Source organism: Pleurodeles waltl, chromosome 4_1 (assembly GCF_031143425.1).
Source record: "Pleurodeles waltl isolate 20211129_DDA chromosome 4_1, aPleWal1.hap1.20221129, whole genome shotgun sequence".
NCBI lineage: Eukaryota > Metazoa > Chordata > Amphibia > Caudata > Salamandridae > Pleurodeles > Pleurodeles waltl.
In genome coordinates, this window is record NC_090442.1 from 304,531,071 (window position 1) to 305,508,886 (window position 977,816).

A 977,816-nucleotide genomic window follows, 5' to 3' on the forward strand; every position below is an offset into this window, starting at 1 on the left:
TCAGAAAAGTACTTCTTGACTGTTGGGGGGGAATGAAGGACTTTGGCCATCTCTTTGTATCTGTTTGGTTGTTAATGTAATACATGTTTTGTTCTGCTCTTTTTTGTTCCTCTGGTAATCTCTTCCCTTGGAAGCCTACGTTTGTTACAGTTTGGTTGTCTGGCATAGTTATTGCTGGGCTGACTTGGAATGGGTACTTCTCTCCCTATCGCATAAGCAACTACTCTCCTATGGGCTCAGGAGCACTGGTGGCCTACTAACTGTGCCCTCTCCTCTTTGCAGCCCTCCCGATAAACATGGCAGGGATGCTTCTTCATGTGCCCCTGAGGCACAAGGCCTTTCCCCCTGCTATTACCCACTGGTTTGGAGGCCTCCTGGTTCCTAGTAATATCTCTGACATTGATCTCTTATATGCCTATGTTCCTGGGATTTGCTTGTTTGGCTGCTGACTCCAAAGTGACGGATCTTTCCTTGGAGGGATAACGCCATTGACTTTACCTAACACTTGTATTTTTATCCCCCCCCCTTTGTCATCCGAGCATTTTCAAATAACTTCTCCCTGTTCCTCCTTGCCTTGCTGCTTGCCAGGTGCTGTCTGCCAAACACTAGCTACCCACCTCTGCTTGTCCACTATGCCTGTCTTATGGGCTTATCACCCCTACTCCCCACTTGCATGTGACATTGCACTCTAATTCTTGTCTTCCCCCCACCGCACACTTGCCCTCAGCTGATCTTCCCCATGACCAGCGGCTTGAATTGGGACAGCTACTTTGGTCATGTTGCTCTCCCTCTGTGAACAGTGGCAGCCAGAAGCAAACAAAACTGGTGGGACAACTGACAGGTTTTATGCCATTTCAAACAGAGAAGTATCCCACCAAAGCCCTTTTGGATTTACCAAGGTGTCTCCAATACATAAATAAATTTGCAGAAATTAGAATTATAGGAATATTTTTGTAGTTATTCTAAGTAAATCACACAGTACTTGACTTCAATTCAGGACTTATCGCTGCTGCTTATAGCTTTCAAAGAAGTATATGACACAGTGTCGGACGACGCAGTGCCCAAAATGTTTCAGAGGCCCTTGTAACACTTAGAATATGTAGATTACATTTTCTTGAGCCTGATTCCCATGCTGGGCCTCCCCCCCCAACGCATCTTCCTCCAAACATGGATACAACTACAGTGCCCAGGTCCAAGTGGGCTCTCCGTCACAGGAATACCTTGGAATGACCAAGTGAATTAAATTAACTTAAATTAATAAAATAAATAATGAACTTCCCAACTGCCTCATGTTGCTCCTCTTATTCCTCTTGGCAGCTGGTGGTTCAACTCCCCTCTACTAATCCTAGCGCTGCTCTCATGCTACTCAGGCAGCATGAAAAAATCCCCAGGATTGGCTGGAACACGCTGGTTCTATGCTCCTTCAAGCACTGGTAGCTTGTGCTTGCTCTCCACCCATCTGAATGAGGCAGCTTGGTTTGGAATGTTTAAAGTGTGCCTGTCAGGCTGACTGTCTCAGAGCTGGCCTAAGTGATATGCACACTTTAAACTGAAGTGCACACGTCCTCTCTGCTGCCTGCCCCACACTCATACTCACCTGATGCCATTATGAAAAATAAAATGATAATAATTGTTGTTTTACCATTTTATTTTTCATGTTTCCTGCACTGACAGTGTCCTGCACTGACACTGTCTTTCACTATGCCACACATACTGAGGTCTCAGCATACACATAAGTGGACTATGCCAACCGTAATGTGACACATTGCCATACTGCATACATTACCTCTCACAACCAGGACTAATGTAAAAGTGTAGATGGTGGTATTCAACCATACAGTTTTTTACATTGATCCTCACACATTAGGCTTCATGCGTGGACGAATGGCTGAAGTTTAGTCAATCTGACATCAGCTTCAACAATGCGTCGGTTTTTGAGTGGATGCCATGTGGCATCCTTCCCTTGGATGCGTCTGTATTTCTGACGCACCCTGGGACCCTATGCCATGGAGCGTCAGATGTCCCCAGTTCGCGCTATTGATTTCTAAGCACTAGAAAGAAATATTTTTTATTTAATCCTTTAAAATTCATATCTCCTATTCCCTATATTGGATTTTTGTCATTTTTGGTGACATTTTAATGATACAAATATTTCCTGTTTTTATAAATTGGTGTGTTGTGTTGTACTTATTTACTGTATTGGTGTACAGTATTTAAATGCTTTACATAACTGTGCCTGAAGTTAAGCCTGCCTGCTCGCTGCCAAGCTACCATGAGTTGAGCCAGGAGCTGAAGTTTTGAGACCTTGACCGGACTTTACATTGGTTGGTGGCCTTCTTGTTAGTGGTAGGTGTGTACTTACCCCTACTAATAGGCCGCCTTCCAACACTGAAGGATTTAGATCTCCAAAAACTAAGGTTGAAGGTAAAACGTGGGACTTGGCAGTTTTTGTCAACTTTCTATGATTCTATGACAGCAATGATGGGATTATTGCAGCTGACATTCCATGTGAAACCCTGCGTCTTAATGAAGTGGTCAGCTACCACCATAGTCCTACCTCCTTGTTTTTGGGTTGCTGTTTGGTGTCAAATTGTATTAATGAATAAGGCTCAACCTATCTTTAGTCTGCTTAAATCCATTAATACATAGCCTTTGAAAACATCATTACAGTCATAATACCAGAACAGGAAATGACAAAAGATTATATTTACAGCATTATCATCAAACTGAAAAATATTGATAGCATCCTGCACCCTAAATCTATGGACAACAATGTCCTTTATCATTCATTATCCAGGCTTTATATCATGGTAAGTAACTCTTTAATTAAATGTTTTTAACAGGTGGATAGTGCGAGAGTGTGAATTTTCCTATATTTTTTTATGATTTCTAACGCATTATTCATTTGGTGAATTAACATGCGAAAACGGGTGACTTTTGTAAATGGTTGCCATAATTCGTTTTTATTTTCTGGCTAAGCAAAACTCTAGCTGAAGACGTAATTATTTTCCATTGCTCAATGCCTACATAAAAGAGTGTGCTTAATAGCTTAGTAAATGTGTAAACAGCTACCGCCAGCGGTTTCCTTCACTATGTCTTACAAGGTCAGAATTTATTAAGTCATTACATGACTTTGAATGTTCTATTTTTTAAATTGTCACTTATACATGGTTTCTTCCTCGAGGATGGAAGTAAATGTTACAAAATGAGAAGTTTCTTCCTGAGAAGAGAGGCTTAGAAAAGATAGAACAATGGAGTCACAGACGAGACGGAAGAGGAAAAGTTACTGTTATGAATGTGTCCTGGTTATTGCCGTCATTGCGTTTTGGGTTATCAATTAGAACGACTATTGGTTGAATCGTAAACTACCCCATGTACTGACCAATCATAAACATTTTGAAGATTAGTAGAACAATCTGGGTAGGACTCTCATGAGATTATTCTTCTTCTTGTTCTTACTCAACTAAATGGTGGTTCGAGTCAGATTAGCGATGTGGGTTTATCTGTCGATAGGCCCGATTCTGTGAAGACTTACCTGATAGTGTCCCTTTGCTGAAGTAGACTGCATGTTGTTGTTCTATGGGTAATGTATGACATCACATTGATATATGTGTCTCTTTTGCTTTGCAGGTACCAGCTGCAACATATAATTAAACTGCTGCATAATATTATTGTTTTTTTATAATAACCCGAGCTAGTGTGATTTTCTAGATTTGTGTTTCTAAATTCTTTTACATGAAATCTAACATGTTGATCCTAATTTGTGGTTAATGAGAGAATCTACCTTCACATGCTCATGATTCATATTGACACACTATGATTGTACTAATGTATACTTTACCTTTGTTGCCAATTCTAGTGTTATTAATCAGTATTATAATTCTTGAGATTATTTGCTTAATTGTTTTGATTAAACTACGATATATAAGACGTTCTAACCAGCCACTATTGATTCTATATGCTTATCATTTATGCTTGAGATTTATTTTTGTGACATTAGCATTGTTAATCTAGGGAAATAAATTTACAAATCTTCTTAATAAACTGGTGTAGTTATTGTTTGAGGCCCAGATCTTTGAATATATAGATTATTGTTAATGATTACATTACTCATTATTGACATCCACTCAATCGCATTGTCGTGTCGATCCATTGACCTCTTGCGCAAAATCCACTATTCAGTTTAAAGTAATAGCTAGGATTTCGGTGCGTTGCAGTAGTTTTTGGTAGCAGAGGATGGTTACGTCATCGATGATGATGTCATAATGAGAGTAATGTACCTTGTGAACATTTATTTTAAAAGGAAACAGATTTGTTGACTTTTCTGAAACGTTATACAGATCTAATAAGATGAGTTGCTAGTTGCTTTGAGTGACTTTCCCCAGTTCTTGGAGACCCTCTAGGTTGAAGGGTATGTTTCTAGTGGTGTTTGGTTCAATTGAGTGAGGTGATGTGTGCTTGCACATCTTAAGCTAATTTGCAAATGACTGAGGTGCATATGAGTTCAGAAGGAGTGGATGTACTCCAGTAGAGTTTAGAAGGAGTGGGCGTACTCCAATAGGTATTAGAGTAGGGAAGCAGCGTTCTTCATTTGTGTGTGGCGCTTAACGCTGGAAACATTTTCCACGTAGTTGTTCATGACAGACCTAAGAAGAGATGTTTGGGACTCTCGAATATATTGACAAGTGTATTGAGACACATGGTATGTATTGTAATTTGTCCATTTAGTAGACTGATTGGGTGTGGTTGGTAAATCGAGGTTGTGAGATAATTGGTGTGGTTGAAATTATACTGAGATTTGGTGAGTACTAAGTGCACTAGGACAACAGTCCAATGACCAGTTGAGAAGTGACATTTGCACGTTGAATTTTGCTCGCGAATGAGGGAAACTGTGAAAAAGAGTAAGCGGAAGACGACGGTTACTTTGGAAGGTTCCTGAAGCGATTGTATTATCCTACCTGTAGTAAATGGGCAACTTTGTTTTCTTATTTTTTGGTTTGAAATTTTGCTCGCAAATAAATATTGTGTTGATTTGATGTGTGAGTTGTGAAGAAATCAGACTGAAAGACTGTCAGCGTCTTGACGATCGCGCTGAGAAGGGGTGTGTGTGTTAGTGTGACGTAAGTGATGCCACACTGGGATTGATTGATTAGTGAGAAGGGTCGCGCACAGATTCGTCAATCAGTCCGATAATAATGTAACGCGATTGGAAGGTGAGAGGGTCGAAGAGAATTTTGGGATCATAGTCACTTTTTCTGATTGGTTGTTTTTGAACAGATTTCATAATTTGTCTTGCTTAGTTTAACTTAGTTCGTAAATAATATTTTTTGTTGTGGACATTGATTTTGAATAAGAATTCAGTTGAAAATGAAGTTTTTCAAGGCTTTGAGAAGTGCGTTGAGAGGTGATGAATATATTCCGGTGCTTGAAGGAGATATTTGTCTGCCAGAAAATACTCCGACATACATTGTATTTGAGGAGAAGGGTGGGTGAGCGTGCCTTGGGTTGAAACATTGGGTTAAGATTACAAGGAAAAAAGGATGCTTATCTTTTTCAGAAAATGGAACATTTAATTTGAGAATTTTGGAGAATTTAAGGCAGAAAAATTTACAGTTTAAAATCTCCTCCGAGGCCAGCAAAGTAAGAAGCCTTAGCAATCTGGGAGCAGGTAGCTAGACAGCAGAAAACATTTAAATTTGAGAAAAGAATGAGTAGAGTAGGAAAGACACTAGCAGAAGCTAGATTGGAAGAAGAGCAGAAAAGGTGGAGAGTAGTAACTCTACAGGGAATCAGGTTATTTCCTGCAAGGACAAAAGAGGATGAGGATGAGTCAAAAGATGGGAAGAAAAAGAAAAATAGTTCTTCGGTAATTAAAGAACAGAAATTAAAAGATTGAAAACGAATCATGTTTAATTATGACAATGAGTTGGGTGAAGACGAAATATGTTCTGAGATTTTAGAGACTTATCTTCAACCAAATATAAGTCAGAGAGATCAGAGGACAAGCGAGAGTGGAGCGAGTTGGAGCGGAATTAGTAATACAATTCCTACTGCACCATCCACATCAGAGTTTTCACGGGACACTCTGAACAACAAACGAGTTCAGATGCAGAGTAGTTTTAATGATTCACAGAACAACAGACAGCAGTTGGAAATGAACATTCCTGAAATACATCCAGAGGCTCAGGTCATATAGACCATGTTGGACCTGGCTTTTTGACAGGGACATCCCCAAACTTTTTGCCTCCTTCCTCCTATTTTTTCTGACCTGTTGTTGTTGGCTTTTGACCTCTGGGCACTTTACCGCTGCTAACCAGTGCTAAAGTGCATATGCTCTCTGTGTAAATTATACTACTGATTGGTTTATCCATGATTGACTATTTAATTTACTTGTAAGTCCCTGGTGGAGTGCACTACATGTGCCTAGGGCAGTTAGATTAAATGCTACTAGTGGGCCTGCAGCACTGGTTGTGCCACCCACCTCAGTAGCCCCTTAACCCTGGCTCAGGCCTGCCATTGCAAGGCCTGTGTGTGCAGTTTCACTGCCACTTCGACTTGGCATTTAAAAGTACTTGCCAAGCCTAGAACTCCCCTTTTTCTACATATAAGTCATCCCTAATGTGTGCCCTAGGTAACCCCTAGAGCAGGGTGCTGTGTAGGTAAAAGGCAGGACATGTACCTGTGTAGTTATATGTCCTGGTAATGTAAAACTCCTAAATTCGTTTTTACACTACTGTGAGGCCTGCTCCCTTCATAGGCTAACATTGGGGCTGCCCTCATACACTGTGGAAGTGGCAGCTGCTGATCTGAAAGGAGCAGGAAGGTCATATTTAGTATGGCCAGAATGGTAATATAAAGTCCTGCTGACTGGTGAAGTCGGATTTAATATTACTATTCTAGAAATGCCACTTTTAGAAAGTGAGCATTTCTTTGCACTAAAATCTTGTTGTGCCCTTCAATCCACGTCTGGCTAGGTTTAGTTGACAGCTCCTTGTGCATTCACTCAGACACACCCCAAACACAGGGTACTCAGCCTCACTTGCATACATCTGCATTTTGAATGGGTCTTCCTGGGCTGGGAGGGTGGAGGGCCTGCCCTCACACAAAGGACTGCCACACCCCCTACTGGGACTCTGGCAGACAGGATTGAACTGAAAGGGGGCTTGGTGCATTTCTTAGACACTCTTTGAAGTCACCCCCACTTCAAAGGCACAACTTAGTATAAAACAGGGCCTCTGCCCTACCTTATCAGACACTTGCTGGAGAAGAAACCTGAACCAGAAACTACATCCTGCCAAGAAGAACTGCCTGGCTGCTCAAAGGACTCACTTGTCTGCTTTTCTACAAAGGACTGCTGCCTTGCTGTTGGCCTGCTGCCTTGCTGAACTGCCTGGCTGCTCAAAGGACTCACCTGTCTGCTTTTCTACAAAGGACTGCTGCATTGCTGTTGGCCTGCTGCCTTGCTGAACTCTTGTCTGGCTGTAAAAGTGCTCTCCAAGGGCTTGGATAGAGCTTGCCTCCTGTTCCCTGAAGTCTCAGGACCAAAAAGACTTCTCTCTTCCACCTGGACGCTCCGTGCGCCGAACTTTTCGACTCACAGCTTGTTCCGCGGCAAGAAAAACGCCGCACACCGACGCTGATCGACGCGACGCCTTCAGGACGACCGAAACTTTGACGCACGGCCTCGCAAGGACAACGCCGCCCGACTTCCCAGGAGAAATCGACGCAACGCCTGCCGTGAGATCAAAACTTTGACGCACGGCCTCGCAAGGACAACGCCGCCCGACTCCCCAGGAGAAATCGACGCGACGCCTGCCGTGAGATTGAAACTTCGACGCGCAGCCCCGCAGAACGACGCGCAGCCGGAAAACAAGCAGGAAAATCCACGCACAGACCCGGGACATCTGGTACTCCCCGCGAACCACAGAAAGAGACTGTCTGCGCGCCGGAAAACGACGCACGACTCCCCGCGTGGAAAATAACAACGCAAGTCCGTGTGTGCTGAGGAGAAATCGACGCACACACCAGTTTTCCACGTACCTCTTCTCCTGTGGCCCTCTGAGGAGATTTTCCACCAGAAACCAGGTACTTTGTGTTTGAAGGAGACTTTGTTTACTTTCTAAAGACTTAAGACACTTTATATCACTTTTCAGTGATATCTTTACAAATTCATATTGCAACTTTGATCATTTTGACCTGAAGATACCCCGATAAATATTATATATTTTTCTAACCACTGTGTGGTGTATTTTTGTGGTGTTATGCTATGGTGTTGTATGATTTATTGCACAAATGCTTTACACATTGCCTTCTAAGTTAAGCCTGACTGCTCGTGCCAAGCTACCGGAGGGTGAGCACAGGCTGATTTTGGATTGTGTGTGACTTACCCTGACTAGAGTGAGGGTTCTTGCTTGGACAGAGGGCAACCTGACTGCCAACCAAAAACCCCATTTCTAACATTTGTGATCAGCGGTGAGGATAGGACTTGTGTTTGTGCAGTGACATACAGTAGCTAAGTATTTCGCTACCTACCCACAGTTGAAGGTCAACTTGATTTTTCATCTTTTTTGGCTTTTGATTCTCTGATGTCCTCCTGGATATACTATTGATATTTTGGACTTTGGATTTTGGTTTTTGCTGGTAAGATCTTATCATAATGGGATTGCTTACCTACTCATTCTTTGTTCGTACTGACCACCTCACTAAGGCTGACCTAAGGAAGCTTTGCAGAAAATGGAGCCTTCCTGTAGCAAGGAGATCTACTAAGGCGGAGATGCTACATAACTACATAGTCTGGGGGGAGGAAAGATGGGCAGAGAGAGAGGCAGCAAGAAACCAAATGACTAAGTAGCCCTCAGATGAAGAGGAGGACTACGCACATGAGGAGGAAGACTGCTCACATGAGGAGGAACTACTCAGATGAGGAAAGAGACCCAGAGATAGATGAATGGCTCCGAAGTCAAAGGCGACAGGAGCAACAATTAGAGGAGTATCTTGCAAGGGTTGAGGCAAAAAGACTCTTAGCCCTGGAAGAAGAAAAGATTGCAGCTCAAGAGCTGAGCTGTAAAGAGCTGAAACTGGAGGCCGGAAGGGCTGAGTCCAGTTCAGATTGTGGCAGCAAAAATCTTGCATCTAGTACTGCTGAAGAAGGGCACAAGCCCAGAGATGTGGTGCCCAACTTGAAGAAGGGAGTTGACACACCCCAGGCGGTTCAAGGGTATGAGGTAGTTCCCGTTATGCACAGGGTCCCTGAGAAGGATTGGGGAACTGGCACAGGGAGTCATATTCCTACTGGGTGGAGGGACACTTTACTGACTCTAGTAGAGAGTGACAGAGAAAAGGTTTCCCCCCTGGTGGACGTCCTGGATATGGAGTGTAGAGACATCCCAGAAGAGTATGGGTTGAGTGTCAGGGACAGACAGATACTGTCTCACCGGTCTCAGGAGGGTGAGGTAGAGTGCTTTTCCAAGGTTGAGTTACTGGGTGGTTGGGTGAAGGGTACTGTGGTTAATACATGTGAAGGGCAGAGTGATGTAATTGCTGGAGAGCATATGTCTGGTCCTTATTTTCCAGAGCTACGCCAACACCAGGTGGAGTGTGAGTTCTCTGACCCCAGGGAACTTACCATGGAGGCAGACTTCTGGGTGAGTACCAGAGAGTCTGAAGAGGCATTTGGGGGTGCTCCTGAAGGGAGTGGTATAGGTGGTTCCCAACCGAGTGAGGTGGGAAAGGATTGTAGTGTCCCAGGTAGGTCCCAGGTCCTAGAGGGTTCCATGAGGGAACACCAGGAGGGAAGCCTAGCCTGTACCGTAGGGCCACCTTTTGAGGGAAGCCCCGCAGTGTCAGAAGAACTTGGGGGGGGTGACTGTAGCCAGCATCCCAACAGTTCTGGTGTCTGGCAGTACCCCTCCTAGTGAGGGGGTGCAGAAGTCCAGACATAGGGTTGAGAGGGGGTTGCAGACCCCAGTGGAGGACCTTGAGAGTCAGGGGTCAGCTCTGAGAGCAGAGCCCCCCAGGAATGACCCAGGTGAAACTGTTTCTGGTTTGGGGGAAACCCTGACTCTGCCGGATGGGCAGAGGTCGGGAGACCTGCGCCAACCAGACTCTTGTGTGGCCCTTGGGGACGGTGTGTCCCTTGTGGGGGGTGAGAGTGCCCCCCAGGAAGTCCTGGCATGCCAGGCAAAGATTCAACCTCAGGGTGGTGACTCTGGGTTGGATACCCAGGTTCAGAGGTTAAACTCTGACCTGGTGGGAGGTAGGTGTGCCTCCCAAGAAGTCCTGCTGTGCCAGGCAATTGTCCAACCTCAGGGTGTTGACTCTGGGTTGGATGACCAGGTTCAGAGGTTAAACTCTGACCTGGTGGGGGGTAGGTGTGCCCCCCAGAAAGTCCTGGTATGCCAGGCAATGGTTCAACCTCAGGGTGGTGACTCTGGGTTGGATACCCAGGTTCAGAGGTTAACCTCTGACCTGGTGGGAGGTAGGTGTGCCTCCCAGGAAGTCCTGCTATGCCAGGCAGTTGTCCAACCTCAGGGTGTCAACTCTGGGTTGGATGACCGGGTTCAGAGGTTAAACTCTGACCTTGGGGGGGGTAGGTGTGCCCCCCAGAAAGTCCTGGCATGCCAGGCAATTGTTCAACCTCAGGGTGGTGACCCTGGGTTGGAGAACCAGGTTCAGAGGTTAACCACTGACCTGGTGGGAGGTAGGTGTGCCTCCCAGAAAGTCCTGGTGTGCCAGGCAGTTGCCCAACCTCAGGGTGGTGACCCTAGGTTGGAGAACCAGGTTCAGAGGTTAAACTCTGACCTGGTGGAGGGTCAGTGTGCCCTCCAGGAAGTCCTGGCATGCCAGGCAATTGTTCAACTTCAGGGTTGTGACTCTGAGTTGGATGGCCAAGTTCAGAGGTTAAACTCTGACCTGGTGGAGGGTCAGTGTGCCCTCCAGGAAGTCCTGGCGTGCCAGGCAATTGTTCAACTTCAGGGTGGTGACTCTGAGTTGAATGGTCAGGTGCAGAGGTTAAACTCTGACCTAGTGGGGGGTAGGTGTGCCTCCCAGAAAGTCCTGGTTTGCCAGGCAGTGATCCAGTCTGAGGGTACAGACCCTGGGCTGGAAGACCAGGTTCAGGGTGTCCCCCCGGACCTGGAGGGAGGGGCTACTGATAACAGTGCCCCTACCATGTTGTCTTCTGAGGAGGCCACTCCTAGTTGGAGGGTGCTGGACCCCAGAAGGGAGGGCAGGGGGAGGGAAGCCTCACCCCGGACCCTAGTCCAACCTGAAGGTACAGACCCCAGGTTGGAGGACCAGTTGCAGGTTAACAGCCCGGCACTGGTGGAGGAATGGTACAGGGCGACTTCTTTAAGCACCCTGACCATGTTGGACTCTGGGGGTACCGCTCCAGGAGGGAGGGTACAGAGCCCCAGAGGGGAGAACCAGGTTCAGGCTGTCATCCCTGACCTGGTGGAAGGGAGAGTGGTTAAAGGGTGCCCAGCACCTGGGGCTACCGCCCCCCACTCTCCACAGCCACAGTGGTGGGAGAGCTTTGAGAGGCCTGGGGCCTGGCTCTCATCCCTGGCAGCTGTCAGTAACCACTGTGGCTTGCTGTCAGGGTGGACAGAGTTATCCCTGGGGAGGGGACAAGTGTCACACCCCGGGGGTAGAGTGGGCAACACCACTGTGTTGGTCATGGTGGTACTATCCTGCTCCTGGGATACATCTGTGAGCAAAGTAAGGTTAGGTGCTGCACAGATGGGATCCGCAGGTAAGGAGAAAGGTTCCCCATGGGTTGGCTTAGTGAGCCCTGAGAGTATGGACAGAGGGATCCAATTGGAGTCAGGAAGGCCAAGAACTGGAGCATGCCCCTGCTGTTGTGGGCCTGGGTCCTTGTTCTGTCGCCTCAAACAGGGAAGTACATCAGGATAGGTATTGTTCTCCCCTCGCTTTAGGCTGGTAGGGGGTCATGTTGGACCTGGCTTTTTGACAGGGACATCCCCAAACTTTTTGCCTCCTTCCTCCTATTTTTTCTGACCTGTTGTTGTTGGCTTTTGACCTCTGGGCACTTTACCGCTGCTAACCAGTGCTAAAGTGCATATTCTCTCTGTGTAAATTATACTACTGATTGGTTTATCCATGATTGACTATTTAATTTACTTGTAAGTCCCTGGTAGAGTGCACTACATGTGCCTAGGGCAGGTAGATTAAATGCTACTAGTGGGCCTGCAGCACTGGTTGTGCCACCCACCTCAGTAGCCCCTTAACCCTGGCTCAGGCCTGCCATTGCAAGGCCTGTGTGTGCAGTTTCACTGCCACTTTGACTTGGCATTTAAAAGTACTTGCCAAGCCTAGAACTCCCCTTTTTCTACATATAAGTCATCCCTAATGTGTGCCCTAGGTAACCCCTAGAGCAGGGTGCTGTGTAGGTAAAAGGCAGGACATGTACCTGTGTAGTTATATGTCCTGGTAGTGTAAAACTCCTAAATTCGTTTTTACACTACTGTGAGGCCTGCTCCCTTCATAGGCTAACATTGGGGCTGCCCTCATACACTGTTGAAGTGGCAGCTGCTGATCTGAAAGGAGCAGGAAGGTCATATTTAGTATGGCCAGAATGGTAATATAAAGTCCTGCTGACTGGTGAAGTCGGATTTAATATTACTATTCTAGAAATGCCACTTTTAGAAAGTGAGCATTTCTTTGCACTAAAATCTTGTTGTGCCCTTCAATCCACGTCTGGCTAGGTTTAGTTGACAGCTCCTTGTGCATTCACTCAGACACACCCCAAACACAGGGTACTCAGCCTCACTTGCATACATCTGCATTTTGAATGGGTCTTCCTGGGCTGGGAGGGTGGAGGGCCTGCCGTCACACAAAGGACTGCCACACCCCCTACTGGGACTCTGGCAGACAGGATTGAACTGAAAGGGGGCTTGGTGCATTTCTTAGACACTCTTTGAAGTCACCCCCACTTCAAAGGCACAACTTAGTATAAAACAGGGCCTCTGCCCTACCTCATCAGACACTTGCTGGAGAAGAAACCTGAACCAGAAACTACATCCTGCCAAGAAGAACTGCCTGGCTGCTCAAAGGACTCACCTGTCTGCTTTTCTACAAAGGACTGCTGCCTTGCTGTTGGCCTGCTGCCTTGCTGAACTGCCTGGCTGCTCAAAGGACTCACCTGTCTGCTTTTCTACAAAGGACTGCTGCCTTGCTGTTGGCCTGCTGCCTTGCTGAACTCTTGTCTGGCTGTAAAAGTGCTCTCCAAGGGCTTGGATAGAGCTTGCCTCCTGTTCCCTGAAGTCTCAGGACCAAAAAGACTTCTCTCTTCCTCCTGGACGCTCTGTGCGCCGAACTTTTCGACGCACAGCTTGTTCCGCGGCAAGAAAAACGCCGCACACCGACGCTGATCGATGCGACGCCTACGGGACGACCAAAACTTTGACGCACTGCCTCGCAAGGACAAGGCCGCCCGACTTCCCGGGAGAAATCGACGCGACGCCTGCTGTGAGATCAAAACTTTGACGCACGGCCTCGCAAGGACAACGCCGCCCGACTTCCCAGGAGAAATCGACGCGACGCCTGCCGTGAGATCAAAACTTTGACGCACGGCCTCGCAAGGACAACGCCGCCCGACTCCCCAGGAGAAATCGACGCGACGCCTGCCGTGAGATCGAAACTTCGACGCGCAGCCCCGCAGAACGACACGCAGCCGGAAAACAAGCAGGAAAATCCACGCACAGACCCGGGACATCTGGTACTCCCCGCGAACCACAGAAAGAGACTGTCCGCGCGCCGGAAAACGACGCACGACTCCCCGCGTGGAAAATAACGACGCAAGTCCGTGTGTGCTGAGGAGAAATCGACGCACACACCAGTTTTCCACGTACCTCTTCTCCTGTGGCCCTCTGAGGAGATTTTCCACCAGAAACCAGGTACTTTGTGTTTGAAGGAGACTTTGTTTACTTTCTAAAGACTTAAGACACTTTATATCACTTTTCAGTGATATCTTTACAAATTCATATTGCAACTTTGATCGTTTTGACCTGAAGATACCCCGATAAATATTATATATTTTTCTAACCACTGTGTGGTGTATTTTTGTGGTGTTATGCTATGGTGTTGTATGATTTATTGCACAAATGCGTTACACATTGCCTTCTAAGTTAAGCCTGACTGCTCGTGCCAAGCTACCGGAGGGTGAGCACAGGCTGATTTTGGATTGTGTGTGACTTACCCTGACTAGAGTGAGGGTTCTTGCTTGGACAGAGGGCAACCTGACTGCCAACCAAAAACCCCATTTCTAACAGACGATTACTAATTTAGTGTTGTCTCCACATCAACAAGGACTAGGTATGATTCAAAGGGAGCCTGTTCAGATACAGATTCCACAAATGCAGAGCATGGGAATAGGGCAAACACAGAAGATTGGATCTTTAGTTGGTCCAGATGCAATTTCGGTACCTATTACGATGGGTCTGCTGACCCCATTATACGCACGAGTAATCAATAGTGGGATAAATTCTTTGAATCAGGTTCAGAATGGGGTTTTGGAAAAATCAACTCCTAGACAAGGACAAACCCTGAATGAGACTAATTCTTCAATAGATTTGTCTCCTGTCGAGAATTCTGGGATCAGATCCTACAATAATCAGGGGGAGAGATTAATGTCTCCACAACAATGTGCAAGCACGGCACAAGAACGAGATTTGGGTGCACAGTGTAATGAGATTTCTTTGAAAAGTTTATCTGCACAAGAGATCACAAAGTGGTTGGAAGATTTAAGTAATTCAAAGACTCTGGAGAACAAAAACAGGGAAGAAGACACAACAAACAGAGTGAGATTATCAATGGAAGGAAATGAACTTCTGGAAGGGACCATGGGGGTGAATAGACTTGAATCTTATACTGAAGCTCAATTGAGATATTTGTGTTAAATAATTACAAAAGGAGCGGAGAAGGTACACCAGCAGTTACAGAAAATAGCAGATGAGTATGACATTGATGTATTAAAAATGAAAAGCCTGAAAAGAAGTTACAGATTAAACATGGACAAGGAAGATTTTATATATATGAGGTCTGCAGGGATGAAAACACATCTTAGAGAATTACTTGAGAGAGTACAGGTTTGAAGAGCATTAGACAAATGGGAAGGCAGATGGGTCAAGAAAATAGAAAGACCAAAGAAAGATGACATGACACAGGCAGGAGACTCTGTGAAAATGTTGGGGATGAGAGAAACGTCAGGAGGAAATTTAGTACATGTGGGAAGACCTGAATGCAGTGAGTGTGGACTGGCCAACCAGTGAGCCGCAAAGGGATTTCAAAACAGGTGCACCATCTCCAGAAGTAATTAAATATTACTATAAGGTCATTGAGTTCCTGAAAACCAGAGTTTCCCCAAAAAATGTTGATTAGCAGTGCATAGATAGGACAGCACAGGAAGGGAAGGAATCAGTTCATGCGTACTATGAAAGGTTGTTGGAGGAGTTTAAACAATTCAGTGGTGTGGAAACAATTGAGAAAGAGAGCATGAATCATTTGTTGTTATGGTTTGTTGAAGGATTAAAACCAGAAATAATCAAATGATCAAGAATCATTTAATCTGCGGGCATGCTAAACCGAGTGATGAAGTGTTACAGTATGCAAAATGCTGCAGTGATGAGATCGACACAGGCTAGCTTGTGTTGAAAAGTTTCAACACTCCGTCCATCATCCTTTTGTGTTGCTAAAGTTGCCCTAAGTGGGAAGGGTATGCCCAGACGGGGGTCCCTTGCTCCCCAGGCCATTGGAGTCAAGCTAGCCTGGCTGATGAAGAGTGATACCCTGAAACCAGTCCTAGGATGCTTGTTTCCAGTCCAGGGAAGACCTGGCCTGGCAGTTCGGGCTGGACTGTTCCCATGGGGAACAGGGTCAAGACTAATTTGCATTTGGCTGGGTCTAAACTGGAAAGGCATGGGAGGCAAAAAAACGATGGATTTAGGCCCAGATCTCTGTACTGGGGGTGAATGTTTGACATTGTTCAGCATTCTGTTGATTGTTCTTTTTGCGTCTAGAGAATTTCCTCTGATTAATTTTGATGATCAAACTAATGAAAACAAACAAACAAATGAAGACAGCAATTCAGTTGACTTAATTGATTTTTTTCCAGTTTTTGAAATAAAAGATTTACCAGTTGATTTTACAGGAGAGGGTCAAGTCAAAGTTTTGGGATTTGTCAGGAAAAGGCATTGGTTTGATTAAAGGAGTTGAAGGAGTCAGAGTGGGGGTGAAAGAGAATGTGGTGTTTCCACAAACTGCACAATATCCAATGACAAATGAGGCAATTGAAGGGATAAGACCTTTAATAGAACAATTTTTGGAACAGGGAGTTTTGAAGGAAGTGATGAGTAGCCTGTGTAATTCACCAAAAATGGGTTTAAAAAAGCCAAGTGGGAAAAGTCGCCTTGTCCAGGACTTTAGGAAAATAAATGATATTGTGGTGATATGTTGGCCAGTTGTGCCAAATACAGCAGTGATAATGTTTCAGATTCCGTGTGATGCTGAGTGGTTCACAGTGATTGATTTGTGCCAAACATTCTTTTCTGTGCCTTTACATGAGGACAGTAGATATCTCTTTTGTTTCAAATTCCTGGCCAGAGTCTATTGCTTATGCAGAATTCCTCAAAGGTTTTCAGAGTCACCATCAATTTTCAATCAGATTTTGAAAAAGAACTGGAGTCATTAGTAATGCCTTACCAATCGACATTGGTGCAAAATATTGATGATTTATTAATTGCTTCAAAGACAAAAGAAGGCTGTAATGAGGATACAATTGCATTGTTGAACTTTTTGAGAGACAATGGTCATAAGGTAATCCCTACCAAGTTGCAGTGCTGTCAGCGAGAAGTGAAATTTGGGTCATTTGATTGAGAAAGGAATCAGGAGAATCTCGAGGGAAAGAGTAGCGACAATTATGAGAGTGAAAATACCAAGCTCACAGAAAGAGATGAGAATGTTTCTGGGGATGGTAGGATATTGTTGCCAGTGGATTAAAAAATGTTCAGCCATTTCTAAACCTTTGCAAACGCTGACGCATAAGGATGTTTCAGATCCCATAATGATGGATGAAGAATGTATGAGAGCATTTACTGAGTTGAGAGAAAGTTTGTGTCAAGCTCCAGCTTTAGGTATGCCTGAATACACAAAAACGTTCCTGTTGTTTTGTCATGAGCGTGATGGATGTTCTTTGTCTGTCCCGACACAGACACACGGTGGTGTCAATCGACCAGTAGCATATTTTTCAGCTACTTTGGATCCCGTTGCAGCAGCCTTACCAGGATCTTTATGAGCAGTTGCAGCAGTTGAGCAGAGTATAACTCAAAGTGAAAATATTGTGATGGGTTATCCTCTGACAGTAATGGTACCTCATTCAATAGAAATTCTTTTGACACGATCAAAGACACAATACCTGACCAACCCAAGATTAACACGTTATGAGACAGTGATTCTTGGGGCACCAAATGTGACAATCAAGAGGTGTACAGTTCTGAACCTGGCAAGGCTGTTACGAAACAACAGAGATGATCTAGATAAAATAGACAATACTGAACATGATTGTTTAGAAGTGACAGAATTATGCACAAAACAAAGAGATGATATTAAAGACACTTGTCTAGAAGACAATGATCAAATTATCTTTGTTGCTGGTTCCTGTCTAAGAGATAATAGAGGACCTTTGAGAGCAGGCTATGCAGTGTGCACAATTACTGGCATACTAGAAGCTTCATGGCTTAATGGAGAGTCTTTTGCTCAAGTTGCAAAACTGGTGGCTCTTATTGGAGCATGGCAATTATCAGATTAGATGAAAGTAACGATCTGCACTGACAGCCAGTATGGATGCGGCATTGTACCCGATTTTGGGCAAATTTGGTCACAGAGAGGTTTTCTAACTTCATCAGGTTCACCTGTAAGGAATGGTGAAAGGATACATGAATTACTACAGGCTGTACAGAAACCTGAGAAAATTGCTATGGTTAAATGCAGTGCACATCAGAGAGGACAAGATTATGTAACTTTGGGAAATGCTTATGCAGACCAAGTTGCAAAATGTCGTGCCTTAAATGGTATCTCATTTAAAGGAAATTGGGAATTGATGTCTGAAAATTATGAAGTCTATAGAAATTTCACAATGCAAATTGTTGAAACCTTAGGAGAGCTGAAGGCTATACAGAACAATGTTTCAGAAGAAGAGCGTAGAGATTGGGTGAAACATAATTGCACACAAAGAGAAGATGACATTTGGGTGACAACAGAAGGGAAAGTGGTTTTGCCTAACAGTCTGTTGACACAAATGGCCAGATATTACCATGGTCAAGCACACATAGGGAGAGACGCGATGATCAGGTGTTTCAAACAGTTCTGGTATAATCCAAAATTTAGGCAAGTTGCAGAACTGGTTTGCCATAGATGCATTGTTTGCCAATTGATGAATGTTGGCAAATGAACAGTTGTCAAAATGGGACATATAGGCATTGCAGGAGGTCCATTCAGCAGAATGCAAATGGATTTTATTGAGATGGCTGCGTGTGCTGGTTTTAAATACGTGTTGGTGATTGTGTGCATATTTAGTCACTGGATTGAGGCATTTGCAACAAGGAGAAATGATAGCCTTATAGTAGCTACGTTACTTTTGAGAGAGTTAATTCCACATTTTGGTTTCCTGGTCTCTTTGGAATAAGATAGAGGGAGCCACTTCAATAACCAAGTGATAAAATTACTGTTTTCAGCTCTAAACATTCAGCAGAAACTACATTGTAGTTACCGCCCAAAAGCCTCAGGACTTGTAGAGCAGGTGAATGGAACTTTAAAGTCTTGGCTGGCAAACGTGTGTGCATAAACGAATTTAAAGTGGCCAGATGCTTTACCGTTAGTTCTAATGTCAATAAGAAGTACTCCTGACAAGAAGGCTGGGTTGTCCCCTCATGAACTTTTAATGGGGAGAGCAATGAGATTGCCATTGATACCTGCAAATGCACTTGTGAATATTACAGATAACATGGTGCTAGGTCATTGCAAAAGCCTAGCTGATGTGGTTCGGTCTTTTTTTCATCAGGTGGCAGCAACGACGGTGCAACAAATACAAGGTCAAAGACACAGCTTGAGAGCTGGTGACTGGGTTATTATACGAAAGCATGTAAGAAAGTTGTGTTTGGAGCCACGGTGGAAGGGGCCCTACCAAGTCATTCTTGTGACAACGACTGCTGTGAAGTGTGCAGGTTTGTTGAACTTGGTGCACACCAACCACATGGGAAAAGTGAATAACCCAACAGAACAAGAAGAGGAGCTGTTGAGGTTACCAACAGCTAACGACATTCCAGGTAAAGAACAAGAAAGTGAAGAACTAGATCCTGAGAATGTTTGAGATGTACCTACTCCTATGACAGATGAGAAAGAACAAGGTTCGGAAGAGACTGAACAATCTGTAGATGGAGTAGAAGAGGAGTCGGTTCAAGAAGAAAGAGAAATATCGGTTGAGAGAAATTCTGATCAGAGGAGGGTGTCCTCAGAAGAGAGTGGTCAGAGACAATCGGCTGAGAGAAGATCTGCTCAGAGGATGGTGTCCTCAATAGCAGGTGGTTTGACACACCAAACTGAACAAAGGACTGACCCCATTGGGGAAGGAATTGAGGGTTGTCCCACCCAAGTGGATTACTCTTTCTGAACCAGTTGTGGGAACGTCAGGAGAAAAAGTTTCATTTCAAGTTCAAACCCAATCTTGAGGAAGTTGTTAACGAAGAAGACGTGGAAAGGAGACAATTGGCCAGAGAAAAGTTCAAAAGCTGGAAGAATAAATGTAGTACCACCAATTCAGGAGGAAAAAGAGTTGAATGAAGGAGATAACAGTAGTGGAGAAGAAGGTGAAAGTAGTAAAAGACTGAAAAGAAAAAGAATTGCAAGCAAGCGATATTCTGGCCCAGAATGGGCAAATGTAACTGCAAATGAATGGCAAGAAGAATTTTTGAGTTACTGTTTTGACAGAGACACAGAAAAATTTCATTCTGGCATGTGAAGATTATGAGAAAATATTTGAGAAAAATTGGAGACTTATCTGAAAGTCGTGCTTGAAACAGACATTAATAACTGAAATAGGCAAATTGATAATCGGATTTGATAAGCTGCGATATGGGTTTTGAGAAAAAGACTGTCCTTAATGAATGAAATATTGGAAACATTTTTTAGAAGGGATTGTGTTTTGGATGTTGTTTACTTTATTTATTTTTTTAAATGAAAATTTGTGTTTTTTTGTGTTTTGTTTTTCTTGTAAGATTTTAGGTATTTGTTTGGCAGTAGCGAGTGTGTTACTGTGTTTATTGTTATTAGTAGGAGTGATTGTTTATAAGACGAATGGACCCAACAATACTGCAGGGATTGATAATTCTTTGGATACAACCATTACATCACTAACAAAAGATAAGTTTAGAATTGATGTCAAATACTTCCATGAGGAGAAAGAGCTTTCCTCCAATGTTTTCTATCGCTTACTGCATGAGTATGTTGGTGTGATGGACGCAAAGATTGTTATGTTTGTACGCAGATTCCGACTTCAATGGAAGAAGGAACTACTTACCTTGTACTTGCCTGTTACTTACGCTATAAGCTGCAGTCTTTTACTAACGCGCTTTTATAACCAAGAGTATATCCAGTATTTCTATTCAAATTATGATATGGTATTTTCGTTTATACCTGTCATTGGTTATTTGAATAGAATAGCCAAAGATAATAACATAGTTATTATGTGAGACTTCTTTCAGCCTACTTTAACTTTTGGCACTGCATTTGTGCATCGCAATAACCTGACATGCTTATTGACACCTGTAGAGAAGAAATGTTTAGATAATATGGAAGATATAAGGAGAGAAATAAAGGCAAGGATGAATAAGGGAATGATTAGTCGAAATCCTGGGATTGATTATGCTTATACTGACATTACTAAACAAGGAAAATTAACATTGGATGCTGACCATGTGGGAAAACATTGTATATACAGGTCATGGAGTAAAAATGATACAGTGTTCGTGGGAATGAGTGAGTGTAGACATGTGTTTATGTTTCGGAGTAAATGGGATTTTATGATGAATGGACAGGATCCACCAGTACCTGGTGTTTATTATATTTGTGGGCGAAATGCATATCACCGTCTTCCTAGAGGATGGTATTCACATGTTATTTGGGAATAGTCTTTCCAAAAATTTATCAGCTGGAAAACTTGAGCAAATTTCCTGAGACGACGAAAATTCAAATGAGACAGAAGCAAGAATCAATTTCTAGCATTGTGCGAGACATTGTTGGAGCTATAATTCCTTCAGTAGGAGCAGTTCTGAATTCTATTAAGATACAGACGTTGTCTACAATAATAGATAACATGTTGACGAGTTATTCTGGAGCTATCATTCTTCTAGGTACTGAGTTGGCTGCTACAAGAGCTATGGCACTTCATAACCGCCTTGCGTTGGACATTCTCTTGGCAAAAGAGGGCGTAGTTTGTAAATTACTTGGTTTAAGTCATTGTTGTTACCTACATTCCTGACAATTCAAGAGAAGTTAGAGATTTGATTAAAAACGTAACAAATAACAAAGAAAATTTAAAGGAACTAACCAAAACTACGGTTTAGAAGAAAGCTGGCAAGGGAATTGCAGCTGTGGGAAATTGGTTTGGCAATGTGGGAAAAGGAACTATATTGAAAATAATAAAATGGGTGTCAATAATTGTGTCTTGCTTAATTGGAATCTGGGGTATATATGAATTAATTAAATGTTTTAAAAGGAGAAGGCTTGAAAAGAATCGGAGAAGATTTGATATACAAATGACTACATTTTATGGGGAAAATAAAGGGAAAAATAATACAAAAGTAAATGACACCTGTAACGAAATGCCTCCTTGGCATGGTTACCCCCTACCTTTTTGCCTTTGCTGATGATAAGTTATGATTTGAAAGTGTGCTGGGACCCTGCTAACCGGGCCCCAGCACCAGTGTTCTTTCCCTAAACTGCATCTTTGTCTCCACAATTGGCCCAACCCTGCCACCCAGGTAAGTCCCTTGTAACTGGGACCCCTGTTACCATGGGCCCTGATGCCAGGGACGGTCTCTAAGGGCTGCAGCATGTCTTATGCCACCCTGGGGACCCCTCACTCAGCACATGCACACTGCCTCACAGCTTGTGTGTGCTGGTGGGTAGAAAATGACTAAGTCGACATGGCACTCCCCTCAGGGTGCCATGTTAACCTTACACTGCCTGTGGCATAGGTAAGTCACCCCTCCAGCAGGCCTTACAGCCCTAAGGCTGGGTGCACTATACCACAGGTGAGGGCATATGTGCATGAGCACTATGCCCCTACAGTGTCTAAGCAAAACCTTAGACATTGTAAGTGCAGGGTAGCCATAAGAGTATATGGTCTGGGAGTTTGTCAAACATGAACTCCACAGTTCCATAATGACTACACTGAAAACTGGGAAGTTTGGTATCAAACTTCTCAGCACAATAAATGCACACTGATGCCAGTGTGCAATTTATTGTAAAATACACCCAGAGGGCATCTTAGAGATGACCCCTGAAAACATACCCGACTTCCAATGTAGGCTGACCAGTTCCTGCCAGCCTGCCACACACCAGACATGTTGCTGGCCACATGGGGAGAGAGCCTTTGTCACTCTGTGGCCAGGAACAAAGCCTGTACTTGGTGGAGGTGCTTCTCACCTCCCCCTGCAGGAACTGTAACACCTGGCGGTGAGCCTCAAAGATTAACCCCTTTTGTTACAGCGCCCCAGGGCATCCCAGCTAGTGGAGATGCCCGCCCCTCCGGCCACTGCCCCCACTTTTTGCGGCAAGGCTGGAGGAGATAATGAGAAAAACAAGGAGGAGTCACCCACCAGTCAGGGCAGTCCCTAAGGTGTCCTGAGCTGAGGTGACCCCTGCCTTGAGAAATCCTCCATCTTGAGTTTGGAGGATTCCCCCAATAGGATTAGGGATGTGCCCCCTCCCCACAGGGAGGAGGCACCAAGAGGGTGTAGCCACTCTCAAGGACAGTAGCCATTGGCTACTGCCCTCCCAGACCAAAACACACCCCTAAACTCAGTATTTAGGGGCTCCCCAGATCCCAGGAAATCAGATTCCGGCAACCTGAAGAAAGAAGGACTGCTGACCTACAAGCCTGAAGAGAAGGGGGAAGACGACAACTGCTTTGGCCCCAGCCCTACCGGCCTGTCTCCAACTTCGAAAACCTGCTCCAGCAGCACATCCGACAGGGATCAGTGACCTCTGAAGCCTCAGAGGTCTGCCCTGGACTACAGGACCAAGAAACTCCTGTGAACAGCGGCCCTGTTCAAAACCAGCTACTTCTTTGCAACAAAGAAGCAACTTCCAAAGACTTCACGTTTCCCGCCAGAAGCGTTAGACTCTACACTCTGCACCCAACGCCCCCGACTCGACCTGCAGAAAACCAACACCTCAGGGAGGACTCCCCGGTGACTGCAAGCCCGTGAGCAACCAGAGACTAACCCCATGAGCCCCCACAGCGACGCCTGCAGACAGAATCCAGAGGCTCCCCCTGACCGCGACTGCCTGTAACAAGGTACCCGACGCCTGGAACCAACACTGCACCGGCAGCCCCCAGGACCTGAAGGAACCGAACTTCGATGCAGGAGTGACCCCCAGGTGACCCTCTGCCTTGCCCAGGTGGTGGCTGTCCCGAGAAGCCCCCCCCTGTGCCTGCCTGCACTGCTAGAGTGACCCCTGGGTCCCTCCATTGAAACCTATAGAAAACCCGACGCTTGCTTTGCACACTGCACCTGTCCACCCCTATGCCACTGAGGGTGTGTTTTGTGTGCCTACTTGTCCCCCTCCCCCCCCAGTGCTCTACAAAATCCCCCTGGTCTGCCCCGAGGATGCAGGTACTTACCTGCTGGCAGACTGGAACCGGAGCACCCCTGTTCTCCAGAGGCACCTATGTGTTTTAAGCACCTCTTTGACCTCTGCACCTGACCGGCCCTGAGCTTCCGGGGTGGTAACTTTGGGGTTGCCTTAAACCACCAACGGTGAGCTGCCTATGCCCCAAACGTGAGACTTGTAAGTGTTTTACTTACCTTCAAAACTAACCTTTACTTACCTCCCCCAGGAACTGTTGATTTTTGCACTGTGTCCACTTTGGAAATAGATTATTGCCATTTTTACAAAGACTGTATGTGATATTGCTTTCATTCAAAGTTCCTTAAGTATCTTGGGGCCAGATGTAGATACATCACAAATTGCGACTTGCAATTTGCGAGTCATAGCGACTTTCAAATTGCAACTCGCAATTCGCGATGCAGAAAGGTGTCTCAGACACCTTCTGCGACTCGCTATGGGGTCGCAAAGACCCACCTCATAAATATTTATGAGGTGGGTCGCAGTTTGCGACCCCATAGCAAGTCTAGGCACTCATGGGGATGGTGGCCTGCTGGAGACAGCAGACCACCATGTCCGTGGCTGCTTTTCAATAAAGCAGTTTTTTTTTCTCTTTGCAGCCCGTTTTCCTTAAAGGAAAACGAGCTGCAAATAGAAAAAATACTGAAACCTTTTTGTTTTGTTTTTTTTTCAGAGTAGGCAGTGGTCCATAGGACCACTGCCTACTCTGAAAAAATAATTTTGTGAGCATTCACAAAGGGGAAGGGGTCCCATGGGGACCCCTTCCCGTTTGCGAATGAGTTACCATCCACTTCAAGTGGATGGTGACTGTGAGTTGATTTGCGACCGCTTTCGCGGTCACAAATCAACTCTACATCGTGGTGCGAATCGCAAATAGGAAGGGAACACCCCTTGTGTTTCTGCATCGCGTGAGGCCTTTGTGCCTCGTAAACGGCATTTTTCACCGTTTGCGAGGCGCAAAAGGCTACCTACATCTGGCCCTAAGTGAAGTACCTTACATTTAAAGTATTAACTGTAAATCTTGAACTGGTGGTTGTTAAAATAAACTAAGAAAATATATTTTTCTATATAAAAACCGATTGGCCTGGAGTAAGTCTTTGAGTGTGTGTTCCTCATTTATTGCCTATGTGTGTACAACAAATGCTTAACACTACACTCTGATAAGCCTACTGCTCGACCACACTACCACAAAATAGAGCATTAGAATTATCTACTTTTGCCACTATCTTACCTCTAAGGGGAACCCTTGGGCTCTGTGCACACTATTTCTTACTTTGAAATATTATATACAGAGCCAACTTCCTACAACACCAGATTTTGAATTTTGAAATATTAATAAATACATTTATTATGGATTTGTGTGATGACATAAATAATCATCAGAGGAGGGATTGCGACAGTGTGACTTTATATTTTTTAATGATTTTTAACGTATTCATCATTTGGTGAATTAACATGCGAAAACGGGTGACTTTTGTAAATGGTTGCCATAATTCATTTTTGGTCTCTGGCTAAGCAAAACTCTAGCTGAAGACATAGTTATTTTCCGTTGCTCAATGCCTACAGAAAAGAGTGTGCTTAATAACTTAATAAATGTATAAACAGCTACCCCTAGCAGGTTGCTGCAATATGTCTTACAAGGTCAGAATTTAATAAGTCATTACACAAGTGTGAATGTTCTATTGTATAAATTGTCACTAATACGTGGTTTCTTCCGCGAGGATGAAAGTAAATGTTACAAGATGAGAAGTTTCTTCCTGAGAAGAGAAGCTTAGAAGAGCTAGAACAATGGAGCCACAGATGAGACGGAAGAGGAAAAGTTACTGTTATGAATGTGTCCTGGTTATTGCCAACGTCATTGCGTTTTGGGTTATAAATTAGAACGACTATTGGTTGAATCGTAACCCACCGCATGTACTGACCAATCATAAACTTTTTGAAGATTAGTATAACAATCTGTGTAGGACTCTCTTGATATTCGTCTTCTTCCTGTTCTTACTCACGTAATGGTGGTTCGAGACGGATTAGCGATGTGGGTTTAGCTGTCGATAGGTCCGATTCTCTGAAGACTTACCTGATGGTGTCCATTTGCTGAAGTAGACTGCACGTTGTTGTTCTATGGGTAATGTATGAAATTGCATTGATATATGTGTCTCTTTTGCTTTGCAGGTACCAGCTGCAACATATAATTAAATTGCTGCATAATAATAATGTTTTTAAAACAACCCGAGCTGGTGTGATTTTCTAAATGTGTGTTTCTAAATTCTTTCACATGAAATCTAACATGTTGATGCTAATTTGTGGTTAATGAGAGAATCTATCTTAACATGCTCATGATTCATATTGACACACTTTGATTGTACTAATGTATACTTTACCTTTGTTGCCAATTCTAGTGTTATTAATCAGTATTATGATTCTTGAGATTATTTGCTTAATTGTTTTGATTAAACTCTGATATATAAGACGTTCTAACCAGCCACTATTGATTCTATATGCTTATCATTTATGCTTGAGAGTTATTTTTGTGACATTAGCATTGTTAATCTAGGGAAATAAATGTACAAATCTTCTTAATAAACTGGTGCGGTTATTGTTTGAGGCCCAGATCTTTGAATATATTGATTATTGTTAATGATTACATTACTCATTATTGACATCCACTCAATCGCATTGTCGTGTCGATCCATTGACCTCTTGCGCAAAATCCACTATTCAGTTTAAAGTAATAGCTAGGATTTCGGTGCTTTGCAGTAGTTTTTGGTAGCAGAGGATGGTTACGTCATCGATGATGATGTCATAATGAGAGTAATGTAACTTGTGAAAATGTATTTTAAAAGGAAACAGATTTGTTGACTTTTCTGAAACGTTATAGGGATCTGATAAGATGAGTTGCTAGTTGCCTTGAGTGACTTTCCCCAGTTCTTGGAGACCCTCTAGGTTGAAAGGTATGTTTCTAGTGGTGTTTGGTTGAATTGAGTGAGGTGATGTTTGCTTGCACATCTTAAGCTAATTTGCAAATGACTGAGATGATATGAGTTCAGAAGGAGTGGATGTACTCCAGTAGAGTTTAGAAAGAGTGGGTGTACTCCAATGGTATGAGAGTAGGGAAGCAGCGTTCTTCATTTGTGTGTGGCGCTTAACACTGGAAACATTTTCCGCGTAGTTGTTCATGACAGACCTAAGTCCAACATGTTAATATTAATTTGTGGTTAGTGAGGGAATGTACCTTCACATGCTCATGATTCATATTGACACTTTGATTGATTGTACTAATGTATACTTTACCTTTGTTGCCAATCCTAGTGTTATTAATCAGTGTTATGATACTTGAGATTTTTTGCATAATTGCTTAATTGTTTTGATTAAACTCAAATATATAAGATGTTCTAACCAGCCACTATTGATTCTATATGCTTATCATTTCTGCTTGAGAGTTATTTTCGTGACATTAGCATTGTTAATCTAGGGAAATAATTTTACAAATCTTCTTAATAAACTGGTGTGGTTATTGTTTATGGCCCAGATCTTTGAATGTATTGATTATTGTTAATGATTACATTATTCATTATTGACATCCCCTCAATCGCATTGTCGTGTCGATCCATTGACCTCTTGCACAAAATCCAATATTCAGTTTAAAGTATTAGCTAGGATTTTGTGACGCTGCAGCAATAGCTAGTGCAAGACGAAACCTCAACTTTTCAAAATGCACTAACACATTTGACCTAGATTTACTAAGGGTTGCACAGTCGCTCATGTATCGCTATGCAATTTTGTCTGCAGGACTTTTTAATGGTAAGTAAGTGAATACAATGCTTGGTGTCACTTGCTTCATAGAAGGGCACATGCTAACTGGTTAAATGTTTCATGATAATTGCAATAATTAAGAGAATTAGGCTCTCAACAGGAGCTACTGGTCTAATTAGGATTTCCAAGTTTCAAAGGAATACAGACTCACAAGATTTTCACTAGGACATCTTACCTGCTCATAGTAGGCCAAATATTTTGGTGAAATGTACCGCAAATGAGGACAAATATCCGGGAATCTGTACAAAAACACTGATTCCCACAAGTAATTTCGCCATTTTCTCAGGGCATACTTTTCTAAGTACAGTATTACTGCACTCAGAAATGTATAACTTGAGGTGCCGGTATTACTGCACACTATATAAAGGGGGCCTTTCTTGTGAAGAAACATTAGACGAATTGATGAAAGTAAGTGAAAGAAAAATGGGAATTGGATTTTAAAAAATCGCTTGCCTTTTGATTTGACAACATTTGTCACAAAAACATGTTGGCATTTTAAAGAAGATTTGAAAACAAATATTGATTGATTTGGGCCATCATCAAGCTGGACACCTGAACAATGACATAATAACAAAGAATTGATCAAGAAATGTGATTGATGAACACCACTGCCTCTGACATTTGTTGTTTTCAAAGGAGCGTATTGATGTGTAGGGGTCAAAGCATTGCTAACTCATGAGAGTCCTTGTGCTTGTCCTAGTCGTACCAGTACAATTTTGTTTTTAAAAACCTGTTGTTAGTACTTTATTATTAGTTTAGCAGTACCTTGTAGACCTTTGAGATGCTGGGAAGGAAGTGCATTCATGTGTATAGTGCCTCTGGACAGTTTTTCAAAAGGACCGAGCACTCTGGATCTCATCACTGGGAAGTTTGTCTAATGTTGGAACTTTTATAGAACTTTCCTATCAGAGGAGCAGTGTGCATCATATAAAAATAACTGGTCTACAGCTGATCTGTCCAGTGAGAAACATCTCTCCTCATCTGGGTCTTCCTATCTTGATTCCTCTCTCTGGCCCCTATTCATAAATGAACATTATATGGGTGGAAGATCACATATCTGAGATCTTATGTTTTTCTCTATATAAGGTTCCTGAAGTACGCCTGAAAAGCTGTGTCCATGGCAGGGTTCCATGCATACTTCTGGAAATGGCATGTGACATAGCCTGTGCAGTCCTAGTCCCCTCTGCAGAATCCTACATAGCGTACACTTTTGCAGTCCCTTGTGAACACACATTTTTTGCCCACTTGAAAAACATTTTCCCTTTGGAAAAAGCCCTTGCTCTACACCTCCAAGATGAGGGAGTAAGCCGTCCTTCACTCCCATCTTGGAAGGGGAGTTAATCATTGATTATTTCCAGGGGGTAAATGGTCAGAACAATCTGTTCCCCTCTTTAGTCCTTGAAGGGGGTTAATCTCTGACCATTTCCAGGGTGGGAGAGGTTTAGATGGGTGTTTGGGAATGCCCATAACAGTACATGTTTGTGAGCGCTCCCAAGGCAGATCACTCCTTGGAATGCCGTCTTCCCTTGAGTGGGCTTTACTACCGCAGTGGAGAAATGCACAGTAGTAAATACATAGATGCGTGCCAGGACTCTTTTTGTTAATTCCTGGTTGGAGTACATGAAGGCATTTTTGGCTACGCTTATGTCTGATAATCCCCGAGTGACTAAGGGCCAGATGTAGCAAAGGGTTTTTCCCATTCTGTGTCAATGGGAAAATGTGTTTGTACATATGGCCCTAAGGCCTTTTGCTTTTAACTTTCTTGTTCACTCTTTTTCCTGTTTTTCACTCCGTCTCTTTTTGTTTCTCTCGTCATTTGATGCTTCTCAGCCTGCTCCCTTTTTGCCCCCTTTCCCTATCTCTCCTAGTGCCCCAGTTTGTCTCTGCCCTTTTTTCTAACTCGTTCTCCTTTTCAGTCATCTTCTAACACTCCGTCGTTGAGATAGGCAAACCAGTCCACCTGTCTATCTCACTCTCTCTGTCGTTTGGTCTCTTTCTGTCTCTCTCACACACACAGGCAGGGGCGAGAGTGATACATTTCTCTGCATATGGACCTTTTTCCCCCTGCCTCTCTCTGCCCAGCACTACACTTTCCTCTCTCGCTCCTTCTCAACTAAACGTCTTCACAACCTTCACAACATTAAAAACAAGCTGAAAGAGTTGATAGCCTGACCCAGAAAATCGATCTCGCGCCGGCTCTGGTGCTCTGGCAGCGAGGAACAAGAAAGCGGGGCTTGTGACAGAAGAAAAGTTGCCCGCTCCCCTCTCAAAGACAGAGGCTGCGGAGAGAGTTCAGAGACGGCTCACGCTGCACCACATCTAACGCGCGATTGAGAGGGGGAAGGATGGGGCGCTGCTCTGCAATAAGCCAGCTCTATTCTTAGAAGCCAAGTTTCCCCGTGAGAAATAATAAGGGAGCACCGGGCAATGCTTTTATTGCATATTGTTTGCTTTTCAGAGATCCTCCGTCTCTTGCCTGAGATCGCGAACCGATGAGTGCACACACCGGCTCAATGCTTATTTGATTTTCTTTCTTTTTTATACTTTCCTGAAAGATCATTTTTCAGGCGCAGCACTTGGTCCGCTCAGTTGCTGCATCTTCTTTTCCTAACGTCTGCGAGCAGTTACCTTCCCCGTAGACGAGATTGTATCGTTGTTTTATGAGACAAAGTCCAATTCAAAAAGGGATTCCCTCAAGACTGCAATACGGAGATTGCCGGTTTTGTTTTCAGAAATTTGAAGCGCTCCTCGCCTAGCTCTTATGGGAATGAAGCACTCCTCCCGCTGCCTGCTCCTGAGGAGGAAAATGGCGGAGTCCGAGAGCACTGAGGTAGGACGGGGGGAATCTTTCACACACGGCACAGCCAAGGAGCACACTGCAGCATGGGTGGAAGGGGTGGGGGGAGTTGATCGGACACTTCCTAACTGTGCACTGAACAGCAATGTTCAGTCTATCTATCTATCTATCTATCTATCTATCTATCTATCTATCTATCTATCTATCTATCTATCTATCTATCTATCTATCTTTGCCTGCAATGACAACTTCAGACATCTCTGTACTTTCTCTCCGTGTGGCTTGCTGATGTTATACATACACATCTAGTCAATGCAGTGTTTCAGTACTTCTTTGTTCCGATTCATTTAGTGTTTATCTTAAAGTTAGAAAGTGACTTATACGCATCAGCTACATAGCTCAATTTCTGGCTCCCCATAGAGCACATTTTGGTTGATATATAATTACACTTTGCTTTATTCGGCGTGAATAATGCTGATAGTGCTTGTTTCCCTATCATTAGGGGTGCGCATCCCCATGTTGCATTCAAGAAGTGATTTCAGTATGCCATATTTACGGGAACTTGAAAGTACACCTAATGATAGGAACTTAGACCTCATTCCACAGGTGAACAGTTGCTCGAATGGATCGCTATGCCCTTTAGATGCCGAGACTATGGTTCTTATCTACGGCAGAATATAGCTGCTATGGGACATCCAGTCCCTGCAGAGCGACAGCCGAAAAGCGGAGGGCTGTCGGTGGCTGCTTTGCAGAGGAGACTCTGGCACTATGCGGGAAGTGTGCGGCAGACGACGCACGCCGAGGCTGCAGTGGCGCGCGATGGTTTTTCTGAGCAGGCGAGAAGCAGAAAGAGCTGTCCAGGGTCCTGAACCGACCGGTATGTAAACAAACCGCAGGGGTCGAAGATGTGGGCGGCTCAAGGGCACAGCAGTGTAGACTACACACACCTCCCTTCAGCACCGGCAAGGAAGCGCACAAATTCACTTCACCCCGAAAACATTTCCCATCACTCTTTCCTCTAAATTTCATATATGAGAGATTACTTTTGATTAAAACAAAATCAGAAATGCTACTTCGATGCTCACGTTGCACGGCAACATGTTCGAGGAAATGCAATGATTTTCTTCCATTGCCATTCTACTTTACCCAAGCGCACAGCCGCCTGGAGTTCTCTTCTCAAGCTATCTGTGAAAAACGCGAGGGTTTCCATGCACAAGATTTCTTTATGCAGCACAGCTGTTCGAACATTGCTCAATCTTTCCCTAGTGGGATTGGCAATTATCCGGCACAGCGTTTATTGCCAGCGCTGATGGTGTGCTGGCATCTTTCTTATCTGGCATGTACTTTTAGTCTAGGGCCCTTCACGTGCGCATTTCATGCTGTGAGGGCACAGTGACCCCAGGTCACCCATCCTGTGTCTTCTCTCCTCGCCTTCACTGAGTTGTACGCCTGGCGTTTATTTCCTTTCAGGAGACGCATTCCGCCAGTGAAAGGGGTTTCTATTAATAGCATCAGAGATGCACCAGTGAAATGCCGCCCTGCGGTGCGCGTGCGCCTGCCACTCGCATTAACCAGCAGAGGAGACACATTAGAGAGCCAGGGGCGCACCACGCCACCTGAACACCGTCCACACGTGAGGGGTTCGAATCGGCCATTTGATGGCACAGAGACATGCACAAAATTGACTTCAGTCTCTGACAACCTCCTTCCATATTGTTACTTCTTATTTGACATCTAAAGGGTACAGATAGGCCATAAAAAAGGACATCCAGCTCTCCTGGTACTTTAAGGATACCTTTCCAAAAGCGGTTGAAGGTTTCTATCATACACTGAAATCTGAATAGTTTTGTTGAGAGGTGCTATCAGTTTAGTGGGAAACTGTGTCAGACATAGGCTCTTAGTACGCTACTGTAATTATTCTATACATTGAAACTGGAGTGTTGTGCTCATATTAGTACTTATTACAAATACTGCATGAAAACTGATCCCTTGGGGTTTTCTATGTCAATATTTCGACAGGAAAAAATGCACAACATGGAGAAAGTGGCTGGGAATGGGAGAAATACCCGTAGAAATAAGGTTACAAGGGGTCATTTGAAATCCTGAGAGAAAAAAATCAGAATGCTGCAGTAAATCTGCACTCCGGAATAGAATTTCCGTGTCTGATTTTCCAATATTCTGAATTTTTATGTGGTATTTCTAAAGAACAACTTTTGCGATGACTTTCTGGGTAGGGTGTTTGTGCATATGTCCAGACTTCCATCTTCGTACCTTATATATCAAAGGCTAAGTTATCCTCTTTATGTCTTTTGGTTCGTGTCCTACAGTTCTGTCTCCTTAGTTATCCGTTCATCTCCCGTAATGTGTATGTTGGTGTTTTTGTTTCCCATTACCGATTCTGGGTTGTATCAGCTTTCTTGTTTGACTTGAGTATTCTTGTAATATTGTCTTTGCCCGTGCTTTCAGTAGAGATGCCTGTTTCTTGTTCTCCAGTCCTCCTCTTTTATCAGTTTTCTAAGTGTTGACTTTCTGTGTTGGTTGTTATTAGCCAGTAACTGTTCCGTTGTCCCTTGAGTCACATGCGCATGTTCATTGCCCACTATGTCTCTGAAGAAGTCAGTTGTCTGTGTTTTCTTGCTTCTTTGCCAGTAACCCTCACCCTTTGTTCAGTGCCCTTGTTTAGTTCGGGTCTGTTCACCTCTGAGCATTTTATTCTTCTTTAATGCAGAAATCTAATCCAAGTAAGCCACTGATGAACTGGCTTACCCATGATTGTCATTGTTAGGGCGTTATTAGTGTGCATTCATGTATCAAATTTTAGTTTTTTGGCCTTTTATTCTGTGCATGGTCTTACTTCACTGGAACTCTTCTATATGCCTCTGTGCCTCCTTTATCTTCACCTACATACTGACTTGAGCCCCCTTCCCTGTGTGTGCCTCCTCTCCATTCTTGTCATTTTTTGTGCTTTTTTCTATGACTGTAATGGTTTATTTCAATGTTTGTCTTTCTTCTACTCCCTATCTTTTGCTATATGCTCAAATACTAAGTTTTCTCTCACTTCTAAAACCTTTCTTGGACGGTGCTATCACTTTGTACGATGTCTGTGGTTGTGTCATGCATCCCATACCTTTTTAATAATGGGAATGTAAATAATAATACATGATTAAAAGTGTATTTGCACTTGCACATCTGCACATGGCAGTGGAGCAAGGATGAGTTGAAATCCAGAAGCTGTCAAATACACTTAAGGCTGGTTTTTAATGGGGACTGTTAGACCTGACATGCTGAGGTAGTGGTTCCCCAAACCTTTTAGCTTTTTCCCACAGGTTTTGCTGATTCTCTCTTAGTGGCCTTGGGGCACTTCTTATGTATCCGCTTGTCATAGCAGGCCTGTGTGTGGGCACTCGCACCAATGGTGTTCTTAACGATGTGTTAAGCCTGCCCTTGGCAGGCTTGTGTGTGTGCAAGGACATGTATGACCAGGGAGTTAGAAATACCCATGTGAGGAATGCTCTGCCCATAGGTTAACACAAGGAACATTTACAATTACTCCTAAATGAAATAGTTGATTGCTGTGGAACAGCCTCATAATGTTTCTTATCACTGAAATTGTCCAGACGGTCCCCTTCCTATGGTAAAGGTGGTTTAGTCAATAATAACAGAAATGCCACTTCTAGAAAGTGTGCACTTCTCTGCCCTAAAACACGGTGGGGGTCATTCTGACCCCGGCGGGCGGTGGGAGCCGCCCGCCTGGAGGGAACCGCCAGAATACCGCTGCGCGGTCAAAAGACCGCCGCAGGTATTCTGGGTTTCCCACTGGGCTGGCGGGCGACCGCCAAAAGGCCGCCCGTCAGCCCAGTGGGAAACACCCCTCCATGAGGATGCCGGCTCCGAATGGAGCCGGCGGAGTGGAGGATGTGCGACGGGTGCAGTGGCACCCATCGCGAATTTCAGTATCTGCTGAGCATGGGCACTGCAGGGGCCCCCAGGGGCCCCACGACACCCCTCACCGCCATCCTGTTCCTGGCGGGCGGAACCGCCGGGAACAGGATGGCGGTGAGGGGGTCGGAATCCCCATGGCGGCGCAGCAAGCTTTCCGTTTCTGGCCGCGGAATGCCCGGCGGAGCACAGCCAGCCTGTTGGCGGAGCTACCGCCGACCCCGGCCCCGGCGGTCCTTGACCGCCGGGGTCAGAATGACCCCCGGTGTGTCTTTTAAACATGACTTGACTTAGGAGGGAGAGGTTTTGACATGTGGCCTCTCCGAGCCAGCTCATGTCCCCACTGAAGATGAAGATCTGCATTCCACGTCCCATGGCAGGCAGTGCTAAAATTTAGGGGAGACATCTGTGGCTCAAAGGGGAACCCTCTCAACTACCCCCAACTTCAAAGGCACACCATAGTATAACTGCTGGTGCCACACTGCAGCAAACTAGAGATACGCTTGTGAGGACGCAGGACCGGAGGTACTGGACTGCGTGGTGTACACTGTCAGAGGAATCTGTTGTGCATATGGAGTAATTGCTGCCAATGGAAGGGACTGTGCACCCTTTCTGAATCATGACTGGCCTGGGCTGATTGCCGCTGTTGTGTGGCACCCCGACATGTGCTCTCAAAGGGATTGTTGGCTTGCCCCATGTTCTTTCGTGGAGGTCTCTGGAACATGAAAGACCTCCTGTGAGGGACCTATAACTTTTACCTGTGACATCTGGATAACGATGCCCTCATAAGCGTCCACGTCATCTTCTCGATCACATCTGGTAGCAGTGGTGCGAGCGTGGAACCAAGTATTGTACCTGGAGACCAGATTGCCTGGTGTGGTGCCCCAAAGGAACGGCCTGTATTCAAGGAATGTGGCCCTGCATTGTGGCACCTCAACATACATAAGTGTCTTGTTGGGGAGCGGATTCACCGATTGCAGGACCCTGTGTAGTCAGATTTGTTGACTGTGCCACATTTCTCTTATGAAACACTCTGACTCAGGCTCATTGCGTGCACTTTCTGATTCACAGGTTGCTACCTTCAGCGCTTGGGATGTAACCAGAGTAGTGCTGCATTCTACCTCATTTGGCATCACTGAACTTGCGCTCTCTGTGTTTGACTGGAATTGTCTCGTGCGACTCAAGTCATTGTGCACCAGACGTTGTGCCTCATTCCAGAGACGTACGGATTAGGTAGATCTCTGCGTGTGAATGAAATTGTCTGCTGCAACTCAAGCCATCATGCACCAGATGTTGTGCCTCATCCCAGGGATGCATGGAATTGGTAAATCTTCATGTGTGACCGGGATTGGCTGCTGCGGTTCAAATCATCATGCACCAGATATTGTGCCTTATTTCAGGGAGGTATTGAATTGGTAACTCTTCATGTGCAATTGGAATTGTCTGGTGTGACTCAAGTCATCGCACACCAGACATTGTGCCCCATTTTCAGAGGGGTGCGGAGGAACAGATTTGTGTATAGGAGTGCCCGGCTTGGCGCTGTTTTAAGTGTCATGTGTCATGCAGTGACCCTCTCCCCGGGCTTTGCAGTATAGGGCCTGTGCCGGAATGCACGGTGCAGATATCTTTGAGTGAACTTCCTGAGTGTGGGGGGGTCAAACCTCTATTTGCTGACTGCTGCCTGAACATCTTGGTATCTCCTTTTCCCCCCACCTTTCCCCCAGGACCCTGATTAAGTGTGACTCTGGCTGCAATCGGCCTATTACCCAGGGAAAGGTTTTTGTCATCTACAGCTGTGGGGGTGGGTTAGAAGGGGTTGGTTGAAGGGTGGAGGAGGGTTTGGGCCCACGGGGTATTCAAGTACGGTGACCACTGACCTGACGGATATCAGTGCACCACATTAGGGTGCTGGGAGCAAGTGCATGCGAGTGCATGCTATACGAGCCTCCCTGATATCCATGGCCTTGCATAGTGGTGTGGAGTGAGTGTGTGGGAGTGACTGTCTGTGATCAATTGCTGCCATTCACGCTGTTTAGTTACCAAAAAATTATCATGGTTGACATTGGTTTTTGCCCTTGTGGCCTAGGTCAACAAGGCTATTTTAAAGGGCTGCAAATAGCTGTGTGTACACATTGCTGCTACAGTTGTGAACCGGGGTACACCCAATAATTGTGTGGTATTGAATTGGAATAATTGCAAGGGTTGGTAGTGGGCTGACAATGTTTTGCACCGCATGAGAGTGTTGGGAGGGCAAGTAGTATTTTCTGACCAAGTGTACATATTGCTGATGTCGTTTTAACAGATTTGGGCCTAGTATGGCTAGTGTTGTTTCCAAATGTGATTTATGCTCAAAATTACATGATGTACATTACATGTCGTGTTAAATAATGTCTGTTGAATACAAATCTTCTTTACATACACAAAGTGTGAAGTCTCTTTTGTGAAGCTCATTGCATTTGTGTAAGACTGCTGTGCCAATGCTTTATATATTGCCTTTGTGATAAGCCTGACTACTCAGTGCTAAGCCACTCAAGGATGAGTGCAGGTTATACAGTGAGGGCCTCATTTGCAAGGCCTGTGGTGCAGGGCGGTGCAGAAAGTGTCTTGCTGCACCGCCCTGCGCCACAGGAAAAGGGCAGATATGTACAGTATCTACCAGATACAGTACATTTCAGTCCTCTCCCCCTGCACTGTTGCACAAATTGCTGCCATGCACCAAAGCAGGTATCCTTGCACTATGGTTTGAGGGTGCCTGTTTTGTGGTTATGATTGTTTTTGTGCAGGAAAGGATGCCTTCCTGCACAAAACAATCACAAGAGGTGTTTTCCTCTTTCTTTGTGTGCTGCAGAATGCAGCACACATAGAAAGAAAAGAAAACTGGGAGAAACAAAGATATTTATCCCTGTTGTGTCACTCTTACGTTACCCATGAGGCCCTGAGGTGTAAATCTGTGAATGCATCAGATTTCTTAGGGTTCCATGGGTGTTGTATGGCAAAAGCCCAAGAAACACCCATGGAATGCCCCTTTAGCACAGTGTTATTCACGAAAGGGGCCCATATTTACAAGTCCATGAAAAGCCACGCAAACATGGGCTGGCACACTGCCCCACGGAGCGTAAACAAAAATTATGCTCTTGTGGTGCAATGTGCCACTATTGCCTCCTAAATGAGGCCCTGAGTGTAAACATCCACCCCTGACGTGAGCGGCACATTCTGCCTGGCAAGGGCCTCACTGCAGCCAACGAGAACGTGCCGCCTTCAACAAGTTCTTACACCAATTGGTAAGGGAGGCAAATCAAAAGCACTTGTATGCCTTTTCTACTCAGCATTGTCACCTTGGAGACCAACATATACTGGCCCAGAAAGCAATGTTTAAAACAAAACATGTTTAAGGAGTAAATCATCTAAGCAGCGCAACTGGCACTTGTTCTATTGATTAAAGAGCCTGGAAAATTATTTTTGGCATGGTATTATATGCAAACTCTTCTTATCAGAAATTTGTGTTACTATTCTGCAAGTACGATACTTGAACTTATTGTGGAGTTATTTGAGAAAATACAATTATTTTTTTCCAAAGATTCAGATAGGCACATTATTTCTCAAGTTAATCTTCAAAAGTATGTCAAGGGAGTGAGCTGCTAGTGAAAGTCCAGTTGAAGAGTTTAAAACTTAATTTCAGCATATGATTCCCATAGAGCAGTTTTGAGATCTGAGTTGTGAGGTCCCCTAACAGTAATCATGACTGCTTTGAAGACGAACTAGAATTTAGTGAGTAGCTAATGTATTTACTTAAATATTTAATTGATTTTCGGAGAACCAGCCTCTTCCCTTGTGGCTCTATTGCGGTGCATCAGTCATGTGAATTGGGAAATGCAGCACATTACCTAACTGGACTCGCAAGTGGAGCTATGGAAGACCAATTATAAGGGGTTCTGATTGAAGTTGTTTGAAAGCTGGTCCTGTCTTCAAAGTGTCAGTCACAATCTTGACTTGGTAGTGCACCTTAATATCAAATTCATAATATATGTATGCACTTTGATTATATTATATATTCTCTGAAAAAAACAAAGGTTACGTGGGTGGTCAAGTTAGGACCGCCAAAAGGCCGCCCGCCAGCCCAGTGGGAAACACCCCTCCATGAGGATGCCGGCTCCGAATGGAGCCGGCGGAGTGGAGGATGTGCGACGGGTGCAGTGGCACCCGTCGCGAATTTCAGTGTCTGCTGAGCATGGGCACTGCAGGGGCCCCCAGGGGCCCCACGACACCCCTCACCGCCATCCTGTTCCTGGCGGGCGGAACCGCCGGGAACAGGATGGCGGTGAGGGGGTCGGAATCCCCATGGCGGCGCAGCAAGCTTTCCGTTTCTGGCCGCGGCTGTACCGCCGCGGTCAGAATGCCCGGCGGAGCACCGCCAGCCTGTTGGCGGAGCTACCGCCGACCCCGGCCCCGGCGGTCCTTGACCGCCGGGGTCAGAATGACCCCCGGTGTGTCTTTTAAACATGACTTGACTTAGGAGGGAGAGGTTTTGACATGTGGCCTCTCCGAGCCAGCTCATGTCCCCACTGAAGATGAAGATCTGCATTCCACGTCCCATGGCAGGCAGAGCTAAAATTTAGGGGAGACATCTGTGGCTCAAAGGGGAACCCTCTCAACTACCCCCAACTTCAAAGGCACACCATAGTATAACTGCTGGTGCCACACTGCAGCAAACTAGAGATACGCTTGTGAGGACGCAGGACCGGAGGTACTGGACTGCGTGGTGTACACTGTCAGAGGAATCTGTTGTGCATATGGAGTAATTGCTGCCAATGGAAGGGACTGTGCACCCTTTCTGAATCATGACTGGCCTGGGCTGATTGCCGCTGTTGTGTGGCACCCCGACATGTGCTCTCAAAGGGATTGTTGGCTTGCCCCATGTTCTTTCGTGGAGGTCTCTGGAACATGAAAGACCTCCTGTGAGGGACCTATAACTTTTACCTGTGACATCTGGATAACGATGCCCTCATAAGCGTCCACGTCATCTTCTCGATCACATCTGGTAGCAGTGGTGCGAGCGTGGAACCAAGTATTGTACCTGGAGACCAGATTGCCTGGTGTGGTGCCCCAAAGGAACGGCCTGTATTCAAGGAATGTGGCCCTGCATTGTGGCACCTCAACATACATAAGTGTCTTGTTGGGGAGCGGATTCACCGATTGCAGGACCCTGTGTAGTTAGATTTGTTGACTGTGCCACATTTCTCTTATGAAACACTCTGACTCAGGCTCATTGCGTGCACTTTCTGATTCACAGGTTGCTACCTTCAGCGCTTGGGATGTAACCAGAGTAGTGCTGCATTCTACCTCATTTGGCATCACTGAACTTGCGCTCTCTGTGTTTGACTGGAATTGTCTCGTGCGACTCAAGTCATTGTGCACCAGACGTTGTGCCTCATTCCAGAGACGTACGGATTAGGTAGATCTCTGCGTGTGAATGAAATTGTCTGCTGCAACTCAAGCCATCATGCACCAGATGTTGTGCCTCATCCCAGGGATGCATGGAATTGGTAAATCTTCATGTGTGACCGGGATTGGCTGCTGCGGTTCAAATCATCATGCACCAGATATTGTGCCTTATTTCAGGGAGGTATTGAATTGGTAACTCTTCATGTGCAATTGGAATTGTCTGGTGTGACTCAAGTCATCGCACACCAGACATTGTGCCCCATTTTCAGAGGGGTGCGGAGGAACAGATTTGTGTATAGGAGTGCCCGGCTTGGCGCTGTTTTAAGTGTCATGTGTCATGCAGTGACCCTGTCCCCGGGCTTTGCAGTATAGGGCCTGTGCCGGAATGCACGGTGCAGATATCTTTGAGTGAACTTCCTGAGTGTGGGGGGGTCAAACCTCTATTTGCTGACTGCTGCCTGAACATCTTGGTATCTCCTTTTCCCCCCACCTTTCCCCCAGGACCCTGATTAAGTGTGACTCTGGCTGCAATCGGCCTATTACCCAGGGAAAGGTTTTTGTCATCTACAGCTGTGGGGGTGGGTTAGAAGGGGTTGGTTTAAGGGTGGAGGAGGGTTTGGGCCCACGGGGTATTCAAGTACGGTGACCACTGACCTGACGGATATCAGTGCACCACATTAGGATGCTGGGAGCGAGTGCATGCTATACGAGCCTCCCTGATATCCATGGCCTTGCATAGTGGTGTGGAGTGAGTGTGTGGGAGTGACTGTCTGTGATCAATTGCTGCCATTCACGCTGTTTAGTTACCAAAAAATTATCATGGTTGACATTGGTTTTTGCCCTTGTGGCCTATGTCAACAAGGCTATTTTAAAGGGCTGCAAATAGCTGTGTGTACACATTGCTGCTACAGTTGTGAACCGGGGTACACCCAATAATTGTGTGGTATTGAATTGGAATAATTGCAAGGGTTGGTAGTGGGCTGATAATGTTTTGCACCGCATGAGAGTGTTGGGAGGGCAAGTAGTATTTTCTGACCAAGTGTACATATTGCTGATGTCGTTTTAACAGATTTGGGCCTAGTATGGCTAGTGTTGTTTCCAAATGTGATTTATGCTCAAAATTACATGATGTACATTACATGTCGTGTTAAATAATGTCTGTTGAATACAAATCTTCTTTACATACACAAAGTGTGAAGTCTCTTTTGTGAAGCTCATTGCATTTGTGTAAGACTGCTGTGCCAATGCTTTATATATTGCCTTTGTGATAAGCCTGACTGCTCAGTGCTAAGCCACTCAAGGATGAGTGCAGGTTATACAGTGAGGGCCTCATTTGCAAGGCCTGTGGTGCAGGGCGGTGCAGAAAGTGTCTTGCTGCACCGCCCTGCGCCACAGGAAAAGGGCAGATATGTACAGTATCTACCAGATACAGTACATTTCAGTCCTCTCCCCCTGCACTGTTGCACAAATTGCTGCCATGCACCAAAGCAGGTATCCTTGCACTATGGTTTGAGGGTGCCTGTTTTGTGGTTATGATTGTTTTTGTGCAGGAAAGGATGCCTTCCTGCACAAAACAATCACAAGAGGTGTTTTCCTCTTTCTTTGTGTGCTGCAGAATGCAGCACACATAGAAAGAAAAGAAAACTGGGAGAAACAAAGATATTTATCCCTGTTGTGTCACTCTTACGTTACCCATGAGGCCCTGAGGTGTAAATCTGTGAATGCATCAGATTTCTTAGGGTTCCATGGGTGTTGTATGGCAAAAGCCCAAGAAACACCCATGGAATGCCCCTTTAGCACAGTGTTATTCACGAAAGGGGCCCATATTTACAAGTCCATGAAAAGCCACGCAAACATGGGCTGGCACACTGCCCCACGGAGCGTAAACAAAAATTATGCTCTTGTGGTGCAATGTGCCACTATTGCCTCCTAAATGAGGCCCTGAGTGTAAACATCCACCCCTGACGTGAGCGGCACATTCTGCCTGGCAAGGGCCTCACTGCAGCCAACGAGAACGTGCCGCCTTCAACAAGTTCTTACACCAATTGGTAAGGGAGGCAAATCAAAAGCACTTGTATGCCTTTTCTACTCAGCATTGTCACCTTGGAGACCAACATATACTGGCCCAGAAAGCAATGTTTAAAACAAAACATGTTTAAGGAGTAAATCATCTAAGCAGCGCAACTGGCACTTGTTCTATTGATTAAAGAGCCTGAAAAATTATTTTTGGCATGGTATTATATGCAAACTCTTCTTATCAGAAATTTGTGTTACTATTCTGCAAGTACGATACTTGAACTTATTGTGGAGTTATTTGAGAAAATACAATTATTTTTTTCCAAAGATTCAGATAGGCACATTATTTCTCAAGTTAATCTTCAAAAGTATGTCAAGGGAATGAGCTGCTAGTGAAAGTCCAGTTGAAGAGTTTAAAACTTAATTTCAGCATATGATTCCCATAGAGCAGTTTTGAGATCTGAGTTGTGAGGTCCCCTAACAGTAATCATGACTGCTTTGAAGACGAACTAGAATTTAGTGAGTAGCTAATGTATTTACTTAAATATTTAATTGATTTTCGGAGAACCAGCCTCTTCCCTTGTGGCTCTATTGCGGTGTGTTAGAAATGGGGTCTTTGGTTGACAGTCCGGTTACCCCCTGTTCAAGCAAGGACCCTCACTCTAGTTAGGATAAAAGAGAATCACCCTCAGCTAACCCCTGCTTACCCCCTTGGTAGCTTGGCAGAGCAGTAGGCTTAACCTCAGAGTGCTAGGTGTAAAGTATTTGTACCAACACACACAGTAACTCAATGAAAACACTACAAAATGACACAACACCAGTTTAGAAAAATAGGAAATATTTATCTAGACAAAACAAGACCAAAACGACAAAAAATCCAACATACACAAGTCAAGTTATGATTTTTTTAAAGGTTTAAAATAAAAAGAGTCTTTAGGTAGTTGTAACACCACACTAGCGCTGCTAGCGTGAAAATGTACCTGGTTTGCGTCAAAAATAACCCCGCACGGGCGGTGTGCGTCGAAAGTAACCCTGCACGGCTGTGTGCGTCGAAAACAACTCGGCACGGCGGTGCGTGTTGAAAAAGCCAGCCACACGACGATCCGAAAGTCCCGCGGCGCAGGGTGTGATCTCTCAGCCTCCGTCAGCGATGCTGCGCGTCGTTTCTCCTGCTCCGGGCGTCGGTTTTTCGGTCGCGTTTCCTGCGGCGTCGTTTCTCAGCTGCGGAACCGGCGTCGCGTCGTTTTCTCAGCCGCGATCGGATTCGCGTCGATCTTTTCTCCGCACGGCGCTCGGTGCGTGTATTTTTGTCCTTAGGCTGCCAGCCTCTCCTTTCAGGGTCCCAGGAACTGGAAGGGCACCACAGAGCAGAGTAGGGGTCTCTCCAGAGACTCCAGGTGCTGGCAGGAAGAAGTCTTTGCTATCCCTGAGACTTCAACAACAGGAGGCAAGCTCTACATCAAGCCCTTGGAGATTTCTTCTTCAAGATGGAAGGCACACAAAGTCCAGTCTTTGCCCTCTTACTCTGGCAGAAGCAGCACTGCAGGAAAGCTCCACAAAGCACAGTCACAGGCAGGGCAGCACTTTTTCCTCAGCTATCAGCTCTTCTCCAGGCAGGGGTTCCTCTTGGTTCCAGAAGTGTTTCTAAAGTTTGTAAGTTTGGGTGCCCTTCTTATACCCATTTTAGTCTTTGAAGTCACCTTTCTTCAAAGGGGACTCACACCTTCTTGTGAAATCCTGCCTTGCCCAGGCAAGGCCTCAGACACACACCAGGGGGCTGGAGACAGCATTGTCAGAGGCAGGCACAGTCCTTTCAGATGAGAGTGACCACTCCACCCCTCCCTCCTAGCAGAGATAGCTAATCAGGAAATGCAGATCACACCCCAGCTCCCTTTGTGTCACTGTCTGGTGTGAGGTGACAAACAACCCAACTGTCAAACTGACCCAGACAGGGAATCCACAAACAAGGCAGAGTCACAGAATGGTTTAAGCAAGAAAATGCTCACTTTCTAAAAGTGGCATTTCCACACGCACAATCTTAAAATCAACTTTACTAAAAGATGTATTTTTAAATTGTGAGTTCAGGGATCCCAAACTCCACATGTCCATCTACTCTCTAGGGGAATCTACACTTTAATCATATTTAAAGGTAGCCCCCATAGTATCCTATGAGAGAGAGACAGACCTTGCAACAGTGAAAACGAAATTGGCAGTATTTTCACTGTCAGGACATATAAACCACATTACTATATGTCCTACCTTATCCATACACTGCACCCTGCCCTTGGGGCTACCTAGGGCCTACCTTAGGGGTGCCTTACATGTAAGGAAAGGGAAGGTTTAGGCTTGGCAAGTGGGTACACTTGCCAAGTCGAATTTACAGTGTAAAAATACACATACAGACACTGCAGTGGCAGGTCTGAGACATGATTACAGAGCTACTTATGTGGGTGGCACAACCAGTGCTGCAGGCCCACTAGTAGCATTTGAGTTACAGGCCCTGGCACCTCTAGTGCACCTTACTAGGGACTTACCAGTAAATCAAATATGCCAATCATGGATAAACCACTTACATACAATTTAAACAGGAGAGCATATGCACTTTAGCACTGGTTAGCAGTGGTAAAGTGCTCAGAGTTGAAAAGCCAACAGCAACATGTCAGAAAAAAATAGGAGGCAGGAGGCGAAAAAAGACTGGGGATGACCCTGCATAAGCAAAAGTCCAACACGGTGCATCAGTCATGTGAATTGGGAAATGCAGCACATTACCTAACTGGACTCGCAAGTGGAGCTATGGAAGACCAATTATAAGGGGTTCTCAGTGAAGTTGTTTGAAAGCTGGTCCTGTCTTCAAAGTGTCAGTCACAATCTTGACTTGGTAGTGCACCTTAATATCAAATTCATAATATATGTATGCACTTTGATTATATTATATATTCTCTGAAAAAAACAAAGGTTACGTGGGTGGTCAAGTTAGGACCGCCAAAAGGCCGCCCGCCAGCCCAGTGGGAAACACCCCTCCATGAGGATGCCGGCTCCGAATGGAGCCGGCGGAGTGGAGGATGTGCGACGGGTGCAGTGGCACCCGTCGCGAATTTCAGTGTCTGCTGAGCATGGGCACTGCAGGGGCCCCCAGGGGCCCCACGACACCCCTCACCGCCATCCTGTTCCTGGCGGGCGGAACCGCCGGGAACAGGATGGCGGTGAGGGGGTCGGAATCCCCATGGCGGCGCAGCAAGCTTTCCGTTTCTGGCCGCGGCTGTACCGCCGCGGTCAGAATGCCCGGCGGAGCACCGCCAGCCTGTTGGCGGAGCTACCGCCGAGGACCGCCGGGGTCAGAATGACCCCCGGTGTGTCTTTTAAACATGACTTGACTTAGGCGGGAGAGGTTTTGACATGTGGCCTCTCCGAGCCAGCTCATGTCCCCACTGAAGATGAAGATCTGCATTCCACGTCCCATGGCAGGCAGTGCTAAAATTTAGGGGAGACATCTGTGGCTCAAAGGGGAACCCTCTCAACTACCCCCAACTTCAAAGGCACACCATAGTATAACTGCTGGTGCCACACTGCAGCAAACTAGAGATACGCTTGTGAGGACGCAGGACCGGAGGTACTGGACTGCGTGGTGTACACTGTCAGAGGAATCTGTTGTGCATATGGAGTAATTGCTGCCAATGGAAGGGACTGTGCACCCTTTCTGAATCATGACTGGCCTGGGCTGATTGCCGCTGTTGTGTGGCACCCCGACATGTGCTCTCAAAGGGATTGTTGGCTTGCCCCATGTTCTTTCGTGGAGGTCTCTGGAACATGAAAGACCTCCTGTGAGGGACCTATAACTTTTACCTGTGACATCTGGATAACGATGCCCTCATAAGCGTCTACGTCATCTTCTCGATCACATCTGGTAGCAGTGGTGCGAGCGTGGAACCAAGTATTGTACCTGGAGACCAGATTGCCTGGTGTGGTGCCCCAAAGGAACGGCCTGTATTCAAGGAATGTGGCCCTGCATTGTGGCACCTCAACATACATAAGTGTCTTGTTGGGGAGCGGATTCATCGATTGCAGGACCCTGTGTAGTCAGATTTGTTGACTGTGCCACATTTCTCTTATGAAACACTCTGACTCAGGCTCATTGCGTGCACTTTCTGATTCACAGGTTGCTACCTTCAGCGCTTGGGATGTAACCGGAGTAGTGCTGCATTCTACCTCATTTGGCATCACTGAACTTGCGCTCTCTGTGTTTGACTGGAATTGTCTTGTGCGACTCAAGTCATTGTGCACCAGACGTTGTGCCTCATTCCAGAGACGTACGGATTAGGTAGATCTCTGTGTGTGAATGAAATTGTCTGCTGCAACTCAAGCCATCATGCACCAGATGTTGTGCCTCATCCCAGGGATGCATGGAATTGGTAAATCTTCATGTGTGACCGGGATTGGCTGCTGCGGTTCAAATCATCATGCACCAGATATTGTGCCTTATTTCAGGGAGGTATTGAATTGGTAACTCTTCATGTGCAATTGGAATTGTCTGGTGTGACTCAAGTCATCGCACACCAGACATTGTGCCCCATTTTCAGAGGGGTGCGGAGGAACAGATTTGTGTATAGGAGTGCCCGGCTTGGCGCTGTTTTAAGTGTCATGTGTCATGCAGTGACCCTCTCCCCGGGCTTTGCAGTATAGGGCCTGTGCCAGAATGCACGGTGCAGATATCTTTGAGTGAACTTCCTGAGTGTGGGGGGGTCAAACCTCTATTTGCTGACTGCTGCCTGAACATCTTGGTATCTCCTTTTCCCCCCACCTTTCCCCCAGGACCCTGATTAAGTGTGACTCTGGCTGCAATCGGCCTATTACCCAGGGAAAGGTTTTTGTCATCTACAGCTGTGGGGGTGGGTTAGAAGGGGTTGGTTTAAGGGTGGAGGAGGGTTTGGGCCCACGGGGTATTCAAGTACGGTGACCACTGACCTGACGGATATCAGTGCACCACATTAGGATGCTGGGAGCAAGTGCATGCGAGTGCATGCTATACGAGCCTCCCTGATATCCATGGCCTTGCATAGTGGTGTGGAGTGAGTGTGTGGGAGTGACTGGGCTGCAAATAGCTGTGTGTACACATTGCTGCTACAGTTGTGAACCGGGGTACACCCAATAATTGTGTGGTATTGAATTGGAATAATTGCAAGGGTTGGTAGTGGGCTGACAATGTTTTGCACCGCATGAGAGTGTTGGGAGGGCAAGTAGTATTTTCTGACCAAGTGTACATATTGCTGATGTCGTTTTAACAGATTTGGGCCTAGTATGGCTAGTGTTGTTTCCAAATGTGATTTATGCTCAAAATTACATGATGTACATTACATGTCGTGTTAAATAATGTCTGTTGAATACAAATCTTCTTTACATACACAAAGTGTGAAGTCTCTTTTGTGAAGCTCATTGCATTTGTGTAAGACTGCTGTGCCAATGCTTTATATATTGCCTTTGTGATAAGCCTGACTGCTCAGTGCTAAGCCACTCAAGGATGAGTGCAGGTTATACAGTGAGGGCCTCATTTGCAAGGCCTGTGGTGCAGGGCGGTGCAGAAAGTGTCTTGCTGCACCGCCCTGCGCCACAGGAAAAGGGCAGATATGTACAGTATCTACCAGATACAGTACATTTCAGTCCTCTCCCCCTGCACTGTTGCACAAATTGCTGCCATGCACCAAAGCAGGTATCCTTGCACTATGGTTTGAGGGTGCCTGTTTTGTGGTTATGATTGTTTTTGTGCAGGAAAGGATGCCTTCCTGCACAAAACAATCACAAGAGGTGTTTTCCTCTTTCTTTGTGTGCTGCAGAATGCAGCACACATAGAAAGAAAAGAAAACTGGGAGAAACAAAGATATTTATCCCTGTTGTGTCACTCTTACGTTACCCATGAGGCCCTGAGGTGTAAATCTGTGAATGCATCAGATTTCTTAGGGTTCCATGGGTGTTGTATGGCAAAAGCCCAAGAAACACCCATGGAATGCCCCTTTAGCACAGTGTTATTCACGAAAGGGGCCCATATTTACAAGTCCATGAAAAGCCACGCAAACATGGTCTGGCACACTGCCCCACGGAGCGTAAACAAAAATTATGCTCTTGTGGTGCAATGTGCCACTATTGCCTCCTAAATGAGGCCCTGAGTGTAAACATCCACCCCTGACGTGAGCGGCACATTCTGCCTGGCAAGGGCCTCACTGCAGCCAACGAGAACGTGCCGCCTTCAACAAGTTCTTACACCAATTGGTAAGGGAGGCAAATCAAAAGCACTTGTATGCCTTTTTTACTCAGCATTGTCACCTTGGAGACCAACATATACTGGCCCAGAAAGCAATGTTTAAAACAAAACATGTTTAAGGAGTAAATCATCTAAGCAGCGCAACTGGCACTTGTTCTATTGATTAAAGAGCCTGGAAAATTATTTTTGGCATGGTATTATATGCAAACTCTTCTTATCAGAAATTTGTGTTACTATTCTGCAAGTACGATACTTGAACTTATTGTGGAGTTATTTGAGAAAATACAATTATTTTTTTCCAAAGATTCAGATAGGCACATTATTTCTCAAGTTAATCTTCAAAAGTATGTCAAGGGAGTGAGCTGCTAGTGAAAGTCCAGTTGAAGAGTTTAAAACTTAATTTCAGCATATGATTCCCATAGAGCAGTTTTGAGATCTGAGTTGTGAGGTCCCCTAACAGTAATCATGACTGCTTTGAAGACGAACTAGAATTTAGTGAGTAGCTAATGTATTTACTTAAATATTTAATTGATTTTCGGAGAACCAGCCTCTTCCCTTGTGGCTCTATTGCGGTGCATCAGTCATGTGAATTGGGAAATGCAGCACATTACCTAACTGGACTCGCAAGTGGAGCTATGGAAGACCAATTATAAGGGGTTCTGAGTGAAGTTGTTTGAAAGCTGGTCCTGTCTTCAAAGTGTCAGTCACAATCTTGACTTGGTAGTGCACCTTAATATCAAATTCATAATATATGTATGCACTTTGATTATATTATATATTCTCTGAAAAAAACAAAGGTTACGTTGGTGGTCAAGTTAGGAATTAGCACTTAAACAACCTTAGAAATTCACTGAAAAAATGAAGGCTAAGAGATGTTATAGTTGGACTCTCAATCTACATGCACAAAACCATAGAAAGTCAGCTGTTACAGTTAGAGGTATTTCAAGTAGCTATAACTCATGCCCTAAGGTAACTATAACTTGCGCCCCCACCATGCACAGTTTTCTCATCAATAATTTTATTGCAAATATTTCAATGATAATATCAGTGATGCCATAGAAGATGTTGTGAATGATGTAATATGTGGGGTGATTAGCTGTGCATTGTGAGGGTGTGAGTTATATTTATCTTAGGGCATGAGTTATAGTTACTTGAAATAAATCCAACAGCTGAATTTCTATGCCTTTGTGCGTGTACATTCAAAACCTGACTAGCAAGTGCTTCTTTGTGTATGATGTGCTGTTTTTTATCTCGCCTGGGGACCGTAGGAGGAGCCTCAATGCCTCCGCGATCCATTGTGACTCCTCACCTCCAGCGGGAGCCGGCATTCCTCCTGCATGCAGGGAGCAGCTAAAAATGCTGATCCCTGCATGTAGGAGCAATCCTTTCATCTGTGAAAAGTCCATTCCCAGCAAGCGGGAGCAGTTTTCCTGCTCCCGCCTGCTGGGAACAGACCTACAGTTTGCTGTCGCCTGGCAGGAGCTGTCATAGCTCCCACCAAGCGACAGGAAACTGCTGTCTCCTAAGGGTGGGCATCTAAAGAGACAGGGAGCCGACCCTGGGGGGTGGCGGTATCCAGGGTCATTAGTGGCTTCAGGAGGAGAGGCAAGCGTCCCCCTCCTTTGTTCTTTAGGGCTAGCCCCGGGTAGGTGGTGGTCCCTGGGGTCACAAACAGCCTGGAAGAGGGCTGCATAAGCCCCTCCCCCTTTCTTTTGTATTTCTAGCCCTGGGGAGGTGGTGGTCCCCGGGCCTTCTAGGGTCAAGGAGGGAGTCTGTGTGGCCCCCATCCAAATATCTTTTAAAACCTGGGGGATGTGTTGGTCCCTGTGGCTCTCAAGAGCCTGAGGAGGGGGGTCCATGTGGCCCCCCTCCTATTTATTATTAAAGCCCCAATGAGGTGATGGTCCCTGGGGCTACCAGGAGCCTGAGGATGGGGGTCCATGTGCCACCCTCAAATGTATTAATGAACCTCTGCAGATGTGGTGGTCGTTGGGGCTCTTAGGAGCCTGAGGAGGGGGGTCCACGCATCCCCCCTCTATTTACGTACAGATCTGTTTGTGTGGAGGGGGACCTGGAATACATTCCTCAGCACTGCCAGGAGGTCCGTGACATCAGTAATGTGCCTGAAGGTGTTCTAAAGGCCAACTTAGTCTCTCACCGCACTGGACGATGTTTGTGTGGAAGGGGACCCAAACTACTTTCTCCAGCACTTTCAGGAGGGATGCAATGTCAGTAACGCACCCAGAGGCATTCAAAAGGCCAGTTTAGCCTCCCGCTGCATGGGACGCTGTTTGTGTGGCGGGGGACTCGGACTACATTCCCCAGCACTGCTAGAAGGGCATCTATGTCAGTAACATGTCCAGGGGTGCTCTAAAGGCCAGCTTAGCCTCCCACTGCGTGGGACACTGTTTGTGTGGAAGGGGACCCGGAATCCATTCGCCAGCACTTCCAGGAGGGCCACAACATCAGTAACGTGCCCAGAGCCCCCCTAAAGGCTAGCCTAGTCTCCAGCTTCACGATGTGCACAAATGGCTATTGGGGCTTAATGCACTTCACCGAGTTCCTCCATGCAGGAAATTGATAGATCTGTCACTGCCTGGCCAAGGAGGGCACCATTGGCTCGTTCTGGAGATCGTGTGGGGGATTCACAACAAGGAGTCAAAGCTCGGACTTTGGTCCAGGAACAGCAGGTTCTTGACCTCCCACCGGTTTAATGTCCTTTTGTGGTAATTCTTGCAGGAGTCCTGGGGCTACAAGTGGGGAAGAAGGAAGACCAGAGAGAGCTGACTAATAAATGTTTGAACTGGCTGGTCCACCAAAGGAACTTTTCCTTCTCTATAGCAGATGAAATTCGTTTAACTCCCTGTTTTGGTTGGCTGGGTTCTGGCCCAAAGGTTATTGAGGGTGACTGTATTATTATACATTTTAAGACCCCACATGTTGTACATATGTTGCTATTTGCCTCCCCTGGCAATCCAAGGAGGGAATTCAATTTGGTTTTACTAATATTGGGTTTTTTCTACAAACCAAGCTTTTATAGGGTGTTTGGGCACTCAGCCCTTGGGACATGCAGCCGTGCTATTGCTCAGTTGCCCAAGGCAAATGTGAATCAGGTACCCAGGGCTGATGGCTTTGCTCTTCCCACTGAAAATCGGTTTGATGGCCTGGATGAGGTGGATTGACTTGTTTTTGGGATGTAGGGTATTCCTTTGATGGGGGAGCTCAAACGGGCATGAGGAAGGTTGGAGCAGTGTGGTGGCTTGGTGGATGGAGACCCAAATAACACAGATGGGAGCCCCGTAAGGATAGCGTCTATTGAAGGTATTAAAGCTAGAGGGCTCTTGACCAGGGGTCCCACATTTTTGATGGGGTAAGAGGGATATCCTCACTGTTACATGTCGTTAGAGTAACGAGTCCCAGTCCATTGATGGAAGAGCCCCTTGGCTTTAGGTTTTTCTCAGGAGGTCCCCACCAGCTTGTTAATGCAACCCATGAGCAACAGGTTCTAATTAGCTGTCCTCTCTCAAGAGCATCTGCCTTTTCACCTCTCCTGGGGAGTAGTGATGCTTTAAAGGCAGTGGTTCCCAAACATTTTCGACCCACGGCTCCCTTGATCTATTGGCCACTGGCTGCGGCTCCCCATTATGTTACTTTTTGTTGGCGGGTGGGGGATGTAAGCCTGGCCTAGGGAGTACATCCATTTTTCTCCCTGAAAAGAATTGGGATGACGCCAATGAAGGTATTGTAATTCTATATATAACTGTAAAAAATAAAAATGTAACAGTTATTTAATTACAGCATGCATAGGGTTTTTTAGTAAGGGGAAAATATTGGTTGACGTAACCCTAGTAAAATGGGCAGGTCTCATTTTTATGTAGTTATAACATAACTGTTTAAATATTGTGAAATGTAGAATCCCTTTAGTTGTGTTTAACCACCAGAGGGCGCTCAAGGACAAAATTAAATAAGAGCTGCTACAACTGAGTAGTTTTATTTTGTACGAACTGGCCCAAGGGCTATAAATAGCTCAGTGGTTCCCAAACTGTGTGCAGCGCCCCTGGCTAGTTTTGATGGCGCACCAGCGAGCCGCGGCGCACAGATTGGGAACCACTGCTTTAAAGGGTTTGACCCATCATGAGCTGCTACCTCCAAAATGCCCCATTTTGCCTCCACAGTGCTGTCTTGCAATGTTGCAGAGCGTGAATCTAAACTTGATATTCCTGATAGGTCCGTATATTTTAGCATGGAAGCTACCTCTACTGGAAAGGGTAGTCCATATGGGGGTTGGGGGGGTGGTGTCTAACAACCTGGGTGCAAACTGGCGTATTATGTCAAGTTAAAGAAGTTTTGGTGCCCTGCCCGGATATCCTATGTGTTGCTTTAAGCACTGCCTTTTAAACTCTTTATATATACAATGTGTATCTCAGGCTCGGTGGTGTAAATCTGGAGTCTCCCTCAATCAAGAATCTAAACTTACATATCTAGGAAGTTCCAGGAGGTGTATTGAGATTGGGGGGGGACTTTCTTTGCCAATTTGAACCCTTAGATGATAGTGGTGTCCTCACCACTCAGGAAGAGGAAAAAGTTTTGGAGATTCCCAAGTTGGATATGATACCTATTAAGAAATTACTTTGAAGAACAAGGGAAACCCACAGGTACTCAGGGACCAGGGGTCAAAGTCTTTTATAAACGGAACAACAGTCCCTCAAGTGAAAATCTAAAAATCTAAACACCCATAGAAACTCAGTGGAGTCTATGTTCAATATACAAATGTAAAAATGCAAACCATTTATTTAACCACTTCGCTGCCAGGCCTTTTCCCCCTCCTGTGCCAGGCCTTTTTTTGCCTATTTGGGGCAGTTCGCGCTTAGGCCCGCATAACTTTTTGTCCACATAAGCTAACCAAGCCAAATTTGCGTCCTTTTTTTCCAACATCCTAGGGATTCTGGAGGTACCCAGACTTTGTGTGTTCCCCTGAAAGAGGCCAAGAAATTGGCCAAAATACAGGGAAAATTTTGTTTTTTTCAAAAAAATTGGAAAAAGTGGCTGCAGAAGAAGGCTTGTGGTTTTTCCCCTGAAAATGGCATCAACAAAGGGTTTGCGGTGCTAAACTCAGCAGCTTCCCAGCTTTCAGGAACAGGCAGACTTGAATCAGAAAACCCAATTTTTCAACACAATTTTGGCATTTTTCTGGGACATACCCCATTTTTGCAATTTTTTGTGCTTTTAGCCTCCTTCCAGTCAGTGACAGAAATGGGCATGAAACCAATGCTGGATCCCAGAAACCTAAACATTTCGGAAACCTAGACAAAATTCTGAATTCAGCAAGGGGGCATTTGTGTAGGTCCTACAAGGGTTTCCTACAGAAAATAACAACTGAAAAAGAAAAATATTGAAATTTAGGTGAAAAAAACATAAATGTTTCTCTACGTTTTACTCTGTAACTTTTCCCTGCAATGTCAGATTATCGAAAGCAATATACCGTTACGTCTGCTGGACTCCTCTGGTTGCGGGGATATATAGGGCTTGTAGGTTCATCAAGAACCCGAGGAACCCAGAGCCAATAAATGAGCTGCACCCTGACGTGCGTTTTCATTCTATAACGGGTATACAGCAATTCATTTGCTGAAATATAAAGAGTAAAAAATTGCTATCAAGAAAACCTTTGTATTTCCAAAAAGGGCACAAGATAAGGTGTTGAGGAGCAGTGGTTATTTGCACATCTCTGAATTCCGGGGTGACCATACTAGCATGTGAATTACAGGGCTTTTCTCAAATAGATGTCTTTTTTACACACTCTCCTATATTTGGAAGGAAAAAATGTAGAGAAAGACAAGGGGCAATAACACTTGTTTTGCTAATCTATGTTCCCAAAAGTCTCCCGATAAAAATGATACCTCACTTGTGTGGGTAGGCCTAGCGCCCGCGACAGAAAACGCCCCAAAGCGCAACGTGGACACATCCAAATTTTTGGAAGACAACAGAGGTGTTTTTTGCGAAGTGCCTACCTGTAGATTTTGGCCTCTAGCTCAGCCGGCACCTAGGGAAACCTACCAAACCTGTGCATTTCTGAAAACTAGAGACCTAGGGGAATCCAAGGAGGGGTGACTTGCGGGGCTCAGACCAGGTTCTGTTACCCAGAATCCTTTGCAAACCTCAAAATTTGGCTAAAAAAAACACATGTTCCTCACATTTCTGTGGCAGAAAGATCTGGAATCTGAGAGGAGCCACAAATTTCCTTTCACCCAGCGTTCCCCCAAGTCTCCCGATAAAAATGATACCTCACTTGTGTGGGTAGGCCTAGCGCCCGCAACAGGAAACGCCCCAAAGCGCAACGTGGACACATCCAAATTTTTGGAAGACAACAGAGGTGATTTTTGCGAAGTGCCTACCTGTAGATTTTGGCCTCTAGCTCAGCCGGCACCTAGGGAAACCTACCAAACCTGTGCATTTCTGAAAACTAGAGACCTAGGGGAATCCAAGGAGGGGTGACTTGCGGGGCTCGGACCAGGTTCTGTTACCCAGAATCCTTTGCAAACCTCAAAATTTTGCTAAAAAAACACATGTTCCTCACATTTCTGTGTCAGAAAGTTCTGGAATCTGAGAGGAGCTACAAATTTCCTTCCACCCAGCGTTCCCCCAAGTCTCCCGATAAAAATGATACCTCACTTGCGTGGGTAGGCCTAGCGCCGGCGACAGGAAACACCCCAAAGCGCAACGTGGACACATCCTAAATTTTGGAAAAAAACAGAGGTGTTTTTTGCGAAGTGCCTACCTGTAGATTTTGGCCTCTAGCTCAGCCGGCACCAAGGGAAACCTACCAAACCTGTGCATTTCTGAAAACTAGAGACCTAGGGGAATCCAAGGAGGCGTGACTTGCGGGGCTCGGACCAGGTTCTGTTACCCAGAATCCTTTGCAAACCTCAAAATTTGGCTAAAAAAACACATGTTCCTCACATTTCTGTGGCAGAAAGTTCTGGAATCTGAGAGGAGCTAAAAATTTCCTGCCACCCAGCGTTCCCCCAAGTCTCCCGATAAAAATGATACCTCACTTGCGTGGGTAGGCCTAGCGCCTGCGACAGGAAACACCCCAAAGCGCAGCGTGGACACATCCTAAATTTTGGAAAAAAACAGAGGTGTTTTTTGCGAAGTGCCTACCTGTAGATTTTGGCCTCTAGCTCAGCCGGCACCTAGGGAAACCTACCAAACCTGTGCATTTCTGAAAACTAGAGACCTAGGGGAATCCAAGGAGGGGTGACTTGCGGGGCTCAGACCAGGTTCTGTTACCCAGAATCCTTTGCAAACCTCAAAATTTGGCTAAAAAAAACACATGTTCCTCACATTTCTGTGGCAGAAAGATCTGGAATCTGAGAGGAGCCACAAATTTCCTTTCACCCAGCGTTCCCCCAAGTCTCCCGATAAAAATGATACCTCACTTGTGTGGGTAGGCCTAGCGCCCGCAACAGGAAACGCCCCAAAGCGCAACGTGGACACATCAAATTTTTTCATAGAAAACAGTGCCTACCTGTGGATTTTGGCCTCTAGCTCAGCCGGGCCCAGGGGGGGCAGAAATGGCCTAAAATATATTTGTCCCCCACCCCCCAACCCCCCAACCCCCCCGGGGAGCGACCCTTGCCTGCAAGGTCGCTCCCCTTGCGTGACGGCGCAAAAAAAAGATCCCTGGTGCCTAGTGGTTTCTGCCACCCTTGGGGGCAGATTGACCTACAATCGGCCAATCTGCCTCCAAGGGGGGCAGAAATGGTCTAAATACAATTTGCCCCCCAGGGGAGTGACCCTTGCCTAATGCGTCGCTCCCCATCTCTAAAAAAACAAACAAAAAAAACCCCCCACAAAAAAAAAATTGCCCTGGCGCCTAAAGGTTTCTGCCCCCCCCGGGGGCAGATCGGCCTAATACCAATAGGCCGATCTGCCCCCAGGGGGGCAGAAATGGCCTAAAATAAATTTGCCCCCCCTCCCCCCCCGGGGAGCGACCCTTGCCTGCAAGGTCGCTCCCCTTGCTTGACTGCGCAAAAAAAAGATCCCTGGTGCCTAGTGGTTTCTGCCACCCTTGGGGGCAGATTGACCTACAATCGGCCAATCTGCCTCCAAGGGGGGCAGAAATGGTCTAAATACAATTTGCCCCTCAGGGGAGCGACCCTTGCCTAATGCGTCGCTCCCCATCTCTAAAAAAACAAACAAAAAAAAACCCCCACAAAAAAAAAATTGCCCTGGCTCCTAAAGGTTTCTGCCCCCCCCCGGGGGCAGATCGGCCTAATACCAATAGGCCGATCTGCCCCCAGGGGGGCAGAAATGGCCTAAAATAAATTTGCCCCCCCACCCCCCCCGGGGAGCGACCCTTGCCTGCAAGGTCGCTCCCCTTGCTTGACTGCGCAAAAAAAAGATCCCTGGTGCCTAGTGGTTTCTGCCCCCCTTGGGGGCAGATTGACCTACAATCGGCCAATCTGCCCCCAAGGGGGGCAGACATGGTCTAAATACAATTTGCCCCCCAGGGGAGCGACCCTTGCCTAATGCGTCACTCCCCATCTCTAAAAAAACAAACAAACAAAAAAAAAAACCCACAAAAAAAAAATTGCCCTGGCGCCTAAAGGTTTCTGCCCCCCCCGGGGGCAGATCGGCCTAATACCAATAGGCCGATCTGCCCCCAGGGGGGCAGAAATGGCCTAAAATAAATTTGCCCCCCCACCCCCACCGGGGAGCGACCCTTGCCTGCAAGGTCGCTCCCCTTGCGTGACTGCGCAAAAAAAAGATCCCTGGTGCCTAGTGGTTTCTGCCCCCCTTGGGGGCAGATTGACCTACAATCGGCCAACCTGCCCCCAAGAGGGGCAGAAATGGTCTAAATACAATTTGCCCCCCAGGGGAGCGACCCTTGCCTAATGCGTCGCTCCCCATCTCTAAAAAAACAAACAAACAAAAAAAAAAAAACCCCAAAAAAAAATTTGCCCTGGCGCCTAAAGGTTTCTGCCCCCCCCGGGGGCAGATCGGCCTAATACCAATAGGCCGATCTGCCCCCAGGGGGGCAGAAATGGCCTAAAATAAATTTGCCCCCCCACCCCCCCCGGGGAGCGACCCTTGCCTGCAAGGTCGCACCCCTTGCGTGACGGCGCAAAAAAAAGATCCCTGGTGCCTAGTGGTTTCTGCCCCCATTGGGGGCAGATTGACCTACAATCGGCCAATCTGCCCCCAAAGGGGGCAGAAATGGTCTAAATACAATTTGCCCCCCAGGGGAGCGGCCCTTGCCTAATGCATCGCTCCCCATCTCTAAAAAAACAAACAAACAAAAAAAAAAACACAAAAAAACTATTTGCCCAGGCGCCTAGAGGTTTCTGCCCCCCCTGTGGGCAGATCGGCCTAATACCAATAAGCCGATCTGCCACCAGGGGGGCAGAAATGGCCTAAAATAAATTTGCCCCCCCTCCCCCCCCGGGGAGCGACCCTTGCCTGCAAGGTCGCTCCCCTTGCTTGACTGCGCAAAAAAAAGATCCCTGGTGCCTAGTGGTTTCTGCCCCCCTTGGGGGCAGATTGACCTACAATCGGCCAATCTGCCCCCAAGGGGGGCAGAAATGGTCTAAATACAATTTGCCCCCCAGGGGAGCGACCCTTGCCTAATGCGTCACTCCCCATCTCTAAAAAAACAAACAAACAAAAAAAAAAACCCACAAAAAAAAAATTGCCCTGGCGCCTAAAGGTTTCTGCCCCCCCCGGGGGCAGATCGGCCTAATACCAATAGGCCGATCTGCCCCCAGGGGGGCAGAAATGGCCTAAAATAAATTTGCCCCCCCACCCCCACCGGGGAGCGACCCTTGCCTGCAAGGTCGCTCCCCTTGCGTGACTGCGCAAAAAAAAGATCCCTGGTGCCTAGTGGTTTCTGCCCCCCTTGGGGGCAGATTGACCTACAATCGGCCAATCTGCCCCCAAGGGGGGCAGAAATGGTCTAAATACAATTTGCCCCCCAGGGGAGCGACCCTTGCCTAATGCGTCGCTCCCCATCTCTAAAAAAACAAACAAACAAAAAAAAAAAAACCCCAAAAAAAAATTTGCCCTGGCGCCTAAAGGTTTCTGCCCCCCCCGGGGGCAGATCGGCCTAATACCAATAGGCCGATCTGCCCCCAGGGGGGCAGAAATGGCCTAAAATAAATTTGCCCCCCCACCCCCCCCGGGGAGCGACCCTTGCCTGCAAGGTCGCACCCCTTGCGTGACGGCGCAAAAAAAAGATCCCTGGTGCCTAGTGGTTTCTGCCCCCATTGGGGGCAGATTGACCTACAATCGGCCAATCTGCCCCCAAAGGGGGCAGAAATGGTCTAAATACAATTTGCCCCCCAGGGGAGCGGCCCTTGCCTAATGCATCGCTCCCCATCTCTAAAAAAACAAACAAACAAAAAAAAAAACACAAAAAAACTATTTGCCCAGGCGCCTAGAGGTTTCTGCCCCCCCTGTGGGCAGATCGGCCTAATACCAATAAGCCGATCTGCCACCAGGGGGGGCAGAAATGGCCTAAAATAAATTTGCCCCCCTCACCCCCCCCCCCGGGGAGCGACCCTTGCCTACAAGGTCGCTCCCCTTGCGTGACGGTGCAAAAAAAAGATCCCTGGTGCCTAGTGGTTTCTGCCCCCTTGGGGGCAGATTGACCTACAATCGGCCAATCTGCCCCCAAGGGGGCCAGAAATGGTCTAAATACAATTTGCCCCCCAGGGGAGCGACCCTTGCCTAATGCGTCGCTCCCCATCTCTAAAAAAACAAACAAACAAAAAAAAAACACAAAAAAACTATTTGCCCAGGCGCCTAGAGGTTTCTGCCCCCCCTGTGGGCAGATCAGCCCAATACTAATAGGCCGATCTGCCCCCAGGGGGGGCAGAAATGGCCTAAAATAAATTTGCCCCCCTCACCCCCCCCGGGGAGCGACCCTTGCCTACAAGGTCGCTCCCCTTGCGTGACGGCGCAAAAAAAAGATCCCTGGTGCCTAGTGGTTTCTGCCCCCCTTGGGGGCAGATTGACCTAAAATCGGCCGATCTGCCCCCAAAGCGGGCAGAAATGGCCTAAATACAATTTGCCCCTCCAGAGGAGCGACCCTTGCCTAAGGGGACGCTCCCCATCTGTAAAACACAACAACAACAAAAATCCCTGGTGCCTAGTGGTTTCTGCCCCCCGTGGGGGCAGATCGGCCTAATAAAAATAGGCTGATCTGCCCCCATGGGGGGCAGAAATGGCCTAAAATAAATTTGCCCCCCAAGGGAACGACCCTTGCCTAAGGGGTCGCTCCCCTTACGTGAAAAACAAACAAACAAAAAAAACTCCCTGGTGTCTAGTGGTTTCTGCCCCCCTTGGGGGCAGATTGGCCTCATAAAAATAAGCCAATCTGCCCCCAAAGGGGGCAGAAATGGCCTAAATATAATTTCCCCCTATGGAAGCAACCCTTGCCTAAGGGGTCGCATCCCACACCTAAAAAACAAAAGAAAACAAATAAAAAAACAAACCAAAAAAAAGTATCCCTGGTGTCTAGAGGTTTCTGCCCCCACTGGGGGCAAATCGGCCTAATAATAGGCCGATCTGCCCCCAGGGGGGGCAGAAAAGGCCTTAAAAAAAAATGACCCCCTGGGAGCGATCCTTGCCCAAGGGGTCGCTCCCTTCTGTCAATTTCATAGAAAAAAAAAAAATCCCTGGTGTCTAGTGGGGTTTCAAAAGCCGGATTGCAAGAAATCCGGCTTTTGAAACCCTCGGAGAGACTTCAAAGGGAAGGAAATACATTTCCTTCCCTTTGAAGCCCCTGCGGGCCTCCCCCACGTGATCGAAAGAGAAATGCTGAGCATTTCTCTTTCGATCGCGTTGGAAGCTCTGCTTCCAGCGCGATGGGGGAGGTTGTGTGATTGTCAGCGCGCGCTCGCGCGCTGACATCACAGGGGGGGTGGGGGGGGGGGTCGGGGGTTGAAGGGGAAGGGATTCCCCTGTCAGCCCTGACCTAGGGGGGTGGGGGGGCGGCCCTCGGGAGGAGCGCTAGCGCTTCTCCCGAGGGCAGCATTCAGGACGTAATGGTTACGTCCATGGCGCCACACGGGCGCTGCCATGGACGTAACCATTACGTCCGTGGCGGGGAAGGGGTTAAATTCAAGACAGTTGCAGTGAGTAGTCACAGGCACAAAAAGAGTAACATGCCACAAATAAAAAACAAACATGTAATAATCAAAGTACAAATATTTAGGCATTGTATATTTGACAGAGATTGTAAGTCACGAGGTGGGGGCACATTATTTCAGTATCCTTGCTCGTGTATACTCAGAAAATTGTATAGAAACTGAGTCAAGATACTCCAGTCAACAACGTTTTGATCTCTTAGTACAATGCTGGGATCATCAGGATATAAGATTACTGCCTGAGATAAAAAGTGTCACAAAACACATAACCCATCACCTGTTGAAGTCAGAAGTCAGAATCTAGGAAGGGAAAATAGAAATGAGAAGAAAAGAGAACAAAACGGGAAAGAAAAGAATTAGGATTCAATTAATGGCATTAAAGGAAAATCATCAAAGAGTGCACATCAAAACACCCTGTGTCAACTGTGTACAATACGATGTACGTGAAACAGCAGTGGGTGGTCGTAATAATTAGGCCATGATGGTAACTAGCGTTCGTCAGCACCTATACCCAGGAAGCACACAGCCGCAGACTCAAGCACAATGCGAAAAAATTGTTGAGAATTGAAAAAAGAATAAACTAGTAACTCCACGTTCCGTATTACACAGAATTAATACCACCAGTTATCACAAGGAAAATCATGCACACAAAAATTGGGCCAACCGCCCTAATAAGTGAGTGAATAGCAATATTCGGCCAGTTCAATGCGGAATCAGCAACCCACCTCAATCAAGGAAGAGGCCAGGCAGTGGGTCGCCGAAAGCTATATTCACACCCTTGTTGAGACGGTGTGAGGCCTAAATGCAAACAATAATGACTGAATGTAAACATCAATTTGAGAAGGCTATGGGTTACCAGTTGTTAGAAATGGGGTTTTTGGTTGGCAGTCAGGTTGCCCTCTGTCCAAGCAAGAACCCTCACTCTAGTCAGGGTAAGTCACACACAATCCAAAATCAGCCTGTGCTCACCCTCCAGTAGCTTGGCACGAGCAGTCAGGCTTAACTTAGAAGGCAATGTGTAAAGCATTTGTGCAATAAATCATACAACACCATAGCATAACACCACAAAAATACACCACACAGTGTTTAGAAAAATATATAATATTTATCTGGGTATCTTCAGGTCAAAACGATCAAAGTTGCAATATGAATTTGTAAAGATATCACTGAAAAGTGATATAAAGTGTCTTAAGTCTTTAGAAAGTAAACAGAGTCTCTTTCAAACACAAAGTACCTGGTTTCTGGTGGAAAATCTCCTCAGAGGGCCACAAAGGAAGAGGTGCGTGGAAAAAGGGTGTGTGCGTCGATTTCTCCCCAGCACACACGGACTTGCGTTGTTATTTCCCCACGCGGGGAAGTCGGGTGTCGTTTTCCGGCGCGCGGACAGTCTCTTTCTGTGGGTCGCGGGGATTACCAGATGTCCCGGGTCTGTGCGTGGATTTTCCTGCTTGTTTTCCGGCTGCGCGTCGTTCTGCGGGGCTGCGTGTCGAAGTTTCGATCTCACGGCAGGCGTCGCGTCGATTTCTCCTGCGGAGTCGGGCGGCGTTGTCCTTGCGAGGCCGTGCGTCAAAGTTTTGATCTCACGGCAGGCGTTGCGTCGATTTCTCCTGCAGAGTCCGGCGGCATTGTCCTTGCGAGGCCGTGCGTCAAAGTTTTGATCTCACGGCAGGCGTCGCGTCGATTTCTCCCGGGAAGTCGGGCGGCGTTGTCCTTGCGAGGCCGTGCGTCAAAGTTTCGGTCGTCCCGAAGGCGTTGCGTTGATCAGCGTCGGTGTGTGGCGTTTTTCTTGCTGCGGAACAAGCTGTGCGTCGAAAAGTTCGGCGCACGGAGCGTCCAAGAGGAAGAGTGAAGTCTTTTTGGTCCTGAGACTTCAGGGAACAGGAGGCAAGCTCTATCCAAGCCCTTGGAGAGCACTTTTACAGCCAGGCAAGAGTTCAGCAAGGCAGCAGGCCAACAGCAAGGCAGCAGTCCTTTGTAGAAAAGCAGACAGGTGAGTCCTTTGAGCAGCCAGGCAGTTCTTCTTGGCAGGATGTAGTTTCTGGTTCAGGTTTCTTCTCCAGCAAGTGTCTGATGAGGTAGGGCAGAGGCCCTGTTTTATACTAAGTTGTGCCTTTGAAGTGGGGGTGACTTCAAAGGGTCTCTAAGAAATGCACCAAGCCCCCTTTCAGTTCAATCCTGTCTGCCAGAGTCCCAGTAGGGGGTGTGGCAGTCCTTTGTGTGAGGGCAGGCCCTCCACCCTCCCAGCCCAGGAAGACCCATTCAAAATGCAGATGTATGCAAGTGAGGCTGAGTACCCTGTGTTTGGGGTGTGTCTGAGTGAATGCACAAGGAGCTGTCAACTAAACCTAGCCAGACGTGGATTGAAGGGCACAACAAGATTTTAGTGCAAAGAAATGCTCACTTTCTAAAAGTGGCATTTCTAGAATAGTAATATTAAATCCGACTTCACCAGTCAGCAGGATTTTGTATTACCATTCTGTCCATACTAAATATGACCTTCCTGCTCCTTTCAGATCAGCAGCTGCCACTTCAACAGTGTATGAGGACAGCCCCAATGTTAGCCTATGAAAGGAGCAGGCCTCACAGTAGTGTAAAAACGAATTTAGGAGTTTTACACTACCAGGACATATAACTACACAGGTACATGTCCTGTCTTTTACCTACACAGCACCCTGCTCTAGGGGTTACCTAGGGCACACATTAGGGATGACTTATATGTAGTAAAAGGGGAGTTCTAGGCTTGGCAAGTACTTTTAAATGCCAAGTCGAAGTGGCAGTGAAACTGCACACACAGGCCTTGCAATGGCAGGCCTGAGACAGGGTTAAGGGGCTACTGAGGTGGGTGGCACAACCAGTGCTGCAGGCCCACTAGTAGCATTTAATCTACCTGCCCTAGGCACATGTAGTGCACTCTACCAGGGACTTACAAGTAAATTAAATAGTCAATCATGGATAAACCAATCACTAGTACAATTTACCCAGAGAGCATATGCACTTTAGCACTGGTTAGCAGTGGTAAAGTGCCCAGAGGTCAAAAGCCAACAACAACAGGTCAGAAAAAATAGGAGGAAGGAGGCAAAAAGTTTGGGGATGTCCCTGTCAAAAAGCCAGGTCCAACATGACCCCCTACCAGCCTAAAGCCAGGGGAGAACAATCACTATCCTGATGTACTTCCCTGTTTGAGGCGACAGAACAAGGACCCAGGCCCACAACAGCAGGGGCATGCTCCAGTTCTTCGCCTTCCTGACTCCAATTGGATCACTCTGTCCATACTCTCAGGGCCCACTAAGCCAACCCATGGGGAACCTTTCTCCTTACCTGCGGATCCCATCTGTGCAGCACCTAACCTTACTTTGCTCACAGATGTATCCCAGAAGCAGGATAGTACCACCATGACCAACACTCTACCCCCGGGGTGTGACACTTGTCCCCTCCCCAGGTATAACTCTGTCCACCCGGACAGCAAGCCACAGTGATTACTGACAGCTGCCAGGGATGAGAGCCAGGCCCCAGGCCTCTCAAAGCTCTCCAACCACTGTGGCTGTGGAGAGTGGGGGGCGGTAGCCCCAGGTGCTGGGCACCCTTTAACCACTCTCCCTTCCACCAGGTCAGGGATGACAGCCTGAACCTGGTCCTCCCCTCTGGGGCTCTGTACCTTCCCTCCTGGAGCGGTACCCCCAGAGTCCAACATGGTCAGGGTGCTTACAGAAGTCGCCCTGTACCATTCCTCCACCAGTGCAGGGCTGTTAACCTGCAACTGGCCCTCCAACCTGGGGCCTGTACCTTCAGGTTGGACTAGGGCCGGGGGTGAGGCTTCCCTCCCCCTGCCCTCCCTTCTGGGGTCCAGCACCCTCCAACTAGGAGTGGCCTCCTCAGAAGACAACATGGTAGGGGCACTGTTATCAGTAGCCCCTCCCTCCAGGTCCGGGGGGACACCCTGAACCTGGTCTTCCAGCCCAGGGTCTGTACCCTCAGACTGGATCACTGCCTGGCAAACCAGGACTTCCTGGGAGGCACACCTACCCCCCACCAGGTCAGAGTTTAACCTCTGCACCTGACCATTCAACTCAGAGTCACCACCCTGAAGTTGAACAATTGCCTGGCACGCCAGGACTTCCTGGAGGGCACACTGCCCCTCCACCAGGTCAGAGTTTAACCTCTGAACTTGGCCATTCAACTCAGAGTCACCACCCTGAAGTTGAACAATTGCCTGGCACGCCAGGACTTCCTGGAGGGCACACTGACCCTCCACCAGGTCAGAGTTTAACCTCTGAACTTGGCCATTCAACTCAGAGTCACCACCCTGAAGTTGAACAATTGCCTGGCGCACCAGGACTTTCTGGGAGGCACACCTACCTCCCACCAGGTCAGAGTTTAACCTCTGAGCCTGGTTCCCCAACCCAGGGTCACCACCCTGAGGTTGGGCAATTGCTTGGCACGCCAGGACTTTCTGGGGGGCACACCTGCCCCCCACCAGGTCAGAGTTTAACCTCTGAACCTGGTCATCCAACCCAGAGTCAACACCCTGAGGTTGGACAATTGCCTGGCACAGCAGGACTTCTTGGGAGGCACACCTACCTCCCACCAGGTCAGAGTTTAACCTCTGAACCTGGGTATCGAACCCAGAGTCACCACCCTGAGGTTGAACAATTGCCTGGCACGCCAGGACTTTCTGGGGGGCACACCTACCCCCCACCAGGTCAGAGTTTAACCTCTGAACCCGGTTATCCAACCCAGAGTCAGCACTCTGAGGTTGGACAACTGCCTGGTATACCAGGACTTTCTGGGGGGCACACCTACCCCCCAACAGGTCAGAGTTTATCCCCTGAACCTGGTTAGCCAACCCAGAGTCACCACCCTGAGGTTGAACCATTGCCTGGCAGGCCAGGACTTCCAGGGAGGCACACCTACCTCCCACCAGGTCAGAGTTTAACCTCTGAGCCTGGTTCCCCAACCCAGGGTCACCACCCTGATGTTGGGCAATTGCCTGGCACGCCAGGACTTTCTGGGGGGCACACCTACCCCCCACCAGGTCAGAGTTTAACCTCTGAACCTGGTCATCCAACCCAGAGTCAACTCCCTGGGGTTGAATCTTTGCCTGGCATGCCAGGACTTCCTGGGAGGCACTCTCACCCCCCACAAGGGACACACCGTCCCCAAGGGCCACACAAGAGTCTGGTTGGCGCAGGCCTCCCGACCTCTGCCCATCCGGCAGAGTCTGGGTTTCCCCCAAACCAGAAACGGTTTCACCTGGGTCATTCCTGGGGGGCTCTGCTCTCAGAGCTGTCCCCTGACTCTCAAGGTCCTCCACTGGGGTCTGCAACCCCCTCTCAACCCTATGTCTGGACTTCTGAACCCCTTCACTAGGAGGGGTAGTGCCAGACACCAGAACTGTTGGGATGCTGGCTACAGTCACCCCCCCAAGTTCTTCTGACACTGCGGGGCTTCCCTCAAAAGGTGGCCCTACGGTACAGGCTAGGCTTCCCTCCTGGTGTTCCCTCATGGAACCCTCTAGGACCTGGGACCTACCTGGGACACTACAATCCTTTCCCACCACACTCGGTTGGGAACCACCTAGACCACTCCCTTCAGGAGCACCCCCAAATGCCTCTCCAGACTCTCTGGTACTCACCCAGAAGTCTGCCTCCATTGTAAGTTCCCTGGGGTCAGAGAACTCACACTCCACCTGGTGTTGGCGTAGCTCTGGAAAATAAGGACCAGACATATGCTCTCCAGCAATTACATCACTCTGCCCTTCACATGTATTAACCACAGTACCCTTCACCCATCCACCCAGTAACTCAACCTTGGAAAAGCACTCTACTTCACCCTCCTGAGACTGGTGAGACAGTATCTGTCTGTCCCTGACACTCAACCCATACTCTTCTGGGATGTCTCTACACTCTATATCCAGGACGTCCACCAGGGGGGAACCCTTTTCTCTGTCACTCTCTGCTAGAGTCAGTAAAGTGTCCCTCCCCCCAGTAGGAATATGACTCCCTGTGCCAGTCCCCCAATCCTTCTCAGGGACCCTGTGCATAACGGGAACTACCTCATACCCTTGAACCGCCTGGGGTGTGTCAACTCCCTTCTTCAAGTTGGGCACCACATCTCTGGGCTTGTGCCCTCCTTCAGCAGTACTAGATGCAAGATTTTTGCTGCCACCATCTGAACTGGACTCAGCCCTTCCGGCCTCCAGTTTCAGCTCTTTACAGCTCAGCTCTTGAGCTGCAATCTTTTCTTCTTCCAGGGCTAAGAGTCTTTTTGCCTCAACCTCTGCAAGATACTCCTCTAATTGTTGCTCCTGTCGCCTTTGACCTCAGAGCCATTAATCTATTTCTGGGTCACTGTCCAACTCTGAGTAGTCTTCCTCCTCATGTGAGAAGTCTTCCTCCTTCTGTGCGTAGTCCTCCTCCTCATCTGAGGGGTACTTAGTCATTTGGTTTCTTGCTGCCTCTCTCTCTGCCCATCTTTCCTCCCCCCAGACTATGTAGTGATGGAGCATCTCCGCCTTAGTAGATCTCCTTGCTACAGGAAGGCCCCATTTTCTGCAAAGCTTCCTTAGGTCAGCCTTAGTGAGGTGGTCAATACGAACAAAGAATGAGTAGGTACACAATCCCATTTTGATAAGATCTTATCAGCAAAAACCAATATCCAAAGTCCAAAATATCAATAGTATATCCAGGAGGACATCAGAGAACCAAGAGCCAAAAAAGATGAAAAATCAAGTTGACCTTCAACTGTGGGTAGGTAGGGAAATACTTAGCTACTGTATGTCACTGCACAAACACAAGTCCTATCCTCACCGCTGATCACCAATGTTAGAAATGGGGTTTTTGGTTGGCAGTCAGGTTGCCCTCTGTCCAAGCAAGAACCCTCACTCTAGTCAGGGTAAGTCACACACAATCCAAAATCAGCCTGTGCTCACCCTCCGGTAACTTGGCACGAGCAGTCAGGCTTAACTTAGAAGGCAATGTGTAAACCATTTGTGCAATAAATCATACAACACCATAGCATAACACCACAAAAATACACCACACAGTGTTTAGAAAAATATATAATATTTATCTGGGTATCTTCAGGTCAAAACGATCAAAGTTGCAATATGAATTTGTAAAGATATCACTGAAAGGTGATATAAAGTGTCTTAAGTCTTTAGAAAGTAAACAGAGTCTCTTTCAAACACAAAGTACCTGGTTTCTGGTGGAAAATCTCCTCAGAGGGCCAAAAAGGAAGAGGTGCGTGGAAAAAGGGTGTGTGCGTCGATTTCTCCCCAGCACACACGGACTTGCGTCGTTATTTCCCCACGCGGGGAAGTCGGGCGTCGTTTTCCGGCGCGCGGACAGTCTTATTCTGTGGGTCGCGGGGATTACCAGATGTCCCGGGTCTGTGCGTGGATTTTCCTGCTTGTTTTCTGGCTGCGCGTCGTTCTGCGGGGCTGCGCGTCGAAGTTTCGATCTCACGGCAGGCGTCGCGTCGATTTCTCCTGCGGAGTCGGGCGGCGTTGTCCTTGCGAGGCCGTGCGTCAAAGTTTTGATCTCACGGCAGGCGTCGCGTCGATGTCTCCCGGGAAGTCGGGCGGCGTTGTCCTTGCGAGGCCGTGCGTCAAAGTTTCGGTCGTCCCGAAGGCGTCGCGTTGATCAGCGTCGGTGTGCGGCGTTTTTCTTGCCGCGGAACAAGCTGTGCGTCGAAAAGTTCGGCGCACGGAGCGTCCAAGAGGAAGAGTGAAGTCTTTTTGGTCCTGAGACTTCAGGGAACAGGAGGCAAGCTCTATCCAAGCCCTTGGAGAGCACTTTTACAGCCAGGCAAGAGTTCAGCAAGGCAGCAGGCCAACAGCAAGGCAGCAGTCCTTTGTAGAAAAGCAGACAGGTGAGTCCTTTGAGCAGCCAGGCAGTTCTTCTTGGCAGGATGTAGTTTCTGGTTCAGGTTTCTTCTCCAGCAAGTGTCTGATGAGGTAGGGCAGAGGCCCTGTTTTATACTAAGTTGTGCCTTTGAAGTGGGGGTGACTTCAAAGGGTCTCTAAGAAATGCACCAACCCCCCTTTCAGTTCAATCCTGTCTGCCAGAGTCCCAGTAGGGGGTGTGGCAGTCCTTTGTGTGAGGGCAGGCCCTCCACCCTCCCAGCCCAGGAAGACCCATTCAAAATGCAGATGTATGCAAGTGAGGCTGAGTACCCTGTGTTCGGGGTGTGTCTGAGTGAATGCACAAGGAGCTGTCAACTAAACCTAGCCAGACGTGGATTGAAGGGCACAACAAGATTTTAGTGCAAAGAAATGCTCACTTTCTAAAAGTGGCATTTCTAGAATAGTAATATTAAATCCGACTTCACCAGTCAGCAGGATTTTGTATTACCATTCTGGCCATACTAAATATGACCTTCCTGCTCCTTTCAGATCAGCAGCTGCCACTTCAACAGTGTATGAGGGCAGCCCCAATGTTAGCCTATGAAAGGAGCAGGCCTCACAGTAGTGTAAAAATGAATTTAGGAGTTTTACACTACCAGGACATATAACTACACAGGTACATGTCCTGCCTTTTACCTACACAGCACCCTGCTCTAGGGGTTACCTAGGGCACACATTAGGGATGACTTATATGTAGTAAAAGGGGAGTTCTAGGCTTGGCAAGTACTTTTAAATGCCAAGTCGAAGTGGCAGTGAAACTGCACACACAGGCCTTGCAATGGCAGGCCTGAGACAGGGTTAAGGGGCTACTGAGGTGGGTGGCACAACCAGTGCAGCAGGCCCACTAGTAGCATTTAACCTACCTGCCCTAGGCACATGTAGTGCACTCTACCAGGGACTTACAAGTAAATTAAATAGTCAATCATGGATAAACCAATCAGTAGTACAATTTACCCAGAGAGCATATGCACTTTAGCACTGGTTAGCAGTGGTAAAGTGCCCAGAGGTCAAAAGCCAACAACAACAGGTCAGAAAAAATAGGAGGAAGGAGGCAAAAAGTTTGGGGATGTCCCTGTCAAAAAGCCAGGTCCAACACCAGTATATTCAAATCACCCCACTTACAGAATAGATGAAGTGTGCCACCTCGGGGAGATCACAGGAGCCTCGTGTGAGGGTCGGGCAAGCCGTTTCGAATGAGCCACGAGAGTGCCGGTGAGGTGGAAACAAGGCTTCAAGAATGACCACGCTCTGTTAGGTAATGTGCGTGCTGTACAGTAGGCGAGCCCGCTTTTGAGGACGGTGCGTCTAATTCCTCATGGGGGAAACAGTAGTCCGGTTCTCGAATGCCAGCAGAGATAAAAAATAACATGATGAAAGGGGGTGTACGTATGCTTGAGGGAGCCCGGAAAAGTCCTGACAGCCTGTGTCAGAATGTGGCGGCCATACTTAAGTAAAGGGAAGGAAGAAGAGAGACTGAGGATGGATACAAACCAAAGCCAGAATGCACCACCTATTTCCACAATATCTAGAGGATACAATAAATAAATATGAAATGTATGCCATACAAGCTGAAAAGGAATTAAGGATATGCCACGTCTAGTTAAATAAAATATTAAAACATCAATACAACACAGAGAATTACATGATGTGGACCAGAAATAATTTCCAATAAACCTGAACGGATAACATTTTTTTGTGAATTAACCGCTGGCAGGTGGCGAGGAAGAGTGGGAAAAACACACCCAACAAAAAAATGAACTTACAGGTAAGGGGCCCTCTAACCCATAACATTCCAGACACAGTACATAAAAATAGTATCCTACAGTTCCAAGGAGTAATCCCAATTCACACAGAGAAGGAAAGGAATTAAATACAAGGCAACCAGAATTCAAAACTGGGTAAGGCCAGAAATGTTATATTAAAGCAGTCCAGCCCTTGATCCTGTTCAAACCAGTTTTGTGGCTGTTAGTGCGTATTATCCACTTCCGTTCTTCCTTATTCAATAAGGCATTAATATTTGACAACCGGGGAGGGGGGGGGGCGGCTTGACAACTGAGATCACCTGCCACCGCAGATCATTTTCACTATGTTTCTTTTCCATGAAGTGGTCCACCAATGGTGCATTAGTCACTTTGCAACGTAGACAACTTCTGTGTTGACAAATCCATATGCGTATCTTCTGTGTAGTTTGGCCAATGTAAATCATATTGCACGGACAATAATGGCATATATAACATTCTCAGTATTGCAATTTGAAAACTGGTTTAACATAATTTTAATATTGTTATACACAAACTCTTTAGTTTCAGTAGTGAACTGGCATACACTGCAATTTCCACACCAACAATGTTCCCCAAGGGGGGGACCACCCCAGAGAAAGGTTAATGATGAGCTGGGGTTGGTCATGGGTAGGTTTGCTCTCACCAAATGATCTTTTATGTTTTTCCCTTTGCAGAAAGCAAAAAGAGGACATTCAAATTTCAGATGAGCTGCATTAAGGACTGGCTATTGTTTACAAATACATTTTTTCAATTGATTGGTGACGGGAGAAAATGTAGTAACACAAACCAAGCACTCATTGTCGTCTTTATTCTTAGGAGTAAGTAATACTTCTCTAGGGCACTACCAAGCCCATTTAATTGATTGTCTTACTAGTTTCCAGGTATAGCCCCTGGCATATAGGGGGTCATTCCGACCCTGGCGGTACAAAACTGCCAGGGTCGCGGATGACGGAAGCACCGCCAACAGGCTGGCGGTGCTTCCTGGGCCATTCTGACCGCGGCGGTAAAGCCGCGGTCAGAAAACCGGGTCCGGCGGTTTCCCGCTGGATTTCCCCCGGTTGCCCAAATCTGCCATGGCAGCGCTGCAAGCAGCTCCGCCATGGGGATTCTGACCCCCTTCCCGCCACCCTGTTTCTGGCGTTTTTTACCGCCAGAAACAGGATGGCGGGAACGGGTGTCCTGGGGCCCCTGGGGGCCCCTGCACTGCCCCCTAACAGGGCCCCAGCCTGCTTTTCACTGTCTGCCTAGCAGACAGTGAAAAGCGCAACGGGTGCTACTGCATTCGGAGCCGGCTTCAGTGTTGCAGGCCCCTTTCCCGCTGGGCCGGCGGGCGCTAACTTGGCTAGCGCCCGCCGGCCCAGCAGGAAAGTTGAAATGGCCCCAGCGGTCTTTTGACCCCGGAGCGGCCATATGGCGGTTACCGCATGGCGGGCAGCTACTGCCGCCCGCCGCGGTTAGAATGAGGGCCATAGTATTTCTGCAAAAACATAAGCCTCTCTGAAAAAATAATGTCTGAAGAAACAATTTCTCCCATTCCAGAGGAATTGGAAATAAGATAGGGAATCCCTGAGAGCACGCGGATGATTTCTATTATGCCTGAGCAGAGTGTTGTGTTCAGTAGGCTTATGATGCAAAGACGTAACAAGTTCACCATCAGAGTTTTTTATTAATAGATCCAAAAAAACAATCTCTGATCTACTACGTATGAGTGTGAACTTGAGACCCTTATCGTTGTTAGTAAGACATTTGTGAAATTCATTGAGGGTCCCTTCAGAGCCATTCCAAATAAAAAAAATATATTATCAAGATACCTCTTCCAAAAAGTACTATGGCTCTGAAATTCGTTATGTCCTGAAAGAATATCGTTCACCTTTAAATTGTCCTTAAAGAGTATACCAAAATTAGGGGCAAAGATGGCCTTCCAAGAAGTCCCATCGATTTGTTAATAAAACTGACCATCACCTGAAAACATTTTTATGGGGAAGGCGTATTTCAAGAAGTTGGACAATAAAGCAAGTGGTGACCATGTGCGGGCGGGTCCTGGTGTCAAGAATACTTAAAATAACTTTAATCCCTTCCTCCTGCAGGATATTGGTATAGAGTTTCTACATCTAATGTGCAGAGAAGACTAGTATTGGGGTCAAAGAGTAAGTGTTCCATCTGACCAATCATATCCATTGTATCCCTAACATAGCATTGTGTGTTAGGTACATATTCCTTAATGAAAAAGTCAATATAACGGCCCAGAGGTTCAAGAATTGACCCACAACCTGAGACAATGGGGCGTCCAGGTGCTACCTAAGTATTCTAATTAATTTTGGGTAAGGTGTAGATGATTGGAGTCCTGAGGAATTTGGTATGGAGGTATAAAAACTCATTCTTTTTCAAAAAACCTTTCTGCAAGCCCTTCTCAGTTAAATCACTGATTAATTTTTTAATCTCATTTGTGGGGTCAAATCCCAGTCGTAAGTAGTGGTCTTTATTGAACAGTTGTCACAAAAGTTCTGCTTGGTATGGGTCAATATCCCGAATTTACTGGCAAGGTATATATGAAACTAGATTGTAGTGTTTGATTTTTAATACTATTTGCACTTTTATGGTTGCCTCTCAACCAAATAAAATTTGATTGACTTACTTACTTACTGAGTCCACTAGTGGTGTTTAGCTCACAGGGGTGGGTAAACTCGACCACATACTAGGGTGTTATAGGTAAGTTAATATGCCAATATATTAGAGCACATGCACTCTACTACTGAATAGCAGGAAAAAGTGCACAGAGTTCTACAGCCAGCAAAAACATATCGGGCAAAAATATAAGGTTAGACCATGTGACAGGTGGTCATTTCCTACAGTTTTGTTTACTTGTCTAAATGTGGTTATAGTGCATTTTCACAAAAATGAATAAATACAAAAAGGTGAAACTTTCACCTTAGTTCATCATAATATCATGTACCAGCATAGTGGTGGTAGTCCATCTGAGACACAATGGAATTGGTAACACATGCCTTAAGCTCCCCACGATATCCACTGCATGGTTGCTTCAATTGATTTTGAGCCTTATCTGAGTCTTTAGGACTGTATCACCATTTATGGAAGATCTATTCATAGTCACTGCTATTGAGAGATGGAGGCAGACCAGACGCAAGATTGTCATTCACAAGTGATCTTTAAAGTGCCCCTCATGACTCTCCACTTTTGCCTACGTTAGTTAATATGTATCTGGTCCTGCTAAGTACATTTAACACATGGGTACAGCTGTACGCCAATGACACTCACATACACATTAAGGTAACATCATTTCAACCACCTTCAAAGATTTACTGAAATTTCTCTTAGTGGTCCAACACTGAATTACATCTCGCTAACTGCAATTGAATAGCAGAAAAAAATTTAAATATATTTTTCAATCAAAAAAAGCAGACTAATTTTCTTTTATGTGAACCCTCTTGAATTTCTCGAGCAAACACCCAGAGTCACCTACAAAAGCCAGGGGATTTATCTCAATTCACTTATGACTTTGATTCCCTAAATTCGAAGTGTGGTCAAAAACTCCTTTTTCAGCTAAACCTTGCATTCCATACCTGCCCACTACTCTGAACAAACAAAGGAGCCTTATGACAGACATAGTGGTAAACTCACACATGGACTATTGTACACATCTCTACACACAGAGGTGCATTATATTGGCTTGCTGTGTGCAACATAATACATTCAAACTGTCCCCATTTAAATTTATACTCAATATGGGCCCTCCATATCTCATTACCTCGTTAGCACCATGTGAGTCTTCTCACACAATAGGTGCTCTAACCTTCCCCTACTAATAGAGTTCGCCTTTAAAGTTTTATCTAAAAGAAATAGACGGGGTTGGTATAAGAAAGTCAATATACCCGGGCACCAAAATGAAAGAGACCCCCATTAGTGAATTAGCTAAAAAGAGAAACGTTTTTGAAAATTTGGGCAGTTTTTAACTTGTAATTGCATGAGTTTTGCAAGATATGGAAGACAGCATTGATTTCAACTTGCTGCATGCGATGTTTGTTTTAATATCAGGAAATCAAAAGTAAAAAAAAAACTGCCCCACAAATAGTGAAAACTTTGGTCCGCACATTGACCTGTCAGAGCAGCACTTTGGGCACTACCTGATTGCTCTATGGGCCAGTCCGATCCTGGATGTAAATGCTCCTCAGTACTCAGTTCACAATCCTCGAAAATAAATTTTAAAAAAGCAACTGAAAACATATATTTTCTTGTGCTACGTTTGCCGTGGTGGACTAAATCACATACAGACCATGTGTTAGAAATGGGGTTTTTGGTTGGCAATCAGGTTACCCCCTGTCCAAGCAAGGACCTTCACTCTAGTCAGGGTAATGGAGAATCACCCTCAGTTAACCTCCGCTCACCCCCTTGGTAGCTTGGCACAAGCAGGCAGGCTTAACTTCAGAGTCTATGTGTAAAGTGTTTGTACCAACACACACAGTAACTCAGTGAAACCACTACAAAATGACACGATGCAGGTTTAGAAAAATAGGTAATATTATCTAAACAAAACAAGACCAAAATGGCAAAAATCCACCATACACAAGTCAAGTTATAAATTAAAAAGCAAAAAGAGTCTTAAATCCTTAGAAAACAGTGGAAACACAGTTAGCGTGAAAAGGTACCTGAGTTGCGTCAAAATAACACAGCACGGGCGAGTATGCATTGAAAAAGGGCCAGCAATGTGGCGATTTCTCACTCGCAAGCAAGACCGTGCATCGTTCCTTCTCCGGTCAGGTCGGCATGCATCATTTTTCCTCTCCGCGGGAGACTGATGCATAGATCCGGACAGGCACCTCGGGTCCGGGCAGGCTTTGCGTCATTTTTCCGCATCCAGCGAGATTTGCGTTGAAAATCCGGTCGCACGATACCAGAAAACCACGCTATATGGGGTTGCAACATTAACAGCCTCCGTCAGCGGGTGTTGCGCGTCATTTCACCAGCCGCGTGCGTCGATCTTCCAGCCGCGATGCAGGTGGAGCGTAGATTTCAGTCACGAAGCCGGTGGCGTGTCATTTCTCAGCCGCGTGTCGGAAGGTGCGTTGAAAATTTCCCCGCACGGCAGTCTGTGCATGGATTTTCAGTCTTGGTCTGAGAGCTTTACCTTTCAAGGCCCCAGGAACTGGATATGGCACCACTTGGCAGGGCAGGAGTCTCAGCAGCGAGTCCATGTGCTGGCAGGGGAAGTTTTGATGGCCCTGAGACTTCAACAACAGGAGACAAGCTCAGGTCAAGCCCTTGGAGGTTTCTTTCCAAGCAGGAATGCACAACAAAGTACAGTTTCTGTTCCCTTTCACAGGCAGAAGCAGCAACTTCAGGATAGCTCCACAAAGCACAGTCACAGGCAGGGCAGCACTTCTCCTCAGCTCTTCAGCTCTTCAGCTCTTCTCCTTGACAGAGGTTCCTCTTGATTTCCAGGAGCAATCTAATTTTTCAGGGGTTTGAGTGCTCTTCTTCCACCCATTTTGGCCTTTGAAGTAGGTCTACTTCAAAGGAAAGTCTCTTTTATTTGTGAGATCCTGCCTTGCTCAGGCCAGGCCCCAGACACACACCAGGGGGTTGGAGACTGCATTGCGTGAGGGCAGGCACAGCCCTTTCATGTGTAAGTGAGCACTCCTTCTCCCCCTCAAAGCACAGATGTCTCATCAGGATATGCAGGCTACACCCCAGCTTCCTTTGTGTCACTGTCTAGAGAGAGGTGCAACCAACCCAACTGTCAAACTGACCCAGACAGGGAATCCACAAACAGGCAGAGTCACAGAATGGTTTAAGCAAGGAAGTACCTACTTTCTAAAAGTAGCAGTTTCAAACACACAACTTCGAAACCAACTTTACTAAAAGATGTATTTTTAAATTGTGAGTTCAGAGACCACAAACTCCATATGTCAATCTGCTCCCAAAGGGAATCTACACATTAATCATATTTAAAGGTAGCCCCCATGTTAATCTATGAGAGAGATAGGCCTTGCAACAGTGAAAAACGAATTTGGTAGTATTTCACTGTTAGGACATATAAAACACGTTAGTATACGTCCTACCTTAAGGATACACTGCACCCTGCCCATGGGGCTACCTAGGGCCTACCTTAGGGGTGTCTTACATGTAAGAAAAGGGAAGGTTTAGGCCTGGCAAGGGGGTACACTTGCCAAGTCGAATTGGCAGTTTAAAACTGCACACACAGAAACTGCAGTGGCAGGTCTGCGCCATGTTTACAGGGCTACTAATGTGGGTGGCACAACCAGTGCTGAAGGCCCACTAGTTGCATTTGATTTACAGGCCCTGGGCACCTCTAGTGCACTGTACTACGGACTTACCAGTAAATCAAATATGCCAATCATGGAAATCCAATTGCACATACATTTTACATAGGAGCACTTGCACTTTAGCACTGGATAGCAGTGGTAAAGTGCCTAGTGTAACAAAAACAGCAAAACAGAGTCCAGCACACATCAACAACCTGGGAAACAGGGGCAAAACTTTAGGGGAGACCACGCCAAGGATGCCAAGTCTAACACCATGCATAGAGATGTAGGAGTATTAGGTGCTATATACATGTATTTAATAGTAATACTAGTGCTTAGTACTGTTTTTGCAAGTGTTTTTGTTAAAGTGTAGCTCTGGAAGCTAAAGATTAAAAAATAATAGTGACTGCCTAGCAAGATGTGCCTGGAGGACAACTGCAGATATTCCAATGTTATCTTTCCAGTTTACAACTAGATTTTCACTGCAAAAAAAAACCACAATTATTTCCTGGAAGGCGTGCTGCATGTGAATGAATTCTGCACACAGATATTATATCATTTTAAAGCCAGTTCCTCCCGGCATCAATAACCAATTGCAGACCTGCATATGCTCTTTGGTGTTATAGATTCATACTCAAATTAAGACAAGAATAACATTAAGAAAAAAAAATGTTCCCTTTCCTGGATATGAAACACATGAAAATGCATACCTTAATGAAACAATTTAATTGGCAGATGGCAGCTCATATTGGTTAGGACAATTTCAGACATAGCAGCAGACAGAAGATGTATTTATTGAAAAAATGGTTGCAATACCTGTCAAAAAGAAATCTGTATAACCATGTCCCATAAACCTCTGAATTAGATGTACAACTGTCTTCTTCTTCTTCTTCTTCTTCTTCTTCTTATTATTATTATTATTAAGCATGTGTAATGCATATAGCTACCCTGAGGCATCCCAGCACTGGAGTGTACCGCACATTAAAAAAATAAAGCAGATAAAACAAAAGCAACCCATCCTTAGCAAAGAAGTCAGAAGGAATGTGCAACTAGGCAAGTCTTAAGCTATTCATGGAATGACATTACCGATTCAGAGGCCCGCAAAGGAGTAGCCAAAGAATTCCAAATCTTGGCAACATTGTTCTAAAAGGAACGGCCTCCTCTCCTAGTTCTGTGCACAACAGGAAGCCCTAACTAAATGGGCATTGCAGGAACACAGAGAGCTTGCAGGGTTCTAGGGGGTAATCCATGAATGCCCAATCTTGGTAATCCGGGTAAGTGAACTGCGTGCAACGAGGAGAGATTTAAATTTGATCCTTTGAGCTACCAGTAGCCAATGAAGCATTTTTAGAGCTTGCCTGGGCAGACTGATGTTGAGGAATATTACAGAGAAGACAGGTGCCAGAGTTCTGCACTACTTGCTATTTGTTAATTGCTGACTTGGGAGCTACCGCATAACGCATGTTTCCATAGTCCAGCCATGAAAGGATAAGTGCCTGGACCACTTGCCTTTTTGATTAAGGTGGAAGGAGGTGGATTACTTTCCTCAGGTCTTTCAGCAACCCATAGCAGGTAGCATCAAGCTAAATTGCCTGGGTATCCATAGTCAAATATTTATCCAACCACATACCCAGACTTTTTACAGCCAGCTTAGGGGAAGGCTGGGTGCCCAAGACACAAGGTCATCCCAAATTTAGCAAATTAGGAGATTACTTACCCAGAATCAACAGTTCTGTCTTCTCTCCATTGAGTTTTAAAGCTGAGTGGTTCATCCAGTTGACCACTGCCATAATACATGGACCGAGGCATATGGATTGACCATCCGGCTCATGACTAATGAAAAAAATAAGTTGAGTGTTGTCTACATATGAAACTAAAGAAATCCCAAATGCAGCCCGAAAAGTATGACCATACTACAGGTTCTTAAATGTACGGCAGTTTCTTAAATGTATTCATGCGCATAGCAAGGGCTTCAAGCCATGCTTCTCCTGACGTCTCTGACCTCACCTGGTTTCTAGTGGCAATGATGATAAAATGTGAGTTATGTAAGCCTATAAACACAAAATTGGCAGCACCTGCAACTATATCAGCAGGCACATAGCCACAGGCCTACTGCTGACCCTAACATCAATGTTTCTAGATGCTAGAGGTCGAGGGGAGAAGGTTGCTTCTTATGCTTCCAGTCTCTAAAGTCAATACTTCAGGCTTACCTTCCATTTTAAACCCAAACATGCAGTATTTTTGGCTGCAGTCTGATCTGGTGGCAGGTGGAACAGAGACAGGCTTGCTTTTGGTGCAGGATATTGGTTTAAGTTTCTGCCTCACTCCAGTGTTGAATACAGCAACAAGACTTTCACCCAAGAGGGCAGATGGCGAGTGTACCAATTAAAAAACAGTTTCTTGCTATCTAAGAAGGGGATATTACACAAACCTAACTCTATTATAACTTCAGGATTGCAGCCATATTGACAATTTCACTGTAGCCCCTGTACAATTGCAATGCTTGCTATACCTAGCTCGAATTCAGTTCTGCAGCAGTTAAGAATAACATGATACTTATATAACTAAGAACCCCCATTCAAACAATGCAAAGTGATAAATAGAGTGAGATTTAAAAACAAACTAGTATACAGTATGTAAAGAAGAAAGGTCCTGTTAAAGCAATTCCTCCCTGCTTTTGCAACAAGGACTACAAACATGATAACTGCTTCTTTCCATTGGGGAGTTGTAGCAACCAGTCACTATCCTCCTGTTATCATGTACTTGGGCAATGCCTCCTGTGCGTTCTAGCAAATGAAGTAACATGATGAAAATGTAGTAGTATTTTGATATTTTCACAATGACATTTGGGATCTTTTGGGCCCTAGTTGCCAAATTGAAGAGAGAATAAGATACCATTTAATATGTTCCCAGCTTAGGATGGTGTTCTCTGAAAAGGGGGATTTAAGTACCTTTCTGAATGAGCTGGGACTTCCATAGCAAGTCATCTCCTTACCTATTTATAATGTTGTCCAGTGAGCTTCTAGCACATTTGATATTTCAGGGCCTCTCTTGTATCTGCTTATTTCTTGTAGCTTATCTTTGCTTTAGTTTGAATTTCGGTTAGATATTTGAGTATTTTCTCTTGCGTTTTCACTATTTCTTGAACAGGTGGGTTTAAGGAATTTTATTTTAGAATGTATTTGATAAATTGTGGATGGAAACCTTGAAGACTGAAGAAAGTAATTACTCCAGTAGATAAATAGATGGTATTATTGTGTCAGAATTCCACAAGTGGTAAAAGATTCACCTTGAATGATTGATCCTGTATATAAATCTCAAATACATTCCTACTTCCAGGTTGATTGTTTTCTGTTTGATCATCCAACTGGGGATGATAGGGTGGCGAAAATTGGATCTCCAATTTAAGCTCACCATTAAATTCTCTTCAGAATGTGGATATGAATTCTACTTCTTGGTCAGATATTACTATAGTGGGTAGACTATGTAACTTGGCAATGTTTTGTTAGAATAGTTCACTGTTTATGATGGTGAGAGGTTTCTCTTGGTTGGAATAAAATGTGTCATTTTGGTACACTGTCTGGTGATGATCCACTATAAAATCAATAGTTATAGTGTGCCAAAGTTATGATGGTGTTTATAGTGGTTGTAATAGAGCCATGCTTTTTTGATGAGCATTATTATTTCTTTCAAAAATATCACATGTGAAATATCACTTGACATATTACATAGTTTTCTTGATTCCAGGATGAACTGCTAATGGTAATTCATGTGTTTCTTTTGACATCTGATTTCTAACGGCTTTTGTAGTAAGGTACAATATCTGATCACACCAAGGTAAATCATCTTTAGCTGTCTTTTTTTACCTTTCTTGACCCACTCTGTCATTGTTTCTAAGGACATTTCCTCTGACTTTATCGACAGTTGAAATCATAATGAATTTATTTGCAGGATAATTGGGTTTTCTTTAGCCATTTCTGTAGATCCCTGAACAACCAGGTTTTGAAATAGTGCAACTGCCTTCTTGTTTACTTGTCATGGTCAATAGATTCTAGCAATGTTGTATTCTGAAAAAGGGACCATCTTATTTGTCTGGCTCTAAGAGTTTTGGCTGATTTTAGGAATAGCAAATGTTGTTGGTCAGTGAAAACAGTAACTTTTTGTCTTAAATAAATAATGTCATATTATGACAGTGTTGTCTTGATGGCCAATAACTCCCTTTCAGCTATTCTATACTTACCAAGCCTGGGCAAATTGTATTCATGTTATAGTATTTGCCATAATTTTGTTAATTTCGCTTAACAAAATCTAACCAAAATTACAGAGATAATGCCATTACTCCACATCACATAGTTTTGGGAAGAACTTTTTATGTGAGATGTACAGTTTGGGTAATTTTTGACTGTGAGTGGCATTTTCAGGTAGAGTTTTTACCTGAATTAACTATTTCAGTCATTTTTTAATACAAAACTACAAATATGGCAGCGAACAGCACTGTTTTGAATGTGAGTGGCATTACCTTTAATGTGGGATATGAATTTTTAAAGATTAAAAGTAAAACTAGCACTTAGAAGTGAAAAGCGCTCAAAGGGAAGGTTGCACTGGACCGGGACACAGTCATGAGTTCCAGCCCTCTGCAATGTAACACTTTTACACTTACTTCCAGAAATGTTTCTTGAGACAGGAAAGTGGTCCAAAACCCCAATACAAGGTTCCAGAATCTCTGAGTTGCTCCTTGGGTCATTGGGACTACAATTCCCACAATGCACCAGGCCAAATCCTTGCAAGTTCTCTGGACTCACTCCGGGCTGGGGACTGATGTGGAAGCTGGTGCAGGGAAGCTTTTTTAACCTATTGCTTTCAGGAGTCCACTCCTGAGTCCTTTTAAAATCGAGCCAAAGTGTTTGAGGCTGTTGTTCCAGTGTGCAACAGGACCATTACTTCAGAATGCAGTCCTCGGGTTTGCAGACCGGGAGTTCCAGCAGGGCAGTCCTTATTCTTGTGGTTTCAGGCAGCAGATCTGAATTCCAATGCAGATCAGCCACTTTTATTCAATCATCTTGGGGGACAGTCAGTGGCCATCCTTGTCCAGTGAGCTGCAGGGTTCCTCCTAGAAGCATGACAACTTCCTCCAAACTGTGGTATCTTCTTGTCCCATAAATTACTGCATTTTAACATTCCAAGATGGATGATTTTCCTCTAGAGGAGCAAGACCTGACTAAGCCAACACACTGAAGTAGCTCATTTCCATTCACCCCCCCTGAACATCTGCAAATTCCTTTCCTAAATCCACTATCTATCTGTGGGTTACAGGGTGAGAGGGCAGGCATGGCTGCATTCTTTTTCCGACTGGCTTCCTTTTTGAAGCCTCAGATGGATTTATCCAGCCCGTTTCCTGACCTGGCCTCAGTATCTGCCTTCCTCCCTGTTAGACCTGACAGTTTTGCTGGTTTTTAGACTCTGCACACTTTACCACTGCTAAATAGCGCTAAAGTGCATATGCTCTCTCCCTTTAAACATGGTAACATTGGATCATACCCAATTGGACTATTTAATTTATTTATAAGTCCCTAGTACTGTGCACTATATATGCCCAAGGCCTGTAGATTAAATGCTACTAGTGAGCCTGCAGCACTGGTTGTGCCACCCACTTAAGTAGCCCCATAAACTTGTCTCAGGCCTGCCATTGCAAGGCCTGTGTGCGCAGTTTCACTGCCCATTTGACTTGACATTTAAAAGTACTTGCCAAGCCAAAAACTCCCCTTTTTTTCTACATATAAGACACCCCTAAGGTATGCCCTAGGTAACCCATAGGGCAGGTTGCTGTGTAGGCAAAATGCAGGACATGTACCTATGTAGTTTACATGTCCTGGTAGTGTAAAACTCCCAAATTCATTTTTAAACATGCTGTGAGGCCTGCTCCCTTCATAGGCTAACATTTAGGCTGGCCTCATATATCATTTGAGTGGTAGCTGCTGATCTGAAAGGAGTAGGAAGGTCATATTTAGTATGGCCAAAATGGTGATATAAAATCCTGCTGACTAGTGAAGTTGGATTTAATATTACTATTTTAGAAATGTCACTTTTAGAAATTGAGCATTTCTCGGCACTTAAATCTTTCTGTGCCTTACAATCCACGTCTCGCTGGGTTTAGTTGACAGCTCCTTGCGCATTCACTCAGACATACCCCAAACACAGGATACTCAGCCTCACTTGCATACATCAGCATTTTGAATGGGTCTTCCTGGGCTTGGAGGGTGGAGGGCCTGCTCTCACACGAAGGACTGCCACACCCCCTACTGGGACCCTATCAGACAGGATTGAACTGAAAGGGGACCTGGTGTACTTCTAAGCCACTCTTGGAAGTCTCCCCCACTTCGAAGGCACATTTGGGTATATAAACAGGGCCTCTGCCCCTTCCAACTCAGACACCTCCTGGAGAAGAAACTTGTAACCAGAACCTGCATCCTGCCAAGAAGAACTGCCTGGCTGCCCAAAGGACTCACCTGACTGCTTTCTGTGAAGGACTGCTGCCTTGCTGCTCCCTGGCCGTGGTGAAGGAGTGCTCTCCAAGGGCTTGGATAGAGCTTGCCTCCTGTTCCCTGAAGTCTCAGGACCAAAAAGACTTCTCTCTTGCAACTGGACTCCTTATGTGGCAAAAATTCAATGCACAGCTTGCTAAAAATGACTCACAGCCTGCCCCGCTGTGAGAAATTCACAAGCCGAATCGGAACGACGCAGCCCAACTTTGCAAGGAGAAGATTGACGCAGCGGCTGCGTTTCGACCGGAACTTCGACTCACGACTCACGGCTCACCGGATCGACGCACAGACGACCTGGGATGATGCGGCCTGACTTCCAGAGGGGAAATCAACGCAGCGCCTGCCGTGCGGAAGAAATTTCCACGCAATGCCCGCCGGAACGATGCAGCGCTTGTGACTCCACTCCACAAACCCAGGATTCCACGTACAGACCCTGTGGCATCTGAAAACCCCACAACCCGAAGAGGATCCACAACCAAGCACCAGAAATCGACGCACAGCCGTCCCTGCGTGGAAACTAAATGACGCATCACTGTGTGCGGTCCGAGAAATCAACGCACACCCCCTTTGTTTCCACGATTCTCCTCCTCTGCAGCCCATTGCGGAGATTTTTCACACGAACCAGGTATTTTGTGCTAAAAAGAGACTTTGTTTGCTTTTAAAAGACCTAAGACACTTTATATCACTTTTCAGTGATATCTCTACAGTTACTTAATGCATCTTTGATCATTTTGACCTGCAAATATCCAGATAAATATTATATATTTTTCTAAACACTGTGTGGTGTATTTTTGTGGTGCTATACTGTGTTATTGTATGATTTATTGCACAAATACTTTACACATTGCCTTCTAAGTTAAGCCTGACTGCTCAGTGCCAAGCTACCAGAGGGTGGGCACAGGATAATTTGGATTGTGTGTGACTTACCCTGACTAGAGTGACGGTCCTTGCTTGGACAGGGAGTAACCTGACTGCCGACCAAAGACCCCATTTCTAACACTCCCCCATCAGATAGCCTTTGCTCAGGGCAGGCCATTTATCACCTCATCCAAGCAGCCTGGCTAATCCTGTTAGGGCTGACCAATCAGGAGAGACCACTAGCAAGCTAGAATTCATCTTACAAAAAAGAAAGTCCTATAGCTTCTTGTCTGTACAAGTTATGATAAATTCAACAAGGACAAGTTGTTCGATTTATCATTGACAGTAATTTGAGTCATTTCATGACAAATCTAGCTCCCTTCTAGCCATACCTTGGCTTATTGGAAATTATTCCCATTTTATCTTTTGAAACTAAGTATTCACAATAGAAGAAAATGAAAGGTGCAGTTTTATCTCACTAGTGCATATAAAACATATTTTATAATGTCCCTGCTTCTAATTGCATCGCACCCCACCCCTGAGGCATCTAGGGGAGACCTTGGGGTGATGTATATTTAAAAATAAGGAAGCTTATCACTTAGGAAGTACCTTGAATCCCAAAGTTGAATTTGCACATATTTTATTTTTTAAAGACAGTCTGCAAGTCAGGGCTTCCTTTAAAAATGACAGCAGGCACCACAGTAGTGCACACTACAGTGCAGGAAATCTCTGGTCCTCTAAACGTCCCTGCCATATGATATACTAGGGATTTAAAGGTAGTTTAAATCCCCCTTACCCCATTATCTACTAGGGTCTAACAGTGTCTGCCACTGCCATTTGGAATTATAACATTGTACCATTTGACCAGATACCTTTTATTCAGAGCACTGGCCATGGGCTGTTAGCAGAGCCCAGGGCACAGTCAGGGTCAGTTACCACCAGTATCATTCAAAAACATTGGGTTGAACATGCTAAAAGGTTGACTTTCCCACAGGAACTTTGTGTTTAACACCTATGAAACCGAGAATTTTAATCACCTGAGTTACGAATACGAAGATACGAAGGCTTTCACCTTCCTACATTACTGCTGACATCAATATCAGCAACTCACTGTTGCAGAATATCATGTGGACAAATCTAAAAGGCTAAAGCCAGAAACATAATATAATTGGTTTGCGAAGATTTACATGGATATTTCATTCTGTGTTTAATAATATGATAGGGCGATAAGATCCAACCATCTTCTTAAATACACAAATGTAATAACAAAGGGTACATCCATCATCCATGATAAAAGTAAATAGTTCCTGTAAACAGTGGCACATTGACTACACATCTCTCTGTCGGTTAGAGCACAAAGAGGAGAATTTCTGGTCGGGGGTCTTATATTCTTCTATCCCCTTTCCCCCGAGAACCTCAGAATCACAGCGTACTCCAGATCACTTCTGACTCGTCCAACTATGACATGGAAGGAGTCGCTGCAGCAAATGGAAGCGTGCAAGGCAGATAGGCCAAGTCCCGTGTCCTAGAGCAGTGCTTCAGTTTGCCCACAGATCTGGCCTAGCTATGCTTTCCTCTACATTCTGGAATTGCATCTAATTGATTTGTGGCAGGTAAGGAGGTAATAAATATATTTAAATAAGTGGGTTAAATATGTATGTAGTAGTCTGCGGCACATGGTATGCTAGCTAAAAGTGCACGAGGAGGTTAAGTTTGATCTTTGAAGGAGGACAAGGGGCTGGAGGGATATTACATATAGCATCCCTTGGTGGTCTCTGTACCTGCTTTAGCTTAATGTAACATTTACATGTATATTTACTCATACCTATAAACAAGTATGTTTCATGTTCTTTCACTTCTATAGTGCAAGATGCCCTTTCTGAATATAACTGAAACATATGTGAACCACCTTGCATATTAATTAAATAGCCCATCTCTCTGCCCTTGAACATGGTACTTGCTGCTTTGAGGATAATAGGGGAACACCAATGGCCTAATTTAACTTACAATCATCTTTTAACGCAAAGAATTCTTATTTCCTTTGTACTGCATTATGGGACTCTTGCGTACGGATTGACTTGCTTACTTTTTAGGTCTAGCTTTAGCCAATACCTTTTGGTTTTACTAAAAATCCATATATACTACACTTGCATAACGGCTGTCAGCCAACCGTCAACATCTATTGGTCTGTTATTGTGCCATTCATATTTTTCTTCCACATACTACAATATAGAGTGGGGCAGTGGGCCAGCCCACCTCATCTGTTGGCTAAATTCACTGTAACTCAAGTCCTTCTGACCTTTCACAAGGAGCATTATCCACGCAGAAAATACTTCCTTAAGCGCCAGAGTTTACTATGGAAACGTGTGTTTTTGAGACTAAAAACAATGTTTACTTTCAGCCATTTTTTAGTGATGAACGAAGTTTCCCTAACAAAACATGACAAATCTAAAAAAGCTTTGGCAAAACAAAAGGTTGGCAGCCGATGTAGAGCCATTGGCTCTGCCAATGCTTATTCTAGTAATGTATCCTTTTTAAAAAGGGCTTTCAATTATTCAGGCTAGTAGATGTTACTGACATGGTCAGAGTGCAATGGACGCAAGCAGGTAAACAGTAATGTAATGTATAGGGGATTTTGTCCGATTGGTAAACTGTCCTTCCAAACGATTGCACATTTCTTTAAGTATATGTTATGTTGTTCATCCTTTCAGGTTCTATGACTTTACCACGGACTGCACACTTTACCATGTGTATACATTCATTTAAGATGTGCTTCTATTTAATACTTTTTTGGGCCTAGTGCACAATATATATATATATATCTATATATATGGTGTGCAGAAGGGCCGGATTTAGAGCATTAGGAACGATGAAATTGCCTTCACAATATGTACCAGACGCATTTCTTACACTGCTGGTGGCGTTGGTCTGCCATTAACTTTCTTTTGCACAACCTTTAAAGATGGAGAATACAGGAAGGATTCGCTTACGTAGATACAGAGAGAATAATGTCCCAATACCGGTATAGTCATCATGTTTAATGTGGCAAATTATCTATTCATTCTTTGAATGTGCTGAATTGATGCCTTGCTTTTTGTGACGAGGTGCAGGCATACACAACAGGCTATAGCACACAATTTAGGGGCAGTGCCGAGGCCGCCAAACTAATTTCGTATATTAGGACCACTCTTCATATTAAAAGGAGACTAAAACTGCATGCCATTAGGTGAAAGTGTTGTGTCACCGTTCCAAAAGGGTCTTGAGCCACGCCTCTTCTCTGCGTATGTCTATATATAACATTAGACTCTGGCAAGTTCGGTTACGATTACTAGTGTGTAAAAACTTCCACTGGGTATATTGGACAGCAAAGTTTACTTACTGTTTGTCTGTCAATTACCTCACTGCTTTAGAAATGTATATCTTCAGCTTAATTACTTGACACCAACGTCTTTGTGGTGCACGCACCTGAGTAGTGCCATTTGACGGACATTTTTAATTTTCAGATCTAACATGGTGGGCTGGCCGTATTAGGATGGTGAATTAAAAGTTTAAAAAAACATAAAACGCATAATTGCACAAAAGATTAAGCCAGCGGCTCGGTGGCAATTAGCAGCTGCCAGGCCTTCATTAAAAATAAAAGGGAAAAAAATATTATAAAACTGAAAGCGGGAGGGGGTCGCCGGTGTGGAGAGAAGATGAAATGGCATTATGCGAGTGTGTGTGCTTGTTGGGCAAGCATGAAAACACTTGAAGAAAAGCTGTCAGTTCAAAAGCAGACACCTGAGATAGACAAGAAAGCCACCCAATCACGATCAAGGGGCTAATCTAAAGCCCACCCCAAGCATTTGTTATGTATTAGAAACCACAGATCTTCCGTCAAAAGATACACAGCTAGACTTGTCTGTGGCCAAGACCGACAAATGGAACACGTTAGAAAAGAAAGTATTTATCTCCGTTGCAGTCTCAGGTTTATCTGTTGTTTCTTCCATTCCTTTTTGTATTGTTACTATGCAACCTTAATCTTTGCAACTTTAATTAGTAGTTATTTGTTTCATACTTTGTGTCTTGTAATCCTTTAAAAAAAATAGATATGGGCAGTGGAAATTACAGAATGTATTTTTCCGTGGTCTCAATGGCACATGTATCTCATAATATATGTGTAACATTACTTAGATGTAAACTCATATATATTTATTTCACTTTATTGATTACTAATCACAATTGTTGTATAAAGCTCTCATTCATTAATAGACTTTGAGCCCTTGCTTACAGGAGATGAGCATCAAAACAGTGCAGCACTGAAACATTCTTACAAAGGGCAGGGCAATGAACTGCAAAGCTCTAAAGCTAATGCGAGTGGAAATTCATTTAGTTGCCTGAGTTAATTGGTTATGGGGAAAATCAATTACAAGAGATCCATCAACGTATCATATTACACAAACTCCTTAAATGCAAAGAATTCTTAAAAGCACATGTGCCTGTTTAATGGATATCTGACTGGAGGAGAATATTATAAAATAATAAACAAATGATGTTAGCACTTTGACCCTCTTTTCGATTAAACAGAACTACTGTGTGGAATATCGGGGGCACACAACCTCTGAATTTGGCTCTATTCGTGCACTTGTGTTCTACCATTTCAGGTGTTAGTCCTCAAAATGGGGGATACATTTGTAGATTTGGAAATACCGGCTGCAAATTTGCATGTTTCCTCCTATCTCAGGCACTATTTCAATGCAATTTACTAGCTTTTGTGATTTTGTGGCAAATATCATGTGGGGCCTGGTGCAGCTAGGTGGTTGTTGGGCAGGGATGGTGTGTAGGGTGAGGGAAGTCTGTGGTTTTATAAGTGCTGAGAATTGTTGGCTTCCACTCTGGTGTTGGGGTGGGGGCAGGCAGGGGCCAGGTAGTGACTGTGCCCGCCGTCCGTGTCCAACTTCACCAAATGCTTTCCATGTGTGGAGACACACCTAGTCATTTTGGACCCAGAAACACCAACGACATCCCGCCATCACAAGACCTCTGCGACTACCTAGCCTCCTACTTAAACCGCAAGATCGCAGACATCCACAACAGCTTCAGCACTCAGAACACAGCCAAGACCAACTTCCACAAAGCAATGAAGGCCATGGCTGAATGGATGAAGAACAGCTGCCTCAAACTCAATTCCAACAAGACTGAGGTCCTCATCTTTGGCTCCATCCATTCCGCATGAGATGACTCCTGGTGGCCGGCCCGCTCCGACTCCCACCGATCACACACGCAACCTAGGATTCATCTTGGACTCCTCACTATCCATGACCCAGCAAGTCAACGCCATCTCCTTCTCGTGCTTCAACACCCTCTGCATGCTCCAAAAGATTTACAGATGGATCCCCACGGAAACCAGAAGAACAGTCACCCAAGCCCTTGTAAGCAGCAAACTGGACCACGACAATGCCCTTTATGCAGGAACCACGGCCAAACTCAAGGAAAGGCTGCAAAGCATCCAGAACGCCTCAGCACGCCTCATTCTGGACATCCCCCACCACTGCCACATCACAGGCCACCTGAGAGATCTGCACTGGCTCCAAGTCAATAAGAGAATCACCTTCAAACTCCTCACCCACGCTCAAAAGGCACTGCACAACACTGGACCAGAATACCTCAACAGACGGCTCTCCTTCTACACCCGATCCAACAGTTCCACTCCGCAGACCTCGCCCTCGCAACGGTCCACGCATCCGCAGAATTACAACCGGCAGAAGATCATTCTCGCACCTCGCCGCTAAGATGTGGAACACTCTTCCCACCCACCTGCATCGAACCAAGGACTTCCTTAACTTCAGGAGACTTCTCAAGACTTGGCTGTTTGAGCAGTAGCAGCGCCTCCCCCCCCCCAGCGCCTTGAGACCCTCACAGGTCAGTAGTGCGCTTTACAAATTTCTTGATTGATTGAATAATAGAGTTGTATAGTGCAACTTTGAAAACTAAATCACCTCCAAAAGTTGCCTGATAATATGCAGTTAGTAAAACATTTAACTGTTCATTTTTCCTATTAATAACAACAAGTAAATAAAGGTATAATACAATAGCTACACTCTATGAACTTCCTGAATACCTTATACAGTTTAAAAAATGTAATATTTATTATGGATTAGAAACTCCTCATTACCCATATGACACCAGTAAACCAGGCAGAAACTTTGACATCACTCTAAGATTATTGCATACTGGCGGACTCTAAGAGATGTAATGATGTCTTTGTTTTAATATGCCCTCCCAAAGAGGCACTGTACCTGTTAGAAACTAAACTTTACAAAGTGACATCAACACAGCAGGCTTTGCTGTGATGGAACAAGCGGTTGCTGCCATAGGTGGGCAGCATTCGAACCTTTAAGCATGCAGGCCCGCTCCACCTCACCTTTATTAAGGCAGCCCTCCTCATAAATTACAAGCTTCCTTCCAGCCAATATTTGGCAATTATCACAGTTGTGATCTAGTTTTTTATCATCCGATCTTGGCTCTCACACTTTCCAAGCCCAGCATTGCCAATGCAGTCCTTCCAGGTTACAAACCTTTGGTGGGGGTGTAGGAGTAGCTATTAATTACAAGCTGCGGGAAAGCTAACTACATCTCCAGAAAGAGTTAAGTAGATTTATTTGAGCAGAACAGCATCACCAGACCAGCTGTCCTGGAAGCCAAAGGAAATGTGTCACAGCACATTCCAAATTCTAAGCAGTTACCAAACATCAGTTACCAGGGGTTTAAAGAGAAACAAAACAACAATGAACCATAACACTATCTTAACTAATGAAGACTATGTAACAAATATACAACAGACAGTAGATGAAAGTATAACACATCTTTCCCCTCAAGAAAAATAAAATAAAAATTACTATGATGCAAAATATTTATACTTGTCAGGAGCAGTCTCATTCTAGTTGCTCTATTAACTCTAGATGCCACAGATTCACAAAGCACAGCTTCCTCCCTTTGTACAAGCGCATTATTTTCAGCACACAGTTTCCTTGTAGCATTCTCTTCGAGCTGTACCGACTTGGCAACTTTTGGCAAGAAATTCTCCTCCTCTGTTTTCCTCATATACAATTCACCAATCAATTGTTCTTTGCATTTTGATACACGTCTGACGTTCCACACTTTACTATCCTGAGTACCCACACTATTGGTATTTATCTTTACCATCGCCAAGGCATTTCTATACCTGAGCATTCCTTTTGCCACAATCTCTGGTAGCCTACTTTTCACACAACCCCCCACTTGGAAACTTGGTTTCTTGACCCTCCACTTGACCTCATACCATTCCTTCATCTTACTTTGTTACTGTCTACTTTTTTTGCCTACTAGGTCTACATTTGGTTTAGCGCTTCTTTTTCTCCCCATCTCTTCCTGAAACACAATGGACACAAACTTGTCACAGGGTGTTAGAAATGGGGTCTTTGGTTGACAGTCAGGTTACCCCCTGTTCAAGCAAGGACCCTCACTCTAGTTAGGATAAAAGAGAATCACCCTCAGCTAACCCCTGCTTACCCCCTTGGTAGCTTGGCAGAGCAGTAGGCTTAACCTCAGAGTGCTGGGCGTAAAGTATTTGTACCAACACACACAGTAACTTAATGAAAACACTACAAAATGACACAACACCAGTTTAGAAAAATAGGAAATATTTATCTAGACAAAACAAGACCAAAACGACAAAAATCCAACATACACAAGTCAAGTTATGATTTTTTAAAGGTTTAAAATAAAAAGAGTCTTTAGGTAGTTGTAACAACACACTAGCGCTGCTAGCGTGTAAATGTACCTGGTTTGCGTCAAAAATAACCCCGCACGGGCGGTGTGCGTCGAAAGTAACCCTGCACGGCTGTGTGCGTCGAAAACAACTCGGCACGGCGGTGCGTGTTGAAAAAGCCAGCCACACGACGATCCGAAAGTCCCGCGGCGCAGGGTGCGATCTCTCAGCCTCCGTCAGCGATGCTGCGCGTCGTTTCTCCTGCTCCGGGCGTCGGTTTTTCGGTCGCGTTTCCTGCGGCGTCGTTTCTCAGCTGCGGAACCGGCGTTGCGTCGTTTTCTCAGCCGCGATCGGATTCGCGTCGATCTTTTCTCCGCACGGCGCTCGGTGCGTGTATTTTGGTCCTTAGGCTGCCAGCCTCTCCTTTCAGGGTCCCAGGGACTGGAAGGGCACCACAGAGCAGAGTAGGGGTCTCTCCAGAGACTCCAGGTGCTGGCAGGAAGAAGTCTTTGCTATCCCTGAGACTTCAACAACAGGAGGCAAGCTCTACATCAAGCCCTTGGAGATTTCTTCTTCAAGATGGAAGGCACACAAAGTCCAGTCTTTGCCCTCTTACTCTGGCAGAAGCAGCACTGCAGGAAAGCTCCACAAAGCACAGTCACAGGCAGGGCAGCCCTTCCTCCTCAGCTAACAGCTCTTCTCCAGGCAGAGGTTCCTCTTGATTCCAGAAGTGTTTCTGAAGTCTGTAGATTTGGGTGCCCTTCTTATACCCATTTTAGTCTTTGAAGTCACCTTTCTTCAAAGGGGACTCACACCTACTTGTGAAATCCTGCCGTGCCCAGGCAAGGCCTCAGACACACACCAGGGGGTTGGAGCCGGCATTGTTAGAGGCAGGCGCAGTCCTTTCAGATGAGAGTGACCACTCCACCCCTCCCTCCTAGCATAGATGGCTAATCAGGAAATGCAGGTTACACCCCAGCTCCCTTTGTGTCACTGTCTGGTGTGAGGTGAAAAACAACCCAACTGTCAAACTGACCCAGACAGGGAATCCACAAACAAGGCAGAGTCACAGAATGGTTTAAGCAAGAAAATGCTCACTTTCTAAAAGCGGCATTTTCAAACGCACAATCTTAAAATCAACTTTACTAAAAGATGTATTTTTAAATTGTGAGCTCAGGGACCCCAAACTCCACATGTCCATCTACTCTCTAGGGGAATCTACGCTTTAATCATATTTAAAGGTAGCCCCCATATTATCCTATGAGAGAGACAGTCCTTGCAACAGTGAAAAACGAATTTAGCAGTATTTCACTGTCAGGACATATAAGCCACATTACTATATGTCCTACCTTATCCATACAATGCACCCTGCCCTTGGGGCTTCCTAGGGCCTACCTTAGGGGTGCCTTACATGTAAGAAAAGGGAAGGTTTAGGCCTGGCAAGTGGGTACACTTGCCAAGTCGAATTTACAGTGTCAAAATACACACACAGACACAGCAGTGGCAGGTCTGAGACATGATTACAGAGCTACTTATGTGGGTGGCACAACCAGTGCTGCAGGCCCACTAGTAGCATTTGATTTACAGGCCCTGGGCACCTCTAGTGCACCTTACTAGGGACTTACTAGTAAATCAAATATGCCAATCATGGATAAACCACTTACATACAATTTAAACAGGAGAGCATATGCACTTTAGCACTGGTTAGCAGTGGTAAAGTGCTCAGAGTTGAAAAGCCAACAGCAACATGTCAGAAAAAAATAGGAGGCAGGAGGCGAAAAAAAGACTGGGGATGACCCTGCATAAGCAAAAGTCCAACACGACCCCCTACCAGCCTAAAGCCAGGGGAGAACAATCAATACCTTGATGTACTTCCCTGATTGGGGCGATAGAACAGGGACCCAGGCCCACAACAGCAGGGGCATGTTCCAGTTCTACGCCTTCCTGACTCCAGTTGGATCCCTCTGTCCATACTCTCAGGGCCCACTAAGCTAACCCATGGGGAACCCTTCTCCACATCTACAGACACCATCTGTGCAACACCTAACTTTACTTTGCTCACAGATGTATTGCAATGGGCAGATAGTACCACCAGGGCCAACACAGTGGTGTTGCCCACTCCACCCCCGGGGTGTGACTCTCGTCCTCCCCCCCCCAGGGGCAACTCTGTCCACCAGGACAGCAAGCCACAGTGGCCCCAGACAACTGTCAGGGATGAGAGCCCGACCTCAGGCCTCTCTAACCACTGTGACTGTGGAGAGTGGGGGGTGGTAGCCCCAGGTGCCTGGCACCCTTTGACCACTCTCTCTTCCACCAGGTCAGGGATGACAACCTGACCCTGGTCCTCCCCTCTGGGGCTCTGTAACCTCCCTGCAGAAGCGGCACCCCCAGAGTCAAAAACTGTCAGGGTGCTTGTAGAAGCAGTCCTGCACAATTCTTCCACCAGTGCAGGGATGTTAACCTGCAACTGATCCTCCAACCTGGGGTCTGTACCTTCAGGTTGGACCAGGGCCAGGGGTGAGGCTTCCCTCCCCCTGCCCTCTCTTCTGGGGTCCTGAACCACCCAACTAGGAGTGGCCCCCCCAGAAGACAACATGGTAGGGGCACTGTTAGCAGTAGCCCCTTCCTCCAGGTCAGGGGGGACACCCTTAACCTGGCCTCCCAATCCAGGGTCTGTACCCACAGACTGGATCACTGCCTGGCAAACCAGGACTTCCTGGGGGGCATACCTACCCCCTACCAGGTCAGAGTTTACCCTCTGAACCTGGTCATCCAACCCAGGGTCACCACCCTGCGGTTGAACCACTGCCTGGCACACCAGGACTTCCTTGGGAGCACCCTTACCCCCCATCAGGTCAGAGTTTACCCCCTGAACCTGATCATTTAACCCAGAGTCACCACCCTGCGGTTGAACCATTGCCTGGCACACCAGGACTTCCAGGGGGGCACACTTACCCCCCTCAAGGGACACACTGTCCCGAAGGGCCACACAAGAGTCTGGCTGGTGCAGGTCCCCTGACCTCTGCCCATCTGACAGAGTCTGGATTCCCTCCAACCCAGAAATGGTCTCACCAAGGTCATTCATGGGGGGCTCTGCTCTCAGAGCTGACCCCTGACCCTCCAGGTTCTCCACTGGGGTCCGCAACCCCCTCTCAACCCTCTGTCTGGACTTCTGCACCCCCTCACTAGGAGTGGTACTGCCAGACACCAGAACTGGTGGGACGCTGGCTACAGCCGCCCCCCCAAGTTCTCCTGACACTGTGGGGTCTCCCTCAACAGATGGCCCTATGGTACAGGCTAGGCTCCCCTCCTGGTGTTCCCGCAGGGAACCCTCCAGGACCTGGGACCGGATCTCGGGCACCTTGGGCCTCAACCCATCCCCATTCCCTCTCCTCTGAGACTGGACATGGGGTCCCTCACCCATCCCACTACACTGGGACCTACCTGGGACACTACAATCCTTCCCTACCTCACCTGGTTGGGAACTACCTAGACCACTCCTCTCAGGAGCACCCCCAAATGCCTCTTCAGACTCTCTGGTACTCACCCAGAAGTCTGCCTCCATTGTAAGCTCCCTGGGGTCAGAGAACTCACACTCCACCTGGTGTTGGCATAGCTCTGGAAAATAAGGACTAGACATATGCTCTCCAGCAATTACATCACTCAGCCCCTCGCATGAATTAACCAAAGTACCCTTCACCCAACCATCCAGTGACTCTGCTTTGAAAAAGCACCCCACATCACCCTCCTGAGACTGGTGAGACAGTACCTGACTGTCCCTGACACTCAACCCACACTCTTCTGGGATGTTTTCACACTCCATAACCAGGACTTCTACCTGGGGGGAACCCCTCTCTCTGTCACTCTCACCTAGAGTCAGTAGAGTGTCCCTCCCACCAGTAGGAATATGACTCCCCATGCCAGTTCCCCAATCCACCTCAGGGACCCTGTGCATCACTGGAGCTACCTCATACCCCTGAACCTCCTGGCGTGTGTTAACTCCCTCCTTCAAGTAGGGCACCACCTCTCTGGGCATGTGCACTTCTGCAGCATCACTGGATAGACAATTGTTGCTGCCACCATTCCAGCTGGACTCAGCCCTCATGACTTCCAGCTCTTTCAATTTAAGCTCGTAAGCATAAATCATTTTTTTAATCTCTAAGTTCCTCCTCCTTTCTTCCAACTCCCAATCGAGCTTTTTCAGCTCCCATTGGTACTCCCTCTCTGCCTGTCTGTCCTGTGACTCTTCAGGAGTCAGACCCTTGGGTGACACCCTGCCATCCCTCCTGGGGACCCTCCCCCCAGGCGTAACAGGTTCCTCCACTACACCACTGTGTATCCTCTGCACTTCCCCCCCCATATTCTCCTCCTCTGTGTGCCTTCCAGCCTTCTTGATTGTCACCCAGGCCCTCTGTGCCTGTTGCAGCTCCCCCTCCCCGGTGGAGCTCTCAGTGGGACAGTCAAGATCTTTAAGGAACTGTTTCAATTGAGCAACTGAGTACTCCTTCAGTTTCTCCATTTCAAACACAGCTCCAGCTGTTGCATCTCCAGATTGAGACATGATGGTCACAAGTGCAAAGTTCCAAAGGCAGAAAATAATTTCCCAATGAAGAAAAAAGAATCAGTCAAGGGATCAGCAAAATCATGGAAGTAGAATAAAAAGAGTCCTTAAGAGAAAAATCAAAAGATCACCAAACAAGTAGTATGTGGTCACGTAGTGGTCTGAGATCAAAACAGTAGTGTACACTCAATTACTGTATGTCAAGTACAAATACAAGTCCAATCCCGACCGCTGGTCACCAATGTTAGAAATGGGGTCTTTGGTTGACAGTCAGGTTACCCCCTGTTCAAGCAAGGACCCTCACTCTAGTTAGGATAAAAGAGAATCACCCTCAGCTAACCCCTGCTTACCCCCTTGGTAGCTTGGCAGAGCAGTAGGCTTAACCTCAGAGTGCTGGGCGTAAAGTATTTGTACCAACACACACAGTAACTTAATGAAAACACTACAAAATGACACAACACCAGTTTAGAAAAATAGGAAATATTTATCTAGACAAAACAAGACCAAAACGACCAAAATCCAACATACACAAGTCAAGTTATGATTTTTTAAAGGTTTAAAATAAAAAGAGTCTTTAGGTAGTTGTAACAACACACTAGCGCTGCTAGCGTGTAAATGTACCTGGTTTGCGTCAAAAATAACCCCGCACGGGCGGTGTGCGTCGAAAGTAACCCTGCACGGCTGTGTGCGTCGAAAACAACTCGGCACGGCGGTGCGTGTTGAAAAAGCCAGCCACACGACGATCCGAAAGTCCCGCGGCGCAGGGTGCGATCTCTCAGCCTCCGTCAGCGATGCTGCGCGTCGTTTCTCCTGCTCCGGGCGTCGGTTTTTCGGTCGCGTTTCCTGCGGCGTCGTTTCTCAGCTGCGGAACCGGCGTTGCGTCGTTTTCTCAGCCGCGATCGGATTCGCGTCGATCTTTTCTCCGCACGGCGCTCGGTGCGTGTATTTTGGTCCTTAGGCTGCCAGCCTCTCCTTTCAGGGTCCCAGGGACTGGAAGGGCACCACAGAGCAGAGTAGGGGTCTCTCCAGAGACTCCAGGTGCTGGCAGGAAGAAGTCTTTGCTATCCCTGAGACTTCAACAACAGGAGGCAAGCTCTACATCAAGCCCTTGGAGATTTCTTCTTCAAGATGGAAGGCACACAAAGTCCAGTCTTTGCCCTTCTTACTCTGGCAGAAGCAGCACTGCAGGAAAGCTCCACAAAGCACAGTCACAGGCAGGGCAGCCCTTCCTCCTCAGCTAACAGCTCTTCTCCAGGCAGAGGTTCCTCTTGATTCCAGAAGTGTTTCTGAAGTCTGTAGATTTGGGTGCCCTTCTTATACCCATTTTAGTCTTTGAAGTCACCTTTCTTCAAAGGGGACTCACACCTACTTGTGAAATCCTGCCGTGCCCAGGCAAGGCCTCAGACACACACCAGGGGGTTGGAGCCGGCATTGTTAGAGGCAGGCGCAGTCCTTTCAGATGAGAGTGACCACTCCACCCCTCCCTCCTAGCATAGATGGCTAATCAGGAAATGCAGGTTACACCCCAGCTCCCTTTGTGTCACTGTCTGGTGTGAGGTGAAAAACAACCCAACTGTCAAACTGACCCAGACAGGGAATCCACAAACAAGGCAGAGTCACAGAATGGTTTAAGCAAGAAAATGCTCACTTTCTAAAAGCGGCATTTTCAAACGCACAATCTTAAAATCAACTTTACTAAAAGATGTATTTTTAAATTGTGAGCTCAGGGACCCCAAACTCCACATGTCCATCTACTCTCTAGGGGAATCTACGCTTTAATCATATTTAAAGGTAGCCCCCATATTATCCTATGAGAGAGACAGTCCTTGCAACAGTGAAAAACGAATTTAGCAGTATTTCACTGTCAGGACATATAAGCCACATTACTATATGTCCTACCTTATCCATACAATGCACCCTGCCCTTGGGGCTTCCTAGGGCCTACCTTAGGGGTGCCTTACATGTAAGAAAAGGGAAGGTTTAGGCCTGGCAAGTGGGTACACTTGCCAAGTCGAATTTACAGTGTAAAAATACACACACAGACACAGCAGTGGCAGGTCTGAGACATGATTACAGAGCTACTTATGTGGGTGGCACAACCAGTGCTGCAGGCCCACTAGTAGCATTTGATTTACAGGCCCTGGGCACCTCTAGTGCACCTTACTAGGGACTTACTAGTAAATCAAATATGCCAATCATGGATAAACCACTTACATACAATTTAAACAGGAGAGCATATGCACTTTAGCACTGGTTAGCAGTGGTAAAGTGCTCAGAGTTGAAAAGCCAACAGCAACATGTCAGAAAAAAATAGGAGGCAGGAGGCGAAAAAAAGACTGGGGATGACCCTGCATAAGCAAAAGTCCAACACAGGGTTTATTCCTTTAAGCAATTTGAATGGATTAACTTTAGTAACAATATGAGGTGTTACTTGATACATCCACAACTTTTCCCTCAATAAATTTTTCCATTCACATCCAAACTCACGTGCTTCAAACGCCCAATCCTTTAGCACACAATTAAACCTCTCAACCTAATCATTTTCTTGGGGTTCATATAGAGCGGTGGTAATACGTTGGATCCTGCAGTGTTTGAGAAAGGCTTCCATTTTCTCAGACTTGAGTTGAACACCATTATCAGTGTTTAAGACTTGTGGGTAATCTTCCCTCGTGAATATTTCTTTGAGAAACTCAATCACTACCCTAGTAGTTATCTGTGTAACAAATGTGACCTCTGGCCACTTTGTATGGTAATCCACAAGCACTAGCATGGGCAGTGCAGGGGCCCCCTGACAGGGCCCCATGCAGCTTTTCACTGTCTGCTATGCAGACAGTGAAAAGCGCGACGGGTGCAACTGCACCCGTCGCACGGCCGCAACACCGCCGGCTCCATATGGAGCCGGCTCCCATGTTGCGGCCCACATCCCCGCTTGCCTGGCGGGCAGAAACTCAGTTTCCGCCCGCCGGCCCAGCGGGGATGTCAAAATGGGCACCGCAGGAGTGCGGCCGCATTGGCGGTCGCTCAGATGTTACAACCGCCGCCCGCCAAAGTTGTAATGAGGTCCAATGTGTGTCCTGAATACTCCACAGAACTTCTGAAAATGTTACATTTGGTTTATTTTAAAGTCAATTCATATTCGTTCAATTTTTTACATACTTCTCTAAGGTGAACAAAATGTTCCTGGTGATTCCTGGAATATATGAGCATGTCATCCTGGAAACATTTGACAAATGAATGCATGTCTTTAAATATGTGGTACATTGCTCTCTGAAAAACTGATACTGTTGAGGCCTGACCAAAAAATATCATCTTAAACTGGAACAGCCCCAGCAGTGTAAGGAAGGCAGTATAGTGCTTGGAGTCTTCGATCAATTCTATCTGATGATACGCTGAACTAAAATCCAGTGTGGAAAAGACCGTTGCTCCCGCTAGCATACCTATAACTTAATTTACAAAGGGAGAGAATGACAATCTACTAAGATATTTCCATTCACTCAAATCAATGCTTAGTCCCAATTTTTTTCACTTATCCATGCCAAAACTTTGAGAGACACCCATTCTAAAGACTCAATTTCGTCTGTGATTTCACCTCTCATCGGGTCATCCAACATCACTTTTAATTCTTGCCTGACATTTAGAGAAACATTTCTCAATTTGAGATTTTCCAGATCAGCCTCTTTTTTCGTTCTAATTCTGTGTGACTATCCTTTCAGTTTGCCTCATATATATTGGAAAACGTTAAGAAACTGGCTGCATATACTTTCCTCATCACATTTACCCACTACCAGCAATGCAGGCTCTTTGCTTAAGAATTATACCCAACTTCCATTTTTCTTTCCAACCGAGAACATTCACGCCTCTTTCAGCATTATGTAGTTTGATCATGGACATTCTCCCTCTAAACTCTAATTCAACTGACACATATCCAATAATATTAATGGTAGACCCATCAAAATTCTCAGCATTTATATCAGATGCCTTTAAATTGTGTATGTCAAAAACTCCTGAGACCTTTTCAAGGAAATACTTCCTAGTGATGATGGTCCATGGAGAACCTGAATCTGCGATAAGTTCCAATTCAACATATCAAACTTTCACAATGCACTTAGGTGAACATTTGATTTCCTTTTCTTCCTTATTTATGATGAAATTCCTAATATACAGCACTAACCCCTTACTGTACTGTTCTCTTCAGCTGCACTCACATTTAGTATCCTGCTCTCCAACATCTCCTACACAAGACACCTTTCCTTGTGTATTGGTATTCCTCTTTACATCCTTGCATACACAGGCAAAGTGCCCTACACATCCACATTTTTTGCAGTCCTTACCTGTTAGACCTGACAGCCTTAGGGTGGTTATCCCCCAACATTTTGCCTGCCTCCCTCTACTTTTCTGACACTGTTTTTGCTGGTTTTAGGACTATGAGCACCTTACCACTGCTAACCAGTGCTAAAGTGCATATTGCCTCTCCCTTGAACATGGTAACATTGGTTCACTCCTAACTGGCATATTTGATTAACTTGTAAGTCCTAGTAAAGTGCACTACATGTGTCCAGGGCTTGTAAATTAAATGGTACTAGTGGCCCTGTAGCACTGATTGTGCCACCCACATAAGTAGCCCCTTAACCATGTCTCAGGACTGCCATTGCAAGGTCTGTGTGTGCAGTTTCACTGTCACTTTGACTTGGCATTTAAAAGTACTTGCCAAGCCTTAAACTCCCCTTCTTCTATATCAAAGTCACCCCTAAGGTAGGCTCTAGGCAGCCCATAGTGCAGGGTGCGATATATGTAAAAGGCAGGACACGTACATTGCGTTTTACATGTCCTGGTAGTGAAAAACTCCTAAATTCGTTTTCCACTACTGTGAGGCCTGCTCCTTTCATAGGCTAGAACTAGGACTGCCCTTGGATGCTTTTTGAGTGGTAGATTCTGATCTGAAAGGGGTAACCAGGTCATATTTTGTATGGTCAGAATGGTAATAGAAAATCCTGCTTATTGGTGAGGTTGGATTTTATATTACTGTTTTAGAAATGCCACTTTTAGAAAGTGAGCATTTCTCTGCACTTAAAAACCATCTGTGCCTTACAGTCTGTCTCCAGTCAACGTCTGAGCTGGGCTGGTTGACAGCTCCCTTGTGCATTTTACCAAGACAACCACAAACACAGGACCCTCAGTCACACCTGCACTCATCTTTATATTGAATGGGTCTTCCTAGGCTGGAAGGGTGGAGGGCCTGACACTTACAGTTGAAAGGCTAGTGGCCTGTCCTCACACAATGTACTGTCAAACCCCCTACTGGGACCCTGGCAGACAGGACTGCACTGAAAGAGTAACTTTGCACTTCAAAACCCTCTTTGAAGTCTCCCCCACTTCAAAGGCATTTTTGGGTATATAAACTGGGTCTCTGACCCCACCAACTCAGACACTTCTGGACCTGCACCTGAACTCTGTTAGAAGACCTGTCTGGCTGCCCAAAGGACTCTCTTGACTGCTTTGCTGAAAAGGAATGCTACCTTGCTGTTGCCCTGCTTGCCTCCGACTTTGCTCGAAGGAATCTGCCTTCCCCCCAAAGTGTTCTCCAAGGGCTTGGATTGAGCTTGCCTCCTGTTCTGGGGTCTCAGGGACTGCAAAGCAAGTCCGAAATCGCCGTGACTCCGCTTACGTCACTCAGGGCAATCGCGACTCTGCAAAGTTGACACATCAGATTCTGACGGACTGGAACCAGCGACCACGCTGGGTCACAATGAATCAACACATCGTGGATGACACCGCATCATCTCCCCCTGCAACCAGATGGCGCAGACGCCACACCTCCACCTGCCTTGTAGAGCGGAACCAATGCCTCTCTCCTCGGACACCGTAAGGGACTGACGCCACACCGACTCCACCCATGCCTCTTTCTGACTCCGTGCAACATCCTTGTTCCTCATTTTCAACAGTTACTGTAACTGGGTTGTCCGTGTGACTCTGTGATCGGTACCGGTGGTGTCGGATTGTTGAGAACGACTCCGTCAAGGTCACCGTGATAGCCCCAGTTGGAACGTTTGTGCTTTCTAGGCACTTTAGTTGGACTTAATCTTTAAAAATTCATAACTTTGCTTGTGTACATTGGATTTTCATTGTTTCACAGTATTTCATTTAGATATATATTCTATACATTTCTAAACCTTTGTGGTGTCTTTTTGTTGTGTTTTCAATGTGTTACTGTGTGTTTTATTGCACAAATACTTTACACATTGCCTTCTAAGTTACGCCTGACTGCTCAGTGCCAAGCTACCAGAGGGTAGACATAGGATAGTGTGGATTGTGTGTGACTTACACTGACTAGGATTGTGGTCCTTACTTGGGCAAGGGAGTATACCTCTGGCAACTAGAGACCTCATTTCTAAAATTACTAATAGCAGGACACTGGGCAAAAGAGGCAGTACGGTTGCTACTACCACATCTATAACATACTGTCACTTTCTCACTCTTTTTTGTATTAGAACGTGCATTGTTCACAATGCATACATTAGCATCAGTATTATTTACTGTGCACACATTTTCTATACTAACAGTATTTTTGTTCATTGAAGACATCCATTTCTCCAATTGCTCTAAAGCTTTTGCAACAACAATCGCACCATGTAGTTTGGGATCTCCTATTACCCACAATTGTTATTGTATTTTTTTGTTCTTGACATGTACTATGATCTGATCTCTGATTTATTCATCCATCATAAGCCCAAAGTTACATGTCATTGAAAGTCCCATTAGTGTTGTAAGAAACTCATCAAAAGCATCATTTTATTTCTGTGACCCAATGTAGAATTTAAATCTATTTAATGAAACACTAGTGGTGGGTTTGAATCTAAGTTCCTTTCTTAAAAGAGCTTCCTGATATACATCAATTTCTTCTTCCTGTACTTGAGGTAAAGTTCCTAAAACAACCCGGCCCTCTGATTCTAAACAGTGTAGTAAAATACTTTTTTTCATCTCCAACCTAATACATTGGCCGTCAAGAGTACTCATATAATTTACAAATTTCTCTTTCCATTTCACCCTTGGCATTATTTGTTCCCTTTTGGTAGGCAGAAATTGAACTGGAGGATCAAATTGAAATTTTAGAAATGTAAATGTAGCAGCCCTATTGTTAGAAATGGGGTCTTTGGTTGGCAATCAGGTTACCCCCTGTCCAAGCAAGGACCCTCACTCTAGTCAGGGTAAAAGAGAATCACCCTCAGCTAACCCCCGCTCACCTCCTTGGTAGCTTGGCATGAGCAGAGGGCTTAACTTCAGAGTGCTAGGTGTAAAGTATTTGGACCAACACACACAGTAACTTAATGAAAACACTACAAAAAATATTTATCTAAACAAAACAAGACCAAAATGACAAAAATCCACAACACACAAGTCAAGTTTTCAATAAAAATGTAAAAAGAGTCTTCATGTAATTTAAAACATACACTAACACTGTTAGCGTGAAAATGTACCTTGGGCGCATCAAAAATATCCCGCACGGGTGAGTGGTGTCAAAAGAGGCTTGCAATGCTTCGATTTAACTCACGAGCGAGACCTTGCATCATTTCTCCTTTAGTCGGGTCGGCGTGTGTCGTTTCTTCTCTCCGCAGGAGAGCGATGTGTCGATCCGGTCAGCACTCTTGGGTCCGGGCAGGCCTTGCTTTGTGTTTACACGCCCAGCATGTTTGCGTCAGAAATTCAGCCGCATGATGGTCCGAAAACCATGCAGCGCGGGTTGCGATCTCACCAGCCTCCTTCAGCGATGCTGTGAGTCGTTTCTCAGCCGCGAGCGTCGATCTTCTGGTCACGTTGCAGGCGAGCGTTGATTTTCAGCTGCAAAGCTGGCGGTGCATCGATTTTTCAGCCCCAGATCGGAGTCACATCAATCTTTTCCCCGCACGGCGGTCTGGGCGTGGATTTCTCACCCTTGGGCTGCCAGCTTCTCTTCTCAGGGTCCCCGGAACTGGATGGGCACCACTTGGCAGAGTAGGAGTCTCTCCGGAGATTCCAGGTGCTGGCAGAGAGATGTCTTTGCTGCCCCTAAGACTTCAAATAACAGGAGGCAAGCTCTAAATCAAGCCCTTGGAGATCTTCAAAAGAAGGAAGGCAACACAAAGTCTAGTCTTTTTCCTCTAGCACAGGCAGAAGCAGCAACTGCAGGATAGCTCCACAAAGCACAGTCACAGTCAGGGCAGCTCGTCTTCCTCAGTTCTTCAGCTCTTCTCCAGGAAGAGGTTCTTCTTGGTTTCCTGAAGTGTTCTAAAGTCTGTGGTTTTGGGTCCCCTTCTAATACCCATTTTGGCCTTTGAAGTAGGCCTACTTCAAAGGAAAGTCTCTCTTGATTGTGAAATCCTGCCTTGCACAGGTCAGGCCCCAGACACACACCAGGGGGTTGGAGACTGCATTGTGTGAAGGCAGGCACAGCCCTTTCAGGTGTGAGTGACCACTCCTCCCCTCCCACCTAGCACAGATGGCTCCTCAGGAAATGCAGACTACACCCTAGCTCCCTTTGTGTCACTGTCTAGTGAGTGGTGCAACCAGCCCAACTGTCAAACTGACCCAGACAGGGAATTCACAAACAGGCAGAGTCACAGAAGTGGTTTAAGCAAGAAAATGCTTGCTTTCTAAAAGTGGCATTTTCGAACACACAATCTCAAAATCAACTTGACTAAAAGAAGTATTTTTAAATTGTGAGCTCAGAGACCCCAAACTCCACATGTCTATCCACTGCACCCTGCCCTTGAGGCTACCTAGGGCCTACCATAGGGGTGCCTTACATGTAAGAAAAGGGAAGGTTTAGGCCTGGCAAGTGGGTACACTTGCCAAGTCGAATTTACAGTTAACTGCACACACAGACACCGCAGTGGTAGGTCTGAGACATGATTACAGAGCTACTTAGGTGGGCGGCACAACCAGTGCTGCAGGCCCACTAGTAGCATTTTCTTTACAGGCCCTGGGCACCTCTAGTGCACTTTACTAGGGACTTACTAGTAAATCAAATATGCCAATCATGGATAAGCCAATTACACACACATTTTGTATAGGAGCACTTGCACTTTAGCATTGGTTAGCACTAGTAAAGTGCCCAGAGTAACAAAATCTGAAAAAAACAGAGTCTAACACACATCAACGACCTGGGAAACAGAGGAAAAAAGTTAAGGGAGACCATGCCAAGAATGAAAAGCCTAACACCTATTATTTGCTAAAAAGTGAGAAATGACTCGAAGACAAGAGAAATAAAAAACTAAATTAATAAAATGAAACCTGCAAAGGAAATGGTCCAAGTCCTCTTAATTTCGTATAACCACCACGATGCAAACCAATAATAAAAGTCCATGAGTGATACCCTTCCTGTGCTGCTGCAACAATGACATGTTCGCTCCTGGTCCAACCCGCAAATGTGGAAAAGCTAACTACCTCCGAAAAGACTTAAGTAGATTTATTTGAGCAGCATCAGTGAACCAGCTGTCCTGGAAGCCAAAGGAAATATGCCACAGCACATTCCAAATTCTAAGCAGTTACCAGACAACAGTTACCAGGGGTTTAAAGGGAAACAAAACAACAATGAACCATAACACTATCTTAGCTAATGAAAACTATATAACAAATAAACAACAGACAGTAGATGAAAATATAACACAAACATTATCTGTAATGTAATTACTAAACAGCTGGATCACTCTATCCTGAACTGCTAGCAATTCAGTGTTACTTTTCTCCCAGCACTTCCTATAATTTTCTACTTCTTTCACCTTCTCAAAGAAAATAATGGATAGAAAGAGTCCAGTTTGGAGACAGTATGTTCTAGCAGTCTTAAGAGTTAAATGTATTTTTGGGGACTTTAATCTACATGCTGATTTTCCCCCTTGACCATCATGAAGGATTTTATTGGGACTACACGAATTTGATAAAAGTCACACATACACATCATAAACCTCACCTTCGATCTCGTATTCTCCAAACATCAGATAGTATCTGTGCTTCACATTTGACCTCTCTATCTTGGACTTTTCCTTATTTCATTATTTAAAAGTCATCGAACTCCTTGCAGCAGGGTTCAGGCCTTTTAAAACTACACATATAACTCGGCATTTGCACATTTGGAGCAGGACTGATCTGGCAGCATCTGATTAGGCCATTAATATGTTCCTGAATGAAAGCCTGCTGACACACGTTTGATATGTTATTTGCAGACATTTAATCATTAACTTGTCAATTTTGTGTAAAACAGTCCTAAAGAAACGCTGCTGCAATAAATCAGAGAAGTAAAAGATATCTGGTTCTCCGAAGACCTGAGTGGTCAACAGATGAAAACACAGCAACAGGAGAGGAAATGGCACAAACACAAACTTCCCCCGTCAAAAGACCGCTCCGCGGTCAGAAGACTGTGGGGGCCATTTCGACTTTTCCGCTGGGCCGGCTGGCGCCCGCCAAGGGAGTGCCTGCCGGCCCAGCGGGAAAGGCCCTTCAACACAGGAGCCGGCTCCGAATGGAGCTGGCGGTGTTGCAGGGGTGCGACGGGTGCAGTTCCACCCGTCGCGATTTTCACTGTCTGCTAAGCAGACAGTGAAAATCATGCTGGGGCCCTGTTAGGGGGCCCCTGCACTGCCCATGCCAGTGGCATGGGCAGTGCAGGGGCCCCCAGGGGCCCCACCACACCCGTTCCTGCCATCCTGTTCCTGGCGGTAAAAAACGCCAGAAACAGGATGGCGGGAAGGGGGTCAGAATCTCCATGGCGGCGCTGCAAGCAGCGCCGCCATGGAGATTCAGCCCAGCCAGGGGTAATCCGGCGGGAAACCGCCGGATCCGCTTTTCTGACCGCGGCTTTACCGCCGCGGTCAGAATGGGCAGGAAAGCACCGCCAGCCTGTTGGCGGTGCTTTCAGTCGGTCACGGCCCTGGCGGTTTTTACCGCCAGGGTAGGAATGACCCCCTATGCCCTCGATGTAGCCACTGTACAAAGCTCGACTAAGAGGTTATTAAAGAGCGCTTGCTAAGGTTCAAGCAGACTTTGCACATCTATCATAAAAGTGTGAAGCATGCAAAAATCTCATTGAAGCAATGCTTCAAACCCTTATCCATTTCTCAGTCCCTCCTGTATTGTTAACACCATGCCTCTGTCAAAAGATTTTTGTAACAGCTTAGCTGTGTGTCAGTCAATATTTTCAACACATATCAAGATACTGTGAATTTGTACCCCTTTGGAATGCATCTTCACTGTAATCCACTTCCACTCCGGAAGGTCTGGGCCTTTTCCTCCTCTATCCCAATAGAAGTGGCTGATGGAAGAAATATCTATCATGATATCCAGCTTCCCAAATGATATCTGTCTGGTGACAGTTTTGAAATCCCTCCACCCGGTCATTGCAAAAATGTTTATTAGGTCACGCTGTATAGGTTGTGTTACAAAGGAAAAGAGATACTCATTCATCATATACTAAAAAGAACAAGGGTTTGTCACAAAACAAATCCAAGTAGAGAGTGATTCATTATTTACTTTAACAAAACACAAGGAGGTTTTGTCCCATTCTTAATTTACTTGAAAAAAACGCACAATCTTGACAATTATATAGTGGAAACATACCAACTCATAACTCTGACACTTAGAAAATTGTTGGAAAATGGGTGGCAGAACAACTGTCCTCCTATTTCATATGGGTAAATGACCTTGGTCAAATGCAAAATGTTTTTCAGCTGAAGCAGAGAAGTGAATCCACTTTGAATTATATAGTTGATGAACTGTAGAACACTCTTCTTGGCCTGCTCCTACTGAAGCATTCCACCACTTACGATACGGAGGGTTATTACATCTTTGATCCTGCAATTGAGGAAGATATGTCTTTCTGGGCCAGTTAACCAGACAAACATATTTCCTCTCTCTTCAACTACTACCAAGATGTGGCCTTACAATATTTACAGTACAATGCCTCACCAGTAACATTTGGTATAATGAAGAGATTCTCTCTTTCGCCACTGTAGTATAGCATCCGCATACCAACCTTACTGCAGATAATCAACATGGCTGCCAAGCAGTGATTTTCGCTGACGATATTCAACTCATAGTCAGGATGGGTAAAACACATAAAGTTAGAATGATAAGCATATACTAAATTGGGAATTCTACGGGTATTTGGATAACAAGATGCAGGCTGTGTTTTGATTCATGTAACTTTGAGGTTTTACTAACTGCCATCACGCATACAGGAAAGAGTGGTTGGAGCCCTATACCGTATACCTGATTGTTAAATAAGTTCACCTAAACCATTTTCTGTTATGGAGGTTATTTCCAGGTTCTAAACTGGTGTATTTAGTCACCCTGTTTCTACACAATGCAGCACTATGATATAGGTGGACTGCTCGGAAATACTTTGCAATATAGAATATGACATACTTTCATAATCATATTGTACTCTTTCACCATGTACTGTTTATGGGTTGACTCCATAGTAACTCCATAGTAACTCATTTACGATCTTTGGGACACAGATAAGAAGGTCTTGACCCTGTACTGTCAAAAGAAGGAGGACAGTTTATTTTTATATCGGGAGAGTTTCACACGCTTACCATGTAATATGAATTGATACGTTTTCAAAAAGATGGAGATAGGATAGTTTGCCTTGAACAATGTGCCAAGGTGGGTCGGGAAGTTCATGCTGATGGAACACATAGGGGGTCATTCCGACCCTGGCGGTCCATGACTGCCAGGGCCGGGGACCACGGAAGCACCGCCAACAGGCTGGCGGTGCTTCCAGGGCCATTCTGACCGCGGCGGTAAAGCCGCGGTCAGAAAAGGGCAACCGGCGGTTTCCCGCCGGTTTCCCCCTGGCCCAAGGAATCCACCATGGCGGCGCTGCTTGCAGCACCGCCATGGGGATTCCGACCCCCTTCCCGCCATCCTGGTCCTGGCGGTAAATACCGTCAGGAACAGGATGGCGGGAACGGGTGTCGTGGGGCCCCCTCACAGGGCCCCATAATGATTTTCAGTGTCTGCAAAGCAGACAATGAAAATCGCGACGGGTGCCACTGCACCCGTCGCACACCAGCAACTCCGCCGGCTCCATTCGGAGCCGGCTTCATCGTTGCTGGGGCTTTCCCGCTGGGCCGGCGGGCGGCCTTTTGGCGGTCGCCTGCCGGCCCAGCGGGAAAGCCAGAATGGCCGCCGCAGTCTTTTGACCGCCGTGCGGTCATTCGGCGGTAACCGCATGGCGGGCGGCGGGCGGTTGGAATGACCGCCATAATGAGTTTAATAGTTAAAACATATAATGGTCATTTTTGTTTTAGCTCTGGCACATTTCACATTGTTGATTTTGTTCATTGTTCTAAACTACAGCACCTCTGGTAGTACTTCCATATTATTTACAATGGAGATCTGTGGTTTAACACACTAAAGCATAATTGCTTCAGGCAACAAGTTTATTTCAGGCATGTTGTCTGGTCTGATGCCAGGGATTCTGCTGTCAGGGATTAAGAGAGAAGGTGACACTGACAGCTCTACAAGGATAATTTTGCCTATGATGTGCCCAAATTCAAACTATGTGAATCTTACGTGCAACAAATCACTAGTCCAATCCTAGAAATGTTATTTGTTCCTTATAATTTCAACAGATAGGCTGCATGGGCAATCATTCTGTCATTTTCCCTCTTAGGTTCTGCCTCACGACCCTTAACAGCCCAAGCCCACAAGGATGACCTACTAGACAAATATATGAACCCACCCATTTTCACCCTCCCTTCAGCATTCCTATGTGACGGCACTCATTCTGCAAAATGCAAGTACCTGTGACGCACTCCTTTTTTGAATTACAAACTATAACTATGTGTTTTCTTCAAATAAATGCAGCCTTGGTGTGGTCTCCATCCAAATACTAATGGCCTTATTATAACTTTGGCAGTCCTTTCAGAAGACTGCCGTGGTGGCGGCCGCCAAAAGACCGCCATGTTGGCCGAAATCCGACCACCGCATTATGACTTTCATCGTGAAGACTGCCAAAGAACAGCCACAAATCTGATACCACCAGGTGACAGGAGGGCGGGAAAGAGGCAGTTCCATCACCAGTACCGCCAGCCCGACAGAATTCCACCCACCATATTACGAACCACAGATCACCACAGCGGTTCTTTCATGGCAGAAAACTAGTGGCAGTGCGAACCGCCACACTCAGAACCCACTACTGTCAGAACTACTGTCAGAACACACACCACATTGGATAGTTTGAATAACCTACACCTGACACATATACAGCCACCAGACACACCTACTCATTGCACTATATAACACCCCCCACACAGCCCACAATCCTTTGCTACAAAATTGATCTTCACATACACCGAGAGCAGGCAAATACACTTATATGGCACCATTACACCATAGGCACATATACAAATATCACTCAGTACACACCACACAACTGCATTACCAACACAAAACACATGTAACGAGCACACACACCACAAGCATCCTTCACTCACAACGCACCACCCATACCCCATCAATCACCCTACACTTCACCATTACACACACTACACTCCCCCATCTTCAACACAACCACTACCATGGACAAAGGCACCCACAGTTCACAGACGACGAGTTGAGGGGCATGGTGGATGAAATCATCAGGGTAGAGCCACAACATCAGGAAGAGGTGTAACGAGGAACCTTAGGGGAAGGTGCATTCCTTGCCATCACAAGACAGATCACTGTGCACAAGACTTGCGGTGGGTCCCCACCTCCTCCCCCACAGTTCACATCTGGGGAGGAGAAGGTCTTGGACATTCTGCATCCCAAGGGCTTGATTGTAATACCTTAGGGACTGGACTCTGGTAAGTACCCACAACTTCCATGTCACACAATTGTCGTGTCCTGTATGCTTCCTCCCTACCCAAATAGTCCCCAATTTACTATATGTCTCACTACACCTCCCACCTACCCACCTAAGGCCCCTCTCCTGCATGCCACACCTCCACCCAGCCCAACTGCCCACACAGCCCTTGGCAAAGGCACGGATAGCATTGACTAATACTATCACTACGATTCCCACAATGCACTATCCATCTATGTGAATACCTGGAATGTGCACATCACATCCCTTGCATGTATGACTATAGTACTTGCTATACCAACTAGATGGTATGATCGAGGACCACCACATGGGAATGACAGCAATGCAATCGCACAATACAATGCCAGACAAGGCTAAACACAGCCACAGCGCTGTGACTAATCAAATTGGCTACTAATCAGGATCCGAAACCCAGAAATTGATCCACCATGGAATGGAATGAAAGATGGCAGACTCCATGCCCTTGCAAAACATGCACAGGCAGGACAAATAACCTTGCATACTCACATACCTCCTCCCACTGGGACACCATGCTGCAATGTCCAGCCATTTCCTCTCACCATTAGCAAGCCTGAATAGTCACTAGATAACAGTGCAAAACAGTCATGTGAACTATCAGACAGTACCAGAACCCATCCACAGAGCCACAGTTACGAAACATGAATGACACCAACCTAAATTGAGTATGGTACTCATACCACAGACTACTATCTACCACCAATGGTATGCTGTGCAGCACCTGTCATTGTCTTTGCTGGGAATCATGTCAAGCCACTGTATGCATATGATAAAAAGATAAACAAGCACACATTCAATATTTAACTCTTTCTCTCATTTCATCCACAGGTACCCCTGCCAGTGTCACCATGGGGAGAATACCAGAGACTTCCAGCGCTCCTCAGGATGAAGGCCCCAGAGAGGCCTACTCGCATGGATGTCTGGACACTGACGTCCTACCTGGCCCATCTGGGACACTTGGTCAGTTTATGACTCCCTGTCTCACCCTGCCCATATCGCTCCCCCCAGCCCTGTGGCTTCTACATCACAGCCAACCCTTCATCCCCAAACCTGTGTCCCAAGGACTGTTCAAACTATTGTGTGCCCCACAGTACAGGGACCTGAGCTGACCCCTCACCACCAATTAACAATGAAGGTCCTGCAAACACTGGGAGTGGGCACACCGTGCCAGGAGCACAGGCACATGGGGGCAGGGGGAATGGGATGGAAGCTGTGGGACAGAGGATGGGGTCCCCAAGGGACTCTACTGACCAGAAAATTATCCCCCAAGTCCTGGGAGCATACCAACAATCAGAACAGGATGGGCCAGATCATCACCATGTTGGGAAAACCAAAGGCTGCAAAGGGAATACCACTAAAAGGTCATGCAGCAGTGGCAGGCACACAATGGCACCATTTCCTCTATTGCAGGGGTGCTGAGGGATATCAACACCACCCTGCATGCTTCCTCCACCCACCAGCAGGCCCCTTCCGCTGGCAACCTAACATCTGAGCGATCCACATCAGTGGCAGTTGGTGGAATGGAGGCCCTGCCAGGGAAACCACAGCCCTCAGACATCCCTCCCTCTGCAGCTGAAGAACCCCCCACAAAGATGGACATCAATCCAGACGTCTGGCTGGAGCAGATGCCAAGATCTAACCCACTGCAAGGAAGTGAACCTAATCTGATTTGTCTCCCTTGTGTGCCACTGAGACACCCTGGTGACTGTTCAACAACATAACTCCATCTTCCCATTGACACATGGACACTAGACCTGTGCAACCAACAGCTGTACCACCTGCTCTGATGATTCCATCCACCATGACCTCACACATCACCTTTTGGGCAATGTATGCACCATACTTTTATAGTCACAATTTCATTATATGCACAATAAACACCAATGGAACACAGCTGCAGTATATGTGTCTTCATTTAAACATCAACAAATGTCATGATTGCTAAATGTGATCTGGTTATGCACCCCTACATCCAACTACATCCAACAGGCAGTGTAATGAACAGCAGAGGGAATCATCCTCAGCAGGAGACAAAGTACAACAGAAATGTCCCAGAACAGATGTAAGAGAGTCAAACATCCAGGGCCACACAAGAGTATAGTCAGTATTCCAACCTGCAGAAATACAATAACAGATAGTACCATCAGGATGGAAGGCATGGAACCACACAAAGCACATATGCAGCCCATAGATGTTATGTCTGGCGCAGAATACCTCCTAAGCATGGGACCCCAGGGATTACCTATACATCACCAGTCACAGAATATTCATCACAAAACACTTTAGCTGCCATCTGTCATATACAACCCTCAGTTATCAAATCATTTAGCAATGGCTAATGCCTATGAATGCCTCAAGCCATAGGTAGCAGAGGCCCATATTTCAATACTACAGTGAGTGGGTGGAATGACATGAGAACAGGAGAATGGTGAAAACATAGCTCAATACTGGTCTGGACATCGGAGATGTGAATGTAGGAAACTGCAGTGAGTACACTTGTTAGAGTTGAGACACTTGTACTGTGCACCTTACATTCAATCAGTCATCTCCCAAACACACATCTGGGGATAGGACCACATTACTCCCCCACAGATGAGTCAACTCTGGCAGACTATTGTCAGCAATTTATGTGGATATTCAACACTTGCAAACCTATACTCACATACCTGTATCATTAGAAGTACTGATTGATGAGCTCAGTCCTAGAGTCAGCTGCACCTTCCTCCTCTTCCTCCTCATCACTTGCCATGTCAGCATTTCCAGCCACTGGTCCAGCTGCCTCACCCTCATCAGCTAGCAATGATACCTGTCGTCTCAGGGCTAGATTGTAGAACATGCAGTAGGCTACTATTATCTGGCATACCTTTTGGGACGAGTAGAGAGGGCACCTCCAGGTAGGTCCAGGCACCTGAATCTGGTCTTTAGGAGGCCAGATGTTCTTTCGATTAAATGCCCCGTCCTCCCCTGGGCCTCATTGAAATGGAGTTCCCCATCTGCGGCAGGGTACCTCACTGGTGTCAACAGCCATGGAAGGTTAGGATAGCCAGAGTCACATGTGTAAAAAATGTAGGACCAGTGAAATTACAGGTACAGTGACAGGGAAGTATGTGATGACAGGTGCCATAACAGTGGAACACCTGCATATGCATACATAGCAAGGAGCCGCGCCCTCTCTGTGTATAGTTGTGCCATCATGTGTGCGACCTTGCTGTTCCTCAAAATGTAGGAGTCATGCACAGATCCAGGAAACCTATCTGTGACTTGTGAGATGTACTTGCCTCACACCAACTGAACATTTATGGAGTGGTAGTTCTTTCTGTTCCTATACAACTGTTCATTGGCACTGGGAGGGTACAGGGCTATATGGGTGCCATTAATGGCTCCTATCACATGAGGGATGTGTACCATATCATATTAGTCTGCGTTCATATAGGCCAAATCTGCATGTTGGGGGAACCTGATGTAGCTGTCCAGGTGTTTCAACAAAGCACACAGTACATACTTCAACACAAGTCTGAACATGGGCTGTGACATCCCTGCTGTCAACCCCACTGTATTCTGAAAGGAGCCTGTGGCATGAAAGTGTAGCACTGACAGGACGTGTACTGTAGGAGAGATGCAATGGGGATTCTGTATGGCTGGTAAGAAATCAGGCTCCAACTGTGTACATAGATCCATGATGGTCTGATGATTCAGGCGATAGGTCTGGATGATTTGCCTGTCCTCGATGGTTGCAAGGTCAACTAGTCGACGGTACATTGATGATTGTCTCAATCTCCTCATGGCAGGATTTCGAGGTAGAGAGGAGAGAAGTACATTGACACATGTAAGTAGAACATGTCAAAATAGCACACACCTAACACTGTAGAACATGCAAAGCACTGCTGACATATACCATTACGGGAATGCTGAAGCACTTTGGATACCATCCTTGCAGCACATTGCTGAATCTGTAAGTCGAATAGGACACATATAACATGTGTAATGTACCATGTGTGGTAGACTGAGCTGTCCTGTACTGATCAAAAGAATAGTAATGGAATATACCAATATAGTGCCACCGCCTAAGTGCCTCCGAGTATCTAAACATGCCCATCATTGGATATACTGCCACATTACATCACTGTGTCATGCATGTCACATGTCTTTGCACTACCATGATGGCAAAACATAGGCTTACTCCGCCATTTGAACAAAAATGTGTATGGCACACTCATTTTGGCACATCAATGCATGATATGTGCACATAATGGCAGCCACCTATCCTGCTGCACTGGACAGTTAGAAGTGACCTAAGTTCGCCGGCATATGGCATCATGGTGATATGCGGTCGCAACTGCCATGCTTCTTTTAATTGGTTAACATTGCTGCCTATGATGGATTGGGGCCATTAGCGATGACTGTCGGCAGTGACGTTCCTGTACGTGGTGGCCGTGATCGCCATTTTCTGCAGCCTTGCTCACTTGACTCCTGCCACTGTTTCCAGCAAGACCTCCGTGGCCTGAGCTGCTGTGTGCTGTCTCTAGGAGCCATCATCCCATTTTAGCAGGTGATAGGGCCCCAGCCTCCAACACAGAAGAGCTGGAGAAGCTTTTGGAAGTGGTCATACCTCTGTATGAACAGCTATACGGGGCACCAGAGGAGAAGGTGAGCCCAATGCCATAGTCATGAGTGAAAGGGGTGCATGTGACAGTGAATGAGGTAAGTGTACCGGTGAGGGAGTATATGCATGCAGAGGGCATAAAGTGAAGGCGTGTGAGAGGAGACGATGGGTATGTGTGGGCACTTGTTGAGTCAGATGTGTATAGGCCACTCCTGTTGTTATGGTGCCAGTGTACATGACATTCTCCTTTTATCTGTGTCATCCATGCAGGTGAATGACCATCAGAAGAAAGGGATCTGGTGTGCCATCGCCAAGCAAGTGCTGACCTTGGGGGTCCACAGCCGGCGGAGCACCCATTGTTGCAAACGGTGGTAGGACCTGAGACGATGGACCCAGAAGACCGTGGAGGCCCATCTGGGGATGTCCTCCCAAAGAGGGATGGGTGCCCGTCAGATCCTGATCCCCTTAATGGCCCACATTTTGGCAGTGGCCTACCCTGAGGTGGATGGATGTTTGAGGGCTGCATAGCAGCCACAGGGGTGTGTGTACTGATTGTATCCTGGGACTTGGCTCCGGTTCTATGGGATTAGCTGCCTCACTGTAGCTTATGTGACAATGTAGTCAGTGCAACATGTATGTAGACTAGTGGGAATGGGTAGAACCACCCAGACTGAGTATAAGTTGTAGATGTGATCTGATGGTCAGCTGTGAGTGGATGTGCATCTCCCATATCAAGACATCTCCATGTCTGCATTTTGTAGATGGTCTAATAACATTGGCACATATGTAACTCCATTATGCCTTTACTATGGATGTGAGTTTGTGTATCATCTAACCCATTTAGTATTACCTGCTCCATCCATCTTCATTTGAGCATTTGTGGCTAAAGGGCGTTAGTCCACTCACATCTGTATAGCATATCTGTATAAGCAACTGTGTGACTCTCATTTCATCACAGGGACTATGTACATCAAGTACTGGTAATGGTATTGACTCCATGTGAGGCAGCCGATACATTTCCAACACAGGTATGGCCTATATAGGACTGGACTAATGGCTTGATAGTTGTATACACATATATTGGTCATCTGATATCTATAGGGTATGTGAAGGTTGCTAAAGTAGGATACTTTTACATGTGCGTTTGATTTGGTCTGATTGCAATCATGATTCATTTCTAAGTGCTAGACTTGTGGGGATGAGATGTTGGTGTGAGAGTTGGCATACAGGGGTGGGTAGCAATGACATGTTGTGACTTGATGTGGGAAATATTCATTGGCACCTGAGATAGCCTAGCCAGGATATATACTCCCACAAATGTGTATGTGAAGTGTATGTTAACCCTCGCCTGCCCTATCTCTTTCTCTCTCTCTCCCTCCCTCTCTCTCTCTATTTGTGTGCACCAGCATCGGCAGGTGATGGAGAAGGGGCACAAACAAGTGGGAATGCTGCAGGCCACAACACCTGGAGTACTGCTACCAGCAACAGCGAGGGACCCAGTGGCACAGAGGGCAAGGGAAGTGCCATGGGGGAGACCAGATCTTCCACGTCATCTTTAGAATCCTCCTCCAGTGGACACTCCCTGGTGGTGGTGGACCCTGCTGAGACCACCCCAGCACCATCTCAGTCTGCTACCCCCTTACTACCCCTCCCTCCCTGTAGGTCCCCACCCAGTTGCCCGTGCCCGCTAACTGAAGAGGGTGGGTATCTACTTCACCACAGGCAACTCTTCCCCTGCCCCAGTCAGTCCTGCTGCTGTCAGTGAGGAGGATATTGACCTCCTGAGGTCCATCTCTGTGGGTCTGTTGACCACAGTGAATGCCATCCAGGGACTGGTAGCTCAAGTACAGCAGAGCAGTGCGTTCCTAGAGGATATTTACAGTGAACTGGCTGACCTACAGAGATCCTTTCTGGCTCTGGCCTCCACACTGACGGCAGCCAGACACCCTTTGTGTGTCATCCCCTCTCCACCTACCTCTTCCCAATCCAAAACCCAGCCAAAGCACACAGACAGACAAGCATGCATCCACCTCAGCACCCAAGGGTAGCACAAACTCCACAAGACCCACCACTGGCATGCACACAAACAACACCCACCTGCAGACACACCAACATTCACTACCTGCACAGACTTCCCCATCACCACCTCCTTCAAAGACACTACACCAGACACACCTGCAGCCACCACACCAACATTCACTGATCCAGCCACAAATCCTATCTTATCCACAGTCAGCACAATATCAGACTCCCAGACATCCACCCCAGTCACCACATCTGCAGACAACACAACCACAGCCACACCCACATACAGCACATCTTTTATACCTGCAGACGCCACCCGAACAGTCACCCTCCAGCATGGCATCTACCAGCACGTCCTTCCCCCTATTCCCAAGACACATAAATGCCCACACTCACTCACCCAACAGACACCCAGCACCTACAAGCATTCCTCTTATGCACATGCATCCAAACACCTACCAAGACACCTCCTATAACCAGTCCCTCTACCTCCACTCCCAAATCTTTTTTCCAGACCGTCCTGTGTGTCTAAGAAGGTGCTCCTTTTGGAGTTTTCCTTGTTCCCTACTCCTCTCTCACTCTGTGATACCCTCAAATGGTCTGTGTACATCCCCAAGTCAGCCCTTCCACCTCCAAGTCCTCCCCTGCCCTCCTGCTAGTACCTATGCTCGTCCCTATGCCAAGAAGTTGACCCCTCCCAAGCCCAAGCCCAAAGACCCCCCTCTCAAACCCAAGTCCAAAACCCCACCTCTGTCGCCCCCAAATCCCTGAGGTGCCTGCCTGCCCTCTTGATGCCCCTGTCCTGTGAAGGTCATCTTGCAGTCTGGAGTCATGTAGAGACACACAGAAGTGCCATTTGTGCCTTGAGCACTTTGAACTTTGGACTGGCCAATGGCCTTCTCTTTTGACATAGTTATTTTTTTATTGCCACACATCTATATATCTGTTTATTATATCTGGGCCAACCAGTTGTTGGTTCAATGGTAACATACTTATCCTGCCTTTCTTTACACATGGCTGTTTTAGTCTTGCCTGTTTGGTTTGTGTGTAAGTGACATGTGTGTGTGTTGGTTGTGCTAGTTGTTGTGTCTGGGCAGCATGTGTGGGTGTGGCCCCACCATTTGTTCTGCTGTGATGGCTGTGTATTGTGTGTAAGATAAGTTTGTGTTTGGAACATGCATGTATGTTGATAATTTGTGTATTGTTTGTGTTGACATGTGTAATGGTAGTGTTGTGTGCCCTTGTGTGGTTGTTGTGTGTGTGTGTGAATGTGTGTGGTGATGAGTATGTCAGAAGCATTGTGTGTTGTGTTTGTGTGGTATGACATATGCTCTGTTGTATCGCTGTGTGATTGTCTATATTGGTTGTCATGTGTTGTTACATGTTGTATGTATGTGGTGTCATGTGGAGGTGTGTAATGTGTTAACTTGACAAAGTGTTTCTGTTGTTGCTGTTGTGGTGTGGTTGTGTGAATCAGTGGTAGTGTGTATTGTTGGGTTGGACTGTGCCGATGCTGTGTGTCTGCGGGTTGGTGTGTACATTGTACATGTTTGTTGGCCGTCGTGTGTGTAGTGTGGGTGTGCGTGTGTGCATATGGGTGTGTGTGTGCACATACAGGTGTGTGGTTACATGTGTGTGTTTTTTCGCCGTCACCTGCAGTCCCGGATATGTAATTTGTGTGTGCGTGTGTAGTTTGGGTTTTCTCTACAGTGTGTGCTCACAGTTGTTGTCATTGTCGCTGGATTCAGAGTCATTGTACGAGCAGGAGCAATAGGAGGACTTGCAGTTCAGGTTTCATGGCGGCTCCAGACAGATATGTGTTCCAGAAGGTGAGTGTCTCCTTTATTAGAGTTGGTTTCCGCCAGGGTTTTCGTGGTGGTGCGACAGTGGTGGAAACCTTTGCAGTGTGCAGCCTCATAATATATCCGGCAGGAACATAGTGTTCGCCAGCCTGAAGGTGTCAGTGGACTGTCTGTGGTGGCATGACCGCACCAACGGTGCAGGTGGTGGTTTAGCTGTCTTCTGTTGGGAAGACCGCCATGGTCATAATTTGGTGGTCTTCTCCACTGGCTCATCGGTGGTACGACGGCTGTCGCCAACATGGTTGGTCCTGATACTGCCAAACTTGTAATGACCCCCTAAGTGATGAAGAATAAATATCTACTCCCTTTCTGGAAAAAAAAACATTTTCCAGGTTCATTCTATGTGGTAATGAGCACTGTAATATTTATTCTGTTCTTTTTTCAAATAATGTTCCCAAAAAGAGTCACTGAGGGAACTACCACTGACCTCTATTGCACACCCTAAAACCTGGATCCCAGAGCCAGGAAATTCTCCCCCAAAGGCTACATCTCCTTGCACAACAGTACACAAAGCATGGAGGAGTATGTTGTGGCTTATTCTGACTGCATACAGTGCAAGATGTTTCCAGAGAAAGGTACGAGCTCTTTGAGCGCATGAACCACTGGTCCACTGCTCTCCTTTACCCGCACAGTAGCTTAGCATCCTCTAAAGACTGACATCTTCCTACCCTTCAAATAGCTTTCTTATTGCTGGTGTCTGGGATTTTCAAAGATGTCATCTCCATGTCGATAATATTCGAGCATTGATTTTGGGTTATATATAAGTGAATAAGGAAAAATGTAAAAATAATGCATTGAGATATTTACATCATTTAATAGAGGGGAAGGTGGTGTTAGAAAACTGACTACAAACTCAATTGCTCAGCCAAATAATAATCACAGCATGCAAAGGTGGAGGAACAGTATTTGAGTAATGCTCTCTCCATTGCTTTTCTGATTTATAACCACACACACGACCTGTCAATAATCAAAAAAAGCAGTCCACAGGAATAAAACTCTGTATAACCATCGGCAAATAAAGATTTACAGTTCCATGGAAACTTAGGTCCATATTTATACTTTTTTAGTGACGCAAAAGTGGCGGAAATTTACAAAATACAATTGTAAGGTCGTAATGAGGCCCAATGTGTTTTTTTGGTATGCTTAATTTTAAAGGGTCTACTATTCTCATGTATGTGCTTTTATTCAGATAGTATTCTTAACTCCATTAAATTCCTGTAAAACTTATTTTCTAAGAAAGAACTCAAAATATTTGTATTGAACAAAAGCTGAATTTCTTATCACATACTGGGGGATTGTAACGTTGATAATAAATTGTCAATCCATTTTTTTTCTAGGTTGGACTATGGTAACTCCTTATATTTAGGACTTCCAACCAAATTCATAGGAACAGTTAGGAATGGCAGCAGCGAGACTGGTACTAAACATCAGAAATTTCAACTCCATCTCGGGCGCTGCCAGTTCAGCAAAGGATCAATTTCAAAGCTGTGTCCCTTGTTATGAAGTCCTGTATGAGGTCAAACCTAACCTTCTAACATGGGCTTTCTATTAACTCAACAAAACGCAATCAGAGATCGAAACAGGTGATACTAATATATGTACCTAGATTTCACAGATAAGCACCGGGAGGCAGATCTTTCTCGGTTGTTGCTGTGGAACCTCCCAACCCACAATAAAAACGAAAAGGTAATTATTAACATTTAAGAAGCTGATCAAGACCTGGCATTTTGGTGAATAGAATCTGGCTAAAGTGGGCATTTTTAATAGTTAAATTGAGATCCCTGTTTTTTCCTGCACCAAAGTACCTTTGTGTGTATGTTCTCATTTTATTAAAAAACACAAATAAATAAAGAAAACATAAATAGTCCTGCAAAGCCGAAAATAGTATTGAGACTGTTTTATATGATGCCTTCTCCTGCGTTCGGTGTTTAATTTGTGCGGATGGTTGCAGGTGGGGAACACTGGCACTCTTTTTGGTGACTTGGGCTTATTTTGTATCCTAAAACATTGAGCCAAATATAGACGATGAAAGGCAGAAAAAAAGAGAAAGGGGGAGGAAAACAATAACAAAGAGCAAAAGCAGGGATGAAAAAGAACCCTCTAAAATAAGCGAAGGAGCAGGACGTGTAGAGTGGTGGAAAAAGGAGACCTGACACGGAATCAATCCTTACAACCCTGTCGTTCAGCAGCACAGGTAGCAGCCCCCGAAAAACATATTTTTGCACCTTTGTTTATGCTTTCTACATTTTAAGCACTGTCTGTACCAATGTCCACAAGGAAAGTATCATTTGAGAAACCCTCTTGCTGCACGCCTTATCTTCTAGAACTAAAAAAAATAAGCACACTTAAATCTCTCTCCACAGCAAGTTCCTGCTGTGGGAGAGCCACATATTGCAGATGAGCGTGAAATGAAAAAACGAATATTTTCACATTTCTAAGCACGAAATTTGCAGAAAGTTAGGAAAAACTTCAATACAGAGCTGTTTCTAAATAATAGTTGTTTCAGCTGTGCAGTGAAATACACATTACAGTTCATGGCTAGTGTTAAGCTGCTTTCTAAATTTTTGTCCCTTTCCTATCAACCAGGTCCTGATTATGAGTGACCAAAGCTTTAACTCTGCCGCTTTCAGTAGTCTGCAAATACCAGACGTGGCCATTCTAGGCCTAGGTTGTAGGCATCTGCAGAGCCCAGCCCCTGCCCACCCTCTTTTTGCACATTGTGGGAGCTGTATACAATCCCCAGCTCGAGACTGCTTACCCAGGCACTCACCTGCTCAACCTAACTCCAGGTCCATTGCTGCAATTGATAACCTGTTCCAAAATTTAGGAAAGGACTGAAAACTATCTTCCAAAGAAGTAGCCACATGATTGGAGCCATAGAGGAACCTAGACGCCAGAATGGAGTCGATTGGAGGATTCAGAAAAAACACGTAAAGAAAAGACTATCAAAGGAATAGTGACAAACGAAGGTAGGCACACAGAAGCAATGGGTAAAAGACACTAAAGGGCTTATCAGCAGATATTGCAACCAAGTCTTAGAACCTAGACCATAAGAAGGGAAATCAGCCTTACCTCAATGAAAGAACAAGGGGCCAGGGGCAACTGAAGAGTTTTGTTATGCACGATTGTATAGCACTCTAATCTCCTGTGAGGATATCCAAGTGCTTCGAAGGTGGGTATGCAAAAGTCACCCAAGGAACTTTTGGCCCTGATCTATACCTTTTGGTGCACTAATGCAGTTTTGCACCAAAAAGTTTAGCACCAGTTTGCACCATTTCTGTGCACCAGCCAGGCACCATATTTATGGAATGGTGCAAGCAGGTGCAAAGGGTAGGCTAGTGTAAATATAAATTACGTTAGTTGGGTGGGGCTGGTGGTATGGAAGAAGGGGGTTTTGCACCAAAGAATGATGTTAGGCAGGTTAGAGTAAAAATACTCTAACCTGCCTAGAGTAATTTTCTGACGTGAAACCATCCATATCACATGACTCCTGTCTTAGAAAAGACAGGAGTCATGCCCAGCACCCCAGTGGCCAGAACAGGGAACCAGGGTCCCCTGGGCATGGCCATTGCACCCTGTGCCATGTATGAGGGCCCATTTCAGGGCCCCATATAGCACTTTAAAAAATAAAATAAAATACTTACCTGTACTTACCTGGATCGGACCCCTATCCTCCTCTGTTCCTCTGGTGTGGGTGGGGGTGTCCTTGTGGAGGGCACTTGTGGGCTTATTCCATGGTGTTCCACCATGGAAATTCGCCCACAGGTCCCCTAACACCTGCCCTGACCCAGGCGCTAAAAATGGGGCAAAGCAAGATTTGCACCATTTTTTGACCCCTCCTCCCTCCTGTGCAACATGTTTGCACAGGAGTATAAATATGGCGTTAAGGCCATAAAGTCATGTTTTGCACTGGAACCCCTACCTTGCATCTCATTAAGGCAAGGTAGGTTTCCACATCTAAACAATGACTTTAACTCCATAAATTTGGTGCTAGATGGGTCTAGCGCCAAAGTATAAATATGGAGTCAGTTTTGCACCGAATTAGAGTAAAAAAGTATTACGCTAATTCGGTGCAAACAGAGTATAAATATGCCCCTATATTCTAAAGCCAAGTCTTCAACTTCTTGCAGAACTTAAGAAGTGACGAGGAGGCTCTGATCTGTCGTGGAAGGTTGTTCCATGCTTTGGGTGAGAGGTAGGAGAAGGCGTAATCTCCTGCTCCATTTTTGTGCATGCAGTGTACTTGTGGTAGTGAGTGTTCGGCTGAACGGAGGTGCCTGGAAAGTTTGTGGAAGTGTATGCAGCTGTTCAGATGGGCGGACCTTTGTTGTGTAGTGGGGTGATGCTGTCAGCAAGCTCAAACTGAGCCCTGCAAAACCTCACCTGAAAGGGATGAAAGGAAGCAGCGTATGACCTCGAAAGAAGGGCTTTACTGAAGCCAAAAGTTCTCCAGCCCAAGTGACACTGCCCCACACTGAATACAGTCAAGTTTGGAGTCCCTCAGAAACCCTGGAGTGCAACATCATCGTCTGCTGAAGTACTGAAGTACAGTAGAAAAGAAAAGAAAAGCAAACATGTCAAGTAAGCTAAAACACAAAGCAAAGTTACAGGAAGCAATGGAAAATGAAGTCACCTGTCTCTGGAGACAGAATTAAAAAACTGGGTGAGTATGGTATGTGGTGGACTTTGATAGCCGCAGAAGTGGAGCCTAGTATGACAAATGCTTTGTTGATTAGTTAGGGTAATGCCTTCTTTTAGGAGAATTCTGTAGGACACTTATAGAGGTCAGAAGGTATTGTATGGAATTCAGCGATAGAGGTAGCGTATTCCCCAGGAACCATCATATAATGGTCATGGGAAATGTGCAGCTCATGACTTTGGATAATTTAAAGCCAGATGCAATCAAGCAGTTGTTTGACAAATGGAATGATGTAAGTGCCCATAACAGGTGACTTGGTTTCTTCAAGACTGGTACATAAAATTCAAAAACTGATATGCCACTTTATAGAACTCAAACCATACATGCATAGTTCCAGTCAAGTATCCACACATATACCACTTATGCACTTCATCTCCATCAGTACACCCACAGAAGGATTCCAAAACTACACACATCGACTTTATTCTGCAAACTAGGTATATTGGCTTATCCATTAATGATTACAGATCTAACAGATTGCCTGTTATTTGTAATTATGTCTAACCACATTGTGTGTTGTGCAAAGTCCTGTATTTGGAATATGTTTGCCAAAGGTTTAGTTAAACCTGGCATCTTTGGTATGGTTTCCCCCCAGCACTTTTGCCTTTTTGCCTTTGAACCTCCTGTTTGCTAGTTTCATTGTGCTGGCCTTAAGACTCTGCACCCATTAACACTGCTAAAGAGTGCAAACACGTGTACGCTCTCTCTTTCAAACATGGTAGAAATAGATTATACCCAATTTGCATATTTAATTTACATGTAAGTCTCTAGTAGGGTGTCAATACCCATGCCCAGGGCCTGTAATTTTAGTGCTGGTGGTTAAAATTGCATAACTCCTGTTCCACAACTGGATTTCTGTTGTTTTGGTCTTATTTTATTTATTCAATTTTACTTTATGTTTCTAACTCGGTGGGATCCTTTTGTGTGGTGTTTTTCACTTTATTACTGTTTGAAGTGTTGCACAAATACTTTATACATCGCTTCTACGTTAAGCCTGACTGTTCTGTGCCAAGCTACCTGATGGTTGAGCACAGGTTAACTTAGGGTTGGCTTAAACCTCACCCTGACAAGGATTGTGGTTGCCACTTGACCAGGGCTCCCAACACAGTCAACCAACAACCCAATTTCTTACATTGGTGATCAGCGATGAGGATTAGGACTTGTGTTTGTGCAGTGCTATACAGTGATTTTGTGTACACTACCTCCCATATCTAAGACAATTCGAGTTTAAAATATCCTCAGATTGGTTTCTGTTTTTGTTTTTCCCAAACTCTCCCTCTTACTGTTGTGTCTGAAACCATACTTGCAAGGATGGAATTCAAATTGGCCAAATGGATGTTTATACTGTGGCCCAGCTCAAGGAGTTATCCAGAAAATGTCACCACCAGGAAGGTGGAACTCCTAAAAGGTGGTGAGGGCCTGAGAGGAAGCTCACTGGTCAGTGGTTGAAGACACAGAAGGGGGTAATGAAGTAGAATGATAAGTAGAGGACCTCCCTGAGATGCAGCATTCGGCTGGGGGAGATATCTTGACGCCTGAGTTGGAACTCCCTACCAGGGCAGGTAGCAGTGTATCTTCCTAAATCCTGTCCCCAGAGGAGCTCGAGGAAAGGAAGTCAGTGGGGTAGTTTAAACTGCAGATGATCCAGTTGAGACTGGAAGAGAAGAAAGTGGTCATGAAGAAAAAGAAGGCTGAAAAAGCCTTAGAGGAAATTAAAATGTTACTAACTCATGAACTGAGTCTGAAGGAGTTGGACCTCAAGGCCAGGCAGGCAGAGGTCAACAGTGGTGGTGACAGCATTTCTACAGCACCCTGTGGAGACAGGAGGGTCTATAGTCCCAAAAGTCTGGTGCCTGAATTTTCTGTAGGGGACGACATAGGCAAGTGGTTTGAAGCATATGAGGTGGCTTTGCAGATGCATAGGATCCCTGAGTAGGATTGAAGGGCTAGCCTGTAGAGATACATTCCTAGTTAAGGGAGGGACAGGATGAGGTATTCCCCCATGAAGGAAAAGCCTTGTCAGAAAATATGATCTTACCCCTGAAATGTACAGGCAGAGGGTTAGGGACAGCCAGAAGATGCCCCAGCAGTCCGTCCTAGGTGGATTTTGTGGAATACTTTTGCAAGGCGCTGGATGGTTGGGTGAAGGGCAGTAAAGTAAATGATTATCAGGGGCTGTACAATTTGATTGCGAGAAACCACATATCCAGACTTTATTTTGCAAATCTGCACCAGCAACTTATTGTCAGTATGATCACTGACTGCAAGAAGCTTGCTAAGGAGGTAGACTGCTGGATCAGCAGGCGGGTCCACAAAAAGCCATCTGGGGGGATCGCCACAAAGGTGGGAAGGGTTCCCAACAGAAGGAGGAGGGGGAGACAAACATAAAAACAAGGAGTTCTCTAAAGGTGCTAAAACTAGTTCTAAGGATCAGGACTCCTCATTCCTGTCTGAACAGAAATATAAATGCTTCCCTGACAGTAGGTTTTCAGGGAAGGCACCCACTAAGAGCTATGATTCTCAACAGAGGGATGCCAAATGTTATAAGTGGGTACAGCCTCCCACTGGCAGATGGACACCAAGATTGGTCAGTGTAGCGCTTGGGGAGGAGATTGCCCCAGATAGTGTGGGAGAAGACATAAAGCAGGGGTCTCCAACCTTTTCTGTAACAAGAGCTACTTATGAAAAAATTATCATGAGCTATTAATATTAGTGATGAAGTAGTGACCACCCCATCCAAGATTGTCAGCAGTGTTCACGTCAGAGCATTAGGTAGGGCTGAATGCCTCTAAATAGATAATACATAACAGCCATAGCTGCACTCCCCTGGCACAAGAGTAATAATTTGAATAATAACTATCTCCAACTCAAATAATAGATCTAAATACATTTTAAAGATTCAACCATTGTTCTCTAAACAACACCTTATGAGTACTGAAAATACACACATTTTCATTTTAAACATATGCTTTTTAATTTTGGCATAAATATAATAATTCAACCTAGCAAAAGCATCTATAGTAGTAGGCTCGGCTTCACATAGGAGAACTACTCACAGGGAGCTGTAAAGCTACTGGTAGCTCACAAGCTACTCGTTGGAGACGCCTGTCATAGAGGTTACCTTTGCATTCTTAGGTGAACGAGAGCTGGTGCAGAGAACCCACATGCTTAACAACACTAGGAAATACAGGCAGTGTCTCAACATTAATAGGTAGAGGGTGAAGGCCCTGGGAGACACTTGAGCCAGCATGATAACTGTCAGATGGCATCTGGTAACCTCAGTGCAAGTATTCCTTAATGTATTCCATCAAGTTGTTGCAGCCAACAAACATGAGAATCACTACCCAGTAGCTTTGGTTCCCTTTGAGAGTGGGGAGGGTGTCAGGTTCCTTGAGTGTGTCTGTTCTTGTGGATCTTCGACTTGACAATGACCTGGAGCACACAATCGGGAAGGAGGTGGAGCTCAGGTGCACTTGGAGATATGAGGGTTGCCATAGTGAGTGTGCCTGACCACATGGTCCATGGCCACCTGGGAGCGTAGTCAGGAGGACCTGGAGCCTTGAAGAATGTCCTTGGTGGCTGGCAAAAAGAGGAAGGGCAAGAGGTGCAGGAAACCTGTTCCTGAAACTTTCTAGATCCAGGAGGAGCCTAAGTCTGAGTTATGCCCTGGAGCCTACAGGGGAGGACATTGCTGCCTTGAAAAGTCTACATGAGCTGATCAACCAGCAGTAGGGAGGGGTCCCACAGGAAGGAGTTTTCCAAGGAACAGAAGATGTGCTTTTATTTTGAAGTCTACTGTCACAGTCCGAGGCACAGGCCTCTGATGATCACCTGATTTACTGGGGGAATAGCCTTTTCAATAGTGAGTCTTGGGTTGCTGAGCCTGGTGCAACACATATGTTGGTGGTACCCTAGTGCTGCAGGACCTTCCTAGTGGATCGGGCTCATGATGTTTCCCTGGAAGGTCACCTAGAGTAGGACAAGGCCTTTGAAAGGCTTGTCACTTACTTTTATTGGTCCTGGATGAGGATGACATCAGATGCGTTCTGCAGGTCATGCTCCAACTGCCAGGCCAGTGGCAAGTCAGGAGAGAAATGCAAGGCTCCCCTGCAAGGATTCCCTTTCATTGGCACTCCCTTTGAACAGATGGGCATCAACATTGTTGAACCTGTGGACCTCAAAACAACCCTTGGCAACAGGTTAATTCTGATCTTGGTGGAACATGCCACCCAGTACCCAGGAGCTATACCTCTGACATCTGTGACTGCACCCGCCGTGGCCAAGGCACTGATGACCATTTTTATTCATATGGGCTTCCAAAGAAGGTAACTGACTGTGGTACCAACTTCATGTTGGCCTACATGGCATCCATGTGGAAGGCCTTACTACCCCTAAACTAATGGGCTTGTTGAGAGGTTCACCAAGACCCTAAAAGGCATGATCATGGACCTGTCAGCACCCTTGAAATGGAAGTGGGACGTTCTCCTGCCATGGCTTTTGTTTGTTTACAGGGAGGTACCACATAAGGGGGCTGGCTTCAGCCTCTTTGAACGGCTGTACAGGCACCCTGTGAGAGGACCTCTCAGTCTGAAGAAAAAGGCCTGGGAACAAGCTCCCAGTAAGGCCACCCAGCGTATGATCAGGTGCATGCTGGCATTCCGGACCCAGGTGAAACGATTCTGGAAGAAAGCCCAAGAGACTCTAGAAGCCAGGAGGTCATGAAGCAGTGGTATGAACAGAAGGCTACTTTGGTAGAATTTCAGCCTGTCCAAAAAGTGTGGGTAATGGAGCCTGTGGAGCCCAGGGACCCGCAAGGCCATTCGTCTGGGCATTAGAAGGTGAAAGAGCACAAGAGTCAGGTCATCTTCCTGGTGGACCTCAAGGCTTCCAGGAACCCTTTATAGGTTTTGGATGTCAGTTGCCTCAAACCCCACTTATGGACGTCAGAAGTAATAATGTTCTTGGTCCCGGATAATGGAGGGGAGGAGGCGAGTGAACCTCTCACTGACCTCCTTCCCTCCAAGGAGCAGGATGGGTCAGTGGAGATGTCAACCTCTCCCCTACCCTAAACCTAGGTCAAAAGAGAGATGTCACGGTTTACTCGTCGCTTATGGCTTAGACTAACTGGAACTGCAGGTTGGTCTCGATCCTTCTAGATCCTGCCTTGATCAAGGTAAGGGCGGCCCTTTCTGGTAACCACGGTGCTGCTGACAATGGGAAGTCAAAAGGCATTCCATGCCCTCCAGAAGGAGCAGCACAAGGAGAGCAAGAATCCTACTCTTTATATACCCTAAAACAGGAAGTGACATACAGGAAGGTAAAAGAAGCCATGTTGAATTGGGAAAGGACTATAGGAGAAAATAGATGAAGACGACATTTTAGAAAAGAAACCTAATGCATGGAGGGAAAGAGGTAGAAGAAGGGCATGCTGGGAGAAAGGAGAACATGGCTCCTATTTGGAAGAACGAAAGAAAGAAGAAAAGGAGAAAGAAGATAAAAGAAGACAGAGAAAAAGAACAGGCAAACACCAGGTAAGTGAGGGTCTGGTGGGGGGCCCACTTCTAATTTTGAGGGTACGCCGTGCCCTGAACTTGCAGAGGCCTGATACCCAATCTAGTGCGAGATGAGGCCAGAAAAAGGGTCTGCGGCAAGCCCTGTGGGCAAGTAAACGAACCATGGCCCGAGCCGCGTCATTAGCAGATCTTCCTGCTCGGGCTGTGGCGCGATAAAACACTGCTTCCAGCTGATGGGCTAGTCTCTCTTACCCCAGGGCTCACTACCTGGTGCACCCATGATATTGATACTGGCGACAGCATGTCTGACAAGAGTAAGATCTACAGGCTGTCTGTAAAGGTGAGAGCCACCTTCAAAGAGGAGGTCTCGAAGATGCTGCCGTTAGGGGTTATTGAGGCCTCAAACAGCCCTTGGTCCAGCCTAATGATGTTGGTCCCAAAGCTGCTCCTCCAGGTGCCACCCCAGGACTTAGGTTCTGTGTGGACTACTGGGGGCTTGATGCAGTCACCAAGACTGACACACACCCCACCCCATCCCCACGGATGATGAGATGATAAATCGATTGGGAGCTGCCAAGTTCCATAGCTCATATGATTTAATGTCTGGGTTCTGGCAGATTGCCTTGACCAAGAGGGACATAAGGAAGCCTGCATTCTCTACCCCAAAAGGGAACATCCAGTTCCAAGTAATGCCCTTTGGATTGGAGAACACCTCTGATACCTTCCAGAGGTTGGTCAACCACGTCCTAGCTGGTTTGGAGAACTTCAGTGCCGCCTATCTAGACAACACTACAGTCTTCAGCTCTACCTGGCAGGACCACCGGTGCCACTTCAAGGAAGTGCTTCAGGCTCAGCAGTGGGCAGACCTGACTATCAAGGCCAGTAAGTTTCAGTGGTCTACTTGGGTCACCAAGTGGGAGGAGGCAAGATTCAGCCCCTTTGAGCCATGATTATAACTATTCTGTTCTGGGCACCCCCCCAAGACCCAGATTAAGTTGAGGGCCTTCATAGACCTCACTGAGTATTACAGGAGATTTGTCAAGGGGTATGGCACCATTGTTGCACCCTTGACAAAGCTGATGTCTTAGAAGCAGCCCAGACAGGACTGATGCATGCTAGATACATTTGACACCCTGAAGGAGACCATGTGCACTGCACCTGTGCTCAAGGCCCCTGACTTCTTCAGAGAATTTGATGTCCAGACAGACACCTCAGAGCATAGCATAGGGGATGTGCTCTTGCAGCTGAATGAAGAAGACCTGGATCAGCATGTAGCTTTCATCAGTAGGAGGTTACTTTCCGGGGAACAGAGGTGACGTGCAATAGAGAGGGAGGCCTTTGCAGTGTCTTGGCACTGAAGAAGGTGAGACAATACCTGTTTGGTGCTCACTTCCAGGTTCAGACAGACCGCTGATCCCCTTAAATGGCTAATGCAAATAAGAGGTTAGAATCCTAAACTGTTGAGGTGGTCCATCTCCCTACGGGGAGCTTATGCTCTATTCTTAAAACATGGTAGAATTGGATTATACTGAAATGGCATATTTAATTTACTTGTAAGTCCCCAATAAGGTGGCACTACCCATGCCCAGTGCCTGTCAGTTAAATGCTACTAGTGACCCTGCAGCACTGATTGTGCCACCAACTTAAGTAGCACTTTAAACATTTCTCAGGTCTGCCATTTCAGCCTGCGTGTGCAGTTTTCAACACCATTTCCACCTGGCAAAATAAGCCTTTTGACAGGCCCAAACGTGTCTTTTAAATACATATTAGTCACCCCTAGGGTAGGCCATGGGCATCCCTGAGGGCATGGTGCACTGCATTTAAAAAGTGGGATATATACATTTTAGTTTTACATGTCCGGGTAGTTAAAAACTCTTAAATTCATTACTGAAAGGCCTACCTCTTGCATAGGATAGCATTGGAGTTACCTTATTACATTCAATACACTGTAATTTAGAAATGGGAACAAGTAACCAGTTCATGTTTGGTGCTTGGAATTGTAATGAAAAATGCTAACTCCTGGTGAAGTTGAGAAAAATGCCACTTTTAGAACGTTAGTATTTTCTTGCCTTAACCATTTGGTGCCTGCAGCTTCTCTCTGAGTCACATGACTGGGTGTAGTTGACAGCTGGGCTTTGTGTATTCCTCCTAGACAGTTAGACACAATAGGGAGCATAGGTGTGCTTGGATGGGTCATCACTGGAAGGCTCAGAGAGAGGAGCTTGACCCAGTCCCACAGGCACTTGAATAGGCTGTGTCCTGTTCACACAAATGGCTACATACTCCCTGTAGTTAGTCTGGTGCCAGCAAAGACATGGCACCTGTGCACTTCAAAGACCTGCCTCTAAAAGCTTCTCCCAATCACACAATCGGGCATAAATATTGCACCTCAGACACCAACTCTTTAGTACACTTCTGGAACTATGGGTACTCTACCAGGAAGAAGTACTGCTATGCTCCTGAAAGACTGCCACTCTGCTAGACTGCTGACCTGAAGAAATTGTTGCTTTGCTGACCTGCTGCCCTCTTGCATGGGTGAGGAGAACTGGACCTTCATCTCTTGAACTTATAACCTCAGAGTGACATAAAGGGTTAGTTGGCTAGCTTCCTGATCTGAAGCTTCAGGGACATAACGGGCTTCCAACAATCCTGCACCTGCCACCTCCGAATCTACCCTGCCAAGTAGGGCTACCCCAGTCTTGGGTCCTTGGAAATGGGCTGAAGGAGCTCTGTCATCCTCTGTGGATCCACAGGAACTGATGCATCTTTTCTGCTGCCTGGTACACCCCTGAGTAGAATCGATGCATCACTGCTACTGTGTGGGTTGGACCTGTCACAAAGATTCTCATTGCTGCCGCAGCCTGCAACCTCTTCAGAACTGCTGCTGCATGACACATCCTTGGCACAGAGCCTTGCATCACTCATCGACGCCAGCCTCAACAACAATGCCAAATGCACATCGCAGCCTCACAGCCCCTTGGAATCAACAGATCACCTGACTGCATGACACATTCTCAACCCTGGACTTCTCATTGCAAACCCTCATCAAAATGACCCTCAATGATGACGCAGGACCTCACACCACAGCCTTGCCACAATTCGGAACCAATGCATCTTCTACACGGATCCTCACAACACTACGCAAACCAGGATTTAAGGTACTTTTTTTGCAGTCCTAACTGGGTCCCTGTAGCCAGCCCGCACTCCATTGAGGTAGGCTTGAACTTGTGACTTTGTCCTGGTCTGGCGTGACCAGATATCCGCAGTTGATGCTGTGTGCTTTTTAGTGCTATTTTCACTAAAATCTTTGCACAATACTTTTCACTTTGCCTCTAAGTTAAGCCCTACTGCTCTGTGAAAAGCTACCAGAGGGTTGAGCACAGGTTAATGTATGGTTAACTTGTGTCTTACCCTGACAAGGATTGAGGGTTCCTACCTGACAAGGGCTCACACCCCAGTCAACCATCAACACAATTTCTTACAGGTCTTCAATTGCAAAAATTAACTTTGAAAATAGGGAAGTCCAATTAGCAGAAAATGTCAACAAAAGTGTGTTTGCGTCTTGCTGATTGGGCTTCCTTTTCAACAAAAGAAAGGGAGGTCATCCTGCTACTTCAGTAGAGGATAAAAGAGCTATTTTTTTACAACCTGTCCTTCAGATAAAAGGCATTGCTGCACATGTAGCACTCATTTATTGAGGAGGGTGCTAACAGCCTTAATAATTGTAATTACTTTTGTTATGTGCAAATGCCTACACTTGAGCTCATAACTACAGGAAGGTAGTTAACAGGCTTTATTGCCCCAGATTCGAGCAATAATGCTTAAATGTGTGGTAGAGAAAGCAACAGATAGATTCCATTTAACCAAGGCACAGATAGCTTTATTCCTATTACCTAGTACAGTTCAGCCATCAGAACTGTAGATACAGAATCAGTGAATCTTTTGGGGTTAAATTCTGTCTCATGATAGTCTTAAGGCCTTGTTCATTTTAGTGGGATGCCGAAGATGGAATCTCACCACCTTTTCCATTAGTTTTGTAGTTGAACGGTTTGCAGTTGTGAAGGGGCTTGACTTACTCCATTAGATCAAGGTGGAGTTCATAAGAGTTCATACCTCATCAAAGTGAGGGTAACAAAATCAGCCGAACTAGAGCTGGAAGGTCTACTCCTTTCATTAATCTCTGACACCAACCTTTTTGAGCGGATTGCTTCAGCCACAAGAAAGTGCATGCTAGGATAAGTATTTTGTTTCTTTTTCCAGAAGTCAGATATTTTAACCAATCTTTACGTTTTTTTTTTTTTTTTTAACGTGGCTAACCTAGAAATACGAAGGATGAAATAGTGGTTTAATGGTAGGGTGTAAAATCATCTTAAAGTGTTCCTTTGAAGGAATGGCTGGAAAATGCAACTTTCAGTTTTGTGCATGGGTACTCGCAAACGTTTCCCCAGAGGCACAAAGTTTGGTCTGTGATGTGAGGGAGGGCTGCATTCATGCTAGCAGGGTGGCAGTCAGGGATTGGGGAGATTGGCAGTAAGGTGGGTGGAGGGGAAGTGAAGCTTATACATCTAGGCGGTCATTCCGACCGTGGCGGTCGGCGGTGAAGCGGCGGTAAGACCGCCAACAGGCTGGCGGTCTTTTTTCATAGATTCTGACCATGGTGGTTACTGCCATGGCCAGCCGCCGCTTCACCGTTCCGACCGCCACGGCGGTAACGACCACCGGGCTGGAGACCTGGGTCTCCAGCCCAGCGGTCGTCACATACCGCCGGCGGAATTCCGACCCGCCTGACCCCGGCTTACTGCCATGGATTTCATGCGGTTTGGGACCGCCATGAAATCCATGGCGGTAAGCACTATCAGTGCCAGGAAATCCCTTCCCTGGCACTAATAGGGGTCTCCCCCACCCCCTACCCCCACCACGACTCCCTCCCCTACCCCCCCACCACCCCTGCCACCCCCAAAAGGTTGCAGGACCCCCCTCCCCACCCCGATCCCCAACATATACACACACATACACGCACGCATACATGCACGCATTCATGCACATACACCCCCCCCGCATTCATGCACGCATTCATGCACATACACACACCCCCCGCATTCATGCACGCATTCATACACATACACATCCCCCCGCATTCATGCACGCACTCAACCGCCCCCTCCACATACACACACGCACACCCCCATGCACGCACACAACTCACAACACCCCCCCCACCCCCTTTACCTAACGGACGATCACCTTACCTGTTCCGGTGATCCTCCGGGAGGGAACAGGACCCATGGGGGCAGCACCGCCGACACCGCCACGGCAACAGAACACCGCCACAGCGAATCACAAGTCGTGATTCGCTGGGCGGTGTTCTGTTGGCGTGGCGGTGGAGGTGGAGCTACCTCCACTTCCCCGCCTGCCGCCAGTATGGCGGCTCTTCGTCCGGAAACGGGTGGAGCGCTGCCAACGGTCGTAATAGCCTGTGCGGAAGACCGCCAGCACTGGCGGTCTTCCGTACGGCGGTCCCTCGGCGGTCTCTTGGAAAGACCGCCGAGGTCAGAATGACCGCCCTAGTGTCTGAATTGCACAAGGTGAGACCAAAAACGTTGGATTAATACCAGCTCCTCCACTTAACTAAGTAATCCTAGCCAATTATTTTATTTCACTTTCTTTCCTTTTTCACTATTGCCTACAAGGATCCCAAAATACATGACTTCATGATGTATGCTGTACAAAACCTTCTCCTGTGTTTTATTTAATAAACCCTAATGCTGTTCATGTATAATATAAACCCAGGCTACCCAACAGTGCACATAACAAATGATTTACCTCTTAGAGACTTTATAATATTTTTACTCTTTTGCTGCAAGATGTTTCCTGCTGAGTTGAGCCCTGTGCTGCTGCTGCCTAGGGATCACCATGTAAAGGTCAGGACAGCCGAATATGGCCCCGATACTTTGGTTTAGTGCACCTCGTTGAACACAATATCCTCTTTTTCTGTCATTTGTAGTCAGGTGTGGATAGGTTTTGTTACAACTCCCAGGCTTCACATAATTTTCTTATGAGCAAGAAAAACTGGAGTAATAGTTTCAGTCTTATTTCAGCATGACTAGGTGCTATTGAAATTTGGTCTCAGATTCGCTATTTTGTTGAGTGGGTGCTTGCCCGATGAAAAGTGGTCCTTTACAGTGCGAAGCAGCACAAACAGCAGCACTGACCATCTTTTGAGTGCCACGGTGTGGTTTTCGAAGCACCAGGAGTTTACCATTGCACAAAGCCAAATTGCACTGTAACATTAAGGGCTGAACTTCTATTAACTGGCATGACCTGGCATTGCGTGAAAATCTAACTGCAAGTGTAGCCTGGAGCAAATGAAGCAACACATATTTATTTGCTTATGATAGCTATGCAGTGCATGGCAAGCTTTACAGGACAGCTTAATCTAATGTTGCAGGCCGCTCAGGGGCTACTTTTCATAGGGCATTGTCCTGGAAGGTGTCTGTTGGTACAAATCTGTTGTAAATACAGATTGATCTTTTGTAGGTTATATGATGTAGGTTTATCCAGCTCAGTTACAGGATGCAGGTTTAAGGTAACGCCCCACCAGGAGTAGCATCCTTGCTGCTCAGCCCACTCTTACCAACTGACATTCACCAATCAGGCACTCCTCAACTTTTGGTGACCTTACACACACACACACTGGCTGAGCTGCAGGGAACGGGGAACTACGGAGAGGATGCATAGCAACCAAGGACAATACATCTCCCCCCTTAAAGAAACAATTGAAAATATAAATAATAAACCAGTCCCATAAATAATAATTTTCATTAAACATCATATCAAAGGAAATTGATCAATCAGTCTTATGAATATTAAACTCATAAAACATCAACAGGTAAAAACAATTCACCTCTACAACACACAGTGCATCCTTAACCCTTAGGAAGGACACACAACATATGTTAAACCTTTACAGGTTAATACAATTCACCTCTACTACACACAGCACATCCTTGACCCTTTAGGAAGGACATACAAAATACTTCCTTAAACCCTTAGGAAGGGCACACAACATTTGCAGAAACAGGGAACTCTCCATATCCACAACTGCACTACTTTGAAACTCATGGCAGGACCAGGGACTTCTCGTACCCTCTACTGCATCCAATTAGGAACTCATGGCAATGCCAGCGACATCACACCCTCGGCTACATCCACTTAGGAACTCATGGCAGGACCAGGTACTTCTTGTACCCTCTATTGCATCACTTAGAAACTCATGACCTTCTCATGCCCTCTACTGCATCCACTTAGAAACTCATGAAAGGACCAGGGACTTCATACCCACTACTACATCCACTTAGAAACTAATAGCATGACCAGGGACTTCAGACCCTTTACAGCATCCACTTAGAAACTCATGGCAGGACCAGGGACTTCATACCCTCAACTGCATCAACTTAGAAACTTATGGCAGGACGAGGGATCTAAACACATAAATGCAGCCATAGAAACGACTCCTCATAAAAAGCACCCTAAGAACCCCCCACTCCGTGAGTGACCTCTCACCCTAACATCATACCCAGGACTCCAAGTGCTCGTCCTGCAGTGCGTTTCCACTTCACAGATTGCGGTTAATGCAACTGTCAGCCATTTTCTGGACTTCCACTCAATCAGATAACGGAACTTGCCACCAGGAATAGTGTTGGTATGCATTGGACGCACTATGAAACCACCACCACAGTATCAATTGCTTTCACTGCCCCAGAAAGAAGTAGATCTGGTGCACAATCAATTCTCACTTAGGACCTCATAGTGCAGATCTGTCAGCGTTCATTCTCCCAGTTGACACACAGTGCTCGGCTAGCTCCTGTGCATGCAGCCGTGACCAGTCCTCTCCGGAGAAACCTTCATGTTCCTCGGCTTTAGTTGCAACCTCACAGTGGCTGATGGCGCAGCAAAATGATGCAAGGCTGCATGAGTGACACTTTGCTGATCGCTTTCCTAAAACAACCAAAAATGATCATCCATGTAGTTGTTGTAAAGTGTGCTAGAAGCATGGAAAGTGGCAGGAGATAGGTTATCACTGTACCCAGTGCCCATCTCAGCCAGACCTGTGTTTTCCTACTTGCTTTATGTTGTATCATAATAAAGCAAACTTCTGGGAAATTTACTGAGATGGAGTTGACTTTAGGTAAACATTTCAATGGCTGTGCATGGATACCTAACATCCATGGGCCACTACTTTGTTAGGCAAGCAGCCACAGAATTGTAGTTCCTGTACTTCAGGAAATCATGGACATCCTTATGATCTGCTGAACACCTTTATCCACCGTCACAATGTGGTAGGTGTTCTGTTCGACGATTAACGTAAATATATAGTCCCCACACTGCACATACTGGTGGGCAGAACATATGCCATATAGTCACGGAGTATCCTGTGTGGCAAAATGTTAAAGGCATGACTGAATTTTAAAGTGCTTGTTAGGGAATTTATTTATGCTGCAGAGTACCACCCTGATTGCCCACGAAAGCCAGAGTAAGTGCAATAAGTCAAACAAATGTCCAGTGGGACATATTCACCACCATTTGTACTTGCTTTGAAAGTGTGCAAACTCAATTTGTTTAATTGGACTCAATTGGACAACTACACCTTTTGTGTCATGTGGAGTGATGGAAGTACAAATCAGTTTGCACTATGAACTTTAAAATACTGTTTCCCAGCTGAAATTTGGTCAGAGGAGAGAGCCAGAGCAGTCTGTTCCATCTTACCCTGCTTGCTGATCCGCTTGGACTCTGAGAGATGCAGTCCCCTCTGCCCTTTGCCCCTTTGAAAGGTTTTGCTGAGACTTAGAGATTTTTCCCTTGACCCAAGAAGACTCTTGAACGAGCTTCTGACATGCTGACGCCTTCCCTTTTTATTGGCTGTTTGCCAACCTTAGTTAGTAACCTGTTTCCCCAGATTTCGTTTTTCCAAATTCTTTTTGTCCTTTTTGTGCTTTTTGCCTTTAAGCCCACATGTGTTTAACCCAGCACATGTTTCAATGGAATCGTCAATTCTTAGGGTTGCCCCTTATTAGGTTACTAAATTGTACAAATGATTTTGCTAAACGATTAACCGAATTAAACAGTGTTTGTTTCCTCCTTTTCAAGTTTTCATACTGCTGTTATGTATTGAATTGACTGAATATCTAGTCTTTTTGATGTTGGTTGGTTTAAACTTCTTTAGGAGGTTTGGACAGCCTATCATGAATTTGTACCTTCATAGTCTTGTCTTGAGAATTATCCATTTTACACTGAGCCTTAATGTATAACAAACTCTTTTGGACCTTATTTCAGCTAGGAGTATTCTTTGTATGGCTCATTTGATCATACTGTCATTCTAAATTGGTTGTTGTAAAGTTGTGATGCTCTTGTCTCCACAACTTTATGCTGGGTGAAAAGGTCTATCAACCTCATCCAAGCATACTTCTGAGAGGGAAAGTGCTTGAGCAAGTGTTAGCGCTTTAGCATGTCTATGTTTCGCAATGGAATACGGGAAAGACTGAAGATTTTTGGGGTGACAGTTGGGACAGTTATGTGGTAAAGAACCGGATGCTGTTGAGACATGTCTGGGGCTGCAAAATAGTCACACATATACGTGGTCATTACAACCCTGGCAGTTGTAAAAAAAAAATTGAATTACGACCGTGGCGGAAACCGCCAACATAGAAAGCCACTTTAACACTCCGTGTACAAACACACACTGCGGCAGTAACCGCCAACAGACAGGTGGAGGACAATGTACCTCCAACAGAATTACAACAATTTGCCTCCTTTTCCGGGGCGGATTCACCGCGGACAAAAAAACAGCAGAAACAGGACTTGGAAGGGGAAACGCTCACCTCTACACATCCCACGAGGAACCAGGACGCCATGGAACCGGAACTTCAGATTCTTCCAGCCTTTATCTTCCTGCTCCTCTACCAGGAGCACGAACGCCGGCGGCGAAGACCACGGTGAGTACTGCACCTACGACACAGGGGTTGGGGCAGGGAAAAAACAGTGACACATACACGCAATAAGCAAAACCAACACTCCCACCCTCACCCACGACAACACACACACTAAGACATCATGATACATTACAGTTACACCCCCCAACCCACCCTGGAAGAATGCAAGGACAAAAGGAAATTAGTCAAATGATTGTAATATATTCAAAGACATGAATCAAAATATATACATATATAAAGATATTCACACTATAAACAAATATATACACCAAGAATAAAAGTCCAAGGTATTCCACCATCATAGTCCGTGGACCACTGGGCCCAAAAGGCATGGGCGAGGCCCACACTCAATACCCGAACAAGATGGAGAGAACACTGCTGGGGCATCAGATAGAAATAAAACAGGCACCTCAGGGGGAAGGGAAGGGGGGCACCTCAACCGGATAAGTGCACGATGCCAGATCCACGAGGGGGCTCCATGCCCACTGTTCAATTCTGGGGAGTGCAAAGCCACAGTCTCTCAAGTCTCTACAGTGGGTGGTTTGCCCACAGTTCAATCCTGGGGAGTGCACAGCCACAGTCTCTCAAGTCTCTCCAGTGTGTGGTTTGCCCACTGTTCAATCCTGTGGAGTGCAAAGCCACAGTCTCTCAAGTCTCTACAGTGGGTGGTTTGCTCACTGTTCAATCCTGGGGAGTGCAAAGCCACAGTCTCTCAAGTCTCTCCAGTGGGTGGTTTGCCCACTGTTCAATCCTGGGGAGTGCAAAGCCAGAGTCTCTCAAGTGGATAACAGGCTCCACTGGTTTCTGGAGGGGTCTTTGTGCCCTGAGTTCTCCATCCTGCCAAGGACAGAGGTAGTGGATGTGAATCTCCATTGGTTCTGGAGGGTGCTTTGTGCCCAGAGTGCTTCATCCTGCCAAGGACAGAGGTATTGGATGTATCTCTGCACTGGTTCTGGAGGGGGCTCTGTGCCCAGAGTGCTTCATCCTGCCCGTGTCGGCCTCAGTGGCGTCGGAATCATTGGCACTCAGTGACCTGCGGTGCTGCTGGTGCGGTGTCCTGGGCAGCGGTTCTGCTGGAGGCGGTGTCCTGGCCAGCGGGGCTGGTGGCGGCGGTGTCCTGGGCAGCGGTGCTGCTGGCGGTGGTGTCCTCAGCAGCAGGGCTGGTGGCAGCGGTGTCCTGGGCAGCGGGGCTGGTGGCGGTCTTGTCCGCCATGCAGATCTTCCCAGACTTGCCGTTTTTACTGTGCCCCTTCCCCACCTTGGATGGTGGTGCAGCTGTCTCCACACTCCCAACTGTACCCCTGGGAGCGGCTTTGGTGGCTGATTTCTTTCCCCTCTCCCGGCGGGCACTGGCCAACTTTTTATGCTTTACAGGTGGGGGACTGTCCGTGCTCTGGCTCCTTGCCACACTGGCTGCCCTGCTGCCTGGTGCACTCCAGAAGCTGGTGACTACTGGCACCACTGGTCCCCCCGATGTTGTGGCTGAGGTGCTGGGTTGAGACCTGGAGAGTCGGGCCCTAGGAGACCGAAGGGGTGGGGGAGGTGAGGGAAAGAGGTCGAGGTTGGACAGGAAAACTTTCTTAGGAACACTGGGACGGGTAGCTTGAGGGGGTTTGGGAGTGGAGGAAGAGGTAGTGGTTGTAGGAGGTGTACGTTTGATGACTTTGGGTGAAGGTGCATGGGCTGGAGGCTGTCGTGAGGTGGATGGCTGTTGGGTGGGTGTGTGGCTGCGTTTGTGTACCTTGGGAGGTGGCCTCACAGACACACTGGGAGAGGACACAGGGGACGTGTGAATGGTAGTGGGGGTGGTGACTGCATGTGAGCGTGGTGTGGTGGTGGGTGTGCTGGTGATGGACGTAGTGGCTGAGGATGTAGTGCATGCAGGTGTGAGTGGAGACAAGACAGGGAGGGAGGAGGGAGACGAGGAGGAGGGGGACACAGTGGAGGCAGTGGATGTTGGTGTGTCTGCATGTGTCTGATGCTTGCGTGAGTGCCTGTGGGATGTGTGGTGCTTATGTTTGCCAGAGCTTCCCTTGTGTGTTGAGGTGTGTGCATGCTGGTCTGATGGTGTATCTTGGGATAGGCTGAGGTACAGGGGTTTGGGTCTCGGTGGAGGAAGTTGGAGGGGGGAGGCTAGAGACAGGGACAATGGCTGCCATCAGTGCTGAGGCCAGAGTCTGAAAAGCTCGCTGATGGGCTGCCTGACCAGAGTGAATGCCCTCAAGGTATGCATTGGTTTGTTGCAACTGCCTCTACTACACCCTGGATGGCATTCAAAATGGTAGACTGCCCAACAGTGAGGGACCTGAGGAGGTCAATGGCCTCCTCACTGAGGGCATCAGGGGTGACAGGGGCAGGGGCTGAGGTGCCTGGGGTGAAGGAGATACCCACCCTCCTGGGTGAGCGGGCACAGGGCACACGCTGAGGGGCTGATGGGAGGGCGGTGCTGGTAGGGGGGGGTGGCTCCTGTACCTGTAGATGCGGGAGGGCACAGAGGGGCCCGCCACCACAAGGGAGCCCCCATCAGAGGAGGAGTCCGTATCGCTGGTATCAGCAACTGTCCCCGCCGTGTACCTCCCCTCTCCCTCCGTCCCACTGGTGAATTCAGACTCCGTAGTGTCGCCCTCCAGGGCCATGTGGGATGCAGTTCCCTCCTGCTCCGGTGCCACTGCTCCTCTGCCTGATGATGCTAATGCACACAGGAACAGGGAGACCACAAAAAGGGGTAGGGGGGAAGACAGAAGAAAGACATGTTGAGTGCATACAATACTGCTACCGTTGGTGGACACTACAGACACAGAAGCCCCCTGCACTACGCCGCACACTTGGAGTTCCCTATTCAATCCCAGGGACATGGGTTACAAGGCCATGACCGGTTTCTGCACACATGGATGTCACAGGAGCCTGACTAGGTGTAGTTGGCACTGTACACAGGTAGGATGGGGTGCCACAGGGCCTGCCTTAAGAAGGGTCCTTGCCTACTAAACTCGCCCTGGCCTAGGGGAACCCACAGCCCACCTCCCCCACCCAGACACCTACAATGCGCGCTGAATCAGCAGAATGAAAGTGTACTCACCGCCTTGTGGCTGCTGTGATGCCCTCAAGCGCCCATCCAACTACGGGTACGCCACCGCCAGGATCCCGAACATCAGGGGGGTCATGGTGCAATGGGCACCCCTCCCACGTTGGGAGGCAATCCCAAGCTGGGCCTCCGCCGTCTTCTTGCTCCAGCGGCGAATGTCCTCCCATCTTTTCCGACAGTGGGTGCTCTGTCTGTGGTAGAGCCCCAGGGTCCGGACTTCCTTGGCAATGGCCCGCCAAATGTGTGAAAAAGAGGAGTTATTACTGTCCGCACCGTCACAGTCATTGGCCCGCATCCCTACCCTTGCCATGACGCACACTCACCATCGTTTCATGCACGCCTCATTCTCACCCCCCCAGTATCTTCCATCCACACCACTCCACACAGGCATTGCCCATACAGCATGCTCACAGTGTACTTACCTGTTCGTCTGGAGGACCGTAGAGTAGCGTGTACTGGGGGAGGACCTCATCCACGAGTTTCTCCAACTCCTCCGTGCTGAAGGCAGGGGCCCTTTCCCCAGACACACGAGCCATTGTCTCTTCCAGACTGAGTTCACAGCAGCACTTGCAGTGTAGGTCCTCTCCTGTCGAAGATCAGGTATCAAGTGATTGAACAGAGAGAAAATGGCGGTCACGTCCACGGCAGTGCGTACCGTCACCGCCGGCGTATATCGTCATTGGCTCCTGGGACCCATAGGGTCCAATGTTAACCAATGCAGGATTGCACTGCGGTCTTCGACTGCCTACCGCGACAGTGTACAACGCCAGCGCAGTTACCTCATATCCCCTTGTCCCACATTGCAGGTCAGGCAGCTGCCATTTCATGGGCCCACATTGCATCATTTTGGACTGTGTCACACATATCTAGGCCTTGCCTAAACACTCACACAGGCATATGTCGATTTGCTAATATTTTCAGAGTAAGCTGTGTTTACGTACCTCTGAGTTGGTTGACTCTCTGCTCGCTGTTCTCCTCCATAGGCACTGTCCGCTGGGGCATGTGAGGAGATGGCGGCATCCTCCGGTGTACAGACTGCTGGTGGACCTGTCGACAATGGAGGAGCGACATGTGATCATCACCTACAGACTTGATCGTGCCACAATACAGGAACTGTGTGCCCAGTTGGAGCCAGACATGATGTCAGCTATCCGCCATCCCACAGGAATCCCCTCTCAAGTGCAGGTGCGGTCAGTACTCCATTTCCTAGCAAGTGGGTCTTTTCAAACTACAGTAATCATAGCATCAGGGATGTCCCAGCCTATGTTTTCCAACGTGTTGTCCAGAGTGTTGTCTGCCCTGCTGAAACACATGCGGAGCTACATAGTTTTCCCTCAGCCTACAGTGAAAGGTGATTTCTATGCCCTGGGACATATCCCCAACATCATAGGTGCCATTGATGGGACACATGTGGCCTTGGTTACCCCAGCAGGAGTGAACAGAGGTACAGAAACCGGAAGAGTTACCATTCAATGAATGTGCAGATGGTGTGTTTGGCCGACCAGTATATCTCTCATGTGAATGCCAAATTCCCTGGCTCAGTGCATGACGCTTACATTGTGAGGAATAGCAACATCCCTTATGTGATGGGCCAACTCCAGAGGCACCGTGTGTGGCTATTAGGTGAGGACATGGACACAATACAGTGTGAATAGTTATCTGGATCTGGGGATGTCCCTATGAGTTAGTGTGTGTCTAACAGTTGTCCCTCACCATTTGCAGGTGACTCTGGTTACCCCAACCTGTCATGGCTACTGACCCCAGTGAGGAATCCCAGGACAAGGGCAGAGGGTCGCTACAATGAGGCACATGGGCGAACTAGGAGGATTATAGAGCGGACCTTCGGCCTCCTGAAGGCCAGGTTCCGGTGCCTCCATATGACAGGTGGTTCCCTATTTTACTCACCAAAGAAGGTATGCCAGATCATCGTGGCCTGCTGTATGCTTCACAACTTGGCTTTGGACGACAGGTGCCTTTTCTGCAGGAGGATGGTCCAGATGGAGGTGTTGTGCCAGCTATGGAGCCTGTGGACAGTGAAGACGAGGAAGCAGAAGAAGAGGACATAGACAACCGGAACACGGTGATCCTGCAATACTTCCAGTGAGACACAGGTAAGAAGACAACACTGCCTGCTACATCTGATTTAATTCTACTACCTCTCATCTGTCTGTCATTTTCACCCATTGTATGGTCACTGAGTTGTCACTTTCCCTTACTATTTCACAGATGTGGGTCCCACTGTGTGACATATGCTTTGTTTCCTCATGGACTAGAGCTGTGTGACATAGGTATGTTGACATTACATTTGATATAGCATTTTGCCACTGTAATTGCTAATACACAATTTTGAAATTTCAGACAGACTCCTGAATGTTTTGTGATTTAAGGGTGTTTATTTAAGTGCTCAATATTGGAGGGGGTTGTAAAATGGTCAGAGGTGATGGTGGAGGAATGTCCATGCAGAGCCCAGTCTATTAGTCTCACAGGTGCATTGTCCAAAGGGGCATCGGAAGTGGGGCTGGGGCAGGGTGATAAAGTGGGACAAAAGGATGACAATCAGGGTGGTCTCATTTCTTGGCGGGGTCTTGGCAATGTTCTCTGTCTTTGTCCTGGATCTCAGGGACCGTTTGCAGGGTGGTTCTCCATCTGCATGGGTTGGGGTGCTGGTGTGGGGGTCCTGTGGCGGTGCCTCCTGTCCACTAGCGCCGGCGGAGGTGGTGGGCAGTTCATCGTCCAGGCTAGTGTCAGGGGCACCTTGTTGTGCCACAGTGTCCCTCCTGGTGTTCACGAGTTCCGTCAGCACCCCTACTATGGTGCCCAGGGTGGAATTGATGGATTTGAGTTACTCCCTGAACCCCAAATACTGTTCCTCCTGCAGCCTCTGGGTCTCCTGAAACTTGGCCAGTACCATTGCCATCGTCTCCTGGGAATGGTGGTAGGCTCCCATGATGTTGGAAAGGGCTTCGTGGAGAGTGTGCTACCTGGGCCTGTCCTCCCCCTGTCGCACAGCAGCCCTCCCAGATCCCCTGTGTTCCTGTGCCTCTGTCCCCAGAACCGTGTGCCCACTACCACTGCCCCCAGTTCCCCGGTGTTGTTGGGTTGGTGGGTTAGCCTGGGTTCCCTGTAGTGGTGGACACACTTCTGATTGACGTGTCCTGGGGACAGAGGGATGGACCCGCTGGGTGGGTGCTGTGCTGTTGTTTCCAGAGGGGGGAAGCTCTGTAGTGGCTTGTGCCAGTGTGAGGGGAACCGACTGTCCCGAGGTCCCAAATGGGCTAGGCTGGTCATCTAGATCCAGTTGGACAGAGCTGCTGTCATCACTGTGGGCCTCTTCTATGGGTGGAGTGGACACATCTGGACCCTCCTGTCCGGTGACATTGGGTAGGGGTCCTGCAGGGGTGTAAAAGCATGATTATTGCATCTGTGTGTGCCATGGTGTGCAATGGGTGGGTGACCGTGTACCCTATTGCTTGCATTCCTGTGTAGGACCTTGTGTGATGATGGTTTAGGGGGGTGTATGAGTATGTGCAGTGGACATGATTTGGTGATGGGTGTCCATGCTTTTGTGTTACATGAAGGGCTTGGGTTTGGGATGTGTGGTTTGTGATATTGGGACATATGTGAGGAGTTGGAGTGATGGGGGTGAGGGCGAGGGTGGGGGAATGTGATGGCATGCAGGTAGGATGGGGGATGAAGTAGTTAAAGATTTTACTTACCAGAGTCCATTCCTCCAGCTACTCCTGCGAGGCCCTCAGGATGCAGTATAGCCAAGACCTGCTCCTCCCATGTTGTTAGCTGTGGGGGAGGAGGTGGGGGTCCGCCGCCTGTCCTCTGAACCGCAATGTGGTGTCTTGAGACCACGGAACGCACCTTCCCCCGTAGGTCATTCCACCTCTTCCTGATGTCATCCTTAGTTCTTGGGTGCTGTCCCACTGCATTGACCCTGTCTACGATTCTTCGCCATATCTCCATCTTCCTAGCTATAGTGGTGTGCTGCACCTGTGATCCTAATAACTGTGGCTCTACCCGGATGATTTCCTCCACCATGACCCTAAGCTCCTCCTCAGAGAACCTGGGGTGTCTTTGCAGGGCCATGGGGTGGTGTGGGTGATGTGTGGGGTGGTGTGTGTTGTGGTGTGTGGGGTGATATTTAGAGGTGTGTTGTGTGAGGTGCTTGGATGTTGTGTGCGTGATGGTGTTGAATGCCTGTGAATGCTAGTGTTGTTTCTGGTGGTGTCTCCCTCTGGCCTTCGGTCGCAATTGTGGTCGTAAGGGTTTGTGGGTGATGTGTGTGTGTGTTTTATATTGTATTGGGTGTGGTGTGTGTATCAGGTGTGTGTATTACGATTTGTCCAATGTGGCTGTGTTTTGTAAGTGTGTGTGTATTTTGAGCGCAGCGGTTTGTACCGCCAATGGAATACCGTGGTTGAAAGACCGCCGGGTGGATTCGTGGGTTGTGATAGTGTGGGCGTATTCCTGTTGGCGTGACGGTGGAGGTTTTGTTATCGCCAGTTTATCACTGACCTTTGGTGTGGTGGACTTGTGTGGGTGTCTAGATTTTGGCGGATTCCGGGCTGTGCGTCATAATCACCGTGGTGGCATTCTGCGGCGGTGTGTTGGCGGTCTTCTGCGCGGCGGTAAGAGGCTTTTACCGCCAATGTTGTAATGACCCCCATAATCTCCTAATGTGTGTGGAGCTGTTATTACAAAATTGGCAAAGAGGAGGGATGTGCATCGACAGCCCTAGATGTGTGTTTGAACTGGGGAGAGCTTATTGGGCAGTGCATCAGATGGAGGAAGGATGTTGGGTAAGGATTGCACTGGACGACTTCAGGATTGTGCTGGATGGCTTCCAGATCGGACAAGACCATTATTGAATGTTTGGCTGTGGTGTGTAAGTTCAAGCACGCTGTTTTTTACATCAGCGGGCATCAGGGCAACTAAACCTGCACGTAGATTGAGTCTCTGCATTCAAGGCTTGCACGTGGCCTGTGATTCAACAGGGTAGTGAACAAAACAGGCATGCAGCTCAAGCCTCCGCATTCTAGGCTTGTGCATGACGTGTACTTCAACATAACAGTACGTGCATTTCAGCAACACCACCAAGCATCGTGTACACAAAGGAGTGTATGTCGCAACATCCCATAAGATGTAATCGACCGATGGTAGCCGCCATCTTTGGTCGTTCTTGAGGAACGCTGCAAGAAGAGTACACAGCATGGTCACGCGGAGAGTCAACCTTTTTAAAAACATTATTCTACATTTAGGAGTGCAATGTCGGCATAGAATGTGCTACAAAGTGAGTAGAAAGCAGCAAAAGAGTAATGTTTGACTGAAATATTCTTAACTATTTGATTCTTTTTTATAATGCAATGTAGCGCCTGGCATTTCTGAGACTTAGTGGCAGTGGTGCACATGCTTGTGTAGCCCACTACCAATTTTGCATAATTTAACTTCAAGGTTTAAAAAAAAAATCTCTCAGGTATCAGAGTTAGTAATTTAATTCAAATTTAATTCAACAACATGTGTGCCTTGAACTATTTCATCTTATCAGCCCCTCACCAATGTTTACCAGTGAAAGGTGAACCTATAATGCAGTGGCAAGAGGAGAAAGTGTACTTTTGTAACTGCATCGCAATGTTTGATGAAGATGATTTTACTCCTGAAAAGAGAAAAAAAGTTTTGCCCTACTGCCTGCGTCCTGGTAGTTTGAAAACCTACATTCAAATTAAGAAGAAACCTAGAGAAGATGGTGTTGGTGATGTGTTTTTGCATGCATTAGCTGATCTTGATGGGGGTGGGGAGAAATAAAATAAAAAAAATTTAAAAATGTAACTTAATTCTGTGCTGCGCTGCTCTGCTTCTCCATCCTCGACTGCAGGAACAGGCTCCCAGCCTGCCCTTCGGCTAATCCTGACACTGCTCAGAGCAGCATTAGGATTGGCTGGGAGTGCAACACAGTGCTGGGCTGGAGAGAGCCTACTGACGGCCGGCCAAAACTACATGCGCAATGAGAGAAAGTGCTGTGCAATCCCCCTCAGTGCTCGTCACAGTCCATGGCCCCACCACAAAACGATAATAAACATACTTTATTATTGTTTTGTATTAAAAGGTTTGCAGCTGCTGCTGCTGGCGGGGGCGACACTCCTCAGCTCTAGCAGAGGAGCCGCATTTGGTAGGAAGAGTGATGAGTTAAAGAAAGTGACACAGGATTTTAGGGAGCGTAACCACAGGTTCTAGAAAGTGCTTAGCTGTAGATTCGATCATTTGGCATTTTACAAGAAGTACCCTGCAAGAAATCGAAAGAGTTCTGCATGTGGCATAATGGGTCATTTTGCCGGAGTTTGCAAAAAAATACTAAACCAAATGTCAAATGCATTTGAGAGATGGAAAATTCAAATTCTGATGAGCCAGAAAAAACACATATGAACTATGTTTTCTGTATCGAGTATGATGTCCTAGGTATGAATGAAGTTAAGAGGAAGAAGCCAACTTGTGAATTGATAGTGGCTGGTGTGGCAGTCAATGTAGTGTCAGATGGGGGCTCACCATTTACCATAGCGAATGAAGAAGTTTGGAAAGACTTGCTCATAGTAAATATTGGAAAACACCTACCCCTACCGGATGTCACAGCCAAGAGCTATATTGGAGACAATATTGAGTTCAATTGTTGCAGAGATGTGGAGTTTCAGTTTAAGGCCAGAAAAGCAAACTATAAATTGGATATATGAAAGAAGAGACCTTCTGTTTTAGGAAGGGTAGATCAGGGAGCGTTGGGAATAATTTAAAATCCCAGTAGTCTAGAATCAGTTTTGACAGTAATGGACATTATGGTTTGGGAAAAGAAATTGCTAGAATTGTAGCCTGATGGGTTTTCGGGGAAAATAGGTTTGTTTAATGATTTTATCCATAAAAGTTTACTGAAATCTTCTGCTTAGCATTGTGTATACAAAGTGAGACACATCCCAATTTCCATCAAGGAGGAAGTGTTGCAAGCATTGAAGAAGTTAGTCAACAATGTAATAATAGTACAGGTGGAATCTGTCGAATGGGTTTCTATGTTAGTGGTAGTAAGACACCCCAATGGGAAAGTGAGTTTATGTGGTGACCGTAGGAAGCCCGATAAGAACATATTGATTGATCAGTATCCCCCACTCATGATTAATGAAATGTTTCAGCCACCAAGGATGTGTGCTGATTTTCCACATTAGACCCAAAATCGGCATACCATCAGGTACCAATGCACACTGAAAGTAAAAGCCTAGCAACCTTCATTGCACATTTGGGTGTTTTAAATTCACAAGCATATTGTGGTCACAGCAATGTTTCAAAGAGTCAAGAATAAAATTTTTAGTGCAATATCAGGGGTCATGTTCTTCCAAGATGACATCCTTGTGATGGACAAGAGCAGAAAGGAACATGATGATAAGTTGAAAACAAGTATTGGAAATACTTAAAGATAATGGGCTAAGAGCTGAATTTAGCAGCTGTACAATTGCTAAATTTGCACAGGAGAAAGTCACATATATGTGGCATATCATTAGTAAGAGTGGTATAAACCCCAAGCAAGAATTGTTGGAGGCAATTAAGAATGCTCATGCTCCAATGGGGAAGGATGATGTAAGAGTCTTTTTGGGTTTAGTTGAATTTTATTTTAAGTTTGTGAGAAATTGATCAGACACAACATATGTCATTCACCAATTGCTTAATAACAAATCTAAATTTGTGTGGTCAATGGATTGTCAAACAGCTTTTACCAAGTTGAAGAATGAGATTAGCAATGCTCCATTCCTCTAAGGGGTTGATCCTGACTGTAAAATCATTATAATAACTGATGCCAGTAACAAAGGATTGGGGCAGTGCTATCGCAGTTTGATGCACAGGACATGGAATGGGTGCTAACATTTGCTTCTTGTGCTTTATCTCCAGCTGAAGAGAGGTATTCAGTAACTGAAAGAGAGTCTTTATCCTCCTCATTGACTCTAAATCATTACCATAAATGTTTGTTGGGATTTTTCAATACAGTTAAGATCAGATCACAAACATTTGACCAAAGTTCTGACCACGGTGGGTGGCAAATGCCTTGCTGAGGTTAACAAGAATTTCAGTGAAATTGTTTAATTATGAAGCACATTAATTACCTGAGGCTAAAAACAAAGTTGTGGATTTTCTTAAGTAAAATGCCATTACCTTTGAGTGAGAATGATGAACTACTCTGTGAGGAAAGATGTGCTGCTGGATTGTTTGATCAAGGAAATGGTGTACTTAGAAGAAAGAATGAAAAGAATGCATGCACAAGGAAGGATCTATAAAGAAAATTGAATTTGTGAATAAAGGTTGTCCAGGAAAAAAGACTTAAATAACAATGATAGAGTTTTCTAGGAAAAATGTAATGAGTTATGTGTACGAAATGACATGTTATTCAGGTGTGGTAGCGTGGTACCTCCTGTAACATTATGAGAAAACATTTTAGACTTGTGTCATGAGGTTCACCTTGGTATATGCAAAACCATACAAAGAGTAAAGAATTTATATTGGTGGCCATGTTTGGATAAGGAGAAAGAAATCACAATACGCAATTGTGTTGAATGCAAAATGTTTAAACCTCCATTGTCCAAAATTACGTGCCCAAACATGGCTTGTGAGAGAATCAGAATTGATGTTGTGTGCCCAGGGGAAGGTGAGGATGGTGAAAAGAAGTATATCATTGTATTAGCTGATCACTTCTTCTGTGAAAACATTGTCCAATTTTTTGGCTACATTTGTTTTTGCGGTAAGGTTTACCCAATTGCATTATCATGGATAATGGGCCACAATTTATTTCAGAGATGTTTTAATGATTTTTTAAGAGAAATAGTGTGGTACATAAAACCACTTCATTGTACCATCCCTGTTAGAAATGGGTCTCTAGTTGGCTGTGGTTTTCACTCTTTCCAAATAGGGGCCCTCTCTCTAGTAAGGGTAAGGGAGACACATAGCTAAGAAAACCCCTGCTCATCCCCTTGGTAGCTTGACACGAGCAAACCGGCTTATCTCAGAGGCAGTGTGTGAAGTTTAGTCCATAGAAATCAATGGACGCATTTGTTGTAGGGCAAAGTACCTTAGATGCATCAAAAATCAAAGACGAGAACAGGCACAGGGGATGTGAAGTGCTGGAAAAGCAAGCGATTCCTCAGTTCCTTTCTGCCAGGGGCGGAGATGCGTTGGTTCCTTACTGTCACAAAGAGGTGATGGTTTGGTTCCTTACTGTCAGGGGAGGTGATGCGTCAGTTTCCGGACACGCAGCCTCAGTTCCTTACTGCGATGTGATGTCAATGAAGAAAGGGGGAAACAATGGTGCCATATCCCTTAATGAATCTCCTGTTATACCTGGTGAGACTTAAAAAGGCTCTCACCTCTGTCTGGGTCTTTGGGGGGTGCCCAAGCCAAAATGGTGTCAATCTTGGTCCATAGGGGCACCACCGGACTGCTTCCTACCTGGTGTCCCCAAGTACTCAACAGACCGCTGCCCTATCTGGCACTTACGGGCCATGATAGTGAGGCTTGCACTCTGCGGGCCCTCAACATTTCCTGGAGGTAGTGCAAGTGGTCCTCCCAGCTAGGGATGAAGCTGGCAATGTCATCTAAGTAGTTAGCACTGAAGTTCTCCAACCCAGCCAGGACCTGGTTGACCAGCCTCTGGAATGTGACAGGGGCCTTCCTCAACCCAAAGGGCATAATACAAAACTGATAAAGCCCCTCTGGTGTTGAGAACCCTGACCTCTCTTTTGCCCCCTTCATCAAGGCAATCTGCCAGTATTCAGATATTAAATCAAACGTGCTGAGGAACTTGGCAGCTCCTAACCTGTCAATGAGCTCATTAGCTCGGGAATGGGTTGCACTTCAGTCTTGATGATGGCATTGAGTCCACGGCAATCAACACAAAACCTTAGTTCAGGGGGTGACACCGGGTGGAGAAGCCTTGGGGACCAAAACCGCTGGGCTGGATCAAGGACTGTTGGAGTGCTTAATCACCCCTAACTCCAGCATCTTAGAGACTTCCTCTTTGATACTGTTCCTCACCCTATCAGTCAACCTGTAAGACTTGTGCTTAAAAGGCCGGTTCTCCCCAGTGTCAATATCATTGGTATACCATTAGGTGACTCCAGGGAAGAGTGAGAACATGGAGGTGAACTGTACCAGAAACTCACAACAGTCCCTCTGCTGTTCTAGTGTCAGAGTGGGGGAGAGGTTCACACCCTCCACTGATCCGTCCAGCTCTTTGGAAGACAGGAGGTTGGGGAGAGGTTCACTCTCCTCTTTCACCCCATCATCCATAACCAAGAGCATAGTCAACTCAGACCTCTCAAAGTGCACCTTCATACGGTTCACATGCAGGATCCTCAAATGGTTCCTAGGAGTCTGCATGTCCACCAGATAGGTGACATTACTCGTGCACTCTTTCACCTCAAATGGCCCAGAGCAGTGGTCTTGTAGAGCATGGGGCTCTACCGTGGCCATCACCCACACTTTCTGGACAGACTGGAACTCAACCCAAGTGGTATTCTGGCTATACCAGTGTTTCGCGACCTCCTGGCCAGATTCCAGATTTTCCTGGGTGAGTTAGGGAAGTGGACTGTCTGGGTCCTGAAGGCAAGCATCTAACTTAATACATCCTGGGATGACTTCTTAGGAGCTTGCTCCCAGCCCTCCTTTACCAAACTGAGGGATCCTCTCACAGGGTGCCCATATAGAATCTCAAAAGGGCTGAAGTCAACCTCCTTCTGCAGTATCTCCCTGAAGACAAACAGTAGGCATGGTAACAGGATGTCCCACTTATGTGGCATGGGTTCTGAGAGACCCATTATCATGCCCTTCAGGGTATGGTTGAACCTTTCAACCAACCCATTTCTTTAGGGGTGGTAAGGCATGGTGAACTTGTAGTAAACACCACACGCCTTCCACATAGCCTTCATGTACAAAGACATGAAATTGGTACCCCCGTCAGATACTACCTCCTTGGGGAAACCCATATGTGTGAAGATCCCCATAAGTGCACCGGCCATGGTGGGCACAGTTCCTCCTTCGTAATAAGGCCTTTAAAGAGACATTTAAGCTCCTTGCAGAACTTCTTTGAGCTGAGGCACTATATAGGTTTCCAACCTCTCCTGCTCAAACACCAGATCTGCAACAACTGCTGATGGCTCCCCAGACTGTGATATGGTTGTGGATGAAGACTCAAAAATTGCAAAGTTTCAAGAAGGCAAAAAGACCAAAAGTAAAAACAGTATGTGGTCTCGTAAAGTACAAATACATGTCCTATCCTTACCACTGATCACCAATGTTAGAAATGGGGTCTCTAGTTTGCAATGGTTTATACCCTGTCCAAGTAGGGACCATCTCTAAGTCAGGGTAACAGAGTCACACAGCTAAGATAATCCCTGCTCAACTCTTTGGTAGCTTGGCTCAAACAGACTGGCTTACCCCAGAGGCAATGTGTAATGTATTGTACACACATGCAGTAACTCAGTGAAAACACTACAAAAGGACTTCACAGTGGTTTTGAAAAATAGCCAATATGTATCTGAGTAAAACAAGACCAAAACCATAACTCTCCAACATCAACAAGTCAAGACATCACTTTTTAATGTTCAAGCAAGTTTAGTCCATAGAAGTCAATGGATGTGTTTATTGTAGGGCAAAGTACCTTTGATGTGCCGATCAAACACTAGAAAAGGCACAGGGGAGGTGAGACGCCGGAAAAGCAAGCAATGCGTTGGTTCGTTACTGTCAGGGGAGGTGATGCATCAGTTCCTTACTGATGCAAGGAGGTGATGTGTCAATTCCTTACTGCCAGGGAAGGTGATGCTTCGGTTTCCAGGCATGCAGCCTCAGTTCCTTACAGTGGTGCGATGTCGATGAAAATCCAGATGCGCTGGTTGGTCTAAAGCGGAAAAGCAGAAAGCAGTTGCTGCAGAATCGATGCAGCGGCAGTGCGGGCCCTGTATCAATTCTGCAGCAACGGTGCAGGGGGTGAATTGGATCTGTACAGCAATGCGTTGATTTCCAGTGGTGAAGCAGGTGCTGCATCAGATCCTTCGAGCGATGCGTTGATTTACAGCAATGCTGGGAGTTGATGCATGGATTTTCTCCTTAAGATCACCAGAACACACTTCCAAGGGCCCAGGACTGGATTTGGTACCACTTGGCAAGTCAGGATTCTCAGCAAGAGAGCCCAGGTACTTGCAAGTAAAGACTTTGATGGCCCTAAGAATTCTGAACAGAGGGCAATCTCAACTCAAGCTCTTTGGAGAACCTTGGAAGTAGGATGTAGAAGGCAAAGTCCAGTCCATTCACTTTCAGGACAGAAGCAGCAAGCAGCAGGCCAGCACAACAAAGCAAAAGGCAGAGTTGCAGTCCCTCCTACAGCATCCCCCTCCTCTTCCTGGCAGCATGTCCTAGATCCAGAAGTGTTCTAACTATACGGTTTTCAGAGGTTTCGTAACTACACCCATTTCTGTCTTTGAAGTAGGCAAACTTCAAACATTAGCCTTTGTAATGCACAAGACCCTGCATTTCCCTACCCTGGTGGCTGACACACTCCAGGGACTTGGAGACTGCTTTTGTGAGGACAGACACACCCCTATTCAGGTGCAATTGTTAGTTCCTCCCTTCACTCTAGTTCAGGAAGACACATCAGGATATGCAGGGCACACCTCAGCTTCCTTTGTGTGACTGCCTAGAGTTATGCACAAACAGCCCAACTGTCATCCTGTCCCAGACGTGTTTTCAGGGCAGAGGCACATAATGGTTAAGCAAGAAAATGCCCACTTTCCAAAAGTGGTATTTTCAAACTTACGATTTAAAAACCAATCCGCACCAAAAAAATGTATTTTAAATTATGCGTTCAGAGACTCCAAACTCCACATCTTTATCAGCTTTCAATGGGAAATTACACTTAAAAGATATTTCAAGGCAATCCCCATGTTACCCTATGGGAGTGATAGGTCTTGCAACGGTGAAAAACAAACTTAGTAGTATTTCACTATCAGGACATGTAAAATACACTAATAACTAATACATGCCTACCTTTTAAATACACTGCACCCTGACCATGGGGCTGCCCCAGGCCTACCTTAGAGGTGACTTACATTTTAGTAAAGGGGAATGTTTGGGCCTGATAAGTGGGTGCACTTGCCAGGTCGACATGGCAGTTTAAAACTGCACACACAGGCACTGCGATGGCAGGTTTGCAGGACTACTCATGTGAGTGGCACAATCAGTGCTGCTGGCCCACTGGTAGCGTTTGATTTAGAGGCCCTGGGCACACCTGGTGTACTATACCAGGGACTTACTAGTAAATCGAATATGCCAGTCATGGATAAACGAAACACCAATACAATTTAGACAGGAAGCAGTTGCACTCTGGTACTGGTCAGCAGTGGTAGAGTGCCCAGAGTTCAAGACAAACAAAAATGAAATTCAACACAGGATCAAAACCAGGAGGTCAGAAGCAAAAAGACTGGGGAAACCACACCAAGAGCTGCCAGTTCTTACAGTTCTGAATGGAATGGTTTGGTTGAATGCTTCAACAGAGTAATCAAAGGCAGAGTACGAATAGCTATAAATGATAGTTTAAGGTGGAAAAATTAGATATTAAACTTAATTTAGGCATATAGAATGACTCCCAGTAATGTTACAGACAAAAGTCTGTTTATTTTCATGAGAGGTCGTGAACCAATCAGTAAATATTTATCTTGGGTACCTTCTGCTAAGCAAGTGAAATGGTCTTCTGAACAAGTGAGGAGGAAAATACCTTTGGCACAGGGAGCTTATAAATCTTGGTATGACAGTAAACATGGAACCAAAGAGGTGTTGTCGAAGTGTGGTGATTGGGTCAGAGTGAGAAGAGAAAGGAAGGTGTGTAAAAGAGAAAGCATATTTTCTGAACCATTGAAGGGTGCAGGGTATGTCATAATTCGGTGATGTTGAGATGAGCAAAGTATCTAGGTGTAGAAACTTGACTAATGAAAGAACAAGGAGTGAGCTTAATTATGATTGGATGGACACGGATGAAGAAGTTGATACAGGTGGTATGATGGATGTTTAAGAACCAGATGTTGCTGGAGATAACTTGCACCCTGGGGAAACTACAAGATGTAACATCAAAGCTTGCCAATCTAATTGTGGACATCAGAATCCTTCTAGAAGCTAGGGAAGGCTCATTATCGAACGTAATAGCTTAAAGATTATGTTTGTGTATAGTGAGTAGCTCTCATTAAGTTTATGTTATATATATTTTGTAGGTGTATTTTCTGTTATTATTTTGCTGATTTTATTTGACTGTATTACATTTAATTTTGTTTGTTAAGGGAAAAGATATGTTCTAATGCAATGCTTGTTCGATATGCTTGTTTATTTTGTTTAGTGTTAGAGCTTTAGCATGTCCAAGTTCAACAGTGGAATACAGGAAAGACTGAAGATTCTTTGAGTGACGATTTTGGACTGTAATGTGGTGAAGAACCTGATGCTGTTGAGACTTGTCTGGGGCTGCAATAAAAGATGGTCGTACACATAGGCCCTCATTAAAACCGTGGCAGTCGGTGATAAAGCGGCTGTGATACCGCCAACAGGCCAGGGCTAAAAAAAAAATGGAATTATGACCACGGCGGAGACCGCCCAGACAGACAACCACTTTAACAAACTGACCGCCACGGCGGTAGCATCAAGCACCACGGCAGTAACCGCTAACAGCCGGGCGGAAGACAATATTCCACCCATTGTATTAAGACAGGCCTATCCGCAAACTTTTCCGGGGCGGTACCAATGACATCAAAAGCACAGTAGAAACAGTACACAGAAGTCAAAGGACTCCCCTCTGGACACTCAGGGAACAACCACAACGCCATGGAGCCCGAGTTGCACATCTTCCCCATGCTTGAATATGAACATCAACGCCAGCGAAGACGACCACAGTGAGTACTGCCGCCCAGCACACAAGGGAGGGGGGAGGAAAAAGAGAGTGACACATACATGCAACAAGCAACACCCCACCCCCAACACCATACATACAAACAGATGCAATAACATTACATATACACCCCATAACCCTCAGGAATAATGCAAGGACAAAAGGAATTGATTAAAGTGAGTGTAATAAGATAAAATAGTATAAATACGTGCTTCTATATCAATACAGTATATACATATATACAAATGGAGGGACACTGCCTAGTCCTCAATGTCCGTGGGCCACAGGGCCACTACACATAGGCCAAGGCCCCACCTCACTCCTGCAACAACATGGAGAGAACACTGCAGTGGCATCAGGTCAAAAATACACAGGCACCTCAGGGGGATGGGGAATGGGGGGGCACCTCAGCCGGAAGATGATACAACACCACTGGTCCTGGAGGGGGCTACGTGCCCTGTGCGATGTCCTGGGGAGTGCAAGGCCACAGTCTCTCTAGTGGGTGGTTTGCCCACTACTTGGTCCTGGGGATTGCAAGGCCACAGTCTCTCCAGTTGGTGGTTTGCCCACTGCTTGGTCCTGGGGAGTGCAAGGCCACAGTCTCTCTAGTGGGTGGTTTGCCCACTGCTTGGTTCTGGGGAGTGCAAGGCCACAGTCTCTCTAGAGCGTGGTTTGCCCACTGCTTGGTCCTGTGGAGTGCAAGGCCACAGTCTCTCAAGTGGGTGGTTTGCCCACTGCTTGGTCCTGGGGAGTGCAAGGCCACAGTCTCTCAAGTGGATGGCTTCGCCACTGGTTCTGGAGGGGGTCTTGTGCCCAGTGTGCTTCATCCTGGCAAGGACGGGGTGAGTGGATGGCTTCTTCCACTTGATGGGCCCTTCTGCCCTGTGATGCAGCACCTGGGGAGCGCAAGGTCAGAGTCTCTCCTCTGGGTGTTACACCCACAGGATTTGCAGGGTCCAGGACGCACTACAGCCCATGGAGGCAGGACTACACACTGCCCGCCAGCGGTGATGGCTGCTCAGTGGTGGCAGTGGTGCTGGTGTTGGGGCTGCCAGTGGTGGGGGGAGGCTCCAGTCCTTCCCCTGCATCCTCGGACAGCTGGCCACTGGTGCTGCTGCTGCTGGTGAAGGCAGTGGTGATTTGCCGACAAAACATGGAACACTCTTCCCACCCACCTGCGCCAGACCAAAGACCTCCTTACCTTCAGCAAAATTCTCAAGACCTCGCTATTTGAGCAGTAGCAGCACCTCCCCCCACCTACAGCCCCTCCCCTCCTCAGCGCCTTGAGACCCTTACGGGTGAGTAGTGCGCTTTACAAATCCTTGATCGATTGGGGGGAGGCTCCAGCCATTAATTGCAGTCTCGGACGGCAACCCACTTGGGCTGCTGCTGCTGGTGGCGGTGCAGGCAGTGTTGGGGGGAGGCTCAAGCCCTTCCCCTGCAGCCTCGGACGGCTGCCCACTGGGGCTGCTGCTGCTGGTGGCGGTTCTGGTGGCAGTGCAGGCAGTGGTGGGGGGAGGCTCCAGCCCCTCCCCTGCAGCCTCGGATGGCTGGTTGGTGGTGGAGGCTCAGAATTAGTCCCAGCACCAGGCCTCCTGTTCTTCCTGCCTGCTGGTGCAAGCCTCCTTGCCCTTCCCTTTGGCAGCTGGTTCAGGCACACTTTCAGTGCTGATGGCTGGTTTCCTGGAGCCTCTCCCACCTGCAGTAGCTGCAACACTATTGTGGCCGTGGACTGGGTGGCTGAGGTGCTCGTCTGGGTTCTGACCACCCTGGCCCATTGTGAAGGACGGGGGTAGGGGTAGGGAAGAGGTCAACGGTGGAGAGGTAAAGCTTCGTAGGGACATTGGGGTGGGAAGAGGATGAAGGTTTGGGAGTGTAGGAAGAGGGAGTGGTTGTAGTAGGTGTCTGCTGATTTTGGGTGCAGGTGCATGGGCTGCATGCTGTTGTGAGGTGGATGGCTGTTGGGTGTCTGAGTGCTTGCGTTTGTATACTCTAAGAGGAGGGGGCACAGACACAGTGGGAGAGGACACAGGGGACGTGTGCATGGATGTGGGGGTGGTGACTGCCATTGAGGGGTGTGTAGTGATAGGTGTGATGGTGATGGAGGTAGTGGATGAGGATGTAATGCATGCAGGTGTGAGTGGAGATGCTACTGGGAGGGAGGTGGAGGACGAGGAGGAGGGGGACACAGTGTAGGCAGTGGATTGGTATGTATGCATCTGGATTTTGTTTGTGTGAGTGCCTGTGGGATGATGTGTGGTGCTTGTGTTTGCCTGAGCCACTCATGTGTGTTGACTTTGGTGCACACTGGTCTTACTGTGTACTTGGGATAGGTTGGGGTTGATGGCCCAACAGAGATGGATCGCATGAGGTCAATAGCCTCCTTACTCAGGGCAGCAGGGCTAACTGGGACAGGGCATGAGGTGCCTGGGGCGAAGAAGATGCCCACCCTCCTGTGTGAGCGAGCACAGGAAACTTGCTGAGGGGCTCCCCTCACCCTCCGTCCCACTGGTGCCCTCACCGTCGGTGGATTCTGCCTCATGGGCACTGTGGGATGCAGCTCCCTCCGTCGCCGGTGCCTCTGCTCCTCTGCCAGATGATACTAATGCACATAAAGACAGGGTGACAAAACAAAAAGGGGGGGAGACAAAGGATACACTTGTCAGTGGCTGATCCAACACCACCGTTGGTGTACATGACACACACACACACACACACAGGGAACAGCCCTATGTACTACCAGTCACAATGCTAGTCACCAGGCCATGGACAAGAATACCTAACGCCAATAGCAACATACTTGGCACCCACAGACCCCTGCCCAGTAGTGGATGCCTACTAGCATGTCACAGCCAGTGTTCTCAATAGTGCTGACCAGAGTGTTGTCTGCCCTGATTAAACAAATGTGCAGCTACATTGCTTTCCCCCAGGTGGAGGTTTTGGCCACAGTGAAAGCTGACTTCTATGCAATGGGACATATCTCCAACATCATTGGGGCAATAGATGGTACAGATATTGCATTTGTCCCTCACCCCCCGGAGAAATGAACAGGTGTTCAGAAATCGAAACAGCTTTCACTCCATGAATGTGCAGATAGTGGGGGTTATTCTAACTTTGGAGGAGTGTTAATCCGTCCCAAAAGTGACGGTAAAGTGACGGATATACCACCAGCCGTATTACGAGTTCCATAGGATATAATGGACTCGTAATACGGCTGGTGGTAAATCCGTCACTTTTCCGTCACTTTTGGGACGGATTAACACCTCCTCCAAAGTTAGAATAACCCCCAGTGTGCCTGGCAGACTAGGACATCTCCCATGTCAATGCAAAGTATCCTGGGTCTGTGCATGATGCCTTTATCCTGAGGAACAGCAGTATCCCATATGTGATGGCTCAACACCAGAGGCACCGGGTGTGGCTAATAGGTGAGATCTGGTTCCCACCCAGTGTATGTTGGCATATGGGTATGGTGTTGGCCATAAGGGTTAGTGTGTGGCTAACAGGCATCCCTCGATATTTGCAGGTGACTCTGGTTACCCCAACCTCTCACGGCTACTGACCCCTGTGAGGAATCCCAGGACAAGGGCAGAGGAACGTTACAATGAGGCACATGGGCGAACAAGAATAATAATAGAAAGGACATTCGGCTTCCTGAAGGCCAGGTTTCGTTGCCTCCATCTAACTGGTGGATCCCTGTACTACTCACCCAAGAAGGTCTGCCAGATAATCGTGGCATGCTGCATGTTGCATAACGTTGTCTTGAGATGCCACGTGCCTTTTCGGCAGGAAGATGAGGCTGGAGATGGACGTGTGGCAGCAGTGGACCCTGTGGACAGTGAAGATGAGGAGGCAGAGGATGAGGATGAGGGCAACAGAACAGCAATTATACAACAATACTTCCAGTGACACACAGGTAAAACACTGTAACTTCACTTTACATTGACAGTTTTGTGTTTGACATTGTACATGGCAGGTAGATTTTCCCCTCCCAATTCTATGGTCACTTACTGTGCCCTTTGGCATCTCTATTTTCAGATATCTGTGCCCCACTCTGGCACCTGGTGTGTTGACTGCAGCCAACTGCAGGTCATTCCTATGTATTTATTCCTGTACAGTTGTATTGCAGTGTTTAAAGCTTGTTAAACAAATACTTTGTTCAATCATTTGACAGACTCCATACTTGTGTTTTTTAAATGGTGTTTCTTTAAGTGTTAAGAAGTAGAGGGAGTAGTGGAATGGGCTCGGTTGATGGTGGAGGAAAGTCCAGGATAGAGTCCAGTATATTTGTATCACAGGTACATTGTCCAAGGGGGCATAGGATGGGGAGCAATGGCAGTTCAAGGTGGACAGGGTGACAGAGTGGGACACAAGGGTGACAATCAGGAGACTCTTATTTCCTGTTGGGGGTCTTGGCAATGTTCTCTGGCATCTGCCTGGATATCAGGGACCGTTTGCAGGATGGTAGGTGTTCTGGTGGCCTGTTGTTCCCGTGGCTGGGCCTCCTGTCCACTAGCGTCAGCGGAGGTGGAGGGCTGTTCATCGGTGTGGCTACTGTCAAGGGCCCTGTGTTGTGCCACTGCCTCCCTCATGGTGTTGGCCATGTCTGCCAGCACCCCTGCAGTGGTGACCAGGGTGGTGTGGATGTCCTTCAGGTCCTCCCTGATGCCCAGGTACTGTCCCTCCTGCAGCCGCTGGGTCTCTTGCAACTTGTCCAGTATCTGGCCCATCGTCTCCTGGGAATGGTGGTATGCTCCCAGGATGTTGGTGAGTGGCTCCTGGAGAGTCGGTTCCCTGGACCTGTCCTCCCCCATCGCACAGCTGTCCTCCCAGCTTCCCTCTTGTCCTGTGCCTCTGTCCCCTGAACCGTGTGCCCTCTGCCACTGACCCCAGGTCCCTGATCGTCCTGTGTTTGTGGTGTGCCCATGGGTCCCTGTAGTGGTGGACACACTGCTGATTGATGCGTCCTGGGGACAGAGGTATGGGCCCGCTGGGTGGGCGCTGTGGTGGTGTTTCCTGAGGGGGGAGGCTCTGTTGTGGTATAGGACTGTGCCTGGGTAACCGACTGTCCGGAGGTCCCTGATGGGCCAGGTTGGTCATCCAGATCCAGGTGTCCAGAGCTGCTGTCATCACTGTGGGCCTCTTCTGTGGGGGGACTGGATGTTGCTAGCACTCCCTCTCCAGTGACGCTGTGTGGGGACCTGTGGGGATGTATATGCAGTGTTATTGTTTCTGCATGTGACATCTTGTGGATGGGTGTGTTGCCCTCTATGGTTGTGGTTGCCCTGTCAGCTTTGCCTTGTGTGAGTAGTGATTCTGTGGGCTAGGTGATTCTCTCTAATGTGCATGCTTTAGTGATGTGTGTCAATGCAGGTCTGTGATGGGGGCCGTGGATTGGTGTTAAGTGCAGGGCTTGGTATGGGTTGGGTTGTGATGGTGGGGTGTATGTGAGGTGGCAGAGTGATGGGGGTGAGGGTAGGGGTGGGGGTATGTGATGGCATGCAGGTAGGGAGGTAAAAGTAGTAAAAAGTTGACTTACCAGAGTACAGTCCTCCTGCTGCTCCTGCCAGGCCCTCAGGATGCAGTATTGCCAAGACTTGCTCCTCCCATGTTGTTAGTTGTGGGGGAGGAGGTGGGGGTCCACCGCCAGTCCTCTGTACAGCTATCTGGTGTCTTTCTACCAAGGAACACACCTTCCACGTAGGTCGTTCCACCTCTTCCTGATGTCATCCCTTGTTCTGGGGTACTGTCCCACAGCGTTGACCCTGTCCATGATTCTCCGCCATAGCTCCATCTTCCTAGCAATGGATGTCTACTGCACCTGTGATTGGAATAGCTGTGGCTCTACCAAGATGATTTCCTCCACCATGACCCTTAGCTCCTCCTCAGAGAATCTGGGATGTCTTTGTGGTGCCATGGGTGTAGCGTGTGTGGTGTGTGTGAGGGTGTGTGGAGTGATGTGGTGCGGTGTGTGCTGTAAGGTGTGTGGATGGTGTATGCATGATCGTGTTCTGTGGCTCTGGTTCTGAGGGTGCTCTTGATGCCTCTGTCTCTCTGTTGTCTATTTTTTTAGTCGTAAAGGGTTGTGGGTAGTGTGTGTGTGTGTGTTTTATATTGTGTGGATGTGTGGGTGTGTTGTGTGTATGTGTGTCAGATGTGTGTAGTTTGAATTGTCCAATGTAGTGTTGTTTTGTTAGTTTGTGTGTATTTTGAGCGCAGCTGGTTTGTACCGCCAATGGTTTAGCGCCATTGAATGTCCGCTGCGGTGAGGGCCATAATCTCTTAACTGTGTGGAGTCCTTACCACTCTGCATGGCTTTGTAAATCTGTAGTAACGCATGGCATCCGAATTTGCTGCCATGAGATATGAGCTATTAACACGAATACACCTGGGAAAGTGTCAAAATAGTACACCTTCCCACCTGAGGCATAACAAGGAGAAATATGTTTATTTGTCATATTTCCTCTTTCTACGTGTGCTGCAATCAGAGGATTGTTTTTGTGCTTCTTGCACAAAAACAATTATGTCTGTAACATAGGCACCTTTTCACCATGGTGCTAGGCTGCTTTAGTGCTAGGCTGCACTTAGTGAACCCAACAAATTGAGAAAGCAGAAATGCTTTATACCAAAGTAATATGGTGCAACCCTGCTTTCTCCCTGTCGGGCAGCACAGCGCAGCAATTTGTCGTGCTGCCTTGCCTAACATGTTAGTAAATCTGCCCCTGGTTTCCTGGGTTATATTGTGCCTAGGCTATTGTGCCTCTATCAAGGGCTTCCAGGATATCTGACCAGTCCGCCTCAGTGTAGGTGGTCCCTAATCGGCTTTGCCACATATGACGCAACCTTCCGAGGAGAGGTTGCAAATAAAGATGGCTCACTAACACCTCATATAGGCCAGCCATTACATCTCTGTGGCGTCCCCACGTCTGTAGATAGGCAACGATTGGTGAGGCCTTGATCACCCACGGGGGTTCCCAGCGCTCTGTGCAAGCAGTGCTTAAGTTGGAGATAGCGCCATTCTTGGCTACGTTGGATATCGAGCTCCTCTCTTAGGTCGGCAAATGGCAGGAGATACCGGCAACACTCCACTGAGGCCATCTCTAGTAGGCAGTGAGCTCTACGCCATGCCACACTTGTTGCCATTAGGACTGGATTGGGCTGCAGGAAACCTACGCTGTATAGGCCTCCTAGCCCTTCGTGACAGGTCCGCAAAAGTTTCTCTGTGGCCACCCACTGCGGAGGATCTGGTGTTCCGGGAAGCATGTAGGCCAATTGGGACAGCTGTAGGGCTAGGGAATAGTGTTCCACTGAGGGGAGTCCTAAACCCCTGCAGGATCAACGCACAAGTATTTTTGCCGGTGTCAGCCATGGGCGCGTAGAACCACAAACAAAGGCTCTTATCGAGGCATCGATCATCCGAAGCGTGGGGAGGGGCACAGGTAGGGAAAGCATGCCCAGGATGTATGTGAAGCGCGGGAGGGTGACCATTCTGACCGCCTGCACCCTGCCCCACATGGAAAGTCCTAGTAGTGACCATTTTGCGAAGTCCTGCTTCATACTAGACACAAGGGGGTCCAAGTTGTCCCCAATCATGTGCTCCAGACCCCAATTGACAAGTGTTCCCAGGTATTTGAGGCGGGTCGGGCTCCATCTAAATGGGAGGCCGTGGATTGCTGCCCTCGTCGTTATCTGTGAGAGGGGTAGCGCTTCGCACTTCTCCCAATTCACCCGGTATCCAGACAGGAGCGAGAAACCATCTATGGCTGACAATAACGATGGTAGAGATCGCTCCAGATTGGTCAGGGTTAACAAGATGTCGTCGGCATAGAGAAAGATTTTGGAGATGCTGCCTATGAGGGAGATACCTGATATCTGCTGGGAGTGTCGGATGGTGGCCGCCAAGGGCTCCATTGCCAGTAGGAATAGGAACAAGAGTGGGGACAAGGGGCAAACCTGTCTTATTCCCCTTCCGATGGGGAACGGATCCGATAGAAAGCCCACACAATTGACTTGCGCCGTGGGATGGGCATATAGTAAGCAAACTTTAGAGATGAATTGTTCTCCGAGGCCAAAGTGAGTCATAGTAGCGAACAAGTAGGGCCATTCGATGCAGTCGAACGCCTTCTATGTGTCGAGGGACAGGGCCAAAGCCTCCTCCGGCATATTTAAGGATTTGTACGGAGTATGGCAAAGATTATGCATGTGGTTTCTTGAGGTGCTGCCCGATATGAACTCCACCTGGGTATTGTGAATCAAGGACGGAATGACTTTGCGTAAGCGTGCCGCCAAGACACTTGCCAAGAGCTTGATGTCTCCATTCAGGAGAGATATAGGTCAGTAACTGCCGCAGAGTAGGGGGTCCCTGCCTGGTTTGGGTAAAACAACTATTGTAGCCTTATTGAACAGTGCTCCCAGAGAACCCTCTTGGCACGGCTCTGCTAGCGCCTCGTGTACAGCGACGACCGCATCCTCTCCTGCCCATCTATAAAATTCTGCAGGGAAGCCATCCTCGCCCGGAGATTTGTGGAAGGGGAGATTTGACGTACGCAAGGGCATGCTTATTTCGCCTTCCAGGAGGGCTTGACCCGCATCCGAGAGGTGGGGTAGACTGGATGCGGTGAGGAAGGACTCGATTTGTGCGTTGCTTGCCGCTGTTTCCGGGGAGTAAAGATGTTGGTAAAAGGCTGCAAATTAATTTACGATATCTTGTGGGTGCGTTAGTATTTCTCCTGTGGGGGACGTAATGGCCGGAATAGCGGAGGCGGCTTTGCTCTGACGGAGCTGCGTCGCCAACAGCCGTATCTAATATACTGGTGTCTTGAAGTTGGGCGACTACAATGTGTGATACCAAAAAGTAGTCCATGCGAGATTGGGTGCCGTGGACAGGCGAAAGGAAGGTGTATTCCTTGTCTTTTGGATGGGTTAATCTCCAGTAATCGACTAAACCTGTGTCAGTCATCACATCTGCTCGTAGCGCCCTGTCATAGTTGTTACCCGTGTCTATGGGGCCTCTCCTATCTAGTATCGCATCCTGGGCTAAGTTCCAGTCTCCCCCTATGATGTAGCGGGCCGTCCCGATTTCGGTCAGGAGGTGGTTTAGTTGCAGGAGAAAAGGCCGCTTGGTACCGATCGGCATGTACACAGAGCCCAGGCAGAAAAAAGTGTCTCCCACCTTCAGTTTTGCGCATACATATCTCCCCTCCGGATCATCCCATGTTTTAACGACCGTGGCTGAGAGGGTTCTACGTAGTAGTAACGCTACTCCGCATTTGCGGGGGGTACCACCGCCGGCCTCGTGTGGTACTGGGCAGCAGCTAAAAAAGACCTTTCCTACCCAGTACCGATGAAGTTTGCTAGTTTCCACACTGTCAAGATGGGTCTCCTGAATTAGAGCTATGTCCATCCTTTTTGATTGGAGGTAGGACAGCGCATTCCTCCGCTTTATGTAATTCGTCATGCCGTGCACATTCCAGGAGAGGATCCGTAATGGATGTGTCATGCCGGGGCGGTTCCCGACATGCTGGCTATTGAAGTGAGGACTTAGCAGATCAAGTAGTGGGGGAGAGGACGCCCCTTACTGTATGAAGCAGAGGCAAAATCGATGTTCGGTATAATGGTGTGTGGTGGATAGCTGGTGGACGTCGAGCAGTCCCTTAGAGGAGGGGGAGAGAAGGTGAAGAGAAGTAAGACAGAAAGGGAGGAGGGGAGGTAGAGGAAAAATTAAGGTAGAGGGGAAAGGAAGTGATTAGTGGAGAGGGAAAGGAGAAGGGAAAGAGGGGAAAGAAAAGAAAGGGAAAGGGGAAGGAAAGGGGAAGAAATAAGGAAAAGAAGGCTAGCCTAGGAGAGCTAGGGGGCAAAGTCCCTTGGGGTCAGGTCTGTAGACTGCGGGTCCTATCCTACAGGAGCTCTATGCGCAGCTGGTCAGACCCCAGCCGGGGAAGCGGGGGACGCCCACCGCCGCCGCTTCTTAAGAGGCACATACATTCTGCCTCCGGAGGGAGGGATACCGTGGAGGGATAGAGGAGAGGGTGGCGGTGGAGGGTTAAACTATCCTGTGTAAGGGAGTTGAGTGAGAGAGAGGGTGCAAGATATAGACGGTCCATTGACAGTATCACATCATGTTATTGAGGCGGGGAGTGAATGGCCACACATATGGGGGGGTCATCCTACTGCCGAAGGGAAATATGTTAGCAACATCATCAACAACAACAAAGAAAGAAAGAATCCAGGCAGGTACTCATCCGTCTGTCGGATCGGCAGTGGTCGTACTCCGAGGCCCCAGTCATTGCGCCATACAGCCTCGGTGTCAGACCCCAAGGAGGGGCTGGTGTCGGTTTCAAAGGAGAGCGAGATTTGTCCCTCTCCGAGAGTTGGATGTAGAGTGCCACAGCTTGCAAGACTTGGCCCCTATCTTCATGTGACCTTGTGAGCCTATCCAGGTCTCTGCCTCTGGGACAGTTGTCAGGGTCGTATCGTTCTGCCCCTCCCCACTCCAATCCTGGGGGAGGAGTATAGCTGCTATCCCCTGGGTTTTCTTGCAGCCGAGTCAAAGTAACTGAGTCCATGGGTTGGTGCTGAAAGGAGTCAAAAAAGCCTCAAGTCCTCAGGGTCATAAAAGTCTTTGGATACTCCGTTTTTGGTGACCCACATTCTTGCGGGGTCAAAAAGGCCGTATTTCATCTCCAACTGGCAAAGCCAAGGCCGTAGAGCCAGAAAAGCCTTCCTGCGTTCGTTAGTGTCCATGGAATAGTCAGCCGTTATGCGGATATCGTATTCTTCCATCTGAAAGGGGCCGTGGGTTTACGCTGCTTGAAGGAGTTGTGTGGTCTGACCGTGTCGCAGGAGGCATGTGATGATCGGGCAGTTCTTGGGGCCCTGTCCGGGTGTTTCGGACCCACTCTATGTGCTCGCTGAAATTCCAATGGCGTATCAAAAGTCAACGAAGTCAATTTGGGGAGAACAGAGCCGAGGAAGGCCTGGACATCCGGCCCCTTCTCATTTTCCAGGAATCCAAAAAGGCGGAGATTGTCTCTTCGACTTCTGTCTTCCAGGTCCGTTATTTTACTACGAAGGTAGAGAAGGTCCTGATCCCTGTCCTGGACTGTAGTCATATGAGCTTCCAAGGTCCCCATGCGATGTTCCAATCCCGTCACTCTAGATTGGAAGCCTGCTATGCCCGAGCGAATGGACTTGGTCTCCAGCATCAAGGAGGATATGGAGACGTCCATCCCCTCTATCCGATGACTAACAGCGGTGATCTCCTGAAGTATCCGGTCCATGGTCGTGGGCTGTTCCTTGTCAGACATGGTAGGAGGCTGGGCAGGAGTTGAGGGTAGGTGGGATCCCACTATGGGGGAGACAGGTCGCTTGTATTGGAGTGCCTCGGAAAATAGCAGTTGTCGCGCCGTCTGACTGTGGATTTGTATGTTGCTTTGCCACCTGGCATCTCAAGGCCAGCTTGTAGGAGAAGCCCTGTGGAGCCCAGTCCGCCCTCCCCTCCCGAGAACTGGTGGGATTGGTTATGCAGAGGCCTGTCGGGGTTCGGTCCCCCTCTCTTAGTCCTGTGCGGAGCTGGTGTCTTCTGTAGCGCGCTGAGGCCCTCTAGCAGTGCCGGCTAGGAGAGCTGCGTTGAAGAGAGTAAGGAGAGATGGAAGTACGAGCGTGGACCCAGCAAGACGGGTGGGACCAGGTAGTAAGGCGACGTCGTCAGGCGGCTATAGTACCTCGATGGTGAGCATGAGATGGGAATAGAGCAAGTCCCTCTCGTCGGTGCTGAATATCTCTGGTGGGAAGGCCTGAGGATATGGGGCCTCAAGGGGTGAAGGTAGTAGGCATAGACCCCTGATTACTTAAGCTGCAGGCTTAATGTTGATGCTGCTGGGCTTCCGGTCTTTGGAAAAGGGGCGGGTGACCGCGCCTCAGCGCTGCGCTCCCCGTCGCTGTGCCTGGTCTGCCAGGACCTAGTGTGACTCCTCCTGGGGGCCCTCTTTTCAGCTTGGGACCCTGCTTGCCCCGGAGCAATTACGGGCACTCCATTGATAGAGCAGAGAGGGGCAGGCAACACAGGCCGATGTCATTGTCCTACCGCCCCTTACCTCTGAGGAAGGCAGCCGCCCCCTCCCTTGCAGATTCAGACCACAGCTCACGGGGAGGGGAGAGGAAGCAGATAGGGGGGATAAGGCAGCACTACGGGTCCACCGTTTGTGCAGCGGTCCGTCTCCGCCGCAGCTGCGCTTCGTCCTGTTTCTGGAGGACGCGGCTCCTCCCATTTTTCCAGGCCCTCGCTGCCGAGTTGCGGAGCAGCCCTCACCGTGGCTTCATTCCGGTCCCCTTCGGTAAAGGCAGAGGCTCGGTATGGGGTGAGAGCCTCCGAGGCTCATGGAGAAGAATTTGCGGCAGCTGCGGTGCCCCCGCAACTGTCTAGAGCCCACTATCGCGCGGAGCTCCCGTTCTAGGCAGACATCTTCCACCGTGGCTTGACCACGCCCCCCATGTGGACGTGTTCTGTTCTTCTGACAATAGGACTATCTGGGCTGTGCCCAGGACTTGATAAACTTCAAAGATGCCTACCATATTACAGGCAAATCATACCTGACAACTGGTCAGGGCCCTCTTTTGTTCACCTAGTCAACCAGGCACCACTTCCCCCATAACTAGTTTAGAGTGACAACAGGGGAGTGGTTGCTCCTTTCTCTGGCCACAGGTCTGGGGTGGGCACAGCAGCTCTGCAGAGGAGACAAAAGGTTCTGCCATTTTGTTTTTAGGTAGAGAGGGGCATTGTGGGATTTTCTGCTGCAGAGCAGACAGGGATTGCTATAAAAGTGAGTAGGGTTATCCCTGGAAACCTTTTCCCTATTGGTTAGGGAGGGTCCAGGAGTCTTTCACACTCACAGACTAGAGCCGGGTATAAATGTGCACCCCTAGGCACCTTCTTCAGAACACCACTGTATATGTGGAAGGTAGACGAAGGCCTGCACATAGTGTTGAGACATGTGAGGAGACATGACAGGCCGGACCTGCTCTCACTTGTAGCCAGAACGAAGAAGTGGACTCCACGTGCCAGTTGACCAACCTTCTGTCAAGCTACAGGTACACAGCAAGTTGCTAGAAGTGCCTTTTCCTGAGCAGCCCAGCTAACCTGTTCTAACTAGACCTGCCCTGGACTCTGCTGGTGGCTTCTTCTATGGTGAGTATTGACCCGCTAGTGTAGTTTGTGAGGTTCTGGGAAGTTCACTGTATCACAGTGTACTTTTCCTACCATTCAGAAAAACCTGGAACATAGAAACATTTGGGCGCCAAAGACCTCTGGAGGACCAATCAAACCTGCCAAGTCAATTCAATGAAGGTGTGTTGCCACCCTGCCAAAGATACAGGTTGCTCCCACTCTGAGCTTTTCTAAACCTGTAAATCTGTTTTAGTGGGATGCCACAAAGAGGGTATGTAGCCTTGTGGAGCTCTGTTCCTCTACAGCGAGTAGGCTTGAACCACTGGGGGAGTCCGGGCTCCAAAAAAGTAATTACGTCCAAACATAGAATTCTTTATCGGGAGAAAGCACCCAAAGTATCTGGCCAGTGGTAAATCTTCTTTGGGGGCAAATTTTGAATATCCATCACCTGGAGCTTTTCCACCAATGTCAGCAGCTTCACCAAGACATTGGTTCCCATCTATCCAGCCTCACCGAGCCCTTCACAGCCATTTGCTCCTTCCTTGTCCCACTGAGTGCTTTTGAATGTTTCCACATCAGAGACTAATTTCAGCAGGGCTGTGATGCAGAGTTTTGTGTCATAGTTGATGATGCTGTTGATGAGGGGCTTACAATTTGAAGGCCTTCATCAAGGATGCATTGTGCAACAGCTGTTCCAAGGAGACTGCAGGATGAAATGCCAAGTCCAGTGTCAGGGATGTATCACCCTGCGGTGGTTCCTATGTGGCTGTGAGTTGATGCGTCGCACTCCATTGGTTTTGCTTTCAGACCCACAGCTGGGCTGGCAGAGTACCTTCAGGCTGACTTTCAAGGGTCCATGACTGGGCTGCCACCACGTGGGGGGGTAGGAATAACAACATACAGAGTTCATGTGTTGGGTAAAAGGTGGGTGAGCCTTTTCTATCCCTGAGTATCTGATTAGGAGGCCAGCCAACTAGCCATTGGAGTTACAGAGAAGGAGTCCTTCGTGAGGAGCACCAAAGTAGTCTTTCTGAGTATTTCACAGAACCAGAGTTATACCGAAGAGTTTAATCTGATGGTCTCATATGTATACCAAGTGCCCACTTTAAGGTATGAGAAGATTCTGAAGATTTCCAACTCCAGAAGTGTTTAGGATTCCTGCCCTGGCCCCAGCTTGTCTGGGATAACAATAGACTAGTGCCAAGCCCTTTGTGAGTGTGTCCAGACAGAGCCCTTTTGATGTGCAAGTCTGGTATGTGACAGCTCCTCCCCCTCATCAAGTCAGAAATTGCCCATCCTGCCTACACTATTGCTCATTTATCTCACTGTTTAGGAGTAATACACAGAGACCAACTGCCAGTTACACCAAGCCATGTGACCCAGGAAACAGGCTGCAGCATCCAAATGGTTGGGGCAAGAAAATGCCAACTTTCTGTAAGTGGCATTTTCAAAAATTGTGACTTAAATATGACTTTAACATTGAAGGAGCCTGTATATTCTGATTTGTTAGACACTAAACTCAAAATTCATACCCTCTCCCAATTGAAAGTTATCAATTATTTAATTTAATAAGTTAACCCAATGTTATGCTATGGGAGAGGTAAGCCTTGCAGTAGCGAAATACTTATTTCAGAGTTTTTTAACTACCAGGACATATAAAAGTTAAAAATACATGTCCAATTTTTTAAATACAATGCACCCTGCCTTATGTCGGGTTTAATGGCCTACTTTATGGGTGATGTATATGCATTAAAAAGGAAGGTTTTGGTCTGGCAAATTGTTTATTCTGCCAAGTCAAAATGGCTGTTTAAACTGCACACAGGTTGCAATGGCAGACCGGAGACATGTTTTAAAGGCTACTTAAGTGGGTAGCACCATCAGTGCTGCAGGTCCACTAGTACCACTTAATTTACAGGCCTGGGGTACATATAGAACAACTTTACTAGGGACCTACAAGTAAATTAAATGTGCCAATTGGGTACAAGCCAATTTCACCATGTTTAAAAGAGAGAGCACAAGCTCCTTAGCACTGTTTTCAATAAACTGGAGTGCAATTTTTATTGTGTTGTGTTTATGACTTCTTACCTGTTCTACAGAATGGGTTACACATTTTCTTAAGTAAGCCTGTTTGTCCTGTGCCATAGTTACCCTGAGCTCAGGTTTAAATTACTGAAAACTTTACAGGACCTAACAAGAACTGTGACATTATTACTTGTAGTGGACTACCATCCAGCCCAACTAATAATCCAGTTTCTCACAAGAATGCTGATTTCATTTGCTCAGAGCTTCCCAACATCCACTCCTTATCATTTTAATGTATAGCTGCATGCTGTCTGATCAAGCCAAATAGCCCACTCATTATTATACAAGTGATCTCTTGTCCACCTGAATTCCTAGTTCTAGGATCATTTTGTGAAATTGAGACTGCACCTGAAGGTGCTGCAAAAAAATACAACTTTAAACTTCTCAGTTGACAAACAGATACCTGATCTCTTCATAACATTCAGGCTTTAGGTTTCACCTACCTCTATATGATCCCTCTGCACGCCATACAGTCAGCCTCTGCCCTGGACTCTGCTGGTGGCTTCTTCTATGGTGAGTATTGACACGCTAGTGTAGTTTGTGAGGTTCTGGGACGTTCACTGTATCACAGTGTACTTTTCCTACCATTCAGAAAAACCTGGAACATAGAAACATTTGGGCGCCAAAGACCTCTGGAGGACCAATCAAACCTGCCAAGTCAATTCAATGAAGGTGTGTTGCCACCCTGCCAAAGATACAGGTTGCTCCCACTCTGAGCTTTTCTAAACCTGTAAATCTGTTTTAGTGAGATGCCACAAAGAGGGTATGTAGCCTTGTGGAGCTCTGTTCCTCTACAGCGAGTAGGCTTGCACCACTGGGGTAGTCCGGGCTCCAGAAAAGTAATTAAGTCCAAACATAGAATTCTTCATCGGGAGAAAGCACCCAAAGTATCTGGCCAGTGGTAAATCTTCTTTGGGGGCAAATTTTGAATATCCATCACCTGGAGCTTTTCCACCAATGTCAGCAGCTTCACCAAGACATTGGTTCCCATCTATCCAGCCTCACCGAGCCCTTCACAGCCATTTGCTCCTTCCTTGTCCCACTGAGTGCTTTTGAATGTTTCCACATCAGAGACTAATTTCAAAGGTAAAACATCTGACAGGCTTGGAACCTGATTTCTGTATCTAATCCGTGCTCCAGTTTAGGTTGTAAATTATGCCTAGGTCCTGGTCAAGAGCCACCAGATGACCGCTGTTGGAAACTGAGTTACTGGTTGTGGAGGGCAAAACCCTACTCAAGCAGGAATCTCAATCTCTGTCAGGTTGAAACATTAGTAAACCCCAAGTTAACCTGTGCTTAACCCTCTGGTAGCTTGACTCAAAGCAGTCAGGCTTAACTTAGAGGTAATGTGTAAAGTACATATGCATTACATTTAGGAATAATAAATTGAAAACACAACAAAAGAAATGATCCTATACCACTTTAGAAAAACAGAGTAAAATTGAATAAATTATCTGACACTGAAACAACAAAACTCCACTCTGTAGAATCAGAGATGTACAATTTCAAAGTTTTAGGTAAAATAGTGCCTAGAAGCAAAAAAGCACCAACTGTGCTTATCTGGTCGCGCCAGACCAGGACAAAGTCACAAGTTCAGGCCATCCACTTTGGAGCACGGACCAGATACAGGGACCAAGTTAGGCTGAACAATAGTACCTTAAATCCTTGTTTATGGAGCATTGTGAGATCCCATGTCGAGGATGCTTTGCGCACCAGCAGTTCCGAAGAAGCTGCAGGGCTGTGATGCAGAGTTCTGTGTCATAGTTGATGATGCTGTTGATGAGGGGCTTACAATTTGAAGGCCTTCATCAAGGATGCATTGTGCAACAGCTGTTTCAAGGAGACTGCAGGCTGAAATGCCAAGTCCAGTGTCAGGGATGTATCACCCTGCGGTGGTTCCTATGTGGCTGTGAGTTGATGCGTCGCACTCCATTGGTTTTGCTTACAGAACCACAGCTGGGCTGGCAGAGTACCTTCAGGCTGACTTTCAAGGGTCCATGACTGGGCTGCCACCACTTGGGGGGGTAGGAATAACAACATACAGAGTTCATGTGTTGGGTAAAAGGTGGGTGAGCCTTTTCTATCCCTGAGTATCTGATTAGGAGGCCAGCCAACTAGCCATTGGAGTTACAGAGAAGGAGTCCTTCGTGAGGAGCACCAAAGTAGTCTTTCTGAGTATTTCACAGAACCAGAGTTATACCGAAGAGTTTAATCTGATGGTCTCATATGTATACCAAGTGCCCACTTTGAGGTATGAGAAGATTCTGAAGATTTCCAGCTCCAGAAGTGTTTAGGATTCCTGCCCTGGCCCCAGCTTGTCTGGGATAACAATAGACTAGTGCCAAGCCCTTTGTGAGTGTGTCCAGACAGAGCCCTTTTGATGTGCAAGTCTGGTATGTGACAGCTCCTCCCTCTCATCAAGTCAGAAATTGCCCATCCTGCCTACACTATTGCTCATTTATCTCACTGTTTAGGAGTAATACACAGAGACCAACTGCCAGTTACACCAAGCCATGTGACCCAGGAAACAGGCTGCAGCATCCAAATGGTTGGGGCAAGAAAATGCCAACTTTCTGTAAGTGGCATTTTCAAAAATTGTGACTTAAATATGACTTTAACATTGAAGGAGCCTGTATATTCTGATTTGTTAGACACTAAACTCAAAATTCATACCCTCTCCCAATTGAAAGTTATCAATTATTTAATTTAATAAGTTAACCCAATGTTATGCTATGGGAGAGGTAAGCCTTGCAGTAGCGAAATACATATTTCAGAGTTTTTTAACTACCAGGACATACAAAAGTTAAAAATACATGTCCAATTTTTTAAATACAATGCACCCTGCCTTATGTCGGGTTTAATGGCCTACTTTATGGGTGATGTATATGCATTAAAAAGGAAAGTTTTGGTCTGGCAAATTGTTTATTCTGCCAAGTCAAAATGGCTGTTTAAACTGCACACAGGTTGCAATGGCAGACCGGAGACATGTTTTAAAGGCTACTTAAGTGGGTAGCACCATCAGTGCTGCAGGTCCACTAGTACCACTTAATTTACAGGCCTGGGGTACATATAGAACAACTTTAATAGGGACCTAAAAGTACATTAAATGTGCCAATTGGGTACAAGCCAATTTCACCATGTTTAAAAGAGAGAGCACAAGCTCCTTAGCACTGTTTTCAATAAACTGGAGTGCAATTTTTATTGTGTTGTGTTTATGACTTCTTACCTGTTCTACAGAATGGGTTACACATTTTCTTAAGTAAGCCTGTTTGTCCTGTGCCATAGTTACCCTGAGCTCAGGTTTAAATTACTGAAAACTTTACAGGACCTAACAAGAACTGTGACATTATTACTTGTGGTGGACTACCATCCAGCCCAACTAATAATCCAGTTTCTCACAAGAATGCTGATTTCATTTGCTCAGAGCTTCCCAACATCCACTCCTTATCATTTTAATGTATAGCTGCATGCTGTCTGATCAAGCCAAATAGCCCACTCATTATCATACAAGTGATCTCTTGTCCACCTGAATTCCTAGTTCTAGGATCATTTTGTGAAATTGAGACTGCACCTGAAGATGCTGCAAAAAAATACAACTTTAAACTTCTCAGTTGACAAACAGATACCTGATCTCTTCATAACATTCAGGCTTTAGGTTTCACCTACCTCTATATGATCCCTCTGCACGCCATACAGTCAGCCTCATGTTCACTTGCAAATTAGATACCACACACTATATATTGTGTCACTTCAGCCACATTCCTGGGCAGAACTCAACCTCATCTCTCAGTACCTCCCAAGATTGCTCTACTATTGTGCCCGACATTACAGCCAAACTCCACCAAGTCTTCCCATAATATGGCACAAAAACTGGTCAGTGGAAGAATTTAGTTACATACTGCACGATCAGTACCAGCTTTCCATACACAACCAACCCCAATCCTTTATGAAAAACCTCTATTGTAAAATACTAACCACATTGAGCAAGGTGTTACCCCTGAGAATAAGGAAACAAGAACAGACCTTACATCTTCAAATATATCATTCAGCAAGAACTTGATTGAGACAAAATGACTAATCTGTAACTTTGACCACCAGTAGCCCAAATCTGTAATGGACATGCACAGCACCTATACAGGGGATGCAATAGGAAAAAACACATCAAAAGAACTGAGAAGGGGTACCTGACCAAATACACTGGACAGACCACAAATCAGTTATGAGAGATCTTTCATATTTACGAGGACGTTATCAATCTGAACAGCATAAAAACAGAATTGAAGCAGCTAACTTTACAAAACCACTTGGTATTGTATATGTCTTACTTCCAAACATCCAGGACTACAACTGCTATCAAGCAGAAGCTTTACTCTATATTTCTAACCTGCTACCACCACAATGTCTGTTTTTTCCACCTTCATTCCAATGATGAAGGAAATACTGTCAACAGTAGCACACAAAAATATCTCCAACATCCTCACAGGCCCATGTCTAACCACACACATGAAAAAATACTCCTCATCATTAGAAAAATGCCTGATCCTTTTATCCAGCAAAAAAGTCAGAATATCAGCTGTTGAATACTCCACATGGTACCACTTGAAGATCCTCAAAGTTTTCCCCATCCTGCTTTTTCAATATTTATATGTGTCCTTAGCTCAGTTCATTGAGCAACATAACATGAAATTGCATATGTAGACTTATGATACCCAAAACCTTTTCCAACTGAATAATAAGCCAGTAAACATGCTTGAAGGAAATTTTCTTTTGAATAAAGATAAGTGCCCTACACATGACACATGAATGCAACCAGAACTGAAGTCATGCTTTTAGAATGAGCATTAATGGACCAGTTATTATTCATCCCACTGCCTCATGTAGATCTATCTCCTTCATGCACTGAAAAGGAGGAATCAATTTCAAATGTAAGCTTTATTTTACCCTCTCTGCAGTGAGCAAAGCACACCTCCAATCAAACAAATGCAAAAGCACACCTCCAATCAAACAATCGAGTTGAGCTAACGAGAAACTTGGAAATGATACGCCTAGATTACTTCAACAAAATCAACATCAGTCTTCCTAACAAACTTGCCAATACATTCTAAAAACTCCTAAATGAAGCTGCCAAATTGTGCTTGAACCTTCATGAAAGATAATATACCAAACAACAGCAATTCACTGCCTCTTTGTGGATGAGAGAATTGCATTTAATGTTCTCTGCTTCATTACCAAAGCATGTTAGAGTAAGCATCAAGTGAAGCATGAAGTTGCTTCTCACTATGACTCACTTAGAACCCCATAATCTACAGCTTCACAGTTGGTCACTGAAGCATGTTCAAATGGCTGAAACACAGAGTCAATACCCTTAGGACCCTAGGATCTATGCTGTGGAATACCCTCTGTCCAACCCTGATGTCTGAACCTGACTTCAGGAAGAATTTGAAACCATAAGATTGCCACTCGCATACCAATGAACTTTAAGACTATTAGGGTTTGTGATGAAAAATATCAGATTGCCAACCCACACTTCATGGATAGACTCTAACGTATTACTACGTATTTCGTCTTTTTCCTGATCTAATCTTAGACCTCTAATGTAGTCAGGTGGCTATAAGCAGAACTTTAAAAAAAATCCCTAAAAATAATAAATAAAGTGCAGCAGAGACAAGTCATAATGGCAAAGGTGGTGTGATTTTTATCAAGATACAAAGGAAAATGTATTGCGGGACAAAGCATACATGATATCGCAGTGACCAGTACTCTATTGCAGGCAATGACTGAAAACAATCAATTGTTCTGAACATGATCTAGTATAGCAGTGTGCCATATTTGCTAGCCCTGTTACGATACGCAGAGGACTGAGGAGAGTTAATTTCTTATAATAAATTACCTATGCCTATATTGTTAATTTGTTCTTGATACTATGTCTATGTTAGTCAGAGACTGACATGGCACTAGCATTTGGCTTTCTGATTATTTCCATTGAGAAACTGTACTGAGTCCTGAATATAACACACACCTTTCTCAATGTTTCACTCAACTGAATCACAATGTGATGGAGGTGGTGTGTGTGATTTGAAAGAGGAATGTGTGTAGGTAACTGTGACTGTTATCACAAACACTGAAATGACAACAAAGCATTGATATGCAATGTGATAAAGTGGTTTATTAGTTGGGGTGGACTGGTGTCTAGCACAAGTGATAAAGTCACTATTTTGTTAGGTTCAGTTAAAAGTTGAGTAATTTAAACCTGAGTTCAACCATCCATGGCTGTTGCACAGAGAAGACAGGCTCATTTGTGAAGCATTTTGAGGTTCCAAAACAGATGGAAAGTCAAATACACAAAAAAATAAAAATCCCACTCCATTTTAGAAAAATTGTAAAATTGAATGAACAAAATGACACCGAAACCTCAAAAAACCTTAATGGGATGGTGGAAATACAATTTTTTAAAAATATTTAAGAGAAAATAGTGTCAAGAAGTGTGAAGCGCCTATTGTGGTCAATGGTCACAGTAGACCGGGACCTATGTGTGATTTGAGACTGACCACAATGGAAGCAAGAAGGATACACCAGGTAGATTGGCCCAGCTATGGGCTGGAATCAAGAAAGTTTGAAAAGGTTTCTATGTCCCCATCTGAAAAGGGACTTTCTGCTTTTTTAATGAGGAAAACTTATTTTTCATGCAGGACAAACCTGCAATTCAGTCCAATGCTGTAACACTCCTGGTCAGATATCTTTCGTGGTTGGTAAATGTTAGAAATGGGGTCTTTCTTTGGCAGTCAGGTTACCCCCTGTCCAAGCAAGGACCCTCACTCTATTCAGGGTAAAACAGAATCACCCTCAGCTAACCCCTGTTTACCCCATTGGTAGCTTGGCACGAGAAGTAAGCTGAACTTCAGAGTGCTAGGTGTAAAGTATTTGTACCAACACACATAGGGGGTCATTCTGACCCTGGCGGCCGGTGACCGCCAGGGTCACCGACCACGGGAGCACCGCCAACAGGCTGGCGGTGCTCCCGAGGGCATTCTGACCGCGGCGGTTCAGCCGCGGTCAGAAAGGGTAAACCGGCGGTCTCCCGCCGGTTTACCACTGCCCTACAGAATCCTCCATGGCTGCAGAGCGCGCTCCGCAGCCATGGGGATTCTGACACCCCGTACCGCCATCCTGTTCCTGGCGGGTCTCCCGCCAGGAACAGGATGGCGGTAGAGGGTGTCGCGGGGCCCCTGGGGGCCCCTGCAGTGCCCATGCCATGGGCACTGCAGGGCCCCCCGTAAGAGGGCCCCGCAAAGTATTTCAGTGTCTGCAAAGCAGACACTGAAATACGCGACGGGTGCAACTGCACCCGTCGCACCCCTGCAACTACGCCGGCTCAATTCTGAGCCGGCGTCCTCGTTGCAGGGGCATTTCCTCTGGGCCGGCGGGCACTCTTTTGGAGAGCGCCCGCCGGCCCAGAGGAAATGTCTGAATGGCCGCCGCGGTCTTCTGACCGCGGTGCGGTCATTTGGCGGCGGTACCTTGGCGGACGGCCTCCGCCGTCCGCCAAGGTCATAATCAGGGCCATAGTAACTTAATGAAAACACTACAAAATGACACAACACAGGTTTAGAAAAATAGGAAATATTTATCTAAACAAAACAAGACCAAAACGACAAAAATCCACAATACACAAGTCAAGTTATCAATTAAAAAGAAAAAAGAGTCTTTGTGTAGTTTTAAACACACACTAACACTGTTAGTGTGAAAATGTACCTTGGGTGCATCAAACATAACCCCGCTCGGGCGAGTGTGCGTCAAAAAGGGCTTGCGATGCGTCGTTTTCACTCACGGGTGAGACCTTGCATAATTTCTCCTTTCGTCGGGTCGGGCGCGTCGTTTCTTCTCTCCGCAGGAGAGCGATGCGTCGATCCGGTCAGCACTCTTGGGTCTGGGCAGGCCTTGCGTTGTTTTTACACGCCCAGCAATACTTGCTTCGGAAATCAGCTGCACGATGATCCGAAAACCATGCAGCGCATGTTGCGATCTCCCAGCCTCCGTCAGCAATGCTGCATGTCGTTTCTCCAGCTCCGTGAGTCGATTCTTCGGTCGCGTTGCAGGCGAGCATCGATTTTCAGCCGTAAAGCCGGCGGCGCTTTGATTTTTCAGCTGCAGATCGGAGTTGCGTCGATCTTTTCCCTGCACGGCGTTCTGTGCCTGGATTTCTTCCTCTTAGGCTGCCAGCTTCTCCTTTCAGGGTCCCAGGAACGGGATGGGCACCACTTGGCAGAGTAGGAGTCTCTCCAGAGACTCCAGGTGCTGGCAGAGAGAAGTCTTTGCTGCCCCTGAGACTTCAAACAACAGAAGGCAAGCTCTAAATCAAGCCCTTGGAGATCTCCACAAGATGGAAGGCACACAGATGTCCAGTCTTTGCCCTCTTACTCTGGCAGTAGCAGCAACTGCAGGATAGCTCCACAAAGCACAGTCACAGCAGGGCAGCTCATCTTCCTCAGCTCCTCAGCTCTTCAGCTCTTCTCCAGGCAGAGGTTCTTCTTGGTTTCCAGAAGTGTTCTAAAGTCTGTGGTTTTGGGTGCCCTTCCTATACCTATTTTCTCACTTGAAGTAGGCCTACTTCAAAGCAAAGTCTCTCTTGATTGTGAAATCCTGCCTTGCCCAGGCCAGGCCCAAGACACACACCAGGGGGTTGGAGACTGCATTGTGTGAGGCCAGGCACAGCTCTTTCAGGTGTGAGTGACTACTCCTCCCCTCCCTCCTAGCACAGATGGCTCATCAGGAAATGCGGACTACACCCCTGCTCCCTTTGTGTCACTGTCTAGTGTGAGAGGCAACCAGCCCACTGTCAAACTGACCCAGACAGGGAAACCACAAACAGACAGAGTCACAGAAATGCTATAAGCAAGAAAATGCTCACTTTCTAAAAGTGGCATTTTAAAACACACAATCTTAAAATCAACTTTACTAAAAGATGTATTTTTAAATTGTGAGCTCAGAGTTCCCTAACTCCACATGTTTATCCGCTCCCAAAGGGAACCTACACTTTAATCAGATTTAAAGGTAGCCCCCATGTTACCCTATGAGAGGGACAAGCCTTGCAACAGTAAAAAACGAATTTAGCAATGTTTCACTGTCAGGACATATAAAACACATTACTATATGTCCTACCTTAACCATACACTGCACTGTGTCCTTAGGGCTACCTAGGGCCTACCTTAGGGGTGTCTTATATGTAAGAAAAGGGAACGTTTAGGCCTGGCAAGTGGGTACACTTGCCACGTCGAATTTACAGTTAAAACTGCACACACAGACACTGCAGTGGCAGGTCTGAGACATGATTACAGGACTACTTAGGTGGGTGGCACAACCAGTGCTGCAGTCCCACTAGTAGCACTTGGTTTGCAGGCCCTGGGCACCTCTAGTGCACTTTACTAGGGACTTACTAGTAAATCAAATGTGCCAATTATGGATAAGCCAATAACATACACATTTTGTAAAGAAACACTTGCACTTTAGCACTGGTTAGCAGTGGTAAAGTATCCAGAGTAACAAAAACAGCAAAATCAGAGTCCAGCACACATCAACAACCTGGGAAACAGAGGCAAAAACAGTCCCATTGGAGCTCTGGAGCAAAAATATTGAAAACATTTCAACCTTTCTTTTTGTCCCCAAACTACAGCAGGATAATATTTTCAAAGCTCCCAGTACCACTTAGGGACACACAGTGTGTCAGACAGAGGGCAACCACAAAGTACAGAAGAAATATGATTGCCTCTTGGAAGGTAGCCCTCTTCAGAGGATTGTCATTTTAAGGTTTTATTTATGTTGTTGGAGCCAAAAAGATAACCAGCCTTATGATCCTTGGATATCTTTCTATTCTTAATTTTCAAATGGAAGTGAGTCCAACGTCCTCAGATCCATCTCCCAGGTCACATATGCTAAGTGCAGCAGGTGTATTCTGGCAAGTATTCTTTCACAAATCCAGCAGTATTCTGGTGACGGTGCCTTGAGGTGCCACGTTCACCCTTGGCACCAGCCACTGGTTGAAAGTGACTCATGGGCACTCCTTTACCAATAGGTTAAAAGTTCCTGGGGGCAGCCCTACCCACCTTTTCAGTTGTTTCTGTACACGTTATTGAAAATAGACCCAAAATGAAATATGCCATGGCATTGTCAAAAGGGTGGATATCTTCAGTCACACTAAACCTGGACTCTGAGGAGGGCTGGGCATGTTTGTCAGATTGTTATAGGGAATTCACCAATGTAAATTCCAGTTCGAAGCAGGCTTCTAGAGACAGATGTCTAGTAGGAGAAATGAGGGTCCTCCAGCAACCAGGTAAGAGATACACACTAATTGTCTTGGCATGCTGTTCTAATCCTTTCAAATGTGCCCCAAGTGACATGTGGCACATTAGGCCTGTCAAGCAGGATTTGACAGTGGGGTACAGCAGGATGCCTACATCCCCCACTCTGAAATATTTTGTAGAGTTCAGATAAGCCTTTTCTGCCCATTTAGGTCAGTCTATTCTTTGCTCCTCTGAGGTATTTCACACCTCTTTCTCACCAATTGCCAGGATTGAGCACAAGCTGGGAGATGCTGATGCTAATTAGCTTTTCCTTAATATGTGTAAAACATCCAACTGCACCACTGAATTGGATTTTTAATTACCATTAAAATTGAGTTTTATCTAATTTTCTAGGTGTCCTATTTCAGAGAGAGCAGAATTAGTATTTCAATCTGTACTCTGTTTTTCTATATAGGACAGCTAGGCCTGCCAAAGTGAAATTAGTTTTCTGGTCCTTGTCACTGTAGAGACAGCAGGGGCATGGTAACATTAATTTCAAAATGCCCTACTTTTAAATACCACGAACCTTAGTTTGCAGACTACAAAACGTACATGGGGAGACTTACTAATATTTGAAAATGAGTTATTTTCCTGTTCGAAAGTGTTATTCTAACTAGTCACACTGCAAGTTCTACATGGCAGCAGTCAGGCTACAATGGTGAGCCTGAAGGCATGTTTTCCTTTTTCACACTAGTGGATGGCACAAAAAGTACTGCAGTCCTCAGGTGAGTTTACCCACACAACATACTGTGGCTTTATGGTAAAGTTAAATACGTTTGTAATTAATAAAGTTGTACATGTTTTAGGTGGTCAGAGCACATGGACTGGGCATTCATTGCACCGAAGTATCCCCTTGAACAGAGTCTAGAAACCTGCAAAAAAAGTCATCAAAAATGAGGATGACCACACTTTCGACGAGCACTAAATAGCATTACAAAGAAATTAAATTGCAAGCTCACCAGGTTATGACATATCCATAATTTGAAAGGCCCAGATGATGAAAAGCAAACGTGTTACTCTGTTCCTTCTGCTCCTTATTTACTTCCTTCACATTTTTTGATATCAATCAACATGATGCATCCATTTATTTGCCAGTCTTACCCTATGAATTAGTCAGCATATACTGTTTCAAAAACATTATAAATTAAAATGTACTTTCAAGAAGTCAACTGTGCACCTGTGAAATATTGCTAATGCTTCCTTTGTTACAGTCTTTAAAAACTTTGCAGAAGATGCACTTTAAAACTGCTGCAAAATTAAAGCACTTGCATTGTAAATTATTACTCCATTCAGGACGGCATCTCATTATTTATTGTGATACGTGCTCTTTGTTTTCCTTTTTTTTCTTGCGGCTGCTTTCTAGAAAACAGACGTCCTGGCTACATATGGGCCATTCATTGATTCCTTCTGCTCATTTATGAATGGCGACAGGCAACAGGCCCCGTGACACTGGCAGCCTTAACTGTAATGGACAGGGAGCAGATTTCATTAAGGCAGCAGGTGCTGTGCCACGAGGCCTGGTGATGTGAGGGTCCACCCCAATTAGCTATTTTACTACAAACTGATAATAAAAATCCTATTCACACTGGGAACACTCCAAAAATGCATCGAGGTCCTCCTTGTAATTCTTCCCAGTAGAAATTTGTATTAATTGACAATTATAATGTTATACATATTGAAATTTCTAAGTGAGAGTGGAAGAGGAAATTGTAGGCTGAATGGTTGACGCATATGATAATTGTATATTTTATATTTTTTTGTATTTACCGCAGAATATTCAGTTTTCATATAATTGACATTATCAATCTGGGTGCAGTTGGTGATGTGTAGGTACTAATACGAATTCCAATTCAGTATGTGGTATTTTACAGTACAATACAGGAAATTCTCTTCAGATTGTAGTTGGACTCGAAGTTCTGAGTTTCCTGTTTTACCCATTCAACAGATTCCGATTCGCAAAGGGCTTGGTTCATCTGTTACTGAGATTCATCATAATCTGTCTGTCTTGGGGAATTTCTGCTTTGCCAAGTTGAGAATTAGAAACAGGTTTGCTGGAGTACTAGGTGGGGCTCGTGCCTTAGTAAGTGAATTCCTATACATTCAGGGGTTTTCGGGGAATTCACACACCGAGCAGTTTTCCACCATGGAAATGGGTGTGAATTGAATTGTCTGGGTTTAATATAGGTCAAAGTGCGATGGAGAAAAATCAAGTGTTATGTTATGTTATAATAGCTTATATAGCGCGTAAAACTGGTAGAAGGCCTCGTAGCGCTCGGAGTGCAACGCAGAATCGCAATAGTACACAACAGTCCCTAATTCAAGCTAGGTCTTTAAGGCTTTCCGAAAAGAGATTTCTTGAGAACTTGATCTGATATTAAGTGGCAAACTGTTCCAAAGCTTAGCTCCTTGATAGTTCAACGACCTTCCTCCCCATCTGGCCTTTTCCACCTTAGGAACTTTCACTAACATAGCTGAGGAGGATCTAAGTAGCCTGCTAGATGCATAAAAAGAAGCTAGTGTTCTCAGGGGCCTTGATTGTGTAGTGCTCTATGTGCTCTATGTATGTGGCCCGAATTAAGAGTAGTGCAGGGGTAAATGCTGTTCTGTAGACATTGATTTATCAGAACATCAAGGATAATGTAAGAAAACAGGCTTATTGCAGGTTTCCCTCAATCTTTTTCCCCATTTTTGCACTATTATCTGCTGGTTTCAGACTTTAAGAGGGCACTGAGGCCTGCTGTTCAGAACTCAGTGACAGTGTTCTTTCCCTTTTCAAAATCTGATGTTTAATTGGGTACCTCCAATTGGCATGCGTTGACTTACTTAAAAGACCCTAGTATATGGTATCCAGGTACGAAAGGCATGTAAGGCTGGCTGTCCACACAAGACCTGCAGCAATGGCTGTGCCACTCTGTGTGTGACAAAGTGAAAATCTGACTTTCAGCTGGCATTGCAGACTGAAGAGACTGTGCATGCATTGCACAAACGACTTTGCCATTACCACTAATGTCAAAGTCTACTAGTCCCTTAACTACCTATGTAAGTCTCCACTAAGGCAGGCTTCTGAAGCCCTATGGCAAGCAGCAGTATATTGCTAAGATAGACATGTATTTTTTTATATGTTTGTACAGCAAAGCCCTAAAGTGTTGAAGTTTGCTGAGGACAGTTAGATAGCCTTATAAGGTTATTGCAGAGTTAACGATCTGCACTTGAATGTGTCTAACATCAGACAGAGGCTACCTAACCATGTCATGTAAGGTATCAAATTAAAGGGACATCAAATGCGACTCAGTTGTACAGTCGACATTTATGTCCAATTTACTGCTGACCACTTTTGAGAAAGTTACCATTGTTTGACCCAGCTAGTTCAGTGACTTTACAGGAGCACAGAGACTGAAACAGGCTTCTGTCCACCTGGGGAGACATGTGAATGATTCCCAGGCAGAGGACAAAGACACACTGGAGATGCGTTCCTCAACCACAGGATGGGCTGCAAAGGGTGTTGGCCCAAAATGGAAGCGTCAAAAGGTGATGCTGCCTTTGAAGGGCTGCTGTGACAACTCTCCCCCAGAGGAAGCCTTTTGTTTTCCGTGGACAATGAAAAGGCAGGTCCAAGGAAGGGAAAACCAGTTTCAGAACCAGTTTACTGTGGACATGATGCCCCTGGTAGCCACACCCCCCGAAGTGGGCTACCAGGGTCCTCACACTCAAGGTAGACTTTAGCCATGTTGGTTGTGGCATGCAAGGTGCACTCTGGGATAGCCAGATGCCACACATCACCAGAACTGTGTCCCCCAATAGGAGTGGACTTACTAGCCCATTAGCTGGTGACTGTGTTGTATCCTCAGGGCACTTTACTGGGATATAATGGGCTCCCCTGTCACACGAGACGTTATTGGATTTGGACCAAGGACGAGATGAAGACCAATCTGCACCTGTTGAAAGCACACAAGGAGAGGCTGTGATGCCTAAATTACAGCATCTGCTGCACTTTGGGCTAGTGGCATTTGGACCCTTGTCTGTGTGCCTAGCTCGGGTAACTGTTGATTCCTGGCCTCAATCTAAAGCAGAAAATCCAAGGGCCAGTTGGCTGCCCCCCCAGAATGGCACTGGGGATGTCAAAGCTGGAAGAGCCCAAACCGCATTCCTTGTAGCCACCACAGACGTTTTTGCTGCTACCAGATGCCAGGCACTTTGACAGACAGTTTAGGAATAGCCAGAAGTTGCACTGGAGTCTGCTGGAACCATGGGTGTTGGTTGTGACCAGATTCATCCACCCTAAGGGACACTAGCGCCCACCAAAGATTTGCACCGCAGCCGCTGTGTTGCAAGAACAAAAGATCTGCATTGTCAGCCCTTTGACCCCTGCACAGGGGACTTTGTGGCACCCAATGATCCATAACCGGACTTGCCCCCCACTCAACTGTGTACAAAGGACTCAACCAGACTTTGTCCATATAGACCGCACGGCATCTGGAGCATCCGATGTGCATCCTCAAACCTGCTTCCTTCAGCATCAGGACTACTCCATAAAAGTCAATGGCTGTTGTCCTGCCTAGTCTGGAACTCACCTTAAAGATGCTCTGGTGGCTCAGTAACTCTCCAGAGTTGCCTTTTAAGACTGCTAGACCTCTATCCTGTCAGATTTAGTCACCCAACCCGGGTTGGAGTCACCAAACTGAGTATTTCAAACTGTTCCACAGTTTTGAAAAGTTTGCAAAGCTTTGACTTGCCAATAAAGTTTTAAATGCTTTAAAAATCATATCTTCAGAACCCTCTGGTAGATTTTAGTCATCAATGACTAAAAATATATTCATAAAAACATGCTCTATTTATATAAATTCTTGTGTCAGTTTCTTGTTTTGTGACTTTCTTATTTCATTGTTTGGTGCTGTTAAATTCTTTACACATTGTTGTTTTGCAAAGCATTGCTGTTCTGGCTTGAGATGTGTGTTGAGAAAATAACTCTGACTGGACCAAAGTAAATAAATGTGGGTGTACTGCATGACAAGGCCCCAACCTTGCCATACAGTACACCCATTTTCTTACAAGTAGCATAAGCAACTTAATGCACCCTATTTATCTCCAAGACATCAAGGTTGCACCCTTGGCCCATGTAAAACCACCTAGTTGCTGCTGAAAGTGTAGGGATAGCACAAGAAACACACAATACAGAAAGTGAAAAAGGCTTTTAAAACCATGTTTACTTTTTGTTCCCGTTACTGACTTTGGCCCCTGAGACTTGAAGTAGCAATGGTAGTGACTGGATACCAATAGGCAATTGAGAGGTAGCATATGCTACTCCTGTCGACACCTAATTGACATGCTAATCCCAGCCGTCATAGCAGAAATTTATCCTATATTAATGGGTGCAGAGAGGAAAAGGGGTTCTCCATGGGTAACAATATTAAAACATGTGAATTTAAAACATGAATGCACTAATGCATATTTTACCCTCTTTTTTCTCGAGGTTTACCACGGATGATTTGTCCATGCATATTTTCCATGTGGACATGTGGAGTGAAAATCTATGGTGTTCTTATACCTTGACTGAGTTATTTTTTTGATATGTTCATTACACTACTATAGCACCATTTGTGTTACAGACTACTAGGCATGAGGAGGATCTGTGCCTGCCTACAGCTTTAGCAAGGTTTACAGCAATTGAGCATGGTCACAGAGAAGAAATGTAACCTTAATGTTAACACAATGTTTATATGAGGTTCTAGTCATAAGCCAACTGAGAATACATTCTACATGTTTAGATTTATGTGGTGTAAGAAATTGGGTTACTGGTTGAGGGGAGATGAAACCCTTCTCAAGCAGCAAGCACAATTCTTCTATGGGTGAAGTCACAAGCAAACCCTAAATTAACCTGTGCACAGAGCAGTTTGGCTTAACGCAGACACAACATGCAAATTATTTGTGCCACAATTCAAAAAGTAACACAGTTAAAACATATCACAAAAAGATCCCACAACAGTTTAGAAGAGTAGAGTATTTTAATAAATGAAAAAAGATCAAAACAACAAAAATACAATCAGTAGAACCTCAGACATGCAGCTTTAATGTTTTTTAAAAAAAATAGCACCAAAAACCACAAAGCGCCAACTGTGGTTATCTGGTTGTGCTGAACTAGGACAAAGTCACAAGTTCAGGCCAACCACAATGGAGCTTAGGCTGGATACAGGGACCCAGCTAGGCCCACTGAACAAAGTATCTCGAATCCTGAACTGTGGAGAGTTGCGAGGGTCTGCATCAAAGATGCCTCACATAGTCAAAGTGATGCTTTGGTTCCAAGATGGGGCAAGGCTGTGGTGTCAGGACCTACATCGTCACCATTGAGGATTCATTGACGAGGGCTTACGATGAGAAGTCTGGTGTTGAGGATATGTCGCACAGTCAGGGCTATATGTCAGCTCAGAGAAGCTGATCGGAGTCCTGCGTCATCGTCAAGGCTGCCGCTGAAAAGTGATATGAGGACCTGCGCTGAGGGTGTGTTGCACAGTGGCATTTCCAATGAGGTGACGGACTGTGATGTGATGCTGATCCTTGCAACAAAGCAGATCCATGCAGCATTGGAGATGTGTCAGCTCTGGATTCCGTCTCACAACAGAGAAGATGCATCGGTTCTGCTGGATCCACAGAAGCTGACAGAGCACTTTAGGGCCACTTTCCAGGGTCCAGGACTGGGGTGGCACAACTTGGCAGGGTAGACTCACTGTTAGGGTTTGTACACAGCAAAGAGCATGTCCCCTCTCACTGCACTAGTGGGTTCTGTAATAGCTCCCTTTTAAACTTACTATTGAAAGCCTTTCTTGTTATCTCACCTTCCCCCCCCTAGGCTTCTGTGTATGTTGTTTAATGTGCTGTTTTGTTTACACATTGGGCCTTGCTTTTACCAAGACTTCTTTAAAATACTCCTCCCTAGGCCATGTGTTAATCCAACTCATTTGTATAATAACTGAAACTCTTCACACCTTTCAAGAACATGTGCAGCATGTGAGGACCACACCCAGCTCTTCAAACCACACCCAGCTCTGCACACCTTCCAAGAACATGTGCAGCATGTGAGGACCACACCCAGCCCTTCAAACCACACCCAGCCCTGTCTATAAAAGGCATCCCCCGAGCCTCACCCAGTGCTTGTGCTCGTCTACCTCCCGCTTACCTGAGAACAGATCCCTCGGCGCTGGCACTCCTGCTCTTTACAGACTTTCATTGACTTCAATGGGCGCAGCTTCTGGCTCTTCCTTCTTCCGGTTTCCGGTTCCTCCTTGCTTCAGCCTCTCTCCTATGAGTAACCTGCAAAAGAGAAAGAAGACAAGGTTAGACTGATCAGTATCTCTTGCCAGCAACAAGTAAGTGCAAAACCTTTTATTACCTGAAAGAACTTTGACAACAATTTCTGGATTCGTGTATAGACAGTTTGAAGCGAAATACCTTCCACGAACATTGTGATTCAAACTCTTTGTTACAAGAATATTTTGCAGAACTTTGTGAAGCAAACATTGTTTTTTCTCATGGAACTTTTAAGAATCGAACAGTGGAAACCATTAACAGCAAGGCAAACAGTAAATCAAGGACTTGCACAAATTACATGCTGTATTTGATGTAAAAGTACAGTATTTGTTTTATAAAAGATTCTGGAAATATGGGAAAAGTGAGTCTGCTATTGGGAATTTAGGCTTTAGTTATATTATGATGAATGTTTGATATTGGTAATTCTGATAACGGTATTTGTTTAATGTTTTAGAAGCTTTACAGTAATAGAAAACACATCCCAGAGCAGTAACACATTCCAAACCTGGAAACTAGAGACCAGGATCCAAGAGGTACTTTTAGAAGAGAATTTCTAATAAATAAAGGGATAGTCAGGAACCCATTTAGGAATAGGTTGCACTTATCTGTTCTTTGTTTATGTTTCATTAGGCACCAGTTTCTACAGAAGTCAGAAAGGGCTGCAGATGTGTGCAGCACTTCAACAGTGGAAACGCAAGAACGGTGTTGTCTCTCTTTTTTATTTTATCCACTTCCCCCCTTCCCTTGAGCTTCTGTTCTTAGTGCACTGTTTTAAAAACTAGTGTGCTGGAACAAGCAGTTTCAGGGTGGGGTCGGATTGTCTTCAACCTCCATCAGAACTGAACAAGAACTCAGGTGAGCTGGGCTTTGACAGAAGCACAAGCCTTAAAAAATTCCAGTTCTGGTGGACGATGAATACCGGGGAAGAAATAGAGGGCATTGACGTCACGGATATGGCGCAGGCCCTAAATGAGGACTTGGCTCATAATGAATCAGTGTCTGGCATCTTGCAACATATGCAAGAGGAAATAGAGAGATTAAAGATGGAGAATACCTCTTTAAAACAGGATGTAAGCAGGTATAAATTTAGGGGATCTCAGTGGAACACAGCTTCTACGCCTTTGTTTAAAACCTCCTCAGAGACAGGGGCGCCATCAAAACATACAACTTTGCCTTCCCCAGTTGAGGTTACTGTTAATGTTCCTAATGTTGTGCCCTTAGCAGCACCTGAACGTTTTCATGGAGATAGTAACAAATTCCATGTTTTTATCAATCAATGTCAATTACACTTCATTTGTAAGCCACAACAGTTCCCTACTGATGATACGAAAGTGGCATTCGTCTTGTCTTATTTGGGTGGCACAGCAGCCAATTGGTCAATTCCTTTCGTGGATAGAGATGATCCCATCCTCCATAATTGGAATCAATTTAAACGTACCATGACCAGCCTTTTTGCAAAACTCACTTTCATGCAGGAAAGTGATAATGAGCTTTTAAATCTTAAACAAGGCAACAAGGATTTATTGACCTATCTCACTAGTTTTAATCGTTTACTCACCGAGACACAGTGGCCAGAAGAAAAGCGTGTCTCCCTTTTTTATAAAGGTTTGAGAGACGAGTTAAAAGACGCGCTGGCTCTTATCGTTGATTTGCCAAAAGACTATTCGGACTTTGTAGATTTAGTTGTGAAATTAGAACATAGACTAGGAGAAAGAAAGGGAGATAAATACAAACTGGAATCACGGTTAACTTTTATTAGACACGAGAAGAAAGACACAGATAATAAACTCCCTGAACCAGAGCCTATGCAAATAGGGACACTCAGAGGTCCACTCACATCAGAGGAAAAAGAAAGAAGGAGAAAATTTCAATTATGTTTATATTGTGGCAGGGCAGGTCACTTTGCCAGAGAATGTCCAGTAAAGCCTAAAACTCCACGAAAGGGTGCTGTTTCCTCCACCTCCTCAACTGAATCGGGAAACGATTAAGCTCGACAAGGGGAGAGGTTACTTGTTCGAGAAAACATCTTAATCAAACCTCTAATGCTGCAGCCTTCAGGGTACCGCACATACCTAGACATTTCATAATTCAGGTCGTTTTAATTGTTACTACCCAAGTGAGGCATTCTCTCCCTGTCCTACTGGACTCAGGCGCGACAGGAAATTTTGTGGATAATAAGTTAGTTGAAATCTTAGGACTTCCTATGTGCCTAAAGCCTTGTCCAGAAGCAGTATGTGCAGTGGATGGGTCAGAATTGACCTCTGGATTAATCACAAAACAAACAAGTCCACTTGTTATGGTCTGTCAGAACGGGCACACAGAGGTGATTAGCTTTGATCTGATAGATACTCCTAATTTTGGTTTGATTCTCAGGGTACCCTGGTTAACAACTCATAACCCAAAAATTGATTGGGTGAATAGAACTGTTACTTTGGATTCCTCTTTCTGTAGAACCAATTGCTATCAAGAAGCAGGTACAGAACAGAGCACAGTATTACACTGTGCTAGTGTTACACAAGATGAACCAAGTCTCCCTCCTGAATATACTGACTTTAAAGACGTCTTTGATCCAGTAAAGGCTAGTGTGCTGCCCCCACATAGGTCTTATGACTGCCGTATAGATCTTATCCCAGGGGCCCCTTTACCTAATAACAGAGTATATGCTTTGACTGACGAAGAAACCAAATACTTAAGAACCTACCTAGATGACCTACTACAGTCTGGGTTCATCCGTCATTCCACATCTCCGGTGTCATCTCCACTCTTTTTTATCCCGAAGCCGGATAAATCCCTGCACGCGTGTATCGATTATAGAGGACTAAATAAGGCTACAATAAAGAATAAATATCCTCTTCCTCTAATACCTGTGTTGTTGGATCAATTAAGACATTCTACTGTATACACTAAACTAGATCTGCGGGGAGCTTACCACCTGGTCCGAGTAAAAGAGGGGGATGAGTGGAAGACAGCTTTCAAGACAAAGTTTGGTTTATTTGAGTACACAGTAATGCCCTTTGGGTTATGTAATGCCCCTGCGGCCTTTCAGTTCTTTATAAATGAGGTCCTACACAAATTCCTGGACGTTTGTGTCATAGTATACATAGACGACATCCTCATTTACTCTAAGAACTCAGAAGAACATACGCAACATGTTCGTGCAGTATTATCAAAGTTAAAAGAAAATCATCTTTTTGCTAAGTTAGAAAAGTGTACTTTTAATGTCAACAAGGTGGACTTTTTAGGATACTGCCTGTCACCTCAAGGAATAACTATGGATGTAAAGAAAATCAGTGCTATTGCTGATTGGCCAGAACCATCCTCTGTAAAAGATATTCAGAAATTTCTGGGTTTCGCCAATTTTTATAGGAGGTTTATTGCACATTTTGCAGACATTGCGGCCCCAATAACTACCTTGTTGCGGAAAGGGCAACGATTTCTTTGGACTGATGAGGCGGCACACGCCTTTCAACTCCTAAAACAAAAGTTCACTTCAGCCCCAATTCTGAAACATCCTGATCCTGACTTGCCCTTTTTTGTTGAAGCGGATGCTTCACAAGTAGCTTTAGGAGGAGTTCTCTCTCAACGAGATGCAGTAGATGGCCAGTTACATCCTATAGCCTTCTATTCTAAAAAGTTATTGCCAGCTGAACAAAATTACACTGTGGCTGAAAGGGAACTACTAGCTATCAAAGTAGCCTTTTCAGAATGGAGGCACCATTTAATGGGAGCCAAGTACCCAGTTACAATCTTTTCTGACCATAAGAACCTACAGTTTTTTGGATCACTTAAAGCACTAACACCACGTCAGATGCGCTGGTTAATTCTTTTTAGCACATTTGACTTTGTTATAACCTATAGACCAGGTGCACAACAAATTCAATCTGATGTGTTATCTAGATACGGACATACCTCAGACATGAAACAAGATAAAATAGGAGAACCCATTATTCCTCCCCAAAAGTTGTTGGCACCAGTACAACAGAAGGATTTCATCACAGATCTATATAATGCACACATGCAAATAGCACCTCAGGATTGGTTAAAGGATTCCCATAACACAATACAACGAGGTTTATTGTATCACGACAACATGCTGTTAGTGCCCACCTCTGAATTACAAACACAGGTGATAATTTGGCATCACGCCTCACCGTTGGCAGGTCATCCTGGCTGGGTAAAAACCCTGGAAAATGTGCAAAAACACTTTTGGTGGGACACTATAAGAAAGGACATTAAGCAATTTGTCACTACCTGTCCAATTTGTGCAAGACATAAATCTTCTCATAAGGCTCCTGACGGCTTGTTAATACCACTGCCAACACCCAAACAACCTTGGCACACTGTGAGCGTAGACTTTATTGTAGGTTTACCACCTGTAAAATCCTTCACAACAGTGTTGGTTATAGTGGATTTTTTATCTAAAATGGCACATTTTGTACCATTACGGAAATTACCCACGGCGGCAGAATTTGCCGATATTTTTATAAGGGAAATTGTGCGTTTACATGGTTTGCCAAGCAAAGTGGTGTCAGACCGAGGGAGCCAATTCAACTCCAGATTTTGGAAAAAATTATGTGAAAAACTGAAAATAGATGTGGCCTTATCCACTGCTTTCCACCCAGAGACAGATGGACAGACTGAACGACTGAACCAAACCTTACTTCAAACGCTACGTTGTTTATTGGCTGATTATTCTAGTGAATGGTTGGAAGCTCTCCCTGTAGCAGAGTTTGTTTATAATAATACTGAGCATTCAGCTCTACTTTGCTCACCATTCTATTTCTTGCAGGGGTATCATCCAAGAGCTATACCCATTTTGTTAGAAGATTCCCTGTTGCCTACAGTAACGGATAGACTAACGAGGTTAGGTGACATACAAGACAAAGCCAGGAAACATTTATTAAAGTACAAGGAAAGCATGAAAAGACAAGCAGACAAACACAGGTCTGAGGCCCCAATGTATAAAATTGGTGACAAGGTATGGCTCTCCACAAAGAACCTAAACATAGAGGGATCCCAAAAGCTGCAACCACGTTTCATTGGACCCTTTAGTATAACTGCCCTAGTAAACCCGGTAACAGTAAAATTAGATTTACCAAAAGAATATCCAGTACATACTACATTCCATGTGTCCTTGCTTAAGCCGTACAACTCAAAAACCCGACCTGAACCACCACCTCCACCCATACCAATTAAGGGAAATCTGGAATATGAAGTGAAAAGCATAAAAGACTCAAAAAGAATTAGTGGACGTCTGTTTTATTTAGTAGAATGGAAAGGATATGATGAATCTGAGAATTCATGGGAACCAGCATCATATGTACATGCCCCACAGCTGATTAGACGGTTTTATTTAAAAAATCCAGGAAAACCCCGTCCTGTAGGAGGGCCTTTGAGGGGGGCAACTGTTAGGGTTTGTACACAGCAAAGAGCATGTCCCCTCTCACTGCACTAGTGGGTTCTGTAATAGCTCCCTTTTAAACTTACTATTGAAAGCCTTTCTTGTTATCTCACCTTCCCCCCCCTAGGCTTCTGTGTATGTTGTTTAATGTGCTGTTTTGTTTACACATTGGGCCTTGCTTTTACCAAGGCTTCTTTAAAATACTCCTCCCTAGGCCATGTGTTAATCCAACTCATTTGTATAATAACTGAAACTCTGCACACCTTTCAAGAACATGTGCAGCATGTGAGGACCACACCCAGCTCTTCAAACCACACCCAGCTCTGCACACCTTCCAAGAACATGTGCAGCATGTGAGGACCACACCCAGCCCTTCAAACCACACCCAGCCCTGTCTATAAAAGGCATCCCCGAGCCTCACCCAGTGCTTGTGCTCGTCTACCTCCCGCTTACCTGAGAACAGATCCCTCGGTGCTGGCACTCCTGCTCTTTACAGACTTTCATTGACTTCAATGGGCGCAGCTTCTGGCTCTTCCTTCTTCCGGTTTCCGGTTCCTCCTTGCTTCAGCCTCTCTCCTATGAGTAACCTGCAAAAGAGAAAGAAGACAAGGTTAGACTGATCAGTATCTCTTGCCAGCAACAAGTAAGTGCAAAACCTTTTATTACCTGAAAGAACTTTGACAACAATTTCTGGATTCGTGTACAGACAGTTTGAAGCTAAATACCTTCCACGAACATTGTGATTCAAACTCTTTGTTACAAGAATATTTTGCAGAACTTTGTGAAGCAAACATTGTTTTTTCTTATGGAACTTTTAAGAATCGAACAGTGGAAACCATTAACAGCAAGGCAAACAGTAAATCAAGGACTTGCACAAATTACATGCTGTATTTTGATGTAAAAGTACAGTATTTGTTTTATAAAAGATTCTGGAAATATGGGAAAAGTGAGTCTGCTATTGGGAATTTAGGCTTTAGTTATATTATGATGAATGTTTGATATTGGTAATTCTGATAACGGTATTTGTTTAATGTTTTAGAAGCTTTACAGTAATAGAAAACACATCCCTGAGCAGTAACACATTCCAAACCTGGAAACTATAGACCAGGATCCAAGAGGTACTTTTAGAAGAGAATTTCTAATAAATAAAGGGATAGTCAGGAACCCATTTAGGAATAGGTTGCACTTATCTGTTCTTTGTTTATGTTTCATTAGGCACCAGTTTCTACAGAAGTCAGAAAGGGCTGCAGATGTGTGCAGCACTTCAACAGTGGAAACGCAAGAACGGTGTTGTCTCTCTTTTTTATTTTATCCACTTCCCCCCTTCCCTTGAGCTTCTGTTCTTAGTGCACTGTTTTAAAAACTAGTGTGCTGGAACAAGCAGTTTCAGGGTGGGGTCGGATTGTCTTCAACCTCCATCAGAACTGAACAAGAACTCAGGTGAGCTGGGCTTTGACACTCACAGACGGCAAAGTCCAACTGCTGTATTCAAGGGTGTCAGAGGCTTCTGTCCCTGAGGCTGTAGTCAGTAGGCCAGCCAACCTGCCCTGGGAGTCAGGTTCAGTCCTTCTCACCCAGGCAGCAGGGCAGCAGTTCTTCAGAGCAGCAGTCTAGCACAGTGGCAGTCCTTTCAGCAGCTAGGAAGCCCTTCTTCGTGTCAGGGTATCCACAGATCCAGTGTACTGAAGAGGTAATGTCTGAAGTCCAATATTTATACCTGGTGCCCTTCCTCTGGAAAGTGGAAGAAGCTTTTAGAAATTCCCTTTCAAGTTCCCAGGCATCCTGACTTCCCTGTCCTGGCTCCAGACTAACTAACTATAGGGTGTATGCAGCCCTTTGTGTTGACGCAGGAGAGAGCCTATTCAAGTGTAAGTAGGGCTTGGCCCAGCTATGTCCTCCCATGCTGCCAGAGATGACCCATCCAGGCACATCAAAGCTCTCTATTGCGTGTGGCTGTCTAGGAGGAATTCACAAAGCCCAACTGTCAGCTACACCAAGCCATGTGACCCAGAGACAGGCTACAGGCACTTAATGGCTAAGGCAGGATAATGCCAACTTTCTAAAAGTGGCATTTTCAAAACTGTAATTTAAAATCTTAATTTACCTTAAATTTGTTTTTTTTTCCTTATAATTCCAAAGACACTGAACATTTACTGGTTACCCTTCCCCTTTGGAAATTACAGTTTACTAAACGTAATAAGGTAACTCCAAAGGTAGCCTGTGGCAGAGGTAGGTCTTACAGTAGTGAAAAACTATTTTAAACGTTTTTCACTCCAGGAATATGTAAAACTAGAAAGTACATGTCCTACGTTTTAAATACACTGTACCCTGACCTCTGGGCTGTCCAGGGCCTACTCTAGGGGTGACATATGTATTAAAAAGGAAGGCTTGGGCCTGGCAAAAGGTTTATTTTGCCAGGTCAAAATGGTAGTTTAAAAACTGCATACATAGGCTGCAATGGCAGGCCAGAAACATGTGTAAAGGGGCTGCTTAAGTGTATGGCACAATCAAATTCAAAAAACTTTATTTTGGCAACCAGTGCCATGAAAGTCTTCCTGAAAATAGTCTAAGTAAATAATTGGATAAAAAAATAATAATAAAATGTAATTTAAAAAATTGCATGCATAGACTGTAATGGCAGACCAGAAGCATGTGTAATGGTGTTGTTTAAGTGTATGGCACAATCAGTGCTGCACGCCTACTATAAGCATTTTATATACAGGCCCTGGGTACACGTAGGTACACTTTACTAGAGCCTTCTAAGTACATTAAATGTGCCAATTGGGGACGAGACAATGATTCCATGCTTTGAGGAGTGAGCATTTGCACCTTAGCACTGGTCAGCAGTGGCAAAGTGTGCAGAGTCCTAAGGCCAGCAAAATCAAGATCATCAAAAATGGAGGGAGACGCCAAAAGGTTTAGGGGAAGGCCACCTTAAGGCTGACAGGTCTACCAGGTGGGGCAAGACTTTGTCACCTAGGGACATCCGTATGTAGCTGAAACTAAGAGGTACTTATTTGTGGACCTAACAGTTCTGGATGACTGTGTGTAACATTATTACTGAGGTACAAATTAGTTGTTTCGAGTGGCTGTGCATAAGATACATGCCTTGACATTTTATGTGGTACTCCACTTCAAGTCAGTGAAAAATGTGGAATAGAGCTCATGCCTTGACCCTTCTCCTTCAGACCGGCTACCAATCTAAAATGGACTTTTGAGCGTCTTGGAGCTAGGGAATGAGCCACGAACCGACCGAATAATAAAATACTTTTGGCTTTTAAGAATGACAAAAATGTAACTAATATTCATATAAAAGTTTTAGATTTAACTTTGCCTCATGCATATTAATATTATTTGCGAATTTCCTGAAGTGGCTAGGATTTTATATTCAGTGATTTAACAAGTCAAGATTTGCTCCAGGATTGGTTGTTAGTTTTTGATATCACTAAATATAGGCTATTAGAATAATCACTTTTAGTGTTAACAGTTGTTCCTGCAGAAGGTGTCTGAGATAACTAGTTATTTGATGAAAATGTATTTACTGAAAAGTCGATACTGGGTACTTTTAATAAGTGGGTAAACTTGACGTGCCCTAGTTAGATATCAGTCCTTCCTGCTGGGATGGTGTGTTGCCCACAAAATAACAGCAAGGTACAATTCTGGGTTTGACTATTTCAAGTTCTGAGTCTGCCAGGGTGATTTGTGGCCCACATAATAACAGCAAAAATCAGTGTGAGCTAGACTATTTCAAACCGATAACAAAATTACTTATTTTTGGTTTCCATTCTGTTGCAGGCAGCAATGTTGGCATTGCAATAAAAATGTAGCCGTTAGCCAAGCAATACCTAATCTAGAGAAATAATAACCAAGTAAAAACACAACCATACATTTTAGTTACCGGAGGGTGCGGTGAGACAGTTAATGAGAGTTTCCTCCGATATAGTAGGAGCAATGGTGGCGAAAAAAACATTGCTTTTTTGTATTAATGGTTTCTCTGTAACGCTGTTGAAATAGCGGGTTTATTTGCGATTGGTTCCTTACTTTTTACATAAATTCAAGGTGCATCCAGGTCTCTGACTCTGTGATACAAGAGCACAGTATTGGGTGAAGCAAGTCCATTCCTTTCAAAACGTCTGTAACTGATCAGATGACTGAAATTACACCCCCCTCTATTGATCAAGAATATTTGGATCTGACATAAACATTTAATAGAAAAAATGAAAGTGGTGAATCCAACTGTACTACAGATGCCATCGCTGTTGGAGTAAAGGGAAACACATTACTAGACCATGGCTAAGTATTTAAATACCATGGTACATATTACACAATGTGCATTCAGTGCACTTTGGTATTACAGATACTAATACTATTGATAGGACTGGTGCACATGAAGCGCAGCTCTATTTCGAGAGAGCATTCCCTCATTTGCATGGAGAGCATCGCCCCATGCAAATGAGTGCATCTCTTTGCCTGTGCAGCATGTTATGAATATGGGCACAAAGTCACTGACAGTGCGCCACAAAAAGGTGCACCCCTGGAGGTCAGCCCTCTGGAGGGGACAAAGCGAGTCCCATGGACCCCCGAGACGTCCCTCAGTTACTCACTGCATCCACCTGCAGGGGGATCTCTGTCCTCTCACTAAAGTGTAGGCATGTACTGTCTGCATAGCGAAGCACAGAGCAGTGAATTAAAGCAGCAGCTCCATATTGCAGTGAAACAGCAGCCCCCAGGGGACGCACATTTTGGTGAGCTGAGGGTAGCATATTCATTGCAATCAGGCACAATGTTCATGTTTTGCACCCTTGGTCAAACATGAACAGTGTGCACAATACATAATACGGCCCTGATGATTCAACTCTGTGACCTTCCACTACTGACACATTTCTTATCCAACCATTTCTGCCAACAACTTCATCAACTGTTTATCAGGTCTTCTGAATACACACCTCTTTCAATTGAGGCTTTGATGAGGCAAACAATGGCATTAGCCACGGTACCTATGCAGTCTTTTACTGAACCTGACATTTTAATGCTAGATATACGTGTAATGACATCCTTGGTGAGACAAGTTCCAATAAGATCTATGTGTGTACAGCCGGAGGCGGAGCTTCTCACAAGATGCCAGTATATTGATTATCATCTGACTCAATGCGTATTTGGAACTCTTATTTGTTCCGGAAAATAATTAGCTAGCATGTCAAATATTGATTTAGAAAATCCTTTTGAACAATCGTTCTCTTGAGTCCTGCCATTTCTAGTGTGTATATAAAGTGGTTCACTCTAAGGTCTGAGGCAGAGGAGATGGCTTCACTGTAATGTTTAGCACTTTAATTCTGAATTACTCATTAGGGGCATATTTATACTCTGTTTGCGCTGAATTAGCGTCATGTTTTTAATGCTAATTTGGAGCAAAATTAACTCCATATTTATATTTTGGTGCTAGAAATGTTTAGTGCCAAAATATTGGAGTTAAAGTATTTTTTTTCCTGCTGAAAACTACCTTGCGTCAATGAGATGCAAGGTAGGTGTTCCTGGGCAAAGAATGATAAAATGGCCTCAGTGCCATATTTATCCCCGTGCTCAAATCAACCGTGGGGGGATGGGGGCCTTAAATAATGGCACTAGCTTGCTTAGTGCCATTATTTAATGCCTGGGTCAGGGCAGGCTTTAGGGGACCAGAGACCATGGAAAGATCTCACAGGTGCCCTCAAATTCATATGATACTCGCTCTCTAGCGAATCACGTAGAAACCTTATCGCCCCTCTTATAAATTTCAGCCTGACACTTAAATCAAGAGTCAATCTTTTCCATCTGCATGCAACATTCAATTCACCTAATCGGTGTTATACTAGTGCCTTGCTCCAACATCCTTATTCCTCTTGATGAGGGTATTTAGAGTAAATAAATAGACTGATTGAATAAATACCCAAATCAATGTATTCTCTATAACCAGACACCAATCCTCAGTTCTTACCTCACTCTTGAAAGCTATATGTCCTGATCAGACTGCTACAGGTAACAATCTGCTGCCATCTTGTCAACTCCTTGAAATTGGGAATATAGGGGGTCATTACGACCCTGGCGGTCAGCGGAGAAGCGGCAGTCTTACCGCCAACAGGCTGGCGGTAAATGTTTAGAAATTATGACCATGGTCATCCGCCACTTCTCCGTCCCGACCGCCAGGGTAGAGACGACGCTGGGCTGGAGACCTGGGTCTCCAGCCCGGCGGCCTTCACAATACCGCCGGCGGTATCATGACCCGGCTGACCGTCATGGATTTTATGGGGTTTGGAACCGCCATGAAATCCATGGCGGTAAGCACTATCAGTGCCAGGGAATTCCTTCCCTGGCACTGATAGGGGTCTCCCAAACCCCCCACCCCGAGTCCTTCCCCTACACCCCCACCACCCCTGCCACCCTCCACAGGATGTGATTCGGTGGGTGGTGTTCTGTTGACGTGGCGGTGGAGCAACCTCCACTTCCCCGCCGCCCGCCAGTATGGCTGCTGGCGGCTCTCTGTCCGAAAAAGGACGGAGGGCTGCCAGCAGTCATAATACGCAGAGCGGAAAACCGCCACCACTGGCGGTCTTCAGCACTGCGGTCCCTTGGCGGTCTTGTCAAAAGACCGCCGAGGTCAAAATGGCCCCCATAGTTTGAAGTTTGAAAAATGGGTTATTAGGTACAAAATATGTGAGTCATTCACAAGTAATACATCTGCAATTGCCTTTTCACTGGGAACCAAGTACTACATTGTAGCACTTGACGCTGTCAAGGTAGTAAAACAGGGCAGTCCAAGGCCATCTTAGGGGAAGTGGTGTGGGATAGTAGCCTCAGCTCAATGGTAGACAACAACAACACTCAGTAAATGATTATCCACACACACACACACCTAAATACTATGTATTAACTCACAAATAAATATAATAAACATATGATCAGGTAGAAATCAGGTAGATGGAAATACCTTTGGTGACAACCTCATTAAGTGCTTCACCCTAGTGGATCCTGAACCTTTTAAGCACAATACTCCCCACCTATGCTAGATCCACCAGCAAAGATCCATGCAATCACAAACCAATGTGCAAAAGCACAGCCTCAGCGGGTGCTCTGAAAGGAAAAAGACTCTCTCACGGGGGCATAATAGTAACTCACCTATGCTAGATTTATTATCACCATGCAAGGTGGTGCAATTAATAGTAAGGCAGGTCTAATGGCTTTGCCAGGGTATCATCACATCAGTAAAAGCATAGAACATGAAAGTTTTCACTATTGCCCCAGCATTGAAGTCAATCGGAACACTACCAGCATTCAATAACATTCATTGTACTGTACAAACTTGCAGAGTTAACCTTCAACACTGTCAATAAATATTGAATTCAGTAATGTCTCCCAGAACCTCTTGCACATTTACTATACTGCTACTGTGACTTTAGCATCTACCAGCAAAGATTCCTGCACTCACAAACCAATGTGCAAAGGCACAGACTCAGAGGGAGCTTTAGAAGGAACAAGAATGTGCTGTTGTTCTCTTCTGCCTTCCCTGGCCATGGCCAGGAGGGTGTATGCTATTGGTCCCCACCACTCCAACTCAGGAATAGTTCGAGCAAAGAATCCAGAACTGTTAGTGTCCTTTGTTGTCCTTGGGGAGATGGGGTCTCCCAAGACTCTGTGAATTGTTTTGGCCGCTGGGGGATTGTTTCCCCAGGGCTGTGAGAGATCGCAAGGAAGGGTCTCCATGCACACCCCATCCCCATGCAAATATATGAAATAACCGTGGTGCCAACCACTGGGGGCTTGGCACTGCCCAGGGATATTTGGAAATCCACTGCAAAGTGCCACTTACTTTGTTCTCTGCCTCATCCCTCTAGGGAACCAGGCTATATGTTGGGCCCCATAGGGCTGATTAAGATGTTCTTGGGCTCGGTTTTCTCCTGGTGGACTGCCCCATCCACAGGAGCATTTACTTCAGATCTACTTGCCTTTAAAGTGTGTATTTGCAGGGGCCTGGGGTTTCTTGCTCCCTGCGGCAGATCTGGCCTCTGCCTGGATCCTGGTGCTCTTCTCCTACTTGCGGGGATGTCTTGCACAAATAAGCAGCAAATCTTACCTGCTGCACTCCTTAGGCCTTACAGCCTCCTGGCTACTTGAAGGGCACCTTTGTGGTAGCAGAATTAAGGGCCAATCCACTGAAGTTCCAAGATAACAATCTAGGGGCCCCAGCACGTCCACTGTTCCCACTGTTCCTCACGGACATAAGGGAGCTAGTGCCACTGGCCCTGGAAAGACCCATCCATAGTCCTGGAGGTCTGAATTTGAAGTCCCAAAGTCCATCCTTACAGGAACATCAGGTGGCTTCTTCTTCCAGCTGTGCATTCTTTAGCCATCATAGCTCTCATGTCTGGGGTATTCTCATCTGTATCTCTCCTGTTCAAGTGTTTTTAGGAGTGGGTGAAAAGTTCTATTAGTCAGACAACGTTGGCCAATTGAAGGATGCCACATTATTACTCCACCACTGCCCCCAAACCTCCTGCACAGCATTCTTAGTCAGTTCAGTATTACAATTTTAATTTTTCTGTTGAAAGAACTTCCCTAGCAACCTGACCTCTTCCCATCACTGACACAGCTGCTTGATTCCATTTCACCACGTAAGCCCCTTTTGTATTCCACTCCAAAGATCTGGCTCTCCTCCTTTGTTTCCGGGAACTTGGACTGTTCCAACCCAGATGCAAGACAAGCTTATTGACAGATGTAGATTTATTCCCCACCCCATTCATTCTCAGGAATTGGGTCAATCACTGCTATTGCTATTATTGGGAGAGGCCTTTGATCCTCCCTCTGGACAGAAGAGTAATTAATCCTGCCCGGTGTTGGGGGTGGCTACGAGGGGAGTGCAGGGGGTGACAAAGGCCTGGAATCTGATTTTGAGCTGAGCCAGTTAAATATGACTATGCTAGTTAAACTGTGAACGTTTCATGGAAAATTATTTTCTGTGAAGGAGGAAAATGCATATTATTTAATACCGACTTAAGCTCTCGACCCGTATCATAAGAATAGGAAATTAAATATATTTAATAATATTTTTTATTCCCTTCCCTGCACCATATCTATAATGAGCAATTGTGTTGTCTCTTTCTACAAAAATGAACCATTTAAACTTACATTGGACTTAGGCATGGTTAGAAGTGCAGGCGCCTGTCTGATTTATTTTTCACATTTTATTTTAGTTCTTTACTCTACAAATCACAAGAATTACCCTCACCTTTAATATGTTTTATGGTACAAATTCAATGTAACGTTTTGGGAATTGTGGGACGATTATTGGGACTGAGAGACCTGTAGTGTGACACTGACAGAAACATAGTTCTAGTTTGCAAACAATATAATACGTATTTCACAACCACTAATTGGTTGCTTGCAACCCTGACTGAAGGCAAGAAAAATCCCTGTTGCCTCATGTTATGTGGATCTGTAAGTCATAGATACTACGGCAAAGGTTGAGCAAAATCTTCTCCCAATTACAAGAGCCAAGTTTATACACCCCTAGCTACAGTTTGCGTAGTATACTTAACAGACCTTAGACAAAGACCAGAGCCTGGGATTCTAAAAGCAAAAAAACAGTATAAATCCAGAACACAACCAATTTACAATGGATACTTGTATTTTTCTTTTGCAGTTCCCCTTCATCGTATTTGAAATAATGGATGCTAATAAAGAAAAAATCATACTTTGACAACATCCCGCAGATGAGTTGAGATGGATGCAAAAGGCGAGAAGTGCACAAATCAAGTTGCAACTGCACATACTTTATAGCATTTTATGCACACGATCTCAAGATGTCTCATTAGATGTACATTTCAATTTCATTCTGTTGTACAAACCTCTGCTAACTGAGGCTTAAAGTTTCCCTTAATTTAAATATAATACATCGGATTCGATAATCGCTTTATAAATGACAGTCTCTAATTTCTTTATTATGTGGACTCGTGACACACCCAGTTGCCGATTATAAAGAAAATAAATTAGTACTCGACTATTATAAATTAGTACAGTCTGGTGCCACAATGCAGGCTGCCAGAGCCAGAAACCGAGTTGAAAGGTCAGGTCACAGAGCTTAATTGAAGCAGCTGTTTAAAGCAATGGAAAACAGAATGTTGCTTTTCTTTCTTTTGTTTTATTTTATTAGCTTATAGTGACAAGCAGATAAAATCTGTTTTTTTTTTACACTAGTTAGAAAAGCTAGACCCTTTCTGCATGTTTGTATGCATTCCAAGCTACAGTAGTTTTTTTAACTGATTTGTATTGAACTCTTTCTAATATCTGGCTGTAACAAATATCTAATAGGTTTTTACATGTTTAATTTTGCACTAGAGGTTTTATTTGTATTCTTTATGTTTGCAAATATGCTTGCTCTTTCATGTGAAAGAACTACGCACCAAGGTTTTAAGTGGTTTGTGGTAAAGGTGATCATGTAACCCTGTATTATATGAGATAAAGAACACTCTGGCGTACATGATAAGGATATTGCAATTTATCTCAGAATTCCACAATCTTATAAAGGAACTCAGCATTTGTCCTCATTACTCTGTATGGTTATGGAAGTCCTTGGTTACTTGCAATATCCTTAGAATGTCTGGCAGGGGGTACTTTATGCCTTCTCTAATGCATTTCAACAGAAGCATGTAAAAATGATTAGCAGTAAGTCTATTGCAGCCTCGTTTCTATTTCCCATTGAGTGATTAGGCACTAGACTTCTTTCAGATCCAGATATTGATAAGCGATAATATACCTCACTATAATAAAAAATGCTAGCCACAGCTTTGGGTGTATTTGATTATGGATCACTCTCGTGGCAAAGCTTTAGCACAGACAAAAAATCCCAAAAGTATGCCTTTTCGGAACTTCCACTTAAATAGTCCTACGAAAATCAAACAAGTTAACAATTTTGTTAATTGCACCCCAAATGCCCATACTATCCAAGGGGCAGGACACTCTCTTCATTGACTAGCTATAGTTCTTCATTAAATATATGAACCTTTGTGCTATTTTGATCCATCAAGATAACAAAAATACTTGATAAACTAAATATAATCTTGCAAAATGAAATTACTCCTAAAAAGACGAGGAGCAAACCGAAAAACGTTCTGATGAGGAGAAGGAGTAACAAACCTTAACCATTCAGGTGGGGATAAATTGATTTTGAAAGGAAGATTGAGATGATGGAGCATCATTTTCAGGGTTGTGTTTAAACAGCCAGTTTCCTGCAGAAAGAGTACCAAAGTGATGATTATTGTTTTGCTTCCGATATGCTGTGATTATTGGTCATGTACAAGGCCTCCAAGGCCAGCTTCTGAAAGAGTATTAAGCCAAAGCTTATTCCAAGAATACAGAGACATTCAGGGGCACATCAGATGATTGGTGAATCCTTACTGAATTACACACATGACTCAATCTATCAGGGAGGTTACACTCGCCACAGCGAATGATTACAAGATGGTTCACCAAGTCCCGCATGGCAATGTGGTTCATTCTCAAGCTATTCAAATAACTTGTGCAAATTACAACAGGCAAAACCTTTCCAAAATTAGAATACATATTTTTGCACAGCTTATAGTGTGTGGGTTTTAAGACATTTATAAGCAGTATGGTTTTCTTCTTCTTTGTTACTCACTCATTTAGACTAGACATAGGTAATAACCAGTTTTCCAGGTCAGCAGAAGCTTGGTCCTTCGTTCCTCTGGCAGAGAACTCCCTGCCAGATTTAGAGATCCTTTGGTGCCTGGAAGGCTTCCCTGTGATGAAAATGCATCTACTGCGGTGATAATGTACTTTCATTACTGGTGCATGCTGGACTGACCACTATGTTGAAGTGGCCTAATTGGCATTGTCTTTTGCTTTGCATTCACAAACCCCCAGAATGGGGGAGCTGATGCTGCAAACCAAAGACAAATGTGAGTATTTTCCTTCACATGGGAATCCTGGGAATAAAAAATCTGACAGATACCAGGCCCTAAACGTGACAGGCAAACATCGTGATGACCTGGCGGCCTAATGGTGGAGGGATGCCAGGTCATTGGTTTCTGCCTCATGAGCTGGGTGTGGCTCCACCTTGGAAACTCAACCGTTTCCAACTCTAAATAAGGCAGGGAACCTACAAGTTTGGTGGGGCAAATAAACCACCAATTTATGGAAGTTCATCCACTCCCCAAACTCCATATGGCCACCTTAACCGATTTCTTCACTATTAACAAATTCCCTTTAATTTCTCATAATTGTACAGATGTCCTACCTCAGGCCACTGCCCGTGTCAGCATTTAGGCTTATGTATTTGGGTAAAACCCTGGGTTAAATTACTCATGATACTTCTAGTTATTACAATTATCACATGTGTTTTGTTTGTAGTAAGTGCAGTTAATGCACTCCGGATTGTCGATTGTCTTAGTCATTACTGGGCATTGCAAGCCATGATTTGGTCCTTCTGAGCATAATGCCTATTCCACCCTTGTAAATACTACCTGGGAGAGCACTACTCCTTGAATAATAATGCTTTAAATGGAAATCTGTGATATATTAGTGTTATACGCACTAGCTATCAGAGCACAAAGTAGAATGCTATTATGCTTAGTGTCGTTATTCGCTGTATGATTAAGATTGTGTGATTCTGAATATCTAACTCAATGTAGTTTCTGACAAGCATGACATAGTTTCTGTTTTTAAATTAACACTTTCACACCACATACCTGGAAGGTTAGACATATGGGATGTATTTGCCGAAAAGGAGTTTTTCATTAGGTAATATTTTGTCTCAATTAGAAGGAGCTTTCCAGTACCCGGTGCTTGTTGAATTGCATTTCAGTATTTATTTTCACCCACTATATATTAAAGAAATTAATCATTTTCGTCATTTAACCTGTAATGATGTGGGACCGTACACAAGTTAACATCAAGTAAAACAAGGAACAGAAGAAGGTAAATCAATGTGACTTCATCTGCAGTTTGAACCATGTGCTGGCACAATATGTATTGTTTTAGGATTTCCATTTGCCTGTTCGACTGCTTTAAAGTTTGTAAAGGCATATATATTTTGGGCCTCTTTGTAACACTCTACTGTGCATATAGGTTTAAAGGAGCAAATGGTGTTAATCTTCTGGTGCAAATAACAACTATTTTTTTTGTTTTGGTGTTTTTATACAGCATATCAGCTTAACTAAACACCTAAAAGCTATATGAGTAGGGGTGATGAGGAGTACCTGGCGCTCTATATCACAATATTTGTGCTTATATAGTTATCGGTGCTGCTATATTAGGACTACACCCCCAATGGAGCCCTATACGATAAGCAAGGTTATCGAACAACACACAATTTTAGCAGCACACGCTATAATTTACTTCTTTCAGCATGTGTAATAATTAATACAGAATCAATTCAATTGAATATAAAAAGTCCTCCTCCGATCAGTTTCGTGAACAAATCTTGTTTAATTCTTCTTGAGCTTGGTCCCATTTCATCATATATTTTCCATAGAGTTCAAATTTTCATCAAAGAAATCACATCTTCGCCCATCCCGTCAACACGTGTTTCGTCTAGGAAGTGCCCATTGACTTCTTCAGGACTACGTGCAGTTTCAAGGACTCACTATATTCCCTCTTGATTCTCAACAATTTCATTTGTTAAATTGTTCCCATATTAGGATGCCGGTAATTGGTATTCACCTGGCATATCCTCACATCGAGCATTCAACTAGCTGCGAGTACGTCAGAAACGCTAGTGGATCAAATATATGATGAAGTGGGAACAAGCTCAAGAAGAATTAAACAAGATTTGTTCATGAAACTGATCGGAGGAGGACTTTTTATATTCAATTGAATTGATTCTGTATTAATTATTACACATGCTGAAAGAAGTCAATTATAGCGTGTGCTGCTAAAATTGTGTGTTGCTAAACACCTAAAAGGTCAATGCCTCTCTAGAACAAAATAATAGTATAAAGGCAATGAGAAATATCTCCCGGATTTTCTCTGTGCAGCTCAATGAGCAAAGTAGCTGAGGCGGTGCAAACTTCAACTTTGCGTGTATCCTCAGTTGGTGGTACCTTTCTTAGATGTACTATGTATAGTCAAATGTGAGTTCATATTTGACGTCTTTCTGCAATACAGCGCTACCATCACCCTTAATCAATTGCTGGACCAACCACGTGTAAATTATCTGAAAATAATAAGAGCATTACAAAACATTTCAAACAACTGTCAAAGCGTATGCACCTAAAAAATAAAATTAGACTTGGTCTAATCAAACCTTTCTGTAAATTAGCGCTCATTATATTTGCACCAATCCTAATTTCGAAAGCAGAAACGCAGGACCAAATTAAAATAACACATCTTTTATTCTAAACATAATGCATATCAAATACACAACAAATGCTACTGAAACAATTCCAGCAGCTAACTGGCATTATAGTAGAGCACATTGTGTATATCAACCTCATCAGCCTTCCTTTAGGAGATGATAGAAATGTGATTTCTGGTTGGCTAGGGTACGCACCTAAGCCAGACAGAATCCACCACTCTAGTCAGGGAAAGTAAGTAACACACCGGCAACAACCTGTGCTCACCTCCTGGTAGCTTGGCACTGAGCAGTCTTGTATAAAGCGTTTGTACATCATACTCACACCAGAGACACAATAAATACACCACAAAAGGGAACCCAAACAGTATTTTTTATATATATATATATACATATATATATATATATATATATATAGTATCTTGTGCATAAAGCATAGACCAGAATGACATTATTCATAAATACTGTGCACACTATGCAAATCCTTCGTCAGTACTCATTATCTTGGTTTTGTCTTGGCTTTGTCATGAGACAAAGCAGGTAGGTTACAGCAGGATACATATGAAACACCATGTACCACAAATACTGTGCATATTATGCAACTATCATGATATTACCCATTTTCCTAACCAATGCAGGGCAAAAATAACATATGTCACTCTCTTAGTGTATGTCATGCAAATCAGATTATGAAGGAATCACATCAGTTACCATATCTCACCATAACCATCTAGGGTGCAGTGTACCTGCACTCTTAATAAGTATTGTACAGTCATTTTTATGTGTGGTTCCTTTAGAAATAACCAGCTGAGTATAGCACAAATGTACTAGCGCTCCTATCAGGAAAAAGATGGTACTTTACTGTTGTTCCTAGACTCCGATCCCTTGTTTCTCTCGGGGCCCTCCTAAGAGCTGTCCTACGAAGTCAGAAACCAACAAGTGCCCCCAAGATGAGTCCAGGAAAATGGGGAAACGAGGGGTATGAACAAAGTGATTGATGGCAGGAAACCCTCGCTGGGTCCCTCCACCCGCTAGTAATAGAAGTGAGGACAACTGCCATGAGCCCATGGCACAGCATCTACACTGCAAGATCCCTTTCTCACAAACAGGCGCCTGTGGCATTCAAGTCACTCGGGCCCATCGGACAAGGGCAAAGAACAGCTATCCTTCCTTTGCAGGTCTGCCCATGTCGGTAAAACCTGGCAGTCTTTGAGGAGGGTGAGGCTCACAAATGCGGGCATCACAAAGCTTCCTCGTACTTCAGCAACGTGTCTCAGAGTTCGGATACCCTACCAGTGAGTCACAAGGCAGGGAACCACCACAAGAGGGTTGATGTTGGGCGACGCCTTCACTCTTTCCCCTAACTGGCGTTTGGTCGAAACCAGTGCGTTGGGCTGGGTAACTCCTCCGGCCATGTGCCAATGTCCCCAGGTATCAAAAGTAGCTCTCATCATACACTGGAACTGACAAGAAGCACTCGCCAAGCGCTAGTTATGGAGAACAATGGAAAGAAATGAAGTGCTGTCACGCACACTAAAAGCCAATTACACTCTCCTCACGCACCAGGGAGAACGCCGAGCGCTAACCATGTGTTGTGGGCTAGAAAGGGAAAATGAGGTCCTCTCCCTGTACTGGGTCTCTAAATATGGGAAAAATGAAGAACTCCCCAGGTGCTCTACTTGTGGAGACCAGGAGCACAACTCGCACCCACAAACACTGGGCTTCTTGGGAGAACACTGGGAGGGAGCACAAGACAGGCAGCGGAAGGCAGGGAGACCAGCACAACCAGTCTAGCAGTCCTGATGGCAATCTCTCCAGGCAGCGCCACAGTGTCCTTGTAGAACAGAGTCAGCGAGCAGCTGGCAGCAGGGCACCAAGCAGAAAAGCAATCCAGTGAGTCCTTTATGCCACCCAGCAAACAGCAGGTAGGAGGCCAACAAAAAAAGAGCAGTCCAGATAAGTCCTTTGTGCAGCCCAGCAGTCCTTCTGACAGAGGCTCAGTCCCAGCTCCAAAAGTGCTCTAAATATCATGGGGTTAGAGCCCCTGTACTTATACTCCAAAATGACTTTGTTCGGGGGTGAATTCTAAATAACCCTTTCAAGTGTAACAGCTTTCGACCCAGCCCTGGCCCCAGACATCAGTAGGGGGGCCAGGGTCATTGAGGCAGGGACACAGCCTATTCAAATGTAATTGTGCCCCAACTCCCTTTTTCCCAACCCAGGAAGTTTGTAAGTATGCAGATAGATGCAGATGCCTCTCCTGTCACACCTAGCCCCCCCTGTGTTGAGGCTGTCTGGAAAGCATACACCAAGTGTAGCTATCACTCTGCCATAGACGTGGATTGGAATCAGGCTGCAAAACACTAGACTTATAAGCACAGAGAAATGTCCACTTTCCAAAAGTGGCATTTCTAAAATAGTAATGCAAAATCCAACTACACCAGTAAGCAGGATTTCTCACTATAATTCCAAACATACCAAACATGCCCTCGCTACTCCTTTTAGAAGAGAAATTACAGCTTAAAAATATATACAGTAATACCTAATATTAACCTATGAGAGAAGCAGCCCTAGCATTAGTGAAAAACAAAATATGCTGTTTGCCACTTCTAGGACATGTAAAATATAAAAGTACATAGCCTACCTTTTACCAACACAGCACCCTACACATAGAGCTATCAAGGGCCTAACTTAGGGGTGACTTGGGTGTACTGAAAGGGGAGTTTAAGCCTTGGCAAGTCGTTTGAACTGCCAAGTCAATGTGGCAGTAAACTGTGCATGCAGGCCGTGCCGTGGCAGGCCTGAGACAAGTTTGAAAGGCTACATCTGTGGATGGCGCAATTGCACTGCAGGCCCACTAGAAGCATTTATTTTACATGACCTGGGTATATGGCATACCCCTTTACAAGGGACATACAGGTAAGTTAAATATGCCAAATAAATTTAAGCCAATCATACCAAGTTTTAGGGAAGAGAGCACATACGCTTTAGCTCTGACTAGCAGTGGTAAAGTGCCCAAAATCCTAAAGCCAACAAAAAGAGGGTCAGGAAAAGGAGGAGAAAGGTAAAAAGTTTGGGGATAACCCTGCAGAAAGGGACATTTCGAAGAGATGATTTTTGCTCGAACCCTCTCTTAATTAAAGTGTGTCTGTTTAGTGGCACCCTTGTCTCTTAACAAAAAGACACACAAACAAACACAAAGCATACTCTACAGTTTATAGCATGTAACAATACCACTTTGAGATAACCATAAACACACAGACAATTGCCAACACCTGCAACAGTATGAACATACATTGGAACATGGTTGTGTAATGCTCTTGGTGAAGTGATGCCCACTCTCAGATCGTACAGAACGTGATCTACCCCCAAACTGCTCACATATAGTTCACTCTGTAAACCACCTGCATCACCCACACTGAATCCCAGCACATTATGGTAAAGAGGTACTATAGTAAGCAGTGTTAGACAGACTCAGACAGGCAGCATACCACGATTGCATCACAAAAAATAACTGTTTGTTTTTTAAACACAAACTTTACTGCATTTGAAGTAGGAACGTTTTTGTTACAGCACAGTGACAACGCAACACTAAATTACAGAACATAGAATATGTTTAACAAAAACTAATTGTTTAGAAAGCGCATCAATAAATTAAACATTAAGGGGGTTATTCTAACTTTGGAGGAGGTGTTAATCCGTCCCAAAAGTGACGGAAAAGTGACGGATTTACCACCAGCCGTATTACGAGTCCATTATATCCTATGAAACTCGTAATACGGCTGGTGGTATATCCGTCACTTTACCGTCACTTTTGGGACGGATTAACACTCCTCCAAAGTTAGAATAACCCCCTAAGTCTAAGAAGAGACAGGAGAAGAAACTACTGGTGATGTCTAATGGCCACCTCTGCTTCATCACATATTTATGGAGATTAACCAGATAGTAACAATTTATCAACATCATTGCAGACCAGAACAGTATCAAGACTTATGTTGAGATACAAGTACAAACATCTATGCTGCTCTGTCTAAAACGCTATGGCCCTCTCCACAAGGTGGGTGGGGGGGGATGGGGGGGCGAATTGTCGTATCCCGGTGTTACCAATACTAGAAGTACCGGAAACTCCGGGGGTGGATAAAATCCATTCTAAATTAGACCGTGAACGCCCCCTTATAGATGAGGAGTTACTGGGAGAATTGGTAATCCCAGGTACCATTTCCCTGTAAATTCTCATTTGTGCTCAGATTTTCACTCCCAGTTTCTTTAGATGTAATTTGGCACACGTTTGTAGCACTAGATTTATTTCAAAACGCAATCCGATATCCAGTAAACATGAAGGCATTGTCAAAATATTTAAAGATTATTATTCTGTTACTTTTTAGAGCAGGCCTTAATTTTTCGAGTGTCATCTAAACGTATTACTGATTAGTTTGTAAAATAGGGCTTCCCTACCACATTTGAATAGAGATTATAGCATTTTAAAAACTTCCTTAGCCTTTGACACCTATATCGTCTTTTTTGTTTTATCATGTTAATGTGTGGTTTTAAGATTGTTTTTGATATTTATTTCTATGATCAAATCACTTCTCATGATAATTTCCTCTGCTGTAGGGTCTCAGTAAGCATTTGAAATGGATTCACGTTTTTCTTTTTCATGTTATCTGCATCATCGTCATTTCTTTATTAGGTCCTGACTGGACTTTCCAATTTCTAGGCTATTGATTCCCAAGATAATCTGCCTTGCCGCACTTACCCTGAATGTATCTGAATTCATCTGTCCACCATATGTTCTCAATCTTGACTTTTACTCCTAGGCCATTATATCATACTTGACAAATTTTTCAGCGTTTCCAGCAACATCTATTTAAAATGTTGCTTCTGTTGCTTCACCTTGTCGTTACCAATAAGAAGTGTACATTCATATCTTTCTCAAAACAGCAACACTGTGGGATATTATAACATATAGTAATTTGTATTGTGCAGGACCCTGGTATGACAAGGCATGGTTTGATGTGCACTGCGCGTTTCACGAGAAACCTGATAATGCATGTAAGATCTTTAGTAGATAGGGACATACCACAGTATGCCCATGGCCATTAGAGTGAACCAAAGTTGTGTTTTGCTCCCCATTTAGATCGCCCTCAGACCGTGTATCCTCACAGAGAGTGGAAAACGGACAGGATTCTTATTGACCTTCCTCTGGGGTTGGGTCAGTATCAGTTGTGCTCCAGTCTCAATGTTGCTCAGCACTTATCAGACACTCTTGAACTTTTATTTGTTTGTGCCTTATCCCCACTTGATATTTGGAGAAGTCAAGAAATATCTCAATAACATAGTTACTAATCTACTAATCTTTATTGCGCACTAGTCCAGAGGTTAGAAAACAATGGTTGATTAATCAGCAAAAGTAAATAAACTATAACTGCAGGTAAGTATTAGCAGTTTAAACAAAATGAGAAGACCTGTCATTTTAATAATGTCTACTAGACGCCTGCAGTATATTCTGCTGATCTTTAAGAAACATACAAATACCTGTCATACCTTTCTTCTAAATTGCCAATGTTCTGAGTTTATGGACAAGGCACTAACCACTCTCTGATAGTGTCACCGGATATTCGCACCATATTACGAAAACACATTTTTTATATAATGTTGAAGCAGAATGGTGAACTGGTTTCCTCTTATTCCAACAGGGTTCAAGGTGTAGGAAAGTGAATTTGGGTGGATGATAGTCCACCACAAGTTTTAGAAATGGGGTCTCTAGTTGGCAGAGGTATACACCCTGTCCACATAGGGACCACAATCCTAGTTAGGGTAAGTCACACGCAATCCATACTATCCTGTGCCCACCCTCTGGTAGCTTGGCACTGAGCAATCAGGCTTAACTTAGAAGCAATGTGTAAAGTATTTGTGCAATAAATCATAGAGTAACACAGTGAAAACCCCACAAAAATACACCACACAGGGTTAGAAAAATATAGGATATTTATCTGGTTAAATTAAGGTCAAAACAATAAAGATTCGATAAGCACGAGTTGAGATATCACTTTTGCAAGTTTAAAAAGAGTCTGAAATCTTACAAATCAACAGTTGCCTCTTGTTTGCACAAAGTACCTGGTTTGCGTCAAAAATAAAACGCACGGAGACCGCAGAGGAGGAGATGCGTGGAAAAATAGGGTGTGCATTGGAATTTCCAGCGCGGCACAGAAAATGGGGGTCATTCTGACCCTGGCGGCCACCGACCACGGGAGCACCGCCAACAGGCTGGCGGTGCTCCCACGAGCATTCTGACCGCGGCGGTTCAGCCGCGGTCAGAAGCGGAAAGTCGGCGGTCTCCCGCCGACTTCCCGCTGCTCGGGGGAATCCTCCATGGCGGCGGAGCGTGCTCCGCCGCCATGGGGATTCTGACACCCCCTACCGCCATCCTGTTCCTGGCGGGTCTCCCGCCAGGAACAGGATGGCGGTAGGGGGTGCCGCGGGGCCCCCGTAAGAGGGCCCCAAAAAGTATTTCAGTGTCTGCTTTGCAGACACTGAAATACGCGACGGATGCAACTGCACCCGTCGCACCCCTGCAACTACGCCGGCTCAATTCTGAGCTGGCGTCCACGTTGCAGGGGCATTTCCTCTGGGCTGGCGGGCGCTCTTTTGGAGAGCGCCCGCCGGCCCAGAGGAAATGTTTGAATGGCCGCCGCGGTCTTTTGACCGCGGTGCGGTCATTTGGCGGCGGTACCTTGGCGGACAGCCTCCGCCGTCCGCCAAGGTTAAAATCACCCCCAATGTGTCATTTCTTTCCATGCTGCATGGGGATTTCCGGCGTGCAGTCTTAGTTCCTCAATGCGATGGGGGGGGGATCTTTTTGATGCCCAGGGACGATGCTGGGAAATCCTTGGCATGCAGGACGAAGTCACAGGCGTGGCGTCGAACCTGTATGGCTATGCGTCAAATTTCCCATTGCACGGCAGGCGCTGCATCAAATCTTCACTCAGGAAGTCGGGCTGCATCGTTCAAGTTCAGCTGTGCAGTGATTTTCTCATCATACGACAGGCTGTGCATTGTTTCTGGAAGGCAGTGCATCGATTTTTGGTGCACAAGGAGTTTACTGAAGAGATGAAGTCTTTTTGGCCCTGAGACTTCAGAAAACAGGAGGCAAGCTACATCCAAGCACTTGGAGAGCACTTCTCAGCAAAGTCAGAGGGCAGCAGGGCAGCAGGGTAACAGCAGGGCAGCAGTCCTTCTCAGCAAAGCAGTCTAGATGAGTTCTTTGGGCAGCCAGACAGTTCCTATCGACTAGTTTCAGGTCCAGAAGTGTCTGATTTGGTGGGGTCAGGGACTCAGTTTATGTACCAAAAAATGCCTTTGAAGTGGAGGAGACTTCAAAGAGTTATTTTTAAGTGCAAAAGGTCCCCTTTCAGTACAGGTCTATCTGCTAGGGTCCCAGTAGGGGGTTTGACAGTCCATTGTGTGAGGGCAGGCCACTAGCCATTGAAATGTAAGTGTCAGGCCCTCCACACTTCTAGCCCAGGAAGACCCATTCAGTAGGCAGATGAGCGCAGGTGTGATTGAGTATCCTGTATTTGTGGTTGACTGGGTGAAATGCACAAGGAAGCTGTCCACCAGCCCAGCCCACAGGTTGATTGGAGACAGGCTGTAAGGCACAGGTGAATTTTAAGTGCAGAGAAATGCTCGCTTTCTAAAAGTAGCATTTCTAAAATAGTAGTATAAACTCCAGCCTCAACAATAAGCAGGGTTTTCTATTATGATTCTGGCCATACTAAATATGACCCTTTCTGATCAGAATCTACCACTCAAACAGTATATGAGGGTAGTCCTAATACTATCCTGTGAAAGAAGCAGGCTTCACAGTAGTAGAAAACAAATTCAGGAGTTTTCCACTACAGGACATATAAAACACACATGTACATGTCCTGCCTTTTATCTATATACCACCCTGCCCAATTAGTTATCTAGGGCCTACCTTAGGGGTGACTTATATGTAGAAAAAGGGGAGTTTAAGGCTTGGCAAGTACCTTTAATTGCCAAGTCGATATGGCTGTGAAACTGCACATAAAGGCCTTGCAATGGCAGGCCGGAGACAGGGTTAAGGGCCTACTTATGTGGGGGACACAATCAGTGCTGCAGGCCCACTAGTAGCATTCAATTTACAGGCCCTGGGCACAGTTAGTGCATTTTACTAGGGACTTACAAGTAAATCAAATATGCCAATTGGGTATGAGCTAATGTTGCCATGTTTTTAGGGAGAGAGCACATGCACTTTAGCACAGTGATAACGTGTCCAGAGCCCTAAAGCCAGCAAAAAGGAGGTCAGAAAAAGAAGAGGAGGAAGACAAAAAGTTGGGAGGTGACCGTGCAGAGAGGCCATTTCCAACAACAAGCAATAAAGTCACTAACTTGTTGCGTCCATAGGTTTCAACAATTTAAACCTGAGTTGAACCCATGGTAGATAAGACACAGCTGTAACAGGGCTGGAGGGCACCTCAGGAGAAAAACTCTAGCAGCTTGTTGTGTTCTCATAGCCATAGAAGAGGTCACCTAACTGACCCTCAGAGTTCACTGCATTGGATACAGGTGGGAGCAGGCCTCCTCACAGGTGTCAAAGAGCAGGTGCATTTGTTCCTCTATTCTTCTATAGATCTAGAAAGGGTTCTGCCTTGGGGTGCCAGATGCATGGCTGGCACTAGTTATTGGGATTGGGGTGAGCCCTAACCAATGGGGTAAAGATTCCTAGGGGCAATCCTACCCACTTTCTCAGCAGTTCCTGTTTGTCATACTGTAAACAATCCAATAGTGAACCTTGCTCCTAAAATCCAAGAAAGAGAAACCCTTTCTCACATGTGCAATGCCTGTGTGTCTGCTCAGGTTTTTGCCCAGGGAAAACAGCAGTGCCCTCCTCTGTGGTTACTCAAAACTGTTTCTGGGTTAAAACCTTTTTCAGTCGTTTTAGAGCCAGCCTCGTTAACAAATGTTTGCCTCCTCCAGGTCACACTTTACATTTACTCTTTAAAGATCAGGCCCTTTTACAAGTTAATTGGGTTTCTGGTTCCGCTCTAACTATTCCTCCTGCAAGGAAAAGAAAAACACTTCCCCACACCCAGGCCATTGTCTCTACTGTTCACCTCATTATTGTCAAGCACTGGCTGAGCAGCTGCCAGACAGGTAATGCAAAGTATCCTCCAGGAGCTTCAGGCAGGAGAAAGGTAACTTTCTAACTGTTATTTTTTCTAAATGTTTATTAAAAAAACAACTTCATAATTGAATTGGGCTTCAAAGAATTAGTAGAGAGAGTGGTTGAACTATTTTTCTAACTTCCCCTAAACCTGAGATACCATAATTGATATTTCAGCCTTTATTCTAGTTTTGATTATAGAACTGCAGAGCATTTCACAGTGGAAAAAGCGTTTGGGTCTTTGTTACTGTAGGTAGGGACATTGTAATAATATATTTCTTCATTTCTTACTTTTGAATACCATCTACCATACCTTGTGGGATACAGGGCCTACATATTGGTGACCTATTAATGCTCAAAAAGAAGGATTTTCTCTGACAAAGGGATATTTTGAATGGTTGGACTCCATGTTTTAACTTCAGCATGTCAGGCTACATTCATACACCTGAAGCCATGCTTCTTTCTTGTCACACTAGTTAATGACACAATAGATGCAGCAGTCCACAGGTGATATTTGACTTACAGGAGAGTTAACTATGCCAATCAGTGGGCAATGAATTTTATCAGAGAACATCTTGGCCAGATACTTTTTGCACCTTTGCCCAGTCAAGATTTCTATGTTCAGAGATCCTCTTTTTTTGAGCTCAGAATCCTCCAGGGAGCAAAGCTGTATACTGTATCCAACAATGTGTTCCAGGAGGGCAGATACCTTCTTGTCAAGAGCCCACTGTTAGAAATGGGGTCTTTGGTTGACAGTCAGGTTACCCCCTGTCCAAGTAAGGACCCTCACTCTAGTCAGGGTAAAAGAGAATCACCCTCAGCTAACCCCTGCTTTCCCCCTTGGTAGCTTGGCAGAGCAGTAGGCTTAACTTCAGAGTGCTAGATGTAAAGTATTTGTACCAACAGACACAGTAACTTAATGAAAACACTACAAAATGACACAATGCAGGTTTAGAAAAATAGGAAATATTTATCTAAACAAAACAAGACCAAACGACAAAAATCCACAATACACAAGTCAAGTTATCAATAAAAATGCAAAAAGAGCCTTTATGTAGTTTTAAACAAACACAACCTAATGCTGTCTGCGTGAAAAAGTAACTTGGGCGCATCAAAAATAACCCCGCACAGGCGAGTGCGCGTCAAAAAGGGTTCGCGAGGCATTGATTCCACTCATGAGCAGGACCGTGCGTCGTTTTTCCATTTGTCGGGTCGGGCGCGTTGTTTCTTCTCTCCGCAGGAGAGCGATGCGTCAATCCGGTCAGCACTCTCGGGTCCGGGCAGGCCTTGCGTTGTTTTTTTACACACAGCAGTACTTGAGTCGGAAATCCAGCCGCACGATGATCCGAAAACCCCGCAGTGCGGGTTGTGATCTCCCAGCCTCTGTCAGTAATGCTGCGCATCGTTTCTCCTGCTCTGTGCATCAATTCTTTGGTTGCGTTCCCTGCGAGAGCCGTTTCTCAGCTGCAGAGCCGGCGGCGTGTCATTTCTTCAGGTGCAGATCGGAGTTGCGTCTTTCTTTTCACTGCATGGCGATCTGTGCGTGGATTTCCTTGTCTTTAGGCTGCCAGCTTCTCATTCCAGGGTCTCAGGAACTGCAGGTAGTGGTCCCTTAGACCACTGCCTTACCTTAAAAAATATTTTTGGGTCCACTCACAAAGGGGAAGTGAGTGGGTTACCATCCACTTCAAGTGGATGGTAACTGCGACTCCATTTGCGACCGCGTACGCAGTCGCAAATGGAATTGCATACCACTGCGACTCGCAAATAGGAAGGGAACACCCCTTCCTATTTGCGAATCGGAAATGCATTTTGCGAGTCGGTTCCGACTCGCAAAATGCATTTCTGCATAGCAAACACACGTTTGCGACTCGCAAACAGCGATTTTCGCCGTTTGCGACTCGCAAACAGTTTGCTACATCTGGCCCTAAGAACCTAGGTATTATTCTGGACAATAAGCTAACCATGATGGCTCAAGTCAACTCCGTCTCTTCCTCCTGGTTCTTCTTCCTTTGCATGCTTCATAAAATATTCAAATGGCTACCCCAAAGCTCCATACTCTCCATCACATGGGCCCAAATTGTCCACCAATTGGATTACAGCAATCTTCTGTACACAGGGGTCACAGCTCACCTCCTCATATGACCACAGACCATACAGAATGCTGCAGCCCGACTCAGTCTGGATCTTCTTACAGCAACCCACATCACCCCCTACATGAGGGAACTCCACAGGCTCCCTGTAAAGACAAGATGCCAGTTCAAACTCCTGACCCATGCATAAAGATCCTACACAACTGTGGACCCACCTACTTGAACCACTGCTTGAACTTCCATCAGCCCAATAGACACCTCCACTCTGCAACCCTTTCTCTAACCCTCACCCCCTCGCCTCCAATGTAGGAGATACAGAGGTCACTCCTTCTCCTAGCTAGCAGCAAAGACATGGAATGAGCTTCCCTTTCATTTATGGACCTCCCCATCTCTTCCGGGGAGATCCAAAAGTCCGTGAAAACCTGGCTATTCGGCTAATCAACTGTACCCTGAATCCCTGCACAGCTCTGTAAATCTACTGATTGAGTGACTGATTGATTGATTTAATCACACTTTGACCGAATTGGCTCAGGAGATAGGTCCCTTGTCATCCGGCGGCTGGAATTCTAAAATGTTTTTGAAATCATAACTTTTCAGAGATTGAGGGAGTCATTTTGGTAGACTCAGCCAAGGATCCCAGGACCATATGGACGATACTTAGGGGCCAAGGCTCACTGAGCAAAGGACACCAGCATGGTCTTGTCCAGGTTCATTTGCAACTGGGCAAGTGGGCACCTTAGGGAAAAGGCCTCCATCAGCTTGTTGTGTCTATGTAGCCACACAGTTTGGCCAACTGACCCTTTGTGTCAGCTTCTTGGTCATTGGTATAAGAGGGAGCAGGTCCAGTTTTTCATGTCACCTCCCAGGACTTGGGTGCTGTCCTTCTTCTGCTCTTCCATTTGTTTAGAAAGTGTTATGAAAAGGTGCCTCAGGGTACCACATATATGGTTGTCACTAGCTAGTAGGTTGAGGTGACTTCTTGCTCTTCCCTAATCAATGGAGTAAAAGTTCCCTGGGGCAGTTTTTAAGCAGATCCTGTTTTGCCCGACTGAAACAATTTCCACAGTGCACCTGACTCTTAAAATGCAAGATGGGGAAAACCTTTCTTTCTTGTTCTGAACCTCTGCACTCACCCAGAGGTGTGCCCAAGGAAATAAGCTGTTCCTTCCTCAGTGGTCCCAAGAAACCAGTTCTAGGGTTATCTTACCTCCCTCTGGGTTTGGAGCCAGCCTGGCTGGGGGAACAAAGGTTTGCCTTCTCCAGGTCTCACTTCAAATTTACTGATGAGAGGGCTGGCCAACTTACATGTTATTGAAATTCCTGGATCCACACTAAGGCCCTCATTACGAGGCTGGCGGTTATCAGACCGCCAACCTCGCTGTGGCGTCTAACCGCCGTGGAAATAGCGGTAAAGACTGCTGCATTACAAGTTGTGGGGTTTGGCAGAAGCCAAACCGCCACAACCCCACCTGGCCTGCCGGTGCGGTCGCACTGACATGGCCGGCGTTGAGCTCTTCCAGCACGGCGGCAGGCCTTTGCCTGCTGGCCAGATTACGAGGCTGCAGACCGCCAGGCTTTCCATGGCGGTCAGCCCACCATAAAAACCCTGGCGGTAATGCACCCAGTGACAGGAATCCCCATTCCTGCCGTCGGCACATGCATTCCCACATGTCCACACACTTACATATACCTCCCACACCTGTCCACACAGTTCCAAACACCCCCAACCGTAAACACACTTCCAAACCCCCCCAATCATACACATCCATTCGAACACCCCCACCTGCTCTCACACTGACATACACACCCCCACTCACTTGCAGACTTGCACGCATGCACCCCCACTTGCATGCATCACGTACACACACCAACTCACTCACACCCTAACACCCCGCCCTCCCCTCCGCATACATGCATACACACACATCCAATCGCATGCATACATCCAGACACCCCCCTCACTCGCTCATAAACACAAACTCATACACCCCCATTTGCACACATACACTCACACACCACACACATGCACAGGTGGTCTTTTGACTGCAGCGGCTTCGGCGGTCCTCGGAAAGGATCACCAAAGTCGTAATGAGGCCCAAAATGTTCTTTTTGCATGGGGAAGAAAAACACCTTCCACACTCAGGCCATTGTCTCTGCTCTGACAACAACTTTAAGATCTCATTAAGGTCAAGCATTAGCTGTCGGAGCGCTAAGGCAAATTAGTCTCCAGCAGCTTCAGGCAGGGAAAAAGTAATTTTATAAAAGTTACTTTTCCTAGATATTTATTAGAAAGGCATCTTCACCATTGGATTCAGCCTGTACGTTATATTAAAAAGAGTGGTTGAACTATTTTTCTAACTTGTCCCAAACCTGAGAGAAAAATAACTAATATTTTATTCTGTAATCTAGTTTTGATTGTAGAACAGCCAGAGCCTTCCACAGTGAAAATATCTTTTGGGATGTTGTTGCTATGGGTGGGGTGATAATAACATTACATTTCTAAATGTGCTACTTTTAATTACTATGCATTCCACTTTGGACCTACATATGGATGACTTAGTAATATTTAAAAGGATAGTTTCTCCCTGTCAAAAGGGTTATTTTGCAGGTCAGATGGCAGATTTTAACTGCTGCAATCAGGCTACATTGGTAGGCCTGAAGCCAGGTTTTCCGTCTCTCATTAGATGATGGCACAATAAGTGCTGTAGTCCACAGGTGACATTTGACTTTCATTGTCATGGGTATAGTTTCTACACCATATACTGTGGCCTTACAGGTGAGTTAAATATGTCAATCAGGAGTTAGACATTTCATCTGAATTTAGGGGGTAGAACACATGCAGTGGACAATGGATAGCATTGCCTCAGTGTGCAGAGTCTAAAAACCAGCACCAAAATGAAACAAAAGAATAGGGATGACCCTGCCCACCCAACTAAAAGAGGAATTGTCTCCCACAAGGAAATAGTGTGTGAAATATAGAAGAATGAGATCATGGGAAAATAGTGTGAGAATTGCACTCATTCCATACAACCACTATTAGATATATAATGCCAATGCAAACATGTTGTAGCATCAACAAAACTTTGATAAGCTGAAAATTTCTAATATATTGCCATGAACTTTTACCATAACTAATCTCAGGTGGCAAAATAACAGATTTGTGGCAGTTCTTGTTCACTTTTACACCTATTAAACTCGGGATGGGCTAGTCCAAATATTGTACCTTAACTCACACACTTGCTAAAGTTATTGTATTTGCATGATTTAGTCTGTACATTTTGTATAGGTTCTGGATTACGGGTGTGTCCCTGATCTTTTATGCCACAAAAATAATTGCTTGGTTACTGACTGACAATTTAATTAATTAATACTTAATAATATCAGTTATCTGTAGAATATACACAAAATAACTGATTTCTCTTTTGACACAGATATAAAGGTGACATATTTTAATAGCATTGATATTATTAACGTCATGATAATGTATCACTGGGTCGACCTGCCATGATTTCATCTTGTCAAATAAAGATTACACCCATGCCTCAGCAGAGATTAATGTACTCACCAAGCTATATAATTGGCTAGAAGGAAGGTGCCAATTTACGCATATACTCAATCCCTAAGTAAGGTCTTTGTGAAGTCCACACACCTCTAGTTACGGGATCTGCATTGTACTGCAATCCTTAAGGGAGAACCACAATAGATCTCTTTCCCCCAGTAGGTTCACTAATTTTAGACCGACCGTAGACTAATCTATAGATTAAACTACTTCTATAATGGGAAATTCTCCTGCTTCAGGATGCTCTATCATAAATGCATGAATCCATCCTGAGGCCCATTTGTACTATCACTTGGTACAGGCAAGTGAAGTGAAATTGCACAATGCTCTTGCATAATCAAGCATCAAATTTAGGTGGTGTGGTATTTTTTATGTTGTATGGTCCTGTTTATGTGGTACTGTCCTTAGTTTTCGGTCTTCATTTTTTATTTGCAATTTTTCAGGAGCTGAAAAGGTTTGGTGACAGCAAAAAGATATCACTTCAAACTTCCAAGCTTTTATGGTGCCAGTGGAGCAAATCACATGCTTTGAGGCCTGCCTATGTAGTATATCTCTTTAGAAATTTTACTGTGCACTTGGTTGCAACTCGATTCTATTTATGTGCCTGCTTTTACAGGAAAAATATATTTTTATGACTTCAAGCCTTAGCTCATAAAACTCTCAATTATGGGTTGTCTCCGTAGAAAGAAGCCGTAATGTTTTCATTGTAAACTTTACTATAAACAATTAATTAGCACGACAGGACACTATACAATTGAAATAACTACCATTTCTCATAAACCAGTAAAAGGCGCAGAGAGCTAGCTGTGTTTATTGGCACCAAGAAGCTCAAAAGCACTAACAGGCGCAAGCATTGAGCATAGTTGTAAAATCCAGAAGAAAATGGAACCTTTTTTTAATGTTTCTTGGACTTAAGTGAAAGATTAAGCAGTGGAATCTGAAGGGTGTGTTGCGCTGCTGCAACATCACACTTGTGAAAGTCATTGTGCGATATTAAAGCTTTGGAAAATGGCTTTCCGTTTCCTGCGGCCTGGCGCATTTACCGTCCAGTTACTACTGTCCCACCAGGGCCCGTGCACCCCAGTCTCTGAGACCGGAGAGTTGTAGAGGGCACGAATGCTGGTGGTTTTAATGCAAATTGTATTTCATACCCAGTCCTTGCCACCTGAGCGTTCTGCTCGCCCTGCTCAGCTGTAAATAGAACAGGGAACAGCAGACATATTTCCGCTGTGCGCGCCTGGGGGGCATGAGGGAGGTAGAGGGTGGACACAGGAGGCACCAGGTGTTTTCTTTATGTGTGGGGAGGTTCATGAGAGAGGTGGGGTTAGGAATGTCTGACTGGAGGCACTCTACGCGCTATGTGTAGAAGTATGGTGGGGAGGAAGGGACATTGGGCTTTTTCTCGTCAGCTGCAAACTACCTCAGGTTGTAGGGGGCTGAATAAACAACACAAGTTTCACTATGTCGGTCACTAGGAATCTCAGTGGAACAGATCCTTGTCATAGAGATGAGCTGGTGCACAGTGTACTATGTATGTATTTTCATTTAATTTCATGGGAACATTTAAAAAACGTGTCAGCAAACTGTACTTCCGTTGAAGACGGTGCATTATTTTTCTTCATTGTACATCTGTGATGCATAGGATTGTGGGCTAACAAATATCATGAGAAATGGTACTGTAGCAGAGAATCCTGCCAACAATTAGTACAACATCCTTTAGAGTCAGTAGGACATTTTTGTTTGAAATCAGGAAAAGCTTGAATGAATTTAAGGGTTAGTTTTATTTTTAGTGGTAGGTTTAGGGTTAAGATTCGAGTTTGCTTAAAAGTTAGGGCTATATTATACTTACTGTGAGCATTAAACTCCATGTTAGGTTAGGGCTAAAAACAGCAATACACCAACAAAAGGGGTAAGTGCTGTGGAAAGAGATATTTTAAGGGCTATGGAAAGTGGCAGGGTTTAGGCTAGTTTTAATGTCATGTTTAAAGTTATTTGGGCTTATTAGCGAAAGTCTAGCCAGGGGGCGAGCATATTCAAAATAGTGTTGCCTGCTAGATATTTAGGGTTAGGAAGTGTAATTCTGTCTGTGGACAGACTAGGTTGCAGTACTGGCTTCCACTCAGTAAAAGGAATACTACTAAATCACAATGGGCCTGATTTAGAGTTTTTTGGGTAGGGTTACTCCATCACAAATGTGACAGATATCTCTTTCGCCATATTACAATCCCATAATATCCTATGGGAATCGTAATACAGCAGACGGGACATCGGTTAAGTTTGTTATGGACTAATTTGTCTGCCAGACTCTAAATCAGGCCCTTTGCCTGGTCCATGGGATGTTCTTTCTCAAATCATCATTTTGTCTATCCTCTAAACTTGCTAAATACAGACCTAATTATAAACTGTGTTCTGAGAACAAAAACCTCCCTGTATTTATGACTCATAACAGCCAGATCTGATGGTTAGTCAAATAGAACCTGATTTAGGGGTTGACAGACAGAGTAATGTTCGTCAGGATTGCTAAGGCGATTACATCTGGCATTGGTGCAATGGTAGATCCTTTCAATGTACTAAGGGGCATATTTATACTCCGTTTGCGACGCAATTTCGACGCAAAACTAACTCCATATTTATACTTTGGCGTTAGACGCGTCTAGCGCCAAAGTCCATGGAGTTAGCGTCATTTTTTAGCATGGACACCTACTTTGCGTTAATTATATGCAAGGTAGGCGTTCCCGTCTAAAAAATCGACTCCGAGGCATGTGCGTCGGATTTATACTCCCGGGCAAAAATCACGCCCGGGAGTGGGCGGGTCAAAAAAAATGACGTACGCCGCTTTTGCGCCGTTTTTTAGCGCCTGCAAAAGGCAGGCGTTAAGGGACCTGTGGGCTCTGAAGGAGCCCAGAGGTGCCCTCCCATGCCCCCAGGGACACCCCCTGTCACCCTTGCCCACCCCAGGAGGACACCCAAGGCTGGAGGGACCCATCCCAGGGACATTAAGGTAAGTTCAGGTAAGTATTTTTGTTAAATTTTTTTGTGGCATAGGGGGGCCTGATTTGTGCCCCCCTACATGCCACTATGCCCAATGACCATGCCCAGGGGACAGAAGTCCCCTGGGCATGGCCATTGGGCAAGGGGGCATGACTCCTGTCTTTGCTAAGACAGGAGTAATTTCTATGGGGGTTGGGAGTGAAAAAAAATGGCGCAAATCGGGTTGAGGTGAAAAAATTGCCTCAACCTGACTTGCCCCATTTCTTGACGCCCAAGCCCCATATCCCCCTACGCCGGCGCTGCCTGGTGTACGTCGTTTTTTTTAACGCACACCAGACGGCGCCGGCGGCTAACGTCATTCAATAAATACGGCGCCCGCATGGTGCTTCAGAATGGCGTTAGCCGGCGCTAATTTTTTTGACGCAAAACTGCGTTGGCGCAGTTTTGCGTCAAAAAGTATAAATATGGGCCTAAAAGTTTTGAAGGCCATCGATCAAACTGTTTACATTTTTTTTATTGTTGAGATACAAACTCTCAAAGTGGAAGCTTGTTTCTGAAGAACAAAAAGACAAATAACCCCCACATCCTGGAATTTTTCCCCTAGGGTGCACATATGTCATTATTGATATTTTCCTGCCTTTTACCACCAGATATTTCCTGGCAGTGCCAAACAGGGAAAAAAAGATATTACACCATCCATCCTACATAGGACAATCAATGTAATGTCCTTCCTTAAATCTCCCCCACTCTTTCGGGCTGTCAGAAGTATTCCTTTGACAGAGTCAACAGGGGCTCCATTGACAGAATACTAAAGGTCCACCAATCTCTAAAACAAGAAAACGTACTGATGGTTTGGCAAGCTGGGTACTCAGTCATGTTTGTGACAGAATATCCTCTCTGCCAAACACTAAATTGAGCCCTTAGAGTTCTCATTACTAGATTGTGAAAAAGATTGCCCATAATTTTGAAGCAAGAAGCCAAGGTTAGAAGAGCCCTTACATTATGGCTGCTTCATTTTTACCTCTAACCAACCCTAGGCCTTTGAAGGTGTTGTGCTTGTGTAGTATTTCTCTACATCTCCAAGTGGCCTGGATGTTTGTGCTTTAAATGTAGTCCATCAGAAAAGTAAGGAATAGGGTGAGGAGTGAAGAAAGTGTCAAAGGGAGTTTGGGAAAGGACTAGGGTTATGTTAGAACAGGCATCCTTGGTGTGGTTTTACTCCTAACATTTTGGTCTTTAATCCTCCTGCTTGCTGACTTTGTTTTTGCTGGCTTTAGGACTGTGGGCACTTTGCAACTGCTAACCAGTGCTAAAGTACGTGTGCTCTCTTGTTAACACATGGTAGAATTGGCTTATACCCAATATTCGTATATTTAATTGTATGGCTGTAGTAAAGTGACCCTACCTGTGCCCATGGCCTGTAAATTAAATGCTACTAGTAGGCCTGCAGCACTTTTTGTGCCAACCACCTAAATAGCACTGTAAAACATGCTTCAGGTATGCCATTGCAGCCTGTGTGTGCAGTTTGTAAAATGCCATGTCGACATGGTAAAATGAACCTTTGGCAGACCCAAACTTCCCTTTTTGATACATGTAAGTCACCCCAGGAGTAGAACCCTGGCAGGTCAAAGAGCAGTAGGCAGTGTATATAAAAAAAAGAGGACATGTACATTTTAGTTTCATGTGTCCTGATGTGAAAAACTCTTAAATTTGTTTTTCACTACTGCAAGGCCTACCTCTCCCATGGGCTAACATTGGACTTACCTTATTACACCTAATAACTGATAATTACCAAATGAGAATAGGTAGGCAGTTTGTGTTTGGTGTCTTTGGAATTGTAATGAAAAATACTCTCTTCTGGTGAAGTCAGATTTTAAATTGCATTTCTGAAAATCCCACTGTTTGAAAGTTGGCATTTTCCTGCCTTAATCATTTAGTACCTGCAGCCCATCTCTTGGTCACATGACTGTGTGTAGTTGGCAGTTGAGCTTTATGTGTTCCTCCTAGACAGCCACAGACAGTAGAAAGCTTAGGTTTGCCCGGATGGGCCATCATTGGCAGGATGGGCGGGTGGAGCAGAGCACTGCCCTATTTACACTTGACAGCAAGAGATTTGCTATGTGAGGGCTGGCATCAGGAAACTTTTCACTGGTGGCGGTTCAAAGATGCAGACTGAAATGTCGATGTGAAGTTCTTTCGCAAGTAGAATAGGATGTGTCTTGCCTCTACAGAAAGGGCTGCATATCCCCTCTAGTTAGTCTGGAACCAGCACATGTTAGGCAAGATGCGTGGGGACTTCTAAGGGAAACCTCTGTAAGCTTTTCCCACTTCAAAGGAAGGCCTAGATATAAATATTAAACCCCAGACACCAACTCTTTAGTACATTTCTGGACCTGTGGATACTCTGTCGGGAACAATTACTCTTGCGCTGCTACAAGGGTTGCCAATCTGCTGGACTGCTGTCCTGAAGGAACTTCTGCTGTGCTGACCTACTGCCATCTTGCCTGGGTGAGAAAGAATGGAGCAAAGTGGCTCCAAAGGCTAGTTGAGTGGCCTCCTGGCTAGAGCCTCAGGGACAGAAGGCGCCAACAACCTTGTACCCAGGACCTGGACTCTGCCATCTGTGAGTCCTAACCTGTCAACTGTTGCCACACACACCTGAACCCTTGGAAGTTGGCCTGAAGTTGCTCTGCCAGCCCATCCATGTATCCAGCAAAACTGACGCATCTCTTCTGCTCTGTGGTGCAACCCCAAGCAGAACCAATGCATTGCCTCTTCTGCGAGGATTCTCCTGGCGCAAGGACTCCACATTGACCTCGCAGCCTGCATCTTTGAACTGCCACCTGTGAAAAGCTTTCCTGATGCAGGCCTTCACATCGCAAACCTCTGGTCGATGGCAGCCTTGAAAATTATGCAGGTTCTCACACCGCAGCCTCACTGCCTTGCAACTCTTCTGAACAACACATTACCTCGGCTGTGCAAGCCATCCTTGCTGCTGGACTTTGCATTACAGGCCTTCATTGACAGGATCAGTGATGAAGATACAGGAGTTGGCTTAGCAGCTCCACAGCTCCTTGGAACTGGTACATTGCCTCAGCAGCACAAAGCTCCACAACCAGGACTTAGGTACTTTTGTTCCGCTGGCCTAACTTGGTCCATGTAGCCAGCCCCTGCTCCACAGCAGTCAGCTTGAACGTGCGACTTTGCTCCGGCACAACCAGATATCCACATTTGGCGCTTTGTGCTTTTTGACGCTACATTTACTGAAATCTTAAAAACCTGCAAATCTACGTTCAACTGACTGGATTTTTTTATTTTGGTCTTGTTTTTATTAAAAATTACTCTACTTTTCAAACCTGGTGTGGGATTCTGTTGTGGTGTATTTTCATTGTTACTATTTAAAGTGTTACACAAATACTTTACACAATGCCTAGGAGGTACGCCCGACTGCTCTATGCTAAGCTATCAGAGGGTTGAGCACAGGCTAATCGGGGGTTTGCTTGTGCCTCACCCTGACAAGGATTGTGGTTGCTGCTTGTGTAGGATTTCACCCCCTCAGTCAGTAAACCCATGTCTCATGTTGGTGATCAACAGTGAGGATCTTAACTTGTTGGTGCATTGCCATACAGTGAGTTGGTGTTAACACTAGAAATATGAGTTAAATAATTTGAGGCCAATTTGAGTTTTAAACCTCCTCTTGATTAACCTTCTTGTTTTTTCTAAATTCTCTCTTTGACTGTTTTGTCTGAAACCACTCCTGCAAGAATGGAGTTTGAGTGGACCAGCATGGGTATCAATACTGTGCCCTAACTCAAGGAGTTCTGCAAGGGGTGGGGTGGCTTACAGCAAAGGACAACACCAGGAAGGTGGAGCTCCACTAGTCATTAGTTACAGATGGGGATGATGAGATAGAAAGGCAAATAGAAAACCTTCCTGAGATGCAGCCTTCAGCTGAAGGGGATAACTTGATCCCAAGTTGGAACTCCCTGCATGAACAGAGAGCAGTGTGTCCTCTTGAGGCCTGTCTCCAGAAGTGCTGGCAGACATGAAGACAGGGAAAGAGTTTAGGATGCAGATGGGCCAGCTGAGAATGGAGAATAGCATGGAACCAGAGGAAAGGAAAAAGGCTCATGAGAGGACCTCAGAGAGCTGGATATAAGGGCTAGTCAAGCAAAGTCCAGCAATGTTGGTGGCAACATACCTGAAGTCCCCTCGGGAGACAAAAGGGTTCATGTTCCTAGAGATCTGGTGCCTTGCTTTGTTGTGGTGGATGACATTAACAAAAGGTTTGACGCTTATGAGGTGGCTTTACAGATGCATAGGATCCCTGAGGAGGATTGGGGGCTAGCCCTTGGAAGCATATCCCCAACTAAGGAAGAGATGCCCTACTGGACCTAGAGGAAGGGGGATACAATGAGGTATCCCCCTATAAAGGAAACCCTAGTCAGAAAATATGGCATTATCCCTGAGAATGACAGACAGAAGTTTAGGGGTGGCCAGAAGTTGCCCCAGTAGTCCTGGGTGGATTGTGGGGATTCCTTTTGCAAGGAACTGGATGGTTGGGTGAAGGGCAGTGAAGCAAAGGATTACCAGGGCTGTACAATTTGATGCCAAGAGAGCACCTGTTCAGTCTTTGTTTTGAAGATCTGTGCCACTCCCTTATTGATAGTAAGCTCTCTGACTCCAGGGAGCTTGCTAAGGAGGCGGACAGCTGGCTCAGCACCAGGGTCCACAAGGAGGTATCTGGGGTGATCACAAGAGTGGGCAGAACGCCCACTAGAGGAAGGAGGAGGGAGACAAACATAAAAAAGGAGTTCTCTAAAGGTCCTCAAACTAGTTCTAAGGGTCAAAACTCCCAATCCCCACCAGAAAAACAATAAGATGGCCTGCTGATAGTAGGTCCTCAGGGAAGGCACCCCCTAAGTGCTGTGAGTGCCAACAAATTGGGTACAACAAGGCGGATGCAAAGCATCCCAAGAAAGCACAACCCTCCACTAGTGGGCAGACACAGAGTTGGTTAGTGTTGTGTGTAGGGAGTAGGTTACTCCAGATAGTGTGTGGGATAGTGTAGAGGTTCTCCTAGTGTCCATGGGTGATAGAGAGATGGTGTAGAGAACTCACATGCTTAGTAGCACTAGGAAATAGAGGCAGTGGGTCATCATCAATGGGCAGAGGGTGGAGGCTCTGAGAGACATTGGAGCCAGCATGACAACTGTCAGATATCATCTGGTGACATCAGAGCAGGTAGTCCCTAATACATTCCACCAGGTTATTGCAGCCAACAACAATGAAAGTCACTACCTAGTGGCTCTTGTTCCCTTTGAGTGTGAGTGGTCTCAGGTTCCCTTTGGGTATCCATGCCTGTGGATTGTTTGCTTGGCAAAGAGCTAGAGCATACCATCTGGAAGGAGGTGGATCTCAGGTTACACTTGGAGATGTTAGGGTTGACTGAGTGGTAGTGCCTGACCACACAGTTCATGGCCACCTGAGAGGTTAGTCAGGAGGGCCTGGAGTCTTGAAAAATGACCCAGGTGTCTGCAGAAGAAGAGGAAGGGCAAAAGACACGAGAAACGCACTCCTGAAGCTCCAGGGAGGAGACTGGCCCTGAGGGTGCCAGCCCGAAACCTACAGTGGAGGACAGTGCTGCCCTGGGAAACCTACCTGAGATGCCCAATTAGCTAAAGGAAGGGGGTCCCACTAGGAAGGAGTTCTTCAAGGTGCAGATGAAGTGCTCCTGAGGGCCTCTGGCAGCAAGGCCAAGACCCAGGCAGCTGGTGACATCTCTGGTGATCACCTGAACTACTGGGAGAATGGTCTCCTGTATAACGAGCCTAAGGAGCCTGGTGCAACACATGTGTTGGTGGCCCCCCAGTTCTAAAAGGCCTTCCTACTGGACCTCACTCATGATGTTCCCCTGGCAGGTCATCTAGGACAGGACAAGACCTTTGAAAGACTTCTCATCCAGTTTTATTGGACCTGGATGAGGATGGCCTGACGAATGGCCTCAGAGGTGTATAATTAGCTGTGGGGTGACTTGTGTGTCTCTGACCAGGTTCTGTTACCCAGAATCCTTTGCAAACCTCAACATTTGACCAAAAAACACATTTTCCTCTCATTTTGGTGACAGGATGGCCTGACATGCAATCTGCAACACCATGGCAAGTCAGGAGGAAAGTGCATGGCTCTCCTGCAGCCATTCCCTGTCATTGGCACTCCCTTTGAAAGGGTGGGTGTCAACATTGTTGGGCCTCTAGACTCCAAGACAGCCATTAGCAACAGGTTTATCCTGGTCTTGGTGGACCACGCCACCCTGTACCTGGAGCCTATTTCTCTGAGGTCAGTAACTGTGCCTGTGGAGACCAGGGCACTAATGGTGATCATTACCAAAGTGGGGTTCCTTAATGAGGACGTATCTGACTGAGGCTCCAACTTCATGTCTGTGTATATGAAGTCCATGTGGAAGGAATTTGTAGTTCCTTGAAAGTTCTCCACACCTTATGACCCCCAAACTAATGAACATGTTGAAAAGTTCAACAAAACCCTCAAAGGCATGATCATGTGCCTATCAGAGCCCTTGAGGCGGAAGTGGGATGTCCTCTTGCCATCCATGTTGTCTGCATACAGGGAGGTACCACAGAAAAGGGTTGGATTCAGCCCCTTTGAACTTCTGCACAGGCACCCAGTGAGAGGGCCTCTCAGCCTGGTGAAAGAAGGGTGGGAGAAAGCTCCCAAGAAAGCATCCCAGATGTGATTTACACCCAGTATCAAGATGAAGTGCTTCTGGGAGAAAACTGAAGATAATCTAGAAACCACCAGGAAGTCCTTATACCATGGTATTATCAGAGGGTCATTCTGGTTTAGTTTTAGCCTGGCCAAAAAGTGTGGGTGATGGAGGCGGTGAAGCTAAGGGCACTACACGACTGCTGGGTTGGGCCCCATGAGGTAAAAGAGAACAAAATTGGGGTCACCTACCTAGTGGACCTCAAGACCTATAGGACCTCTTAAAGGGTTTTGCATGTCATTCGCCTCAAACCACACTTCGAGAGGTGCGGGATATCCATTTGCATGATCATGGATGATGGGATGGAGGAGGAGAGTGAACCTCTTCTCTATCTCCTTTTTTACTAGGGACAACATGGGTGTCAGCAGCTCCCCTACCCTCACCCTAGAACAGCAGAAAGACTGCGACCAGTTTTTGGGCCACTTTGCCTCTCTCTTCTCCCTTATCCCAGGACTAACTACATGTTACACTCATGATATTGATACTGGGGACAGTGTGCCTGCAAAGAGTAAAATCTACAGGTCATCTGACAAGATGAGAGCCAGCATTGAGGAGAAAGTCTTCAAAATGCTGAAGTGAGGGGCCATTGCGCTATTAAACAAGCCTAGGTTCAGCCCAGTGGTGTTGGTCCCCAAAGCTGCTCCTCCAGGTACCACCCCAGAAATTAGGTTCTCCATGGATTACCCACGGCTCAATGTCATCACCAAGACTGACACGAACCTCACCCTCTAAGCTGATGAGCTCAGAGATAAGTTGGGAGCTGCTAAGTACCTCAGCACAGCTGATTTTACATTTGGAATGTGGCAGATTGCTTTGACCAAGGGGGTCAAAGAGAGGTGCAGGTTCTCCGCCCCAGAATAGAACTTCCAGTTCCCAGTAATGCCCTTTGGGTTGAACAACACCCCTGCCACCTTCCAAAGGCTGGTCAACCAGGTCCTGGCTGGGTTGGAGAACTTCAGTACCGCCTTTCTAGACAACATTGTGGGCTTCAGTTCCAATCTGCAAGGACTATTTGAACCACCTCAGGATGTGCTTCAGACTCTCTAGAAGATAGGCCTGACTATCAAGGCCAGTAAGTGCCAGATAGGGCTGGGTTCAGTGGTTTACTTGGGACATCAAGAAGGAGGGGGCATGGTGCAGCCCTTTCAGGGCAAGAGTGAAACTATTCTGGCTTGAACTCCCCCCCCAAGACCCAGAGAGAGGTAAGTGTCTTCCTAAGCCTCACTGGATACTAAAGGAGATGTGTCAAGGGGTATGGTACCATTGTTGCTCCCTTGACAGAACTGACGTCTAGGAAGCAACCCAGACAGGTGATCTGGACAGAGGCATGCCAGAATGCTTTTCACTCCCTGAAGTAGGCCATGTGCATATTGCCCATGCCCAAGGCCCTTGACTTCACCAAATAATTAATTGTCCAGATGAACACCTCAGAGCATGGCAAAGGGTCCATTAAACGAGAGAGGTGCTGGATCAACCTGTGGCCTTCATCAGTAGGATGTTACTTCCACTGGAACAGAGGTAGAGTGCTATAGAAATGGAAGCCTTTGTAGTAGTCTGGGCACTGAAGAAGCTGAGCCCATACCTATGTGGGGCTCATTTCTGTATGCAGACAGATCACAGACCCCTCAGAGGGCTAATGCAGATGACAGGTGAGACTCCCAAACTGTTTTGGGTGGTCCATTTCCCTACAGGGAATGGACTTTATGGTGGAGCACTGCCCTGGGGGGACACGTGTTAAACCTGTAATCCTTGGTGTGGTTTCCACCTAACATTTTGTTTGCTGATATAATTTTTCCTGGCTTTACCAGTAGATTTTAGCACTGCTAAATGGTGCTAAAGTGCCTGTGCTCTCCCCTTAAACCATGGTAGAATTGGCTTATGCCCAGTTGGCATATTTAGTTTACTTGTAAGTCTCCAGCGAAGTGGCACTACCTGTACCAGGGCCTGTATAATAGAATATAATGGAGTGCCTGCAGCACTGATTGTGACACCAACTTAGTAGCATTATAAAAAACATGTCCCAGGTCCCTCATTCCAGCCCTTGTGTGCCGTTTTTAAACTCCAATGTGGCCCAAACCTTTTCTTTTGATAAATGTAAGTCACCCTTTGGGTAGAGCCATGGACAGTCCGGAGGGCAGGATGTAATGTATTTAAAATGTTGGACATGTACTTTTTAGTTTTATATGTCCTGGTGGTAAAGAGATCTTTAATTTGCTTTTCACTACTGCAAGGCCTACCTCTCCCTTTGGCTAACATTGGAGATACCCTATCACATCTAATAAGTGATAATTTCCAAATAGGAGCAGGTAACTGTTAGACCTGGCATCCGTGGTCTGCCCTGTCTTTTTTGCCTCTGCTTCCCATGTTTTGACTGTGTGCTGGACTCTGATTATGCTGTTTTTCGTACTCTGGGCACTTTACCACTGCTGACCAGGGCTAAAGTGGAAGTGCTTCTGTGTAAATTGTATGTGCAATTCGCATTTCCATGATTGGTATATTTGATTTACTAGTAAGTCCCTAGTAAAGTGCACTAGAGGTGCCCAGGGTCTGTAAATCTAATGCTGTTGGTGGGCCTGCAGCACTGATTGTGCCACCCACATGTATAGCCCTCTAAACATGGCTCAGATCTACCACTGCAATGTCTGTGTGTGCAGTTTTAAACTGCCAATTCGACCTGGCAAGTGTACCCACTTGCCAGGCCCTAACCTTCCCTTTTTATACATGTAAGGCACCCCTAAGGTAGGCCCTAATTAGCCCCATGGGCAGGGATCAGGGTATGTTCAAGGTGAGACATGTATTGATGTGTTTTACATGTCCTAACAGTGAAACACTGCAAAATTTGGTTTTCACTATTGCAAGACCTATTTCTCTCATAGGTTAATATGGGGGCTGCCTTTAAATATCCTTAAAGTGCAGTTTCCCTTTGACAGCAGATAGAGATCTGGAGTTTGGGGTCTCTGAAATCATAATTTAAAAACACATCTTTTAGTGAAGTTGGTTTTTAGATTGTTAGTTTGAAAATGCCACTTTTAGAAAGCATGCATTTTCTTGCTTAAACCATTTTGTGACTGTGCCTGTTTGTTGATTCCCTTTCTTGGTGAGAATGACAGTTGGGCTATTTGTGAATCTCCTCTAGACAGTGACACAAAGGGAGCTGGGGTGTAGCCTGCATATCCTGATGAGCCATCTGAGCCAGAGTGGAGGTTGGAGTGGTCACTTACCCCTGAATGGGCTGTCCCTGCCCTCACACAATGCAGTCTCCAACCCCCTGGTGTGTGTCTGGGGCCAGGCCTGGGCAAGGCAGGATCTTGTGAACAGCAGAGACTATCTTTTGAAGTTTGCCTACTTCAAAGGCCGAAAAGGGTATAAGTAGTTAACACAAAACCCCAGATTTTTAGATCACGTCTGGAACCAAGATGAACCTCTGCTTGCCCTTCCTGTGACTGTGCTTTGTTGGGCTATCCTGCAGTTGCTGCAGCTGCCTGTGAAAGGGGACAAAGCCTGGACTTTGTGCAATATTCCTGCTTGAGAAGAATCTCCAAGGCTTGGCTTGAGCTTGCCTCCTGTTTTGAAGTCTCAGGGCCATCAAATGCACCCTCTGCCAGGACCTGGACCTGGACTCTCTGCTGAGAATCTTGCCCTGTGGTACCCTGTCCAGTCTCTGGGCCCTTGAGAGGTGAAGTTGGCATAACAAGGACTGAAATCCACGCACAATATGCCGTTCTGGGAGAATTTCCATGCACCACCTGCAACGCGGCTGAAAAACAATGCGCCACGAGCTTTGCGGCCAAAATCAACGCTCCACCTGCATCGCGGCTGGGAGATCGACGCATTGTGGCTGGAAAAGCGACCAATACCCGCTTGCGGCTGCTGATAACAATGTAAACTCCACGCAGCGCGGTTTTCAAACACCGTGTGGCTGGATTTCTCACACATCATCGCTGGGTGTCAAAAATCAACGCAAGCCTGTGCTGATCTGAGGTGCCTGTCAGGAAATCGAAGCATCGCTCTCTTGCGGGAGAGAAAAACAACGCATCGCCGACCAAACCGGAAAATAAATGACTCACAGCCTCACTTGCGAGTAAGGAATCAACACATTGCTGAATTTTGTGCTGCACGTTCTCCCGCGCGGCTTTATTTTTTACGCAAACCAGGTACTTTGTGTAAAATCACCGTTTTGAGTGTTATAGATTGAGTAAGACTGTTATTCTTTTGAAAATTCATATCTTGACTTGTGTATGTTGGATTGTTGTCGTTTTGGTTTTGTTTGATTCAGATAAATATTCCCTATTGTTCTAAACTGGTGTGGTGTCCATTTTGTAGTGTTTTCACTGTATTACTGTGTGAGCTGATATAAATACTTTACACATTGCCTTTGAGATACGCCTGACTGCTTGTGGCAAGCTATCAAGGGGGTGAGCAGGGACTGTCTTAAGTGTGTATCTCCTTTGCCCTGACTAGAGTGAGGGTCCCTGCTTGGACAGAGTGCAAACTGACTGCCAACCAGAGACCCCATTTCTAACAGTAACCAGCTCATGTTTTGTGTCTTTGGATTTGTAATTAAAAATTCTCTCTCCTGGTGAAATAGGATTTTAAATTACAATTCTGAAAATACCACTTTTAGAAAGCTGGCATTTTCCTGCCTTAGCCATTTAGTGCCTGGAGCCTGTCTGGTGGGCACATGACTGGGTATAGTTAGCATTTGGGCTTTGTGTATTCCTCCTAGGCAGCCTCACACAATAGGGTGCTTAGGTCTGCCTGGATGGGTCATCATCGGCAGGATTGATAGTGTAGTTGGGCACAAACATACTTACACTTGAATAGTCTGTGTCCTGCCTTCACACAAAGGGCTTCATACCAGCTGTAGTTAGTCTGGAGCCATCGCAGGGAAGGTAGGATGCCTGGGGACTTCAAAGTAAATCCTCCAGAAGCTTCTTGCACTTCAAAGGAAGGTCCAGGTATACATTTTGGACCCCATACACCAACTCTTTATTCACATCTGGATCTGTGGATAGTCTTCCAGGAAGAAGGACTGATGTGCTGCAGGAAGGACTTTCAGTCTGTTGGATGCTGCTTTGAAGAAACTGCTGCTCTGTTGTGCTGACCTGCTATCTGCTGCCCTCTTGCCTGGGTGGGAAGGACTGGACCTGTGTCTGTTGAACCCAGGACCCCACTTTGACTCCAATTGCTAGTTGGTTGGCCTCTTGACTACAGCCTCAGGTACAAAAGGCTCCAACAACCTTGAACCTAGCACCCGTACTCTGCCATCTGTGAGTTTACCCTGCCAAGTGGTGCCACCCCAGTCCTGAACGTTTAGAAGTTGGCCTGAAGGTGCTCTTCTAGCCCCATCTGTGGATCCAATAGAACTGATGCATCTCCTCTGTTTTGCGGCTCAACTCTCGGCAGAACTGACGCAGTACCTCTGCTGTGCAGGTTCTCTGATGCAAGGATTCTGCATCGGCCTCACATCTCGCATAGCAACTACCACCTGTCCAAAGATTTCTTGCAGGCCCTTGCATCACAAATCTCTCATAGATGGCAGCCTCAACGACAATGCAGTTTCTGGCACTGCAGCCTCTCAGGTCTTCGGAACTGGTACATCACCTTGACTGTGTGACCGATCCTCAACACTGGACTTTGCATTGTAAGCCCTCATCAATGGAATCCTCGAGGATGACAGAATTGCAGGATCGCAGCTCCTTGGAACTTCTATATCACATCAGCTGCATGATGCATCCTCTCCGTGGGACCTCACAATGCTCTACATTCAGGATTTAAGTACTTTTATTCAGCAGGCCTAACAAGGTCCATGTAGCTGGCCTGCACTTCATCACAGTCAGCCTGAACTTATGACTTGTCCCGGTACGGCACGTCCAGATGTCCATAGCTGGTGTTTGTGCTTTGTGGCACTACATTACTGAAATCTTAAAATGTGCATATTTCCAAGTCCAATGATTGGATTTTGACATTTTGGTTTTGTTTTATTTTTGAAAATGCTATCTTTTTTAGCCTGGTGTAGGATCCTTTTGAGGTGTGTTTTCCCTGTGTTACTATTTGAAGTATTGCTTAAATACTTAACAAGTTGCCTCCATGTTAAGCCTGATTGCTCTGTGCCAAGCTACCTGAGGGTTGAGCACAGGTTCATTTGGGGCTTGCTTGTGCCTCACCCTGCCAAGGATAGTGGTTGTTGTTTGTGTTGGGTTTCAACCCCCTTTAACCAGTTACCCCTTTTCTCACAGGTTACAGTTAGTGCTAATGATGTGATACTATAACATAGAGCATAACCAATAAAACATTCAAATGTCACCTTTACCCTTTCAATACAAATATTTTTCAGTTTACTTCATGAAAAATACTTTGTTTACACTATGGTGCTGCCATTAATTTCTGTAACTGCCTCCAATGTCAGCAGTGATGCCCAGTAGTCCTTCTGTAAAATCTAAGCAAGGGAAGAACTGCGATAGACAAGAGTTATAGCCCTAAAAAGCTACTGTATAAAGCAAGGGAGTGGTAGAGTTGATGTCTGAATGAAGTTGATCTGTCGCAGTCAGTTAACTATAGTGTTTTGATAGGTGCTTTATTTGCATTAGGCCTCTTTTGTTTTCACTTGAATAGATAACAGATAAAAATATGCTTTAGTGTATGAAGAGGGCGAAGGACATTGTGAATGCTTTGCTTCTGGAACTAAGCAAATGTAGAGCTTTAACTAAATATTGGTACAGCCCCTCAGAGGATTTGTCGCTAGCAATGGGGGATGTTACCCCTGGAATTGTGCCCCCTGATAAACCAGTGAGCAGTGTATCTAGCCGTGGCCTGACCGCAGAGGAAAGGATGGAGGAGAGAGAATTCCAATTGCAGATGGCCAAGTTAAACATGGAGGCAGAAGCGAGGAAGGCTGAGAGAAAAGCCAATCAAGCTGAGGCTAAGAGGGCTTTGGCTGAGAAGAAGATTCTTCTGGCTCATGAACGGAGTCTCAAAGAGCTGAATATCAAAGCGAGGCAGTCTGAGTCCAGCAGTGATGGTGGCAGCATACATGTAGGACCTGCTGCAGAAAGCCAGGAATGTGGTGCCTAGTTATGTGGTGGGAGATGACATTGATAAGTGGTTGGCTGCTTATGAAGTTGCACTAAGGGTTAATGGGGTTTCTGAAGAGCAATGGGGGCAGCCTTGTGGTGATATGTACCAGTAGTGGGGAGGGACACACTCCTTGCATCGGATCCAAGGGATCAAAACATATATGCACCCATGAAAATCGCTTTACTTGCCAAGTTTGGGCTGACCCCCTGAGAAGTACCATCAGAGGTTCAGGGACAGCACCAAACTCTCCACAAAGGACTGGGTAAACTTTTTTCATTTCTCCAGTAAGACCCTGAATTGATGGGTGTGGGCAGTAAAATAGATATTTGGGGTTATATAATTTGATCCTGTAAGAGCATATGTTCAGTGTTTGCTTTACAGAGTTGCACCAGCACCTAGTTGACAGTAAGCTGACTGATCCTAGAAAGCTTGCTGAGGAGGCAGACCTCTGGGTTAGCACCAGAGTGTCCAAAAAGGTACCCGAATGTGACCCCAAGAAGGATGGTTCCTGTTCCCCCCAACAGGGTGAGGGGGAGGTTAGAGATGACCCAGACAAGTCCCAGAGTAAGGGGGGAGGAAAGGGTCCCCAGGTCCCATCTGAGAAACAGGGTGGTCGTTCTGGTGGGCGGTGTTCCAAGGCATCCCATTCCCCACCCCGCTGCTTAGAGAGCTCCCAGCTAGGACACAGGAAGGGGGACTCTGTCTGTCCAAAGAAATCTCCCACTGGTGGGACCTCTACAGAGGGGCCAATGTGGCCTTAGGGGAAAGTAGTCCCCAAGGGCATGTCGTGGACCATGCCTTCATCTCCTTCAGTTGGGAGATAGACTCAGAGGGTAAGCTGGTGATCCCTGAGGATGGGAGTCGTCACTTCCACCAGATGGGAGTGAATGGGCTCCCAGTCACCGCTCTGAGGGACACAGGGGCTAGTCATACCATGATGGTGGAGAGACTAGTTTCCCCAGAGCAGTACATCAGTCAGATGTGTAGGGTGACTCCAGCCCATGGGGAGGATTTCTTCCATCCCATGGCCATGGTATCCTTGGAGTGGGGTGGGGCAGTGACCAAGAGGCGGGTCATAGTTAGTTCCCAGATGCCCATTGACTGCATTCTGGGAAATGATTTAACCCTAGTGGCAGGAGAACTGAGAGGGGTGACCCTTAAGGGTGCCCTGACAGTTCAGTTATCTGGCAGTACCACTTCCCAGAGGAGGGTATGTGAGCCCAGATGTAGGGGCAAGGTGAGGAAGGACTCACCCTTGTCTCCTGTTCAGCCTCAGGGTACAGACCCTGGGCTGATTGAGCAGTGTCAGGGTACCACCCCTGAACTGGTGAGAGTTAGAGTGGAGAAGGGGTATCAGACCCCTGGGGCTACTGCCCCCCCATTCTGAGATACCTCAGAGAAACCTCAGGAGCCCCTAGGGAACCCACTACCAGCTTCCAGGTTGGAGGAGAAGCTTGCCCAGTGGCCCTGCTCAGGGCCTCCACATAGCAGTGGGTGGTCTGGGGCCTGGCTCCTGACCCAGACAGCTGTCAATGGCCTCTTTTGGTTGCTGTCCTTGTGGACAGAGTTTTCCCTGGGCTGGGGACAGAGGTCAGACCCATGGGGTGGAATGGGCCACATCACTTTGTTGGCCATGGTGGTACTGTCTGCATACTGGGATACATCTGTGAGCAAATTAAAGTTAGAAGATTCACCGATGGGGTCCTCAGGTGAGGGGAAGGGTTCCCCATGGGTCAGTTCAGGTGTCCCAGAGAGTATAGACAGAGGAGCCTCACTGAGTTCATAAAGGCATAGAACTGGCAAGTGCCCCTGCAGTAGTGGGGCATTGTCCATGTTCTATCGCCTTAATCAGGGATGTCCATCAGAGAATTGAATAGCCTACCCTGAATTTCTGCAAGGTCACATCCAAACATTTTGCCTTCCTTCTTCTCTTTTTCTGGTCTAATTTTTGCTGGCTTTAGGACTCTGAGCACTTTACCACTGCTAATCAGTACTAAAGTGTATATGCTTTCTCCCTAAAACGCAGTGACATTGGCTCATACTCAATTGGCATATTTAATTTACTTGTAAGTCACTACCAAAGTGCACTACATGTGCCCAGGGCCTGTAAATTAAATACTATCAATGGGCCTGCAGCACTGGTTGTGCCACCCACATAAGTATCCCTTAACCATGTCTCAGGCCTGCCACTGCAAGGCCTGTGTGTCCAGTTTCACTTCCACTTCGACTTGGCATTTAAAAGTAGCCTTAAACTCCCCTTTTTCTACATATGTCACCTCTAAGGTAGGCCCTAAGTAACCCATAGGGCAGGCTGCTATGCAGGTATAAGGCAGGACATGTACCTGTGTAGTTTATATGTCCTGGTAGTGTAAAACTCCTAAATTTGTTTTCCACTACTGTTTGGCCTGTTCCTTTCATAGGATAGCATTAGGGCTACCCTCATATACTGTTTGAGTGGGAGATTCTGAGCTGAAAGGGATAACCAGGTAATGTTTAGTATGGCCAGAATGGTAATAGAAAATTGTGCTTACTGATGAAGTCGGATTTAATATTGCTTTTCTAGAAATACCACTTTTAGGAAGTGAGCATTTCTCTACACTCAAATCCTTCTGTGCCTTACAGCCTGTCTCCAATCCACATCTGGCTGGGTTAGTTGACAGCTCCATTGTGCATTTCAATCAGACAACCCCAAACACAGGATACTCAGTCACTCCTGTACACATCAGCATACTGAATGGGTCTTTCTTGGCTGTGAGAGTGGAGGGCCTGACACTTACATGTCAGAGGACAGTGGCCTGCCCTCACACAATGGACTGCCAAACCCCCTACTGGGACCCTGGCAGACAGGATGGAACTGAAAGAGGACCTTGTGCACTTCTAAGCCACTCTTTGAAGTCTCCCCCACTTCAAAGGCACATTTGGGTATTTGAACAGGGGCCATGACCCTACCAGCTCAGACACTTCTTGACAAGATACCTATTGGATAAGGAACTCTGAATCAGAACCTGCTAAGAGAAGCTGCCTGGCTGCCCAAAGGACTCACCTGACTGCTTTGCTGTAAAGGACTGCTGCCTTGCTGTTACCCTGCTGCCTTGCTGCCCTCTGGCTCTGCAGAGAATTGCACTCCAAGGACTTGGATTGAGCTTGCCTCCGATTTCCTGAAGTCTCAGAGCCAAAAAGACTTCATCTCTGCAAAGAACTCCTTGTGGGCGAAAAGCAACGCACAGCCTGCCAGAATTGATGCACAGTTTGCTGTGCAGTGAGAAAATCACTGCAACGCCAAACCAGAACGACGCAGCCCGGCTCCCTGAGTGGAGATCGACGCAGCGCCAGCGTTGCAACCGGAACTTCGACGCACAGCCCACTGGATCGACGCATCACCGAGCCAGAACAATGCAGCCCGACTTCCTGCGAGAGGAATCGATGCAACTCCTGTGACTTCGTCCTTCACGCCCAGGATTTCTCTGCATCGTCCCCGGGGCGTCCAAATACTCAGCAAACCGAAGAGGATCCAAGTCTGCATGCCAGAAATCGACGGAAAGCCCTTGCTGCGTGGAAAAGCATTAACACATCGTCTGTGTCGCCCGGAGAAACCGACGCACACCTCCCTGTTTTCCATGCATCTCCTCCTCTGCGGTCCCGTGCGGATAATTTAGATGCAAACCAGGTAGTTTGCGCTCGCAAGAGACCATTGTTGTTTTTAAGAACTATAAGACTCTTTTTATCATTGCAAAAGTAATATTTGATTGTTTTTACCTTAATCTATTCAAATAAATATTCTATATTTTTCTAAACCTGTGTGGTGTATTTTTGTGGTGTTTACACTTTGTTCTTGCATGATTTATTGCACAAATACATTACACATTGCCTTCTAAGGTAAGCCTGACTGCTCAGTGCCAAGCTACCAGAGGGTGGGCACAGGATAATTTGGATTGTGTGTGACTTACCCTGACAAGAGAGAGGGTCCTTGCTTGGACAGAGGGTAACCTGACTGCCAACCAAAGACCCCATTTCTAACACCGATTATTATAATGCACAGTGTGACAGTACCTATCACAATAGGATTGACTCATGCCACTTTTTAGTGTCACTACACATAAATAGTCTATTAGTCTCACTCTTGTTTACGGTTGTTTTCATACATACACAGACCGTGTGACCTCCGGATTATTGTTACTGTAACATACACTGTGATGGTATCTGTTGGACCTGGCCCTTGTGGCAGGTTCATCCCCTGACTTTTTGCCTCCTTTCTCCTATTTTTTCTGATCTCTCGCTGTTGTCTCTAGGACTCTGAGCACTTTATCACTGCTGATCAGTGCTAAAGTGCAGGTGCTCTCCCATCTAAAGTTGGCAAGATTGGCTTATACCTAATTGGCATATTTAATTTACCTGTAAGTCCCTTGTACAGTGGTATCTCTATACCCAGGGCCTGTAAATTAAATGCTACTAGTGGGCCTGCAGCGCTGCTTGTGCCGCCCACTCAAGTAGCCCTTCAAACCTGTCTCAGGCCTGCTAGCACAGGGCCTGTGTGTGCAGTTTTCTGCCACAGGGACTTGGCATCTAAATTTACTTGCCAGGCCCAGAACTCCCCTTTTATTACATGTATGTCACCCCTAAGGTAGGCCCTAGCTAGCCCTATGGGCAGGGTGCCATGTATGTAAAAGGCAGGACATGAGCCAGGTTGCGTGGCCTGTCCTGGTAGTGACAAACAGCCTAACTTGGTGTCTCACCACTGTGAGTGCTGCCTTCTCATAGGATTGCATTAGAAATGCCCTGCCTTATGTGTAGGGGTATTGTCTGATTTATGAGGGTAGCATAGGCATGTTTGGTATGGTTGTTATGGTGATGAGAAATGCTGCTTACTGGTGTAGATGTATTTTGTATTACTATTACAGCAATGCCACTTCTAGAAAGTGAGCATTTCTCTGTGCTTATGACTCTGGTGTTTTGCAGCTTGACTCCAATCCACGTCTGGGCAGAGTGACAGTTGGGCTTTGAGCATACTTTTCAGACAGCCTGTACATAGGGAGGGTGGAGGTGTCACAGGGGTGCATCTGCATACTGAATAGTCTTCCTGGGTTGAGAGAAGGGAGAGGCGGGGCACACCTACATTTGTAAAGGCTGTGCCCTGGCCTCACACAATAGGGTCACTTACCCCCAGCTGATGTTTGGAGCCTGTGCTGGAGGAGAGAGGGGGCACTCCCAGAACCAGTTGTAACTGGTTGGAACCTCCTCTCCCCTACCATTGTAAAACACTGTAAGGACAGAGTATAAGTGCAGGGGAGTTTTCCCCACAATTTGGAGACTCTTGGAGACATTTTGGAACTGGACACAGAAGGCTGGAAGGATTCACCAGGAACCGCCATGGAGTGCTGCTGTTGCGCTGACCTGTGACCTGCTTGGTCACTGTAAGGACTTGCCACTTGCTTGCATCCTCTTTGCGCTGGCCTGTAATCAAAAAGGATTTATGGGGAGGGGGCGCCACGCACCCCTTCCGTTCTAATAATGGGCCCCTCCTGGGGCCCGCAATCTCTGAGGGCCCCTCTGGGCCTTCACCGGCCCTACAACAAAGGGGGGGCAACACAATGCCACTGGCCCTGCAGGCACTGGAGGTGCCTACATCTCACACAGGTAGTGCTAAAATACCATATATATAACAAAGGTTATTTTTAAAGACTTTATTGACTTTTTTGTTGCCTACCTGTTTGATGATGTTTTCATATGTGTATGCAAATGTTCCTTTTATGGGCATAACATGCTAATATGTTTTTCTGACTTGCCATACGTTTTAAAATGTTCCTAATATGGGCGGTTATGATATTCTTATGACAAGTGCTTTGGTGTAATAACGTGTTTCCTGACTACTGCTTATATTGCAGAATACTGAGTAGCCTGTGTGTTATATGTGACTACTGGTATTTCTGCAGAGTAACTAATGTGTAACGTTCTGACAACTGCTAAGGTAGCAGGATATTACTGATATGTGATGCTTGGTCCAATAATTGTGTTGTGTACAATACAGTATATTTTCATATAACTTGGTGTTGTGTTTCCTTTATGGTGGGGCTAGTGTGTCACAAGTGTTGCGTGTGTTGTGCAAACGCTTTACACATTGCCTCTGGGATAGGCCTTACTGCTTGTGCCAAGCTACGAAGGGGGTGAGCAGGGGTTATCTTGGACGTGTAACTCTCTTGCCCTGACTAGAGTGGGTGGGTTCTGCCTGGCTTAGGTGCATACCTTAGCCAACCAGAAACCCCATTTCTAACAGTATCTATTTGTGGTAAGATTTTACTCACACAGCTCTTTGGATTACAGCAGGAAGAAGTCAATTAGTCTCACTCTTGTGCCCGGTTGCTTTTATAGATCTGTGCCCATCCGGATTGTTCTTTCTTGCCATTTGCCCTATAGGTATGTTTAATGCATGGGCCACTCTGAGGTATAATTTCTTAGGCACAGTTGACGGAGCAGTCAATTTGATTTTGGCTTCTTCCCAGGGCCCGTGGTTACGCTTATGTAAGGAGAGACATTGCGTCTGATGATGGACCCAGAAATGGTCTTGTTTATCTGGATGTTGCATTCTTTTGCAATCCCATTGGTTGGTATTTATTCCTTGTGGTTCCTTTATTTTACAGTGTGCTACAAGTGGCCCTTCTTTGATAATCGAGGTCCTTCACGTTGATTGACACTTCCAATAATGGGTGATTCTTAGCCACCATCTCCACCTTCACAGCGACCACGTTTTGTGCATCATGTCACAATCACCCCATCATGCAGTTCTTATTGCATGGCACCTATGCATACATCAGACTTCCTGTGGTATTTTTTTAAATATATGTTTTTGTCTACTTCTTTTCTTTTTTCTCTTCTCCTTTTTTTCCTTTTATTTTTTCCTTATTTCCCCACACAGGTACCCATATAGCTAATTCTATCTGGGTCTAGGTTTATAGTGCCAGGCATACATCATATCGTTCTGATGATGATCCTCACATTTTATGGGGATTGAAACGTCATCAGCTAAAGCACAATGACCTCCCTCTTTGAATATATGTAATTTAATATGAGGTGAGCTCGATCGCTGTCAGCCTGAACTTGTGACTTTGTCTTCGTCCAGCATGACCAAATACCCTCAGTTGGAGCTTTGTGCCTTTTGGTGCTACTTTTATTCAAACATATAAATTGCAACATCTTCAGTTCTACTGATTGTATATTTGTTGTTTTTGTGTCAAATAAATTATTAAATTATAATCTATTTTCCTAAACTGATATGGGATTTTTCTTCTGTTGTACTCTAATAGGATATTGTGACTAGATTGTTTTATGGCTTTGCCACTTGTTTTTGGCTGTATATTTGTTGTACCTGTGCAAATGCACCCTTGTAAGGGTATTAGCCTTGTGTTTAAACTTCTTCACTAATAAATTGATGTTTTTATATAGCTGATTGAACGTTCCCTGGGCTATACCTGTTTCCCCAGTGCATTAGATAACTATTTACTTTTTGCTTAGGGACCCTTGTTCCTCTTAGCATTTTATTACCTTTGCCCCCTGACTACCCTTGGGTTTCCCTTGTTTATTCAAAATAACATTGCTTCTGGAACTAAGCAAATGTTATAGGGCTTTACCTAAATGTTGGCACAGTGAGACTTTGCAGTACTTTATGGCTGCCCTTTATCTTAACATTGTAGAATAAAATAAGCCTGGCCAATGACCGCTTGCAATTATTATTATGCGGACAAAGTGGAAAAAGTTCTTTTTTGGTGCCGTTTTTAAGCCTCACGTCTCCCTCTGTGTTTTGTGTGCCTTTTCTGGAACAGGGCTACTCCTCATGCATCCAAAGCAGCACCTGCAGAAGGGGACCTGCTGCTACCATGCGTTTGTTTATAGTCTCCAAGCTTCAGTCTGCTGAAGACATGAGCTTGCTTAATTGCTTTTTCAAATGCGGTAGCATGCTTTGTGTCTTTGTTCCTTTCACAAAATGTTTCAGATGATTTTTGTGTACAAAGCAATGGTACAGAGGAACAAGCGAATCAATTGTCCATTTAACTGTTTATGTTTCAAAATGCCTGGACTTTCGTGGCCAGCGCTTATTCACAATTTCATGATGACGGTGGTTAGGCACGGTTAACTTCTTTGCTTTATTGTGCACCCAGATAAGCTGGCATTATGACCACTGTTTCGTAAATGGACAAGAGTGACAGTGTCACAATATCACAAAGAATGCTATATTGTGAGGGGATTCACTTGATTACCATTGGTGTGCTGCATGAATAATACATACATTGCCTGTAAATTAAGCCTGACTGCTTTATGCCAAGTTACCAAAAGGTTAAGCACAAGTTGATTTAGTAACTTTTGTGGTTCGTCCTGACAGGGATTGTGGATGTCGCTTGAGAAGCAACCAACAACCAAATTTCTCACCTCCATCTACCCAAATGGAACAGTCCTTCCATTGACATCAGAATAGCTATGCTTCAATTAAAAAACAATGAGAAACTGAAGACTCAATTCTTCAAGGATCATTGCCTCTCATCACACATGCTCCATGCCTGCTCCATATACTAGTGCATCTTTCCTTGGGCTCATGTCTCGGGTTAGCGCAGCCGAAGTACCAGTCAGTACATAATTGTCTACATACATGCATACTAGGGGTGGGAGGAAATTGCAAACTTTCACTCTGTGGAATTCCGCGGAGTTACATGAACACTGTGTGAGATTCGGTGGAGTTCTACAAACGAGTGAAAATCGTCATGTTGCGCTGATTTTTAGCACTGGGAGCTCATTCGGTGCAAAAAAGTCAGCGCGAGCTCCACAATGTAGTGCACCAGAGGGTACTACTGCTCAAGCTGATTTTTCTACCACTCAGTTAGATTTTCTACTCAAGCTTTCTAACTGTGAACAGTGCACCCACCTCTGACTGTGGTGAGAAAACTTTGCCGGGTGCCATCTAGCGCTTGAAAATCGTGCTAGGGGATGCCAATTCTCACTTGCACTGGGCAACTTAATATTGGTGAGCCGCATGTGAGAAAAAACATTGCCACAGGGCGGTTGGTGGAATTTGCCTGGAAGGCCAAAACTTCGCCAACTTTTCCAGCAGATTGGAATTTTATACCCCCCCCTTCTAATTCATGCACAATCTTGAGAACTAAGCAAAGCAATTTTATGTGGCAAAGTGGAGTGCCACCTGCATGTTTCTTTTCAGATAAGGGAGAGGAGCATTTGTGGTAATTGAATATAAGACCTGTCAGCCATGTGCCACTGGCGCTGCAAGGTGGATGTGGCCAGTATGGAAGATGGATATGTGAGGATACATTTATAAGTACATAATTATAAATCGAGGTTGACGTGCATTAAACAAGTGTGGGAACTGTGGTCCTGACAACAATTGGTGCAGAGTCAGTGAGTGGCAGGGCGTAGTTAAGGGTGGGGCTAAAAAGACTAAAATATTCTGTAACTATTTTTTGGTCTTTCACCTTCAGTTTACTGCCTATAATGTAGCACACACCATAAGTGAAAAATAAATTCGAGCTAGTGTTAAATGGAGTATTTTAATTATGAAGCCTCTGTTCATTAATGCAGTCACTGTAGATGCCTGTGTGTGTAACCAGAGAGCCACAGGGCTGAATCCTGGTTGGTGCAAGGAGGAAAACAGTGTGACTATGCATTACACACAGTATACGATAGGCTGCCACAAAATGTGGAAAAGATTTACGTTTTTAACTGAAAAAGTGCTTACAAAATCTAGATTTTAATAGTACGTAGACTTTACATACTGCATTTATTATAAATTCCCATTAAAAACACACACTCAGAATTCAGTCAGTAACACCCGTACAATACCTTTCAAAACAAATACTTCTTTGTCACCTCCAAGTTCCAAGTGACCCCATCAATTACAGCCTGCACTGGCTTTCATATAGCATCTATATTTGAAATTATCCAATTGCATATATTTACATTTCTTTTAGGTAGTACGCATCCTGTCAAGAAGGCTTGTGTTTTGCCTCGCTGACTGTTCACTTCTCTCCATTTAAGCTGAGGCGCATTATTTTTGGAATTAACCATAGTGGGTTGGTCATTTTTAAAAATAAAGAGTAAGACAACTGTTTTTGTTATGTTCAAAAGGTGTGGGCATGTCGTCCTCTCTGATTGTAAAATGTTTGCAGATGTCCTGACTGCAGGTGCATGATGAAACCTGAGGAGGCTGCCCCCGAAATAGTTGGAGGGGGTACCCCAAACCCTGACCACAAACAGTAAAGCAGGTGTTGGATGGCTTTTAAAAATAAATGCAGCTGATGCACCGCAAAGATTACAGATGACTGAAAGAGATGCCACATGACCATGAGCCCAGGGCCCGCCGGGATATAAGGCTCTGTGGTATGCCTCTGCCTAGCTTCATAAGAACATGTGAAGATGAACTTTGCTACAAAACAGTAATGACATTTAAGTACATTAGAACTGACATCCTTAGCATGATATTCTCTCAAATATTTTGCTTTCACTTCTCCTGCTTGCTGAATTTGTTTTTGTGGCTATAGTACTCTGTGCACTTTACCATTGCTAACTAGTGGTGAACTGCTTCTGCTATGTTCTTTACACATGGTAAGATTGGCCTACATCTAATTGGCACATTTAATTTACCTTCGAGTTCTTGGTAAATGGTACTATATGTACCTAGGGCTTGTAAACAAAAAGCTACAAGTGGGCCTCCAGCACTCCTTGTGCCCTTTTAAAACATGTCTCAGGCCTGCCACTACAGCATGTGGTGCAGCTTTTAAACTGCAATTTTGACCTGGCAAAATAAACCTTTTGCTATGCCTAAACCTTCATTTTTAATACTTATAAGTCACCCTTTAGTTTGGCTCTAAAGGCTCATAGGGTAGGGTGTAATGTATTCAAAAAGTATGATATGTATAATTGAGTTTTACTGTACATGTCTTGGCAGTGAAAAACTCTGAAAGCAGTTTTTCACTGTTGTAAAATGTATCTCTCTCATTGACTAACACTGCATTATCTTAATACATTTAATAGGTACTAATTTTGGATTGGGGCAGATAGAGTTATATACTCATATGAATTGAAATTTTAAGAAAATAAATTATTTAAGGGAATAGACAAATTTTAAGTTACAATTCCAAAACGGCCACTTTTAGAAAGTTGCCATTTTCTCATCTCAACCATTTGTGCCTTCTGCCAGTAGCCTGGGTCACTTGAATGTGAATGACTCTGCTGTTGAGGTTTGTGAATTACTTATAGACAGTAACAAAAAGGGTGCTTGGATGTGGACAGGATGGACTATGCTGGCAGGATGACTGGGAGCAGCTGTGCCAAGCCCCATTTACTCTTCAAGGAGCTCACACCAGGCCTGCCCTGCCTTTTGTAATTCCCCAGAGAGTTTGGAAGGGGAATACCTTTCCAGTACCAGTTGTGGGGGTATGACAAGGAGTCCCCTCACATAAAGGTATAAACATTGGACCTCCAGAAACACCCTTGAGAACACTTCTGGACCTCTGGAAGTCACAGAAAAAGGACTGCCCTGCTGCCTGAGGACTGCCTTGCTGTCTGAGAAGGAAGACTGGACCGACTTACTTTCATCTCAAGCTAACCTAGAGTGAATCCAGGGGTCCGTTGGCTGACCTCCTGTGTGAACTATAAGGGCACAACAAGCATCAAAGGCATCCCTGCAACTACACCTGCCTGGATCTGCAACTAAACCTGCCTTAGCACTGCTGGCCTCTGCTGGAGTGAGTCCCTATTCTACAACAGGTGCCCCCACAGACCCTGGAACCATGGCAGGCACCAAAGTGTACTCCCTCCAAAGAAATGGTGAAAATCCTGAGGTTTGGCCCCTCATGCCCGGGAACAGTCTGCCACCAGCAATGACCACTGAAGCCAGGTCCAGACACAGAAACATTATTGGTTATACCAAGGGACTAATCCATGAGCAGTTGACAGTTGGAATGAGAGATTTGCTAGTGAAAACATACTTTGCAGTGGTGAGCATTCCATGGACCATTATAATGAAAGTATTTTCCACACAACCTTGGTGACATTGGCCCTCATTATGACCCTGGCAGGCGCCAACTTACCGCCGCGCTGGCGAATATCCGTTCCCCATATTATGACACACACACCAATCCGATAAAATACAGCCACAAACACATGTCCGCCAGACCAAAGGTCAGTGAAAAACTGGCGGTCCCAAAACCCACACCGTTACGCCAACAAAACAACGCCCATCACATTATGACCTATGAATCACCACGGTGGACATTCAACAGCAGTAAACCATTGGCAGTAGATACCGCCGCGCTGAGAATGGACACCCACATACAAAACAACACCACATTGGACAATACTAAAGATACACACCTGACACTCATGCACACACCACGCACACCCACCCCCACCCACAGCACTATAAAACACCCACCCACATTACCAACAACCTCTTACGTCTAACATTTGCCACCAGGAGACTGAGAAGGAGAGCACAGAGACAACTTGGCACACTCCACATACACCCACACACCCCTCATGCACTCCACATTACACACCCCACCACATTACCCAACACACCCTCACCAACACACATCACACAAAACCCATGGCATCACAAAGGCACCCCCGTTTCACTGAGGAGGAGTTAAGGGTCATGGTGGAGGAAATCGTCAGAGTAGAGCCACAGCTCTTTGGAGCACAGGTGAAGCAAATATCTATAGCAAGGAAGATGGAGCTATGGCAGAGAATCGTGGACAGGGTCAATGCCGTGGGGCAGCACCCAAGAACAAGGGACGACATCAGGAAGAGGAGGAATGACTTATGGGGGAAGATACGTTCCATTGCAGCAAGACACCAGCTCGCCATACAGAGGACTGGCGGTGGACCCCCACCTCCTGCCCCTCAGCTTACAGCATGGGAGGAGCAGGTACTGGCAATACTGCATCCTGAGGGACTCGCCGGAGTTGGCGGAGGACTGGACACTGGTAAGTCAACTTTCAAGAGTTATCAACCCCTATACCTGCATGCCATCACACACCCTCACCCTCACTCCCATCACTCCACCACACTCCACCAACAGATCTCACTAATCCCAATGCCAGGCCCTGCATGCTGTACCAATGCATGGACACTCCACCCAGCCCTGCATGGACACTCATCACGAAAGCATGCATAGCATGACCACAATACACCAACATACACAAGCAAAAGCTGGCAGGGCAACACCAACCATAGAGGGGAAGCTACAGAAGTACAATTGTCAAACACTTGAAGCATAATACATCTTTTACATCCCCACAGGTACCCCAGCCAATATAACTGGAGAGGAGGGGCCACCACTATCCAGTCTCCAAACAGAAGAGGCCCACAGTGATGACAGTAACTCTGGACTTCTGGATCTGGACGACCTACCTGGCCCATCAGGGACCACTGGACAGCCAGTCACCCAAACCCACTCACAGACCACCAGAGAGCCTCCCCCATCAGGAACCAATACCACAGCACCCACCCAACGTGCCTACACCTCTGTCCCCAGGACACTTCAATCAGCAGTGTGCCCATCTGTAGAGGGATCCCAGGCCACACCTCGCACACAAGACAATCAGGGACCTGTGGCCAGTGGCAGTGGGCACACTGTTCTGTTCAGGGGACAGAGGCACAGGCCAACAGGTACACTGGGAGGACTGCTGTGTGCCAGGGGGAGGACCGGAGCAGGGAACCAACGCACCAGGAGGCACTCGCCGAGATCCTGGGAGCCTATCAACATTCCCAGGACACAATAGGCCAGATCCTAGTCAACGTGCAGGAGAACAGGCGGCTGCAGGAGGGACAGTATCAGGGGATTAGGCCATTAACAACACCCTGATCGCCATAGCAGGGGTGCTGGCAGACATGGACATCATCATGAGGGAGCCAACAGCACACCAGCGGGCCCCTACCTCTAGCCAGTCATCTGAACAGTCCTCCACTTTCACTGCCACTAGTGACCAGGAGGCCCCACCACAGGACTCACGGGCCACCAGCACCCCTCCCCCTGTAGAAGGTGAACCACCCTGCAAACATTCCCTGCGAAGAAGACAGAAGCCAGAGACACTTGCCAAGACCACCATCAGGAAATGAGACTCGACTGATTGTTCCCCTTGTGTCCCACTCTATCACCTTGTCCACCTTGAACTGCCATTGCTCCCCCTACTATGTCCCCATGGACACTGCACCTGTGCTACAAACAGACTCGAACAATACCCTGGACTTTCCTCCATCATCACCCCATTCCATTGCACTTTCCCCCCTATCTCTTAGCACAACAATAAACACCCTTGGATAAAACTCGATTACTAGTATTTCATGTATTGCAAATTTGTATTCATTGAAACAGCTACAACCATTTCAAATGAACTGTATATAGAATGAGCATAGAATGAATGACCTGTTGCTGGCTGTTGTGATCACATCAGGACAATGTTGTCATATCACCAACATCTGGAAAATGAATATCCATAGGTAACAGTAAGTAGGGGAATGAACTGGGTAATGCCAGCATGTCAATGCCACACAGAATACAACAATAGTCACAGAAATGTGAAGTTGCACTGTCTCACCTGTGTGCCATTGGAAGTACTGACGTATCACCAATGTTCTGTTGTCCACATTCTCATCCTCTGCCTCCTCATCCTCACTGTCCTCAGGGTCCACTGCTGCCACAGGGGCATCTCCAGTCTCCTCCTCCTGAAGAAAAGGTACATGGCGCCTGAGGGCCAGGTTGTGCAACATGCAGCATGCCACTACAATCTGGCAGACCTTCTCGGGTAAGTAGCACAGGGATCCACCTGTCAGATGGAGGCACCTGAACCTGGCCTTCAGGAGGCCAAAGATCCTCCCAATGATCCTTCTGGTTCACCCATGTGCTTCATTATAACGTTCTTCTGCCCTTGTCCTGGCATTCCTCACAGGGGTCAGCAGCTATGATAGGTTTGGGTAACCAGAGTCACCTGCAAATATTAAGGGACAACATTTAGCCACTCGCTATCCTATATGGCCAACAGCATAGGCATACACCAGCATATACTGGGTGGGGACCAAGGCTCACCTATTAGCCACACCCTGTGCCTCTGTAGTTGGGACTTCACATTTGGGATGCTGCTATTCCTTAGGACAAAGGCATCATGCACTGACCCAGGATACTTAGCATTGATGTGGGAGATGTACTTGTCTGCCAGGCACACCATCTGCACATTCATGGAGAGGAAACTCTTACGATTCCTGAACACCTGTTCATTTTGCCGGGGGGTGGACAAATTCAATATGTGTTCCGTCAATCACCCCAATTATATTGGGGATATGTCCCATTGCAGAACATGCAGCCTTCACAGTGGCCAAATCCTCCATCTGGGGGAAAGCAATGTACCTGCACATGTGTTTTATCAGGGCAGACAAGACTCTTGCCAGCACGACTGAGATCACTGGCTGTGACATTCCTGCTGCCAAGCCCACTGTCACTTGGAAAGAACCAATTGCCAGGAAATGCAGCACTGAGAGAACTTGCACAAGAGGGGGGATACTAGTCGGATGACAGATAGCTAAGATCAGGTCAGATTCCAGCTGGGCACACAGCTCTGTGATTGTGGCCCTGTCCAGTCTATAGGTGAGTATAATGTGCCTGTCCTGCAGTGTAGCCAAGTCCACCAGGGTCTGTTCACTGGGGTATGTCTCCATCGCCTATTCATCCGCAGCGGTAGGTATCTAAGGGACACAGGAGTGAGTAGGCTGTCACATTTTGAACAACTATACCACAACAGCAGTCCACATCGTGCAAACATGTTTGGGGACAGTGTAATTTAAAAGTATGTGCCTCTACATCCAGTGACGCATGAATAATCCATAGACCTGTTCACCCCCCCTGAAATGGCAACTGCCTGTCCTGTGTGGAGCAACAGGTGGAAGTGAGGTAATTCCATCGACATTGTGCGCCGTGGCGGTAGGCGAGTATGAACCGCCGTGTATTTCCTCATTGGTTTATATTGGGCCCTATTGGGTACAGTGGCCAATGGGGATCTACGCCGGCGGTGACGTTATGAACCGCCGCAGACGTGACCGCCATTTTCTATCTCAATCCTCACTTGTTTCATGACCTTCCATAGGAGAGGACCTACACTGCATGTGCTGCTGTGGCCTGTGTCTGTGTCTGGAACCTGCCATGGGCTGTGTGACCAGGGAAAGGGCCCCAGCCTTCACTTTGGAGGAGTTGGAGCGACTGGTGGATGGGGTCCTACCCCAGTACGGACTGCTGTATGGGCCACCAGAACAACAGGTGAGTACACTGTGGGCACAATGCAGGTGGCATGAATGCATGGAGTTGTGTGTGTAGGCATCATGTAAGTGGGGTGGGTGGATGTCCTCTTGGCGGTGTACATGTGCGCTGGGATATGTGTGTGCCAACTGTGATGCAAACGGGTATGGTGGGCCATTTGTGTGACAGGCTGGACTTTATTGCCTCTGCAGGTCAGCGCCCATAAAAAGAAGGGGATGTGGCGTGCAATCACCAAGAAGGTACGGACCCTGGGGGTCTATGGCAGGCAGAGCACCCACTGTCGGAAATGGTGGGAGGACCTGAGATGCTGGGCATGGAAGACCGCGGAGGCACAGCTGGGGATGGCCTCTCAATGAGGAAGGAGTGACCGTCGGACCCTGACCCCGGCCCGGTGGCCCGCATACTGGCGGTGGCCTACCCTGAGCTGGATGGGCACTTGAGGCCATCACAGCAGCCACAAGGGGGTGAGTACAGTGGCTATCATAACAACTTATGGCTGGTGGAGTGGTATCTGGGTGGTGGTTGTGTATCCTTGGGTGCCCCTAGGTCAGGCTAGACATAGCAGCTTAGGTCCTCTGGTGGCTAAGATTTTGAATGTAAAATACTGCTTACCTAGCTTGTTAGTATTCACTTCTGGGCAGGGCTGCGTGGGTCCCAGGTGTGCTGCAGTTTGTGGTGTGTTCCCCTCCTCATTTCTTGGTGACTAGCCATTTCACTGGCAGTGCAATGCATAGTGCGTAGGCCTGTTCCCTGTTTGTGAGGGTGCTGTAAACGCCAAATGGTGGTGTTGGTGTAGTCATTGACCAAGTGTATCCTTTGTCTCTCTCCCCCCCTTTATTGTTTTGTCATCCTGTCCTTATGTGCATTAGCATCATCTGGTGGAGGAGCAGAGGCACCGGCGACAGAGGGAGCTGCATCCCACAGGACCCTGGAGGCAGAGTCCACTGATGCTGAGGGAACCAGTGGGAAGTGTATCCTTTGTCTCTCTCCCCCCCTTTATTGTTTTGTCATCCTGTCCTTATGTGCATTAGCATCATCTGGCGGAGGAGCAGAGGCACCGGCGACAGAGGGAGCTGCATCTCACAGGACCCTGGAGGCAGAGTCCACTGATGCTGAGGGAACCAGCGGGAAGGAGGGTGAGGGGAGCACCATGGCAGAGACTGGAGGGGACAACACAGACTCTGATACCTCCTCCGATGGGAGCTCCCACCTTTGTGACCACCCCAGCTGCAGGTACAGATGCCATCCCCGGTACCAGCACCAAACTCCCAGTAGCCCTTCAGCTAGTTGCCTGTGCCCGCTCACCCAGGAGGGGGGCATCTCCTTTGCCCCAGGCACCTCAGGCTCTGCCCCAGTGAACCCTGCTGCCCTGAGTGAAGATGCTATTGACCTCCTGAGATCCATCTCTGTAGGGCAATCAACCATTATGAATGCCATCCAGGGGCTGGCATCCCAGCTGCAGCAATGCAATGCATTCCTGGAGGGCATTCACAGTGGATTGGCCGCCTAACAGAGATCAATTCAGGCTCTGGCCTCCTCTCTGATGGCAGACATTGTCCCTGTTTCTACCGTCCCGCCTCCAACTTCCACTTCCCAGTCCCATTCTACTCAACCCCAACCCATCCCAAGCACACAGAGAGACGAGCATGCACACAAGACAACACACAAGAGTGTCACAGGCAAACACAAGCACCACACTTCATCCCACAGGCATTCACACAAACACCATTCAGTTGCAGACACGACAACATCCACTGTCTCCACTGTCTCCCCCTCCTCCACCTCTCACCCAGTTACGTCCACACTCACACCTGCATGCACTACATCAATATCCACTACGGGCATCATCACCACACCAAGCAGAACACATACCACACTGGCAGACACCTCCACAACATCCATGCAAGCGTCCCCTGTGTCCTTTCCCACCGTGTCTGTCCCCCCCTTCTAAAGGACACAAACGCAAGCACTCAGACACCCAACAGCCATCCACCTCATAACAGCATTCAGCCCATGCACCTGCACCCAAATCCAGCAGACATACACCTCCGATGACCACTCCCTCACCCTCCACTCCCATTACTCCTCCCTCCTCCCGCCCCAACGTCCCTAAAAAGCTTTTACTTTCCACGATTGACCTCTTCCCTACCCCTTCCCCTGTCTTGCACATATGGGCAGGGTAGCAAAGACACATCCCAGCACTTCAGCCAAACAGTCCACAGGGGAGGTGGTAGTACCACCTACTCATGGTGGTAGGGATACCAGACCAACAACACTGAAGGGGAAGGAGGCAGCACAACCTGGGATGAAAGGGAAGAGTCCAGCACCAGCTGTGAGGAAGGGAAAGGTGCCTGCACCAGCTGGGAAAAAGGGGAAGGAGCATGCACCAGCTGGGAAGAAGGGGAAGGAGCCTGCACCACAAGGCAGAGGGGAGAAGAGCCCATCCACCCCTGCCAGGAAGGGTAAGGGATCCCCAACCCATGACCAGGAGGCACTCTATGCCAGTGGAAGCTGTCAGCCAAACACCACCACCACCACCACCTGTCACAGGGCCCCCACCACCAGCCGTGGATGTGCTGCCATGACAGGAGCCTCCCTCAACCACCACCAGCATGCAGCCATCACAGAGTGCAGGGGCTGTCCAGGAGCCTCTCTCAACCACCACCTGCACGCAGCCATCACAGAGTGCAGGGGCTTTTCAGGAGCCTCCCCAACCACCACCAGCAAGCAGCCATCACAGAGCTCAGGGGCTGTCCAGGAGCCTCCCCCAAACACCACCAGCATGCAGCCATCACTGCCGGTGGACGCCATGTAGTCCACCCTCCAGGGGCTACAGTGCGGGCTGCCCCCTCCAGAACCAGTGGGCGAGACACCCACTTGAGAGACTGTGGCCTTGCACTCCCCAGGACAAAGAGCATAGGGCATGTTGCCCCCTCCAGAACCAGTGGGCAAAACACCCACTCGAAAGTCTGTAGCCTTGCACTCCCCAGGACAAAGCAATGGGCATGTTGCCCCCTCCAGAACCAGTGGGCAAGACACTCACTTGAGAGACTGTGGCCTTGCACTCCCCAGGACAAAGAGCACAGGGCTTGTTGCCCCCTCCAGAACCAGTGTGCAAGACACTCACTTGAGAGACTGTGGCCTTGCACTCCCAGGACAAAGAGCACAGGGCATGTTGCCACCTCCAGAACCAGTGGGCAAGACACCCTCTTGAGGGACTGTGGATTTGCACTCCCCAGGACAAAGCAATGGGCATGTTGCCCCCTTCAGAACCAGTGGGCTTGTTCCCACGTCCGGCTGAGGTGACCCCCCTCCCTCTGAGGTACCTGCCTATTTGACAACTGATGCACCTGCAGTGTTCTATTCGGATTTGGGCAGGATTCGAGTTGGACCTTGGACTGTGCCCTGTGGCCATGCGGGCCCTTTGAACTATGGACTTGGCAGTGCACCTTTTTTATACAAGTGTCATATCTGTTTCATGGCCAAATCGGATTATTAATTTTGATGTTGAACTGATTACAATCACTTTCGTCGATTCCTGTTGTCCTTGCATTATTCTGCAGATTTTCGGGGTCAAATTGTTTTTGTAATGCAGCTGGTTGTGTGTATGGTTTATGTGTGTTGGGTATGTGTTGTCCGTGTCACTCTCTTTTTCCTCCCTCTCTCCCTTGTGTGCTAGGCGTCTGCACTCACCATCATCGTCTTCGCCTGCGTTGGTGTTCCAGGTGGAGCATAACGTAGAATATAATCGTGAAAACTTGCAGTTCGGGTTCCATGGTGGCGTGGTTCTTCCCTGGGTCTCAAATGGTGAGTCCTTTGATTTTTGTGCTCTGTTTTTGCCAGGCTTTTGATGGCGTTGGTACTGCCCCGGTAAAGGTGGCGGTTTGTATGGTCTTAATATGGTGGGCGTAACTTTGCCTTCCGCCTGGCTGTAGGCGGCTACTGCCGTGGTGACTGTTGTTTCCGCCCTGGTGGTTGGTGTGGTACATTGGCTGCCTATCGAAGATTTCACTGCCATGGTAATAATTTGGCGGTAGTTACCGCCAGCCTGTTGGCAGTATTACCACCAACTTATCACCCACCACCAGGGTCGTAATGAGGGCCAAAGTCTTCAGGAGACACACAAATGTAGAATATTCATTGCATGTAAAATGATGTTATGGTTTTTATTGTTGATGGTTCTGGTGTGTTACGTGTGTTCAATAATCTTTCAAGGGTTGATTAAATCATCTTCCAGCCGCAATTGCATTATGGGTCTGTATCATAGGATTTTACCCATTCTGTGTACAAGGGGAAATATATTAATATAACACCCACTCGAAAGTCTGTAGCCTTGCACTCCCCAGAACAAAGCAATGGGCATGTTGCCCCCTCCAGAACCAGTGGGCAAGACACTCACTTGAGAGACTGTGGCCTTGCACTCCCCAGGAAAAAGAGCACAGGGCATGTTGCCCCCTCCAGAACCAGTGGGCAAGACACTCACTTGAGAGACTGTGGCCTTGCACTCCCAGGACAAAGAGCACAGGGCATGTTGCCACCTCCAGAACCAGTGGGCAAGACACCCTCTTGAGGGACTGTGGCCTTGCACTCCCCAGGACAAAGCAATGGGCATGTTGCCCCCTTCAGAACCAGTGGGCTTGTTCCCGCGTCCGGCTGAGGTGACCCCCCTCCCTCTGAGGTACCTGCCTATTTGACAACTGATGCACCTGCAGTGTTCTATTCGGGTTTGGGCAGGATTCGAGTTGGACCTTGGACTGTGCCCTGTGGCCATGCGGGCCCTTTGAACTATGGACTTGGCAGTGCACCTTTTTTATACAAGTGTCATATCTGTTTCATGGCCAAATCGGATTATTTTTTTTGATGTTGAACTGATTACAATCACTTTCGTCGATTCCTGTTGTCCTTGCATTATTCTGCAGATTTTCGGGGTCAAATTGTTTTTGTAATGCAGCTGGTTGTGTGTATGGTTTATGTGTGTTGGGTATGTGTTGTCCGTGTGTGTGTCACTCTCTTTTTTCTCCCTCTCTCCCTTGTGTGCTAGGCGTCTGTACTCACCATCATCGTCTTCGCCTGCGTTGGTGTTCCAGGTGGAGCATAACGTAGAATATAATCGTGAAAACTTGCAGTTCGGGTTCCATGGTGGCGTGGTTCTTCCCTGGGTCTCAAATGGTGAGTCCTTTGATTTTTGTGCTCTGTTTCTGCCAGGCTTTTGATGGCGTTGGTACTGCCCCGGTAAAGGTGGCGGTTTGCATGGTCTTAATATGGTGGGCGTAACTTTGCCTTCCGCCTGGCTGTAGGCGGCTACTGCCGTGGTGACTGTTGTTTCCGCCCTGGTGGTTGGTGTGGTACATTGGCTGCCTATCGAAGATTTCACCGCCATGGTAATAATTTGGCGGTAGTTACCGCCAGCCTGTTGGCAGTATTACCGCCAACTTATCACCCACCACCAGGGTCGTAATGAGGGCCAAAGTCTCCAGGAGACACACAAATGTAGAATATTCATTGCATGTAAAATGATGTTATGGTTTTTATTGTTGATGGTTCTGGTGTGTTACGTGTGTTCAATAATCTTTCAAGGGTTGATTAAATCATCTTCCAGCCGCAATTGCATTATGGGTCTGTATCATAGGATTTTACCCATTCTGTGTACAAGGGGAAATATATTAATATGTAATATAACTCCCTTCTCAAAAGGAGTTATTTAATCTCAGCAAAAGGCTGAGTCATTGTGGGAGCGAGCTCAGAAGATTATAATCAAAGGTGAGATCTATCAATAGAAGTGTCAAGATTGACTGTCCTCTGTGTCTGATACAATAATGAACCGTCAGATCCAGCCCTTCAGTACACCTATAGACCTGTGGAAGACTCAGAAGGAGTGCTATGCTGCTCTGCAAGAAGGACTGTTACTCTGTTGCTCTCCTGCCTGAGTGGAAGGACTAGTCCTGCATCTTAAACTCAGGACCACCCGAGTGACTCCAAGGGCTAGTTGGAGTGGCCTTCTGATCAGAGTTTCAGGGACAGAAAACAGTCTGACCAACTTGAACTAAGCACCTGGACTCTCTCTGCTGTTTGTGTTCTACCCCCCCCCCCTCATGTGGTGCTGCCCTAGTTCTGGACCATTGGAAGTGGGCCTGAAGGTGCTCTGCCAGCCCAGCTGTTGGAACCGACACAGTGCAACTCATCTACTTGCAGGCCCAATTTGGAACTGCCGCAGCTTGTTGCATTCTCAGCGCAGGCCTTCGCCTTACAAGCCACTCATCAATAGCATCCATGAAAATGATGCAGGACACTGCATTACAGCCAGGCAGCTTCTTTGGAACTGCTGGTGCATGACACATTTTCGACTCAGGACTTTGCATTGTAAGCCCTCCATCAAAGGCAACCTTGACGATGCTGCAGGACATCACATCATTGACTTGCATCCCCTCAGATCAGCCACTGTGCAACACATCTTTGATGAAGATTCTCACAACGCCATGATTTAAGGTACTTTGTTCAGTGGGTCTAATTGGTCCCTGTATCTAGCCCACAATCCATTGCAGTCCATCACGACCAGATGACCACAGTTGGTGCTTTGCATTTCTAGACTCAATTTTCAATAAAAACATTAACATTACATACCTCCAGTTCTACTGATCAGATTTTTGTAGTTTTTTCTCAAATAATTTGTTGCATTTTACTCTATATTTCAATATTGGTGAGAGATTTTTCTTGTGTTGTGTTTTCATTTTATTGCTGTATTAATTGATGCATAACTACTTTATACATTGCCTCTAAGTTAAGCCTGACTGCTATTGTGCGAAGATGCCAAAGGGCTGGGCACAGGTTAATTAGGGGTTTGCTTGTATATCACCCTGGCATAAACTGTGGCTGCAGCTTCAATAGGGGTTCATCCCCTCAACCAGTACCCCATTAGCCTACAATCTAGGGCTATGAAGCCAGTTTCCAGGGACAGCAAAATCAGTGGGAGGTGACTCTGGGAGGGGTGGAGAAAACTGCAATTCAGCCTTGCACTTTTTATCATTCCCAGGCAAAAACTGTGAGATAGAATAGTTAAACAGATATTTTATACAGAGAGAAGGTATGCTGTGCGATCAATCTTGAGAAATGCTCTTGAGAAACTCGAGTTATAGACTTAGGCCCATATCTGTGAAAAGTTAGTGTTGTTTTAGCATAATTTTTGGCGCTAACTTAACTCCATATTCATATTTTGACACTAGACCTGTCTAGCGTCAAAATATTGGAGTTAGTGCCATTTTTAGGGAGCCCCAACTCACCTTGCGTCTCATTGTGACAATGAAATGCAAGGTAGGCATTACTATCATAAAAATGACGCTAGCACCCTAGTGCCATATTTACCTCCTGATGCTAAAACAATGCGCTTCTAGATAACAGACCCAGAAAATGATGCTAAGCCCGATTAGCGTCAAACTTTAACGCCTGGTCAGACCAGGCATTAAAGTGCAGTTAGGCACATTTTCAAAGGGAAACACCATGGAATCCACCATAGTGTCCTTATTTTGGGCACATAGATGCCCACCCCAACCACAGCATCACCCCTATCCACACCCTAGGGACTCTTCTGGAGGAGGGAGCCCATCCCAGGTAAGTTTAGGTAAGTATATGTGTTTTACTGTTGCTTACATTTGGCCCCCTAGCTGGCACTGGGTCTGTTGGGGTGGTCCTGGGGAAACTGGTACCTAGTGGTGGGTATTGGGGTTGTGATAATGACGCCTGTCTATACTTTGGCTGGAGTCATTTTTTGGCTGCTTGAGCATCAAAAAATGACGCTAGGCTGACTAGCGGCATATATTTTGCCACTAACCTGCCTAGTGCTATTTTTTCTACCGCTATCCAGCCCCGGCTGGCGTCATTTTTCATGATGCTAGCCATTCCTTAGCGCTATTGTGCGTCATTTAATAAATATGGCGCACAGATGGCTCTAAGGAAAGGCGTTAGATCCCACTAAAATTTTTGATGCACAACTGCGCTAGCGCAGTTGTACATCATTTTTCATAAATATTGGCCTAATTGTTTATTGCTTCTGCTAAAATTTAGCATAGTGCTTAGAAGTAGCTATGGGGTGTTAGGATGCTAGAAACTTGCTAACAACGTTAGGAATGTTCACATTGTTTTCGCTGGCCATGTCATGCATTATTGCATACACTCTGTTTGGTTGCCATTCATATTCTATGTTCTAGACTTGAGGTTTAGAAATAAACAATTTAAAGTATATTCTCTGTTTCTTAGTGCTCTTTTGAATGCATTATTCATTTACGAAAGAGTGTTGAGAGCACCACTGTGTCCCTGAACACATCTAGTGGGGCTGATCATGGCCAGAATACACTTCCTGCACACTAGTGCTCAGTGGGTTGTGTACAGGTCACGGTCCAAAGGATTTTTAATTTGTATTTGTGCATCAAACTAAGTCCTTGCAACAGGGGGTTTGAAATCCAATTACTGTAGTTCAGGAGCATGGTGGGACTGAGGGGATGGACAAGAGCAACCACGATCACGGCGATTTTTGAGGTAAGAATCATAGTTTTGGGGTTCTGGCTAATACTCTTGTTCTTGGCCGTGAAAAAATAATAAAGTCCCCACCCCAAGTGTTTAAAATATAAGTTCGAGGGTATTTTGTAATGTATAGAATTTCACAAGGATCTTAGCCAATAAACAATCTTAATAGGTTGTTGATTTTTAAATGAGTTACCTTTTATATTGACTGTGCATGTTTTTTAACTGAGTAAATGCTCATGGAATCTTATGTTAATTTTTATTTCTCTACTTAGAAGTTACTTTGCACTTGGAGGGACGGGGAGTTTGGCTACAATTTAGAGTGTTCCTGAGAAAAGCCAACTGTTAAGTCTTTAATGAAAATGTTCAAATATGGAAGTGAGTGAAAAACAATGAACGCATGGAAGTGTTTCGTGTTTCATATGCCTCCAGAATTCAAGGTATAGAAGAACAACAGGGTATTTATTGTAGTCCTTTCCTTCTTTGAAATGTCAACTATTTCACACCTATACAAAACCCTTCCAGACAATAACATGTTACATGCTGCACTTAATTATAAATGTCTTCCCTTTCTTTCTTCCACTTGCTCTGGTGTAATCCTCCCTCTCTTATAAGCAGTTAGGCCATTTATAGAGCTCACTGAAAGGTGCAGATTGACAGGAGATGTCTAATGCTCATTTGACACCGATGGTGATAAAAGCTCCCTTCTAGGCGCTGCAGTAGTACTCTTCCTTTTCTGAGGTATCCCTTCACGAACAACACACAAGGGTAAAGATGCAAATGAAATGAAGCAGTTCTGGGAACGTCAAATGTTCCTCACTTCAGGGGCAGGATCAGCCCTCAGTGGGTGATATTCTTAGACTACTGTGTGTACCCACAAAGGGCCAGTGACAAAAACATGCTGATGGCACCGACCTGACAAGTGAAAAGAAAACACAGCATTGTTGTTGGTTCCCGTTTACTGAACCGTACGACAGAGCACTATGGGCCACATGTACAAAGAATTATTTTTGCGACATCCTAATTGCGACTCTTTGTGATTCGCAATTAGGATGTCTCAAACAGCAATGTACTAATGTGCCTCAGACACATTTAGCAATTCCCAGTGGATCGCAAATGAATCTATCTCGTCAATATTCATGAGGTAGGTCGCAAGGATGGTGGCCTGCTGGGGTCAACAGACCACCATGTCTGTGATTGCTTTTTAAATTAAACATGTTTTTTTTAAATACCCCATTTTCCTTACAGGGAAATGGGACACATTTTAAAAGCAAAAATGAAAAGTTTTCTTTAATTTTTTAAGAGAAGGCAGTGATCTGTGGGACCAATTCATGCACTTAAAATATGTTTGCTCTCACATTCACAAAGGGAAAGGAGTCCCTCGGGGACCCCTTCCGATTTGCGAGTGGATAACCATCAACTTCAAGTTGGTGGTAAACTGAGAATATTTTGCGACCGCATTTTGGTTGCAAACCATTTGTACATGCCAGTGAGAGTCGCCATTAGGAAGTGACGCCCTAAACACACCTCTTCCTAATACCGAATCCCAAACCTTATTTTGCAATTCAGTAAGAGGCTACCAAATCGCAAAATGGGGTTACTACACAGAAAAAGGCTTTTTAGCTGTCACAGTTCTGCAAATTGCACTGTTCTTGACCGCTAAAAACCTTTCTACATGCGGCCCCAAATGTTGCTTCACTGCTTTCTGCTCTGGCTCGTTACATGTAGTAATAACCGCAGGGATAGCTCCCACCATTTTCATCCACTCATGGTCAATGGATGGGAGTCACAAAGCACTAGTGAATTCACTAGTGTAACTCTCACACAGACATTTGTCTTATGCAAGTTTACACAGACTTGCTAATATTCCTGATGCATCAGCAGATGTGCAAATGTTAACTTGTGTACTGAAAATGGCTAGATTGTGTATGTTGCATCACATATCTGCAGCACACCTGGAGAGGTATCACGGAGCACTTGCAGCAGTCACAGTTTTTGGCTGACTAGTGTCCTACAGGTTTGAAGAGCTGGAGCACCGCTATTTTACCACCTTTGAAAGTGGTAAATGGTTGCACGTCACAGGAAAATTGAAGATATGCTGCTTTTGCTAGAAACATAGCAGTGCTTGTTGCCATATCTAATGTATATATTTGCACATTTCATAAAAGCATAGCCCCACAATTAAAGCATTAAGTTGTCACATCACAATAAAATAGTCTTAACAGAACGCAGCACAAAAATGTAAGCTAAACAAAACAAAATCACATATCACTAATGCAACAAAAATAGGCAGCGGCGTAAAACAGAACACATCACTAGCACAATAAAATTACCAACAGCAAATTACCAGCTCCAGAATCCTACTTTCATAACACAGAGGTAAAAGGTGTTTAAAGCGAGCACTGCCTCAATTGCACCATTAAAATGTTTTAAGATCCAGCCCCTGGTATTTATTGAGAATTACACCACTATTACTGTCTAAAATGTAATTGAAAATATTCAAGCAACCTGTAATTGCACACATACAGCTCATAAGGGTCAGTCCCCAAATCTGCGTATTTTTCTGCATGTACTCACATTTATTAGGTCTGCATTGACTGCACAGCTGTTTGCATGGCCTGTTACTGACCCCTTAATATACATGCGGAGTAGGCTTTGGCTCCACCCAGAGGAGGTTTTTCTATCACCAGACGCAATTGTCTGTTTATAGTATGCACTGCAATTTATGAGGGATTATTTTACATCTCAAAAGTGCACAGAATCGTTACGCATAACATTTGTAATCCTAAAGCAATTGCTTTGTTTTGTGTCACTGCAGCCGGTTTTTAGTGTTTCATTCAGCACTCGCAATGCAAGTAAGACTATTGGCTTTGCCACAGCTTTCTCTGTAGCCAGCCAATCTGGTGCAAACCAGGTTTGTTCCATTGGCAACACACAGGCAGCATTCTTTCTATTTCCAGCTGCCAGAGTCACCGCCTCATTCATTATAGTATCAGTGGCGTAACAAAACTTGAGGGCGCCCCCATGCATAGTACATGGAGCCTCCCACCTCCCGACCCAGTCAGGAGCTCTCACGCAGGGACCTGTTGCCTGTGCACTGTGTACTGTGCTGAAGGAGGTGGGGGGTCTGGAGCTCGGTGGCCCCCGCACCCCAGGGGCTGTTGTTACACCACTGTATCGTATTGACCAAATACACAATGTTGTACAATTATGAGTATGTGGGGAAATTGTTCCTTTGCCTTCCTTGGTTACAGTTGTATGTTTATTCATTTTTCCTGGAGGTTTCACCCACAAATGAATTTCCTCATGGAGCGGTCATCAAATACACACTCTTCAACGTCTGCACACTATCCCTGCCTACTTCCTAGCCAGTTTAGCAGGGGTGGCTCCCAGGTTAAGGCATACATTATGTTATTATCATTTTATTTTTTCTTGTGCGGTTGGGCTGGGCTGGGGGGAGGGGGCCCGAGGAGGGCTATGTGAACACAAAGTGAGCATGTGCAGTTTGCATGTTCTCTACCCGGCTGTATAGCACAGCTCAGTAGAGAACATGCACAGACTCTGATTCCTAGTCTGAGTGGTGAGGCAGGCCGCTCAGACCAATCATGACGCTGCTGTCAACAGGGCCAGGATTGGCGGGGAGCCTGTGCAACCAGGAAGAGCACGGAGGGGAGACGAACGTGTCTCCCCTCGAAGATAAGTGTATTTTTTTTTTTTACTTTTTTTTTTTATACTCCCCACCCCAGTCCCTTTGCATCCTGTCCTGCCCCCCCACCCCTGTTCATCTGGCAGCTGCCTTGTCATTCGCCTGCTATGAGGATGTTCAAAGTCGCTTTTGATTGTTTACCATGATAGAACCACGGTGATCCCTGAAACCTGGGCCCATATTTATACTTTTTTAGCGCCGCATTTGCGTCATTTTTTTATGCAAAAGCGGAGCAAACTTACAAAATACAATTGTATTTTGTACGTTTGCGCCGTTTTTGCGTCAAAAAGCAGCATAAATGCGGCGCAAAAAAAGTATAAATATGAGCCCTGGTATCTCTGCTTTGACCTGGTGTGAGGTAGGTTATCTGACATTCATGGTGGAGTAAGATGGAAGCTGAGATTTCACCACCTTGTCATCTTTAACCAATCCAGGCAAATAGTTTCACTCACTATTGTCTGCACTTTTCAGCATTGAAGAACCATGGCCCGTTTGATGCAGACAGAAAGCACTTGCTAGCATCTAAGAACTATCCCCATTAAATAATTAAAAGCAGCCACAAAACGCCAAGAGATAAACTCTATTGAATGGCGTTGCATGCTACTCACTCGTCTGAAAATGTAACAATGTAAGTATGTAGATTCTGAAGTAAATTATATTTCACCCCATTTATACGCCATCTTTTTTTGAATTGGCATGTAGGCAACTTTTTGGCACCCATTAAACCCTCTCTTCACAAATATATATAAATGTCTTGAATTTCTTTTATAATGTTCATGTTGTGGTGCAGTGTTATAAAATGCCATGAGGGTAAGTAAATCATTAAAATAAATCTTATTAAGAGAACTATTCCTTCTCTGGAGTTTGCATCTTCATTGTTTCATCAGAAATACTGCTCACCTTTGCAGCAGTAGCACTGACTAGTACTTCCACACACAAGGTGACAAATGAGTGGGTTCTGCGGCACCATTGAAGATTAATTGTGACATTAATAATTTCTTTTTCCCCTTTTTTAATGTTTTAATCGAATATCGAAGAATGTATTAGACACCACTCTAAGGTTTTTTTTTTTTTTACAATATACTAACTTATGAAATGGTAGTTCTTGTTTGCAATATCATGCTGCATAGAGATAAAGAGGCATCACTTGTAACTTTTAAACTCCTGAATTTTGGAATCATTAGGTATGCAAATAATTTTAAGCCCAAACTGTTTCTGAATCCCTACATTGTATTCTACTTAAACTTCATCAGCCGTGTCTTAAAATAACATCTTTCTGCACTGGTTTCTGGGTTTGTAGGTGACCTCTTCAAAAGTGGGATTTTGCTTAAACTAATTTATACATTATGTAATGAATTATCGGAAACACTAGTAAACCAATTAAATGTAGGACGCTCCTGGCCTACTTGGAAAAATGAAAAATACAGTAGTTTCGTTAAGGGTATCCAGAAGCCTGGACAATTGAGATTCATTGGTGCCCTATTGAGTATACGCTGAGTCAAGCTTTTATATGCGACTCCCACAGCTGAAGCAAAGCCAGGGACATGCATTTGTCATCACAGTTCCCGGTGTTCCACAGCACCAGACAGGGATGCCCACTATCACATGTGTTATTCGTCCTGGCTTTGGAGCCCCAGGCTCAACGCCTCAAGAGGGTGGCATTCACTTGGGGAATTCCACAAGGACCTACGATCCATGCTGTCTCCATGTATACAGACGATATGATTTTATATATTTGCGACATCGCCACAGTTTTGACGCCTATATGTGATATATACTCCAATTGTTTGGTAACCTGTCCGGCCTTCAGCTCAACCACACCAATTCCCATGCGTTCTCAATCATAAATAGCACAAAGTGTGACACGCTGCCCTTAGGTACATATAATATACCAGAGGCACACCACACGTCCAATATTTGGGCATTGAGATCTAAGAAAGCACTGAGAACTTAATAGAGGGGAATTCTCACAAGAGCCATCACATACTGAAATCCCAGAATAAATTATGGGTCACACTGCCTCCGTCAGTAACAGTTTAAGATAGTGATGTTGCCCCTGATTGTGCACTTCTTTGTTAACTTACCCATCGTTCTTCCTATGGCAATTTTCAAAACACTAAGGGCCAGATGTATCAAAAAACCAAATTGCATTTCTTAAATAGCGAATATTATGTATGAATTTTGCGATTCGGTAATAGCGATTTCTTAAAATTCACAAATGACATTACCGAATCGCAAATAGAGAATCAGGCCCCATTCGCACCTATGGGCCTGCTGCGAATGTTTTTGCATTTCCCAAATTGAGAATTCCAGTTAGGAATTCGCAATTTAGGAAATGCAAATCCCACGGTGCTGGGGGCCTAAGGCCCCCTCTGCTGCACCCTAAAGATATTTTTACCAACATGTGAAGCATACACATGCCTTAGGGGCATGTGGGCGCTACATGTAAATTTAAAAAAATGCATTTATAATGCATTTTTAAAATTTGCACATGGTTGCCACCAACCTTTAGTTTGTGGTAATTGCATTTCCTAAATGCCAAATTCGCATTTAGGAAATGCTTGATACATGTGCTTTGGAAATCGCAAATAGGAATTCTCTATTTGTGATTTCCAATTTAGAGAATCGCAATTTGCGATTCTCTAAATTGGGTCGCTATTTTAAGAAAAAATAGCGATTCCTTAAAATTGCACTGCGAATGCCTTTCATACATTGTGAAAGCCAATTTTGCATTCGCAAAAAGCCGAATTTTGCAATTTGCACAGTTTGCGAATGCAAAAAAACTTGATACATCTGGCCCTAAATTCCTTATTTATTGAAATGATGTGGGGTGCCAGGCGGCATCGAGTTTGCCTACTCAAAATGCAGTTATCACCAGGGAAAGGGGGGGTGGGCGCCCCTGATTTCAAAGATTACTGCTTAGCAGGGCAGCTTCAATGGCTGTCCTGGTTAGTGGGCTACCATTTAAGTGAAGTTGGCTACATACACCACATGCTGAAATCAGGCAAACTTAATAGATTACTCTTAACAGGAGCGATATAGTCCACTTCTCTCCTACTATTATTCCACATTGCACTAGCCTACTGGAAATGCTCAATACGTTATACTAATACACCCCCTCCTTACACACCTAATATACCTGCAGTGTATCCCAGTTGTTGGAAAAGGCCTTTCTGCAGGGTCACCCCCAAACCTTTTGCCTTCCTCTTTCTCTTTTTCTGACCTCATTTTTGCTGGCTTTAGGACTCTGCCCACTTTACCACTGCTAATCAGTGCTAAAGTGCATATGTTCTCTCCTTAAAACATGGAGACACTGGCTCATACCCAATGGGCTTATTTAATTGTAAGTCCCTAGTTAAGTGCACTACAAATTGAATGCTACTAGTGGGCTGCAGCACTGGTTGTGCCACCCACATAAGTAGCCCGCTAATCATGTCTCAGGCCAAAAAATCGTTTTTACACTGCTGTGAGGCCTGCTCCTTTCATAGCATAGCATTAGGGCTTCCCTCATATACTGTTTGAGTGGTAGATTCTGATCTGAAAGGAGTAGCCAGGTCATATTTAGTATGGCCAGAATGGTGATACAAAATCCTGCTTAATGGTGAAGTTGGATTTTTACTATTTTAGAAATGCTTCTTTTAGAAAGTGAGCATTTCTCTACACTTAAATCCTTCTGTGCCTTCCAATCCACGTCTGGCTAGGTTTAGTTGACAGCTCCCTTATGCATTCACTCAGACAACCCCAAACACAGGATGCTCAGTCACACTTGCAAACATCTGCATTTTGAATGGGTCTTCCTGGGCTGGAAGGGTGGCGGGCCTGACACTTACATGTCAAAGGACAGTAGCCTGCCCTCACACAAAGGACTGCCACACCCCCAACGGGGACCATGGCAGGCAGGATGGAACTGCAAGGGGACCTTGTGCACTTCTAAGCCACTCTTTGAAGTCTAACCCACTTCAAAGGCACATTTGGGTAATTAAGTAGGGTCTCTGACCTTACCAACTAAGACACTTCTGAGGTAGACACTCTACTTCATCAAGACACTTCCTGGAGAAGAACCTGAACCAGAACCTGCAACCTGCCAAGAAGCACTGCCTGGCTGCCCAAAGGACTCACCTGACTGCTTTCTGTGAAGGACTGCTGCCTTGCTGTTGCCCTGCTGACTTGCTGCTCTCTGGCTGTGCTGAGAAGTGCTCTCCAAGGGCTTGGATAGAGCTTGCCTCCTGTTCCCTGAAGTCTCAGGCCCAAAAAGACTTCATTCCTGCAAGAAGAACTCCCGGTGCGGCGGAAATTGACGCACAACCGGCAGAAAACGATGCACAGCCTGCATTGCTGTGAAAAATTCACCGCATGCCGAACCGGAATGATGCAGCCCGACTTCCCAAGGAGAAGATTGACGCAGCGTCAGCATAGCGACCGGAAATTCGACGCACAGACCACTGGATTGATGCACAGCCGAGCCGGAACAATGCAACCCGACTTCCTGAGAGGAATCAACGCAGCGCCTGCTGTGCGGTAGAAATTTCCACGCAAAGCCCACTGGACTGACACAGCCCCTGTGACTTCGTCCTGTCAGCGCCGGATTTCAACTCATCGTCCCTGGGGTGTCCGAAAACCCCGCAACCCGAAGAGGATCCAAGACCGAGCACCAGAAATCGACGCAAAGCCTTCCCTGCACGAAAAATAAACAACGCATCACAGTGTGCTGCCCGAGAAATCGACACACACTTCTCTGTTTTCCACAGATCTCCTCCTCTGCGGTTCCTTGCAGAGATTTTGAACGCACACCAGGTACTTTGTGCTTGCAAGAGACATTTGTTGCTTTTAAGAGACTATAGACACTTTATATCATTTTTACAGTGATACTTCCAAATATACTTATTGCATCTTAATCGATTTGTCCTGCATCTTACCAGATAAATATTATCTATTTTTCTAAACACTGTGTGGTGTATTTTTGTGGTGTTCTAATATGTTATTGCATGATTTATTGCACAAATACTTTACACATTGCCTTCTAAGTTAAGCCTGCTCAGTGTCAAGCTGCCAGAGGGTGGCCACAGGATAATTTGGATTGTGTGTGATTTACCCTGACTAGAATGAGGGTCCTTGCTTGGACAGGGGGTTACCTGACTGCCAATGAAATATCCCATTTCTAACACCAGTGTATCCCAGTGGCAGTCCCAAAGCGGTTCCTGGAGAATCCTGCCAGCACCGTCCAGTGTCCAGCTCAGTCCATTAGTGTCTCTTATCATGAGGAAAACCCCCTGTACTTATACTTAGATTTGCACAACTTTTACAAAGAAGGGGAGAAGAGGTTCCAACCAGTACCAACTGGTTTTATGAGTGACCCCTCTCTCCTCCAGCACAGGCTCCAGACATCAGTTGGGGGTAAACAAGCCCTTTGTGTGAGGCCAGGCCACAGCCTTCACAAATGAAGCCCAGGAAGTCCATTCAATATGCAGGTGCACCCCTGTGACACCTCCATTCTCCCTGTGTACAAGCTGTCTGAAAGGTATGCCCAAACTCCAACTGTCACTCTGCCACAGACGTGGATTAGAGTCAAGCTGCAAAACACCAGAGTCATAAGCACAGAGAAATGCTCACTTCTTATAAGTGGTATTTCTATAATGGTAATAAAAAAATCCACCTAAATGAGGAAGCAGCATTTCTCACTACCATTACACCCATACCAAACATGCCTACGCTACCCCTCATAGATCAGACAATACCCCCTAGACATAAGGCAGGGCATTTCCAATGCAATCCTATGAGCAAGGCAGCACTCACAGCAGTGAGAAACCAAATAGGTTGTTTGTCACTACCAGGTCAGGCTACACAACCAGGCACTTGTCCTGCCATATATATATATATATACATATAGCACCCTGCCCATAGGGCTAGCTAGGGCATAATTTACGGCTGACTTACATGTAGTAAAAGGGGAGTTCCAGGCCTGGCAAGTAAATGTAGATGCCAGGTCCTTGTGGCAGTAAACTGCACAAGCATGCCCTTCGCTAGCAGGCCTGGGACAGGCTTGAAAGGCTTCTTCTGTGGGTGGCGCAAGCTGTGCTGCAGGTCTACTACTAGCATTTAATTTTCAGGCCCTGGATATACAGATACCACTGTACAAGGGACTTATAGGTAAATTAAATATGCCAATTAGGTGTAAGCCAATCATACCAACTTTAAAAGGGAGAGCACTTGCACTTCAGCAGTGATAAAGTGCTCACAGTCCTAGAGCCAACAACAAAAGGTCAGAAAAAATAGGAAGAAAAAGGCAAAAAGTTTGGGGATGACCCTGTAAAAAGGGCAAGGTCCAACAAGATGTTTGCAAGATATATAGGCCCTGATTTAAAAGGGCCTAGCGCCACTATTGGACCACCTTGGCATCATTTTTTGGACGCTAAGGTGGCCTTTTCCCCGCACCATATTTACACAGTGGCGCAATGCTCGCTAACATTGCCCGATCCCACAACCTCTACATCATCTCATATGCCGGCAACACCCAGGAGATCCTCTCCCTCATCAAGAACTCCGCCAAGACCAACCTCCATGAAGGAATGAAGGGCATCTAAGAATGGATAAAGAGCAGCTGCCTCAAACTCAATTTCGACAAGACGGAAGTCCTCATCTTCGGCTCCACCCCCTCCACATGGGATGACTCCTGGTGGCCTGCCACTCACCGAGCCCCTCAGACTCCCACCGACCACGCACGCAACCTAGGATTCATCGTGGACTTCTCATTATCCATGACCCAGCAAGTCAACACCATCTCCTGCTTCAACACCATCCGCATGGTCGAAACATCTACAAGTGAATACTCACCGAAACCAGAAGAATAGTCACCTAGGACCTCGTAAGCAGCAAACTGAACTACAGCAATGCCCTCTACGCAGGAACCATGGCCAAACTCGAGAAGAGGCTGCAACGCATCCAGAACGCCTCCGCACACCTCATCTGCCACATCACAGACCACCTGGGAAACCTGCACTGGCACCCAGTCAACAAGAGAATCACATTCAAACTCCGCACCCACGCACACAAAGCACTGCACAGCACCGGACCAGAATACCTCAACAGACCGCTCTCCTTCTACACCCCAATCTGACATCTCCGCTCCGCTGACCTCGCCCTCGCAACTGTCCCATTCGTCCGCAGAACTACAACCGGCGGTAGATCATTCTTGCACCTCGCCGCCAAAACGTGTAGCACTCTTCCCAGCCACCTGCGCCAGACCAAGGGCCTCCTTACCTTCAGGAAACTTCTCAAGACCTGGCTGTTCGAGCAGTAGCACCACCTCTCCCCCTCTTCTCCGCCCCCCGTCAGCGCCTTGAGACCCTCACGGGTGAGTAGTGGGCTTTGCAAATTCCTGATTGATTGATTCAGAGGCGGCTTCTAGTTTCCCAAACCCTCATTTGTGATAGTTTGGCTATAGTAATGGATACAGTGAATGCATGGCACCTAATGCAATTCCGAATCAATAGCACAGCCTCATGACAGAATGACCCTTGAAAAAGTATCATGAAAGGTAACTCAGCCAAATACATAAACCGCTGCATTTATTGCATGTTGATGGAATGGTGTCTAGTGCTCTAATTGGAACAAACTTGGCAGATACTCCACCTTTTAAATCATATTAACCTTTTCTCTGTTGTCCTCAGTGTTAAAATACTTTTCATGGTGAATAAACCCCTTCAACTACACAACCATCATTGTGAGAGGCATTTCAATACCCTACTATCCCTGAAAATGGATTTACACCTGCATTTCACAAAGTAAATGTCCAAGCATTCCCATGGTGGGAAGGGGTTAAAAATGGTTTGTGAATTTTAACTTCTGGCACAGGATGGAACATAGGCACTATAACTACAGAAAAGTGTGCTAATGATTTGTTCAGTAGCATTTTTCAGGTCTGGATAATTTTACATGAGCTGCAAACGTTCTGCTGCGTGTATGAGCAAAATCTGACCTTCACTGTATCTGAGTTATACATTTTTCAGATGCACATCAGAAATTTCAATAACAGAATGCATGTGGGGATGTGGGCATGAGGAGGCTACCAATTTTAGACACCCCAAATTTACCTTAATCAGTATGCCCACAATTCTATAGGTTGCAGAAGGTGTTAAACCTCAATTTCATGGGTCAATATGTCCACACAATGTCTTCTCCCAGTGCATCAAAATATCAGAAATACAGTCAATTAAGGATATGGACCCACTCAGTAACTGAGTTCTAGGTCAGTGGAATAGGTAAAGGATTTTATTAAAAAATTAAAAAATACGCTGATCCAGAATCAGTGTCACAACGGTTCTCACTGGATAGGGCAATGCAAAGAAATGCAAAATCAGAAATGAGTCTGAAGCCCTCCTTGCACATTTGGCAGTCAGACAAGCCGACCGCCAAACTTGCAGGGAGGATACCACCGCCATGATGGTAGCGTCCCCCTCGAGCGTTTTACAATTTTTCCGCCAGGCTGACCGGCAGGAACTTTGTAGTACGAGGTTCCCACCAGACTGCCCAGCGGGAACTGTGCTACTGTATTTGCCTTGGTTCCCTTAAGGCAAAGCAGACAGTGCACATTCTGATGGTGCTGGGCAGGGGGGCCCCAGCACTAGCTTCCTGCCGGCCTTCTCATGGCAGGGACCCATCATCAGACCGTCGGGAACCACGTTCCTGGCGGTGACTGCAGTCCCCTAGGGGGTCCGCCCACCAGGGTTGTGATGTGGGGGTCGGATTACCACAGTTGCGGCGGTCTAAACATCAATGTGAGGGTGGCAGTCCTTTGACCGTCACCCTTGTAATGAGGCCGTAAGTTTCAAGTGAGCAGTGAAATTAGAAAAAAAACAGACAGCATCCCTTGTAGAACAGGATAGTCTCTTGACTCACTTCCAAAATCAAGGGTTTTTATACATTATTTTTGCATTTTAAATTAACAGAACTGCAGAATCACTGTAATGTGAGCAAATGTATAATTCCATCAGTAAATTAGAGCGCAGTAAAATTACATTTCACATTGCTTTAACTATTAAACTCTATCCCACTACATGAATAAATATACTGCTTCTTCAATGATTGAGTCATCCAGAGATGCTAGAACAAACTAGATACATAAAAACAGTATGTTAATATGAAAAGTCATTGTGATCTAGTGAAAATACCTTGAAGAAATAGTTGCAGTTTCCTGACTGAGATGTGGAAAGGTCATTGAAGGTGTCATGAACAATAAGAATGGAAATAAACAAACAATCTATTTGACTATATACATCTCACTGCCTTTGTACTACAGGCAGTGAGGTTTGGGGTGGGGGGAAAGAAGAAAGACATAGGGGACAAGAGTAACTTCTATTTTCGACACAATGGCATTTAGGTCCACACTGAGGTCTAGTTACTAAGGGTCAGAAAAACCCTTATCAGGGGCATATATGTCTTCTGCTGCAGCTTAAAGAGAGTCAGAAAAACCCTTAACAGGGGCATATATGTCTTCTGCTGCAGCTTAAAGAGAGTCAGAAAAACCCTTAACAGGGGGATAAATGGCTATTGCTGCAGCAACACTTTGCATGACTGCTACAATGTCTTGGGTGTTGGATTATTTCATTAGCTTTCTCACAGAGCTGTTTCTAAAATATTTAGCCAGTTTAGTAGGACGATATACTGTGGATGAATTGATTAAACCATTTGAATCGACCAGAGAATAGTCCCACCCAATACCACGATATTGCAGTAGCATGATGGTATCGGTCTATTGCACACACAACAAATAAACGTGTGCACACCAACATGTCAGTGCAACACAGAGAGAAAAATAATCAAAGGGAGCACTGTTTATCATTACAAAATCACAGTACACTGGGAAAGGATTGATGCCAGAACATTGTATATCATAAATGGGTACACGAGCCACTGTGCAATGAGTGACTTGCAGAGTAAGGTGAAGGAATGAAACCTTGAAAGTTCCTTAAGCCATATGAAAAATGAACCTGCAAAGAAAAAAAAAACGATTGTCACAGAGAGGTGCAGCGTTCAACTGTACTGAAATTGGTGGGTAAAATAGACAAACTCTGTTAGAAATGGGGTCTTTGGTTGACAGTCAGGTTACCCCCTGTTCAAGCAAGGACCCTCACTCTAGTCAGGGTAAAAGAGAATCACCCTCAGCTAATCCCTGCTTACCCCCTTGGTAGCGTGGCAGAGCAGTAGGCTTAACTTCAAAGTGCTAGGTGTGAAGTATTTGTACCAACACACACAGTAACTTAATGGAAACACTACAAAATGACACAACACCAGTTTAGAAAAAAAGGAAATATTTATCTAAACAAAACAAGACCAAAACGACAAAAATCCAACATACACAAGTCAAGTTATGAATTTTTAAAGATTAAACTCAAAAATAGCGCTTAGAAACAAAAATGCTTCGATGACATGTTAACACGGCGTCATGACGGAGTCGTTCCCAACAAGCCGACACCAGCGGCGCCAGACACGGAGTCGTGTAGACCCCCAAGTACAGTACCTTTGGTGAAGAGTGAAAACAAGCCGATGCGCGAAGTTGGGGATCGCGACGTCTGTGCGAAACGTTGAATCCGTGCACTTCGAGCGGCATCGGTCACGACGTGGTGCGGCGACTTCCACGGAGTCGCGGACTTCAGCGGGGCTGCCGCGGCGTCGGGCCTGCAAAGAGCGTCACGTTCCAGCAAAGGTCACGCGTCGGGTGCAGGCAGCGTCACCAGAGTCAGCAGCTTCGTCGGTCCGAAGTCGCCCGAAGTCGATTTCCTTGGATTTCCACCAGCTTTCCTTTCAAGGGCCCAGGGACTGGATAGGGCACCACTTGTCAGAGCAGGAGTCTCTCCAGAGACTCCAGGTGCTGGCAGAGAGAAGTTTTTGCTGTCCCTGAGACTTCAAACAACAGGAGGCAAGCGCTAACTCAAGCCCTTGGAGATTTCTTCACAAGATGGAAGGCACACAAAGTCCAGTCTTTGCCCTCTTACTCTGGCAGAAGCAGCAATGCAGGAAAGTTCCACAAAGCACAGTCACAGGCAGGGCAGTACTTCTTCCTCAGCTATCAGCTCTTCTCCAGGCAGAGGTTCCTCTTGGTTCCAGAAGTGTTTCTCAAGTCTGTAGATTTGGGTGCCCTTCTTATACCCATTTCAGTCTTTGAAGTCACCTTTCTTCAAAGGGGACTCACACCTACTTGTGAAATCCTGCCTTGCCCAGGCAAGGCCTCAGACAAACACCAGGGGGTTGGAGTCTGCATTGTCAGAGGCAGGCACAGTCCTTTCAGATGAGAGTGTCCACTCCACCCCTCCCTCCTAGCAGAGATGGCTAATCAGGAAATGCAGGTTACACCCCAGCTCCCTTTGTGTCACTGTCTAGTGCGAGGTGAAAAACAACCCAACTGTCAAACTGACCCAGACAGGGAATCCACAAACAAGGCAGAGTCACAGAATGGTTTAAGCAAGAAAATGCTCACTTTCTAAAAGTGGCATTTTCAAACGCACAATCTTAAAATCAACTTTACTAAAAAATGTATTTTTAAAATGTGAGTTCAGGGACCCCAAACTCCACATGTCCATCTACTCTCTAGGGGAATCTACACTTTAATCATATTTAAAGGTAGCCCCCATATTATCCTATGAGAGAGACAGGCCTTGCAACAGTGAAAAACGAAGTTGGCAGTATTTCACTGCCAGGACATATAAACCACATTACTATATGTCCTACCTTATCCATACACTGCACCGTGCCCTTGGGGCTACCTAGGGCCTACCTTACATGTAAGAAAAGGGGAGGTTTAGGCCTGGCAAGTGGGTACACTTGCCAAGTCGAATTTACAGTGTAAAAATACACACACAGACACTGCAGTGGCAGGTCTGAGACATGATTACAGGGTTACTTGTGTGGGTGGCACAACCAGTGCTGCAGGCACACTAGTAACATTTGATTTACAGGTCCTGGGCACCTCTCGTGCACTTTACTAGGGACTTAACAATAAAACAAATATGCCAATCATTGATAAACCAATTACATACAATTTTACACAGAGAGCATATACACTTTAGCACTGGTTAGCAGTGGTAAAGTGCTCAGAGTTCAAAAGCCAACAGCAACAGGTCAGAAAAAATAGGAGGCAGGAGGCAAAAAGATTGGGTATGACCCTGCATAAGCAAAAAAGTCCAACAAACTCCATTATGGTCTATTCTTGTAGGAGAGAGTACATATACACAGAGTATTCTGTATATCTTATAATCATTAGAATGGGGTTGTTATGGAGTTTTAGACTAAATTATCATTTCTACGGGTGGTTGATGTGAGTAATCTCAAATAGTGTATCTTTTTATCTTAGTATGTCTTAATTTGTTTAACTACTTAAAAAATGGACTACTTGATAATAAAAAATATCTTTTAGAAAATGGCAACATGAATTGTCTTTATGCATGTAAATGACATGTTGAAGATGGAATTAGTTCAAGGCAGGTGTGCTGGGAATGAAATTCATGTTCTGGCTGCAAGCGTCCTGTCTGCATACCCACCCAAATCACAAATGTATCCATGAACTTTAATTAAAATTCCATGACTATTCGGTTAGTACTGTCATTCTGTGGAGATGTGAGAATGACCTTATTATGGGCCAGATGTAGTAAAGATGTTAACAGTTGGAAATACTCCAATTCTGCATTTGCGACCATTAAAATATATTTTATTATGTACTAATCGGTACTAATCTCTTTTTAGGAGTTGGAAAAGGTTTTCTGACTCAATAAATGTGATTGCGAATAAATACTGATTCTGTATCTGGAAGATGCAGGTTGTAGGTGTCCCTCCCAAATACTGACTCGGTATCTAAAGTATCAATCTGATTGTGACTAAAATCCGGTCGAAAATATTGATAATTTAACGACACTTCAAAGTATATGATAATGCATTTGCAAATGGAAAGGGGTTCCCCTGGGAGCTCTTCCACTTTCTGTATGTAAAAAAGTTTGTTGAAGAGTAGGCAGTAGCCATATCACTAACTCTTAAACAAACAAAAAAGTAAACTTTTCTTTTTAAACGTAGTCCTGTTTCTGTTAAAAAAATGGACAGCATATTATACAGAATAGTTTACTATAATGGAAGGCAATTGCAGACATGGTGGTCTACGTGCCCTGGCAGGCCACCATCCGTGTGATGGCCTCCAACTGTAGCGAGTCGCACTATGATACCTACATCATTAATATTTATGAGTTAGGTTGGGATTGCATCCCACTAGAACTGACCTATTAGTACATAAGTTGGTTCTTGAAAAGCTTTACTGGTCGCTAAAATATGAGTCACAATTTATCACAAGTATTTTGCGACCAGGTAATCGTACATCTGGCTTTATATATCTATGTGATTGCCAGTCCATAGGGTGATATAATATAATGCCCTTACATGTGAAGCAATGCCAACATGAAGAAATATGTTTCATATTTCAAATTTTACTCAAAAGGGGAAGTGTGACTCCTTGACAAGTCACTGTTCTTTGTTGCCTGATGATTTACATTTCTTTCCTGTATATAATTTTCACAGCACATGTTGCCTAGTTGTTGCTTTAAATGAGCTCGCTCTGATTCCCACTGAGTACAATTGTATTTCTGTACTAATAATGAGCAAAAAGAGAAGTGCCTTTTACTTGCTTGATGTTTTTCCTTCCTTGGCTCCTGCTCTACTCATATCTGACAGATTGCTGAAGTATTCGTCACCAATGCCCCCCTCACAGATGAGATTTACACCTCCATTTAATTTTATTTGTCATAATCACAAATTGACTAATTTAAGCTAATGCATCTGCAGTATCCTGCTTGGACACGCGCCAGTGGAGCTATAAAAGCTCTGCAGTGCTAGAAAGTCTTCATACAATGAGCTGAACGTTTACCTTCAGAAACACTGCAAGGCTGCTCCCCAAGGCTTCAGCTTCTTCAACAGTAAATCCTACATTCTCATAATTGACAAGAGTATATAAGAATTGTATGCCTCTATCCAAAAAAGATGTAGTTGTTTGTTGTTAGACCTTGTGTCCTTGGCGTGGGTTTCTCCCTAACGTTTTGCCTTCTCACCTCCTGTTTTTGCTGACTTCATTTTTGCTGGCATTAGTACTCTGCACACTTTATCACTGCTAACCAGTGCTAAAGTATTTGTGCTCTCTCCTTACAACATGGTAGATTGGCTTAGCCTCAATTGACATATTTAATTTACTTGTAAGTCCCTAGTAAAGTGGTACCACCTGGGTCCAGGGCCTGTAAATTAAATGCTATGTTTGGGCCTGCAGCACTGATTATGCCAACCACTTAAGTATCCTTTAAACATGTCTAAGGCTGCTATTACAGCCTGTGTGTGTGCAGTTTTAACTGCGATTTCGGACTGGCAAAAAAAAACCTTTTTCCAGGCCCAAACCTTCCTTTTTAAAATATCTAAATGACCCCAAAGGTAGGCTCTGTACAGCTTAAGGGTAGGGTTCAGTGTATTTGGAAAGTTGAATGAATGTGTACTTTTAAGTGTAAGTTTTACATGTCTTGATAGTGAAAAACTCTTAAATTTGTTTTGCTATTGCAAAGCCTACCTCTCCCATAGGATAACATTGAAATGACCTTATTATTATATTTTATAAGTGTAATTTTCAAATGAGAACAGGTGACTACTTCATGTTTGGTGTCTCTGGAACCGCAATTTAAAATCCTAATTGATGGTGAAGTCAGATTTTATCTTACAATTTTGAAAATGACACTTTTAGAAAGTTGGCATTTTCGTTGGTGTCTGTGGATTGTCTCTGGGTCCCATGACTGGGTCTGTGTGCCAGTTGGGCTTTGTGCATTCCTCCTAAACAGCCACACACAATGGCGAGCTTAGGTGTGACAATATGGGAGGGAGGAACTGGGCCCCGCCCCACTTATACTTGAATAGGCTATGTCCTGTCGCTACAAAAATGGATGCAAACCATCTCTACTTAGTTTGGAGCCTGGAAGGCAGGGTACCTCTGCACTTCAAAGGCATGCCTCTAGAAGATTCTCCTCACTTCAAAGGCACAACAGTGTATAAATACTGGACCTCAGACACCACCACTTCATTACACTTCTGGACCTATGAATACTCTGCTATAAAGAAGGGCTGCTTTGCTGTTACAAAGACTGGCACTCTGCTGGACAGCTGTTCTGAAGGAAATGCTGCCCTACTGTGCTGATGTGCTGCCCGCTGCCCTCTTCCCTAGGTGAGAAGGACTAGAGCTATGCCTCTTGAACCCAGAGTGACTCCAAGGGCCAGTTGGCTGGCTTCCCGATCTGAAGCTTTCGGGACATAACAGCCTTCTAACAATCTTGCACCTGTACTCTGCAATCTGTGAGCCTACCTGGCCAAGTGGTGCCACCCCAGTCTTGGATGGTTGGAAGTGAACTTAAGGTGCTTTAACACTCTCTGTGGATCCAGCAGACCCCTAGTATCTCCTTGCTGTCCAGTGCAACCCCAAACAGAAACAATGCATCTCTGCTGCTGCTTGGATTAGACCCGTCGCAAAGACCCACATCACTATGGCAGGTAGCATCGTCTTTGGAACCGCCGCTGCACATCCTCAGTGCAGGCCCTCACTTCTCTCATGGACGGTGGCCAGGTTGATGGTGCCAGACTATGCATCACCCTGACTGCACCCTACATAATGGATGCCGGACTTCACGTCGGAAGCCCCGGTGATGGGATCCTCAATGGCAATGCGTGCATGCCCTCACACTGCAGCCTCGCCACATCTCGGAACCGACGCATTGCTTCGCCTGAGTGATGCATCTTTGACATGGATCTTTGCAGCACTCAACAAACCACGGTTTAAGGTACTGTGTTGAGTGGGCCCAACTTGGTCCTTTCAGCCCGACTGCTCTGTGCCAAGCTACCAGGGAGTTGAGCACATATTAATTTGGGATTTGCTTGTGTCTTAACCTGACAAATATTGTGGTTGCTGCTTGACCACGGCTCACACCCCAGTCAACCAACAACCCATTTTCTCACATTTATATTCTTATAGATAGAATTTTATATTACGAATATTGATCTGTATTTTATCTTAAGAAGACCAGGATTAAAGTTGTCAAATAGCACTTTCATTAAATTTCCTCCAGAATTCAGTCTTTGTTCCAATAGACATGCCTTGTACTGTTGGGTGTAGGTGGTGAGTACCAGAGCTCATGTTTGAAGACTGCAACCTGTTTCTCGTCCTCAGTGTTTTAACAAGAGTGATAGATACAGGCAAGAAGAAAAGAAGAAGCAAAATATAGGAAAGAGACAATGGAGTGGCAGGGCAACCACAAGAGTTAGTTAAATAAGCCAGAATTGTGGAAGGAAGAGGCATAAGGTGGGATCAAATACAGGGTTCCTTGTGCTGCCCTCTCTGGCATATGTCAGCACCAAAGGTAAGATCCTAACCAACCCTTTTGTCTCTGCAGTTAGTACCTTTTTCTTACCACATAATGTACTGTAGTTTAAGCACCCATTGATAAAGCTAGCAAGTATAGAATTTGCAGGCAAACATTTAGCTAATATTATTTCTGGCATTTAGTAAGCAATGTTTTGTTTTCACCAAAACACATTGGTTTAGTTCTGAATAACTTTGTAAAATACGGATGGACCTTAATCTTTGTCAGGAAATTGTCCTGCATTAAATACTAGAATACAACAGTCCTTGAGTTCCAGAGGATGATATGTTACATACTTACTAAGTAAGGTGAAAAATTGCGGACTGCTAAAATATTGTTCCCCAAAATACTGTCATTAAGTAGATATGCTTATTGAATTTTATATGTTAACATTATTTTACCTTAAAAGATACATTAACGTTGAAAAATATCAATTAAAAAAATTAATATAGAAAATATATAAATGCATAGATGTATTAAAAATAATTAAAAATAAACATTAAAGTACATGTATAAAATAATAAACATAATACAGAAATAAATAAATATGGAATAACCACGAATAGTAAAATGCAAATACTAATGCTAAGAACAAAATTCTAAGAATAAACAAAATAACACAATTTTAAAAGTTATAATAATATAAACATATAGAGTATAATTTTATAAAAACAATATTAGCCCAAGAAATAAAATTATGCAGTAAAGAGAATGAAAACTAAAATAGCATTCAAAATGTTATCAGAACAATCAAATTTGCGATTCTCACTCCAACCTTAACAACCGTAAGGAAAGTGTTGGACTTTAGAAGAGTCACATTTACTGTTTGCACTCCAATCTGATGTACATTAGCAAATGAATTGGACTCTAGTGGGGTCATATTTCCCACTCCAACCTGAGAAAAAGTATGCAAAGTGTTGGACTTTGGAGGGGTCAGATTTACTAACCCTTTTCTAACAACAACACTAGACTTTGGAGAGGCCAGGTTTACTATGTCCACTGCAACATAAGCAAAAGTAAGGAAATTGTTGAACTTTGAAAGGGTCAGATTTACTATTCTTACTCGAAGAAAAAAAAAAAATCCAAAAAAGATAGGTCAGCAAATATATTACATAAATATAATATCTTTATCATATCAACAGTACAGTTTATAACAAAATCAACATCATCAAGACAGAACTAAAACATTATTAACCCCTTCGCTGCCAGGCCTTTTCCCCCTCCTGTGCCAGGCCTTTTTTTGCCTATTTGGGGCAGTTCGCGCTTAGGCCATCATAACTTTTTGTCCACATAAGCTAACCAACCCAAATTTGCGTCCCTTTTTTCCAACATCCTAGGGATTCTAGAGGTACCCAGACTTTGTGGGTTCCCCTGAAGGAGGCCAAGAAATTAGCCAAAATACAGTGAAAATTTCGTTTTTTTCAAAACAATTGGAAAAAGTGGCTGCAGAAGAAGGCTTGTGGTTTTTCCCCTGACAATGGCATCAACAAAGGGTTTGCGGTGCTAAACTCAGCAGCTTCCCAGCTTTCAGGAACAGGCAGACTTGAATCAGAAAACCCAATTTTTCAACACAATTTTGGCATTTTACTGGGACATACCCCATTTTTGCAATTTTTTGAGCTTTCAGCCTCCTTCCAGTCAGTGACAGAAATGGACATGAAACCAATGCTGGATCCCAGAAACCTAAACTTTTCTGAAAAGTAGACAAAATTCTGAATCCAGCAAGGGGTCATTTGTGTAGATCCTACAAGGGTTTCCTACAGAAAATAACAACTGAAAAAGAAAAATATTGAAATTGGGGTGAAAAAAACATCAATTTTTCTCTACGTTTTACTCTGTAACTTTTCCCTGCAATGTCAGATTATCAAAAGCAATATACCATTACGTCTGCTGGACTCCTCTGGTTGCGGGGATATATAGGGCTTGTAGGTTCATCAAGAACCTGAGGAACCCAGAGCCAATAAATGAGCTGCACCCTGCAGTGCGTTTTCATTCTATATCGGGTATGCAGCAATTCATTTACTGAAATATAAAGAGTAAAAAATTGCTATGAAGAAAACCTTTGTATTTCCAAAAAGGGCACAAGATAAGGTGTTGAGGAGCAGTGGTTATTTGCACATCTCTGAATTCCGGGGTGACCATACTAGCATGTGAAGTACAGGGCATTTCTCAAATAGATGTCTTTTTTACACACTCTCCTATATTTGGGAGGAAAAAATGTAGAGAAAGACAAGTGGCAATAACACTTGTTTTGCTAATCTATGTTCCCCCAAGTCTCCCGATAAAAATGATACCTCACTTGTGTGGGTAGGCCTAGCGCCCGCGACAGGAAACGCCCCAAAGCGCAACGTAGACACATCCAATTTTTTGAAAGAAAACAGAGGTGATTTTTGCGAAGTGCCTACCTGTAGATTTTGGCCTTTAGCTCAGCCGGCACCTAGGGAAACCTACCAAACCTGTGCATTTCTGAAAACTAGAGACCTAGGGGAATCCAAGATGGGGTGACTTGTGGGGCTCGGACCAGGTTCTGTTACCCAGAATCCTTTGCAAACCTCAAAATTTGGCTAAAAAAACACATGTTCCTCAAATTTCTGTGGCAGAAAGTTCTGGAATCTGAGAGGAGCAACGAATTTCGTTCCACCCAGCGTTCCCCCAAGTCTCCCGATAAAAATGATACCTCACTTGTGTGGGTAGGCCTAGCGCCCGCGACAGGAAACGCCCCAAAGCGCAACGTGGACACATCCAATTTTTTTAAAGAAAACAGAGGTGATTTTTGCGACGTGCCTACCTGTAGATTTTGGCCTCTAGCTCAGCCGGCACCTAGGGAAACCTACCAAACCTGTGCATTTCTGAAAACTAGAGACCTAGGGAAATCCAAGATGGGGTGACTTGTGGGGCTCGGACCAGGTTCTGTTACCCAGAATCCTTTGCAAACCTCCAAACTTGGCTAAAAAAACACATGTTCCTCACATTTCTGTGGCAGAAAGTTCTGGAATCTGAGAGGAGCCACAAATTTCCTTCCACCCAGCGTTTTCCTTAAGTCTCCCGATAAAAATGATACCTCACTTGTGTGGGTAGGCCTAGCACCCGCGACAGGAAACGCCCCAAAGCGCAACGTGGACACATCCAATTTTTTGAAAGAAAACAGAGGTGATTTTTGCGAAGTGCCTGCCTGTAGATTTTGGCCTCTAGCTCAGCCGACACCTAGGGAAACCTACCAAACCTGTGCATTTCTGAAAACTAGAGACCTGGGGGAATCCAAGATGGGGTGACTTGTGGGGCTCGGACCAGGTTCTGTTACCCAGAATCCTTTGCAAACCTCAAAATTTGGCTAAAAAAACACATGTTCCTCACGTTTCTGTGGCAGAAAGTTCTGGAATCTGAGAGGAGCCACAAATTTCCTTCCACCCAGCGTTCCCCCAAGTATCCCGATAAAAATTATACCTCACTTGTGTGGGTAGGCCTAGCGCCCGCGACAGGAAACGCCCCAAAGCGCAACGTGGACACATCCAATTTTTTTAAAGAAAACAGAGGTGATTTTTGCGACGTGCCTACCTGTAGATTTTGGCCTCTAGCTCAGCCGGCACCTAGGGAAACCTACCAAACCTGTGCATTCCTGAAAACTAGAGACCTAGGGGAACCCAAGATGGGGTGACTTGTGGGGCTCGGACCAGGTTCTGTTACCCAGAATCCTTTGCAAACCTCAAAATTTGGCTAAAAAAACACATGTTCCTCAAATTTTTGTGGCAGAAAGTTCTAGAATCTGAGAGGAGCCACGAATTTCCTTCCACCCAGCGTTCCCCCCAGTCTCCCAATAAAAATGATACCTCACTTGTGTGGGTAGGCCTAGCGCCCACGACAGGAAACGCCCCAAAGCGCAACGTGGACACATCCAATTTTTTTAAAGAAAACAGAGGTGATTTTTGCGACGTGCCTGCCTGTAGATTTTGGCCTCTAGCTCAGCCGACACCTAGGGAAACCTACCAAACCTGTGCATTTCTGAAAACTAGAGACCTAGGGGAATCCAAGAAGGGGTGACTTGTGGGGCTCGGACCAGGTTCTGTTACCCAGAATCCTTTGCAAACCTCAAAATTTGGCTAAAAAAACACATGTTCCTCACGTTTCTGTGGCAGAAAGTTCTGGAATCTGAGAGGAGCCACAAATTTCCTTCCACCCAGCGTTCCCCCAAGTATCCCGATAAAAATTATACCTCACTTGTGTGGGTAGGCCTAGCGCCCGCGACAGGAAACGCCCCAAAGCGCAACGTGGACACATCCAATTTTTTTAAAGAAAACAGAGGTGATTTTTGCGACGTGCCTACTTGGCCTCTAGCTCAGCCGGCACCTAGGGAAACCTACCAAACCTGTGCATTCCTGAAAACTAGAGACCTAGGGGAACCCAAGATGGGGTGACTTGTGGGGCTCGGACCAGGTTCTGTTACCCAGAATCCTTTGCAAACCTCAAAATTTGGCTAAAAAAACACATGTTCCTCAAATTTTTGTGGCAGAAAGTTCTGGAATCTGAGAGGAGCCACGAATTTCCTTCCACCCAGCGTTCCCCCAAGTCTCCCAATAAAAATGATACCTCACTTGTGTGGGTAGGCCTAGCGCCCGCGACAGGAAACGCCCCAAAGCGCAACGTGGACACATCCAATTTTTTGAAAGAAAACAGAGGTGATTTTTGTGACGTGCCTACCTGTAGATTTTGCCCTCTAGCTCAGCCGGCACCTAGGGAAACCTACCAAACTTGTGCATTTCTGAAAACTAGAGACCTAGGGGAATCCAAGATGGGGTGACTTGTGGGGCTCGGACCAGGTTCTGTTACCCAGAAGCCTTTGCAAACCTCAACATTTGGCTAAAAAAACACATGTTCCTCAAATTTCTGTGGCAGAAAGTTCTGGAATCTGAGAGGAGCCACAAATTTCCTTCCACCCAGCGTTCCCCCAAGTCTCCCGATAAAAATTATACCTCACTTGTGTGGGTAGGCCTAGCGCCTGCGACAGGAAACGCCCCAAAGCGCAACGTGCACAGATCCAATTTTTTGAAAGAAAACAGAGGTGATTTTTGCGACGTGCCTTCCTGTAGATTTTGGCCTCTAGCTCAGCCGGCACCTAGGGAAACCTACCAAACCTGTGCATTTCTGAAAACTAGAGACCTAGGGGAATCCAAGATGGGGTGACTTGTGGGGCTCGGACCAGGTTCTGTTACCCAGAATCCTTTGCAAACCTCCAAATTTGGCTAAAAAAACACATGTTCCTCACATTTCTGTGGCAGAAAGTTCTGGAATCTGAGAGGAGCCACAAATTTCCTTCCACCCAGCGTTCCCCCAAGTCTCCCGATAAAAATGATACCTCACATGTATGGGTAGGACTAGCGCCCGCAACAGGAAATGCCCCAAAGCGCAACGTGGACACATCCAATTTTTTTAAAGAAAACAGAGGTGTTTTTTGCAAAGTACCTACCTGTAGATTTTGGCCTCTAGCTCAGCCGGCACCTAGGGAAACCTACCAAACCTGTGCATTTCTGAAAACTAGAGACCTAGGGGAATCCAAGATGGGGTGACTTGTGGGGCTCTGACCAGGTTCTGTTACCCAGAATTCTTTGCAAACCTCAAAATTTGGCTAAAACAACACATGTTCCTCACATTTCTGTGGCAGAAAGTTCTGGAATCTGAGAGGAGCCACAAATTTCCTTCCACCCAGCGTTCCCCCAAGTCTCCCGATAAAAATGATACCTCACTTGTGTGGGTAGGCCTAGCGCCCGCGACAGGAAATGCCCCAAAGCGCAACGTGGACACATCCAATTTTTTGAAAGAAAACAGAGCTGTTTTTTGCAAAGTGCCTACCTGTAGATTTTGGCCTCTAGCTCAGCCGGCACCTAGGGAAACCTACCAAACCTGTGCATTTCTGAAAACTAGAGACCTAGGGGAATCCAAGATGGGGTGACTTGCGGGGCTCGGAACAGGTTCTGTTACCCAGAATCCTTTGCAAACCTCCAAATTTGGCTAAAAAAACACATGTTCCTCACATTTCTGTGGCAGAAAGTTCTGGAATCTGAGAGGAGCCACAAATTTCCTTCCACCCAGCGTTTCCCTTAAGTCTCCCAATAAAAATGATACCTCACTTGTGTGGGTAGGCCTAGCTCCCGCGACAGGAAATGCCCCAAAGCGCAACGTGGACACATCCAATTTTTTAAAAGAAAAAAGAGGTGATTTTTGCGAAGTGCTTACCTGTAGATTTTGGCCTCTAGCTCAGCCGGCACCTAGGGAAACCTACCAAACCTGTGCATTTCTGAAAGATAGAGACCTAGGGGAATCCAAGATGGGGTGACTTGTGGGGCTCGGAACAGGTTCTGTTACCCAGAATCCTTTGCAAACCTCAACATTTGGCTAAAAAAACACATGTTCCTCAAATTTCTGTGGCAGAAAGTTCTGGAATCTGAGAGGAGCCACAAATGTCCTTCCACCCAGCGTTCCCCCAAGTCTCCCGATAAAAATGATACCTCACTTGTGTGGGTAGGCCTAGCGCCCGCGACAGGAAACGCCCCAAAGCGCAACGTGCACAGATCCAATTTTTTGAAAGAAAACAGAGGTGATTTTTGCCACGTGCCTTCCTGTAGATTTTGGCCTCTAGCTCAGCCGGCACCAAGGGAAACCTACCAAACCTGTGCATTTCTGAAAACTAGAGACCTAGGGGAATCCAAGATGGGGTGACTTGTGGGGCTCGGACCAGGTTCTGTTACCCAGAATCCTTTGCAAACCTCCAAATTTGGCTAAAAAAACACATGTTCCTCACATTTCTGTGGCAGAAAGTTCTGGAATCTGAGAGGAGCCACAAATTTCCTTCCACCCAGCGTTCCCCCAAGTCTCCCGATAAAAATGATACCTCACATGTGTGGGTAGGACTAGCGCCCGCAACAGGAAATTCCCCAAAGCGCAACGTGGACACATCCAATTTTTTTAAAGAAAACAGAGGTGTTTTTTCCAAAGTACCTACCTGTAGATTTTGGCCTCTAGCTCAGCCGGCACCTAGGGAAACCTACCAAACCTGTGCATTTCTGAAAACTAGAGACCTAGGGGAATCCAAGATGGGGTGACTTGTGGGTCTCTGACCAGGTTCTGTAACCCAGAATTCTTTGCAAACCTCAAAATTTGGCTAAAACAACACATGTTCCTCACATTTCTGTGGCAGAAAGTTCTGGAATCTGAGAGGAGCCACAAATTTCCTTCCACGCAGCGTTCCCCCAAGTCTCCCGATAAAAATGATACCTCACTTGTGTGGGTAGGCCTAGCGCCCGCGACAGGAAATGCCCCAAAGCGCAACGTGGACACATCCAATTTTTTGAAAGAAAACAGAGCTGTTTTTTGCAAAGTGCCTACCTGTAGATTTTGGCCTCTAGCTCAGCCGGCACCTAGGGAAACCTACCAAACCTGTGCATTTCTGAAAACTAGAGACCTAGGGGAATCCAAGATGGGGTGACTTGCGGGGCTCGGAACAGGTTCTGTTACCCAGAATCCTTTGCAAACCTCAAAATTTGGCTAAAAAAACACATGTTCCTCACATTTCTGTGACAGAAAGTTCTGGAATCTGAGAGGAGCCACAAATTTCCTTCCAGCCAGCGTTCCCCCAAGTCTCCCGATAAAAATGATGCCTCACTTGTGTGGGTAGGCCTAGCGCCTGCGACAGAAAATGCCCCAAAGCGCAACGTGGACACATCCAATTTTTTGAAAGAAAACAGAGCTGTTTTTTGCAAAGTGCCTACCTGTAGATTTGGGCCTCTAACTCAGCCAGCACCTAGGGAAACCTACCAAACCTGTGCATTTTTGAAAACTAGAGACCTAGAGGAATCCAAGATGGGCTGACTTGTGGGGCTCTGACCAGGTTCTGTTACCCAGAATCCTTTGCAAACCTCAAAATTTGGTTAAAAAAACACATGTTCCTCACATTTCTGTGGCAGAAAGTTCTGGAATCTGAGAGGAGCCACAAATTTCCTTCCACGCAGCGTTCCCCCAAGTCTCCCGATAAAAATGATACCTCACTTGTGTGGGTAGGCCTAGCGCCCGCGACAGGAAATGCCCCAAAGCGCAACGTGGACACATCCAATTTTTTGAAAGAAAACAGAGCTGTTTTTTGCAAAGTGCCTACCTGTAGATTTTGGCCTCTAGCTCAGCCGGCACCTAGGGAAACCTACCAAACCTGTGCATTTCTGAAAACTAGAGACCTAGGGGAATCCAAGATGGGGTGACTTGCGGGGCTCGGAACAGGTTCTGTTACCCAGAATCCTTTGCAAACCTCAAAATTTGGCTAAAAAAACACATGTTCCTCACATTTCTGTGACAGAAAGTTCTGGAATCTGAGAGGAGCCACAAATTTCCTTCCAGCCAGCGTTCCCCCAAGTCTCCCGATAAAAATGATGCCTCACTTGTGTGGGTAGGCCTAGCGCCTGCGACAGAAAATGCCCCAAAGTGCAACGTGGACACATCCAATTTTTTGAAAGAAAACAGAGCTGTTTTTTGCAAAGTGCCTACCTGTAGATTTTGGCCTCTAGCTCAGCCGGCACCTAGGGAAACCTACCAAACCTGTGCATTTCTGAAAACTAGAGACCTAGGGGAATCCAAGATGGGGTGACTTGCGGGGCTCGGAACAGGTTCTGTTACCCAGAATCCTTTGCAAACCTCAAAATTTGGCTAAAAAAACACATGTTCCTCACATTTCTGTGACAGAAAGTTCTGGAATCTGAGAGGAGCCACAAATTTCCTTCCAGCCAGCGTTCCCCCAAGTCTCCCGATAAAAATGATGCCTCACTTGTGTGGGTAGGCCTAGCGCCTGCGACAGAAAATGCCCCAAAGCGCAACGTGGACACATCCAATTTTTTGAAAGAAAACAGAGCTGTTTTTTGCAAAGTGCCTACCTGTAGATTTGGGCCTCTAACTCAGCCAGCACCTAGGGAAACCTACCAAACCTGTGCATTTTTGAAAACTAGAGACCTAGAGGAATCCAAGATGGGCTGACTTGTGGGGCTCTGACCAGGTTCTGTTACCCAGAATCCTTTGCAAACCTCAAAATTTGGTTAAAAAAACACATGTTCCTCACATTTCTGTGGCAGAAAGTTCTGGAATCTGAGAGGAGCCACAAATTTCCTTCCACGCAGCGTTCCCCCAAGTCTCCCGATAAAAATGATACCTCACTTGTGTGGGTAGGCCTAGCGCCCGCGACAGGAAATGCCCCAAAGCGCAACGTGGACACATCCAATTTTTTGAAAGAAAACAGAGCTGTTTTTTGCAAAGTGCCTACCTGTAGATTTTGGCCTCTAGCTCAGCCGGCACCTAGGGAAACCTACCAAACCTGTGCATTTCTGAAAACTAGAGACCTAGGGGAATCCAAGATGGGGTGACTTGCGGGGCTCGGAACAGGTTCTGTTACCCAGAATCCTTTGCAAACCTCAAAATTTGGCTAAAAAAACACATGTTCCTCACATTTCTGTGACAGAAAGTTCTGGAATCTGAGAGGAGCCACAAATTTCCTTCCAGCCAGCGTTCCCCCAAGTCTCCCGATAAAAATGATGCCTCACTTGTGTGGGTAGGCCTAGCGCCTGCGACAGAAAATGCCCCAAAGTGCAACGTGGACACATCCAATTTTTTGAAAGAAAACAGAGCTGTTTTTTGCAAAGTGCCTACCTGTAGATTTTGGCCTCTAGCTCAGCCGGCACCTAGGGAAACCTACCAAACCTGTGCATTTCTGAAAACTAGAGACCTAGGGGAATCCAAGATGGGGTGACTTGCGGGGCTCGGAACAGGTTCTGTTACCCAGAATCCTTTGCAAACCTCAAAATTTGGCTAAAAAAACACATGTTCCTCACATTTCTGTGACAGAAAGTTCTGGAATCTGAGAGGAGCCACAAATTTCCTTCCAGCCAGCGTTCCCCCAAGTCTCCCGATAAAAATGATGCCTCACTTGTGTGGGTAGGCCTAGCGCCTGCGACAGAAAATGCCCCAAAGCGCAACGTGGACACATCCAATTTTTTGAAAGAAAACAGAGCTGTTTTTTGCAAAGTGCCTACCTGTAGATTTGGGCCTCTAACTCAGCCAGCACCTAGGGAAACCTACCAAACCTGTGCATTTTTGAAAACTAGAGACCTAGAGGAATCCAAGATGGGCTGACTTGTGGGGCTCTGACCAGGTTCTGTTACCCAGAATCCTTTGCAAACCTCAAAATTTGGTTAAAAAAACACATGTTCCTCACATTTCTGTGGCAGAAAGTTCTGGAATCTGAGAGGAGCCACAAATTTCCTTCCACGCAGCGTTCCCCCAAGTCTCCCGATAAAAATGATACCTCACTTGTGTGGGTAGGCCTAGCGCCCGCGACAGGAAATGCCCCAAAGCGCAACGTGGACACATCCAATTTTTTGAAAGAAAACAGAGCTGTTTTTTGCAAAGTGCCTACCTGTAGATTTTGGCCTCTAGCTCAGCCGGCACCTAGGGAAACCTACCAAACCTGTGCATTTCTGAAAACTAGAGACCTAGGGGAATCCAAGATGGGGTGACTTGCGGGCCTCGGAACAGGTTCTGTTACCCAGAATCCTTTGCACACCTCAAAATTTGGCTAAAAAAACACATGTTCCTCACATTTCTGTGGCAGAAAGTTCTGGACTCTGAGAGGAGCCACAGATTTCCTTCCACCCAGCGTTCCCCCAAGTCTCCCGATAAAAATGATACCTCACTTGTGTGGGTAGGGCTAGCGCCCACGAAAGGAAATGGCCCAAAACACAACATGGACACATCACATTTTTTCATAGAAAACAGTGCCTACCTGTGGATTTTGGCCTGTAGCTCACCCGGCACCTGGGGAAACCTAGCAAACCAGCGCATTTTTGAAAACTAAAAACCCAGGGGAATCCAAGATGGGGTGACTTGTGGGGCTCTGACCAGGTTATGTTACCCAGAATCCTTTGCAAACATCAAGATTTGGCCAAAAAAACACTTTTTCCTCTCATTTCGGTGACAGAAAGTTCTGGAATCTGAGAGGAGCCACAAATTTCCTTCCACCCAGCGTTCCCCTAAGTCTCTCGATAAAAATGGTACCTCACTTCTGAGGGTAGGCCTAGCGCCCACAAAAGGAAATGGCCCAAAACACAACGTGGACACAACATATTTTTTCACAGAAAACAGATGTGTTTTTTGCAAAGTGCCTACCTGTGGAGTTTGGCCTGTAGCTCAGCCGGCCTCAGGAAGGGGGCAGAAATGCCCTAAAATAAATTTGACCCCCCCCACCCCCTCCCCAAACCCCCCCTGCCCGGGAGCGACCCTTGCCTACGGGGTCGCTCCCCCTGCGTGACATTGGCGCCAAAAAACAAATCCCCGGTGCCTAATGGTTTCTGCCCCCTTGGAGGCAGATTGACCTAAAATCGACCAATCTGCCCCCAAGGGGGGCAGAAATGGTCTAAATACAATTTGTCCCCCAGGGGAGCGACCCTTGCCTGATGGGTCGCTCCCCATCTCTAAAAAACAAACAAACAAAAAAACAAAAAAAAAAAATTGCCCTGGTGCCTTGAGGTTTCTGCCCCTCCACGGGGGCAGAAATGGCCTAAAATAAATTTGCCCCCCCCAACCCCCCCCCCCCCCCCTGGAGCGACCCTTGCCTACGGGGTCGCTCCCCCTGCGTGACATAGGTGCCAAAAAAACAAATCCCCGGTGCCTAGTGTTTCCGGCCCCCAAATCGACCAATCTGCCCCCAAGGGGGGCAGAAATGGTCTAAATACAATTTGCCCCCCAGGGGAGCGACCCTTGCCTGATGGGTCGCTCCCCATCTCTAAAAAAACAAACAAAAAAAAATGCCCTGGCGCCTAGAGGTTTCTGCCCCACCCCTGGGGGCAGATCGGCCTAATAATAGGCCGATCTGCCCCCGGGGGGGCAGAAATGGCCTAAAATAAATTTGCCCCCCCAACCCCCCCCGGGAGCGACCCTTGCCTACGCGGTCGCTCCCCTTGCGTGACATTGGCGCCAAAAAACAAATCCCCGGTGCCTAGCGGTTTCTGCCCCCTTGGGGGCAGATTGACCTAAAATCGGCCAATCTGCCCCCAAGGGGGGCAGAAATGGCCTAAATACAATTTGCCCCCAAGGGGTGCGACCCTTGCCTGATGGGTCGCACCCCTTTGTTAAAAAAACAAACAAACAAAAAAAAAACCACAAAAGAAAAATGTCCCCTGCCGCCTAGAGGTTTCTGCCCCCGGGGGGGGGCAGAAATGGCTTAAAATAAATTTGCCCCCCAACCCCCCCCCCCCGGGATCGACCCTTGCCTACGGGGTCGCTCCCCCTGCGTGACATTGGCGCCAAAAAACAAATCCCCGGTGCCTAGTGGTTTCTGCCCCCTTGGGGGCAGATTGACCTAAAATCGGCCAATTTGCCCCCAGGGGGGTAGAAATGGTCTAAATACAATTTGCCCCCCAAGGGAGCAACCCTTGCCTGATGGGTCGCTCCCCATCTCTAAAAAAACAAAAAAACAAACAAAAAAAAACACCAAAAAGAAATTTGCCCTGGCGCCAAATGGCCTAAAATAAATTTGCCCCCCCAGGGAGCGACCCTTGCCTAAGGGGTCGCTCCCCTTGCGTGAAATTCACGCAAAGAAAAAACTCCCTGGTGTCTAGTGGTTTCTGCCCCCCTTGGGGGCAGATTGGCCTCATCAAAATAGGCCAATCTGCCCCCAAGGGGGGCAGAAATGGCCTAAATATAATTTTCCCCCAAGGGGAGCGACCCTTGCCCAAGGGTGTCGCTCCCCACCTAAAAAAATAAAATAAAACATAAAAAAAAAAAAAATATATGATCCCTGGTGCCTAGAGGTTTCTGCCCCCGGGGGGGCAGAAAAGGCCTTCCCGAAAAAATGCCCCCCCTGGGAGCGACCCTTGCCCAAGGGGTCGCTCCCTTATGTCAATATCACACAAAAAAAAAAAAATTCCTGGTGTCTAGTGGGGTTTCAAAAGCCGGATTGCAAGCAATCCGACTTTTGAAACCCTGGGAGAGACTTCAAAGGGAAGGAAACACATTTCCTTCCCTTTGAAGCCCCTCCGGGCCTCCCCCACGTGATTGAAAGAGAAATGCTTAGCATTTCTCTTTCAATCGCGCTGGAAGCTCTGCTTCCAGCGCAATGGGGGAGGCCCCTGTGACTAATCAGCGCGCGCTCGCGCGCTGACGTCACAGGGAGTGGGGGTGGGTCGGGGTTGGAAGGGGAGGGTCTTCCCCTTCCATCCCCGCCTTGGGGGGTAGGGGGGTGCACGGGGGGCGCGCTAGCACTCCCCCAAGTTCCCCTGTGCCTTGGACGAGGTGACCTCGTCCAATGCACAGGGGAACTGTAGCCTTGGACTAGGTCACCTCGTCCAAGGCACAGAAGCGGTTAAAAAAAGTATTTACCTATTTAAAACAATTTAGGATTTACTATATATTTCTGTCTTGATTATATATATATATCTATATGTGTGCCACCTAAAAAACAAAAGGTTACAGGGACGATATAGTTAGGTTCTGAATGTACTCGTACAAAACCTTAGAAATTCACCATTTATAGTTATTTCAAGTAACTTTAACTTGTGCCCTAAGATAACTATAACTCGCGCCCCTGCCATGCACAGTTTGTTTATGAATAATTTTACTTCAAATGTTACAGTGATATTATCAAGAATGTTATAAAAGATGTCATGATTGCTGTAATATCTAGAGTCATTAACAGTGCACTGCGAGGGAGCAATTTATAGTTACTCGTGCCCTAAGGTAACTATAACTCGTGCCCCACCATGCACAGTTTTTTCATCAGAAATTTACTTCAAATATTACTTTGATATTATCAGTGATGTTGTAAGAAAGTACCCTCTTTTTGGCATGGTTACCCCCACTTTTTGCCTGATGTCAGTATGTTTTGACTGTGTTCACTGGGATCCTGCTTACCAGGACCCCAGGGTCTGTGCTCTCTCCCTCTAAATCTGGTTGCTGGGACTTCACACATCCCACATTTGGCATACCCAGGCCCCCATATAAGTCCCTAGTATCTTGTACCCAGGTACACAGGGCACTGGGGCACCAGGGGTTCCCCATAGGCTGCAGCATGTATTATGCCACCGATGGGAACCCACATAAAATGTGTTTGCAGGCCTGCCATTGCAGCCTGCATGAAAAGGTGCATGCACCCTTTCACTGCACCAGGTCACTATAAGTCACCCCTATTGTAAGCCCTCCTATCCCAGAGGGCAGGGTGCAGGTACCTGTGTGTGAGGGCACCCCTGCATGAGCAGAGGTGCCCCCACAAGCTCCAGCTCAATTTTACTGACTTCGTGAGTGCGGAGAAGCCATTTTACCTGTGTACTAGACATAAGTCACTACCTACATACAGCTACATAATTGTAACTCTGAACCTGGGCATGTTTGGTATCAAACATGTTGGAATCATACCCCAATACTGTTGCCAGTATTGGTTGTAGGATTCCATGCACTCTGGGGGCTCCTTGGAGGACCCCCACCATTGCTCCTACCAGCTTTGTGGGGTTTTCCTGGCAGCCCACGTTGTTGCCACCCTTCAGAAGGGTCTGTGACCTCCTGCTGCTTGACCAGCTCGAGTCAAGGAAGGCAGAACAAAGGATTTCCTTTGGGAGAGGGAGTTAGCACCCTATCCCTTTGGAAATAGGTGTTACGTGGCTTGGGAGGGGTAGCCTCCTAAAGGCACTGGCATTCTTTGAAGGGCACATTTGGTACCCTTCCTGCATAAAGCAGTCTGCACCAGTTCAGGGACCTCCAGTCCCTGCTCTGGCACGAAACTGGACAATGGAAAGGGGAGTAACCACTCCCCTGTTTATCACCACCCCAGGGATGGTGCCCAGAGCTCCTTCAGGTGGCCACTTGATCCTCCCATCTTGAAACCAAGGTGGGCAGAGTCACAGCCTCCTCCTGATAGGTGGTCACCTTGCTAGGTAACAATCCCTCTTCCAGGGCTATTAAGGGTCTCCCTTTTGGGTGGGTCCTCAGATTTGATGTGCCTGACTCCAGCAGGACTCTTCTGCAATGTTCACTTCAATGTGTGGCCACAGGAACCTCATCTAGACTCCACATGAACCTGCAACCTGCAGCTACAGCCATGGCTCTGCTCTGCAGCAGTTTCTCTGGCTCCTTCCAACAACTGCAACATTTCCCCAGCTGTGCATCCTCTGAGGGTGGCAAGTCTTCAGTCTGCACCAAGAAGCAAGAAGGAATCTCCCTTGGAGTGAAGGAGTCACTCCCCTGCAAATGCAGGCACCAACTGCAATGACGACCGGCTGCATGGATCTCTTCTCTTTCTGAGTTGCATGGACCCTTCAACACGGGTGGTGGTCTGGACTGGTCCCCTTGGTCCTCTTTGCCAGCTGTCCAACTTTCCACACAGAACAGTACCCACTTGCACCGCGTCTCTTGCAGCTACCAAGGCTTGTTGACATTTCCTCCAAGGGAGCTTCAAGCTCCGTGTAGCCGCACCCCCAGCACGAATCCTTGCGACGCACAGCCCTCTTCATGCTTCTCCAGCAACGTGGGACTCCTTTCCAAGTATAGTGCCTGGGCCTCACCGCGACTCCTGTGCTTCCTGCCGCTGGGTCATCTGTGGGGGCTGCCTCCTCTTCTTCTGACTCTCCTAGTCACTGAGGGTCACCCAGGACTCCCTTCCATGGGTTGAGTCCCCGTGGACCTTGCTGGTCCCTGGCAGCTCCACTTTTCTTCATTTGCGACATTTGCCTTTGGCAAGGCTTGTTGGCAGTTTTTTCACACAACAGACCAACTGCAATTCATCATTCAGCATGGCACATCAACTGCATCACTCACAAACTCTTCAGATAATCCAGGGCTGCATTGCTGACCATCTTCGTCTCACTGCTGACCAGATCCTGCATCCACAGAAGGGTGGGTAGTGGCTCCTGCCACCACTGGACACTCCAATGTGAACTGGACTTCTTTTCTAGGTCTTCTTCTTCCAGGATCCACCTATGGTTTCTTGCAGTCTTGTCTGTGTCTTGCAATATCCTTCTCTGAAGTCCTTTTGGTGGGTTTGGGGATAACCAGGTTCTTACCTCTCTTCTCCTGGTCTCTTGCGAGCACTCTGGTACTTACCTTGTGTGTTTCCTAGTTCCTCCAGCTCCCCTCTACTGATTCCACTTCCTTGGATTGGGGCCTGACTTTCGCATTCCACTTTCTCAGTATATGGTTTGGTCCCCCAGGCCTTCAGTACTTACTATTGCTTTCACTGTTTTCTATTGCACTCTGTGCAGATTCCTGACTGCTACTGTACATATAATAGTGTGTTAACTTACCTCCAGTTGGGGTATTACCTATATAGTAATTTACTATTTGTGTCACTAAAATAAAATACCTTTTTTTTTTATACTGTGTGGTTCTTTCATTGTGTGAGTGCTGTGTGACTACAGTGGTATTGCAAACTCTATGCATGTCTCCTAGATAAGCCTTGGCTGCTCCTCCACAGCTACCTCTAGAGAACCTGGCTTCCTAAACACTGATTACACCTCACTAACAGGGGATACCTGGACCTGCTATAAGGTGATAATACCTTAGGTACTCACCCCACACCAGGCCAGCTTCCTGAAGATGTTATCAAAGATGTAATTAGTGCCATAATTTATGGGGTAATTAGCAGTGCATAGTTACCTTAGGGCACGAGCTATAGTTACATGAGATGACTTTAATCATAATAGGTGAATTTCTATGGTTTCGTAAATTTAAAATGTGAGTCTAACTATAATGTCCCTGTAACCTATGGTCTTTTAAGTGAATTTCCATGTTTTTTTAAAAAAATTCAATTTCCTAACAAATAACATCCCTGTACCCTTTGGTTTTTTTTTTCCAATGAATTTCTATGTTTTTTTAACGAAAAGTAATTTTCATTACTATATGTTAATCCAACCATTGCTGAGCACGACCTTGGGCCGTGTGCGACAGCGGTTGGCCGCAGAGCTTGGCCTCACTCCCCCGCCCCAGTGGATTTCAGGCCCCAGGACCCCATCCCCCAGGGCCTGGCCTAAACAATTATTTTTTTTGGGAAAGAAGGAAGAAGGGCCACACAGCGCACAGGATGTTTTAGGGTGATCTATCAAGGAGTCCAAGAAAAAGGGTGGGGGTCAAAAAACGTGCGCTTCCTATGTGAACGTCCATAGGAGTTTTGAGCATGACTGCAGCCCAAACCCCTGAAAGGAATTACCCCAAATTTGGAAGAAAAGTAGCTTTTGGTACACAGATTACACTTTCAGTTATTTGGTGTAAATCCATTTAGTAGTTTTTGAGATATTAAAGGGAAAATAAATTTGTATATCTAGGGCCGCAGATCCTCCCCGACAACTTGGTGAACAATAACAAGCTTGTGCACAGAGTCAACCAGGAAGTGTTGGCAGCTGTCTTGGGACTTGGCTAAAGCCGACTCCGACACAAAAAGTAAAAATATAACACAAGGGGCCAGGGTCGAGTCACCCTGACCACTTAGCTCTGGTGCTGGGGTTCCAGAGGGACCCCACTAGTGCTAAAAATCACTTGGTAAAAAACAAAGTTGCAGCAATTTCGCAATGACATGGCAAATTCGCTGGCAGTTTTTAAAAAAAACAAGCATGGGCTGCCATTCTTGTTTTTAAGAAGCCCTCAGGTGGGCCAGGTCCCCGGGGCCATTGCTATTTTGAATGCAGGTGGGTGCATGCCCCCCCACAGCCCTTAGGACCAACACCTCCCTGGCACTTTAAACTAAATACATGCGGGGGGCATCTGGCCCCCCACAGGCCCAGGGACTACCATCTCGCTGAGGCTTTAAATAGATACATGTAGGGGGGACACCTGGCCCTCTGCAGCCCCAGAGACCACCACCTCCTGGGGGCTTTACACTAAATACAAACAGCTCTCACTTGCAGACAGTGACGTTTTCATCGGTTTCGCTGCATGCAAATATGCATGCAGGAAAACCTATGAAAACATCGCCCATGCAAGCAGGGAGCTGCTATTTAAATCTCTTTCTTCCATCCAATAATGGGATGGAAGAGAGAAAGAGAGAAAGAGAGGGGGAGAGAGAGAGAGAGAGAGAGGGAGAGATATTTTGTCATTGCAATCGTCTCTACACAATGACTTCACAGAGTCAGACTAGCAAGATGTTTGGAACCAATAATATAGTTATGTTTGGATGCAGAGCAGTACAGAGTCACTTCTGGCCTAATGATGAAGGTCTTGTGCAGTCACTCAGTAGGATGAAGGTTAAAATTCTAGTATCCCTTGGCAGTCTGTTTGATTATTTTCTAATGTTTTCACTGGCAAGCATTCCTAGTGATGGAACATTGAAGTCTTTTTACCCTCACAATCTGTGGGTTTAATGCCATAGCTAAGTCTAGAAACTACTCAGTGAGGCGTCACCTCTGGCCTAGTGGTTAGGGTCTCAACCATGCACACTAAAGGTTAAGGGTTCTAGACTACGTCAGTCTGTGGTCATTTCCTACTTTAGTTTCTTTTCAACTATAAATATTTATGTTACATCCTGAAATCTGATCTCACTCTTTTCAATTTAGAAAAACATTTTTCTTTTGAATTTGTCCTGAAATGTCTCATGCTAAGTACATCATTCATCAAAGCCTAAATTGCTCTCATTCTCTCTGTCTCTCACTTTTTCTGTCTCTCTCTCTCTCTCAGGGTTTGGTGATTAGGGAATTATTTGATAGCAATTTTAGGACTCTGAGAATCAGTCCCTATGAACTGAAAAAAATTAAACAACCATACAGGGAGGCAGGGTAGGCATACCCTGACACCCTAAGCCTCATGAAAAAGTGTTGTCAGTGGTATCATGAAAAAATAAAATAAAAAGGTTGGGCTCTCACTGTGTTCAGTTAAAAGCCCCCCAGAGGTGGACCAGGGCCTAAGGGGTCGGCACAGCTTTGGTTTGGGGCATGTACACCCACTCTTTGAGCCAGTTAAAGGCCCCAGGGACCAACTCCCCAGGGCTTCCAGCATAATCAGTTGGTGTGTGGGGCATGGGCCCCCCTACCTCTGTCATGCTATGGCCTAGCGGACCCCCATCCCCAGGACCTGATGCATATTTATTTGTGGAGGGGATTGTGATGCTACCCTCCTCAAGCTTTGTAGCGGGCCCTCGGCCCTCATCCCCAGGGACACTGTTATTCCCTGCCCACAAGAGCATGAGCTGGGATCACTTTATTTCTCCCGCCCTGTGGGACAGGAAGTTTCAAAATGTGTGGAAGCAACACATCTCTCCTGGCACTCTTGTGGGATGAAAGTATTTCTCCCGCCAGGATGGAACAGCTTTGGTTTCTGCAAGAAGTCAAACTGGCTCCCACCACCACTCAACAGACCAGCAGTGCCATGGGCGAAAGATAGACAAATATTTACCCTGTTTCCTAGGTCTTTAGAACATGACCCTGGGAAAAGTTTGTGCGGAATTCAAACTTTCCCAGAGCTGGAGCTTTTGTTCTTCAGCTAGGGACTGGAGTGATCCCATGTGGTTGGATCTATGGCTACATTAATTCTGTGGCTTGGGGAGTATAAACAAAAGGCTATGGAACATCATTTAGTGTGATTTGGAATATAAATGGTTTATTCAAGTGTTTATTGACAGGCATTGCAATACTTGATATTAATGATGAACATCTTTGAATATGGCTATGCTTTCTATTGGTATTAATGTTGAATCCAAGGCGGTCATTGTTGTTTTATAAAGGTGGTGATCCTTTGATAAAGCCAATAGTCTTGCCTTTATATATTGATGTGTTGACTCTTTCACAAAGCCAATAGTCTTACATTTATATACTGATGTGAGGACTCCTTGACAAACCCAATAGGCTTGTATACTGACACAGTCATCCCTTGACAAAGCCAATCAAACTGTCTTTTATATATTGACATGATTATATGCTTACCCTAGGGTGTTAGCTGACAGCAGAGGAGAGCCGTGTACATGTAAAAAAAAAAAACTAGAAGTTTACTGAAGAAACCTAAATGTTACAGTAATTTTATAGATATGTATGGTTACAAAAATAATCAATGATACCATTGAACATGCCATGAGTGATGTAATATTTGAGGTCATAAGGAGTGCATTGTGGGGGCTCAGAGTATATTTAGCTCAGTTACCTATAAATGGTACATTTTAGTGTTTTTTTAGTTTAAAATGTTACAATTTAACTGAAAGATTCACCTAACTACAACATTACTTTAACCTTTAGTCTTTTCAGTGAATATTTAATATTTATTCATGTGGATGGAGGTCCAGCACAAGTAATAAAGGGCCTGATTAGGATCATGGCAGTATTACCGCCAATCCGCAGTGGTGATGGACTTAAATACAATGTCAAGTCGATGATTTTCCCCCGTTGTATTTAGATGTATTGCAGCTGAGCTGCCGACTGCCACAAAAGAGCGCTCTTCCTAGCTGCCAGGCTGGCGGGTTCCCACTGACACTTTTTAGATGTTACGGTCCAGCAGGCGGTGTAATGGTGGCAGAGGGAGTCCGTCACTGGACCCAATGGACATCATACAATGGCAGTGGCAATAGGACAGAGGTAAATCATGCACACACACTTTGACATATGTGTCTCCCTGAACAATACACTACAAAACACACCACATACACCCTATAGTCCATTGCCATTTTAACACTACAAAATACGTTCATGCTGAAAACACACATTGCCATGCACCCACCACACAACACACACACAGTATTGACACTGCACCCACACATGACACAACAACAACAACTACACACTTGGCTCCACAAACACACTCACATACAAGCGCAACTACACACATAACAACAACAACCACACAACAGTATACACATGAATGCTGTGTCATGTACCAGTGTACCCCATGTATGTCCCACACAAATGTGCTCCTGACGTATGCATGGTACAGTAATACAAAACATTACTGTGAGCCAATGTGGGTTCCCTACCTTTAAGTCTGGCAATGGGAATGATGTGTTTTTTCCATGGCCAGGTGACAGCAGCAACAAAAGGAAATGTCCAGTTGTGTCCAGTCACAAACAGAAATGGAATGGCAAAAAAAGGTAGGTTTGAACTCCATTTTCCCTACAATCTGCCAACTCAGGCATAGAGGTCAGACCGCCACAGGTGGCTTGGAGGTAAGGCACATCTAAATCTGCTTGGTGGTAAAGGTGGCTGGAGTCCCGCCTTTTGCCCTTATTCCCAATGTCGCTGTAGAGGTGGCAGGGTCGGCAAGACTCAGGTGCTCTTTTTCCCATGGGACCGTCAACATCTAAATCAGACGAGCGGACCGCCAAGTGGCGGACTTGTTTTAAGTCCGCCACTGTTACTGGTAAGATCTAAATCAGATCCAAAGTCACTAACCTATTAGGTCCAACCAAAAGTTTCAGTAAATTAAACCTGAGCTCAATGTTTTGGCACAGAGCAAACAAGAATAACTTAAACAAAATGTGTAAAGAATTTACAAGTACCAAACCAGTTAAAAATTCCAAAAATAACACAATAAACATCCTGCTACAATTAAGAAAAAAATAATAAACAAAATGACACTAAAACAACAATAATCAAATATGGGAAACTAGAGACATGAATTTTAGAAGGTTTAAGATCAAACAAATTCCAAAAAGCATTAAGCGCCAGTCCATAGTTGCCAAAGACAGAAGACTAGGCATGATTTCAGTCCCACTGTGTTGGAGGGTATGTTGGATACACCAACCAGGTTTGTGCAGGTCAAAGATTTTATTTGGGGTCTCTGAAATTTGAGTCACAATCTTATAAGCAGATATGGTTGCATGCTGAAGTCTTCTCAAAGTCAGATAGTCATTGGATAAGGTCCTGCTGAAGCCATTGATTGTGGTGGAAAAAGCTCAGAGTGGGAAAGTTAAACTTTCGCAACCAGGGAACACCTTGTGTCAGATGGATACTTGTGGGGCCTTTGCCTGGTCAAGATTTATGCCTTTGCTCTCTTTTCAGTGTTTGCAATTAGACAGGGGGCAAGGTTATAGACTGTATCTTGTAGTGAGTTACTCAATGGTGGATACCGTCTTACCTAAGGCCTGCTGAAGTAAAAGTTTCTACTGTGGAAAATCACTTTGAAGGAACAACCTGTTTCTCCAGTCAGTGGCTTGGGTGGATTGGCTTGGGTGGTTGAGCCCAGTCCTTTGGAGGTCTGGAAGTAAAAAAAAATTCAGAATTGTTAGGAGAAGTTCGGTTAGCCACCACCATGGTTCTCAAAGCCTTAAAAACAGCATTGAAGGATGAAGACTCACTCCAACAAAGGCCACCATGATGGTGCATTCCAGATCCAGTTGCTGCTGCTCAGCTGGTCACTTCAGGGAAAAAGCCTCTTGCAGCTTGTTTGTACCTATGGCTACAGAGGAGGTCAGCCAACTGACCCTTGGAGTCCAACTCCTTGCCTGGGTACACGTGAAATCATGTCCAGTTCTTCGGGCCTGCTTCCACTTGTCTCAGAGAAGGTGTGGTTCTTCTTTTGTTCTTCCACAGGTCCAGAGAGTGTTCTGAGGAGTGCCTTGGGGTGCCACATTTAAGGTCGGCACAAACAAGTGGGTCCAGATGACCCTGGTTCCTCCATAACCAATTGGGTAAAATTTCCCAGCAACTCTTGCCACTTTTGCATCAGTTCCAGTTTCTCCTACTGTCTTCAATCCCACAGTGCACCTTACTTAAATTGCAAAATGGGGAGCCCTTCCTCCCGTGCTCAGAGCCTGTGTGCTCACCCAGAAATGTGACTAGAGAAATGAGCAGTCTATTCTCTGTGGTCACTCAAAACCAGTTCTGAAAGTAGTTAGTTCCAGCTTAGCTGGGGTAGCAGCGGATTGTCTTCTCCAGGTCCCACCTTTCACTTACACTTACTTTTGAAAGACCCTTTTACAATTTAATGAAGTTCTTCAGTTCATCCTAATGGATCTTTCTGCAAGGGTAAGAAAAACATTTCCCCACACCCAGACTATTATTTTGCTGTAGGATCAGTTTTCACACATCATTGAGGTCAAGCACCAGCAGGACAAGCTGTTGCAGACCTAATACAAATTAGCCTTCAGGCGGTTCAGGCTGGGAAAAGCCAACTTTCTAAAAGTTATGTTCCCTAAATGATTATTGAAAATCCAACTTCACAACTTCCTTCACATGGTCACCCTGTGAGGAGCCAATATCACAGAGTGGCAGGGAAAATGAGTTGAAAAACACTGTAAACAAGCTATCTATCTATCTATCTATCTATCTATCTATCTATCTATCTATCTATCTATCTATCTATCTATCTATCTATCTATCTATCTATGCTGATCCCAACAATTAATATGTATAATACATTTATGCATTTCAGATTTTAGAATTTAATTTCTGAAATATCCCAGGTGTACATATGTAGAATGAAATATGTTATCATACTTAGATATATTTTTGCCTATATCTGGCTGGAGGGTGCTTCATGGTCTGGGGGCAGGGCACTTGCCCTATATGGTAAGCAATATGTGATAATTTAATTAACTATTTCTGAATTTCCAGCTGGTATTGAGGGTAGGGTATTGAGTCTCTCCTGTATGACATTATTCATTAGGTGAGAACTGATGCAGCCATTACAGGATGGTGCATGTGTGGTGATGTAGTCCATTCTTCATGGTAATTCACTATTAGCTACTGTTGAGTTTCACTGTCAGTCATGTGATCAAGGCTGCCATGACAGAAATGCATCTTTTCCATGTTTAAAATATATTAGTGATGATTACGGGTGGGAGATATATTCCGCTCTGCCAGCGGCACTCCATGTTATCCTTGTAATGAGGCGTTCTGGCCAAATTCTGGCAACTGCTGAGTAGCAGAGCTTTTTTTCATACTCAGCTTGCTAATGGTACGTTTACGAACAAGATTTGTCGTCTCTTACTGCAATTTTTGGTCGCTATGAGAGCAATCAATGAAATTCTGAAAACACAGGTGGTTGGGACTGTTTGTGATCAGAAAGCTGCAGCTTGAGTAAACAATCTACTCCAGTGGAAGCAAAATCAGCTCAAGAAGCTATGCGTGATGCCATTCAGGACAATTTCCAGCATGGACTGAGAACGAGCTTGCAGTGCAAAATCACCTGTTCATGAACTACCATGGAATCTTGTGGAGTTTTTTGTTACACCAGGTAATTCCGCAGAGCTAAACTCTGCGAGTTCTGCCCAGGCCTCGTGATGGTGCACCGTATTTCACTGGTGCACTCCTCCCTTTTTAGTGCTCCACCCACATAGGGCAACAGGAACAATGAGACCTGAGGAAAGTGATATGTACATATCTAAATATATAACAAATATAAATCTACACATACATATATATGTACACACACACAGATAAACGTATAGATAGATAAATCAAATAAGAATATCAGAAAAAATATTAATACACTAATCAAAATAATAATACTGTACATTATTATATATAAGTGCCAAATATATTTAATGTATGTATGAAATTTCATAATCAAATTTAATGAAATCGAATTTCTAAAATTATTAATTACATAATGTAAAAATAACAATGTACATAATTAATAATTATATTAACCAATAAATGCTAATAAGCTATTTGAAAGAAGGGTTGAGGGAAAACTATTACCAGTTAAGAAATAAGGTCGTCCACTGGTTCGACAGGCACATTGGGAGAGCCATATTCAAGCATATAAATCTGAATGCACCAGCTTGATTGCCTTGGACTCAAAACTGCTTTGGGGGAATTTGCAGTAGCAAACTTTGATCACCCGGGTCTTGTTGGCTGATGTCACAATTTTCCCACTCTCTGCATCCAGGTTCTAACTCTGGACTTTTTTCATAAACCCTCTTTACTCCAAATGAGTTTCTGAAACCCGGGTTAATGATCAACCTCAGAAAAATACTTAATGGGAGATTAGAACATTGGAATGTTGCGAGCTCCTTTGAAGACAATGGAGTAGCAGCTGCCTTTGTAAACTGGTCTGCTGTGTTTCTCTTTTCCCTGTCTCTCCAAAATGAATGAATTAGACTGGGGAAAGCCAAAGACAGAGGCCGTTTTCCAGAGCACACCAGAGCCTTCCCCTTCCCTTCTTCGATAGCTCACAGAGTCACTCAAGCATTGGGAGGATTGAGGAGGAATGCTGCTCAGCTCCTAGGTCTCTCTGGTCCAGCTGAGCAAGACAAAGCAGTTTAGCTGAGGCCAGGGAAACCCAGGGGCTGACTTCAGCCCCTTTTCACAGCTATTGTCTTGATTATTCAACAACAAACAGCATGTGGCTGTTTGCTGTTGAGCAATCACAGCAACAGCAATGAAACAAAGGCTTTAGGGCCTCAGGAATTTCAATCCCCTAGATCTCTGATGGCTTTTTTTTGTAATTAGGCCATTCTTCCCTCAAGAGGAAAACATTTCTAATAGCCTTATAGCCCTCCCTAGTGGGCTATATTAGCCATTATAAGACAGCTCCTTTGTTAAAGGCCCAAGCCTAAGGCGAGGGCCTTTTACTAGGGTGTGGGCCTTTAATGTCCAGTACAGCCCTTTACAGTGGGCTATAAGTCTATATTCTTACCATATCAACATCCAACAGGTTTGAGGCCTTCAGTACTCTTGATAATAATGATTGACTTGAAACTAACAGAAGGGGTAAGCCAATTTTATGTCCCATAATGAATAGGTCATAAAATACAACAGATTGTTTTGTTTCTCATTACTATGAGACCTGGACTCGTAGTAATGAAGATTACCGGTAAGTAACCCGGCATTACATCCTTGTTCGTTTTCCTGTCCTAATCCTAAAACTATGAGCCAATACCCAAGCGTAGTGGCATGGCAGCTGATAGCCTTTGAATGTGGAGGGTCACGTAAAAGAGAAATATGTTTGGAACGAATAGTAAATGCTTTATAAATAGAATGTGCCTGATCACCTCAGCAACACGAATTACATTTTGAAGCATGGCATAGCTGCAAAATGGAATTCGTAATGCTGAGGTGATCAGGCGCATTCTATTTATAAAGTATTTACTTAAAAGCATGGAGTACTGAATAAACCTTATCTTACCTTCACACACTTATAGTGCAGTACACCAGAGGTTAAATTCTCCTTCGTCACTCTGCCTTGGTGTGAATTAGGTGAATGCTGGTTCCAAAGGAAATAAGCCTGAAGCTTCACAGCCAATCTAAACACTGCTTTCATGCTGCCTATAATACTAAATAGCATGAGAGCAGTACCAGGATTGGCTGGGTCGGCAAGCACAACGTCCATCGGAGACCGATGGAGATGTGTCTCTGCTATTCCAGCTCCCTCACAGCATTGGTTCTTAAAGCCTGAACTGTGCATGTTAGGCTGGCCACAGTGAAAACACCAGCCAATCTGACATGCACTGTCCAGTTTTCATAACCTCAGCTGTTTCTGTCCCTAGCGGGAAAAAGAGTGTTGGTATGTGTAATTTTCAGAGGATAAGGCATATTAGTAATTAGTTTGTCTGTCTGTGGGGGCTCCAAGTAGGGGGTCTGAATTGATGCCCTCTATGCTTGAAGAATGGAGACCGCCAGGGCTAAAATGGACCCATCCCTCAGGAAGCTATGGCATTTGATAGGATCAGTGCTTAATTTGTAACACAAGGCTGCTGTAATTAAATCTGCCAGCACTGAATACTGAGGCGGCTTAATCCTGAAGCCATCTCGGACCTCTTCAATCCATTTACAGCCATCCCCTGCTCCTTCAGCTCATCCTTCAGCTTTCTACTTTCTCCCTTTTTGACGCTTTTTCGTTTTTCCTTCTTCCGTCTTTCCCATGTGTCTCTTTTGCTAGCAGCAAATGCTTGAGGCATAAGAATAAGCCCCCGCCATCACAAATAAGTACTGGTGCTTAGCACCGGAAACAACAAGCACAAATTAAGCACCGGATAGGATCACAAAAACTAGGGGAAAACGTTTCTGCCTGCACCATGCTTCGAAATTCTGCCAGTGGTGGCTGTATGACTTAAGGTTTGTTTGAGATTTGTATGCTTAAAGCCACATGAGGAAGCAACCTTGAGCCACCTGAGGAAGCAACCTTGAGTCACCAGAATCAGCCGCTGGGGTGCTGAACCCCCAAGCTTTAGATGTATGAGGGTCTCTGTTCTGAGCTGAGGAACCCTCAGGTGACACAAATGGATAGAGAACTGTCCATGAGAATACTGGCCAACCTTGATAAGGAAAGGAAACCAGGTCAAACTGCAGCCAGTTCTTTTCAGTACAAGGATTGGGCACTTTTGTAAGTGTTTCACTTGCCCTGTACATTTGAATGCTCCAGAACTGTACCCCAACCTATGGCATTGGCATCTGTTGTCAAAATTGTTACTGGCGGGAACATCAACCTGTGTCTCCTGAACAGATTCAACTGAGACATCCACCACTGAAGTGCTAGCTTGATTTCTGGTGAAACTGGAATCTAGGCTTGTAATCTGGGGATACTGGCGTCCTTTGTTGAAGTAGGTAATGCACCAGGCGTACAAATAAAGGCAAGCACATGGATGAATCATCAGAGTGGATGCCAGTGCCATTGCCAGTGGATACCTGGATGCCTGTGGATGCCTGGCTTCACAACCACAGTCATGTCAAAGTCTTCCATGTCCCCAATAGGGAGGATAGGTGTTGTACCAGATTGGACTGTCTCTCCTGGGGAAAAAAACACCTCCCTATGTCCATTCTGAACAATGCCCTAATGAACTTCAGAGTCTGAATGGGTTAGAGATTGATTTTAATAATTGATTAAGAAAATGAACCTTGTCAGAAGCTTACAGACTATTAAACATGCTCCACTGTCTTAGAAAAAAAAGGAGAAGCAATTAGCCGGTCATGAAAGTAGGGATAAACGTGAATACCTTTAGAATGTAGAACACCTACTGAAGGGGTCAAGAGCTTTGTAGAAAACCTTGGTGCCGATAAAAGGCCAAAAGGTAGACCTTTGAACTGCCCCACCACAAAGGGAAGGTACTTCTGATGTGTCTCATTGAGGAGAACGTGGAGATATGCATCCATCATGTCTAGCTATGCCAAATAGTCCCCTTTATTGAGCAAATAAAGGATGGGCTCCAATGACCCCATTTTGAAGGACTTGTGCAGAATGTGAATATTCACTCCTTTGAGATCTGAAACAGCTTGAAGGTCCCCAGTTGTCTGCTGGTGGAAAAAAAATGGGATAACATCCACAATTTATTTCTGAAGGAGGGACTGTGGTTATCACCGTTTTCTCCAGAAGCAGCCAAACCCCAGAGAACAACACAGCCGGCTTTACACAGCCCTCAGGGTTAACAAGGGAGTGAGTCTGAAAATTGTTGCTGGGAGAGAGGAAAACTTGATCTGATATCCTGCTGACACTGAGCCAACAAAGCATCTATCATCGAGAGCCACTTTTGACTGAAGAAATGGAGATGACCAGGAAGAGACAGCTCATCACGCTTTGGGGAGAGAATTGAATGTTTTACATGGAGATTGATACCAGTATTTTTTAACCATGGAGTGCCCCAGCCACAACCCCTACCCTGCAAGGACGGGCTATTAGGTTTAGACTGGGGAGAATAGAATGCCCTTCTGTAACCAAGCCCTATACCTCTTGAAGGTGGGCAAGCAGGAGCAATCAAATTCCTCTTCTTAACAGACTGTTTCACAAGGTCCTCTAATCCTAGGAGAAACAAAGTGTTGGTATGTGTAATTTTCAGAGGATAAGGCATATTAGCAATTAGTTTGTCTGCATGTGGGGGCTTCAAGTAGAGGGGTCAATGCCCCTACGCCACTAAAGAGGAACCGCCCCAGCCCAAGCAGATGGTGACTGGTTCTCCCACAATCAGATGAAACGAATGAGAGTCACACACATATTCATGATGCTACACCTGTGAATTTCAATAGTTACTGCATGAATAAAAAAAACATGAGGACAGACATGTGAACTTAATTCAGGAGATGCAGCCATCCCCAATTGAAGGCAGTAATGGAAAACATAAGTATGTGGAGAAGCCCATGTTGCTGCATTACAGATGTCTCATAGTGATGCCCCTTTAAACTTTGCCAAAGAGGATCCCATGCGTCTTGCTAATCTGACTTGGACCGTAGAGGAGAGTGAAATTTGAGACGAGTCATACAACTGAATGATTGCAATCTTGATCCTCCTTGATTGAGTGGATGATGAAGGTTGCAGACCCTTCCCAGAAAGCCCATAAGTCGCAAACAGGGAATCAACCTACAGAAGAAACTTGTTGAATCCAGGTAAATTGAAATTGCTCTGAGGACATCCAGAGTATGAATTTTTACCTCTTCTGGAGTAGTTAGATTAGGATAGAAAACTGGTAGAACAATGTCTTCCTCATAGTGGAATTTAGATGAAATCTTGAGAAGGAAAAGTGGCTTGGGCGGAGAATGATCTTATGATGACAAATCCTCAAGAATGGCAGAGAGGAAAATAATGCACCATTTTCACTGATACTCTGGTCTACAGAGGTTGGACAAGAACTTTGACTGAAAGAATCTTATGATCAGCAGATTGCAAAGGCTCAAAAGGAAGATTAATTATGATTGATGCACTAAGGGAAGATCCCAGGATGGAACTGGTGAGTGAGAGACTGGCCTTTTAAGAAACAAAAGTCTCAGAAGGTGAGAAGCCAACTGAGCCACCAAAATCATAGCTGATCCTCTGAAAGTCTGAATTGATGCCCACTATACTTGAAGAGTGGAGACCACAAGGCTTAAAATGGACCCATCCCTCAATAAGCCAAGACATTTGATAGGATCACATAAACTAGGGGAACACGTTTATGCCTGCACCATGTTTGGAAATTCTGCCAATGGTGGCTGAATGATTTAAGGTTTACTTGAGAGTTGGATGCTTTCAGCCACCTGAAGAAGCAACATTGTCCCTGCAGAATCAGACTCTGGAGTGCTGAACCCCAAGCTTTAGGCATATGAGAGTTTCTGTTCTGAGCTGAGGAACCCTCAGGGTACACAAATGGAGAACTTTCAATGAGAATAGTGGTCCAACTTGATAAGGAAAGGAAATCAGGTCCTCCTGGACCACGACAGAAGAACAAGAAGCTCCTCCGCATGATAGTACTGAGTCTTGCAGAGAACACTGAGAACTAGGAGAAAAGGAAGAAAACCATGCAGAAGACCCCTGGGCCAAGGAATAGCCAGATAATCCACCCCCCAAGCCTAAACGGTTGGTATCAAACTGTTAAACTTCAAGAGAAGAGCATTTTCCTCTGTAGCAAATAGCTCTATCTTTTGATGACCAAACCTGGAGAGAATCTGATGGAAGAGGCTGGGAGAGAGGCACAGGAACACTGAAGAGGGAAAAATCCTGCTCAGCGAGTCTGCAAGCCCATTCTTCCATTCTGGAATATAAGCTTCTGAAAGAGAGTGGGAATTTCTCTCTGGCAAAAGGCCTATCTTCCAGGATAGGAGAAAAAGAGCTGTCTGTATTTCTCTTGTAGTTGATGTGTGCTCTCACAACCTGATTGTCTGTCTGCAGACATACTGCTTGATCTTTCAGTAGGAGAACAAACCAAATAAGAGCTTTCCAAACTGCAGCCAATTATCTCCAGTACGAGCATTGTACACTTTCGTAAGTGTTCCACTTGCCCTGTACATTTGAATCCTCCAGAACTTCACCTCAACTTATGGAATTGGTATCTGTTGTCAACATCTTTACTGGCAGGAAAATCAACCTGTGTCCCCTGAACAGATTCAACTGAGACAGCCACCACTTAAGTGCCATCTTGATTTCCAGTGAATCTGGAATATATAATTGTAATCCTGAGATACTGGCATCCAGCGGTGACGCAGGTGATGCACCGGGGGTACAAATAAAAGCAAGCACATGGAAGAATCACCATAGTGGATGCCCGTGCCATTGCCAGTGGATGCCTGGATGCCAGTGGATGTCTGGCTTCACAACCACAGCCACATCAAAGTCTTCCATGTCCCCAGTAGGGAGGATAGGTGTTGTATAAGATTGGACTGTCTCTCCTGGGTAAAAAACACCTCCCCAGGTTCATTTTGCACAATGCCCTGATGAACTTCAGAGTCTGAGTGGGTTGGAGATTGGATTTTAATAATTGGTTAAGAAACTAAACTTTGTCAGAAGCTTACAAACTGTTAAACATGCTCCCCTGTCTTAGAAAAAAAGGAGAAGCAATCAGCCAGTAATGAAAGCAGGGATAAACTTGAATACCTTTAGCATGTAGAATACCTACTAAAGGGGCCAAGACCTTTGTGGAAATCCTTGGTGCCGATAAAAGGCCAAAAGGCAGGCCTTTGAACTGCCCCACCACAAAGTGAAGGTACTTCTGATGTGTCTCATTGAGAAGATCGTGGAGCTATGCATCCATCATGTCTAGCTATGCAAATAATCTCCTGGATTGAGCAACTAAAGTATAGATTCCAATGACCCCATTTTGAAGGGCTTGTGCAGAATGGGAATATTCACTCCTTTGAGGTCTGAAACAGGTTGAAAGTCCACAGTTGTCTGCTGGACCAAAAAAATGGGATAACATCCACAATTTATTTCTGAAGGAGGGACTGTGGTTATCACCGTTTTCTCCAGAAGCAGCCGAATCCTGAAGAACAACATAGCCGGCTTTGCAGAGTCCTCAGAGTTGACAAGGGAGTGAGTCTGAAAGTTGTTGCTGAGAGAGAGGAAAACTTGATCAGATATCCTGCTGAAACTGTCTGAGCCAACAAAGCATCTATCATCGAGAGCCACTTTTGACCGAAGAAATGCAGAAGGCCAGGATTAGACAACTCATCATGCTTTGGGGAGAGAAGGGAATGATTTACATGGAGATTGATACCAGTATTTTTTGACCATATGGGTGCCCCAGTCACAATCCCTACCCCGCTGGCTATTAGGTTTAGACTGGGGAGGATAGAATACTCTTCTGTAACCAAGCCCTATACCTCTCAAAGGTGGGCAAGCAGGAGCAATCAACTTCCTGTTCGTAACAGACTGTTTCACAATGTCCTCTAATTGGTGGCCAAAAATGTTAAACCTCTAAAGGGCAACATGATCCATATCGAATTTTGAATGGTGTCCACTTTCCAAGTGCATCAACATATTGCACGAAGAAACATCCAGCATAAATCAAACCTGAAGTTCCATCATAGATAAAAGGGTGGGTGTATCCATTGACTCATTCATGAGCTCCTCAAGGACTGAAAGTACTTCATGAGAGACTGAACTATACACTTGGTGTAGACGTTTGTTTAGACAGAGACATAAGTAGCAGAATAAGCCATTTTTCTTGTGCCTTCTACTATTTTATCAACCTGGTCTGAATGGAGAATGTCCTCCGATACCACTAAGCCCTGAGAAAAGATTCCAGTCAAAAGGTTATCCACCTCAACTGAAGGAGGAAACTACTCTAAAAACCCCTCTAAATGGTGACGCTTGAACAGGAAGCAAGGAAACAGCCTTGGCAATGTCCTTCCACTCAGTACTGCACCGTGCACAGGGAGAGAGTCTGGATCGGGGTGCTGATATTTGGCAAAAAAAATCTTTGTCTTCATCCACTCCATCTTCGATTGGAATAAGGAATCCCAGATTCCCCTTACATGATGAAAGAAGCCTGATCGCTCTGCCCCTTGGACAAAACAACCCCGCTTGTCCCCCTCAACAGGGTCCCTCAGGCTTTGTCTCCTTTTGCTGTAATCTAAGCGCTTTGGGTGAAGGAAGAATAGCATCCTCTGTTGCTCGAAAGCAGCTTCAACTGCTTCATCATTCATCTGCTGAAGAGTTGCAAGAGTAAGAACCTCAGTAGGACTAGCTATGGAAGTATCTGGTAGTTACATAATGCAGCCATCACAGCACACAACAAATTGGGAGACAGCACCTCCTAACTCCAACGTATTTCTAAGGAAACTAAATATTGTGACTTCCGGACTCTTGTTGCAGCTGTCATATTGTAGTCAGTCAGTGTACAGAGAGTAACGTGGTCAGCAAAACAGCGAAAGAAAAAATTAAACGCTTTGCATTTCAGTAAGCAGGGAAGAGAGAATCTCATATTGCTAATAGCACTAAAAAATGTTCTAGCTAACTTGTGTGTTATAGAGTAAAGGGTGCTATAATCCTCGCCTAGGTGTGCTTAATAGAATTGAAAATTCTTGAAGCGTTAGATAGAAATTGTTTTATTCTATGTCAGGATCGGAAGCTTTGGATTATTCTTCTGTAAAGCTTTTGGAGTACTATTGAAGCCACATCTAAAATCGGTTTGTAGTAGAAGGTTTTAAAAGTAGAATTGGCAGACCAGTCCACAACTCTCATGAATTCCTGAAGATGGGACCCTAAGCTAAAGGATTTAGATGCCATGGTGCCCTTCCCTGAATGGGCTCCAAATTTGGAAGTATCTATGCCTACCTCAGAGAGAATCCATTTTACCCAGCGAGCCATAGTGGGAGATGACACAAGATGAAATGGTTTGTGATGGTGCTACCTGGTACAGTCTTCATATTATTTCAAACACTGAACAATACACAGTTTTGGATTATCTGAAAAAATGGGATAAGTAATTTGTCTGGAAAAGGTCTTAGTTCTCCTTGTTATAGAAAAGGTGACGCCATCTGGAAAGTACACGCTACCTGAGATATCTTAAAGCTTTGGCATCTGACACCCTTCTACAAGAAACCAGTCATTGTCAATTTAGCTGACAGCTATTTCATGGATATTTCAGAATTGGCAGGCCATCTTTGAAGAAATTTCTAAATGATGTTGGCATCCCATAGGTTAGAGTACTGTGGAAGAGAATGATTGGACGGACGAATACTTCTCATGACCCTACTTACCAATGGGTGTTTACCAATTGGTTTCTCTTCAATAAGGTAATACACCGCAGAGATTGCTGATCTGTAGCTTTTGACAGAAAAGTATCCCAAACCATTGGATGTCATTCCTGCCAGAAAGTTGGTTATGTAATGTGGGCAAGGGATCCAAATCCCTTGTGTTGCACCAACCCAACCACTTTCACCAGGAGGAGGCATAGCGTTTATGGGTGATGTCAGACCAGGATGCTGCAAGCATGAGAGAGACTGTTCCAAAAGGTCTGGCACAACCCAGTGTGTCCTGAAATGCACCAGGCCACAAGTCGGCATTTGTCCTGAAGAAGGAGGGGATGGATCAGGCCTGCCGGATCTGTAAAGAGATCTCGAATCAGGGGGATCTGGATTGGAAAGTCTTGAGACATCTCCAACAGAACTGTGAGTAAGGGCTAAGCTCTCCATAGGGTTGTAATCAGGATGAGCTCTACTTGTTGACAAAGAGTCTGAGAAGTTGAGGAAAGGAGAAAAGATATAATGAAGGGGCCCATTCAATGCTGGAGGATGGCACCCGTGTTGAGAGCCAAGGGATCTGGTCTCCCGGAGTAAAAGTGATTCAGCTGCTGGGATAGATGAGGCGCGAAGAGATACGTGTGACATCAGCCCCACCGAATCTGAAGAGCTTGGAAGTTTGCATGATGGAGCTTCCATTTGCTGACATCCTTGAGAAACCTCAAGTTCCAATCTGAAACAACATTGCATTGACCCGGGAGATATTCTGCTGTCACCAAAATACGATTCTGGAAACAATAATGCCAAAACAACTTTTCAATCTCCGCTAGGACCTGTGATTTCATACCCTCTTACTTGTTTATGCAATGAACTGCTGAAATGTTGTCCATTCGTAGCAGTACGCAACAAGTGGAGTGGGGGAGCTAGGGCCCATATTGGAAAAGACCAGGCCAAGAGTTCCAAACAATTGATGTGTAGGAAGGACTCTTCTCATGACAATGCCTTCCAGTGGAAAGCTTGTTGCATCTGCACCCCAATCCCAACGGCTGCTGCCGGACTCCAAGACTACATCCAGACCGGAGACGACTATGGCTCTGCTGTTCCAGCTGAGATGTGATCCAATCACCATGGTAGTTCGCTCCTTGTCTCGGGGGTGAGGGCCATGGCCTCTGAGTAAGCCCTCCCTTTCTGAAGATGAGGTATTTTAGGCTCTGACGGGCTCTGTAGTGTAGGGGAGCTGGAAAGATAGCCTGAATAGAGGAGACCAACAGACCCACTAACCTGGTGAGGCCTATGAGTGAGAGAGTGTTCTTGACGAGCTCAGAGTGGATTGCCTTCTCGATTGAGTGGAACTTCTGGGCAGGAAGGGATAGGAGAGAAGTAGAAGAGTCGATCTGAAATCTGAGAAATTCCAGACGATGGGAGGGAGAGAGCAGATGTCTTCACATTTTTCAGAAAACCTAGATCATGCAGGATTTGGATGGTCCACTCCAGATATAGAAGAATAATTTGTATATCTTTGGCCAGGAGAAGGATGTTGTCTAGGCAAAGGATCAGGTGTACTCCCCTGGCATGGAGGTTCTCTGCCAGTGGGCTCATGATTTTGGTGAAACATCAGGGGGCTGAGGAGAGTCCAAAGGAGAGAACTCTAAAATAGAACCACTGACCATTCCAGACAAACTGAAGGAACCTGCGATGAGGGGGAAGTATTGGAATCAAAGGCTAGGCATCCTTTAAGTCGAGGCAGATCACTGAAGGATGTCCCTGAGGAGATGGATCCCCTCCATTTTAAAATGGCCGTTAAAGATCCAGAGGTTGAAATCCTTCAGATTGATCACTATGGGGGAACCACCCCCTCTCTTGGTCACCACAAGGATGTTGCTGCAGAAGCCTGAACGGTCTGGGTGACAATGGCTTATTGCATGCTTGGCCAGGAATTGGTCTATTTCTTGCTGAATAAAGGAACAGTCAAGTTGGAAAAAATGGATTGGAGTTGAAAGAGATGTTTGTTGAGAGACCCCAAAGAACTCCAGTTGTAACCCTGAAATCGTGTCCAACACCCATGGATCGGAGGTCAGGGAGGACCAGTTGTTCAGAAAGAATAGAGTTTTGCACTCCAGTGCAAATGAGGAAGGTTGAATCAGACTTACCTTGGGTGTTAGGTCCTGTGATGTAGGTGTACTGGGAGTGGAAGGATCCCAGGCCGTAGCAGTTTGGTTGCTCCGTGCTCTGGCGGGATAGAATGTGTCCCTATTTTCAGAGAAGTATCCTTGGCCTGCGGCAGTTGTGGTAGACTGGAGGCTACAGGAGGAGGCTCGGCCAGATGGACGCCCTCTGTACCAACCGGCCCTGGCAAAAAGGTGCTACTTGAAGACCTTATTGAAGGAGGTGTGGGCTTTTTCTAGGGTTGTAAATGTATGCACAAACTTCCCAAGGTCCTTCACAAATTTATCTCCGAAGAGTACTCCATTGGCTAGGGGAGCTGGTTCTGCAGAGGCCCGCTCCATGAGCTGAGGGTCAATGTGCAGCAATATTGAGCACTGTGTCACCACGGATATTGTGCAATTGGCATTGCCCAGTAGGCATAACGCATGTTGCGCCCATCCAGCCAGTGTGTCGGGGTCAATTGGTATGTCACTTTCTTTGGCGGTGACTGCCATGTCCAAGAGTTTACATAGTGGGCTAGTCAAGTCGAGCAGCTTATCCTGGCAGGATTTCCAGGACCTGTCAATTGCATGTTTGGGTTCTTTGAATGACCTTTTACAGAAGGTGGAAAGGTGAGGGTCCATTTCGGGGTTGCGAGCTACTTTGTCCTGGATGTCAGGTTGGGGGCATTCAGAGCAAAGGAGGCTCCAGGCGTCCTTATTGAAACTTTTCCTGAGCCGGTCATGGGCGTAGTTAGAAACTGAAGGAAGAGGGGTCCATTCTAATAAATAGGAACAGACAATACTTTCGGGATCAAAAGTCAAGGTGGAGTGTGGATCAGGGTAATCGCCTGGAGGTACAGCAGTGTCTTGGTCATCGTTGGCAGGGCTGGAAATTGAGTTGTGGTCCAATTCTGAGAGAGGAGAATTGTAGTCATCTGAGATGTTATCCGGGGGGCACTAGGGGCAGAAGAGGGGTTGTAGTAGATGGGTGAAGTACTTATCTTGTTGCGAAGAGCAGCAAAGAAAGAGGACGTATGCTGGTGCTGACGAGCTTTATACATTAATTTGTGTGGTAATTGATGTAAACCACATGATGTCACATTGCTGTTGTGGAAAATGTAGTTTCTATAAAAAAAAGTGTATTTTCATCGACTGCTGTGGTTTGATGTTTAATAAACAGGGAAGAAGGAGAAGCATAATCCAAAGCCTCTGGTCCAGACATAGAAAATGCACTACTGAAATAAATCGGGCCAGGTCTATGCCTGCAGAATGACTGTTCGAAACTTAGAGACTGTTGCATCAAGTGTCAAGCAGGATAGAAAAACAAGTTAAACCCCAAAAACAGGAAATAAAGAATAAATATTACTTATCTAGGACTTGATATTTAACAGCTTCATGCTTCCCAGAAATGAAAGTGACAGGAAGTGGTTGTTTCTAGTTCCTCCTTTTAAGCATGCTGGGAAAATAGGTGACATCTTGCAGGAATTGTTTTTGAAGTTAGCTAAGTAATACCTTTCTGTGGAGCAGGAGAACTGCGCAATGTGTCAGGACTGGGACATAAAGATTGACTAGGATGTATTACCAAGCCCTGCAACAAGTATTTACAGACACTATTCCTTATGAAATGTCATAAAAAATATCAGTACAGACTTGTAGTAAGTAAAGTGAATCTTCGAAGGGAACGAGAAAATTGAAACTATTTTTAGTTAGTTAATTCTCTGCAATGGTGTTCTCAGGTCTTAATGGACTGGTTGGCAAGCTGTTCAATCAGAGTGAACGTCTGATTATGTGTGATAAGTCAAATAAAAATGACAACTCCACCGCCATGTCTAAGAAAGTGTAAGGATGTCAAGCTTTTCACAAGTTTCACAAGAAAACTGCTGAGATTCTGAAATTGGAGAATTTAATTAGGTTAAGCCACAGTAAACAGATCCATTTGTTTGGACTCAGCTGAGAGACAGAACACAAGCTTGGAAGTTTGCTGGAGTTTTAATACCTAAAGATGTGCACAAGTACAGATTTCTTTAAAGTATTTACGTAGAGCTAACCTAGCTGCAAGGTCAGTGGAGTGGTTTACAGAGAACATGTTGCAAATACAAATAACATGATGTTAACAGAAGAGAAGGGGAACATAGGATTAAGCACATAGCACAAAGGAAGATGAGAGATGGAAGATTCAATCAGAAATGCTTTAAAAAAAAATAAGTCTTGCGGTCCTTCCTAAAAGAAAGGAGGTTTGAGTTCACCCAGAGGGCTTGAGGGATGGAGTTCCAAAGCCTGGGGCCAGACAAGAAAAGGCTTGATTTGGGGGTTTTACTTTTTCTTGAGTCAGTAATGTCGAGAGGGAGGTTGGTTTAGCCTCCTCTGGAAGTCTCTCTGCCTGTTGTGTGGAATTTATCTATAAGATAAGACAGAAGGCGGGCATAGATGACTGTGTGGGTTATGCAGGTCATTTTTATTTAATACAGACTTCAAGAGGAAGGCAATGCTGTTCTGAAAGGACAGGGATATTACAAGTCACTTTTTTTGGATTAGAGACGTTGAGCTGCCACATGAAGGGGTGCTTTGAGACTTTTAGTTGATTATTTCAGTAGTCCTGCCAGGAGAGTTTTACCTTCATTGATGTGTGAAAGAATGAAAGACTGAGTTACGGTCTTGAAATCTGCTATGGTAATAGAGAATTTAATTTTGTTAGGAGGTATGTTGCTGATTTGATTAATTTCTTAGTGTGTTCTGTTTGACTGAGGTTTCAGCTGATGACAAAGTGCTTTTTTGATGGCACTAGAAGTGATGGTGTGATGTCTAGTGGGTGAAGGGGCTCGAGTCATTTTTGTACTGGTAGAGGGGAGTTGCTTGTATGGAGTAGTAAAACACAGTTTTTTGGGGGTTCAGCTTTAGATAGGGAGCATACTTCCCTTTAATTAGTTTATTAGGAAAGAACCTCATGTTTGCAAGACTGTAAACTTTGAGAGATCGCTGTCATCAGCGTATTAACGTAAGAATGTTTTCTTATCTTCGACCATTGTTCTAAGTGGCTTAAATCATAAGATTGAATAGATGTAGTGAAAGGATTGAGCTTTGTGGTGCTGCATGTTTAACTAGGTAAGAAGAAGATATGGAAGAGTTTAAGGTAACAAATTGTGTTCTTGTTAATAGGAAAACAAGTTTAGAACTTTGTCCTTTTATGCTTATTCTAAATGATAAATTGCTTAACAGTGTATCATGGTTGATGGTGTCTCATGCTGCAGATAGTCATCATTTTCCATTGTTCATGAGCTTTCCTCAAAGATGTTGCATTAACCAGAGTCGGCTCCCCCGCAATGGTGAAGGAGCGTCGCCCCACTGGCTCAGAGCCAGCAGCTGAAAAATAAAGTGATATTTAATTTTTGTTTTATTTTTCAGCTGCTGGCTGAGCCACCATGTGCGGGGTTGGGCAGGGCTGGGCCATGGGAGAGGGGAGGAGGAGTGGAGTGAGTGCACTTAAAATTGCTCATGTCAGTTTGGCCGGCCGTCTTAGGCCAGCCAAACTGCCATGCGCACTTATGTTTCTCCAATCTGGCTGTGTTGCACATCCAGTGCAGAGAAACAGCACAGAATCAAGTGCACTGTTTGAGCGGCAGACCAAGCCACTCAGACCAATACTAATTCTGCTTTCATGCTATGTATAGCATGAGAGCAGCACCAGGATTGTGTGGGGGAGCCTATGCTGGTGTCCTAGGGCCTGCTGGGACACCAAAACCATCGGGAGAGGAGCGAGGTGGCGGCAGACTGGTAAGTTTAAAAAAAATATATATTTTATTGCCCCCCCCTTGAGATTTGCCACTGGCATTAACTCTGTTTAAACTGTGTTAGAAACTGAAGTACATCCAAGACATTCATTCATAAAGCAAGCACATTCTTCCTTGATTCATCATTCCTTTAATCATGGTTTTGCAACCACAGGTAGCTTTATTTTGTTTTTAAACTTGTTCATAAAGTTTTCTTCTCATGTCCTTTCAATTTTGTAATGCACATTTGTTTTTTTCTTTTCGGCTTTCTTTTTTTTCTTTCTGCACTTCCTTATTTCCATTCACCTTACATTCTGACCTGCATCCCTCTCCTCTTTTTATCCTTCTCCGATCCTATTCTTCCTCCCTTCCTTTCTTCTTTTGAAAAATTGTGTTTGTGGTTAAGCAGCACCCACAATCTCTGTCAGGGTAAGGCACAAGTAAACCCAAAGTTAACCTGTGGTGGACCTCGTGGTATCTTGGCACGTGGCAGTCAGACTTAACTTAGAGGCAATGTGTGAAGTATTTGTGCGACACCTCAAACAGTACCACAGTGAAAGCATTACACAAAAAGGATCCCACACCAAGTTATAAAAATAATAATAATTTATTTAATTAATAAAAAATGACACAAATGACAAAAATCAAATTAGTAGAACTGGAGTTATTCAATTTTTAACTTTTTTAGTGAAAATAGAATTAAAAAAGCACAAAGTTCCAACTCTGGACATCTGGTCGCACTGGACTGTGACCAGTGATGGTCCATCCAGGCACATTTAAGCTCCCAATTGTGGGTGGCCATCTACGAGTAATACACAAAGCCCAAATGTCACCACACTCAGTCATGTGACCCAAAGACAGGCTGCAGGCACCAAATGGCTAAAGCAAGAAAATTTCAACTTTTTAAAAGAGGCATTTGCAGAATTTAAAATCTGACATTCCTGTAAGTTAGAATTTTAAATTGTGAGTCTATAGACACCAAACATAAAGGGGCTACCTGCTCCCATTTGGAAATTATGCTTATAAAGTATAAAACGGAAATTCCAATGTTATCCTATGTGAGAGGTAGGCCACGCAGTAGTGAAAAACAAATGTACAAGTTGTTTAGTTATCAGGGCATGTAAAACTTAAAAGGACATGTCCCACGTTTTTAAATACACTTCATTCTGCCATTGGGGCTGTTCAGGGCTTGACTTGGGTGTGAATTATGGGTTTTTAAAAGGAAGGTTTGAGCCTGGTAAATGTTAATTCTGCCAGGTCCAAATGGCAGTTAAAACTGCATGCACACAGGCTGAAATGGCAGGTTGGAGATATGTTTAAAGTGCTACTTAAGTGGGAGGTACAACCAGTGCTGCAGGCCCCCTATTAGCATTTAATTTACAGGCCCTGAGCACAGGTGGTGCCACTTTACTGGGAACTTACAAGCAAATTAAGTATAAGCCAATCAAACATGTATTAAAGAGAGAGCAGAATCACTTTAGCACTGGCTAGCAGTCCTAAGGCCAGCAAACGAGGTCTGCAAAAGCAAGAGACCTGAAGGAAAAACGTTAGGGGGAAAATCACGCCAAAGATGGCAGGTCTAATACTCCCTCTCTCCCTTCCTTCCTCGTTTTTTTCCTCCATGCCCTTTCTATACCTTTTAGGGTCAAACACGCGAGTGCTCTTTCCCCTGTTGTAATCTCTCTGTGGGCTTTTTTAACCACGCCCACCGCACACCCATCACTTTCATTGGTTCGTGAGCTTGTCTTTTAAAATTCACTTGATTTCATTAGTGAAAGGCATGCATACGTCATGCCTGTTCCGGTGTTTAGCCCTCCTCGACGCACCGACCAACTACTGAAAACATACGAGGCTCCTTGTTTTCCGCATGGCTTCTGGACTACTTTTTCTTTTTATTTCCTATGCAGCGCAATCTTGCTGGGCAGTAGTCAAGCGCTTTGAATGACATCGACCCTGTTACATGGATAATTACATAGCTGCTTATACATTTGACTGCAAGCAAATTTCCGTTTCCTTTTGTGTCTCCTTCATGTGAATGGGGGCCGTCGGCTTGCTTATGTGAAACTGTTTTACTTTTCATTTTCAGTGTATGTGGCAAGAAAAGTCTGGTTAGGAATTTACAATGCTAATAGGTCGAACTCATGCAAATGCGAGACCCATTGCATTGCAAATGCTTGTTTCATACTGTCTGTGCTTTTCACTCTCCTGTTTTTCATTCTCTCCCTCTTTCCTTAGCTACTTGCTTCCATCCTTCCTCCCTCCTTCCAATCCTGTCATACTTTCCTCTTTCCTTCCATCCATTATTCATCTCTTAATCTCAGCCTTCCTTTCTTTTTCCTTTCTATTCTTCCTCTTTCTTTCCTCTTTTTCTGATTACTTCTTCTTTTCTTTCTTTCTCCTACCTAATTTCATACCTCAATTACTACACCTCTTCCAGGTCTATCCTTCCTAATTTATTCTCTTTTCTGTTTGTATGTATATTTACTTGTTTGTCTATCCATTTATTTATATGTCTGTCTGCTTATCCGTATGTTGTCTGACTACTGTTTCTTTGACTGTTCACACATTTATCTATCTGCTAGTCATCTAGTATACCTATGGATATGTGGGTGTGTGGATGTTAGAAATGTGGTTTCTGGGTGGCTAGGGTATGCACTTTAGCAAGGCAGAACCCACCACTCTAGTCAGGGCAATTAAGCCACACACCAATGATAACCTGTGCCCACCTTCTGATAGTTTGACGCAGAGCAGGCAGGCTTATCATCAGAAGCATTGTGTAAAGTGTTTGCACAGCACACTTTCACCAGTAACACAATAAATACACCACAAAAGAGACTCTACATAGGATTATATAATGATAGACCAAAAATGACATAAGTACTATGCATCTCATGTAAATACCTGGGTATTGCAAGAATTAATAGTGACATACATCATGCTACCAGTGAATACTGAGGGCATAAAAATACAACAGTTTATGGCAAGCACATGCATCATCCTGTGAGTACAGTTACTATTATGTTATTGAGAAGCAAGCACATTGATCACAAAAACCATAGGGCACAGCACACTTGTGCTCCTATTAAACCTTAATAGGCAAGAATGGTAGGCTGCAGGAAATACAGCTGAATGCGGGCAGGGAGAGCCCTCCTGCAGTCCCTACCAGCGTGGAAGTAAAACAAGGTCACCCGCTAGTTAGTGTGAAACTCTCCTGGGGCCTCTAAAATGTTTGACAGTGCCCGCCATAGTCCCTTGACCACAGGTAGGGGGGAAGCAACAACACTGATGAGGGTAACAGGGAGTCCTCTCAGGGTCCCCTGCATCAAGAGTCTCCCAAAGAGACCGTGGTCTCCTGTGTCCTTCATCCCGCAGGGTGCAACTGCCCTGGACAGTACCTTCTTGGTGCTGCTGCAATCTCGAGGTATGACGCAGGCAGGGGGGTGCTCAAGTATGGAGCCGATTCCTCACCTGCCCTTGCTCAGGGGCAGCGTAGGCTCCACCAGCATCCTTCAGACATCGTTCTCAAATCGTAGGGCCATGCTGAGGGGATCTTTGCAATGCCACAGTCACCTCCACTGAAAGCGGCAACCTGGTCCAGCTCGCCAGGCCCCTATGAGGGTGGTTCCCCTGAGGTGATGGCGTTGGGGAAATCACACAATGCTCTTCTCTGTGTATCTCAAAGAGGCACCTGCCACACACTTCCAGGTATACATGGGGAAATCAGGCAAGCAGCTCCTTGTCAGAACCAGAGAGTGCTGAACATGTGCTGGAGGGAAATAAAAATGCTCACCATGCACAGGTCAGAGAAAATGAAAAATGAAACACTCACCATTTACACATCAGAAGACAGTGAAGGTTGAAGCTCGCACTATGCACTAGTTGTAGACAACTTCAGTGGCTGGACTCAGAACCCCACGGCCAATCCTGGGGCAGCCAGTCCCAGGAGAACACTTGGGTTGAACACAAAGCAGGCAGCTGTATGCAGGCAGACAAACACAACAAGACCATTTGTTCAAATGGCCATGTCTCCTCGCAGCACCAAAATGCCTTAGCGGAACAGAGTCAGGGAGCATCAGGCAGCAGGGCAACCAACACAAAATCAATTCAGTGAATCCTTTAGACCACCCAGCAATTAGCAGGCATCAGGACAACAGCAGAAGAGCAGTCCAGATGAGACCTTTGAACAACGCAGCAGTCTTCTGACAAATGTTCAGTTCCAGTTCCAAAAGTGCTCTTAAAACATGGGGTCAAAGCCCCTGTACATATACTCAAAAATGTCTTTGATGTAGGGGGTAACTTCAAAGGAACCCTCTCATGTGTACAATAACCCCCTTTCAACCCAGCCCTGGCTCCAGACATCAGTATGGGGTAAATCAGCCATTTGTGTGAGGGCAGGACACAATCTAACGACATGCAAGTGTGAAGAACCTCTCTCAGCATAGGAAGACAGTAGGCAGATGAATACAGATGTATCCCCTGTTACACCCAGCTCTCCCTTTATTGTGTCTTTCTGGAAAGTATGCACCAAATGTAGCTGTCATTCAGCCCTAGACATGGATTGGAGTTAGGCTGCAAAGCAAGTAGAGTTATAAGCAAAGAGAAATGCCCACTTTCTAAAATTCCCAACACAAAAGGATGATCAACGGAGTGTTGAAACTTTTCAAACACTCACCCCCAGTCACAAATCTGGGTTTAATCCATCATTCTTTTGCTCACCATGCCACTGGTTTCAGGGATTAAACCCAGATATGTGACTGGGAGTGAGTGTTTGAAAAGTTTCAACAATTTGTCCCTCATTCTTTTATGTTGCTAAATTTGCCCTACATGGGTAGGGTATGTCCAGACGTGTGTCCGATGCTTGCTATGCCAGCAGATTCAGGCGAGCCTGCCTGATGAAGAGTGATACCCTGAAACCGGTCCCAGGATGCTTGTTTCTGGTCCCGGAAGGACCTGGCCTGGCAGTTCGGGCTGAACAGGGTCAAGACTGTTTTGCATACTGTATGGCTGGGTCCAAACTGGAATGGCACCCAGATCTGTGACTGGGGGTGAATGTTTAATGTGTTCTGCATTCCATCCATCATATGTTGTTTTTGCACTTTCTAACAGTTGCATTTCTAAAATAGTGATGAAAAATCCAACTACACCAGTAAGCAGGATTTCTTACCACCATTCCAAACATACTAAACTTGGCAATGCTCTCCTTTCAGATCAGGAATTATCACTTAAACGCATATAAGGGAATTCCTAATGCCTCCCTATGGGAGGAGCAGCCCTCACAGAAGTAAAAAATGAAATAGGTGGTTTATCACTACTAGGACATGCAAAACATAAGAGTACATGCCCTACTTTTTACTTTCCCAGCACCTTGCACACAGGGGTGTAACTTAGGGGTGACGTAAATGTAATAAAAGGGGAGTTTAGGCTTTGGCAAATAGCTTAAAATGCCAAGTCAAGGTGGCAGTAAACTGTGCACACAGGGCCTGCAGTGGCATGCCTGAGACAGGTTTGAAAGGCTACTTCTTGGTGGCGCAATCAGAACTGCAGGCCCACTAGTAGCATTTAATTTACAGGCACTGTGTATATGTCATACTACTTTAAAAGGGACATACTGCTAAATTAAGTATGCCAAACAGGTGTAAGCCAATCATACCATGTTTCAGGGGAGAGAGCACATGGAGTTTAGCACTGATTAGCAGTGGTAAATTGCCCAGAGTGCTAAAGCCAATAAAAAGAGGGTCAGAAAAATAGGCACCACGCACATGTCAACCCAAAAAGCAATGCTTCTTTAAGGCTGTAGTTTGGTTTCACCTGGACTCTGTAAAAGACTGGGTCACTTGATTCCCAGGGATCTGCTTTCATGTTTAATCCATCTGAAGTTGTCTTTGTGAGTTAAGGTTTTCCATTGCCGAGTGCAGTTTTCTATTAGGAACTTAGGGCAAGGTTTGTTTTTACAGGCATCCTGAGCATCTACCCATTAAACCTTGTGTATACGTTTGTAAACCATCTTTTTAGTTTATAATACAAAAGGTTATATACACAGAAATCATATTTAAACCAGATTAGACTGGTTAATCATAAACCAGGCATTGTGCTATTAGCTAATGCTTCATATTGCCCCCCCTGTTCTGTAGACTTTTCTTTCTGGTATTTATCTTATAGCGTGTTTTTATGTTAATGGTTTCCTAGCCACCATATTGACAACCGTTAGATATATTGCCAGTGTATATTCCATAGTTGTATCTATCTACATGAAACAAACAAAGATCAGAACTAAGCAAATGTGTATGTGGGTTCTGGCTAAGAATCTTATCTAATTGTAGTATGTAGAAGTGTTGTGGCTCAGTGCATACCAGTGGTAACCACTAGATCAGTAGCAGAAGTACCAAAATCTCTTGTATCAGGTCTCAGTTGACACTGTTCTATGTTAAGCCTATATCCAAACCTGATCATGTAGCTCACCATTGTTTTCTGCCCATTGTGTAAAAGACTGTAACAGATCAGTGCACTGTTTTGCCATTGTATCCTTCCGAAGACCTCTCCTATCTTCACTGTTCAGTACTTGGCTCTCAGTACCCACCCATCTTTCAAAAGCACTCCTCAAAGAGATTGTAGAGGGGCCCCAGGCCTCCCATGCCATTGTTAAAGCTCTTTTTGCCTGAAATAACGCCATACCCAGAAATTTAGGGCCTCATTATTACCCTGTCATGGTTGCGGTCAGACCGCTACCAATGTGGCTGTCCGACTGCGACATTATGACTGTGGCGGAGACGCCACGGTCCAACCAGCGACACCGCCAGGCTGCCACCAGCCTGCAGCCTGGCGGTCCCGGCGGTTGTAATCTGTCAGTGCACAGTTGAAAGCAGTGCTGCCCTGGGGATTACGAGTCCCCATCCGCCAGCCTGTCCATGGTGGTTTACACCGCTGTGGAAAGGCTAGTGGAATGGGGGCCGCCCATGCACTAGGCTTGGACAGTGCAGGGGCCCCCATGCACAGCCCCGTTGCGCAGTCCACTGCCCTAATTACTGGCATTTGAATGCGCGATGGGTGCTGCTGCACCTGCCACACTGCCACATTGCAGCCAACTCCATTAGAAGCCGGCTGCAATGTTAAGGCCCTGATCACTGTGGGTTCGGTGGGCGGAAACTCTGTTTCCACCCGCCGGCCCTGCTGTGAACTCCTAATAGGGCCTGAGGGGTTCAGGCCGCACAGGCGCCTGATGGCAGGAAGAGTTTGACCTCCTTTAACTGATCAGTGGAGGGCTGCCAATACTTTATTATCCTCGTCAATTCAAGACCATATTCACTGGATGTAATTAAATCTGGTTATATGGGAGACCTTTTTAGGCTGATCTTTCAACCTCTTGTATATACTATAATATATACTTCTCTTTGGGCTTAAACTCCACCCATAGTTTTCATTTGTTTGTTTCAGTTATCCTTTAAAAATCCTTGCTTACTAATGGTCACTTCTGCCTCTTTGTCCCTCCTTTTTTCTTTGTTTCCTCCCACCGGAGTGGGGACTAAGTATTGTACCCTTACTCATTGTATTTTTTGGTGACTCATTTTTTTATTTGTTTCCTGCTTGTGTGGATGTTTGTTTCTGTTCAGCTTTGGTTCCCGTAGCTGCTTCTTTCTTTTGTCTCTGCACAAGACATGGGAAGGCTCTCCTTCACACAGCTGCTCCCCCTGCCTTTAGACTTACAGCCTCATTGAAAACAGGCCTGGAAATCTTGTGCCTTTCTTTTATTAGCATAGCGCTCGCTTTCATGTTTAGCCATCACATGCATTTGATTTTATCAGCACGGCGCCCCACAACTGGTCATCAGCACTGCAAGGAAATCTTTGTGGAAACTTGCTGATTATAGTAATACAGCACTGGCAATTCAGTTTGTACTGGTACTCAATGCTTGCCCGTGTTACCCTTAGATTAGTGTCTCCCACACCCCTGCTAGAATCTTTGCAAATCTTGACTTCAACGCATTCAAGATCTCTGCAGCACAACAACAGGGATTTCCTGGAAGTCTGAGTCACGTCATAGAACATACTGAGTCTGCTATTGGTCTTCCTCTGCGTCATTTTCAACATCCTTAGTGCTTTGCCCTTTTTGTAGCAGGCAGTTGAAACCAGCTGGTACTGCTCCAAGTTTATGGAGAAGCCCCGGCGGTCCTGAGATTGATTCCTAGCACGAAGACTTTGCTTCTCTCACCCCGCTGAGAGCAGCCCCTTTCCCTCAAACCCCACCCCAACACTGCAGTGAGTACTGACTGGGAAAGAGAAGATATTATTACATGAGGGTAGTAGTATGACTCTGGCTCCTTTGGAACCTTGTTACTATAGCTGCAGCCTCTGCACCTAGGAATGTCAGTCCTGCGGCTGTTTCTTCATCGTTCTGCAGTGCATAACAGTCCCCTGCAGAGAACAATGTCTGTTCATGATAATGTTTTTGTGACTTTATTCCCATATATATGTGACTGAGAGGGGCTCTGAATATGTTGCTGTGTACCAAAGCATTAAACTAGATAACTAGCTTGACCTGTGAGGAACCAATGGCACAGTAGAAATGCCTTTTTGCACAGATTGTAAGTGACATGCCAATCTTGCCAAAGTTGTTACTACTTCATGCGTTACCCCGGTAACGCAGTTCAAATGTTTACAAGAACAGGGTTTAAAAGTAAATTAAATGTTTATTTTAAACATCTGCCAAAGTGAAGGAATTTTTTAATACCCTTTGGGCACACTTCATTACATATGATTCATTGGCTTAAATTAAAAAAAAGATCCCGACTAACACTGTTAACTCTCAGCCCAGTTATCAAAACCAGACTATTTATTGTGGCCATGCTCATTTTTAGGAACCAAACTGTTGTCTGTAATTTAAAAGTGATATGAAAAATGTAATGCAGTTTCTTGCGACTTTCATTTCAAAGGACATTCATAACAGGCCTGCAGTGAATACCGAATATTTCCGCAACCCCTGACTTCTTTGATTTAAAGTTAATTTGTACTCTTATTTTTTTAACCCCTTCTGTGCCGGGGACATAACGGTTACGTCCACCAGCACAGTGCTCCTTTTTAGTTTTCAGGAGACTTGGGGGAACGCTGGGTGGAAGGAAATTTGTGGCTCCTCTCAGGTTCCAGAACTTTCTGTCACCGAAATGAGAGGAAAAACTGTTTTTTTGGCCACATTTTGAGGTTTGCAAACGATTCTTGGTAACAGAACCTGGTCAGAGCCCCACAAGTCACCCCATCTTGGATTCCCCTAGGTGTCTAGTTTTAAGAACTGCACAGGTTCCCTAGGTTTCCCTAGGTGCCGGCTGAGCTAGAGGCCAAAATCTACAGCAAGGCACTTTGCAAAGAACATGTCAGATTTCAATGTAAAAATGTGATGTGTCCATTTTGTGTTTCCTGTCGCGAGCATTAGGCCTACCCACGCAAGTGAGGTACCATTTTTATCACAAGACTTGGGGGAACACAGAATAGCAAAACAAGTGTTATTGCCCTTGTCTTTCTCTACATTTTTTCCTTCCAAATGTAAGACAGTGTGTAAAAAAGACGTCTATTTGAGAAATGCCCTGTAATTCACATGCTAGTATGTGCACCCCGGAATTCAGAGATGTGCAAATAACCACTGCTTCTCAACACCTTATCTTGTGGCCATTTCTGAAATACAAAGATTTTCTTGATACCTATTTTTCACTTTTTATATTTCAGCAAATGAATTGCTGTATAACCGGTATAGAATGAAAACCCATTGCAAGGTGCAGCTCATTTATTGGCTCTGGGTACATAGGGTTCTTAATGAACCTACAAGCCCTAAATACCCCCACAACCAGAAAAGTCCAGCTGACGTAATGGTATATTGCTTTAAAAAATCTGACATTGCAGGAAAACGTTACAGAGTAAAACATGGAGAAAAATGGTTGTTTTTTTCACCTCAATTTCAATATTCTTTTATTTCAGATGTTATTTTCTGTAGGAAACACTTATAAGATCTACACAAATGCCCGCTTGCTGAATTCAGAATGTTGTCTACTTTTCAGAAATGTTTAGCTTTCTGGGATCCAGCATTGGTTTCTTACCCATTTCTGTCACTAACTGGAAGGAGGCTGAAAGCACACAAAAATAGTAAAAATGGGGTATGTCCCAGTAAAATGTCAAAATTGTGTTGAAAAATTGGGTTTTCTAATTCGAGTCTGCCTGTTCCTGAAATCTGGGAAGATGTTGATTTTACCACCACGAACCTTTTGTTGATGCCATTTTCAGGGAAAAAACACAAGCCTTCTTCTGCAGCCCTTTTTTCCCATTTTGTTTTAAAAAACGAATTTTCGCTGTATTTTGGCTAATTTCTTGATCTCCTTCAGGGGAACCCACAAAGTCTGAGTACCTCTAGAATCCCTAGGATGTTAGAAAAAAAGGATGCAAATTTGGCATGGGTACGTTATGTGGAGAAAACGTTATGAGGGCCTAAGCGCGAACTGCCCCAAATAGCCAAAAAAAGGCTCGGCACAGGAGGGGAAAAGGCCTGGCAGCGAAGGGGTTAATGTTATCCTCACAGTGGGTCATCTGCCTTCTAATATACAGTGCACTTTTTCACACTGTCATATCTTTCAGAAGATAAAATGAAGTAAAAATCTATATGCATAATTTGAAAAATAGCCTTTATCTACGCAACTAGCATGATGAATGGATAAGTTGGTGTTGGAGGTTGAGTGTCGGTATGTGGAAATGCAGCTTAGAATTTTTTGATAAACTCTTTTATTTGGTTTTCCCATAAAACATCGGCACATCAGTAGCAACTTTAAACATTTTTTATGATGGAAACACCCTGTAACAAAGCTTTTTTGGAAAATTCGAACATAAACTATTGTTACTTGACCAACAGTCTCATGTCTTCGAGGTATTTTCTTAAATTGAAAACCCATGATACTCCACCCACCTTCCCCAAATACAATTGTCTTTCCTGTGGAAACCTAATAGTTCATAAACTTGTTTTTGTGAGACTTCTGTTTCAGTACAGCCCAGCTTTTCACTTTCCCCATATTGGGAGCCTCAATTGCTTGCTTTTTTTTGTGATATCCCCGTTAACAACTATCAGGCTTCGCCTTATAAAAGCATTTATGTATCTGTTCAGATCTACTTCATCCATTTATTTTGGTTATAAGTGAAAGTACAATAATAAGTAGCAGTAGCTAAAACATGGTCACAGTCTTGAGCATGGATGAGTAGTCATTTTACTAAACAACGTCACTGACATACCACATATTTCCACTACACAACTTCACACCACACCACACAATTTCACAACAAACAATTCCAATCCAACACAGCTTTCCCTTGCACTTCCCCCAACCCTGTCAACTCTCCACCACACATCCACTTCCCCTCTCATCTCTCCCTCACACTTTAACTGCCCCCTCTCATCCCTCCCTCACACCCCGTATCTCCTTTCTATACTGCCTGCTCACACATACTAAGCATAGCTTATTTACCCTGCCTTTTCAAGGTTTTTCGTCCCTCAAAACCAAGCTATCCTCCTCTTCTTAGGGTGTCCCTCTGCGCTAACTTTTTATGCATCTGTCACTTGCTCTCCCCTTCTTTCTCTCTTTCTTACACACTCGTTCTGCTCCTCTGTCTCAAGTTTATTCACCACTTCTTGTGCAAACTACCTATCCCTCTTTATCTTCCTTTCTATCTATTCTGTGCTGCTCTCACCACTATCTATCCACCATACGACATAATTCCACTACACAAATACACTCCACACCACAAAATTCCAAAACTAACAATTCCAGTACAATCCATTTAATTCCACTCCACACCACAACACTCCAAACAAAAACACATAGATATAGATGTCATGTACGAAGCCAATAGCTCTAATTGTCCCAAATGCGAGACCCATTGTATTGCAAATGCTTGTTTGTATAGGCCACTTTTCTGTTCCATTCGGTGTCGTTGAGTCCTTTCTCACATCTAGTTCCCATTGCTCCCTCAAGCCCTGGAGAGGCCTACTTGATCCTTAGGAGTGCACTATATATCCAGGTTATTAGCCTTCTTCAGTTCCACATAGTGCACAGCATGTGCACAAATTCATGTTTCCGAGACTCAGCGTCCCCTGTTCCCCATCCCCTTTCTGTTTATACCACTTTCGCGCTGTACAACAGAAACTGTCCCCTGTAGAACCTAGTCTTCCCCATGAGTATCTCAAAAGTGGTCATGTTGGCTCTTTCCCGTGAGTCTCTCAAATGTGATCATGGAGGCCTCACCAAACAATTCCATACAATCCGGAGAAATTCAGTCCTTGTTTAATGAGTAAGAAATGTTTTTATTCAGTACAGTAGTAGAAATGCAATCCTCTGCTGCATTGATTCTTATGAATCCTATTTCTGCTTTGACCGTCAAAAACAGTGATAACAAACACAGTTTCACTAGGTTATATATAACAATGAGCAACACAGGCCATGAGTTGTAGTTACATGTCTTTCAGAGTTTTAGATCACTTTCCTGTGTTTTAACGCAAATCGTGACATTCATTGCTTATAATCTAAATAAACTGCTCAACATCTTCTAAATATCGGAAAATCCCACCCGAGTTAGCTAAATGAGAATGATCTGCTCCAGTTATGTTATTATGTAATTTGCATGAAAACTTTAGGTGTGAGGTGCATAATATATGGTACGATAAAACCTTAATTGTCAGCCTGAGAGTGAAATGTCTTAAGAATTTTACATTTACCAGTCATCGGCCTAATTATGAAAATTGAGATGCTTCAAACAACTGAACTCAGTCCAACAGCTAATTTGGGCGCGAAGCATATGTCCCTGTAGCTGCTCGCGTCTGTAAATTTATGGATGAACATAACAGGATACATTTGCCCTGCAGAGAACAACTGGGAACAAAGCTCCCATAATGTGAAATAAGATATTTCTGTTTAATATTCCTGAAATCACATTAAAATATATCAAAAGTATTAACATGGTAGTGAAATCTAGGGTACGTTCAGGTTCTCAGACAATTGTGCATACTTTAATTTCAATTTCAGATAATGTATAACCTGAATTGTAATTGTAAAATGCGATTGCTACCCATAAAGTGTTCCATTGTAATGAAAACGGTTTCTTCGCACATCTGAAATGTAAATATTAACTAATTAGATTCAACCATTAATTTAACAAACTCTTGATATAAAACATGCCAAACTGATAAAAATAATACAACCTGCTCTCCCACCTCCCACTCCCACCTTGACCTCTTTACACTCCAACTAATTTCACGAAAATTCAACGCCTAGCATTCTTAAAAATCCCAAAACAGAACAAATTAAGTCTAACAAGGAATAATTTTTGCCAACTATTTTTGATATAATTAAAAAACATTCTTTGAATGGTTGACAATTACGTATAAGACAAGTGATTTGATCACATAACTCACAATTTGGTCCTGTTGACGCAATTGCAAGAAATGTTTTATATCCTCTGGGATATTATGAATGTCCAGTATAACTAGACCACGAGATTTATGCAGCAAAGGAGGACCACATTATGCGGCAGGCAAGAAAAGGCAAATAGCCCAGTGTAATGCGGCACATTTTGTGTTAGTATTACCACATCAATTTGGCTTTTCATGCATATTAAATCTTTCTTGGCAAATGTTTCACATGATAATACATGTTTGCCACCCAAACACAGAAATAGGCAACAGAAAGGTGACCAGTCAATCTTTGCCAATGGCCTTCTACTGTGCAGCAACACGTGTTGGTACGTTTTTAGTGACTTTTGATCCATTTGAGCTAAAAACATTTTTTTTGCAGAAATATGCAGATTATGCAGCAGATGATAGATTATATGGTACATGTAGAAACCTCATAATTATGCAGCAAATGCTATAGTCGCAAAATCTCATAATTCCAGTGGCCCTCAGCATGACACAGATTAATATGGCACAATGGTGCCTGCTAAAACACTCAGCTGAACACTTTTATTCCAAGATCTATCTTATCAATAAATGAAACAATAAGGCATTATTTAGGCCTTGCCTATGAGCTAGGTTTTAGCTGTTTGTAGGCAAAAGCCTCATGTGGACAAAACCATAAACTTACAGTGGACTTAGAGCTGACTTATTACCTACCATTAGTTGACTTTGTTGCGACTCTACTTTGCTTACTTCTTATTCAATGGCTTTCTTTTAACGTCTTTTGTATCCCTCCCCTGAAATATAACCTGTTTGCCATTCTTTTGATTGGAAGAACCTCCCACTGCTCAATTTCAAGGCTCTAATTCTTCATTTTTCATTCAGCACTCCACAAGAGTGCATGTGTTTTCTGGCTCTCTCACTTGTGTACTGCTTTCTCCCCTTCCACCTCTGCCATGCTCTGTGTTGATCCTCACCCTTTCCTGTAGGGAATTGCGTTATTTGTAGATGTGCTATTTGTGAAGGAGCACAGTGCTGTCACTCATAGTGAAGTTAGCTAATTCCTGAAGTGGGCTGATCCACTGCCTCATGCTTTAGGGAGAGGAAGAAAAATGTGAATGACACAATAACAGACCAATGGATGAAGAGGGCTAATAAGTAAGAATATTATGTATGTAATTTTAGCAAAATCACAAGGTCTTGACTAAAGCCAGACACAAAAAGAAGCTGTCTCTACTTCTGGGGGGCCATAAATCTGCCCCCTCTGTTACTGTAGAGGACCAAGGGTCTGGGGAATGTTTTACTTCGGAGTCCTGTGGAAAATAAATAATGCCTTGGCAAGCATTTTCCTTTCAGTTCAGAATCTTTCTTTTTCTTATTAAATTATGTTCAGAGCTTCCTGCCTGAAAAGTATTTGAAAAGTAAAGAAGGTCATCTATAAAGAATGGAAATATTGAATTCAACATATTGTTTTGAAATACCTTAATCTGCGTGTTTACTTTTCTTCCAGTATTTTGAACGTTATTTTCTATTTATTTTACACAATGTAAAACACACAAGCAATGGCAGAGCTAACAGTGTGGCACTCACATTATCAAGGTGAGACCTATTGGTTTTGCTAATATTTGTTGTAAATGGTATTGTTGCACAATCATTATTAACCATATTTGTTCTACCTTTGTACGAATCTGTGTACAAGATGCATAAATACATAGACATCAATGGTAGTGGTGTAGTGACTGCTGCAAACAGACGGCATCTTCCCTTATATCTATAAATCATCATCAAACTAGAACCAAATATTTATCAATACTGGGAAAGGGAGTCGATTCAGAAGTAGAGCTGCTTTGTTGTCTCTGTGCTCAGGAAAAAATGAGAGGGATATGGGAAGTGACAGCAGCATGTGCTGCTTGGTAAGCTGGTGCTTGAGGCAGGGTGGACCACTCCTGATCTAGTAGTTGTCCACAGAAATATTGGTATGCCTCCAGAATTTGAGTGAACGGCTTCTGCAATTGGTAATTGTTTCTCCTGAACTTAGACTCACTCCTCTCAGACACTGGAAATGGATGAGGGTCACAAACTTCTATGATGGACAGGTGTGTTGCTCTACCTTGAACTAAGAGGAAACGATGCCAAAGAATTCAACACTCTTAGTAATGAATTTATTAAGGCACTTCCCAGATATCAAATAAAAGCGCCCGAAAATATGAACATGAGCATTTATCTTGAATGCAGTAAAACACGTGTAGATGCCAATATACTCACAGCAGTTAAACAATGAGAGACAAGTGCAATACATCAACAATGAATATATGCAGTGAATTTATATATATATACATAGTCAAGCTAGACAATTAAGAATTAAAAATGCATGACCATGGGGGTTGAATTTTAAATCCTTGCTAGCATCAAGCTGAGGAACCCTGGAGGGCTGAGGCAGGAGGTCTTCCCAATATGGGACCCTGAACCACGTGTCCATGTTAAGGCGAGCTCCTTCCACCTCAGTGCCAAGATTCCCCACCTTATATACCTTAAACAAACTCAAGAGAAAGATTCTAGCCTCTCCCACTCCCTTCGATTATGAAAGTCAAATGCTGGCTGTAGCCGGTCTGCATCAAAAACACGCAAAGGAATGGGCCTTGCCCCAATGCGCATTCCAGAGACAGAGGAGCTGAACTTTTCCTTGATGAAAACATTCACAGGCTGAGACTCTCTTATCATGTCTACCTTCCAAATCCCCCATGTTATGTACCAAGAAAAGAGCAAACACTTTCTATGTGGAAAACAAGCTAGATGTGGAAATACCCTGCGCCACCGTCTGACAGCACCTGAAGCTAAGCACAAAATGGAGTCTGTGATCCAAATGGAATAGGTGGACAAATACAGTTAGCATTACAGCAGGTGAAGTGCTGTCTGCAGCAGGGCATGCAGGGCATGTCACTTAAAGGCTAATTGCCATTCAGGTAGCCCTTCAGGGTGCATATGATACCCAAAATGCCTGATTGTCTGCTAAGGAGGAACAGGATAGAGAGAAAGCAAAAAGTAGCTGAGTGTTGGACACTGGACTTAGCCTTAACATATGGTGCTAGTTCACAATGGGCAGCTGTCTGCCTTAACAAAATGCTAACAGCTCATTTTCAGACCACAGAGACAGAAATGATTCAAATGCCATTCCCAATAGCCAAACACATATCTGGAGGGTAGAAACAGGCAAAGGAGAAGAACAAAAATAGTAAAATATGCATAAACCCAAAGTCCTCAAAAACACTAACTCATCATCAGATAAGTGAGTAACAATAATGCCATTCGGCTATGTGAAAAAGAAATTCTGAAGGCAGTGGCAAAATTGCCTCCCTGTCCGCCTTTCTCTTTCTAGTCCTAATGAAGTGAGGATTGCAGGGGCATAGCTTCAAAGTGGGGGTTTGGGCTATGACTTCTCCCAAATAAATACATATTTGGCTTGATAGTTAGGTCTTGAGGCCTTGAGTCAGGCCTGCTATTATTGTGTAGATTTTTCTCATATCTTGAGACAAGAATGAAAAACAAAACAATGATCTTTGATGTAAACAGGGGAAGAGAGATATAGAGAGAGAGAGACCCATCTATTGACTGAATTTCAAAATGTGAAGCCAAACAACCTGAAATCAATACCAGCTTCCGTGCATGTCTGAACTACATAATCCGGGGCAAATATTTTATTTCACAGAGAGGCTCCTTTTTCTTTATTATCACATACAAGCACACTTTTAAATACTTGAATTCAAAATATGTGCTGTACAGGCTTCTCCTATGTTTAATTAAATAGACTGTAATGTTGCTCTGTCTATAGGAATCTAGGGCAAGTGTAGCGTTTACAAGACTACTGGCTTGCCTTTCAGTTAATTAATGGTATTGTCGTAGGGGACACTGACTGTTTCTATAAACTAGCAATTTTAATAAATGCCTTTCTATGTACTGATATAAACGGATGTACTAAGGTGAATACTTCTGTGTGTTAAAGAAATACGCTTTTTTTAAAGAGATTATCTCATATTTTTTTACATTATGCTTGTTGCACAATATACATGTCATAATGTTTCCATTTCTTGGCTTGTTGTTAGAAATGGGGTCTTTGGTTGGCGGTCAGGTTACCCCGTGTTCAAGCAAGGACCCCACTCTAGTCATGGTAAAAGATAATCACCCTCAGCTAGCCCCGCTCACCCCCTTGGTAGCTTGGCACGAGCAGTAGGCTTAACTTCAGAGTACTAGGTGTAAAGTATTTGTACCAACTCACACAGTAACTTAATGAAAACACTACAAAATGACACAACACAGGTTTAGAAAAATAGAAAATATTTATCTAAACAAAAGAAGACCAAAACAACAAAAATCCACAATACACAAGTCAAGTTATCAATTAAAAACCAAAAAGAGTCTTCATGTAATTTTAAACACAAAGCTAATGCTGTTAGAGTGGAAATGTACCTGGGTGTGTCAAAAATAACCCAGCACGGGCGAGTGTGCATCAAAAAGGGCTTGCGATGCGTCGATATCACTCACGAGCGAGACTGTGCGTCATTTCTCCTTCAGTCGAGTCGGCGTGCGTCGTTTCTTCTCTCTGCAGGAGAGCAATGCGTTGATTCGAACCGCACTCTCAGGTCTGGGTAGGCCTTGAATCGTTTTTACACAGCGAAGTTTGCATCGGAAATCCTGCTGCACGATGATCTGAAAATCACGCACTGTGGGTTGCGATCTCATCAGCCTCCATCAGCGAAGCTGCGTGTCGTTTCTCCAGCTGCAGGCGTCGATCTTCTGGTCGCGCTGCAGGCGAGTGTCGATTTTCAGCCGCAAAGCCGGCGGCACATCGATTTTTCAGCCGCAGATTGAATTTGCGTTGATCGTTTCCCCGCATGGCGGTCAGTGCGTGGATTTCACACTCTTTGCCTGCTAACTTCTCCTTTCAGGGTCCCAGGAACTGGATGGGCACTACTTGGCAGAGTAGGAGTCTCAGCAGAGGCTCCAGGTGCTGGCAGAGAGAGGTATGTGCTGTCCCTGAGACTTCAAACAACAGGAGGCAAGCTCTAAATCAAGCCCTTGGAGAGTTCTTCACAAGAAGGAAGGCAACACAAAGGCCAGTCTTTGTCCTCTAGCAGAGGCAGAAGCAGCAACTGCAGGACGGCTCCATAAAGCACAGTCCCAGGCGGGCAGCTCTTCTCCCGCAACTCTTCAGCTCTTCTCCAGGCAGAGGTTCCTCTTGGTTTCCAGAAGTGTTCTCTAGTCTGTCGTTTTGGGTGCCCTTCTTATACCCATTTTGCTCTTTGAAGTAGGCTCACTTCAAAGAAAAGTCTCTCTTGTTTGTGAAATCCTGCCTTGCCCAGGCCAAGCCCCAGACACACACCAGGGAACGGCCTTGCAACAGTGAAAAACAAATTTAGCTGTATTTCACTGTCAGGACATATAAAACACATTACTATGGCCTTCATTATGATAACGGCGGTAAATGCTGCCTACCGCCACGGCGACGGCTGCCAAAATACCGTTGCCGTGGCTACCTATCGTCCACCATATAATGACCATAGCCGGAATTCCGCCAGGAGTGCAGCACCCTTAAAGGAACCAAGACCAATACCGTAACACTGTTCCCGCCAGTCAGCCCAGCGGGAAGGCATATTACAATGCTCCTGCCTGGCTGAACTGTGGGAATATTCTAATACCCTCGGGGGGACGTCATCGCCCTGGCGGTGGCATCCTCCCCACTGCTTTGGTGGTCCTGTGGTGGGACTGCCAAAGTCGTAATGAGGCCCTAAATGATAAACATGTCTTGACAGTGAAAAGGCCCCAAAACCTATTTTCACTGGCAAAAACCTGGCTAAAGGAAAACAGTGGGTTGCAATATGAAATTGAATAATGATAATGCTACCTTCAGCTGGGAAACCCTTGTAATATTTATTAAATACCCAACTCACTGATGAAGACAGAGCTTTGTTACATGTTAAGAAAAAGGTACTTTTAGAAAGTTACCTTTTCCCTGCCTAAAGCCTCTGGATGCTGATTTGTTCAGCTGTTATTTCACCTTATAGTTACTGCCTCCCCTCACCTGAAAGTCAAGACATGTGTAGGTGATCCAGAACGAGTTGCTCTTCCTCAGTGGGCTTGACATGGTTTGGTATGATGAAGATCGCTTGATCTGTAGTTTCACATCCCATTTTTTGAATTTTCTTCTTTGACATAGATAATTTGTATTTGCATTTATAGCTTCCTTCATGGTGGGGGTAATACAAGTAAATGTATAGGCACCTGAAGGCAGAGAACAAAAACCGGAATGAAAAACCTGCACACATTGTTGAGACCAGCAGTCAGCACTGGCATAATAGCCAACCCACTTTGCACACTGGCAGGCCAAGGATGGCTGCCAATTGGGATCAAAAAAACTACAAGTTCCAGAAAGCATATTGGTGTTAATAACTTTCCCCTATGCTTGTGATTGTCACTCAAAAATAATAGTAAGTTTTGAAATGCTGTTATTTCACACAGGAAGAGGCTCCAAATTGCATTATTTGCAATCTGGGATGACCTCAAGAACACATTATACTGTATCTAAGTCACCACACCTATCCTTCTTAATCTCTCAGCAGTTTTTAATACTGTGCACTACCAACTACTTCTGCAAAGACTGAAAGACATGGAATCCTAAGCTTAACCCTAAAATGTAATAGGTTTAACATCACAGAGAGAATATCAATCATGGGTGGCAGAGTCACAATGAAATAGCGCCATTTCCTTAGTGGCAACAGTAGCGCTCCATGGTCATGAGCCATTGAACCCTCTACCACGGACTAATTTGTTTTACATACCCATTTGCAAGACCATGCATCCCCAATATGTATTTTTTAACACTTTGACAAAGTCACACCTAGATATTAGCAAGATTAAAGGATTGAGAGAATGGTTGATTTGTTGGATAGGGACATTTTCAAACAATATTGAAGTTCACACAAGGATGTGCATTACACTAGTATGAACATTGTTTCCTGTATTTAGATATAAGTTGATCTTTCTGGATCTTAGTACTGCGATAGAACCTTACTTCTATTTTATTATTATACATTGAACATACAGGAGAGTGTGGGTTAAGATCATGGCTATATTTATTGGAATGTTCATTTCCCAGTAAAGAAGAGCATCCATTTAGGAGGGTCTTGGAAGAGTTCCTGGCAAACCAGTAGGATTTTGAAGAATTTTCAATAGTAAGTCTCACTCATAGACAATAACATTATATCCCTGCAAATGTAGCAGGGCAGTGTGCAGTCACTTCTGTAAAAAGTTGAAGCAATTGTGGCAAAAGAGGGTCTGAACTTCGTAACTAGTTGAACCGCCCTGTGACATAAATGTCATAGAAAGAACCTTTTGTTTTGGAAAAATGGCTGTACTCTCCTATTGAAAGAAATAGTCACTTTTCATAGGACAAAAAGGTACCCAAGCAGGGGCTCAAATACCATGTCCTTACATAGATTTATACTAATACTAGCATGACTCAGTTTCACTTTACCTTAAGTTACGTTAAAATAAGTTTGTAAGTTCCATGTTAACTATGCCCCAAAGGTAATTTCTGAGCTCTTTTAATCCATGTAGACCAACTGTGCTGTCATATAATAACTAAATCGATCTAGGTCTCTGGAAAGGAAGCATTTAGACTATGGACAATGTTAATCTGTACAATATCCCCTGAAATATGCATCACTTCTTAAAGGCCACTTGCCCCACAGTGCCAATCCCTTATCCACGCTACGATTTGTATATTTGTTATGTTGTATTATATTATCAAATTTCTTGTTCTCTTTACATTTTTCCAACCACCTGTGTGCTGCACACGTGTTTATCAAAATCATGGTAAAAGAGCATGTTTTCACCTGTGGAGATCCAAATGTTTACCCAAATTGTTGATGTGTTTTCATTGATAAAAAGTTGGATTGACAAGTCAGTTGTGTATGACGGAATATCAATATCGACTTACCAGAATATCATACCAAATATAATGTCTACGAATATAAACTTTACATACTTTGAATGTGTCAAAAATATGGTGGAACAGTATATCATCAAAAGAGATAAGTATATTGCAATTTTAATATATCATTAAACATAATTTATGTAAAATATTAAAATATTAAATCGCAAAAAAATGCAATTAAACATAGATTTAGAAAGTAATGTACATTTATATATATATATATATATATATATATATATATACATATAGTGTTAAAAAATCTAAGAACATATTGAAACAATTTTTCAAATACATTTCATTAAAAATATTAAAAACTTTAATGTAAAAATTAACACATATGTATGCACACAAAATATATATGTAACCTCATTTAAATATTACCAATAGAAAAACAGTTTCATTAATATTGTGAGATAATTATCTAAATTATATTTATATATATATATATATATATATATGTAGAAATATATATATATATAACTTCCAATTGTTACCAAAGTAGTGCGAGTGCAATTCTCTTATGTGTTACTTCAGTAAAAATTGGCAATGATACTTGACCGACGTGGCCTTGCCAGATGACTCGCACCACTTGGGAAGTAAGAGCACCCTTTGTCTGCACTTTTGGGACCACAGGGAAAAACACTAAATATAACTAGTGCCCCAGGGACCACCACCTTCCTGGGGCACAAGTTGAAAACCAATGTGGGGGGCCACCCAGCCCCCCACAGTCCCAGGGACAGCCACCTCCCCAGGGCAGATTTTGTACATAAATGCAGGAGGGGCTGCCTGCCCCCACCGCAGCCCCGGGGACGCCCACTTCCCTGGGGCTTTAAACAAATTGAATGTGGGGGTGACACAAAGATCCCCAGCAGCCCAGGGGACCAACACCTCTCTGGAGCTTTAAACTAAACACATGCAGGGGCCACCCACCCCCCTACAGCCCCAGGGACCTCCACATCCGTGGGGCACATCTTCTACATCTAATGCGAAGGCGGCGCCCATCCCCCCGCTGTCCCTAGAACCGCCACCCCTTTGGGGCTGATCTTGAAAAAGATAAGGGGTCTGTTGTGGGCCCCTAGGCCCGAGAACCACCACCTCCCCATGGCTATTTACATTGGAGGGGGGCTGTGTGGACCCCCCCCTGGAGGAGCCATAGACAGACCTGGGGACCGCCACCCCTCAGGGCCGGCTTTTGCTATGTCCCACAGCTCAAAAAGTTCTCACTTGCAGAAAGTGAAGTTTTCATCTATTTCCCTGCACATAAATATTGATGCTGGAAAAAAAGATAAAAACATTGCTCTGCAAGCAGGGAGCTGCTATTTAAAGCACCTTACTGCTTGTGGGAGCAATGCTGGCTCCCACCGGACGAGGGGAGCTAACTAGGACCGGGGGCATTGATGCTCCCCTGGCAGTCCTGTCTCTCTCTATCTCTCTTCCAATCCTTAATGGAAAAAAAATAAGTTACACTTAAAATAATCCATTAATATTAACAATAATGTGCATTAAGAAATTAACAACCATATATTAACAACATATATCACAAAACTTAAAAAATACATGTAATGAAAAGTACAATTCAAATACAAAATATATATTTTTTAAAGTAATATAAACAATAATTAAAAAAACAAAACAAAAAAACAACACTAACTAACATGCTGTCCTTAAAAAGAGTTAGATTAACAAATCTATTTACAAGCTAAGCAAAAGTAGCAAAAGTTCAATTTAATATCCTCCCCCAAAGTAATTAAAATAGGTAAAATGTAGGACTTTAAAGGAGTTAGATTTGCTATCCTCACTCCAACAGAAAAGGTTGCATATAACATTTAATCTCCTAATTATTATTTAAGCAACTTTAATTAGGAGTCAACATAAAAGTAATATAACATATTCAAAGCATAAATACATCAAATATAAATAAATAAATACATCAACTAAATCCACAAACTGATAATACAAAAGTAATTTCAAAAGCAAAATAAAGAAATTTAAAATAAATACACTTCTGTCCAAACTGCCTAAAAGACTCTCCAACCCTTCAAAACAAACACAAATTACAAATAAAACTATAATAACATGAACATATTAATTAAATAGGTTGATTACAATAAAAGTCAATAATAAATATAAAACACATTTTTACAAAGTTTAATAATAAATACACTTATCAATAAATTAACAGATACAGCACATAATTTGCTTATCAAACAGTGTACAAAATAATCAATTAAAAATACACAATTACAAATTAAATATGTATTTAACATTAAAAACCATTTATCATGGAAATCACTTCTCAATGTATGCCCCTAGAAACCCAGCAACCCATAATTAAATATAAATTACCGAAATAACTATGAAAAATAAACTATACATCGAAAATCACATAATGCACTCCTGCAACTAAAGTAGAAATTAAAAAATATAAAACTAAAATATACATTCAAAATTCAGATTTTACACAACTAAATAATTTCAATAACAGCTAATCAATTAAACATTTTACAACATTAATAAGAAACCAAATATTAAATTATAAAAATTAATTGAAAATAAAAACAATAATTTATAATTTAAATACCTTCCCTCGTGTTTTCACTTTTCCTCTACAAACACATCAGCCCACTAATAAATTATACATTACTAATTCATTACTTAAAATTACGCACATTAAAAGTTATAAACTAGACTGCACAACATGCAAAGCAGTTATATGAATAAAAGTTACCCCTAAAGTCAAAACAATATCCAATATATATTCAATTGAATGAAAAACAAACTATATAAAAGTAAATGGTTGTGTATACAATGATATTTTTAAAAATGATATTATGTAGATTAAAAAATATATTCTTACATTCTGTATTCTGTTCCTCAATCGTTTTGTAATGACAATAGTTCTTGACACAATATTTAAGTAACACAATCTCTTTGAATCAATGTTTGTGTAATTCATTAAAACAGTTCTGCTAAATAAAAAGTATAAACCCCACTATGTGCTTTTTTACCATCACAAGATTTAACCCATTCATCCCCTGAGTTTTCCAGTTTATGGTATAAAAGGGTACTCCTGTTATAGTTCCACTGGGAACTCATTGTAGACAGCAGAGTGTTAGATAAGCTCCTTGTTCTGTGTGAAGAAGGCAGTGGGTCTCAGTTTTTGTGAGTCTTTGACCTTTGCGGTCAGCACATGAAAAGGTGTCTTTCCCTATACTGCTCAACCAGTGTTAATGTTTCTGTGGCTGTGTTCACTCACAGGGGGATTCTTTGGCTCTCATGCAGCATTATCTATCATGTTCAATAAAGGTTTACAAACAATTCAAAGCAAGTTGTTTCTGCTCTTTGTCCCTCTTTCCTCCTAACTTTGACCCTCTGAAGGAGATAGTTGACAACTTTTACGTGTATATTTCAGTACAAGATGGCACCATGGCTATTCAAAATTCATTGCCTATTCTTTTGGCATTCAAGAAGGAAACTCACTCCTTGACCACCCCTTGTTCCTGTCTATACAAAGATTTGCTGACCAAAACCATCCACAGCTTAAATTGTTTAAATAGACCAAGAACCATTTTCTGCAATATTCCTGACACCAAAACACTTTTGGAACAGTGTATAGTAACAATAATAATAATAATAATAATAAAAATAATAATATTAAATAGAAATTTCAATTTCATTTTTAGCTTTTCACACAAGGTTTTGCTAACCCCATATTGAACAGATGTATGCTGCTTAGAAAAATTCAGCTTCAATGTGCATATCCAAAATCTCCCATAAGCGTTGCTGAAGTGACGAGCTTCCGGCATGCAGGGACACTACCTAATAGGGTGATAGAGTATTAGAGGAGTCAAAATTGAGTCATACCGCAAAGGATTATGCTGAACTGTTTTCCAGAATACTGCTTTGTCTACAAGGAGAAAGGAAGGCCATGTGCACTCCAAAGTACGTGCATCACTCCACAGCATGGGATGTGCCCAGGCGAAGACCTGACCCAGAGGAGACTGGGCTGGGCCACCCCATCTAGCCCTTGGTTTTTTATTTACCATTTCCCATTCCTAGTGATGACATTTTCCTCCACACGTCACTGGCTAACTCACAACTACAATGGAGGCAAATAACAATGAGACTGTAATGGTTGAGGAAAGAATAGATGTATTGTATCACCCAACTCAATTGTTGCAGCCCCATTAATGGCTCCAATAAAGACTCAAACAAAATTAACAGCACTTTTGATTATCACCCCAGGCATAATGGGTGACTGTGAAACCTTTAAAGCCCATGGCCGAAATCTCTGTGTATTTATTGAATCATTATCAGTTCCCTAGACCGGCCCCTAAGCAAGCCAGCAAAAACTAAAAAGAAGAAAAAGAAGGTAACACGTCCAACTTGTTGCAACTCAAAACTGGGTTTGACAGACACTGTCGACTTCATTCTCTCTATAGTCCTCCAGTTTGGGGTGTTACCCATAAAATAGATGCCAACCCTGCAAATTTAAAAGAATTGCAGCAATGTTTGTGTGATTAAGTTGAAAAGTTCTGAACCCTGTTAGAGTGAAACATTAAGAATTTCTGTGATACAGTAGTGAATAAACTTAAAAACCTAGAGGCAAGACTTATAGCTAAACCAGAGACTAGTTGTTAATGCCTGATAAACGCCTATACCTCACACAAAAAAAGTCCATGTAGCCATGACATACATGGAGAAATAGATGGTACAACAGTTAGTAATGGGCCAGGGGAAAAAAAGGTCATGAGGTAGTCTCCTCACTATCTATTACAGACTCAGTGACAGAACGTTAGATAAACCATAATACAAAATGGGCCCAATTTAGCAACTCACATTTGCCTCTAGTGGTACAAGGTGACATGTATAGCAGTAATATCCATCAGCAATTGCCACCAGCAACCACACAGTAGGTAATTGTGTTTGAAAATATATCCCCACTATGTAGATCGCAATGGGAAGAGTGGTGGGAACTGAAAAATAGCTATTTATTGGTTGGCCAAGTGCACAGGTGGGAGAGAGCAGTTGTTCGGTGAAATACTGATAGTGAGAAGAGTGTCCTGGGTGAGTAATAGGCACAAGCAGTCCACAGACAACGGTGCTCCTCAAACTGTGCAGAGTCTTTATAACATGTGTACTAGGAAACTATTTAACACTAGTTGGGGTGCTAGAAAAGGAATACATGGAACACATCTGGGATTAGATCTAAATTTAATAATTTGTAAAATACATTAATATAATTTGTTGAGAATAGACACTGTCCCTAGATTCTTTCCATATATATGGGTCTTGCACATTTTGTACTCCTCCTTTACCATCCATAGTGGGGAGAGTTAAGGGTGGTCTGACAACCCTTGTATCAGGTAGATGCCTTAATAAGATGAAAAGCAGTATAACTATCTTTCCTCATTTTCATTTGTTATATTTATAGTCGACATTTTTACACAATATCCTGTTGATCAACATTTACCTTGATATTTTGATCAGCGCTGTAAAGAAATAATTGGCTATTGTGATTGTGAAATTGACACGTATTGCCAAATGCACTCAGCCCTGTACCATCATATGGGTAGGTGACCTTAACACAACCACATCAATTTATTGCACTCAACGTATGGTGTAATTGACACAAGCTGGGGAAGGACAATCACATTTTAGACATGACCCATGTGGTTAAGATCTAAAACATTTACTGGTAAAACACAGCTTGATAACTCCATAAGAGGTTTGCCCAGGCAGCAATCTATTTATACCTACTTTCACAGGGTGTGGTGTGGGTAACACAATTGATGTTATCTTCTTTTTTTAAATTGATTTTATTCTCTTTACTCAGAACTCTCCGCTTGGATGAGTATTGCGCTTCACTGAGTAAGTAACCATAACCCTTCTACTATGTCTGTTGTTGGGTGCTGGTTTGGACCAAAAGATAGCAAAAGTGGTGGGGTATAATTATTTAAAGAACAAAGACTTAATAAAATAAATGGATCAAGAAAGACCCAATGTGCTTGCATCAGGATGTGTTTCACTTAAATCCAAAAACCTTCTTGGTATCTTTAGATGATAGTGTAGAACTGCAAGTGATTTTAAATCTCTTTGCTTCACTGTGTGAAACCCTAAAGACCTTGATGAATTTCCCTAGGACCTCAATGGGTAGAAAGTCCCACAGATTGTTCCATCATGTATGTTGAGCAGCTCATAAGAACCTTTTAGCTGCCTCATAAAAGAAACCTTATATCTGGGAGGAAGTCTGTAGGTGTGGGAAGACATACTATGAGGTTCTAGATTGCAGAAAGAAAGAAATTAGGGACCAGGCCTGAGGTCCATTGGTGGTTGCCAGTCATACTAAGGATAGTGGGGCATTTGGGAGATCGTTCATCTCCCTTTCTGTAGTGAGCCTGAGGCCTTAAAACCACAATGCTTAATATTAGCAGATAAGTGGATAGAACATTTTACTAAGCTCTACTCGACATCTATGATATATAAAACTCAGGGGGACAATGATGACCTAGCTAAACTTCCAAGGCTTTGCAATCTTAACGCTTCTACAGAGGTCACTGAAATTGCACTTGCCGTTAAGCACAGCCCCACTGAAAAGCCCTGGCCCAGATTGTGTTCCAATGGATGTAGGTAAAAGTAATATTACCCTTGAGCACCTACATTAACAAATATCATTAGGACTGCCATTGCACAAGGAATCCTTTCCTTCCTCATGATTAGAGGCCATAATCATTCCTATTTTCAAAAAGAGGAGAAAAACAATCCTAGCTTCTATCACCCAATCTCTGTGCTTGCCTCAGCATTCAAGATTATAGGAACAGTTTTGTTAGTTAGATCAGAAACCTGGGCCAAAGAATGTACAATTCTTTTAGAAGTTCATGACACCTTCCTCCGTGGTATGGAGACAGTGGAGTAATGCCTTACCTTATACCTGCTCATTGGCAAATATACAGAAGATAAAATGTCCTTCAGGGTCTCTTAGATGGTATTACTTCTTTTATGAGGGACTTGGGATTTGGTCAATAACCTAACTAAGGACCCGATTTAGAGTTTGGCGGTAGGGTTACTCTATTACAAACGGGACGGATATTCCTTCTGCCGTATGCTGATCTTCATAGACTATTATGGCATTGTAATACGGCGGAAGAGATATCCATCATGTTTGTGACAGAGTAGCCCCTCCTCCAAACTCTAAATCAGGCCCTAAATCATTCCCAATGATATGAGGGCCAAAAACGCAAAAGACACACTCACTATGTTGATGATATTGCAGTTGGGGGGTGAAGAGTTATACTTATTTGGGTGTTTCATTACATTGCTTGGTTAACTGGGGCCACTTACAAAATATAAGGCACCATCATTTCTCAAGATCACAAACTCATAAAATAGCTATTGGCAAATATTGTATACAGTGATGGGCATTGAAGCCCCTCAGAATAGGAACTCTTGCAGAGGGGTGGAGAATAACTTTCTGTGAAGACTGCTATCAGTTCTCCGTGAGTGTTCTACTTATGTCTGTCACATGAGCTGGAGCTGCCCTATGTTGGGGATCTAATCAAAATCAGTCTATTATTATTGTGGATCTATTTATGGGCCAAACAGGGGGCGAGCTTTTCACAGGATGTAGTAAGTGAATACATGTCTTTGGACAATGCTCTACGCATCCCTTGATGTGCTTATGTAAAAGAAACATTTTTTTATGTTGGGAGTTCCTGAGTTGTTCCTAGATCTGGAATCTTTGGGGCTTGCGGCAATAGAAAAGGTCAAACAACTGCATTTTAAATGCTGTGGAAACGCTAGATTCATGATTAAATCACATAAGAGCTCCGTGACCTTCCAAATGAATTTGCTGGCACTCGTTGGACGGAGCCGGAGCCTTATCTCTTTTTTGGTAAGTACTCCCAACACAGAATTTGCCTCACGTGCTTCAGATTGAACATTTTGCATCTTCTTGTACTGTTTCCTGACTCTGTTTATTGGTCCATGAATTACATGTTACGTCCATGTGATAATCGTTCAGAAGAAAGCACACCGCACTTTGTGCTGTTTTACAAATTATATTCTGCTGCTAGAAAACTATAGTAAATTTAGCTTTTCTTAAAACGTGGTACTTGGGTTAGTTAATTTCATACGAAGTGCTTTTTAAGCCCACGAAGTCATACTGCAACGCAGATGAATTAGAGTTTCTGATGATTTGTACTGAACTTCTTATCTCTCTGGTATTAGGGAATCCCATTCCTTTTAAATTAGTGATTTATCTATGCATTAATAACCAGTTTTAATACTAACCATATTGAATTTATTGCAAATGTGATATTTACTGTTTTAAATATGTTTTAAGAAATATTATAACATTTGCTGCATCAGCGTTTTTCAAAATGTACTCTAATTACTTTTTAAGTAGAATAAATATATTGATATTTTTAGAGTGCACTTTGGGCAGTGTAAGTCGCGATAATTAAGAGTCCTGAATTTTTGGCACTAGATATAATTTTCTTCCTTTACTTCAACGCGTTTCATTCATTGCAGCCTTGTGCTGCAATGCAAACCTCTAATAGAACATGTCAAAAGGCATTTTAATACTAGCTATAGCAATCACTCTCAAATCTCTCAAAAGGCTGCGTGAGAAGCAAAACATTGTCAGAAATCGATAGGAGGTGTACAGAAGTACTAGCACACCTGCTGGTAATTTCCCCAAAAATATTTGAAATACGAAGAAGAGCAAAAAATAGCTGGTTACCGAATTGCTAGACATGTTTTTTTTTTATTTCCAAAGCATTGCTGGGTTATTAAAAATTACCACCTCAAAATGCAAAATATAACAACACCTTGCATATTTCAATGCAATATCATACATTTCAGTCAATTTTTTTTTACTACGTGCAATCAATCTCAGAAGTTTAAGTGAAATGCAGATTGTTAGAGACATCTGTATCTGTCTAAACCTTCCTAGGTTTACATTATGTGACGGGGGTTGTTAATAACAGGATGCCCTAAATGTCTACTGCCACTCAGATGTCTGTAATCCTGGTGTACTTGTGTCTAGGAATAGGTTGTAATTACAACATTCTGCAAATGTAATCACCCATCACAAATGAAGTCTTTGTTTTCAAGCTCAATTTAAAAAAAAAGAAACATTGAAATCGATCACTATCACTGCAAGTCTCAAATAATGGACCCTTTTAGCTTTGGTGGCATACATATTGTTTACTTGTTTATTTAAGATTTAGCTAGCTCGTCACACCTAGATCCTCACACAGAAAGCATTTTTTGGATGACCAGACTCTCGTTTTGGCCAAGACAAAATAACCCAGAAAATTCCCAGTATGGGTTTGAGGTCACCTGTTTTTAACATAATATTCATTTATTTGCTCATAGAGTACATTATGCTTAGTTTATAGGTGTATGCATACATACTTTTCTTCACCTAAACGAAGCTTTGGGAAACCCTGGATTCTAAAGGTGTCCGGCACTGTACCAGCCTATTGTACCGAAACTGTCTAACCTGGGTCGACAGATGCCTGAATGCGTAAAAGGCGGCCCCCATGAAATGGATACACATTTTAATCCCGGGACCACTGACATACGGATAGTGTTATTGAGGCCCATTGTTAGCCTGGGACCTTTCTTACAACTTTTGTTGAGCACCGTTGTTTTCCAGCTCTCCGCGATGTTCACTCCCTGTCCCCGAGGTGACGATTTTAGCGTGTTTGGTAGCAACGGATATAAATCAGGACAAGTACAACTCCATCACGTGTTTTCTCTCATGCATGGCTTTTATTTTGTACCATAATGGAATGGTGGGCAGGAGGCTGTGCCTAATTTTTTTTCTATATAGGACTCGTTTCTTTCAGGTGGTATGCCAAAGTTAATCCACCATGAAATTGCAAAGCAGTAATTTAGCTGTTAAAAAATATTTCAAATAGATCCTGCTTCTATTTTCTCTATTACAACACATTCAGACTGCACTATATCAAGGATATCATACATTTCTAGTTAATTCATAGATCATTTTCGTCGAGCATTCAACATTTTTTGAGAGCAGCTGTAGCGACTGAGGTTTCTAAGTGCAGTGTTAGCCGCAGGGACAAGGCTTTCAGTAGAAGGTGGCGGGAAGCAGTAACAGAAACAGGACATCCTGCTAACAAGCTTTTTCGTAAATTGTCGCCTTGGTTCCTTGTTAGACGCGAGAGAGCATTTCCAGAGGCTGGGTACCAGATAGATGAAAGGTTTTCGTCCCAAGCGCGGTTTCTTGCTAGGCATAAAGATTTGTTGAGTACAATTTCCTGAGTGCAGCAGGTTAAAAGATGTGTATCGACAACACAAGCATTAGACTTTTTTCTAAGCAATTATGTTTTGAGACAAATGGGTTTGAAATCAGTCCTGCTTGAGAGCAGAAGCCATGTATTTTATTTTTGGCTTGCACTATTAGCCAGATGGCCTTGTTTTGGCCAGTTTGAGGGTGGGTGTTTTCAAACAACCAAATATGGTAAGTTGCAATTGTGTTTGGGGGCTTTGCTTTTTCAGTTTATTGGTATAGGGACACTAATGTATTCTTGCTAGACCCAGAGTCTTGAGCCTGTTATGATACATTAACTTGAGGGTGCACATGAGCGCTTAATAAAGATGATACGAAAGATGACATCAAAACCTTTAACTATTCATACAGCAAAGAGAAAGGAGCCTGGTGACCTTATCCAGATGAAGAGGAAAAGCTGACTTGTTACTGTGTTAATTGGTAGGTTTTCGTTCTCTGGGTCATGGAATGTTATTGTAACTTATTTTGCCCTGTTCTGGATGTGTAGTGATTTAGCTGAAATGTTATTGCTACCTTTGACATCAAAGTAATCATCTATACCTGACAGAGTTTGCATTTTGTTATTGAAGTCCCGACAAATTAGCTGTAAAGTGGTGCACTGAAAGCCTATGTTACTGTGCATTCACTGTAGAATAGTGCTTTTAAGAGATGTGGTATAGCCCTAAAAAGTTTTAAGTATAATACTTTTTTTTTATTTCATGTTTTTCTTCATTATATTAATTAGTAGTTTTTCACTAAAATCATAATCAATTTCTAAAAAGAAGTGTTTTAAATGTCACATACAAATGTTGAAAATGCAGTTCTGCATTATACCTATTGAAGTGTATTAACAAAGTTATTTCATTTTAAATCTACTGTAACATGAACACTGACAAAGCTTATTAATGATGAATTAATAATTCTGAATGTTATATGTGCCTTGCTTTATATAAATGAATGTGCAGTTTTTATTCACTTTAGTTAGCCTATGTGAGGCCTGCAAGGCCCTGTTTCATTAAATGAGTAGAAAAATGTTTAGTCAATCTGTAAATGTGTCATTTTTGGCAGACTTTGTTCCCATGAAATACTGGCTTGGAAATAGATGTCCTATTGTTTTGCCCATATTGAGCCTTAGAAAGTAACTTTGAACACAGTACATTGAGAAACTGTGGAAATGCTCTATATACAACTGTTCCAACTCGTACAGATGAGCTAAGTTTGATGCCGTTCAGATGTTGCTAATGTGAATGTTTCATGATGTTTCAAGTGACTGTCATGCGATGGACTGTGGTTGGACAGTGAAGTCTTCTGATTAATGTCATGCAGCTGATGGATGAATCATGAGTCACTTTGGACTTTAATCTGCCTTTCTCCAGTTGGATTAATAGCATTCTTCTTGCCGTTCCCTTTAGTAGCAAATTCCCTTGGACTTTGAGAGGTACAGATCTCTCTACCCCTGCCCTGCACCTTCCCTAATGCTGAGATGGGAAGACTTAGACATTTTTCCCTGGCCCAAGGATAAGACTCTTGACTGAGCTTAAAAAATGCTGACGCCTTCCCTTGTTATGTACATTTTGTCAACTTGGGTTAGCCATATTTTGCCACAGATTACGTATTTCCAAATTATTTTTGTCCTCTGTTTTCTTTTTACTTTTTGCCCTCATGGGTCGTAGGTCAGCACATGCTAACTTGTGGCTTGCTAATCTATAGAGATTTCCTTTGTCCTAGCAAGCTAATTTATATGACTTTCAAATTGCCTTTATGCTTAAAAAAACTGAACAGCTTTGAGAATCATTCACATAAATTTGAGCCTGAATGTGTAATAAAATTCTTAACTTTATTCCCGACTGGCGTTTTCCTTGTATGGCCAAATGGGTCATACTGTCACTTTGAATTGTCATTTGAGTTTTGATGCCTAACCTTTCTACCCCTTTATGTTGGGTGAAATGACCCATTGACTTTGTTAAAAGCATATCTGGGAATGCTTTACTTAATCTAATAGCAGTATGATGGTTTCTACCAAGGGTGAAGCGGGGGGAAATAATTAGAATAGTTTAGGGAGTTAGGTTATCCTGTTATGCGATTTGTCCAGCCTGAACAATTTTGTCCCCTGGTTCATTTGGGGGATTAAAGGAATTTTGCTTTGTTTCTTGGCAACAGATGTGTAAGTATTAATATAATAGGGTTTGCACTTGTGTAGCTTTGGCTAAAGATTGTGTTGAAGTATGATGTTGTGAAGTATCTTGCTGAGTTTTTGAGGTTTTGTGGAGTGTGATGCTTTCTGTTAAGAAGTGGTGTTGGTTAACGGGTCCATTCAGGCCTAAGATCCCAGAATAACGCACAAGTGCAGAAGACACTTGGTTAATGAATTGTCTGCAATGTAAGGTGCTTGTCGTGAGAAGTCACCAACAGTGCCAATAGTTTTCATTGTGTGAGTGTGGGTGTTTGCTAGTGGTGAATCCTTAGTGCACATAGAGGAACTGTATCAGTAGGAGTGAGATCCGCTGGTCGAGTCTTATTCATCGTGTAATTGTGGAAGCATAGTCAGAAAGTGTAACTCCATACTGCTTTTGAAGTGTTTGGTTACCCTATTCTTAAGTGAGCAGACAGGTTGTTGTTTTTTGCTCGCAGTATTTTGCATTACGTTTGCGTGAAGAGTGATAGTGAGAGAAATTGTAAGGGGGGTGATCTGCTTTGAGGAGAAAAACTGCCATCATCTTGTGTCGCGCTGGTATAGGTCAGTTGGTGTGAATCTGCACTGGTATTGGTGCACTATGTCATAGAGTGTTGTGCTGCTATTCCAGGTCATCATGTTTTGTCTGAAAATGGTCTCCATGCATGTTTGGGGCTTGAACAATGGCATATGATTACAGAGAAAGAAGGTGCATTAGCATTTCCTTGTTATGGAACATTTAATTTAAGAATCATTGAGAATCTGAGGCAAGCACTTATGAGGTGAAACTGCCTCCAAGACCTGCACAATTTGAAGCGCTTAATACTTGGGAGCATATGGCTCATCAGAAACAAAGATAAATACAAGAATAGCATATGGAAAGCAATAAGGACAGTTGCAGAGACAAGATGGGATAATTAGTGAAACATCTTGGAGAGCAGAGATCATTGAGGGAGCTAGGTTGTATCCAGTCATTACTAAGGAAGAAGGAGAGAGCACTAAACCGAAGATTAAAAAAGAGGCAGAGCAGACAACAAATCTTGATGAATAAGTTGAAACTTTTGAGAGTGATTTGGATGATGATTTTATAAATGAGCTATTGTTAAATTGTCTGCCTCCATGCAATTCTGAACAGATAGGAGTGCCTACCAGTTGAACAGACCCCTAATCAGATAATGCCAGATCTAAATATGAGCTCAGTAGGACCAACTCCCAATACAAATCAACCAGTTTAGATCTTTACCACAAATAAATCAGTCAGTGCAGACTTTTAACATACACCAGCCAGTACAGAATTTTAATTCTTATCAGTCTGTACAACATTTTACCTCAAATCAAACAGGACAAGCTTTAAATACTACTTTGACCAGAGAGAGTTTAGGAATGGCAGTTCCATAGAATCAAATGAATTACATGAACCCAAATGCATTGACAGTTCCAGTGACAATAGGTCCAGTTGTAGCTTTGTAAGCTCCAGGCATGACTATGAGTTATCCACATGTATTAAATGTCCCTAATGATCAAAATGTTCAGAATGTCCCGGATATCATAGTTGTTCCAAATGGTTTTGCATCAGACAGTGCACAGGGGTTTGTGAGCCCGAGTGGTTCAGAAATAGAGAGAATTAATTTTCTTCCGAGACCAATGACCCCTACACGCATTTCAGATCTGACTTCAATGATAAGGTAGACAGGATTTACCCCTGTTGCAAGGTTTCCTCTGAGTTCCTCACCATATTTTGTGGCCGGACCAGAACAGATACCAAATATTGGTGTAGTAAAAGATTGCCCTTTAACAATCGAAAATACATGTCTCTTACAAATACCCCAGATCAAGTAATTGCCGATCCTACAAGAACAGAAGCATTGTTGAATGCTCAAATACGTTTGCAAGGTTTTACTTCTCAGCAATTAAATGATTGGCTGAATAATTTGAGTCCTGCAGGTGCAACAGGAGGAATTAATTGCAATGCAAGAGTAGAAGACACTCCAGAAAGAGATAGATCATTGGATATACCTAGATTGCAATTAGAATTAAATGAGTTGATATTGGGAAATGTAGATATAGGTCAATTAGATGTTTACACTGAAGATGAGCTGTGGTTTGTGTGCAAATACATTAATAAAGCACGCAGATAAAGCTTATGACAGACTGAATTAGCCCAGAGATATGATGTTGATTTGGAAAAATCAAAACCCTTGAAGAGAAATTACAAATATGACTTCAGAGACAAGGGGCCAGATGTAGGAAACGATTTGCGACTCGCAAACGGCAAAAATGGCCGTTTGCGAGTCGCAAATGTGAGTTTCCTATGCAGAAATGCATTTTGCGAGTCGGGACCGACTCGCAAAATGCATTTCCGACTCGCAAATAGGAAGGGGTGTTCCCTTCCTATTTGCGACTCGCAGTGGGATGCAATTCCATTTGCGACCGCGTATGTGGTCGCAAATGGAGTCGCAGTTACCATCCACTTGAAGTGGATGGTAACCCACTCGCAAACGGGAAGGGGTCCCCATCGGACCCCTTCCCCTTTGTGACTGGACCCCATATTATTTTTTCAGGGCAGGGAGTGGTCCAAGGGACCACTCCCTGCCCTGAAAAAATACCGAAACTAAAGGTTTCGTTTTTTTTTTTAAGTGCAGCTCGTTTTCCTTTAAGGAAAACGGGCTACACTAAAAGAAAAAAAACTGCTTTATTTAAAGCAGTCACGAACACGGAGGTCTGCTGACTACAGCAGGCCTCCATGTTTGCGAGTGCCTTGACTCGCTATTGGGCGGCAATTTGCGATCCACCTCATGAATATTCATGAGGTGGGTCATTGCGACCCCATAGCGAGTCGCAGTCGGTGTCTGAGACACCGTACTGCACACCAATTTGCGAGTTGCAAATTGCGAGTCGCATGGACTCGCACTTTGCAACTCGCAAATATTTTATTTGCTACATCTGGCCCAAGGTTTTATTGAACATGGTACCTCCTGGAATGAAATTACATATTGGAGAATTAATTTGTTACATTCAGCAATGGGAAGATTTAGCAAGTGGAAAGGAAGATGGGCAAAGAAAAGAGATCAGATGAAAACGAAAACAGATTTCAAGTCAGGTTGAGGGAAATGTGAAGATGTTTCCTATGAGAGAAATTCCTGGTGGAGGATATGTTCATGTGCCTTGAAGTAGGAGTGATATTCCGTCCTTCACAAATGAATACCTAAAATTGAGAGATAAACCAGTTAGAGCTGTGTAAGCAGGCAGAATGATTTGTGGAACTTTCAAAATGCCTGTGGGAGAGTTGAATACATTGTTTGACATTGTAATTCTGAGTGATTTGTGGATTCAGCGTAAGATTTCTGTCAATTGGCCTGACAGTGAACCTGCAAGAGATCCAGTGACAAATGCCCCATCGAAAGAGGTGATGAACAAGTATCAGAAAATGATTGGATTTTTGAAAGACAAGGTGTCGTCTAAGGATATTGATTGGCTGAGGATTGACAACACAATTCAGGAATACAATCCTATTATGAGAGTTTGTTGAAGGCTTTTAAGCATTTTAGTGGTACTGAGACTATAGTGGCTAAAAACATGCGTCATTGTGTGTTCAGATTTTTACAAGGAGTGAATAAATACCTTGATTCAGCAGCTTTTGATTTGTTGGCAGAACAAACCAATTGATGAGATCCTGCGGTATACAAAATACTGCAGGGATGAATTGGAATTAAAGCAGAAAAAGTTGAAGGAAAAGCTGATGCAATTTTAAGCTGCACAGAAAGCTAGTCAGAATCAACAATTTGCAGGGAATACTGGTGGCATGCAAGGAGTGCAACAACAGAGAGATAATAATTTCCAGCAGCAAAGTACAGGACGTGGTGTTCCTACAGATCAGAGTGGAGTTGTGTAAGTGCCGACTTTGAAGAGAACTAATCAGTGTCACATGTGCGGCAAGTTGAACCATTGGAAGAAGGTGTCGCCCCTTAAAGCAAACAATAATCAGATACAGAATGATGGAATGATACAATCACAAGGTAATAATCTGGTTCAAATGCAAAGAGTTCAGAGACCCTGAATGCAAAATTCAAATGTGTTCCAGAGACAGCAGATACATGTTCTCCAAGCTCCGATGACCCAACAACAGACACATTTTTCCTGCCAGAATTTAAATATTTAAATCAGGTTACAAGTGTAGATGCAAATCAGTTGACAACACGGTTTCCTTTGATTGATTTAGGCGATGATGATCTCTTAGGCATTTTCCAGTTAAGATGCCCCAAAGAAGAAGAGGAATGCATGCTTGGTGTTTCTTCTGATGTGGACCAGCGTGGTCCATATCTGGATGGTGATGCAAATGGTTACCAAGTGTTCTTTCTAGTAGACACAGGTGCCAGGCACTCTACTGTAAGAGAACAGTAGGAGTACCAAACCTGCCCCTTTTAGGAAACAGAATTAAAGTTGTAGGAGTTCAAATTAAACAATTGTCCAACCCAGTAACAGAAGCTGTTCCCATAAATATAGGATCATTCACAGATGAGCATCAATTCATAGTAGGTGACTCAAGTCATGTAAGTCTGCTTGGACGTGACTTACTATGCAAGTTGAATTGTTCCATGAGTTGTATGCCACGTGATATTGAGATACACAGAAATGATGAAGATGCAGCATTTTACAAAATTGAGAGTCAAACCCTGAGTGTCACATTGTACCCAGTGTTGACTGGTAATGACTTACCTGAGAATTTAAAACATACTCTGTCCCCTGAAGTTTGGGACTTTTAAGGAAAGGAGATAGGACTCATTTAAGCAATTGAGCCTGTGAAACCAAATGCTGTGTACCTGTGAATTTCCCCATACAGCATTACACCTGAAAAAAATGCAGGATTTACCATTATGACTGAATCATTAATAGAACAGGAGAGTGTAAAAGAGATAATGGGAAGTCTGTGTAACTCTCCAATTATGGGACTGCATAAGCCAGTGGAAAATACTGCATAGTTCAGGACCTTAGAAAGGTAAATTAAATTGTTGTCCCATGTTTTCCCGTGGTACCGAATCCTGCAGTGATTTTATTCCAGATTTCCTGTGAAGCAGAGTAGTGTACCATGATTGACTTGTGCAAGGCATTATTTCCACACCAGTGCATGAAGAGAGCCAGTATATCTTCTTATTTCAGTTTGGCAGTTGTGTTTCGGCATGGTACTGAGTCCCACAAGGGTATCCTGAGAGTCCTTCCTTTATCAACCAGATCTTGAAAAAAAATCTGGAGTCACCTAAAATGCCCTTCTATTCAGTTTTAGTTCAGTATATTGATGACCTACTAGTGGCATCACATACTCAGGAAGCATGAAGAAGAGATATGGGCCCTCATTACAACCCTGGCGGTCGGTGTTAAAGCGGTGGTAATACCGCCAACAAGCCGGTGGAAAAAAAATGGGATTACGACCATTGCGGAAACCGCCAGCATAGACAGCCACTTTAACACTCCAACCACCACACAAACAGTGTGGCGGACACCGCCAACAGACAGGCGGGAGACAATATACCGCCCATCCTTTCACAACCTCGGCTATCTGCCACCTTTTCCGGGGCGGAACCAACGTGAATAAAAACACAGCGGAAACAGTACACAGAAGGGAAAACACTCACCTCTCCACACCCCACGAGGAACCAGGACGCCATGGAGCCCGAATCGCAGATCCTGCCGGCAGTGGTCTTCCTGCTTCTCTATCAGGAGCTCCAAGGACGGCGGCGACGACCACGGTGAGTACTGCACCTACAACACAGGGGAGGGAAAAGGGAGTGACACCCCCACGGAACACGCAACACCGGCACCCCCACCCTCACCCTCACCCACAACACCATACGCACAAATACGTGCTGCAACATTACATATACACCCCCACACGCCCCTGGAAGAACGCAAGGACAAAAGGAAATGATTGTAAGGATTGTAATCATGAAAAATCCATTAGTCAAAAGTCAAAATCCAGTATATACAAATATGTACACCAATTACACAAGTCCGGATAGTGCACTGATCATCGTCCATGGACCACTGGGCCGAAAATGCATGGGCGAGGCCCACACACGATATCTGACTCCAAACGTAGAGAACACTGGAGGGGTATCACATAGAAAATACACAGGCACCTCAGGGGAAGGGTGAGGGGGGAACCTCAGCCTGACAACGCCACTGCTCCACGAGGGGGCTCTATGCCCATTGATGTATCCTGGGTAGTGAAAAGCCACAGTCTCTCAAGTCTCTCAAGTGGGTGGTTTGCCCACTGCTTTATCCTGGGGAGTGCAAAGCCACAGTCTCTCAAGTCTTTCCAGTTGGTGGTTTGCCCACTGCTTTATCCTGGGGAGTGCAAAGCCACGGTCTCTCAAGTATTTTCAGTGGGTGGTTTGCCCACTGCTTTATCCTGGGGAGTGCAAAGCCACAGTCTCTCAAGTCTTTCCAGTTGGTGGTTTGCCCACTGCTTTATCCTGGGGAGTGCAAAGCCACAGTCTCTCGAATCTTTTCACTGGGTGGTTTGCCCTGCTGCTTTATCCTGGGGAGTGCAAAGCCACAGTCTCTAAAGTGGATAACAGTCTCCACTGGTTCTGGAGGGGGCTTTGTACCCAGCGTGTTTCATCCTGCCAAGGACTGAGGTAGTGGATGTCATTCTCCACTGGTTCTGGAGGGGGCTTGGTGCCCAGAGTGCTTCATCCTGCCAAGGACTGAGGTAGTGGATGTCATTCTCCACTGGTTCTGGAGGGGGCTTTGTGCCCAGAGTGCTTCATCCTGCCAAGGACTGAGGTAGTAGATGTCATTCTCCACTGGTTATGGAGGGGGCATTGTGCCCAGAGTGCTTCATCCGGCCAAGGACTGAGGTAGTGGATGCCTTTCTCCACTGGTTCTGGAGGGGGCTTTGTGCCCAGAGTGCTTCATCCTGCCAAGGACTGAGGTAGTAGATGTCATTCTCCACTGGTTCTGGAGGGGGCCTGGTGCCCAGAGTGCTCCAAGTGCAGTGTGGCCGGTACAATGCCCTCACCTGGGTGTGTGTTCCACAAGATTGCCGAGGTACAGGTAGCATGATACGCCAGGGAGGCAGCGACATACCCCACACTGCTGTGGCTTCGCATTCCATATGCAGGTGACAACTGTGATGAGAGTGATGCTTCATGGAAGCTGCCTAGGGTCCTGGAACTCACTACCAACCTTGGACGACTGACCACTGGGGATGGCAGCCATGTCTGCGGTGGTGCCACTGGCTGATGATGTCGCAGGGCCCCTGGTGGTGCTTGCAGCGGTGGCAGTCGCAGCGGTGCTTGCGGTGGTGGCATTCACGGCAGTGCTGGCTGAGGGCTCTATGGCGGCGGTGCTGGCTGCGGGCTCTGTGGCGGCAGTGCTGGCTGAGGGTTCTGTGACAGCAGTGCTGGCGGCGGGGTCTGTGGCGGCTATGCTGGCGGCGGGGTCTGTGGCGGTGCAGGTGCCGGTGTTCTCCGCCGTACAGGTTGGCGTTGACATGGACAGAAGGTGTGACATTGATCCCTCAGTCGGTGCCACCATGCCCTCTCCTGACCTGCCCTTCAGTTTTTGGCCCTTCCCCACCTTTGATGGTGGCGCAGCTGTCTTGCCACTATCTCCTTTCGTTTTCCCTGACCCCTTGGTGGCAGGTGTTTTCGGCTTCTCCCTCCAGGATGTGGGCACCTTTTTCACCTTGGCAGGTGGCGGAATGTCCTTGCCCTTGCTCCGTGGCACACTGGCAGCCCTGATGGTTGGCGCACTCCATGACACTGCAGTTGCTGGCACCACTGTGCCTGGGGATGTGGTGGCTGAGGTGCTGGGCTGGGACCTTGAAGCCTGGACCTAGGGGAAGGACAGGGGGGGGGGGAGGTATAGGGAAGAGGTCAATATTAGCCAGGAAAAGTTTTTTAGACACACTGGGACGGGCAGATGGAGGGGGTTTGGGAGTGGAGGTAGAGGTAGTGGTTGTAGGAGGTGTACGTCTGCTGAATTTGGGTGAAGGTGCATGGGCTAGACGCTATTGTGAGGTGGATGGCTGTTGGGTGGGTGTGTGCCTGCGTTTTTGTACTTTGGGAGGAGAGCTCACAGACACACTGGGAGAGGACACTGGCGATGTGTGGATGGTAGTGGGAGTGGTGAGTGCACAAGAGCGGTGTGTGGTGATGGCTGTGCTGGTGATGGAGGTAGTGGCTGAGGATGTAGTGCATGCAGGTGTGAGTGGAGACGAGACTGGGAGGGTGACGTGGAGGAGGGGGACACAGTGGAGGCAGTGGATGTTGGTATGTGTGCATGGGTATGATGCTTGTGTGAGTGCCTGTGGGATGTGTGGTTCCTACGATTGCCTGAGCCACCCTTGTGTGTTGAGGTGTGTGCATGCTGGTCTGATGGTGTGCTTGGGATAGGCTGAGGTTCAGGGGATTGGGTCTGGGTGGAGGAAGTTGGAGGGTGGAGGCTGGACACAGGGACAATGGCTGCCATCAGTGCCGAGGCCAGAGCCTGAAATGCTCTCTGTTGGGCTGCCTGGCCACAATGAATGCCCTCCAGGTATGCATTTGTTTGTTGAAAATGCCTCTCAACACCCTGGATGGCATTCAGAATGGTAGACTGGCCAACAGGTGCTGCTGGGAGGGCGGTGCTGGTAGGGGGGTTGGCGACTGTACCTGTTGATGCAGGGGGCACAGAGGGGCCCGCCACTATAAGGGAGCTCCCATCAGAGGAGGAGTCGCTGTCACTGCTGTCTGCTCCTGTCCCCGCCGTGGAGTTCCCACTGGTGGCTTCAGACTCCATTGTTTCGCCCTCCAGGGCCAAGTGGGATGTAGCTCTCTCCTGCTCCAGTGCCAAGGCTCCTCCGCCTGATGATGCTATTGCACACAAGAACAGGGAGACCACAAAAAAGGGGGGGAAAGACAGAAGAAAGACATGTTCAGTGCATGCAACACCACTAACGTTGGCGGACACTCCAGACACAGCAGCCCTCTGCACTACGCCATGCACTTATAGTTCCTAGAATAATCAAATGCCCATGGGGTACAAGGCCTAAGCCTGATTGCAGTGGGTGCTCCGTCTGTGGTGGACCCCCAGGGTCCGGACGTCCTTGGCGATGGCACGCCAAATAGCCTTCTTCTGGTGGGTGCTGACCTAGAAGAATAGTACAGGGGAAAAGGAAAATCTTTACCCGTCCGGACCGTTATACTCATTGGCCCACGTTCCCACCCTTGCCCTGACACACATACACTCACCGTCCGCACATGCAGGCCTCAGTCCCCCCGCCCATTTATCTTCCATCCACACCACTCCAACCAGGCAATGCCCATGCAGGATGCTCACAGTGTACTCACCTGTTTGTCTGGAGGACCGTACAGTTGTGTGTGCTGGGGGAGAACCCAGTCCACTAGTTTCTCCAACTCCTCTGAAGTGAAGGCAGGGGCCCTGACCCCAGACACATGAGCTATCGTCGCTTCCAGACTGAGGTCACAGCAGCACTTGCAGTGTAGGTCCTCTCCTGTTGAAGGTCAGGTATCAAGTGAGGGAACAGATAGAAATTGGCGGTCACGTCCGCGGCGGTGCGTAACGTCACCGCTGGCGTACATCGTCATTGGCTCCTCGGACCCGTAGGGTCCAATGTTAACCAATGCAGGATTGCACCGTGGTCTTTGACCACCTACCGCGACGGTGTACAACGCCAGCGCAGTTACCTCATATCCCCTTGTCCCACCTTACAGGTCAGGCAGCCGCCATTTCAGGGGGCCACATGGCATTCATCTAACTGCGTCACACCAATGTAGGCCTTGAATACACACAGCAACTGGAACATTGCAGATTAATAAATGTGTGCATATGACATTTGTGATACCTCAGTGTTGGCTGACTCTCTGCTCGCTGTTCTCCTCCATAGGGCATGTCCGCTGGGGCAGGTGATGAGATGGCGGCATCCTCCGGTGTAGAGACCGCTGGTGAACCTGTTGACAATGGATGAGAGACACGAAATAGTCACCTACAGACTTGATCGTGCAACAATCCATGAACTGTGTGCCCAGTTGGAGCCAGACCTGATGTCAGCTATCCGCCATCCCACAGGAATCCCCCCTCTAGTGCAGGTCCTGTCAGTACTCCATTTCCTGGCAAGTGGTTGCTTTCAAACTACAGTGGCCATTGTATCAGGGATGTCCCAGCCAATGTTCTCTAACGTGTTGTCCAGAGTGCTGTCTGCCCTGCTGAAACATATGCGCAGCTACATCGTGTTCCCTCAGGCGGAGGATTTGCCCACAGTGAAAGGTGACTTCTATGCCCTGGGACATATCCCCAACATCATAGGTGCCATTGATGGGACACATGTGGCCTTGGTACCCCCCGCAGGAGTGAACAGGTGTACAGAAACCAGAAGAGCTACCATTCGATGAATGTGCAGATGGTGTGTTTGGCCGACCAGTACATCTCCTATGTGAATGCCAAATTTCCTGGCTCAGTGCATGATGCTTACATTCTGAGGAATAGCAGCATCCCTTATGTGATGGGGCAACTCAAGAGGCACTGTGTGTGGCTAATAGGTGAGGACAAGGACCCTATACAGTGTGAATAGTTTTCTGGGTATGGGGTTGGCCCTACGGGTGTGTGTCTAACAGTTGTCCCTCCATATTTGCAGGTGATTCTGGTCACCCCAACCTGTCATGGCTACTGACCCCAGTGAGAAATCCCAGGACAAGGGCAGGGGAGCACTACGATGAGGCACATGGGTGAACTAGGAGAGTGATTGAATGCACCTTCGGCCTCCTGAAGGCCAGGTTCCGGTGCCTCCATATGATAGGTGGTTCTCTTTACTACTCACCAAAAAAGGTGTGCCAGATCATCGTGGCCTGCTGTACGCTGCACAACCTGGCTTTGCGACGGCAGGTGCCTTTTCTGCAGGAGGATGGTCCAGCTGGTGGTCTTGTGGCAGCTGTGGAGCCTGTGGACAGTGAAGAAGAGGAGGCAGAAGAAGAGGATATCAACAACAGAAACAACATAATCATGCAATACTTCCAGTGAGTCACAGGTAAGAAGATGTCACTGCCTCCCATATCTCATACTATTGTTGGAGCTAGCCTAAGTCTGTCATTTTCACTCAGTTTATGGACCCTGACTTGTCACTTTGGCTTTCCATTTCACAGATGTGGGTCCCATTTTGTGCCCTCTGCTATATTTCCTCAAGCCCTACAGCTGTGTTACAGGGGTATGTGAACAATTAAATTGACATTGCTATATTCCATGGTTATTGCAATTACACGTTTCTGAAAGCACAGACTGACTCTAGATTGTTTTGTGATTGAAGTGTATTTGTTTCTGTGCAAATAAGTGGAGGGATTTGTAAAATTGGCAGGAGGGATGGTGAAGGAATGTCCATGGCAGAGTCCAGTCTATTTGTTTCACAGGTGCCTTGAACAAAGGGGCATAGGAAGTGGAGCAATGGCAGTTGAAGGAAGGACAGGGTGACAAAGTGGGACAGAAGGGTAACATTCAGGGGGGTCTCATTTCCTGGCTGGGGTCTTGGCATTGTTCTCTGTCTTGTTCCTGGATCTCAGGTACCGTTTGCGGGGTGGTTCTCCATCTGCAGAGTGTGGGGTGCTGGTGTCGTGCTCCTGTGACGATGCCTCCTGTCGACTAGCGCCGGCGGAGGCGGAGGGCTGTTCATCATCCAGGCTAGTGTCAGGGCCCCCTTGTTGTGCCACAGTGTCCCTTCTGGTGTTGACAAGGTGTTGCAGCACCCCTACAATGGTGACCAGGGTGTTGTTAATGGACTTCAGGTCCTCCCTGTTCCAAAGGTAGTGTTCCTCCTGCAGCCGCTGGGTCTCCTGAAACTTGGCCAGTACCGTTGCCATCGTCTTCTGGGAATGATGATAAGCTCCCATGATGTTGGAGAGGGCCTCGTGGAGAGTGGGTTCCCTGTCCTCCCCCTGTCGCACAGCAGTCCTCCCAGTTTCCCTGTTTTCCTGAGCCTCTGTCCCCTGAACCGTGTGCCCGCTTGCCACTGCCCCCAGGTCCCTGATTGTCTTGGGTTAGTGGGTTTGCCTGGGTTCCCTATAGTGGTGGACACACTGCTGATTGACGTGTCCTGAGGACAGAGGGATGGGCCCGCTGGGTGGGTTCTGTGCTGGTGTTTCCTGAGGGGGGAGGCTCTGTGGTGGCTTGTGCCAGTGTCAGGGGAACTGACTGTCCCAAGGTCCCTGATGGGCCGGGCTGGTCATCTTGATCCAGTTGTGCAGAGCTGCTGTCATCACTGTGGGTCCCTTCTGTGGGGGGACTGGACATGTCTGGTACCTCCTGTCCGGTGACGTTGGGTTGGGGTCCTGCAGGGGTGTAAAGGCATGACTATTGCATCTGTGTGTGCCATTGTGTGCAATGGGTGAGGGACCCGGTACTCCAGTGCCTGCATTCTTGTCTTGGTCTTTGTGTGATATTTGGGTTGGGGTCTGTGTGGGTATCTGTAGTGGACATGCTTTGGTGATGGGTGTCCATGCTTTGGTGTTGCATGCAGGGCTTGGTGTTGGGATGGGTGCGTTGTGATAGTGGGGCATATGAGAGGCGTTGGAGTGATAGGGATGAGGGTGAGGGTGGGAGTATGTGATGGAATGCAGGTAGGGTGGGGGATATCATAGTAAAGCTTTGACTTACCAGAGTCGAGTCCTCCTGCTGCTCCTGCGAGGCCCTCAGGATGAAGTGTTGCCACGACCTGCTCCTCCATGTTTTTAGTTGTGGGGGAGGAGGTGGGGGTCCACCGCCAGTACTCTGTACAGCAATCTGGTGTCTGGAGACCACGGAACGCACCTTCCCCTGTAGGTCGTTCCACCTCTTCCTGATGTCATCCCTAGTTCTTGGATGCTGTCCCATTGCGTTGACCCTGTCGACGATTCTGCGCCATAGCTACATCTTCCTTGCAATGGAGGTGTGCTGCACCTGTAATCCGAATAGGTGTGGCTCTACCTGGACGATTTCCTCCACCGTGACCCTGAGCTCCTCCTCAGAGAACCTGGGGAGTTGTTGAGGTGCCATGATGTGGTGTGGGTGATGTGTGAGGTGGTGTGTGTTGTGATGTTTGAGGGGATGTTTTGTTGTGTGTTGTTTGAGGTGCGTGGATGTTGTGTAAGTGATGGTGTTGTGTGTCTGTGGATGCTGGTGTTGTTGATGGTGGTGTCTCTCTTGGATGTGGTATCAGAATTCTGGTAGTAAGGGTTTGTGGGTGATGTGGGTGTGTGTTTTATATTGTGTTGGGTGTGTGGGAGTGGTGTTTGTATGTGTATCAGGTGTGTGTATTTCGAATTGTCCAATGTGGCTGTGTTTTGTAAATGTGTGTGTATTTTGAGTGCGGCGGTGTGTACCACCAATGGAATACCACGGTTGAAAGACTGCGCGTGGATTAGTGGGTCATGATAGTGTGGGCATATTCCTGTTGGCGTGACGGTGGAGGTTTTGTTATCGCAAGTTTATCACTGACCTTTGGTATGGCAGAAAGTGTATGTATGAAAGTGTGTGTATGGGTGTCTGTATTATGGTGGATTCCAAGCTGTGGGTCGTAATAGCTGTAGCGAAATTCCGCAGCGCAGCAGTATGTTGGCGGTCTTCTGTGCGGTGGTAAGCGGCATTTACTGCCAGGGTTGTAATGAGGGCCATAATGTCCCTGTTGAATCATTTGAGAACGGCCATAAAGTTTCTTTGGCTAATTTGCAGTAATATACGAAATACGTTTTGTACTTAGGACACCATATTGAGAAAGGTGCAAGGAAGATATAGCAAGAAATAATCTCAGCAATTCTGAAAATGAATACCCCAAAGACGCAGAAAGAAGTCAAGATGTTTTTGGGAATGGTTGGCTGCTGTCTCCAGTGGATTCCAAACTTTTCCCTTTTGACTAAGCCTTTACAGAGGCTGACACTCAAAGATGTGTCTAATTTGGTACCATTCGATGACAACTGCAAATGTGCCTTCACAGAGCTGAGAGAATATCTCTGTTGTAACCCTGCTCTGGGGATGCCTGTTTACAATACATATTTTACTTTGTATTGCTATGAGAGGGAGAGATGTGCTCTCAGTTTTGACTCAAATGCACGCAAATGCCAACAGACCTGTTTCTGACACTTTTGATCCTGTGGTTTCAGCTTTGCCCGATTGCCCGAATGTTTTTGTTCTTTATTCCACAGAATTTTGTTAACCCACACCAAAATGCAGCATTTGACTAATGCACATGTACCATGGTATGAGCAGGTCATATTGGCTGCACAGAATATTTTTCTTAAACGCACTAATACTTTGAATCCAGCTAATCTACTGCTGTTGCAGGTGAATGATAAAGATGTAAAAGATGTTGATGAAATTGAGCACGATTGTCTAGGTGTCACTGAACAATGCACCAAACCAAGACCTGATATTCAAGATATTCCACTTCCCGAATCTGATTATGTAATTTTTGTTGATGGCTCCTGTTTAAGAGACAATGATGGTACCCTGAGAGATGGTTATGCAGTTTGTACAGTCTCAGGTGTAGTCAAAGCCTTCTTGCTCCAGGGAGTCTATTCTGTGCAAGTAGTTCAATTAGTAGCTTTAACAGGAGCATGCTATGTTTCTGACCCGCTGAAGGTGACTATTTTCCCTAATAGTCACTATGGCTTTGGTGTTGTTCACGAGTTTGGACATTTGTGGTCCAAGAGAGGTTATATAACCTCTTTTAGATCATCTGTCTGAAACAGAGACAAGGTTTATAATCTGTTGAATACATTGCCTGCCTACAATAGTGGTTGTGAAGTGCTCTGCACACCGCAAAGCCACTGAATATGAATCTCTCCCAGAAACCATGCCAATGAGGTGGCAAGATACTGTGCGCTCAAATGTACTGCCTTGAATGGTGAGTACTCCAATGTGTCAAATGACGAGACATGTCTTCTATTAACTACTACAGATACCTGGGAGGAAGTTAAGAGTTTGCAAGAGGAGGTGTCAGAGGAAGAACAGCAAAGTTGGGTTAGAGCACGTTGTGCCAAAAGAAATGAAGATGATGTTTGGGAGTCAAATGATGAAAGAGTTGTGATGCTTCATAATTTATTACCAGCCTTGGCCAGGCATTACTATGACCCAGCTCATGTTGGCCTTGATGCTACGGTTAGAAACCTCAAGCATTCATGGTTTAACCCTAGGTTCAGGATGATGGTAGAGGCCTTTTGTCACAGATGTGTTACATGTCAGCAGATGAATGTGCCTACAGCAGTTACACTGTGTGATATAGGTAGATCAGGAGGACTTTTCAACAGAATGCAGCTCTGTTTTATTGAGCTTGCTGTGTGCAATGGACTGAGATATATCTTGCTCATTGTTTGTACTTTCTTTCGTTGGATTAAGGCTTGCCTGGCGAGGAGAAATGGTAGTCCTACAGTTGCCAAACTGTCAGAGAGCTGACTCTAAGGTTTGGTTTCTTGACTTGTCTAGACTCAGAAAGAGGGATGCACTTCAACAGTGAAGTCGTGAAAATATTCTGTGCGACATTACAGGTTGAGCAAGGACTACATTACAGTTACAGGCATAAAGTTTCTGGATTGGTGGAGCAAGTTCATGCTTTGAAGTCCAGATTGGGGAAAGTGTGTGCCCCCACCTCTCTGAAATGGCCTGGCGCATTGCCTCTTGTGTTAATGAGTATGCGCAGTACTGCAGACAGAAAAACTGGCCTGTCCCCAATGAGATTATCCCGGGGAGTCCTCTGAGATTGCCAGCTGTACCTGCAAATGCACTTGTGATCATCACAGATGACATGGTACTGGATTATTGCAAAGGATTAGCTAACATGGTTCGTTCTGTGTCTCATCAGGTTGGTGAAGCTACCGTCCAGCCACAGCAGGAGCTCTGCCACGACTTATATCCTGGTGACTATGTCACTGTGAAAAAACATGCATAGAAGTCCTACTTATAACCACAGTGAAAGGGGCCTCACCAGGTCGTGTTGGTGACAATGACAGCTGTGAAGTGTGCTGTTCTCCCCAGTTGGATACACATGGCTAATACCCGCAAGGCTCCAGGTCCCATTGATGATACAACACCTGTCCCAGAAGGGCCGGTTACAGTGAGACGGAGGGAACAGGTTAGTGAAGCTGTTGGGGATGCACAAATAACCAGTACAGCACAATTATGGTCTGAGGGGCGTCTGAGTGTGTCAACAGCAGTGGCTGGCACACAAGGGTTGAAACAGAGACAATTGGCTCCAAATGCCGAGAAGGACCTAGGGCCAGATGTAGGAAGCCTTTTGCATGTCGCAAACTGCGAAAAATGCAGCTTGCGGCATGCAAAAGGCTGAACGCGATGCTGATCCTCAAATTGCGAGTCGGTACCGTACCCTTCCCATTTGCGACCGCATCGCCATGCTGAGTTGCTTTGTGCCCGCGAATGCGGTCGCAAACCAACTTGCAGTTACCACCAGTGTCACACTGGTGGTAACTCATTCGCCTTTGTGAAGGCGAAAAAAATATTTTTTCAGAGAAGGCAGTGGTCCTATGGAGTATGGACCACTGCCTACTCTGAAAAAAATGAAACCAAATGGTTTCGGAAGTTTTTTCTTTTTGCAACTCGTTTTCCTTTAAGGAAAACGGGCTGCAAAAAGAAAAAAAAACTGCTTTATTGAAAAAGCAGTCACAGACATGGAGGTCTGCTGACTACAGCAGGCCACCATCCCTGTGAGTGCAGGGACTCGCTATGGGGTCGCAAACTGCGACCCACCTCATTAATATTAATGAGGTGGGTCTTTGCGACCCCATAGTGAGTCGCAGAAGGTGTCTGAGACACCTTTCTACATATGCTTTTGTGAGTTGCAAATTGCGAGTCGCAAAATTTTAGTTTCCTACATCTGGCCCTTAGTGCTGTAGCAAAGTAGGTCAAGACGAAATAGAAGAATATGGTCGGTGTGATAGTGATACAGACACAGCAGTAGCTCAGAGGTCAAAGAAAAAGAGAGTTCCTTGTCAAAAGTACATAGCACCTGAATGGAAATATTTTGCAGCAAATGACTGGGAGGAAGAAATTACAACCTTTTCTTTTAACAATATGTATGCAGTTGAACATTCTTGAATTTGTTTTTGTGGCAGAACTGAATTTTGAAATTCCTTTTCCACTTGACAGAGTGAAACAATAAATCCTGGATGTGTTTATTGGTGATTTTTGGTTTGTGCATTAATTAGAGGCTTTTTAGACATTCTCTAGAAAAACTAGAGAAACGTTTTAGAAGATCAAGAAGACTTTTGCAACTAATATTGAGTTGTGCTGAAGAAATATTTTGCTATTTGCTCACAAATAAAAAATGGACTCCGAGAGACAGTTGCTATTTTGCTGTTGCTGTTTGCATATTTGTATTTTTCATTTTTGATTTTCGATTTTTTGGTTTGAAATTAGAAACCTGATAGCCAAATATAAACAATGGTAGTAAACTCAAGTAGTTATGTGTAGGAGTGTTAATTGTGGCAATTATAATGATTATTGTGTTGCTTATTGGATTGAGTTTACACACACCTACTAAATCAGAAAAGATGAAATCCACAAGTGTCCAAGTTATATAAGCCCTATAGCAAACAAAAAGTACTTGTTCAGTGAGAAAGATTTACATGCAAATGGTTCCAGAGGTGATCTGTCTACAAAATTGTATTACAAACTACTGTATGAATATGTTAATACCATGAAAGTTACAAATTGCTACACCTGTACACAATTGCCTTCATCAGTTAGTGAGGGAATCAATTATCATAGTATCCCTTTTGCTTATGGAATTTCCTGTAGTTTGTTGCTGACCCTTTGTATCAGCAAGAACATTTCTAGTATTATTATTCGAATTACAATTTCTTTTTTTTTCAATTGTCCACATCATGAAGCATTTGAGCAGCATTTCTAAAGCTCCAAACATTGACACAGTGGGAGGTTTCTTTGAATCTACATTGACATTTGGTACAGTTTATGCCCATAGAAACAATCTGACCTGTATTCTCACCCCAGTAGAAAAGGAGATCATAGGACAAGTTGAAGACAGAAGAAGAGCAATAAAACCTGAGGTAGAGAAGGGAGTAGGACTACATAGTTGAGGTAGAGAAGACGAAGCTCATTTACTAGCAGGAAGTTAAGGATTCTTTGCCTTAGATTGGCAACACGTATGGAAGCTGTGTGCATATACACATAAACCAAAACTGACACAGAATTTGTAGGGACTAGTGAATGTAGACATGTGTTTTTCTTAAAGAGCGTCTGGACATTCATATTAGCTGGACAAGACACCGCTATACCAGTTTATTTAATCTGTGAGAAAAATGCTTATTGTAAGCTACCTAAAGGATGCTATGGGACATGTTATCTAGGAGTAGTCTTTCCAAAGATTTATCATGTGGAGCATCTTAATGATCCTGTTTGGGATGAGAAGTCAAACACCTGAGTCAAGAGAGGTGCCACTGCTTCAGAGATTGTAGGAGATATTTTTGGAGCCATAATTCCATCTGTGAAAGTGATCCTGAATGATCACAAGATAAGGAAGTTGTTAACAATTGTAGGTAAGCTATCTACAGATAAAGTAGGAGACTTCTACTTAGTAGACACTGAAATGGTTGCCGTAAGAGCAATGGTTTTACAAAATCATCTTTCTTTAAACATCCTTCCATCTGCAAGCTGTTGGGGGTTCAGCAATGTTTTACCTACATATCGCACAATGGTAATGAGCTGAGAAAGGACATTGTGAATATGAAAAACCTGAAAAAGGATCTGTTAGAAATTGGGTCTTTCGTTGGCAGTCAGGTTACCCCCTGTTCAATGCTAGGACCCATACTCTAGTCAGGGTAAGTCACACACAATCCAAATCATCCTGTGCCCACCCACTGGTAGCTTAGCCCTGAGCAGTCAGGCTTAACTTAGAAGGCAATGTGTAAAGTATTTGTCCAATAAATCATGAAATAACACAGTATAGCACCACAAAAATACACCACACAGTATTTAGAAAAATATATCATATTTATCTGATAAGATGCAGGTCAAAAATGATTAACATGCAATAAGTATATGTAGAGAAATCACTGTAAAAGTGATATAAAGTGTCTTTAGTCTTTTAAAAGCAATAAATGTCTCTTTCAAGCATAAAGTACCTGGTTTGCGTTCAACATCTCCGCAAAAAACATCAGAGGAGAAGTGCGTGGAAAACAAGGGGGTGTGCGTCAATTTCTTGGGCCGCACACTGCGATGCGTCATTTAGTTTTCACACAGCAACGGCTGTGCGTGGATTTCCGGCAATCAGTCGTGGATCCTCTTCGGGTTGTGAGGTTTTCGGGCACCCCAGAGGCGATGTATGGATTTCTGCCGCTGACTGGATGAAGTCACAGGGGCTGCATCGATCCGGTGGGTGTCAATTCCTCTCTGGAAGTCGGGATGCGTCATTCCGGCTTGGCTGTGTGTCGATCCAGTGGGCCGTCTGTCTAATTTCAGGTTGCTACGCTGGCGCTTCATCAATCGTTTCGTTGCAAACTCAGGCTGCGTCGTTCGGGTTCAGCGTGCTGTGAATTTTTCACCGCGATGCAGGCTGTGCGTCATTTCTGGCAGCCTGTGCGTCGATTTTCACCGCACAGGGAGTCCTTCTTGTAGAGATGAAGTCTTTTTGGTCCTGAGACTTGAGGGAACAGGAGGCAAGCCCTTGGAGAGCACTTCTCAGCACAGCCAGAGAGCAGCAAGGCAGCAGGGCAACAGCAAGGCAGCAGTCCTTCACAGAAAGCAGTCAGGTGATTTCTTTGGGCAGCCAGGCAGTTCTTCTGGGCAGGTTGCAGATTCTGGTTCAGGTTTTCTTCTCCAGGAAGTGTCTGAGTTGGTAGGGGCAGAGGCCCTGTTTAGATAACCAAATGTGCCTTTGAAGTCGGGGAGACTTGAAAGAGTGGCTTAAAAGTGCACAAGGTCCCCTTTCAGTTCAATCCTGTCTGCCAGGGTCCCAGTAGGGGGTGTGGCAGTCCTTTTTGTGAAGGCAGGCCACTGTCCTTTGACATGTAAGTGTCAGGCCCTCCACACTCCCAGCCCAAGAAGACCCATTCAAAATGCAGATGTATGCAAGTGAGGCTGAGTACCCTGTGTTTGGGGTGTGTCTGAGTGAATGCACTCAGGGAGCTGTCAACTGAACCCAGCCAGACGTGCTTTGTAAGGCACAGAAGGATTTAAGTGCAGAGAAATGCTCCCTTTCTAAAAGTGGCATTTCTAAAATAGTTATATTAAATACAACTTCACCAGTCATCAGGATTTTGTATCACCATTCTGGCCATACTAAAAATGACATTCCTACACCCTTCAGATCTGCAGCTACCACTCAAACAGTATATGAGGGCCGCTCCAATGTTAGCCTATGAAGGGAGCAGGCCTCACAGCAGTGTAAAAATGAATTTAGGAGTTTTATACTACCAGGACATGTAAACTACACAGGTACATGTCCTGCCTTTTGCCTACAGAGGACCCTTCCCTATAGGTTACCTAGGGCATACCTTAGGGGTGCTGATATGTAGAAAAACTGGAGTTTTAGGCTTGGCAAGTACTTTTTTTGTGAACTGCACACACAGGCCTTGCAATGGCAGGCCTGAAACAAGGTTAAGGAGCCACTTAAGTGGGTGGCACAATCAGTGCAGCAGGCCCACTAGTAGCATTTAATCTACAGACCCTGGGCACCTATAGTGCACTTTACTAGGGACCTATATGTAAATGAAATAATCCAATTGGGTATGATCCAATGTAATGATGTTTAAAGGGAGAGAGCATATGCACTGGTTAGCAGTGGTAAAGTGCGCAGAGTCTTAAAACCAGCAAAAACAATATCTAAAAAGTGGAGAGAGGCAGGCAAAAAGTTAGGGGTGACCACCCTAAGGCTGTCAGGTCTAACAGGATCTGATGGAGTTAAAGACAACGGGTGCTTGGGAATCAATAGAGAATGCTTTTTCATCAGCTGGAAAGTGGTTTAGATAGAGGGATCGTTGGTAATATCCTGAGACCTATTTTGAAAATAGCCTTGCATGCCTTAGTTGCGTTTAGTCTCTACATGTTATACAAGAAGCTGAAAGAGATGAAAACAAAGAGAAGAAAAAGAAAGGAAGAACTGGAGCTTGAGACTAGGAGGAGTATCTATTGCAGTGATATTAGGTAGCTAGAGGAGTCCGGAAGATCTTTCCTGGATTGACCTCCTAGATTTTGATCTGTCTCATCGATATGAGAGATTTTAATCTAATGTGATGGCTAGATACACCATCAGGGGGGATTGATATTTGAAGCCCTAACAAATTAACTGTAAAAAAGTGGACTTAAAGCCTATGTTAATGAGCATTCACTGTAGAATAGTGTTTTTAGGTGATGTCATATAGCCCTGAAACTTTGCATATAATCACTGATTTTGATTTCATGTGTTTCTTCATGGTGTTATTTAATAGTTTTTACTAACATGATAATGAATTTCTAAAAGAAGTGTTTTAAATGTTGCATGCAAATGTCGAAAATGCAGTACTGCATTATGTGTATTGAAGTGTATTAACAAAGTTATTTCATTTTAAATATACTGTAACATGAACACTGGCAAAGCTTATTAATGATGAATTTATAATTCTGAATGTTATATGCACCTTGCCTGATGTAAATGAATGTGCCATTTTAATTCACTTTAGTTAGTCTATGTGAAACTTGCAAGGCCGTGTTTCATAAAACATGTAGAAAAATGTTTAGTCGTTCTGTATATGTGTCATTTTCTTTCAGACTTCTTTCTCATGAAATGCTAACTTGGAAATAGATCTCCTATTGTTTCACCCATAGTGAGCCTGTGAAAGTAACCTTGAAACCAGTACATTGACGAACTATGGAAATCAACTATATACAATTGTTTCAACCCATACAAATGAGTGCGCCGAAACCACTAATGCTTCCCAATAACTCGCGCCAGCTGCACGGGGACTCGCGCCAGCTGCACCGGGGGCCGAGGAGGACACAGACTCTTCCACATCAAAGGGCAGGAGCCCTTTAAATTTGACCAAGCGCTCCCGCTTCGCGGGACTCGCGCCAGCTGCACCGGGGGCCGAGGAGGACACAGACTCTTCCACATCAAAGGGCAGGAGCCCTTTCAATTTGACCAAGCGCTCCAGCCTCGCGGGACTCGCGCCAGCTGCACCGGGGGCCGAGGAGGACACAGACTCTTCCACATCAAAGGGCAGGAGCCCTTTAAATTTGACCAAGCGCTCCCGCCTCGCGGGACTTGCGCCAGCTGCACCGGGGGCCGAGGAGGACACAGACTCTTCCACATCAAAGGGCAGGAGCCCTTTAAATTTGACCAAGCGATCCCGCCTCGCGGGACTTGCGCCAGCTGCACCGGGGGCCGAGGAGGACACAGACTCTTCCACATCATAGGGCAGGAGCCCTTTAAATTTGACCAAGTGCTCCCGGCCAAGACGGGCCCGTCTACACCCGTCTTCGACCGACTGAGGCCGGGCTGGGCCCCGTCCCTTTACTTTTTCATCCGGTGCCTGAGTAAGTGTCTCAACTATTATATTATTTGGTTAATCTATTTATTTGAGCCCCCATGGGGAAAAGGAAGGCTGTCGATATGCCGGAATCCCGGCACAAATGTAAAAAACTAAAAAAACGCTCCATTAAGTCAGCTAGTAAGCCTAAAAGCGGCGGGCTCAAGCCATTTGAGGGGATTGACCATCTATTTGAGGAGGTGGAGGCAATTTTAAACTGCACTGTAGGTACCAAGAAGGCCCCGGTACAACCCAGGAGGATCCAAGATTTTTTTTATAAGAAGAACAAGGGTTCAGCACCAGAACTTAACTCTCCACCTAATGGAGAAAGGGTTTAATCTAATGTGCCCACTTCAACCCCTCCTCCACTTTGCGAAGCAAAGGACGCAATTAAGGACTGCACTCTTAATCAAAGCCCATTTCTAACAGAAGAGGGAACTAGTTCGCTCATCGCTCCCATTCCGCTAAGTCCCGTGATTAATGTGCTCCCAAACATCCCTTGCAATAACCGGTTCCAGCCATTATTTGAGGAGGTGATTACACCTGGAACACACGTCTCTTCGACAGAAGCTCCAGACTCCAGGATCCCCAATCCTCCATCCACTCTAATTATTAAACCTCTACTGGTCCAACCCTCCCTTGAACCTAATATGTCTCTCATTTTGCAGAGAGTAGACGAGCTTAAGGGCATGGTGCAGCGATTAACACGACTTGTTCAGGAAAGACCGGTAAATCTGTCCGGATGCAAGTGTTGTTTAAGTGAGGTAAGGGGGAGAGGAGGCCTCACTAAAACTGATTGGAGCTCGCAACCAAAGATAGCGCCTGGACCACAAGTCAACCCTCATTTAAAGAAAGGGGCAATCAGAATCGATATTGTAGACAAATCTACTTACGCTCAGCCAGGCAACATACAGCTTCTCTCCGAGAAGGCCGCCATGACAAATTGTGCTGCCCCTACCAGTTGCCCCCTTTCTCCTCCAAGCTTGCAGGGATTTGTAAGGTGCAAAGAACTTGGTAACCCCAGATATGTAGGGGGGGTTCCCCCTCGATCTTAAGAGGGCCACTTGCATCTATCCATGAATCCATTTACCCTCTTCCTCCTCAGGGAGCCCTTACTGCCTTCAGCCCGTTGATAAAAAGCCAAAAATCCAAACACGGGCCCAATACTTTTTTTTGGACTAATGTTCCTAGGTTGTCACAAGGAGCGAAAGAGGACCACGAGTCTAGGATAAACAAAGCCATCTTTTGGCTTCGGTACCAACGGGGCTGTTTATCGGTCGTACGCTCGGACATCTCAAATGCTAAACGGCTGAGACCCCCGGAGTCCAACCATGATACCCTTTCTATTGAGTTTTATGATAACTCCCTGCTTGACCATCTCACTGCTTTTGATACTCGTACTCGCCCATCTTGGCTTAAAGGGAAAAGGGGAGGTTTCAACCTAGAGTTTGGGATAGTTGACACACCACAGGTCCAAACAAACGTGCAAATGACCAATAATACTATTCCACGTGGGTATGCTGACACCACCTTGCCCAAGCCTGTACGACTGTCCATAAGCCAAGAAGTTCCTAGAATTGAGGAGCCACCCTTGAGCCCCATTATTGAGCCAAAACCACAGGATGTCCCACAGTTAATTAGCATCACACCTGATGTTACTGGTGGACTATCATTACTGTCTTGGAACCTAGCTGGTATTGGGAGGAAACTGGATGACAAGGACTGGTGTTCATATATAAAAACCCAAGACATTTGCCTCTTCCAGGAAACCTGGGCTGAGGACATGATTACTATTGATGGGTTTCTTTCCTTTAATGTCCCTCCCCAACCTTCAGAAAAAGGGCCAGGTCGCGCTAAAGGGGGGCTGCTAATTCTCTTGAACAAAAGATTACAATGTGACTATAAGATCTTACAACCTGATTGTGTCGATTTGATGGGGCTGCAACTAACATTTCACCAGAATTTTATCATAACCCTCATTAACGTTTATGCTCGATCAGTTTCACGCGGAGTAGAATCTCAGACCCTAACCCATCTCCTTGAGTTTTTAGATACTATTCAATCTTCATGTCATTTGATTATAGCTGGGGGCGTAAACTGTACATTTGAACCATCAACACTATTAAGTGGCCTAACCATGGAGGAAGATCTAATATGGGGGATTGCGCAATTAAACTGATCGCTACTGTCTTTGTACCCGCGCAGCAGTTCAACTGGCCACACTCTGCTTGAAACATGGTCTCAGGGCCTGTAACAGCCGCATGCCCTCTGACCTGGATATTGCCCCCACCTTCAAAGAGGCACTTGTACAAGTGTAATCGATTATTTTTTTGTCGACGTAAGACTGTGGCCACAGCTTAGAGATATGAAGGTAGATCTTAGGAGTGAGAGCGACCATTATCCGCTGCTATTGTCCATCTCTGGGGATGTATTCTGTCGATCTGCTAATAACCAAGTTACTATGGTTCCTACTCCTACTGTGAAGAACTTATCCATGAAGGTCAGATGGCCAAAGGTGGTGTCAAATCCTTATTTGTTGCATGCAATCTATTCATCTTTCCTAGACAATTTGGCACCTTACCAAGACCATGACCCCCAAGACATCCCCATTCTCCATATTCATGGAATTTTGGTTGGTAAACTTCAAGATATCTTCTACAGGAAGAGTAGGGTAAGGTCGCAAGGAGGGACCCTGATTAACAACTCTTGGTTCGATGAAACATGCTCTGGGGCCAAGTCAGGGGTAAAGAGCGCTATTATGAAAGGGTCTATAGGGGATATTCAGCTGACCAGACGCATATATAAGGAGTCCATTTCACGAGTTAAATAAACGTGGGAGGACTCTATTTGTCAGGAACTGTTAAACGCAACTGAATCTAACAACAATGGCTTATTTTGGGAACTTTTAGCCAAAAGAGAACATGGGGGTAGAATTACCATTATGAATCACATCCAGCCAGAAAGCTGGGTGGATCATTTTTCTTCCCTATATGGTAAAACTGACACCCCAGAGGTTCCCACTAACCATGGTACGAGAGAAGATCTCGGCCTCCTCCAAGACACTGTACCCCCACTTGTTCAATTGGGAAGGGGTCGCCTAGATATTGAGATCCCTATCCGCTTCTCCATAGAAGAAACATCTGAGGCAATTCGTTCGCTAAAAATTGGGAAGGCTCCAGGACCCGATGGGATTCCAGGGGATCTATATAGATCGGAACCCTCTATATGGGCCTGGTATATTAATGCACTTTCCAATAAAATCTCCGATGGGGGGCAGATCCCTTCAACTTGGAAGGGTGCTGAGATCATACCCATCTATAAAAAGGGGAATGCCAATCTACCAGAAAACTATAGGCCGATTAGTCTCATAGATAATTTACAAAAGATTTTTGCCAAACAACTTCTCGGTAGACTAATGCAATGGGCCAAGGAATACAAGGTATTATCCCCCCTCCAGGCAGGTTTTCGACCTAGAATTAGCACAGTGGACCAGGTCTTTAGGCTGGCTGTGTTGTATTGGAAATACACTGCTCTTGCTAACCAGCCACTATATGTTGCATTCGTTGATTTGAAATCTGCCTTCGACCTGGTCCCAAGGGAGAAACTGTGGGTGGTTCTATCCAGAATAGGGGTCCCCAGCAATTTAGTCTCCTTACTAAAGCGTCTGCATGAGGAAACTTATGTGCGAGTTCGTTGGGGTAACCTAGGCGAACTGACGGACAAAATCCCCATAAATAGGGGTGTTCGCCAGGGATGTGTGTTGGCACTGCTCTTGTTCTCTTTTTTCATCAACGAGGTGGTGCAAGTTATGATGACCAGCCAGAGCGATGCCCCCACCTTAGGGACCCTTAAAATCCCCATACTTCTCTTTGCAGACGACTCGCTTTTAATTTCAAAGACCCCTATGGGTTTGCAAATCCTCATTGACAGATTTAGTGCATTCTGCCAGGATTATGGACTAGAGCTAAATCCCAAGAAAACAAAGCTAATGGTGTTGCGCTCTGGGAAACGGAAGAAGTGTACCATCTCTCTTGATGGTGATCCTCTGGACAAGGTTAGCTTCATAGATTACCTAGGAGTAAGGATAACTGACAATTTACGTTGGGACGAACAGATTAATAAAAGCGCTGGTCTTCTCCTGCATAATGCAGCATCCATCTTGCGCTTCTATAGGAGCACCTCTACAAAAACGGTCTCCCCGGCTATTAAGATATATGCAGCAAAGGCACAGGGAGCCGCTGTGTATGGTGCAGAAGTATGGGGCTTTTTTAACACCAACAGGCTCACCCTTGGGGAGAATAGTTTTGCTAGGGCCCTCTGTGCTTGTCCTCCCAATACCCCACTGATCCCCTTGTTCCTGGACCTGGGCATAAAACGGATAGCTGACCTGATAAACTTAAGACCCTTGATGTACTGGGTCAGGCTATGGACCGTCCCCGAACTAGACATCTATAAAGCTTCACTTCTAGATCTGTTAACATCTACTAATTCAGCTTCTATTCCGTGGGTCAAGCACGTATCCACTTGGTTCAAGACATTGGGGTTAGGAGATTACTGGGAGAACCCTCACAAACTTGAGAAAGCCCATCTCAAAGCACTGAAGCGTGTCTATTGGTCTTATTTGAGAAACAACGTCATTACTCGCAAATCATGCGGTCGTCTAACCAATTCATTTACTGACACCAAATGGTACCCAAGGTTCGAACCTTATCTAGACGTTATACCTGATATTTTAGGCAAAAGCCTATATGCTAGATTTCACTTTGGGACCCTACCATTGAAGACCGTGGCGTGTAGATGGGATCCAAATGTGACTAATGATATTTGTCCTGTGTGTGGTACTAATTCTGAAACATTGGTGCACTTTATGTTCTTTTGCGCTGCATACATGGTTCCTAGGACCAAATGGATCCGTGACCTATGTCGAGAAATGGGAATCAGGGAATGTGCACTAGCACTGAGAATTTTAAAAAAGTGATTCCACCAAAATGCTAATAATCTCTGTTAGTAAATATTTACTATCAGCATGGCACATAAGGAGTTTTTACATCAGTAAAAGATTAGAGGAATAAGCTCTTCCAGTTTAGCAAGGCCAGAAGAGGTGATCACTTTTTATTTAGAATTATGATCTTAGGATAGATTGTATTTTATTCTTTTAGGTGGTGTTACCATGTGGTATTATGTTTTTGGGATGGAACAGTATTTTATATTTTATACTTTTATATCTATTTATGGTAATATTGATTATGTATTGCTTTGATGATCATTGATCGAATAAAGCTCTGTTGACAAACAAGCAAAAAACTATATACAATTATTTCAACCCATAAAAATGAGTTAAGACGGATGCCTTTCTCATGTCGATAGTGGGAATCTTTCAGGATGTTTCAAGTGACTGTCATGCGATAGACTGTGGTAGAAGAGTGAAGTCTTCTGATTGATGTCATATAGCTGATGGATGAATTATCATTCACTTTCGACTTTAATATGCTATTCCCCAGTTGGATTAACAGCACTCTTCTTGCCCTTCCCTTTAGTAGCAGATTTCTTTGGGCTTTGAGAGGTATGGAACTCCCTACCCCTGCTCTGAACCTTCCCTAAAGCAGAGATGAGAAGACTTAGACATTTTTTCCTTGACCCAACGCAAAGACTCTTGACCGAGGTTCTGAAATGCTGATGCCTTTGTTACTTACTTTTTGCCAGTTTTAACTAGCTGTATTTTCCCAGATGTTGTTTTACCAAATTCTTTTTGTCCTCTGTTTTTTACTTTTCGCCCTGTGTTGTAGCGCAGCACATGCTAAATTGTGAATTGCTAATATGGATTTCCTAGCTAGCTAACTTAAATGACTTTCAAACTGCCTTCATGCTTAAAAGAACTGAGCAGCACTTGTTTTCAAATCATCAGATAATTATTTTGATTTTTTGTATTACTATTATCAAGTATTTAGTTCTTTTGATGATAGTTCGATTAAAGTTCTTCCAACGCCTTGGTAAACCTTGGTCAACACATGGTGATTCTGTACCTTTATGGTTTTGTTTTGAGAATCATTTACATGAATTTGAGCCTGAATGTGTAATGAAATCCTTAACTTTATTCCCAACTGGAGTTTTCCTTGTATTGGCAAATGGGTCATACTGCCATTTTGAATTGTCATTTCAGTTTTGATTCCTAACATTTCTACCCATTTAGACTGGGTGAAAGGACCCATTGCCCTCATTAAAAGCATATCTGGAAATGTTTTACCAGTAGTTAGCAAGTAGACATTTCACTCACAGTCTTCAGTCCTTTTTTATGTTGCTGTGTGTAGGAAGTTGGCTCTGTATGTGCTATTTCAAAGAAAGGAATAGCATGCACAGAGTCCAAGGGTTCCCCTTAGAGGTAAAATAGTGGTAAAAATAGATAATACTAATGCTCTATTTTGTGGTAGTGTGGTCGAGCAGTAGGCTTATCCAAGGAGTAGTGTTAAGCATTTGTTGTACATACACATAGACAATAAATGAGGTACACACACTCAGAGACAAATCCAGCCAATAGGTTTTTATATAGAAAAATATCTTTTCTTAGTTTATTTTAAGAACCACAGGTTCAAATTCTACATGTAATATCTCATTCGAAAGGTATTGCAGGTAAGTACTTTAGGAACTTCAAATCATCAAAATTGCATGTATACTTTTCAAGTTATTCACAAATAGCTGTTTTAAAAGTGGACACTTAGTGCAATTTTCACAGTTCCTGGGGGAGGTAAGTTTTTGTTAGTTTTACCAGGTAAGTAAGTCACTTACAGGGTTCAGTTCTTGGTCCAAGGTAGCCCACCGTTGGGGGTTCAGAGCAACCCCAAAGTCACCACACCAGCAGCTCAGGGCCGGTCAGGTGCAGAGTTCAAAGTGGTGCCCAAAACGCATAGGCTAGAATGGAGAGGAGGGGGTGCCCCGGTTCCGGTCTGCTTGCAGGTAAGTACCCGCGTCTTCGGAGGGCAGACCAGGGGGGTTTTGTAGGACACCGGGGGGACACAAGTCCACACAGAAATTTCACCCTCAGCGGCGCGGGGGCGGCCGGGTGCAGTGTAGAAACAAGCGTCGGGTTCGCAATGTTAGTCTATGAGAGATCTCGGGATCTCTTCAGCGCTGCAGGCAGGCAAGGGGGGGGTTCCTCGGGGAAACCTCCACTTGGGCAAGGGAGAGGGACTCCTGGGGGTCACTTCTCCAGTGAAAGTCCGGTCCTTCAGGTCCTGGGGGCTGCGGGTGCAGGGTCTCTCCCAGGCGTCGGGACTTTAGGTTCAAAGAGTCGCGGTCAGGGGAAGCCTCGGGATTCCCTCTGCAGGCGGCGCTGTGGGGGCTCAGGGGGGACAGGTTTTGGTACTCACAGTATCAGAGTAGTCCTGGGGTCCCTCCTGAGGTGTTGGGTCGCCACCAGCCGAGTCGGGGTCGCCGGGTGCAGTGTTGCAAGTCTCACGCTTCTTGCGGGGAGCTTGCAGGGTTCTTTAAAGCTGCTGGAAACAAAGTTGCAGCTTTTCTTGGAGCAGGTCCGCTGTCCTCGGGAGTTTCTTGTCTTTTCGAAGCAGGGGCAGTCCTCAGAGGATGTCGAGGTCGCTGGTCCCTTTGGAAGGCGTCGCTGGAGCAGGATCTTTGGAAGGCAGGAGACAGGCCGGTGAGTTTCTGGAGCCAAGGCAGTTGTCGTCTTCTGGTCTTCCGCTGCAGGGGTTTTCAGCTGGGCAGTCCTTCTTCTTGTAGTTGCAGGAATCTAATTTTCTAGGGTTCAGGGTAGCCCTTAAATACTAAATTTAAGGGCGTGTTTAGGTCTGGGGGGTTAGTAGCCAATGGCTACTAGCCCTGAGGGTGGGTACACCCTCTTTGTGCCTCCTCCCAAGGGGAGGGGGTCACAATCCTAACCCTATTGGGGGAATCCTCCATCTGCAAGATGGAGGATTTCTAAAAGTTAGTCACTTCAGCTCAGGACACCTTAGGGGCTGTCCTGACTGGCCAGTGACTCCTCCTTGTTGCTTTCTTTGTTCCCTCCAGCCTTGCCGCCAAAAGTGGGGGCCGTGGCCGGAGGGGGCGGCAACTCCACTAAGCTGGAGTGCCCTGCTGGGCTGTGACAAAGGGGTGAGCCTTTGAGGCTCACCGCCAGGTGTCACAGCTCCTACCTGGGGGAGGTGTTAGCATCTCCACCCAGTGCAGGCTTTGTTACTGGCCTCAGAGTGACAAAGGCACTCTCCCCATGGGGCCAGCAACATGTCTCTAGTGTGGCAGGCTGCTGGAACTAGTCAGCCTACACAGATAGTTGGTTAAGTTTCAGGGGGCACCTCTAAGGTGCCCTCTGTGGTGTATTTTACAATCAAATGTACACTGGCATCAGTGTGCATTTATTGTGCTGAGAAGTTTGATACCAAACTTCCCAGTTTTCAGTGTAGCCATTATGGTGCTGTGGAGTTCGTGTAAAACAGACTCCCAGACCATATACTCTTATGGCTACCCTGCACTTACAATGTCTAAGGTTTTGCTTAGACACTGTAGGGGCACAGTGCTCATGCACTGGTACCCTCACCTATGGTATAGTGCACCCTGCCTTAGGGCTGTAAGGCCTGCTAGAGGGGTGTCTTATCTATACTGCATAGGCAGTGAGAGGCTGGCATGGCACCCTGAGGGGAGTGCCATGTCGACTTACTCATTTTGTTCTCACTAGCACACACAGGCTTGTAAGCAGTGTGGCTGTGCTGAGTGAGGGGTCTCTAGGGTGGCATAATGCATGCTGCAGCCCTTAGAGACCTTCCCTGGCATCAGGGCCCTTGGTACCAGAGGTACCAGTTACAAGGGACTTATCTGGATGCCAGGGTGTGCCAATTGTGGGATCAATGGTACATTTTAGGTGAAAGAACACTGGTGCTGGGGCCTGGTTAGCAGGGTCCCAGCACACTTCTCAGTCAAGTCAGCATCAGTATCAGGCAAAAAGTGGGGGGTAACTGCAACAGGGAGCCATTTCTTTACACAAGCCCCCCCCAGCCCACAGGCCAGGAGACTCAGCCAACGCTGGAAGAGTCTTCCTAGTCTGTCAGGCGAGGAAGAGTAGAGGAAATGGCTGGTTTGTTGCAGGGCCTACTCTGCCTTACATCCTCCTGTTCAGGTCATTCCCTCTGGGGAACTGACCCACTTCCACAGTGATAGGACCTAGTCTGAACTGCCTCTTGTCTGTGCTTTTTATGTCTTTACCCATTCTCTCTATTTTGAGGTCAGAGGTATCCACCTCTGCTAATCTTATCTTAGCCAGGGTCACCCCTAGCTTACCCAAAGAGGTTACCCAGAGCTGGAGTAACCCCACCATGACCAACAGGGTCAGGGGGCCTAACTTGTTATTTGGCATGGGGTCAGACCACCATGCCAAGGATAGTGCAGCCATAAAGGCTAACACCCAGCAGAGGCCACTGACAGCTGTCAGTGCCCAGAACCACACCTTTAGCTCTTCACCTACAAGGGAAGGGGCTAAGTTACAGGCTTCTTTGGGTTCAGGGTGCCTGTCTGCTGTATTAGAGTGGGGGGTTACCACATCTTGTAGTAAACACCCTTCTTCCACTCTTTCTTCTGTTAGCTGAGGAGCCACCCACTCAGGCTTAACAGTTGCCTGACTAGCCAGGACTTCTTGTGGGTCAGGTTGGACTTTATCAGAGCCATTTTTGGAGTTCTCCCCTACTGGAGCAGAATCTCCTTGGCTTGCTGGAACCTTGGCTAAAGGTTGTCCACCTTTCCTACTCTGTTTCCTTTTCTTTTTCTTCTGGGGCCTACTTGCATTTACTGCAGAGGCAGGCACTCCAGAATCCTTGGGAGAGGACTGGCCCTGGACCAGTTCTTCTCTTAGGCTCTGACTAACCTCTGGGTAGTCATTTCCAAGGAGACAATCAAGGGGGAGGTCTGTACTGACTACCACCCTTCTCCAGCTAAAAGTTCCACCCACTTCTATGGGCACAAGAGCCACAGGCCTATTAGTGACCCTGTCTGGGCTAACTCTTACTCTGGCCATCTCACCTGGGATGTACTGGTTTGAGAGTACCAGCCTGTCATGCACAATAGTGTGACTGGCACAAGTGTCTCTCAGGGCAGTGGTTGGGATTCCATTCACCAGTAGGTGGTGGAAGTGTCTACTTCCCTCTGGAATCTCCAACTCACCTGTTGGGCCCTGTTTCCAGTTGAAGGCTATGAAGACCTCCTCATCTGAGGAGTCATCTCCCATGGCTACACTGGTTACCCCTGGAATTGTGTTCTGGGGTTTGTTTTTGGGACAAGAAGTGTCCTTGGTGTGGTGCCCAGACTGTTTACAGTTGTGGCACCATGCCTTAGTGGCATCCCAGTTCTTACCCTGGTACCCACCTTTGTTTTGGGTTGTGTCTTGGGGCCCACCCACCTGTTCTGGTTTTTGGGGGCCTACAGAGGACTCTTTTTCTTTGTTTCTAGGGTCACCCACTTTCTCCTGGGGAGTTTTTGTAACCCCTTTCTTTTGGTCACCCCCAGTGGAAGTTTTGGTTACCCTAGTCTTGACCCAGTGGTCTGCCTTCTTTCCCAATTCTTGGGGAGAAATTGGACCTAGGTCTACCAGATACTGATGCAACTTTTCATTGAAGCAGTTACTTAAAATGTGCTCTTTCATAAACAAATTATAAAGCCCAACATAGTCACACACTTCATTTCCAGTTAACCAACCATCTAGTGTTTTTACTGAGTAGTCTACAAAATCAACCCAGGTCTGGCTCGAGGATTTTTGAGCCCCCCTGAATCTAATTCTATACTCCTCAGTGGAGAATCCAAAGCCCTCAATCAGGGTACCCTTCATGAGGTCATAAGATTCTGCATCTTTTCCAGAGAGTGTGAGGAGTCTATCCCTACACTTTCCAGTGAACATTTCCCAAAGGAGAGCACCCCAGTGAGATCTGTTTACTTTTCTGGTTACACAAGCCCTCTCAAAAGCTGTGAACCATTTGGTGATGTCATCACCATCTTCATATTTTGTTACAATCCCTTTGGGGATTTTTAGGATGTCAGGAGAATCTCTGACCCTATTTAAGTTGCTGCCACCATCGATGGGACCTAGGCCCATCTCTTTTCTTTCCCTTTCTATGGCTAGGAGCTGCTTTTCCAAAGCCAATCTTTTGACCATCCTGGCTAACAGGGGGTCATCTTCACTGGAGTTATCCTCAGTGATTTCAGAGGTGTTGGTCTCTCCTGTGAGGGAACCAGCATCTCTGACTATTATTTTTGGAGTCAGGGTTTGAGGGACCCTGTTCTCCCTAGATAGGACTGGTAGGGGGGAATTTTCCTCCTGGTCACTATCCTCTTCCTCTGAGTTGCCACCCTCAGAGGGGTTGGCCTTTTCAAACTCTGCCAAAAGCTCCTGGAGCTGTATTTTGGTAGGTTTGGGGCCCATTGTTATTTTCTTTATTTTACAGAGTGACCTTAGCTCCCTCATCTTAAGATGGAGGTAAGGTGTGGTGTCGAGTTCCACCACAGTCACATCTGTGCTAGACATTTTGCTTCTAAAAGTTGGAATACTTTTTAAGAATCTACAACTGGTTCTAGAATCTAATTCAAACTTTTACAAACTTTTAAACTCTAAAAGAAATGCTAAACAGGATCTAACACAAGGCCCTAGCAGGTCTTTTAAGAATTTAGAAAACTTTTCAAATTGCAAAAATCAATTTCTAATGACAATTTTGGAATTTGTCGTGTGATCAGGTATTGGCTGAGTAGTCCAGCAAATGCAAAGTCTTGTACCCCACCGCTGATCCACCAATGTAGGAAGTTGGCTCTGTATGTGCTATTTCAAAGAAAGGAATAGCATGCACAGAGTCCAAGGGTTCCCCTTAGAGGTAAAATAGTGGTAAAAATAGATAATACTAATGCTCTATTTTGTGGTAGTGTGGTCGAGCAGTAGGCTTATCCAAGGAGTAGTGTTAAGCATTTGTTGTACATACACATAGACAATAAATGAGGTACACACACTCAGAGACAAATCCAGCCAATAGGTTTTTATATAGAAAAATATCTTTTCTTAGTTTATTTTAAGAACCACAGGTTCAAATTCTACATGTAATATCTCATTCGAAAGGTATTGCAGGTAAGTACTTTAGGAACTTCAAATCATCAAAATTGCATGTATACTTTTCAAGTTATTCACAAATAGCTGTTTTAAAAGTGGACACTTAGTGCAATTTTCACAGTTCCTGGGGGAGGTAAGTTTTTGTTAGTTTTACCAGGTAAGTAAGTCACTTACAGGGTTCAGTTCTTGGTCCAAGGTAGCCCACCGTTGGGGGTTCAGAGCAACCCCAAAGTCACCACACCAGCAGCTCAGGGCCGGTCAGGTGCAGAGTTCAAAGTGGTGCCCAAAACGCATAGGCTAGAATGGAGAGGAGGGGGTGCCCCGGTTCCGGTCTGCTTGCAGGTAAGTACCCGCGTCTTCGGAGGGCAGACCAGGGGGGTTTTGTAGGACACCGGGGGGACACAAGTCCACACAGAAATTTCACCCTCAGCGGCGCGGGGGCGGCCGGGTGCAGTGTAGAAACAAGCGTCGGGTTCGCAATGTTAGTCTATGAGAGATCTCGGGATCTCTTCAGTGCTGCAGGCAGGCAAGGGGGGGGGTTCCTCGGGGAAACCTCCACTTGGGCAAGGGAGAGGGACTCCTGGGGGTCACTTCTCCAGTGAAAGTCCGGTCCTTCAGGTCCTGGGGGCTGCGGGTGCAGGGTCTCTCCCAGGCGTCGGGACTTTAGGTTCAAAGAGTCGCGGTCAGGGGAAGCCTCGGGATTCCCTCTGCAGGCGGCGCTGTGGGGGCTCAGGGGGGACAGGTTTTGGTACTCACAGTATCTGAGTAGTCCTGGGGTCCCTCCTGAGGTGTTGGGTCGCCACCAGCCGAGTCGGGGTCGCCGGGTGCAGTGTTGCAAGTCTCACGCTTCTTGCGGGGAGCTTGCAGGGTTCTTTAAAGCTGCTGGAAACAAAGTTGCAGCTTTTCTTGGAGCAGGTCCGCTGTCCTCGGGAGTTTCTTGTCTTTTCAAAGCAGGGGCAGTCCTCAGAGGATGTCGAGGTCGCTGGTCCCTTTGGAAGGCGTCGCTGGAGCAGGATCTTTGGAAGGCAGGAGACAGGCCGGTGAGTTTCTGGAGCCAAGGCAGTTGTCGTCTTCTGGTCTTCCGCTGCAGGGGTTTTCAGCTGTGCAGTCCTTCTTCTTGTAGTTGCAGGAATCTAATTTTCTAGGGTTCAGGGTAGCCCTTAAATACTAAATTTAAGGGCGTGTTTAGGTCTGGGGGGTTAGTAGCCAATGGCTACTAGCCCTGAGGGTGGGTACACCCTCTTTGTGCCTCCTCCCAAGGGGAGGGGGTCACAATCCTAACCCTATTGGGGGAATCCTCCATCTGCAAGATGGAGGATTTCTAAAAGTTAGTCACTTCAGCTCAGGACACCTTAGGGGCTGTCCTGACTGGCCAGTGACTCCTCCTTGTTGCTTTCTTTGTTCCCTCCAGCCTTGCCGCCAAAAGTGGGGGCCGTGGCCGGAGGGGGCGGCAACTCCACTAAGCTGGAGTGCCCTGCTGGGCTGTGACAAAGGGGTGAGCCTTTGAGGCTCACCGCCAGGTGTCACAGCTCCTACCTGGGGGAGGTGTTAGCATCTCCACCCAGTGCAGGCTTTGTTACTGGCCTCAGAGTGACAAAGGCACTCTCCCCATGGGGCCAGCAACATGTCTCTAGTGTGGCAGGCTGCTGGAACTAGTCAGCCTACACAGATAGTTGGTTAAGTTTCAGGGGGCACCTCTAAGGTGCCCTCTGTGGTGTATTTTACAATCAAATGTACACTGGCATCAGTGTGCATTTATTGTGCTGAGAAGTTTGATACCAAACTTCCCAGTTTTCAGTGTAGCCATTATGGTGCTGTGGAGTTCGTGTAAAACAGACTCCCAGACCATATACTCTTATGGCTACCCTGCACTTACAATGTCTAAGGTTTTGCTTAGACACTGTAGGGGCACAGTGCTCATGCACTGGTACCCTCACCTATGGTATAGTGCACCCTGCCTTAGGGCTGTAAGGCCTGCTAGAGGGGTGTCTTATCTATACTGCATAGGCAGTGAGAGGCTGGCATGGCACCCTGAGGGGAGTGCCATGTCGACTTACTCATTTTGTTCTCACTAGCACACACAGGCTTGTAAGCAGTGTGGCTGTGCTGAGTGAGGGGTCTCTAGGGTGGCATAATGCATGCTGCAGCCCTTAGAGACCTTCCCTGGCATCAGGGCCCTTGGTACCAGAGGTACCAGTTACAAGGGACTTATCTGGATGCCAGGGTGTGCCAATTGTGGGATCAATGGTACATTTTAGGTGAAAGAACACTGGTGCTGGGGCCTGGTTAGCAGGGTCCCAGCACACTTCTCAGTCAAGTCAGCATCAGTATCAGGCAAAAAGTGGGGGGTAACTGCAACAGGGAGCCATTTCTTTACACTGTGCAACTGGGGATCGTCAGTATACTTGTGGTACTGCATCCAGGGGTATAGCTTAGTCAGTGAGATCCAGGGAGTGTGAATCTCATATTTCCCAACTAAAAAGCACTGGGCAGTGTAGCGTCCTCTCCAGGCTAGGTACCGGCAAATGACTACGCCACACACGGAGCTGTAAATCACATGTCTTTAGTCCTCCACGTGTTCCTGTTAACTCCAACATTCTAAACCAATCTTTCATTACATTCTATTCTTGCGGTTATGTCACACTGATATGGAGGACGTTAGGAGCCAGAAAGGTTCCACCCTAAAACATGCAAGATACCACATCTCTCCCTCTGTTAAATGATAAATTACAATGTTTAGAACAGCAGTACAACATACAGATATATATATATATATACCTATATATATATATAGAGAGAAACATGTACAACTATATCTCTTTGATCAATCTTTATGAGGGTTTGATCATATGCCCCAATCTGGTTACTGGAAGCTGTCATTTTCAGTGTCAGGGATTGCTCAAGTTGGCAAAGAGTCAGCAGCTGTCACTGAGTTTTCAGAGTCAGTCTTTCATTCACCATTTTGAGTTGAAAACTGATGAAACATAGGCCTAAAGTGAGACAAGTCTATAGTAACAGGCTTCCCCAGGCACTGGGCAGTTACCATGTGTCCTTCGGTAGACACCACTTGGAAATGTTCAGTATCATAGGGAACATTAGATTTACATTTGTGCATCTGTCGGGTGATCACCAAATCTCCTTTTCTGAAGGAGATGTCCTCTGCATGTTGCCTCTTCTCTGCATAAGCTTTCGTTTTCTGCTTGTTAACCCTTGTACGAATCACATGCTCACTTTTGTCTCTCTTGATGTTCCATTATGGTAACTTTGTTGTCATCGCTCTCCCGCCCATCAAAGTCACAGGACTTTCACCTATGGTCAAGGGGGGTATCTAACGATAAGCTTGTAGAGGAGAATTTAGTACTGTTTTCAAATTGAGCTATGTCATATCCCAAGTGTGGGGTAGAAATGTAAATTAGACATGTAATGTAATTACTGAAATATAGTAAATTGGAAATGCACCTTGATTTGTTATGAATGTATCTTGGCAACTTGGAAGCTTCCACTTCCGGAATCTGGACTAAAATTCAGAGAAGTTTTGTGGGTGGATAGTTGCCAGAGGATCAGGAGATGATCAGGGGGTTGTTGCATGTATCTCCAATAAACGTTTTTATAAAATCAATTAATTCCACTGGAGACTCAAAACTGGTGACGAGGGTGGGATACCTTCTAAGGGTGAACTACTGAAACCTACTGACACCTGGATCAGCTAGGATTACAGAAGACTGGTGGCTTCAGCTTGGATTGCATTAGCTGTGGTGCAGGATGTTCCAATAAAAGGTAAGTGACATTAATTCCTGTTCCACCAATACGTTTTGAGAAGTGAATTATGGCAACAAACTTGGAAAGTTGAATAGGACTTGTGAGCATGTTTAAGGGAGCGGACACTATGTAAAGGATTTACTGAGCAGTGCAAGGTAATTCATTTTCATGGGGGAAGGATTTTTCTGAGAGGTAGTACCTTGCAAAACCATGCGCTTTCCGGCACGGATACAGTAAGTGCAATGCCATAATCGAAGGACTTACTGCTATCGGTAGCGCGCTCCTTGATTCATGGCAGTGGAGGAGTGAATCTTTTGAAATGCTGCACTAACAGCATGTGGGGACGACGCAAGAGTATCAGTGGAGCCTTGCAAAAGTGGCACACGCTGCAATCAGCGGTATCTGGGGACGCGAGGGCAGGGCAACATCATATGATGGCACGCATGAAAACGTCAGTTAGCTTCGCCGACGTCGAAGCATGTGGCATGCATAACGGACAGGGTTGACTGGCAACCGTTGTAGACAGAAGTCGTGCGTGGATTGTTTGCGGTTCAGCATCGGTGGGCACATCAGTGATAGGCACACCATACTTGCTGAACTGTGCCTGTAATACAGCAAGTGTTGATAACAGGCACATCTATAAAACAGAAACGTGCCTGTAACATCGGTGGCCGGCACACCTTTTTCAATAAACGTATCCATTTGTCATGAAAAATCGGTGACAGGCGCACCTTCCCCTGCGGTTTGTGGAGCAGTGACAGTCACACCAAATTAAGGAGAGCATTTTAAATTTATATACGTTTTTGAAAGCTTATATATAGCTAGGTCAAAGACAAGTATAAACATTGGAAACTAGAAGTTTTGTTAGAAGTATTTAATCTATTGTTTAAGTACATGGCGTCACAATTGATACATACGCCGCCAACATTTTCACAGGAACCTGGTCAACCTAGTGTGGTATGGGAGGATTGGAAAGAAGCATTTGAGACTTATTTAGAAGCCATTGGAAATTGTGATTATGAGGCAAAAAAGCTATCTTGAAACATTGCTTAGGCGTAGAAGGAAGGAAAGTTCTAAAAACATTACTGTTTAATAATCTTGAAAGGAGGATTTTAGAAGTGGGTCAGACAGCGAAAAGATGATGAGTACAAAATAGCACTAAAAGCATTAGAGGAGAATTATGGGATGAGTATTGTAGTCAAAAGACACATAGGCCCTCATTCGGACCTTGGCGGGCGGCGTTGGCCGCCCGCCAAAGTCCCGCCGTCAGTTTACCGTTCCGCGGTCGAAAGACCGCGGCGGTAATTCTGACTTTCCCGCTGGGCTGGCGGGCGGCCGCCTTCAGGCCGCCCGCCAGCCCAGCGGGAAAGAGGCTTCCACGATGAAGCCGGCTCGGAATCGAGCCGGCGGAGTGGAAGCTGTGCGACGGGTGCAGTTGCACCCGTCGCGTATTTCACTGTCTGCGCAGCAGACAGTGAAATACATTTAGGGGCCCTCTTACGGGGGCCCCGCGACCCCCCCTACCGCCATCCGGTTCCCGGCGGGAGAACCGCTGGGAACTGGATGGCGGTAGGGGGGGTCGGAATCCCCTCGGCGGCGCAGCTAGCTGCGCCGCCTTGGAGGATTCCAATGGGCGGCGGTACACTGGCGGGAGCCCGCCAGTGTTGCCGGTCCGACCGCGGCTTTACCGCCGCGGTCGGAATGCCCATTGGAGCACCGCCGGCCTGTCGGCGGTGCTCCCGCGGTCCTCCAACCCGGCGGTCATGGACCGCCAGGGTTGGAATGACCACCATATTCTTTTCAAGAACCCAAATGCAAGAGAAGTCTATTGAACAATATGTACCGAGTTTAAGAAGACTGGCAGTAACATGCAAATTTAAAGATTCAAAGGATGAAATAATAAGGGATCAGATAATCAATAGGATGAACAACATTAAAATCCAGGAAAAATTGTTGGGTTTAAAGAATCCCACTTTAGAGAAAACTATTGAATTAGCCAAACGTATGGAAAATACTTCTCAGTACTGAAGAGAGTTGGGGGAGGATCGAACAAGAAGCAAAGTCATGAAGAGAATGTGTATAAAGCGGATAACATATGGAAAGGTGAGAAGAAAATTAAAGACGATAGACTTGTTAATAAAATTATCAGGAAGTCTATAAAACAAGAGTTTGTTATATGTGTGGTAGTTCAAAACACACTGCGGAATTAGATCAGTGTACTGTGGTCAAGAGCAAATGTTACAGATGTATGAAGTTGTGTCATTGTGCAAGGTTTTGTAAAATGAGTGAATTTTCCAAATATAAGAAAACTGTGAATTTGGTAGAAAAGAATCAAGAAATAAGCAAAGATGAAGCAACAGACTGTAGTGATGATGAGGATCCAGAAGTATTAGTGGTATGTGGATTGGAGGCTAGAAAGGGAAAACAAAAAATGATTATTTGCACACCCAAATGTACAATCCAGATAAGTCAAAAACAAATTCAAGTATGGGCCGATTTGTGTTCCCTTTTCACACTTATTGACAAAAATACTTGGGTATCGATTGGCATGAATGACTTATGTCCTATTGATCTGGAACAAGAGGGATATTGTGGAGGAAATTTACCAATTTTGGGTTATTTTGTAGCTAATGAGGAGTTTGAAGACAGAAAAATGGAAGGAAAGGTATATGTGGTGGAGAAGGGGAGAGCATTGTTAGGATGGAAAGAACAACGAGCATTGGGGATCATCTTAAATCCCAACCATCCCCAACAGGTTTTGTCAATGGCATCTAATGAAGTCACAGAATGGGTCAAGAAGTATTCTGCATTATTTGTGAAGGAGCTTGGTTGTTTGAAGGGATTCAGACACCGCATCATTTTGAAGGAGGGAGCTGAGCCTAAAGTACACAATGTGCAGAATGTACCATTTGCATTGAGGGGTGCATTAATGGAAGAATTACAAAGATTGTGTAGGGAAGGAATAATTGAGCCTATAGAGGCTTTAGAATGGTAAGTCCATTGGTGATTGCTAGGAAGACGAATGGAAAGATTAGGATGTGTGCAGACTTGAGAGATTTAAATGACAATATCTGAATTGATCGGCATCCTCTTCCTAAAATTAACGAAATGTTATCAACAGTAAGAGGAGGAAAGTATCTCACTACTCTAGACCTTTCAAGCGCATATCACCAGGTGTTTTTCGAAGAGGGATCCAGACACTAACATCATTTATCACACCTGAAGGAGCTTTCCAATTTATTTGTATGCCTCTTGGCCTAGCATAAGCGTTTTTCCAGAAGGTAGTGCAAATAATATTCCACAGGATGTCAAATGTACACAAATGGATCAACATGAGAAGGTGTTAGACTAAGTTTTACAGAGATTAAAGAAGGCCGGACTCACCATTAGCTTAGCTAAGTGTAAATTTGGCAGAAATGAAGTAAAGTATTTAGGACACATGATTACCAAAGAAGGAATTAAACCGAAATGTAGTAAGCAATAGAGGATGCTCCCGCTCTGCAAGATAAAGATCAAATAAGATCATTTTTAGGTCTAGCTGAATATTATGTGAAGTTTGTGCACAAATATACGGAAAAAGTGCAAGCCATGCAGGAATTAATGAAAAAAGGGAGGAAATGCGAGTGGTCTGATGATTGCCAAAAAACTTTTGAGGAAGTAAAACAATCCATATCAAGAGCAAAATGTTAAAACCATTCGATCCTGAAGATAAGACCATAATTGTGACTGATGCAAGCAATTGTGGGTCAGGGCAGTTCTTGTACAAATGCATGATGATAAGGAAAGAGTAATAGCATTTGCACCCCGCACACTAACGGGAGCAGAAGAATCATATTCCGCTATAGAAAAAGAAGCATTAGCCTGTTGGTGGGGTATACAACATTACCGGACATACGTTTGGGGCAGTCATTTTGAACTGAGGACTGACTATAAACCTATGGTAGAACTATTCACCACAACCGGATCAGGGAAAGCCACGTATAAAGAATATAAGGAATATAAAGGCTGATTGTTTATCATGCTCACCTTTGGATAACAATGACAATGTGGAAGAAGATGACTGGATGGTAGCGGAGGTGAAATATGTATGCAATGCCATAGGTGAAGAGGAATGGAAGGAAACATATGCACAAGACCTTTTATAGGTAGATTATTAGCTCAAGATCTGGAAATGTTTAGGAATGCCTGGCTGGGGTTATCTGTAGATGGTGGTAAAGTCAGAAGGAATGAAAGACTGGTAGTGCCGACTAGTCTGAGAGAAAGGTAAATGAATTTACTTCATGAAGGTCATGGAGGTAAGTCAGCTGTGAAGAAAAAAGCTCTCATAAATTTTTGGTGGCCAGGAGTGGATAGGCAGATTGAAAGGTTTGTACGAGATTGCATGTTATGTGTTCGTAGTGATAAGTCACACATGGTTCAGGAAAAAACTATAAAATCAATGGATTTTCCTGTGCACCCGTGGGAAAGATTAGCAATCAACATATGTGGTTCATTTGAAGTGTTGAACATGAATGAAAAATACGTCATTGTAATGATGGATTATGATTCCAAGAGGCGTGAGGTGGCATTTGTGAAGAAGATAAAAGCAAGTAGTCTAATTTCTTTTTGTGAGGACATATTTGAGAGAGAGGGATGTCCAGCTGAAATATTAAGAAACAATGGTTCCCCAATTTGTGTCAGATTAATTTGAAATATTCCTTAAGAGGTGGGGAATCAAGCATAGTAAAACTCCAGCATACCATCCCAGGGGAAACAGTTTAATAGAGAGATTTAACCGAGTGTTAGGGGAAAGTATACAGTTAGCAATGACTGGTGATATATGTTGGAGGAAGAACGTAAGGAGATGTTGTGGGATTATAGAACCACACCTCATTCTGTGACAGGAGAAACACCTTTTCATCTTCTCAAGGGAAGAGCACTGTGCATGGTGGTCACACCAGCGTGGATGTCTAAGTCTAGTGAAAGAAAAATAATAAACCGAATGAAGTTGAGACAAAAAATAAAAAATTATCAGGTTGCATATGAGCAGAGGCATAACAAAGAAATAAAGAGAGACATCAGGCAGGTAACACCAGGGATGTTTGTGAGAGTTCCCTTAGATAGCAAAGCAAGAAGGGCTTTCTACACCGAAAGAGGTTTTAGAGGCAAAGGGTAATATTGTCAACTTGTCTAATGGTAGGTGGTGGAATACTAGGAAGTTATCTATTTGTCGTGAGACTGAACAACAGGCATGCTTGAAATTGAACAGGGATTTGGATGTTAGAAGACAAGATGACCATGGTGAGTTTTTAAGGAGTTCCACCAGAACAACGATTAAACCAAAGTGGTTAAAAGATTATATTTGCAAGTGAGCAGTTAAGAGGTCAAAATACAATATTTTGTTGTTAAAAAACAGGGATATGTTATATCCCAAGTGTGGGGTAGAAATGTAAATTAGACACACAATTGAATTACTGAAAGATAGTAAATTCTGGAATCTGGACTGAAGATTCCGAGAAGTTGTGTTGCTGGATAGTTGCCAGAGGATCAGGAGCTGATCAGGGGTCGTTGCATGTAACTCCAACAAACGTTCTTATAAAATCAAATAATTGCATTGGAGTCTTAAAAAGGTTCTCAAGATTTGCACACAATACTGCTTTCTTTAGTGTGCTCATAAAATGCTCTACAAATCCATTAGCCTGGGGCCATAAAGGTGTACTCTTTTGATGCTTGATGTTCAGATGCACCAAGAACTCTTTGAATTCTTTATTATTAAAGCGGGCCATTATCAGATCTCACAGTGGCTTGGATGCCTTATTTCCTGAACATGCAATCTCGTTTTTCAAAAACTTGTTTGTGAATCGTGGGTGAGAGAACTTCATCCAAAGGAAAGTGTGAGTATTCATCTACAACCATCATCAGATGATGTCTATTATCAAGTGGACCAAGGGAATTGATGGCTATTCTCTCTCATGCATGTCTAGGGAGTTCTGACATGCTTAGAGTATGTTGAGTAACATTGGTTGACATGCAATTGCATATGTGACAGGTCTGGAGTTCCTTTTCAATTCTTTCATCTCAGTATGAAAAACAAACTCCGTCTCGGAGAGCTCTCTTTGTGGCAATGATACCACAATGTCCTTTGTGAGACACTTCAATCACTTTCTGTCGCAGACTCTTCAAAGTCAGGAATCTTTATCCTTGGAATATAACTCATTCCTGAGTTATGGAAAAGTCATCTGACATCTGACATTTTTGTATTTTTGATATTCACCATCATTATTAAGCGGTTGAATGTGTTTGTTCCATGACTGATGAGTTGTTATGTCTTTTACCTTTAGCAGGTCACGATCATGGCTTGCGGCAATGACAATCTGGGCTAACCATTTATCAGCTAGTGTACTTGACTTGACAATGAAATTAATGTAGGTCTCAGCTGTCTTGGATGGAGTATGGTGACCTTTTACAGGCCCTCTTAAAAAGTAGTCAGCAGGATTCTGATCTTTTCCTGAACAATGCTCAATTGTATAATTGTACTCTTGAAATTGTAGTCCCCATCGTTCAATACAAGAAGGCATCTTTGCTCTTAGATTGCCAAAGATGGGCAGCAAAGGATGATGATCAGTTACCATGCCTTTCTCATAAGAAAACATGGACATTTTCACATGCCTGTGCCACAGACAAACTTTCTTTCTCAGGTTGTGAATAAGCAGGTTCTGTTTTGGACAGACTACTACTAGCATTCTTTACAATAGGCCGTTAAGTATTTGGGCATTGATTATGCTGTGCAAGGATAGCACCTAACCCAATCTGGCTAGCGTTGAGCACAACCTCTGTACAAAGCTTGGATTGAAGTATGCCGTTTCAGTAGCATTTTCAATGGCATGTTTGATTCTCTTTAAACTTTCATCACATTCTTGTGACCATTAAAAGGAAAGAAATGTTTTTGTCAACTCTCGTATTGGAGCAGCAGTAACAGTGGCAAAGTCTTGTGTGTATCTTGACCAGTAACTGGCCATGACATGAAAATAACATACTGTTGAAATATCTTGTAAGGGATCAGCATTTGACAGAGCTTGTACTTTTGTGGGATCAGGAGTCATACCCCCATCAGAAAAGATATGGCCAAAGTTTTTCAGTTTTGTCTTGTTGACTTCATACTTATCTTCATTCAGAGTGAAACCTCATTTCTTAGTACAAATAGTCTTATTTCTAATGAGAAGGTCCTTGACTCGATCTTAAGATCGAGATCACAGCGTTCTGGACGGGCACCATGTCGTAATCTAACATGGCGCCTGTCCAGAACGCCGTGATCTCGATCTTACGATCGAGTCAAGGACCTTCTCATTAGAAATAAGACTATTTGTACTAAGAAATTATTTTTCTTGGATGAACAACGTAAATGCCTTGAAAAAGCCCCAGGTAAATACACCACAAGGGGGCGAAACACGTGTCGGCTGTTTCTCCATGTATTCCTCGAAAAAATCTCTATGTTAAGGATCAATGAATGCTTTTGAACTGAATATGCGGATTTGATGCATCACTGCTTGAACACAATTCGATACATCACAATAACTTTGACTCTTCCAAAGTGGGTTCTCAATTTTTTTGGATTTTCTTTTCTGATTTTGGGGTAAACTGGTCCATCCCCCAATTGATTACTCACTTACAAATAACTTAATCTGGGCATTCTTGAGGAATGGAGAAATGGACCTTGGCTACCTGTTTTTGATCAAAGTGAAACCTGTATCACTGAGTAATTGACAAAGTTGTGTGAGATCTCTATTGTGCTCCTTCTCTGTGGGCACAGCCTATAGGTTGTGCCCTGCCTTTACAAAAAGAACTTCACACTAGCCCACTAAGCCTTCAGCCAGGCTGTAGCCAGGGCAGGAAGCAGGAGATTTCAGGCACCCCAAGGGGAATCTCTAGAAGCTTCTCCTACTTCAAAGAAGGCACCAGGTATAACAAAATGGAACCCTCAGGCCCACTCTTCGGTACACCTCTGGACTTGTGGACTTGAGCAGTACACCTCTGCTTCAAGGAGGACTGCTACTTTGCTGCCCTGCTACCTGAGTGAAAAGGACTGGATCTGCACCTTGAACCCAAGACCACCAGAGTAACTCCAAGGGCTAGTATGCTTGTGCCCTGATCAGAGCCTTGGGACAGAAAAGGCTTCAGGTCTCCAGGCAGCACCTGGTCTCTGCCCACTGTGAGTCCTACCCCCCGGTAGGTGCCACTACAATCTTGTGCCTTAAGCTGCTCTATCATCACAGCTGTGGTGCTAACAGAACCAATGCAGTGAGGTACGTTGTCTCTCAGCTTTGCATCAGAACCGCAGCTGCACAACGCATCTCCTGAAGCAGGACATCACATCTCCTCATAACCTCTGCTGCGTGAAGTATCCTCGATTGAGGACCTTGCATCACAGCCCCTCATAATTGCCTCTGCATGACACATCCTCGATATGGGACCTCGCATCACAGCCTGCAGCTCCTCAGAATCGCCACTGAGTGACGCATCCCTGACACATCCTTGATGTGGGACGTCACAATGCTCTGCCACCAATATTTAAGATACTTTGTTCAGAAGGACTAACTTGATTCCCGTATCTAGCCCACGCTCTGTTGTGGGCAGCCTTACCTTGTGTCTTTGCCCCAATCTAGCACCACCAGATACCCACAATTGGTGCTTTGTGCTTTTAGGCACTATTTTTCCTAAAGCTGATGGAACAGTGATGGTCTGGGAGAAATATACAAAGCCCAACTGCAAACTGCACCCAGTCATGTGACCCAGGAACAGACTGCAGGCACTACATAGGGCAGGAAAATGCCAACTTCAGAAAATTGGCATTTTCAAATTTGTAACTTAAAATTCATTCTTACCATTTTAAATTACTATTTCTCAGACACTAAATTTGACTTTCCTATCTGTTCCCAATCAAAAGGTAGCACTTTTAATTAAAATAAGCTAACCCAGAGTTATCATATGGGAGAGGTAGGCCTCACAGTAGTGAAATACCAAGTTGTGAGTTTTCATTACCAGGATATGTAAAACGTGTAGGCACATGTTCAACCTTTTAATTACAATACAACCTACCCTATGGGCTGCGTATGGCCTAATTTAGGGGTGAGTTCTAAGTAATAAATGTGTTTTTTTTGCCAAGTTGATTTCCCAGTTTAAAACTGCATACAGTCTAGAATAACAGGCCTTGGACATATTTTAAAGTGTTGCATAAACTACCACTCTGGTGTAATTCTACAAGGTTTGCTTTCCCACCCATGGGTGACACAAGTGAATTTAAATCAATGCACCAGAGCTGAATGTGAAAGACAGGTTATTGTAGTCCCGCAGAACCTCACCCAATACATAGCTGAAATGAAGTAATTGCTTTTGGGTTACTAACCATTCCTGTTAAGGGATCAGGGTCACTGTGGTAGCAATAAATCTATTTCACCCATAACGGTATCACATACAGTACTAAGAACAACAGACACTTTTAACGAAAAGTTTTTTTTTTACAAAAGGGCAAACCTGTTTTTCATTGCATCTAAAATAATTACACAGAATATCATAAAATGGCAAGAAGGTACATTATAACAATAAGAAAAAAATGAACATGTCTAAGAAGGTTAAAATGCCATCTTAAAGCCTCCAAACCTAAAACCTACTTTGATGTACAACCTTAGGAGAGCACGCAGTAGAGTAGCTTGCAGTCGAACGTTTCTTAGGGAGAAGTGGCACACTGCATTCCTTGTTGACAGCTCAGGGTTTTGTCACTGGAAGAGCAGTCGAGGAAGCATTCCCTGTGAAAGGCAAACAGGCGTTCTAGTAGCAGCCTCCTTTGGGTACTTGATGCTTATCAGTGTCAGGTAAAATACATCATCTTTTCTGAGTGACAGCAATAACCAAGGTTGTCTTCGGACAGTAACTTGCAAGATCATCTGGGGCGAAGAACTTCTGAATCTAAGGGGTCGAGTAGTGGTTCTTAAATACTAAACATTATCAGGGATGAAAACCTCTGACATAGTTTCAGGAATGTGGTACATAGATTACAGGTACCAGAGAAAGAGTCCTAGACATACCTTTATCAAGATGGGAGACAAGGGGACATCAAATGGAAATACACCTCTTTGATGAATTATCCGGGGAAATTCTTTGATGACCCTGACATATTGATAAGGGAACACTTGTTCCAAACTGGGCGTTGCATCAGGTGTTATATCTAGGTCATTATTAGAATGACTTAACACTCTCTCAGTTCTACAAATGATAAGGGAGGACGACATTCATGTTATTATTGTTTACAACAGATACAACAGTGAGTTGATGGAATAAGGGAGGATGGTTGTCCGCAATGGAGTTTGGGGGACCGTCCCGAGTGGAGTCGGACCTTAGAGACTTTACATTAAAAGAGCTACTTAAATGGGTCACACTATCATTGCTGCAGGCCAATGGGTAGCATTTAAGTTACAGGCCCGTGGTATATGGTATACCACTTCACAAGACATATAAGAAATTAAATGTGCATATCAGGTTTAAGTCATTTTACCCTAATTTAGGGAGTGTACACAAGCACTTTAGCATTAGTTAGTAGTGGTACAATGCACAGAACCCTCAAATCAGCAAAAACAAGTTCAGAAAAACTGAAGGATGAAGGCAAACGTTTGGGGGAGACCAACCTAAAGCTGATGGATCTAACACTGACACTTACTCTAACCTTGACCTTTCCACTTCCTTGAACCTAACCTTAAGCCTAATAGTTATCCAAACTCTGAAGCTAAACTATAATCTACCCTTAACCTTGATCTTGACCCTGCCTTTTACCTCCTTTTAATTTAAATGAAATGTTTCAGCTTTCGCAGCATAAATTAGTAGTAACAGATGTGGTGTACCAAAGGGACTTAGGGGGTCATTTTGACCTCGGCCGTCTTTTTGAAAGACCGCCGAGGGACAGCCGTGCTGAACACCGCCAGTGGTGGCCGTTTTCCGCTCGGCGTATTATAACTGTTGGCAGCTCTCCGTCCTTTTTCAGATGGAGAGCCGCCAACAGCCATACTGGCGGGCGTCGGGGAAGTGGAGGTTGCTCCACCTCCACTGCCACGTCAACAGAACACCGCCCACGGAATCACGTCCTGTGATTCGGCGTGGCGGTGTTCTGTTGACGATGTGGTGTCGGCGGAGCAGCCCCCATGGATCCCGTCCCCTCCCGGAGGATCGACGGACCAGGTAAGTCGATCGTCCATTAGGGGAGGGGGGGTGGGGGGGTATTGTGTGTTGTGTGGGTGCATGGGATTGTGCGTGTGTGTATGTAGAGAGGGTGTGTGAGTGCGTGTATGCTTGCAGGGGTGTTGTGTGTTTGGGAATGAGTGCGTGTATGTCTGTGGGTATGTCTGTATGGATGTGTGCGTGTATGTTTGAATGTGGGTGTGCATGTCTGACTGTGTGTGTGGATGTTGGCATGTGTGTCGGTGTGTGTGCATGTATGTGTGTTGGTGGTGCCTGCGTGCATGTCGTGTGTGAATGAGTGATGTGATGTTGGGGGTCGGGGTGGGGAGGGGGGTCCTGCCACATTTGGGGGGTGACAGGGGTGGTGGGGGGGTGTAGGGGAGGGAGTCGGGGTGGGGGGTGTTAGAGACCCCTATCAGTGCCAGGGAAGGAATTCCCTGGCACTGATAGTGCTTACCGCCATGGATTTCATGGCGGTTCCAAACCACATGAAATCCATGGTGGTCAGCCGGGTCCAAATACCGCCAGCGGTATAGTGACGACCGCCGGGCTGGAGACCCAGGTCTCCAGCCCAGCGGGCAGAACGGAGAAGCGGCGGATGACCGCCATGGTCATAATTCCAAAAAAAAGACCGCCAGCCTGTTGGTGGTCTTACCGCCGCTTCTCCGCCGTCCGCCAGGGTCGTAATGACCCCCTTAATCTTTTAATCCTAAAATCCAGATTTACTTGGAATTCCTCATTCATTGAATTCATCAGTGCATATCAGAGAAGAGTTTCAGCAGATTAACTGTGCCTGTTGTAGAAAGGTAGACCTATTCATTCAGTGTAGCTCACATCAACCTTCTGACTAACCTATTAAATCTAAGGGTGTGCAAAATGATTAAGTTAGGTGATTACAAGTTCACATTTTTTTTGGAAAACATGCAAAGCTCATGATTTAAAAAAAGAATGATGGACTGTGCCAGGCTCCTAGGTGAAACATGTGTGTGTTGTGTTTGTGTTGAGATCCAGACTTGGTATTGCTTTTGCATGTTCTTACTTGGGGGATTTGCTATTCCTATAATACATTAGGAACTACAAGCATCAACCTTTACATAAAAAAATATTACTGGATAAACTTTTCATGCATAATAGAGGGCAGATTGGGTGTTCTTGTTTAGCATATTGGTCACAGGTTTCAACCACAATAGGAAATCTGTATCTAGGAATATAGGGAGCTCATGCTCCTATTATTCTGGAGCAGAGGTATGTCCAATTTCTTACGAACAATCACAACCTACACCACATATGTCCTTGACTGTAGTTGATGAAGGAAGCACTACTGGACCAATATGTTTACTAATTCCTGACAAAAATCACTTTTCATCCATATGTTTTGTAGACTGATTATATCTTCTTTGAGAAGTTAGCTGAAGCAGTCTTCACAAGCAATCTTATTTTTTCCCATGAAATAGTCCCCAAAATTAACATATGTATTGTTTACCTTTCTCATACCATTAGAAAAATGAGAAATACAATCCTATCAAGCCTTTGTTAGGCTGTTAAGAAAAGTCCGAAATCACGTAGACAGCCTGAATAAGATATTTAAGAAAGCTTAGTGTTTATTGCACAGATGTGTTTGTAAACAGCAGGTTTCAATTTGCAGTTCTGCTATGGTAGTTCAGTGGGTGAATACAAATGCTGCTAATGTCTATGTGTAGACACTGGTTTTAACCATCCAGGTAGTTAAGATTCCGCAATTCATACTTTTTACGTTAAAATGAGTACCATTGTGTTTGTCAACAGTACTTGCTATTATAAATGCCAAGAGACAATTCAGTTCCTCACTGAGGTTTTCTTTCTACTGAAAATAAAGATACACATTTGTACTGTAATGTAATTGCATTTATTTAGCACTTACTATACCTGATTAGGCATTTCGTCACTTCTACATGATTATTGTTAGTTATTGGAATTACTCTTGTGATCTGAAGGAGACCATTGTGTGCATTTACTCCAGTGTTTTTTTGTGTGAATTAAATTAGTAGGAGTTAGATGTAGAAATTAGTGGGGAGGGGGAATGTGCATTCATGCAGATGGGTTGGTGGTATTAGTAGATAAGCTAGAGAGAATTATGTATTGTTGGGTTGCAAGCTATGACGGTCAAATGAGGACAGGTTATGATCTTTGAGATGAGCTGCGGCCTTTTTGCAGAAGTACAATAAAGGAGAGTGATGCAAGCATGACTTAGAGTAGGGTATACTGAGAAACAACAGGCATGTAGAGAATGGAAGGTAAATAAAAGTTCACTGAAAGAAAAAGGAGGGGCAACAATTGGAAGTTTTAAGTCAAGGTCAAAAATTTACATTCAGAATTTTATGAACATAGTGTAGATGTTTGAGATACTATACACTCTGACAATGCAAACTTGTAGAAATAAACATTGTTATTTGCATGTGAGATATTGATGTATTAGGTAACTTTTGGTATCTTCTAGAAGCAGGTGAACAGTCTGTTTCAAGGCAGGTTTCAGCGAGGACAGCTTATCAGCTCAGGGGTTGGAAGCACAAAGTAAAGGCTGGAGGCATATAAAGGAAAATATTGGGAACTTTAGGCTGCTTTTGAGTCAGCATAGCAATATGAAAAAATATGTAGGCCAAGTAACGCAAACATTGCAAAGAAGATTCTCCTAAAGATGGAGTGGGTGCCTTCTGATGTTCAACCTAGAATTTTGCCTTATAGTATTAATTAGCAGAGCAAAGTGGGGTCCATTTGAATGCCCTTCGTTTGAAATAGCACAGGAGGGTGGTGAGGACATTTTCTCAGACAGAGGATGTGTTTTCCTGTAGCTGGAGGGAGGGGACCCAGATACTTACGTGAAGAGGGTGAGACCAGGCTAACTTTAGAAATTCCATGAGGCTTTTTGTTTAACAAGGAGATGCAGATTAGTTTCGGTTTTTGAGGAGAGAAATGTTCTAATCCAGGCCTGTCCTTTGTCTATCACTGATTGCTGCTTCAAGAACATCTCACTTTTCATTATGCCCATAATGTAGGTACTCCAGCTAGGAATCACCCCAGTGCTTCCCAATGTAAGAAATTTTACCTTACACAAAGGAGGTTCTCTAGGCAGCCTGACAAAGATACCTGAAAGAGAACTAATGCACCCCAATGTGTGCTGTACAAAATAAAAAAAATGATATAATTCCACAGGAAAGTAACAGGATCCATTCTTGCACAAAAAAGTGAAGGGAGAAACTAACTCCAGAAAGGCACATTTTAGAAGCATGTCTCAAAGGAATATTGGCCAGTAAATGCTGTCAAAATATGTGTATACTATTGGGACACAGTCATTAAACAAGCACTGACAATGCCAATAGGTCTGGCTTCAGAGGTATGATATATGATAGTGGGAAACATGACAAGTAGATAGCATGGGAATGGATACATATTTGTGTGGAAGCAAAGAACTATAGATTATTAATGGTGTAGGTTAAGAGGTCAGGTGACAGTTGCACTGTCGAGACAGATCTTGAAATCCATGTAGGGTAATGACTGCCCTTCTTCCACCTCTGCTGCAGCCACACATTATCTAGCTGTCTTTAGCATTAGAGTGGCATGTGTGTGCCACTGGCAGTTCAAGCTCAGGCAGCTGGATCACAACTGTGTGAAGGGGAAGCAATTTTTTTTGTGGAAGCACAAAATTTCTGCCCAATCAAAAGATGTACACCTGGTTCCCAATATGTGGGTGGAGATAAAGCCCCTCTTCTGGTGATTCTCACATAATTATCTGGCAACAGCTGCTCCGTCAAGCCAAACCACAAAGAGTCAAACGTTGAAAGAAAACAATTGACCAGCTTTTGCATTTTGGAATGGTAGATCATTATTGTGACTTACATATAGCTCTTGGTCACTGACATAAATGACATAAAAGATATACTGGACGAGTTACATGTTCTTTTAATTTAGAAAATATAAAAATTATGTTTCCAGTAAGTAGGACCAAGCATAATAGTGCCATAAAATGGCAAAAGGAAAGACCTGTTAATGAGCATGTAGTTGCGTCACTAGCCTTTTAATCGTCAGGAAATTAGCTTTATATGACAAATGTTATCCCAGGTGGATTGATGGAGTAAAACACCAACTACATATAAAAAAGTAATCCTCCTTGTACATTGCCATATATAAAACCAATACATTCCCTTTCTCTAACAGCCTTGTCTTTGCAAGTAGGAGCTTGACAATTACTTTCTGCACAACACTGGATCATTATTTGTTTAAATTATAACAGATGATTTCAGCGTTTTTAACAGGTAGGATGAAAAGGCTGAGCAAGAAATTGTCAATGATCGTGGATAGATACTATGAGTTTGGGAAGTTGGACAGCATAGGTCTCCCTCTGGATCACTGAGAGACCACAGGTAAGCAAACACCTTAAAATCTCAGAACCAAAAGTCAGAACCTCGACAAACATATATATTGTCAAATGCTGTAATACCCCCATCAGCACAAATCATGTATGGCAAAAACATTCTAAAGGGTTTGTCGACACCATGCATCCACACCTAGGTTTGCGTTTACTTTGTGTGCACAAATCTGCTTGTACTTATCAGCCATATCTGAATATTCCAGGTCTGAAACATATGCTTGGAGCCAATTACTGCAGCTCCCAATAGCAGTATGATCCACTGCCCACTGCAAGTCTGGTCACCAACACAGGCTGCAGGGGTTTGCGTAACACCCCGGTACATAATTAGCAGACACAAGAGTCATTCATTCAAAAGTCTGGGTTTAGTAATGACAAAAGCCTTCCGAGCTGTGGGGCAGTGGTCATTCATCGGTCAGCTTTGTGTTCTTACACATTTAGAGAGAGAGGGAGAGAGAGAGAGAGTGTGTGTGTTTTGTTCATTCCTTGGATGTAGCATATTTCACAAAGGCTATTAGAACCTCAATGGAACTGTAGCTGGTTCTAGAATGTCTGATAAGTTTGGGTGATTCAAAATAGCAAGCAAATGAGTGTAGCTCGGACTTGACTGTACTAGTTCAGTAAGGCCAGGATCCCAGTCCCATTTGATGTAATGATGGTCAACATAGCAAAGAGCACTTTAACATTTTCATCTAGGTTAAGAAATATGTCTTTTGGGGTATCAAGAAGGCACAATTTTGTACTGTGAGCATTGCAAAACCAATATTTACGAAATACAAAGATGGTTTTCCTCTACTTGTTGTTGAATATTGGGGATGGAGTATAGATTTGCTACTGGATGTTAGATGGTGATGTCAGCAAGGCTTTTTTCAGAGGTTGACTCTAGAAGTTTTGAAGGAAGCCAGCAAAGTTTCTGGTTAGTAGAAGACTGTTGACGATTTAAAGTGTGGGAGATAGGTCAATTGTTGTCATAGTATCTTCAGTTGATAGACATCAGTAGTTTTTATATGATCACCCCTCCTGCTGGAGTAAAACATATGGCCATGCAATAATTGGGTTTTTGGATAATGCACTCTTCTACTAAGCACAGCTCTAGTGCTGGCCAGTAGATTGTGGCAATATGACATACCATACTAGATTCAGTGTTTATTTCAATATGGAATAGTTGTGAATATCAGACTAAGATCACATACCACAAAAGGTGAAGGCAAAGTAATGGCTTAAACTTTACTTGGTTTCTGTACTTCCAGCTACCTCTCATGTCTTGCTCACCAGGGTTCGGTTACAAGTGCATGGACTGCATGCACCTCCCCACACAACTACCTTTTGGAATTTCAGTCCATGGCATAATCTTCAGCTGTCTTCCAGTGTTAGAGTACTACACAAAAAATGCCCTTGCACTGTCCTACTAATGATGCACTTAAACATATTGACCATTAAGTTGTCTGTGTTAGCTCCAATATCTGGTGCACATTTCTGACTTTTACAGAGTTCACCAAGATTTACTTGAGTACAATGTGTAAGGTGTGTGAAAATCTCTGACCAATAGCGAATGCACTGGCTAACTTTTTTTTTCGGCTTGGGTGGGATAATTCTAGACGACACTGGAGTAATATTATATTAGAGCGGATTGAATTAGGAGTGTAAATTCACGATTCTTTAAATGAAACAAATAATTTACCCTCTAAATCGTGCCATTTGCACATCAAGGGGCATATTTATACTCCGTTTGCGCCGAATGTGCGTCAAAAAAGTTTGACGCACATTCAGCGCAAACCGTGCACCATATTTATACTATGACACCCGACCTCGCGGACGTCAAAATTCCTCCATGTGCATAATTTTTTCGATGAGGGAAACTGCCTTGTGTTAATGACATGCAAGGTAGGCGTTCCCGCCCAAAAAATTACTTTAAGACCTGTGCGCCTTATTTATACCCCCGCGTCATTTTGGTGCACAGGAGGAGGCGGGCCTTAAAAAACGGTGCACAGCCTGATGTGCTGTTTTTTAACACCTGGGTGAGGGCAGGCGTTAAGGGACCTGTGGGCTCACTTCCATGGTCTTTGACCATGGAAGCAGTCCAGAGGTGCCCTTCCTGCCCCCAGGTACACCCCCTGCCACCCTCGCCCACCCCTGGAGGGCACCCATGTATGTGGGGACCCATTCCAGGTAGGTACAGGTTAGTTGAGGTAAGTATCATTTTTTTATTTTTTTTAAGTGGCATAGTGGGGCCTAATTTGGCCCCCCTACATGCCACTGTGCCCAATGGCCTTGCCCAGGGGACAAAAGTTCCCTGGGCATGGCCATTGGGAAAGGGGGCATGGCTCCTGTCTTTTCTAAGACAGGAGTCATTTCAATGGGGGTTGTGCGTCAAAAAATGGCGCAAGTCCGGTTTGAGCCATGATTTTTTACTCAAAACTGACTAGCACCATTTTTTGACGCACAACCCCCATTTTCCCCTACTCCGGCGCTGGCTGGTTTGAGTAATTTTTTTTTACTCTGACCAGCCCGCAGCGCCGACTAACGTCAATCCTTAAATAAGGCACCCGCCTGGTGCGTAGGAATGGCGTTAGCAGGCGGCAAATTTTTTGACGCAAACTAGCGCCGGCGTTGGTTTGCGTCAAAAAGTATAAATATGGGCCCACATTTGAACCTACAAGTACATTACCTTTGTTATAGCAACGAGGAGAATACCAGGTCCTCTTTGAACAATAAAACGTCAGGACATCAATGTAAACATTATAATAATTTAAATGCAAGGAAAAGGCTTAGCGTGATGTTTTATACTTTGCAGTGAAAGGAATAAACATAAGAAAGGTCATGTGAAAATGTATGTCATTAGAGGATCAGCATGAACAAGCGCTCAGGCAATGCTAAAAAAACAGATATCTGCAAGAAAGGAAAATGAAATGTTAATAATTTTAAGTACACGATTTAGAGGTGATTAAGAGCAATACTGACAGAGTCTATTTTTAGAAGGCAGAAGGACGTGCACTACATGTTAAAATTTTACTGACACAAGGCGTACATTTTAATAAAGTACACATATTTTCCACCTTACAGTTCCTAAAACAAGCACGCGTGAAAGGAGGTTTTAGACATGTTTTAAAACATTTCACGCTTTTGTGAGGCTGAATACCCATTTTCCAAACACAGCCATTTTATTTCTTACACATATTTAACAATTATTAATGTTGTCTCATTATTTTTCTTTCATAAATCACTCTGTTCTACTCAGTTTCGTTTTTCTTTCATATCCTTCTTCTTCCAAGAAATCCTTACAGCAAGCACTCTATTTTTGACCAATTTTGGCACTTTCTTCTGTATTCTTTTTTCTTTTATAATTGGCGCTTTCAATCTCTTTCCTTCTCTACATCTTTTTCTGAACCTCTCTCGTTATTTTCCTCCAGCTTCTTTTGTCCACTCCCCTCCGCCCCACTTGCTTAATCCATAATCCTCCCAGGTTTATGCTTCCCTCACACTTCCAACAATTTTCTGCTGTTCTTTGTTTTTCTCTTCCTATCTTTCAGTGCTTCTGTTTTACCTCTCTCTTCGTCCTTTCTGCAATGCAGAGGCATTTATCTGCACCCAGCTGAATACTCCTAGTTGTTCAAAAGATGGAAATGCTGCTAGTGCAGAAAAGATATGACTGAAAAAGTGATGGTGAAAAGAGTTTTGTGCTTTTCGTGGTCGCCTGAAGTTGCAATTTAAGGGCATTGTTTACTGTTATTTTGCAAGCTTTGACTTCAATGTCTTTCCCTGTGACCCTGCTTCCTTGGTGAATTAGGGAATACACCGATCAATTAACAAGACATTGAAAGCGATTTCCAGAAGAATCATTGTGAAAAGTATAAATGCTCTACGAATGTTGCATTTAAAACACTTTCCTTCATTTTCAGATTTGCAGCGCACCCGCTCAGCCCATCCAGCCAGTAGTCATTCCAAAACCGGTCCAGTCTGTTCTACACTCCTCCTTACAGCTGACTTGCCCTGGGCGAGGAAAGATCTCGAAGTTCTTAAAGCCGGATGAGATGACGTCCAGAGATTATTACTTTGATTCTTATGCGCACTTTGGAATCCATGAGGTAACATTTTTCTGTAGTCAGAACTAGATAAAATCATTAACTTTATCTTCACTTTTCGATTTGTGATGCTATTGGAAGTTCATACGAAGGCTCCTGTTTCGATTTTGGCTGAGTCACCGACTCCAAACAGGTCTGCTCCTCAACCCAATTCCCACTCCTCAGTTGCTGGTGTTAATTGCCTTTAATTACATGAGCGGCCAGGCCACGGTCAGCTAGCTCAACGTGGTTGTGCAAGCACTGCACGCCCTCCATAAAGGTGCTTAGAAGCTTACTCCTAAAAATGGTGTGCGAGTTCGAAAGGATTTTAGGAAGCTCCTTATTTTGTGGGGATGCAATGCAGTTATTTATTCGTATGAAGACTGCGTTTCAGCTAACATAATCCCACAAAAATTTGTGATACAAGGCAAATCCTGAACATTTTGTTGCATGTAGTGTTTTATATAACAATACATTCAAGTAAGACTTAAACACACGAGTAAACATTCTAGAAAACTAAATTTCCCCCGTCACCAACTTCGTTCTAAACGTTGTCAACCTTTTGCTCCCACAATCAAAGGAACGACATATGTTGTCATCTGGTGGGTATTACAGTGAATCATTTCTCTAATTTTCCGTCAATGGCTTCATTACCACCCCTCTGTGACAAGGTTAAGCATTGTTTTTGTGTGCAGAGCACCCTTTGTTTTACATGGTGATGACACAGAGTTTAAATACATTCATTTTGAGTATATGCCTCCATGTCAGTCCATTAATGAATGTGCAACTAGTTAGACATTTTGGCCCAGTGCTCTTGGGCATAGATGTCTTTCTGCAAGCACCTATCAGGCTTTGGCTTTCCTGACAAAGACTACTAACTGCAGATTCCTCTCCTTGTGACTCTCCTACAGGTGCCAGGCTGGATTTGGCAACTTTAATAGCAATTCCCATGTGCATCAGAATGTGTCATTGTGTGGCTCTGCATAGGGCCATCTATTCTGGATGTGATGCCAGGGCCACTATAATACCACCATCTCCATGTGCTGGCATAGGCTCCTTTCTTTCTGCACCTTTTAACATGGATCCAGAGCTAGCAGTGCTGTACCTCACAGATTTTCTTTCCCTCAGGAGAACTTCTAAACTTGTACACAGTATGCAGATAGGGCGCCTAAACCAACAGCTTTCAAGCCACGTCATGACTGTCATTGGCAGATGTCGGTGGTTGACAGTCCCGATGTCTACCTTTGGTGCCTCTGCACCTTGCACGATATAAAGTCATGCTTGTGCTGAGCTAAGATGAACTGCAAAGCGATTTGAGACCCAAAAGCCAAAGTCGCCATCATTAAACTCTAAAAGAATTTGCAGAAGCATTTTCTATCGTGAATGATGTCAAAAGCGTTGGGGCAGCGTATCCTTGCTAAACATTACTCATATAATTACGCCGCCCTTCTACTGAGCCCACTACCGATCTTTGGATCTTTGGAGTGGATGTTAGGTATAAAATAAACTGCAACATAAACTCTGTAAACCACAAGATAACTCTATAGGAAACAATAGTAAGAGTGTAAGATAGTTTAAAATATTTATCAAAAATAGAGTAATAGGTTTTATTACTCAATATCATTTTCAGAACAATTTCATGTAGCATGCCCTGAATCTGTCCCTGTTCTAGTGATTTCAGTCTATTACTGAGCAGTTTAGTCAAGTCACATTGAAGAAGCCTGCAAAAATAGAGTTAAGGATTTCAAAAAGAAATTCTTTATTCTATCTCTAACACAGTTCTCACAACTATCATCTCAATAAGCTTCAGCTTATACACTATTCTGCAACAGTCTATCCAGTTCCCTCCTTATCTTTAGCAATAGTCAGCAAACTGCTCTGTGGAGAAGTAAAATAGCTAAAATTACTAAAATGAGATACCCAAAACAACAGCAAATCAAGCAGCACTCTCTTGCATCTGCCTTGCTCTGCTTTGGGAGCACCTACTCTTTCCCTTGAACACCTTTTATTTGACGGCTACAATCATTAACAATTTATCATAATTGTACTTAATTCATTGCAGGTTGAAACTTCTAGAAAAATTGTGCGGTTCACATTTAGAAAATAATTGAAACATCATCACAATTGTCCATGCATAGCTTACTTCTGAAAAAAAAGAACATGTATCAATACATACACAGCTTCCACATTGTAGGTTCATTTAGCATATATTTTATGCAAGTCAGTGCATACCGAAGAAACTTAGCAAGCAAAAAAGTATACATAATAAATACTGCTTTCATTGTTTAAGACGGAAGAAATTTTGTAACATGCATACACCATGCAAGGATTAGAAGCATGGTACTTGTTTTGCAAAGAATGTGTTAACGTTAACAGTTTTCAGCAGGTCAGGCAGCATAGGTCATACAGAGTTTAGAACTAATTTATGACTAGGAAAAGCAACTATACTTTGGCCTAGCTTCATGTTGGAAAATGGATTATTGGTAGGGCAGGTAGGTACCTACACCTAGCAACAAGCCACAAACCTCCACAAAAGTACAGTTAGGTCTCAGTAAATTAATCCCAGCTCTACCCTTGGTAGCTTAGCATCGAGCGTCAAGGCTTAACTTAGGAGACAAAGTGTAAAGCATTCAAATATCACAAAACAGTAATTAAATAAAACACAGGAAACAGTTTAAAAATCCAAAACCAATTTATAAAAATAGCTTATATTTTTATCTTTAAAATGACACAAAAACGATTAAAATCGGTTCAGGGGAACCGGAGATATGAATTTTTAAAGTATTATTATTTTCTAGCGCTCAGAAACGAAAAGCGCCAATCGGGTCATCTGGTTGCACCAGGACCGGGGCAAAGTCAAACTTTCAGGCCGACCGCGATGGAGCCCTGCTCGGCTACAAGTCGCGGGAGGCCTCGGTTAAAAAGTTACCTTCTGACTTAGTCTCTTTTTCGATGTTTTTCTTCCCCGGGACGAACCTGCCAGTTGGATCCGACCTCCTGGAGCCCTTGTCCGGATACGCGAAGTCGGTTTCCTCGGTGGTGATTTTTACCTTCGGACTTAGTCGTTTTTTCGAGATGAAAATCCTTCGACCGGGGTAAACCTGGATCTTGATCCGACGTCCGTGGAGCCCTTCTCGGATACGATGGCTGGAAGGTCCCGGTCAACTTTTTACGTTCGGACTTAGTCTTTTTTTCGGATGTTTTTCTTTACCGGGACGAACCACGAAGTCAGGCCGGGTCGCGGTTGAGGCAAGCCGGCTAGAATTTCCGCGTCGGGTCGGTCACTTTATGCAGCTTTTTTCCAAAATTTCTCCAATCTTTTCCAAACTTCTGGGGCTTCACCCAGATGTTCTTTTAAGGTTCTTTTGGGGTCCACAGCTCACCCCAAGGGTCCAGAAGTTCTGTGATGGTCCTTGGGAAGTGCGGACTTCAACTCCCAGAGTGCACCTGGCGCAAACTCCTTTTTGGCCACTGGAGAGTGGTCAGCTGGTCACTTTTTCAGGAGTTGGTGCAGGGGACTCTGGTTAGCAATTTTTCACCTGTAGCAAACAGGGAGTCCCTCCTTGAACCAGTGGAAGCCAGGCAAAGTCCTTCTTGTGGTGAAGCCCAAGTGTGCAGCTGGTGCAGTCTTTCTGAGTGCAGGGTCCAGGTGCAGGCCAGGGGTCCAGCAGGGCAGTCCTTCTTCTCCTTGTAGTTCTTTCTTCTTGAAATTTGGTGGGGATCTGAGGCGTGGGTGCAGGTCTGCCAGTTTTATCCTTGCTCCTGGGTGAAAAGCAGGGGGGCCCTGGTCCTCCAATCAGGGACAGGGTCGTCCCCCTGTGATGACCACTTCCTGGGAAGTGTGGCAAAAATCCATCCCAGAAGGCAACAGTCTCTAAAAATCCAAAATGGATGAATCTGATTTTTGGAGGAGAGATCTGGCTGAGCCCACCCACTGGTGTGGCTAAAAATCATAAACACACCCCTCTCCTGCCCTCTCCTAATCTAATCAAGGGGGCACCTAGCTGTCTGGGGTTGCAGGATGTGGGGGTGTTGCTGGGTGCTCCAGATGTCCTTCTCTGCCTTTGAAGACCAGTTTGGCAGCCCTCCCCCTTCCTGCCTCACCATCTGCTGAGGGGAGATTCTCTCCCCCAAGCACATTCCTTTGTGTGAAGCCAGGCCACTTCACACCTCATTAAAGTGGCCTGGCAGAAGCTGCTGCAGGCTGGCCAATCAGAGCACAGCAGCAAAAACAATGCAGAGCTGAAATTGGCAACTTTTTAGGTAAAGTCTAAACTTTTTACCTGCACTAGTTATATTAAATCCAACAACTGGAAGTTGTGGGATTTATTATAACAATCAATTTGATACCAAATTCTTGGTATGTAACATTTAAGGAGACTTTAAAATTTAAAATAAAGTCTGCCCATTCTAGCCTATGAAGGCCATTTACTTCAATGAGGGAAAAACGAATTTGGCTGTTTTTACCTCACCAGGGCTTATAAATCTATTTTTATAAAGTCCCTGCTTATAGTTACATGGCACCCAGCCCTAGGGGCACATAGGGCACACCTTAGGGGTGACTTATATGTAAAAATAAGGTAGTTTAAGACTTTGGAAGTACATTTAATTCCAAAGTCGAATTTGCATATAACTTTAATTTAAAAGCAGCCAGCAAGGCAGGCTTGCTTTTAAAATGACACTGGGCACCTCAGCAATGCACCTAGGTGTGCACCACCTATGCTGTGGTCCCTAAACCTACATGCCCTACCATATACTAGGGACTTAGAGGTAGGTTAACTTAGCCAATTATAATTAGCCTAATTTGCATATCCATTTTACACAGAGCACAGGCCCTGGGACTGGTTAGCAGTACCCAGGGCACCATCAGAGTCAGGAAAACACCAGCATAAAGTGGAAAATGGGGGCAAAAAGTTAGGGGGCCTCTGCAATCAGCCCCAGTTTCTCACACAACCCCCCCCCAGCCCACACGCCCAGGAGACTCAGCCCAACCCTGGGAGAGTCTTCCTGGCTTGTTAGGCGAGGAAGACAGTGAAGAAAACTGGCTGTCCCTTTGCAGGGCCTACTCTGCCTTATATCCTCCTGTCAGGGTCTCTCCCTCTGGGTAGTGAACCCACCCCAACAATGAAAGGACCCATTTCAAACTGAAACTTCCCTCTAGGGGGGTCTTCCTCCTCTCTCTCTGCCAACTTGGGTAGTGAGGTGCCCACCTCCCCTACTCCAAACTTTGCTAGGGCAACACCTAGCTTACCCAAAGAGGTCACCCAACACTTGAGCAACCCCACCATGACCAATAGGGTCAGGGGGCCTACTTTGCTATTGGCCCTGGGGTCTGCCTCCCAGGCCAAGTACAGTGCTGCCAGGAAGGCTAGCACCCAGCAGAGGCTACTGACAGCTGTCAGTACCCAGAACCACACCCTAAGCTCTCCACTGACAGGTGGCTGAGCTGCTTTAGGGGCATCTTTGGGGTCCTGGCACCCCTCTTGCTGTCTAGAGTGGGGGGCTACCACCTCCTGTGGCAGACACCCTCCTTCCACTCTCCCTTCTGTCAGTGCAGGGGCAACACCTTGCATCTGGACAGCTGCCTGACTACTCAGGACTTCCTTGGGGTCAGGTGAGGCCTCACCAGTGCCAACTCTGGGCTCCCCCCCTACTGGGGCAGAAGGCCTTTGGCTCCCTGGAACTCTCTTTAAGAGTGGCCTACCCTTCCTTTTCTTCTTTCCTTTTCTTGGGGACCCCTGTCTCCTAACTGTAGGGACTGACTCCCCAGGACTTTGGGTTGGGGGGCGCCCTGGGCGACCACCCCATCTGTGACCAGACTCACCTCTGGGAGGTCATTGCCCAGGATACAATCTAGGGGAAGGTCAGCACTGACTACCACCCTAATCCAGTCAAGGATACCCTCCCTCTCTAGGGGCACTATGGCTACAGGTTTGGAGGTGACCTCCCCTGTGGCTATCCTGACTTTCTTTGTCTTTCCTGGGACATACATGTCTGGGGTCACTAACCGGTCACTCACTACAGTGTGACTGGCACAGGTGTCTCTCAGGCCAGTGGCAGGGATCCCATTCACTTGAATGTGGTGGAAGTGCCTACTCCCACCCTCAGGGATCACCAGCTTACCATCTGGTCCTGTCTCCCAGCACAATGCTAGGAGGACTTCATCATCTGAGGAATCCTCCTCTATGGCTACACTGGACAGCCCAGTGCTAACCACTTTCTTTGGACAGGCTGCATCTCCTCTGAAGTGACCTGTCTGCTGACAGTCAAAGCAAGCCCTACTGTCCAAGAGCTTTTTTAACCCTGGGTCTCCCTGTCTCTGCTTGTCAGAGTGGGAGTGGGATTTACTCTCCTCCTTCTTAGGGTTCTGGGGTACAGAGGGAGTCTCTGTGGTGGGCTTACCACCTCCCTCCTTAGGTTTTTGTGGACCTGTCCCCCCCTTCTTGGAGTCTCCCCCCTGGGACTTGACAACCACCCTGGTTCTCAACCACTCATCAGCTGCCTCCCCTAGCTCTCTAGGGTTGGTCTGCTTAGAGTCCACTAGATGCTGGCGTAACCTTTCTTGGATACAATTGGTCAAGATGTGCTCTCTCATGATCAGATTGTATAACCCCTCATAAGTATTTACTTTGTTGCCAATAATCCAGCCCTCTAGTGCCTTTAGTGAGGTGTCCACAAAGTCAACCCAAGACTGGGTACTGACCTTCAGGGTGTCCCTGAACTTCAATCTATATTGCTCTGGGGTCAGACCAAACTTCTTGACTAAGCACCTCTTCATACTAGGGTATGAATCTGCCTCCTCCCCCCTTAAGGTCAGAAGCCTATCCCTCCCTGAGTTGGGGACCAACTCCCACAAAAGGGAACCCCAGTATTGAGGCCTAACCCTTCTCATTTGGAGTGCCCTCTCAAAGGCCTCCAGCCACTTATCTATGTCATCCCCCTCTACATAAGCAGGGACCACCCCCTTGGGTAATCTGGGGCAAACTCCCCCACCCATGGACACCTCAGCTTCTTTATCGCTGCTTCCATCTCTTTTTTCTTTGTATGCCCACTTTTTCTTTTCTAGGGCCAGCTTCTCTGCTTACAAAGCTATGTAGGCTAGCTGGGCTTCCAGCTCTCTTTCCCTGATGGATGGGTTCTCTCCTCCTGAAAGGACCCTCTTCCTACCACTAGCTTTGGGTCTGCCCCTAGTGACTGTATCCATTGAGGACCGTTCCTCCTCTCCCTCACTTGGGGTCTGATGCCTTCCCTCCCCTGAGTGGTTAGAGTTAGCATCTTCCTCTTTTTCTTCCTCCTCTGGAGCTTCTTCTGACTCTACCTCTTGGGCCTCAGCCCATGCTGTCAGGGATGTGATCAGGATTTGCTTCCTGAGATCAGTGGTTGCAGGCAACCCTCTTTCAATACACAACCCCCTAAGCTGGACTACTGTCAGTGTGGGTAGGCTAGCCAGATCAAGCTCCATGGTTCCCTAGTTTTGTGTCAACAAAAACTTTTTTGCAAAAATTGGAAACAAGAATTTAGAAAAATTAAAAAAATTCAATAATTGAAATTAATCCAAATTAAAAATTAAAAACAATTTTTGCACTAGGACAATTTAAAGGATTTTTAATTTGTTTTATCTAAAACTGTAACGTGATATTGAACACAAGTACAGGATCCCGTCGCTGCTTCCAATTATGTTGGAAAATGGATTATTGGTAGGGCAGGTAGGTACCTACACCTAGCAACAAGCCACAAACCTCCACAAAAGTACAGTTAGGTCTCAGTAAATTAATCCCAGCTCTACCCTTGGTAGTTTAGCATCGAGCGTCAAGGCTTAACTTAGGAGACAAAGTGTAAAGCATTCAAATATCACAAAACAGTAATTAAATAAAACACAGGAAACAGTTTAAAAATCCAAAACCAATTTATAAAAATAGCTTATATTTTTATCTTTAAAATGACACAAAAACGATTAAAATCGGTTCAGGGGAACCGGAGATATGAATTTTTAAAGTATTATTATTTTCTAGCGCTCAGAAACGAAAAGCGCCAATCGGGTCATCTGGTTGCACCAGGACCGGGGCAAAGTCAAACTTTCAGGCCGACCGCGATGGAGCCCTGCTCGGCTACAAGTCGCGGGAGGCCTCGGTTAAAAAGTTACCTTCTGACTTAGTCTCTTTTTCGATGTTTTTCTTCCCCGGGACGAACCTGCCAGTTGGATCCGACCTCCTGGAGCCCTTGTCCGGATACGCGAAGTCGGTTTCCTCGGTGGTGATTTTTACCTTCGGACTTAGTCGTTTTTTCGAGATGAAAATCCTTCGACCGGGGTAAACCTGGATCTTGATCCGACGTCCGTGGAGCCCTTCTCGGATACGATGGCTGGAAGGTCCCGGTCAACTTTTTACGTTCGGACTTAGTCTTTTTTTCGGATGTTTTTCTTTACCGGGACGAACCACGAAGTCAGGCCGGGTCGCGGTTGAGGCAAGCCGGCTAGAATTTCCGCGTCGGGTCGGTCACTTTATGGAGCTTTTTTCCAAAATTTCTCCAATCTTTTCCAAACTTCTGGGGCTTCACCCAGATGTTCTTTTAAGGTTCTTTTGGGGTCCACAGCTCACCCCAAGGGTCCAGAAGTTCTGTGATGGTCCTTGGGAAGTGCGGACTTCAACTCCCAGAGTGCACCTGGCGCAAACTCCTTTTTGGCCACTGGAGAGTGGTCAGCTGGCCACTTTTTCAGGAGTTGGTGCAGGGGACTCTGGTTAGCAATTTTTCACCTGTAGCAAACAGGGAGTCCCTCCTTGAACCAGTGGAAGCCAGGCAAAGTCCTTCTTGTGGTGAAGCCCAAGTGTGCAGCTGGTGCAGTCTTTCTGAGTGCAGGGTCCAGGTGCAGGCCAGGGGTCCAGCAGGGCAGTCCTTCTTCTCCTTGTAGTTCTTTCTTCTTGAAATTTGGTGGGGATCTGAGGCGTGGGTGCAGGTCTGCCAGTTTTATCCTTGCTCCTGGGTGAAAAGCAGGGGGGCCCTGGTCCTCCAATCAGGGACAGGGTCGTCCCCCTGTGATGACCACTTCCTGGGAAGTGTGGCAAAAATCCATCCCAGAAGGCAACAGTCTCTAAAAATCCAAAATGGATGAATCTGATTTTTGGAGGAGAGATCTGGCTGAGCCCACCCACTGGTGTGGCTAAAAATCATAAACACACCCCTCTCCTGCCCTCTCCTAATCTAATCAAGGGGGCACCTAGCTGTCTGGGGTTGCAGGATGTGGGGGTGTTGCTGGGTGCTCCAGATGTCCTTCTCTGCCTTTGAAGACCAGTTTGGCAGCCCTCCCCCTTCCTGCCTCACCATCTGCTGAGGGGAGATTCTCTCCCCCAAGCACATTCCTTTGTGTGAAGCCAGGCCACTTCACACCTCATTAAAGTGGCCTGGCAGAAGCTGCTGCAGGCTGGCCAATCAGAGCACAGCAGCAAAAACAATGCAGAGCTGAAATTGGCAACTTTTTAGGTAAAGTCTAAACTTTTTACCTGCACTAGTTATATTAAATCCAACAACTGGAAGTTGTGGGATTTATTATAACAATCAATTTGATACCAAATTCTTGGTATGTAACATTTAAGGAGACTTTAAAATTTAAAATAAAGTCTGCCCATTCTAGCCTATGAAGGCCATTTACTTCAATGAGGGAAAAACGAATTTGGCTGTTTTTACCTCACCAGGGCTTATAAATCTATTTTTATAAAGTCCCTGCTTATAGTTACATGGCACCCAGCCCTAGGGGCACATAGGGCACACCTTAGGGGTGACTTATATGTAAAAATAAGGTAGTTTAAGACTTTGGAAGTACATTTAATTCCAAAGTCGAATTTGCATATAACTTTAATTTAAAAGCAGCCAGCAAGGCAGGCTTGCTTTTAAAATGACACTGGGCACCTCAGCAATGCACCTAGGTGTGCACCACCTATGCTGTGGTCCCTAAACCTACATGCCCTACCATATACTAGGGACTTAGAGGTAGGTTAACTTAGCCAATTATAATTAGCCTAATTTGCATATCCATTTTACACAGAGCACAGGCCCTGGGACTGGTTAGCAGTACCCAGGGCACCATCAGAGTCAGGAAAACACCAGCATAAAGTGGAAAATGGGGGCAAAAAGTTAGGGGGCCTCTGCAATCAGCCCCAGTTTCTCACACTCTTGTTTAGTGATTTCATATTGATTTATGTTTTTATTGAAAGCTTTAGCAGTTTCCCACCTCTGATGTCTTGGAACCATCACAACCTCACTTCAACAAATGTATTTGTCGTATTGCACTTTCATTTTCATCCTCACCAGACTCTTTCTTGTCTTTCTTTTTAAGTTTCCTTCTTTCACTCACCCTGTGACTCAATTCCAAATCTTTCATCATTCTTTTGTTCACTTCTCATGCTCTTTTATTTCTCAGAGTCATCTTAATAACCTTATATATGCCTAGTGTAGTCAGAAGACAGACTATTATTACTAATACAGGTATTATTAATGATGATTCTTCCTCCCAATCCTTTCAACTAGGTTGCTACTGTTGCAAAACCTTTGGAAAAGCTTGAGCTATACTAGGAGTTTCCAAAGGTTTACGTCTAGTGGCGGAGTGCTGGGGCACCACGGACGTAACCATTATGTCCTTGTACCAGCCCACGGGGAGTGCTATCGTTCCCCCTGTGGGCCTCCCACCCCCCTTCTCTGAGCAGGGATGGAAGGGGAATTGCTTACCCTTCCACCCCCTGGACCCCCTCTCCCCAGTGACATCTGATGACATCAGCGCGCGATCATGTGCTGACCTCATCAGAGGGTGCCCCCATCGTGCTGGAAGCTCAGTTTCCAGCGTGATCAGAAGAGAAATGCTTGCATTTCTCTTCCGGCCGGTGGGGGAGGGGGGAGATCAGAGAGGCATCAAAGGAAAAGAAAGGTTTTTCCTCTCCTTTGATGTCTTTCTGAGCATTTCTGCAGTACGATTGTAAAGCGATCATGCTGCAGCAATGCCCAGTAGACACCAGGGAGTCTTCTTTTTTCATATAACCAATGAAGGGCAAGGGTTGCTCCCCTGGGGGGCATTTGTTTCAAGGCCTTTTCTGCCCCCAAGCAGGCAGATTGGTCTATTTTAATTAGGCCCATCTTCCCCAAAGGGGGGCAGAAACCTCTAGAAGCCTGGGATTATTTACTTTTTTTTTTTATTAGAGGGGAGCGGCGCCTTAGGCAAGGGTCACTCTCCTGGAGGCCAAATTCATTCTAGGCCATTTCCGCCCCCCAGGGGCAGATCAGCCTATTTTTATTAGGCCAAACTTCCCCCAATGGGGGCAGAAACCACTAGAAACCAGGATTTTTTTTGTGACAATTTCACGCAAGGGGAGCGACCCCTTAGGCAAGGGTTGCTCCCCTGGGGGCAAATTTATTTTAAGCCATTTCTATCCCCCTTGGGGGCAGAAAACAGTATGCACCAAGGATTCTTTTTTTTTACAGATGGGGAGCAACCCCTTAAGCCAGGGTCGCTCCCCTGCGGGGCAATTTTATTTTTGGCTATTTCTGTCCACTTTGGGGGCAGATCGACCTATTTTTCTTGGGCCAATCTACCCCAAAGTGGGTCAGAAACCACTAGATACTAGGGATTTTTTTTGCACCTATTTCACGCAAGGGGAGTGACCCCTTAGGTAAGGCTCGCTCCCCTGGGGGCCAAACTTATTTTAGGCCTATTTTAATGAGGCCGATCCGCCCCTCAAGGTGAGCAGAATCCACTAGGCGACCGGGATTTTTTTTCTTTTACGGATAGGGAGCGATCCCTTAGGCAAAATGCGGGGAAAATTTATTATAGGCCATTTCAGCCACCCTTGGGGGCAGATCAGCCTATTTCCGTTAGGCCCATCTGCCACCAAGGGGGGCAGAAACCACTTAGGCACCAGGGATTGGTGTGTGTGTGTGTATGTTTTTTGGGGGGGGCGCAGCCCCTTGGGCAAGGGTCGCTCATCATGGGGGCCCATTACTGTTGGCCATTTCTTCCCCCCTCGGGGACAGATCAGCCTATTTTTGTAAGTCCCATCTGCCCCCAAAGGGGGCAGAAAGCCCACTAGACACCAGGGAAGAATTTCTTTTTTTCAAAAAAAGAGGGTGGAGGTATGGCTTTACCGCCACCCCAACTAAATGGGGCCAAAGTTGTTCTGCCTACCGGTGGGCAGATGGGGCAATTACCCCCCATCCACTCCCCGGGATGGGGGCAGAAAGCCTACTAGATGCCAGGGAATTAAAAAAATATAAAGAATACTGGGTGGTGGCTACTAACCAATATGTGCATGGTTATGCCCCGACCCCAACTGAAGGGCTTCACAGTCTTTCAGCTCCCTCACACCACACACTAAAAGATCTTATCCCAATGGCAAGCTATGGTTATTTTGGGTTTTGGTTTTACATTTGGGCCATGAGAGCTTGGCTAACTCTCAAAATTGTCCCACTTGGAATGGTGAGCGTTAGATGTTTTGGACTTTGGGACACTGCCATTTAGAAAAATCTATGAGACAACACATCTGAAAACTAAACACGTGGGTGAGTCCAGGGTGGTGTGCTTCACATGCCCTATGTACCATTTTCTTACCCACAATACCCTGTAAACCTCCAACTTTGCTTGAAACCCCACATTTTCCTCACAATATTCTGATGGAATCTTCCGGAATCTGCAGGACTACACAAAAGTTCTAACACCCAGCATTGTCGCATCTATACCGATATAAATTCTGCCCCACTTGTCAGCCTACAAATGTGTTTTTTTGAAACTGCCCTTTTGGACCACTAAGGTTCCCCCTCAATTTCGACATGTTTTTGGCTCTTCCCTGTCACAGGCACTTGGTCCACCTACTCTAGTGAGGTATCATTTTTATTGAGAGACTGAGGGGAACATTGGGTGAAAGGAAATGTGTGCTGGTGTGGTGATCCCACACAGAATTGTGGGGAAAATGTGATTTTTAGCTAAATTTGAGGTTTGCTGAGGATTCTGGGTAAGAAAACACTGGGGGATCCGCGCAAGTCACACCTCCCTTGACACCCTCAGGTGTTTAGTTTTCAGAAATGTCTGGGTTTGGTAGGTTTCCCTAAATGGCTGCTGAGCCCAGGACCAAAAACGCAGGTGCCCATCCCCCTGCAAAAACAGGTAGTTTTGTAATTGACAATTTTGATGTTTCCACGTAGTGTTTTGGGGCATTTCCTGTCGAGGGCACAAGGCCTAGCCACAGAAGTGACGTACCATTTTTATTGGGAGGTGTGCGGGAATGCTGGGTAGAAGTAAGTTAATGGCTCCCCTCAGATTCCAAAACTTTGCAGCACCGAAATGTGAGGAAAGAATGTTTTTGGTCAAATTGTGAGGTTTGCCAAGGATTCTGGGTAACAGAACCTGGTGAGAGTGCCACAAGTTACCCCATCCTGGGTTCCCCTTGGTGTATAGTTTTCAGAAATGTCCAGGTTTGCTAGGTTTTCCTTGGTGCCGAATGAGATAGAGGCCAAAATCCACAGCTAGGCACTTTGCAAAGAACGGGTCCGTTTTCTTTGGGAAAATGTGATGTGCCCACGTTATGTTTTGGGTCATTTCCTGTTGTGGGCACAAGGCCTACCCACACAAGGGAGGTACCATTTTTATTGGGAAACTGGGGGAATGCTGGGTGGAAGGACATTTGTGGCTCCTCTCAGATTCCAGAACTTTCTATCATCGAAATGTGAGCAAAAAGTTTTTTTGACCAGTTTTAAAGTTTGCAAAGGATTCTGGGTAACAGAACATGATGAGAGTGTCACAAGTTACCCCATCCTGAACTCTACTAGGTGTCTAGTTTAAAAAATTGTACAGGTTTGGTAGGTTTTCCTAGGTCCCGGCTGAGCTAGAGACCAAAATCCACAGCTGGGCACTTTCCAAAAAACACATTAGTTTTCGATGTAAAGATTTGATGTGTTCATGTTGCCTGTTTAGGCATTTCCTGTTGCCGGCTCTAGGCCTACCAATACAAGTGAGGTACCATTTTTATCGTAAGACTAGGGAGAATGCTGGGTGGAAAATTTGTGGCTCCTCTCAGATTCCAGATCTTTCTATCACCGAAATGTGAGGAAAAAGTGTTTTTTGCTAAATTTTGAAGTCTGCAAAGGATTCTGCGTAACAGAACCTGGTGAGAGCCCCACAAGTCACCCCATTCTGAATTCCCCTTGATGTCTAGTTTTACAAAATGTATAGGTTTTCTAGGTTTTCCTAGGTGCCGGCTGAGCTAGAGGCCAAAATCCAGAGCTAGGCACTTTGTAAAAAAACAGGTCCGTTTGTTGGGGGAAAATGTGATGTGTCCACGTTGTGTTTTGGGGCATTTCCTGTAGCAGGCACTAAGCTTACCCACACAAGTGAGGTACCATTTTTATCGGGAGACTTGGGGAAATGTTGATTGTAGCTCGTCTCAGATTCTAGAACTTTGCAGCACCGTAATGTGGGGGAAAAGTGTTTTGTTGGCCAATGTTTGAGGTTTGCAAACAATTCTGGGTAACAAAACCTGGTGAGAGCCCCACAAGTCACCCCATCCTGGATTCCCCTGCATGTCTAGTTTTAAAAAATGCACAGGTTTGCTAGGTGCCGGCTGAGCTAGAGGTCAAAATCCACAGCTAGGCACTTTCCAAAAAAACGTCAGATTTCAATGTAAAAATGTGATGTGTCAGTGTTGCATTTCCTGTTGTGGGCACTAGGACTACCCACACTAGTGAGGTGCCAATCGTTGTGATTGTTCACAATTACTATCCCCCACTGGTACATTCTTCCAGTTATTCTTCTTTTAAACACACACACATTCATTCTCTCTTCTAATTTCAATTTAGGTACAGGTATCTTCTTCCTAAATTCATTTTCCTCTCTTTTCCATGCATATGTCCACACATCCTCTCTCATATTCTCTCCTTGTAAGTTTCTCATTTCTTTCTTCTATTGTGTATAAAAATCTTTTCTTGTGAACTCATTAAATGGGCTACATTTTTCACAAGTGCATTAGCAGTATTTATAGGATGAAATGGCCTAAAGTAATGCCAAGCTGTCTCTATATATTTGTAGCTTGTGGATGTAAATTAATGCTTTAGGTTAATGGCACTTTAGAAAGCACAATGTTGAAATTACAAGAAGTAGTGTGAGAAAGAGGAATGTGATGATGGGAAACTTGTTCATCAGCTGAAGATGGCATGTGAGCACATACATAACAGTCCTTAATCTCTAAAGCTTTAGTGTATTTTCAAACTAATCTAGAAAAAAAATGTGTAGAATTATCATCATCTATGTAATCTACAAATGGCGTCTTTAATTTATCTTCATCAAGCATTGGTTTCTGTGTTATGTTTACAAAATCAAATATGGCTTTCTCAGTATCTGGTGTAAAGTGTATTACTAATACTATTGCTATCACTATTAAATCTATAAGTGTGAGTACAACCCCTAAAAATACTTTAACTCTAGTTCTATTTACAGTACACAGTGTCTCTATAATCAGTTCTACTACTAATAACTTGTCAGTGACTACAATGTAACATAAACAATTTAAATATTTTCTTCAACAACTTAGTTATTAATATTTTTCAGTATTTAGTGACCACAATCTTTGTTAGACAATCCTTAACTCTACTCTGTGTTCTTCAAGAGGGTTATCTCTAATTTTTCTTCTTCTTAATCTTGGGGCTAGGTAATTTTCAAGAAATTATTTTTGATTGTACAGTTCATTCAATAGCTCTTTTCCAATATCTCTTATCAGTGCTTATTGTCAATGCTTCTTTTCAAGTTCTTTTTGACACCCTAGCCTTTCAGGGATCTTCTGGCAACTCCTTGCTCCAGTCAAGTATGTCGGAGATGGGAATATTCAGGATCTAGCTCAGATAGAATGTCCATTCAGTTGATGACTATCTTCGACAAGACACTTGAGCTTTTTTTGATTTTCCAGTGTGTTCAACTCTACTTGTGCATCACTGGTACTACTTATTCCTTCTTCTTCTTTGATTACTGTCAGTGATACTGATTCAGTAGTCACACCCAGAAACAAAATAACAAGGGAAAATTAATGACTTCACATATACAATTTGACTAAAATTATAAGTTAGGACGACACATATACTTAGCACAATTAAAGTTGATCTATGTAAATAACCACAGTAGTTAATGTAGGAAAACTCTGATCCACAAACATCTTTGCCTTGGACTTTCATGAAATGATCAGTCCTATCAAATTACTATTACAGACTGATATGTTTACTATGTCACAAGTTGTTCTAACATTGGAGATTGTAATATGTAAGGTACACTTACACTACAATTGGTCAATAACATCTCGACGTAGATCAATTCCTTCTTTTTCACCACTGTCATCTTCTTCGGGCATTTCAGCACCCTCACCCGGTGGCTCTTTGTGCTCTCTATCCTCTGCATTGAGTGGGATGTTTAGTTGCAGGGTAATATTGTGCAACATGTAGCTGGCAACCGTGATTTAGCACACCTTATCTGCAGTGCTAAATTTGTAAGTAAAAACATCACTGCCCAAATTTTCCTCTGAAACACAGGGCTGCTGCAATTAAATGTGCAAGCACGGAATACTGAGGCAATGCAATCTGAAGCCATCTCGAGCCTCCTTAATCCATTTACAGTCACACCCTGCCCCTTCAGCTTACTCTTTCAGCGCTCTGCTCTCTCTCTTTGTGAAGCTTTTTTGTTTTTCTCTTCCTCTGTCTTTCCAATATGTGTCTTTTGCTTGCAGTAAATGTTTGAGGGAGAAAAATAAGTGCTTCCCTCATAAATAAGTGCTGGTGCCCCACACCGGAAACCACCGGCTCAAATTAAACACTGCTTATCGGGTGAGTAGAGGAAGGCTCCACCGGTCTTGACTAGGCACCGAAACCTGGCCTTGAGGACCCCATAAGCTTGATCCACTGGCCTCTGTGTTCTTCCATGGGCCTTATTGAAGTGGGCTTGGAAGCAATAGATGAATATCATGTCAAGCCATTTGGTCCTTCCTTAACATAGGATTCAAGCAAATGATCCTCAAGGCATATTGTACTTACCAACAAGTCCAAGTTGTGACATTTGCAGGGGTAGGTTGCTGTTCTGCAGTACAAAAGAATCATATATTGACCCAAGAAAGCAGGCGCACACTTGAGATTTATAAATCAGGTAAGCAGACAACTTGCACATTGATGGAATGGAGGTTCTTCACATTACGGTAGATTACTGTTCCCTTAGGTGTAGTGGCATCAAGGCAATATACCATCTATTGCTCCAACCACATGTGGTAGGCTACCCAAAACATACAATTCCCCCTTCACAGTGGCCACCTCCTGCTGTCTTTGGAGCTGAATGTAGCTGTTGATATGTCTCTGCACTGAAGAAAGGACTTATTGTAGCACACCACTGAAAGTTGGTTCGGACATGCCTCCAGGTACTGCCACATTATATTGAAAAGAACCAGTGCCACAAAATGAAGTAGTGCCATGTGTTTCCCTATTGGTGTGATTACTGTTGTATTTATATTGTGAGGCAGGAGATCAGGCTACAGCTGGTGACACAAATCCAGGATAATTTGCCTGTTTAACAGAAACTGCTTACTAACATCCGTTTCCGGCATGGTGGCAAGGTCTAGAAATGGCCTGAAGACCGGTAGCTGCCGTCTCCTACCCATGCCTGGGTTCAAATGTCTGCATGTATGGAAAAGAAAATATAAATACAAATGGTCACACCATACTTTGATCATCAACACACATCTTATGTCTTGGTAACATTAGGAATCTCAGTGTGTCATATAAATGCATGCATTGTTATCAAATTATTTTTTACTTCAAAAATCACTTTTTTACATGTCATTTTTTATTATGTGCAAATAATACATTTGAAATTTATTATGTGCACGTAATTTTAAGAAATTTTTTTTTTTTCAAAGTACCGTCAACTGAGGTATCACTGCCCGGGTGGCTCTATCGATGTCAAGCACAGTCATGTTCATTTTTAATGTGTCATATCTTGCCAACCGTATTGTTCATATCTGACAATTGTATTGACAGTAGCCTCCATTTTGAGTTCTGGTGATGCACTAACAATTTAAAAATATGCAGCTTCACACCCTAAAATGCTGACTACCCTACCTTGCCGTCACGACATTGGCTACCCAACGGCCATCAGCAGAAGTTGTCAGCATAGTAGGTGGAACAGTCTGTGACCGACCCTGGTATAGACTAACTTGTGTTATGGCTACGCATGAAAGCCGATGGCTGTATCCGTCTCCACCACGGATCGCTTTCGCCATGTACTTGTACTCAATGTATTAAAAAAAAGCTCACTTGTCTCCTAACACTGCATCCAACAGGACCTCCTCATTTTTTGCTGCTGTTACTTACCTCTGGGAACCAAGCCGCTGGGCAAAGCAGGTGACAGAGTCCCTGCCTTCTCCCCTGAGGAGCTGAAGCTCCTCACCAGGGAGGCCCTTCCCTGTATAGTCAGCTGTATGGGACCCCAAAAGAACAGGTACATGTTTGAGTGGGAAATGTTGGCCAAAGTTACTTGTTCCCTCTTGGTCCAAAGGCTATTTGGTCCCTCTTTGTTCATGACTGAAGTGTTGTGATTGGAGGTGTGTGAACTGAATGATTTAGCTTGGTACACAGGGTATTTGAGGATATTAGAAATGTCTATGCATTGAAAGGAAAAGTCACCTGTAAGAATTATCTCCGTTTTCAGTGCATGTTGCTCACAATTCCAGCTTTAATGAGACAAAATGCAGGCGGCTTACTTTCTGTGGCTAGTAGGCGCTGTACCTCTAGTTTACGTACAGCATGACTTGAAATGGCAGAAATCTAAATCCCAAGTAGACTCTTCAAAGTTATGGAGTGGTCTGATGCTATTATGAAAGGGAATTTACAGGCCATACTTGGTAACTGAAGTATCTTCTTGTTTTTAAGATTTCATGGTGCCACATATGGTGAAAGGTATTTCCTATGCTGCCAGTCTAAATGATACAGGCTCTCAATCATTTATACAAGTATGTCCCATTACTACACACATTTGTTTATACATCACCCAAAACCATGCTCTCACTGACACATTGCAGCCCTCTCATACTGCCCTTAATGCCTGTATGTGGTGCAAACCATAGATCTGACTCTTAGAAGGTTAGGCATGAAGAAATGATAGCTGTGCATGTGGTTATGTGCAAATAATGTGCAGGTTGTTTAGCCTTTAGTAGCTCACAATGAGTTGAATTAATCTGGAGTGGGTCTCACTACATGGCAAGTTCTTTAGATGGTGTTTGTGTCCTGTATTGGTAACATGAGTAAAAAATGCTGAGTGCGCTCCACATATCACTGCAAATTAGTGTTTCTTAGGAATTTTGAAGTGTTTGCTGATAATCTGTAGTATCCGTTCTGGGAATGCTTGTGAGAGCTGCTGCTAAATTGTGTGACTGCACTACAGACAACCAAAATCACTCCAGACCTCTTTTGCTTTTGTTTGTTCTCATCCACACAGGTCAACACCCATCAGAAGTGTTATTTGTGGAAGGCCATTGTGAAGAAGGAGTGGATGCGGGGGGTCTTTTAGCTGCGGATCTTGCATTGCAGGAAGAGGTGAAAGGACCTACGATGCTGGACCAGGAAGTCAGCCCAAGTCCAGCTCGCCAGGCCTCCCAGCAAGGCAAGCCCATGTGTTGCAGCCTGACCCCCTAATGGCCCACATCCTTGTGTTGGCCTACCCGAGCTTGATGGGCAATTGAGGGCCCAACAGCAGCATTAACAGGATGAGTTATTGTATGTAGATAATCTTGTTGTTAAACCTTTTTAATTTACAGCAATGTTGTTTGGCATCACCATGATTGTTGACACACATCCAACACAGACATAGATTTCTGGAGGTGTAAGTTTTTCAGACAGTGTCTGATGTTGTGTTTGGAATGTATTTTTGTGCTTAAGTTTGTCACTAGATTCCTCATCACAAGCCAAGTACTGTTTAGAGCCAGCATGGGAAAAAAGGGGTGCCTGCATTTTGTCCATTTAATGAGGGACATTTGTACCAGACATGCCCCATTTGAGGATTGGGTCATGTGTGATGCTCCATCACAGATGTGAGTAGGTAATATAGGCCCTATTACTGGTGACATGGCATAGTAAGCACTTGTGAGACAGTTGCTGTTAAAGACTTTATATTGGTATAATGAAAATATGATCATGAGCATCTGCACCAAGAGGACTTGAAAGAAGCGTACAATGGCATCGTTCATTATCTGAAATCTGTTTGAGAAATGTTTCAGTAACAAAAATCAGTTCATTTCATGTAGACAGTAGCAGGTTGTCACAAAGCCTCAGTCCTTCTCAAATGTGCATGTGAGACAGTTTGTGCAATCAGCATGACTTCTCATGCCAGAATGTATTGATTGAAACGGTCTGAAATGTGTACACATTGGTGACAGAGGTATACCTACCCCAAATGACATGTAAGCATCCTAAGTGATGTCCAGATGGGAAAGCAATGATGGTGAGCAAAATGATTCTTGAAATGACAATTGCAGATGGAAGGTTCCTTCACATAGATGCTGGAGCATCCTATCTTGATGAGTCAATATCCAGCCCAAAATATGTCGCTTTTGGCTATGGTGAAAAGCTTTTGCTTAATACTGCAGTGGTTTAGGAATGTACCCAGGCCTATCTATTTACTGATGCTGTCAAAGCTATTTGTCATGCAGACAAATAAAAGTGGATAAGAGACAAAATGCATACATGGCCTGGGACCTAGCATGGGGAGCTCTTAGATTGTGAGCAAATGGTTTGTAGAATTATTTCCTACAGGCATGAGATATTGATGATTAAGAAGCCGAGCTTGAGTACCTTGAAGCTAGTTTGATATGTATACTTGACAAATGTTTTATGAGCAGAGTTCGTGTTCAAAAAGATTTACCCAGATATCCTCAAACTGTTGTATTTGTCTTTACAGCATCATTTGGGCAAGGCAAAGGTGATAACGGACACATTGGAGGGGAAAAAGCTGGGCACTGTGGTCCGGGTGCAGGCACCACCTACACAGAGAAACTTAGTGTCACGGAGAATGAGGGAACTGGAGTGGAGGCCACGAGTGACTTGTCAGCTTCTTTGGAGGCATCTACAGACGACCCATCCCTAGTGGTGGTGGACCCTAGTGCGTCCATCTGAATCGTCATCCGCCACCCCTGTTCCACTCTCCACCCTCCCTCTTCCTCCCCCCATTGGCTGTAGCCGCTCCCATAAAAGGGGCTGAGTCACCTTTGCTGCAGGCACTTACCCTCCTTCCCCAGCTTCCCAGGCTGTGCTCAATCAGGAAGCTGTTGATCTTTTGAAGGCTATTGCTGTAGGTCAGACCACACTATTGAATACCATTCTGGGGCTTGCTGGTCAGAATACTCAGATGTAAGCTTACCTGGATGGCATTCATGTTGCTCCGACTCCCACCCATCCCAACCTCGTGCCCCAACTCCCACCCCATCCCAAATCCCTCTTCCCAGCCCTATCTAGAGCACATGCACACCTTTACACACACCCACTCAACCCACACAAGCAGTGCATTCTCACACTGACACAGTAAGAGACACAGACACACACATGCAAACATCATACACCCTACCAACACAACAACCACAAGCATGCCCACACCCTTCACAACACAAGCACCCACACTCACCACCATCACACCTGCAGACACCACATCCACTACAACACAGCCATGCACTTGCACATCCACCGGTACCACAACCACACACAGCACCTCCACAGTAGACACATCAATAGACACATCAACAAACACACATATTGTACACAAACACCCACACTCACCCACACAACAGACACTCAGTAAAAACACAAAGTAAAATATATACCAGATCATCAATAGACACATGCACAACAGACACTGCCACTCCCTCTACCGTCCAAGCCCAAATCCCTCCCGAACACCCTACCTGTTTCCCCAAGGAGGACCTAATGTTTGCCCTGTCCCTGACCCCTTCCTCATTCCAGATCACAACTCCAAAACATAAATCCACCCCACCCAAAAACCTTCCAAAACCACAACTACCCCTCCCAAACCCAAGGACCCTCCTCCAAGTAACACAATTGAGGTGTCTGCTCTCTGTCCCATAGATTCCTCTTACAGAGGAGGTTCATTTTGGCAGTGTAAATGGCAGGTAAGTTATGGGCATGCAACCCAGACTCAACTTTCTGGCCTAGTCTTGTTGATGTAAATTATTTGGGAGTTAAAGTTACAGGAAATATGAGAGAGTTATCTCATATTTATAAAACAAATTGGATTTCAGAATACCTTTGTCCTGGCCTTATTTTTGGATTGTTACTAATTGTTTTCTGATTATGGTATTTCTGCTAATGTGAGTCCCATGCACTCAGTCTCATTTGTGACAGTGATACGCACAAGCTGTATATTTTAGTATTTTTTTAAAATGCACACATTATGGTTGTACATTTGTGATGGACATGTTAATTTTAGTGCAAGCATTCACCATGTTACTGGACACTTACACCAAACTTATATGTGTTTCTGTTATTGTGGCTGGGAATGCACGTGTGTTTATTGTGACATGATGTGTCAATATTATGCACATATGCACTACTACTTTTCTATTCGTGTTTGCTGTGACTTTTTGTGTAGGTGTGCATTGCCATGATGCAGTTAGTACCAGTTTGGTGGATGCTACTAGTATCACAAGATGTTTCATGATACAATTTTCTAAAGACGAAATTGCACACATATGTTTTGCACATCATTATATTTAGGGTTGTGCAGGGAGTTTCACTACACTGGCAGAGCTAACAGAGGTTTTGGAACTCCACTCTCCTCTTGGAGCACAGAGTTTGTCCAAAAACTCCTCTACCCCCAAAAACGAAGCGGAGCTCACCCAGTGCACACTGCAGCCCAGTTATGGGCTACATAGCAGAAGTGCAGACCGTCTGCACTGTGTAGCCCATAACTGGGCTGCAGTGCACACTGGAGCAAGGGGCAGAGGGAGGCAGAGAGTGAGGCCACTGCAGACTCAGAGGACAACGAGGAGAGGAGAACCCTCTGGAAGACCCAGGTAAGTCCTTGTCTCTTCTTTTTCCTTGTGTGTGCACAAAAAAGGACTGAAAGGCAGCTTTTGCTGCCTACGGCCCTGGTAGGCAGCAAAAGCTGCTGATCTAGGCCTCTTGTGCTCCGGTCTGTCCTGTTTGCAGTGCGCATGGGGCAGGCAAGTGTATAAGAGGCATAGAAGCTTTTGCTGCCTATGGCCCTGGCCTGAACTCAGGTTAGGGCCATAGGTTGTGAAAAAAAGCTGCTGTTTCAGGCCTCTTGTTCACCGGCCTGTCCTCTGTGCAGTGCACACAGGACAAGCCGGTGAACAAGAGGCCTGAAACATCAGCTTTCACTGCCTACAGCCTTCTCCTGAATGCACCCGATCTCTGAAGTGTTAAGCTGAGTCGGGCCTGGCTAACCAGACCTGACCCTGCTTAGCGCTTTGGAGATTTGGCACATTTAGGATTCTGTGATGTGCAGAATTCCACCTCTGCACAATTCCACTGAGCTTTAATCAACTCAGTGGAATTCCGTGGAGTGGAACTCCATGAGCTCCGCCCAGGCCAAATTATAGTGTTGAACATGCAATGTACTGTACAGCAATAGTTCTGAGAATGACAGGTAAAACAGTGACTTACCTTCTGTTCTGGCAACAGTGGGGTTGATTTTCATTTTAGTCCAGGAGAAGCAGCAATGGCAGGACTTGTACCATCGGATTCATGGTGGCATTACATGGGAAAAGTGGAAAAGAGGTGAGTTTTGTCCTTTTATCTCTCCCTATATGCCAACTTAGGTGTGGAAGTTTAGCTGCCACAGTTGCATCAGAGAGAATTCACATTGTGAGTGGCTCAATGTTAAAAGGGGCTGGAATCCCGCCACCAGCCGTTTTTGCCTATGGAGTTGTAAATGCAGGTTGACACTCTTGGTGGTGAGGGTGGGCCATCAGCATTTTTTTGCCTATGGTCCTGCTAATATCTAAATAGAGTGGCCAGACCATCATGGCGGGGACGGGTTTTCAGATGGAAAACCTATGGCGGGACCGTTACTACTGAGATCTAAATCAGGCATTGAATCTTTAAAAATTCATATCTCAACTTCTACTGATTGGAGTTTTGTCATTTTGGTCTTGTTTAATCAGTTAATTATCCTCTATTTCCTAGACTGGTGTTGAGCCTTTTTGGGGAGGCTTTTACTGTGTTACTGTAAATTAAGTGTTGTACAAATACTTTACCAATTGCCTCTTAGGTTAAGCCTGACTGTTTTGTGCCAAGCAACCAGGGGTGAGCACAGGTTAATTTAGGGTGTGCGCCTGACTTACCCAGACTAGGATTATGGTTACTACTTGGACAGGGTGCATACCTCTGTCAATTAGAGACTCCATTTCTAACAGTCTGATAACCTTTTTATCTACTCAATAGCTAATATTATCTTATAGCAATTAGAAAAATGTTTGGCATGCAAGAAAACATTACAATCTCCTCATATCTCTCAGTGCATCAACCCTATTAATATTCACATGCATCAAGTTTGTTCACCAACTCTGCGACCGCCAACCGTGACTGCTTCGGAAACTGCACCTCATCAGTCTTTGCAGTCAGGCTCTGGGCATTGGGCACCCAACTTTTAGTTCTTACTCCTTAACTACATTTACATTTTTTCAGTTTATAATTCCCTATCACTCGTAACCATTTCCTCCGCTACCAAATTAATTGGGGCAGTGTATCCTTGCTTAGCATCAAGGAGACAAAAAGAGTTTAAGAATTTTAAAGTATTTATTCAAAAATAGAGTAATAGGTTTTATTAGTCAATATAGTTGATAGAATAAGTGCTTGTAGCATGTCCTGAATCTGTCCCTGTTCTAGTCATCTCAGTCTATTTGGCAAAAGTTCACTATGCTCATAAGAAATACAGTTGCAGTTTAGTCAAGTCACATTGAATAATCCTGGTAAAATACAGTTAAGAATTTCAAAAGGTAATTCTTTATTCTATGTCTAACACAGCTCTCACAACTATCATCTCAGTAAGTTTCAGCTATCACACTATTCTGCAACAGTCTATCCAGATCCCTCCTTCTCTCTAGCAATAGTCAGAAAGCTGTTCTGTAGAGAATCACAACAGCTAAAATTACTAAAATGAGAAGAAAGAATCACACAAATGTTTCAAAAATAAAGGATACTTTATTACAGCACTACTACTAGACTAGCATTGGTATATCTCCCTATCTGCACATAATATATGCACAAAATAACCAGCAGAAATAGCATAAAACATTAAGCGCTCTATGGGGGGTCCAAGCCATATACTAAGAAAGCGGAATGTGAAATAGTGAACCCAGCCAAGGTAAGTGTGGTAGTTAGCTAGGGGCTGGAGGTAGATGAAAACACCAGCGGTAAGCACAGTAAGTGTCCCTAGCAACTAGGTGGTTACCCACCCTGCTGTCCCATAGACCAACACAGGGAGTAGTGGCTTGAGTTTGTGTGATTCAGGACCCTTCCTAGCGGACCCCTAGGAAACCAACAGACAAAAGGAAGGTTGGAGACAGCCCCCACCCAAGGATACCCAGAAGAGAGGAATACTTATACCAGGGGATCCAGTTGCAGAGGGGAGCAGGGTCTCTATCTGAAGTCAATGGAAGCCTCGGATTGTCCAGCTGCTGTCACGACCTGCGGAGCAGGCCGGTGGAACCCAAGGACAGATTCTGGGTGTGGAGGACCTGAAAAAGGAAGGAGACAGAGTCCAGAACCCTTGGATGTGCCCAGGTAGTGCAGCTGGCAATTCCCATCCTCCTAAAGGTGAAGTTCCTGCAAGTTGGTGGAGGTAGAAGTCCTGCTGCCTGCTCCAGGGGCTGTAGAAGATCACTGGAGTTGCCGATGAGCTCTCCCTTGATTGTTGCCGGATTGTAGCAGGATCAGTGACCAACCAGGTCACAAACAAGCACTGGCAAATGCAAGCGGGAACTGAAGAGGTATTTGTACAGTTTTGGGGACCAGCAAGGTCCAGGTGACTCTACCCTTGAGAGGGAGTTAGGGCAGGCCTTCAGCTCGCCGGAAGGACAGAATAATTTATTGGAGCCCCCACGGGTGACCCACAGGTGATGGACACAGTGAGTAACAAGGAGTCCTCACCAGCACAACAAAACAGAAGTCCCACATCGCAGGAGTTGCAGGGCATCGGCTAATCTTCGAGTTGCAGAGTGCTGACGATCTCCTAGAGGAAGAGTCAACAAGCCGTGGCAAGTGCAACAGTTGTGGTGCACAGGGGAGTTGCAGGGCATCAGCAAATATTCGAGTTGCAGAGTGCTGACGATCTCCTAGAGGAAGAGTCAACAAGCCTTGGCAAGTGCAACAGTTGTGTTGCACAGGGGTTCCAGTCCAGTGGCAGGAGCAGAGGGCCACAGTTTCACAAGTTGGCCAGAAGACAAGCAGAACCCAGAGGAAGCCACAGACTCACCACCTGTGAAGCAGAGCCTTTCACTGTTTATGAGACAGCAGACCCTACCAGCCGGTTGACATTGTCTTGTGGCTTGTCCTACCCTGGCCCCTTTTTTCTTTTTTACTTTTTTTGTGGGACTTGGATGAAGCAAACATTTCCTGGTTTGAAGTATTGGCAGCCAATCAGAGCTCTGCATTTGCCATGCATCAGCTCTTAATCTTAATGAATGTGTTGCAACCTCAGTTGTACACATTTGTTTTCCCATTAATATCTCCTACACTACTGGATGGAGTTACACCAAATAAATGAAAGCACAATCTGTGTACCCAAAGCTAGCTTTCTGCCAAATTTGGTGTAATTCCTTCCAGTGGTTCAGGCTGTAGCCTTGTTCAAAGTTCCTATGGAAATTAACATGGGAAAGACACATTTTTTGAGCCCTGTTTTTCTCAGCCGCCGCTTGACGGATCACCCCGAAACTTTACATGCGCAACAAGAATCATCAGGGCACATTTTTTTTAATGTTTCATGAAGATTATTCTAACAGTGTTAAAGATATAGGCATGTCAAAAAATGATTTTTCAAGGGAAACATGGTCCTAACTATAACTACCTGGTGGCGACCACCACTAGTATTTACACACACATATATATATATATATATATATATATATATATATATATATATATATATATATATATATATACATATGGTCATGTGTATTTGATAGTAGCATGCATAGATGGTAAGGCCAAACAATGTCAAGTCTACTTGTTTCTCCACTAAACCACTTGGCAAAAATACAACGGTGGGAGAAAGCTCTCTATGGTCACCTAAGCAAGATATTCAAATACCAAAATATCATGCACCCATGTTGGCATACGTGACTTGTAAAGTTGCCTAATAGGTCAGATTGGATGGGAGAATTCACAAATGTTAGAATTTCCTCAAATGATGACAGAAAATTAACACTTGAACCTTATTTCATCCACGCCACTTTAAGAAAATGTGAGTTTAGAATGGAAGAATTTAGTAACATAGGGTCTGGTCTGAGTTTAGGATAAAATGCCGTATAATAAAGCAAATGGGAGAACCTGTCACGATATTCATAAAGTACTGGCTGAATCCCTATTCCAATGGATTCAAATTTGTTTTAACAATCTGACTCAATAATACTGCCCTGCAGTCTAAAGATGTCAAGGAATGCCCATCAGCCAAGTTTAAAAACCTAATGACCTCTTTACAGGCCTGCTCTGTTTTTCCCTGGTCACTGCTCTAGAGAAACCCTATAATTCAAGCTCATGGTCCTCACAAGGCAGTCTGGCACTCTGCATAAGTTCTTATGAGATCTTGCATATACAGAATTAACATAGGTGGCCATTATGAACATGGAGGTAAACACCGCACTGCCGGCGGTGGCGGTAACTACCGCCAACAGGCTGGCTGTACGGACCACCAAATAATGAAGCACATGAGAAACAAGTAGGAGTTCATCCACACACCGCCATCTTTGTAGTCCCGATGAGGATGGAGGAGGCTGACCTCAGGCCAGCGGAAAGGCCCAACCCACCCACCAAATAATCAAACACCAGACCGCCAGCAGTTCCGGGGCGGGAACCATCGCCAGGCAAAGTGTAGCGGAAACGAACAGTATCAAAGGAAATACTCACCGGAGGTACACAAAACACACCAATGCAGACTTGGAACGAGAGTTGGAAATAATGCCACTGCTACTTCTTGCCATATTTCTCCAGGACCGTGACCGACGACAAAGTTGATGACAGTAAGTACCGCAGCCTAGTACACATGGGAAGAAAGGACACAGTTAAACACCCACCCCGCAACGCACTCCCAACCCCTCCCACATCCCAAGCCATACATACCATAACAAGATGTACTTACCAGACAAAAGCCAACAAAGCCCTCCACCAATGTACACACATGTGCACACCACACCCCCACAGTGAAATGCTGAACAACAGCACTACTGGGCACTTAAATGTTATTATAAGCCAAAAAAGTAAGGTTCAAATAAGGCAATTGGCCAGTGCATGGTAAGTCCCTGAAGGGCCAACAAAGCCTGAACTTGACTCCCACGTGTGCAAAGGGTACACCACTGGAAAGGGGCATCAAGGGGGCAGCCGGGCACCTCAGGGAACAGAGGAAGGGGGTGGCAGGTGTGGGGACTTAGGTCTGGAAGGTTGGGGGGCTTGAGCTTAGTTTTGGGAGGTGGAGGGGGTTTGGGCTTGCCCTTGGAAGGAGGGGGAGTGGGCCTGGACCGGGGGGTGGCAGAGGGACTTGGGGCAACATGGGGCCTCTTCCTCCCTGGGGAAGGGGCACGGGAATGTGAAGGGCAGACTGGGTCAGACTTGGACAAGGAAGGAGTGGACTGGAAAAGGACATGGGCACGTTTAGGGACAAGACGGGGTGAGCCAGTAGGTTCAAACAGGTCAACACAGGACAGGAAAAGCTTCTTAGGTGCAGTTGGAGGGAATTTGGAGGCAGGTCTGGGAGTGGAGGTTGAGGGAGTGCTGGTATCAGGTATTGGTGTGCCGAATATGGATGCAGGTGCCTGTATAGTATGCTTATCTGTGGTGGATGTGTGTGGTGTGGATGTGTGCAAATGTTTGAGTGTTTTGGGAGGGGGGATTGGACACAGTGGGACAAGACAGGCTGCCAGTGTAGATGGATGTTGTCTGGGTGTCTGCAGGTCTGGTAAGTGTGCTGCAAGTGTCTGTCAATGTAGTCGTGGTGAGTGCAGGTGTGGTGTCAGGGGTGCATGTATGGATGTCAGATGTTGTGGTGACTGCATGAATGGGGCAGCAGCAGTGACTGAGGGTGCAGTGCGTGTGGGTATGCATGGGGAGGTGACAGACAGGGTGGCGGGGGAGGTTGACACACTGGGGGAAGCGGATGTTGTTGTGTGTGCTTTGGTATGATGGGTGTGTGTCTGCTTGTGTTGGGAAGTATGGTGATTGTGTTAGTCTGTGTCCTTCTTGTGTGTTGATCTCTGTGCATTGCTGTCTGTATGTGTGCTTGGGATGGGTGAAGGGAATGGGGTGCTGGAAGGGGTAGAGGTGGTGGAAGGGGGGACGAAAAAACCAGGGACATTGGCTGCTGTCAAAGAGGAGGCCAGAGCCTGAAAAGATCTCTGTAGGCCAGACATGGCACCATGAATGCCTTCCAGGTAGGCATTGCATTGCTGTATCTGGGATGCTAGTCCCTGAATGGCATTCACAATGGTTTTCTGCCCTACAGAGATGGTTCTCAGGGGGTCAATAGCCTCCTCCGTGAGGGTAGCAGGGCTGACTGGGGCAGGGAATGATGTGCCTGGGGCAAAGGAGACACCCACCCTCCTGGGTGAGCAGGCTCAGGCAACTCAGTGAGGAGAAACTGGGAGGGCGGTGATGGTATGGGGGTGGCAGAAGATGACAAAGAATGGGTGGGCCCAGCAGGGTCCACCACCACCAAGGAGCTGCCATCAGAGTATGTATCAGAGTCACTACCTCCAGTGGTAGTTGCCTCCCCATGGCACTCCCCTTGCCCTCAAAGCCACTGGTCCCCAGGGCGTCAGTCGACTCTGCCTCCTTGGAACCGTGGGCTGCTGCATCCCCTCTCACCGGTGCCTCAGATCTCTTGCCAGATGATGCTAATGTACACAAAGGACACAAGAGCACAGGGGTGGAGAAACAAAACAAGAATAAAGTATGTGAAATCCTGAATATATGTACATTTTGGCTCACACACACTCCCACCCAGGTTACGCATGTACCCTCAGCAGAAACAACATACGTAATGGATGTGCCCCTAACTAGTGGGCATGACCCCAGAATACACCAAATAACCCTCATGAAATGCGACCCTGATACACTGTGTGAAGTACACCCATGAGAGACCATGCCCAGCCAATGCACTTCCAAATCCATAAGTCCACAATGAATACCAGATGACAGAAAGTGGGCCTGTCATCGGCCTACAGACCCTGCCAAAACTAGCTCTTACACCATGCCAAGGACCTGGAGGGGGCAGGACTGCAGGGACAATCCTATCTAAGTGCCTGGCACTACAATGCATATATCCCACAGAACCCAAATTCAACTATCAAAGTGGTATCACAGCAGTGTTGCTATTCACACCCTGGTGGCTGCTATGCTGCCTTCAAGCGCCCAGCCAAATCCGGATAGGCCACCACCAGTATGCAGGCCATTAGGGGGATCAGGGTCCGGCGGGCACCCCTTCCTCGTTAGGAGGCCTTCCCCAGATGGGCCTCTCCGGTCTTCCTGGCCCAGCGCCTCAGGTCCTCCCACCGATTCCTTCAGTGGGTGCTCTGCCAGTTGTAGACTCCCAGGGTTCGCACTTCCTTGGCGATGGCTTGCCACACGCCTTTCTTTCGATGGGCGCTGACCTGCATGGGACACACAGAGCAAAGAAACAGATGTCAGTATGGGTGCACCGTATTCATATGCCATTTTGTTCCATGTGGAATGGCCATTGTTGACATGCATTTGAACAAATTACAGGCAGGACATGCAAGGCAAACTATGGCTGGGCAGTCACACATCAAACACAGATGCATACAGGAATCCGGCACAATGGCACACATCTACGGATGACAGATTGCAGCTCACATGCTCCTCTGGTCACCCATACAACTTTGCCTAACCCTGTAGGACCTCATCCACCAGCTTCTCCAGCTCCTCCGGGGTGAAGACCAGGCCCACGCCATCTCAGGGACCAGAGTCAGGACACAGCAGCACACACAGTGGAGTATTACCCTTCACATGAATCAGGAGTCAATTGTCAAGGGTCTGACAAAATGGTGTAGGTACCACAGTGATGTGTTCCATCACCGCCGGTGGCGATCATGATTGGCCAAGGTTCCCCATTGACAAGCATGTAATCCAATGATCAGGTACATGGCGGTGAACACTGCCTTCCGCCATGACGCCTAACGCCAGTGGAATGAAGTCACTTCCTCTCTATCAGACCGGGATGGCAGGAGGCTGCCATTTTGCTACCATCACGTCTCCATAGCCTGGCCGGGGGCCTGATCCAGGGCCCCATTCTCTCTCCCCTTCGTCGCCTGCTGGCATGATTCTATGACCCCCATATGTACCCATCTTTGAAAGTGTGTCCACACTGTGATGCCATTATGACAGAGGAACCTCAGCAAACATTTGACAGAGTACCTCATTCTTTCTGTTTGTGTGTGTTACCTATGTGACGCTTTTTGAAAAGTACAGTGACATCATGGGATGCAAGAGTATGTTGACACTCAGCATGTGTTATTTATCCCCCCATAGGTACAGACTCATGTGGAGAGGGCGGGCCCCATCTGTATACAGACTCCTGGTCGATCTGGACACTATTGAGGAATGTCACATCATTATCACCTACCGACTCAATAGAGCTACAATCCATGACCTCTGTGCATTAATGGATCATGTTCTGAAGCCGGCCAATCGGAATCAGCATGCCATCCCTACAACTGTGCCAGTGCTATCTGTGCTCCATTTCCTGGCTAGGGGCTCATTTCAGGTGACAGTGACATGGCTGCAGGGGTCTCAAAGTCAATGTTTAGCCACATCCTGTCCAAATTCCTGGATGCTTTTGTTCAACACTTGCAAACTTATGCCCAGTTTCCCCAAAGGGCTGAACTCCCCTCCATAAAATCTGGATTCTATACCTTCGCTAATATCCCCCATGTGATAGGGGCCATTGATGGAACCCACATAGCTCTCCTACCCCCAAGGGTGAATGAACAGGTGTATAGGAATCGTAAGAACTATCACTCCATGAATATACAATTGGTGTGTACTGCTGATCAGTATATTTCACATGTGAATGCAAGGTTCCCAGGATCAGTCCATGATTCCTTTGTCTTGAGAAACTGCAGTGTGCCACACATGATGGGACAGCTACAAGGGGACAGAGGTTGGCTCATAGGTGAGTGTGTATGACACTGGATCAGTTACATAGCTGACAGCCAGGCTGTATGCAAGTAAAGGCAGTTTGTTCCAGTCCTCTTTCGCCCACTTTTGCAGGTGATTCTGGCTAACCCAACTTGCAATGGCTCCTGACACTTGGGAGGAATGCCAGAACAGATGTAGAGAGGAATTATAATTATACCCATAGACATACTAGGAGGGTGATAGAGTGCACTATAGGACTCCTGAAGGCAAGATTTAGTTGCCTCCACATCTCTGGGGGATCCCTGTGCTATGTCCCTGACAAGGTTTGTAAGATTGTGGTGGCCTGCTGCATGTTGCACAACTTGGCTGTGAGGAAAGCTATCTCCCTTCTGGAAGAGGAGAGTGCTGTACAAGCAGCCCTGCAACCTCAGAGAGGGGGTGAGAGTGATGGTGAGGAGGAAGAGGGGGAAGATCTCAACTCCAGGACCCAGCTAATCCAGCTATACTTCCAGTGACTCTAAGGTACTGTTCAATGATGCTGCAGTCTTCACTTTATATTTACAGTCTGTCTCATGTAATAGGTACTGTGGTGTCTTTTGTCAGTGACCATGCTAACTGATGACTGAAGTGGCATGTGCCAGGGAACCCAATATTAGGTACAGTGTGACATACTTCAGACACTACAGTGCGTTGGATACCCTCCTGCAATTAAAGTGTAATTATCATAGTAACTGGCTAATGTATACACAATCACAATTGATATCTCATATTGATGATGGACATATGATTTGATTGCATAGGTATATTTATTCAATGGCAATATATACAAAAGTGTTGGGACAGTGAAAGGTAGTCGGCACATGGTGAATAAACATACTCAGGTACATATGATCAGCTGTTGGTAGCACTGGGTTTGGGTCTATGTGGCCATTGGAAGATGGTGTGATGGCAGTGGCATGTCAACAAGGTAGCTCAGTGGCACAAAAGGGAGACAGTTCAGGGTAGAGTCACTTCCTTGCACCGGGCTTGGTCTTGGCTAGTGTTTCACTGGCATATCTGGGTCTGAGGGCACGTTTGCGAAGGTGCAGCTGGGCTGCAGGGGTAGGGGTTCTAGTTTCCTGTGTGGCTTCTGGCAGTGCCACCAGTACAGTGGTTGCTGCTGATGTAGAAGGCAGGGCAGTGTCCTGGTTAGTGGGCCTGAAGGTGGGTGGAGGACTCAGGCTAGCTCTGGTACTGGTGCTGCAGCACCCCTGCAACGAAGGCCATGGTGGCATTGAGCTGTTTCCATTGCTCCATGGCCTCCTGGTGGTGTGCTATCTGCAGCCTCTGATTCTGCTTCAGGATCTGGCCCATCCTGTCCTGGGGATGGTGATATGCTCCCAGGACCCTAGATGTCACCTCCTGGGCTGCTGCATCCCTCCTTGGGCTACCTCCCTGGGCCACCGCTCCCCTCCCACTGGCCCTAGCCCCCTGTGCCTGTGTCCCCTGCACAGGTCTGGCAGTCTTACTTGCACTGGGCCCTTCATCACCCTGCCTGTTGGTAGGTGGAGACTCTAGCCTCTGTACACGTGGGCAGCCAGTTTGTGGCCGAAAGACACTGGTGTGGGGTCGTTTGGACAGAGCTGATGATGGTGGCTGAGTGGTAGGGGTGTCAGTGGTATCCTGGGTGGGGCTTCTGGAGGGTGACAGTCCAGGACTGTGTGATGGGCCAGGGAGTTCCTCTGTGTCCAGACATCCCTCTGCAGTCTCCTGAGTAAGGCATCCGTATTCTGGGCTGGCACTCCTTGACGTCTCCATCCGGGTGGCAGGGTGGGGGTGCCTGTGTGTGGGGGAATAGACATGTGGGTGTCATGTACTTTTTTGGCAATTGCTGCACTGGTATGCATTATTTGATGTTTATATTCCCCTGTAGTGGCATGCAAGGTCCCTTTGTGTACATTTTGTTACATTTTATGTGGGGGGGTGGAGGTGCATTGTGGGTGCTGTAGTGCCACTGGGAAACCATGCAGGGGTAGGTGACTGTGCACAGGGGGCTGGATGGAGATTTGTTTGTTGGAGTGTGGGCATGCAGGGAACTTGGATGTGGGTGTTGTGGACTGGGTAGGAGATGGAGTCCCGGTGGTAGTGAGAGGATGGGGTGGTACATGCATTACAGGTGTGCTGGATATGAAAACATTGTAGTTGACTTACCAGAGTCCAGTCCTCCAGTGAGTCCAGTGAGGCCCTCCAGGTGCAGGATGGCCAGGACCTTCTCCTCCCAATTGGTGTATTCGAGGGGAGTAGGTGGGGGACCACCACCAGTCTTCTGTACGGCAATGTTGTACCTGGATGCCATAGAGCGAACCATTCAGCGCAGGTTGTTCAGTCGCTTCTGGATGTCGTCCCTTGTGCGTGGATGGTTTTCCACTGCATTGACCTTGTTGACTATCGTCTGCCATAGCTCCATCTTCCTGGCCACGGGTGTCTGCTGCACCTGTGCCCCAAATAGTTGTGGCTCGACCCTGAGTATTTCATCCACCATGGTCCTTAGCTCCCTGTCTGTGAAGCAGGGGTGCTTAGGGGGTGCCATGGTGGGTGTTGTGGGTGGTGTCTTGTAGTTGTATTGGTGAGGGTGCTGTTGTGTGGTTGGGTGTGTGGCTTGTGATGGTGTTTGGGGTATGTATAGGTTTTGGGGGTGAGTTTGCGTGTGTGACTTGTGTGATGTTGAGTTCAGTGTATGCGTGTTGTGTTGTCTATATCAGTTGTGCTATTGAGTTGCAAAGAATTGTGGGGTGTGCATGTGAGTGTTTTATAGTGTTGTCAATGTGTGTCAGGTGTGTGTGTTTCAAACTTGCCAGTGTGTGGATTTGTTGTTGGTGGGTCCCATTGCTGGCCGTGGCGGTCTGTACTGCCAAAGGTTGTTTGACATTCACTGTCCGCCAAGCTGATTTGTGCATCATTATTTGGTGGGCAGAGGATTTGTCTGCATGGCGGGGTAGGGTGTACTACCTTTCTGCCATCGTTGGCCCTGGGGGTGGGTGGAGGTTGCAGGATTTTTGGAGGTTTGTCTTTTTGGCATCATTATTCGGCGGTGTGCAGTCCACTGCCACTGGAGGTCTTCTGTTCACCGTCGGCACGGCGGTCGTCGGTGGTTACCGCCAAGTTCATAATGAGGGCCATAATTTTCAAGTTTTGGAGGAGGGCCATCTTAGGTGCAATTTGGTATTTAAACAATGCCAGGAAGGCACTTCAGTGCTTTGATTTGCAATTCCTAGGAGAGGCTCCTCACCACTAGATGATCACCTGCAGTTCTGTTCCTAGAGTCGTCTGTATTGGAGCACCCAGTACCAAAACATCAACGTTCCTGTTACCAGAATCCAGAGCCTGGTTGAAAAAGACAAAAGGTTAGTGTTGGAAAATGGGTTATTGGTAGGGCAGGTATGTACCTACACCTAGCAACAAGCCACTAACCTCCACATAGGTACAGTTAGGTCTCAGTAAATTAATCCCAGCTCAACCCTTGGTAGCTTGGCAACGAGCGTCAAGGCTTAACTTAGGAGACAAAGTGTAAAGCATTCAAATATCACAAAACAGTAATTTAATAAAACACAGGAAACAGTTTAAAAATCCAAAACCAATTTATAAAAATAGTTTATATTTTTATCTTTAAAATGACACAAAAACGATTAAAATCGGTTCAGGGGAACCGGAGATATGAATTTTTTAAGAATTATTACTTTTCTAGCGCTTAGAAACAAAAAGCGCCAATCGGGTCATCTGGTTGCGCCTCGACCGGGGCAAAGTCAAACTTTCAGGCCGACCGCGATGGAACCCTGCTCGGCTACAGGTCGCGGGAGGCCTCGGTTAAAAAGTTACCTTCTGACTTAGTCTTTATTTTGAAGTTTTTCTTCACCGGGACGAACCTGCCAGTTGAATCCGACCTCCTGGAGCCCTTGTCCGGATACGCGATGTGGGTTTCCTCGGTGGAGACTTTTACCTTCGGACTTAGTCGTTTTTTCGAGATGAAAATCCTTCGACCGGGGTAAACCTGGATCTTGATCCGACGTCCATGGAGCCCTTCTCGGATACGATGGCTGGGAGGTCCCGGTCAACTTTTTACGTTCGGACTTAGTCTCTTTTTTGGATGTTTTTCTTTACCGGGACGAACCACGAAGTCAGGCCGGGTCGCGGTTGAGGCAAGCCGGCTAGAATTTCCGCGGCGGGTCGGTCCCTCTCTGGAGCTTTTTTCCAAAAATTCTCAAATCTTTTCCAAACTTCTGGGGCTTCACCCAGATGTTCTTTTAAGGTTCTTTTGGGGTCCACAGCTCACCCCAAGGGTCCAGAAGTTCTGTGATGGTCCTTGGGGGGTGCGGACTTCAACTCCCAGAATGCACCTGGCGCAAACTCCTTTTTGGCCACTGGACAGTGGTCAGCTGGTCGCTTTCTTCAGGAGTTGGTGCAGGGGACTCTGGTTAGCAATTTTTCACCTGTAGCAAACAGGGAGTCCTTCCTTGAACCAGTTGAAGCCAGGCAAAGTCCTTCTTGTGGTGAAGCCCAAGTGTGCAGCTGGTGCAGTCCTTCTGAGTGCAGGGTCCAGGTGCAGGCCAGGGGTCCACCAGGGCAGTCCTTCTTCTTCTTTAGTTCCTTTCTTGTTGAATTCTGGAGGGGATCTGAGGTGTGGGTGCAGGTTTGCCAGTTTTATCCTTGCTCCTGGGTGAAAAGCAGGGGGGCCCTGGTTCTCCAATCAGGGACAGGGTCGTCCCCCTGTGATGACCACTTCCTGGGAAGTGTGGCAAAAATCCATCCCAGAAGGCAACAGTCTCTAAAAATCCAACATGGATGAATCTGATTTTTGGAGGTTACATCTGGCTGAGCCCACCCACTGGTGTGGCTAAAAATCATAAACACACCCCTCTCCTGCCCTCTCCTAATCTAATCAAGGGGGCACCTAGCTGTCTGGGGTTGCAGGATGTGGGGGTGTTGCTGGGTGCTGCAAATGTCCTTCTCTGCCTTTGAAGACCAGTTTGGCAGCCCTCCCCCTTCCTGCCTCACCATCTGCTGAGGGGAGATTCTCTCCCCCAAGCACATTCCTTTGTGTGAAGCCTGGCCACTTCACACCTCATCAAGGCAGCCTGGCAGAAGCTGCTGCAGGCTGGCCAATCAGAGTACAGCAGCAAAAACAATGCAGAGCTGAAATTGGCAACTTTTTAGGTAAAGTCTAAACTTTTTACCTGAACTAGTTATATTAAATCCAACAACTGGAAGTTGTAGGATTTATTACAACAATTAATTTGATACCAAATTCTTGGTATGCAACATTTAAGGAGACTTTAAAATTTAAAATAAAGTCTGCCCATTCTAGCCTATGAAGGCCATTTACTTCAATGAGGGAAAAACGAATTTGGCTGTTTTTACCTCACCAGGGCTTATAAATCTATTTTTATAAAGTCCCTGCTTATAGTTACATGGCACCCAGCCCTAGGGGCACATAGGGCACACCTTAGGGGTGACTTATATGTAAAAATAAGGTAGTTTAAGACTTTGGAAGTACCTTTAATTCCAAAGTCGAATTTGCATATAACTTTAATTTAAAAGCAGCCAGCAAGGCAGGCTTGCTTTTAAAATGACACTGGGCACCTCAGCAGTGCACCTAGGTGTGCATCACCTATGCTGTGGTCCCTAAACCTACATGCCCTACCATATACTAGGGACTTATAGGTAGGTTAACTTAGCCAATTATAATTAGCCTAATTTGCATATCCATTTTACACAGAGCACAGGCCCTGGGACTGGTTAGCAGTACCCAGGGCACCATCAAAGTCTGGAAAACACCAGCAAAAAGAGGAAAATGGGGGCAAAAAGTTATGGGGCCTCTGCAATCAGCCCTGTTTTCTCACACAACCCCCCCCCAGCCCACACGCCCAGGAGACTCAGCCCAACCCTGGGAGAGTCTTCCTGGCTTGTTAGGCGAGGAAGACAGTGAAGAAAACTGGCTGTCCCTTTGCAGGGCCTACTCTGCCTTATATCCTCCTGTCAGGGTCACTCCCTATGGGTAGTGAAGCCATCCCAACAGTAAAAAGACCCAACTCAAACTGAAACTTCCCTCTAGGGGGGTCTTCCTCCTTTCTCTCTGCCAACTTGGGTAGTGAGGTGTCCACCTCCCCTACTCCAAACTTTGCTAGGGCAACACCTAGCTTACCCAAAGAGGTCACCCAACACTTGAGCAACCCCACCATGACCAATAGGGTCAGGGGGCCTACTTTTCTATTGGCCCTGGGGTCTGCCTCCCAGGCCAAGTACAGTGCTGCCAGGAAGGCTAGCACCCAGCAGAGGCTACTGACAGCTGTCAGTACCCAGAACCACACCCTAAGCTCTCCACTGACAGGTGGCTGAGCTGCTTTAGGGGCATCTTTGGGGTCCTGGCACCCCTCTTGCTGTCTAGAGTGGGGGGCTACCACCTCCTGTGGCAGACACCCTCCTTCCACTCTCCCTTCTGTCAGTGCAGGGGCAACACCTTGCATCTGGACAGCTGCCTGACTACTCAGGACTTCCTTGGGGTCAGGTGAGGCCTCACCAGTGCCAACTCTGGGCTCCCCCCCTACTGGGGCAGAAGGCCCTTGGCTCCCTGGAACTCTCTTTAAGAGTGGCCTACCCTTCCTTTTCTTCTTTCCTTTTCTTGGGGACCCCTGTCTCCTAACTGTAGGGACTGACTCCCCAGGACTTTGGGTTGGGGGGGCGCCCTGGGCGACCACCCCATCTGTGACCAGACTCACCTCTGGGAGGTCATTGCCCAGGATACAATCTGGGGGAACGTCAGCACTGACTACCACCCTAATCCAGTCAAGGATACCCTCCCTCTCTAGGGGCACTATGGCTACAGGTTTGGAGGTGACCTCCCCTGTGGCTATCCTGACTTTCTTTGTCTTTCCTGGGACATACATGTCTGGGGTCACTAACTGGTCACTCACTATAGTGTGACTGGCACAGGTGTCTCTCAGGCCAGTGGTAGGGATCCCATTCACTTGAATGTGGTGGAAGTGCCTACTTCCACCCTCAGGGATCACCAGCTTACCATCTGGTCCTGTCTCCCAGCTTAATGCTAAGAGGACTTCATCATCTGAGGAATCCTCCTCCATGGCTACACTGGACAGCCCAATGCTAACCACCTTCTTTGGACAGGCTGCATCTCCTCTGAAGTGACCTGTCTGCTGACAGTCAAAGCAAGCCCTACTGTCCAAGAGTTTTTTTAACCCAGGGTCTAACTGTCTCTGCTGGTCAGAGTGGGAGTGGGATTTACTCTCCTCCTTCTTAGGGTTCTGGGGTACAGAGGGAGTCTCTGTGGTGGGCTTACCACCTCCCTCCTTAGGTTTTTGGGGACCTGTCCCCCCCTTCTTGGAGTCTCCCCCCTGGGACTTGACAACCACCCTGGTTCTCAACCACTCATCAGCTGCCTCCCCTAGCTCTCTAGGGTTGGTCTGCTTAGAGTCCACTAGATGCTGGCGTAACCTTTCTTGGGTACAATTGGTCAAGATGTGCTCTCTCATGATCAGATTGTATAACCCCTCATAAGTATTTACTTTGTTACCAATAATCCAGCCCTCTAGTGCCTTTAGTGAAATGTCCACAAAGTCAACCCAAGACTGGGTACTGACCTTCTGGGTGTCCCTGAACTTCATTCTATATTGCTCTGGGGTCAGACCAAACTTCTTGGCTAAGCACCTCTTCATACTAGGGTATGAATCTGCCTCCTCCCCCCTTAAGGTCAGAAGCCTATCCCTCCCTGAGTTGGGGACCAACTCCCACAAAAGGGAACCCCAGTATTGAGGCCTAACCCTTCTCATTTGGAGTGCCCTCTCAAAGGCCCCCAGCCACTTATCTATGTCATCCCCCTCTACATAAGCAGGAACCACCCCCTTGGGTAATCTGGGGCAAACTCCCCCACCCATGGACACCTCAGCTTCTTTATCGCTGCTTCCATCTCTTTTCTCTTTGTATGCCCACTTTTTCTTTTCTAGGGCCAGCTTCTCTGCTTCCAAAGCTATGTATGCTAGCTGGGCCTCCAGCTCTCTTTCTCTGATGGATGGGTTCTCTCCTCCTGAAAGGACCCCCTTCCCACCACTAGCTTTGGATCTGCCCCTAGTGACTGTATTTACTGAGGACCGTTCTTCCTCATCCTCACTTAGGGTCAGATGCCTTCCCTCCCCTGAGTGGTTAGAGCTTGCATCCTCCATTCTTTCTCCCTCCTCTGGAGCTTCTTCTGACTCTACCTCTTGGGCCTCAGCCCATGCTGTCAGGAATGTGATCAGGATTTGCTTCCTGAGATCAGTGGTTGCAGGCAACCCTCTTTCAATACACAACCCCCTAAGCTGGACTACTGTCAGTGTGGGTAGGCTAGCCAGATCAAGCTCCATGGTTCCTAGTTTTGTGTCAACAAAAACTTTTTGCAAAAATTGGAAACAAGAATTTAGAAAAATTACAAAAATGCAATAATTGCAATTAATCCAAATTAAAAATTAAAAACAATTTTTGCACTAGGACAATTTAAAGGATTTTTAATTTGTTTTACCTAAAACTGTAACGTGATATTGAACACAAGTACAGGATCCCGTCGCTGCTTCCAATTATGTTGGAAAATGGGTTATTGGTAGGGCAGGTAGGTACCTACACCTAGCAACAAGCCCCTAACCTCCACCTAGGTACAGTTAGGTCTCAGTAAATTAATCCCATCTCAACCCTTGGTAGCTTGGCAACGAGCGTCAAGGCTTAACTTAGGAGACAAAGTGTAAAGCATTCAAATATCACAAAACAGTAATTTAATAAAACACAGGAAACAGTTTAAAAATCCAAAACCAATTTATATAAATAGGTATATTTTTATCTTTAAAATGACACAGAAACGATTAAAATCGGTTCAGGGGAACCGGAGATATGAATTTTTTAAGAATTATTACTTTTCTAGCGCTTAGAAACAAAAAGCGCCAATCGGGTCATCTGGTTGCACCTCGACCGGGGCAAAGTCAAACTTTCAGGCCGACCGCGATGGAGCCCTGCTCGGCTACAGGTCGCGGGAGGCCTCGGTTAAAAAGTTACCTTCTGACTTAGTCTTTATTTTGAAGTTTTTCTTCACCGGGACGAACCTGCCAGTTGAATCCGACCTCCTGGAGCCCTTGTCCGGATACGCGATGTGGGTTTCCTCGGTGGAGACTTTTACCTTCGGACTTAGTCGTTTTTTCGAGATGAAAATCCTTCGACCGGGGTAAACCTGGATCTTGATCCGACGTCCATGGAGCCCTTCTCGGATACGATGGCTGGGAGGTCCCGGTCAACTTTTTACGTTCGGACTTAGTCTCTTTTTTGGATGTTTTTCTTTACCGGGACGAACCACGAAGTCAGGCCGGGTCGCGGTTGAGGCAAGCCGGCTAGAATTTCCGCGGCGGGTCAGTCCCTCTCTGGAGCTTTTTTCCAAAAATTCTCAAATCTTTTCCAAACTTCTGGGGCTTCACCCAGATGTTCTTTTAAGGTTCTTTTGGGGTCCACAGCTCACCCCAAGGGTCCAGAAGTTCTGTGATGGTCCTTGGGGGGTGCGGACTTCAACTCCCAGAATGCACCTGGCGCAAACTCCTTTTTGGCCACTGGACAGTGGTCAGCTGGTCGCTTTCTTCAGGAGTTGGTGCAGGGGACTCTGGTCAGCAATTTTTCACCTGTAGCAAACAGGGAGTCCCTCCTTGAACCAGTTGAAGCCAGGCAAAGTCCTTCTTGTGGTGAAGCCCAAGTGTGCAGCTGGTGCAGTCCTTCTGAGTGCAGGGTCCAGGTGCAGGCCAGGGGTCCACCAGGGCAGTCCTTCTTCTTCTTTAGTTCCTTTTTTGTTGAATTCTGGAGGGGATCTGAGGTGTGGGTGCAGGTTTGCCAGTTTTATCCTTGCTCCTGGGTGAAAAGCAGGGGGGCCCTGGTTCTCCAATCAGGGACAGGGTCGTCCCCCTGTGATGACCACTTCCTGGGAAGTGTGGCAAAAATCCATCCCAGAAGGCAACAGTCTCTAAAAATCCAACATGGATGAATCTGATTTTTGGAGGTTACATCTGGCTGAGCCCACCCACTGGTGTGGCTAAAAATCATAAACACACCCCTCTCCTGCCCTCTCCTAATCTAATCAAGGGGGCACCTAGCTGTCTGGGGTTGCAGGATGTGGGGGTGTTGCTGGGTGCTGCAAATGTCCTTCTCTGCCTTTGAAGACCAGTTTGGCAGCCCTCCCCCTTCCTGCCTCACCATCTGCTGAGGGGAGATTCTCTCCCCCAAGCACATTCCTTTGTGTGAAGCCTGGCCACTTCACACCTCATCAAGGCAGCCTGGCAGAAGCTGCTGCAGGCTGGCCAATCAGAGTACAGCAGCAAAAACAATGCAGAGCTGAAATTGGCAACTTTTTAGGTAAAGTCTAAACTTTTTACCTGAACTAGTTATATTAAATCCAACAACTGGAAGTTGTAGGATTTATTACAACAATTAATTTGATACCAAATTCTTGGTATGCAACATTTAAGGAGACTTTAAAATTTAAAATAAAGTCTGCCCATTCTAGCCTATGAAGGACATTTACTTCAATGAGGGAAAAACGAATTTGGCTGTTTTTACCTCACCAGGGCTTATAAATCTATTTTTATAAAGTCCCTGCTTATAGTTACATGGCACCCAGCCCTAGGGGCACATAGGGCACACCTTAGGGGTGACTTATATGTAAAAATAAGGTAGTTTAAGACTTTGGAAGTACCTTTAATTCCAAAGTCGAATTTGCATATAACTTTAATTTAAAAGCAGCCAGCAAGGCAGGCTTGCTTTTAAAATGACACTGGGCACCTCAGCAGTGCACCTAGGTGTGCATCACCTATGCTGTGGTCCCTAAACCTACATGCCCTACCATATACTAGGGACTTATAGGTAGGTTAACTTAGCCAATTATAATTAGCCTAATTTGCATATCCATTTTACACAGAGCACAGGCCCTGGGACTGGTTAGCAGTACCCAGGGCACCATCAAAGTCTGGAAAACACCAGCAAAAAGAGGAAAATGGGGGCAAAAAGTTATGGGGCCTCTGCAATCAGCCCTGTTTTCTCACAGTTAGTGACCCATCACTGAGGGAATGGTATAAACAGATAGTACAGAGTGCCTTTTCTCATCCTGACCTCGCCTTCTTTAGTGAAGGTGAATGCAAAGTTGAGCCATGGTGATGCTGAAGACATCCACCCATCAATCAGGTTAGTGGTTGCACCATTGTGGTCATTGACTTGAAAATATGGTTCTTGCAACTTCAGTATGCCTTAATATAGTCCACTTAGAATAAATGAGACTGTTCCTCAACATCAAGTTGTGACCTATACAAGCATATTGATCCATGGAGTAACTGCTCCTGCTCATTCAAAATTCAGCATCCAAACATCTTGGAATGAAGTGATAAATGATGTTATGCTGTGTGTATCTGAAAAGCACACTATCATCCACGAGAGCATTCTGCCACTGAGTAGGTGTGTGTGCCTAGCCCTGTCTATGGAAGGTTGATAAATTGAAAACCCAGGTCTTCAACTTCTTCAAAAGGAGAGGAGGAGGCTCTGCTGGGGAGCTGCAGGTTATTCCTTGCTTTAGAAGCGATGTAAGAGAATGCCTATCCCCTTGATCTGGTTCGGTGTATGCGTGGGATTTTTGCAAGTAGAAGCCCTCAGGAGAGGAGGTGTCTGGGTGGTTGATGAAAGGAGATGCAACTATTTTGGTACATGGGGCCTGAGTTGTGTAGAATTTTTGAATTTGTGTTTGAGGATTTTGAATTGAGCATTTTTGTGTATTGGAAGTCAGTGTAGTTCCCTGGGCTGTGGTGTGATGTGACTTCTTTGTGGGAGGTTCAGAATGAGTCTGGCTACCAAGTTCTGTATGGTCTATAGTCTTTTAGTGAGTTGGTTGGTGATCCCAGCGTAGATGGTGTTCCCATGGTCTTGCTGGTAACTAGGTCATAAGAGATATTTTTTCAGGTGTTGCTTGGGATCCATTTGAAGATCTTTCTTAGCATCTTCCAGGTGTGGAGTCATGTCCAATCTGCTGTTGAGGATTGTTCTGAGGATCTTAGCGTGGGTGTTGGGTATCCGTCCAAGTTTGGCTGGCTACCAGTTGGAGTCCCGTGGTAAGGTGTTCTTGCAATGGGAACCCTTTTCTGTCTTCTCTTGGTGTGGGTGGGTGGGTTTCAGCTCCCAGTAGCGGTTTGTAAGGCAGCTGTTGCTGGTACTACCCTTTAACCTGTTACTGGCCCCTTCTTTACTGGGCAGTTTGAATGGTGCTTTTGGATCTAAATGACCCTTGCTTTGTTCCACTCCTACCAAATGGCAAGCATATAGGCCCCCTCACCTGTGTCCTAGTGTTTACATGACCCTTTGCAGAGGTACCCTTCCAGCCACTCCATGTAATTTTGCTATTCCAGAGGCCCTTGCCAGACTGATCAGAGTTAAATTTACAAAGCTGAGTAGGGAGGAAGAATCATCGTAGCAAACCAGGCACCCATCTTGTGCTCGCTAGTTTTATTTTTGGCACCCTCCTTGTCCTCCACAGTCTTCAGCTACACTAAAGATAATTACAATTGCATCTGAGTGTTTTTCTTAATTATGCTGTCATGCACTTTGAGTTACTCTAACAAATTTGGTGGTTTTGTAGAGACATGCAGGTACATAGTAGACCTCAGTAGATGCAAAGCAGAAAGCATGGTAGCACTGTGCACTCAGTGTTAAGTATGCAAATGCCAGAGCAAAGTACTCTAGATGGGCCAATCTTTTTTTAAATACATCTTATTGTTTATGATAACAAATCCAGATAACCGGTACGGTACACATTTGCAGTACACTTTCATGGATGGTGAATTTAGTCTGTTTCAGGTAGTGGTTGAAGTTGGGGGGATCTGAGGGACACACCATGCCCATACTTTTTTAATTTTAGAAAAACGGTTCCCCTACTTTTTGTGAAAAGACATCAGTCCCAGGTAGTTAATTCCAAGATTTGAAATGCTTCAGATGAAATAAAAGGCGGGGAGATTCCTGTGCTGTTAAATCAAGGAAGGCACAGATAACTAAACAAGCCTTCCTGCCAGGTTGCCTGCCTCCATGAAAGAAATGTAAATGTATGCAGTTGGCTAATCTGCAAATCTAAAGGGTGCATATATTGGTTTTAATTGCTGGAATAATTTGAAACTTCATGATGACACAGAACTATTTTTTTAGATTTATTGTAAGGGAGCTAACAGCTAAGCTGTGAAGTATGTGCTTTTAAAGGACATTTATAATGCAATTAAACTATGTATAGTCTGGGTATTTCTAAAAATCTATATTTTGGAAGCAGTTTTTTTAAAATCTTACACCGTTTTGCACATTTGTGCACTAGTGAGTCTGCCCAGATTTCTATTGTAGTCGCTCTCCTTCTTGTGTCTTTAGTGTTGAGGGATGCTTACATGATACTAAAGTCACGCCATATTATAGCATGTTCCTCTGGGGCTGCAGCTTTGGCTTTTGTAAGATCCAACAGGGTTTAGTTCTTTAGGGCTAATCGAATATACAATCTAAAAACTGATGATACCCTCCCCTCTACTGTGCCTGTAATTCTGATAAAGCACCCTAGCGGGTCCACATAAGAATCAGTTGCCACCAATGCAAATTTTGTGTGCCACAGGATTGCCACTCTTCTAGATCCCCTTGTATGCCCTGTATGAAAGAGCCTGTTGCATCCAAAATGGTCCAGGATTGCACAGTTACCATCCCGGAGATGGGTTTCTTGGAGCAGTGGCTTACCAAAACATGAAGGGCCCTCCTGCAAAGTACATGGATGGGTCCCCCTTGAGACCCAGTCAGGAGCTCTCAAGCCTGGAGTCTGCAGCCCCTGCACAGAGCCAGGAAGCTGAGGGGACCCCCTGGAGCTTGGCCCCCCTACACTGCAGCAGCGGTGGGGGTTAATGTTATGCCACTGTATTGGAGGAGGAGGCCCGCAGGACACAAGGCCCTGGCCCTGTGCAACACCAACCCCTCTTTATATTATCATTCAGGCCATTTATTTTCCATGTGGGGATTTTTACAATGGGATCCCTTGGTAGAGTGTTAGGTTGGGTGGCATGAGTGAGGAGGAGTAGTCATGATTTATGATTGTGCTCACCAGTACCTTAGTGAAAATAAACTTTAAAATTCCCCGTTCCCCAACTCCCCCATGCCAGACTTCTAAAAATGAAGTATCTGTCTCCCACATGGACAATAACCTTTACAAAATGTGTAAAGTATCAATTTAGGGAAGGAAAAGAAAACAAAAAAACACAAATGATAACAGAATGCAATACAACATGTGTCAGTCTCGGAGATTCTGAGGAGAGACTCTGGTAGCCACTGACTTCCTACATATCAATGAGACCAGTCTGCTATTGATAAAGAGTATCACATTTTTGCCAGCTCACCACCAGGGATCTGTACCCCAGTTCCTGGTTTCCTGGGCTGTTTTGAAGGTCAGAACTAGTCTCTAAAGGAAGTTGCTTTCCAACGTCATTGCCAAAGCCCACCAAGATAGTATTATCCTTTTATGTACCCCCTTCTCCTGAAACTGTGGCAGTTCCCGTTTATCTCCTCAGGGCACTTTCCGGTGTGTGGGGGCCGTGTTTCAGATCCTCCCCACCACAGGAGTTCAGGAACTTGCAAGTGTGTGGAGGCCCTGCTTCGGATCCTCTCCACCACAGGAGATCAGAGGCTCACCGAGATTTGTACTGAATTGTTTCCTTTCCTCCAATCAGTCCCATACCCATTCTAGGGTGTTGAAGAAATAGGATTTGTCCCGGAACAGAACTTTCAAACATGGATTTGGCCTGTAACAAAACTTTCAAACATGTAGGGTACAGTAGCATATCTTGTAAAGGAAGGTTTCTCAGTTTTTGTTTCACCCCAAGGAAGGAATTATGTTGAAGCTGTGGTTTGTAGGTGTAATCTGGGAACAGCATGACTTTTGCTGTGGTGCAGCGCAAGTCTGATTGTTGATGGGCCTGCTGAAGGATTTCCTCCCTGTCTGCATAGTTCAGTATCCTCATAGTGAGGGAGTTAGGAGAGGCTCCGGATAGAGGCTAGATGAAAACGCACTGTGTGCCCTTTCTATGATGAAACATAGGGACAGATCCGATTATGCCATCCAGGACCTGAATCAGTCCGTGAGGAATGCTACTGATGTTAGACCCTCTGAGTCATTTGGAAGGCCTTCAAGCTAAAAATTATTCCAGTGGGATCGTCCATCAGCATCCTCTACCTTCCTTTCCAAGATAGCTATTAACTTTTGCAGCCATTTTGTTCCTTGAGCACTGTGTTCCGTTCATCTTCAAGAGTAGAGATGCTGTGTTCTACCTCCGCTGTTCATGCAGAAAGGGTCTTCAGGTCTTGCAATGAAAGTGAAATCTCAGTATCACCTTCCCAGTCTTTTCATTTTATTCTTTGTGTGAGTTCTTAATCGCCTGAGGATTGTGGCCTGAGTAATGGGAACTCCAGGATCTCACAAGATCCAGCAGCGACTGGGGCAGGCTTAATAAATGTGTCCATTTTCACTTGCCCAGCTGTGGCCCCCACCCTGTCCTTCACCATGGCGAGAGGTCAGGCCAAGCAGGGTGGATTCAGAACACTTCCCTTGCCCGATAGTCCCCTCTTGTATGGACCCCTACCTGGGTGAGCCTGTATCACCTTAACAGCCCTAATACAATTGTTACAGGGTTGTGGAAGAATGTATGCCCCCCCTCTAGTCAGCACTGTTACTAGTTGTTGGTGTATGTCTGTACACAGATCTGGTAGGGAGTCTACTTTCTTTGATACCCGTAGGAGAGCATGCTGTTTAAGTCCCAGGAAGGCTTTTGTGGCCACAACCTTGGATCACTAAGCTGTTATTAATTAACGTCAGCAGCTTGATCAGAACATGGGATAACAGTTGGCTTTAACAGGCAAGATACTTGTGATAATGTGCGCTGGGCCCAGCCTTCACGTTGGGGATTTAGTCATCCTGTTGCATTTGCCCGCCAAGCCCAGGAGTGAACTATCCATTTGAGGCTCTCCCAGCCCGACGCACTGCCCTGGTCTCAGTAACCACCTCTCCGTGGCTGCCTGTCTTGACCCCCTGGTGTCCAAGAGGATCCCACTCGAAAGGGCTCTTCAGGCCGCACTCTGAGGTGCTGCGGCTCAAGTGCCCAACAGTGCTGTGTCTGAGAAGCCAGAGCAACTCCACAACAGCAACTTCCACTCCCTCACAATCTCCCACTCTTTCTTATGAACTGCCTAGGGTCCACCAGAGGCACCGCTCGTCCCTTTCACCTTCAACACACAGAAGCCCTCAGGGTGACTCGAGTCTCAGCTTGGCATGCAGCTTCCTTTGCCCAGTCCTGCAGTGCCTCCAACAGCCTTTTCCAGGTCATGGACCGCAGTGCTGAAGGTTCCCTGGAGTTAGAAGTAGGAGCAGTGTGTCGAGGCAGGATTTGGCAGAGCTCCCTTAAACCATCGCTGCCACCTTAGGCTGCCAAACCACAACCCTGGATCAGACAATGAAAGGTGGTATTCCCTCTTTGCCATGCATTTCTATCTTTGATGCATGTGCTCCAATCCTGCCTGCCCTCATGCAGCACAGTGGAGGGGCAGTGCTGTGCCCTTTTGAGCTCCACCATCTTCAGACAGACGTATTATCAGGGCCACACCATGCTCCATATTCTCCAGACCTTGGGTACTCACATATCTGATGGCTCCTTTCACACTTCTCCCCTGATTGCTCATTCCTCCTTATTCTACACTGCCTCATCCATCCTGCAGCTTGTCTTTCAGCTCCATGGAACCTGCAACAGGATCTCTAATAAAGCTGTGAGAAAATTCCCCTTGCATGGTCACTCCCATTTTTTGAAGAATGTTATTGCTGGTTTTAGGCTCTGCAGACTGGGGTACTACTGTTCAGTAGCCTGTGTACATGCTCAGACTCCTCAACATGTAGAAATTAACGAATTCCTGATTGACATATTCAATTTTCCTGTAAGGCCATTGTATACAATGTAGAAACTGCACCAGTGACATGGAAAGATAAATGGCACTTGTGGACTGCATTGGGAGTTGTGCCCTCCACTAGCGTGTCAAGGAAAACGTGACTTCAGGACTACCATTGTAGACTGACTGCTGCACTTGAAACCTACAGCATGACTTGTCAAAATACCCCTTTCTGACAGGTAAAACCTCCCTTTTAAATATTAGTTAGTCACCACTTTCTAGGCATGGTATTTAAACGTGCAACATTTTGAGAAAATGAATGTTTACATGTCCCTACGTCACAAGGCCCTAAAAGCTATATTCACTACATAATAAATAGAGTACTGATTAAAATAGTTATACTGTTTTTCGGGAACTGGACAAACTAGAAAAAATATTAAAACAGCTATTTTAATAGTTATTAAAAAGTAAATTCAGTGGTGAAATCAGATTTAAAAAAAATATTATGAAAACATTACTTTTAAAAAGCTACCCCTCCCCTCACTGATGTTTCTGGAGGCCAATCCGCATTAACTCTCCTGCTATTCTCAACCTATACTAAGTATAAGGTATGAAATTCCTCCCAGGAACTATAGAATAGGTCATTGTGAATGACAGGTTGACCTGCATGGACGATGATGATTCCTTTGAGCTGACAGAAGGGAGGGGGCTGACCCCCCGTCACACCTCAGTGGCAAACCCTGAATGGCAGGTCTGTCTGAGGAACATGTAAAACTTCTGTGCCTTCAAGGGAAGCAAACAGGATGCCAGAAAAATTCTTGTGTATGCCCTCTCTGATTGCTGAAGGACTGTGCATTTGTCCATCCAGACATCTGCCTCATAGTTTGTTGTGGGTACAGGCCTGCTTAAGATTGGGTTTTAGTATTATTTGTGGGAGAACACAGGTCATGTCCATAGTCTCTTTGTTGCACACCCCCAGCCTTCAGAGCCCAAGCTTAGTGACACTGAAGACTCTGGGTTTCACAGATTTACCCAGACACATTTCATTTTTGGCGTGTTTGCAGTAAGGCAATCGGGAACTACTGAAAAGTAGGTATACCAGGGCCCACTAACATGTACACCATTGGTCAGAGGGACTAGGAGTGTTTTAGGGCTGTTCCACTGACATGCTGGTGCACACTACAAAGCTGGACCCTCACAGAGCCTTTCTCAATACACTTTCTGGACCTAGGGGAGAACAGAAGAAGGACTGCACCTGCTGCTGAAGACCTGCGAGGAGACCTAAGGGGGTAGACCTACACTCACTTGTACCCGGGTCAAAGAAGTGGGCTTCAAGGGTCAACTGTCTGACATCCTTTGTGGCTACAGGCACACAACAAGTTGCAAGAGTTTTTTTTTTTCATAAGTCCCCAGCGGGCATGGAGTGCATTTTCCTGTTTGCCTCTGCCTTAAACATTGTGAGTCTTCATGTGCCTCCCCTGGGGAATTGGGAGTTGTAGCAGAGTACTCCTGTGATTGTTCTGACACCAGAAGAAATTTGAAACATTGGAACATATTTCTTCTAGATCAGTGGGGCTTAAACGTTTTTTAACTTTTTGATTTCCATAGTTTCTTCAGCACCATTTCACTTGGTGTATCTGACCTGGGCTCCATTGCGGTTGGCCTAAAATTACACCTTGGTCCCAGTCTACTACGAGGATTCACTATCATTAGCACCTCACAGTTTCTTGGTGCTTTTCCACTGAGGTATTTAAAAATTCATTTCTCCTGTTCTCCTTATTGGATTTTTCATTTTGATGTACTTTTGTGTTAGAACTTTCAGCCTGGTGTTCCCCCACCCTTTTTGCTTTCTTCCATCATTTTTTCTGAACTTGTTTTTGCTGGCCTCAGGACTTTGCACACTTTTTTTACCACTGCTAACCAGTGATAAAGTGCATGTGCTCACTCCTTAAAACATGATAGCAATAGCTTATCCCCAATTGGCATATTAATTTACTTATAGGTATCTAGTAAAATTGTACTGCATGTACCCAGGACCTGTATAGTAAATGCTACTAATGGGCCTTCAGCCCTGATTGTGTCACCCCCTTAAGTACCCTTTTGAACATGTCTGAGACCTGAAATTGCAGCCTGTGTGTGTGGTTTTTAACTGCCATTTCAACCTGCAAAAAAATAAAACATTTGCCTGGTCTATAACTTCATTTTTAATACAAATAAGCTACCGCTAGTGTAGGCCCTGGACAGGGCAGAGTGTAAGGTGCAGTGTATTTAAAAATATGGACTTGAACTTTTGAGCTTTACATGTCCTGGTAGTGAAAAACTCTTACATGTGTTTCCCACTACTGCAAAGCCTACATCTCCTGTAGGATAACATTGGAGTTATCTCATTACATTTATTAAGCTGTAACTTCCAAATGGGAGCAGGTGACCAGTTTGTGAAATGAGACAGCAGACAGCTAGAGAGGAGATGCTGTGCCAGCAAGGGCACCTCCAGCAGAGCAGCCTTCAAGACCTCTCTCAACCTTTACCACCACCTACTGAGGGCAACAAAGAAAACAGCCCTTGCTGCATGCATCAAACTTATCACCAAAAACACCAAGGAACTTTTCAACATCATTAAGGAATTCCCCAATCCAGCTGCCAGGGAAAAGAACATCACACCCTCACAGGAGCTGTGCTAAAACCTCATCCACTTCTTCCACGACAAGATAGCAACCATATACAGAAACTTCTAACCCACACCTACGGACTTCCTCAACAGATATGCCTCCACTGTGACCAACACGAACCACACACTGACCACCTGAAACATTCTCTCCACCAAGGACATCACCTCCACCATGAAATCTATCCACTCAGGAGCTCCCACAGACCCATTCCTGCACCACATCTTCAACCTTGGAAACCAAAGGATCGGCCAGGAGCTCACCACCCTGCTCAACACCTCTATCAGCACTGCAACATTTTCCAACGCCTGGAAACATGCTGAAGTCAGACCACTACTCAAAAAACACTCCGCCGAACCCAACAAACCCCAAAACTACTGGCCAATCTCCTGCTCTCATTCTCAACGAAGGTACTGGAAAATATAATCAACAAGCGACTCACGTCACAACTGGAGCAGAACCAGCTTCTTAACATCTCCCAGTCGGACTCCACAGCAATCACAGCACCAAAACGGCCCTGATTGCAGCCACTGATGACATTTTCAACCGAGTAGAACCAGCAGCTTTAATCCTCCTCGACCTCTTGACAGGCTTCAACACTGTATCCCACCACATGCTGATCGAAAGACTCCACCACATCAGCACCCAAGGGGACACGCTCAGATGGATCATCTCCTTCCTCACTGGAAGAACCCAGAGGATCCACCTTCCACCTTTCACCTCCAAACCCAATGGGATCACCTGTGGTGTCCCCAGGTCTCACCCTTTAGCCCCACACTCTTCAATGCATTTATGAACCTGCTGGCCAACTTCATCAGATCCCACGGTTCTCTACATAATTTGGTATGCAGACGAGACCCACCTCATCCTCTCACTCACCGATGACCCCTCCACTACTGGAATTAACTTCCACAGATCCATGACAAGTGTCGCTGACTGAAAGAAGAACAGCTGCATGCAGGAAGGACTGATCTTTGGCAACAATTGCAACACATGAAACTTACCCACTCACTCCGACCACGCCAGAAACCTCGGAGCTCACATTAGATCTGCTGCTACATAGATCATCATGATGCGGGCCCTTGGATCTCAAATCTCTTGTCAACGGCAGCCTCGATGACAACACAGGTTCTCGCATTGCTGCCTAGCAGCTCCTTTAGAGCTGATATATTACTTCAGCTGTGCGACTCATTTTCAGCGCCAAATTTCACATTTCAAACCCTCATCAACGGGAACCTCAAGGATGACTCAGGACCTTGCATCGCAGCTTCACAGCTCCTCTGAACCGATGCATTGCCTCGGCTGCGTGCTGCATCCTCGATGTAGGACCTCACAATGCTCCACAACCAGGATTCAAGGTACTCTTGTTCAGTAAACCTAACTGGGTCCCTGTAGTCAGCCCGCTCTCCATCAGTCAGCCTGAACTTGTGACTTTGTGGCTTTCCAGGGCAACCAGATATCCACAGTTGGGTTTTTGTGCTTTTTAGTGCTATTTTCACTGAAAGCTTTAAAACTACATGTCTCTCGTTCTACTGATTTAGTTTTTGTTGTTTTTGTCTTGTATTATTTAGTAAAAGTTGCTCTGTTTTTCTAATCTGGTTTGGATCATTTTTGTGTGTTGTTTTTACATTATTAGTGTTTGAAGTGATGCTCTGTGCCAAGTTACTAGAGGGTTGAACACCGGTTATTTTGTTTTTTTTTGTGACTTCATACTGTCAACCACTCTCTTGCAACAGCCATGAGTGCAGGAGGGTTACCTGTTGGACCAGGTCCTTTGCATTCCCACTGCTTTGTTGTGTACGCCAGCTCAAGCTACATACACCCTTACATGCTCACACAATGACTGGATAGAAAATTGGAGCAGGAAGCAAAGGACAGGCACAACCCTGCAACATGTCAGAGGTGTATTCAGCACTGGCCATCAGTGTCACAACTCTACTCTCACCAGAGGTTTGTAGGCAGTCAGATTTCATTGCTGGATTAAATATTGCTGGGTACCATGGTACCACAGATCAGACATGATTCAAGTTCACCTCATCAGAGTGTGCATTTGTGAGGTTCTTGAATTCAGCTTGGACCACCTACAGTCAGGCCAGGGGAGAGTACTATTGATTATTACTGCACATAAAAGGAGTTTATGATCAAGCCCTTTAAAAAGAAATACACACATGTGGTAATTCTATTTTATATGGATGATACCTGTGGACACAACATCATCAGAAAGGGCATCAATGAAAGTATTGTTATAAATAAACACTAGACTGTGCAGAGAGCTGGCCAACAAAGGAAATCAATCTCTGGAAGGGCCTCCAAAAAGCATATGAGAGCTACACTTAAATTTGAAATGCAAATCTGAATTAATAATGCTTCCTGTCACACTGCACATTCTCACTCCTCTACCATTTTTTTTATTACAGCAATGCCATTCTTCAGTCAATGTAAATGGGGTCAAAGGCGTACTTTGACTACACTAAACATAAACTAGACTGCTGCAGCTGGGTAAATTAAAAACAATGTAGGTCCTGCAGCACATGATCCCAATGGTTCCCAGACAGCCCTTTACCTATGCTATTTACAGGAACAATGAAGTACCCCAAGGCAGAACTGCTGTTAGTTGATCCTTGGTCCAAGTTCCACGAACAGAATATCACAACATGTAAGTGTTGCTCCTCGTTCCCCTAGCTGCTCCTCAATCTCCTGTCACCTGTAAAATGAATCACCTGCTTGCCTCGATGCACCTCCAAGCTCCTTCACCATTGGAACTCCTGATATGTTTGTACCATTGATGCAACAACTGAAACCCCATCTGTTGCTGCACTGTTACTTCTTATAGGGGATTATAAGAGGCATTACCTTATGTCGCACTACTGGGATGGGTGATATAGCCTCCTTAAGCCAAACTTCAACATCTTGTCATCTTTGATACTGGCTGAAGGGATGGATCCTCTAGACCCGTGGTACTCAAAGTACGGCCCGCGGGCCGCCAGCGGCCCCACGGACCTACATTGGCGGCCCGCGGACACGTTGGACAAACGCCATATGATAATGGCTGCTGTACATAAACATAGAAGAGGGCCGCGGGAGCATGCGCAATAGTGGCTTCTTTGCGCATGCTCCCGCGGCCCTCCTCTATGTTTACGTACGGCGGCCATTATCGTATAGGTGGGTGGTTGTGCCCCCTGTAAGCCCCGCCCCCCCACCCCCGCTGTCACTTCAGTGCAACCCTCGGCCGCAAACCATACTGCAATTTTGGCCCCCGAGAAAAAGTTTGTGAGTACCCATGCTCTAGACTGCCTTGCACCCCTTGTCATACTTACGCCACATGAATGAGAAATAACATTTTCCGAGGTACACCATAGAGGCCAAATTGTCCCCTCTAACCTTACCTGTATTATAGGTACATCAAGTTTGGATCACTCTCAGGCCTCTAGTACTTCCTGTATTGGCAAGTGAGAGTAATTGAGTACACTCAGCAATATGGCCTGCCCGTTGTCAGCAGGTTTTTGAGCAAGCCTCCTGTGGCTGGGAGTGCAGCAACTCTATACCTTACATTATAAGGGAGAACATTTCAATTCCTTAATCATTGGCAACAGGGTGATAGACACATTTTAACTGAGCACTGCACATTTCTCATAAACCTTGTTGTGAAGAGCAAAGGGTGTGAAAGATCCCCAGTAGCACACTTTCTATCCCTGAGTCTTAGATTTAATGTAGGAAAGAAAATCCACAAGGTGCACCAGGGAGGGTAACTTATGATTACTGAGGCAGACTGTAGATACCCTTGTACACTATCACTACCATGAGCTGTTGATTGCCTCTCTGAGTGCCACTGCATTTAGGGAAATAATATCCATATACGCTGCAGCGTCTTCATTCCATTGCCATATACATCAGGATGAGTGAAAGAACATCCCTAAATCACAGCAAAGCATATCTGCCTGGTCCACTAATAAGCATCAGTGAAAAATATCCCAACGACTGCTTTGGACTGCAGAAGGGAAAATCCTGGCCTGAACTCCAACTTATGTGCCAAAGTGTTATCAAAGCAAAAATAAATTATCAGCACTTCATTCACAAAAATAACTTACACTTTTGAGTAATTTACACTTTTAAGTAAGTTTACAACTTTTAGCTATTCATAAAACCCAAGTGAAATGTACTAACAAAAAAAAAGCAAAACAAAAAAAGTAAATATATGTATAAAGTATTAAATACTAGTCAGATTAATTTACCTTCCATTATATTTTTAATGGAATATATTAAAATATTTCAAATTGACTACTTTATGCTTTTAACAATATTAGTGTGAAACAGTATTTTTTTCGATATTTGTGTATTTACCATTATGAAGATGGGGAAATTATATTTTTGTAAACAATATTTTTGAAACAATATTTCTCTTACATAATATTGTCGATTCTGTTATTGTGCCAGTTATTCTTTCTTTTACATGAAAAAAAGACTTAGGGGGTCATTACAACCCTGGCGGACGGTGTTAAAGGTGCGGTAATACCGCAAACAGGCCGGCGGACAAAAAAAGGGAATCATGACCCTGGCGGAAACCGCCAACGAAGACAGGCACTTTAACACACCGCCCGCCACGGCGGTACAGACAAGCAGCGCAGCGGTCACCGCCAACAGACAGGCGGAAGACAATGTACTGCCCATAGTATCACAACCCGCCAATCCGCCACCTTTTTCGGGGCGGATTCACCGTGGATAAAAACACGGCGGAAACAGCTTTTGCAATGGTAAAACACTCACCTGAACACATCCCACGAGGAAGGAGGACTCCATGGAGCCGGAACTCCAAATCCTACTGGCCCTTGTATTCCTACTCATCTACGAAGACCAACGCCTGCGCCAGCGACGACAACGGTAAGTACTGCACCTATGACATAGGGGAGGGGGGAGGCAAAAGTTATGGGGACACACACGCAACACCCCCACCCCCACCCCACCCACGCATATTACAAGACACACACCAATGCATTCACAAAAATCACAGTAACAACCCACAACCCCCCCGGAAGAATGCAAAGAAAAAACGAAATCAGTCCAAACATTGTAATGTATCAATATACATGTCTCATGGTGGACCTGTTGACAATGGAGGAGCGACATTTAATCGTGACCTACAGGTTTGACCGTGCCACAATCCTGGAACTATGTACCCAGTTGGAGCCAGACCTGATATCACCAATCCGCCATCCCACTGGAATCCCCCCTGACGCGCAGGTGCTGCCAGTGCTCCATTTCCTTGCAAGTGGGTCTTTTCAGACAACAGTGGCCATGGCATCAGGGATGTCCCAGCCTATGTTTTCCAACGTGCTGTCCAGAGTGTTGGCTGCCCTGCTGAAACACGTAAGGAGATACTACATTTTCCCTGAGGTGGAAGATTTGGCTACAGTAAAAGGTGACTTCTATGCCTTTGGACATATCCCCAACATCATAGGTGCTATTGATGGGACCCATGTAGCTCTGGTCCCCCCCCATAGGAGTGAACAGGTGTACAGGAACCGTAAGAGTTATCATTCGATGAATGTACAGATGGTCTGTTTGGTAGACCAGTACATCTCCCAGGTAAATGCTATGTTCCCTGGCTCAGTGCATGACGCCTACATCCTGCGGAATAGCAGCATCCCTGATATGATGGGTCAACTCCAGATGCACCGTGTGTGGCTATTAGGGGACTCTGGTTACCCCAACCTTTCCTGGCTATTGACCCCAGTGAGGAATCCCAGGACCAGGGCAGAGGAACGCTACAATGAGGCCCATGGGCGGACTAGGAGGGTGATCGAACGGACCTTCGGCCTCCTGAAGGCCAGGTTCAGGTGCCTCCATATGACAGGTGGTTCCCTATTCTACTCACCGAAGAAGGTGTGCCAGATCATCATCGCCTGCTCGATGCTTCACAATCTTGCTTTGCGACGCCAGGTGCCTTTTCTGCAGGAGAATGGTCCAGATGACGGTGTTGTGGCAGCTGTGGAGCCTGTGGACAGTGATGAGGAGGAAGCTGAAGAAGAAGACAACGACAACAGGGAGTCAGTCATACAGCAATATTTCCAGTGACACACAGGTGAGAACATTTTAATTTTTTACATTACATTCACTGTCACACGTCTTACTCTAGCCTGTGTGTAATTTACTGGTATAATTTGGTAACTGAGTTGTTCCTTTCCATTACGGTTTCACAGGTGTGGTTACCAACGTGTGTCATCTGCATGCATCCTTCAAGGACTTGTGATGTGTGACATTGGAATGTTGCCTTAACAACTAAAAAAGCATTTTGACACTGTCATTGATAATACATTTTATCATAGACTGTCTCCAGAATGTTTTGTGGTTCAAGGGTGTTTATTGAGGGGGGTTGTAAAATTGTGATGGGTGAGGGTGGAGGAATGTCCATGGCAGATTCCAGTCTATTAGTCTCACAGGTGCACTGCCCATCTGGGCATAGGAAGTGGAGCTGGGGCAGTTTAAGTATGGACAGGGTAACAAAGTGGGACAGTAGGGGTACAATCAGGGTGGTCTCATTTCCTGGCGGGGGTCTTGCCATCTTGCTCTGTCCTGTTCCTGGATCTCAGGGACCGCTTGCGTGGTGGTTGTCCGTCTGCAGGGGGTGGGGTGCTGGTGTGGTGGTCCTGTGCCAGGGCGTCCTGTCCACTACCCCCGGCGGAGGTGGTGGGCAGTTCATCGTCCTGGCTAGTATCAGGGGCCCCTTGGAGTGCCACGGTGTCCCTCAAGGTCTGCTGTATGTCCTTCAGCACCCCTACGATGGTGCCCAAGGTGGAGCTGATGGTCCTGAGCTCCTCCCTGAACCCCAAATACTGGTCCTCCTGCATGCACTGGGTCTCCTGAAACTTGACCAGGACCGTCGCCATCGCCTCCTGGGAGTGGTGGTATGCTCCCATGATGGAGCAGAGGGCCTCGTGGAGAGTAGGTTCCCTTGGCCTGTCTGCCCCTGTCGCACAGCAGCCCACCCAGTACCCCTGTGTTCCTGTGCCTCCGCCCCCTGGACCGTGTGCCCACTACCACTGCCCCCAGGTCCCTGTTGTTGTTGGGGTGGTGGGTTATCCTGGGTTCCCTGTAGTGGTGGACACACAGCTGATTGATCTGTCCTGGGTACGGAGGTTTGGGCCCGCTGGGTGGGTGCTGTGCTGGTGTTACCAGAGGGTGCAAGGTCAGTGTTGGGCTGTGCCTGTGCAAGGGGAACCGACTGTCCCGAGGCCCACGATGGTCCGGGCTGGTCATCAGGCTCCAGTAGGGCAGAGCTGCTATCGTCACTGTGGGCCTCTTCTGTGGGTGGAGTGGAGATGTCTGGACCCTCCGGTGTGGTGACGGTCCTTCGTGATCCTGCAGGGGCATAAGAGCATGATTATTGCATGTGTGTGTGTCATGGTGTGCAATGGGTGGGTGTTTGTGTACCCCAGTGCTAGCATTCCTGTGTGGGGGCTTGTGTGATGATGGTTAGGTGTTTTTTCTGGTTATGTGCAGTGAGCATGCTTTGGTGAGGGGTGACCATGCTTAGTTGTGTCATGCAGGGCTTGGTGTTGGGATGAGTGGTTTGTGTTATTAGTACATTATTGAGGATTTGGGGTGATAGGTGAGGGGGTGTGGGTGGGGGTGTGTGATAGCATGCAGGTAGGGTGGGGGATATGATAGTTAAGATTAGACTTACCAGTGTCCATTCCTCCACCGACTCCTCCGAGGCCCTCTGGATGCATGATGGTCAAGACTTGCTCCTCCCATGTTGTTAGTTGTGGGGGAGGAGGTGGGGGTCCGCCGCCAGTCCGCTGTACCGCAATGTTGTGCCTGGAGACTGCTGAGCGCACCTTCCCCTGTATGTCGTTCCACCTCTTCCTGATGTCCTCCCGATTTCTTGGGTGCTGTCCCACTGCGTTGACCCTGTCGACTATTCCATAGCTCCATCTTCCTGGCTATGGAGGTGTGCTGCACCTGTGAGCCAAATAGCTGTGGCTCTACCCGTACAATTTCCTCCACCATGACCCTGAGCTCCTCCTCGGAAAAGCGGGGGTGTCTTTGGCGTGCCATGGGGTGGTGCGTGTGATGTGTGAGGTGGTGTATGTGGTGATGAGTGTAGTGATGTGTAGTGGTGTGTGGTGTTTTGTGCGTTGATGGTGTGTGGGTGATGGTGTTGTGTGACTCTGCGTGGCGGGATTGTCTAATCAGTGTTGTGTCTCTGGCCTTCGTGACTAATTTTTTGTCGTAGGGGTTTGTGGGTGATGTGGGTGTGTGTTTTATATTGAATTGGGTGTGTGGGAGTGTTGTTTGTATGTGTATCAGGTGTGTGTATTTGGAATTGTCCAATGTGGCGGTGTTTTGGAGATGTGTGTGTATTTTGAGCACAGTGGTGTGTACCGCCAATGGAATACCGTGGTTGAAAGACCGCTGCGTGGATTCGTGGGTCGTAATAGCATGGGCGTGTTTCTGTTGGCGTGGAGGTGGAGGTTTTGTTTTCGCCAGTTTAACACTGACCTTTGGTGTGGCGGACTTGTGTGGGTGTCTGAATTTTGGCGGATTCCGAGATGTGTGTCATAATAGCTGTGGCGGAATTCCTCAGCCGCAGCGGTGTATTGGCGGTCTTCTGCACGGCGGTAAGCAGCTTTTACTGCCAATGTTGTAATGACCCCCTTAATTCCATGTTGCATTGTTTGTTATTGTTAATATATCAGTGACAGATCACACCAAAAATTCTTTAAGAATTCTACCACTTGATGTACCAGTTTTACCTTAGGTCGTTTCTAAAGGATTCATAAACTCATAATATACTCATACTACTGATCTTTTAGAAATGATTGAGGAAGACAATAGGAATGGTTTGTTGATTCATATGAGAAATGTTTCGAGTGAGTAGCTAAGTACTGTTATTGAAGCAACATGATTAAGGTAAAATCAACTGTCTCAAAAAGCAATAAAGAATCTTGGAACTGTAAACAAAGATGCACATGAAATAAACAAAGAACTCTTGGTTAGAACAGGAAATGCTGTGTGTTGGATTAAACAGACCTTTTGGGAATTTGAGGAGAAAAGTGGGGGATTGTTGTTTTACAAACTGAACTGGAGAGGAATACTGCATGTACCGCTGCGATTGACACAACAGACTCGATAGACCCACTTCAAAACATTTTAAATATAGTGAGTGAATTTACTGATTATTATAAATGGCTGTATTCTGAAGCCATTTCCTCAATCCTATGTTTCTCAGTTACAGTTTGGTCATTTGTTGCAGTCGTTTGTTGCAGACATTTTAAAATCTACTACCAATTACACTACTAGCTACGAAATCCAACACATTTCAAAACCCCAGGAGGAAGTAGGAAAATGGAATGCGGTTGCAATTTTTGGCTTGTGACTTAGTTGCCACCTCAGTGCTGTCTATCTGTTTCCCTTTAAAGCACGGTATTGAGGCAGTCATGGTAGTGACAAGAGAATCAGACTTCCATGTGGATTTGTTGAGGTCCTTATAGATTTAGGCTCATATTTATGAAAGGTTAGCACCACCTTAGCGTCATTATTTTATGCTAAAGCGGTGCTAACTTAACTCCATATTTATATTTTGACACTAGACCCATCTAGCATCAAAATATATGAGTTAGCATCATTTTCTGGAGGCGCCATCCCACCTTGGTCAAATTGCCATGATTGCAAGGTAGGCGTTCCCTTCCAAAAAATTACGCTAGCCCCCTAGCGCCATATTTATCTCCCGACCCGCACCTAGGAGGTAGACCTAAAGAATGTCACTAAGGACAATTAGCATAAAATTTTAACGCCTGGTCAGACTAGGCGTTAAAGTGCCGTTAGGCACATTTCCTTAGGGAAACACCATGAAGCCCATCCCAGGTAAGTATACGTGCTTGTCTGTTGTGTGCCACTGGGGGCCACTTACATGGGACCCCCTGGCTGGTGCTGGTTCTGTTGGGGTTGTCCTGGGGACACTGGTCCCCTGTGGTGGACATTGGAGTTGTGGTAATGTCTCCTGTCTGTACTTAGACAGGCGAAATTTTTTGGCTGCTTGTGCGACCAAAAATTACGCTAGGCTGACTAGTGGCAGAATTTTTGCCACTAATTAGTCTAGATTCATTTTTGGTCCACTAGCGCCATTTTCCCTAACGCCATACATCGCCGGCTAGCGTCTTTTGTTTAGACGCTAACCATTCCTTAGCGCCATCATGTGTCTTTTTTAAAATATGGCGCACAGATGGCACTAGGGAATGGTGTTAGCTTGCTGTAAATGTTTTGCTGCACAACTGCGCTAGGGCAGTTGTACGTCATTTTACATAAATATGGGCCTTAGTTCATGAAGAATCTGAAAATTGAGATGAATGAGTATGGGTATTACCAGCTTATAGGACTTGTTGATGGCTGTTATATCTTGCAACCTGGTTAACTGAGACATTTCTTTAGAATGGTTTCCATATATTCCTGTCATTACAAAGAAATTAGACACTATTAGATTTTTAGTGTTTGAAATGTTTCTTAAAGAAGTTTACTCAAATTGTATTTCCCTTTTTAGGTCTTGGTTTCAGAGAGCTTTAGCTGTCTCTTAGTTGAGCCTGTTGTTTCCAATATGCTTAGAGTCAGCCTCTTACTTATAATATAATTGGATGGCTTATTTATCTACCTCACTTCCCTACTCCTGATTCAATGGCCATCCTTCTTATTTATGTCTTTGTCCTGGCAGGATCATTGCAGTCTCATATTAGTCTGATTGGATAAGGTGTATCCTTCCACTGCATACAAGCATTCCTTTGCGGACTCTTCGATTTAAATGCTGATATGCATGATTTTCACCCTATAGGCCCAAGACACAGGCAAACCTCCCAGGACTTTGTGGTGTCTCCAGCAGCTTCATTTGCAGACCCGCAGCTCAGGCCATCTGCCCTGCTGCAGCTGGCATGCACAGCACTTCCTTCTGCGTGTGTCAGCAGCAGTGCCTGTACTCTGAACCGCTGGTTTTATGTTTAAGAATTACAAGCCGGAGTTAAACAAATCTAGCTGTACCATTCAGACTCCGAGCTGACAACTTTGACCTGTTGTCTTGTCTTCGTGTCATTGAATAGCGTAGCATGGGACCCTTCTATCACTCATTTTCAATACCCTTGAAAGTATTTTTTATAAAAACGTTTTCAAATATTTTAGCATTTTTCAATTAAATCAGATACATTCTATTCATCTTTGTTGAAATTGTGAATGGCTTATAGAAATGTATTGGTTGTCTTGTATACTTAATGTTTTGCTTAATAGGAAAATAGCATATTCATGATGGCTGCTTCCTGAGATGTGGTATTTTTATATATTTGCTAAATTTGAGCGAGTGGTTTCCGGTGCTCAGCACCACCACTTAATTGTCAACACTGGCACTTGTGACAGTCTGCCACAAGGTAACGCTGTCTGACTAATTTAGAGATGACCACAACAGCAGTTAAATACTAATTCAATATTCATTTAAAAAGGACTATTACGTGCTGCCCAAGCCAATTTTACAGCTTTTGGACGCCTGGATTAGTCCGAATTGTCACACCTGTAGGAGTGTGTTGGTTAGTAGTTATATTATTACTAACATTGACAGCATGGCAGGGGCAATGTGTGGTACAACCTGCAGTGGCTTCCTTACCACAGCCCTGGCACTAATGTTTTTAAACAAATTAAGCACTGGCTAAACCAGTTTGAAGCAGCCCTTTGAGCATGCATGTACATAGATCCATCATAAAAACAGAAGAAAATGATTTTGTTATTCGTTATGTGTATATTCAATTAACATTTAAAATGTTTACTATATGTTGACCTGTCCTTATATATAATATTGTGGTAAAATGTCTTGATCGAAAACTGAAATGCATGTTTATTTTTTTAAGTTTTTCTTTAGGATCTTAATGTACAAATGTGTGCATGCTGATATGAATCAAGTTCCTCTCTTTTCATGACTTGTTAAAACTCAGCTCGCACTTGTGTCTGCTGTTATTGGCAAGCTCAAGCACTATTTTTCTAGGAGGAGGGTACTCATGTAGTGGTTGACCAAGGCGGTGGAAAAGTGCCCCAAAGTGAACATGAGTTCCCTACTTCAACCCAGTCAATTTACCTGGGAGGTCTGACGTCTTGCATATCATTGTATTCTAAATCTTGAACATCTCAGCCTTCTAATGAACATGTTGAGCACTTACATTCTGTATTCAAGACAAAAGTGAGGAACTTCTGAACACCTTTTTGGTGAAATAGGTGTTGAATTTAAAGCTTTTTCTGAGTAGCAAGCTGAAGTAAATGATCATTAAAGCATTAATGCAGATGTGGAACCAACTGGTTGCAAAAAGGTGTGGAAGATATGTGTTTTTAGTCATTAAAGGCATTATGTATGTTCAAAGGTTTTAGAAAAAGTTAAATAGACATATCACTACTTAGGTCCAGCATCACCTTACCATGCCTGTTTAGTAAGTCTAGCATTTTCTCTGTTGCTCAATACTCTTTAATTTTAAAACACTCACATGCTGGTAAACAGCACAATTTTGTTTAATCTTTCATTAGAAGATGTGTGAGCAGATTTGTTTGAGGCACATGTAACTAACTACATATAGCTCCCATATTCAAGTATCATATATAAAAAGATTATATTTGTGCAGCAACGGCTAGAGTGGCCCTCCAAAGAAGTAACTGTTTGGATATTAATGGCCATATGTCCAAACTATTTTGGTGGTTGGAAACAGATGATTGGGTTGTTTCTGAAAGCAAGAATATGTTTAAATATGTACAAAACACAAATTAAGATGCAGTAACAAGTTACTGAATCACAATTTGTGTTTGTATTTCGGTATGTGGAAGGGGCGTGTTTAGGGCATCTCTTCCAAATACCGAATCTCTTTGGGATCTAGAAATGTTTTGAGACTGAATTACTGTTGCAAAACATTCTCAAATTCCCCTTTGAGAATGAAAAACACAGACCCGTATTTATACTTTTTTTAGTGCTGCATTTGCACCGCTTTTTGATGCAAAAGCGGCGCAAACTTACAAAATACAATTGAATTTTGCAAGTTTGCACCGTTTTTGCATCAAAAAATGACACAAACGCGGCGCTAAAAAAGCATAAATATGGGCCACAATGTTTTAAGAGCAGGCAGTGTTCCCACAGACTACTGCCTACTCCTAAATTAAGAAACTTCAAAGTTTCATTTTCTTTTTTTAATTGCATCCCGTTTTCCTTTAAGGAAAACTGGCTGCAATAAAAAAAAAATAGATTGCTTTATTAAAAAGTAGTCACAGACATGAGGGTCTGCTGATCCAAGCAGGCCACCATCCCTGTGATGGCTATCCTTCCTAATAAGTATCAAATTGCAACCTACCTCATTAATATTCATGAGGAAGTTTGATTTGCGACCCATTAGGAATCACTATTGTAAACATTTAAGTTTTCTTACATTAAAAATTGTGATTCCCTAATTGCGATTCAACAAGAATCACAATACGAAATCACAATTCTTAACTTTTTGCATGTGGCACTTTGTTTTTTCTTTTTACTTTTTCCCTCTTCCTGTTGTCAGTACGTGCACCTTCTGGCATGAATATCAACCGGTATCAAGAACATTTTTGTTGTCAGTTAAATATAAGGAAATGCAAAAACATTTAAAAATATATACTTAATGTCTACAAAATTGTCTTTATGTATACCTCTTAGGCTGCTACTTTCAAATATAATTAATTAACATTGTAAATCAGGTAAACAATAAGGCTACTGTTTTAAAAATAGTAAAAACTATCATAGACTACACAGTTTTTTCAGACTGGGAACACTTTGAATGTATAATACCTATACACGAACAGGAAACTTGTAGCAGTAGAGATAAGAAACATTTTCATGTACATAATCAGCCTTCTGTACAGGAATGACCTTAAAACTGTCTTCATCTGCAGCATGCCTTACAGTGCAGGTCCATTCAGTGAGAAAGGTGAGTAATCTAGTTCTTTATTAGAATACTGTCATCTTCAGTGGAAGCTCATATGGAAAGATGGTGTAGTGTTGGTTGATACTCTACTGAGTACTGACTATAAATCTCTTGGGTAGGTATCAAACTGCTAGGAGCCAAATACAAGATTCAGCAGCTTTGGTAGTGTACCGCTGTCTGATTCACAATCAGGTATATTATCATCGTTTCAAGAAAAACATGAGACTTAATCAGTGGTTGTGTTCCACTGCAAACTGAAAGGTAGATGGTTTACGCCTTCTAGCGACCAGTGCAATTGCTTTTCCTCTACACAGCAAAATTATTATTTTTGGTCGTGTTCTGTTCTTGCAGTTATTAAAAAATTCTGTAACAGCCACTCACAGGAACCGTATGCCTTCCTTGTTCTTGCCCAACAGGAACTCTAGCAGCAGAAGGAGCTGGGAGAGCCCCTCACCAACGGCTTTTTGATGTATTTTTCTCATCCCCTCAATTCTTAATTTACAATCCGCGGCCTGACTCCTAGATCCCTGTATAGAAAAGGACTGGAGGGCTCTCTGTTTTTTCAATACTTCTATAACTGCCTTTTGAAGGGGTGTCTCAGGCCTCCTTTCCATGCTCACTGTGCAGGTCAGTGCAGAGCTGCCCAGCTTCCATCATACCATCATTTTTTCAAGTTTTTCTCTGAGAATGCTAGAAAATGGTCCGAATGAGAATATTATCATGTTGGCTGCCTAAAATAAATATCTTGTGAAAATCCAAACGTAAGTAGTTAACATGCCTAAATGAAGTGACACACATTAAAACACTGTGCACCATAGAAACCAGCAAAACTGAATCTAAGCATTTGATTTGAACAGAGCCTATACATGTGACCTTGTAGACCGGAGTGCAGCTTGTTTTCTGGAGCTCCTTGTAGACAGAATTCCTAAAAGGTTAAGTCTCAGAAGTGATGAGTGGCTAATCATTTTATACCGATAGACATTGCAGCTAGTGATCTTTGAAAGTGATGGGTTATAATACTTGCCCAGCATATCAGCAAGCGAATTAAGTGTACGAGCATTGGGGTTGCGAGGAGGGGATTCTCCCCCCTCAAGAATCTTCATTAAAAAAGGGCGTCCAATATGGTTTAAAGCACAATTTTCATCTGCACAAACCTTGAAAGGGCACTCACTAAATATTGAAATATTTCCATGGTTTGACAAGTCAATGAAGTCTGATGCTCCCCCGAAGTTGAGCCCAGTTTTTTCAAAATTAGCAGGGGGTGCCCGGTATGTCAGTTACCTCCATTGTGCCAGACACAGTTTGCCATTGATGCCTCACATCTTCCCCAGATTGCCAAGAGTTACATGCAATATGCCTGTGCTGTTGACTGCATCCATATACCATGCGTGACCCGTATCTTTTGTATGCAAGACACGCATTTTGTCCTGTATGCTCTCCATAGGTCAAAGGTACTGACTTATTTTAAGAATTACACAAAAAATACCTGTTCCAGAATCTTGCTATTGACTACATCCATGTACTATAGCTGGCCCACATGTGAAAAATGATTGCTAGTATGTCACGGCCAGCATTAAGTCATAGTTGCTTGCCCCCTATCCCCAAAATGCATTATTGATCTATCTAATGCCATGAATTATTTCCAGTCGGTAGCACCAGCATTTTGCCATGGGTGATCTTTATGTGAAGAATTTCATTCAGTATACAGGCTCCAGTCTTTCATCATAGGTGATCTTTATTCCAAGAGCCAAGTCCAGTATGCCAGCAACAGCATTTCTCCACGTGTGCCCATTATCCCAAGAATTATCTTCAGTTTTCCAGCATCATCATTTAATGGGGCTCCTCATACTAGGAATTACAACCAATATATCAGCACCATCATTTTGCCCGGGGTGTCCCTTAGTCACTGATTACATCTCATATGCCCATGCCAGCATTTTGCCTGGGTAGTCCACATCCCAAGAACGCCCTCCAGTGTGCCAGCATTTCACTATAGGTGCATGCATCACAGAAACCAGGAAAACTGAATCTCAGCATTTCAGTTGAACAGGACCGGTATTTGTGACATTTTAGGCAGGAGTACTGAAGAATGACCTGGAGTGTGCCAAAGCCAGCAGCAGACTCGCAAGTTTGGTTTTAAACACACACACACACACACACACACACAAACAACAAAGACACACAGAGGCAGAGGATGTAGCGCAGCGGTCAGAGCAACCGACTCGGGAGCTGAGGATCTGGGTTTACGCCTCGGCGTCAAGGCAACGTCCTGTGATTCTGGGAAAATCACTTAATCTCCTCGTGCCCATGGACAGCGCCTTGATACTCTCACAGGTGATAAGCTGTTCTATATAAATATGCATACACACACACACACATATAGACTCTCTGATTTACTTAGTTTCACTCACTGTCATTCTCACTCACACTCCCTCACACTTACTCCTTCACACGCTCTCACATTGCCTTAATCTCACTCTTACTCATTCACTCTGTCACTGTCGCTCATACTCACTTTTCTCTCACTCAGTCCCACCTGTCTCACACGTGCATAACTCTGCTAAAAAAGGTTGCTTGAGATGAACCAGGGAGTGTGGCAGGTACAAGTTCATTCCAAACGTTAGTCAGGCCTTGTGCTATCCGTAGCCTACCCTCGGTGCTTCCGGTTAACATGCAGGTAAATTATGCATTAATATTGCAATGCACCAAATGTGCATCGCATATGTGTTTACCAGATTTCATAAATTGCCATTAGCGGCCCAATCCATAAAGAAACACCAATAGAGACATACCATTTGCCAAGCACAAACAGCAACTATCCCTTTCGCAGAATGCACGTTTTAATTAATGGCCCATAATATGTCCAACTACGCGTGTTACCAAATTAACATAGCAGGCAATGTGCGTTCAGTTGCTACTTGAGCATGCAAATTTGGCATAATATATTTTATTTACAAATGCGTAAATGTTGTGTGTTATTAAAGCGTGGGTAGGAAAGGTAATATAAAGGGGAAAAATAACTAATTTGCATGCGGAAAAAGTTCTAGTAATTGTCAAGAACAGGCGATGCAAATGAGATAATCTACAAAAAATCTACAAAATTATAAATTCTACTAAAACATAGTGACTGACAACACAGAAACTAATAACTTTCTCCAGTTTATTCTGGTCAACTTTTGGCTCATTTCTAGCAAGAAGTAATTTGGATGTTTTGCTAAATCAATAGTTTCGCCGACGTCCTTGTGAGGTCTGAGGCGACAGTGATGTTTCCAGATTTGTTGTCAGTCTCAAAGGCCCATGTGTCGGAAAGGTAGGCTGGTAGCATTTGCTTTACAAGCAATACAGGCTAGCGCATTTTGCGCAAACAGCATATTAAACATTGAGGCATATTTAAGACCCTCTACCTTCACTGGAGAGTCACTTTACGTGACGCTGCAGTAGCGCTAACTTCTGCTCTATATTTACAGGGAGATTTAATGGCACTTTTTGTGGCATTACGCCTCCTTGTAAATATGGGTCCGGCGGGTGCAGTTTTCTGCGTCAGATGGGTGTGCTCTGGGTGTTTCTGTGGCCGTACCACAGCAACACCCATTGCGTTTTGACGCTGCCTCAGACTTAAGAGATTTCGTAAACCTGCGGCAGTGCCGTTTCTAGTGAGCCATCCGGACTCTCAATACTTTGTGTCCTGTTCCGCGTGTCCGGGCGGAGCGCGGACAGAGGTTATAAAATAAAGACGAGGCTGCTCTGACACAGTTTCCCCTGTGCAGGCAACTGCACTGTGTCTGTGTGTCTCCTTTCACCAATCCGAGCAGGCCCACCACATTGGCGACGAGCGGGATCACAATCACCTGCGCAGCGCGAAACTGGGCCCCGGAGAACAGTGTCATGATTACGGGGCAAGAAGAAAAAAAAAAACGACACCCGACAGCAAACCGTCCGTCTCGGCGGCAGCCGCAGCGCATCGAGGGACGCGCCTCGCACCACCACCTGCGGGTGCAGACACGCAGTAGCAGCCACCACCTTACCTGGGCCGGCTGTGCCTCACCGACTCCTGTGGCTTAGATCGCTGCGTCCTGCCAGAGCGGCAAGGCCGTCCATCCTTCCACAGTGAGCCCGGTCCTGCGATCCCGTCAAGGAAGATGCAAAGATACCACATGGGTGGTGTGCGTCTGGAGACACGCGGCGCACCCTGTTGCCAAGCAACGGCAACAAGAACCAAGACCGCGTTCCCTGGAGGCGAGAGGCCCGGGGAGCATGTAGATCAGCACCGGAGGGGTTAGTCCCCGTGTCTACTATAGTATAATACCCCGGTGGCACCCCAGAGAAAGAGAAAAAAAAAATACTACTGCCAAGCAAAATAGAAAGAAGAAAGAGCACTGGTATTGGGAAATAAACAGACAGTAGAGAGAAAAAAAAAAAACACAGAGAAGAAAACTGTACCCAAGCAGTAGTTAAACAGAAAGTGCACACAGCACACATAGTGGATGACAGGATGAGTGCACCACAACAGGAAAATCCCCAACTGCCCGCACACCTGAACACCAGTGCCCACTCCTCAATCACAGCATTGCCCTCATTCAGCCAACTAATTGATCTGGCCACAGCGGCGCCAAGATGGCGCCTATGGTTAAATGCGCCACAAGGGAAACGGACCGAGCAGTGCGCAGGTCCTTCATGTTGCTGATGGGTGGGGACGAACTACAAGAATTGTTTGATTCGCTCCCAGACACAGGTGACGCTTTGACGCAGCAGTAGTAGCCCTAAATAAACACTTTGACCACCAACTGAATCCTGACTATCAATGCTTCAAACTTCGCCAGGCACAACAAACGGATGTCGAGTCATTGGACATCTTCTACGCACGACTGAGAAAGCTAGCAAGCTCGTGCGTAAGCCTCAATCAACAAGAGGAGATTAGAGCCCAGATCATCCAGGGATGCCGGTGCAACGCGCTGAGAAAACTTATCTTGCGCCAGCAAGGCATCTCCCTTGACCAAATCCTGGTCCTTGCACGCTCCCATGAACTATCAGTGGTCCGGGCGGATGCCAAGGCGGCAGTGAGAGGACAATCGTTGGCAGCCGCTTCGACTACACATCCAGTCCAGGTGAAAGAAGAGCAGGTAGATGCCATTCAACCCCGCCAACCACCAGGACGCCGATCAAACCCCTCTAGACCCAGCGAACATACCTGTGGGAGCTGTTGATATGAGCACAAATCAGCAATGGGGTGCCCGGCAAAAGGAAAATCATGCAATCGGTGTGGCAAAAGCAATCATTTTGCAAAAATGTGTAAGTTAGGAAGAAACAGGCAAGGAGACCAAAAGGGAAAGGACGCCAAGGTCAGGAACGTGACCAAAGAAAATGACGACTCCAGAGAAAACATAGACCCGGAATGCCCATCTTTGAGGAAGATCAGGACGAAGACATCTTTGTAATCTCATTCACTGGCAGGAGACAAAAGAAGAAGCGACCGCCTCCCATGAGCAACGTACAGGTCAACGGCACGTTAGTAACAGTACTCATAGGCACGGTGGCGTCAGTCAACGTAATGGATGATACCCTTTTCCAACAGTTATACCCTACACCATCTCTCACCCCAGCTACCACCTAAATATATAACTATGGAGGACGAGAGCCGCTTCCTCTGAAGGGCACAGTGGATGTGTCAGTAACCAGTGGAAAATTCTCGACACAAGCAAGGTTCTATGTGGTGACCGGAGATCGAGGCACCCTGTTGGGGTGTCACACCGCGGAAGATCTGGAGCTGGTATTTTTTGCGCACCAAGTATATGACTCTCACGTCGAACACCTCATCAGCGAGTTTCCGCAGCTCTTCGAAGGGCTGGGACGGCTTAAAGGGAAACTCATCAAGCTCCATATACACCCAAGTGTCACTCCAGTCGCCCTAAGACACCGCCGTGTGCCATTACACCTACAACCAGCGGTGGAAAAGGAACTGCAGTTGCTCGAAGACCAGGGAATCATAGAAAAGGTAGAGGGGCCAACACCGTGGGTTTCGCCTTTGGTGATAGCGCCGAAACCCAAGCAACCCGGAGCCATTCGCCTCTGCGTTGATATGCGCATACCCAAGAAAGCCATCCGGAGAGAGAGACACAAAACGCCCACGATGGACGACATCATAGCAGATCTGAATGGAGCGCAGTGGTTCTCCAAACTGGATCTCAACGCTGGTTATCATCAGCTGGAACTGGACCCCGACAGCAGAAACATCACCACTTTCTCACACACATGGGGCTCAGGCGGTACAGGAGGCTGAGCTCGGGGTGTCCTCGGCAGAGGAAGTGTTCCAGAATGCCATCAGAGAGACCCTGTCAGGGCTGCCAGGGGTTAAGAACTTGAGTGACAATATCCTAATACACTCTAAGACAAGGGACGAACACCATCAACATGTAAGGGCCACGTTGCAGAGACTAGCAGAGGCGGGGCTGACACTCCACAAGAAGAAATGCACGTTTGTGGAATTCTTCGGTTCCATCTTCTCGAAGGATGGTCTGCAGGTGGACCCGCGCAAGGCAGATGCCATTCACCAAGCCCCACTCCCCCAAAGTCCCACCGAAGTAAGGAGCACGGACAGTGCTTATAAAATAAAGACGGGGCTGCGCTGACGCAGTTTCCCCTGTGCAGGCAACTCCACTGTGTCTGTGTGTCCCCTTTCACCGATCCGAGCAGGCCCACCACAGCGTTATCAAGGTGCAACAAGGAGGAATACTTTTATTCCTCTTCGTGTTTTGCTTTTTCTATGCATACTGCATTCTGCAGCACACATAGAAAGAGCAGAATGCTAGAAATTATTGTTTATGTGCAGGAAGGTGTCTCTTCCTGCACATAAACAACCATTTGAAAATGACTTTGGCACTTCTGTGTATGCTGCATTTCGCAGCACACACAGAAGTGCCAAATCGTAATTAGGGATTGTTTATGAGCAGGAAGGGACACCTTCCCACACATTAACAATCACATCCGTCAACGCAGACATCCTTGCACGATGGTGCAAGGTTGCCTGCGTTGGCAGCTCAATTTAGCGCCAGTGCGGGGACAACACAGGGGTGGACCACGCATCCCTGCGTTGTGAAAATGATGCAGCGTGCATCTGCCAATTTTGGCGCAGCATCACGCTACGTCATTTTCCTATAAATATGGGTCGTTGTTCGTTGTGACTCTTGCATTCTGTAGGACTAGCGCTTCTAAGCTGCATTTGTACTGTAAACAAATGACCAAAAATAAAAAACATATTATATAAAGTAAAACAAATGGAAAATTAAGCTGACTGGAATAGCGCAAAGTAGCGTTTTACACTTATTTTTAACTTTTCAAACATTGATCTTGGGAGCATAGCCATATTTGACACTGCATTATTCCCATAGGCATACAACACAGCGACTTTTTCTCTAAAATGTGAAGTTTCTTTGTCGCAGTTTAGCAATTACCATAGGAACGCTTCCTGCTCTAAATCTAACCTTTCACAGCGAGAAGAAAAGAACAGTCGGTCTTCACAGATGCCTCCTTGCCGAAGCGCCACTGTTACCCTTGCAGAAATAGCTTTGCCCCAGAACATAGCACTGCAGCGCTGTTCGTGGTGATAGTGCCTGTTCCAAACCTTGCTAAAACAGCATTCCGGAAATCAATCTTCTCTAATCCCAAAGTGCATCTATTTCTTATGTCAGAAATATGGCATTTTTTATCAGTCACTAACGTGACTGGAGACAACAAGATGGCAGGCAGTTTCCACTGGTAGCACTGCAGACTCCAGATTCTAGTAAGCAGAGTTTTATTTAGCGCCACAAGATCAGCAGGAATCCTGCGGCCAGCCACGAGTGTAGCTATCATGAGTGTAGCCACGGGGAAGCAAAAGGCCGCTGCACCTCATTCAAGCCAGAGCTTCTGGTAAGGGCCACCGCCACTCATGTTAGGGGGCCAGCACTTATTATTTTGCATCAGACATTTATCGAGATCATTTAAAAGTACCGGCCTCCCTCGTCTACAAATTAAGCATTGGTTTTACCAGCACCAAGTTCTGCCTTTTTGCGCTGCCATATCGATGCATACCTACTTTAGACCTGATTTGATCGGTAATTTGATATTTTGAAAACATACATATATTATTTATTCATAATGCTAAATCATTAGCCTTCCTGCAATTACATCGTAAATAAATGCACCTTTAACAAGACAGCTCTGGTTCTTTAAACGTCACCTTTGCAATGCACAAAGTGAAATCCTTGTTATTGAAATCCTTGATACATATTATCTAAACATTGTTTCACAATCTTAACATCGAAAATTCAATCAGAAGTAAGGGTGCGAATGCACAACATCAGACATAGGTTAAATTGTTCTATTGGCCAGAGTAATACATTACTATATATAAAGATTAAAATTGCATTCTTAACATTCACTTAATTTCACGATGGCGCTACTACCACCACCTAGAAATGAGATGAGGCGAAATGTTTGCCATCCAAATGGGTTGATCATGATACTGTTAGTGTGACTACTACTACTACAAATAATAATAATATAAACATATTCAGGCATAAATTACCAATGTCAAAACGAGTTCCCAAAAATCTGAGGACATTATCTAAAAGATTTAACCTCAACCTTTGCTTGACGTCTCCACAGGCAGGAGATGATCCCGGGATAACTGGACCTGCACATCAACTGCCTGGAGTCACGGGCAGGGTTATTTACAAACAAAACGATTTCTCCAAGGAAGAAGAATTGTTGTATTATGCTGTGGATGGACAACATCTCAGCCGTGAGGTACATAAACAAATTAGGTGTAACCAGGTCCAGAATGCTCTTGTTGATAGATAAAGCCTTTTGGCATTTTTGCCTGAAACACAGAATTTTGGTAATTGCAGAGTACAACCTGGGACAAAGCAACTTTGTTGGGGATTGGAACTCCAGATTTCAAATGGATTTGAGTGATGGGAAACTCCACCCTCAGGTTTTTCGCAAAGTCACAGACTTTTGGGGACCTGTCAAATTGACCTCCTTGCTTCCTGCATGGACACCCAGCTGGAGGATTTCTACAGATGGAGGCTGGATCCGATGGCAAAAGCGATGGATGCTTTTCTCTAGGAACGGCCAGTCAGACTGAATTACGCCTTTCCTCCATTCGCCATGATTGTGATAGTGGCAGTTCAAGTGTAGCAACAGAAGATGTCCTTGGTGCTGTTAAGCCCAATTTGGAAGACCAAACCATGGTTTCCAGCTCTTTTGGAGATGGCAGCAGATTTTCCAATAGCCTTCCCTGTGTCCCTAGAACATCTTCAGGATCCCCTGGGGTTTCTGCGTCCCATTCTTCTTCCACCCAGTTGCACTGATGGTCTGGAAAATATCAGAAGATGTCACCAAGTGCTGGCATTTCAGGTACAGCTGCGAAATTCATTCATTAAGCATGGGCTCCATCCACCCGCAAGAGGTACTCTTCAGCTTGGAAACTATTGGTGGGTTGGTGCATGGAGTGATGTTTGGATCCCGTGGAGGCCAAGTTGAAGGATGTCCTTAATTTCTTTTCTGAAATAGATAATGCTAACTTGTGCTACACGTCAGTAAATAACTTTTGATCTGCCATTTTGGCAGGTCATGCACATTTAGTAGGTAAGCCCTTCAGTATGTGTTAGAAATGTAGTCTTTGGTTGACAGTCAGGTTACCCCCTGTTCAAGCAAGGATGCTCACTCTAGTCAGGGTAAAAGAGAATCACCCTCAGCTAACCCCTGATTACCCCCTTGGTAGCTTGGCAGAGCAGACGGCTTAACTTCAGAGTGCTAGGTATAAAGTATTTGTACCAACACACACAGTAACTTAATGAAAACACTACAAAATGACACAACACAGGTTTAGAAAAATAGGAAATATTTTTCTAAACAAAACAAGACCAAAATGACAAAAATCCACAGTACACAAGTCAAGCTATCAATTAAAAAGCAAAAAGAGTCTTTATGTAGTTTAAAACACACACTAACACTGTTAGCCTGAAAATGTACCTTGGGTGCATCAAAAATAACCCCGCATGGGCGAGTGTGCGTCAAAAAGGGCTTGTGATGCATCGATTCCACTCACGAGTGGGACCTTGCGTCATTTCTCCTTTCGTCAGGTCGGGGCGCGTAATTCCTTCTTTCCGCAGGACAGCGATGCGTCAATCCAGTCAGCACTCTCGGATCTGGGCAGGCCTTGCGTTTTTCTTACACGGCCAGCGGTTTTTGCATTGGAAATCCAGCCGCACAATGATCTGAAAACCAAACGGCGCGGGTTGCGATCTCCCAGCCTCTGTCAGCGATGCGGCGTGTCGTTTCTCCAGCTCCATGCGTCGATTCTTTAGTCCCGTTTCTGGTGAGCGTTGATTTTCAGCCGCAGAGCCGGCAGTGCATCGTTTCTTCAGCCGCAGGTCAGAGTTGCGTCAATCTTTTCCCCGCACGACACTCTGTGCATTGATTTCCTACTCTTAGGCTGCCAGCTTCTCCTTTCAGGGTCCCAGGAACTGGATGGGCACCACAGGGCAGAGTAGGAGTCTCTCCAGAGACTCCAGGTGCTGGCAGAGGGAAGTCTTTGCTGTCCCTGAGACTTCAAACAACAAGCCCTTTTAAATCAAGCCCATGGAGATTTCTTCTCAAGATGGAAGGCACACAAAGTCCAGTCTCTGCCCTCTTACTCTGGCAGAAGCAGCAACTGCAGAATAGCTCCACAAAGCACAGTCACAGGCAGGGCAGCTCTTCTTCCTCAGCTCTTTAGCTCTTCTCCAGGCAGAGGTTCCTCTTGGTTTCCAGAAGTGTTCTAAAGTCTGTGGTTTTGGGAGCCCTTCTTATACCCAATTTCTCCTTTGAAGTAGGCCTACTTCAAAGTAAAGTCTCTTTTGAATGTGAAATCCTGCCTGGCCCAGGCCAGGCCCCAGACACTCACCATGGGGTTGTAGACTGCATTGTGTGAGGGCAGGCACAGCCCTTTCAAGGGTAAGTGACTACTCCTCCCCTCCCTCCTAACACAGATGGCACATCAGGAAATGCAGACTACACCCCAACTCCCTTTGTGTCACTGTCTAGTGTGATGTGCAACCAGCCCAACTGTCAAACTGACCCAGACAGGGAATCCACAAACAGGCAGAGTCACAGAAATGGTATAAGCAAGAAAATGCTCACTTTCTAAAAGTGGCATTTTCAAACACACAATCTTAAAATGAACTTTACTGAAAGATGTATTTTTAAATTGTGAGCTCAGAGACCCCAAACTCCAGATGTCCATCCGCTCCCAAAGGGAATCTACACTTTAATCAGAGTTACCCTATGAGAAGGACAGACCTTGCAACAGTGAAAAACGAATTTAGCAATATTTTACTGTCAGGACATAAAAAACACATTACTATGGCCCTCATTACAACGCTGGCGGTCCGTGGTAAAGCAACAAGCACCGCTGCGGTACCCTCCAACTGACAGGAGGAAGACAAGGTTCCGCCCACCCTTTTACAAGAGGCCTCTCTGCCACCTTTTCCGGGGCGGTACCAACGCCATCAAAAGCACAGCGGACACAGTGTTCTGAAGGGAAACGACTCACCTCTCGACACTCAAGGAAGAACCAGGACGCCATGGAGCCCGGACTACAGGTGTTACTCATGCTGGTGTATCTTCTCATAGACAAGGAGTACCAACGCCAGCTACGATGACCACAGTGAGTACTGCACCTAGTACACAGGGGAGGGTGGAGGAAAAAGAGAGTGACACACACACGCAACACGCAACACCCCCTCCCTCACCCTCAACCCCACCCCAAACACCATACACACAAACACATGCAACAACACTACATATACACCCCAATAACCCTCTGGAAAAACGCAAGGACAAAAGGAATGGAGTCAAATTATTGTAATATTAGAAATTTAGAGAAATACGTTCATAAATAAATAAACAGTATGTACAATGTATACAAAATATACAAAATGAGGGACAATGTCCACACAAAAATAGTCCGTGGCCCACTGGGCTATAACACATAGGCCAAGCCAACACTTGACTGCTGTCTCAAAAAGGAGAAAGCACTGCAGGGGCATCAGGTCGAAAACACACAGGCACCTCAGCCGGAAGATGGTACTACGCCACTGCTCCTGGAGGGGGCTCCATGCCTACTGCTTGGTCCTGTGGAGTGCAAAGCCACAGTCTCTCAAGTGGGTGGTTTGCCCACTGCTTGGTCCTGGGGAGTGCAAGGCCACAGTCTCTCAAGTGGGTGGTTTGCCCACTGCTTGGTCCTGGGGAGTGCAAAGTCGCAGTCTCTCAAGTAGGTGGTTTGCCCACTGCTTGGTCCTGGGGAGTGCAAAGCCACAGTCTCTCAAGTGGGTGACTTCTCCCACTGGTTCTGGAGGGGGCTTTGTGCCCAGTGTGCTTCATCTTTCCAAGGATAGGGTGAGTGGATGCCTTTCTCCACTTGTTCTGGAGGGGGCTTTGTGCCCAGTGTGCTTCATCCTGCCAAGGATAGGGTGAGTGGATGCCTTTCCCCAATGGTTCTGGAGGGGGCTTTGCGCCCAGTGTGTTTCATCCTGCCAAGGATAGGGTGAGTGGATGCCTTTCTCCACTGGTTCTGGAGGGGGCTTTGTGTCCACTGTGCTTCATCCTGCCAAGGATAGGGTGAGTGGATGCCTTTCCCCACTGGTTCTGGAGGGGGTTTTGTGCCCAGTGATGCAGCACTTGGGGGGTGCCAGGTCACAGTCCCTCACCTGGGTGTCAGAACCACAAGATCTGCAGTGACCAGGATGCATGATAGTCAATGAAGGCAGGGCTACATTCCATCCGCCGGCGGCTACGGCTTTACAGTGGTGGTAGTGCCGGTGCTGGTAGGGGTGCTGCCAGTGGTGGGGGTGAGGCTCCAGCCCTTCTCCTGCAGCCTCGGACAGCTGCCCACTGGGGCTGCTGCTGCTGGCAGTGGTGCTACTGTCAGCGGTGCAGGTGGCGGTGCTTGCGGCAGTACTTGCGGCTGTGCAGGTGGCGGTGCTGGCCGCGGTGCAGGTCCCTGTGCTGCCAGTGGTGGGGGGAGACTCCAGCCCTTCTCCTGCAGCCTCGGACGGCTGCCCACTGGGGCTGATGCTGCAGACAGTAGTGGTGCTTGCGGCGGTGCAGGTGGCGGTGCTGGCGGTTGTGCTGATAGCCAACAGGCCTTCACCTGCAGGCTGGGACGGCTGAAGTGCCTTGGCTGGTGTTTTGTGTCCCTTCCTGCCCTTGGCAGAAGGGGATGTCACTTTGGGTCTGGCAGCTGGAGTCTTTGAGGTGGCCTTGCTTGGTGGTTGTGGCTCCTTCCCCTTGCTGGATGCTGTCCCCTTCTTCACCTTGCCAGGTGGTGGAATGTTCTCGGCCTTGGCAGGGGTTGGTGGCACACTGGCTGGGCTGACGGGTGCCCCCTTTGAGCCGCTGACAGCTGCAGAAACCACAGCGGATGTGGACTTGGTGGCTGAGGTGCTGGGCTGGGTTTTGGCCACCCTGGCCTGAGGTGAAGGACAGGGGGATAGCGGGGGTAGAGGTCAATGTTTGCTAGGAACTGCTTCTTAGGGACATTGGGGCAGGAAGAGGGTGAAGGTTTGGGAGTGGAGGAAGAGGGAGTGCTTGTAGTAGGTGTCAGTCTGCTGTGTTTGGGTGCAGGTGCATGAGCTGGATGCTGTTGTGAGGTGGATGGCTGTTGGGTGGGTGTGTGCTTGCGCTTGTGTAATTTGGGAAGAGGGGTCATAGACACAGTGGGAGAGGACACAGGGGATGTGTGCATGGATGTGGGGGTGGTGACTGCCAGTGAGAGGTGTGTAGTGATGGGCGTGCTGGTGATGGAGGTAGTGGATGAGTATGTAGTGCATGCAGGTGTGAGTGGAGATGCTACTGGGGGGGAGGTGGACGATGAGAAGGAAGGGGACACAGTGGATGCAGTGGATATTGGTATGTTTGCATGGGGATGGTGCTTGTGTGAGTGCCTGTGAGATGAAGTGTGGTGCTTGTGTTTGCCTGAGCCACTTCTATGTGTTGATTTGGGTGAATGCTGGTCTGAAGGTGTGCTTGGGATAGGCTGGGGTTGAGGGGATTGGGACTGGGTAGAGGAAGTTGGAGGGGGGAGGCTGGAGACAGCGACAATGGCTGCCATCAGTGCGGAGGCCAGAGCCTGAAATGCTTTCTGTTGGGCCGCCACGCCAGAGTGAATGCCCTCCAGGTATGCATTTGTGTGTTGCAAATGCCTCTCGACACCCTGGATGGCATTCAGAATGGTTGACTACCCAACAGTGAGGGATATCAGGAGGTCAGTAGCCTCCTCAGTGAGGGCAGCAGGGCTGACTGGGGCAGGGCCTGAGATGCCTGGGGCGAAGGAGATGCCCACCCTCCTGGGTGAGCAGGCACGGGAAACACGCTGAGGGGCTGCTGGGAGGGAAGTGCTGGTAGGGGGGTGGCAGCTGTATATGTTGTTGGGGTGGGCACACACGTGTCCGCCACTGCCAGGGAGCTGCCATCGGAGGAGGAGTCGCTGTCTGTAGTGTCCCCTCCTGTCTCCGTCGTGGTGCTCCCCTCGCCCTCCGTCCCACTGGTGCCCTCACTGTTGGTGGATTCGGCCTCCAGGCCCATGTGGGATGCAGCTCCCTCTGTCACTGGTGCCTCTGTTCCTCTGCCAGATGATGCTAATGCACACAAGGACAGGGTGACAAAACAAAAAGGGGGGGGAAGACAGAGAGGATACACTTGGTCAATGCCAGCAACAACACTACCATTGGCGTATACAACACACAGGAGGCAGCCCTATGCACTAGGCCATGCACTACCAGTTACAAAGATAGTCACCAACCCATGGGGTACATAGCATAATGCCATCAATTGCTCACCTGAAACAAACAGGGCCCTGACCAGTAGTTGATGCCCACTAACACCATTGGGGTTGGAGTGCTTCAGACCCTGCCCAAAAAGAAACGTACCCTGCCATGTTCGCCCTGGCCTAGGGGCACCCACAGTCCACATCCCCACCCACGTAAAACCTTAACACGCGCAAAGTCATGATTCTGAATTTGTACTCACCCCCTTGTGGCTGCCGTGATGCCCTCAAGCGCCTATCCAACTCTGGATAGGCCACTGCCAGGAAGCGGAACATCGGGGGGTCAGGGTACGACGGGCACCCTTCCTCTTTGGAAGGCCAGCCCCAGCTGGGCCTCCGCCATCTTCCTTGCCCAGCGGCGCATGTCCTCCCACTGTTTGCGGCAGTGGGTGCCCTGCCTGTCAAAGACCCCCGAGTCCGCACCTCCTTGGCCATGACACGGCAAATACCCTTTTTCTGATGGGCGCTGACCTGCAGGAAAAATACAGCAGAAAAGGGATTAGTCATACCGTCCGGACTGTCATACTCATGGACCACCATATCCCTCCCATCCCCTTACGCACATACATTGACCACCATACATGCAGCACTCTGCCCAGAACACCTCAGCCACCCCCTACATGTGGCTTACACACACAGCACTCCATACCTTCATGGCCCACGCATCATGCTCACAGTGTACTCACCTGTTTGTCTGGAGGACCATAGAGTAAAGTGTACCGGGGTAGGACCCCATCCACCAGTCTCTCCAACTCCTCCGAAGTGAAGGCAGGGGCCCTTTCCCCAGACACATGAGCCATTGTCGCTTCCAGACACAGCTCACAGCAGCACTTGCAGTGTAGGTCCTCTCTTGTTGAAGGTCAGGTAGCAAGTGAGTGAAAAGATAGAGAATGGCAGTCACGTCCGCAGCGGTGTGTACCATCACCGCCGGCGTACATTGCCATTGCCTCCTGGAACCCATAGGGCCTAATGTTAACCAATGCGAAGCTGCGAGGCGTTCGTCGACCGCTGACAGCAACGGCACACAACGCAAGCGGAATTACCTCATTTCCACTTGTCCCTACTCACAGATCAGGCAGCCGCCATTTTAGGGGGGCACAGGCCATGGCACCTAACTTCGTCACAGCAGACATTGACACATCAACTGACTCTCGGATTCACATACTGGTTCTGTAAATGTAGAGATGCATCATTATTTCAATAGATTTGTGAATATGACCCTCTGCTCACCGTTTTCCTCCCTAGACTTCAACCGCTGAGGATGAATATGAAATGGAGACATCCTCCAGTGTACAGACCCCTGGTGAACATGGCAACAATGGTGGACAGACACATTATCCTAACCTACAGACTTGATAGGGCCACAATCCAAGAACTGTGTGCCCAATTGGAGCCAGACCTGATTTCAGCTATCTGCCACCCCAGAGGTATCCCCTCTCTAGTGCAGGTCCTGTCAGTGCTCCATTTCCTGGCAAGTGGTTCCTCCCAAGTGACAGTGGCCATGGTATCAGGGATTTCACAGCCTATGTTCTCCAACGTGTTGACCAGAGTTTTGTCTGCCCTGCTGAAACACATGCGCAGCTACATCGTATTCCCACAGGTGGAGGATTTGGCTACAGTGAAAGCTGACTTCTATGCCCTGGGACATATCCCCAACATCATTAGTGCCATTCAAGGTACACATATAGCATTTGTCCCACCCCGGATGAATGAACAAGTGTTCAGGAAAAGGAAAAGCTATCATTCTCTGAATGTGCAGATGGTGTGTTTGGCGGACCAGTACATATCCCATGTGAATACCAAGTATCCTGGCTCTGTGCACAATACCTTTTTCTTGAGGAATAGCAGCATTCCATATGTGATGTCTCGACTCCAGAGGCACAGGGTGTGGCTAATAGGTGAGCCGATGGTCCCCACCCAGTTGATGTAGGTAGATGGGTGTGGGGATATCCCTAAGGGTGAGTGTATGTCTAACAGGTATCCCTCGATTATTTGCAGGTGACTCTGGTTACCCCAACCTCTCATGGCTATTGACCCCAGTGAGGAATTCCAGGACAAGGGCAGAGGAACGTTACAATGAGGCACATGGGTGAACAAGGAGGATCATTGAAAGAACCTTTGGCCTCCTGAAGGCCAGGTTCCGGTGCCTCCATCTGACAGGATCCCTGTACTACTCACCCAAGAAGTAAATGCAGTGTTATTGTATCTGCGTGTGCCATCTTGTGCATGGTTGTGTTTCCGTGTATGGTTGTGATTGCCCTGTCAGCTTTGCCTTGTGTGAGTGGGGATTTTGTGGGCAAGGTGATTCTCTCTAATGTGCATGCTTTAGTGATGGATGTCCATGCAGGTCTGTGATGGCTGTCCATGCATTGGTGTGGCATGCAGGGCTTGGTATTGGGATGGGTGGGTTGTGATGGTTGGGTATATGTGAGGAGGTGGAGAGATGGGGGTGAGGGTAGAGGTGGGTGTTTGTGATGGCATGCAAGTAGGGTGGGGGTGATACAGTAGTAAAGATTTGACTTACCAGAGTCCAGTCCTCCTGCTACTCCTGCGAGGCCCTCACGATGCATTATTGCCAAGACTTGCTCCTCCCATGTTGTTAGTTGTGGGGGGAGGAGTTGGGACTCTACCGCCAGTCCTCTGTACAGCTACCTGGTGTCTTGCAGCCACAGAATGCACCTTCCCCCGTAGGTCGTTCCACCTCTTCCTCATCCCTTGTTTGGGGGTTCTGTCCCACGGCATTGACCCTGTCCACGACTCTCTGCCATATCTCCAGCTTCCTTGCAATGGACGTCTGCTGCACCTGTGATCCGAATAGCTGTGGCTCTACCCGGATGATTTCATCCACCATGACCCTTAGCTCCTCCTCTGAAAACCTGGGGTGTCTTTAGGGTGCCATGGATGTGGTGTGAGTGGTATGTGTGAGGGTGTGTGGGGTGATGTTTTGGGGTGTGTGCTGTGAGGTGCGTGGATGGTGTATGGGTGATGGTGTTATGTGGCTCAGATTGAGTGGGTGCTCCTGGCTTGTCTCTCTGTCAGTTAGAAATCTTTTTTTTCTTAGGAAGGAGTGTGGGTAATGTGGGTGTGTGTTTTATAGTGGTCTGAGTGTGTTGGTGTGGTGTGTGTATGTGTCTCAGGTGTGTGTATTTTGCATTGTCCAATGTGGTGTAGTTTTGTTGGTGTGTGTGTATTTTGAGCGCAGCGGTGTGTACTGCCAATGGTTTACTGCGGTTGAAAGACCGCTGCAGTGATACGTGGATCCTGATACTGTGCACGTATTTCTGTTGGCGTAACGGTGTGGGTTTTAGTACCGCCAGTTTATCACTGACCTTTGGGCTGGCGGACTTGTGTGGGTGTCTGTATAGTGGCGACTTTCTCTGTGTGGGTCATAATACCCGTAGTGGTATACCGACGCGGTCACGGTATGTTGGCGGCCGTCAGCATGGCAGTAGGCGGCATTTACCGCCAATGTTGTAATGAGGGCCTATATGTCCTACCTTAACCATACACTGCACCCTGCCCTTGGGGCTACTGAGGGCCTACCTTAGGGGTGTCTGACATGTAGGAAAAGGGAAGGTTTGGGCCTGGCAAGTGGGTACACTTGCAATTCGAATTTACAGTTAACACTGCACACACAGACAATGCAGTGGCAGGTCTGAGGCATGATTACAGAGCTACTTATGTGGGTGGCACAACCAGTGCTGCAGGCCCACTAGTAGCATTTGATTTACAGGCCCTGGCACCTCTAGTGCACTTTACTAGGGACTTATAGTGAATTAAATATGCCAATCATGGATAAGCCAACTACATACGCATTTTGTAAAAGAGCACTTGCAACTTTAGCACTGGTTAGCAGTGGTAAAGTGCCCAGAGTACCAAAACAGTAAAATCAGAGTCTAGCACACATCAACAACCTGGGGAACAGAGGCAAAAGGTTAAGGGAGACTACGCCAAGGATGAAAAGTCTAACAGTATGCATCCTTTGGTCTGTAAATTGCTAAAAGGTACCAAGGTTGCCAATCTTCCTAAACCTAGATATTCTGATTTATGGAATGTCACTGTTGTTTATGCTTTTTTGAGGGTTGTCCGGACAACTCTTTTTTGTCACCTAAGCAGTTGTTGTCGAAATTAACTAAGCTTCTAAGTTTGGTGTCTTGTCACAGAACCTCAGACTTCAGAGCTTTGGATTTAACAGGTAAAGAATTCACTTCAGAAGGAGTTTCTTTCTCCATCTCTAGATGTACAAAAATGTTTTCTAGATGCATTGTCTATACTGCATGTACCATATAATGCCAAGCTATGTGTGTGAAATGTCTTAAAGCCTATGAGAAATGTATTAAGTCCATTAGTTCTGACAAGTCTGGGCAATTGTTGTCATCAATTCAGAAACCTTTCAAACCGGTCTCTGCTACCACCTTTGGTTAGATGGTCAGGTGGATTATGGCTGAGCCAAGTACTGAGATGAGTAAGTTTGGAGCTCACTCTGCTCAGGGAGCAATGGCATCTGAGGCTATTTTGTCAAGTTCATGGTTGGAGGACATTCTTAAAGCTGTGGATTGGTCCTCTGAGCCTTCATTCAAGCATTTCTATTATAAACCGATTGTGCCTCTGGGTACTACTGTGGTGGATCAACTTTAAATAAACATAATCTGAGCCACCAGTTCTAACATAGAATCAACAAATGTCTAGATTTCGTGACATGAATTTTCATTTCTATTAAAGCAGCGAGGATTATCCCACCTATATGATGATTGAATAGGTAGTTTTGTCTGTTTGATATTTATACATGCCATTGATAGATGTTGAATTTCACATATTGCACAAGTTTTTTCTGATGTTTGCCCGCCCTTGTGATGTCCAGTATTATCACTTTAGATTCTTTTCTATATTCATAGCAGAAGGCTGACTCGGGTTTGGGGTTTCACTGTTCCAGTAGTGTTTGGTGCAGATTGGTTCCAGTGTGGATACCTGTTGCATCTTAGAAGTTTTGATTGACTCGTTGCCTGTTGGACTTGCTATATTACAAAGAAATAGGCAGCAAGATGGTGTCTCCTGGTGTTGATGATCTAAGGTGTTGGTGATTGGCGGATGATGACAAGGTGGGTGAGGTCTTAGGGACGGTGGGTTCGTGGGGTTTGTAGTTTATTTTGTGTTTCATATTGGGTTTTGATTGGTTGTTGTTTGAGTCAGTAAAGAGAGAGAAAGCATAATCATCTTCTCCGTGTCCTTAATAGAATCGAAAATTCTTGAGCATAAGCTAGGATTTTTTTTAATAGCAATTATGAGTTTCAGTATCAGTGGGCGTTGTACACTTCAGCTCTGTGTGATCACATGACTTGAGAATCCTTCCTTTTGCCACAGTCCGTCTTCAATGTTTACATGGAAAAACGAGTACCTGTCACTTATGTATTCTAAAGCAGTAGGTCGATTGAATGATTTTGATTCCTCCATAAAATGTCGCTGTGCCATTTACTTAATTTACACATTCTGTAACTGGTTCCTCAATCAAGAGTGTTATCAAAAGGCATTGCTAACCTTTTATTTGAATAGCTACGTTTATTGAGACTGTGGCAGCACATAATCAAATCACTCATATTTTTAATTGCTAAATAATTGCTGTATTTCTCTGGGGCATTTTATGTCAAATAAATCAAACCTGTTGTAATGAAGTAGATTAACAAACAGTTCACTTTCAGGGACTTTTCAAATGATGTTTAAATGAATCCATATTCATGTAATAAATGTAGTTTTATCAACTGTATGCTAAACAACTCAACTATGGCATAAACTAAAGCACAGGTTTTCTGTAGTATTTACAGCATAGACTACTCTGTCACAAATGGGTGAAATAGGGCGCTAGTCACGTCTTACCTGATAGTAACTACGAGGCATAAACTGTAAATTTAGAACAGAACTAGAGTGCCATTGCAATTAGGGCCTTCCAGTACCTTGAATGTCATGGTCAAATCCAAATTCTATCAGTTTACTCATAAAACGTCTGGCAGTTTACTCAGGATTTCAAGAGTAACTCTTCTGGTGCCAATACTAACAGAGAGGTTACTGCAGCAGTAGCTATGATGGGAGTCTCAGGAACAAGTGGGCTCAAACTGAATGATTTCCTTCTTCACCTGCGTTTTTCGTGATCAGTGGTTGTGGTGTGAATATTTTTTTTAAACAGAAGCCTTGCAAACAATATGGAGAATGTAAATGTGGTTGTTTGCATGCAACGGATTTCGAGATTCTTGAGTGGATGCGTGGGCTGATGGTTTGGAGGGTGGTTGAGATTGAAGTCTCTGGTTCGAACCTTAGATGGCGGTGGCTTTTGTAGTTGCTCGGAGTGAGTGATGACTGAGGCTTATTCAGACCGAGGATGTTGTTTTAAATTCTGCACCCATTATAACTCTTTTACAACAATTCACCTGCTCTCTATCTGAGGATGTTCATTATCAGCTCATATGCCTGTACTCACTGCTTTATTTGTAATCGAATGAGTGCCAGTGCTCAAAACTCTCCTCATTAAATGTGAATGAAATTCCACGGCTGTGTAGTCTAGAAGACACTTCTTTGATTAACTACCAGACACTCCGTGTCCCATTATCTTACCCTTACAGACTCCTGCGTTCTCCCTATGTACCGTTTTTTTCAACTTTCTCTAACTCTGCTTTTTCTGCTCTGTTAGTTTTTCTGTCTTTTCCTCCCAGTAAATGTATCATACAGAAAAATAAAAAGTGCCAGTCCCCAAAAATAAGTGCTGGTGTCCCCACCAGCAACCACTGGGTCAAATTAAGCCCTGCCTTTACTGAGGAGTTTTTATGAGGTGAACAGCAACAGCTATTCCTATTGTCATTGATGTTTCACTAATGTCTGGGTCAAATCTTAATCCCAGGCCACAAACCGTCCTCAGAACAATTTTGCCGGCACAGCGAAATTCATGCTGGTTCGTTCTTTCTGCCCCAACACTTACATATTTCACCGGCCTCCACAGTGTGAAACCTACTTTGCTTATGTGAAGGGAAGATTGTGAAAAAGGTCTATGGATGAGAGAGGCTTCAGATCATAAAATGCATGGAGGTATGGGGTAGGTGGCCCAGCTATCAGGGGCATGGTGCTTAACAAATTGGGGTTTCTGCCTCACTGCCTTCCACTGTTCAAAACATAATTTTCATACACTCTGCATGATAGTCTATATGAGGCAACATAAAACTATTTTGTTGTACTTATTAATTTAAAAGCACTGGAGTTTTAAACTGATATAAGAGAAATAGGGTAAATAATATACATTCAGGTGCCAGGCTTTGCACTTGATCTCCAGTCATGCAATGTTGGGATACTGTATTGTCTTTACTTTGTTAATATAACATGATATGCAATAAAAATAGGCATTATCTGAGACTTTGTGTGTGCTCAGTTGGTATGGATTGGGGCGCTACGGTTTTGTTTATATATATACATATATCTATCCAATGAAACTATCCTCACCACCCTCGCAGTGGGAATAATAAGCACTCCGGATTCTGCTCAGTTGCAGTCAAGTTTATTGCTTCTTTGGCAGAATAGCACCCGTTTAGACTTCACCCAGGGTCTTGATCACCTATATGTATATTTGTCCTAAATTCTTTGATGTATTAATGGCAGACATAAATATCTGTTTTTTTTCATACAGGAAATGTTAAAGGACGAAGTTCGTACACTAACATACAGAAATGCCATGTACCACAATAAGCATGTTTTTAAGGATAAAGTCGTTCTGGATGTTGGAAGTGGTACTGGAATACTTTCAATGTTTGCTGCCAAAGCAGGTGCCAAGAAGGTGTATGGGGTAAGACATATTCTGAATATAGTTTGCTGTGCAAGAGGACAGTTCTATAATGGTGTGTATATTTTACAGATGAAATAGTTTGATTGAAACCAATGAGCCTGAATGATATGCTGGCGCAGAGGGAACTGCATCTAAATTGTGAAGGAGTGCCCTCCTCACCAACATAATGACCTGCCCGTCTAATTTTACCTTAAATCATAGTTTGATGACAGTGGAGACTACTCTGCCTTCGCCTTGGTAATGCTCTTTTGACAGCCCGTTTGAGTAAGGGCCATCTGAGATTTGGCTATATGTACACCCACCTAATTGAGATAGGCAGACATATAGGGGGTCATTCTGACCCTGGCGGTAAATACCTCCATGGCGGAGGTTGGCGGTAGCACCGCCAACAGGCTGGCGGTGCTCCGCCGGGCATTCTGACCGCGGCGGTACAGCCGCGGCCAGAAGCGGAAAGCAGGCGGTGTACCGCCGACTTTCCGCTGCCCATGGGAATCTGCCATGGCGGCGCAGCTTGCTGCGCCTCCATGAGGATTCTGACACCCCATACCGCCATCCTGTTCCTGGCGGTTCGCCCGCCAGGAACAGGATGGCGGTATGGGGTGTCGTGGGGCCCCTGGGGGCCCCTGCAGTGCCCATGCCAATGGCATGGGCACTGCAGGGGCCCCCGTAAGAGGGCCCCACAAAGAATTTCAGTGTCTGCTTTGCAGACACTGAAATTCGCGACGGGTGCAACTGCACCCGTCGCACCTTCCCACTCCGCCGGCTCCATTCTGAGCCGGCTTCCTCGTGGGAAGGGTGTTTCCCGCTGGGCTGGCGGGCGGACTTTCGGCGGTCGCCCGCCAGCCCAGTGGGAAACCCAGAATGACCGCCGCGGTCTTTTGACCGCTGTACGGTCTTCTGGCGGTTCCCGCTTGGCGGGCGGCTACCGCCGCCCGCCAAGCTTAGAATCAGGGCCATAGTCATTTTTCAATGCCTGTCACCTCCAGGAAAAAAGCAGATGGTAAGAGGAAATGAAAGATGCTCAAGTCCCCCTCACCACGTGAGGAGACTGCCATGATGAGGGAGGCATTATTTTGTTTATTTTAAAAAACGACAATCACGCGTTGGGATTTTCTTTTGAAAAAAAAAAAAAATCTGACATGACAGAGGTGTCTGTCAAAAATATATTACAGTGGCAGCAATCACCATGATGGTGGTTCCTGTCAATCTTGAAATGGGCCAGCGGACATTTAAAGATTTGGTGGGTATCACCTCCGCAATTTATTCAGTCGCTGTGGTGGAGAAACAGACCATGCACCAAAATATAAATCGGGCCCAATATTTGCATCCTGCTTCAATTCATTTTCCTGTTTACTGTCAACATGATTACAATTCACGTTTGAGTAGTAACAATACTATTTTGCAGGGCTCAGAATCGATATATTTTCCACTCAAATATGTACTTTTTCCGACTTTTTTTTAATTTCATGTTTGAAAACCCTTTTTACCTTTATATTCAATTGTTCACATTAATATTTAGAGTAGACTGTCCAAAAGAAAGCTTTCCTAGAATTTTAAGTGTGTTTTTCATGAATGCTTTACAGCGGCATTTATTTACACCAAAGCCTACTAGAGGTAATGTGGAGATGTGATGGAAGAAGTGAATTGTTGACAGTTTGACTGGTGGACCTACAAGTGCAAGTATTTCATTGGTGACAGTAGAAAGAAAGGAAGTGTTCTCTTCAAAGAAACCATTAAGTGCCTATCTAAGGTTCAGAGATCTCTAATTATGAAACGTTTTTTTACCACGATTTACTATATGGGATATTAATACTTTCAATAAAATGTAATCACTGCCTATTTAATGCTTTCATTAAAATGTAGCCACTGCAAAGAGAAAATTCAAGAAAATTCATGAAATTGTTACACGTGACTGATTTCAGTTCCTTTTAGCAGGAACAGTGAAAAAGTAGGGAAGATTTTATATCAAAAACAAGAATAATGTTGACCATTTTTCTACTGGAGTACACTTTAATGAGTTCCTATAAAAGGGCCTTATAAATCTCAACTGCTAGTTACATAAGAACCAACTCTCAATTAGATTGAAATTTGATATAACTTATGTTGGTAGGGCATACTGACCCCAGGGGTTGTCCTGGCACTGAGGTGGACAGCCTGCAAGGAAAGATACTCATGGCCTGATCTGTAAGGGTAAACTTGCACTTCTGTGTAAGTTTAAATTTTTGCTATTGTTAGAAATGGGGTCTTTAGTTGGCAGTCAGGTTACCCTCTGTCCAAGCAAGGACCCTCACTCTAGTCAGGGTAAAGGAGAATCACCCTCAGTTGGCGCTCACTGACCCCCTTGGTAGCTTGGCACAAGCAAGCATGCTTAACTTCAGAGTCTAGATGTAAAGTATTTGCACCAACACACACAGTAACTCAGTAAAAACACTACAAAATGACATCACATAGGTTTAGAAAAATAGGTAATACTTATCTAAACAAGACAAGGCCAAAACGACAAAAATCCACTATACACAAGTCAAGTTATGAATTAAAAAGCAAAAAGAATCTTAAATCCTTAGAAAACAGTGCTAACACTGTTGGCGTGAAAAAGTACCTGGGTTTGTCAAAATAACACTGCACGGATGAGTGTGTGTTGGAAAAGGCCAGCGATGCGTCGATTTCTCACTCGCAAGCGAGACCGTGCCTCGTTCCTCCTCCCGTCGGGTCGGCATGTGTCATTTTTCCTCTCTGCAGGGGAGCGATGCGTCGATCTGGATAGGCACTTCGGGTCCGGGCAGGCTCTGCGTCGTTTTTCCATGCCGAGCAAGGTTTGCATCGAAAATCCGGTCGCATGGTATCAGAAAACCACGCTATGTGGGGTTGCGACGTTAACAGCCTCCGTCAGCTGGTGTTGCATGTCATTTCTCCAGCCGCATGCGTCAATCTTCCAGCCGCGATGTAAGTGCAGCATAGATTTCAGCCACCAAGCCGGTGGCGCATTGTTTCTCAGCCGCATCTTGGAAGGTGCATCGAAAATTTCCCTGCACATCGGTCTGTGCGTGGATTGTCAGTCTAGTCTGCCAGCTTCACCTTTCAAAGCCCCCAGGAACTGGATAGGGCACCAATTGGCAGAGCAGGAGTCTCAGCAGAGAGTCCAGGTGCTGGCAAGGAAAGTCTTTGATGGCCCTGAGACTTCAACAACAGGAAGCAAGCTCAGGTCAAGCCCTTGGAGATTTCTTCACAAGCAGGAATGCAGAACAAAGTCCAGTCTTTCTCCCGTTTCACAAGAAGAAGCAGGAACTGCAGGATAGCTCCACAAAACACAGTCACAGGCAGGGCAGCACTTCTCCTCAGCTCTTCTCCTTGGCAGAGGTTCCTCTTGATGTCCAGAAGTGATCTAATTTTCAGGGGTTTGGGTGCCCTTCTTATACCCATTTTGGCCTTTGAAGTAGGCCTACTTCAAAGGAAGTCTCTCTTGTTTATGAGATCCAGCCTTGCCCAGGCCAGGCCCCAGACACACACTAGGGGGTTGGAGACTGCATTGTGTGAGGGCAGGCACAGCCCTTTCAGGTGTAAGTGACCACGCCTCCCCTCCCTCCTAGCACAGATGGGTCATGAGGATATGCAGGCTATAACCCAGCTCCCTTTGTGTCACTGTCTAGAGAGAGGTGCAAACAGCCCAACTGTCAAACTGACCCAGACAGGGAATCCACAAAGAGGCATAGTCACAGAATGGTTTAAGCAAGGAAACGTCTACTTTCTAAAAGTGACATTTTCAAACACACAGGCCCTCATTACAACATTGGCGGTAAAAGGCGCCTACCGCCGTGCAGAAGACCGCCAATACACCGCCGCGGCTGCGGAATACCGCCACAGCTATTATGACCCACATCTCGGAATCCGCCGAAATTCAGACACCCACACAAGTCCGCCACACCAAAGGTCAGTGATAAACTGGCGAAAACAAAACCTCCACTGTCACGCCAACAGAAACACGGCCATGCTATCACGACCCACGAATCCACGCAGCGGTCTTTCAACCGCGGTATTCCATTGGCGGTACACACCGCCACGCTCAAAATACACACACATCTCCAAAACACCGCCACATTGGACAATTCCAAATACACACACCTGACACACATACAAACACCACTCCCACACACCCAACACAATATAAAGCACACACCCACATCACCCACAAACCCCTACGACCAAAAAATCCGAAAGAAGGCCAGAGAGAGACTACAGCAATAGACAACCCCACCACACAGAGGCACACAACACCATCACCCATACAACATCCACGCTCAAAACACCCCACACCACCATACATCACCATACTCATCAACACATACACCACCCCACACATCACCTACACCACCCCATGTCACGCCAAAGACACCCCAGGTTTTCCGAGGAGGAGCTCAGGGTCATGGTGGAGGAAATCCTATGGGTAGAGCCACAGTTATTTGGAGCACAGGTGCAGCACACCTCCATAGCCTGGAAGATGGAGCTATGGTGCAGAATCGTCAACAGGGTCAACGCTGTGGGACAGCATCCAAGAAATCGGGAGGACATCCGGAAGAGGTGGAACGACCTACGGGGGAAGGTGCGTTCAGTGGTCTCCAGGCACAACATCGCGATTCAGCGGACTGGCTGCGGACCCCCACCTCCTCCCCCACAACTAACAACATGGGAGGAGCAGGTCTTGACCATCATGCATCCTGAGGGCCTCGGAGGAGTCGGTGGAGGAATGGACACTGGTAAGTCAAATCTTAACTATCATATCCCCCACCCTACCTGCATGCTATCACACACGCCCACCCTCACCCCCTCCCCTATCACTACAACTCCTCACTAATGTACTAATAACACAAACCACGCATCCCAACACTAAGCCCTGCATGACACAACTAAGCATGGATACCCAGCACTAAAGCATGCTCACTGCACATACCCATAACAACCCCCCAACCATCATCATACAAGCCCCCACACAGGACTGCTTGCACTGGGGTACACGCACACCCACCCATTGCACACCATGACACACACACATGCAATAATTATGCTCTAATACCCCTGCAGGACCAGTACATAACGTCACCACACAGGAGGGTCCAGACATCTCCACTCCACCCACAGAAGAGGCCCACAGTGACGACAGCAGCTCTGGCCAACTGGATCCAGATGACCAGCCCGGACCATCGTGGGCCTCGGGACAGTCGGTTCCCCTTGAACAGGCAGAGCCCAACACTGACCTTCCACCCTCTGGTAACACCAGCACAGCACCCACCCAGTGGGCCCATACCTCTGTACCCAGGACACGTCAATCAGCTGTGTGTCCACCAGTACAGGGAACCCAGGGTAACCCACCACCCCAACAACAACAGGGACCTGGGGGCAGTGGTAGTGGGCACACGGTATAGGGGACGGAGGCACAGGAACACAGGGGAACTGGGAGGGCTGCTGTGCGACAGGGGGCGGACAGGCCAAGGGAACCCACTCTCCACGAGGGCCTCTCCTCCATCATGGGAGCATACCACCACTCCCATGAGACGATGGCTACGGTCCTGGCCAAGTTTCAGGAGACCCAGCGCCTGCAGGACGAACAGTATTTGGGGTTCAGGGAGGAGCTCAGAACCATCAGCTCCGCGCTGGGCACCATCGTAGGGGTGCTGAAGGACATACAAAAGACCATGAGGGACACCTGCGCACTCCAAGGGGCCCCTGACACTAGCATGGACGATGAACTGCCCACCACCTCCGCCGGCGCTAGTGGACAGGACACCCCGCCACAGGACCACCACACCAGCACCCCACCCCCTGCAGACGGACAACCACCCCGCAAGCGGTCCCTGAGATCCAGGAACAGGAAAGAGCAAGATGGCAAGACCCCAGCTCGGAAATGAGACCACCCTGATTGTCCTCCCACTGTCTCACTTTGTAACCCTGTCGAACCTTAAACTGCCCCAGCTCCACTTCCTATGCCCACATGGGCAATGCACCTGTGAGACTTATAGAATGGACTCTGCCATGGACATTCCTCCACCATCACCCATCACCATTTTACCACCCCCTCCAATAAATAGCACTTCAATAAACACCCTTGAACCACAAAACAATCTGGAGTCAGTCTGTGATTTTGAAAATGTATATTAGCAATGACAGTGACAAAATGCCTTTTCAAATGTAATGCCAACATACCTATGTCACATATCACAAGTCCATGAAGGATGCAAGCAGATGACACACGTTGGTAACCACACCTGTGAAACTGTAAGGGAAATGTACAACTCAGTTACCAAATACTGCTACTAATTGACAGACAGGATAGAGGTAGAAGTGTGAAAGTGAATGTAATAGTAAAACAATTGTTCTCACCTGTGTGTCACTGGAAATATTGCTGTATGACTGACTCCCTGTTGTCTATGTCTTCTTCCTCAGCTTCCTCCTCATCACTGTCCACAGGCTTCACAGGCTCCACAGCTGTCACAACTCCGTCATCTGGACCATCCTCCTGCAGAAAAGGCACCTGGCGTCGCAAAGCAAGATTGTGAAGCATTGAGCAGGCGATGATGATCTGGCACACCTTCCATGGTGAGTAGAATAGGGAACCACCTGTCATATGGAGGCACCTGAACCTGGCCTTCAGGAGGCTGAAGGTGCATTAGATCACCCTCCTAGTCCGCCCATGGGCCTCATTGTAGCGTTCCTCTGCCCTGGTCCTGGGATTCCTCACTGGGGTCAATAGCCATGACAGGTTGGGGTAACCAGAGTCCCCTAATAGCCACACACGGTGCCTCTGGAGTTGACCCATCACATACGGGATGCTGCTATTCCGCAGGATGTAGGCGTCATGCACTGAGCCAGGGAACATAGCATTTACCTGGGAGATGTACTGGTCTGCCAAACATACCATCTGTACATTCATGGAATGATAACTCTTCCAGTTCCTGTACACCTGTTCACTCCTGCGTGGGGGGACCAGAGCTACATGGGTGCCATCAATAGCACCTATGATGTTGAGGATATGTCCCAGGGCATAGAAGTCACCTTTCACTGTAGTCAAATCCTCCACCTTAGGGAAAACGATGTAGCTCCTTACGTGTTTCAGCAGGGCAGACAACACTCTGGACAACACGTTGGAAAACATAGGCTGGGACATCCCTGATGCCATGGCCACTGTTGTCTGAAATGACCCACTTGCAAGGAAATGGAGCACTGATAGCACTTGCACTTCAGGGGGTATTCCTGTGGGATGGCGGATTGGTGAGATCAGGTCTGGCTCCAACTGGGTACACAGTTCCTGGATTGTGGCACCGTCAAACCTGTAGGTGATGATCAAATGTTGCTCCTCCATTGTTAACAGGTCCACCAGCGGTCGGTACACCGGAGGATTCTGCCATCTCCTCAAATGTCCCAGCTGACGGTGCCTAAGAAGGACAACAGCGACCACAGAGTCAACAAATTCCCAGGTATGTACCCACAGCTACACAGAACACGACACCAAATACAAAACTCTTCCTGTATGTGTGTTGAGTGTAGGCCTAGGTATGTGTGACGAGGTAGTAAATGAAGCCATGTGGGCCCCTGAAATGGCGGCTGTCTGACCTCTAAACTGGGACAATGGGATGTGAGGTATTTGCGCTGGCGTTGTACACCGTCGCGGTAGGCGGTCGTAGACCGCGGCGCAATGCTGCATTGGTTAACATTGGACCCTATGGGTCCCAGGAGCCAATGATGAAGTGCGCCGGCGGGGATGATACGCACCGCCGCGGATGTCACCGCCGCGGACGTGACCGCCATTTTCTATCTGTTCAATCACTCGATACCTGATCTTCGACAGGAGAGGACCTACACTGCAAGTGCTGCTGTGACCTCGGTCTGGAAGAGACAATGGCTGCTGCGTCTGGGGAAAGGGCCCCTGCCTTCACTGCTCTGGAGTTGGAGAAGCTAGTCGACGGGGTCCTCCCCCAGTACACGCTACTCTATCGTCCTCCAGACCAACAGGTAAGTACACAGGGAGCACCTTGTATGGGCTATGCCTGTGTGGAGAGGGCTGGTTGTGAGAAGGAAGGGGGCAGAGTTCAGCGAGCATGAAGGAGTGTGAATGCATGTGCCACATGGCAAGGGTAGGGATGGGGGCCACTCACTTCGATGGTGCAGTTGGTAATGACTTCTCTTCTTCCCCTGTACATGTCATGTAGGTCAGTGCCCACCAGAAGAAGGACATTTGGCGTGCCATCGCCAAGGACGTCCGGACCCTGGGGGTCCACCAGAGACGGGGCACCCACTGCCGTAAAAGATGGGAGGACATTCGCCGCTGGAGCAAGAAGACTGCGGAGGCTCAGCTGGGGATGGCCTCCCAACGTGGGAGGGGTGCCCGTCGAACCATAACCCCCTGATGTTCCAGATCGTGACGGTGGCCTACCCGGAGTTGGATGGGCGCTTGAGGGCATCACAGCAGACACAAGGGGGTGAGTACAACATCATTCAGCGGACTTTGCGCGCAGTGGAGGGGTCTGGGTGGGGGAGGAGGGCTGTGGGTTTCCCTAGGCCAGGGCGAGTTACCTAGGCTGGGCCCTTCCGGAATGCAGGCCATGTGGCACTCCACCCCACCTCTGTAGAGTGCCAAGTACAGGTATACATGCCCCTGTGTCATCTATGTGTGCAGATGTCCACCATAGCCATGTAGGCCAGATCCCAGGAATTGTATCTGTAGAGGCCAAGAGCACGGCGTAGTGCAGGGGGCTGCTGTGTCTGTATTGTCCGCCAACGGTAGCAGTGAGCCATGCACTCAACCTGTCTTTCTTCTGTCGTCCCCCCCTTTTTGTGCTCTCCCTGTTCTTTTGTGCATCAGCATCATCAGGCGGAGGTACAGCGGCACCGGAGCACGAGGGAGCTGCATCCCACATGGCCGTGGAGGGCCACACCATGGACTCCGTATACACCAGTGGGACGGAGGGCGAGGGGAGCTTCACGTCGGTCACCGGATCACCAAACAGCGACACGGACTCGTCCGCCGAGAGGACCTCCCTTGTGGTGGCGGCACCATCTGTGCCCCCCACTTCTACAGGTACAGCCACCACCCCCCTACCAGCACCCCCCTTCCAGCAGCCCCTCAGCCTTCGCCCGTGCCCGCTCACCCAGGAGGGTGCGTATCACCTTCGCCCCAGGCACCTCAGCCCCTGCCCCTGTCACCCCTGCTGCCCTCAGTGAGGAGGCCATTGACCTCCTCAGGTCACTCACTGTTGGGCAGTCTACCATTGTGAATGCCATCCAGGGTGTAGAAAGGGAGTTGCAACACGATAATGCATTCCTGGAGGGCATTCATTCTGGTCAGGCTGCCCTTCATCGATCCCTGCAATCTCTGGCCTCAGCACTGAGCAGCCATTGTCCCTGTCTCTAGCCTCCCCCCTCCAACTTCCTCCACCCAGACCCAGTCCCCTGTACCCCAGCCTATCCCAAGCACACCATCAGACAAGCATGCACACACCTCAAAACACAAAAGTAGCTCAGGCAAACATAAGCACCACACAGCCCACAGGCACTCACACAAGCATCACCCACATACAGACACAGCAACATCCACTGCTTCCACTGTTTCCCCCTCCTCGTCATCTCCCTCCTCCCTCCCAGTGTCGTCTACACTCTCACCTGCATGAACTACATCTACAGGCACTAGGACTCTCACCAGAACACCCAGCACCACACCCCGCTCACCTGCACTCACCACCCGCACTACCATTTACACGTCCCCTGTGTCCACTCCCAATGTAACTGTGACGCCCCCTCCCAAAGTACACAAACGCGGGCACCCACACACCCAACATCCATCCACCTCACGACAGCCTCCAGTACCTGCACCTGCACCCAAATCACCTAAAGTTACACCTCCTACAACCACCTCCTCTTCCTCCACTCCCAGACCCCCTCCAGCTAACCGTCCCAGTGTTCGTCATAAACTCTTTCTGAGCAACGTTGACCTCTTTCCCACCACCCCCACCCCTCCAATTCATAGGTCCCGTAGTAGCACCTCAGCCAAAAAAAGTCAGGTACCAGTGGTGCGTGTTAAAGGTGTGTGGAGTGCACCGGCCACCAGGGCAGCCAGTGTGACACGGAGCCAAAGCACAGCCAGTCCACCCCCTGTAAAGCACCTTAAGTTGGAAAGTGGCCGACGGGAGAGGGTGAAGACTCCTGCCGGCAAAACAGCTCACAAAGGTCCCGGGGGGAGTGCCTAGTCAGCTGTGACTCCTCCCAAGGTGGTGAAGGGGCTGAAGAAGTCTCCAAAGTCTGGGAAGAGCAGCACGGCGGAGAAGGCCGCTATCCTCCCCGCCGGCTGGGACGCCACCGCCAGCAGTATCGTCACTGGTCCGGAGACCACCGCCAGAGTCAGTGCCCTGGAGGGCAGCAGTATTGTCACTGGTCCGGAGACCACGCCAGAGTCAGTGCCCTGGAGGGCAGCAGTATCGTCACTGGTCCGGAGACCACCGCCAGCGTCAGTGACCTGGAGGGCCCCGGCAGCCACAGCCCCGCTGGGCACTGAGGGACCGTAATGCCACACACCACTGAACAGGGCAAAGACCGCCATGGTGAAGACCGCTGAACAGGGCAAAGCACTGCTGAACAGGTCAGAGACAGCAAAGGCAAGCACCGCTGAACAGGGCAAAGCACTGCCATGGTGAAGACCGCTGAACAGGGCAAAGCACCGCTGAACAGGGCAAAGCACTGCCATGGTGAAGACCGCTGAACAGGGCAAAGCACCGCTGAACAGGGCAAAGACCACCATGGTGAAGACCGCTGAACAGGGCAAAGCACCGCCATGGTGAAGACCGCTGAACAGGGCAAAGCACAGCTGAACAGGGCAAAGACCGCCATGGTGAAGACCACTGAACAGGGCAAAGCACCGCTGAACAGATCAGAGACAGCAAAGGCAAGCACCGCTGAACAGGGCAAAGCACCGCCATGGTGAAGACCGCTGAACAGGGCAAAGCACCGCCAAATCAAGCATCGTTGGCCCATGTGCAGCTGGGACAGTGACGGAACTGGGACTGTCACGGGAGCGTGATGCACTCTGGGCACCATTCCCCCTCCAGAACCAGTGGAGACCAGCATCCACTCTGTCTGTCCTTCACAGGATGAAGCACTCTGGGCACCAGTCCCCCTCCAGAACCAGTGGAGACATGCATCCACTCTGTCCGTCCTTCACAGGATGAAGCACTCAGGGCACCAGTCCCCCTCCAGAACCAGTGGAGACCTGCATCCACTTGAGAGACTGTGGCTTTGCACTCCCCAGGATGGAACAGTGGGCAACCCACCCACTGTAGAGACTTGAGAGACTGTGGCTTTGCACTCCTCAGGATGGAACAGTGGGCAACCCACCCACTCTAGAGACTTGGGATACTGTGGCTTTGCACTCCCCAGGATGGAACAGTGGGCAACCCACCCACTGTAGAGATTTGAGAGACTGTGGCTTTGCACTCCCCAGGATGGAACAGTGGGCAACCCACCCACTGTAGAGACTTGAGAGACTGTGGCTTTGCACTCCCCAGGATGGAACAGTGGGCATGGAGCCCCGTTGTGGATCTGGCGTGGTGCTGTCATCTGGCTGAGGTGCCCCCCCTTCCCTTCCCCCTGAAGTGCCTGTTGTATTTCTATCTGATGCCCCTGCAGTGTTCTCTCCGTTCCAGGACAGGTATCGTGTGTGGGCCTCACCCATGCATTTTGGGCCCAGTGGTCCACGGACATTGAAATGTGCATACCTGTACTACTATTCGTGATGTATAAATTTGGAATGTGTATATATTGATGTATATATGTGCTTACTAATTTTTGATACATTACAATGTTTGAACTAATTTCCTTTTGTCTTAGCATTTATCCGGGGGGGGGGTTGTTACTGTGATGTTCGGAAATGCATTGGTGTGTGTGTTGTAGTGGGTGAGGGTCGGGTTGGGGGTGGGGGTGTTGCATGTGTGTGTCCCTGACTTTTGACTTCCCCCTCCCCTATGTCGTAGGCGCAGTACTCACCGTTGTCTTCGGCGCATACGTTGCTGGTGATCGTAGAGGAGCAGGAAGACAAGCGCAGGGAGTATTTGTAGTTCGGGCTCCATGGTGGGATCCTTCGTCGTGGAGTGTGTTAACGTGAGCGTTTTCCCATTGCAAAAGCTGTTTCCGCCGTGTTTTTATCCACGGTGAATCCGCCCCGGAAAAGGTGGCGGATTGGCGGGTTGTGATACTGTGGGCGGTACATTGTCTTCCGCCTGTCTGTTGGCGGTGACCGCCGCGCTGCTTGTCTGTACCGCTGTGTCGGTCGGAGTGTTAAAGTGGCTGTCTTTGTTGGCGGTTTCCACCACGGTCATAATTCCCTTTTTTTGTCCGCTGGACTGTTTGCGGTATTACCGCAGCTTTAACACCGTCAGGGTTGTAATGACCACCACAGTCTCAAAACCAACTTTACTAAAAGATGTATTTTTAAATTGTGAGTTCAGAGACCCCAAACTCCATATGTTTATCTGCTCCCAAAGGGAATCTACACTTTAATCATACTTAAAGGTAGCCCCCATGTTAACCTATGAGAGAGATAGGCCTTGCAACAGTGAAAAATGAATTTGGCAGTATTTCATTATCAGGACATATAAAACATATTAGTATATGTCCTACCTTAAACATACACTACATCCTGCCCATGGGGCTACTTAGGGCCTACCTTAGAGGTGTCTTATATGTAAGAAAAGGGAAGGTTTAGGCCTGGCAAGTGGGTACACACTTTCCAAGACAAATTAGCAGTTCAAAACTGCACACACAGACAGTTCGGTGGCAGGTCTGACCTATGGTTACAGGGCTACTAATGTGGGTGACACAACCAGTGCTTCAGGCCCAGTAGTAGCAATTGATTTACAGGCCCTGGGCACCTATAGTGCACTGTACTAGGGACTTACCAGTAAATCAAATATGTCAATCATGGAAATCCAATTACACATACATTTTACAGAGGAGCACATGCACTTTAGCACTGGATAGCAATGGTGAAGTGCCCAGGGTAACAAAAACAGCAAAAACAGAGTCCAGCACACAACAACAACCCGGGAAACAGAGGCAAAAAGTTAGGGGAGACCACGCCAAGGATGCCAAGTCTAACAGCTATATTCACAAAGTATGATTTAACGGTAACTGAGCATTTAGGCGGGGAGCTATGAAAGTAAAAGATAGGCCTGTACTATCTTTTTCATATGCAGAGTTTTCCGCCCCAACTGTGGAGCCTCAACAATCATAAAGTTACTATTGAATCGTAGTCTGTGAATACCGAAAAAGGGTAGTACAAAAGCATAATTTTACCTCTGTCAATCAGGGCCTTAGTGATGGTGAACCTGTGCATTATTAACTTGGGGAAAAGTTCCCACCAAATTAGTAATCTAATATCCTGCTACCTCTAAACACAGTTACAGTGAGAAATCCTGAGCTTAACATGTGGGCCAGTCTGAAAAATAGGGTGCCCTTTCCCAGTTTGCACCATGGCACAACTTTAAAAAGGTGCACCGGGCACAAACAGAGAAAGTGAGGCCATTTATAATGCATGCTCTGCCCTCAGGGCAGCTGGGAACCTGCCCTACCCTGGGGGAAGAGCATTCAGTGAAATAATGAGCAGCTTCTTCAAAGTCGCTCCATGTTTCTCTGTACTGTCAGCAATCTGCCTTCTCTCTAAATAGAGAAGAGAGAGCCCCTAGCAAGCAGGTTTAGTGAGTGACTGCACCTGCTTGCCAAGGGATGTCTGAGGAACCCAGGGATCCCCTTACCCTCTCCAGAAGGCTGCCATAGGGGGGTGCGCTGACAGTGCTCCACCTTTTTGTGGTGCACTTTGTGATGCCCTTTCAGTGTGCATCCTAAGGGCATGTTTGCCTCTGTGCCTTTCTCTAACGCTGTGCAGGTGCAGAAGCAAAGTGATTCCCTCATTTGCATAGGGCTATGCCCACATGCAAATGAGGAAATGCACTCTGAAGTTAGAGCTGGTGCAACACGTGCAGCAGCGCTGCATGTAGTACAGAACCGGCTGGACAAGCATCTGCAGTCCCTTTTGTAATAACATTGTGCCCTGGGGGGAGCAAAAAGCCAGCACACATTCCTGTTGTGCCCTTGGGGCACTATGTGTAGTACTGCCCCTGGTAGCAATGGCACAAAGCATCATTCTTTCTCCCAGAGAAATACATTTAAAGTATTTAGGCAGCACAAAACCAATATCAAATTGATGAAACAAGCTAACACAATCCCCAAACCAATTGGAGAGAAGGAGAAGACTTTTGCAAATCAAAAATGTCACCAGTGGTCAAAGTAGAAGTTGGCCTGCCCAATTTAGGTAAGGCAAGGCAACCATCATTCATTTCTCCTAACAAACTGAAGCATGGAAGAACCAGGCAGAAAAAAATACTATGACTCTAACATGAAGGAGAACACTTCCTGTCTCTCAGGACCATTGGGTGACAGTTTTAGTGAGCTAAACAATGCCTTTGGAAGTTTGTTTCACTGAAACAAAAAAAGTATGATATGCAAGGCTAAGACAGAGTTGCACCTGATAGCATACTTCTGATCATCAGTGCAAGTGGATTCTCCAAAGGCAATGAGAAAGCAACCAGGCAGATGTGGATGTGATAATATGGTGGGCAGGCTTTTGCTATTTGCTAGGGTTGTGGAGGCCTGGGCCTCTGCTGACATGGAGGGCTGGTGAGGCTCCTGCTATGCTCTAATTAACCTCAATAGTCTTTGTAAGAAATTGGATTATTAGTTGAGGGGGTGAGAACCAACCTCAAAAAATAATCACAGTCCTTTTCAGGGTATATCACAAAGATCAGTAAATAAACGTGCGCTCAATGCTATGGCTCGGAGTAGCCAGGCTTAACTTAGAAACACGTGTTAAGTATTTATACAGTTCTCAAACAGTAATCAAGTGAAAACATAACAAAAAACATCCAAACTAATTCAGAAAAATAGAGAATATTTAAGTAGATAAAATACAGCCAATGAACAAAAAGTCTGAAAGTGGAAATTTTGATATGAAGTTTTTAAGTTTGAGTAAAAAAATTGTCCCAAATGCACAAAGTGCCAACCTTGGGTATCTGGTTGTTGCTAGACAACCTAAAAGTCAAAAGTTAGGGCAAACTGAAAAGGATGGAGGTTGGATACAGGGATCACATTTATTCCAGTGGAAAGACATAGAAAATTATATGGAGGTTGTAAGTCTTTGGTGGGGCCAGGCAGCAGGTAGAATCCGAATAATGGCTTAATGACAATGGGGAGCCACTGTGTGAGGTTTTGAGACAATTGGAGGCTGCTTAGTATTGGGCTAGGTGAAGCCATCAACAAAGTTTGCCGGCATTGCTTGAATGCTGCTCGGCATTCAATCCGGTCAAGCAGTTGGCTGGGTGTTACATGGCGTCGAGTTCGGTGAAGTTTCAATCGAGTGCTGCTTAGCATTGAGCCCGTGGAAGTCATCAGCGAAGGGAGTCAGAATTGATGCTTGCATCGAGTCTGGTGAAACTTTCAGTTAGGCAGGGAGAAGTTCACTTTACCAAAACCAAAGGTCCAGGACCTTGGAGACATATTTGGAAGTCAGGACTCACTCTCATATAGACCAACAGAGGGAACACGGTTAGGTCAAGTTGGGACTGGTCAACTACAAAGCAGAAAAAAGCCCCTTGAAGTTTGTTTGGCCCTGTAGCTCAAACATGAGGTAAGTCAACTGACCCTAAACAAACCATATTTTTCATGTATTTTTTCATGTATAATGTTAAAAAGGCAATCATTGTCTTAGTAGTTCCTGGTACTGAAAGGAATTATTTTCTGTGAGTCTATGGTCCATGTGAAAGAGCAGAATGCTGTCACTAACAATGAAGTTATCTAATGCTGTAAGTGGGCTGCCCCACTGCCTCTTGATATATGTTGTAGTTAGTAGAAGAACAATGTCAATGACACAACAATAGTGGGTGACAATGGCTGGCTGAAAGTCCCTATAAATAAATGTGCTACATCATTTTATTAAAATCAAAAGGTCTTGGATAGCAATACCTTAAAATCTAGATGTTGAAACTGTCTTTTCACTGGAATCACTTCTTGAGCTCCCTCAGAGAGAAAGGCTCCATGAGGCCATGTATCCTCTCCCCATAGTCCAACTGATGCATTGTCTTCGTAACAAGAAGTAGTGTGGCAGACATCACAAATTATTACCTGCCAATGTCATGACTTTCACAAGTAGCCTGGATACCTTCTCATGGTCTTCCAGAGTGGTAAAGAAGTACCTACCTTTTCCAGATGCTGCATATCATTTTGCTAATAACAGCTAAAGCTCCCAGGCTGCTAGGAAAGGGTCCTTGTAGACCAGGCCACAGATGGCAGTGGATGATATACTAAGGCACTCAGTCAAAGAAATTCCTTTTTTTAAGCTTTATATCCCTGCAAATAGAGGTTGCCAGCTGATCGATGTTTTGAGAATCACTTCTAGTTCTTGCTTAAAAGTGGGTAATAGTTTGAGGGCTCAGTGCTTCTCTGAGGCAGAGAGCAGGGACATCATCGTATTTTCTCCAAATCCAGATATGTTTGGAGGCTCTGGTAGTGGGAAGATTTACTCATAGTGTTCACTAGACAGTAATTGATGATAAATGCTAATCCAGTAGGAAAAGTTCCACAGTCAACTAAACCCATTCCAGAAATAGCTTATGTCTACTTTAATGTGAATAATCTAAAGAAAACTCTGCTCTGTTTTTTTTAATTTAAATAACATGAACCCTGTGTCAATGTGGAGAGCTCTGACAAACACAGTACTAAATTGACCACCCCTTTTGACAACAAAGTCTGTCTAATTTTGGGCAGGGGTAACCTCCAATGGTAGGAAGAGACACCCTGGTTGGGAACAAACTGGCCTCAAAGGCATGCCTTACACTATGTTACTGTTAAAATGAAAAGCATGCCACTCGGGTAGCCAGGCAGTTCTTCGTAACAGTTTTATTTATTGGTATTTCAAATAATACATATCATTATTCACGTAGCCATAACATGTTACATGGATATACCACTCACTTTACAGTACCATCCTTCAGTGGCTGGGTTATGCATTATAATACCACTAACTCAAAGTAACCTTTATTACAATCCTATATTCAATTGGGGTAATTCGCAGTGTAGGCAGCTAAGGTGCCTCAAGTTCTCGGTGGCATGTTTGTGAGACAGGGAGTCAGTTTCCACCGATTGCATCTCTGCATGTCTGTATAGCAGCCCTCCCTCAGAGCATAGACCAAAAAAGAAAAACAAAATAGAAATAACTAAATAACCAAGTAACCAATTAACTTGCCCTGGCGTGATACACAGAACTGCTTTGTTGCAATCGTCAGGTCACTGTGCAGCCTGCATCCCTATGGGCCCCTCCACCTGTCAGTGTCCGGAGGGGGGACTCCATAAAAAAAGGGAGGATTTGGGGGGGAGAGAACGCGAGGGAGCCTGCACGGAGGGGGGTGACAAGTGCACGTGTCCGCAGGAGGGAACCAAGGGTTAGTGCTCATCCCGTCCCTTGTCCACGTTGGGCAAAGTCCCCATTAGAGTTATCATCTGTGACATCTAGAGTATCCCAGGTTTCTCCACCTCTGCCCACGTGGGGGCCATCGGTCGGCACCTCAGTCCTCTCATTTCCTCCCTCTGTAGCGCACTTTCCTCTGCCCTCATCCAGTGTGTGACGTCTGCTACCCATGTAGCCAGTCTGGGCCCATGTTTATTTTTCCAGTCCATCGCCACTCTCCTGCATGCTAACACCAATGCCAGGCATTTGTTTGTAATGGCAATCGTATTATTACTATTCACTCACTTCTTTCACATTCCAACACTTCCCTGTACGTCTCTTCCACATACCACGATAAATAGCTATTACTCAACCTGGCCTTTCTGCCAGACAGCCTAGGTCTATTGCTCTTTCTCTGAAAAGTCTTCAGGGAGTTAATTGTCCTTAAAAGCTTCACTTGATAAGTTATTTTCAGAGCAAAAACACAAGAGGGCTAGTGAGTTCTATTAACCACCAGTACGAACTCCCTAAATCCAATGTACAACACAAAGAGTGCTCTGATTCTATACAATTCAATAGCACACTGTCACCAACTCAATCTTTGTATCTCCACAAATGTCTGTCTTATTAGGACCAAAGCACGTACCCACCCTTAGATGGCATGCTTTATCACAGAATTCCTCAGCACACCCTAACAGAGTTTATGGTGTGCGTTACAACTCTGCTGCTGGAGAGATGCTCTTCGGCTAAATGCTATTGTGTGAGTGGTATGGGGTGCAGAGTGCAATGGTGAGTAAAAGGAGAGGATTAAAACTGCCTCTGGTGGAACTGAAAAAAATAAGTCCCCAAGGATAGGGTTAAAATAATAGGGAGATTTCTCAACCCAAATATGTGGGAGAGGACGAAATATTTCAGCCTGTTGTTACCCTTAAACAGGTGTCTAGGCTTCCTTGAGGTCCTATAATCAAGTCACTCTGCAACATAACTTAAGATGAAATTGTAAAGTAGTAAGATATATGAAACAGCCAGTGGTCCAGAAACTCAAGTAAATCCACTGTTGTCTTGACCCTCACAAGCTCGGATCACGGCCTCAACTTGGGTCCTTTACCTGGCAAGTATGAAGATGGTAACAAAGGACAATGAAGTGAAAGCCAAGTTAGATTAATGCCAATAAGCCTCTAGTTGAGGACATGGCCTGACATTGAGAGGATCAAGGCAATAGGTAGAGCTGTTTGAATTTCTGGACTGTTACTTGTATCATATATCTTACTACTTTTATAATTTCACTTTAACGTATGTTACAGAGTGTTAATATCAAATCACAAATTAATTTTTATGTCAGTACCACAGTAAACTGGGATGTCTCAGTTGACAAATGGGCAATATATAATTGAAACAAAATTAGACCAAGAGCATAGTCCTAGTGGGCCCCTAATGTCAGGTGTTGAAAGACTGGGGATCATCTTTTGGAAAATAACATATGCCATCTTAATGATAGATCTTATACCAACCATCTGCAGTCTAGTAGCCAACATGTTATGGTTGATAGCATCAAAGGGAAACAAGAGGTCCAGCAAGTTCTGCGCTGTGCTGCTCCATGATCCAGTAAGGTGAAGAGATTAATATGCCCCCCACTCACCTGAGCAGTACTGAATCTATTACAATGGCTGGTCTGAGTTCCGAAATGGAATCTTCAATAAACATGGTAAGTTGATTATTGATGGCCTTCTCAAAAAGTTTAGCTACTACAGCCAAGGACAATTATGGCTCACAGTTTGTAAGCAGGGATTGCTATCAATTTCTAGAAAAAGGGAAGGATAGTTGTTTTTTTAATGTCCTTTAGGACCTCAACATGTTCTAAAGAAAATTGAGATAGAATGTTAAGAGAAGTGCAATAATGTCAGCAACCTCTTTCAGCAGGATCAGTAGATATCAACCAAAAAGGAGAGCATGACCTGAGCTTCATCAGGCTTTTAGTCACCTGAAAGACTGTGAGAAGGTTAAACATAATCATCAAGGCAGAAAGAAATCAATAATTATTTAGATAAATCAAGAAAGAAAAACTATAAAGAGTCACATATCACCCACAAGGGTGGGAGATATGCTAGATTTGCACATCCAGATTGGCAATTTAATTGGAGATAGAAATTAACTATTTGATGATATTGAAGGTTTTATTAATCTGGTTTTGATAAATTGTGGCTGAATGGTAGCTATGAATATTTTTAAAGTCCATCTATTGAAAGTCTTCACTTCCACATTGCAACTCAGGTTCCACACATTTACTGTACCCTAGAGCCCCCCCCCCAAACTGCACCAGCTAGGTATGGTATTGAGATGTATGAAAAGGTATATAGTTGTAAAAGGCTTGTGGGTCGACTTTCATAGAATGGTTTCAGCTCATGGGCCTGGCCTCCATTATCAAGGCTTTTTAACTCCCTAGAGGCAACTTGGAAGAGGCTCTTGAAATGATCTCTCCAGGGTAAATGAGCAGGACTATGAACTTTAATCTATGAGGTGGAAGGTGAGATCTAGGAAATGACCAGATCCATGCTTAGACCCCATTCAGATTAGGATGCCATTATTTGGTGTTCCAGGTCCCTAAAGTGACGGTGAATGAGCAACAAAGTAATCAGACATCTTTGACTCGATAGCTAGATCAACAATTACATGTCCTTTTAGTTGTAAATAATTTAGCACAACCAGTGTGGAAGATAAGGTCTCCGAGTTCAAGGCCAGGAGCAAAGGGTAAAACCATAAGAGTCAGTACAGACGTTTTTGTAGAGAATCAACAGGCCAGACTGGCCTTAATTAATCATTTTTAAATTCCCTCAAATGATCAATGATAGTTACATCTTTACTTACATCTCTTAGCTTTTAATATTTTCTTAACTACTTTTCAGCACACATTAAGTTTTTTCTATTAAGTGTTGTACACTGTGCTTGGTAGTTACTGCTACTATTGGAACTCTTGCTTTGATAAACCTTGGGTAAGACCAAGATACCATGAACTTACCAGCGGTACCTTACAGAGCCACATCTGTTAATTCATAGCTAGGATTTGGCATTTCCAAAGTTCAAATTGAGACAACTAGGGGCATGAGTTCTGTTTTGCTCCTTTACTGACAGTTCCCTCCGCATACACTGTCCTATAAGAAAAGTTGAATAGGACACTTCTGAAAGATCTTTAGTCTATTCTGTAGCAATTTTGTTGATTTGTATACAGAAGTAGAGGTTGTGCTAACTTTCACAATTCTGAAAAGATATGGGGAGGGCTAGCCTAATTCACAAGGCCAAATGAATACAGAAGAGACAGGTGGAGGTTTCCAGTCCAAATGAATATGGTTTGCTTTTGAAAAAATAGATCAAGATTTTATTCATGTTTGTAAGAGAAAGTTTGAAGAAGCATGCAAGTTTCAACTGATGGCAATAGAAATCTGAGCATCACCAGGTTATATGGAGAGTTTTAATGTAAAATGTGTTACTAAGAGATGTTGTCAATGTTTTGCAAATATTGTGGAGTTTGGGAGACATATATGGTTGAATGTGTGAGAAGTCAAAGTGGAAAAGAAGACTCCATTGGAAAATGTATTTTGCCTTTTGATGATTTAAAAACATACTCAAATATAGTATGTACATTGCTAAAGGTATCCAATAAAACCAGATTTATAGACATTATATAGCATCTGTTCAAACCTTCTATTCCACAAACTGAGAATATATAATTATTTAAACTGGTATTTGCGACACAACTGCACTGTTGTATTGAGTAGAGTGTATATGGAATGACATGTGCATGATTTGATTATATAATTATTTTTTTTGCTTTTCTTTAGATTGAATGTTCTAGTATATCAGACTTCTCAGAAAAAATCATCAAGGCAAACCACTTGGACAGCAGTAAGTCATATTTAAATATACTTGGAGGAGAAAAAAAATCACCTTCACAGTTCTTTGTGGATTCTGATGATGTGCACTGCATGATGTTGGCCTGCCTAAACATGATGTAATTGTTAAAGATTGAGGCTCAGACTTACTAAGGACTTGCGTTGACATTGTGACACGCAAGGTGACACAAGGCGACGCAGGTCCTTTAGTCAGATTTACTCAGAGCTACCTTGCCCATTTCTGCACAAAAACAATCCTGCCTGTAATGTAGGCACCCTTGCACCATGCACAAGAGTGCTGGCTCTAGAGTGCACCAGCGCAGAAAGAGCAGGAGCTCTTTATATTTAAGGAAATAGGGCACATTCCTGTCCTTTCAATCTGATACAGCACAGCGAGTTGTCTTGCTATGTTGCATTGCACCACCACTGGTAGAATATACAAAAACACAATGCACTAAAGGTAAGTTATGTTGCGAACTACATTTTTACCCCAAAAATAAAAAACAAATACAGTCTTGATGAACTGTTCCATTCCATTAATTAGCTCATGTCATTAACAAACTACATATAGCACATCGGTTTTGCATATTCTGCATGATCACAATAACAATGATACTAAATGACATGTTTTCTACAATTTCTGTGACTACGTTATGACATTTCTAGCCGAAGCAGTGTTGGTTAGACAATGGCCCTCATTATGACTTCGGTGGTCTTCCAACCGCCATATTACGAGTACTGAAGGATTTCCGCCACAATTTGGGTGGAAATTCTCCAGTAGTCGTACTGGCGGTCGGAGGCGCAGAGGCAGTTCCACAGCTGTCACCACCACACCAAAAGGACTCTGCCTGCCATATTACAAGCAGTAATACAGCATGGCGGTGTCCTGATGGCGGGGCCCTGCCGGCGGTGGAAGCGCCTGTTCCCGTTCCCTGGTGTACGACCTCCTCGCCAGACAAGGTAAGTTGATCGTCCGACAGGGGGAACGGAGGGGGGTTTGAGGGTGTTGTATGTGCGTGTGTGAGTGGGTGTTGTCTGCGTGTGTGAATGTAAGTATGTATGCATGCGTGTATGCATGTTTGAATGCATGTGTGTATGCATGTATGAATATGTGTGTGTATGGGTGTTTGAATGCATGTATGAATGCGTGTATGTATGGGTGTTTGAATGTGTGTATGAATGCGTGTGTGTATGGGTGTTTGAATGCGTATTTGAATGCATGTTTCAATGCATGTATGATTGTTGAAGTGAGTGCATGTTTGAATGTTTGTGTGAATGCGTGTCTGTTGGTGCGAGTGAATGAGTGTATGTATGCAGGTTGGTGAATGCGTGTACGTAAGTGTTGGTGAATGAGTGTATGTGGGTGTGTGTGAGCGTGTATGCAGGGAGGAGGTACTGTCATGGAAGGGATAGGGGGTGCTGTAATGGAAGGGGGGTATTGAACTTGCAGAGGGGGGTTGGGGGAGTCGTCACCGGTAGCCTTTCCACCAGGGTTTTTGTGGCGGCGCTACCGCCACATAAACTGTGGTAGAAAAGAGACTTGTGAAACTGCGCTGCGGTCTTCAGTGGAGGGCTGGGTTGGAGATGCTAATCTCCGGTCCCAGCTGTCCGACCTCCCTGGCGGTAGCAGCGGGGATGTGGCGGTTTGGCAGAGGCCAAACCGCCACATTCGTAATGTGGTGGTCTTCACCGCTACCACTGCGAGTCTGGTGGTCAGAAGACCGCCAGACTCTAATGAGGGCCAGTATCTTTTAAAGCACCTGCTAAACTTTTCACATCACTGAAATATGTCTGTGTGTGTGTAAATATGCTGTATACATTTTTTGAGATTCTACAAAGGTGCATGTATGCCTACAGAAGCAGATTATAACTAATATGGAACATTATTTTCAACCATAACACAAAAATCAGGTTTCCCTACTTATATGCACTTATTAATATTCATATGGCAAAGACCATAGGTCTGCTGACCTTTACGCTTTGCCAATGCTTTTCAGTAGTGAATGATTTTGTAAAAAGTTATTACAAAAAACATTACAAGCTGGCCGGCTCTGTGAACACATATGTGTGTGCATAGTGTGCTATGTATAAATATAGATAAAAATAAATAACACTCAAGATGGCTGCCCATGTGTGCATCATGTGCTTGAATTAAAAAATAAAATAACTTGACCATTGTGCCAGCATGCCAAGGTCAAACCTATCCAATATATCAGTGCTCAAATCTGAAGAGAGAAGAGCACCCTGGTAGCAGTGAATGAGGAGCTGCCAGGATGTTTCAAATTAAAAATATGAATAAAAGTAAATGGCAAAGTAATTTTTGTTTCATGATAAAGCATATATTAGGACGTAGTCCTTGGCACTGAAGGGGACTACTTTTTCATTGTAGGTGTGCATTCGGCAAGATAAAATTGTCCTCTTTCACACTGAGGTTAGCCAATTGCTGAAGTGGGCTCAATCATTTGCCCCCATGATGTGGAGGGTGGAACAAAAATCTGAATGTGATAAATTTAGATATTGATATTTGATAATTGCTATGGAATAATTTGCATATGGAAATTGGGTGTTGGGAACTTCCCTTCTTTTTCTCGGCCCATGCTTAAGGCTATACTATACCTCTAAAATTACACAGTGACAGATGCCACTATTTCATATACTAGCATATACGGTGAGAGTGACAAAAGTCACTAAATTAACCAATGCTTAACCCTCTGGCAGCTTGGCACAAAGCAGGCAGGCTTAACTTAGAGGCAAAGTGTAAAGGATATATATTTTTTTCCTCAATAATTTTATTGGTTATCAAATATGTCAGGATTTCTGTAATGAGTGGGCTAATTAGCACTACATGACAAGAAAACAAGTTATAGTTAGGGCACAAGTTATAGTTACTTGAAATAACTGTAACTATAACAGCTGAATTTCTTTGGTTTTGTATGTTTAACATGTGTGTCTAACTAAAACGTTCTTGTAACCTTTGGTTTTTTAAGTGAATTTCTATTTTTTTTAAATTCCATTCCATAGTTAATAGCATCCCTGTAACCGTCGCTTTTTTCAGTGAATTTCTATGTTTTTTTTAATGTTAAGTAATTTTAATCTCTATACGTTAATCCAACCAACTCCTTTGACCATGCGCAGCAGGGGTTGCCGCAGGGCCTGGACTGCAACCAGGCCCTGCGATCAATCCCCTCTAACCACACAAGTCCCGTGCCACCCATCCCCTTCGGCCCCTTCAAACTCCAAACCCCATGCCATGCATTGCCTTTGGCTGTGCGAAGCCAAAGGTCGCATGTGGGGTGGGGTTTGGAGCCTAATGGGGACAACATCAAATATACATAATTAGGGGGCCGCATAGGCCCCCTTGGGCCCCGGAGACCACCACCTCTTCAGGGCTACCTAATAAAATTTGTTGGGGGGGCCACATGAACCCTCCAGCCCCCAGGGACCGCCATCTCCCGGGGGCTACTTAAAACAAATTGTTGGGGGGCCATGGGGCCAACTCCCCAGGACAACAAATTAAAAATGGTTGGGTGCACCACACCCCCCAGTCCCAACAGACTACATAACATAATTTTTAAGGGGGACCATGCAGCACTCCCCGATGCCCTGAGGCCCGATGCCCTGGGACCATCTACACATGGCAACATTACATAAATACATGGGTGATGTCACATACACACCCCAGGGCCCCAGGGACCACCACCTCCCCGGGGCTACATCCTAAAAATTGTTAGGGGGGCATGTGGACCTCCCCAGCCCCCAGGGACCCCCACCCCCCAAAGCTACATTAATAAATATAAGGGAGGCTGCACAAACCCCCCTGGGGCCCGGGGACCACCATCTCCCTATGGCTACATTAAATAAATATATAGGAGGGCTGCCCTGCCCCTTAGGCCCTAGGGACCACCCATCCTAGGTGTTGCTACTAAAAATATTTGGAGGGCCACACAGACTGCCCTGGAGCCCCAGGGACCTCTGCCTGCCCAGGGCTACCAAAATAAAAATGTTGGGGGGCCACACGGACTGCCCCATGGACAGCCACCTCCCTGGGGCAACCAATTAAAAATAGAGGGGGCCGTGCGGACCCTCTGAGCCTTGGGGACCACCACCGTCCTGGAGCTACATAACATAGTTTTTAAGGGGGGCCACGCCAACCTCTCCCAGGCCTCAGGGACCACCACCTCCGTGGGGCAACATTAAATAAATAAATTAGGTCACCCTCCCTAGGCCAAATCTGGCCCTGGAGACCCCATCCCCCAGACCCTGCTGTGTCATCCTGGGTGCCCTGGCCCCACCCAGGGCACCCAGAAGTGTTTGGTGGGGACTGCAGGGAGACCCTCAAGGCCCTCATGATCCCAGCCAGCTCCCCACCTCCTGCGGGAGCCAGGATTGCAACCACATGCAGGGAGCTGTTCAAAATTCCGCTCCATGCATGCAAGAGCAATGTTTTTATCTCTTTCCCTGCCCGCTGAAAGTGATGAAAACTCTGCTCCCTGTAAGCAGGAGCAGTTTTAACACTTCCGCTGGCTGGGAGTGGATATATGTTTGCTTTTGCTTGGTGTGAGCTGTCACAGCTCCCCCCAAGCAAAAACAAACAGCTTCCTCCCGAGAGTGGGCACCTCGAGAGGTAGCAGGAGCCGGCCCTGGGGGGTGCCACATATGGATCCAGGAAGGGGGGGGTGTGGCCCACGTCCTTTTTCCTGCAAGGGCTGGCCCATGGGCTGGGCACGCAGACCTGCAGCCAACTCCCACTGCGCATGTCTAAAAGCCATGTGCAGCGCCAGGTCAGATGGTTAGGGGAGTGCAGCCAACCCCACAACATATGGCCAATGGCTGTGAGCTGCGCAAGGTTGGGTGCTTATATAGGGTTGGCAATTTTTATTAGGTAGTCCTGGAGAGGGTGTGGTCTGTGGGGCCTGAGGGGGCCTATGCGGCCCCCCAATAAATATATATTTAATGTTGTCCCACTTTAAGTGTCAAACCATGCACCATGCATAGCTCTTTGGTTTGGAGCTTAAAAGGGACAGGAAGCATGCATGGCACCGGGTTGGTGTGGGTATGGGGGTTAGCTGCAGATAACTATGACTCTTGCCCTCGCCATGCACTGCTAATTACCCCACAAATTATGGCACGCTTGAAATCTTTGATCACATCATTAAAAATATCAATGTAATATTTGCAGTAACATTTTTGATGAAAAATGGGCCGAGAAAATAGAGGGGTCCCAAAACACAATTTTCCCTATTCAGTTTTCCATAGGGATTTTGAACAGCAATAGCACAAAAACTGCTGGACGGAATTAAACCAAATTTGGCAGGAATATAGATCCTGGTCCAGAAAACAACCTTTTTTTGTTTTGGTGTAAATTCCCTTCAGTGTTTTTTGAGAAATTAAGGGGAAAACAAATTTGTACACCTAGAGATTAAAAGAATTTGTGACCCCTCCTGATCTTGTGCAGAGATCTGATTGGCTGATAACACTTCAACAATAGAAGACGTTGAAGTGTTGTCAGCCATCTTGGGACTCTGCGGAAGCCGAGCCCCCCAAAAAAGTCAAAAATAAAGAAAAGGGGCCAGAGTTCGGACACTCTGACTTCTTCGCTCTGGTGGTGGGGGCCCAAACGGACTCCTGCAGGACTAAAAAGCATTTTCTTTTTGGCTTTTTATTCATGTGCAGGGGGCAGGGGCAGCGTGCCACTACCGCTGCAGGGCAAATATTACATATGTGGAGGGACTGTGTGCCCCCCGGCATCCCAAGGACCTCCACCCCTGGGGGCTACACAGTACGTGGAGCGGGGCCGCCCAGCCACCTGTGCCCTAGGGAACACCAACCTCAGGTGCTATACTGAATTCTGAGTGGCAGGCATCACCCCCATGCTGCCCCGTGGGCCAATTCCCCCAGGGCAAATATTTTAAAAAAAGAAAGGGGGCCATTATGGGACCCGCTTACCCTGGGGCTACCACCGTCCGGGGCTATGTCCTCATTGGAGGGGAACTGCATGGCCCCCCTCTTGGAGCCACAGATGGCTCTGGGGACCGCCACTCCCCAGGGGTCCTGCTATGTCCTGAGGTGCTCACCCCCGGGACAAAGCTGTTTGCTATGGCTTGGCTGCAGCTCTGCAGCTGAAGCCAAGCCACAGCAAACACTCTGGGTTTTGACAGCGGGACCTGTAAAGCAGGAGCAATGTTTGCTTGCTGAAGCAATAGCACCGCAGTGCCATGTTGCCCGTAAGGGCTTTTTATCCAAACTTTTTTTTTTTTTTTAAAGTTACAAATAAATAAATAAATAGGGACCGCCAGGGAGCCCTTGAGGGTTCCATTACGGTCCCGGAAAGCCTATAAAGGGTTGAAAAATGGGGAAAAAAACCATAGCTCAGTGTGAAAGTTGTAGATCTTCACACTGAGCTTTGAGGGTTCGAGTCCACCTGAAATCATTTCCCTCTTCTTTTTTTTTTGTAAACATAGTATAGTTTTTTGTAAAAATAATAAATACATTTTTTATTTTAATTTGAACACAAATATCTCATTCTAAGTATATGAGATATTAAAGCCTAAAAAACTCTATCTCTTTCCCTCTCACTTTCTTTCTCTCTTTTTGTTTCTCTTTCAATCAATTTCTCCTACTCACACACCCATTCAGACACTCACGCACCTACTCACAAACCCACTTAAACACTCACTTACCCACTCACAGACCCACTGACACCCTCATGCACCCACTAACAGACCCACACACACACTGACGCACCAACTAAAACACTGGTGTATGCATTCTCACACCCAGACAATCTGACAGCCACTCTCACCTCCTGACACACCCTCTCACTCCTATTCTCACACCCAGAGAAACTGCGGCCAACTCCCTCTGCGCACAGCATAGGTTTGGGTAGTTAGGGGGTGTTGGCTGCAAGGTCAGGCTGCAGGCCAGGTCTTGCGGGCAACCTCCCTTGTGCACGGGTGAAGGATATGCCTGGTGCAAGATCAGGTGTTTATAACGGGTTGGCCAGGCCCTGTGCCCAACTACTACAGTTCACGGCTGAAGGCCGTGTGCAGCGGAGGTTGGATTAACGTATAGTAATTGAAAGTACTGTATGTTGAAAAAAAATAGACATTTACTAAAAATAACAAAGGGTGCAGGGACGTTATAGTCAGGAAATAGAATTTTTAAAAAACCATAGAAATTCATGTAAAAACACAAAGGTTACAGGGACGTAATAATTAGGCTCACATTTTAAACATACCAAACCATATAAATTCACCAGTTATAGTTAACTCAAGTAACTGTAACTTGTGCCCTAGGGTAACTATAACTTGCGCTCTCACCATGCACAGCTGATTACCCCACAAATTATGGCACTCATGGCATCTTTGATAACATCCTTGATAATATCAGTGTAATATTTGCAGTAACAGTTTTGACGCAAAAACTGTGCATGGTGGGAGCGTAAGTTATAGTTACTTTAGGGCACTATAACAGGTGACTATATATATATATATGTATATATATATATATATATATATATATATATATACAGTATATATATATATATATATATATGCGTGTGTGTGTATGTATATATATTACACGGTGGTGATTGCCACTGTGTAGTTATAGAAGTATAGTAGGATCTTAAGCAGAGGCCAAACAAAAGAAAGTCCAATTTCCCGAAATAGTAGCCATATGAATTTTTGAATAGTGCTACAGCCTAAACAGCTGAACACAATTATACCAAATTTGTTAGGATTATAGATCTTTATCCAGAGAGCCTGCTTTTTGTGATTTGACCTATATCTGTTTAGTAGTTTTTGAGAAATAAAGGTTAATAATGTATAGATATCTGAATGGTTAAGGTTTTTTGTAAAAAATGTAAAGTAAGATATAATTACAATCCCTAACTATAACATCACTTTATCTAATTTTTTTCAGGGACTTTCTAGTGTTTTTTAAACTTAAATAATATTTTATTACCGTACAGAACACCAGCAAGCAACCTTTGGCCGTGCACATTGTGGGGTTAGGTGTAGGGTCTGGACTCGGCCAGACCATGAACCCAATCCCGTTGAAGGTCCCTACACCCATTGCACACAGTATATGGCTGGGCGCAGCACTGGTTTGGGCCCATGGCCTGGCCACTGTAAGGCAGACTTGCCGACTATTTTAAACAGTCACAACACCAAAATATAAAAAGTGGATTTATTGGCTTTATCAAGGGGTGAGCATATCAATATATGTTTATCACATCTGTCATATTTATCTAAAAATCACCAACACTTTTTATCAAATGTGTATTTCAGTAGATCACTGATGCAATGTTTAATAACAATGCATATTATAAAAATGTTTAGTAAAGTTTTAATAAATGAAAAAATAAAATCAACGTCTGTGAATCTTTCTTTTATCATTTTACAGTCCACAAAACACAATCATTAAACAACCACAAGAGGGCTTTGCATGCCATATGAGGAGCATAGAGCTCCAGATAGGAGTGTTTCTGAAAAATATGGCACGTTCTTCTGGGGTCATGGATATAATGACCGAGTTGACTTACTGTATTATTTAATGTTGCTGGGAGTGTGCTGCACTCCCTGCAGCCCTCCACAACATTACAGAAATGCTTGCTTGGTGGTATTCTTGTCCCTTCTATGGACATCACCACACTAAAAAAATATGTAAACTACTCCTACAGGGTAATTATGATGCTCTCCTTCAGTGATCAGTGAATGAGAAATAAACATCTCTTGATGCTCATTTATTATTCACTTAAAAAAATATATATATTATTGTGTGTGTTCCAGTGCCCACCTGTGATACCCACAGTATACATTTTGTTTAGGGGTACCTTTGGGAGCTGGCATTTGTTTAAGTGGGTACCCCCTTGCCTACTTGGCACAACCACAGCTCTAATTTTTGGGGTACCACAAGGGAAACTCCAGGCCCCCTCAAAGGCCCCTGCTGGCTTCCCTTGCAAGAGCCGGACACTTTTTAAAATTGTGGTGGGTGTCCCAGTGCCCGCCGGGGCACCCACACTGCAGGAGTCCTTGGGGCTGTGGGAGGAGCCCCAATGACCCCACAGCCCCAGCTCTCTCCCATTGTGAGAGCTGGTCAATTTTCAACTTTTAGGTGGGTGCCCTACTGGGGCACCCATGTTGCTGAGGTTGGTGGGCCACGAGGGAGCCCCAAGGCCCCACGACCTCAGCTGGCTCCCCAGCCAGCAGCATACTGGGTGGTGGCAGGACCAGCACTTTTCCTGTGCCTCCACCTGGGACAAAGCAGCATTTTCTAACTGCTTCCACCCAGTGGGAGCAAAGTTGAGTTCCCTGTCAGGGAGAGTGCTGGCAGGGTATGTTCACACTCTCCCAGGCAGAGAACCATAGTGTTCTGGGGAGTGGGCTTCCCCGGACACAATGTAGCATTGGTGTCATGGGATAGGGTCTCTGGGCCAATACTGGAACAGGGAGGAGGTGCATGGCCTCCCTCCCCTTTTAAAACAAATTCAGCCCCAGGGGATGTGATCCCCTCATGGCTCCCCTCATGGAGACCAACTCCTTCTCTGCCCGTGGGAGCCTAGAGCTCTTCTCCCCTACCCTCTCCTGCAGGCAGGGGGGTTTCTTCATATGCAGTGGCCTCCCGCTCCCCCATACACAGGCATGAGGAGCAGGGAAGGCTTACCATGACTGGGGGGGGGCTTAACAGCGCTCCTTCCGGATCTCCTGTGCTTTGAGAGGCTAGGGATGGAGTCCCCGGACACTTTCTGAATAATAATGGCCCAGGGAATGGGGTCCCCGGGTCAGGAGAAAGTCAGAGGAGGGGGCTCCATGCATACTCCCTCCCTACAACAATTATTCAAATCTAGAATTGTGCGTCAACCCACAGGACCTGGCCCACCCCGAGGGTAAAGTAAGAAATGGCAATGGAGCCCCAAACACTTCGTCTCTGGTAAAAGGTCACCAAATGTTAAAATGCCATAACTCAGGCCCTTTTGGGTTGATTTTGATGATCCAGGTCTCATTTTCCTCCTTGTAGCAACCTCTAGCCACCCTGGGCAATTGCAGCAGACCTCTATAATGGTGCAGTCCTCAGACTCAGCACCAACCTTCCACCTGGTCTTGGTTTGTGTGCACAAACGTCCATGGTTTTTCCCCAACTGGTCCTTAGTGGGTGCAAGGGGGCCAGCCTGACTGGCTCTTGGGGAGACCCAGGGGTCCTGGGGTCAACTGGACAGAGTCCTTAGGCCTTTCTAGGTATTAGGGTTCCTCCTTCCAGTTCTCCATTGTAGTCCCAGGGGTCCAGCAGCAAAGCACAGAAAAATCACCAGACAAGAGAGAGTCTCCCCCTTGTTCAAGGGTTTTTAAAGATGAGAGGAAGGTTCCAGATGTCAAATACCCCTGGCCAATCCTAGGGTGCCTCATCACCTCCACCACCCCCATCCTAATCCTTCTGCACAACATGCTGGGACAATTCAAAATAGTGTCATCCAGAAGCCACTGGTCACATCTGCTCCCCAGGTCTAAGCTCCGCCCCTTGCTGACATCACTGCTTGTGTCTTTCCCGCCAAACGTTCAAAGAGAGCCTCTTCCCAGGTTGGCTCCAGTTGTCTGGGCTTCCTCCTTTGTTCACTGGACTTGGGCAGGCCCATCCCTGGTACAGTGTGACAGCTGATTGATTAATGCAGATCGTTCCGCCCCATCCCTTTTCTCCTCAGGAACTGGGTGAAGTACTGTTAATTGCTCCCTTTGTGTGGGGAGGCGTTTGTCCTGCTGCTGGAGAGAAATGTAATTAAGTGTGCACAGCAGTGTGACAAAAAGCCTGGACTTTGAACCTGAGCTTAGCCAGAGAAATATGACATTCTGGGATGACCCATAAAGTGCACAGATGTCATTTTGGAAATTGCAGAATTGATTTCATCTCACAGGTTACACACCAATTCAACATGTCAATGGTCTCTATAGGCCAAGGGGAAACAAAACTGCACTCTAAGGCAGTTCTCTCACTATGTGTATAATAACATGTCACTGCAGACAAAACAGTAAATCACACTGATTTTCCCTATTAGGGTACACTAATATTATAAGGCCTATCCCATGTCAATATCTATTCCTGCAGAGTCCCCATTGTGCCAGGCTACTTGTGTGCAGTTACCGGGCTGCAGACAACAGTAGTCTCCCACACGCAGCTCACACATGTTTAAACAGCCATGTGCCCCTTACCCCTCCTGCGATGCAGAGGCCTTATTTTAAAAGGCATACACTGGCTGTAAACATGCACAGTCCATTTGCCATGTGATTAGTGTGGGTGAGACACATGTAGTGAGAAGCATCCACAGTAAAAAGTCCAAAAGCTGGTCATTCAAAAAGCAAAAAACCTGGACGTATTGAATAGGCGATACTTAATTACAAGAGTCAATTTTTGATGGGGCGTACCACAATTGTGCTTTAACTGGCCTTAAAACCCATCATCCTACCACAACTGTAGAAGCAAAGCTTAGTCCTTGAATTTAAAGAAATACTCAAGTACATGTGAAAATTGAGCGCCTGCATAGATGAAAGGTTTGGGTCACATGAAAGACTCCGGTGACATCCATATAAAGGCCAATATCAACCCAAAATCTCACCATGGGCATAGTCATAACACTGAATACTTGAATTCACATAGCTTCTCAAATTCATGTGAATACATGAATGGTTTTTGTTCACACTTGATGGCCCAGTGCCATTATTTTGAAGCAGCTGATCTTATTTTATGTACTTTAATAGTATGACATTACTCTTTCCTTAGTGCCTTTCCATTGTTAAATAACCACTGCATATCCAAATAAAGTGTTACATAGCTTAGATTCAAAGGAAAGTAACTCAGTGAAACATGGATTCCAGGCCCAAAGTATAGGTAAAGCGCCCAGGACGGATAACATTTTTCTACACCTTTGGCGTTTACCAGCGTTAGTCATAGCTCTAGCTATATCTTGAGGAGACTTGGGTCACATGGATGTGTCATTTTGCGACCGCCATCTCACTCAGCCTGTTATACCCTGTGGGAAACTGCAAAGCTACGTAGGGCCTAATTACAAATGTCCCATCATTTTCGATATGTGGTAACTCCTCTTCCACACGTATCGAATTATGAGGTATGGTAATGGTATCACATTAGCTCAATACAAGGTGCAATAAAATCGGCACCACTGGATAGAGTTAAACTTGATAAAATACGCCTGGAAAATACAGGGACATGGAACTTTTGGTACAGTAGAGCAATTGGTGGGCCCGAGGCCATAAAGCAGATTGCACAGGTTCATCTGACTAAATTAATGCAATTAATCTGTCTAATTTAACGCACTTTGGAGTCAGGAAGCAATGGGTACATGTAACCCAGAAACATCATAGCGGTTTGTGGAATGCGTTAAAAGAGGTGAACTGGCTCGATATGAAAGGAGTCCGTTTGAGTGTGCAAGGTATAAAGGGTGAGATAGAAGGAAGGGTTTGCATTACAATTGAGTAAGTCAAACAAAATCAAGGTACAGTGGACGGATCTACTCCAGAATACAAAAAAAGTTTAACTTTTGAAGCACCGTCCTTATTACACCCATTTGATTTGGTAAATACACCTTGGTCCACCCTGACATGGTTTTCATAACTTTGGAGTGGCCTCCGACAAGGCATCCGACCGTGTCAACGACACTGTTTTATAACTCAACTTACCAAATATACCACTATAGAACCTCGAATGGCAAGGCAGAAGTCGTGTTCTCCTGGTAAATTTTCTACATTCATTCATGGCCTTTACGAACGCAAAATTGGATACAGTGGATGTTCATGTTAGAATTGTGTGAGGTAAGCAACACGTTTGCAAATGCAGACCTTTGTTTTAATTTAGCTATATTTTTTCACAATTCAAAAATTAATTCGTTATGTTTTTACTTGATCAAGCATGGCAATCTGACACCTGGACTGTGCAAAAAAATTATTTTAATGTATGTTTTGGTTCTAACTATTCGGTCATGAGTAAACAATATTTTTCAAAATATAATGATTTTGACAATGCTCAACTGAGGCTGAATATTTATTTGTTCATTAGAATCAGCAACGTGTGATTTTACCGAATGAACGGAAATAAAACAAAGGATATCTTAAAATGAATAGTATCTGAGGCGAATGTTTCCAAATGGGACTATGTCCGTGAACCATGGGAAATCCTTAAAGAGATGGAGAGCAGAATCAAGCAGTGTGGTAGTGAAAAGGATCGTCCCTTGACCATTGACTTAACAACTTTTAAAACATTAGGGGCCGTATTTATACTTTTTGGTGCACAACTGCGCCAACGCAGTTGTGCGTCAAAAAATTTAACGCCGGCTAACGCCATTCCAAAGGGCCATGCGGGCGCCTTATTTATGGAATGACGTTAGCCGGCGGAGCTGCCTGGTGTGCGTAAAAAAAAATGACTTACACCAGGCAGCGCCGGCGTAGGGGAAAATGGAGCTTGGGTGTCAAAAAATGGGGCAAGTCAGGCTGAGGCAAAATTTTCGCCTCAACCCGATTTGCGCCATTTTTTTTTACTCCCAACCCCCATTTAAATGACTCCTGTCTTAGCAAAGACAGGAGTCATGCCCCCTTGCCCAATGGCCATGCCCAGGGGACCTATGTCCCCTGGGCATGGTCATTGGGCATAGTGGCATGTAGGGGGGCACAAATCAGGCCCCCCTATGCCACCCAAAAAAAAAAAAAAAATACTTACCTGAACTTACCTTAAGTTCCCTGGGATGGGTCCCTCCATCCTTGGGCGTCCTCCTGGGGTGGGCAAGGGTGGCAGGGGGTGTCCCTGGGGGCATGGGAGGGCACCTCTGGGCTCCTTCCGAGCCCACAGGTCCCTTAACGCCTGCCCTGACCAGGCGTTAAAAAATGACGCTAAAGCGGCTGGACGTAATTTTTTTTGACCCGTCCACTCCCGGGCGTCATTTTTGCCCGGGAGTGTAAATACGGCGCACATGCATCTGAGTCATTTTTTAGAAGGGAACGCCTACCTTGCATATCATTAATGCAAGGAAGGTGTCCACGCTAAAAAATGACGCGAACTCCAAGATCTTTGGCGCTAGACGGGTCTAACGCCAAAGTATAAATATGGAGTTAGTTTTGCGTCGGATTTGCGTAAAAAAAAACGACGCAAATCCGGCGCAAACAGAGTATAAATATGCCCCTAGATATGTGCGGTAGAAGTCCAGAGCACTTCGCATTAAAACGCGTCTGGTGACTACCCCAGTTCATTTTGCACCTTGTTTACTAAATGTTGCCGCCGCGTTAAGCAATGCAATTTAGCACTGCACATGCCTTATGGTTAGTAGTTTAACAATGTGGTTTGTGTTGCGGAAATCATGCACAAGCCCGTAGTAATGTCGTATGTATGTAACTAATCCAATCAACGAAGGGGAAAAGTCAACAATTTCGGCTTTTGTGACTGCATACATGCAGACAGACGGGCTGATTCACGGCGGAAAAATCCAGACTTTCGACGGTATTAGACGGGCGACAAGTGAGCAAAAATGGTGAACATCAGAGAATCACTGGGATGTTCCTGCGGGGAGCCCTGCGTGAAATGCTGCATAGGCTCCCTGGGTAATATGTCTTAAGCAGTCAGAATGGAGGCCCAGGGTGATGAGCAGCAGAAGAATCAAGGCGATGTACTGTAGGAGCACACAGTGATGTACAACAGGTACAACACATCAATGGACCCATATCATTTGTGTCATAGTCACGTTAATGCACTGCTAAAAGCAAACTGCATATGTCTGAAACACAGTTACATTGACTGAAGGTGTCCCACGTAACCTGGGTCACTCAGAAGTTATGCACTTGGAAAATGATGGGTAAGAAGAAGAAACATGCATTTCCTGTGTGACAATTGCTCACATTTATGTTCCATTACTTCCTAGATTTCTAGTTCTGTGTTATAATCCAAAAATGGTATGTTTAAGTAACATTTTCACATATTTCATTTACAGTGGTTCTCAGACATATTTCAGTCCGTGTTTACGTTTCACGTCAAATAGAAAGGATCCAGTGCTAAAATTATTGGAAAATAAGGTGCGGACACAAACTGACGCTCTTCTTAGTGTGGAAAAGGCTGCATTATTGAAACATGTAGAAAAAGAACAGATGATGGACAGAATGTATCTAGGTTTAATCCAAACTGGGGTGGCATGGCAAGCAGAAAAAATGATGGATTAAATCCAGATCTGTGACTGGGGGTGAATGTTTGATTTGTTTCACATTTTTTGCTTTTGTCGCCCAAAGTGGGAAGAGTATGCCCAGACATGGGTCCCGTGCTCACTGTGACACTGAATTCAAGATAGCCTGGCTGATGAGGGGTGATACCCTGAAACTGGTGCCAGGATACTTGCTTCTGGTCCAAGAAGGTCCTGGCATGCAGTTTGGGATGGACTTTTCCAATAGCGAGCAGGGTAAAGACTGATTTGAATATGGCTGAGTCCAAGCTGGGGGTGGCATGGTGAGCAAAAAAATGATGGATTAAACCCAGATCTGTGACTGGGATGAATGTTCCATTTGTTCCACATTCCGTCCATCATCTGTTCTTTCTGCTTTTGTCGCCCTAAGTGGTAAGGGTATGCCCATATGTGGGTCCCATGCTCTCTGTGCCAATGGATTGAAGCTAATTTGACTGTTGAGGGGTGATACCCCGAAACTGGTCCCAGGATATTTGTTTCCAGTCTAGGGAGGACCTGGGTTGGCAGTTCGGGCTGGAATGTTCCCAGAGGGAGCAGGGTCAATACTGATTTGCATTGCATTGGTGGCATTGTGAACAGAAGAAGTGATGGATTAAATCCAGATCTGTGACTGGGAGTGAATGTTTGATTTGTTCCACATTCTGTCCATCATCTGTTCATTTTGCTTTTATTGAAACGGGTGCACATTAACACATGCCAACCTAGGCCAAGAGCCTTACAAACCCACAACCTCCTAATTAACAAATATTTTTTTTTTACTAAGCCTACCCCCCTACCTCTGCTATCCCACCCAAAAGACCCCTCCCCGATAAGCATTTCCTAGTTATAAAAGCATCTCCCATTTTAAACTTATCCTTCCATCCAAAAACTATAACTCTTGACTCTAACCAACTAGCCTCTAATCAGTTACTTATTAACCTTAAATTTCTTGCATACCCTACCCATTCCCAGTGTTTTACCAATGGAAACTCAACATCATGTTCTGTAATCTTCTGTAAAAACATTCCATGCCACCGCTAAGCACCTGTCTCAAGCAACAAACGACAGCAAAAGAACTCCCATGTGAAGCGGTCCAACGAAAAAAGACCTAACAAGCACCACTTCAGACAATCTAAAGAGACTGAAAACCAGTAACCTATGGGATGGGTGGGAAGATAAAAAGCTATTGGTGAGGACAAGGTCACCAAACAGTAAAATAGAATGGTGACCTAACAGCCCAGTGAAGCCCTTATAACAGTAAATTGGACTATATTGGCCCCCAAAGTAGCCCAAATACACTAAAGAAATTTTAAAGGTACAGTCAAGGTTGACTGCACCTTCTTTCCAAAATCCCCCAAGGGGCAGACCTCACCATGTTCGGCTGCCCTCAAGACCTCAATGGAATTAGGGTGTGGACACAAACTGACCCACTTGTAAGTGTACAAAAGGCTGCTTTATTGAAACAGGTGCACATTAACAAATACTAGCTTAGGCCAAGATCCTTACAAAACTACCTCATCACTAACAAATAATTTATTGGCCAAACCTTTTTCCCAACCCTACTACCCCACCAAAAAATACCTCTACCCGATAAGCATCTTTTTGTTATATAACCATCTCCCACTTTAAACTTACCCTTCCATCCAGAAACTGTGACTATTACCTCTAACCAAGTAGCCTCTCAGCAACTTCTTCTTTCTCCCCACTCCTAGTGTTTTACCAATGGAAACTCAACATCACATTCTGTAACCATCTGTAAAGGCAGCTATGTAAAGGCAGTCCATGACTTTTTCTGCCCCACGACCCTGTTCTGTCTCCCTCCTTTATCTCCGTAAATTCAAAGTCCTTGACACCACATACTTCACTTCCAATAAATTCAACTCCATTCCCAACCTTGGTAAATGTACACAGTCGCTGCAAAAAAACCTCAATATTGTCATACTGAGGCCCATATTTATACTCTGTTTGCGCCGGATTAGCATCATTTATTTTGCTGCAAATTCAGTGCAAACTTAACTCCATATTTATACTTTGGCGCTAGACCCATCTAGCGCCAAATTTATGGAGTGTGCACTATTTTTTGTACGTGAAAACCTACCTTATGCTAATGACATGTAAGATAGGCGTTCTCGTACAAAAAATGACTCTAAGGCATGTGCGCCTTATTTATCCTCCGGCGTCAAAATGACGCACAGGAGAAGGCAAGCCTTAAAACATGGCGCCAAGCTGGATTTGTGCCATTTTTTAACGCCTGTGTCAGGTCAGGCGTTAGGGGACCTGTGGGCTAATTTCCATGGTGGGAGACCATTGAAGCAGTCCACAGGTGCCCTTTCCTGCACCCAGGGACACCCCCTGCCACCCTGGTCTACCCCTGGTGGACACCCATGGATGGGGGGACCCATCTACGGTGAGTGAAGGTAAGTGCAGGTAAGTACTTTTTAAAATATTTTTTAAGTGTCATACGGGGGCCACCCTGCATGCCACTGTGCCCAATGGCCGTGCCCAGCGGACAGAAGTCCCCTGGACATGGCCATTGGGCTCCTGTCTTTGCTAAGACAAGAGTCATTTCCATGGGGGTTGTGCGTCAAAAAATGGCGCTAGTCAGGTTAGAGCCAATATTTTTGACTCTAACCTGACTTGCACCCTTCTTTGGCGCACAACCCCCAGTCTTCCCTTCGCCTCCGCTGCCCGGTTACCGTCATTTATTTTTATGCTAACCAGGCCGCAGGGCAGGCTACCGTCATTCTATAAATAAGGCGCCCGGCTGGCGCGTTGGAATGGCGGTAGCCGGCGGTAAGCTTTTTGACGCAAATCGGCGCTAGCGCAGATTTGCGTCAAAAAGTATAAATATGGGCCTGAATATCTGAGTGGTAAACTCAACCAAAGCCTGTGTCTCTGAAAAAAATGGCTAATCTCCCCATTAAACTTCCTGCAATCCCTATAAACCACTGAGTGCTTCACCGCCCCCCCTTCACTGCCTATGCGGCATGAACTCTATCCATATCATGAAGCACCCCCATCGCTTCCCCAGATATTGCCACAGCCATCCCAGACACCTACAAAATCATCCATAAGGACAGAGCCAACCGGCCTGGAGGAGGCATTGCCATTATCTACAAAAACAACCTCCTCCTGACTACCACCATCGAGTCGCAGTCTCAATAAAAGAATGAACACCTACATTTTCCTACATGGCACCCTCATCTACAGGCCACCCAGACCTCGACCCCAGTTCTGCGAAGACATCGCCGACCTCATCGCCAAACTGCGCCAACAATGTAACCCCTTAAAGGGAATTCAGCAGGGAATAAACAGAGCAAAACACCCAATTGGTTTACACCAGACCTACAGGAATCCAAGCGTGTATGTAGACAATTGGAATGTAAATGGAAGATCAGCAAATCTACCAAAGACCGCACAGCCTACAAAAATGCAGTCACCACATACCCCCAGAAAATCAGAGCCACCTTTCAAGCATGCCTCAATGCCAGCATTCACAACAGCAAAGAGCTCGTCGCCATCATCAAAGAGTTCACGAACTCCGGGGCGGACACCTCATCTATCGTTCTCTCCCAAGATCTCTGCAACGACCTCGCCACCTTCTTTTACCGTATGATCCAGGAAATCTACCAAGGCTTTAGGAACCAAAGCCCACCAGCACCGCTCACTGCCACAGACATAGCTCTTCACCAATTACTGTTCTCCTGGACTCCCATCACCATAGAGGACACCCAAAGACTGATGAACTCCATCCACCCAGGAGTACCCTCGGATCCATGCCCTCATCACATCCTCAACCTGGCCAGCGCCACCATGGCACTAGAGCTCTGCCGAACCATCAACCTATCCTTTGAGACCGCCACATTCCCCTCAGAATGGGAACACGTCAAAATCAGCCTTCTACTCAAGAAACCTACCGCTGACCCTAGAGAGCTGAAGAACTACAGACCCATCTGCTCCCTTTCCCAGCCAAGGTAACGGAGAAAGCCTTCAACCATCAACTTTCCAAATTCTTTGAGACTCACCACATCCTAGGCCCATTCCAGTCCGGATTCAGAAGCAACCACAGCACCGAAACCACACTTATAGCATCCAGCAATGACATACGCATCATACTGGACTGCGGAGGCACTGCCACTCTCATCTTCTTTGACCTCTCTGCCGCATTTGACACTTTCTCCGATTCCACCCTCTGCGACAGACTGGACAATGCCGGCATCCAAAACAAAGCCCTGAATTGGATCAGGTCCTTCCTCACCTGAAGAAGAACACAGAGGGTCAGACTACCACCGTTCATGTCAGAACCTAAAGACACTTGCTGTGGAGTGCCCCAATGATCCTCACTCAGCTCAATGCTTTTCAAACCTGCTCGCTAAGATTACCAAACAACACAAGCTAAACATAGGCCCTCATTATAAATTTGGTGGCAAAAACCACCTACCGCTGCGGCGACAGCTGCCAAAAGACCGTCGCCACGGCTACCAGCCATCCGCCATATTATGACCACAGCTGGATTTCCAGCAGAAGGATGGCGGAAATCCAGCTGTGGCCATGCCGGCAGATGGTGGTAAGGTGGCGCAGTTGCCAGCAGCAGCGCCACACCAGTAGTCCGCCGCCGGCTGTATTATGAGAATTAATACGGCCTGGTGGTGGTCTGCTTGCGAATGCTGCTGCTGGCAGCAGTGCCCCGTCCCATCTCCTGCCGGAGGACCCCCTGGACACAGGTAAGTGGGTGCTCCGACATGGGAGGGGGGTGTTGTGTGTGTGTCTGTGTGTGTGACTATGCAGGTGTGTGTTGCGTGTTGTATGTGTGCGCATTTTTGGTGGTGTGAGTGTGTGTATGTTGATTTGTGTGAATGCGTGTCTGCGTGTCTGTATGTCAGTGTGTGCGGATGTGTGAGTGAATGGATGTATGCATGCGTGGATGAATGTGGGAATGGGTGTGTGTATGCGTGTGTGCATGTGTCAATGGAGGGGTGTGTATGAAGGGGGGTCTGGAGAGAAAGGGGGCGGGGGAGCCTGGAGAGGGGGAGGGGTGTGTGGAAGACCCCTATCAGTGACAGGGAAGAGATTCCCTGTCACTGATAGTGCCTACCGCCATGGTTTTCCTGGCGGTAAGGAGGCTACGAAAACCATGGCGGTAGGCGGGGTCATGATCCCGCAGGCGGTACAGTGACGGCTGCCGGGATGGAGATTGATGTCTTCTGCCCAGCGGCTGTTACCGCCGTGGTGGTCGCCAAACCGCCAATGTCATATTATGGAGGAAAGTACCGCCAGCCTGTTGGCAGTACTTTCCTCCATATTACCGCTGACTGCCGGGGTCGTAATGACCCCCATAGTCTCTTACGCTGATGACACCCAACTGATCCTCTCCCTGTCCTAGGACTCTGTTCAAACCAAGAGGAATTTCCACAACGGGATGAGAGCAGTCACTGCCTGGATGGAGGCCAGCTCCCTAAAACTCATCTCGGATAAGACAGAGATCCTCGTGATCATCTCCACCCCTTCTGCCTGGAACGACTCCTGGTGGCCCACCGCTCTGGGTAACGCCCCTACCCCCACAGAACTTGTGTGCAACCTGGGCATCATCCTGAACTCTTCCCTACAAATGACCTGCCAAGTTAACATCATCTCTTCATCAAGCTTTCACACCCTCCGTCTCCTGCGGAAGATCTTCAAATGGATTCCCATTGACACGAGGAAGACAGTCACCCATGCACTCATCACCAGCAAACTGGACTACGGCAACGCACTCAATACTGCATTACCAAGAAACTTCAATGAAGACTACAAAGAGTCCCAGAATGCAGCAGCCAGACTCATCCTGGACATCCCTCGACACAGCCGAATCTCCTCCCACCTCAGAGACCTACACCGGCTCCCAGTCAACAAGTGCATCACTTACAAACTACTGATCCACAACTTCAAGGCACTGCACAACATAGGCCCGGCATACCTCAACCACGCCTCACCTTCTATGTCCCCAACAAACATCTCTATTCCTTCCAGCTCGCCCTTGCAGCCGTTCCCAAGATCTGAAAAAGTACAGCAGGTGGAAGATCCTTCTCCTATCTAGCAGCCCGGAAATGGAACACACTACCCCTCAATCTCAGGCTGACCGCATCACTGAAACAGTTCAGGAAGGACCTCAAGACCTGGCTCTTCGACTGAGCCGCACCCCTACAATCAACGCCTTCAGACCCTATGGGTGATTAGCTGCGCTTTACAAATCCATGATTGATTGATTGAAGCACCAAGACCACTGAGCCTTCAATTGTCCACAAATCTTGTTTCATGCCCCTCCTCAGCATCACACCCTTCTCCTGAACCAAATCATTCTCTCTCAAATGCAGAATCAACACATCTGACCATTTCCCCCCACCGGCATACTGTTAAAACAACTGATGAGCTCATGCCATCTCATCCCTCCCTTCCCTTTCCAATTCCCCCAAATCTTGTGTCGATGGAAACCCAAGTTGGACCCAATTCCCCTCTGTGCCCCCTGTTTATCCACCCATTTGATGAAGGAGTGTCTTACCACCCAAATGGAAATCTCCTTCACCTCCAGCCCTGCGACAGAACATGCAACAGAAAAGGAGATAAGTATCACACAGAAGAGAAAGAAGTGCAGCCGTCTTCTGCCAACTCATACCTATGTATGAAAGCAATCTTAAGACCATCTGCCCAGCCTCATGATATTCTCCTGATCCCTTCCACGAATAACTGCCTGGGTTGCTGCACCAATCCTAAAAGACTGCGTGCCAAAAGCAGAAGGGGGAGACCTAAAACCGCAAGGGCCTTGCGCAATATGGAAAGGAGCTGAAAAGCTGTGACCCTTTGCCCAGCCTGCTGCTGGAACAACACCTCATCACGCATCCTGCATATTTCTGCCCATTTTGTTCCCCAATCCACTTGACAAATCTTCGGCTCTGAGAAACCTTGCAGTACCACGTTCTTCCCCTGCACTCTCTGATCTGTTTTTGAACTCAGCGGCTGCACAACCACACTCCCCACACACAGACACATCCTCCCACAAAACCCCTCACCTTTGTTACCTAACAGTTCAGGCACCCTAAATACCCCAAAAACTTCCATGATTTTAGTGTCGAAAATATGCATGTCTCCTACTCCCTTTCACATATCAGAGGTAACAGCCGCAGTACCCATCTGAACATGTCCAGGGAGAAGGGCTTTTAAATTCTCCCTGAGCGACCCTTCTCTTTTGCCCACCCTCCTAACATTCTTTGTCCTAACTTCCCCGCTGATGGAGTGTACCCCAACAGCAACTTCCCCATGAAAGAGTGACCTGCTAATTTGCCTGCAATGATGACCCCTATTCATCAAATACAGGATAAGTTGAATCACATCCTTGGACCTTCTCCAAACCTCCCGCCTTTGTTGTGTCCCAGATAGTAAGAACTCTGCCCGAGCCTGCCTGAATGCTCTCCTAGTCGACTCCGCGAGGGACTCTACCACCCTTTGTTGTCTACTGGCCACAGCTCCACTGCAATGGGGGTCTTGAATCTGTCTGCCTCCTTGGCCAGCCAACTGAATCTCTCCCACTGAAAACGAGAAAAAAGCATCCACAATGTCATTTTCAGCCCCAGAACATGGCTTAAAAGAAATGTGGTGACTCAGGCACCTAGAACAAAAACTTTCAACAACTTCAGCACCTGCTCATCCCTTGCCACCTGCCTGTTCACCACTTGCACCATGGCCATGTTGTCCACTCAGAAAAACACTTTCTGGTGAGCCAAGTTGCACCCCAGAATGTGACAGCCACAACCAGAGGAAAAAGGTCCGGGAACTTTATGCTTCTTCCTCCAGACTTTCACTGAGCCAGCCACTCCTCTGCACACCAGAGACCTTGCAAAAATAAGTCCTCCTGCCAGGTCAGAAAATATTTGAACATCACACTCATCTTGTCTGGCTAGTGGGATATCATTGAAAGACTTCGAAAAGAAGGACCTCATCCTGAGATCCTTTTTAATTCCAGCTGACAGCCGAATGTGGTGGTGTGGCAGAGAGCCCACTGCAAGATCCAAGCCTAGCCACCTACAGAAGGTCCTACCTACCCTGACAACTCTACAAGCAAAATTGAGATGGCGCAGCAGAACTTGCACCACCTCTATTCTAAACTTTTCTTCAGCCAGCATTGCTGCCACTAATGCCAGCATTGCTTCTTTCTTGTCCTGTGGGAGCCTCGCCTCCATGTGCCCTGTGTCCAATTCTACCCTGAGGAAGGACAAAACCGTACTGGGGCTTTCTGTGTTTTCTGGAGCGAGTGGGTCCCCAAGTCATCCATGACCTCCTGGAACCTTATCAATGCAAGCTGGCAGTCTGCCGAGCCAACATACCCACAAAAAGAGAAGTAATCTAGGTAATGTGTCACCAGCTGGTGGGCCGTGTGCCAAGTGAAAAGCCACTGTAAAAAGGAACTGAAGCATTTAAAAAGTTCACATGATATGGAGCATCCCATTGATAGTGCCTTGTTTACCTACCATTTCCTCTCAGAGTTTATAACAAGCAGTTGAAAATTGTCTGGGTGCACTGGAAGCAGTAGAAAAGCTTACCACATCCCTTTTTACCATCAGTGCTCCTTGCCCTGCCTCCACCACAAGGGACTTGGCCATTTCCACTGAAGAATATAATACTAATACCAATTTCTCAAGAATTAAATCATTCACGACCCACCCTCTGGCCACGAAAAGTGCATCACCTTTTTCTTTTTCCTTCTTAGCTACCAAACCTATTGGTGACTCAGTTACGTCCGCCAATGGCCAGTCCTTAAAGAGGCTTGCCATTCTCCCCTCTGAAACCTCTTTGTTCAGCTTTTCTTATACTGCCGCCTTATGATCTTTTGCAGAGTGAAAATTATTTGCCCACTTTTGAACCAGTGGAGCCTCATACCCCAAGTGAAAACCCCCTTGAATCCTTCCCTCAAAATACCTGCCTCAACTGGACGGTCATACAAATTCAACCAATACTTCAGTCTATGCAACTTAACGAGTATGAGCTTTTAACCCCAGGTCCTTATGTCCCTCTACCCGCTCTATTTGAGATTTAGGGGGTCATTCTAACCCTGGCGGGCGGCGGAGGCCGCCCGCCAGAGTTCCCCCCTCCAGAATACCGCACCGCGGTCAGAAGACCGCTGCGGTTATTCTGGGTTTCCCACTGGGCTGGCGGGTGACCGCCAAAAGGCCGCCCGCCAGCCCAGTGGGAAACACCCTTCCCACGAGGAAGCCGGCTCCGAATGGAGCCGGCGGAGTGGGAAGGTGCGACGGGTGCAGTTGCACCCGTCGCGAATTTCAGTGTCTGCAAAGCAGACACTGAAATTCTTTGTGGGGCCCTCTTACGGGGGCCCCTGCAGTGCCCATGCCATTGGCATGGGCACTGCAGGGGCCCCCAGGGGCCCCATGACACCCCATACCGCCATCCTGTTCCTGGCGGGCGAACCGCCAGGAACAGGATGGCGGTATGGGGTGTCTGAATCCCCATGGCGGCGCAGCAAGCTGCGCCGCCATGGAGGATTCATGTGGGCAGCGGAAAACCGGCGGTAGACCGCTGGCTTTCCTCTTCTGACCGCGGCCAAACCGCCGCGGTCAGAATGCCCTGCGGGGCACCGCCAGCTTGTTGGCGGTGCTCCCGCCGACCCTGGCCCCGGCGGTCCTTGACCGCCGGGGTCAGAATGACCCCCTTAATGTGGAACCAGGTGCAATCCTTTCCTGCCCATGTAGCGCTGCCACTGTCCTGTGGGCTGTCCTTGCAAACCCCTTGTGTTCCCAAAGTAATGTATTAGGGCATGTCTGACAGCGCACTTGTGCCGAAATTTACGGTAGTCCTGAGTGCACAAACCCTTATTGTAGTCCCATCATACCCCTTTGGATTCTATCAAACCCCTGAGTGCCTGCCTCAACCCCCTCAGGTGGGGCACCCCTTGAAAAGGCATGCTGGCTATAAAAACTGTCTTCTTAAACTTAGCTGGGCCCGTGGTGTGCTGCTATAAATCTGTGTCCAGTTCCCCAAATTAGCCCCGTGATCTCAAGCCAGTCTCGCCCTGAATTCCTCATCATACTGAGCCCAGGCATACCCTCCAAATGTCAGTTGCACGTTACGTATGACATCCATATACATGAACAGCTCTATGCTGTGTTCCAGAAATGTCTTACAATAAACACGGGTGTAAATTTAAAAAAGCGTCTGTCCAGTTTTCAATAGTCAGGGGACTTTTCGCTGCTTGGCCAGTTCATATTCCTTCTCTTTCGACCCTTCCTTCGAATGCACTTAGAGTTTAAGGATCTCTACATATTCTCCTTTCCATGTCTTTTCTTTCGTTGTTAGCATTATGTGTGCCCCCAAAGACTTCATCATTCCCATGGAGGGAAGATGTTTTATTTTCAGCTCATTGTTCTCTGGCCCTTCCTTCTTGTCCCCCTCACCTTCCATACCCTGTGCCTTATCACCCACTATGCTCCCTGTAGTTTCTTTTCTGTTCTCTTCTCCGCTCTCTTAGTAGTCCCTACGTCTACCATGTCTGTTACACCGCTTGTGCCAGTCCCCAAGAGCCCCTGTGTTATACCAGCATTGAGCTAGATAACAAAACAGAAGTAGCCCCACCCCTGACCCTACCCTCACTTCTACTGTACACTCATCCTCACGCAATTTGCCTTCTTTGAGGCTCTCTTCCCCATAGTCCAACATTGACACCCACATTGTGTCCTCGGGCCTGGCACACATCAGACCTCCCTGCTCATAATGCCCAGACCTCCTGTGACTCCTCTAATGTTTGGGCCCGCACCCAGTGACTCGGGGGTGAATTAACCCTACTTTATTGGTCTGTCGGCTCAACCTGTCCTTCTGTGCAAAAAGTGCGGGAGATCACCCTAGACCTACCCTCTGTTGGAACCAACAAGGTCGTTGTGGACCTACTTCCACTGGTGGCGACGGGATCCCACACAGGGGTACGGTTAACTGCTCTGTGCCCAACTTTCTCTTCCCCCTTAGTGCATGTGAGCTGCACCCAGCTCTCCCAAGTCTGGATACAGGCGACTTGCCTCTACCTGTAAAATAGAGGAAAAGACTGGTATGCTGGCAACCCTAACCTCCCGAACCCCAAGTAACCATGACTCACGAGCTCTCCCCGTCCTCCCGCTTTCACCCCCCTGATATCACACTTCCCCTGGGAAACATTCCCTGTCCACTTCCCTTACATTAGCACTGATCCCTGCAGTCCCTGGATTGCCCCTTTCCCCTTCATCCTCCTCTCCAATCCATTTGAGCATGACTGCTACAATGGCGGAAGCCATCTCATTGGAAGCAACTTGACCTGTTCCCTTTATTTGTCCTGGCGTGCCCTCAGTTTCTTGCTCATCACAAACCACCTGCTGTACAACTCTTCCCACTGGACCCCAGGGGCCCCCATCTGCCCACCTTCCCACCTGCCCTGCAATCCCTGAGGGGCTCTCTTGAGCCAATCCCACCGCCCAAACCAGGGGTCGTCGTTCAACCAGGATGCATTTCTCTGTCCCTCCCTTTCAAGTACTGATGGTGGGGACCTCTCATTAACCAGGCCCCCCTGCACCTGCCCTTGGTATGCCATACCCGCACCCTTTATATAAATCAGTGCCCACTGATGCAACTATGCTTGCCTATCCTTCCTGCAATGTGCTGCTGCTCCCCAGTATATCCCTACCCACCTCTCAATCTTCAGTGGATGCCTATGCAAGGGGAGGTGCCGCTAGGACCTCCAGCCTGCAGGCCGCCTGTCCTTTGTTAGACACGTACATGCGGTACAGGAGTGCACACGCCTCTTTAGTTTCACCATGGGGAGGCACTGCTGCGTGTAATTCGACCACCTGCACTCCTACTACCATGATTCCAGCTCGGGGAGCCTCCGCTGGTAATAGCGCAGCAGCCTCCCGAGAAGCACTAGCCCTGTTTTTTCTGCCCTGTCCCTTGCGCGGCTCTGGCGTAGGTGCAGGGGTTCCGGGGCTCAATTAGAGCCATCACCACCCCCTGAGAGGCCGCCTGTGAGGGAACGGAGCGGCCTCTCCTCACCTTCAGTCCGTAGGTCCTAATTTTCTATGGGAAAGCATGCAGCCACGACCGCCGCCACTCTCGCCGATGCAAGGACCTCATCTCCCGTACCTCCTCAACCCCCTTCACCAGATCCATGCAACCGGCATTACGCATTATGCACATGAGCTCCACCACTTTATCGACGATAAAGGCCATTATTAATACTCAAGCTACACTATATAAGCAACGCTAAATGTAAAAGCTATTGATGAGGACTGATCGCCAGCTACTAAACCTTAAAATGGTGGCCTTTATAGATCAATAAAGCCCTTATTACGGTAAATTGGGCTATATTGGTCTCCAAAGTAGCCCAAATGCACAAAAGGTATTTTAATGGGGCAGTTCTGGCTGACTGCGCCTCCGTCCCTAAATCCAACGCGGAGGCAGACTGTGATGTATTGGAGCCGAGGCGCCGCGCGCGATGAGCTGCGCCGCGCGGAGGTCTCCATGGAGATGCCGAGGGAGAATCCTCGTGCGGTCTCTGAGGGAGTGCGCAGCTCGCGACGGGGAGAGGACGGTTGGAGGATTGACGGACGGTGAAGTGGAATCGATGGCTGGGGCATTATTTTAATAAATGAACGTACCTTCTTTCCGGTGATTCCGTTTGGATTATTGAACCTATGCTTTTAAGACTTTACACTGGCGACGAGGTGGATTAAATTTTGCCCCAACATCGAGGAAGAACGTATTTAGGAAAACCTTCTTTAGAAGTGGAAGCAACGGAATGGTTGGCACCTATAGTCGTAGCAAGGAAGGGAGATGGTGACATCAGATTATGTGTAGATCTTAGGGCCCTAAACAGAGAAGTTGTAGTTGACAAATTTCCTCTTCCAAATATTGAAGAAATTGTGTCCACAATTGGAGGAGCGAAAATTTTCTCCACATTAGATTTAATGTTGGCATACCATCAAGTAGAACTGGAGGAGATTTCTCAGGAATTGACAGCATTCATCACTCCTTTTGGTGCCTTTAAATTTAAGAGGATGCCTTTTGGATTGGTATCGGCAGCCTCTGTATTCCAACGTATCATGCACAAGGTTTTGGTGAATGTAAAGGGTGTGAAATGTTATCAGGATGATGTCTTAATTTTTGCAGACACGGTCAGTGAACATTGGGAGCGTGTGAGATTTGTTCTGAGGAGATTAAGTCAAGCAGGGTTTACTCTTAAAAGGAAAAAATGTCGGTTTGGCTTAACGGAAGTCGAGTACCTTGGACATTTAATCACAGGGGAAGGGGTTAAACCCAAACCTGAGTTAGTCTCAACTATAAGAAATTTAGTAGCACCCAAAACCAAGGAAGAAGTGAGTTCATTTTTGGGGATGGTGGAGTACTATGGTAGGTACATTAAGAATTTGTCTGAGAAGACAGTGAACATGAGACTTCTTTTAAAGAAAGGGAAGGAGTTTATTTGGGACACTAATTGTGATAAAGAATTTATTAAAGTTAAGGAGGAACTGGAGAATGCTCCGTGTCTTCAGGCTTTTAAACCAAACAAGCCTACCTTTATTGTCACTGATGCCAGTGCGAAGGGTTTGGGTGCAATTTTGATGCAAGATGACAATGGGAAGAAATGTTTAATTGCTTGTGCATCTAAAGCTTTGAGTGGAGCTGAGGAAAATTACTCGGTAATTGAAAAAGAGTCCTTGGCCATTCACTGGGCACTGAGAAAATTCAAGCATTTTGTCTGGGGTACAGAGTTTGTTGTACTGTCCGATCATAAACCTTTAGTTGAGATATTTCGCAGCAAAGGTTTGAATTCTATTTCTGCAAGAATTAGGAGGTGGATAGTTTCTTTGCAAGAGTTCAGATTTAAAGTAGAATATCTGCCGGGAGCGTTAAATTTTAGCGCAGATTGTCTATCCAGATTGGTTGCAGAGGATGTCAAGGAGAAGGAGTTAGAATTCCATGGACAGGGAGATAATGATTGTGAATTATTCTATGATGTTTGTGAAATTACATGTTGAGCTATATCTGAGCATGAGTGGAAAGATGCGGTGAAGGAGGATGTAGAATTGCGACAAGTGTGCGAAGCATTGGAGAGTGGGAGTTTTGGATCACTAAACAAGGTGTGGTTTTTGGTAAAGAATGAGTTAGCTGTGGATGATGGTATGTTGCTGAGAGGCACAAGATTGATTCCACCTGGGGTATTAAGGGCTAAAATAATAAACCAAGCTCATGAAGGCCATCTGGGAATTGTGAAGACAAAAGGGAATTTGAGAGAAGTTTTTTGGTGGCCAGGGATGGATTCGGAGGTGGAACGTGTGGTCAGAAACTGTATACAATGTTCACATAGTGATAAAATTTTGAGGACTCGAAACGTACCAATGATTTGTAGGCAATTGCCATGTAAACCCTGGGATGAAATTGCAATAGACATTGTTGGTCCATTAGTGGGAGAACATTCCACCCCATATCTGATCGTTCTGATTGATCTGTTTTCCAGATGGGTAGAGGTCAAAAGTGTATGTGATGTTTCCTCTTCCAGTGTTATATGTTTTTTGGAGGACATTTTTAGGAAAGAAGGTTTTCCTAAATCAGTGTTATCTGACAATGGTCCGCAATTTTGTTCCTCAAATTTTGAGAAATATATGAGTGAATGTGGGATCAAACACAAAAGATCAGCGATATATCATCCTGAGACTAATGGTGCAGTAGAGAGATTTAATAAATTTATCAAAGAAAGTATTCAGTTGGCAAAGGTGAACACTTTAAATTGGAAGACGGAGCTGTTGAAGAGGATTACAAATTATTGATTTTCACCGCATGCTACCACTGGAAAATCTCCTTTTGTTTTGTTCAAGAAGAGGTTACCTAACACCAAGCTCTGTCCTGGATGGATGGAGTGGAGGAAAAATTGTTTTAATTTAGACAATTCTGATTGGCGGGACCGAGAATTAAGACTTATAGAAAGGAGGAAGCAAGAATTTGATGCAAGAAAGAAAGTTTCGGAAATGAAGCTTGTTGTAGGAGATGTGGTGAAGATTAAGGCACCTACTGGGTGTGTAAAAGATTCAAGTTTCACAAGACCCTTGGTGGTGATCAAGTTATTTAAAAACGCTATAAAAACTTCTGATGGCAGAATTTGGAACATGAACCGCGTTGTTAGGATTAATGAGCTTGTACAACCAGATTTATATAATAGAAATTACAGTAGTAATGGTCATGAGTGAAGAACACAAAGTGATAGATCTTAGGGTGGTGGTACTAGGGGTGAAGGGATAAGGAGAAGCTGTCAGAGGAAGAATTCTCCTGAACACCTGAAAGACTATGTTTTATCCTGAACAGCTGAATGACTTTGGTCTAAAGCGAATATTATTTATCCAAAGGGTTTTGGTGTATCCGTTTGGAATGCAGTTATTTTATTTGTTTTTTAAATTACATACGGTTGTGTTTGGTCAATGTTCATGATGTATATGTAGTTAAGAAATGTTTCTTTGTTTAAATATTTGTTCATTATAAGTGGGGGAGATGTGTGATGTATTGGAGCCGAGGCGCCGCGCGCGATGAGCCGCGCCGCGCGGAGGTCTCCATGGAGATGCCGATGGAGAATCCTCGTGCGGTCTCTGAGGGAGTGCGCAGCTCGCGATGGGGAGAGGACGGTTGGAGGATTGACGGACGGTGAAGTGGAATCGATGGCTGGGGCATTATTTTAATAAATGAACGTACCTTCTTTCCGGTGATTCCGTTTGGATTATTGAACCTATGCTTTTAAGATGATGAGGACTGATCGCCAGCTACTAAACCTTAAAATGGTGGCCTTTATAGATCAATAAAGCCCTTATTACGGTAAATTGGGCTATATTGGTCTCCAAAGTAGCCCAAATGCACAAAAGGTATTTTAATGGGGCAGTTATGGCTGACTGCGCCTCCGTCCCTAAATCCAACAGGGAGGCAGACCTCACCTCGTTCGGCTGCCTCCCAGAACCCCATTGTGGTGTGTGCGCGAAAGATAATAGGGTCTTGCTTAACCTTGCTGCTTTAAGGAAGTGATCTGCCTGCCTCAAATGATTTATGTGATAACTGGATTTCATTTGAAGCAGCACCAAACCACCAACAGCAAACAATGTAGAAGGAGTACCATGAACGAGGATGATACTGGCATCTTAACTAAGAGCAAAGCTTGCAATTCCACCTCTTGCTTCACAAACTGCATTACCTCCAATAACTGTGCAACATAACGCCGCGAAGTGGTATTTATGAAGCTTTACCTGAAAACAGACTGAACATTTCTCGTCAATTGTAGCACTCAATTCCTTCTTATTTGTGTAGTAAGATGCATTTCTCTGCATTTTTTTCTCTTTCAGTAATCACAATATTTAAGGGGAAAGTGGAAGAAGTGGAACTGCCGGTGGATGCCGTTGACATTATCATCAGCGAATGGATGGGATACTGCCTTTTTTATGAGTCGATGCTTAACACGATCATCTTTGCCCGAGACAAGTGGCTGGTAGGTGCTGTGCATGTCAAGCTGCCTCTTGGTTCGGCGCCCGTATAAGAGGTTTGTTCATTTGCATTCTCACCTCCTCCTCTGCACTTCAGATCATGTGGGAATAAAACAGGCGCTTGTTAAATCCAACAGAAGCCCCTGATCTTGACAAATTGTAGTGAGAGAAGAATTACCCTGAGTGTGCTGATCATATATTTCAGGGCCTGCCTGTGATTGGCGGCTGCAGTGATTGCGACAGACATCCTTATCTATCAGTGTTGCTGCCGGCTACTAGAATCGCTGGGATATGGAAGTAGATGTGACAGTCCAAAGCAGAGCAATAAAGGCATGCAGGGGGTGCTTGTCGGCTTTTATTTTTTTTGTATTTGCTGTTCAAAATGTGATGTCTTTGTCAGGTGAATCGATTACGAGACCCATTTCCCCACCATTCATCCACAGAAACCTGGAGGGCTTATGTTTCCAGACCGCGCTGCTTTGTATGTGGTAGCAATTGAAGATAGGCAGTATAAGGACTTCAAAATTCACTGTAAGTACTTGCTTTATGTTGACTGTATCTGCGACTACTGTATTTGTCACGCTTTAAATCACAGTGGCACCCACATGTATAATGCGTACTAATACTAACCAGCATATCTGGTTAATAAAACGAGTGCTTTTGAAATGAAAGAACAAAATAGCTGTGCGGCAGTATGTGACTTACTTCACTTCGTTTCTCTTCTTTCATCAAACGACAGTTTATCTATTTGTTTTGCAAAGAGTATATTTGCTACAATTTACATGAACGCATCTTAGTCACGTAGAGCACCAACTAGCAGCATTCCAAGCTCGTTTCTACTAATACGTTTCGACCAAGACTTTGACATATGCCAGAGCCTTGTAATCCACTGAACGAAGGTCGTATTAGCTTTATTAGTCTCGCCTTTTGCCTTAGTCATACTTTCCTCATCAGTCTGTCCTTGACCTGTTCTAACATCTGCCGTCAAAACTACACCCATCTATTTCCCTGTCCTAATAATATCTTTAATAATGGTAGAGTGAGGTGCGCGGCTAATGTTGCATTGGAATTACGTTTCCCCACTGTGTACTCACTATATGAATTATTGGATATCCAAAGTAACCACCTATGATGATTGACCCTACATTTTGTGCAATAAATAAAACACATGTAACTTTGACTCTACAGACCTGGAGAGGAACTGTATCATTACTCTTGGCTATTATTGTCAAAGTTGGATAGAGACTGGTAGATGGCGAGTACAGCTGTGGAATGCTATACCCATAATAACTGAGATACTACTCATTCAGTCTCCCCTACTTTTTTAGCTTCCTCTATTTCCTAACTAGGGCTAGTAGCTATCCTAAGGATCTATCATTTGGTTCAAGAACATAAAGCAGTAAATATATTCCCCTGGCACCCCTGCTTACGAAGAATGGAGCCCAGGCCCTGACATCTATGGAAAATGCATATTATTAAGCAGTTTGCAGCAGAAACCTACCAGAATATTGAAAGTTTGATATTATCCTGCTGAAATATCATGCCTAAAATATCTGCTACCAAAATATTGTGAAGGATGGTCTATAGAGGTAAGTAAAGCCTTCAGCACCCTAGCAATCTAAAGACCTTGCTTTCAGTAAACAATCCATTCGTAGACAAGAAAAAATTAAAGATAAACAGAAATTGCAATGTCCTTATGATTCTGAAGTCCCTCCTTGCAACACACAGACAGCTCATCACATCAGCCAAAGCAAAGTACTGTACCAAGTCCATCAGTGAAGCCACAGTCAAAGGAAGAACACTTACCAACACAATCAATCACTGAATCAACCTCCTGCCAGCCCCACTTATTCCTCACTTCACAGATAAGTGCCATGCCATCAACCTCTTTTTTAGCACATCAACAACACCAAGCGTGCTTCATCTCTTAAACCCACCCCACCCCTCCGCGTAGAATCCTATAATGGTCAGCCTTCAAAGGCCTTTCTCTTACAGATCAGTCAACCACTCAAAGCTAACTTTTATAAAGGTGATGTCTTGCCCTTGTCCTTTATCAAAGTTCTCTCTGGAAATTTTCTTGCGCCAGTACTCACCATTATCAGTGTTTCCCTCGTTCAAGGCATCACCTTTAGAAGCTCTCAAGACAGGCAAGATCTTCCACTCCTAAAAAATAAAAAACCTACACTACCCTGGTGACCTCTCCAACTACTGGCCCATCACTCACCTACCATTCATAGGCAACGTCATTGAAAAAGCAGTCTATTTTCATTTCCAAGATCACATCAATGCTAACCATTCCCTGCACAACTACAAATGTTTCTTCAGATCACGCTGCAGCATGGAGACTGCTACCTTACACATCATGGGCAAAGCCCTTTTGACCACGGATGAATATTATCCCCACCTCTCGATATTGCTGGACCTCCCAGCGGCCTTCAAGACAGTCAACCTTCCCACCCTTGTATGCACGCTAAAATCTTGAATAGGATTCACACACAATGTCCTTCACTGGTAGTCTTCCTACTTTTCCAGCCAATACTAGTGTGTTTACATGGCCACCTCGAAGTCCCACGAGATCCCTGTCACCTGAGGAGTCCCCACGTGTCTCATACTGTCCCCAGGCATTTGCACCCTCTACATGGAGCTGCTTGGTGCTCTAATCACAGATCCAGACTTACCCTTATGTCAATGATACACAAGTCCACTTGAAAGTCTGTTCTGCTTCAGACAGTCAATGTCTCAAACACAGCCTATACATCAACCAAACCTGGAAATCCAGGGCATTCCTGAAACTAAACCCAACTAAAACAGAATTCCTGTTATTTGCCAAAAACAATAAACAAGAAACAGCGCAAACCTGGCTGGATGAAATTAACCTGGACGACTTCGAGCCCCAACTTTCTCTGAATGCCAAGTCACTTAGATTCATCCAGGACACCAACCTCACCCTCAAGGAACACATTGGCAAAAACAAAGACTTCCTGCTACCTACTCCCTTTTTTATATCAACTGAAACAGATTATTTCAGAAAGAATCTACAGACATTTTGTTCAGGCCTTCTTACTTTCACATCTGGATGGTGATAACCTCATGCACAATGGCCTCTTAGATTCCATACTGGCATCCCTTACTGGCAGCCTACACGCCACAGCAAGCCTCATGTAGGGCCTGAAGAAATACGATCACATCACCCCCATACTAATGAAACTCCAAATGCTCTCTTTGCCAGCCCCATTTTGGAAACCAGAGGCATCATCACCGAATTCCTCGAGACACACCAAATCCTAGACCCATCCAATCCAGATTCAGGACTAACTTCAGCACTGAAACAGCACTTCTAGCAGCCACGACGACATATGCACCATACTAGACCACGGAGGCACGGCAGCACTCATTCTCCTCGACCTCTCTGCTGCATTCAACATCGTCTCCCACTCCACCCTCTGCACCAGACTCCACTACGACAGCATCCCCAATGAAGCACTGGAATGGATCAGGTCTTTCCTCACAGAGTGTCACACTACTGCTGTTCACATCAGAACCCAAAGATACTTGCTGTTGAGTGCCCCAAGGATCATCACTCAGCCTGACGCTTTTCAACATCTACATGGCCCCTCTAGCCAAGATCATCAAACAACATGGGCCAAACCATGTCTCCTATGCCAAGATACTAACTGATCCTCTCCCTGTCCGATGACCCATTAAAAGCCAAGAGAAATTTCCACAATGGGATGACAGTAGTCGTCGCCTGGATGGAAGCCATCTGCCTCAAACTCAACTCAAACAAGACGGAGATCCTCGTAATTGGCTCCACCCCTTCCGCCTGGAATGACTCCTGGTGGCCTACCACACTGGGAAATGCTCCTGCTCCCACAGACCATGCATGCAATCTGAGCATCATCCTGGACTCCTCCCTAACCATGACCGCCAAGTCAACGCCATCTCGTCGTCACGCTTCCACACCCTCCAACTCCTTTGAAAGATCTTCAAGTGGATCCCCTCCAACACGAGGAAGACAGTCACCCACACACTTGTCACTAGCAAACTGGACTACGGCAACACACTCTATGCCAGCATCACCAATAAATTGCAATCAAGAATGCAAAGAATGCAGCAGCCAGACTCATCCTTGACATCCCCTGACAGAGCCACATATCCTCCCACCTCAGAGACCTACACTGGCTCCCAGTCAACAAGCGCATCACATACAAACTCTTGATCCACACCTACAAGGCACTACACAACAAAGGACCGGCATACCTCAACCACCGCCTCACCTTCTACGTACCCAACAGACAACTACATTCTTTCCAGCTCTCCCTCGAAGCCGTTCCCAAGATCTGAAAAAGCACAGCAGGAGGAAGATCCTACTCCTACCTTGCAGCCCGGACATGGAACACGCTACCTCTCAAACTCAGACAGACCACATCACTTAAGCAGTTCAGGAAGGACCTCAAGACCTGGCTTTTTGATTGAGCAGCATGCCCGCAAATAGCACCTAGAGATCCTACAGATGATTAGCCATGCTTTAGAAATCACTGACTGATTGATTGATCATTTACAAAGCCAGTATGACCAGCACCTCTTCATATCAAGCAGACAGGCTCATCATCCATCTATGATGGCTCTCTGTACACATGCAACCAGTACACCTTCAGCCTGAAGACTAAGAAGAGGAAAAACAAAAAAAAACAAGGTAGCAGATATATTCCATCTGTGCAGCCAAGATCTGGGACAACATCCATGTATCCATCAGGACAATATCCATCAGGACTACACTAACTCTGCTCCAATTGAAAAATATCTGAAGACTCACCTCTGTAAAGAACACTACAACACAATGAATTAACAGTTCACAATGGAGCTACCTCTCCTATCACTAATTTACTTTATGTTTGTCTTTGACCCTGTTCAGCACTACGCTGCCTTTTGGCTAGGTCTGAGGTATAGAAATACTATGTACATACATAATTGCATAAAGTATTGACTTAATATTTTTAACTCATCATCTGTCTATCTATCTATCTATCTATCTATCTATCTATCTATCTATCTATCTATCTATCTATCTATCTATCTATCTATCTATCTATCTATCTATCTATCTCACCGAGGTACATATGTAGGCAACACACTGAACTAACCTTTAGTACGATTGCTAACTAAAGAGTATACCACTAGCAATTGGTGGTCTCCACTGAATATAGTGTTCTATTTGGTGACTACGGAAGTCACTTGTAAAGTGGAGTTCTGGCCAAATTCCGCCAATCGCCACGTGGCAGAATGTTTGTAAACGAGGATTCCGAAATTCAAGCTGGTGAGAGAGGACTAGCACAATTTTCTAATGCGGGCAGTTGTGGTCGGGGGCTGCTTCTCTAGTAGAGTTTCTGCCACTCAAGTAGATTTTCTACTTGAGTGCAGCAAAATCAACTCAAGTGGCCATGCGATCAACCACATGGTGCCATTGGTGCTGCTTTTTTAGAGCTGCTTGCACTACTGGTGCTAAATTGCAGTGCGAGCAGCGCAGGGTGCATATTTTCCACCCGCTTGCAGAGCTCCAGAAATCTTGCTGAGATTTTATGTAACTCTGCGGAATTCTATAGAGTGAACCTCCACGAGTTCTGCTGACCCCTAACAGGGTCGGCCTAGCTCTGCTGCTCTATTTCATGTACACTGCACAGTAGCTTCTGCCCCTCAGGCCTCTGCTATTCTCTCCGGGTAGGATGGAAGTGGAGAGGTGCTTCAGGCAGTTTTCTTGTCTACATTGCCATGCAGAGTTTTTTCAAGTGAACTGTTTGGAGCTGGGGACAGGTGGGGAGGTCAGTCATTGTAACACACAGCCTGCTGCCCGAACATTTCAGCAGTGTTAATTAATGTCCGCTCCCTGTGCATGCATGCACACAACATAATTGGCCTTCTGAGCAATGCTAGGCCAGATTTTCTCTTTATGGCGGAAATCTGGCTTGATGACTCAGCTACAGCAGATATTGCAATGGGTATCCCTGAAGGATATTCACCAGTGCACAAGAACAAGGCCAACGGGATGGGTGTGGGTGTACTGATTTGCAGGCCATGTTTTGTTTTACCTTTTAGTTACCTCTATTATTAGGAATGGAGAGTTTAGGTGTCTGTTTCTCGGTATCTGCCCAGTTTTCCCCTATCAGGTGTCTTGGTTTATTACCACCAAGTTTATGCCAGAGAGTTTTATTAATTCACTGGATCGAGCACTGACTCATTTGACATTGCACTATGCAAATTTCACAATTCTAGTTTTTTTTTTTATCTACAGACAGATAGGCCAATGAAAGATTGATGAATGTCCTTGTAGACAAGCTGGTCTCTGAATCTGATTGAAGATATGCCCTCCCCCACCCACCAAGCCAAACCAAGGAAACTCTCTCATTTCATTTGTGTGGAAGCTTGAAGACAATCTCCAACAAGTCAGGTGTTGGACTTATCTCACTCTGCAGTGTCATCTCCAAACCTTTTGCCTTTACCCTCCTGTTTTCTGAACCTGTTTTGTTGTCTTTTTGGACTCTCTGCACTTTACCACTGCTAACCAGTGTTAAAGTGCTTGTGCTTTTTCCTTTAAACAGGGTAAAATTGGCTTCCACCTAGCTGGAATATTTAATTTATTTATAAGTCACTAGTAAAGTAATACTACATGTACCCGGGGCCAGTAAATTAAATACTACTAGTTGGTCTGCAGCACTGATTGTGCCACCCGCTGAAGTAGCCCTTCACACGTCTCGGGCCTGTCATTGCAGCTTATGTGTGCAGTTTTAAATTGCCATTTCGACCTGGCAAAATAAACCTTTTCCCAGGCCTAAACGTTCCCTTTTTAATACATATGAGTCACCCCAAAGGTAGGCCCTAAACAGCCCATAGTGCAGGGCACAGTGTATTTAAAAAGTTGGACATGTATTTTTAACTTTTACATATTGTGGCATTGAAATACTTTAAAATTTATTTTTCACTACTGCAAGGCCTGCATATCCCTTAGGATAACATAGGATTACCTTATTACATTTAATAAGTGATAGCTTTCAATTGGGAGCAAGTAGGAATTTCGAGTTTGGTATCTAAAGAACTGTACCCTCTTCACTGGTAAAGTTGGATTTTAAGTAACAATTCTGAAAATACAACTTATAGAAAGTTGGCATTTTCTTGTCTTAACCATTTGGTGCCTGCAGCCTGTATCTTGGGTCACATGGCTAGATGCAGCTGGCAGTTGACCTTTGTGTATTACCTCCAGACAGTAAGACAAAGGGGAAATAGGTGTTGGAAGGATGGGCCATCTCTAACTTGATGAGGGGAAGCTGTCCTACCACATATGCACATCACAAACACTCTGCCTCAGCACACTCACAAAGGGTTTTGCACTAGTCTTTTCTGCCCCTAGACAAGGAGGGCCAGGGTAGGAAGAAATTAAATTCTAGACACTCCTGTAGGCTGAGGATTCTAGAAGCGTATCCTACTTCAGAGTGGGTACCAGGTAGAAGGAGTGGACTTTCAGACCCAAGTCTTCAGTACACCTCTGACCCTTGGAAGACTCAGATGGACTGCTGCTGCTCTGCTGCAAGAAGGACAGCAACTTTGATGCCATGCTACTCTACTGCTCTGCTGCCTGAGTGACAAGGACTAGACCTGCATCTTGAAGCCAGGACCACCAGAGTTACTCCAAGTGCTAGTTGACGGGCGTCCTCACAAGAGCCTCAGGGACAGAAAAGGTGTCAACCACCTAGAACCCAGCACTTGGACTCAGTCTGCTGTGAGTCATGCCCGCCCCAAGTTGTGTCACCACAGTCCTGGACTCTTGGAAGTGGGCTTGAAGTTCCTCTGCCAAATCAGCTGTGGTCCTAGCCGAATCAATGTAGCGTGATGCATCACCTTACAGCTTCCCATTGGAACTGCTGCTGTGCATTGCATCCTTGATGCAGGACTTCACATCTCAGCCCTGCAGTTCCTCAGAACTGCAGCTGCATGATGTATCCTCAACATGACTCCACATCACAACCCTCAACTCTTTGTAACTGCTGCTGTGCAACACATCCTTGGCCTGGGATTGTGCAGCGCTTTGCAACCGGGAAGGTACTTTGTTCAGCGGACCTAACTCGGTGGCATGACTTCACAGGTCTGATGTACACTTTCCTCGGGAGTGACTCCATGCTCATTGGGGCCCCTCTCCAGGCACCACCAGAGCTGCTTTCTCCTACGGCAGTCTTCAAGTGTGGCCAAGTGAGGGGAAAGGAATTAGGGTGAGTGCAGCTGGGAAATACAAAGGGAATAATGATTATTTAGTTCTTGTGGTGACCCCTTTTCTACCTGTTACACTTCCCAAATTTCTTTATCCTACCTACTTTCTTGGAGCAGCCTTTGTTCTTGTTTGCCTAATTGCTAATGTACTCCAGCATGAGCAAACTGAGATTGATGGTGCAAGGTCTCTAGGAGAGAGAAAGAATATTTAGAAATCAATGGAGTTTAACGCATGGTCATTATTGTTTCTTCTTTTTAATATATTATGCACAAATATAAAGTTAACATACCATACAGATCTCTTGCTGCCATATACAAGGGTTTCTGAGGGATTAGAGTCTATGGCCCTCATTATGAACTTGGTAGTTCAGATTGCCATGCTGGCGGCAGCGAAAAAGACCGCCACCAGCATGGCGGTCTGAACTGCCATATTATTAACACAGGGAGGGCCACCTGTGGCGGCACTCCACAACTGCCAGGCTACTGCCGACAGGCAGCCTGATGATGGCGAATTACATTATCCGACAGGGGCAGCGCTGCTTCCGGATAATGTACCCTGTTTACCCCAGCCTTTCCCTGGCAGGTTCCCCCTGCCAGGGAAAGGCTGGCGGAAGGGGTGCTCCGGGGCCCCCCTGGGGGCCCTGCACTGCCCTTGCAGTTGGTATGGGCAGTGCAGCCCCCGTGCAGTGGCCATCGCGCAGGTCAAAGCCCGATTTAAAGGCAGTGATCTGCGCGATGGGTGCTACTGCACCTGCCGCACAGCAGCATTGATGGCGGCTCCGTGTGGAGCCATCAGCAATGTCCCGGCCCTGCATTCTGCTGGGCCAGCGGGCGGAAACAATGTTTCTGCCCGCCAGCCCAGAAGAATGTTCTTTATGCGTCCGGCGGGGTCTCAGGGGGGCTGGTAGCCTATGAAAAGACCGCCAGCATGAACACAGCAGTGTTTACTGCCATGTTCATAATGACCCCCATGTCTCTTTAAATCAACAATGGAGTTCTTGTCTCTTTCACACACACAAAACCATGCTTACACCACAAAGCTCAAAGTACAGAGAATTGTTTCACAACTGTTCTCACCAAATGTCTTCATGCAAAGAGTGTTTATAGGAGATATATCCTTTTATGGGAGTGGGTATAACATTCCCTGTAATCAGAGCAGTGCACTACCTCTCACACATAGGCCCTCATTCTGACCTTGGCGGGCGGCGGAGGCCGCCCGCCAAAGTCCCGCCGTCAGATTACCGTTCCGCGGTCGAAAGACCGCCGCGGTAATTCTGACTTTCCCGCTGGGCTGGCGGGCGGTCGCCTTCAGACCGCCCGCCAGCCCAGCGGGAAAGAGGCTTCCACGATGAAGCCGGCTCGGAATCGAGCCGGCAGAGTGGAAGCTGTGCGACGGGTGCAGTTGCACCCGTCGCGTATTTCACTGTCTGCGCAGCAGACAGTGAAATACATGTAGGGGCCCTCTTACGGGGGCCCCTGCAATGCCCATGCCAGTGGCATGGGCACTGCAGGGGCCCCCAGGGGCCCCGCGACCCCCCCTACCGCCATCCGGATCCCGGCGGTCGGACCGCCGGGATCTGGATGGCGGTAGGGGGGGTCGGAATCCCCGCGGCGGTGCAGCAAGCTGCGCCGCCGTGGAGGATTCAATGGGGTGGCGGTACACTGGCGGGAGCCCGCCAGTGGTGCCGGTCCGACCGCGGCTTTACCGCCGCGGTCGGAATCCCCATTGGAGCACCGCCGGCCTGTCGGCGGTGCTCCCGCGGTCCTCCGCCCTGGCGGTCAAAGACCGCCAGGGTCAGAATGACCACCATAGTCTCAAGGATTCTCACTCATTTATCAAACTAGGACTGACTGACCAGGTCCGGAATCCTTGCCAAGCGCTTGCTTTTGTATGTAATTAAGAAGGAGTTCCCGCGTCATGAATCAGGAGGCCGGACATGATACAAAGACTAAACATCTCGAACTGGAGTCCTCTCAAGACTGAGTGCATGCAAACGGGCGTGGTCTCTATTTTCGTCCAACTGCACCCAAGATGGCCACCTTGCTGGGGATGTCACCTTTCATCTCGTGGGCGCACATTAGGTTGCACCAATGGACATCCAAATGAGTAGGCATTTATTGAAGCAGCATTATTAGAGTTTGTTGTATGACTGCAAAACAGATCCTGGCAACACAGTGACAGCCTTACAGCCTTAAGGGCCTGGAAGGGGTGTGAGATAGCATCATGTAGCGCAGTGACAGCCTTACTGGCATTGGGGCCGTGCGCTCCATTTTGGTCAGCCTAAATTTATGACTTTGTCCATGTTCAGTGCACTCAGAGAACCCCAGTTGGTGCTTTGTGTTTTTAAGCATTATTTTTAATCTGAATATTTAAGATTACAGATCTCCGCTTTTACTGATTGGATCTGTGTTGCTTTGGTCTCAAATAATTCACCACATTTTACTCTGTTTTTCTAAATTGTTGTGTGAGTTTCTAGTGCTGTGTTTTCACTTTTACTATTTGAAGTGCTGCATTTTACTTTACACATTACCTTTAAATTAAGCCTGACTGCATGTGTCCCAAGCTACCAGAGGGTTGAGTATAGGTTCTTTTGAGGTTTGCTTGTTTCATCCTGGCAAGAATTGAGGTTGGTGCTTGAGTATTGTTTTGCCACCTTAAACCAGTAACCCAATTCCTATATTAGGTATGTGGATAGGCAGTCTTTCTGGGCATGGAATACAATAAAACCAAAGGAACTGACTGAGGGGGTTATTCCAACTTTGGAGGAGGTGTTAATCCGTCCCAAAAGTGACGGAAAAGTGACGGATTTACCACCAGTCGTATTACGAGTCCATTATATCCTATGGAACTTGTAATACGGCTGGTGGTATATCCGTCACTTTACCGTCACTTTTGGGACAGATTAACACCTCCTCCAAAGTTGGAATAACCCCCTGAGTTCCTTGCTAAGACTGTTTCTTCCCTCTCTGGTCCTTCCTCCCCTTAGTTTTCTCCCTCCCTCACATTGGAAAGGAGGACTAGTAAGTAATTGGAGCGACAGTGGTGCAAGGACTACTCACTTGCTAGTAAGGCCAGTTACAAAGCAGCCTGGAGGTTTGATCATGCTGCCATGAAATTGGCACAGGCTTCCTATTTTGAATCTATGATCATTTTGGCCTCCAACATTTCCAGAGAAATTTTTCAGTTTGCTAATGCTTTCTTGTCTACTAAGGCATGTACTAGAAATACCACTCCCTCTCAGGAATTTTGTAATGTACTAGCCAATTTTATTGAGGACAAAATCATGAAATTGCAGAGGAGTCTGCATGTTCCATCTCTATATTCTGAGGTAAATCTCCAGAGTAGAGGGCTCTTTGTAAAGGCAGTGACTTCTCTAAGATCAGTTCCATTTCTCTTGAGGAGTTGGAAACAACAATTGACACAGTAAATCTTGGTCTCTAAGAGATCCCTGCCCCCCTTCCATTGAGGTGATTAACCCAGTCATTAAGAGGGTGTTCAATATGTTGTATCGACTGCCATTGTGTCATTATTTTGGAAGCAGTCTATGTTTGTTCCAATATCAAAACAACCTTCTTTGGACCCCAGGTGCTTTCTAGTATTCAATCTATTTTGCTCCTTCCTGCTTTATCAAAAATGCTTGAAAAGCTGGTAAATAATCAGCTTTCTTAATTGTTGGTGAAGCTCGTGCTTATGCATCCCAGTCAATCTGGATTCCTCCCCGGCACAGCACAGAGACATCTCTGTTAGAAGTGTCAGATCATATTAAGTTGTCCCGAAATCAAGGGAATAATGCAGCTCTGATTTTACCCGATCTTTTGGTGACATTTGATACCATCTCTCCCTCAATTCTCCTGCAATGCCTTGCCAATCTGGGGTTTGGAGATCATGTATTGGGTTGAATCGAATCCTTTCTAGACTGTAGGGGGCAGGCAGTGTGGCTGGCTCCCTTTTCATCTGCCACTAGACTCCTCAAACAAGGGATGCCTCTGGGCTCTTCTTTGAACCCTACTCTACATCAAATATATGGCTCTGCTGCAATACCTGGTTCAGTCATTCAAATGCAAAATCATCTCCTATGCTGATGATACACAGCTGCTTCTCTCTTTTGAGAATAATCCAACATCTGTGTAGACGCCTTTTAAAGCTTGTATGCAGGCAGTGTTTGACTGGATGCATAGGTGTCAGCTGAAATGCAATTCTGCCAAAACAGAAACTCTCCAATTTGGGTACCATCAAGTGAACTAGTGGGAGTTAGGCTGGCCAGCATTGCTACTATCTCCTCAAGTGCCTACTCTAATTGTCAAAAATCTCCTCCTTCAACTGCATGTTTCTGCTGTTGTAGGTTCCTGTTTTGGGCTGCCTCGCACCCTTAAGAATTTTTTTTTTTTTAAATTGCAACTCCATTCTAGAATGACAGTAAATAATGCGCTGATAACACCTAGATTGGACCATGCTAATTCTCTTTACCTACGGCTCTTGACAAGACTGTTTAGACAGCTTCAGGTCCAGAATTCAGCCACTCATTTAGTTTTGAGGCTTCCCTGGTATGCTTCGATTTCCACCCATTTAAGATCCCTTTGTGGGATGCCAATTAAAAAGAGGATCCTCTTCAAACCTTTGGAGTTGGTACATTGACCGCTCTCTCTTTCGAGCGCCTGTTGTCTCTTGGAAAGATTTTTGCCATATCAGTTAAGAGAACTCGCTCGGCCAAGGCTGCCCTGGTGGTAGTGCCTCGGGCAGGTGGATTAGCAAGAAAAGTCTTTTTTTAATATCTGGCAGCTAAGGCTTAAAATCTGCTTTCTCCCCTCGGCCCCAAATTACTATTTCATTGGAACCCGAACAGTAACTCGTGTGAAGGTTTAGTTTGTTTTGCTCTGCAGTTGTCAGGGGTGGGTCTTTCCTGGGAGTAGTTGTGCACTCTACAAAACATTCTCATTCATTCATTATTTTTAGCTAGGGTATAGAATATAATGATGGAGAGAAATTTCTCAACACTTTTAGGGATCCAATGATGTGTCCCAGCTGTGGCTATCCATTATTCCATTTGGAGAGCTTTGTCTTGTATCCTTAATCAAAGAGAGATCAACTGTGCTGAGTATATCTACATAGGCAAGTTTTCATATAGGTTTATTCAACAGAGTTTATCTACAAATGTGATTTTGGAACGTCAGACAATAATAAGGTGTTGTTTTCTAGCATTGAAAATAAAATAAACTGTTAAATGCTTTATCGAATACATCTTTCTTTGAGATGTAGCTCTAAGAGTTTTACAGCAGGTGAAAAAAGGGAGAAATAAAAAAACTGCCTGTGGGCATAAAGGAGGATGATAGGCTTATATTGCAAGTATCAAATAAGGCTGTTTTTGATGTGTCTTGCTCAGCATAGTAAACATGCTCTGGTTTATTGCAGCTAGAGGAAAACAAGGTGATATCAGAAGATAAATAAACGGCTTTGCCCCGTTGATACATGATCAATTTTATTGCATCTAACTGGATGTTACTCTTCTCTGATCTCGACATTTAAGTAGCATCTAACCTGTAACACAAAGGCAGTTACAATAAAATGGATAATATCCCAACTAGTTAGTTAATGACTGTGTATACCTAAGAGGTAATCATAAATAAAACTGAAATACAAAACATTAATACATCAAAAATAAGTATTGCATAGTCCACACTCCGTCCAGCAACGGTAAAACATAATGTATGCTACCAAGTTTAAAATGTCCTGGCATGGAGTAATTACACATTGCTTAGAAGTTTTCGAATAGTGGCAAATGTTTCTATACTAATCCTTGGGCTTTTGACTGTGTTACATCCAATGCGGAAAGTCCATGAATAAACAATAAGCTCTGTTGCGTGCAGTTCTTTTACATTACTTCAACTCACACGACCTGCATTACATGGAGCTTCTGTATCCGCCCTTAGGTCACTTGACGGCGGACACCCTCTCATGGGCGTCAAATCACCAACATGCCAGGGGTAGCGGAAGTGACATCATAGGCCTTTTGACCTCCAGTTTGTTCACAGACACATACTTACACATACACACACATTCACACTTACACACACTCTCACCCGCAAGCGCGCACGCAACATACATTTAAAAGCATTTTTACTTACCTCAGGTGCCAAGGAAGGTCATGTTCACATTTTTATTACACTGATAGCGAATAATGTTTTATGTTTCACTATTATTGTAATAAAAAAATGACAGAGAACAAAGAGAGCAGAGCCCCAACTGACGTCCATAATAAGAGCTGCCCCTGTGTTCCTGGCACTGAAATTCCCACCACTGAAGCCAGGGGTCACAAAGGCAGTAGGAGGGGTCACAGAGGGCAAGGTAGGGGTTGCAGCTGACTCCTGGCGACCCCTAAATGATGTCCATGCAACCTCTGTGTGGTGTGAGAGAATTTTATTTGTGTTTGCCTCAGGGTCTTCTAATATTTTTCTCTGGATTCTGCTTAAAATTGTTTTACCTGCATTTCTCTATTCTGCGACAACTCCATACTCCTGGCTCTTTGAAATTATCTGCATGACATTTGTTTAAATGCAATCTACAGAATTATGTTTGTCATTTCTCTACCTCCTGTAGTTATTGTTTTTCAATATTTTAGTATGCTTTCTAATTAGTTTTCACTAAAATGAATATGAATATTATAGTCTTCTTGCACACCATCAGCAATTGGTAATACTATTAATTACAAAATACTAATTATTAAATAATGAAGTCAGAACATTATCTATCCAAGACAGCTTTCACCAGGTGAAACATTACATTTCTTGGAGATCTGATATTCGACAGAGTGAATTTTATGGAATGAGGGAAGTGAATACTTGTGATGAATGATTACTTCTAAAACAGCAAATTTGTTTTACAAAGGCTAAGGGTGTCTTTTATAAATGGCTTCATTTTAACCACAGCATATTAAACTGTATCCTCTACGAGCTAGCTAGCCTGTTAACCTACTGTGAAATGTTGAGGATACTACAAATGTAAGATATTCATTGAAGGAGACATCTTCACGCCATTAAGTCAGGGTGGGAAATTGGGGTGGGTTGGCCATTATTTGTAAAGACTCTTTCAAAGTTACTATTAGCTCCGCCAATATCGCGGACTGTGAAGCCTTGCAATTCGGCAGCTATATTGATGGTTACTCACTCCATGGACTGCTACTCTATAGAACCCCGGGCCCTAGAAATAGGTTTGCAGAGTCCCTTGCCGATTATCTTGAATGTAGCATAGAATTCGGCAACTTTACTGTACTGGGCGACTTCAGTTATCATTTGGACACCCATGATGACAGAGATTCGTGAATATTAACAGACAATTTGAAGGTGCTAAGTTTGTTCCAGCTAGTGAATGCATCTACCCACCGTGCTGGACATATACTTGACGGCCTGTTTGCCAATCTGGCCGATCTTAAACTTGGTGACATTTCTTAAGTTGGTTGGTCAGATCATAACGCAATTGGCTTTAGCATTAGAATAAAGCGGGTTGAGGTTCACTGATCAAGGATTGTGGGAGACCATTGGGTACGATTGTGGAATAAATTAGATTTGACTGGGGCACATGCTTGAGGATTCTCAACCAGCTTTCTCAGGCAACATAAATCAGGTGACAGCTAATTTCACGAAATGGATAATGGAAGCAATTAATAAAGTGACCTCAAAGACAAAGCCTAAGACGAATAGTAAAACACCCTGATGCTCCTTGGTTTACCCTTTTCTCAAAGATACAAAAAGAAAATATCAACAAGAATCTTGCAAACTGATTTTGCCTCAGATAAGAAACTTAAATATAATGCCCCTCTTCAGGAATAAAAAAAACAGATAGTCACGGAAAAGTCCTTTACTGATAAAATTCAATCTGCTCTTAATTCCCCTCCAGAGCTGTTTAATACTGTGGGGGTACTTTCATCTCTTCCGGGGAATCAGTTCTTCTCGAACACTCAAGATCATTGTGACAGCCTGGCAGATTTCTTTAAAAAGAAAGTCAATGCTTTCTTTTTTTAGCTTAATAATTGTAAGGAGGCCCGGCGGGCTCCTGATACCTCATTGTGCCCTTCCCACTATCTATTCGAGTTCCCATCACTAACTCCAGCTAGGACAGCTGAGCTCCTGTGCATTACAAAATCTGGGTCCCCAAATGACCCCTGTCCTGCAAAAGTATTTAAAAAGATGGTGGATACTATTGCCCCCTCACTAACTTTAGTGCTTAACAATATCCTAAAAAATGGCATTTTCCCTTCTGAGTGGAAGATAGCTTCCATTCTCCCTTTAGTTAAGGAACCCTCTCTGGATCCGTTGGAAGATAAAATCTATAGGCCCATTTCCAGGCTCCCTCCGTTAGCCAATGTTCTGGAGTGGCATCTAAATCTTTCCCTCACAGAATATCTGAATAACAATCAGTTCTTGGATCCTGCACAATTTGTTTTTTTTAAGGCCCATAGTATGGAGTCAGCCCTGTTCGCTGTAACAGAAGAAGTACAGAATGTTCTCCCAAGAGGTAGAAAAGATGTGGTGGTCCTTTTGGACCAGTCCATAGCCTTTGACACAGTGAATCATTCTACCTTATTATGCAGTCTCGAAGAGATTGGCATTCGGGGTATTGCCTTGAGCTTGCTTGGCTCTTTTCTGTAAGAGAGGGTACAAACAGTTTCAGTGGGGGGTTTCACATCCAAGCCTTTCTCTCTCCCTTGTGGACTTCCTCAGGGATCTTGCCTGAGTCCTTCGATATTTAATGCTTATCTGATCAGAAGCCTTTACTGAGCCTGATCAGTTCATTTGGCTTTAAATCCATTTCTTATGCGGATAATACCCAAATCGTGGTCCCCATATTTAACAATGTTGAGGAGGTGACGTGCCGTTATAAAAACTGTGTGTCAGCTATAGTAGCCTGGATGAGCTCACATTGTTTGAAGCTCAACTCAGACAAAACTGAGGTGCTTTTATTTGGTTGAGATACAACCTTGTAGAATCCTGCTTGGTAGCCACCATGTCTTGGCCTTCTTCCCACTCCTGTGGCGAAGCTGCGAAACCAGGGGATTCTTTTTGATCCTTGTCTCTCCTTCTCGGAACAAGCTAATCAGCTGACGTCCTCTTGTTTTTCATCATTATAATGATCAGGGAACTCATCCCTTTCATTCCTAAAGTGACGTAGAAAATTGTGGTCACCTCCCTTTTACACATTAAGCTAGACAATTGTAATGCTTTGTATAAAGGGGCACAGATAAGGATCCCAAAAAAACTGCAGAGACGTGGCTATTTGCCTATTGATGTACCTTAAGAAATCTGACTCAGTCTTGAAGGCGAGAGCGGATCTCCACTAGCTACTGATCAAAAAAAGGGTGGGCTTCATATCTTTGTGCATTGCCCATAAAATCCTTTTTTCACCAGACCCTCACCCTTTAAAAGATTGGATACTATGGTATGCCCTGAAAACTAAACTCCAGTCAGCCTCTGCCAAAAAATCTCACCATCCCTAAAATCTGGAAGGCTTCCTGGGGTGAAAAGAGTTTCTCTTACATGACCTGCATGCACTGGAATCAGATGCCTTTTCAGCTCAGACGACAGCCCAGTGCAGTTTTCTCCTCTACCTGTGGCAGTGCTGAGGCGCCTTTGCGCATTTGTGTCCTTTACACATACCAAAAACTAATTCCAACCCAATCCAATTAAAATATTTCTCATTACTCTTACTACAGCCAGTTGGCCAAAAATAGTGATGGAAAACATAACAGGGAAGCTACCAAACAAAATATTCACTGCTACACTTTGCATAATTACACTTCATATTAGCCCTGGAGTTCAGGGACAAAGGGCCTCATTATGATCTTGGCGGTCTGGGCCACGTTCTGCTTTCCCTCTTATCTCATATCCGAGCTTACAGAACCTCTCTGGAATGCACTTCTGAGTTTAAAGAAGACATTTATTGTTGTTAATTCTCCCCCACCCACAAGTTCCTGAGAGACGAAATTAGTAGATTGGAAGCACACGTTCAAAAGTAGTCGCAGCAATGAAAGCAAAATATATCAAAGTACTTCTCAGTTGCAATGTACACAGCAAATATAGGTGAAGACATTTATAGCATAACTTCAAAGCAAAGCATAAAAGTCAAAATTCATCACTGTATGGGCAAGAAGGGCCTATATTCAGCTTCATCTTTCTGGGGTCTGCGAGTTGATGACTCCGGTCAACTGCGAGAAAGAGATTCTCTACCCAAACGGGAGGCAGGCAACTGATGTCTAGTTCCTGCCTGAAGTCAAGCAGATTTAAATCTAACTCACTGTAGCCCAGAGTCATCCTTAAAAGCAAACTCAGTGTGAGAGCCGAAGAACCTTGGAGAGGGGCCAATTCTCCTGAGCTCTCTCGCGCTCAGACTGGATTGCGAGGTAAACACAAAATCTACGTGCTCTTATCAGCTAAGGTCTGGTGTGAAGAAAACAGCTTGGTCCATCTTGTGGAAAAACACAGCTTGGAAAAACACAGCTCATCTGCAATGTCTCAACTGCAATGTCTAACCCCACGTTAAAGCCAATAGGCAGCTAACCTAAATATCAAACGTAATGTCTAATGTCATGTCTAAGCCAATAGGCACCTAAACTGAATACAGAATGTAATGGCTAATGCCAAGTCAAAGCCAATAGGCAGCTAAACTGAATACAGAATGTAATGGCTAACTCCATGTTAAAGCCAATAGGAAGCTAAACTGAACAAAACATATAGGGGGTCATTCTAATCTTGGCGGGCGGCGGGAGCCGCCAGAAGACCGTACCGCGGTCAAAAGACCGCGGCGGTCATTCTGAGTTTCCCGCTGGGCTGGCGGGCGACCGCCAGAAGGCTGCCCGCCCGCCCAGCGGGAAACCCCCTTCCACGGGGATGCCGGCTCCGAATGGAGCCGGCGGAGTGGAAAGGGTGCGACGGGTGCAGTTGCACCCGTCGCGATTTTCAGTGTCTGCTATGCAGACACTGAAAATCTTTGTGGGGCCCTGTTAGGGGGCCCCTGCAGTGCCCATGCCATTGGCATGGGCACTGCAGGGGCCCCCAGGGGCCCCACGACACCTGTTCCTGCCAGCCAGGTTCTGGCGGTCAAAACCGCCAGAACCAGGCTGGCGGGAAGGGGGTCGGAATCCCCATGGCGGCGCTGCCTGCAGCGCCGCCATGGAGGATTCTTCAGGCCAGGGGAAAACCGGCGGGAAACCGCCGGTTTCCCTTTTCTGACCGCGGCTTTACCGCCGCTGTCAGAATTGGCCTGGATGCACCGCCAGCCTGTTGGCGGTGCATCCGCGGTCCCCGGCCCTGGCGGTCTATGACCGCCAGGGTCGGAATGACCCCCATAATGTGCTACTGGTGAACATTGAGCAACTAATATGTGCAATGGTGAAACACAAAGTCATTGGTCAAACACAATTAATAGCATCACAGGCCGCCATGCCGGCGGTGGCAGTAAATACCGCCATCCGGCATGGCGGCCCAGACCGCCATATAATGACCCACCCAAAACCCCACGGCGGAATACACCGCCACTGCCAGCGGTAATGCTGGAAAACATTATACGGCCGGCGGGGGGTAGTCGTGCTGGCAGTCATCTATTGACCGCCAGCACGGATCGGCCTAGATCATGATGAGGGCCGAAGTCATCAACACAGTAACGTTGATGAGCACTATATCATCTGTATAATAAACATTGAATGCCCATGTCCAAAATTTATTTTTGCTTTGACCTCTACAACACATCCATGATCAACATGCTGTAGAGAACATCATTGACTAGTGCAGCAATAATTGCTTTTCATTGATTTTCTGCCATTCTCTGTAGCGGATGAAAACAAATGTATTATCCTCCCTATAATCTGAACATTTTATCTGTGTTGTTATTTCGGCATAAGCATTGCTGACAGGACTCTTCAATATCCATTTGGCCACATTGCTCTCCATGAACAAAAACTTTTCTATGGAATGTCGCACACATTCCTGTTTCACACAGCTGTAGCTGCATGTTTTCAGTAATTGTTATTTCTTTGAACATCTGTTTGAAATTGAGCTAATGGTTGAATGGGGTGTGAACATTGGTCAAACTGCAACCACAATACCATTCAAGGTAAGTCTCAAACACACCGTAAATTAACCTATGCTCCCCCACAGAGAAATCAGGCTTAACTTAAGAGGAAACATGTAAAGTATTTGTGCACACTTCAAACAGTAAAACAGTAAAAACACCACACAAAAAGATACTACATCAGATTAGAAAAAATAACTTAATTTAATAAATAAAACAAGACTAAAATGACAAAAAATCTAGTAAGTAGAACTTGAGATATACATTTTTAACGAATAAACTGTAAAATAGCGCATAAAAACAAAAAGCGCCAACCGGGAATATCAGTGGAGTTGGACCGGGACAAAGTCAGAAGTTCAGTCTAAGTACGATGGAGCGAAGGCCGGCTACAGGGACCACTTTGGGCCAGCTGAACCAAAGTACCTTAATCCTGGATGCATCTACTTCGAATATGTGGGGAGCAGACTGAAGCGATGCATCAGTGTTGATGCCCACAGTATAGGAGATGTGTTGATCCTTTCCACTCAGTAGCAAAGATGCATTAATTTTATCCACACAACAGCGATGATGGGTCGAGTCTGAGATGCAGCAGTTCCGAAGAGGACGTGCTGAGGTCGATTTGCACTGGAGTTGACTCCAATCCATGCAATGGGCTCATGCACCTGTTTCGATCTGCCAATTCTGACCCACCCAGTAGGGGCTTGCAGCCTGCTATAGTTCACAGGCCTGGGTGTAACTGACAGTTGAGACTTTGTGAATTCACCCCAGACAGTCACACAATGATGAGATTTGCAGATCCTGACTGGCCTTTCCACTGGCAGGATTGTGGGGGGGGGGGGGTTCAGAGCTGAGCACATCCCCACTTACACCTGAATAGGCTATGCTCTGCCACCACACAATAGGCTTAGAGACCATATATTGTCAGTGCAGCCAGCTAGGAGCCATGGCAGGGGAGGCTGGAACGTCAAATAACCTTTCTGGAAACCTCCTCCCACCTTCTAGGAGCAGGGCACCAGGGTATAAAAATAGGGCTCTCAGATCCAACCTTCCGTTCCCTACTGGACCTTCAGAAGGACTCTCTGGAGACTGCCTTCTGTTGTGACCTGCTGTGCACTCTTCAAGACTACTGCTGTAACTGGAAGGACTGCTTTGCTGCCTGGAGCCTGCCTTGAAGCATCAGTGGCCAGTCCTACTCTTGAGCCCTACATCTTTACCTGCCCCCAGGAATTCCAGAAGTGACTCCTATGATAGTTTTCTGGCCTTCGGTTTGGAGCCACAGGGACATAACAGACTCTCACCATCAATAAATGTACCCAAATGGCCATTTTCCAAAACTGAGGACTGAGACAGAATTCCCAAAATCAGACTGGGACCAACTTGCTTCCCTATCCACCTGAGGTGCTTCGCCAGACCGATTGGCTTCTCTGCTTCTCCCACTATGTTCTTCCCCTCAGCAGCAAATATATTTCAGCGGTCTTTCACCTAAGGGGTATCTGACCTTGTAGAATTGTCACAATCTACAGTCTTCTGCTTCTGCTTTCAACTTCCATCTTGATGACTAAGTCCAAAGGTAAAAACATTCACTGCGGCTTTGCTCGACAGCTATCCAGTCACAATGCTTCCTCCTCAGACAGTACTGCAGCCTTGCTTCATGGAATTATTACCTTCTCAGAGACTTTTTTTTAAAAGTTGTATAAGTCCGAAGGTAGCCGCTGTTTGGGCCCTATCTACTTCATGTACCCAACCCGACTCCATCGCAGTGGCCGTAACCTTTGACTTTGCCCTGGTCTAGTGCAACCAGATGTCTATGATCGGTGCTTTTTGCACCTACCACTAACAATAAGGCCACAAACAGAATATAACGTCCAGCCAAGGTCTCAATATATTAGCCCCTGGCTCAACACTTGGTAGCTAGCTGCGAGAAGGCAGACTTAACGCAGGAGACAAATATGTAAAGCATTTAAAACAACAATACATTAAATAAGTAATACACAACACACAATAAAAATCCCACACCAATTTATAAAAATACAAAATACTTTATTCTCTACAATGACACCAAAATGACAAAAATCCAATATAGGGAACCGTAGATATGAATTTTTAGAGAGTAAACAGTTTCTAGTGCTTAAAAACCATATAGCGCTAACTTGAGACATCTGGTTGCGCTAAACCTGTGTCTGGTTGTTTTGAGAAGACCAATCCAACATGGTTTGGAATTTGGACTGGAGAGGTTGTACATGGCCTCAACCTACACGGTGACCAAGGTACACAAGTGAACTCTGCCCTATTTGGCCCTTACTGGCCCTAATACTCACACCTGCCTGCTGCAGAGCCTGAACCACTTCCTTCAGGTGGTTTAAGTGATCATCCCAGGTGGAACTGTACACAGCTATATCATCCAGATAATCTGCACTGAACTGCTCAAGCCTTGATAGGCCCCTGTTCACCAACCTCTGGATGGTGGCAGGGGCATTCTTTAAGCCAAAAAGCATTACTTTTAATTGGTAATGTCCCTCTGATGTGGAGAATGCTCCTTCACTGAGGGCAATCTGTCAGTAGCCTGAGTTCAAATCAAATGTACTTAGGTACTTAGCAGTCCATAACATATCTATGAGCATATCAGCTCTAGGTATAGGGTGAGCATCAGTTTTTGTGATTGCATTCAGTACTCTGTAGTCCACACAGAACCTCAACTCTTTCTTTTCCCCTGGGAATTAGGTTTGTGTACCAGCACCACTGGACTGCCCATGGACTGTCAGAGGGTTGAATTACCCCCAATTCCATCATCTGAGCTACCTCAGCCTTGATGTCTGCTGTGACCTGGTCAGACAACCTGTACAATTTGTTCTTGGCCCGTAGGCTGCCACCAGTGTCAATGTCATGTATATACCAGCTGGTGATACCTGGGGTCAGAGAGAACAGAACAGCAAACTTCTCCAGTACCTGCTTGCAGTATCTTTGCAGTTGGTTGGTCAATTTGGGAGATAGTACAACTCCCTCCACTGACCCATCTTGTGCATTGTGGGAGAGGAGGTCTGGCAGTCACTCAGTTTCCTTTTTTCCTCCTTCATCTGTGACCATAAGCAAGGCCATATCTGTGCTGTGTTGATGGGGTTTCAACCTATTGACATGCAGGACCCTGTGAGGGCTCCTGGGGGTGTTAAAGTCTACCAGATAGGTGACTTCACCCGTCTTCTCTAGGATTGGATAGGGCCCAGTCCACTTGTCCTGGAAAGCACTAGGAGCCACAAGCTCCAACACCCACGCCAGTTGTCCTGCTTTGTACTCAGGCATAATAGCGTTCTGGGCATACCAGAGCTTCATGAGCTCTTGACCTGCCTTCGGGTTCCAGCTTGCTTTGTACATGTACTCTGCCATGCGAGATCTCACACCTAGTGCATTAGTCCAGCATATTGCCCTTGGCTTCCTTGAGAGGCTTTTTCCAAGAATCTTTCACCAGGAACACTAGGCCTGTTATAGGGGGCTAAACACCAATTAAAAGGGACTAAAGATAACCGCTTTTAGTGGGATCTCCCTGTAGACAAACAGTAGGCGTAGGAGAACATCCCATCACCTCCTGAGTTTGTCAGACAAACCATTGATCATGCCCTTCAGGGTCTTATTGAACCTTTCCACCAGACCATTAGTCTGGTGAGGATATGCGGTGAGGAACTTGTAGGTGACACCACATTCTTCCCACATCGCCTTAAGAAAGCCAGACATGAAATTTGTGCCCCTATCTGAAGCAACCTCCTTTGGGAAACCCACTCTGGTGAACACACCAAGTAGGGGCCTAGCCACCGAAGGAGCAGTGACTGTTCTGAGGGGAATTGTCTCAGGATACCTTGTGGCGTGGTCCAATACCACCAAGATATATGCAGTTGGTGGGGCTATGTGACCAACAATGTCCACCCCACCCTCCCAAAGAGAGTTCCAACCTCTGGCAATGGTATCAAGGGAGCTTTTGGTTTGCCCCGTGTCTTGCCACAGGCCTGTCAGGTTGCACAGGAGCTACACAATTCCTTCACCTTGGCAGACATGTTGGGTCAATAGAAATGGTTAATCAGCCAGTTAAAAATCTTATTCTGACCCAAATGACCTGCCAAGGGGATGTCATGACTTAGGGTGAGGAGTAATTCTCTGTACTTTTCGGGGACCACCAACCTACTAGTGGCCCCCTCTTTGAGTTCTCTGGCCTCATTATGTAGAACTCCATCCTCCTAGGTAGACTCTGTGGGATCCACTGGCATCACCCTTCTCTTGCCTGAAGGCAGTCTGCTTCAGGCCCTCAAGAGTGGGACACTTTATTTGGCCCTTACAAAACTCCTCTCTAGTGGGTCCACAAGCTCCTGTCAATTCTGCCAAGTCGGCCAGATCTTGCAGGGGTAGGATCTCCCACTCAGAAGTCAGATGCTCCCCCTCAGGGTTAGGTTCCACCTGTACCTCTGGAGTTGTCTGGGTTGGCTTACCAGACCCAGTGCCCTTTCTCTTGTCATTGGATTCTTGGCCCCTTATTCCAGAGTCCAAGTGTCCATCCTTTCCTTGCTGAGCAGCCTGTGATCTGGTCACAGCACATGCCCACTCAGGGAGTTCCAGCATTCTTGCATGTGCCCTTCTCTTCAACCTGCCCAGTCAGATGCTTCAAGATCATTTCCCAGTAGGCAGTCCACTGGGGGTGCAGGAGACACAATTACCTGCTTAGGACCTGTCACACCTCCCCATTCCAAACTCACAATTGCCATGGGATGGAGTTTGGCTCTGCTGTCTGCATACGTTACCTGATGATACAGACCAGGCATAATCCACTCTGGAGAAACCAGTTTCTCAGTGACCATGGTCATAATAGCACCCGTGTCTCTCAGAACCTCAAACCTAATTCCTTTGCCTTTCAGCCTATACCTGTCCATGCTGGGAAGCAAAGCGGCCAGGGTTGCAACTTCCACCTCATCCAAGGACACAAACGTTGCCTCTGTCAACCCCTTCCCCATCTCTGAGACAATCTCCATACCCACACCTATGCTGGCAATCCTCAGGGACTGCCCACCAGTGGAGGGCTTCTTTGTGCGGACAGCATCTCCTCTCTTTTGACCTGGCTCATAACATTCAAAACACTGACCTGCATTCATCAGGTGACCAAACTTTCCTTCCTTTGCAGGTTCAAAGGACTTCCCCTTGTACCACTTCCTCTTGAAAGTGGCTTGGCTTGCGATCCTTCCCCCTGCCCAGGTTTTTGTGGATCTTGGGAGGACTCTTTCTGTTTTTGACCTTCTTTCCCCTGGGCTTTCCCTCAGGAGGGGTCCTGTCCTCCTTTCTTCTGATCACCCATTATTGCTGATTGGAAACCCGAGTTCTCAACCACTCATCAGCTAACTCCCCCAGCTCTCTGGGGCTAGTCAGCTTGCAGTTCACTAGGTACTGGTGTAACTTCTCTTGAACACAATGAGTAAGGATGTGTGCTTTCAACAAAAAATTGTAAAAACCCTCTTAAGTGCTCACTTGGTTAGCACTAATCCAGCCCTCTAATGCCTTCACTGAGATGTTCATAGAGTCCACCCAGGACTATGTTTTAACTTTCTAGCTGTCACTGAGCTTCACCCTTCACTGCTCTGGGACAGGGCACATTTCTTGACTAAATAGTGCCTCATGTGGGAATAAGATTTTGCCTCATCACCCTGAGTCAGGAGCCTATCCCTCCAAGCTACTGGGATTGGATCCCACAAGAGTGAACCCCAAGACTTAAAGTGGACCCTTCTTATCTCAAGGGTCCTTTCAAATGCAGTCAACCATTTGTCAATATCAATCCCCCCTCGATGTACATGGGAGTTATTCCATTGGGAAGTGTGGGATTAAACCCACCACCCCTGGGCATCTCAGCATCTTCTTCATCGTCGCTGCCACCATTTTCTTTCGCTGCCTCCCACTTCCCTCTAGCTAATGATAACTTATTTGCTTCCAGTGCGATGAAAGCCAATGGAGCCTCAAGCTCTTGCCTTCTGAGGGCCCTATCTGGGTCCTATGTGGGTGAGCCTCTCTTCCCCCCATTAGCTTGAAGTGTGAGCCTAGCACCAGAAGAAATAGATGAGGTGTCATCATCCACCTCCTGGAGGTGTTTGGAGGGGTCACCCTCCACATCCTTCATTGGAGCTGCCTGTGGTCACGCCTTAACGGACCTAATCAACTCTGCCTTCCTGATCTTGTTGCTATTAGGTAGCCTCCCGGACCTAAATTGAACCCTAAGTTCAGCCACTGTGAGTTTGTTCAATATAACCAGATCCAGCTCCATGGTATCGTTTGTTTTGGGTCAGATGAACTTTACTACAAATCAGAAATAGAATACATTTATAAAAATGAAAAGGATGAATTAAAAATCCGTTTTAGTCCAAATTTCAAAAATTCAAAATCAAAACTTTTGTTTTAAGTCAGTTTAGTTCATTTTTACAGATCTTAACTCACTCAACTGCATGGTGTAATTTAAAAGACAAATGCACATCCCACTGCTGCCACTAAATGTAAGAAGGTGGATTAGCAGTAGGGGTAAGAATGCACCTACTATTAGCAATAAGGTCATCAACGCAATATAAGGTCCAGCTAAGGACTCAATACATTAGCCCCTGGCTCAACCCTTGGTAGCTGGCTGCGAGCAGGCTGGCTTAACTCAGGAGACAGATATATAAAGCATTTAAAATGCCAATACATTAAACAAGTAAGACACAACAAAAAATGAAAATTCCACACCAATTTATGAAAATAGGAAATATTTTTATATTTGAAATGGCACCAAAAGGACAAAAATCCCATATAGAGAGATATTAATTTTTAAAGATTAAACACTTTCTAGTGCTTAAAAATCAAAAGCATCAATTTGGGACATCTGGTTGCATTTGATGGGGACAAAGTCAAAGTTTGAGGTTGACCGCAATGGAGTCCTGGTCGAGTACACTAAGTGGGAGGCCCCGGTCAAAATTTTACCATCTACATTTCTGGAGGATTTCTCTCGACATTGTACGATCCCCTCCAGCAGGCCGATTTTCGATGCAACATTGTTAGATTGATTGCTCCCCTGCGAGGCACCGGTCAAATCCTGGAAGCCTGGAGCTCCGGAGCTTTCAGTGGGACAAACCTGAAATCCAGGCCAGGTCGCGGTTGAAGGTAGTCAGCTTGACTCTTGATGTCGGGTTAGTCCACTTATGGAGCTTTTTCCAAAAGTTGCTCCAAACTTCTCCAAACACCTGGAACTTCTTCCTGAAGTTCCGCTTGACAAATCAACATGTCCAAAACACAAATCCAAGGGTCTAGAGGTTCTGAGATGGTCCGTGGAAGTTTGGAACTACAAATCCCACAATGCAACAGGCCAAATCCTTAAAAGTCGACTGTCACAGTCCAGGCTGCGGACTTCTTGAGGGAGATGGTGCAGGCAAGCTCTGTTAACCTGTTGCTTTCAGGGAGTCCACTCCTTAATCCTTTTGGAAGCAAGGCAAAACTCGTAATGAGCCCCTCAGTCTTGAGTCCGACTGATCACACAACTCGCTTTCATCATAACGAGTGCAGAATGAAATGTAAAGTGCTTCTTGAGAGCCCCTGTACTGCAGGTGTCACCTTTTAACTACAGTGCTTACAAATGCTACTGTTTGTAGTATGAAACACTATCTGAAAAAATCATTGCCAGTTTGTTTTTCCTAAATAAGGGACTTCTTTCTATGCTTGCCATATGCTCTGCAAAATTGCATTTATATGCATATGCATAAGGCATCATTTTCCAGGCCAAATGCCATTCGTAGTGCAGCTTCACAGGGTTTCTTATGATCCAGCAGCCCTGTAGCAAGGTGAAGGTATTATATGGTATGACTATGTAGTCTTACCATGGTATACCAACACATTGCTCATTGGAGGACCTCGGGTTCACTCTCAGCAAACCCTAGATCTGTCCTGGTAGTGTGGCAAAGAGCAATCAGGCTACTTGGAGGAACATGTGTGTTAGAAATAGGGTATTTGGGTGGCAGTCAGGTTATCCCATGTCCAGGCAAGGACCCTCTCTCTAGTCAGGTTAAGTCACACACAATCCAAATTATTCTGTGCCCATCCTCTGGTAGCTTGGCACTGGGCAGTCAGGCTTAACTTAGAAGGCAATGTGTAAAGTATTTTTGCAATAAATCATGCAATAACACAGTATAAACACCACAAAAATACACCACACAGGCTTAGAAAAATATAGAATATTTATCTGAGTAGATTAAGGTCAGAACAATCAATATTTGATAAATACAAGTTGAAAATCACTTTTGAAATGATCAATGAAGTCTTTAGTTCTTAAAAAGCAATAATTGTCTCTTGCAAGCACAAAGTACCTGTTTTGCGTCTAAATTATCTGCACAGGACCACAGAGGAGAAGATGTGTGGAAAATGGGGAGGTGTGCGTCGGTTTCTCCGGGTGCACACAGACGATCCGTCAATGTTTTTCCACACAGCAAGGGCTTTGCGTCAATTTCCGGCACGCAGGCTTGGATCCTCTTCGGGTTGAAGGGTATTTGGACATCCCGGGGACGATGCAGTGAAATCCTGGGTGTGCAGGGAGAAGTCACAGGAGCTGCGTCAATCCAGTGGGCAATGCGTGGAAATTTCTGTCGCAGTGCAGGCGCTGAGTCGATTCTTCTTGCAGGAAGCCAGGCTGCGTCGTTCCGGCTCGGCTATGCATTGATCCAGTGGGCCGTGCGTCGAAGCTCTAGTAGCAACACTGCCGCTGCGTCGATCTCCACTCGGGGAGCTGGGCTGCATCGTTCCAGTTCGGCGTGCAGTGATTTTCTCAATGCAGTGCAGGCTGTGTGTCGATTCCAGAAGGCTGTATGTTGATTTTCGCCACACAAGGAGTTCTTTGCAGAGATGAAGTCTTTTTGGCCCTGAGACTTCAGAAAACAAGAGGCAAGCTGAATCCAAACCCTTGAAGAGCACTTCTCAGCAGAGCCAGAGGGCAGCAAGGCAGCATGGCAACAGCAAGGCAGCAGTCCTTTACAGCAAAGCAGTCAGGTGAGTCCTTTGGGCAGCCAGGTTGCAGGTTCTGGTTCAGCGTTCCTTTCCCAGTAGGTATCTTGTTAAGAAGTGTCTGAGTTGGTAGGGTCAGAGGCCCTGTTTAAATACCCAAATGTGCCTTGGAAGTGGGGGAGACGTCAAAGAGTGGCTTAGAAGAGCACAAGGTCTCCTTTCAGTACAATCCTATCTGCCAGGGTCACAGTAGGGGGTTTGGCAGTCCATTGTGTGAGGGCCCTCCCAGCCCAGGAACACCCATTCAGTATGCAGATGTGTGTAGGTGTGACTGAGCATCCTATGTTTGGGGTTGTCTGAGTGAAATGCACAAGGGAGCTGTCAACTATTCTAGCCAGATGGGGATTGAACGACACAGAAGGATTTAAGTGTAGAGCAATGCTCACTTTCTAAAACTGGCATTTCTAAAATAGTAGTATTAAATCCAACTTCACTAATAAGCAGGATTTTCTAATACCATTCTGGCCATACTAAACATGACCTGGCTACTCCTTTCAGATCAGAATCTACCACTCAAACAGTATGTGAGGGTAACCCTAATGCTATCCTCTGAAAGGAGCAGGCCTCACAGCAGTGTAAAATGAATTAAGAAGTTTTACACTACCAGGACATATAGAACGCACATGTTCATGTCCTGCCTTTTACCTACATAGCACCCAGCCCTATTGGTTACCAGGGTGTACCTTAAGGATTACTTATATGTAGAAAAAGGGGAGTTTAGGGCTTGGCAAATACTTTTAAACTGCACAAACAGGCCCTGCAATGACAGGCTTGAGACATTGTTAGAGGCTACTTCTGTGGATGGCACAACCAGTGCTGCAGGCCCACTAGTAGTATTTAATTTACAGGCCATGGGCACACTTAGTGCACTTTGCTAGGGACTTATAAGTAAGATAAATATGTCAATTGGGTATGAACCAATGTCACCATGTTTTAGGGAGAGAGCATATGCACTTTAGCACTGATTAGCAGTGGTAAAGTGTGCAGAGTCTTAAAGCCAGCAAAAATGAGGTCTGAAAAAGAGAAGGAGGAAGGCAAAAAGTTTGGGGGTGACCCTGCAGAAAGGCCATTTCCAACAATGTGTAAAGCATTTCACATTACCAACGTGGACAATAAGTAAATGGCACGAGTCGTTTGAAATCCAAAACCAATTTATAAAAATAGATTCAATTTTAATCTTAATTTAGACACCGAAACAAACTTTGTTTTTTTTGGACATGCATAGTTGTAATTTTTTCAAGTCTTTAGAAATAGAAGTCTGCACTTGGGCACTTGTGGGGTGAGTTCTGACGAACCCACATGAACTTAAGGTTCTGCGGGAACCTTGAACAAGATTCAACAGTCAGACTTTTGTTACCTTGCCCAGGGAGTCTGGTTGCAGAGATTATTTGCCTGTCCTTGCTCTGAACTGTCCACAGTGGCTGATGTGTTTTGCACTCCGTTGCAAAACTGGACTTGGGGGTGGACTCACACTCTACCCTTCAGATGTAGAGCTCTTTTGGGGGGCCAGGACCAGGAATATATGCTTGGATCTTCACCACCTCGTCCTGTGGCTCCGGGTGCAGAGGTAGCACCTAGCTGTCAATCACCAGGCTGGTCATGCCAAAGATGCTTTGCTGCTCCAGTTGAAGTTTTGTCCTTCAGGCTGCAGTCCCACAGGAGAGGGGTCACTGGTGACATCGGTCTTTATGCTGGGGGGTGCCCTGGGGTCGGTGAACGTTGTGTGGCCATCGGTTTCCGGGCAGGTGATAGACAAGCCTTAGTAGCTGCAAGGATGGTCCATGGGCTTTCTGGTGGCTGGAAGTAGTTTGGCGGGGAGTGGAGGCTTGAACCTTGGCATGAGCAGCACTCCCACTACGTAGATGCTTGTCACTGAGTTTCTTTAGGCTCAGGCACTCAGAGCCCGTTGAGTTGCAGTTCTTCAATCTCAGCCCTTCTTTACTCCTGCAATTCACAGGGGTCTGGTGCCACCAATCAGGGGAATCTTCCTTGGAGTTTCGGTGTCCATAGGGGTCCGTCTGGTTGGGACCAACATGTTTTAATCTCCAGCACGTCGGACTCTCGGTTCCAGTACTGGTCCCCTTAAGGGCACTCTGTGTCCTCTTCTTCTCGCTGGGGTCCAGGTCCTGTTATTGGTGCAGACGTCTCTTTATGCTTCTTTTTTGTTTCCTAGGTAAGATCGAAGTTTTGGTGCCAGGGAAGCCTCTTAAATTTTGGTTTAATGGGCGTTTAAGGGTGTGAGCGACAGTGGCCAATAGGCTACTCTCCCTGTGGCTAGTCCACTCCTGTAGTGACAACTTCCTGTGGGGAGTATGCCACTTTCTACCCAAAACCTACTATTTTTTAGGATCTGCCAAGATGGCAGAATCCTTCCTTGGGTGTGCAGACATCCTAGCCCACCTCAAAGGTGTGGCTAGTTTGAGGGAGGCGTATGCCTCCAGTATAAGTAATTTCCCCCCTGCCCGGGTGGGCAGGGTGGGAAAGTCTTTATCCTCCGCTGAGAGGACAGCTCTCGGCACATCAAAGGTGGGGGAAGCCTTTGAGGCTCATCGCCCTGATGCTAATCTCACTAGCCAGCCTGGGAGGTAGTAGGTGTGACCTCCTTCCTTCCAAGGCCCTTTGTCTTACGTCCTGCCAAGGTGGTAGCACCACCGGCAGGAGGCCAGACACTTGTCTTTGGAGGCAGCGGCTCAGGAGAGCCCAGCAAAACAGTACAGGACTCAGTCCTTGGTGGGCACCCTCTAAGGGTGCCACCTGGACATTTGCTTTTTAATTCTAAATATGGGCATCATGTTCAGGGTTAAAAAGCACAGTGTTTGATACAATGGGATTCGGCTGGGCCATTGCAGAGCTAGACATCCAAGCAGTGATCAGATGCCAGCCAATGTTATCCAATGGACCGCTAGTTACTCGGGCCGGCATCACATTTTATATGCCAGCACAGGGGCATATGTGCTTCTGCACATATGCCCTCACTCATGGAAACGTGCACCCTGCCCCCTGGGCTAGAGGGGGCTTGCCTTAGGGCTGACTGACCTGCCCATTGGCAGTAACAGCAACTCTGCCTGCACCTGGTGTCAATCAATTAATCAGGGTTTATAAAGAGCAGCTACTCACCAGTTAGGGTCTCAAGGTGCTGGGGGGGAGGGTAGCGTGTACCGGAGGTGGATTAAAAAAGCCATGGCTTCAGTTCCTTCTTGAAGCTGGGGAGGGAGGTTGTTTGTCTGATGTGGATGGGTAGGGCGTTCCGGGCAGTGGCTGCGAGGTAAGAAAAGAAGCATCCTCCTGTTCTGGTTTTCCTGATGCGGGGTACTTCTGCGAGAGAGAGCTGGGCTGAGCGTAGGGCCCTGTGGGGTACGTGGAAGTTGAGTCTCTGGTTAGGGTAGGCTGGTCCAGTGTTGTGCAGGGCTTTGTGTGCCTAGGTGAGGATCTTGAAAGTGATTCTTTTCTCTATGGGGAGCCAGTGCAGAGTAAGTAGGTGTTGCGAGATGTGGCAGTGTCAGGGTAGGTTGAGGATCCATCTGGCCATGGCCTCCTGGATGTTTTGCAATTTTCGGGTGAGTGTTTTTGTTGATTCCGGCGTAGAGTGCGTTGCCGTAGTCCAGTCAACTGGTGATGAGGGCATGTGTGACGCCCTTTCTATGTTTTAGGGAGATCCATTTGAAGGTCTTGCGTAGGAGGCGAAGGGTGCGGAAGCAGGTGGAGGTGACTGAGTTGATTTATTGATTCATGCTGAGGCTGGGGTCCAGGATGATTCTGAGGTTACAGGCTTGGCTGGCGGGGATGGGTGGGTTTCTGAGGGTGGCTCCATGCATTGGGTTGTAGGCCAAGGATGAGTATTTCAGTCTTGTTTGTGTTGAGTTGAATGCAGCTGTCTCTCATCCAGTTGATGACTGCTTTAATGCCTTCATGGAAGTTGTGTCTGGCGTTGTCTGGTTCGTTGGAGAGGGAGAGAATGAGTTGGGTGTCGTCAGCGTAGGAGATGGTGTTTATTCCATGGCTTCTGACGATGGTGGCTAATGGGGCCATGTAGATGTTGAAAAGCGTGGGGCTGAGGGAGGATCCTTGGGGCACTCCGCAGGTGGTTGGTGTGGGTTTTGCGAGGAAGGAGGCATGCCTCACCCGTTGCGTTCTGCAGGAGAGGAAGGATTAGATCCAGTCGAGGGCCTTGTCTCTGACGCCGGATTCATGGAGTCTTCTTATCAGGGTGTGATGGGAGACTGTGTCAAATGCTGCAGAGAGCTCAAGTAGGATGAGTGCCGCCATCTCTCCCTTGCTCAGTAGGAGCGGATGTTGTCTGTTGCGGACAGGAGGGCTGTTTCAGTGCTGTGGATTAACCTGAATCCGGATTGGGAGATGTTGAGGATGTTGTGGCTTTCTAAAATGTGGTGAGTTGGCTGTTGACTGCTTTTTCAATGACTTTCGCAGGAAATGGAAGTAGGGAGATGGGCCTGAAGTTTTTGAGGTCGGTGGGGTCAGCCGAGAGTTTCTTGAGGAGGGGGTTGATCTTGGCGTGTTTCCAGTCATCAGGGAAGGTGGTGGCAGCCTGGGGACGTAAAGGGGTGGTAAGGTGCTTGCCAATGGCCTATGCAATTCCACACACAATTTAAGGAAAAGAGCATTGGTACTGGGGCCTGGTTAGCAGGCCTCGGTACACTGCCAGGTCAAAAACAGCAGCATCTGACAGCATAAAGTAAGGGGGGGTGACCATCCAAAAAGGGGCACTATATTAGAAAATTATATTCGAAGCAGTTTGTATCCTTCTGTTCACAGCATAGAACATGAGCCAGGAACCCAAATCTAGCCCATTGGTATTACTCAGGGGGATAGGTTCTAAAAGGATTTTTTAGCAAGTTATGGATGCCTAGAATTGGAAAATTTGTGACAGCAAGTCATCACTCTTTGCCTTTTGTTTGATAATACTGGACTAGCAACCATAACCAAAACAAATAATGGTCTTCATATTTTTGATAAATGGCATACAAATTCATCATATTATGTGGAAAAATAAATGTACTTCCACCAGATTGGTTAAATTCAATATAATTGAAAATAATTATGATTATTAATTGTAATAATAACAATATAGTCCTTAAAATAATAGCAATAAAACTTCATTGTATTCCACATATATTGATATAGATTAATGCATAATTTTCACTTACAATTTCAAATAATAATAGTTGTCACATTTTACATAGACAATATATGTCACGAGTGTGCATAAACACAATTTTATAATTCACGTTCGTCTTCATCATCATCTTCTTCTAAATAGGTGTCATCATTCTCTGTCTTTGTTTGATTTTCACAGGTGGGAGGTCTGTACCTCACTGCACTTGAGGTCATTTAGATAGCAGACACATGTTGGCAGTCTGCAGTTTCTAATTTAGTTGAAAGATAGTAGATGATAGTAGATCTAACAGCCTGAGATGCTGGCTGCTCCTCTATGCAGTCTACTACCAGTTGCTCTGCTCCCTCATGGAGCATATGCCGTAAAGATGTAAATGCCAATTTCCTTCTCAAGCAGCACACAGAAGAAACAGCAAGACATTTTTAACAACATCCACATACGACATCCAAAATGCAGAGAAATCCCCATTGTCATGACGAAGATGTTCCAGGAATACATCCCAAAGCTGTTCTACTTCAGCAAAGGCAGCATTCTGCAAGAGGTAGTGTAATCTCTGTTAGCATAGGTCTTTTGCAAAGTCATTAACATCCTGAATGAAAGACTAGACTACCTGAATTTTCTCTTTGCATTTCTTCTCCACCCAGGGGATAGATTCCAACCAAGTCAGTATCAATATAGCTTCATTCACACACTTCTGTACTCGAACTGCAAGATTGTACATACAACCTTCTAGTACTGATGATATTGATCCTTCTGCTATCATGTCAGCTTCAATGCAAAGCTCGCAGAGGCCAGCATCTTGAAAGCCATTTTCCAACAATGGACATGACATTGCAAATGGTGAAAGGTGCTGATTCGAAGAATGATTCTGTTGTACGTTGCTTTATGCTTCCACACAATCTCAGTTGCTTTTGCATAGAGAGCTTCATCCTTGACCACTACAATTTTCACCAAATGTAGTGATTCTCTTATCAGGTCTGACTGTTTCAAAATTTCAGAAACAATTTCAAGTCAGTTGCTGGGGCATCAATGGTGGGAAAGTAGCCAATGGAATCATGTGATACACTAACTTGGTCTCAGGTACTGATGTTAAATCCTGCCCAACTTGGTATTGTCTGTGGGAGGCACGCTTCTTGTCCTGTAACAACCCAGATTATATTCTTATTTTGTGCAAGTTTCAATTAGGCAACACATTCCAACATGACTTTGGTACTTGTCATCAATGGCTGAGGCCCAACTCGTTCACCAGAAACATACATGGAGAATTCTTCAGTATTTGTGGTGGTCAAGGTTCTTTGCTTTAGTTTCTTGATGCTTGCGAGAGGAGCTTTAAAAGGTTGTGGTCCAAACAAATATAGCTGCACAGCTATACCATTGACTCAATGAGCTGTCTCCTTACCAGTAAGAGTCTCTTTCAGCCAATCAATGTTATCCCATGCTAAGTTAGTGAAGACATGAGACAGAATGTTGGCTGCAAGAACAATTTACTCCTTTAAGGTAGCAGCACGTTTCTGAAGACACAAGGCGGTGTCATTTTCTTGCAAATGTGAGCATGAAATGCTATGTCCAAGTCTGTTGAGAGTGCAAATGATTTCAACATTGCCTGTCAACATTTTTACGGTGTGTGGGCGCAACAATTCCTTGGGGGGTTTCTGCTCGCCATTTGTGACTGCATATATAATGTCCTGACTGAATGATTGCATGAGTAAGGTGACCCCTTTGGACATCTTTGTGTTTTCTGGATCTCCAGTCAGAAGTCCTAATAGGAACTGTTTAAGGTACTCAGGCACTGTAAATGAATTTTTATCAGCGTCTGATGGATGATATGGCCATGGTGTTTATGTCAAGTTTGTTTTAATCATTGTTCTTATGTGTGATGATATTTGATCAATGATTTTATTCATGTCTGTTGCCTTAACCTTTAAAACTGATAATTCCCTTTCAAACTCTGGTTTGCTCTTTTAATGTCCTGTAGCAGACACTATCAGATTGTGCCAATAATTTTCCTTGGTTGTTTGGAAACTGAACTCGGAGTCCAATTTTCTTCTAATATGCCTCTTAGTTGATTCATCTATTCCCTTTATTAATCTACATGTCATGAGGGTTTCAAACCTTCCAGTGAGAGTCGTCACACATATTACCTTATTGTTATGAATAATCACAGTTCTAATGTATTAAAATAGTTTATCATATGCTTCATCTCATATTTTTGCAATGATCATCGGTCTGAATTCTAGATGTATGATCTTCCTCCTTCGCTTTAACCCTTGTATAGTTCCTATAACAAGATGCATGATAATGGGTTTCTGCAGCAACTATGTCCCTACTACAAACTTCTAAGATCTTTGTATCACAATGAATGGTTGTACACTCTCAAAGCCTATTGTCAACTCTCAGTTCTATGGCCTTGATTAATTTCTCATGCTTTGATGTTCCCTTGCAGCATTTTATCCTTCCATAAAATATACATTCTTCAGCATACACGTTAATGATGTTCTTCTGTTAAAGCATTTACTTGTGCACTCACTCATTCCAGCATCATCACCGACACTTGCTTCAGCTTTTCACGAGTCTGTAAATCTCTCTTCATAGTAAACAGGCTCCTTCACTTCCTTTGGTGAAATACTTGGGGAACTGCACTGCTTTCCACATTTCTTTCAATATCTAACAATGGAATGTGATTCCTTACTTGAGCTGTGTTGGACCTGGCTTTTTGACAGGGTCATCCCCAAACTTTTTGCCTCCTTCCTCCTATTTTTTCTGACCTGTTGTTTTTGGCTTTTGAACTCTGGGCATTTTACCACTGCTAACCAGTGCTAAAGTGCATATGCTCTCTGTGTAAATTGTACTGTTGATTGGTTTATCCATGATTGGCTATTTGATTTACTTGTAAGACCCTAGTAAAGTGCACTACATGTGCCTAGGGCTTGTAGATGAAATGCTACTAGTGGGCCTGCAGCACTGGTTGTGTCACCCACTTAAGTAGCCCCTTCACTTTGTCTCAGGCCTGCCATTGCAAGGCCTGTGTGTGCAGTTTCACTGCCACTTCGACTTGGCATTTAAAAGTACTTGCCAAGCCTAAAACGCCCCTTTTTCTACATATAAGTCACCCCTAATGTGTGCCCTAGGTAACCCCTAGAGCAGGGTGCTGTGTGGGTAAAAGGCATGACATGTACCTGTGTAGTTTATATGTCCTGGTAGTGTAAAACTCCTAAATGTGTTTTTACACTACTGTGAGGCCTGCTCCCTTCATATGCTAACATTGGGGCTGCCCTCATGCATTGTTGAAGTGGCAGCTGCTGATCTGAAAGGAGCAGGAAGGTCATATTTAGTATGGTCAGAATGGTAACACAAAATCCTGCTGACTGGTGAAGTCGGATTTAATATTACTATTCTAGAAATGCCACTTTTAGAAAGTGAGCATTTCTCTGCACTTAAATCTTTCTGTGCCTTACAATCCATGTCTGGCTAGGTTTAGTTGACAGCTCCTTGTGCATTCACTCAGACACACCCCAAACACAGGGTACTCAGCCTCACTTGCATACATCTGCATTTTGAATGGGTCTTCCTGGGCTGGGAGGGTGGAGGGCCTGCCCTCACACACAGGACTGCCACACCCCCTACTGGGACTCTGGCAGACAGGATTGAACTGAAAGGGGACCTGGTGTACTTCCTAGCCACTCTTTGAAGTCACCTCCACTTCAAAGGCACAATTTAGTATAAAACAGGGCCTCTGCCCTACCACCTCAGACACTTGCTGGAGAAGAAACCTGAACCAGAACCTACATCCTGCCAAGAAGAACTGCCTGGCTGCTCAAAGGACTCACCTGTCTGCTTTCTACAAAGGACTGCTGCCTTCCTGTTGGCCTGCTGCCTTGTTGAACTCTTGTCTGGCTGTAAAAGTGCTCTCCAAGGGCTTGGATAGAGCTTGCCTCCTGTTCCCTGAAGTCTCAGGACCAAAAAGACTTCCCTTTTTTCATTCTGGACGCCGTGTGCGGCGAAAAACTCGACGCACAGCTTTCTCTGCGGTAAACAATTCACCGCACGACGATCCGGAAAGACGCCGCTCGACACGACGTGAGAAAGAAAATTCTACGCACAGCCTCCCAGAATGATGCGCAGCCGGATAACAAGCCGAGGAATCCACGCACAGACCCTGGGACATCTGGTAATCCCGCGATCCATAGAAGGAGACGGTCCGCGTGCCGGAAAACGACGCACGTCTTCCTCGAGTGAAAAACAACAACGCAAGTCCTTGTGTGATGGGGCGAAACCGATGCACACACCATTTTTCTTCCCGCAGAACGACGCACGTCTCCCCACGTGAAAAATAACGACGCATGTCCGTGTGTTAAGGGACGAAACCGACGCACACACCATTTTTCCAAGCATCTCCTCTGCGGCCCTCTGCGGAGATTTTCCACTCCAAACCAGGTACTTTGTGTTTGAAAGAGACTTTGTTTGCTTTCTAAAGACTTAAGACACTTTCTATCACCCTTCAGTGATATCTCTACAAATTCTTATTGCATCTTTTATTGAGTTGACCTACAAATATCCAGATAAATATTCTATATTTTTCTAAACACTGTGTGGTGTATTTTTGTGGTGCTATATTGTGTTATTGTATGATTTATTGCACTAATACTTTACACATTGCCTTCTAAGTTAAGCCTGACTGCTCGTGCCAAGCTACCAGAGGGTGGGCACAGGATAATTTGGATTGTGTGTGACTTACCCTGATTAGAGTGAAGTTCTTGCTTGGACAGAGGGTAACCTGACTTCCAACCAAAAACCCCATTTCTAACATTGGTGATCAGCTGTGAGGATAGGACTTGTATTTGTGCAGTGACATACAGTAGCTAAGTATTTCACTACCTACCCACAGTTGAAGGTCAACTTGATTTTTCATCTTTTTGATTTTGGTTCTCTAATGTCCTCCTGGATATATTGTTGATGTTTTGGACTTTGGTTTTTGGTTTTGCCTGTGATACCTTGCCAGATTGTAAATGGGTACCTACTTCACAGACGACTACGGTGTATCATACATTGTGCCTGTTGAATTCCTCACCAAGGCTGAGATAAGGGGACTTTGCAGAAAATGGGGACTTCCTATGTCAAGGAGATCCACTAAGATGGAACTGCTAGATATCTATGTAGCCTGGGGAGAAGCCCAACGGGCAGAGGAACAAGCAGCAAAGAACCAAAAGAATCATAGCCCTGAAAATGATTATGAGGAGGAGGACTGCTCAGATGAGGAGGAGGACTACTCAGATGAGGAAAGAGAACCCGTGAGAGATGAATGGCTCCTAGCTCAAGAGCGGAGGATGAAAGAGCTAGATGAGTTTATTGAGAGGGCTGAGGCAGCAAGAGCCTTAGCCCTGGAAAAAGAAAGGATTGCAGCTCAGGAGCTGAACTGTGAAGAGCTGAAACTGGAAGCCGGAAGGGCCGAGTCCAGTTCAGATGGTGGCAGCAAAAATCTTGCATCCAGTACTGCTGAAGAAGGGCACAAGCCTAGAGATGTGGTGCCCAACTTGAAGAAGGGAGTTGACACACCCCAGGCGGTTCCAGAGTATGAGGTAGTTCCCGTTATGCACAGGGTCCCTGAGAAGGATTGGGGAACTGGCGCAGGGAGTCATATTCCTGCTGGGGGGAGGGACACTTTACTGGCTCTAGAAGAGAGTGACAGGGAAAAGGGTTCCCCCCTGGTGGACGTCCTGGATATAGAGTGTGGAGACATCCCAGAAGAGTATGGGTTGAGTGTCAGGGACAGTCAGATACTGTCTCCCCAGTCTCAGGGGGGTGATGTGGAGTGCTTTTTCAAGGCTGAGTCACTGGATGGTTGGGTGAAGGGTACTGTGGTTAATACATGTGAAGGGCAGAGTGATGTAATTGCTGGAGAGCATATGTCTGGTCCTTGTTTTCTAGAGCTACGCCAACACCAGGTGGAGTGTGAGTTCTCTGACCCCAGGGAGCTTACAATGGAGGCAGACTTCTGGGTGAATACCAGAGAGTCTGAAGAGGCATTTGGGGGTGCTCCTGAAGGGAGTGGTCTAGGTGTTTCCCAACCAAGTGAGGTGGGAGAGGATTGTAGTGTCCCAGGTAGGTCCCAGGTCCTAGAGGGTTCCATGAGGGAACGCCATGAGGGAAGCCTAATCTGTACCGTAGGGCCACTTGTTGAGGGAGGCCTGCAGTGTCAGAAGAACTTGGGGGGGTGACTGCAGCCAGCATCCCCCTACTGGGACCCTGGCAGACAGGATTGAACTGAAAGGGGACCTGGTGCACATCTTAGCCACTCTTTGAAGTCACCCCCACTTCAAAGGCACAATTTAGTATAAAACAGGGCCTCTGCCCTACCACCTCAGACACTTGCTGGAGAAGAAACCTGAACCAGAACCTACATCCTGCCAAGAAGAACTGCCTGGCTGCTCAAAGGACTCACCTGTCTGCTTTCTACAAAGCACTGCTGCCTTCCTGTTGGCCTGCTGCCTTGCTGAACTCTTGTCTAGCTGTAAACATGCTCTCCAAGGGCTTGGATAGAGCTTGCCTCCTGTTCCCTGAAGTCTCAGGACCAAAAAGACTTCTCTTTTTTAACTGGACGTCGTTTGCGTCGAAATATTCGACGCACAGCTTGCTCTGCGGTGAAAAATTCACCGCACGCCGATCCGGAAAGACGCCGCTCGACGCGACGCCTGCAGTGCGACCGGAACTTCGACACACGGCCTCGCATGGACAACGCCGCCTGACTTCCAGAGAGGAAATCGATGCGGCGCCTGCCGTGAGAAAGAAAATTCCACGCACGGCCTCCCGGAACGATGCGCAGCCGGATAACAAGCTGAGGAATCCATGCACAGACCCTGTGACATCTGGTAATCCCACGATCCATAGAAGGAGACAGTCCGCATGCCGGAAAACTACGCACGTCTTCCCCGAGTGAAAAATAACGTTGCAAGTCCGTGTGTGAAGGGGCGAAACTGACGCACACACCATTTTTCTTCCCGCAGAACGACGCACGTCTCCCCGCGTGAAAAATAACCACGCAAGTCCGTGTGTGAAGGGGCGAAACCGACGCACACACCATTTTTCAACGCATCTCTTCCTCTGCGGCCCTCTGCGGAGATTTTCCACTCCAAACCAGGTACTTTGTGTTTGAAAGAGACTTTGGGGGTCATTCTGACCTCGGCGGTAAAAGGCGCTTACCGCCGGTCAGAAGACCGCCATAACACCGCCGCGGCCGCGGAAAGCCGCCACAGTCATTCTGACCCACAACGGCCAAACCTCCAAAAATCCGACCTCCACTGCAGGCCGCCACATCAGCGGGCAGCGATAAACTGGAGATGACCAAACCTCCACCGTCACGCCAACAGAAATACGCCCATGCCATTTCGACCCACGAATCAACGCGGCGGGCTTTCCAACGCGGTATTCCATTGGCGGTACACAACGCCGCAGTCAAAATACACACACAGCACCAAAACACAGGCACATTGGACAATTACAAATACACACACCTGATACACATACACAACCCACACCCACACAATCAATCAACTATAAAACACCCCCCCACATCACCCACAAACCCCTACGACCACAATTACTGAGAGAAGGAGAGAGAGACACAGCAGACAATCCATAGCAATACACACTGAGGCACACTACACCATCACACACACCACATAGTAGCACAAAGCACCACACACCAACATACTCATCATCACATACACCACCCCACACCTCACCCACACCACCCCATGGCACCCCAAAGGCACCCACGCTTTTCGGACCAAGAACTCCGGGTGATGGTGGAGGAAATCCTAAGAGTGGAACCCCAGCTCTTCGGCTCACAGGTGCAGCACACCAGTATAGCTAGGAAGGCGGAGCTATGGCAGCGGATCGTGGACAGGGTCAACGCAGTGGGACAGCATCCCAGGAATAGGGAGGACATCCGCAAACGATGGAACGACCTACGGGGGAAGGTCCGATCGATGGTCTCCAGGCACAACATCGCGGTCCAGAAGACTGGCAGCGGACCCCCACCCACCCCTCCCGAATTTACATCATGGGAGCAAGAGGTCTTCAACATCCTGCATCCTCAGGGCCTCGCAGGAGTAGCCGGAGGAATGGACTCTGGTAAGTCCAATCTCAACTACTATATCCCCCCCACCCCACCAGCATGCCAACCCACACCCCCACCCTCACCCCCAAACCCCCAGCACACATCCTCCCTGACAATGTCTCACCAGCACAACCCACCCATCCCAACACCAACTCCTGCATGCCAACACAATCCATGGACACCCATCACCCAAGCATGACCACTGCACTTACCCCCCCCCCACTAACTACCCTTACAACACCTCCCTCAAGGGAATGCCTGCACTGGGGGACGAGGGCACCCATAACACGCACGCCATTGCACACACAGAAACAATAACCAAACTCTCTTACCCCATGCAGGACCCGAACGCCAACACACCAGCCAGGAGGGTCCAGAAATGTCCATCCCACCCCCGGAACAGGCCCACAGTGAGGACAGCAGCTCTGTCGACACTGAACCTGATGACCAGCCCGGACCATCGGGGACCTCTGGGCAGTCGGTTCCCCTCAGGCAGCCACAGGCCACACCAGACCCGACCCCCTCTGCCAACACCAGCACAGCTCCCACCCAGCGGGCCCATGCCTCTGTCTCTAGGACACGTCAATCAGCGGTGTGTCTGCCACTACAGGGCACCCAGGCTAACCCAACACCCCAACAACAACAGGGACCTGGGGGCAGTGGGAGCGGGCACACCGTCCAGGAGACAGAGGCCGGGGGAAACCGGGCAGCTCGGAGGGCTGCTGTGCGACAGGGGGGGGGAGGAGAGGCCCAGGGAACCCACTCTCCAAGAGGCCCTCACCACCATCATGGGGGCCTACCACCACTCCCAAGAGACAATGGCGACGGTACTGGCCAGGTTCACGGAGATCCAGGCACAGCAGGAGGAACGCAACATGGGGTTCAGGGAGGAGCTGAGAATCATCGGGACCGCAATGGGGACCATCGTCCTGGCCCTCAACAGGATAGAAGACGCGTTGCCGGACCATGTGGCACCACACAGGGCCCCTGTCACTAGCCCGGACCAGGAACAGCCTACCACCTCCGCCGGCGCAAGTGGACAGGAGGCCCCAACACCACGACAGGCCACCAGAACCCCACCTCCTGCTGAAGAACAACCACCCCGTAAGAGGAGCCTGAGATCCAAAAAAAAGACAGAGTAGGATGTCAAGACCCCCGCCAGCAGGACATACCCCCTGAATTCTTCCCACTGTCCCACATTGCCACCCTGTCCAACCATGAACTGCCTCTGCTCCATCCTTCCACAGGCAAAAGGACAATGCACCTGTGAGACTGAGAACTGGACTCTGCCATGGACATTACTCCACCCCCACCCATCACCCTTATAATCACATGTACCAATATCTAGCACTGTAAATAAATCACATATTGCACACAAATCAGTTTGGAGTCATGCTGTATTATTAGCAAATGTATTACATATTACTGTTCAATATCTGTTCTGTCAATTAGTGATGACAACATACCAATGTCAATACGCTGTAGTTCATGGGCAAACCAAGCAGAAGTCAGGCACTGAGTCATACAGCACTGAGAAGGGAAGGGAAAAACAAAAATTACCCAAAAAGATCTGGTGGGAACTACAGAAAGTACAGATGCAGGAGGCTATAAGCAATTGTGAAATGGCGTGGGTGATTCTTACCTGGGTGTTACTGGAAATACTGTTGTATCACTCTGTCCCTATTGTCTGTGTCGTCCTCTGAGTCTTCCTCCTCTTCACTCTCCACAGGCTCCACGGCTTCTACAACACCACCATCTGGACCATCCTCCTGCAGGAAAGGCACCTGGCGTCGCAAAGCCAGGTTGTGAAGCATACAGCACGCCACGATGATATGGCACACCTTCTTTGGTGAGTACATTAGGGATCCACCGGTCATATGCAGGCACCTAAACCTGGCCTTCAGGAGGCCAAAGGTTCGCTCAATCACCCTCCTAGTACGCCCATGGGCCTCATTGTAGCGTTCCTCTGCCCTTGTCCGGGGATTCCTCACTGGGGTCAGTAGCCACGGCAGGTTGGGGTAACCAGAGTCACCTATTAGCCACACACATTGTCTCTGTAGCTGCTCCATCACATAGGGGATGCTGCTATTTCGCATCACATACGCGTCATGCACTGACCCTGGGAACTTGGCATTTACATGGGAGATGTACTGGTCAGCCAAACAGACCACCTGAACATTAATCGAATGATAACTTTTTCTGTTTCGGTACACCTGCTCATCGTCTTTTGGGGGTACCAAAGCCACATGGGTCCCATCAATGGCACCAATGATGTTGGGGATATGTCCAAGGGCATAGAAATCACCCTTCACTGTAGGCAAGTCACCCTCCTCTGGGAAAATGATGTAGCTCCGCATGAGTTTCATCAGGGCAGACAACACTCTGCTCAAAATCTTAGAAAACATAGGCTGAGACGTTCCAGATGACATGGCCACTGTGGTCTGGAATGACCCACTTGCCAAAAAATGGAGGACTGACAAAACCTGCACCAGAGGGGGAATCCCTGTGGGTTGGCGGATGGGGGACATCAGGTCTGGCTCCAGCTGGGCACACAGTTCATGGATAGTGGCACGGTCAAGTCTGTATCGAAGTATTATATGGCGTTCTTCCATTGTCGACAGGTCCACCAGCGGTCGGTACACGCGAGGATTCCTCCTTCTCATCCCAAGTCCCAGCGGACGGTGCCTAGGAAGGACAACATGGAGCACAGAGTCAGCCAAACCACAGGTACGTACAGACAGCTTGCACAGTTAAAGAATGGCAATGGGTTCAAAGGCGTGTATGTGTGGCAATGCAAGGCCTAGGCCTGTGTGTCGCAGTCAAAATTAAGCCATGTAGGCCCTTGAAATGGCAGCGGCCTGACCTGTGAAGTGGGACAATGGGATGTGAGGTCAATGCGCTGGCGGGGCACACCGTGGCGGTAGGCGGTCGAAGACCGCGGCGCAAAGCCGCATTGGTTAACATTGAAGCCTATGGGTTTCAGGAGCCAATGACGAAGTGCGCCGGCGGTCGCGGTACGCACCGCCGCGGTACGCACCGCCGCGGGCGTGACCGCCATTTTCTATCTGCTTAATCACTCGAGACCTGATCATCCACAGGAGAGGACCTATACTGCAAGTGCTGCTGTGACCTCGGTCTGGAAGATACAATGGCTGCTGCGACTGGGGAAAGGGCCCCTGCCTTAACGTCTGAAGAGTTGGAGAAGCTCGTGGATGGGGTCCTCCCCCAGTATGCGCTACTCTACGGTCCTCCAGACCAACAAGTGAGTACACCGGGTGCACATGGAATGGGCTATGCCTGTGTGGATTGGGGTGGATGTAAGTTGGTGGGGTGGGGGGCGAATGAGGAGTGCAACTCCCGACAGATGAGAGCATGTGCCATATGGCAAAGTTGGAGGGGGGGGGCAATCACATCTAACATGCAGGTCATTGATGATTTCCTCCTTTCCACCCTGTACATGTCAAATAGGTCAGCGCCCATCAGAAGATCGAGATTTGGCGTGCCATCGCCAAGGAAGTCCGGAACTTGGGGGTCCACAACAGACGGGGCACCCACTGCCGCAAGAGGTGGGAGGACATCCGCCGCGGAACAAGGAAGACCGCAGAAACACTGCTGGGGATGGCCTCCCAACCTAGGAGGGGTGCCAGTCGCACCATGACCCCCCTGATGTCCCGGATCCTGGCGGTGGCCTACCCTGAATTGGATGGGCGCTTTAAGACATCACAGCAGACACAAGGGGGTGAGTATCAGCACATTCTCCTATCTTTCTGCGCAGTGGAGGCGTATGGGTGGGGGAGGAGGGCTGTGGGTGACATTAGGCCAGGGCGCTTTCTGTAGTGTAGTCCTCTCCCTTAGGCATGGCCCTGTGCCCCCGGCCCCCACCTCGGTAGGGTGACAAGTACAGCCATTGAAGGTCCAGCATCTCCTATGTGCGCGTTTGACGTCTCTTGGCCTGTTGTCTTAGTCAGTAGTACTGAGTAGTGTACCCCGAATGCGCGGCTTAGTGCATTAGGCACCTGTGTCTGTCCTCTCCGCCAACGGTGTTGACATTGCATGCACTCAACCTGGTCTTCTTTTTTCTCCCCCCACCCTTTCTCTTCATCTTCTTGTGCATGTGTGCATTAGCATCATCAGGCGGAGGAGATTTGGCATCGGAGCACGAGGGAGCTGCAGGACACAAGGCCCCGGTGGGCCCAGGAACAGACACCGAGGGCACCAGTGATCCGGAGGGCGAGGGGAGCACCACGACGGGGACCGCTGGTGAGAGCAGCGAAAGCGACACGTCCTCGGATGGGAGCTCCCTAGGGGTGGCGGCAACATCCGTGCCCCCCGCCTCTACAGGTACACCCGCCACCCAGCGCACCAGCCCTGTCCTCCCAGCAGCCCCTCAGTCTTCGCTCCGTGCCCGTTCGCCCAGGAAGGCGCGCGTCTCCTTCGCCCCAGGCACCTCAGCCGCTGCCCCTGTTGCCCCTGCTGCCCTCAGTGCGGAGCTCATTGACCTGGTAAGGACGCTCATTGTTGGGCAGACGACCCTTTTGAATGCCATCCAGGGTGTGCAAAGGGAGGTGCAACAGAGCAATGCGTACCTGGAGGGCATTCATTCGGGTCAGGCTGCCCATCAACGAGCGTTCACTGCTCTGGCCTCAGCACTGACGGCAGCCATTGTCCCTGTTTCCAGCCTCCCTCTTCTTACTGCCTCCAGCCTTTCTCTGTCTCCTGTCCCTCAGCCTATCCCATCCACACCATCAGACCAGCCTGCACACACCTCAACACCCAAGAGCAGCTCATCCAAACACAAGCACCACAGATCCCACAAACACTCACCCAAGCAACACCCAGATGCAGACATGCCAACAGCCACTGCCACCCCTGTGTCCCCCTCCTCCTCGTCTCCCTCCTCCCTCCCTGTGACGTCTACACTCACACCTGCATGCACCCCAACATCAGCCAGTGCTTCCATCACCACCTCACCCTCCAGTACAGTCCACACTCGTGCAGTCACCACCCCCACTGCCATTTACACGTCCCCTGTGTCCTCTCCCACTGTGTCTGTCACCCCCTCTTCCAAGACACACAAACGCAGGCAGCCACCCACCCAACAGCCATCCACATCACGACAGCCTACAGCACCAGCACCTTCACCCAATGACAGCACACCTGACTCTCCTACAACCACCTCCTCTACCTCCACTTCCATCTCCACTTCTCCTACCCTTTACCTTGGCCCTAAGAAACTTTTCATGGCTAACCTTGACCTCTTTCCCCCAGATGAGCTCCCCCATCCATCTTCAAAGAGTCCCAAGAGCACTGCAGCCACCACCAGCCCAGCTTCGGGTGTCACTGTTGTGCATGGGTTCTGGAGCCCACCCTTTGCCAGCAGTGACACATCGATCAGCAGCAAGGACACGTCCAGCCCCCCCCCCCGGCAAGAGGACCCGCAAAAACAAGGGCCGCCGTGCGAGGACCGACAGGGCTGCCCCCAAGGAGCAATGTGCGGCCACTTCACCACCCACACCATCTAGGGGAGGCAAGGGCCCGAGAGCCCCATCAAAGGAGCGGAAGGGCAGCAGGAGCGCGGAGAAGGTGGACCCCACATGCCACATCCCAGCTGGGAAGGAGGACACTAAGGAGGCCAGGAGTCCGTCCCGAAGGGTCCAGAAATGTCACGGTCCGAGGGCGACTGAGCAGGGAGTCCAGGCCAGGTCTGGCTCCCTTGACCTGCTGGATGAGCACCGCTGAACAGGGCCCGCCGTGGAGAAGAGCACCGCTGAACAGGGCCCGCGGTGAAGAAGAGCACCACTGAACAGGGCCCGCCGTGGAGAAGAGCACCGCTGAACAGGGCCCGCAGTGGAGAAGAGCACCGCTGAACAGGGCCCGCTGTGGAGAAGAGCACCGCTGAACAGGGCCCGCCGTGGAGAAGAGCACCGCTGAACAGGGCCCGCGGTGAAGAAGAGCACCGCTGAACAGGGCCCGCCGTGGAGAAGAGCACCGCTGAACAGGGCCCGCCGTGGAGAAGAGCACCGCTGAACAGGGCCCGCCGTGGAGAAGAGCACCGCTGAACAGGGCCCGCAGTGGAGAAGAGCACCGCTGAACAGGGCCCGCAGTGGAGAAGAGCACCGCTGAACAGGGCCCGCCGTGGAGAAGAGCACCGCTGAACAGGGCCCGCCGTGGAGAAGAGCACCGCTGAACAGGGCCCTTCTTCTCAAGGACCGCTCCGCTGGTCCCTTCCTCTCAAGCACCGCTCCGCTGGGCACCGCCGTCTCAAGTACCGCTCCGCTGGGCCCTTCTTCTCAAGCACCGCTCCGCTGGGCACCGCCGTCTCAAGGACCGCTCCGCTGGGCCCTTCCTCTCAAGCACCGCTCCGCTGGGCACCGCCGTCTCAAGCACCGCTCCGCTGGGCCCTTCTTCTCAAGCACCGCTCCGCTGGGCACCGCCGTCTCAAGGACCGCTCCGCTGGGCCCTTCCTCTCAAGCACCGCTCCGCTGGGCACCGCCGTCTCAAGCACCGCTCCGCTGGGCCCTTCTTCTCAAGCACCGCTCCGCTGGGCCCTTCCTCTCAAGCACCGCTCCGCTGGGCCCTTCTTCTCAAGCACCGCTCCGCTGGGCCCTTCATCTCAAGCACCGCTCCGCTGGGCACCGCCGTCTCAAGCACCGCTCCGCTGGGCCCTTCTTCTCAAGCACCGCTCCGCTGGGCCCTTCCTCTCAAGCACCGCTCCGCTGGGCCCTTCTTCTCAAGCACCGCTCCGCTGGGCCCTTCATCTCAAGCACCGCTCCGCTGGGCACCGCCGTCTCAATCACTGTTTATGGTTCACTGTGCCCACCATGCCTCCTCCTTGACCAGTGGAGACTGTCATCCACCTGATGGACTGTGGCTTTGCACTCCCCAGGATGGTCCAGTGGGCAGCCCACCCACTGTAGAGACATTGAGAGACTGTGGCTTTGCACTCCCCAGGATGGTCCAGTGGGCAGCCCACCCACTGTAGAGACATTGAGAGACTGTGGCTTTGCACTCCCCAGGATGGTCCAGTGGGCAGCCCACCCACTGTAGAGACATTGAGAGACTGTGGCTTTGCACTCCCCAGGATGGTACAGTGGGCATGGTGGCTCCTCGTGGATCTGGCGTCGTGGACTCATGTGGCTGTGGTGCCCCCCCATTCCCTTCCCCCTGAGGTGCCTGTAGTTTTTACATCTGATGCCCCTGCAGTGTTCTCTCCAAAGGACTCAGGTCTCCTGTGTGGGCTTTGCCCTTGTTTCTCAAAACTTTGGCCCACGGACATGATGAATTCGTAGGATGTGCAGGACTTGTTACTTCAGTTATACACTGATGTGTATGTCATTTGTTTTCTTGTGAATATCTTTCATGGTTGTACGATATTTTTCAGGACCTTTTTGGTACATAAATATTTATTCCAAATTTGATTATGTCCTAGCATTTTTCTGGGGTGTTTGGGTGGTGTCACTGTGACTTGTTGCTCTGCATTGGTGTGTACATAGTTGGGGGGGGTCGCATATGTGTGTGCCCATAACCTTTCGTCCTCCCCCCTCCCGTGTGTCGTAGGTGCAGTACTCACCGTTGTCGTCTGCGCCGGACTTCGTACTCGTGGTAGATGAGAAGGTAGACGAGAGCAGGTAGGATGTTTAATTCGGGTTCCATGCTGTCCTCCTTCCTCCTGGAGTGCGTAGTGGTGAGCGTTTTCCCGTTCGTAGTCTGTTTCCGCCGTGTTTTTATCGGCGGTGCTCCCGCCCCGGAAAAGGTGGCGGATTGGTGAGTTGTGATAGGGTGGGAGGTACATTGTCTGCCGCCTGGCTGTTGGCGGTGACGGCCGCACTGTTTGTTTGTACCGCCGTGGCGGGTGGAGTGTTAAAGTGGCTGTCTGTGTTGGCGGTTCCCGCCAGGGTCAGAATTCCATATTTTTTACCGCCAGCCTGTTGGCGGGTTGGCCGCCGCTTTAACACCGACCGCCAGGGTTAGAATCACCCCCTTTGTTTGCTTTCTAAAGACTTAAAACACTTTCTATCACCCTTCAGTGATATCTCTACAAATTCTTATTGCATCTTTTATTGTGTTGACCTACAAATATCCAGATAAATATTCTATATTTTTCTAAACACTGTGTGGTGTATTTTTGTGGTGCTATATTGTGTTATTGTATGATTTATTGCACTAATACTTTACACATTGCCTTCTAAGTTAAGCCTGACTGCTCGTGCCAAGCTACCAGAGGGTGGGCACAGGATAATTTGGATTGTGTGTGACTTACCCTGACTTACCCCAACCAAAAACCCCATTTCTAACAAGCTGCCTCTATCAAAGTTTTCCATGTTGAGTAGTCCTGCTGGCTTGTCAGCCTAACTTCATGCTGGACATTTGACCATAAATGAGTTATACACTGGGGGTCAGAAGGACAGGATGTTCTTGTTTCAGTCTTCATGATGCTGCACGGTCATTCACCACCAGCTTTCTAAAAATAAATTAATTTAAAAAGTATGATTTTACTTGGTGTACTTAATAGAATCATAATTACTATTATAATTATTATATATTTTTTTACATTTACTGTAATTGTAATTTTGAATAAGAAAATTCACAATAGAGGCGTGGCTTCGGGCGTCAAGATGGTGGTCGCTCTCTAAGAGCGCTCCAGACCTCTCTGTCATCCGCCGCTAAAAGCCCCGTCTGTCCGGCGTCCTGTCTGCCCCCACTATGTTACTGTGCACATTGGAGGGTCCGGAGATGCGGAACGGGACACGAAAGTGCCGCAAATACACAGCGGGGATCAACTGACGATCACGTCCTGGAGGTGGGCGTCAGCCCTCCTTAGGCGGTGGAGGGGTGGTTTGAAGCCCCCAAGCTCCGTTTACCGATGGGACCCGGCGGCCAGGGACAACTTCCGGCCCTGCGAGTAGCAGGTGAGGAGGAGGGCTTGGGGGCACGGTGGGAGTAAGATCAGAGCCCTGGAGAGACAAGGTGTTGCGGCGGCTGCTTCGTGTTGCGGGGGCTGGGCCCGGAAACACTGATAGATCCGAGGGGGCGAGACTCCCTGACGCCGGGGCCAAAACCGAGGAGACCTTGCCCCTGACCCACGCCCCCTGCTGGGTCTGGTGAACAGGAACTGAGTGACTGGCCGGTAAAGAGGACGCTGCACAGACCCTGAGAAGCCACGGAAGGCCTGGGTGCCTCCCCCGCCCGAACGGAAGACATAGATGGGGGGCGCAGATAGATTGGGTGAAGCTGGAGAGGGAACAGGGACACCACGGCCCCCATGCTCGCTAGCCCCGGGAGCCCAACACAGTCCATGAGCTGGTGAGGGGGCCTGAGAGGGGAAGGCGGCAGACCCGAGGCACCAGAAGTGGCGATAACCAATGGGACACGAGGTGTGGAACTGGGATGCGACACACATCCATAGACTGCAGAGCAGCGCCAACTGAGCGGGCATGGGCCAGACCTCAGTCCTGAGGGAGATCTAATTTCCTGCTGCTTCCCCTCACTCACCCACCGACCCCTGGTGATGGTGCAGCCCTCGTGGCTGGACCCTGGAGCGCACCCCTGGTGCTGAGAAAACTTTGCCCGAACCCCCTAAGACAACCCCCCCGGAGGTGACTCAATAGAGATCCGTGAGGGATCGTAACACCCCAGGCCCATGCAGCTGCAATATGGAAAGACAAAACCGACAAACAGCTGCCAGCGTCCCAACAACGCATTGATCAGTTCACAACACAGACATCCTCCTACGGGGCAAGTGGTACAACACCAGAGACCATTGTAGTGGAGGGTGTGAGCGCGATCCTGCAGGCCATTCAATCCTCACAGCTGCCAGTTGAAACAAAAATTGGTGAAGTACAGGAGGATGTGGGCCTACTGCGGCAGGACTTACGGACAGTGGTGGGTCGCATCAAAGAAGTCGAAGATTGGGTCTCCCAGGCAGAAGATGAGATTACAGATTTTACAACCAAAGTCGCCCAGCCACTGACCAACACTGGTGAGCTTCACCATAGACCTGAAGACGTTGAAAATTGCTCCAGGTGCAACAACCTGCGATTCGTTGGCTTTCGAGTGCTGGATCAGATCCTGGGTCCCAGAGCAGCGACTGTCCCACTGGTTTGCCGTCGAGCGGGCCCAAAGGGCACTGGCGCCCTGACCCCCGCCTGGGTGACTCAGATGACCAATGATTGCAAGATTTCTCAATTTCAAGGGCCGCAACACTATCCTCAGAGAAGCAAGAGCATGCCGAGATCTCCGCTGGGATAACCATAGGATCCTTATCTTCCCAGACTATACCCGGGAAATGCAGGCTAAACATCGCTCCTATGAGAGAGTCAAGCAAAAGCTAAGGGCAATGCAGCTGACCTACATACTCCTTTACCCTGCATGCCTCCAGGTTCTTATGGATGGGAAATCCTTCTTCTTTGACTCACCCGAACTTGCGTGGGACTGGCTCACTGAAGAACACCATGTTGCCTGGAAGGGTCTCTCCCAGTGAGAGGATAACCCCCCGGGGCCCTGTTGTGTTGACTCACCAGGATTGCGAAGCGGGCGCAGACATACCCGGTCCTGCCAGAGGAAGCGGAGTGAACTGATCCGCTCTCCTGCGGGGGAAGAGCCACAAATCCCGTTCATCCAAGAGGACGGACTGCGTCGGATGGCCCGAAAAAGAAGAGACTCATGCCTACCCTTGAGGACAATCGCCTCAGCCAAACTCCCTCACTACCATAAGACACGGACTACATGGACCCTATGCGACTAAGGGAGAGGAGAGAGATAGGCCTCTTGTCTGGTAATGGACGTGGTACAAAGGGCAGCAATATTGCAGAACTCCAACTACAGGGAGGGGTCCACCACTCCACACCAAAGGCAGACATTTTGTTATGGAGATTTTGGTTGTGTTTAAGGGCGACAGATGCTTCAGGACTGGAAGTATGGGGTTAGAGGCAGTTGGGGGGGGGGTGAGAAGACATGTCAATGCAAAAATCGAATGTCATGTTGTGGTCGTGTATCAGTTGTGTTAACATTTTTCTTTCAGTTGGTCACATCACGGCCCTAGGGCTAACACACCACACATACCATTACCAGTTCCCCACACGCACCGGAACCCTCTAAGCAGGTTCTTTCCTGGATTGTTAACGGGCTCCTAGATAAAATCAAGAGATCTGCGGTCTTTAACACTCTCCGCCGCTTTGCCCCTTCTGTGGTCTTGCTCCAGGAGACACACTTGCTTGGCACCAAGTGCCCTATGCTCACACGGGGGTGGGTAGGACAGAGTCTACCATGCGTGCTTCACTAAGGGTTCTAGGGGGGTGGCTATCCTGCTGCATTGCTTACTACCCATAATGATAACTTCTTCCCAGCTAGATCCACAGGGGCGCTACACAGCAGTGTCCGGCACGCTCTGCAGGCATCCGGTTAACATCGTGAGCACCTATGCTCCCCCAGAGCATTTGAGAGATACTTGGTGACTCTCCAGGAGGTGGTGGGAGGGCTTCCCTCGGATTGACCATCCTGGGGGGAGACTTCAACTCCGTCATGAATCCGGAGATGGATATCACCGGTCCCCCATCCTTGAGCCGCTCGGTTTGGGCTTCCAGACTGAACCGCCTGGCAGAAGGCCTAGGCCTTTGTGATGTGCAGTGGATTTGGCACCCCAGAGCGCGGCAATACATGCATATGTTGGCAGCGCAACACACCCATGCATGAATAGACCTCCTCTTCATGCCAGCCCCAGACCTTTCTAGAGTCATGAGGGCAGAGATACTGCCATATGGGATTTTGGATCATGCAGCGCTCTTCATCCAAAAAGATGACATAGACGTCACCCAGCGCCCCATGTGGTGATTAAACACCTGCCACTTACAGGATGGCGACTATACCCAAGCCCTAAGAGACCAGATTATCCAATACTTCGCAAACAATTTGGGGTCGGTGCCGTCACCTGGCATAGCTGGGCTGCTTGTAAGGCCACCCTCAGGGGGCAGGCCAAACATCTCCTCCGAGTGAGTGAGCGTGCGCGGAACCAACAGGTGTCAGACCTCGAGGCCCGGGCGCTACTAGTTGAACATCAACTCACCGCCTCCACGCACAGATCTGTAATGAGGCAACTAAACTTAATCAGAGAAGAAATCAGGCATTATACTCTTGAAACAGCGAAACACATGTGACGAGCCTCGATGGCCCGCGTATACAGGTGGGGGGACCAGAACGGAAAACTCTTGCTTTGGCTCGCGACTCAGCCCTTAGCAAATTGAGTTGTCCCCAAAATCATCGACGGATCGGGTGCCATCTCCCGGACGCCTCACAAAATCGTGCAAAGATTTGCTGCATATTATGCCAGACTTTACAAGGAACGGCCCAGACCCCAAATTAAGAGGGAAGCCCCTTTGCTGGGGGACGTGTCCTTCCCTAGAATCCTAGCAGTACAGAGAAAAGACCTCAACAAACCCATAATACTAGAGGAGGTCAAGACCGCTATTTCGGCTTTGGCCGTGGGCAAGACCCCAGGCCCCGACGGGTTTCCTGTGGAGCTTTACAGCAAGTGTAGCGACATCCTGGCCCCTCATTTGCTGAGCATGTTTGAGGAAGCTGAACAGATGGGTGGCTTTCCCCCGAGTCTCGACCAGGCCACCGTTGTAGTGATCCCCAAGACTAGCCCTCCTTCACAGCAGTGTTCTGCCTACAGCCCGTTTTCACTTCTTAACACTGAAGTTAAGATACTGTCCATGATATTGGCCACCAGGTTGCAGAGGGTGATATCCTCGTTGATGCACCCGGCGCTATGCTAGCTAGGATTACTTGGCATTGCATTAGATGGTTACATGCAGCACTGGCCCACCGTGGCACCTAGACCCCTCCTCTGGCACTCCTCCCCCTAGACTTTGAAAAAGCGTGCCATACAGTGGACTGGACATATCTTCACCAGGTACTTTTGAGTGCTGGCTTTGGTCCTAAATTCCGAGGACTAGTGAAGCTCCTTTATTCTAATCCAACGGCTCGGGTGCAGGTGAACAGGGTTGTATCAGACCCCTTCCCTTTTAACTGAGGAACCCGACAGGGGTGCCCTCTGTCCCCGCTTCTCTTCACACTAGCGATGGAGTTACTTGCGAAGATTATAAGGCAAGACCCCCTGATTCACGGTTGGTCTTGGCCCACAGGACAGGAAGACCGCGTAGCGTTGTATGCAGATGATGTACTCTTGTTCCTGGCCAACCCGGCCAGGAGCGGACCCCGAGCTTTGCAGCTATTGGGGCTGTTCTCCGAGGCCTTTGGCCTGACACTCAACCCCTGTAAGTCTCTGCTGGTTCCGTCGCACCCTACAAGGGATTGCTATGACAGGCAGAATAACAACAGCTTCCGGTACCTGGGGGTGACTGTTGCCCTTCTACCCGAATTAGCCTGTTTGCTTAACATTTCACCGCTCACCCAGAGGATCAAAGACGACCTCCAGAGATGGCAAACCCTTCCCCTTAATGTCCTGGGAAGGATAGTGCTATATAAGATGATGGTGCTACCTTGGTTCCACTACCTGCTCCAAAATGTCCCTTACCACATACCCAAGAGTTGGTTTAAGGAAATGGATGCAGTAGCGCGGCAATTGCTATGGTATAATACTCGCCCCCGGCTTGTGTTCCACATTTGTCAAGAAGATGTGTATGAAGGAGGGTTGGGAATGTCCAAACTCTATCTCTACTACCTAGCAATGCACTTGCTGGTGATTAATGACTGGTTGGGGGGCGGCTAGTCGGACCCAGCATACCAGCTTGAACTCCTGCCTATGGGCTTCCCCGGCCTGCACGGGATGCTGTATGGTAACCCTCTGCCAACTTAAGATCCAGGAGGTGACAAAAGTGGTATTGATGCGGTGGAGGGCGGCACAGGAAGCAACGGGATGGTGGCAATGACTCACCCAACAAACCCCACTATGGCACGGGACATGGCTGGGAGAGGTCTCTGCACTGAAGGGGTTCCAGAAATGGGACCTTATAGGTATTTCACTTTTAGGAGTCATCTGGGCTGGCTCCCACATGCGGTTCTTCCAAGAGCTTCAACGGAAGTACTCGCTCACTGTGACCCAATTCCATAGATACCTACAACTCAGGTACACGCTGAGCGTACACGTTCAAGCTGACACGATCCTTCCCGAGTTTAGTCCTGCGGAGGCCAAATCCCTGATGGGTGGTTTGGGCAAGGGGGAAGTGTCCCAAATATACTGCACCCTGGTCACCAACACAGCACAGAAAAGGAAACTGGACTCAGACTGGACAGTATGCTCGAGTGAAATGTGTTTTACACTGATGTAATCTCAATGTAACTCTCATTGTTTTGCACAACTCTTATTATGTGAAATCCCTGATACTACGCTTCATGAGACACTACATAGTTGCAATGTATGATGGAACAACCCATGTGCCAACCATGCATGCCTGAACAACACGGTCGGAACAACGACCGCGTTGTTTCCACGAATGCCTTTACCACGCATGCCTTTACAATGATTTTTCATAGTAAAAGCATGCCTAGTATAGGCATGTGTGGAACGGCATGGCTGGTTCTAGCATGCCATCCCCCCACCCGCCCTAAAAATACAACTACCCCAACCCCCCACCCCTAAATCTAAAACTACCCAGACCCCCCACCCTGCCCATAAAAACTAAAAGTACCCTAACTCCCCGACCCCCTGCCCCACCACTAACACTACACGGACCCCCCCAACCTTGCCCCTAAAATTACCACAACCCCCTACCCCGCCCCTAAAACTAACTACCCCGACCTCCCACCCTGCCCCTAAAATGAATCCCGCATCCCAAACCCTAAAACTAAAACTACCCTGACTCCCACCCCTAAAAACTAAAACTAGCCGACCCTCCACCCCGTCCCTAAAACTAACTACCCCAACCCCCATCCCGCCCCTAAAACTACCCGACCCCCCCACCTCGCCCCTACAAACTAAAACTACCCCAACCCTAAAAACTAAAACTACCCCAACACCTCGACCCTAAAAGTAAAACTACCCCGACCGCCACCCTAAAAACAAAACTACCCCCAGCCCCACTTACCTGATTGTGTCCTCTCCTGATGCAGACTCCCTTTTTCTCTGCCTTAAACACACATGTGCGCTGTTCAGCACATGCGTGGTTAAGGCAGAGAAAAACAAGGTCGTTGTTCACGCAAGTGTGGTTCCCCATGCGTTAACAACGTTGTCATGGTTCCTACCTGTGTAATTATGCCTTCTGTTCTAAAGGCACCTGCGTTGTTCTTGCCTCGTTGTAAAAGTCTTGTGTTAGCAAGACTTCGTTGTAAGGGATGTTTCCCTTGTAATTGAGATGTTGTTCGGGTAAAAATCCTACACAAGCGGCAGTTGTTTGCACCATGATTGTTTTTACTTGTTTTTTCAGTTTCTAAAATGGTTGTATTTCATGGTAAAAATAGCATTAATGCTGGACTCACAGTTTGAATAATACTATGCAATCGGTGGGCCTTTGATCTAATTTCCACAAGGAAAATTATGCAAATTTCACCAAGTCACTATGTAGATGAGGTCCTAACTTCACTTCTCCTGCTGAAGCCTGCAGGTCAAAGTTAGAGTCGCCAGGGAAGGGTATGGAATATTCACTGAAAGTGCTCCCACAAAAATAGCAAGGAGCAGCTTCTGCTGCCCCAGCCAACCTACCATGTTGAGGAGGCATAGGCAGCTGGGTAGCAGCCTTTTTACTAATCTCAAGAGAAACTTCCAGAGAGGAGGTTTGTTCTTGATAAAAAGTCACTGTCCACACGGCACTTGAAGTATTCTGCTAGCATGGTGGGACATTGCTCTTTTTTCCGGCTTCAGACAACCATGCCATGCATGCCAGACAAGGGCAGGTCAGTGACATAATGCAAAATGATGGATTAACCCCACCTGCAGAATGTGATGATGGGCCATAGAGTTTCCTGGATCTTGCCCTTGGGCTGAATAGCCCTTCAAGGTTTGGGGGCCCAACGAAAAACAGGACTTTTCTTGCCACTTAAATTGAAAATGAGAAGTAAAACAGTTGACATAAGCGAGCTGATTCAAAGCGCCATGGCAGCCATGAGCATAAGCGTGAAGGAGACACACAAAAAGAAAAAGAAGTTTGCTCGCAGTCAAACATATCGGCAATCGTGCAATTATCCATGTAACAGGGCAGTCTGCAAGGTGGTTACACAACCGCCCCACAAACGTAAAGCATTCACTAATGATAGCAAAGGATTTTTGAAAGGCAAGCCCACAAACGAGTAAAAGTGATAGGCTTGCGGTGGGCATAGTTAAAAGCCCACAATGCTTACTACAGGTCAAAGCACTTGCGCGCTCAACCTAAAAAGGGTGGGTCTTCGGAAACCATGGAGCCAACTGTTTGGCGCAAGTTTGTCCTAAAATGAAGGTGTTTCTGGTAGTAGAGTAAGCCTAGCCTCTGCAATCGGAACTAAAGTCCTCCCCTAAATGAAATGATGGAACTAGGAGGTGGATTGACGTTGCAGACACCAGTTTTTCCCAGCGAACTGGATTTGGCTTAACAAGTAGCTCCTTTAACTACACCAAAAAATTGGTGATAAGCATCAAGGCTTCTCTCAGGAGAGTGGAGCTTCAGAGCTCATCAATAGTAACAGGTACCTTATAAGAGAGAGAAACAAATGTGAAGTCTTGCGCAGCTTCTAGTTATGCCACAATTATCAAGGATATAATACAAAAGCAAACATCCCTCCCCTTAAACAACCAACCATCACACCTCGCTTTGTAAAATTGGCAATATTGTGTTTTTTCTTTTTTTATCCGGGTGGAGACTAGAAATTCTTAAAAAGCGGGCATGTTTACTCTACTGAGGTAATTGAAGCGCTAAAGTGAAATGCCGAGCTTGCAGCTCGTTCCACGGGCCATATCACTACTGAGAACACTCTAGCAAATTATGGTATTGACCTGCAGTGATTTATAAAAGCGAACCTATTTCAGTTCACAAGATTTATGTGGATAAATGCCACATTTGTAAGAAGTGAGCCGTCAAAAGCAGGTCGTAAATTCAATTTGTGGCTAGGCTTGTAAAATAAAAATCAATAATAATAATGCAGTAAAAGAAAGATCAAGTGCAGGATTGTAAAGCATTTACAAATTATGCCCCGGTAAATATTTTAATCATATAGCAATAATACGTTATTTTGTATTGTGCTTTATATCGTAGTTTCCCATTTCCAAGCACTGCAAATAACATGTATTGCTATATTGTTCTCATTTTGCCCACTTAGGAGGGCAGGAAAGAGGTATTTTTCCTTGGAGGGTTCAAACGCGTAGCCTGCACGTTATAAGAGGTGCAAACAAGAAGCATTTAACTCACTGAGCTATTATACTGGTAATATGGCATTAAGGGCGCTTAGGGTTTGTGTTTTTCGGGATGCTATACATGACACAGGGTCAATATTGATCAAAGCGTGTAATTAAATTGTTATTTCATATTCTACATCCATTTATTTGGTCATTTATTAACTTTTTTTATATTTTGTTGTTTATACCATTTGTCATTCTTTACCAGGTTGCACTCAAATAAAAAAAATTAATTAGTTGTGTTTTTATTAGAAATTCGACCCACTTAATATAATACCTTAAGTGATGACACGAAGAGCTATGAAGAGGCTGCAAGACTATGCAACAGTTACATAGTGGTCATGAGAGCAAGCATGATGGGAGCACTTCAAGAAAATATGAGGGAGAGACTGTGACAATGTGCGAAGTCCTCGATTTGGGGCAGACTTTGTGCGTCAAATTTGAAAGCCATGGTCAAAAGTAAACTTCTGGTGGTGGGCGTTCCACTGGTGAAATGTCAGAACGGAAAGTGCCATTAATGGTGAAGTGGCAAAAAACGATGTTTGTGTGTTAGGTGGTTAAAAAGTGGGCAAGGCCTGGATATAAAGTGCTATGATCTGTGCAGTTAACAAAGGTAGAGGATTCAACCATGAATGACTGAAACGTCAGCATTAAGGGACATTTAAAGGAGGCTAACATACGGTGAATCTTCCTGGTTGGTGACTGAAGTGGAAGATGATTCGGGAGAGTTTAACAAGGCGCAAGTGTCAGCAATTATCATTTTTATGGGGTTTAGAAATACTATTGAGAGGGACGAACAGCTCGTTTTGTAATGGTTACTTAATTTTTGGGTCTTTCCTGAATGTAAATTGGTGTAAGACTATTCTTGTAGCTCTGTTTCTACCCACATTAAGGGGGGCACTTGTCCCCTCTTTGCTCCAGCAAACCAATTTTGTTGCTCTAAGAGATTTTATTTTATTTTGTGGCTCTTGTAGAATTCAACTTTCATTTTGATGATTCACTCAACTCAGAAGTAATTAATCTGTAAGACACCCTTAGGATAACAGGGCTTTCACAAAGGGTAAGTGCCCCCACCCACGAGTTAGGACACATTCTTGATGGGATCTGTTTGAATTACCCCAAGTTAACCATCGAAGACCCACCTTCCCCCTTCCTAATTCTATTTAAACTGGCTGATACCATACATAGTTCCTTTAACCTTCATAAAGACATGAACATTAAGTACCGCAAACGGGGAGCGATGGAAACCAACCCTAATTTAATCACAGGGCTCTCCAGCACTGCCCCCACTCTCACTGGAAGACTTGCAGAGGACCTTGATTCATTTAATCATTTGATTTTGAATACTGCCACAGAACTAGCTCTAGTTACTTACCCAAAGAATTGCCACCCAAAAGTTTCTGCTCCTTGGTTTTCCCTAGAATAAGTTGAGCTAAAGTCTCACTGTAAACTACTTGAGCATAGGTGGCACTTGGCCTATAAACAAGATGACGTTGCTCAATTTAGGGCTGGCTCAAAAAACTTACTGTTGGAAATGGGGTCTTTGGGTGGCAGTCAGGTTACCCCCTGTCCCAGCAAGGACCCTCACTCTAGTCAGGGTAAATTGCACACAATCCAAATTATCCTGTGCCCACCCTCTGGTAGCTTGGCACTGAGCAGTCAGGCTTAACTTAGAAGGCAATGTGTAATGTATTTGTGCAATAAATGATGCAATAACCCAGTAGAACACCACAAACATACACCACACAGTGTTTAGAAAAATATATAATATTTATCTGGTAAGATGCAGGTCAAAACGATTAAGATGCAATAAGTATATGTTGAAATATCACTGTAAAAGTGATATAAATGCCCATATTTAAACTTTTTTAGTGCAGCATTTGCGTCGTTTTTTGACACAAAATCGGCGCAAACTTACAAAATACAATTGTAGTTTGTAAGTTTGTGCCGATTTTGCGTCAAAAAACGACACAAATGTGGCGCTAAAAAAGTATAAATATGAGCCAAAGTGTCTTTAGTCTCTTAAAAGCAACAAATGTCTCTTACAAGCATAAAGTACCTGGTTTGCGTTCAAAATCTCGGCAAGTAACCGCAGAGGAGGAGATGTGTGGAAAACAGGGAGGTGTGCGTCGATTTCTCGGTCTGCACACAGTGATGCGTCATTTATTTTTCACGCAGGGAAGACTTTGGCGTTGATTTCCGGCGCTCGGACTTGGATCCTCTTCGGGTTGCGGGGTTCTCGGACGCCCCGGGGACGATGCATTGAAATCTGGCGCTGGCAGGACGAAGTCACAGGGGCTCCATGCTCCGTGCTCAAGCACCCCTTTTCGCTCCTTGACTTTGAATGGACCAGACCAGTGATCCTGGAGAGCTCTAGGTTCCACTGGCTCCATTACCCACACTTTGTCTCTGGGCTGAACTCCACCAGGGTGGTATTCTGGTCATACCAGTGTGTCATTACCTCTGGACTGTCCTCAAGGTCACTTTTGGCTGTCTTCCAGAAGGGTTGCACCTGGTTGCAGAGGGCCAACATGTAGCTGACCACATCCTGAGGGGGTGCCTTGGGAGCTTTCTCCCACCCCTCCTTGACAATGATTAAGGGTCTCCTGACAGAGTTCCCATAGAGAAGCTCAAAGGGACTGAACCCTACCCCCTTCTGGGGTACCTATCTGTAAGTAAAGAGAAGGCATGGTAAGACGACATCCCACTTACGCCTCAGGGCCTTAGGGAAGCCTGTGATCATGCCTTTCAAGGTCTTGTTGAATCTCTCCACAAGACCATTAGATTGGGGGTGATAGGGTGTGGTGAACTTGTAGGTTACACCACACGTATCCCACATAGACTTCATTTATGCAGACATGAAGTTAGTGCCTCTGTCAGACACTATCTCCTTTGGGAATCCCACACAGGTAAATATACCCATCAGAGTTCTGGTCACCACCGGTGCAGTCACGGTCCTCAAAGGGATTGCCACTGGGTAGGGGGTGGCATTGTCCACCAACACCAGGATAAACCTGTTGCCTAGGGCACTTTTGAGGTCCAATGGACCAACAATGTCGATGCCCACCCTTTCAAAGGGGGTGCCAATGACAGGGAGTGGGATCAGGAGGGCTCTTAGCCTTTTCCGTGTTTTCCTACTGGACTGGCAGGTGGGACAGGACCTCCAGAACACATCTGAGTTTGTCCTCATCTGGGGACAATAGAAGTGGGTGACAAGCCTGGCAAAGGTCTTGTCTTGCCCCAAATGTCCTGCCAGGAGAATGTCATGAGCCAGACCCAGTAGGAAGGCCTGGTAACACTGGGGGACCACCAGTACACGTGCTGCCCCAGCCTCAGGAACCTTGGGCTCACTGTAAAGGAGATCATTCTCCCAGTAGATCAGGTGACTACCAGAGGCTTCACCGGCTGCTTGGGCTGAGGCCTGTTGCCTCAAGCCCACAAGAGTGGGACACTCTTTCTGTTCCTTGCAGAATTCCTCCCTGGTTGGCACACCCTCAACTTGCCAGCCAGCAAGCTCAGGGAGGTCACCTAGGTGGGCAATGTCTTCCCCCAGTTGGCTCAGTGGCCTCCTCCTCGAGAAACCTGTCAACCACCTTGGGAATTTCTGGGACTGGTTTCCAGCACCCCTTGCCCCTCTCCTTGGCAGCTGTGTGGGCCATTCTTCCAGGCTCCAGAGGCTCTTCCTGGGCAGCCATTGACCGTGTGGTCATGCAGACCCATTCGGGCAATCCTAGCATCTCCAAGTGAGACCTTAGCTCTATCTCCTTTCAGGCAGTGTGCTCAAGGTCATTGCCTAGCAGACAATCTACAGGCATGGCAGGACTCACAGCTACTTTTGGAGTACCAGAGACCCCTCCCCTCACTCAAAGGGAACCAGAGCTACCGGTAGGTGGCTCTCACGCTTGTCGGTGACTATGACTTGGTGGAATGTATTAGGGAGGACCTGCTCTGTTGACACCAGCTGACCCTTGACAGTTGCCATGCTGGCTCCTATTTCACGCAGAGCCTCCACCCGTTGTCCGTTGATGGTGACCCACTGCCTATACTTGGAAGTATTGGCAGGCATGTGTTTTTTTGGCACCATCACAACATCTCCCAGGGACACTAGGGTTACTTATATCTGTTCCCCAAAACTGACTGGGACTACTTCCTTCCCACAGCGATACGCTAGCCAACCCAGGTGTCTGTCAGTGGGAGGCTGTGCTCTCTTGGGACACTTGGAGTCGCCCTTAGAGTGACCATACTGAGTGCACTCTATGCACTGGTGTACAAACCTCCCTGTCTTATGGTCAGTGAACCCTTTCCTTTTGGAATCAGACTGGGACTGGTTATCACTATTCCTTTGGGAACTATTTTGGGGGCCTTTTGAGAACTCCTTGTCTTTAAGTTTTTCTCTCCCCTCTTTCTTCCGATGGGAACCCTGACCACCTTTGTGGGTGTACCCCCTAGATACCTTTCTGGAAACCTTGGTGCTAGTCCAGAAGTCCGCCTCCTCAACAAGCTTCCTAGGATCAGTCAGCTTACTGTCTACTAAGTGCTGGCGCAACTCTGTGAAACAAACACTAAGCATATGGACTCTCAGAATCAAATTATACAATCCTGTGTAATCATTTACTTTGCAGCCCCGCACCCATCCATTCAGTGCCTTACTGGAAAAGTCCAAAAAATCTACCCATGTTTGTTTGGACTGTTTGGTGCTGTCCCTGAACCTCTAATTGTAGTTTGTCAGGGGTCAGGCCAAACTTGGCAAGTAAACTGGCTTTCATATGTGAGTATGTATTCTGATCCCATGGGCCCAATGTAAGGAGTGTGTCCCTCCTAATTGCTGGCACATAACCCCATATAGCTGTCCCCAATTGCTCTTCAGGAACCCAATGAGCCCTCAGTGCAACTTCATAAGCAGATAGCCATTTATCAATGTCATCTCCCACCACAAAACTGGGAACCACATTTTTTGGTATTCAAACCTTCTTTTCCCATCAGGTCCTGCATGTATGCTACCACCATCACTGCTGGACTCAGACTGTCTTGCTTGATATCCAGCTCCTTGAGACTCAGTTCACGAGCCAACAAAAGTTTATTTTCAGCCAAGGCTCTCTCAGCCTCTCTTTCTGCTTTCCTCTCCTCTGCTTCCAGGTTTAACCTTGCCAGATATAATTGGAATTCTCTCTCCTCCCTCCTTTCCTCTGCGGTCAGGCCATGGTTAGAGACACTGCTCCCTGATTTAGCAGGGGGCACCATTCCAGGGGGAACCTCCCCCACTGTTGGCAAGAAATCCTCTGAGGGGCCATCCTCTTGCTCCTCATCCTCAACATCCTTCTCTGAATGGGCTTCTGCCCAGGCCCTCAGCACCATTTAGTACTCCTCCTTCCTGGAAGCACCCTGGGTGGGTACTCCCAACCATTTGCAGAACCCTTTCAGCTGTTTGACAGTGTATGTCTCCAGCTCACAATCTCCAACTCCTGCTTGAGACCCAGCCAGAGACATGTTGAGTGAGGATTTCAGTTAAAAGTGTCAGGCAGTAAACAAAATTGCAGCAAAAGGTAAAAAATCAAGTTGACCTTCAACTATGGGTAGGTGGTGAACACTTAGCTACTGTATGTCACTGAACAAATACAAGTCCAATCCTCACCGCAGATCACCAATGTTAGAAATGGGGTCTTTAGTTGGCAGTCAGGTTACACCCTGTCCAAGCAAGGACCCTCACTCTAGTCAGGGTAAGTCACACACAATCCAAATTATCCTGTGCCACCCTCTGGTAGCTTGGCACTGAGCAGTCAGGCTTAGCTTAGAAGGCAATGTGTAACGTATTTGTGCAATAAATGATGCAATAACCCAGTAGAACACCACAAACATACACCACACAGTGTTTAGAAAAATATATAATATTTATCTGGTAAGATGCAGGTCAAAACGATTAAGATGCAATAAGTATATGTTGAAATATCACTGTAAAAGTGATATAAATGCCCATATTTAAACTTTTTTAGTGCAGCATTTGCGTCGTTTTTTGACACAAAATCGGCGCAAACTTACAAAATACACCATACAGTGTATAGAAAAATATATACCATTTATATCATAAGATGCAGGTCAAAACAATTAAGATGCAATAAATATATGTGGAAATATCACTGTAAAAATTATATAAAGTGTCTTTAGTCTCTTAAAAGCAACAAATGTCTCTTGCAAGTACAAAGTTCCTGGTTTGCATTCAAAATCTCCGCAAGGAACCACAGAGGAGGGGATGCGTTGAAAACAGAGAGGTGTGCTTCGATTTCTAGAGCCGCACACGGGTGTGTGTCATTTATTTTTCACGCAGGGAAGGCTTTGCAGCGATTTCTGGTGCTCCTACTTGGATCCTCTTCGGGTTGCGGGGTTTTCGGATGCCCCGGGGACGATGCATTGAAATCCGGTGCTGGCAGGACAAAGTCACAGGGGCTGCGTCGATCCAGTGGGTGTTGCGTAGAAATTTCTAGCGCATTGGCTGGCGCTGCGTCGATTCTTCTCAGGAAGTTGGGTTGCGACGTTCCGCCTCACTTTGTGGCGATCCAGTGGGTCGTGCATTGAATTTCCAGTCACTATGGTGGCTCTGTGTTGATCTTCTCCTTGCGAAGTCTGGCTGCGTTGTTCCGGTTCAGCATATGATGATTTTCTCACCGCGATGCAGGCTGTGCGTCATTTCTGGCAGGCTGTGCATCGATGTTCGCCTCACAGGGAGTTCTTCTCACAGGAATGAAGTCTTTTTGGTCCTGAGACTTCAGGGAACAGGAGGCAAGCTCTATCAAAGCCCTTGGAGAGCACTTCTCAGCACAGCCAGAGAGCAGCAAGGCAGCAGGGCAACAGTAAGGCAGCAGTCCTTCTCAGAAAGCAGTCAGGCGAGTCCTTTGGGCAGCCAGGCAGTTCTTGGCAGGTTGCAGGTTGCAGGTTCTGGTTCAGGTTCTTCTCCAGGACGTGTCTGAGTTGGTAGGGGCAGAGGCCCTGTTTAAATACTCAAATGTGCCTTTGAAGTGGGGGAGACTTCAAAGAGTGGCTTAGAAGTGCACAAGGTCCCCTTTCAGTCCCATCCTGTCTGCCAGGGTCCCAGTAGGAGGTGTGGCAATCCTTTGTGTGAGGGCAGGCTATTGTCTTTTGACATATAAGTGACAGGCCCTCCACCCTCCCAACCCAGGAAGACCCATTAAATATGCAGATGTATGCAAGTGTGACTGAGCATCCTGTGTTTGGGGTTTGTCTGAGTGAATGCACAAGGGAGCTGTCAACTAAACCTAGCCAGACGTGGATTGTAAGGCACAGAAGGATTTAAGTGCAGAGAAATGCCCACTTTCTAAAAGTGGCACTTCTAAAATAGTAATATTAAATCCAACTTCACCAGTCGGCAGGATTTTGTTTTACCATTCTGGCCATACTAAATATGACCTTGTTACTCCTTTCAGATCAGAAGCTACCACTCAAACAGTATATGAGGGTAGCCCTAATGTTAGCCTATGAAAGGATCAGGCCTCACAGCAGTGCAAAACGAATTTAGGAGTTTCCACTACCAGGACATGTAAACTACACAGGTACATGTCCTGTCTTTTGTCCACACAGCACTCTGCCCTATGGGTTACCTAGACCCTACCTTAGGGGTGAATTATATATAGAAAAAGGGGAGTTTTAGGCTTGGCAAGTACTTTTAAATGCCACGTCGAATTGGCAGTGAAACTGCACACACAGGACTTGCAATGGCAGGCCTGAGACATGGTTAAGGGGCTACTTAAGTGGGTAGCACAATCAGTGCTGCAGGCCCACTAGTAGCATTTAATCTACAGGCCCTGGGCACATATAGTGCCCTTTACTAGGGACTTATAAGTAAATTAAATATGCCAATTGGGTATGATCCAATGTCACCATGTTTTAAGGGAGAGAGCAGATGCACTTTAGCACTGGTTAGCAGTGGTAAAGTGCGCAGAATCCTAAACCAGCAAAAACAGTGTCCAAAAAGTGGAGAGAGGCAGGCAAAAAGTTAAGGGTGACCACCCTAAGGCTGTCAGGTCTAACACTTACCATAAATCGATTAAGGAATCTAAAAAATCATACTACATATCAAGAATTGAAGAGGCCCAGTACGACTGAAAAGCCATCTTCAACATTTCAAACATGTTTCTCCAACCAAAAGTGCTAGCTAGGGATGTTCCTCCCTTCCAGGATCTTTGTGATCAAATTTCAACCTTTTTCGAAGACAACATATCCACTATCCAGCAAGGTTTAAGTTCGACCCGAGCATTGACATATTAAAAAAAAACTTCCAGAGAAAGTTATTAATACCGGAAAGATAGGAAGCTTTCCTGACGTGCAAATCTGGGTCTCCTCTCCACCCTTCTCCACCATCCATATTGCATGCAGCTGTTGATACAGTTAACCCCATCGTTAATCAGATCTTAAATGTGGAAGTGGAAGTTCCCTCAGAGTGGAAACAGGCAATTGTCAAGCCCATATAAAAGAAATCCCTAGCAGATCCTACTACCCTGTTCAACTTAAGGCCTATTTCCCTCCTTCCAATGCCAAGCAAAATTCTTGCAAAAATTGTAAATCAACAACTTATGACCTTCCTTGCGAATTCCGACATACTCAATACCCGACAATATGGCTTTTGGCTTCAACATTCAACTGAGTCAGCACTTCCGAAAGTTTCGGAGATGATCAAAATGGCTTTAGACTCAGATAACAATGCTGTGGTGATAATGTTAGATCTCTCTGCTGCTTTCAATACCATCTTGCGTGCCATTCTACTGCAGTAGATCCAGAATATTGGAATTTCTCGTAAAGCCCTAGCCTGGATAAAATCTCTCATGATCAATAGAAGGCAAACCGTATCCCTTGAACACCTTTTGTCACTATGGGTGTGCCACACGGCTCTTCCCTAAGACCTGTCCATTAAAAAAAATGTATGGCCCCCCCTCGTTTCACTAATTGCTTCATATGGGATTGCCACCACCTCATATGCTAATGACACCCAATTAATTGTGTCCTTAGATAAACGTTTATTTATTTTAGAAGTTAGCTTCCGGAAATGCTTTGCCAATATCATTTTATCGAGGCAGAATAACCATCTTAAATGTAATTTCGACAAGACAGAAATACTTCGATTCATCAAATCCAACATCTTTGCTCCCATAAAATGGTGGCCAAACTCTGTCCCTCCTCCCCAGTCGCAGTAAAGGTTGCAAAAAACCTTGGGTCAAATTCAACACTGACTCGTCTTTCCTTTCAAAAGCTTCGGCAGTCGCAGGTATGTGCTTCAGTCTCATAAAATCTTTAAACACATTCTTCCACTTCCTGCCCTTGCCTTTTCCCTATATCACATCTATATTAGTCTAAAGTCTCTATGCTTGCTGCTTCAAGAGCCTCATTCACACACTTCAGATGATTCTGAATGCAGCAGCCAGACTGGTCTTACAACTTCCCAAGCGGCGATCTATATCAGCTACGCTAAAGAAACTGCATTGGTAGCAGTTCATAAAGGATCTTTTTTAAAACAATTGCACATGGAGCACTTATGGTGGTACTCCCTTAACAAGGGAGGGATCCCTCAGATGTGCACTTGTACCATCCCCCATCGTTGTTAAATTTAGGGCCTTATTTATACTTTTTGGTGCAAAACTGCACTAAGGCAATTTTGCCCCAAAAAGTTTTGCACCGGCTTGCACCATTTTTTAGCACCAGCTGGGCACCATATTTATGGAATGGTGCAAGCCGGTGCAAAGGGTAGGCTAGCTTAAAAAAAAATGACGTTAGGCAGTTTTGAGTCAAAATAAATGATTCTGAGCAGATTAACATCATTTTTTGACGCTAAGGGGCGTATTTATACTCTGTTTGCACTGAATTAGCCTCATTTTTTTAAAACTCTAATTCAGTGCAAAACTAACTCCATATTTATACTTTGGTGCTAGACCCGTCTAGCACCAAATTTATGGAGTTAAAGTCATTTTTTGGAAGTGGAAACCTACCTTGCCTTAATGAGATGCAAGGTAGGCGTTCCCGTGCAAAAAAATGACTCTATGGCCTTAACACCATATTTATACTCCCATGTAAAAATGGTGCAAGGGTGGGAGGAGGGGTCAAAAAATGGGGCAAAGCTTGCTTTGCCCCATTTTTTAAGACCTGGGTCAGGGCAGGTGTTAGGGGACCTGTGGCCCTATTTCCATGGTGGAACACCATGGAATAAGCCCAGAGGTGCCCTCCCTAGGCCCTAGGGGCACCCCCACCCACACTAGAGGGACTGCGAGGATGGGGGACCCCATCCCAGGTAAGTACAGGTAAGTGCATTTTATTCTTGAAAGTGCCATAGGGGACCCTGAAATGGGCCCCCATACATGGCACCGGGTGCAATGGCCATGCCCAGGGGAACCCTGTCCTCTGTGCTGGCCACTGGGGTGGTGGGCATGACTCCTGCCTTTTCTAAGGCAGGAGTCATGTGGCATGGTAGGTTTAGCACCATAAAATGACGCTAATCTGGTTAGAGTCATTTTTTTTTACTCTAACCTGCCTAAAGCCATTTTTTGGTGCTAAACCCTCTTCTTCCATACTGCCAGCCCCACCCGACTAAAGTCATTTTTTAAAACTCTAGCCTACCCTTTGCACTGGCTTGCACCATTCCATAAATATGGTGCCCGGCTGGTGCACAGAAATGGTGCAAGCCGGTGCTAAATTTTTTGGTGCAAAACTGAGTTAGTGCAGTTTTGCAGCAAAAAGTATAAATAAGGGCCAATATTTTGTAAGTTTGCGCCTCTTTTGTGTCATAAAATGACGTTAATGCAGTGCAAAAAAAGTTTAAATCAGGGCCTTGGTGCTAGATGGGTCTAGCACCAAAGTATAAATATGGAGTTAGTTTTGCACCGAATTAGAGTAAAAAAAAATGACACTAATTCGGTGCAAACAGAGTATAAATATGCCGCAGAGTATAAATATGCCCCTAAATATGGCGTTAAGGCCATAGAGTCATTTTTTGCACGGGAACGCCTACCTTGCATCTCATTAAGGCAAAGTAGGTCTCCACTTTCAAAAAATGACTTTATCTCCAGAAATTTGGTGCTAGAGGGGTCTAGCACCAAAGTATAAATATGGAGTTAGTTTTGCACCGAATTAGAGTAAAAAAAAATGACACTAATTCGGTGCAAACAGAGTATAAATATGCCCCTTAGATTATGAAATCTTGGGCAAGGCACTAGTGAACCATTTGTTGCCGGTAGCTGAGTAATTATTTCTCCTGGACCAAAACAGGTTCATACCGGAGACGTGCACATTTTACAACATTCAGTGACTTCTCTGCTTGATGGGTGAGGTTTGGGTGAGCAATGATGGGCATCTGGTGGTATCACTTGATATGAAAAGGAATTTGACTCCTTTGGTTGGTCTTTTCTTATGTCAATGTTGGGGTGTATGGCCTTGGTCCAGTAATTTCTGAATTCAATATATTCTATACATGCCAGCTAGCTTGAGTGAAAAGTTGTGTTGTGATTTTGTAGCACTCTTGTTGCACTCCAAAGACCCAGAGCTGAGTATTACCATATGCAGTGTGTGGCACACTATTTCACTTTATGCTGATGATGAGCTAATTTATATCCGGGAACATCATACAGTCCTTCCAGAGTTGATAAAGGTATTACACAAGTTTGGGGAGTGCCTGCATCTCAGAATTAATTAGACTAGGGTGCTCGTTACGATCTCGGCTGTCCGGGACTGCCGCAGTGCAGATTCCACTGTTGTGGTCACAGGCAGTGAAGACCACCATATTACGAGGAAGGCAGTGTGGCTGACGCAAAACAGCCACACCGCCCCCAGTCCTGCCAGTGGGGGCGGACCGCACCCGCTGGCAGGTGCCTTTTCTGGGCCGGTGGCATGCATGGCCCTGCCGACCATATTACGAGGGTGCGTTACCACCAGGGTTTTTGCGGCGGTCGGCCCGCCACGAAATACCTAGAGGTAACGCACCACAGGAAAAGGAAAATGCATTTCTATCCCATCAAACTGCACCTCCACACATACACACACCCATTTTCATGCACACACATGCCTGCAATCACACAGGCACACACCCCAAACATACACATCACACAAACACTTCCCCCATTACAGTTGTCCCAAATAACTAGAAGGAGTCACCCAGTGGCCCACGTCATGGAGGTTGACAGGAAGGGGGCAGATGAAGGCAGTGATGGCCACCGCGTACCAGATCATCACCACCGGTGTCTGATGTCATGGGCCCCAGGCCCCCATAGGCAGCATCGGGACCCCATTGGTCGATGTATGGTGGTGCGAACCGCCAATGGTTAACTGCCGTGCAGTGACCACTGTGCAGAAATGTGGCTCGTAATATGGCGGGCGGAGTCTTCATGTCATGGAGGTATTTGTTATGGGACCGGCCCTCTCTCGCCGTCGGTGGGCCTGGCGGTTGGTGTAATGTGGCCGTATTTTGGCAGTCTCCTGTGTGTTCCTCGTAATACGGTGGTCAGGAGACCGTAATCACGGTATTTCGGCAGGCGTCAGCACAGCAGTCTTGGCAAAATACCAACAATGTCGTAATGAGGGCCTAAGTCTTGTTTATTCCCCCTCTGTTATTGGCCTCCTGACAAATAAGGCAATATCCTACACAAAAGTTTAATTTGGAAAAATGATCTCTTCAAGGAGTTAATGTCTATCATGTAGAGAAATAGGCTGATTGATGATAATTTGGGCAAAGTTCTGTTGGCATCACACTCATCTACCCCCTTCTGTGTTAGCTTGCTGCTGTCCCCTTTGGGACATGTGGCAGGGGCCAAAATGTTGCTGTTATGCAGTTTTTGTATTTGTGGCCTTATTGATTTTCTCTGGAAAGAAACTTTTTATTTTCAGAACTCTACAGTCTGCTATCTGATTTAATTTGGGACAAGGGCAGAAAGAGGGTGGCACACATTAAAGTATAATAAGTATAAAAACAGTAATGGATCGAATGCTTGAATTAACCTCAGCCACTGGTAGTCACTGGGGCCACATCCTAATCCATCATTACTCTGCCCTGCTGCAATAGGAACAGTCCAGCCCAAACTGCCAAGCCAGGTTCCGCCTAAACTGGAACACAAGCAACAAATGACAAGTTTTGCACTATTTATGGGGTCATTAGTGAGGTATAGCTTGGTTCCAGTGATACAGTGTGCATGGGACCCATGTCTAGGCATATGTGTCCCACTTAGGGTGACAAAAGCAAAAAGATCAGATGATGAGTGGAATGTGACACAATAAGTGTACAAACAGTGATAGGTGGAATTCTTGAATTAATCTCAGCCACTGGTAATCACTCTGGGTGGCATCCCAATCATTCATTATTTTGAACGCCATGCCACCTCAGTTTGAACCCAGCTATATGCAAATCAGCCTAGACCCTGCTCCAATACAATTACAACTACTCTCTTTTAATCTTAATCTTTTCGCTGATGTACATTGATATACATTTTTTTATAAACCAATGTTTTTCAGAAATCCCTGCACCACTAGAAAACCTTTTTTTTTTAAATGCACTTTTACTTATTGTGTTAAGCCACAGTTTCCATCATGGCTCAGATGTAATAACAGCGTCTTTCTCATGGGACTGCCTTAAAGCGGCACTTTATCACAAACATTAACAATTAGATATACTCTGACTAGGTGTCAGTCTAAATACACCAAGCAATGGACTATGACTTACATAAAGGCTCACAGAAAAACAAGCATTGGCAAGGCTGATCAGTCTAGCTTATGAGTGAAAGTGTCTTTTGATCATTTATGGGATTCGGTACTCAATACGTCCTCATACATGCACTCTGTCACTGATTTTTACACTGATGCCTTCATTCATCTATCCACTGACTCATTCTTGCATTCAACCTCTGACAAAACCTCAATAAAACACATACACATGCAACAACATATGGAAGAGAAATAAAAGGAATACAAGTACATAAAAAACATGCTGCCTTTTAAACAAAGTTGGCACACGTGGGCATTGGCTTGAAATAAAAAAACTAAATGTAGCAGCGGGTGTCTGTCTTTCCGAGATATTGTAAATAGTCTAGCATTGTTTTAAAGTTCAAGCAAGTTAGAACTGTGTTGGGGATTCTTAAAGTGGTAAAACAATTTATTTTACACAATGGACAACAGCATTCCATAATCATCTGGGTTTGAGGAACTGGCCTTGTAGAATGCAGCAAACTACATATAAAATGATCAGCAAACAAGGAGCCCATTATCACTCCCGGGAGAGCTTTAGTATTCTCTTAAGAAACATGAAAATAAAAAAGAAACAAAGCAAAAAAAATGAAAGGGGAAGTATGAAAGGAGAAACTTCAAACCTAAAGGACTAGCCCAGCAGCTTTGACACTGAAGAGCACTTATTTCCAAGAGGATGTACACACATAGTCAGAAAATGCCATCATTCACTGGGCAAGAGACCCAATGACTGATGCATACTGAACCATTTCCCCATGTAGTTCATTGTCTCGGATGGAGGCAGAGGGTAAATGACACTTAGACAAGACTAATGACAGAACAGAGTAGGCCCAAAATCCTCTCTGTATCTATATGAATATAATTATGTATATGGGTGTATGCATTGTTTATTTTATTACAAGATCTTGGAAGACATCTAAGAAAGGATTCTAGCAAGAATTATTACAGTGCAAATTGTCTCCCACCTAGGGTTTGTTAGAGGCAGTAATGAACACCAAAATTATTCCTTACAAAGTTAATTGGATATTTAGTGTAATAAAATACCTCTCTGTAGGCATTAGTATAGATACATAAGAAACCACCCAATAATATATGTTAATTATACCATATGCTTTTCACAATCTATATGTCGAACCTAATGTGTTTATCAGGACTTTACATAATAAACAGAATAGGAGTAAGATCTCCCCTTCAAAGCAAAGAGCCTTGCTTAGCTTGATGTTTTGTTTCTGTGGACTGACACCACTACTTTTCAGGAAGTAATTCCATTCCACCTTGCCATTTGCCATTTCTGCCCAGTGCCTCTTTTTGGATACTAGGCAGAGAATGTGTTGCTTACTAGAGACCAGCATTACACTGTTCTTGCACAAGGAGGAGCCTGATGTGTCCATCTTGGGAAAGCTACAAGAGTGAAATACCAACCAGGGTACTGGCAGCAATGAGGGGAAGTTGGACTCTATCACTGTTAGCAAGACTACTGACAAATATTGAAAATTGGCATTTTGGATGGAATGAGTTTAGACTTACTGCTGCTGAAGTTTGCAGCAGATAATACATATGCCCACCCTTAAATCAGACTTACTGCTGCTGGAGTTTGCAGCAGATAATACATATGCCCACCCTTAAATCAGGCACCCAGAATCACTTGGGTTATAGGAGGTGATTTCCTATTAACTCACTTGTATCCTAGAGATGTTGGGCCTCTTATAAAATAGCCTCCTTATCTATTCATTTAAGTATAATATAAAACCACATAATTCAGGTGAGCCATTTCTACAAATATCAGATCTGGGTATTTGGCATTCTTCCAGTTATGTTGGCCTGTGGACAGTGCTTAATTTGTGCTTGTTGTTTCCTGTGCTGAGCACCGGCATTTATTTTTGCCGGCCGGGGCTTATTCTTCTGCCTCAAGCATTTGCTGTGAGCAAAAGACACATATGGAAAAGACGGAGGAAGGGAAAAACGAAAAAGCGTCACAAAGGGAGAAAATAGAAAGCTGCAAGAGTGAGCTGAAGGGGCAGGGAGTGGCTGTAAATGGATTGAAGAAGCCCGAGATGGCTTTAGGATTACGCTGCCTCAGTATTCCGTGTTTGTACATTTCATTGCAGCAGCCGCGTGTTTAAGAGGAGGACTTTGGGCACTGGCACATTTTCACTGAAAAATTAAGCACTGCCTGTGGAGCTGTGGCTTTGTTTTAACCACACACATTTTGCAACACATTTAAATTGACGAAGGGCTCTAGTTTGACATGCTGTGATTCTGGCCCTAGGTTCTATATAGGGACTTCTCTTGTATGATATGGAAGTCAATTTCATGACTGTTCTTTTCCAATGGTACATATCATGCAAATGCAAATCTAGATAATGTTAATCCATATGTCTCTCATGAAGATTGAAACTGAGCTTTTAGAGTAAAAGTGGGAGATGTTGCAGTCTGGATGTGATCTTGCCCTGCTTAATCTGACAGATCCAAAGAGTTAAGATCACTTCATCATGAAAAAAGTTGTCTCACATTCAGGAACTTTGCCTGAGCAGCAAGGCTAGCCTCAGAGAAATGCATGTGCAATGTGTGCAAAACAACACATAATAGAGGTACAATATGAAGACTTTAAAGGGCCATGACTGATAGCAGTTGACCTTTCTGATGATGACAAGGAGTCTTATTCTGGATCCAGCTTCATGTTGATGTGTGCTTAGAGAGATATTGACTACAAAAAAGGAAGTATTGTGGCTTTATGAGATGCTTTATACAATCTCACAAAATCCTCACATGCTGCATTCCCTTTACCACCACCACTTGGCAGTTCATTCCATTACACTTCAAAGTTGTTATAGTCCAGCTGATAGCTCTACCTCTAGGATGCTGCACAAATCAGAGAAGACTAGGAATCTAGAGTGGATCCATTTGTTTAAACAGCTAGGTGATAATGCAGCTACCTTATAGCAAGTCCGAGATAATTAAACCCAGGTCAACCCACTCCATACTTCCTGGGTAATGTGTGCACACTCCTTTTAAGTCTTCAAATGGGACTGCAACTTAATAACTGACCAAGATGCAACAGGAAGAGAAATCTGCAGTCTGATTATTACCTTACAATTCTCTGGTACCTGCATGCATGCCAGCCCCACTGCAATGAGAACTACAATTGAAAAATAAGGACACATCACATGTGGCTGGTGTTGGTTCAATTGGCTGGTCACAGCTGGTCAAAGCTCAGGAGGTCTAGAATGCAATATAACCAAGTGGGACCATATTAGCAGATGAATTCCTTACAGTGAGCACTTTCAGGTAATCCATTAAAATACTGTCTTTGTTCTGGGCACGCCACAAGACTTGTTTATATTGTAATGGGTGAAAAATCCAGTATGACAGTAATGTTCTGCTGGGCATACAGATAGATGCTTCCTGCTGGACATAGAGGTAAATGGTGAACTAGAGTTATGTAAATTATAATTTGTAAACAGCTGTGGTGATATTCAAAGGAAAGGTACAGTAGTGTTTCATTAAAATTAATAAGAACATTTCTTGGGAGGTATTTTGTTATGGGGTAAGTATGCATTTTATCTGTGATTTCCTTATAGCTGTCCCACTCTCTGTCTGTAACTAAGATGTAATGTTAGTGTACTTTATATTAAATTATGCAGATTTACAATTGTGGCAACTATTGTGAATAAGAGATAACATCCATACTTGAATAATCATCTGCAGTGCATAAATCATTCTAATTTGATTCAGGAAGGCAACAGCTTTATTGAAAATTGCTTATACCATTTTGTTACAATTAACCAGTGACTTTTGTGCTGCTGTTGTAGATTGTAGAAAAAATCTGTTTTGTGTGTATTTTTTAGATTAGTAATGCTTAGCATTAAATGTAAAAAGAAATATGCACTGCATGGAAAAGTTTGTATTTTTTTCTATGGTCATCATTTTATGAAGTGAAGAGAATTATGGAAAACAAATAATGTAGAATAGTGATCTAAATACTTAAGTGCTCAACAAAAACATCCATAATTCATTCATTTGCATAGATTTTGGAAACCAAATCCTGTTTTAAATTCTGCATTATGAATTTGCAGATAACACAACATCTAACCCTGCATTTCATTGACAGGGTGGGAGAATGTTTACGGCTTTGACATGACCTGTATTAGGGATGTTGCCATGAAGGAACCCCTGGTGGACATTGTAGACCCAAAGCAAGTGGTGACCAATTCCTGTTTAATAAAGGTCTGGTAATTAAAAATGTACATGGTATAAACATTTTTCATTTATTCTTTACTTCACTATTACATCAGGTTAAGAATCAGTAAACCTTGTTGAGGGAATTTGGCTTGTGTTACCCACATTAGCTGTTACATCTGTTTTTTCAAATTTCACCAACAAAATGCTTTCAGCACAACAATCAAGTAAGGGAGATTTTTGATGGACAACCTTTAGGGAGAAGCCCAGGGTTACTGTATCTTGAACATATATTCCTTTAATAGTAAAGATTATTATCTTAATCTTTATCTCTCTGGTGTAGTTCACTTATGTTAGAATTCATAACAATGAACATCATTAATAGGGTTTAAGTTCACATTGCTATATTTACCTTAACATAAGTGATCTGATAAAGAGCACACAGGGACCTATTCATAAACCACATTTTGTAGTGCATTTAGTAGTACTACAATAGTACTATGCATATGCTACAAACTGTGAAGATTAGGGAGTGATAAGAAGTGGTTAAGGAGGAGTTTGAGAAGGGACAGACATCCACTGTCAATATTGTAAGCCCCGTTTCTCTTCACAAACTTCCCTTCTGAAGATACTTTCACCAAAGTGGTACCAAAACAACCATAAATGTACTCCAGCTCAGACCTGGAGTTAGGCCAACCAACGAAACTGCAGACAATTTCCATATAAAACATTGGTGGCAGGGACTTGAAATAAAACCCCATAGAAAATAATGTGTAAAATAATTTAACTTATTTCAACTTTTACAATATATACGTACATTCTATTTAATGGTATACAAAATAAACATCATAAATTGTTTTAATACACTTTTTAACAGTAGTGCTATGGAAATGGTACAGTACACTTCAAGTTTCACAATGCAATATTTTCTATTTCCTGTAAGTATTTTATACTTAACATTGTTCCTTTCCTACATTCTCCCAGCCTCGTTTATGCACTTTGGTGCACTTTACCATTCTTTCTGCAGCTGTTATGCTCAGATCAGTCATAAGTAAGTGAGAAAAGTAGAATAATGGAAAAAAGGCATTGCAGCTTTTTTTTTCAGCTTTTGTTTATAAATCCCAGCAAGCAACAACTGTTCCATTTTCAACCTCATTTACATATGACTTCAATGACCACTCACCTGAACCTGTCCTGGTAATGTACACTACTCCTGCTTGTATTTAGAACTACATGTAAAATTCATCACCACAGTATAAAGAATGTGTAGGGATCACAAATGCTTTATGCATGCAAACGTTATGACTTTTTCAAGGTAGGAAAACGTTTGTGAGTTGGCTCCATTGTGCATGAGTTTTTTTCATGCACTATATCAAAATATGTCCATAGGAAATACAGGTGTCTTGTGCAAGTATTTGCATACAAAAAACAGAAAGCATTCTTCAAATGTGACTTAAAATTAAAGTTTTATTAGAGCAGAGAATTCAATGAACTGCCATCAACATATCACAAAAAACTCCCCAATTCTGGCTGTATACAGGACACATAATGAATGAAAGCTACACTGTGGTGCACACCTCTTTAACAGTATTTCATTAATTTTTTATTGCTAAGAGACATCTTTTCTCAGATAAGTTTGCGCTTCCCAATGATCATTCATTACAAAGTCAGGCTCACAAGTAGAAATTGTCAGAATTAGCACAGCACAGTTAAAGTATCTTTTTCATGATTCTCTGCAATTAATGGATTATACTACCCTGAATGACTAGACCTTTAATCCAATTTGTCAAAATGTAATTGATAATGAACTAATTCATGTTCTTCTGCTAGGGAAAAGCCCAAGTGAATGTCAAGCAGGTGTAGCATTGTACCATGTGATTCACATAATCATCTTAAATCTCACCTGGCTTAATAATAAAGAGGATACAAAAGTATGAATAAATTAAAATCATAATTTTAAATTAGAGAAGTTTGACTTTCAGCATTTGTTCTCATTCTATACAGCCAACCCTTAGGAAATTCACTTTCTGTCAATATGCCTCAACAAAAATATCTCTGATTGTTTAGGTGTTAGACATGATCAAGATGTACAAAAATTGCCCTAGTACAAATTAGGATGTTCACAAATCAGCTCATATCATAACCAGTCATTTTATGCTATGCATGCAAAGGCCCGCTTTGTAACAGATCTGGAAACACCTTGAGTATCTTCAAATGAACCTGAGCATGCAGTTCTTAATTCCTTCTGCTGATGAGCAATTCAGATACGCACACCAATAATCTAAAAATTAGCTCTAATGAAAACAATTGAGAATGTAGAAATGATGAAATGCATAAACCTTATCTGCTGCAGACTCTCTTAAGTTATCATCATCAGAACAAATAGTTTTGCTTTGTGACCCAACACCTTGAATCCCTTATTAACAGGCAGCAGAGTCTAATATTTTAGCGTTGTTGTTCATGTTTTGAGTTAGAATACAAATATGTACCGGGGATGTAAACAAAGACATGTTGATAGTCATTTTCAATAAAAACCAAGAAGACCAGATAAATGCCTTTTCAAGAAAATTTAGAGTTATGGCTTTGTGGTCTAATAAACCTCTGATATTGTGTTCAAAAGACAAAATCAGGGGTTGCAAGATGAATTGAAATGGGCGTGCCACCTACAATCTATAATCAATTTACAGCATACTGCCACTATGTTGTTCTAAAACACCAGTTCGAGCATCATAGTAATTCACATACTCATGAATGTATGTCAACAATGTAAAATCAAATGTCTTAATAAAAAATATTTTTCATGGAAGAGAATCTATTGAGATTACTAAAAAATAAACCATTTTTGTTTTTCAAGTCTTCATCCTTATGAGCATTTAGTATGCAGCACAGGCCTTGCTTCATTGTGTGGCTATGGTAATGACTCTCTTATAGATTAAACAACGCATATCCTGATTTCAAGTTAGTCAGCAAAATATCTTAGTTTGCCACTGTGTCTGCTGTGAAATGTGTGCAAACCTTAGAACAGCTGGATAATTCAGACATAGATCTTTCTGAGGATACCCACATTAGTATCACTTGTTTAATAATTACATAGAAAATAGATAATTCAAAGTGCATTGAATAAATGTGCAATGAAAGATCGACAACAGAATATTCCATAAAAATCCCTTTTCACAGGATGGTATGTGATAGCAGCTATCACAGCAAATCCTCAGTCGGACATGCAAGGAAGGGCTGTCCCAGTTTGTGATGGACATATTTAATCAAATTTAAATCAGCTTGAGCAGAAACAGATGGAAATTCAATCCCTACATTGCAAAGAGTTTTTATACTTTGAAGCTGACCTTTACAATCAGTACCATGTTATTTGTTTCTGTCATAATTTCTAATGTTAAGTGAAGTAATGTTTTCTTTGAAAATCCACATATCACCTTGTTGTACAAAATGTATACTTATGTCGCCATCCATTAATGCTTTCATCACCTTTCTTCATTTCAGTACATGTAATATTGCTTTTTATTCATTTTTGCCTTGACAGTAAACAGAAATATCACCCTTCTATCACTTCCTTCTATATATGTGGTGTATAACCTCTTTCCTCTTATTTTTAACGTTCTTCATAAAAGACCCGTAGAGTCAGACTATTTCATCATATTTTGAAAATAAAAATGAATTTGACTGTTTTCGTTACCAAACTTCAAAACACCATGTCTTTGTGAATGAGAAAATAATTATAAAATTAAAACTGGCTAGTTTAGTCTCCTAGCAATACAGAAACATAATATGTTAACTTGCGAATTAGTCATTTTTCATTAACACACTGCTTTGTACCTGCAGGGACTGATGTCCAAACTGCTTCTTCACAAATGTCTGCTTGTGGATCATTCTTTTTCATACATCTTCAGCTATATTTGATAGTAAAGAAGAGAAAGTAGAGACTTTTACTCATCATTCACAAAAGAAAGAAGAACAATTGTATAAGTTACATGAATTATATGAAATGAATGAAGTGAAATTGCACTGCAGATCTGTGTATGTGCTGACTTAGCTCTCGTTTTAATTAAACAATTAGCAGGGAAATTCTCAAAGAGCTAAACAATGTCTTGTTACACACTTGATTAGTGTAGCTATCCTCTAATTTATTTAATGTTGGAGATGGTTTAGGTCAGTAAAACACCAGCATGTGAACTCATCATTATGGCAAAAAATAATTGGACAGTATTTACTAGTTATGAATAATGTTTTTCTCTCTTTTCCATTTCAAGCAGGAAGTGGATCTCAATACAGTCAAGATTGAGGAGTTATCATTCACAACAGCGTTTTGTCTGCAAGTTCAGAGAAATGATTACATTCATGCCTTAATTACATATTTTAATATAGAATTTACGAAGTGCCATAAGAAAACAGGATTTTCTACAGGTAATCTGACAACAATTAATCAATTTAGTACTAAGCTGACAATCTGTCTTTCAGCAATCATTTTGTGTTACCAAGTTTAGAAAGGGACCACCTTTTCATGATGTCCACACCAGTGTAACAGCGCTGAAAACATCACTGTCAAAAAAATAATTTAACATCATATTTGAAGAATATTAGTAATTTTCTTTTACAACCTTCTAAAGGAGAATCATAGTCTAGGCATACATAATTTGCATGTGGTTCAGCAATTCAGAAATGTCTAAGTAATAATTTATGCATGTCTATGATATGCATGTCTTAAAAGTGGTTAAGACCATTCAATGCCAAATACTTAAGCACCCCAGACATGCTAGACTTTAGAACCATGCAACCATTTGGAGGAATCCGCTAGCTAAAACTACATTGAAAAGGCACATTATATCTAATATAGGGTGAGGGTCAACAGTGAATTCAAAATTGACAGAATATGGGAAGCACAAGGGCATACATAGAGAAATGTGTTTCTTTGCCACAAAAAAGAATGTAACATAAATATGTTTACTGATCCTCTGCCTACATGATGCATGCTGTCTGTAAATAATACATGTTGTTAACTTATTAATTGAGTATATTTTATATTTCTTTGTGCATGCATAGCATGTTTTTTGTATAAATGTTTTTCACTGTTTAGGCCTGGCTAATGTAGGTGCCAACAGAAATATTGGTTTGATTCAAATAGTTGTACTTTGAATGTTTTTGCCAAAACACATGGCTTTTAAAGGGTTGTCATGCACATTACTACTACTAAAGAGAATTAGTTTGTTCACATAATCATAATTAGCATTAGACATAAATATCTATATATTGTAAGTTGCTGAGAGTATACTTTCAAGAGACAGTATTATTAATGCTTCATCTAGAATTATGTTTAGTTTAATATATTGAGTCCTTCTTCTGCCATGCCCAACTCATAAATGTATAGAACTGTTCAACTGGACATATCAAGGTATATTCTGTGCCACTCTAGTCCCATGTTTATCAGTGTGTACAGTGCTACCCCTCATTTTATATTAAAAAAACTTCAGTTAACATGACTAGTGGATACAACATATCTGTGTGTGTGTGTGTATATATATATATATATATATATATATATATACATATATATATACACCATCCAAAGGTCCACCTTGTGGCGCACACATTTCATGGGTGCATATGTGAGGAAACGACCATTCCTCCACAATCTCTGTTGGCATCACACATTTTGTTATTATATAATCATAGTTTGGATGTTTAAAAATAATAGAAAAGCTGAATTGGGTTTTTAACACTTTTTGATTGTCATTAGAGTTTTTTAGGGTGACTACATGTCCCACAATGCACTTGGGTGGTTGTAGCAAAATGAACCATAAATAGAGACTCATGGGAAGGTTTTCTTTGTAATCTTTGATCAAGACAGAGAGGTTGAAACGCGTTGGTGGTGTCCTTTTACACTTCTCTGGATAAAAGCAATAAAACTCTCCTGGAGTGCAACAAATCAATTGTTTGACAATTGTTGGTGTTGGATATATATATATATATATATATATATATATATATATATATATATATATATATATATATATTTAGGACCTAGTTTACATTAAAAAAGAAAGCGTATTTTGATTTGTCTATATCGTTGGCACCATTCTATGAATCTTCATCAATGTTTCCCAAAAAAGTGTCCCCCAGAGTTTTGTTAGGCATGGAAAGTTTTGGGGTGATCTGTCAAGTGGAAGCTGAGAAAAAGGGGATTCAAAAAAGTGCATTTCCCATTTTATTAATTCCCAGAGAGATTTTAGACCCTGACTACAGCCTGAATTGCTGGACAGAACAACACCAAATTTGGCAGGAAGGAAGCTCTTGGTCCAGAAAGAGTTGGTTTTGGTGTTTGGTGTAAATCCATTGAGCAGTTTTTGAAATATTAAAAGAAAACCAGACTTGTATATTTGGAGGTGCAAAGGCTTCACGAATACCAGATTTCTATATCCGGAGGCCCGAAGGCTTTGCGAATATTCCTGATCTTGTGCATAGATCTGATGGACTGCCAACACTTCAACTAGGAAGTATTGGCAGCCATTTTGAGACTTGGTTTCTGCAGAGTCTCAAAAACAAATGAAAAAAAAGAAAAGGGGGATGGGTATGTTTACCCTAACCCCTTAGCCTTGGTGCATAGGTACCCCTCCTACTATTATCCCCTCCCCCAGGCTTAAAAGTTTTTTTTTTTAAATCACTGTGAAAATCGCGGCAGATGCACAAATTTCACTGTGGTTTAAAAAAAACAACAGCAAGCAGTGGTCCACCACACTTGCTTTTCAAATTGCCCTCGCGTGGGCCAGGTCCCGGGGGCATTGACAAAATATAGGAGGGGTGCAGGGCCCCCTTGGTGGGCTTGTCAAAGCACCAGAGACTGGCACCTCCCCAGGGCTATGTATATTAAAAGTATGCAGATGGGCCCGGGCCTCCTACACCGAGGTTAACTGTATGTGTGGGGTCCATGGGGCCCCATGCCCCCAGGGCTGCCACCTCCCCAGGGCAACCTTCGTTAAATGTATGCGGAGTCCTGTGTGGCCCCCCCCCCCACCCTGAGGACCACCCCACAGGGCAATATATAAATGAAGTATGCGGGGGCCACCACCTCCCTGGGGCAAATACAGTATAAGTAGGAGGGTTGCGCAGCCCACTTCTTGGAGCCATTTATGGCCCTGGGGATCGTCACCCCCCAAGGCTGGCTCCTGCTACCTCCAGAGGTGCCCACCCTCAGGAGGTAGCTATTTTCTTTTGCTTGGCGGGAGCTGACAGCCAAGCAAACATAATTCCACTTTCAGCAAGCAGAGTTTTCATCTCTTTCCCTGCACGCTAAAATGCATGCAGGGAAAGAGATTAAAACATTGCTCCCAAAGGCAGGGAGCTGCTATTTAAAGCAGCTCCCAGATTGTGGGAACATTGCTGCTCAAGCAGGAGACGGAAGACGGATAGATGTCTTGTTTACACACTTTCTTACATTTGGAAGGAAAAAATGTAGAGAAAGACAAGGGGCAATAACACTTGCTTTGCTATTCTGTGTTCCCCCAAGTCTCCCGATAAAAATGGTACCTCACTTGAGTGGGTAGGCCTAACGCTGCTGACAGGAAATGCAACATGGACACATCACATTTTTACATTGAGATCTGACGTGTTTTTTGCAAAGTGCCTAGCTGTAGATTTTGGCCTCTAGCTCAGCTGGCACCTAGGGACACCTACTAAACTTGTGCATTTTTAAAAACTAGACACCTTGGGGAATCCAGTATGGGGTGATTTTTGGGGCTCTGATCAGGTTCTGTTACCCAGAATCTGTTGCAAACCTCAAGCCTAAAACAAAACACATTTTCCTCACTTTTGGGTGACAGAAAGTTCTGGAACCTGGGAGGAGCCACAAATTTCCTTCTACCCGGCGTTACCCAAGTCTCCGGATAAAAATAACACCTCACTTGTGTGGGTAGGCCTAGCGCCCGCAAAAGGAAATGCCCCAAAACACAACGTGGGCACATCACATTTTCCCAAAGAAAACAGAGCTGTTTTTTGGAAAGTGCCTAGCTGTGGATTTTGGCCTTTAGCTCAGCTGGCACCAAATGAAACATACCAAATCTTTGCATTTTTTAAAACCAGATACCTAGGGAAATACAAGATGGGGTGACTTGTGGGGCTTTTACCAGGTTCTGTTACCCAGAATCCTTTGTAAACCCCAGAGGTTGGCCAAAAAACACTTTTTCCTCACATTTCGGTGACAGAAAGTTCTGGAATCTGAGAGGAGCCACAAATGTCCTTCCACCCAGCGTTCCCCCAAGTGTCCAGATAAAAATGGTACCTCACTTGTGTGGGTAGGCCTAGCGCCTGTGACAGGAAATGCCCCAAAACACAACGTGGACACATCACATTTTCCCAAAGAAAACAGCTGTTTTTTGGAAAGTGCCATGGTGTTGATTTTGGCCTCTAGCCCAGCCGGCACCTAGGGAAACCTACCAAACTAGACACCTAGGGGAATCCAGAATGGGTTGACTTATGGGCCTCTCACCAGGTACTGATACTCAGAAAACTTTGCAAACCTCAAAATTTGCCCAAAAAACACTTTTTCCTCACATTTCGATGACAGAAAGTTCTGGAATCTGAGAGGAGCCACAAATTTCCATCCAGCATTCCGCCAAGTCTCCTGATAAAAATGGTACCTCACTTGTGTGGGTAGGCCTAGTGCCCGCGAAAGGAAATGCCCCAAAACACTACGTGGACACATCAAAATTATCAAATACAAAGCTACCTGTTTTGGCAGGGGTGACCTGCGTTTTTAGTTCTGGGCTCAGCAGTCATATAGGGAAACCTACCAAACCCAAACATTTCTGAAAACTAAACACCTGAGGGAGTCCAGGAAGGTGTGACTTGCGAGGATCCCCCATTGTTTTCTTACCCAGAATCCTCAGCAAACTTCAAATTGAGCTAAAAAAAATTAATTTTTACCACATTTCTGTGTGGGATCACCACAACGAGACATATTTCCTACCACCCAACGTTCCCCTCGGTCTCCTGGTAAAAATGATAACTCACTTTTGTTGGTGGCCCACGTGCCTGTGACAGGGAAGAGCCAAAAACATGCTGAAATTGAGGGGGAAACAAAACGGGTCAAAAAAGTGGGACAGAATTTTTATCGGTATAGATGAGACAATGCTGGGGGGTAGGAATTTTGAGGATTCCTGCAGATTCCGGAAGGTTCCATCACAAAAATGTGGGAAAAATGTGTGATTTCTATCAAAGTTGGAGGTGTGCAGGGCACTGTGGGTAAGAAAATAGTGCGGGTGCATGTGAAGCACACCACCCTGGACTCACCCAGATGTTTAGTTTTCAGCTGTGTCTAGGTCTTGTGGATTTTTCTACACAGCAGCGTCCCAAAGTCTAAATAGTGCAGCCCTCACCATTCCAAGGGAGACGATTTTGAGAGTTAGACAAGCTCTCATGGCCCAAATGTAAAACCAAAACACAAAATAAACGAATGTCCTCTTGCTTGCTGTGGATAAGATGTTTCAGTGTGCGGGGGAGAGCTGAAAGACTGTTAACCCATTTCAGTTGGTGTGGGGGCATCACCCTGCCCATACTGGTTGGTAGCCACCACCCCACAATTCTTTTTTTAATTCCCTGGCATCTAGTAAGTTTTCTGCCCACCCGGGGCGTGAATCGGGCTAATTGCCCCATCTGCCCACCGGTCGGCAGAACAACTTTGGCTCCATTTATTTGGGGTGGGGGTATGGTCATATCCCCACCCTCTGTTTTTGAAAAAAAAATCTTCCCTTGTCTCTGGTGGGCTTTCTGACCCCGTTGGGGGCAGATGGCCCTTCCAAAAATATGCCATTCTGCCCCTCAGGGGGGCAGATATGGCAAACTGTAATGTGTCCCCATGGGAAGTGACCCTTGCCGAAAGGGCTGCTCCCCCAAACAAAACACACACATACACATACTCCAATCCCTAGCTCCTAAGTGGTTTCTGCCACCCGGGGGCAGATCGGTCTATTAGAAATAGGCCGATCTGCCCCCAAGGGGGACAGAAATGGCCTAATATAAATATGCCCCCCAGGGGAGCGACCCTTACCTAAGGGGTTGTGTCGCATCTGTAAAAAAAAATCCCTGGTGCCTGGTGGTTTCTGCCTTCCTTGGGGGCAGAAATGGCCTAATAAATTTACCTCCCAGGGGAGCAACCATTGCCTTTGGGGTCGCTCCCCTTGCATGAAATTGTCTCCAAAAAAATCCCTGGTGTCTAGTGGTTTTTGCCCCCCCTTGGGGGCAGATTGACCTAAGAAAAACAGGCCAATCTGCCCCCATGGGGGGCACAAATGGTCTAAAATAAAATTGCCCCCCAGGGGAGCGACCCTTGCCTAAGGGGTCGCTCCCCATCTGTAAAACATTTTTTTTTTAAATCCCTGGTGCCTAGTAGTTTCTGCCCCCCTGGTGCCTAGTAGTTTCTGCCCCCTAATTAAGATAGGCCGATCTGCTCCCAAGGGGGGGCAGAAACAGCCTGAAATACATTTGCCCCCCCCCGGTGAGCGACCCTTGCCTAAGGGGTCGTTCCTCTTGTGTGAAATTGACCTTAAACAAAAAATCCCTGGTGCCTAGTGGTTTCTGCCCCCCTTGAGGGCAGATTAGCCTAAAATAAATAGGCCGATCTGCCCCCATAAATATAATTTGCCCCCTAGGGGAGTGACCCTTGCCTAAGGGCTCGCTCCTCATCTCTTAGAAACAAAAACAAAAAATAAAAGATCCCTGGTGCCTAGAGGTTCTGCCCCGCCTGGGGGCAGATCAGCATAATAACAATAGGCGATCTGCCCCCAGGTGGGGCAGAAAAGGCCTTGAAAATAATTGTCCCCCTGGGGAGCGACCCTTGCCCAAGGGGTCGCTCCCCTTATGCCAATTTCACAATCAAAAATAATCCCGGGTGTCTAGTGGGCATTTCAGCGGCCGGATTGCTTCCCGATCTGGCTGCTGAAATGCTCTGAGAGACATCAAAGGGAAGGACAATCCTTTCCTTCCCTTTGAAGCCTCTCAGGCCCCCATCACATCAGCTTCAAGCGCAGTGGGGCGGCCTCAGATGAGGTCAGTGCGCGATCATGCGCTGACGTCATCAGACATCACTTGGGGAGGGTTGGGGGGTCGGAGGGGGTCGGGTGAAAGGGGAAGCGATTCCCTTTCCAGCCCTGATATGGGGGGGAAGGGGGTGCGGCCCTCGGGGGGACTGCTAGCGCTTCCCCCGAGGGCCAGTACTAGGACGTAATGGTTATGTCCGTGGCACCTGAGCGCCGCAGCCACTGACATAACCATTACGTCCATGGCTCCCAAGGGGTTAAAGGAAATACAAATTTGTATGTCTGTGGCGGTGACGACTTGGCAAAGAATGACAAGCTTGTGCAGAGATCTGCAGAGCTCTAATTGGCTGCCAGCACTTTAACCAAGAAGTATTGACAGTCATCTGGTGGACTCGGCTTCAGGTGAGTCCCAAAACAAAACTTAGAAGAAAAAAAGAAAAGGGGTCAGGGTATGAATACCCTGGCAGGGCAAAAAAGCATTTTTGTTTTTAAATGTCGCCGCAAATTTGCATATTTTGAACATATTTTAAACTTCAAGGAGGGTGGCTTCAGGTGGTCTCCCTCTTAGTGCATTATTCTGCCTCAGGGACCACAGCCTCCCCCGGGGCTTATGTTTGTATAGCAGGTTGGGCCCATAAGTTTAAAATATGTTCACCACCCCAGGGACCACACTTCTCTAGGACTTTAAAATAATAAATGCTGTGGGGTATGCATAGGCCCCCCCTTGAGCCCTGGGACCACAAGCTCTCTGGGGCTATCTAGCAAGAATTGTGGGGAGCCTCATGGATCCCCTCATGCCCTGGGGACTGCCACCTCCTCGGGGCAAAAATAACTTTAAAAGTGGGAGGGAACCTGCACAGGCCCACTCCTGGGACATATATGGCCCTGGTGACCACCATCTTCACGTGGTTGGCCTGTGAACAACAAAGGAGGAAAGCATACGTGACCCCCCTCCTGGAACCATATATGGCCCAGGGGACCACCACTTTCTGGGTCAGCTGTGCTATGTCTTGGGATGCCCACCCCCGGGATACAGCTGTTTGCTCTGACTTGGCAGGAGCTTTTACAGATCCTACCAAGTCAGAGCAAACCCTCTGGTTCTAGTGGGCGAGAGCTGTCAAAATGATCTCTCCCGCTGTAAGCTGAGGTTTCATCTCTTTCCCTGCCCACAGACATGCGGGCAGGTAAAGAGATGAAAATATTGCTCTCACACTCATTGAGCTGCATTTGCAGCAGCTCCATTCGTGCAAGCGCAATGCCGGCTCCCACACGAGGCAGGGACCCGGGCCTTGAGGCTCTCCCTGTGGTCTCGGGGTGAGGAGAAAGAGGCAGAATAAAGGTGACAAATGAGCCGAAAAAGACATAATAAAGGTAAAAAACAAACAGAAAGGCAAAATAAAGTTCAGAAACGAGCAGCAAGAGGCGGAATGAAGGTCAGCAATGAGCAGAAAGAGGCAAACTAAAGGTGAGAAATTAGCAGAAAGAGGCAAAATAAGTATGAGCAAGAAGCAGAAAGAGGCAAAACAAAGATCAGCCATGAGCAGAAAAGGCAAACTAAAGGTGAAAAACTAGCAGAAAGAGGCAGAATGAAGGTCATAAATGAGCAGAATGTGGCAGAATAGAGGTCAGCAACTAGCAGAAAGAGGCAGAATAAAGGTCAGAAATGGGTAACAAGAGGCAAATTAAAGGTGAGAATCGATCAGACAGAGGCAGAATAAATATCAGAAACTAGCAGAAAGTTGCACAATAGAGAGCAGTGAGCACAAAGAAGCAAAATAAAGATTAAAAAGAGTAGAAAGAGGCAGACTAAAGATCAGAGGCGAGCAGAAAGAGTCTAAATAGAGGTCTGAAATGACCAAACAGAGGCAAAATAGAGGTCCGAAACGAGCAGCGAGAGGCAAAATAAAGGTTAAAAATGAGCATAAAGACAGAATAAAGGTCAGAAACAAGCAGAAAGAGGCAGAATAAAGGTCAGCGATGAGTCGAAAGAGGCTAAGTAAAGTTGAGAAACGAGCAGAAAGAGGCAGAATAAAGGTCAGAAGGGAGCAAAAAGAGGCAGACTGAAGGTCAGAAACAAGCTGAAGGAGGCAAAACAGAGGTCAGAAACCAGCAGCAAGAGGCAGAATAAAGGTCTGAAATGAGTAGGGTTGGGCTCAGCTCACGGAGTTTCATTCCATGGCTCCCGTGTGTCCCCCGATTTTTTTACCATGTACCCACTGACAGACTCACTCATGCACCCACTTGCAGACCAACTCACACACACACTCACAGACTCACTCAGATACTTATGCACCCACTCACTCACCCACTCAAAGACTCATCCATCCACTCACAGACCTTCAAAGATACACATGCACCCACTCATAGACCCAGTCAGAGACTCACGCACCAACTCACAGACCCACTCAGACAATCATGCACCCACTCACAGACCCACTCAAATACTGCACCCACTCAGAGATCCACACAGGCACTCATACACCCACTCACACAGCCATGTACAGACCCACTTAAATACTCATGCACCCACTCTCAGATCCACACAGGCACTCATACACCCACTCACACAGCCATGTACACACCCATACAGTCACTCACACATCCACTCACAGACCCATACAGCCACTCACACACCCACAAAACTACTCACACACCCACTCATAAACCTGTACAGTCACTCAAACACCCATTCACCTACCTATACAGCCACTCACACAGGCACTCTTAAAGGTTACAGATTACAGTTAGGAAATAACATTTTATTAAAACATTGAAATTCACTGGAAAGAACAAAGGTTACAGGGACATTATAGTTAGGAAATATATATTTTTTTAAACATACACATTCACTGAAAAAATCAAAGGTTACAGGGATGTTATAGTTAGGAAATAGAATTATAAAAATTCATACACACACATTTGCGATGAGTGATGTCATTTGAGATGTCACTGACCATGTCATAAGTGATGTAATGTGTGAGTTCATAAGTAGTTCATTGTTTTGGCATAAGTTACGGCTAGCTCAGGGAACTATAACTCCTGAATTTCAGTGGTGTTGTATGAGTGAAATCAGAGCATAAGTATTACATCACAGTAACCTTGTTTTCTTCAATAAATATATAAACATCCAACACAGGATCTGTGGAGCCGACAGATAAGATCTGATTGGCTGCCATCACATCAACAAAGGTGTGGCGGGGTCATTGACAGTTTCAACCTTACATTTTAAACTAAAAACTGAAGCGACTATAACTCGAGCCCTGAAGTAACTATAACTCACACCCTCGCCATGCACTGGTTATACCTTCACATAGTATGTCATTCATTTCATGTTCTATGACATCATTGATTACCACTGCTGACATCTGAAATTGCATCAGTGATGACAAGACTGTGCACGACAGGCATGCAATGTATATTTATTTCACCATAATGTCCCTTAAACATTTGTTTTATTTTTTCATTCAATATATAAGTATACCAGAAAAACCTTCCAAAGCACTCTGAAAGAAGAACACACCCACTAGGAAAGTTTGTGAAAAACACAATTTTATTTCATAGACCTCCCAGCGTGTTTTGGCTTCAACAATCTTGTTCACAATCATTGCGTAAATGCATCCTTCCTACAGGGCATTTCCAGAGGTCATTTCATATGTCATGAGTGATGTAGTATGTCAAGCCATAGGCAGTGCGTGATGAGGGATCAAGGCACAGGTAGTATACTAACTTTAACTAGTGTATTCATTGGTTTGGGGTTTTGAATTAGCTTATTTCTTATTCCAGCAACTAACCATAGTGTCCCTATAAATTCAAGTTTTTTTCAGTGCATTTCTGTTTAGTACGCGTTATGTGCATATTTCCACCCCTTGGTGAAGTAACACCTCGGAGCATGATTATATATTTTTTTCATATATTTTTGTCATTTGCAAAGTTTGAAAATTATACTTTTATAACTTTTTTCAAACTTTGTGATGAGATTTGTCAATGCCCTAATAAGAGGCTAACAACTTCCTTATATATGTATTCATTTATTAAAGGGTTTTATGCAGCTTGAACTCAACCTGAACAGAGGTGGCAGAGCACTTTACAGAACAGACAGCACATGTGTGAGAGGCACTTTATAAAACATTAGTTTACTTGCAAGTTGAGGATTAAATATAGAATGAAAACGTCTAGGAGACTCTACACAGAAAATGGGGAGCGCTAGGCTTTGTGCCTCTCCCCATGACAAACAATGACTGTACATTGTGAAAATAGCATAATAAAGAATATGGTGAACTGATGGGAAAGGAGTCCCTGGGAGAATAATCGGGCAATGCAATGTGGAAAATAGCTATTCAGGGGATAACATGTGATGAAATATTAATTCTTTAAGTTCCTACTTGAAGAGTTGGAGAGTTGACCATGTTCTGAGTGATAGATGAATGGTGCTCCAGATAATAGGGACATTTCCCAAGAAGGCTTCTTTCCTGTTTTTTCTCTCTTAAAGCTTGGAATTTCAAGTTATTGTGACTCCAAAGGGAATGTTACCACAAGAAATATGAAGTTTCTGTGTTAAGTAACTCCTAAAAGTACCACTCTGTTAGTCATGAAATGTGGTTTAAACTGGAATCTAGCTTCTCTTGGGAGCCTTTTGACCAAAGTCAACAAAGAAGTGATGTGTTTGAATTTCTTTACTCCTCTGAAAAGTCTGACTGTTGCATGAAATTTTGCATCTAGAGGGGCTAGATGGATTTTGGGTAATCCATGCCCCTGGAAACTTCCATAGTCCAATATTTATAGTACTTTAAAATGGATAACAAGCATAATATCTTGTTATGAGTTACTGAAATTAGTTTTAGTTGGTGTTGAGCACCTTTGGCTAGAGTGTTTATGCGTGCCTGTACAGTGAGATAATTATCCAACACAGAGCCCAGTGATTTGGAGCACTAAACAGTCTCAGGCTTGTGGTCTGGAAAAGGCAGGTGGTTCAGCTATTTTTGCACAGGTGGGCAAGGATAAGAAATTTGGGGGCATATGTACGAGCCCCTAGTGCCACCCTGCGCTGCCTTCGCATCATTTATTTTTACGCTAAGGTGGCATTAAGGAGGCCTTTCTCCTGCACTGTACAAAGTGGTGCAATGCTTGCGTCACTTTATAAACCCTTGTTCCACATTATGCCTGCGTCAGTCGGAATTTATGCAAGGGGGGCGTTCCAATGCAGGGAGGCCTGACAAAATGGCACAGTGAAATCTGCAACATTTTACTGCTTAATTTTTCTTTCATTTTTAACACCTGAAGCGTTAAAATGACACACCCATTTTAATCAATGGGTCGCTCTGTGCTTTGCTGCACAAGCATCAACATTTTTTAAGCTAGTGTAGCAAACCACCTTAATAGCGTCAAAAATTCTGCCTCTATTGTCCTAATGACCGCCAAGGTGTGCTGTATTGCAAATACAGCACAACCATAGTGTCGTTAGGTGGGGCAGGGGCGACGCAAGAAAATTGCTGCATCATGACCGATGTTCCACTTTCTTGTAAATATGCCCCTTAGTTTTGAGAGGGTGCAATTTTAGATGGTGAACAAGCATGTACTTCATTCAGGGTGGATCCCACTATTGAGATGCCAATTGGAGAATATATTTTTATGTATAGTTGAGAAACATCTGAACATAAAAGAGACGTTATCTTTGTGTTTGTCAGTAATGTAGCCAGGGATTGCAAGTTCTAGTTAAAGGGTTTAAGAGAAAGTATGGAATGTTGAAGGATTCTTTCATCAAATCATGCTGGGTTGGGAAGCACATTGCTATTTCAATTCTTTCAACTCTGTTTTCTAGAAATGTGATGCACCAATTGAGGACAGTAAGTAAATGGGTGAACTCTATGACAAGGCTGGGGCCTCGTGTATTACACTTGCACTTGTTTCCTTGGGTCCTGTCAGCATTTAACAACACCAAACAAATAGGAAAGTCACTATAGAAGAAAGAGACACAAAAACAATTTATAAAAATAGAACACCACAAGACATGTCTTGACCTTGCCCTAGGGATCACAATGTTGTTGTCCCCATCAGTTTCAAAGGTATTGTTACAAAGTTCCTCCTCATCACCACTCTCTGAGGAGACTTCCCCTGCCAATTAAGCTTGTACCTGGAGTTCACTTGCCTCCTCCCAAACTTAAGAGCTTTCTTCCACTCCTCCTTCTTGGCAGACAGGCCGAACCAAATTCCTCTCCTCCTGTGCATTTTCCTTAAATAATGGGTTTTAAGTTTGGACAGTTTAGCAAGATCAACTTCCCTGTGCTCCATCTTTAAAGTTGCAGAAGTACCTCATGCTCCTTAAGAAGAACTGGTTGCTCACCTCTCTTTGGCTCTGAGGAAAAGATGTGCCTAGTGCTTATCAGACCTTTTGGCAGTCTTAGAACTCTCTCTAAACTCTAAAACAATATGCACTTTCTGTTAGAAATACGTTATTAATTGTCAAGTTCTGGATCCCACCACCTATGCACCAATGTAAGAAAATGGGTGTACTGTATGACAGGGTTGGGGCTTTGTTGTGCAGTACACATGCAGTTGTCTCCTTTGGTCCAGTCAGAGTTATTTGCTCAACCCTCAGCTCAATAGTTTAGTAGCTATGACAGAGAGCAGCGAGGCTTAGCAAAGGAACTATGTTTAAACAATCATCAACAGCAATCAAAAAAATAAGAAAGTCACCGAACAAGAAAGAGTCTCGACAACAATTTGTACTATTAGAGCATATTTTTATAAATTTTTAAAGCATTTAAACACTTTAACATCAAAGCACGCAAGCATTGGCAAGCCAAAGCTTTGCAAACATTTGAAAACTTTGTAAAAGCTTGATACACTGAGTTCAGCAACTCTGAGCCGGGTTGGGTAACAAAATCACACAGGACAGAGGTCTAGAAGTCTAGAAAGGAAGCTTTGGACAGCTACTTGGCCACCAGAGCATTTCTGAAGCGAGTTCCAAGCTTTACAGAGCAACCACCATTGATTTCTATGGAGTGCTCCTGATGCTGAGGGATGCAGGCTAAAGGATGCTCACTGCGTACTCCAGATGCTGTGCAGTCCAAAGGGGATGATGTTTGGTTGAGTTCTTGGTCCACAGGTAAGTGGAGGTGACTCCGACCACAGATCTTATGGTCCCACGAAGTCCTCTATGCAGGGGTCGAAGGGCTGCAAATGCAGACTTTCCATTCTTGCAAAAGGGCAAATCTATTGTGGGGATTAGCAAACCTTGGGGTGGATTAATCTGGTCACAACCAGCACCCACTAGTACAGCAGACTGAGGTGCAACTCGAAGTTGTCATACAAATTATCTGTTGTCTGGTGTCAGCAAAACAGCTGTGGTGGCTACCAGGAATGAGGTTTGGGCTCTTCCAGCTTCAGGTGGTCATTATGAGTATGGTGGTGTTGGACCGCCCAGCTGACGGTTGTGTTGTGGACCGCCGACAGGGTGGCAGTGCAGGCCGCTGTATTATGAGTGCGGCGGTGTACTGTGAGCAATACACCCACTTCACTGCCTGTACCGCCAGTGCAGTACGACCACTGCTGACAACGTTGGCCGTCTTCAAGCTGGCGGAAAGGCCCATCCTGCCCACCGTATTACGATTCACCATACTGCCACGATTTCCGGGGCAGAACCACCGCCACACAAAGCCTGGTGGAAAGGAGACGTATAAAAGGAAGCACTAACTGTAGGGACACAGACAGCACCACCGGCGCCGACATGGAGCATGAACTCGAGATCTTTCCTGTGCTAATTCTTACGATTTATCTCCAGGACGGTGACCACCGATGAAGACGACAACGGTGAGTACAGGCACCTAGCCCACAAGGGAGGGAAGGGGACAACTAAACACCCACACGCCACATGCATCCCCCACACTGACTACCACACCCACATACATGCATGCCAACACCCATATACACACACACACCCTCCCCACCAACACCCTAATGTACACACACACACACACACAGGCCAAACAAGGTATACATTCTGTACAGAAATATACTTACCTGACACATGCAGAGAAATAAATGAATGGATGCACATACCTGTGTACACGAACCTCCCATATTAAAACGCAGGACAATGGAATATCATTGAACCAACATGCCTGTTGACCAGATATATTAAATGTTAATGAGAACTAAAAATACACTATACACAAACAAGCCATGGGCCAGTCCATAGTAAATGTCCGATTGTGCCAACAAGGCACATACTTGACTCCTACCACGATCATGGCCTCCACAGGGCAGGGGCATCAATGGGGCAGGCAGGCACCTCAGGGGGAGGGGGTGGTTGGGACTTAGGTTTGGAAGGGGGGGAACTTGGGCTTAAGAGTCAGACGGGTGGTTGTTTAGGCTTGCCCTTGGAAGGAGTGGGAGTGGTCTTGGACCAGGGGGCAAGAAAGGGATCTCGCCTCTTACAACATTTTTTCTCACTGGGGAAGGGGCAGAGGACCGGGAAGGGAGGACTGGGGAGGAGCTTGAAGGGGAAGGACTGGATTTGGGGAGGCAAAGGGAACGTTTGGGAACAAGACGGGATGGGTCAGTGGGTTCAAATAGTGGGTTCAAACATGGAAAGGAATACCTTTTTAGCTGCAGGTGGAGGGGCTTTGGAGACAGGTTTGGGAGTGGAGGTTGAGGGAGTAGTTGTATTTGGTGTAGGTTTGCTGTGAGTGGATGCAGGTGCATGCTGAGTCTACTTATGTCTGGTGGATGTATGTTGAGTGGATGAGTGTGAGTGTTTGTTTTGGGAGGAGGGGTATAAGGAGTGGGAGAAGGCAGGCAGCTAGTGTAGGTGGATGTTGTGGTGGTGTCTGTTGGTGTGGTAGGTGTGCTGCAAGTGTCTGTGAAGGTTGTTGTCGTGACTGGGGTGCATGTGTGGACGACTGCTGTTGTGATGATTGTACTAATGGGGCAGGAGCAGTGACTGAGGATGCACTGCATGTGGGTATGTATGGTGAGGTGACAGACAGGGAGGAGGGGGTGGAGTACACAGTGGGGAAAGTGGATGTTGTTGCATTTGCAGTTGTATGTGGAGTATGTGCATGCTTGTTGTGGGACGTGCGGTGCTTGTGTTTCTCAGTGTGTTTCTTGTGTGTTGTTTTGGGTGCAAGCTTGTTTGCATGTGTGCTTTGGATGGGTGACGGGAGAAGGGTGCTGGAACGGGCAGAGGTGGTGGGAGGGAGGACAGAAAGACCAGGGACACTGGCTGCTGTCAAAGAGGAGCCACAGCCTAAAATGATCTCTGTGGCCAGACGTGGCACGGTGAATGCCTTCCTGGTAGGCATTGCTGCATCTGGGATGCCAGCCCCTGGATGGCATTCACAATGGTTGTCTGCCCTACAGAGATGTATTTCAGGAGGTCAATAGCCTCCTCAGTGAGGGCAGCATGGGCGACTGGGGCAGGGGCAGGAGTGCCTGTAGCGAAGGAGATGCCCACCCTCCTGGGCGAGCGGACACGGGGAACTCAGTGGGGAGCTACTGGGAGGGCGGTGCTGATACAGGGGTAGCAGAAGATGACAAAGATTGGGTGGCCCCTGAAGAGTCCGCCACCACCAGGGAGCTCCCATGGGAGGAGGTATCAGAGTCTCTACCAGCTGTGGTAGTAGTGGCAGTCACCTCCCCTGTGGGCCCAACCTTCCAACCTACTGGTCCCCTCAGCGTCGGTGGTCTCTGCCTCCAGGGTCCAGTGGGCTGCAGCATCCCCACTCGCTGGTGCCCCTCTCCTTTGCCTGATGATGCTAATGCACACAAGGAGGCAAGATGACAGAGAGGGTGGGATGAAAAAAGAAAGAGATGCAGGCTGTCAATAATTGTACATATAAAATATACGCACAAATGCAGTCATTCACATCCCAAAACCTATACCTCATCATTACCAACTCCATGAAGGTAAGTACCTATAATAGGAAATCCAGCTCCCACACTACACTGACATACTGACGCTATACTGGCCAACCACGTTACCATCCAGTCCCTACATCCCCATCCAGGCAGACTATGGCAATCTGGGAGTATTCCAGTTCCACTACGATATGACAAATCGAAGAGGTGGTACATTCGATCCACAGGCCTACCCATATGACATGGCCACATTCCCACCCATACCCAGATTTCTGCACAATCCTAGTGACTTAGCGGACCAGCTGCATGCCCACACCTGTCTATGACCCTGAAACTACCTGCTACCCACCCTATTGCACCCAGCTACACTGTACAAAGAGCAATCTGAACAGTGGTGGTACTCACCCCCTAGTGGCTTCTGTGCTGTCCTCAAGCGCCCATCCAACTCTGGATTGGCCACCGCCAGAATGCGGGCCATTAGGGGGGTCAGGGTCCGACATGTACCCCTTCCTCGTTGGGAGGCCGTCCCCAGGTGGGCCTCTGCGGTCTTCCGGGCCCAGCGTCTCAGGTCCTCCCACTGCTTGCTGCAGTTGGTGCTCCGCCAGCTGTAGACCCCCAGGGTCCGCATTTCCTTGCTGATGCCTCGCCACATCCCCTTCTCATGGGCGCTAACCTGCATGGGAGACACATAGAAGAAAATGACTGTAGGTACTGCCGCATTAACACTTGAGATACAACACAACTTGTATCAGTACCTCTAACAATGACTCCCAATCATGCCCCTACACACCTACAGCCTGTCACACTACACCGATCCATTGGGACATCCAACAGTCACACTCACATGCATCCGCTGCATTGGCACACACTCCTAGTACGCTATAATGCCACTCACCTGGTCCTCTGGTCGCCCAGACAGCTTGGCATACAAGAGTAGGGCCCCGTCCACAAGCTTCTCCAACTCCAACAAGGTAAGGGCCTAGGCCCGTTCCCCTGTAGCACGTGCCATTACTTCAACAAGAAGCAGGACACAGCAGCACACGCAGTGGAGTAAAGGCCGCCTCGAGGTGCAAGAGTCAAGTGGAAAGGGCTACACAAAATGGTGGTGAGCACCCTGGTGGTGTGCACCATCACCTCCAGCGGTAATCATTATTGGCCCCTGTTCCCCAGACACCAATATGAACCAATGAGGAGTTGCACAGCAGTTCTGACCACCTACCGCCATGATGACTTACACCAGCGGAAATATGTCACTTCCAACTGTCCTCCAGATGTAGGACAGACGGCTGACATTTTAAGAGGTTAACTTGTGGATGTACAGTACAGGGACCGTGTTAATGGCGGCATGGTAAAACCTATGACCAAATGGTGATATTACACATGCCATGACCAATATCATGGTACCACATTTGCCTACAGGTGTATATGTCCCTGGCACACCAATCTCTACACATGTCATATATGTGGACAATGGCTGCCTTCAACCTTCAACAGTAATATGTGTGTAGAGTTGTGTATGAATGTATGTGATACCTGTATTCATACAGTTGACCTCTAAACACCATTGTGTTTTGCTCCTCCATAGCCATCGACCCATGTGGAGAGGGAGGGCTACACCAGTGTACAGACCCCTTGTTGACCTGGCTACCATGGAAGACCGCCACAATATCATCAGCTATCAGCTGAACCGTGCCACAATTTGTGAGCTGTGTTCCCATTTGGAGTCTGATCTAGTGCCTGTCAAACAAAACCCCTATGCAATCCCTTCCACAGAACAGGTACTATCTGTCCTACTGGGTCTTTTCAGGCGACTGTCGGCTTGACATCCGGTGTGTCACAACCAATGTTCAGCAACATCTTGGGAAATGTCCTGAATGCCTTGCTGCAACACCTTCAGAGTTACATACAATTTCCACAAAGGGCAGATTTTACCACTGTTAAGTCAGATTTTTATGCTGTAGCCAACATCACTCATGTGATTGGTGCCGTTGGTGGCACACATATCCCCCTTCTACCCCCCAGATCCACTGAGCAAGTGTATTGGAATCGCAAAAACTTCCATTCTATAAATGTGCAGGTGGTGTGTTTTGCAGATCAATACATTTTACATGTGGCTGCAAGATTCCCTGGATCAGTTCATGATGCCAACGTTTTGCGGAACAGCAGTGTCCCACAACTCATGGCACAACTACAGGGAGAGAGAGACTGGCTAGTAGGTGAGTGTGCATGTGACAGATTTGCAATGCTGCCTGACTTTCTCAGGTTTGGCACTGTAAAACTGAGTGTCATGTGCTATCTTTCTCCCTTCTTCCCAGGTGATTCTGGCTATTCTAACATGCACTGGCTGCTGACAACTGTGAGAAATACCAGCATGGGGGGGAATCCAGTACAATGATGCCTATGGTCATAACAGAAGAGTGATTGAGATGACCTTTGCGCTCCTGAAGGCCAGATTCAGGTGCCTGCATATGTCCAGAGTATCCCTGTTCTACTCCCGAAACAAGGTGTGTCAGATCATATTAGCCTACTGCATGCTGCACAATTTATCCCTCATGAGACATGTTTCACTACTGGATGTGGAGGATGGAGCACTGACATCTGTGGAGCCCAGGGGATGGAAGACAGTGATGGAGAAGGAGGGAGGGAGATGTGGACTCCAGGAATCAGCTGATTCAGCTCTACTTCCAATGATTCTCAGGTAAATGCTGTACTGTGAATCTGACTACACTGGGCAGGATTTCAGTTGGTGGTGGACATTGTACCTACACTGTGGTGTGGGGGCAGGAGTGTGTGTATGTCAGATTTTGTGGGGACCTACTGTTGGCCATCTGCTGAATTATATTCAGAATGCTTACTGTTGCTTTACATGGCAAAAGTTGCTGCATGAGACAGTCTGTATTATTTTACCACGTATTTTTGACAAGGGGTTTGTGTGGAGGTATTATGTATATAGTTGCTATGGATACAATACTTGCGGTCAAGCAAAGGGTGACAGTAATATTCACTTACTAGAATGGTTAGACAGTATTGTTGTTGTTGATGTGTTTCATTTTCTGCTGCCCTTTGTACCTGGTTATGTTTTGACAAAGTGTAGTGTAACAGGTTTGAGTAGTGAGTAGGGCACAGTTGTGAGTGTTACTACATATCTTTTACCATCAGATGCTGCAATGGGCAGTGTGTTTATTTCGTACTACATATGTGGCTTATGTTGTATGAGTATAGTGCAGTAAATATGTGTTATATTTCTGTTGCTGACAGATGTTGCAGTGGTGCCTACCCCATTGCTATGGCTAAATCATGGAGGAAAAGGTGATGTTTGTGGACACCTCTGGCCAAAGCTGGACAAAAATTTGCCATACCCCTCTCTGAACATTGGATTCCTGCAACATTGCCCTGCATATGTACATATTTGATGATAAATGATATTTTACATTTGCATGCATTTTGAATGAATGGCATCTGTTGGTGTGATCAGTGTTTATTAAAGGAGTAAAACAAAAGGGATGGGACAGTGCAAGGGAGTGGGCAGATGGTGAACGATATACTCAGTTTAATGTCCACAGCTGCTGGTAGCACATAGGAAATTGGAGATATGGCAGTGGATAGTCAACAAGGTGGCTCAGTGGTACACAAGAGAGACAGTTCAGGGCACAGTCACTTCCTGGCGGTGGGCTTGGTCTTGGCTACAGTGTCACTGGGATGTCTGGCTCTCTGGCCACGTTTGAGAGGGGGTTCCTGGGCTATAGGGGAAGAGGTGCTAGTGGCCTGTGAGTCCTCTTGCAGGGCCACTATTCCACTAGCTGCTGCTGATGTTGAGGGCTGGGCTGTATCCTGAATAGTGGAAGGGGCCTACTAGTTGGTAGAGGACTCAGGCATGATGTTGGGCATCCCCAGCAGTACCTCTGCAATGGAGGCCATGCTGGCATTCAGTTGTTTCCATTGCTCCATAGCCTCCTGCTGGTGTGCCACCTGCAGCCTCTGGTTATCCTGCAACGTGGTCAGGATCTGGCCCATCCTGTCCTGGGAGTGGTGGTATGCCCCCAGGACCTCTGAGATGGCCTCATGGGCAGCCGAGTCCCTCCTTTTACCACCCTCCTGGGCCACTGATACCCTCCCAGTGGCCCTAGCCCCCTCTGTGCCCAGCACAGGTCGCCCAGTCCCACTTGCACAGGACCTTCCTCGTCCTTCCTGGCTGTGGGTTTTGACTCCGTCCCTGTACAGGTGGGCAGGCGATCATTGGCTTGGAGACACTGTTGTGGGGGTGTTGGGCCACAGCTGATTGTGGTGGCTGAGTGGTGGGGGTGTCAGTGGTGTCCTGGGTGGGGCCTCTGGAGGGTGACTGTCCAGAGCTGTGGGATAGGCCAGGGCAATCATCTGGGTCCAGACATCCAGATGGACTGTCGTCACAGGGGCCTTCTCCTGCTGGTGGACTGGCACTTCTTGCCGCCTCCAGCCGGGTGGCATGGGCAGTTGTACCTGTGTGGTAGTAAAAATATTGTTTTGTGACTCCTGCAATGTATGGGCATTATGGCTAGTGGATGATAGTGTTGTAGTAGTGCTAGAGGGGATATGGCATTGACAGTACTGTCCCTTTTTGCATCATAGACGTTGTATATGTGTTTATGTGATAGTTGTTGCCATTGGCATGTATAGCTCTTGTTTTCTGCCCCTATCCTGTCATTGCCATATCCCTTCCAGCACTTGCCACCTGTTTGGTGTGCATACATCAGTTGCATTGTTAGTTGAGAGATTGGCGGTGCATTGTGGGTAATGTAGTGTAGTCTACAGTACATGCTGGGGATGGTCATACAGGGATGGTTTAGGGGTTAGTGGGGAGGTGTAGGCATGCAGGGGAGATGGGTATGGGTGTACAGGGGATATAGGTATGGGTGTAAATGCGTATAGGATAGGGGGTTTAGTGGTAGTGACCGGGGTAGGCTGAGACATGCATTACAGACGTAGCAAATGGTAGAGGAGTATAGATGACTTACCAGAGTCCAGTCCCCCATTGAGTCCAGTAAGGCCCTGCGGGTGCAGGATAGCCAAGACCTTCTCCTCCCAGTCGCTGCATTCGGGTGGAGGATGGGGGGACCACTGCCAGTCTTCTGTACTGCAAGTTGATGTTGTGATGCCAAGGAACGTACCTTCCCCCGCAGGTCATTTGACCTCTTCCTTATGTTGTCCCTTGTGTGTGGATGGTTTCCTACTGTGTTGACCCTATTGATCATCCTCTGCCATAGATCCATTTTCTGGGCGATGGATGTCTGCTGTACCTGTGCTCCAAACAGCTGTGGCTCGACCCTGAGTATTTCGTCCACCATGGTCTGCAGCTCCCTGTCAGTGACGCGGGGGTGCTTTGGGGGTGCCATGGTGTGTGATGTGAGTGGCGTGGTGAAGGGGAGTAAGTGGAGGTCGTGCAGTGTGTGTGTACCTGTGGTTATGGATCGTGGGTGGTTGGTTGTTGTCTAGAAAGTGTTCGTTTGTGTGTGAGACTTGTGTGATAAGTGTGTGGTGTGCACTTGTGTGTGATGGGTTTATGGTCTGTGGGCATAGTGAGTGTCTGGTAGTTGGCTGGCATCAAATTGGCATTGAAAGGACGGTGGGATGTGTGTATGTGTATGTTTTATGGTGGTCTGTATGGGTGTGTCGAGTGTGTGTATGTGTCTCAGGTTTGAGGGTTTCGTAATGTCCTATATGTGCAGTTGTTGGTGGGTGCCATTATTGACCGTGGTGGTCCGTATGCCAATTGAGGACCACCGTTGAATGACCGCGGTGCTGATTTGTGGGTCATAATTTGGTGGGCGGTCTGTTGTTGACGTGGCTGTGGCGGGTTGCTGACGTCTGGCTTTCCGCCATTGTTGGGCCTGCTGGTTTCAAGAAATTGGCTGTTTTTTGGCAGGTTGTGTTTTTGTACTCATAATACGGCGGTATGGTTACCGCCACCACCAGAGGACTTTTGGAAGGTGCCAGCATGGTGGTCTGCGGTAATTACCGCCAAACTCATAATGAGGGCCTTAATGTCCCAAGTGCCATCGGGGGGGGCAGCCAACTGAACCTTGGAACCTCTGCTTTGGATTGGAGCTTGGAATCAATCTGAGCCAGGCATGCAGAACAAGGTCCAAACTCCACTAGCCCAGTAAGCAGCATGAGTAGTCGCTCCGGCATCCCAGCCTTTCTTTGTGCAATTCCAATGGGTGCAGAGTAGTTTTGCTTTATTCTTGGTCCAAATCCAGTGAGTACTGAAGTGTTGGGTGTCAGGGGTCCAATTATATACCAGTAAGGTGTCCCGAAGGGACAAAGCAATCACTGGTCAATGGGCTAGTATGTCCCCTCCTACCTGTTGACACAGTTTCACTGATGTGTGGCATCTGGCTATCCTAGAGTGCACTTTGCATGCCACAACCAACATGTCTGAAGTCTTCCTGGAGTCTGAGGACCTCTGTAGCCCACTCCTAGGGGTGTGGCTGCCACGGGTAGCAGGCCCAATTGAAACTGGTTTTCCCTCCTTTGGCCCTGGTGCTACCCTGTCTAGGGGAAACAAAGGGCTTCCTGCAGGAGACTGTTGTCACAGTGGCCCTTTTGTTTCCTGTTGAAAAAGTCTCCCTTGAACCAGCAAGCTGACAAGCTTTGGATGCATATGTGTGCCAGTGAGTAGTACTGAGACCTGAGAGGACTTTGGCAGCATTCCAGAAATCCCAGAGAAAAGCCTTCTGCTCTCTACTGATGAAGGTCTAAACCAAAAAACACACGTCTAGAGATATACAGTACTAGTGTACCCACTAAGGTGAAAAACTACGGACTATAAATGAAGTAAGCACGAATTTATACTGCATTTACCATAATGCAGTGGGGCTTGCTGAAGCATTAGGCAGTGTGGACCCAACTGTTACCCATTATTATGAGTAGCACAAGGAAGCTCAGTTGAATTCCTGTCTTTCTGTTGATAATGGATGGATGACTACCATAGTAGTTCCACGTAGATGCAAATGTGCTTTAGTGGTGATTGTATCAGATAGCAATTTGTGTTCACATTTCATCACATTCTAGATGCTACTAGAAAATACAAGTTTTTCATTTGGGTCATAAAGGGTAAAGAAGTGTTATTCAAATGCATTGTACTTTTGAGGAGGAGCTGTATATGTGATTAGCAGTGTTTTATATCAATGCATAATTGAAAGCATAATATCACCATTATAAATATTATCTCCTTCCTTTACATCAAAAGAAGGCAAATGCAGCCAGCCCTAGTTTAATTAAAAAATGTGACTTTCAGTGGACATTGAAACCACTGATATAGGAAATAGGATGGCTAAGCAATACAGAACTCCACAGTCTTGATGTGACCTGTAACTAAAAGCAACTGACCAAAACCTCACACAATGAAATTACAGTTAAGGAACAAATATTGTTAAAATTCTCATATTCACTCTCATGCAAATAGAAAAGTGCAATGAGTAAGACCCCATAAAAATGAAAATCAGATAAACTAATCAAAACAAAAACTGGTCCATGAAAGGACTAGAAAAGAAAATGTTCAATGTTAATTAATGGGGTATGGTGGACCAAGACCTATAAACCTTTCAAAGCAAGGTCGTAAGTGACCATAGCCATATACAATTTGATGTATTTTGTCCCAGTTAAAAACATAAGCTTCTCTTATTACACCTTTCTGCGGATCTAAAATCTACAGAGTGTCATGTCTGGAAGCAAAGTAGAGTTCTATAAATTGTACAATGTTTCCACAGTAGCTTTGAACATCACATCAAAAGGTTTGGAGTGGGAAAACTACTCAAGATCAAGCCACCATGGTTGTGTGTTTGTATTCATAGGCTTTCGACCCTGTCCTCCTGAATGACTTCATCACAATTGAGATATACCTAATTACAGCATCTGTCAATCAATTTGCTTCTTTCTTTGTGTTGGACTTTTGCTTATGCAGGGTCATCCCCAGTCTTTTTGCCTCCTGCCTCCTATTTTTTTCTGACCTGTTGCTGTTGGCTTTTCAACTCTGAGCACTTTACCACTGCTAACCAGTGCTAAAGTGCATATGCTCTCTCTGTAAATTCTATTGTTGATTAGTTTATCCATGATTGGCATATTTGGTTTACTAGTAAGTCCCTAGTAAAGTGCACTAGAGGTGCCAGGGCCTGTAAATCAAATGCTACTAGTGGGCCTGCAGCGCTGGTTGTGCCACCCACATAAGTAGCTCTTTAATCATGTCTCAGACCTGCCATTGCAGTGTCTGTTTGTGCAGTTTTAACTGTAAATTCGACTTGGCAAGTGTACCCACTTGCCAGGCCTAAACCTTCCCTTTTCTTACATGTAAGGCACCCCTAAGGTAGGCCCTAGGTAGCCCCAAGGGCAGGGTGCAGTGTATGGATAAGGTAGGACATATAGTAATGTGGTTTATATGTCCTGACAGTGAAATACAGCCAACTTCGTTTTTCACTGTTGCAAGGCCTGTCTCTCTGATAGGATAATATGGGGGCTACCTTTAAATATGATTAAAGTGTAGATTCCCCTAGAGAGTAGATGGACATGTGGAGTTTGGGGTCCCTGAACTCACAATTAAAAAATACATCTTTTAGTAAAGATGATTTTAAGATTGTGCGTTTGAAAATGCCACTTTTAGAAAGTGAGCATTTTCTTGCTTAAACCATTCTGTGACTCTGCCTTGTTTGTGGATTCCCTGTCTGGGTCAGTTTGACAGTTGGGTTGTTTTTCACCTCGCACTAGACAGTGACACAAAGGGGGCTGGGGTGTAACCTGCATTTCCTGATTAGCCATCTCGGCTAGGAGGGAGGGGTGGAGTGGTCACTCTCATCTGAAAGGACTGTGCCTGCCTCTGACAATGCCGGCTCCAACCCCCTGCTGTGTGTCTGATGCCTTGCCTGGGCAAGGCAGGATTTCACAAGTAGGTGTGAGTCCCCTTTGAAGAAAGGTGACTTCAAAGACTAAAATGGGTATAAGAAGGGCACCCAAATCTACAGACTTTAGAAACACTTCTGGAACCAAGAGGAACCTCTGCCTGGAGAAGAGCTGATAGCTGAGGAAGAAGTGCTGCCCTGCCTGTGACTGTGCTTTGTGGAGCTTTCCTGCAGTGCTGCTTCTGCCAGAGTAAGAGGGCAAAGACTGGACTTTGTGTGCCTTCCATCTTGTGAAGAAATCTCCAAGGGCTTGAGTCAGAGCTTGCCTCCTGTTGTTTGAAGTCTCAGGGACAGCAAAGACTTCTCTCTGCCAGCACCTGGAGTCTCTGGAGAGACTCCTGCCCCGACAAGTGGTGCCCTATCCAGTCCCTGGGCCCTTGAAAGGAAAGCTGGTGGAATCCAAGGAAATCGACTTCGGACGACTTCGAACCGACGCCGCTGCTGAATCCGGTAACGCCGCCTGCACCTGATGCCCTGACCTTCGCTGGAACGCAACGCTCTTTGCAGGCCCGACGCCGCAGCAGCCCCGCTGAAGTCCGCGACTCCGTGGAAGTCGCCGCACCACGTCGTGACCGACGCCGCTCGAAGTGCGCGTATTCAATGTTTCGCACAGACGCAGCGATCCCCGACTTCGTTTCATCGGCTTGTTTTCACTCTTCACCAAAGGTACTGTACTTGGGGGTCTACACGACTCCGTGTCCGGCGCCGCTGGTGTCGGCTTGTTGGAAACGACTCCGTCACGACACAGTGTTAACATCTCATCGAAGCATTTTTGTTTCTAAGCGCTATTTTTGAGTTTAATCTTTAAAAATTCATAACTTGACTTGTGTATGTCGGATTTTTGTCGTTTTGGTCTTGTTTTGTTTAGATAAATATTTCCTATTTTTCTAAACCGGTGTTGTGTCATTTTGTAGTGTTTTCATGAAGTTACTGTGTGTGTTGGTACAAATACTTTACACCTAGCGCTCTGAAGTTAAGCCTACTGCTCTGCCAAGCTACCATGGGTGTAAGCAGGGGTTAGCTGATGGTGATTCTCTTTTACCCTGACTAGAGTGAGGGTCCTTGCTTGAACAGGGGGTAACCTGACTGTCAACCAAAGACCCCATTTCTAACACTTTGTATATGTATATGTCTGGGTCCAATGACACTGCAAACTGGACCGTTGTTCTACACTTGGAAATATTTGGAGTAAGGCTTCAAGTGTATTACCATCATAATTAAGACACTTTTTCCTCCCAATGTAGCAGAACTGTGTGTCTTTTAAGGACAGATGGACAAACAAAACTAGCACTTGATGGGCAATTCTGAGTAGAAAATCGTTTCTAATAATCACTTTTCACAGCCAGGAACGATTTTTACCCAATTTTTGGAATGGTGGGTTTGCTTAGAATAAATGTATTTGTTGAGTCACTTGTAGACTTACTGCTGATACTACCAATAATAAAAACCTGCCTCAAAGTGCTGCTGCAGTGCATTTTGAACCACAATGTAGTTCAATCTCACAAACCATTTTAAGAAATGTTTGCTTTTCCTACTTTTACCCTGTCCCATCTCTAGTAAAAAGCTTTGTACAGAGGGTTGGATCTACTCACAGATTGAAAAATGTAGTTAACTCCAGTCTTGTTTCTTAGGATCATGTTCTCCAACGTTATTGTCTAGGAAGGTGTTCTGTTCTAAGGACTGGATGGGCTTCTCAGCTTAACCACATTGGAACTGCGTGTGTCAACAGTTTTGTGTATTTTGGGTCCTATTGTGGTCGGCTGAGCTTTCACCAAAGGTAGCCTGGGCATTGAATAAATAGAATTCTGTTTGAGAAAATGAAAGGGAACTTCTCCATTTGCCTAATGTGTCATACTTACCTCCAATCCTGCTCTTCATCCAGTTACCAGTCTGAGCTCAGAAGTGGAAACAAGGGACAACAGACCTAGGGGGTTATTACAACTTTGGAGGAGGTGTTAATCCGTCCCAAAAGTGACGGTAAAGTGACAGATATACCACCAGCCGTATTACGAGTCCATTATATCCTATGGAACTCGTAATACGGCTGGTGGTATATCCGTCACATTTGGGACGGATTAACACCTCCTCCAAAGTTGTAATAACCCCCCATATCTTCAAACTAAAAGGTGTCAAGAAGAAGTTCTCAAAAGACCTACAGTGGAAATTTCCCATGCAGTGATGTGTTCACATTGCCAGAACTTGGCTCCCGCAATCTTTTTCAGAATGTTTTTCTAGAATGGGTAGAACTAGTTGATTCTGATTCTCAATCCAACCGAGGCAGCTGAGTCTTATAACATTAAGGGGATCATTATGACCCTGGCGGACGGCGTTAATATGGAGGAAAGTTCTACCAACAGGCTGACGGTACTTTTCTCCATATTAAGACATTGGCTAAAGTCAAACCGCCAATGTACCACACCGACTGCCACGGCAGTAACGACTGTCGGGCTGGAGACTGAAGTCTTCAGCCCGGCGGCCCTCACTTGCCCGTGTGCGGGATTATGACCCCGCCTACGCCATGGTTTGCTTGGCTTCCTTACCACCACAAAAACCATGGCGGTAGGCACTATCAGTTACAAGGAATCCCTTCCCTGTCACTTATAGGGGTCTTCCCCGCCCCCACCCCCTCCTCAGATTCCCTCCAACTCCTCCTCCTCCCCAGGCCCCCCACTACATACACGCACCTTCATGCACACACAAACACACTCATACAAAAATCATACCCAGATTCATCCACGCATGCATACATCCATTCACACACACATCCACACACACTGACATACATACAAGCACACGAGCATTCACACAACATACACACGCTCACACATCCATCCATGCACACACATACAACACGCATCACACACCCGCATACATGCATGCACAGACATAAACACCTCCCCCACACACACACACAACACCTCCCACCCCCCTCCCCTGTCGGAGCAACCGACTTACCTGATGTCAGGGGGTCCTCCAGCAGGAGGCGGGATGGGACGCTGCTGCCAGCAGCAGCGTCCGCCAGCAGAACACTGCCAGGCCGTATCATTGGTCATGATACAGTCTGCGGCGGTCTACTGGCGTGGTGCTGCTGCTGGCATGGCCACAGCCGGATTTCCGCCATCCTTCTGGGAAAAATCCATCTGTGGTCGTAATCCGTCTGACAGCTGCGGCAATGTTCTTTTGGTGGCCGTCGCCGCGGCGGTAGGCGGTTTTTACCGCCAATATCATAATGTGGGCCTAAGTCATATTGGTTTGATAACTAATTAACAAATCAATTGTAAATGTAACCACAAAAATACTTTAATTATGTTTCACTAGACGGGTTTACACCAAACCAGCAAAATAATAGATTCAAGTTGACAAAGCATTTATTTCATGGCACCTTAGCAAAGCACTGCTTTCATGCCAGTTGTTGTGTAATTCCATGCAACAGTTTCCGCTGCAGAATCAAGTAAGAATTCCTGTGGGTCTCCCTCCTTCATTTTATACTCTAAGTACTTATTTGCTTGGATACTTGTTTAGAGAAATTTGTACAGATTTCGGATTGTATTAGATCTCCTATATTATCAGTAAGGGGTTGTGAAATTTGCATAATTTGATTTTGTATATTTACACAAACTTTTGGGAAAATAATTTGAAATTACATATAATTAAACATAATGTAAATCTCTCATTTAATGCTATATTTTAGAGCAAAAAGCATCCTTACATAACATTTTGGGGTGAGGGCACATTTCATGCTAAAACAAATACAAGAATAAACACAATTGTGGTGTAGTTACGCTGTGTGGCATATTTTAATTATGTTTTTATTTAGCAACTGTAATATGAAATTCCTGAAGTTACGCAAATTACAAAGGTGTAATTTTAATTTCATTCAGGGCTAATTATCACCTCCCATGCACAGACTGACACAACATCAAGTCAACATTTTCTTCCTCAATTCCCAATCATTTTGCCTGATGAACTCCTATCTCTGACGCACACTTATTGTGTAAGCACAGTCCAACCCAGCACCTTCAGAAATACCTAACTCTTGCACTAGCACCTACTTGGGCTCTTCCACTGGAATAGCGATAATAACAAATTTGGTAAGAGAAAACACCTTCTAAGGGATAAGTAAACACATAGGCCTGGAGGCATGTGCTAGGACATGCAGACATGGGCTGTGGCATAGGGGGATTTAGTGATACATAAATACTGGAATTCAGTGACAGGGCAGGAAAACAGAGATTTAGGGTTAAAGAGATATGGATACAGGAACAGTAGGACTTAGGGACAGGGTGGCATGGATACAGGGAGACACAGATGCTGGTATAGGCTAATATGGACATTTGTACATGTCTACATAGATATTGGAGAAGGAAACACAATTACTGAGACAGGGGGATCACCCACTAGGCCAGGGAAATGTGGACACGGTGAAAAGAAGACAAACACTTGGACATTGGGACCTGGACAGGAGGTCAGGGATAACTGAACATAAAGCCTTAGGACTGGAACACCCCAACTCAGACACCTTGAATGGGAGTGTCACTGGGACTAGTGAATTCAGCTAAGGATATTGATGCTGTGTCGATGAGACATATAAGCTGTGCGTGGGACCAGTCATGTGAGACATTGGGACTGGAAGGTATGGGCAATAATGTAGTGATCACTAGAATATGGATAAAAGGGTAGCAGGAAATATTGACATTGAATAACATACCGGGACAGGAAGGTACGTAAATGGATACTACAACAAGAAGGCATTGGCATCGGCCATGGAGCCAGAGAGACAAACTGGGTCCCTCCCCTGTGCAAGACATTTTAGAGAGATATGCAGGTTGGTAAATGGTCCTGATGACCTACTCTCTTCACCCTTGGCTTTACTGACAGGCATTAATTATTCTAAGTTTTGCATGTTCACTAACCTCTAGATGCATATGTTTGCAAAATGATTCAGAATTCTGCAAGCTGGTCGTCTCTGTATCCTGTTGTTGTAAAACAGATTTGCTTTAACAATACCCACAAACATCATTTTCGGCTGGAATCTCCCTTGGAAATATATCCTTAGCCGTTCATGTGTACTTTGTTTCAAACTGAATTTCTGGGTTATTTCCAGGTGGGATTCTCAATGCATATAATACCGAGATAGTGATCAGCAATGTCTTCATGATGATTAAACTGGGAGGACCACTGCTTTTAGCAATGTTGCAGTCCCAGTCCTACTTCAGCTGTTCACTTTCATTTGTCGCCATCAACCATTATGTCCTTTAGAACCGCTTGTTAAAAGGTGGTATTACTGGTCCACAGTGGTTTGGGCGCTTTAGACCATACACAGGTAGACTCTTTATTTTCCTTCTTGTACTTTAGCCTTTCCTTCTTTCCCTTCTGTCGTTTCCCAGCAATCAGCGTTGTTATTTGCATCTTGGCTGACGCCATATGCTTGCATGGCCGTCTACTTTACAAGCAAGTAGGTGACCCTCATAATTTCTTTCCGGTGAAGGGGGATCTGAAAGTCATGGCCAGTGGATTCCAACTTTCCACGTGGAAGATCAAGGACAGGGAGGACATTCATTTGCTCGGGTTTATTTGAAGCACAACTGAGATCGTAGCTGTGGCAGAAAGTGCCTTTCTCTAGGGAGAGCCCCACTTTGGCTGTGAGCTGGGCTCTCACCCAAGTCAGTGATGGAGGTTCATAACATCAAATAGAATTTTGATCGTACTTTGTTTCCTTTCATACTGAATTTCTCCTGTGGACAGGGGGAAATGGAGCTCATTTCTTCCTTAAGTATGTCTGTCACTTGCTACCCATCCGGAGGGGACGGAGGTCCATGTTCTTCGATTGCAGCAAACCCATGGCACTCTTGTCACGTCTAACTTCCTCCTCTCCACACTAGCACGGGCAGATGAGGAACACTTTATTTTCAAAATATTAATTCCTGGCAGCTGCTGGTAAATTCCACTGTGAGTTGTTGTCTGAAATGTGGCCTTACTTCTCTTTTTGGTCCATTGAAGCTGAGTGTATTCATATTGAGCCAGCACTACTTGACAGGCGCAATATTCGCCTCTCACAATTGTGTCAAATGCACCCGCAGTTTCGACAAGCTGTTTTATTTCTTTCTCTGAAGACGCTGGGTAAAAAATGGCTGTTAGTTTTGCAAAGGCGAGCAGTGACCTCCAGCAGGAATAATACAATTTAAATTACCTACTCCATCTTATGAGTCACATATTTCAAAGCCGTACTCGTACTGGCATGCGTTTTTTTATGAAAATATGAGGGTTGGTATTTTATCATCTGGTTTCAAAGAGCCACACAGCATACATTCCACAGGAAACAGACATTGCCATTTAGAAACATTATCTGACTTTGCAAATTGTAATGTTTCAGGTCCTGATTCACAAAGGCATCATGACTACGTGTTTCTAGAAGTTCTGTTCCTCACTGGCGCAAATGTACGATTGTCACCTACTCACAAAACTCAGCTGTTGTATATTGGGTTACAGGTTGGGGGGCTGAAACCCTACTCAAGCAGCAACCACAATTCTTGTCAGGGTTCATTTTAGATATAGGGTCCCTCGTTGGCAGTCAGTTTACACCCTGTCCAAGTAGGGACCCTTACTCTAGTCAGGATAGGGTGAGGCATGCCTAGGATAACCCCTGCTCACCCCCTTGGTAGCTTGGCACAAGTAGTCAGGCTTATCTCAGAGGCAATGTGCAAAGTATTTGTGCCAACAACACAGTAACCCAGTAAAAACACTACAAAAAGGACTCCACACCAGTGAAGAAAAATACCCAATATTTGTCTAAATCAAACAAGACCAAACCGACAAAAATCCAACATACATAGGCAAAGATATGGATGTTTAAAGTAAAAAGAATCTTAATCCGTAGAAATCAATGGATGCGTTGTTTTAGCACAAATTATCTGGTTTGTGTCAAAAATAAAGCCGGACAGACCAGCATGTGTCGGAAACGCAAGCAATGCGTCGATTCCTTACTCGCAACTGAGGACGTGCGTTGATTCTTTCTCTGCCAGGCAAGCAATGGGACGATGCATAAAAAAACCAGATGCACAGCAACGATGAATCTGCGCCGAGCCGGCGATGCGTCAATTTTACCGGTGATGGGTCGATTTTTCTGCCCTTGTGCAGCCGCTGCGTCATTTTTTCTGCTGCTCGTCTCTGGTGCTTAGAATTTCACCTTTGCTTCACCAGCTTCTCCTTTCAAAGGCCCCGGGACTGGATGTGGCACCACCTGGCAGGAGAGCCCAGGTACTGGCAGATGAAGTCTTCAATGGCCCTGAGACATCAGAACACAGGTCAAGCTCAGTCCAAGACCTTGGAGAATCTTCACAAGCAGGATGAACCTCAAAGTCCAGTCTTTTTCCTTTTTAAAGCAGAAGCAGCAACTTCAGCCCAACACAACAAAGCACACACAGCAAAGGGGCAGTACTCCTCTTCCTGCTCTTCAGCTCTTCTCCTTGGCAGAGGTTCCTCTTGATCCAGAAGTATTCTAAAAGTCTGGGGTTTTGGGTCCACCACTTATACTTATTCCTGCCTTTGAAGTAGAAAAACTTCAAAGGAAAGTCTCTGTTGTTCACGAGATCCTGCCTTGCCCAGGGCCAGCTCCAGAACCATTCCAGGGGCCTGGAGACTGCATTGTGTGAGGATAGGCACATCCATTTCAGGTGTAAGTGTCAGCTCCTCCCTCCCCACTCTAGCCTAGGAGACTCATCAGGATGTGCAGGACACTGCTCAGCTCCCTTTGTGTCACTGTCTAGAGGGAATTCACAAACAGGCCAACTTTCAGTCTGAACCAGATGTGGATTCCACAAGCAGGCAGAGGCACATAATGGTTAAGTAAGAAAATGCTTACTTTCTAAATATGGCAATTTCAAACAGACAATCTAAAAACCAACTCTACCAAAGGTGTATTTTTAAATTGTGAGTTCAAAGACTCCAGGCTCTATATCTTTATCTGCTCCCAGTGGGAAACTGCTTTTAAAAGATATTTAAAGGCAGTCCCATGTTAACCTATAGGGGACATAGGCCTTGCAATAGTGAAATAAAAATTTGGCAGTATTTCACTATCGGGACATGTACAACACACCAGTACATGTCCTACCTTTTAAATGCACTGCACCCTGCAGCAACCTAGGGCCTACCTTAGGGGAGAATTACATGTAGTGAAAGAGAAGGTTTGGGCCTGGCAAGTGGGTACAGTTGCCAGATCGAATTAGCAGTGCAAAACTGCACACACAGACACTGCAGTGGCCGGTCTGAGACATGTTGACAGGGCTACTCATGTGGGGAGCACATTATGTGCTACAGGCCCACTAGTAGCATTTGATGTACAGGCCCTGGGCACCTCCACTGCATTTTACTAGGGACTTACTAATAAATCAGATATGCCAATCAGGGATAACCAGTCATAATCACAATGTATATAGGGAGCACTTGCACTTTAGCACTAGTCAGTAGTGGTAAAGTCCACAGAGTACCAAAAACCAGCAAAAACAAAAGTCCAGCACACAGTCACAGGAAGCAGAGGCAAAAACACAAAGGGGAAACTACGCCAAGGATGCCAGGTCAAACAGTGAAACATAAGCAAACCCTAAATTAACCGGTCTTTAACCCCCTGGTAGCTTGGTAGCTCGGCACAAAGCAGTCAGGCTCAACTTACAGTCAATGTTTAAAGAATGTATGCAGCACTTCAAACAGTGATTACACACCACAAGAAAAATCCCATACCAATTTAGAAAAATTTAGAAAAATGTAATAACTTAGTAGAAACCATACCAACCAAAATCCAATCAGTAGAACCAGAGATATACACTTTTAAAGGTTTGAGTGGAAATAATGCCTAAAAGTAAAAAGCGGCAACAGTGGTCATATGGTCACGCCGGACCAGGACAAAGTCCCAAATTCATGCTGGCCATGATAGAACATGGACCAGATACAGGGACCAAGTTAGGCCTGTACTGTAAATCCTAGTTTGTGGAGCATAGTAAGATTCAGTTTTGAGGATGAGTCGCTCAGCTGCCGTCCTGAGGGAGCTAAAATGTGGAGTCCTGCTCCATCATCGTGGATGGCATCAATGAGGGGCTTGCGATGTAAAGGCCTGAGTCAAGAGTGTGTTGTGCAGCATCAGTTCTGAGGAGACTGCCCACTGAGAGACGAGGTCCGGTGTTGGTATGTGTCGCACTGCAAAGTATCTGAAGCGTGGTTGCGGGGAGCTGAGCTGCGCTAAGTTCTTTCTGCTCACAGGACCACAGCTGTGCTGGCAGAGCACCTTCAGGCCCACTTCCAGGGGTGTCCACTGAAGTGGCAGGACTTGGGGGGCAAGACTCACACAGGCAGCAGAGTCCAGGTGCTGGGTGAAAGGTTATTGGAGCTTTTTCTATCCATGGGGGGCTGATCAGGAGGCCACTCAAATACCTCTTGGAGTCACTCTGGTGGTCCTGGAATAAGATGCAGGTCCAGTCCTTCTCACTCAGAGCAGCACAGCAATCCTTCTGAGCCTTCCACGGGTTCAGAGGTGTACTGAAGAGTTGGTTCTGACGGTCCACTATTTATAGATGGTGCCCACTTTGAGAAGGTTCTGGAGATTTCCACCCCCAGAGCTGCTTGAAATTTCCTTCCCTCGCTCATCTGAGGTCACAATATACTAATGTCAAACCCTTTGCAAGTGTGCCCAGGCAGAGACGTTGTGCTGTGCAAGTGTGGTAGGTGACAGCGTCTCCCCCTCATCAGGTCAGAGTTGTCCCATTCGCCCAGCAACTGTTACCTCTTTGTCTCACTGTATGGGAACAATACACAAAGGTTAACTGCCATCTACACCTAGTCGTGTGATACTAGCTGCAGCACCAAATGGTTGGGACAATAAAATGACAACTTTCTAAAAGTGTCATTTTTAGAATTATGATTTATAATCCATCTTTACCATGAAAGAGGGTTTTAAATTGTCATTCTTTAGACACCAAACATGATGTTCCTGTGTTCTCCCCATTGAAAGTGATCACTTATTATATGGTAACCCAGTGATATCCTACGGAAGAAGTAGGCTTTTCAGTAGTGAAACATTAATTTAAGAGTTTCTCAGTACTAGGGCATGTAAAAGCTAAAAGTACATGTACAACTTTTAAAATACACTGCACCCTGCCCAATGGGCTATTTAGTCATACCCTATGGGTATGGATTAATAAAAGGAAAGTTTAGGCCCAGCAAAAGGTTTATTCTGTCAAAATGGCAGTTTAATGCTGCACCCACAGGCTTTAATCGCAGGCCTGATACATGTTCCAAGGGATACCTAAAGGAGTGGCACAATCGGTGCTGCAGCCGCCCTAGTAGCATTTAACTTACAGGCCCTAGGTAGGTACCAATTTACCAAATGTGCCAATTGGGAATAAGCCAATGTTAGCATGGTTTTTAGAGAGTGAGCATACACAGACTTTAGCACTGGTTTGCAGTGATTAAGTGCCCAGTGTCCTAATGGCAACAAAAAACAGATCAGCAAAAAAGGAGGAATAAGGAAACAAGTTTGGGGGAAGACCACCCTAACGCTGAAAAGTCTCACACCAGCAGTACTGAAACTAGAAAATGTCACCACTTACCATAGAAACTCAGTGGGCTATTTGATTTTCGTAAAGGCTGCTATTTTCCCAGTGTACTTGTTGATAGTATACAATTATGTACAGTTGAAAAGTCGCCCGATGTGCAAATGCATATTTTGAGTGGTTTTTTTTTCGTAGTGAGAGAAAATGTTCCCCTAGATCATCCCTTAGTTTAGGGATTTTCCATTCACATTCTGACAACGGAGGGGGAAGCAACAGCATGTTCTTTAGGGCAGAGGGGCCATGACCCCCACCTGTTAAGCTGCCATAAAGAGTGACTGTCAGGTTGATCAAAGGTCAGCCTCACAGACACTCTTTATTTTTAGGTCAGGCAGCCAGGAAGTATTCATGTACTAAATGCGCAGGTTCCCGGCTGCCAGAAATTAACTTTGCCAGGATGAAGATATCACATCCCTGAGGGTGGTATCTCTTCAGCCTGGCCAAGAGCCTCAACCCCCTGCCCCCTCATAACGATGTAGAGCTTCACTGTTAGCCTTGGACCTGGTGGCTTTAGTTTTAAGCCATGAAGTGCTCAGGGCCGTGTGTCTATCACTGATGCCTCACTACGTAGTGGAGTGGGGTCAGCAGTGTCACTGACCCCATCACACTCTGTGAGGAGGTAGGGACTGCTTCCTCCTGTCACTGGCTGTCCTTAGGTTAGCAAAGCCTTTTGGAACCACCGAGGCTTCCCTCCCAGAGATACTGCAGTACGTAGTGTTTTTTAATGTTTTTTTGCTTGCATGTGTGTATGTATGAATGTATGTGGATTTGTGAGATTTTGCTGTGAATTTGTGTGTATGCTTGTGAATGGTGGGTGTATGTGTGCACACTTGTGAATTCATGGTGTGTGAGTGAGAGTGCATGTAGAGGGGGAATATATGTGTGTGTGTTGCTCTCCACCCTCCCTCCTGCTTGAATTACCAACCGCCACTAGGAAGAGGGCTTACTTCAGCCATTTGCTGGAGTTATACTCAGGACATTTCTTCATGCAGAAAATGTAGACAGGTGTTTGGGAATGATCACAAACTCACAGGTTTGAGGGTTATTACTGTTAGACGTTTCATCCTTGGCGTGGTCTCCCTTAACGTTTTGCCTCTGTTCCCCGGGTTGTTGATGTGTGCTGTTTTTGTTACTCTGGGCACTTTACTACTGCTAACCAGTGCTAAAGTGCAAGTGCTCCTTTACAAAATGTGCATGTAATTGGCTTATCCATGATTGGCATATTTGATTTACTAGTAAGTCCCTAGTAAAGTGCACCAGAGGTGCAATGGCCTGTGAATCAAATGCTACTAGTGGGCCTGCAGCACTGGTTGTGACATGCACATAAGTAGCTCTGTAATCATGTCTTAGACCTCCCATTGCAGTGTCTGTGTGTGCAGTTTTAACTGTAAATTCGACTTGGCAAGTGTACCCACTAGCCAGGCCTAAACCTTCACTTTTCTTACATGTCAGACACCCCTAAGCTAGGCCCTAGGTAGCCCCAAGGGCAGGGTGCAGTGTATGGTTAAGGTAGGACATATAGTAATGTGTTTTATATGTCCTGACAGTGAAATATTGCTACATTCGTTTTTCACTATTGCAAGGCCTGTCCCTCTCATAGGTTAACATGGGGGCTACCTTTAAATCTGATTAAAGTGTAGATTCCCTTTGTGAGCAGACGGACACATGGAGTTTGGGGTCTCTGAGCTCACAATTTAAAAAAACATATTTTAGTAAAGTTGATTTTAAAATTGTCTGTTTGAAAATGCCACTTTTAGAAAGTGAGCATTTTCTTGCTTATACCATTTCTGTGACTCTGCATGTTTGGGGATTCCCTGTCTGGGTCAGTTTGACAGTTGGGCTGGTTGCACCTCACACTAGACAGTGACACAAAGGGAGCTGGGGTGTAGTCTGCATTTCCTGATGAGCCATCTGTGCTAGGAGGGAGGGGAGAAGTGGTCACTCACACCTGAAAGGGCTGTGCCTGCCCTCACACAATGCAGTCTCCAACCACCTGGTGAGTGTCTGGGGCCTGGCCTGGGCAAGGCAGGATTTCACATTCAAAAGAGACTTTACTTTGAAGTAGGCCTACTTCAAAGAAGAAATTGGGATAAAGAAGAGCACCCAAAACCACAGACTTTAGAACACTTCTGGAAACAAGAGGAACCTCTGCCTGGAGAAGAGCTGAGGAAGAAGAGCTGCCATGCCTGTGACTGTCCTTTGTGGAGGTATCCTGCAGTTGCTGCTTCTGCCAGAGTAAGAGGGCAAAGACTGGACTTTGTGTGCCTTCCATCTTGAGAAGAAATCTCCAAGGGCTTGATTTAGAGCTTGCCTCCTGTTGTTTGAAGCCTCAGGGACAGCAAAGACTTCTTTCTGCCAGCATCTGGAGTCTCTAGAGAGACTTCTACTCTGCCTTGTGGTTCCCATCCAGTTCCTGGGACCCTTAAAGGAGAAGCTGGCAGCCTAAGAGGAAGAAATCAATGCACAGAGTGCCGTGCGGGGAAAAGATTGCCGCAACTCTGATCTGTGGCTGAAGAAAAGACGCGCTGCCGGCTTCGCGGCTGAAAATCAACACTTGCCGGAAACATGACCGAAGAATCAACGCACGGAGCTGGAGAAATGATGCACAGCATCGCTGACAGAGACTTGGAGATCAAAACCCACGCTGCGTGTTTTGTTAATCATCGTGCGGCTGGATTTCCGATGCAAGTACCACTGGGTGTGTAAAAACAACGCAAGACCTGTCCGGACCTGAGAGTGCTGACCGGATCGACGCATCGCTCTCCTACGGAGAGAAGGAACGATGCGCCCCAACCCGACGAAAGGAGAAATGACGCAAGGTCCCGCTCCTGAGTGGAATCGATGCATCGCAAGCCCTTTTTGACGCACACTCGCCTGTGCAGAGTTATTTTTGACGCACCCAAGGTACATTTTCACGCTAACAGTGTTAGTGTGTGTTTTAAACTACATAAAGACTCTTTTTGCTTTTTAATGGATAACTTGACTTGTGTATTGTGGATTTTTGTCATTTTGATTTTGTTTTGTTTAGATTAATATTCCCTATTTTTCTAAACCTGTGTTGTGTCATTTTGTAGTGTTTTCATTACATTACTCTGTGTGTTGGTACAAATACTTTACACCTAGCACTCTGAAGTTAAGCCTACTGCGCTGTCAAGCTACCAAGGGGGTAAGCAGGGGTTAGCTGAGGGTGATTCTCTTTTACCCTGACTAGAGTGAGGGTCCTTGCTTGAACAGGGGTAATCTGACTGTCAACCAAAGACCCCATTTCTAACAATTACCAACTTTCAAAGCAAATCACACCTTGATCTGCCCATTCCACACCCCTGGCGTGGAGTTTATCACTGTGTAAATTTACGCACGTTTGGGGGTAAATTACAAAGAATTAAGGAAGTTTACACTTGTCAGGTATCTTTTTTTAGATAGGTTCCGTCTTAAATGGAGGCAGTGTACTTTACCGACAGTTCACTCTTTAGGATAAATTATTTTGGGTAGCAGACAGAAGTGTTGAGATTCCATTGTAGTATTTTGTGGATCATGGAACCAATTATCAGAAAGGCTCCTGCTGTAAAAAACAATTTTCTTTGTAATGTTTAGAAGCGTTGGAATAGTCACTTGAAGATGATTATGTCCGCTTGAACTGAATTTACATTTATTACACAATGAAGAACCAACATAGACCATTTTATGAATCAACATAAGCATTTCTGGATTAATGCAAGCTTCGTACTTCATATGTCATACTTTTGTGCTGAAGAGAGTGCACCATATTCTGATCTATTCTGCTCTGTTGCCACATAAACGGGAACTTTCTAGCCTAATCTGTAGATGAATTGATCTAGGTAGACCTTTAAGTTAAGGAACTGCAGTAGATACATTACACTCTGTAGTTATAATGTATGCACTACCACATTTCAGTTGTATAGTGGCTTCCCATCAGAGGACCATTTAAATATAGTTCTAGGATTTCCATTGCTTTTGTTTGCTTTCTTGGCTCCTTTGGATGTATATGGTTAATAGTAAATTGTTCGTATTGGTTAATGTGAATTTAAAATGAATTAAATCCTGCAGAGAATATTTTTGTGACAAGGACTTTTTGTTGAACTACATTGTTGGTTGCCCATTATCTGGCCTTGTTACCATAACATGTTTGTGAAGCATGTGTTCACTGTGAAGTGTATTGGTGCTGAAATAACAGATGTTTATTGTTAGCCTTCACAATGGTACTCATTACTTTGACCTCAGAAAGATAAAAGCCTGAATGAAACCACCAGGTTTCGAACCTGCCACCATACGGTCAAAAACAGATGTCTGCATTGGATGCATTAGTCCCCTTATCCAGAGGTTCCCAACCTGTGGTCCGGCGACCACTGGGGGTCCATGAAGAGTTCTCAGGGGGTGAGCGACTGCTTAGAAAATTAAATAATAATAACAGATTAGGTCCCTAGCTTTCAGTAATAACTCACTGTGGGGTCTTCCGATTCCAATAATTATTCAGTGGGGGTCCCCGAGTTCGAGTAAATGGTAAAGTGGGGGTCCACAGAAGTTAAAAGGTTTGGAACCACTGCACTAAGCCATCAGACATCACATTTGTAAGGTCTTCTAGACAGGTTTGCTAGCCAAGTAAATAGTTAGGCTATGAGGTGGTGAGCATGATGGTGTGATATGTTTAAGCTAACTGTACCGGACTATCTGAGTGGGGCAGTGCTGTCAGATTGGCAGCGTTTTTCCACCTCTGGCATTGGTGCTTTGCTTTGTGAATGAGGGTGTTAGGTGACAGTGATTCAAAAGGTGCTCATTGGTTGGATTGTTTGGTGAAATTGCTCTTGGATACAGTAATAGCCAACCTCATGACGTTTCTAGGCCATTTGGTGTTGAAGACTTGATAATACTGTAGGTATTAAGTGAGGTCAAGCGTCATTCAAAACATTTGGGGGCATATTTATGAAAAGTTGCGTTGCACATAGTGCAGCGCCACTTTTCTTTCATCTTTAGCGCACCCCTAGGACCAACATGTGTGCGCCGTATTTAATATAAGATGCACCCATGGCGGTAGTTAGGGAACTAGCATCAGAATTTTTAACCTCTAGTTCGGCGGTGTGCGAGATTAGCGTAAAAAATGTTGACGCTAATCCTGCAAAGCACCCAGAGGTCCATTGTAACCAATGGGAGCCTCCTTTTAACAGCTGTCCTGAGCAGACGTTAAAAGTGCTGAAAAAAATGACACAAAGAAATTTAGATTTCTTTGTGCCATTTTTCCCGGCCCTTCCTAATGGGGGAACGCCTCCTTTGCATAAATTATGCCTGGTACAGGATTAATGGAGCACAAAGGGTTACAAAATGGCACAATGCATGCATTGCCCCTCTTTGTAGATATGGTGCTGCGTTTTTGGCCATCTAATGCCACATTAGTGTAAAGAAATTTACGCTACTGTGTTGTTAGAATGGCACTAGACCCTCTTAAATATGGGCATTGGGTTTTTTAAGTAGCATTGTGTCTGCAAGAGGACAGCTTTGTATGAGTCTGGCTCTATTTCTGCTTCTATCTGCTTAGCTCTGTATTCCTGTGTGACTGTGTGTGTTTTTAACCATAGTTTACTTTCACCTCTTGATTGAGGACATGGTCTAGTACTAATAGTGCCAGGCAGTTCCCTCTATACTTCCCTTATGTTAATTTGGCTGTCCTTTTCTGCCCAAAAACCAGGGGCGGCTCCTCCATATGGGAGAAGGAGTGGCACCCCCCGCCAGCAGCAGAAGATGCAAACCTTTCACCACAAAGGGATAATAAACTATGGGCAGGGGCTGGGCCACAGGGTGACGAGCACCGAGGGGAGTGCACTGTGCTCTCCCCTCAGAGTGCATTTGTGTTTGGCTGGCCGTCTCGGGCCGGCCAAACACACATGCGCTGTAGGCTCTCTTCAGCCCAGCAACACTGTTGCTGGGCTGGAGAGAGCCTGCACAGGCTCTCAGTCTGCCGTGGATCGCCCAGCCAGGGTGCTCCAAGCCAATCCTGACACTGCTCTGAGCAGTGCCAGGATTGGCAGCAGGGCAGGCTGGGAGCCTTTGCCTGAGGGCGGGGATGGAGGAATGGAGCGGCGCGCGAGAAGCAGGTTTTTAGTTGTGCCAGGCAGTTCCCTTTATACTTCCCTTATGTTAATTTGGCTGTCCTTTTCTGCCCGAAAACCAGGGGCGGCTCCTCCATATGGGAGAAGGAGTGGCGCCCCCCGCCAGCAGCAGAAGATGCAAACCTTTCACCACAAAGGGATAATAAACTATGGGCAGGGGCTGGGCCACAGGGTGACGAGCACCGAGGGGAGTGCACTGTGCTCTCCCCTCAGAGTGCATTTGTGTTTGGCTGGCCGTCTCGGGCCGGCCAAACACACATGCGCTGTAGGCTCTCTCCAGCCCAGCAACACTGAGCAGAGCCAGGATTGGCAGCAGGGCAGGCTGGGAGCCTTTGCCTGAGGGCGGGGATGGAGGAACGGAGCGGCGCGCGAGAAGCAGGTTTTTAGTTTATTATTATTTTTTTAAAATTAATTTTAAGACCTGCTCCTGCGCGCCACCCCCGTGCCCCGTCCCCTCCTCATTAGGGAAGCGAGCAGCGACTGCACAAAACCATATTCTAAGTAATATGAAGACCATTATATTTAAGCAAGATTGAAATTAGAGCACTTGACCTAGAGCTGCTCCTACTCTTTTTAGATATATTTACTTCTTGGTGCATGAAACACTGATGTGTTAGGTGGTCAATAAATGAATGAATGATGCCTATACAGAGCTTCACAAAACTGGTGCACCTCCTCGAAACACTACTGCCTATCAAGATAGCGCGAAAATGTAAGAATTACTTAAGACTAAAGAGCCAGGCTTTGATAAGTTTGTGAAAGGAAGTTTTAGGGGCTGCCCCAAAGATAAGGGTAATAGTCTTGAATTAGGTTTTCCGAGAAATGGGTATCCACATGGAAGAGTTTCAGAGAGGGGGAGATGGAATGGTGTTTAGGAATGTTTAGGATCAGTCTTGCAGAGATATTCTGCACGACGTGGAGACTTTGAATCAGATATTTAGGAGCACTTAACAAAAGAGAGTTTCCATAAGCAAGTCTGGACCAGTCTTTTACGAATTACAGGCGGGATAAACACAAATACCTTTCTGATAAAGTTTAGTAAGGAAAAACAAATAGCAGTACAGAGGTGATCTGTGGGGCCAAAATGAGGTTGGAGTCCACCTTGATACCCACATTTCTTGTTGCAAATGTGGAGGCTAGAGGGTGGCCTAGTTCTCTTGGCTACCAAGCAGGTCTAAACTGACATTCATCGACCTAAATAGATGATTTCTATTTTGAGATGTCATTAGCAATGTCATCAAAGATGTCACTAAACATGTTATGAGTTATCTAATATGTGAGCCCATAAGCAGTACATGGAGGGGTTGCAAGTTATAGTTAGCTCAGTAAACGATAACTGGTGAAGTTTAGTCTTTATTTTGTTTTAAAACAATTTCTTTTATATTACTACAAGATCTAGCTATAGTGTCATGTTAACCTTAGTTTTTTTCAGTGGCGTTCTATGGTTTTTAATGTTAGCTAATATGGTAAAGAGGCAACTCTTCAATGAAAAATGCATTTTTTGGTTCACTAGTAACTTTCGCACCATTTGACAAATCTGAATACAGGTTTGCACATCTGTAGTGAAAAGTACTAAGGTACAGCAGGGCAAGTTTTATGCATGTTTGTTCAGGGTAAAACCAATTACAGAGGGCTCATAAAAGTAGTTTTTCTTTCCATTCAAGCTCCCATGGGTAATCATGTTCACCACTACAACAAAATCCTGCTGAAAGGTTTACACCAAAAATGCCTTGAAAGAAGAATGTTACTTAGACACTCTGCCAAGACCATCTCCTTGAACCCCTTAACCCTTTTGGGTTTGTGCACCAGCCAAACCAGTTGCTCATGACGGAAGGAGTTAAACCAAGACCTGACAAAGGATATGTTCTGTGCCACATTTGTCTGGAGGCTGTTGGGTGGTTATACAACCATGGTGGTTAGGTGCAGGGCCGGGCAAAAGGCAGGGGGTTAAGCCAACCCTTTAAGAGCTAAAGGACGTGTGCACTGAAGGTTGTCTGACTACAGGTATTGGGCGGAGAGCCTGGACAAAGACCATGCACAGCTCAGGATAGGTATATGGCAGGTGAATACAGTAAACCATAATTAACTTGAAAATTACCTAAAACAGGTGCAGTTAAAGTTAGTTATAATTCAGCAATCACAAACCCAAAAAAGCTCTGACACGCACCAGTTATGGTATGCAGTGCACCATTACTGACGCTGCCCGACATTCTCACCCTGCCATGAACGAAATATGGCCAGCAGCTTGATTTATGGTATGTATTTCATGCCATGTCAGGGCTCTTTAGGGTTTGTGTTCAGTGAGCCATAGATAACATTTACCTTTGGCTTACAGTTGTCCTAGACAGTCATTAAATAAATCTCTCCGGTATTTTTAATTTCAGGTACAATCCTTTTAAAACATCCAAATCAAAGCATTTCGATTATGACATGCCAACATCATTTTTCAGAGTTAGATAATGAAGACAAATTAATGATCTCATCATCAACATTACAGGTTAGAGAGTCCTTCCATTTTGTAATGATTGAAGTAGCAGCTACTATGAAAACTTGTAATAACAATTTCTTCTCAAAAAGAGCTAGACATTACTGTTCACGAAGCACATGTAAAAGGACCGTATAACCGATCATTCAAGTTGTAAGACCAATTCAGTCGAAAACCTCGAAGGAACCATAGCTTTTAGCATCTAGCAATCTGAGTCTAACCATTGCTAGTGGTGACCACCAGTGTAAACATTTACTTGAAGAAGAATGTAAAGAGAATTGTCTTCCAATCCTGGTATTCCAAGTTGTGTGTTAATGCTGCAGTTTTTCCCTGCACACATTTTGCCAGGTAATTTCTGGTGAAATTTGCAAGAGGAAAAGAGAGTGGAATTAGGGAAGATGTGCAGAAATTGGGCACCATATCTCTGATTCTTGGTTACTTCCCTTTCAACCTCGAAAGCTCAGAACTGTGTAGTGATTTCACTCCAAGTTAAAATGACAAACTACAGTAATTTATTTACGCTGTGTTCAAATAACGGCATGGCAATTCCTCTTAGACTCGAAGGGCCCAATGCTCAAAGCTTTTTTGTGGTGGCAAATCATGTGATTTGGACATTTCATGGTCTCTGACGGCGCAAGGACTATTTACAATATATAAAAAAACATTTATAAGCTGCCAAAGCGTTTACAACGTTTAAAAGGGCTTTTTTCCCTTTCAAGAATCGCAGGGGGCCTTGAATGGGCACCCCCCTTATTTAGAGAGTGATAGATCAGTGGTTGTGATGGGAAACCGTTGCTCAACTAGGGACCCCAGCTTAGTCCACAACAGGGACCTCACCACGGAGTCAAAGCGCAAGAGAGGTTAAGAAATACAAAAAAATTAGACCCCTGTTCTGCAATAGTATACTTACTAATCACTAAATGGAGAGTGAGACATTGTTTCAAGATCCCTCAACTAGTATGATATCCATATTGTGGTTTCAAGAGTACCCCCTTATCCTTGACCCAAGTGATCAGCCTATCGAGAACAATCCTCCATACATTCTTAACCAAGGAGTCTAAAAGAGTAATCGTCCGATAGCACATTGGGACGTCTTCCTTCCCCTTTTAAAATACTGGAACGATACCAGCTGATTTCCAAGTCTTTAGCAGGCCAGTTTTAAAGGTCAGATTCCCGTAATTAATTATAAGGGAGTCCCAGAGGTCTACATTAAATTTGAATAGTGGTAGTGCACCACAATGAACAATATTGAAGAGTCCAATTCTTTAATGTAGACCATTTTGAGTCTTCTCTTTATTCTTTTTTTTTTTTAAACAGCACACATTAATAGCAGAAACAGCCAACGCATTTCGTCCTTAAACGAGAACTCCTTCAGGGCTGTAATACAATAAATATAATTCCCTTACAGTGTGCACAACCACAAATATATATCTACAAATATACATAAACAAAATAACATGACACTATAAGGTTTGACAAAGAATCACATACAAGGGTGACATATACTTGACACAGAATGTTTTTTTAACTACACAATTTACTCAATATCCTATTGTGATTAAAGCCAAGACAAGGGCAATTTTAATTTATGAAACAAATAAGGAACAGAAAAGAAAAATAATACTAACACATTTTATAAAATACATACCTAAAACATATGATTTTAAAATTATGCAACAGACCAATTTTCAGCTTAAATCATGGTTTATATGTGGATGTATTCAAAAGACAATAATCTTTTGTTTAACCCAATTAAAATAACTGGCAGTTCCTGATTTATACTTATATTATTTCAAAAACTTTTTTCTAAACAAAAAAACAGATTCTCAAGAGACAAGAGAGAATAAGAACAGACATATCGCAATCAATAAATTTTTTGTTGTGGGTGTCTCGACCCATAGGGAAACCCCCCATTATGAAAATCCTTCTTTAATTAACAACCATCCAAAATAAGAAGAACATACTTTACAAGATGTAACATACATAAAATGACAAATGACAGAATAATAAAAATGTTCCTAAACAGTGTCCACATGTTCCAATTGTTCGTTTCTCATCATCTCCACATTCAGGGAATAGTTCACCTGATTGTATATAGTTTCTAACCCATATCCACAGGCAAATGGAAAACAACATTCATTTATTACTATTGCTCTCTTATTTAAACCATTCTTAATTATCTAAATGCCACAAGATATAAACCACTCCACATACCTAATGATTCGATTCAATTTCGATCCACCATACTCAGGAGGTCAATCACAATATTAGAATGAATCAATATATATAATATCAGTGCCAAGTATAAAAGGAAAAGTTCATTACATTATTCCCAAAAAGAAAACTGACCTATACCACACAGGAGACTAATAATCACAATAAACTAAGAAAAAAAAACAGACTTCTCACGACAACCACAGAGGAAGAGTGTCAAGAAAGTTTGATAAAAACAAGCGGCGCAAATATTTAAAGCCGCTGCCTTGTCAGTTGTCAACAACGCAAACACTGTGTTGTTAAGCCCTCATTCCAACATAACAATGTTAGATATTATGACGACGAAAGCGCTGTGTTATTACGTCCGCATTCCAACATAACAAAGCTACTTGTTCTCATTTTCTAAAATGCATGGCGGTCGTGGACCTCTAAGGGAGACAAAGCTGTATTGTTAAATCGACAACATGTTTGCTACCTCTTGAAATGGTGGTGGCCATCTTGGAATGGGTTACCTCAATTATATATTATTGTGTTACTCCAAAATACATGCCAAAAACATCATACTTTAGTGCTGTTTCAATAATACAACGGTCATTCACAATCCTACAATGTAGCATATACCCATGTTATTACTTTACTAAATAATGACATGCACTAAAAGTGTTTGGCATTGGTCTCAAATGTTGACAACTTATATTTAAGCAGGGGAATCCCAAAATAAAAAGCCAATAATGTAATGCAACACATCAAAATAACCTATATAAACTTTCAGGTTGGTTTATTGCCTTACCTTCACTCATGGCAAAAACAATACAAAGAAGCATGAAATTAAAATCTGTAACACACGTTAAATTGATATTGAAAACTTTATAATAAACTAATCAATTGTGCTATCCCATGTCAAATTGAACACATGTGTCAAGTACTTTCAGCCGGGGTGGAGGAGGCAAGTGAGATTTCTCCTTCACCTATGGAAGCACAACTGGCCTTAGGGGGCTCGGAGGCATTAGAACAGGAGTCTCTGGAGAGGCGTGAGGCTCAGATGTCCCAGATGCCTCAGATTCCTTGCTCTTACAGGCCCCCTCTTTTGAGCCCAATACCTCAGGCCCCGCAGAGCCCAGTAATGGGGTTGTTTATGAGCTTTTGCTTTCCCTCACGAAAGAAATTCGGGAAAAGTTTGAGATCTCTGAGAGTAATCAAGCTAAGATACAGGAAGCGTGTATGGTTTTGGAGACCAAGATTAATCAGTTGACAGATCGGGTTGGTAAGGTGGAGGAGGCCGTGGAACAGCAAAAAGGCCAGGTGTTGGTTAACACTCAAGATATCTTGCAGCTTAAACGTGGGTAGAGGAACCTACAGGATAAATTAGAATTTTTGGAGAACAACGTGAGAAGAAACAATATTAGGGTTCTAGGAGTCCTGGAGGGGACGGAAGGGGCGGATCTTAAGGGATACATGATCTCATTGATAAAAGACACAATGCCAGGTTTAGCACATTTGAAATTGGAGGACGATATTCAAAGAATACATCGAGATCCGTTAAAAAGAACGTGGGTAGGAAATCCCCCAGAAGAATCCTAGTGAATTTTGCTACTTATTCAATAAAAGAGAAGATCCTGTCCGAGGCTTTAAAGGTGGGAAATTTTGTCAAAGGTGACTGGTCTTTTAGAATACGGTCAGATGTCTCTAGAGTGACCTTGGACAGACAGTGGGAGTTGGGGAAATTAATGCAAATGCTTCGTTCCTTGGGGGCAACAGTGCAGCTGAGATTTCCCGCGGCCCTACGGATTATGTGGCAGAATAAAACTCATAACATAAGAGATCCAGAGGAGGTTAGGGCCTTTATAGAACAGATGAAGCCGTCGCAATAATGTTGTAATGTTGGTATGATTGGATATAGCCCAATGTACGGAGTGCTCTATGGGATAATTATGGTTGTCCTATTAAAAGAAAGGAGGGTTCCCACGAGTGGGTGGGCCATGGCTATGAGGGGGTTTGTGTGGTATGGGGAATGTGTTGTTTTGGGTGTGGGAGTATGGGGGAAAAAAAGATAAAAATATAAAAGTCCTCAGGAGGGTTTTGTTACAATTGGAGAAGGGAAGGACCCAAGAAGTCTCTCTAGAAGATGGGTAAGCAGGAGGGTTTACTCCTAAAAATAATTTCATGGAATATCAACGGGTTAAGGGTCGAGCGTAGAAGAAGAAAGATTCTGGAGTTTCTCAGACAGGCAGAAGAGGATGTGATTATTTTACAGGAGACGTATCTCTCACGAAAAGAATGGGAAAATGTGCTTAAAAACACACAGTGGATCACCCGTGGGATAGTGACTAATCAATTGTGCCCGAATAAAGGTGTTGCTATTCTTTTTAAAGAGAAAAAACCTAATGGGTTACGCATTAGCCGACGTGCAGGTAGATTCAAAGGGTAGATGGGTGGTGGTTGAGGTTTGTGTTTTTTGGGCTATGGCTTACGATTGCAGGCAATTGAGGCCCCAACACGGATGATTTTACCCCGTTTACAGAACTGTATAACCTTCTCTTGAAAACTAAGTATCCGGTTGTGTTAGGAGGGGGCTTTAATATATTGTTGAATTTGGATTTGGACAAATCCATCACCCAGGCGACAGTTAACTCCCCTAGAAGTAGGTCAATGGTTAAACAGGCGATGATTGATTTGGGGCTTGCGGATGTGTGGCAGGCTAACGGGGGCTAGGGCCCAGATTCACCTTTTATAATAAGAAATATGGGCATAAGTCCAGAATAGATTTCTTTTTATTGCAAAATAGCCTGCTTGGGAACGTTTCTTATGTAGCTCATGCCCCGGCACACCTTTCAGATCATGCTGCTGTGAAGTTGTATCTTTCCTTTATGATGCAAGTTCCTAGGGTTTGGTGTACAATAAGCCGTTCATTATTATTGGATGACTTGATAATTGAGATATTAAGAAAAGACACAAGAGTATTTTTTTAGTTAAATCAGGGTTCAGCTAGCTTGCAAATAATATGGGATGCATACAAAGCCTATATAAGGGGGAGATTGATTAGTTTGGCCGCTTATAGGCGTAGTGAGGAAAGAGGGAAGTTACGTAATATTGAGACCAGAATGGCAGCTTTGCAGGAGTCCATACAGGCTGCACAGAAAACGGAGAATAAGGTTCAATTAAGGATACTTGAGCAGCAGTATGAAAAAGCACATTTGAACTTAGAGTGTTTTTTAGAAAGGCAAGAAAGGAAGAAATGGGAAGCTAGTCAGTATGCGCATTTTGAATACGGGGAAGGATGAAGTAAATTATTAGCCTGGAAAACAAAGTCAGATCGTTCAAAGAAATATATTTCTTCAATAAGGTCTGAGGCTACCGGGCAGATCTGTGTAGAAAGAACAGAAATAGAAGCTGCTTTTGTTTCCTTTTTTAAAACCTTGTATTCAGATGAGTCTCTGAACTCTGAGGAGCAGATTAGGGACTTCCTGACTAAGGTTAGATTGCCTGGCCTGGAGAACTCAGCACAACATTTATTAGAAGGAGAGTTAACTGAGATGGAACTAATTGAAGTTTTTAAGGGGTTGAAGAGAGGGAAGGCATCTGGCCCAGATAACCTCCCGAATGAGTTGTACTTGGTACTGAGGGAAGAACTAATCCCGGTTTTATTGAAATTGTTCAACTATATGCTTCTGGAAGGGGCGCATGCACCGAGATCTTGGGCTGAGGCTGTAATTTGTTTGATTTTGAAACCCCGTAAAGATCCAACACAATGTTCTTCTTATCGGCCTATTTCACTACTTAACTCAGATTATAAAATGCATACAAGCTTGTTATCTAAAAGGTTGGGGAAAGTAATTTCTGGACTAGTCCATCCAGATCAGAAAGGGTTTATTAAAGGTAGGCAGCTACAAGAATTAATGCATGACTTGCTGGCTGCAATGGACCTGGCCTTAGTTGAGAGGCTCCCTCTGGCAATAATAACTTTTGATGCGGCCAAGGCATTTGATCAGGTGAATTGGCTATTTTTGCAGGTTGTAATGGAGCTATTTAGATTAGGGAGCACTTTCATTAGAGCAGTCAAAGAGCTATATAGGTCACCAAAAGCGAGAATTTTGATTAATGATGTGCTATCACAGGATGAAGGCATTTTTAGAGGGACATGTCAGGGTTGTCCCTTATCCCCTCTATTATTTGATTTATATATTGAGCCTCTTGCGATATCGTTTAGAAATAACGGGGAAATTCTTTCCTTTCAGAGTAAGGGTTGGGAGAAGAAAGTTGCATTGTATGCAGATGATCTGATGATTTACACTAGGGATCTTTCTTTTTCACTTCCCTCTATAAATTCGGTGATAGAAGGTTTTGGTAGAATGTCGGGCTATAATGTTAATGTTGATGTTAGAAATGGGGTTTCTGGTTGGCTAGTGTATGCACCTCAGCCAGGCAGAACTTACCCACTCTAGTCAGGGCAAGGGAGTTACACGTCCAAGATAACCACTGCTCACCCCCTTGGTAGCTTGGCACGAGCAGTCAGGCTTAACCCAGAGGCAATGTGTAAAGCGTTTGCACAACACACACAACACACGTGACGCAATATCCCCACCACAAAGGAAACACAACACCAGATTATATGAAAATATACTGTATTGTACACAAGGCAATTATCAGACCAAACATCACATATCAGTACTATCCTGCTACTTTAGCAGTTGTCAGAACGTTACACATTAGTTACTCTGCAAACTAGCAGTAGTCACAAATAACACACAGGTTACTCAATATTCTGCAACATAAGCAGTAGTCAGGAAAACATGTTATTACATCACAGCACTTGTCATAAGAATATCATAAAATGCCCATAGTGGGAACATTAGAAAACATATGGCAAGTTAAAAAAACATATTAACAAGCATGTTCATAAAAGGAACATTTGCATACACATATGTAAAAACATCAAACGCAGGTAGGTAATATATGAATCAAACAAAAGTCTGTAGAAAGAACTTTGGATTGCAACTATATTGGTCCTTTAAACAGTACCTGGTTGGATGAAGGCACCTCCAGTGCCTAGAAGGCGAACAATGGGGCCCCCGGCGCTCCTATGCGCAAAACGGGGGCCTCCCTTATACTCTGGGGTCAGAGGAGGATGACATGCACCTCCTCTCATTTATAGACAGGTCCCTCTGGGGACCGTGATTACTGGGGGCCCCCCAGGGCCTCAACCGGCCCTCACGAGGGGGGACAAAGCCAGCAAAAACAACTTAGGGCAGGAGGGGGGCACCACGCACCCCCTCTGGTTTAATGACAGGCCCCACCCGGGACCCGTGATCTCTGGGGGCCCCCCCAGGCCTCCACTGGCCCTTCCACCAAGCTGGGGGGGCACAATAATGCCTGTTTTACCTAACAGCAGAAAAGGAGCGTCCTGCTCCTAACGCAGAGGCCAGGGGGAAGGTGGCACTCCCCGTGCCTTCCCCTGGTCCTGCCATGAAGCCACAAGAATATCAGACCCCTCCTGGGGCCCGAGTAGACACTCGCCTGCACCCGATGCGGTGTGCGAGTGTTCTTTTAGCTTTCCGGGCCGCTGCGGTGATCTTATTTAAAGGGGCACAATGCAGCAAGGAGCCTACGAGCTCCAAAGGCTCCAAAGGCTCCATAAGCGCGCTGCAATCAGCGCTATGGCATCCGCAACCACGGAGAAGCACCCCTCGTGAAGAAATGGATGCAGGGGTCAGGGGCCACAGCACCCTGCCCCTGGGAAGCAGAATCTTAAGACAAGGTCCTCAGGTGGAGAGCCCAGCTACAGGCCAGCACAAGGGAAAGGCAGCAAGTGGCAAGTCCTTCACAGTGACCAGGCAGGTCACAGGTCAGCACAGCGGCAGCAGTCCATGGCGGTTCCTGGTGAGTCCTTTCAGCCTTTGGTGTCCAGTTCCAAGATGATTCCAAGAGTCTCCAAATTGTGGGAAAAATTCCCCTGTACTTATAGTCAGTTCTTACAGTGTTTTACAATGGTAGGGAGAGGAGGTTCCAGCCAGTTACAACTGGTTCTGGGAGTGCCCCGTCTCTCCTTTCAGCACAGGCTCCAAACATCAGTGGGGGGTTAACGACCCTATTGTGTGAGGCCAGGGCACAGCCTTTACAAATGTAGGTGTGCCCCGCCTCTCCCTTCTCTCAGCCCAGGAAGACTATTCAGTATGCAGATGCACCTCTGTGACACCTCCACCCTCCCTGTGTACAGGCTGTCTGAAAAGTATGCACAAAGCCCCAACTGTCACTCTGCCCAGACGTGGATTGGAGTCAAGCTGCAAAACACCAGAGTCATAAGCACAGATAAATGAGCACTTTCTAGAAGTGGCATTTCTGTGATAGTAATAAAAAATACACCCACACCAGTAAGCAGCATTTATTGTCACCATCACAACCATACCAAACACGCCTACGCTACCCCTCATAAATCAGACAATACCCCTTACACATAAGGCAGGGCATTTCTAAGGCAATCCTATGAGAAGGCAGCACTCACAGCAGTGAGACACCAGTTAGGCTGTTTGTCACTACCAGAACAGGCCACGCAACTTGGCACATGTCCTGCCTTCTACATACATGGCACCCTGCCCATAGGGCTAGCTAGGGCGTACCTTATGTGTGACTTACATGTAGTAAAAGGGGAGTTCTGGGCCTGGCAAGTAAGTTTAGATGCCAGGTCCCTGTGGCAGAAAACTGTGCACACAGGCCCTGCACTAGCAGGCCTGAGACAGGTTTTGAAAGTCTACTTCAGTGGGTGGCGCAAGCAGCGCTGCAGGCCCACTAGTAGTATTTAATTTACAGGCCCTGGGTATAGAGGTACCACTGTACAAGGGACTTATAGGTAAATTAAATATGCCAATTAGGTATAAGCCAATCATACCAACTTTAGATGGGAGAGCACCTGCACTTTAGCACTGGTCAGCAGTGATAAAGTGCTCAGAGTCCTAGAGCCAACAGCGAGAGGTCAGAAAAACCAGAAGGAAGGAGGCAAAAAGACTGGGGATGACCCTGCGTAAGGTAAAAAGTCCAACACAACCCCCTACCAGCCAAAAGCCAGGGGAGAACAATCAATACCTTGATGTACTTCCCTGATTGGGGCGATAGAACAGGGACCCAGGCCCACAACAGCAGGGGCATGTTCTAATTCTACGCCTTCCTGACTCCACTTGGATCTCTCTGTCAATGCTTCCAAGGCAGCCTAGACCAACCCACGGGGGTTCTCTAGCTGCCAATGGCCAGAACCAGGCCCCAGGCCATCTAGGACCCTCTGGTCTCTGAAACCATAATGAGTGGGGGGCGGTTGCCCCAGATGCAAAGCAACCTGTTTCCACTCCATTTCCAATCAGTTCAGGGGCTCTACCCTGCCACTGATCCACCAACCTAGGGTCCGCACCCATAGGTTCTACAGGGGCTAGAGGCGAGGCTCTCGTCCCTCTACCCCTCCTTCTAGGATCCCGCCCTCCTCTCCTAGGAGGGGTATCACCAGAATCCACACTTGCCAGGGTGCTGGGTACAGCAGCCCTGCACAACTCTCTCGCCAGCCCAGGATCACTACCTGGCGACTGACCACCCAACCTAGGGCCGACACCCTTGGGTTGCACCGGGGTCCGGGGCGGGCTTCCCCCTCCCTGAACCCCACTTCCAGAGTCCTGCGTCTCCCCACCTCGGGAGAAGCCACCAGAAGTTTCACATGGGTAGGTAAGCACACTAACCGCCCCCCCAACCAGGTCAGAGTTTACCCCCTGAACCTGTCTATCTAGTCCAGAGACGACACCCTTAGACTGGACCATTGCCCAGCGAACCAGTACTTCCTAGGGAGCACATCTACCCCCTACCAGATCAGAGCTTACCCCCTGAATCTGGCAATCAAACCCAGAGTCACTACCCTGCGGTTGAACCACTGCCTGGCGCACCAGGACTTCCTTGGGAGCACACCTGCTCCCCATCAGGTCAGAGTTTTCCCCCTGAACCTGATCATCCAACCCAGAGTCACCACCCTGCGGTTGAATCATTGCCTGGTGCACCAGGACTTCCTGGGGGGCACACCTACCCCCCACCAGGGAAACACCTTCCCCAAGGGCCACACAAGAGTCTGGCTGGCACAGGTCTCCTGACCTCTGCCCATCTGACAGAGTCTGGATTACCCCTAGCCCAGAAATGGTCTCACCAAGGTCATTCCTGGGGGGCTCTGCTCTCAGACCTGACCCTTGACCCTCCAGGTTCTTCACTGGGGCCCGCAGCCCCCTCTCAACCCTCTGCCTGGATTTCCACCTCCTCCGCTGTAGAGCGAGACTACCAGACACCAGGACCGGCGGAACGCTATCACCAGCCACCCGCCCAAGTCCTAATGACAAAATGGGATCCTTCTGAACAGCTGGCCCTACGGCACAGGCTAGGCTCACCTCCTGGCGTTCACTCATGGAACCTTCCAGGACCTGGGACTGGAGCTCGGGTACCCTGGGCCTCAGCCCAACCCCATTCCCTCTCCTGTGAGACTGGACATGGGGTGCCTTACCCGCCCCAGTACACTGGGACCTACCTGGGACACAAGCCTTTCCCACCACACCTGGATGGGAAACACCTAGACCACTCTCATTAGGAACACCCCCTAATGCCACACCAGACCCTCTGGTACGCAACCAGAAGTCTGCCTCCTTTGCAAGCTCCCTGGGGTCAGAGAGCTCACACACTGACAAGTGTTGGCGTAACTCTGAAAAACAACAACGAAGCAGGTGCTCTCTGACAATCAGATTAAACAGCCCTTAAAAATTGTTTACTGTGCTATCCTTCACCCATCCATCTAGTGCAATGCAGCAATCCTACACAAACCCCTCCCAAGACTGGTGGGACAGTTTCTTACCACCCCTAAACCTTTTTCTGTATTCCTCAGGGGAAAAACCATACTTCACAATCAGTGCATTTTTTACAGTGGAGTACCCCTCCCTGTTACTCTCTTCTAGAGTCAGTAGGGCATCTCTCCCCTCCTCAGAAATAAAGCTCCCTAGGCCAGTTCCCCAATCCTTCTCAGGGATCCTGCGCTCTACCAGAGCCCTCTCATATTCCTTTAACCACTGACGTATGTCACCCCCCTCTAGGAACCTAGGTACCAGATCTATGGGTATGTGAGGAACATCTTTGCTACAGCACTGTACATTGCTGCCACCACTGGACTTCACCTGCAGCGCTGGTGAGTCCAGAACCTTCAGACTGCGCTCTAGAGCGAGTCTTTCTCTGGCAAAGGCCCTCTCCGCCTCTGCCATCCTCTCCTGTACCAAGGCCTTCTCTACCTCAGCCCTTCTCTCCTCAACAGCTAGGCGCGCTAACTGTAACTTCAGGTCCCTCTCTTCCCGCCTATCTTTTAGCTCATCAGGCGTCAAGGAATGAGAGGTAGCCCTGCTTCTTACACTGGACCCAGCAAGGGGCTCCCTATCACTGGGGCCTTCCCTGTCAACTGGCGTCCCCACCCGGTCATTCTCACCCTCCTGATCAGTCTCTTTACCACTCTCTAGGGATGAGGTCTGGGAGCCCTCCCATTGGGAACCCTCGCTACACTCAGGATCCTCTGGGTACCCCCTAAGCACACTCCCTCCCTGGGTATATGTCACAAACCTTTCAAAGAAATTCAGAGATCTCCTGAGGTCCCCTTCTACAGGCAGTCCTCTCTCTCTACAGAACCCCTCTAATTCCTCCTGCATGTAAAACGGCAGGTCCTCTAAATCAAAGGTAAGCCCCATCTTAAAAAGGTACAAATAACTCAAATGTGACAACCACAATACCCAAGCGTGAGAACTGAAGACAGGAAAAATGACCAAAGAGAGAAAGTTAAGAGAAGCCAAACATGTGATGGTCTAAACGCAATCCTTGTAGTGAAATAATGAGTCACAATGGTATTGTGCAAGCGCGAGTCCTATCCTCACCGCTGACAACCAATGTTAGAAATGGGGTTTCTGGTTGGCTAGGGTATGCACCTCAGCCAGGCAGAACTTACCCACTCTAGTCAGGGCAAGGGAGTTACATGTCCAAGATAACCCCTGCTCACCCCCTTGGTAGCTTGGCACGAGCAGTCAGGCTTAACCCAGAGGCAATGTGTAAAGCGTTTGCACAACACACACAACACACGTGACGCAATATCCCCACCACAAAGGAAACACAACACCAGATTATATGAAAATATTCTGTATTGTACACAAGGCAGTTATCAGACCAAACATCACATATCAGTACTATCCTGCTACTTTAGCAGTTGTCAGAAATTTACACATTAGTTACTCTGCAAACTAGCAGTAGTCACAAATAACACACAGGTTACTCAATATTCGGCAACATAAGCAGTAGTCAGAAAAACATGTTATTACATCGCAGCACGTGTCATAAGAATATCATAAAATGCCCATTGTAGGAACATTAGAAAACATATGGCAAGTTAGAAAAACATATTAGCAAGCATGTCCATAAAAGGAACATTTGCATACACATATGTAAAAACATCAAACGCAGGTTGGTAATATATGAATCAAACAAAAGTCTGTAGAAAGAACTTTGGATTGCAACTATATTGGTCCTTTAAACAGTCCCTGGTTGGATGAACGCACCCCCAGTGCCTAGAAGGAGAACAATGGGGCCAACGGCGCTCCTATGCGCAAAACGGGGGCCTCCCTTATACTCTGGGGTCAGAGGAGGGCGACATGCACCTCCTCTCTTTTATAGACAGGCCCCTCTGGGGACCGTGATTACTGGGGGCCCCCCAGGGCCTCAACCGGCCCTCAGGAGGGGGGCCAAAGCCAGCAAAAACAACTTAGAGCAGGAGGGGGGCACCACGCACCCCCTCTGGTTTAATGACAGGCCTCTCCCGGGACCCGTGATCTCTGGGGACCCCCCCCGGCCTCCACTGGCCCTTCCACCAAGCTGGGGGGGGGCACAATAATGCCTGTTTTACCTAACAGCAGAAAAGGAGCGTCCTGCTCCTAACGCAGAGGCCAGGGGGAAGGGGGCACTCCCCGTGCCTTCCCCTGGTCCTGCGTGAAGCCACAAGAAGATCAGACCCCTCCTGGGGCCCGAGCAGACACTCGCCTGCACCCGATGCGGTGCGCAAGTATTCTTCCAGCTTCCCGGGCTGCTGCGGTGATCTTATTTAAAGGGGCACAATGCAGCAAGGAGCCTACGAGCTCCAAAGGCTCCATAAGCACGCTGCAATCAGCGCTATGGCATCCGCAACCACGGAGAAGCACCCCTCGTGAAGAAATGCATGCAGGGGTCAGGGGCCACAGCACCCTGCCCCTGGGGAGCAGAATCTTAAGACAAGGTCCTCAGGTGGAGGGCCCAGCTACAGGCCAGCACAAGGGAAAGGCAGCAAGTGGCAAGTCCTTCACAGTGACCAGGCAGGTCACAGGTCAGCACAGCGGCAGCAGTCCATGGCGGTTCCTAGTGAGTCCTTTCAGCCTTTGGTGTCCAGTTCCAAGATGATTCCAAGAGTCTCCAAATTGTGGGGAAAATTCCCCAGTACTTATAGTCAGTTCTTACAGTGTTCTACAATGGTAGGGAGAGGAGGTTCCAGCCAGTTACAACTGGTTCTGGGAGTGCCCCCTCTCTCCTTTCAGCACAGGCTCCAAACATCAGTGGGGGGTTAACGACCCTATTGTGTGAGACCAGGGCACAGCCTTTACAAATGTAGGTGTGCCCCGCCTCTCCCTTCTCTCAGCCCAGGAAGACTATTCAGTATGCAGATGCACCTCTGTGACACCTCCACCCTCCCTGTGTACAGGCTGTCTGAAAAGTATGCACAAAGCCCCAACTGTCACTCTGCCCAGACGTGGATTGGAGTCAAGCTACAAAACACCAGAGTCATAAGCACAGATAAATGCGCACTTTCTAGAAGTGCCATTTCTGTGATAGTAATAAAAAATACACCCACACCAGTAAGCAGCATTTATTATCACCATCACAACCATACCAAACACGCCTACGCTACCCCTCATAAATCAGACAATACCCCTTACACATAAGGCAGGGCATTTCTAAGGCAATCCTATGAGAAGGCAGCACTCACAGCAGTGAGACACCAGTTAGGCTGTTTGTCACTACCAGGACAGGCCACGCAACTTGGCACATGTCCTGCCTTCTACATACATGGCACCCTGCCCATAGGGCTAGCTAGGGCGTACCTTATGTGTGACTTACATGTAGTAAAAGGGGAGTTCTGGGCCTGGCAAGTAAGTTTAGATGCCAGGTCCCTGTGGCAGAAAACTGCGCACACAGGCCCTGCGCTAGCAGGCCTGAGACAGGTTTTGAAAGTCTACTTCAGTGGGTGGCGCAAGCAGCGCTGCAGGCCCACTAGTAGTATTTAATTTACAGGCCCTGGGTATAGAGGTACCACTGTACAAGGGACTTATAGGTAAATTAAATATGCCAATTAGGTATAAGCCAATCATACCAACTTTAGATGGGAGAGCACCTGCACTTTAGCACTGGTCAGCAGTGATAAAGTGCTCAGAGTCCTAGAGCCAACAGCGAGAGGTCAGAAAAACCAGAAGGAAGGAGGCAAAAAGACTGGGGATGACCCTGCGTAAGGTAAAAAGTCCAACACAACCCCCTACCAGCCAAAAGCCAGGGGAGAACAATCAATACCTTGATGTACTTCCCTGATTGGGGCGATAGAACAGGGACCCAGGCCCACAACAGCAGGGGCATGTTCTAATTCTACGCCTTCCTGACTCCACTTGGATCTCTCTGTCAATGCTTCCCAGGCAGCCTAGACCAACCCACGGGGGTTCTCTAGCTGCCAATGGCCAGAACCAGGCCCCAGGCCATCTAGGACCCTCTGGTCTCTGAAACCATAATGAGTGGGGGGCGGTTGCCCCAGGTGCAAAGCAACCTGTCTCCACTCCATTTCCAATCAGTTCAGGGGCTCTACCCTGCCACTGATCCACCAACCTAGGGTCCGCACCCATAGGTTCTACAGGGGCTAGAGGCGAGGCTCTCGTCCCTCTACCCCTCCTTCTAGGATCCCGCCCTCCTCTCCTAGGAGGGGTATCACCAGAATCCACACTTGCCAGGGTGCTGGGTACAGCAGCCCTGCACAACTCTCTCGCCAGCCCAGGATCACTACCTGGCGACTGACCACCCAACCTAGGGCCGACACCCTTGGGTTGCACCGGGGTCCGGGGCGGGCTTCCCCCTCCCTGAACCCCACTTCCAGAGTCCTGCGTCTCCCCACCTCGGGAGAAGCCACCAGAAGTTTCACACGGGTAGGTAAGCACACTAACCGCCCCCCCAACCAGGTCAGAGTTTACCCCCTGAACCTGTCTATCTAGTCCAGGGATGACACCCTTAGACTGGACCATTGCCCAGCGAACCAGGACTTCCTTGGGAGCACATCTACCCCCTACCAGATCAGAGCTTACCCCCTGAATCTGGCAATCAAACCCAGAGTCACTACCCTGCGGTTGAACCACTGCCTGGCGCACCAGGACTTCCTTGGGAGCACACCTGCTCCCCATCAGGTCAGAGTTTTCCCCCTGAACCTGATCATCCAACCCAGAGTCACCACCCTGCGGTTGAATCATTGCCTGGTGCACCAGGACTTCCTGGGGGGCACACCTACCCCCCACCAGGGAAACACCTTCCCCAAGGGCCACACAAGAGTCTGGCTGGCACAGGTCTCCTGACCTCTGCCCATCTGACAGAGTCTGGATTCCCCCTAGCCCAGAAATGGTCTCACCAAGGTCATTCCTGGGGGGCTCTGCTCTCAGACCTGACCCTTGACCCTCCAGGTTCTTCACTGGGGCCCGCAGCCCCCTCTCAACCCTCTGCCTGGATTTCCACCTCCTCCGCTGTAGAGCGAGACTACCAGACACCAGGACCGGCGGAACGCTATCACCAGCCACCCGCCCAAGTCCTAATGACAAAATGGGATCCTTCTGAACAGCTGGCCCTACGGCACAGGCTAGGCTCACCTCCTGGCGTTCACTCATGGAACCTTCCAGGACCTGGGACTGGAGCTCGGGTACCCTGGGCCTCAGCCCAACCCCATTCCCTCTCCTGTGAGACTGGACATGGGGTGCCTTACCCGCCCCAGTACACTGGGACCTACCTGGGACACAAGCCTTTCCCACCACACCTGGATGGGAAACACCTAGACCACTCTCATTAGGAACACCCCCTAATGCCACACCAGACCCTCTGGTACGCAACCAGAAGTCTGCCTCCTTTGCAAGCTCCCTGGGGTCAGAGAGCTCACACACTGACAAGTGTTGGCGTAATTCTGAAAAACAACAACGAAGCAGGTGCTCTCTGACAATCAGATTAAACAGCCCTTAAAAATTGTTTACTGTTCTATCCTTCACCCATCCATCTAGTGCAATGCAGCAATCCTACACAAACCCCTCCCAAGACTGGTGGGACAGTTTCTTACCACCCCTAAACCTTTTTCTGTATTCCTCAGGGGAAAAACCATACTTCACAATCAGTGCATTTTTTACAGTGGAGTACCCCTCCCTGTTACTCTCTTCTAGAGTCAGTAGGGCATCTCTCCCCTCCTCAGAAATAAAGCTCCCTAGGCCAGTTCCCCAATCCTTCTCAGGGATCCTGCGCTCTACCAGAGCCCTCTCATATTCCTTTAACCACTGACGTATGTCACCCCCCTCTAGGAACCTAGGTACCAGATCTATGGGTATGTGAGGAACATCTTTGCTACAGCACTGTACATTGCTGCCACCACTGGACTTCACCTGCAGCGCTGGTGAGTCCAGAACCTTCAGACTGCGCTCTAGAGCGAGTCTTTCTCTGGCAAAGGCCCTCTCCGCCTCTGCCATCCTCTCCTGTACCAAGGCCTTCTCTACCTCAGCCTTTCTCTCCTCAACAGCTAGGCGCGCTAACTGTAACTTCAGGTCCCTCTCTTCCCGCCTATCTTTTAGCTCATCAGGCGTCAAGGAATGAGAGGTAGCCCTGCTTCTTACACTGGACCCAGCAAGGGGCTCCCTATCACTGGGGCCTTCCCTGTCAACTGGCGTCCCCACCCGGTCATTCTCACCCTCCTGATCAGTCTCTTTACCACTCTCTAGGGATGAGGTCTGGGAGCCCTCCCATTGGGAACCCTCGCTACACTCAGGATCCTCTGGGTACCCCCTAAGCACACTCCCTCCCTGGGTATATGTCACAAACCTTTCAAAGAAATTCAGAGATCTCCTGAGGTCCCCTTCTACAGGCAGTCCTCTCTCTCTACAGAACCCCTCTAATTCCTCCTGCATGTAAAACGGCAGGTCCTCTAAATCAAAGGTAAGCCCCATCTTAAAAAGGTACAAATAACTCAAATGTGACAACCACAATACCCAAGCGTGAGAACTGAAGACAGGAAAAATGACTAAAGAGAGAAAGTTAAGAGAAGCCAAACATGTGATGGTCTAAACGCAATCCTTGTAGTGAAATAATGAGTCACAATGGTATTGTGCAAGCGCGAGTCCTATCCTCACCGCTGACAACCAATGTTAGAAATGGGGTTTCTGGTTGGCTAGGGTATGCACCTCAGCCAGGCAGAACTTACCCACTCTAGTCAGGGCAAGGGAGTTACACGTCCAAGATAACCCCTGCTCACCCCCTTGGTAGCTTGGCACGAGCAGTCAGGCTTAACCCAGAGGCAATGTGTAAAGCGTTTGCACAACACACACAACACACGTGACGCAATATCCCCACCACAAAGGAAACACAACACCAGATTATATGAAAATATTCTGTATTGTACACAAGGCAGTTATCAGACCAAACATCACATATCAGTACTATCCTGCTACTTTAGCAGTTGTCAGAAATTTACACATTAGTTACTCTGCAAACTAGCAGTAGTCACAAATAACACACAGGTTACTCAATATTCTGCAACATAAGCAGTAGTCAGAAAAACATGTTATTACATCGCAGCACGTGTCATAAGAATATCATAAAATGCCCATTGTAGGAACATTAGAAAACATATGGCAAGTTAGAAAAACATATTAGCAAGCATGTCCATAAAAGGAACATTTGCATACACATATGTAAAAACATCAAACGCAGGTTGGTAATATATGAATCAAACAAAAGTCTGTAGAAAGAACTTTGGATTGCAACTATATTGGTCCTTTAAACAGTACCTGGTTGGATGAAGGCACCCCCAGTGCCTAGAAGGAGAACAATGGGGCCCCCGGCGCTCCTATGCGCAAAACGGGGGCCTCCCTTATACTCTGGGGTCAGAGGAGGGCGACATGCACCTCCTCTCTTTTATAGACAGGCCCCTCTGGGGACCGTGATTACTGGGGGCCCCCCAGGGCCTCAACCGGCCCTCAGGAGGGGGGCCAAAGCCAGCAAAAACAACTTAGAGCAGGAGGGGGGCACCACGCACCCCCTCTGGTTTAATGACAGGCCTCTCCCGGGACCCGTGATCTCTGGGGGCCCCCCCAGGCCTCACTGGCCCTTCCACCAAGCTGGGGGGGGGGCACAATAATGCCTGTTTTAACTAACAGCAGAAAAGGAGCGTCCTGCTCCTAACGCAGAGGCCAGGGGGAAGGGGGCACTCCCCGTGCCTTCCCCTGGTCCTGCGTGAAGCCACAAGAAGATCAGACCCCTCCTGGGGCCCGAGCAGACACTCGCCTGCACCCGATGCGGTGCGCAAGTATTCTTCCAGCTTCCCGGGCCGCTGCGGTGATCTTATTTAAAGGGGCACAATGCAGCAAGGAGCCTACGAGCTCCAAAGGCTCCATAAGCACGCTGCAATCAGCGCTATGGCATCCGCAACCACGGAGAAGTACCCCTCGTGAAGAAATGCATGCAGGGGTCAGGGGCCACAGCACCCTGCCCCTGGGGAGCAGAATCTTAAGACAAGGTCCTCAGGTGGAGGGCCCAGCTACAGGCCAGCACAAGGGAAAGGCAGCAAGTGGCAAGTCCTTCACAGTGACCAGGCAGGTCACAGGTCAGCACAGCGGCAGCAGTCCATGGCGGTTCCTAGTGAGTCCTTTCAGCCTTTGGTGTCCAGTTCCAAGATGATTCCAAGAGTCTCCAAATTGTGGGGAAAATTCCCCAGTACTTATAGTCAGTTCTTACAGTGTTCTACAATGGTAGGGAGAGGAGGTTCCAGCCAGTTACAACTGGTTCTGGGAGTGCCCCCTCTCTCCTTTCAGCACAGGCTCCAAACATCAGTGGGGGGTTAACGACCCTATTGTGTGAGGCCAGGGCACAGCCTTTACAAATGTAGGTGTGCCCCGCCTCTCCCTTCTCTCAGCCCAGGAAGACTATTCAGTATGCAGATGCACCTCTGTGACACCTCCACCCTCCCTGTCTACAGGCTGTCTGAAAAGTATGCACAAAGCCCCAACTGTCACTCTGCCCAGACGTGGATTGGAGTCAAGCTGCAAAACACCAGAGTCATAAGCACAGATAAATGCGCACTTTCTAGAAGTGCCATTTCTGTGATAGTAATAAAAAATACACCCACACCAGTAAGCAGCATTTATTATCACCATCACAACCATACCAAACACGCCTACGCTACCCCTCATAAATCAGACAATACCCCTTACACATAAGGCAGGGCATTTCTAAGGCAATCCTATGAGAAGGCAGCACTCACAGCAGTGAGACACCAGTTTGGCTGTTTGTCACTACCAGGACAGGCCACGCAACATGGCACATGTCCTGCCTTCTACATACATGGCACCCTGCCCATAGGGCTAGCTAGGGCGTACCTTATGTGTGACTTACATGTAGTAAAAGGGGAGTTCTGGGCCTGGCAAGTAAGTTTAGATGCCAGGTCCCTGTGGCAGAAAACTGCGCACACAGGCCCTGCGCTAGCAGGCCTGAGACAGGTTTTGAAAGTCTACTTCAGTGGGTGGCGCAAGCAGCGCTGCAGGCCCACTAGTAGTATTTAATTTACAGGCCCTGGGTATAGAGGTACCACTGTACAAGGGACTTATAGGTAAATTAAATATGCCAATTAGGTATAAGCCAATCATACCAACTTTAGATGGGAGAGCACCTGCACTTTAGCACTGGTCAGCAGTGATAAAGTGCTCAGAGTCCTAGAGCCAACAGCGAGAGGTCAGAAAAACCAGAAGGAAGGAGGCAAAAAGACTGGGGATGACCCTGAGTAAGGTAAAAAGTCCAACACAACCCCCTACCAGCCAAAAGCCAGGGGAGAACAATCAATACCTTGATGTACTTCCCTGATTGGGGCGATAGAACAGGGACCCAGGCCCACAACAGCAGGGGCATGTTCTAATTCTACGCCTTCCTGACTCCACTTGGATCTCTCTGTCAATGCTTCCCAGGCAGCCTAGACCAACCCACGGGGGTTCTCTAGCTGCCAATGGCCAGAACCACGCCCCAGGCCATCTAGGACCCTCTGGTCTCTGAAACCATAATGAGTGGGGGGCGGTTGCCCCAGGTGCAAAGCAACCTGTCTCCACTCCATTTCCAATCAGTTCAGGGGCTCTACCCTGCCACTGATCCACCAACCTAGGGCCCGCACCCATAGGTTCTACAGGGGCTAGAGGCGAGGCTCTCGTCCCTCTACCCCTCCTTCTAGGATCCCGCCCTCCTCTCCTAGGAGGGGTATCACCAGAATCCACACTTGCCAGGGTGCTGGGTACAGCAGCCCTGCACAACTCTCTCGCCAGCCCAGGATCACTACCTGGCGACTGACCACCCAACCTAGGGCCGACACCCTTGGGTTGCACCGAGGTCCGGGGCGGGCTTCCCCCTCCCTGGACACCACTTCCAGAGTCCGGCGTCTCCCCACCTCGGGAGAAGCCACCAGAAGTTTCACACGGGTAGGTAAGCACACTAACCGCCCCCCCAACCAGGTCAGAGTTTACCCCCTGAACCTGTCTATCTAGTCCAGGGACGACACCCTTAGACTGGACCATTGCCCAGCGAACCAGGACTTCCTTGGGAGCACATCTACCCCCTACCAGATCAGAGCTTACCCCCTGAATCTGGCAATCAAACCCAGAGTCACTACCCTGCGGTTGAACCACTGCCTGGCGCACCAGGACTTCCTTGGGAGCACACCTGCTCCCCATCAGGTCAGAGTTTTCCCCCTGAACCTGATCATCCAACCCAGAGTCACCACCCTGCGGTTGAATCATTGCCTGGTGCACCAGGACTTCCTGGGGGGCACACCTACCCCCCACCAGGGAAACACCTTCCCCAAGGGCCACACAAGAGTCTGGCTGGCACAGGTCTCCTGACCTCTGCCCATCTGACAGAGTCTGGATTCCCCCTAGCCCAGAAATGGTCTCACCAAGGTCATTCCTGGGGGGCTCTGCTCTCAGACCTGACCCTTGACCCTCCAGGTTCTTCACTGGGGCCCGCAGCCCCCTCTCAACCCTCTGCCTGGATTTCCACCTCCTCCGCTGTAGAGCGAGACTACCAGACACCAGGACCGGCGGAACGCTATCACCAGCCACCCGCCCAAGTCCTAATGACAAAATGGGATCCTTCTGAACAGCTGGCCCTACGGCACAGGCTAGGCTCACCTCCTGGCGTTCACTCATGGAACCTTCCAGGACCTGGGACTGGAGCTCGGGTACCCTGGGCCTCAGCCCAACCCCATTCCCTCTCCTGTGAGACTGGACATGGGGTGCCTTACCCGCCCCAGTACACTGGGACCTACCTGGGACACAAGCCTTTCCCACCACACCTGGATGGGAAACACCTAGACCACTCTCATTAGGAACACCCCCTAATGCCACACCAGACCCTCTGGTACGCAACCAGAAGTCTGCCTCCTTTGCAAGCTCCCTGGGGTCAGAGAGCTCACACACTGACAAGTGTTGGCGTAATTCTGAAAAACAACAACGAAGCAGGTGCTCTCTGACAATCAGATTAAACAGCCCTTAAAAATTGTTTACTGTTCTATCCTTCACCCATCCATCTAGTGCAATGCAGCAATCCTACACAAACCCCTCCCAAGACTGGTGGGACAGTTTCTTACCACCCCTAAACCTTTTTCTGTATTCCTCAGGGGAAAAACCATACTTCACAATCAGTGCATTTTTTACAGTGGAGTACCCCTCCCTGTTACTCTCTTCTAGAGTCAGTAGGGCATCTCTCCCCTCCTCAGAAATAAAGCTCCCTAGGCCAGTTCCCCAATCCTTCTCAGGGATCCTGCGCTCTACCAGAGCCCTCTCATATTCCTTTAACCACTGACGTATGTCACCCCCCTCTAGGAACCTAGGTACCAGATCTATGGGTATGTGAGGAACATCTTTGCTACAGCACTGTACATTGCTGCCACCACTGGACTTCACCTGCAGCGCTGGTGAGTCCAGAACCTTCAGACTGCGCTCTAGAGCGAGTCTTTCTCTGGCAAAGGCCCTCTCCGCCTCTGCCATCCTCTCCTGTACCAAGGCCTTCTCTACCTCAGCCCTTCTCTCCTCAACAGCTAGGCGCGCTAACTGTAACTTCAGGTCCCTCTCTTCCCGCCTATCTTTTAGCTCATCAGGCGTCAAGGAATGAGAGGTAGCCCTGCTTCTTACACTGGACCCAGCAAGGGGCTCCCTATCACTGGGGCCTTCCCTGTCAACTGGCGTCCCCACCCGGTCATTCTCACCCTCCTGATCAGTCTCTTTACCACTCTCTAGGGATGAGGTCTGGGAGCCCTCCCATTGGGAACCCTCGCTACACTCAGGATCCTCTGGGTACCCCCTAAGCACACTCCCTCCCTGGGTATATGTCACAAACCTTTCAAAGAAATTCAGAGATCTCCTGAGGTCCCCTTCTACAGGCAGTCCTCTCTCTCTACAGAACCCCTCTAATTCCTCCTGCATGTAAAACGGCAGGTCCTCTAAATCAAAGGTAAGCCCCATCTTAAAAAGGTACAAATAACTCAAATGTGACAACCACAATACCCAAGCGTGAGAACTGAAGACAGGAAAAATGACTAAAGAGAGAAAGTTAAGAGAAGCCAAACATGTGATGGTCTAAACGCAATCCTTGTAGTGAAATAATGAGTCACAATGGTATTGTGCAAGCGCGAGTCCTATCCTCACCGCTGACAACCAATGTTAGAAATGGGGTTTCTGGTTGGCTAGGGTATGCACCTCAGCCAGGCAGAACTTACCCACTCTAGTCAGGGCAAGGGAGTTACACGTCCAAGATAACCCCTGCTCACCCCCTTGGTAGCTTGGCACGAGCAGTCAGGCTTAACCCAGAGGCAATGTGTAAAGCGTTTGCACAACACACACAACACACGTGACGCAATATCCCCACCACAAAGGAAACACAACACCAGATTATATGAAAATATTCTGTATTGTACACAAGGCAGTTATCAGACCAAACATCACATATCAGTACTATCCTGCTACTTTAGCAGTTGTCAGAAATTTACACATTAGTTACTCTGCAAACTAGCAGTAGTCACAAATAACACACAGGTTACTCAATATTCTGCAACATAAGCAGTAGTCAGAAAAACATGTTATTACATCGCAGCACGTGTCATAAGAATATCATAAAATGCCCATTGTAGGAACATTAGAAAACATATGGCAAGTTAGAAAAACATATTAGCAAGCATGTCCATAAAAGGAACATTTGCATACACATATGTAAAAACATCAAACGCAGGTTGGTAATATATGAATCAAACAAAAGTCTGTAGAAAGAACTTTGGATTGCAACTATATTGGTCCTTTAAACAGTACCTGGTTGGATGAAGGCACCCCCAGTGCCTAGAAGGAGAACAATGGGGCCCCCGGCGCTCCTATGCGCAAAACGGGGGCCTCCCTTATACTCTGGGGTCAGAGGAGGGCGACATGCACCTCCTCTCTTTTATAGACAGGCCCCTCTGGGGACCGTGATTACTGGGGGCCCCCCAGGGCCTCAACCGGCCCTCAGGAGGGGGGCCAAAGCCAGCAAAAACAACTTAGAGCAGGAGGGGGGCACCACGCACCCCCTCTGGTTTAATGACAGGCCTCTCCCGGGACCCGTGATCTCTGGGGGCCCCCCCAGGCCTCACTGGCCCTTCCACCAAGCTGGGGGGGGGGCACAATAATGCCTGTTTTAACTAACAGCAGAAAAGGAGCGTCCTGCTCCTAACGCAGAGGCCAGGGGGAAGGGGGCACTCCCCGTGCCTTCCCCTGGTCCTGCGTGAAGCCACAAGAAGATCAGACCCCTCCTGGGGCCCGAGCAGACACTCGCCTGCACCCGATGCGGTGCGCAAGTATTCTTCCAGCTTCCCGGGCCGCTGCGGTGATCTTATTTAAAGGGGCACAATGCAGCAAGGAGCCTACGAGCTCCAAAGGCTCCATAAGCACGCTGCAATCAGCGCTATGGCATCCGCAACCACGGAGAAGTACCCCTCGTGAAGAAATGCATGCAGGGGTCAGGGGCCACAGCACCCTGCCCCTGGGGAGCAGAATCTTAAGACAAGGTCCTCAGGTGGAGGGCCCAGCTACAGGCCAGCACAAGGGAAAGGCAGCAAGTGGCAAGTCCTTCACAGTGACCAGGCAGGTCACAGGTCAGCACAGCGGCAGCAGTCCATGGCGGTTCCTAGTGAGTCCTTTCAGCCTTTGGTGTCCAGTTCCAAGATGATTCCAAGAGTCTCCAAATTGTGGGGAAAATTCCCCAGTACTTATAGTCAGTTCTTACAGTGTTCTACAATGGTAGGGAGAGGAGGTTCCAGCCAGTTACAACTGGTTCTGGGAGTGCCCCCTCTCTCCTTTCAGCACAGGCTCCAAACATCAGTGGGGGGTTAACGACCCTATTGTGTGAGGCCAGGGCACAGCCTTTACAAATGTAGGTGTGCCCCGCCTCTCCCTTCTCTCAGCCCAGGAAGACTATTCAGTATGCAGATGCACCTCTGTGACACCTCCACCCTCCCTGTCTACAGGCTGTCTGAAAAGTATGCACAAAGCCCCAACTGTCACTCTGCCCAGACGTGGATTGGAGTCAAGCTGCAAAACACCAGAGTCATAAGCACAGATAAATGCGCACTTTCTAGAAGTGCCATTTCTGTGATAGTAATAAAAAATACACCCACACCAGTAAGCAGCATTTATTATCACCATCACAACCATACCAAACACGCCTACGCTACCCCTCATAAATCAGACAATACCCCTTACACATAAGGCAGGGCATTTCTAAGGCAATCCTATGAGAAGGCAGCACTCACAGCAGTGAGACACCAGTTAGGCTGTTTGTCACTACCAGGACAGGCCACGCAACATGGCACATGTCCTGCCTTCTACATACATGGCACCCTGCCCATAGGGCTAGCTAGGGCGTACCTTATGTGTGACTTACATGTAGTAAAAGGGGAGTTCTGGGCCTGGCAAGTAAGTTTAGATGCCAGGTCCCTGTGGCAGAAAACTGCGCACACAGGCCCTGCGCTAGCAGGCCTGAGACAGGTTTTGAAAGTCTACTTCAGTGGGTGGCGCAAGCAGCGCTGCAGGCCCACTAGTAGTATTTAATTTACAGGCCCTGGGTATAGAGGTACCACTGTACAAGGGACTTATAGGTAAATTAAATATGCCAATTAGGTATAAGCCAATCATACCAACTTTAGATGGGAGAGCACCTGCACTTTAGCACTGGTCAGCAGTGATAAAGTGCTCAGAGTCCTAGAGCCAACAGCGAGAGGTCAGAAAAACCAGAAGGAAGGAGGCAAAAAGACTGGGGATGACCCTGAGTAAGGTAAAACGTCCAACACAACCCCCTACCAGCCAAAAGCCAGGGGAGAACAATCAATACCTTGATGTACTTCCCTGATTGGGGCGATAGAACAGGGACCCAGGCCCACAACAGCAGGGGCATGTTCTAATTCTACGCCTTCCTGACTCCACTTGGATCTCTCTGTCAATGCTTCCCAGGCAGCCTAGACCAACCCACGGGGGTTCTCTAGCTGCCAATGGCCAGAACCACGCCCCAGGCCATCTAGGACCCTCTGGTCTCTGAAACCATAATGAGTGGGGGGCGGTTGCCCCAGGTGCAAAGCAACCTGTCTCCACTCCATTTCCAATCAGTTCAGGGGCTCTACCCTGCCACTGATCCACCAACCTAGGGCCCGCACCCATAGGTTCTACAGGGGCTAGAGGCGAGGCTCTCGTCCCTCTACCCCTCCTTCTAGGATCCCGCCCTCCTCTCCTAGGAGGGGTATCACCAGAATCCACACTTGCCAGGGTGCTGGGTACAGCAGCCCTGCACAACTCTCTCGCCAGCCCAGGATCACTACCTGGCGACTGACCACCCAACCTAGGGCCGACACCCTTGGGTTGCACCGAGGTCCGGGGCGGGCTTCCCCCTCCCTGGACACCACTTCCAGAGTCCGGCGTCTCCCCACCTCGGGAGAAGCCACCAGAAGTTTCACACGGGTAGGTAAGCACACTAACCGCCCCCCCAACCAGGTCAGAGTTTACCCCCTGAACCTGTCTATCTAGTCCAGGGACGACACCCTTAGACTGGACCATTGCCCAGCGAACCAGGACTTCCTTGGGAGCACATCTACCCCCTACCAGATCAGAGCTTACCCCCTGAATCTGGCAATCAAACCCAGAGTCACTACCCTGCGGTTGAACCACTGCCTGGCGCACCAGGACTTCCTTGGGAGCACACCTGCTCCCCATCAGGTCAGAGTTTTCCCCCTGAACCTGATCATCCAACCCAGAGTCACCACCCTGCGGTTGAATCATTGCCTGGTGCACCAGGACTTCCTGGGGGGCACACCTACCCCCCACCAGGGAAACACCTTCCCCAAGGGCCACACAAGAGTCTGGCTGGCACAGGTCTCCTGACCTCTGCCCATCTGACAGAGTCTGGATTCCCCCTAGCCCAGAAATGGTCTCACCAAGGTCATTCCTGGGGGGCTCTGCTCTCAGACCTGACCCTTGACCCTCCAGGTTCTTCACTGGGGCCCGCAGCCCCCTCTCAACCCTCTGCCTGGATTTCCACCTCCTCCGCTGTAGAGCGAGACTACCAGACACCGGGACCGGCGGAACGCTATCACCAGCCACCCGCCCAAGTCCTAATGACAAAAAGGGATCCTTCTGAACAGCTGGCCCTACGGCACAGGCTAGGCTCACCTCCTGGCGTTCACTCATGGAACCTTCCAGGACCTGGGACTGGAGCTCGGGTACCCTGGGCCTCAGCCCAACCCCATTCCCTCTCCTGTGAGACTGGACATGGGGTGCCTTACCCGCCCCAGTACACTGGGACCTACCTGGGACACAAGCCTTTCCCACCACACCTGGTTGGGAAACACCTAGACCACTCTCATTAGGAACACCCCCTAATGCCACACCAGACCCTCTGGTACGCAACCAGAAGTCTGCCTCCTTTGCAAGCTCCCTGGGGTCAGAGAGCTCACACACTGACAAGTGTTGGCGTAACTCTGAAAAACAACAACGAAGCAGGTGCTCTCTGACAATCAGATTAAACAGCCCTTAAAAATTGTTTACTGTGCTATCCTTCACCCATCCATCTAGTGCAATGCAGCAATCCTACACAAACCCCTCCCAAGTCTGGTGGGACAGTTTCTTACCACCCCTAAACCTTTTTCTGTATTCCTCAGGGGAAAAACCATACTTCACAATCAGTGCATTTTTTACAGTGGAGTACCCCTCCCTGTTACTCTCTTCTAGAGTCAGTAGGGCATCCCTCCCCTCCTCAGAAATAAAGCTCCTAGGCCAGTTCCCCAATCCTTCTCAGGGATCCTGCGCTCTATCAGAGCCCTCTCATATTCCTTTAACCACTGACGTATGTCACCCCCCTCTAGGAACCTAGGTACCAGATCTATGGGTATGTGAGGAACATCTTTGCTACAGCACTGTACATTGCTGCCACCACTGGACTTCACCTGCAGCGCTGGTGAGTCCAGAACCTTCAGACTGCGCTCTAGAGCGAGTCTTTCTCTGGCAAAGGCCCTCTCCGCCTCTGCCATCCTCTCCTGTACCAAGGCCTTCTCTACCACAGCCCTTCTCTCCTCAACAGCTAGGCGCGCTAACTGTAACTTCAGGTCCCTCTCTTCCCGCCTATCTTTTAGCTCATCAGGCGTCAAGGAATGAGAGGTAGCCCTGCTTCTTACACTGGACCCAGCAAGGGGCTCCCTATCACTGGGGCCTTCCCTGTCAACTGGCGTCCCCACCCGGTCATTCTCACCCTCCTGATCAGTCTCTTTACCACTCTCTAGGGATGAGGTCTGGGAGCCCTCCCATTGGGAACCCTCGCTACACTCAGGATCCTCTGGGTACCCCCTAAGCACACTCCCTCCCTGGGTATATGTCACAAACCTTTCAAAGAAATTCAGAGATCTCCTGAGGTCCCCTTCTACAGGCAGTCCTCTCTCTCTACAGAACCCCTCTAATTCCTCCTGCATGTAAAACGGCAGGTCCTCTAAATCAAAGGTAAGCCCCATCTTAAAAAGGTACAAATAACTCAAATGTGACAACCACAATACCCAAGCGTGAGAACTGAAGACAGGAAAAATGACTAAAGAGAGAAAGTTAAGAGAAGCCAAACATGTGATGGTCTAAACGCAATCCTTGTAGTGAAATAATGAGTCACAATGGTATTGTGCAAGCGCGAGTCCTATCCTCACCGCTGACAACCAATGTTAGAAATGGGGTTTCTGGTTGGCTAGGGTATGCACCTCAGCCAGGCAGAACTTACCCACTCTAGTCAGGGCAAGGGAGTTACACGTCCAAGATAACCCCTGCTCACCCCCTTGGTAGCTTGGCACGAGCAGTCAGGCTTAACCCAGAGGCAATGTGTAAAGCGTTTGCACAACACACACAACACACAACACACGTGACGCAATATCCCCACCACAAAGGAAACACAACACCAGATTATATGAAAATATTCTGTATTGTACACAAGGCAGTTATCAGACCAAACATCACATATCAGTACTATCCTGCTACTTTAGCAGTTGTCAGAAATTTACACATTAGTTACTCTGCAAACTAGCAGTAGTCACAAATAACACACAGGTTACTCAATATTCTGCAACATAAGCAGTAGTCAGAAAAACATGTTATTACATCGCAGCACGTGTCATAAGAATATCATAAAATGCCCATTGTAGGAACATTAGAAAACATATGGCAAGTTAGAAAAACATATTAGCAAGCATGTCCATAAAAGGAACATTTGCATACACATATGTAAAAACATCAAACGCAGGTTGGTAATATATGAATCAAACAAAAGTCTGTAGAAAGAACTTTGGATTGCAACTATATTGGTCCTTTAAACAGTACCTGGTTGGATGAAGGCACCCCCAGTGCCTAGAAGGAGAACAATGGGGCCCCCGGCGCTCCTATGCGCAAAACAGGGGCCTCCCTTATACTCTGGGGTCAGAGGAGGGCGACATGCACCTCCTCTCTTTTATAGACAGGCCCCTCTGGGGACCGTGATTACTGGGGGCCCCCCAGGGCCTCAACCGGCCCTCAGGAGGGGGGCCAAAGCCAGCAAAAACAACTTAGAGCAGGAGGGGGGCACCACGCACCCCCTCTGGTTTAATGACAGGCCTCTCCCGGGACCCGTGATCTCTGGGGGCCCCCCCGGCCTCCACTGGCCCTTCCACCAAGCTGGGGGGGGGGCACAATAATGCCTGTTTTACCTAACAGCAGAAAAGGAGCGTCCTGCTCCTAACGCAGAGGCCAGGGGGAAGGGGGCACTCCCCGTGCCTTCCCCTGGTCTTGCGTGAAGCCACAAGAAGATCAGACCCCTCCTGGGGCCCGAGCAGACACTCGCCTGCACCCGATGCGGTGCGCAAGTATTCTTCCAGCTTCCCGGGCCGCTGCGGTGATCTTATTTAAAGGGGCACAATGCAGCAAGGAGCCTACGAGCTCCAAAGGCTCCATAAGCACGCTGCAATCAGCGCTATGGCATCCGCAACCACGGAGAAGCACCCCTCGTGAAGAAATGCATGCAGGGGTCAGGGGCCACAGCACCCTGCCCCTGGGGAGCAGAATCTTAAGACAAGGTCCTCAGGTGGAGGGCCCAGCTACAGGCCAGCACAAGGGAAAGGCAGCAAGTGGCAAGTCCTTCACAGTGACCAGGCAGGTCACAGGTCAGCACAGCGGCAGCAGTCCATGGCGGTTCCTAGTGAGTCCTTTCAGCCTTTGGTGTCCAGTTCCAAGATGATTCCAAGAGTCTCCAAATTGTGGGGAAAATTCCCCAGTACTTATAGTCAGTTCTTACAGTGTTCTACAATGGTAGGGAGAGGAGGTTCCAGCCAGTTACAACTGGTTCTGGGAGTGCCCCCTCTCTCCTTTCAGCACAGGCTCCAAACATCAGTGTGGGGTTAACGACCCTATTGTGTGAGGCCAGGGCACAGCCTTTACAAATGTAGGTGTGCCCCGCCTCTCCCTTCTCTCAGCCAAGGAAGAGTATTCAGTATGCAGATGCACCTCTGTGACACCTCCACCCTCCCTGTGTACAGGCTGTCTGAAAAGTATGCACAAAGCCCCAACTGTCACTCTGCCCAGATGTGGATTGGAGTCAAGCTGCAAAACACCAGAGTCATCAGCACAGATAAATGCGCACTTTCTAGAAGTGGCATTTCTGTGATGGTAATAAAAAAATACACCCACACCAGTAAGCAGCATTTATTATCACCATCACAACCATACCAAACACGCCTATGCTACCCCTCATAAATCAGACAATACCCCTTACACATAAGGCAGGGCATTTCTAAGGCAATCCTATGAGATGGCAGCACTCACAGCAGTGAGACACCAGGTAGGCTGTTTGTCACTACCAGGGCAGGCCACGCAACTTGGCACATGCCCTGCCTTCTACATACATGGCACCCTGCCCATAGGGCTAGCTAGGGCGTACCTTAGGGGTGACTTACATGTAGTAAAAGGGGAGTTCTGGGCCTGGCAAGTAAATTTAGATGCCAGGTCCCTGTGGCAGAAAACTGCACACACAGGCCCTGCGCTAGCAGGCCTGAGACAGGTTTTGAAAGTCTACTTCAGTGGGTGGCGCAAGCAGCGCTGCAGGCCCACTAGTAGTATTTAATTTACAGGCCCTGGGTATAGAGGTACCACTGTACAAGGGACTTATAGGTAAATTAAATATGCCAATTAGGTATAAGCCAATCATACCAACTTTAGATGGGAGAGCACCTGCACTTTAGCACTGGTCAGCAGTGATAAAGTGCTCAGAGTCCTAGAGCCAACAGCGAGAGGCCAGAAAAACCAGAAGGAAGGAGGCAAAAAGACTGGGGATGCCCCTGCGTAAGGCAAAAAGTCCAGTTGAGAAGACAGAGTTTATGTGCTGGAATATGTTATTTGAATCCCCGTTAGTTAAACAGGAGATCAGATATTTAGGAGTTCAGATTATAAAAGATCTGGGGGAGCTAGCAAAGATAAATTTTGAGAAAGTCCATTTCGAGACTAAGAAACTCCTTAGAGCATGGGCGGCTCTCCCTCTCTCTTTAATAGGTAGATCTAACATTTTGAAGATGATAATTTTGCCAAAATGTACTTTCTTATTTAACGCTATCCCCTTGGAATTCAAGGTTAAGTTGTTTACAAAACTGCAGGGAGTTTTGCCTTCATTTGTCTGGGCACATAAGGGAATAAGGATATCTTGGAAGAAGCTGTGTAAGAAGAAGGAATGGGAGGGGTAGCAGCACCAGATTTCTATAAGTATTATTTGGCTTTTTAATTTAAGAATAGCAGAATTCTTTTAAGTAAAAAGTCAGAGTATACCCCAATGTGGGAAGCTTTGACAGCACACGCGGAGGAAGGGGCCAACTTTTTTTTGTATAAATTTGGTCATCCAAGGTTTTTTTAAAAAGTCAGAATTAAGATTCTGCGGCAGGCCTGCAAGGTCTGGCTACAGATTTGTAACCTACTGGGGAAAGCCTATTATTCTGGATTAGCCCCAATTTGGGATTCACCAGGTACCCCGGTATGTCTTCTTGATAAGCTATCAATCCCGCTGAAAGTGAGTGGGGTACTATGCTGGAGACAGATCATAGAGGATGTGAAGTTGATTCCGTGGACTACATTTTTGGAGAGAGTGGGGGGGTCCGTTTCTAAATTTAAATATTATCAGCTGGCTAGTTGGATTAAATCGTTACAAGTAGGAGAAATTGGTAGATCTAGTTGGGAGGAGAAATTAACTCAGAGACCTTTACTTAAGGAAATCGCGTTTTGGTATCAAGTCTTGTTGGAGGCAACTGAGGAGGATCCCCCCCTCCCGCTCCAGAAATGGGGAGAGGTCTTTCCAACTATTGATATAATATCGTTGTGGCAAAGGTCATGTTCAAATCTTTGGTCCGCTGTTAAATCAGCGGCAATGAGGAGGAACCATTTGTTTACTTTGCATAGAGTGTACTGGACTCCAGCAAGGCTGTCCCGCATTGGCAAAATTCAGAAAAACTGTCCACGATGTGATGACTCGAATGCGGATGATTCAAAAGGCCAGGGCACTCGTATGAAATAAGATAAGAGTCTGTGCAGTTAGGTTCTTGGTCTTCGGAGAATCAATATATAATCCAAACAGAGTTAAAGTTCAGTGTCTTTATTCTTGTGCGAGGTTTTCATACATGTTCATCACATCGGAAAGATTTTATATGTGGTCATCACAACAACATCCAACAGCCAACATGTGTTTCGTCTCCGAGAAATTAATCTCATTGACTTCCTCAGGGCAAAGTATGAGTAAGGTGTTAACCTATCTAAATGGCTTATCCTAATCAAGTAAAACTCTTCAAGATAATGTACGATCAATAGAGAAAGAGTAGTGGGAATCACGTGACGGAGGCAAAACACTATTATCCCAGAGTCTCTGTGAGGGAGTACTCATAAGTCAGCACGTATGGATCCAAAATCTTTTAAGGTGTGATCTATAAACAAAACAGTTATTTTGGGTAAATTCTTGTGTTGGGGGCGCTGTGTCTTGCTCCCCGATAATTAAGCTGGCGTGTATGTAGAGAAAAAGGACGTGTAAGCCCTCCGTCTCATCTAGAAGCATAAGGTATAGAAGAGACACAGAGTAAGGTCTCAGAGGAGTTTCACTCTTTCTGATGTGATGAACATGTATGAAAACCTCGCACAAGAATAAAGACACTGAACTTTAACTCTGTTTGGATTATATATTGATTCTCCGAAGACCAAGAACCTAACTGCACAGACTCTTATCTTATTTCATATGAGTGCCCTGGCCTTTTGAATCAGTTTGGTTTTTCCTATTGGAGAAACACTGGAGGTGCTGGGAGGACCCTACGTTTGGGAGCACCGTATTTACTATCTATTGTTAAAGAAATGTTTTGGTGATATTCTGTTAGCGCCTATCCCTATATTTTTCCCCCCTTTTCTTCTCAAATGCGGATGATATTCATATGTTTTGGAATTGTTCCAGGCTGGCTAATTTTTGGGAAGCCGTGCAGAAAGTCCTAAACAAGATATTTGGTGAAGGAATAACATTGAATCCTATTTTAGTTTCATTTGGGGTTTGTGATTTGAAAGCCCAAACACAGCAATGTCTTTTGTTTGTTTTGATGCTTATTGCCCGGCGGCAAATCTGTTATAAATGGGTATGCTCATCACCTCCCACAGTGCAGGAGTGGCAGAACTCGGTAGATCGATTATATAAGTTGGACAGAGCCGGGCCTATTAGCAAAAGAGATATTTTTTGGCTGGGATGGGAAAATGTTTGTCAAATCCTTACTTGATTGGTGGTGCTCAGTTTGGTTATGAAGTCCGATGATTATACCTGATCCCCCTTCCGTGCGTCTAGGCGTATTGTCTAGTTATGGTACTAGGCGGATAGTTGGGAAGGATTTGCCAAGGACACGGGGGATCCACGGGAGAGAGTGGCAGGTGGAGTGGCCCGTTGATATTGTGGGGCTATACACCTGGGGGTCAATGAGTAGTGGATCCTTCCTTTACTGGCATGGATTAGTGAGATGAGGACAAAAAAAAAAAAAAAAGATATAAACCGCTCCACATACCTAATGATTCGATTCAATTTCGATCCACCATACTCTGGAGGTCAATCACAATATTAGAATGAATCAATATATCCAATATCAGTGCCAAGTATAAAAGGAAAAGTTCATTACATTATTCCCAAAAAGAAAACTGACCTACACCACACAGGAGACTAATAATCAAAATCAACTAAGAAAAAAAAACAGAACTCTCACGACAACCACATAGGAAGAGTGTCAAGGAAGTTTGATAAAAACAAAGGTGTTAGCGGTGCAAATATTTAAAGCCGCTGCCATGTCAATTGTCAACAACGCAAACACTGTGTTGTTAAGCCCTCATTCCAACATAACAATGCTAGATATTATGACGACGCAAGCGCTGTGTTATTACGTCCACATTCCAATATAACAAAGCTACTTGTTATGATTTTCTAATATGCATGCCGGTCGCGGCCCTCTAAGGGAGACAAAGGTGTATTGTTAAATCAACAACATGTCTGCTACCTCTTGAAATGGTGGTGGCCATCTTGGAATGGGTTACCTCAATTATATATTATTGTGTTACTCCAAAATACATGCCAAAAACATCATACATTAGTGTTGTTTCAATAATACAACAGTCATTCACAATCCTACAATGTAGCATATACCCATGTTATTACTTTACTAAATAATGACATGCACTAAAAGTGTTTAGCATTGGTCTCAAATGTTGACAACTTATATTTAAGCAGGGGAATCCCAAAATAAAAAGCCAATAATGTAATGCAACACATCAAAATAACCTATATAAACTTTCAGGTTGGTTTATTGCCTTACATTCACTCATGCCAAAAACAATACAAAGAAGCATGAAATTAAAATCTGTAACACACGTTAAATTGATATTGAAAACTTTATAATAAACTAATCAATTGTGCTATCCCATGTCAAATTGAACACATGTATCAAGTCAAAACCGGTGTTTCGCACTTTTATGGGACAAACCAGTGTAGTTTTAGGTATTGAGCCCTGATCGCTCACGCATGTCCAGCCGGCAAAGGAACAGCAGCAGCTGTAAAGCAAGTATAGCCTCCACAAAAATACTCATCAGTGGACCATGTCTGTTGAAGAAAGACAATATCAAACCCCCTGGCAAAATCCAAACAGCTATCATTTGTCAATTTGTTTGCTACTCTAGCAATACAAAAGTGTTCCAACTCAAGATCTTTATTATCCTTGGTCCCTCTATAATGTTAGCAGGGCAAGTGGAGTTAGCATATGAGGCCCCAGGTTGCACTCTAGCTGCTACACTGAGAGATTCACCCCCACAACTGTTAGAGATTCCCTCAGATAGAGACCTCAGTAAAACCTCCTGTACTTTTGAAAGTACTGAAAAGCGGTTTTGGGTTGTAGGCAAAACAGCCTGCTCAGGAGAGGGATGAGAGCATACGGGATGAGCCCCGGGCCCAGGTGGGGAACTAACAATGTTCCAAACACCTAAACATTTATAGAACCCAGATGAAGGACTTTTATAGACTCAGATGCAGCCATTCTAGAATAGAACATTTGAAGCAAAGACTCCACAGACCTTGAAGTTCACAATGATGCAATCACCCTCAGATTATGCTACCGTAGACCCCACCCAATCCACTCCACATGCAAACAAAACTCCATTAAACACCTGCACTCTATTATCAGTGTTCCTGTGCAGCCAAATTATGACTTGTGGATGATGTGCTCCCTATTTTCCGGTTTGTTTCCAGTGATAGGTGGAATATCTGCCAAAACCAAAACATAGGAGCAGGCCGCTGGAGGAAGATGACATGCCGATAAAGTTCCATTGCTACCCATCGAAGCCCCTAGTTTAAAAGGATTGAATGGGTCTACTCTAGGACCCTGAGGTTTGCCCTGCTCCGGGGGTTTCTCACATCTCACTACATTCTCAAGGGCAGCAGATACAGAAGGACAAAAATCCCTACCCCAGATGACCTACTGTCTTTATGGGCGAAGGTGGCGAAAAGGACATGAGGGCGTAGAAAGTCATGGTGTCTCTCAGTCAAGAGGACCACATTAGCTCCACCCAGGTTATGGATACTACAGTTGTCTTTCAAGTAAGATTTAATTCTAGCCAAGCGAGAATTTAAAGGATGAAGATAGTTATCCAGAGTAGCCTTAAATTGCTTGGTGTTTTTGTTTACAATGTCTAACTTAAGGGTTTCCAGATCAATCCCATGTCCAGACTGTGATATAATAGGGAAACACGTGCCAGATGCTGTTTTCATAACTCCAGGGCTGCTTTTTTATCTTTTTGTGAAGAGTGCTGCATCTGTGGTAGGTGAACAAACGGAAGAAGCAGTGGAGGAAGCCACCACATGGCCATTTTCACTGAAGCCTTCTTCATCAGATGCAGACACCTGGCTTCCAGTGGAACCCCTATGACAACCCTAAACGACCCCAGAGATGCAGAAGTCACAAAGGAGTCAGAGGGAAAGGCAGAATGCTGTTGTTCCACTAATTGAGTCTCCTTATCAATGACCACCATGACTCGAAAAAAAATCCCTACTAGGACGTGTTCCTATTGCATTGCTAGAGTTTGCTTTGCTAGTACCTAATATCTGCTTTCCCATAATAAATGAAGGAAAGTGAAGAATTATGTAGTGAAGCTGGGTAAGTCTCACTATGCAATCTTCTCACAATACCCCAGACTGGATCCTTTGGATTCATGCTAATAAACGTCTAGCTAAGTCCTGGTAGTATGTCAAAGAGCAGCCAGGCTGTACTACAGGAACGTGTTAAGCATTTTAGAGTACTAACGTGGACAATAAGCAAATGACAAGACTTGCAAAAACATCCAACATCAGTGTATAAAAATAGAGCAGATTTTTATATTGATTTAGACACCAAAATGAAATCAGTCAGATACATGTAACAGGCGTTATGGATTTTAGAATGAAAAAGAAATCAGTACTTTACAAGCTGTCAAACTACCAGTTTGGTCAATGGAATCATTAGTGACACTCAGTCACTTTCACAGTGAGTTCAGGGGAACCCACTTGAAGTTCAGGTGATGCGGGTCCTAGGACCAAGCTTAAACAGTCAGACCAATTTTACATGGCTTGTGGGGTTTGGGTAAAGAGGTGCCCTGGCTGTCTTTGGTGCTGAAGGCGGGAGCCCTGGGTGCTGAAAAATCACACTTGTGATACTCGGTCACTTGCAGGTTGAGTTGGGGAAGCCTCCTTGAGGTTAAGTTTGTGTAGGTCACTGGAGCAGGATTCACCAGGCAGAACAACTCTACCTACTTCAAGTGTCTCAGGTGCAGAGGTGTGCTTGGCTATTCTTAGTGATGAACGGGAGCTGCGGGTGCTGGCTTTTCCACTGAGCCGGCGTTGGTGAAGAAATGGATGCAAAACTCAACAATGACAGCACTGAGGTGGGTAATTGAAGTAGCAGGGGTGTTCCCTCAAGGTGCAACATCGAACAAAAGGGTCAGTAGCCAGACTGGCCACCATCAAACCTTGGCAGCGTCAATCACAGCACTTGGATATTTCAATGTCCTGGAGTCCAGGGGAAGTGTTAGTCAATTGAAACTTACTAGAGGTCAGCATTATGTTTCCCAAAAGCCACTGGACCATTTACTTTTGGGTGATCCCTTGGTGGGTCCAATGGCCAGTAACTTCTTGTTTTTGGGAGTGTGGTTTCTACCTGCTGGCTGCATGGGGACTAGTACCTCTAGCCCAAGGGAGTTCTGATGGAGATTTTCAGTTGCAATGGTGTTCTCCTTCCTTTTAGAACTGGTCTCCATTCCGGGACTAGTCGTGGTCATGGAGGTGCAGGGTGGCTGCCACAGGTGCAGAGTTTCACACCCTTTTCTTTGTTGAGTCCCGGAGATACAGACACAGGTCGCTTCTTTGTCCTTGGTCTCAGTCCAGAGCAGATCAGAGGGGGGCTTATCAGTTTTTGAGGATGCCTTTTGGTCTGGCCTCTGCGGCCGCGTGTTTTCAACGCATTATGAAAAAGATCTTAGGGGGAATCTCTGGCACATTATGTTTCCAGGATGACATATTAGTTCAGGGTAAAACAGTGGGAGAACATGACAAGATTTTAAGAGAAGTTTTGAGCAAGTTAGCGGAGGCCGGTCTTACTGTTAAGAAAGAAAAATGTAAATTTATAGTCACCTCTGTGACATACCTGGGACATACTATTTCTGGTGAGGGAATCAGACCCAAATTAGAGCTAGTTGATTCTATAATTTGTGCACCCAAAGACAAAGATGATGTGAGGTCATTCCTAGGGTTGGCGGAGTATTACTCTAAATTCATTCCCAACTTTTCTAGTGTGACACAACCTTTGAGAGCACTTTTAAAGAAGGGTTGTGAATTCGCTTGGGAGAAAGAATGCGTGACTGCTTTCTCTTTTGTAAAGAACTGTATTGGAAAGATGCCCACCTTAGGGCATTTTGATGTGTGTGCCAAAACTTATTTGTACACTGATGCAAGTGTCAAGGGTTTGGGGGCTTTTCTTATCCAAAGGGTGGGTCAAGAGGAGAAAGTAATTGCCTTTGCTTCTTGTTCCCTCAAGGAGGCTGAACAACATTATTCTGTCATAGAAAGAGAGGCACTTGCGTGTATGTGGGCAGTCAAGCACTTTAAATTTTACTTGTGGGGTTTACCTTTCGTGGTGAGGACTGATCACAGGCCTCTCGTCCAAATCTTCTCCCCTAAGAAGAATGAAGAGTTGACCCCAATAATACGAAGGTGGGCAGAAGGTTAATTGGAGTACAACTTTGTCGTGGAATATGTGCCTGGGCCGAGGAATATTGTGGCAGATTTTTTGTCCCGTTCTTCGGTTGATAGTAGCGAGGAGTTGGAGGATGAGGTTATTATCAATTGGGTGAGAGAGATGGCCATCAAGGAAGAGGAGTGGAAATTGGCTGTGGAGAGAGATTCGGATAGGCATAAACTTGAAGAATTCATTGTCAAGGGATGGCCAGAGCATAGGGACATTCCTGACTCCTTGAAGGGCTATTGGAATGTGAGAGATGAACTCTCTTTAAATGGAAGTGAGTTATTTAGGGGTAGCAAATCCATACCTCCTAAAGGTGTGAGGAACAAAATTCTGAATCTGGCTCACGAAGGGCACTTGGGTAGGAGTTTAACCAAATCTAGACTTAGGGCCATATACTGGTGGCAGGGTTTGACCGTGAGGCTGAGGCAGTTGTGAAAGACTGTATGAGTTGTGCACGCAATAACAAAAGTAAGGTTTTGGCGAAAGCGCCACTGTCTCCTATTGAGATTTCGGAAAAAACCTGGGCAAAACTAGGTCTTGACTTTATGGGTCCCTTTCATCTCTTACCAGCGAACAAATGATATGTCATACTCATGGTGGATTATGCGTCCAAATGGGTGGTGACCAAATGTGTGAATTCAGTCGATACCCGTACAGTAATCGAGTTTCCTGAAGAAGAGTTCTCTAAGGAGGGTATACCTAGTCATTTAGTCACAGACAATGGGGTACAATTGACATCGCAAGACATGAAGCACTTTTTAGACTCCCTAGCTATTGTGCATTTGAGGACAGCTTTGTATCTGCCACAGGCCAATGGTCTAGCGGAGCGTATGAATAGAATGGTGAAAGCTTGTGTGCAAGAAGCTATTGAAACCAGAACTCCTTTAGCTAATCTCCTGAGGGATTTGTGGTGGGCATATCACAACACTCCAAACAGTATCACCAACATAGCTCCTTTTGAATACATGAGGGGAAGGTTGGGTTGCACTAAGCTGTTTCCGGCATGGTTCGGTAACAGTTTGGCGCGGGTTGATCTGAATCAGGAGAAACTTGATAAGGCACCTGGTCTCAGGGAGAGGTACCAATGTAATTACAAGTTGCGTTTTGATGCCAAGCATTGTGTTTCTAGTGTTAAGTGGAAGGTTGGTGACTTGGTGCTGGTGAGGAACCCTTGTTTTAAAACCAAGGGTAAATCATCCCTTTCCGCATCAGAGAAGTAAAGAAAAACATTGTGATTCTTGACAATGGGGATGCGTGGAGCATGTCCAGAATTGCGAGATGGAGAGGTGTGGTGGAAGACTCCCCTACTTTGGAAGATGAAAGAAGAAATCTCACGGAAACATCTAAGGAGTTACCACGCCCTAATGTTTCATCCAGGTTACGTTCAAAACCACTCTGGATGAAAGACTATACATCTTGATTCCAGGTTACGTTCTAAACCACTCTGGATGAAAGACTATACATCTTGACTTGTTATGATCTGCTATTCTGTTCTAATACTGGTACATCTTGTTACATTGTTTTGTTATCATTTTCCGGGTCGTTGGGATATTATTGTGAGGGAGGGAGATGTGTTGTAATGTTCCTATTCCTAGCATGCACTAGGCCTGGAACCTCGGTGACATTAGTGTTCCAGGACTCACTTTCTGGAGCCTGGTAGATGCTGATGTTCCAGGCACTGACGGGGGGTTAGATTCGGTGTCGGTTGAGGTGGTGCGCAGGACATATCCTGTTTGGGTTGTTTATCTTCATTAAAGCTTCGTTTTGACTGTTCCTGTCTGCCTCTTCATATCACCGTTTGCTTCATTTTAACAAAATGTAATGATACAATGATAACTGTGATACGTATGTTTAAAACACGGCTTCCGTACATGTGTCAAAAAGGTGCCAAAGGGTGGCGCCAGTACCAAGGTGAGGGTGATTCTAGTATCACGTGAGAAATGGTGATTAAAAAAGGGAAGGCAATTCCAAAAGATATTGGGTGTAAAGCATAAACGGGTGTTACTGGTACTTTAAGGCATAGTGAATACCAGGGTGGTGCCACTGCCAGAAGGGAGTAGTGAAAAAATGCTAAAGAAGAGTCAAAAAGGCAAATAAAAAAGAGGAAAAGAGTAACTAGACTCGTAGTGTATTCAGACTAAGCAACTAACCTAACGAGAATGTCATGAAATAAGCAGTACGGGCCCGTGTGAGGAATCTTCAGGAACATTCGGAAATTTCTAATTGTCTGTTCTGTCTGTACTGGTGCTCCTCGAAGTCTTAAGGGAATAATTGAAAATGGAACAAATAGACATATTAAGAGGGCCCCTAAAATCTTTCCTCCAGCACACAAAATACTCAACTCACCGGAAGGCTGTTGATGTGCCTGAAAGTCCAGTTATACGTAAGCGAAGTGTCCACAGTAGGGCCCAAATGATGGCGAGTGGATATTTCAAAATACCATAAGTTGATTCAGTAATGAAATGAATAAACAGAAGGGATATAAAATGACAAGACCTAAACCTACAGTCGTAAACCTGCAAGGTATAGCCTAAGTTAAACCAGATGCCAAGAAAGTCCATATCCAGGCAATGGAAACATTTTAGAACACAATATACTATCTTGACTTCACACAAAGAGCAAAAGAAGATAGTTGTATAAGTAGCCAAAGAGTCCATAATTTCTATGTAAAGGAACATAAAACACGTAGTAAAGTGGTTAATCTAGGCTAAACGTTTTGACAAAGGTCAGGTAATGGTCTATGGCAGCCTTAACGAATCGGAATTACATGGAGTCAAAAAGCGTCACCTGATTCAAAACTAAGTAAAAAATAAAAACTTGCACTCGGTGCAAGAAGTTAAAAGACCAATTGTGTAGACCAAAAGGTTGAAAAAAGGGAAACAAGAAGAAACTAGACAATAAAGCAAAGAAACCTTCCCCCAGAGTAGCAGTCAGAAGTGTGAGGTCCTGGAGAGAGCAGAGCTCCGTATACAGACCATGTTAAATCTGTTATCTAATCAGAACAAGACAACAGACAACTGTAAAAGAACAATAATACACTACTCATCTAAGGGAACTGTGCCCTTAATCCAGGATAAGCATGGCAGCTACCTAAGGGAATGTAAAGTTCTTACCTGGAATTCATGGCGTTGCAGTGCGGTGTGGTCGAAACCGCACGAGTCAGCATTATAATGCTTACGTATAACGTGAAGTTCAATGTGTAGGTAGTAACAGAAACAAATGCATAAGACTGGAGCCCATATTCTACCAGGTATAGAGTATGGAGGCCATTTTGGAATGACATGAGCATTCTGAATGTGGAAAAGATATCTAAAATATGAGTCGGTAAGAGAGTAGGGAAAACGAAAACCTCTAAGTTAAATAGAAAGACCCACAGAAACCTAGTCCACCACTAAGTGAAAAGAGGGCAAGGCTCATTCATGATACAGGAAAAGCTGCAGTGAGGTACAGTGTAACCTGTTCTACATACTCAAGTGAACTGAAAGCAAGCGTGAAAAAAAAATGGAAGACCAGTATGCGTATAATTCGTGGGTAGGTGGTACACACACGGCGGGACGCGCTGGAACTGACGCTTGGTGCCGGAGCAGGAGCCCTTTAACTTTTTGGAGAGAGCCCGCCTCGCGGGAACGCTCTGATTGGCTGCAGGGCAGGGAAGCCCTTTATCTGCTGGAAAGCACTCCCACTGCCGGCGGGACACGCTGTAACTGACGCTTGGTGCCGGGGCAGGAGCCCTTTAACTTTTTGGAGAGCGCCTGTCTCGCGGGAACGCTCTGATTGGCTGCAGTGCAGGGAAGCCCTTTATCTGCTGGAAAGCACTCCCGCTGCTGCGGGACGCGCTGTAACTGACGCTTGGTGCCGGGGCAGGAGCCCTTTAACTTTTTGGAGAGCACCCGCCTTGCGGGAAAGCTCTGATTGGCTGTAGGGCAGGGAAGCCCTTTATCTGCTGGAAAGCACTCCCGCTGAGCGGGACCCGCGTGGGCGGTGCCCGGGCAAAGCCTGGGCCAAGGGCAGGCCCGTCCTTCGCCCGTCATCGCCAGGAAGAGGCTGGGCTGGGCCCCCCCTCTTTAATTCTTGGTTGGGCCCTCCCTTGGAACAGTCTTGTACAACTCTGTGGTTAACTGAACTACGAGGAGGATAAAAGGAAGCCTTAGTTACACGGGGCAGCTGAGGATTCCCCCTGTCTTGTTCAGCCTTTGATAGGGTGCGAAAGGCCCAGGAGCATTTCAAGAGGCTTTTTGCACATCGGCTACACAAGTGAGGTCGTTCCTTTATAAATGACATTTGACTTTTGAGCAATGTGGGAACTGCGATTATTGAGTGTTGACTGTGATTTTGTTTTTTAATTCCTAGGTTACCTAATTGGAGCAGCGTATTGTAATGGACTGGTCAGCTAATTCAATTGGCACTTTTGTTTTGTCCTACCATCCATATAGGAATAAGTTTGATACCGTACAAAATATGGGTAAAAGGAAGCATTCAAAATTGAATCACCCTTCAAGTCTAAAAGATAGTACATCTATATTAAAATATATTTCAGGGGCGATGGGGATGATAGACAAACAAATTGCTACTGTGGAGGGTAAACTGTTGATGCCTAAAGAACAAACTTCCGAATTATTAGAAAATATTGGGATGTATAATAATTCTTCGCTTGGTGATCACGGGGTTGCGAATATAGAAGTAAGGCACGCAAACGGATGTATTAAAGATACTTCAAATCTAATTCATTCCCTGGATGATCTTTCTCCTGTAGCTAAACGACCAAGGAAACTGGAGGTGGGAACGGTAGATAAGACCCCAAAGAAATTGCCAAAGAAAGATTCAATAACCACCCTAGTTACAAAACCATCAAAGAAATTATCTCAAAAGAAATCTTCAAGTAATTTAGGAGATACGACTCGATCCCTCCTCATAAATCTTCATGAATTAGTAAATACTTTGAAATCATCTATCGGGGCCACTTTGGATTCTATGTTAGAGCGTTTAAAAGGGGTGGAGAGTAATCTTGAGGCAGGTCTAGGAATCATAAAGTCCTTACAAACTGAAGACATATATTACACAAAAAAAGATTCCAGCACACCACTGTTGACTCCAAATTATGAGAGTAATATCGAATTTGTCACGAAAGATAGGACAAATGATGTATATTCTAATGTAAAGCCCCTGATAAAGCTACAACCACCACCATCAGTATCAAATCCTAATCAACTATACCGGACTTCAATGCCTTTGACTAAAGTACAAATACTTCCAACAGAACCAAATGCCGGGTTATTAAAGTTAGCAAATAATATTCTACCTAGGACGGTGACAACCCAGCCCCATTTAAACTTAGGAGGGAGCACATCTAGTAGGACAAGATCCTCGAAGCTCGTACACTCGCCAAGTGATCTTTTACATCTCCCTTCGGAGGCAACTCCGTATGTAGTGGTCTTGGCTAATGTTCCATCTATAGATGATCAACAGCGGGAATCATGGTCGGCTTTGAGGAACAAGGCCCTTAACTGGATAGGAACACGTCTGGGCTCTGGAATGGTGGGGGTCCTCTTTGGTGACATAAAAATGGTCAGAAGAGTTAAGTGGACAGGAAGTAGTAAGAAAGCACTGGACGGAGACTGTGTCGTCCTTTCATTTAGATCTCCAGACTTAGTGGATAGAATCATCCGCGAGTTAGGAGCAAGGCAAGCCACACCTCAAGGAATTTCGTTATTACCTCTAGGTTTCTTTTATCAAAGACTAGTGGGGTATAACTTTAAGAATCCACAACCAGTAAGAAGAACAGCTTTAACCAAATCAGACCCTATCCCTTCGTGTAATAGATTCCATCCTCTTACAACCTTAGAAGATCTAGATTGACTCAGTATGAAGAAGAAAGACCTTTCCCACGAATCGGCCCAGGAAGTATATACAGAAGGGCCTGCCACGATTAAGGAAGATATATCCTACAAAGTGGTACCTATAAGAAATACAATAGGAATCCAGTTAAACCAGAGAAACTCCCCTTCAAATGTAACTCACTCAATAGATGGTGGCATACCTCTTCAAATTTGAAATGACCTGTATTGTCAACCTCAACAGAAAGCAGAAATAGCATTACTTTATTGGAATATTGCAGGCCTAACTAATAAGATCAGTAATGAGATTTGGGTGAACTTCATAGATACATTTCTCATGTATATGTCTCCAGGAGACTTGGCTATTAAATCCTGTCCATATAAATGGCTATAAAACATTCCACACACCAGCCGCCCAGACCAGACATGGCAGGCCAAAAGGAGGCCTATGCACATATATTTCTAATAAGTTATGCTTACAAAATTTAGAGATGCAAACTGTAGGAAGTTGGCTCTGTATGTGCTATTTCAAAGTAAGGAATAGCATGCACAGAGTCCAAGGGTTCCCCTTAGAGGTAAAATAGTGGTAAAAAGAGATAATACTAATGCTCTATTTTGTGGTAGTGTGGTCGAGCAGTAGGCTTATCCAAGGAGTAGTGTTAAGCATTTGTTGTACATACACATAGACAATAAATGAGGTACACACACTCAGAGACAAATCCAGCCAATAGGTTTTTATATAGAAAAATATCTTTTCTTAGTTTATTTTAAGAACCACAGGTTCAAATTCTACATGTAATATCTCATTCGAAAGGTATTGCAGGTAAGTACTTTAGGAACTTCAAATCATAAAAATTGCATGTATACTTTTCAAGTTATTGACAAATAGCTGTTTTAAAAGTGGACACAGTGCAATTTTCACAGTTCCTAGGGGAGGTAAGTATTTGTTAGGTTAACCAGGTAAGTAAGACACTTACAGGGCTTAGTTCTTGGTCCAAGGTAGCCCACCGTTGGGGGTTCAGAGCAACCCCAAAGTCATCACACCAGCAGCTCAGGGCCGGTCAGGTGCAGAGTTCAAAGTGGTGCCCAAAACGCATAGGCTAGAATGGAGAGAAGGGGGTGCCCCGGTTCCGGTCTGCTTGCAGGTAAGTACCCGCGTCTTCGGAGGGCAGACCAGGGGGGTTTTGTAGGGCCCCGGGGGGGACACAAGTCCACACAGAAATTTCACCCTCAGCAGCGCGGGGGCGGCCGGGTGCAGTGTAGAAACAAGCGTCGGGTTTGCAATGTTAGTCTATGAGAGATCTCGGGATCTCTTCAGCGCTGCAGGCAGGCAAGGGGGGGGTTCCTCGGGGAAACCTCCACTTGGACAAGGGAGAGGGACTCCTGGGGGTCACTTCTCCAGTGAAAGTCCGGTCCTTCAGGTCCTGGGGGCTGCGGGTGCAGGGTCTCTCCCAGGCGTCGGGACTTTAGGTTCAGAGAGTCGCGGTCAGGGGAAGCCTCGGGATTCCCTCTGCAGGCGGCGCTGTGGGGGCTCAGGGGGGACAGGTTTTGGTACTCACAGTATCAGAGTAGTCCTGGGGTCCCTCCTGAGGCGTCGGATCTCCACCAGCCGAGTCGGGGTCGCCGGGTGCAGTGTTGCAAGTCTCACGCTTCTTGCGGGGAGCTTGCAGGGTTCTTTAAAGCTGCTGGAAACAAAGTTGCAGCTTTTCTTGGAGCAGGTCCGCTGTCCTCGGGAGTTTCTTGTCTTTTCGAAGCAGGGGCAGTCCTCAGAGGATGTCGAGGTCGCTGGTCCCTTTGGACGGCGTCGCTGGAGCAGGATCTTTGGAAGGCAGGAGACAGGCCGGTGAGTTTCTGGAGCCAAGGCAGTTGTCGTCTTCTGGTCTTCCGCTGCAGGGGTTTTCAGCTGGGCAGTCCTTCTTCTTGTAGTTGCAGGAATCTGATTTTCTAGGGTTCAGGGTAGCCCTTAAATACTAAATTTAAGGGCGTGTTTAGGTCTGGGGGGTTAGTAGCCAATGGCTACTAGCCCTGAGGGTGGGTACACCCTCTTTGTGCCTCCTCCCAAGGGGAGGGGGTCACAATCCTAACCCTATTGGGGGAATCCTCCATCTGCAAGATGGAGGATTTCTAAAAGTTAGAGTCACCTCAGCTCAGGACACCTTAGGGGCTGTCCTGACTGGCCAGAGACTCCTCCTTGTTATTCTCATTATTTTCTCCGGCCTTGCCGCCAAAAGTGGGGCCTGGCCGGAGGGGGCGGGCAACTCCACTAGCTGGAGTGTCCTGCTGGGTTGGCACAAAGGAGGTGAGCCTTTGAGGCTCACCGCCAGGTGTGACAATTCCTGCCTGGGAGAGGTGTTAGCATCTCCACCCAGTGCAGGCTTTGTTACTGGCCTCAGAGTGACAAAGGCACTCTCCCCATGGGGCCAGCAACATGTCTCGGTTTGTGGCAGGCTGCTAAAACTAGTCAGCCTACACAGATAGTCGGTTAAGTTTCAGGGGGCGCCTCTAAGGGGCCCTCTGGGGTGTATTTTTACAATAAAATGTACACTGGCATCAGTGTGCATTTATTGTGCTGAGAAGTTTGATACCAAACTTCCCAGTTTTCAGTGTAGCCATTATGGTGCTGTGGAGTTCGTGTTTGACAGACTCCCAGACCATATACTCTTATGGCTACCCTGCACTTACAATGTCTAAGGTTTTGTTTAGACACTGTAGGGGTACCATGCTCATGCACTGGTACCCTCACCTATGGTATAGTGCACCCTGCCTTAGGGCTGTAAGGCCTGCTAGAGGGGTGTCTTACCTATACTGCATAGGCAGTGAGAGGCTGGCATGGCACCCTGAGGGGAGTGCCATGTCGACTTACTCGTTTTGTCCTCACTAGCACACACAAGCTGGCAAGCAGTGTGTCTGTGCTGAGTGAGAGGTCTCCAGGGTGGCATAAGACATGCTGCAGCCCTTAGAGACCTTCCTTGGCATCAGGGCCCTTGGTACTAGAAGTACCAGTTACAAGGGACTTATCTGGATGCCAGGGTCTGCCAATTGTGGATACAAAAGTACAGGTTAGGGAAAGAACACTGGTGCTGGGGCCTGGTTAGCAGGCCTCAGCACACTTTCAATTGTAAACATAGCATCAGCAAAGGCAAAAAGTCAGGGGGCAACCATGCCAAGGAGGCATTTCCTTACACAACCCCCCCCCAAACGAAAGAGGATGAGACTAACCTTTCCCAAGAGAGTCTTCATTTTCTAAGTGGAAGAACCTGGAAAGGCCATCTGTATTGGCATGGGCAGTCCCAGGTCTGTGTTCCACTATAAAGTCCATTCCCTGTAGGGAGATGGACCACCTCAACAGTTTAGGATTTTCACCTTTCATTTGCATCAGCCATTTGAGAGGTCTGTGGTCGGTTTGAACTAGGAAGTGAGTCCCAAAGAGGTATGGTCTCAGCTTCTTCAGGGACCAAACCACAGCAAAGGCCTCCCTCTCAATGGCACTCCAACGCTGCTCCCTGGGGAGTAACCTCCTGCTAATGAAAGCAACAGGCTGGTCAAGGCCATCATTATTTGTTTGGGACAAAACTGCCCCTATCCCATGTTCAGAGGCATCAGTCTGCACAATGAACTGCTTAGAATAATCTGGAGCTTTGAGAACTGGTGCTGAGCACATTGCTTGTTTCAGGGTGTCAAAGGCCTGTTGGCAGTCCACAGTCCAGTTCACTTTCTTGGGCATTTTCTTGGAGGTGAGCTCAGTGAGGGCTGTCACAATGGATCCATATCCCTTCACAAACCTCCTGTAGTACCCAGTCAAGCCAAGGAATGCCCTGACTTGAGTCTGGGTTTTTGGAGCTACCCAGTCCAGAATGGTCTGGATCTTGGGTTGGAGTGGCTGAACTTGGCCTCCACCTACAAGGTGGCCCAAGTAAACCACAGTTCCCTGCCCTATCTGGCATTTGGATGCCTTGATAGAGAGGCCTGCAGATTGCAGAGCCTTCAAAACCTTCTTCAGGTGGACCAGGTGATCCTGCCAGGTGGAGCTAAAGACAGCAATATCATCAAGATAAGCTGTGCTAAAGGACTCCAAGCCAGCAAGGACTTGATTCACCAACCTTTGGAAGGTGGCAGGGGCATTCTTTAAACCAAAGGGCATAACAGTAAACTGATAATGCCCATCAGGTGTGGAGAATGCTGTCTTTTCTTTTGCTCCAGGTGCCATTTTTATTTGCCAGTACCCTGCTGTCAAGTCAAAGGTACTTAGAAATTTGGCAGCACCTAATTTATCAATGAGCTCATCAGCTCTTGGAATTGGATGGGCATCTGTCTTGGTGACAGAATTGAGCCCTCTGTAGTCCACACAAAACCTCATCTCTTTCTTTCCATCTTTGGTGTGAGGTTTGGGGACTAAGACCACTGGGCTAGCCCAGGGGCTGTCAGAGCGCTCAATCACTCCCAATTCCAGCATCTTGTGGACTTCCACCTTGATGCTTTCCTTAACCTGGTCAGACTGTCTGAAGATTTTGTTCTTGACAGGCATGCTGTCTCCTGTGTCCACATCATGGGTACACAGGTGTGTCTGACCAGGGGTTAGGGAGAAAAGCTCAGGAAACTGTTGTAGGACTCTCCTACAATCAGCCTGCTGTTGGCCAGAGAGGGTGTCTGAGTAGATCACTCCATCTACTGTGCCATCTTTTGGGTCTGATGACAGAAGATCAGGGAGAGGTTCACTCTCTGCCTCCTGATCCTCATCTGTTACCATCAACAGATTCACATCAGCCCTGTCATGGAAGAGCTTAAGGCGGTTCACATGGATTACCCTCTTGGGGCTCCTGCTTGTGCCCAGGTCCACCAGGTAGGTGACCTGACTCTTCCTTTCTAGCACTGGGTAAGGGCCACTCCATTTGTCCTGGAGTGCCCTGGGAGCCACAGGCTCCAGAACCCAGACTTTCTGCCCTGGTTGGAACTCAACCAGTGCAGCCTTTTGGTCATACCAAAACTTCTGGAGCTGTTGGCTGGCCTCAAGGTTTTTGGTTGCCTTTTCCATGTACTCTGCCATTCTAGAGCGAAGGCCAAGTACATAGTCCACTATGTCCTGTTTAGGCTCATGGAGAGGTCTCTCCCAGCCTTCTTTAACAAGGGCAAGTGGTCCCCTTACAGGATGACCAAACAGAAGTTCAAAGGGTGAGAACCCTACTCCCTTCTGTGGTACCTCCCTGTAAGCGAAAAGCAGACATGGCAGGAGGACATCCCATCTCCTTTTGAGTTTTTCTGGGAGCCCCATGATCATGCCTTTTAATGTCTTGTTGAATCTCTCAACTAAGCCATTAGTTTGTGGATGGTAGGGTGTAGTGAATTTATAAGTCACTCCACACTCATTCCACATGTGCTTTAGGTATGCTGACATGAAGTTGGTACCTCTGTCAGACACCACCTCCTTAGGGAACCCCACTCTGGTAAAGATACCAATGAGGGCCTTGGCTACTGCAGGGGCAGTAGTCGACCTAAGGGGAATAGCTTCAGGATACCTGGTAGCATGATCCACTACTACCAGGATATACATATTTCCTGAGGCTGTGGGAGGTTCCAGTGGACCAACTATGTCCACACCCACTCTTTCAAAGGGCACCCCCACCACTGGAAGTGGAATGAGGGGGGCCTTTGGATGCCCACCTGTCTTTCCACTGGCTTGACAGGTGGGGCAGGAGAGGCAAAACTCCTTAACCATGTTGGACATATTGGGCCAGTAGAAGTGGTTGACTAACCTCTCCCACGTCTTGGTTTGTCCCAAATGTCCAGCAAGGGGAATGTCATGGGCCAATGTTAGGATGAACTCTCTGAACAGCTGAGGCACTACCACTCTCCTAGTGGCACCAGGTTTGGGGTCTCTGGCCTCAGTGTACAGGAGCCCATCTTCCCAATAGACCCTATGTGTTCCATTTTTCTTGCCTTTGGACTCTTCAGCAGCTTGCTGCCTAAGGCCTTCAAGAGAGGGACAGGTTTCTTGTCCCTTACACAGCTCTTCCCTTGAGGGTCCCCCTGGGCCTAAGAGCTCAACCTGATAAGGTTCAAGCTCCAAAGGCTCAGTTCCCTCAGAGGGCAGAACTTCTTCCTGAGAAGAGAGGTTCCCTTTCTTTTGCTGTGTTGCAGTTGGTTTCCCAACTGACTTTCCTGTTCTCTTGGTAGGCTGGGCCATTTTTCCAGACTCCAGCTCTACTTTTTCACCCTGGGCCTTGCATTGTGCTCTTGTTTTCACAAACACCAGTTCAGGGATACCCAGCATTGCTGCATGGGTTTTTAGCTCTACCTCAGCCCATGCTGAGGACTCCAGGTCATTTCCAAGCAGACAGTCCACTGGGATATTTGAGGAGACCACCACCTGCTTCAGGCCATTGACCCCTCCCCATTCTAAAGTAACCATTGCCATGGGATGTACTTTTCTCTGATTGTCAGCGTTGGTGACTGTGTAAGTTTTTCCAGTCAGGTATTGGCCAGGGGAAACCAGTTTCTCTGTCACCATGGTGACACTGGCACCTGTATCCCTCAGGCCCTCTATTCTAGTCCCATTAATTAAGAGTTGCTGTCTGTATTTTTGCATGTTAGGCGGCCAGACAGCTAGTGTGGCTAAATCCACCCCACCCTCAGAAACTAGAGTAGCTTCAGTGTGGACCCTGATTTGCTCTGGGCACACTGTTGATCCCACTTGGAGACTAGCCATACCAGTGTTACCTGGATGGGAGTTTGGAGTGGAACCTTTCTTGGGACAGGCCTTGTCTCCAGTTTGGTGTCCATGCTGTTTACAGCTATGACACCAGGCCTTTTTGGGATCAAAGTTTTTACCCTTGTACCCATTGTTTTGTGAAGAGGCTCTGGGCCCACCCTCCTGTGCAGGTTTTTGGGGGCCTGTAGAAGACTCTTTACTATTTTTAGTTTTGGTTGTCTCATCACCCTTCTGCTGGGGAGTCTTCGTGACCCCTTTCTTTTGGTCACCCCCTGTTGAAGTCTTGGACACCCTTGTCTTGACCCAATGGTCCGCCTTCTTTCCCAATTCTTGGGGAGAAATTGGTCCTAGGTCTACCAGATGCTGATGCAGTTTATCATTGAAACAATTACTTAACAGTTGTTCTTTCACAAATAAATTGTACAGCCCATCATAATTACTTACACCACTGCCTTGAATCCAACCATCTAGTGTTTTCACTGAGTAGTCAACAAAGTCAACCCAGGTCTGGCTCGAGGATTTTTGAGCCCCCCTGAACCTAATCCTGTACTCCTCAGTGGAGAATCCAAAGCCCTCAATCAGGGTACCCTTCATGAGGTCATAAGATTCTGCATCTTGTCCAGAGAGTGTGAGGAGTCTATCCCTACACTTTCCTGTGAACATTTCCCAAAGGAGAGCACCCCAGTGAGATCTGTTCACTTTTCTGGTTACACAAGCCCTCTCAAAAGCTGTGAACCATTTGGTGATGTCATCACCATCTTCATATTTAGTTACAATCCCTTTGGGGATTTTCAACATGTCAGGAGAATCTCTGACCCTATTTATGTTGCTGCCACCATTGATGGGTCCTAGGCCCATCTCTTGTCTTTCCCTCTCTATGGCTAGGATCTGTCTTTCCAAAGCCAATCTTTTGGCCATCCTGGCTAACTGGATGTCCTCTTCACTGGAGTTATCCTCAGTGATTTCAGAGTTGTTGGTCTCTCCTGTGAGGGAACCAGCATCTCTGACTATTATTTGTGGAGTCAGGGCTTGAGAAGCCCTGCTCTCCCTAAGTAGGACTGGAGGGGGGGAATTTCCCTCCAAGTCACTATCTTCATCCTCTGAGTTGCCATCCTCAGAGGGGTTGGCCTTTTCAAACTCTGCCAAAAGCTCCTGGAGCTGTACTTTGGTAGGTTTGGGGCCCATTGCTATTTTCTTTAGTTTACAGAGTGACCTTAGCTCTCTCATCTGTAGATGGAGGTAAGGTGTGGTGTCGAGTTCCACCACATTCACATCTGTGCTAGACATTTTGCTTCTAAAAGTTGGAATACTTTTTAAGAATCTACAACTGGTTCTAGAATCTAATTCAAACTTTTACAAACTTTTAAACTCTAAAAGAAATGCTAAACAGGATCTAACACAAGGCCCTAGCAGGTCTTTTAAGAATTTAGAAAACTTTTCAAATTGCAAAAATCAATTTCTAATGACAATTTTGGAATTTGTCGTGTGATCAGGTATTGGCTGAGTAGTCCAGCAAATGCAAAGTCTTGTACCCCACCGCTGATCCACCAATGTAGGAAGTTGGCTCTGTATGTGCTATTTCAAAGTAAGGAATAGCATGCACAGAGTCCAAGGGTTCCCCTTAGAGGTAAAATAGTGGTAAAAAGAGATAATACTAATGCTCTATTTTGTGGTAGTGTGGTCGAGCAGTAGGCTTATCCAAGGAGTAGTGTTAAGCATTTGTTGTACATACACATAGACAATAAATGAGGTACACACACTCAGAGACAAATCCAGCCAATAGGTTTTTATATAGAAAAATATCTTTTCTTAGTTTATTTTAAGAACCACAGGTTCAAATTCTACATGTAATATCTCATTCGAAAGGTATTGCAGGTAAGTACTTTAGGAACTTCAAATCATAAAAATTGCATGTATACTTTTCAAGTTATTGACAAATAGCTGTTTTAAAAGTGGACACTTAGTGCAATTTTCACAGTTCCTAGGGGAGGTAAGTATTTGTTAGGTTAACCAGGTAAGTAAGACACTTACAGGGCTTAGTTCTTGGTCCAAGGTAGCCCACCGTTGGGGGTTCAGAGCAACCCCAAAGTCACCACACCAGCAGCTCAGGGCCGGTCAGGTGCAGAGTTCAAAGTGGTGCCCAAAACGCATAGGCTAGAATGGAGAGAAGGGGGTGCCCCGGTTCCGGTCTGCTTGCAGGTAAGTACCCGCGTCTTCGGAGGGCAGACCAGGGGGGTTTTGTAGGGCCCCGGGGGGGACACAAGTCCACACAGAAATTTCACCCTCAGCAGCGCGGGGGCGGCCGGGTGCAGTGTAGAAACAAGCGTCGGGTTTGCAATGTTAGTCTATGAGAGATCTCGGGATCTCTTCAGCGCTGCAGGCAGGCAAGGGGGGGGTTCCTCGGGGAAACCTCCACTTGGACAAGGGAGAGGGACTCCTGGGGGTCACTTCTCCAGTGAAAGTCCGGTCCTTCAGGTCCTGGGGGCTGCGGGTGCAGGGTCTCTCCCAGGCGTCGGGACTTTAGGTTCAGAGAGTCGCGGTCAGGGGAAGCCTCGGGATTCCCTCTGCAGGCGGCGCTGTGGGGGCTCAGGGGGGACAGGTTTTGGTACTCACAGTATCAGAGTAGTCCTGGGGTCCCTCCTGAGGCGTCGGATCTCCACCAGCCGAGTCGGGGTCGCCGGGTGCAGTGTTGCAAGTCTCACGCTTCTTGCGGGGAGCTTGCAGGGTTCTTTAAAGCTGCTGGAAACAAAGTTGCAGCTTTTCTTGGAGCAGGTCCGCTGTCCTCGGGAGTTTCTTGTCTTTTCGAAGCAGGGGCAGTCCTCAGAGGATGTCGAGGTCGCTGGTCCCTTTGGACGGCGTCGCTGGAGCAGGATCTTTGGAAGGCAGGAGACAGGCCGGTGAGTTTCTGGAGCCAAGGCAGTTGTCGTCTTCTGGTCTTCCGCTGCAGGGGTTTTCAGCTGGGCAGTCCTTCTTCTTGTAGTTGCAGGAATCTGATTTTCTAGGGTTCAGGGTAGCCCTTAAATACTAAATTTAAGGGCGTGTTTAGGTCTGGGGGGTTAGTAGCCAATGGCTACTAGCCCTGAGGGTGGGTACACCCTCTTTGTGCCTCCTCCCAAGGGGAGGGGGTCACAATCCTAACCCTATTGGGGGAATCCTCCATCTGCAAGATGGAGGATTTCTAAAAGTTAGAGTCACCTCAGCTCAGGACACCTTAGGGGCTGTCCTGACTGGCCAGAGACTCCTCCTTGTTATTCTCATTATTTTCTCCGGCCTTGCCGCCAAAAGTGGGGCCTGGCCGGAGGGGGCGGGCAACTCCACTAGCTGGAGTGTCCTGCTGGGTTGGCACAAAGGAGGTGAGCCTTTGAGGCTCACCGCCAGGTGTGACAATTCCTGCCTGGGAGAGGTGTTAGCATCTCCACCCAGTGCAGGCTTTGTTACTGGCCTCAGAGTGACAAAGGCACTCTCCCCATGGGGCCAGCAACATGTCTCGGTTTGTGGCAGGCTGCTAAAACTAGTCAGCCTACACAGATAGTCGGTTAAGTTTCAGGGGGCGCCTCTAAGGGGCCCTCTGGGGTGTATTTTTACAATAAAATGTACACTGGCATCAGTGTGCATTTATTGTGCTGAGAAGTTTGATACCAAACTTCCCAGTTTTCAGTGTAGCCATTATGGTGCTGTGGAGTTCGTGTTTGACAGACTCCCAGACCATATACTCTTATGGCTACCCTGCACTTACAATGTCTAAGGTTTTGTTTAGACACTGTAGGGGTACCATGCTCATGCACTGGTACCCTCACCTATGGTATAGTGCACCCTGCCTTAGGGCTGTAAGGCCTGCTAGAGGGGTGTCTTACCTATACTGCATAGGCAGTGAGAGGCTGGCATGGCACCCTGAGGGGAGTGCCATGTCGACTTACTCGTTTTGTCCTCACTAGCACACACAAGCTGGCAAGCAGTGTGTCTGTGCTGAGTGAGAGGTCTCCAGGGTGGCATAAGACATGCTGCAGCCCTTAGAGACCTTCCTTGGCATCAGGGCCCTTGGTACTAGAAGTACCAGTTACAAGGGACTTATCTGGATGCCAGGGTCTGCCAATTGTGGATACAAAAGTACAGGTTAGGGAAAGAACACTGGTGCTGGGGCCTGGTTAGCAGGCCTCAGCACACTTTCAATTGTAAACATAGCATCAGCAAAGGCAAAAAGTCAGGGGGCAACCATGCCAAGGAGGCATTTCCTTACACAAACTATGAGTTTGTACTACCAAATGATAGAGAGTAATTTGGATCATAAGACTCATCTAGTAATCATTAACTTTTATAATAATGCACCTCCAGGAGAATTTTCTAATATTCTAATGGCGATGGGAGATGATCTAAAAAAAATATGTGCAAGTAATAGACGTGAGATTTTCATTATTTGAGGTGGTGATTTTAATGTCCATCCTTGTAAAGAAATCTCAGAAAAGGTATGTGGCTGGGATCCTGAAGGCACTGGTTTAAGACTTCACTTCTCACATAATATCCAAGGAGATGCAATGAATTTAATGGCTCAAACTTACAACCTGTCTTTTGTAAACAAATTACACTTTGATGAATCTCAGTTTAAACCAACTTATAATGGAAGGGGTGCTAATACTGTGATTGATTATGTCTTAATGTCAAACCACTTTTCACACTACCTTACGAATTATACTTTGCATGACATTGCAATTAGTGATCACTTTCCTCAGAGACTGAATTTCTCACTAACCTCTCTTATATCGGATAGGGCCACGCTGGTGAAGGACATTGAATTAGTTTGGCGCAATGGATACATAGTGCGATGGTCTCAGACAGACCCAAAGATCCTATTGAAACAGTTAATATGTGATTGAAATCAAGCCTTTGCAGACTGTCTTAGTGAGAATTTAGACCCAGGAAAATGTTTAAGTGCTTTTACACAGATCACGCAAGCCGTAAAAGAAGCTCTTACTACTACAAGAGGTAAGGTGGGACAGAAAAGGGAAACGGGCTGGTTTGACCATAATTGCACAAAAGCACATAAGAAACTAAAAAAGGCTTTAAGTGCCCCAAAAAGATGCCTGACTGAAATACGTATGTGCAGACAGGAATATAAGATAGCCATGAAGAAAAGGAAATTGATCTTGAAAGGAACCTTGTGGGAAAACTTACACAAAGCAAGCTGTATGAAGGATAATATACTCTTCTGGAAAACAATAAACTCTCCTGTGCTAGGGGATAGAGATACCCCTAGGATGGAAATCGCAATTTCTGAAGAGGACTGGATTGCATACTTCTACAAGATATATTCGCAGGACAGTGACATAAACCCCACAGATTCCGCAAAGGGCCCAGGCCCCCAGGAAGGCCTACGTCTGACCATAACCCCTCAGTTCAGCTTAGAGGAGGTAGTGGAATCCATAAATTCAAGCAAAGCAGGGAAAGCGCTGGGTCCCGATGGCGTTTCGATAGATTTATATAAGGCCAATGCACAGTTATGGGGTCCTCTACTGACGCAGACATTGAGGGCCATTTGTATTCAAGGACCCTTACCATCATGGCGAGACTCTAATATTGTCCCTATATATAAAAAAGGTGATCGCCTCAATCCAGCCTGCTACAGGCCAATCTCCCTACTGGATACATCAGCTAAACTAGCAGGGAGAATTATTCTGAACAGACTGCAAATATGGGCGGAAGAAAAGGGTGTTTTATCTCCAGTACAGTATGGCTTCCACATAGGAATTGGTACGGTGGAACAGAGCCTGAATGTAAGCATCATTTTTGGAAAGTATACAAGGATTAGAGCAGGTAATTTGTATTTGGCCTTCATAGACTTATCATCAGCATTTGACTGTGTACTACATGACAAGCTATGGGACATCTTAAGCAGTATGAGGGTAGAACCAACTATAATTCAATTCATACAGGATATGTACACAGGGTGTAGAGCAAGAGTAAGGTATGGGTTAAGAGGGGAATGCACTCGCCCTTTTGGCATACATAGAGGAGTGCGCCAAGGCTGTGTTCTTGCTCCATTCCTGTTTTCAATGTATATAAATAATTTTGAAAGAGAATGGATAAGCAAATGTAAAGACCTACCTCAAATAGGTAATTGCGCTGTCCTGGTATTACTCTATGCAGATGATGCAGTACTCATGGCCAGGACACCACTAGCTCTTCAAAAACTTTTAACTACTTGTATTACTTTTATGTCAGATTTGGGACTCACCGTTAATCGTTCCAAAACGTTTATTATGAACAGCGGTGGGAAACGCAGTAAGATTTACAACACCACCATCCAGGATGGGAGGGTCGAAATAGCTCGAACATTCTCATATTTGGGCATAATGTTTGACAAACAGGGTTCTTGGGCTAATTTTATGAAAATGAAAAGAGATCAGATTAATAAGACAACGGCGGCTCTAAGGCTTTTTTCAAAAAGGCTCGGGGGGATTACCCTGCTGAACATGAAAAAAATCTATAAAGCCAAGTGTATTCCGGCTGCTATGTATGGGTCAGGAATTTGGGGGTATATCAATTGTACCTCAAATAGGTAATTGCGCTGTCCCGGTATTACTCTATGCAGATGATGCAGTACTCATGGCCAGGACACCACTAGCTCTTCAAAAACTTTTAACGACTTGTATTACTTTTATGTCAGATTTGGGACTCACCGTTAATCGTTCCAAAACGTTTATTATGAACTGCGGTGGGAAACGCGGTAAGATTTACAACAACACCATCCAGGATGGGAGGGTCGAAATAGCTCGAACATTCTCATATTTGGGCATAATGTTTGACAAACAGGGTTGTTGGGCTAATTGTATGAAAATGAAAAGAGATCAGATTAATAAGACAACGGCGGCTCTAAGGCTTTTTTCAAAAAGGCTCGGGGGGATTACCCTGCTGAACATGATAAAAATCTATAAAGCCAAGTGTATTCCGGCTGCTATGTATGGGTCAGGAATTTGGGGGTATATCAATTGTAACCCAGTCCAGACGGTGGAAAATGATTTTCTCAGATACCTATTAATGGTACCAAATGGCACATCATCGTATATCAGCCACTCGGAGTTGGGGGTCCCCTTTTTAGCTGACTTGATAAAGATCCAACCATTATTGTTATGGCATAAAGTCTGGACTTCTGAGCAAACTGGATTAAATAAGGCCATTTTGTCTGACTGCATGGTGTCAACACACTCACCGAGGGTCCCCTGGTTGAGATATATATTATGATCTTCTTCGAAAATATGGGTAGCAAAGATTATTACACAAACCCAGTCTCGTTGGGAAAAATCCCCAGGAAGGAATTGAGGGCCCTGGTATTAAAGTATTTAGATGAATTGCGATGGGAGGCAGAATCAAAAAAGGTCAGTGTTATGTCTAACCAGCTAATTCTGTCGGCGGAGGGCATGTAGCCCTACCTGGTAAATGTGATAAACCACCGACACCGTTTTGTTCTTACAAGACTAAGGTTAGATACTTTTAACCGCTTCGTAACCTTCCCAACTATGAATGACTGGAGTACCATTCTAAGGGTATGTCCTTGTGATGCAAAGGCATCTCAAACTACGATCCATGTGGTCTTATTCTGCAAATTTTATGCTAAGCAGAGAAAGCGCCTATTAGTGCCCCTATTAAGATTAATTAACTTGCGCCAGTGTCGTACTGCGTACGTTAGCCTTCAGGTTTTATCTTCTATTGAGATGTGTGGAATTTTGGCTGACTTTTTATGTTCTGTATTAACTATAAGAAAGTCTATGGGGGTAGTGGTGTAATTTTAACCAGCTCATTTAAATATTTGTGAATGGGAAATTTAACGATATGCATTATTATTATTTTTTCTTGTTATTTATCTTTTTACTATTTTATTCTATTTATTGTGCTAATATATTTAGATGTGTTATATTTGATACTTTTATGACTTGCTGAAAGTCGAATAAAGTTATTACTACTACTACACACTCTTATGAGACATTTAGCAGTATAAATATGTCTGACCAAAATATATGAAACGAGATATTTTGTAAATCACCGTCTTAAAATTCTAGCAGGCAAATAGCAGAGAGTTATAAATTGACATCATCATTATGGATAAAGATGTAAACAGTGGTGTTATAAATAGGCATGATAGTTTATAAAATATGCAGCGTATTCAGCTTACATTCCAATATGTTCAGAAGCATGAAAACTCAAGCTTAAAATTGGAGTTCAAACGCAACATGGTAATGCACAACAAATTTAACACATGAAAAGTAAATATAGTTCACTGCGATGTGGTGAAGTCTATAACCCTCTTTCATCGCTTTATAGGCTACAATAAAAATTCCCAATGTAGATGTAAAGATAAATTCCGTTGATATCACTAACAGTGAATAAGGTGGTTTCACTTTCTGCTGAAGCTAGAATAGTGTCTGTGTTGCAGTTCTCACAGGTAGCTCCTTAGGAAAATGTGCAGTTCTTTGTCCACATTGAGGGGGTCATTACGACCCTGGCGGTCTGAGACCGCCAGGGCTAAAGTGGCGTCCATACCGCCAACAGGCTGGCGGTACGGAGACCCATATTATGACCGCGGCGGTAGCGCCGCGGTCGCACCGCCGGGGCCGGCGGTTTCCTGCCGTTTTAGCCCCGGCGGTGATAATCCGCCAGGGCAGCGCTGCCCTGGGGATTATGACTCCTCTACCGCCAGCCTGTTTCTGGCGGTTTGCACCGCCAGGAAGAGGCTGGCGGTAAGGGGAGTCCTGGGGCCCCTGGGGGCCCCTGCACTTCCCATGCCACTGGCATGGGCAGTGCAGGGGCCCCCTAACAGGGCCCCGTGCAGCTTTTCACTGTATGCATAGGAGACAGTGAAAAGCGCGACGGGTGCTACTGCACCCGTCGCACGCCCGCAACACGGCCGGCTCCATTAGGAGCCGGCTCCCATGTTGTGGCCGCATCCCCGCTGGGCCGGCGGGCGTAAACTAGGTTTGCGCCCGTCGGCCCAGCGGGGATGTTGTAATGGGGACCGCGGGAGTGCGGCCGCATTGGCGGCCGCACAGCGGTTACAGCTTGGCGGCCGGCGGTAGCTTGTAATGACCCCCTGAGTCTCATGTCAGTTGCACACAACCAAATTATCCATTCGCTTTCCTGTCTGCTCAATGTTTCTGTTCTGTTGTCACCCCGGGAATCGGCTTCAACTTGTGCAAATCCATGGAATTTCACAATAAGAATTTCCATTTGATTGTGAATTGTATTAAAATGCACCACTATTGGGTAGTTGGGATTATTATTTTTGATTGCGTTGATGTGGTCCCAAATCCTTTCTTTAAGAGGACTTTTAGTGCTACCAACATATATTAATTCATAAATGCATATAATACAATAAACCACAAACCTGGAATTCCAATTCATAAAAATTGTTATGACATGTTTTGTTTGTGTTCTAGTTAAAGTTGGTTTTCTTATCCATTGCACAGCTGTACATATTACAGCGAGTGCATCTGTAAAAAGCCTTAGGTCTGTCTGGTAGTCAGGTCCTAAGTGACCCTTGTGAACTTGGAGGGATGTAGGTGGCAAATAATATGTTTCCTAAATTCTTACCCTTACTTTGTGTAATACTGGCATGGTGGTAATGAAATTTGACAATGTGTTGTCCAATTTAAGTAAATGCCAGTGTTTGTGTAGAATGTGGTATATGTTATGACTGTGTATGTTGTACCTAGTAATAGGGTTAAGACATTTGTCCTTTTTCTTTTTAGCACACCCCCAGGTGAGCAAAGAACTACACGTTTTTTGGAGATTTTCTCCTTGGTTCTGATGAGTACAGACTCAGGATAACCCCTCTGTCTGAAAGGCTTTTCTAACAGGCGTAGTTCGTGTTCAAGTATGTGATCATCACTACAATTATGTCTTCTCACCTAAAGGGTGTCTACTTTGTCCATGTAGATCTTAGATAGTATTTTACAGTCCTTCATGTAAAGGGTTACATCCAAAAATTCTGTTTGTTTAGGGTCCATGTGAAGTGTAAAACAGACAATGTAAAGGTTATCATTAAGGTGATTCAGAAGGATATGCAGGTCTGAACAGCTTCCCGACCAAATGACAAAAACATCATCAATATACCTCCCCAATAAACTATGTTGTCTGTGATTCCAGGTGAACAAGTTGACCATAAATGGCTCTTCCCAAAGTGTCCCATGTACGGATTTGCATATGAGGGAGAACAGTTGGCCCCCGTAGCCACCCCTTGTCTTTGCCTATACCGGTCACCATTGTTTAAAACCTCATTATTTACTAGTACTAATCTGGTCAGGTCTACATGCATTTGCATGTGCTCAAAAAGAGTAGTGTCACAGGAGGAAAGAATGGTCGTCACAATTTCCAGGCCTTTTTCCAAAGATATGCATGTGTACAGATAATTAACGTCAAGAGTCACAAACATACAGTTCTCTGTCAATTCTATGTCCTTTAGCTTGTTCAGTAAGTCCTTAGTGTCCTGTATGTACGAAGGCGAATTATGTACCAAGGGCTGTAAAAAGATGTTGATATACTCAGAGATGTGATCCGTAGGTGAACCAATTCCTGGTATGATCAGTCTGCCAGATGGGAAAGGCACCCATTTAATGTGTCTTAGGAAGTATGTACAGAGAGGGAGCGTGTGGTGTCTGGTTGAACACTTGTATTCGATGTCTGTAATCAGTCAGAGATCTAGCCAATGGATCAACCTTGTCTCAATCTTTTTCGTAACCAAAGGTTTGCCTGTAAGCCTGCAGTAGGCTTTTACGCCTGAGTTGTCTGTCTATATTACCCATATAATCAATTATTTCCTGACAACAATATTTCCCCCTTTGTCGGCTTCCTTAATGATAATATCACAATTTCTTGCATGTGATACTAGAACCACCCTCCCCCTGGCACTAGCACCACTCTTTTGACACGTGCACTGAGGCTGTGTGTAAAACATATGTATCCCTGTCATCGTTGTATCATTACACTATGATATTTTTATGTACTTATTATGCCATGGTACAGCAGCATTAGTCAAGGAAACATTTTGGAAACATTTTGTATTTTCTAATTACATGAAAGAGACCTAGCAAGACAGACCCCAGCAGTGCTAACAGATGCATGCAATACCGTTAGACCCGTTTTGTATGGTAATAACAGTAAATGGGGTCAGGATGGGGAAAAAAGGCTAGGCACAGAGACAAAAATGGATAATGGATGGGGAAAGGAAAGTAACCACTAAAGCAGGGGCAATAGTCGGCAATCCCAAGTCACAACCTTTCATAAAAATGTTTTAATGCAACATTCAACAATGTTGTAATAGTAACAGTGATTTATAGATAGTACAAAAGGAAACTTGTAACTGAAGCACTCTGTAAAGGATTGTTAACGAAGTAAGAATGAAATTGCTTTAAAAAATGAGAAAAGCAAAAAAATAAGGAGAGAACTCAATTGCAGACAAGAGAGGATGAGGTGATAAATGGAGAGGGAGTGTCATCCCTCCTCTGTCCATACTCATATCCTCGCCACAGGAGGCCTACATTTGCACAGTGCTACTTCTCATGTGCCCTACTGAAGGAACTTTGAAAGACGCCGATCGTAACGGGTGAGAACTAGGGACCATAGATCAACTCAGGAGATGTTGCATACGTTGACATAAAAATCGAGTCGCATAGCAATAAGCGGTGGATCCGAAGTGACATCAAGATATCTGAGATATTAAGGACTGGGATTATCCACCAAAAACGATGAAAGAAATATGCCCCATATAATGGCATAGATGTCCAGTTTGTCATTACGTTTTTTGTAGTGTGTTCATGCAGTGCTACCCTATGCAAATCTATAAGCCACTCCTCACCTGGGGGAATTGTGGTCTGACACCCGTTGCAGAGGATGAATACCTTAGCATATGCCAAAGAGGCAGCCAGCCAACGTTGAGGGTGAGAATCTTTGTGGGGGATATCAGACCTATTGCACAGAAGTGCAAGATGAGGCAAAGGAACTAACATCAAGAGTCTGTAGAGGGTCAACAACGCCACCAATAGGCTTGCAGAGTTGATCAAGGCCATAAAAGATTATTACAGTTACCGTGCCCACAGTTCCAACACAGCTCATGGGCAGTAGTCACGCCCTCCATAACTTCCAGGGTGTCCAATACAAGTCACTGAGGATCTTAAAATAATGGAATTTCATCCTTGATTCCCAAAGAACTCTTCCATGGTCTGAAAGCAATGTTGCCCAGTCTTCTGGTGAATATTGCTTGCCCACCACTACCAGCCAGTAACGTCTGATTGTGTTCAGTGATGTGCCTGAGTGCAATATTTTAATGAAAGCCTTATAAAGAACTGAAGCTACACCTCTGTATTGACTCCATAGCCGCAGATATTGTTGACTGAGTGATGTCAGCAGTTCCACCAGTAAAGAGGCCGAAGGCACTGAGTGAAGTGTTGGTAACTCCACTGATCCTGAGCAGGGAGGTTAAATTCCTCCCTTTATCGCTGATATGATTTAAAGGAGACCATCGGTTATAGCAGGTCTATACTTCACACCGTTATTTGATGCCACATAGCACAATAGATTGAAACATTGGATATAGAAAAATATAATTGTGCCACAGCTGTGCTTTGCAATCTCAGAACAGGGCTGTCCCTAGAAGCTTATGTGCATATCCCCATGATGCTGCTGTGGCATTGAGTTTTAGGTTCTCCACCAGTGGGGGTGCGAAACATTGTACACCCGAAGGCAGATATCAGGACATATTAAGATGTGGCATTCAATGTAAACACACACTGGGTTTCCTGTAGTGCATGCATATAGAGAGACAATTGTAACGGATGGAAGACTGAAATATATGATGTAATGTAGGGACGACGCAGGCCCCCTGCCATGGTATCTGCCTATAGCCATAATACACAAAGTTGTGCATGTCACTCGCACTAGCTGTGCTCGTTTCTTTCCCCTGAAAGAGAGCACAGGGTGCCCGGAGGGACAGCCTTCCCAGAGTATAGTTGTATTGGGAGGCCAGTGCCATCTTAATCATTCACATCCTCCCCACAGCAAGAGGTTCGATGTTCCATTTAAGAAAGCCACCTCTTGACCTTTCCACCAGTGGAAGGATGTTGCCTTACAGCATACCAGCAAGATTTTTTGTTGATACAGATAACCAAATATAAAATCACTACTGGTAGCGTTGGACATAGGGAGTGCTTTGTATTTAGTCCAGTTAATCTCATAACCAAGTGGACGTGAGAAGTGATCAGTGATTGACATCACTGCCAGGATGGAGGACGCCGGATTAGACGAGAGGAGTAGAATATTGTCCATGTACAGTAAGCCATCACTTCACTGTAACCCAACAGAATGCCCTCTACTGCCCGGGAGTAATGGACTGCCAGAGATAGGGGCTCCAGGGACAGTAGGAAAAGGAACAGAGATAGGGAACATCTCTGGCAGGTGCCTCTGTGAATTATGAATGTACGATACAGGAAGACACAATAGTTGCCAGGTGCCATCTGTTATGGGAGAATCATACAGTAGTCTGACTTTGGCACTGAAGTGCTCAACTAGCCCAATTTTTATCGTCAACCAAAACAAGTATGGCCATTCCACATGCTCAAATGTCTTCTCAGCATCCAATGAGAGGGCAGATTTATGCTCCATGTCATCCTTCATGTGCCAGAGTAAAAGTTCTAGGCTCCAGAGATGGTTATGAGGGCAACAGCTAGGGACAAAGCCCACCTGCGATTAATAAAAGAGTTGTGGGATCTCCTTACGCAGCTGGTTAGTATGTCTTTTGGCCATTATGTTCATGCCAACATTGATCAGGAGGCAAATAACATGCTCCGTTCTAAACCCTTTACCTGAATTTACTGAGGAGTTTGCTTCTTTCTCTTATATAGTACTCGTTAATTTTGATATTAAAATAGATTTTATAGAGTTGGTATTTGAGTTTGAAGTTATTGTCAATTATATTATTTGCTGAAAATGCAGATTGTTTGCAGATATATAAATCAGTTTATTTTGCCTCCACTTCCTCTGTGTTGAACTGTTGCTATACATATATATATCTATCTATACATATATATATCTATATATATATATATATATATATATATATATATATATATATATATATATATATATATAGGAAATGAATATTGCCATGTAAATTGCCATGTAAATTATAAGAATGCGATCATTACTGATAGTCTTCTTTCAAGGCTCTTTATCAGGCGACAAACTCCTTATGTCTGTTATATTAGTGTTGCTGAAGATACCTCCAAATACTGTTATTGTCTTTGACTGTTACAAATATTATTTACGGCTGACTGGAATGGTCTGTACAATTTACACATTATAGGGAACTTGCCAAATAACTCTCTACATCACTACGGATACCTTGAAACTTTTATAGTTTTCAAACTTTTCACAAATGACGGTGGCTGTTTTGAATATCCCTTACAATTTCTGCGTTATGGGAACTTGTCAGAAACTCTGCTGATACCTTGGAACCTTTTTCATCTTTAACTGTTTCAACTATAATCTGTGGCTTACTTTGAAATGTCCGTGTAGCGGAAACTTTGCTGAAACCTTTACCTCAGGACAAGCGCTCTCTCAGACACCTCCGAATTTCAGTCAGAACACAGTTGAAGTGTGCGGCGCCTGAGCCACGCGCGCGTATTTACTTCTCAGTCTCTGAAGTGGAAACACTAGACCTGCAACCTTGTAGCTGAACAACCTGGTAGCCATCTTGGATTCCTCCCGCAATTCCTTCCTTGCAATGTCTGCAATACAATTCGAAGAACAATCTGCCAATAAGGGCATCGCCTTCTCCACTGTGGATATTTCCTGACTAGTAGGTACTTTGCCTTTCTTTTCTGCCTTACAGGAGTCAGGACATTGCAACTCTGAGGGTTCTTGATAGTAACTACCCTTGGAGGAGAAAGTAATCAGTGTGCTGTGTGGGCAAGAAAAGAAGGTAAAGTCCTTGGACATGAGATGGAGTAAATGCCATACATTCAGTAGTGCATGGTCTGCCAATATGTCCTGCAGGAGAACTCTATCAAGTCAGTTGTGACAGTCAATGCACCTAGTATTTTCCATAATAAGGTCAGGATATAAGTTACAGTCTCCACCTATGAGCAAGGGCATGCAGCAGAAAGAAAATAAGAGTCTGGAGAGGCAGGCTACAAAGTGTGTCTTATTCATATTGGGGGCATAGATGGTCCTGTTCATAATACGCAGCTTGGAAAAGACCCATCTGCCCTCATCATCCATCCTTGTTTTGAGTACTTTGCAAGGAAGAATGACCAGCCCGCATTTCTTTGGCAATCCACAAGATGGAGACATCTCACCACCCTTCCTCACTGTCTGACTGTTCACCCAATTATGTCTAAACTTGAGCGATTCCTGTGGGCAAAGGTGCGTTTCCTGGATGAGGGGAATATCAACATGTTTTGTGAAATGGAGAATCTTCCTACATTTAATGTAAATGACATACATTGATATTCCAGATGAAGAGCGCTAAGGGTTTGGGCATCATAAAAATATACCCAGTGGACAAGGGAGAAAGAAAACAGCAACCCACCAAACAGGGGCAAAGAAAGATGAGGATGTGACTAAGGAAGAAGTACTATTATCATCTGCACAGATCCCCTAAGCTCTGGGAGAATTAAATCCGCCTACAGAAAAAAACAGTGAAGGATGGGGAGCGTAGAAGTAGGAAGGGGAAATGTGGAAATGAGAAAAAATATCAAACTGCATGCTAATTCCTGTGCCACATGAATAGCACCCATCAATGCCCAACCTATTTGTGAGAGGGGACCAACGTCTCCATCAATGTTTAGCGGGGTACAGTATGAACCAGTTATCAATGCTATGGTGGGATGCAAAGTACTATGGGACACAGACTGCTTTTTTAAAAAAATGTTTCTCGGTTGGGAATATAAATGCAGGAACGGGGTCTCCTGTTCCTTGCATGCTTCCATCCCATCACTCATTAACAAACAAAGGTTGTTTCTATGTGCAATCTGATCTGACATATTGCTACCCCGTGTGAATGGACAATATGTGATATGAGCTATTGGTACATGGATCACATTTACGAACCAGTCAGCGTGAAAATTGTACATGCCTAGTTTGCGTATGGAAATAAAATAAAGCATCAGGTCCAAAGTAGAATACCATGGATTGAGGCCGTAACAGATAGAAAGTGGAGTTTCAAATAATATTTTTCCACCTTTGATTGAAATAATGGGCCTTATTTACAAGAACTGATGTATCGCTGCACTGCAGCAGCGATGCGTCAGTGATGCATCAAAAAATATATGCTGATTCAAAAAAGTTCACGACGCAATGGGTGTGTCATATTTACAATATGGCGCGCCAGAGCGTAGGGTCCCAAGAAGTGCCAGAAATACTGATACATCCGAGGGAAGGATTCCACCAGGCATCCACCCAGAACTGATGCAACTTCAGCAATACATCCAAAATCTGAGGCAATGCATCAGCTCAGGTTGACACAAGGAGCCTAATGAAATAATGTAAAAGACTGTAAAATGATGGAATATTACCTTCTACACTTTTACATTGGCCCTGGATGTAAAAGGAAATGTAGAAAGTATGGCTATATGTCACATTAAAATGGGCATTGTCTACTTATGTGTATGCAGAGACCTCAGAATGAGTGACATAGTAAGTGACAGTGTTATGCAAGTGAACATAAGTATATGTTGGAATGTGAAGTGAAAATACATGTTATCTATATTATGTGTGTACTTACCTGTTGTCTTTTGGAGTACACAGACCTGGACTTGTAGACCCATTCCTCCTTGAAAAAGTGACAATCCTGATCTGTCCCTTGCAAAAAGTACACAACATCACATTGACTTGATTCAGTGGATGCTGGAATCATAGGTGTCATGGCCCAAGGTTGGTCAAGGGGTCCTTCAACATGATTGGCACATGTGTAGACCTACTACAAACAGTGGGGAGGTGCAAAACAGACATCTTCCAGGTTGTGAAGTGACTTGAAATGTTCAGGTTCCTATTTTAAAACCACCTAATCAGTCCTTTCACCTGGGTTTTGATGGTGTAGGAATTCTGACACATTGCAGGCAATGTGTGACACATCTGCAAGAAGCGTCAAAAGAGGAAAATCATGTATATACCACTGCGTCAGTTGTAAGTGACTTTTTCCGATGGAACTCCCAGTCTGCATACATTTAAATGTACGTGACGCAGCCGGATCTTTGTAATGCAGGGCCAGAAAAGTGACACATTTGGCCAAATGCCTCACTTTGTGGTACAAGCTCCTTGCAGAAAAGCCCCAATGTTTTTAACTGCAGTTAAAGATGATTATAGCATGAACCCAGCTTTCTGTTTTTATTTTGTGGTGCTTTCTTTTCATTGAAACTTACCTATGTGTTTTACTGTGGCCCCATTGTTCTTTGTTGCCTTAGAAAATCCATAATAAACAAATAGACAAATGTAACTTATTTTATTTATTGTTTTGTGCTCATTCTGTCTTTCAACTGCTTCATCACACTTTGCAAAATCAGGAGAGGGATGAAATGGCCATGAAAGAAACACCAGGAGGACATACTGAGTTATTGCCATTTGCTCTTTGTAGTTTACCTTCTTGGAAGCAATGAGCATTCAAGCGTTTGCATTACTTTTTTAAAGTAAATCTGAGGGTAAAGTGCAATGGTAAAGACATGTACAGTGGCAAACCTTTGGAAAGGACTGATCTCACTCAGAAATATTTATATTTCAGTTGCTGTAGTGAGGTACGGCTTGTACACCACCTTGGGTGACTGGGTGCTATGAAACTGTAACTTCAGCACATATTGGGCTATATTATAATGGGGTGACTTAGTTACTAGCTTGTGGTAATTGAGTCTGACCCACTGAGTGAATGGCAGACACCGCAGTGACATCAGTGAAGCCCAATATTTTTTATTTTTAGGATAAGAATGTAATCATCACCACTCATAATCAATCCATACAGTGTAATATGTGTTGCAATCACTGTAGAATGAAGTCAACAGCTTTTCAGATGGAGTAAGTGTAGGATGCTGGCTCACGAACAGTGTACCATATGATGTGTACTGTGCAGAAAGTCCAAACAACCCCACTTTGGAATCCAGAGGTAAAAAGCAGACTATCTAATGCTCTGTTTTTGCAGTAGTGTGGGTGAGCAGTTAGGCTAATCAAGGAGATGTGCTAAGCATTTGTTGTACTCACAATATCAATAAATGTAGACACACACTCAGAAGAATAACTCAAGACCAATTTACAAAAATACTTCAGATTTTTATAAATGTTTAAGACCAAGATCATCAATATACAGTAAGTATTTCTTTTCGTATGATTTTTAAAATTTTAGAAAATGTTCTGTTTTTGTGCCGAATTACGCATCATAGGAATCAATGGGACACGTTTAAAAATTAAAAAAAATCAGGCAAAGCTCTCACAAATGTCACCTTCTATTTTTAAGTCAGGGTTTTCGGAGTGTCCAATGGGCCAGCCAGAGAATGTCGGACAGTTCCCAGTTCAAGCAGGAACAGCGGCTGAAGGCCTTGGAGCTGGCGCCCAAAGTAGAAGGGGACCACTTGAAAACACACTGCAAAGATGGACCTAAACGTAAGTCCACTGGGTCCCCTTGGAGGGTAGAGGTCGCACGGGGTTAGGGACCCCTAGAGCACAGCTGGTTGGTTGATGCAAGGGCCAGGGAAGCCGGGTGCAGTGCAGATAGGTCAGACAGGAGTTGTGCGTCTTGGAGTCCTTGGATTCAGGAGCAGGCGACTTTGCGGGTGGATTGCAGGTCAGCAGTGCCACTTTGGGGGGTGGTTCTTGGATGTCCTGAAGTCCTCTGACTGGTGCTTGCTTGTGGGCTTTTGAGAGTCTGGAGTGGACTTTGCTTCTGGGTGTACAGCATTGGTGGTCCAGTACCCAGGTAGTGGTACACCACAGCCCTAGTGAGTTGCAGTGCCACCAAACTTGGCAAGGTGGCAGGTCTTGTCCATAAGGCCTGTTGTACAGAATTACCAACATCACAAAACAAAATGAAATGATGGACGGAGTGTTGAAACTTTTCAAACACTCACCCCCAGTCACAGATCTGGGTTTAATCCATCATTATTTTGCTCGCCACGTCACCCCGGTTTGAACCTAGCCATATGCAAATCAGTCTTGACCCTGTTCCCCATGGGAACAGTCCAGCCCGAACTGCTAGGCCGGGTCCTCCCTGGACAGGAAACAAGCATCCTGGGACCGGTTTCAGGGTATAACCCTTCATCAGCCAGGCTAGCTTGAATCCAGTGACGCAACAATCAAGGGGCCCACGTCTGGGCATACCCCTGCCACTTAGGGCGCACAAAGCAACATCACAAAACAAGATAAAATGATGGATAGAGTCTTGAAACTTTTCAAACACTCACCCCCAGTCACAGATCTGGGCTTAATCCATTGTTATTTTGCTTGCCACGTCACCCCAGTTTGAACCCAGCCATATGCAAATCAGTCTTGAACCTGTTCCCCATGGGAACAGTCCAGCCCGAACTGCTAGGCCAGCTCCTCCCTGGACAGGAAACAAGCATCCTGGGACCAATTTCAGGGTATCACCCTTCATCAGCCAGGCTAGCTTGAATCCAGTGATGCAACGAACAAGGGACCCACGTCTGGGCATACCCTTCCCACTTGGGGCGACAAATGCAAAAAGAACAGATGATGGACGGAATGCAGAGCAAATCAAACATTCACCCCCAGTCACAAAGATCTGGGTTTAATCCATTGTTTTTTTGGTCAATAGGATCTGATGTGCAACCACTTCAAGTAGTTTACAATTTACACTTAGATTTCTACTAACTGGGATCTACACAGCATTGACCCGGAGGGGAAATCACCAGTAAGCCTGGGTCAACCACCACCAGATTTAGCGACATTGAGACAGGCATCAGCTGCTGGCTCAAACCACTGAATTGCATCGTGAAATAGAAATCAAGGACACACATCCCCTCTTGGCATTGAAAGGTCCTTGTGAACTGCCCTGTTTGCAGAGGTTTCTCACTTTGTTAATCCTTCAAACTCTTTCTGTTGTTTTTATGTACATTCTCACCATCATTCGTTGATATTTTTTAAGCCGTTGAAACTAGTCCCTTGAACTATCTAATTGAATTTTGTCCAATTAAATATTTAGATTTTTAACTTAACTGGTTAAACTGTCAACTGGTTGTGGGCCTTTAAGTTCCTTATTTCCTACCTGTATTGTTGTTCATGATAATACAAATAACATCTGATGCAGTTGGTCTGGGTATTGGCTTTTTGCACCAGCGTAGTACAAAAGGAGACCCAAGGGAGGTATGCTTAACTCTGTGAACTAAGCTGTGGGACACAGCCCAGTTTCAGACATTACCGTGCATATTCAGATTTTAAACCTAAGTAATATTATATTCTTAACTCACTACTCACCAGTACCTTATTTAGAGCTGCTATGTCCATGGCTATCTTCATTACCTAATAAATAGACAGTTAACATTTATTTTTTGGCTAACTTTTCACTGCCACCTTTGAATTAGGTGTTCACACGTTGACACACCAACACAAATGTGGCCTTTACAATAAAGTAGTAACTATTACTGTATCTAGCAGTTCTATTTGTGCAACTAATCTTACAACTGATGACACATGCATTTTCCCACTGCATGTTACTAACTGTTCATATTCAATTTCTTCTCATCAGCGTTATACCCAAATCCTTGTCAGAATTACCATATTTCAACTGTATGATAGCCATTATATACTTCCATTTTAGATGTGTCATGTGCACAAACTTGTATTGATCTGAAACAGGTTGTTGACTATTTCTACAATCCAAACTTTTTACTGCATTTTATATTTGACTTGTATGGCGCTTGCCCCATTAATGGTGGACAAAATGTAATATATACTTGAAGGGGCTTTGGCACAGTCTCCTTCAGCCATCAACTTATTTTGATTTGGAAACTCTAGCATTGGCTTGTGACATTGTAATTCACACATCTGATCACAGAAGTATTTATATGACTATTGCCTGTTTAGGTGCCTCTCCAACCCCACGCCTCCACTGAAGTGCATGAGACTATTTAACAGTGTATGTCCAGCATCAATTTTTCAGATGCCTTTGTCAGAGCTCATTTCTCAGTGCTGCTGCAGTATTAGCCAAGTTACTACAGATATTGTAGCCATCTTGGAATGGTATTGTGTATTCTTACCATTCCAAGCAGGTTACCTTGTTTATAAGCCGTCAGACACCTTTTTTTGCAGGTCTTGCTGCAGACAGCTCTAGCTTTCTTTTGGGAGACATCATTGTACACCGTACACCACAGAGCCACTCCTTGCTCAAGATTGGATGGCTTTCATGTCAATTTCAGTTGTTTTGCTTGTGTTTGCTGCTTTCCTCAGTTTCTGTGTTTGACCCACCAACAGGAGCTTTTTGATTTCGTCGTTGGTAGATTTGGTATTGTTCCTGCTCCAAACGCAGCATTTTGAACAAAATCACATATAAACACCAGCATGCTGCCTGTCAGTGCCACCTAAGTATCAGTAGAAAGACTGCAGCAGAAATGTGGAAGATACATCAGTCTTGACACACTGCTCTAAACAAGAATTGACAACGCCTATCATTATCGGTTGTAGGTTAAGCTAAGCAATATCGATTGGCATTGCCAATGTTTGCTTTCTGTACCATTCAGTTCGTTTTTAAATGCCGTTGTCTTCACTCGTTCCTCAGTACACAAATAAGCCTTGACAAATCCAATTTTACCAAGCTGTTGACTTAGCCAATGCCTTTTCAATGTGCGCTCTGTCCTATTGAGTGATTCCAAATTGTGTGCCATCAGCAGATTTTACACAAATGTACATCTCTTTGTCTCCACTTAAGAAACATTGGGCCTTATTTATACTTTTTGGTGCAAAACTGCACTAAGGCAGTTTTGCCCCAAAAGGTTTTGCACCGGCTTGCACCATTTTTTAGCACCAGCTGGGCACCATATTTATGAAATGGTGCAACTCGGTGCAAAGGGTAGGCTAGCTTAAAAAAAAATGACGTTAGGCAGTTTTGAGTCAAAATAAATGATTCTGACCAGATTAGCATCATTTTTTTACGCTAAGGGGCATATTTATACTCTGTTTGCACTGATTTAGCGTCATTTTTTTTTACTCTAGTTCAGTGCAAAACTAACTCCATATTTATACTTTGGTGCTAGACCCGTCTAGCGCCATATTTATGGAGTTAAAGTCATTTTTTGGAAGTGCAAACCTACCTTGCCTCAATGAGATGCAAGGTAGGCGTTCCTGTGCAAAAAAATGACTCTATGGCCTTATCACCATATTTATACTCCCATGTAAAAATGGTGCAAGGGAGGGAGGAGGGGTCAAAAAATGGGGCAAACCTTGCTTTGCCCCATTTTTTAAGACCTGGGTCAGGGCAGGTCTTAGGGGACCTGTGGCCCTATTTCCATGGTGGAACACCATGGAATAAGCCCAGAGGTGCCCTTCCTAGGCCCTAGGGGCACCCCCACCCACACTAGAGGGACTGCGAGGATGGGGGACCCCATCCCAGGTAAGTACAGGTAAGTGCATTTTATTTTTGAAAGTGCCATAGGGGGCCCTGAAATGGGCCCCCATACAAGGCACAGGGTGCAATGGCCATGCCCAGGGGACCCCTGTCCTCTGTGCTGGCCATTGGGGTGGTGGGCATGACTCCTGCCTTTTCTAAGGCAGGAGTCATGTGGCATGGTAGGTTTAGCACCATAAAATGACGCTAATCTGGTTAGAGTCATTTTATTTACTCTAACCTGCCTAAAGCCATTTTCTGGTGCTAAACCCTCTTCTTCTATACTGCCAGCCCCACCCGACTAAAGCCATTTTTTAAAACTCTAGCCTACCCTTTGCACCAACTTTTTGGTGCAAAACTGAGTTAGTGCAGTTTTGCAGCAAAAAGTATAAATAAGGGCCAATATTTTGTAAGTTCGCGCCACTTTTGCTTCATAAAATGACGTTAATGCGGTGCAAAAAAAGTTTCAATCAGGGCCTTGGTGCTAGATGGGTCTAGCACCAAAGTATAAATATGGAGTTAGATTTGCACCGAATTAGAGTAAAAAAAAAAGACACTAATTCGGTGCAAACAGAGTATAAATATGCCCCATTGTACGAACAGGAAGTGATACACATTTAGGGCCATATTTATACTTTTCGACGCACAACTGCGCCAACGCAGTTGTGTGTCAAAAAATCTAACGCCGGCTAACGCCATTCTGAAGCGCCATGCGGGTGCCATATTTATTCAATTACGTTAGCCGGCGTTAGCCGGCGGAGCTGCCTGGTGTGCGTGAAAAAAAATAACGTACACCAGGCAGCGCCGGCGTAGGGGAATATGGAGCTTGGGCGCCAAAAAATGGGGCAAGTCAGGCTGAGGCAAAATGTTCGCCTCAACCCGATTTGCGCCATTTTTTTAAACTCCCAACCCCCATTGAAATGACTCCTGTCTTAGCAAAGACAGGAGTCATGCCCCCTTGCCCAATGGCCATGCCCAGGGGACTTCTGTCCCCTGGGCATGGCCATTGGGCATAGTGGCATGTAGGGGGGCACAAATCAGGCACCCCTATGCCACAAAAAAATGTAAAAACAAATTACTTACCTGAACTTACCTCATGTTCCCTGGGATGGGTCCCTCCATCCTTAGGCGTCCTCCTGGGGTGGGCAAGGGTGGCAGGGGGGGTCTCTGGGGGCATGGGAGGGCACCTCTGGGCTCCTTCCGAGCCCACAGGTCCCTCAACGCCTGCCCTGACCAGGTGCTAAAAAACGACGCAAAAGCGGCTGGACGTAATTTTTTTTGACCCGCCCACTCCCGGGCGTGATTTTTGCCCGGGAGTGTAAATACGGCGCACATGCCTCGGAGTAAATTTTTTAGACGGGAACGCCTACCTTGCATATCATTAACGCAAAGTAGGTGTCCACACTAAAAAGTGACGCAAACTCCATGGACTTTGGCGCTAGACGCGTCTAACGCCAGAGTATAAATATGGAGTTAGTTTTGCTTCGAATTTGCGTGAAAAAAAAAACGACGCAAATCCGGCGCAAACGGAGTATAAATATGCCCCTTAATGTTCCCCGGAAAGGCATGCTGACTTGAACACCATCCGCTATGTGGTGCACATTAAACACGTCCTTTGAGGCTCTCTTTCCCAGTCTGTTTCTTTCAGTACTGTGGAGCGTTTGAATTGCACGGGTTTTATTCATTTGCTTAGAGCTACATCTCCATGTAATGAGGGCTGATAAAAAAAAAATAGATATTTTCACGGTGCTGAAATTAGTTTTGTGTGAGTTACGGTTATTTTTATAGGAAAGAAAATAATACGTCATACCTTAAAATGTGGAACTTTTTAAAATCTTTTTGGAAGTTGAAATACTTAGGCCCGTATTTATACTCCGTTTGCGCCAAATTAGCGTCGTTTTTTTCGACGCAAATTCGGCGCAAAACTAACGCCATATTTATACTTTGGCGTTAGACGCGTCTAGCGCCAAAGTATGGGCAAATAGCGTCATTTTTTTGCGTGAACGCCTTCCTTGCGTTAATGAGATGCAAGGAAGGCGTTCCCGTCTAAAAAAATGACGGCGACGCAAATGCGCCGTATTTATACTCCCGGGCAAAAATCACGCCCGGGAGGTGGCGGGTCAAAAAACCCCGCATTTGCGCCACTATTTAACGCCTGGGTCAGGGTAGGCGTTAAGGGGCCTGTGGGCTCAAAATGAGCCCACAGGTGCCCTCCCCTGCCCCCAGGGACCCCCCCTGCCACCCCTGCCCACCCCAGGAGGACACCCAAGGATGGAGGGACCCACCCCAGGGACATTCAGGTAAGTTCAGGTAAGTATAATTTTTTATATTTTTTTATTTTTTTGGGGTGGCATAGGGGGGCCTTATTTGTGCCCCCCTACATGCCACTATGCCCAATGACCATGCCCAGGGGACACAAGTCCCCTGGGCATGGCCATTGGGCAAGGGGGCATGACTCCTGTCTTTACTAAGACAGGAGTCATGAAATGGCGTCTGGGCGTCGTAAAAAAATGGCGCAAATCGGGTTGAGGCGATTTTTTTGCCTCAACCTGACTTGCCCCATTTTAAGACGCCCTAACGTCATTTTTTCCCAACGCCGGCGCTGCCTGGTCTACGTGGTTTTTTTCCACGCACACCAGGCAGCGCCGGTCTGCTTGCGCCGGCTAACGCCATTCCATAAATACGGCGCCCGCATGGCGCTTCAGAATGGCGTTAGACGGCGCTAAATTTTTTGACGCTAAACTGCGTTAGCGCAGTTTAGCGTCAAAAAGTATAAATATGGGCCTTAATGTCCAATAAAAATAGAAATCAATAGTTATGCCAAATAGCAAGAGATGTTTTCCAGCCGTCTATTTTTTCAAAACACAGAACAGCGATTGCATGTGTATAAATCTCACTTATGGGTAGAAAACAATAGTAACTCTGCTAAAATATTTTTCCGACTCTACACATGCTGAGTCATATTTTAAACACCCTGGAAATCTTTGATTGCCCCACTCTTCTTTTTGGAAAGATTTTTGCTTTTTCTAGCCTTAAAATATATTAAGAATATGTGAATATTTATTGCATGGATCTCGGTCAATAAATTACAAATACAAAAAGTCACTGTTAAAAAATCGAAAATGAGTATATCATTCACATTTACGCATTGGAAGGTTAACAGTATACAAATGTAGACCCAGATTTGGTCTTAGGGTGTGCTGCTGTTTCCAGCAAAAATGAAAATCCTTCACGGTAAAAATAAGTGCTTCTTCACTGATTCCTTAGAAGCGCTTTATTGACACACAGATGAGGACAGTTATAAATTGTAAAACATTTATGTGGTTTTCAGCTCAAAGCAGAACGAGGAGACATGGGCATCGATTGCAGCAGTCTCAGAAGAACGCAAACAGAATGCTGCTCATCAGGGTGTCGCTTTAATTGACTCTGATGCAACTGAGTCAAAAGCTAACATTGACATAGGAGGGTCCCTGTTCATTGAGAGGTAGCTCCCAAACAGCAGATGATGTGCTATGCTGATGCTTAGATGTGGTATGATGCTGATAAAGATAAGGGTGTGAGATGGGCAGCTCATGATACTTACTCCATTATTTTGGCGTAGGTATTTTTTGACTAGGCCTGGGGAGGTAGTTATTATAGTTTAACCCCTTCGCTCCCAGGCCTTTTCCCCCTCCTGTGCCAAGCCTTTTTTTGGCTATGTGGGGCAGTTCGCGCTTAGGCGCTCATAACTTTTTGTTCACATAAGCTACCCACGCCAATTTTGCGTCCTTTTTTTCCAACATCCTAGGGATTCTAGAGGTACCCAGACTTTGTGGGTTCCCCAGAAGGAGGCCAAGAAATTAGCCAAAATACAGTGAAAATTTCGTTTTTAAAAAAAAAATGGGAAAAAGGGGCTGCAGAAGAAGGCTTGTGGTTTTTTCCCTGAAAACGGCATCAACAAAGGGTTTGCGGTGCTAAAATCACCCGCTTCCCGCTTTCAGGAACAGGCAGACTTAAATGAGAAAACCCAATTGTTCAAAACAATTTTGGCATTTTACTGGGACATACCCCATTATTACGATTTTTTGTGCTTTCAGCCTCCTTCCAGTCAGTGACAGACATGGGCATGAAACCAATGCTGGATCCCAGGAACCGCAACATTTCTGAAAAGTAGACAAAATTCTGAATTCAGCAAGGGGTAATTTGTGTAGATCCTACAAGGGTTTCCTACAGAAAATAACAACTGAAAAAAAAAATATTGAAATTGAGGTGAAAAAATCTGCAATTTTTCTCTACGTTTTACTCTGTAACTTTTTCCTGCAATGTCAGATTTTTGAAAGCAATATACCGTTACGTCTGCTGGACTCCTCTGGTTGCGGGGATATATATGGCTTGTAGGTTCATCAAGAACTCTAGGTACCCAGAGCCAATAAATGACCTGCACCCTGCAATGGGTTTTCATTCTATACCGGGTATACAGCAATTAATTTGCTGAAATATAAAGAGTTAAAAATAGCTATCAAGAAAACCTTTGTATTTCCAAAATGGGCACAAGATAAGGTGTTGAGGAGTAGTGGTTATTTGCACATCGCTGAATTCCGGGGTGCCCATACTAGCATGTGAATTACAGGGCATTTCTCAAATAGACGTCTTTTTTACACACTCTCTTATATTTGGAAGGAAAAAATGTAGAGAAAGACAAAGGGCAATAACACTTGTTTTGCTATTCTATGTTCCCCCAAGTCTCCCGATAAAAATGATACCTCACTTGTGTGGGTAGGCCTAGTGCCCGCGACAGGAAATGCCCCAAAACACAACATGGACACATCCCATTTTTTGACAGAAAACAGAGGTGTTTTTTGCCAAGTGCCTACCTGTAGATTTTGGCCCTTAGCTCAGCCGGCACCTAGGGAAACCTACCAAACCTGTGCATTTTTGAAAACTAGAGACCTAAGGGAATCCAAGATGGGGTGACTTGTGGGGCTCTGACCAGGTTCTCTTACCCAGAATCCTTTGCAAACCTCAACATTTGGCTAAAAAAACACATTTTCCTTACATTTTGGTGACAGAAAGTTCTGGAATCAGGAGGAGCCACAAATTTCCTTCCACCCAACGTTCCCCCAAGTCTCCCGATAAAAATGATACCTCACTTGTGTGGGTAGGCCTAGCGCCTACGACAGGAAATGCCCCAAAACGCAACGTGGACACATCACATTTTTTTAAAGAAAACAGAGGTGTTTTTTGCAAAGTGCCTACCTGTAGATTTTGGCCTCTAGCTCAGCCGGCACCCAGGGAAACCTACCAAACCTGTGCATTTTTTAAAACTAGAGACCTAGGGGAATCCAAGATGGGGTGACTTGTGGGGCTCTGACCAGGTTCTGTTACCTAGAATCCTTTGCAAACCTCAAAATTTTGCTAAAAAAACAAATTCTCCTCACATTTCGGTGACAGAAAGTTCTGGAATCTGAGAGGAGCCACAAATTTCCTTCCACCCAGCGTTCCCCTAAGTCTCCCGATAAAAATGGCACCTCACTTGTGTTGGTAGGCCTAGCGCCCACGAAAGGAAATGGCCCAAAACACAATGTGGACACATCCCATTTTTTTTACAGAAAACAGAGGTGTTTTTTGCCAAGTGCCTACCTGTAGATTTTGGCCCCTAGCTCAGTCGGCACCTAGGGAAACCTACCAAACCTGTGCATCTTTGAAAACTAGAGACCTAGGGGAATACAAGATGGGGTAACTTGTGGGGCTCTGACCAGGGTCTGTTACCCAGAATCCTTTGCAAACCTCACAATTTGGCTAAAAAAAACACATTTTCCTCACATTTTGGTGACCGAAAGTTCTGTAATCAGGAGGAGCCACAAATTTCCTTCCACCCAACGTTCCCCCAAGTTTCCCGATAAAAATGATACCTCACTTGTGTGGGTAGGCCTAGCGCCCTCGACAGGAAATGCCCCAAAACGCAACATGGACACATCACATTTTTCGAAAGAAAACAGAGGTGTTTTTTGCAAAGTGCCTACCTGTAGATTTTGGCCCCTAGCTCAGCCGGCACCTAGGGAAACCTACCAAACCTGTGCATTTTTTTAAACTAGAGACCTAGGGGAATCCAAGATGGGGTGACATGTGGGGCTCTGACCAGGTTCTGTTACTTAGAATCCTTTGCAAACCTCAAAATTTGGCTCAAAAAACACTTTTTCCTCTCATTTCGGTGACAGAAAGTTCTGGAATCTGAGAGGAGCTACAAATGTCCTTCCACCCAGTGTTCCCCCAAGTCTCCCGATAAAAATGTTACCTCACTTGTGTGGGTGGGCCTAGCGCCCACGAAAGGAAAGGGCCCAAAACACAACGTGGACACATCACATTTTTTCACAGAAAACAGAGGTGTTTTTGCAAAGTGCCTACCTGTGGATTTTGGCCTCTAGCTCAGCCAGCCCCAGGGGGGGGCAGAAATGGCCTAAAATAAATTCCCCCCCCCCAGGGGGCGACCCTTGCCTACGGGGTCGCTCCCCTTGCGTGACGGCGCAAAAAAAAAAGATGCCTAGTGGTTTCTGCCCCCCTTTGGGCAGATTCACCTAAAATCGGCCGATTTGCCCCCAAGGGGGGCAGAAATGGTCTAAATACAATTTGCCCCTCCAGGGGAGCGACCCCTGCCTAAGGGGTCGCTCCCCATCTCTAAAAAACAACCAAACCACAAAAAAAAAACGCAAACAAAAAATTAGCCCTGGTGTCTAGAGGTTTCTGCCCCCTGGGGGCAGATCGCCTAATAACAATAGGCGGCCTAACATAAATTTGCCTCCCTCACCCCCCCCCGGGGAGCGACCCTTGCCTACGGGGTCGCTCCCCTTGCGTGACAGCGCAAAAAAAAAGATCCCTGGTGCCTAGTGGTTTCTGCCCCCCTTGGGGGCAGATTGACCTAAAATCTGCCAATCTGCCCCCAAAGTGGGCAGAAATGGTCTAAATACAATTTGCCCCTCCAGGGGAGCGACCCCTGCCTAAGGGGTCGCTCCCCATCTCTAAAAAACAACCAAACATAAAACAAAACGCAAACAAAAAATTAGCCCTGGTGTCTAGAGGTTTCTGCCCCCCCTGGGGGCAGATCGGCCTAATAACAATAGGCCGATCTGCCCCCAGGGGGGACAGAAATGGCCTAAAATAAATTTGACCCCCCCCCACCACCCCCGGAGAGCGACCCTTGCCTACAAGGTCGCTCCCCTTCCGTGACGGCGCAAAAAAAAGATCCCTGGTGCCTAGTGGTTTCTGCCCCCCCTTGGGGGCAGATTGACCTAAAATCGGCCGATCTGCCCCCAAATCAGTCAGAAATGGCCTAAATACAATTTGCCCCGCTAGGGGAGCGACCCTTGCCTAAGGGGTCGCTCCCCACCTCAAAAACTAAAAACTAAAAAAAAAAAAAAATTATCCCTGGTTCCTAGAGGTTTCTGCCCCCCCTGGGGGCAGATCGGCCTAATTATAGGCCAATCTGCCCCCGGGGGGGGCAGAAACAACCTTAAAAAAAATGCCCCCCCCGGGAGCGACCCTTGCCCAAGGGGTCACTCCCTTATGCCAATTTCCTTTTTTCAAAAGACATCTCTGGTGTCTAGTGGGCGTTTTGACAGCCGGATTGCTTTCAATCCAGCTGCCAAAATGCAGAGAGAGACTTCAAAGGGAAGGAAATGAATTTCCTTCCCTTTGAAGCCTCTCTCGGCCTCCCCCACGTACCGATTAAAGAACAGAAAAAAACCCATTCCTTATAGGGGAAGGAGAGCACTTCACAATGGTACCCATAACTGTAATCCGTGTAAGACAGAAGTACTGTACAAAATATTCAGCTTGAGCTGAGGGAATGCTTTATTTGGATCAGGCCAGGGATTCCTTTCATATTCAGTTAGCAGACTAAGGACCTCATTACAAGGCTCGCAGACTCCAGGCAGTCCAACCACCACATTACGACCCTGGCATTCAGACTGCCAGGGGACTGCCGTCCCTGCCAGGTACATGGTTCCTGATGGGCTGATGGCGGTTTGACTTGGGGTCAACCGTGGCGGTTCAGCACTGCTGCACTGATCACAAATCCCGTTTCCGCCAGCCTTTTCATGGTAGGGACTCTGCCATGAAGAGGCTGGCAGGAACATAGTGTGGGGGGCTACACCGGGGCTCCTGCACTCCCCACAACCATGTTGTGGGCAGTGCAGGGTCCATCTAGCCCAGACCCTCTGAATGTGCACTGTGTGCTTTGCAGACAGAGCACATTCTGAGGGTGCTCTAGTGCTATGCAGTGCTTAATTTGTAAATAAAAATGTGCTGGTGCCCGAACTTTCCTCTGAAACACGTGGTTGCTGCAATTAAACGTACGAGCACGGAATACTGAGGCAGCATAATCCTGAAGCCATCTCAGGCCTCTTTAATCCATTTACAGCCACCCCCTGCCCGTTCAGATCACTCTTGAAGCTTTCTGCTTTCTCCTTTTGTGGCACTTTTTCATTTTTCTCTTCCCCCGTCTTTCCCATATGTGTCTTTTGCTTGCAGTAAATACTTGAGGCAGAAAAAATAAGTATCGGCCCTCAAAAATAAGTGTCATTGCTCCACACCAGAAACCACCGTCTCAAATCAAGCACTGGTGCTACGGTATTGGCCTCGGCTCCCTTGAGGGAGCTGAGACCAATACCTTAGCACTGTTCCTGCCTGGCTGACCGGTCAGCCTGGTGGTAACATTGTAATACAATGAGAGGGGGTGAGGCAGCCGGGTTGACAGCTGCATCATCCCATTGAGCTTGGTGGTCGGCTCCTCCAACCGCCAAACTCGAGGCCGACCGCCAAATTCATAATGATCCCCTAAGATGCTGAAAGTCAGTTTGCAGTGATAAAGCAGACTTTGGATGTTTTTCCGCTGGCAATCTAATTAATTTATGTGCCAAATGCAACATAAGCAGAGGTTTGATAGACTGTCCTTTTATCTTCAATTGGCGGTATATTTACCCATGAACATGGAGTGCCTGACTTTAACTATATAGCAAATGAATCCCTGGATAGATCTGGACCTCAGATCCCAGGCACAGCAGTGAGTAGGACAGCTACACTGCAAAGCTCAATGGGGGTATGAAGCCTCCAAGAGGTGCTGATGGACCTACACCCAACAGATAAAGAATACTCCTACCAAGCATGCATCTGTGATTTACAAACACTTTACATCAGGTTTGCCTTCCTTTTTAATGCAGTCCCAATACAAAGTGTTGGATTGGTATTTCCAATCAATAGCAAATCATGATCTCTTTTGGATTGCAACCCAAAGTAAAGCAAAGCAGCACTATGCCCTGCCTTGCATTACTTGCAGGAGGCAGTCCATGGGCGGTGCATGGGCGTTCCTGTGCATCCACCCCTTGAGTGTGATGCAAATGCATATCTACAAATAGTATTCATTTATTCCTGCCAAAATCCTGTGCCTTCCTGAAACTTGCATAACGACAATAAACATTTTTCCTTCTCTTTTTTTTTTTCTCTTTTCATGCCTGTATTCTGCCACACACCTACAAAGTGGTAATTGTCGCTCAGCATAGTTTTTGTACACAAATGTACCCCTTGCTGTACAAAAAATGTGCTGGCAAGAAGGAAGACACACTTGTACTATTGCACAAGGGTTTCTGTGTTGGTGCATGGCAGCGTAAAGTGTACCAGTGCAGCCTTTGTAGATCTGGTGATGTTGTGCTCTCTTCTGCTCACAAAAAACAGTGCAGCAACTACACTTGCTGTGCTGCTTTGCGTGATATATTTGTGAATCTGGCCCATTGTATATTAGACATTGTAAGCTCATTCTTGCACCATATCCAAAGACTGAGCACAACAGCTATTTTTAGTAGAGTGGCCCTGATTACCTCTTTAGCATGCAACTCGTGCTAAATCTGAGTTATGGTATTTTTTTTTATCTTTGTGGAACCCGAGTGCTGAGTTTTGTACTCAGTGATCTGTTGCGTAAGGAACAGTAAATAAGGGCTGCCTACATTATGTTTGATTCCCAAAGCATGAAACACACATTAATGCATGGCTGTTAGTGGAAAATTCAGTTCAAAGGGCACACACCCAGTTTAACGTAGTGGGCTTTGCCAAACATTTCACAGTGTATTTCCATGCTGTGCATCTAGATTGCACTTGAATGATCTGAATGTACTTTGGAGCATATTTACTAATGTTTCACACAATGCAGGGAAGCAAGCAAAGTTGCTGCGCTGCGTGGTTTAGAAATGGAGGGAGGAGAAATTTGCCAGAGCTACCAAGATATGGCACACTTCTGTTCCCTCATAGCGTTGGTCCACTGTGTGTTGCCTACCACCAACACAGGCACCCTTGCAGCATGCATTAGGACAAGGATACATTTTGTGCAGGAATGAATACCTCCCTGCATAAAAACAATCCTTAAGGGCAATTTCCACAAGAAAGAGGAAATAAAGAAGAAAAATAAAGGTAGTTCTGCTCGTTGCACCTCTATGTGGTAGGTGCACCCTTTTGGCATAATCTCAGGTTTATTTGCATCAAATTCCCTAGGAGGCTGCACAGGAACGCCTATGCTCCACTCATGGAAAGCCTACAACAACAAAATTTAATGCAGCACAAGCAGCTTCATTGTGTTACATTTCCTTACAAAGTCAAATGAAGTGGTGCCACTACTCACTTGCATTGTTTTGTAAATACCAATCAGGGACTTGCAATGTCTTTTGCCATGCAAGAACTACACAAGTCCTTAATAAATCTATTTTCTAAGCATGGGTGCCATACAGACTGCACTGACAGTTATAAAAACATGCATAACTCATGAGCATACAATAATAGAATACACCAATGAATACAAACTATGACATGCATATTTACTCATGCCTAAATATGGTGCACCATTTTGGCATAATCCCAGGGTTACTACCACTAGTAAATCTAGGATTGTATAAAATTTGCTGGGATGCTGCACAGGAACGCCTATGCTCCACTCATTGAAAGCCCACAACAACAAAATGTAATGCAGCACAGGCAGCTTCAATGTATAACATTTCCTTACAAAGTCACATAAGGTGGTGCAAATACTCACTTGCATGGCTTTGTGAATACCAATTAGGGACTTGCAATTTCTTGCCCCATGCAAGAACTACACAAGTCCTTAATAAATCTATTTTCTAACCCTAAGCATGGGTGCCATACAGACTGCACTGACAGTTATAAGAACAGGCATAACTCATGAGCATAAAAGAATAGAATACACCAATGAATACAAACTATGACATGCATATTTACCCATGCCTAAGGAAGCAGAAGAAAAATCCTAACATCTACAAGCTCTGACAAAAGATTTTAAGTGTGTTATAGTTGGCATGCAAGGCTTTTTGGTTTTGTGAATTGCCCCATAAGTGCCTCTAACCGTTTCTGCAGTAGAACTCTAACAGGGGCCAAACCGGGCCATGAATATAGCTTATAGCTTTTTAGTGCTCAACTCACTCAAGTACTTCACAGACAAAGGGCCTCATTACGAGTAACTCGCAGTGGCAGTGGAACCATCATAGCCCTGGGAGTCTGACAGCCAGATTATGATCCTGGCAGTCGGACCGCCAGGAGAGTACTGCCTCCGCCAGGATCAGTGATCCCGACGGGTTCGCGGCAGTCAAATCGCGGTCAGCCATGGCGGTGCTGAGTTTGGCACCGCCATGCTAATCACATCTTTCCTTTCCTCCAGCCTTTTCATGGCAGGGTCCCCACCATGAAAAGGCTGGCGTAAAGGCAGAGTTGGGGGCCCATCTGTCAGCTCTCACAGAATGTGCATCTGCTATGGAAAGAAGTGCTCATTCCGAGGATGCTGTGTGCAAGGGCATTGGCCTCACCTCCTTGAGGGAGCCAAGAAGCCAATTCCGCTGCACTGTTTCCAGCATGGTGACCAACAGAAACGTCCTAATACGATGTTTCTGCCAGTCAGCCCAGTGGAAACACCATAATATGACAGTGGTAAGGCTGCGGCCTTGACGGCCACCTCACCACCGCCGTATTGGAGTTGTGGTGGTTCAACCGCCCAACTTGTATTCAGGCCCAAAGTGTGTTGCAGGAAACTTGTTCTTCGTGGTCTCTTGTCCAGTTATTTCCCAATAAGGTATCTCAATGGTTTGACAGACAAAGGATGAAAACACTTAGGCCCATATTTATACTCTGTTTGCGCCAGATTTGCGTAATTATTTTTACGCAAATTTGCCGCAAACTTAACTCCATATTTGTACTTTGATGCTAGACCCGTCCAGCGCCAAAGTTATGGAGTTTGAGTAATTTTTTTGACATGAAAACCTATCTTGCGCTAATGACATGCAAGGTAGGCGTCCCAGTGCAAAAAATGACTCTAAGTCATGTGCACCTTATTTATCCTCCAATGTCAAAATGACACACAGGAGGAGGAGGGCCTAAAAACATGGTGCCAAGTCAGATTTGCGCCATTTTTTAAACGCCTGGGTCAGGGCAGGCGTTAAGGGACCTGTGGGCTCCTTTCCATGGTGGGAGACCATGGAAGCAGTCCACAGGTGCACTTCCCTGCACCCAGGGACACCCCCTGACACCCTAGCCCACCCCTGGAGGACACCCATGTATGGGGGGACCAATCCATGGTGAGTGCAGGTAAGTGCAGGTAACTACATATATATATTTTTTTTAAGTGGCATGGGGGGGCCTAACTTGGGCCCCCCTACATGCCACTGTGCCCAATGGCCATGCCCAGGGGACAGAAGTCACCTGGGCATGGCCATTGGGCAGGGGGCATGACTCCTGTCTTTGCTAAGACAGGAGTAATTTCCATGGGGGTTGTGTATCAAAAAATGGCGCAAGTCAGGTTAGAGCCAATATTTTTGACTCTAACCTGACTTGCACTATTCTTTGGCGCACAACCCCCAGTCTTCCCTTCGCCTCCGCTGCCCGGTTACCGTCATTTATTTTGATTCTAACCAGGCTGCAGCGCCGGCTAACGTCATTCGATAAATAAGGCGCCCGGCTGGTGCGTTGGCATGTCGTTAGCCGGTGGTAAACCTTTTGACGCAAATCTGCTCTGGCGCTGATTTGCGTCAAAAAGTATAAATATGGGCCTTAGTTAGTACCTTGGGGAAATGAATATTTCTTAAGCTCTTTTACCAATTTAATCAGTGTCTGCTTTATGCTTCCTATGTGTTCTGTATTGCATCTCGAAAAAATGCATCCGTTTTAGTGATGGGGCAATTATGGCAATTTATGGTTATGTAAGTCGCAAAGGAGTTTCCGACAGTCACATTTTAATACGTTGAAATTGGGGACAGTGATAAAAATAAAATGTAAGACCTAAATAATATTGGCTGTTGTCCACGGAGCAATATCTCTCTGTTAGCTATGTCCAGATCTGACTATGTTTAATATTTATTAGTTCTAGATTGTTCAGACTCAAATATGTTAAGGAATTTTGTAATGTTTTTGATTACTTGGTTCTACCATTCAATGGATAGTTTTGCAATGTTTGGGGTGAACACCACATCCCCATTATGAGTTGGCCTGTAATTTAGATTAGTAACCTCGGGCCCAGAATTACTGATGGCAGGGCTGTTGGTAATTCCAGAGCCCAGTATCCCTGAGCTATCCTCATACAGGTCCATATGAAATTTGCAATAACATTTGAAAATAAACTTTACAAGCCCACTTTCTGTAAGTTTTTTCCTAATTGCAGGTTGTTTACAGTCAAATATCCATCTGTTTCTGGCAGATGGATATGTGGCCCAAATTAACACAAATGTGTAATTCCGTTTTTAGTGGAAAACAGGAGTTTGTAGCCAGACCAACATTCAGGTTGTGAGTCATCCTTTTAGCCCTGTTTGTTCAATTTTTTACTGACTGTTATTGGTGGTAATGGGCTCTGACTGTGCCCTGGGCTCTGTTAACCAGGCCCAGGGTCAGTGCTTTAATTAAAAAGAAATATGGTAATTAGGTATAATTACAATTGCTAATGTCAGACCCCTGTAAGTCCCTAGTATATAATAAGGCAATGGGGGTTCAAACTACCTAAGGGTACAGGTATATAATAGGGCAGGGAGGTATAGAGACCTAGTAGATTTTTTGCACTGGAATGTGAGGTGGCAGTGTCCCTGCTTTGCAGACTCTTTAAAAGTAAAATATATGCAAATATCAACTTTGGAATTAAAGGTACTTCTAAAGTGATAATCTACCTTATTTTTACATATAGGTCACCCCTAAGGTCTCCCGTAGGTGAGGGAAAACTGCCCATTTCATTTATCCCCGTTGTAGATACTTAGCTCCATCGGCTACCATTGGAATTTTTTATTTAAATAAAAATATTGCTAGGAAGGAGTGCAAGGACTTCGAAGATTGGTAATGATAAATCTAAAAATTTGCCACTGTTGAATTTATCATAGCTAGTGGAGAAAATAAGTTATACGACTTTCTTTTTTTGAGCCAAAATTCTCCAGATTGGACAGCCTTAACTGGCTTAGTCAGGCTGCTTTGATGAGGTGATAAGCAGCCTGAATAGAGCAGAGGTTATCTGGTGGGAGGAGCTCTGCAGCTGCAGAGCATAGGCCAGAAGGGGGGCAGGGTAAATCAAATTGGACTTCAAAGAAAACAGGACAGAAAGGAATGCCAGCCAGGCCTACCCCCTCTTCCTGTACCCCACAGCCATATGGCAGGCCTAGTAATGGAATTTGAAGATGGTCTGTAGGTGGAGTGCGAATAGAAATAAGCCACGCCAGTAGGTTGGTTTAGCCAGGTCTTACTCTGCTGGAGAGGGATCCATCATCTTGGATTTTAGAAGTGCAGTGCTTTGTGGGACAAGAATATGCCACACTTTGAAGGAAGCTTACGTGCTTTTGGGTGGCAGCCTTGCATTTCAGCGGATAGGAGTGGCCCCCTGATTGTCCCCCCAGACCATTGAATAAATATGTGAGAGCTATATAGCAACTCAAATCTGCAGTCTGAAAGTACATGGAGAAAAAGGATTGCCCTTCTGAAACCCTGGTCTGCACCCTAAAGGACTATTCTCAGAAGAACTGCTCTTTCTGAACACTGAAAGCTACAGCCCTGTGGACTTTCCCTTGCTTCCAATGGTAAAGCAACAGATTAACATAGTTTCCCACAAGATGTTCCCAGCCTGGAGTGTGTCCAGTGGACTTTTGAAGATGTGGCCAGGAACATTGTGAGAATTATAATCCAAACTTCCAAGGACCATCTCAGAGCCTCTAGACCCTTGTATTTGTGTTTTGAACACGTTGAACCCTCAAGGGGAACTCCAGGAAGAAGTTCTAGAAGTTTGGAACAGCTTTTGGAAAAAGCTCCATCAGAGGACTGCCCCAAGATTGGGAGCCAAGCCGACTACCTTCAATCACGACCCAGCCTAAATTTCAGGTTTGTCCCACTGAAAGCTCAGGAGCATCAGACTTCCAGGATTTGACTGGGCCCTTGTGGAAAAGGAATTCAATGATGTTGCATCAAAATCGGCTTGCTTTAAAGGACTGCACAACATTGAGAGAAAAACCTTCAGAAAAATTTCCAAGTCTGAAGGTAACATTTTGACCAAAGCCTCCCATTCGGTGTATCCGAGCAGGGCTCCATTGCGGTCAGCCTCAACTTGTGACTTGGTACCTTCTAGCATGACCAGATGTCCACAGTTGGTCGCATTGTTTTTAAGCACTAGAAAACACATTTTTTAAATGTAATCTTTAAAAATGCATATCCCCAGTTCCCTATATTACTTTTTTGTCGTTTTGGTGTCCTATTTTTATAAGTTAGTGTGGGATTTTTATTATGTGTTGTGTCTTACTTATTTAGGCCCATATTTATACTTTTTGACGCTAAACTGCGCTAACGCAGTTTAGCGTCAAAAAATTTTGCGCCGTCTAACGCCATTCTGAAGCGCCATGCGGGCGCCGTATTTATGGAATGGCGTTAGACGGCGCAATCAGACCGGCGCTGCCTGGTTTGCGTGGGAAAAAACCACGTAGACCAGACAGCTCCGGCGTAGGGGGAAAATGGCGTATGGGCGTCTTAAAATGGGGCAAGTCAGGTTACGTCGAAAAAATCATCGTAACCCGACTTGCGCCATTTTTTTTCGACGCCCATCCCCCATCAACATGACTCCTATCATTGTAAAGATAGGAGTCATGCCCCCTTGCCCAATGGCCATGCCCAGGGGACTTCTGTCCCCTGGGCATGGTCATTGGGCATAGTGGCATGTAGGGGGGCACAAATCAGGCCCCCCTATGCCACAAAAAATTAAAAAAAAAATACTTACCTGAACTTACCTTAATGTCCATGGGATGGGTCCCTCCGTCCTTGGGTGTCCTCCTGGGGTGGGCAAGGGTGGCAGGGGGGGTCCCTGGGGGCAGGGGAGGGCACTCTGGGCTCATTTTGAGCCCACTTGTCCCTTAACGCCATGTCTGACCCAGGCGTTAAAAAGCGGCGCAAATGCGCCGTTTTTAGCCACGCCCACTCCCGGGCGTCTCTTTTGCCCGGGAGTATAAATACCACGTAAAGGCCTGGGAGTCATTTTTTAAGACGGGAACGCCTCCCTTGCATATCATTAACGCAAGGAAGGGGTTCACGCTAAAAAATGACGCACATTCCGGGAACTTTGGCGCTAGACGCCTCTAACGCCATAGTATAAATATGGCGTTAGTTGGCGTTAGTTTAGCGTCGAATTTGCGTCGAAAAAAACGACGCAAATTCGGCGCAAACGGAGTATAAATACGGGCCTTGGGCCCATATTTATACTTTTTGACGCTAAACTGCGCTAACGCAGTTTAGCGTCAAAAAATTTTGCGCCGTCTAACGCCATTCTGAAGCGCCATGCGGGCGCCGTATTTATGGAATGGCGTTAGACGGCGCAATCAGACCGGCGCTGCCTGGTTTGCGTGGGAAAAAACCACGTAGACCAGACAGCGCCGGCGTAGGGGGAAAATGGCGTATGGGCGTCTTAAAATGGGGCAAGTCAGGTTACGTCGAAAAAATCGTCGTAACCCGACTTGCGCCATTTTTTTTCGACGCCCATCCCCCATCAACATGACTCCTATCATTGTAAAGATAGGAGTCATGCCCCCTTGCCCAATGGCCATGCCCAGGGGACTTCTGTCCCCTGGGCATGGTCATTGGGCATAGTGGCATGTAGGGGGGCACAAATCAGGCCCCCCTATGCCACAAAAAATTAAAAAAAAAATACTTACCGGAACTTACCTTAATGTCCATGGGATGGGTCCCTCCGTCCTTGGGTGTCCTCCTGGGGTGGGCAAGGGTGGCAGGGGGGGTCCCTGGGGGCAGGGGAGGGCACTCTGGCTCATTTTGAGCCCACTTGTCCCTTAACGCCATGCCTGACCCAGGTGTTAAAAAGCGGCGCAAATGCGACGTTTTTAGCCACGCCCACTCCCGGGCGTCTCTTTTGCCCGGGAGTATAAATACCACGTAAAGGCCTGGGAGTCATTTTTTAAGACGGGAACGCCTCCCTTGCATATCATTAACGCAAGGAAGGGGTTCACGCTAAAAAATGACGCACATTCCGGGAACTTTGGCGCTAGACGCCTCTAACGCCATAGTATAAATATGGCGTTAGTTGGCGTTAGTTTAGCGTCGAATTTGCGTCGAAAAAAACGACGCAAATTCGGCGCAAACGGAGTATAAATACGGGCCTTAATGTCTTGGTATATTTAAATGCTTTACATACCTGTCTCCTAAATTAAGCATGCTGGCTCGCACCCAACTACCCAGGGTTGAGCCCGGGGTTAATGTATTTACACCCCACCATGACCACGCAACTATGAGTTAATCCTCATGGAATGGGGAATGACTATGCAGACCCTCTGAGCAGGCAGTTAATGTGAGCTTGGAGGCAGGTGCTGGCCAGGATTGAGGTTTGGGAGTTGGGAAGATGGAGAGGAAGTCAAAAAAGTGCCCTGGCCTGGGAGGCCTTTGCATGCTTCCCCCTTCCTGTAAAGGACAGGCCCGGACGGAGACAAAGGTCTTCCTGCTGTTGCAGCCAAAGCGTCAAGCAGTTTTATCTGCTGGCATTTCTGATGTTAAAATCAAGTTCAGTGTCGCAATTAAAATAACTGTAGATATAGAGAACCTGGGACAGCCACGATCGGGTGGCGAGGAGTTCTAAACTTGAATTCCACTCTGCCTGATTTGTAATCGAGTTCCTGGAGTCTCCATAATACCATTCTAGAGCCACACTGCTTGATAAACACCTGATCAATTGTTCTGAAACATGTTTGACTTTATACATATTCCTCAAGAACAATTATTAAGCTCAAGTGACTGAGATTTAACAATCCTAGCACCTTTACGTGTGCTGCCAGATAAAAGCCATATCAGAATTTCTTTCCACAATCCAGAATTTACAAACTGTAGGGATTGCAAATGTTCATAAATACTGATAGAAGAATAAAGTTGAGGTTAGTGATACATATCCACCAATTCTGTTATGATCCCTTCTGTCACACCGATCTTCCAAACTTTAGGAGGTCATCATTCCTTTTGCTGAAATTGTAGCACATTGATCCCGCTAATGGCATTGTGGCGCATTAATTTGGATGGGAGAACGTATGAGGAGTGGAGAGGATTAAAACAAATCTGTCAGTAACACATTTTTCAGAATTCACTATTACAGAGCACTTCCGTGGCTACAGAGTCTGACATTTCAAGACTCTAGCTTCTAAAGGTCACTGATGTATGCTCAGTGATGTAAACCGCACTTCGCACGTTCAATGGCTGGGTCTTGTGCAGTGAACTAACGCTCTGGGTTAACATTGCCATTCAGCTCATGTAGTTCCGAGAGGCTTTGAAGAGATCAGCTAGTGCAGCTATGAAAACTGATTTGGCAACGACTTCCAACTCTATTACATTATAAGTGGCGAAGATTGATTTTCTCACATCGAGTGCTTACTTTTGCTGAGTCCATTCTTTTCTTTATGTTCTGTTAGCACTCGAGGGTAGTACCAGCATGCTCACATTTCATCAACGTGATGATGCTCTGCTTCAGGCATCTTGGGGGTTTAGCTAGGGATTTAGGCAATACCACACACCTCTTTATTTAAAACACATTAGTAGCATTGGGTTTTGGAATGTACACTCTGTGTAACGGAGCTTGTAAAAACTGATTTACTTTTAAAAGTGTATTATTCAAAGGTTGAAAAATTGAATTTTTGCTGTCATGTACAACCTCGCAAGTCATTCTCTCTGAATTGATTTTCTTACAAAGGGTAAATTAAATTATTTTGTATACATGAAAATAATAACTAACAACATATTTCTTCACTACTTTGGTTGGTCACATTATTTACATTTCTATAGGCAATCACACTTTGTTGGGTTACCTTCATCACAACTTATTTTAAATTTTAAGGGACGTATTCACAAAGATAATTTCAATGTAAACATATGTTTATGACTAAACTGACCATACTAACGACTGCCCAGACTTTGCAAAGCAATTTTGGCAGGAGTAAGGCCCTCATTACAACCCTGGCGGTCGGTGATAAAGCGGCGGTAATACCGCTTACAGGTCGGCGGTCAAACAAATGGAATCACGACCATGGTGGAAACCCCCAACACAGACAGCCACTTTAACACTCCGACCGCCACGGCAGTAACAACAAATACCGCGGCGGTAACCGCCAACAGACAGGTGGAACACAATGTACCGCCCACACTATCACAAGGCACCAATCCGCCAGCTTTTCCGGGGTGGTACCAACGCCATCAAAAGCACAGCGGAAACAGTCTTTGTAAGGGAAATCACTCACCGCTCGACACTCAATGAAGAACCAGGACGCCATGGAGCCCGAACTACAGGTGTTACCAATGTTGGTGTAGCTTCTCATCTACCAGGAGTACAAACGGTGGTGGCGACGACCACGGTGAGTACTGCACCTAACACACAGAGAAGGAGAGGGGTGGAGGGAAAAGAGAGTGATACACACACGCAAAACGCAACACCCCCAACCCACACCCACAACAACACACACACACACATATCGAATAACATCACAGATACACCCCGTCACCCCCTGGAAGAGCGCAAGGACCAAACAAAATGAGTTTAACAAGTGTAATGTTCGAACAATCAGATAGCCCAAGAGAACAGTAAATAATCAGTATACACAAATATTTACAGCAAGTACACAAGTCTGTACACTGTCCCATGAAATGTCCGTGGACCAGTGGTCCCAAGAAGCATGAGCGAAGCCCACACGTGACACCTGCCTCAAAACGGAGGGAACACTGCAGGCGCATCAGGTAGTAAAAAAAACAGGCACCTCAGGGGGAATGGGAGGGGGGGCACCTCAGTCAGATGATGGTACGATTCAACTGCTCCTCGAGGGGGCTCCATGCCCACTGCCTGGTCCTTGGGAGTGCAAAGCCACAGTCTCTCAAGTGTATAGTTTGCCCACTGCTAGGTCCTGGGGAGTGCAAAGCCACAGTCTCTCAAGTGGGTGGTTTGCCCACTGCATGGTCCTGGGGAGTGCAAAGCCACAGTCTCTCAATGGGTGGTTTGCCCACTGCTTGGTCCTGGGGAGTGCAAAGCCACAGTCTCTCAAGTCTCTCAAGTTGGTGGTTTGCCCACTGCTTGGTCCTGGGGAGTACAAAGCCACAGTCTCTCAAGTGGGTGGTGTCTTCCACTGGTTCTGGAGGTGGCTTTGTGCCCAGAGTGCTTCATCCTGTCAAGGACTGTGTTAGTGGATGCTTTTCAACATTGGTTCTGAAGGGGGCTTTGTGCCCAGAGTGCTTCATCCTGATAAGGACTGTCATAGTGGATGCTTTTCTCCACTTGATCTTGAGGGGGCTTTGTGCCCGGTGATGCTGCTCCTGGGGTGTGGCATGTTGACTTCGCCTCACCTGTGTGTCACAGCCACGCAATGTACCCGGAACAGGTAGCATGATACTCCATGGAGGCAGACCCACACTCCATCCTGCAGCAACTTAGGCTGCCAATTGCTGGTTCGTGTCAGTGCTGGAGGTGGTGTCTCAAGTGGCGTGTCCAGGGTCCAGGACGTCACCTGCAGACTCTGACGGCTGCACACTGGGGATGGGGCTGACGTCTGACAGAGTGGCATCGGCTGTGCATGTGGCGGTGCTGACGGTGGTGCAGGCGGCGGTGGCTGCGGCGGAGATGCTGCCAGTGCAGACCGTGGTGCAAGTGACTGTTGGGGTGGATGGAGACACCATACCGTCTCCGGCAGCCTCGGATGGCTGCTCCTTGAGGAGGATGCTGCAGACTGACGTTGTGGCAGCGGCGGTGCAGGTGGCAGCGCAGGTGGCGGTCGGAGCAGTGGTGGTGACTGGGGTGCATATGGCTGCCATCCCTGATGATTTGGTGGTCACCAACCCCTCCCCAGGGGACATTGTGTCCAAAGGTGATGTGCCCTTTGGCTTGTTGCCCTTCCCCATCTTGACAGATGCTGCAGGGACCTTGGCACTGTCCACTCTGTGTTTGTGCGAGGCCTTGCTGGGTGGGTGGTGTGACTGTCCCCTCCTTGAAGCCGGTCTCTTTTTGAGCTTTGCAGGTGGTGGAATAGGGTGGTCCTTCTTTTCCGTCGGTGGCACTCTGGCAGCTCTGACGAGTGCCCCCTTTGACCATACTGGAGTAGCAAGGACCACAGCGGATGCAGATTTGGTGGCTGAGGTGCTGGGCTGGGTTCTAGACATCCTGGCCGTAGGAGAAGGACGTGGGGGGGAGGTGTAGGGAAGAGCTCCAGGTTAGCTAGGTAAATTGTTTTGGACACACTGGGATGGGAAGATGGAGGGGGTTTGTGAGTGGAGGAAGAGGTAGTGGTTGTAGGAGGTGTACGTCTGCTGAGTTTGGGTGAACGTGCATGGGTTGGAGGCTGTTGTGAGGTGGATGGCTGTTGAGTGGGTGTGTGCCGGCGTTTGTGTACTTTGGGAGGAGGGCTCACAGACACACTGGAAGAGGACACAGGGGATGTGTGAATGATAGTGGGGGTGGTGATTGCACGTGAGCAGTGTGTAGTGATGGGCATGCTGGTGATGGAGATAGTAGCTGAAGATGTAGTACATGCAGGTGTGAGTGGAGACAAGACAGGGAGGGAGGTGGAGGACGTGGAGGAGGGGGACATAGTGGAGGCAGTGGATGTTGGTGTGTCTGCATGGGTATGGTGCTTATGTGAGTGCCTGTGGGATGTGTGGTGCTTATGTTTGCCTGAGCCACTTTTGTGTGTTGATGTGTGGGCATGCTGGTCTTATGGTGTGCTTGGGATAGGCTGAGGTAGAGGGATTGGGTCTGGGTAGTGGAAGTTGGAGGGGGGAGGCTGGACACAGGGACAATGGCTGCCATCAGTGCTGAGGCCAGAGCCTGAAATGCTCTCTGTTGGGCCGCCACGCCAGAATGAATGCCCTCCAGGTATGCATTTGTTTGCTGCAAAGGCCTTTCGACACCCTGGACGGCATTCAAAATGGTTGACTGCCCAACAGTGAGGGATCTCAGCAGGTCAATAGCCTCCTCACTGAGGGCAGCAGGGCTGACTGGGGCAGGGCCTGAGGTGCCTGGGGCGAAGGAGATGCCCAACCTCCTGGGTGAGCGGGCACGGGAAACACGCTGAGGGGCTGCTGGGAGGGCTGTGCTGGTAGGGGGGTGGCGGCTGTACCTTTTGTTGCGGTGGGCACAGAGGTGCCCACCACTGCAAGGGAGCTCCCATCAGAGGAGGGGTCACTGTTGCTGGTGTCCCCTCCTGTCCCCGTCATGGAGTTCCCCTCGCCCTCTGTCCCAGTGGTGCCCTCACCGTCGGTGGATTCACCCTCCTAGGCCATGTGGGATGCAGCTCCCTCTGTCTTCGGTGCCTCTGCTCCTCCACCAGATGATGCTAATGCACACAAGGACAGGGTGACAAAACAAGAAGGGGGGGAGACAGAGGAGGCACATGGTCAATGCCAGCAACACCACTACCGTTGGTGGACACTACACAAAGGGAGCAGCCCTATGCACTAGGCTATGCACTAGCAGTTAGTAGAAAAATCACCTGCCCATAGGTGACTATGCCTAACACCATTTGCTGCACACCTGGAACCCACAGGAGCCTGACTAGTTGTAGATGCCCACTAACACTATTGGTGTTGGAGTACTTCAGAGCCTGCCTAACAAGGGACCTACCCTACCAAATTCGCCCTGGCCTAGGGGAACCCACAGCCCACACGCCCCACCGAGACACCTCGTAAAGAGCGCATGGTCAGCTGAATGAGACTGTACTCACCCTCTTGTGGCTGCTGTGATGCCCTCAAGCGCCCATCCAACTCCGGATATGCCACAGCCAGGATCCGGAACATCAGGGGGGGTCATGGTGTGACGGGCACCCCTTCCACGTTGGGAGGCCATCCCCAGCTGGGCCTCCACCGTCTTCTTGCTCCAGCGGCGCAGGTCCTCCCATCTCTTGCGGCAGTGGGTGCTCCATCTATGATAGACCCCAGGATCCGCACTTCCTTGGTGATGGCACGCCAAATACCCTTCTTCTGGTGGGCACTGACCTAGAGGAAAGGTATAGGATGAAAGGACATTTTTCTCCCGTCCCGTTTGTCATACTCATTGACCACCAGTTCCCACGCATGTCCTGACGCACATACACTCACCATCCTCACATGCAGGCCTCAGTTCCCACCCCCATATGTATCTTCCATCCACACCACTCCATACATTCATGGCCCACGCATCATGCTCACAGTGTACTCACGTGTTTGTCTGGAGGACCGTAGAGTAGCGTGTACTGGGGGAGGACCCCATCCACTAGTCTCTCTAACTCGTCCAAAGTTAAGGCAGGGGCCCTTTCCCCAGACACTCGAGCCATTGTCGCTTCCAGACACAGGTCACAGCAGCAATTGCAGTGTAGGTCCTCTCCTGTTGAAGGTCAGATATCAAGTGAGTGAACAGATAGAAAATGGCAGTCACGTCCACGGCGGTGCATACCGTCACCGCCGGCGTACATCGTCATTGGCTCCTGGAACCCATAGGGCCCAATAATAACCAATGCTGACTTGCACAGCGGTTTTCACCACTTACCGCAACACTGTACAATGCCAGCGCAGTTACCTCATTACACTTTGTCCCTCCTTACAGGTCAGGCAACCACTATTTCAGGGTGGCGCATGGCATGGCACCTAACTGCGTCACAGCACATTTGGGAAGAAATACGGACAGACAACGCCACACACAGATTTACTCACACTACAGCAAAAGCACTTGTGCAACCTATGTGGTACATGACCCTCTGCTCACCATTCTCCTCCATAGGGCACATCCACTGGGGCAGATGATGAGATGGCGTCATCCTCCGGAGTACAGACCCCTGGTGGACCTGTCAACAATGGAAGACAGACACATCATTATCACCAACAAACTTGATCGTGCCACAATCCAAGAACTGTGTGCCAAATTGGAGCCTGACCTGATGTCAGCTATCTGCCATTCCACAGAAATACCCCCTCCAGTGCAGGTCCTGTCAGTGCTCCATTTCCTGGCAAGTGGCTCCTTTCAAACTACAGTGGCCATGGCATCAGGGATGTCTCAGCCAATGTTCTCCAACGTGTTGACCAGAGTTTTGTCTGCCCTGCTGAAACACATGTGCAGCTACATTGTATTCCCCCAGGTGGAGGATTTGGCCACAGTGAAAGCTGACTTCTATGCCCTGGGACATATCCCCAACATAATTGGTGCCATTGATGGTACACATGTGGCATTTGTCCCCCCCACAGAAATGAACAGGTGTACAGATATCGAAAAAGCTACCATTCTATGAATGTGCAGATGGTGTGTTTGGCGGACCAGTACATCTCCCATGTGAATGCCAAGTATCCTGGCTCTGTGCATGACGCTTACATTTTGAGGAATAGCAGAATCCCTTATGCGATGGGCCAACTCCAGAAGCACCATGTGTGGCTAATAGGTGAGCCCAAGGTCCCCACACAGTATGAATAGGTGTCTGGGTATGGGGTAGTCCCTAAGGGTTAGTGTGTGTCTAACAGATTTCCCTCGACATTTGCAGGTGACTCTGGTTACCCCAGCCTCTCATGGCTACTGACCCCAGTGAGGAATGCCAGGACAAGGGCAGAGGAACGCTACAATGAGGCATATGGGCTAATTAGGCATATTATTGAGCGGACTTCCGGCCTCCTGAAGGCCAGATTCCGTTGCCTCCATCTAACAGGTGGCTCCCTATACTACTCACCGAAGAAGGTGTGCCAGATAATTGTGGCATGCTGCTTGTTGCACAACCTGGCTTTGCGACGCCAGGTGCCTTTTCTGCAGGAGGATGCACCTGATGATGGTATTGTGGCAGCTGTGGAGCGTGTGGACAGTAAGAAAGAGGAGGCAGAGGAAGAAGATATTGAGAACCGAAACAGTATAATCATACAGTACTTCCAGTGAGACACAGGTAAGAGACTGGCACTGCTCATCTCATATCTGACTACTGTAGGACATTGTATAAGTCAGCCTCTTAACCACTGTGTATGGACCCAGAAAGTTCACTTTGGCTTTCCATTTCACAGATCTGGGTACCTCATTCTGCCTTCTGCTATGTTTACTGCTGACCTACAACTGTCATACATTGGTATGTGCAAATGAACATTTACATTGATATTTGTAGAAGAAGTTGTAATTATACATTTGTGAAAGTTCAGACTAACTCCAGATTGTTTTGTGATTCAAGGGTGTTTATTTAGGGTCTAATGTGTATAGGGGTATGTGGAAGGGGCTGGGTTGATGGTGGAGGAATGTCCAGGATAGAGTCCAGTCTCTTGGTATCACAGGTGCATTGTCCAAGGGGGCATAGGAAGTGGAGCAATGGCAGTTCAAGGTGGACAGGGTGACAGAGTGGGACAGAAGGGTGACAATCAGGAGAGTCTTATTTCCTGTCGGGGTCTAGGCAATGTTCTATGTTTTCTGCCTGGATTGCAGGGACCGTTTGTGGGGTGGTTCTGCTTCTGCAGGGGGTGGGGTGCTGGTGGCCTGTTGGTCCTGTGGCGGGACCTCCTGTCCACTAGCGCCGGCGGACGTGGAAGGCTGTTCATCATTTGGGCTGGTATCAGGGGCCCGGTGGTATGCCACTGTCTCCCTCATGGTGTTGGCCATGTCTGCCAGCACCCCTGCAATGGTGACCAGGGTGGTGTTAATAGACTTCAAGTCCTCCCGATCCCCAAGTACTGTCCCTCCTGCAGCCGCTGGGTCTCCTGAAACTTGGCCAGTACCGCGCCCATGGTCTCCTGGGAATGGTGGTATGCTCCCATGATGTTTGAGAGTGCCTCGTGGAGAGTGGGTTCCCTGGGCCTGTCCTCCCCCTGTCGCACAGCAGGCCTCCCAGCTTCCCTGTTATCCTGTGCCTCTGTCCCCTGAACTGTGTGCCCACTGCCACTGACCCCAAGTCCCTGATTGTTCTGTGTTTATGGGGTTGCCTGGTGTCCCTGTAGTGGTGGACACACTGCTGATTGACATGTCCTGTGGACAATGGAATGGGCTTGCTGGTTGGGTGCTATGGTGGTGTTTCCTGAGGGGGCGAGGTTCTCTGGTGGTTTGGGACTCTGTACAGTGGTCCCTGTAGGGCCGGGCTAGTCATCTTGATCCAGGCGTGCAGAGCTGCTGTTGTCACTGTTGGCCTCTTCTGTGGGGGGACTGGATATGGCTGGCACCTCCTGTACGGTGACGTTGTGCAGGGGTCCTGTTGGGGTGGAAATGCATTGTTATTGTATCTGTGTGTGCCATCTTGTGCAATGGGTGTGTTTCCCTCTACTACTGTGCTTGCAATATTGCCTTGGCCCTTGTGTGAGTGGTGATTGTATGCCCTGGGTGAGTCTCTCCCTTGGACATGCTTTGGTGATCGGTGTCCATGCAGATCTGTGATGGGTGTCCATGCGTTGGTGTAACATGCAGGGCTTGGTATTGGGATGTGTGGGTTGTGATAGTAGGGTATATGTGAGGTGGTAGAGTGATGGGTATGAGGGTAGGGGTAGGAGTTAGTGACGGCATGCAGGTAGGGTGGGGCATATAGTAGTATAGATTTGCCTTACCAGAGTCCAGTCCTCCTGCTACTCCTGCGAGGCCCTCAGGATGCATGATCTCCAAGACTTGCTCCTCCCATGTTGTTAGTTGTGGTGGAGGAGGTAGGGGTCCACCGCCAGTCCTCTGTATGGCTATCTGGTGTCTGGATACCACGGAACGTTCTTTCACCCATAGGTCATTCCATCTCTTTCTGCTGTCATCCCGTGTCCTTGGATGCTGTCCCACTGTGTTGACCCTGTCGACAATTCTCCACCATAGCTCCATCTTCTTAGCAATGGATTTCTGCTGCACCTGTGATCCGAATAGCTGTGGCTCTACCCGGATGATTTCCTCCACCATGACCCTGAGCTCCTTCTCAGAAAAACTGGGGTGTCTTTGAGGTGCCATGATGTGGTGTGAGTGATGTGTGAGGTGATGGTTGGTGTGATGTGTGAGGTGATGTTTTGAGTTGTGTGGTATTTTGTGCGTGGATGGTGTATGAGTGATGGTGTTGTGTGCCTCTGGATGCTGGTGTTGTCTTTGCTTTTCTCTCTCTCTGCTTCTTCAAACTTTTTCATTGTAAGGGGTTGTGAGTAATGTGGGTGGGTGTTTTATATTGGATTGGGTGTGTGGGTGTGGTGTGTGTATGAGTATCAGGTGTGTGTATTTTGAATTGTCCAATGTGGTTGTGTTTGGTAAATGTGTGTGTATTTTGAGCGCAGTGGTGTGTACCGCCAATGGTTTACCTCGGTGGAATGACTGCCGCATTGATTTGTGGGTCGTGATAGTGTGGGCGTATTCATGTTGGCGTAACGGTGTAGGTTTTGGTACTGACAATTTATCACTGCCCTTTGGTGTGGCGGACTTGTGTGGGTGTCTGTATTGTGGAGGATTTCTAAGTGTGGGACATAATACCCGTAGCAGATTTCCGCCGCGGACACGGTAGGTTGGTGGCCGTCGGCACGGCGGTCAGCGGACTTTACCTCCAGGGTCGTAATGAGGGCCTAATTGTTGCGTTCAGGAGATTTTTGCTACAAGTGCGGAAATTCCCAAGGACTGCTCAGAGATAGGCATGGAAACCTGCACCTGACACACCTTTCAATGCGTGTTCTTGGAAGTGTTTCTGAATTCTAGAAAGGCGTAAATCTGCATTTGCTCACATGGGTGTAAATCTAAGAGTGTACATTTGTTTGTGAATCAGGCTCCATATATTTTTCCTTTGTATCTCAATGTATTGGTTTGTGTGGGAAAATCCTTACCAGCTTAATAAAACACTTAACAAACACACGTTGTGTAAGTCTTAATGAAACCCTGCTCATCCTCTGCTAGCTGTAACACATGGAGCAAGAAATCCCCCCGAGAAATGTGTGTTAAGTTTAAGTATACCAATAATTTTAAAGTCAGAAAACAAAACCAACATGGTTAGCCAGTAAAATGCAATAGAACAATATCAATTTGCCGGTGACCATGACTTAGATGCAACTTCAAGTCCACAGTGATGGTACAGAGGATGAAGTAGGTCATCCTGGTGCATGTTTTTACCTTCTGACTATTTTGTGAAGAAGAAATCTCCAGTGGGCAATGCCCAATGCTGAAACTGGATAGGGTACCTCAAAGGCAGATTCTTCATTGTTGAGTTCCCCATCTAACGGTATTGGTTTTGGTGCCAAAATATCCAAGTAGGAAGCAGCTGGATTTCATAGCCACTTAAGTTATTTTGCTACTGGCATAGCACGTTTTCCATGAGGTCCTCCTGAACCAATTTTCAGACCAGAGTTTAGCTCAGTGAAGAACACACTCGGGCTCACAGCAGGGCAAGGCAGAAAGGCAGGGAAGGCCTTTCAAATGTCAAGGGGGGGGAAGAGATCTTTATGAGAAGTGAAATAAACAGCAGAGTGACAGGCGATCTTGTTTGTTTCTCATTTTTGCTGGGAGAGAATTCCAGAGATTTTCTGACTTGGACAGAGAAGGAACTTCAACTGATTCTGTGATTTCCAGAATGATATGAGGTTCAATAAGGGTGCCTGCCTGGAGTGACCTTCACATTGGAGAAGAATCAAGCAGCATAAAACATTGCCAATTTACTACTGGAAAGGCTTGAGTCAAGAATGAAGTGGGCACATCTATGTCAAAGTCTGAACTCCCCGACCTTCACATTCACAGCACAGGGAAACCACAGAGGAGCATGAATGAGCTGACACCTAAGGTTGCAGCCCATGAACCACCGTTGAGAAGAGAGAGTGAGCCCGAGCCCATAACCACCATGAAAGGGGTTGGACATTTTTCGCAAAAAGCTATTGCATCCTGAACATTGTCTAATGTCCAGATGACAGGTCCATGACAGAATATTATGGAAAATATACAAAACTATTGTCAAAATAATATTTATTCAAATAATAGGGCTATCCTATACTTACTCAAATACCTAAAACAAAAACATTATAGTCATAATATCTCAATTGAATAATATTGAGCACTCAAATATCGAAACGCAAAATAAGAACAACCAATTACATATAAACGTGTCAAAAATATTGAAACACACCATATTGACAGCAATTTCATGTAAAAGAATTTTTTTTATTTTAAATCATACTCTTTTAAAAACAAAATAAGACAAATCTAAACATATCACTAAATAATCATGTGCACAAAAAATGAATACACTAAAACAAACATAAAATTATTCATACATAAACTCATATATATTCAAAAATACATATACTATTAAAAATAAACACATCTAAGACAATCAAATATTATTATAAGGGAAACTATTACAACATATTAAAATGTAATTCACATTTAACATTTAAAATATATTATTAATGCAACAATCCAATAAATATACATATTTGAAACTAAAACAGAATCCTAATGTCTGTCCACCCAAAAATGAGAAAACTAGAAAGTAAATTCTTTCTGCACACTACATAGCTGATACAAATCACAGTTACACAAAGTAACCATACAAATCTCATTGAGTAAACACTATAAAAAGAGCAGAAAATCTCACAAATATTCACAGAATAAACATAACAACTACAAGAAAAAATACTCTGCTGGACTGCACAAAGAAATGCGAGAAGGAAGACTTCAACAAAATAACAACCCAAGTTTACTATTAAGTTTAAAAATGAACTTAACTGCAACATAAGCTAACATAATTTTAAAACCCAAATGTATAAATACATTACTGAACTCTCTCCTTTATTATCTATAATAATCCTTAAATACTAAATAAACTATTCACAAAAAATTAAGTACTGCACATTGAAATCTCCAACTCTGCATTCATAAACCTGAACTAAGGCACTTTCAAAGCAAGTTAAATAAAAACAGTTCTGAAAATAAAACAACCCCTAAAACTAAGGTAACATGTATTTTTAACATAAAACAAAAACAAACATTGTCTTACTGACAGAAAATAAAGCCCACCTAACCCAAATCTCAATGACATCAAAGACAAATGGAAGAAAGTCAAGTAAAACTTACAGCACATAAGTAAGTAGAAAAAGTAAAACATTTGAAAGCATGTTTAAATTATATTAGCAAATTTAATACAAGTTTTTATTAAAGTATTAATTTTTAAATCATACTTTCACACAGAATAGCAGAAAGGACCACATATATCACATCACAGGAACACACACACTTACTTTCACATCCTGGATGCACACACAGCCAAGAAAGAACAAGCACCAAGGACATGAATTGGAAATGTTTTAAACATTATGCAAATGCTTGTTATGGGAGGGCTGTTTTGAGAGGGTGCTATGAAAGAAATAATAGTGTAAATAATGCCGGAGAATACAACGCCCCTAAATGCAAGAGACTTAGAAGTAAAGCATGTACTTTAATTTAAAAAAAGGGAAACTCTAGTTCCCAAGAGCCCAATACTTAAGTTTTAAAAGAGATACTCTCTATACTATCTGAACATATCACCAGTCAGCTACCAGGAGCCATTCCTACCCTAAAACAACTAATATCTTACTAAAAAAGCCACAAGTCAAATCTGTACTGCCCCTAGATGAAACCAAACAAGACATACAGATTCCAGAGCACCTAACTGTTAGAATTGGGGTCCTTGGTTGACAGTCAGGTTACCCCCTGTTCAAGCAAGGACCCTCACTCTAGTTAGGATAAAAGAGAATCACCCTCAGCTAACCCCTGCTTACCCCTTTGGTAGCTTGGCAGAGCAGTAGGCTTAACCTCAGAGTGCTGGGCGTAAAGTATTTGTACCAACACACACAGTAACTTAATGAAAACACTACAAAATGACACAACACCAGTTTAGAAAAATAGGAAATATTTATCTAGACAAAACAAGACCAAAACGACAAAAATCCAACATACACAAGTCAAGTTATGATTTTTTAAAGGTTTAAAATAAAAAGAGTCTTTAGGTAGTTGTAACACCACACTAGCGCTGCTAGCGTGAAAATGTACCTGGTTTGCGGCAAAAATAACCCCGCACGGGCGGTGTGCGTCGAAAATAACCCTGCACGGTTATATGCGTCGAAAACAACTCGGCACGGCGATGCGCGTCGAAACAGCCAGCCACGCGACGGTCCGAAAGTCCCGCGGCGCAGGTTGCGATCTCTCAGCCTTCGTCAGCGATGCTGCGCGTCGTTTCTCCTGCTCCGGGCGTCGATTCTCCGGTCGCGTTTCCTGCGGCGTCGTTTCTCAGCTGCGGAGCCGGCGTCGCGTCGTTTTCTCAGCCGCGATCGGATTCGCGTCGATCTTTTCTCCGCACGGCGCTCGGTGCGTGTATTTTTGTCCTTTGGCTGCCAGCCTCTCCTTTCAGGGTCCCAGGAACTGGAAGGGCACCACAGAGCAGAGTAGGGGTCTCTCCAGAGACTCCAGGTGCTGGCAGGAAGAAGTCTTTGCTATCCCTGAGACTTCAATAACAGGAGGCAAGCTCTACATCAAGCCCTTGGAGATTTCTTCTTCAAGATGGAAGGCACACAAAGTCCAGTCTTTGCCCTCTTACTCTGGCAGAAGCAGCACTGCAGGAAAGCTCCACAAAGCACAGTCACAGGCAGGGCAGCACTTGTTCCTCAGCGATCAGCTCTTCTCCAGGCAGAGGTTCCCCTTGATTCCAGAAGTGTTTCTAAAGTTTGTAAGTTTGGGTGCCCTTCTTATACCCATTTTAGTCTTTGAAGTCACCTTCCTTCAAAGGGGACTCACACCTTCTTGTGAAATCCTGCCTTGCCCAGGCAAGGCTTCAGACACACACCAGGGGGTTGGAGACAGCATTGTCAGAGGCAGGCACAGTCCTTTCAGATGAGAGTGACCACTCCACCCCTCCCTCCTAGCAGAGATGGCTAATCAGGAATGCAGATTACACCCCAGCTCCCTTTGTGTCACTGTCTGGTGTGAGGTGAAAAACAACCCAACTGTCAAACTGACCCAGACAGGGAATCCACAAACAAGGCAGAGTCACAGAATGGTTTAAGCAAGAAAATGCTCACTTTCTAAAAGTGGCATTTCCAAACTCACAATCTTAAAATCAACTTTACTAAAAGATGTATTTTTAAATTGTGAGTTCAGGGATCCCAAACTCCACATGTCCATCTACTCTCTAGGGGAATCTACACTTTAATCATATTTAAAGGTAGCCCCCCATATTATCCTATGAGAGAGACAGACCTTGCAACAGTGAAAACGAAATTGGCAGTATTTCACTGTCAGGACATATAAACCACATTACTATATGTCCTACCTTATCCATACACTGCACCCTGCCCTTGGGGCTAACTAGGGCCTACCTTAGGGGTGCCTTACATGTAAGGAAAGGGAAGGTTTAGGCCTGGCAAGTGGGTACACTTGCCAAGTCGAATTTACAGTGTAAAATTACACATACAGACACTGCAGTGGCAGGTCTGAGACATGATTACAGAGCTACTTATGTGGGTGGCACAACCAGTGCTGCAGGCCCACTAGTAGCATTTGATTTACAGGCCCTGGCACCTCTAGTGCACCTTACTAGGGACTTACTAGTAAATTAAATATGCCAATCATGGATAAACCACTTACATACAATTTAAACAGGAGAGCATATGCACTTTAGCACTGGTTAGCAGTGGTAAAGTGCTCAGAGTTGAAAAGCCAACAGCAACATGTCAGAAAAAAATAGGAGGCAGGAGGCAAAAAAGACTGGGGATGACCCTGCATAAGCAAAAGTCTAACACGACCCCCTACCAGCCTAAAGCCAGGGGAGAACAATCAATACCTTGATGTACTTCCCTGATTGGGGCGATAGAACAGGGACCCAGGCCCTCAACAGCAGGGGCATGTTCCAGTTCTACGCCTTCCTGACTCCAGTTGGATCCCTCTGTCCATACTCTCAGGGCCCACTAAGCTAACCCATGGGGAACCCTTCTCCACATCTACAGACACCATCTGTGCAACACCTAACTTTACTTTGCTCACAGATGTATTGCAATGGGCAGATAGTACCACCAGGGCCAACACAGTGGTGTTGCCCACTCCACCCCCGGGGTGTGACTCTCGTCCTCCCCCCCCCAGGGGCAACTCTGTCCACCAGGACAGCAAGCCACAGTGGCCCCAGACAACTGTCAGGGATGAGAGCCCGACCTCAGGCCTCTCTAACCACTGTGACTGTGGAGAGTGGGGGGTGGTAGCCCCAGGTGCCTGGCACCCTTTGACCACTCTCTCTTCCACCAGGTCAGGGATGACAACCTGACCCTGGTCCTCCCCTCTGGGGCTCTGTACCCTCCCTGCAGAAGCGGCACCCCCAGAGTCAAAAACTGTCAGGGTGCTTGTAGAAGCAGTCCTGCACAATTCTTCCATCAGTGCAGGGATGTTAACCTGCAATTGATCCTCCAACCTGGGGTCTGTACCTTCAGGTTGGACCAGGGCCAGGGGTGAGGCTTCCCTCCCCCTGCCCTCTCTTCTGGGGTCCTGACCCACCCAACTAGGAGTGGCCCCCCCAGAAGACAACATGGTAGGGGCACTGTTAGCAGTAGCCCCTTCCTCCAGGTCAGGGGGGACACCCTTAACCTGGCCTCCCAATCCAGGGTCTGTACCCACAGACTGGATCACTGCCTGGCAAACCAGGACTTCCTGGGGGGCATACCTACCCCCTACCAGGTCAGAGTTTACCCTCTGAACCTGGTCATCCAACCCAGGGTCACCACCCTGCGGTTGAACCATTGCCTGGCACACCAGGACTTCCAGGGGGGCACACTTACCCCCCTCAAGGGACACACTGTCCCGAAGGGCCACACAAGAGTCTGGCTGGCGCAGGTCCCCTGACCTCTGCCCATCTGACAGAGTCTGGCTTCCCCCCAACCCAGAAATGGTCTCACCAAGGTCATTCATGGGGGGCTCTGCTCTCAGAGCTGACCCCTGACCCTCCAGGTTCTCCACGGGGGTCCGCAACCCTCTCTCAACCCTCTGTCTGGACTTCTGCACCCCCTCACTAGGAGTGGTACTGCCAGACACCAGAACTGGTGGGACGCTGGCTACAGCTGCCCCCCCAAGTTCTCCTGACACTGTGGGGTCTCCCTCAACAGATGGCCCTATGGTACAGGCTAGGCTCCCCTCCTGGTGTTCCCGCAGGGAACCCTCCAGGACCTGGGACCGGATCTCGGGCACCTTGGGCCTCAACCCATCCCCATTCCCTCTCCTCTGAGACTGGACATGGGGTCCCTCACCCATCCCACTACACTGGGACCTACCTGGGACACTACAATCCTTCCCTACCTCACCTGGTTGGGAACTACCTAGACCACTCCTCTCAGGAGCACCCCCAAATGCCTCTTCAGACTCTCTGGTACTCACCCAGAAGTCTGCCTCCATTGTAAGCTCCCTGGGGTCAGAGAACTCACACTCCACCTGGTGTTGGCATAGCTCTGGAAAATAAGGACTAGACATATGCTCTCCAGCAATTACATCACTCAGCCCCTCACATGAATTAACCAAAGTACCCTTCACCCAACCATCCAGTGACTCTGCTTTGAAAAAGCACCCCACATCACCCTCCTGAGACTGGTGAGACAGTACCTGACTGTCCCTGACACTCAACCCACACTCTTCTGGGATGTTTTCACACTCCATAACCAGGACTTCTACCTGGGGGGAACCCCTCTCCCTGTCACTCTCACCTAGAGTCAGTAGAGTGTCCCTCCCACCAGTAGGAATATGACTCCCCATGCCAGTTCCCCAATCCACCTCAGGGACCCTGTGCATCACTGGAGCTACCTCATACCCCTGAACCTCCTGGCGTGTGTGAACTCCCTCCTTCAAGTAGGGCACCACCTCTCTGGGCATGTGCACTTCTGCAGCATCACTGGATATACAATTGTTGCTGCCACCATTCCAGCTGGACTCAGCCCTCATGACTTCCAGCTCTTTCAATTTAAGCTCGTAAGCATAAATCATTTTTTTAATCTCTAAGTTCCTCCTCCTTTCTTCCAACTCCCAATCGAGCTTTTTCAGCTCCCATTGGTACTCCCTCTCTGCCTGTCTGTCCTGTAACTCTTCAGGAGTCAGACCCTTGGGTGACACCCTGCCATCCCTCCTGGGGACCCTCCCCCCAGGCGTAACAGGTTCCTCCACTACACCACTGTGTATCCTCTGCACTTCCCCACCCATATTCTCCTCCTCTGTGTGCCCTCCAGCCTTCTTGATTGTCACCCAAGCCCTCTGTGCCTGTTGCAGCTCCCCCTCCCTGGTGGAGCTCTCAGTGGGACAGTCAAGATCTTTAAGGAACTGTTTCAATTGAGCAACTGAGTACTCCTTCAGTTTCTCCATTTCAAACACAGCTCCAGCTGTTGCATCTCCAGATTGAGACATGATGGTCACAAGTGCAAAGTTCCAAAGGCAGAAAAAAAAAAAATTCCCAATGAAGTAAAAAGAATCAGTCAAGGGATCAGCAAAATCATGGAAGTAGAATAAAAAGAGTCCTTAAGAGAAAAATCAAAAGATCACCAAACAAGTAGTATGTGGTCACGTAGTGGTCTGAGATCAAAACAGTAGTGTACACTTAATTACTGTATGTCAAGTACAAACACAAGTCCAATCCCGACCGCTGGTCACCAATGTTAGAATTGGGGTCCTTGGTTGACAGTCAGGTTACCCCCTGTTCAAGCAAGGACCCTCACTCTAGTTAGGATAAAAGAGAATCACCCTCAGCTAACCCCTGCTTACCCCTTTGGTAGCTTGGCAGAGCAGTAGGCTTAACCTCAGAGTGCTGGGCGTAAAGTATTTGTACCAACACACACAGTAACTTAATGAAAACACTACAAAATGACACAACACCAGTTTAGAAAAATAGGAAATATTTATCTAGACAAAACAAGACCAAAACGACAAAAATCCAACATACACAAGTCAAGTTATGATTTTTTAAAGGTTTAAAATAAAAAGAGTCTTTAGGTAGTTGTAACACCACACTAGCGCTGCTAGCGTGAAAATGTACCTGGTTTGCGGCAAAAATAACCCCGCACGGGCGGTGTGCGTCGAAAATAACCCTGCACGGTTATATGCGTCGAAAACAACTCGGCACGGCGATGCGCGTCGAAACAGCCAGCCACGCGACGGTCCGAAAGTCCCGCGGCGCAGGTTGCGATCTCTCAGCCTTCGTCAGCGATGCTGCGCGTCGTTTCTCCTGCTCCGGGCGTCGATTCTCCGGTCGCGTTTCCTGCGGCGTCGTTTCTCAGCTGCGGAGCCGGCGTCGCGTCGTTTTCTCAGCCGCGATCGGATTCGCGTCGATCTTTTCTCCGCACGGCGCTCGGTGCGTGTATTTTTGTCCTTTGGCTGCCAGCCTCTCCTTTCAGGGTCCCAGGAACTGGAAGGGCACCACAGAGCAGAGTAGGGGTCTCTCCAGAGACTCCAGGTGCTGGCAGGAAGAAGTCTTTGCTATCCCTGAGACTTCAATAACAGGAGGCAAGCTCTACATCAAGCCCTTGGAGATTTCTTCTTCAAGATGGAAGGCACACAAAGTCCAGTCTTTGCCCTCTTACTCTGGCAGAAGCAGCACTGCAGGAAAGCTCCACAAAGCACAGTCACAGGCAGGGCAGCACTTGTTCCTCAGCGATCAGCTCTTCTCCAGGCAGAGGTTCCCCTTGATTCCAGAAGTGTTTCTAAAGTTTGTAAGTTTGGGCGCCCTTCTTATACCCATTTTAGTCTTTGAAGTCACCTTCCTTCAAAGGGGACTCACACCTTCTTGTGAAATCCTGCCTTGCCCAGGCAAGGCTTCAGACACACACCAGGGGGTTGGAGACAGCATTGTCAGAGGCAGGCACAGTCCTTTCAGATGAGAGTGACCACTCCACCCCTCCCTCCTAGCAGAGATGGCTAATCAGGAATGCAGATTACACCCCAGCTCCCTTTGTGTCACTGTCTGGTGTGAGGTGAAAAACAACCCAACTGTCAAACTGACCCAGACAGGGAATCCACAAACAAGGCAGAGTCACAGAATGGTTTAAGCAAGAAAATGCTCACTTTCTAAAAGTGGCATTTCCAAACTCACAATCTTAAAATCAACTTTACTAAAAGATGTATTTTTAAATTGTGAGTTCAGGGATCCCAAACTCCACATGTCCATCTACTCTCTAGGGGAATCTACACTTTAATCATATTTAAAGGTAGCCCCCCATATTATCCTATGAGAGAGACAGACCTTGCAACAGTGAAAACGAAATTGGCAGTATTTCACTGTCAGGACATATAAACCACATTACTATATGTCCTACCTTATCCATACACTGCACCCTGCCCTTGGGGCTAACTAGGGCCTACCTTAGGGGTGCCTTACATGTAAGGAAAGGGAAGGTTTAGGCCTGGCAAGTGGGTACACTTGCCAAGTCGAATTTACAGTGTAAAATTACACATACAGACACTGCAGTGGCAGGTCTGAGACATGATTACAGAGCTACTTATGTGGGTGGCACAACCAGTGCTGCAGGCCCACTAGTAGCATTTGATTTACAGGCCCTGGCACCTCTAGTGCACCTTACTAGGGACTTACTAGTAAATTAAATATGCCAATCATGGATAAACCACTTACATACAATTTAAACAGGAGAGCATATGCACTTTAGCACTGGTTAGCAGTGGTAAAGTGCTCAGAGTTGAAAAGCCAACAGCAACATGTCAGAAAAAAATAGGAGGCAGGAGGCAAAAAAGACTGGGGATGACCCTGCATAAGCAAAAGTCTAACAATGCAAGAGACTTAGAAGTAAAGCATGTACTTTAATTTAAAAAAAGGGAAACTCTAGTTCCCAAGAGCCCAATACTTAAGTTTTAAAAGAGATACTCTCTATACTATCTGAACATATCACCAGTCAGCTACCAGGAGCCATTCCTACCCTAAAACAACTAATATCTTACTAAAAAAGCCACAAGTCAAATCTGTACTGCCCCTAGATGAAACCAAACAAGACATACAGATTCCAGAGCACCTAACCATTACACAAAATGATGAAACATCCCTCCTACATGACAATCATGATAATAACTGAAGAATAATCACATTTGCAACTAAAAATAACCTCCTAAGAGTAAGCCAATATGAAACTAGAGGTGGGCAGAATTGAAGAGGTTTCATTCCAGTAGAATTGCATGGGATTACATTCAAATTCCATGGACCTCTGTGGAATTCCACAAAGGGGCAGAATGGGCATCACAATGTGCTGTGCATAACCCTCAGTGCCCTTACTTAAGTAAGTAAGAGCACAGAGTGGTATGCAGTACATACCCCTCTGTGCCCTCACATAAGTATGCAAGGGCACCGAAGGGTATGCAGTGCATCACAGTGAAGAAGATACCCCTTTGTGCACTTACATAAGTATGTAAGGGCACCGAGGGGTTCACACTGGATTGGATAGCCCTCAGTGCCATTACATACCGATGTAAGGGGACTGTGGGGTATGCAAGGCACTACAGTGCAGTGCATATCTCTTGGTCCCATTACATACTTATGTAAGGGCACTGAGGGGTATGCAGTGCACTACAGGGCAGCACATACCCCTAGGTGCCTTATGTAATTTTGTTAGGGCACTGAGGGGTAACCATCCACTCCAGTGTATACCCCTCAGAGACCTTAGATAAGTCACTGAGGGGTATCCAATCCAATGCATACCACTCAATGCCCTTATATACTTATGTAAGGATGCTCAGGGGTGCATACTGCACTGCAGTGGTTTAAACAGGGCAGCAAGAGGACTCAGTCCCTCTATGTTTAAAAATTACTGCAGATTGAGGTTTAAACTGCAGTGGTCTGCAGTGGTTTTTTAAACATAGAGGGACTTCTCCCTTTTCCAGCACAGTTTAAAACCATTAAAGTGCTAATTTAATTCCACTGTTGGTACAGTAGAATTAATTAGTAAATCCATGTTACATGTGTGATGCAGAATTACTAAATTACTCAAATTCTGCAGACGGAATTAAAGATTCAACCCACCCCTATGTGAAATGTCGATGATGTACAGAACTTTTAAAATGTGCCCTCTACCGTTCACATTGATATACACAGTACATGGTGAATATCCTAACACTAACATATCCCTCAATTATGCACTGGTACCTAAAATCAAAGTGCAACTTACTATGAACCTTTAAACCATATCATCAAAGTAACAACTTAAAACTACTCTCACACAAAATGATAATAGACTTCGAGCATGCAATGATGCAAACAATACTTAGGCTTCACCCACACACAGCCACACAAGGCTTCTATTGTCGCGTCAAACAAAGCATTTGAAAACATCTGTAAGAATATGCAATAAGTGTACAATATGCAACAAACAGTTTGCTTTTGAAATTAAAATGTTAATAGTATTGGCACATGTAGTAGAAATTTTGAACGTGCACCACAAAGAGCAGAACAATTAAGTCCACTTAGTCCATATTGTTACAGGAATATCTTCTCTTTATTAAAGTGTCCTTGAATTTAAAAACAAAACAGCCAACGCATTTCGTCCTTGTCAAAGGACTTCTTCGGGGCTTATAATATACATGATACTCATTCTCTCCCCACATTATTGGTAATTCTTTACGAACATAAGTGTCGACAGGCAACCAAAGCGCAAAGGGCAAACCAAGATGTAAACCGGTATAAAAGTAAGCAAGTGGCTGCACGTGCTGCCGGTCCACAGTGAGATTGATGTAAACCGAATATACAGGTTTACTCGTATTTAACACCAACCATACGCCAAGAATGGCAATAGCACTGCCGGGAACGCGTTACCACAGTGACAGGTCGGCCCGGATGATGCTGATTAGAAACAAAAATGGTACTAGCACATGTACCTGTAACATACGTAGCTAACTACTACAACATGCTAATAGAAGAACCCATTTTACCAAAGAAATGAACAAAACCAAAGTCCACTAAAGGACTACTTTGAAGACACTTTGGTTACCAAGCTAAAATCCAAATACCCTGGTGTTCAACAACAACACAATGCCTCAACAAGCCAAGAGAAGGGGTGGAAGGATAGAATAATGCCTCCCAGGCCACACTATGAAGAACCCAACCAACATTCTACAAATGCACAGATGCGCTCCAAAAAGAACAAAGCTACTAGCCAGTAAAGCATATCAAACTAAAAGTAAGTAGACAAACCAGGGAACTGTGAGAAATGCTACCATTTAAAGTCAAATGCAAGAACAACAGATGATGGACAGAATGTGGAATAAATCAAACATTCACCCCAGTCCCAAATCTGGGTTTAATCCATCAGTTTTTTTGCTTACCATGCCATTCCAATTTGGACCCAGCCATAAACAAATCAGTCTTGACAGTCTTGACTCTGTTCCCTATGGGAACATTCCAGCCCGACCTGCCAGACCAGGTCCTCCCTGAACCAGAAACAAGCATTTTGGGACCAGTTTTGGTGTATCACCCCTCATCAACCAGGCTAGCTTGAATCTGTAGGCATAGCAAGCATGGGGCCCAGGTCTGGGCATGACCTTCCCACCTGTGGCAACAAATGCAAACAACAGATTATGGATGGAATGCGGAACAAAGAAAACATTCACCCCCAGTCACAGATCTGGGTTTAAACCATCAGTTTTTTTGCTTGCCATACCATTCCAGTTTGGACCCCGCCATATTCAAATCAGTCCATGGGAACAGTCCAGCCCGAACTGCCAGGCCAGGTCCTCCCTGGACCAGAAACAAGCATCCTGGGGCAGGTTTCGGTTTATCACCCCTCATCAGCCAGACTAGCTTTCTGAGGGTGCTGTTGTGTGACTGCATTGGCCTTGGTTCCCTTATGGTAGCCAAGGTTAATGCTGTGGCACAGTTTATGCTGGGCTGACTTGCAAAAGGATTGTAATATGATGTTTCTGCCGGTCAGCCCGGTGGGAACATCGTAATACGACTGGGGGAAGGCCGCCGACATGACGGCAGACTCACACTCGCAGCTTTGGCGATCGGTTCCTTCGACCTCCAAATTCATAATGAGGCCCTTACACTTGTGCTTTTAAATTCTGCATGTCGTGGTAGTGAGAGCCCCTAAATTTATTTTTCACTACTGTGAGGACAACATGTTCCATAGGATAACGTTGGATTACCTTATTACATTTGATAAATTATAACTTTCAATTGGGGCAGCTAGGAAAGCTGGGTTTGGTTTCTAAAGAATCATCATTTTAAACCCTTTTTAATGTTAAAGTTGGATTTTAAGTCACATTCTGAATATCCACTTTTAGAAACTTGGTATTTTCTTCTCCAACCCATTTGGTGCCTGCAGCCTGTATCCTGGGTCACATAACTAGGTGTAGCTGGCAGTTGCTCATTGTGTATTACCCCAAAACAGTGAGACGAATGGTGAATAAGAGTTGCCATCTCTGTCAGGATGAGGGGTTCTGTCACCTATTGTACTTGCACATCATAAAGACTTGGACTCAGCACACTCACAAAGGGTTTCATATTAGTCATTTATTCCAAGCTGGGAAGCAGGAAATTCTTGACACCATCTCCCGCTTCAAAGTGGGCATCAGGTATAGGTAGTATACAGGTCTTCAGATCACTTCTGGACCTGTGAAATACTCAGAATGACTGCGGTGCTGCTCTGCTGCAAGAGGACTGTCTTACTGCCCTGCTACTCTTGTGCCCTGCTGTGCTGTTGCTTGAATGAAAAGGATTGGATCTGTATCTTGAATCCAGGACCACCAAAGTGATTCCAAGGGCTAGTTGGCTGGCCTCCTGATCAGAGGCTCAGGGGCAGAATCAGGCTCCTACTATCCTTAACCCTGCACATGGACTGCTGTGAGTCCTACCCACCCCAAGTTGGTCCCTCCAGTCTGGGACCCTTGGAAGTGGGGCTAAAGGTGCTCTGCCAGCCCAGTGTCAGATACAACACAAACATGATACAGCTCATCAGAACCGCCGCCTCGTGGTGGAGGTCGGACCTCCGTGGCTCTGGTGGTCCAACCTCCACAATACAAAATTGGCAGCCGGTGTCTAATCAGCCACTGCAGCGATGAAGTCAGCACTGCCATGCTGATTACAACCATGTTCTCCACCAGACTTTTCATGGCGGTTCAACTTCTATGGAAAGGCTGGCAGTGACCAAGTGCAAGGGGCCACAGGGAGCCCCCTGTACTGCCCCCAACTATGTTGTGGGCAGTGCAGGGCCCCTCTCCCCCTGCCAGCAATACAGACAGTGCACATTCTGAGGGTGCTTGGGAGGCCCTCTGTTCAACGACATTGGACATGAAGCCGAGTCCAATGCCCCTGCACGTTTTCAACTGTGCTTCAACCAGTTAGCCCAGTGGAAAACTTGTAATGAGGGCAGTGGGGAGACCACCAGCTCTGCAGTGGTCTCATCACCACAGGTCTGGCGGTCGGGTTTTCTGACAGCCAAACTCGTAATTAGGCCCTTAATGTTTTTATGGCCTTGATGCAGAATAAAGATTGAAATTGAAATGACTTTTAAGCACTATTTTTACCTGTCTTTAAAATAGTATATCTCTGATTATACTAATTGTGTTTTTGTTGTGTTGGTGTCAAATAGTTTATTACATTTTACTCTATTCCTTTGAATTGGTGTGGGGTTTTTTCATGTTGTTTTTTCACTTTATTACTGCGTATATGCTGCATAAATACTTTACACATTGCCTCTAATTTAAGCCTAACTACTTTGTGCCAAGCTACGAGACTGTTGAGCATAGGTTAATTTAATAACTGTTTGTGGTTTGCCCTGACAAGTATTGTGGCTGTTGCTTGAGAAGGCCATACATCCCTTCAACCAGCAACCCAGTTTCTCATAGTATTGGACATTAAAAGTATAAAATGAACTATTGCCACTCCAATCTACACCACTTTGGGGAAGGTGTTGGATGCTAAAAGGGCAGTATTCACTATTCCTGCTCCAATCAAACCATTTTGGGCAAGCTGTTGTAAACTAAAGGCGTTATATTTACTGTTCCCACTCCAAAGCAATCCATTCTTGGAATGGTGCTGTACACCTAAAGAGGTTAAATATATAATTTTGAATCCAACACAAACCATTTTTGGGAAGAGTTTTGAATACTAAAAGGTTCCAATTTACTATTTCTGCTCTGATCTAAACCACTTAGGAGAACGTGTTGAACATTAAAGTGGGCAGATTTATTTTCCGACTCCATTCAAAACCATTTTAGGAAAGGTCTCTGAAGGGGCTTACATGTATATTCCCATGGCAATGTGATCAATTTTGAGGAAAGTGTTGAAGATTAAAGAGGTCAAACTTATTATTCCCATTCCAATCTAAACTATTTTGGGGAAGGTGTTGGGCACTAACAGGGTCACATCTACTATTCTACAACACTATACATCATTTTATAAAATCATTAAAAAAGAAAAATCACTATATGTTAGTTGGAATAAATATTTAATATTTAGATACCATGTGCCACAAAATTAAACATGACACAATTTCAAATAAAAATCGAACAAATAATACCGTAGGTTAAATATCTCTAAATTACATTGAACAAATACTAATGTAGGTTAAATACCTTAAATTACAAAATCAAAATTTTCTGAATCAACATCACAAATATTGTAAATATTGGAAAAATTACAAACTGATAGATAAAATATTACCATACAAGTACAAATTAAAAGTATATGTTTGTAAATTTACTACACCTACACACAAAAATGTAATTGTATTTTTTAATAAAGTAAATTTTTTAATTCATTTAAATATTAAAATTAAAGATAAAAATGCAAATATTAAAATTATTTAACCGTTTAGTTAAAAGTATACTTAATTATCAAACACTAAAAGAACCATTTTTAATATTGGATCTTCATTTTTAAAATGTAACATATTTTCATAAAAAATTTACATGTACAATACTTACAATTACAATCTAAAACATTAAATAAAATATAAAAATAAGTAATTAAAAAATCTCCCCACTGTATTGCCCTATAAACCCGATCTTGTGACTGAATATATTATTCATTTGTTTTTTTACAATTAAAACAATAAAAAAAGTAAATTACATAGAAAATATGTACAAAATATTTAATAAATACACATTATTAAAAGCAAAACACATAAAAAAACAAAAGTTACTGAAAGTAAAAAATAAAAACAGAATGATCTGAAAATAATATTTATTGTTCAATGGAACTCAAGTATTGCAATCATACATACATGCGTTTGTACAATGTTTGAATTTTATTAAAAATAATTGAAAATATGCATTACATAATATAACAATGTTACAAATAATTATGAAATAAATTTAGAACATAATTTTTAAACATTAAATTTCACATTACACTGCATAAATAAAAAATTGAAACATTATCAAAACAATTTTAAACTGAATGTTAGACCTGGCACCATGATGTGGTCTCCCCTAACTTTTTGCCTCTGCTTCCCAGTTTTTTCACTGTGTGCTGTGTGTGTTTTTGCTGTTTTTGATACTCTGGGCACTTTAACACTTCTGACCAGAGCTAATGTGCAAGTGCTCCCTATGTGAAATTATATTGGTGATTGGTTTATCCCTGATTGGCATATTTGATTTACGAGTAAGTCCCTCGTAAAGTGCCCTAGAGGTTCCCAGGATCTGTAAATCAAATGTTACTAGTGGGCCTGCAGCACTGGTTGTGCCACCCACATGAATAGCCTTGTAAACCTCTCCCAGACCTGCCACTGCAGTATCTGTGTGTTCAGGTTTTAAACTGCCAATTTGACCTGGCAAGTGTACCCATGTGCCAGACCCAAACCTTCCCTTTTCATACATGTAAGGCACTCCTATGGTAGGCCCTAGCTAGCCCCGTGGAAAGAGTGCAGTGTATGTTGTGCTAGGGTGTTTTTACATGTCCTAACAGTGAAATACTGCCAAATTCGCTTTTCACTGTTGCAAGGACTGTCTCTCTCATAGGTTAACATGGGGGCTGCCTTTAAATATCCTTAAAGTGCAGTTTCCATTTAAGAGCGGGTAGAATTTCGGGGTCTCTGAACTCACAATTTTAAAATACATCTGTTAGTGAAGTTGGTTTTTAGATTGTTAGTTTGAAAATGCCACTTTTCAAAAGTAGGCATTTTCTTGCTTAAAACATTCTGTGACTCTGCCTGTTTGTGGATTCCCTGCCTAGGTTAGACTGACAGTTGGGCTGTTTTTGATTCTCCTCTAGACAGTGACACCAGGGGAGCTGGGCTGTAGCCTTCATATCCTGATGAGCCATCTGAGCTTGAGTGAAGGGAGGAGTGGTTACTTACACCGAATGTGTGTCTGGGGGCTGGCCTGGGCAAGGCAGGATCTTGTGAACAACACAGACTTTCCTTAGAAGTTTGCCTAATTCAAAGGCAGAAAGGGGTATAAGTAGTGGACCCAACACCCAAGACTTTAGACCACTTCTGAATTCAAGAGGAACCACTGCTAAGGAGAAGAGCTGAAGAGCTGAGGAGAAGTACTGCCCGGCCTGTGACTGTACTTTGTTGGGCTTCTGCCTATGTAAGGGGACAAAAACTGGACTTTGTTGTGCACTCCTGCTTGGGAAGAATCTCCAAGGGCTTGAACTTAGATTGCCTCCTGTTTTGAAGTCTCTGGGCCATCAAAGACTTCCTCTGTCAGCACCTGGACTCCCTGCTGAGACTCCTGCCCTGCCAATTGGTATTCCATCCAGTCCCTGGGCCCTTGAAAGGTGAAGTTGGTAAAACAAGGACTGAAATCCACGCACAGAACACTGTGCAGGTAAAGTTTTGATGCACCACCTGCAACGCAGCTGAAAAATATGCGCTGCCTGCTTTGCAGCAAGATCGACACTCCACGTGCATCGCAGCTCGGAGATCGATGCATCATGGCTGGAGAAAGTACGCAACACCCGCTTGCTATTGCTTATAACGACTCAAACCCCATGCAGTGCAGTTTTCTAACCCCGTGTGACTGGATTTCTCGTGCATCAATGTGGGCGTCAAAGTCATTGTGAACCTGAGCAGATACAAGGTGCCCTGTCCAGAAATCGATGCATCACTCTCTTGCGAGGGAGAAAAACGATGCATTGCCGACCCGACCAGAGAAGAAAACAATCCACAGCTTCACTTGCAAGTAAGGAATTGACACTTCGCTGACATTTCCGGTGCACGCTCACCCATACACCTTTATTTTTTACGCAAATCAGGTACTTTGTGTAAAATCAACGTTTCCATTGTTTTTTATGGAGTAAGACTCTTAGGCCCTCATTCTGACCTTGGCGGGCGGCGGAGGCCGCCCGCCAAAGTCCCGCCGTCAGGTTACCGTTCCGCGGTCGAAAGACCGCGGCGGTAATTCTGACATTCCCGCTGGGCTGGCGGGTGGCCGCCTTCAGGCCGCCCGCCAGCCCAGCGGGAAAGAGGCTTCCACGATGAAGCCGGCTCGGAATCGAGCCGGCGGAGTGGAAGCTGTGCGACGGGTGCAGTTGCACCCGTCGCGTATTTCACTGTCTGCCAAGCAGACAGTGAAATACTTGTAGGGGCCCTCTTACGGGGGCCCCTGCAATGCCCATGCCAGTGGCATGGGCACTGCAGGGGCCCCCAGGGGCCCCGCGACCCCCCCTACCGCCATCCGGTTCCCGGCGGTCGGACCGCCGGGATCTGGATGGCGGTAGGGGGGGTCGGAATCCCCTCGGCGGCGCAGCAAGCTGCGCCGCCTTGGAGGATTCAATGGGGCGGCGGTACACTGGCGGGAGACCGCCAGTGTTGCCGGTCCGACCGCGGCTTTACCGCCGCGGTCGGAATCCCCATTGGAGCACCGCCGGCCTGTCGGCGGTGCTCCCGCGGTCCTCCGCCCTGGCGGTCTTTGACCGCCAGGGTCAGAATGACCGCCTTATTCTTTTGAAAATTCATATTTTGACTTGTGAATTTGGGATTTTTGTTGTTTTGGTCTTGTTTAATTTAGAAAAATATGGTCTATTTTTCTTAACTGGTGTGGTGTCCATTTTGTAGTGTTTTCACTGTATTACTGTGCTTCTGGTTTAAGCCTTTCTGGTCATGCCAAGCTACCAAAGGGGTGTGTGGGGGTTAACCAGGAATGTTTCTCTTTTGCCCTGACTAGAGTGATGGTCCTTGCTTGGACAAGGGGTAACCTGACCGCCAATCAAAGACCCCATTTCTAACACTGTACATATACATTTGTAAAATTTTATATTTCTAAAATATAGCATTATTAATTTAAAAAGTAAATAAAAAAATACATAAAATAATTATTTCAAGAAAGATACTTGGGGCCTCATTACAACATTAGCGGTTGGACCAGCCAACTGCCAATGCTGCAGGGAGGACGCCACCATCAGACCAGTGGCGTACCCCCCGGCTCTGTTACAACATTCCCACCGGACTGACCGGCAGGAACATTGTTATAGAGCATTTGCACCGGTCAGTCTAGCGGCAACAGTGCTATCATTTAGGACTCAGCTCCCATAAGTGAGCCGAGTTCTATAAGGTAGCACGTAGGGGGTCGACCAGCGTCCTTGAGATGCACATTGTCTGCAAAGCAGACATTGCGCATTCTGATAATGCTGGGCAGGGGGGTCCAGCACTGCCCATGTAATGGGCATGGGCAGTGCATGGGGCCTCCCTGTGGCCCCCCAGCACTGGCATTCTGCCAGCCTTTTCATGTCAGGGTCAACACCATGAAAAGGCTGGCAGAAAGAATGGTTGTATTTATCCAGGCGGTGCTGAGTTCAGCACCGCCCTAACTGGTTACAACTCTGACTGCTGTCACCCCGTCGGGAAACTTGTTCCCGGCGGAGATGGCGGGCCCCTGCCAGTTTGACCGCCAGGGTCTTAATCTGGGGTTCGGACCACCAAGATTGCAGTGGTCCAACCCCCATCATGAGTCTAGCAGTCCTAGGACCACCAGACTCGTAATAAGGTCCTTTGACAGCTCCCTGCCTTTTTCCTGTATAAACCAAACATCCCATTTCTGAACAATTTTTAAACATGTTTTATTTGAAAAATGTTAAAAACATGCATTTTGAAATTAAATACAATATACATTTATACATAACATCAACCTATTTTCGATATGACTTTATAAAATGAATTTTAAAACTACCATAACAATTCTGCAAAATATCATCAAAAATGACATATTACACAACAATATTTTAGTAAACTATTGGGCATATTTATGAGCCCCTTGCAGCACCTTGTGCCAAACTGGCGTTCTTTTTATCCGCTATTGTGGCGTTGGCAAAAACTCCACACCATTTTAGAAAAAGTGGCACAATGGACACATTGTTCCACTTTGTAAACCCTTGTGCCACATTATGCCTGCGCCAGTCCTAATGTATGAAAGGGGGGCGTTGCAGCGGTAGGAAGCCCAGAAAAATGGCGCAGTATCATTTCTATAACACATCTATAAGATTTCACTGTGCCTTTTTTATCATCATTTTTAACGCCTGCTTAAGGCAAGCGTTAAAATGAGGCTTCCATTTTTTTCAATGAGCCTCCTAATACGTTAATCCTGCAAAGGCCTAGAATCAATTTTTTGCCATGGTGCGCTCTGTAATAAATACGGCGCACATGTGGCATTGGGGGGGTGCAATGGGTCACAAGAAAATTGCCGCATCATGACATGATGCATCACTTTTCATCAATATGGCCCTATGGGGGTCATTTCAACCTCAGCGGTCTTTTCACCAGACCGCAGAGGGACCGCCGTGCTGAAGACCGCCAGTGGTGGTGGTTTTCCGCTCGGCGAATTATGACTGCTGGCAGCCCTCCGTCCTTTTCTGGATGGAGACCCGCCAGCAGCCATACTGGCGGTTGGCGGGGAAGTGGAGGTTGCTCTACCTCCACTGCTCCATCAACAGAACACCGCCCACCGAATCATGTTACGTGATTCGGTGTGGCGGTGTTCTGTTGACGGGGTGCTGGAGGCAGAGCAGCCCCCATGGATCCCTTCCCCTCCTGGAGAATCAACGGACCAGGTAAGTTGATCGTCCGTTAGGGGAGGGAGGTGGGGGGTGTTGTGTGTTGTGTGGGTGCATGAGGGTGTGAGTATGAAGAGGGGGTGTGTGAGTGCGGATATGCATGCGGGGGTGTAGTGTGTTTGGAAATGTGTGCGTGTCTGCCTTTATGTATGCCTGTATGGATGTGTGCGTGTATGTCTGAATGTGGGTGTGCGTGTATGACTATGTCTGATGGCATGTTTGTGTGTGTGCGGGTATGTGTGTGGGTGGTGTCTGCATGCGTGTCGGGTGTGTGTCTGTGTAGTGATGTCGAGGGTAGTGGTGGGGAGGGGGTCCTGCCACCTTTGGGGGCTGGCAGGGGGGTTTCGGGGAAGGACTCAGGGGTGGGGGAGACCCCTATCAGTGCCAGGGAAGGGATTCCCTCGCACTGATAGTGCTTACCGCCATGGATTTCATGGCAGTGCCCAACCCCATGAAATCCATGGCGGTCAGCCGGGTCATGACACCGCTGGCGGTCTTGTGACGGCCGCTGTGCTGGAAACCCAAGTCTCCAGCCCGGCGGTCGGTTCTGAGAAGTGGCAGATGACCATGGCGGTAACCGCCATGGTCAAGATTCCAATTTTTTTACTGCCAGCCTGTTGGCGGTAAGACCGCCACTTCTCCGCCAACTGCCAGGGTCGTAATGAGGGCCAATATGTTTTGCAACAATATTAAGAACAAAACTAACAATGAAATGCTTATGTTCGCTACTTGCGGCCACAATATTTTTACATCACAGTAACTCTGTAACAATATTTTGTATCACTATATTTGTTTTCAATATTCTGTCCAAACACTCCATATGACAGCACAATATTAAAACACTTGCCACATCTATTAGGATAAATTTTGAGTATCACCAGGTCATTGAACACTATCAACACTTGATCCTATGAGCAGATTCTCACATATTTATATCATCAGGCTTTATAAATCTATGAACTATTTTCGTAGTGTATATATATATATATATATATATTTGTTGGTTCTTTCTTATTAGGCTCCTGCAACTGATTGATGATTTAGGCGATCATTCTGACTTTGGCGGGCGGCGGATGCCGCCCGCCAAAGTCCCGCCGTCAGAATACCGCTGCGCGGTCAAAAGACCGCCGCAGTAATTCTGAGTTTCCCGCTGGACTGGCAGGCGACCGCCAGAAGGCCGCCCGCCAGCCCAGCAGGAAACCCCCTTCCATGAGGATGCCGGCTCCGAATGGAGACGGCGGAGTGGAAGGGGTGCGACGGGTGCAGTTGCACCCGTCGCGATTTTCAGTGTCTGCTTGGCAGGCACTGAAAATCTTGGTGGGGCCCTGTTAGGGGGCCCCTGCAGTGCCCATGCCAGTGGCATGGGCACTGCAGGGGCCCCCAGGGGCCCCACGACACCCGTTACCGCCAGCCAGGTTCTGGCGGTCAAAACCGCCAGAACCAGGCTGGCGGTAAGGGGGTCGGAATCCCCATGGCGGCGCTGCATGCAGCGCCGCCATGGAGGATTCCCAAGGGCAGCGGTCAGAATGCCCATGGATGCACCGCCAGCCTGTTGGCGGTGCATCCGCGGTCCCCGGCCCTGGTGGTAGTCAACCGCCAGGGTCAGAATGACCGCCTTAGTATCTTAAAAACTAATTTCCGATAAAAAAATGTTGTTTGTTTTCACCACAGAGACCTTATGTGCTGCTATTTGACTTGCTAGTTGCTTTACATATTCCGAAATTGTGTGGGTATTTATACAGGAAAGGATTCTGCAATAATTAGTTTGGGAGCATCACTGTGTTGTTGCACCATTTTCAATGGCCAAGAAGTTTTGACTGGGGTGAACCTGAGTTCCTTATCAACATTGGGTGCCCCCTTCCTGGGCAAGCCTCAGTAGTTTGTGCCTGTCAATTGGATATGGCAATAATAACTAAGACCCACTTTTCTCCAACTGCTGTGACAGTTCTTCCCGGTCGCTCATGTAACCCTCAGATCGGACTTCTAAGCAACACTTCTGACTCCAATTAGGGCTTGTTTTAGGTTGCCTCCTTTGTGGTCAGCTAGAACATTTTGGAATCAGGAGTTGATCTGATAATTGGGTCCTTGGAGCAGGCAAGCAGGTGGTCATCTACCAGACCCGGGAAAGCAGTTATAGTCTCAGGCCCAGGGATGTTCTGAGGAGGTGGGGTTGAGGGGCCAGTCTTATCTTATGAACTGTCTACCACTAACTACTTTCCCACGTAAGGCCACCTCCTTTTACAGCACTTACTCTTCACTTGAATGTGAAAGTTCTAAGAAAGCTTAAATTAAAAAATTGCTAATTCCATATTGCACGAGAAGGGTCTTTAGCTTTCTTTAAATAACTCTCCATTTATATGAGGACTCCTCCCTCTGTCATGGTCAAGAACTGTTTTTCCACATGCTGGGACTGGAGCCAGAAACTCTAGCCTTAGGATCTTCCAAACAAAAGAATTAGGGTCTTATTATAACTTTGGTGGTCGGACGAGTCGATTGCTAAAGTTGCGGGGAGGAGGCTGCTGTCATGCCGTCACCTCCCCCAAGCTATACAACGGTGTTTCCACCGAGCTGACCAGGGGAAAAACCATAATATGACATTTCCACCGGTCAGCCCTGCGGAAACAGTGCCACAGTATTGACCCTGGCTCTCATAAGGGAGCTGAGGCCAATGACGTCACACAACAGCACCCTCGGAATGCACATTGTCTGCACAGCAGACAGTGCGCATTCCATGGGTGCTGGCAGGGGGGCTACTGCACTGCCCTTCCTGACCACCAGGGTCATAATCTGGCAGCTGCCAGGAGTGCAGCGGTCTGACAGCAACCACAGGTTTGACGGTCCTCGGACCGCCAAACTCGTATTGAGGCCCTTTGTCTGAAGGCTGCCCTTTCTTCTGCCAACTGTTCAAGTCCATCTCCTAGAAGTCTAATGTCTGTTAAGCGACCGGTTATTGACAACACTCCAGCCTTCCTAGGCCAAAACACTGTCCTCTGGGAAGCTGGGCAGCTGATTAACTCCAGCTGGTAATGTGTATTGAGCCTCTGAAGGTGAGACAAGTGGAAAACCTGCTTCTAATCCAGCTTTCATCAGGAAACAGATAGTACATTTTTATTAAGTTACTTTTTCAATAAATGTTCCATACATCTGATTTTACCATTTAATTTGATTTAAAAGCCTGAGAGGAAATAAACACTTGCCACATTTTGCTGGCTTTTTGGAGGCAAAGATTCTACTAAGGATTTTAATCATACCAAGCCTGTTCATGGAAAACCTAAATGAAACCACACAGTGGACACAGGGTTTGAACATTTATTCACTCTAAAGGCACAATATTCAAAGGTGTCACTTGCCACTTTTTTATATGAACAACCCTGCCCTGTGAGGCTACAATGTACACTACCGGGGTTACTTTATAATATATGAATATAGGTTTGTTATATTACAAAGACACTTTTGGTTTTCATGTGTCACTTCAGTGCTTTTTACAGCAGTAAAGCCAGAGCACAGCGGTGCTCTTGATAGCCGTATAATTTAATAAATATACGCACAGCAGCCCACAGATAACATTAAACTACTATGCCATTGATGCATGCCCTCCATCCCTTACCAAAGCTTTATACTAAACCTAAATAGACCAATTGTGTGAAACCCTTTTTGACAGTAGCATTTTATGCAAAACAAATATACTGTGGCTCTCAAATGCAAAGACTCGTAATACTACCAAACTTGGGTCTATAAAAAGGAGAACACTCTGGGGTGACGTTCAGAAAAGGTAGAATCAGATTGTAAGTTGTACCTAAAATCATGAGAAACTCTTAAAATGGAGATTTACAAAAATACTTACAAATCTGGTCAATAACATGAATCTTTTGTTTTTCATATTACTGTCCTGCTGTCCTATCATCGTAGTATTGTTGGAGATATGCACTGCAATGAAAATGGAGGGGGGCTATAAGTGATCTCACAGTCTGATAGTTTCCATTGCTAAGTGTCTGTGGTAATTGTCAAAAATAAAAGTGGAAGAATGCATTGCAAAAGGAAAAACCTTGTATCATCACCTGCAGGTAATACAAATGTATGGGGTTTTAGAACAAACACTGTGACAATCTAGATCAAAATGTTCATAACATGATCATTCCTGAGAAGGAAACCGCATATCTTGGAAAGCCACTGGGTATTCTAGAGAGATGCACCTGAAGAACCCCTAGGTGTCAATACCACACATCAGTGATCTTGGGACTCTGGCAGCAGAAAGATATATTGCCCTATTACCTGATAGCAAACTGCTACATAGAGAGGATGGCCACTAGATCAGAAGATACACAACTAGGTCTGCCCAATGGCAGAAGAGAGTTCTGGGCACATACCATCAATGAGATGAAAGCCATTTGCCCTAGTCCACTTGTCTCTCAAGCTGTGTCTCAGTGCCATGGCTCAGATGAGCAGATGGCAGTCGGACTCGTAGTCAGCCACGGCGGCGCTGAGTTCAGCGCTGTTGCACTGATCTCGAGTCCAGTTTCCGCCAGCCTCGTCATGGCGGGACCCTGCTGTGAAAAGGCTGTCAGAAACACAGTGCAGGGGGCCACAGGGGTCCCTGCACTGCCCTGGCAATTCCGCTGGTCAGCCCAGTGAAAACAGTGTAGCAGCATTGGTCTCTGCTCCCTCAGGAGCAGACAGTGCGCATTCTGAAGGTGCTGACAGGAAGGCCTCTGCACTTCGCATGTTCATGGGCAGTGCAGGGGCCCCTCTGTTGCCCACATCACTACCCTTCCACCAGCCTTTTTTATGGCAGAGACCGCACCTTGAAAAGGCTGGTGGAAAGCAAAGTTGTGATCAACACGCTGGTGCAGAATTCAGCGCTGCTGTGGCTGACCACGACTTTGACCGCCACCAATCTGTCTGGATCCCTGATCCTGGCAGTGGTGGCAGTCTCCTGGCAGTCTCACCACCAGGATCATAATCTGCCGATTGGATAACCAGGAATGCAGCGGTCCGACCGCCACCACAAGTTTGGAGGTCTCAAGGCCGCCAAACTCGTAAGCAGGTCCTAACTGGTATGCAGCATGGAGTTTGAGTATAAGTCTTGCAGCGGTCTTCTGGGCAGTCCAAAGTCTGTGAATGACTTCTTTTGAGATTCTGGCATAGAATGTGTTGCCGTAGCCCAGTCTGCAGAAGGTGAATACTTGTGTAAGCGTCCATCTGGAGTTCTGAGTAACTATTTGAAGATCTTTCATAGCATGCATAGGATGTGAAAGCAGGAGGTGCACACTGCATTGACTTGAGCCTTATGTTGAACTAGTCATCTAGGATGATCCTTAGATTTCTTGAGTAGCCTGTGAGTGTTGGTCCTACCTCTAACTGCCACCAGGTGGAATCCCATGGGGAGGTCTGGTTGCCAAAGACCAGTACTTCTGTCTTGTCGAAGTTGAGTTGCAGGCAGTTGATTCACATCTGGTCTGCTACCAAGGTCATGGTCAGACTCCTACTAGTGTGGAAAGGCAGGCTAGCCACACAGGTATGTATGCATACATTTTTGCATGTGGCATTTGTAGAGGGCAAACCTAGCCAACAAGCAGTCGAGCGCTGTTTAGGGTCAAGGGAAAAACTAAGACTGAAACCCATTATTACCGAAGTGATTCACCCAGACCAATTACGTTTTATGCCCCAAAGATCCACAAAGACATTATGCAACTACCTGAGCCGCTGCAACCAAATTAAGGGAATCCATTACTATTGCGTCTATAGATGCCAATAAAACAATTAAACAAACAGAATGGCCACTTTCATTTTGTACGTTAGAGAAAATAGTATTTAGCCCATACTTTCTCTTCAGAATTAGACTACTGTATATGAACCAACAGCAAAAGTGAGGATAAACAAACCCCAATCCAATAGGCAGGGGGATGGGGCATGGAGGCCCATTGTCCCTGCTGCTATTTTTATTACCTCAATGGACAAGAAGATACACTCAATTAGGAAGCTGAACTTTGGACACCGCCTGTTCTGAAAAAATCTCATTATATGCTGATGACATAATTTTAATCATAGCACCCAAGATACCTCACTTACAAAGGTTAACAAAATAGGTGAGACGTATGAAAGGTTTTGAGGATTGGGCAGTTACCTGGAGAAATCCCTAATATTTTCACTTGGAAGTTGGAAACCTAAAGATATGCCTCCAATATCTCTCAGTGTAGAACATAACCATTTAAAAAACCTAGGTGTCTGTATATAGATGAACAATCATACATGCTACACAGATAATTTAGAACCACTATGACACTGACCGGGAACAGCTGTATCTCACTAGCACAAACCTCTTTAGTTTTTGTTAGGAAGAGCCCCATGGACATAATGATGACCCTTTCAAGGTTCACACATGTGCTACAAAACACACCATAGAGCACTCTAAAGGGATTCTTTAAGAAAATAGATCAAAACACCAGGGCACTGTTGTAGGCAGGTGAGACTCCACGTATAGCATTAAAACTGGTACAGAGATCCATGTTTAAAGGGGGAATAGCTCTCACAAATATTCTACAAAACTATGAAGAGGCCCAACTCCATATAGTGAACAAATGGGTATACATCCACCTTGAGGAGCTTGCCTTTAGAATGGAGGGGCAAATTAGGGTCACTTAGGCTACATACACATCCTGCATAGAGGGACACTATAACGCAATGTTCTACCAATGATGACCACAGTGTTAAAAACATGACTCAAGCTTAATAAAAAAATGGGTTGGGAAAATTATTGACCATGTAGAACACCACTCTGGATGGGCACCAGATAAAAAAGATTACACCCATTGATGGGTTTAAAAAATCAATGGGATGTTATCATTTACAGACTTACAGACTTACAGACTGAGTATGACATAAATGTGTCCTAGATTAACAGAGGTCTACAACTCAAACATACACCGACTTCTGTCAGAAGCAAGGTATCATTAACCTGCAGATCTGAAAGTTGATGCATGAATCCCACTAGTCTCCTTCCCTGCCGGCAGTCTCAGAAGACTGATGAACAGAAATATGTTTAGAAAGGGAATCTCCTTCTCATATAATGCATAAATGGCAAATATTCAGAAGTAATTGGTGACACCAGAGGGGGAATAGAAACAGGATATTTGAGAAATGGAAGCAAAAAAATGTGAAGATTCCCTCACGATTCACCGAGAGATTTTGACAAAAGCTAGCTTTAGACTGCTACATTTCAAAATCTGCCTAGAATTAACATAAGGATTGAGGTGAAAGTATATGGGAAACATCCTGAACTACACGTTGGGAATAATGTGGACGTTTCCCACGCTAGTGTAACATGCTTGCCAGAACAACACATGGCTTTTTCTCTGCCTTAACCACGCATGTGCTGAACTACGCATATGCGTGGTTGGGGCAGAGAAAAAGGCAGAGTGGATCGGGAGAGGATGTGGTCAGGTGAGGGGGTTGGTGGGTAGGTTTTAGGGGTCGGGTGGCTAAAGGGCTTGGGATGGGTTTATTATTTTTTTAGGGGCAGGTTGGGGGTGTGTGGGATTTTTTTTAAGGGTAGGGCTTAGGGTGCGGTGTTGCGCAGGGTTGGGGGTAGTTTTTAGGGGTGTGGTGGATAAAGGGTGTGTGGTGGGGGGTTGGGCTATTTTATTTTAGGGGCGGTTTGGAGTGATGTTTGGCTTTCTTTTTAGGGTGATCGAGAGAGGGCGCGGTCAGGTAACTGGGGCTGGGTGTAGTTTTTAGGGGTGGGGTGGATTAAAGGTTTGGGATGGGGGTTGGGCTATTTTTCTTTAAGGGAAGGGGTGGGGGTTGAAGTAATTTTGTTTTTAGGGCGGGTGGGGGTCGGGGTAGTTTTGTACTTAGGGGAGGGGTTCAGGGGTCAGGGTACCTGATTTTAGGTTGGGTAGGGGGTCCGTTGTTTTTAGGGAGGGTGGGGGGTCCAGGAAGGTTTTAGGGTTCAGGGTGGGTGGGGGGTGTCAGGGTATTTCAGTTTTTAGGGGCGGGTCAGGTTAGTTTTGTTTTTATGGGAGGGGTGGTGGAGTCAGGGTTGTTTTGTGTAGGGTGGATGGGGATGGTTGTTTTTAGGGCGGGTGGGGGGGTCGGTAAGGTTTTAGGGTTCAGGGTGGGTAGGGGTATTGGAGTAGTTTTGTTTTTAGGAGCAGGGTGGGGGGTCTGGGTAGTTTTGTTTTTAGGGACGGGGTGGGGGTCAGGAAGTTTTGTTTTTAGTGGTGGGGTTGGGGTAGTTTTGTTTTTAGGGCTGATGGGGGGCAGTTGTTTATAGGGTGGGTGGGGGTAGGGGAAGGTTTTAGGGCTCAGGGTGGGTGGGGGTGTTGGGGTAGCTCACTTTTTTGGGGCGGGGGTCAGGGTAGTTTTGTTTTTAGGGGAGGTGTGGGGAGTCGGGGTAGTATTGTTTTCAGGGCGGGTGGGGGGTCAGATAGTTTAAGTATTAGGGGTGGGGTACTTTTGGGTATTAAGGCGGGTGGAGGGGGTGGCAAGATAGAACCATGCATGCCATTCCCACACATGCCTTTACTAGGCATGCTTTTACAATGAAAAATCGTTATAAAAGCATGCGTGGTAAAGGCATGCGTAGATGCAATGCGATCATTATTCCGACCACGTTGTTAAGGCATGCATGGTTCCCGCATGCGTTGTTCCATCATACATTCAAAGTATGTATATGATCAGGGAACCTCAAAGAAAAAGTGTTTCACCTTCTGACACTATGGTGGTCATTACAACCCTGGCGGTCGGTGTTAAAGCGGCGGTAAGACCGCCAACAGGCGGGCGGTAAAATTTTTCCAATTACGACCGTGGCGGAAACCACCAACAAAGACAGCCACTTTAACACTCCGACCGCCACAGCGGTACAAACAAACAGCGCGGCGGTCACCGCCAACAGACAGGTGGAGCACAATGTACCGCCCACAGTATCACAACAAGCCAATCCGCCACCTTTTCCGGGGCGGATTCATCGCGGATAAAAACACGGCGGAAACAGCACTTCGAAGGGAAAACGCTCACCTCTACACACCCCACGAGGAACGAGGACGCCATGAACCCGGAACTCCACATACTCCCTGTGATTGTCTTCCTGCTCCTCTACCAGGAGCAGGAACGCCGGAAGTGAAGACCATGGTGAGTACTGCCCTACGACACAGGGGAGGGAAAAAACAGGGACACACACACGCAACATGCAACACCTCCACCCACTACAACACACACACTAATACAGCATGATACATCACAGTTACACCCCCCAACGCCCCTGGAAGAATGCAAAGACAAAAGGAAATGAGTGTAACCATTGTAATATATTAAAAGCAAGTAGGTAAAAATATATATATATACACAATGTACAAAATATATACCAAGCATAGTAGTGCAGGTAGTGCTCCAATTAAGTCCGTGGAACACTGGGCCCACACGGTATGGGCGAGGCCCACACAAAGATCCCCGACCATGACGGAGAGAACACTGCAGGGGCATCGGAGACCAAGCAAATAGGCACCTCAGGGGGAGGGAAAGGGGGGGCACCTCAGCCGGTTGAGTGCACGACGCCAAACCCACGAGAGGGCCACATGCCCACTGTTCAATCCTGGGGAGTGCAAAGCCACAGTCTCTCAAGTCTCTACAGTGGGGGGTTGCCCACTGCCATATCCTGGGGAGTGCGAAGCCACAGTCTCTCAAGTCTCTACAGTGGGTGGGTTGCCCACTGTTCAATCCTGGGGAGTGCAAAGCCACAGTCTTTCAAGTCTCTACAGTGGGTGGGTTGCCCACTGCCATATCCTGGGGAGTGCAAAGCCACAGTCTCTCAAGTCTCTACAGTAGGTGGGTTGCCCACTGCCATATCCTGGGGAGTGCAAAGGCACAGTCTCTCAAGTCTCTACAGTGGGTGGGTTGCCCACTGCCATATCCTGGGGAGTGCAAAGCCACAGTCTCTCAAGTGGATAACAGTCTCCACTGGTTCTGGAGGGGGCATGGTGCCCAGAGTGCTTCATCCTGTTAAGGACAGAGGTAGTGGATGACAGTCTCCACTGGTTCTGGAGGGGGCATGGTGCCCAGAGTGCTTCATCCTGCTAAGGACAGAGGTAGTGGATGACAGTCTCCACTGGTTCTGGAGGGGGCATGGTGCCCAGAGTGCTTCATCCTGCCGGTGACAAAGTCAGTAGCGTCAGTGCCCTTGGCGCTCATGGGCCAGCAGTGATTGAAACGGCGGTGCCCTGTTCAGCGGTGCTTGAGACGGCTGTGCCCTGTTCAGCGGTGCTTGAGATGGCAGTGCCCTGTTCAGCGGTGCTTGGAGCGGCAGCCTCCTTTGCAGTGACTCAGCTGCTGGCAGTCCTTCCTGGACCAGCGGGGCTTTTGCTGGCGGTCCTCTCTGTCCCAGCGGGGCTTTTGCTGGCGGTCCTTCATGGCCCAGCAGGGCTTTTGCTGGTGGTCCTTCATGGCCCAGCGGGGCTTTTACTGGCCGTCCTTCATGGAACAACCGGGCTTTTTCTGGCGGTCCTTCATGGCACTCCAGATTCCGGTGACTACAGGCACCACTGGTCCCGGAGATGTTGTGGCTGAGGTGCTAGTTCGGGCCCTAGGAGACGGACGGGGTGGGGGAGGTGTGGGAAAGAGGTCAAGGTTGGACAGGAAAAGATTTTGGGACACACTGGGACGGGTAGCTGGAGGGGGTTTGGGAGTGTAGGAAGAGGTTGTGGTTGTAGGAGGTGTCCGTTTGCTGACTTTGGGTGAAGGTGCATGCGCTGGAGGCTGTCATGAGGTGGATGGCTGTTGGGTGGGTGTGTGCCTGCGTTTGTGTATCTTGGTAGGGGGCATCACAGACACACTGGCAGAGGACACAGGGGACGTGTGAATGGTAGCGGGGGTGGTGACTGCACGTGAGCGGGGTGTGGTGGTGGGTGTGCTGGTGATGTTAGTAGTGGCTGTAGAGGTAGTGCATGCAGGTGTAAGTGTAGACTAGACAGGGAGGTAGGAGGGAGACGAGGAGGAGGGGGACACAGTGGAGGCAGTGGACGCTGGTGTGTCTGCATGTGTGTGATGCTTGCGTGAGTGCCTGTGGGATGTGTTTGCCAGAGCTACCCCTGTGTGTTGAGGTGTGTGCATGCTGGTCTGTAGGTGTGCTTGGGATAGGCTGAGGTACAGCGGATTGGGTCTGGGTGAAGGAAGTCGGAGGGGGGAGGCTAGACACAGGGACAATGGCTGCCATCAGTGCTGAGGCCAGAGTCTGAAATGCTCGCTGAAGGGCCGCCTGACCAGAATGAATGCCCTCCAGGAATGCATTTGTTTGTTGCAACTGTCTTTCTACACCCTGGATGGCATTCAAAATGGTAGACTGCCCAACAGTGAGGGACCTGAGGAGGTCAATGGCCTCCTCACTGAGGGCAGCAGGGGTGACTGGGGCAGGGTCTGAGGTGCCTGGGGCGAAGGTGATGCCCACCCTCCCGGGTGAGCGGGCACGGGGCGAAGGCTGAGGGGCTGCTGGGAGGGCGGTGCTGGAAGGGGGGGTGGCTGCTGTACCTGTAGATGGGGGGGCACAGATGTTGCCGCCACCACAAGGGAGCTCCCATCAGAGGACGAGTCCGTGTCACTGGTCTCAGTTCCTGTCCCCGCCGTGGAGCTCCCCTCTCCCTCCGTCCCACTGGTGAAGTCCGATTCCGTAGTGTGGCCCTCCATGGCCATGTGGGATGCAGCCCCCTGGTGCTCTGGTGCCACTGCTCCTCCGCCTGATGATGCTAATGCACACAAGAACGGGGAGACCACAAAAAGGGGGGGGGCGACAGAAGAAAGACATGTTGAGTGCATGCATTACCGCTACCGTTGGCGGACACGACAGACACACAAGCCCCCTGCACTTCGCCGCGCTCTTGGGCTCCACTGTTCAATTCCTGGGAAATGGCCTACTAGGCTATGGACGACATCTGCACACATGGATGACACAGGGGCATGACTAGGTGTACTTGGCACTCTACAGAGGTGGCGTGGGGTGCCACATGGCCTGCCCTACGGAGGGACGTTGCCTACTAAACTCGCCCTGGCATAGGGAAACCCACAGCCCACCTCCCCCACCCAGACCCCTCCACTGCGCGCAAAATCAGCAGAATGCAAGTGTACTCACCCCCTTGTGGCTGCTGTGATGCCCTCAAGTGCCCATCCAACTCCGGGTACGCCACCGCCAGGATCCTAAACATCAGGGGGGTCATGGTGCAATGGGCACCCCTCCCATGTTGGGAGGCCATCCCCAGCTGAGCCTCCGCCGTCTTCTTGCTCCAGCGGCGAATGTCATCCCATCTTTTCCGGCAGTGGGTGCTCCGTCTGTGGTAGACCCCCAGGGTCCGGATGTCCTTGGCGATGGCACGCCAAATATGTTTTTTCTGGTGGGCGCTGACCTACATGATTTGTACAGGGGGAAGAGAAAGTTATTACCAACTGCACGTCAAAGTGATTGGCCCCCATCCCTACCCTTGCCATGTGGCACATGCACTCACCGTTGTTTCATGCACACTGCACTCTCCCCCCTTCCTTCTTACATCCACCCCTCTCCACACAGGCATAGCCCATACAGCATGCTCCCAGTGTAATTACCTGTTTGTTTGGAGGACCGCAGACTAGCGTGTACTGGGGGATGACCCCGTCCATGAGTTTCTCCAACTCCTCCGATGTGAAGGCAGGGGCCCTTTCCCCAGACACTCGAGCCATTGTCTCTTCCAGACCGAGGTCACAGCAGCACTTGCAGTGTAGGTCCTCTCCTGTCGAAGATCAGGTATCAAGTGATTAAACAGATAGAAAATGGCGGTCACATCCGCTGCGGTGCGTACCGTCACTGCCGGCGTTCATCATCATTGGCTCTTTGGACCCATAGGGTCCAATGTTAACCAATGCAGCATTGCGCCGCGGTCTTCGACCGCCTACCGCGACAGTGTACAACGCCAGCGCAGTTACCTCACATCCCATTGTCCCACTTTACAGGTCAGGCAGCCGCCATTTCAGGGGCCCACATGGCTTAATTTTTAAATGCGTCACACATACCTAGGCCTAGCCTCAACACACATACAGGCCAAATATCGGATTATGATTCGTGTTCGGTGTAAGCTGTGTTTACGTACCTCTGAGTTGTTTGACTCTGTGCTCGCTGTTGTCCTTCATAGGCACCGTCCGCTGGGACATGTGAGGAGATGGCGGCATCCTCCCGTGTACTGACCGTTGGTAGACTTGTCGACAATGGAGGAAAGACATGTGATTATCACATACAGGCTTGACCGTGCCACAATCCAGGAACTGTGTACCCAGTTGGAGCCAGACCTGATGTCAGCTATCCGCCATCCCACAGGAATCTCCCCTCAAGTGCAGGTGCTGTCAGTACTCCATTTCCTTGCAAGTGGGTCATTTCAAACAACAGTGGCCATAGCATCAGGTATGTCCCAGCCTATGTTTTCCAACGTGTCGTCCAGAGTGTTGTCTGCCCTGCTGAAACACATGCGTAGCTACATCGTTTTCCCTCAGGTGGAGGATTTGCCTACAGTGAAAGGTGATTTCTATGCCCTGGGACATATCCCCAACATCATAGGTGCCATTGATGGGACACATGTGGCTTTGGTCCCCCCCCACAAGAGTAAACAGGTGTACAGAAACCGGAAGAGTTATCATTCGATGAATGGACAGATGGTATGTTTGGCAGACCAGTACATCTCCCATGTGAATGTCATGTTCCCTGGCTCAGTGCATGACGCCTACATCTTGCATCCCTTATGTGATGGGTCAACTCCAGAAGCACTGTGTGTGGCTATCAGGTGAGCACCTGGAAGCTAGCCAGTGGAAATGGTTGTGTGGGTCTGGGGATATCCCTACAGGTTAGTGTGTGTCTAACAGTTGTCCCTCGCCATTTGCAGGTGACTCTGGTTACCCCAACCTGTCATGGCTACTGACCCCAGTGAGGAATCCCAGGACAAGGGCAGAGGAATGCTACAATGAGGCCCATGGGCGAACTAGGAGGGTGATCGAGCGGACCTTCGGCCTCCTGAAGGCCAGGTTCAGGTGCCTCCATATGACAGGTGGATCCCTATTCTACTCACCAAAGAAGGTGTGCCAGATCATCGTGGCTTGCTGTATGCTTCACAACTTGGCTTTCCGACGACAGGTGGCTTTTCTGCAGGAGGATGGTCCAGATGGCGGTGTTGTTGCAGCTCTGGAGCCTGTGGACAGTGAAGACGAGGAAGCAGAGGAAGAAGACATGGACAACAGGGACTCAGTGATCCAGCAATATTTCCAGTGACACACAGGTAAGAATACAGACCTGCCTACTACATGTACTTAAACACTACTGCCTCTCTACTGTCTGTCGTTTTCACCCAGTGTATGGTCACTGAATTGTCCCTTTCCCTTACGATTTCACAGATGTGGGTCCCAATGTGTGACATCTGCTTTGATTCCTCATGGACTAGAGCTGTGTGACATAGGTATGTTGACATTACCAATGAAAAAGCTTTTTGACACAGTTATTGCTAATACAGTATTCCAAAATCACAGACAGACTCCAGATTGCTTTGTGCTTTAAGGGTGTTTATTTAAGTGCTCAATATTGGAGGGGGGTAGTAAAATGGTGAGGGGTGATGGTGGAGGAATGTCTATGGCAGAGTCCAGTCTATTAGTCTCACAGGTGCATTGCCCATATGGGCATAGGAAGTGGAGCTGGGGCAGTTTAAGGATGGACAGGGTGACAAAGTGGGACAGTAGGATGACAATCAGGGTGGTCTCATTTCTTTACGGGGGTCTTGGCATCGTTCTCTGTCTTGTTCCTGGATCTCAGGGACCGTTTGCGAGGTGGTTCTCCCTCTGCAGGGGTGTGGTGCTGGTGTGGTGGTCCCGTGGCATCCTGTCCACTAGCGCCGGCAGAGGTGGTCGTCCAGGCTAGTGTCAGGGGCCCCTTGCAGTGCCACAGTGTCCCTCCTGGTGTTGAGTACTTCCTTCAGCACCCCTATGATGGTGCCCAGGGTGGAGTTGATGGTTCTGAGTTCCTCTCTGAAGCTCATATACTGTTCCTCCTGCAGGCGCTGGGTCTCCTGAAACTTGGCCAGTACCGTTGCCATCTTCTCCTGGGAGTGGTGGTAGGCTCCCATGATGGAGGAGAGGGCCTCGTGGAGAGTTGGTTCCCTGGGCCTGTCCGCCCCCTGCCGCACAGCAGCCCTCCCAGTTCCCCTGTGTTCCTGGGCCTCAGTCCCCTGGAACGTTTGCCCACTACCACTGCCCCCAAGTCCCTGTTGTTGTTGGGGTGGTGGGTTAGCCTGGGTTCCCTGTAGTGGTAGACACACAGCTGATTGCCGTGTCCTGGGGACGGAGGTATGGGCCCGCTGGGTCGGTGCTATGCTGGTGTTTCCAGAGGGGGGAGGCTCTGTAGTGGCCTGTGACTGTGTCAGGGGAACCGACTCTCCCGAGGTCCCAGATGGGCCGGGCTGGTCATCTAGATCCAGTTGGACAGAGGTGCTGTCATCACTGTGGGCCTCTTCTATTGGTGGTGTGGACATGTGTGGACCCTCCTGTCCGGTGATGTTGGATAGGGGGCCTGCAGGGGTATAAAAGGATGGTTATTACATCTGTGTGTGTCATGGTGTGCAATGTACCCCAGTGCTTGCATTCCTGTGTGGGACCTTGTGTGATGATGGTTTAGGGGGGTTAATGGGTATGTGCAGTGGGCATGCTTTGGTGATGGGTGTCCATGCTTTGTTGTTGCATGCAGGGCTTGGTGTTAGGATGTGTGGTTTGTGATGTTGGGACATTTGTGAGGAGTTAGAGTGATGGGGGTGAGGGTGAGGGTGGGGGTATGTGCTGGCATGCAGGTAGGGTGGGGGATGTAATCGTTAAGATTTGACTTACCAGAGTCCATTCCTCCACCTACTCCTGCGAGGCCCTCAGGATGCAGAATCGCCAAGACCTGCTCCTTCCATGTTGTTTGTTGTGGGGGAGGTGGTGGGGGTCCGCCGCCAGTCCGCTGAACCGCCAGGTGGTGTCTTGAGACCACGGAAAGCACCTTCCCCCGTAGGTCGTTCCACCTCTTCCTGATGTCCTCCCGATTTCTTGGGTGCTGTCCCATTGCGTTGACCCTGTCCACTATTCTTCGCCATAGCTCCATCTTCCTTGCAATGGAGGTGTGTTGCACCTGTGATCCGAATAGCTGTGGTTCTACCCGGACGATTTCCTCCACCATGACCCTGAGCTCCTCCTCCGAGAACCTTGGGTGTCTTTGCCGTGCCATGGGGTGGTGTAAGTGATGTGTGGGGTGGTGTATGGGGTGATAAGTGTGCTGATATGTAGTGGTGTGTAGTGTGCAGTGCGTGGAAGTTCTGTGGGTGATGGTGTTGTGTGCCTGTGGATGCTAGTGTTGTTGATGGTGGTGTCTCTCTCTGGCCTTCGTTCGTGATTTGTTGTCGTAAGGGTTTGTGGGTGATGTGGGTGTGTGTTTTATATTGTATTGGGTGTGTGGGAGTGGTGTGTGTATGTGTATCAGGTGTGTGTATTTTGAATTGTCCAATGTGGATGTGTTTTGTAAATGTGTGTGTATTTTGAGCGCGCCAGTGTGTACCACCAATGGAATACCGCGTTTGAAAGACCGCCGTGTGGATTCCTGTGTCGTGATAGTGTGGGCGTATTTCTGTTGGCGTGACGGTGGAGGTTTTGTTTTCATCAGTTTATCACTGACCTTTGGTGTGGCGGACTTGTGTGGGTGTCTGATTTTTAGAGGATTCCGAGCTGTGGGTCATAATAGCTGTGGCGGGTTTCCGCAGCGGCGGCGGTGTGTTGGCGGTCTTCTGCGCGGCGGTAAGCGGCTTTTACTGCCAATGTTGTAATGTCCGCCTAAGTTGTTTAATTTAGCTGTTGAGGCCACAAGGTTTTAAGAGTAAAAAATTCTAAATATTCTTCCGTTTTTTTAGTCGATACTTTATTCAAAATTAAATGAATGGTTTTCCAAAACTGTTTGGCCAACATGTGCTTTGCAACTAAGAAATCAATGATAATTTGATGCTTCTTTAGCTCCAACCCATAATTAATTGAATCGTGACTAATAAGGTTCTACATATAAATACAGTGAACCAACAGTTACACCATGAAGGGGTGAGTTATAAAGACGAGAAATAGGACAGAAGCAAAACATATTTAGAACAAGATAAAGAGCAATATGCATTTGTGAGTTACACCACAATTAAATTAGTTATGATAGAGCAATAACAGATCTTCCAACTTATACAGTTCCACTGTGTGTCACACAATATCAGCCCCATGACACGGTGAACCAGTGAGAAGCCAATAGCACACAATTAGCTAGACACACTTGCAGAGAGCAGGTTTCCAGACAACTGTACAGAGTTTCTGCTCAGCTAATGTTGATTACCAGTAGTGAACCCACCCACTCCCCCAGTAGATCTGCGGTAGCCTCAAAAGCTTTGTTTTTGGTTCTGGCTAGGGCACAAGACTGTAGGTTTGGGTGTGGGAGTGTTGAGGCAGCCAATTCAAAGGTGCCTCAGCTGAGCTCAGCAGTAAGCCCTGTCCCCTTCAAGGCTCTGCCCCTCCTCACATGGAGAAAACATTGGCAGGTCTTCAACAAGATTTAAAACAAAACAAAAACACATAGGCACAGGTTTATACTATTTGCCGCAAAACTGCGCTAACGTAGTTTTGCGGCAAAAAGTTTAGCGTCACAATACCAGCGGGGCGCCATATTTATTGAATGGCTAGCTTGGTGGGGATGGCGGTAGGGAAGGAGTGGGTTGTGCGTCAGAAAATGCTGCTAGCCTGGTTAGAGCCTAATCAGACTAGTGCCATTTCCCAGCTCACAACCACCAAAAACATGACTCCTGTCTTAGGAAAGACAAGAGTCAAGCCTAACACCCCAAAGGTCAGCACAGGGGAGAAGTGTCCCCTGGGCATGGCCATTGCACCCCGTGCCATGCAGGGGGCCCCAAGTTAGCTCTCCCGATGTCAAAAAATGATATAGGAAAAAATACTCACCTGGACTTACCTGGGATGGGGTCCTCCATCTTCCGGTATCCATCTGGTGGGGGTCTACCTGGGGCTCGGGGAGGGCATCTGTGGACGCATTCCATGGTGTTTAACCAAGGAATGGGTCACCAGGTCCCCTAATGCCTGGTCTGACCGAATCATTATATAACGGTGCAAAGCAAGCTTAGCACCATGATTTGGCCCCTCCTCCCACCCGTGCCTCATTTTAGCACGAGGGGATAAATATGGGGCTATGGGGATAGCACCACTTTTTGGATGGGAACGCCCACCTTGCATCTCATTGACGCAAGGTAGGCTCATGCATCCAGAAATTGTTGCAAACTCCTATATTTTGACGTTGGATGTGTCTTACGTCAAAATATAAATATGCAGTTAGGTTTGCACCAAATTTGCACAAAAAAATGATGCACATTCGGTGCGACAGAAGTATAAATATGGGCCATAGTACACCTTTAGTAGAAAGGGATTGAAGAGAATAAATAAAACAAAAATCTAGACTCTAGGATTAAAGTGCAAAATTCAAAGTGTGCAAATCAGAAGTCAAATGATGTTAAAATATATACAATAATTAGTTTCTTGAGCCAGTTAGTATCACATTCAATAAACCAATAAGCAAAAGCTGATTTAAGCATGTATATATGAAAATGTGGAGGAAAAACATTAAAAAATTACAACCTTCAATCTAAGAAATCAGCACGTAGGTATTTTCAAGAACTTAATTGTGCTGTTCATTAGATATATTGGAGAGCAAATGTTGTGACCACATTGCCTTGTCAATGAATGAATCCCAACTGAAAATAAAGATACATACCTACTCGAACATTTTTTTTATTAAATGTGGCCGTAATTTATAGTTTTTGACGCAAAACTGCGCTAACGCAGTTTTGTGTCAAAAAGTATAGTGCCAGCCTGTGCCATTCCAGGATGCCAGCCGGGCGTCATATTAATGGAATGGCGCAATCCGGCGCAAGGGGTGGTCTAGCGTAAACAAATTTACGTTAGCTGGGTGGGGGTGGCGGTATGGGAGAAGGGGTTATTGCACCAAAAAATGATGTTATGCTGGTTAGACAAAAAAAAAATGACTCTAACCTGCCTAGCATCACTTCTTGACAGAAAACCTACCATACGACATGACTCCTGTCTCATAAAAGTCAGGAGTCATGCCCACCACCGCAATGGCAAGCACAAGGGACAAGGGTCCCCTGGGCATGGCATCTACACCCAGTGCCATGTAGGGGGCCCTTTTGAGGGCCCCCAATGGCACTTTAAAAAATATAACAAAATACTTACCTCCACTTACCTATACTTACCTGGGATGGGGTTCCCCTTCCTCAGCTGCCCCTCTGGTGTGGGTGAGGGTGTCGTTGGGGTGTGGGGAGGGTGTTCCACCACCAAAATGGGCCCACAGGTCCCCTAACGCCTACCCTGACGGTAAATAGTGACCCAGTGGCTAATGCTTAGCGCCATTATTTAGGCCCGCCTCCCTCCAGTTCACCATTCATGCACGGGAGGATAAATAAGGTGCTAGGGCCTTAGAGTCATTTTTTGGGTGGGAACGCCTACCTTGCATCTCATTGACGCTAGGTAGGTTCACGCATCCATCAAATGACTTGAACTCAAATATTTTGGCGCTAGACATGTCTAGTGCCAAAAATTAAATATAGAGTTAAGTTTGAGCTGAATTAGCGTCAATCAAATTGATGCTAATTCAGCGCAAACAGAGTATAAATATGGCCCATGTGTATGCTAATTCATAACACCTATTGCAGACCTCAAAAACTGAGAGTAAAGTACAGCATCAAAGTGTAGTTTATAAAGTTAACAGTAGAGCAGGGATTACTTCTATTGCCATCTGAATGTTAGGAAGTAGAGTAATGATTTAAGTGACAGCCAATAGTATTGTGATCACATTCACTAACTGAGATACCAAGGTCCTATATCATGTGTTATATCCATACAAGAAAAACGCAATGTTAATTCTATTATCATCATTTTTAGGAGAGTAATGATTAAAGTGGCACCTAATAGTATTATGGCTATGTTCTCCATTAGAGGCACTGCTAGTCCTGTATCATGTTACATCAATACAAAAAACACGTAAGATACTTCACAAATGTTAGGGATAAAATGGCCAAAATGACCACAGACCATATTGGTAGTGAGGTACAAATGGTATTAATTGTGTTTCTCAATGGTCACAAAGCAATAAAGTACACATTAGCCAAAATATCAAATTAAATGTATACTTTGAACACATTGGTATGGAAGTTAGCTATTCTCATGAATAACTAGAAATGGAACAAAGTTTAGAAAAAGGTCAACTCTAAGCTATATATGATATCTGTTTGGGCTAATCATGCTACAAATGTTGTGCAGTATGTGAGTGCATCTAACCTTATTTTTTATTGTATTTTATAATTTAATTGAGAAGGGGACGCAGTAGAGGTTCAACTGACCTTTTGACTACGCTAAGAGTGATTCCTCCATAAATCATAACTCCCTTTATAATACAACAACCAAATTTGATATTCAGCATCAAAATACTTTGGAGTCATTGATCTTTACGCACAATGACCCATTTGGCCATGAATAACCACATCTTTTAGTAAAGTTAAAATGTTTATTTCCCTAGATTAACAATGCTAATATCATGTAGATTAATCTCAGAATCAAATGTTATACTTATACAGACAACACAGATTGATCAAAAAGTCTAAAGAATCTCAATTTAGCTAAAGCTTTTATAACTACAACCTCGAGGGCTACAGTACAAATCAATAACAGTATTAACCGAAAGACAGAAATAGTATACATCTAGGATCAACAGATGAACATAAACAATTCTTGGTTAATGACAGCTTTTAACATTTGGCAATACTAGCTATCCTTCAGATTAGAATAGCATGTTTAAGCATCATGCAAAACAGTTTTAGTTTGAAGTTAATTTGGAAAACATCTAACTATGGCTCTATCAAAATAGCGGTTGGTACCTAAAGGAAAAATACAAATACAGCAGAAAATAATAACATTTCATTATACCTCTCCTCAATGAGTCAGCAAGATGTAGTCTCTTTGTCAGGTGGACATCTGTCTGGTCAGCATCAGCAATGGGACCATAAAGGGAAATGGTTCAGCCACGGGACTCTAAATCAACTGAACCATTTAGGAATCAATATCTAAGGGATCAGCATTCAGCATTAAAGATTTAAGCAAATAAGTCAATGGTAGAAAATAAATCATCAGGAACTGTTCAGCTCCTCGGACAGGATAGAATAAGCGCAAAGATGAGAAATGACAGCTTCTCCTCTGTGCAATCGGGCTAAGTTAAAATGTCCTAAAGAACTTCCCAAGTTGTCATTGGTCAAAGAATCATATGTTTACATTTAGTCCAATGAAGGTAGAACTTCAAATCTAAGATATAACTAAACTTTCTTTCACATGTCGATGACTGGCTTCTGTTCCCATCCTCAGGTTTGTCAGGTAACTGTTTTGTCGCAATCCTAGCTGTAGTCAGTGCAGCCATTGTTCAGTCCTGGGAACATCCTCTCATGCGTCATACTTACAAAGCATCACTTTCTAGTTTAAAACATTCTAACAGGCAGTTCTCATAAGAAAGTCTAATCGCTTGGTCAACTCTTTGTGAACAAAAGAACAATTTTTGTTCTAGACTTTAACAGAGCACGTGCATTTAATTAATTATTTTTACTGTGCAGTTTAACACGAGCTCTCTTCGACTAGGACCAAACTACATGATTTTAAGGCCTAATGTTAATAGAACAAATCCATTATTATAAAACCCTTAATATGACGTAGTAGTACATTATTTTCCTACGCGTGCACATCAACCGATTAATAATAGGCATTTACCAAAAGCTTTATGTATTTTATGATGACCACTCACCTGGGCACATTTTCCAAGTCACACATTATGTTCTATGATAGCCTAATTCAATGCAAATTCTTAATCAACATAGCTTTATCTGTAAATAATTCAGCTGTCACAAGTATCAACATCTCTGAGTATACCTTGTCCAAGGAACTCTATATCCGAATATAGATTGATCACAGAATGTGAGCTGGAATTAAATAAAGTGCATTAATTAGTTTTCTTTCACCCCAAGAATTTGTCACCACCACCTCTTCTCTCCGCCTGCTACAACAGGCTTTCAACCTGATTTTAGTACATAGGTGGCCATCATGTCTAAACTGGCTGCAACATTGTACAGACTGTAACATGCTAGCTGTGTTGATCTTGTTAGATTTCTCTGAAGTCTTTGATACAGTGATTAATCACATCCTTCTCAAGAGGCTATCAGAAGAGAAATCTGTGCCATGACACTTCTTGTTTCACCAGTTTTCTGTTGGATAGATCCTTTCAGATGTCAATTTCTCCTTTCAGAACCACAGCCAGAAAAATGGACAGTGGAGTTCCTGTCTCCACTTTTGTTTAAGCTGTACATAGTTCCTTTGGCTCATCTGATTCAAGCCAATGGTTTTGACCTGTTTCTTTATACAGACAATATGGACATTCTGATGTAAATGTTGAGTCTGCTGCCTCTGTTCTTCACAAATGCCTGGACAAAGGAGAACTTTTAATGAGCCTTAACCATCTCAAGTTGAATGGAACCAAGAATGAGATTTTTAGGCCCAGATTTATGGTGGCCTAGCGCCATTCCAACGCCACATCAGCGTAATTAAATTTTTGCTGACGTTGGAAGGGCAAAAACGCTGCACCATATTTACAAAGTGGCACCACTTTGTTACCCCCTTGCGCCACATTATGCCTGTGGCAGGCATAATGTATGCAAGGGGGGCGTTCTGGCACTAGGGGGGAAGATAGAATGCTGCAAAGAAATGTATGAGATTTCTTTGCATCAATGTAATCTGCATTTTATAACAGCAGGCGTTAAAATGAGGCTCCCATTGTGTTCAATGGGCCTCTGGTCCTTTTCAGGATAAGGGTCATCATTTTTAACGCTATTCCTACAAAGCGACGGACTAGCATAAAGAAATTATGACGCTAGTCCCCCTGACTATTGCCATGGTGAGTGGTATTTTAAATACAGTGCACACATGGTGGCATTAGGAGGGCGCTAAAGGGCGCATGAGAAGTGGCGCTTTCATAAATCTGCCCATCAGTCTTGTAACATCTTCTTTCAGGCTTCACTCAGCCCCAACCTCTTTCCTCCTACCTTTCCTTCTACTTTTCTACTTTTCCTTCTACCCGTGTGAAGAATATGGGTGTTAAAATGTATTAATCTTTGTCACTGATTGCCTCACTGGTAAAGTTCTGCTATTTCCAGCATTGCACTTTGAAAGTCAGTTTATATTTGTTTACTATCTAACAAGATACACAAAATACAGTTTGTAAATTCCTTATCTCAGCCCACCTTGATTAACTAGGCCTACCTGATTCACAAACTACAACTCGTTCAGAATCAGGCAGCTAGACCAGTGCTGAAACTTAAATCATGGGATCACATTTCTCCAGCTTTGATTGAACTTGTCTGGCTCCCTGTTAAGTCCCTTATTCTATTTAAATCTATGTGACTTGTAAATAAGGCCATTTATTCTCCTTCTTGCTCTCCTCTCAATTCCTGCTGCATCAGCCTTCATGCTCTCTGAGATCAAAACAAATACTCATGTCAGTTACAGGATGTCACTGCAAAATCATTGGCACTCGAGCTTCCTCCGCCATGCTTTGACAAAGTGGAATTCCCTACCCCTATATCTCAGGCAGAAGTTTGACCGATGCAAACTAAGGAAGGCCTTTAAAAAGGCAGTCATCAAGACAATGCGCTCAGTCAAATCCTGCTTTCCAAATCACTCAGTCTCTTATCACATATGCTCTCTTTTCCCAGATCTTGCAAATCCTACACAATGCACTCTATATATCCATTGCTGTCTTCTGCTGAAGTTAGCACTCCCCAGAAACAGTCCAACATAACTCAACTACTCAAAAAGTCCTCTGCAAACCTTGAGATTTTATCAAACTACAAATTCAGGTTCCTCTTGATCTTCCTTGCTAAGGTTCTAGAGGAATTTGTTAATGCACAGTTTTCTCCTTGCTCAGAGAGCAACCATCTTCTTGGTTCTTCTCATTTGGGTTCAGGACAGTTCACAGCACTAAGAGAGCATTGTTTGCAACCATGAATGATATTCACCACACTCTGGACCAAGGAGCATCTGCCTCCCTGATACTTTTGGATGTCTCACCAGCTTTTGACACTGTCTTCCAAACCACTCTTTTCCAGTGGCTGCTCGAGTATTGCATCCTTCTGGATTTTGGATGCACTTAAATGGCTGATGTCATTCCTCTCTGAAAGTTCATAGTATATTCATCTTCCCTCATTCCTGTTCAAAGCGACTGAGCTGGCTTGCATAGTTGCTCTGACTCCCACTTGATTTTTATATATATATGTCCCCTCTGGTTAACATAATTTGAACTACTGGTTTCAATATTGTTGCCTATGCTGATGACAGTCAGCTATTATTTCCCACTGGGACAATGTATGGACAGTCAGCTATTGTCTCCATCTGGGACAACATACAGACCACAAAAACTAAGCTCAGTACCAGCAAGACCCACATTGCCAATTTGATGTGCTCCAATTCTCTCGAACTTAAAAGTGTCAAAATGGAAGTTATGCTGTTTGGCAAGTCTATACATTCTAGGCGGGTGGTTGGTGGTGCTTGGAGCTAGGAGATCTGATATCGGCCTCTTTCTTTGGCATTCTCAAAATACTTCGTGAAATGTTTTTCTGGCTTCCTACTGAGTCTCACAACCCTGTGGAAATGCCCTATATGTTGACTACTCATAAGCCTGAAGATTGTACACTACAAAATTGTGCATTACACTTGTGCTTAATTTGCCAGCTAGTACCGTGGTGTCATCACATCTCAAAGCTCTCCACTGGCATCCAATGCAGAAAAGGAACCTTTTCAAATCATCTGCCATGCTTCTAAGGCTCTCCATAAAACATGTTGTTAGATCTGACAGCCTTAGGGTGGTCACCTTTAACTTTTTGCCTGCATCCCTCCTCTTTTTCACACTCCCTTTAAACATGATGATATTGGATCATACCCAACTGGATTATTTAATTTACTTATAAGTCCCTAGTAAAGTGCATTTTATGTGCCCAGGGCCTGTAGATTAAATGCTACTAGTGGGCTGTAGTACTGATTGTGCCACCCACTTAAGTAGCCCCTTAACCTTGTCTCAGGCCTGCCATTGCAAGGCCTGTTTGTGCAGTTTCACTGTCAATTCGACTTAGCATTTAAAAGTACTTGCCAAGCCTAAAACTCCCCTTTTTCTACATATAATTCATCCCTAAGGTAGGCCCTAGATAACCTCTAGGGCAGAGTGCTGTGTAGACAAAAGGCAGGACATGTACCTGTGTAGTTTACATGTGCTGGTAATGTAAAACTCCTACTGTGAGGCCTGCTCCTTTCATATGCTAACATTAGGGCTCCCCTCATATACTGTTTGAGTGGGAGCTGATCTGAAAGGAGTAGGAAGGTCATATTTAGTATGGCCAGAAAATGGTATTACAAAATCCTGCTGACTGGTGAAGTTGGATTTAATATTACTATTTTAGAAATGCCACTTTTAGAAAGTGAGCATTTCTCAGCACTTAAATCCGACTGTGCCTTGCAATCCATGAGTGGCTAGGTTCAGTTGGCAGCTCCCTTGTGCATTTACTCGGACAAACCCCAAACACAGGATGCTCAGCCTCACTTGCATACATCTGCATTTTGAATGGGTCTTCCTGGGCTAGGAGGGTGGAGGGCCTGACACTTACATGTCAAAGGATAGTAGCCTTCTCTCACATAAAGGACTGCCACCCCCCTTACTGGGACCCTGGCATAAAGGATTGCACTTAAAGGGGACCTTGTGCACTTCTAAGGCACTCATTGAAGTCTCCCCGACTTCAAAGGCACATTTGGGTATTTAAACAGGGCCTCTGCCCCTACCATCGCAGACACTTCCTGGAGAAGAAACCTGAATCAGAACCTGCAACGTGCCAAGAAGAACTGCCTGGCTGCCCAAAGGACTCACCTGACTGCTTTCTGTGAAGGACTGCTGCCTTGCTGTTGCCCTGCTGCCTTGCTGCTCTCTGGCTGTACTGAGAAGTGCTCTACAAGGGCTTGGATAGAGCTTGTCTCCGGTTCCCTGAAGTCTCAGGACCAAAAAGACTGCATCTTTACCAAAAAAACTCCCTGTTCAGCGAAAATCGACGCACAGCCTGCCAGAAATGATGCACAGCCTGCATTACGGTGAAAAATTCACTGCATGCCGAACCGGAACAATGCAGCCCGACTTTGCAACGAGAAGATCGACGCAGCACCAGCGTAGCGACCGTAAATTCGATGCACGGCCCACTGGATTGACACACAGCCAAGCCAGAATGACGCAGTCCAACTTCCAGAGAGGAATCGACGCAGCGCCTGCTGTTTGATACAATTCCCCATGCAATGCCCACTGGATCAACGCAGCTTCTATGACTTCGTCCTGTCAGCACCGGAATTCAACACATCATCTCCGGGGCACCCAAAACACCGGAAACCCAAAGAGGATCCAAGACCGAGCGCCGGAAATCGACTCAAAGCCTTCCCTGCATGAAAAATAAATGACGCATCCCATCCCACGCATCTCCTCCTCTGCGGTTCTTTGCAGAGATTTTGCACATTAAACAGGTATTTTGTTCTTGTAAGAGACATATGTTGCTTTTAAGAGACTAAAGAAACTTTATATCATTTTTACAGTGATATTCCAAAATATACTTATTGCATTTTAATTGTGTTGACCTGCATCTTATCAGATAAATTAATATATATTTTTCTAAACACTGTGTGGTATTTTTTGTGGTGTTCTACTGTGTTATTGCATGGTTTATTGCACAATACTTTACACATTGCCTTCTAAGTTAAGCCTGACTGCTCAGTACCAAGCTAACATAGGGTGGGCACAGGATATTTTGGATTATGTGTGACTCACCCTGACAAGAGTGAGGGTTCTTGCTTGGACAGGGGGTAACCTGACTGCCAACCAAAGACCCCATTTCTAACACATGTCCTCTGTACTTGTCTTGCACAATCTTATTCCTCCACGTCCTGTGGTTGTCACAATTGCCTGGCTAACTGCAGTGTCTTAAATCCGCCTTTTTAAATCTGGCTAGCATTTCTTTTCCCACTTAGCCCCCTCCAACAGTAATAAACTGTTCCATTCTCTCTGCGCATGATCAGCTCCTTCGAAAAGAAATTCAAAATCTGGCTTTTCTAAAGCAGGTTTCAATCTGGCCCACTTCAGTCCAGCACCATTTTTGTTTGCCTCTGTCACGCTAGGTTACCCATATAAGCTGAGTCAGTGCACTACAAATTCAGTTAACATAACAATACAGCGCTAAAGTAAAGGATAAAAATAACACATAACGGGTGGGGTTGCACAGTGAATACTTTAAAAAAAGATATATTTGTAATTGAAAATTGAAGATATAGGGGGTCATTCTGACTCCCGCCGGCCGCGGTAACCGCGGTGCCGGCTGGAGCCGCCAGAATACCGCTGTGCGGCCAGAAGACCGCCGCGGTTATTCTGTGTTTCCCGCTGGGCTGGCGGGCGACCGCCAGAAGGCCGCCCGCCAGCCCAGCGGGAAACCCCTTCCCACGAGGAAGCCGGCTCCGAATGGAGCCGGCGGAGTGGGAAGGGTGCGACGGGTGCAGTAGCACCCGTCGCGATTTTCAGTGTCTGCATGGCAGACACTGAAAATCTTTTAGGGGCCCTCTTACGGGGGCCCCTGCAGTGCCCATGCCATTGGCATGGGCACTGCAGGGGCCCCCACGGGCCCCACGACACCCCTCACCGCCATCCTGTTCCTGGCAGTCAAAACCGCCAGGAACAGGATGGCAGTGAGGGGGTCGGAATCCCCATGGCGGCGCAGCAAGCTGCGCCGCCATGGAGGATTCCACAGGGCAGCGGAAAACCGGCGGGAGACCGCCGGTTTTCCGTCTCTGACCGCGGCCATACCGCCGCAGTCAGAATACCCTTGGGAGCACCGCCAGCCTGTTGGCGGTGCTCCCGCGGTCCCCGGCCCTGGCGGTCCATGACCGCCAGGGTCAGAATGACCGCCATAATGTCATGCAACGTGGGAGATGTACAATGATTTTTTGTTACATTATGTGTTTGCACAAAGTGGTATTTACATAAGATATGCAATCTGCTGAAGGAGTGCTTTGAGCGAAATACACTAAGGAGTATATTTATAACCCCATAGCATCACCTTATGCCACATTAATGTCATTATTTTTTATGTTACTGTGGCTCAATGAAGCTGAAATACCCACGCCGTATTTACGGAGTGGCGAAATGCATGCATTGCGCCACTTTGTAACCCTTTGCTCTACATTATGCCTGCTCCAGGCATAATGTTTGCAAAGGGGGCGTTCTCCCGTTAGGGGAGCTGGAAGATTGGTGTAAGGAAATTTATGAGATTTCCATGTGCCATTTTTTACAGCACTTTTAATGCCTGCTCAAGAGCAGGTATTAAAATGAGGCTTCCATTCTTTACAATTGGGCCCTATGTACTCTGCAGGAGTAGCGCCAATATTACTTCTGCAGAGTACATCAATAGAGTCATGAGAAATTATGCTATTGCCCCCTACCCTGCACCATGGTGCACCGTATTTCAAATGCGGCGCACACATGGTGGTGGTAGGTGGGTGCTAATGGGCACAGGGAAAGTGGCGCTACACTAAATTTGCCCCTGAGAATTTTTAAAACACAGTTGGGCCTTATCATCGGGGGCCACTCCTCTGCTGTCACCCCACTGGTTTGTGGAAAAAGAAAAAATCAAATTATAATAACGAGATGTTATTATCATTTTATTTTTTTATTTTTCCTGAGACTAACAGGAGGGACTGGGCTGGAGGGAGGGGCCCGGAGGATGGCATTTACTGCACAAAGTGTGCATGTCTACTTGGCCTGCCATGTTGGATCGGCCAAAAACACATGTGCACTTTGCATTTTTTCTACCGGCTGTATTGCACAGCCCAGTGGAGAACATGTCCAGAGTCCTACTGCCAGTCTAAGTGGCGAAACAGGCATTGCAGACCAATCATAACACTGCTATCATGCTGGTGAGAGCAGCGTTGTGATTGGCTGGGAACCTGTGTGCAGCTAGGAAGAGTACGACGACGAGGACGGAGCGGAGATGAATGCGTCTCCCCCAAAGGTAAGCTTTTTTAAAAAAAAAATGATTTCAAATGCCCCTGTCCCGCCCTGCCACACCCATTAAGTGGCAGCCACCACTGCTTATCATGCTCTGTGCTCAGAGAGTTGAAAAAAAGGGTTGAGTGGAGAATGAAATAGTTAGATCAAATAAATATACAATCGTAGTAGAATGTGATATAAAAGAACATTGCAGTTAGAATTAATTGGCAATAGCACAAAAATAGCAAGAAACAGCGAGTCAGCAACTGTGGTATGCACTGAACAGAATCTGAAAATTAGGACTTCGAGGACAATAAGAAGTGTGTCAGTGCACGGATTGTTCCTACGCGGGAAAAAAAGAAAGAACATTAAAAAACATTATATGGAAGTTACTTATAAGTACAAGGCGCTTGATAGAAAATATGCTGATTTATGTACCATAACACTTAAAATATGTAATTAAAAATTGAGTTAAGAAAACTAAAGGGGCATTTCGTTTACAATTAGATAAATAAAAACAGCGACGACAAAGTTCCGTTTTGGACTGCCATTTAGAAACAAATTCCAAAAAAAGATCTCTTTGTCTTGGTGCAGCTTCTTCGTCCCACTGAGGGCATTGCCAGTAATGGTCCCTACTGTGCAGAGCAGCTAGCCTAATTAGGCTATTTATTAAGGCCATCTGGTGTGCAGAGGGGACAGAGAACGATCTGTTCTCATACACCCCACAGGAAACACAAACGAAACAATACAACAAAATCCCACCCAATCACCACTGTTTTTCAGAACTAGAAAGTGTATTTAAAAATGTCTTTTAGCAGCCGTTTACCAAATGCAATGTCTGGCTTCAATGGCTTAGTTTAGAGCTGGGAAACAATGAAAAAACATCCAATTTCTAAAGGAAGAGCAAATGAATAAAAAGAGGAAGAGAGGTTGAGTGTAAACGCCAGTAGAACCCTCAGATAGAAATACTGAACTATTTAACACATATTACCCAATGGCGCACAATGGTGCTACGGAATGGTCAGCGTAGAAAAGAAAATTACTGCAACATACCGTAAGAAAAAATTACTTTATGCTGCAAAAGTGGCGCTAGAATGTTTTGCAGCACTTTTTTTGATGCAAAATGGGTTAGCCCTGTATTTAACAGCATAAGCATAAAAAACACACAAGCAAGAAAAAAACATTTGGGACGACAAGATGTAGAATGCAGGCCATGAGAGACCCCAGGGAGATCCCAATCAACCAAGTACCAGCCATGAGGGTCCAGCAAAGACCCAGGAAAAGGAGAAGAGGAATCTGCAGTGTTGCTTTACTGAGAAGGAGAATTACATCTTGGTCAGAGAGGCGATGGAGCACCAACACCAGGTCTTCGTCATCTCCAAATTGCCAATAGATAGGCGAGAGGCTATATGACAGGCAATAGTCAACAGCGTGGCAGAGGTGAAGAGGGCTGTCACTGATTACAAGAAGCGCTGGTACGATTGCGAGCGCAGAACTAAAAAGAAATCGGCCAGGAACCGAAAGGCAACACTGCAGAATGGAGGTGGAAGTTCAGCACCCCAGGAGGACCTGGATGAGCTGGAGGAGATGGTGGCAGCTGTTATCCTGGAGGAGCTGGTCAATGGAATCGCAGGGCAGGTCAGCGCAGACTACCAAGAAATACCACAAATTCAGGGTAAGTTGCGGGGGGACTATCTGGAATCTCATGAATGGCAGAAGGGGGAGGCACATAGGACACACTCAATGAATACAAAAGGGTCGCATCAGGATACATATTGAACCGTATCAAAAGGCCCCATCGCCACCCAAGCCTCACTTTTAGTGATGCTCTGGTGGCACTATGCACTCTGACATATACACAATGTGGTCTTAAGCCACTTACTGTGGCATAACACTACCTTGTAAATATGGTGCCTACACATGCAGCACATTGCCTGGAAGGGGCATGCAATCAGTTTGGGTGGCTGTGACTATGCATATTGTTGTTTCTCCAGATCCTAGACAATATGTCCACCAGAGACTGTGACTAAAGTCAACACCACCCCAGGGTTGGAGTCAGCATGGCACAATAAGGCAAAATGCTTTCCATCCTCCTAATGTCATTGCCTTTCTCATGTGTGCTGCATCCTGCAGCACACATAGAAATGCCACCTTGCCATAATAGATTATTTATGTGCAGGAAGAGTTACCTTCCCTCAAATAATCAATCTATCCTCTCATCGCAGGCACCCATGCAATATGGTGCAAGAATGTCGGAATTGGTGCAGGGAGAACATGTGCAGGCACTGGGGGAAAGGCAGGGGTGTGCCATATTCTAGAAAACACAGCGCATCCCTGCGTTTAAAAAGTGATGCAGTGCAGTGAAACTATTATTGCTGCTGCACTGAGCTGTGCCACTTAAGAAAAAATCAGGACTTCAGTGTGCAAAATGTTAAACACAACCTGCACAGGGTGGCCCAACAACTCTCACACACCTCCTTGAGCCGTATGGGAATGGTCACAAAAGTGAACTCATACAACATATGGGGCATGTCTGTGATCATCATTTGTGCTGCTGTACAAGTAGCTTCAATTTCACCATATAACAAGATTGTCTCTGTTGTGTGAATGGTTAGTGTTATGCATAAAGGGACACCTTCATGCGTAAAATGTGGCACAAGTAGCATCAATGTTGCACTATGGGCACAATGTCACTAGCCCGCAGTGCAATGGTAGCATCATACAAAAAGTTGCCCATGTGGATCCAAGCTGCCCATTTCCCTTGTGCCACATTAAAAAAGTCTCAGAACTCATGTATTGTTCCACATTGTACATCCTTACGCCAACATATGCCTGTGACAGATATGGTGTATGCAAGGAAATGTCCTAAATGTAGGGAAGGATGACTAATGGGGCAGACAATACATAATGGTTGCCCTGTGCCATCCAATTAGCAAGTGTGGGGCCTGCTAAAAGCAGATAACAAAGTAACACAAGCATTGTAAGCAATGGACCTCTTTGTGCTTTGCTGCATTAGTTCCATCATTCATGGTGCCAATGCAGTAAAGCACCAAAAGTGTGACAACACTCATTACACTACTGTGGGAATGTCCACCATGGTGAATAGGAAGGTAAATGACGTGCTAACATGGTGTCAGAGGCAGGGGCCTGCAAGGAATATGGTGGTGTGGGATCAATGCACAAAATACCTTGAAAGGTTACCTCATGTGTGATTCACAAGGCAACATATAATTAACAACTACAATCTGGGGTCTGTAACATGCCACTGAGCCTCCAGTAGCAAGTAAATGATAAGCCACGTCAACAGCCAATACAGTCAAAGATTACAGAGGATGATGCCTTACCTCCTGCCGACGTGCCTGTCCTGGATTTTACAGATGACATGGATGATCAGCTGCCGACCATCAATGAAGATACTTTCCGGGGTGTCCTAGGTTCCCTCCAGACACTACCTTCAGTCGCAGGGAGGACACACACCATTGCGGGGTCTCCACATGAACCACCCAACTACCAACACACAGCACCAACCAGTCATGCAACAGCCCTGATCTCCGAGGACCCAGACTTCACCTTTCACGGGACAGTGGTAGGAGTTGAGTGGGAGCTGGCCTAGCAGTTGCGGTGGGGATGGAGGCCATGGCAGGCAACCTAGAGGGAGTGCTGAGGTGCCTCAGTCCAAATAAAGACAACTCAGCTGCCATCAGAGGCACCCACTCCCTGCTACGTGGACTCCAGCAGTCCCTGGCCGACATAGCTGCTGTCATGAGGTAGAGACTTCAACAATTGCCCTCCCAAAGTGACAGCAGTGTGGTAGACACCAGGCTGGGGGCTATACAAAACACCATGGAGTCCATACAGTGGGAAGTGGCCTCCCTCTGGAAAACATGGCTGCCTACCATGGTGATGTTGCTGTAGTGTTGAGAAATCAGTAGTTCGTCCTTGCTGCAGTGATGCTTTATGTGTTCCCACAAATGGCAGCAGCTGGTACCTTCAGTTCCACATCTCTTTCCCGTGATGTGTGTGTGCCCCCCTCAACTTCTACAACAGCACCACCCATGGCACAGAAGGTACCACACACATCAGAGGATGAAGATGTGGAAGTTACAACATTCACACAGAAAACAACCCGTAGCATCAGTCTGTGCCACATGGACAGTATCTCCTTAGTTCTGTGCTTAAGATCATGCCAGTGTTGGGACAGCTGGCAATGTGCCCTCTTTACTCAACCACTGTTGACTTATCTGCTATAGACTGTCATTATCTCAGTTCCTACCTATGGTCAATTTGGATACCTTCTCGCTAATGCACACTTCTCCTACCCATGTCTCATGATATGTCCCTCACCCCTGGACTCTGAATGTACAACAAATGGCTCAGGATCCCTCACGGGGTCTGTGCCCTGGACATTGTATTACATTGGAAAATGAACTTGCACATGTAAATAAATCTACTTATACACGTGTATCATGTCAACTTTTCCTGTGATCCATAAACTCATCTAAATGTATGCATTATTTGAAGCTATGTCAACAAGAACAGAACCTAATTACATGTGTGACTTACTGTCAGACACAATGCCACACACTAGGACTCTAACATGAAAATGATAACTGATGGTGTTGTGGGCTACAACCAACTTACAGAGCCTTAAAAGCATATGATGAACAGATATCCGTGGAAGTTGACATATGGCATTATTGGGTCAGAATCAAGTGTCTGGAATTTTCCCTGATGAGAGCACCAGTACAATATGTGTGGAACAGAATAGGCAAATTTGATCAGTGATGGGCAGCTGTCAGTGTGCCAGGATACATACCCAAATAAGTTTAATAAATATGTGCCAAACTTTATAAGATTTCTACTGACAGACCTCACCGATGACAGTTGAAGTTCCATACTTACCTATCAAAAATTCCGTATACATGCACAATGTGAATGTCAGGAACTGGGGATGGCAAATGTTTTGAGTAGATGATGTCATATTGTAGCTAATCTGACAGCTCATTGATCATAGTCATGCATGTAAATCAATACAGAAAGCATACCCTAAGGCATTCCTCTAACTTGGCCAGTGCACACATGAGAACACCCAGACACTCAATCAACATGGAGACCTAATTGCCTAAAACTAACTGGAGTTACTGAAACATTAAAACAACACCTTATTAAAACCTAACCTAGACACTATCCTACACTAAACTAACCTAGACTAACTTATCTAAACTTACCCCTACAGCTATCTATCTTAATCTAAACTTATCTTAAATATTTAATGCACACCCTAAATATTGTACCCCCACCCCTTTAGAGACAAGATACGAGTAGGACAACATAAACTAAGGCTACACATATACTAACTTAACCTATATCCTAAAAAAATATATGTTTTTTGTGAATTTGTTTTAAAGATTTTATTTTTGTTATTTTAAAAACATAGAAACCCATATATAACCCCCACTGAACCCCTCCCAAAGCAAAAAAAAATACTAAAACCTAACCCGCAACTATACTTACTCTGTCCTACAACTAACCTAATCTACTCAAATAACCTATCACTATCCATCTAAAACCCACTAAAGCTGATAACAATATACACTGCGAGAAGGGAAGGAACTGGGAGGCTGTGCCTCAACATGTTTAGAGCTTCTTCAGCTTATTTTACAGAACTTCAGCAACCTGTAATTCCTAGCATTGTCCTTCCCTTGCCATTATGGCTGCCTAGTCCCTCCTCATGTCCGCCTAAAAGTTTGTGGAAGTGGTTGCTGCAGGTGGCCGCTGCAGTGGCTCTGTGGGCATAGGTGCTGATGATGTGGAGGGGGTTAGACCAGCTGAAGCCCCCCTGACCCCAGATGTTGTGCCCAATGTTCCCTACACAGCTGCAGCCTGTTTTGGAGGTCCCCCATGTTGAAAGGCAAGCTAAGCCCCTGAAGATTTTTCACGCTGCTACCTCCTGGCCATCTTCTGGTACCCTGCCTGTACCTCCATGATGTGGCGGAAACACTCTGCCCTCTTTTCAAAAGCACGCTTCTGTGCTGTAGTCATAGTCGCAGCTAAAACATGAGAAGAACATGGCATCAAATACTGCATTGGGTAGAGGTAGAACAGACATGTAATGTACATAGCATCCTCAGATGACACATGCTGTCCACCAGACATTCCACAACAATGTAAATCTCTAATTCCAGACTAAACTTCCTACCAGCCATCTACGGTATCATGTACATGTCACTGGGTTAACCCAGGGCCCGGAAGTAAGTGGATAACTACCTCCTTGTGCAACATTTGTGTCATCATACTAGTGAGGATCAAGTGGCCCAACAAGACTCAAATTCCTGTGCCATAGTCACAAAGTGGCGCAATGCATGCATTCCACCACATTGACATCCCTTGTGCAACATCAAGCCTTGGGCAGGGATGGAAGGTGGGGTTCACCCAGTAGGGGGACAGGAAAATGTGGAACCAGGAATTCTAAGGAATGCCGATGCAACAATCATGTGTCCTTTGGTTAACACCTGCTCAGAGGAGCCGTTATAAGGGGGCACACCATTGCTTAAAATGGGCCTCTATGTACAGTTCAGGGTTAGTGCCCATTTAGTTTTCCCTAAGCCTGAACAATACATCTATATTGTCTACAGATTTTGTACCTATTGTCCACTACCCTGTGGGATAGAGTGCAAAATTTAATATGCAGCGCAAAAATGGTGGCTGTATGGGTGCCCTAAGGGGCACAGGAAAAGTGGCACTGCACTGGGTGCATCTACAGTATTCTTCCCTATTGCACTACCTGTGCATGCCTGTCTAACATCTCCTAAGTAGCAAGTATACACTCAGCATCCACATTCTATACACATGTGATGTGACCAAGCTCACACACAATTATCATGATGGGTAGATCATGTTGGTAAATCTGCACACATGTAGTTTGCTACAATCCGTAGACATGTCCGACATCCATCTGGAGCAGAGTTGTAATATCATTGAGTACTTAACTGACTGTTGCCCAGCACAATAAGGCTACTTGCACGCCCACTGCCTCACTAATATCTGAAGAGTAGTGAGGCACAGGTTGTTCAAGTGCCTCCTACATAAGCTTTCTACAGACCTCAACACATGTACATCATCTGTACATTTTTCTGAGTAACTTAAAGCAATGTGTGGCTCACAGTGCTGTAAATAATTATGTGACAAATGTGTTGGCAACAGGCATGCTAATCAGATAAACAGCGCCTCTGATACATATCTCAACTGACATCACTGTGTATGTGGACATGCTTCACTTTTCCTAACACCCACAATTCCATAGCAGCAAAGGTTGGCACTTGTAAAATGATACACGTATCCTACATCCTCAACACTGCATTAGACATGATGTCTATATCCTAACTCAGATGATGTCATCTCATTGATCACACATGGCATTTCAAAATTGTATTGTACACATCATACCCTCTCACACAAACCCTGGAATGACACATGTGACGCACAAGGCAACACTTACTGGCTGCATCAGGGTCTTCAAACTGGGACACCTCTCCATCTGTGTAGGGTGGAAGTCCACCTGCAAGACATGACAGGAAAAGATAGCTTAGTGATGTTTGAACATTGATGTGCATGGACAACTGTTACACATTCAACTTGTTAAGCTGAGTGAGCAAGACAACTCTGTGTTAGGACTGAACAACTGCCAAACATTGCAATTTTGTGTGTAAGACAAAGGGTCAGATGATTGAGGCCCTGGCACCACCAGAGCATCACTTTACCTCGTGCCCCTATGGTGCTTCTCACTGTATCAATGTACAAGGATCTGTTATGCAGCTGTTTGTAGCGTAATGCCTCCATGTAAATCTGGGGCAGCATGAAACAATATTCGGCATCCGGGGCATGCAATGGCTGTTGCAGTGACTCTTCTATTATAACACCCATTGCTTTTGATGCTGCTCCAGATATTGAAGACATCTTACTTATTGGCAGCGCCAAAAGACTAACAACAGCCCAGGGGTGGTGTAAACATAGCAAAGTGTGTGCCATTTGAAGGCACGCACAGAAGAGGTAATATGCCATGGATGTTTGCTAATGTGCATGTAGGTGTCCCTTCTTGCACATTAACAAAATAACATAACGGATGTCTTGGCACTACTATGTGGACTGCATTATGCAGCACACATAGAAGTGGCATATCACCACTTTAGACTGTTTATGTTCAGGAAGGGATACCTACCTGCACATGGACACTCCCCTCAACACCGACACACCTGCACTGTGGTCCAAGTATGCCTGCATTGGCAAAGGCTGCTGAGCTGGTGCAGACGCAGATGGAGGCCTGCCCCATACTCTCAGTAATATGGGGCAGGCCTTTGTTACAAATTCAGCGCAGCGCAGTGCACCTGTGTCACATATGTGCCACATAGTAGTCACACAAGAACATGCATTTGGCAGGCAGACATATGTACATGTTTCAGATACATATCTATAACAACATAGGGGGACAGGATACTGGCCATTAGCTAAATTATTGACTCTTGTAGTTTATATATGTGAAGAAGAAGCCAACCACTCAGGTGCTTACCTGTTTTCATACACATAGCACCAACACATACCTCCATCATGTGTGTGCCATATGTAACATATGACACCCCATGGTGTATGTCAGGACACTGATGTTGGGAACCCTGTCAGTATGGTTGCACTTGGCATGTTTGGCACCATACATAAATATGCTACATGTGCAAAGTGGATATTGGCAACTTGATGACAAAGGTACAGTCATGTAATCAACCAGCCTTAGGCAGATATATAAGTTGACCCCAATGAAGGAACAGTGTAATAAGTTGATGTTGAGTCTAAACGTTTTGGGTGCCACCTACCACTCTTCCATTCCTCAGGCCTGGTCCTGCTGTCATGTGGCACCAGCCTTTCACACTGCTACAATGTTTGCACTTGTCAAATATTTTACATTTGGTTAGGTAGTAGTTGCCTCAATTGGCAGCACTACCTATAATAAAACTTGGACACAGCTGTAGCGTCATGAGACATTCGCTCCTGCTTACATATGTGTCAATGTCATTTCACTCTGCACACTTCATTTAGTTCACTTCATTTCATTCACACTCTGTCATTTCACTCGGCAGTTGCCCCAGGGGTCTTGTACCCCTTGGCCCTGACACTGGTCAATCAGCCCAGGGTCTGTATCCTGAGGCTGAACAGGGGACAAGGGTTAGTCCTCCCTCACTTTGCCCCTTCATCTGGGCTCACGTACCCTCCTCTGGGGAGTGGTACTTCCAGATAACTGAACTGTCAGGGCACCCTTAGGGGTCACCTCTCTCAGTTCTCCTAACACTAGGGGTAATTCACTTCCCAGAATGCAGTCAATGGGCATCTGGGGACTAACTAAGACACACCTCTGGGTCACCTTCCCACTCCATGGATACCAGGGCCATGGGGTGGAAGAAATCCTCCCCATGGGCTGGAGTCACCCTACACACCTGGCGAGTGCACTGCGCTGGTGAAACTAGTCTCTCCACCCTCATGGTAAAACTAGCCCCTGTGTCCCTCGGAGCGGTGACTGGGACCCCATTCACTTCCACCTGGTGGAAGTGACGACTCCCACCCTCAGGGATCACCAGCTTACCCTCTGAGTCTATCTCCCAGCTGAAGGAGATGAAGGCATGGTCCACGGCCTGCCCCTGGGGACTACGTTTCCCTAAGGCCACCTTGGCCACTCTTGTAGAGGTCTCACCAGTGGGTGAGTTCTTTGGACAGACAGAGTCCCCCTTCCAGTGCCCTATCTGGGAGCACTCAAAGCAGCAGGGTTGGGAATGGGATGCTTTGGGCCACAGTCCACCAGAACCACCACCCTGTTTCTCAGATGGGGCATGGGAACCCTTTCCTCCCCCCTTACTCTGGGACTTGTCCGGGTCATCTTTAATCTCCCCCTCACTCTGTTGGGGGAACCAGAACCACACTTCTTGGGGTCACACCCAGGTACCATTTTGGACACTCTGGTGCTGACCCAGAGGTCCCCCTCCTCAGCAAGCTTTCTAGGCACAGTGAGCTTACTGTCAATCAGGTGCTGGCGCAACTCTGTAGAACAAATACTGAGCATATGCTATCTCAGAATTAAATTTATTAACCCTGTGTAATCGTTTACTTTACTGCCCCACACCCATCCATTCAGTGTCTTACTGGAAAAATCAAAAAAGTCTACTCAGATCTGTGTGGAGAGTTTGATACTGTCCCTGAACCTCTGATGGTACTTCTCAGGTGTCAGCACAAACCTGCAAGCGAAGCAGCTTTCATGGGTGTGTATCTGTTTTGATCCTTACGATCCAATGCAAGGAGTGTTGATGTCATCTCCCACCACATAACTTGGTACTACATTTTTGGATATACGAACCTTCCTTTCCCCAGCAGGTCCTGCATGTATGATGTCACGGTCACTGCCAGACTCAGACTGCCTCGCCTTGATATCCAGCTCTTTGAAACTCAGTTCATGAGCCAACAAAAGTTTCTTCTCAGCCAAAGATCTCTCAGCTTCAGCTTGTTTGGCTGCTCTCTCAGTCTCTCTCTCTGCTTTCCTCCCCTCTGCTTCCAGGTTTAACTTTGCCATTTGTAGTTGAAATTCTCTCTCCTCCCTCCTTTCCTTCGCGGTCAGGCCATGGCTAGAGACACTGCTCCCTGGTTTACTAGGTGGCACAATTCCAGGGGTTACATCCCCCACTACTGGTAAGAAATCTTCTGACGTGCCATCCTCTTGACTCTCTTCCTCAACATTCTCATCTGAATGGGCTTCTACCCAGGCCCTCAGCACCTTTTGGTATTCCTCCTTTTTGGAGGCACCCTGGGTAGGCACTCCCATCCCTTTGCAGAACCCTTTCAGCTGTTTGACAGTGTATGTCTCCAGCTTAGCTAGGTCAAAATCTTCAGATGCTGCTTGAGGCCCAGCCAGAGACATGGTGAATGAGGATTTAGTTAAAAACTGTCAGGCAGAAAACAAAATTGCAGAAAAAGATACAAAAATCATGTTGACCTTCAACTGTGGGTAGATAGTGTACACTTAGCTATTCTATGTCACTGCACAAATACAAGTCCTATCCCCACCGCTGATCAACAATGTTACCAATGGGGTCTTTGGTTGGCAGTCAGGTTACCCCCTGTCCAAGCAAGGACCCTCATTCTAGTCAGGGTAAGTCACACACAATCCAAATTATCCTGTGCCCACCCTCTGGTAGCTTGGCACTGAGCAGTCAAGCTTAACTTAGAAGGCAATGTGTAAAGTATTTGTGCAATAAATCATGCAATAACACAGTATAACACCACATAAATACACCACACACGTTTAGAAAAATATATAATATTTATCTGGTTAAATGCAGGTCAAAATGATTAAGATTTGATAAGTACACTTTGAATTATCACTGTAGGAAATGATGAAAGAAGTCTTTAGTCTTTTAAAAGCAACAAATATCTCTTGCAAGCACAAAGTACCTAGCTTGCGTTCACATTCTCCGTAAGGGGCCGCAGAGGGGGAGATGCGTGGAAAATGAGGAGGTGTGCGTCCAGTGCACCCAGACAATGCGTCATTGAGTTTTCACGCAGGGCAGGCTTTGCATTGATTTCCGGCGCATAGCTTGGGGTCTTCTTCAGGTTGCAGGGTTTTTGGATGCCCCGGGGACGATGCGCTGAAATCCTGGGCGTGCAGGGTGAAGTCACTGCAGCTACGTCGATCCAGTGGGCGATGCGTGGAAATTTCTGCCACATTGCTGGTGCTTGCGTCAATTTCTTTCAGGAAGTTGGGCTGCGTTGTTCCAGCTCAGCTTTGCATAGATTCCGTGGGCCGTGCGTCAAAGTTTCGGTCGCAACGCTGGTGCTGCATCGATCTCCACTTCGGGGAGCTGGGCTGCGTCAATCTGGTTCGGCGTGCGGTGATTTTTTTTACCACGATGCAGGCTGTGCGTCGGTTCTTGCAGGCTGTGCATTGAATTTCCGCTGCACAAGGAATTCTTTTGAGGGAGGAAGTCTTTTTGGTCCTGAGACTTCAAGAAACAGGAGGCAAGCTCTATCCAAGCCCTTGGAGAGCACTTCTCAGCAGAGCCAGAGGACACCAAGGCAGCAGAGCAACAGCAGGGCAGAAAAGCAGTCAAGTGAGTCCTTTGGGCAGCCAGGCAATTCCATTTTATAGACCATTCCTGGCTATGGGGTATATGTGCAGAGAGTGGCTCAGCACCCATTGCTGCTTCACTTGTATTGCAACCCTTAGCGCACTCCATAGCCAACATGTGTGTGCTATATAAGTGCTCACTGTAGGTTAGGGTAAAACTATTGTCTCTTACCCGGACCAGTCCATGATGGTCCATTCATACCAATGGTGTTCCCCCTTGTCACACCTGCTCTGTGCAGGCGTTACAAGTACCCGCCTGAGATGTGACACAGTTTAGTTCCTTATTTTCAAGTACACCATTTTGATACAGCCCCCTCTGTGTGCACGCCCCCCCTTACACACATCTTGTCTGGCATAGCCATGATGTGGTGCAAGGGGTCGGAATTGGTGCTATTACCTACATTGCACCACTCTGTTATTTCTGGTGCATGGATCTAGGCCTTCGACAGCCACATGAGCGTGAGTTATGGGATGCTGACTCTTACATCACAACCTATGTTCCAACACTCTTTGTAACTGTTGTGTTTTTTCTTGTTCTCTGAGGTATGAGCAACTTTCCAATTGTATATGTAGCAGAGAATGAGTACACCATGGACAATATGGTGAAAAGTTATTTAATGGTGATATTTACAGGGTGATTTTTGTTGTACGTTGTCTAGGTGTAGAGTATAATTTGTTGTCTCCTGTGACCTCCTGCAGCAGTGTTTTGTTGTTCCCCCTCCACCTGTGCTGCATAATTGTCATCCTCCTCTTCATTGGGGACATCTACCAGTTCATCCCAGGGGACATTAGTCCGAATACATAGGTTATACAAGATTGCATATAGAAGGACCATCTTGCATACTAGGGATGGAGCATAATACAGGCTTCCTCCTGTCAGGGCCAGGCACCTGAAACTTGACTTCAGGAGCCCAGATGTCCTCTCCACTACATTTCGTATCCTTCTGTGCCCTTCATTGCCCGCTTGTGCTCTGTTGTCGGGTTGCCAAAAGGAGTCCTCACCCATTTTAGGTAGAGTGGTAACTCAGACTTGCATCTGGTATTGTGTGTGTTTCTGTTTGGTAGAATTGTTTAATTAGAGTGTGGTGGTGGACATTACTATCATGGGTTGTGGATCAGGAACCTGGTGATTGTCAAAATATATCTGGACTGACAGTTGGACCATGCAAATTATATGTTGTGTTGTCCATATTTTAGGTTGTGTCCTAAAGTTAGTGGAAGATAACACTTTCTTACACAAAAATAGCATCATTTTTATTGACACTATAGTAGCCCTACAAGGCCAAACTTAGGCCATCACGTTACCATGTGGCACTACGAATGCAGTGCGACACTTAGTAGCCCTTTGTGTGCCAGCCAGCATGTGTACAAGTGTGATATTCACAGAATAGGAGGACAAGCAAAATTGGTGCAGAGGATTCTCCAAGGTTCCTAGACATGATTTATCACAGACACTTTCAACACCTGCACCGAGCAGGCATTAGGAGGTGGCACACCATAGTTTAGAATTGGCCCCTATGTACTGTGCATGAAATGGTCAGATACGTTCTCAATACTCCTACAGAGTCCAACTATGGCATCTATTATCTTGACACTATTGCACCTACTCTGCATCATGCCATTTATTGTATACGGGGCCCACTTGGTGGCAGTAGGGTGCGGAAAGGGGGCTCAATTACAGTGGCACTGCTGTTGATGCTGAGACACTTTCCTGACATGTGGCCCTCAGTCCCTTCACTTTAGACCTGCAGATGAATGATGTTCTTGGACTTTGAACCTATTTTCTGTATTATGTGCCATGACACAGGTGTTGTGCCCTATGTGTAGCGTGTGATTCCTAACCCTTTTCCCTTGGAAAAGCTCCCTTGCACACAGTTTAGTTGCTGGCAATTGCTGGCTGCATTACATATCTGCATGTGGATCATGGGCACAGTGTGACACCGTTATATGGTTTGTTTACTGATGTATGCATGCGTTTTCAGACAACTGTGTGACAGGAGAGGGAATTATGTGTTTTTCTGCATTGACCTGCATCGCATGACCAGTCCTGCTAAGTCACATGTCTCCTCATTCATAATGCATCTCTGGCCTCTCCTAGTAATTGTCAATAGTTCAGCTCCCACAGTACCCTGTTAGTACACTGCTATCATGTTAGGGAGTTGTGGAATTAACAGGTATGATTGTAGGAGTGCTGTGAGGTGTGCTGTGAGGTGTCCATCCCTACACATGGTCTTTCATGGCTGGTGATGTTGTATTCCCATGTGTGCAGCACAATGCATTAGACAAGTTAAGGTGGACACAATGGATATGTCTGGAATGTTTAGGTGATATGTAGTTAGTGATGGCAACACTTGGATGGTATTTGATATTGGTGCCACCAGAGGCTTCTACGCCATGACAAATGTGGGCTGTGCCTCTATGTGACTTTCTTTATGTTGACATGGTCAATGGCATTCACATCGCTGAGCTATTCCTTGTTCGGTGTAATGTGTATGATATCTGTATTAAGTTGTCAACTTTTAGTGGTTTGGGAACAGCTTATGTATGCAAAGGGACATAGCTCCACCTGTCCTTCGCATGGTGTGCCAGTCAGGTTGTGACTGTATTATGTACATATGGGTGTATGTGTGATGTGCATTGAATGCAGGGTAGTGTGGCATGTTGCATATGTAGTGTTGTCTACACATCTGTGTTCCCCTGTCTATGTGTGTTTAGTGTGGTGTATGTATTGTTTGTTGGTATAGTGGTTCACCCATGAGTAGGCCATTGCCATATTGTCCATCCTGGAACCGCTCGATGATGGTGGAGTGCCGGAATATGTAAGCATCATGGATGCTTGAGGGATATTTGGTTAGGATGTTTGTGAAGAGCCCACGGTGGTCCACAATGGCCTGCACATTTATAGAATGGGTGTGTTTACGGTTCCTGCAGAGGTGTTCTACTACAGCAGGTGGCACAAGTTGGACATGGGTGCGGTCCATTGCACCCAGCACATGCGGGAACCCAGCACTTTGGTAGAAACCTTTCTTGATCTCCTGCTGCAGTTGCTGGGTGTTAGGGAAGCAGATGTGGTGGGGTGTGAGGTGTATGATTGCGTTCAGAACCTTTGGAAGGAAGGCCAAGAAGGATGGCTGGGAGATACCACCAACTTGTGCGTCAGTTGTCTGGAACGATCGTAATGCCACCATATGGAGGTCAGCCAGGAGTTTGGTAATGGAAGGAATAGTTGTTGGAGTTTCCACCCTCACAGTGATGTCTTGCTCAATGTGGTGCAGCCGGCGTACAGTGGTCTTCGCTTCAGACGGTAGGTCCAGATGACATCTTGTTCCCTGAGCGCAAGGATGGTTGTGTGCTGTTGAAATATCCTTTCCACCTTTTGTGCTGCCTTCGTTTGCAGCTGTGGTGGTGTTTGGGGTTGCTGTGGTGACACTGGGAGGACCTGTTGTTGTCGCTGTCATCTGTGGCGTGTGCCATGCTGGAGCATTAACAGTTCCATGTTGTCTAGGGGGTTGCCAATTCTCCTTCTGTGTGTTTTCCTTCTGTGGTAGTGTGTGGGCCTCATTATAACGCCTGGTCTGGCCAGGCATTACATTTTGACACTATTCAGACCTTACGTCATTTTTTGGGACCGGTTCCATAATGCGGGTTGTTTTTGCATTTGACAGTGAATATGGCGCTGGAGAGCTAGTGTCATTTTTTGTGAGGGAATGTCTACCTTGCACATCATTGTCGCTAAACACGCATGGTGGGGTGGCGCTCCCAAAAAATTACGCATACTCTGATATTTGGTCACTAGATGGGTCTAGCAACAAAATATAAATATAATGCTAGGTTAGTGCTGCTTTTGCATCACAATTAATGGCACAAAGGCAGAGCAAAGTTTCCTTAAACATGGGCATATGTGTTTTATTTTCAAAGTGCAGCTAACAATGGGTATGGGTTGGAACCAGAATGTTTAGATTTTGTTTTACTTTCATTATATTGTAGACAGTGATGAGGACCAGTATATGTATGCAATCCTGCTGCAGCAACGTTTACCACACACACAATTATGGATTTTAGCACATTTGCCACATTATTTGCCCCGTCACAAAAATGTAAGTCCTTGCAGAAATTGATGAAAATTTTACGGCCAGAAAAAGTGCTGCATAATTTGCAATTTTTTGTTCAAATTGCGCAGTCAAATGAGGGTTGTCGTTATGATGATAAAGTCCTTATTTCACAGGGATCTGTGAATTGATTACCATATTTCATTGTTCCACGTGAAATATGAGTATTTATGCCGCTGAATTTTGTGCATATATATATATACACACACACAGAAATATTTAAATATATACAGGGAGCGACAACACCATATAGTTGTGGCTAGATCAGTATTTCCATTTTGCTTTCCTAATAACTTTTGTGCCATTCGAATGAATCTGTGCAAACTTTTCCAATAAAATAGTTCATCCACTCCGAATTCAGCATTGGCTATTTCTATGCAGTGCAATCAAGTGAGGGCCCAAAAAATGAGGTGTCAAAAAAGTTGATTTCCCATTTTAACTCACATGCTATTCTTGCTTTTTGAAACAAAAAAAATGACAAAGCAATTATTCAAAACTTGACAAGAAAGTAAAATGTAAGGCAAGGAAGTACATTTATTGGTTTGGTGTTAATTACTTTAGAACATTTTGAAAAACTAGTGCTTAAAAATTATCTCAGTCTTGGCATAAAAAGTTAGATTATAGAGCGAGCTATCTAGACCATTGCCCCAGGTTTGCGGATCTCCCGCGAATCTAAAGTTCTAAAAATATTCAAACCTGAATGAATAACGGGGTTTCCCCCGCCACCCCAATTGCCATTTTGGGTCCTCAAATCCAAAAACAGGTTTGCTGACAGAGTATAATCTGTTGTGATGGCCATTACTAGCCTCAGTCCCTGAGTCCTGAAAAATAAACTGAAAAGAGCTAAAAGAGGGCAGGAGTAGCATCCCTTGACACACTAACTCACGTGGGGGGAAGGCCAAAGCAACCCCAAAGCAATCCCTTCAAATAATAGAATTGATAATTGTTATTTTATTTTGTTATGCGGTTTGTGGCCTCACAGCAGGAAACAGGGTTTCCAGGGAGCCCTGTCGTCTGCAAAACCTGGTGGGGTCATAGACCCTTGTAATAAATAAATAAATAAATAAATAAATAGAAACAAGGGGATCGCCCACCTGCGGAGGGTTGGACGAAGGACATGGACAAGGACCAGGGTCTATGCCCATGCCTGCTGCGCACTGCTGAAAGCTGTGCACAGAGGGTGGCAGCTGTAAATAGGAGGTTAACTGCAATGAAAAGGTGTGGCATATCATTGAAAAAACTGAAATTCACTGAAAAAAGGGCTAAAGGGGTGATTAGCTTTTAGTTGTAAGATCATAGCATATGTTTAAAAACATCTTACCATTTGGGAGCATAAAACCCAGTGAAAGTGATCCTATGATTGGAAAACAAAACCTAAATAAACACTGAAATGTACCTGTTATATGTATGCAAACTAACACTGCTTATGACCTCACATATGGTATCACTCGTCATTAAATGACATCACTGATGACATCTCAACTGATATCATTGATAACATTGCTGATGTCATCACCGATGGCAACATCCAGTGGTACTGCTGTTGGCATTAGGTTTGATTTTTGTGAATTTATATTCAGAGTTAATGCTTTCATTATGAGTAAAATCTATTTTTCATAATGAGTTGTTTTACTATGTTTGTTGCCATATTTTTCGAAAGTGCAGAACAGACCTTTATTGGTTATTTGTGTTATTTTGCAACATAATGTTGGCTTTCTTGTTCTATAAGTATATGTTGGACTCTGTATGATTACATACTGAGGTGGAGGTATGGTTTTCAAAAATCTATTGTTGTGTTTCTATGATAATGTCATTATTATTGAATGTCACATGGTGATGGAGCACATGTCTGTTCATGCTTTTTTGTAGTCAGACTGACCTTACATTTTTCTTTGTGTTTGTATTTACCAGTGGATATCTGGTCAAAGCTTACTGGTAAAATGTTTATACTACAAGGAGTGTTTCTAAATCGTGGGATGTGTGTTGAAGTCTGTGTTTAACTTTATACAGTAGTGATGTGGAATATTATGGTAGTGGCTACATGTGATGGTGTGCATGGTAGTCCATACCTTTGTGTTACTGTAATGAGGTTAGCGGAGGACATTGCCAACCCTCCTCTGATGAACTACTATTTGCCAAATTCAGAGATGATTACCAGCCCAGCAGTCATCTCTCTGCATTGAAAGGAATTGCTGTCACAGTGGTTCCCTTCAAAATGCAAAACAGTTTGGTTGATGACCACTGCCAGTCATGACAGCCAGCCACCAAACTATTCAAATATTTTGTTTTTCAAAGACAAACTCCCAAAGTGAGAGTATGTGTTTGAAAAGCACTGTGGGGCGTTTTCTTGTCATTAACCATCAGGTCCTGATGATTATAGACAGAAAGGGGTCTGTCGACAGAGGCAATGGGCCCCCTTTGACAGAAAGCTGGTGGCCCACATATTTCTAAATGAAGCAGGTATTCCAAGAGTTTGGCGGACTAAATCAGCCTCAAGGGTTTTTTGATATGAATATAGTGGGTTATTTTTAATGCAGTATTATGTTTCTGTATTATTAGTGGATATAGTTGAGATTTATATTTCTGTAGTGGTGATTAGAGTGCTATCACATGGTGGAGTCATAGGAAAATAACATTGATAAACAGTTCTGTAATGTGTGTGTTGTTAGTTTCAACACGATTTTAATCAAACCACTTAGTGAAATATTAATCTACTTGAAAATAATTTTCTTAAGGGGAAATGAACAGAGCATTAGTACAGTTGGTTGCTAGCTATAGTGATGTTATCATTAATGTAATTAATTATGTCATTTGTAATGTAATTAAACATGTCAATGATGACATCATTAGATCCCACAGACTCACCATCATATCCTACGCAGACGATACTCAACTGACCCTCTCACTTACTGAAGACACCTCCACCAGAACCAACTTCTACAATGCCACCGGAGCCGACTGGATGAAGACCAACTGCCTGAAGCTCAATGCTTACAAGACAAAAGTCCTGATATTTGGGAAAAACACCTCCTTTTTGGGACAGTAGCTGGAGCCCAGCCGAACTCGTACCCACTCCCATGACTACAGACCACACTCACAACCTTGGCATCATTCTATACAGTGAGCTGTCCATGGGGCAGCAGATCAATGCAGTCACCTTCTCCTGCTTCCACACCCTCTGCATGGTCTGCAGAATCTTCAGATGGATCCCAGCCAACATCAGGAAAATTGGTACCCAGAAGCCATCGTCACCAGCTGCCTCATCTACGGCAATGCTCTCTATGCCAACATATCCTCCCATCTCCTAAAGAGACTCCAGGCAATACAGAACACTGCCACCACACTCATACTGGACCTTCCCAGGCACACCCCCATCACCCCCCATCTCAGAAACCTCCACTGGTTCCCCGTCCAGAAGTCATGGTTTCTTGACTTAATAATAAAGGGCAAATTTTAGTGGTTTTTAGGTTTTAGTTTGTAACTATAACACACTTTAACTGTGTTTTTCCATAAGCAAATAAATATATATTGCAAGGTAACAGCCACCACTGTGTATTTATGGTCACGTCAGAGTTTCCATAGGAAGAACACTTAGGCGCTGATCCATCAATTGGAGCCAAGACCCCGGGTGTGTAGTTGGGGGGAGGTCTGAGAGTTCCAAAACATTGTGTTTATCATGATAATTGCCATTTGAAACTTTGCTGCCTGAATGGAATTACACCAAATGTGGCACAGTTCGAATTTTACCCAGAAAGTGTACGTTTTGTGATTGGGTATAACTATGTTCAGCTGTTTTTATGACATTTCATTTAACAAGATTCTCTGGTTGGGCGTGAAGGGGCTAAAAAGTTAGGTTGTACCACAGACATCGCAATGTGCAGAAAACTCAAAAACTGGGGCCCTCTGATTGGCCGAGGGAGCCTTTCTCCAGTTAGCCTTTTCAGCAGTGCACCAAGATATCATGGTGTCTATCTGCGACTCACAAGAAAATGTTACAGATGCCATTACGGGACTCAGCTATTAAGAATGTGTGTACTGAATAATGTTTAAAAAATAGCGCATAAGAGGCAGGAACACCCTGATCACCACTAGGCACACAGAAGGACCCTCCCAGGGCCCAATTAATGAACAAAACAAACTGTGATGGGTGCTGCAGAACTCCCTTTGGTCAGAGCGTGGTCATCCTGTGAGGTACAACATGCTTTTGCAGAAGCCATTGCTTAGGTTTCACCCCCATGGTACGTTGTGCCTTACAGGCATCCTCAGAGAAGCTTGCACTATACTGCAGTGCCCTGGGGCTGAAACGTGAGCAGAAGGCACCACCGGAGTACTGTAGTGCCAGAAAGAAATAATACAAAAAATACAAAACAAAGTGTGGGTTGTGTACCCGTGGGGGATAGAAATCCTCTAGTCAGTCTTTACACCCCACGCCCTACTGCACACAGCCTTCAGCTATGCACGGTAGGAGATTGAGCACCCACAGAGGTTTACTGCAGTTCACAGGAGGGGTGTTAGACCTGTCAGCCTTGGGTGGTCTTGCCCTAAACCTTTTGTCTTTACCTTCCTATTTTAGCTGAACTTCATTTTCATTGGCTTTAGGACTTTGAGCACTTTATAAATGCTTTCTACTTCTGAAGTGATTGTGCTCTCTCCTTTAAACATAGTAAATTTACTTTACACCTGATTGGTAGATTTATTTACTTATATGTCCCTTTTAGCGTGGTATACCATATATCTAGGGCCTATGAAACTAAATTGCTACTAATGGGCCTGCATCACTTATTGGGTCACCCCTTTAAGTAGCCACTTGAAATGTGTCCCAGGTCTGCCATGGCACCCTGAATGCAGTTTTAAACTGCCAAATCGACTTGACAATTTAACCCCCTGCCAAGCCTTAAACTCCTCTTATATTGCATATAAGTAACCCTTGAGGTAGGTCTCAGGTAGCCTTTAGGGCTGGATTCATTGTAATTAAAATGTTGAACATGTACTTTTAAGTTTTACATGTCCTGGTAGTGAAAAACTCCTAAAAAATGTTTTCACTACTGTAAAGCCTACCTTCCACATAGAATAACATTGGGTTGCCTAATTATATTTAATAAAAGCTTACTTTTGAATAAAAACAGATTACCTTTCTTGTTTGGTGTCTGACAAATTGTAATTTAAAACCCTCTTTAATGGTTGAATTTTAAGTTACAGTTTTAACAATGCCACTTTTAGAAAGTTGGTGTTTCCTGACCTATTTGGTGTCTGCAGCCTGTTCCTGGGTCACATAACTAGGTGTAGGTAGCAGTTTGACTTCATTTTTTCTTCCTCCCAGGAAGCCACACAATAGAGGGATTAGATTTGCCTGGATGAGTTATCCTTGGCAGGATGTGAGGGGGTGAAGCTGGGCACAGCCCCACTTGCAGCTGAATAAGCTGTGCCCTGCCTCCACTCAAAGGCAATGTCACCCCTGCATTGTTCATGCAGACAGCCAGGGCAGGGAAGCAGGAAACCTCAAGAACTTCAAAGGGAATTATCTAGAAACTTCTCCTCCTTCAAAGAAGGCACCTGGTACAAAAATAGGACACTCAGTCCCATTTTTCCATTCACTTTCTGGACCTGCAGAAGGACTCTCAGAGGAGTTCCTGCCTGGAGCCTGCCTTGAACTCTCAGAGGCCCACCTACTGCTTGAGCCTTATTCCTCTGCTTGATCCCAGGACTACCAAAGTGACTCCAAGGGCTAGTTGGCTGGTCTTCAGATCAGAACGTTTGGTGGGGTGTTAAACTTGCCCAGATTGCCAAAAGCTAAAACTTTAGACTCAGAAACTTTTTGGTTAAAAACTGACCAGAGAACCGAGAGGAGGCTGGGACCAACCTGTTGGCCTGTCCACCCAAGGTGCACTGCTGGTCAGCCTGACTTTGCAGCGGCTCCCATTACGTTTTTCTCTGCAGCAGTTAACCCTGTTCAACAGTCCTTTGCCAGAAGGGCATTCAGCCTTGTGGAAATGTCATTGGCTATAGCCTACAGACTAGTCACACTGGAGATTTTCTACTTCCAAAAAAGAGACGGGCCTGATTTAGAGCTTAGCATAGGGGGGTTAATACGTCACAAACATGACAGATATTCCGTCTATCATATTACATATTATTACATTATAGCCTACAGAACTTGTAATATGGCAGATGGGACAACCATCACGTTTGTGATGGAGTAAGCCCTCTGGCAAACTATATATCAGTCCCTAAGTCCAAATGTGGAAATCCTTACCACTGCTTGACCCAGCAGCTCCCTCACAAGAACATCTACTCCTCGGATACCACCTGCAGCCTTGCCCCTCTGAACCTTACTTCCTCAGAGATTTTTTGACTAAATTTCCTCTAGGTCCTAAGGTAAGCACCAAACGTGCCCAATCCCCTCTTTGTGACCGTCTCGTTCCAGCTCAGTCAGCCATATTTTTCGACTTTGACCCAGTCTCATATGACTAGATGGCTATGGTTGGTTTTGATGGAGCATTTCTGGTATGCTCTAAACGAAGTTGACAGGTCTTTTCACCCTAGTGAGCGGTAAGAAAAGATAATCATCACAAATCACTTGCCATTTAAATTCACAGTATGGCCAATGAATCCACACAAGGAAAACCAAAGTCCAAAATAAAGTTAAAGGATTTTCACACAAACACATGACAGTTCTTAAAACAAGATTGTAAAGATACAACATCGACATCGATTGTTCCAAGCATTGGAACAGTCCAAGCTTAACTAATATCCAGCAACCTAAACACTATGTCAGTGCGATGCAGAACAGAAGTACCCAAACTTAATGATCAGAGAATAAACATTGATCAATTCTTCTACGCATTGGCAATAGTTTCTTTATGTAATGGGGAGCCCTTAAAGGTACAAAGTTCAATTTGCTAGTTCTTAGCTATGATACGTGGGGACAAAATGTAAAAAGGAAATAAAGGACAACAAGAATTTGGAAACTTCTGGGGTAATATGAAGCTAACTAAAGTTGGCAAAAATTAGGATAAAAGAGAAGGTGTCCACATTTCAGAAGCTTGGTCAAGAGTCTTCTCATGGGTCAGGGGAAAAAAATCCAAGTCTCATCAACTAAGTTTTAGGGAATGAGGGGTCAGGGCAAAGAGGTCTGTACCTCTCATAGTCTGAATGGTGTCTCTCTAAATCCACCTGGGGAACAGTGCATAAAAGTCCAAAGTGAATGATGGTTTGTCCATTGATTACACCACAGGAATCAGAAGATTTAATTGTCCAATCATAGTGCATAATACAATATGAATCTAAAACATCAGGAAAGATCCCTTTACCTTCATGGGAAGGCATCCATCTTTTATTTCCTGTACAGTGTTGCAACAATACACATTTTCCATGCTCTCAGTTCCTTAGTGTACCAACTTTAAGTTTACTTTCTCAGGCTCTCTATGCATAAAACAATAGGACAGCATTTCATGTAAATGAAGTCTGACAGAAATTACATGTTAGCAAGAATAAAAACATGTTCTCACACATTTTATGAAACAGGGCCTTGCAGGCGTCACATAGGCTAACTAAAGCAGGTTAAAATGGCAAAAACATTATTTTATGGTTAAAGTCTCTATACCACATCACATAAGATCACTAGTCTACAGCAAATGCATTTTAATTTAGGCTTTCAGTGTACCACGTTACGATCAACTTGTTAGAACTTTACACATCATAATGTCAACAGGGTCACATATTGTTCAACATTGTGATGGAAAGATAACAGCTAAATCTCCACTGTATCAGTGCCCCTTCTGATGATGAGTCAAGCCATCACATCAGATTACAATCTCTCATATCACTGAGACAGATCAAAATCTCTAAGGCCATACCAGGAAAGATATTCTGGATTCCTCTAACTGCTTAATATCACTGTAATACATTTCAACTATGCTCAAGTTCAAACTCCTCTTTTCTTCTCCCCTTTCTGTTCTTTTCACTTTCCATTTCTTAAAAAGCTTGAAAGAACTGACTGCAACCAAGGCACACAAGAATATTATCAGCACAGGTCTCAAAATATTGCCAACAATTCAAGTACCTAGATTTCCAAACCACTTCCCAATTGCTGAAAAACCACTCCCTATAGCTTCACAGGCGCCTGCTGCTTTTAATTCATTCAGATCTCCTTTCATTTTGGTAATGTTTATAAGGTATTCCTTCAGCTCCTTACTATTTTCCGGTATATAAGTGCAATATTTTTTAACTTTCACATCGGACAGACTCCACCTACCTTTGCGAGAAGGACATCTAATGCAAAACAATTTTGTAAAACCATAGACCTAATAGCAACCACTTCTGTATCTATAACTAACAATCCTCCTGCTGTACTAGTGGCAATCTATCAACTGCTGTAGATAACTTTATAATGTTGTACTAATTCAATATTCCACCTACTGAGGGTATCAAAGCTTCAAAAATGTCATCTACAATTTCACTAGGGGTGGCATGTCTCCTTGTTCTAGTGTGTTGTTGTTCTGATGTACCGTCAATGTGTCCCACATGATAAATCTTTGGGAAAACTACTCCTAAATAACAGATTCCATACCAACTCTTGGGCAATTTGTAAAATGAATGTTTTCCACAGATATAATAAACTCCAGGAATAAGGGGATCTGATCCATCAAAAGAAAGTCCCCACTTCCCTCTAACTTCAAAGCTATGGGCACATTCACTAGTCCCTACAAAATTTGTATCAGTTGCAGATTCCCTAACTTCACAGAACGCCTTAACAACAACGCGCACGACAGCAAGGAACTCTTCTGCATCGTGAAGGAGCTCTCCAACCCCAGCGCCAACGTCAATGACATCCCACCATCCCAGAAACTCTGCGACGCACTCTCTACTTTTTTCTACCAGAAAATCGCCGCCATCCACGACAGCCTCAACTCCACACCTCATCCAGACCCCACCCCCGAAAACTCCTCCTACGCCGACCGCCTCACCACCTGGACCCACGTAGATGACGCCGAAACCCGAAAGAGCATGAACTCCATCCACTCAGGATCCCCATCAGACCCCTGCCCACACCACGTCTACAACAAAGCCGACTCCACCTTCGCCCCCCAACTTCGTAAAATCATCAACCTTTCCTTCGACACCGCCACTGTCCCGGACAGCTGGAAGCACGCCGACATCCAAGCCCTCCTCAAGAAACCAAAGGCCGACCTCAACGACCTCAAAAACTTCCGTCCAATCTCCCTCCTCCCCTTCCCAGTGAAGGTCATCGAGAAGATCGTCAACGCCCAGCTCACCCACTACCTCGAAGACAACTCCATCCTAGACCCCTCCCAATCCGGTTTCAGACGCAATCACAGCACCGAGACTGCACTCCTCGCCGCCACAGACGACATCAGACAGCAAATGGACAACGGCGAAACTTCAGCCCTCATCCTAGACCTATCCGCCGCCTTCGATACGGTCTGCCACCGCACCCTTCTAACTCGTCTCCACAAAACCGGAATACAAGACAAAGCCCTCAACTGGATCTCCTCTTTTCTCTCCGGCAGAACCCAGAGAGTCCGACTCTCATCCTTCCGCTCCGAAGCCAACAACCTCATCTGCGGCGTCCCCCAAGGCTCCTCGCTAAGCCCAACGCTATTCAACATCTACATGGCACCCCTCGCACAACTGGCCCGTCAGCACAACCTCAGTTTCCACTCCTAAGCCGACGACACCCAGCTCATCCTCTCCCTTACTAAAGATCCCCACACCGCCAAAGCCAACCTCCACGAGGGACTAAAATCCATCGCCGAATGGATGAGAAACAGCTGTCTGAAGCTAAACTCAGATAAGACGGAAGTCCTCATCCTTGGATGCTACCCCTCGGCCTGGGACGACTCCTGGTGGCCCACCGCACTGGGACCCCCACCTACTCCAGCCAATCACGCACGCAACCTCGGCTTCATCCTCGACTCCGCCCTCACCATGTCCAAACAGGTCAACGCAGTCTCCTCCTCCTGCTTCAACACCCTCCGCATGCTCCGTAGAATCTACAAGTGGATCCCGACGGAAACCAGAAAAACGGTGACCCAGGCCCTCGTCAGTAGCAGACTTGACTACGGCAACGCACTCTACACAGGCATCCCAGCAAAAGACATCCAACGACTCCAACGCATCCAGAACGCATCCGCCCGCCTGATCCTCGACATCCCCCGCCGATGCCACATCTCCCACCACCTGAAGGACCTCCACTGGCTCCCTGTGGACAAGAGGATCACCTTTAAACTTCTCACCCACGCGCACAAAGCACTACACGATGCCGGTCCCGCCTACCTGAACAACAGACTCAACTTCTACGTCCCCTCCCGCCAACTCCGCTCGGCCAACCTCTCCCTCGCCATCGTCCCCCGTATTCAACGCAAGACCTCCGGAGGCAGATCCTTCTCCTACCTCGCCGCCAAGACCTGGAATTCTCTCCCGACCTCCCTGCGCCAGACCCAGGACCTCCTCACCTTCAGGAGACTCCTCAAGACGTGGCTCTTCGACCGATAGCAGCTGCCACCCCCCCAGCGCCTTGAAACCCTAACGGGTACATAGTGCGCTTTATAAGTTTAATGATTGATTAATTGATTGAAATGCATAATTTCTCTTGGTGTTGCCAATCTAAAGCTAATGCTGCCATGTTCCTTACGGATTTATGTTCACCCTCATCACTGTGGCACTCTTGCATTGTTTCTTGCTTTAGCAAACAAACCCCTTCTATCTTCTACTGAATCTATGAATGTTTTCTCTTCGTCTGTCAAAATACAGGTCAAATTATGTTGCATATGCAGTATCTAATGTCATGGTGAGTCTAAAGAAATGTCCCTCTATCCCAGCTCCTTTTGAATTGGGTGGTCTATTCAGGGATTCAACAAAAGAATTTCTGAGAAAACCAAATCCTGATTTGAAGAATAATATTGTAAATGTTCTTTCCCGTCGAAAAAAACTCCTCAACAAACTACAAGTGACTCCATATGTCAATGGCAAATGATGATATGTTATGGCCTCTGCAGCTGATGTAGGCAATTGCATACAAACATAGCAATTCCTGGCATCGTTAGTGTCAACATATTCATGAAGTGCTTTAGAATAACATTAAATAAATGATTCCCTCTAGAAACATCTGTGTGCAAATCTCTCTCATCCATGTTGGATAAACTACTGTCATTCACAGATGGCGCTCCATGGGCAACTGTTGGTCTAACATCATCTACTATAATGGATGTAAATAAACTTAAATCAATAAGCTTTAAGGTAATCATTATACTTGATACAACTAACTCTCCTACGCATCAGTACTTCAATCTACTTCTTTTGCTTTTAGGCTTCTTGAGTTCTCTAATTTCAGACCAAAAATCAAAAATCAAAATGAAAAAAATGCAAAATGTAAAATGCAACTGTCTCTTTCAGTCCTTTCATTAGAGCAAAGCAAATAGCAAGAAAAATAAAGCTCTCTTTTTTCAGAGTTCAGGTGTTAATTAGCAAAAATCTTCTAATTTCTACCAGGTCCAACAAATGCCTCTAAAAAAGTTCAAATGTCTCTATTATATGCATAGTTCAAAATTGCTAATAACCACATCCAGAATATAATATCTCAGGGCCTCATTACGAGTTTGGTTGTCTGTCAACCACCATTGCGGTGGTCCGACCACCATTGGGTTGGCAATCGAATCACAAGTCATGAGGGTCTATGGAGCAAAGACTGCTGTGGTCCCACTGCCAGGCAGCATAGACCACCAAGGTCACGAGGCAGCACAACACGCTGGCGAAGCCTGTGTTTCTGCCAGACACATTATGAGGTTGCACACAGCCAATGTGACTGTGAGGTCCTACCACCATGTCTGAGCAGGCAGAAATGGTGAGTATAAAGGGAGATACTAACTTGCAGGCAGCCTCACATGTCTGGTGCTGCCATGGAGCCCATCACACATGTTCTGCCACTGTTGCTGATCATCGATGTAGCACAAAATCCACACTGCCGTGAGCACAACCAGCCATAAGTACGTACACCTACCTGTGTCATCATGCTCAACAACAGATCATTGTGCTGTCATCCACATGATATGGAGGTCAGGCTACAGGCACCAAGTACACATCTCATTGTGTACACAGTCAGAATCATACATAAAGATGGACACATTCACTGTCACAATACACCCCCTTTGGGCAGATCACTCACACTGCACTGTAACACTACAGAAAAACACATGCCCACTCATCCCAGGCACAGTGATAGTGAAGGCCACAAAACATTGTCTAACAGAACACCAACAACACACCAACATCACATTAACAAATACAACTCACACACTCACAGTCCATGGACTGTCATTATATACAACACACATATGTATGGATGTGTAACACCACTCCCATAAAACAGCCCTGGAATGGACACGCCCATCACACACATCACAGCACAATGGAAGGACAATGGCATGCAGAATAGACAGAGAGACACATATACAAAGATCACTATGCTAACAGTACCTGCACAATAGGAATGGGGGCAACAGGAATACTCACTGATGGAGGCTTCACTGGGACACATATCACTTTGCACAGGCCTCTTAAACAACCTTTGCACAGGAAATGGCCCTACATGTGTCTCAGGGACAAACAATACTAAACCCAAATGACATGCCTACCTGTTCAATGGGGGGTGCTAGTCAACAAAGCACATACAACTCCAAATGCATGGGACATGCCTCTATAGGAACCAGCTGCAAGGCACACACAGAGATAGCACAACTGAACACACTCCATGTCTGCAAAAACAAAACTCAAGCTGACACACATCAGATGAATACATAATCCATATCAGGGGGACAAGTCTAACACCATACATGCTCCCATTGGACAGCAAAGATAAAATACTTACCATAACAAACAGTTCACAATGCCATGACACCACCATTGCATTTACACCCACATATCCATTCACTCAACATATACCCTTATGTTGGGGGACTCGAGCACTGCCCACAAAGTCAGATACTTCAAACAACAGTAAATGGATCAGCAAGCAGGCTTAAACACACACAACTTTAGGCACACAACACACGTCACTCAGGAACAACATTATGGTAGTAAAGGAATTGCAGGGTAAATGGGTACCCCTATCCCCCCAAAAAACAAATGTTGTAGGTAACCTTTCAAAGTCCAAGGCCATTGGCCAGTTCATAGTTTTATGCACAGGCACTGCATGGTGTCCTCACTTGACTCCTAACTGCCATGGAACCTCCACAGGAAGGGGCATCAAGGGGGCAGGCAGGCACCTCAGGGATCATCCTTGGGGAGTGGTCAGATTTGGGAGGGGCGGTTTGATCTTGGGCTTTGGAGGGGTAGTCTGCTTTTTGGGAGGTGTGGGCTTCTTCTTGGAGGGAGAGGTATGGGTGCTTGCAGGAGGGAACAGGGGAGGCCTTGGAGGTGGAAGGGGGGACTGGGAGCTGGGAGGGGCCTCTTGGGTTTGGGACGGGGTGGAGGGAGGAGGGGAAAGGTTAAGGTCCAATAAAAAAAGATTTTTAGGGATGGTCATCAGAAGGGGGAGGTCAGGATTTGGAGGTTGAGGGAGTGGTTGTCAGCTGTGTTGGTGGTGATGTCGTGGGTGTGTGCTTCTGGGAGGTATGTTTGTGTGGTGTCTGTTGGGTGGGCGAGTGAGTGTATTTGTGTGTCTTGGAGGTCCGGGAGGTGGAGGTGCTAAAGGACGGAGTGGTGGATGTGTGTGTGTCTGTTGGGGTGGTGCCTGTGAGTATGCTGAATGCACTGGATATCTATGTGTCTGTAGTTGTGGTGTCTGGTGGTATGGTGCTTGTCGATGTCTGTGGGTCTGCTGGTGTGGTGTCTGCAGATATGATGGGTGTGCTGGGTGTGTCACTGACTGTTGGTGTGGTACATGTGGGTATGCTAGATGTTTTGTGTGTAATTCTGGGGGTGTCTAGGGAAGTGGTGACTGTTGTGTCTGTGGGTGGCTGTTGTTTGCTTACGTGCTGGTGTGTTTTGGCGTACTTGTGTTTGTGCGTGCTGCTCTTGTGTGTTGATGTGTATGCTTACAGATGTTTGTGTGCATTGGTTAGGTGGAGAAAGGGGGATTTGGAAGAGGGAGGTGGAGGGGGACAGAAGGTGAGAGGTGACTGGTTGCAGTCAGTGAGGAGGTCAGAGCCTGAAAAGATCTCTGTAGGGCAGCCATTGCATTATGAATGCCTTCCAGGAATGTGTTGGTCTGTTTTAGCTGGGTTGCCAAACCCTGGATGGCATTCACGATGGCTGACTGACCCACAGAGATACTTCTCAGGAGGTCAATAGCCTCCTTATTGAGGGCAGCATGTGTAACAGGGGCTGAGGCGGTGGTGCCTGCAGCAAAGGAGAAGCCCACCCTCTTGGGTGAACGGGCACAGGCAACTGTGTGGGGCGCAACAGGGAGGGTTGCGATAGAACAGGGGTGCCAGAAAAGGATGATACAGGAGGATACCCGATGGATCTGCCACCACTAGGAAGTATCTACTATAGGAAGAATCCAATGATGAGGAGGATGTCCCGGTTTCCCCCATGGCATTTCCTCTGCCCTCCAGGCCAGGTGGTCCCTCTGTGTCGGTGGTGTCTTGACCCGAGGTCCCAGGGCCAGATGCTTCCCCACTTGGCTGTGCCCCGTCTTCTTTGCCTGCCAGTGCAGATGCTGCAAATACCAACAGAAATAGGGTCATCACATGTCCATGATCACATTTAAACAACAGCTCTGATTAGCACACTTTATCATGATGTTAAGTAGGCCCCAGCAAAAAACTCCACCTAAGTGGGCCATACATGTGCAATACCATATGCATGCATGCCAACTGTCAACAGTTGCCCACAGGAAAATCTGGATCTCAGACAACTACAATTGCATGGCTGAAGTTGTGCAATCACAATACCCATTCATAAAGTAGGAGACAATATCACCCTCAAACCTTTGCTCCATGGAACAGACCTCAGTCACCTGTTGGGATACAATTGTAGGCCAATGCTAAATGCATTTTCACAGCCCACACAAGGTCATACACATATTTGTCACATACATGATGACTAAACAATAGGAAATAATGCTACAAAAGTATACCATGTTGAGGACAAAAGTACAACATCCTAGAGAAGGTTACATGGAAATACTCATGTCCCACTGGAAACATATCAACAATCCACACTTCACCAAGTGATAGTTGTCCCAAAAGAGTCATGGAGGTAGTATTAATGTTGCTCAGATAGGCCACTCATGTGTCATGGAAATAGAAACTATAGACATAATGTGTGCAATACGTCAGGGAAAAATGCCCTCAAACTACACAACACAATGAATTAGCAATACTTAGGGTAATCACCACTAATGTCTGGCACCCTCTACATTGACATACTCTGAGTGCATCAGTAGAAGCCATTGGTCCTTTGTATGTTTGTCGAGGCCATGAGATTTGCCAGTTCTTGTAGAAGGCCCTCAACATGTTGCCCAATGGGAAGCTACACCACTGTTTCCATTTTAGCCCTACAAACCCAGATGTCTGTGGATGAATGGAGGTACTCACACAAATGTGATTTCAAACTAACTGCAAGTCACTTCATGATGCTGACAAACAGTCAGGGCATAAACCCATTGCACATGTGTAGTGCAGTTTTCCACATGATGCCACATCAAGGGCATCAATATTCACATTGTGGCTCTAAACTCTAGGCCTACCTGTCATGTCCCTTATTGCTTCTGCAGTTGTACATGCCAAATGACATGATCTGATGGGTGAGGGTATGCGTGAGCCAATAAACAATGGTGACACACTCCTGTCTGTGGCACAATATGAAATGTACTATTCTACAAACAATTTGCCATGCACATATAGGTGAGGGAAAATAGACATCATCCCATCAACAGAGGTATACCATGCAAAAAACTGTAGCTTACAAATGTTTTGCAAAAGAGAAAGGGACACATGCTGAAATGTAGGCACAAGGATTGTTGGCAACAGTGATGGCACATAAATCATGTCAATGGACATTCCTCACTTACCACGGGAAAGTAGTGATCCTTAGGTGCATCCAAAGAACAATGTAAGTCCTGTCACATGTTTGTTAGACACCTTCACATTACAGACTGCAGTGAGGCACCAGCACCCATCATACGATAAAGACAACTAGCTTCTGGGCGGCAGATGCCTACGTACACATTTGCCCAGACACATGGCAGAGGACACATATCCATCACCTACTTACCTTTGGCATGATATATTTAGGAGTAGTTGTCTGTTACATTGAAACTACACACACTACAACAACAAACAGTACTTGATTGATCAATGTACACTGCCATGTGTCGTCCACGCAGAGCATGTGGTTCCTGGATTCCACCCAGTTGTGTCCCAGGTCCCTGGGACAATAGGTAAGGCACATATACAACACACGACATGGCTACACAAACAATCACCCAACTACTTTGTAACACGTGGCTCATCCCTAATTGTCAGGGAAGCTGTCAGAACCTGACTCAATCACTTGGCAATGGGAAGACAGGAATATGCCCAGCACTCACCCCCTTGTGCCTACTGTGCTGCCCTCAAAAGCCCATCAAGCTCCGGATAGACCAGCACCAGATGCAGGTCATTGCGGGGGGTCATGGTCCGACGGGCACCCTACCCATGTTGGGAGGAGCTGGCCCTCCATGATTATCTGGACCCAGTGTCTCAGGTCCTCCCACCTTTTTCTGCAGTGGGAGCTCTGCCAGCTGTGGACCTCCAGGGTCCACACCTTCTTGACGATGTCTCTCCATAGTCCCTTCTTTTGATGGGTATTGACCTGCATGAATACAAAAGACAAATCAAGCAATCATGTTCACAAGTCTCATTACAAATGGTTGGGACACATACATGTCGGTAACATCAAGCTAGAAGTTTCCTATTTGTCAGTACTCCCCAGGTGTGACACATACAAGCCAATAAGTACAGGGACGTGACTACAGACATAAATTTCCCAATCTGTAGATCAAACCACCACACTGCTCAGGCCCTACAATGACTAAGCAAGCTTACTGACATCATGTGTGATATGCTCTAGCAACCTGACTTAGATGTGAGCCACTATGTGACACATCACACCTCTCTGGCTTCTGAAGGGTAAATTCTTTAGACATGAATAGACCAGATTGCAAAATGAAACGTCACACATGGGTAACAATGAAGGGACTGGCATGGTGTCCATGTGTGGACATGTGGCCTAACAAATGCAGACTCATGCCGCTGCAGGGGGTGTGGTTCTGTGTTATGTTCCTGTACCACAGAACCTGCTTTTGGACATATGTGTCCATCCTACAGAGATAGCATACAACAAACAAAGGCATGAATTGTGCAGTTTCTGCTATGTGACCAAACTACAGATTCATTCATCATGCCACCCCGGAACCAATACACCATCTGCACTGTGGGGATGTCATGTATGCAATAAGCCTGTACAAGACAAATATGAGCTGTGTGAAGGTGACAACAGGACTGTGGGAGTAAGGGGTCTGTCATGAGTTAAAGACACACATTGACAATGATTCTAATTGCACAATTGGACTAGATCAGTGACTCACCTCTGGACCCATGCCTAATCTAATCAAAGGAATGAGGCCTTCTGGGCAGGATTTTATAGAAGAGCCTCATATTGCCAACATGACAGGATCATTTGCTGTACAGTGCCACAGCTGTATAGCCACAGTGACTCCACCCAAGCCTTGACTAGGAGATACTTGGGTCAGGCCATGGTCTCTGCAGGGTGAGGATACAGAACCTATATGACGCTACATTCCCATCACTTCCATGCATGACAGTACATCATGTAGCCATCAGCAATTTGGCACGTGTTGTGTGTGGCAAGCTGAAGGGAAGAGTGAGTCATGATATGCCGTCCAAACAACAGTCTAGCAAGGGCAGACGTGTGAAGAAATCTCTGTGGCAACATACACATTGTTCACATTGCTCACAACTGACTCACTCAACATGCATATTCAACTCATGCTGTAATGCACATACATGTTGTCAGACATATACAACATTCATGAGGAAAGCGGGGGGCAGCGGATGGCACTAATGTCTCCTCACTTAGTTATGTGCATCCATTACAAGGATGATCAAGGAACCCCAAAATCACACACAACACAATGTGAATGTACTTAATATACAGCACTGGCAACCAATACCTGAACATTGACCCTCCCATTGATGCCACACAGACTGCAACTACAGGCACATTAGTAGCCAAGCTGGCACATATGGCCACATTGTAGCCTGTGAGGAGGGAAAGGATGGTGAAATAGAGACAAAGTGTGCACATGAGATACCTTCCTGCCCATCTGGTGCACCACAGAGCTGTTCATAGAAGGGGAGGACCTCATCCACTAGCGTCTCCAGCTCCTCTGGAAAGAAGGCAGGGGCACCATCACCTGCTTGACATGTAGATTGCTCGCATATTTGGTACACAGCAGCTCAGGTCGTGGAGGTCTTGCTGGCAGAAGTGTCAGGAGTCAAGTGAGTGAATTTGCAAAAAATGGCATTCACTTCCGCGGTCATCACCGATGGCTGACACAGCCATTGGCCCAAGTCCCCCACTGGCAACAACATATGGCTCAGTCCGCCACAGATGCATCCCCCTACCGCCATGACGACTTCCGCTGGTGGTCAAGGGTGGTTCCTAATGTCCAGTGGAGTAGGTGAAGCAGCTGTCATTTTAGAGGCCTCAAATGCGGTATTGGGCTTCACAAACTGTGTTATACCTCCGAAAATGTTTTTTGAGCTCACCAACACGCGCTTGATCTTGTCATGTACGTCATACCAATCAAACACCATTGTAGTATGTTGCCGGACACAGATGGCATTTAACAGTGGGGCACAGTCCACCACCACTGAAGGTCATTTTTGCGTTCAGGATATCCAGTCACATTTCTAGGGGCCATTGTGATGCACATTTTTGAGTTTGGTCCAGATACATGTTGTGGACAAACGTATGGAAACCCATGGGAGTCACATGTGACCCATGTGTACTTTGCAGCTGTGATGTGTCCTGGTTGCATGTCTATCCCTTCTGAAATGCCTAGTCACATGATACCATTGACATGTATTATATATGTTGCTGTGGACACTATGACTAATGTTGGATTGCATTTCATGTCATACATAAGTACCCAGGGAGAGGGAGGATGCGGCTGCCACCTTTCTACTGTCCACTGCCAAAGCTTCAGACCATGGAAGAACGCCACATAACCCTCCTGTATCATCTGAATCTACAAACAATAGTGGACTTATGTCGTCAGTTGGAGTCAGATCTGATGCCATCTATTAGTTATCCAACCAGCATGGCACCCATGTACATGTCATGCACTTCCTAGCAACAGGGTCCTTCCATCATAGAGAAGCCCTATCAACTGGCATGTCTCAACCAATGTTCAGTCTGGTGTTGAACGATGTACTCTTAGCAATGTTGAAACACCTGGACAACTACATCCAGTTTCACCGACATCAGGTTTTAGCCTACGTGAAGGCTGACGTTTATGGTTTTGCAAGTATTCCGCATGTGGTGGGGGCCATTAATGGCACACATGTTGGCTTGGTCCCACCACATGCCAATGAACAAGTATACCGCAACACAAAGAACTTTCATTCCATCAACGTACAAGTTGTCCATTTGGCAGATCTTAACATTTCACAGTGCCTGTGCACTGTTATCCAGTTTCAGCCCATGATTTCTTCATAATGTGGAACAGCACTACACCCCAGCTAATGTCACAGCTATACCCAGAGAGGGCTTGGGTGGTTGGTAAGCTCATACCTGTCCTGTTTGTGTGTGTGCAATGTCTGGAACTACAATCCAGAAAAGAGCGACTCATTGTTGCACATATGTCCCATTCCTTAACAGGAGACTCTGCATATCCAAACTGTCCTTGGTTATTGAGGCCAAAAAGGAATTCAACTATGCCAGGGGAAGTTCGCTTCAATGAGGCCCATGGAAGAACACAGTGTGTAGTGGGGTGGGCTTTTGGGCTCCTGAAGGCCAGATTCAGATGTCTGGACAGGACAGGTGGAGACCTTCTCTACTCTTTAGGAAAAGTGTATCAGATCACTGTGGCATGCTGACTAAACAAGTCTAATGTGCACTTCTGACCTTCCACCCAAATACTGTTCAAGCTGCTTTGGCACAGGTCTTGTACACCCCAAATCTGTGACCTACATTTCCTGGAACAATCCTTGTCCACTTCGTATGTCGGAACTGCATCAGATACCTACCAATGTCACAACTCTGAAATGCCCACATGATGATGCCCTGGTGAAGGTACCTGTTTGAAGACAAAGTAAGGAGTATAGGCTTGAAAAAATACCTATTGGAAAAAGTAAATGACTTTGCAATGAGACTGACACAAACAAAGTAGCTACATCAAGGCTAACCCTTCAAGCACCCTTTGGCTGAATATTGCAGAGCATTAGCTCCCTAGTTGTTGCCAAAACATTCCACACATTCTAACAATGACAGTTCTTTGTACACTGACATCTGGGGCAATATGAAGCAAACTAAAGTTGGCAAAATGTAGGTAAAAAGGGAAGGTGTTAGCATATCAGAAGCTGGCGCAGGCATAATGTACCCCAAAGAGTTACAGAGTGGTGCAATGCATGCATTGCGCCACCCTCTAAATACCGCGCGAGGATTTCGGCCTCGTTGGGTCACATTAATGTAAAAAATTATGCCTGTGCCAGGTATAATGTGTGCAAATGGGGCTTTCACCCATTAGGGGAGCCGAAAAAATGGTGCAAGGAAATATGTGAGATTTCCTTGCACCATTTTTTATGGCACTTTTAACGCCTGCTCAGAGCAGGCATAGAAAGGGGGCTTCCATTATTTTGCATGAGCCCCTGTGTACTCTGCAAAAGTAGCGCCACCATTTGGGCGCTACTCCTGCAGAGTACATCAATAGCGTCACATTGAATGATGCTATTGCCCCCTACCATGCACCATGGAGTGCCGTATTTTGAATACGGCGCACACATGGTGGCCGTAGGGGGCGCTAAGGGGCGCAGTGAAAGTGGCACTGCACTCGGTGCAGCGCTACTTTCCATAAATCTGCCCCTAAATGTTTTAGCAGCATCATATCCTTTGATTCACAAAATCAAACGGCTTACAACTGCTAAACTGTTATTCGCTATGCACTAAACCCATTTTATGAGTCAGAAAAGTTTTACTGCTAACTAAAGTGGGTTTAGAAATGGACACTGAATCGCAAGTAGATAGGGGCTGTTTAGGGAGACTTTTGCAAATTGCGATTCAGTACCATATGTATCAAGATTTGTGACCAGAATTCCAGTTGTAAACCATGGATAATTTACCAACTTCCAAGATGGGATGGTAACTGGTTTGCAAAGGGGAAAATGCCCTGTCGTGAGACTGTCTCCTTTGAGAATCAGGGTGACAGCTTCTGGGGCGCAATCAGTGGTCGATTCACAAAACAAGAAACTGGTCACAAAAAGTTGAGTGACAATTTGTGAACATTTTTTGTGACCAGTATCTTAGTAACTCTGGCACTTTGTATTATCAAGATGTTCTATACATGCTCTTCGATTGTGATCTAAACTTAGGCCCGATTTATACTTTTTGATGCAAATCAGCACCATGGCAGATTTGCATCAAAAAGTTTACCGTCTGCTAACGCCATTCCAACGCGCCAGCCGGGCACCTTATTTATGGAATGACGTTAGCCGGCTCTACGGCCTGGTTAGCGTCAAACTAAATGACGCAAATTTGGTTCAAACAGAGTATAAATATGGGCCTTAATAGCCAAAAGGACTCTGCGCTTTTACCTCATTCTCTTATATGTTTATTAATACCTCAGTAAACAACATTAAAGTGACTATAATGAATTTCACACAATACTTCTTTGCCTACAGAAACTGAGAATGACAGTGTTATGCCTATTTGTGGCCTGTGAATGAGTGACCATGTTTCTTAGGGTCAAAGAGTCGTAGACTGGTTCCTGGGGAGGTAAGATACTATAAAGATGTCAGTGTGCCCCCGTAAAACCTATGAAGGGAAGCAAAATAGCAGGCACTGAGGGTGAAGTAACAGGCTGTAATGGTTATAATTCCAATGGTACAGATGAGTAAATGCAGTTGGCCTTAGCGTTGGTCGCCCTGCCATCATCGTTCCCTTGAGCTGTCAGCTGAAAAGCACCCAGACACAGTTTGGGATGTACATCACGGGTGTGCACCTCCTCATTAAATATGTTCCCCTCTCTCTTGGGTATTATTTTATTTTTTACATGGTCCTCCTCTTTTTGCACCTCAGTTTTTTCTAATTTTTCTTTCTGTTAATTTTCAATCCTCTAATTCTATTTTCCATGTTTCAAACATTCTTTCTTCCTTAGTAATGGATATGGATTCTTTCAAAATAAATACGCTATGGATTGTATGTTGCTGTTTCCATTTTCGTACCTATTTTGATCATTCTTTCCATACTTTGAACTACTTCCTTGAAATATATGGAACTAAACATTACTGCATACTCTTACAACGTGGCTATTTCTGTCATGATCCTTCATGTATGTTATGTTTTTGTTTCAGCTCCTGATGCTCCTTACACGCATTGGAAGCAAACCGTATTCTACCTAGAAGACTACCTGACTGTGAGAAGAGGAGAAGAACTTTATGGAACAATGTCCATGAAACCCAACTCAAGCAATATTGTAAGTTAATTTAACTATTCTAACAATTTTTATTTTCTCAGGCATGTGCTTACTCAGACAATAGTTCATTTCTGGCACTGGTAAAAATTCATTTTTTCCTTGTCTTGATCTGCCCAGTCACATACAGTAAAAATACATAACAAAGTATACATTCGAGCCAGTACAAAGGATCATTACAATTATACTCCTAAAAAAGTTGTTAGAAAGACAATACTGCAATAGAGGAAGTTCAATTTGTCTGGAATATCTCAAACAGGCCTGAGATAACTATAGATTCTGTCGCCCAACGATATAAAGTTTCTATCTTCCGTTGCCAAAAGTGGTGAGAATGAGCACAATTATGCTGGGTGCTTTTTAGACCAGTCAACACATTGCACATGAGTTTGACTTAATATTGTGATGCAGTTGGACGCCACACATTTGATTATGTCTTCCGACAAAACTGTGAAGGGCAGCGGATATAAAAATAGATATTTTCTATGCCCCTTATATCCACAATGTGTTGTTCTTGATTACAAGGATCCATTTGCCAAATGTGAATTCACTTTGAGTCTAGCTGCAGCCTATACAACTATGAATATTAGACCGTGGTGCATATTTTGTAGCCAGGAGCCTCCAATGTCATTTTAACCATGTTTATTTTTTTGTGTGCTGATGAGGAATTTTATAAGTCAACATTTCATATAATTTCATAATACCTGGAAAAGGATGGTGAGAAAAGAAGTCTACTTAGGCTAAGGCTGGCAGAGAGACCCACATTTTCAGTTCTGTAAGGCATGGTTTGCAGAATGTGTCACAATAGTTTCAGAATGACCACAGATGTTAGGCTTCCTGAGTGGCAGAATCTGTAAGAGAAATAATCAATCGTGTTTAGGAGTGAAGAGTGCACTGATTTTAAAGCCTTGTCTGGCGTGGTTATCTTAGGTAAGTATTTGTGAGCTTTCTGACGAGTGACGTGAAATAGGTAGAAGTGTTTGAATTTCCAATTGCCTTTGAAAGCCTGTGAACGTCATTTGAAATACAATCCATGGGGTATATTCTGCCAACAAAGGTTATAGGTATGGTCGTGCAGGGTTGAAGACATTGGCATAGCTCTAGACTAATGAACTTAGGCCCATATTTCTACTTTTTTTGTGCCGCATTTGCATAATCTTTTTACATCAATGGGAGCAAATTTAGAAAATACAATTATATTTAGTAAGTTTGCGCCACTTTTGCATCAAAAAAATACGCAAATGCGGAGCAAAAAAGTGTAAATATGGGCCTAAATGCCCCTGAAGGAGGGCTTTGCAGTAGTTCAGTTCAGGTGCCTTGAAGTTAGTTTAATTTTAAAATTAACAAGTGAAGCACCAACAAATCAGCACAGCCACTGGATGAACAATATTGGAATAAAATATATCGATATGGAGATCAGAAAGGTAAAAAGTGTGTATGCTTTTATCCGAATATTTCAGCACTTACTGAAGAATAGCAAATCATTACAGTACACTCAACATATAATAACAGCCAAATCAGATGAAGATACACAGCTTCCTATAATTATCAACCAGTGCCTTGGGCCATTCATCAAATTGATCAAGGGTGGCTCCTCCATTGAGGCGCAGGAGCGTCACCCCCCCCAGCAGCTGCAAAACCTTTACCAGAAAACGATAATAAACTGAGTTTATTATTGTTTTCTGGTAAAGGGTTGGGGCCACGGGGGTGGCGAACAGTGAGGGGGAGGGCACTGCACTCCCCTCACTGCTCATGTATGTTTGGCCGGCTGTCTCGGGCCCACCAAACACGCATGCACAGTAGGCTCTCTCCAGCCCAGCAACACAGTTGCCGGGCTGGAGGGAGCCTGCACAGGCTCCCAGTGTGCCTGGGAGCACTCTGACTGGGTGCTCCCAGCCAATCGTGATGCTGCTCTGAGCAGGGTCAGGATTGGCTGCAGGGCAGGCTGGGAGCCTGTGCCTGTAGCAACAAGGCAGATGAGACAGAAGAGCAGAGCGGCGCACGGTGTTCAGGTAAGTGTTTTAAAAAAATAAAATTAATGTTTCCTCTCTGCATGCTGCCCCGCCCCTTCCGCGCCCCGCGAGTCGCAACTGTAACTGGCAGATTAAAACAAGATGCCTCACAATGGTGCTTGGTGCAAACACACAGACGTCATTCTTAGGATTCCTGTGAATAATCTGCCCAGAAAGCATTAGGCAAATAGCAGAACTCATTAATTTGCGAAAATGATTGAAAGCGTCTAAATTATATGACCCCAGTCAAATAGTTGCAACAGAAAACCAGCATGTGTGTATTGTAACACCTGGAAATATACGATGCAATGAGCCATTTTAGGTTGGTAAAAATACGGGCTGTATGGTATCTATTTGGTTTTAATTTAATTGTCATGAAACAAATGCTTATTAAAAGTCTTAGTTGAACGTAAAAGGGTCGGTGCCTGAAACATAGTGATCTCCTTAGCCCACATGTCAAAAAGTGAATCATATTTGTTTAGGTTTATTTGATCAACGCAAGACTCATAGTGGTAAATGCAACTCAAAAGAATAGCAATTATTGACAAATCTAGGAGAAAGATGGTGGGCACTGGTTTATCCAACAGTGGTTTTAATTTGGCTTTCTACATAAAAACAAAAAAAGCATCTAATAGAAGTTACACCCATTGCAGCCCTATGATGAGAGTACATTTTGTTTTCCCACAATAAATCGGCCATTTAACTGAGTCCCATAGATTGAAACATCCTGAAGAAAAAGGAAAAAAAACTAGCAGATACACAGGATTAAAGCATAACAATGAGTGAACCCCTCTCACAGGACATTTCAGTTTGAGAAATAGCTAGCCAGCCTTGGAAAAAAATAACGGATTACCTTCAGGCAAATATGTTCTAAACATTTGCATTCCACAGCCACCAAGAACGACATCACTCCCTCCCAAGAACTGTGAGACAAACTTGCAGACTTCTGCCTTGACAAGATCTCAGCTATCTACAAAAACTTTGAACATCAGCCCTCCACCACAGACAGCATCAAGTAGCTTACATGCACAAACACGAACCCCTGACACCTTCTTACCTACTGGGAACTCCTCACCACACAAGACAATATCTCCATCATGAACTCCATACACTCTGGAGCACCCACGAACCCTTGCCCCCACCATGTCTTCAACCTCAGAAGCAAGACAGGAAGGTCCTGAATACCTCCAACACCGCGGCCACCTTCCCAGAGGTCTGGAAACATGCTGAAGTGAGGCCCGTCCTGGAAAAACCATCTACCGACCCTGCAAAATTGAAGAACTACTGGCCCATCTCTGTGGTCCTATATCCAGCAAAAGTCCTTGAGAAAGTGCTCAACCAGCAACTCTCCCAACACTTTGAAGATCACAACCTCCTGGACCCCTCCCAATCTGGATTTCGAACTAACCACATCACAGAGACAACCCACATTGCATCCACAGATGACATCAGAGCCCTCATGAACCATAGGAAAACAGCAGTCCTCATCCTCCTGGACCTGTCCGCCACATTTGACACCGTCTCTCACCACATCCTGATCAACAGACTCCACTACATCGGAATTCAAGAAAATGCCATCAAATGGATTGCCTCATAACTCACTGCCAGAACCCAAACGGTTAGTCTCCTTCTATTCACCTCGGAACCCAAGAAGATCATCTGTGGAGTCCCCCAAGGATCTTCCCTGAGTCCGACCCTCTTCAACCCCTACATGGCCACCCTGGTTGTCACAATCAGATCACATGGACTCAACATCATCTCCGACGGCAACAACACATAGTTCATCCTCTCACTGTCCGAGGATCCCTCCACCTCAAAAGCTAACTTCTACAGATGCATGATGAATGTAGCAGACTGGATGAAAGACAACTGTCTCAACCTCAACAATGAAAAAACAGAAGTCCTCATCTTTGGGAACAACACCTCACCATGTAGGGACACATGGTGGTCCGCAGAGCTGGACTCCTCTCTCCCCCCAACAGACCATGCCCACAACCTCAGCATCATCCTGGATAGCAAGCTATCCATGAAGAAACAAGTTGACGCAGTCTCATCTGCCTTCTTCCACACCTTTTGCATACTGCACAATATCTTCAGGTGGCTCCCAGCAGACACTAGAAGGACCATCATGCAGGCCCTCATCACCAGCAGACTGGACCACTGAAACATGCTCTATGTAGGAATCACAGCGCGTCTTCTGAAGAGACTCCAGACAATACAGAACTCAGTGGCAAGACTCGTACTCGACCTCCCCAGAAGGACCCACATAACACTCCATCTCAAAAAACTACACTGGCTCCCAGTTCAGAAGAGATGCCGGTTGAAGATGCCAATTCACACCTACAAGGCCCTGCAAAATGAAGGACGAGATACTTCGGCCACCCGACCAGACACCACCGATCAGCTTCCCTCTCCCTCGCAGACACTCCACAAATCCGTTGAGCCAACAGTGGAGGATGTTCCTTCCCCCCAACTGGCAGCCAAGGCTTGGAACAACCTCCCCCTGCACCTCAGGACTGCACCATCACTCCAGCAATTCAGAAGGGAACTAAAGACGTGGATGTTCAAATGACCATTCCTCCACGTAGCAGCATACAGCTCCAGCGCCTCGAGACCCTTACGAGTGATTTGCTGTGCTCTATAAATGTTTTATTGATTGATTGATATTTGCATAACAAATGTATTGCAATCAAAAATCCTTTCTTTGTAATTAGGAGTCAGGTGGCCAGTTCACGTAGGATAGAGATTGTAGATTTATTTAAAAGGTTATGGGATAAGTTAAAAGTTACTTTATAAGGAAACTCCACCAGGAGCAGCATCCGCTCTGCTCAGCCCTCTCTCTCTAACTGTCACACTTCTCCAGTTACTTACAAACATTCCATGACATCACGCACTGACTGAGCAGAGCAGAAAGCAATGGAGATGTGCATAGAATGCATCACAAGCACAGCAGATTCAAAATATCTCCTTCCTTTAAAAAATAATAAAAACGGAAACATAAGATAGAAAATAATAAAATACAAATAGGAAACATAAGAGACTCTAGCTTTGATAAGTCCTATAAATTATTCAAACCCTATAAATTATTCACACAGTGGTGGCATCCACCCCAATTCATACAAAACCAAAAGCACATCCATATACAGGTCCCACTGAACCCTTCATACACCACAAGGCAGAAACAAACAAATGAACCACAAAACCACAAAATGGGTATCTTTAAACCCTCACTCAACTCAGAATTCCAGGTATCCTTATTCCCTCAACTCAGCTCAGAACAGGACATCTTGTGTATAACAAAATAAGTGTCTTTCAACCCTCACTAAAGCAGAAGGCAAAGGTGTCTTTCAACCGTCATTATAAAAATTTGTAGTGGGTATCTTTCAACCCTCATCCAATCTGCGGCAATAGAGAACCTCATGAATTTAGCAATGGGTCTCTTGCAACCCACATTCATCCCAAAACAATAGAGCACCTTGTGAATTTAGCAACAGGTCTCATTCAACCCACACTCCCCCCTAAACAGCAGGACATCTTGTGAATTTAGCAACGAGTCTCTTTCAACCCACACTCCTCCCAAAACAACAGGGCATCTTGTGAACTCAGCAATGGGTCTCTTTCAACTCACACGCATCCTGAAACAACAGGGCATCTTGTGAAATTAGCAACGGGACTAGCATTACACATTCACCCTCTACTGCCTTCTCTTGCACACTTAGGAACACTCACCATCTACTGCATACTTTCACAAGACCAGGAACTAAAATGACACAATACATCTATCATGCACATGCCAAAAATGGGCACCCTATAATGCACACTCTTGCCGGACCAGGGACTCAAATGACACAATACATTGCATCAGGGCTGTCTTTGGCGATGGTTGCATCCTGTGTGACAGTCTGTTTGGGAATCCCCCCATCCCATGGCCATCTCCTCAGATTCCCTCACTACCACCCGGCAAAAGTGTCCCCCATCTCTTCATAGCTCCTCTTTCACATACATTGATTTGTTTTAAAGCATTTGTAAAGGCTGGCTTTACTAATCCACTCAGCTACCCACATAAAATACAGTTATGTTCTTTGCAGCAGGCATATTAACCCCTTGTGCTACTTTATGGTCAGTGAAAGCTGCCGCTGGGCAAAACTGCCATCTCTCTCCCTAGCAGGAGCATTAATCGCAAGAGGTATCTTGACATTTTAATTGTTTCCCGAAGGCTGGATGCACAAGGAACTTTTCAGCAGGTGCTTTTAGATTGCAAGTTTCGCAAGTTATTGCTAAACACAGCGCCCCCTCTGATGTCAGCTCCCCCAATCCAGGTCAGCACCCAATGCGGCCTCACCACTCGCACCGCCCTAAAGCCAGCACTGCATTGCATACAACAAAGATAACAGCATTTTCTTGACTAATCCACTCAAAATTGGAACAGAATGAGCAAAAATTTACAATACAATTTGAAATCAGATATAAAAATTCAGCAAAGCATTAAAATGTTCTCTGGAAGCAAACCCAAAATCTGCCTCTCTGGTGAGTGACGTCTCACCGGACCCTTCAAATGGTGCACTGATTGATGGTACACTGACTGCACACTGATTCCTCTGTCTAGCTGAACACTTCAAAAACTGCTCAATTCACATTCTTCACAATTAAATTAATGTTATTAGTTCACTCTTCTGTGGAAAGATGGCACTGTAGCCTTCACTGTACTCATCCTGTTCTCCTTTGGCATGTTGGCGCTTTAGTATTTCACCCATATTTCTTCCCTGCACACATCGGCTATTCAATGACCTTTTTTGTAGAATAAGAGACTGGTGCAATAATGGATTAATTGGAGAATGAGATCAGGCTTCACTATAGTTTGCAGTACTACTGCTATCTATTTCATTGTTTTAAGTGTCTGTGAAGTTCTATCTCCCAGTGCTGGGCACGCGTGGGGGTACTGACACACGCTGCTCTGTTCAACACACGCGTGTGAGCTTTGACAATGCTTTCCATACTCATGCGTCCTTGGTATGTACGCGTTTAACTTCATTCTGCTTTAACGCCATGAGTCCAACATTCTCTGGTCTGTCAGTATAGTCTTGCACACACAGTATTTCGCATTCAAAGTAACTCCAATGGTGCAGTACGCACACCCTAGTTGTGTGTGCAGTGGCTCACATGCCCTACTAGTTCTTTCAGGCTGCAGGTGACAGGTAGTCATTCACTCCTTTGGAGGATCTACGCTCTTCTTGGAGGCTCGTTACAAGCTGCCGGTGACAGGTGCTCAAACCCTTCTAAGGAGCTTCCATGCTCTCACCTTAGACTCGCTAATGCTTCGGATGACAGCGCGTCACGTGCACATATGGGACCACACATGCCATTCAAAGCATAACACTGCCACTTATCTGTCTTGTATTGCACAAAACCAGCTCTCTATTACCGCTGCAAAAGTTTGGTGACTCACCCTTTATCCCCAGGCATACTTGTACGCCACACATCTCCACAGGCAAAGGTTAATTTAGGACAAAATTGCTGACAATACCCGCAATTCACTCAGTGCTGATTCGCCTACCATCGGTATGCCTCCCCACAATGCCAGTTCACTCACCACTGGTGTCTCTTACAAAAGTGATGTAATGCTGCATCAAAGTCGACTCCATGCTATGAGGGCCTGGTTACACAATCATCTTTGTACATCTGGGTACATTCGGAGTTCAGCCAATCCAGTGTCCTTACACTTCAGTTGTTCACAGGCTGTCTGGTAGAAAAGATATGGGTGGGGTTTCAGGGTGTCTCCTTTTCCTTAAGTCTTCAATCTTCAATGTATCTTCACTTCTTTTTTTGCATTGGTTCACCTCACATGTATGTTCGGTAAGAAGGAGTCAGGCAGCTAGTTCACAAAGGATAGAGGTTGTAGATTTATTTAAAATGTTTCAGGATAAGTTACAAGTTACTTAATAAGGAAAGCACACCAGGAGCAACATCCTTTCTGCTCAGCCTACTCTCTCTAATTGTCACACTCCTCCAGTCAGTCAGAGTCAGTGTGATGTCATTCCATGACATCACACACTGATTGACCAGAGAGCAATGGATATGTGCACAGAATGCATCACAAGCATAGCCAATTATAACACAATGATAAATAGCAAATTCTAAAGTCCTCATTTGTCGACCCAGGATGTACTAAATACCCAATAGTAGAATCTTTTACTTTTGTAGCACATCAACTTTACCACAAACGTCCACTGACTTCGTAAATGTTTGCCTTTATCCCTCCACTTTTGCTAAATTTTCTTTTGTTGGCCATGGGACCCTGTGCTCCTTACCACTGATAACCTGTGCTAAGGTGTTTGTGCTCTCTCCCTAAAACATGGTTTGATTGGTACATACCTAATTGGCATATTTAATTTTAAGTCCATTGTACACTGCACTACATGTGCCCAGGGCTTGTAAATTAAATGCTACTGGGGGCCTGCAGCAATGATTGTGCCACCCACATAAGTAGCACTTTAACCCCTTTGGCGCCATGGACGTAATGGTTAAGTCCGGTGGCATGGCACTCGTGTGCCACAGACGTAACCATTAAGTCCTGCCCCAGCCCCCTCCTGTAGGTCTCCCACCCACATGACAGCTTCTGCTGAAACCCCCCGACCACCCTGGGGGCATGATGTCAGAGCAAGATCTCAAGCTGACCTCATCAGAGATTGCCCCCGACACGCTGGAAGCATGGCTTCCAGCGCATCCAAGAAGAAACTGATTAGTTTCTCCTCAGAACAGGGGAAGGGGCAGATCGGGGAGGCATGAAAGGAAAGGAAAGGCTTTTCCTTTCCTTTCATGTTTCTCTGAGCATTCCTGCACCACAATCGCATAGCTATCGCCCTGCAGGAATGCCCACTAGACACTAGGGAGTTTGTTGTATTTTGAAATCTGACATGAGGGGAGCGGCCCCTTGGGCAAGGGTAGCTCCCCGGGGGGGGGTTTATTTAGGCCATTTCTGCCCCCCTTGGGGGCAGATCTGCCTATTTTAATTAGGCCCATCTGCTCCCAAGGGGGACAGAAACCTCTAGGCACCAGGGATCTTTTATTTGTTTTTTTAACCAGAAAGGAGCGGCCCCTTAGGCAAGTGTCACTCCCCTGGGGGGGGTAATATTATATATTTATTTTTATTAGGCCAATCTGACCCCAAGGGGGACCGAAACCACTAGACACCAGGGATTTTTCTAAAACTTTTTTACATAAGGGGTGCGGTTGCCAAGGGTCACCCCCCAGGGGGTGATAATAAATTAGGCCATTTCTGCCTCTCTTAATTAGGCCCATCTGCCCCCAGTGGGGGCCGAAACCACTAGGCGCCAGGGAATTTCTTTTTTTTTTACATAAGTGGAGCAGCCTGTTGAGCAAGGGCCGTTCCCCATGGGGACATATTATTTTTGGCCATTTTTGCCACCTTGGGGGCAAATCAGCCTATTTTTATCAGGCTTGTCTACCCCCAAAGGGGGCTGAAACCACTTAGGCACCAGGGATTGTTGTGTGTGTGTTTTGTTTGGGGGTGTCACCTTGGGCAATGGTCGCTCCCCATGGGAGCACATTACTGTTGGCTATTTCTTCCCCCCTTGGAGGCATACCAGCCTACTTTACTTAGGCCCTTCTGCCCCCGGGGGGCAGAAACCACTTAGGCACCAGGGATCGGTGTATGTTTTGTTTGGGGGGGGGGCGGACCCTTGGGCAAGAGTCACTTCCCATGGAGGCACCTTACTGTTGACCATTTCTGCCCCCCTTTGGGGCAGATCGGCCTATTATCATTAGGCCCATGTGCCCCCAAGGGGGGTAGAAACCTCTTAGGCACCAGGGATCGGTGTGTGCGTGTGTGTTTTGTTGTGGGGGTGGCCCCTTGGGGAAGGGTCACTCCCCATGGAGGCACATTACTGTTGAGCATTTCTGCCCCCCTTGGGGGCAGATCGGCCTATTATCATTAGGCCCATGTGCCCCCAAGGGGGCAGAAACCTATTAGGCACCAGGGATCGGTGTGTGCGTGTGTGTTTCGTTGTGGGGGTGGCCCCTTGGGGAAGGGTCACTACCCATGGGGGCGCATTACTGATGGCCATTTCTGCCCCCCTGTGGGGCAGATCAGCCTATTTTTGTAAGGCACATCTGCCCCTAAGGGGGTTAGAAAGCCCACTAGATGCTAAGAAACATTTTGTTTAAAAAACTGGGTGGGGTATGTCCATACACCCACCCCAAATAAATGGGGAGAAGTTGTTCTGCCCACTGGTGGGCAGATGGGATAATTACCACCAATCCACACTTGGGGGGAGGGGCAGAAAGCCGACTAGATACCAGGGAATAAAAAAAATAGAGGGGTGGGGGCTGCCAACCAGTATGGGCATGGTTATGCCCCCCACTCAAACTAAAGCATCTCATCCCAGTGGCAAGCAAGAGGACATTTTATTATTTTGGGTTTTGATTTTACAGGTGTGCCTAGAGAGCATGGCTATCTCCCAATATCTTCCCACTTGGAATGGTGAACGGCTGCACATTCTGGACTTTGGGACGGTGCCACCTGGAAAAATCTACCAAACCTAGATACATATGAAAATGAAACATCTGGGTGAGTCTAGGGTGGTGTGCTTCACATGCACCCCACAACATTTTCTTACCCACAATGCCCTGCAAATCTCAAACTTTGCTTGAAATCATGCATTTTCTGTACAGTTTTTGATGGAACCTTCTGGAATCAGCAGGAATCCACGAAATTCCCACCACGCAGCATTGTCGCATCTATTCTGATAAAAAAGTCTGCCCCACTTGTTAGCCTACAAATGTTTTGTTTCAAACTGTCCTTTTAGACCCGCTTTGGTTCCCTCTCAATTTCAACATGTTTTTGGCCCTTCCCTGTCACAGACACTTGGCCCTCCTACACAAGTGAGGTATCATTTTTATCGAAAGATGGAGGGGAACGTTGGGTGGTAGGAAATTTGTGCTGGTGCAGTGATCTCACACAGAAATGTGAGGAAATTTTGATTTTTTTGCTAAATTTAAGGTTTGCAGGGGATTCTGGGTAAGAAAACACTGGAGGATCCACACAAGTCACACCTCCCTGGACTTCCTCAGGTGTCTAGTTTTCAGAAATGTCTGGGTTTGGTAAGTTTTCCAACATGGCTGCCGAGCACAGGACCACAAACACAGGTGCCCCCCTTGCAAAAACAGGTTGTTTTAAAATAGATAATTTTGATGTGTCCATGTTGTGTTTTGGACCCTTCTATGTTGCGGGCACTAGGCCTACCCACACAAGTGAGGTACCATTTTTATCTGGAGATATGGAGGAATGCTGGGTGGAAGGAAGTTTGTGGCTCCCCTCAGATTCCAGAACTTTGCAGCACTGAAATGTGAGGAAAGGGTATTTTTTAGCCACATTTTGAGGTTTGCAAGGGACTCTTGGTAACCGAACCCAGTGAGAGCCCCACAAGTCACCCCATCCTGAATTCCCCTAGGTGTTTAATTTTAAAAAATGCACAGGTTTGCTAGGTTTCCCTAGGTTCCGGCTGATCTAGAGGCCAAAATCCATTGCTAGGCACTTTGCAAAAAATAGGTCAGTTTTCATTAGAAAATGTGATGTGTCCATGCTGTGTTTTGGGGCATTCCTGTCGCGGGCACTTGGCCTACTCACACAAGTGAGGTACAGTTTCTATTGGGAGACTTGGGGGAATGTTGGGTGGAAGGAGGTTTGTGGCTCCCCTCACATTTCAGAAGTTTCCATGACCAAAATATGAGGAAAAAGAGTGTTTTGCCAAATTTTTTGGTTTGCAAAGGATTCTGGGTAACTGAACCTGGTATCTGAACCTTGTGAGAGCCCCACACGTCACCCCATTATGAATTCCCCTAGGTGTTTATTTTTCACAAATGCACAGGTTTGGTAGGTTTCCCTAAGTACCGGCTGTGCTACAGCCCAAAATCCACAGCTAGGCACTTTCCAAAAAACATGTCAGATTTCAATGTAAAAATGTGATGTGTCCATGTAGTGTTTTGGAGCGTTTCTGTCACGGGCACTAGGCCTACCCACGCAAGTGAGGTACCATTTTTATAAGGATATTTGGGGGAACACAGACTGGAAGAACAAGTGTTATTGCCCATTGTCTTTCTCTACATTATTTCCTCACAAATGTAGGACAGTGTGTAAGAAAGAAGTCTATTTGAGAAATGCCCTGTAACTCACATGATAGTATGGGGACCACCAAATTCAGAGATGTGCAAATAACCACTGCTTCTTAACACCTTATCTTGTGCCCATTTTGAAAATACAAAGGTTTCCTTGATACCTATTGTTAGAAATAGGGTTCCTGGTTGGCTAGGGTATGCACCTCAGCCAGGCAGAACTTACCCACTCTAGTCAGGGCTAGGAAGTTACACGTCCAAGATAACCCGCTCACCCCATTGGTAGCTTGGCACGAGCAGTCAGGCTTAACCCGGAGGCAATGTGTAAAGCGTTTGCACAACACACACAACATATGTGATGCAAAATGTACACCACAAATTAAACACAACACTGAGCTATGTAAAAATAATCTGTATTGCACAAAACATAATTAGACCAACATTACACGTAAGTAATACCCTGCTACCTTAGCAGTTGTCAGACTGTTACACAAGTTACTAATACTCTGCAAGAATATGCACATTAGAACACGTAAGTACTCAGGATTCTGCAACATAAGCAGTAGTCAGGAATTAGAGTAAGAGATATATGCACTTGTCATGAACAATCCCTAAATAAAAGAACAATTAGAGAATATATCACAAGTCATATAATTACATATCAGCTAGACATGCCCATAAAAGGAACACAAGCACATATATGTAGGCACAGTAACCAAGTAGGAAATGGAAAAACATCCACAAGTCTGTATTAGGCTGCTAGAGCCTAGATTTCCTAAAGAGTACCTGGTTTCGGGTAGAAAGGGCACTTCCAGTGCCTAGAGATGAACACGGGGGCCCCGACGCTCCTGTGCACAACACAGGGCCACGCAGTGTCTGCTGGGGAGAGGGGCGATCGGCGCCCTCTCTCTCATGAGAAAGAACAGGCCCCTCTGGGGTCCCGTGATCTTTGGGGGCCCCAAAGTCAAAGGTTTAGTGTAGACGGGGCGATCGCGCCCCTAGCGCAGTGACTGGGGGAAAGGGAACTCCCTTTCTCCCCCGCGTCCTGCTTGGTAGAGAGGCAGCCGCCCTTGTCCGTGGTGAGGCTGCCATCTGAAGTAACGGGGGAAGCAGGGGCCTCCGATGAGGTTCTGCACCTGCTTTCCACAGGGGCCGCACCCGATCCAGTGCGCGAGCCGCGCATCTGCCTTCCCTCTCCTGAGGGAAGCAGTTTTCCAGAAGGGGAGCCGAGGTGTGCCCCAGGGGCGCTCTGAAACGGCTCACTCCTTCCAGTGAGTTTGTAGGTGCCCTGGGGGCATGGAGGGGAGCGCGATCCCCGCGCTCCAAGTTAGTTGGAGGACCCGGCTGTGGCGGTGATCCGGGCTCTGAATAAAACGCTTTACACAGCGCGGAGACCAATTCGGCAGCCCAGGCTGCGGCGGTGATCTGGGCTAAAAATAAAGCGTTTTCCACAGCGCTCCGGTCAATTCTGCAGCCTTGGCTGCGACAGTGATTTTCCCTCAGCCACAACAAGCACGCCCTTGGGAAGGTGCTGCGGGCAAAAGGTTTTAGAAGGGTTTGCAGGGGTGAGGGGCCATGGCACCCTGCCCCTGGGAGCAACCAGAACAAGAAGAATGCCAGGGCTGGTGGGTCCAGCTACAGGCCAGCACAAGGGGGTGCAGATGGTGGCAGTTTCTCCTAGTGACCAGACAGGTCACAGGTCAGCACAGTAGCAGCAGTCCAAGGTGGTTTCCTGGTGAGTCCATTCATCAGCGTTTTGTGTCCAGTTTCAAGTTCCAAGAATGTTCAAATTGTGGGGAAAATTCCCCTGTACTTATAGTCAGTTCTTATAGTGTTTTACAATGGTAGGGAGAGGAGGTTCCAGCCAGTTACAACTGGTTCTGGGAGTGACCCCTCTCTCCTTTCCAAACAGGCTTCAAACATCAGTGGGGGGTTAACGACCCTATTGTGGGAGGCCAGGGCACAGTCTTTACAAATGCAGGTGTGCCCCGCCTCTCCCTTCTCTCAGACCAGGAAGGCTTTACAATATGTAGATGTACCTCTGTGACACCTCCACCCTCCCTGTGTACAGGCTGTCTGAGAAGTATGCACAAAGCCCCAACTGTCAGTCTGCTCAGACGTGGATTGGAGACAAGCTGCAAAACACCAAAGTCATAAGCACAGATAAATGCACACTTTCTAGAAGTGGCATTTCTGTGATAGTAATAAAAAATACAACTACACCAGTAAGCAGCATTTCTCACCACTATCACAACCATACCAAACATGCCTACGCTACCCCTCATAAATCAGACAATACCCCTTACACATAAGGCAGGGCATCTCCAATGCAATCCTATGAGGAGGCAGCACTCACAGCAGTGAGACACCAAGTTAGGCTGTTTGTCACTAGCAGGACAGGCCATGCAACATGGCACATGTCCTGCCTTTTACATACATGGCACCCTGCCCCAAGGGCTAGCTAGGGCGTACCTTAGGGGTGACGTACATGTAGTAAAAGGGGAGTTCTGGGCCTGGCAAGTACATTTAGATGCCAGGTCCCTGTGGCAGGAAACTGCGCACACAGGCTCTGTGCTAGCAGCCCTTAGATAGGTTTGACAGGCTACTTTAGTGGGTGTCAAAAGCAGCGCTGCAGGCCCACTGGTAGCATTTAATTTACAGCCCTGGGTATAGGGATACCACTTTACAAGGGACTTATAGGTAAATTAAGTATGCCAATCAGGTATAATCCAATCATACTAAATTTGTAAGAGAGAGCACATGCACTTTAGCACTGGCTAGCAGTGAAAAAGTGCTCAGAGTCAAAACGTCAGCCAGCAAAGGTCAGAAAAATAAGGAGGCAAAAAGCAAAAGGTCTGTGGAATGACCCTGTAAAAGGGCCAGGTCCAACACCTATTTTTCACTCTTTATATTTTACCAAATGAATTGCTGTATTCCCAGCATACATTGAAAACCCATTGCACGGTACAGCTCATTTATTGGCTCTGGTTACCTAGCGTTCTTGATGAACCTACAAGCCCTATATATCGCCGCAACCAAAAGAGTCCAGCAGGCATAATGGTATATTGCTTTCAAAAATCTGCCTTAGCTGGAAAAAGTTACAAAAGAAAATGTAGACAGAAATGGCTGTTTTTTCTAACTCAATTTCAATATTTTTTTGATGTCAACTGTTACTTTCTGTAGGAAACCCTTGAAGGCCCCACACAAATGACCCCTTGCTGAATTCAGAATTTTGTCTACTCTTCAGAAATGTTTAGCTGTCCAGGATCCACCATTGGTTTCACACCCATTTCTGTCACTAACTGGAAGGAGGCGGAAAGCACAAAAATAGTAAAAATGGGGTAATTCCCATGAAAATGTCAAAAATGTGTCTTTCTGATTCAAGCCTGCCTGTTCCTGAAAGCTGGGAGATGGTGATTTTAGCACCACAAACCCTTTGTTGATGCCATTTGCAGGGGAAAAAACAGATGCTGTCTTCTGCAGCACTTTTTTTCCCATTTTTCCCCAAAAAACTAATTTTAGCTCTATTTTGGCTAATTTCGTGGTCTCTTCCACGGGAACTCACAAACTCTAAAAACCTTTACAATTCCTAGGATGTCGGAAAAAAGGACACATAGGGGGTTATTCCAACTTTGGAGGAGGTGGTAATCCATCCCAAATGTGACGGATTTACCACCAGCCGTATTACGAGTTCCATAGGATATAATGGACTCGTAATACGGCTGGTGGTATATCCGTCACATTACCGTCACTTTTGGGACGGATTACCACTTCCTCCAAAGTTGGAATAACCCCCAAAATTGGCATGGATAGCTCATGTGGACAAAAAGTTATGCGTGCCTAAGCTCGAACTACCCCAAATATCCAAAAAAAGGCTTGGCAGAGGAGGGGGAAAGGTCTGGCAGTGAAGGGGTTAAAATGTGTGTCAGGCCTGCCATTGCAGCTTGATTGCAGTGTTACACTGCTATGTTGCATTGGGATTTAAAACTATTCGCCAAGCCTTACATCCCCTTTTTATTACATATGTCACCCCTAAGGAAGGCCTTAGGTACCCCATAGGGCAGGGTGCTATACAATTAAAAGGCAAGACATATAACTCTAAGTTTCATATGTCCTGGTAGTGAAAATCTCTTAAATTAATTTTTCACTACTGTGATGCATATCCCTCTCATGGTATAACATTTAATGGGGTGTGATTCCTGATTGGGAAAGGGTAGATCTATCATGTTTAGTACCAATGAAATTGTAATGATCCTCTTTATTGGAAAAGTCAGATGTATTTTTACAATTTTGAAAATGGCACTTTGAGAAAGTTTGCATTTTCCTGCTCTCAGCCCTGTGTACCGGCATCCTATCTCCAATACATATGTGAGGCAGGTGGCAGCTTGGCTTTGTGCATTCCCGCTAACAGGGAGCTAAAGTGTGACTGATGGACCATCTACATCCTGATGGGCCATCCTGAGCAGGACTGAATGCAGGAGCTGGCCTCAGCCTCACAATTATACATGAATAGGCTGTGTTCTGTCTCCACACAAAGGACTGCTTAACCCCATGAAGTGAGTCTGGAGCCAGGGCAGGATGAGAGGACCTCTGTGCACTTCAAAGCAATCCCTTCTTTGAATGAATTCTCCCCCACTTCAAAGGCACCACTGGGTATAAGAACTGGACTTCTGAGCTAACCAAATCAGTACACTTCTGGACCTGTGGATACTCTGCCCGGAAAAAAGAATCCTGTGCTATCGAAGGACTGCCACTCTGCTGGACTGCTGATCTGGAAGAACTACTTTCTTGGTGTGCTGATCGTCTTGCTGCCCTCTTTGCCTGGGTCAGAAGAACTTGACCCACATCACTGGAACCCAACATAAAGAGTGACTCCAAGGGGCAGCTGATTGGTCTCCTGTTTTCTGAAGTCTCACGGACATAAAAGACTACTCATCTGCTACAGCACCTGGACTCCGCCATCTGTAAATCTTGCCCTGCCTCAGGATGCCAATCCTGTCCTAGGTTCTTGGAAGTGCGTATAAAAAGCTACTTCAGCAAGAATCCCCACATCAACACCATTGCACCATTCATAACTTCCGCATCTTCATGAACACGTCATCGCCACTCCTGCAAGGATCGAGTGCATCGCATCACCAACAGCACGTCTCATTGCCTTAATTTCTGATGCATCTCCGACTTTGCGCGGCTTGGAGCCAAGGCATCATCTCTATTCTGATAATCAATGATGATGCATTGCCTCTTCTCGCTCCTCCAATCATCCTCAACAAGGTACTCTGCAGCGGGCCAAGGCTAGTCCCTGAATCTGACCTCTTCTCCATTGCGGTAGGCCTGAACTTTCAGATTTTACCCAGTCTAGCGTAACCAGTTCGACGCAGTTGGTACTGTATGCTTTAAAGTATGTTTCAGTTTATTCTTTACAAATTCATATCTCTAGTTCTACTTATTGGATTTTTGAAGGTTTTGTTTTGTTTTGTTCATTAAATCAAGTTCTACGTTTCTAACCAGGAGTGGGATTGTTTGGCATGGTGTTTTCACTGTTTTACTGTTTGAAGTGTTGCTCAAATACTTTACACATTGCTTATTAACCCCTTAGCTACTGGGTCTTACCGCCTCACCCCCACTGCGGAGCCATTTTTTGGCTATTTGAGATTGTTCGATTTTAGGGCTCCATAACTTTTTTCCAACTAAGGTATCCACACACAATTTGCATCCTTTTTTTGCAACATCCTGGGGCAGGGGCAAAACAAAATAGGCAAAATATAGCAACATTTTGAGTTTTTTTAGAATAATAGGGAAAAAGTGCTACAGATAAAAGTGTCTGTTTTTTTTCTCCTAAAAGTGGCATCAATGAGGGTTTTAGTAGGCAAAAAAGGCCAATTGTGAAAACATTTTCATCTGTATGTTTTTATCACAATGGCTGATTTACAAACACAATATACCATTACGTTCGCTAGACCCATTTGGTTGTGGGTAAATATAGGGTTTGTAGGTTCTCCAAGAAACCAAAGTACCAGAGCCAACAACTGGGCTACACCATACAGTGTTTCTTCATTGAGTACCTAGTATAGACCATTTCGTATAGCAAAATAGGCAGAGTGAAAAATGAACATCAAGGGAACCTTGTTATTTCTATTTCTATCAGTGCTCAGAGGGCTGAGATTCAGTGTAAGTAAAATGAGTTGGTCGCCTAGTTTAACCTTCACTTTTACTATAACATCGGAGCGCACCTTACGCGTGATTATCATTGCAGTAAATAAAAAAATTATCAGACTACTCAGGAGCAGCCTGAATAAAAAATAAAATAAAGGACTCCCTTTGCAGAGCACCAGAGGGGCCTTTAAAGCTCTCCCCAATGTCGGTCAATGGCCACCAGACACACAAGCGAAGGTGTTAACAGGTTAAGTTAAGCGTGACTGCTGTTTGTAACTTATCCTGACTAGGATTGTGGTTCCTGCTTGGATAGGATGCATACCTCAACCAACCAGAAATTTCTAGCAGAGGTGTAATGGGCCAATGTTATAGTTTCACACACGTTTGATGTACTTAGTTAAAAATAATATAATTAGGCACATGTCTAAATACAAACATAACGTTTCAGGAATGTGAATAATTTATATGAAGTTTGTTAAATTGTTTAATTGTTTTTAGTTATTATATAAATATAGATTTTAATTACTGCAAATTCTCAAAAGCCACCTAAAATGGAAATAAATGAAAACTGTATTTGTTTTTTTAAAGGAACACATATTTGAAAGGAAGCAATTACATACATCGTTTTAAAAAATGTAAAAAATGGTGTATGGTTTCTCAAAATTCTCTTTTTTTATTTTGGTCAATGGGTTTTTGAAAAATCTGTCAAAGTTAACATAGATTACATGGCTGACATCTGTTGTTTGAAATGTGGACTTCTATATCATGGGCAATTGCAAACATTTTCCCAAGTCCCGAAACGTATGGTCGGTGGTGTGTCTGAAGGCTGTATTGATGACAGTAGAGCAGGGGTGGTGGAAGGTATGCATTAGGGAAGTGAAGCATTTACATTGTGTGGACAGTGAGTAGTTGATTTATTTAAGGGTTTCATTCCATATGTCCCTCTAAATTAAGCCGCTAGTCTCTAGAGGAGTCATAGATATGATAGTACAGTGGTATGCTGTATCTGAGTCTCTATCCTTCTATCTCTCCCTGTGATAAGCCTCCTCTGCTTGCTATCACTACTTCTGTCCTGGTGCTTATGCCTTTAGTCTCTTGTTGGTAAATATTAGGAGTGCTTAGAAACAGGCTTTGTTAAGGTAGCCAATGCTATAAAAAGAACTATGACAAAGACCCTGATGGATCTGGCCCTTTCTGCAGGGTCTCCCCCAGAAGTTTGCCTTCTGTTGCCATTAGTACTCTGTGTAGTTTTCCACTACTAACCAGTGGCAAAGTGATTGTTCTCTCCCCCTAATACATGGTACACTTGACATACATCTGACACATTTAATAAACTTGAAAAGCCCGAGTAAATGCTACTACATGCATCTACGGGCTGTAGTGCTACTAATAGACATGCAGAATAAATGCTACTAATATACATGCAGAACTCACTGTGCCACTCACTAAAGTGGCCCTTTAAGACACGTCTCAGGCCTGCCACTACAGCCTGTAGAGCAGTTTTAAACTGACATTTCGGCCTGGCAAGTTAAACCTTATGCCAGGCATAAACCTTCTTTTCTAATACAAATACATGACCCCTAAGGTAGGCCTTAAAGGCTTGTATGGCAGGGTGTTTTGTATTTAAAAGTAGTACTTGTGTGCTTATGTTTTGCATGTCCTGGTAGTGAAAAACACCTAGAGTCATTTTTCACTACTGTAAGGCCTATCTCTCCCACTGACTGTCACTGGGTTACCTTACTACCTTCCATAAGTGATAGCTTTTTCTGGGAGTAGATACATACATGGTTTTTGCACTTACATTAATTATTTTAAACCCTCTTTAATTGTAAACTGGTATTGTAAGTCACAAATATGAGAACGCCACATGTAGAAAGTTGGAACTTTCTTGTCCTAACCATTAGTGACTTCGGCCAGTGACTGTGATTTGCTCTGCTGTTGATATTTGTATTGTTCCCAGACAGTGACACAAACGATGTAGGAAATTGGGTTGTTGGTTGACTGGGGTGTGAGCCCTTGTCAAGCAGCAACCACAATCTTTGCCAGGGTGAGGCTCAAGCCAACCCTAAAGTAACCTGTGCTTAACCCTTGGATAGCTTGGCACAGAGCAGTCAGGCTTAACTTAGAGACAATATGTTAGGTATTTTTATAACACCTCAAACTGTAACAGTGAAAACACTAGACCAAAAGGATTTCACACCAACTTAGAAAAATGGTCCTCTCTTTAATATATAAAACAAGACTAACACAACAAAAATATAATTAGTTGAATTGGAAATTTTTATATTGGAGATTTTATTGAACATAAAGCATAAAACCGTCAACAGTGGATATCTGATCGCGCCAGCCCAGTACAAAGTCACAACTTTAGACTGACCAAGTAGCATGGGCTGGCTACAGGGACCCAGTTAGGCCCGTTGAACAAAGTACCTTAACTCCTGGTTTGCAGAGAGGTACAACATAAGTGACAAAGATGCAGCTTGAATCTAAAGTGATGTGTCGGTTCCGAGATGCGGCCAGGCTGAGATGCGAGGGCCATTGTCGTCAAGGATTCTGTCAATGTGGGTGGTGATGTAAAGTGTAGTGTTGAAGATGTGCCACACAGTTGTGGCGATGCATCAGTTCCGAAGAGCTACAATGTGGAGTCTGGCATTGTCATCAAGGCTGCCGTCAACGAGGGATGCGAAGGCCTGCGCCAAGGTTGTGTCATGCAGAGGGTTTTTGTAAGGCGTTGTGGGCTGCGTCAGCAATGCAGGTCATGGCAATGGGCCCAATACATGCAGCATCGGGAATACACCAGATCTGCTCCGGGTTGCGTCGTGCAGCAGAGGAGATGCGTCGGTTCCATTGGATCTACATAGGCTCGCAGAGCATTTAAGCCTACTTCAAAAGGTCAAGGAGTGGGGTGGCACCACTTGGCAGGGTAGACACACAGATGGCAGACTCCAGGTGCAGGTGCAAGGTTGTTAAAATCCTGTAATGTCCCTCAGACTTCAGATCAGGATGGCAGACTAGTAGCCCTTGGAGTCACTCTTGGTTCTGTGTTTAGAAGATGCAGGTCCAGTCCATCTCACACAGGCAAGAGTGCAGCAGGCAGCAAGTCAGAACAGTAGGCCAGCAGTGACCTTTAGATCAGATGCCCAGCAGAGTGGCAGTCCTTTCAGCAGCACAGTAGGCCTTCCTGGAAGAGTATCAACAGATCCAGAAGTGGACTGAAGCAGTGGCGTCTGAGGTCCAGTATTTATACACAGTTGTGCCTTTGAACTGCAGAGAAGGATCTAGAGGCATGCCTATGAAGTGCCCAGGTGTCCTGCTTCTCTGACACTGGCTCCAAATTAACTACGGGGGTATGCAGCCCATTTTTATGGAGGTAGGACACAGTCTTTTTGAGTGTAGTTGGGGCTGCGTCCAGCTCCTCCCTCTTATCCTGCCAGTGATGGCCTACCCAGTCACACCTAAGCTCTGCATTTTGTGTGACTGTCTAGGACGAATACACAAAGCCCAACTGTCACCCACGCCCCTTCATATGACCCAGAGACAGGATGCAGACATCAAATAGTAAAGGAAAGAAAATGGCAGCTTTCCACAAAAGTGGCATTTTTCAAAATTGTAATTTATAATCCAACTTCACCATAAATTAGGGTTTTATATTGTGATTCCAGAGACACAAAATATGACGGGGTTACCTGTTCCCATTTGAAAATTACACTTATAATATGTAAAAAGGTAATTCCACTGTTCTCCTATGCAAGGGGTACGCCTTGTAATAGTGAAAAACTAATTTAAGAGTTTTCACTACCACTGCATGTAAAACTTAGAAGTACATGTCCAACTTTTTAGATACCCTTGGGCTATTCAGGGCCTACCTTAAGGGTGACTTATATTTATTAAAAAGGAAGGTTTGAGCCAGGCCAAATGCTTAATTTGCCAGATTGAAATGGTAGTTTAAAACTGCACACTCAGAGGCTGCGATGGCATGAGGCATAAGATATGTTTAAAGTTCTTCTTTGCTGCAGGTTCACTAGTAGCATTTAATTTACAGGCCCAGGGCATTGATAGTGCCACTTCCGTGGAACTTACACGTAAATTAAGTATGCCAATTGGGTATAAGCCAATTCAACATGTTTTCAGGAGAGCGCACAAGCACTTTAGTACTGGTTAGCAGTAGTAAATAGTTCTAAAGCCAGCTAAGCAGCAAAAACTAGGTCAGCAGAAACAGGAGGTCTGAAGGCATAACGTTAGAGGAAAACTATACCAAGGATGCCAGGTCTGACACATTCAGGCCCATATTTATACTTTTGACGCAAAACTGCGCAAACGCAGTTTTGCGTCAATAAAGTGTAGCGCAAGCTTCTGCCATTTGAGGACACCAGCCGGTCGACATATTAATGGAATGACTCAATCTGGCACAAAGGGTAGGCTAGCGTCACAAAAATTGACATTACCCGGGTGGCGGTAGCGGTATGGGAGAAGGGGGTTTAGCATTACAAAGTCGCATTAGGCTGGTTAAAGCAAAAAATTACGACTCTAACCAGTCTAGTGTCATTTATTGATGCTAATCCTACCATACCACATGACTCATGTCTTACAAAAGACAGGAGTCATGCCGACCACCCCAATGGCCAACACAGGGGACAAGGGTCCCCTGGGCATGGCCATTGCACCCTGTGCCATGTATGGGGGCCCATATCTGGGCCCCCTATGACATTAAAAAAAAAGGTAAATCCTTACCTTTACTTACCTGGATTTACCTGGGATGGGGTTCCCCATCCTCCGCTGTCCCTATGTCACGACTCACGTGCTGCTTACACCTGGAATCCGCAGATCGAGTGGCGTTGGTCTTGAAGGTTCGGCCTTGGCCCAGGTAGGGGCGACTCTTTCTGGTAGCCACGGTGCTGTAGGCAATGTAGGCAATGGAAACGCCAAGAACAGACCGTGCCCTTCAGAAATAGCGCCAGAGGGAAAAAAACCCGAAAAGGGGAAAAAACCTCCAAACAGATAGATTCCTGAAACAGGAACAAAAGAACAGGAATCAACAGAGGCAAAAATACAGGAAATGCACAGAACCGACGAGAATCTGCACAGGAAGGCAAAGAAACAGGAGCGAAGACACCATCCGAAAAGAAAGTGTTGCAGCGCAAGGAGAGAAAGAATCACAGCCCTTAAATACCTACAAACAGGAAGCGACCGACAGGAATTACAAGGACACCATCTTAGATAGGGAAAAGATACATAGAATAGAATGAACTAGGAGCCATAGAGAGCAGGGAACAAGGTATGTTGGGAAAAGAAGGGAGATATGGGAAGGAAGAAAAAACATAAAGGAAGGCACAACCAGATAGCCAGAAAAAGCAGAAAAGAAAAGAAAAGAACAGGTGAGTGGGGGGGTCAGACCTGCCTGCAAGCACGGTGAAGGAAAGGAAAACGAGGCCCCATGCCAAATTTGGTGCCTCGGAGAATGTAGAGTAGTCTAGGGGCGCGGTGCGTCTTGTGGCCGCATGCCGCGTCTCGAGCCGAATGTTCAGCTCGAGACGCGCACGGCGGCGCGACAGTAGGTCCCCCACCCCGAAGGTCCGGGTTTGTGAGGAAACAAGCAGTGAAAATGGCGAATCAGAAGAGGTGCGTGAACAGAAGATGCATCTTCCCAAGAGCATTCACTGAGAGGATAACCCTTCCAATGAATCAGATACTGAAGACGTTTGTGAAAGATATGAGAGTCACAAATTTATTGTTCCTCATATTCAGGTACATCGTCCACTAACACAGGAGGAGGACAAGGAAACTGACGAGAGTAAGGATCGGGTATGTAAGGTTTGAGCTGGGAAACATGAAAGACCAGATGAATTTTCCAGTTACGTGGCAAGTGAAGACGGACAGTGACAGGATTAATCAGCTGAAGGATACGGAAAGGACCGTAGTAACGAGGTGTGAACTTATTCTGAGAAAGGCGTAAAGGCAAGAATTTTGATGAAAGCCAGACTTTATCATGAAGGTGATATTCTGGAATTTCCCTACGTTTCTTGTCTGCTATTTTCTTCATATATCTCTTGGTGTTCAACAAGTTAGATCGAATCACTCTATGGATCTGTAGAAGTCGTCTGGAAAAAGAAGTAACAGCAGGCAGAGGAGAGGTAGACTAAGGAGTAGTAATAAAAGAGGTAGGATGATAGCCATAAAAACAGAAAAAAGGAGTGACCTTGGAGGCACTATGGACAGTATTATTGTAGGAGAATTCAGCGATAGGAAGGTAAGTGTTCCAGTTGCTATGGGTAGAATTACAAAAACAGCGAAGGTACTGCTCTAATCCATGGTTAAGACGCTCAGTCTGTCCATTGGTTTGAGGATGGAAACCCTGTGATAGTGCTACATTGATATTCAGTGTCCTGCAAAAATGTTTCCAAAACTGGGAGATGTACTGAGGTCCTCTGTCAGATACAATGTTATGCGGAAGTCCATGGAGACGGAAAATATGATGGATAAATATCTGACTTAGTTCTTGGGACGTAGGTAACTTTTTCAGGGCAGTGAAGTGAGCCATCTTAGTAAAGGAATCTATTGTGACCATGATAACCCGGTTTCCTGATGATGGAGGGAGCGAACACATGAAATCAGTAGAAATGGTGTGCCAGGAAGCTGGTGGAACAGGTAATGGTTGTAGTAATCCTGCAGGTCTGATACGGGGAATCTTAACTTGAGCACATATGGGACAAGCCTGAACGTATCTTTCGACATCCGACTTCCAGGTAGGCCACCAGAAAGATCGCGAGAGAAGTTCTTGTGTGGCCTTGATGCCTCTATGACCAGCAACCAGCGAATCATGGCACATTTGTAGTGCTTTTTCTCTTACTCCTTTAGTAGGGAGGAACAACAGGTTCTGATAATAATAATATCCTTGCCTTTTACTTATAAGGGGTTTAATTTCTCTAATTGTTGATCAGACAGGTTGGAAAATTCCAGTTGTATCTCATCCAGGAAAGACTGAGCTACTCCGATGATCTTACTAGGCTCAAGTAGATACTGTGATGGGGTAGGAGTACAATCTAGATAACGGCGAGACAGAGCATCAGCCAGAATGTTTTGGGATCCAGGAATATAGGTGACGTAAAAATCATACTGACTGAAGAAAAAGGCCCAACGAGCCTTACGACTATTCTGTCATAAAAAATTACGTAAACATTGTAGATTACGATGGTCTGTTCTCACCTTGAAAGGCTCCTTGGAACCCAGAAGAAACTGCCTCCACTCTAGGCAGGCTGTTTTCAGAGCTAATAACTCCCTTTCTAGTACTGAGTAATGTTGTTCCGACGCAGAGAGTACATGGGACAAATAGAAAACAGGATGTTCAAGAGCGTCATCTTCTTGTTGTTGGAGTAAGACAGCTCCGATGGCTCTTTCGGAAGCATCAGTAACAACAATAAATTGTTTGTTGGTATCTGGGTGTCTCAATATAGGAGCTTGAGTGAAAGCCTTCTTTAGACCTTGAAAAGCTGTTTCAGCCGCCTTAGTCCAAACAAAGCCTTTCTTTAAATTTTCCTTCTTTAATGTTTGAGTTATGTGGCTGGTTTATTTTGCAAAGTCTAAGATAAACTGCCGATAAAAATTAGCTAATCCTAGAAAACATTGTGTTTCCTTAATAGAAGAAGGAGAAGGCCAATCTAGGATGGCTTGTACCTTTTCTTGGTCCATAGCTATGCCAGTGGGACTTAAATGATAACCCAGATATTTGACTTCAATCTTGTCAAACTCACACTTTTCTGGTTTGCAAGATAGTTGATGTTCCCGGAGTCTTTGGAGGACTTGTTTCATGTGAGAGGAATGCAGTTCAGGACGTCTCGAATAAATAAGGATATCGTCTAAGTAGATGACAACCGTTTGGTTCAAAAGATCAGAAAACACATAAATCTTTGGAAAATGGAGGGGGCATTAGTAAGACCAAAAGGCATAACCCTGTACTCATAGTGGCCAAATGGGGTCCTGAAAGCTGTCTTCCACTTGTCTCCTTCTTTAATACCTATAAGGTGGTAGGCTCCCCGTAGATCCAGTTTGGTAAATCGTTGAGCCCCTCTGACTGCCTCTAATATATCCTTGATGAGGGGCAAAGGATGACGGTCTTTTATAGTTATCTTATTTAGGCCTCGAAAATCCAGGCAAGGACAAAGATCCTTCATCTTCTTGGGTTCAAAAAAGAGGGGAGCCCCTGCCTGAGAGGACGATGGTACAATAAGACCGCTCTGTAAGTTTTCTTCCAGATACTCTGGATGGTTTTTGGAACACATCTTGAAATTCTAAATAGTGTTCAGGGACTCCTTGGACTGTATTGATGGAACATCCGGTGGTAATGTCAGTAGGCATCAATCTCTTAGGTGACCAATATGTGTCTGAAGCAAAGCAGTTCTCGTGACAAAACTGTGAGGACAAGGAAATAGTCCGGCTTTCCCAATTCACATAAGGGTTATGTCTTATGAACCACGGAATTCCTAAAATGATAGTATGGTTGGGGGATGAAATTAGATCAAAGGAGATGTGTTCTTGGTGGTTACCAAATTGTAAACTTAGTGTCAGGGTGGTAGTATCAACTGGACCAGAGGATATTAAGGATCCATCCACTGTGTGCACTTGTTCTGGAATTTCTTTGGGTCGTGTTTGTATTTGTTGATTAGTGGCCCAAGTCTTATCCATGTATATGCCACCAGCACCACAATCAAGTAAAGCCATTGTTCTTTCTTGACGGCCGTCAGGTAGCTGTAACATCACAGGTAACATGAACAAAGTTGTGGCATTGTCCTTGAATGAACTGATGGAAGGTATATCCGATGATCCCGTCCTCTCCCTTCTTACAGAGGATGGGAAGTGGCGTTTCCCGATGGCCTTTGAGGACGAACAGGGCAGGTACGAAGCATGTGGCCAGCAGCACCACAATAAAGGCACAATCCTTTCTTACGTCTGTCTTCCCGCTTGCCTACGGAAAGTGGGCCTCGAGTGGTATCCACTTGCATAGGTTCACCCTCTATGTCTCTGGCAGGCGGACGAGGTTCCTCGGAACGATGCAGAAAAACCCGTGAAGTGCTTGGCTGGGAAGATCCTCTACTCTTTCTCTTCTCCAATCGTCGTTCTTGGAGACAGTATTCGATGGAAAGTGCTTGATCCATCAGACCACGAAGATCTTCAACTCGGGTGGAGTGTACTAACTCATCTTTTATTTCTTCTTTAAGTCCTCTACGGAATAAAGTCACCAGAGTTCGTTCCACCAAGGTGGTCTCCGCCGCTAGCTGTCGAAAGCGAGTGATATATTGAAGGACATCTTGTGAGCCTTGTTGGATGTCACATAAGGCTTCTTCCGCAGAGGCCTCCAATCCTGGATATGGGAAGGAAGAAACAACAGAAAGCAAGGAACAACCAGATAGCCAGAAAAAGCAGAAAAGAAAAGAACAGGTGAGGGGGGGGTCAGACCTGCCTGCAAGCACGGTGAAGGAAAGGAAAACGAGGCCCCATGCCAAATTTGGGGCCTCGGAGAATGCAGAGTAGTCTAGGGGCGCGTCGCGTCTTGTGGCCGCGTGCCGCGTCCCGAGCCGAATGTTCAGCTCGAGATGCGCGCAGCGGCGCGACACCCTCTGGTGTGGGTGGGGGTGTCCCTGGGGCCGGGGGAGGGCACCTGTGGACTCATTCCATGGTGTTCCACCATGGAAATGGGTCCACAGGTCCCCTAAAGCCTGCCCTGTCCTAGGTGTTGAATAATGGCACTAAGCAAGCTTAGCACCATTATTTAGGCCCACCACCCTCCCGTGCACAATTTTTGCATGGGAGGATAACTAAGGCACTAGGGCTTTAGAGTCATTTTTAGCCCAGGAATGCCTACCTTGCATCTCATTGACGCAAGGTAGTTTTCAGCAGGCAAAAAATGACTTTAACTACAATATTGTGACGCTCGACGGGTCTCGGGTCAAAATTTTAATATGGAGTTAAGTTTGAGCTGAAATAACATTACAAAAATGATGCTATTTCAGTGCAAACAGAGTATAAATATGCCCCTAGGTATGGACAGGATGGGCCATCTTGCCAGGATGGTTAGGGATGGAGGTGTACCCATCTCCATTCACATTTCGAATGGCTTTGCCTCCTGTACATACAAAGGGATCTGACACTAGTCTATTGTCACCAAGACATCTTGGAGCCTCTTGACAGGGAAAGGGAAGGGATTTACAGAACCAGATCTGGGGTAGTATATCGAATTCCTACCACTTCAAAGGCTGACACCAGTTATAAATATGGGACCTCCAAAGCCACCTTTTAGTACACTCCTGAACCTTTGGACATTACAGAAGAAGTGCCTTGTTCCAGAAAGGACTTCCCTGCTGTGTGAGGCCTGCCTTGTTCCCTAGAGAACTGCTCTTTTGCTACCAGAGGATTGCCCTGCTTCTTGAGCCATGCCTTGTTCCCAGGAGTACTGTCCTGCTACTTGAGGCATGCCCTGCTCCCTTCATGCCAGGTTACCTGAGGGACTCCAAGAGTCAGTTGGTTGATGTCCTATCTGAGCTACAGGGACACAACTAGCTCCAGAGGCCTCCTTGCAACTGCCCAGCTCACCTACTGCAAGTGGACCATCCTGGACCTGCAAGTGTACCTGCCTGATCCCTGCTGGCATATGCTAGAGTGAGTCACTGATCCCCAAGAGGTGTTCCCCCCAGGTCCTGGAGCCTTGGCTTGTATCAAAGCGCGGTCCTCTGAAAAGAAAAGCGACCACCAGCATCGTCAAGCAATGCGAGGTTTGCACTTTGCGCTACAGCAACGCCAGCTGCAATGACTGCTAATGTGAAGCTCTAGCAACGACCATCTGCAATGCCTGACCAGATCTTCACTGTACAGAGCCCACCATCCACGATGCTAGGCCTGCTATTCGAGCTACAGATACGACCATGCACAACAATCTCTGTATTCTTTGTGGCCTCCTCCACCGTGCACAAACTTTTTGTGCTCAACTTTTTGACTGTAGGTTTTTCAGTGGGGCGATCCTAGCTCCTATATCTGGCCAGTGCTCCAATGCAGTTGGCCTGACCTTGTGTCTTCCCTCAATCTAGTACAACCAGATATCCGTGAGTGGCACTTTGTGCTTTTAGGCACCATATTTACCTAATACATCAATAAATATCTCCAGTTCTACTGATTGGATTTTTGTCATTGTGGTATAACTTTATTTATTAAAATTGACTCTACTAAATTGGGATTCTTCTTAGATTATGTTTTCACTTTATTACTGTTTGTGTGCTGCATCAAAACTTTACATTTTGCCTCTAAATTAAGCCTGACTGATTTTCACCAACAATACCAGAGGGTTATGTACAGGTTAATTTATTGACTTTGTGGTTCACCCTGATAAGGATTGTGATTGATGCCTGAGTGGGTCTTCCACCCCCCTCAACCAATAACTCGATTTTTTACAGACCCCCATAACAAGGTGTGCAGTTCACTGAGCTGGTCATACACAGCCACCCAACCTTAACATAGGACAGTAGGAATGTTTTAGCCTTGTCCCTATGAAACTCGACTTCTAAGTCTACCTTTTCCACTTTATCAAAATATACTGATTGTGAAAGCTGTATTTAAAGTCTGGGCAGGCCCCACAGCACAATGTCACATCATGGTGAGAGTAGTCTCTGAGTCTCGCCTCAGAACCACTCATACCCCAGTTGTGTAATGGGAAAGACAGAAACTATGGAACTAGAAAACATTTTTTATTATTAATATTGGCCTCCACTTTTGACAAATTGTGTGCACTTGGGTGATCATTTTCTGAACATGTTTCCCTGCTCCTTTTTTAAAACCGAGATAGGAAAAGCTAAATATTGGTAGTAAGTATGTCATAAAACAAGGCTGTAACCAAACAATCATTTCAGTTCAACCATGGGGGAGAAAACGCCTACTCTCAAAGTCCACTCACTACAATATGGTGTGATGAGAAAGTTTTTTTTTTTAATAATTCCTGTACTGTGGTATTGGTACTCCCATTTCACTAAGTTGTTTGATAATAGTCAAATCATATCCTTACTCTGCCATAGTCTTTTATATGCTACTATGTGAATGAGGTGGGTGAGTCAGTGAAGGCTCAAACGAGATACTTGGCTTTGGCTCAGCTCATGGCTCTCTTGGATCGTTTGGCCTAAAATGATCAGGGCGTTTTGTCTCCAGCCATGCTCTACCCTCATGCACCAAGAAATTAAAAAAAAGCATTCACTTTTAACGTTTAATATAAAGGTCAGGAATGCCGCAAGCAACCCCTGGACCATACTTTGAGTATTCATGAAGGGGCTGTCAAAGAAGCTAGAAAGGGCAGACGAAAGACAAATTCAGAGGAGCATTTGAACTGAGGAAGGAAACTCCACGTTGGAAGGAGTGTCAACAAAACAGTAGGGTGAGTTAAGAAGCACTAGATGGCCAAAGATCCTGATATCTCTTATATAAACTGGGTTTAAAGCAGTATGGAGAAACCCCTGGATGTCTGCATGTATTAAAGGTCCATGTTTTTCTGTTTAGTATTCAATCACTGCAACAAGGGCCTGATTTAGAGCTTAGCGGACCATCACAAATGTGAGGGAAGCCCACCTGCCGTATCTCCATAGGCTAGAATGAGATCGGTACGGCGGACGGGATATCCGTCATGTTTGTGATGAGTACCCCCTCCGCCAAACTGTAAATCAGACCCATAGTGCTCTCTTGGCACTGGTAGCTCCAGCCCTGTTGGGTTTGGAGATTTTTACTGTACACAAATAATTTTAAAACAAAACAGCTGAAATGCCTTCTTCCTGGGAATTCCTGCAAGAACCAGTTCACTAAGGCAAACATTTTAAACTCCAATGTAATATATGATTTGCCATGCCGACGTCCTGATACAGTGAAAGATATTATATGAACACCTGTCTGAAAATGTGTAACCAGTAATGCTGATTGAACCAGAGGAACTAAGGCCCGTATTTATACTTTTTTAGCGCCGCATTTGCGTCATTTTTTGACGCAAAAGCAGCACAAACTTGCAGCTTTTGCGTTAAAAAGCTGCGCAAATGCGGCGCTAAAAAGTATAAATATGGGCCTAAGTATGAAAGAAGAGAGTGTTTTTCCTTTATAGTATCATGTTTATAAACGATGCTTTATCGCTCTGTCTTGCAGCGTGATCTGGATTTTACCGTAGAATTAGACTTCAAAGGACAGCTGTGTGAAGCATCAATATCGCACGATTACAAAATGCGCTAGAAGGAGCCTTAATACATCCATACCTGATGCACTTGAAGAGAGTGGAGCCGCTGCAGAGCTACAAATCAAACATGGGCAAGCCGTCTCTTCCGGGAAGTGGATGATCCGGCCTGCTGCAACAAGAGGCGATGGAGTTCTGTTACAGTGAATGTATCTTGAAACATATTTGCAGTGCCAGAATTGTGTCTAATAAAGAACAATAACAAATGCCATTTGTGGTTTAGCCATTCCAATACAACAAATAGATGTAACGTGGAAATACGTGTAAACTACTTACTGCATTACATTATTGATTGCAGGAACCTTCAATTAGCACGAAACTCCGCCCAACAGCGCATCTTGGCGCTGAGAGAGAGAAGCATCAGCAAAGGCAGCAGAGATTAATTAGAGAGACAATCATTTTGTGGCGCTCTTCTGGCGCTCAGGTAGCTGTGGGTGCTGCTGTTGGGGCCCACTGGTACTCGTTTTTTGAGACTGGCATGAGCGATTCCTCTTCAAGGACTTAAGGGCACAGCCCTACCGCCTGTGAGCCACCACTGAGCCACTGCTGCATTAAAGTATTACAATTGTAATACTTTAATTTAGTAGTGTTTATGTAGACGCGATGTTTGTTTTTACTTGAACTCTGCAGGCAACAGGTCAGCCCTCCCTCTCCACCAGGCTCCTGATGGGAGGAAGGGGACGGGTGTGAGCGACTAAAAACACAACACTCTGTAGATGGATGTCTGGATTCCTCAGGAGGGGCATAGTTCACCTGCAGGCATAATCCTTTTTATTTAGCAGACATATTGGGCATGCCTCAGGCAGTGCAGTATATTTGCTTAAATGGGTCTGTCAGAGTGCACGTCAATGCAACACTGAGGCCAGTGAGGAGCCACACAGAGTATCAGGGGCAGGACCCCCAGCACTGTTCCACATTCTGATAGAGCTGTGCTTCCAGTCCTATCAAGAAGCTGGGACAGGGTTTGAGGTGGATCTTCCTTTTAAACCGTGTCCTGCTCCGCTGTCTTGTTCCTCGTTAGGAATGATGGTTCGCGGGTTCAAATGTCCAGCACTGGATTCCTACTGTGCTGCTTCCATGGAGCCTCTGGGTTGCCAGCAAAGTAAGAAAAGCAAGTAAAAAAAAAATCAGGGTTGTTCTCTGTGCATGTGTGAGTGAAAGTGTGTTTGTGAGTGTTTGAGAGACAATGAGACTGAGTGAGAGTCTGTGTTAGGTTAATGTATTTGAGAGTGTTAATGAGAATGAAAGAGTGAGAATCAATAAATGAGCGAGAGTAAGCATGAATAAGAGAAAGCAAGGGAGTGAGTAAAGCAGTGTGAATGATTTGGAATGAGTAAGTGGGTGGAGATAGTAAGAGGGAGTGGTGATGAGTCAGGGGTACCACTATCAATGGTGCAGCAGAAGCATTTGCGCCAGGGTACTGAACATACTGCAATTTCTCTAAAAGTTTGATTTTTGTAGGGTATTCTGAATATCGTGGATTGGTATATTTACCTGGGTGCAAGCTGATCATACACCCAAATACAATAGCTACCTACATACCAAGCATGAATGTAAGTTAAAAAACTAATCTTAATTTTTCCAGTGTAAGTTTTTGAGTCTTTCCTGCAGTGTTTAATGTAAGCTGGTGGTTTCCAGTGCCGGGCACCAGCACTTATTTTTGAGGGCTGGCACTTATTTTTCTGCATCAGCCTTTTACTGAGAGCAAAAGACATATATGGGAAAGATGGAGGAACAGAAGAATAGTAAATCTTCACAAAGAGAGAAAGCAGAAAGCTGCAAAAGTGAGCTGAAGGGGCAGGGAGTAGCTGTAAATGCATTAAAGAGGCCTGAGATGGGTTTAGGATTATGCTGCTTCAGGAATCCGTGCTCCCACATCTAAATGCAGCAGCTGCGTGTTTCAGAGGAGACCTTTGGGCACCAGCACGTTTTTATTTACAAATTAAGCTTTCCTGACCCAAGTGATAGGCCCATCCACACAGCAGGGTACTATTATTATCAGGTGAAGGGTTGCAAGTCTGAATGGAATGCCCTTTTGTCATTCCCTATGATTCTGGGAATTTGATGTAATTATTAGTTTAAACCACAGTTTTTTGCATTGCACTTTTTCCTGTTTTTTGTGAAGGAAAAAGAAAAAGAAATGTGTGTCTCGTTTTTGCTTTTTTTCTGAAGCCTCTCAGTGGTCATCATAAACCTTTGATACATTTTTAATCCCCAATATGAGGGGAAGAAAACGGGGAAGTGCTTAACCACAATGTCAAAAAGGGCTCACTACATAGGGGAGAGAAGCAAGAATTTGGGTGGAGGGAATCCATGCACACCTAACAGGTTAAAGACTTCCTAGAAAGATGTATAAAGATGTTTCCCACAGTTAGAAGGCCATTCCCAAATCCTCACTTTTCTGGGAATCAAAGACAGTTAATTTTGAATAAATGGTGGCAAATTTTCACCCAACGGATAAGGTAAATTTCAAACAGGTCTCCAACCTTTTCTGTAGTGAGTGCTACTTCTGATCATTGAAAATCATTGTGAACTACTGAAGGCTAAGCAACTTCTGCAATGTTACCTTATGCTCCGACTCCTAGCTTTATTGAATTTAAGCCTAACGTCCATTAAATCAGATATTATGGTTTGAACAACATACTTTGACTAGGGGCAGTATGAGCTGCAATGTGTGTCAGAGAGATCTTTGGGCCAGATGTATCAAAGCTTTTTGCATTCGCAAACGGTGCGTATGCCCGTTTGCGAATGTAAAAAGCCATTTCAGAATGTATCAAAGACATTCTGAGTGCAATTTTAAGGAATCGCTAATATAGTGATTCCTTAAAATTGCGACCCTGTTTAGACTCTCTAAATAAGAAATCGCAAATAAGGATTCCTTATTTGCGATTTCTAAAGCACATGTAAGAAGCAATTCCTTAAAGCGAATTGGGCATTAAGAAATCACTATTTACCACCAAGTTGAACTTGGTGGTAACCATGTGCAAATTTTAGAAATGCATTTAAAATACATTTTTAAAATTTACATGTAAAGCACATATGCCCTTTTGGCATGTGTGCACCTTACATGTTGTAAAAAAATATTTTGGGGTGTAGCAGAGGGTGCCTAGGGCCCCCAGCACCCTGGACTTTGCATTTCCAAAAATTGCGAATTCCAGTTAGGAATTCGCAATTTGGGACATGCAAAATATTCGCAAATATGGGGCGACAGGCCCATAGATGTGAGTGGGGGCCGGTATCGCAATTTGCGATTCGGTAATAGCATTTGCGATTTTTAAGAAATCTCTATTACCGGATCGCAAATATGATACATTGCATTTTGCGAATCAGAAATAGCGATTTCTTAAAAATCGCTATTTCCGATTCGCAAAAGACATTCTTGATACATCTGGCCCTTTCTCTTTAGGGATGTCTGAAGATGTGTGTGCATGAATAGGATATGTGTGTAGATGGGTGACCTAGAGCCTCATTGTATGTATGTACAGAAATGCACAGAACATATATTTTGCTGTATGTGGCACAGTTACATGTATTTATAGTGGTAGAAATTTAAAGTGCAGAAAAATGTTCTCCAAATGTTCATAATAAGGAACAATTTATTGCACTTTAACTTAAATGCTGTATTTCCCAGTTATAAATATGAAAACATGTCTACCATCCTTTGGAAGCAAGATGCTTGCTCTGTGTAACGGCGACACATTGAAATGGGTGAAAATGAACCTGAAAAGTTAACTTTATGTATGTCCATATGGAGTCCATAAAACTCAGCAATTAAACTTCTCCCACTTCCAAGTGTAACATTTACAAACAGTAGGCATCTTGTTCCCAGTGGCCTGTAGACACGGTGCCATATTTATAGCAGAATAATTCAGGTGTTTGTTTAAATCAGTGGAATTTAAAGTGAAGAAACATGCTTCATAAAACACTAAGACGTAATTGGCTTAACTAAAAGTGGAGAAAAACATTAAGACTTAGCCCGTCATTACAGCTGCGGTGACGGTCGGACCGCTGCCAATGTGGCGGTCCGGCAGCCACATTATGACCGTGGCAGTTGTGCCACGGTTGGACAGCAAGCGCTGCCACTATTCGGCCACCCGATGGCCTGGTGGTGCTTGTGGTCCTAATCTGCCAGGGCAGAGCTGCAAGCAGTGCTGTCCTGGGAATTATGACCCCCGTCTCTGCCGGCATTTACATGGCCGTTGCCCCACCATGTAAAGGCTGGCAGAGATGGGGTGCAGGCGGCCCATGGGGGCCCCTGCACTGCTCATGCAATTGGCACAGCCAGTGCAGGGGCCCCCATGGCCAGCCCGTCGCACTTTTCACTGTCTGCTTTGCTGGTGCACCCTATGCACCGTCAGATTGTCTTTGGCTCAGTTATGAGCCAGCGTCAATGTAGTGGGCATTTCCCGCTGGGTCAGCGGGAAACTCGTAATGGGGCCTGCGGGAAGGGGACCGCACTGGCAGTAACCCGACCCCGCAGCTTCGCAGATGGCCTTTTCCGTCTGCCAAACTCTTAATAACCCCCTTAATGTTTCATAGGAATATTTTTCTTCACTTTAAATTTCTCCCATTTAATTAAAAATGAATGTACATTTTAGTTATTAATATGGCACTACTGGCCGCTGGGAGCATCAGACCTGTTGTCTGTAAATGCAACACTTTGAAATGAAAGAAAATTAAAATGAACAGTTAACTTAATCATTAAGGTAACTTTCATTGACATTTTCTCTCATTTTAAAACATTCAGAAACATCATTTTGTTCTCAACTCCAATAATGACTTGACAAGGACTTTTATTTAAGAATTAAATACCTCTGTGCTTCAGTTCTTCATCTCTGTTCCACAGCCTGGGTCATGAATCTGACTGAGCGCTGCTTATGATCAGGCCCTATTATCTGCAGCCTGATGATAATAACATGAAATAAGCACAGTCTTCCCTTAACTTTAATAGGAAAATGTGACCCTGTGCTTATTTAAACATAAACTTAAGGCTGTGGGCTACTCTGAAGGTGTCTGAGAGCTATTGTAGCTTGCAGTTGACTGGTTGGACACACCTGATTTAAAGCATCTATCCCATAAATTTGACTCTTAGTTGCCCTCATTTAATCTAGCAGAGTGATTGAGCTCAAAGGCTCTTTGTACCAAAGACTCGTACACTCACTTATTATAAATACATTTTTGTATTTATTGTCTCTTTCCTGTCTTAACATGATATCCAAATTCCTTATTAATTCGATTATTTATTTTCTTCCCATTCTTACAAAATGTTTACTTTTGAGCAAATATGTTTTTCTTGCATACCTTAGGTTTAAAGAGGACTCTGAGTTGCTGCTTAGAACTAAAGACATGGCCCTATCTGGCTAAGCAACTCTTCTTAAAATTACTATTCATCCATGGCTGACCTTTCAAAAGAGTCCATAACTAGATAGTCTCTTGCATCATAATCTGTTATAAAATGCCTGAAAATTTTTTGTCAAGAATTCTCAGTGCCCCCTTTAACCAAGGGAATACAGTCACAGTGCTAATTTGAGACAATTTCAGGGCTGCCACTTTAGGAATAGTCCATAGATTTGCAAGGCATTAATTTCAAGTCATGCCAGCTTTCAGCATCTTTGGCATAACTCAATGAGCCACTTATAAGTTGGTTGTTTACTTGTAGTCAAATACAGTACATTGTAGATACAGTTGATGTGTCAACTCGATCTACAAGGGTCCTTGATGTTAACCTAATACAGCTCATGTGTTTGTTTGGATTACTTTCTGATTATCTTGATTACTTCGACTACTCTTTCCTTGTCCCGATACTTACTATTTGAGTTGAGACTCTTCCCTTATATATTGTCACTTGCTACCCAAGCTATGTTTTTATCTCCTTGAATGCCCTAGACAATCCAATCCTTACCTCAAAACCAAGATTCCCACCCCTCCACATTCCACTCCTCCACAACCTGACTCTGAACCACTGCTAGGCCTCTCCCCAACCTTCCGCCCCAGTCCTGAGCCCTTTTTTGGCTATTTGGGGTAGTTTGTGCATAGGCCTCCATATCTTTCTTCCCCACAGAAGGTATCCACTCTAAATGTATGTCTTTTGGGGGGAAAAATAGGAAAAAGATGATTCACAAAAAAGTCAGTTTTTTCTCTAAAAATTGTTTAAATGAAAGTTTGGCTGTGCTAAAATCACCATTTTCCTGTCTATCAGGAACATGCAGAGTTGAATCAAGAAGACTACTATTTGCCAAAGTTTTGGCTTTTCTCAAATAGGTAGCCCATTTTTCCTGCTTTTTGTGCTTTCAACCTATTTCCAGTTGGTGATGGAAACCAGGGTGAAACCCATTGGTGAGCCAAAAATGCTATATATTTCTGAAAAGTAGACATAATTCTAAATTCAGCAGAGGGTTATGGTGTAGATCCCTCAAGGTTTTATTAAACAAACTAACTGTTGAAATAAAACAATATTGAAAATGAGTATGAAAAAACGGCCATTTGTGACAAAGTTTAAATTTGTAACTTCTTGTCACAATGGCCAATTTACAAAAGCAATATACCATTATGTCTGATAGACCCACCTGTTTGTGGGGATATATAGTTTGTAGGTTCTCAAAGAACCCGAGGTACTCAGAGTCAACAACTGAACTGCAACTTACAATGCTTTTTCATTGTGTACTGGGTATAGAGTAATTCAAAATTAATATAAAGAGTGAAAAATGGGTATCAAAGAAACCTATGTATTTATGAAATAGACACCAGATGCATAGTTTAGGAGCAGTAATTATTTGTACATCTCTGAATTTTAAGGGTACCCATGTTACCATGTGATTCAGAGGGCATTCATCAAACTCTATTCTTTCTTAGACAGTGCCTTACATTTGGAAGGCACAAATGCTGAGAAATACAGTAGTAATAACATGTTTGCTACTATTCTGTATTCCCACATATCTCCTGATAAAAATGGTATGTGATTTGTGTGGGCAGGGTAGGGCACGCAACAGGAAATGCCTCAGAACACAACATGGACACATCACATTTTTCAACTGAAAACTGACCCTTTTTTGCAATGCGGCAAGCTGTGAATTTTGGGCCCTAGCTCAGCTGCCACCTGAGGGAATCTAGCAATCCTGTATATTCCTGACTTGCATGGATCTCAAAAGGTTTTCTTATCCAGATGCCTTGCAAACCTCAAACTTTGACTGAAAACACATTTTCCTCACATTTCTTTGATGGAAAGTTATGGAATCTGCAAAGAGCCATACATGTCCTACCACATACCATTTCCCCAAATCTCCTAATAAATATGCTATCTCACTTGTGTGGCTGGGCCTAGTGCATGCGATAGGCAAGCATCGAACCAAGGTCAATGGGAGTCTTGCGGAGTGACACTGATGGACCCGCTTTGATTTGTACCTCTCAGAGGCACTAGGCCAAGTCACACAAGTGGGGTAGCATTTCTATTGGGACAAGTTGGCAACACTGGGTAGTTTGTGGATTTGTGCTGATTTCTCAAGTTGATGTCACAGAAATGCAAGATAAATGTGTCATTTTAACCAAAAGTTGCAGGGCATTGTGGGTAAGATGCCTTTATGGGATCCACACAAGGCATACCACCCTGGACTCCCCAGATGCCTATTTTTCAGAAATGTCAGAGCTTGATAGGTTTCGCCAGATGGCAGCTTACCCAGGCCCGAAAAGTGCAGCCATTCAGGATAGAAGTAGGGCGATATTGGGAGATAGCCCACCTCTGCTACCTATATGTATAAAAATATCCAAAATCAAAATTTCCCTTGTTGCCAAAAAGATGGGGATGCTTTAGTCCCAGGAAACAGAAAGACTGTTGGGGTCATATTGGAAGTGGAGATTAGGCCTGCTGTGTGGATAGGTGGGCAGGGCACCCCATACCTTGTAGTAATAAAAATAACTCCCTGTTGTCTAGTGGGCTTTCTGCCCCTCGCACCAGGGTGGATTGGTGTTAAAGACCTCTCTTCTGCCCCCTTGGGAGTGGGGCAGAAATACTATTTCAGGTCATTTGATGAATGGAGTTAGGCCGCCCTCACCCACTTCTCCACAAAAAAGCATCCCTTGTGTCTAGTTGGTTTACTGCCCCCCACTCCCCCCAGCAGATTGGAGGTAACTGCCTCCAATATGGGAGAATGACATTTGGGCCTGTAGCTAGTGGGGAGCATTCACTCATTGCCGGGGGGGTTTGATCTCCCCTCCAAATATGATCCCTGGTTGTCTACTGGGCTTTCTGCACCCACCAGGGTGGGGGGCAGAAAAACATTTGAGCCTGGGGAGGTGGGGAGCACTAGCCCATTGCCAAAGGGGCTGCTCTCCCCTAAATAAAATGCCTTGTGTCCTAATGGGCTTTCTGCCCCCCACTGAGGGCAGATTGGAGGAAAATGCCTCCTATCTGCCCCCAATGGGGACAGAAACACTGCAGGGGTCATAAGGGTGGGTGGGGGCCAGACCCAATGTCTGGGAGGGTTGTCCACTTCCATTCTGTACTTTAAACAGGAATCCCTGCTGTCTAGTGTTTTTTTTTTTTTACCCCTAGGTGACAGATTGGCGGCAAGAATCCTGGGCCAGATTGGAGGTGAGAACCCAGGGGCAGAAAGACTTTTGGGCCCATGGGAGAGAAGGAGCACTAGCCCATTACAAAGAGGCAGCCACACCCTTAATAAAAGAAATTGGTGTCTAGTGGAGTGGATCCCTGCTTGGGGATTGCCCTCCTGTGGGATTCACTGGCAGAGATCCACTAGGGAACGATGCCATTGGAAAGAGGAGATTCTCCCTTTTTCCAATAATACCTTTCTGGCTCATTTCACTTTCACTTTCTCTGAAATGAAATAGCCTCGGAAGCTGGGAAAGTTCTTACCCAGCTCCTGAGGCTAAAATAAATGAAAGGAAATCCCTCTGGTGCTAGCACCAGAGGTATTTCCTGCATCATGTGCTAGGATGGCCTGGAGCCATCCTCAGCACACGAACACTGGTGCAGAGGACAGCCTGGAGCAATCCTCTGCACTTAAGAGGTTAATCAAGCCCTTCCAACAGATTGTCAATAAAAGGCCAGCAGGCAGGGAAGGAGGGATGTAAGTAAGGGGATGAGGAAGGAAGAATGCGAGTAATGAAGATTATAAGTCAGCAATCCATGCAAGACCACCTCATCTCCTTCCTCATACCATTTCTTACTATGTGAGGATATAACCAAGCAGTGTGCCGTCATCGCAATCTGAAGAAAAATACCTAAATGTCCTATTACAAAAATGTTATTGATGCTACAAAATGTTTACAAAGATGTTAAAGATGGTACAAAAATGCTATCATCATTTTTTTCAAGCAAATGGTCATGTAAACAAAAATATATGTATATATATATATATAAAAGCCTTACAACACAGCTGCTTTTAAAAGAATCTCAGTATCAAGGAGGAATTGATTTTCCTGGACCACAGTAGAGGCTCTCTCTTTATATATGTCGACAATAGACACATCATCCAATTCTACCCATGAAGCAACCATTCTTCTGGAAGAGCTACTTGGGGGTGAAACAGGAAAATCCCTCCACGATCTCTGATGATCTAGGAGGGCACAGATTAAATCCAGTGACTCAAATTGCCTTGGACATTTTTATGTCTATTTTGTCATACCAAAATTAACAAACAAACTCCCTCTATTTCACAGATTTCATCAGTACATTTGAACCACTCGCAACACATCTAAAAGGTGATACTTAGAATCAAGGTTCAAAAAGAGGATCTAGACACAAAACTGGAAGAACAACGGTATGCTGTTTATGGAATGGCAAATAAAATTTTAGGGGCCTAGATCAGGCCAAATCTTAAACATTTTGGCCCTCAAAGATTCTCAAATGCAGGTAACGATAAAGAAAGGAACGTAGTTTACCTGATCTTCATTTCTCTGAGAATAACTAAAAGAACACTTTCAGCTTTAGAAACTTCTTGTGGCCTCATTTAATGACACAAAGAGAGAGTCCTGTAAAAATATCCAAAACCGAGGGAAGGTTTCACAAAGGATATAAATATAACTTAGCCTTTGGCCTTAATAACGTAAAACCCTAAACAATCTTGATATAAGGAACTCCGTCTCAGATAAATCAACCATAGGACTTCTAAAGGGCTTAGTAGGTGCCCGCTGTAACTTTAGGATAGAGACAGACACACCCTTGTCAACAACCTCCTATAAAAACTGTAATATACTCCCAGGAGAACGAACAGTTGATTATTGAAAGAGTATAACTCTTAAAGGCCTAAAGTTAGTTAAAGAAAATACATGTAAAGGCCAAACGGTAGCTAAAGGAAATACATGTCTCGAAGCACCCTCCAGTGGCCAGGTTTATTGTTACAATGCAATGTCATTACAATGTGATATCCCATAAGGACTGGCTTTATAATGCCGGTTAAATCGTTGAAAAGTATATGAAAAACACATGGACACCTGTTTTGCTCAATATAAATGCTCTATTGGTTTCACAGAAGAATGACAATCATATTGCTCACAGGGTATATGTTTTATCAGCATTAATAAATGCATTTAGAAAGGAGTATTATTTTGATGATCCCATTTATGTGCGAGATGATGATTTTAACACGTGGATTGTGGTCAGCAAAACAGAAATTATTTCCTTTCAATTGGAAGACTGAACCCTCTGATCAGGTCAAAGAAACGTAGAGAGAAGCAGGGCCAGAAACCCTCTCCAACCTAGACATCCGGCATCTGTGGTCAGAATCTGTGGGTCCAGAAATGAAAATAGAACCCCTATTTCCAGAGTTAAAGGAAGTAACCACTACTGAAGAGGATCCGAATGCTCTGGGAAATTGCGTTGAGAGTCTTGTACTTTTTTGAAGCAGGAAAGCAATACCAAATAAGGTGCAAGACCATCTGGCCCAGGTGTATCTGTAGCCAACGAATCTTAAATAAGGTTGCTACTTGCAAGAGAAAATAGAAAACGTTTGAGAAATCAAGGGACGTCTAAAAAAACTTTCAAAGTACCATTGCCCTCCCCACAACTACAAATGCTTCTGAATTAAATTGATAATGAAACTTTTGATCCACCTTCAGTGCAATGCAGGGAACACTTGTGATCTCATTTTTAAAACGAGTCCCCCATCTGATTCTAAAGAATTTGGAAAACTGAATTTAGGGATCAACTTCCTCAATATTAGCTTTACTACACTGAGGGCATCACATCTTCCAATTTGGTCGGCCTCGGCCAACGTGCTGAACAGGCAGATGATTACAAGTATCATTTTAGACAATTACATTTTGGCATCTCAATGAAATCTATCTGCAACATTGTGAAGAGTTCTTCTGAGTTTCCTATGTGGCTCATGACAATCTTTGCTCATTTTCCCTACATTCATCTTTTGACAGGTACTGCAACCTTTTCAGAGAGTATCTACTATAACTCTAAAACGTGAATTAAAGCAATATTTTTTCAAATAATAACAACATGCCATCACAAAACCTTTTACCCATATGTGTCCAGATCTCATTTGCACTATTTGAACCCTCTGCTTTTTCTCATCCCTTCTTTTCACCATTCGGCACCACATTTTGCAGTTCCCTTAGTTCTTTAAGTGAGTGAATCAATATAGGAAAGACATTGTTATCACTGCATAATTCACATTCTGGTGTTTCATTGATTATTGTACCACTTGCAAGAGTATAGTACTTCAAAAATCCTTTTTGCATAATTATTTCCCGCTCAAACCATGTCATCTCTACTCTTGTGTGTAGCACATTTTACAACTGCAGTTTTCTAGGGAACTTCAAAGCCTCCAGTAGATTCAAAAGTCATGGCCAATTTCAAACTGGGGGGGCAGTTGATTTCAAGAAACCCCTTTGAGAATTTAACTTGCCAAATCATGGACCACTCCAAAACCATATTGGCCGTCTGTACAATTCTCAACACTCAGCCCATTAGTTATGCAGCATTCTCTTATATTTGAAATGAATACAGTCACATTAATGCAATCACGGTCAGCTTCCTTCCGATGCAATGGCATAAACATTGCCAGATTCAAGGTGCTGCTGTGTTTGGCTGAAATGTTTTCTGCTGCCAGTGTAATTAGTCATATCTAGTCAACTGACTGCAAGATGTTGAGTATGTGGACAAGTCAGCTGTGTCTCAAATGAATGTGGAACAAGCACAAGAAGTGTGTGTTCCATCTCAATCGTTTCACGCTGTAAAATTTCCAGGTAAACTGCTATAATGCTTTTCAGACACCCCAGGAGCACAGAAGCCTCTGCATCTCGTGTAGCAGAATATGCAATGGGGTTCTTGGCCCCCATGTGATGCTGTGCGAAGACTGAAAGTGTGCACACTTCTCTTTCGTTACAGTATAAATATACATCTTTTTCATAATTTGGCATTCCTAGGGCTCTACACAAGCTGTGTCTGAGCTCTAGAAAGCTTTGCAAACATTCATTGTCCCAAGTCACCAGGTCCCTCACATACGAGTCAGCCTCTCTAAAAGCTTTAAAATCAAGGACAAGTTTGAAATCTGCTGACAACAGTAGCCAACCATCCCTAAAAACATTCTCACATTTTGTCCTTTGGTGAGTTCATTTTCTGAATCACAGAATTGTAATTTGGACTCCTTCCTTACTCCCTTCTCAGTTTAATGTCCTAAATGAATCACTTATTCCTGAAAGTATTGTAATTTAGCACGGGACACTTTATGCTCATTTTCAGTTAGGTGAAATGTGTCAAGTCTGAAGTGTGTTACCTTCTCTCATTTCAGCAGCGATTACCCGATCGTCTATGTACTAAACTAGCACTGAGTCACAGGGCAGTTCTAAAATTTCCAGATCCTTCTTCTGAATTTGGGAGAAGTTTGAGTTTTTCGTATAGCTTTGTAGGATCCTACATCATTGGATAGGCAGGTTGGGAACCTCCACTGGTCTAACTCTGGGTGGGTATCACCTGTATCGATCAAAAATTATACTGGATAGCCATTCAACTCACCGTCGAAAAAAAAGACTGTTCTGGTCTAACACCAGGACTGCACCAAGCATGCAATCCTCCTCCAACTCAGGCACAGGCATTGTGCCGAACTCGTCCTGAATATCTCCAAGTGATGCAGAAAATTGTGGAAAAATATCATTAAGCACAAGGAGTGTGCTGAAATCTGCTACTGTGTTGAAAACCCTGCATACTGTTCTGCATAATAGGATATTGAAGCATATTCCAGTTAAAATACCTTGGGTTCTGCATGTCTTGTACACAAGCCAGTAGGGCTGGGGCAATTGACTGTACTACACCACTAGGTGACATCTGACTCATTTTGTTGCATTTGAGAAAACATTTGTGGCTCATTCTAAACCCTATTTGGATTGAACCAACAGCCTTGTTTCCAGTGGCCTGTCTGTGCATTACTAACATTCTAATTAGGTACGTTATTAACAACACTGGAAACCTCTCCCACAAGAACCATTTCAGGTCCAAAGCCAGATCCCTGGAAACAACCCTGACCACAACCACCTTTCGGAATACTTTTTTCCGAGTCACCATCAATTTCTCTTTCATCATTGTTTGCTTGGCATCGCAACAATCACTACAATACTTCATATAAGCCATAGGTTCTCATAGGCTCTCATCCAAAGTTTTGGGTTGCCAACACATCATACTTTATGGAATATGCAAACTAATTTTGGGATGTAATCCCAACACAAAATTGGAAATAAACCCATAAGCACCCTCTTTTGTGGGGGCTTTACTGTCTGTAAATTTGCATTAATCTCTCTTAATATGTATGCACTGATTCACCTGGATCTTACGTTACTTTTGTGATCTTTGAACATTTTTTGTTTTGTTTTTGGCGTCCCTTTGTTTTCAAAATCTCAGTCCCCTTTTTTCTACTTTTGCATACCAACCAGACATGGTTTATTTTGAGGTGCTTCTCCATGCACTTCTCTCAACGGCAGTTCTAGTTTTGATCATTCTTCTCAAACATTTGCTACATCTTCCCATTAAAGAATCATAGCTATTAATTCTATCACAGTATTCTGTAATATTTTGGGAATCTGAATAATACATTTGCTCCACTCTCTTTTATGTGATTCCGAATTCCATTTAGTGTCTAACCACTTCAGCTGTGTCCTTGCAAGTTTCAGGGTGATCCATCAAGTGGGGGACAAGAAAAAAAGGGTTTTCCCAAAATGCATTTTCCCCGTGCAATTTGCATAGAGACTTTTGCATAGAACTACAGCCAAAATGGTTGAATGGAATTACACCAGCTTTGGCAGAAAGATAGATCTTTACCAAGAAAACATGGTTTTTGTGATTATGTATAAATCTGTTCAGTGGTTGTGAGAAATTAAGGTTCAAACTGTATAGATATGTGGATGGGTGGATTTGTGGGACTCTTGAGGAAGTTTTTGGGGCAAGCAACTTCAAATAGTAAAGCAATCTGATTGGCCAAGTTTTTTTTTTTCGCTTCGGCTGCCTCACTCCCTAGAGAGTGAGAGGCTCTTGCGGGAGCTTGCATGCTGAAGGGCTGGTTTAACAAGAAGAGAAATGTTGCTGCTGCCATTACGGGACACAATGATTCCCTGTGTTCTTGAAATGCAAAAAAAGAAGGCAGCAGGGTAAGGGGTACCTTAACTCCTGGACCTTGTTGGGGCCCAAAGGGACCTCCTCATAAAAAATATATATATATTTTTGGGTTTGCCACAATCCTGCAGGACTCTCATGGGAGCTAGTGCAACCGCATTATCCCTGCAACAGTCCCGTGACATCACAGGGGTATGCGTTTGGGTTTCGTGAGAGTCCTGTGGGATCGGAAAACCATTTTTTTTAAAAGCCATCCACAGCTTGGATGACTACTGGGAGATGTATGCAAGACCAGGCTGCAGGCCAGGCCCTATATCCAACCAGATTCTGCGCACGCTGGCTGTACATGGGTAGGGTTGGCACTGTTACGTATGGTAAAACAATATTACTTTATATTTGAAAAAAAAAACTAGACATTCACTGAAAAAGCAAAGGTTAAAGTGACAAAGGTTAAAGGAAATAGATGAAAACATCAGTTTGAATGTGGCATTTTAAAATAAAAAAACACTGAACTTCAGCAGTTATAGTTAACTAAAATAACTATAACAATTGCCCATGCCATTGCTTACTTATGACCTTACATATTATATCACTCATGACATGATCTATGACATCATTGATAATAGCTCTGATGATATCTGAAATTACATCATCGATACCAGAACCATGCATGGTGGGGAGCACAAGTTATAGTTGCTTCAGTTAACTAAAACTGGTGAATTTCAATGTTTTAGTTAGAAATGTTATGTATAAAGTGACATGTTTACTATATCATCACTTTAACCTTTTGTTTTTTCCAGAGGACATATATATGTGTGTGTGTTTATATATATATGTACATGTGAGTGGATATATATATATATATATATATATATATATATATATAGTTCTTTTTAGGTGAGCCATATGTATTTAAGGTTTAAGCTTCTGGGCCTTGAACCCTGTCTCTGAAATTTCATACTACTGTAGTGTGATCCATTCTGGGTGTGCAGTGGCAATCTCCTGTGCAGGCTATGTGTGTGGTTTTCTCACTTTCTCTTACCCATGTATCCCTCTTTCCATGCAAGAGAAACTATTGGATTATTGTCAAGTCAAGAGCCTAGTTCTCCCTCGCTGGAACTGTAAGTCATCCCTCTCTTCATACACAGGACATTGTCATCTTTGATCCAGCTAAGAAGAAAGCAGATTGGACACTGAAAAGATATTATGCTGGTCTAAGTTTAACAGTGATATCAAAGATTAATTCACTTAATGCTTCTCAGTTCCTGCTCAGAGATTTTCAACCCTTTTCAATTAGCCTACAGGAAGTTGAGGATTGTTATCAGTTGTTGGGGCTTGTGGAGATCTGGTCTAGATTTCTTTTGTATGTGGTCCTCATTATCTTGAGAGTATGAGCCATGGCTTCAGCTGGAGTTTCAACTATCAGACATCATCTCCACCTCAGAAAGTGAAAGATTGACTCCTCACTGGAGTTAGAAGAGGTGATGCATACATCGTTATAAAAACCAGAAACACATGCAGCTCTTCCACCATCAGCAAAAAAACACTGATAAGAACAAGAAAATGTTTGAGCGAAATAAGCACACAACATATGACTTCTTTTCAACATGCCTCTCATGAGTATTCTGGTGTTAAGGGGAACTAAAAGCACAGCCCCTGACTATGCTGAGATCATAGATATTGCAAGCCCTGTACAGCATTATCTAGGGACCATTTTGAAACATTGGAGAGCTTTGATAATAGACAGTTTTCTTTTCTAAAATACAGAATGCACTAGTTCCCCTTTTCCTCCTCGCTCCACAATTGTTCAGACTCCTTGGCCCAGGAATATGATTTAGAAAGAGGCTCTTGTGGACAGTTTTGTTTCTTTTTACAACAGAAGGCCGTAAGAAATTGGGTTAATGGTTGAGGGGATGAACACTTACAGAAGCAACAACAACAATCCTTGTCAGGTTGAACCACAAAAGTATCTAAATTAACCTCTGACTCTATGGTAGCAAAGCACAAAAGCTGTCAGGTTTATCTTAGAGGCACTGTGTTAAGTATTAGTGCAGTACACAAACAGTAATAAAGTTAAAACACAACACAAGAAAAATTCCAAACCAATCTAGAAAGAATAGTTTAAATTTTAATAAATAGAATGAAGCCTAACTGATAAAAATCCAATTTGCGGATGGGACAGCTGGTCATGCTAGACGGGGAGAAATTGACAAGTTCAATCTGACCACAATGAAGCCAAAATGATAAAAATCCAATTGATAGAACCAGAGATATTGAATATCAATGTGTTAGGTACATATAGCACCTAAAAGAACAAACCACCATTTGCAGATGGGACATCTGGTCATGCTACACCAGGGAAAATTGAAAAGTTCAGTCTGACTACAATGGAGCATGGGCCCTATGCATAGACCAGGTTAATCCTGCAGAATATTTAACACTCTCAAAGTCAGGCACAAAGAGTGTAGTTCATGTTGAAGGAGGCTGTGAGGAGCAGGGAGAGTGTCATTGATAATTGGCACTGTAGTATAAAGAGAAGGCCTGGTGCTGAGGAGGGTTGTTGCTGTAGCAGTAAGATCTGACCAGGCGTCAAGGACAATCATTGCTGGAGCTTTATGTTGGAGGTCACCAGGGCTGTTGATGCTGTAGTGCGAAGAGCACATCTTGTATTTCTGGTAATTGCTGATGAACAATGTAATGTGAAGAGTCAGGTTCACCGGAGCTTTGTATTAGTGTCATCGCCGGCAGCAGGATCTCGGCATGAACTAGCCCAGTCGTGGGTGCAAAGAACCCAAAACATTCTCCTTCCTTCACAGTGCAGCGTGCTCTGTTGCCACTCAAGACTCAATGACCTGGGGAGGCTTCTCTTGCAGTTCAGGCAGTCCTTATTCTGTAATGTCCACAGGTTCAGAGGTGTACTGAAGAGTTGTTCTGAGGGTCCAAATATTTATACCTGGTGTTAGACCTGACAGCCTTAGGGGGGTCACCCCTAACTTTTTGCCTGCCTCCCTCCACTTTTTGGACACTGTTTTTGCTGGCTTTTAGACTCTGCACACTTTATCACTGCTAACCAGTGCCAATGTGCATATGCTCTCTCCCTTTAAAGATGGTAACCTTGGATCATACCTGATTGGACTATTTAATTTACTTATAAGTCCCTAATTATGTGAACTATATGTGCCTAGGGCCTGTAGATTAAATGCTACTAGTGGGCCTGCAGCACTGGTTGTGCCACCCACTTAAGTAGCCCCTTTACCTTGTCTCAGGCCTGCCATTGCAAGGCCTGTGTGTGCAGTTTCACTGTCACCTCGACGTGGCATTTAAAAGTACTTGCCAAGCCTAAACCTCTCCTTTCTCCAGATATAAGTCACCTCTAATGTGTGCCCTAGGTAACCCCTAGAGCAGGGTGCTGTGTGGGTGAAAGGCAGGACATGTACCTGTGTAGTTTACACGTCCTGGTAGTGTAAAACTCCTAAATTCGTTTTTTTACACTACTTTGAGGCCTGCTCCCTTCATAGGCTAACATTGGGGCTGCCCTCATACAGTATTGAAGTGGTAGCTGCTGATCTGAAAGGAGTAGGAAGGTCATGTTTAATATGGCCAGAATGGTAATACCAAATTCTGCTGACTGGTGAAGTTGGATTTAATATTACTATTCTAGAAATGCCACTTTTAGAAAGTGAGCATTTCTTTTCACTTAAATCTTTCTGTGCCTTACAATCCACGTCTGGCTGGGCTTAGTTGACAGCTCCTTGTGCATTCACTCAGACACACCCCAAACACAGGGCACTCAGCCTCACTTGCATACATCTGCATTTTGAATGGGTCCTCCTGGGCTGGGAGGGTGGAGGGCCTGCTCTCACACAAAGGACTGCCACACCCCCTACTGGGACCCTGGCAGACAGGATTGAACTGAAAGGGGACCTGGTGCACTTCTTAGCCACTCTTTGAAGTCTCCCCCACTTCAAAGGCACATTTGGGTATAAAACAGGGCCTCTGCCCTACCTCATCAGACACTTGCTGGAGAAGAAACCTGAACCAGAACCTGCATCCTACCAAGAAGAACTGCCTGGCTGCCTAAAGGACTGCTGCCTTGCTGTTGCCCTGCTGCCTTGCTGAACTCTTGCCTTGCTGCTGAAGTGCTCTCCAAGGGCTTGGATAGAGCTTGCCTCCTGTTCCCTGAAGTCTCAGGACAAAAAAGACTTCTCTTTTTCATGTGGATGCCTTGTGCGCCGAAAAATTCGACGCACAGCTTGCTCCGCGGTGAAAAATTCACCGCACGCCAATCCGGAAAGACGCCGCTCGACGCGATGCCTGCGGTGCGACCGGAACTTCGACGCACGGCCTCGCCTGGACAATGCCGCCCGACTCCAGAAAGGAAATCGACGCGACGCCTGCTGTGAGGGAGAAGATTCCACGCACAGCCCACCGGAACGACGCACAGCTGGAAAACAAGCCTAGGATTCCTCGCACAGACCCCGGGACATCTGGTAATCCCGCAAACCACAGAAGGAGACTGTCCGAGCGCCGGAAAACGACGCACGACTTCCCGGCGTGAAAAATAACATCGCAAGTCCATGTGTGAAGGGGCGAAACCGACGCACACACCATTTTTCTACGTATCTCTTCCTCTGCGGCCCTTTGCAGAGATTTTCCACTTTAAACCAGGTACTTTGTGCTTGAAAGAGACTTTGTTTGCCTTTTAAAGACTTAAGACACTTTATATCACTTTTATGTGATATCTCTACAATTTCATATTGCATCTTTATTCGTTTTGACCTGCAAATATCCAGATAAATATTATATATTTTTCTAAACACTGTGTGGTGTATTTTTGTGGTGCTATATTGTGTTATTGTATGATTTATTGCACAAATACTTTACACATTGCCTTCTAAGTTAAGCCTGACTGCTCGTGCCAAGCTACCAGAGGGTGGGCACAGGATAATTTGGATTGTGTGTGACTTAACCTGACCAGAGTGAGGGTTCTTGCTTGGACAGAGGGTAACCTGACTGCCAACCAAAAACCCCATTTCTAACACCTGGTAACAGCTTTTGAAGTGGGAGAACCTTCTAAGCTACCCCCAACATCTAGTTCTGGAAAGTTCTTCCCTTTCCCTGGCAAGTCTCTGAGCAGTCTAGGGTGACAAACGGCTAGTGTCAGGTTCCTTTGTGTGTGCTGGAGGTAGCCCTTTGGATCATAAGTGGAGAAGGGACCAGCTCCGCCCCCAGCCATCATGGCAGGTTGGTGCATTCTGTCAACACCCAGTCTCCTTTTGTCTCACTGTCTGGGGGAATACACAAATTTCATCAGCTAAGCTATTCACAGTCATGTGACCCAAGACACTGGCAGCAGGCACCAAATGGTTAGGACAAGAAAAGGACACATTTCTAAAAGTGGCATTTGCAGAGTTGTGAATTAAAATCCTTCTTTATCGTTAAAGGGTTTTTTCAATTACAATTCATTTGATTTCAATCTTGATCTCCTTATCTGTTTCCAGTCAAAAGTTAGCACATATTAAATGTAATAAGGTAACCCAATGTTTAGGGTTTTTTCACTACCAGGTCATGGTATTAAAAACACATGTCCAACTTTTTCAATACAATGCATCCCGCTTTATGGGCTGCTTAGGACGTACCTTAGGGGTGGCTTACATGTATGGGTTTAGGCCTGATGGGTATAGGCCTGACAAGAGGTTATTTTGCCAGGTCAACTTGCCAGCTTAAAATTGCACATGTGATGCAAAAGAAGGCCTGGGACATATTTTAAAGGGCTACTTTAGTGGGAGGCACAATCAGTGCTGAAATACCATTAATAGGACTTCGTTTGCAGGTCTGGGTACATGTGGTATCTCTACTAAGGACTTATAAGTAAATGAACTGTACCAATCAGGTGTAGGCCAATTTTACCATGTTTTAGTTAGCAGTAGTGAAGTGCTCAGAGTCCTCAATGTAGTGAGTGCAAAACTTTTGGTAGAAACCTTACAGACAGGGCCAAGTCCAACAAAGGCCATATTTTGAGTTCTCCTGCTGAAGTGAGGATGTATGTAATGGTATTCAATTTTCTTTTGGTTCAAAACTCCTCTGGATAATACAGAATGATTATAAACTTAACACGCCTATGCAATTTCAATCCAACAGTTTATTTCAAAATGAATGCTGTTCAGCACGTTATTCCCTTGATCTCACCAGAAAACTTTCTGACATATATAGACCTGAGAGATGTTTACTTGAACATCTCTATTGTGGAATCGTATCAACAATACTTCAGATTTTGAGTGGAGGCAAACACTTGGCAGTTGTTGGTGCTCCCTTTGGGTCTAAAGAGTGCTCCAACAGCGTTCACGAAGGTTCAGGCAGCAGCAATGGGTCTTCTCCACCAAGAGGAAATACAATTTCTCCTTATCTCGATGGTCTACAGATCCGGTCCTGGGTTGCTTGTGTTCCGGTTCGGGGGGACCTGGTCTGGCAGTTGGGGCTTGATCAGGGTCAAAACTGATTTACATATGTGTGAGTCCAAACTGAGGTGGACGGTGTGCAAAATAATGATGGACCGGAATGCGAACTGAGTAAACCTTTGGCTGAGTTTAATCCAAGCATTCCATCTATCACTTTTATGTATGATTTGAAGTTCCTGGGCAGAGCAGAAACTTCTTTCCCTGAAGGCAGTTCACATCGAGGGGAGTCACAAGTTTCAGGCACACAGATTAAATTAGGTGTTTCCTTGTTCACAGGAGTTTGCCATGAATCACATGATTTTTCATGCATTTTGTCTCAGGTAGCGTGTGCCAGACATAGAACTAACTGCAGACCAGACAAATGCCCAGATTCCCCTAACCATTTCAAAACGTGCAGACCAGTGAGTTCTGGGATAAAATACCCTCTTAAACCCCTGGCTAAGGTCCATACTATCTGCTGATGTGATGGCGGTGTGAGTGCAGTGGCGCTTAGCTGGCAGTGTGTGGGGTGCGGCGCTTGGCTGGCGGTGTGCGTGGAGTTGCCATTGGCTGGGGGTGTGCATAGACTGGCACTTGGATGGCGGTGTGCATGAACTGGAGCTTGGCTGGTGGTGTGCATGGACTGTTCGTTGGCTGGTGGTGTGTGTGGACTGGTGCTTGACTGTGAGTGAGTAGTGACTTGCTGATGGTCACTACATACACTGCTAGCCAAACCCCAGTCCACACACTCCTTCAGATTGTATAATTGCTGTGTCAGGCATGTAGGCGTATGAAAGGGATGGGCCCTTGAATGGCGCTGTCTGTTGATGTGAGTGTTGTAATGTGATCAGCCCGCAGCTGGCGGCATAAATGGTCTTGTGTGTGTCACGTAAGAAAAGTGTGTGAATGGACTGTAAAGCGTTTGGTGCCTTGATGCGGTTTTACAGCTCAAGAGCTCTGAGTCATTGGTTCAGTTTTTTTACCTTTCAATTATTAACAGTGTATTTCATTGTTTTGAAATTTCTTGTTAATAAAACTGTAATCAGGAGTCAAAGCAAACCCCTGACTGACATGCTGGGTGTCTCGTGTGGGACCCCAGTGATGAAGCATGCCACCAACTAGGTTAGTGGGTGAGGGGTCTTTTTAAGAAGACCTAAGAGTGTTTTTTTTCACAATTTGAGTGTTTGGGACACCACAGAAGTAAGATACATGGTAGCGTACCTGCTTCTTGTCTAGGGAAAATGTACAAACTCTAGATATGTTTGAAAACTAGACATCCAGGGGAGTACAGGGTGCTGTGCCTCTTGTGGATCTCAACAGGTTTTCTTGCCCATAATGCCTTGCACATCTCAAAATGTGACTCAAGTCACACATTTTCCTTGCATTTCCGTGCCATATTTTTCCAGAAATAGAAATAAACCACGAATTTCCTACTACCCAGCGTACCCCTCCCAATAAAAATTTTACCTCACTTGTGTGGGTGCCCAAAGCAGAGTCAGCCTAAAAACGTATTAAAACAAAGCTGCATTTATGAACACACTTTGATGCCCCCTCAATCTCTACATGTTTTTGGCCCTTCTATGTCGCGGCCACTTGTCCTACCCACACAACTGAGGTAGACAAATGTTGTGATTCGCAAGGGATTCTGGTTAGAAAAATTTGGTAAGAGCCACACAAGTCCCCCATCCTGGGTTTCCCTAAGTGTCTAGGTTACCAAAAATATACAGGCTTGCTAGGTTTCCCTAGGTGTGGCTGAGCTACGGCCCTAAATCAACAGTTAGGCACATTACAAAAAACTGTCAGTTTTTAGTGGAAAAATGTGATGTGTCCATGTTGCGTTTTGGGGGGTTTCCTGTCGCCAGCACTAGGCTTACCCACACAAGTGAAGTACAATTTTTTCTGAAGACTTGATGGAATTCTGGGTAGAACAGAATTTGTGGCTTCCCTAAGACTGCAGAACTATGCATCACAGAAATGTGAGGAAAATGTGTTTTTTAGACAAATTCTGAAGTTTGTAAAGGATTGTGTGCCCAATGTACGACTGTTACAGATTGCGACTCACAATTTGCATTTTTTTGCGAGTTGCAAAATGTGAGTCACGATCTGTAATGTACAACAGTGTCTGAGACTCACAAATGGGTCACAAATGACCTGCCTCATTAATATTCATGAGTAGGTCGCAAATTATGACCCATTTGGGAATGGCCACACTCAGAGGGATGATGGCCTGGTGGGGTCAGCAGACCACCATGTCTGTGACTACATTTCAAAAACGAAAATGAAAAGTTTTCTTTTAATTTTTTGAGACTTGGAAGTGGCCCGTGGGACCACTGCCTGCTCTGAATTTTTTTGTTGTTGCTACAATTCACTAAGGGAAAGGGGTCCTGTGGGCACCTCTTCACGTTTCCGAATGGGTTAGCACCAATTTGAAATTGGTGTTCACTATGATTGTTTTGCAACTGCATTCACGGTCACACAACAATCATACATGGGCCTTCGAGTCACAGTTAAGAAGTGAGGGTCTTGGAAAGCCCCTTCCTAAATGGAAGTCGCAATCCCTATTTTGCAAGTCGGTAACAGGATACTGAGTAGCAAAATAGGGATGGTATTTTGTACAAGTCCATTCTGCAGTCACAAACAGTGAAATTTGCCTTTTGAAACCACAAAATTGCTTTTCACATCGGGCCCTCTGGGTAGAAAAATATGGTAAGAGCCACACGAGTCACCCCATTCTAGATTCCCCTAGGTATCTCATTTTAAAAAATTTACAAGTTTGCTAGGTTTCCCTAGGCTCCGGCTGAGCTAGGGCCCAAAATCCACAAATGGGCATGGTGCAAAAAAAAAACTGTAAATTTTCAGTGGAAAAATGTGATTTGTCCATGTTGTGTTGTGGGACTTTTCCTGTTGCAGGCACCAAGTCTACCCACACAAGTGGGGTACAATTTTTATAAGGAGACTTGGGGGAACGCTGGGTGGAAGGCAGTTTGTGGCTCTCCTCAGATTGCAGAGCTTTGCATCATAGAAACCTGAGGAAATATGTTTTTAGACAAATGACGTTTGCAAAGATTCTGGGTAGAAAAATGTGGTAAAAGCCACACAAGTCACCCCATCCTAGATTTCCCTAGGTGTCTATTTTTCAAAAATTTACAGGTTCACTAGGTTTCCCTAGGTGCTGGCTGGCCATGAAAAAACGTGATGTGTCCATGTTGCGTTTTGGGGCATTTCCTGTTGTCGGGTGCACTAGGTCTACCAACACATGTGAGATACCATTTTTATTGGGAGACTGCTGGGTGGCAGAAAGTTTGTGGCTTCCCTCAGATTGCAGGACTTTGCATCACAGAAATGAGAGGAAAATATGTTTTTTAGACAAATGTGAGGTTTGCAAGGGAGTCTGAGTAGATATTTGTGGTAAGAGCCACACAAGTCACCCCATCAATGATTCACCTAGGTGTCAAGTTTTAAAAAATGTACAGGTTGACTAGTTTCCTTAGGTACTGGCTGAGCTAGGGCCCAAATTCCATAGCTAGGCACCTTGCAAAAAAAATAGTCAGTTTTCAGTTGTAATATGTGATGTGTCCATGTTGGTTTTTGGGGTGTTTCCTGTTGCGGGCACTAGGCCTACCCACACAAGCGAGGTGCTATTTTTATCCAAAGACTTGAGGGTATACAGAATAACAGAACAATTGTCTTTCTCTGTATTTGTGTCTTCCAAATGTAAGACACTGTGTAAGAAAAACGTCATTTTGAGAAATGCCCTCTAATTCACATGCTAGTATGTGTACCCCAAATTCAGAGATTTGCCAATACCTACAGTTTCCACACTCCATATCTTGTCCCCATTTCAGAAATACATAGTTTTCATTGATACCTATTTTTCACTCTTCATATTTTACCAAATTAATAGGAGTTGTATACCCGGCACACAAAGAAAACCCATTGCAAGGTGCAGTTCACCAATTGGCTCTGAGGCCCATATTTATACTTTTTTAGCGCCGCAATTGCGTCTTTTTTTGACGCAAAATCAGCACAAACTTACAAAATACATTATATTTTGTAAGTTTGCACTGATTTTGCGTAAAAAAAAGACGCAAATGAGGCGCTAAAAAAGTATGAATATGGGCCTGAGCACCTTGGGTTCTTGGTGAACCTACAAGTCCTATATATTCCCGCAACCAGAAGGGGCAGCGGCCGGAACATTATATTGCTTTTGAGAATCTGCAAAAAGTTACAGATGAAAACGTAGACAGAAGTGGCTGTTTTTTTCCCAACTCAATTTGCAGGGAAAAACTAGATGCTTTCTTCTGCAGCACTTTTTTCCTCATTTTTCTCAAAACCTCAATATTTAGCTGTATTTTAGCTTAAGTCTCAGTCCCCTCCAGGGTAACCCACAAACCCTGGGCACCTTTGGTATCCCCAGGATGTTGGAAAAAAAGGACACTAATTTGCCGTGGATACCTTTTGTGGACAAAAAGTTATGGAGTTCTAAGTGCAAAGTACCCCAAATAGCCAAAAAAGGCTTATCACGGGGGTTGGGGGAGGCCTAGCACCGAAGAGGTTAAACACACTACAAAACCATTTGTTTTTTAAATTAGTGGGGGGGGGCGAATGATTAACAATGCAAAAACATTTTTTCCTGTGGAGTTATGTCAGCCTTAGATACAAAAGACATGTTGGGCCAGATGTAGATAGGAAAAATTTAGCGAGTCTCTAATTTCCGACTCGCTAAATGGTATCCAAGAAGAAAAAGCGACTTCAATTTGCGACTCGCAAATGAAGTCGCACCGCAGATTGCGAGTCCGTTGTTTGCGAGGTCGCTTTTTGCGACCGCGCTAAAAACAAACACGCAATTTGCGAGTGGGTGTCGCAAATTGCGACTGTGCTGCAAATTGAATGCAGGTGCTGCAGAACACTCTGGAAAACACTTCCTGGCTCATGATGATGACATCACAGCCAGGAAGTTTACAAATACACCTGGGAGGAGGGAGGACCACACCCATTTTAACAGCAGAACTGCAAACAGAGGGAACAGCAGCTACCATGGCTGAGACACCAAGGAAGCGCAAACTCAAATTTGCAGAGAAAGAGCTGGAGGTGCTGACAGAGGAGTGCTGCCAGCACCATGACCAACTATTTGGGAGGGCAGCCCTCACCGTGCCAGAGGTGGAAAAGAGAAAAATATGGATGGACATCCAAGACAAAGTGAACTCCCTGGGTGTCAGCCACCGGAGCATCGAAGAACTCAAAAAAAGGAGGTATGACCTGCGCTCCCGGACAAAGGAGAGGGTGGCAGAGCGGCTCCGGGAGATCAGGGGCACTGGAGGGGGACCGTCCACAATACCACCACCCACACCCCTGGAGGAAAGAGTAGAGGAGACCCTTGAGCCTGAGGCAGTGTGCGGGATGGGAGAGCTGGATACATCAGAGCCAGGACCATCAACCGGTAAGTACCATGAGGCATGCATGTACCCTCAATAATGCCATACCCCCACCCACCTTGTACACAGTAGCATGCACAACCAAAATAGCTCCATTTCAGAGTTGCAACCACCAGAATGGTGCATTATGGCCAATGTAGTCAAGTAGGCAGTTGATAGGCAACAGTTTATTAGGAAGTTGATAACAGATAGTAGATACTGACAGCATGTCCCCTATGTCCCGCAGGTCTCCCACAAGACACCCCCACCAGCCAAAGCATCCAGGGGCCAATGGTCAGCCAGCAGCCAACAGATGACTCAGGACCAGCCACCACTGAGACCTGCACCACCAACACTCAGTCCCCTCATGATACACCAGTTGCCATACTGGTGTCTGATCCAGCACCTGGTCCCAGCCACAGTGTCACCGTAGAAGACACGGAGCCTCCACTGCGTCGCAGGCGACATGTACATGTACCATCACAGCGGCAGGCAGAGTCAGGGGACGCCTCCATGTCACGTGCTGAGGCCGCACTCCTACGGGGTCTGCGCCTGCAAACACAGGAGATTAGGAGAATTACAGGGGCATTGCGGCGCATGGAGCAAAACCAAGGCAGTAGCATGCAGCTTGTGCACACGGAATTGCAACAAAGGAACACACATATGGGCGACCTTGCACTCTCCATGCGAGAACTTGTGGCTGGACTCCTAACTCAGTCAGAGGGTGCAAGGCGTCATGACAGGCAGCTACTTAACCGGCTGGACCGCATGTCTGCCTCCATAGTCAGGCTGGCTGTGAACACTACTGGCCTTTCTAGGCGCACAGTCAGCCTCCAAGTTGACATGGGCCACTTTGCCAGTGATGTGGCACGTGGACTGGGCCGTCTCAGCCACACTGTTGACATAATGGAGGCACGGCAGGTGGCCAGGGGCGCGGCCGACACGCCGCAAGACAGCGAGGAGGGCTCCACCATCAGCAGTGTCTCTGCCAGTGACACCAGGGTGATGCGCAGTGGAAGCGCAAGGCAGGGCACTGCTGACACCCCTGGTACCAGCCATGCTGGCCGAGGCCGGCGTAGGATCTGAGCTCCACACTGTCCTGGGGTTGGGGCACATGAGGTTAATGTGTCCTCATGCCAGGAGGACTGTTACAGCCCCTGAACTGTTGACAATGTATATAGTTTTTTTGGTTGCACAAATTAAATCACTTGTTAGTTCCACTTAACACCTGGGCTCTTTGTGTGTGACATTAGTGAGTGTGGTGACAGTTAGCACGTACCTTCCAAAGTATTGGTTTGCAAAGTGTTCCCGTCTCAGTCTGCCTTGATTTGCGATGCTTCTATCCCCATGATGGCGATGTGGTAGCTCTTGCTCTTCATCCTCCGAATCTGGGTCTTCAGGGGTGAGAGGTAGCCCACGTCTGGTGGCAATGTTGTGCAGTATAGCGCATGTGACAACAATCTTGAAAGCTGTTATTGGGGTATACTGGAGGGCACCTCCACTTCTGTGGAGGCATCTGAATCTTGCTTTTAGCAGTCCAAAGGTCCGTTCAATGATATTTCTGGTCCTCTTATGTGCACTGTTGTATCGCTTCTCTGTCTCATTGCTGGGTGTTAAGTATGGGGTAAGTATCCATGGTCGAAGTGCATATGCACTGCCACCTGTTTGGCACAAATTGCACAATGTTAGCAGGGCATAGATGGGTTCCACATTGACCTGTGTGTATGTCTGCAAGGTGTATTCAGCTTTACATAGGAGGTATCCGTCTCCAAACTCCCCACGTTCTAGGCGTTGGTGTATCCCACTGTGTCTGAAAATGCAGGAGTCATGTGTACTCCCAGGAAATTTGGCAACCATGTCAGTGATAACATAATGGGCGTCACATACCACCTGGATGTTGAGTGAGTGGGTACACTTCCTATTGCGGAACAGAGATTCCAGATTTGCAGGAGGGCATATTTGCATATGTCCCGTCTACACACCCTATGACATGGGGGAAGTTGGCAATCCTGTAGAATTCCAACTTGGTGCTGTTGATTTCTGCCTCATTCCTGGGTAGGTATATGTATCTGGACATGTGTGTGAGTAAGCCATCTAGGAATGCCCTGAAGAACCGTGAGAGTGAACTCCGGGATACCTCACCTGCCACGGCAATGACCCCCTGATAGCTACCCGAGGCCAAGAGGTGCAGTGAGCAAAGCACTTGCACATGCGTAGGGATGGCGCAGCCGCGCACAGTCTGGCGTTGTAGCTGTGGTTTGAGTAATTCTATTAAATCTAGTATTGCTGCACTGCTGAGTCTATATTTATCATAAATCTCCTCCTCAGTTTGTTGGAAAAGTGTCTGCCTGGTTCTGTATATCTTCTCCTGTCTCTGGATCCTCCTCCTCCTCTGCTGTGCGGCGTGGACTCTCCTCCTCATTCCTATCACATATATCTCCGCCATTTTGAGTAACCCAGATGCCTTCTGGGTCCCCTTTTATACTTTGGTAATGGTTACCACCTGCTCTGAGTTAGTGGTAAATTGGAAGTGCAAAATGGGCTTTTTGCGACTAGTCGCAATTTGCGAGTGGCTATTGCATATGCGACTTCCTATTTGTGGGTCGCAAAATGGGGTCGCTATTTTTGAGAGTCGGTAATTTCGGCATCCCATTTCCGATTTTGCGGAGTGGCAAATTGCGATTCGGGCCATTTGCGATTTGCAAAAGTTTCCTACATCTGGCCCGTAATGCCTAAATTAATGGCTACTTACACACCCAGATAACTTATATTTTGTTTGATGAAGACTTCTACAAGATTTTGTGTACAAATTCAGGAGAAATAATGTGAGTCATTAGTGTGAGGCAATTCAATTTTAATTTATTTTGTCGCTTCCATCTGCACCTTTTTAAGCAATTTTACATTTGCAATATTATAGTGAATATTGGAAAAATAATACTCAACTATCCAGAAGTGTACATGATATGCTGTAGTTTAGATTAGAAAGAGGTTTCAAATTTAGTATTTACCTATTAATATATTCTACGACAGCGGTCACATACACACAGGCATATAAAACGTCTATTAACATAAAAAAACAGCACGTTTTAATGTTGACTAGTAAAACTGTATGCAGGCGAGTACTGCCCTCTAGGGAGCTTTTGAGGAATACCCCTGCTGGATCACAAATAATTTGTAAAATAAACGGCCTTTCACTGACCTTCCATGCATTTAGTTGCAGACAAGAAGCAACTGCAAACCTGTAAGAATAAGAAAACATGCTCAAGACGGTGACGAGGTCATTTATGTCCTCTTTTTTCACCTACAGAAGTAGTTAGACATGCCACTTTTTGTATGAGCTTGCTTTGAATAATGCCTCCTTTCTAAAGTCAGATTCCTTTTATGTTAATGTTACATAGATTTGTAGACTGCCTGATCACCCTTGTGCGGTATCTTGATGCGATGCAGGTGTGAGTCTAGCCACACAAAGGCCCATATTTAAGAAATTTAGCGCTGCGTTTGCGCCATTTTCTTTTACGCATAGCGGTGCTAACTTAGGGCCAGATGTAGGTAGGTTTCCTTTTGCGAGGTGCAAATTGCGAGTCCCAGCGACTCGCAATTTGCACCTCGCAAAAGGAAATGCAGAAGGGTGTCTCAGACACCTTCTGCGACTTGCTGTGGGGTCGCAAAGACCCACCTCATAAATATTTATGAGGTGGGTCGCAGTTTGCGACCCCATAGCGAGTCTAGGCACTCACTGGGATTGTGGCCTGCTGGAGACAGCAGACCACCATGTCCGTGACTGCTTTTCAATAAAGCAGTTTTTTTTTTCTCTTTGCAGCCCGTTTTCCTTAAAGGAAAACGAGCTGCAAATAGAAAAAATACCGAAACCTTTTATTTTCGGGTTTTTTCAGAGTAGGCAGTGGTCCATAGGACCACTGCCTGCTCTGAAAAAATATTATTGTGAGCATTCACAAAGGGGAAGGGGTCCCATGGGGACCCCTTCCCGTTTGCGAATGAGTTACCATCCACTTCAAGTGGATGGTAACTGCAAGTTGATTTGCGACCGCTTTCGCGGTCACAAATCAACTCTACATCGCGGTGCGACTCGCAAATAGGAAGGGAACACCCCTTCCTATTTGCGAGTCTGAAACACATTTTGCGAGTCGGTACCGACTCGCAATATGTGTTTCTGCATCGCGTGAGGGCCTTTGCGCCTCGCAAACGGCGTTTTTCGCCGTTTGCCAGGTGCTAATGCCTTCCTACATCTGGCCCTAAATGGCATATTTATATTTTGACTCTAGAGCAGTCTGGAGTTAAAATATCCAATTTAGCGTCATGTTTTGGGAGCACCACCTCACCTTATGGGAGAGGATCTTTCCCCAGCGTGCAAGCATCCTGGCCCTCAGGGAAGAAGAGGTGATCAGACTCTACTGTCTGAGGCGGGAGTCCATTGTCCGCCTGCTTCACCATATTGCGCCAGACATCACAGAGTGCAGAATCACACAGCAATTCCACTCATGACCAAATGCCTGGCTGTCCTTCACTTGCTGGCATCAGGTTCATTCCAGACGACTGCGGCACAAGTGGGTGGGATCTCACAACCATCTATCCATCCATCTCTGCCTTCCTTACGAAGGTCCTGGACGACATCATCAGACTCACCCCCAGCACTTCCGGTTCCCCAGCACACAGGAACTGCAGCAGGAGACCAAGCAAGGTTTCTACTAAATTGCTGGCTTCCCGCATTTGCTGGAATGAACACCTCACAGCACACCAACAAACATACCTGGAAATACCACAACTCCATACCATGATAGAAGGATTCTAGCCATGGACTGCGGCAGATGTGCTATTGTCAATGTACTGGGAGAGGCCAGAAATGCACATGAATGAGGATACATGAAATTTAGCAGGGCTGGACTCCTGATGCAGGGCAGTGCAGAAAAGCACAGCATGCCCTGTCCTGACCCACAGTTGTCTGAAAAATCTTGCATACATCACATTACATCCAACAGTGGGCATGTGAACATATGAACCTCATGCACATACGCATGCCAGCCAGCAATTGCCAACAACACCTTGTGCAAAGGAGGTATTTCAAGGGCAGAGGGGTTGAATTCACATGCAACCCACAGGACCCTACACCTGTTACATGGCACAAAACGCACAAAATAGGTACACATGTTGACTACATCATTCTTCTGCAGGTCCAAAGTGAAGGGACTAAGGGCCACATGCCAGAAAAGTTGGGCAGCATATAAAGCAGTGCTGCTTTACTTGCACACCTTAGCGCCCCCTACACCCAACATGTGTGTGCCGTTGACAATATATGGCACACCATGCCGCAGAGTAGGTGCAATTGTGTCTACAAGATGGATGCCATTGATGGACTGTGTAGGATAAATGCCAAATATATGGTGCAAATCCTGCACAGTACATAGGGCCACACTTGAAGCAATGGTGTGCCCAGTACTTATGCCTGCTCTGAACAGATGTAAAAAATCTGATAACAATTATGCATTGGAACCTCTTATATTCCTCTGTGCCATTTTAGATTTTTCCCAATGGGGGAACACATCCTGTGTATACATGATGCTTTGCACATGCATAATGTGGCACAAAGGTGCACTAAGTGTTGCACTGCATGGGTAGTGCCTCTTTGTAAACATGGTGCTGTGATAATTTGCCCAGTTGGCCCACAACAATGTTTACTAAAATTAGGCTTATGTTGTGCTAGGAGGCGCTAGGGCCTTGTAGATTTGGTCACCTGTGTCAAATAAAGAGAATACCACACATTTGGCATGGGTGATCTGTCAGACAAAAATTCCAGTTACAATCACCATGCACCTAAGCCACAACCCATGGTCGAAAGTGCACCACCACAGACCAATGCTACCATCCATCCACACAGGAACACACACAATGCCAGATGTAAATCTGATACACCACTCCACTCAAAACAAATACGGGCCATGGTACCTAGCAATTAACTAATGTGCATAATTGACAAATGTTCTCACATTCCTTTGCAGCTAACCAAGGTTACAGCATCCACCCATGGGTCATGACACCTTTTGGAAATACTACAACAGATGAAGAGTGGGCATACAATGAAGCCGACATAAAGACCAGAAATGTTGTGGAGCAGACATTTGGGGGCATATTTATACTCTGTTTGCACCGAATTAGTGTCATTTTTTTTTACTCTAATTCGGTGCAAAACTAACTCCATATTTATACTTTGGTGCTAGACCCCTCTAGCACCAAATTTATGGAGTTAAAGTCATTTTTTGAAAGTGGAGACCTACTTTGCCTTAATGAGATGCAAGGTAGGCGTTCCCATGCAAAAAATGACTCTATCCCCTTAACGCCATATTTAGGGGCATATTTATACTCTGCGGCATATTTATACTCTGTTTGCACCGAATTAGCGTCATTTCTTTTTTTTACTCTAATTCGGTGCAAATCTAACTCCATATTTATACTTTGGTGCTAGACCCGTCTAGCACCAAGGCCCTGATTGAAACTTTTTTTGCACCGCATTAACGTCATTTTATGAAGCAAAAGTGGCGCGAACTTACAAAATATTGGCCCTTATTTATACTTTTTGCTGCAAAACTGCACTAACTCAGTTTTGCACCAAAAAGTTTAGCACCAGCTTGCACCATTTCTGTGCACCAGCCGGGCACCATATTTATGGAATGGTGCAAGCCGGTGCAAAGGGTAGGCTAGAGTTTTAAAAAATGACTTTAGTCGGGTGGGGCTGGCAGTATAGAAGAAGAGGGTTTAGCACCAAAAAATGGCTTTAGGCAGGTTAGAGTAAAAAAAAATGACTCTACCCAGATTAGCGTCATTTTATGGTGCTAAACCTACCATGCCACATGACTCCTGTCTTAGAAAAGGCAGGAGTCATGCCCACCACCCCAATGGCCAGCACAGAGGACAGGGGTCCCCTGGGAATGGCCATTGCACCCTGTGCCATGTATGGGGGCCCATTTCAGGGCCCCCTATGGCACTTTCAAAAATAAAATGCACTTACCTGTACTTACCTGGGATGGGGTCCCCCATCCTCGCAGTCCCTCTAGTGTGGGTGGGGGTGCCCCTAGGGCCTAGGGAGGGCACCTCTGGGCTTATTCCATGGTGTTCCACCATGGAAATAGGGCCACAGGTCCCCTAAGACCTGCCCTGACCCAGGTCTTAAAAAATGGGGCAAAGCAAGCTTTGCCCCATTTTTTGACCCCTCCTCCATCTCTTGCACCATTTTTACATGGGAGTATAAATATGGTGTTAAGGCCATAGAGTCATTTTTTTGCACAGGAACGCCTACCTTGCATCTCATTGAGACAAGGTAGGTTTGCACTTCCAAAAAATGACTTTAACTCCATAAATTTGACGCTAGACGGGTCTAGCACCAAAGTATAAATATGGAGGTAGTTTTGCACTGAATTAGAGTAAAAAAAAATGACGCTAAATCAGTGCAAACAGGGTATAAATATGCCCCTTAGCGTCAAAAAATGATGCTAATCTGGTCAGAATCATTTATTTTGACTCAAAACTGCCTAACGTCATTTTTTTTTAAGCTAGCCTACCCTTTGCACCGGCTTGCACCATTCCATAAATATGGTGCCCAGCTGGTGCTAAAAAATGGTGCAAGCCGGTGCAAAACTGCCTCAGTGCAGTTTTGCACCAAAAAGTATAAATAAGGCCCTTGGCGTCCTCAAATCAAGGTTCAGGTGCCTACATCTCACAGGAGGAGGACAGTTATATGCACTGCCGCTTGTCTGAAAAATACTCCTTGTGTGTGCCAGCTTGCACATCATTTGTCTACTCACACATGTCCTCTGGGATGAACAAGTAGATGTCCTCAATGAGGAGGATGACAACAATGTTGTACAACTGGAGGAGGGGGAACAACAAAACAGTGTTGCAGGAGTACGCAGAAGACAACTAATAGTGAAAACCATTTTCAAATAGAACTGTACTCTAAGAATCACCATGTAAATAAATCAATAAAATCATGTAAACTCAGAATGTACATGGTGTATTCTTTTACACCATCACATACCATTTATAACTTGCCCATATCTCTGACAGCATGCCTACACCACAACAGTTGTACACAACTTTGGATCATAGGCCCTGATTTAAGAGGCCATAGTGCATCTTTATTCTATGTGGCCCAGTTAGGCAAATATCTAAGCAGCAGACACTCATAGTGGCGCAAGTCAAGCATTGGGCCCCTTTGTAACATGTTGTGCCATAAAATGCCTGTGACAGGGGGTGTACAGGGAGCAGTGGAATCTATCTAAAACAACTGTGCCATATTTTCCTGCTACTTTTAACACCTGCTCAGAGCAGCTGTTTAAAGGGGACACACCATGGGAACAAATGGGACCCTGAGAACTGTTCAGGGTAAGGGCCAAAAGTTTAGCTCTGAGTCTGAACATCAGATACCTTACACGGCATTGCCCCCTACCCTTTCCCATGGTGCGCAGTCTGTAAAATATGGTGCACACATAGTGGAGTAAGGGGGATGCCAAAGGGGGAAAGAAAAGAGGCCCTGCACTGTTTGCTGCGGTACTTCACTTTAATCTGTCCTATAGTCAGGAACATTATATATCTTTAAAATAATTCACTACCACATGAATGTGTTGGTGGAATGTAGGCATTGTCTGTAGCTAATACATTTTACATTGTCACACACATATCACACAAGTGTATTGGCTTGACATATGCCTGAGCAATCCAGGAAATATACATGAAGACTGCTGTATGCGTGAATGGACTAGGTAGGAAAAGGCTAACAAGTACATACAATGGTAGGTTTGTGTCTGCTAGGTTACCTAGCTAAGTCTGAATGACAATAACAGACATGAATACTGATAACATACTTCCCAGTGCCACTCACATGTATTAGTATGAGAGTGACATACAGGGACCAATACACATAAATGTCTAGGTGTATCACATCCACACAACTTGGAAGGTGCATGTAAGTCAAGCAATGTACTAAGAAGTCACGGACCCATGGCAAATTGTATGTGTGATGAATTACAAAAGAAAGCTTGATTGTGTCATTCCCTCTACTCATAGCTGACATGAGTCATCACAGTACCAAAAAACACTCATTAGAAATGTTACACAGGTTGTGTAATGGAAATGTGAGCATTTGGCGATGTATGACAAATGATGTGAAGCTACAGTAGAACCGTTGTGAGAGAAGTTGGAAGGCTTGGAGGGCTGGCCCTGCAGAAAAAATATATGGATACTAGTGGTACCTCTAAATACCAAGGGTCCGGCCATGGACCTGTTTGTGGACGATCTTATTCTGAGACAGCTGCCAACATGTGAACTTCCAAAAATCTTTTGGGTGAAGGGAGCCCACCCCATCATAGGAGCACCATGAAAGCCTGGAGCACACCCTTGTCCCATCATAGCAAGACTCATAAACGTCTGATACCAGGACGTGATTCTCCAAGCAGCTCGCTGTGCCCCTCCATTGCATATAGGTAAATCTCGGGCTACCTTCTTCCTCAATTTCAGTCTTTGGGTCCAGAGGCAGCGCCGCAGTTACCTCTAGGCAAAGGGGCTCCGAGGGAACAAGATCACAAGTAAACAAAGACTTATCCGGCGCAGCTATATTTAGTTGCAACATGCAAAAATCACTTTTTATCAAGCCCAGAAGCTGGTCGTGATTGGCAGGATTGATTGTCAGGTGGCAGGAGGGTCAAGACACTGTGACCGCCCTAAGAGGGGCCAGGGTGGGGGCATGGCAAGAAGAATAGTGAAACACTTGAAGGGAAGGTATGGGTCAAAACAAATTACACCCAGCCCGGTGCATCGTCGTGATCACTGGACTGAATCTTGGGACCCATGGGGAGACAAGAGTGGCTCGTGGGATTGTAAATGTGGCACAGGAGGTGCACCCGGAGCGCCATGTGGGTGGGCTGGGAGCAGCCCACTATGGACCTAAATCAGTGATTAGGACAAGATTGAGACAGTGGATATGAGACACCATCTTGGTAAACACATTCCAGTAAGGAACTGGGTGGGGGCCAGAAGGCAGTAGTGACGCTTACTATTTTGTTTGTTTGGGGCAACAGGCTCTATGCGCAGTTGATGAGGTGTGCAGTTTGAAATCTGCAGCGCAGGGTAGCAGGGAGGGGGCGATGAATAAAGAGGGGTTATTGGATAGTTGTTGTAGTTAATGTTCAATAAACATACAGACAGTCAACATAGCTGAGACACACAGGATATTCACTCTCACAGTCTGAAGCCCAACCAGCTTTGGGCGCCCCCCTCATGTGTGGCCATTAACCATACAGTGGGATGTCCAAGGTTAGTATGTCAACCCTAAGGGTAGCATCCTGGATGTCATTGGCCTAGGCAGCAAAGTCAAACAGGGAGTGGTGCTCCAGGACATCAAACCACGCTCCCCTAATATGGTTCTCATACAAGAGACTCACCTCCTAGGCAATAGGAGTCATGTCCTTGACCATTGGGGAAATTAAAAGGCTACTAATGTGAGCCATACCACCTCCTCTAGATGAGTAGTAATCTCTGTGAGGAGAACGCTGCCCCTGGTCATTTGGCAAATATGATCTGATCCACAGGGTCCCTAAGTGGCACTCTCTGGGACCAGGGATGGGGGCATCTTAAACATACCTTCAGTTGATATCACAATATGACTTCACAACTCTGTAGTACCAGGCCTGACCACTCTGCTACACAGTCTTCCAGATGGGGAAGTGATCATGTGAGGGGACCTCAATGCAACACAGAGTGAAATCATTCACCTACATCCTCCAGACCTCTGGACTCAGTCAGACTACCATTAGCAGACTAGCTCATTGCCCAGGGACTGGTAGGTGTAAGATGTACCCTTAACCCAGCAACCTAGTGCTTCATCCTTTTACTTGGGGGTGCATAATAGTCTCTCCTGAATTTATCAAGTTCTCATGCCCACTCCCCAGCTGTTAAAAGTCAGTGAGGCCACAAACGTAAGCAGAGGTATTTCGGACTATTCTCCCCTGTGGCTGGTGTATGGTCCGGCTGAGAGGCCAAACACTACCCACATCATATTGAGCGCTTGATAGCTTAACAAGCCATAAATTTAAGAATGATGTTAGCCGCAAAATCCATTATTTTCAGGGAAACGGCACTTCAGTCAATTCCCCACTCACGTTGTGGGCAGCCAATGAGACAGTAATCAAGGGGGTGGGTCTCATCATGAAGGGGCATGAGAAAAAACAAAAGGGCCAAATTGAAGACTCTTGAACGTGAGATATTGTCTGTTGAGGACAGCTTACCTGATGACGAGGGATCTGAGGGAGCCCACATCCTAGCTCTGACGCAAAATATATACTGAGACGTGGCCCAGGAAGCTGTGAATATGTACCATAGGACAAAACAGCACGACATCTATGTAATGGGGGACAAGACAGGACAAATTATTGGCCTGGCAGGACAGGTATGAGGCAGTGGATAGATGGGTTCCTGGGTTCCAGAAGGAGTCAGGGGAACTTGCTAGTAGTGAACAAAATATAGCCCAAATGTTCTCCCACTACTATGGGAAACTCGATTATGCCAGGTATTTCCCCACAAAATGCAAAGCAGGTGAGCTCCTGGGTGACACACCCCACCCAAGCCTCACTACAAAGGAAAGGGAAAGGGATCACCTTCCCTGGAGGAAATAGTAAGACCCATCAGGAATGTGAAGCTTGGCAAAGCATCAGGGCCCAACGCAGTAAAAATGGAACCCTATAAGTTGACAGTCACTTCGCTTGCCTCACATCTGAAGCAGATGTTTGAGAAGAGTCAGAAGGGGTGAGTACTCCCATTAGACCAGCATCAGGCTTCCATAGTGGTCTTCCACAAAGAAGGGAAGCCCAGGTAGGACCATATACTTACCCTGGGTCTACATACAAGACCCAGATCCACAAACTATCAATGACCTAACCAAGCATCCTAGGAATAAATACACACAGATTTATGCCAAATCATGTGTAACCATGGGAATTGATGAGACATGTCCTACACAAAAAGCTGCTAGTCCCCAGTATATGATAGGGCAAGCCTCACATCAAGCACCACAAAGGTAACAACACATACCTGACCATGGGATCACAAATGTTAATGTGTATGTCTGCAGGGCACTGTGCATCGCAGTGCTGATGATCCATCATGAGGATGGCAGATCACCACCCAACTCCCTCTCAAACCCCTGAGTAGGCTACATTGACCCTTGACACAGTCAAGGGCCTGCTGATTGCGCACAGTGAACTGAGCTGAGGTGACCACAGTCAACAGATGTACATCCATGCAACAATGGCCCTGTATGGCCATTCAAATTGACTAGAGTGCCATCACTGTATGAGAGCACCCCTGCCATACAGATTGTATTCAATTTGATCTATCTACCAATAACATCAAAGTGTGCGTAATTGAACATTGAAAATGTATGTTGTTAGCATATAATACCTAAATGCATCCATGTACCAGCTAGGTAAATCAGGCTTAGTACTGTCAATTTGTGGATGGACAAATTAGTACAATTGACATGATAATATGAGCCTGTGTCACTTGAAAACTTACAACTTATCATGACCAGTACAAATGTCCCCCCATTGTGAAACATGTTCTACACAGATCTGGGTACACAGCTTTGGAACAATGACCTACATATAAGGTAGCTGGAATAGAGATTTGGTATGTGTCCAATCCCTAAACACACCACTGTATCATGCAGCACTTATCAGACATGATACATATATTTCCACAAAAGAAACATGTCACATAAATACCAACAATGACACATGTCAGCACACCATCTACAACATTTTGCAAGAATGGGGGAACCATACGGTACATGTGTTGCTGTGCATCATTAGGTCTGCTCCCCACAACACACCAGAGTGTGCACATACGTACATTCACATAGAAATGGTTTATAGGATCTTATCCCAGCCATAGCCAACAGCATCCTTTGCTAAAGATGTGTGAAGGGTATGATGGGCCATATTTATACTTTTCGACACACACAACTGCGCCAATGCAGTTGTGCGTCAAAAAATCTAACGCCGGCTAACGCCATTCTGAAGCGCCATGCGGGCGCCGTATTTATTCAATGACGTTAGCCGGCGTTAGCCGGCGGAGCTGCCTGTTGTGCGTCAAAAAAAATGACGTACACCAGGCAGCGCCGCGTAGGGGAATATGGAGCTTGGGCGCCAAAAAATGGGGCAAGTCAGGCTGAGGCAAAATTTTTGCCTCAACCCGATTTGAGCCATTTTTTTGGGCTCCCAACCCCCATTAAAATGACTCCTGTCTTAGCAAAGACAGGAGTCATGCCCCCTTGCCCAATGGCCATGCCCAGGGGACTTCTGTCCCCTGGGCATGGTCATTGGGCATAGTGGCATGTAGGGGGGCACAAATCAGGCCCCCCTATGCCACAATTTTTTTTTAAAACAAATTACTTACCTGAACTTACCTTATGTTCCCTGGGATGGGTCCCTCCATCCTTAGGCGTCTTCCTGGGGTGGGCAAGGGTGACAGGGGGGGTCCCTGGGGGCATGGGAGGGCACCTCTGGGCTCCTTCCGAGCCCACAGGTCCCTTAACGCCTGCCCTGACCAGGCGCTAAAAAACAACGCAAAAGCGGCTGGACGTCATTTTTTTGGACCCGCCCACTCCCGGGCGTCATTTTTGCCCGGGAGTCTAAATACGGCGCACATGCCTCGGAGTCACTTTTTTAGACAGGAACGCCTACCTTGCATATCATTAACGCAAAGTAGGTGTCCACGCTAAAAAATGACGCAAACTCCATGGACTTTGGCGCTAGACGCGTCTGACGCCAGAGTATAAATATGGAGTTCGATTTGCGTCGAATTTGCGTAAAAAAAAACAACGCAAATCCGGCGCAAACGGAGTATAAATATTGCCCGATATGCCTGACATGTATTGCACATGGCCCTTCCCACCTTATGTTGTGTATAGTGATGTACAGACAGAAGTCAGACCTGACAAAGTGGTAGACACACAACATGAGTAGCACCACATATGTACACTCGGTGCACATGTGTAAACATGTATGTGGCACAGAATCTTCATACACAGGCACATTTGCAAACAGTATCAGTCTTCACACACACATATAAACATGTGGTAACACATTCCTATGGTACCGGTACACAATTATAAGCACACGCACACACAGGTAGCCAAACCATACAAACTACCTAGATGCATAGCCCCTGTAACAATAAATGTGAATGCGGGTGCACTGTCAGCCTCTCCACAAAAATCCACGCATGGCTGTCATGCGTCAAAAACATTTGACGCATATGGTACATCTCCATACATTGCAAATCACTAAAATGACATCTGACACCATGCAAATCTGAACTGTATTGCAGTCTCAGTCTTCCCTCCAGAATCCACGCAGGTCTGGTATGCGTCAACTTTTTTAACGCACACCATTGTCCTACAAATATCATACATGCCAAAAATGACACCTGGCCTCTGCACGTCAATTGCAAGCTGACAGGCCTTGTCAGCCTTCATGGAAAAAATCCACAAATGGGCGTCATGCGTCAAATAAATTACGCATATCAGAAAACGTGACACCCAGGAAGTGAGGTAGCAGGACTTCCTTGCTGCACACATGGTAGAGTGAATTTACTTTCACTTTTACTTTACACTCTTTTTGCCTGTGGTGGAGAGTGGTTGTGTGGAGCTGGTGCTGGTTGAGGAGTGTTAGTTGCTGGGACATTTGTGCTGTGTCCAGTTGCTGTTCAGTCCAATTTGTTGTATTTGTAAGTTTTGTGTAGTGTTATTGTCCTGTCATTGTATTTGTATAGTTGGGTGTATGTCTAGTGGTAGTGTACTTTGTAGTTTGTTGGGGTATTTGAGGTTAGAAGGGGTTATTATAGACATTTATTTTTGTGGGTTATTGGTTGCTGTGGAGGGAGACAGCAGAATGTTTGGCAAGGGAAGGGCACAGCGCATCAGTCCTGATAAACCGGGGGGGAGTTCATATGGTTAGTGTGCCATTACCTCCACAATATGATGAAAATGGGTGGCCGTGCATTCATGGGCTACCCTACGGAGGCCATGATGCTGCGCTGGGGGAAGGTGCTGTTCCAGCTGCGCAGCAACTTCAAAGTGGAGCACACAGACCACCAGATCAAGTGGGAAGACCTCATTGCCAGGGAAGGGGATCTCGTGGATCACATGATGGTTTGTGTTGTCAGACCTGTTGGTAAATAAACCTGTAACATAGCTACATCCTCCTTTGCATGTGCATGACAGTAGGGCATAAGCATAACTTTGGCATGTCATGAGAAAGGTGAGGACATCAAGGGGCTGATTTAAGGAAATTGATGCTGCACCCAGTGCCACTTTCCTTGCACCCCTTTGCATTCCCCTACCACCATCATGTGTGCACTGTATCTAAGGTACGGTGCACCATGGCGCAGGTTAAGGGGCAATTGCTTCATATATTTTTAAGCTATTGATGTACTGTTCAGGGTTATTGCCATAAGTTTACCAACAACTCTTTATAGTGGTCATCAAAATATAATGGTATGCCCCCTTCAATACATGCTCAGAGCCGGCTTCAAAATGTGGAGAACAAAATGATGCCAAATGTTCTTTTAGGTTTCAATGTGCCATTTCTTCAGCCCCCCTAATGGGCAAATGCCCACTTTGAATACATTACAGATGGCGCATTAATAATTTAGTGGATAGGGTGATAAGGTGGCACAATGCAGCGCATTGTGCCACTTAGTGAGTCTATGGGCAACTTTATGCCTACGCCATGCATGATGTATGCAAAGGGGCCATTCCCCCATTAGGGGGGCAAAAGAATAAAAGGCACAAAGAAAACGAAGATAATTCTTTGTGTTAATCATTCGGGCATTTTCTACGCCTGCTCATACCAGGCATCAAACGGGAGCTCACCAATAATTATGATGGACCCCTATGTACTGTCATGGGTTGGGCCGAAATCTTGTCACTAACCCTGAATAGTACATCAATAGCTTCACAAATTAACATTGCCCCGTACCCTGCGTCATTCTGCGCCTAATCTTAGATACAGTGCACACATGGTGGAGGTAAGGGGGTGCTAAGAGGCACAAGGAAAGGGGCACTGCTTGGGTGCAGCACCACTTCCCTATTATCTGCCCCTGAGCTTCGCACAATTAACAGTGTCCTGTCCCCCACTAAGTGTGACTTCTGAATCAGAGACATGTATGTATGGGTGAGTCACTTTGCTATATATGTTTTTGGGTGCTACCTATGTCGGACTGACTTACATGTTGTTGATGGCAATGGGTTATTCCTAACACTAAGTTGACTAGGTCACTCAGCTAAACAAGTGCAATGTGTCCATGCTAATCTTTGATCACAAATCACAAAGCAATATTTTCCTGTCATGTCTTGCAGGTGAAATTCCACGGTACATCATAGGCAAGGTTTCCACCTTCTAAGCCCCCGATGCTAACCACTAAGTGTCACCTTGTATGTCATATGTGTACATACAGTGTTGTGTCTGAGAGGGTTTGACGTGTATTAAGCCATGTACAAATGGCATGTGTGTCTACATACAGTGTTGTGTCTGAGAGGGTTTGATGTGTATTAAGCCATGTACAAATGGCATGTGTGTCAATTTAGACACCATCATCTATCCTTTGGGCATCAACATCATGTCTGATGGTATGCTGAGGATGTGGAATAATTTGAATGATGCACAGGTGCCAACGTGTGCTGTCATGGATTAGTTAGTCTCAGGAAATTATTTGTATGCCCACAAACACACTGATGTCAGTCACAATACGTGTCAGAGGTGCTGGCTTTCTGAAATGCATGGATGTTTAAAACATATATTTTCACAGCACCTGTTCCTGCACTGTGTGCCACAAGTTGCACAAATGTAGTCAGGACATGGTACAATATATGTACCTGGGTAGAGCTTTCCAAGGGCCTTTTGCAATATGATACTTGCACCACTGGTACTTCACTGCTATTTAATAATGAAGTGCGGCACCAACGCCCATATTTATACTTTTTTAGCACCACATTTGCACCGCTTTTTGACGCAAAAGCAGCGCAAACTTACAAAATACAATGCTCCTGTGTAAAATTGTATTGGTGATTGGCTTTTCCATGATTGGCATATTTGATTTAATAGTAAGTCCCCAGTAAAGTGCACTAGAGTTGCCCAGGGCGTGTAAATCAAATGCTACCGGTGGTCCTGCAGCACTGGTTGTGCCACCCACATTACTAGTCCTGCAAACATGGCTCAGACCTGCCACTGCAGTGTCTGTGTGTGCAGACTTGCACTGCCAATTCGACTTAGCAAGTGTACCAACTTGCCAGGCCTAAACATTCCCTTTTTATACATGTAAGGCACCCCTAAGGTATTCCCTAGGTAGCCCCATGGGAGGGTGCAGTGCATGTTAGAGGCCGGACATTTACTGATGTGTTTTACATGTCCTAACAGTGAAATACTGCTAAATTCGTTTTTCACTGTTCCAAGGCCTGTATCTCTCATAGGTTAACATGGGGGCTGCCTTTAAATAACTTTAAAGTGAAGATCCCCTTTGGGAGCAGATAGAAATGTGGAGTTTAATGTCTCTGAACTCACATCTTTTTAGTAAAGTTGTTTTTTAAATTTAAATGTCAGTTTGAAAATGCCACTTTTAGAAAGTAGGAAGTTTCTTGCTTAAACTATTCTGTGACTCTGCCTGTTTGTGAATTCTCTCTCTGGGTCAGTTTGACAGTTGGGCTGGTAGTGAATCCCCTTTAGACAGTAACACAAACGGAGATGGGGTGTAGCCTACATATAGTGATGAGCCATCTGTGCAAGAGTGGAGGGAGGAGTGGTCGCTTACACCTGAATGAGCTGTGCCTGCCCTCACACAATGCCGTGTGTCTGGGGCCTGGCCTGGGCAAGGCAGGATCTTGTGAACAATAGAGACTTACCTTTGAAATTTGCCTACTTCAAAGTCAGAAAGGGGTATAAGTATTGGACCCAAAACCCCAGACTTTTAGATCACGTCTGGATTCAAGAGGATGTCTGCCAAGGAGAAGAGCTGAAGAACTGAGGAGAAGTGCTGCCCCTGCCTGTGACTGTGCTTTGTTGGGCTATCCTGCAGTTGCTGCTTCTTCCTGTGAAAGGGGACAATGACTGGACTTTGTGGTGCATTCCTGCTTGAGAAGAATCTCCAAGGGCTTGGACCAAGCTTACCTCCTGTTTTGAAGTCTCAGGACCATCAAAGACTTCCTCTGACAACACCTGGACTCTCTGCTGAGACTCTTGCCCTGCCAATGGTGCCCTATCCAGTCCCTGGGCCCTTGAAAGGTGAAGTTGGCAGAACAAAAGCTGAAATCCACGCACAGAATGCAGTGCGGGGAAATTTTCAATGTACCATCTGCAACGCAGCTGAGAAACGACACGCTGACAGCTTTGCAGCTAAAATCGACTCTCCACTTGCATCGCAGCTGGGCGATCGATGCATCGCAGTTGGAGAAATGACGAGCAGCATCCGCTTGAGGCTGCTGATAACAACGCAAGCCCCACACATCGTGGTTTTCTAACACCGTGCAACTGGATTTCTCATGCATCGTCCCTGGGTGTCAGAGTCATCCTGACCATGTGCGGATCCGAGGTGCCCCGTCCAGAAATCGATGCATCGCTGTCTCGCAAGGGAGAAACGACACATCGCCGACCCGACTGGAGAAACGATGCACGGCCTCCCTTACGAGGAAGGAATCGTCGCATCACTTCCTTTTCTGACGCACGCTCAGCTGTGCGGCTTTCTTTTTTACGCTAACGCGTTATTTTGTTTAAAAATCAATGTTTCAATTGTTTTCTATGAAGTAAGACCCTTAGGCCCATATTTATACTTTTTTTGCGCCGCATTTGCTCCACTTTTTAACGCAAAAGCGGCGCAAACGTACAAAAATGCAATTGTACTTTGTAAGTTTGCGCCTCTTTTGCGTCAAAAAATTACGCAAATGCGGCGCTAAAAAACTATAAATATGGGCTTTATTCTTTTGAAAGTTCATATTTTGACTTGTGTATGTTGGATTTTTGTCATTTTGGTCTTGTTTGGTTTAGAATAATATTACCTATTTTTCTAAATGGGTGTGGTGTCCATTTTGCAGTGTTTTCACTGTATTACTGGGTGTGTTGTTTCAAATACTTTACACATTGCTTCTGTGATAAACCAGCCTGCTCGTGCCAAGGTACAAAGGGGGTGGGTGGGGGTTAACCAGGTGTGTTTTTCCTTTGCCTTGACTAGAGTGAGTGTCCTTGCGTGGGCAGGGGGTAACCTGACTGCCAACCAAAGGCTCCATTTCTAACAGTGTCTATGATGATTGACTGTCTGGGTGTCCTCATGTATGCCTTGGGCAAGTTAGGGAAATGACTTAGGGTATGCATTCAGTATTGATTTACATGTATGACCATGTGTATCCCCAATGACCAAGGAGCTATCTGATTGGCAGCGCTATGACATCAGCAACTCAAGACAGTTTCCTGCACAGTCCCTGACACTCAGATTGTGTATGGATACTTCTGACAGGTAATTGTAGGAGCCTGGCTGGCTTGTAGTGGGTACCAATGGTACTTACACCGTATACCAGGTCCAGTTATCCCTTTTTAGTAGAGTGTAGTAGTATTCTAGCAGCTTAGGCTGATAGAGGTAACTATAGCAGAGCAGCCAAGGCTGAACGAGGAGACATGCAAAGCTCATGCAATACCACATATATCATATAGGTACAATATCATAAGACAGACAATACTCATAGTTACTAAAAATAAAGGTACTTTATTTTAGTGACAATGTGCTAAAAATATCTCAGAGGATATACTCCCTTAGGAGGTAAGTAACATACACAAAATATACACAAATAACCAAACCAGGTAAGTAAAACTGTCAGAAAGTAGTGCAAACACTGTAAAACACAATAGGATGTAATATTCCTAGGGGCAACACAAACCATATACTAAGTGAGTGGAATGCGAACCACGAATGCACCCCTAGGCAAGGCTAGAGTGTAGAGGGTCACTGGGAGCATGAGAAAACACTAAGGGTGTAAAGGAGACCCCAACCCAGGACCCAGGAAAGCAGGAGTAAAGTACTACTATTTTCCCCAAAACACACTAAAGTCGTAATAAGGGATTTATGCAAGGACCACAACAGACTGCAAAGCACTGAAAAGGATTCCTGGACCTGAAGACCTGTAAAGGAAGGGGACCACATCCAAGAGTCGCCAATGTGTCCAGGAGGGGCAGGAGCCCACTAAACTCCAGCTGAAGGTGCAAAATGACTGCCTCCAGTCGGAAGAAGATGCTGGTTTTGCACCAACAAAAGTAGGTAGGTGGTTCTGCTTTGTGCAGAAGGTGTCCCACGGCTTGCTGGTGGATGCAGAGTTGTTTCCTCAGCAAAATACTGCAAACAAGCCTTGCTACCTGCAAGAGTCACGGTTGAAGAAAAAGGGTGCTGCCCGGGCCCAGGAAGGACCAGGATGTCGCCACTCAGGAGGGGAAACAGAAGGGTCCCTCAGCAACGTAGAGAGACCACTGGAAGGAGGGAAGCACCCACAGGAGTCCTGGAACACAGGTTCTAGAAGACTGAATGTCTCAACACTGCAAAGAGAGGTCCCACGACACCGGAGGTCAACTCAGGGAGCTGAGCATCATAGGACGGAGTGCTGGGGAACTAGGCTCAGCTGTGCATGCATGATTTCTTGGAAATGCTCACAGAAGCCCTTGTAGCTGCACCTCATACAGTGCACAGGATTACTGCCTGGGGAGGGGTGGCAAGGCCTTACCTCCTCCAAATTCGGACAGTTGGACCTCTGGACAGTCTGGGTCACTTGGGTCCACCACCTGTGTTCCAGGGGCCACACTCGTCAGGATGAGAGGGGACCCAGAGTACGGGTGAGGCTGTAGTTTGGCATCTGCTGAAGCAGGGGAAGACTCTGTCAACCCACTGGAGATTTCTTCGTGGCTTCCAGTGCAAGGTGAAGGCAGGCAGCCCCCAGAGCATGCACCACCAGGAAACAGTCGAGAAAGCTAGCAGGATTAGGCACTACAATGTCGCTGGTAGTCTTCTGGCTACTTTGTTACAGTTTTACAGGCGCCCTGGAGCATTCAGCAGTCGATCTTTGTCATAAGTCGAAAAGAGAAGTACAGGGGAGTCCTGGTGGATTCTTGCAAGTTGTAATCTGAGGAGAAACCCACAGGAGAGACCCTAAATAGCCTTGAGAGGAGGATTGGCTACCTACCCAGGTATGCACCTATCAGGAGGGGTCTCTGACGTCACCTGTTGGCAATGGCCACTCAGAGGCCTCCAGAGTGTCCTCACTCCTCTGAAAACAAGATGGCAGAGGTCTGAGACACACTGGAGGAGCTCTGGGCACCACCCCTGGGGTGCTGATGGACAGGTGAGTGGTCACTCCTCTTTCCTTTTCCCAGTTTTGCGCCAGAACAGGGACTGGGGTTTCCTAAACTGGTGTAGACTGGCTTATGCAAGGAGGGCACCATCTGCACCCTTCAAAGCATTTCCAGAGGCTGGGGGAGACTACCCCTCCCCAGCCTGTAACACTTATTTCCAAAGGGAGAGGGTGTAACACCCTGCTCTCAGAGGAAATGCTTTGTTCTGCCTTCCTGGGACTGGGCTGCCCAGACCCCAGGAGGGCAGAACCCTGCCTGTGAGGTGGCAGCAGCTGTAGCTGCAGTGCAAGCCTCAGAGAGCTTGTTTGGCAGTACTGGGGGTCCATAGTGGAGCCCCCAGGATGCATGGAATTGGCTCCCCAATACCAGATTTGGAATGGGGGGACAATTCCATGATCTTAGACATGCTACATGGCCATATTCGGAGTTACCATTGTGAAGCTACATATAGGTATTTACCTATATGTAGTGCACACGTGTAATGGTGTCTCCGCACTCACAAAGTTCGAGGAAATGGCCCTGAACTATGTGGGGGCACCTTTGCTAGTGCAAGGGTGCCCTCACACTTAGTAACTTTGCACCTAACCTTCAGCAAGTGAAGGTTAGAAATATAGGTGATTTATAAGTTACTTAAGTGCAGTGAAAATGGCTGTGAAATAACGTGTGCGTTATTTCACGCAGGCTGCAATGGCAGTCCTGTGTAAGGGTTTGTCTGAGCTCCCTATGGGTGGCAAAAGAAATGCTGCAGCCCATTTGGATCTCCTGGAACCCCAATGCCCTGGGTGCCTAGGTACCATATAGTGGGGACTTATAAGGGTGGTCCAGTATGCCAATTAGAATTGGTAAATGTAGTCACTAGCCTCTAGTGACAAATTTAAAGGCAGAGAGAGCATGAGCACTGAGGTTCTGATTAGCAGAGCCTCAGTGACACAGTTAGGCACTACACAGGCATAGACATTTAGGCCACAAACTATGAGAACTGGGGTCCTGGCTAGCAGGATCCCAGTGAGACAGGCAAAAACATACTGACATACATGTAACATTGGGGGTAACATGCCAAGAAAGATGGTACTTTCCTTCCATAATGATGCAACATCAATTGCCATTCCTAAGGTCTGTCACAATCATTTTGGAAAAGTGTAGCACATTAAACTCCACCTTATTTGGGGTTTGGATACTGGCACAATGGCATCTGCCTGTGTCAGTCCTAAATATGCTCTTCAGTTTCTCACATATTTCTTGTACTGGTGCAATCATCAGGGAAATTTCCTGACACTTGAATTCTGAATCATTCATGCCATATGTCAAATTGCATGGATATATGCTCAATACGTGCTTGAGAGGCTCAGTAAGTTGTTTGTTTTCCACAATAATATTAGTCACCTTTATCATGTTTGGGTTCCAGGGGATGCGCTCTTCTTTAGGGACTCATTGTTCCAGGAGGCCCCAGGTCAGGGTGCGGCACCAGCACCAGAAACCACAGGACAACGGGCGCTTAAAAGCGCCTTGGGTCTCCTGCAGTACGGGAAGTGCCTGGGCAAAAAGCCCAGGCCAAGGGCGGCCCGTTCGTGGCTGGCGAAGGCCGGGCTGAGTCACCCCACTTGGATTTAAGGTAGGGTTTGTACATCTGTTATCCTGACTGTTTTATCATTTTGAAAGACATCGCCACCCTCAATACAGATCAGAGGATGGGGAAGCGCAAGGGAGCCCTGTGGTGGGTGCTGCTTTACCCAAAATTCCCAAATCTCACAAAACCTCCAACAGATCGTCTAACTGTGTTACTAACGGAATTGACACTTTAATTGAAGAAGTAGAGTCCATGCTAAAAGGGAAAGAGAGGTGAGACTCTAGGAGGCTTAAAAGTGTCTCTCTCTCTTCTTTCTTTAAGCCTAGACCGTCTAAAAAGGGAGCTTTAGCCTGTAACACAGATGCGCCTACAGCATTGTCAATGCCAGGGGAACATGATGAAACCAATGGACAGGACAGGAGATCTAGCCCATCACAAAAAACAGATGCGGCTGCCCAAATCAGAAGTGTAGTTGTGCACAAAGTATCTTGCACAAATCGTTTTTCTTTTTTGGGGGACCTTAACTATTCTCCCGGAACAGGCAATTTTGACTTAAACTTGGAAACATCAAGCCACCAGCCTACAGGCATTAACTTCCAGGAGGAAGTGGTCAACCTTATTATTGGTCTAAAATAATAGGTAAAGAAACTAAAACAAATGATGATGGAAGTACTCACCCTACTTCAACCAACTGCAATGGAAAGGGATGAGAAGAGTCCCCAAGGGAAGAGCCAGAAACACATGCTGCCTACTCCCATCGAGGAGAGGAATGTACCAAGTGAGGGCCCTACTAGGGTAGCCGATAGGGCAAGAGCACCCTTGGGCAGTACCAACAACAGTTCCAGGGTTAACAGTCATAGCAGCCCTCTACCACAGCCCTACTCTTGTGTGGGAGTGGCATGGAACTCCATCATTGGGCAGCCTCCAGCTAATAAATATAATAGTGGTTATCCAAACTATATATGTAAAGTTCCCGCACTGCCACCAAACACATGAAAAGATAGCTTGTCGCTAAAGAATAAAGTCTCCCACTGGATAAGACATGTTAGACAATGTGGCACAATTATACATTCAGATATTTATGCTGCCAAGCGCTTTACAGGGGAGACAGGTTGCTGGGACACCATTGAGTTAATGTTATCTAGCCCTAAGTTGGTAAAACGTTTGAAATCCTTGGAGGCCCCTAATCCATTACGAAACGGCTCAAACATTGTTTTAAAAAAATCTTAGCCTGAACGAGGCATTCTGGTTAAGGGGTACCTACCACCCGAGACAAGGGGATATATATTATGGGAACTGTGGAACAAGTTTCATCTCTAAGGGCTCACTCCATGGATACTGCTAGGAGGGAGCGCACAAATTCGGCCAAAAAACAGAGATCACTGAGAGCAATGCAAGTAGATTATCTCTCAGACATTGACTGACGGTGGACAGCATCAGCTCCCCCGAACACCAACCAACTGCCCGAGGGTTGTAATTCCCAAATGGGATTAAAAGAGTACCCTGAATTGATTACTTCGAGAAGGCACGACCAAATTGAGAATTCAAATGTGGCAGGTGACATTAGGAGACTAAGGGGCATATTTATACTCTGTTTGTGCCGAATTTGCGTCAACATTTTTGACACAAATTTGGCACAAACCTAACATCATATTTATACTTTGACGCCCGACCCCGTGAACGTAAAAATTCTGCGGTGTGCGTCATTTACTGGATGCGTGAAACCGCCTTGCGTTAATGACATGCAAAGTAGGCGTTCCCGTCCAAAAAATGACTTAAACACCCGTGGGCCATATTTATACAACCGCGCAAAAATGACGCACGGCTGGGAGGCGGAGTCAGAAAATGGAGTACAGCCCGATTTGCATAAAAAAATAACGCCTGGGTCAGGGCAGGGGTTCAAATGGCGCAAACACACCAGTACTTACGGAAAACACACAGAAGCAACATCAGAGCTCCAAAAGGAAGACATGGAGGTGCTATTCATCCAGCATGCATGAAGACGCACAGGACCAACACCTGCAGCTTCCACAACACCAACAGGGACCCCAAAGGCAACGCAGAAGGCAGGAGAGGATATTCCGGACCAGGACAACCCTTCTGGGCCTCAGGGAACATGACATCATCCAGATGTACAGACTAAACTGGCAAGCCATACAGCAGCTGGGAGCCACAGTTGGCACCCAGGTTGCAGACACCCCACATCATTCCATCAGAGACCAAGCTGCTAGCTGTCCTCCACATGTTAGCAAGTGGCTCTTTTCAAACCACTGGTGCCCTGGTTGCTGGGCTCCCACAGTCCTCATTCTCTGCCTTCCTACCCAAGGTACTGGATGCCATCATCTCCCTCACACCCCGCCACATCAGCTTCCCCAACACACAGCTGAAGCAGCAGGAGACCAAACAGGGCTTCTACCAAATCAACGGCTTCCCACACGTGCTTGGTGGCATTGACTGCACACATGTACGGATTGTGCCACCTGCTGCAACCGAGCATCTATACCGCAACAGGAAGCACACACACTCCATCAATGCATCCTGGGAGTGTACATGATTCATTCATCTTCCGCCACTGCACCATCAATCAACATTTCCAGGATGGACGATATGGCAATGGCCTACTTGTTGGTAAGTACAGAAACCTACTTATATACACAAAGCACAGCAAACCTGTAGGCCACACAACACATACACCACTACATTGACACGTGTCCAGGAAGACACTGAGGTTGTGACACTGCTAGTCATGTTTCATATCCTGGCCCAATGGGATACACACCTAGGGACAAATGACAGATGCAAATAACAACAGAGACACAAGGGACCAATCCAATTTTAAACCACACAGTGACAATGACATGGCCCTAACTGGCAGTCCAACTTGGAAGATGAATCTTCCAACATCACATCAATAACACTCAATCACACACCCTTCCAACCAATACTTACTGTGAAAGGGGTGTGTAATGTGTTTCGCTGAAGGTCAAACACCATGAGACACATAGCATGATGATGATGACTCTAATGAATGGGACATGGAATCATTGAGGCTGTACCAACATCTCATATCACTCCTGGGGTGACATTGCCCACTACCAATAAACAAGTGGACTGTGCTAAGAACACATATTGATGTGACAATATTGCAAAGTGCACATTGCTACACATATGGATTGAGACAATAACACATATACACAACAGATATACAGGCATATGGACCTTCTGACAATTAAACCTTCACCCCCACAACTAAGTTAGCCACATTACATGGACGAGGTTCAGTAGTGTAGGTACACGTTTGAACATGAGCCAACTTGGTGAGGGCACAAATATAGGTTTGCATAGAACTTGTCACACGTGGGATATTTGTGCATTGTCAATTGTCAAATCTTCAGTGCTGCCAACTTATGGAGATGTGTTGTACATTGTCACCTAGCCAAATCAAAGGCCCTCACTGTTGTTTAACAAATTCTATTGCATATGTTGAATTGGATGGAATGTTCAGGCCATATAGATGCAACCGTGTTACCACCACTGTGGAATTGATTCTGTGTGTGGAAGTATCATGTCACCGCAGTGAAGACACATGGACACCTCTTTCATATGACATAATGCATGGGAGTACACAATGTACTGCAAGTGTACACAAATACTGCTGATATCCGGTCAATCAGCCAAAACCAGTTCATATAATGAAACAACCCAATGCTGATGCTACATCCTAGAAGCCTAGGATTCCACACAATAACACAAACACAGATGAGTCACAGACAACACAAGATTACAACTGCCATGCAAAGTGATAATCATGGTGCAAGCGCCATCAAAACTTTTCACTCATTTTCTCTTTCAGCTGATCAGGGGTATGGGACCCAGCCATGGATAATGACCCCATTTGCAAACCCAAGCACTGCATCAGAGCATGCCTATAATGAGGCACATCAGAGGACATGCACCATAGTAGAGATTACTTTTGGCATCCTGAAGTCAAGATTCAGGTGCCTCGACATCACCGGAGGCAGCCTCTTATATTCACCTGAAATGGTCTGCAAGATCATTCTGACCTGTGCCATCCTGCACAATATATATGTAAGGAGGAACATTCCCCTCTATGAACCTGACCCATAAAATGCCTGAAGAGGAGGAAGAGGAGGATGCTGTCCATCAACATGAGGGGGACCATCCAAACACTGCAGCAGGATTGCGTCGGAGACAACACATTGTACAAAACTTCTTTTAACTATAGTCACCATCACCACTTTCTTATCATATGTCATTGAACCCCTCATTTAATCACTAAATCATGGTCTGGGTAATTTGTTATGCATCACATGATCCCTAGGAATCACAATCAGAGTTTAGTCTCATGGAGCAGTGCAGTATTACAGATTAGGATACTGAAAAAGCCACATCACATTTGTTGGGTATGAATGTATACCCAACTTCACACACAGTGTAAATGACATATACCATGTTCATTTCCTATTTGAAGGGCAATATCAGAGTAGCACAGCTATGGCACACATCCATGTTGGCAACATGGTTTGTCGCAGCATATGGCACACAACTAAGACACCATCAATCACAAGTAAAAAACCTGCTTCATACATGAGGCAGTGGATGTGCAATTGCATTGGTAACAGGAATGTATGACCACACCCTTGACAGAAGTAAGTGGTGACATCAGCTATCTCTGCAAGGAGAATGTGTGACAAGAACTCCATGTAAGCTGCAAATGGATAGTACGAGTGCCCTAAGTATGACAAGCATTGCTCACAAGACATGCCCTGTGCATGCCATCCCAGGTGATAAGCTCTGTCACAGGCATGTATTCAGTCTCTCCCCAACCTTCTCTAGGTGGCCCTGTAACTGGACTAATTGTACCCTGATAATCCTTCATCTACACACACCCAGACTCACATTCTGACTCCAGTGTACTTTCCTGTTTAGTATGGCATGCCATAGTCCTAGTTCATCTGTCTGCATGGGCTTCAGGTCCGTAAATGCACTGCCCGGTAGGCTGTAGGACCTGTAATCACCTGTCCATTGCTTCTCATGTGAAAGGTACTGTTGGTCCTTTGAACTGGATTCACACCTACAGGACTTGTGAGAGACTGAAGCTGCACACACCTGTGAGCCTGCACTGCCATTGCTGCTGCCTGGAACTGCTTAGAAGCTGCCATTTTATGTATATCCTTGTTGTGCATTGTCGTATCAACCACTTGTGTAACACAGCCCTTGGGTTATTGTGTAACATTGCAGCCCACAGCACAAATCCAGTTTTGATTTTCCACAGTGTTGTTCAGGCTTTTCCCAGTCGGAGTCTGCTCACTGTGCATTTGCCTTGTTCATGTCAGTTCCTGACAGAGCATGCATCCTGTTAGCCTGATTGTTTCCTGTCTTAGTGTTACCTCACTTTCCTCCTGGGGTATTGTGTCTGGTAGGCCTACGATGAATCCACAAATATATTGTATAGTTTAATCAGTTTACATATGGTATCAAGGTCTGGGAAATGTATTCAAATAGCCTAATCCCAGCCCTACCTCTTGCCTGTGTTTCATGTATGCATGATTGACAAACAGTGACAGTGTACTATGGCTGTATGCATGGATTGGGTATGGTGCCTCCAGCACAACAAACAACATTTGCTAATGTGCATGAAAGGACAAAACATGTTTGTGCCCTCACGGTCCACACACAGATTCACATTGGCTGCAACCCAATGATGGTGGTTGCGTGGTGACTAGCTGTGAGATTAATCAGCACAGAGTGCGATGTTCCCTGTTGCAGTGGGAATTTTCAAGACCACCCTGTGTACAAATGTTGTGATTAAATCTGCCGGGTTCTATTTACTGATCCATTACATTTGTGAGCACACCAAGGTTGCCCCGTTGTCAGCCTCATAACACTTCTGCAGTGGAAGAGCTGGACTATCTCCATGTGTGTTGTCAATTCCTCTTTGGCTAATGGTCCATTCTCCTTTGAAGGATGCTCTGTTAATGCAGGGAATGGCTCCACAGATTTATGAGTAGACGTGCACGTAACAGTGACAACATGGAGGACAATAATGACACAGGGTACACATGGCCACACACTTGAACTGGACACCTTTGTGCAATTAACCACTGAAAATATGTGAACACATGCAGCTTGGTCTGCTGGTCCTCCACTGCCACAAGAGTAACTGTGGAGTGACATTAAATTTTTTGATTCTTTTTGTGACTCTGTGTCACATATACTGTACCTACATAGCATTTTCAAATGACTGACTCATGGGTAGTATACAAACAAGTGACCAGGATGTGGTATACAACATTCCTGTGTATAGTTTGTCGTGGGAGATGTATTGTCCCAAAAGTCAGTGCAGTTGACACAGCATTAGATGTTACATGTATGACAAACACATATCTTGACTCATTTCTACACTGAATAGCATCTGATGGTTATCCACATTTACAGCACATGCATACAAGCACATTAACGAAAGCACGTCTTGTGGAGTTCACACAGAGGCCCAACAACAATTGAAATAGCCAATTCACAGACATAAACACACAGACAATGAGTCAATGTATTAAGTTGCGTAGCCTTGCTTTCCTCTATTGACGCACAACCTGCTCAAACTGGGTAATACTAATTTGTATTAAAAAAGTTTGGGTATCTATTGCGTCAGTGAAGAGTGCTCATCCGGTACAACAACATGAGTATTATGGTCCACAGTAGTGTGGTCTGCCACATGTGCCCAAACACTGGAACACACAATGCAGGTGCAAACAGCCTATCTCTGTACAATTACACCTTTCATGTACATAAAAATGAGAGAAATGACACAAACACAGTAAAAAACATATTTTGATGCAAATGCGTAAAAAAAGATGCATATGCATCAAAATTCGCCGCATATGCTTTGAAAAATGACACTCACAGCCATTATACATCCATTGGCCCGAGCGGTAATTCCTACACTGTACCCCATGAAATTGGTTACCAATTAAAATAATTTGGAACTATGAATGCGGGGGAATTTGTAAGCATTTGCGTAAAAAAAAATTGACGTACACCCTGTAAGCGTCATAAAATTTTGACGCATCATAATAAAAACGCACCACATTGAGTCTGTGATTTTTCTAGACTGTGTGGCTGTGCTGAGAGTTTTGTCTGTCCAAATTGTGCTTTTGTCTCCTGTGTGCCATCCTATTTCTCATCTGTTTTATTTGTAATTCTCTCAGTTGTTCATTGTAAGTGTGTTTTGGTCATATTTGGTGTCTAATTTTGTCTTTGTACTGTTGGGAGTGTGTAGTGGGTATTGTTAGTTTGGGGATAGTTGGGCTGTTTGTGGTTTACTTAACTTTCATTTTCCTCCCTCCTTTCCCTGTATTTTCCTCTGTACCCTTTCCTATTACTATTATTTTGCTCATGTTGGGTAGGCCACGTCTGGGGAGAATGGGTGAGGAGGAGTTGGGGGCATTCATTTGGCTGGTGTGCCACTTCCTCCCCCTGATGATTGAGGCAGGTGGCAGGGTGATACAGGGGTATCACACCGAGGCGAGGAGGCTTAGATGGTCCAAGGTGCTGTATCATCCACGGAGAATTTTCAACACACCGCGCAATGACCACCAACTAAAGCATCGCTGGGCTGACCTTGTTGCCAGAGAGCAAGACCTGCTGGACCAACTGGGTGTTGTGATTGGTGGCCCTGTTGGTGAGTACAATTCAGAGTAATGTGCACATTTAAATGCTCTGTAGTGACAGTAGCAGATTTGTTGATATGCTGCAGGCAATGTTTTTGGACATGTGGAATGCAAGTTAAACATACCGGGGTCTTGATTTATACAATACTTGCTACACATTACCGTCATTTGTTGACGGAACAGCTGCACAAACTTACAAAACACAACTTGCTCTTGTAAATTATGACCCAATTACTTATGAGAAGTGCATGCCTATAAAGTGACACAGATGGCAAATGCATCAGCTCTGTTCCGGCTTACAATCCCAAAATATGACTCTATGCCACTGATTGTCATCCTGAACCCTCTAATTTGGGTGTGTTTGATCCATGGGCACGTAACTGCCATTAACTACTTGCCCGCACACACAGCAGAGGTGGTAGTGGCAACTGTTGTCAGTGTTAAATTCCACTTGCGGATATGGCCTGAGACTGTTCATTGTGCCCTACTTCATGTAGCAAGAATACCAGCTTTCGTGTGACAGGCTGACAGTTTTACGTTGTACCCTAGCCTCCTGGACTGGCTTTGCTTTTCCAACATTCTTGGCATGGCAGCATACCCCCATGCAAAGGTTGTTGGTGTAGTTGTTAACTTATCGACCAGATCCCTCACACCAACTGAAATGGATGTGCTCAATAGGGGTTTGGGATTTGGCCCTACCCCTGAGGAAGATTTTTTCCGTCTACACATTGAAATGGCCCAATTCTTCCGGAAAATCCGGCTACATTTCTTTTTTAAGGATAAGACAGCAGAATCAACACCGAGTGACTCAGGTCTAAAAAAACCTTCGACTTTTGTTCCACCACTAGTGATCATGCCTAGTGAAGTTGTGACTTTTGAAAAAGCAGTACTAGTTTATTTAAACAAACGATGTCCTAAACATCCATACATTAACATTCCCAATAAAGATAAGAGGGCTCTGCTGGCCCTAGCATCTGACCCCCAAATCACTATCAAACAGGCTGACAAAGGCGGTGCCATTGTAATTATGAATTTCACTGATTACAAACCTGAATGTCTGCGTTTGTTAAGTGACTCAACTTACTACGCTAAAATAAGGCATGATCCCACTGCTAGATTACAGACTCAGATCAGGATCCTTATCGAAGAAGCCAGGAACAATCTTTGGATATCATCCAATGAGGCTGAATTCCTTGATACACCCCATCCCCGTGTTCCATACTTTTACTGCCTACCCAAGATTCATAAAGGCATCACACCACCTCCAGGACGCCCTATTGTCTCGGGGATAGGCTCAGTTTTGGAACCACTATCAATCTTCTGTGATTACTTTTTACAGTCATTAGTGAAGAGTTCCTCTACGTATTTGAAGGACACCTCAATCTTAATGAGTCTATTAACGAGTCTGGAACTGTACAAGGTATAATCACCATGGACGTTGAAGCATTATATACCAATATTCCACAGGAAGCCACTCTACAAGTTATAGAGTCAGCTCTCCAGGAGACACTGAATGCACTTTCTACTCCAGTTTCCTTCATTATGCACCTTGCTAGATTGGCTCTGACTGAAAATGTATTTCAATTCGAGGATCAGTTTTACCATCAGGTCCGTGGAACATCGATGGGCAGCACTTTTGCCCCGAGCCTGGCTTGCCTATATATGTTCGATTTTGAAAATAAATTTATCCTGTCGCCACTCAATCCCTATCTGAACCATGTCAAATTATGGCGTCGTTACATCGACGACATTTTGATCATATGGAAAGGTCCTCTGTTACTTGTGGACCATTTTACAGCTTGGATCAATACTCTTGATCCCTTTTTGAGATTCACTACTACTGTATCTGCCACACAGTTACCTTTCCTGGACTTAATGATCACTATCCATAATGGCAAATTCTCTCTTGCTTTACGAGAGTCACCATCCAAAATCTTTACGAGATAATTTACCCGTAGGCCAGTTTTTACGGCTTAGACGGAATTGCAGTTCCTCCCATGAATTTGACCACCAGGCTGATTCTCTTCAAGAGAAACTTCTGGAACGCCATTACCCTTCCAGAATTGTGAGTCTAGCACGGAAGAGGGCCAAAAACAATAATAGGGATTCTCTACTTACAACTTTTGACAAGGCACCTCAAACCAGAATAATGTGTGTATCCACTTTCACTCCTCTATCTAATTCAATCAAGAAATTGATTAGCAAAAGATGGCCCATCCTTACCAGTGGAGGTTGTGAGATTCCTAGACCTTTGTTTGCATTCAAACATTCAGCCAACATCAAGGACATAGTGATTCGCACTCGTCCACGACCACAACACGATACCTGCACTCAAAAGACACTATGGGGTCTTCCCCCTGTTGTAGGTCATCATCCTTGTGGTAACTGCAATGTCTGTGCACTTACTAAACACTTATTGACAGTGAATCTTGATCCGATAGGTACATGGCACCTTAAGAAACACACCAACTGTAACACCAGGAATTGTGTCTATATGATCACATGTCCTTGTGATTTACGTTACATTGGTATGACATCCAGACCCGTCAAGAACCGCATTAACGAACATCGAAGTAATATCCGGTGCAACAGAATTACCACTAAACTTAGTGCACATTTTCTCGTGGCTAAACATTCACCTGATGACCTCTGGTGGGTGGTTTTAGAGGCACCTAAAGTTCGACCCAATGACACAGGACACCTCTTCAGGATGGAACAGAGATGGGTGTTCAAACTGGGTCTTAATGATGACATTCCTTGGACCGCTCTTGCCTAACAGTTTATTTACTCAGTAACCTCTACCAACGAGTGATGAGACCCCACAGGTTTCCGTAATACCTTTGGTGACATTACCTACCACATCATCAAGATGTTCCTTGTGGTTTTGCATATTATGATTTGACTATTTTGACATTTATATTTTTGACTAGTCCCTAAAACAATTTTTCTATGTTCGTTCTGAACTTCATTATTTTTCTCACTAACAATCGATAGCTGTAATATGTCCTTTTTTTATGGCAAAATATTTTTTATGGCAATTTTTTGGTTCCAAGTTAAGGGTTGACTGTAAACTTACGAACGTTTTTCTCCTGGTTTATTACTACTTCTATTTCTCCACCGTTCGTTGTTCCCAATGTTGGTTCCACACCCAGGGTGGACTGTATTTACAGTCCTCACTTTGTTTTTATTACTCCTAGAAGTTTTGGAGCCCCTTTTCTCTTTCTCTCTTTTTGAACCTGGACGCTCTCTGACGTGCGCGGACCCCGGTCTAATTGCTCCTTCCGGGTTCGCGACGGCTTTAAGAGCTCCGATGGCATTCACTGCGCTCCGTTGCGGTTTGCCGTTCTGGATGGTAGGTCCTGAATTTCGGACCGGCGACTCCTAAGTAAGTACTCTGTGTGTTTTGAATACAAGGATAGCGAGATATATTGGCTTACCACTGTGTGTTGGTTTCACAACTTTATCAATATATATTTTTTGTGCTGACATTTTCGGTTTTAAAAACAGCGTTCCTGTGACTTAGTCAATCACTTCATAGCTTTCTGTGCCGACACCTACAGTACTGTTGAAAACCCAATTTATCATGATAATTATCTCGTTGTTGACATCTTTAGTACCATTAACAGCGTTTTTTGACTCAGTTAGTGTACAGTATTGTTTCCTACTATTACTTCTGCCCTTATATTGACTCTAAATATTGTCATGTTGAGAGTACTTCCGACACTCATTTTCTTCTCATGTTTCCATCATCATATGTACTATCAAATGAGGGTACTGATTTGTTCTATAATACATATATGACAGACGATTTACAATGACATATGTTGATGATTTATGTCTACTATATCTAGTAATTAGCCGAGTCCTTGGAACGTGCTTACCAAGGAGCCTGATCCCGACTTGGGGATGGTAAGCCCACCTTGTTGTCATCACAGCTTCTTTCATGATGAATTGCACATTGATTGCATGTTCACACCTATGTTACCACTCTTTGGGTATATTTTGGTGTGTGTTTTTACTTTGTGTTTTCTAGGGCGACCTGACTTTGACTTAGCCAGTATACTTCAATGTAAGTGACCGGTTTATATATATTGTTTTCTACTTCTTATATTGTGATTCTTGTTTATCTGGAGAAGAGCTGACTCACGTCTTTAGTTATTGGTCCTGATGAAGCGTCATTGGATCTAAGAGGACCATACGACGCAAAACATGTTGACCCTGTTTTAGGGGGATTTCTAGAGCGATAATCCTCCGAGTTTACTGCTCTCTGAAAGTAATTGAGTATTGACACTCAACCTATTACTTTCTCTTGTTTTTAATCTTGGTTTCATCTCTGACTATTGATTAAAATGATGAAATACGTAGTGATGAACAACCAATTTTATTTGTAATCTCTTCTGTTCTCTCCTTTGTGTGCTGGTGCCCGAATGTGGGCATTCCTGTCTAGATAGTTTGAACTCACCAGTCACTATCAGAACAGTACAGCTTGATGCCCCCTGTGGGGAGCCCGTCAGGCGTTGCACTGCCGGCCTGGCGAGGAGCATTTCCCGATGATGATGCTAGTCATCCACTGTGATGCTTGAGGGTACTTGCTCCTGATATTTCAGGTCTCCTTAGTTTCTTTTTACGTGGAACAGTGTACTTTTGTTTGCTTTACTATTGTTGGGAGAGTGTACACTGGACCAGTTAACCTTCCGGTCCCTTCCCCCCCTTTTCTTTATAACATCTAAACAGACCAGGTTCCCCTTGCCAAACCACAAAAACTATTAGCTTGTTAAGTGCTCTTGTGACAAAATTACTTCCCTCACACTTTGTGATCATAGCCAGAGATTTTAAAGTGTCACTAGAGCCCAACTCCCTTTTTTCTGAGTTAACGCAATTAGAGGACACTATATGGGGAATTCCATCCTTCTCTATGTTGAGTAAACAGTCTAAGTCCAGCATTAGGGCTTTGCAGGTCATGGACTTAATGATAACGCATGGTCTACAGCCAGGAAATGGGTGCTTTCCCTCAGATATCCTAGCAAGTCCAACTTTAGAGGGAGCTATAGTAGCCTCATTGATTATTTGCTTATCGACATTAGGATCTGGCAGGAGATTAAGGACCTTAGGGTGGGAGTGCAATGTAACAGCGACCAATCCCCTATTATGGTAGAGTGTGAGAGGTAGTTTTCTGGTAATGGAGACAATCGACGACAGCATGAGATTATGCCCCCCTTAGTGGTGACAAGCAAACCAAAGTACAATACAATGGGAAACTTTCAGGAGCTCAGGTGCTCTAGTGGCTAGAATGCATGACTTAGTTTCCAGCCAACTACCAGCCCTTACATCTAGTACGTACACACCTAACCAGATCATGGCTAAACACCCTGAACTGTTTACTTCCCTGAAAGTTTAATTTACTAGAGTTACCAAAGGAAACAAACAGCTGTAAGCGGGCAAACATAACAGATGGTTCAATGACATATGTAAAAAGGCCAAGTGTAGACTTCTGGAAGCAATAAGACAAAAGGAAAGATCAATGATAATCCTGGCGAGGTGTGAGTATGCTGTTGCTGTAAAGACTAGTAAGATACAGTGGGAGGAGGCAACATGGCAGGAATTGTTATCAGCAGTTAAGTAAAATAACGCTAAGCGGTTTCCGTCCTTGGTTTCTCAAAATGGGCGAAATGAGAGTTCCAGACCCGATTGTCACATTTTTGCTGATAACTGGACTCTCTACTTCACTGAACTTTACAGACAGGAGCTCGCCTTTCCAATTGGTATAGAGAGCATAAATAAGAGCGACACTGCACGGGCAGATGTGATCACACCGTTCACCTTGAGGGAAACTGAGATAGCCATCATGGCGCAAAAATCGGGGAAGGTGCCTGGGTTAGACGGGATACCGTCTGACCTGCATAAAACTGATCTGACACTTTGGGGCTCTTATATAAACAGTGTGTCAAACGCCATCTTGGTGGGCAGCAATCCCCCCCATTCTTCGAATGGGGCAGTATGTTCCAATTTATAAAAAGGGGACAAGTAGGTCCCGGGTAACTACAGACCGATTAGTCTGATAGACAATTTGCAGAAAATATTCTTCTACCAAGTCTTGGTCATGCTCAGGGATAGAGGAAAATGATGATCTAAGTCATCTGCAGGCAGGCTTCAGGCAGAAGACAAGGACAGTGAACCAGATCTTCTGCTTCCTCACAATTAAGTGGAAAATGGTGGATCTGGACGCTGGGAGATTGTTTGTTGCCTTTGTAGACCTGAAGTCCGCCTTTGACTTAGTTCCCCATCAAAAACTATGGGAGATCTTGGGTAAAACTGGAGTTCCTGGTTCTCTGTTAAGATTGATCCAGGAACTGTATTCTGAGAGCTTTGCCAGAATAAGGTGGGGAATGAATGGGGAACTAACGGAAGAGCCTCCCATAGAGAAAGGCGTTAAACAGGGCTGTGTGTGTTGGCCCCCACACGTTTCTTACTTTTTATAAATGCCTGTATCCTCTATCTATATGATTGTGAAAACGATGCCCCTAAATTGGGTGCGGTGAAGACACTGTGTCTATTGTTCGCTGCTGACACTTTTTTATTATCGCACACTGCCTCTGGCTTATTTAGTCTCCTGGAGAAATTTCTGGGTTCTGTAGGGATTATGGCTTACAAATAAACAGTACCAAAACCAAATATATGGTCTTTGGTGACAAAAAGCACAAAGGGAAGAAAACAATAGTGTTAGATGGTGAGATCCTCAAATGAGTTTCAGACTGTGACTACTTAGGAGTCAGACTAGCAGATTCCCATAAATGATCAGCCCAACTACTAAGGTGTACCATGTCCCTGAAACAAAAGGCAGGGGGTATCCTGAGATTTGCCGGTAGATCTCCCAGCTTCTCTATTACGCCAGCGATGGAAATATACAAAAGTCAAGCCAGAGGGGGAGCCTTGTATGGTGCAGAGCTATGGGGCCATGGCAAAGTGCATGACCTAGAAAGAGCGGAGAACGTCTTCTTAAAGCCTTTGTTAAAAAATCCCTCGAACTCACCTAAGCTGCCTATCCGAATGGACTTGAATCTGCATTCTCTTGCAGACATAGCTGCTTTGAGGCCACTACAGTATTGGATTAGGATTTGGTCTATAGATACTTTAGACCCATACGGGATATGCAGTGTACCACTTATGCCGGCAATCCTATCTTCCTGTAGCCTTGAGGAAAGCACAAAGTGAAAAGAATGTCTTGCTAAGAAATGCAATGCTTTCCTAGGCAAAAGAACAACTAGATAAAGAAAATGAAACAACACCACGAATCTGGCTGATTCTGAAATAATAAAAATTAAGCAGAATAAAATGTAACCAGACTAAAGGGCACAAGCGTCAGGCCTAAGTACTAAAATAATGTGCCCAGGGACATCACTAAAATGGCTGTACAACAATACAATATTTGAGCGTCACACCTGACACCTTGACAATTTACTTTTGTTAATTACTGTTCCTCATGGGGGTGATGGTCTGAACTGTTTTGTGAAATTTGCCATCATTAGTATATCCTTAAAGCTATTTGCTTGTGTCAGAGTTGGACCAGTATTGTCTTCTACCTTTTCAAGTTATTCAGTTGTGAGAGCTGTAGCATTATAGCACTGTTATTTTACTTATTTGTTTTGGGTTCTCCTGACTCCTGAGCAGGAGATTTTTACTCTTGTACTGTAAATGCACTACACTAGATCATGTTTTAAGGAGAGAGCACAAGCACTTTAGGACTGGTTAGCAGGGGTAAAGTACACAGAGTCCTAATGCCAACAAAACAATTTCAGCTAAGGGAGTGAAGACAAAGAATTAGGCGGAATACCACACCAAGGATGTCAGGTCTAACAAACATGTATACTGGACACCGTTCACAAATTTTATTCTGCTTGTAGGAGACTTTTTCTTAATACATTTAGGGGGTCATTCCAAGTTTGGCGGGCGGCGGTTGCCGCCCGCCAAACTTCCCCCGTCAAAAGACCGCGGGGGCCATTTCGACTTTCCCACTGGGCTGGCGGGCTCCCGCCAAGGGAGCGCCCGCCGGCCCAGCGGGAAAGGCCCTGCAACACAGGAGCCGGCTCCGAATGGAGCCGGCGGTGTTGCAGGGGTGCGACGGGTGCAGTTGCACCCGTCGCGATTTTCACTGTCTGCTAAGCAGACAGTGAAAATCATGCTGGGGCCCTGTTAGGGGGCCCCTGCACTGCCCATGCCAGTGGCATGGGCAGTGCAGTGGCCCCCAGGGGCCCCACAACACCCGTTCCCGCCATCCTGTTCCTGGCGGTAAAAACCGCCAGAAACAGGATGGCGGGAAGGTGGTCAGAATCTCCATGGCGACGCTGCAAGCAGTGCCGCCATGGAGATTCAGCCCAGCCAGGGGTAATCCGGCGGGAAACCGCCGGATCCCCTTTTCTGACCGCGGCTTTACCGCCGCGGTCAGAATGGGCAGGAAAGCACCGCCAGCCTGTTGGCGGTGCTTTCCGTCGGTCACGGCCCTGGCGGTTTTTACCGCCAGGGTCGGAATGACCCCCTTAGTTCTCATCTGCTCTAATATCCAAATATTCACCCAAACCTATATGTTAAAATAAATTACTGAATTGAAATAGTGCGTATGTAGATTGCTATGATGATCCCTTATTATGCTGTACATTATCTGTTTGTGTGCTTTGCAATTAAGCTTTCTCGCTTTTGTTTTCTTAAAAATATAAACAACAGGACTGACTGTATTTAAGTCACTCTATATGGGTGCCCTTGGCAGCAATACATTTACTTACCTCAGCCCTTCGCCTCCTTATCAGTCCAACATGCGATAGAGGGGTGATCTTTGGTTTAATTCTACCTTATTTTTATTTGTATTTTATTATATTGTCTACTCCAGGCCATTGCACATATTATTGTCTAAAAGTTCTTAAACAGTTTTCCGATTACGAAGTAGAGCACCCTATTTTGCATGTTATCACCTGTTACCAGCTTCTAGGTAAGCTTTACTTTTGTTGCATCAGTGTCTGTTGCTTTGGCTCTGAAGTAAATGTCATTGGCGATAACATCTGCAATAATGGTTTCTTGAAGCACATTGCCTACAATATTCTTTGTGAACTTCTTTCTGCTCTTCTCCCTTTTAGGGTGCCTCCCCCTCCCTCCCTTCCTGCCCCGTCCCCTCCCCTTCCTGTTACCTCCTCCTCCCCCCATCTTCCTCCTGTTCCCTCCCGTGTCCTCCCCTTTCCTCTCCTCTTCTCTTCTCTCCTCTCTCCTCTCCTCTAATCAAGGGTTTGATGTCTGATGTCAGAAGAATTGCTCTAAGGATGTCATTATCCTTTGCTAGTGGAATTGCGCTGTCTCACTGCCCATCAGTGCAGGTCTGCAATTCCACACACCTAGGGGCAGATGTATCATTATTTCAGTTTGCTGTGCTGTATGAAAGTGAAAGGGCAGGAAAGTGTGACATTTACCATCAAAAGACACAGCCCTGTCCTTTCCTTGCACTGGCGTACAAGGGTGAATTGCCACACTTAGAAAGAGGAAACAATGAGGAGAAATAAAGATATTTCTCCTTGTTGCGCCTCCGTTGGGGTGGTGTAGCATTTTGATGCATTCCCAGGTTTACCAGGGCTGATAAATCTGAGAGTGCAACAAAATCCATAAGTGGATGCATGGCAACAGCCATGCTCCATCTATGGAACGCATGGGGCTGTCTTGAGTTACTCCAGATTTATCAAGCCACTCAGGGCCATGAAAGGTGGTGTTGCATGGCTTGATAAATGTCACTTAGGTTTTGCGTTGCCCTGGCGCCACCTTGCACGGTGCAAGGGTGACGCAAAACCCTTGATCAATATGCCATGTAGTGTCCTTATTTTGCCTGTATTTCTTTATACCATTGCCCTAAACCAACATTCTTATATTTAGAACGTATTAAAATAGTGTAGTAAAGCATGAATAGTAAAGCCAAGGTAAATTAATAATTTTAGAGATTGATCTGCCTGTGCTGGCAGTCATTTAAAAGTGCACTGACCCGTGGTGAAAAGAACAGCAACCCAAGCCAGCCAAAAATATACCAACCATACTGCATCAAATAACATCAAGTGAAAGCAAGCCAGTTAAATCACAACTGAGAGGAAAAATAAACAAAGCCAATGGAAAAAAGTAAACAACCTACTGAAGTACAAATGAGCAAATCATGCAGTATACACTTCAAGACCAACATGAGGCATTATGTGGTATCGGGCAATATCAACCTGTAGAACAAGGTTTTGACCGTGATTGTTTTGTTCACTGTGTGCTCCACTATCACTGAGGAAACAGAAGATGCTTAGGATATGTTATAATCATCAATCGCTTCTTTACAGTACTGTTTCACAATGCCAGACACCAGTAAAACTGTCATTGGTTTTAAGACCAGCTGGTACCTTCTAAGGCAAGTGAAGCAAAGTCTTGGGACAGTTCCCATGAGGAACAGGGTCAAGACTGGTTTGCATATGGATGAGTCCAAACT

The 977,816-nt window shown here is 45.6% G+C and overlaps 1 protein-coding gene across 1 annotated transcript; it reads left to right on the top strand.

Moving 5' to 3' along the window:
* The first annotated feature begins 29,877 nt into the window (after positions 1 to 29,877).
* PRMT8 (protein arginine methyltransferase 8) lies at positions 29,878 to 910,413 on the top strand. The gene is made up of 10 exons (XM_069230053.1): positions 29,878 to 30,565; positions 418,236 to 418,421; positions 506,895 to 507,050; positions 528,417 to 528,480; positions 560,055 to 560,197; positions 560,636 to 560,723; positions 637,949 to 638,064; positions 642,285 to 642,435; positions 878,549 to 878,670; positions 910,119 to 910,413. The coding sequence occupies exons 1-10, from the start codon at positions 30,497 to 30,499 to the stop codon at positions 910,200 to 910,202; spliced, it is 1,179 nt and encodes a 392-aa protein (XP_069086154.1). The 5' UTR covers positions 29,878 to 30,496; the 3' UTR covers positions 910,203 to 910,413.
* The last annotated feature ends 67,403 nt before the right edge of the window (positions 910,414 to 977,816 follow it).

What these genes read in the sequence shown, in the direction of transcription:
- PRMT8 (XM_069230053.1), top strand. Translation starts at nt 30,497, where the DNA reads ATGGGAATGAAGCACTCCTCCCGCTGCCTGCTCCTGAGGAGGAAAATG. An exon ending in GTGCCAAGAAGGTGTATGGG is followed by an intron (nt 507,051 to 528,416) that starts GTAAGACATATT and finishes GCTTTTCTTTAG; the next exon opens with ATTGAATGTTCTAGTATATC. An exon ending in AACCCAACTCAAGCAATATT is followed by an intron (nt 878,671 to 910,118) that starts GTAAGTTAATTT and finishes TCTGTCTTGCAG; the next exon opens with CGTGATCTGGATTTTACCGT.